The following is a 1,153,433-nucleotide window of genomic DNA, read 5'->3' on the forward strand; positions in this document are numbered from 1 at the left end:
AAATAAGACAATAGGCCTAATGAAATAAATAAATATATCTTAAGTTTGTCTTGAAAGATACAAAATAAATTTTCTAAAACACTACAATATCACTTACCAGCTTTGAAAAGTGAGTGCAATGATGTTCATTTCAAAAAAACTAAATTGAAGGGACTCTCTGAGTAAAGAAAAATTAAGCTAACTCATCGAAACGTTCCACCTAAAGGTATATTTTACCCTACATATATTTTAAGAACAGTTTAAAATAAAATAAAACCTTTGACTTTTAAATGAAAAAACACACATAATGTACATGCATTTTTATTTCTCATAGCTTTATTAATATCTATAATAATGCATAAGAAAGCATGCAATACAGAATCTGATATCGAACAATTAATACACATTTGCCACTGGACTACATACTGCCTTCCTACACCATACAATATCTAACCTTCTCACTTCCAAAGCATGGATAGAACTGCTTTGAGATACTCTTCACTTTCAGGTGCTGTATGATGTCACAGAGGAGGAATCTTCTCAAAATACAAACATAAATACATATTTCATAAAATTCCAAGTATTTTAAGCAGGGATAACATAAATTTCACATGTTTTATTTCAAAAAGTATCACATACAATCACTAAACAATTGCCTTCATGTTTTGTGTTTTTTTTTTTTTTCTTTTCATTTGTGCACACACATTTTTCTGAGTGGCCTTCTCATTACTACTTCTATTGATGTCAACTTGCACTGCTTTTAAAAATCATATTTACTGAAAGAATATGGATGGTTAATGTAAGAAAGTGATTATTAGTTAATATTTTAAGGCCTCTGCATAAAATTCCTCTGGAGTGGTAATTGGCGTGTTAATGTAAAAAAGTTCCCGTTCATATATAGTTCAGCTTCTCTTGCTCCCATGCTTTCCAGGGCAATTGTGCCAGTTAGAAATAGTCGAAATAGTGTCTGATGATTGTGAGACAAGGTTATCTAAATATAACTATAATTTTGATTTGGAAACAAATGTGAAAATATGAAACCAAATAGGAAAGAACAAGAGATGATAACCATAGTGGAAAATATATATCAGAAGATAATAAAAAATTTAAACAAAAAGATATTCATATTTATAGATGTGGATTAGGAGATATATGTTCATTCAGACAATATAAACAACAAAAAAATAATGTTGAAATATGCATGTGGGTAAAGCTTAATTTTCCCATGACTGAAAAGGATTTTTTTCTTGCTTGTGACAAGACTGCATTTTTAGGATTGCAGAATGTGTGATGTTTTGAGTTTATTTTTCTCCACTTCAATGAAAGTGTGTGGCAAATATTTAAGAAGGCAGAGGCTCTTCATAAACTGTCACCAATGCACAATAACACTAATCATTTTACAATGACCTTTTTCTAACCAAATTTACACTACCAAAAACAAAATGTTAAATAACTAAATAAGACTACACAAAATGTACTCTAAATTTATCACATCATTTGTACCATATGTAAGTTTGTTTCTAATACATTGACACATTATTAGCTAAAACTTGAAGATAAGTTCAAAGAAAAATGTGTATGCACTTAGCATATAAGATACATGGTGTTTGAGTACATACTTAACATTATAGCTAGTAAATTAACGATCACATTGATTGTACATGGCAAAAAAAAAAAGAACGTTTGATTAAACATATTATTACCATCCTTGTCATTCAACTGTAAGTTCTTATAAGTAAATCAACTCTTACTTTTTCAAGGGAAATATTTTTTTTTTAATAGTAAAATAAGCCTATTTGGAGTTCTGGGACTAAATTTGGTGCATTAAAAATATCTGTGAGCTTTGTCAATCTATAGCTCTGTCCATCCACCCAAAGACAGAGTTTGCAACGTGATGAGAAATATCTCATTGAATCTGAAACCTTGGCAGTAACAGGTTGCCAAGGCCAGACCTAGTGGAAGCTTAGGAAGAGAATGCACAGGGGAGAAAAACTGAGCTCACACCCCTTGCTTCTTTGGCTGCTTTGAGCCTGCTTCCATTTAAAGTCTTTCTGGTACAAACCCAGAAGAGGGTGCCCAGTCATTCAATATTCTGAACACAATCTAAGTCTGATGATATAATCAGAGATAGAAAGGGCAATAAAAGCATATTTGTTCATTCCTATATATCTAGGAAAGGTATCAACACTTCACAATTTTTATATGAGGATTTAAGAGCCACCCACATAACAAAATAGATCACACTATAAGGAAAAAACATCTGACTTTGGTTTTATTCTGATTTTCAATATAGCTAGTAACTATTCATACTACTGACATTATTTAATAGTCTCTTAATTTCTCCTTTTTAATCACTTTATTTATTTATTTGTGTGTGTAGATCTTAACTAAGAATGTAGAGAGGAAACTATAGGAACAACTAAAATAGAAGAGGAAACACTCACGTTAACTTTACAAGTTTTTGAGACAAAAACATTCTAAAATCTACTGGAAGCACTGATCTTGTCATTGTGGTTTTTTTCATATTCCCCAGGTCTAAAATCTTCATCAACCATAGCAACAATAATACCAACACATATATGTGGTCATATTTCAATAAATTTTCAAACATCATCAGTCCTTCAGGACTCACATGCTTCTAGAATACCAGAATGCTCCAAATCCCTTTGAATATTAACAAACACAAAGAGGGAAGAAAAATGAGTAATATTAATTAATTTGAAAATTCAGTAATTAAACTCTAGTAGTTAAAAGTTAAGAAGTTCTACACATCAAATCAGACAAGATTTAAAGAGTTTCATAATGGGAATAATATAGTCTCCAAACGCTATATAGCCTGCTGGGCACATTAAGAGAAGCTTTCTCAACATTCACTGGAAACCTTCAACAATAAAACTATACACTTATCACAGTTTATAATACAACATTTACACACAGTTTAATCATAAATTATATATCTTTAAATTACACATTACGAAGTCTATATCTAATTTAATCAAGAAGAAATATTCACTCTCCCCATCCTAACTAAAACATCAATTGTCTCTTGATTTAGTGTAAAACTGAAACAAGACATTTTCTCAGTTTTGCTATGGAGGAAAATTAAGCTGATGGTGTTTCTGTAAATTGATGAAATGTGCACATAGAAGATCATGACCAGTTAAGAGGACAAAAAATAACATAAAGAACATACAACAAAAGGACACTAATGTTCCCTAGGATTACTCATGTATTATTTGCTTAGAATGACATATTTTGTTTCATATATGAGATTTTGTTGTGGTTTTCTTTTGTGTGTGTGTGTGTGTGTGTGTGTGTGTGTGTTTGGGGCATTTCTTCTCCACCCCAAGAAGCAGTCATGAACCTCTTTTCTCCCTCTGCACATCTCCCTAAACTTCTATACTGTAACACATTTGATGTACATTTGTAATTATGTCTCTTGAAAAGTTCCTTCCTGACTTTCATCTTGTTATCAGTGTTTTGCTTCAGTAGGATGAGCTAGAATGATAACAATCCCTTAGTCTTAAAGGTTTAGTATGTGGTTTTATCTACAGTTATATTTATTTGGATTAAGTGTTCAGTACATCCACCTTCTTTGTGATTTTCTCGTCTGTTATATACAGATTTCAGAAGATAAGGCCCAATTGATACTGAAATATAGGCTTAAGATGACAGATACAACATGATTTCTGATGCACTTTACACTAAACTACAAAGATAAATTTAACAAAACAAAAAAACATAGAGGCCCTTTTTAGCAGTTAATTGCCTAATTTGGGCACAGTTATTGCACTTTAGTGTCTCGAACTCTACTAAAGAGTAGAGAAATAGGTTACTGACAGAAATCTATAGAGTTTTATAAGTTTTTTACTGAAAATGTGTATAAAAAGTATATCAACAATATATTCTTAAAATAAAACTAGAAAACACGAAAATAGAGACAAAAATATGAGATATTTACATTTCCTACTGTTCATTTTTGCAAAAAAATACTAGTAACAAAAAAGTGGAGACAACAACAAATATCAAGCAAAAAGGCAAAATGTTACACCTTCTAATGTTGTCTAAATAAAAGTTTAAATGGAATAAAGGTACTCTTGGAAAATCAGATATTTGCTAGTTTTCCATTGGCTATGTACTGACTCCAGAAAAACCAGAATGGAAAACAATCAGTAATATTGGAGATGTTTGTGAAAAGAAAAATATATAGTGCATCAGAAGTAATATATACTGTCTTAATATCTGTCATGATAAGACTTTCTGTACAAAGGAATGTAAATTTTTTCAATTTTTTTAAAATACATTTCTTATTTATTTGTGCCAGCTTTAATTTTTCATCAGTTTTCACTTTTCAGCATTCAGATTTTTTTATATATTCATAGTAATAATTTCATTTTTGGAGATATTGTACATACTATTATTTTTTAATTTTGGTTTATAATTGTTCCAATTTCCAATTGGTGATATATAGAAATATAATTAATCAAATTGTAAATTTATTTTAATTTTTGACTAAGGGTCTAGCTCTAGACTTGATTCTATTATAAACTTCTATTTACATAGCTATTTACAAATCTAACAATTCAAAGTACTCACTGAAATTGGATTTCAAACTTTGATTATAAACATCTTGTTGGAAAATGTGAAATAGCTGTTTTAGCTTTATAAGGGATGTTCTTCCATAATGGGAGAATCACACCTAGAGGGTATAGCCTGTTGGCCTGGAGTGAAGGTTGTCAAGGGAATGATTTTAATCGAATCATCACTAGGATGAAGTCTTTTAGACGTGGCATAAAAATTTGATCTTGTACTACCTTGTGCTCCTTGGTCAAGAGAAAGTAGTCCTTCAGGGCGAGCACCTTGCCCCCAACCCTGCTGCAGACCCATTGGTGGTTGTGCAAGGCTGCAATGAAAGGCAGCAGGCTGTGGCAGAGGAGGACTGCAGTGGATTGCAGCAGCCTGTGCCAGGGGAGGGCTGTAGTAAAGGGCTGAGGCCTGTGCTGGTAGAGGGCTGTGGCAAAGAGCCTGTGCTAGAGGTGGGCTGTGGTGGAGAGCAGAGGTCTGTGCTGGTGGAGGGCTGTGGCATAGTGCTACAGCCTGAGCCATTGGAGGGCTGTGGCAGAGAGCAACTGTCTGTGTCACCAGAGGGTTGCGTCGGCGAAGCGTTGTCTGTGTAGGGGGAGGGCTGTGGCATAGAGCAGAGGCCTGTGCCTGTGAAGGGTTGGAATGCATCAGAGAAGCTGGCATCCAGCAGGCATCAGAGTGGCCCAAGATGAGACATTCTTGAGTGCAGTTGTCAGAGGCCTCTTCCACAGTAGGTTGAATAGTTATTTCTGCAGCTGTTAAGGTAGGAAACAAATGATAAAATTTATGTTTCAAAGCATGTGTTTATTAGCTACTTAAATCATATTGCTACATGAATGCTTAATAATGTATATATAAATGCATCAGAGACTTCTAATATTTTCATAATTGGTACTCGATTTGTCACAAAGTAATTCCTAAGGTAATATAAATAATCTGGAGTGGGTGGATGGCATTTCATTCTTATAAGTAGGATATTTTGGCTTAGTCTCCCAAATGTAGATAGTTTAAATTGTGTTTATGACTGTGAATGGAAGCTGTGGTCATTGATCTATACACACAAATCCATTGAAATATGGTCCTGACTAACACAAAATGTTGACATGAGTGAAATGAATGGAAAAACCAGTACAGAAACATGTAATGAACTAACCAATTATAGCTAACAGTTTGGCTAAGAATATAATTAATTACTCTGAGAATAGAGCTAAGAATAAATTAGGTTAATTTGGAAATAGTTTATTGAATTCTAAGATATGGCTTTCAGTTTCAGGAATGAAATATAGCTATACTTATCTCAAAGTCAATCGATTTCTGTATTCTTTATTTTCGGAAATTGTGGCAAATCAGAGTTTAGTAACATAAAGGATTACAGATCTAAAATACTTAGCTCTAAACTAAAAAACTTTTTAAAACTCCTTTATAAGCTTTCTGTAAAATTTTAAAATGCCAATAGGTATCAAATGTCAATAAGTACACTACACAAAAACTAGCAAAGGAAAGACAGAGTAGCTATATCAATATAAAAACTGACTTTAGAGCAGAGTGCTATTAGACATAATGAAGAATATTGTATTATAATTTTTTAAAAGGTCATTTATCTAAGAGATACAATCCTAAAAGTCAAAAATAGAAATTCATATTCCTGTAAATCCTCAACAGGATATAGAGTCCAGGTACTGTCATTATCCTATCATACTTAAAGCCAAGGAATAAAATACATCAGAAATGATTGTCACAGATAAGACTAATTTTCTCCACTAGATAACCATTTACTTTTCTTCACTTACAAGACACTTAAAAAATGTCCCTTTGAGATTAACATTTTAAACATCTATATTTTTGCACAGTTATATTTTAGAAATATTTGGGAAGGTAAAATTTTATGCATTTGGAGTGATATTAAATCCTAAAAGCATGAAAGGAAATATGCAAACATACATATAATTATGTTTTACTTCCTTGCTATCAGAAAAACAACTGATTTGGCAGCTTTAAGTTTTACAATAAAGGAATACATAATAGTTTCAGCATTGAGTTATTTGCTTCTTTATGATGAGGAAATAGATATCATTTTCATTGAAATTTGTGATTTATAAAAATTCCTTTTTTAAGAGTTTTATTGAGATATAATTCATGTGCCATAAAATCCACTCATTTAAAGTGAATAATTCAATAATATTTAGTCACATAATTGTGCCACTGTCATCAAAATCAATTTTGAGACATCCTTATCACTACAAAAAGAAACCTGGTATCCATTAGCATTCACTGGCCACTTCTCCACATACTCCACAGCCCTAAGCAACCATATCAAACTCCATAGACCTAAGCTACCATTAATCTACCTTTCTCTTCTATAGATTTTCTAATTCTAGACATGTAATATCAATGGGATCCTTTCAATGAAGTATTTTGAGACTGGTTTGATTCATTTAGCATAATGTTTTGAAGGTTCCTCCATTTTGTAGCATGTGTCAGTACTTCAATTTTTTTTTTTTATTGCTCAAGATTATACTTCGTATGATTATGCCACATTTTATTTATCCATTCATCAATTGGTGGACATTTGAGTTGTTTTTGATGAGTAATGTTGTTATGAATATTGTTTAAAAGTTTTTGTGTCGACAGAGTTATTCATTTCTTTTGGGAATATACCTATGTATGGAGTTGCTGGATCATATAGGGTCAATTCTATATTTAATGTGAAGAACTGCCAAATTCTTTTCCCAAATTGACTGCACAGTTTTAAATTCCCACCAGAAATATATTAAGGTTCCAATTCCTCCACTCAATTTCTGCAAAAATTGTTTGGATTTTGCAGATTTTGATAGGATTGTATTGAATCTGAAAATCAGTTTGTGATTTTAACAATATTAAGACTTTAACAGTGTTAAATTTTCCTATCTTTGAATATTGAATGTCTTTCCACTTATTTATATCTTTAATTTATTTCAGTATGTATGTATGCGTTAGTCGCCCAAAACTCTAAATAAAAAGTGGAAATCTAAATTGAATGTTTCAAATACTTTTACTATCCATTTGACCATGTTAAACCAAACTCCTAACTGTCAATCCATTGTGCCCTGGGCTATGCTAAGTCACTTCAGTTGTATCTGACTCTTTGTGACCCTATGGACTGTATCCCACCAGGCTCTCTGTCCATGGGATTTCCCAGGCAAGAATACTGGAGTGATTTCCAGTATACTGGAAGATTTCTTCCTCCAGGGGAATCTTCCTGACCCAGGGATTGAACCTGAGTCTCCCACACTGCAGGCAGATTCTTTAATTTCTTTCAGTAGTTAATTCAAGTTTTTCAGAGTAAAAACTTCACATTTCCTTTGTTGAATTTGCTCCTAAGTATTTTATTCCACTGTAAATGGAAGTGTTTCCTTAATTTATTTTTTGGAATGTTTATTGCTTGAATATAGAAGTACACTTGATTTTTATATATTGCTCTTAAAGCCTGTAAACTCCCCAGCTTGATTATTAGTTTTAATAGGTTTTTAATGGATTTCTTAAGATTTTCTGTATACAAGATCTGCTCAATATTATGTGGCAGCCTGGATGGGTGACGAATTCAGGGAGAATCAATACATATATATGTATGGCTGAGTCAATCTGCTGTGCACCTGAAACTATCACAACATTGTTAATAAGCTACATTCCAATATTAAATTAAAAGCTTATTTAAAAAAAATAATAAAAGAGCAAGGAGCAAAGTATAAATCTTCTTTCAAAAATGAAGCGAGAATACAAATGGATGCCTCTGCCCATTTGTTCTGGCATCAATCTGAGCAGTGCAAATCAGGGAACATGAGTGGAAATGAATAAATAAATACTCCATCAAGATCAAGGTAGAAGAAATAGTAATAGCTCATAAAGGGGGAAACCAAAGACCACAGAGGTTGAGTGCATTGTCCAACATCACAAAGCCAAGAAATTTGAGTCAAGATTCACCTCTGGTTCAGTTTAATTGCAAAGTCTCTCAATTCCTGCTAGTTTCAAAAATTGCTAATGTTTCATTTCCCCTCCTATCTTTATTTTACATACAAGGGAAACCTGATATGCTTAAAAGGTGATCTTTCAGCAGAAACTCTGCAGGCCAGAAGGGAATGGCAGGATATATATATATATATATATATATATATATATATATATATATATAGTATTGAAAAGGAAAAATCTACAACCAAGATTACTGTACCCGGCAAAGATCTCATTCAGAATTGATGGAGAAATCAAAAGCTTTTCCGACAAGCAAAAGTTAAGAGAATTCAGTACCACCAAACCAGTTTTACAATGAATGTTGAAGGAACTTATATTGTCAAAGAATAAAAAAGAAGAAAAAAGATCCACAAAATCAGCCCCAAACAGTTAAGAAAATGGCAAAAGCAACTGTATCTATTTGTAATTACTTTAAATGCAAATGGATTAAATGCTCAACCAAAAGGCACAGACTGGCTTAATGGATACAAAAACAAGACCCATATACATGTTATCTAAAGATACCCAATTCAGCCCTAAGATATAGACTGAAAGGGCAAGGATGGAAAAATATATTCCATGAAAATGGAAAGCAAAGACAGCTTGAGTAGCAATCCTCATATCAGACAAAATAGACCCTAAAATAAATAATATTACAAGAGATAAAGAAGGACACTAAATAATGATCAAGGGATCAATCCAAGAGGAAGACATAACAATTGTAAATACCTGGAAACCTATATGCAGGTCAGGAAACAACAGTTAGAACTGGACATGGAAAAACAGACTGGTTCCAAATAAGAAAAGCAGTATGTCAAGGCTGTATATTGTCACCCTGCTTATTTAACTTATATGCAGAGTACATCATGAGAAGCCCTTGGCTGGAAGAAGCACAAGCTGGAATCAAGATTGCCGGGAGAAATATCAATAACCTCAGATATGCAGATGACACCACCCTTATGGCAGAAAGAGAAAAGGAACTAAAAAGCCTCTTGATGAAAGTGAAAGAGGAGAGTGAAACAGTTGGCTTAAAGCTCAGCATTCAAAAAACTAAGATCATGGCATCTGGTCCAATCACTTCATGGCAAATAGATGGGGAAACCGTGGAAACAGTGTCAGACTTTAGTTTTTGGGCTCCAAAATCACTGCAGATGGTGACTGCAGCCATGAAATTAAAAAAAGTCTTACTCCTTGGAAGGAAAGTTATGACTAACCTAAATAGCGTATTCAAAAGCAGAGACATTACTTGGCCAACAAAGGTCTGTCTAGTCAAGGCTATGGTTTTTCCAGTAGTCATGTATGGATGTGAGAGTTGGACTGTTGAAGAAAGCTGAGCACTGAGGAATTGATGCTTTTGAACTGTGGTGTTGGAGAAGACTCTTGAGAGTCCCTTGGACTGCAAGGAGTTCCAACCAGTCCATTCTGAAGGAGATCGGTCCTGGGTGTTCTTTGGAAGGAATGATGCTAAAGCTGAAATTCCAGTACTTTGGCCACCTCATGTGAAGAGTTGACTCATTGGAAAAGACTCTGATGCTGGGAGGGATTGAGGGCAGGAGGAATAGGGGACGACAGAGGATAAGATGGTTGGATGGCATCACCAACTCAATGGACATGGGTTTGGGTGAACTCTGGGAGTTGGTGATCGACAGGGAGGCCTTACTTGCTGCAATTCATGGGGTCACAAAGAGTCGGACATGACTGAGTGACTGAACTGATGCACTGGACATAATGGCAAACCACTGCAGTACTCTTGCCTAGAAAATCCCATGGAGAGAGGATCCAGGTGCAGGCTACTGTCCATGGGGTCGCAAAGAGTCAGACATGATTGAGCGACTTTACTTTCTTTCACTTATGCACCGGACATAGGAGCTCTTCAATACATAAGACAAACACTAACAGACATAAAAAGAGAAATTGACAGTAACACAATAATAGTAGGAGATTTTAACACCCAACTCAGACCAATTCACAGATCATCAAAACAGAAAATTAATAAGGAACACCAGTCTTAAATGATACATTAGATGAGATAGATCTCATTGATATCTTCAGGACACTCCGTCCAAATGCAGAGGAATACACCTTCTCAGTACACATAGAGCATTCTCCAGGATAAACCACATCTTGGGTCACAAATCAAACTTCAGTGAATGTAAGAAAATTATAATTATATCAATCATCTTCTCTGACCCCAACCCTATGGGACTAGATATCAATTACAAGAAAACAAAATGTAAGAAACACAAACACATGTAGATTAAACAACACATTTCTAAATAACCAACAGGTTGCTGAAGAAATCAAAAGGGATATCAAAAAATTTCTAGAAACAAATGACAATTAAAACACAACAACTCAAAACCTATGGGTTTTGCTTTCCTATTTGATTTCCATTTTAGTTCACTGATTTCTAAAATGTCGATATTCACTCTTGTTATCTCTTGTTTGACCACTTCCAATTTACCTTGATTCACGGACCTAATATTCTAAGTCCTATGCAATATTGTTCTTTACAGTATCAGACTTTACTTCCATCACCAGTCACATTCACAACTAGGTGTTGTTTTCCCTTTGGCTCAGCCTCTTCATTTCTTCTGGAGCTCTTTCTCCATTTTTCTCCTTAGAATACCATATTGGGCACCTACTGACCTGGGGAGTTCATTGTTCAATGTCATATATTTTTGCTTTGTCATACTATTCATGGGGTTTTGAGGGCAAAAATATTAAAATGATTTGTCATTCCCTTCTCCAGTGGATCACATTTTGTCAGAACTCTCCACCAAGTTCTGTCTGTTTTGCGTAGCTCTACACAGCATGAACCATAGTTTCACTGAGTTAGACAAGGCTGTGATTCATGTGATCAGTTTGATTTATTTTCTGTAATTGTGGCTTTCATTCTGTCTGCCCTCTGATGAATAAGGATGAAGACTGTGGAAGATTCCTAATGGGAGCAACTGACTGTAGGGTATTCTGGGTTTTGCTCTGGCCAGGGCCATGCTCACTAAATCTTTAATCCAATTTTCTGTTGATGAGTGGTGTTGTGTTCCCTCCCTGTACTTTGACCTGAGGCCAAACTATGGTAGGGGTAATGGCAGTAAAGGTGACCTCCTTCAAATGGGTTTAGGCCAGCATGTCAGAACTCTCAGGACTGTAATTTTCAGTGCCCCTGACCCCATGGCAGGGCTCTGTCGACCCATGGCTCTGCCAGAGACTCCTGGACACTCACAGGCAAATCTGGCTCAGTCTCTTGTGAGGCCACTGCTCCTTTCTCCTGGGTCCTGGTGCACACAAGGTTTTGTTTGTGCTCTCCAAGTGTCTGTTTCCCCAGTCCTGTGGAAGTTCTGTAATCATCTAATGGAGTAAATGGATTATCATTCATAAATTGCATACATATATTTTTATCACATACATTTTAAGAAATGTCATGTTTTCCTTGTATTTTCAACCATTTTGTAAGAAATATATGATTAATCTGTTGCATCAGTTTATTTATCCACATCATTAATTAAACTTTAATTTGCTGTGAAAAAAAGTGTTGTTTCAATAAAGAATGTCTTTGTGATTATGTTTTTATAGCACATACAGTTGTCTTTGAAATCTTGTAATGAGTAATTCAAGTACAGGTTGCCTTTAATACAAACATTAAAATTATAGTTCATTAGGTTAACTTTGACTAATTGCTTGTCCATCAAATATCTGTACAAACATTCTAATGCTCCTCATTAAAAAACTTCAGATAGTGTATTGAATCTATAATATGCCTAATACAATGGGAGCACCAATCACTGTTCCTAAAAAAAAAAAAAAAAGAAAAAAAATTGAAACAATTGTTTTTTTAATGCCAGCATGCCACAACTCCCAGGACTGTGGTATTCAGTGCCCTGAATGTCACATGTCGCATGTGTTCTTCATGTGACATTTACTGTACAGTTATAATGTCTACATTAATAAAAGCAAGCAATTAGGTTTATCTCTTGACCAATTAAAATGTACTTGCATTATTAGTGTAAGGTTATATAAAGGATTACTTGTTCAATAACTTATCTCTAGTGTATATGCAAATCAATATAAGCACCAGTAGAAAAGCAAGTACCACGTATTTTGTGCTTCAAAAAAGAAAAGCAATTTTTTCCTCTTGCTCAAAGGCAATCATTATTTTGATACTAGGAACATAATAAGTTTGACTAATTAAAATACAAAATACTGGGAGAGGTCCTAAGATGGTGGAGAAATAGGACAGGGATACCACTTTCTCCCCCACAAATTCATCGAAAGAACATTTGAAAGCTGAGAAAATTCCACAAAACAATTTCTGAATGCTGGCAGAGGACATCAGGCACCCAGCAAGGCAGTCCCTTGTCTTCGAAAGGAGGTAGGACAAAATATAAAAGATAAAAAGAGAGACAAAAGAGGTAGGGACGGAGATCCTTCCTGGGAAGGGAGTCTTAAAAGAGGAGAAATTTCTAAACACCAGAAAACTCTCTCACTGGCGGGTCTGTGGGGAATCTTGGAATCTTAGAGGGCAACATAACTGGGAGGAAAAATAAATAAATAAATAAATACAATCCACAGATTACATGCCTAATGGCAACTCCCAGCACTTGCAGCTGTGACCAGAAAGCAGGGGCTGAACAGGGAGGCCAGGGCTGCATTGCTTTAGGGTAAGGACCAGGCCCAAATACTGTGAGGGCAATCTGAGGGAACTAACTTGAGATAGCAACCCAAACTGTGGAATAGCCAAAGAAAGAGAGAGAGACAAAAAAAAAAGAGAGAGAGAGAGAACTATCCCATTAACAGCCCTAACCTGAGGCACTGCCAGGCCCGTTCACAGAACAAAGGACTGAGCGAATACCAGAGGAGAACTAGCAGGCTGTGGACTGGCCCATCCCCCTCTGGAGACAAGCAGACAGGGCAGGGTGGGGGTGGGGGGGGCAGCCAGAGCCAGAAACTGGCAATTGCCGCCCCAGAGAGGTGTCCTCTACCAAACTACAAGCAGGCTCCATTGCTAACCAAGAGCTCTTGGGATTCTGGGTGGTTGACATCCGCCAGGAGGGTCGCAGCCAGAGATCAGCTCCCCAGAAGAGACACATGGCACACCTGAGAAGGCGCGCTCATTGTACACCCAGAAAATCAATGACTGGGATGGGGAAGGCAGTAAGGTACACTGCCCACCTGGAGGTGACTACACTCGTAAAGCATCTGGTCACGTGAGCTGCTCAGACCTGGGAAGGGCACAGTACTCAGGCCAAATGGAGTCTTCACCTTAGTGGAATACTCGAGAACCTGAACCTGAGCGGCTTAGACCTGGAAAGTGCATGCAACCCAGGGCCCGCCTCAGAGAGTTCCTGGCAGAGCAACCTTGAGCCTGAGAAGTAGAGACCATGAAAGCACACACGCTGTTAGCGGGGGCAAACCCAGTGCGGCTGAAACACTGCGAGTATGCCTCACACGTACCAGTGATATTTGTTTGCACTGTTCCTCCTTCTCCACATCATGACCAAACAAGTGAGCCTAAATAAGTAAACACCTTTGCCCCCTTGTGTCAGGGCAGAAATTAAACACTGAAGAGACCAGCAAACAGAAGAAGCTAAAATAAACAGAGGGAACCACTTTGGAAGTGACAGGTGCAACAGATTAAAACCCTGTAGTTAGCATCAACTACATTAGAAGGGGCCTATAAATCTTGAGAAGTATAAGTCAGATTAAGGAACTATCTGAAACTTGACTGACCCCACACTGCCCTCAACAGCTTCAGAGAAATTCCTAGATATATTTTTATTATTATCATTTTTAATTTTTTATTTTTAAATCCTCTATCACTCCTTTAATTTTAATTTTTATAATCTACTGCTAAGCTAAGTCACTTCAGTCATGTCCAACACTGTGTGACCCCATAGACGGCAGCCCAACAGGCTCCCCTGTCCCTGGGATTCTTGAAGCAAGAACACCAGAGTGGGTTGCCATTTCCTTCTCCAATGCATGAAAGTGAAAAGTCAAAGTGAAGTCACTCAGTCGTGTCCGACTCTTAGCGACCCCATGGACTGCAGTCCACCAGGCTCCTCCATCCATGGGATTTTCCAGGCAAGAGTACTGGAGTGGGGTGCCATTGCCTTCTCCATTTATAATCTACTATCACCTTGCCAAAAAAAAGACCCTACTCTTAAAGCAAACCATATATGTATATTTTATAATTTTTGTGACTTTTTTTAACATTGTATTTTTGAGAGTCTAGCCTCTACTCTAGATTTTTAATCTTTGCTTTTTGGTATTTGTTATCAATTTTGTACCTTTAAGAAACCAATCTTTAGTACCCATTTTTACTTGGGGGTGTGAATACTGGCTTGATTGCTCTCTCCCTCTTTTGACACTCCATTTTCTCCACTGGGTCGCCTCTATCTCCCTCCTCCCTCTTCTCTTCTCCATGTAACCCTGTGAACCTCTCCAGGTGTCCTTCACTGTGGATAAATTTTTCCTCATTAACCTAGATATTTTATCTTTGGTGCTGTATAGATGGAGAAGGCTTGAGGCTACTGTAAGAATAACATTGAAATCCAGAGGCAGGAGGCTTAAGTTCAAAACCTGAAAACACCAGAGAACTCCTGACTCCAGGTTACATTAATCTATAAGAGCTCATCCAAAAACCTCCATACCACAATGAAACCAAGCACCCTCCAAAGGCCAAAAGTTCCAGAGCAAGAAATACCATGCTAATTCTCCAGCAGTATAGGAACATAGTCCTGAACTTCAATATAGAGGTTTCCCAAAGTCAGACCAAACCCATTGACACGTCAAAACTCACTACTGGACACCTCATTGCATTCGAGAGAGAGGAAATCCAGCTCCACACACCAGAACACCGACACAAGCTTCCCTAACCAGGAAACCTTGACAAGGCACACGTCCAACCCAATCCACAGTGGGGAGCCTCCACAATAAAGAGGAACCACAAACTTCCAGGATACAGAAAGGTCACACCAAACACAGCAATCTAAACAAGATGAAAAGGCAGAGAAATATGCAACAGGTAAAGGAACAAGATAAATGCCCACCAAACCAAAAAAAAAAAAAAGATGAAGAGATAGGGAATCTATCTGAACAATAATTCTGAAAAATGATAGTGAAAATGATCCAAAATCTTGAAAACAAAATGAAGTTACAGATAAATAGCCTGGAGACAAGGATATAGAAGATGCAAGAAATGTTTAACAAGGACCTAGAAGAAATAAAAAAACAATCAATATATAATGAATAATGCAATAAATGAGATAAAAATCACTCTAGAGGGAACCAACCATAGAATAACGGAGGCAGAAGATAGGATAAGTGAGGTAGAAGATAGAATAGTAGAAATAAATGAAGCAGAGAGTAAGAAAGAAAAAAGAATCAAAAGAAATGAGGACAAGCAGAGACCTCTGGGACAATGTTAAGCGACTCAACATTCGAATCATAGGAGTCCCAGAAGAAGACAAAAAGAAAGACCATGAGAAAATACTTGAGGAGATAATAGTTGAAAACTTCCCTAAAATGGGGAAGGAAACAGTCACCCAAGTCCAAGAAAAATAGAGAGTTCCAAACAGGATAAACCCAAGGGGAAACACCACAAGACACATATTAATCATATTAACAAAGATCAAACACAAAGAACAGATATTAAAAGCAGCAAGGTAACAACAAAAAATAACACTCAAGGAGATTCCCATAATGATAACAGCTGATCTTTCAATAGAAACTCTTCAGGCCAGAAGGGAATGGCAACACATACTTAAAGTGATGAAAGAAAATAACCTGCAGCCCAGATTATTGTACCCAGCAAGGATCTCATTCAATTATGAAGGAGAAATCAAAAGCTTTACAGACAAGCAAAAGTTGAGAGAATTCAGCACCACAAAACCAGCTCTCCAACAAATACTAAAGTATCTTTTCTAGACAGGAAACACAGAAAGGATGTATAAAGTTGAACCGAAAACAATAAAGTAAATGGCAACGGGATCATACTTATCAATAATTACCTTAAATGTAAATGGGTTGAATGCCCCAACCAAAAGACAAATATTGGCTGAATGGATACAAAAACAGGAGCCCTATATATGTTCTCGACAAGAGACGCACCTTGAAACAACGGACACATACGGACTGAAAGTGAAGGGCTGGAAAAAGATATTCCACTCAAATAGAGACCAAAAGAAAGCAGGAGTAGCAATACTCATGTCAGATAAAATAGACTTTAAAACAAAGGCTGTGAAAAGAGACAAAGAAGGACACTACATCATGATCAAAGGATTAATCCAAGAAGAAGATATAATAATTATAAATATATATGCACCCAACATAGGAGCACCACAATATGTAAAACAAATGCTAACTATGAAAGGGGAAATTAACAATAACACAATAACATTGGGAGATTTTAATACACCACTCAAACCTATGGACAGATCAACTAAACAGAAAATTAACAAGGAAACACAAACTTTAAATGATACAAAAGACCAGTTAGACCTAATTGATATCTATAGGACATTTCACCCTGAAACAATGAATTTCACTTTTTTCTCAAGTGCACACGGAACCTTCTCCAGAATAGATCTCATCCTGGGCCATAAATCTAGCCTTGGTAAATTCAAAAAAACTGAAGTCATCTCAAGCATCTTTTCTAACCACAATGCAATAAGATTAGATGTCAATTACAGGAGAAAAACTATTAAAAATTCCAACTTATAGAGGCTGAACAACACACTGGTGAACAACCAACAAATCACAGAAGAAATCAAAAAAGAAATCAATATTATGCATAGAAATGAGTGAAAAGGAAAACACAATAACCCAAACATATGGGGCACTGTAAAACCTAATGGGAAGGTTCATAGCAATACAGGCTTACCTCAAGAAACAAGAAAAAAGTCAAATAAATAACCTAACTCTGACCCAGAGGGATGGTATGGGGAGGGAGGTGGAAGGGGGCTTAAGGATGGGGAACACGTGTACACCTGTGGTGGATTCATGTTGGTGTATGGCAAAACCAATACAAATATTGCAAAGTAATTAGCCTCCAATTAAAATAAATACATTTATATTTGAAAAAATGACCCAATTCTACACCTAAAGCAACCAGAAAAGGAAGAAATTAAGAACCCCAGGGTGAGAAGAAGGAAGGAAATGTTAAAAATTGGGGCATAATTAAATGCAAAAGAAACAAAAGAGACCATAGCAAAAATAGCAAAGCTAAAAGCTGGTTCTTTGAGAAGATAAATAAAATTGACAAACCATTAGCTAGACTCATCAATAAACAAAGAGAAAAAATCAAATCAACAAATTAGAAATGAAAATGGAGAAATCACAACAGACAACAGAGAAATATAAAGCATCATAAGAAACTACTATCAGCAAATATATGCCAATAAAACAGACAACTTGGAAGAAATGGACAAATTCTTAGAAAAGTACAACTTTCCAAAACTGAACAAGGAAGAAATACAAAACCTTAACAGACCCATCACAAGCACGGAAACTGAAACTGTAATCAGAAATCTTCCAAGAAACAATAGCCCAGGACCGCTCGGCTTCACAGCTGAATTCTACCAAAAATTTAGAGAAGAGGTAACACGTATCCTACTCAAACTCTTCCAGAACATTGCAGAGGAAGGTAAACTTCCAAACTAATTCTATAAGGCCACCATTTCTCTAATACCACAACCAGACAAAGACAACACAAAAAGAAAACTACAGGCCAATATCACTGATGAACATAGATGCAAAGATCCTTAACAAAATTCTAGGAAAAAGAATCCAACAACATATTAAAAAGATCATACATCATGACCAAGTGGGCTTTATCCCAGGGATTGCAAGGATTCTTCAATATCTGCAAATCATTCAATGTAATACACAACATTAACAAATTGAAAGAAAAAAAAACATATGATTATCTCAATAGATGCAGAGAAAGCCTTTGAAAAAATTCAACATCCATTTATGACAAAAACCCTCCAGAAAGTAAGAATAGAGGGAACATACCTCAACATAATAAAAGTTATATATGACAAACCCACAGCAAACATCATCCTCAATAGTGAAAAACTGAAATCATTTCCCCTAAAGTCAGGAGCAAAGCAAGGGTGCCCACTCTCACCACTACTATTCAACATAGTTTTGGTCATAGCAATCAGAGCATAAAAAGAAATAAAAAGGAATCCAGACCAGAAAAGAATAAGTAAAATTCTCACTGTTTGCAGATGACATGATCCTCTACATAGAAAACCTTAAAGACTCCACCAGAAAATTACTAGAGGTAATCAATGAATATAGTAAAGTTGCAGGATATAAAATCAACATGCAGAAATCCCTTGCATTCCTATACACTAACTTGAGAAAACAAAAAGAGAAATTAAGGAAACAATTTCATTCACCATTGCAACAAAAAGAATAAAATACTTAGGAATAAATCTACCTAAAGAAACAAAAGATCTATATATAGAATACTATAAAACACTGATGAAAGAAATCAAAGTTGATACAAATAGGTGGGGAAATATACCATGTTCGTGGATTGGAAGAATCAATATAGTAAAAATGAGTATACTACCCAAAGCAATCTATAGATTCAATTCAATCCCTATCAAGTTAGCAATGGTATTTTCCACAGAACTCGAACAAATAATTTCACAGTTTGTACGGAAATACCAAAAAAAAAAAAAAAAAAAAAAAAAACAACACTCAAATAGCCAAAAGAAGCTTGAAAAAGAAGAATGGAACTGGAGGAATCAACCTACCTGACTTTGGGCTATACTATGGTCATCAAGACAGTATGGTACTGGCACGAAGACAGAAACATAGATCAGTGGAACAAAATAGAAAGCCCAGAGATAAATCCACACACATATGGACATCTTATCTTTGACAAAGGAGGCAAGAATATACGATGGATAAAAGACAATCTCTTTAACAAGTGGTGTTGGGGAAACTGGTCAACCACTTGTAAAAGAATGAAAGTAGAAGACTTTCTAACAACATACACAAAAATAAATTCAAAATAGACTGGTGATTCGTTTCATATATGATATTATACATGTTTCAATGTCATTCTCCAAAATCATCCCACCCTCTCCCTCTCCCACAGAGTCCGAAAGACCGTTCTATACATCTGTGTCTCTTTTGCTGTCACACATACAGGATTATCATTACCATCTTTCTAAATTCCGTATATATGTGTTAGTATACTGTATTAGTGTTTTTCTTTCTGGCTTGCTTCACTCTGTATAATAGGCTCCAGTTTCATCCACCTCATTAGAACTGATTCACATGTATTCTTTTTAATGCCTGAGTAATACTCCATTGTGTATATGTACCACAGCTTTCTTATCCATTCCTCTGCTGATGGACATATAGGTTGTATACCTGTGGTGGATTCATGTTGATGTATGGCAAAACCAATACAATATTAATTAACCTCCAATTAAAATAAATAAATGTATATATAAAAAAAGTTTGGTGGAAAAAAATGAATACAAAATGGATTAAAGATCTAAACCTAAGCCAATAAACTATAAAACTCCTACAGGAAAACATAGAGAAAACACTCTCTGACAAAAATCACAGCAGGATCCTCTATGACCTACCTCCCAGAGTAATGGAAATACTTGTGGTGGATTCATGTTGATGTATGGCAAAACCAATACAATATTGTAAAGTAATTCACCTCCAATTAAAGTAAATAAATTTATATTAAAAAGCAAAAATAAACAAATGGGACCTAATTAAACGTAAAAGCTTTTGCAAAAGGAAGGAAACTATAAGCAAGGTGAAAAGACAGCCTTCAGAATGAGAGGAAATAATAGAAAATGAAGCAACCGACAAATAATTAATCTCAAAAATATACAAGCAACTCCTGCAGCTCAATTCCAGAAAAATAAAAGACCCAATCAAAAAATGGGCCAAAGAACTAAATAGACATTTCTCCAAAGAAGACATACAGATGGCTAACAAAGACATGAAAAGATGCTCAATATCACTCATTATTAGAGAAAAGCAACTCAAAACCACAATGAGGTACCATTTCACGCTAGTCAGAATTGCTGCTATCCAAATGTCTACAAGCGATAAATGCTGGAGAGGGTGTGGAGAAAAGGGAACCTTCTTACACTGTTGGAGGGAATGCAAACTAGTATAGCCACTATGGAGAAAATTGTGGAGATTCCTTAAAAAAACTGGAGATAGAACTGCCATATGACCCAGCAATCCCAGTGCTGGGCATACTCACCAAAGAAACCAGAATTGAAAGAGACACGTGTACCCCAATGTTCATTGCAGCACTGTTTCTAACAGCAGGTCATAGAAGCAACCTAGATGTCCATCGGCAGACGAATGTATAAGAAAACTGTGGTACATATACACAATGGAATATTACTCAGCCATTAAAAAGAATACATTTGAATCAGTTCTAATGACGTGGATGAAACTGGAGCCTAATATATAGAGTGAATTAAGCCAGAAAGAAAAATATCAATACAGTATACTAACACATACATATGTAATTTAGAAAGATAATAACCATAGCTTTATATGTGAGACAGCAAATGAGATACCGATATATAGAACAGTGTTTTGAACTCTGTGGAAGAGGTCGAGGGTGGGATGATTTGGGAGAATGGCATGGAAACATGTATATTATCACATGTGAAATGGATCACCAGTCCAGGTTTCATGCATGAGACAGGGTGCTCAGGTCTCATGCACTGGGATGACCCAGAGGGATGGGATGGCAAGGTAGGTGGGAGGGGGTTTCAGGATGGGGAACACATGTAAACCCGTGGCCAATTCATGTCAACGTATGGCAAACCACTACAATATTTTAAAGTATTTATCCTCCAGTTAAAACGAATAAATTTATTAAAATTAAATTAATTAAAAAAATAAAATAAAATACAAAATACTGGATAAATGTTCACATGCATAATGTTTGTCTGAGGTAAATCAGAATTCATTGAAAATTGTATTCAAATAACATGCAATACTTAATCCCAAATGGTTAATCCATAACTACCTATAATTTGGATAATAGTTCACAAATGTTGTAACAGGAGTAAGAATATTGCCACTAGAAGAAGTTTTCATGGTTTCTGCCACATTTGAATCAATTTATTCAAAGTTACTTTAGCATAAATGTTTTCACATTTGTTTCCTTATATACTTTGACATTTCCAAATCCTTGCCTAGAATAACCTATAAGTGATCCTAGGAGTGGGAATATCTGGTGCCAAAGTGTCCTTGCTCTTATTAGTGCCATATCATAGAGCATCATTACAGGAAGAAATCCTTTCTCTTCTTCAGGTCACAAACAGTTAGCAATGATAGAGTCATAGCTCACACTCTCCCCATTTTGTATGTTATATATACTCTCAGTAAAAAACTCAATTTTATAGAAACAATTATTTAAATGGAATGTCTAAAGTAATTCACATCTCTGAGTTTTCTTTCTAGATATAAGTTTTAAGAATGTTACATAATATTATATATGGCTGAGTTAGTATTTTTTTGCTTTTTAATAAGCATGAAAGGATACTTTTTCGCATTTTTGAATATTTTGTTTGTACTTCCTATTCTTTATGTCAAAGACACCAGTACTGTAATTGTGTTGAAAAGCATCTTTAAATAGCATATTTTAAAAGTCATCAGTTACATTAAAAATATAAATTGTTCTTTACTCACTGTCATTAACTCTTCACTTGGTCTTAGCCAAAGGCTGAAAAGCAAGAATATTAACTCTTGCTTTTTGCAAAATACAGTTCTTGAATAAGTATCTAATAGTGAATTTATGCAAAAATATTTCCCCAAATAATCCAAAAATATCACGAATGATTTTGTATTAATAGTGACTAGTCAGTTTTTGAAATGTGCATTAACATGTTTAACTCCAATAGCCTTTGCTTAACTAATACACTGGACAACATTTATTATTAATGATTCAATATATTTAAAAAACTCATTATTTGAAGAACCTAACACACTTGCAAGGGTATCCTAGAATTTATAACAGTGGAAGTTTATAGTGTTTAATTATTAATTTTCAAATGGATTGAGCAATTTCTATTTCTCATAAGATATATTCAAAAAATGGGTTAAAACTGAAGTGTGAAGATTTTGCCAAATGAGTTCTTACACAAGGCAGCTGTGTCCCAGTTTCCCACTCTAAATGAACACAGGCTTCCTGCTTTATAGAACAGCATATTTATCACCAAATCCACTTCATTAGTACAAACAGGTCAAGGTTTTGGGATGAAAGGCATTGGCTACATTCATTGGTCATTAATTATTCTGTATGATCTTAATAATGTCTTTGGCATAGACCAAAAGACACTTTTTCCATCTTCCAAAAGGAGAATCTAAAAGTCTGATAGATTCTTCATTAAACTAAAGAAGTTAAAAGTCACATGAAGACAATGACCTTGCTCTGCTTTGGACTTCAGTAGATACTAAGTTCAGGCTATAAATCAAACTTTTAAGGAATAATAAAAATAGTCTCTCCTAACCCCCCAGAAGTTTTTTTCCCTTACTAATTTCAAAAGGCAAATACAAATAATGCTTTTTGAAGTATACTTTGCATCATAATACTGCTAGCGTGATAATGCTTTTCACCAAAATTCTATTGCTTCTTCAAGTATGTATGCACTATTTCAAAAATATGATAAAACATAAAAGTTAAAGTAGTTAAAAATTGGCATTTATGTGCATTCTGTCTTAGTTTCACAGAGGTTTGAGTGTTTAAAATATTTTACAATCACATGATGCAGAATATGTCAGAGTTTTTAAAGGAAAGACATTAAAATTAATTTCATTAAAGTGTATCAGTTAATATTAACAAATAAGTTTTAATTCTTTCAAAGTATTGCTGATATACATGAAACAAAATATATTCAGTGATATGATCCATAGGATTATTTTGGGATACTGTGATAATTCCAAGGATTTTTTCTTTTATTAGGTTTGAATTGTTCTTTTCATCAAATACTACTTATATTTTCATCAGATACTACTTTTAAAGAAGAAAGAAAGACTCTTCTTAATGAGCATTGTTAACTGAACCAATGTAATGTCACCATTATTTTCCTGAGATCCCACTAACCTGATAACATAAAAAAAAACTGTTACACTTGTTGATTAATCAGAAATGCTGTAGCAATTGGAGGTCATTTCTCATTGTTTGTTGGTTGTTGGTATTGCAAGCTGTCAGCATGTATGTGCAGTGTTTTGAAATCTGAGAAATATCTGTGCAATTATAGACAGTTTCACTGTGTGAAAATTTTGCTTTAGTCATTTTAATCTAAATGCAGTCCTAGGTTGTTGATATTAAGAATTTGCTTAATTTAAAATTACTCTTTGTTAAATTTGATAACTGTTTCAATTTACACTTTGATATATAAGAATAAAACTCTGTATACCCCTCGTGGATTCATGTTGATGTATGGCAAAACCAATACAATATTGTAAAGTAATTAGCCTCCAATTAAAATAAATAAATTTATATTAAAATAAATAAAAATAATAAAACTATAAAAAAGAATAAAACTCTTACAAGTCTAAATTTAGATCTAATGTATGATTATGGAACTATGAATTTATCAAAGGACTTGTGTAGAGAAACAATTTATTAGTATAAAAATGTATTGTTGTTGTTCAGTTGTCTTTGGACTTCCCTGTTGGCTCAGACGGTAAAGAGTCTGTCTATGATGCAGGAGACCCAGTTTCGATCTCTGGGTTAGGAAGATCCCTTGGAGAAGGAAATGGCAATCCACTCCAGTACTATTGCCAGGAAACTCCCATGGACAGAGGATCCTGGAAGGCTACAGTCCATGATGTCGCAAAGAGTTGGACACGACTGAGTGACTTCACGTTCACGTTCAAGTTGTTCAATTGCTCAGTCATGTCCGACTCTTTGTGATCCCATGGACAGCAGCAAGCCAGGCTTCCCTGTTCTTCGCTATCTCCTGGAGTTTGCTCAAACTCATGTGCATTGAGTCTGTGATGCCATCCAACCATCTCATTCTCTGTCACTCCTTTCTCCTTCTGCCTTCAATCTTTCCCAGCATCAGGGTCTTTTCCAGTGAGTCAGCTTTTTGCATCAGATGGCCAAATATTGGAGCTTCAACTTCAGCATCAGTCTTTCCAATAAATAGTCCAGGGGTGATTTCCTTTAGGATTAACTGGCTTGATCTCCTTGCTGGACAAGGGACTCTCATGAGTCTTCAACACCACAGTTCGAAAATGTTAATTCTTCAGCATTTAGCCTTCTTTAGGGTCCAACTTTCATGACCATACGTGACTAGTGGAAAAACCATATACATACACACACACACACACACACACACACACACACACACATATATGTATATATAAAGCATAGCTATATTTGTAGCTGTAAAGTAGCCAACTCTAGTATTTTTGCAGTAAGCCTTCCAACCCTACCCATCTCCAGATGCTTGCTTACTCATCTCATCACAAACTATTATCTTGGTGATGGTAAATTCACTCAATTTGTTCCCAACAAGTCTCAGTGGATATTAGAGAAGTGTCAGGTGAAAATAGGATCACTTGTCTTATGATATTTGCTTCTACTGTGTCCTTTTGGTACTCTGACTAATTCACTTCCATGAATAGATTGAAGGTACCAATTTGTAACAGATTATTTTCAACAATATTAGTGGAACTTAAAAGCACACAAAACCCTAAATAAAAAGTGAAAATATGAATGGAATGTTTCAAATACTTTTACTATGCATTTGGACCACATTAAACCAAACTCTGAACTGTCAACCCATTGTGTGTTCTGCCGTGCTAAGCCACTTCAGTTTCAGTTGTGTCCGACTCTTTGCGATCCTATGGATTGCCGCCCACCAGACTTCTCTGTCCATGGGATTATCCAAGCAATAATACTGGAGTGGGTTGCTGTGTCCTCTTCTAGGGGATCTTCCTGACCCAGGGATTGAACCCACACTTCTTGTGTCTCCTGTATTGGCAGCTGGGTTCTTCAGTACTAGTGCCACTTGGGAAGCACCATCAATCCATTAGGCATGTCATAAATCTCACATTTATTCACTGGGAAGACTAAATGATGAACTATTAAGGACAGTATTTTTTTGTTGTTGTTGTTAAAATAAATGTATTGATTACAACTTGATATTCTCCTAAAGCATGACACTGAAAATCTTCTTGGTACAATTGGGAAGCTACTGAAAGAGCAAGGAAAGCAAATTTATAACAATATTTCATCCTTTTTTATGAGAGTTCAGCTTTGAAACTAATCAAATGATTGGTATAAGAACTTTATTGCGTGCAAATTTCTATCAGAGATTAAGAGATACATTAAAAGAAATGATTTGACAGGAGATATCTGTATAATGAACATTCAATTCAGTTTTTGAATAGCACTAAGGAAAATGTCTGTAAAATATGCATTTGTCTTCACATTGATAAAGCTTAGACAATAAGAAGAACCATCACTGGAGCACATTTAATCACATCTATGAACTTGTTATCTGAATTTTGAAAGGCTGGAATTTTTCCCTCTATTTCTTGAAACACATCTATCAGTCAATTAAATAATATGAGTTAGTAGATAGTTCTCAAAAGCAATTTAAATGTCAAATAAGTGTAAGCATTTAGAATGAAGGAAAATATTATCCAAATGAATGTATTTAACCTGATAAGAGCACTTTTTTTCTCTCAGACAACACAGATGAACTGTACTCTGACAGTGATTTTAACTTCCTTGTGCTAAAAATATATTTCAATATCCTGTTATTTTTCCTCACTCCTCAACCAATGCAGATGATAGCAATTCTCTTATAACTGATTTTGAAAGAGAGATATTTGGTTAATCTTGTCTGCAATATATCCCTTGCAGATATGTATTCTTATTACCCTGTTATAAATTCAATTTCCCCAGTATACTTCATTCATCTGCATATAGGAAGAATTTGGGCCATCATTTAACTCATAAATTTAGGTCAAGTTGCCTTTTCAACATGATAAAATGATCAACAATATGACTACATCACATGTTCCCAAGAGAAGACTACTGTAATATCCATAGAGTATTTTGTTAGTATGTGAAGATAATATATTTCCTAGGAAGGATATTTATTTGTTCAAAGTTAAATGCTATTAGTGAGTTACAGAAGAACTCAGGGAATGTTAATTTAACTAATGAATTTGAACTCCACTAATTATAATGCATGTTATTTTGAAATTGCACTGAGTTAATCTGTGCCTAACTCACACTATCACTTTAGGGAAAAGTTTGCTAAGCTAATTCTATGGTGTCAGTATTATTAAGGGAGAATGTATCAGTTCAGTACAGTTAAGTTCAGTTGCTCAGTTATGTCCGACTCTTTGCGACCCCATGAATCCCAGCATGCCAGGCCTCCCTGTCCATCACCAAATCCCTGAGTTTACCCAAACTCATGTCCATCGAGTCAGTGATGACATCCAGACATCTCATCCTCTGTCATCCCCTTCTCCTCCTGCCCCAAATCCCTCTCAGCATCAGGGTCTTTTCCAATGAGTCAACTCTTTGCATGGGGTGGCCAAAGTATTGGAGTTTCAGCGTCAACATCAGTCCTTCCAATGAACACTCAGGACTGATCTCTTTTAGGATGGACTGGTTGGATCTCCTTGCAGCCCAGGGGACTCTAAAGAGGCTTATCCAACAACACAGTTCAAAAGCATCAATTCTTCAGCACTCAGCTTTCTTCACAGTCCAACTCTCACGTCCATACAAGACCACTGAAAAAACAATAGCCTTGACTAGATGGACCTTTGTTGGCAAAGTAATGTCTCTGACCAGATGCCATGTTCTTCGTTTTCTGAATGTTGAGCTTTAAGCCAACTTTTCCACTCTCCTCTTTCACTTTCATCAAGAGGCTTTTTAATTCCTCTTCACTTTCTTCCATAAGGGTGGTGTCGTCTGCATATCTGAGGTTACTGATATACTTCCTGGTAATCTTAATTCCAGCTTGTGCTTCTTCCAGCCCAGTGTTTCTCATGATGTACTCTGCATATAAGTTAAATAAGCAGGTGACAATATACAGCCTTGATGTACTCCTTTTCCTATTTGGAACCAGTCTGTTGTTCCATGTCCACTTCTAACCTGCATATAGATTTGTCAAGAGGCAGGACAGGTGGTCTGGTATTCCCATCTCTTGAAGAATTTTCCACAGTTTATTGTGATCTACACAGTCAAAGGCTTTGGCATAGTCAATAAAGCAGAAATAGATGTTTTTCAGGAACTCTCTTGCTTTTTCCATGATCCAGCGGATGCTGGAAATTTGATCTCTGGTTCCACTGCATTTTCTAAAGCCAGCTTGAACAACCATGAAGTTCACGGTTCACGTATTGCTGAAGCCTGGTTTGCAGAATTTTGAGCATTACTTTACTATCGTGTGAGATGAGTGCAATTGTGTGGTAGTTTGAGCATTATTTGGCATTGCCTTTCTTTGGGATTGCTGTGAAAACTGACCTTTTCCTACCCTGTGGCCACTGCTGAGTTTTCCAAATTTGCTGGCATATTGAGTGCAGCACTTCTGCAGCATCATCTTTCAGGATTTGAAATAGCTCAACTGGAATTCCATCACGTCCACTAGTTTTGTTCGTAGTGATGTTTCCTAAGGTCCACTTCACTTCACATTCCAAGATGTCTGGCTCTAGGTGAGTGATCACACTTTTGTGATTATCTGGGTCATGAAGATCTTTTTTGTACAGTTCTTCTGTGTATTCTTGCCGCCTATTCTTAATATCTTCTGCTTCTGTTAGGTCCATACCATTTCTGTCCTTTATCGAGCCCATCTTTGCTAAAATGTTCCCTTGGTGTCTCTAATTTTCTTGAATCGATCTCTAGTATTTCCCATTCTCTTGTTTTCCTCTTTTTCTTTGCATTGATTGCTGAGGAAGGCTTTCTTATCTCTCCTTGCTATTCTTTGGAACTCTGCTTCAAATGATTATATTTTTCCTTTTCTCCTCTGCTTTTCACTTCTCTTCTTTTCACAGCTATTTGTAAGGCCTCCTCAGGCAGCCACTTTGCTTTTTTGCATTTCTTTTCCATGGAGTTGATCTTGAGTCCTGTCTCCTGTACAATGTCACCAACCTCCATCCATAGTTCTTCACGTACTCTGTCTATCAGATCTAGTCCCTTAAATCTATTTCTCACTTTCCCTGTATAATCATAAAGGACTTGATTTAGGTCATATATTAAAGGTTAAAAACACTATATTTAAAAGAATATCTTTTTCTTGCTTTTTTTGTAAATTGTATTTTAATTGGAGGCTAACTACTTTGCAATATTGTAGTGATTTTTGCTATACATTCACATGAATTAGCCATGGATGTACATGTGTCCCTGATCCTGAACCCCCTCCTACCTCTCTCCCCATTCTATCCCTCAGGATTGTCCCAGTGCACCAGCCTTGAGCACCCTGTCTCATGCATCAAACGTGGACTGAATATTTTTAAATTATTTTTTTAATGAAGGATAATTGCTTTACAGAATTATGTTGTTTTCTGTCAAACCTCAACATGAATCAGCCATAAGTATACATATATCCCTTTCCTTCTGAATCACTCTCCCATATCTCTCCCAATCCCACCCCCTAGGTTGATACAGTGCCTCTGTTTGAATTTCCTGACCCATACAGCAAATTCCCATTGGCTATCTATTTTACAAATGGTAATATAAGTTTTCATGTTACTCTTTCCATATATCTCACCCTCTCCTCTCTTATCCACATGTCATAAGTCTATTTTCTATGTCTGTTTCTTCATTGTTGCCTTGTAAATAAATTCTTCAGTACCATTTTTCTAGATTCCATATATATGTGATAAAAGATATTTATCTTTCTCTTTCTGACTTACTTCACTCTGTATAATAGGTTGTAGGTTGACTCTAATGTAACTGACTCAAGAACTGACTCAAATGTGTTCCTGTTATATGGCTGCCTAGAGGAGCCATCCCACGCTGAAGGTCAGGAAGGGCGGCGGGAGGACATACCACTCATCCAAGGTAAGGAGCAGCGTCTGTGCTTTGTTGGAGCAGCCATGAAGAGATACCCCATTCCCAAGGTAAGAGAAAAACAAGTAAAATGGTAGGTGTTGCAAGAGGGCATCAGACGGCAGACACACTGAAACCATACTCACAGAAATCTAGTCAATCTAATCACTCTAGGACCACAGCCTTGTCTAACTCAATGAAACTAAGCCATGCCCGCAGGGCAACCCGAGATGGGAGGGTCATGGAGGAGAGGTCTGACAGAATGTGGTCCATTGAAGAAGGGAATGGCAAACTACTTCAGTATTCTTGCCTTGAGAACCCCATGAACAGTATGAAAAGGCAAAATAATAGGATACTGAAAGAGGAACTGCCCAGGTCAGTAGGTGCCCGATATGCTACTGGAGGTCAGTGGAGAAATAACTCCAGAAAGAATGAAGGGATGGAGCCAAAGCAAAAACAATACCCAGTTGTGGATGTGATTGGTGATAGAAGCAAGGTCCAATGCTGTAAGAGGAATATTGCATAGGAACCTGGAATGTCAGCTCTACGAATCAAGGCAAATTGGAAGTGGCCAAACAGGATATGGCAAGAGTGAACATCGACATTCTAGGAATCAGCGAACTAAAATGGACTGGAATGGGTGAATTTAACCCAGATGACCATTATATCTACTACTGCGGGCAGGAATCCCTCAGAAGAAATTTAGTAGCCATAATGGTTAACAGAAGAATCTGAAATGCAGTACTTGGATGCAGTCTCAAAAACGACAGAATGATCTCTGTTCTTTTCCAAGGTAAACCATTTCTATCACAGTAATCCAAGTCCATGCTCCAACCAGTAATGCTGAAGAAGCTGAAGTTGAATGGTTCTATGAAGACCTACAAGACCTTTTAGAAGTAACTCCCCAAAAAGATGTCCTTTCCATTATAGGGGACTGGAATGCAAAAGTAGGAAGTCAAGAAACACCTGGAGTAACAGGCAAATTTGTCCTTGGAGTACAGAATGAAGCATGGCAAAGGCTAATAATGTTTTGCCAAGAGAACGCACTGGTAACAGCAAACACTCTCTTCTAACAACACAAGAGAAGACTCTACACATGGACATCACCAAATGGTCAACACTGAAATCAGATTGATTATATTCTCTGCAGCCAAAGATGGAGAAGCTCTATAGAGTCAGCAAAAACAAGACCAGGAGCTGACTGTGGCTCAGACCATGACCTCCTTATTACCAAATTCAGACTTAAATTGAAGAAAGCAGGGAAAACCGCTAGCCCATTCAGGTATGACCTAAACCAAATCGCTTATGATTATACAGTGGAATTGAGAAATAAATTGAAGGGCCTAGATCTGATAAATAGAGTGCCTGATGAACTATGGAATGAGGTCGTGACATTGTACAGGAGACAGGGATCAAGACCATCCCTATGGAAAAGAAATGCTAAAAAGCAAAATGGCTATCTGGGAAAGCCTTACAAATAGCTGTGAAAAGAAGATAAGCAAGAAGCCAAGGAGAAAAGGAAAGATATAAGCATCTGAATGCAAAGATCCAAAGAATAGCAAGAAGAGATAAGAAAGCCTTCCTTGGTGATCAATGCAAAGAAATAGAGGAAAAGAAGAGAATGGGAAAGACTAGAGATCTCTCCAAGAAAATTAGAGATATCAAGGGTATATTTCATGCAAAGATGGGCTCGATAAAGGACAAAAATCATATGGACCTGACAGAAGCAGAAGATATTAGAAGAGGTGGCAAGAATACACAGAACTGTACAAAAAAGGTTTTCATGACCCAGATAATCACGATGGTGTGATGACTCACCTACAGCCAGACATCCTGGAATGTGAAGTCAACTGGGCCTTAGAAAGCATCACTACGAACAAAGGTAGTGGAGCTGATGAAATTCCAGTTGAGCTATTTCAAATCCTGAGAGATGATGCTGTGAAAGTGCTGCACTCAATCTGCCAGCAAATTTGGAAAACTCAGCAGTGGCCACAGGACTGGAAAAGGTCAGTTTTCATTGCAATCCCAAAGAAAGGCAATGCCAAAGAATGCTCAAACTACCACACAATTGCACTCATCTCACACACTAGTAAAGTAATGCTCAAAATTCTCCAAGCTAGGCTTCAGCAATACGTGAACCATGAACTTCCTGATATTCAAGCTGGTTTTAGAAAAGGCAGTGGAACCAGAGATCAAATTGTCAACATTCGCTGGATCATGGAAAAAGCAAGAGAGTTCCTGAAAAACATCTATTTCTTCTTTATTGACTATGCCAAAGCCTTTGCCTGTGTGGATCACAATAAACTGTGGAAAATTCTGAAAGAGATAGAAATACCAGACCACCTGACCTGCCTCTTAAGAAATCTGTATGCAGGTCAGGAAGCAACAGTGAGAACTGGACATGGAACAACAGACTGGTTCCAAATAGGAAAAAGAGTACGTCAAGGCTGTATATTGTCACCCTGCTTATTTAACTTATATGCAGAGTACATCATGAGAAACGCTGGACTGGAAGAAACACAAGCTGGAATCAAGATTGCCAGGAGAAATATCAATAACCTCAGATATGCAGATGACACCACCCTTATGGCAGAAAGTGAGGAGGAACTAAAAAGCCTCTTGATGAAAGTGAAAGAGGAGAGTGAAAAAGTTCGCTTAAAGCTCAACATTCAGAAAATGAAGATCATGGCATCCGGTCCCATCAGTTCATGGGAAATAGATGGGGAAACAGTGGAAACAGTGTCAGACTTTATTTTTTGAGGCTCCAAAATCACTGCAGATGGTGACTGCAGCCATAAAATTAAAAGAGGCTTATTCCTTGGAAGAAAAGTTATGACCAACTTAGATAGCATATTCAAAAGCAGAGACACTCTATTGTTGACTAAGATCCGTCTAGTCAAGGCTATGGTTTTTCCTGTGGTCATGTATGGATGTGAGAATTGGACTGTGAAGAAGGCTGAGCACTGAAGAATTTATGCTTTTGAACTGTGGTGTTGGAGAAGACTCTTGAGAGTTCCTGGGACTGCAAGATCCAACAAGTCCTTTCAGAACTCCAATACTTTGGCCACCTCATGCGAAGATTTAACTCATTGGAAAAGACTTTGATGCTGGGAGGTATTGGGGGCAGGAGGAGAAGGGGACGACCGAGGATGAGATGGCTGGATGGCATCACTGACTCGACGGATGCGAGTCTGAGTGAAGTCCAGGAGTTGGTGATGGACAGGGAGGCCTGGTGTGCTGCGTTTCATGTGGTCGCAAAGGGCTGGACACGACTGAGCGAATGAACTGAACTGAACTGAATATTTCACTGTGTACCAATACCACAATTTCTTTATCCATTCATCTCTCAATGGACATCTAGGTTTCTTCCATGTTCTAGCTATTGTAAATAGTGCTGTGTGAGCAATGGGATACATGTGTCTTTTTCAAGTTTAGTTTCCTCAATTTATATGCCTAGGAGTGGAATTGCTGCATCATATAATGGCTTTATTGCTAGTTTTTTAAGGAATCCCCATACCATCTTCCCTGGTGGCTATATCAATTTGCATTCCCATCAACAGTGCAAGACCATTTCCTTCATCCACGCCTTCTCAACATTTATTGTTTGTAGACTTTTTGATGATGGCCATTCTGACTGGTGTGAGGTGATATCTCATTGCAGTTTTGATTTGCATAATTATTTGATTTCCTATGATCTGACCCTATAGCAAGAGAGCAAAAGAGACACAGATGTAAAAAACAGAGTTTTGGACTCAGTGGGGAAAGGTGAAAGTTCAACGATTGAGAGACTAGCATTAAAACATCTATATTACCATATGTAAAGTAAATGACCAGTTCAAGTTCAATACATGAAACAGGGGACTCAAAGCCATTGCTCTGGGACAACCCAGAGGGATGTGGTTTGGAGGGAGGTGGGAGGAGTTTTCAGGATGAGGGGAACACATGTACAGCTGTGGCTGATTCATGTCAATATATGGAAAAAAAAACCCACAATATTTTAAGGTAATTAGCCTCTAATTAAAATAAATTAATTTTTAAAAAAGGACTTTTGTGCTTAATTTATGAAGAACATTGTCTGTAGCTCTTGTATTCTTTTCTTTTTTCTTTCACAATATCTTTTTTTGTTTTGTTTTGTTTTAGGCATGAGAATAATGCTGGTCCCTATATGAGTTGTAACATATTCCTTATTTTTATATTTTTTAATAGGTTTATATAGAATTGTTTTTAATTCTTCCTTAAATGTTTTTAAAAATTTGCCTTTGACTCCCCCTGGGCATGTTTTCTTCATGGGAAAATTTTCAACAGCAACCAATAAAATTAAATTTCTTTAATAGGTAGAGAACTGTTCAGATTATGTATTTTCTTCTTGAGAGAGTTTTGATAATCTGTGTCTTTCAAGGAATTTGTATATGTCTTTTAAGTTGTCCAGTTTGTTGGGAAAAAAATGTATTTTATTATTCTCTTATTGTATAGTGTCTGTATATCATTTTTTTTAAGTTTTCAAAGGACAAGTTTTGACTTGTTAATTTTACTAATTTTTTTTTTCTATTTTATCAGATTTATTTTGTATTTATTTTCTAGCTTCTTAAGTTGTTATCTTGGGACATTAATTTTAGACTTTCCTTCTTTTCTAATATAAGCATTTAAACCTATAAGTTTTTCTCTAAGAACTCCTTTAGTTATTTGCATCTCATTAATTTTGATATACTGTATTTTCATTGCAATTCAGTTTTGAATAGTTTATTCAGCTTTTTTATTTATTTATGTATTTATCATAGAAGTATGTTGTTTAAATTCCAAATACTGTGAATTTTCCTAAGTATCTCATTGTTATTTATAGTTCAATTCCATTTAAGTTCAATAAATCCTGTGTACTTTCAGTCCTTTTAAATTTAATAAGATTTGTTTGTTTTATGGTACAGCAAACGATCTACCTTGGTGAATTTACTTGGAAAATAAATAATTTCCTGCAGTTTTAGAATGTAGTTATCTGTATGTAAGTATCAATGTGGCTGATTGTGTTGTTTTGATCCTCTATTTCTTACTGATGTTTACAGTAAGAGTCTATCTGCAATGCAAGAGGCCCCAATATGATCCCTGGATTGTGAAAATCCCTTGGAGAAGAGAATGGCTACCCACTCCAGTATTCTTGCCTGAAGAATTTCATGAATAAAGAAGCCTGGCAGTCTACAGTCCATGAGGTGTCAAAGAGTCAGACATGACTGAGTGGCTAACACACTTGTTCTGTAGTTGCAAAGAAGATGATATTAAAAAAACCCTACTATTTATGGGATTGCCTATTTGTCATTTTAATGCCATCATTTTTGCTTCTCATGTTTTGAAGAGACTAAATGCATAGACACTTAAAATTAATATATATATATAATATATATATAATTAGTATATATATAATATATATATAATTAATATATATAATTAATATATATAAATTATATATATATATTCTTCTTAATGAATAAGCACATTTGCAATTATGGAATAGTCTTTATTTTTGCTAACACTTTTTGTTTTGAAATCTGTTTTTCTAACATTAACATAGTCACTTGGGCTCCTTATGTTTACTATTCAATTGATACATCTTGCCCCATCCACTTATACTGAAATTATCTATATATTTTTTTATTTAAAATGCATCTATACTAGACAGCATAAAGTTTGATTTTGCTTTCTACTTTTACTTAGAGTGTTTACTTTGTTAATATTGAATGTAGCTATTGATTAGTTTAATTTGATTTCCCATTTTATTGTTAGTTTTCTGTTTGTCCTCTATTTTTTAAAAAACATGTTGTTTATCTGCCTCTTTTTGGATTATCTGAATTTTTTAGATTTCTGTTTTAATTTATTTATTGGATTTCTAGCTATATTTCTTTGCATTTTAGTGATTTCTCTAGGAATTAGAATATATTTTCTTAAATTTTCATAATCTACTTAAAATTAATGTTGTATTGTTAAAAAAAAAACATATTCTGACACTTGTTAAAACTCAAAGGAAGATTTTATTTAATACTCCTGACAGGTGTGAAGACGATTTCAATAGAGGAGAGAGGTGAAAGTCACTCAGCTGTGTCCAACTCTTTGCAACCTCATGGACTATATATTCTGTGGAATTTTCCAGGCGAGAATACTGGAGTGGGTAGCCTTTCTCTTCTCCACGGGATCTCAAGGAGCACAGTGAGGGGAAGATGGTTAGGCAGATGGAAAATTACTAAGGAGACATCAAGCATAAGGGGATTCTTGATAAATGAACTCACCAGAACTCTTGCTAAAGGCAGGCCAAAATAATCAAATATTGAGGGTATGGGATTCTTTCTAAACTAATTTGTAGGATTTGACAGTCCAGAGACAGTGTTTAAGAATAAGATATAGTCAAAAAAAAGGGCTCAGAGAAGCCTATCTAAAATTTGGTGAAGGAGAGAGTCTTTGTCAATACAACTGCACATAAAATGTAATAATTTACTGTGTTTACTATGACATATTATTTGGAGAATAAATACCAAGATAAAGAGTATTAAGCAAGAACTTTTTCACACAACAATGTTTGTCACCTACCCACTTGGTCAATCTTTTAAAGACTTCTGGAAGACACTTAAAGCATATTATTTCTTTATTAAAAGAAGCAAAATTAATATTGGGGAAGAAGAAAAGTATTTGATAAAAACTGTTCTGGTAAAAATGGATAAGGAAACTCTAAAAGATATTAATTATATTTTACTTTAGATCAATTATTTAAAATGTCTGTGTTTTCTCTTTATCACTTTTCTAGACAGTCAACCCTAAGGAAATCAATCCTGAATATTCATTGGAAAGACCATGTTCCTGAGTGTGTAAGAGCACCTAGGAGTATTTTGACTGTGATTATTCTAATTCTGACCTAGTTGGAATTTCTATTTGCTATCTTTTAAAACTTATACTTCCACCCTTGCCACCACCACAATATAGTAACAGTCTTTAGGGTTTTCTTTTCATTGATAACTATTTTTAAAATGAAAGAAATATAATTTATTGAAAATAAGGTGGTGTGCAATAGTGGATGGACATCGTTTGCAGTCTTCATTTTCTTCTTTTACTTTAGGTTACTGTTGACTATAGAAGAGTATACTATCATAAGTTTATTACTAAAGGATGTGTTACTATTCAAAAAATGATGTCTATTATTATGTTTATGTAGAGTTGAATGAAATTAATAATAATATTGTACTTCGAGCTTAAATACAGTTTAAATTTTTACCATATTCACTCAATAACCCAACTTCCTCAACAAATTCCTAGAAATATATTTTCAGTACAGAATTAAGAAATAAGCATCCTCTGGGTGATTAATGAAGATATCTCTGATAAAGAATCAAATAGCCCCCAGTTTTTAATCTTGACTCATCATTTTAACATACTATACCTCTGTGACTACTAAGTATCATGCACTGACATACTCCAGTATTCTTGCCTGAAGAATCCCATGGACTGAAGAACCTGAAGGACTATATTGCATGGGATCACAAAGAGTCAGACATGACTGAGTGGCTAAGCGTGCATGTATGCAATGACATAAACTAATCTTCCTGGATGAAAATTTTGTAGACTGCCTGAGGAATCATACAGTAAATTTTGGCCAACTTCAGCCATTATATATGTAAGAAAAGTCTCTTTTTATGTATTGCAGAATGTCTAAAACATTTTTACCTTATGAATTTATTATTACTGTATATTTTGTTATATTTCAATGTATATTATTCACAAGTGCATGTAGTATTTTATACTCATAAGACTGAAGTTTTTATGCCCTTTATAACTGGCAAATTATTTGAGTGTTATATAGTGACTGCCTTATGAAAAGTTATTTTTATTCTTCAAAGTCTGAACATAAGGATGCAACCAACTAAAAATATACCCCAATCTACTTTGCTAATACAAAGCATTTCAGCTATTTTTCAGAAATGCTAGATGATATCCATCCCTCAGAAACACACCTTTACACCATTAGATTTGATGGGAGTACAGTGAAATCTGGATTATACTATTTATTTTACACTTGAAAGAATTATCTTTATCACACAGGATTAAAATGACTAATTCAAGACACTTTTTCCTCAAATTGACGTAAAAATTGTAGTGCTCATATTATTTCTATTCGTCAGTTTGACTAGGCACTTCCCTGTGTTTGAAACACTAGATTGTTACTTCAAAGGATGTTTCACTTTATGTTTATACTTTCTGGTACAATTATCTAATAATCAAAACATGTCATTGCTTTTTACCCTTTTTATTGTATGTTATTACCATATATTTTAAAACATTTGTATCTACTTACAGTTTGGCCACCTCATGCGAAAAGTTGACTCATTGGAAAAGACCCTCATGCTGGGAGGGATTGGGGGCAGGAGGAGAAGAGGATGACAGAAGATGAGATGGCTGGATGGAATCAACAACTCAATGCAAATGAGTTTGGGTGAACCCCGAGAGTTGGTGATGGACAGGGAGGCCTGGCATGCTGCAATTCATGGGGTCGCAAAGAATCAGACACGACTGAGCGACTGAACTGAACTGAACTGACTGACACCTATTTATACCTACATTCTTGTGTAAATATATGCAATCTCCTATCACTTTGATGATTTTCACTTAATTTATATGAGAATGATCTAAATTTTCTGTGAGAAACAAAGTGAACTTGTTTTTAAATGAAATGAAACAATTATTATATTTGATAAAATATGAAGCTACCATCTAAAATGTATATAAGACAAACTTTTAAAAGCCCATGACAGTAAGATATTAACTACAAAATATAAATTAATTGTGGGCACATATATGCATTATGCAAATGTACACATATAACATATTTTCCATCATTATTTTCAATGGTATGAATGTTAGGCACTGGTGTTTTAAATGCTAATATGTTTGCTTGATATTAGTTTTGTTTATTCCAAAGGCTAACAAACACATCTGATAGTATAGAATTCATTTGCAATGCAGGAGACCTGGGTTCGATCCCTGAACTGGGAAAATCCCCTGGAGAAGGAAATGACAACCCACTCCAGTATTCTTGCTGGGATAATCTCATAAAGGAGTGTGGTGGGCTACAGTCCATGGGGTCTCAAAGAGTTGGACATGACTGAACAGCTTCACTTTCACTTTTCAGTTGTGTTTGTAGCATTTGGAACATGACTAATGGAATCTAATAAAATTTTCTAAATTATATGATATACAAAATGTACTCAGCTAAGGGACATAAAATAGATTTCAATTATATTTTACTAACTCTATTATATTATAAATAGTTGGCAAGACTGCTGGAAATGAACATAGTAGTTGAGTAATGAAAACCGCATGCATTGTATTGTTCCTAGAGGTGTAATATTATTGTTAGAACAATTTAGATTTTGAAAAAATATATATTTTTTGCCTAAGTAAATAACATTAATCATCACAGACCTATACTAAAGTTTATAATATGTAATCATTAAGGTATAAAGCATATTTTCAAAAAACAGCACTATAATATTATATTGACTATGTCAATTGATATGATAAAATAGTCTAGTTTTCAAAGTAAGTTTCATTTTACAACTTATGAAATCACATAATATCATGAAATGTCTAATTAAAAAATCTCAATATTTCAATTATATAATGGTTGCTTTGTGAAATCAACAGATGATTAAAGCCTTGGGAAAAATATATATTTGAGCTGAAATTGCAGCACTTCAAGAAAAATTAAAAAAAAATCAACATAGTTCATACTTATTGACTTGTTTAGATGCAAATTTACTTTCAATAGTTTTGATAAAAATAAATATAGGTATATCCTATATTTAAACTTGTGTTTAAACACATGGCACAGTAGATCAAAAATCTTCCTGCACTTCATATGACAAAAATTTAACATGTGGTTTGTCTTTCTTACAAATATGGATCCTTGGTCATCAGCAGGGCCAAACAAGCGAGTGTGACTATCTCAGTATAAATCCATGACTGTCTTCAGCAAGACTCTCAAGTCTTCTCCCCTGCTAACTTTGATTTAGTACAGTAATACTCATTTGCTGTTGTTGTTTAATAACTAAATCCTATCTAAATCTTTGCAACCCCATGGACTGCAGCATTCCAGGCTTCCCTGTCCTTCACTGTCTCCTGGAGTTTGCTCAAACTCATGTTCATTGAGTCAGTGATGCTATCCAACTATTTCATCCTCTGTAGCCCCCGTCTCTTCCTGCTCTGAATCTTTCCCAGTATCAGGGTCATTTCCAATGCTCTTCGCATCAGGTGGCCAAAGTATTGTAGCTTCAGATTCAGCATCAGTCCTTCTAATGAATATTTAGGGTTGATTTCCTTTAGAATGAACAGGTTTTATCTCCTTGCAGTCCAGGGAATTTTCAAGAGTGTTCTACAGCACCACAATTTGAAAGCATCTATTCTTTGGTGCTCAGCCATCGTCTCAGACGGTAGAGAGTGTGCATGCAGTGTGGGAGACTGGGGTTCAATCCCTGGGTCAGGAAGATCCCCTGGAGAAGGAAATGGCTACCCACTCCAGTATCCTTGCCTGGAAAATCCCATTAATTGAGGAGCCTGGCAGGCTACAGTCCACGGGTTCGCAAAGACTCAGACATGACTGAGCAACTTCACTCTCACTTTTCACTTTCATAGCCGTCTTTAGAGTCCAAATCTCACATCCATATATGACCACTGGAAAAATTGTAGCTTTGGCTATACATAACTTTGTTCACAAATTGATTTCTCTGTGTTTTAATATGATGCCTAGGTTTGTCATAGCTTTTCTTCCAAGGAGCAAGTGTCTTTTAATTTAAAGGCTGCAGTCACTGTCCACAGTAACTTTGGAGCCCAAGAAAATAAAATCTATCACTGGTTCCACTTTTCCCCCTTCTATTTGCTATGAAGTGATGGGATCAGATACCATGATCTTAGCTTTTTGAATGTTGAGTTTTAAGCTAACTTTCTCACTCTTTGCTTTCATCTTCATCAATAGGCTTTTTGTTTCTTCTTCACTTTCTGCCATTAAGGTCTTCCTTACTTACTCAGAGGGTAAAGAATCTGCCTTCAGTGCAGGAGACTCAGATTCACTCCCTGGATTGGGAAGATCCCTTGGAGAAGTGAATAGCAACCTACTCCAGTATTCTTGCCTGGAGAATCCCATGGACAGAGGAGCTTGGACTGCTAAGTCTATGGGTTTGCAAAGAGTTGGACGTGACTGAGCAACTAATACTACTATTACTTCTGCATTGAAGTGTATCATCACCATATCTGAGGTTGTTGATATTTCTCCTGGTAATCTTTATTTCAACTTGCAATTCATCCAGCCTGTCATTTCACATGAGGTACTCTGAACACAATTAATAAACATGGTGAAGGTATACAGCCTTCCTATACTCCTTTCCCAATTTTGAACCAGTCCATTGTTCCATGTCTGCTTTAACTGTTGCTTCTTTACCTGCATACAGGTTTCTCAGGAGAGAAGTAAGATAGTCTGGTATTTCCATCTCTCTAAGAATTTTCCACAGTTTGTTGTGATCCACACAGTCAAAAATGCTTAGTCAATGAAGCAGAAATAGATGCTTTCCTGGAATTATCTTGCTATCTCTATGATCCAACGAATGTTGGTCATTTGATCTCTGCTCTCTCTTTCTAAATACAGCTTGTACATCTGGAAGTTCTCAGTTCAAGGACTGCTGAAGCCTCATAAATGAATACTAATTTATTAGTTAATATTAGATGACCAGAACAACTGAATGTACTTTGTTGCACCAGGAAATGAAAAGCAACAGGTTTACCAAGTTTTTTTCTATATGGTCTAGCCTCCATCAATGGCAAAAATATTAGTAACAAATAAATATTAATTGCCTATATATATTTGCTAGGATAATAGAATATATTCCTTAAAAAAGAAAGAAATTTTTGTATAATAGCAAATGAAACAACTGAAAAAGTATTAATTTCCAAAATATATAACAGCTCATACAACTCAGTACCAGAAAAACAAACAACCCAATCAAAAAGTGGGGAAAAGATCTAAACAGACATTTCTCCAAAGAAGGCATACAGATGGCTAACAAACACATGAAAAGATGATCAACATCATTCATTATTAGAGAAATGCAAATCAAAGCTATATCACCTCACTCCAATCAGAATGGCCATCATCAAAAGTCTGCAAACAATAAATGCTGGAGAGGGTGTAGACAAAAAGGAATTTTCTTGCATCATTGGTGGGAATGTAAATTAATATAGCCACCATGGAAGACAGTATGGAGATTCCTTAAAAAACTAAGAATAAAACCATCATATGATGGAGCAATCCTACTCCTCCACATATACTCTGAGGAAACCAAAATTGAAAAACATACATGTATCCCATTGCTCATTGCAGCACTATTTACGATAGCCAGAACATGGAAGCAACCAAATGTCCATCAACAGATGAATGGATAAAGAAGTGGTTGTACATATACACAATGGAGTATTACTCAGCCAAAAAAAGGAACACATTTGAGTCAGTTCTAATGAGGTGGGTGAACCTAGAACCTATTATACGAGTGAAGTCGGAAAGACAAAGATAAATATCATATTCTAATGCATATATATAGAGTATAGCAAAATGGTACTGAAGATTTTATTTACAGGGTGGCAATGGAAAAACAGACATAGAGAATAAAATTATGGACATGGGAAGAGAGGAGAGGGTGAGATATATGTCAAGAGTAACATGGAAATATGCATTACCATATGTAAAATACATAGCCAATGGGAATTTGCTGTATGGCTCAGGAAACTCAAACAGGGCTCTATATCAACCTAGAGGAGTGGGCTGGGAACGGAGATGGGAGGGAGGTTCAAAAGGGAGGGGATATATGTATACCTATGGCTGATTCATGTTGAGGTTTGACAGAAAACAACAAAATTCTGTAAAGCAATTATCCTGCAATTAAAAAATGAATAAATTATTTTTTTAATGAAAGGAATTTTTCTGAGACTAGGGAGAAGAAGTGGTCCAATTCAACAAGTTAAAACCAAAGAAGTGTAAAGACCTGGGATTTAAATTTAATATTAAGAAGGTAGTTCTTCTCTTGCCTCATAAAGTATATAGTTCAAAATGTTAGAATATGTATAAGAAATATGTCATGTTTACTCTTTAAAATGTTTACCTTCTATGCATGTGTGCATTTGTGTTAGTTGCTCAGAAGTGTCCAACTCTTTTGAGATCTCCATGGACTGTAACCCACCAGGGTGCTCCATCAATGGGATTCTCCAGGCAAGAATACTGGAATGTGTTGCCATTTCATTCTCCAGGGAATCTTCCCTGGCCCAGGGATTGAACCTGTGTCTTCCACATTGCGGGCAGAATTTTTGTCAACTGAGCCACGAGGGAAGCCCCACGTACTATCCATATGCAAAGGTTATTTAGGCTATCTTTTTAACATGTGATTGAAAGCAAATAAATTATAATTGATGTTTTTTTGTGGTTACAGTGTATTTACATGAAACTCATGGATGTATTAAAGCATCATATCAAGAATAAGACTGCCAGATAAAATACAAGATATCCAGATAAATTTGAATTTCAGATAAGCAACATTTTTTTTTTTTAGTATGCTGCTAAGTCGCTTCAGTCATGTCCAACTCAGTGCGACCCCATAGAAGGCAGCCCACCAGGCTCCCCTGTCCCTGGGATTCTCCAGGCAAGAACACCAGAGAGGGTTGCCATTTCCTTCTCCAATGCATGAAAGCGAAAAGTGAAAGTGAAGTCACTCAGTCGTGCCCGACCCTCAATGACCCCATGGACTGCAGCCTACCAGGCTCCTCCGTCCATGGGATTTTCCAGGCAAGAATACTGGAGTGGGGTGCCACTGCCTTCTCCGACTTTTTTTTTTAGTGTAAGTACATCTAAATATTTCATGAGGCATACTTATATTAACAAATTACCTATAGTTTATATGACATTGAAATTTACTCAGCAATTAGTACTTTTATTTGTCAAATTTGGCAACACTAGTCAAGAAGCACTCTTAAAATACTTTGGATTCAAAACAAGAATATGGTCTTGGAATATTCTCTGTTAACTATTATATTTGTATTAACTACAATAAGCCTACAGCGTCTTTCTTGTAATGTCCCTGTGGGATTTAATATTTTGATCATTACTGATATTGCTCAATCTGTCTTCTTGTTCAGTTGCTCATTTGTGTCCAACTCTTTGCAACACCATGGGCTGCAGCACGCCAGACATCCCTATCCTTCACCATCTCCAGGAGAATGCTCAAACTCATGTGCATTGAGTCAGTGATTCCATCTAATCATCTCGTCCTTTGTTGTCCCCTTCTTCTCCTGCCTTCAATATTCCCCAGCATCAGGATCTTTTCCAATTACTTGGCTGTTTGCATCAGGTGGCCAAAGTATGAGAGCAAAGGGAAGTGATAAACTGAATGACTCTCTATATTCTGATATACTCAAGAATTATATATTGAAGACTGATATACTCAAGATTGATATATTGAAGACTGATATACTCAAGATTGATATATTGAAGACTGATATACTCAAGATTTAACCTCAAGACTGGTTGAATTTTGTATGATTTTATCTCCAAGAAATAGGATTAATTTCTTTTTTTTTCAATGATTTATATTGCATTACTATTTGGTTTGTATCTTAGTTATACAATCTCTTATCAAAAAGTGAGAATTAAATCAACAAGGTAAAATGCATTTTTTTAAAAAGGAAGTTCAAGAATTTAGATAATGAATACACATTATTTTCCAGAGTAAGAATACAACCTGTGATGTACTTCTGAAACACTGCATTATAACACGAATCCTAAAAATAATAATAATAACAATAATTCTACCTTTTAAATGTTAATTTTGAATAGAATATTGCTCATTGCATGTTGAGCTCACTATACCACAAGGGCTAACAGTAATTATAAAAACAATGGGTTGGGACTAATCAGAATAAAGTTCTAGGTATGTCTCTGTCACTAACTAGCTCTGTGATTATTGGCAGTTCACTTAACTTTTCTTTGCTGTGGTTTCCTATTCCACAATTTGACTATACAATCTCTAAGGTATGTTTAATTTTTTACCAAAAAGAAAAAGAAAAAGCAATCATTTTTTTTAAGGGGATTGAGATTGGAAGGAAAGGGAATTGACCTGGAATTTGTTGAATGACCCATAGTTTTAATAAAATAAAGTAATACAGAAAGAGAGTTATTATTCAGTTTCACCCCTTCTATAGGGTCTGCTAAAAATTGATATGATTATCCCTGAGCTCTGGAAGGGTATTCAATCAACATGCAATGAACCACTATGCAATTGAAAATGAACTGAAGATTTTATTCATTTTTGTTAAGAAGCCAAGATATTGTCATCAAGATCCTTTAAGTAAATTCCATTACATAGATCCCACCATATCAGACATACCCATTTGATTTATAAATTTTGTCAATTCCTAGGAAATAATAACAACAAATGTACTAAGAGAATAAGGTAAAGATATGTATGATTCTAATATAAAGAAAATTAGGCAGGCTTTCCATTATTATAAATAAGTGCTTAAGAAGATAATAGAAAAAGTCACAAGAATACAAATTAGTCCTCTTTTATGTAGATTATCTTTGGCAAAATTGAGTTTTCCATGTCAAAGGAAAAAGTACAATTTAATAAAGGTTCGTGCAAAGTAAGGCAGTTTTTAATGTTGTTAAGTATGATTTGTGCATCTCATTTAAGACTTTGAATGCCTCTTCCTGGTATAATTATAGTATTTAGAATCCTTTCCCATACAGTAAATACAGTGCAATCCATATCAGCTTTGTAGGATAGTTGCTGCTGCTAAGTCGCTTCAGTCATGTCTGACTCTGTACAACCCCATGGACTGCAGCCACTCAGGTTCCTCCGTCCATGGGATTTTCCAGGCAAGAGTACTGGAGTGGGTTGCCATGTAGTAACTTCTAAATTATTTGCATCATAATATGAAGAGTCCAGGTAAATAGGTTTCTATTTTATTGGGAAAGAAAACAGCACTTGTAAGTGCTAAAAGCATTCATGTCATGCTCAAGTAAATTTTCAATGCTATTAACTGTCCTGTTACGTTGAAAATGAAAATTATTTTTTCTTAAATTCAGTACTGAAAGTTTAAGTGAAATTAGTGAGTGGTGGTGATCTGAGTACTTCACTTCCAAGTTATTTTGAAGAGGAATAGTTACATTTTCTTTCAACAATGTAGAAGCTTTTCACTATGAATATTTATATGCAATTTATCAAGACCAATAAATGTGAAATGCCTTCATCATGATGTATTAACTCAGTCTGATGATACCTAAGTGCTGAGATAATTAAGATAGGTACATAGGTTTTTATGGGGTAGGGATATGGAAATCCTTAACCAAACTTCAAATTACTCTTTTCAGATATACTTATATTCTCCTCAACTCATGAATAAAATATATAGAAGACAAGAAATTGTTAATTCATTTAATAATTAATCAATTTAATACAGTAAACCTTCCAGTTAATTTTCAATTATTGAAATTCCCTACAAGTCTTTAAATATCATCATCTGGTAAACTAATTGAGTTAACTGTTCTTTCTTCCCTATCAAGTGCATAGGCATGAAGCAATCAGATTTACTAATCACTGAACTAATAGTTGTTTAAATTATTTCAGTGAATGTTTATACATTTACAGAAGTTTATACTTCTGACAGGGAGTCTTTTACTATTAGATGCCTGTATAGGCAGATTTCTATATTTTAAGGTTACTATAAAATTATCCAGTATTTAGTTTGATAGTTATATTCTTACCCCTTGGAAGTTTGGTGGAGCCAGCTAACATGAATATCTGCTTCAAAAGTGGAAAAATACTGTAGAAAATGTGTTCAAGCCTATGGTGATGATTTTCATATAAGAGCAAAAGTCTATTTTTTTTTGATATTTTAGATAAGTTAAATATTACAGAATGCTTAAAATATAAGAAAGGTAGACAACAGGTTTTGATCAGTTCATTTTATTTAGCTTGCTGCATTATTCTATTTACAAATAATCAAACATTATATCTATCTATATTTCAAGTTGCTTAAATTTTGATATATGCATGTGAAAAATAATTTTATAAGAATTCAATGAGATATGCTTGCATGTCAATAAATGAATGCATAACATGAAGATGTCATAACTAATTTAGTTAAGCTATCTATGCCAGTCTAATTAGTATTACAGGCTATGTATTTTTTCTATTTGTTATCTTTATTTAAAATTTATTTATTTTTAAATTTAAGGTTAATTGCTTTACAGATTTTGGCTGTTTTCTCTCAAACCTCAACATGAATCAGCCACAGGTATACATATATCCCCTTCCTTTTGAACCTCCCTTCCATCTCCCTCTCCATCCCACTGCTCCAAGTTGATACAGAGCTCCTGTTTGGGTTTCCTGAGACATAGAGCAAATTCCCCTTGGCTATCTATTTTACATATGGTAATATAAGTTTCTATATTATTCTCTCCATACATCTCACCCTCTCCCTATGTCCATAAGTCTGTTCTCTATGTCTGTTTCTCCTTTGCTGCCCTGTAAATAAATTTTTCAGTACCATTTTTTCCTAGATTCTGTATATATGGATTAGAATACGCTATTTATCTTTCTCTTTCTGACTTACTTCACTCAGTATAACAGGCTCTAGGTTCATCTACCTCATTAGAACTGACTCAATTCTGTTCCTTTTTATGAGTAATATTTCATTGTGAGTAATATTTCATTGTACATATGTACCACTACTTCTCTATCCATTAATTTATCAATGGACATCTAGGTTGCCTCCGTGTTCTAGCTATTGTAAATAGTGCTTCAGTGAACAATGGGATACACGTGCATTTTTCAATTTTGGTTTCCTCAGGGCATATATCTAGGAGTGAGATTGCTGCATCATGTGGTGGTTTTATTCCTAGTATTTTTAAGGAATCTCCATGCCATCTTCCATAGTGGCTGTATCAATTTACATTCAGACCAACAGTGCAAGAGCATTCACTTTTCTCCACACCCTCTCCAGCATTTATTGTTTGTAGACATTTTGATGATGGCCATTCTGACTGGTGTGGGGTGATATCTCATTGTAATTTTGATTTGCATTTCTCTGTTAATGAGTGATGTTGAGCATCTTTTCATGTGTTTGTTAGCCACCTGTATGTCTTCTTTGGAGAAATGGCTGTTTAGGTCTTTTCTCCACTTTTTGATTGGGTTGTTTGTTTTTCTGGTATTGAGTTGTATGAGCTGCTTGTATATTTTGGAAATTAATCCTTTGTCAGTTATTTCATTTACTATTATTTTCTCCCATTCTGAGGGTTGTCTTTTCACCTTGCTTATAGTTTCCTTTGCTGTGCAAAAACTTTTAAGTTTAGTCAGGTCCCACTTGTTTGCTTTTGTTTTTATTTCCATTACTGTAGGAGGTGGGTAATAGAAGATCTTGCTTTGATTTGTGTCATCGAGTGTTCTGTCCATGTTTACCTCTAAGAGTTTTATAGCATCTGGTCTTACATTTAGGCCCTTAATCCATTTTTAGTTTATCTTTGTGTATGTTGTTAGGAAGTGTTCTAATTTCATTCTCTTACATGTAACTGTCAAGTTTTCCCAGCACCATTTATTGAAGAGGCTGTCTTTACCCCATTATATATTATTCTCCCCTTTGTCAAAAATAAGGTGCCCATAGGTGTTGGGTTTATTTCTGGGCTTTCTAGCTTATTCCGTTTGTCTGTATTTATGTTTTGTGCCAGTGCCATACTGTCTTGATGACTGTCAGTTCAGTTCAGTTCAGTTCAGTCGCTCAGTCGTGTCCGACTCTTTGCGACACCATGAATCACAGCACGCCAGGCCTCCCTGTCCATCACAAACTCCTGGAGTTCTGAAGTCAGGACATTCCTCCAGCTCCATTCTTCCTTCTCAAGACTGCTTTCATTATTTGGGATCTTTTGTGTCTCCATATGAGTTGTGAAATTTTTGTTCTAGTTCTATGAAAAATACCATTGGTAATTTGATAGGGATCACACTGAATCTGAAGATTGCATTTGGTAGTATAGTCATTTTTAAAATACTAATTCTTCCTACATAGGAACATGGAATATCTATCCATCAGTTTATGTCATCTTTGATTTCTTTCTTCAATGTCATAATTTTCTGTGCACAGTATTTTGTCTCCTTAGGTAAGTTTATTCTTAGATATATTATTATTTTTATTGAAATGGTGAATGGGATTGATTTCTTAATTTCTCTTTCTGATTTTTCATTGTTAGTATATATGAATGCAAGTGATTTTTCCATATTGATTTTGTATCCTGCAACTTTGCTAAATTCACTGATTAGCTCTAGTGATTTTCTGATACTATTTTTAGGGTTTTCTATATAGAGTATCATATCATCTGCAAACAGTGAAAGCTTTGCTTCTTATTTTCCAATCTGGATTCCTTTCCTTATTTTTCTTCTCTGATTTCTGTAGCTAGGACTTCCAGAACTATGTTGAATAGTAGTGGTGAAAGTGGACTCCCTTGTCTTGTTCCTGATCTTAGGTGGAGTGCTTTTAGTTTTTTTATCATTGAGAATAATGTTTGCTGTAGGCTTATCATATATAACCCTTACTATGTGTAGTAGGCTCCTTCTATGCCTATTTTTAAGACTTTTTGTCATAAATGGGTGCTGAATATCCCCAAAGGCTTTTAAGGTTTTTATCTTTCAATTTGTTAATATGGTGCATCACATTGGTTGAATTACATATATTGAAGAATCCTTGCATCCTTTGGATAAACCCAAAGTCATCATGGTGTTTGAGCTTTTACTGTGTTGCTGAATTCTGTTTGCTAAAATTTTGTTTAGGATTTTTGCATCCATGCTCATCAGTGATATTGGCCTGTAGATTTCTTTTTGTGGTCTTGTCTTTGTCTGATTTTGGTATCAGGTTGATGGCAGCCTTGTACAATAAGTTTGGAAGTGTTCCTTCCTCTGCAGTTTTTCAAAGACTTTTAGAAGGATAGCAGTAGCTCTTCTCTAAATGTTTGACAGAATTCTCCTGTGAAGCCATCTGGTCCTGAGCTTTTGTTTTTTGGGAGATTGTTGATCACAGCTTCAATTTCAGTGCTTGCAATTGGGTTGTTTATAATTTCTATTTCTTCCTGGTTCAGTCTTAGAAGATTGCACTTCTCTAAGAATCTGGCCATTTCTTCCAGGTTAACCATTTTGTTGACATATAGTTGCTCATAATAGTCTCTTATAATCCTTTGTATATCTGCATTGTCTGTTGTAACTTCTCTTTTTTAATTTCTAATTTTGTTGATTTCATTCTTCTCTCTTTTTTTCTTGAATGAGTCTGGCTAAAGTTTTGTCAATTTTGTTTATCTTCTCAAATAACCAGCTTTTAGTTTTATTAATCTTTACTATTATTTCTTTCATTTCTTTTTCATTTATTTTTTTCTCTGAGCTTTATTATTTCTTTGCTTCTACTAATTTTGGGTTTTTTTGTTCTTCTTTTTCCAGTTGTTTTAGGTGTAAAATTGGGTTGCCTATTCAATGGTTTCCTTGATTCTTGAAGTAGGATTGTATTGGTGTACACTTCCCTCTTAGAACTGTTTTTGTTGTGTCCCTGGAATGCGTGAATTTAACTCAGGTGACCATTATACCTACTACTGTGGGAAGGAATCCCTCAGAAGTAATGGAGTAGCCAACATGGTCAAAAAAAAAAAAAAAAAAAAGAGTCTGAAATGCAGTACTTGGATGCAATCTCAAAAACAACAGAATGATCTCTGTTCGTTTCCAAGGCAAACCATTCACTATCACAGTAATCCAGGTCTATGCCTCAACCAGTAACGCTGAAGAAGAAGAAGTTGAACGGATCTATGAAGACCTACAAGACCTTTAAGAACTAACACCCCAAAAAAGGTGACCTTTTCATTATAGGGGACTGGAATGCAAAAGTAGGAAGTAAAGAAACACCTGGAGTAACAGGCAAATTTGGCCTTGGAATGTGGAATGAAGCAGGGCAAAGACTAATAGAGTTTTGCCAAGAAAATGCACTGGTCATAATAAATACCCTCTTCCAGCAACAAAAGAGAAGACTACACATGGACATCACCACTTGGTCAACACCAAAATCAGACTGATTATATTCTTTGCAGCCAAAGATGGAGAAGCTCTATACAGTCAACAAAAAAAAAGACCAGGGGCTGACTGTGGCTCAGACCATGAACTCCTTATTAGCAAATTCAGACTTAAATTGAAGAAAGTAGGATAAACTGCTAGACCATTCAGGTATGACCTAAATCAAATCGCTTATGATTATACAGTGAAAGTGAGAAACAGTTTTAAGGGCCTAGATCTGATAGAGTGCCTGATGAACTATGGAATGAGGTTCATAACATTGTACAGAAAACAGGGATCATGATCGTCCCCATGGAAAAGAAATGCAAAAAAGCAAAATGGCTGTCGGGGGAGGCCTTACAAATAGCTGTGAAAAGAAGAGAGGCAAAAAGCAAAGGAGAAAAGGAAAGATATAAGCATCTGAATGCAGAGTTCCAAAGAATAGCAAGAAGAGATAAGAAAGCCTACTTCAGAGATCAATGCAAAGAAATAGAGGAAAACAACAGAATGGGAAAGACTAGAGATCTCTTCAAGAAAATTAGAGATACCAAGGGAACATTTCATGCAAAAATGGGCTCGATAAAGGACAGAAATGGTATGGACCTAACAGAAGCAGCAGATATTAAAAGAGGTGGCAAGAATACACAGAACTGTACAAAAAAGGTTTTCATGACCCAGATAATCACGATGGTGTGATGATTCACCTACAGCCAGACATCCTGTAATGTGAAGTCAACTGGGCCTTAGAAAGCATCACTACGAACAAAGGTAGTGGAGCTGATGAAATTCCAGTTGAGCTATTTCAAATACTGAGAGATGATGCTGTGAAAGTGCTGCACTCAATATGCCAGCAAATTTGGAAAACTCAGCGGTGGCCACAGGACTGGAAAAGGTCAGTTTTCATTCCAATCCCCAAAAAAGGCAATGCCAAAGAATGCTCAAACTACTGCACAATTGCACTCGTCTCACATGCCAGTAAAGTAATGCTCAAAATTCTCAAAGTCAGGCTTCAGCAATATGTGAACCATGAACTTCCTGATGTTCAAGCTGGCTTAAGAAAAGGCAGAGAAACCAGAGATCAAATTGCCAACAACCACTGAATTATCAAAAAAAAAAAAAAAAAAGAGTTCCAGAAAAACATCTATTTCTGCTTTATTGACTATGTCAAAGCCTTTGACTGCGTGGATCACAATAAACTGTTGAAAATTCTGAAAGAGATGGGAATACCAGACCACCTGACCTTCCTCTTGAGATATCTGTATGCAAGTCAGGAAGCAACAGTTAGAACTGGACATGGAACAACAGACTGATTGCAAATAGGAAAAGGAGTATGTCAAGGCTGTATATTGTCCCCCTGCTTATTTAACTTGTATGCAGAGTAGATCTTGAAAAACGCTGGACTGGAAGAAACACAAGCTGGAATCAAGATTGCCATGAGAAATATCAATAACCTTAGATATGCAGATGACACCCCATAAGGCAGAAAGTGAAGAGGAACTAAAAAGCCTCTTGATGAAAGTGAAAGAGTAGAGTGAAAAAGTTGTCTTAAAGCTCAACATTCAGAAAACGAAGATCATGGCATCCAGTCCCATCACTTCATGGGAAATAGATGGGGAAACAGTGGAAACAGTGTCAGACTTTATTTTTTTTGGCTCCAAAATCACTGCAGATGGTGATTTCAGCCATGAAATTAAAAGACGCTTACTCCTTGGAAGAAAAGTTATGAGCAACCTAGAAGGTATATCCAAAAGCAGAGACAATCCTTTGCCGACTAAGGTCTGTCTAGTCAAGGCTATGGTGTTTCAGTAGTCATGTATGGTTGTGAGAGTTGGGCTGTGAAGAAGGCTTAGTTCAGAGGAATTGATGCTTTTGAACTATGGTGTTGGAGAAGACTCTTGAGAGTCCCTTGGGATGCAAGGAGATCCAACCAGTCCATTCTGAAGGAGATCAACCCTGGGATTTCTTTGGAAGGAATGATGCTAAAGCTGAATCTCCAGTACTTTGGGCACCTCATGTGAAGTGTTGACTCATTGGAAAAGACTCTGATGCTGGGAGGGATTGGGAGAAAGAGGAGAAGGGGACAACAGAGGATGAGATGGCTGGTTGGCATCACTGACTCCATGGACGTGAGTCTGAGTGAACTCCAGGAGTTGGTAATGGACAGGGCAGGCCTGGCGTGCTGGGATTCATGGGGTTGCAAACAGTTGGACACGATTGAGAGACTGAACTGAACTGATAGATTTTGAGCTGTTGTGTTTTCATTGTCATTTGTTTCTAGAATTTTTTTTTTCATTTCCCTTTTGATTTCTCCAGTAACCTGTTGTTTATTTAGAAAAGTATTGCTTAGTCTCCATGTGTTTGTGTTTCTTGCATTTTTTTTCCTTGTAATTGATATTTGGATTCATAGTGTTGTTGTTGGAAAGATACTTGATATGATTCCAATTTTCTTAAATTTACTAAGGTTTGATTTGTGGCCCAACTTGTGGTCCATCCTAGAGGATGCCTAATGTGCACTTGAGAATAAGGTGTATTCTTCTGCATTTGGAAAGAATGTCCTGAAGTCATCAATGAGATTCATCTCGTCTAATGTATCATTTAAGCCTTGTTTCTTTATTAACTTTCTGTTTTGATGTTCTTTCCATTGGGGTGAACGGAGTGTTAAAATCTCCTACTATATGTGTGTTACTGTTTGTCTTATGTATTGAGGTGCTCCTATGTTGGGTGCATAGGTATTTGCAATTGTTATGTCTTCCTCTTGGATTAATCCCTGATCATTATTTAGTGTCATTCCTTATCTCTTGTAATATTCTTTATTTTAGGGTCTGTTTTCTCTGTTGTGAAGATTACTACTCCAGCATTATTTTGCTTTCTATTTGCATGGAATATATTTTTCCATCCTCTCACGTTCAAAATATATGTGTCTTTAGGTCTGAGTGGGTTTCTTGTAGAGAGCATATATATGGATCTTACATTTATATCCATTCAACCAGCATGTGTCTTTTGGTTGGAGCATTTAATCCATTTACATTTAAAGTAATTATTGATATATACATTCCTATTACCATTTTCTTCATTGTTTTGGGTTTGATTTTGTGTTTCTTTTTGTTTTTCTTTTGTATTTCTTGGCTATAAAAGTCCCTTTAACATTTGCTTTAAAGCTGATATGGTGGTACTGAATTCTCTAAACTTTTGCTCATCTGAAAAGCTTTTGATTTCTCCATCAATTTTGAATGAGATCCTTGCCAGGTAGAGTAATCTTGTTTGTAGATTTTTCCCTTTCAGTACTTTAAATGTATCCTGCCATTCCCTTCTGGCCTGTAGAGTTTCTGCTGAAAGCTCAGCTGTTAAATGTATGGGGTTTCCCTTGTGTGTTACTGGTTCCTTTTCCCTTGCTGCTTTTTAATATTGTTTCTTTGTGTTCATTCTTTTTTAGTTTGATTAGTGTGTGTGTTGGCATGTTTCTCCTTGGGTTTATCCTGTATGGGACTCTTTGTGCCTCTTGGACTTGATCGACTATTTCCTTTTCCATGTTGGGGGAATTTTCAACTATAACCTCTTCCAAAATTTTCTCATACACTTTCTTTTTCTCTTCTTCTTCAGGGATCCCTGTAATTCGAATGTTGGTGCATTTGATATTTCCCCAGAAGTCCCTGTGACTATCTTCAGTTCTTTTCATTCTTTTTACTTTATTCTGCTCTTCAAAGTTTATTTCCACCATTTTGTCTTCCAGCTCGCTAATTCGTTCTTCTGCTTCAGATATTCTGCAATTGATCCCTTCTAGAGTATTTTAAATTTCAGTAATTGTGTTGTCTCTGTTTATTCTTTAATTCTTCTAGATTTTTGTTAATTGATTCTTGCATTTTCTCCATTCTCTTTTCAAGGTTTTTGATCATCTTTACTGTCATTATTCTGAATTCTTTTTTCAGGTAGTTTGCCTATTTCCTCTTCATTTATTTGGATTTCTCTGTTTCTGGTTTGTTCCTCCATTTATGCAGTATTCCTCTGCCTTTCATTATTATTTTTAAACTTATTGTGTTTGACGTCTCTTTTTCCCAGTTGTCAAGGTTGAATTCCTTATTCCTCTTGGTTTCTGCCCTCCTAAGGTTGGTCCAGTGGTTTGTCTAAACTTCCTATAAGGTGAGATTTGTGCTGAGTTTTGTTTGTTTGTTTTGCTTTGCGTTGCTTTCCTCTGATGGGCAAGGCTGAGTGAGGTGGTAATCCTATCTGCTGATGATTGGTTTTGTATTTGTGTTTTGTTTGTTGTTTGGACGAGGCATCCTGCACAGAGTGCTACTGGTGATTGGGTGATGCTGGGTCTTGTATTCAAGTGGTTTTGTTTGTGTGAGTTCTCACTATTTTATTCTCCCTAGGGCAAGTTCTCTGGTATTCTAGGGTCTTGGAGTCAGTGCTCCCACTCCAAAGTCTCAGGGCTTGATCTCATATCTGAAAATGACCCAAACCTGGCAGGGATATCAAATTTATTGAAGAACAAACCTGAGATTCAAAATGTGCTGCAAAGGATTGGAATATTGGGCTCTTCTAGTGTCTTCATGGCCCAAGCAGAAGGGAGCCCATGCCGAGGGTTCTGCCCTGCAGTGATGGTCATCAGGTGCTGGGGATGGGATGAGGAGCAGGAACTGGGAGAGGAATGAGAACAAGAGGGGATGGGAGTCACTGCAGCTAACGGTGGCAGCCATAGAAGGAGGGGGGAGAGGAGGAGGTGGATGATGAGGAGGAGGAGGTGGAAGCTTCTGTGGCAGCTGCTTAGGATGCTCTGACGAGGGACAGGTCTGGGCACACGGGGGGTGGACTCATGTTCACCCCATGGCCTGGGGACATGCAAAGAAGGAATGGAAAGGCAAAAGTGGGTGGCAGAGGATGAGATGGTTAGATAGCTTTATAGACTCAATGGACATGAATTTGAGCAAACTCTGAGAGATAGTGGAGGACAGAGGAACCTGGCATGCTGCAGTCCAGAGGATTGCAAATTTGGGCAGGACTTAGAGACTGAACAACCACAAACCAGCCAGCAATATATTTAAAAGACATAGGTAATCTATCCTGTGTTTCATTTGTTAATGTTTCTCACTTTTATTATATCAGTAACATATTTTAAACAATTCTAATGTTTTAGCTTGTATGTTCCATTCAGAATTCATAATAAAATGGTGCAGGTCATGATGAAATCTTATTTCAAGAATTTTTGTTTTTAAACTAGCTTTTAACTAGTTTCAGATATGTTTTAATATATCACTCATAAAAGACCCAGTTCTTCTTGAGACTGACCTACAATTTCTTATTCCTAATATATATTTTGTAGCCCTGGTGAAAATTGATTTCCAAGTCTCACTTCACGATATCTTATTGTAATTCCAGTAATTTAAAAACATCATTGGAATCTAAAACTACACAGCATTTTGAGTAACATCAAAAATCAATATTAATGGGGAATAAGAACTCAAAAAGAAAGTTGAAGACATTTTTAACTGGTTTTAAAAAAACCTAAGTATTAATGTTAAATAGATATTAAATGCTCAATTACATTAAAATGTTTACTTTAAAAATGTATGACAACGAAGCATTTTTATATAGTTGAAATGTGGCACATTATGGAAGGAGTAAATAATGTATCAGCAAGCATTAGTTTCACCACATTTCTCTGGGTAACAATGAATATTTTAAAGTGTAGAAAAATATTAATTCAGGTTATTCTTTAGAGTTTGTACTTCTAAATTTGAATTTAATTAATGCAAGTATTGGAGTTTCAGTTTCAGCATTAGTGCTTCCAATGAACACCCAGGACTGATCTCCTTTAGAATGGACTGGTTCGATCTCCTTGCAGTCCAAGGGACTCTCAAGAGTCTTCTCCAACAACACAGTTCAAAAGCATCAATTCTTCAGTGCTCAGCTTTCTTCACAATCCAATGCTCACATCCATACATGACCACTGGAAAAACCATAGCCTTGACCAGAGGGACCTTTGTTGGCAAAGTAATGTCTCTGCTTTTCAATATGCTATCTAGGTTGGTCATAACTTTCCTTCCAAGCAGTAAGTGTCTTTTCATTTCATGACTGCAATCACCATCTGCAGTGATTTTGGAGCCAAAAAAAATGAAGTCTGTCACTGTTTCCACTGTTTCCCCATCTATTTGCCATGAAGTGATGGAACCAGATGACATGATCTTAGTTTTCTGAATGTTGAGCTTTAAGCCAACTTTTTCACTCTCCTCTTTCACTTTCATCAAGAGTCTCTTTAGTTCCTCTCCACTTTCTGCCATAAGGGTGGTGTTATCTACATATCTGAGGTTATTGATATTTCTCCCAGCAGTCTAGATTCCAGCTTGTGCTTCTTCCAGCCCAGCGTTTCTCATGATGTACTCTGCATATAAGTTAAATAAGCACAGTGACAATATACAGCCTTGACATACTCCTTTTCCTATTTGCAACCAGTCTGTTGTTCCATGTCCAGTTCTAACTGCTGCTTCCTGACCTGCATATAAGTTTTTCAAAAGGCAGGTCAGGTGGTCTGGTATTCTTATCTCTTTCAGAATTTTCCACAGTTTATTGTGATCCACACAGTCAAAGGCTTTGGTATAGTCAATAAAGCAGAAATAGATGTGTTTCTGGAACTCTGTTGCTTTTTCCAGTGGATGTTGGCAATTTGATCTCTGGTTCCTGTGCCTTTTCTAAAACCAGCTTGAACATCTGGATGTTCATAGTTCTTGTATTGCTAAATCACATTATTATATAGTATTTTAATTATTTTAATACTGCAAATAATTTTTCATAGATTTTATCACATCACAATAAATATAATTTCCAGACATTTAGTTGACATTTCTTTTTTTCATTCAAAACTTCTGAATTATTTGCAAATATCCAAATGTCGCACATATTTCCAAGTATCTGCTGATCACTTTGAATTAATGACAGATAAAATCAATTACACTCTGAGTGGAAAATTTGTCAAAGAGGATACAATTTTCATTTCAGTTGTTACCTTAAAAATTAAGTTATACATTAACATGAATCCAATACAATATTGTTAAGTAATTAGCCTTCAATTAAAATAAATTTAAATTAAAAAATTGTTATAATGTGTTCACATAGCCTATATTTCTAAAAAATTAATTATATGACTCATAATTTCTGGAAAATCTAATACTGTAAATAAGCTTAAAAACCTAGTAAGGATAATTATATTTGACTGCTATTTTACATGGCAATTAACTAAAAAGTATATGTGACTAACTAATCAAGAACTATTAGTCAAGTTGAAATACCATTAACTTCTGAAGCTATCTGTAATTCTTTAATCACTAAAACAAATATTAAAAATAAAACACAGGTCTGTAGGATGGCAAACATGTTTTGATAGGAAGGTAATACTTATCAATTCAGTTCAGTCATCCCTCAATTCAGTTCTCATCTTTTTTACATACTCTTTAAAATAGCACTTTTCTCATGAATGTCAGTATGGTTTCTGATATATAGAAAGTGATTTATCTTATCTTCTGAGTCCAATAAAGCATGTCAAGTCACTTACAAGTTGAATACAATGGTAGATAGCATGAATCCATTTTCTTATTTCCATGCAGTATTTCAGGGTTTCTCTTGTGTCTCAGGTGGTAAAGAATCCACCTGAAATGTGGGAGACCTAGGTTCGATCCCTGAGTTGGGAAGATCTCCTGGAGATGGAAATGGTAACCCACGACTGAGCAACTTTCACTTTCATTTTCTTTCAATGCATTACTTCAAGTACTTAAGCCTTAATCTAATTTACCCTTAACTAGCCCCTTCTCCATGAACTCTATATTTCCAGATTGTTTGACAAATGCAACACATTATTTCAAATTATTGTGTTATTCATAGTATTATCTGGGCTTCCCATGTGGCTCTAGTGGTTAAAAAAAAAAAAAAAAAACAGAACACCTCCTGATGCAGGAGACACAAGAGATGTAGGTTTGATCCCTGGGTCAGGAAGATCCCCTGGTGAAGGAAATGGTAACCCACTCCAGTATTCTTGCCTGGAGAATCTCATGGACAGTGAAGTCTGGTGGGCTACCATTCATAGAGTCACAAGAAGCTGGATAAGACTGAAGCAACTTAGCACACACACACTCAATAGTGTATTGACTCTTCTAAGAGCATGTGCACTTTTAAAAGATTCACTCATTCATCTCTTCATTCAGCAAGTTGATTTATTTTCTACAAAATGTCTGAGGAACAGAACACAGACCTCTTAGGAAAATAGGCAGGTAAGAAAAGATAGAATGAGGATGTGATAGAAACATGCACTGAGTCACCTGGGAAATACATACGTATTTAAGCAAAGGGACTTTTAGGAGCCTCTAAGATGATAGATTATGAATTAAGACTTCTTATCAATAATTATTTTAAACATGACAGAGATAAAACTTTGATAAAATTAACTAAAAGCTATGGCAATGCAGCAATGCAAATATTATGCCACAAAATGAGTAGACGTTTTATAAGGGAAATTATGACTATGGAAATACAGTAGTGCTACTTACCAAAGTATTAAGTTTTCTCTTAAGACTTCATACTTCTCCAAACCTCAAATATTTCCAAAGTAAATTTTAAAATATTCTATTGAGCTTTTTAATCTGTATAATTCATATGTTTCTGGTTTTATCAAACTCACAATACTATAACATACAAGAAAACATTTGGCATTTTTTTTCTGCTAAAATTTCAAGTCAATTGGGCAATTGGTTGTGTTAAAAATAATTTTATCATTATAAACCTAATGTTTTCATCTGCATGCCTAGATGCCATCAAGATAGATCCTATGTAAATATCTAAAACAGATGCTAAAAGTCACATCTTAGACTTTCTACTTGAATTAAAGAATCTCTTCCATCCCAAACAAAACCTCAGACTTATAAACTTGGCCAATCCTTTCTACTGTTTGAGCCACAATTTTCTTTCTTTCTTTTTTTTTTTTTTTTTGTAGGGGACTTCCTGGCGGTCCAGTTGTTGAGATTCTGCACTTCCACTACATGGGGCATGGGTTTGATCCTTGATTGGGAAATTAAGATCCCACATGCCGTGCAGCATGGCCAAAAAACAACAAAAAATTTTTAAATGTAAATGTAGAACTAATCTTTAAATTCCTTTGTGATACCAATGCTATTTAACATGGTTCTCAAAAAGTTTTGAGGCTCCAATCTTGTGTCTGATTTCCCTGGTTGCTTAGAGGTAAAGAATCTGCCTTTAATGCAGAAGTGAATTCCATCACTGGGTTGGGAAGATGCCCTGGAGTAAGAAGTGACAGCCCACTCCAGTATTCTTGCCTGGGAAATCCCATGGACAGAGGACACTGGCAGGCTACAGTCCATGGGGTTGCAAAGAGTCGGATATGACTGGACAACTAAACAGCTACAAATCTTGTGTCAGATACTGTGCTAAGCACTGCAGAAATGAAGATGAATGTCACAGGAATTCTGCCATTAAGGCTCTGATATTTTAATGGAGAACTCAAGTATATAAACAAATAATTACATTCAAAGGTGCTAGTTCAAGCATTGAAGTGATTTTGAGGGCTAAGGAAACAAAGGAAGGTCTAACACAGATTGGATGGTTTGGTACAAAGTGGGATGGATATTGGCAGTAAGTGGGAAGAGCTGGCCTGCTGCACAGGCATGAAAGTAAAGCTCCTTTTGTCAGAACATTCATAGTTCACAGTTGAAGGAGAAAAGAGCACATAAGAAAAGACATGAAGAGATGACCAATACAATGATGGTGACAGATTATAAGAATTATACATGATTCTTATAATCTGTCACCATCAAAAAAAAAAAAGAATTATACATGAAGGTATTTCAGTCATTTTTTATAAGCATTAAGGAATTACTGAAAAATTAAAAGCAGAGAAGTGATATTAAATTGAAAAATTAAAAGCAGAGAAGTGCTTTAGGATAAAGAAAGCTGATTTATCTGAAACTGAAGATTATTAAAGAGGTGATAGATGGACATACGTGTTTGAACTCTGTAACTGATACAGTCCCTTCTGATTCTAAATCTTCATAGTTTTTTAACTAGGCTAAATTCAGATACTAGAGAGCCTTAAATTTGAGTCTTGACTGATTCGTTGAAGTACTGATTTACAATATAATCAGTATGTATTTTATATAATCAATATAATATTTACAATATGATATTAGCTTCAGGTGTACAATATATTGATTCAATATTTTTATACATTAAAAAATGATCACCATGGTACATCTACTTACCCTGTCTCCATGCAAAGTTATTACAATATTTAGACTCTATTTTCTCTGCTGTCCAGTATATCCCTGTAAAATTGTATCTATTTTATAAATGGAAGTTTGTAAGTCTTACTTTCCCTTACCAATTTCACTCATCCTCCCCATGACCCTCCTCTCTGGTAACCACCAGTTTGTTCTCTGTATCTGTAAGTCATTTTTTTTTTTTAATGTTTATTTGTTTTCTGTGTCTTTTAGATTTCACATATAAGTGAAATCATATGATGTCTGTCTTTTCGGCTTAAAGTTGATTTTTTTTTTTAATGTAGACAATACAATGACTTTAGCTGATTCTAATTTAGGGACAATAGCATAAATAAAATCTTACAGCATGAAAAATATTGTTTTTATTTTTCTTAATAAAAACATTGAGGACTAGAATGCAAAGTGTTCTTGAATTTTAACAATTAAAATATAATATTTAAAAGAAATATTATGCTTTGAGGAAGTCTCATATCATCAGAATGGTCCGTTCACTTTACTTTGTTGATGGGGGCACTTTGATGGAATAAAGTGAGAAGAATCAGGATAGCTGATCAGGGTCTTCCCAGGTGGTGCAGTGGTAAAGAATTCACCTGCCAATGCAGGAGATGAAGGAAACGTGGGTTCAATCAATGGGTTGGGAAGATCCACAGGAGTAGGAAATAACAACCACTTCAGTATTCTTACCTGGAAAATTATATGTACAGAAGATCTGGAGGGCTACAGTCCATGGGGTCGCAAAGTCAGTGGGGACTGAGCATGCATGCAAGATACATTCTACTTCTAAAATAGATTATTCTATGATTGCAGGGCTTTCCTTGGTTGTCTAACAGTGGAGACCCAATACTCATCACACAGGGATAAAATTGATTCTGGAGGAAGAAGGAAACATTTTTAGTAATGATAGATTGAAATATTGGATTTATCAAGCTCATACACTTTAATCTCTATCGCTACTATTACAACTCATCCATAGTCTCAGTTCTGAGAAGGTTGCTTTGGGAGTTTATCCAGAATTCCAAAAACGTATACATTTGTCAACTTATGTCTCTTTTTTTGTAACTATGTAAAACAGAAAAAAAAATTCTAGATATTCGAAAAATGTTTATTACAGGAAAAACGTTGATCTTTTATTTAATAGTACATTTAATTTGTTTAAAAATTATATGATGCCCTATTAGTAGTGTCCTTGGGTCTCTTTTCATTGATATTTCAGTATGACGATTTTGCTGTATTTATTCAAAAGCATAAAAGTTCTTTATGGCATAAATGGCATAAATGTTTTCATTATAAGAAGAATGTCAAGGAAAGATCAAATAAATCATTAAAGTTGGGTTCACAATAGATAAACCACAAAAAATGGGTGCTACTCAGTGTGAGAAATAAACTTTTTCTAAAGCAGTATTTTATATAGGAACTTAAGGAATCTGAATTCAGATATCACAAGTTTGAAAATGTTCATCAATTTACATATCTTCTCATTTTATCTATCATTCTAAAACAGTTGCATACATTTAGAAATTGAGTTGAAGGGTCAAAATAAGCACTGGAGAGAAAGACAATTTCAGATTAAAAAATATTTTATTACTTTGACACCAAATCACAATACTGCCTTGCTGCTGCTCCTGCTGCTGCTAAGTCGCTTCAGTCGTGTCCGACTCTGTGCCACCCCATAGACTGCAGCCCACCAGGCTCCCCCGTCCCTGGGATTCTCCAGGCAAGAACATTGGAGTGGGTGCCATTTCCTTCTTCAATGCGTGAAAGTAAAACGTGAAAGTGAAGTCGCTCAGTCGTCTCTGACTCTTCATGACCCCACGGACTGCAGCCTACCAGGCTCCTCTGTCCATGGGATTTTCCAGGCAAGAGTACTGGAGTGGGGTGCCATTGCCTTCTCCCAATACTGCCTTACTAAGCAGCAAATAAACTAACATGAAAATCTACTTCATGTTCAAAATGATGTAAGTAATGTATAAGAAAGTCTTTATAAACTACAAAAGACTGCTCTAAAATAAGGTAATGTGACATGCTAACTTAAATTTTAAATTAGAAAAGCAAAGTCAAATTATAAATGTGTAATTTCTGAATTGAACATTAGTGTGAGATTTGGCAGTTACAACTTAGTATTCCTCATAATGTACTGCAGGCAAGATTTAGATCTCTATATCACTGTATTTTGTGAGACTGTATGAGTTTTTAAATGTTTTATTGTATATTCTTCTGCTGCTGATGATGCTGCTAAGTCACTTCAGTAGTGTCCGACTCTGTGTGACCCCATAGATGGCAGCCCATCAGGCTCTGCTGTCCCTGGGATTCTCCAGGCTAAAACACTAGAGTGGGTTGCAATTTCCTCCTCCAAAGCATGAAAGCGAAAAGTGAAAGTGAAGTTGCTGAGTCCTGTCCAACTCTTCATGACCCCGTGGACTGCAGCTTACCAGGCTCCTCTGTCCATGGGATTTTCCAGGCAAGAGTACCTGAGTGGGTTGCCATTGCCTACTCCAGTATATAGTTCTGTTGTGGTTTTATTGTATCTAATGCCTGTTTAAAATGTTAAGTGACAAAAAAAGGCATCCTACTTAATGGGAGAGGACATTTACAAATGATGTATCTGATAAGGGGTTAATATTAAAAATAAACAAATAACCGATACGATTCAACATAAAAAAAATCAATTAAAAATTAGTTGATAGTTTAAATACAGTTGAAAACTTCCCTGGTGGCTCAAACGGTAAAGCAGCTGCCTACAGTGTAGGAGACCCAGGTTCGATCCCTGGGTCGGGAAGATCCCCTGTAGAAGGAAATGGCAACCCACTCCAGTATTCTTGCCTGGAAAATCCCATGGATGGAGGATCTTGTTAGGCTACAGTCCACGGGGTCTCAAAGAGTCAGACATGACTGAGTGACTTCGCTTTAAGTACAGTTGGGCTTCCCTGATAGCTCAATTGGTAAAGAATCTGCTTGCAATGCAGGAGGCCCTGGTTCAATCCACTGGAGAAGAGATAGGCTACCCCCACTCCAGCATTCTTGATCTTCCCTTGTGGCTCAGCTGGTAAAGAATTTGCTTGCAATGTGGGAGACCTGGGTTCGACCTGTGGGTTGGGAAGATTCCCTGGAGAAGGGAAAGGCTAACCACTCCAGTATTCTGGCCTAGGGAATTCCATGGACTGTATATAGGCCACAGGGTTGCAAAGAGTCAGACATGACGGAGAGACTTCACTTTCACTTTTAATCCTTTCTTGTTTTTTTCCAAAGAAAACATACAAATGGCCAGCAGACAAATGAAAGGATCTCAATATCACTAATCAGGGAAATGCAAATTAAAACCACAATGAAGTACCAAGCCACACCTATCAAAACAGTTATCATAGAAAAGACAACAAACAACACATGTTGGTCAGGATGTGGAGAAAAGGGAAGCCTCCTGTGTTGTTGGTGGGAGTGTAAATTGATGCAACCACTCAGGAAAAGAGTATGGAGGTTCTTCAAAAAAATAATAATAGAACTACCATATGAAGAACAATTTTGTCTCTGAGTGTTTGGCCAAAGAAAATGAAAACATTAATTCAGAAAGATATAGCACACCAATGTTGACTGTAGCATTTATCATGATAGCCAAGATATGAGATCAAACTAAGTATCCATCCTTAGATGAATGGATAAAGAAGATGTGATTTTATTATGTATGTGTATATAAATAAATATAAATATAAATATAAATATATATATGGCCTTCCCTGGTGGCTCAGATGGTAAAGCGTCTGTCTACAATGCGAGAGACCCAGGTTCAATCCCTGGGTTGGGAAGATCCCCTGGAGAAGGAAATGGCAATCCACTCCAGTACTATTGCCTGGAAAATCCCATGGACAGAGGAGCCTGGTAGGCTACCGTCCATGGGGTCGCAAAGAGTCGGACATGACTGAGCGACTTCACTCATATATATATATATATATATATATAATGGAATATTGCTCAGTCATAGTAAACGAAGTCTTGCTGACAGAGACAACATAGATATATATCTAGAGGGTCTCATGCTAAGTGAAGTAAGTCAGACAATGAAAGACAAATACTATATGATCTTACCGATAGGAATCTAAAAAGCAAAACAAAGAGAAGCAGAACAGACTAATAGATACAGACAATAAATGTGTGGTTAAAAGAAGTTAGGAGTCTAGGCTATTGAAATAAGTGAAGGGGATTAAGAGCTGCAAACCTAAATTACAAAATTCATAAGTCACGGGAATATACAGAATGTGGAATATGGTCAGTAAAACTGTAGTAACTTTGTTTGGGGACAGATGGCTACTATATTTATGGTGTTGATCATTTCATATTTTATGCAAATTCAAATCACTCTGTAGTACACTTGAAACTAATATAAAGTTGAAGATCAACTATATTTCAGTCAATCACATATTGAGTGGTACATCTTAAACCTGATTTTAATAAATGACAATTACCCACTCCACACATTAGACATTTGAGATTTTCTGATCTTTTGGTTTATATTTTGATTTCATTTAATATTAATTTAATGACCATAGTAATGCTTGCAATATTCTCTAGTAACAGCTGAAACAGATCCCTGAAAAAATTTACTTTTTTCTGTGATGTTATGAACAAGCATTTCAAATAGACTATGGTTTTTGGACTTAGCTCTGTCATCCTTTAAAAGGAATACTTCTGATAGCATTCTGAAAAATAAGGGAAAGATGACTGAAAACAAAATTTGACATTGCAGTGTTAATTTTAGTTCACATTCCAGAAGACACTAGCTTTAAGATAAATTGATTTAGGGATGTTCATCATATTGTCACAGATTTGACAAGATCAGCAAGTGTCATTGTTAATGCTGATGATAAGATGTCAGAAGCTAGATAAAAGAATAAAAAATAAATGACAGTACATGAAGGAACTGAGCTCTTTTCTTTAAAGTTATTTTATAGATAGTGATGCACATTATTTCATTTAGCATAATACTCTCTAGGTTAATTGTGTTGGCAGAAGGAAACCAGATTGTTCTTTTCTGAAAAAGGGCATTTGGTTTTAATCACCATTTACATATATCGAACCTACTGGCACTAGATACAAATTAAGAGTTTTAATGTAATCTCTGTACTACCAACATGACATTTTAAAGAATGCTAAAAATCTTGCAAACAATTCACCGTATATAGTAGTGGTGAAATATAATATTTTTTGCAGAATGTAGTGTAATTTATTTTCTCATTTACAGATGGAACTGATAAAACTATGTAGCAATGAGAGAATCACTTTAATACCAAGAAAAAAACTCATTTAGAATTAAAATGATCAGCTATTGTTTTTTCTAAAGGTAACTGTGTATCTTCTAAAAGCCTTGATAGGGAAAAAAGTAACACTGATATGTAAATTCTCATAATAATATATAGATAAATAACCAGAAACATCTAAATGATAAGGTGGGAAGGGGGGAAGAAATGAAGGAAAGTAGGGAGGGAGAGAGAGAGAAACAGAGAGAGGTTTGTATTCACATTTCTTGAAATTACAAATTAATCTTTGTTTAGAGACCCTGAATGAGCAGTAGAATCTGTATTTAAATAGTGTTTTGTTTTGTTTTTTTTACAAACAATGAATATTGCCTTAACATTTAAAAAAAAATATCTGTTACTATTTCACCATATTTTACTTTATAACCAATACATTTTATGACTTTTTTCACACTGTTTGTCACATTCTAAGTAGTTAATCAAATAATTGACTGTTAAGTATAGAGACATCTACCATTAAATTTTAATGTGCTAGCCAAATCACCATGATGCTATTCTAATTCACAGACAGAAAGAGTTAACACGTCTTGATGGGAATTTATGTTGAATTTCTGGTAGCAATAGTGCTACCAGAAACTAGTTTTTTTTTCCCCCCTAGGTTCTCCTAAAGGTACAATAAATATGTCCATCCTGAGGAGGAAAATTGTTTTCCCCCTTCAGTAGTGAGCAACATTAGTGCTCCAAGGAGGACAATAAGAGACTGTGCTTTAAAAAAAAAGAAAAAAGAAAAAAGACACTGTGCTGAGGCGCATTGTGAGGAGACAGGAAAGAGAGCAGCAGATCTACTTTTGCAATTCAGACAACATGTCCTTGTAATATAGCAATTAAATGTTTATTTGATAAATGGGGTTTATGTACTCCTGAAGCTGTAGATTGGATATTAAGGAAAATTAAGCTAAAGGTCACTTGTAGATATTCTTTATTTTTTAATAGAAAAGCAATATAACGTGTAAATGGAGGGCAGTGATAAGATAATTGTGGGACTTGAAATACTGCAAAGAAATATAAAATTCATTCAGATATCTGCACATTTTATACAGTTCATTAACTTGGCTTTTTTGTACACTTAACTATAGGTTTTTACTGTATAATAACTTAATTTAGACTAACATAATATCTGTAATTTGGCAAAGAGGAAAATGAGGAATTGACATTACCTTACTTTTTTCCTTGAATGATATACTCTAACAATTGTTTCCTAATTGTCTGCTATCTACTGTAAAAATAAGAGTTGATAAGAAGGAAAATAAAACTAGTAGTGATTCATGTAGAATTTTTATTTAAAAAAAAGCTTTCATGCATATGTGGAGATCAGAATTTTCTAAGATTTCTCTTTCACATATATTGAGGGAAGAAAATACTTGGGCTTTAAAGCAATGCAGTCTTCTCTACTACTATATTGTTTCTCATTTTAGAGTTGTTCCAGTCAGATTCTGGTAGCCAGATATTAATTTGTTCAATAATTTTTATTTCAGGTTTTTCTTTGTTCCACAACCAAATAAATGTGTGATGTTAGGTATTTCACATCCTCACTAGGACTCAGTTTTCTCATCTATAGAATAAACTATGTGAACTCTTTGGTCCTCAAAGATCTTTCAGACAAAAAATTATTTTCCTTCTGTCATTTTTAAAAAAAAAGGTAAGAAAGCTTTCCAATTGTTTAAGGCTCAGCCCACCACAGCCTCCCAGGTGGCTCAGTGGTAAAGAATCTGCCTGTTACACAGAAGATGCAGGAGATCCTGGTTCAATCTCCAGGAAGATCGCCTGGAGGAGGGCATGGCAACCCATTCCAGTATTCTTGCCTGGAGAATCCCATGGACAGAGGAGCCTGGTGGACTATAGTCCATGGGGTCAGATCAACAGGACTGAGCATGTATGCACACACACAACATACACATAATACCTTGACTAGATATTCAGCAGTTTGCTACTGGGTACATGCTTTTAATTTTTTTTAATTAAATAGTTTATTTATGGGGTTCCCAGGTGGCGATAGTGGTAAAGAATCCACTTGCCAGTGCAGGAGATGTAAGAGAAACAAGTTCAACTCCTGGGTCAGGAAGATTCCCTGGAAGAGGGTATGGCAACTCACTCCAGTATTCTTGCCTGGAGAATTCCATGAACGGAGGAACCTGGAGGGCTACAGTTCATAGGAACACAAAGAGTCAGACATGACTGAAGAGACTTAGCACACACACACACACACATTTATTTATGGCTGTGCTAGCTCTTCGTTGCTGTGCACAGGCTTTCTCTAGTTGCAACAATTGGGGGCTATTCTTTAATTGCAGTGTGTGGTGGCTTCTCTTGTTGCAGAGCATGGGCTCTAAGTCCCTGAGCTTCACTAGTTGTGGCTCCTGGCCTTCAGTAGTTGCGGCTCAAGGGGTCAGTTTTTGTGGCATGGGTTTAATTGCTTTGTTGCATATTGAATCTTCCAAGACTAGGGATAGAACCCATGTCCCCTACATTTACAGGCTGATTCTTAACCACTGGACCATCAGAGAAGTCTGGGCACATAATTTTAAAATAAAAGAGCATATCATTGTAAACAGTGCCTGAGGGTTACTGATAATACCTCTTCTACTTCCCATCGCATAATTTTGGAGAAAGAGATTATAGAGAAAATATTCTTGACTTAAAATGTCTGAGATGAGATGTCATCATACCTCTAAACTCATACTACTGATTAAAGTCAATGATTCTAAAAATTGCAATTTTACAAATCTCTTTATCTGATAGAGTAATTATCTCCTACTTGGTATGGTATTATTCATCTTTGGAACTAATTTTAAAAAGTCCCTAAATTATACATTGCTCTGGCAAAAGAAATTGAATATATGCTAAAACAGATCATCACATGCTCCCATGGTGGCTACAATCCTCACATGCTTATCATTATGACTTTTCTCTGCACTCTATTCCGGGAAGTATATTAAAAGTTATTATGGCCTTTTTAGTCCAGCATGCTTTTGGACAATAAGATCTCTCCAATAATGTTATTAAAAATATTATATTATGCACTATTGTTTCTGTCTACTTCTAGGAGTCATGCAATATGGGTGCAAGTATTAGGAAGAGATAGGTGCTAGTATACTTTGCCTGGATCTTGAGAAATATAAGTATGGAAAATAAATTGCAGGAGTCTGGGTTATTGGTAATACACACCATCTAAATTGATTTAAAAATTTTCATTTTACAAATTTTCCTTACTTTAAAAAAGCCCTTCCATTGTTGGTTTACACCAATACATTTTCTTCATTAAAGGAATTTCTAGAACTTGATGTTCACGAGAGTTTTGATTAAATCAGGCCTTTAAATATGATTAGTCTAAGAAACTCTAATTATTTTAGATAATGTGTCCAACTTTCTGAACTAAAATAAAATGACATGATGGCATTAAATGTTAAGATGTTGCCAATGGTAACTGTTCATATAAGATAAGGAACAAAGAAAGTAAGACAAAATAAAATAAAAGCAAAAAAAAAAAAAAAGAAAGAAAAGAAAATAGTCTTGTGCTGAACTCTCAGTGTACTTCCATGGCTAACAATAGCTTCAACAGCTCTTCTAGTTCCACTATTTCAAGAAAACAAATCAAGGACAAAGTATTTTGCTGTACTCTTTGTTCAGTTCAGTTCAGTAACGTCGCTCAGTCGTGTCTGACTCTTTGCGACCCCATGAATTGCAGCACGCCAGGCCTCCCTGTCCATCACCAACTCCCGGAGTTCACTCAGACTCACATACATGGAGTCGGTGATGCCATCCAGCCATCTAATCCTCTGTCGTCCCCTTCTCCTCCTGCCCCCAATCCCTCCCAGCATCAGGGTCTTTTCCAATGAGTCAACTCTTCGCATGAGGTAGCCAAAGTACTGGAGTTTCAGCTTTAGCATCAGTCCTTCCAAAGAAATCCCAGGGTTGATCTCCTTTAGAATGGACTGGTTGGATTTCCTTGCAGTCCAAGGGTCTCTAAAGATTCTTCTTCAACACCACAGTTCAAAAGCATCAATTCTTCAGCGTTCAGCTTTCTTCACAGTCCAACTCTCACATCCATACATGAGTACTGGAAAAACCATAGCCTTGACTAGATGGACCTTTGTTGGCAAAGTAATGTCTCTGCTTTTGAGTATGCTATCTAGATTGGTCATAACTTTCCTTGTACTCTTTATTAAGCATAGGCAATAATCTTCTATTTTTCAAGGGCTGTGTTCTTCATAAAGTTTATTTTGGAGGAGAAGATAGTTCCAGTGGTAGCTTATGCAACCAAGAAAAAAGCTAAAATTCTAAAGTGATACATTCTTTTAAGGCATTTTGCTATCCTACTTAAATGATATATGTGAAAATGTGAAATACACAGTGCATGCATATGTTTTCAGTTGCTCAGTAATGTCTGACACTTTGCAACCTATGGACTGCAGCCTACTAGGCTCCTCTGTCCAGGGGATTTCCCAGGTAAAAATACTGAAATGAGTTGCCACTTTCTTCTCCAGGGATTCTTCCCAAGCCAGGGATCAAATCTGCATCTCCTGCATTGGCAGGTGGATTCTTTACCATTGAGCCCAATCATGCCCAATAAGAAAAATTCTATAATGAAATTGTACCCACCTAACACTGAAGTGTTTACTCCCATTATTCATGAAGTCCACAGTGAGGAAGGACTGTAACAACCACCCTATGCTGACCCCTCAAACCCACCAGTTTTATCCAAGAGGGAAATGAAATTGATAGACACTGATATTTTTAATTTTTTCCCTTATATTCTTTTCTTCTTTCTTTATTTCATTCTATTGTCTATTCACAATTGAATCTATGTTACTTACATTTTTTTTTTAATCTTAGATATCCATGTTGCTTTTACCTTTCACATATTTGGAAAATAAGATTGGCTTTTGATGACTTTCTTAGATGACTTAAATACAGCAAAATCATCTGCTTAAGAGTATGCATATGGGCAAAACTTTTTTTTTTTAATTTCCAAATAATGACCCTGATACTGATCTCATGAATTCATATGACAGCTCATAGCCTATTTGGAAAGTTTTAAAAAGAATTCATTACTTTATCATTAGTAGGGATTATTGAGAAATTAAGGATTAAAAAAGCAGTCTATTACCATCTATATTCTTCGTATGTTTATACCCCTGGAATAGTTAGGCCAAAAATGATTTAAGTAACAATTTAATGCTGTGCTGATAACTATAAATCATCTTTACAGTATAAAAGTCATTTTTTTAGTAATATTTACTTTAACTAGAATTTTGAGAATTTGCATGTCTATAGAAAATCATGGTATGTTTAAAAATAAAGTTATTAAGGGACAATTTAAAAAAAAATCTATAATTAATATTATATGATCAAGAATTTCAGTGTTCTGATACTCAGACATTTAGAGTACTTTAAAGAGAAACGTGACACTGGGGAAATAAACAAGATGGCGCCAGTCAGGCTCTCTTGCCCCATGCTCTCATGACCTCTCACCCCATGTTCTGTAAACAATGACTTTCCACAGTTACGTAACAGCTGAAATCATTTATAGCACTGCACATACACTTCTCAAAGTACTTGCTTTAACATGGGCTAATTTTCTTACATAGGCTCCACCTGGAAAAGCCCTGAAGGTTGTGTGTGTGTACAGGAGCTACCACCATGAAAGCCCTGGCTGCTGCTGCATTCAGAGAAGGCAATGGCACCCCGCTCCAGTGCTCTTGCCTGGAAACTCCCATGGATGGAGGATCCTGGAAGGCTGCAGTCCATGGGTGCCAGGACCAGCACGAGGAGTCCTGCCCGTGGCAAATGTCATGAGGTTAAGGGGCCTGACAGGCAAAGGCAAGTTGGGCCTTAAGGGAGCCTTGGTGGATCTGCTCGTGCATCTGCCCCAAAACCAGAGTCTGCCTACCTTACTGCATTATGCTTTCACCTACTCTTCTGACATTAACAGGGGCTATCCCTGACCACCTTTCTCTGGAAAATTAACTTAGAGCTCCAGATAATAGTCTCCTGCATATAAAAGAAATGTCTCAGGTCAAACCTCTCTGCTGGCAGACTAGCTTGTGTGACCGGATTATCCACACTCTTGCTACTATGTACATGATTGTTTACAAACTCTCAACCATAAACAGCACAGAGAGTTTGGAGTATTTTGAAAGTCTTAGTTAGCATAGGGTTTTTCTAAAGATAAAAATCATGTTGGTGAAGACTTTCATTGCTGAGTTCATGATTGCTGCCAGGCCTTCATATCCTTAGGCACCTGGGAGTATGTTAATCGATGTAATTGGAATATAGAAAAAGAAATATAGTAGTTTTGATGTTAGCAATACCAGACTTTTGAGTTAATGAATTTTCTCTTTTATTATAGATCCCTGTACTCCTCTTTCTTTGTTATAAATCATCGTGTCCTTGCTATGTAAAAATGTAACTTTATCACTATCTTAAGACTAAACAGATCTTAAGGGGGAACAAGTTTTCTGATCGATTAACCTTTATCTATAGAAAGAAATGTGGGGCCATAAAATGTTAATGGGTCTCCAGACCAGAAGATATTGTAAAACAAACGTAAGACCCTCGTAAGAACAAATATATGCTGAGAACACATGTATCTCTATGTGCAACTAAAAGTATAAAAGTGAACCTGGAAAATAAAGAAACAGACCAGTTCCTGGAAAGACTGGTTTCCCCCATGTGGTCTTTTCTCATTCTCTTCTTTTCTGGCTGAATTTCCATCTGGAACGCAGAGGCTTGCCAAGCCTACTAATTTTGCCTGGGCTTCTAAGATCTGAACAGGGGGATACTTTGTGTCCCCACTCCTTCGGGAGACTGGGAAGACGCCTGTGGCCTACGTAGATAGCGCAAACTCCTTGTCTCGGAGTTTTATTGGTTCTTCACATAAACCAAGTTATTCAGCCTCTTTTCTCCACTAATTTTCCTACTACACTATTCTTTCCTAATCTCTCTTTATATCTCTAATTGAATAGTTCTTTCATAAGACGCCGACTCTGTCCCCGCATCGAATTCCCTGGATCCACCGGGGCTGGACCCTGGCACATGGGGTCGCTGAGGGTCAGACACGACTGAGCGACTTCACTTTCACTTTTCACTTTCATGCATTGGAGAAGGAAATGGCAACCGACTCCAGTGTTCTTGCCTGGAGAATCTCAGGGACTACAGAGCCTGGTGGGCTACCGTCTATGGGGTCACACATAATCGGACACGACTGAAGTGACTTAGCAGCTGCTGCATTGGGGCCACGTTGGAGCAACACCGTGGTTATGTTATACGAGATTATGCTGTGGCTATGTTGTTACTACATTATGGTTATCTTATGGCTGATTCTACAGCCTCTGCATGAGCCAGAAGAGAGGCTGTATTATGGCAGTTGTGCCAGGCAGGAGAGAAGAAAGGTGTCTGCAGTTTCTATGGCTCCTTGTGTCTTCTTTCAGCCTCTTAGCTCAAGTTTTGCCTACCCTGGGTTCAGCAAACAGTGTGGAGAGTGTGAACAGGATCAGTGATGCAGAGATCCTTTCAAATGTTTGAAGAATCAGATACTGTCACTAGTTTCTCATATTCTAAGTGAAAAAATGGAATTGAGTAGTTTTATGATCCAGACTTGAAGAATACTTTCTTGAAAGATGAAATAATATGCTGAGGAATTTTTAATCTCATGATGAATAATCCTGTTCAGGATCATTAATAACAGAATTGCTTGAAACACTTCATTTTCTTCTGTACCATGGAGTATCTAGAAAGATGGCTCTCTAGAGAGTAAAATGATATTTTCATTACTACATTTTTAAAGAAGATAATGTATTATATTTATTAGAACTGCATTGAATTTTGTAGATTTCTGCAACTTGAGAGGCTTTAAGTTTTTCATAGAGAGTGCTAGTCATCAGAAAATAAATGATAATATTTTTTAATGATGAAAGGATTACATTTGTTGATGTTATTTTGCATACTTTCACAGAAAATATTTTATTCTTCATCTAAAAGGAGTATGTTATGTATCTCACATAAAAAATGGCTTCAAATTATTTTTAAGAAATATATGTTGAGTCACAAAATTTGGGCTCCTATTATGTACTTTAAGAAAAAAAATTAAAATGTTATTTTATTATAAATTTATTAAATTAATGGAAACTTTAAAAGGTGCTAATAGTCCTTTTTTTTTTTTTTTTTGCATTTCTTTTCCTTTTCCATGGGGATGGTCGTGATCCCTGTCTCCTATACAATGTCACGAACCTCATTCCATAGTTCATCAGGCACTCTATCAGACCTAGGCCCTCAAATCTTTTTCTCACTTCCACTGTATAGTTATAAGGGACTTGATTTAGGACATATCTAAATGGTCTAGCGGTTTTCCCTACTTTCTTCAATATAAGTCTGAATTTGGTAATAAGGACTTCATGATCTGAGCCACAGTCACCTCCTTCTTTTTGTTGACTGTATAGAGCTTCTCCATCTTTGGCTGCAAAGAATATAATCAATCTGATTTTGGTGTTGACCATCTGGTGATGTCCATGTGTAGAGTCTTCTCTCGTGTTGTTGGAAGAGGGTGTTTGCTATGACCAGTGCATTTTCTTTGCAAAACTCTATTAGTCTTTGCCCTGCTTCATTCTGCATTACAATGCCAAATTTGCCTGTTAGTCCAGGTGTTTCTTGACTTCCTACTTTTGCATTCCAGTCCCCTATAATAAAAAGGACATCTTTTTTGAGTGTTACATCTAAAAGGTCTTGTAGGTCTTCATAGAACCGTTCAACTTCAGCTTCTTCAACATTACTGCTTGGGGCAAAGATTTGGATTACTGTGATATTGAATGATTTGCCTTGAAAATGAAAAGAGATCATTCTGTCATTTTTGAGATTGCATTGAAGTACTGCATTTCGAACTCTTTTGTTGACCATGATGGCTATTCCATTTCTTCTGAGGGATTCCAGCTACAGTAGTATATATAATGGTTATCTGAGTTAAATTCACCCATTCAGTCCATTTTAGTTCACTGATTCCTAGAATGTTGACGTTCCCTCTTGCCATCTCCTGTTTGACCACTTCCAATTTGGCTTGATTCATAGACCTGACATTCCAGGTTCCTATGAAATATTGCTCTTTACAGCATCGGACCTTGCTTCTATCACCAATCACATGCACAGCTGGGTCTTGTTTTTGCTTTGGCTCCATCCCTTCATTCTTTCTGGAGTTATTTTTCCACTGATCTCCAGTAGCATATTGGGTAGCTACTGACCTGGGGAGTTCCTCTTTCAGTATCCAATCATTTTGCCTTTTCATACTGTTCATGGGGTTCTCAAGGCAAGAATACTGAAGTGGTTTGCCATTCCCTTCTCCCATGGACCACATTCTGTCAGACTTCTCCACCATGACCTACCCGTCTTGGGTTGCCCCACGGGCATGACTTCGTTTCATTGAGTTAGAAAAGGCTGTGGCCTTGTGTGATTAGATTGACTAGTTTTCTGTGAGTATGGTTTCAGTGTGCCTGCCCTCTGATACCTTCTTGCAACACCTACCATCTTACTTGGGTGGCTATCTGGGGAGGCCTTACAAATAGCTGTGAAAAGAAGAGAGGCGAAAAGCAAAGGAGAAAAGGAAAGATATAAGCATCTGAATGCAGAGTTCCAAAGAATAGTAAGAAGAAATAAGAAAGCCTTCTTCAGCCATCAATGCAAAGAAATGGAGGAAAACAACAGAATGGGAAAGACTAGAGATCTCTTCAAGAAAATTAGAGATACCAAGGGAATATTTCATGCAAAGATGGGCTCGATAAAGGACAGAAATGGTATGGACTTAACAGAAGCAGAAGATATTAAGAAGAGGTGGCAAGAATACACAGAAGAATTGTACAAAAAAGATCTTCATGACCCAGATAATCATGATGGTGTGATCACTCATCTAGAGCCAGACATAATGGAATGTGAAGTCAAGTGGGCCTTAGAAAACATCACTATGAACAAAGCTAGTGGAAGTGATGGAATTCCAGTTGAACTATTTCAAATCCTGAAAGATGATGCTCTGAAAGTGCTGCACTCAATATGCCAGCAAATTTGGAAAACTCAGCGGTGGTCACAGGACTGGAAAAGGTCAGTTTTCATTCCAATTCCAAAGAAAGGCAATGCCAAAGAATGCTCAAACGACCACACAATTGCACTCATCTCACAGGCTAGTAAAGTAAAGCTCAAAATTATCCAGGCCAGGGTTCAGCAATACGTGAACTGTGAACTTCCTGATGTTCAAGCTGGCTTTAGAAAAGGCAGAGGAACCAGAGATCAAATTGCCAACATCTGCTGGATCATGGAAAAAGCAAGAGAGTCCCTGAAAAACATCTATTTCTGCTTTATTGACTATGCCAAAGCCTTTGACTGTGTGGATCACAATAAACTGTGGAAAATTCTGAAAGAGATGGGAATACCAGACCACCTAACCTGCTCTTGAGAAATCTGTATGCAGGTCAGGAAGCAGCAGTTAGAACTGGACATGGAACAACAGACTGGTTCTAAATAGGAAAAGGAGTACGTCAAGGCTGCATATTGTCACCCTGCTTATTTAACTTATATGCAGAGTACATCATGAGAAACGCTGGGCTGGAAGAAACACAAGCTGGAATCAAGATTGCTGGGAGAAATATCAATAACCTCAGATATGCAGGTGACACCACCCTTATGGCAGAAAGTTAAGAAGAAGTAAAAAGCCTCTTGATGAAAGTGAAAGAGGAGATTGAAAAAGTTGGCTTAAAGCTCAACATTCAGAAAATGAAGATCATGTCATCTGGTCCCATCACTTCATGTGAAATAGATGGGGAAACGGTGGAAACTGTGTCAGACTTTATTATTTTGGGCTCCAAAATCACTGAAGATGGTGACTGCAGCCATGAAATTAAAAGATGCTCTCTGCTTGGAAGAAAAGTTATGACCAACCTAGATAGCACGTTCAAAAGCAGAGACTTTACTTTGCCAACTAAAGTCCGTCTAGTCAAGGCTATGGTTTTGCCTGTGGTCATGTATGGATGTGAGAGTTGGACTGTGAAGAAGGCTGAGTGCCAAAGAATTGATGCTTTTGAACTGTGGTGTTGGACAAGACTCTTGAGAGTCCCTTGGACTGCAAGGAGATCCAACCAGTCCATTCTGAAGGAGATCAGCCCTTGTATTTCTTTGGAAGGGATGATGCTAAAGCTGAAACTCCAGTACTTTGTCCACCTCATTCGAAGGGTTGACTCTTTGGAAAAGACTCTGATGCTGGGAGGGATTGGGGGCAGGAGGAGAAGGGGATGACTGAGGATGAGATGGCTGGATGGCATCACTGACTCGATGGACGTGAGTCTGAGTGAACTCCGGGATTTGGTGATGGACAGGGAGGCCAGGCGTGCTGCGATTCATGAGGTCGCAAAGAGTTGGACAGGACTGAGAGACTGAACTGTACTGAATAGTCATTTAATTAAGCAATAAAAGGAAGAATATACACATATCTCATTTTGTTGTATTTTATTTCATTTTTCACAAATTGCTGGTTTGTGTCAATCCTGCAGAGAGGAAGAACAAGTTTATGGGCACCGTTTTTTCAACAGTATTTGATCACTTCATGCCTTTGTGTCACAGTTTGGTAATTATCCTAATAATTCAAACTTTCTCATTATTCTTATATTTGTTATGGTGATTTGTAATTAGTAATCTTTGATGTTACTGTTGTAATTGTTTTTGGGTACCATTAATCATGCTCATATAATATAACAGTTTTAATAAATTTTGGATAAATGTTACTTTTGTTTGCACTGCTCCAGTGGTCAGCTGTTCACTCACCTCCTCCTTTCTGAGCTTCCCTGTTTCCTGAGACAAAACTATATTGAAATTAGGCAATAATAAACCTACAAAAGTCTCCTAGTGTTCAAGTGAAAAGAACAGTTACAGGTTTCTCTGTAGAAATCAAAAGCTAGAAATGATTAAGCTTATGCATGTGAAAGTTTAGATAAGCCAAAAGCTAGTCCTCTTGTACAGAAAGTTTGCCAGTGCAAAGGAAATGCAAAAGAAAAAAGTTTTTTTAAGAAAAGTTAAATTACTACTCTTATGAAGACACTAATGAAAAGAAAGCTAAACAGCCGAATTGCTGATATTGAGAAAGTTTTAGTTGTCTGGATAGATCAAATTAGTTACAACATCCACTTAAGCCAGAGACAAATCTAACTCTTGCACATTCTATGGAGGCTGAGTGAGGTGAGAAAACTGAAGGAAAAATTTGAAGCTATCAAAGGTTGGTTCATGGGGTTTAAGGCAAGAAACCATCTACAGAACATGAAAGTGTAAGGTGAAATACCAAATCCTGATATGGAAGCTTTAGCAAGTTATCCAGAAGATCTAGCTAGTTAATTAAGGTAGATACACTAAACAATAGATTTTCAATGTAGACAAAACAGCCTTCTACTGAAAGAAGACACTATTTAAGACTTTCATAGCTGGAGAGGAGCAGCCAGTGTTTGGCTTCAAAGTTTCAAAGGACAGGCTCTCTTCTTAGAGGTTAATCCAGCTGGTGACTAAGTTGAAGACCGTATTCATTTACCATTCTGAAAAACTTAGGAACTTTAATATTATGCTAAATCTATTCTTCCTGTGTTCTATAAATTGAACAACAAAGCCTGGATGACAGCACATTTGTTTACAACATAGTTAGCTGATATTTGTGTTTTTTTTTTTTTTTTTTTTTTTGCCAAGCCACATGTCATGTGGGATCTTAGTTCCCCTACCAGTGATAAACCCGTGCCCCCTGCAGTGGAAGCATGGTCTTAACCACTGACCGCCAGGGAAGTTTCTTTTTTAAGCCCATTGTTGAAATCTACTGCTCAGAAGAAGAAGAAGAAAAAAAAAAAAGATTTCTTTCAAAATAATACTGCTAATTGACAATGCACATAGTCACCAAAGACTTCTGATAGAGATGAACAATGAGATTAATATTCTTTTTGATGCCTGCTAACACAATATTCATTTTGCAGCCCATGGGTAAAGTAATAATTTCAACTTCCAAGTAATTATTTAATAAATACATTTCGTAAGGCTATAGCTTCCATAAATAGTGATCCCTCTGATGGATCTGGGCAAAGTAGGTTGAAACTTTTCTGGGATGGATTTGCCATTTTAGATGCCATAAAAGAACATTCATACCTCATGGGAAGAGGTCAAAATAATCAACATTCACAGGAGTTTGGAAGAAGGATTTTGAGCACTAAATAAATGTAGCTGATAAAGAGGAGACAGATTCTGAGAGGACTGATTCCAATTTTGAAATAAGTTATATTGTGTTCACTCAGTCATGTCTGATTCTTTGCAAATGCATGAATTGTAGCCTGCCAGTCTCTTCTGTCCACAAGATTTTCCAGGCAAGAATATTCGAGTGGGTTGCCGTTTCCTTCTCCAAGTTCTACTGTAGGTAAAATGTTATCAAACAACATTGCATATTTTATTTTCAATAGATTTATATGGTTCATAAAATAATTTAGAAGTAAAAATTAAAGATCTAAATTAGATTAGATCATGTAATCACATTTGCCATTCAATTAGAAACTGAAGCAAAGATGGGAGTAAGATCCTGTATAGTATAAGTGGTAATATCCAACATAGCATCCATAAGGATATATATTTGAAAACATGACTTTATATAAAGTAATCTTAGGTTAACAAAAATATCTTTTCATCTTTCCTATTATATAACTGTTTTGCACAGAACTGACAAAAGCTTGTGCTTCCTCAAGGCTTTCTTGGTGGCTTAGATTGTAAAGAACCTTCCTGCAATGTGGAAGACCTGAGTTTGATCCCTGGGTCAGAAAGATTCTCTTAAGAAGTGAATGGCTACCCACTCCAATATTCTCACCTGGAGAATTCTGTGGGCAGAGAAGCCTGGCGGGCTACAGTCCACAGGTTCACAAAGAGTCAGACATGACTAAATGACTAACACTTTCACACACTTTGACTTCTCAGAGGTATCATATTGGCTGGGTGGATAAGAAACATTTTTGAGGTTCATGCTTTAAACTTGATATTCAATTATTATAAAGTGTTTTGTTTTATAGAGTTTGATATGCTGTTTCTCTAGTGAGTTTGTGTTCCCCATAATCTTTTTCATGTTAACATTTCAATCTTCCTGAAAAATCTTCATCTCTATGAACCTCACTGGTATTGAAATTAAGGTAGATGTCCCACATTTTTAAAAATATAGAAAAATAGAATATGGTGGCTTAGTAGTTTCAACAAAGGACTTGTGTACCCCCATCTATTTCATCTCAATAAGAATGCTTATTTTTTAAATACATGAACAAATAAAAATATTCACATAACATTATTTAATAAAGATTCCTAATATGAATTGGTGTTAATATTAACAAATCACACTTCTCCCACAATCTATCTGGTATGTATGTTGAAACCATGGCAACTATTATAATATAAATCGTTATCTTTGCAAAATAGCAAAGTCACGGGATTATTCACTAAAATTTCCAAATTTGTAATTATTTGACTTTGCTATACTGTATAGTAAGCAAAAGATTAATGTTTTTATCTGTGCTATAGTCTGTTGACTAAAGGTGCACAGTAGTAATTAATAAATTTCTTATAAAGAAATATCTAGTTGTACTAGCTAAAATTTAATTCTTGAAATATTACTGCCTTAGAAAATACCCTCTAAGAAGCTTGTACAATTTTTATTCTTATATTATGGAAAGTATTGCACTACATGTCTTAAGGAGTTTCTAAAAAGTTCAGGAAAGCTTAAGTATACAGAATGAGTATCTTTGTTTAAAAATGGTTGTGTGTGTGTGTGAATGCTCAATCGCATCCGATTGTGTAACTGTATGGACAGTAGCCTGCCAGGCTTTTCTGTCCAAGGAGTATTCCAGCCAAGAATAGTGGAGTGGGATGTTATTTCTACTCCAAGGGATCTTCCCAACCCAGGGAACTTGTGTCTCTTGCTTCTCCTGGATTCTTACCATTGTGCTACCAAAAGTTCTAAAGCCAGAGTCTGACAATTTAATATAATTTCAAAAGTCTTATACATGTAAGTGTAATTTTTCCTTTTCCCTATTATAGGCTATAAAAGTATTCACAGTAGATAATAAGCCTTAGGTTACATAGACTACAGACATGTCAAATTTATGTAATGTATTTAGCAAATATGGTCACCTGCTTCATGTCTTAAAAAATCACCTTTTCAAGATTTCTACCTAGACTGCTCCTGCTAAGTTGCTTCAGTTGTGTCCGACTCTGTGTGACCCCAGAGATGGCAGCCCACCAGGCTCCCCAGTCCCTGGGATTCTCCAGGCAAGAACACTGGAGTGGGTTGCCATTTCCTTCTCCAATGTGTAAAAGTGAAAAGTGAAAGTGAAAGTGAAGTCGTGTCCGACTCTTAGCGACCCCATGGACTTCAGCCCACCAGGCTCCTCCGTCCATGGAATTTTCCAGTCAAGAGTACTGGAGTGGGTTGCCATTGCCTTCTCCGTCTACCTAGACAGGACTATTTAAAATATGATCTGGCCAGCTCCTAAAAATCAACTTGCAAACCTCCTACCTCTGCACTAAATTTTTCCATAGTGCTTGTCACCTTCTAACATATTACAAAATTATCCTCAGGTTGATTGTTATTTTTTCTCTTTCGCCACTAAAATATAAATTCAGAGAAGGCAGGACTTTTTTTTTTCTCTGTTTTATCCTCTGATATAAGAGAGCTACCTAGAACAGGACCTGCTATAGAGGATCCAATAAATATTTATTAAACAAAATTGTTTTATACATATAAAATTGTCATAACATCACAACCATTAGGGCTACATTTTAGTTATATATTTTATATATAATATAATATATTATATATATAAGTTTATATATAATTATATATAAATATATGTATATTTAGTTATATATTTAGTTTAGAATATATTATATTCATCTTTTAAAATTTTTCTCTCTCAAAGATATATCAGTATTATCTCTTGACTCTTGTATCCTCAAGGGTTTCAAACAAACTTCTTATTCTGTTCTAGTCTGCTTTTAATGTTTTAATTTTTAAAAAAGGAAACATTTCCTTACTAAATGCACTCAGTTCAGTTCAGTTCATTCGCTCAGTCATGTCTGACTCTTTGCAACCACATGAATCGCAGCAGCCAGTCCTCCCTGTTTATCACCAACTTACAGAGTTCACCTAAACTCATGTGCATCAAGTCGGTGATGCCATCCAGCCATCTCATCCTCTGTCGTCCCCTTCTCCTCCTGCCCCCCAATCCCTCCCAGAATCAGGGTCTTTTACAATGACAGCTGTTTGCATGAGGTGGCCAAAGTATTGGAAGTTCAGCCTCAGCATCCGTCCTTCAAGTGAACACCCAGGACTGATCTCCTTTAGGATGGACTGGTTGGATCTCCTTGCAGTCCAAGGGACTCTCAAGAGTCTTCTCCAATACCACAGTTCAAAAGCATTACTCCTCAACTAATCCTGAGTTCTTTTTAATATATCCTTAAATCTCACTGCATCATAATGTGAACATCTTTTCAGTTTCTGTGCTGCATCTTACTTTAATCTATATCTTTCTTTCATCCATACTATTTCCTAATTTATTCACCTCAATTTGAATAAACACATATTGTCTCTACTATTTACTCTTTATATGCTTAAATGCAGCATAGATTTACTTGATGATAATGATAGTACAGTATTTGTTAGCATACTGTATTTAGCAAAGAGTTTTTTTCTTTAAAAAAATGAAGGCAAGTTAGAGCTACTTCTTTTTTTTTTTTTTTAGAAAGATGGTAATGATAACCCTGTATGCAAGACAGCAAAAGAGACACAGATATGTAGAACAGTCTTCTGGACTCCGTGGAAGAGAGAGAGGGTGGGATGATTTGGGAGAATGGCATTGAAACATGTATAATATCATATAAGAAACGAATCGCCAGTCTAGGTTCCATGCAGGATACAGGATGCTTGGGGCTAGAGCTATTTCTTAACTTTGAATATTAAAGGTAACATTAAGTCTACTTCTTAAGGAGAACACAAGTGCAACTGAATTTAGGTTAATTTAAACTCTGTCTGAAAAGAGTTTCTTATTGATGTCCTCACTTCTCTTTTATCGACTACTTTGGAAGAATGAACATTATATTTACCAATAGCTATTCTTCCTGGACAGTAATAATGGAAACTTGAAAGATAAAAGGACAGACCAAATACTCTCAGAATACTGTAGCATCTACCACAATTAAAATACATTTCTAAACCCTTTCCAGCATTTATTGCTTGCAGATTTTTGGATCGCAGCCATTCTGACTGGTGTGAAGTGGTACCTCATTGTGGTTTTGATTTGCATTTCTCTAATAATGAGTGATGTTGAGCATCTTTTCGTGTGTTTGTTAGCCATCCGTATGTCTTCTTTGGAGAAATGTCTATTTAGTTCTTTGGCCCATTTTTTGATTGGGTCGTTTATTTTTCTGGAATTGAGCTGCATAAGTTGCTTGTGTATTTTTTGAGATTAGTTGTTTGTCAGTTGCTTCATTTGCTATTATTTTCTCCCATTCAGAAGGCTGTCTTTTCACCTTGCTTATATTTTCCTTTGTTGTGCAGAAGCTTTTAATTTTAATTATATCCCATTTGTTTATTTTTGCTTTTATTTCCAGAATTCTGGGAGGTGGATCATAGACTGAGGAAACCAGAATTGAAAGAGACACATGTACCCCAATGTTCATCGCAGCACTGTTTATAATAGCCAGGACATGGAAACAACCTAGATGTCCATCAGCAGATGAATGGATAAGAAAGCTGTGGTACATATACACAATGGAGTATTACTCAGCCATTAAAAAGAATTCATTTGAATCAGTTCTGATGAGATGGATGAAACTGGAGCCGATTATACAGAGTGAAGTAAGCCAGAAAGAAAAACACCAATACAGTATACTAACACATATATATGGAATTTAGGAAGATGGCAATGACGACCCTGTATGCAAGACAGCAAAAAGACACAGATGTGTATAATGGACTTTTGGACTCAGAGGGAGAGGGAGAGGGTGGGATGATTTGGGAGAATGGCATTCTAACATGTATACTATCATGTAAGAATTGAATCGCCAGTCTATGTCTGACGTAGGATACAGCATGCTTGGGGCTGGTCCATGGGGATGACCCAGAGAGATGTTATGGGGAGGGAGGTGGGAGGGGGGGTTCATGTTTGGGAACGCATGTAAGAATTAAAGATTTTAAAATTATAAAAAAATAAAAAATAAAAATAAAAAAAATTTAAAAAAGAAAAAGAATACATTTCTATTAATACGTCTTTCTTTTGAGAAATTCCATATATTAGACCTTATTTTCCCCAGTGCCTGCTTTGTCCTTGTACTAGGTTAGCATGATTATTGAGGTGCCTCTCTGGCATCATTACTAATACATTACTGCAGCATGACAGAAAAATCTCATTTATCCTTAAGATACTGATGAAAAATAGGTATTATATTATTCACATTAATGAAATTAATGAACTCAAAGATCTTTTCATTTTCAGTCCTTCAGGAGCAATAGTAGGCCATGATCGTTCATGATTTTCTCTCTGAGAAAGATAACTGACTTTATATTTTGACAATATAAGACTCTTACTAAACTCAGGAAAGCTCACAGCTAAGAAAGATTATATAAACGAGTCAATGGCTTAATATTAATACTTTTCAAGTCAAGTTCTAAGATACACAAAATATTGTCAAAATAAGATTTTTTTTTCAGTTTTAGTATAAATATTTACCTGCTTATTTAAGATATTCATAAAAAATTCAATTTTTTCATAAAACTGAACAAATTTTCAGAGCATGGTATATAATATGTTAATAGCAAATAAGCTGGCTCAAACAAATAATGTGTAGGAACACATTTATGAATCAAACAAGTAAATTTACTAAGGGTATGCACACAGATGGTAAAGAATCTGCCTGCACTGCAGGAGACCTGAGTTCGATCCGTGGGTTGGGAAGATCCCCTGGAGAAGGAAATGGCAACCCACTCCACTATCCTTGCCTGGAAAATCTCATGGAGAGAGGAGCCTGGTGGGCTGCAGTCCATGGGGTCGCAAAGAGTCAGGCACGACTGACTGACTAACATTTACTTACTTACTTACTTATGCACACAGAGTTCAGATATTCAGAAAACAACATATTTTTGTCAATGATTTATATTACAGAAAATTATATTCATTTACAGGGGAAATAACTTTGACATCTTCAGTTTAAAAATGAGAACACTGACATCCTGCTAAAGATGTAGCTTTGGCATTTTTGATAACACCTATGGATGTCTTACCCTTTGCTTTTGGTATACCAAAGATAGAGTTTTATTTACAGAGTTAATTTTAAGATACTATATTTAGTTCTAAATACTTTAAAGAAACCTCAGAGGATTTGAACTAAGATTCCGTATGTGTCTCCACATTTTAAAATTGGCACTTTATTCCTACTAAACTGATCTATCTCTCTATCTACAGGTATAGATTTTTTTTTTTGGCTTAAGGAAATCTTTCCATTTTTACTGTTTTTCTCACATGTGGGAATGCCTCAGATGTGTTTCTTCCAATATAAGAGAGTTTGGGAGATAATACATTAATTTGAGAATTTAAAAAAAAATACATTCTGCATCTACATTTGTTACCAATATATTTTAATATCAATTGAAATTGGCACCATCTATACTACTTTCCTGGAGAAGGCAATGGCACCCCACTCCAGTACTCTTGCCTGGAAAATCCCATGGACAGAGGAAGCTGGTAGGCTGCAGTCCATGGGGTAGCTCAGTCAAGCGACTTTGACTTTTCACTTTCATGCACTGGAGAAGGAAATGGCAACCCACTCCAGTATTCTTGCCTAGAGAATCCCAGGGATGGGGGAGCCTGGTGGGCTGCCGTCTATGGGGTCGCACAGAGTCAGACACGACTGAAGTGACTTAGCAGCAGCAGCAGCATACTACTTTCCTGGAGAAGGAAATGGCAACCCACTCCAGCATTTTTGCATGGAGAATTACATAGACAGAGGAGCCTGGCCGGCTACTGTCCTTGGGGTTGCAAAGAATCGGACATGACTGAGCACTCATACTACTTTCCATCCATGAACGGATAATTTTAAAAGCATTACTTGGAATCTTGTGACCATCATGGTGACTATGTGACTAATACAATTGTTTCTATGGTAATCAATTGTCAAGCAAGACCAAGAAAGAAAGAAAAGAAGGAAGAAAAAATGAGCTAAAAATTGTTGATTCAGATAGTCATCACCTAAATGATGAATCACATAACATATTCTATCTTTGGATTATTTGAGGCTGAGGCATTCCTTGTACACCTTTTAAAGTTTCGTAATCTTATTCTTTAAGCTGGGAACCACTGTGAAACATTATTATAACTTATGTGCTAAAGACCACATGCATGTGTGCTTAGTCACTAAGTTGTGTCAGACTCTTTGGGACCCCATAGACTGAAGCCTGCCAGGCTCTGCTGTCCATGGGATTTTCCAGGCAAGGATACTGGAGTGGATTGCCATTTCCTTATCCAGGTCATCTTCCTGACCCAGGGATCGAACCCTGGGTTTCCTGTATCTTCTGCATTGGCAGGTGGATTCTTTAACAATGAGCCACCTAGAAAGAGACCACAAGGACTTTGGAAAGGACATGCATGACAAAGTATTGGGAAAGCAGCATTATCAGCACCCATGTCTGGGATTTCTCCTGCTTGACAGCTATGGATTGCACTTGTTACTGGGGAAAGGCTTTATGTTCTTTTTAGTTTGTATCTTGAGGTTCTTTGATGTTCTTTGTATACCTCAACAGCAATAATGAAATTGAATTCGTTCCCCTAGCCTACTCAAGAAAGTTTGTATTTCTACACATTTTACATAAAAGGTAAAGTCAAGCTAATTTTTCAAAATAGTCAATATTCAAATGATTTTGAATCTTATTGGGACAACTTCTACTCCACTTCCATCCCCCACAGTTCAGCTCAGTTCAATCTCTCCATCATGTCTGACTCTTTGTGACCCCATGAACTACAGCAATCCAAGCCTCTCTGTCCACCATCAACTCCTGGTGCTTGCTCAATCTCTTGTACATTGAGTCAGCGATGCCATCCAACCATCTCATGCCCTATCATCCCCTTCCCCACCTGCCTTCAATCTTTCCAAGCATCAGAGTCTTTAGCCAGGAGTCAGTTCTTCATATCAGGTGGCCAAAATATTGGAACTTCAGCTTTAGCATTAGTCCTTTCAATGAATATTTAGGACTGATTTCTTTTAGAATGGAATAGTTTGATCTCCTTGCAGTCCAAAGGACTCTCAAGAGTCTTTGCCAACACCACAGTTCAAAAGCAGTAATTATTTGGAACTCAGCTTTCTTTATGGTCCAACTCTCACATCCATACATGACTACTGGAAAAACCATAGCCTGGGTAGATTGACCTTTGTTGGCAAAGTAATGTCTCTGCTCTTTAATATGCTATCTAGGTTGGTCATAACTTCTCTTCCAAGGAACAACCGTCTTTTAATTTCATGTCTGCAGTCAATATTTGCAGTGATTTTGGAGCCCAAGAAAATAAAATCTGTCACTGTTTCCCCATCTATTTGTCATGAAATGCTGATACCTGATGCCATGATCTTTGTTTTTTAATGTTGACTTTCAAGCCAGCTTTTTCACTCTTCTCTTTCACTTTCATCAAGAGGCTCTTCAGTTCCTCTTCCCTTTCTGCCATAAGGGAGGTGTCATTTGCACATGTGAGATTATTGATATTTCTCCTGGTAATCTTGATTTCATCTTATGCTTCCTCCAGCCCAACATTTCGCATGATGTACTCTGCATATAAGTTAAATAAGTAGGGTGATGATATACAGCCTTGACGTACTCCTTTCCCAATTTGGAAACAGTCTGTTGGTCTATGTCCAGTTCTAACTGTTCCTTCTTCACCCACATACAGATTTCTCAGGAGGCAGGTCACGTGATCTGGTATTCCCATCTCTTTAAGAATTTTCCAGTTTGTTGGGATCTACACAGTCAAAGGCTTTGACGTAGTTAATAAAGCAGAAGTAGATGTTTTTTCTGGAATTCTCTTGCTTTTTCAATGATCCAGCAGATGTTGGCAATTTGTTCTCTGGTTCCTCTACTTCTGCTGCTAAGTTACTTCAGTCGTGTCCGACTCTGTGTGACCCATAGACGGCAGCCCACCAGACTCCCTCGTCCCTGGGATTCTCCAGGCAAGAACACTGAAGTGGGTTGCCATTTCCTTCTCCAGTGCATGAAAGTGAAAAGTGAAAGGGAAGTCGCTCAGTCGTGTCTGACTCTTCGCGACCCCATGGACTGCAGCCTACCAGCTTCCTCTGTCCATGGGATTTTCCAGGCAAGAGTACTGGAGTGGGGTGCCGTTGCCTTCTCCACTTTTTCTAAATCCAACTTGGAGGTCTGTACATTCTTGGTTCACGTTCTGTTGAAGCCTCACTTGGATAATTTGGAGAAGTACCTAGCATGTGAGATTATACGGTTCTTTGAACATTCTTCGGCATTGTCTTTCTTTGGGATTGGAATGAAAACTGACCTTTTCCTTTGCTGTGGCCACTTCTGAGTTTTCCAAATTTGCTGGCATATTGAAAGCAGCATTTTAACAGCATCATCTTTCTAGGACTTGAAATAGTTCAGCTAGAATTTCATCACCTCCACTAGCTTTCTTCATAGTGATGTTTCCTGAGGCCCACCTAACTTTGGGCTCCAGGATGTCTGGCTGTAGTTGAGTGATCACATCATCACAGTTATCTGGGTCATGAAGATGTTTTTTGTATAATTCTTCAGTGTATTCTTGCTAGCTCTTCTTAGATGAAGACTAATTAGGAAATCTAATATGTACCTTGAATTTGGGGTTCAAAGAATAATAAGGAAAACAAAAATTTTGAACTTTTCTAAAAATGTTTTTTCCTCTTTGAGGACTGCCTGCATTGAAAGCTAATTTTCAGGTTCAAAGGTTTCTTTTCCATTTTTTAAAAATTTTATTTTAGAGGCAAACATACTGTCAGAGTATTTCAAATCACTTGAAATACAATATGTCTATTACAAATATTTTATTTACAAAACCCTGTTTCACACACACACAAAAATCAGTCCTTGCTAAAATAAAGTATATTATAGACAATTCTTTTGACTGTTTCTTCCCAATAAATCTTATATACTTTTCAATTATTATTTCTACCAAATCTAAAAGAGAGTTATCAAAAATAATGGGAAACTTTATTGGTTTGAGTTATAAGTTTTAAGTTCCAGTTTTCATTTTTTATTCACAAACAAATCACAGAACCTGTATTTATTTAGTTTTACTTTTTGAAAACATCTCTCTTTATTAGAATTTCATAGAACATACTTTATAAAATGCCAGTCTCTACTGGTAGGACTTTGAGTCAGCTAATTCTATTTTATTTTTCTTCAGCCACTTAAAGAAACCCAGAGAATGAATGTGTGATCTGCTTTGGCTTCTCATATATAATCATTCATGATTTTACATTCATTAATTCTCTTCATATTCATTACCATCTCAATGCTACTCTGGACAAGAGCTTAAACTGAGAATTGCTCTTGTAGTTGCTCTTTCTCATTAGAGTACAAGGGCTCTACTACATTAATGAGATCCATGAAAACAAATAAACAACAGATAAGTAAAAATCTGGAAAGTTCTAAGAGTGGTAATGACACTAAATAATATTACATATAGATTCAGTGGACTGTGATTAACATTTATCTGAAAGGCATCAGAGCCTTTTTCTGCTGTTAGAACAACATTTGCAGCAAGGAATAAATCTAAATTAACACTAGAAACCCTGACTAAAGCATTTAGTATGAATATCCCATCCAAAAACAAGCAATGGTGTTTTACTAGTTACATCAACACAAATTGCAATACTAATTACCGCCTATTCTGTAAACATCAATCCAAATGTATTCTTTACTCTTGATTTGCTTTAAAAATCATTCGTCTTATAAGCACATAAAAAGGGGAAATTTCCAAAGTGTTAAGTATAATGCTTCAGGAAAAAAGGTGGTGTTTTAAGGAGCTCCACCCTTTAATCAAGTCAGCAATATAAATCTAACATAAGATTGTTTATTTTTAAGGTGTATGGATCTGATTTTTATATTATTCAGTGATTCCCTCTATGACCTTTATCAATCCTGTACATAATTTCCTGTCTCACTGCTAATGCTCTTATTTCCTCACTTCAATTACATATAACTTTGTAGGTAGTGGGTAAAAGGATAAAGACCACTGACTTTTCTTCCTTTGACTTTCAAAACTTTTGTACAAATATTACTTCTTCTTTTCTCAGAGATATTAACAATAATTCAAATTCTTATTAAAACATAAGTGATATAGACTTTTCAGAGATACATGAAAAGAGATAGACTTGGAATTTCACTAAGAATTCCTGTCACAAACATTGTTGCTTTTCAGTCACTCAGTCATGTCCAATTCTTTGTGCTCCCATGGACTGCAGCATGCCAGGCTTCCCTGTGCTTCACCATTTCTAGGAGCTTACTGAAACTCATGTCCATAGAGTAGGTGATGCCATCCAACCATCTCATCCTTGTTGGCCCCTTCGCTTCCTGCCATCAGTCTTTCCTAACATAAGGGTCTTTTCCAATGAGTCAACTCTTTGCATCAGGTGGCCAAAGTATTGGAGTTTCAGCTTCAGCATCTGTCCTTATGAATATTCAGGACTGATTTTCTTTAGAACTGACTGGTTTGATCTCCTTGCAGTCCAAGGGACTCTCAAGAGTCTTCGCCAACACCACAGTTCAAAAGCATCAATTCTTTGGTGTTAGCTTTCTTTATAGTCTAACTCTCATATCCATACATGACTACTAGAAAAACCATAGCTTTGACTAGACAGACCTGTTGGAAAAGCAATGTCTCTGCTTTTTAATATGCTCTCTAGGTTTTTCATAGCTTTGCTTCCAAGGAGTAAGTGTCTTTTAATTTCATGGCTGCAGTCACTATCTGCAGTGATTTTGAAGCCCCTCCCCCCCCAAAAAAAAAAGTTTGGCACTGTTTCCATTGTTTCCCCATCTGTTTGCCATGACGTGACAGGGCCAGGTGCCATGATCTTCATTTTTTGAATGTTGAGTTTTAAGCCAACTTTTTCACTCTTCTCTTTCACTTTCATCAAGATGTTCTTTAGTTCCTCGTCATTTTCTGCATATCTGAGGTTGTTATTTCTCCCACCAATCTTGATTCCAGCTTGTTCTTCATTTTGCATGGTGTATTCAGCATATAAGTTACATAAGCAGGGTGACAATATACAGCTTTGATGTATTCCTTTCCCAATTTGGAAACAGTTCCTTGTTCCATGTCCAGTTCTAGCTGTCACAACCTAGAACACATTAAATACATGTGCATTGTGCCTGTACGTGCATATCTGTCTCTCTGTGTGTGTAATTTTACTTGTCTTATGAGGAAATTTCTCTTTAATTTTCTTAGCTACATTACATGACTTCTTGTTCTTGGAAAAATGGTTTTATCACTAGTTTCACAGTTACTAATCTCATTCCTCTTTTGATTAGCATTTAGAACTATGAGAACATTTAGAGGTTGTTCTCATGCTCTCCTTTCATTTTCATCTACTCATGTGGGAATGTGGAATGGTTTTCACACTCAATGAACTATCAGTAAATCTGTCAGATTATGGTCCATTTCACTCACTCATACATTCTTATATTCATTCATAATAAATCATTATTAGTTTTAAAATATGCTTAGCATTAATTGACGGAAAGAAGGGAAGCTAGTTTTATAACTGAGGTATAATTTAGACATTTGGGTTAAAAATTTACTAACATCTTGAAGGAATGAAAGAATGCCCTATCAAAGAAATATCAATTGTATTAGATAACTTACCTTGGACAGGATTTTTGAATAGATGAATACATTTAGGGTATTTATCTTTTAAAAAGTGTTTTCTTTTTAAAGGTAGATGCCAGGGTCCAGCCCCGGTGGATCCAGGGTGATTCGCAGGTGGGGACGAAATCAACGTCCTAGGAAAAATCTTAATTACAGATATATAGAGAGATTAGAAATGGATAGTGTAGTAGGAAAATTAGTGGAGAAAAAGAGGCTGAATAATTTGGTTTACGTGGAATAGCATCCATGCTCCAGATGGGAATTCAGCCAGAAAAACGGGGAGCAAGAAAGAAACGACTTGGGGGAATCAGTCTTTCCAGAAACTGATCCTATTTCTTTATTTTTCAGGTTTGTTTATATACCTTTTGTTATACATAGGGATGAATACAGAGTCACCCGGGGGTCAGCAGACCTGACCCTTGTCACAATCAGGTGCTTCACATAAAATTATACAAAGGTCTTATGGGTTTTGCATCATCTTATGGCCATGAGGCCTGCTGACATTTTATGGCCCTTTCTGATACCGGTCAGTTAGCCAGAAAACTTATTTTTCCAGGGGTGATTTTTTCTTAAATCAGGTGCCACCTTCCAAATAAAGTTGCATTCCTATGGGGTGAGGGTGTAGTGAGTTATGACTAGGAAAGGAATTTACTTAGCCTAAGGTTTAACATGATTAATCTTAAAGGTTACTACTTATTTTTCCTATATGCTAGTTATATTCATTATAAGGGCAGGGAATATGAAGATTTAGCAACAAATATTGGCTCAACAAATGAAAACCCTTCACCAGTATTCCCCTTAAGATCTATTTAGTCTTAAGATAGTGATAAAGTTACATTTTTATATAGCAAGGACACAGTGATTTATAACAAAGTACAGTGATCTATAACAAAAGAGAAAATTCATTAACTCAAAAAGTCTAGTATTGCTAACATCAAAAACTATTATATTTCCTTTTCTATATTTCAAATACATTGATTAATATATTTCCAGGTGCCTAAGGATATGGAGGCCTGGTGGCAATCACTGACTCAACAATGAGAAACCAATATAATTTCTAATCAACCCACTATACTATACTAATAATTTTCTAACTTCTCAAAAGAGTCTGTATTTAGAAAGTTTTAAAGGATCTCATGCCTCTCAAGATTGGGAGGCTGTAAACAATCACATGTGGCTGGACGAAACTGATCAGGGAAGCTAGAGGACCTCCAGAGGAATTTCTAAGTTGAAACACTCTTGTCACACCCAGGAATTTTTATTAACTGGAGCTGCAAGTTAACTCCTTCTCTGAGAGAAATGGTTATGGGAGAGAGACCCCCGTAAAGTCAGAGGTGGACATGAAAGCATAAAACAGACTCTGGTTTTGGGGTTGGATGCTCGGGAACAGGAGGTTTTCTGAGGCTTGATCATGCCTTTGCATATGCCAAGCCTCCTTCCTAATTACCTTTGCCATGGGCAGAGTTCCTCACGCTGGCCCCCGGCAGGTAGGGTCTGATTTATTTACTTATTTATTTAACAAATTAGCTTTAGGGATCATTTCTTAACCTGTATTAAATAACCTTATTCTATTTGTCAAAATAGCTAGCATTTTGAAATAGGTTACAAGCTTTCTAAAAATATTGGAATCATGTGTTGTTTAGTCGCTAAGTCGTGTCTGACTCTTTTTCATTCCCATGAACTATAACTGCCTAGGCTCCTCTGTCCATGAGATTCTCCAGGCAAAAATACTGAGGTGGTTTGCCATGTCCTTCTCCAGGGGATCTTACTGATCTAGGGATGGAACTCGCCTCTCTTGCATTGTCAGGCGGATTCTTAACACTGTTAAATGAAGACACTGATTTCATTTTTATATATTACATTAATTAAAAAATATCTTTATTTATTCATGTAATCTGTTGGACATTTCTATAATTTATGATACAAATACTTTAATCTTGTATTCTGGCTAATACATGTTATTCAGTCATGCCTGACTCTTTGTGACCCCGACCCCCCCCCCCCCGGACTGTAACCCAGCAGGCTCCTCTGTCCATGGAATTCCCCAGGCAAAAATACTGGAGTGGGTTGCCATTCTCTCCTCTAGGATATCTTCCTGACCCAGAAGGTCAACTCTGGTCTCCTGCATTACAGGCAGATTCTTTACTGTCTCAGCCACCAGGGAAACCCTCTGTCTAATAAGGCAGTATATACACTTCTGTTCAAGCTTCATACTCATCAAAGACATTATATCAAATATTACAGTGCTTATTTAGTTAAATATATGAAGATTTCAGTAATAATACTGTAAATATTTAAAAATTTTCATGTCAAGTTAGCCATAACTGAAAATCAAAAAAGTACATTTCTTACAGCAGAATAGAATACATTCCTCTTACTTTGAATATAAACATACATGTGCATTAGCTATCTCTATGATTAAAATCTACTCAATATTTATTTTTACCATGTGACATTAGTATTTTCCAGTAAAAATATCTTTCTCTTTCCAACCAATTCTATAGCATAAAAGCTTTAAATTTTAAGAAATGCAGTGTTTAGTTTAAAATGCGATACTATGTTTCTATGAAATTAAGTGAAGTAGACCTAAACAACTTGCCCTATGTAAACATGAGCTATTTAATAGCTAAGCAAGTAGAGTTCATAAAAACTCAATTCATTTAGAGTTTCAGCTTCATGGAAAAATCATGAATTTCTTCTTTTCCTCACTTGCCTCCCACCACCTTCAGGACTCCAAAAGCTGCTAATATCATAGACATGGAGCCATATATCAAATGTTGCAGGTGGTAAAAAAAAAAAGAAAGGAAAGAAAGGTTAAATTCAGTCTACAAGGACATAAACAGCCTGTGATGAATAAAGAATGACTTTTATTGCAAGGAAAGGTACTCTCTTTAAAGTTCAGATGCTGACATTATATTCAGACACCTGAGAAATATTTAGCTACAGGAAACGGAATCTGCAGCAGAAGTACCAAGGTCCATTTCTTATTTTTGTATCTTAATTAATTCTTAGGTCATTTCCTACCACTCTGTTTTTTATCTTCTTGTTTAAAAAAATAAAACAAAAACTTGGAAAAGAACTTAGGTCTAATGAATGAATTCTATTCACTAGCTAAAACTGCATTATCATTGTAATATTTTTATTTTAAATGGTTATCAATTGAAATTTAACATATTGACTTCAAGATAGGCTATGGTTAGGATTTTTTAGGATTTTTTTAAGGTTAGGTTGGTAGATACTATGTCACTTTTCAATAAGCAATTGTGTATCTGATAAGCCTATGCCTGGTAAAATGATTCCATATTAAAAAAAATTTTTTTATAATTTTATGCAGAACCACTTTTGTCAATAGCTTTATTATTTTTATATTTTTCTTGACTCTATGACTGTGCTAAAGGACAAAGCAAGTAGTGTCTTACCAAGTTGAAGAAAATACAACTCAGGAGGAAACGTTAGTAGATGTCACAAAGAGAATTCGAAGTGGATAAAAAGGATATGAAAATATTAATCATAACACCACATGGAAACTAAGTTTAAGCTTGAGTTTATGGGTTGAAAATGTAGTAGTTAATGAAGATTCTACACAGTTTCCATTTAAGGACTCTTTTCTGGTAGTATTACTTACTAGTTGAGTAAGCAAAAACTTTTCAAAGCTGTTTCTCATTGTCAGATTTACTTTTTTGGGTAGGTTGCAAGTCAGTTATCAAAAGTCATGGAGTTCCTTATAGCAGAAAAAACAAGGTCTTGGTCAAAGATATGAGCACAAACAGTGTACTAGACTTAGGTATTGCCAGTACACATTCTAAAGATGACATTCTGTTAAGTATCTATCCTGCTATTAAGTTAACTTTTGTTCAATTATGAGATCTCAAGGTAATGGCAAGGCACAAAATGACGGTAGATTGAAACAAGTGTCTGTTACAGGAGCTAAATGCCAGGATAAATGTAATCTATATATATAGTTGTAGAAAGGAAAGGGTCAAATGGACCCTGAAAATTACTGCTCCAATGAAAATTAAACACAGATCATTTTGTAGAGGTATAGAAGTATGAAATAACTGATAGGTGGGAATGGCTATCCATATTGTCAGAAATCAGAGGATACAGCAGATGCATATCATTGCCTTAGTTTTGCTATAGTATGCATTCACAAGAGCTCCTTCTGGGGCATGAATAGACAGAGAATTCAGATTTTGGATAAGAGACATAGAGCAAAAGTTGGACATCTGAGAGGTTTACGCCATTTAGGTAGTTAATCAATCTGAGTCTTCCTCTATTGACTCTACCTGATTTATGGCATGATTTGTTTGCTTCATATTATAAACTTTTTTTTTTTTTGCTACTACAGAGCAATTTAAAGAGAGAAGAAGGGAGAGATACCTACCAAGAGGATCAGTGCTTAAACTCAATAGAGATAAAGGTAGTATCTGGGTAGCAAGATGCCTTGGTATTAATATTTTCACTCTGTATAATACATAATAAATGAAAATAGAATTTTGATCCAACATATGCTTGCTTTTGGGCTTCCCTGGTGGCTCAGATGGTAAAGAATCTACCTGCAATGCAGGACACCCAGGTTTGATCCCTGTGTCGGGAAGATACACTGAAGAAGAGAATGGCTACCACTCTAGTATTCTCGCCTGGAGAATCTCATGGACAGAGGATCTGGTGGGCTACAGTCCATGCATCCACAAGAGTCAGACATGACTTAGCAACTAAGCCACCTCCAACAACTGTTTACTACATGTGTTTTAGCCTCACTGTTGGAGTATACTGAAAAATATTTAAGTATCTGACCACCTGACCTGCCTCTTGAGAAATCTATATACAGGTCAGGAAGCAACAGTTAGAACTGGACATGAAACAAATATGGGGTTTATATATATATAAGATCTAATTTATTAAAAACACAAAGTGTTTTTAATACTTCATTTGTGTGTTTAGTACTTCAGTGTGTTTCAGTCCAGTCCAAAAACACATTTGACGTGTCAAATTAAGCACTCTTTTTATACAGTGTGTGCATACTAAGTCACTTCAGTCGTGTCAGACTCTGAGATCCTGTTGACTGTAGCCCACCAGGATCCTCCATCCATGGGATTCTCCAGGCAAGAATACTGGCGTGGGTTACTGCATCCGCTTCCAGGGAATCTTCCTGACCCAGAGATCGAACCCTTGTCTCTTATGTCTGCTGCATTGGCAGGCGAGTTCTTTACCACTAGCACCACCTGGGAAGCCTGGGTAATCCTACTGTATTGAAGCTGAAGTGCCAATACTTTGGCTACCTGATGTGAAGAGACATCTTATTGGAAAAAATCCTTGATGCTGGGAAAGATTGAGGACAGGAGGAGAAGATAGAGGGTGAGATGGTTAGATGGCATCACAGACACAATGGACATGAGGTTGAGCCAACTCCAGGAGATAGTGGACAGGGAAGCCTGGGATTCTGCAATCCATGGGGCTGCAAAGAGTTAGACATGACTCAGAGGCTGAACAACAACAACATTCTTAATGTTGTTATATATTTGAGACTGGTATTCTGGAATACTATACTGAATTCCCCTTGAAAGTTAGTTTACATTATTAATTTTCTTATCTTAAAGTTGCTTCCCACCCCACATGGAACATAAAGTAATTCATGTTTGAATTATCATAAAGGCTAAAGAAAGTTTATACCATTACTAGCTTTACAAAAAGGATGGTATTCTGATGCTATGAATAACTGTCAGCAGTTTTCTCAGGAGCCTGAGCCCCAAAGAGATCTCTGATGATGCTCCAATTCACTTTTGAGATCTGGCACACACATTTGTTTACACATATACACACACACTCAATAATATTCTAACTTTATATAAGGGCAGTGGAATAAAAGTAGGGAGGAGAAAAGTTATGTGATAGACAGTAGGAGGGTTTGAATCATTCAAATAGCTGTATCGTTTCTCCAGTTTGACCTCAGTAGGAAATATAGTTAATAGATCTTTTTAACACATTGTTTAGTTAATTCACATATTGGATGAATCCAGGCTTAGTCTCTCACAATCTTTCTACAAAAGGCCGTTCTCTTATTTATCAAGAGTCATTGTCAGAAAACAAGCATTCAAGCTTAATCTGATCCTTATCTGTACTTGCTTCCCTGCTGGCTCAGAGGTTAAAGTGTCTGCCTCCAATGCAAGAGACCTGGGTTCGATCCCTGGGTTGGGAAGATCCCCTGGAGAAGGAAATGGCAACCCACTCCAGTATTCTTGCCTGGACAATCCCATGGACAGAGGAGCCTGGTGGGCTGCAGTCCACAGGGTCGCAAAGAGTCGGACACGACTGAGTGACTTCACTTCACTATTTGTATTTAGATTGAAGAACCCATCCATTTTTTTCTCAATTTCTCCTGAAGATGGCAGATGACAAAGGTTAGAAAATTACTATTTTCTGAAATGAACCTTCATATTTAGACTGTCGTGTTTATGGTCCAAGTTGCTGTTGGGGTTTTATACATATATATAGTTGTGTATTTTCTTTCGTAATACAGAAGGAAAATAAGAGTGGAAAATATAAGTGCTTTTAGGATAGATGTGTTGTACCCAGTCACTCAGTCGTGCCTGAATTTTGTGGTCCTATAGACTGTAGCCTGCCAGGCTCCTCTGTCCATGGAATTTTCCAGGCAAGAATACCGGATGGGTTGCCATTTCATTCTCCAAGGAATCTGATCTTCCCAACCCAGGGATTGAATCCACATCTTTTTCATCTCCTGTACTGGCAGACAGATTCTATGCCACTAGCACCACCTGGGAAGCCCTTAGGATAAATGTGCTGGGTGCTAAGACATTTCAGTTGTGTCAGACTTACTGTGACCCTATGGACCGCCAGGTTCCTCTGTCCAAGGGATTCTTCAGGCAAGAATACTGGAGTGGGCTGCTATGCCCTCCTCCATGGAATCTTCCCAACCCAGGGACTGAACCCTCATCTCTTAAGTCTCCTGCGTTAGCAAGAAGGTTCTTTATCACTAATGCCACCATACTGATCCCTATTAAAATAATAGTTTCCTTAGAGGAAGTAAATTTTGACAGAGTGCAGAGGGTAATCCTTTCACACATAGATGAGAAGTGATAACTAAGTAGTTCTAACTGTCCCATGCAAGGAGAAAGAGGGTGTCAAGGAGACAGAAACTGCTGTGTTGTGTAGGATAATATTCTTGTGATGACAAATAAAAAAGAATAAAATTGGGCAAAGACTGGAGGTAAATCCTCAGTTAATGTCTCTTAAAGGACCAATCAAGCAAATTTTAGAATGAGATCAAAAGGATACAGACAGGGAGAAAAACAAACAAAACCCAGTGAGTTTCCCTGGTGGCTCAGACAGTAAAGAATCTGCCTGCAATACAGGAGACCAGTGTTCAATCCCTGTGTCAGAAAGATACCCTGGAGAAGGGACTGCCGACCCACTCCATTATTTTTTGCCCTGAAAATTCGATAGACAGAAGAGCCCAGTGGGCTACAGTCCAAAGAGTTGGACATGACTGATGGACTAATACTTCCACATTTTCACTTTAATAAGAAAGGTAGAAGAATATCTGTTTTCTCCCTCTTTATTATCTCTTCAATAGGGATTTGTTTTACTTAATTTTAAGTGCATAATGAAATATCTCAATAAACGTTAGTAAATAAGAAAGTTGAAAAAGGTCAGTGCAAATACATACTTTGTATAAGGAAACATGGTAAAACTTGAAATTCTAAACTATTTGTAATAAATCTATATATAAACCATAGATTAATTACACAATTCAGTAATATCTTTCCTGTATCAGGAATTTTTTTAACCAACCTCAGCATTGTGTACCAAGACTTTTTGTTTTTGTTGTTGTTGTTAAGTTATGTGAACTATAAGAAATATGTAAACTTGCTTTTCTCCCTTAGAAGGTAAAATTTTCTCCTGCCATTCCACCCCTGTCGCTGAAATAAATAAATAATAAACCTCGTAAATCAAGCTCTAATCAAGCTGAAAAAAAATCCCAATTTTATTTATGTCCCCAGGGGATTCCAAGACATCTCACAGAATCATTCATTTTCTAAACTTGTGATATAAACATTTTTATTTAGTATTATTCCTGATATTTAGTACTATACCCGCAGCAGTGCCGGCAGCTGCAACCGGCGCACTAAGCATGGCCAAGAAGTGCTACCCCACGTCCGAGGTCAGGGGCAGAAGCCGGGAGGACCCTATGCTCTAAGGGCGGCAGCCAAGAGGAGTTACCCCACGTCCAAGGTCAGGGGCAGCCCCCGAGTGTGCCAGGCTGCCATGGCGCAGGAACAGCCAAGAGGAGCTACCCAAGTCCGAGGAGCAGAGGCCAGGGGGAGTCACCCAGCACCTGAGGCCAGGGGCGGTAGCCAGGAGGAGAAACCCCACATCCAAGAAGCAGTGGCTGCGTGGGCACAAGAGGGCATAGAGGAGATATGCCATGTTGAAGGTCAGGAAGGGTGGTGGTAAGGAGATACCCTTAGTCCAAAGTAGAGAGCAGTGGCTGCACTTTGCTGGAGCAGTCATGAAGAGATACCCCATGGTCAAGATAAGAGAAACCCAAGTAAGATGGTAGGTGTTGCAAGAGGGCATCAGAGGGCAGACACACAGAAACCATATTCACAGAAAACTAGTCAATCTAATCACACAAGGACCAAAGCCTTGTCTAACTCAATGAAATTAAACCATGCCCAAAGCACAACCCAAGATGGGTGGGTCATGGTGGAGAGGTCTGATAGAATGTGGTCCACTGGAGAAGGGAATGGCAAACCACTTCAGTATTCCTGCCTTGAGAACCCCATGAACAGTATGAAAAGGCAAAATGATAGGATGCTGAAAGAGGAACTCCCCAGGTCAGTAGGTGCCCAAAACACTACTAGAAATCAGTGGAGAAATAACTCCAGAAAGAATAAAGGGATAGAGCCAAAGCAAAACCAGTATCCAGCTGTGGAGGTGACTGGTGATAGAAGCAAGGTCCAATGCTGTAACAAGCAATATTTCATAGGAACCTGGAATGTCAGGTCCATGAATCAAGGCAAATTGGAAGTGGTCAAACAAGAGATGGCAAGGGTGAACGTTGATATTCCAGTAATCAGCAAACTAAAATGGACTGGAATGGGTGAGTTTAACTCAGATGACCATTATATCTACTACTGTGGGCAGGAATCCCTCAAAATAAATGGAGTATCAATCATGGGCAACAAAGAGACCAAAATGCAGTACTTGGATGCAATCTCAAAAACGACAGAATGATCTCTGTTCATTTCCAAGGCAAACCATTCAACATCACAGTAATACAAGTCTATGTCCCAACTAGTAATGCTGAAGAAGCTAAAGTTGAATGGTTCTATGAAGACAGACATGAAATTAAAAGATGCTTACTCCTTGCAAGAAAAGTTATGACCAACCTAGATAGCATATTCAAAAGCAGAGACATTACTTTGCAGACTAAAGTCCATCTAGTCAAGGCTACGGTTTTTCATGTGGCCATGTATGGATGTGAGAGTTGGACTGTGAAGAAGGCTGAGCACTGAAGAACTGATGTTTTTGAACTGTGGTGTTGGAGAAGACTCTTGAGAGTCCCTTGGACTGCAAGGAGATCCAACCAATTTATTCTGAAGGAGATCAGCCCTGGGATTTCTTTGGAAGGAATGATGCCAAAGCTGAGACTCCAGTACTTTGGCCACTTTATGCGAAGAGTTGACTCATTGGAAAAGACTCTGATGCTGGGAGGGATTGGGGGCAGGAGGAGAAGGGGACGACAGAGGATGAGATGGCTGGGTGGCATCGCTGACTTGAAGGATGTGAGTCTGAGTGAACACCGGGAGTTGGTGATGGACAGGGAGGCCTGGCGTGCTGCGATTCATGGGGTCGCAGAGAGTCGGACACTACTGAGCGACTGAACTGAACTGAATGAACACCTACAAGAACTTTTAGAACTAACACCCAGAAAAGATGTCCTTTTCATTATAGGGGACTGCAATGCAAAAGTGGGAATTCAAGAAACACCCGGAGTAACAGCCAGATTTGGCCTTGGAATGCAGAATGAAGCAGTCCAAAGACTAATAGAGTTTTGCCAAGAAAATGCACTGGTCATAGCAAACACCCTCTTCCAACAACACAAGAGAAGACTCTGCACATGGACATCACCAGATGGTCAACACCGAAATCAGATTGATTATACTCTTTGCAGCCAAAGATGGAAAACCTCTATACAGTCAACAAAAACAAGACCAGGAGCTGACTGTGACTCAGATCATGAACTCCTTATTACCAAATTCAAACTTAAATTGAAGAAAGTAGGGAAAACCGCTAGACCATTCAGGTATGACCTAAATCAAATCCCTTTTGATTATACAGTGAAAGTGAGAAATAGATTTAAGGGCCTAGATCTGATAGATAGAGTGCCTGATGAACTATGGAATGAGGTTCGTGACATTGTACAGGAGACAGGGATCAAGACCATCCCCATGGAAATGAAATGCAAAAAAGCAAAATGGCTGTCTGGGGAGGCATTACATATAGATGTGAAAAGAAGAGAGGTGAAAAACAAAGGAGAAAGGAAAGATATAAGCATCTGAATGCAGAGTTCCAAAGAATAGCAAGAAGAGATAAGAAAGCCTTCCTCAACAATCAATGCAAAGAGATAGAGGAAAAGAACAGAATGGGAAAGACTAGAGATTTCTTCAAGAAAATTAGAGACATCAAGGGAACATTCCATGCAAAGATGGGCTCGATAAAGGACAGAAATGATATGGACCTAACAGAAGCAGAAAATATTAAAAAGAGGTGGCAAGAAAACACAGAAGAACTGTAAAAAAAGATCTTCATGAACCGGATAATCATGATGGTGTGATCACTCATCTAGAGCCAGACATCCTGGAATGTGAAGTCAAGTGGGCCTTAGAAAGCATCACTACGAACAAAGGTAGTGGAGGTGATGGAATTCCGGTTGAGCTGTTTCAAATCCTGAAAGATGATGCTGTGAAAGTGCTGCACTCAACATGCCAGCAAATTTGGAAAACTCAGCAGTGGCCACAGGACTAGAAAAGGTCAGTTTTCATTCCAATCCCAAAGAAAGGCAATGCCAAAGAATGCTCAAACTACCACACAATTGCACTCATCTCACACGCTAGTAAAGTAATGCTCAAAATTCTCCAAGCCAGGCTTCAGCAATATGTGAACTGTGAACTTCCTGATGTTCAAGCTGGTTTTAGAAAAGGCAGAGGAACCAGAGATCAAATTGCCAACATCCGCTGGATCATGGAAAAAGCAAGAGAGTCCCTGAAAAACATCTATTTCTGCTTTATTGACTATGCCAAAGCCTTTGACTGTGTGGATCACAATAAACTGTGGAAAATTCTGAAAGAGATGGGAGTACCAGACTACCTGACCTGCCTCTTGAGAAATCTGTATGCAGGTCAGGAAGCAACAGTTAGAACTGGACATGGAACAACAGACTGTTTCCGAATAGGAAAAGGAGTACGTCAAGGCTGTATATTGTCACCCTGCTTATTTAACTTTTATGCATCATGAGAAACACTGGGCTGGAAGAAGCACAAGCTGGAATCAAGATTGGCGGGAGAAATATCAATAACCTCAGATATGCAGATGACACCACGCTTATGACAGAAAGTGAAGAGGAACTAAAAAGCCTCTAAGTGAAAGTGAAAATGAGAGTGAAAAAGTTGGCTTAAAGCTCAACATTCAGAAAACGAAGATCATGGCATCTGGTCCCATCACTTCATGGGAAATAGATAGGGAAACAGTGGAAATAGTGTCAGACTTTATTTTGGGGGGCTCCTAAATCACTGCAGATGGTGATTGAAGCCACGAAATAAAAAGACGCTTACTCCTTGGAAGGAAAGTTATGACCAACCTCGACAGCATATTGAAAAACAGAGACATGACTTTGCCAACAAAGGTCCATCTAGTCAAGGCTATGGTTTTTCCAGTAGTCGTGTATGGAAAAGAGAGTTGGACTGTGAAGAAGGCTGAGCGCCGACGAATTGATTTTGAACTGTGGTGTTGGAGATGACTCTTGAGAGTCCCTTGAACTGCAAGCAGATCCAACCAGTCCATTCTAAAGGAAATTAGTCCTGGATGTTCTTTGGATGGAATGATGCTAAAGCTGAAATTCCAGTACTTTGGCCACCTCATGTGAAGTGTTGACTCATTGGAAAGACAGATCTGAACTGAGAGACCTATGGGTCTCTCCTCTTTAGTAAACAAGTTATATACACATTTATTGAATGAAGATCCCTATAGCATAACAAGAAAAAAAAAAATCTTTTTCTTCTGGTCTGGTGCTTTCCCAGACATATTTTCAAATGAAAAGAATTCTCCAGTAGAAAAAATCAGGCATATCACTCTTTGCTCTTTTAAGGAGATGCATATTATTTTTCTTTTTAAGTAAATGTGCAATATTTCCCTTGGCCAATGGCTTATTATTGTTATTTTACAGAAATTTGTGATGCCTTTCAATATGGTGAGCAACTTCCTCAGATAACGTGACTTCAATTTGACTACCTACCCTTTCTTTAAATTCACATTAGGGCACTGGATATTGAACTCCCAAGTTATTAATTTATGGTGGTACTAAACATCTTCATTATGAATTAGTGAGAAATACAGGTTAAGCTAGTAAATAAATGAAAGATATGTTCATCGCATGTTTTCCTGAAAACAGTTGCCATAATGCCTAAATTCTCCATTAATTGATAAGATTGATTTGATAATGTCATTTGATGATTTACTTTTTTCATATGAGATAAAATTATGACTGTATCAAAAATTGAAATCATTTTTGAAGGATAAGAGTCATAAGTATCAATTTTGTTTGTCATATTGAAAGTGTTAAACTAAATGTTCTTTAATCATTATTACAAAAACTGATTTGATAGCACTAAATCTTATCTGACCTTATTCAGGCTCATTAATTACAAAGTGCTGGGGGAAATGTTCTAGCACTCCAAAATCACTGAGGATGGTGACTTCAGCCACAAAATGAAAAGACTCTTGCTCCTTGGAAGAAAAGTTTTAACAAACCTAGACAGTGTATTAAAAAGCAGACACATCATTTTGAAGACAAAGCTCCCTATAGTCAAAGCCATGGTTCTTCCAATAGTCATGTATGGGTGTGAGAGTTGGACCGTGGAGAAGGCTGAGTGTTGAAAATTTGATGCTTTCAAACTGTGGTGCTGGAGAAGACTCTTGAGAGTCCCTTGGACAGTAAGGAGGTCAAATCACTCAACCCTAAAGGAAATCAACCCTGAATATTCATTGGAAGGACTGATGCTGAAGCTGAAGCTCCAATATTTTGACACCTGATAGGAAGAGCCGACTCATTAGAAAAGACCCTGATGTTGGGAAAGATTGAGGGCAGAAGGAGAAGGGGATGACAAAGGATACAATGGTTGGGTGGTACATTGGCTCAATGGACATGAGTTTGATCAAACTCTGGGAGATAGTGAAGGACAAGGAAGCCTGGCGTGCTGCAGTCCATGAGGTCATGAAGAGTCATACATGACTTAGTGACTGAACAACAATAAGGAGTTATGTAAAATGGTGCAGCTGCTTAGAAAACAGTTGGGCTGTTCCTTGAAATGCTAACCAAAGAGTTACCATAGACCCAGCAATTCCACTCATAGGCATATACCCAATATAAATGAAAACATATATCTAGAAAAATGCATACATGAATGTTTATAACAGCTTGCTCGTAATAGCCAAAAAGTGGAAACAACACAGGTACCTGCAACTGATCAGTGGATAAACACAAGATGGTATTTCCATACAATGGAATATTATTCAGCCATAAAATAAGTGGAGTATTGATACATGCTATAACATGGATAATCTTTAAAAACTCTATGCTAAGTGAAACAAGCCAGACCACATATTGTATGATTCCATTCATATTTTTAAAAAAAGGACAATAGAAACAGAAAGTAGATCATAAAATTCAACAGTCTGATTGCAGAACCATGGTCTTAACCACTTTATAATGCTGCCTTCCACTTTGTTAAATTTTCAAGCTCACATTTCAAAATATTCCAAAATCATTTGATTTAATAAATGCACTTAAAAAGTCCCTCTTTCCATTGTGCTTTAGCACTCTGTGCACCCACTGTGAGATGATGGCTCAGTTTTATGGCCTGTAGTTACAAAGAAACTCACTGTGGCTTTAATTAAACATTCGCCTTTCTTTCATGTATCATCTTTTAAACATTCCTCTCCTAATTTCATCTTAGTTAAATAACTTAGTTCTCAGGAGAAACTCATCTTAATTCCATATTTCAAAAAACTAGTCTCCCCAAGACATTTTAGTTGGTTCTCTAAAAATGTTTTAACATGAAGCACAGCATTTTGATGAATTAAATATAGTTACATATAACCCCAAAATAGTTCCTAGTATTGTCATGATAACTACCATCTACTTATCTTGGAAGTATTGTAGTCATCAAAGGCTTTTGCACTTTCCAGTGATGTGTCTCTCTTTCTTTCATGAGAAGTCACTGATTCAACTCAGTGAAGCACAATGAAAGGCAATATTCTTTGCTTTCCAAAGCACTGGTAAATGGACAAGTATCTGCGTGAATGTGTTGATGATTCGGCGAAATAGAGAATTATGTTAGGATGGCTTCATCTAGCAGATGGTATGTGAAATCAGCTTCATAGATGATGAAAATTCTAAAGGTTCTGATTTGTAATCCATTGCTTTAACACCAAGTAATTTATACTCAGGGAAGAGGTTCTCCACACACAAAAAAAAATTTTATAATAATCCATATTTCAAGGGATACCCTTAAAGAGAAGCACAGACAAGCAATAGATATTACTAATGCAATGCCATAAATAAAGGCCTTATTGGATTTCTGCTAAATTTTCCATTAAGAAGCTGGACCAGTCATGGTCTTAGGCACCCCCTCATCTTTCAGGAGTGTGGAGGTTCCTTGAAAGTTTTTGACTCTACTATGTACACACTCAAAAATAAAGAATGAAATGTGGAGTTTCAGGGAATTTGTTTTATGCTGCTTCAAATTATTTCTTAGAAAATACAGGGAAATCTTATCCTGCCTCTGTTGTCTGTTACTAAGATGCTTCAAGGCAGAAATGCACTGAATTAAGATCAACTTTCAGACTCATTTCCTTCAGTTAACTTGTCTGTGCTTCGTTTTGTCCATCCATGGACTAATAATGCTACCAGCCAGCAATATCAACGACAGATAACATAAATTTGGAAAACACTATTCCAGGCACTGTGCTTAGTTGTTTGTTTAAAAACACATCTTTGCATCAAGGTAAGTATAATCACATCCATTTCACAGTTGAAATCTATTAGATTAATAACAATGAATACAATATTCAAACCAGAACTCACTCTTCCAAAGCTGCACTTCCCTTTCCAACTTTGCATTTCCTATTTTAATGCTGCCTATTTGCCCCCCACCCCATCCCAGCTCCAGTGGTAGAGTGGTAAAGAATCCACCTGCCAATACATGAGACACAAGGACACAGGCTTGATGCTTGGGTCAGGAAGATGCCCTGGAGAAAGAAATGGCAACCCGTTCCAGTATTCTTGCCTGGGAAACCCCATGGACAGACGAGCCTGGTGGGCTACAGTCCATAGGGTCTCAAAATCAAACACAACTGAGTGACTGAGCACACACACTCATTTGACCCCTTAACTTACAAAGAATGGGATTTTGAACTTTAAGAGTCTCCGTTGTCCCTTTTGATAATAGTAACTGCCAGCAACACGTTCTAATGATGCTCTACAAATGTCTCTGCCTGGGGTCAGTATAGTTACTGGGATTCCTCGAATCACACAATTGCCATAGGAATGCCTTTCAGGCCTGGATCACAGATGGTATCAACTTTCAGATATGTTCATCTCTCTTGAAGAGGGTACAGGAATGTGTACTGGACACATGTAAAGACACAGCATCCAGTTAGAAATTAGAATCGCTACAGGCCTGCCTTTTCTAGTGCTAAACTGCATCTGGGAAAACTGGCCTGCAGCACCTCCCAGCACATTCCGTGTTGCTGTCTGCAGTCTGAACATTCAGCAACTTTAAAAGGTATTGCTAAACGTGCACTTCTTAGAGATAAATACTTAAGATAACTGAAAGCCTAAGAATGGATTTCCATAATTTAAGAATATCTTTCATGCACAGGAATTGGAAAGCAGAGTGAATCTGATCTGTTTTGGGAAGCTGTACTTTAAAATCGAGAGATGAATTAGGACAATATGCACTGAATTTCTTAACAATATTATAAAAGCCATAAGAAGCAGAATTCTATTAAGAAATCTTGCACCTCTCAGAGCTGCCCAAGAGATAGTCTCTTAATCCAGGGAGGCATTGTTAAAAATACTTAGTCCGATTTACTGCAATCCCTAAATCACTACAAGGTGATAAGTTAGATTGCTGTCACAGCATAGTTATCTTTTCAAACCTCTTCAGGACAATTTAGTACCTTGAAAATTGGCTGCTGCTGCTGCTGCTAAATCACTTCAGCCATGTCCGACTCTGTGCGACCCCAGAGATGGCAGCCCACCAGGCTCCCCTGTCCCTGGGATTCTCCAGGTAAGAACACTGGAGTGGGTTGCCATTTCCTTCTCCAATGCATAAAAGTGAAAAGTGAAAGTGAAGTCGCTCAGTCATGTCGACTCTTAGCGACCCCATGGACTGCAGCCTACTAGGCTCCTCCATCCATGGGATTTTCCAGGCAAGAGTAATGGAGTGGGGTGCCATTGCAAATTGGCAGTAATGCACTAAATTCCCTCAGCTTGCATCTTCATGGTTAAGCAAAGTAGAGATTTGAGGCGATTATTCTATCAGGATAATTCAGAAAAAAATTCCTTTCCCCAAATTTATACTGAGAATTTAATATACTATTTAAAAGGTTCAGAAATTGTCATTTGCAAGATTGATATCTTTTTATTTAATTCTTTTAACCATGTTGATACACCTCAAGTATTTATCTTATAGCCAAGTTTTTATTCAGGAACAGGGGAAAGCATGCTTGATTCGCTATCACTCAAATAAAGAAATAGTCAACTGAGAACATCTCTGTAGACAAGATGTTATAGCCTGGTGGTGGTTGTTATTAATTAAATATTTTAATGTTGTCCTCAATACACTGTAAATTCCAATTGCATCAACATTTAGCTTGTTTTGAAGCAAGAAATTATTTAACCAACCCTCAAGTTCTATACTGTGTTTACTTTCACACAAGCACAACAATGACAACATTGCAAATTGAAAAGTCTGAAAAGAAAACATACTGTTTCATTATTAAGTATCTTCTAATTTTTAAAGTGAGATTCTGGCTAAATCTCTGTTCACTCTTACATCGTGGGATATTTCATAGTGAGTCTCAAATAAAGGGGGAGCATTGTAAGTCTCGAATGAGAAAGTGACTAAAGAAAATTTACAGGTTTATCTCAAAGGTCAATAATTTTTTTTTCCTACCAGTGTTCCCATATATTTCACAGAAAAGCTTTTATAAATTTGATATTTTTCTAGCCAAACAATTATTTACCCAGGAGTGAGGATGGAAACTAACAGCTATTAAGCATCACCTGTATTCTAGGATCTAGAATAGAAACCGGATTATCTAACTTCCAACCCAGCCCCATGTTTTTTTTTCCCCATATGCCATTGTTTCCTTTTAAATGCAGAAGATATAAACAGGAAAAAATATTACTGAAGTAATATTGTTTTTATAATGAATGACTAGGAAACTGTCATAGATAGTAGGTAAACTGCTCTCAAATAATTCTTATCTAAAAGAAAAGGAGAAGGAAATGGCAACCCACGCCAGTACTCTTGCCTGGAAAATCCCATGGACAGAGGAGCATGGTGGGCTACAGTCCACCGGGTCACAAAGAGTCGGACAGGACTGAGCTACTTCACTTTAAAGAAAAGGAGAATCTGAACCAGAAACTATTTTGCAGAATTATAATAAGAATATGTCTCAAAAAAGGAAAAGTAGCCATCCATATGTCTTCTTTGGAGAAATGTCTATTTAGTTCTTTGGCCCATTTTTTGATTGGGTCGTTTATTTTTCTGGAGTTGAGCTGCATAAGTTGCTTGTATATTTTTGAGATTAGTTGTTTGTCAGTTGCTTCATTTGCTATTATTTTCTCCCATTCAGAAGGCTGTCTTTTCACCTTGCTTATATTTTCCTTTGTTGTGCAGAAGCTTTTAATTTTAATTAGATCCCATTTGTTTATTTTTGCTTTTATTTCCAGAATTCTGGGAGGTGGATCATAGAGGATCCTGCTGTGATTTATGTCTGAGAGTGTTTTGCCTATATTCTCCTCTAGGAGTTTTATAGTTTCTGATCTTACATTTAGATCTTTAATCCATTTTGAGTTTATTTTTGTGTACGGTGTTAGAAAGTGATCTAGTTTCATTCTTTTACAAGTGGTTGACCAGTTTTCCCAGCACCACTTGTTAAAGAGATTGTCTTTACTCCATTGTATATTCTTGCCTCCTTTGTCAAAGATAAGGTGTCCATATGTGTGTGGATTTATCTCTGGGCTTTCTATTTTGTTCCATTGATCTATATGTCTGTCTTTGTGCCAGTACCATACTGTCTTGATGACTGTGGCTTTGTAGTAGAGCCTGAAGTCAGGCAAGTTGATTCCTCCCGTTCCATTCTTCTTTCTCAAGATTGCTTTGGCTATTAGAGGTTTTTTGTATTTCCATACAAATCTTGAAATTATTTGTTCTAGTTCTGTGAAAAATGTGGCTGGTAGCATTGAATTTGTAAAAAAGAAGACATACGGATGGCTAACAAACACATGAAAAGATGCTCAACATCACTCATTATTAGAGAAATGCAAATCAAAACCACAATGAGGTACCACTTCACACCAGTCAGAATGGCTGCGATCCAAAAATCTGCAAGCAGTAAATGTTGGAGAGGGTGTGGAGAAAAGGGAACCCTCCTACACTGTTGGTGGGAATGCAAACTAGTACAGCCACTATGGAGAACAGTGTGGAGATTCCTTAAAAAATTGCAAATAGAACTACCTTATGACCCAGCAATCCCACTGCTGGGCATACACACCGAGGAAACCAGAACTGAAAGAGACACATGTACCCCAATGTTCATCGCAGCACTGTTTATAATAGCCAGGACATGGAAACAACCTAGATGTCCATCAGCAGATGAATGGATAAGAAAGCTGTGGTACATATACACAATGGAGTATTACTCAGCCGTTAAAAAGAATTCATTTGAATCAGTTCTGATGAGATGGATGAAACTGGAGCCAATTATACAGAGTGAAGTAAGCCAGAAAGAAAAACACCAATACAGTATACTAACACATATATATGGAATTTAGGAAGATGGCAATGACAACCCTGTATGCAAGACAGGAAAAAAGACACAGATGTGTATAATGGACTTTTGGACTCAGAGGGAGAGGGAGAGGGTGGGATGATTTGGGAGAATGGGAATTCTAACATGTATACTATCATGTAAGAATTGAATCGCCAGTCCATGTCTGACGTAGGGTGCAGCATGCTTGGGGCTGGTGCATGGGGATGACCCAGAGAGATGTTGTGGGGAGGGAGGTGGGAGGAGAGGTCATGTTTGGGAACGCATGTAAGAATTAAAGATTTTAAAATTAAAAAAAAAAAAAAACAAAAAGGAAAAGTAAATGTTTCTTGCCACTATTAATAGCATTTTCTTTTTATTTGACATTTTGGTTCTTAAGAATCACAATATTCGGATTCCCAAGTTATAATTTACTTGAAGAAGCTCTATATCTAGTGTTAGACTGCCAATCACAGTAGGTCTTACATGTGGGCAAATGTGATATACTCATTCTCCCCACCCCTACCCAACCCTCAATATGCACAGCACAATTTATTTCCCATCATTTCAGCTAAGAAGCAAATCTGACAGTGTATTACAGCCCTCCTGCACCAGATAATGGTCCAATTGATGGCATGTGACAGAGGAGCTTAGCTTCAAGAGCTACTGCCACTTTCTATAACTGCTTTTACTTTCGCTTTCCTCAGCTTCACTTTAGTAAAAGATTTCCTTGCTGCTCTTTTAATTTTGATATGTCTTATTTTCCTGGGAAATTGCTCTGAAAGTAGTAAAAATACGTGGCTGTGAAGCTTTTTTTCCAATATGTACATCAACTTTTGCCCAACATAATCATGGAAAGCAGAGCAGTGTCTAACACCAGACGCATTTTTTTCTAATCATTTAGAATAAATGGGCACTGTCTCTTTTTGACAATACTTTTTTTGGTTTTATGATCTATTGAGTCAGAAGAAAAACACTTTAAAAGTTCATTGTTTTGATTTTTTTATTTAAATTCATTTATTTCAGTTGGAGTTTGATCTTAATGTTGAATAAAATCAGGTGTTGTTCAGTCAATTTAAAAATATGTTATGTTTCAATTTATTTGTATATACAAAAACAATTTTTTTAAGGAACCTGTTAAAGTTCCAGCTAAATCGCTAAATTTCTGTCCCAAATGCCATTTTTAATTTTGCTATCATTTTAGTATTTTATTCTTATGTTGATTTATGATAATGAGCTTTATTCTAGTCTTAGCTTTACATCTGTTTGCAAAATATACATAAAATGTTATGCATTCTGAGAAGACTGTATGCATTGGAGGTCCAGTGATGCAATGTTAATATTCTTGTTTCTTTTGAAATGTCTCTTCCCCCTTTTGTATCTTTTGAATTGCCAGGCTTTGGAGATCATGATAACTCATAGCAGTGCTTTCCTCCAGTAAAGGCTGTTGTTGCAGCCCTGCCTCTTCTCTACTACTCCAACACCAGTAAAACATCAGTTTGCACATGAAAGTTTTTCTTTTAGGTGAAAATCAAATATTTAATATCCATATGGAAACCTAGATGATTCAGAAGTTAGCATCACACATTTTGATTTCAAATGAATAAAATGTCAATTTCTAAAGAAATTTGTCCCAGTTAAAAAATCTGTATTTCTTATTGCAAGAAACTGAACTAGAGTCAGCTGTCACCAATCTGGCCCAACAGAGGACAGTAGCAAGGAGAATCCATAAGGCATTTATATTTCATTTTGGAATGCATTTTTGACAAGGCATGTTTTGCAACTGAGTGTTTTCTGATTAGGAGCAGTCTATTCAAAGTGATTCAAAGACGTTATAAAACTCCAACTCTGAAACAACTGAAAAGCTGCTCTGATTTGCACATTCAGAACTGTCCTCCATCCCACATCATATTCATAGTCTCGATTTTCTGCTGAAATCCTCCTTATATCTCTCGGGTTTCAACACTGTTACAAGTTTCTGTCACTACTTCTGACAGTTTGTAGGATCTCTTTAGCTCAGCCCTGATGGAAAACAAAGGCTTTTAGCTATTTTTCCTGAAGGGAAAATGAAGAGAAATATATTTACCCTCTCTATTCTATTTTTTACCTTTACAGAGGAGGATGGAAATTGACATTGTAAAAAGGAAACCAAAAGGAAGAACAAATCACATGCTTTTTATAGATTAAGGTATTTTTTAAATTAAAGACTATTAATTAGAGAGATCTGCAAAAGGATTCTGATTCCTAGAATCAAAATCACTTGAATGATAAATTTGGGGGATAAGTATATAAAAAAGCGGAATGCAGCCACTTTAAGAATTTTACAACTTAGTTAGATTTTAAGTCTAATTTTCCTTCTAAATACCAGTTACAAGAAAAGTGTCTTAAGTCACAGAAATTTTCATAAATAAATAACCTCCATAAAAATTAAATAGCTGCATTAGAAATGTGTGACAAAGCAAATACAGTGAGTAGCTGGATTCACAACTGAAGAAAATTATACACGTTAAAGTGACCAGAACTACCATTATAAAAGCTAGAGGAAGATTGGAATTACTTCTTCTCTGAAGGTATTTCTAATATGCACTATTCAAAATGATAGCAGTAACTATCCACTGGTTTTCAAACACTATAGAGGGAGAGATCAGTTCAGTTCAGTTCAGTTCAGTCACTCAGTCGTGTCTGACTCTTTGTGACCCCACAAATCACAGCACGCCAGACCTCCCTGTTCATCACCATCTCCGAGAGTTCACTCAGACTCGGTCCATTGAGGCCGTGATGCCATCAGCCATCTCATCCTCTGTCGCCCCCTTCTCTTCCTGCTCCCAAACCCTCCCAGCATCAGAGTCTTTTCCAATGAGTCAACTCTTCATATGAGGTGGCCAAAGTACTGGAGTTTCAGCTTTAGCATCATTTCTTCCAAAGAAATCCCAGGGCTGATCTCCTTCAGGATGGACTGGTTGGATCTCCTTGCAGTCCAAGGGACTCTCAAGAGTCTTCTCCAACACCACAGTTCAAAAACATCAATTCTTCAGTGCTCATCCTTCTTCACAGTCCAATTCTCACATCCATACATGACCATAGGAAAAACCATAACTTGACTAGACGGACCTTAGTCGGCAAAGTAATGTCTCTGCTTTTGAATATACTATCTAGGTTGGTCATAACCTTTCTTCCAAGGGGTAAGCGTCTTTTAATTTCATGGCTGCAATCACCATCTGCAGTGGTTTTGGAGCCCCCCCAAAATAAAATCTGACACTGTTTCCCCATCTATTTCCCATGGAGTGATGGGACCAGATGCTATGATCTTCATTTTCTGAATGTTGAGCTTTAAGCCAACATTTTCGCTCTCCTCATTCACTTTCATCAAGAGGCATTTTAGTTCCTCTTCACTTTCTGCCATAAGGGTGGTGTCATCTGCATATCTGAGGTTATTGATATTTCTCCCGGCAATCTTAATTCCAGCTTGTGATTCTTCCAGTCCAGCGTTTCTCATGATGTACTCTGCATATAAGTTAAATAAGCAGGGTGACAATATACAGCCTTGACGTCCTCCTTTTCCTATTTGGAACCAGTCTGTTGTTCCATGTCCAGTTCTAATTGTTGCTTCCTGACCTGCATACAGATTTCTCAAGAGGAAGGTCAGGTGGTCTGGTATTTCTATCTCTTTCAGAATTTTCCACAGTTTATTGTGATCCACACAGTCAAAGGCTTTGTCATAGTCAATAAGGCAGAAAGAGATGTTTTTCTGGAACTCTCTTGCTTTTTCCATGATCCAGCGGATGTTGGCAATTTGATCTCTGGTTCCTCTGCCTTTTCTAAAACCAGCTTGAACATCAGGGAGTTCACGGTTCACATATTGCTGAAGCCTGGCTTGGAGAGTTTTGAGCATTACTTTACTAGCATGTGAGATGAGTGCAATTGTGCAGCAGCTTGAGCATTGTTTGGCATTGCCTTTCTTTGGGATTGGAATGAAAACTGACCTCTTCCAGTCCTGTGGCCACTGCTGAGTTTTCCAAATTTCCTGGCATATTGAGTGAAGCACTTTCACAGCATCATCTTTCAAGATTTGAAACAGCTCAAGTGGAATTCCATCACCTCCACTAGCTTTGTTCGTAGTGATGCTTTCTAAGGCCCATTTGACTTCACATTCCAAGATGTCTGGCTCTAGATTAGTGATCACAAAATCATGATTATCTGTGTCGTGAAGATCTTTTTTGTACAGTTCTTCCATGTATTCTTGCCACCTCTTCTTAATATCTTCTGCTTCTTTCAGGTCCATACGATTTCTGTCCTTTATCGAGCCCATCCTTGCATGAAATATTCCCTTGGTATCTCTAAATTTCTTGAAAAGATCTCTATCTTTCCCATTCTGTTGTTTTCCTCTATCTCTTTGCGTTGATCGCTGAAGAAGGCTTTCTTATCTCTTCTTGCTATTCTTTGGAACTCTGCATTCAGGTGCTTATATCTTTCCTTTTCTCCTTTGCTTTTTGCCTCTCTTCTTTTCACAGCTGTTTGTAAGGCCTCCCCAGACAGCCATATTGCTTTTTTGCATTTCTTTTCCATGGGGATGGTCTTGATCCCTGTCTCCTGTACAATGTCACGAACCTCCGTCCATAGTTCATCAGGCACTCTATCTATCAGATCTAAGCCCTTAAATCTATTTCTCACTTCCACTGTATAATCATAAGGGATTTGATTTAGGTCATACCTGAATGGTCTAGCGGTTTTCCCTACTTTCTTCAATTTAAGTCTGAATTTGCTAATAAGGAGTTCATGGTCTGAGCCACAGTCAGCTCCTGGTCTTGTTTTTGTTGACTGTATAGAGCTTCTCTATCTTTGGCTGCATAGAATATAATCAGTCTGATTTTAGTGTTTACCATCTGGTGATGTCCATATGTAGAGTCTTCTCTTGTGTTGTTGGAAGAGGGTGTTTGCTATAACCAGTGTATTTTCTTGGCAAAACTCTATTAGTCTTTGGACTGCTTCATTCCACATTCCAAGGCCAAATTTGCCTGTTACTCCAGGTGTTTCTTGACTTCCTACTTTTTCATTCCAGTCCCCTATAATGAAAATGATATCTTTTTTGTATATCTATCCCACGTTGAAGGTCAGGAATGGCGGCGGTAATGAGATACCCCTTGTCCAAGGTAAGAAGCAGCAGCTGTGCTTTGCTGGAGCAGCCATGAAGAGATACCCCATGCCCAAGGTAAGAAAAACCCAAGTAAGATGGTAGGTGTGGCAAGAGGGCATCAGAGGGCAGACACATGGAAACCATACTCACAGAAATCTAGTCAATCTAATCACACTAGGACCACAGCCTTGTCTAACTCAATGAAACCAAGCCATGCCTGCGGGGAAATGAAAGATGGGCGGGTCATGGTGGAGAGGTCTGACAGAGTGTGGTCCACTGGAGAAGGGAATGGCAAGCCACTTCACTATTCTTGCCTTGAGAACCCCATGAACAGTATGAAAAGACAAAATGATAGGATACCAAAAGAGGAACTCCCCAGGTCATTAGGTGCCCAATATGCTACTGGAGATCAGTGGAGAAATAACTCCAGAAAGAATGAAGGGATGGAGCCAAAGCAGAAACAATACCCAGCTGTGGATGTGACTGGTGATAGAAGCAAGATCAGATGCTGTAAAGAGCAACATTGCATAGGAACCTGAAATGTTAGGTTAATGAATCAAGGCAAATTGGATTGGTCAAACAAGAGGTGGCAAGGGTGAACGTCGACATTCTAGGAATCAGCGATATAAAATGGACTGGAATGGGTGCATTTAACCCAGATGACCATCATATCTACTACTGTGGGCAGGAATCCCTGAGAAGAAATGGACTAGCCATCATGGTCAAAAAAAAATGAGTCCGAAATGCAGTACTTGGATGCAATCTCAAAAACGAGAGAATGATCTCTGTTTTTCTCCAAGGCAAACCATTCAACATCACAGTTATCCAAGTCTATGCCCCAACCAGTAATGCTGAAGAAGCTGAAGTTGAACGGTTTTATGAAGACCTACAAGACCTTTTAGAATTAACACCGAAAAAAAAAAGAGGGAGAGATACGTGAATTTACTTATTTTAATTAATTAATTTATTTTAATTGAAGACTAATTATTTTACAATATTGTGGTGGTTTTTGCCATACACTGACATGAATCAGCCACGGGTGCATATGTGTCCCCTGATACTGAACTCCCCTCCCACCTCCCTCCTCTTCCATTCCTCTGAGTTATCCCAGTGCAGTTGCTTTGAGTGCCCTGTTTCATCCATTTAGCTTGGACAGGTCATCTATTTCACGTATGGCAGTATACATGTTTCAATACTATTCTCTAAAATCATCCCATCCCATTTTGTCCCACAGAGTCCAAAAGTTTGTTCTTTATATCTGTGTCTCTTTTCCTATTTTGCACATAGGGTCATCGTTACCAACTTTCTAAATTCCATATGTATGTGTTAATATACTGTATTGGTGATTTTCTTTCTGTCTTACTTCACTCTGTATAATAGGCTCCACTTTTGTCTACCTCTTTAGAACTGACATAAATCTGTTCTTTTAATAGCTGAGTAATAGTCCATTGTGTATATGTAACTCAACTTTCTTACCCACTCGTATGCCAACGGACATCTGATTGTCTTCCATGTCCTAGCTATTATACACAGTGCTGTGATGAATATTGGGGTACCCGTGTCTCTTTCAATTCTGGTTTCCTCAGTATGTATGCCCAACAGTGGCATTGCTGGTTCATATGATAGCTCTATTTTCAGGTTTTTAAGGAATCTCCACACTGTTCTCCATAGTGGCTGTGCTGGTTTGCATTCCCACCAACAGTGTAAGAGGGTTCCCTTTTCTCCACACCCTCTCCAGCATTTATTGTTTGTAGGTTTTTTTTTTTTTTTGATAGCCATTCTGACCCCCATAAGATGGTATGGCATTGTGGTTTTTATTTGCATTTCTCTGATAATGAGTGATGTTGAGCATCTTTTCATGTGTTTGTTAGGCATCTGTATGTCTTCTTTGGAGAAATATTTCTTTATTTCTCCTTCCTCCCCCTCCTCTTCTCTACCTTCATTTATTTTATTCTTTTTCTAATCCAGAGCTTAGATCTGGGCAAAAATTACAACCAAAATTGTATAAATATATAATCAGGTATTTCATTACTTTATTATATTTATTTGTATACTCTAAAGAGTAATTTGCAGGTCAGGAAGCAACAGTTAGAACTGGACATGGAACAACAGACTGGTTTCAAATACGAAAAGGAGTGCATCAAGGCTGTATATTGTCACCTTGCTTATTTAACTTATATGCAGAGTACATCATGAGAAACGCTGGGCTGGAAGAAGCACAAGCTGGAATCAAGTTTGCTGGGAGAAATATCAATAACCTTAGATATGCAGATGACACCACCTTTATGGCAGAAAGTGAAGAGGAACTAAAAAGCCTCTTGATGAAAGTGAAAGAGGAGAGTGAAAATGTTGGCTTAAAGCTCAACATTCAGAAAACAAAGATCATGGCATCTGGTCCCATCACTTCATGGGAAATAGATGGGGAAACAGTGGAAACACTGTCAGACCTTGTATGGGCTCCAAAATCACTGCAGATGGTGATTGCATACATGAAATTAAAAGACACTTACTCTTTGGAAGAAAAGTTATGACCAACCTAGATAGCATAAAAAATAGAGCCATTACCTTGCCGACTAAGGTCCATCTAGTCAAGGCTATGGTTTTTCCTGTGGTCATGTATGGATCTGAAATTTGGACTGTGAAGGTTGAGTGATGAAGAATTGATGCTTTTGAACTGTGGTGTTGGAGAAGACTCCTGAGAGTCCCTTAGACTGCAAAGAGATCCAATCAGTCTATTCTAAAGGAGATCAGTCCTGGATGTTCTTTGGAAGGAATGATGTTAAAGCTGAAACTCCAGTACTTTGGCCACCTCATGCCAAGAGTTGACTCATTGGAAAAGACTCTGATGCTGGGAGGGATTGGGGGCAGGAGGACTAGGGGACGATAGAGGATGAGATGGCTGGATGGCATCACTGACTCGATGGACGCGAGTCTGAGTGAACTCTGGGAGTTGGTGATGGACAGGGAGGCCTGGCGTGCTGTGATTCATGAGGTCACAAAGAGTCGGACACGACTGAACGACTGGACTGAACTGAAAGAGCAACAAAGAGCAATAAATCTAAATTACTTGGTAATGACACTGAATAAATTTTTCCTCTATGTAAAGAACCATGAATACTGAGACAGACCTCTGTGAGAGATTCACAGAACCTCTAAATTCTGAATTTAAAAATAATTTTTCATTGTATTGGAGTGATTTAAACTTATTGAATAGAGATAAGATATAGAAAAAGCTAGAAGGACACAGTATATATAGGGAGAATGTAGGGGACAGTAAAACAATCTAAGTGTTTGTGGACTTCTTTTCAGGAATATTAAAGAAGAATTACCCAGAAAAAAATGCTGTCTTTTCCACTCCTCAAGTTACCTCTAGAATATAGCCAAGATATTTTCAATTTTGCTGTAATATCTCATTTATTGCTGATGTACAATATACATGAAAGGATTACTGAGTTTTACAAAGACGCTGCTTCTGTTCAAGTTAAAATCTTTGTCTTTTGCTGGGATTCACAATCACCACTTCATGTTTATATTTTTAATTTCATATTTGAAACTTGTATTTTATGTATATATGTAATATTTACTTTTATCCATTTTATGACTAAAATGCTATATATTGCATAAGTATACAATACACTTAAATTTTGCAACAGTCTCATATCACTATATTGTTGATTGTTTTAGTACATTATAAGGCTAACTGTGTAACTAACAGGGTTGAAGTTTCATTCTTGTGTCATGGTATTTATTTTTAACAAACCGGGCAGCAGAATATTTGAGGAAGAAAACTCTATTGCAATAATGTAGCAGATTTGTTTTAAACTATCATGTCTGTGTCTTTAGTGATAATCCACCACATTCTGTTAGTGAACCACAGGTGTCTCTAAAGAGTGGGTAATTTGTCATACCGTATGTGATGCCATGCTGTCCCAATAGGATAAAATATTTGCTATAGAAACTTTGCATCTTAGCATTATGCTTTTGTTACTTTTGTAGGTGGGCTAATTTTACTCAGCATAGAACAAACTAAGCTATCTATCTTAAAGAGCATACATTCATAAAAATAACTTTAAAAGAGAGGAGAAGAAAACTCTCACGGCATGTCTAATTGTGGACATCTGAGATAATGGTCTAATTTATGGATGTACCATAATCCATAAAAATGCTTGGTATACTCTGTATTTTAAACCAACAAGAAATGTGTCTTTATACACTGACAACATAATGAATTAAAAATTGAAAAAAAAAGACATTTTAATAACAAAACAAATTAGTCAGACTTTTGTCATCAAGTATATATTGCTCTTAAGTGATAAATATCTGCATGGAACATCTATGTGCATAACAATATTTACAAAACATGTCAAATAAAATTTTGACAACTTGAAATATTAATATATTTTGCAAAAAAAGACATTTGTCTAGCTCTAAGGATATATATTTATTCCTATCTATATATAGCTGTCTAATTCCAATATAAACAAGATCTTTCTCTATTATGATAAATAATGATCTGAAACTAGGCAATATCAAAAGTTTTAATGATTGATCAAATATTAATTAAATATTTACCATTTTTATAATTATTAAATATACATGAACATTTCAATTCAAAGTTTGTACTTTGACAGATTCATCTTTTGAGTGTTCAATCTGAGTGTCTAAATCCTAATGAATATCTGACACTAATGTATATTTAAAAAAAATGGTAGCTTAGATTTACCTGACAGGCGGGTCATGGTGGAGAGGTCTCACAGAATGTGGTCCACTGAAGAAGGGAATGGCAAACCACTTCAGTATTCTTGCCTTGAGAACCCCATGAACTGTATGAAAACCCAAATGATAGGATACTGAAGGAGGAACTCCCCAGGTCAGTAGGTGCCCAATATGCTACTGGAGATCAGTAGAGAAATAACTCCAGAAAGAATGAAGGGATCAAGCCAAAGCAAAAACAATACCCACCTGTGGATGTGACTGGTGATAGAAGCAAGGTCCACTGCTGTAAAGAGCAATATTGCATAGGAACCTGGAATGTCAGGTCCATGAATCAAGGTAAATTGGAAGTGGTCAAACAGGAGATGGCAAGGGTGAACATCGACATTTAGGAATCAGCGAACTAAAATGGACTGGAATGGGTGAATTTAACTAAGATGACCATTATATCTATTACTGTGGCAAGCATCCCTTAGAAGAAATGGAGTAGCCATGATGGTCAACAAAAGAGTCCGAAATGCAATACTTGATTGCAATTTCAAAAACAACCAAATGATCTCTGTGCGTTTCGTAGGCAAACCGTTCAATATCACAGTAATCTAATTATATGCCCCAACCAGTAACACTGAAGAAGCTGATGTGGAACGGTTCTATAAAGACCTACAAGAACTTTTAGAACTAACACCCAAAAAAGATACCCTTTTCATTATAGGGACTGGAATGCAAAAGTGGGAAATGAAGAAACACCTGGAGTAACAGGCAAATGTGGCCTTGGAATATGGAATGAAGCAGGACAAAGAATAGAGTTTTGCCAAGAAAATGCACTGGTCATAGCAAACACCCTCTTCCAACAACACAAGAGAAGACTCTACACATGGACATCACCAGATGGTCAACACCGAAATCAGATTGATGATATTCTTTGCAGCCAAAGGTGGAAAAGCTTTATACAGTCAAAACAAAACAAAACAAACAAAAAAAAAAACGAAACAAAACAAAACCAGGAGCTGACTGGGGCTCAGATCATGGACTCCTTATGACCAAATTCAGACATAAATTGAAGAAAGTAGGGAAAACTGCTAGACAATCGAGGTATGACCTAAATCAAATCCCTTATGATTATACAGTGGAGGTGAGAAATAGATTTAAGGGCCTAGATCTGATAGATAGAGTGCCTGATGAACTATGGAATGAGGTTCATGACATTGTACAGGAAACAGTGATCAAGACCATCCCCATGGAAACGAAATGCAAAAAAGCAAAATGGCTGTCTGGGGAGGCCTTACAAATAGATGTGAAAAGAAGAGAGGCAAAAAGGAAAGGAGAAAAGGAAAGATATAAGCATCTGAATGCAGAGTTCCAAAGAATAGCAAGAAGAGATAAGAAAGCCTTCTTCAGTGATCAATGCAAAGAAAGAGAGGAAAAAAACAGAATGGGAAAGATAGAGATCTCTTCAAGAAAATTAGAGATACCAAGGGAACATTTCATGCAAGAATGGGCTCGATAAAGGACAGAAATGGTATGGATCTGAAAGAAGCAGAAGATATTAAGAAGAGGTGCCAAGAACACATGGAAGAACTGTACAAAAAAGATCTTCATGACATAGATAACCAGGATGGTGTGATCATTAATCTAGAGCCAGACATCCTGGAATGTGAAGTCAAGTGGGCCTTAGAAAGCAATTCTATGAACAAAGCTAGTGGAGGTGATGGAATTCCAGTTGAGCTATTTCAGTACCTGAAAGATGATGCTGTGAAAGTGCTATACTCAATATGCCAGCAAATTTGGGAAACTCAGCAGTGGCCACAGGACTGGAAAAGGTCAGTTTTCATTCCAATCCCAAAGAAAGGCAATGCCAAAGAATGCTCAAACTACTGCACAATTGCACTCATCTCACATGCTAGTAAAGTAATGCTCAAAATTCTCCAAGCCAGGCTTCAGCAATATGTGAACTGTGAACTTCCTGATGTTCAAGCTGGTTTTAGAAAAGGCAGAGGAACCAGAGATCAAATTGCCAACATCCGCTGGATCATGGAAAAAGCAAGAGATTTCCAGAAAACATCTGTTTCTGCTGTATTGACTATGCCAAAGCCTTTGCCTGTGTGGATCACAATGCACTGTGGAAAATTCTGAAAGAGATGGGAATACCAGACCACCTGACCTGCCTCTTGAGAAATCTGTATGCAAGTCAGGAAGCAGCAGTTAGAACTGGACATGGAACAACAGACTTGTTCCACATAGGAAAAGGAGTGTGTCAAGGCTGTATATTGTCACTCTCCTTATTTAACTTCTATGCAGAGTACATCATGAGAAACGCTGGACTGGAAGAATCACAAGCTGGAATCAAGATTGCTGGGAGAAATATCAATGACCTCAGATATGCAGATGACACCGCTCTTATGGCAGAAAGTGAAGAGGAGCTAAAAAGCCTCTTGATGAAAGTGAAAGTGGAGAGTGAAAATTTGGCCTAAAGCTCAACATTCAGAAAACGAAGATCATGGCATCTGGTCCCATCACTTCATGGCAAATAGATGGGGAAACAATGGAAACAGTGTCAGACTTTATTTTTTTGGGCTCCAAAATCACTGCGGATGGTGACTGCAGCCATGAAATTAAAAGATGCTTACTCCTTGGTAGAAAATTTATAAGCAACCTAGATAGTCTATTCAAAAGCAGACTTAACTTTGCCTACTAAGGTCCATCTAGTCAAGGCTATGGTTTTTCCTGTGGTCATATATGGATGTGAGAGTTGGAAGTGAGGAAATCTGAACACCAACAAATTGATGCATTTGAACTGTGGTGTTGGAGAAGACTCTTGAGAGTCCCTTGGACTGCAAGAAGATCCAACCAGTGCATTCTGAAGGAGATCAACCCTGCGATTTCTTTGGAAGGAATGATGCTAAAGCTGAAACTCCAGTACTTTGGCTACCTCATGGGAAGAGTTGACTCATTGGAAAAGACTCTGATGCTGGGAGGGATTGGGGGCAGGAGGAGAAGGGGACAACAGAGAATGAGATGGCTTGCTTGCATCACTGACTCGATGGATTTAGTCTGAGTGAACTCCAGGAGGTGGTGATGGACAGGGAAGACTGGCATGCTGGGATTCATGGGGTCGCAAAGAGTTGGACACGACTGAGCAACTGATCTGAATGGAACTGAACTATGCTCTGTACTTGAAAATTAATATCAATTCAGGAAGCACGTTTTGATTGCCTACTACTCATGTAAAGCATTGGTCTATTTGTGAAGAATACAACGTTAAATGCAGAATGATCCCTTTCTTTTGAAGCTTCCAGTCTAGTTAAGGATATGCAACAGTTTTAAAAAATGATATTTCAGTTGAGTGTGATAAATATTGTAATAGTAACAAAGACTCTCCTTAACCCAACTTTAGCCAGTTTCCTATAAACCCTTTTCTTAATCTGTCCTAATCCTTTGTGCTTTGTCCTCAGGTTTGCATAAGTAAACTTTAGCAAGAATTTTCCAACCTCTAACCTGATCACCCTAGTCCTTCTTCAGCAAGGAAGACAAACAATTCCTTCAAAATTATAAAAACAGGCAAATACAGTGAATAGCAACTTATTAAAGCAGAAACTCACAAGCAGAAACACTTTGCCAACAAAGGTCCATCTAGTCAAAGGTTTTTCCAGTAGTCATGTATGGATGTGAGAGTTGGACCATAAAGAAAGCTGAGCGCTGGAGAATTGATGCTTTGAACTGTGGTGTTGGAGAAGACTCTTGACAGTCTCCCTTGAACTTCAATGATATCCAACCAGTTAATCCTAAAGGAAATCCATTCTGAATATTCATTGGAAGGACTGATGCTGAAGCTGAAACTCCAATACTTTGGCCACCTCATGCAAAGATTTGACTCATTGGAAAAGACCTTGATGCTGGGTAAGTTTGAAGATGGGAGGAGAAGGGGACGACAGAGAATGAGATGGTTGGATAGTATCACTGACTTCATGGACACGAGTTTGAGTAAGCTCCAGGAGTTGGTGATGGACAGGGAAGCCTGGCATGCTGCCGTACATGGGTTTGCAGAGTCAGACATGACTGAGTGACTGAACTGACTGACTGACTGACTGAAAGACTCTAATGAAGAAATTAGAAACAGCTTTCAAGAACAATGTAAGGAAAAAGATAGAAGGAATGAAAAAGAAACGCTACAAATCAAAAACACTGAAACAGCAATAAAGAATGCTTTGAATGGGCTTGATAGTTGACTAGACATAGCTTAGGAAATAATATATGAGTTTATTTTATCTGCTGTGAAAGGAGTCCATAGAAGGTATAATGAGGTCACAGAGGAGAGAGTGTTTAATTTTATTGTGGGAGGGTCATGGAAAACATTGTAAAAATAATTGACTCTTGAGTTGTGGGTGGAAAAATAAGAAGTGTTTTGAAGCGGACATTCCAACAAGGTTTATAAACCAATAAGAAAGCCAGATGAATTGTTTAGTTAACTTTTAAATTATTTGGATTGTGTAAAGCATTGGGATTTAGGGTTAAATGGAGAAATGAGCATGGAAAAATAGATAAAATTCATATCCTAGAAGAAGTGTTAGACTAAGCAATTTGTGCTAGTTGATTAAACAGAATAGTAACCAGAAAAAAAGAGCTGCATTAATATTTAAAATTTTTACTCTTTTTGATCCCATGGACTGTAGCCCATCACGCTCCTCTCTCTGTGCAATTTTCCAGGCAAGAATACTGGAGTGGGTAGTCATTCCTTTCTCCAAGGGATATTCCCAGGGATCAAACCCAGATCTCCTGCATTGTAGGCAGATTCTTTGCCATCTGAGCCACCAGGGAAGGCCAAATATTACAGGAACCTCACTATTAAAATACAGTGTGATATAATAAGAAAAATACTAAGATAGAGTATGACAGATCAGAGTTTAAATATCAACCCTTCTATTTAATAACTATGTGACCACAGGTGAGTTATTTAACATCTTTGAATCTCAGTTTACACACGAACAACTTAAATTGCTTAAATCTTGTGAACATAACACCAGTGCAATGGTATTTTTGTATTTGGCAGAGTCATCAACTGTAGAATAACACCTTGTAGTTTATATATACAATTGTAAAATGAGAGCCCAGCAAGACAAATGATTATGTTCATTTTAATGACAATACAGGTGAACCATGCCCAAGTCTGATGCATTGACTGGTGCTTCAGGTTAGAAAAAAAAGGTCCCACCATTATTCAGGGCCTGAGTATTATTCCAGAAAGAAGGTATACCTGTAGACTATTGTGTTTTCTTCAATATATTATGTAAATTCAGTCTTATCAATGACAATGGACAGATTATGTGGTGCTGGCCTATAAAATTCACTAGAGAAAACAAGGCGAGTTAAAAAAACAATGTCAACCTCTCTTTACAGAAATGAAGTGAAAGGTGAACTGTTTATACATACGGCATGACAGTCACACTAACATATACTTCACTTTTCATGGGATAAAATGACAGTGACACTTAATACTCCTAACAGAGGATAGATGTTCTGATCTGTGAAACTGCTTGGCAGTTCATGTTGGCACTGATATCCTATTGAAAGGCCAGTACAAAATAACATCTCTTGAATCACAAATGACATGAAAAGGATTTAGAAGGACTATATTTACATGATCTTCAGGTTATTTTATGATAACAGGTTCTGGACAATTTGTAACTTTTTACTATTTCTTGTCCAATACTTTGACCCTCGTTTTCTTTAAGGAAATTTTTGGGTTGTGTGAGTTTACGGTGCGGTTTTCCAACTCCCTTTAGACTATATTAATGGGTAAAATAGCAAAAGGAATATTTTTATAGGATTGTGTTTCTTTTAAGCATGTTTCTCATTTTTTTTCCATTATATTTCTTACCTTTGTGAAAGGAAAGAAAATAATCTTTTTGTAAAATGTTATCAAACAGTGCTATAAAAATCTAGGGACAAACTTTATGTAGGTTTTATTGCTTTAGTTCACTAGGTGCTATGCAGAATCAAAGTACTGAATAGAAGTTTCTCATCTTTTTTTGTTGTAAAAATGGATTTTGTAAGGGACATGAACATACTACTGCCTTACTGACTTCTAATGAGACCAAAATAGACAGAAGTGTGAACTGCCCTATTTATTACCTTGGAATTTTAATGTTAACATTTATTTATGTATGACAGTTTTGAAGTTCTTGCTGAAATAAGATTTTAGAGGTTTTCGTTTTTAAAGTAACCTTGCAATCAAAAATAGAATATCTCACTTAATTGTATTGTACTGTATTTTACTCACATCACAATACATTTTATATAAATGCTTAGAAATGTATGTTTGTGTCACATGATTCTGATTTTTAAAGTAGAGAATATTATAAATCAATTATTAGCTAATATTTAGAGGAATCACCCTATTTAATATCAAATGTTGGTCTATCATGTGTTTTCTAAAGATGTTTGAAAATTCTAGAACTTTTACTCAGCTCTCAATTATCACTTGGTAATGTGGTATATAAGTTAAAAAAATACTAGTAACCTTTTGAGGAAGTAAAAGAAGAGAATATTATAAGAAACAGAAACAGAAAGATTAATAATTATTTTCTGATCCTCTCTGGAAGATTAATTTCCATAATACTTGCCTCAAAAATTCAACTTATCATCAAGTATCTGTACTTTCAGAGTTTTTACATGTACAGTTTAACAAATGACATACACATTGATAAACACATCTTCTATGACACATACCCAAAAGCATATTACTGTCAGTGCCTTAACTGATGACATTCAATAGCCTCATATTCCAGATTAATCTCAGTAAGGTTAGGGACCTAACAGAAGAACACACAGGCATATTCTAGTGCCTGTGATTTAATATTTAAATGATTTGCCTAACTTACTAAGCCATGCTGGCTTTGTGGAAAACAACTCCTGGAAATGTATTAGTAGTTGTAAAGGGCCTCAAGGCTGATGTATGCAGATGATTTTCAGAGGGCATAGCTATATTATAAGAAAGTTAAAACATAGCCCTGTGGTTTGTCACTGTGTAAAAATAGCCTAAAAATCCCCAAACCTGAAGAGTTAGAAGAAGTCTGACTAATCTCACAACTAAGTCATTAAAAAATACAGCCTACTATGTTCATAGCACTTTCAACTTTGTTAATGAGTCTTCTATCTCCCATCTGAGTCTCACGACAAGCCAAGCAGTAAAGGCAAGGGTTACCGATTCTTCCCATCTGACACTAGAACAGCTGAACTATATACAATGGGCATGGTTTTTCTCAAAATAAATGGCAGAAAATGAGTTAGGACTAGAATGCAGATCTCTAGGCTTCCAGCTCTAGGCACATTGAAGTTTCTAAAAGCTGATGTTTTTATTAAGGTTAAAAGAATAAATCAGCTTAAATTATATAACATATTTCCAATCATCAAAATGTATCTGTTTACGTTTGGCCAAACTTCAAAATGGGTGTTAAACAAAAACGAAGCTCACAGTAGCACTGAAGGACTGATTAATTAATCTGGTCTTATGTGTTTTCTGTGGGAAGGATGTAAAAGAAAGTGTGACATATCCATAATACTGTTAGCTTGTATACTTTACATTCATGATTTGAACAAAATGTTTTTTATGGGCAGATTTAGATCTGAAATACCCTTTTCCTCCAATTGTGTACAGATTTGGGGGAAATTTTTGCTACCTGAATTTCTAATCAAAGACACAACTCTAATCTAAGAGTTTGGATTCAGCTCACCAATGCACAGAAAAAGCAGCTTATCTAAAGCAAATATATTTCACTCTGAAAAATCATGAGAGAGAGAGAGAAAAGTACTAAAATAATTAACTGAAGTGAAGAAATATCTGTAGACTTATTTGTATATTCGGTACCTGTCTATTCTGTAGTGCAGATAATATCACAATAAAATGTTGTTATGATTGCAAAAGCAAATTCAAACTAAATGAATTGAAGCAGCTTATTTGTGTAAACCACAATTTAGAAACACTATTTTCTAATAATATAGATTACCTTAAAGTCTAAGTGGGCTAGTATTTTATTGTAGAAGTAAGTATAGGTAGTATCTAATCCATTAAGTTGTAACCAGAAGCTCAGAAACAATTACCGGAAAAGTTAATAAATGCAAACAAATTTAAAAGTTAACATGTCACAGCTAATTTTAATTTTTACAACAGCAAAAATAAAGTAGGTTTGAGGATAAAACCTAAGCTTAAAAAGAACATGGCTTGTCACCATTAAAGACTAAAATTTTTCCAATTAGTGCATATTTTGCTATACTAAATTCAAAGCTGAGGAGTTTCCTGCCATTTGGATATAGATATTGCCAACACATGCCACACGAATCATACTATTAATAGAGATTGAATATAAGACTTTGATAACTAAGTCTCTTGTGTTCAACCACTTGGAGTGTACAACTCAGTCCTGGAAATGCAACACTTGGAAGAATGCCCTTTTTTTAAAAATTTCATTTGTTGTTTATATTAAACTAGAGGAATTTTGGAATTTTTGAAGTGTAATTTATTATATATTTTGCATTCTTCCCCCCCTTCCTTCCTGTTTCCCTATTAAAATGTTTTAATGAAATCTGAGTTAGGATTTTGGCAGTAACTTTATGTTATAATTTAAAATAAATTTGAGTAAAAAATATATACTCAGTCATACATTGCTCAACTGTCTCTTGTTTTTCAAACACCTGTTTCACTACCTACTAAAATCGATCACAGGAAGGGTGGTCCTAAGATGGTGGAGGAATAGGATGCAGAGACCACTTTCTCCCCCACAAATTCCTCAAAAGAACATTTGAACGCAGAATGAATTCCACAAAACAACTTCTGAACACTGGCAGAGGACATCAGACACCCAGAAAAGCATCCCATTGTCTTCGAAAGGAGGTAGGAGAAAATATAAAAGATAAAAAGAGAGACAAAAGAGTTAGGGACAGAGATCCATCCCGGGAAGGCAGTATTAAACGAGGAGAAGTTTCCAGACACCAGGAAACTCTCTCACAGGCGGGTCTGTGGGGAGTTTTAGAATCTTGGAGGGCAACATAACCAGTAGGATAAATACATAAATATATAAAACCCACAGATTATGTGTCTAATAGCAACTCCCAGCAGAGAAGTACCCCAGATGATTGCATCCACCACAAGCAAGTGGGGGCTCAACAGGGAGGAGTGGGCTGCATTGCTTAGGATAAGGACCAGACCTGAATGCCCTGAGGGCAATCTGAAGGAGGTAACTGAGATAGCAACCTAAACTGTGGGATAGCCAAAGAGAGGAGGGTGGGAATAAATGAGAGAGAGAGAACTATCGTTCAAAAAGCCCTAACCTAAGGCACTGCCAGCATGCTCACAAAACAAAGGACTAAGCGAATACCAGAGGAGAGCTAGCAGGCTGTGGACCGGCCCATCCCCAGCTGGAGGCAGGGAGCAGGTGGGCACCAGCAAGAGCCGGAAAGGGGCAAACTCAGCCCCAGAGATGGCATCTGCTACCAAACTGCAAACAGGCTTCCAGTCTCTAACCAAGACTTCCTGGGATTCTAGACGGTTGACATCCGCCAAGAGAGTCACAGCCAGAGATCAGCCCCCCAGAAGAGACACACGGCACACTGGAGACACAGTGGGTGCACAGCGGGCACACCTGCTGCAGCCCAGAAATCCAGGTGGCTGGGGCCAGGGAGGCGATAAGACACGCTCGCCGCCTGGGGAGAGTGTGCTCGCCAGCACCTGGCCCCCTAAGCTGCTCAGACTGGGGAAGAGCGCTAAACGCGGGCCCAACCATGGCTGTACCTTTGTGGGGTACCTGAGAACCTGAACCTGAGTGGCTTAGACCTGGGAAGTGCACACAACTCAGGGCCCACTCCCTGAAAAGCAACCTGGAGCCTGAGCAGTGTAGACTGGGAAAGCACACACATTGTGAGTTGGGGCAAAACCAGTATGGCCAAGACACTGCAAGTGATATTTGTTTACAGTGTTCCTCCCTCCCCACAGCATGACTGAACAAGTGAGTGTAAACAAGAGAATACCTTCGTCCCATTGTGTCAGGGTAGAAATTAGACACTGAAGAGACCTGCAAACAGAAGAGTCCAAATAAACAGAGGGAACCACTTTGGAAGTGATAAGTGCAAATGATTAAAATCCCTATAGTTAACACTGACAACATTGGAAGGGGCCTATAGGCCTTGAGAAGTATAAGCTGGAACAAGGAACTATCTGAAACTGAACTGACCCCTCACTGCCTGCAACAACTCCAGAGAAATTCCTAGATATATTTTAACTATTATCATTTTTTAATGTTTTTTTCTTTTTTTTTAATCCTCTATTATTCCTTTAGTATTCATTTTTATAACCAACTACTGTCTTGGGAAAAAAAAAAACTATTTTTAAAGAAAACTTCGTATATATTTCTTATACTTTCTGTGATTTTTTAAATATTTTTTGAGAGTGTAACCTCTATTCTAGGTTTTTAATCTTTTCTTTATGATATTTGTTATTAATTTTGTACATTTAAGAATCCAATCTTCAGTACCCATTTTTAAAAAACAGTGGGATTACTGGCTTGGTTATTGTCTCCCCCTTTTGACTCTCCTTTTTCTCCCCCAGGTCTCCTCAATCTCCTCCCTCTCCTTTCTCTTCTTTACCCAACTCTGTGAATACCTCTGTGTGTTCTGGGCTGTGGAGAAAACTTAGGGAACAGAGTACTGCCTAGATCTATCTTTATCTTTTTGGCTCCCACTTTTCTCCTCCTGCTCACCTCTATCTCCTTCCTCCCTATTCTCTTCTCTTCTCTATGTAACTCCCTGAACTTCTCTGAGGGTTCCAGACTCTGGAGAGCACAAAGGGAATTGTGTATTGGCTAGATTGTTCTCTCTTCTTTTGAATCCCCCTCTTCTGCTCCTGGTCACCTCTATCATCCTCCTCCCTGTTCTCTTCTCCATGTAACTCTGTGAACCTCTCTAGGTGTCCCTCACTGTGGAGAATCTTTTCACCATTAACCTAGAAGTTTTATTATTGGTGCTGTATGGATGGATAAGTCTTGAGGTTACTGAAATCCAGAGGCAGGAGGCTTAAGCCCAAAACCTGAGAACACCAAAGAACTCCTGACACCAGGGAACATTAATTGAGAGCTCATCCAAAAGCTTCCCTACCTACATTGAAACCAAGCACCACCCAAGAGCCAACAAGATCCAGAGTAAGACATACCAAGCAAAGTATCCAGCAACACAGGAACATAGCCCTGAGCTTCAATATATAGGCTGCCCAAAGTCACATCAAACCCATAGACATCTCAAAACTCACTACTGGACACTTCATTGCACTCCAGAGGGAAGATATCCAGCTCCACCCACCAGAACATCAACACAAGCTTCCCTAACCAGGAAACCTTGAAAAGCCATTCGTCCAACCCCACTCACAGGGAGGAACTACCACAATTAAGAGTAACCACAAACTGCCAGAATACAGAAAGGCCACCCGAAACACAGCAACCTAAACAAGATGAAAAGACAGAGAAATACTCAGTAGGTAAAGGAACATGATAAAAGCCCACCAAACCAAACCAAGATAAGGAGACAAGGAGTCTACCTGAAAAAAAATTCAGAATGATAGTAAAAATGATCCAAAACCTTGAAAACAAAATGGAGTTACAGATAGTCTGGAGCCAAGGATTGAGAAGTGCAAGAAATGTTTAACAAGGACCTAGAAGAAATACAAAACAGTCAATCAATAATGAATAATGCAATAAATGAGATCAAAAACACTGTGGAGAGAACCAATAGTAGAATAACAGAGGGTGAAGATAGGATAAGTAAGGTAGAAGATAGAATGGTAGAAATAAATGAAGCAGAGAGGACAAAAGAAAAAAGAATTAAAAGAAATGAGGACAACTTCAGGGAACTCTGGGACAATGTGAAATGCCACAACATTCGAATCATAGGGGTCACAGAAGAAGAAGACAGAAAGGCCATGAGAAAATACTTGAGATAATACTTTAAAATTTCCCTAAAATGAGGAAGGAAATATAGTCACCCAAGTCCAAGAAACCCAGAGAACCCCAAACAGCATAAATCCAAGGTGAAACACCCCGAGACACATATAAATCTAATTAACAAAGATCAAACACAAAGAACAAATATTAAAACCAAAAAAGGAAAAACAAAATATAGCAGACAATTGGATACCCATAAGGATAACAGCTGATCTTTCAATAGAAATTCTTCAGGCCAGAAGGGAATGGCAGGACATCCTTAAAGTGAAGAAAGAGAAAAACCTACAACCCAGATTAATGTACCCAGCAAGGATCTCATTCAAATATGAAGGAGAAATCAAAAGCTTTACAGAGAAACAAAAGCTGGGAAAATTCAGCACCACCAAACCAGCTCTTCAACAAATGCTAAAGGATCTTCTCTAGACAGGAAACACAGAAAGGGTGTATAAACTCAAACCCCAAACAGCAAAGTAAATGGCAACAGGACCATACTTATCAATAATTACCTTAAATGTAAATAGATTGAATACCCCAACCAAAAGACAAAGAGTGGCTGAATGGATACAAAAATAAGACATCTGTATACGTTGTCTACAAGAGACACACCTTGAAACAAGGACACAAACAGACTGAAAGTGAAAGGCTGGAAAAAGATATTTCACGCAAATGAAGACCAAAAAAAAAAAAAAAAGGCAGGAGTAACAATACTCATATCAGACAAAATAGACTTTAAATTAAAGGCTGTGAAAAGAGACAAAGAAGGTCAACACATAAAGATCACCACATAATGATCAAATGATGAATCCAAGAAGAAGATATAACAATTATAAATATATATTCACCCAACACAGGAGCAACACAATATGTAAGGCAAATGCTAACAAGTATGAAAGTGGAAATTAACAATAACATGATAACAGTGGGAGACCTTAATATCCCACTCACACCTATAAATAGATCAACTAAACAGAAAATTAACAAGGAAGCGCAAACTTTAAATGACACAATGGACCAGTTAGACCTAATTGATATCTATAGGACATTTCACCCCAAAACAATGAATATCACCTTTTTCTCAAGTGCACATGGAACCTTCTCCAGGATACATCACATCCTGGGGCATAAATCTATCCTTGGTAAATTAAAAAAATTGAAATAATTTCAATCATCTTTTTTCTGAAAACAATGCAGTAAGATTAGATGTCAATTACAAGAAAAAAAAAACTATTAAAAATTCCAACGTATAGAGGCTAAACAACACACTGATGAATAACCAGCAAACCACAGAAGAAATTTAAAAAGAAATAAAAAATGAATGAAAATGAAAATGCAACAACCCAAAACCTATGGGAAAGTGTAAAAGCAGTGCTAAGGGGAAGGTTCATAGCAATACAGGCTTACCTCAAGAAACAAGGAAAAAGTCAAATAAAAAACCTAACTCTACACCTATAAAAAAATTAGAAAAGGAAGAAATGAAGAACCACAGGGTTAGCAGAAGGAAATAAATCTTAAAAATTAGGGCAGAATTAAATGCAAATGAAACAAAAGAGACCTTAGCAAAAATCAACAAAGCTAAAAGCTGGTTCTTTGAGAAGATAAATAAAATCGACAAACCATTAGCCAGACCCATCAAGAAACAAGGGGAGAAGAATCAAATCAACAAAGTTAGAAATGAAAATGGAGAAATCACAACAGACAACACAGAAATTCAAAGGATCATATGAGACTACTATCAGCAAATATAAGCCAAAAAATGGACAACTTGGAAGAAATGGACAAATTCTTTAAAAAGTATAACTTTCCAAAACTGAACTGGGAAGAAACAGAAAATAGTAACAGACCCATCACAAGCACAGAAACTGAAACTGTAATCAGAAATCTTCCTGCAAACAAAAGCCCAGGACCAGGCGGCTTCACAGCTGAATTCTAACAAAAATTTAGAGAAGAGCTAACACCTATCCTACACTAACTTTTCCAGAGAATTGCAGAGAAAGGTAAACTTCCAAACTAATTCTATGAAGCCACCATCACCATAATACCAAAACCAGATAAAGATACCACAAATAAAGAAAAAATGCAGGCCAATATCACTGATGAACATAGATGAAAATATCTTTAACAAAGTTCTAGCAAACAGAATCCAACAAAATATTTAAAAGATCATGCATCATGACCAAGTGGACTTTATCCCAGGAATGCAAGGATTCTTTAATATCCACAAATCAAACAATGTAATACACCACATTAAAAAATCAAAAGATAAAACCATACGATTACCTCAATAGACACAGAGAAAGCCTCTGACAAAATTCAACATCCATTTATGATTAAAACCCTCCAGAAAGCAGGCATAGAAGGAACATATGTCAACATAATAAAAGCTATAAATGAGAAAACCATAGCAAACATTATCTTCAATGGTGAAAAATTGAAAGCATTTCCCCTAAAGTCAGGAACAAGACAAGGATGCCCAATCTTACTACTACTATTCAACATAGTTTTGGAAGTTTTAGCCACAACAATCAAAGCAGAAAAAGAAATAAAAGGAATCCAGACTGGAAAAGAAGTAAAACTTTCACTGTTTGCAGATGACATGATTCTCTTCATAGAAAACCCTAAAGACTCCACCAGAAATTTACTAGAGCTAATCAATGAATATATTAAAGTTGCAGGATATGGAATTAGCACACAGAAATCCCTTGCCTTCCTATATATTAACAATGAGAAAACAGAACGAGAAATTAAAGAAAAAATTCCACTCACCATTGCAACAAAAATAAAACAAAATATTTAGGAGTAAATCTACCTAAAGAAACAAAAGACCTATATATTGAAAACTATAAAACACTGATGAAAGAAATCAAAGATGACACAAATAGATGGAAAAATATACCATGTTCATGGATGAGAAGAATCAGTATAGTGAAAATGAGTATACTACCCAAAGCAATCTATAGATTCAATGCAATCCCTATCTAGCTACCAACTTTATTTTTCACAGAACCAGAGCAAATAATGTCACAGTTTTTATGGAAATACAAAAAAATCTCGAATAGCCAAAGCAATCTTGAGAAAGAAGAATGGAACTGGAGGAATAAACCTGCCTTACTTCAGGCTATACTACAAAGCTATAGTCATCAAGACAGTATGGTACTGGCACAAAGACAGAAACATAGATCAATAGAACAAAATAGAAAGCACAGAGATAAATCTACACACCTAGGGACACCTTATCTTCGACAAAGGAGGCAAGAATATACAATGGAGAAAAGACAATCTCTTTAACAAGTGGTCCTGGGAAATATGGTCAACCACTTGTAAAAGAATGAAACTAGAACACTTTCTAATACCATACACAAACATAAACTCAAAATGGATTACAGATCCAAATGTAAGGCCAGAAACTATAAAACTTCTAGAGGAAAACATAGGCAAAACAGTCTGTGACATAAATCACAGCAGGATCCTCTATGACCCACCTCCCAGAGTAATGGAAATAAAAGCAAAAATAAACAAATGGGACCTAATTAAACTTGAAAGCTTTTGCACAACGAAGGAAACTATAAACAAGGTGAAAAGACAGCCTTTAGAATGGGAGAAAATAATAGCAGAGGAAGCAAGTGACAAATAATTAATCTCAAAAACATACAACCAGCTCATGCAGCTCAATTCCAGAAAAATGAGCGACCCAACCAAAAAATGGGCCAGAGAACTAAACAGGCATTTCTCCAAAGAAGACATACAGATGGCTAACAAATGCATGAAAAGAAGCTCAACATCACTCAATATCAGAGAAATGAAAATCAAAACCAGAATGAGGTACCATCTCACGCCAGTCAGAATGGCTGCTATCAAAATGTCTACAAAAAAATAACTGCGGGAGAGGGTTATGGAGAAAAAGGAATCCTCTTACACTGTTGGTGGGAATGTAAACTAGTACAGCCACTATGGAGAACAGTGTGAAGATTCCTTAAAACACTGGAAATAGCACTGCCTTATGACCCAGCAATCCCACTGCTGGGCATACACACCAAGGAAACCAGAATTGAAAGAGACACATGTACCCAATGTTCATCACAGCACTGTTTATAATAGCCAGGACATGGAATAAACCTCTATGTCCTTTGGCAGACAAATAGATAAGAAAGCTGTGGTACATATCCACAATGGAATATTACTCAGCTACTAAAAAGAATGCATTTGAATCAGGTTTAATGAGGTGGATCAAACTGGAACCTATTATGCAGAGTGAAATAAGTCAGAAAGAAAAATACCATTACAGTATATTAACTCATATAAATGGAATTTAGAAAGATGGTAATGATGACCCTATATGAGTAACAGCAAAAGAGACACAGATGTAAAGAACAGACTGTTGGACTCTGTGGGAGAAGGCAAGGATGGGATGATTTGAGAGAATAGCATTGAAACATGTATATTGCCATATGTGAAATAGATCACCAGTCCAGGTTCAATGCATGAGACAGGGTGCTCAGGGTTGGTGCACTAGGATGACCCTGAGGGATGGGATGGGGAGAATTGGGAGGGAGGTTCAGGATGGGGAACACATGTACACCCATGGCTGATTCATGTGAATGTATGTTAAAAAAACACACAATATTGTAAAGTAATTAGCCTCCAATTAAAATATTTTTTTAATTAAAAAAAAGAAAACTTATATATTAGTCATGTCACTGAAGTTTTCCTAAGCAAAGGTCTTTATTCACAATCATATGAAGTTTTGAAGCTTCACAATATAATACTTCAATTTAAAACTTATCATAGGATTATATGACAGTTGGAAAACTGCATTACAGTATCTCTAAGAGGTAATACTAAAATCCTTTTGACAGTATGATAATATTACTACTGCTTAAAAGCACATGCTAAAAATGTTGTTCTCAATGTGTGCACATAGTTATGTGAGCAATGACAAATATTCAGAAATATTTTATAAGTTTATTTGCTCTATCAATATATCTGCAGAAGGAAATTAGTTCCCATGAAAAATTAAATGGGTAAGGCAGAGAAAATAAATGAATTATGAGAATGATGGTTTGGAGCATATTAGTTAAAATTAGTATATTTTCTTCTAAAGTATAATTTGAATGTAGGGATATACAGATATTTAAACTAACTTGGGATACATGAAATTCATTTTAGTTTTTAATAGTTTTGTGTTCTATGCCTATGAGTTTAGCTTCTATGAATCTGTATATGTATACTACAAGAAGTAATAGCATTAACTGAACATTTATGACGTGACAGGTGTTTTGCAGATGTTAGTTTCAACATGGTATTGTCCCACATTTTCTGATGAAAATATCAAAGATATTAGAGATTCAGACTATAAAGATTAAAGAGGTAAAATTCATAAATTTCCTGCTATCATTTAATACATCTATGAAGTGAAAGTGAAAGAGTTAGTCGCTAGATCATGTCTGACTCTTTGTGATCCCGTGGACTGCGTAGCCTGTCAGCCTCCTCCGTCCATAGACTACTACAGGCAAGAATACTGGAGTGGGTAGCCATTTCCTTCTCCAGGGGATCTTCCTGACCCACATATTGAAGCTGGGTCTCCCGCATTGCGGGCAGATTCTTTATGGTCTGAGTCACCAGGGAAGCCCATCATTTTCACAAAATTCTTGAAGACTCGAGAAACTTATAAATACCAATTAATAAATTCTCAAAGCTTGCTATGTTAAATGTAGTGCCTTCTGTATCAATTTAATCTTTGAATCTTCCTCACCTCTACAACCTAGCTAACAGGTAAAATAGCTAATTTATATTTTCTTATACTCTGAGCATTTGGGGGAATTAATGTCACGGACCACAGCCTTGTTTAACTCAATGAAACTAAGCCAGGCCATGTGGGGCCACCCAAGACGGGCAGGTCATGGTGGAGAGGTCTGACAGAATGTGGTCCACTGGAGAAAGGAATGGCAAACCACTTCAGTATTCTTGCCTTGAGAACCCCATGAACAGTATGAAAAGGCAAAATGATAGGATACTGAAAGAGGAACGATGGACAGGGAGGCCTGGTGTGCTGCGATTCATGGGGTTGCAAAGAGTTGGACATGACTGAGCAACTGAACTGAACTGAACTGAATGTCACTTTACTTAATAACAATTAGAACACATCGTTCTTCTTGCCATTAAACTGGGGACAATGCATTTTGATAGTAAACACTTGCTCTCATGCTTTGCTCTGCATTCTGAAACAGCGCTTTTCAACCTAGTAATCTAGTACAAGGAAAAAGTCCCAGAAGGCAAGCTTTGACCTTATGTTCTACTATATAAAGAAATAGCACTCAGCTTCTTTATCCAAACCAGTTTTGATAAAGCTGCCCAGATTCTCTTTGGATGACTCTTTGCCAGGATGATATCCATCAAAGTAATTCTGTACTTGCTAATTCAATATGTAGCCTGAAAATGCTTTCAGCTCTACATTTAGCGGGAAAAATAAGGCTTTATCCATATTTTCAATTTTTGCTCTGTTGAGAGAAAAAAAAATGAGATTCTAGAACCCCAACAAGACTTTCTTCTCTCATAAGCGTTTCTTCTAAGTTTAACATTACTATTTCATCAATGTTTCTATTATTATGCAAGTTTACATCTTATGTGAATATATTAACTTTATGATCACAACTAATTGAATCTTTATTATTAAAAATAATCAACAACTTGCAGGACTTCAAAAAGCTTTATAATGTATTACCTTTATAGAAAAAGACTACATTATAATATACTAATTGTGTCATTTGGTTACATCATGGACACTTTTCTTATTATTAAACATGAAATTGTTATCCATTATAAATGTGCTTCTTATGGTATGTGAAAAAATAGATGCATGTTTAACATAACAAGTGAAGACTTTGGGATATGTTCCTATATCATTATCATTAATCACAAAGTGCTCTAAATACAGTATTTATTATTTTTACTATTGTAATAATTATACAAAAAATGTAAAAAAATTATTTGATAAATCTGTCTTAATTTTACAAATAAATATCTATTAACCATTTTTAAGTTGAAAATTCATACTTTACTTTGGTGTAAATCAGGCAGTTTTAATAAAATTCAAATGTACTCATCTAACATAAGTCTTAAATTACACACCTTGATTATACAAAATCACCTCCATTTTATATGGAAATCTCTTTTTAAAGTACTAATTTATGAAAACTTATGGAATTTCTGCCACATATTATTTTTATTTGTATCAATATAACACACTCAAAGTTTCAATCTTTATTAATCTTAGAAATTTGGTTGTCCAAAATTGTGCAATAGCATTGTTACTAAATTACTCTTTGAACTTGACTGTGACTACCAAGATATGAGAAAAGCCAACTCCAGTTGGCTTAACTGGAGTTACTGACCTTATCACCTTATCTCCAGTTACTGATGGTTCAGTTCAGTTCAGTAGCTCAGTCGTGTCTGACTCTTTGCGACCCCATGAATTGAAGCACGCCAGGCCTCCCTGTCCATCACCATCTCCTGGAGTTCACTCAGACTCACGTCCATCGAGTCAGTGATGCCATCCAGCCATCTCATCCTCAGTCGTCCCCTTCTCCTCCTGCCCCCAATCCCTCCCAGCATCAGAGTCTTTTCCAATGAGTCAACTCTTCTCATGAGGTGGCCAAAGTATTGGAGCTTCAGCTTTAGCATCATTCCGTCCAAAGAAATCCCAGGGTTGATCTCCTTCACAATGGACTGGTTGGATCTCCTTGCAGTCCAAGGGACTCTCAAGAGTCTTCTCCAAAACCACAGTTCAAAAGCATCAATTCTTCGGCACTCAGCCTTTTTCACAGTCCAACTCTCACATCCATACATGACCACAGGAAAAACCATAGCCTTGACTAGACGGAGCTTAGTCGGCAAAGTAATGTCTTTGCTTTTGAATATGCTATCTAGGTTGGTCATAACTTTTCTTCCAAGGAGTAAGCATCTTTTAATTTCATGGTTGCAGTCACCATCTGCAGTGATTTTGGAGCCCACAAGAATAAAGTCTGACACTGTTTTCCACTGTTTCCCCATCTATTTCCCATGAAGTGATGGGACCAGATGCCATGATCTTCGTTTTCTGAATGTTGAAATTGAATCCAACTTTTTCACTCTTCTCTTTCACTTTCATCAAGAGGTTTTTTAGTTCCTCTTCACTTTCTACCATAAGGGTGGTGTCATCTGCATATCTGAGGTTATTGATATTGCTCCCGGCAATCTTGTTTCCAGCTTGTGCTTCTTCCAGCCCAGCATTTCTCATGATGTACTCTGCATATAAGTTAAATAAGTAGGGGGACAAAATACAGCCTTGACGTACTCCTTTTCCTATTTGGAACCAGTCTGTTGTTCCATGTCCAGTTCTAACTGTTGCTTCCTGACCTGCATACAGGTTTCTCAAAAGGCAGGTTAGGTCGTCTGGTTTTCCCATCTCTTTTAGAATTTTTCACAGTTTATTGTGATCCACACAGTCAAAGGCTTTGGCATAGTCAATAAAGCAGAAATATATATTTTTAGGGAACTCTCTTGCTTTTTCCATGATCCAGCAGATGTTGCAAATTTGATCTCTGGTTCCTCTGCCTTTTCGAAAACCAGCTTGAACATTGGGAAGTTCACAGTTCACGTATTGCTGAAGCCTGGCTTGGAGAATTTTGAGCATTACTTTCCTAGCATGTGAGATGAGTGCAATTTATACTGATGGTATAAAATAGTAATATAACATCATGTATTTTTCAAAAAATTTCAAGATAATGCCAAGATTTTTTTTTTCCTCCAGAGTTCCAAATATGTTTCTAAAGAGAAGTCATGTTTAAGAAAACCTGGACTATATGATAATCTTTTACTTTTGTCTGGATTGTTTCACTTTTTCTATTTCATATTCTATGCTTTCATTTCATTTAATTTATATTTTCCAATTTCTCCATCTCTTTTTTTTTGATGTTCTTTCTCAAGCCTCTATCAAGCATAGTAGAAAGTCTTTTGCATACATATACATAAATAATATATATATAGTATATATTTTAGAAAACTTATGAATTTTTGCCTAAGAAATTTATGATATTTTGATTCCACTAGTTTTAGTATGAATAGAATGCCAGATTTCTAAATTTATTTTATTAATATAAATTTACTTATTATAATTGGAGGTTAATTACTTTACAATATTTTATTGGTTTTGCCATACATCAACCTGAATCTGCCACAGATATACACATGTTCCCCATCCTGAACCCCCCTCCCACCTCCCTCCTCGTATCATCACTCTGGGTCGTCTCAGTGCACCATCCCCAAGCATCCAGTATCATGCTTCGAACCTGGACTGGCAATTTATTTCATATATGATATTATACATGTTTCAATGCCATTCTCCTGAATCATTCCACCCTCTCCTTCTCCCACAGAGTCCAAAAGACTGTTCTATACATCTGTATCTCTTTTGCTGTCTCACATACAGGGTTATCATTAGATTTCTAATTTAAAAAAATTGATATGCAACAAGCAACAAAAGTTTATTATATAGTACAGGGAATGATAGTCAATACCTTAGAGTAACCTATAATGGAAAACAATTTCAAAACTATGTGTGTATACATATAACTGAATCAACTTGCTGTGCACCTGAAACATTGTAAGTCAGCTATACTTCAATAAAATATATATTAAAAAAATATCATGTAGACAGAGCCTACATATGAATGAAGATAAAGTTCCCCAACATAGGCCATTTCCAAAGACCCAGTATTTCTCATCTTAAGTAAATTGATTATCACCATGCAGAGCATAGGGGAAAAAAAAAACCAGAAATTAATATCAAGATACTCTTTGGTACCTGGGTACAATAGAAACTCGTCTAAAACATGGTTAATACTTTTAAATCAACCATCCTTAAATGTTTACATTTTAAAGGTGCTTTGTGGCTTCACAGTACTTTTTACAACTAGAAAAACCAGTTCATCATTCATCACTTGAATGGTAGTTCAAGTGCTTTCTTAATTTTGTACATAGCTATGATCTCTGAACCCCACTCCAGTACACTTGCCTGGAAAATCCCATGGATGGAGGAGCCTAGTATGCTTCAGTCCATGGGGTCGCTAAGATTCAGACACGACTGAACTTCACTTTCACTTTTCACTTTCATGCATTGGAGAAGGAAATGGCAACCCACTCCAGTGTTCTTGCCTGGAGAATCCCACCAAAGGAGCCTGGTGGGCTACAGTCCAAATAGTTGCAAAGAATCAGACACAACTGAAGCAATTTAGCATGCACACATGATCTCTGAAATCTATTTTAGTGTTCTTTCTACTGAAGCATGCTTCTTCCCTAAGTTAAGCAGTAGTGCTAAGAGAGGTACAGTTACATATTGCACAGCTGTGTCACTACTTTAGTAGCTCACATTCTCTGGCAGAACTGATATGAAATCAGGAAAAACCTCACTCTGGAATTGACTTTGATTTCTAGGCAATAAGTCAAATGCAAAATATTGCTTAGTGTTTAATTAAGTATCTATAAAGAAGCTATTTCTCTTATAGAGTGGATTGTAAAAGAATAAAATAAAAGATAAGCTTGTTCCTTTTGAGGTTAGAGATTTAAACTTAACTGGTGCTTATATGCACATAAGGCCAAGAGTGTTAAGGGAGGAGTCTGAATTTCCAATCAATTAAATGTTTCCTTATAATCATATCTACTGACTTTTTATAAGCAAAAACAAATGCAGACAAAGCAATCAAGGACAATTTCATGAAAATAGCTAAATGTCAGTTTTCCTTACAGATCATACATATAAATGAAATGATTTCTAAATAGATTGTGACATATACCTGACTATAACTGAAAAGAGACATTATTAAGGACTGGTCATGTACATACTCAGCAGACTTTTAGCAATAGATTTTTTCCCCATAAGCAAAGATAAACTATAGATTGTTAGGCTCATTCATCCACTCTAAATGGCATTCTAAGACTTCATTTTACTCTGAAAAAGTAAAATAACAGTTAAATGATGAACAAAACCTACTTTTCTTCTAAACACTATATGAAATTAACATTATATAGAATGAAAATCTCTTAAGCTAAAAGCTCTGTTTCTCCATGTAAGTCAAATTTCAAAATAAATATTGAGTTTCAAAGGAGAGTGTTTAAAATTTTTGTTACTGAGGGAAAACAGAATGAAATGAATAAATGTATGTGTACAAATATGTATCAAATCATAGTTTGATAAAATAGTGGGGAAGAATCTAAATATTTTGTGATAAATTCTTGTGTGAAATATGCTGTTATAAAATGTGAATAGCATTTAACATAAACAATTCTTAATTTTTATCTTCTAAATCATCTATCTATAGGTGAGATTGTCATGTAATCACTAATATATCCATTTCTAAAACCATTAAATGCAAATTTTAATGTTAGGAATAACTTCTGAAGACCAAAAAAAAAAAAAAAAACTTCTAACTATAACAGTTTTCTAACCATATGTCTTCACACCTTCCCTTCTCTCTACCAATTGCAGTTCCTGAAAGATACTTGTTTCAGATAATCTCATTATGTGGCCAAAGAACTGTAGTGCTACTTTAAGCTCAAAACATAGTCCAAGTGTGCAGTCATCTAAACTACCCTTCCAACTCTGACTCAGAATTTCCATAGATATGTGGCATATGAGTTTAAAAGAAACTATAAAATAGAAACAGTAGAAATAGCTCAGTCTGTTGTTCCTTAAGCTATAGACAATCATAAAATACCAATATGAAAGATATTTGGAACATTGAAAGTTAATTACTATCTATTCAAAAGTACTTCTTATCCTGCATGATATGAAATGGAAATCAGAATGTCTTAATTTAAAAACAATGAAAATTATGTGAATTATTTTAAAACCATGCATCCATTTTGCTTTATTTTAGAAAACGGCATTACACATTTTTACATTATTTACATTCTATCATTTCTTGTGTCTTTTGGAGAGGGTATAGTAGAATGGGGAGGGGATTCATAATAATGTTAACTGGGTTTAAACTGTGAGACTGCTACTTAAAGTCTGGAGGTATAGAGAAGTTAAGCGACTTGTCCAAATGATAAACAGTAAGATTTGTAACATTTTTACTATTAAAATATGATTGATACAGTGAAAATTAATAGATAATATTACCAACTTCTCTGTTAAATACTCTGTTTCTATTACTTTCAGTTCAGTTCAGTTCAGTTCAGTCTCTCAGTCGTGTCTGACTCTTTGTGACCGCATGAATCACAGCACGCCAGGCCTCCCTGTCCTTCACCAACTCGTGGAGTTCACTCAGACTCACATCCATCGAGTCAGTGATGCCATCCAGCCATCTCATCCTCAGTCGTCCCCTTCTCCTCCTGTCCCCAATCCCTCTCAGCACTTTCTGCCATAAGGGTGGTGTCATTTGCGTATCTGAGGTTATTGATATTTCTCCCAGCAATCTTGATTCCAGCTTGTGTTTCTTCCAGTCCTGCGTTTCTCATGATGTACTCTGCATAGAAGTTAAATAAGCAGGGGGACAATATACAGCCTTGACGTACTCCTTTTCCTATTTGGAACCAGTGTGTTGTTCCATGTCCAGTTCCAACTGTTGTTTCCTGACCTGCATACAGATTTCTCAAGAGACAGGTCAGGCAGTCTGGTATTCCCATCTCTTTTAGAATTTTCCACAGTTTATTGTGATCCATGTCAAAGGCTTTGGCATAGTCAATAAAGCAGAAATAGATGTTTTTCTGGAACTCTCTTGCTTTTTCCATGATCCAGCGGATGTTGGCAATTTGATCTCTGGTTCCTCTGCCTTTTCTAAAACCAACTTGAACATCAGGAAGTTCACAGTTCACGCATTTACTTTTTTAAAATATTATATTCATTCATTAAGAACATGCAATTATGCAAACCATAGAGCAAAGTCCCTGAAGACAGAAGCAGTTTATACATGTTAGTTATTGTAGTTCTGCACGGAAACTGGGAATATGTTACAGAGTTCTGGTTAAAAATGAAGCACAGAGCAAAAGGAAATGACTACAATTCCTGATTTTGAACATGGTTAGGCTGTGGGTTGTATTTCATTTCTCTCAGTGTCACTACAGATTACCAGATGAATATCTTACTGAAAATCACTGCGTCCTCTCCTTCATAATAGCACAGAGAACCAGATAGCATAATTGTTCAGTCTTGATCGCTTTTAGAGGAAGGCCTCCTCTTATTCATGTCTATATTTTTACATCTTTTTCCAACTCACTTGTCCTTCAAGTCCAGTATTGTAAGCTTCCAAACTGTACCAATGACCAATAACAAAAGTTGTAATAGAATTCAGGAAATATTAGAGGGATTTAATCTATTAATCTATTTTAAAGTATAGCAGTACTGTAATACAATTCAATGAGGGAAAGAAAAGCATTTTTAAAAAATTATTTTCTGTATCTACATGGAAAGGATGCAAATGGACCCCTACCTGGAGCTATGTATTGATGCAAAATTAACTCTAAGTACCTTATAGGCTTAACTATAAAATCTAAATATATGTATCTCTTAGAAGAAAACATTGCAGCAAATTACAATCTTGGGTTTGGCAATGGTGTCTTAGTTATGCCACCAAAATTACAAGCAACAACAACAAAATTACAAACAACAAGATTTCATCAAATTAAAAAACTTGGTCTTTCATAAAAGCTCTATTAAAAGTATGAAAAAGTAGGCTAAATAGTGAGACAAAATATTTTCACATCACATATTTGATAGGGAAATGTATTTGAACACATAGATCAACTCTTACAGCTCAACAATAAGAAACAAACACCCAATTAAAAATAGGCAAAGTATTTGAATAGACATTTATACAGAGAAAATATACAAGTGGTCAATGAGCACAAAAAAGACACTTAACATTAGCCATTAGGAAAATTCAAATCAAAATCAAGAGATATCATGCTATACCCATTAAGATGGCTATAATAAAAAAGACAGATAATAGGATGGGCTGGAGAAGATGTGGAGCAACTAGAAACTTCATGCAGTGCTGATGAGAATGTAAAATAATGCTTTAGAAAACAATTTGTAATTCCTCTAAAAGACAAGCATAGACTTATCATATAACCCAGTAATCCCAACTATAGGTGTGTACCAAAGAAAATTAGAAACATGTCCTCACAGATATGTATACACAATTGGTGATAGCAGCATTATTCATAATAGTCAAAAAGTGGGGACAAAACACAAATATCCATCAAGTGATAACTGGCTAAACACTATGTAGAATATCCAAACTATGAGATATTATTCACCAACAAAAACACTACTGAACTGTACATTTTAAAATGCTTAAGATGGTATACTTTATGTCATGTGTTTTTATAGTACAATTAAACAAACAAACAGGAATTGAAGTACTAATACACATGCTACCAAAGAGATGAAACTTGAAAAGAATTATGCTGTATGAAAGAAGACAGACCTCAAAAAACTTATCATTTATGTTAAGTGTCCAGCAAAGGCAAATCAATAGGGACAGAAGGTAGATTAATGGTTGCTCTCTGGTGGCTCAGATGGTAAAGAACTTGCCTGCAATGCAGAAGACTTGGTTCAATCCCTGGGTTGGGAAGATCCTCTGGAGAAGGGAATGGCTACCCACTCCAGTATTCTTGTCGGGAAAATTCCACGGACAGAGGAGCCTAGTGGGCTACACTTCATGGAGTCTGGTGTCACAAAGAGTTCAGCAGTACTGAGCAACTAAACAAGCAACTAGTAATTAGGGTTTCTTTCTGGAGTGACAGTCTAATCTAAGGTTACATTGTGATGACGATTGCACAAATCTGATTAGATTTAAAACACATTGAATTGCATATTTTAAATTGGCAAATTTTATGGTATGTAAATCATATCCTGGTTTCCCAGGTGGCTCAGTGTTAAAGACTCTGACTGCAACACAGGAGACACAGGAGATGAGGGTTCGATTCCTGGGTTGGGAAGATCCTCTGGAGGAGGAAATGGCAACCCACACTAGTATTCTTGCCTGGGGAATCCTATGGACAGAGGAGGCTAGTGGGCCACAGTCCATGGGGTCACAAAGAGTTTGACATGACTGAGTGACAGAGCACATAGCACCTAAAGGAACTTAATGTCTAAGACATGGGGTCACAAAGAGTCATACACAGCTTAGCAACTAAACAATGACAACAAATTATATCCCAGTGGAGCTGCTAATATCTGTCATCTCTCTATCTTCTGTCAGACTTCAGTACTTACTTCTGAGGAATGGAGCATGGAAAGGAAAAAAAAAAGAACAAATTTACAGTGAAGAAGCCTGGCATATAATCACCTTAAACAAGTGTTCAGAGAAACAATTACCAGTGATTCCACAAGGATATTATATACTCCCAATATAAAGTGATGTGAAAGACGTTTCATTCCTCTGCTATTCTCCCTCAAATCCATAACCCCACTCTAATCATGAAACATACATCAGATAAATCCAAACTAAAGGACATTCTAGAAGATCAATACTCTTCAATAGTGTCAAGTTAAAGAGAAATTATCACAGATCAGGTAAAAAAAAATAAAACATGAGGAATAAATGCATTATGGCATCCTTGATTGGATCACAGACTCAAGATAGAACATTATTTGAAGCACTGGTTTAATCTGAATAAAGACTATAGTTGTATTTTAACAATGCTGATTTCTTCAGTTCAGTTCAGTTTAGTTGCTCAGTTGTGTCTGACTCTTTGTGACTCCATGAATCGCAGCACGCCAGGCCTCCCTGTCCATCACCAACTCCCAGAGTTCACTCAGACTCATGTCCATTGAGTCAGTGATGCCATCCAGTCATCTCATCCTCTGTCATCCCCCTCTCCTCCTGCCCCCAATCCCTCCCAGCATCAGAGTCTTTTCCAATGAGTCAACTCTTCGCATGAGGTGGCCGAAGTACTGGAGTTTCAGCTTTAGCATCATTCCTTCCAAAGAAATCCCAGGGTTGATCTCCTTCAGAATGGAATGGTTGGATCTCCTTGCAGTCCAAGGGACCCTCAAGAGTCTTCTCCAAAACCACAGTTCAAAAGCATCAATTCTTCCGCACTCAGCTTTCCTCACAGTCCAACTCTCACATCCATACATGACTACTGGAAAAACCATAGCCTTGACTAGACGGACCTTAGTTGGCAATGTAAATATACCACGATTATTTAAGATATTAACAACAGGGTAATCTGTGTTACAGACCTCCCAGGTGGTACTAATGGTAAAGATCTTCTCTGCCAATGCAGGAGACATAAGAGACACAAGTTCAATACCTGGGTTGGGAAGATCCCCTGTAGGAAATGGCAATCCACTCCAGTAACCTTTCTGGGATACTCCCATGGACAGAGGAGCCTGGAGGGCCACAGTCCATGGGGTTCCAAAGAACTGCACACGAGTGAAGCGACTACATGCACAATGCACCTGTGCAACAGCTCCAAGGGAACTCTCTGCATTATCTTTATATATATTCTTTAAATAAATTATTCCAAATTAATAAAATCCTCCTCCAGGGAATTTTCCTGACCCAGGGATTGAGCCTGCATCTCATATCTCCTACACTGGCAGGCCAACTATTAAACTTCCAATTTATGAACAATTTAATTAAACAAAACCAAATATAAAATGGTTATTTAGTGGCAAACATAAATAGCAGAATATGAGTTTTGATACTAAAATGTATCTACAACAAAAGCATTTCCTTATATTCTTCTCTTTCTGCAATAAAACATATTCATGCTAAATTAGTGATATCATTAATGTACAAAATCTAAACAAAAAGACATTATCACTTGTGTTAGATTTAGAGGTAATGAATTTTAGCTATATGATGAATAAAACATTGTACAATATACAACACTGAAATAAATAATTATGTAAATTAAATGGAAGATTATATAATTGAAAGATCATAGGACTTATTCAGCATGTGTTATTAACATCTCTGAGTTTTGAGTCTTCATAGATCTACATATTATGGTCTTGATGAAAAACTCTTCTATTTATGTACTCTCATTCCTTCTTAAATGAAAAACAGTTTATATTCATCTGATCATTAAAAAGCAATATATGCATCACATGCGAAAAGAATGAGACAAATATATCTGGAGAAAACCATAATTTGAAAAGACACACACCCAGAAGTTCACTGCAATTTAAAATAGCCAAGAAAAGGAAGCAACCTCAATGTCCATTAACCAAGGATCAGATAAAGAAGATGCAGCACATACATACAATGGAATATTACTTAGCCATAAAAAGAAAAAATGCCATTTGCAGTAACATGGATGGACCTAGAGATTTTCATACTGAGTGAAGTAAGACAAGGACATATATCAAATGACATTGTTTACATGTGGAACCTAAAAAAACTGCTACAAATTAACTTATTAAAAAATAAAGTATTAGATATAGGAAAAAAATCACAATTATCAGCAGGGAGAAGATGGGAGAGATACATTGGGAGACTGGGATTTACATATTGGCTCAGAGGTTAAAACGTCTGCCTGCAATGCAGGAGACCTGGGTTCGATTCCTGGGTCGGGAAGATGCCCTGGAGAAGGAAATGGCAACCCACTCCAGTATTCTTGCCTGGAGAATCCCATGGATGGAAGAGCATGGTGGGCTACAGTCCATGGGGTTGCAAAGAGTCGGACACGATTGAGCGACTTCACTTCACTACTATATATAAAATAGATAACTGATAAGGACCTACTGTATAGCCCAGGAAACTCTACTCAATAATCTATAATGACTTATATGGGAAAACAATCTGAAAAAGAGTGGATATATGTATATATATAACTGATTCATTTTGCTGTACACTTGAAACTAACATTGCAAATTATACTCTGATAAAATTTTTTATGATAAAGTTTAAAACTAGAGATAAGTGCCTTTGTAAATACATTGCAAATCTCTTACTACAATCCATAAATGGTTAATAATAAAATATTAGAAATCATTCAACAGCATATGTAATTTTCTCTTGTTGTTCAGTTGCCCAGTAATGTCCGAGTCATTACCACCCCATGGACTGCAACATGACAGGCCTCCCTGTCCCTCACCATCTCCCAGAGTTTGTTCAAGTTCATGTTCATTGCATTGGTGATGCTATCCAGCCATCTGATCCTCTGACACCCTCGTTTCCTTCGACCCTCAATCCTTCCCAGCATCAGGAACTTTTCCAATGAGGCATCTGTTCACATTAGATGAGCAAAATACTGGAACTTCAGCTTCATCATTAGTCCTTCCAGTGGATATTCAGGGTTCATCCCCCTCAAAATTGACTAGTTTGATCTCCTTGCTGGTCAAGGGACTTTCAGGAGTCTTCTCCAGCACCACAGTTTGAAGGCATCAAATCTTCGGCACTCCGTCTTCTTTAAAGTCCTGCTCTCACTACTGTACATGACCACTGGGAAGACCATGGCCTGACTCTACAGACCTTTGTCAGTAGAGTAATGTCTCTGGCTGTCAACACACTGTCTAAGTTTATCATTGTTTTCCTGCAAAGAAGCAATTGTCATCCCATTTCATGGCTTCAGTCACCATCCACAGTGATTTTAGAGCCAAAAAAGAGGAAATTTGTCACTACTTCCAACTTTTCCCCTTCTACTTGCCATGAACAAATGGGGCCAGATGCCATGATCTTAATTTTCTTTTCTTTTCCTTTTTTAATATAGTCTTAAGTCAGTTCTTTCACTCTCCTCTTTCACCATCATCAAGAGGCTCTTTCGTTCCACTTTGCTTTCTGCCATTAGTGTGGTATTGACAGGGTAACAGACAGGAAGGCTAGGGATCTCCAAATGAAGGAAATGGGCTGCAAGGGTCAGACTTTTTTTTTTTTTTAATCTTTCTAAGAGGCAGGAGGAAACAAACTAAACGTGTCAGACTTTTTTTCCCTTCTCTATATAAAAGTAAAAGGAAGTTTCTTTGAAAATTCTGTGTGGCAATGACCACCTAAACTTAACTTTTCTAGAACCATGAGCTAACCAATGCATTTTTCTTATGAAAATGTTTTTCTTAAGCTATGTTAGTGAACTGCATATTTACCTTAGGCTCTGTCATTATTCAAGTGGCTTCCTTCTAAGACTCAGAACTAATAATGGCTGAACAAACCATTATGTTTTACATATGGAAATGTTCTCTTAAACTATGTTAATGAGACTACGTATTTGCTTGAAAATTTACCTTTCTTCAAGATTCATGTGAATTGTTATATGGCCTGGGATGACTCACCTTGTACCAATGTTATCTCAAAATGCTTGTTGTGGGTGAAAGGCCTGGTGCTCACTGTCTGAGTTTTCAGACATTTCCTTTTTCTAATTAGCTGACTGCTAATAGGTATATTAGAGGCAGTGGCACCCCGCTCCAGTACTCTTGCCTGGAAAATCCCATGGACGGAGGAGCTTGGTGGGCTGCAGTCCATGGGGTCGCTGAGAGCTGGACACGATTGAGCGACTTCACTTTCACTTTTCACTTTCATGCATTGGAGAAGGAAATGGCAACCCACTCCAGTGTTCTTGCCTGGAGAATCCCAGGGACGGGGGAGCCTGGTGGGCTGCCATCTATGGGGTCGAAGAGAGTCGGACACGACTGAAGCAACTTAGCAGCAATAGGTATAGAACTTCTTTTTAAAAACTAGCAAGGTGGCACTCTTTCTGTCCCTTTCTGATGTCTATGTCAAAAGCTTTCTCTAACTCTTTTATATTTTAACAAAACTTTATTACACAAATGCTCTGAGCAAATCAATCCTTGTCACTGACCCCGGATCGAATTCCTCTCCTCCGGAGGCCAAGAATCCGGTGTCTTTCACTGCTCATAGTGATAACCTTTCAGTATCATCCACATACCTCAGGTTGTTGAAGTTTCTCCCACCTATCTTGATTCCAACTTGTAACTCATCCAGCCCAGCATTTCTCATGATGTGATCAGCATGTAGGTTAGACAAACAGGGTGACAGTAGACAGCCCTGTTGTTCGCCTTTCTCAAACTTGAACCAATCAGTTGTTTCATACAGGATTCTAACTGCTGCTTCTTGACCCAGATACAGGTTTCTCAGGAGATAGGTAAGAAGATCAGGTATTCCTATCACTCTAATACCTTTCCACAGTTTGTCATGATTCAAACAGTCAAAGACTTTAGCATAGTCCATGAAAGAGAGGTAGATGTTTTGCTGAAATTCCCTTGCTTTTTTCAGTTCATTCATTCACTCAGTCATGTCTTTGTGACCCCATGGACTGCAGCACCCAATGTTTCCCTGTTCATCACTAACTCCTAGAGCTTGCTCAAACTCATGTCCATCGAGTCGGTGATACCATCCAACCATCTCATTCTCTGCCATCCCCTTCTCCTCCTGCCTTCAATCTTTCCCAGCAGCAGTATCTTCTCCAATGAATCAGTTTTTTGCACAAGTTGGCCAAATTATTGGAGTTTCAGCTTCAACATCAGTCCTTCCAATGAATATTCAGGACTGATTTCCTTTTGGATTGACTGCTTGGATCTCTTTGAAGTCCAAGGGACTCTCAAGAGTCTTCTCCAACATCACAGTTCAAAAGCATTGATTCTTTGGTGCTCAGCTTTCTTTATAGTCCAACTCTCACATCCATACATGACTACTGGAGAAACCATAGCTTTGACTAGAAATACTTTTGTTGGCAAAGTAATGTCTCTACTTTTTAATATGCTGTCTAGGTTTTCTTCCAAGGAACAAGTGTTGTTGTTGTTGTTGTTGTTGTTGTTGTTGTTTAATTTCTTGGCTGCAATCACCATCTGCAGTGATTTTGGAGCCCCCAAAAATAAAGTTGCTCACTGTTTCCATTGTTTCCCCAAATATTTGCCATGAAATGATGGGACCATATGCCATGATCTTAGTTTTCTGAATGTTGAGCTTTAAGCCAACTTTTCCACTCCCCTCTTTCACTTTCATCAAGAGGCTCTTTAGTTCTTCTTCACTTTCTGCCATAAGGGTGGTGTCATCTGCATAGCTGGGGTTATTAATATTTCTCTTGAAAATCTTGATACCAGCCTGTGCATCATCCAGCCCAGTGTTTCTCATGATGTACTCTGCATATAAGTTAAATAAGCAGGGTGACAATATGCAGCCTTGACATACTCCTTTCCAGATTTGGAACCAGTCTGTTGTTCCATGTCCAGTTCTAACTGTTACTTCTTGACCTGCATACAGATTTCTCATGAGGCAGGTCGGGTGGTCTGGTATTTCCATCTCTTGAAGAATTTCCCATAGTTTGTTGTGATCCACACATCCAAAGGCCTTGGCATAGTCAATAAAGTAAAAGTAGATGTATTTTTGAAATTCTTGTGCTTTTTCAATGATCCAACAGATGTTGGCAATTTGATCTCTGTTTCCTCTGCATTTTGTAAATCCTGGTTGAACATCTGGAACTTCACAGTTCATATACTATTTAAGCTTGGCTTAGAGAATTTTGAACATCTCTTTACTAGTGTATGAGATGAGTGCAATTGTGTGGTAGTTTGAATGTTCTTTCTTATTGCCTTTCTTTGGGATTGGAATGAAAAGTGACCACTTCCAGTACTGTGGCCACTGATTTTTACAAAGTTGTTGGAATATTGAATGTAGCACTTTCACAGCATCATCTTCTAGGATTTGAAATAGCTCAACTGGAATTCTATGACCTCCACTAGCTTTTTTAATAGTGATGCTTCCTAAGACCCATTTGACGTTGCATTGCAGGATGTCTGGCTCTGGTGAGTGATCACACTGTTGTGGTTATCTGGGTCATTAAGATACTTTTATTCAATAATTCTTCTGTGTATTCTTGCCACCTTGTCTTAATATATTCTGCTTCTGTTAGGTCCATACCATTTCTATCCCTTACTGTGCCCATCTTTGCATGTAATTTTGCCTTAGTATCTCTAATTTTCCTGAAGAGATCTTTATTTTTTAAAATATAAATTTATTTATTTTAATTGGAGGTTAATTACTTTACAATATTGTATTGGTTTTGCCATACATCAACATGAATCTGTTTCCCACCTATTGTTTTCCTCTGTTCCTTTGCACTGATAACTGGGGAAGATTTTCTTAAGCCTCCTTGCTATTCTTTGGAATTCTGCATTCAGATGCATTTATCTTTCCTTTCTCCTTTGCTTTTAGCTTCTCTTTTTTTCTCAGCTATTTGTAAGGCCTCCTCGGACCATTTTGCCTTGTTGCATGTCTTTTACTTGGGGATGATCTTGATCACTACCTCCTGTAGAATGTCACGGACCTCCATGCATAGTTCTTCAGGCACTTTGTCTATCAGATCTAATATCTTGAGTTTATTTGTTTCTTCCACTGTATAATTTAAGGTATTTAATTTAGGACATACCTAATGGTCTAGTGGTTTTCCCTACTTTCTTCAATCTAAGTCTGAATTTGGGAATAAGTATTCTATGATCTGAGTCATAGTCAGTTCCCAGTCTTGTTTTTGCTGACTGTATACAGCTTCTCCATCTTTGCCTGCAAAGAATACAATCAATCTCATTTTGGTATATACCATCTTGTGATGTCCATGTGTAGAGTCTTCTCTTGTACTATTGGAAAAGGGTGTTTGCTATGACCAGTGTATTCTCTTGATAAAACTATTAGCTTTTCACCTGCTTTATTTTATACGCCAAGGCCAAATTTTCCTGTCACTCCAGGTATCACTTGACTTCCTACTTTTACATTCCAGTCCCCTATAATAAAAAGAATATATTTTGGGGGTGTTAGTTTGAGAATGTCTTGTAGGTCTTCATAAACCTTTCAACTTCAGCTTCCTCGGAATTACTAGTCGTGGCATAGACTTGGATTACTGTAATATTGATTGGTTTGCTTTGGAAATGAACAGAGATCATTCTATCAGAAAACAGAAAACTAATCAAATTGATCACTTGGACCACAGCCTTGTCCAACTCAGTGAAACGACAAGCCATGCCATGTGGCACCTCCCGAGACGGATGGGTCATGGTGGAGAGTTCTGACAAAATGTGGTGTACTGGAGAAGGGAATGGAAAGCCACTTCAGTATTCTTGTCTTAAGAGTATGAAAAGGCAAAATGATAGGACACTGAAAGATGAACTCCCTAGGTCGGTATGTGCCCAATATGCTACTGGAGATCAGAGGAGAAATAATTCCAGAAAGAATGAAGAGATGGAGCCAAGGCAAAAACAACACCCAGTTGTGAATGTGACTGCTGATGGAAGTAAAGTCTGATGCTATAAAGAACAATATTGCATAGGAACCTGGAATGTTAGGTGCATGAATCAAGGCAAATTGGAAGTGGTCAAACAGGAGATGGCAAGAGTGAACATCAACATTCTAGGAATCAGTGAACTAAGATGGACTGGAATGGGTGAATTTAACTCAGATGACCACTATATCTACTGTCTTTCTCCAGCAAATATTCGAAATTTTATCTCTAGTTTATTTTCCTTTTCTAAGCCCAGCTTGGAAATCTGTAAGTTCTTGGTTTGGATAATGGTGAACCCTAGCATGCAAAATTTAAGCATGACCTTACTAGCATGAGAAAGAAAGTGAAGCGGCTCAATCGTGTCCAATTCTTTGTGATCCCATGGACTGTAGCCTACCAGGCTCCGCCGTCCATGGGATTTTCCAGGCAAGAATACTGGAGTGGGTTGCCATTTCTTTCTCCAGGAGATCTTCCCAATCCAGGGATTGAACCCAGGTCTTCCACATTGTAGGCAGACACTTTACCGTCTGAAACACCAAGGAAGTCCACTAGCATGAGAGATGAGTGTAATTGTCCTATGTTTAATGCATTCTTTGGTATTACCCCTCTTGGGAATTGGGGTGAAGACTGACCTTTTCCAGTTCTGTGGCCACTACTGGGTCTTCTAGCTTTGCTGAGATAATGAATGCACAATCTTGCTGGCATCATCCTTTATGGATCTGAATAGTTCTGCTGGAATTTCATTGCATCCCTAGCTTTATTACCAGCAGTGCTTCTTAAGGCCTACTTGACTTTACACTCTAGAATGTCTGGCTCTGGGTGACTAGCCACATCATCATAGTAATCCCGTTCATTCAGATCTTTTTTCACACAGTTCTTCCACGTATTCTTTCCATCTTTTGTTGATCTCTTCAGTATCTACTAGGTATTTACCATTTTTATCTTTTATTGTGCCCATTTTTGGGTGGAATGCTCCCTTGATGTTTCCAGTATTCGTGAAGAGATCTCTAGTCTTTCCTCTTTTGTTGTTTTCTTCTATTATTAAGCAGTGTTCATTGAAGGCCTTCTTGTCTCTCCCAGCTATTCTTTGCAACTCTGTGTTTATTTTACTTTATTTTCCCTATCCTGAACCCCCCCTTCCATCTCCCTCCCCACTCCATCTCTCCAGGTTATCCCAGTGCACCAGCCCTGAGCACCCTGTCTCATGCATCGAACCTGGGCTGACGATCTGTTCACATATGATAATATACATGTTTCCATGCTACTCTGTTAGATCATCCCACCCTCACCTTCTCCCACAGAGTCCAAAAGACTGTTCTATACATCTGTGTCTCTTTTGCTGTCTCATATATAGGGTTATCATTACCATCTTTCTAAATTCCATATATATGTGCTAGTATACTGTATTGGTGTTTTCCTTCCTGGCTTACTTCACTCTGTGTAATTAATTGGATGTATCTTTCCCTCTTTCCTTTGCTTTTCAATTCTATTCATTCTTCCAGTATTTGTAAAGCTTCCCCAGATAATCACTTTGCCTGCTTGCTTTTCTTTTTCACTGGAATTGTTCTCTATTACAGACCTCCGTAGTTCTTCAGGCACACTGTTAACTAGATCTAGTCCCTTGAATCTATCCATTACTTCTACTGTGAATTCATATGGGATTTGATTTAACTCATACCTGACTGGTCTAGTGTTATTCCTGGTTTTCTTTAGTTTAAGCCTGAAAGAGTTTGCTTAAAACTCAGTAGTCAGAAAACTAAGATCATGGAATTTGGTCTCATCATTTTATGGAAAATAGATGGGGAAACAATGGAAACAGTGACAGGCTTTATTTCAGGGGGCTCTAAAATCGCAGCAGATGGTGACTGCTGCCATGAAATTAAAAGACACTTGCTCCTTGAAAGATAAGTTATGAGCAACCTAGACAACCTATTAAAAAAAAAAAAAAACAGAGACATTACTTGGCCAACAAATGCCCATCTAGTCAAAGCTTTGGTTTTTCCAGTAGTCATGTACAGATGTGAAAGTTGTACTATAAAGAAAGCTAAGTGCTGAAGAGTTAATGCTTTTCAACTGTGGTGTTGGAGAAGACTCTTGAGAGTCCCTTGGACAGCAAGGAGATTCAACCAGTAAATCCTAAAGGAAATCAGTCCTGAATACTCATTGAAAGGACTGATGCTGAAGCTGAAACTCCAATACTTTGATCACCTGATGTGAAGAGCTGACTCATTGGAAAAGACCTTGATGCTGGGAATGATTGAAGGTAGGAGAAGGGGATAACAGAGGATGAGATGGTTGAATGGCATCACCGACTCAATGAACATGAGTTTTAGTAAGCTCCAGGAGTTGGTGTTGGACAGAGAAGCCTGGTGTAATGCAGTCCATGGGGTCACAAAGTGTCCGACATGACTGAGTGACTGAACTGAACTGAACTTGCTATGAGAAGCTGATTATCTCAGCTACAGTCATCTCCAGGTCTTGTTTTTGCTGTTGACTGATTCTCCATCTTTGGTTACAAAAGAAATGTTAATAATTTGATTTCGATATTGACCATTTGGTGATGTCCACGTGTAAAGTCATCTCTTGTGTTGTTGCAAAAGTGTATTCACTGTGACTAGTGTATTCTCTTCGAAGAAAACAGTCAGTATGAATTCAGTATTTTTCTCTAAGCTTAGTGACATTCTTCACTGCAGGAACTGTACCTTTGAGGAATAATTTTAACTACAAAGGATTGAGAAAATTCCATTTTCTCAGCAACCCTTCACTACTTCTGACACTCAAGTGAAGTTCAAGTGAACTTTGCTCAGTCGTGTCTGAGTCTTTGTAACTCCATGCACTGTATATACAGTCCATGAATTTATCCAGGCTGGAATACTGGAGTGGGTAGACTTTCTTTTCTCCAGGGGATCTTCCCAAACCAAGGATCGAGCCCAGGTCTCCCGAATTGCAGGCGGATTATTTACCACTTGAGTGACAAGGGAAGCCCTCTGACAATAGTCTGTGTAAAAGGCAATAAATATTTAGTTGCAAGAAATGTTAAACAAGCCATGTGGTGCAGTTTAACAATTCTGTCTTCTTAAAATTATGTGAATTCATGTGTCTGTGTTAATTTGTAAATTCACTTCTGTTATTTTTTTTTTAAAATAGAACCTGGATTATTTTTATTATACATAAAATCTATAAGAGGCAGATAATTTAGTTTGAGTTTAGCTGTGTACCATCTGACTTTAGGGAATTTAAAAAATATCCTCAGTATTATTGAAGGGTAAAAAAGGACAATTAATTTACATGTATCACATCTTTCCTTGAAACACCTCATACAGTAAAAGGTATCAAGGGATGAGATAAGAGAGGAAATGCTGCTTAATATTTACTGTCAGGTTATTCATTCAGGCACAATATAGAATTACCATGGATGTTAAAATGCAAATATTGCTGCTTGTTTCTTAAAAAGATATTTCTATTTATAACTAACAATCAAGTTGAGACTATTTATAAGGAGTTTACACACAAAAGTTAAGACTAAGAAAAGCAAGTAAAGGAAGTGAGAGAGTCATTTCCTAGGCAGGTTGATAAGAAGTCTGCTGCTGCTAAGTCTCTTCAATCGTGTCCGACTCTGTGCAACCCCATAGATGGCAGCCCACCAGGCTCTGCTGTCCCTGGGATTCTCCAGGCAAGAACACTGGAGTGGGTTGCCATTTCCTTCTCCAATGCATGAAAGTGAAAACTGAAAGTGAAGTCACTGAGTCGTGTCCAACTCTCAGCGACCCCATGGACTGCAGCCCACTAGGCTCCTCCATCCATGGGATTTTCCAGGCAAGAGTACTGGAGTGGGGTGCCATTGTGGTCCCTAAGGAGAGAGGGGTCTGGAATTCTCAAGGAGGAAGAAAGGACAAACATTTTTTCCCTCTACATTCCTTAGGATTATATAACAATAATGTATCCTTCCTGAGGACCGTCTCTGGATTAAACCTTCTGGCTAATTCTGTTATCTTAAAATGTAAATTATGGGAGTAGATCTGGTGAGGTCTTTACAACCTCCAGACAGTCTTTGGATTCATTGTAGAGTATATAACTCCATTGCTAACACTAGCAAGTGGGTACTCTTTCTACTCCCTTCTGATGTCTGTGTCAGAAGCTTTCTCTATCTCCTTTATACTTTAATAAAACTTTATTACACAAAAGCTCTGAGCAATCAAGCCTCATCTCTGGCCCCAGATTGAATTCTTCTCCTCCAGAAGCCAAGAATCCCAGCATCTTTGCATGGTTCAGCAACAACCTTTCTTCTTGGGGGCTCGTCCAAGATTCTTCAGGACAAGGTAAGGATGCTTGGAGCTCTAGTTCTTTGTTCTCCTAGCGAATACATTTTCTGCTGTACTTTACTAACTCTATGCTGTGCTTGCATGAATGAATGAAATGGCCTGCATGAAGCTGGTGAGGAGCCCTGCTCTGCGGTTCTTCGGTGACCTCATACAGCTTATGGCAGAAACCTGTCAGGGGTTTATACCGACATGCCAAAGCCAAGAGACACCCGTCTCCTTTGGGAACTGACCACAAATGGGCAAAGCATATATATTAACTGAACTTTCCTTTCTTGGTCAAACTTTTTGGTCTCTTTAACCATTTCATAACTCCTTGGAAATTAGAAGTACTAACCTAATCTATTGCAACATAGACTTTCAAGGGACTTGTGACCTATGCTGTTATTGTGTACTATGACTTAGGTCCCAAACTTGGATTGGTAATCAAGAAGCACCTAGCCTCGCTAGGAATCAAAAGTTCGGAAGCTAGATGGAGCTCTAGCTACAAGAGCATCTGTGAGGTTAAAGGTTACTCGGATTGGAACTGCAATTTGTTTTTTTTTTTTCCTTTGGTAGCACTGGCTCTTAGGGGACCAGAGTAGACTTTTATGCTGCTGTGGTGACGCTTGGAAGGAACATCTCAGTTTTATGTTCATATCGGTCTTATTGTGGTCAGGAATAGACTCAGGGTCATGCTGTGGCACTCAGGTGATGAACATTGCCCCAAGCGGTCTTAGCTTGGGAGGCATTCCAGAAGGTTACTCTGATTGCACCTCGGGTGGCATCAGAGGTAATGGTGAAGAGCTGGACGTCAGTTAGGGATGCCATCAGGTCTACCCCTGGTGCATCCCCACCCCGTCTTCCTGATACAACTGGGAGGGACGAGTACAGCGCCTGCATTGGTAAGGGACAGATTAAGTCCAACCAGGAAAGAAAAGCTTTCGTGTAAACTCTGTCTACACCCTCGTCTAAAGCAGGGAGGGACGCCACTGGTAGAAAGAGGGTACTGGTCACTTTTTTTCTCTCTTACAGATGGGAGCTAACAATGCCAGCCTCACTCCTTTGAACTGTATCCTGAAAAACTGGAATAGATTTGATCCCCAGGGCTCAAAGAAGACACACCTGGTCTTCCTATGTGATACTGCATGGCCATGGTATCCATTGGAGGATGGTGAATGGTGGCCGGTTGGAGGGTCTCTTAAGTATAATACTGTTTTATAATTAGACCGGTTCTGTAGAAAACAGGGGAAATGTGTAGAAGTAGCATATGTGTTGCCCTTTTTCTCTCTGTGAAATATGCCAGACTTGTGTCCTAAAGGTATATATTTGGGTGTGATTCCTTCAGCTCCCTCCAGTCCTCCTACATTGCTAAATGAGATGGAGGACAGGGGACAAAAAAAACAAAGAAAAGCAGGTTTCTCCAATCTATCCCTGGGATCATATGTGCAGAGCAGCCAGAGAGACTGAGGAACAGCCAAACAAGCTGTTGCCTCTTCATGAAGCACCCACCAGAAGAAATAATCAGTCTAAGAGAGTTAACAAGCCTTTTTCTTATCTAGAAATACAAAGAATCAAGGAGGATCTGGGAGACAATTTAGAGAACCCAGAAAAATATATTAGAGCTTATAAAGGTGTTATGCTGCTTTATGACCTTACTTGGAAGTATGTGATGTATATCTTGGGACAAATGCTGACTCCCAACTTAAAAACTCAAAAATTTCGGGAAAAGTGGTTGCTTATGGAGATGAATGGTTTGGTAATGAATCGGTAGGGAAGAGAGAGGCCAAGATAACCACCTTCCCCACTGGGAATCAGTTCAGTTCAGTTCATTTCAGTTTAGTGGCTCAGTGGTGTCCGACTCTTTGCGACCCCATGAATTGCAGCATGACAAGCCACCCTGTCCATCAACAACTCCTGGAGTTCACTCAAACTCATGTCCATAGAGTCGGTGATGCCATCCAGCTGTCTCATCCTCGGTCATCCCCTTCTCCCCCTGACCCCATCCCTCCCAGCATCAGAGTCTTTTCCAATGAGTCAACACTTCGCATGAGGTGGCCAAAGTACTGGAGCTTCAGCTTTAGCATCATTCCTTCCAAAGAAATCCCAGGGTTGATCTCCTTTAGGATGGACTGGTTGGATCTCCTTGCAGTCCAAGGGACTCTCAAGAGTCTTCTCCAACACCACAGTTCAAAAGCATCAATTCTTCTGTGCTCAGCTTTCTTCACAGTCCAAATCTCACACCCATACATGACCACTGGAAAAACCATAGCCTTGACTAGACAGACCTTTGTTGACAACTAACATCTTTGCTTTTCAGTATGCTATCTAGGTTGGTCATAACTTTCCTTCCAAGGAGTAAGCATCTTTTAATTTCATGTCTGCAATCACCACTGGGAATCAGGCAGTTCCAGTTACAGAACCAGACTGGGACTACAGCACAGCTAAAGAAAGATGGGATCAGAGTCATTTTGTCAGATGTGTTCTTGAAAGACTCAAGCAGGCACATGCTAAGCCACTCAGTTCATTTCAGTTCAGTTCAGTCATTCAGTCGTGTCCGACTCTTTGCCACCCCATGAATTGCAGCATGCCAGGCCTCCCTGTCCATCACCATCTCCTGGATTTCACTCAGACTCATATCCATCGAGTCCGTGATGCCATCCAGTCATCTCTTTCTCGGTCGTCCTCTTCTCCTCCTGCCCCCAATCCCTCCCAGCATCAGAGTCTTTTCCAATGAGTCAACTCTTCTCATGAGGTGGCCAAAGTACTGGAGTTTCAGCTTTAGCATCATTCCTTCCAAAGAAATCCCAGGGTTGATCTCCTTTAGAATGGACTGGTCGGATCTCCTTGCAATCCAAGGGAATCTCAAGAGTCTTCTCCAACACCACAGTTCAAAAGCATCAATTCTTCGGCACTCAACCTTCTTCACAGTCCGACTCTCACATCCATACATGACCACAGCAAAAACCATAGCCTTGACTAGGCGGACCTTAGTCGGCAAAGTAATGTCTCTGCTTTTGAATATACTATCTAGGTTGGTCATAAGTTTTCTTCCAAGAAGTAAGCATCTTTTAATTTCATGGCTGCAGTCACCATCTGCAGTGATTTTGGAGCCCCCAAAAATAAAGTCTGACACTGTTTCCACTGTTTCCCCATCTATTTCCCATGAAGTGATGGGACCAGTTGCCATGATCTTCGTTTTCTGAATGTTGAGCTTTAAGCCAACTTTTTCACTCTCCTCTTTCACTTTCATCAAGAGGCTTTTTAGTTCCTCTTCACTTTCTGCCATAAGGGTGGTGTCATCTGCATATCTGAGGTTATTGATATTTCTCCCGGCAATCTTGATTCCAGCTTTTGTTTCTTCCAGTCGAGCATTTCTCATGATGTACTCTGCATATAAGTTAAATAAGCACGGTGACAATATACAGCCTTGACGTACTCCTTTTCAATAAGTGTAATCATACATAAAACTGATTCAAGAACTGGTGCCAGTTAACACTGTGGAGTAAGAAATTCTCAGAATCCTCTTTTCCATGAAAGCAATGAAAACACTGGTCAAAATATCAGAATCAATTTTTTTCAGAACTCTTGAAGCTAACCAAAGTTTAAGCAATCCAGTGAAGGTTTATTCAAGGAAAAACACATGCTCACATATACACAACTGAATCCCTAAGAGAACAGCAAGGTTTGTGTTGTTTTAACCTACACTAGACTCATTCTCAACCCTTTCACTTGAAAAATAGCAGCCCAGATTCAGAATGGAATTGAGGTTGTTTGAAAAGCTTCATTCCCAAAGTGTTGCCTTTGTATTACCTAGTTTTAGTCTGATATAGAGCTCACCCGGTGCTAAAAGTCTTCTCCCAGAGAGCTGTTGTTGAAAACAATTACAGGCAAGTGTTTTCACATTTCAGCTTCCTGAGGTGATGAATAACAGTTGGAGTAAACAATAAACTTACCAAAACCTTAAAAGAAAAGGTGGGGGATGAAATTTCAACAGGGCCTTGACAAGCCACAATATATTCTTAGGTAATTACAAACACACACAAGTGGGCTTGATTACATTTTCAGAAAAAATCTGAAAAAGCCTTCAACTTTTGCCTCTGACTGATATTGAGACTTGGAAAGAGTAGCAGTAAAGATTAAGGGCAGAGACATGAAGTATTTGGCTGAGTATTGAAGGCATGAATGCCAAGAGAGTTCGATGGGTAAGGAATTCTTTCCAACAAATGCTGCTGGAACAATTTGATTTCCACATACAAAACAAACAAACAAAAAAACAAAACGTGAATTTGGATTCTTACTTCACACTATGTACAAACATTAACTCAAAATTAATCAAAAGCCTAAATGTAAGAGCTAAAACTGTATTTTTTTTTTAGAAGAGAACATGGGTGCAAATCTTGAAGACCTCGTGTAACACATTTATTTCTTAATGCAATAACCTAAAGCATCAACAATCAAATAAAAAATAGATGAATGAGACTGTCACAATAACTTTTATACTTCAAAGAACACTATCAAGAAATTAAAAAGACAACTTACAGGATGAAAGGAATTATTTGCAGATATATGGGCTTCCCTGGTGCCTCAGATGGTAAAAAATCTGTCCACAAAGCAGGAGACCCTGGTTTGATCCCTGGGTTGGGAAGATCCCTTGGAGAAGGGAATGGCTACCCACTCAAGTACTCTTGCCTGGAGAATTCCATGGACAGAGGAGCTACAGTCCATGGGGTTGCAAAGAGACGGGCATGACTGAGCAACTAACACATATATGTAAATAACATCCAGAACATAAAAGAACTGTTACAATTCAGTAATTTTTTTAAAAAAATCCAAAAGAAAAATGAAAAGTATTCAAATGAACTTTTCTCCAAAGAAGACATACAAATGGCTAATAAACCCTTGTAAAGTTTCTTAGCATCATTAATCATTAGTGAAATGTAAATCAATGCCAAAAGTGAACTGTGTTTACTATTACAAAGACAGATATTGACAAGTGGTGGTAAGGATCTGGAGAAATTGAAACCCGCATAAGTGCTGATGAGATGTTAAATGCTATATTCACTTTGGAAAACATTTGACAGTTCCTTAAAATATCGAACAAAATATTACCACATGCCCTCCCCCCGCAGTTCTATTCTTTTAAATATACACTGAAACAACCTGAAAACATGACCCCACAAAAAGTTCTATACAAATATTCATAGCCACATTATTCAAATAAACAAAAGACTATTTGGGTTATACCTCTGCCTCTGAATATTTTGAGAAAATGTTGGAAAATTTTGCATAGTTTTATTTCTAACAACTCCACTTGAAATTTATTTTTATATTATCCTAAACCTTTATATTCTTCTAATATATTATCTTTATATTATCCTAAAGCAAGGTCATAGTATATCAAGTCTTCATACAAAAATACCAAGAACGCTAATATTAAAATCTTAATTTCATCTATTTATGAATAAACTACTCTACCTCTTCCGTCTATCTAGGGCTTCCCAGATGCCCAGATGGCACTAGTGGTAAAGAACCTGTTTGCCAATGCAGGAGACATAAGAGATCCCTGGTTCCTGAAGATCCTCTGGAGAAGGAAATGGCAACCCATTCCAGTATTTTTGCCTGGAGAATCCCATGAACAGAGGAGCCTGGCGGGCTATGGTCCACAGGGTCACAAAGAATCAGACACGACTGAAGCAACTTAAGATGCACTTCCTCTAACTTCCATCTATAACTATAACTACACTACTACTTTTCTCCCAGGTCATCCTGTTCCTATTGGAGATACATTAGAGGATGAAAGAAGGGAATTAGTGTAGTGCCTGGCATGTACCAAGTACTCAGCAAAGATTGCTGAATAAAAGGAAGCAAAGGAAAAGAGCTGTCAAGAGGCCTGTGAAAGGCAGTGTTGGAAGAAAAAAGCAGGCCTGCTTTGAAGAAACTCTTTACCCTCAAGGTACATTAGCAAGAATGGAACAGTAAGGCTACTATTGTTTTAAAATAACCCTTTGTTTGAAAGTGACATACTTCATCTGTTGCTGCTTTGAAATGTGAACAGTGAGTAATGTTTTACATCTGCTCATTAAAATTTGATGATGATTATTATTATCATCTAAATCAATATTTTAAGAAATAGAATCAATTCAGTTCAGTTCAGTTCAGTCACAGTCACGTCTGACCCTTTTTGACCCTACAGACTGCAGCATGCCAGGCTTCCCTGTCCATCACCAACTCCCAGAGCTTGCTCAAACTCACCTCCATAGAGTCGGTGATGCCATCCAACATCTCACCCTCTGTCATCCCCTTCTCCTCCTGCCTTCAGTCTTTCCCAGCATCAGAGTCTATCCTAAAGAGTCAGTTCTTTGCATCAGGTGGTCAAAATATTGGGGCTTCAGCTTCAACATCAGTCCTTCCAATGAATATTCAGTACTGATTTCCTTTAGGATTGACTAGTTGGATCTCCTTGCAGTCCAAAGGACTCTCAAGAGTCTTCTCCAACACCACAGTTCAAAGCATCAATTCTTTGGCCCTCAGCTTTCTCTATGGTCTCTCTAACTCTCATATCCATACGTGACTACTGGAATAGAATAGCTATTACTTTAATGCCATATATTCTGCAATCATCCTTTCTTTCAAGAACTACGTCTAAATTAATGCCAACAAAATAACTTTAGAATTGAAGCTTTAGATAAAGCTAACAAGAAGTAACTATAATTTCCATAGTGCACCATGAGAAACAATATTAGCATTTCAACTTAAGTAAATATTTCTATCAGAAATGTTTGGAACTAGTTTTGCCACAAATTATACAAAAGGCCTATTGCTTTGATTAGTTAATATTCACATACTTTCTTCTGAAATGTATGGCTCCAGGTTTACAGTTATATCTTTGACCTATTTTAGTTTTCTTGGATCTGTATTTTAGTGTGATGATTTTTGTCCAAATATTTTGCTAAATTTTCCAGCATGATTTGATAATTCACACCTTTATCTATGGTTTTATTTTAAAGTCAAATATTAAATTCAGGTATACATTATGGTCAGTTTATTCATTTATTTTTGTTATTTTACCACACTGATATATCAGTTTTTATACATCTACCTTCTTGTTTTTGTTAAAGATTTATATATTCTGACATTTGCTGATAAAAATCATTCCTCTAACTTTTTAATTTTTGCATTATTCTTTGTATTTTAAATACATTAGAAAAATCTTAAGGCTAGAGTCGATATATTGGAGAAAATTTAATATAAGTTTTCTAAATTTCCCTATTTCTTTCCTTTTATATTTTAGGATATTATTATATTTGGAGAACAGCAACAAATATAGACCGCAAAGGAAATACAATTATTGTTAATCTGGTGTAAATTCAAACTGTGTAAAGCCTTTAAGACTCAATTTCCCCAAAACATAAACTGTTAAAATTTTATAAACCTCACTCAAATTCTAAATAATAGGTAAATATTGCAATCCATATATTTACCAATAAGCAAATATATAATTAGATACAACTATAGTTAAGAATATAAAACATATATTGATTTACTTGAATGTTGTCTTACTAAAAGAGCATTGAATTTCATAATTTTATAAGGTGTTTTTTTTTTAAATTTTGGTTTGGTGATATTTTGGACCAATGATAAGTGATTATCAAGTAAAGAAATTAATGCTTTAAATTGTCTGACAAAAAGCACTATTTAGAATCATTTTTATATCTGGTGAGTCTAAGAAATACACTCTATGAGCATGAGCACTATGAAAACCACATGCAGGCATCTATTATATAAATATTTTAGATTTAAGAGATTACAGGTAGAATGCCAGAGAATTGATGTTTTCAAACAGTGGTCCTGGAGAATACTCCTGAACGTCCCTTGGTCAGCAAGGAGATCAAACCAGTCAATCGTAAGGGAGGTGAACCCTGAATATTTACTGGAAGGACTAATGCTGAAGCTGAAGCTCCAATATTTTGGTCATCTGATGAAAACAGATGACTCATTGTAAAAGTCCCTGATGCTGGGAAAGATTGAGGGCACAAGGAGAAGAGGGCATCAGAAGATGAGATGGCCGGATGGCATCACTGATGCAATGAACATGAACTTGGACAAACTCTGGGAGATGGTGAGGGACAGGGTGGCCTATCATGCCACAGTCCATGGGGTTGCAAAGAGTTGGACATGAATGGGTGACTGAAAAAAAGCAACAAAATTTCTTATTTAATATTCTTAGAAATGAACATTAACACATTAAATAATATTACTAATCTTTTAAAATTGAAGTACCACATTTTATATGAACTGGAAGACAGAAACTTTCAGGCTTCTGGCTCCAGTTTTGGTAGTGATAAATACTGATCATTATAAAACCCTATGCAATACATGTTTTAAAGTCATCCTGCCTTTGGGGACTTCCCTGGCAATCCAGTCGTTAAGACTCAATGCTTCCCATGCAGGGGGCTCAGCTTCCATCCTTGGTCTGGGAACTAAGATACCGCAGCAGCACATAAAGTGGGAAGAAAAAAAAAAAGAGAGAGAGAGAGAGATGAAGCTGCTTTGGCTCTGAGCCGGGGGTGCTACTGTTCCAGAGACTGAGCTTCCTCCCCCTGGCACTGCTGCCCATGCAGCCCTTGGTTATCCTCCGCTAGTGCTGCACTGCCAAGCCACATCCAGTAGGGGAAAAAAAAAAAAAAAAACAGCATTTTGCTTTCAGCAACCTTCTAATTCCCATGCATGTGCCAAGAAATGACAGAGCTAAACAGAAGCCATCTGGCAAGGAGCCTGAGAGATGAAGACTGCAGGCTGTAAGCCCCTGGCAGGACAGGAAGGAAGCTGGCTGGAAGGGCTGCATGAAGCTGCAAGCCTGCAAGATTAACAAGGGCCAATCAGTGTTCTCTACCGAGGACTTCTCTTGTAAACTACTCAAGAATTTCAAGGAGAGCAAATTGCAATGAACTATGGTTCTTAAGAGCCTCAAACATATGGCACAAAGTCTACAACTGGAAGTACTGACTTTGGTCTATGCAGTCCTTCACTGTTTCCCATTCAACATTGTTTTCATCCCCATGGCATAAAAAATCAACAAGAGTTCCTTTCCCAAATGTTACCATTTTTTTTTTTTAACTTTGGCCAGACACAGGGAAAATGTTCTCAGATGAGCAAGCATAAATTCAAGGGTTTCAAGACTGTCTTTGTTTGTTTTTGTTCTAGGTATAACATAAAACCAATGTATAACAAAGCCCATTTTTTTCTTTGCAGACCAATCCCGAATCCTTAGCCTCTGAAAGAGATCTAAAACTATTTTGATATGGTATCCATTAGCCACACACATCTACTGAGCACATAAAATGTGGCTGGTTAGAATTGAGATGTGCTGTACATGTAAAATGCATGTCAGATTTCAAGACTTACTGTGAAAAGAAATGTAAAGTATCTCATTGAAAATGTTTTATTGATTACTTGTTGGAATAATGATAGTTTGCATATATTAGGTTAGATAAAATGTATCGTTAAAATAAATTTTCAGGAGGTGATCCTAAGATGGAGGAATAGGACAGGGAGACCAATTTCTCTCCCACAAATTCCTCAAAATAACATTTGAATGCTGGCAGAGGACACCAGGAACCCAGAAAAGCAGTCCATTGTCTTTGCAGTTATGACAAAATGTAGAAGATAAAAAAAAGAGACAAAAGAGTTAGGGAAGGAGATCCATCCCGGGGAGGGAGTCATGAAAGAGGAGAAGTTTCCAAACACCAGGAAAGCCTCTCACCAGCGTGTCTGTGAGGAGGTTTCAATTCTCAGAGGGCAACATAACTGGGAGGAAAAATTAATAAATAAATAAATAAAACCCACAGATTACATGCCTAACGGCAATTCCCAGCGGAAAAGTAGCCCAGACGCTCGCATCTGCCACCAGTAAAAGGGGAATGAACAGGGAGGCGCGGGCTGCATTGCTTAGGATAAGGACCAGGCCTGAATGCCCAGAGGGCAATCTGAGGGAGCTAACCTGAGAGAGCAACACAAACTGTGGGATAGCCAGAGAGAGAGAAAAAAAAAGAGAGAGAGAGAGAAAGAGAGAGAGAGAACTTTTTCACAAAAAACCCTAACCTAAGGCACTACTGGACCTGCTCACAGAACAAAGAACTGAACAAATGCCAGAGGAGAGCTAGCCGGCTGCAGAAGGCCCATCCCACACTGGAGGCAGGGAGGCAGGCAGGCAGCAGCCAGAACTGGAAAGGGGCAAACTCAGGCCCAGAGATGGCATTTTCCACCAAATTGTGAGCAGGCTCCCAGTTGACACCCAAGCCTTCTTGGGATCCTGGACAGATGACATCCACCGGGAACATTGTAGCCAGAAATCAGCTCCTCAGAAGAGACACATAGCACACCTGAAACGGTACACCTGCGAAACCAAGCGGCTGGGACGAGGGAGGGGATAAGACGGACCATACATAAGCCGAGTGTGCGCACCAAGCACCTGGTCACCTGAGCTGCTCAGACCTGGGAAGGGCAAAAAACACCACCCTAACCAAGTCTGCACCTTTGTGGAGTACCCAAGAACCTGAACCTGAGTGGCTTAGACCTGGGAAGTTCATGGAACCCAGGGGCATTTTAGACAGTTTCCGTGCAGAGCAACCTGGAGCCTGAGCAGTACAGACTGGGAAAGCATACACAACGTGACCGGGGGCAAACTCAGTGTGCCCCAGGCTCTGTGAGCACTCCCCATACACGCTAGTGATATTTGTTTGCAATGTCCCTCCCTCCCCACAGCACAACTGAAAAAGTGAGCCTAAACAAGTGACCACCTTTGCCCCTTGTGTCAGGGTGGAAATTAGACACTGAAGAGACTTGCAATCAGAAGAAGCCAAAATAAACAGAGGGAACCACGTTGGAAGTGACAGGTGCACAGATTAAAATCGTGTAGTTAACACAGATTACATTGCAAGGAGTCTATAGATCTTGAGAAGTATAAGCTGGAACAAGGCACTATCTGAAAATGAACTGACCCCACATTGCCTGCAACAGCACCAGTGAAATTCCTAGATATATATTTTACTGCTGCTGCTGCTGCTGCTGCTAAGATGCTTCATTCCTGTCCGACTCTGTGCGACCTCATATGGCAGCCCACCAAGCTCCCCTGTCCCTGGTATTCTCCAGGCAAGAACACTGGAGTGGGTTGCCATTTCCTTCTTCAATGCATGAAAGTGAAAAGTGAGAGTGAAGTCCCTCAGTCGTGTCCAACTCTTCAGGACCCCATGAACTGCAGCCTACCAGGCTCTCCCATCCATGGGATTTTCCAGGCAAGAGTACTGGAGTGGGCTGTAATTGCCATTTTTTAATTTTTTTTAAAAAAATTTAAGTCCTCTATTACTCCTTTAAATTTCATTTTTATAATAAAAGATTACCCCTCAAAAAAGACCGTATTTTTAAAGAAAATTTCATATATATATATATTTATAATTTTGTGACTTTTTTTGTCTTTTATATATTGTATTTTTGGGAGTCTAGCCTCTAATCTAGATTTTTAATCATTGCTTTTTGGTATTTGTTAACAATTTTGCACCTTTAAGAATCCAATCTTCAGTACCCATTTTTACTTATGAGTGTGATTACTGGCTTGATTACTCTCTCCAACTTTTGACTCTCCTCTTTCTCCCACAGGTCACCTCTATCTCCTCCTGCTCCCTTATCATCTCTCCCCAATTCTGTAAATCTCTATGTGTATTCTGAGCTGTGCAGAACACTTAGGGAACTGATTACAGCCTAGATTTGTCTGTCTACTTTTGATACCCCCTTTAGCTATCCCACTTTGAAGGTCAGGAAGGGAGGTGGTGAGGAGATACCCTTTGTTCAAGGTATGGAGGAGGGGCTGTGCTTCAAGGGAGCAGCCATGAAGAGATACCCCACGCCCAAGGTAAGAGAAACCCAAGTAAGATGGTAGGTGTTTCAAGAGAGCATCAGAGGGCAGATGCACTGAAAGAATACTCACAGAAAACTAGTCAATCTAATCACACGAGGACCACAGCCTTGTCTAACTCAATGAAACTAAGCCATGCCCGCAGGGCAACCCAAGAAGGGTGGTTCATGGTGGAAAGGTCTGACAGAATGTGGTCCACTGGAGAAGGGGATGGCAAAACAATTCAGTATTCTTGTCTTGAGAACCCCATGAACAGTATGAAAAGGCAAAATGATAGGATACTGAAAGAGGAAATCCCCAGGTCATTAGGTTTCCAATATGCTACTGGAGGTCAGTGGAGAAATAACTCCAGAAAGAATGAAGGGATGGAGCCAAAGCAAAAACAATACCCACTTGTGGATGTGACTGGTGATAGAAGCAAGGTCCGATGCTATAAAGACCAATATTGCATAGGAAGCTAGAATGTTAGGTCCATGAATAAAGGCAAATTGGAAGTGGTCAAACAGAACATGGCAAGAGTGAACATCAATATTCTAGGAATCAGTGAACTAAAATGGACTGGAATGGGTGAATTTAATTCAGATGACCATTATATCTACTGCTGCGGGCAGGAATCCCTCAGAAGAAATGGACTAGCCATCATGGTCAACAAAAGAGTCTGAAATGCAGTACTTGGATGCAATCTCAAAAACGACAGAATGATCTCTGTTCATCTCCATGGCAAACTATTCAATATCATGGTAATCCCATGATACCTATGCCCCAACCAGTAACACTGAAGAAGCTGAAGTTGAACGGTTCTATGAAGACCTACAAAGCATTTTAGAACTAACACCCCAAAAAGATGTCCTTTTCATTATAGGGGACTGGAATGCAAAAGTAGGAAGTCAAGAAACACCTGGAGTAACAGCCAAATTTGGCCTTAGTATACAGAATGAAGCAGGGAAAAGACTAATAGGGTTTTGCCAAGAAAATGCACTGGTCATAATAAACACCCTCTTCCAACAACACAAAAGAAGACTCTACACATGGACATCACCAGATGGTAAACACCAAAATAAGATTGATGGTATTTTTTGCAGCCAAAGATGGAGAAGCTCTATACAGTCGACAAAAACAAGACCAGGAGCTGACTATGGCTCAGATCATGAACAACTTATTGCCAAATTCACACTCAAATTGAATAAAGTAGGGAAAACTGCTAGACCATTCAGGTATGACCTAAATCAAATCCCTTATGATTATACAGTGGAAGTGAGAAATAGATTTAAGGGCCTAGATCTGATAGATAGAGTGCCTGATGAACTATGAAATGAGGTTCATGACACTGTACAGGAGACAGGGATCAAGATCATCCCCATGGAAAAGAAATGCAAAAATGAAAAAAAAAAAAAATGTTTGTCCGGGGAGGCCTTACAAGTAGCTCTGAAAAGAAGAGAGGTGAAAAACAAAGGAGAAAAGGAAAGATATAAGCACCTGAATGCAGAGTTCCAAAGAATAGCAAGAAGAGATAAGAAAGCCTTCTTCAGTGATCAATGCAAAGAAATAGAGGAAAAGAACAGAATGGGAAAGACTAGAGATCTCTTCAAGAAAATTAGAGATACCAAGGAAACATTTCATGCGAAGATGGGTTCGATAAAGTACAGAAATGGTATGGACCAAACAGAAGCAGAAGATATTAAGAAGAGTTGCCAAGAATACACAGAAGAACTGTACAAAAAAGATCTTCACAACCAAGATAATCACGATGGTGTGATCACTCATCTAGAGCCAGACATCCTGGAATGTGAAGTCAAGTGAACCTTAGAAAGCATCACTACGAACAAAGCTAGCGGAGGTGATGGAATTCAAGTTGAACTATTTCCAATCCTGAAAGATGATGCTCTGAAAGTGCTGCACTCAATATGCCAGCAAATTTGGAAAACTCAGCAGTGGCCACAGGACAGGAAGAGGTCAGTTTTCATTCCAATCCCAAAGAAAGACAATGCCAAAGAATGCTGAAACTACTGCACAATTGCACTCATCTCACATGCTAGTAAAGGAATGCTCAAAATTCTCCAAGCCAGGCTTCAGCAATACATGAACCGTGAACTTCCAGATGTTCAAGCTGGTTTTAGAAAAGGCAAAGGAACCAGAGATCAAATTGCCAACATCCACTGGATCATGGAAGAAGCAAGAGCGTTCCAGAAAAACATCTACTTCTGCTTTATTGACTATGCCAAAGCATTTGACTGTGTGGATCACAGTAAACTGTGGGAAATTCTGAAAGAAATGGGAGTACCAGACCACCTGACCTGCCTCTTGAGAAATCTGTATGCAGGTCAGGAAGCTACAGTTAAAACTGGACATAGAACAATTGACTGGTTCCACATAGGAAAAGGAGTACATCAAGGCTGTATATTGTCACCCTGTTTATTTAACTTCTATGCAGAGTACATCATTATAAACCCTGGACTGGAAGAAGCACAAGCTGGAATCAAGATTGCCAGAAGAAATATCAGTAACCTCAGATATGCAGATGACACCACCCTTATGGCAGAAAGTGAAGAGGAGCTAAAAAGCCTCTTGATGAAAGTGAATATGGAGAGTAAAAAGTTGGCTTAAAGCTCAACATTCAGAAACAAAGATTATGGCATCCAGTCCTATCACTTCATGGGAAATAGATGGGGAAACAGTGGAAACAGTGTCAGACTATTTTTTTGGGCTCCAGAATCACTGCAGATTGTGAATGCAACCATGAAATTAAAAGATGCTTACTCCTTGGAAGAAAAGTTATGACCAACCTAGATAGCATATTCAAAAGCAGAGACATTACTTTGCCAACTAAGGTTCATCTACTCAAGGCTATGGTTTTTCCTGTGGTCATGTATGGATGTGAGAGTTTGACTGTGAAGGAGGCTGATTGCCGAAGAATTGATGCTTTTAAACTGGTGTTGGAGAAGACTCTTGAGAGTCCCCTGGACTGAAAGGAGATCCAACCAGTCCATTCTGAAGGAGATCAGCCTTGGGATTTCTTTGGAAGGAATGACACTAAAGCTGAAACTCCAATACTTTGGCCACCTCAAGCGAAGAGTTGACTCATTGGAAAAGACTCTGATGCTGGGAGGGATTGGAGGCAGAAGGAGAAGGGGACGACAGAGGATGAGATGGCTGGATGGCATCACTGACTCAATGGACGTGAGTCTGAGTGAACTCTGGGAGTTGGTGATGGACAGGGAGGCCTGCCGTGCTGCGATTCATGGGATCGCAAAGAGTTGAACACGAGTGACTGACTGAACTGAACTGAACTGAACTGAACTTTATCCTTTGGTTCACCTCTATCTCCTTCCTCACTCTTCCCTTCTCTATGTAACTCCATGAATCTCTCTGATGGTTCCAGTCTTTGGAGAGCACATAGGGAATTGATTAATGTCTAGATTGCTCTCTCCCCCTTTGGATTCTCCCTCTTCTCCTCCTGGTCACCTCTATCTTCCTCCTCCCTCTTTTCCATGTAACTCTGTGAACATCTCTGGATGTCCCTCACTGTGGATAATCTTTTCACCATTAAACAAGATGTTTTGTCATCAGTGCTGTATGGATGGAGAAGTCTTGAGGCTAATGAAAGAATAAGACTGAAACACAGTGGCAGGAGGCTTAAGCCCAAAACCTGAGAACACCAGAGAACTCCTGACTCCAGAGAACTTTAATCGATGAAAGCTCATCCAAATGCCTCCATACTTACACTGAAACCAAGCACCACCCGAGAGCCAACAAGTTCCAGAGCAAGACATACCATGCAAATTCTCCAGTAACACAGGGATATAGCCTGAAGCATCAATATACAGGCTGCCCAAAGTCACACCAAACCCATATATATCTCAAAACTCACTCCTGGACACTTCATTGCACTCCAGTGAGAAGAAATCCAACTCCAAACACTAGAAAACCAATGCAAGCTTCCCTAACCAAGAAACCTGGAAAAGCCACTCATCCAACTCCACTCAAAGGGAGAAACCTCCACAATAAACAGGAACCACAAACTGACAGCATACAGGAAGACCATACAAACAAAGTAATCTAAACAAGAGGAAAAGGCAGAGAAATATTCAGCAGGTAAAGGAACATGTTCAATGCCCAACAAACCAAACAAAAGAGAAAGAGATAGGGGGTCTACCTGAAAAAGAATTCAGAATAATGATAGTAAAAATGATCCAAAATCTTGAACATAAAATGGAGTTACAGATAAATAGCCTGGAGCCAAGGACTGAGAAGAGGCAAGAAATGTCTAACAAGGACATAGAAGAAATAAAAAAGAGTCAATCAATAATGAATAATGCAATAAAGGAAATAAAAAACACTCTGGAGGGAACCAACAGTAGAATAATGGAGGCAGAAGATAAGTGAGGTAGAAGAAAAAATGGCAGAAATAAGTGAAGCAGAGAGGAAAAAATAATTTTAAAAAACGAGGACAACTTCAGGGACCTCTGGGACAATGTGAAATGCTGCAACATTCGAATCATAGGAATCGCAGAAGAAGAAGACAAAAAGAAAAGCAATGAAAAAATACTTGAGGAGATAATAGTTGAAAACTTCCCTAAAATGTGGAAGGAAATAGTCACCCAAGTCCAAGAAACCCAGAGAGTCCCAAACAGGATGAATCCAAGGCAAAATAACCCATGAAACATAGTAATCAAATTAACAAAGATTGAACACAAAGAACAAATATTAAAAGCAGCAAGAGAAAAACAACTAATAACACACAAGAGGATTCCCTTAAGGATAACAGCTGATCTTTCAATAGAAACTCTTCAGGCCAGAAGGGAATGGCAGGACATATTGAAAGTGATGAAAGAGAAAAACCTACAACCCAGATTACTGTACCCAGCAAGGAGCTCATTCAGATATGAAAGAGAAATCAAAAGCTTTACAGACAAGCAAAAGCTGAGAGAATTCAGCACCACCAAACAAGCTCTTCAACACATGCTAAAGGATCTTCTCTAGACAGGAAACGCAGAAAGAGTGTATAAACTCGAACCCCAAACAATAAAGTAAATGGCAATGGGATCATATTTATCAATAATTACCTTAAATGTAAATTGGTTGAATGCCTCAACCAAAAGACAAAGAGTGGCTGAATGGATACAAAAACATGGCCTCTGTATATACTGTCTAAAAGAGACCAACCTCAAAGCAAAGGACATATACAGATTGAAAGTGAAGGGCTGGAAAATTATATTTCAAGCAAATGGAGACCAAAAGAAAGCAGGAGTGGCAATATAAATAGCATATAAAATTGACTTTAAAATAAAGGCTGTGAAAAGAGACAAAGAAGGACACTACATAGTGATCTAAGGATCAATCCAATAAGAAGATAATACAATTATAAATATAAATACACCCAACATAGGACCACCACAATATTAAAGGCATATGCTAACAAGTATGAAAGTGAAAATTAACAATGACACAATAATAGTGGGAGACTTTAATAACAGACTCCCACCTATGTATAGATTAACTAACAGAGAATTAAGAATGAAACACAAACTTTATATGATACAATGGACCACTTAGACCTAGTTGAGGTCTATATACATTTCACCACAAAACAATGAATTTCATCTTTTTCTCAAGTGCACATGGAACATTCCCCAGGATAGATCACATTCTGGGCTATAAATCTAGCCTTGGTAAATTCAAAAAAATTTGAAATCATCCCAAGCATCTTTTCTGAAAACAATGCAGTAAGATTAGATGTCAATCACAGGAAAAAAAAAAAAATTCCAACATATGGAGGCTAAACAACACACTTCTGAATAACCAACAAATCACAGAATAAATCAAAAAATAAATCAAAATATGCATAGAAATGAATGAAAATTAAAACACAGCAACCCGAAACCTGTTGGACATTATAAAAGCAGTGTGAAGGGGAAGGTTGACAGCATACAAGCCTACCACAAGAAGCAAGAAAAAAGTCAAATAAATAACCTAACTCTAGAGCTAAAGCAATTAGAAAAGGAAGAAATGAAGAACCCCAGGATTACTAGAAGGAAAGAAATCTTAAAAATTAGGGCAAAAATAAATGCAAAAGAAATAAAAGAGACTGTAGCAAAAATCAACAAAACTAAAAGCTGGTTCTTTGAGAAGATAAATAAAATTGACAAACCATTAGCCAGACTCATCAAGAAAGAAAGGGAGAAGAATCAAATCCACAAAATTAGAAATGAAAATGGAGAAATCACAACAGACAACACAGAAATAAAAAGGATCATAAGAGACTACTATTAGCAACTGTATGTCAATAAAATGGACAACTTGGAAGTAATGGGCAAATTCTTAGAAAAGTACAACATTCCAAAACTGAACAAGAAAGAAATAGAAAATTGTAACAGACCCATCACAAGCACGGAAATCGAAACTGTAATCAGAAATCTTCCAGCAAATGAAAGTCCAGGACCAGATGTCTTCATAGCTGAATTCTATCAAAAATTTAGAGAAGAGCTAACACCTATCTTACTCAAACTCTTGCAGAAAATTGCAGAGGAAGGTAAACTTCCAATCACATTCTATGAGGCCACCACCACCCTAATATCAAATCCAAACAAAGATGACACAAATAAAGAAATGTACGGGCCAATATCCGGAGAAGGCAATGGCACCGCACTCCAGTACTCTTGCCTGGAAAATCCTATGGACGGAGGAGCCTGGAAGGCTGCAGTCCATGGGTTCGCTGAGGGTCAGACACGACTGAGCGGCTTCACTTTCACTTTTCACTTTCATGCATTGGAGAAGGAAATAGCAACCCATTCCAGTGTTCTTGCCTGGAGAATCCCAGGGACAGGGGAGCCTTCTGGGCTGCAGTCTATGGGGTCGCACAGACTCGGACACGACTGAAGTGACTTAGCAGCACGGGCCAATATCACTAATGAACGTAGGTGCAAAAATCCTTAACAAAATTCTAGCAAACACAATAAAACAACATATCAAAAAGGTCATTCATCATGACCAAGTGAGCATTATCCCAGGGATGCAAGGATTCTTTAATATCCACAAATCAGTTAAATAAACCACTTTAACAAACTGAAAGATAAAAACCATATGATTATCTTAGAAAATATAGAGAAAATTTTTGACAAAATTCAACATCAATTTATTATTTAAAAAAAAAACCTTCCAGAAAGCAGGAATAGAGGGAACATACCTTGATGTAATAAAAGCCATACAAGAAAAAGCCACAGCAAACATTATCCTCAATGGTGAAAAATTGAAAGCATTTCCCCTATAGTCAGGAACAATACAAGTGTGCCCACTTTCACCATTACTATTCAACATAGTTTTGGAAGTTTTAGCCACAGCAATCAGAGCAGAAAAAGAAATTAAAGGAATCCAGGTTGGAAAAGAAGAAGTAAAACTCTCACTGTTTGCAGATGACATAGAAAACACTGAAGACTCCACCAAAAAATTACTAGAACTAATAAATGAATACAGTAAATTTGCAGGATATAAAATTAACCTACAGAAATCCCTTGCATTCCTATACACTAACAGTGAGAAAACAGAAAGAGAAATTAAGGAAACAATTCCATTCACCATTGCAACAAAAGGAATAAAATACTTTGGAATATATCTACCTGCTGGGAGCCAGCATGAGGAATCCCACCCATGGCAAAGGTCATGAGGAAGGAAGCTTGACAAAATGCAAAGGCATAATCTGGCTTCAGGGGTTCTCCCTGAATTTTCCTGAGCATCTACCCCCCAAACCAGAGTCTGTCTGCTTTATTGTACTGTGCTTTCCACTCTTCTGACATAACAGGGGGCCATCCCTGATCACCTTCCTCTAAAAGGAATTAACTTAGGGCTCCAGTTAACAGTCTCCTGCATAGGAAAGGAGTGTTTCGGCTCAAATCCCTCTGATGGCCCTCTAACTTGCCTTATCTGGACTTCTACAACTACGCATGTGATCGTTTACAGCCCCCCAACTGTGAGAGGGATGGGAAGCCTAAAGTATAAAGCCTTTCAAAGAGTTAAAAGTTATTAGAGTAGCGCGGTTGTAAGATGTCACTTTGAGCCAATGCTTGTTGCTGAGTTCCCATATCTCTTATCCACTGTGCACCTGGGAGCACATTCGTTAACATAGTTAGAATGTAAGAAAAAACAAGTGTAGCCTTGAAACTGACCACATCAGACTTTTGAGCTAATTGGTTATTTCTTTGTTGTAACTTACTGCACCTTTGCTTCCTGAAAATGTAACTTTGTTTGATACTTTCTGACACTGACATAGATTAGAAATATAAAGAAAAAAACAGTTCAAGGGAAAATAAGTTTTCTGGTTGGGCAGCCTTTATCAAAAGAGGGCCTTAAAATGTTTCACAGGCCTCCAAGGCCAGAAGATAATGTACACAACATCATTTGTGGGAAAGGTATAAAAGTCCTTTTAAAAAATAAAGTTATTGGGGCCTCACTCACCAAAGCAGCTTGGTCTCTCCATGTCTTCTTTATTTTCTGGCTGAATTCCCATCTGGGACGTGGAGGCTCACCATGTATACTTACTTTCCCTGGCTTCTAAGACCCACGCGAAAGGGAGCCCAAGGCAGGGCACCCTCAACTACTCAAACGGGTGCTGGTGGCCTAACGTAGATGGTGCAAACCTCGTGGTTCAAGGTTTTATTAGTTCTCCACGTAAACCAAGTTATTCAGCCTCTTTTCTCCACTAATTTACCTACTACACTATTCTTTCCTAATCTAATCTTATATTTCTAGTTAAATAAATCTCTCTTCACTGACTCCATCCACCCTTCGAATTCCCTGGATCCACTGGGGCTGGACCCTGGCATCTACCTAAAGAAACAAAAGATCTATATATGGAAAACCATAAAACACTGATGAGAAATCAAAGAGGACAGCAATAGATGGAGAAATATACCATGGTCATGGATCAGAAGAGCTAATATAGTGGAAATGAGTATACTACCAAAAGCAATCTATAGATTCAATGCAATCCCTATCAATCTACCAATGGTATTTTTCAGAGTACTAGAAAAAATAATTTCAAACTTTGTATGAAAATACAAAAAAACTCAAATAGCCAAGGCAATCTTGGAAAGAAAAATGGAACTGAGGGAATCAACCTGCCTGACTTCAGGCTATACTACAAAGCCACCGTCATCAAGACACTTTGGTACTGGCACAAAGACAGAAATATAGATGAATGGAACAAAATAGAAAGCCCAGAGATAAATCCACGCACCTATGGACACCTTATCTTCGACAAAGGAGGCAAGAATATACAATGGAGAAAAGACAATCTCTTTAACAAGTGGTGCTGGGAAAACTGGTCAACCACTTGTAAAAGAATGAAACTAGAACACTTTGTAACACCATACACAAAAATATAATCAGAATGTATTACAGATCTAAACATAAGACAGAAACTATAAAACTCTTAGATGAAAATATAGGCAAAACACTCTCTGACCTAAATCACAGCAGGATCCTCTATGACTCAACTCGCATAATATTGGAAATAAAAGCAAAAATGAACAACTGAGACCTAATTAAACTTGAAAGCTTTTGCACAATGAATGGAACTATAAGCAAGGTGAAAAGACAGCCTTCAGAATGGGATAAAATAATAGCAAATGAAGCAACTGAGAAAGAATTAACCTCAAAAATATACAAGCAACTCCTGAAGCTCAATTCCAGGAAAATAAACAACCCAATCAAAAAATGGGACAAAGAACTAAGCAGAAATTTCTCCAAAAGAGACATACAGATGGCTAGCAAACACATGAAAAAATGCTCAACATCACTCATTATCAGAGAAATGGAACCAAAATGAGATACCATCTCACTGTGGTCAGAATGGCTGTTATCCAAAAATCTACGAACAATAAATGCTGAAGATGGTGTGGAGAAAAGGAAACACTCTTACACTGTTGGTGGGAATGCAAATTACTTTAGCCACTATGGAGAACAGTGTGGAGATTCCTTAAAAAACTGGAAATAAAACTGCCATAAGACCCAGCAGGCCCACTGCTGCACATACACACCAAGGAAACCAGAAATGAAAGAGACAAGTGTACCCCAATGTTCATCGCAGCACTGTTTATAATAGCAAGGACATGGAAGCAACCTAGATGTCCATCAGCAGACGAAGGGATAAGAAAGCCATGGTACATATCCACAACGGAATATTACTCAGCCATTAAAAGGAATACATTTGAATCAGTTCTAATGAGGTGGATGACCTTGGAACCAATTATTAAAAGTGAAGTAAGCCAGAAAGAAAAACCTCAATACAGTATCAGTTCAGTTCAGTCACTCAGTCGTGTCTGACTCTTTGCGACCCCATGAATCGCAGCACGCCAGGCTCTCTGTCCATCACCAACTCCCGGAGTTCACTCAGACTTGCGTCCATCAAGTCAGTGATGCCACCCAGCCATCTCATCCTCTGTCATCCCCTTCTCCTCCTGCTATCATTCACTCCCAGCATCAGAGTCTTTTTCAATGAGTCAATGCTCCACATGAGGTGGCAAAAGTATTGGAGTTTCAGCTTTGGCATCATTCCTACCAAAGAAATCCCAAGGCTGATCTCCTTCAATTGACTGGTTGGATCTCCTTGCAGTCCAAGAAACTCTCAAGAGTCTTCTCCAACAACACAGTTCAAAAGCATCAATTCTTTGGCTCTCAGCCTCCTTCACAGTTCAACTCTCACATCCATACATGACCACAGGAAAAACCATAGCCTTGACTAGATAGACCTTAGTCGGCAAAGTAATGTCTCTGCTTTTGAATATACTATCTAGGTTGCTCATAAATTTTCTTCCAAGGAGTAAGCATCTTCTAATTTCATGGCTGGAAAAATCATATGCAGTGATTTTGGAGCCCAAAAAAATAAAGTCTGACACTGTTTCCACTGTTTCCCCATCTATTTCCCATGAAGTGATGGGACCAGATGCCATGATCTTCATTTTCTGAATGTTGAGCTTTAGGCCAACTTTTTCACTCTCCACATTCACTTTCATCAAGAGGCTTTTTAGCTCCTCTTCACTTTCTGCCATAAGGGTGGTGTCATCTGCATATCTGAGGTTATTGATATTTCTCCTGGCAATCTTAATCCCAGCTTGTGTTTCTTCCAGTCCAGATTTTCTCATAATGTACTTTGCATATAAGTTAAATAATCAGGGTGACAATATACAGCCTTGACGTACTCCTTTTCCTATGTGGAACCAGTCTGTTGTTCCATGTCCAGTTCTAACTGCTGCTTCCTGACCTGCATACAGATTTCTCAAGAGGCAGGTCAGGTGGTCTGGTATTCCTGTCTCTTTCAGAGTTTTCCACAGTTTAGTGTGATCCACATAGTCAAAGGTTTTGGCATAGTCAATAAAGCAGAAATAGTTGTTTTTCTGGAACTCTGTTGCGTTTTCCATGATCCAGCAGATGTTGGCAATTTGATCTCTGGTTCCTCTGCCTTTTCGAAAACCAACTTAAACATCAGGAAGTTCATGGTTCATATATTGCTGAAGCCTGGCTTGGAGAATTTTGAGCATTACTTTACTAGCATGTGAGATGAGTGCAATTGTGCGGCAGCTTGAGCATTCTTTGGCATTGCCTTTCTTTGGAATTGAAATGAAAACTGACCTCTTTCAGTCCTGTGGCCACTGCTGAGTTTTCCAAATTTGCTGGCATATTGAGTGCAGCACTTTCACAGCATCATCTTTCAGGATTTGAAACAGCTCAACTGGAATTCCATCACCTCCACTAGCTTTGTTCATAGTGATGCTTTTCAAGGCCCACTTGACTTCACATTCCAGGATGTCTGGCTCTAGATTAGTGATCACATCATCATGATTATCTGGGTCATGAAGATCTTTTTTGTACAGTTCTTCTGTGTTTTCTTTCCACCTTTTCTTAATATCTTCTGCTTCTGTTAGCTCCATACCATTTCTGTCCTTATCGAGCCCATCTTTGCATGAAATGTTCCCTCAGTATCTGTAATTTTCTTGAAGAGATCTCTAGTCTTTCCCATTCTGTTCTTTTCCTCTATATCTTTGCATTGATCGCTGAAGAAGGCTTTCTTATTTCTTCTTGCTATTCTCTGGAACTCTGCATTCAGATGCTTATATATTTCCTTTTCTCCTTTGCTTTTTGCCTCTCTTCTTTTCACAGCTATTTGTAAGGCCTCCCCAGACAGCCATTTCACTTTTTTGCATTTCTTTTCCATGGGGATGGTCTTGATCCCTGTCTCCTGTGCAATGTCTTGAACCTCATTCCATAGTTCATCTATCTATCAGATCTAGGCCCTTAAGTCTATTTCTCACTTCCACTGTACAGTCATAAGGGATTTGATTTAGGTCATACCTTAATGGTCTAACGGTTTTCCCTACTTTCTTCAATTTGAGTCTGAATTTGGTAATAAGGAGTTCATGATCTGAGCCACAGGCAGCTCCTAGTCTTGTTTTTGTTGATTGTATAGAGCTTCTCCATCTTTGGCTGCAAAGAATATAATCAATCTGATTTCAGTATTGACCATCTGGTTTTGTCCATGTGTAGAGTCTTCTCGTGTTGTTGGAAGAAGGTGTTTGCTATGGCCAGTGCATTTTCTTGGCAAAACTCTATTAGTCTTTGCCCTGCTTCATTCAGCATTCCAAGGCCAAATTTGTCTGTTACTCCAGGTGTTTCTTGACTTCCTATTTTGCATTCCAGTCCCCTATAATGAAAAGGACATCTTTTGGGGGGTGTTAGTTCTAAAAGGTCTTGTAGGTCTTCATAGAACCGTTCAACTTCAGCTTCTTCAGCATTACTGTTTGGGGCATAGACTTGTATAACTGTGATATTGAATGGTTTGCCTTGGAGACGAACAGAGATCATTCTGTCGTTTTTGAGATTACATCCAAGTACTGCATTTTGGACTCTTTTGTTGACCATGATGGCTACTCCATTTCTTCTGAGGGATTCCTGCCCGCAGCAGTAGATATAATGGTCCTCTGAGTTAAATTCACCCATTTCAGTCCATTTTAGTTTGCTGATTCCTAGAATGTCGACCTTCCCTCTTGCCATCTCCTGTTTGACCACTTCCAATTTGCCTTGATTCATGGACCTGACATTCCAGGTTACTATGCAATATTGCTCTTTATAGCATCGGACTTTGCTGGGTCTTGTTTTAGCTTTGACTTCATCCCTTCATTCTTTCTGGAGTTATTTCTCCACTGATCTCCAGTAGCATATTGGGCACCTACTGACTTGGAGAGTTCCTCTCTCAGTATCCTATCATTTTGCCTTTTCATACTGTTCATGGGTTCTCAAGGCAAGAATACTGAAGTGGTTTGCCATTCCCTTCTCCAGTGGACCACATTCTGTCAGACCTCTCCACTCTGACCCGCCCATCTTTGGGTTGCCCTGCGGGCATGGCTTAGTTTCATTGAGTTAGACAAGGCTAACGCATATATATGGAATTTGGAAAGATGTAAATGATAACCCTATATGAGAGACAGCAAAAGAAACACAGATGTATAGAACAGTCTTTTCGACTCTGTGCAAGAAGGCCAGGGTGGGATTATCTGAGACAATAGCATTGAAACATGTACATTTTGATATGTGAAACAGATCGGCAGTCCAGGTTCGATGCATGAGACAGGGTGCTCAGTGTTGGTGCACTGGAATGACACATGGATTGGATGCTTCAGAAGGTAGGATGGGGGTTCAGAATGGGGAACACATGTAAAATCATAGATGATTCAAGTCAATGTATGGCAAAAACCACTACAATATTGTAAAGTAATTAGTCTCCAACTAAAATAAATATTTTTTAAAAGGATTTGCCTAATGAGAAATTTGGCTTTTCAACAATCTATTGTTGTGTATTCAATAAAAATATTCTACCTTATAATATACCCAGTTTTGATATAGCATCTGAAAATGAAAGTAATATAATATTTCATTATTTTACTGTTTCAGTTCACTTCGGTTCAGTTCAGTCTATCAGTTGTGTCGACTCTTTGCGACCCCATGAATTGCAGCACGCCAGGCCTCCCTGTCCATCACCAACTCCCGGAGTTCACTCAGACTCACGTCCATCGATTCAGTGATGCAATCCAGCCGTCTCATCCTCTGTTGTCCCCTTCTCCTCCTGCCCCCAATCCCTCCCAGCATCAGAGGTAATTCCAATGAGTCAACTCTTTGCATGAGGTGGCCAAAGTACTGGAGTTTCAGCTTTAGCATCATTCCTACCAAAGTAATCCCAGGGTTGATCACCTTCAGAATGGACTGGTTGGATCTCCTTGCAGTCCAAGGGACTCTCAAGAGTCTTCTCCAACACCACAGTCCAAAAGCATCAATTCTTCGGTGCTCAACCTTCTTCACAGTCCGACTCTCACATCCATACATGACCACTGGAAAAACCATAGCCTTGACTAGGCGGACCTTTTTTGGCAATGTATTGTCTCTGCTCTTCAACATGCTATCTAGGTTGGTCATAACTTTTCTTCCAAGGAGTAAGCATCTTTTAATTTCATGGCTGCAGTCACCATCTGCAGTGATTCTGGAACCCAAAAAGAGAAAGTCTGACACTGTTTCCACTGTTTCCCCATCTATTTCCCATGGAGTAATGGGACCAGATGCCATGATCTTCATTTTCTGAATGTTGAGCTTTAAGCCAACTTTTTCACTCTCCTCTTTCACTTTCATCAAGAGGCTCTTTAGTTCTTCTTCACTTTCTGCCATAAGGGTGGTGTCATCTGCATATCTGAGGTTATTGATATTTCTCCTGGCAATCTTGATTTCAGCTTGTGTTTCTTCCAGTCCAGCATTTCTCATGATGTACTTTGCATATAAGTTAAATAAGCAGGGTGACAATATACAGCCTTGACATACTCCTTTTCCTATGTGGGACCAGTCAATTGTTCTATGTCCAGTTCTAACTGTTGCTTCCTGACCTGCATACAGATTTCTCAAGAGGCAGGTCAGGTGGTCTGGTATTCCCATCTCTTTCAGAATTTTCCACAGTTTATTGTGATCCACACAGTCAAATGCTTTGGCATAGTCAATAAAGTAGAAATAGATGTTTTTTCTGGAACTCTCTTGCTTTTTCCACGATCCAGCAGATGTTGGCAATTTGACCTCTGGTTCCTCTACCTTTTCTAAAACCAGCTTGAACATCAGGAAGTTCATGGTTCACATATTGCTGAAGCCTGGCTTGGAGAATTTTGAGCATTACTTTACTAGTGTGTGAGATGAGTGCAATTGTATGGTAGTTTGAGCATTCTTTGGCATTGCCTTTCTTTGGGATTGGAATGAAAACTGACCTCTTCCAGTCCTATGGCCACTGCTGAGTTTTCCAAATTTGCTGGCATATTGTGCGTGGCACTTTTACAGCATCATCTTTCAGGATTTGAAATAGCTCAACTCTAATTCCACCACCTCCACTAGCTTTGTTCATAGTGATGCTTCCTACGGCCCACTTGACTTCACATTCTAGGATGTCTGGCTCTAGATGAGTGATCACAGCATCGTGATTATCTTGGTCATGAAGCTCTTTTTTGTCCAGTTTTTCTGTGTATCTTGCCACCTCTTCTTAATATCTTCTGCTTCTGTTAAGCCCATACCATGTCTGTCCTTTATCAAGCCCATCTTTGCATGAAATATTCCCTCAGTATCTGTAATTTTCTTGAAGAGATTTCTAGTCTTTCCCATTCTATTGTTTTCCTCTATTTCTTTGCACTGATTGCTGAGGAATGCTTTCTTATCTCTCCTTGCCATTCTTTAGAACTCTGCTTTCAAATGGGTATATCTTTCCTTTTCTCCTTGCTTTTTGCTTCCCTTTTCTCACAGCTATTTGTAAGGCCTCCCCAAACAGCCATTTTGCTTTTTTCCATTCTTTTTCTTTGGGATGGTCTTGTTTCCTGTCTCCTGTACAATGTCACGAACCTCCGTCCATAATTCATCAGGCACTCTATCAGATCTAGTCCTTTAAATCTATTTCTCACTTCCACTATATAGTCATAAGGGATTTGATTTTGGTCATACCTGAATGGTCTAGTGGTTTTCTCCACTTTTTTTCATTTTCAGTCTGAATTTAGCAATAAGGAGCTCATGATCTCAGCTACAGTCGGGTCCCAGCTTGTTTTTGTTGACTGTTTAGAGCCTCTCCTTCTTTGGCTGCAAGGAATCAATCTGATTTTGGTGTTGACCATCTGGTGATGTCCATGTGTAGAGTATTTTCTTGTGTTTTTGGAAGAGGGTGTTTACTATCACCAGTGCAATCTCTTGGCAGAACTCTGTTAGCCTTTGCCCTGCTTCATTCTATACTCCAAGGCCAAATTTGCCTGACAAATCTAGAAATCCCATTACAAAACAGAAACATTACTTTGCCGACAAAGGTCCATATAGTCAAAACTATGGTTTTGCCATTAGTCGTGTACAGAGTAAAGAGTTGGAACATAAAGAAGACTGAGCATCGAAGAACGGACGCTTTAGAACTGTGGTCTTTGAGAAGACTCTTGAGAATCCCTTGGAATACTAGGAGATCTATCAATTCTAAAGAAAATTAACCCTGAATATTCAGTGGAAGATCTGATGCTGAAGCTGGAACTCTAATATTTTGGCTACCTGATGTGAAGAGCCAACTCATTGGAAAAGACCCTGATGCTGGGAAAGATGGAAGTCAAAAGGAGAAGGGGTTGGCAGAAAATGAGATGGTTAGATGGGATCACCAACTCAATGGACATGAATTTGATAAATTCCAGGGGATAGTGGAGTACAGAGGAGCCTGATGTGCTGCAGTCCATTGGATTGCAATGAGTCAGACATGCCTTAACTAAACAACTGCAATAACAACAATGGTGGAATTGGCTTGTTATACATGATCTAGAGAAGGCAATTTTAGATGGTATAATATGCAAGTGTTTCTTTAATCTTAAATTTTTTTCAAGAATATTGCTCTATGACATTCTAGAATCTACTATTAGTAGTCTAAAACAAAACTAATGAAACTGCATGTTGATTTATCCTTTCATCTGAGAATTTAGGGAGATACCAAATTAACATGAGGTGCTTAATATTATGACCTGTGGCATAAATTTTTCATTTGGAAACTTACATGCGCATTTTCATTAACTCCTGGCCGTGAAAAAAAAATACCTTATGAAAAGACATCAATGTTCTTAATAATTGACAGATGAAAAACTCCATAACTATCATGCATAAGGATGAATTATATTTTATGTTCACAGACTCTTATTAACTAAGTAGTTGGATAAATATAAGTGAGGTGATTCATTTGGCCAAGAGACAATTCATTTTCTTAGTCTCTCTTATAAGTGTCCACCTCAAACTGGGTTTCCCACATGCACTCCCATCCCTAAATAGTTTCTCCTGAATCAAATCCAACATTCTAAGTCTAAAGTAATGAACTCCTAAATTACAGCTGACCCTTGGGTGCTAACAATAAATATGGAAACCCAGATCAGGAACAGATCCCTGAGAGTTATCTGAGGGTCAGAAGGTTAAAAGTAATGTAATAAAACACCAAAAAATATGCCAACAATCAGCTCGGATAACTGAACAAATGACTACAGGGAGACAAATCAGTTGACACACTATTGATCAAACCCTAGTCCTCAGTGAAAACAGAAAATATAATTGATATAGCTGAAACTCTCACTCTTACTTTAAGACATGTCCCTAAAGACAGAAAGTACATGTGTCTGCTAATTCAATTAAAGGTATTAATTTATATATTTATTAATGTTGCCTTTTCTCAGAAGTAGGTACAAAAGAATTTGCTCTCAATGGATTAACTAGTATATATTTGCAGTTTCTTCTTTGGGGACAAGTAAAGAACACCAGGGGCTTCCCTGGTGGCTCAGAGGTTAAAGCGTCTGCCTCCAATGCAGGAGACCCGGGTTTAATCCCTGGGTCGGGAAGATTCCTTGGAGAAGGAAATGATAACCCACTCCAGTATTCTTGCCTGGAGAATCCCAAAGATGGAGAAGCCTAGTAGGCTACAGTCCAAACACCAGGAAGAAGGCAATGGCAACCCACTCCAGTACTCTTGCCTGGAAAATCCCATGGACAGAGGAGCCTGGTAGGCTGCAGTCAATAGGGTCACTAGGAGTCGGACACGATTTCACTTTCACTTTCACTTTTCACTTTCATGAATCGGAGAAGGAAATGGCAACCCACTCCAGTGTTCTTGCCTGGAGAATCCCAGGGACGGGGGAGCCTAGTGGGCTGCTGTCTCTGGGGTCGCACAGAGTCGGACATGACTGAAGCGACTTAGCAACAGCAACAGCAGCAAAGAACACCAGATATCAATGTAATTCTCTTACTACTAATAATCTGCATATATATATATATACATATATATATATATAAATATATAATTTACTATGAGGTAAAAAGCTTATATATTCTTGTATTTAAGAAAAAAAAATCTCAGTGTTATCCCTGGTAATCAGTCAGCCTTCAATAGAAAAGTTAACTGAATGAAATAATCTTAGTTTTAGAAATTTATAATTAGAGTCACAAAGGGCTATATTCTCATATGCTATTATAACATTTAATTACATATGCCAATAAATTTCATTATGTGAGTGAAATAATAGCAAGTTTACTCAAATGAGCTGATGACGGAAAGTGGACATAAAAAATATGGTATGAAAATTATCATAAAACATAAGTGCAAAAGGCACTATAGTTTTTCAGTGCAGATTGTTGGCAGAGCCAATTTGCATTAAGAATATACCAAATAAATATCAGTCAATTAGAGCACAATTTAAAATATGAGTTTAATTGTAATGATAATTACTCATTAGGGTATTGATGAAGATTCAATCATATAAGTAACAGTAGTGTTTTATACAGGTAGGGTGCTTTTTAAAAATATCAAATGAATTTCCATATTATTTAACCTTTCTTTGTTCCAGTTTCTACCTCTGAAAAAAATTGATAAAATGATAGAACTTACACATTGAAGTGGTGTATTAAGACAGAAATTTTTGTAGATTATATTAGGGACAATGTACAGAAGTGTACACACTCAAATACTGTTTTATAAATTTATTATTATTATGTTTTTTGCTGTCATGTTTCAGCAGCATGACTTTTCATAAGGCTTAAGGATAATTATGATTACTACATTTTTTTTTAATGAGGGAAAGAGGAAAATGAAGACTCTGAGTTTAAATTACTTGGCCAAGTGTATGCATCGAGTCAGGTACAGAACTATCATTAGAACTCAAGATGTACTGTCTCACATTCAAATGCTCTTTCTGCTATGCCTCTGTATGGTTATGGTCAAAACACCTTGACTTTACATCAGAACCACAAATGCATTTCCACTATTATATAGATGTAGATTATTATATAGACTATTATATAGATGTAGATGCTAAATGTATATATCATAGGATATCTAGAAACTAACGAGACAGGATGAGAAAAAAATGAAAAGTACATGCAATGCATCCACTTTCACTTGAATAACACATGTAAACGCTGAATACTCAAGACTTCCATGGGGAATAAAATATCTAGAATGAAATTATTCAAGCTAGATGATAGTCAAAAATGTATCATGGATATTAAAACTAATTACATATGGTTGGACAAAATGTTCATTTGAGTTTTTCTGTAATATCATACGGAAAAGCCTAAATGAACTTTTTGGCAATCCAATATAAGTTCATGAGAACTATGCCAAAGTAACATTGAAAAAAACAACATTTAAAATACCAAAAAAATAATAACACATGCTGTTAATATTGATGATATTTGTTAAAATTAACAAATAAGGGGGAAGCTCTTTACATTATAATTTGAATTTTTATAATGAATTTTAGAAAAATTTATTCTCTGAGTACTATTTCCACTTGGTCAAAATATCAATGGACTATAAATTATAATTTAAAATAAAAGTGCATGAAGTGAAATGAATTATCATCTTAAACAGTAAAATGAAACAATGTAATATACCCATCCTGAATTGTGAAGTACATAAAGAAATGAGTGCATATACACAGACAAAGCAAATATATTTGGAACATACAAAATATCTGTCAGCATTTAAAAATTTTATCAATATTGTATTGTAAAGTAATTAACCCCCAATTAAAATAAGTAAATTTATATTTTTTAAAAAATTATCAGCATAATAAAATTATATATATTTTAACTGATTGCTTAAACTCCATATTTAAAGATATTTGTTTTCTGTTGACCATAGCTTAAAGTTGCATAAATTTGTGTTTAATTTGGCAAAGAAAATGCATATTATTTACAAGCTCACAAAGACTCTTATCTTGGATTATTTTGTTAGGCATGTATATGGCATATACGGTTTACAGATCTTTTTAAGTGAAAATACAGAAAAGTGGAATTATATTGTTAATATATCCTCAGACAACATCCTGAATATGCTTACATTGTTAGAGGAGAAAAATTAATAATTAAATTCATAGTTAATTTGAAAGTAACTACTTTAAGTCAAATAAATGTCTATAGGGTCACATTAATATCTAAAGGTTAATTATACACAACTTGGAAAAAGTATTCAGTGATATAAGACATACAACTGATTGAATACCTTTCCTAGATATCGTTTCACTTAAAAATACTAAAACTATGTTTGAAACAAACAGTTGAAATTGCAATGTTTTATGAAAAATGAAAAGGCAAAAGTTCTTAAAACAAATTTGTTTTAAAATGAAACATGCACCATGGTTATGATTTGTCTTGATTTTTACTGTACCTTTCTTTAGTCCAGGAATGAAAGCTAAAAAGAGAGTTTAGCAAAGTTATATACAAATAAATATATTATTTTATTCCCAATACATTATATTAACTAAACATAAACTTGTAATATATTGCAATATATTTTCAGCTTCATTTTGCAGAGAATGTGATGACTGAAATATATAAGGGGGAATACTGATAAATCATAAAGTATCTGTCTCCTGTAGTATGTTCTAAAATCTGACCAAGTATGTTTCTAAAATCTGACCAAGCCTATGCTATATGCTGGCTTCTTAGGAATTAATGACTGATTCTTCCCCTAGAGGCAATGTATTGTTGAACTTAACATTTTGCAAGAACTCAGTAGATTTTCTAGCTTCTTTGCCTATGATAACAAAGTATAGCCCTTTATTTAAATTTCTTTTTTTTCTCATGGAAACTCCTACAGGAAAAGTATTGACTTTTTAAGGAAAACATTGACTTCACAGGTTGCTTTTCCTCCAAATCTGATGTGGAAAATATGGCGGAAAAAAAAAAAAATCAACAGGCACTACCATTAGATGACCCGACAGAAGTATTTTTCTTGGTTAAGACACATTTTCTATAATATAGCTATTTTCTCTACTAAAATTTCATTTATTTCTCACAACTAGAAATGCGGAATTCAAGATCATTTTATCAACACTTGTTATACAGATAAATTCTAATTGCATTTTTAAGTGACTTCCTTCAAAACACTGTGAGATCATGCTTGATCAAGAATAGCATAGTCTATTTTTAAACAAACTAATTATATATTTATAAATTCTTTGATATGTGTTGATCTGAACAAATAAATCTGATTTATTCTTTGTAAAATTTTATAGCTAATAGCAAAAATGATTTTCTAATGCATTCAATAACATGAATCTAAAACAAAAAATTTAAACATTTTGAACTTGTTTAAAATTAAATTTTGAATAAAATTTGAATATTATAAAATAAAAGACATATGAAATAGAGAGAAGGAATATGTCAGAGACAGAAAAGTAGAAGTGAAAATAATGTTTCTATGTAATAATAGGGATTAGAGAGAATTGTACAACATTTTAAGTGTCATTGACGTATATATGGCACATTTATTTTTCATCAAACGTTATTTTATTTGTAAGCAATGTAATTTAATGGTAATACAAGGTGAAACAGAAAAGAAAAAAATATGGCAGTGCTTTCACAAGGTAGGATTGATCTTCAAAATAATATCCCTCAACACTGCACCATTCAAATAATAGTTCTAGTTCAATCATAAGTCTGTCTCTCTCCCTCTCTCTCTCTCACACACAAAATATTTTCATTTATTATCTGAATTAATAATCAATTCCTGTAATATATTTTTTAATCCCTTTAATATTTAAATGTAAGGTTTTAAATGTACTGGAGAGATAAAGAAAGGCTGCCTTAAGTAGAGAAGTAATAAAGTGCTTGTTTTCATTTTTAAGACTGCAATTTAAATGTGGTCCAGAACTTAGCTATTAAAATCCGTTCCAATTTGGTAACTGAAAAGATCAGAAAAAAGTTAATGTGACGGGTCTAGACTTAGAATTTCTAAGGATAAGGAAGTACAAATAAAAGAAGCAAAACAAGTGACATGACAACAAAGATAAAGAAAACAAACACATTTTTAAAACCTATTCCAGGAGACATTTAGCTCCCAAGCTGTGTGGATCACAATAAACTGTGGAAAATTCTGAAAGAGATGGGAATACCAAACCACCTAACCTGCCTCTTGAGAAATCTGTATGCAGGTCAGGAAGCAACAGTTAGAACTAGACATGGAATGACAGACTGGTTCCAAATAGGAAAAGGAGTATGTCAAGGTGGTATATTGTCACCCTGCTTTTTTAACTTCTATGCAGAGTACATCATGAGAAACGCTGGACTGGAAGAAACAAAAGCTGGAATCAAGACTGCTGGGAGAAATATCAATAACCTCAGATATGCAGATGACACCACCCTTATGGCAGAAGATGAAGAGGAGCTAAAAAGCCTCTTGATGAAAGTGAAAGAGGAGAGTGAAAAAGTTGGCTTAAAGCTCAACATTCAGAAAACAAAGATCAGGTCATCTGGTCCCATCACTTCATGGGAAATAGATGGGGAAACAGTGGAAACAGTGTCAGACTTTATTTTTGGGGGCTCCAAAATCACTGCAGATGGTGACTGCAGCCATGAAATTAAAAGATGCTTACTCCTTGGAAGAAAAGTTATGACCAACCTAGATAGTATATTCAAAACCAGAGACATTACTTTGCCAACTAAGGTCCGTCTAGTCAAGGCCATGGTTTTTCCTGTGGTCATGTATGGATGTGAGATTTGGACTGTGAAGAAGGCTGAGTGCCGAAGAATTGATGCTTTTGAACTGTGGTGTTGGAGAAGACTCTTGAGAGTCCCTTGGACTGCAATATCCAACCAGTCCATTCTGAAGGAGATCAACCCTGGGATTTCTTTGGAAGGAATGATGCTAAAGCTGAAACTCCAGTACTTTGGCCACCTCATGCGATGAGTTGACTCATTGGAAAAGACTCTGATGCTGGGAGGGATTGGGGGCAGGAGGAGAAGGGGACGACAGAGGATGAGATGGCTGGATGGCATCACCTACTCGACGGACGTGAGTCTGAGTCAACTCCGGGAGTTGGTGATGGACAGGGAGCCCTGGCGTCCTGCGATTCATGGAGTCCAAAGAGTCGGACACGACTGAGCAACTTAACTGAACTGAACTGAACTGAAAAGTGAAAATTGATTTATAAACCAGGAAAATCAAATATAGATCAACTTTCCTTTAAATTCAGGACAATAAGCAGATTCTGAATAAAATTTTCAGGACCAACTCTGAAGAGAGACTTTAATTCATCCCACAAAACATAGTCATAAAAGGAAACATTTTCTCCCTCTAAAGCAATATAAGTACTCAGATGCTAACACAGAAATTAATAGATACATACATTATACTTCTGAAGATTCTTACACAGAATAAAGTCCATCTCCAAATGTATCTTTAAAATGCAATTGCTTCTAAATGTTTAAAGGTTTATCATTGATATTTCTGAAGTATTCACATTGAGATTTTTGAAAAATCTAAATATAAACATCAGTTCAGTTCAGTCGCTCAGTCGTGTCCAACTCTTTGCGACCCCATGAATCGCAGCACGCCAGGCCTCCCTGTCCATCACCAACTCCTGGAGTTCATTCAGACTCATGTCCATCAAGTCCGTGATGTCATCCAGCCATCTAATTTGAGACACTACACTCAATGTGAATCACTATGACTGAAACAAATATTTTTGTTAATCCAACCAAAGTTGTATTATGAATGATTCTATCATTTGTATGTCACTTAAATTTTACTAATAAATAAAATGAATGTATCTAACAAGGTAAATTTGCTTTCATCAAGAAAATTATTTTCAGATTATAAAATATTCTGCAATGTATTTAATAATAAGTGAATCAATATATTAATAAATGTATTAATTAGTCTGAATACATTTTAGGTATCATTATTTTTACTTACACAAATGCAATAATCACATAAAAATTTAAGGTTCTATATGTGCTTACTTTGAAATATAATTAAGTTTTAAATATATTTTTTAAATTATTACTAGAAGAAATATCATAATTAGTAAAGTAACATAAATAATTAATAAAAATATCAATTACTAGGATTCTTGTACTACAAGGTTTAAATTAAGGAAACATGCAATTTATAGTAAAAGTTGTAGCTCTTACCTGTCACATAAAAATTACAAAAATGTATCATGAAAACAATACTAAAACATGTTCTTTACACAATCATATTTTATTAGTTCCTCCAAAATATAAACATAAATGCTTAAATACCCAATATGCACTAGACACGTCTAGCTAAATTTGAAAAAATTATTGATAAATAAATACTGCTTGAATAGCTTAAATGTCAACAGAGCTCACCACAAAATTGATGGTGTTGGTTTAATATTTGTTGATCAAGTATCAAGCACCAATCTATAACTTTTATTTACTTCAACAAAGGAGTAGTACTTACAGTTGTTTTATCATGTATAATTTTTTTAAGTGACAAAATAAAGCTACTTTATTGAAATCTTAAAAGTTCATCATTTTGGATGTAAATAAGGTTTGAAAACTTGTTTAAAGACATTCATTTGGAGGTAATCAGATATCTTTGCCACTATAGTCAACTGAAGTATACTGTTTTCAATAAGTATCAAATATTGATACATCACTATTTCTCAGTACATCACAGTGTTTCTGAAAGAGATGGGAATACCACACCACCTGACCTGCCCCTTGAGAAACCCATATGCAGGTCAGGAAGCAACAGTTAGAACTGGACATGGAACAACACACTGGTTCAAAATAGGAAAAGGAGTATGTCAAGGCTGTATATTGTCACCCTGTTTATTTAACTTCTATGCAGAGTACATCATGAGAAACGCTGGACTGGAAGAAGCACAAGCTGGAATCAAGATTGCCGGGAGAAATATCAATAACCTCAAATATGCAGATGACACCACCCTTAAGGCAGAACGTGAAGAAGAACTAAAGAGCCTCTTGATGAAAGTGAAAGAGGAGAGTGAAAAAGTTGGCTTAAAGCTCAACATTCAGAAAACAAAGATCATGACATCTGGTCCCATCAGTTCATGGGAAATAGATGGGGAAACAGTGGAAATAGTGTCAGACTTTATTTTGGGGGCTCCAAAATCACTGCAGATGGTGATTGCAGCCATGAAATTAAAAGACGCTTACTCCTTGGAAGGAAAATTATGACCAACCTAGATAACATATTGAAACGTGTATACCTGTGGCCAATTATTGGTATGGCAAAACCAATACAATATTGTAAAGTAATTAACCTCCAATTAAAATAAATAAATTTATATTAAAAAATAAAGCAGAGATATTACTTTGCCAACAAAGTTCTGTCTAGTCAAATCTATGTTTTTTACAGTAGTCATGTATGGATGTGAGAGTTGGACTGTGAAGAAAGCTGAGCACCAAAGAATTGATGCTTTTGAACTGTGGTGTTGGAGAAGACTCTTGAGAGTCACATGGACTGCAAGGAGATCCAACCAGTCCATCCTAAAAGAGAACAGTACTGGGTGTTCATTGGAAAGACTGATGATGAGGCTGAAACGCCAACACTTTGGCCACCTCACACGAATAGTTGACTCATTGAAAAAGAGCCTGATGCTGGGAGCAATTGGGGGCAGGAGGAGAAAGGGACGACAGAGGATGAGATTGCTGGATGGCATCGCCGACTTGATGAACAGGAGTTTGGGTGAACTCTTGGAGTTGATGATGGATATGAAGGCCTAGTGTGCTGTGATTCATGGGGTCACAAACAGTCGGACAAAACTGAGTGCCTGAATTGAACTGAACATAGAGAAAAATCTGATATATCAAGATTCAACTCACCTAAAACCTAATATATAATATATATTCTAATGACAAAGAATGCTCAAACTACCGCACAATTGCACTCATCTCACATGCTAGTAAAGTAATGCTCAAAATTCTCCAAGCCAGGCTTCAGCAATATATGAACCATGAACTCCCTGATGTTCAAGCTGGTTTTAGAAAAGGCAAAGGAACCAGAGATCAAATTGCCAACATCCGCTGGATCATGGAAAAAGCAAGAGAGTTCAGAAAAACATCTATTTCTGCTTTATTGACTATGCCAAAGCCTTTGACTGTGTGGATCACAATAAACTGTGGAAAACTCTGAAAGAGAAGGGAATACCAGACCACCTGACCTGCCTCTTGAGAAATCTGTATGCAGGTCAGGAAGCAACAATTAGAACTGGACATGGAACAACAGACTGGTTCCAAATAGGAAAAGGAGTGCATCAAGGCTGTATATTGTCACCCTGCTTATTTAACTTCTATGCAGAGTACATCATGAGAAACGCTGGGCTGCAAGAAGCACAAGCTGGAATCAAGATTGCTGGGAGAAATATCAATAACCTCAGTTATGTAGATGACACCACCCTTATGGCAGAAAGTGAAAAGGAGCTAAAAAGCCTCTTGATGAAAGCGAAAGAGGAGAGCGAAAAAGTTGGCTTAAAGCTCAACATTCAGAAAACGAAGATCATGTCATCTGGTCCCATCACTTCATGGGAAATAGATGGGGAAACAGTGGAAACAGTGTCAGATTTTATTTTTGTGTGCTCCAAAATCACTGAAGATGGTGACTGCAGCCATGAAATTAAAAGACGCTTACTCCTTGGACGAAAAGTTATGACCAACCTAGATAGTATATTCAAAAGCAGAGACATTACTTTGCCGACTAAGGTCCGTCTAGTCAAGGCTATGGTTTTTCCTATGGTCATGTATGGATGTGAGAGTTGGACTGTGAAGAAGGCTGAGCACCAGAGAATCGATGCTTTTGAACTGTGGTGTTGGAGAAGACTCTTGAGCGTCCCTTGGACTGCAAGGAGATCCAACCAGTCAATTCTGAAGGAGATCAACCCTGGGATTTCTTTGGAAGGAACGATGCCAAAGCTGAAACTCCAGTCCTTTGGCCACCTCATGGGAAGAGTTTACTCATTTGAAAAGACTCTAATGCTGGGAGGGATTGGGGGCAGGAGGAGAAGGGGACGACAGAGGATGAGATGGCTGAATGGCATCACAGACTCGATGGACGTGAGTCTGAGTGAACTCTGGGAGATGGTGATGGACAGGGAGGCCTGGCGTGCTTCAATTCATGGGGTCGTAAAGAGTCGGACACGACTGAGCGACTGATCTGAACTGAACTGAAGTTATTATGGACTAACTTTTGAGAACAGGTTCCTCATATATTTTCTTATGCCAAGCCACACGTTCATGGAATATAGTAGAATCAGTATATATAATGTACTTAAATGTACTTAAAGATTTTAATACCACATTAATGGGCCAATATCTAGTTTTATTTGAATAGTGTTAATTTTAAAGCATTCTACAAGATGTGCCAAAAAGTTCCAATTCTTCTTGATGTATAATTCAAATCACCTCAGTGCATCTCCTCTTGATTGCCAAACTAATACTAAGCTACAGCATTATTGTACTTTTGTAGATTGCATAAAGTCTGAACCACAAAATAGAAGCTCAAGTCACATTTTCTGTTCATATCATGTGAAACATTAAGGCTACAGATACAAAAGCTTCAGGGTAATTAGTATAATATGTATCTTACTTACAACAAAAGCACTGTTTCCAATATGCATTTCTCATCTCTGTATATTAAAATTTCTACCCATGTATCTTTTGGGCAAAGAAAAAAATTCATTGTAAATTAAAAAAAAAAAATTGTACAAACTACTCCCAACCTCAAAAACATAAACAGACAAAACTCTCAAGAAAACTGAAACATGAAGAACTCTGAACTTTTCAAGAGATAAAAAGTGGAGATATAAATGATTTCATAGTTTATTGAAAGGTCCTATCAAGCCCCTAGTTACATTACTTTGAGAAATGTATGAAGCAGTTTTGAAAATAGTGCAAATGTAAATGATCTTGAGAAATTCCAAAAACAAAAGCCTGGGGGCTGGATACATTATTTTTTCATCTGGCAAAGAAAATACAAAAAAAATAAATATCTTTGAAATATGTCTCTAAGCTCTCCAAAATGTTTGAGACAATTGCAGCTCTCAAACATTTCACGCCTTTTAACACTCAATCCAGAGAAGGCCATGGCACCCCATTCCAGTATGCTTGTCTGGAAAATCCCATGGACGAAGGAGCCTGATAGGCTGTGGTCAATGGGGTCGCTAAGAGTCAGACATGACTGAGTGACTTCACTTTCACTTTTCACTTTCATGCATTGGAGAAGGAAATGGCAACCCACTCCAGTGTTCTTGCCTGGAGAATCCCAGGGACGAAGGAGCCTGGTGGGCTGCTGTCTCTGGGTTTGCACAGAGTCGGGCACGACTGAAGTGACTTAGCAGCAGCAGCAGCAGCAACACTCAATCTGTTCTTGAGTGAAAGAATTCTAAATTAAGACCATTTTAAAATAAGACTTGATGGTGTATATGGGTTTGGGGTCCATAGAGAAATTAATTTTTAAAGCATGCCCCTTTGCTTGATTTAATGCATACAAAATATATGCATCCAAGTTATAATAGTATAAAATTTGTACACTACTAGAGGATTTAATTTTTTAATCTTTTTTTTGTAAAATTTAATATGATTTGCTTTTAATCAGTTTATCCAATTTTAGAAGCTTTATGTGGCCTGTCAACAACCTGTATGAGTTGCACACAGAAAAATAAGAGATAAACCTTAATTACATCTAGAGACATGTACTATAATATAATAAAATGTTTCTTTATAAAGAAGTTACTTTTTTGATTAAAAAGCTTTTGAAACTTTTCTTTCATATTTTCACCAACCTATTTGTTGGTGAAAGTAATTAAAAGTAATTAAAAATTTGCTGTAGTAGGAAGAAAATAGTAGGTAATTAAAATCTCTATATAGCATAAGTGGACAAGATATCAGGATTACTAAAACACTTGAAGTTAATATTTCATTAGTGGAAATCAATTTTGTGAATTCTACAGAGTACTTTGTCATGGCATATATACATATATGCATTGCTAAAAATATTAGGCTCTGCATATCATTTAAGGTACAGGTTAAAGACAAGAATATTTCATGGAGAAATTTTTAAACTATATGAACATTTATATTTATATTATAAATATATTATGGATATTTCTTATTACCTATGCATATATATATATTTAATATATGAAATAAAAAACCAGAAAAGGGCATAGTTAATAAAGTAACTATTTCAAAAATATCTGCTTTAATTCTATTTTGGGCAGAAGTTGGTACAATTTTCATACACAGAAGCATGTTTTTTAAAAATCCATAAGAAATATGAACTAATTTCTATAAAACTCTACCTTTCATTATTAATAAATATTGTATAGTTGTCTAAAGCAATGTTCTATTAATGTCACTTTAAAATTCTCTGCAAAATGAGAAAGATGGTGAATATTATTAATTGATGGTATTATTTTTCCCAGTGCATCAATTTAAAGAGATGTATCTAGATGTACTACTTAGAAAATGTGAAATAAACTGGTTACTTTATAATGTATCTCAGTATTTACATATCACATATTTTGCGACTCCCACGGACTGTAGCCCACCAGACTCTTCTGTCCATGGGATTCTTTAGACAGGAATACTGGAGTGGTTTGTCATTACCTTCTCCAGATCACATATTTAAGGCAAAAATGAAAGAAAAATAAGGTATTCAAAGTGCCATCCGACTTGATGATTCTCTTTATGAATATGTTTTCATCTTCTCATATGCTATGTCAGCACTTAGGAAGTTATGATTTCTTGTAACCACTGTGAATTAATATCAGTTTAATCATAGTATCAAGTTGATATTTTTTAAATAATTGGAAACTTTTTGTTTATTTTCTATTTCTTTCTCTCTAATATATATTTTACTGAGACTTCTCTGATGATAGTACAGAACACAAGCTTTGGCAGAAACTTTCATTCTTGGAACTAACTGGCTATTCACATGTTGAATATTAATGTTTGCAGAAAGGAGTTAACCTTGAAACAATCGTCATTTCTAAAAAACAATGCTTGGGGCTGGTGCACTGGGATGACCCAGAGAGATGGTATGGGGAGGGTGGTGGGAAGGGGGTTCAGGATTGGGAACTCATGTACACCCATGGCGTATTCATGTTGATGTATGGCAAATCCAATACAGTGTTGTAAAGTAAATTAAAAAAAAAAAAAAAAAAAAAGAAGAAGAGGTCTGGATGTCAGAATCTACTGTGGTCTATTTGAAGAAAAAAGCCTTAACAAATGCTGTATATATTAACTATATTGCTTGGGGGTAGAATCTATGTCTTTGATTAACTGTGTTGGTCATGTTATTAAAGGACAGAAAAAAATGAATAAATAATCTCAGGGTAGTTTTATTTTTTAACTATTTGTGACATTATATTGAAAAAAAATGGAAAGTAAATGTATTATGTTGTGCTCAGTCATTCAGTTGTGTCCAACTGTTTGTGACCCCATGGACTGTAGCCCTCCAAGTTCCTCTGTCCAAGGGATTATTCTAGCAGGAATACTAGAGTGAGTTGCCATTTCCTTCATCAGAGGATCTTCCTGACTCAGGGATTAAACTTGTATCTCCTGCATTGGCAGGAGAAATCTTTATCACTGAGACACCTGGGAAGCCGTAAATGTATTGGAAGTCTTATATTTCCATTAGGACAGTTAAAAAAAGGAAATAAAATCCAAATTCATGTTTGTTTAATATTAAAAGAAACATTTAATGCCAGGAGCCAGTGTGAGGAATCCCGCCCGTGACAAGGTCATGAGGAAGGAAGCGGACATACGCAAGGCATGCTCAGACTTCAGGGACCCCTCTGGAAATTCCTAAGCGTGTACCCCAACAAAAATCTGCCGGTTTTTGTGCTCTGCTTTTCCACTCTTCTGACATTCTCTGGAAAAAGTCAAGGCTTTAGTCTTCTGCATTTGAAAGAGTGTTTCAATCCAAAAAACCCTCTGATGGCTTTCTAGCCTGCCTGCAGGACTCGTACAGCTGCAAGTGTGATTGTTTGAGGCCTCCTGACCGCAGGAGGCACAGGAAGCTTAAAACATCCTAGGAACGTAGGGGCTTCTGAGGAGTCAAAATCTTTAGAATAGGACTGATTAAAGGTTTCATTTGTTGAGTCAATGCTTGCTGCCAAATTTTCATATCCTTTATTTTTAGATATAGTTGGTATATAGAAATGCAAGTAGTAGACCTGGTATTAGCAACATTAGATCTTTAAGTACCTTCTTTGTTATATCCCACTGCACCTTTGTTCTATAGAGATGTAACTTTAATGCTTTAAGGAGATGTAGATTAAAGAAAAACACTTCAGGGGAAACAAAATTAACATTCATTAAGGAAGAGAGCCAAAAAGTGTTAACAAGCCTCTTGGCCAGAAGATAATGTAAATCACCTGAGACCTTTTGTATACAAAATGATGTATAGAAAGAGTCTGAGCTGCGAACGCTACATAATTTTGTGTTACCCATTGATCTCTGTGTTTTATCAAAAGTATAAAAGGCCTTCTGAACAATAAAGGATGGGGCCAGTTTCTCGGACCAGTTTCTCGAACTAGTCTCTAGGCCTGGTTTCTTGGGACTCTGGCTCCCCCCATGTCTTTCTCTCTCTTCTTCTCTCCCTTTCCCTCTCTCTGCTCTTTACTTTAACTTCAGGCTGAATCTCCACCTGGGGCGCGGAGGCTCGCCAGGTCTACTTACTTGCCCTGGCTGTTAAGACCCGCGCGAAAGGGAGCTTAAGGCGAGGCACCCTTAGATATTCAAGCGGGCACCGGTGGCCCAACGTAGATGGTGCAAATTCCTTGTCTGGAATTTTATTGGCCTTCCACGTAAACCAAGCTATTCAGCCCTCTTCCTCCACTTAATCTTCCTACTACACTACAGTTTCTTAATCTAATCTTATATCAATCAATAAACAAGTCTTTCCACGCCAACGCCATCCACCCTTCGAATTCCCTGGATCCACCGGGGCTGGACCCCGGCAATTTAAAAAATCTAAATCCTTTTAAAATTTAGTGTTTAATGGCAATATCCACACATAATTAATATCCATAAGTTTATTTAGTTTTATATTTCAAATGTCAAAGGATAAAACTGACATGGAAATCTGGCTATAGATTTTAGGAGTAAGCAAGATATTTTCCATGTGATGAAACCCTGGGTAACTATTGTGGAGAACCGATCTTTTTAGATGATACAAATATTTTATGGCAACAAAGAACAAAAAGTAAAAGTGCCACAAACATGAAAAGGAAATAATAAGTAGAAGTAATTTCAAACTGAATTTAATCAAAGTTTACATGCACAGGAAGAGGAGTATGAAGGATTTATGTTACCAGTCTGACAGATTAATTGACTGCATAAGACATGCTAAAATATTTTTTGAATAAACCAAATGTTATCTGCTTTAGAAATCATCTGCACTTCATGATTAGAAGGCACAGATTCAAAGTAATGACTTTTTCAATACTCAAATATGAATATTATGTTTTGGTATTTTCAAAATAAAAGCATGTCACCTAAGATTAAAATATTGCCTAAGATCTACTTTTTACATAATAAGAAAGGAAACATAAATCTTTCATATAGATATACATTTGATTCTGTATTTGCATGAGATACTAAGAATTAATCTCTCCCTTTACTTAGTTAAGTTTCTTCAGACATAAAATGATAATGTTTCTGCTAGTTAGAGTAGGGAACCAATATACAAATTGTGTCAAATACGTAAATTAGCATTACTAAGAAGCTGACTGAAATTTGGTCTAAAAGAAACTAAAGCATGACTAACCAAGCCATTTACTTAAAATGTATGCCAATCCTATAATCCTTTAATGCTCATTACACTCAGATGAACCATTATGACACAGACTGTGTAAGAAGGGACATTCTACAATATTCTTTCTAGCCCCTGATCCCTAAGTAGCAGTATTTTCCTGTTCTGTTTCTATGCTTGTACTGGATCATGCAGAGAAGTAACCGGAGTTCACTCATTTTGCACAGTTAAAACTCACTGAAAAAAGTCTAAAAGTGATTCTACAGTATTTTCTTAAATAAAATAAAATTTGTATTTATATTTCATTAAATTACATTCAGGTTTTACAAATACTTTTGTCGGTAAAAATTAAAGGGAAATTTTGTAATTAAATTAAATATCCAAAGCACAATGTATGTGTCTAATAACAGAACAATCTGATCTTTTCCCTGTAATTTGAAGCATTATGCCTGAATTTCAAATGTGAAGAGAAAGATAAACATACTCATATTTTAAATAATAAATACTACTTGATCTAAATAAGGTCTAAGAGTAGAGTGCTTTTCCTACTAAAAGTTGTTTTGTTTTGGTTTTTTACAATACATATTTTTCCTTCAGGTTAACTAAATGAAATAAGAATTTGATATGTGGTTTTGAACCAAATATGCATGCATTTCTATTTTTTTTAACTTTATTTCCTATAAATAAAGCTAATGCATCATTCAGAGACCCAGGTTTGATCTTTTGGTGGGGAATATCCCCAGAGAAGGGAATGGCAACCCACTCCAATATTCTTGCTTGGAGAATTCCATGGACAGAGGAACCTGGCAGGGCTACGGTCCATGGGGTCACACAGAGTTGGACACACTGAGCAACTCTCACACACACACCCACACATTGTTTCAAAATTACACCATATATGGTTATCAATAAACTCCAAAAACCCATTATAAAACTCTTTTATTTTGAAAATTGGCGCTTTCAAAAATGAACACAGGACATCCCCAGCTATCATTTCACTCTTTAGTTCAAATAATTTGAGATACATTAGAAAGAAGATATAATTCAAAATTAACTATATAATCTAAATCAATAACTTTAGGAGTAATAAACATATAATAGAATGCAGCCCTAACACTAATAAATAAACAAGTGAAGTGAAGTCACTCAGTCGCATCCGACTCTTTGTGACCCCACGGACTGTAGCCCACCTGGCTCTTCCATGGAATTTTCTAGCCAAGAGTACTGGAGTGGGTTGCCATTTCCTTCTCCAGGGGATCTTCCCAACCCAGGGATTGAACCCGCGTCTCCTGCATTGCAGACAAACGCTTTATCATCTGAGCCACCAGGGAATCCCAAATAAATAAACATGGTGACATTAAACTTAAAATATTAATAATAAATATATGTAAATTCTTGATCAAAAAAGTCTCAAAGAACAAATATTTTACATAAGTGAAATGATTTTCACGCCATGCCTAATCAAAATCCAAACATATGCTGGGGTGAAAAATATACATTTATGAACATGTAGTAATTTATTAGTAAATTGTCTCACAATACTTTTGGTCAAAATTTTTTGTTTGTTTGTTTAAGGCTAACATGCAATGGTATATTTAGGAGAGGCTTACACAAAGAGTAACCTAAAATAGTGTCTGGCACGGTTAAATATTTGACAAATATTTGTCGAGTGAATGAAAACTTGTTGAAACATTTGAATGTCAGTATGCCACAATCACCCTGTGATGCTAAATCTAGCTAAGTGAAAATTAACAAAACAAAATCTAAGGATGAAAGATAAAAGTCTGTAATATATGCTTGTATCTAACCCATTTCTCACATTTTTATGAAAAATTTTCTAAATGGCTTTTTTATCAGACTTCTGTATAACGTATTCCTGTTGCAATGAACATCCTTCTGCATCACTGCTTTGGTTTAAAAAATCATGGGCACTTCTCCAATTAAAGCTTCTGGAACCTTACATCCCCTATGATTTTTAATCTTTAAGATTAAAGAAGAAAGAACACTTTTTTTTCTGACTCTGTTTAGGCTGAATTCTCAAATCTAAAATACCAAATAAAACATTTCTGATATTCATTAGACCAAAAAAATTTATCATTTATTATGTTTCAGGTCTTACTATGTGTTGAGAAAACTTTAGTTAAAAAAAAAAAAAGAAAGAAAAGAAAGAAATGTTCCCAGATCACCTGGCACTTATATTCTATTGAAAAATATGTATGTAATGGAAGGCATGCTAATGTACAGGCCTCTATTTGGCACTGTTGAGCATTTTATCCTTCTAGCATTGATTTGCTGTCTAAATGGCCTAACCACAGTGAGTTGCTTTAAAATGACCAAGCTAGGTGTCACTTTACTAAAGGTGATTGATGCAAATTATCTCTACAGATTATAGAAAATCAGCTCAGTGGAACTATTATTGGTACTTTAAATTTTAGAATATGATAAAACACCTAACTCGTTGTCTCCATACATATATCTATATCTATATAGCAAATAGGTTGTAATCATTTAAAATACTGATATTACAAAGGTCAAAAAATTAGAGTCCATGTAAATTTCACCTGAATTACTATACCTGAAATCACTTTACAAATCTTAAATTTTAGACTGTTAATATTTTAAATACTATTTCAAATAAGAAATGCTTTCTTTGGTTTTCAAAGGACATCTAAACTCTAGATTGTATCAGAAATAACTTATGAGACAATAGGGAAATGTCTAAAAGACGCTATATGTAGTACCACAAAATAGAAAAAGAATTTCATTGTGTTAACTAAAAAGTTGGGATGATTCCATTTTATGATTTTTGAATTTGATGGCATTTTCAAAGTATCTAAATTTGACAACTGAGTAGAAAGATCATGGACTTAGTTTTCAAATATCTATAACAACACTCTATATAACCTCTATTGACAAAGTATTTTGTAAGGTCAATACATACGTATACTTTAAAAAACTGAGACAAGAGTTCACCATCTTATATTTTCTTAAAGTAATGTTTATTAGGACCAAATTCAGAATAGACTTCATAACTATATTTTCTATCACTTCTGTTTACTGCATCTTTGTGGCATGCAGGAGTACAAATCAAACGTTTATTACAAAGCAAGAAAATTAAGTCATTTCTCTAGTTTCCATTAACTTAGCAATCAAGGAAGTCACTTGGTCTTTATCATTAATGTATAATGTCCATTTTAATATTTAATACTGCATAAGATGTATCATTACCGGTCACATTTTTAAGATAGATCTAAAAGAGGAACTTTGTACCTCAAATACAGTTATAAATATTGACATCTCTATAAATATTCAACAATTATAATTCTATATGGGTCATTCCCTAAGTATGTCAAGGAACTTCTAAAAGCAGGACAGAGATAATAACAAAAACAAGGATACAGAAGTAAAAGAAGGAAGACATATAAATGCCCCAAGTAATATATCATAATATTATCTGTATTTTGCTTTGCTTTTAGGTCATCTCAGTTTTGAACCATAGTGTTCAAATAGCATTTCTATACATTCTGTCAGGATGAATTCATCTTTGTTCCCACAGGAAGTTTCTACTGTGCATGTTAAAGAACTCACAAAATGATTGGTTAAATCTACCCAAGCTTACAAAACTGCTAATTTCTGGACTCAGACAATCTGATCCTGATATTTATGGTCTTTGTTTTGTAAAATGTTTTGTTTAGCTAAATGTGTCTATACATGAATCAGACTGTAGTCCCCTAGGCTTCTCTGTCCATGAAATTTCTCAGGCAAGAATATTGGAGTGAGTTGCCATTTCCTTTTCCAGGGGATCTTCCTGATTCAGGGATCTAACTCACATCTCTTGCACTGGCAGAGATATTCTTTACCACTGAGCCACCAGGGAAGTCCATACATATAATACACAGATAATATTAACATATAATATAATTCACATATCCATGTGTGATAAAAATAATTGTACCTGTTCAGCTTTCATATCATTTCTGTGAACGCTCTCAGATTCATAAAAATGTTGCAATATAATTAGCAGATGAAACTTTAATACCCATTTAAATAAATGCTGATTGCCTCCCTGTTTCCTTTATTTTGAGAATTTTAAAATAATTGAATTTAGCCCAAGAATTTGACATGATTAAAAGGAAAATTTTGCTTTTCATCTGTCTTGTAAAGTATTTTGTGATCCTCAAAGAAATAATGTTAAATAAATGACCATAAACAAATCGGAAAGGCTACCCACTCCAGTATTCTGGCCTAAAGAATTCTATTGACTGTATAATCTGTGGGATCGCAAAGAGTCTTACACAACTGAGTGACTCTCACTTTCACTTCACTTTCAAACAAATTACAATGCCAGAAATTTTTGGCTCTTAATCAAATTAATTACTATTAATCAATCTTCTTTGCTTTTCTTATCATGAAGGCTTTTCTGTTATATTTAGCTTAACAACGTTTTGAGAATGTGCCTCCTTAGTAAATATATTTTCTTACCTCATGACAAAACTGATGGAAACAAGATAAAAACTTTAGCTTCATTCTTGTGTGTGTGTATGTATGTGTGTGTGTTAGTTGCTTAGTTGTGTCTATTTGTGATCTCATGGACTGTAGTTCACCAGGATCATCTGTCCATGGAATTCTCCAAGCAAGAATAATGGAGGAGGTAACCATGCTCTTCTCCAGGGGATTTTCCAGACCCAGGCATCTAACCTGGATCTATTGTATTGCAGGCAGAATATTTTTTACAGCCGGTGCCACGAGGGAAGCATCTCCTTCACTCTTCAGTCTGTTTAGTTGCCCAGTCATGTCCAACTATTTGCAACCCCATGGACTGCACCATCCAGTCCCTGTCTTTACCAATTCCCTGTCTTTTACTAACTCCCGGGTCTTGCTCAAACTCATGTCCATTGAGTTTGTGATGCCACCCCAAATCTCATTCTCTGTAGTACACTTCTCCTCCTGCTTTCCATCTTTCCCAGCATCAGGGTCTCTTCTAATAAGTCAGTTCTTCACATTATGTGGCCAAATTATTGGAGGTTCAGCTTCCCCATCAGTCTTTCAAATGACTATTCAGGACTGATTTCCTTTAGGATTGGCTGGTTTGACCTACTTGCAGTCCAAAGGAGTGTCAAGAGTCTTTTTCAACACCACAGTTCAAAGGCATCAATTCTTTGGCACTCAGCTTTTTTATGGTCAAACTCTCACATGCATACTTGGCTACTCGAAAAAACTATAGCTTTGACTATATGGACATTCGTTGGGAAATTTAATGTCTCTGCTTTTTAATATGCTGTCTAGGTTGGCCTTAACTTTTCTTCCAAGGAGTAAGGGTCTTTTAGTTTCATGACCAGAGTCACCATCTGCAATAATTTTGCAGCCCAAGAAAATAAAGTGTGTCAATGTTTCCATTGTTTCCCCATCTATTTGCCATGAAGTGATGGGAACAGATGCCATGATCTTAGTTTTCCAAATGTTGAGTTTTAAGCCAGCTTTTACACTCTCCTCTTTCACTTTCATCAAGAGGCTTTTTAGTTCTTTGCTTTCTGCCATAAGGGTGGTGTCATCTGTATATCTGAGGTTACTGATATTTCTCCCAGCAATCTTGATTCCAGCTTGTGCTTCATCCAGCCTGGAATTTCACATGATGCATACTGCATATAAGTTAAATAAGCAGGGTGACAATATACAGCTTTGAAGTACTCCTTATCCAATTTGGAACCAGTCCCTTATTCCATGTTCTAACTATTGCTTCTTGACCTGCATACAGATTCCTCAGGAGGCAGGTAAAGTGCCTGGGTAACTTGAAGAATTTTCCACAGTTTGTTGTGATCCAAACAGTCAAAGGCTTTGGCATAGTCAATAAAGAAGTAGTTAATGTTTTTCTGGAATTTTTTTGCCTTTTCTATGATGCAACAGATGTTGGAAATTTAATCTCTGCTTCCTCTACATTCTCTAAAACCAGCTTGAATATCTGGAAGTTCTTGGTTCATGTACTATTGAAGCCTATCTTGGAGAATTTTGAGCATCACATTGTTAGCATGTGAGATGAGTGCAATTGCGCAGTTGTTTGAACATTTTTGGTGTTGCCTTTCTTTGGGATTGGAATGAAAACTGACCTTTTTCAGTCCCGTGGCCACTGTTGAGTTTTCCAAATTTGTTGGCATGTTGAAAGCAGCACTATAATAGCATCATTTTTTAAGACTTGGAATAGCTCAACTGGAATTCCATGATCTCCACTAGCTTTCTTCATAGTGATGCTACCTGAGGCCCACTTGACTTCACACTCCAGGATGCCTGTCTCTAGGTGAGTAATCACACCATCATGGTTATTTGAGTCATTATGATCTTTTTTGCATAGTTCCTCTGTGTATTCTTGCCACCTCTTCTTAACATCTTCTGCTTCTGTTAGGTCTATATCGTTTCTGTTTTTTATTGTGTTCTTCTATGAAAGAAAGTTATGACCAACCTAGACAGCATATTAAAAAGCAGAAACATTACTTTGTCAACAAAGGTCTGTCTAGTCAAGGCTATAGTTATTCCAGTGGTCATATATGGATGTGAGAGTTGGATTATAAAGAAAGCTCAGCACCGAAGAATTGATGCTTTTGAACTGTGGTGTTGGAGAAGACTCTTGAGAGTCCCTTGGACTGCAAGGAGATCCAACCAGTTCATCCTGGAGGAGATCAGTCCTGGGTGTTCATTGGAGGGACTGATGTTGAAGCTGAAATTCCAATACTTTGGCCACCTGATGCAGAGAGCTGACTCACTTGAAAAGACCCTGATGTTGGGAAAGATTGAGGGCAGGAGGATAAGGGGATGGCAGAAGATGAGATGGTTGGATGGCATCACTGACACAATGGACATGGGTTTGGGTGGACTCTGGGAGTTGGCGCTGGACAGGGAGGCCTGGCGTGCTGCAGCTCATGGGCTTGCAAACAGTCAGATACAACTGAGCGACTGAACTGAACTGAACTGATGTATGAAATGTTCCCTTAGTATCTTTAATTTTCTTGAAGTGATCACTAGTCTTTCCTGTTCTGCTGTTTTCCTCTATTTCTTAGCATTGATTATTGAGGAATTCTTTCTTATCTCTTCTCGCTATTTGTAACACTGTATTCATATGGGTGTATCTTTCCTTTTCTCCTTTGCCTTTCATTTCTCTTCTTTTCTCAGCTATTTTTAAGGCCTTCTCAGACAACACTTTTGCCTTTTTGCATTTCTTTTTATTGGGGATGGTTTTAATCATCATCTCCTGTACAATGTCAGGAAGCTCTGTCCATAGTTCTTCAGGCACTCTGTCTGTGAGATCTAATCCCTTGAATCTATTTGCCACTTCCATTGCATAATCAGTCTTAAGGAGATTTGATTTAGGTCATACCTGAATGGTCTAGTAGGTTTCCCTCCTTTCTTCAGTCTAAGTCTGAATTTGGCAATAAGGAGTTCATGATCTGAATTACAGTCAAGTCCCAGTCTTAATTTTTCAGACCGTTTAGAGCTTCTCCATCTTTGGTTGCAAAGAATATAATCAGTCTGATTTCAGTATTGACCATCTGGTGATGTCCATGTGTAGAATTATCACTTGTATTGTTGGAAGAGGGTGTTTTCTATAACCAATGTGTTCTCTTGGCACAACTCTGTTAGCCTTTACCCTGTTTCATTTTGTTCTCCAAGGTCAAACTTACCTGTTATTCCAGGTATCTCTTGACTTCCTACTTTTCTATTCCAGCCCCTTATGATGTAAAGAACCTCTTTATCTGGTGTTAGAAGGTCTTGTAGGTCTTGATAGAACCATTCAACCCAAACTTCTTCAGCATTAGTGGTTGGGGCATAGACCTGGATTACTATGATATTGAATGTTTCGCCTTGGAAATGAACAGAAATCATTCTGTAGTTTTTGAGACTGCACCCAAGTACTATATTTCAGACTCTTATGTTGACTATGAGGGCTAATCCATTCCTTCTAAGGAATTCTTCAGTTCAGTTCAGTTGCTCAGTCATGTCCAACTCGTTGAGACCCCATGAATTGCAGCACACCAGGCCTCCCTGTCCATCACCAACTCCCAGAATTCACTCAAATGCATGTCCATCGAGGTAGTGATGCCATCCAGCCATCTCATCCTCTGTCATCCCTTTCTCCTCCTGCCTCCAATCCCTCCCAGCATCAGGGTCTTTTCCAATGAGTCAACTCTTCACATGAGGTGGCCAAAGTATTGGAGTTTCAGCTTCAACATCAGTCCTTCCAATGAACACCCAGGACTGGTCTACTTTAGGATGGACTGGTTGGATCTCCTTGCAGTCCAAGGGACTCTCAAGAGTCTTCTCCAAAACCACAGTTCAAAACCATCAATTCTTTGGCACTCAGCTTTCTTCACAGTCCAACTCTCACATCCATACATGACCACTGGAAAAACCATAGCCTTGACTAGATGGAGCTTTTTTGGCAAAGTAATATCTCTGCTTTCCAATATACTATCTAGGTTGGTCATAACTTTGTTTCCAAGAAGTAAGTGTCTTTTAATTTCATGGCTGCAATCATCACCTGCAGTGATTTTGGAGCCAAAAAAATAAATAAATAAAATAAAGTCTGACACTGTTTCCACTATTTCCCCATCTATCTGCCATGAAGTGATGGGACCAGATGCCATGATCTTTGTTTTCTGAATGCTGAGTTTTAAGACAACTTTTTCACTCTCCTCTTTCACTTTCATCAACAGGCTCTTTAGCTCCTCTTCACTTTCTGCCATAAGGGTGCTGTCATCTGCATATCTGACATTATTGATATTTCTCCCACCAAATTTGATTCCATCTTGTATTTCTTCCAGTCTAGTGTTTCTCATGATGTACTCTGGATAGAAGTTAAATAAGCAGGGTGACAATATACAGCCTTGACATACTCCTTTTCCTATTTGGAAAACCAATCTGTTGTTCCATGTCCAGTTCCAACTGTTGCTTCCTGACCTGCATATAGGTTTCACAAGAGGCAGGTCAGGTGGTCTGGTATTTCCATCTCTTTCAGAATTTTCCACAGTTTATTGTGATCCACACAGTCAGAGGCTTTGTCATAGTCAATAAAGCAGAAATACATGTTTTTCTGGAACTCTCTTGGAACCCAAATGGTAAATGATTGGAAGGCATTTTTTAAGGTTTTCTGTTTAAATCCTACTTCTCCAATTAACCTACACATTTAATCCACTGGATAATATAGCAAAAATACCATTTTCAGGCTCTATTCCAGGAGTAAATGATAACATTGGCCTGGAGTGGTACCTGGTGTCAATATAATTTTTTGCCTTTTTTTAACTTTGGTAACATATGTGTGTGTGTGTCTGTGTGTGTGTGTGTGTGTCTGTGTGTGTGTGTAAAATAGGAAAATTTACTGAAAAAGAATCTCCATTAGTAACATCCCACAGGTGATCCATCTGCACATGCAAATTTTAACTACTCTAAAAATCATTCATATGTACTTTTTTTCATTTAAAGCCTTGTATCTATGATTAAAGTTTGGTGCAGCTGTTAGATAGCAGTCAAGTAGTTATGGTGGATATACACAAACTGCAAACAAACTTCTTTAGACATTAAAATGATGAAATGTATTGTAATGACTTTTCATCAAAATTTCAGTTTAGATATGTAAATATGGGGTTAAATTTGATTGATATTTGCCATAATAAGATGTCCTACTTTGATATAGCATGTATGCTAACATTAATAAATTAAAAACTTTTTTGACAGATCTCTGCTTAACCAGTTCACTGGTCAAACAAAGTTCATTTTTTTGTTTCTGTTGAATAAAACATATTGACTTTTGACCTCTGTAAGCTGTATCTACCTAATTAGGATGTTGCTACTTCCATTTACTTTTTTGCTGCCAAAATGAGTTTTATGCTTAGGAAAAGTTAGATATGTGTTCACAGACATGCTAATATCACTACACTTGCTTTTAAATTTATTTAATTTAATTAAAATCTTATGCTAACTAATACAATGTGAATATAAAGTAATTGCTTCAAAGAAGATCAAATTGAACTTTTCAGAATTATAAAGATCAACTGTCACTAAAATTCATCAGAGAATTATGTCTAAGTAACATAAGAGCAGAAGATTCAGAAAATGTACTATAAAATTTCATATTCATAAAGCTTTTCAAAACTGCTAAATACACATTGTATTTCATAGGATTCAAAACTGGAAGTTTCAGACTATGTATTATGGGTGTAGTTTGTGTAATAAAGATGATGCATGACTCTAACCAGTGTATGACTAACCAGAAAACATATATCTAAATAAAAGTCAAAAGCCCTACATCAAATAATGGAAGATAAATGTGCACTTCTTTGTTTCAACTATTTATGCATCACATATATTTAAGGTAGGGCTTCCCAGGTGGCACCATTGGTAAAGAATCTGTCGACCAATGCAGGAGAGGCAAGAGACATGGGTTCGATTCTTGGGTCAGAAAAATCCCCTGGAGGAGGAAATGGCAACTCACTCCCTTATTCTTGCCTGGAGAATCCCATGGACAGACGAGCTTGAGGGCTACAGTTCATAGAATTGCAAAGAGTCATACACAACTGAAGCCACTTAAGCATGTACACACACACACACACACACACACACACACACATTCTTATTAAAAAAACTTTTAAACAAAATTTGTTAATCTTATCAATAAAATTTAGCTCTAATTTCAGGTCTTTGTGGTTTAGTTCTCAGTGTGTACATGAATGTACATGTATGTGGAGAAAATTTTCCCAATGATCTGAGATGGACACCAATAAATTTATCTTCACCACTTCTGAAACTCAATAAGAAGTTATTTATTTCTGTATTTACCTTTTAATCAATTTAATTATTTTAATTGGAAGGTAATTTCTTTATAATATTGTGATGGTTTTTGCCATATATTGACATGAATTACACACGGGAGCACATACGTCTACCCATCCTAAACTGCCTTCCATCTCCCTCCCCAACCTCTCCCTCTAGGTTGTCCCAGAGCACAGGCTTTGAGTCCCCTGCTTCATGCATCAAATTTGCACTGGTCATTTATTTTACATATGGTAATATACATGTTTCAATGCTATTCTCTCAAATCACCCCACCCTCCCCTTCTCCCACAGAGTCCAAAAGTTGGTTCTTTCCATTTGTGTTTCTTTTGCTGCCTTGCATATAGGATCGTCATTACCATCATTCTAAATTCCATATATATGTGTTAATATACTGTATTGACGTTTCTCTTTCATGACTTATGTCACACTGCATGATAGTTTCCAGTTTCGTCCACCTCATTACAACTGACTCAAATGTGTTCTTTTTTTTTTATAGCTGAGTAATATAGACCAGTCTCTAACACCATACGCAAAAAAAAACTCAAAATGGGTTAAAGATTTAAATGTAAGACCACATAAATTATTTATCCAATGTAAAATGAAATAGTATTTTTATTAAATTACACAACTATACATTTCCAATTAAAGAAACAACTACAATGCACTTTTGTTTGTTGCACATATGTGAGAAGAAGGTTTTTCTTGCAGTCATTGTATTTCTTCAACAAATATCTAAGTTTGTAAGTATTATTTCATTCCTATTTAATAGATAAGAAAACTGACATTCAGATAAGATGGTAAGGAACAGATCTGAGATTCAAACAAAGAAAGTTTCTGATTCTTAAGATCTTTTAGGGCTTAATCACTGCATGTCAATATTCTTCCAGAATGTTCCCTGAAAGAATGGGCAGAACAAAAGGCAAGCTCTCATGCAAGATTCAGTTTTGAGACTGGTTTTTAGCCTAAGTGCATATGTGTAACTTTGGGCAAATAACCTTTCTTTCAGCCTGAACTCCAGATCTGTGGAGTGCAGTGATTTGTATATTATTTTAAATATTACATTTATAATTGAAAGATTTTTTATATTCTCATATCAGGGACAAATTGTTGAATTAGTTGGTTGATCAGAGACCCATTTTCTCCTTATTTTCTTGGCTGTTATCTCATCTTATTCTTCTAACTTACATGAGAATAACCCTCTAATAATGGTATGAAATCAAACAAAAACTTCAGTTGAACAGTTAATTGAAATTTGTGGTAGAAATGATTGAAGTTATTATATTAGAAGTTAATAATAAGTGTTTATGATTTTCAAATCTGCTCTGTCCTGGTTCTGTTTAGTTGACTATGCTTCTTGACTGTTTATACTCTCTGTACCTGAAATGTGTAAGTATGATACCTGGGCTACTTGCTAAGATTTTTCTTTAAAAGTAAAATTCTACAGCTTACTTATAGAGTAATGATTGCAGTTCATCATGAATGAGCAAAACATTCAGAGTATGGCTATGCTGATCTTTCTGTTCTAAACCAATTTAGTTACCAGATGAAATGTCAAACATTTATTTGTTAAACTTGGGAAATACAAGTAATGCATGTTTCATTTGAAGAGCAATTTAGAAACGTCCTATATGCTATATCAGGAGAAGGAACTGGCAGCCCACTCCAGTATTCTTGCCTGGAAAACTCCATGGGCAGAGAAGCCTGGAAGGCTGGAGTCCATGGGTTCACAAAGAGTAGGATATGACTGAGTGACTGGCACACATATTCTATATCAAGGTGCCTATTTGGAGAATGTCAAAGGCAGATTTACTTATGTGACTCACTTCAAAATGATATGAGAATCAGTTGCTATATTTTTTTATGTGCTCATATAGGCCTTGAATTTTTTAAATTAATTTCTTTATTTTAATTGGAGGTTAATTACTTTACAATATTGTAGTGGTTTTTGCCAACATCAGCATGAATCAGCCATGGACACACATGTGTTCCCAATCCAGAACACCCCTCCCACCTCCCTCCACATCCCATCCCCCAGGGTCATATCAGTGCACCGGGTGTGAGCACCCTGTCTCATGCATCAAACCTGGACCGGCGATCTGCTTCACATATGATAATAGATATATATCAATGCTACCCTCTCAAATCATCCCACCCTCGCCTTCTCCCACAGAGTCCAAAAGACTATTCTTTATATCTGTGTCTCTTTCTCTGTCTAGAATATAGGGTCACCGTTACCACCTTTCTAAATTCCATATATATGCGTTAGTATATTATACTGCTGCTTTTATTTCTAACTTACTTAACTCTGTATAATAGGCTCTGCTTTCATCCACCTCATTAGAACTGATTCAAATGCATTCTTTTTAATAGATGATTAATATTCCATTGTGCATATGTACCACAGCTTTCTTATCCATTTGTCTGCCAATGGATATCTAGGTTACTTCTACATCCTAGCTATTGTGAACAGTGCTACAATGATCATTGGGGTACACGTGTCTCTTTCACTTCTGGTTTCCTCGGTGTGTATGCCCAGAAGTGGGATTGCTGGGTCATATGGCAGTTCTATTTCTGTTTTTTTAAAGGAATCTCCACACTGTTCTCCATAGTAGCTGTATTAGTTTGAGTTGCCATCAACACTGTAGGAGGGTTCCTTTTTCTCCGTACCCTTTCCAGCATTTATTGTTTGTAGACTTTCAGATAGCAACCATTCTGACTGGCATGAGATGATACCTCTTGTGGTTTTGATTGGCATTTCTCTGATAATGAGTGATGTTGAGCATTTTTTCATATGTTTCTTAGCCATCTGTATGTCTTCTTGGGGAAATGTCTGTTTAGGTCTTTGGCCCATTTTTTGATTTGGTCGCTTATTTTTCTGGAATTGAGCTGCAGTAGTTGCTTGTATATTTTTGAGATTAATCCTTTGTCAGTTGCTTCATTTGCTACTATTTTCTCCCATTCTGAAGGCTATCTTTTCAACTTGCTTATAGTTTCCTTCGTTGTGCAAAAGCTTTCAAGTTTAATTAGGTCCCATTTGTTTATTTTTGCTTTTATTTCCACTAATCTGGGAGGTGGGTCATAGAGGATCCTGCTGTGATTTATGTTGGAAACTGTTTTGCCTATGTTTTCCTCTCTGAGTTTTATAGTTTCTGCTCTTATGTTTAGATCTTTAATCCATTTTGAGTTTATGTTTGTGTATGGTTTTAGAAAGTGTTCTAGTTTCATTCTTTTACAAGTGGTTGACCAGTTTTCCCAGCACCACTTGTTAAAGAGCTTGTCCCTTCACCATTGTATATTCTTGCCTCCTTTGTCAAAGATAAGGTGTCCACAGATGTGTGGATTAATCTCTGGGTTTTCTATTTTGTTCCATTGATCTATATTTATGTCTTTGTACCAGTACCATACTGTCTTGATGAATGTGGCTTTGTAGTATATTTTGGAATCAGACAGATTGATTCCGCCAGTTCCATTCTTCTTTCTTAAGAATGCTTTTGGCTATTAGAGGTTTTTTGTATTTTCATAAAAATTGTGAAATTATTTGTTCTAGTTCTTTGAAAAATACCATTGGTAGCTTGATAGAGATTGCATTTAAGTTATAGATTTCTTTGGGTAGTATAATCATTTTCATATATTCTATTCATGTCATCTTTGATATCTTTCATCAGTTTTTTATAGTTTTCTATATATAGGTCTTTTGTTTCATTAGGTAGATCTATTTCTAATTATTTTACTCTTTTCATTGCAATGATGAGTGGAATTGTTTCCTTAATTTCTCCTTCTCTATTCTTATTGTTAGTGTATAGGAATGCAAGGGATTTCTTGTGTTAATTTTATATCCTGCAACTTTACTACATTCATTGATTAGCTCTAGTAAATTTCTGGTGGAGTCTTTAGGGTTTTCTATGTAGAGAATCATGTCATCTGCAAACAGTGAGAGTTTTACTTCTTTTTTCCAATCTGGATTCTTTTATTTCTTTTTCTTCTCTCATTGCTGTGGCTAAAACTTTCAAAACTATGTTGAATAGTAGCGGTGAAAGTGGGCACCCTTGTCTTGCTCCTGACTTTAGGGGAAATGCTTTCAATTTTTCACCATTGAGAATAATGTTTGGTATGGGTTTATCATATATGGCTTTTATTATGTTGACATATGTTCCTTCTATTCCTGCTTTCTGGAGAGTTTTTATCATAAATGGATGTTGATTTTTTTCAAAAGCATTCTCTGCATCTGTTGAGATTATCATATGGTTTTTATCTTTCAATTTGTTAATGTGGTGTACCACATTGATTGATCTGCGGATATTGAAGAATCCTTGTATCCCTGGAATTAAGCCCACTTGGTCATGATGTATGATCTTTTAATATATTCTTGGATTCTGTTTGCTAGAATTTTGTTAAGGATTTTTGCATCTATGTTCACCAGTGATATTTGCCTGTAGTTTTCTTTTTTGTGGCATCATTGCCTGGTTTGGGTACTAGGGTGATGGTGGCCTCATAAATTAGTTTGGAAGTTCACCTTCCTCTTCAATTTTCTGGAAGAATTTGAGTAGGATAGCTATAAGCTCTTCTCTGAATTTTTGGTACAATTCAGCTGTGAAGCAATCTGGTCCTGGACTTTTGTTTGCTGGAATATCTGATTACAATTTCAGTTTTCGTGCTTGTGATGGGTCTTAAGATGTTCTATTTCTTCCTGGTTCAGTTTTGGAAAGTTATGCTTTTGTAAGAATTTGTCCATTTCTTCCAAGTTGTCCATTTTATTGGAGTATAGTTGCTGATAGTAGTCTCTTATGATCCTTTGTATTTCTGTGTTTTCTGTCCTGATATCCCCATTATTATTTGTAATTTTGTTGATTTGATTCTTCTTCCTTTTTTCTTGATGAGTCTGGCTAATGGATTGTCTATTTTATTTATCTTCTTAAAAAACCAGCTTTTACAATAGCCAGAACATGGAAACAACCTAGATATCCATCAGCAGATGAATGGATAAGAAAGCTGTGGTACATATACACAATGGAGTATTACTCAGCCATTAAAAAGAATACATTTGAATCAGTTCTAATGAGATGGATGAAACTGGAGCCGATTATACAGAGTGAAGTAAGCCAGAAAGAAAAACACCAATACAGTATACTAACACATATATATAGAATTTAGAAAGATGGTAATGATAACCCTGTATGTGAGACAGCAAAAGAGATGCAGATGTGTAGAGTGGACTTTTGGACTCTGAGGGAGAGGAAGAGGGTGGGATGATTAGGGAGAATGGCATTGAAACATGTATACTATCATGTAAGAAATGAATCGCCAGTCTATCTTTGATGCAGGATACAGAATGCTTGGGGCTGGTGCATGGGGATGATCCAGAGAGATGATATGGGGTGGGAGGTGGGAGGGGGGTTCATGTTTGGGAACGCATGTACACCCGTGGTGGATTCATGTCAATGTGTGGCAAAACCAATACAGTATTGTAAAGTAAAATAAAGTAAAAATAAAATTTTTTTAAAAAAAGAGAGGATAAACATAAGTAAGAAAAAAACCAAAAAAAAACAGCTTTTAGCTTTGTTGACTTTTCCTATGGCTTCTTTTGTGTTTTTTTTGCATTTATTTCTGCCTTAATTTTTATGATTTCTTTCTTTCTACCCTGGTGTTCCTCATTTGTTCCTTTACTAGTTGCTTTAGGTGTAGAGTTATGTTATCTGATTTTTCTCTTGTTTCTTTAAGTAAGATTGTATTGTTATGAACTTTCTCCTTAGCACTGCATTTACTGAGTCCCATAGGTTTGGATTGTTGTGTTTTCATTTTCACTAGTTTCTATGTATATTTTGATTTCTTTTTTTATTTCATGTGTGATTTCTTGGTTATTCAGAGAGTGTTGTTTACCCTCCATATGTTTGTATTTTTAATAGTTTTGTCCTGTAGTTGGCATCTAATCTTATTGCATTGTGATCAGAAAAGATACTTGGAATGATTTCAATGTTTTTTTTTTTTTTTTTTTAATTTACCAAGGCTAGGCTGTCAAACTGCTGCACTCAATACATCAGCAAATTTGGAAAACTCAGCAGTGGCCACAGGACTGGGAAAGGTCAGTTTTCATTCCAATCCCAAAGAAAGGCAATGCCAAAGAATGCTCAAACTACTGCACAATTGCACTCATCTCACATGCTAGTAAAGTAATGCTCAAATTCTCCAAACCAGGCTTCAACAGTATGAACCATGATCTTCCAGATGCTGAAGCTTGTTTTAGAAAAGACAGAGATCAAATTGCCAACATCCACTGGATGACCAAAAAAGCAAGAGAGTTCCAGAAAAACATCTATTTCTGCTTTATTGACTCTGCCAAAGCCTTTGACTGTGGGATCACAATAAACTGTGGAAAATTCTGAAGTAGATGGGGATACCAGGCCACCTGACCTGCATCTTGAGAAACCTGTATGCAGGTCAGGAAGAAACAGTTAGAATTTGACATGAAACAACCAGACTGGTTCCAAATAGGACTAGGAGTACTTCAAGGCTGTATATTGTCACTCTGCTTGTTTAACTTATATTCAGAGTACATTATGAGAAATGCTGGGCTGGAGGAAGTACAAGCTGGAACCAAGATTCTTGGGAGAAATATCAATAACCTCAGATATGCAGATGACACCACCCTTATGGCAGAAAGTGAAGAAGAACTAAACAGCCTCTTGATGACAGTGAAATAGGAGAGTAAAAAAGTTGGCTTATAGCTCAACATTCAGAAAACTAAGATCATGAATACTGTCTCATTACTTCATAGCAAATAGATGGAGAAAGAGTGGAAACCGTGGCTGACTTTACTTTTCTGGGCTCCAAAATCGCTGCAGATGGTGATTGAAGCCATGAAATTAAAAGACACTTACTCCTTGGAAGGAAAGTTTTGACCAACCTAGACAGCATATTCAAAAGCAGAGACATTACTTTGTCAACAAAGGTCCATCTAGTGAAGCCTATGGTTTTTCCTGTGGTCATGTATGGATGTGAGAGGTGGACTGTGAAGAAGGCTGAGTGCTGAAGAATTGATGCTTTTGAACTGTGGTTTTGGAGAAGACTCTTGAGAGTCCCTTGGACTGCAAGGAGATCCAACCAGTTCATCCTAAAAGAGATCAGTCCTGGGTGTTCATTGGAAAGACTGATGTTGAAGCTGAAACACCAAAACTTTGGCCACCTGATTTGAAGAGCTGACTCATTTGAGAAGACCCTGATGCTGGGAAACATTGAGGGCTGGAGGAGAAGGGGACGACAGTGGACGAAATGGTTGGATGGCATCACTGACTCAATGCACATGGGTTTGGGTAGACCCAGCAGTTGGTGATGAATAGGGAGGCCTGGCATGCTGTGGTTCATGGGGTCGGAAAGAGTCCACATTTCTAGGCAACTGAACTGAACTGAACTAAACTGAACTGAACTGAACTGAAGGTGAGATTTATGGCTCAGGTTGTGAACTATCCTGGAGAAAGTTCTTTGTACACTTGAGAAAAAGGTGAAATTCATTGTTTTGGGGTGAAATGTCCTATAGAGATCTATTAGGTCTAACTGGTCCATTGTATCATTTAAAGTTTGTGCTTCCTTGCTATTTTTCTGCCTAGTTTATCTAGCCATAGATGTGAGTTGGGATATTAAAGTCTCCCAATATTATTATGTTATTGTTAATTTCCCCTTTCATACTTCTTAGCATTTTCCTTATATATTGTGGTGCTCCTATGTTGGGTGCATATGTATTTATAATTGTTACATCTTCTTGGATTGACCCTTTGATCATTATGTAATGTTCTGATTGTCTCTTTTCACAGCCTTTATTTCAATGTCTATTACCTAATATGAGTATTGTCATTCTAGGTTTCTTTTGGTCTCCATTTACATGGAATATCTTTTTTCTGCCCTCACTTTCAGTCTGCATGTGCCCCTTGTTTTGAGGTGGGTCTCTTGTAGACAGCATATTTGCTACTGCTGCTAAGTCACATCAGTTGTGTCCTACTCTGTGTGACCCCATAGACAGCAGCCCACCAGGCTCCTCCATCCCTGGGATTCTCCAGGCAAGAATACTGGAGTGGGTTGCCATTTCCTTCTCCAGTGCATGAAAGCAGAAAGTGAAAGGGAAGTTGCTCAGTCGTTTCCGACTCCTAGCGACCCCATGGACTGCAGCCTACCAGGCTCCTCCATCCATGGGATTTTCCAGGAAAGAGTACTGGAGTGGGGTGCCTTTGTCTTCTCTGAGACAGCATATTTAGGGGTCTTTTTTTTGTATCTAGTCAGCCAGTCTTTGTCTTTTGGTTGGGGCATTCAACCCATTTATATTTAAGGTAATTCTTGGTAAGTATGATCCTGTTGCTATTTACTTTGTTCTTTTTGGTTCATGTTTATACACCTTTTCTGTGATTGCTGTCTAGAAAAAAAAAATCCCTTAGCGTTTGTTGGAGAGCTGGTTTGGTGGTGCTGAATTCTCTCAGCTTTTGCTTGTCTGTTTAGTTTTTGATTTCTCCTTCATATTTGAATGAGATCCTTGCTGGGTACATTAATCAGGTTGTAGGTTTTTCTCTTTCATTCTTTAAGTATGTCCTGCCATTCCCTTCTGGCCTGAAGAGTTTCTATTGAAAGATCAGCTGTTATCCTTAAGGGATTCCTCTTGTGTGTTATTTGTTGCTTTCCCCTTGCTGGTTTAATATTTATTCTTTGAGTTTGATCTTTGTTAATTTGATTAATATGTGACTTGAGGTGTTTCACCTTGGGTTTATCCTGTTTGGCACTCTCTGGGTTTCTTGGATATTTCTGCCTCATTTTAGGGAAGTTTTCAACTATTATCTCCTCAAGCATTTTCTCATGGCCTTTCTTTTTGTCTTCTTCTTCTGTGACTCCTATGATTTGAATATTGTGGCATTTGACATTGTCCCAGAGGTCTCTGAGGTTGTCCTCATTTCTTTTAACTATTTTTTTTGTTTGTTTGTTTGTTTGTTTTTTCTTTTTTCCTCTCTGCTTCATTTATTTCCATCATTCTATCTTCCACCTCACTTACTGTATCTTCTGCCTCATTTATTCTACTATTGGTTCCCTCCAGAATGCTTCTGATGTCAGTTATTGCATTATTCAATGTTGATTGATTCCTTTTCATGTCTTCTAGGTCCTTGTTAAACATTTCTTGCATCTTCTCAATCCTTGGCTCCAGACTATTTATCTGTAACTTCACTTTGTTTCCAAGATTTTGGATCATTTTTAGTATCATTATTCTCAATTCTATTTCAGGTAGACTCCGTATCTCCTCCTCTTTTGTTTGGTTTGCTGGGCATTTATCATGTTCCTTTATCTCCTGAGTATTTGTCAATCTTTTCCTCTTGTTTAGGTTGCTGTGTTTGGGGTGGCATTTCTGTAGTTGGAAGTTTGTGGTTCCTCTTTATTGTGGAGGTTCCTCTCTGTGGGTGGCGTTGGACAAGTGACTTGTCGAGGTTTCCTGTTTAGGGAAGTTTGGATTGGTCTTCTGGTGGGTGGAGCTGGATCTCTTCTCTCTGGAGTTCAGTGAAGTGTCCAGTAATGAGTTTTAGGTGTCTATGGGTTTGGTGTGACTTTGGCCAGTGTGTGTATTAATGCTCAAGGTTATGTTCCTATGTTGCTGGAGAATTAGTGTGGTATAGAACTTGTTGGCTATTGAGTGGAGCTTGGTTTCAGTGTAAGTATGGAGACTTTTGGATAAGCTGTTGCTGATTAATCGTCCCTGGAGTCACGAGTTTTCTGCTGTTCTCAAGTTTTGGATTTAAGCCTCCTGCCTCTGGTTTTCAGTCTTATACTTATAGTAGCCTCAAGACTTCTCCATCCATACTGCACCAATGGTAAAACATCTAGCTTAATGGTGAAAAGACTCTCCACAGTGAGAGACACCCAGAGAGGTTTGCAGAGTTACATGGAGAAGAGAAGTGGGAGGAGAGAGATAGAGGTTACCAGGAGGATAAGAGGGGGAATAAAAAGGGGAGAGAGCAATCTAGCCAGTAATCAATTCCCTATGTGCTCTCTACAGCCTGGAACACACAGAGAGGTTCACAAAGTTACATAAAGAGGAGAAGAGGAAGGAAGGAGATAGAGATGACCAGGAGGAGAAGAGGGAGAGTCAAAAAGAGAGAGAGAGATCTAGGCAGTAATCACTTCCCTAAGTGTTCACCACAGCCTGGTATACACAGAGATTCACAGAGTTGGGTAGAGAAGAGAAGAGGGCAGGAGGAGACAGAGGTGACCTGGGGGAGAAAAAAGAGTGTCAAAATAGGGAGAGGGCAATCAAACCAGTAATCACACTCTTATGTAAAAATGGGTACTGAAGATTGGATTCTTAAAGGTACAAAATTGATAACAAATACCAAAAAGCAAAGATTAGAAATCTAGACTAGAGGTTAGACTCTCAAAAATACAATATGAAAAAAAAATCACAAAAATTATTTTTAAAATATATGAAATTTGCTTTAATAATAGGGTCTTTTTTTTCCCCAAGGTAATAGTAGGTTCTAAAATTGATAATTAAAGAAGTACTAAAGGACTTAAAATATTTTTTTTAATTTAAAGATTGATAATAGTAAAATATATCTAGGAATTTCTCTGGATCTGTTGAGGGCAGTGTGGAGTCAGTTCAGTTTCAGATAGTTCCTTGTTCCAACTTGTACTTCTTCATCAGTCCTATAGGCCCCTTCCAATGTATTTGGTGCTAACTACAGGGTTTTGTACCTGTCACTTCCTGGCTTGGAGAATTTTGAGCATTACTTTACTAGTATGTGAGATGACTGCAAATGTGCGGCAGTTTGAGAATTCTTTTGATTTCCTTTCTTTGGAATTGGAGTGAAAACAGACCATTTCAAGACTTGCGGCCACTGCTGAGTTTTCCAAATTTGCTGGCATATTGAGTGCAGCACTTTCACAGCATCATCTTTCAGGATTTGAAACAGCTCAACTGGAATTCCGTCACCTCCACTAGCTTTGTTCGTAGTGATGCTTTCTAAGGCCCACTTGACTTCACATTCCAAGATGTCTGGCTCTAGATGAGTGATCACACCATCATGATTATCTGTGTCATAATGATCTTTTTTGTACAGTTCTTCTGTGTATTCTTGCCACCTCTTCTTAATATCTTCTGCTTCTGTTAGGTCCATACCATTTCTGTCCTTTATCGAGCCCATCATTGCATGACATGTTCCCTTGGTATCTCTAATTTTCTTGAAGAGATCTCTAGTCTTTCCCATTCTGTTCTTTTCCTCTACTTCTTTGCATTGATCACTGAAGAAGGCTTTCTTATCTCTTGCTATTCTTTGGAACTCTGCATTCAGATGCTTATATCTTTCCTTTTCTCCTTTGCTTTTTGCCTCTCTTCTTTTCACAGCTATTTGTAAGGACTCCCCAGACAGCCATTTTGCTTTTTTACATTTCTTTTCCATGGGGATGGTCTTCATCCCTGTCTCCTCTACAATGTCATGAACCTCATTGGATAGTTCAACAGGCACTCTATCTATCAGATCTAGGCCATTAAATCTATTTCTCACTTCCACTGTATAATCATAAGGGATTTCATTTAGGTCATACCTGAATGGTCTAGCGGTTTTCCCTACTTTCTTCAATTTGAGTCTGAATTTGGTAATAAGGAGTTAATGATTTGAGCCACAATCAGCTCCTGGTCTTGTTTTTGCTGATTGTATAGAGCTTCTCCATTTTTGTCTACAAAGAATATAATCAATCTGATTTCGGTCTTGACCATCTGGTGATGTCCATGTGTAGAGTTTTCTCTTGTGTTGTTGGAAGAGAGTGTTTGCTATGACCAGTGCATTTTCTTTGCAAAACTCTATTAGTCTTTGCCCTGCTTCACTCTGCATTTCAAGGCCATCTCACATGCTAGTAATGTTCAAAATTCTCCAAGCTGGGCTTCAGCAATACGTGAACCATGAACTTCCTGATGTTCAAGCTGGTTTTAGAAAATGCAGAGGAACAAGAGATCAAATTGCCAAAATCCACTGGATCATGGAAAAAGCAAGAGAGTTCCCCAAAAACACCTATTTCTGCTTTATTGACCATGCCAAAGCCTTTGACTGTGTGGATCACAATAAACTGTGGAAAACTCTGAAAGAGATGGGAATACCAGACCACTTAACCTGCCTCTTGAGAAATCTGTATGCAGGTCAGGAAGCAACAGTTAGAACTGGACACGGAACAAAGGACTGGTTTCAAATAGGAAAAGGAGTACGTCAAGGCTGTATATTGTCACCCTGCTTATTTAACTTATATGCAGAGTACATCATGAGAAACACTGGACTGGAAGAAACACAAGCTGGAATTAAGATTGTCGTGAGAAATATCAATAACCTCAGATATGCAGATGACACCACCCTTACGGCAGAGAGTGAAGAGAAGCTAAAAAGCCTCTTGATGAAAGTGAAAGAGGAGAGTGAAAAAGTTGGCTTAAAGGTCAACATTCAGAAAACAAAGATCATGGCATCTGGTCCCATCACTTCATGGGAAGTAAATGAGGAAACAGTAGAAAGAGTGTCAGACTTTATTTTTGGGGGTTCCAAAATCACTGCAGATGGTGATTGCAACCATGAAATTAAAAGACGCTTACTCCTTGGAGGAAAAGTTATGACCAAACTAGATAGTATATTCAAAAGGAGAGACATTACTTTGCCGACTAAGGTCCGTCTAGTCAAGGTTATGGTTTTTCCTGTGGTCATGTATGAATGTGAGAGTTGGACTGTGAGGCAGGCTGAGCACTGAAGAATTGATGCTTTTGAACTGTGGTGTTGGAGAAGACTCTTGAGAGCACCTTGGATTGCGAGGGGATCCAAGCAGTCCATTCTGAAGGAGATCAACCCTGGGATTTCTTTGGAAGGAATGATGTTAAAGCTGAAGCTCCACTACTTTGGCCATCTCATGAGAAGAGTTGACTCATTGGAAAAGACCCTGATGCTGGGATGGATTGGGGGCAGGAGGAGAAGCGGACGACCGAGGATGAGATGGCTGGATGGCATCATGGACTCGATGGACGTGGGTCTGAGTAAACTCTGGGGGATGGTGATGGACAGGGAGGCCTGGTGTGCTGCCATTCATGGGGTTGCAGAGAGTCGGACACGACTGAGTGACTGAACTGAACTGACCTGTCACTTCCAAATCAGTTCCTTCTGTTTATTTTTCCTTCTTCTGTGTGCAAGTCTCTTCAGTGTCTAATGTCAACCCTGCCTGACACAAGGGTCGGAGGTGGTCACTTATTTAGGTTCATTTGTGCTGTGGAGAGGGTGGGGCACTACAAAAAATAGCACTGGTGTGTGTGGGGAGTGCTCACAGTGTCTGGGCCACATGGGTTTTCCCCTGCTCATGGCGTGTGTGTTTTCCCAGTCTACACTACTCAGGCTCCAGGTTGCTCTGCAGGAGAACTCTCTAAATTGGGCCCAGGGTTGAATGCATTTCCCAGATCTAAGCCTCTCAGGTTCAGGTTCTCGGGTACTCCACAAAGACACAGACTCAGTTGGGATTGCTTTTATTGCCCTTCCCAGGTCCTAGCAGCTCAGGTTACCAGGTGCTTGGCGAACACACTGTCCTCAGATTGAGTGGTGCATCTTATCACCTCCCCCATCCCAGCTGCTAGGTTTCCTTGTTGCGCAGCAGGAATGCTGTCTCAGGTGTGTGGTGTGTCTCCTCTGGGGAGCTGATCTCTGGCTGTGACCCTCCTGGTGGATGTTAGGATGCCTGGAAGACTTGGTTAGCAACTGGGGGTCTGCTCACAGTTTGGTGGAGGGTGCTGCCTTTGGGGACAAGATTGCCCCTTTCCCTCGAGCTCTGGCTATTGCCCCCCTGCCTTTGCCTCCAGTGGGTTGTGGGCCAGTCCACAGCCAGCTAGTTCTCCTCTGGTATTGGCTCAGTAGTTTGTTTTGTGAACGGGACCAGCAGTGCATTAGGTTAGAGTTTTTCACGGGAAAGCTCTCTCTCTCTCTCTCTCTCTCTCTCTTTTTTTTTAATTCTCACTGGCTATCCCACAGTTTGTGCTGCTCTCTCATGTTATTATTGTCCTCAGGGCATTCAGGCCCGGTACTTACCCTAAGCAATGCAGCCCACGCCTCCTTGTTCAGCCCCCAGTTGCTGGTGGTAGACGCAGGCATTTGGGCTACTTCCCTGCTGGGAGCTGCAGTTAGTGGATTTCAATTATTTATTTATTTTTCCTTACAGTTATGTTACCCTCTGAGATTCTAAAACTTGCCACAGATCCGCTGGTGCGAGGGTTTCCTGCTGTTTGGAAACTTCTCTTCTTTCACGACTCTCTCCCCGGGATGGGTCTCTATCCCTAACTCTGTTGTCTCTCTTTTAATCTTTTATATTTTGTTCTACCTCCTTTTGAAGACAGTGGGCTGCCTTTCTGGGTGCCTGGTGTCCTCTACCAGCATTCAGAATTTGTTTTGTGGAATTTTTTCAGTGTTCAAATGATCTTTCGATGAATTTGTGGGAGAGAAAGTGGTCTCCCCGTCCTATTCCTCTGCCATCTTAGGACTGCCCCCCCCCCCATTGCTATATGTTTTATAATGTAATGTTTTTGCCAGCTAATGAACAATAAAATTCAGGCTATAAGAAATTACTGAAAATGAATTAACTATGTCATTACTTATATAAACTGTGCACAGAATTTTCCTTTCAAAATTCTTAAATTTGGAATGGTCAAACCCTGCTCCCTACCCCACACACTTTTTCCCCTATGGGTTCATTCTCTTCAGTTCTCATTTTAAAAGATAGTGGAAATTACATATGATCAATTCAGGACAATTTTATGTAATATTCTATTTTGCAGTGCTCTCTTTTGGGTTTCTTTAATTTGGAAAAAAAATACATTATTTATACATTACATAGGAAAACAGAGGCTAAAAGTGATCTAGAATCAAATACGAGGTCACATTCAAGAAGTAAAAAATATTCTTGTTTTTTTCTTTTGTTAATTCTGTTTCATGACCCATAGAAAATGACTTTCTAAGATTAAAAATTTAGGTGCTGTTAGATGCTGAAGCTGAAACTCCAGTACTTTGGCCACCTCATGCGAAGAGTTGACTCATTGGAAATGTCTCTGATGATGGGAGGGATTGGGGGCAGGAGGAGAAAGGGACGACAGAGGATGAGATGGCTGGATGGCTTCACTGACTCTATGGACGTGAGTCTGAGTGAACTCTGGGAGTTGGTGATGGACAAGGAGGCCTTGTGTGCTGTGATTCATGGGGTCGCAAAGAGTCGGACACTACTGAGCAACTGAACTGAACTGAACTGAACTGATGGGACAGAATGCCATGATCTGAACTGAAATAAGTATACAGAATTTAAAATCTGATCAGGCTTAGCTAAATGTTGAGCCATGACAAAAACAAATAGTATGAGGTTAAATTAAGAAACCTCATTGAAGTTGAAGACATTTCATAGCATGTTTTAATCCTTTGGGATTATCAAGGAATCAAAAAGTAGGGACAAAATGATAATTTTCCTAATCCAGTCTGCTACCTCATTCCAACTAATTTTAGTTATCTGTGCTACTGTTAATTCTTCTCAAGAGAGATGACTCCACAATTTCTCAGAGACTATATACAATGGCTATCTTACTCTGAAGAAACAATTCCTCAGGGCTAGCACAATCTCTAAATTTAATCCAAAATCCTTTTCAATACTTAATGAAAAAAAAAAAGAAAAAAAGAACTCTCAATCTTCAAATACTCTTCTTTCATTACTTAAAATACATGAAAACAACTTTAAAATTACTTTTCAACCTTTCCTGCTCCCAAATTTTTTTTTTTTTTTTTTTTGCTCTACTCTGAATACTTTTGTTGTTTTCAAACAAGCCTCATAGTTCTTGATGCCCAAAACCTAACAGTCTCTCAGTGGTAAAGGAATGATATAAAAGTTATTTTGTTTCAGGTAGACTGTTACTTATAAGATTTATATTTTTCTAAGTTGACCCAAATATGTGATCCTACTTTGCTGAAAATTTAACTTTAAGCATCATTAAAATCTGTGCTGTAATTTGATGATATTTAAATTATTTTACCTAAAAAAATTGTTCATTTTATCACATAATAAATAAAAATAGATAAATAACTCATGACTAGTGAATCAGAAAATTACCTTAGCTTCTATACCTCATGCTGTGCACAAAAATCTAAACAAATAAAAATTACCCTTAATCCTATTAACTTAATTTTTTTTCTGCAGTTATCTAAGTTTTCCTGAATAGTCTTTAGATTAAGGTTAACCTAAATGATAAACGCTTTGAGTAACTATATCCAAGATATCTGAATACGGCACCTTCCATCTTCAAATTCTCTAACATGCTAGTTAATGAATTTACCACTATAACATTGATTTCTTTAGGATGTATGTTATCCACTGTACAAAGTGACTTTCAAACAATTCTTTCTTTGATACATCTTAAAACTAAATCTCAATCTTATTTGGTATGAACTGTTGATATCTATGTTGCCATTAATTTGTATCTGTAGAATTTTTAAGTAATCTGTGGTATTTAAAAATATGTAATCTCACAAATTATAAAACCATTGGAAGCATCGCTTATAAAAAATAGTTAGCATTTAACATTACTTAATAGTTTTAAAATTGAGATTGTACTTGAGAATCTAAAGGAAAAATTACCACATTGTAATAAAAGTGGACAAAATTAAATTTAAGAAGTAGCCTTCACAGCTTTAAAATAAGTATAATTATCAGTTAGAAATAATTTTAAAAGTACTATTTTATATTTTTACCCCATACTTTTAAATACTAAAATTTACAATACTTTTCTGCTTGTTGATATAAGAAGTCTTTAGTCTTCCAAAGGTTGTGAGTATAGTGATCTCTTTGAAATCATTTTGTTTTAAGTATTTCTAATGCATTAACTAAAGGCAAAGGAGAAAAGGGAAGGTATACCCATTTGAATACAGAGTTCCAAAGAATAGCAAGGAGAGATAAGAAAGCCTTCCTCCATGATCAATGCAAAGAAATAGAGGAAAACAATAGAATGGGAAAGACTAGAGATCTCTTCAAGAAAATTAGAGATACCAAGGGAACATTTCATGCAAAAATGGGCACAGTAAAGGTTAGAAATGATATGGACCTAACAGAAGCAGAAGATATTAAGAAGAGGTGGCAAGAGTACACAGAACTATATATAAAAGATCTTAATGAACCAAATAACCACTATGGTGTGATCAGTCACATATAGCCAGACAACCTGGAGTGCAAAGTCAAATGGGCCTTAGGAAGCATCATCAAGAACAAAGCTAGCAGAAACAATGGAATTCCAGCTGAGCTATTTTAAATCCTAAAAGACGATGCTGTGAAAGTGCTGCACTCAATATGCCAGAAAATTTGGAAAACTCAGCAGTGGCCACAGGACTGGAAAACATCAGTTTCATTGCAATCCTAAAGAAAGACAATGAAAAAGATCTTCAAACTACTGCACTATCGCACTCATATTAACCATTAGCAAACTAATGGGCAAAATTCTCCAAGCCAGGTTTCAACAGTACACGAACTGTGAACATCCATATGTTTAAGCTGGATTTAGAAAAACCAGAGGAACCAGATAACAAATTTCCAAAATCCATTAGATCATCAAAAAAGCAAGAGAGTTTCAGAAAAAAAGAAATCTACTTCTGATTTATTGACTATGCAAAAGTCCTTGGCTGTGTGGATCACAAAAAAAAAAAAAAAAAAGTGGAAAGTCTTCAAGAAATGGGAATACCAGACCACCTTACCTGTCTCCTGAGAAATCGGTATGCATGTCAAGAAGCAACACTTAGAACGGAATATGGAACAACAGACTAGTTTCAAATCAGGAACGGAGTATATCAAGGCTGTATATTGTCACCCTACTAATTTAACCTATATGTAGTGTACCGCATGTGAAATGAGAGGCTAGATGAAGCAAAAGCTGGAATCAAGACTGCCAGGAAAAAGTACCATAGATATGCAGATGACACCACCTCTATGGCAGAAAGAGAAGAAGAACTAAAGAGCCTCTAGATGAAAGTGATGGGAGAGACTCTCCCATCAAGAAGCTTCCATAAGCCTCTTATCCTTATTGGTCAGAGGCCAGACAGAATGAAAACCACAATCACAGAAAACTAATCAAACTGACCATGTGGAACAGTGCCCTGTCTAACTCAATGAAACTATGAGCCAAGTCGTGTAGGGTCATCCAGGATGGATAGGTCATGCTGGAGAGTTCTGAGAAAATGTGGTCCACTAGAGAAGGGAATGGCAAACCACTTCAGTATTCTTGTCTTGAGAATCTCATGAACAGTATGAAAAGGCAAAAATATATGACTCTGAGAGATGAAATGAGAGAGATCGGTAGGTGCCCAATATGCTACTGGAGAAGAGTGGGGAAATAACTCCAGAAAGAATGAAAAGACAGAGGCAAAGCAAAAGCAATGCCCAGTTGTGGATGTAACTGTTGATGGAAGCAAGGTCCAATACTTTAAAGAGCAATATTGTAAAGGAATCTGGAATATTAGGTCCATGAATCAAGGTAAATTGAAAGTGGTCAAACAAGAGAAAGCAAGAGTAAGCACTGAATTTTAGGAATCAGTGAACTAAAATGGACTGGAATGGGTGATTTTAACTCAGATGACTATTATATATACTATTGTGGGCAAGAAGCCCTGAGAAGAAATGGAGTTGTCCTCATAGTCAATGAAAGAGTCTGAAATGCTGTTGTGTACAGTCTCAAAAATGACAGAATGATCTCTGTTCATTTCCAAGGCAAACCATTCAATATCACAGTAATCCAAGTCTATGCCCCAACCAGTAATGCTGAAGAAGCTGAAGTTAAATGGTTCTATGAAGACCTAGAAGACCTTCTAGAAGGAACATCCCAAAAGATGTCCTTTTCATCATAGGGGTTCAATTTAGTTCAGTCGCTCAATCATGTTCAACTCTTCGCAACCCCATGAACAGGCCTGCACATCACACCTCTGTGTCCACCACCAACTCCTGGAGATTACACTTCCATGTCCATTGAGTTGGTGATGCCATCCAACCATCTCATTCTCTGTCATCCCCTTCTCCTCCAGCCCTCAATCTTTCCCAGAATCAGAGTCTTTTTAAATGAGTCAGCACTTCGCATCAAGTGGCCAAAGAATTGGAGTTTCAGCTTCAACATCAGTCCTTCCAATGAACACCCAGGACCGATCTTCTTTAGGATAGACTGGTTGGATATCCTTGCAGTTCAAGGGACTCTCAAGAGACTTCTCCAACACCACAGTTCAAAAGGATCAATTCTTTGGTGCTCAGCTTTCTTTATAGTCCAACTCTCACATCCATACATGACTACTGGAAAAACCATACCCTTGACTAGATGGACCTTTGTTGGAAAGATAATGCCTCTGCTTTTTAATATGCTGTTTAGGTTGCTCATAACTTTCCTTCCAAGGAGTAAGCATCTTTTAATTTCATGGCTGCAGTCAATCTGCAGTGATTTTGGAGCCCCCAAAATAAAGTCTGCCCGTGTTTCCCCATCTATTTGCCATAAAGTGATGGGACCAGATTTCATGATCTTAGTTTTCTGAATATTGAGCTTTAAGCTAACTTTTTCACTCTCCTCTTTCACTTTCATCAAGAGCCTCTGTAGTTCTTATTCACTTTCTGCCATAAGGGTGGTGTCATCTGCATATCTGATTTACTGATATTTCTCCCAGCAATCTTGATTCCAGCCTGTGCCTCATCCAGCCCAGCATTTCTCATGATGTACTCTGCATATAAGTTAAATAAGCAGGGTGACAATATACAGCTTTGATGTACTCTTTTCCTGGATTGGAATCAGTCTGTTGTTCCATGTCCAGTTCTAACTGTTGCTTCCTGACCTGCATACAGACTTCTCAAGAGGCAGGTCAGGTGGTCAGGTATCCCCAATTCTTTCAGATTTTTCCAGGCTTTTTTTTTTTTTTGTGATCCACACAGTGAAAGGCTTTGGCATAGTCAATAAGGCAGGAATAGATATTTGTTTTCTGGAATTCTCGTGATTTTTCTATGATCCAGCAGATGTTGGCAATTTGATCTTTGTTTCCTCCACCTTCTCTAAAACCAGCTTGAACATCTGGGAGTTCACAGTTCATGTATTGCTGAACTCTGGCTTGGAGAATTTTGAGCATTTCTTTACTAGCATGTGAGATGAGTGCAATTGTGCAGTAGTTTGAGCATTCTTTGGCATGGCCTTTCTTTCGGATTGGAATGAAAACTGACATTTTCCAGTCCTGTGGCCACTGCTGAGTTTTCCAAATTTGCTGGCATATTTAATGCAGCACTTTCACAGTATCATCTTTCAGGATTTGAAATAGCTCAACTGGACTTCCATCACCTCTATTAACTGGATTCCATCACCCCCACTAGTCATAGAGGACTGAAATGCAAAAATAGGAAATCAAGAGATACCTGGAGTAAAAGGCAAATTTGGCCTTGGAGTACAAAATGAAGCAGGGCAAAGGCTAACAGATTTTGGCAAGAGGACACACTGGTCATAGAAACACCCTTTTCTTACAACACAAGAGAAGACTCTACACATGGGCATCACCAGGTGGCCAATACTGAAATCAGATTGATTATATTCTTTGAAGCCAAATACGGAGAAGCTCTATACAGTCAGCAAAAACAAGACTGGGAGGGGACGGCGGCTCAGATCATGAACTGCTTATTGCCAAATTAAGACTTAAATTGAAGAAAGGAGAGAAATCACTAGACCATCCAGGTATATCTTAAATCAAATCACTTATGATTCTATAGTGGAAGTTACAAATAGATTCAATGGATTAGATCTGATAGAGTGCCTGAAGAACTATGGATGGAGGTTCATGACATCATAAATGAGGAAGTGATCAAGGTCACCCCCCAGTAAAAGAAATGCAAAAAGGCAAAATAGTTGTCTGAGGAGCTCTGTAAATAGCTGAGCAAAGAAGAGAAGCTAAAGACAAAGGAGAAAAGGAAAGTTATACCCATTTGAATGCAGAGTTCAAATGAATAGCAAGGAGAGATAAAAAGAAACCTTCCTCAGTGTCAATGCAAAGAAATAGAGGAAAACAATAAAATGGGAAAAACTGGAGATCTCTTCAAGAAAATCAGAGATACCAAGGGAATATTTCATGCAAAGATGGGCACAGTGAAAGGTGAAAGGTGAAGTCGCTCAGTCGTGTCCTACTCTTTGCGAACCCGTGGACTGTAGCCTACCAGGCAGGACAGAAATTGTATGGACCTAACAGAAATAGAAGATATTAAAATAAAATGGCAAGAATACACAGAAGAACAATATCAAAAAAAAAAAAAAAAGATATCAATGACCCAGATAACCATGATGATGCGATCACTGAACTAGAGCCAGGCATCTTGGAGTCCAAAGTCAGGTGGGCCTTAGGAAGCATCACTATGAACAAAGCTAATGGAGATCATGGAATCCAGCTGAACTATTTCAACTCTTAAATTATGATGCTGTGAAAGTGCTGCACTCAATATGCCAGTAAATTTGGAAAACTCAGCAGTGGCCACATGACTGCAAAAGTTCAGTTTTCATTCCAATACCAAAGAAAGGCAATGTCAAAGAATGTTCAAACTACCACATAACTGCACTCATCTCTCGTGCTAGCAAAGTAATGCTAAATATTCTCCAAGCCAGACTTCAACAGTACATGCACCAAGAACTTCGATGTGTTCAAGCTGGATATAGAAAAGACAGAGGAACCAGAAATCAAATTGCCAACATCTTTTGGATCATCAAAAAAGCAAGAGTTCCAGAAAAACATCTACTTCTGCTTTATTGACTACGTTTAAACCTTTGACTTTATGGATTACAACAAACTGGAAAATTCTTCACGAGATGGAAATACCAGACCACCTTACCTTCCTCCTGAGAAATCTGTATGCAGGTCAAGAAACAACAGTTAGAACTGAACTTGGAACAACAGAAAGGTTCCAAATCGGCAAAGGGGTACCTCAAGGCTGTATATTGTTATCCTGCTAATTTAACTTATATGCAGAGTACATCATGTGAAATGCTGGACTGGACGAGGCACAAGCTGGAATCAAAATTTATGGGAGAAATATCAATAACCTCAGATATGCAGATGACACCACCCTTATGGCAGAAAGTAAAGAAGAAATGAAGAGCCTCTTATTGAAAGTGAAAGAGAAGAGTGAAAATGTTGGCTTACAACTCCACATTCAGAAAACTAAGAGCATGACATCTGGACCTATCACTTCATGGCAAATAGATGTGGAAATAATCAGAGATTCTAATTTTGGGGGTTCCAGAATCACTGCAGATGGTGAATGCAACCATGAAATTAAAAGATGCTTGCTCCTTTTAAGAAAAGCTATTACCAGCTTATCATATTAAAAAGCAGAGACGTTACTTTGCCAACAAATGTCTGTCTAGGCAAAGCTATGGTTTTTCCAGTAGTCGTGTATAGAAATAAGAGTTGGACTATAAGGAAAGCTGAGTCCTGAAGAATTGATGCTCTTGAACTGTGGTGTTGGAGAAGTCTCTTGAGAGTCCCTTGGACTGCAAGGAGATCCAACTAGTCAATTCTAAAGAAATCAGTCCTGAATATTCATTGGAAGGACTGATACTGAAGCTGAAACTCCAATATTTTGGCCACCTGATGTGAAGAACTGACTTACTGAAAAAGACTGTGATGCTGGGAAAAGCTGAAGGCAGGAGAAGGGGCTCAAAGGGTGAGAAGGTTTTATAGCATCACCGACTCAATGCACATGAGTTTGAGAAAGCTCTGGGAGTTGGTGATGGACACAGAAACCTGGCATGCCACAGTCCATGGGATCACAAAGAGACAGACACGACTGAGCGACAGAACTGAACTGAACTGAATGCATAAGTATATGCAAAGAAGGAGTAAGAAAGGGTAGAAGGAAAGGGAAGAGAAATATGAAATTTTTATGCTGATATATTTTTACACACCTAAACTTACACTTTCAAGAAGTTTACAAAATGTCTGTTTAAAATGTTTCCAGCAACAATTAAGTGGCACGTGTCTTTAAATGTAGATAGAAGACTCTTTTAGCAAGCTTTTCATCCTTAAACACATCCTCTTGTGAATATTAATATATCCTTCTAAATGATAATGTTTTTAGCACTAGGTGATTTGATCAACAGTCAATCAAAAAGGACTCTGAGGGTGAGGGAGAGGGTGGGATGATTTGGGAGAATGGCATTGAAACATGTATAATATCATATATGAAACCAGTTGCCAGCCCAGGTTCTATGGATGATACTGGATGCTTGGGGCTGGTGCACTGGGACAACCCAGAGGGATGGTACAAGGAGGCAGGAGGGAGGGGTGTACAGGATGGGGAACACGTGTATACCTGTGGCAGATACATGTTGATGTATGGCAAAACCAGTACAATATTGTAAAGTAATTAACCTCCAATTAAAATAAATAAATTTATTTTTTAAAAAGCTGCATTTTAAAAATATCATGTGGAGGAAGATCCTGTGGCTCTGATTCAGTTGTAGTCTGTCTATATTCTTCCAGATTAAGTCACATATTGTCCTTTTAAGCTCTGTTCTCATTTCAATATGCTATAGAGTGTCACAATCCAACGTGATTGCTAGGAGAACACAAGAGCTAAATTATTTTTATTATTGCAGCCCACTCAGTGCTATTACTAACTTCAGAGATGTGATCCTAGAGACACTCTTCTTTCCTTTTTCATTTTTATGACAGTCTATAACCTCAGATTAATTGTGTAAATGCCATTAATCCACAATGACACCTAATTAGTCCAAATCGAATCTGAGTTATATATTTATGCACATTCTGATATTCATTGAAAGACCAGGTTTCTCCTGTGTGTTTTGTTAACAAAAAATACAAAATTAAGAAGTTCCACATATTTCTACTTTCCACATCATGGCATATATGCTGAAGTACATCAGATTTCCCTCAATGAACGTTTGATCCATAAATTACTTTTTTAAATTAAATATGATAAAATTTTGCATTGAGTAAACTCAACAGCACACAGGTAGCTTATTATTATTATATGTGTCATGTTTCCTAAAGGATGTACACATACAATTTTTAACACAATGTAAAGAATCCTTCAGGTTATGAATTGACTAGTGGAAAGGATACTATGTGGAATAAGTTGTTTGAATAATGAGAAATAATATATGATGTCTAAATTTCCTTATAGGACTAAATTATTATAGATTTTAAAATATCACTGTTTGCTTATGTCTATCTTACTACCTATCAGATTATGTTCAAACCATGCATTTTAGGTGGAACTCAACTTTCTGTTCAATCTTATCTCCCATTAATCATCAATGTTTCCCTTATTGTTTCCAGTACTCCTAATCATATTCCCATTCAACCCGCTCAATTCAGTTCAGTCACTCAGTCATGTCTGACTCTTTGTGACCCCATGGACTGCTGCAGGCCAGGCTTCCCTGTCCATCATCGACTCTCGGAGCTTACTCAAACTCATGTCCATCAATCAGTGATGCCATCCAACAATTTCATCCTCTATCGTCCCCTTATCCTCTGGCCTTCAATCTTTCCAGCAGCAGAGTCTTTTCAAATGAGTCAGTTCTTCACATTAGGTGGCCAAATATTGGAATTTCAGCTTCAGCTTCAGTCCTTACAATGAATATTCAGGACTGAGTTCCTTTAGGATGGACTGGTTGGATCTCCTCACAGTCCAAAAGACCCTCAAGAGTCTTCTCTAACACCACAGTTCAAAAGTATCAATTCTTCAGTGCTCGGCTTTCTTTATAGTCCAACTCTCACATCTATACATGACTACTGGAAACACCATGACTTTTTTTTCCTTTTTTTATGTATTTATTTTAATTGGAGGCTAATTACTTTATATTGTTGTGGTGGTATTTGCCATACATTCACATGAATCAGCCATGAGTGTACATGTGTTCCCCATCCTGAACCCTCCTCCCACCTCCCTCCCCATCCCATCTCTCAGGGTCATCCCAGTGCACCAGCCCTGAGCACCCTGCCTCATGCATCAATCCTAGACTGGCAATCTATTTCACATATGATAATATACATCTTTCAATGCTATTCTCTCAAATCATCCCACCCTCACCTTCTCCCACAGAGTCCAACAATCTGTTCTTTACATCTGTGTCTCTCTTGCTGTCTTGCATATAAGGTCATCATTATCATCTTTCTAAATTGCATATATATGCATTAATATACTGTATTGGTGTTTTCTTTCTGACTTACTTCATTCTGTATAATAGGCTCCAGTTTCATCCACCTCATTAGAACTGATTCAAATGTATTCTTTTTAATGGCTGAGTAATACTCCATTGTGTATATGTACCACTGCTTTCTTATCCATTCATCTGCTGATGGACATCTACGTTGCTTCAATGTCCTGACTATTATGAACAGTGCTGCAATGAACATTGGGGTACTCATGTCTGTTTCAATTCTAGTTTCCTCAGTGTGTATGCCCAGCAGTGGGATTGCTGGGTCATAAGGCAGTTTTATTTCCAGTTTTTTAAGGAATCTCCACACTCTTCTCCATAGTGGCTTTATTAGTTTGCATTCCTACCAACAGAGTAAGAGGGTTCCCTTTTCTCCACACCCTCTCCAGCATTTATTGTTTGTAGACTTTTTGATTGCAGCCATTCTGATTGGTATGAAATGGTACCTCATCGTGGTTTTGATTTGCATTTCTCTGATAATGACAGATATTGAGCATCTTTTCATGTGTTTGTTACCCATCTGTATGTCTTCTGTGGAGAAATGTCTGTTTAGGTCTTTGGCCCATTTTCTGATTGTGTCATTTATTTTTCTGAAATTGAGCTGCATGAGCTGCTTGTATGTTTTTAAGATTAATTATTTGTCAGTTGCTTCCTTTGTTACTATTTTCTGCCATTCTGAAGGCTGTCTTTTCACCTTGCTTATACTTTCCTTCATTGTGCAAAAGCTTTTAAGTTTCATTAGGTCCCATTTGTTTACTTTTGCTTTTATTTCCACTACTCTGGGAGGTGGTTCATAGAGGATACTGCTTTGGTTTATGTCAGAGTGTTTTGCCTATATTTTCCTTAGGAGTTTTTTTTTTTTTTTTTAATTTTCTGGTCTTACATTTAGATCTTTAATCCATTTGGAGTTTATATTTGTGTATGGTATTAGAAAGTGTTATAGTTTCATTCTTTTACAAGTAGTTGACCAGTATTACCAGCACCACGTGTTATAGAGCTTGTCTTTTCTCCATTGTATATTTGTGCCTCCTTTGTCAAAGATAAGGTGTCCATAGGTGTATGGGCTTTCTATTTTGTTCTATTGATCTATGTTTCTGTCTTTGTGCCAGTACCATACCGTTTTGATGACTGTAGCCTTGTAGTATAGCTTGAATACATTTGATTAGATGGACTTTGTTGACAAAGTAATGTCTCTGCTTTTTAATATGATGTCAAGATTGCTCATAAGTTTTCTTCCAAGGAGCAAGCATCTTTTAATATCATGCCTGCAGTCACCATCTGCAGCGATTTTGGAGCCCCCCAAAATAAAGTCTGTCACTGTTTCCATTGTTTCCCCATCTATTTGGCATTAAGTGATGGGACCAGATGCCATGATCTTAGTTTTCTGAATGTTGAGTTTTAAGATTTTTTGGCCCTCCTCTTTCACTTTCAATAAGAGGCTCTTTATTTCTTCTTCACGTTCTGCCATAAGGGTGGTGTCATCTGCATATCTGAGGTTATTGATATTTCTCCTGGCAATCTTGATTCCAGCTTGTGCTTCATCCAGCCTGGCATTTCACATGATGTACTCTGCATATAAGTTAAATAAGCAGAGTGACAATATACAGTCTTGATATACTCCTTTCCTGATTAGGAACCAGTCTGTTGTTCCATGTCCAGTTCTAACTGTTCCTTCTTGACCTTCATACAAATTTCTCAGGAGACGGTTCAGGTAGTCAGGTATTCCCATCTCTTCACGAATTTTCCACAGTTTGTTGTGATCCACACAGTCAAAGGCTTTGATGAAGTCAGTCAAGCAGAAGTAGATATTTTTCTGGAAATCTCTTGCTTTTTCAATGATCCAATGTATGTTGACAATTTGATCTTTAGTTCCTCTGCCTTTTCTAAATCCAATTTGAACATCTGGAAGTTCAAAATTCAGGTACTATTGAAGCCTGGCTTGGAGAATATTGATCATTACTTTGCTAGTGCGTGAGATGAATGCAGTTGTGCAGTAGTTTGAACATTCTTTGTCATTGCCTTTCTTTGAGATTAGAATGAAAACTGGCCTTTTCCAGTCCTGTGGCCATTGCTGAGTTTTCCAAATTTGCTAGCATATTGAGTGCATCACTTCAATAGCATCATCTTTTAGGATTTGAAATAGCTCAACTGGAATTCTATCATCTTCACTAGCTTTGTTCTTAGTGATGCTTACTAAGGCCCACTTCACTTTGCATTCCAGGATGTCTGGCTCTAGGTAGGTGATCACACCATCGTGGTTATTTGGGTCATGAAGATATTTTTTGTATAGTTATTGTGTGTATTCTTGCCACCTCTTCTTAATATCTTCTGTTTCTGTTAAGTTTGCTCCATTTCTGTCCGTTATTGTGCCCATCTTTGTATTAAATATTCCCTTGGTATCAACCTATTACCTATAATTTTATTTACCTTTCCATCCATCTTTCTGCAAGCTGTATTTTAAAAGGCTCATGCCAGCATCATTTTCAACCTTTGAGTTCTTTCAGACTAATTCTAGCTTTCTTATAGGAATATTGCATGTGTACCAAATTATCTGTATTATATACTACCTAAAAAAAATTGTGCACCTGTTGCCGGATTTCTGTTTCCATTTAAAACTGTGGACCATTCCATGTGAGAAATCTCTTCTGCTTCTTTAAAAGCCTCAAAGGCAATAATAGCACATTGTCAGAGCAAATGATATAATTAGCAAAGCCAGTGAAGTTAATTAATGACCAGATGTTAAGTTTAAAGAGGAAATGGATGGCACACATGGTCAATCAGCAAAATATTTATATCCATATTTATATCTCTGCTTTTTAAAGTCAGTTATGTATTTAAGTAAGGTGATTTATCCTTCTTTATCAGTATTTGACTTTCCAAACTTATATTTACCTTTCAAATTTATTGATTTTCTGGATAGATATTCACCCAAGAGATTCACTACAAAATTTTACCAACACTTGTATAAAAAATATGGAATTTTACCAAAATGATTATATGATTATTCATGCTTTAATTCATATTTGTTAAGTGGTGCATTTCTGGGCCAATCAAATGTTAATAAAATTTTTCAGAACATTTTTAATTTATATTACAATATGTAAAATAAATCTAATTAATTACTAGGGTAATGCAATTTAATTGAAGAGTTAGAAGTAGTATTTCCTTTATAGTGTTTCTTTAAAGGAAAAACATTTTTCTAATTATTTAGGATTCTAACCTTATATAATTTTCAGAAGAGTGAAAATAGATGGATTCCTAAACATAACCTAATTAATTTCTATAAAGGTGATACAGAGTGAGATAATTAACTCATAAGCAACGTGCAACTTCCCAAGTGACCAGCCTGAATCTATGTTGTAAGTTGGTGATTTTCAGGCTGGAACAGATACAGGCAGAAAGAATTTATTCTCACACAACTCCAAGATAATGTGATTAAGACTGCTGAGGCTTGAATTAATAAATACAGCACACATGATAGATAATAATAGCTTGATAATAATGCTTCCTGCTTATTATCCCTCACCTCCTAAAATATATGTTTTTAAGTTCTGTGGGTTTACAAATACTTTGGTTATTTGTAACTTGGTTTTTCCCCTTACCTTTTAAAGATGTCAGTAAGCTTGCCAAAAATGGAGAATGAGTTCTCTTGTAAGTCTTTCATTTGATGAAATTCTGCCAAATCCTAAATGTTTCCCTTTTATCATAGTGCTAATTCAATGATGGTATTGCCATCTAGGGGCAAAAATGTCCCTTTAAAATACAATTATCTAAAGGTTAGATGTCTTTGGTGGAAAGTACCTGTGTACAAACAAATTTTAGAAATGCACTATTTCTATCACACAAAACATCAACAAAGCATTTTCTTCACAAGTGTGGAGACTTAGAAGTATAAGTATGAATGAAAAAATGGGGAAAAGTCAGTTTTCAGTTACTCAGGTGGAGTATTAAAAATCCTATACTTTTCATTTTATTTCAAAAAAAAAACCCTTGTATTCTTATATAAGATGATACCAGATATTTTGCATCTTTATCTTTGAAAAATAAAAGAGCATCTTCTGCAGGTTAATCTATATTCTGTAAAATTAGTAGAAGTCTAAGGACAATGGAATTCACTTTATTTTATTTTTTTTATTTTTTTTAAATTGAAGGCTAATTACTTTACAATATTGTATTGGTTTTGCCACACATCAACATGAATCCACCACGGGTGTACACGTGCTCGCAATCCTGAACTCCCCCCCATCTCCCTCCCCATACCATCCCTCTGGGTCATCCCAGTGCACCAGCCCCAAGCATCCTGTATCCTGCATCAAACCTAGACTGGCGATTCGTTTCTTATATGATATTCTACATGTTTCAATGCCATTCGCCCAAGTCGTCCCACCCTCTCCCTCTCCCACAGAGTCCAAAAGACTGTTCTATACATCTGTGTCTCTTTTGCTGTCTTGCATACAGGGTTATCATTACCATCTTTCTAAATTCCATATATATGCATTAGTATACTGTATTGATGTTTTTCTTTCTGGCTTACTTCACTCTGAATAATCGGCTCCAGTTTCATCCACCTCATTAGAACTGATTCAAATGTATTTTTTTTTAATGTATTCTTTTTAATGGCTGAATAATACTCCATTGTTTATATGTACCACAGCTTTCTTATCCATTCGTCTGCTGATGGACAACTAGGTTGCTTCCATGTCCTGGCTATTATAAACTGTGCTGTGATGAACATTAGGGTACACGTGTCTCTTTCAATTCTGCTTTCCTTGGTGTGTATGCCCAGCAGGGGGAATTCACTATAGCTTTTAATTCCTAAGCATTAATTTATCATTGAAGAAATTTCAAAGTTGAGGTTTTGAGAATACAAAGATATATTATCTTAATAGTCAGTACTATAAAACACATCCTATCATGCATTACAGATGGATGCAAGCAGAGTTGTAAACCTGACATTTTATTTTATGTACTATGTATAGTGCTGCCTTTTACTAATGACAATTAACAACATATGACAAACTACAATTACAATAGGTTGTACTTTCAGACTGTTTCTAACAAATATTTTTAAACCAGTCTTCCACAACAAAAATAACACAATTTCTTTCCTCTGATTTTTAGATATATTTTCTAACTTAATTAATGAATATGGATTTAAGATTGATGGCAATGGAGGTTGCAAATTGTTTTTAGAGCAGATGTGTTGGAAATTCAACCACATAGCTAAGACAAAACAGCCACTGAGAGGACCACACTCCAAGAAATTAAGCTAGTCTAAGAGCAGGTTACCTCTTCCTTGGACAAATAATAAAAATAAATAAAATAAAAGTTACTTGGTCTTGCCTGACTCTTTGTAATCACATAGGCTGTAGCCTTCCAGGCTCCTCTTTCCATGGAGATTATCTAGGCAAGAATACTGTCATGGGTAGCCGTTCCCTTCTCCAGGGCATCTTGCCAACCTAGGGATCAAACTCAGGTCTCTTGCATTTCAGGCAGATTCTTTACTCTGATCCACCAGGAAAGCCCCTCCTTAGACATAATTAGTTAAAAAAGGTTGAAATTATTATCACAAAAAATGAACACTCTAAAGTAAAATGGACAAACTCCTTAATTGATACTGGAAATAAAAAGTCTAGTCAAACAACTGTACCAAACTACTAACTAAACATGCAATCGATTGCCATGGGAAATTAATTCTTAGCAGCTATTTTTCACATTTAATATTTTTGTTCTGAATCCTATTTAGCCTTATTTCAAACCTAAAATAAAAAATGTAACACAGAAGTTCAAAATGGAAAAGTATGCATTTTAAGATGAAATGTCACAAATTGTGAACTTCCACAAGAAGCCCTAATATGTGGTAAGATGTCACGTAGAGAATATTTTCACAATGGATAAAATTCTAAATATGGTCACAGTACACTGAGCTCAAGTCTATTAATTTTAACCCTGGAAAGAAATCAATGATAACTATTCTCTGAAGACATTAAGGCAGATGATAAGTCTCATATTCTCAGTTCAGTTCAGTTCATTTCAGTCGCTCAGTCGTATCTGACTCTTTGTGACCCCATGAATCGCAGCACACCAGACCTTCCTGTCCATCACCATCTCCAGGAGTTCACTCAAAATCACATCCATCGAGTGGGTAATGCCATCCAGCCATCTCATCCTCTGTCATCCCCTTTTACTCCTGTCCTCAAGCCCTCCCAACATCAGAGTCTTTTCTAATGAATCAACTCTTCGCATGAGGTGGCCAAAGGACTTGGAGTTTCAGCTTTATCATCATTCCTTCCAAAGAACACCCAGGGCTGATCTCCTTCAGAATGGATTGGTTGGATCTCCATGCAGTTCAAGGGCCTCTCAAGAGTCTTCTCCAACACCACAGTTCAAAAGCATCAATTATTCGATGCTCAGCTTTCTTCACAGTCCAACTCTCGAATCCATACATGACCACAGGAAAAACCATAGCCTTGACTAGACGGACCATTGTTGGCAAAGTAATGTCTCTGCTTTTGAATATGCTGTCTAGGTTGGTCAAAACTTTTCTTCCAAGGAGTAAACGTCTTTTAATTTCATGGCTGCAGTCACCATATGCAGTGATTTTGGAGCCCCAAAAGAGAAAGTCTGACACTGTTTCCATTGGTTTCCCGTCTATTTCCCATGAAGAGATGGGACGAGGTGCCATGATCTTCGTTTTCTGAATGTTGAGCTTTAAGCCAACTTTTTCACTCTCCTCTTTCACTTTCATCAAGAGGCTTTTTAGCTCCTCTTCACTTTCTGCCATAAGGGTAGTGTCATCTGCATATCTGAGGTTATTGCTATTTCTCCCATCAATCTTGATTCCAGCTTGTGCTTCATCCAGCCCAGCGTTTCAAATGATGTAACTTCTCATATAAGTTAAATAAGCAGGGTGACAATATACAGCCCTGACGTACTCCTTTTCCTATTTGGAACCAGTCTGTTGTTCCATGTCCCGTTCTAACTGTTGCTTCCTGACCTGCATACAGATTTCTCAAGAGGCAGGTCAGGTGGTCTGGTATTCCAATCGCTTTCAGAATTTTCCAGTTTATTGTGATCCACACAGTCAAAGGCTTTGGCATAGTCAGTAAAGCAGGAATAGATGTTTTTATGGAACTCTCTTGATGATCCAGTGGATGTTGCCAATTTGACCTCTGGTTCCTCTGCCTTTTCTAAAACCAGCTTGAACTTGTGGAAGTTCACGGTTCACATATCGCTGAAGCCTGGCTTGGAGAATTTTGAGCATTACTTTACTAGCATGTGAGATGAGTGCAATTGTGTGGTAGTTTGAGCATTATTTGGCATTGCCTTTCTTTGGGATTGGAATGAAAACTGACCTTATCCAGTCCTGTGGCCACTGCTGAATTTTCCAAGTTTGCTGGCATATTGAGTGCACTTTCACAGCATCATCTTTCAGGATTTGAAATAGCTCACTTGGAATTCCATCACCTCCACTCGCTTTGTTCATAGTCATGCTCTCTTAGACCCAGTTGACTTCACATTCCAGGATGTCTTACTCTAGGTGAGTAATCACACCATCGTGATTGTCTTGGTCATGAAGCTTTTTTTTAATACAGTTCTTCTGTGTATTCTTGCCACCTCTTCTTAATATCTTCTGCTTCTCTTAGTTCCATAACATTTCTTACCTTTATTGAGCCCATCTTTGCATGAAATGTTCCCTCGGTATCTCTAATTTTCTTGAAGAGATAGCTAGTCTTTTCCATTCTGCTGTTTTCCTCTATTTCTTTGCATCAATTGCTGAGGAAGAATGTCTTATCTCTTCTTGGTATTCTTTAGAACTCTGTATTCAGATGCTCATATCTTTCCTTTTCTCCTTTGCTTTTCACTTTTCTTCTTTTTGCAGCTATTTGTAAGGACTCCCCAGGCAGCCATTTTGCTTTTTTTGTGTTTATATTCCATGGGGATGGTCTTGTTCCCTTTCTCCTGTACAATGTCATGAAACTCAGTCCATAGTTCATCAGGCACTCTTTCTAACAGATATATACCCTTAAATCTATTTCTCACTTTCACTGTATAATCATAAGGGATTTGATTAGGTCATACCTGACTGGTCTAGTGGTTTTCTCCACTTTCTTCCATTAAGTCTGAATTTGGCAATAAGGAGCTCATGATCTGAGCCACAGTCAGCTCCCAGTCTTATTTTTGCTGACTGTAAAGAGATTCTCCATCTTTGGCTGCAAAGAATATAATCAATCTAATTTTGGTGTTGACCATCTGGTGAACCATAATTCGTGCCTCTGTACAGATAAAAATTGTTAAAACTGAAAGATCCTTTCTCTTGCTTAACAATGTATTGGAAGTTTTTATTTATTTTATTTTTAATATAAATTTATTTATTTTAATTGTATTCGATTTGCCATATATCAACATGAATCCGCCACAGGTATACACGTTTTAAAGAAAACTTTATTATGGAAGAAGAAAAGCCATCACTTACTTTTCTTCTACATTGACACACTTGAGAGTCATATTATGTGTCAGTGAAGCTCACCAGGCAGTCACTCTCACAAGGCTGTGTCCTTCTAGGAGCCTTATCTAGTGGCTCAGTTGTAAAGAATCCACCTGCAATGCAGGAGCCACAGGAGAGGTGGGTTTGATCCCTGGGTTAGGAAGATCCCCTGAAGGAGGGAATAGCAATCCATGTCAGTATTCATGCTTGGAGAATCCCATGGACAGAGGAGCCTGGCTGGCTATAGTCCATAGGGTTGCAAAAAGTGGAACACGACTAACGTGACTGGCACACACACCTCTAGGATGTTCAGAGAATCTGGGTAGTGAGGAAGTGTAATTTGAAAAAGCCCATCGGTTATCATGATCTATGTCCCCTAGAGGTGCATTATCACTCACTCATGCTTTCTGAGGTCTTCCCTAGAGCTCAAACAGTGAAGAATCTGCCCAGAATGCAAGAGACCTGGGTTCGATCCCTGTGCGGGGAAGATCCTCTGGAAAAGGAAATGGCAACCCACTCCAGTATTCTTTCCTGGAGAATCCATGGACAGAGGAGCCTGGCATTCCTACAGTTCATGGGATTGCAAAGAGTCAGACACAACTTTGTGACTAGCATTACATGCTCTTTGAAAATCATTGATCTCTCTTCCCCCACGAGGTACAGAATACTACAAACAAGGGCTTGTATATAAAAGCATCTAAAACTCAATCTATCTCAGTTTTTCCTTAACTAAGTGTGGATTATTCTTTTAAATTTTCACTAACTCCCTGACATTGGCTTTCCATGGCCTATTTAACTTCTGAAGGTGTGCATGGCAGATAATATTAACAGACAACAGAGTTATCTATGACTTTCATCATCAGGCTGCTAGCTGCCACCTGTGCTTTCTGGGCAGGATGATTCTGTAAGAGCATCTCTATGCCTTCCTGGGATTGAGAAACTTCTTGAGCTGTTTCTTTTTTATATTCCAGTTATCACTTTCAGGATTTATTTTGCTTCTTATGTCCCTGGGAGTTTATTTTCAGATACTATTATATTTTCCATTGGTCAAGGTAATTGTTGTCACATAGGTGAAAAGGGAAAGCCACTTAGCATTCTGTGCTATCTTCTGAATAAATGCAAAAGCCTAGTTCAAGTCATTGGCTACTAAGAAGAAAATTATCTGCTATTTTCTGTAGAAGCTAAGCTTTTTTATTTTAAAATTCAGCACCAAAAAGCTCAGCGTTATGACATCTAGAATGCATTCATCTGGACACAGGCACTGTCTGGTGCAGGATATAATCAATTCAGTACCTTTGATAGATTTGTGACTGGGCTTTATGCAGTGTTATCCCCTCTTGCCTTATTAAAAACCAGATTATATGAGCCCATCTGCTCCAGATTCACCCTGCCGTATGTGTTATGAAAGCTCTCCCGCCTCAAAAGAGAGGGTGAAACTATAAATACCCAGGTGCCTTGACAGCTGTGGCACAAGCTGGATTTATTTAGTTCATGTTAATTATGCCATCAAAGAAGCTAAAAGGCTAAATTTTCAGATGGCACAACAGTACCAGCATGATCACTGAACAGATAAATAAGTAAATATATGAGAGCTGGCAACACTAAAAAAAAAAAAAAAAAAGACAAGGCATTTTTATAAATATAGATGAATAAAGGCCATGATGTGTGAAGCATTCAATCGCCTGTTCTATTTGGGTAGGTGGGAGAGGCTGTATCATGATATGTTATAGAGGGCTTTACTTAAAATATCAAAAGTAGAAAAGAAAATCAAGAGGGACACCAGAAAAGGGAACCTATGACAACCAATACATTTGCTTACACATGCTCCTGCCTTCCTCCATTATCTCTAGATAATAAAGCCAAGAAGGGAAAACGTCAGTCTCACCTGGGTGGGCTGGATGAAAAAAACAAACAGCGAGGCAAACAGAAGTGAAAGCACAGGAATATGTACAAAGCAATCCACCACCACTTTATTCAGCCCATTATGAACACAGATGCACAATTCAGTTCATGCTAATAAGGGCCATCATTTCCCAGAGAAAAATCATTGCCTTTTCCTTTATGGTGCACACACATGTTCTGCAAGAGTTTTATTACAACATGGAAGGAAGCACTGCAAGATATGTTGCTGTACCATTTGTATACTTGTATAAGAAATTACAAAGACATCAGTAATTGCTCATCTGAAACTCATAAATAAAATTCTCCAGATCACTCTCAAACCCATTCAATAGAACAAACACTCTAATAACAAGTTCAATTTGATTATAATTATTAAAAGAATTGGATTTCGTAGGATGGTATATAGAAGCATGCCAAACTCTTAAAGCAAAGATAATACTTCTTTAGATTATGTATTTTTTTATGCCTCCACTTATTTATGATGTCACTAATTGAATTTTAAGTAGACCAACTCCATAATAGTTCACAGGTTCTACTATGTCTCTTTTTTGAAACAGTGACTATGAATGAGTTCATGAGTTTTGAGAAAGGCACTTCCTATTTGAGGAGAGCTGTTTATGATAATTATATTGATAATAATAAAAAATAACACATGAGTACTTATACTGCATCATGCATTACTTTAAAAACTAGCAATGACATTATAAACTAAACATAATTATCCTTATTTTCTAGATTAACAAATTGAGGATCTGAGATAGTAAATCATTTGCAAATTTCAAAAGAAATAACTATGAAAAGTGAAATTCAATACTATGAGTATCTGCACACTTAAACCAGTAAATTTTAGGTATATTTGTCAATAGTCCCGAGAAAAGAGAAACCTTGAAACATGATTGATTTGAAGTTCATGAAACAAATCTCTAGGGTTACTGTTAGCTCTTTCTATCCCAGGATAGATGGGCTAGTTTTTTTCTCAGAAAGAGTAGAGATTATTATTATTTTTTAACTACAAAGAATTAAGAACATTCGAGTTCTTTATGTCTTCCAAATATCTTTAGGTGTGTGTCTGTATGTGTAAGGAAAGAATTATAGGGGAAAATACTAGGATAACTCTTCTCTTTTAACCTTTTCCCATTTCATTAACATGTAAGTCTTCCTTTCTTAAAGGAGAAGAAGAAGCAAAAAGTTAAAAGGGAGTAGGGAGAAAAGAAAAAGAAAAAGTCAGGTAGTGAAGAGAAAGAAATGAAGAAAAGACATTTTCTTAATATGTTTAATTTTCTTCTCTAATATGATTCTGAAAAATAAAGTGGCAAGAGTACTGAAAATCATCAGATAGCAAACTTTTTTAAAATTAGTTCTATTACTTTGGGTGAGTCATTATATACACTGTATTTAAATTTCTACATTTATAAATACATAAACTTGGACCATATCATCTAAAGGGTCCCTTCCAAATAAAACTACATTATTCTGTCGAATATTTTCACCTTAACTTATAAGATAAAATACTATTTTAAAAGACTATACTAAAGATAAGCAATAAACTGTTTTCATTATTTCAACATTTTCAACTTCATAAATATAGACATATGATGGTTAATAATTTCCTAAAATAACATAACTTATGTAACAATATGGAAGCATTGATATTATGCATAAAATTGAGCCTTTATATTATTCCTTCTAATAGTTTTCTGTGTACTTTCACAATATAGTTTGCTGTAAATTTTTCATTATTTTGAAGTATATGTCAGTCCTAAATATGTAATCTCAAAATAATGTGGGCCAAACTGTTAATACAATATTCACAAAGCTGATGAGAATACACTTCTTACTCATTTTACTTCTTTGCTCTCTTTCTCTAACTTGCATCACCCTTTGAAGACAGGACACTAATGTTCCAAATTGCTTACAGCAATGCCTGAAGTCTAGAACTGTTGAAATGCCCTTTTAGCTCTATAAATATTATTTATGCTCTATTTACTAGGAGTATAATTTTTTGGTTAGTTCCATTATACTTTGTGGTCAATAGATATCTATTGATTATTTAATAACTTAATGATAACAACATAAAAATATATATGACAGCTGAAAAAAGCAGCATATTAATAAAACCATAATCTTTTGTCAAAATACACTCTAGATTTCTCTTCTTTGAAAATGTTTTCCTTTAACCCATGCAATTTATCTGCTTTTCTTTTAACAAACTCTTCAAAATAATTGTCTACATCAGTTATGTTTAATTTCTCTCCTCTCATCTGTCTTGAACCCACTTGATCCAGACTTTCACTTTCAATACTACTCTGAAAATTTTCTTAGCAAAGTATGAGTAACTTTCATGGTACTAAAATCAAATAGTTAATTCTCAGATCTAATTTTACTTGACAGATCTCATTTTCTTGATTTATGTTTGATATTGTTCCCATGGCTTCCAGTCTCCCACTGACTCAATTTTTCTCTTATATCATGCTGCTCTTTCTCAGTCTACTTTGTTGACTTCTTCTCAGCTTTTCCACCTCTAAAGGTTGGAATGTCCGTGGAACAAGTTCTCAGAACTTTTCTCTCCTCCATCTACACTTACTCCCTAGGTGATGTTATCTATCTTCATGGCTTTAAATTCTATCTATATACTCTAAAAACTCCAAGCCAAGGCAAATTACCTAAAATCCAGCCTGGTGTATCTAAGAACCTACTTAATATCTTAATCTAAATGTGAAAGAAGCCAATATGCCTCTCCCTCCCTTGGAAATTTCTTTTAACACCAAACTTACTTCTTCCACATTCTTTACCATTTCAATTGAAAAAACATAAACTTAGGTTTGTATTTCCTTAGATCAAAAAATTGGACTGCCATTGATTCTTCCATTATTTTTAAAATTTCATATCTCACATTTTAGGAAATTTTGTTGGCTTTATCTTTAAATTACACCTACAATCTGATCACTATCCTCCACATATACTGCTACTATCCTTGTATAAATATTAATTCACCTGAATTATTGTAATGTTTTATAACTAATCTGTTTTTTTTTTTTTGCTCTAATACCATTCAGTCTGATCTCCAAAGAGTAATCAGTGATCATCCTAAATCAAACATGAGATCATGCCGCTTATTTGCTCAATATCCTCCTTTAGGAACTATCCTAGCCTATATTCATGCTGATAAAGACAGTTTGTCCTAGGAGCCACTGCTGAAACCAGCTTGCAATTCTGTCAACACTTAAAGAAGCAATCAACTCACACCACCTTCTCTCTGATGCCTGTACCTGTTGGTCAGCATCACCGTCTCAAAGGTCAAAGTCTCAAGTCAAAAACCTCCTTCTGTGCTCATAGAAATAAGCACCAACTGAAATTCACCAATAACATAAGAGATCACTGATCACAGATCATCATTAAAAATATCATAATAATGAAAATGTTTAAAATATTACAAAACAAAAAATGTGACATAGAGATACAAAGTGAGCAAATGATATTGAAAAAAATAATGCCAGTGGACTTGCTTGAGGCAGGGTTGCCACAAACAATCAATTTATGTTTTAAAAAAAATCAGTATCTGAAACAAAATAAAGTAAAGCACAATAAAAAGAAGTACCTCTGCAAACTACAACCTAAGCCTCAACTAACTCTTGAGGCATACTGTACTGGATTAACCAAAGTATCTTAACAAAGCCATTCAAAATTGTGATTCCTTTCTTTCTTTCTTTCTTTCTTTTTTAACAAACTAATATTCAATATCTTTCTGCTAAATAAACAAATGAAAAATCAACATTATTCAGACAATTGAAATAAGACCCAAAGTCTCTACCACATAAAACTGACAGTAAAAAGACTTCAGAAAGTATGGCCAATTCTAAAGATTTAGGGGATAAGAGGGGAGATCCCAATACTGAGATGAGGTAGGCACTAGAATTATCAAAGATTTAAAGCAGTTAATGCAACTATATACTAGTTTCATGACATAAATGAAAAGGTAGAGTTTCTATTTCTTTCATAGAACTAGAAACTAAATATATATATATATATATATATATATATATATATATCCAAATGAAAATTATAGGACAGAAATGAAATATCTAAAATAAAAAACAAACAATTCATTTAATGTGATCAATGATAGAATTGAGATGACAGAAGAGTCAATAGACTTGAAGATAAATCAATGGAAATCATCCATTCTGAAAAACAGAGAGACAAATAATTATAAAAAGGATAAATAAAATCTCAGGCAACAATGGGACAGTCTCAAAGGTTCTAAAATATATGCTATTGGAGTCTAAAAAGAAGATGATAAAAAGATAAATGCAGAAAAAATATTTTAAAAAGTGAGGGCCAAAAACTTCCACATTTGATGAAGGACATAAAACTATAAATTCAAGGAGCTCTGCAGAACTTTAATCAAAATAAATTGAAAGACAACAATACCCAGGCACATCATAATCAAAATACTAAAACAACAGACTACAATAAACACTTTTGAAAGCAACGAGAGTAAAACAATGCATTACAATCAGGGGAAAAATTATTCAAATTACCATTGATTTTTGACTGAAAGTCAAGGAAACCAGAAGATAATAGGGCAGCATCTTAAAGGGATGAAAAAAAAAAATAACCCACTAATTCAAAATTTTAAGTAACACGGAAAATCTTTTTCAGGATAAAGGATAAGCAAAGATATTATCAGAAAAAAGAAAATCCAGAGAAGCCGTTGCTGGTAGACCTGCTCTTTAAAAATGCTAAAATAAGACTTTCAGCTAAAAGAAAATGATATAAACTAGAATTTATTAAATCTATTAGAAGGATAGTTGTGTTTTTTTTTTTTAGTTTTTTAAAATATTTGTTTATTTTTATTTGTAATTGAAGGCTAATTACTTTACAATATTGTAGTGGTTTTGCCATACATGCACATGAATCAGCCGTGGGTGTACATGTGTTTCTCATCCTGACCCTACCTCCCACCCCCCTCCCTATCCCATCTCTCAGGGTCATCCCAGTGCACCAGATTTTTAAATATTATGTTTCATTATAATTAAAGTCTTGTCTGAAGGCCAGTAGAGAGTATTTTCAGGAATGAAGGAAGAGCAAGAAAAATAGTGAATATACAGGTAAATAAAACATTCTATTTTCTCTTATGCATGTTTACTGAAATCAACTTATATGGATTTAACCCATGTGACAACTGTAATGAAAAGTTTAATGGCAGAGAATAAAAGGAACCTGTATGGTTGTAAAGCTACATTTTTAATGAAGTGGTAAAATATAACTGAGTATACTGTGAAAGTTTAGGTATGTATAATATAAAGCCTAGAGCAAACACTAAGAAATAATACAAAAGATATGGGCAGAAGTTAATAGGCAATTAAACCAGAATATGAGAAAAATACTCAAAGAATCCAACGAAGGCAAAAAGGGGGAAAGAGGCACACAAAAGGGAAAGAAAAACTGAAACTAATATACCATCAATATACTGGCAGGATAAAATACAACTCTATCAATGCATCAAATGATGTATCGATAAATACATCAAAATAAATAGCTGTGACAGATTTATTAAGAAATTGTCAGGTTGGATAAAAAAAAAAAGACTCACCTATATTCTGTCAACAAGAAACCTACTTTTACCATAAGGATATAGGTAAGTTAAAAGTTGAAGGACAAGAAAATGATATGCCATGCAAACAACAATCAAGAGGAAATTGGAACAACCACATTAATATCAGAAAAGGCAGACTTTAGAACTAGGAATACAACCATGGAAGAAGAGAGAAATTATATAATGTAAAAGGATCAGTTCACCAAGCAGACTGAACAAGCTCACAAGTATATGCTTCATGTTACAGAACTTGGAAGTACATGAAACGGAAAGAAATAGAACTGCAGAGATAAATTAAAAAGAAAAAGAAAAAAAAACACTTCTAAACAATACGTGGGTCAAAAAGGAAGTTTCAAGGGAAATTAGAAAAATATCTGTTGAATGAAAATAAAACTACAACATGCTTCAATTTGTAAGATGCAGCTAAAGCAATGGTTACAGAAGATTACATTGAAGTGAAGTGAAGTGAAGCCGCTCAGTTGTGTCCGACTCTTTGCGACCCCATGAAGTGAAGCCCACTGGGCTCCTCTGTCCTTGGGATTCTCCAGGCAAGAATATTGGAGTGGGTTGCCATTTCCTTCTCCAGGGGAACTTCCCGACCCAGGGATCGAACCCAGGTCTCCCGCATTGCAGGCAGACGCTTTAACCTCTGAGCCACCAGGGAAGTTGATTACATTAAATACCTCAATTTAGAAACTAAGGTCTCAGAGATGACAAGATGGTGGAGTGATAGGTGGATATGGAGTACTTCTCTCTCCACAGATGCATCAGGAATACATCTTCAGATGAAGAGGATCTCACAGAGCACTAGCTGAGAGCTGGCAAGAGTCCTTGACCAGTGGAAAGGAATTTATGGATACATGCAAAACTTGGTAGGATGAAGGATGGAAAAGAAAAAAAGGAGGAGAGTGAGTGGGACTGGACCTGTACCTAGGGTATGGAGGAACTGAAGCAACTTTCCACATCAGAGCAATAGTATGGGGCAGAGGAGAGGCATTTGAGGCTGTTGGAGAATAAAGCAGCTGATCTATGATGGTCTGAATGAAATGAGAACCACACAGACATTTCATACTTTGGCCCTATGTGCTTAATACAGAAACGTGAGTCCTCTGGTATGCATGGTAGCCAGAGACTGGAGAATAGGGATTGGAGAGAAATCTTAGGGCAAGGACTGCTGTTGACTGAGGGAGAAGCTCACAGCAGGGAATGTCCTTGGAGAAAGCCAGGCAGCCATGGAGGCAGTGATACTGCTGAGTCATGCACAAGGGGTGGAACCATTACTGTAGCCTCTCTCTCTCCCCACACACTGAGGCTGGGCAGCTGACCAATAGGGAAAAACTTCAGAGATGGTGGCCCTCTGCATGCCTGACAGGCTGAGCAATAGAGAAGGACCCCAGTCAGGGGGCCCTTTGAGTGCCTGTTGTGCCAAGCTGCAAAGAAGGAACAGACAGGGAAGCTTTTTGAATGTCAGCTACAAGAGGATAGAAAAAGACTCTAATAGCATCTTATCTCTTGTGCCCATGGCCAAAGGTTTCCCTGTACACCTGGTGCCAGCAGGTTCCCCACAATCCAAGCAGCCATGCCCCCTCAATCCCTGGTCCTCACTGAGGCAGACCTGCCAGAGGCTATTAGTAACTATGTTTTAACTATATTTTAGTATAAGTATATTTTCTGTGCCTGTGGCTGCTGGGTCCCCTGCGTACGTGATGCTGCAAGGGTCCCCATAATCCAAGCAGCTGTGCCACCTCCATATCTGGCCGTCACTGGGGCAGACCCAAGTCCTCCAAGGCAGCCTCAGGAGCAAACTTTTGTGGATAACCCAGATGCAGAGAGGAAATAAAACCACAATAGAGCTCCAGGGGCAAAGTGGCTAAGGGAGAGAATCAGAATCTTTCCATGAGCTGTACAAGATGCAGATTAAATCCTCAAGATGCACTAGGTTGACTCTGTGTCTAGGGGATATATAAAAGGACAATGAGTGTTTACACAAAAGAAAAAGCCCTAGCTCTGGCAACAGTGGATGTTGCAGGCAAGTACATGCCAGAATAGAGCCAGATTACAGTCTGAGCTGTCCCTGCAGCAGGTTCAGAGAATAGTCCAATATCGGAGGGCCTCCTAGGGAGGCAGAAGTGGAACTACTACTCTATATACCTTTTTTTCTCCTGTTGTTTCTTTTTTTTTTTTTTCTATATCATTTTCCCCTTTTTTTCTGTTTTTTTTTTTTTTCCTTTTTTTTCCATATTGCTCTCATGTCCTCAGTATGGGCATCATCAGAAAATCTACAAACAATAAATGAGTGTGTGGAGAAAAGGGAATCATCTTGCACTGTTGGTGGGAATGCAAATTGATAGAGTCACTATGGAGAACAGTATGGAGGTTTCTTTAAAAACAAGAAATAAAATTATCATATGCCCCAACAATTCCACTACTGGGTATATACACTAAAAATATTATAATTTAAAAAGACACATACACCCTAATATTCATCACAGCACTATTTATAATGGATAGAATATAGATGCAAACTAGATGTTCATCAATAGATGAATGGATAAAGAAGTTGTAGTACATGTACACAGTGGAATATTACTCAGCCATTAAAAGGAACACATTTGACTCAGTTCTAATAAGGTGGATGAATCTAGAGCCTATCATAGAAAGTGAAGTGAGACAGAAAGAGAAAGCCAAATAGTGTATAGCAATGCATATATGTGGAATCTAGAAAGATGATACTGATGAACAAATCTGCAGGGCAGAAATGGACATGCAGACATAGAGAACAGACTTGTATACCTAGGAAGGGAAGGAGAGGGAGGGACAAAGTGGGACAGTAGCACTGAAATATATATATTCAGTTAGTTCAGTCACTCAGATGTGTCCAATATTTTGTGACCCCATGAATTGCAACACATCAGGCCTCCCTGTCCCACACCAAATCCCACAGTTCACTCAAACTCATGTCCACCGAATTGGTAATGCAATCCAGCCATTTCATCCTCTGTCGTCCCCTTCTCCTCCTGCCCCCAATCACTGCCAGCAGAAGAGTCCTTTCCAATGAGTCAATGCTTCGCATGAAATGGCCAAAGTACTGGAGTTTCAGCTTCAGCACATTCCTTCCAAAGAAATCCCAGGGTTGATCTCCTTCAGAATGGACTGGTTGGATCTCCTTGTAGTCCAAGGGACTCTCAAGAGTCTTCTCCAACACCACAGTTCAAAAGCATCAATTCTTCGGTGCTCAGCTTTCTTCACAGTCCAACTTTCCATACATATATGACCACGGGAAAAACCATAGCCTTGACTAGACGGAACATTGTTGGCAAAGTACTGTCTCTGCTTTTCAACATTCTATCTAGGTTGGTTATAAATTTTCTTCCAAGGAGTAAGCATCTTTTAATTTCATGACTGCAGTCACCATCTGCAGTGATTTTGGAGCCCCAAAAAATAAAGTTTGACACCGTTTCCACTCTTTCCCCATCTATTTGCAATGGAGTGATGGGACCAGATACCATGATCCTAGTTTTCTGAATGTAGAGCTTCCAGCCAACTTTTTCACTCTCATCTCGCATGCTAGTAAACTAATGCTCAAAATTCTCCAAGTCAGACTTCAGCGATACGTGAACCATGAACTTCCTGATGTTCAAGCTGGTTTTCGAAAAGGCAGAGGAACCAGAGATCAAAATGCCAACATCTGCTGGATCATGGAAAAAACAAGAGAGTTCCAGAAAAGACATCTATTGCTGCTTGAATGATTATGCCAAAGCCTTTGACCGTGTGGATAACAATAAACTGTGGAAAATTCTGAAAGACATGGGAATACCAGACCACTTGACCTGCCTCTTGAGAAACCTGTATGCAGGCCAGGAAGCAACAGTTAGAACTGGACATGGAACAACAGACTGGTTCCAAATAGGAAAAGGAGTACATCAAGGCTGTATATTGTCACCCTGATTATTTATTATTGTCACTATTATTTCTCATAGTATATCATGAGAAACGCTAGGCTGGAAGAAACACAAGCTGGAAACAAGATTGCTGAGAGAAATATCAATAACCTCAGATATGCAGATGACACCACCCTTAGGGAAGAACGTGACGAGGAACTACAAAGCCTCTTGATGAAAGTGAAAGAAGAGAGTGAAAAAGTTGGCTTAAAGCTCAACATTCAGAAAACGAAGATCGTGGCTTCTGCTCAAATCACTCCATGGGAAATAGATGGGGAAACAGTAGAAACAGTGTCAGACTTTATTTTGGGGGGCTCCAAAATCACTGCAGATGATGATTGCAGCCATGAAACTAAAAGACACCTACTCCTTGGGAGAAAAGTTATGATCAACCTAGATAGCATATTCAAAACCAGAGACATTACTTTGCAGACTAAGGTCCGATTAGTCAAGGCTATGGTTTTTTCTCTAGTCATGTATGGATGTGAGAGTTGGACTGTGAAGAAGGCTGAGTGCTGAAGAATTGATGCTTTTGAACTGTGGTGTTGGAGAAGACTCTTGAGAGTCCCTTGGAATGCAAGGAGATCCAACCAGTCCATTCTGAAGGAGGTCAACCCTAGGATTTCTTTGGAAGGAATGATGCTAAAGCTGAAGCTCCAGTACTTTGGCCCCCTCATGCGAAGAGTTGACTCACTGGAAAAGACTCTGATGCTGGGAGGGATTGGGGGCAGAAGGAGAAGGGGACGACCGAAGATGAGATGGCTGGATGGCATCGTTGACTCGATGGACGCAAGTATGGATGAACTCCAGGGGTTGGTGATGAACAGAGAGGCCTGGCGTGCTTCGATTCATGGGGTCGCAAAGAGTCGGACACGACTGAGCGGCTGAACTGAACTGAAATTTCACTTTTATCAAGAGGCTGTTTAGTTGCTCTTCACTTTCTGCCACAAGGGTGGTCCATATGTAAAATTAGATAGCCAGTGGAAATTTACTATATGTTGCAAGGAGCTCAAATCCAGTTATCTGTGATAACCTTAGGCATGGGATGGGATGGGAAGTTTGGGGGGGGGGGTGCATATGTATACTTATGGCTGATTCATGTAGATATATGGCAAAAACCAAGACAATAGTGTAAAGCAGTTCAGATCAGTTCAGTCGCTCAGTCGTGTCCGACTCTGCGACCCTATGAATGGCAGCACGCCAGGCCTCCCAGTCCATCACCAACTCCCGGAGTTCACTCAGACTCACGTCCATCGATGCAATGATGCTATCCAGCCATCTCATCCTCTGTCGTCCCCTTCTTCTCCTGCCCCCAATCTCTCCCAGCAGCAGTCTTTTCCAATGAGTCAGCTCTTCGCATGAGGTGGCCAAAGTACTGGAGCTTCAGCTTTAGCATCATTCCTTCCAAAAAAATCCCAGGGCTGATCTCCTTCAGAATGGGCTGGTTGGAACTCCTTGCAGTCCAAGGGACTCTCAAGAGTCTTCTCCAACACTGCAGTTCAAAAGCATCAATTCTTCAGCACTCAGCCTTCTTCACAGTCCAACTCTCACATCCATACATGACCACAGGAAAAACCATAGCCTTGACTAATCGGACCTTAGTCGGCAAAGTAATGTCTCGGCTTTTGAATATACTATCTAGGTTGGTCATAACTTTTCTTCCAAGGAGTAAGCGTCTTTTAATTTCATGGCTGCAATCACCATCTGCAGTGATTTTGGAGCCCTAAAAAATAAAGTCTGACACTCTTTCCACTGTTTCTCCATCTATTTCCCATGAAGGTATGGGACCGAATGCCATGATCTTCATTTTCTGAATGTTGAGCTTTAAGCCAGCTTTTTCACTCTCCACTTTCGCCTTCATCAAGAGGCTTTTTAGTTCCTCTTCACTTTTTGCCATAAAGGTAGTGTCATCTGCATATCTGAGGTTATTGATATTTCTCCCGGCAATCTTGATTTCAGCTTGAGTTTCTTCCAGTCCAGCGATTCTCATGATATATGTAAGTTAAATAGGCAGGGTGACAATATACAACCTTGACATACTCCTTTTCCTATTTGGAACCACTCTGTTGTTCCAGTTCTAACGTTGCTTCCTGACCTGCATACAGATTTATCAAGAGGCAGGTCAAGTGGTCTGGTATTCCCATCTCTTTCAGAATTTTCAACAATTTATTGTGATCCACACAGTCAAAGGCTTTGGCATAGTCAGTAAAGCAGAAATAGATGTTTTTCTGAAACTCTTTTGCTTTTTCCATGATCCAGCAGATGTTGGCAATTTGGTCTCAGGCTCCTCTGCCTTTTCTAAAACCAGCTTGAACATCAGGGAGTTCACTGTTCATGTATTGCTGAAGCCTGGCTTGGAGAATTTTGAGCATTCCTTTACTAGCATGTGAGATGAGTGCAATTGTGTGGTAGTTTGAGCATTTTTTGGCATTGCCTTTCTTTGGAATTGGAATGAAAACTGACTTTTTCCAGTTCTGTGGCCACTGCTGAGTTTTCCACATTTGTTGGCATATTGAGTGCAGCACTTTCACAGCATCATCTTTCAGGATTTGAAACAGCTCAACTGGAATTCCATCACCTCCACTAGCTTTGTTCATAGTGATGCTTTCTAAGGCCCACTTGACTTCACTTTCCAGGATGTCTGGCTCTAGATTAGTGATCACATCATCATGATTATCTGGGTCGTGAAGATCTTTTTTGTACAGTTCTTTTGTGTATCTTTCCACCTCTTCTTAATATCTTCTGCTTCTGTTAGATCCATACAATTTCTGTCCTTTATCAAGCCCATCTTTGCATGAAGTGTTCCCCTGGTAATTTTCTTGAAGAGATCTCTAGTCTTTCCCATTCTGTTCTTTTCCTCTATTTTTTTGCATTGATCACTGAAGAAGGCTTTCTTATCTTTTCTTGCTATTCTTTGGAACTCTGCATTCAGAATCTTTTATCTTTCCTTTTCTCCTTTGCTTTTCACCTCTCTTCTTTTCACAGCTATTTGTAAGGCCTCCCCAGACAGCCATTTTGCTTTTTGCATTTATTTTCTATGGGGATGATCTTGATCCCTGTCTGCTGTGCAATGTCATGATCCTCATTGCATAGTTCATCAGGCACTCTGTCTATCAGATCTATGCCCTTAAATCTATTCCTCACTTCCACTGTATAATCATAAGGGACTTGATTTAGATCATACCTGAATGGTCTAGCAGTTTTCCCTACTTTCTGCAATTTGAGTCTGAATTTGGTAATAAGTAGTTCATGATCTGAGCCACAGTCAGCTCCTGGTCTTGTTTTTGTTGACTGTATAGAGCTTCTCTGTCTTTGGCTGCAAAGAATATAACAAATCTGATTTTGGTGTTGACCATCTGGTGATGTCCATGTGTAGAGTCTTGTCTTGTGTTGTTGGAAGAGGGTGTTTGCTATGACCAGTGCATTTTCTTGGAAAAACTCTGTCTTTGCCCTGCTTCATTCTGCATTTGAAGGCCAAATTTGCCTGTTAGTCAAGGTATTTCTTGACTTCCTACTTTTGCATTCCAGTCCCCTATAATGAAAAAGACATTTTTTTTCGGTGTTAATTCTAAAAGGTCTTGTAGGTCTTCATAGAACCGTTCAACTTCAGCTTCTTTTGCATTTCTGGTTGGGGCATAGACTTGGATGACTCTGATATTGAATGGTTTGCCTTGGAGACGAACAGAGATCATTCTGTCATTTTTGAGATTGCATCCAAGTACTGCATTTTGGACTCTTTTGTTGACCATGATGCCTAGTCCATTTCTTCTGAGGGATTCCTGCCCACAGTAGTAGATGTAATGATCATCTGAGTTAAATTCACCCATTCCAGTCCATTTTAGTTCGTTGATTCCTAGAATGTCGACGTTCACCCTTGCCATCTCTTGTTTGACCACTTCCAATTTGCCTTGATTCATAGACCTGACACTCCAGGTTCCTATGCAATATTGCTCATTACAGCATCGGGTCATGCTTCTATCACCAGTCACATCCACTACTGGGTATTGTTTTTGCTTTGGCTCCATTCCTTCATTCTTTCTGGAGTTATTTCTCCACTGACCTCCAGTAGCATATTGGGCACCTAATGACCTGGGTAGTTCCTCTTTTGATATTCTATCATTTTGCCTTTTCATACTGTTCATGGGGTTCTCAAGGCAAGAATAGTGAAGTGGCTTGCCATTCCCTTCTCCAGTGGACCACATTCTGTCAGACCTCTCCACCATGACCTGCCCATCTTGGGTTGGCTTGGTTTCATTGAGTGTAAAGCAATAATGCTCCAATTAAAATCACATTTAAAAGAACAGTTCTCAGTTCCATGTTCTAATTTTCCACCTTAAGAAATGAGATCAAGTCACACCTGAAACAAACAAAAAGAAAGAAATAACAAAGAAAAGAGATCAAAAAGTTGAGAACAAAAATAACAGAAAAGAACAAATAAACCAAAAGCTGATTATTTGCAATGTCCAAAGCTAGTGGGGAGGGCGGAAGCAATACACAGGATATAGTAAATATTACATTATCTTGCAGGGATATTTCTGCTTCTGGTGAAGTAAAGCTATGGAGAAGATGATCAAAGTTTGAGCTATATTCTGTTTTCACCTGGACAGTTTGATTTCAGTCCATTCTGTTTCTGTAGAAATTATGAAAATCATTATATGCTTATGTAAGTCAAGTGATAGATGAGGCATCATCATGGAAACTATTGGTTTTCAAAACTTTATGTTCTAGCACTATATAGAAGATAATTAGAAACAAAATTTGAAAACTATAAGATCTCATTTCATAAAATTTTTAAAAAAATATGTTAAACCATATTTGGTTAGGAAAATAAGTATTAGTATTGATTTCCTAATATGAAGATGGAGTTCTCAGAGGCCTAATATGAGCTCGTTGAAAAATTCAGATTGTGTTACGGATGGAACTACACAGTCTACAAGTCTATATATGCTACAGTCAGATGATATTTTTGATCTTCACTTTTTTCTAAATAATAGGGTAATATGTATATAATATTCACAAATGAATTATAGATCTGAAACTGTCAAAAATATCTGGAAAGTCATTGTAAATAATTATAATTTAAGACTGAATAAAGAGATGATAGCTGTGAAAGCCTTCATCATACATGGTTTGGTGACTTAAATGATGATTAAACTGTCTTGCTGCAACCATAATAGAATTATTTCACCAAAAGTCTCAAAAATTAATGGGATAAAAGAATAATGTTATATATATTTCATCAGGGAAAAATTTTTATTTATTTAGAATATTTTGTTTGTTTTGTTCTTCTCACCATTGCACTCTCTTTTCAGTATAAATTTTCATCTAAAAATTGAATTAACTCTGGATAAGTCTGTAAATATTTACACTGCAATAATAGAACCCCTATTAAATTTATCAGGCTTTGTAGAAAGTTGGATGTTTGTAATGATTAGAATCTGGCTTGTTGCTCTAGGAACCACATCTATGAAAAGATATTTGTCTGCCAATTTTCCCCCTGGGTAACGAATTATTAAATGAATTATGACAGTAAGTGAATGTAGAGAAACAATAGTGGGAATGCAAGTGGAAATCTATGAAACCCTCACTAAACAGATCATGAAATATTGTCTTCTGGTGCAATTTTCTCACTATTCGAAATATGTCACATTGTACTAAATAAATTAAATTTACATAGCTATCATTTCTGTTGAAGTCCCTTATGCTATGCTGACAGCACAAGGTAATTTGATGCCATTCTAGGTGGATAATATGAATAATTTATGATCAATCTCATGGGGACTAATCTTGTCTTATTCAAGGTTAAGAATTCCTTTCTCCCTTTCTTCCAGGTTTATTGGCTTGATTATCTAAAGAACCTTTTGATCTTACTGACTACTACAAAAATAGCAACATCTATCGTTATTTCAGAAATTGCTATTAAAAATATCAACAAAAGCCAGATCTTGTAAACATTCTATCACTTGAATACAAGCTGTATACTAGAAGAATTATTTCCTTTTCTGACAACACAGGATTGTATTATGTTCTGAAAATGTGAATACAAGTCATATACTAGAAGAATTATTTCCTTTTCTGACAATACTGGTTTGTATTATGTTCTGAAAATGCAAACAAGAAGTGAGGATAAAGTATTTTAGAATGCCTTAAATGTGCAAGAATGCTTGACAAATTCTTAAACGTTGCCTTACTTTACTAATTTTTTTATTTCTAAATGAATAATTCATCATTATCAAAGGATAGGAGACAACTAAAGTTTGTTATTAAAGCCCCAAGATATGGATTACCTAACATTTATGTATCACAGCAAACCTCTAAAATAAAACATTGATGTAAAAAATCAGTATATTATATGTACCTTCACCTCTAGGGGAAAAAAATCATATAATACATTTGTAATGCATATACACTTTTGTGATTTTCTGGCCATTTTAACTTTATGAGTATCTTTCTTTATGGATAATCAAGAGTTTGTTCTATTTTGATACATTTGTCTTAGCAGGCAACACAATTTATTAATAATTATTCCACACTTCTAAACTAGTTGAAAGTGCTAGCACTATCAAATGTGTTAAATCAGAATAACTAAAAAGAGAAAAAAAAATGAAAAACTGGTAGGTAGGGAGGAGATCTGGCTTTGGATGATAGAATAATGTTGGAAGTGGTGGGAAGTTGTTCAGGTATATGCAAATATACCTCAGCAGAAGGATAGTTGAATTTTATTCAACATTATATTCAAAACATGAAAATTAATATTTAACTAGGTCAAAAGTTTATTATATTAAAAATGAGTAAACAGAACACATTTCAAGTAGTAAACCAGTCTGTCAAAAGTGGGTTGTTCAAACCTTAGTTTTCTGGTATGAGAAAAAAGAACAAGCCTTTCATAAGAGGGGAAAGAAACCGAAACAAATAACAGAAGAAAAGAAGAAAGGAAAAGCATGTGACCAAGGATGTAAGTCAAAGTGATTTGGTGGTTTTTCAATACTAATTACGAAGAAGGCAATGGCACCCCACTCCAGTACTCTTGCCTGGAAAATCCCATGGACAGAGGAGCCTGGTAGGCTGCAGTCCATGGGGTCGCTAAGAGTCAGGCATGACAGAGCAACTTCACTTTCACTTTTCACTTTCATGCACTGGAGAAGGAAATGGCAACCCACTCAAGTGTTCTTGCCTGGAGAATCCCAGAGATGGCAGAGCCTGGTGGGCTGACGTCTATGGGGTCACACAGTCGGACACAACTGAAGTGACTGAGCAGCAGCAGCAGCAGCAATAATAATTAAACACATTAGACAATGAGTTAAACCACTACAATATTCATAGCCTATAGTAGTTTCATAGTCTCCTTAACCAGTCATTATTGTCTTTAAATTTAGTATGAGCAAGGAGCAGAAAAAAAGTTTAACAAAAATTACATGTATAGATTAGAATTCCCTAAACAATGAAATATATTTTTCAAATTCATATTGACTATTCCCTATGTATCTTTCCTGAATGAAAGTTAGATGAACATTCTATTTCAATATGGTAAGGCAATTAATACAAGGTCTGTTTGAAAGCTAGTATAGAAAATCCATAATTCAATACTGACACATTTGGGAGCCAAGTCAACTGTGACCAATTTTTTGCTCTAATGCTGACTACATTTCTAAAAATCTAAAAGAATAATGTCAATTTGGCACCTATGTGCCTGGTATGACATTAGCAAGATAATAAAAAAAAAAACACATAAAATTATTCAGTTCAGTTCAGTTCAGCCGCTCAGTCATGTCCGACTCTTTGCGACCCCATGAATGGCAGCGTGCCAGGCCTCCCTGTCCATCACCATCTCCCGGAGTTCACTCAGACTCACATTCATCCAGTCAGTGATGCCATCCAGCCATCTCATCCTCGGTCATCCCCTTCTCCTCCGGCCCCCAATCCCTCCCAACATCAGAGTCTTTTCCAAAGAGTCAACTCTTTGCATGAGGTGGCCAAAGTACTGGAGCTTCAGCTTTAGCATCATTCCTTCCAAAGAAATCCCAGGGTTGATCTCTTTCACAATGGACTGGTTGGATCTCCTTGCAGTCCAAGGGACTCTCAAGAGTCTTCTCCAAAACCACAGTTCAAAAGCATCAATTCTTTGGCGCTCAGACTTCTTTACAGTCCAACTCTCACATCCATACATGACCACAGGGAAAACCATAGCCTCGACTAGACGGACCTTAGTCGGCAAAGTAATGTCTCTGCTTTTGAATATACTATCTAGGTTGGTGAAAACTTTTCTTCCAAGGAGTAAGCGTCTTTTAATTTCACGGCTGCAGTCACCATCTGCAGTGATTTTGGAGCCTAAAAAAAAAAGTCTGACACTGTTTCTACTGTTTCCCCATTAATTTCCCATGAAGTTATGGGACCAGATGCCATATTTGTTTTCTGAATGTTGAGCTTTAAGCCAACTTTTTCACTCTCCACTTTCACTTTCATCAAGAGGCTTTTTATATCCTCTACATTTTCTGCCATAAGGGTGGTGTCATCTGCATATCTGAGGTTATTGATATTTCTCCTGGCAATCTTGATTCCAGCTTGTGTTTCTTCCAGTCTAGCGTTTCTCATGATGTACTCTGCATATAAGTTAAATAATCAGGGTGACAATATACAGCCTTGACATACTCCTTTTCCTATGTGGAAACAGTCTGTTGTTCCATGTCCAGTTCTAACTGTTGCTTCCTGACCTGCATACAGATTTCTCAAGAGGCAGGTCAGGTGGTCTGGTATTCCCATCGCTTTCAGAATTTTCCACAGTTTATTGTGATCCACACAGTCAAATACTTTGGCATAGTCAATAAAGCAGAAAGAGATGTTTTTCTGGAACTCTCTTGCTTTTTCCATGATCCAGCGGATATTGGCAATTTGATCTCTGGTTTTTCTGCCATTTCTAAAACCAGCTTGAACGTCAAGGAGTTCACGGTTCATGTATTGCTGAAGCCTGGCTTGGAGAATTTTGAGCATTACTTTACTAGCATGTGAGATGAGTGCAATTGTGTGGTAGTTTGAGTATTCTTTGGCATTGCCTTTCTTTGGGATTGGAATGAAAACTGACCTTTTCCAGTCCTGTGGCCAGTGCAGAGTTTTCCAAATTTGCTGGCACATTGAGTGCAGCACTTTCACAGCATCATCTTTCAGGATTTGAAACAGCTCAACTGGAATTCCATCACCTCCACTAGCTTTGTTCGTAGTGATGCTTTCTAAGGCCCAATTGACTTCACATTCCAAGATATCTGGCTCTAGATTAGTGATCACACCATAATGATTATCTGAGTCATGAAGATCTTTTTTGTATAGTTCTTCCATGTAGTCTTGCCACCTCTTCTTAATATCTTCTGCTTCTGTTAGGTCCATACCATTTCCATCCTTTATCGAGCCCATCTTTGCGTGAAATTATTAATACTTCAGAAATACGAAATGCAAAAACTAATATTTATTTACTTTTTACAATTCAACTAACCATACTTTTTAAATTGTACTAGGAGTTTGTTTATTGATACCTTTTTTCAACAAATTATTAATTTGTCTACAGATGGCATTTATCTCATGCATAATGGGCAATACACCATTACTCAGAAAAAGGCTATAACAGATAAAAACAAAATACCTCTGACTAACAGCCACCCATCTCTGTCATTTCTAAAATCAATGAGATGCATTTATGTGAAGTGAAGCAATAGTCCAGTATACTAAAGCTATAATTGTGAGATGATGTTAAATCTACACACACACACACACACACACACACACACACACAAAGGCACTAAATGGGTTTGGAGCCTGAAAACACAATAAATTATGTACAACATATATTTATATTTAACAAATATTCAGTTACCAGAATAAATAGAGGCACCAGGCTTAATGTTCTCAAAGACAAATATGCACTTAAAAAAAAAAGCGGAATCAACTTTCTACTTTCTATTCGCAATTAAGCCCAAATCTTTTTACACATATGCCTTCTTTTTCTTTTTAATTGAATATACAGGAGTTTTATACATTAAATATTGATAAGTTTACTTGAGAAAACACAAACACAACAACAGCCTACCTGTGGTTTTTAATTGGTTAGAAAACATAAGATATATTTTCAATTCAAGTCACTTAGAAGCTTCATTATACATGCACCCAATACAGCATAGTAAGAAATAAAAACTAAGACAATGTTTACTTCCCTATGAGCACATATTGAAGCAATTATTCCAATCACACAGAGTGAAAAATAACTATCGATACTTAGCCTTCCCTAATAATATAGAACTTTGGAAATCTACTAGTAAGTAAATGGTAGAATATCAATAATTAATTGTGGAATTTAGAATTTATGCCATTTCACCTACTAGTTAAAACACATATTCAGCATAAATTTTGTCCTATATTTCACATTTGCAAGATTTCTATTCAGTGAAGTGTTTAAATAAGCCAAACATACCTCTCATTGTATTCATAACACATTCTTTCTCTTTTCCAAAATTCCAGAAAATTCAGCTTTAAAGTCACTAAAATAGTTTCTATTGGAAATGTTTTCAAATTGTTTCCACTATATTTTCTTGATTATTTTAGTGCAAATAAATGTTGATTTATATTTTAGAATATCTCAAAAAATGTCACTTTTTTTAGTCAATAAAATACAATTCTTTCTTTTCATAAAATATATTTAATATTCAGATAAGAAAACTGATGCACTCGTATTTTTCATTCATGGACTAGTAGTCATATATATATATATATATTCATATATATATGCATATATATATAGTATATATATATATATACTATACAGTCATATATATATATAAAGTCATATATATATATAGTCATATATATATATATATATAGTCATATATATATATATATAAAGAAGTAGAAATTCAGTTCTGTTAGTCAATGACATGTCTTTGTTGTTGTTTGGTATCTCACTCATGTCTAACTCATTAAACCCCTTTGATTGCAGCATGCCAGGCTTCCCTGTCCCTCACCGTCTCCCAGATTTTGCTCAAACTCATGTCCATTGAGTTGGTGATGCCATCAAACCGTCTTGTCCTCTATCATCCCCTTCTCCTGTGTTCAATCTTTCCAAGCATCCAGGTCTTTTCCAGTGAGTCAGATCTTTCCAACAAGTGGCCAGAGTAAAGGAGCTTCAACTTCAGCATCAGTCCTTCCAATGAAGATTCAGGATTGATTTCCTTTATGATTGAGTGATTTGACTTCCTTGCAGTCCAAGGGACTCACAAGAGTCTTCGACAACACCACAGTTCAAAAGCATTAATTCTTTGGCATTCAGCCTTCTTTGTGGTCTGATTCTCACATTCATACATGACTTCAGGAAAAAAACCATAACGTTGACTATACGGACCTTTGTTGGCAAAGTAATGTCTATGCTCTTTAACTTGCTGTCTAGGTTTGTCATAGCATGACTGCAGTCACCATTCACAGTGATTTTGGAACCCAAGAAAACAAAGTCTGTAAGTGTTTGCACTTTTTCCCCATCAATTTGCCATGAAGTGATGGGACTGGATGCCATAATCTTAGTTTTTGAATGTTAAGTTTTAAGCCAGCTTTTTCACTCTCCTCTTTCACTTTCATCAAGAGGCTCTTTAGTTACTCTTTGCTTTCTGCCATAAGGGTGCTGTCATCTGCATATCTGAGATTGTTGATATTTCTCCCAGCAATCTTGACTCCAGGTTGTGCTTCATCCACCCAGCATTTTGCCTGATGTACTCCGCATGTAAATTAAATAAACAGTGTGACAATATACAGCCTTGATGTTCTCCTTTCCCAATTTTGAACCAGTAGGTTTTTCCATGGCCGGTTCTAACTGTTGCTTCTGGACCTGCATACAGATTTCTCTGAAGAGAAACAGGTAAGATAGTCTAGTATTCCCAACTGAGTAGTCAGTGAAGCAGAAGTAGATGCTTTTTCTAGAATTTTCATGTTTTTGCTATGATTCAATGGGTGATGGCAATTTGATCTCTGGTTCCTCTGATATTTCTAAATCCAGCCTGCACCTCTGAAAGTTCCTTGTTCACGTATTGTTGAAGATTAGCTTGGAGGAGTTCGAGCATTACTTGACAAGCATGTGAGATAAGTGCAATTGTGCAGTAGTTGGAACATTCTTTGGCATCGCCTTTCCTTGTGATTGGAATGAAAATTGACTATTTCCAGTCCTGTGCCACTGATGAGCTTTCAAAATTCGTTAACATATTGAGTGCAGCACATTCACAGAATCATCTTTTAGCATTTGAAATAGCTTAACTGGAATTTTATCACCTCCACTAGCTTTGTTTGTAGTGATGCTTCCTAAGGCCCACTTGATTTCACACTCCAGGTTATCTGTCTTTAGGTGAGTGATCACACCATCATGGTTATGAAGGTCTAAAATATTTTTTCAACACTGTAAAACACTGATGTGTGCACTCTTACCACGTCTTCTGAATATTTTCTGCATCTGTTCATTCTTTACCACTTTTGTCCTTTATTGTGCCCATCAATTCATGAAATGTCTCCTTGATTTTTTTGAAGAGATCTCTCAGTCAGTTGTGTCCCTCTTTGCGACCCCATGAATCGCAGCACGCCAGGCCTCCCTGTCTATCACCAACTCCCGGAGTTCACTCAGACTCAAGTCCATCGAGTCCTTGATGCCATCCAGCCATCTCATCCTCGGTCGTCCCCTTCTCCTCCTGCCCCCAATCCCTCCCAGCATCAAAGTATTTTCAAAAGAGTCAACTCTTCGCATGAGGTGGCCAAAGTACTGGAGTTTCAGCTTTAGCATCATTCCTTCCAAAGAAATCCCAGGGTTGATCTCCTTCAGAATGGACTGGTTGGATCTCCTTTCAGTCCAAGGGACCCTCAAGAGTCTTCTCGAACACCACAGTTCGAACGCATCAGTCTTCTTCACAGTCCAACTCTCACATCCATACATGACCACAGAAAAAAAAACATAGCCTTCACTAGACAGACCTTAGTCAGCACAGTAATGTTTCTGCTTTTGAATAAACTATCTAGGTTGGTCATAACTTTTCTTCCAAGGAGTAAGCGTCTTTTAATTTCATGGCTGCAATCACCATCTGTAGTGATTTTGGAGCCCCCCAAAATAAAGTCTGACACTCTTTCTACTGTTTCACCATCTATTTCCCATGGAGTGACGGGACCGGATGCCATGATCTTTGTTTTGTGAATGTTGAGCTTTAAGCCAACTTTTTCACTCTCCTCTTTCACTTTCATCAAGAGGCTTTTTAGCTCCTCTTTATTTTCTGCCACAAGGGTGGTGTCATCTGCATATCTGAGGTTATTGATATTTCTCCTGGCAATCTTGATTCCAGCTTGTGTTTCTTCCAGTCTAGCGTTTCTCATGATGTACTCTGCATGTAAGTTAAATAAGCAGGGTGACAATATACAGTCTTGACATACTCCTCTTCCTATTTGGAAACAGTCTGTTGTTCCATGTCCAGTTCTAACTGTTGCTTCCTGACCTGAATATAGGTTTCTCAAGAAGCAGGTCAGGTCGTCTGGTATTCCCATCTCTTTCAGAATTTTCCACAGTTTATTATGATCCACACAGTCAAAGGCTTTGGCATAGTCAATAAAACAGAAAGAGATGTGTTTCTGGAACTCTCTTGCTTTTTCCATGATCCAGCTGATGTTGGCAATTTGATCTCTGGTTCCTCTGCCTTTTGTAAAACCAGCTTGAACGTCAAGGAGTTCACGGTTCATGTATGGCTGAAGCCTGGCTTGGAGAATTTTGAGCATTATTTTACTAGCATGTGAGATGAGTGCAATTGTGTGGTAGTTTGAGCATTTTTTGGCATTGCCTTTCTTTGGAATTGGAATGAAAACTGACCTTTTCCAGTCCTGTGGCCACTGCTGAGTTTTCCAAATTTGCTGGCATATTGAGTGCAGCACTTTCACAGCATCATCTTTCAGGATTTGAAACAGCTCAACTGGAATTCCATCACCTCCACTAGCTTTGTTCGTAGTGATGCTTTCTAAGGCCCACTTGACTTCACATTCCAAGATGTCTGGCTCTAGATTAGTGATCACATCATCATGATTATCTGGGTCGTGAAGATCGTTTTTGTACAGTTCTTCTGTGTATTCTTGGCACCTCTTCTTAATATCTTCTGCTTCTGGTAGGTCCAGACAATTTCTGTTCTTTATCGAGCCCATTTTGCATGAAATTTTCCCTTGGTATCTCTAATTTTCTTGAAGAGATCTCTAGTCTTTCCCATTCTGTTATTTTCCTCTATTTCTTTGCATTGATCGCTGAAGAAGGCTTTCTTATCTCTTCTTGCTATTCTTTGGAACTCTGCATTCAGATGCTTATATCTTTCCTTTTCTCCTTTGCTTTTCACCTCTTTTCTTTTTACAGGTATTTGTAAGGCCTCTCCAGACAGCCATTTTGCTTTTTTGCATTTATTTTCCATGGGGATGGTCTTCATCCCTGTCTCCTGTGCAATGTCACGAACCTCATTCCATTGTTCATCAGGCACTCTATCTATCAGATCTAGACCCTTAAATCTATTTCTCACTTCCACTGTATAATCATAAGGGATTTGACTGAGGTCATACCTGAATGGTCTAGTGGTTTTTTCCTAATTTCTTCAATTTAAGTCTGAATTTGGCAATAAGGAGTTAATGATCTAAGCCACAGTCAGCTCCTGGTCTTGTTTTTGTTGTCTGTATAGAGCTTCTCCGTCTTTGGCTGCAAAGAATGTAATCAATCTGATTTTGGTGTTGGCCATCTGGTGATGTCCATGTGTAGAGTCTTCTCTTGTGTTGTTGGAAGAGGGTGTTTGCTATGACCAGTGCATTTTGTTTTTTCTTTTTTTTTTTTTTTTTGACCAGTGCATTTTCTTGGCAAAACTCTATTAGTCTTTGCCCTGCTTCATTCTGCATTCCAAGGCCAAATTTGTCTGTTACTCCAGGTGTTTCTTGACTTCCTACTTTTGCATTCCAGTCCCCTTTAATGAAAAGGACAAGTTTTTTGGGTGTTAGTTCTAAAACATCTTGTAGGTCTTCATAAAACCATTCAACTTCAGTTTCTTCAGTGTTACTGGTTGGGGCATAGACTTGGATAACTATGATATTGAATGGTTTGCCTTGGAGATGAATAGAGATCATTCTGTCATTTTTGAGATTGCATCCAAGTACTGCAGTTCGGACTTTTTTGTTGACCATGATGGCTAGTCCATTTCTTCTGAGGGATTTCTGCCTGCAGTCATAGATGTAAATATCATCTGAGTTAAATTCACCCATTCCAGTCCATTTTAGTTTGCTGATTCCTAAAGTTTCGACGTTCACCCTTGCCATCTCTTGTGAGATCTCTAGTCTTTCCTATTTTACTGTTTTCCTCTATTTCCTTACATTGCTCTCTTAGGAAGTTTTTCTTATCTCTCTTTGCTATTCTTTGTAACTCTGCATTCAGATGGTTATATCTTTCCTTTTTTTTCTTTGCCTTTTGTTTCTCTTCTTTACTTATCTCTTTGTAAGTTCTCCTCAGACAATCATTTTGCCTTGTTGCATTTCTTTTTCTTGGGGATGGTTTTGATCACTGTCTCCTGTAAATTATGAAGCTCCATCCATAGTTCACCAGGCACTCTATCTATCTGATCGAATCCCTTGAATCTATTTCTCACTTCCACTGTATAATCATAAGGGATTTGATTTAGGTCATACCTGAATGGTCTAGTGGTTTTCCCTACTTTCTTCAATTTAAGTCTGAATTTGGCAATAAGGGGTTCTTGATCTGAGCCACAGTCAGTTGTGGATTTTTTTAAATTTTATTGACTGTATAGAGCTTTTCCATCTTTGGCTGCAAATAATATAATCAATTTTATTTCAGTATTGAGCATCTGGTTATGTCCATATGTAGAGTCATTTCTCTTGTTGGAAGAGGGTGTTTGCTATGACCAGTGTGTTCTCTTGGCAAAACTCTATTGACATACAAGTATATTAATGTAATGAAGTGAAGTCCATGTTCTCTTGGAAATTATTTAAAAAGGCAAAATGATAGACATATATATGTTCCCTCATATGTGGTAAATCATATCTTCTAGAAAGTTAAGTGGTCCTCCTGAAAGCAGTGTAGAGCACTCTCCTCTAATGAAGATGCAATGTGAATGGGTAGTTATTAGTGAGTTTCAGAACTTTCACTCAATGCCATCTGCTTCAGAGAACAATACAAAAGTAAAAATAGTATAGCAAAGTCCTGAAGAGTACTAGATTTCATTTCAAAGCCCCATGCTTTGAATAAAACCTTTCTTCTTTAATCTAGCATTATTGATCAGAATTAAGAATTGATGCTAAAATAAATGACAATAAATTATACACTGTACTCAAAGATAAATGCTGAGAAATATAATATAATTGCTTTCTGGAAATCAGTTTTTCAATTTAGATGCCAATGGATTTGGCTGAAAATAAAAATTCCAGTATGATCTCTTATGTCATTCTTTGGAATAGTATTTCATGCTAGGACTTGGGACATGAGGAGACACTGGTGAAGCCATGTGACCCTTGTTGGTTAATAGTGGTTGATTGTCTTAGAAAGTGTAAACTTTTCAAATAATAAAATAATAATAATGATTCTGCACAATAGTTGGTGATATCTTCTTGCTCAATTCATAATCAATGTTTATGTGAAGATATCATGAGTCTATAAACAAGCGTTTGTGTCAGGTCCACTTAATAGTTAATGACAAAGATATGAAATCAAATGTATTACTGGTCCCTTTGTATTATAATGGTATAAACTGGCAACCTGTTTAACTTAGTTTTTAAATTTGAGATATTAAATTTTATCCCATATGTTTGATTCTGAGAATAAAGTCTTGGTGCCTTGAACTCAGTAAACACATGATAAAAAGCATTGACATTAGTAATTAGTAGCAATATTTAAACAGTTTGTCATATTTCTAAATTTTCCACTGTTATTACCTCTTGATCCATTCTATAATGGTATAGTAGGAGAATATGAATTGAGAGACTATAAATAACAAAGCCCACCAGACTTATTTTGTAGTAAAACTTTCCTGGAAAAGTATGTGCATCAGTGTTTGGTTTTTTCAAAGAGATAGCAATAGAATTTCTTTTGTTCTTGAGAAATGATAGATATATATAGATCCAAAGTTTGCCAAGTTCTTCTTAATAGATTCTGGGTTGTTTATGCTGTAGAAAATAATCAAAGATTATTTATTCTAACTTTTATGAATTTCTTTCTGAAACAATAATAAACTAACATGGGGACCTGAATAAGGAAAAATAAAATTTTATTCCAACACTAACAAAGAACCAATCCAGGGGTAAAAAGAATGATCAAATCGAATATATGATTACTTACAACTGGCAGTTTATATTGAACACCTCTTAACTAGGTCATGTATAAATAAGAAGGACAAATGAAAATGACATTGTTTGGTTAAACTCTTATAGGCATGAAGACTATTTTTTAAAACATTGAAATTTAGATATAGATCTTTGGTCAATAACCCTAAATCTGTTTTAAGCTTTTCACATAATATCTATTCCAAACAAAAAAAAACAATGATTTATTAAATGAGAAAAAGTAACTATATTGAATACATAGTGATAGCTTAATTAAAAATTCATTTTAAAATATTGGTCTTTGGAATTTTTATAGGAGAGAAACTATTGTCCAAACTATGCTTTAAATTGTTGTTGTTTGCAGGGCAAACTGACCGACCAAAATCTGGAGAGATACACAAAAATCAGTCATGGGTGACCCCTGCATATCTAGAACAGAAGCCTCTAGAGTCATAAACAGGTATCAATGCTTAAATTGTAACTAGAGTTCCAGTATTGCATTACTTTTCAGAAATACAAAAGTTATCCAGAAGAAAATGGAAATAAGTAGGACAATGAATATGATAGCATTTAATGTGATTGAATGTAAAATTTGAAAAATGTATTTTCATTGAACTAATTATAATGCTATAAGACAATTTCCAGTTTCAACTTTGATATGGAAAGAGCTTGGGCTCCCAAGGTAGTGGCTTGTGGTAAAAACTTGCCTACCAATGCAGGAGGTGTAAAAGATGTAGGTTCAATCCCTGGGTTGGGAAGATGCCCTGGTGGCGGGCATGGCAACCCACTCTAGCATTCTTGCCTGGAGAATCCCATGGGCAGAGAAGCCTGGTGAGCTACAGACCACAGGATTGCAAAGAGTTGGACATGACTGAAGCAACTTAGCATACATGCACACTTTGTTACAAGAAAAAATCTGAACAAGCTGAAAATCACATGCTTTCCTTGGACCTATCAGAGAACTAAACTTGCAGGGCAAACTGACGGACCAAAATCTGGAGAGATAGACAAAAATTAGTCACAGGTGACCCCTGCATATCTAGAACAGAAGCCTCTAGAGTCATAAACAGGTATCAATGCTTAAATTGTAACTCTGATGAAATACAGGAGGCTATGGACTATGCTGAGGGAAAAAAAAAAAAACAAACTCTTAAAGACCCTCATTTCTGGAAAGGATCCTACAATTTTATGAGCTTTACCACCATGAAGACTACCAGGTTCTCATGGTAAAGATCTAGGAAGATCTGGCTCTGGCTGGGGATAAAAGGAGTTACTTAACATTGTGAAATACATCAGATTCTTCTCCAGAACAAAGGCTTATTCTCAAAAGGAAAAGACTACCAAAGTCTTATTTTTGATGGAGGAAAAACATTTCTTCCACTCTAATCCCCTATACAACCTTTCTGTTTTACTCAGGAGGTTGATGGAGAAGCTATACCACTTGAGAAACATTTGTGAAGTCACAGCCCTGAGATGCACACTCTCTAAGAGACTAAAATATAAACATAAGATTATGAAATGCTTCTACTCCCCCTTATCTTACCACCGCAACCAATAGTATTGGAAGTGTTCCAGTAAAATAGTATTGGATTATAGCCAAAGGAATTGCAAGATAGACTTTCTGAGGAGGAGTACTTCTGCAAGCCCAGTGTCAAGAGGGTAGATAAAAACAAGGACAAAAATGAAATTAAAAACCTCTGAAGCCTACAGATGCAATGATATTAAACACAGTACAAAACTAGGCAGATTAATATAAATCCTTATGAAAGAGGCCTGTCGACATCACTTCCTATTACCCAATATAATATGTCCAACTTTAAGCAAAAAGTAAAAAGGCAAGCAAAAACAATCTGTAGAGAAAAGAAAATCACCAGAACTAGACTCAGATATGATACAGATATTAAAAGTATCAGGGAATTTAAAGCAACTATGGATAATATTTTAAAGAATCTTATAGGGGAAAAGTAGACAATATGCAAAAACAAATGGGTATATAAAACACGGAGATGCAAATTCAAAGAAAAATCAAAAGGGACTGACAGAAATCAAAAGCACTGTAACAGAAAAGAAGTATGTCTTTGATGGATTGATGAGTAACCTGATGTGGCTGAGGAAACTACTGGCAAAGATTTATCAGTGGAAACATCCATAACTTCAAAACACAAAGGAAAAATACAGATTCTTGGAGCCTCTTTAGTGTCACAAAGAAATTTGTGGCTCAAAATAACAATGATAAATGTGTTGTAAAAAGGATGCAAAAGCCACCCTGAATGAGCTCCCAATACCCAAAGTTGGAATAATTTGAGCAACAAAATAAAAGTTGTATTTATTTATAACCCAAAGTATAAAATAAATATCCATGGGTTCATACTGCTGTTAGTAAAGGATTCAATATAAATAGAGGTGAATGAAAGAAATCTCTCATATAGAATTGCAAATAATTTATATAAACACTCTTGCCCTCAAGGAAGTAAAGTGTTAACTCCCGAAGCCTGAAGTGTGGGCTGTGCAGAGCATGGAAAGGGAGGAAAAAAAGGAGAAACTATGGTGGATAAACCTAAGGAACACTACCTCAGTCAAGTGATCAACATTAGCGTCCTCAGTGATGTGTCATGTATAATGTATAATCTTGATAATGATGTGATGACAATGGTACTTCACCTGTGTTTATCTGATTAACCCTCTCTGAAATATCATGCTTGATTTTCCTTTCCTGTTAACTCTTAACTGTCTTGAAAAATAAGTGCAACCACATAATTTTGCCAATTTGTTCAACCGGAAGGTAAATATGTGTCTAATGTGTCTTCATAGCTTCGAATTACTCAAACATTTTCTGGCAAAAAAATTCTTGCAATGTGTTGGATTTTAAAATCTTTCTGCCTTATATTTTTGTTAGTTTTTAAAACTTAGTAATACAAAACAGCCAGGAATAAAGAAAACACTGAGGCTATTTGAACTGTAGTCTGCTGATTTTATCACTTTCACAGATAATAATGAAATGTAAATGATTTTCTTGAATTGTCTTTTTCTTCCTGATACCACATAGAACTGCATTGCTTTTTAGAGTGTTTGCAGATACCTCTTTGTTACTCTCAAGGCATAGATTTCTTAATAGAAGACTAGCATCCTTACTCCTGGCTGGAGAATCCCGTGGTGGAGGAGCCTGGTAGGCTACAGTCCATGGGGTTACAAAGAGTCGGGCACGACTGAGCGACTTCACTTATCCTTTAATGTTATCAAATACTAGCTGACCCTTCTGAAGTCCCTCAAGAAAGTAGCCCTTACCACTTATTCAGATTCCTTATCTTATTTCCATTGTCCCTTGTAACTTTTTGGCATTGCTGAGCCAAATATGACTTCTAAAATCTTAATATGCCCTACCATTTTTACAATAATGTATTTTATGCTAGGGCTTCTGGATATACAGGCTATATTAAGTATTTTAAGCCAAACTGGTAAAAGTTAATGATAATCACAAGATATATTTTCCTTTATATCTTGAAGGAAGCAACTATCTCTCTTCAAAACTATCTTTTTGTCACCCTCTTTCTTATTCTCCTTTCCATTCAGGTGTAGCATTAAAATTCTCTTGGTACTGCAGGGGCAATTCTGCATGAAGGATACTACTCAAGTACGAATTTCACCTTGAAAATAAAAGAACATATGTTGCTGTGCAACCAATTATCAATATTGACAGTACATTGCCAAGCAAGTCACTCACCATATGTACCAAGAAAATGACTCACTCTATCTCTAGCTAAACACCTGGAGGGAGGCCTACCAGCAAGCAATGGGAAGAGAAGAGAAAATCATGCTTGGCAATTCCTACGTGTGATTTTCCTTCCTTAATTACATTCTTTCTTACCAATTTTCCCAATCACAAAGATGTAGGGTGAGGGCAACCATGAAATGCATAAAGGATGGTTTCTTTAAAAATAAATTATACTGAGGTCACTGGAAGGAGGGAAGTCTTTATTCCCACATGGATACATCCTTCTGAATTCCTCGCAAAGTAATTAAACCTACTATTACAATCACATTTCTAGTTTAAATTCTTCTTCCACCAGTCCAATGTGTAAATGTTTGTTTATTTTAAAATGTTAAAAAGATAGGCCTTTAAAGTGCTGGGGAAAGATAAACATTTCAAACTTCAAGGCATAAGTCTTGAATAAGCAATTTCATGGCATTTACTTTCAGTAAATACAAATGTTGAGTCCACTAGCTGAAATAGAATAAGCACAACCAACTGAGGTAGAGTAAACTAACGAAGAGTAATGTGAATCAAAAATACTTAAGGACCAAATCTTCACTTGAGTTTAGCCATTGTTGCTTTTTAACCCAATTTTTAACAAAGCACAATTTCAATATAACACTATTTTGTGATCACAGAGTTTGAATTTTTTTTTTTTCTATTTCAGAGCTAGGGGAGAAAAATACTGCCTAGCTCTATCATTTCAGCCAAATAGAATTCTCTCTCATTACCATCTACTTGCTATTTGCTATATCTACATCATACTTTCACTAATATACGTAATTTGGATGACATTCATCAATGTAGAATTTATTCATAGAATGAATTAGTCATAGCAACATGAGAGTACTATATAATTTGTATACCTCTTGAACTCAAAACAATAAAGAGCAGGGCAAGTTTACCATTTTGATATGTTCTTTAAAAGAATGTCAAATCAAGCTCTAGCTTTTAAGTATTATGTGGTATGCTTGTGTCTATATGATAGCTGCTATTTCAAATTGTCCTCTACTGAACTATGACAGCATTGGGAGTATTACTGGATGACACACTATTTAATTCTAAAATCGAATTTGGCATTGTAAATAGCATCTCAAATTGGTCCTGCATGGTTAAAATAAGTATAATCACTTATAATCAAAGAAAGTCATGCTAGCAAAATAAATTCTACCAACGTACTTTAAAACATTTCAAATTAGCAAATGATATTTTCCTTCCTAGCCCTCGGGAAGTATATAACATACAATATGTCAGTGTAATGTTGACATTTCCCAACTTAAATTGTATCACTTTAAGTATAATTAGCCAGGTAACTTTAAAAAAAAATATTTTAACTTAAATTGTATCAAATTATAATTAGCCAGGTAACTTAATAATAATATTTTAGTGCTAAACACGCTTTTATATAGATAGAATCTACATAAACTTATGTAATGCACAATCCTGTTAAAAATAGTGACAAAAAGGCATTTCTCATAATCACATGTATTCTAGTAAACTACAGCAAACACTAACATTTTGGGTGTTTCTAAGGCAATGGCAACCCACTCCAGTGTTCTTGCCTGGAGAATCCCAGGGATGGGGGAGCCTGGTGGGCTGCCATCTATGGGGTCACACAGAGTCAGACACGACTGAAGCGACTTAGTAGTAGTAGTAGCATCTGCCTTCTGTATGAGTTGAACAGTGCATATTAATTTCTATGCATACAGCGTTTGTAACTGAGAAATTCGAGAATTTACTTTCAAAAAACTGCAGTAATTGATGAAAGTCCAATATGTTGCAAAGCAATAATGATAAATGGAAATTTTTATAGCTGAAATTAATATTCTGGTGAACACACGCTCAAACATGCTAAGATGTTCTGTCTCACCCATAAGTATAGAAAATTATATACACACATCAACCAGACACATTTTTCATATATCATTTTGGCAAAATTATAACAATATTCAGTGTCTGTAAGAGTGTAGGTGATAAGGAAAGAATAAGTTATACAGGTAGTTGTAGAAGTCCCAGTAAGGGAGTATAGATAGAGAGGGAAAGATAAGGAATGATACCTCAAGAAAACTACCTGAATGTCATGGAACAAAGCAGGTTTGCTTAATTACAAAGCTACAAGTAAAAGCATGAGATATGTCCCAGGCCACTGAGTAGAAGAAAAAAATGTTACCACCCTTTTGCTGATTTGAATAAGTGCTATGACAGTCCTGGTTTGGCCTCATAGAGTCAGACACTCTCTAGCCTGATACAAAGAAAGAGCTAGTGATGTAAGCCTGATGTTTAGTAGAAGAATGAGAAAGAAGGTGGTCTTTTCCCCCTCCCCCACTTTCCTGTGATTATAAAATTGTAGCACACTTAATCCTTGGGGCAGAGCCCCCTCACTTGCTTGCGACTCTTACAAGTGTCCTATGTTAATAAAGCTACTACTTCTTTACCTCTTTGCCTCTCACTGAATTCCTCCCGTGCTAAGATGCAAAGAACCTGATCCTCAGTAAGTCCAGACACCAGGTGAATGATTCTAATTAAAAGACTGTAGGTTCAAGTCCCAATCAGAGTTTAGGTAGGGTTCAAGTTTTGGCACGTGGATTCAAGTCCCAATCTGAGTTATATGGTTAACAGGTGAAAAGTGAACTCAAGCACATTTAGTTTGTAAATGTTTCCCACCGCTTATGTCATTTGATCCTGAAAACAATCCAGTAGGATAGGTGTTAATATTATCCACATTAACATTAGCCATTATCCCCTCTTTCCATACAAAAGAGATAACTTGATGGAGAATAACCAAGTAACTTCCTCAAAGTCACAAGCAAATACCATCCAATAACGTGCACCTTTATTCTTCATAATAAGTGTTCGGGAAATAACAGAACATAGCATGCATGGAGAGTTCCTCTAACAAGCAAGTAATTTGTGTCCTTTTCAGTTCAGTTCAGTCACTCAGTCATGTCCAACTTTTTGCAACCCCATGGACTGCAGCACACCAGGCTTCCTTGTCCATCACCAACTCTTAGAGCTTCCTCAGACTCATGTCCAACAAGTCAGTGATGCCATCCAACCATCTAATCCTATGTCATCCCCATCTCCTCCTGCCTTCAATATTGCCCAGAATCAGGGTCTTTTCTAATAAGTCAGGTCTTCAAATGAGGTGGCCAAAGTATTGGATTTCAACTATAGCATCATTCCTTCCAATGAATATTCAGGACTGATTTCCATTAAGATTGGGTGGTTTGATCTCCTTGCAATCCAAGGGATTCTCAAGAGTTTTCTGCAAGATCACAGTTCAAAAACATCATCTCTTCAGCACTCAGCTTTCTTTATAGCCCAACCCTCACATCCATACATGACTACTGGAAAAGCCATAGTTTTGACTAGATGAACCTTTGTCGGCAAAGTAATGTCTCTGCTTTTTAATATGCCATCTAGGTTGGTCATAGTTTTCCTTCCAAGGAGCAAATGTCTTTTAACTACATGGCTACAGCCACCATCTGCAGTTATTTTGAGGGCAAAGAAATAAAATTTGTAACTGTTTTCAATGTTTCCACATCTATTTGCCGTGAAGTGATGGGACCAGATGCCATGATCTTCATTTTTTTAATGTTGAGTTTCAAGCCAGCTTTTGCACTCTCCTCTTTCCCTTTCATCAAGAGGTTTTTTTTAGTTTTTCTTTGTGTTCTGTCATAAGGGTGGTGTCATCTGTGTATCTGAGGTTATTGATATTTCTCCTAGCAATATTGATTACAGCTTATGCTTCATCCAACCTGCCATTTTCCATGATGTACTCGGCATATAACTTAAAAAAAGCAGGGTAACAATATACAGACTTGATGTAATCCTTTTCCTAGTTGCAACCAGTCTGTTCCAGTTCTAACTGTTGCTTCCTAACCTGCATACAGATTTCTCAAGAGGCAGGTCAGGTGGTCTGGTATTCCCATCTCTTTCAGAATTTTCCACAATTTGTTGTGATTTGCACAGCCAAAGGCTTTGGTGTAATCCATAAAGCAGAAGTAGTTGTTTTTCTGGTATTCTCTTGATTTTTCAATCATCCAGCACATGTTGGCATTTTGATCTCTGGCTCCTCTGCCTTTTCTAAATCCAGCTTGAACATCTGGAAGTTCACAGTTCACGTACTGTTGAAGTCTGGCTTGGAGAATTTTGAGCATTACTTTGCTAGCATGTGAGATGAGAGCAATTGTGCAGTAGTTTGAACATTCTTTGCCATTATCTTTCTTTGGGATTGGGATGAAAACTGACCTTTTCCAGTTCTGTGACCACTACTGAGTTTTCCAAATTTGCTGGCATATTGAGTGCAGCACTTTCACAACATCATCTTTTAGGACAGAAATAGCTCAACTGGAATTCCATCACTTCCATTAGCTTTGTTGGTAGTGATGCTTCCTAAGGCCCACATGACTTCGCATTTCCTGATTCTTCCATTTTGTGCTTGCTTAGACAAAATGGCAGAGGCCAGATCTGGCTACATTATATGTAATTAAGTCCATTCTCCAATATCTACCTACCTCTCCCATACACTGGATGGAGTGGTGGAATAGAGTGATTAATCTTAAAGATCCACCTATGGCCTAGCCACTAACCATTCTACTTAAACTCTGGTAAATGTTCCAAAGAAATGTAAGCAGGAAGATCAGAAGCTGTAATCCATTTGTATCTCTGCCATTTATTTTTTCCCTTTTCTGTTTAGAAAAGATTAACATTATGCCTATACCAAGCGTGGGCAGCTGCGAAACTGCACATTAAGCATGGGCAGCTGTGACCCGGCACACTAAGCGCATCCTGGAGGAGTTACCCCACGTTCAAGGTCAGGGGCAGCAGCCGAGAGTGCCAGGCTGCAACGGCACAGAAATGGCCGAGAGGAGCTACCCAGATCTGAGGTCAGGGGCAGCAGCCAGAAGGAGCTACCCCAGGTCTGAGGTCGGGGTGGCGGCCGAGAGGAGCTACCCCGGGTCCGAGGCGAGGGGAGGCAGCCGGAAGAAGCCACCTTGCGCCTGAGGCCAAGAACAGAGGCCCTGAGGAGAAACCCTGCGCCCAAGGCCAGGGGCGGTAGCCGGAAGGAGCAACCCGAGGAGCTGTGGGTGCGCAGGCACAAGAGGGCATAGAGAAGCCATCCCAAATTGAAGGTCAGGAGGGGCAGGGGTAAGGAGATACCCCTTATCCAAGGTAAGGAGCAGCAGCTGTGCTTTGCTGGAGCAGCCATGAAGAGATACCCCACACCCAAGGTAAGAGAAACCCAAGTAAGATGGTAGGGGTTGCAAGAGGGCATCAGAGGGCAGACGCATTGGAACCATACCCACAGAAAACTAGTCAATCTAATCATACTAGAACCACAGCCTTGTCTAACTCAATGAAACTAAGCCATGCCATGTGGGGCCACCCAAGACGGGCAGGTCATGGTGGAGAGGTCTGACAGAATGTGGTCCACTGGAGAAGGGAAAGAAACAGAGGAAAAGACTAGAGATCTCTTCAAGAAAATTAGAGATACCAAGGGAATATTTCATGCAAAGATGGGTGCGATAAAGGACAGAAATGGCATGGGCCTAACAGAGGCAGAAGATATTAAGAAGAGGTGGCAAGAATACATGGAAGAACTGTACAAAAAAGATCTTCATGACCCAGATAATTATGATGATGTGATCACTAATCTAGAGCCAGACATTTTGCAAAGTGAAGTGAAGTGGGCCTTAGAAAGCATCACTATGAACAAAGCTAGTGGAGGTGATGGAATTCCAGTTGAGCTGTTTCAAATCCTGAAAGATGATGCTGTGAAAGTGCTGCACTCAATATGCCAGCAAGTTTGGAAAACTCAGCAGTGGCCACAGGACTGGAAAAGGTCAGTTTTCATTCCAATTCCAAAGAAAGGCAATGCCAAAGAATACTCAAACTATCGCACAATTGCACTCATCTCACATGCTAGTAAAGTAAAGCTCAAAACTCTCCAAGCTAGGCTTCAGCAATACGTGAACCGTGAACTTCCTGATGTTCAAGCTGGTTTTAGAAAAGGCAGAGGAACCAGAGATCAAATTGCCAACATCTGCTGGATCATGGACAAAGCAAGAGAGTTCCAGAAAAACATGTCTTTCTGCTTGATTGACTATGCCAAAGCCTTTGACTGTGTGTATCACAATAAACTGTGGAAAATTCTGAAAGAGACGGGAATACCAGACCACCTGACCTGCCTCCTGAGAAATCTGTATGCAGGTCAGGAAGCAACAGTTAGAACTGGACATGGAACAAAAGACTGGTAACAAATAGGAAAAGGAGTATGTCAAAGCTGTATATTGTCACCCTGCTTATTTAATTCATATGCAGAGTACATCATGAGAAATGCTGGACTGGAAGAAACACAAGCTGGAATCAAGATTGCTAGGAGAAATATCAATAACCTCAGATATGCAGATGACACCACCTTTATGGCAGAAAGTGTAGAGGAACTAAAAAGCCTCTTGATGAAAGTGAAAGAGAAGAGCGAAAAAGTTGGCTTAAAGCTCAACATTCAGAAAACGAAGATCACGGCATCTGGTCCCATCACTCCATGGGAAATAGACAGGGAAACAGTAGAAACAGTGTCAGACTTTATTTTTGGGAGCTCCAAAATCACTGCAAATGGTGACTGCAGCCATGAGATTAAAAGATGCTTTCTCCTTGGACGAAAATTTATGACCAATCTAGACAGTATATTCAAAAGCAGAGACATTACTTTGCTGACTAAGGTCCGTCTAGTCAAGGCTACGGTTTTTCCTGTGGTCATGTATGGATGTGAGAGTTGGACTGTGAAGAAGGCTGAGCACTGAAGAATTGATGCTTTTGAACTGTGGTGTTGGAGAAGACTCTTGAGAGTCCCTTGGACTGCAAGGAGATCCAACCAGGCCATTCTGAAGGAGATCAACCCTGGGACTTCTTTGGAAGGAATGATGCTAAAGCTGAAACTCCTGTACTTTGGCCACCTCGTGAAAAGAGTTGACTCATTGTTAAAGACTCTGATGCTGGGAGGGATTGGGGACAGGAGGAGAAGGGTACCACAGAGGATGAGATGGTTGGATGGTATTCTGGACTCGATGGACTTGAGTCTAGTGAACTCCGGAGATGGTGATGGACAGGGAGGCCTGGCTTGCTGCGATTCATGGGGTTGCTAAGCGTCGGACACGACTGAGCAACTGAATTGAACTGATAGTTATAAGATTAAAATGGTATTGTATTTTTACTATAGATTAGGTTTAGTAAGCCTAAATTTCATACATATATATGTTTATATTAGCTATATATATATTATATATGTATATATTAATTAGCTAGGAGAATGTATACAATTGACATTTTCATTCTACGTTTCCACGTGATCTAGCTAAAGAGAAATTTTCTATATAGGTAATTTGAACATAAATGAGGGTAGTTTGAAAATCAATTCATTCACTCATTTACTTCTGAGGATAGATAGTAAAATATGTGTTTTAAAATCTGGTTCAATTTTCTTTCATAGCTTTGATTCCTCTGAGGTTAAAAACATAGGTTTGATAGGATTTTGATATAAGTAATAGTAAATTAGATCAGTTAGAAAGTGTACAATATCATATGGCATTTGTAATTTTTTTTATCAAAAAGAATATGCTTTTAATATTAAACTGTGAAACTTTAGTGAAGCTTTCTTAGTTAAATTCTGCCAGTCTTTCTACTGTGAAGAATTAATTACTATCATCATGTTAAAGCTAAGCTTGTGATTGAAATCAAATGAATTATTCAGAACTATTTACCATTTTTTAGAATTATGGCTCCTACCAGGAAAATTAAATCCTACAAAAGAAACGTGAAAATGTGTGTCCCTTTGTTTTTTGTTTTGAAGATTTTTATCTAAGAGATAAAGCTTTGCTTATCATCAAGTCTTCTATTTTCCTGATTGCAATCTCATTTCACTTGCCCTTGATAAAACATGTGTTCAGTGACCTCCAGCTTGTTAAATATTCAGCAGAAAGTTTATGGGCTTTCCCATAACCTTGATTAAAAGCCTCGGATTCATGTTGATGTGTGGCAGAACCAATATAATATTGTAAAGTAATTAACCTCCAGTTAAAATAAATAAATTTAAACTTTAAAAAAGTCTTTTGGTAAAATAAATGCTGAAACAAGAACTTTATTTGAAAAACAACTTGAGTGCTCCATAGTGATTTTACTTTCCCTAATAGTACTTATAATCAGCAGTCACTGGAATACGATGAGGCCAGAGTTAAAATATGGAACAGAAACCTTTCTCTCCTTATGGGTTACTATAGTAGAAGACTAAATGAGGTATTTACAACTTGATTTAGCAGCCAGAAGACATTTATTTTTTAACTCATGTGAAGAATGCATGAAGTGACTTACAAATTTACATTCTACAAAATAAATAGCAAGCATATATCCCACCCATATCTCTGAATGCACATATAACAGGTACTCAGGTAGGTACTCAAATACACACAACTCATGATGCTTTAAACTAAAATAAATAGTAGGTCTGTAGATTTTAAATTTGAAGATCTAGATGTAGATTAATAATTCAGACTAATTTGAGTTTGTATGAAACCCAGGGAAATTTCTAAGGTATGAGGAATCATCATTATCTCAAGAGAGTAATCCTCTGCCTAAATATCTAAATCATCTTTATCTTAAATTGGATAAAAATGGACTTGTAATAATTTATTAGTGATTTATGGTTTATCATTTCTTCAATGTATTACTTTGCTTTTGAATCTATTATCAGTAACTCAAAGGCATTGCAGTAAGATGTCCTGGATTTAAATGCACTATTCACCTTTAATTATAATCTGTAAAAATCTAGTACATTTAGTTTTCAACCTGCTATTTTGTTTTGCTATTATATGTATAAAATAAAATCATTCACTATCATTATGTCACTGCCTTCAATAAATGCTAAAATTGGAAAAAAGAATCTAGAAACTCAGAAGGAAAATAGATTTTATACAATGTTCAAAAAATAGAAATCAATACCATAGTTTTTTGGGTTTTTTTTTTTTTTTTTGGTTATACCATGGGGCATGCAGGCTCTTAGTTACTAGACCGAGTATCAAACCCATGTGCCCTACAGTGGAGGTACGGGGTCTTAACCACTGGTTCACCAGGGAAGTTCCTTGATCTTCTTAAGGAGTATTTTAGCCATGATTTGTCTTTCCTTTATTTATCCTTCCTTTTAAAAATAATCTTTCTACCCAAGGTATCTATTGCTTACATTATTAATGAGTCATTTTTGTCAGGTAGGTTTTAATGCAAAATCTGCTGATTGTTTTTTATTGAGTTATTAAATAAACAGAAGAGAAATGAAATTTACAGACAATGACATTTAAGGCATTATTAATATTTTTTGAAAGTCATATGAAGCATCACTTAGTGATCATCCCTACGAGTAATGATGACATTGGAAGTAAGCCATAATCTCAGAGAAAAAGTGACTTTCTTGTTTAATATTGAGTTATCAAGTGGCACTAGTGGTAAAGAACCACCTGGAACACAGGCGATACAAGAGACTTGGGTTCGATCCCTGGGTCAGAAAGATCCTCTGGAGGAGAGTATGGCAACCCACTCCAGTATTCTTGCCTTGAGAATCCTATGGACAGAGGTGCCTCTCAGGCTACAGTCCATGGGGTTGCTAAGAGTTGAACCCAACTGAAGTGACTGAGCACTCACAATGATAGTCCAGCTATCATTCTTCAATGCAAATTTTAAAATGGACAATATAATATCAAACTAAAATTCCTTCACAGATTTAAAGAACCTACCATTGTTTCTATAGAAAATTTCAGAGTGCCTTGTGTTTTAAACATGACAAATAGCTTAACTTGGATTAAAGTTCCAAGATTTCTAAGTACATAATTTACACATAATCCATAAAACCATAGTGACAACAATGTATTAGTCTTAAGATGATAATTATTTTCAGAAATTGTGTTTAAAACTTTATTAAGAATTCACCATATCTTCATCATTTTAATGGTCTGAGAACAAAACACAAGTACTTTGGAACATATTACATGTGTTACTTTTCTTAAAAATTGCATTTTGATGATTTTTAAGATATTTTAAAGTGATTTGGCTTCAGGGTTATATCAGATATATAAAACAAGTCTTTAATATAATATTTCCATGGGCTCTTAAGGACTTTATGACTTGATCTAAAAATAACACAAAATATACAACATAATTGAATATATATGTGTATATGTGTGTATATGGCTTCCCTGATAGCTCAGTTGGTAAAGAATCTGCCTGCAATGAGGGAGACCTGGGTTTGATCCCTGGGTTGGGAAGATCTCCTGGAGAAGAAAAAGGCTACCCATTCCAGTATTCTGGCCTGGAGAACTCCATGGTATGTATAGCCCATGGGGTTGTAAAGAGTCAGACAAAACTGAGCAACTTTCACCTTCACTCTCATATATGTATGTATGTGTGTGTGTGTGTGTGTGTGTGTGTTTGTAAAATTACCTAATTGTTCCCAGTGAGAGACCATGTTCACATAAGGGTATTCTTTACTTTCTCTTACTTGTACTATATCCTCCAACAGAAATGTAATCATTAAACATTATTACTAGGCCTGTGCCTAATGAAGCAAGTCTTTTCATAGTATATTAAAAAAGAAAGCAGTATGTAATTAACTTTGTCTTTAACTACATACATCCTCCCTTCCCACTCAAATGAAATAATAATCTATATTCACCAACCCACAGGTGGGAGGTAAAGCTTATCATTAATCTATAAAAAGCATAAGCCCTCAGAAGGTTTACCTACTTTTCCATACAAATGAGTATTTCTCTTAAAAGTCATTTCTCTATTTGCTTAAGGATGTAGATTCAAAAGAGAGGAGAAAGAATATAAATGAGGCATCATCATTTGATCTACAGTAATTTGTCAAAACTGCAAATCATTGCTTCAAGAACTCTCATACATGCGTAACACTGTCTTTATTAGATAATTACTTATTATAAATCAGCACAGACTGAAGTCTGATAGGGCATTCAGCATTCCAGATACATAGCAGTTTCTTTACTTATATCAAGATAAAATACTTTAAAAGAAATTTCATTATTTAATTAAAAGCATATTTTGTGTTCACCTATGACTTTTTTTAAGAAATAGCTTTTTACCATGTGTTTATTTGCAATAAATCACCTTAAATTATTCCAATAAAATGGTTTGGTCTTATATATAATAATATAGGCAATGTACAGAGCGTTTAAGAAATATAATTTATGTGAGACAGCAAAAGAGGCACAGATGTATAGAACAGGCTTTTGGACTCTGTGGGACAAGGAGAGGGTGGGATGACTTGGGAGAATGGCACTGAAACATGTATAATATCATATATGAAACGAATCACCAGTCCAGGTCTGATGCATGATGCTGGATGTTTGGGGCTGGTGCACTGGGACGACTCAGAGGGATGGTATGGGGAGGGAGGAGGGAGAGGGCTTCAGGATGGAGAACACGTGTATACCTGTGGCGGATTTATGAGAGTTGGACTGTGAAGAAGGCTGAGCGCCAAAGAATTGATGCTTTTGAACTGTGGTGTTGGAGAAGACTGTTGAGAGTCCCTTGGACTGCAAGGAGATCCAACCAGTCCATTCTGAAGGAGATCAGCCCTGGCATTTCTTTGGAAGGAATGATGCTAGTACTCCAGTACTTTGGCCACCTCATGTGAAGAGTTGACTCATTGGAAAAGACTGATGCAGGGAGGGATTGGGGGCAGGAGGAGAAGGGGACGACCGAGAATGAGATGGCTGGATGGCATCACTGACTTGATGGCCGTGAGTCTGAGTGAACTCCGGGAGTTGGTGATGGATAGGGAAGCCTGGCGTGCTGCGATTCATGGGGTCGCAAAGAGTCGGACATGACTGAGCGACTGAACTGAACTGACTGATGGCAAAACCAATACAATATTGTAAAGTAATTAACGTCCAATTAAAATAAATAAATTTATATTAAAAATATAATTTACAATGAAATGTTTTTGTAATGGAGCAAAAATGTGGGGTTGCAATCCCATGAACTGCAGCATGCCAAGCTTCCCTCTTCTTCACTATCTCGCAGAGTTTGCTCAAACTTGTATCCATTGAGTCAGTGATGTCATCCAACCATCTCATCCTATGTGGTGATTTTGGAGATTAAGAAAGTGACATCTGACACTGTTTCTACATTTTCCCCGTCTATTTGCCCTGAAGTGATGGAGCTGGATACCATGATTTTAGTTTTTTAAATGCTGAGTTTTAAGCCAGGTTTTTCACTCTCCTCTTTCACCTTCATCAAGAGGCTCTTTAGTTCCTCTTCACTTTCTGCCATTAAAGTGGTATCATCTGAATATCTGAGGTTGTTGATATGTCTCCTGTCAATCTTGATTCCCAGTTTGTGCTGCATCCAGTCTGGCATTTCTCTTGTTGAACTCTGCATATAAGTAAAATAAATAGAGTGACAGTATACAGCCTTTATATACTCCTTTCTCAATTTTGAACCAGTCCGTTGTTCTAACTGTTGCTTCTTTGCCTGCATACAGGTTTCTCAGGAGGCAGATAATGTGGCCGGGTATTCCCATTTCTTTAAGAATTTTCAGTTGAAGGCTTTAGCATATTCAATGAAGCAGAAGTAGATTTTTTGGGGGGAATTGTTGGCAATTTGATCTCTGGTTCCTCTGCCTTATTAAAATCAGCTTGTACATCTGGAAGTTCTTGGTTCACTTACTGCTAAAGTCTAGTTTGAAGGATTTTGAGCTTAATTTTGCTGGTATGTGAAGTGAGTGCAATTGGGGCATTGCTTTTCTTTGGGATTGGAATGAAAACTGACTTTTCCAGCCCTATGGAGACTGCTGAGCTTTCCAAATTTGCTGACATAGTGAGTGCAGCACTTTAACAGCATCATCTTTTAGGAATTGAAATAGCTTAGCTGGAATTCCATCACCTCCACTAGCTTAGTTCATAGTAATGCTTTCTATGGCTCACTTGACTTCACAGTCCAGGATATCTTGCTCTAGGTGAGTGATCACACCATCATGGTTTTCTGGGTCTTTCAGAGCTTTTTTGTTCAGTCTTCTGTGTATTCTTGCCACCTTTTCTCAATCTCTTCTGCTTGTTTTAGGTCCTTGCCATTTTTGCCCAATATTGTGCCTATCTTTGGATGAACTGTTCCTTTGGTACCTCTAATTTTCTTAAAGAGAACTTTACTAGTCACAATGTGGTTCCCAGATTAGCATGATCACCATCACCTGAGGGCTTGTTAGAAATGCAAAAGCTCAGTTTCCCACACCAGACTACTGTGTCTACATTTTGGCAAGATTTCCATGTGGTTTGTGTACTCATGAACCTTGGAAAGTACTGTACAAGAAAATGCATTATCACAGGAAATAATCCTGTAAAATGTTTAACTGTATATGTATATATACTCAGATACATGTACACACACTCTTTTAATGCAACAATACTGTGAGACAGCTGTTATCATTGCCATTTTAATGATGAGGGAAAATGAGGCATGGGGATCTTAAATGTCTTGCGGATGTTATATCACTATTGAGTGCAGGACTGAGAGTCTAACTAAGCAGTCTGGCCCCCTCCCATTAGAATGGTTCTCTTCCTAATTTATTATTTAATCTTACATATTAGAACAGCAACTACGCTCACTTATAGACATGAGACTAAAACAGAAATGGGAGAAGATAAAACATATCTGCACTTTATCTTAATGTATTTTTTAATCTTCTGATAGTTAAAATTCTTCAACTTTGGGGAAAAAAACTAAACCTACTTGGGAGTGGGCAAACAAAGAAAATCAATGTCTTTTAAAATCAAGGTCTCTTAAGGTCTTAGCTTGAATATGCTCCAATATTTCTTTCTTTTTGCAAAAATAGTATTGCTGAAATGGCTCAGAAAACTCAATTTAAAATGTATAATTAATTTCACCTAAGCATTGGTCTTTCACACTCTGTTCTAAAAGCAATCTGCTCTTTTTCCTATATTGAGTGACATATTTACTTCATACTATTAGATATTACAGAATCTTTCTAGATGAAAGTTTTATTTATTTAATTATTTTGTGTGTGTGTGTCTGTGTGTGCTTTACTTAGCCACAGTTTATATCCTTTGAAACCCTGAGGGGATATTTTAAAGATTTACATAAGTATTGAATTGGGTTCACTGTGTTTAAGATATTTCCTCAGATGAAAAGACAGCCTTCTGAATGGAAGAAAATAATAGCAAATGAAGCAACTGACAAACAACTAATCTCAAAAATATACAAGCAACTCCTGCAGCTCAATTCCAGAAAAATAAACGACCCAATCAAAAAATGGGCCAAAGAACTAAATAGACATTTCTCCAAAGAAGACATACGGATGGCTAACAAACACATGAAAAGATGCTCAACATCACTCATTATCAGGGAAATGCAAATCAAGACCACAATGAGGTACCATTTCACGCCAGTCAGAATGGCTGCGATCCAAAAGTCTGCAAGCAATATATGCTGGAGAGGGTGTGGAGAAATGGGAACCCTCTTACACTTTTGGTGGGAATGCAAACTAGTACAGCCACTATGGAGAACAGTGTGGAGATTCCTTAAAAAATTGCAAATAGAACTGCCTTATGACCCAGCAATCGCACTGCTGGGCATACACACCAAGGAAACCAGAATTGAAAGAGACACATGTACCCCAATGTTCATTTCAGTACTGTTTATAATAGCCAGAACATGGAGACAACCTAGATGTCCATCAGCAGATGAATGGATAAGAAAGCTGTGGTACATATACACAATGGAGTATTACTCAGCCATTAAAAAGAATACATTTGAATCAGTTCTAATGAGGTGGATGAAAATGGAGCCAACAGCAAAAAGAGATTTTCTTTACTCCATTGTATATTCTTGCTTCCTTTGTCGAAGATAAGGGGCCCATAGGTGTGTGGATTTATCTCTGGGCTTTCTATTTTTTTCCATTGATTTATATTTCTGTCTTTGTGCCAGTACCATACTGTTTTGATGACTGTGGCTTTGTAGTAGAGCCTGAAGTCAGAGTGAAGTAAGCCAGAAAGAAAAACACCAATACAGTATACTAACACATATATATGGAATTTAGAAAGACGGTAATGATAACCCTGTATGCGAGACAGCAAAAGAGATACAGATGTATAGAACGGACTTTTGGACTCTGAGTGAGACGGAGAGGGTGGGATGATTTGGAAAAAAGGCATTGAAACATGTATACTATCATGTAAGAAACGAATCGCCAGTCTAAGTTTGATACAGGATACAGAATGCTTGGGGCTGGTGCATGGGGATGAACCAGAGAGATGATATGGGGTGGGAGGTGGGAGGGGGGTTCAGGATTGGGAACTCATGTACACCTGTGGTGGATTCATGTCAATGTATGGCAAAACCAGTACAGTATTGTAAAGTAAAATAAAGTAAAAATTAAAATTAAATAAAAAGAAGTATTTATGTATTATGATGATACACATTTTGCCGAGATAAGTAGGGTGTAGTTAAATAGAGCTATCAATTAGGAAAGAATTGTTTAATTCAGTTCTGGATTAATTTATATACATAGATCTACAAGAAAGTCAATCTAATCGGATCTGACCCCAATCTTAGGAAATTAGACCATTAAAACAAAAATGATAGTGTGCCTATGAGCCTTATACTACATCACTAACGAGCCAATATGCTACTGGAGATCAGTGGAGAAATAACCCCAGAAAGAATGAAGGGATGGAGCCAAAGCAAAAACAATACCCAGCTGTGGATGTGACTGGTGATAGAAGCAAGATCCGATGCTGTAAAGGGCAATATTGCATAGGAACCTGGAATGTCAGGTCCAAGAATCATGGCAAATTGGAAATGGTCAAACAAGAGATGGCAAGAGTGAACATCGACATTCTCAGAATCAGCGAACTAAAATGGACTGGAATGGGTGAATTTAACTCAGATGACCATTATATCTACTACTGTGGGCAGGAATCCCTCAGAAGATATGGACTAGCCATGATGGTCAAAAAAAGAGTCTGAAATGCAGTACTTGGATGCAATCTCAAAAACGACAGAATGATCTCTGTTCGTCTCCAAGGCAAACTATTCAATATCATGGTAATCCAAGTCTATGCCCCAACCAGTAACACTGAAGAAACTGAAGATGAACGGTTCTATGAAGACCTACAAGACCTTTTAGAACTAACAGCCAAAAACAGATGTCATTTTCATTAAAGGGAACTGGAATGCAAAAGTAGGAAGTTAAGTAACACCTGGAGTAACAAGCAAATTTGGCCTTCGAATGCAGAATGAAGCAGGGCAAAGACTAATAGAGTTTTGCCAAGAAAATGCACTGGTCATAGCAAACACCCTCTTCCAACAACACAGGAAAAGACTCTACACGTGGACATCACCAGATGGTCAACACCAAAATCAGATTGATTATATTCTTTGCAGTCAAAGATGGAGAAGCTCTCTACAGTCAACAAAAACAAGAACAGGAGCTGACTGTGGCTCAGATCATGAACTCCTTATTACCAAATTCAGACTTAAATTGAAGAAAGTGGGGAAACCACTAGACCATTCAGGTATGACCTAAATCAAATCCCTTATGATTATACAGTGGAAGTGAGAAATAGATTTAAGGGCCTAGATCTGATAGACAGAGTGCCTGATGAACTATGGAATGAGGTTCATTACATTGTACAGGAGACAGGGATCACGACCATCTCCATGGGAAAGAAATGCAAAAAAGCAAACTGGCTGTCTGAGGAGGCCTTACAAATAGCTGTGAAAAGAAAAGAGGTGAAAAGCAAAGGAGAATAGGAAATATATAAGCATCTGAATGCAGAGTTCCAGAGAATTGCAAGAAGAGATAAGAAAGCCTTCTTCAGCACACAATGTAAAGAAATAGAGGAAAAGAACACAATGGGAAAGACTAGAGGATCTCTTCAAGAAAGTTAGAGATACCAAGGGAACATTTCATGCAAAGATGGGCTCCATAAAGGACAGAAATGGTATGGACCTAACAGAATAAGAAGATATTAAGAAGAGGTGGCAAGAATACACAGAAGAACTATACAAAAAAGATCTTCATGATGATGTGATCACTCATCTAGAGCCAGACATCCTGGAATGTGAAGTCAAGTGGGCCTTAGAAAGCATCACTACGAGCAAAGCTTGTGGAAGTGATGGAATTACAGTTGAGTTGTTTCAAATCCTGAAAGATGATGCTGTAGTGCTGCACTCAATATGCCAGGAAATTCGGTAAACTCAGCGGTGGCCACAGGACTGGAGAAGGTCAGTTTTCATTCCACTCCCAAAGAAAGGCAATGCCAAAGAATTCTCAACTACCGCACAATTGCACTCATCTCACATGCTAGTAAAGAAATGCTCAACATTCTCCAAGCCAGGCTTGAGCAATACATGAACCGTGAACTTCCTGATGTTCAAGCTGGTTTTCGAAAAAGCAGAGGAAACAGAGATCAAATTGCCAACATCCACTGGATCATGGAAAAAGCAAGAGAGTTCCAGAAACACATCTGTTTCTGCTTTATTGACTATGCCAAAGCCTTTGACTGTGTGGATCACAATAAACTGTGGAAAATTCTGAAAGAGATAGGAATACCAGACCACCTGACCTGCCTCTTGAGAAATCTGTATGTAGGTCAGGAAGCAACAGTTAGAGCTAGACATGGAACAACAGACTGGTTCCAAATAGGAAAAAGAGTATGTCAAGGCTGTATATTGTCACCCTGCTTATTTAACTTCTATGCAGAGTACATCATGAGAAACGCTGGACTGGAAGAAGCACAAGCTGGATTCAAGATTGCCGGGAGAAATATCAATAACCTCAGATATGCAGATGACACCACCCTTATGGCAGAAAGTGAAGAGGAACTAAAAAGCCTCTTGATGAAAGTGAAAGTGGAGAGTGAAAAAGCTGGCTTAAAGCTCAACATTCAGAAAACGAAGATCATGGCATCCATTCCCAACACTTCATGGGAAATAGATGGGGAAACAGTGGAAACAGTGTCAGACTTTATTTTTTCGGTCCCCAAAATCAGTGCAGATGGAGACTGCAGCCATGAGATTAAAAGACGCTTACTCCTTGGAAGAAAAGTGATGACCAACCTAGATAGCATATTGAAAAGTAGAGACACTACTTTGCTAAGGTTCATCTAGTCGAGACTATGGTTTTTCCTGTGGTCATGTATGGATGTGAGAGTTGGACTGTGAAGAAGGCTGAGCGCCGAAGAATTGATGCTTTTGAACTGTGGTGTTGGAGAAGACTCTTGAGAGTCCCTTGGACTGCAAGGAGATCCAACCAGTCCATTCTGAAGGAGATCAGCCCTGGGTGTACTTTGAAAGGAATGATGCTAAAGCTGAAACTCCAATACTTTGGCCACCTCATGCGAAGAGTTGACTCATTGGAAAAGACTCTGATGCTTGGAGAGATTGGGGGCAGGAGGAGAAGGGGACGACTGAGGATGAGATGGCTGGATGGCATCACGGACTCGATGGACGTGAGTCTGAGTTAACTCCGGGAGTTGGTGATGGACAGGGAGGCCTGGCGTGCTGGGATTCATGGGGTTGCAAGGAGTCAGACAGGACTGAGCGACTGAACTGACCTGAACTGAACGAGCCAAAGAATATAAGTAGAATCTTCCAAAAAAAACAAGTTAAATATTAGTTGTTTGTTTGTTTGTTTGTACATACTTAGATAACTGCGGAGAAGGCAATGGCATCCCACTCCAGTATTCTTGCTTGGAAAGTCACATGGACGGAGAAGCCTGGTGGGCTGCAGTCCGTAGGGTCGCTAAGAGTCTGGCACGACTGAGCGACTTCATTTTCACTTTTCACTTTCATGCGTTGGAGAAGGAAATGGCAACCCACTCCATTGTTCTTTCGTGTAGAATCCCAGGGACAGGGGAGCCTAGTTGTCTGACCTCTCTGAGGTCGCACAGAGTCGGACATGACTAAAGCGACTTAGCAGCAGCAGTCACTGAGCCATGAAAACACTGCTACTTGTGAGACTAAAGTGTATTTTTCTCAAAAAAAATTTTTTTTTAATTTCAACATGACTTTCTCAATCCTGAGATTTAACTTCTATGTCATCAACCTAGCATAAACAAAAACAAAAACATTTCCTAGGTAAGACAAACTCCTTCACACAATTAAAATGTTTGAGCAAAGTGCAGTTCTTTTTAGTTCCTAAAAGTTATTCTGCTTTATCTCTAGTTCAAGTCATCACCCATAAAAGACTTGTGATTTCTCCAAACATTTTTACTACATGGCACACTACTAACTCAACGGACTTGATTCTATCAAAATCATTTCCCTGTGAATTATAACTTCAGCATTCTGCTAGAAAATTGAAGTTCGATAGAATATCAGGAATTTCAGAATAGAGAAAGATTTGTTTCCAGCAGAAAGGAAGAATATGTTCATATATTCATCCTGTATTTCAATCCCTTGAGGTTCCTTTTATGTACTTTTCACTGTGTTCAGAGGAAATTAACCTTCAAAAAATTCATTTTAATACAAATTTTCCCTATAAGTAGTACACACACATACACACATGCACACAATCAAAAATGTATGTATATTAGATATTCATAGTAAAGATTAGATAGCTTTTATTATACAATAGTCATTAACATTCAGCATATTTACAATTTCCCCTTTGAAACTTTCACTGGTTAGCATAATAGTACTTTTGGAAATTATCTGTCTATATTGCTCAGTTGCCTTTAAGTTGTATAAAATGCTAAATGGGAACCTTTTAAAATTTTTAATACAGGGCCTTATCACATATATTAAAAAATTCCATATGGATATATTAAAACATTCCCCTTGATGAATGGTAAATATTTAGATTTTATACTTGTCTATTCTCAAAAAATTGCTTCATTTAAATTACAATGTAGCTGCTTACCAACATAAGTGATTCTTCTAGTTTAGAATTTGATAAACCTTAAATCTTGGTTTAGAACATTAAGCTATTGATCAAAAGGTTTAAATCTCAGTTCTCTCGTTTGCATAATGAGGGAGATGGACTAAATGGTCTTAAGGTCCCTTAGAGCTCTGAAATTCAAAGACTATATAAATGGCAACATCTGAACATGTACATTTTGAAGTTTTAATAGATACAATATTATGACCCTAGAAGAGGCATTAAAGATCAGTATAATCCTCTGATTTTATAGCTAAAGAAAAAAAGACACAATAAGTTTAAAAAGCCTGTCCAAGGCCACATTGCTAGTTAATTGCAGTGCCTGAGTTAAAACCCTATAGTATGCAAAATGAGGGCATAAATGAGATTATCTGCTGTGGTCTGTTGTAAAAATATTTTATTAGTAGTAATTACAAAATTAAGTATTATAATAGAACTATTAGTCAGCACCCAAATTTTTAAAAAGTATGATTTATATAGAATACCTCAAAGTAATATTTCAAATCATCTCTTTTCTCATTGCGTCTGAGAGCTCTACCCATAATAGGAGAAGAAGTTTCTAAGAAAAAAAGAAACTTACAAAGGCTAATTTCATATATATTACTTAGAAGAACTTTTGAATGTGACCTATAAATTTTTCCAATGTAAGAAAGATAAAAATAAGCTGTCAGATGATCATGTGCTTTATTTTTATTTTAGTGGAACTGAGACAAAAATTACTATGATTATTGATTAAAATAGGGAAAAAACTGATTCAGCAAACACTGTCACTTCTATTCTATCCTCTATTTGGAATCTTCAGTATTCAATAAAGATGCAAATTAACAAATTGCAGAAATCATGATAAGACAGATTGTCTATAATTATTCATTATTTACTGATTTCCTTGATATACTCGCTAGTTGTTGAGTGTTCTATTGATGCAATCAGTTATGATAGTTGCAATTTACTGTACAATTTAAAAGTGTCATGGGGCAAAATATACTGCTATAATGCTTCTCATTTATTAAAATGTATAAATTATTTTAAGACAAGATATTGGATCGTGCCTAAATTTAAATAGTTCGGGTCCCCTAAGAGTTTCATCCTGCATGACTGATTGTACTATTTTTCAAAAAACTACAAAAAATTCCAAAATAGCATACATTCTTCTCTTACAGGCTAAGAAAAGTGAGAAGCGAGAGATAAAGTAAGTAGAAGAAAGACAGAAGAAGGTCATGAAACGTACTGCCTCATGGCTCATAAATAGTAGAAATATAAATGTCAAATTAACTTTATTATATAGTATAGGTAGGCTAATAAAAATTTAGCAGAGGAAGGCTTATTGTGAAGAGAAGACCACCTATTCTCTGTCACTAAAGGCGGTTTTTCAAGCTTACCGACATTCCAGACCTTACAGCATTGGCTTTCAAATGGCAACTTGTGCCAAGCTCCTAGTGCTTGCCATTTTCAAACAGAAAAGACATGATAAGCGATTGCTTTACTTAGAATGGCCTGCTATTGATTGATAAACCTCCATCTAATCCATATTAGGTTTAAGATACTAATGATATACTCATCTTAGAGGCTGTTAGGCAAATGGAATCCTGTAAATGTCTTCAAGTTTCCAACTTTAGGATTTGCTTTTCATTTTGATCCATGACTTGTGATTTTTTTTTTTGGATTATCTCTAGTAGAAATCCTTCATTGCCATTATAAAGCCTAGATACTTCGATTGGTTTGTAAGGTGGTTGCATTTCCTGCATAGGAAAGTTGGGTATGATAGGATGGTATAGTAAGATTTGTTTCACCCACTTTCTTATTATGATATATATTTCAACATTCCTAAGTTTGAAATAAAAAAAAAATAATTGGCTTTTCAAAAGCATGCCAGTTTAAGTGATAAAAATTAATACTAATTACAGAACATCTGCCACTAGATCATTGTTTATATCTGCCTCAACTCATTTAGTGTATAAACTGCTAGCAAGTAAACCTTATTCTTTCCCGAGCAATGGCAGATAGCTGAACTCTTGGGTGGAACCATTCTTTCTAATCTATTTCTATACACTGTTATTTATATAACACACACGGACTAAAATAAGCTGGAAGTTACAAACAGTATTTATGACTGCAATGACTTTCCTGTAAGAAGGCATAAAAGTGACTTTGATATTATCATTAGCCTAAAAAATTTTATTCTATATGAAGAATTTTTTTCAATAGATAGATAAAGCTAAAGCTGTTGTCGATTGGCAACACAATGAAAATTATCAGGCATTTGTCTTTCTTATACTTTCGGAATCCAGGAGCATTGATTTTAGTCCCTTTCTTCAAGTGGGACAAAACTAACAGAATTGATACTTGATAATGTACTCCTTAGAAACACTGATTGATTTACCTTTCAAAATCTGTAACTTCAGATTTGTTGAGCTAATTCGAATTATTTATTTATTATACTTTTCCCTCCCTGGACAGACACTACTATACAGGCTAAGAATGAACAGAGTTTTAGGAAACTCTTCATATACATAGCCAGCTGAGATAGAAATCGCCTAGGTGGATAATTAACCTTTAAAAAGAGCATAACTTTGCTTTCTTAGTTTGAATGCATTTCCTATTTGTTCACATTACAATATTAACAAAAGTATTTCATTCACTTTTATTCTTGTTATGACATGGAAATTAATGCGTGACTTTGTTCAAAAATGCATTTGAAAATATTGGAGGACTTATGAAGTCAAAGTTCCTGGGTATTTGGAAACAAGAAAAAGTACCTAATTAAAATTTATATGAGTAATATTTGCTAAATTGTAGATTTAGATGATTTTTTCTGACATCTTCTGGAAAAGTAATGGCTACTGTCCCCTTAAATATATAAACCAGTTATTGTTCTTCTTTCTATTAATAACAAATTGAATTTTTCAGATGAGTAATTAACACAGTGCTAGTATATCAAATTTGCCTGAAAGAATATATGGATACTTTTATTTTGCCTTTAGCTGTCTGGCTCCTAATGTTCTTAATTGTGAAGGGCTGAGTTTTAATGATTCATTATTAAGTGAGCTTTTTAAAGTTACCATATTTTTTTTACCAATTTCTACATTTAGAATTAGCTATTCAACTAATCAAACATTCAATTAATAATTACTGTGGTGTTATTCATGTCAACAGTCGCTGCAGAACAAGGCAAAATTTTGCATTCCTCTGAGTAGTATTCTATTCAATCAAATTCTTCTTTATCAATTAATTATATCACTTGTAGAGGATCAATCAAAATGTGTTCCAGGGAATGATTAATTACTTCAGTTTTTTGTGAACGAACTATTACCATGTTAAGAGTGCTAAGTAAACCTGATCTAGTGAAAGAAAAATGAAAGTCAGAGAGATGTGTCAACCTGAGATAAATATACTCTAGTAGGGAGATTTATCATTTTTTTTAATTAATGAAAAAAAATTCCTCTTTATTTTAATATAGAATTTCTTTAGCCCTAAATGTTATTGGAATTATATATATATTTTTTCTTTTGCATAACAGAAAGGAGAAAGGAGAGCATTACAAAGCACTTTCTTTTAACTGATGAAATTTTGCACATATTTTGGTACTTTAAATCCAGATTTTTGACAATAGACCAAAATTTTCAGGTAGAGAGACTTCATGTGTGAAATGACCACCTAAAATAAGAGGCTTCAAAAAATGCAGATGACATAACTTTTGCAATTGAAAATCATAAAAATGTGGAAATCTTTTTTCCCCTTTATTTAGGAGGATTTTTTTTTTTCTGAAAATAAACTGTTACAACTGGTAAACTGAAGACTGACGAATATCTTTAGTAAGATTTTTTTCACTATTTCTTCCAAAGAAACATGGATGTTTTCTATGATCAGTTAAACTATAACATACTAGCAGACCATTAGAAATTTGGAAGTATTAATTGTTAATCTTTTCATTCTAGCTCACCCATAGTGAGAGAGTAGCAAAGCATCCTCTATTTAAGGGGAAAACACACACACACACACACACACACACACACACACACACATGTTGGCTACATGTGTATGAACTAATCAGAAATCTCTAAAGTTTAACGTGGTAGACCTTCACTAATATTTCCATGTGTCTCAGAACTCAGTCTGAATTATAATATCAAAACAATATTTTACAAAAGAATGTCATAAAGTATTTTTAAGTCTTCTCTTCATAAATTATATTTTACCTGATGCTGCTGCTGCTGCTGCTGCTAAATCGCCTCAGTCCTGTCCAACTCTGCGACCCCATAGACAGCAGCCCACCAGGCTCCCCCATCCCTGGGATTCTCTAGGCAAGAATACTGGAGTGGGTTGCCATTTCCTTCTCCAATGCATGAAAGTGAAAAGGCAAAGTGAAGTCGCTCAGTCATGTCCAACTCTTAGCGACCCCATGGACTGCAGCCTACCAGGATCCTGTCCATGGTATTTTCCAGGCAAGAGTACTGGAGTGGGGTGCCATTGCCTTCTCCTACTTGATGCTACTTGCAAATAAATATATATTCAATATATGAACATAAAGTGACAATGAAAGTGTTACTTGCTCAGTCGTGTCTGACTCTTCGTGACCACATGGACTGTAGCACAACAGGCTCCTCTGTCCATAGAATTTTCCAGCCAAGAATACTAGAGTGGTTAGTCATTTACTTCTCCAGGAGATCTTCCTGACCAAGGGATCAAACCCAGGTCTCCTGCATTGCAGGCAGATTCTCTACCATCTGAGCCACCAAGGAAACCATATGAAATAGTGAAGTGAAAGTCACTCAGTCATGTCCGACATTTTGCAACTCCATCGACTATAGAGTCTATGGAATTCTCCAGGCCAGAATACTGGATTGGGTAGCCTTTCCCTTCTTCAGAGGATCTTCCCAACCCAGGGATTGAAGCCAGGTCTCCCACATTGCAGGAAGATTTTTTTACCAGCTGAGCCACAAGGGAAGCCCTATGAACATAGGGCCATATGTAATCTAGTGTGTTTAGAATAGTCCCAAGAAGATCATACTGTCCTCAAGTCTCTTAATGCTATATCTTGACATATACAATTCTCAGCAATATAGTCATATTCTGTTGTCTATTATGGCCATGGTCTTGTAAGCCTCCATAAGATTCTTTGAAAATGAAAAGATATAATCTGTTACAGCATTCACAGTAACCCAGAAGCAACGAATAATACTTTATATAGGCTGGATTTTTCTTTGCTTATATTTTTACTAATTCGTTAACTTCAAAGAGCAGGTTCTATTTGAAATGATACACATAATTTGATGGGGTTATGATGGGAGAACAGCTCTGTGACATTGGCTGTCAGCCAAAGAAGAAAAACTTCATAGAGTGGCATTAAGCAATCCTCATACCAAAAGCTAAAGTCAGGAAATAGCAATTGTGAAATTTAAAAACTAAAAAACCTTCAAGTGGAATGAGACAGACTATTTTTATTAAACTTGTCTCCTGAAAAAGAAAGGATTGGACTGAGTCTTCTTGTTTTTTCTTTATCTTAAAAAGGGAAGTTAAGGGGGCAGTCTTAAGATGGCTGGCAAATAGGATGGGGAGACCACTTTCTCCACCACAAATTCACCAAAAGATCATTTGAATGCTGAGCAACTTCCACAAAACAACTTCTGAAAGCTGGCGGAGGATACTAGGCACCCAGAAAGGCAGCCCATGGTCTTTGAAAGGAGGTAGGACAAAATATAAAAGACGAAAAGAGAAACAAAGGAGTTAGGGATGGAGACCCATCCCGGGCAGGGAGTCATGAACGAGGAGAAGCTTCCAAACACCAGGAAACCCTCTCACCGGCGGGTCTGTGGGGGAGTTTCGGAATCTCAGAGGGCAACATAACCAGGAGGGAAAAATAACACACACACACACACACACACACACACACACACACACACACACAGAATTCGTACCTAAGGGCAACTCCCAACAGAGAAGTAGCTCAGACACTATTATTCACTATTTCAGAGCTATAGAGCTTCTTTTTGAAAGTACCTTATCATCTGTATTAGCCTAAAGAGACAATTTCGCTATGACAAATTTTATCATCAGGTATTTTTTTTTCCTTAAATCAAAACAAAACATACATGTATATGCTAAAAATCTCACTAGTATGTTGGTGGCTCAGAGGTTAAAGCGTCTGCCTCCAGTGCGGGAGACCTGGGTTCGATCCCTGGGTCGGGAAAATCCCCTGGAGAAGGAAATGGCAGTCCACTCCAGTATTCTTGCCTGGAGAATCCTGTGGACGGAGAAGCCTAGTAGGTTACAGTCCACAGGGTCACAAAGAGTCGGACACGACTGAGCCACTTCACCACCACCACCAGGCCATATTAAGATAATAGAGTTCATTTAAAGTGAAATATGCTTCTGCACTTATATTACGGTCTTTTATTTTCCAAAATGGACAACATTCTCTTAGAACATGATTTAGAGGGAAGTTTCTGTTTCATTGGTAGACTAGGTAGCTAATATGACTCATAGTAAAAATAGATTTTAAACATTAAACCATAAATATTTTCACACTTATACAAAAATTAGTGTTCATTTTTAATTATCTATACCCATTACATAGTTTATTAAAATAATAAGGAGCAAAAATATATTTGTAGTATCATTATTATTGCCTATAGCCATTGCAATTTTAAAATAAATCATAATAAAGTACTTCACTGACTTGAAATTTTTCATTGCTTCATCCTGTAGAGTAATTGTGAACAAAATATTTCATAGTCAAAATTATTATAGTGTCAATATGATCAAAGAAGAGAAATGTTTAATCCCTGGTAGAAACAAGATTTAAAAATAAAGCTCTCAAGTATGTCAGTTCATAAATTTTTACTAACACTTACACTCTTTTTTTTTTTTTAAGTATGGTTGATTTACAGTATCATATATCAGTTTCAGGTATATACTTGTACTCTACTAATAAAATCAATCCCTGCAAAGAAGTCTTCATTGAAATGTTTTTAAACAACTGCCTATTAATATGTATAATTGAGATAAATAAAGCTGTGCTTAATTTTAAATGTCTTATAAAAAATTCTAACCCGTACCAATGTGGTATGCTCCCTTAACTTCAATAATATAACATCTTAGTCTTATTCAGCTTGAAAATATTTTTCAGAGTTAAGTCCAAACTGTGGATGCTTCCTCTGAGTTTACTCTTTAATGATTGCTATACAGTTTTCTAAGAAAAGTGTTTAGTGATGTGTGTAATATGCAAAAGAATCAGTTCTATTTTATAAAAATGATGCTTATTTCATCTATATACTTTTGTTACAAGGTAGTGGTAGGTCTACAGTTAAAACAATAGTCTATGAAGTAGTAAAGAACAGCATTTGCTTAATGCAGATTTGTTACTTATGACTATATTCTTACTAGAAATTGACTCCGAGTTCATTATAGCAGAAGATACAGTCACAGCCATGTATTTCTTCCAGAAGTCATTATGTCATGTTACACATAAGTAAATGAAAGGTAGATTGGCATTGTATATTACAGAAGAATTTTTCATCCTTAGACTGAATGGTGATAAATTATTTTAAGCATAAATTTGAATATAGAGATAGATGTTTAGTACTTTCTGAATTTTGTGTCTAAAAAGTCTCTAAAATATTCATATTAAAAACATCTTTTATAGCCAGTGTCTTCTTTTGTTGGAACTTCCTTGGTGGCCCATACAGTAAAGAGTATGCCTGCAATGCAGGAGACCAGGATTTAATCCGTGGGTCTGGAAGATCCCCTTGAGAAGGAAATGGCAACCGACTCAAGTATTCTTTCCTGGAAAATTCCATGGATGGAGGAGCCTGGTGGGCTACAGTCTACTTTTGTAGTGCAAAAAAGTGTGTTATGCTGTCACTGGTTCTTAGTATGTATGTTTAGTCTTAGATTATATCCTTATGTTTAACCAATAATTTCATTTTTTTTTTTTTAGTTTAGAAAATACAGATTGAAACACAATGATGGGGAGACCATTTTGTTCTCAAAACTAGAGGTTTACTTAAATTATATATCCATACAATCCATAATGTTCAAAATTATAGGAGACAGGAAGAATAAAAGAAAAGCAGGCCCCAGCAAAGGCAGCAAAAGAGATTTATAATTATGGATAAACGATGCTGTAAGGCATGAGATGCTTGGAACAAGTCCAGAGGGAACAGTTCATAGTCTTGAAAACAAATTATGATCCTGGGGTCAGAAAACCGACACCAGACTGTTTCTCAACTGGAGTCTCAGAGTCACATGTTTTACGTATCTGGTGGAAATTCTATAGATAAAGAATATTAGTCTGAGTTACTGATTTGTTATTGATTACTGTTTCTTAGTTGCTCAGTGGTTAATGATCACTTTGTTCTTTGGTCCTGAAGACCACATGAGTTATAGCTTAACCCCCGCATATTCTTTTCTTCACGGCTGAACGTATAATAAAGCTGGCTTGGATTCAGTTTTGGCACCTTCACCTTGGCGCGGTGTTGGTCCACTGATCTTCTCTTTTCACTGAATTCTTGTGTCTTGTTTCTCATTCTTTCGCCATATCATGCTTTTGGAAACCCTGCTTGTTGAGCAGGTCTCGAAAAAAAATATCTTTCAAAATTTCTATTTAATATTTATTTATCTTATATGTTACTTGGTCTCGTTTTTCTTCTTTCTCCATCACATATATGGTATAACTTTTTGGACCTATACAGCTGTATGTATATAAAACATACTGAGGCAAATTATAATTCTTCAAATACAAGAATCTCCTGAGATATGTATAATCTTATAAAATTTTGTATTTCCCAAAATTATGAAAACATAGGGATTTTCAAGATACATGTTCAAGATAATTTAATGAACTTCATGATCTTTTTTAAGAGTTCAACATTTCTGAACTGTGCAAAATGTAGCTTTCAATGCCTTCAATCTGAAGACCAAATCTGAACATCTTTCTAAACAGTAACATGGCGTAAGGCATGTGGTTTCAATACATTATTGAAAACCTCACACCAGTTTTTCTACCTTGGAGTCAGGATCACTCATTTCTCAAAAGAATTAATTGTCTATGATTATTATCATTATTAAAAATTAAATTTAGAAAATACTTTATGTGAATTATAAAATTATTTCTGTACACAAATAAAAACAAACTGGTTGGTTTTATATATATATATATATATATATATATATATATATACAGATATATGCATAAGTAAATAGAAAATTTTATCTATGCCTAGACAATATGACTATTAGATTTCATAGCAAATTTCAAAGTAGGTATGATCACATATTTCAAAAATTATAGACGGCTGCATATATTCTTTCCACCAAAGTTTGTATTGCTAGCTTTTAAAAATGTGTTACTAACACATTTAAATTGGCCAATGTTATTATGGTTACAGTTGTTTTACTTGCAAGCACAATAAGCCTTTTAACTTCAGGACTCGGGAGGTATCAACTTACTGGATTCAGGGTCAGAGTTGCCATCCCCTTCAGTGCGGTTGTTGTTTGCAGCATGGTCAAAGTACTCCTCCTGAGGATAGCCAAGGGGCAGGGCATGGGATGTGCTGGGAAGGCTGCCTGCATCATGGTCTCCCAGTCCACCGTCACTGCTGCTTTCTTGAGAGCCTTCTGGTAGGTGAAATGTGACACGCCGCTGGGACTGAAAAGAAGACAGAAAATTACAGGGCTTCAGCTATGATCTGAATAATTCCTTAATGCATTCAATTTAGAAAATGTATTATTTTAGCTGTCTAGTGAAGTCACATTAACATTATCTTGAGTTGTGAACAATTTCAGGCTTTTGTAAACAGTTCGCTCTGTGTTCAAACCTTTTTCACCTGGCAGCAGAATTGCTTTTATTCTATTTTTAAACAGGCACATCCAATTACAGGATGAAAGTCAACTTGTTCTAAAGTTAGAGGCTGTCACCCATGTAGACACTCAAGCACATTGGAAATTTTGATCATCATTTGAACATGGATTTATCTAATTATAATTTGACAAGATTTTATTTTTTGAACAATAAGCCTGAATAAATATAACAAAATTTTATTGCTATTTCTGTAAGATTCTGTCTGGCTGAAACAGTAAATAATAATACAAATTTATTCAATCATGTAGACTTACAAATTAAAATTACAAACCATCTTTTCGAAGAGTCTTAGGGGAAATATTTTGATTTGGAATTTATTTAAATTGATTCTACACTCTAAAAATAAAAATAATTACATGGTATGGATAACAGGTGATAATTATAGAAGCAAACTCCAGGTGTCATCTCTGATGGTAAATATAGCAGAACATTAAAAACATACACATGCCAACATATAAAGATGAAGCATTTGGTTCATGACATCCAGTAGTGTGATAACTTCACCAGAGGTAGCATTGATTTTGTTTGCAGCATTGCTATATGTAGTAGTTACACTCCAAAGATACCCCTGACAATAAACCTCACCTTTTAGCAGTCAAATCCTTATGGAGTCCTCTACCACAATGCATATGGATAAGTCCTGTGTAACCAAACTTTGTAGCTTCTGCCTTGCTCTCTCAGAATACTCATTCAGGAAAATCAGCTGAATTGAAAGAAGTCTGACTAATGGGAGACTGCCATACCATGAGGAAGTTCAAGCTGCCCATGTGGAAAGAAAGGTAGCAAATACAATACCCAGAGAGACAAAGCTGCTCCAGCCACTCAAGTTCAGGTGCCAAATATATATATGAAGAATCCATTCTGGACTTTTAGTTTATGGCTTCATTTGATCCATCCAACCCAGCCATCTCCAGATATTTGAGCCACATATTTGAGATACCAGTCATTGTGAAGCAGAGATAGCAATCTCTGCTGTGTACCACCTAAATTCCTGACCTAAAAAATGTCAGGTGCAACTGGTTTTTGTTTTATACTCCAAAGATCATGGACAATTTGTTATGTAAAAATAGATTAACCAAAACATTTAATTACTAGTAGCATGAAAGATGCAATTTAGAGATAATTATTTAAGAAATTTATGCATCTCAAAGGGTACATGCAATCAGGTACTAGGAATTCCCATAAAATAATGCATATACTTTCACAAGTTCAGGCTTGATGGTCAACCATTTCTTCAGATGCTGATATTGCCATAGACTATAGGCTTATGCCCTCTCAAAAGTCATATGTTAAAAACTAATTCCCAGCATAATGGCATCTGGAAGTGGGATCTTTGCAAAGTGATTAGGTTACGAGGATGAAGCCCTCATTAATGGGATTAGTGTACTTATAACACCAGCCCTAGATACCTCCCTCTCCCCTTCTTCCATGTGATAATACAGTGAGGTAATTTTGTCAGTCCAGCAAAGCTGCATTTGACTATTCTCTAAGAAGCCATAAGCTCATTTAGTTATAGATTAAACTTCATTTAATTCCAAAAATTATTTATAGCTGTTAACATATTTCAGTTACTTCAAGTAAAATATATGTATTTATGCTCATAAACATTTTTTAAAGGCAAGACCTGGAAAAACAGGATTTTAAAAAGCTTCCAAATTTATATTGTAGACATTTATCTACAATTAGTTATTGTATATAATTGAATGTCAAAAAATAATACTTCAGTTCAGTTCAGTTGATCAGTCATGTCTGACTCTTTGCAAGCCCATGAATCGCAGCACGCCAGGCCTCCCTGTCCATCATTAACTCCCGGAGTTCACTGAGATTCACATCCATCGAGTCAGTGATGCCATCCAGCCATCTCATCTTCTGTCGTCCCCTTCTCCTCCTGCCCCCAATCTCTCCCAGCATCAAAGTCTTTTCCAATGAGTCAACTCTTTGCATGAGGTGGCCAAAGTACTGGAGTTTCAGCTTTAGCATCATTCCTTCCAAAGAAATCCCAGGGTTGATCTCCTTCAGAATGGACTGGTTGGATCTCGTTACAGTCCAAGGGACTCTCAAGAGTCTTTTCCAACACCATGGTTCAAAAGCATCAATTCTTCGGCCTTCAGCCTTCTTCGCAGTCTAACTCTCACATCCATACATGACCACAGGAAAAACCATAGCCTTGACTAGACAGACCTTAGTCGGCAAAGTAATGTCTCTGCTTTTGAATATACTATCTAGGTTGGTCATAACTTTTCTTCCAAGGAGTAAGCGTCTTTTAATTTCATGGCCGCAGTCACCATCTGCAGTGATTCTGGAGCCCAAAAAAATAAAGTCTGACACTGTTTCCACTGTTTCTCCATCTATTTCCCATGAAGTGATGGGCCCAGATGCCATGATCTTCATTTTCTGAATGTTGAGCTTTAAGCCAACTTTTTCACTCTCCTCTTTCACTTTCATCAAGAGGCTTTTTAGCTCTTCTTCACTTTCTGCCATAAGGGTGGTGTCATCTGCATATCTGTGGTTATTGATATTTCTCCTGGCAATCTTGATTCCAGCTTGTGCTTCCTCTAGCCCATCATTTCTCATGATGTACTCTGCATATAAGTTAAATAAGCCGGGTGATGATATAGAGCCTTGAAATATTTCTTTTCCTATTTGGAACCAATCTGTTGTTCCATGTCCAGTTCTAACTGTTGCTTCCTGGCCTGCATACAGATTTCTCAAGAGACAGGTCAGGTGGTCTGGTATTCTCATCTCTCTCAGAATTTTCCACAGTTTGTTGTGACCCACACAGTCAAAGGCTTTGGCATAGTCAATAATAATTAAGACATAAATTAAAAAGTCACTGTATATAAAATAAACCAGTTTAGCATGAGACGAATTTACAGCTAGCAGTGCTAGTGACAAAGAGCCCACCTCCCAATGCAGGAGATGAAAGAGACGTGGGTTCGATCTCTGGGTCAGGAACATCCCCTGGAAAAAGGTATGGCAACCCATTCCAGTGTTCTTGCCTGGAGAATCCAATGGACTGAGGAGCTTGGTGGTGATTATAGTCCATAGGGTCTCAAAGAGTCAGACACAACTGAATCAGTTAACATGAATACATCACCATAATTCATAACTGCTAAGAGATATTTCAATTTTCTATTAAGACTGAGCCATATATTTCAAGTATGTCTTATATTTCAAGTTTTTCAAAGCATTAGACCCATATAATAGAGTCTATAAGGAAAATAATTACTGCTGACAAAAGTAAATGAATCAATGGAGTATTACTCAGCCATTAAAAAGAATACATTTGAATCAGTTCTAATGAGGTAGATGAAACTGGAGCCGATTATACAGAGTGAAGTAAGCCAGAAAGAAAAACACCAATACAGTATACTAATGCATATATATGGAATTTAGAAATATGGTAACAATAACTCTGTATGCGAGACAGCAAAAGAGACACAGATGTATAAAACAGTTTTTTGGACTCTGTGGGAGAGGGAGAGGGTTGGATGATTTGAGAGAATGACTGTGAAACATGTATAATATCATATAAGAAACGAATCACCAGTCTAGGTTCGATGCAGGGTGCAGGATGCTTGGGGCTGGTGCACTGGGATGACCCAGAGGGATGGTGTGGGGTGAGGGGAGGTGGGAGGGGGTTTCAGGATTGGGAACATGCATACACCCGTGGCAGATTCATGTTGATGTGTGGCAAAACCAATACAGTATTATAAAGTAAAATAATAATAATAATAAATTTAAAAACAAAACAAACAAAAAAAGTAAATGAATCTAGAGTTTTAACACATGCTAGTTAAGCATGGAGTCATATTGTTTAGTCACTAAGTCGTGTTCAACTCTTGTGAAACCAGTACTGTAGCCCACCAGATTTCTCTGTCCATGGAATTTACCAAGCAAGAATAGGTTGCCATTTCCTTCTCCAGGAGATCTTCCTGACCCAGGGAATGAACTCAAGTCTCCTTCATTGGTAGGTGGATTATTTGCCACTGAACCACCAGGGAAGCCCATGGAGTCATATACCCTAACATAATTAAAAATGTGTCAGCTACAAATTGGCACTTCCCTGTCAACTACAAATTGGCCCTTGCCAAGAGCATTTGTCAGAAAATGAACAACCACCACAAGGGCATTTGCCATCTGCCTCTGTGGAGATTGAACCTGTGCTGCTTCAGCTGTGGACCTTCAATGTCCCGTGGGTGTAGAGTGAGACGCTCTGTGCTCCAGGGTATCTGGTGGGACAGGTCTTTAGGTAGTTAGATATTTTCAGGAATTGATTTTATGATTGGAATTCTTGTTGTTGTTGAGTCGTTCAGTCATGGCTGACTCTTTACAACCCCATGGACTGTAGCACACCAGGGTTCCCTGTCCTTCAACATGTCCTGAAGCTTTCTCAAACTCATATCCATTGAGTTGGCGATGCCATCCAACCATCTCTTCCTCTGTCATCCCTGTCTCCTCTGCCTTCAATCTTTGCCAGTATCAGGGTCTTTTCTAATGAGTTAGCTCTTCTCATCAGATGGCCAAAGTATTGGAGCTTTATCTCAGCATCAGTCCTTTCAATGAATATTCACGACTGATTTCCTTTAGAATTGGCTGATTTGATCTCTTTGCAGTCCAAGGGACTCTCAAGAGTCTCCTCCAACACCACAGTGCAAAAACATCAATTCTTCACTGCTCAGCCTTCTTAACGGTCCAACTCTCACATCCATACATGACTACTGGAGAAACCATAGTTTTGATTAGAGGGACCTTTGTCCATAATATAATATGTCTGCTTTTTATTATGCTGTCTAGGTTTGTCATAGCTTTCCTTTCAAGGAGCAAGTATCTTCTAACTTCATGGCTGCAGTCACCATCTGCAGTGATTTTGGAGCCCAAGAAGATAAAGCCTGTCACTGTTTCTATTGTTTCCACATCTATTTGCCATAAAGTAATGGGACCAAATGCCACGATCTTCATTTGTTGAATGTTGAGGTTTAAGCCAGCTTTTTCATTCTCCTCTTTCACCTTCATCAAGAGGATCTTTAGTTCCTCTTCACTTTCTACCATAAAGATGGTGCCATCTGCATATCTGAGGTTATTGATATTTCTCCCAGCAATCTTGATTCCAGCTTGTGCTTTGTCAAGCCCACCAGTTCTTATGATATACTCGGCATACAAGTTAAATAAGCAGAGTCACAAGATACAACCTTGACGTAGCTTTGAACCAGTAGGTTGTTCCATGTCCGGTTCTAAGTGTTGCTTCTTGACCTGCATACAGGTTTCACAGTAGGCAGGTAAGGTGGTCTGATTTCCCCATCACTGTAAGAATTTTCCACAGTTTGTTGTGATCCACATTTCGAGGTCAAGAAGCAACATATGCAGATCAAGAAGCAACAGTTAGAACTGAACATGGAATAACAGATTGATTCCAAATCGGGAAAGGACTACATCAATGCTGCATATTGTCACCCTGCTTGTTTAACTTATATGCAGAGGACATCATGTGAAATGCCAGGCTGGATGAAGCACTATCTGGAATCAAGATTGCTGGGAGAAATATCAACAACCTCAGATATGCAGATGATACCACTCTTATGGCAGAAAGTGAAGAGGAACTAAAGAGCCTCTTGATGAATGTGAAGGAGGAGAATGAAAAAGCTGGCTTTAATCTCAACATTCAACAAATAAAATTCATGGCATCTGGTCCCATCACTTCATGGCAAATAGATACGGAAACAATGGAAACAGTGACAGACTATTTTGGGGGGCTCCAAAATCACTGCAGATGGTGACTGCAGCCATGAAATAAAAAGATGCTCACTCCTTGGAAGAAAAGCTATGACAAACCTAGACAGCATATTAAAAAGCAGAGACATTACTTTGCCAACAAAGGTCCATCTAGTCAAAGCTATGGTTTTTCCAGTAGTCATGTATGGATGTGAGGGTTAGACTATAAAAAAAACTGAGCACTGAAGAATTGATGCTTTTTGCACTGTGGTGTTGGAGAAGACTCTTGAGAGTTCCTTGGCCTGCAAGGAGATCCAATCAGTCAATCCTAAAGGAAATCAGTCCTGATATTAATTGGAAGGTCTGATGCTGAAGCTGAAACTCCAATATTTTGGCAACTTGATGTGAATAACTGACTCACTAAAAAAAACCCTGATGCTGGGAAAGATTGAAGGCAGGAGGAGAAGGGGATGACAGAGGATAAGATTATTGGATGGCATCACTGACTCAATGGACATGAGGTTGAGTATGCTCCAGGAGTTGGTGATGGACAGGGAAGCCTGGGGTGCTGCAGTCCATGGGGTCTCAAAGAGTCAGACATGACTGAATGACAGAACTCCAACTCCAACATAGTAAAAAGATTTAGAGTAGTCAATGAAGCAGAAGTAGTTTTTGTGTTTTTTCCCCCCAATCCTTGTATCTCTTCAGATCTAAAAATATCAGTAAATCCCTTCATGATGACATCAGCTCCTGGTGACTGCAGAAAAGCTTTTGTAAAGTAAGTGCTTGATTTCACTGAACCTCCCCTTCACCAAAATATTATATATTGACCTTCTCCCACTACCCCTTTGGAGCAGTCTCTCAGAGCTGTGAGGTGCTGTCTCCTGGGCTTCAGTACTCATTTGACCCAAATAAAACTTAATTCATAGTTCTCAGATTATGCGTCATCTTTTAGTCAAAATTGCCAGTGAATAGAAGATAAATTTCTATCAAATGATAAAAGTAGAGTCTATATATTACCTCCTGATGTAAGAGAAATATAATTTTGTTTTCTCTTATCTACACACACACACACACACACACACACACAAACAATTTAAGTCAAAAAGATACCTCATCCTATGACACCTATAACTAGTAACAACTAAAATCCCTCACAAAGGAATGCTCTAGAGTGAATCTGTAATTACCCGTGTCACATATTGATCTCTAATGCTCTTTATGCTCATAAATTGAATCCCTCTAAGGCTACAGTCCATAGGGTAGCAACGAGTCAGACACAACTGAACATCTGAGGACTGGAAAGGTAAATATAGGGGACTAAATGGGTTGGTATGGACTCCCTTTAGTGGATGCAACTGTTTTTTGCCCCTTCTTGAATGCTTATAAAATGCAAACAGTAGCATCCTGAAATGCAGTTTTATATGTGACATTATTACACATACACCTTTGATATTTCAAAGAATTATGTAAATAAACTCCCTTGTCTATATTAATTTTAACAAATATTGGAATGCCTCAAGTGGAGACCAAGGTATGTTGTTTTGGTCATTAATGGTGCCATGTTATTTTAAAAATAGTATGAAGTTCAAAAGCATATTAAGGATTTGATTTTTTTCTCTCAGTTCACAAAGTTTACAGTCTAAAACATTTTTTTTTACTTATTTCTATAATCTGTAGAAAGCATTCAAATAGCTTCGATTAAATGTGTTAGTCTATTTCTTTATTTAGTGAATTCACAAGAGGCTTTTTATTGGCACATGTGTGATTAAGTTGTCCATCTTTGTATTAAATTTTCATGAAATATTTCCTTAAATGAAATTGTTAGAATTTAACTTTTAAGGAATTGTTTTCAAAAAGCTTCTGAAAATTTAGCTTTTAATGGGAAAAGAACAGTTACCTACTTTTTTTTCTAGGGTTACTTTAATGATTTCTACTTAAGCTTGCATTTTGCAATTTGTGACACTTCTAGATAGAACTGAACATAAAATAATTATATAAATTTAGGACTTCCTTGTAGCTCAAATGGTAAAGAATCTACCTCTGATGCAGCAGGCCAAGGTTCGATCCCTGGGTCAGGAAGATCCTCTGGGAAGGGAATGGCAATCCACTCCAATATTCTTGCTTGGAGAATTCCATGGACAGAGAAGCCTGGTGGGCTACAGTTCATGGGGTCGCAAAGAGTCGGACATGACTGAGTGACTAACACACACGAACAGCAATTTATGAACCCTTTATAGTAAATTGTGGGAACTGGATTTAGCTCATTTGCCCTTTACTTTTTAATGGATGTATCCTTAATCTCTGACGGCACTTTTCTACTTAGATTTGTAATATAGATGTGTTTAAAATACAGAAGCATTTTTTCTTATTCAATGTATTTAGAAATATTAACTATTTCATGAAAATCATCCCTTAGGTCTGTCAAAGAAAAGAATAAATAATTCCCCTTTTTCAAGTGTTGACAATGATTGCTATGCAATATAAAAGAGCTATTACATTAATGACCATGTCATAATTTGTCTCTCTGCCACCCTTCTAGGAAGCTGTGGCATTCAAATTAAAACAATCTATTGACTGCAATCATGAATTTATGGGATGGAAATAAATCTTGCATTATTCATGAATAAATGTCTGTAATGAAAGGCTAATTATTTTTCTGCCAGTAAGAGAAAAATCCAGAGTGACTCTCCATCTAATTTATAATCTACATGCCTTGATTTTAGCTCTAATCGATCAAAATTCCAGAATGTATGAAATAATACTGGTGTCACCTAGGTGAATCATTTACAGGCAAACTATCAAATTCCCAACATTCTTGTGCCCATTATACTTCACGAAGGCATAATTCCATATCAAACATCAGGTGAACATTGTTACAACTCTATAACATGATGTAAATGGCATTTTAGGAAAGTTAATCTGGCAGCAGAGAGACTGCATACAGATAGGCCACCTTGTGACTCTATCATGTTCTAGAGGGCTCATTAGAATTACCTGTCAAAGTTTTCAAACTAATCATGCAACCTTTCATTCCCCCTGACTCCAATTGTAATATACCATGACCCACTCTACCTTAGATTTACTGCCATCACCAGAACTCTGATTAGAAAGGGTAATCATAGATAAGGTTATTATTTTTTAAGGATTACCATATGTAGGGGTGCTTTTGATTCACTTATAAAACATTCCTGATATCAAACTATTTAACATATTTTAAGCTTGTGAGTTCCCATATTCTATAATATTCAACAGCTTAATTCTGGATATCAGAGGTTGTCTGCATTTTCCCATGGGTCCTGTCTCTTTGCAAAAGAATTTATAATTATTCAATACATTATAAATTTAAATGTGAAAATGTTTTAGTTAGAAATTCAACTTGGAATTTTCATTAACATTACATGGTCAGCACACATATCCCACTTGTAGCTCATAATTCTCAGTGTGAAAACCCCCAGAAGACGTTATTTATAGTAGACCCTTACAATTTGACCCTATAATTGTAGTCATAAACCTCCTACTTTTCCAACTCAAGTTGTCTTGCAGGATAGATCAGTTCATCTGATTGTATTTACACTGTTCCATTTCATAAAATTTGAAATATCTGTCTCACTTCTCATTTTCTTTTTCATATTGTTTTCCTGAAATTATTACAAGACTTTTTTTTTAATACCATAACTTATTACTAGCATATAAAGAAAGTTCATGATCTTCTCCAGAATCAGATCTTCTCTTAGCTCCATTTTGTCATGAATTTTTTATGACATTTTCTTTTTTTTAATTTATTTTACTTATTTAATTTTTTGGCGAATTGGTCAGACATTTATCTGATGGTTAGAAGAAATCATGAGGGCATCTGTCCTTGAGTCATGATTCATTTCAGCTCAATCAAAATGGAAATAATCCATTTGTAGATAGGCACCATGAAAAACTGTTAAATTGGCAATTGGCAGAGTTTTGCGAGTTTAAATTTACAAATGTTTCATAAACTACAATTGTGTGACTAACAATGAAAATATCAGTGGAACACAACTGAAACCTAACATGCTTTGAAACTGTCATGTGTATAAAAATTAAGACCAGATATTAAAGTTGAAATCTGATCACTGCAATGGTGTGCAATATCTCTAATTTATTTTTGGTGCTAACCTCATGTAGATTTAGCAACGTACACTTAAATATATAAATCATTATAGGACATTCATTATCCAAAACCTGGTTTCTGGTAACCTCAAACTATTCAAAAACCAGTCATGCCAGGAAATAAGAAAGAAAACAAAAAGCATGTGCTAAAACATTTATCACTAAGTTACTGCTCAGAATCATATTTACTTTACTCTGTTTTCATATTTAACTTTAACATCTTTGATTATTTGATTCCTCAGCTCAGAATGTAATAGAATTCTTGGTAGTTGCCAGAAATAAAAATATTGACAAAAGGAGAAATTCCCAACAATTACTATATCTGTCTTCTGTACATATACAGAATAAGTGTGATTCATGTACATGACAAACCTTCCAGTGTTCTAAATATAGCTAAGCATCATGTACTAACATTCCTATTCCAAGCTAAATTCTCCAACTTAGTTTGATATCTATGCTGCTGCTAAGTCACTTCAGTCGTGTCCGACTCTGTGCGACCCCATAGATGGCAGCCCACCAGGCTCCCCCGTCCCTGGGATTCTCCAGGCAAGAACACTGGGGTGGGTTGCCATTTCCTTCTCCAATGCATGAAAGTGAAAAGGCAAAGTGAAGTCGCTCAGTCGTGTCCGACTCTTAGCAATCCCATGGACTGCAGCCTACCAGGCTCCTCCGTCCATGGTATTTTCCAGGCAAGAGTACTGGAGTGGGGTGCCATTTCCTTCTCCATTGATATCTGTAGAGAAGCAGAATTTATCTCCTTGGCAAACTGATTATTTTCAGCTGATCATTTTCTAAGAAACAGCAGACATGGGAAAAACTCTGAAAACCAAGTAGCAGTTACCCTTTTATAGGAAATATTTACATTTGTATGGAAAACATCCATTTGTAAGGGTATCTCCCTCCTGCACCTGGAAAAGAAAGAGAACTAAAATCTTTAGAAACTCTTACTAATGCAGGGTTCAAAGACTGAATGAAATGGGAACACAAGACCACCTTACTTCCCTCCAAGAAACCTGTATGCAGGTCAAGAAGCAAGAGCTGGAGAATCAGACACAGAACAACGGACTGGTTCAAAATTGGAAAAGGGAAAAAAATTGGGAAGGGAGTATATCAGGTTGTATATTGTCACCTTGCTTATTTAACTTACATGCAGAGAGTATCATTCGAAATGCCAGGCTGGATGAAGCACAAGCTGGAATCAAGATTGCCAGGAGAAATATCAATAACCTCAGATAAGCAGATGATACAACTTTAATGGCAGAAAGCAAAGAGGAACTAAAAGAGCCTCTTGATGAGAGTAAAAGAGAAGAGTGAAAAAGCTGGCTTACACCTCAGCATTAAAAATCAAAGGTCATGGCATTTGGTTTCATCACTTCATGAAAAATAGATGAGGAAAAAGTAGAAACAGTGACAGATTTAATTTTCTTGGGCTCCAAAATCAATGTGGATGGTGACTTAGCCGTGAAATTAAAAGACACTCACTCATTGGAAGAAAAACTCTGACAAATCTAGACAGCATATTAAAAAGCAGAGACATCACTTTACTGACAAAGGTCCATATAGGCAAAGCTATATTTAGAAATTTTCTTTTCTAAATCTCTTTTTACAAATTTTGTGATGCCATGATTTTATGAAGAAATCACATCTAACTTTTTTCCCAATGGCTTAATACTAACAGCAACAAAACCTATTATAATTACAAGATGGTCATTGATAATTTATTTTGATAGCCCTTTGGAAAATAGTGCTGCTGCTGCTGCTGCTGCTGCTGCTAAGTCACTTCAGTCGTGTCCGACTCTGTGCGACCCCATAGATGGCAGCTCACAAGGCTCCCCTGTCCCTGGGATTCTCCAGGCAAGAATGCTAGAGTGGGTTGCCATTTACTTCTCCAACATGAAAGTGAAAAGTGAAAGTGAAGTCTCTCAGTCGTGTACAACTCTTAGAGACTCCGTGAACTGCAGCCTACCAGTTTCCTCCATCCATGGGATTTTCCAGGCAAAAGTACTGGAGTAGTTTGCCATTAAATATGGATAAATAAGATCTGAATCACTGTGTATACATAGTGATATGAAGTATCATTGTAAACATCCCATTTAATTAAATTCCAAAAGCATTCGTTAAATGTCAACAATGTACTAGATGCTGTGCTAAGTACAAGGGACAGAAACATGAATAAAACATAGTTTTTAATCATCAAAGCTTTGTAGAAGTCCACACTTCATGGTGAAGTTGCTCAGACACAGTTATTATACATGAAAAAAACTCATGTCCAGATGATAAATCATTGAACTTTCTCTTATGCTCAAATAAACCTGAAAAATGCTAATTTTCCCAGAAAATTATTCTTCAAAAAGTTAAATGAATTATCAAATAGGAAAGATAATGTAACATGAATTTTGCACACCTAATAGACTTTTCTTAAAGTGGAAGAAAAAAGAATTTCTCACTTATACTCTAAAATATTAGTTAGTTCAGTTCAGTTCAGTTTAGTCTCTCAGTCGTGTCCCACTCTTCGCGACCCCATGAATCGCAACACGCCAGACCTCCCTGTCCATCACCAAATCCCAGAGTTCACTCAGACTCACGTCCATCGAGTCAGTGATGCCATCCAGCCATCTCAGCCTCTGTCACCCCCTTCTCCTCCTGCCCCCAATCCCTCCCAGCATCAGAGGCATTTCCAATGAGTGAACTCAAGGTGGCCAAAGTACTGGAGTTTCAGCTTTAGCATCATTTCTTCCAAAGAAATTCCAGGGCTGATCTCCTTCAGAATGGACTGGTTGGATCTCCTTGCAGTCCAAGGGACTCTCAAGAGTCTTCTCCAACACCACAGTTCAAAAGCATCAATTCTTCAGTGCTCAGCCTTCTTCACAGTCCAACACTCAGATCCATACATGACCACAGGAAAAACCATAGCCTTGACTAGACGGACCTTAGTCAGCAAAGTAATGTCTCTGCTTTGGAATATGCTAGGTTGAATATCTAGGTTGGTCATAACTTTTCTTCCAAGGAATAAGCGTCTTTTAATTTCATGGCTGCAGTCACCATGTGCAGTGATTTTGGAGCCCCTAAAAATAAAGTCTGAAACTGTTTCCCCTGTTTCCCCATCTATTTCCCATGAAGTGATGGGACCGGATGCCGTGATCTTCATTTTCTGAATGTTGAGCTTTAGGCCAACTTTTTCACTCTCCTCTTTCACTTTCATCAAGAGGCCTTTTAGTTCCTCTTCACTTTCTGCCATAAGGGTGATGTCATCTGCATATCTGAGGTTATTGATATTTCTCCCGGCTATCTTGATTCCAGCTTGTGCTTCTTCCAGCCCAGTGTTTCTCATGATGTACTCTGCATGTAAGTTAAATAAGCAGGGTGACAATATACAGCCTTGACGTACTCCTTTTCCTATATAGAACCAGTCTGTTGTTCCATGTCCAGTTCTAACTGTTGCTTCCTGACCTGCATATAGGTTTCTCAAGAAGCAGGTCAGGTGGTCTTTGATTTCATCTCTTTCAGAAGTTTCCACAGTTTATTATGATCCACACAGTCAAAGGCTTTGGCATAGTCAATAAAGCAGAAATAGATGTTTTTATGGAGCTTTCTTGCTTTTTCCATGATCCAGCTGATGTTGGCAGTTTGATCTCCGGTTCCTCTGTCTTTCCTAAAACCAGCTTGAACATCAGGGAGTTCACGGGTCATGTATTGCTGAAGCCTGGCTTGGAGAATTTTGAGCATTACTTTCCCAACCTGTGAGATAAGTGCAATTGTCTGGTAGTTTGAGCATTCTTTTGCATTGCCTTTCTTTGGGATTGGAATGAAAACTGACCTTTTCCAGTCCTATGGCCACTGCTGAGTTTTCCACATTTGCTGGCATATTGAGTGCAGCACTTTCACAGCATCCTCTTTCAGGATTTGAAATAGCTCAACTGGAACTCCATCACCTCCATTAACTTTGTTCATAGTGATGCTTTCTAAGGCCCACTTGACTTCACATTCCAGGATGTCTGGCTCTAGGTGAGTGATCACACCATCGTGATTATCTTGGTCATGAAGATCTTTTTTGTACAGTTCTTCAATGTATTCTTGCCACCTCTTCTTAATATCTTCTGCTTCTGTTAGGTCCATACCATTTCTTTCCTTTATTGAGCCAATCTTTGCATGAAATGTGGTATTAGTATTAGTTAATGTCTTTCTAATTGTTAAAATGTTAGAATTAAATATCTAGACATAGTGAATGCTCTCTGGGAGAAAAGGGATAAACAATCTTTGGACAAAAGAGAAAGATTAAGATAAATATCCTGTGCTATGGAAATCTGATGCAGTAAATCTCAGGGTTTGTTTGGAGTAGGGAAAATGGATAATATGACTTAGAAATAAATTGATTGGTAATAATATTCAGAAATCTAGAATTTGGTACATGTATTTTTTAATATAAATTTATTTATTTTAATTGGAGGTTAATTACTTTACAATATTGTATTGGTTAACAATTGAATTTATTTTATTTTTAAAATTTATCCAATAAAAAGAGTGAAGAAAATGTACAGTCTGTTGAGGAAGAAATTGTTAGGCAGTCAGTGTAGGACTCTGAGACCTCAGTATTGTTTTCAATAAAGATCTAGCCCCATCAACCTAAAACTATACCCTTTATCCCAAATTCCTGGAATGTGTCCTTTGTCTGATAAACTATCAGTGTTCAAATCCAGGAAAGGGCAGCAATTAGCTTCTTTTTCATATGCCTGAGGGAAATACAATTGGTGAACATTAATCTTTAGCCCAAACATTTGGTCTATTTAAAAATGACCAGGGTATGTGAAAAATTGTGGGGACTTAATGCGAGGATCAAGAGAAGCCATAAAATATTGTTAAACACTGTAACCTTTAGACTGGTTAAAAATAATTAAGGACAGGATCCAACCAAAAATTTACAGATCAATACTAGTAAGGATATAAACTGCTGTAAGTCCCACCATTTGGGGAACTCTCTACCCCCTCTCGGAGAAGGCAATGGCACCCCACTGCACTACTCTTGCTTGGAAAATCCCATGGACTGAGGAGCCTGGTAGGCTGCAGTCCATGGCGTCTCTAAGAGTTGGACACGACTGAGCAACTTCACTTTCACTTTTCACTTTCATGCATTGGAGAAGCAAATGGCAACCCACTCCAGTGTTATTGCTTGGAGAATCCCAGGGGTGGGGGAACCTGGTGGGCTGCCATCTCTGGGGTCGCACAGAGTCAGACATGACTGAAGCAACTTAGCAGCAGCAGCAGCAGCAGCTACCCTCTCTCAGCGTCTATGCTGAGAGCTTTGTATTTTTCTTTCCTCTAAATTAAATCCCATTTGCTTACTACCATAAGTATTTGCATGTTCGTGAAATCCATTCTTCGGATCTCCAAACAAGAACTCATATTCTCATTTCCTGTGATACATTTCCAAATAAAAATATGCAAATATAAAATTGAGGCTTTGAAAATCCAATCGATGCAATAAATTTTCACATATTGAGGTATGGGGAACATATTCTGGCTTATTCATAACTTGAATTTTATGCTAACTAAAACTGCCTTCTTGTGGCCTATTGTGAGTACATGACACATCTGCTTTAATCTTTAAAGAAAAGAATGCATTTAAAAATCATTATATGAATAAATTCAAACTGAGTCCCCCTCGCTATAGTAGAATGAAGTTTGTGTGATTTAAATCAATATTTCTCTATACTTGGTCTAGGAATAGTGGTGGTAGTAGTGCTGGTGGTGAGTGACAAGATCATATAAATATTCCGAATCAATCTAAAGTGTCATGGTCTAGAAATGTGCCTTTTTACTTGAACCCTTCATGACTCTTTTGTTCACTAAATTTTGAGTGTCACTGGCTATGGATAAATTATTAAAAGATATTATTTTCAGCCAGTTGAAAAAAATATAAAGGAGAAAATGTCCCACATTTATATGTGATTACAGTTTTTAAATTTATATCATAACTAAATATTCATTAACTAGATGAATCAAAACAGTTATTGAATACTTAAACTTTATTTTGGTCACGTTGAAAATGTATAATATAAATATAAATAAGAAACATAAGTCCATACAAGAAACATAAGTCCATACAAGCTAGAAGAATCAGAAGTCCATATAGTTGTATCTAGTTCCCCCAATAATCTAGTCTCTTAAGATTAATTCAAATATCTCCTAGTGTATCTCACTTCTAAAGTAGTTGTGCCCTCTGAAACTTATGACTTCATGACATAGACACAAGATGCGCATTAGGGTAAAATGAAGAACAAATCTAGATGTAATGTGCTTCTATTATATTAACAATAAGTGTAAATCATGATACCAGTAAGGTTCTACACCATTTCAAGAGTAGTTTCTTTTTTTAAAATATATATTTATTTTAATTGGAGGCTAATTACTTTATAATATTGTATTGGTTTTGCCATACATCAACATGAATCCTCCACCGGTGTACACGTCTTCCCCATCCTGAACCCCCCTCCCACTTCCCTCCCCATACCATCCCTCTGGGTCATCCCAGTGCACCAGGCCCTAGCATCCTTCTTCAAAACCCTTTCTATACTTATAAACTGTATATTGATTATTTATATTGAAAGTTTAACAGGATAGATAAATATTACCTTGGTAAAGCTGCTAGCAGGTAGAATTTATTTTTATAAATAAATGCAAGCAGCAACTGCTTCACCAAAAGGAAAAAAGTTTTATTTCAATGCACATACACACATACATATGCACACATCATTAGGATTTGTATGTTTTATATAGATTTTTTTAGATTATCTTGCATCATAATAGAAACTAATGAAAATCCATTATCAAGTAACTGTTTGATTAATACTATGAAACATGGTTTCTTTTAAAAGATTATCATGTTGAGAATTAAATTGAGATTCATGTTAATGTATGGCAGAAATCAGCAAAATGTTGTGAAGCAAGTATCTTGATACAATTTTTTTTTAAATTCCCTTAACTATCCTAAACATATGTTCATAACATTCCTAAGATTTCAGAACACCAAAACAAAATCCAATAAACATTTGGGGTCCATACTTTTTCTTAAAGATTCTTAATTATCCATGGCCTTAACTATTAGTAATAATTGAATTTTACTCAGCCATTTAAAAAAATACATTTGAATCAGTTCTAATGAGGTGGATGAAACTGGAGCCTATTATACAGAGTGAAGTAAGCCAGAAAGAAAAACACCAATACAGTATACTAACACATATATATGGAATTTAGAAAGGTGATAATGATAACCCTGTATGTGAGAGAGCAAAAGAGACACAGATGTATAGAACAGTCTTTTGATCTCTGTAGGAGAGGGAGCGGGTGGGATGATTTGGGAGAATGACATTGAAACATGTAGAATATCATACAAGAAACGAATCGCCAGTTCAGGTTCGATGCAGCATACCGGATGCTTGGGGCTGGTGCATTGGGATCACCCAGAGGGATGGTACAGGGAGGGAGGTGTGAGTGGGTTTCAGGATGGGGAACACGTGTACACCCGTGGTGGATTCATGTTGACCCCTCGTCCAAGGTAAGGAGCAGCGGATGTGCCTTGCTGGAGCAGCTGTGAAGAGATACCCCATGCCCAAGGTAAGAGAAACCCAAGTAAGATGATAGGTGTTGCAAGAGGGCATCAGAGGGCAGACACACTGAAAGCATACTCACAGAAAACTAGTCAATCTAATCACACTAGGACCACAGCCTTGTCTAACTCAATGAAACCAAGCCATGCCTGCAGGGCAACCAAAGACGAGTGGGTCATGGTGGAGAGGTCTGACAGAATGTGGTCCACTGGAGAAGGGAATGGCAAACCACTTCAGTATTCTTGCCTTGAGAACCCCATGAACTGTATGAAAAGGCAAAATGATAGGATACTGAAAGAGGAACTCCCCAGGTCAGTAGGTGCCCAATATGCTACTGGAGATAAGTGGAGAAATAACCCCAGAAAGAATGAAGGGATGGAGCCAAAGCAAAAACAATACCCAGCTGTGGATGTGACTGGTGATAGAAGCAAGATCCAATGCTGTAAAAAGCAATATTGCATAAGAACCTGGAATGTCAGGTCCATGAATCAAGGCAAATTGGAAGTGGTCAAACAAGAGATGGCAAGGGTGAACGTCGATATTCTAGGAATCAGGGAACTAACATGGACTGGAATGGGTGAATTTAACTCAGATAACCATTATATCTACTACTGCAGGGAGGAATCCCTCAGAAGAAATGGAGTGGCCATCATGGTCAACAAAAGAGTCCGAACTGCAGTACTTGGATGCAATCTCAAAAACGAAAGAATGATCTCTGTTCATCTCCAAGGCAAACCATTCAATATCACAGTTATCCAACTCTATGCCCCAACCAGTAACGCTGAAGAAACTGAAGTTGAATGGTTCTATGAAGACCTACAAGACCTTTTAGAACTAACACCCAAAAAAGATGTCCTTTTCATTGTATGGGACTGGAATGCAAAAGTAGGAAGTCAAGAAACACCTGGAGTAACAGACAAATTTGGCCTTGTAATGTGGAATGAAGTAGGGCAAAGACTAATAGAGTTTTTCCAAGAAAATGCACTGGTCATAGCAAACACCCTCTTCCAACAATACAAGAGAAGACTCTACACATGGACATCACCAGATGGTCAACACTGAAATCATACTGATTATATTATTTGCAGCCAAAGATGGAGAAGCTCTATACAGTCAACAAAAACAAGACCAGGAGCTGACTGTGGCTCAGATCATGAACTACTTATTATGAAATTCAGACTCAAATTGAAGAAAGTAGGGAAAACCACTACACCATTCAGGTATGACCTCAATCAAATCCCTTATGATTATACAGTGGAAGTGAGAAATAGATTTAAGGGCCTAGATAAGGTTCGTGACATTGTACAGGAGAAAGGGATCAAGAACATCTCCATGGAAAAGAAATGAAAAAAAGCAAAATGGCTGTCTGGGGAGGTGTTACAAATAGCTGTGAAAAGAAGAGAGGTGAAAAGCAAAGGAGGAAACGAAAGATATAAGTATCTGAAAGCAGAGTTCCAAAGAATAGCAAGGAGAGATAAGAAAGCCTACTTCAGCTATCAATGCAAAGAAATAGAGGAAAACAACAGAATGGAAAGACTAGCGATCTCTTCAAGAAAATTAGAGATACCAAGGGAAAATTTCATGCAAAAATGGGCTCGATAAAGGACATAAATGGTCTGACCTAACAGAAGCAGAAGATATTAAGAAGAGGTGGCAAGAATACACAGAGGAAGTGTACAAAAAGTATCTTCATGACCCAGATAATCATGATGATGTGATCACTAATCTAGAGCCAGACATCTTGGAATGTGAAGTCAAGTGGGCCTTAGAAAGCATCACTACGAACAAAGCTAGTGGAGGTGATGGAATTCCAGTTGAGCTGTTTCAAATCCTGAAAGATGATGCTGTGAAAGTGCTGCACTCAATATGCCAGCAAATTTGGAAAACTCTGCACTGGCCACAGGACTGGAAAAGGTCAGTTTTCCTTCCAATCCCAAAGAAGGGCAATGCCAAAGAATGCTCAAACTACCACACAACTGCACTCATCTCACATGCTAGTAAAGTAATGCTCAAAATTCTCCAAGCCAGGCTTCAGCAATACGTGAACTGTGAACTCCCAGATGGTCAAGCTGGTTTTAGAAAAGGCAGAGGAACCAGAGATCAAATTGCCAATATCCGCTGGATCATGGAAAAAGCAAGAGAGTTCCAGAAAAACATCTACTTCTGCTTTATAGACTATGCCAAAGCCTTTGACTGTGTGGATCACAATAAACTGTGGAAAATTCTGAAAGAAATGGGAATACCAGACCACCTGTCCTGCCTGTTGAGTAATCTGTATGCAGGTCAGGAAGCAACAGTTAGAACTGGACATGGAACAATAGACTGGTAACAAATAGGAAAAGGAGTACGTCAAGGCTGTATATTGCCACCCTGCTTATTTAACTTATATGCAGAGTACATCATGAGAAACACTGGACTGGAAGGAACACAAGCTGGAATCAAGATTGCCGGGAGAAATATCAATAACCTCAGATAAGCAGATGACACCATCCTTATGGCAGAAAATGAAGAGGAACTAAAAAGCCTCTTGATGAAAGTGAAAGAGGACAGTGAAAAAGTTGGCCTAAAGCTCAACATTCAGAAAATGAAGATCACGGCATCCGGTCCCATCACTTCATGGGAAATAGATGGAGAAACAGTAGAAAAATGTCAGACTTTATTTCTTAGGGCTCCAAAATCACTGCAGATGGTGACTGCAGCCATGAAATTCAAAGACGCTTACTCCTTGGAAGAAAAGTTATGATCAACCTAGATAGTATATTCCAAAGCAGAGACATTACTTTGCTGACCAAGGTCCGTCTAGTCAAGGCTATGGTTTTTCCTTTGGTCATGTATGGATGGGAGAGTTGGACTGTGAAGAAAGCTGAGCGCCGAAGAATTGATGCTTTTGAACTGTGGTGTTGGAGAAGACTCTTGAGAGTCCCTTGGACTGCAAGGAGATCCAACCAGTCCATTCTGCAGGAAATCAACCCTGGCATTTCTTTGGAAGGAATGATGCTAAAGCTGAAGCTCCAGTACTTTGACCCCCTCATGCGAAGAGTTGACTCATTGGAAAAGACTCTGATTTTGGGAGGGATTGAGGGCAGGAGGAGAAGGGGACGACCGAGGATGAGATGGCTGGATGGCATCACTGACTCGATGGACGTGAGTCTGAGTGAACTCCGGGAGATGGTGACAGACAGGGAGGCCTGGCGTGCTGTGATTAATGGGGTCGCAAAGCGTCGGACACGACTGAACACCTGAACTGAACTGAATGGCAAAACCAATACAATATTGTAAAGTATAATAATAATAAATGATAAATGGTTAAAAATAATTGAATTATGGTTAAAAAATAATTGAATTTTACCTAGCAAATACATATTTGAAAAAAGTTTCCTGCAAATGTGATAGTAAAACAAATTATAAAATGGTCATATAATCAACCTAATTCATATTTTCTCTTTAACCACAATATATCAGCTAAAATAATTTAACATGCTATTTTTAATAATACCATCTGCTTGTTCTAAATTACCACTGCTCTCTCATTCTCATACGATACTGACTGAAAATAGGAAATCATCTGATATTAGAGAATTTTTTCTTTTTAAATTTGTGATTCGAGAGAAAAAGAGAGGGAATCTGGACCATAATGAGATATGTACTACAGTAATATGAAAGAGCTGAGTGAGAAAATATGTACAGAATATTTTAAATATAAATTGAAGTAAGTTTACAACTATCATATTTTAACTTAAAATTGCTTCCATGATTTAAGTAAATGGAATAGAAATCTCCTGAGTTTCACTGCATTTACAAGCCATTTCTTATGCAGTATCATAAGAAAAATCAGGCTGTTCTCAGTTCTATCCATGATTAAAACCAAAATTTTCCTTACATGTTTTGTCATTCTCCAGCTTTATTCAAACTGAGTCACTTTTATGCACAGCATTAATTAATACATAGTAATTCAATTATAATTTAATAATATTTTTAATTATAAAAAATTTGAAATTAAAATTACATTTAAATTTTCAAAAAATTTTAATAAAAGTTTTGTAAAACCACCTTATCAATATTAAGTATTAAAATTAGTTAATTCCAATATATTGTCATTAATGCACATATATAGCATTTTAAGGAAATACAGCTTCAATGATTACAATAAAGAATAATCTGGAAACACACTGGGATTTAAGTTTAAATGGAAAACAATGTATTAGGAAAGATTTGCATGCATTACATTATCAGAATTATGTTCTAAAATTAATGGAATACACATTTATTAATATCTAATAATAATATTTCATCATCACATCCATAATAATTGCTAGTATATTTACATGTTCCTCTCCTCCAACTAGACTTTAAACTTCTTGATGGTAAGAATAGTTTATAATGTATAGATATCAGTGCAGGATGATTAGTGACTTTTAGAAATAAACGGATACCACTGCCTTCACATTGGAAAGGAAAACAGTCTAAGAAACACTACATTTTTATTACATGCTTTTTATGACTACAATGCTTTGCCTGCATTTATATCAACTAACACTGATTATGTTGATAACATTCTATCATTCAGGGAGAGTATGTTTACTCCGCATGATGCTGGTAATTTTTGTGATGGACATGTGTGCTATCCATCACCAGGTGTTGAATTTCACCAATTTCACAGTACCACTCTGGCCCTCTTAGTCTCGTGAATGTGTCAATTCAGTGGCAGTTTTAATGCCATATAATTTCACTTTACAAAAAGATATTTCAGAATAAATGATAGCCCAAACTGAATAGTACTCTGCACAGAGTTTAAGTGTAACTGCAGAAACTAACACAACATTGTAAAGCAACTATTGAGTTAGTGTTAGTTACTCAGTCGTGTCTGACTCTTTGTGACCCCATGGACTGTAGACCACTAATCTTCTCTGTCCATGGGATTTTCCAGGCAAGAGTACTGGAGTGGGTTGTCATTCTCTTCTTCATGAGATCTTCCTGATCCAGGGATTGAACCTAGATCTCCCACATTGCAGGCAGATTCTTTACTGTCTGAGCCATCAGGGAAGATGATGACAACTATAGCCATATATATATATATATACATATATATAAAACACACATAGTTGACCTGTTGTTCCCCAACTGTTTTACTTTATTTGAATTCTACCAGAAACAATGTTACCTAATCTAGCAATTGAAAAGTAAATAATAATTGGTCTGGGTAAATGTTGTTAATACAATAATCAATTGATACACTGTCTTAACTGGAAGTATCTTTCACTTTTTTATCTAACAACTGAAACACAATCCATTAAGAACATTGGAGCAATTCATGAAGAAGAAAACATCCAAGTAAAACTAAAAACCAAAGGAAATCATGTAATATCTGAGTTAATAAATTATAGCAGTTTTGAGTTATTTTGTTTCTTCTACAAATAAGAAGTAATTACAGCTAAGTCCACTTTTATCACTTGCTTAGTTTACTAATAGTTACTAAATCAACTATGAAGGGGAGAGTCTATTGGTGAATTAAATTTTTTCCCCATTTTATCGAGAAGAAATTGACACATATCACTATGTAAATTTAAGCTTGCAGTGTGATGGTTTGGTATTTATATATTGTGAAATGATTACCACAAGAACTTCAGCTAACATCCATCTTCTCTTATAGATACAATAAAAAGAAATTATAGAGGAAATGAAAACAAAATTCTCCTTGTGATCGAAACTTTCAGGATCTACTCTCTTAACTTTCCTATATATAATATAGCAGTATTAACTATGGTCATATTGTACAAATACATCCCTAATACTTATTTATCTTATAATTAGAAGTTAGTACCCTTTGACCCCTTTCTTCCAATCCCCCCTCGCCTTAAATCCTGACACTTGTAACCACAAATCTTATCTCCTTTTTGTGGGATTTTAAAATGATTTCTATTAGATTCTACATATAAGTGAGATCATACAATATTTGTCTTTGAATTATTTCACTGTGCATAATGTCTTCAAGGGTCATCCATGTTGTCACAAATGGTAAGACTTCCTCATTTTTTTAATGGCTGAACAATATTCTATTGTGTACTACAACTTCTTTATCCATTCATCCATGGATGGGCAAGTAGGCTCTTTCCAGGTCTTGGCTATATAATGCTGCTGTGAACATGGAGGCGTAAATATCTTTTCCAGATATTATTTTCTCTTCCTTTGGATATATTCCCAGAATTGGAATTGCGGGATCATATGATAATTCTTGGGTTTCCCTCATAGCTCAGTTGGTAAAGAATCCACTTGCAATGCAGGAGACCCCAGTTCGATTCCTGGGTCAGGAAGATCCACTGGAGAAGGGATAGGCTACCCACTCCAGTGTTTTTGGGCTTTCCTTGTGGTTCAGCTGGTAAAGAATCTGCCTGCAATGCAGGAGGCCTAGGTTTGATCCCTGGATTGGGAAGATCCCCTGGAGAATGGAAAGGCTACCCACTCTAGTATTCTGGCCTGGAGAATACCATGGGCTGTATAGTGCATGGGGTTGCAAAGAGTCAGACATGACTGAGAGACTTTCACTTTCATGGTAGTTCTACTTTTATTTTTTTGAGGATGCTCTATACAGTTTTCCATATTCTCTGTACTAATTTAAAAACCTCACCAACAGTGCACAAAGGTTCCCTTTTCTTCCTCCTCAACATTTTTCATCTCATGTGTTTTTGATGATAACCATTGTAACGAGTATGAGGTGATATCTCATTGTGGTTTTGATTTTCATTTCCCTAGTGGCTAGTGGTTGGAGAAGGCAATGGCAACCCACTCCAGTAGTTGAAGTGCTTTCTTAATTTTGCACATAGCTATGATCTCTGAACCCCACTCCAGTACTCTTGCCTGGAAAAATCCCATGGATGGAGGAGCCTAGTAGACTTCAGTCCGTGGGGTCGCTAACAGTCAGACACGACTGAGCGACTTCACTTTCACTTTTCACTTTCATGCATTGGAGAAGGAAACGGCAACCCACTCCAGTGTTATTGCCTGGAGAATCCCAGGGTCGGGGGAGCCTGGTGGGCTGCCGTCCATACATAGGGTCGGACACGACTGAAGAGACTTAGCAGCAGCAGCAATAGTGTCTAGTGGTATTGAGCATTTTTTATGACTTTTTTTTTTCATTGAACATTTTTCATGTGATCTTTTGTATATTTTCTTTGGGGAAATGCCTATTCAGATCCTTTGCTCATTTTTTAATTACATTATTTGTTTCTTTGCTAATGAGTTATATGAGTTCTTTATATATTGTGAATGTTAGCTTTTTATTAGAGATATTGTTTGCAAATGTTTTTTTTTCCTTTCCATAGATTGTCTTTATCAATTTGTTTATGGTTTCTTTTGCCATGCAGAAACTTTTTAGTTTGACATAACCTCATTTATTTTTGCATTTGTTGCTTATGTTTTAGGTGTCATATAAAAAAAATCATTACCAAGATTCATGATAAAGAGCTTTATTCTTCTAACAGTTTAATAGTTTCAGGTCTTACATTTAAGCCTCTAATCCATTTCTAGTTAATTTTTGTGAGTGGCCTATGATATGATATGGATCCAATTTCAGTCTTTTGCATGTCAATTGTCAATTATCCCAGCACCATTCATCAAAAGGACTATCTTTTATCCTCTGAGTATTTTTAGCTCCCTTAACAAATACTACTGGTATATGTTTGAGTTTATTTCTGAATTGTAAATGGTCTATTTCTCTGTTTTCATGCCAGTATCATAGTGTTTTGATAAATACAACTTTACAGTATACCTTAAAATCAGAAATTACTGCTTTGTTCTTAAGATTTCTTTGGCTATTTTGAGTCTTTTGTGGTTCAATATAGATTTTAGAGATGTCATTTCTACTTCTCTAAAAACGGGGGGTGGGGGCAGAGGATGAAATGGTTAGATAGCATCACTGAATCAATGGATGTGAATTTGAGCAAACTCCAGGAGATAGTGGAAGACAGAGGAGCTGGGTATGCTGCAGTTCATGGGGTTGCAGAATTTGACAAGACTTTGTGAGTGAACAACAACAGAATGCCATTAGAATCTAGGAATTGCATTGAATCTACAGATGGCTTTTGGTAGTACTGACATTTTAACAACATTAATTCTTCCCATCTATGAACAAAGGATACCTTTCTGTTATTTGTGTATTTTCCCAGTTATTTCATCAATGTCTTCTAGTTTTCAGAGTAGAGAACTTTCACCACCTAAGTTAAATTTATGCCTGAGTATTTTGTTATTTTGGTGTTTTTGTAAATGCAATGGATTTATTTCTCTTTCAGAAAATTCGTCATTCATGTATCAAAAAGCTACTGACTTCTGTACATTAAATTTCTATCTTACAATTTTACTGAATTAATTGATTAGATCTATTTTTTTTAACTAAATCTTTCAGTTCAGTTCAGTTACCCAGTCGTGTCCTACTCTTTGTGACCCCATGAATTGCAGCATGCCAGGCCTCCCTGTCCATCACCAAATCCAAGAGATTACTCAGACTCACATCCATCGAGTCCGTGATGCCATCCAGCCATCTCATCCTTTGTCATCCCCTCCTCCTCCTGCTCCCAATCCCTCCCAGCATCAGAGTCTTTTCCAATGAATCAACTCTTTGCATGAGGTGGCCAAAGTACAGGAGTTTCAGCCTCAGCATCATTCCTTCCAAAGAAATCCCAGGGCTGATCTCCTTCGGAAGGGACCGGTTGGATCTTCTTGCAGTCCAAGGGACTCTCAAGAGTCTTCTCCAACACCACAGTGCAAAAGCATCAATTCTTCGGCACTCAGCTTTCTTCACAGTCCAACTCTCACATCCATACATGACCACAGGAAAAACCATAGCCTTGACTAGATGGACTTTAGTCGGCAAAGTAATGTCTCTGCTTTTGAATATACTATCTAGGTTGGTCATAACTTTTCTTCCAAGGAGTAAGCATCTTTTAATTTCATGGCTGCAATCACCATCTGCAGTTTGCAAATACAAAATCATGTCATCTGCAAAAGAGATGACTTTACCTGTTCCTTTGCAATTCAGATATCTTTTATTTCTTGTTCTTGCCTGATTGGTCTAGCTAGGACTTCTAGTACTTTGTTGAATGGGGGTAGAGAATGTGTACGCTTGTCTTGCTCTTGATCCTAGATGAATAGCTTTCAACCTTCCACTATTAAGTATGATGTTAGTGGTCAGTTTGTCACATTTAGCCATTATTATGTTGAGATATGCTTCTTCTATGATTTATTTGGTGAGTTTTCTTATTCATGAATAGATTTGAATTATGCCATATGCTTTTTATACATATGTTGAGATATCATATGATTCTTTTATTCTAGCAATGTGATATATAATCTTGATTGATTTACATATGTTGAATCATCTTTGAATCCCAGAGATACATCACACATGATCATAGTGAATTCTCAATTTAATACTCTGAAGAATTGCTTTGTTAGTATTTTATTGAGACTTCTGCATCTATATTGCTCAGGGATATTAGTCTATAGTTTTCTTTTCTAATAGTGTCCTTTTCTGGCTTTGATATTAGGATAATGCTTGCCTCTAAAATGATTTTGAGAGTGTTCCCTCCTCTTCAATTTTTAGAAGAGTTTGAGGGGGATCGGTGTTAACTTTTTTAAGTGTTTGATAAAATTCACCAATGAAGTAATCTGCCCCTGAGTTTTTCTTCACTGGTATATTTGATTATTTATTCATTCTCTTTACCATTTTAGATTTTCTATTTCTTCCTAATTCAGCCTTTGTAAACTGTTTCTAAGAAATTTTACTTTCCTTTGAGGTTGTACAGTTTGTTGGCATAGAGTTGATTATTGTAATCTCTTATAATCATTTTTTATTCTGTAGTTTCAGTTATAATGTCTCCTTTTTCATTTATAATTCTTTTCTGTTCACTGTGTCCCATAATTCCCATAGGCTTCACTCGTTTTCATTCTTTTTGCTTTTGGCCCCTCTGTCAGGTAATTTCTAATGTCCTGTCTCCAGGTTGTTGATTCTTTCTTCTGCATGGTCAAGCCTACCTTTGAAACTCTATTGAATTCTTCATTTTAGTTATTGTATTTTTTAGTATTAGAATTTCATTTTTGTATGTATTCTATTTCCTTGTTGAACTCTCTCATTTTCTTCATGCATTGTTTTCGTAAGTTTATTTGGTTGTCTGCCTGTATTTTCTTGTAGCTCACTAAACATCCTTTAGAGGTTTATTCTGAATTCTTTGCCTGATAGTTCATTTTCATTTCCATTGGGTCAGTTATTGGAGGTTTATTAGTTTCCTTTGGTGGTATTCTATTTTTTGTTATTCTTGATTCCTTATATGAGTATCTGTACATTTGAGTAATTGTGTTCTTTCAGGCTTACAGTTTTGCTTTGGTAGAGACAATTCTTCACCAGTCAGCTCAATTTGGGCTTCTGGGCATGTCTGGACTGGTTATATCTAGGGCAGGTATTCTGCAAACTATCAGCTTTACCTGTACATGTCAACTGTTACAACTTCTAGGAATTATCCTCAGTCCTTCTGATCAAATGAGGCTATAAGACAACCTGTAGAGTGGGTGGACCTATGCCTCAGCTCCCTTGCTTGAGTTGGAGGGTATGGGGCCACTCTAGGCTACTTTTGATTTCTCAGTAGTCTCTCCAGTTAAGAAAACTCACAACTACTCCCAGCCTTGCCTGTGAATATCATTGAAATTCTCCACACCTGATACTGACCTTGCTCTGGGGGCAATCAGTTCTGCTTGCCTGAACTGCAACTGCATGCCACTGAACCACACTGCTTCCAGGAGTTATTGCCAGTCTTTCTTCTCAGATCTGGCTGAAAAACACTCTCCACAGTGAGTGTATCTCCGATTCAGTTCCTTGCCTGAGTGTGGACAAACTGGGCTCTAGGGCCAGCAAAACTCCTCATTTGATGATGTGAATCAGGCAGATCTTCACAGCCTTCTGAGTTCCCTGGTCAGGATGCACTCTTTCTTATTTCTGTATTTGAGCAAAGCCTCTGGTTGGAATTACTACCTAGTAATGCAGGTATGAACTCCATCTGCCAAGATCCTTGTACTGGTTATTGCTACCACCCCACCCTCACCCCTGATTCTAGCCCACCACCATAGATTCCCAGTGATTGGGGCCTTCAGATTCCCCTGCAAACCCATGATGTAAGATAAGAGTAGGGGTTTGTGAAAAGTGCTGAAAGGGCTTGGTTGGTCACTGTTTCCCCCCCACCCTCACTGGAGGAAAAAAAGGTTCAAGGGAGACTTCTCTGCATGGTGCTCTACTGGCCTGTGTGAGGGACAATGTGATCAACATATAGCTGCTTCTCTTATTCTTCCAATGCAGTCTGTTGTACAGGAAGGTGTTTAAGCCCCACCCTTGTGTTCTAGGATCCTCTCAGCAATGCCCTCTTCTTGAAAAGTTATTAATTAATATTCTTGTAAGAGGAATTAAAGTAAAAAACAACTTATGTCACCATCTTTGTGACATTCTCTTACTGAATTCACTTACTGTATTATAGTTTATTTCATTTTAAAATACATTTTTCAAAACAATGCAAAATCAAAACTTGGATTATTGTCTTTTATGAATTAAATAAGCAATAATTGCTTATCCTGAAAAATAGGCCATGCCTCTTCCAAGAATCTTTTAGTTTTCTACATACTATCAGTATATTTTTGTCATAGCCTTCTGAACGGAAATTCTGATATTGATAATCATTAATTCCTCATTGTCCTACATGGGTTCTGGTCTTACTTTCTTAATCATTAAGCCTACATTGATTGCATTTGAGCTTAAGAGAGAGGATTTATATACACAGCTAGTTATCAGTTTATAGGAAGCATACTAAGTCATGTGCTTTGTAAATAAGATACATAGTATTATTTCTTGCATTATAAAGATAATCAAATCTCATCAATGTCTCATACTGTAATTGTAATAAGTTCATGTATAGGGCCTTTGTTTGTATTATGACCCAAATCCAATTGATTGTCTTCCTTATGTACCCAAAAGTACCTCTAGCTTTACACTTAAGAGCCAGAAACAGAAGGAAAATATTTGAGCATGCTTGTAAAGCATGCAAGTTAAAAAGGAAAAACAAAAGCTTGATGCTTTTTAAAATTCACTAAGGAATTTTTCCTTCATTAGTTTATAATAAAATATATTGGTAATATTGCAAATATATTTACCTTATCCATAAACATGGGTACAGTCCATGGATCACAAAGAATTGGACATGACTGAAGCAACTTAGCATGCATGCAAGTGGTGTTACTGTTACCATTTCCTCTTCTCTAGGTATTTCAAAGCACATAAAAAGCTTCTGACATGCTACACATTTTAAAATTATCTTTCTTGTCTATCTCCATAGGGACAGAAGCTTTTATCCATCTTATTCACTGTAATATGCTTGGTGCCTCGAACAACATCCAAAACTTAATAGGTAGAAGTCAAGAAATACTTGTTGAATTAAAAATAAGTTAACAAAATTAAGGGCCAATATTTGTAAAAGACCATAATACTTAGCCTTAAGTGGCATGTTGAGAAATGTAATGTTTTATGTACTATATCTCCCAGTTTGTACCTTAAATATTGAATGTCAAAAGTAGCATCCTCTTTTCTTATTTAAGTCAGTTCTGTAATGAACATACAAGTTGAGGTGTCAAACAAAGCAACTGGAAATTATGTTTTGTACCTCAAGAGAAGTCACTTACACTTTAAGAGGTCAGTCCAATTCAGAAAGTATATAAGAGGAAAGAGCATTTTAAAAACATCTAATATATATTGGGTACTATATTTGACAGAGTATTTTTTACTAAGAGTTTTGAAAATGGGATAGAATGGGAGACAAGAGAATCAAGGACAAAAAAAGGAATAGCCAGAGAAATAAACAAACAAAAAAAAAAATCGAAGAATGAGATGTAGGCTAATGATTTCAGATGTCAATTAGATAATAAGATGATTGACTAGGATGTTTCAGGTTCACATTTCCCCAATGAGATATCAAGACACACACACACATATACACACACACAACACACTTAGGAAAGTAGCTTTGTTGGAGCTTGGGCAACATGCAGGATACAGGATGCTTGGGGCTGGTGCACTGGGATGACCCAGAGGGATGGTACAGGGAGGGAGGTGGGAGGGGGGTTCAGGATGGGGAACACGTGTATACCTGTGGCAGACTCATGTTGATGTATGGCAAAACCAATACAATATTGTAAAGTAATTAGCCTCCAATTAAAATAAATAAATTTATATTTAAAAAAAGAACAGGCATCTAACAACTAAAAGCCCAACCAAGAAAAGTCCACACTCAAAACAGTGAGAAATTTCATGACATTTTCCCTTATTTTTGCCCTATTCACTCCCCCAGTGGTATGCAGTATAGAGGGAGCAGCCCAACTCCCAGTTGTTCCCTCAGAATGAAGAGAAAGTGTCAAAACTGTTCCTAACATTCTGGCTTTGGGGAAGGGATTACTACCCAGATAATTCGATTTAATCTCTCTTGACTCAGAGTGCTGATGAGAATGATATAATAGTTTGGATGTCAAATTAGAGGCCACTAAAAGCAGTAGTGCTAGCCATGTTCTTCAAAAAGACCAAAGAATTGGCAAAAAAATTTAGCTAGATTTACTAAGGAAAAAAGAATACTCAAGTAACTAAAATAAATGAAAAAAAAAAAGATATTAAAACCAATTTTACAGAAATAAGGATTATACTATGAACAAATGTATGCTAACTATATATATATATATGAACGTGCTCAGTCATCCCCAACTCTTTGCTACCCCATAGACTATAGCTTACCAGGTTCCTCTATCCATAGGATTTTCCAGGCAAGAATACTGGAGATAGTTGTTATTTCCTACTCCAGGGGATCTTCCTGACCCAGAAATCAAACCCATGTCTCTTGCATCTCCTGCATTAGCAGGCATCTTTACCACTGCACCACCTGTGAAGCCCACAATTTAGATAACCTAGATGAAATGTACAAATTTTCAGAAACAGTCAACCTATTGAGGCCAATCTTGAAGAAATAGAAAACAAGCACAGATTGAATCAGTAGTCAAAAATCTCCTAACAAAGAAAAGCCCAGGACCAAATGGCTCCACTAGTGAGTTTAAAAGAAAAAAAAAAATTAAAAGAATTATACCAAAAAAAGAAATATACTAATTTTTCCAAATCTCTTCTAAAAATTTGAAAAGGAGGTAATTCTTGCCAACTCTTTCTCTGAGGTAACTATCATCCTGATGACAAAGCCTGACAGAAGACATCACAAGAAAAGAAAATCACAAAACAATATCCCTGGTAAACATTAATAAAGAAATCCTAAAATAATAGTAGCAAACAATTCAGTAGCACTTTAAGTGGATTACACACCAAGAATGAGCAGAAATTATCCCTGAAATGCAAGGATGGTTTAACATACAAAAAATCAATCAATGCAATATACCACATTAGAAAAATGAAGGGAAAACAAATATAAGTTGTTTCAGAGAAAGCTTTTTGACAAAATTCAGCACCCATGCATGATAAAATTGCTCAACAAACTAAAAACTGAATGCAATAATTTCAACATTATATAGACCTGTATATGAAAATCCAACAGCTGACATCATACTCAACGGTGTATATCTAGAACCTTTACCTTTAAGATCAGAAACAAGACAAGGAAACCTGTTTCTACCACTTCTATTCATATATTACTGAATAGACCAATTAAGTAAAACAGAAGTAAAAGGCATCCAAATTGGGAAAGATTATCTCGGTAAGTCTACATGAATTTATGTTAAGAAAAACCATAAGGGTTCTACATATACACAAAATGTTAAAACTAATAAATTCAACACTCAAAAATGAGTTAATTCTATACAGTAATGATGAACAATCTAAAAGAGAAATTAAGAAAATAATTCTATTCCCAAGAGCATCAAAAATATAAATTATTTTGTATAAACTTAATCAAGGAAGTGAAAGACTTGTGCACTGAAAACTACATAATTTTACTGAATGAAATTGCACAAAGAAATTAAAAGACATCATGTATTCATGGATTGGCAGACATTATTATTTACGTGTCAAAAATACTTATTCTATAGATTCGATGAAATGCCTAACAAAATCCTGTTTTTCCCAAAAGAAATTCATCCTAACATTCATATAGAATCTCAAGAAACTCCTAATTGTCAAAACAATTTTGAAAAAGAACAAGGAAGTCTCATGCTTCTTGATTTCAAAACATATTCCAAAGCTTCAGAAATAAAAACTGTGTTACTGGCAGAAAGATAGACATGAAGACCAAAGGAATAAAGTTATAAAATAAATAAATCCATAAATAAACCTTCAAGTGTATGTCCAAATGATTTTTAAGAAGGGTGCCAAGACCATTAAATGAGGAATGAATGGTCTTTTCAACAAATGTCGATTGTAAAATATTGTTATCCATATGCAAAATAATGGTATCCTATACAAAAATTAACTCAGAAAGGATCAACTATGTAAACATAAGGAGCAAAACTATTAAATACTTAGAGGGAAACATGAAGGAAAAACTTCACGGCTTTGGATTTGGCAAACAATTTATTGGATATGGCAGCAAAAGTACAGTCTACAAAAGGATAAATAAATAAACTAGGTTACATCAAAATGTAAAACTTCTGTGCATCAAAAGATAAAATCAATGAGAAAACAACTCATGAACTGTTTAAGGAGGTGAATTTCATGTTATTTGTGTTTTACCACTATTTTAAAAATGTTACAACAGAGCAGAGAGTCATATAAAATGGGATAATATAAAAAGGTAACAACAACAACAAAAAGACAAATAAACCAGAGATTTTCAAGAAGTTATGAACTGAGAAAAATCAGTGATATTGGTAATCACTGGTTCCCTTAAAGAAAATAAAATGATGAAATTGTGAAAATAATTACATTCAAGAAGTCAAAAAGTTGATGTCTTCTGGTAGCAGTTATGGAATGAATACATAAGATCTTAATGAATACAAAAAAGAACCTAATGACCCAGATAACCACAAAAGTGTGATCAGTTACCAAGATCCAGATCCTAGATTGTGAAGTCAAGTGGGCCTTAGGAAGCATCACTATGAACAAAGCTAGTGGAGATCAGGGAATCAGAGGGCAGACACACTGAAAGCATACTCACAGAAAACTAGCCGATCTAATGACACTAGGACCACAGCCTTGTCTGACTCAGTGAAACCAAGCCATGCCCGCGGGGCCACCCAAGACGGGCGGGTCATGGTGGAGAGGTCTGACAGAATGTGGTCCACTGGAGAAGGGGATGGCAAAACACTTCAGTATTCCTGCATTGAGAACCCCATTAACAGTATGAAAAGGCAAAATGATAGGATACTGAAAGAGGAACTTCCCAGGTCAGTAGGTTCCCAACATGCTACTGGAGATCAGTGGAGAAATAACTTCAGAAAGAATGAAGGGATGGAGCCAAAGCAAAAACAATACCCAGTTGTGAATGTGACTGGTGATAGAAGCAAGGTCCAATGCTGTAAAGAGAAATATTGCATAGGAACCTGGAATGTCAGGTCCGTGAATTAAGGTAAATTGGCAGTCATCAAACAGGAGATGGCAAGAGTGAACGTCGACATTCTAGGAATCAGCGAATTAAAACGGACTGAAATGGGTGAATTTAACTCAGATGACCATTACCTCTACTACTGCGGGCAAGAATCCCTTAGAAGAAATGGAGTAGCCATCATGGTAAACAAAAGAGTCCGAAATGCAGTACTTGGATGGAATGTCAAAAAGGACAGAAAGATCTCTGTTCGTTTCCAAGGCAAACCATTCAATATCACAGTTATCCAAGTCTATGACCCAACCAGTAATGTTGAAGAAGCTGAAGTTGAATGGTTCTATGAAGACCTACAAGACCTTTTAGAACTAACACCCAAAAAAGATGTCCTTTTCATTATAGGGGACTGGAATGCAAAAGTAGGAAATCAAGAAACACCTGGAGTAACAGGCAAATTTGGGCTTGGAATGCAGAATGAAGCAGGGCAAAGAATAATAGAGTTTTGCCAAGAAAATGCACTGGTCATAGCAAACACCTTCTTCCAACAGCACAAGAGAAGACTCTACACATGGACATCACCAGATGGTCAACACCGAAAACATATTGATTATATTATTTGCAGCCAAAGATGGAGAAGCTCTATACAGTCAACAAAAACAAGACCAGGAGCTGATTAACTCCTTATTGCCAAATTCAGACTTAATTGAAGAAAGTAGGGAAAACCACTAGAACATTAAGGTATGACCTAAATCAAATCCCTTATGATTAAACAGTGGATATCAGAAATAGATTTAAGGGCCTAGATCTGATAGATAGAGTGACTGATGAACTGTGGAATGAGGTTTGTGACATTGTACTGCAGACAGGGATCAAGACCAACCACAAGAAAAAGAAATGCAAAAAAGCAAAATGGCTGTCTGGGGAGGCCTTACAAATAGCTGTGAAAAGAGGAGAGGTGAAAAGCAAAGGAGAAAAGGAAAGATATAAGCATCTGAATGCAGAGTTCCAAAGAATAGCAAGAAGAGATAAGAAAGCCTTCTTCAGCAATCAATGCAAAGAAATAGAGAAAAAGAACAGAATGGGAAAGACTAGAGATCTCTTCAAGAAATTTAGAGATACCAAGGGAATATTTCATGCAAAGATGGGCTTGATAAAGGACAGAAATGGAATGGACCTAACAGAAGCAGAAGATATTAAGAAGAGGTGGCAAAAATACACAGAAGAACTATACAAAATAGAGCTTCACAACCAAGATAACCACGATGGTGTGATCACTCACCTAGAGCCAGACATCCTGGAATGTGAAGTTAAGCGGGCCTTAGAAAGCCTCACTACGAACAAAGCTAGTAGAAGTGATGGAATTCCAGTTGAGCAATTTCAAATTCTGAAAGATGATGCTGTGAAAGTGCTGCACTCAATATGCCAGCAAGTTTGGAAAACTCAGCAGTGGCCACAGGACTGGAAAAGGTCAGTTTTCATTCCAATCCCAAAGAAAGGCAATGCAAAAGAATGCTCAACTACGACACAATTGCACTCATCTCACATGCTAGTAAAATAACGCTCAAAATTCTCCAAGCCAGACTTGACCAATACGTGAACTGTGAACTCCCAGATGTTCAAGCTGGTTTTAGAAAAGGCAGAGGAACCAGAGATCAAATTGCCAACATCCATTGTATCATGGAAAAAGCAAGAGTTCCAGAAACACATCTATTTCTGCTTTATTGACTATGCCAAAGCCTTTGACTGTGTGGATCACAATCAACTGTGGAAAACTCTGAAAGAGATGGGAATACCAGACCACCTGACCTGCCTTTTGAGAAACCTATATGCAGGTCAGGAAACAACAGTTAGAACTGGACATGGAACAACAGTCTGCTTCCAAATAGAAAAAGGAGTATGTCAAGGCTGTATATTTTCACCCTGGTTATTTAACTTATATGCAGAGTACATCATGAGAAACGCTGGGCTGAAAAGAAGCACAAGCTGAAATCAAGATTGCCAGGAGAAATGTCAATAACCTCAGATATGCTGATGACACCACCCTTAAGGCAGAAAGTGAAAAACTAAAAAAGCCTCTTGATGAAAGTGAAAGTGGACAGCAAAAAAGTTGGCTTCAAGCTCAACATTCAGAAAACTAATATCATGGCATCTGGTCCCATCACTTCATGGCAAATAGATGGAGATACAGTGGAAACAGTGTCAGACTTTATTTTGGGGGGCTCCAAAATCACTGCAGATGGTGAATGCAGCCATGAGATTAAAAGACGCTTACTCCTTGGAAGAAAAGTTATGACCAACTTACATAGCATATTGAAAAGCAGAGACATTACTTTGCCAACAAAGGTCCACCTAGTCAAGGCTATGGTTTTTCCTGTGGTCATGTATGGATGTGAGAGCTGGACTGTGAAGAAAGCTGAGCGCTGAAGAATTGATGCTTTTGAACTGTGGTGTTGGAGAAGACTCTTGAGAGTCCCTTGGACTGCAAGGAGATCCAACCAGTCCATTCTGAGGGAGATCAGCCCTGGGATTTCTTTGGAAGGAATGATGCTAAAGCTGAAACTCTTGTCTTTCGGCCACCTCATGTGAAAAGTTGACTCATTGGAAAAGATTCTGATGCTAGGAGGAATTGGGGGCAGGAGGAGAAGGGGACGACAGAGGATGAGATGGCTGGATGGCATCCCTGACTCAATGGTCATGAGTTTGATTGAACTCTTGGAGTTGGTGATGGACAGGGGGGCCTGACGTGCTGCAATTCATGGAGTCACAAGAAGTCGGACATGACTGATTGACTGAACTGAACTAAACTGAACTGAGTGGAGATGAGAGAAATCCAGCTAAGTTATTTCAAATTGTAAAAGTTGATGCTCTGAAAGTGCTATAATCAATATACCAAAAATTTGGAAATCTCAACAGTGGCCAGAGGACTGGAAAAATTCAGTTTTATTTCCAATCCCAAAGAAAGGCAATGCCAAAAAATGTTCAAACTGCTGCACAATTGCACTCATCTCACATGCTAGCAAAGTAATGCTCAAAATTTTCCAAGCCAGGCTTAAACAATACCTGAACTGTCAACTTCCAGATGTTCAAGCAGGTATTAGGAAAGGTACAGGAACCAGAGATCAAATTGCCAACATCCGTTGCATCATTGAATAAACAAGAGAGTTCCAGAAAAAACATCTACTTCTGCTTCACTGACTATGCCAAAGCCTTTGACTGTGTGGATCACAACAAACTGTGGAAAATTCTTAAAAACATGGGAATAGCCGACCGCCCTACCTGCCTCCTGCAAAACCTGTATGCAGGTCAAGAAGCAATGGTTAGAACCAAAAGTGGAACAGCGGACTGATTCCCAAATTGGGAAAGGAATATATCAAGACTGTATATTGTGACTGCTTATTTAAATTCTATGCAGATTATATCAATTGAAATAACAGGCTGCATGAAGCAAAAGCTGAAATTAAGATTGCAGGGAGAAATATAAATAACCTCAGATAGACAGATGACACCGCTGTTATGGCAGAAACTAAAGAGGAACTAAAGAGTCTCTTGATGAAAGTGAAAGTGGAAAGTGAAAATGCTGGCTTAATGCTCAGCATTCAAAAAGCAAAGATCATGGCATCCACTCCCACCACTTTATGGCAAATAGATGGGGAAACAAGGGAAACAGTGACAGATTTGTTTTCGTGAGCTCCAAAATCACTGCAGATGGTGACTGCAGCCATCAAATTAAGATGCTTACTCCTTGGAAGAAAAGCTATGTCCAATCTAGACAGCATGTTACAAAGCAGAGATATTACTTTCCCAACAAAGGTCCCTCTAGTCAAAGCTATGTTTTTTCCAGTAGTCATATATGGATGTGAGAGTTAGTTGATAAAGAAGGCTGAATGACAATGAATTGATGTTTTTGAAATGTGGTGTGGAGAAGACTCTTGAGAGTCCCTTGGACTGTAAGGATATCAAACCAGTAAATCCTAAACAAAATCGGTCCTGAATATTCATTGGAAGAATTGATGCTGAAGCTGAAGCTCCAACACTTTTGGCCACCTGATGTGAAGAACTGACTCATTAGAAAAGAACTTTATGCTTGGAAAGATTGAAGGCAGGAGAAGAGGAGGACAGAGGTTGAGACGGTTGGATGGCATGTTCGACTCAATGAACATGAGTTTGAGCAAGCTCTGGGAGTTGCTAATGGACAGGGAAGTCTGGCATACTACAATCCATGGAGTCACAAAGAGTTGGACACTACTGAGTAACTAAACTGAACTGAACAGATGGAATGAATGATCTTTTCAATAATATAGACAACAAAAGTAGAGTCTGAAGTAAAAGTAGGGCTTAAGATGTTTAAATTTATTTGTTTTTTAAACTAATAAGGTCCTGATGGTGCATAAAGATATACGAAGATCAAATAGAATAATAATAAAGATTCAAACTGCAGAAATTGAAAGCTAATATAATATATCTTTTCTTCAAAGATAAAAACAAGAAAAGACAGTTAAAGGAAAAATTCAATGATATTCTGAAATGTAGAGGAGAAAACCTAAGTTAAATTATCTTAATCTCCTAAACAAGATAGCAACTGAGATAATATGTGGCAAACTGTTAAGTTGCATTGGATGGGGCTAAGGGTTTGAAAAGACTAAAAAAAAATTGAATTAGCTTCTGAGGATAATGTGAAAAGAAACAATTCAGTTCAGTTCAGTTCAGTCGCTCAGTCATGTCCGACTCTTTGCAACCCCATGAACAGCAGCACGCTAGACCTCCCTGTCCATCACCAACTCCCGAAGTTCACTCAACTCACGTCCATCGAGTCAGTGATGCCATCCAGAGATCTCAGTCTCTGCTGTCCCCTTCTCCTCCTGCCCCCAATCCCTCCTAGCATCAGAGTCTTTTCCAATGAGTCAACTCTTCGCATGAGGTGGCCAAAGTACTGCTAGTTTCAGCTTTAGCATCATTCCTTCCAAATAAATCCCAGGACTGATCTTGTCCAGGATGGACTGGTTGGATCTCCTTGCAGTCCAAGGGACTCTCAAGAGTCTTCTCCAACACCACAGTTCAAAAGCATCAATTCTTTGGTGCTCAGCTTTCTTTATAGTCCAACTCTCACATCCATACATGACTACTGGAAAAACCATAGCCTTGACTAAGTGGACCTTTGTTGGCAAAGTAATGTCTCTGCTTTTGAATATGCTATCTAGGTTGCCCATAACTTTCCTTCCAAGGAGTAAGCGTCTTATAAATTCATGGCTGTAAACACCATCAGCAGTGAATTTGAGCCCCCCAAAATAAAGTCTGACAGTGTTTCCAGAAATCTATTTAGATGTTTTAAGCTAATGTAGTAGCCTTTAGACTTTTAATTGCAGTTTATTCACATGGTCCTTTTTCTTTCCTGGTGATCAGCAACTTAAAATAATGAGTTCTCAAATTTGGCTTTATATTAGTGGTGATTATAAATAATCAATCCCTTCTGAACAAACCAAAAGGTAGAGATAATCCATTCACACAAAATGTATGTTCATCCTCCTCCATTCCCAAGGTAATCATATGAATATATACTTTTTCTAACAAAGGGCAGTTAGTATCAAAGTACACAAAAGAGATGAGATGAAAAATAGCCGTTCCTACTTCAGGCATGAGGCACCACCACTGAACAGTATGCGACAATCAATTTCCAGGGAAAATGTACACTTCAGCTACTGCCTTCAGATGACAGCTTTTCACAGAAATCAGATTATAAGGCTGAAGAACTACAGGCTAGTGAGAATAGATGAAACCATGAATGCACTTGCTTTACTAAGACTCTACCTGTGAGACTAACAGTGAGTCCCTTACGAGCAGAATTTGTAATAAATGAACAGAAGAAATTATAGATCTCAGATTCTAGATGTTAAAAGAAAAATAAGAGGAACTAATGGAGGGTAGTGGCTTCCCTGGTGGCTCAGTCAGTAAAGAGTCAGGTAAAATGATATTCTGTTAGCCCAAGATCACACTTTCATCTCTATCTATGAGCATGATAGATAGAGTTTTTTCTCATGTCTGTGGGTCCTCAGACTGTGTTGCTTGTAACTTTAGAGCTAGGAGAAATACTGAGATTCTTTAAGTCACAGTATAAACTATGGGTGATTAGGGAGAGATGAATATCCAAATAATCAAATTCCTATGTTAGAACAAAGTTCAGGGAAGCAAACAACCAAAAGTGTATTACAGAATATATGTATATATGTGTGTGTACATATTATACACAATTATAAGTATTACTACAATACTTATAAAAACACTTTCATAAAAGCCTGAAAAATACAGATCTAGTGCCATAAAGAATCTGGCAATGGTACAAAATATAGATCCTACTTTAAATTAACTCATACTTTCAGCATCATTGTGTTTTCCATAACATGACTGTTATATCTCTCATCATTTTTGGGGTGGTACATAATCAACAGTTAAAATTTTTTGTTGAATACATGAATGAATCTGTATGTTAAGGCTCTAGAATCTTTCTAGATTTCACAATTTCAATTATTGCCTCTCTCCAATGACTTTCAAATTTTTGCCTTCAGCATAGATAGATGCTACTTTTGAGATTTAAAACAACATTGTTTTCCAACTACATACAGGAGGTGTCCAACTGATTGCTTCTAGTCATTTCAAAATAAACATATCCAAAAATATAATCTATATTTCCTTTGTCCCAGTCTTCTCTTTGTACTTCATGTTTTCTATTACTTGTGGTTTCTTAACCTTGGCCCCTTAATGTTGCTGCTGCTAAGTCACTTCAGTCGTGTCGGATTCTGTGCGACCCGATAGACAGCAGCCCACCAGGCTCTGCCATCCCTGGGATTCTCCAAGCAAGAACACTGGAGTGGGTTCTCATTTCCTTCTCCAGTGCGTGAAAGTGAAAAGTGAAAGTGAAGTCGATCAGTCGTGTCCGACTCTTAGAGACGCCACGGACTGCAGCCTACCAGGCTCTTCTATCCATGGGATTTTCCAGGCAAGAGTACTGGAGTGGGGTGCCATTGCCTTCTCCGTGGCCCCTTAATAACACATCACAAATTCTTGTCCTTACTGCATTCTCTGTGCTGCTGTGGTTAGTTGCTCAGTTGTGTCTGGCTCTCTGAGATCCCATGAACTGTGGCCCACCAGACTCCTCTGTCCGTGAGATTCTTCAGGCAGGAATTCTGGAGTGGGTTGCCATGCCCTCCTCCAGGGGATCTTCCCAATGCAGGGCTCAAACTCAGGTCTCCTGCACTGTAGGTGGATTCTTTACCATCTGAACCACCAGCGAAATCCTACTACACTCTCTTTATGCCCCACATATCTCTCTTCACTTAACCCCTAAACCTCTTGCCTTGTTCCTACAGTTACTGCCTGTGACTAAAATTCTAATCTGCAAGTATAAATAAAATAAAAATAACATACATTCTTGAAAAGTAACTTTCAGGAAGTGAAAGTTGAAGAAAGTGAAGAAAACCACTAGACCATTCAGGTATGACCTAAATCAAATGCATTATAAATATACAGTGGAAATGAGAAATAGATTTAAGGGACTAGATCTGATACACAGAGTGCCTGATGAACTATAAACGGAGGTTCCTGACATTGTACAGGAGACAGGAATCAAGAAAAAGAAATGCAAAAAAGCAAAACGGCTGTCTGAGGAGGCCTGACAAATAGCTGTGAAAAGAAGGGAAGTGAAAAGCAAAGGGGAAAAGGAAAGATATACCCATTTAAATGCAGAGTTCCAAAGAATAGCAAGGAGAGATAAGAAAGACTTCCTCAGTTATCAATGCAAAGAAATAGAGGAAAACAATAGAATAGGGAAGACTAGAGTTCTCTTCAACAAAATTAGAGATATCAAGGGAATATTTCATGCAAAGGTGGGCTCAATAAAGGACAAAAATGGTAGGGACTTAACAGAAGCAGAAGATATTAAGAAGAGGTGGCAAGAATACACGGAAGAACTATACAAAAAAGATCTTCATAACCCAGATAATGACGATGGTGTGATCACTCACCTAGAGCCAGACATCATGGAATGTGAAGTCAGGTGGCCCTTAGGAAGCATCACTACTAACAAAGCTAGTGGAGGTGATGGAATTCCAGTTGAGCTGTTTCAAATCCTGAAAGATAATGTTGTGAAAGTGCTGCACTCAATATGCCAGCAAATGTGGAAAACTCAGCAGTGGCCACAGGACTGGAAAAGGTCAGTTTTCATTCTAATCCCAAAGAAAGGCAATGCCAAAGAATGCTCAAATTACCACACAATTGCACTCATCTCACATGCTAGTAAAATAATGCTCAAAATTCTCCAAGTCAGGCTTCAGCAACACATGAATTAGGAACACCCAGATGTTTAAGCTAGTTTTAGAAAAGTCAGAGGAACCAGAGATCAAATTGCCAACATCTGCTGGATCATGTAAAAAGCAGGAGAATTCCAGAAAAACATGTATTTCTGCTTTATTGACTATGCCAAAGCCTTTGACTGTGTGGATCACAATCAACTGTGGAAAATTCTGAAAGAGGTGGGAATAACAGACCTGCCTTTTGAGAAACCTATATGCAGGTCAGGAAGCAACAGTTAGAACTGGACATGGAACAACAGACTGGTTCCAGATAGGAAAAGGAGTACATCAAGGCTGTATATTGTCACCCTGCTTATTTAAAGTATATGCAGAGTACATCATGAGAAACGCTGGACTGGAAGAAACACAAGCTGGAATCAAGATTGCCGGGAGAAATATCAATAACCTCAGATATGCAGATGACACCACCTTTATGGCAGAAAGTGAAGAACTAAAGAGCCTCTTGATGAAAGTGAAAGAGTAGAGTGAAAAAGTTGGCTTAAAGCTCAAAATTCAGAAAACTAAGATCATGTCATCCCATCCCATCACTTCATGTCAAATAGATGGGGAAACAGTGAACACAGTGGCTGACTTTATTTTTCTGGGCTCCAAAATCACTGCAGATGGTGACTGCAGCCAAGAATTTAAAAGACGCTTACCCCTTGGAAGGGAAGTTATGATCAACCTCGATAGCATATTCAAAAGCAGAGACATTACTTTTTCAATAAAGTCCTTCTAGTCAAGACTATGGTTTTTCCTGTGGTCATGTATGGATGTGAGAGTTGGACTATAAAGAAAGCTGAGCACTGAAGAACTGATGCTTTTGAACTGTGGTGTTGGAGAAGACTCTTGAGAGTCCCTTGGACTGCAAGGAGTCTATTCTAAAGGAGTTCAGTCCTGGGTATTCATTGGAAGGATTGATGTTGAAGCTGAAATTCCAATACTTTGGCCACCTGGTGCGAAGTGCTGATTCATTGGAAAAGACCCTGATGCTTGGCAAGATTGAGGGCACGTGTGAAGGGGATGACAGAGGATGAGATGGTTTGATGGCATCACCGACTCAATGGACATGGGTTTGGGTGGACTCCGGGAGTTGGTGATGGACAGGGAGGCCTGGCGTGCTGTGGTTCCTGGGGTTGCATAGAGTCAGACACGACTGAGCGACTGAACTGAACTGAATTGAACTTTCAGCATCCTCAAGACTCAAGTTTAAAAACCAGCAGAAGACTGAAAAACTACAGATCAAAGAAAAGCATATATATCATTAAGGAGATTAACATAGATAGTACATAGTAACATAAACACTGGATTAATTTTTTTTTTTCAGGTTGGGTACCTGAGGTAAATTACATCCTCATTTATAAGAGGACATGTTAGGACATGAACATTCTTTCTTTTTAGATTCCTCTAGATCATAAGTTTTGGTAATCATGTTGGAATGTATTTTTAGAATGAAGCAGAGGAAACACCAGGACTTCTAATTAATGGCCTACATTTTCTGTTTTCAGAGAAATCTAACCAATAACGCTTTCGGTGATTGATTCAAGAAAACGTTGACTACTCTCTGTTGAGGTCCTTTAGTGGACCGGAGGTCGACCGGAGTCAACCGATAAGAAATTAATGAGAGAGAAAGAGGCTTGGTTTATGCAGAAAACCAATAAAGCCCCTGCACAGGGCTTGCTCTGTTCACGGAGGCCTCAGGCACCCTCTCGATGGGGTGAAGGCACAGAGTGCCTTCTCAAGAGGGTCTTAGAAGGCCGGGCAGGAAAGTTAACACAGAGGATCTCTGTGCTCAAAAGAAATAGCGAGAGAGAGAGAGAGAGAGAGAGAGAGAGAGAGAGAGAGAGAGAGAGAGAGAGAGAGAGAGAAAGCAAGACACGTGTACCAAAGCTCTGATGGAGCAAAGTGTTTTAATCAACATGGTGTGGGCATATATACTGTAGTTATTCTCAGCAAAGACAAAGATTAAAATTCCAGACTTACAAAATATAGGTGATCCATATTAAAGAGAAAGAGTTATAAATAATCACTTTTACCATATGGTTCATAAAAAGGAAGAGGGTACTTATCACCATATAGAAAAACTAATGAAGGAAATGCCTGGATTGCTCAGCCCCCGGGGAGAGGCTTGCCTCTCCTCTTAATTCCTGAATATTCAGGAATTAATAATGAATAGAGAATTCCTGACAGATCCAAAACAGCACACAGGAAGCCTCCTGTTAAATGCTTCCTGACAATTCCACCTATTTTATTATATTTGTAAAAAAAAAAAAATGTCCTGATCAAATGAGTTTGGTTAGTATTAACCAACCTTATAGAAAGGTGATGGTAAAAAACAAATATAATTATCAAGACAATCACCAAAGTTGCAGTTTCAGACCTGATACTGTGGGTAATACTTTGAAACCATCCTCATGGGTCTAGCCCGGATAATTTGTTCAGCTAAAGTTTCCAAATTAGGGGAAGAGGGCAGATTTTTAGAACAAGTTTTAAACATTTCCTTTTGCAGTAAATTTACATCCAGAGAGGCATTATCATGTATATTTTGTAAATGAAATGTGTTTTGTTCACAGTTGTAGGCACTATGATTGAATTGTACAGGAGTAACACAAAATTGAGTAGCTTAAAGAAACGGAGGAGTTAAGACAAGTATGTAGTTTGCAATTAATACAAGTAACAGAATGTAAAGTCTTATTAAATTCTAAATTTCCTATGGCTATAACAAAAGGAAGTGGGACACAGGCCTGTATAAAATATGACTGATTATAGCAAAAGAAATAGTTACTATGACCACAACAAGTCTCTGTGAAATGTCCGGTCCAAGTTCCAAATTTTTTGTTCGCAGCAAGTTTCCAAATGTCCCATTGTTCAGGCCCAATTTGTTTATGGAGGACAATTTGAGGAGGAGGGAGGGGTGCCATTCCACTGTCAAGCCAGCCAAGAAGTCCTTTGTCATGGTAATGTTCCATCAGAGTGTCAGTGACCTTCCATATCACTGGAAGATGTTGTTAATATCATCTGAGCAGTCAGATAACCACATACCATGGGGTCCCCAATCAACAATTACATGATTAGCCACAAACATTAATTTTCTTGATTTGGTTTGACATTTGTCCCACCAAACAGGAGTATATGTAATGTTTTTATAAGTAAACCCTTTGCATAATGTTCTTTGTACTTTCCCTAATTCTTTCCCTAACTCTTTCCCTAAAGTCTCAGAAGTATAAACGTGGTTCACAGACAAAGAAAGGACAGTAAACAGTCCGAAAATCCTTTTTTGGAGGCAGGGTGAAAGCCCAAGTTTGTTGGCTGAAGTTTATTCTATGCACAAGGGAAGGACTTCACAGCTTAAAGAAATGTTAGGTTTTCTTCCTCCCCAGGGTGTGATGGCTCCTTCACGTTCTAGCGAGCGGGCATATGTATAGAGTCATTAGTTGAAACGATTGGTCCTCTCTATGTCCATTGGACCACCTGTAATAGAGGGGGGTTGGGTATTAGTCGAGCTTGAGCGGAAGAAGGTACAGGCCAAAAGACTGAGCATTGCCAGGAGAATGTATTCAGGACTCCGAGGCAATCCTTGTTGAGAGACCAAATTTTCAGCTCAATTAGTAAGAGTTTAAATTTGTCCCCAAGTGGGGAGATCATAGGGATGAGGCCGCCGAGGGCGGTGCTTTCTGGAGATCTTTAGAGCGGACATAGCCCATATTGGAATTTCTTCTTCCTGGGGGTCTTGTTGTTTTATCTCCATTTTGAATGCTGGGGACCCCCTTGGGTTGAATCTTCTGAAGAGGTTAAAAAAAATTAAAACAAATAAAACTGTATTAACAATAGTTATAGGTTTAGAAAATATCTTATGTTGGAATCTAGTAAAGTCTGCTTTAGATAAGGAAGATAGTAGTGTACCCGTGTATACTCACTTTTTAATTTTTTTTTTTTTTACAATTCTATTATTTGTAACTTTAGTGTGTGATGTGCTTGTTTGACTATGTCTTGTGCCTGTGGATTATGAGGAATACCTGTAATATGTTTAATAGAAAAAGATTGTAAAAATTGTTTAAAGTGTCTAGAAATATAGGTAGGGTATAACATGTTGTGTAGCTTCACCGCAAAGAGGTGTGGCCCAGATAAAAGAGGAATTTGTGTCTATACAGACGTGTAGGAAAGAAAATGGAGAAAGTTCAGGGCAATGAGTTACATCCATTTGCCATAGTTCATTAGGTTGCAAACCAGAGGATTAATACCTTGTGTGATGGGTCAGAGACGTAGGGGTCTACAAGTAGAGCAATTACTAATAATTTCTTTAGCCTGGCGGTATGGGATTTTCCATAGCTGGTGTAGGGAGCCAGCATTGTTTTGCAACAGAGCACGCTGTTCCTCTGGAGTAGAAAGGGAAACCAGTTTATCAGCTTCTTCATTATCATAAGACATGAGGCCCAGAAGACAAGAATGTGTTTGAATATGTGTAATATTAATGGAAGAATTGCAGTTTTTAACAACAGATTGTAGTTCGAAAAATAGTTGTTGAATAATAGGTTGATTGGAGTTTATGATGGAGGATTTTATATTTTTTAACACAAAAACAGAATATATAGAGTCAGAGATATATTAATGGGGTAAGGATGTAGGCAAACAACTTAAATAAGAACATATAATTCATTTTGTTGAGCAGAATGAAATTTAGTATAAAATACTTTATATTCCTTAAGAAACCAGAATGAAGCTTTGGCGTTTTTAGTCCCATCTATATAAAAAACCGGAGAAGGCAATGGTACCCCACTCCAGTACTCTTGCCTGGAAAATCCCATGGATGGAAGAGCCTGGTAGGCTGCAGTCCATGGCGTCTCTAAGAGTCGGACACAACTGAGCGACTTCACTTTCACTTTTCACTTTCATGCATTGGAGAAGGAAATGAGAACCCACTCCAGTGTTCTTGCTTGGAGAATCCCAGGGATGGCAGAGCCTGGTGGGCTGCCGTCTATGGGGTCACACAGAGTCGGACACGACTGAAGCGACTTAGCATGTAAAAAACCTCAGCCTGTGGTATAGGCTGTGAGCTGATAATGTGAGAAATACCAAATTCAGTATTTTTGAAGAAATTCCACAGCTTACCGGAAGGATAATGAAATGAAACTTCTCCAAAATATCCAGATATACCAATATTGAGGAATAGTGGTAGGTGATGGGATTCCTGGTTGTAATGTACCCATAGGTTTCATAGATGTATTAACTTTTCTAAGGTCTGTTAGGGGATGCCATTTGTTAGATTTCTTTGTTATAACAAAAATAGCAGAGTTCCAAGGACAACAAGATTTTTCAATATGCTTTAATTTTAGTTGTGTATCTATAAGTTTCTTAGCCGCCTGTAATTTCTCTTTTGTGAGGGGTCACTGCTCTGTCCAAATAGGCTCGTCACTCTTCCAGGTTATTTTAATAATTGTATTGTTTGTTAAATGAGCAGTGGCCTCTAGGAAAAATGTGAAATGTATATCTGAGTTTGCAATATCTTATATCTTTTTATTAAAAGCATGTATCTTATTTTTCCTTAGCAACTATGAAGTGTCTTGTACATTAGCATTTTATAGATTGGTTAATATATTTATTATATCATATTATAATATATTCATTATATATAAATACATATATTTATATTTTATATAAAATATATATTATATATTATATATTAATAGTTTAATATATAATTAATAGTTTCTGTAAGAAAAACTTTTTGCAAGAGGAAGTTAATGTTTAGTAATTAATGTTTTAAAATCTTATTTTATTTGGAAATGACCTAGTTATTTAATAAACTTTTATTGTTTCGTTTAGTGCAACTCTAGAAATTTAAGTTATCCGAACCCTAAGAGATTATTTTAGATTATAAAAATAGATTATAATAATAGATTATTCTATTAAAAATATAACTATTTTTAATAGAGTTCATCTAAAAGTTTTTTATCTCTTTATATATAAGTGTATATATATAAATGCATATATATAAATGAGATATATTTATATCTCACATATATATTTTATATATAAAATATATATAATATATATATAATACATATATTTATCTCATATATGTATAAAGAGTAACCTTTTTGTTGACAAATTTAGTTTACCTTAAACCTAGGCATAATAAAAGTATTATATAATGTTGATGACTTAAGGCATGTCTTAATCAGATTAGCAAACAGTTATATTTATATTTAAATAAACATTATATTTAATATAGAATTTTTTTTTAGTTCACGTGAGTTTGAATTTAAATAGAGCTCATTAACTTCATATTATCTAAAAACAAAGCTGGTATATTGAAGGCAGGACTGCCAGATGTTGAGGGTTTGAGGGAAAAGATGGAATTTGCCTCTGGTTTTTGTTGAAGGGGACCTGGGGGTCCCCTGCTTGGAGTTTCCTGGAATAGGTTTTCTTTCAATGTCAAATTCTGACTTACAATCTTTGGCCCAATGCATTCCTCTACAGTAGCGAGGGCAGATTTTTGGAGGTTTTCTATTTTATTTTTTTAATTTATTTTTAATTTTATTTTTTTAGCTTTCGTAGGGTAGTCCCTTTTTAAATGGTTTTTATTTCCACATGTAAATAATCCTTCATTTCCCTTTCTTAAGGCAGCAACCATTGTTTCGGCTAGCATTTGCATCTTTTGAGTTTTTAATCTTAAATTGCAACCGTTCAAATAATCAACAATAGTCCCGGTCTCATGAATTGGAGCTATGGCTTTTTGACATTCCTGATTTGAATTTTCATAAGCAAATGATTTCTCTAGTTGCCTTTTGGCTTTTTCTCCAATTACAGTACGGGAAATAGCAGTTTCTAATCTAGCTAAAAAATCAGCATACGTTTCTTTAGGTCCCTGAACTTTAAATAAGTGATGAAGTAAAGTAGAAAAGTGATGGGGCTTTCCAGCCATTTTACCCATGCCTTAGTACTTACAAGCCTCAATAGGCCCTGAGGTCACTCTGTCTGAATTTGCCTACGTGTACCAAGCTCCTGTTCTGGTCGCTACTTGTTGAGGTCCTTTAATGGACTGGAACCTGGTGGTCTGGAGCTGACCGATAAGAAAGCAAAGGAGAGAGAAAGAGGCTGATATTCCTTGGTTTAGGCAGAAAGCCAATAAAGCCCCTGCACGGGGCTTGCTTTGTTCATGGAGGCCTCAGGCACCCTCTCAATGGGGTGAAGGCACAGAGCGCCTTCTTGAGAGGGTCCTAGAAGCCCGAGCAGGAAAATGAACACAGAAGACCTCAGTGCTCCAAAGAAATAGCCTGAGAGAGAGAGAGAGAAAGAAAGCAAGACATGGGGACCAAAGCTCTGATGGAGCAAAGGTATTTTAATCAACATGGTGTGGGCATATATACTGTAGTTATTCTCAGCAAAGATAAAGATTAAAATTCCAGACTTACAAAACATAGGTGATCCATATTAAAGAGAGAGAGAGATGTAAATAATCACTTTTATCATATGGTTCGTAAAAAGGAAGAGGGTACTTATCACCATATAGAAAAACTAACTAACGAAGGAAATGCCTGGATTGCTCAGCCCCAGGGAGAGGCTTGCCTCTACTCTTATTATTAATTCCTGAATATTCAGGAATTAAAAAGGAACAGAGAATTCCTGACAGATCCAAAACAGCACACAGGAAGCCTCCTGTTAAATGCTTCCTGACAACTCTCCAGTGAGAATCTAAATGAGTTTTTCCAATTTGGCCACATGCTGAGTCACCTGTATTAGATATTCAGTACCACCTGACTTGCCTCTTGAGAAACCTATATGCAGGTCAGGAAGCAACAGTTACAGCTAGATATGGAACAACAGACTGGTAACAAATAGGAAAAGGAGTACATCAAGGCTGTATATTGTCACCCTGCTTATTTAACTTCTATGTGGAGTACATCATGAGAAACACTGGGCTGGAAGAAGCACAAGCTAGAATCAAGATTGCTGGGAGAAATATCAGTAACCTCAGATATGCAGATAACACCACCCTTATGGCAGAAAGTGAAGAGGAACTAAAAAGCCTCTTGATGAAAGTGAAAGAGGAGAGTGAAAAAGTTGGCTTAAAGCTCAACATTCAGAAAACGAAGATCATGGAATCTGGTCCCATCACTTCACGGGAAATATATGAGGAAACAGTGGAAACAGTGTCAGACTTTATTTTTTGGGGCTCCAAAATCACTGCAGATGGTGACTGCAGCCATGAAATTAAAAGACGCTTACTCCTTGGAAGAAAAGTTATGACCAACCTAGATAGCATATTCAAAAGCAGAGACATTACATTACCAGCAAAGGTCCATCTAGTCAAGGCCATGGTTTTTCCTGTGGTCATGTATGGATATGAGAGTTGGACTGTGAAGAAAGCTGAGCGCCGAAGAATTGATGCTTTTAAACTGTGGTGTTGGAGAAGACTGTTGAGAGTCCCTTGGACTGCAAGGAAATCCAACCAGGCCATTCTGAAGGATATCAGCCCTGGGATTTCTCTGGAAAGAATGATGCTAAAGCTGAAACTTCAGTACTTTGGCCACCTAATGCCAAGAGTTGACTCATTGGAGAAGACTCTGATGCTGGGAGGGATTGGAGGCAGGAGGAGAAGGGGACAACAGAGGATGAGATGGCTAGATGGCATCACTGACTCGATGGACGTGAGTCTGAGTGAACTCCGGGAGTTGGTAATGGACAGGGAGGCCTGGTGTGCTGCGATTCATGGGGTCACAAAGAGTCGGACACGACTGAGCGACTGAAATGAACTGAACTTACTGCATTTGCACTATTCCATAGAAGCCACATTCCCTGCAAAAAGAAGCATTTCCTGCTATCTTTAACAATAATTATTGCCATTATGGTCTCTGAATCATCCATAGTGGGCATCTTTATGTAGACCAACTTTGGATAATAGTAATCACTATGTAAGTGACATTCACTTTAACTGGATAACTAGGGAAACTGAATAGCCAAGACCATACACTAAAGATTACAGAAATTCCCCAGTAAGATATCTTGTGGCATATTTGTTAACAGTTTTGCTTTATTTACTCTATTAGGCTTGAAAGATACATCATTTAAGTCATTTTATTTTCTTGCTCAGTGATTATAGAAATAATACCGAAATGGTAATACAACAAAAAAATGTCATTATCTCCTGTATATCAGGCACTACCCAGATCAAACTTGCTCTCTACTTTCACTTAAGCTGTTATATTCTTGCTGTATTTGTTGTTTCTTGTACCAAGAGGAGAGTACATTGATTTTAAATTTTATTATGACAATGTAATTCTACTTTAAACTATGTTGTAACTATAGGGGATATATTTTGAAAAGTGAATCACTTAATAATTGTAAGCTTAGGATAAATAGTTAACTTAATGGAATTTATATGACATATAGCCAAGCATATTAGTGCTAAATTTGGTATTTTTGCTTCCTTAAATAATCCAGTATTAGGTTTTTTAGAGACATGAAACATTTTAGTGTTGTTAATGGATCCTTTTTATAAAGCAATATAAATTGTAGTTTCTCTGCTGGCATGGCAAAGCCCATCTATGAATACAGTAAATATATTCCTAGTGCATCAAAGAAGAAGAGAAAATGTTACAACTTTTAGTTTGCTCTCCAAATTATCTCCTAGGGTTCCCCCCAAGGAATAAAAGTTGAAGCATTTATCAGGAGCACTGACATAGAAGGAGCTCCTGGTTGACTAATCAGAAAATAGGAACTATTCTTTCATTCTATATATGAATTGCTCAGCTGCCCAGCTGAAATACGAGGTACAGAAATAGCAACATTTGGGTATCTACAGGGATTATATGGATATCTGTGATATTATATATTTGCACAGTCCCAAGATCACGTAGCACATTTCTTTGATGGCAGTGATCAGTTACCAATGGTCAAAAAATATTGCAATACGAATCTATATTATCTTCCTGTATCCTTCTAAATGGATCCTTAGACTGTTAATGCTTGGTCAGGACCAAACTAGATATATATGAGCCAGATATAGAACACAAAACATCTCTATTAGATCATATGGTATTTGCAAAAATTCCAAGGACTCTCAGAATTTTGCAAAGACAGTTTAAACTACAGTAAATACATGAAGAAACCATTCACGATGTCATGTTTCAATAATATATCATGGTTATAAAACTCAAAACTGCATCTTTTATTTGTTACCTTCAGATAGTAAAGTATTTTTTCATTATATTATTTCTTTTGATTTTGCATTATTTTAACATAGGATATTCTTCTTCAACAAATATTTTATTTTTCCTGCAAAATAACCAACCTAGATTTTATTGGATTCCAAGGGAGATAAAGATTACAAGAATAGCAGTTCCTTTTAGAAAGTGAAATCAATAAAAATTACTAATTAATTAGAACTTTAATTACAGACTAGCATAAATAAGGAAAATTTATTTCAATGATGCTGTTATGGTTCAGAACATCATGCTCTTTCCCTTCCAGATTGATCTTCAGTGCTAGATTATAAGCCACAAAACATCACTTTTATTATTTTACTGACTGACTCCACATTTATCAAGGTTTTAAAACTCTACCACACTGAACTTTTTTTTTTCTAGAGTGCCTATTTTTTTTTTCTGATGCTTTTCCTTGGTGCCTTTATTATTAATTCAACCAATTTCAAGCATTTTATTTTCTCTTTGACTATGTATGTCAATGTCGATGTCACTATTGCCATGCCCTATTAGACCACTGAGTGAACATAAAGATTTTAGGAATCAGTGAACTAAAATGGACTGGAATGGGTGACTTTAACTCAGACGACCATTATATTTACAACTGTGGGCAAGAATACCTTAGAAGAAATGGAGTAGCCAACATAATCAATAAAAGAGTCCAAATTGCAGTACTTGGATGCAATTTCTAAAATGACAGAAAGATCTCTGTTCGTTTCCAAGGCAAACCATTCAATATCACAGCAATACAAGTCTATGCCCCAAACAGTAATGCTGAAGAAGCTGAAGTTGAATGGTTCTATGAAGACCTACAAGACCTTCTAGAACTAACACCTAAAAAAGATATCCTTCATCTTCAGGCTTCAACAGTACATGAACCGTGAACTTCCAGATGGATTTAGAAAAGTCAGAGGAACCAGAGATCAAATTGCCAACATCTGCTGGATCATCGAAAAAGCAAGAGAGTTCCAGAAAAAAACATCTACTTCTGCTTTATTGACTATACCAAAGCCTTTGACTGTGTGGACCACAATAAACTGTGGAAAATTCTGAAAGAGATGGGAATATCAGACAACCTAACCTGCCTCTTGAGAAATCTGTATGCAGGTCAGGAAGCAACAGTTAGAACTGGAACAATAGACTGGTTCCAACTAGGTAAAGGATTACATAAAATCTGTATATTGTCACCCTGCTATTTTAAGTTATATGCCGAGTACATCATGAGAAATGCCAAGCTGTATGAAGCACAAGCTGGAATCAAGATTGCCGGGATAAATATCAATAACCACAGATATGCAGACAACACCATCCTTACGGCAGAAAGTGAAAAAGAATCAAAGAGCCTCTTGATGAAAGTGAAAGACGAGAGTGAAAAAGTTGGTTTAAAATCAACATTCAGTAAACAAAGATCGTGGTATCTTGTCCAAGCACTTCATGGCAAATAGATGGGGGAACAAGGGAAACAGTGAGAGACTTTTTTTTTTTTTTGGCTTCAACATCATTGCAGATGGTGACTAAGTAAGGAAAGTGAAGTCGCTCAGTCCTGTCTGACTCTTTGCGACCCCATGGACTGTAGCCTACCAGGCTCTTCTGTCCATTGTATTTTCCAGGCAAGAATACTGGAGTGGGTTGTCATTTCCTTCTCCTGGCAATCTTCCCAACCCAAGGATTGAACCCGGGTCTCCCACATTGTAGGCAGATACTTAACCGTCTGAGCCACCCCATGAAATTAAAAGATGCTTGCTCTTTGGAAGGAAAGCTATGACCAACCTAGACAGCATATTAAAAAGCAGAGACATTGCTTTGCCAACAACGGTCCATTTAGTCAAAGCTATGGTTTTTGCAGTAGTCATGTATGGATGTGAGAGTTGGAATATAAAGAAAGCTGAACACCAAAGAATTGATGCTTTTGAATTGTGGTGTTAGAGGAGACTCTTGAGAGTCCCTTGGCCTACAAGGAGATCGAACCAGTCTATCCTAAGGGAAATTAGCCCTGAATATTCATTGGAAGGTCTGATGCTGAAGCTGAAACTCTAATACTTTGGCCACTTGATATGAAGAACTGACTCACTAGAAAAGACCCTGTTGCTGGGAAAGATTGGAAGAGGGAGAAGAAGGGGATGACAGAGTATGATATGGTTGGATGGCATCACTGACTCGATGGACATGAGTTTGAGTAAGCTCCGGGAGTTGGTGATGGACAGGGAAGCCTGGGGTGCTCTAGTCCATGGGATCGCAAAGGGTCAGACACGACTGTGTGACTGAACTGAACTGATATATGTCAATACTAACTCTTACCTTAGTGAGGAAAATAAACTCTTACAAAATAAAGGATCCAACATCTTTTATTTCTAATAAAATATGCAAGACATAGTCAATAAAAAGGAGAGTTTAATGGAGTAGAAAGAGCCCTAGGTAGTAAATTGAGAGGACAACATTTCAGTCCCAATTCTAGTTCATGTAAATCTGGGCAAATCAAAATACACCTGCCATCAGTTTTCTCTTCTGCCAAATGAGGGTTAGATCAGTCTCTAATTTTTAAAATCTCTTTCCCCTCTTAAATTTTATGGCTTTTGTAGAAATTGGTTAATTCTAGGCATGAGTTCTAATTAATTTAAAATGTAACGTCAACAGATGAGTATGAGAATAGCATATCACATCTTCAAAATTAGTATTTTTATTGTATAAAGTATAAAATCCTTATGATAATAATGAAAATTACTCTGTCCAATTTAAGGCAACTGGAAATAATTGATGGAGTGGTCATCTTTCCTCTCCTCAGTTTCCTACTGTCTGAAAATAGAGATTTCTATACAAACACTTCACAGCTCTTCTACATAATCTATGTAATGCTTTATAGGCAACGTTCAGGTGTGGAATGATGATCTTAAGGAAACAAAATATTAGCAAAACAACAGTTGATGTGTCAGTAATTCAGGGTGAATGAACCTCTCTTGACCCCAACACCATGAAAGTTCCACTTTAGTCAGATGGGCCCATTTTAAGGGAGAAACCACAAAATCACAGTGGATAACTTTGAAGGCAGTTGAAGAAAAATACATTTCATCTCAGATAACTGAATCAAATGATACTTGCAGGGACTGAGCATGCAATGTTTTATCACATGTTAGAAATTTTGACATAAGCCCAGTGTGCACTATACAAATGCAGAAGTAATATCATTAGTATTACAGTACAAATAACATTGACAATTCTTAAGATGAAATTGTGTATAGCATAGTTGCAGGTCTTGGAAAATTACTCGAATTCTAATCATGCCTGAAGAAATGGAAGAAACACATACTATTAAATGCTCATTACACAGTTAGGTAAAACAAAATAAGTTTCAATAAAATTAAATATCATTATTTTGCATGAAGTTAAATTAGATCACCATTAAGTTGACCTAAAAATGGCCAGTTGACCTAAGAATGACCAGTCTGAGTCATTCTTGGACAGCTTATCCTGAAGGCAAGGAAACTTGAAATTATTTACTTGTAAACCAATACAAAAGAGCTTCATGGGGGTAGAACTCAATTGAAAGGATGGTTCAAAGAAAGTGAGTCTTGTAAAATAGGGGTAATTTTAGTTCTTGAAACAGATGTACCTGATTAGGGATTGTCTTACGAGACAATCTGAAGAAAAATGGAACTGTGATCACAGTAAGTAAACATCTTACCACACAAAGTTACGCAGGAGTTTAAAATCAACTCACAAGTTCTTTCTTCCCCTTTGAATTGCAAAGTAGTCTATATAAGTTCAAAAGCTGCCAGCAGTGAAATGAAAAACCTAGAGAAACATGGCAATTTTCATTGTCTATCAGTGGACAACTATTTCCAGGAAAAAGAAGAGAATAATGCATGATATGGGTAAGACAGATATATTTTGAAGTATAGGAGTATGAAAATAAATGTAATACAGAATAACTGGTCACAGATTTACAATTTTTACACACATACTGATAAACTATCGCACTTTGTTTGTATTCAAGTTATAAATTTAGATCGATTGGAATTTTATCTGTGGTTCAGTTCAGTTCAGTCACTCAGTTGTGTCCGACTCTTTGTGACCCCATGAACTGCAGCACGCCAGGCCTCCCTGTCCATCACCAACTCCAGGAGTTCACTCAGACTCGCGTCCATCAAGTCAGTGATGCCATCCAGCCATCTCATCCTCTGTCGTCCCCTTCTCCTCTTGCCCCCAATCCCTCCCAGCATCAGAGTCTTTTCAAATGAGTAAACTCTTTGCATGAGGTGGCCAAAGTTTCTGAGGTTAGAAAAGAGCTAATGTTTTTAGCCATTAAGAACATCATTACATAGACACAAATGATATTTATTAGGAAAGGTAGAACATGGTTCTAGAGCCAGACATCCTGGAATGTGAAGTCAAGTGGGCCTTGGAAAGCATCACTATGAACAAAGCTAGTGGAGGTGATGGAATTCCAGTTGAGCTGTTTCAAATCCTGAAAGATGATGCTGTGAAAGTACTGCACTCAATATGCCAACAAATTTGGAAACTCAGCAGTGGCCACAGAACTGAAAAAGGTCAGTTTTCATTCCAATCCCAAAGAAAAGCAATGTCAAAGAATGCTCAAACTACCACACAATTGCACTTATCTCACATGCTAGTAAAGTAATGCTCAAAATTCTCCAAGCCAGGCTTCAGCAACACATGAACCATGAACTTCTAGATTTTCAAGCTGGTTTTAGAAAAGGCAGAGGAAATGGAGATCAAATTGCCAACATCTGCTGTATCATGGAAAAAGCAAGAAAGTTCCATAAAAACATCTATTTCTGCTTTATTGATTATGCCAAAGCCTTTGACAGTACGGATCATAATAAACTGTGGAAAATTCTGAAAGAGATGGGAATACCAGACCACCTGACCTGCCTCTTGAGAAATTTGTATGCAGATCAGGAAGCAACAGTTAGAACTGGACATGGAACAACAGACTGGTTCCAAATAGGAAAGGAAGTACGTAAAGGGTGTATATTGTCACCCTGCTTATTTAACTTCTATGCAGAGTACATCATGAGAAACGCTGGACTGGAAGAAACACAAGCTGGAATCAAGATTGCTGGGAGAAATATCAACAACCTCAGATATGGAGATGACACCACCCTTATGGCAGAAAGTGAAGAGGAACTAAAAAGCCTCTTGATGAAAGTGAAAGAGGAGAGTGCAAAAGTTGGCTTAAAGCTCAACATTCAGAAAACGAAGATCATGGCATCCGGTCCCATCACTTCATGGGAAATAGATGGGGAAACAGTGGAAAAGTGTCAGACTTTATTTTGGGGGGCTCCAAAATCACTGCAGATGGTGACTGCAGCCATGAAATTCAAAGATGCTTACTCCTTGGAAGAAAAGTTATGACCAACCTAGATAGTATATTGAAAAGCAGAGACATTACTATGCCGACTAAGGTCCATCTAGTCAAGGCTGTGGTTTTTCCTGTGGTCATGTATGGATGTGAGAGTTGGACTGTGAAGAAGGCTGAGCACCGAAGAATTGATGCTTTTCAGCTGTGGTGTTGGAGAAGACTCTTGAGAGTCCCCTGGACTGCAAGGAGATCCAACCAGTCCATTCTGAAGGAGATCAGCCCTGGAATTTCTTCAGAAGGAATGATTTTAAAGCTGAAACTCCAGTACTTTGACCCCCTCATGCGAAGAGTTGACTTATTGGAAAAGACTCTGATGCTGGGAGGGATTGGGGGCAGGAGGAGAAGGGGACGACAGAGGATGAGATGGCTGGATGGCATCACTGACTCGATGGATGTGAGTCTGAGTGAACTCTGGGAGTTGGTGATGGACAGGGAGGCCTGGAGTGCTGAGATTCATGGGGTTGCAAAGAGTCGGACACCTCTGAGCGACTGAACCAAGAACATGGTTCCAATTATTATACAATCTATTTTTGAATCAATTTTCAAATTTCTTTATATAATTAACTTAATTGTCAGCTAAAATCCATAAAGATTACCTCATCTTCAGTCAACAACTATTTATTCATCTACTATCTGCTAGAAACTGTTGTATGAAGTCAAGATACATCAATTAAAGCAAAACAAGAATCCTTGGTCTCACAGAACTAATATTCTAATGTGGGCACCCAAATAAAGAATATTTAGCAATTATATGGGCTTCCTTGGAGAAGATCTGGGTTCGATCCCTGGGTCGGGAAGATGCCCTGGAGAAAGGAATGGTTACCCATTTCAGTATTCTTCCTTGGAGAATTTCATAGACAGAGGAGCCTGGCAGACTGCAGTCCATGGGGTTGCAAAAAGTCAGACACAACTGAGAAAATTTCATTTTTTTTTTCACTTTAGATCATTATACAGCCTAAACAATCACAATTTTTGTTTGTATATTTACATTTTAAAAGCTGAAAAAATCTAATAGATATATAGAAGGGAATCTTCCCAACCCAGGGATCAAACCCAAGTCTCCTGCATTGCAGGCGAATTCTTTACCAGCTGAGCCACAAGGGAAGCTCATATTTATGTGTATGCAATGCCTTTAATCATTTAAATATATGTGTTAATGTACATTTCACAAAGATCTAAGCAGAAAGTTACCATGTTTAAGATTGTAGGGAACAAGGTATAAAGAAGGTTGAGAAGTGCTTGCAAACGAGACTCTCAACCAGGGCTGAACATTCTTGCAAACGAGATGTTCTGCCCAGTGTATGGAACTAGGTTTAAGGAAGGTTGAGAAGTGCTTGCAAACGAGACTCTCAACCTGAGCTGAACATTCTTGCAAACGAGATGTTCAGCTAAGAATCCTGTTTGTTCCCATGGGAAAAGAACATTTCTTGCACACAAGGATGTTTCTCTGATTCCTCCAAAGGAACAGACCCTGGGACAAAACGGATTCTAAGTTGATAAGGAAGTTCCCCAAAACAAAGTCTTAGCTGCAGTAAATAAGTCAAGGTAAAGGTTATCTCGCCCTGCGCTTGCGCACTGTATAGTCGCTGAATTATGGTGTTTGGCAGCTTGCCCTGTAGGTTGTTGTGCAAGGGATATAAAATAAAGCAGCTGTAAGAAGCAAGTGTTAAAAATATAAAGATTTAAACCACTCTGCAGTGTTGGTGTTTCTTTCCGTCGCCAGCATAAGATCTTAGGAGCTCTACCAGCTACAGGCACATGCACTAAGCTGCAATTATACACTAATCACCATATACTTAAGATGCTTAGAGTTCTTATTAGAATGAATGCTTCTCTTTAGGAGAGCATCTATGCATTAAATTTTGACTATTATCAAGAAGCCAGTGGTACTGACTATGATCAGTTTCCCATACTTTATTTGTCCCATATCGACAGTTGGATTTGACTTCCATGAATTAAAATATCTCATAGGTGAATGGTCTTAATCCCTGAACTCTGATTTTTGAAGCCTACTGGGGCTTCCCTGGTGGCTCAGAGGTGAAAGCCTTTGCCTGGAATGTGGGAGACCCAGGTTCAATCCCTGGGTCAGGAAGATCTCCTGGAGAAGGAAACGGCAACCCACTCCAGTACTCTTGCCTGGAGAATCTTATGGAAGGAGGAGCCTGGTATGCCACAGTCCATAGGGTCACAAAGAGTCAGACACGACTGAGGGATTTCACTTTTACTTTCTTTCAGAGAGAATTGAAGATAATGGTGACCTCCCTCAGAAGATCCCATGCATGTACTGCTACACTCTGCCCACAATCCTGAAGCAGGCCACCACTGACCCACGCCTCCACCAGAGATTCCTGGACACCCACAGGCAAGTCTGGGACAGTCTCCTGTGGTGTCACTGTTCCTTTCTCCTGGGTCCTGGTGCACAAGGTTCTGTTGTGCCCTCAAAGAGACTATTTCCCAGGTCCTGTGTAATTTCTGGCAGCTCTATGGTGGAGTTAATGGTGACCTCCTCCAAGAGGGCTTATGCCATACCCAAGTCTGCTGCACCCAGAGCGCTTGTCCCTGCACCAGACCACGGCCAACCCATACCTCCACAGGAGACACTCAAACACAGGTCTCTCTCAGTCTCTGTGGGGTCCCTGGGTTCTGGTGTGCACAAGGTTTGTTTGAGCCCTTTGAGCATCTCTGGCAGGAATGAGGTTTGATTCTAAATGTGAATTTGCCACTTCTACCATCTTGCTGGCGCTTCCCTTTGCTGTTGGATGTGAGATCTCTCCTCACAGCCACTCCAGCACCTACCGTCTTACTGGGGTTTCTCTGACCTTGGACGTGGGGTATTTCCTCTCAGCCACTCAACACTGCAGTGCAGTGCTGCAGCCCCATGCAGCCACCGCTCGCTGCTCACCCATTAGAACAAGATGCAGTTTTCCCCTCACTCAGTCTATCCCATCAGGAAGCTTCTTATCATTAACCATCAAAGGGCAGAATGAAAACCACAATGATAGAAATTAACAAATCTAATCAGATGGAGCACAGCATTGTCTAACTCAATGAAAATATGAGCCATGCTGTGTAGGGCCATCCAAGACAGATGGGGCATGGTGGAGAGTTCTGACAAAATGTGGTCCACTAGAGAAGGGAATGGCAAACCACTTCAGTATTCTTGCCTTTAGAACCCCATGAACAGTATGAAAAGGCAAAAGATAAGACACTGAAAGATGAACTCTCCAGGTCAGTAGATGCCCAATATGCTACTGGATATGAGTGGAGAACAAACTCCAGAAAGAATGAACAGACAGAGCCAAAGCAAAAACAACACCGAGTTGTGGATTTGGCTGGTAATAGAAGCAAGATCCAATGCTGTAAAGAGAAATATTGCATAGGAAACTGGAATGTTAGGTCTATGGATCAAGGCAAATTGAAAGTGGTCAAACAGAAGATGGCAAGAGTGACTGTCAGCATTTTAGGAATCAGTGAACTAAAATGGACTGGAATGGGTGAATTTAACTCAGATGACAATTATATCTACTACTGTGGGCAAGAATCCCTTAGAAGAAATGGAATAGCCATCATACGCAACAAAAGAGTTCAAAATGCAGTACCTGGAAGCAATCTCAAAAATGACAGAATGATCTCTGCTCATTTCCAAGTCAAACCATTCAATATCACAGTAATCCAAGTCTATGTCTCAACCAGTAATGCTGAAGAAGCTGAAATTGAATGGTTCTAGGAAGACCTACAAGACCTTCTAGAACTAACACCCAAAAAAGATGTCTTTTTCGTTATAGGGGACTGGAATGCAAAAGTAGGAAATCAAGAAACACCTGGAGTAACAGGCCAATTTGGGCTTGGAATGCAGAATGAAGAAGGGCAAAGACTAATAGAGTTTTTTCAAGAGAACACACTGATCATAGCAAACACCCTCTTCCAAACACAAGAGAAGACTGCACATGGACATCACCAGATGGTCAACACTGAAATCAGATTGATTATATTCTTTGCAGCCAAAGATGGAGAAGCTCGCTCGCTCTCTCTCTCTCTCTCTCTCTCATATATATATATATATATATATATATATATATATATATATATATACACACACACACATCATCAGCAAAAAACAAGACTGGGAGCTGACTGTGGCCCAAATCATGAACTCGTTATTGCCGAATTCAAACTTAAATGAAGAAAGTAGGGAAAACCACTAGATCATTCAGGTATGACCTAAATAAAATCCCCTATGATTATACAGTGGAAGTGACATATAGATTCAAGGGACTAGACCTGATAGTCAAAGTGCCTGATGAACTATGGACAGAGGTTTGTGACACTGTACAGGAGACAGAGATCGAGACCATCCCCAAGAAAAAGAAATGCAAAAAAAAAAAAAAACAAAACAGAATGACTGTCTGAGGAGACCTTACAAATAGCTGTGAAAAGAAGAGAAGTGAAAAAAAAAAAGGAGAAAAGGAAAGATATTTGCATGAAGAGTTCCAAAGTATAGCAAGGAGAGATAAGACAACCTTCCTCAGTGATCCCTGCTAAGAAATAGAGGAAAACAATAGAATGGAAATGACTAGAGATCTCAAGAAAATTAGAGATATCAAGGGAACATTTAATGCAAAGGTGGGCTCAATAAAAGACAAAAATGGTATAGACCTAACAGAAGCAGAAGATATTAAGAAGAGGTGGCAAGAATACACAGAAGAACTGTACAAAAAAGATCTTCATGACCGAGATAATCATGATGGTGTGCTCATCTAGAGCCAGACATCCTGGAATGAGAAGTCCAGTGGCCCTTAGGAAGAATCACTATAAACAAAGCTAATGAAGGTGATGGAATTCCAGTTGAGCTATTTCAAATCCTAAAACATGATGCTGTGAAAGTGCTGCACTCAATATGCCAGCAAATTTGGAAAACTCAGCAGTGGCCACAGGACTCGAAATGATCAGTTTTCATTCCAATCCTAAAGAAGGCAATGTCAAAGTATGCTCAAACTATTGCACAATTGCACTCATCTCACACGCTAGTAAAGTAATGTTCAAGATTCTCCAAGCCAGGCTTCAACAATACATGAACTGTGAAATTCCAAATGTTCCAGCTGGGTTTAGAAAAGGCAGAGGAACCAGAGATCAAATTGCCAACATCCACTGGATCTTTGAAAATACAAGAGAATTCCAGGAAAACATATATATCTGCTTTATTGACTAGCCAAACTTTTGACTGTGTGGATCACAATAAACTGTGGAAAATTCTGAAAAAGAGATGGGTGTACCAGACCACCTGACCTGCCTCTTGAGAAATCTGTATACAGGTCAGGATGCATCAGTTAGAAGTGGACATAGAACAACAGACTGGTTCAAATCAGGAAAGGAGTATGTCAAGGCTGTATACTGTCACCCTGCTTATTTAACTTATATGCAGAGTACATCATGAGAAACGCTGGACTGGATGAAGCACAAGCTGGATTCAAGGTTGCCTGGGGAAATATTAATAACCTCAGATATGCAGATGATACCACTCTTGTGGCAGAAAATGAAGAAGAACTAAAGAGCCTCATGATGAAAGTGAAAGAGGAGAGTGAAAAAGTTGGCTTAAAGCTCAACATTCAGAAAACTAAGATCATGGTTTCCTGTCTCATAACTTCATAGCAAATAGATGGGGAAACAATGGAATCGGTGGTAAACTTTATTTTGGGGGGCGCCAAAATCAGGGTAGATGGCGATTGCAGTCATGAAATTAAAAGATGCTTACTCCTTGGAAGGAAAGTTATGACCAACCTAGACAGCATATTAAAAATCAGAGACATTACTTTGTTAGCAAAGATCCACCTAGTCAAGGCTATTGTTTTTCTAGTGGTCATATATGGATGTGAGAGTGGACTATAAAGAAAGCTGATCACGAAAGAATTGATGCTTTTAAACTGTGGTGTTGGAAAAGACTCTTGAGAGTCCCTTGGACTGCAAGGAGATACAACCAGTCCATCCTAAATCAGATCAGTCCTGGATATTCATTGGAAGGACTGATGTTGAAGCTGAAACTCCAATACTTTGGCCTCCTGATACTAAGGGCTGAGCCATTTGAAAAGACCCTGATTCTGGGCAAGATTGAGTGCAGGAGGAGAAAGGGACAGCAGAGGATGAGATGGTTGGATGGCATCACCGACTCAATGGACATGAGTTTGAGTGAACTGTGGGAGTTGGTGATTGACAGGGTGGCCTGCTATCCTGTGGTTCATGGGGTCACAAAGAGTCAGGAACGACTAGTGACTGAACTGAACTGAGAGTTAGGAGCTTTACTTTGCATACAGATACACTGGGAAGAGGCTTGCCAGTTGGCTCGTTGTTAAAGAATCTGACTACCAATGCAGGAGATACAGGAGACATGGGTTCCATCCCAGGGTCGGGAAGATCCCCTGGAAAATTAAATGGCAACCCACTCCAATATTCTTGCCTGGAGAATTCCATGGACATAGGGGCCTGACAGGCTATGGTCTGTAGGGTCACACAGAGTTGGATATGACTGAGCACACACACAAAGAGAGAAAAATAATTACAAAATCCAATTGTACCCAAAAGCCTCTCAGATTTTAGACTATGATTTCAAGTGCCCTTTATTTTTTCCAGACTGTTTTATTCTTTGCTTTTTAACTGCCAGATTTTTTGTTGCATTAATTCAGTTCAGTTCAATCATTCAGTCGTGTCTGACTGTTTGCGACCCCATGAATCACAGCACACCAGGACTCCCTGTCCATCACCAACTCCCGGAGTTCACTCAGACTCACGTCCATTGAGTCAGTGATGCCATCCAGCCATCTCATCCTCTGTCATCCCCTTCTCCTCCTGCCCCCAATCCCTCCCAGCATCAGAGTCATTTACAATGAGTCAACTCTTCGCATGAGGTGTCCAGGGTACTGGAGTTTCAGCTTTAGCATCATTCCTTCCAAAGAAATCCCAGGGTTGATCTCCTTCAGAATGGACTGGTTGGATCTCCTTGCAGTCCAAGGGACTCTCAAGAGTCTTCTCCAACACCACAGTTCAAAAGCATCAATTCTTCAGTCAGCTTTCTTCACAGTCCAATTCTCACATTCATACATGACTACTGGAAAAACCATAGCCTTGATTAGACGGACCTTAGTCGGCAAAGTAATGTCTCTGTTTTTGAATATGCTATCTAGGTTGGTCATAAGTTTTCTTCCAAGGAGTAAGCGTCTTTTAATTTCACGGCTGCAGTCACCATTCAGTTCAGTTCAGGTCAGTCGCTCAGTGATGTCTGACTCTTTGCGACCCCATGAATCGCAGCATGCCAGGCCTCCCTGTCCATCACCAACTCCTGGAGTTCACTCAGACTCACATCCATCGAGCCAGTGATGCCATTCAGCCATCTCATCCTCTGTCATCCCCTTCTCCTCCTGCCCCCAATCCCTCCCAGCATCAGTCTTTTCCAATGAGTCAACTCTTTGCATGAGGTGGCCAAAGTGCTGAGTTTCATTAGAAGCCTGTAAAAGCATCTGAAGGTAAAAAAAAAACAAAAATCTCTTTGTTGACTATTAATGTCATGTTTAACATCAAACATTTCATTGCATGACACTATGTGATTGCACAATAACATCTAATTTTCTACAATTTATTAAATTACTTATGGATTACTTGTCTATTAATAAGTTGTTTATATGTTGTTGATTAATCTGACATTTATCATTAGCAATAACATGGTTTAAGGGTGAGCTTGGCCATGCATATTTAAATATGAACACATTGCAAATAACTAATAAAGTCTGTTTTATAAAGCAAGGTACAGCTGTAATTCAATATATACTTAAGAATGTAAAAGTGAATTTTAAGTCTATCTAAAAATAGAAATGATTATTTTAGTACAAAAGACATAAGTGTATACTTCAAATGAATAATGTGAAGCTGATTTAATCAAACCTAGTTCTTTTAACCTACACTGACATAAAATTAATCATCTCTGTTCAACTTCAAGGCAAACCATTCTTTATCACAGTAATCCAAGTCTATGTCCCCACCACTAATGCCAAAGAAGCTGAAGTTGACAGGTTCTATGAAGACCTATAAGACCTCCTCAAGCTAACTTCAATCAAGATGATCTTCACATCATAGAGGACTGGAGTGAAAAAGTAGGAAATCAAGAGATACCTGGAGTAACAAGCAAGTTTGACCTTGGAGTGCAAAATGAAGCAGGGCAAAAGCTAATAGAGTTTTGCCAAGAGAATGCACTTGTCATAGCAGACACCCTCTTCCAATGACACAAATAATGAATGACTACACATGGACATCACCATGGACATACATGGACATGACTCTACCTATGGGCATACACATGCACATGACTATTCAGATGTTCAATACTGAAATCAGACTGATATTCTTTTCCGCTGAAGATAGAGAAGCTCTATACGGTCAGCTAAAACAAAACTGAGAACTGACTGTGGCTCAGATCATGAACTCCTTATTGCCAAATTCAGATTGAAATTGAAGAAAGTAGGAAAAACCACTAGGCCATTCGTGTATGACCTAAGTCAAATCCCTTACAATTATACAGTGGAAGTGACAAATAGATTTGAGGGACTAGATCTGATAGACAGAGTTCCGGATGAACTATGGTTCATGACATTGTACAGAAGACAGTGATCAAGACCATCCCCAAGAAAAAGAAATGCACAAAGGCAAAATGGTTGTCTGAGGAGACTTTACAAATAGGAAGAAAAGAAGAGAAGCCAAAGGCAAGGGAAAAATGAAAAGATAACCCAACTGAATGCAGAGTTCCAAAGAGCAGCAAGGAGAGATAACAAAGCCTTTCTAGTGAACAGTGCAAAGAAATAGAAGAAAACAATATAATGGGAAAGACTGGGGATCTCTTAAAGAAAATAGAGATACCAAGGGAACATTTCATGCAAAGATGGACACATTAAAGGACAGAAACAGTATGGACCTAACAGAAGCAGAAGATATGAAGAAGATGTAGCAAGAATACACAGAAGAACTGTACAGAAAAGCCCCTAATGACCTTGATAATCATGATGGTGTGATCACTCATTTAGAGCCAGATATCCTGGAAAGTAATTTCTAGTGGGCCTTAGGAAGCATCACCACGAACAAAACTAATGAGGTGATGGAATTCCAGTTGAGCTATTTCAAATCTTGAAAGATAATGCTGTGAAAGTGTTGAACTCAATATGCCAGCTATTTTGGAAAACTCAGCAGTGGCCATGGGATTGGAAAAGATCAGTTTTCATTCCAATCCCAAAAAGAAGGCCAATGCCAAAGAATGCTCAAACTATCACACAACTGCACTCATTTCACATGCTAGCAAAGTAATGCTCAAAATTCTCCAAGTGAGGCTTCAACAGTATTTGAACAGTGAACTTCCAGATGTTCAAGCTGGATTTAGAAAAAGTAGAGGAACCAAACTGTCAACATCAGCAAGATCATCAAAAAGGGAAGAGAGTTCCAGGAAAACATCTACTTCTGCTTTATTGACTATGCCAAAGCCTTTGACTGTGGATTACAACAAACTGGAAAATTCTTCAAGAATGGGAATACCTGACGACCCTACCTGTTTCCTTATAAACCTCTATGCAGGTCAAGAAGCAACAGTGAGAGAGTCATTCCTAGGCAGGTTGATAAGAAGTCTAGGGGTCCCCAAGGAGAGAAGGGTCTGGAATTCTCAAGGAGGAAGAAAGGACAAACTTTTTTTTTTCCTTCTCTACATTCCTTAGGATTATATAACAACAATGTATTCTGCCTGAGGACAGTCTCTGGATTAAACCTTCTGGTTAATTCTGTTATCTTAAAATGTAAATTATGGGAGTAGGTTTGGTGAGGTCTTTACAACCTCCAGACAGTCTTTGGATTCATTGGAGAGTATATAACTTCATTGCTAATACTAACAAGCGGGCACTCTTTCTGCCCGCTTCTGATGCCTATGTCAGAAGCTTTCTCTATCTCCTTTATACTTTAATAAAACTTTGTTACACAAAAGCTCTGAGCGATCAAGCCTCATCTCTGGCCCCTGATTGAATTCTTCTCCTCTGGGGGCCAAGAATCCCGGCGTCATGATTCAACAACAACATTTCAACAGTTAGAACTAGACATGAAACAATTGACTTTTTTTTCAAATTGGATGAGAAGTATGTGAAGGCTGTACATTGTTACCCTGCTTATTTAAATTCTATGCAGAGTACATTATGAGAAATGCCAGGCTGGATGAAGTACAAGGTGGAATCAAGATTGCCGGGAGAAATACCAATAATCTCAGTTATGCAGATGACACCACCCTCATGACAGAAAGTGAAGAGGAACTAAAGAGCCTCTTGATGAATGTGAAAGAGAAGAGTGAACCTGGCTTAAATCTCAATGTTCAAATAACTAAGATCATAGCATCTGGTCCCATCACTTCATGGCAAATAGATGGGGAAACAATGGACACAGTGACAGACTTTATCTTCTTGTGTTCCAGAATCACTGTATATGGTGACTGCAGCCATGGAATTAAAAGACACTTGGTCCTTGGAAGAAAAGCCATAACAATCCTAGACAGCATATTAAAAAGCAGAGACATTACTTTCCTGACAAAAGTCAGTCTAGTCAAAGCTATGGATTTTCCAGTAGTCATGTATGGATGTGAGAGCTGGATCGTAAAGAAAGCTGAGAGCCAAAGAATTGATGTTTTTGAACTGTGGTGTTGGTGAAGACTCTTGAGAGTCCCTTCAACTGTGAGGAGATCATACCAGTCTATCCTAATGGAAATCAATCCTGAATATCCATTGGAAAGTCTGATACTGAAACTGAAGGTCCAATACTTTGGCTGCCTGATGCGAAGGGCTGACTCATTAGAAAAGACCCTTATGCTTGGAAAGATCGAAGGTGAGAGGAAAAGGGGACAGCAAAGGACGAGATGTTTGGATGGCATTACTGACTCAATGGACGTGAGTTTGAGCAAACTCTGGGAGATAGTGAAAGACAGGGATGCCCTTGGGATCACAGAGTCAGATAGACTTGAGTGACTGAATAACAACAACATAAAGTACAAAGTCAATTAGAAAAAAAAATTATATCTTAGTGGGTGCTACACAAAACATTTTCTGTGGGAAAAATATACTCTAGGTCACATTCTTTAAGTTTTGAATCCATGTATAAAGATACCTGTTAAATCTGTGGTATAAAAGTGAATTAAATCATTATCTAGTGATGGTTATAACTACATGTCTATGGCTGCCATCATAAGTATGGACTAAGATAAGCCCCTTGACTAGAATGAATTATTGAACATCAAGAAAACAAACCTAACAGAATTTGGATGGAATATGTAAATGTTCTGCAGAAGATCAGCATATACAAGCATTTATATTTTAAATATAATAGTCAATTATAGATGCCTATATTTTCACTTGAACATACAATTCTATGCATCACAAGTAAATTTTTAAATACCAATTCTTACTTTCTCAGAAGATAGTCTGATAAACCTATTGTTTTTTTTTTTTTTTTAACCTGTACAGATTTTATTGATGTTATGAGAGAAGGAGATTTGGAAGGTGGAAATAACTTCTCTCACACAGAGGATCCATCTAGTGACTGAGTATTCCATTATTGCAAAGTTTAAATAATTATAAGCCTTGGGATGTAAAATGAGATAAAGATACCTTGCTCCAACAAATAATCCATGAACCCCATTTGAGTTGTTCACTGACATTAAACAGACATTTCTATTTTACTGGACAATATGACTGACTGATAAGAATTCTATGACATTTCCTTTTCATCTTTCTTTCCTGCACAACTGCCGGGGGGCCAGCATGAGGAACTCTGCCCATGGCAAAGGTCATGAGGAAGAAGTCTTGGCATACGCAAAGGCGTGATCAAGCCTCAGGAAACCCCCTGTTCCCGAGCATCTAACCCCAAAACCAGAGTCTGTTTTATGCTCTCACCTACACCTCTGACTTTACGGGGGGCTCTCCCCCATAACCGTTTCTCTCGGAGAAGGAGTTAACTTGCAGCTCCAAGGCAATAAAAATTCCTGGGCATGACAAGAGTGTTTCAGCTTACGGACTCCTCTGAAGGTTATCTAGCCTGCCTGTATAGGTTCGTCCGGCCACATGTGATTGTTTACAGCCTCCCAACCTGAGAGGCACAAGATGTTTTAGACTTACTAAAGACAAATTCTTTTGGGGAGTTAGAAATTATTAGTATAGTGGATTGGTTAGGAATTATATTGGTGAAGGGTTTTTCATTTGTTGTGTCAATAATTGCTGCTAATTCCCTGCTCTGGGTGGGACAAGGATGTCTCAGGTCGAACCTCTCTGCTGACAGACTAGCTTGTTTGACAGGATTATCCACACTCCTGCCACATGATTGTTTACTACCTCTTAACCATAAACAGCACAGAGAGTTTTGGAGTATTTTGAAAGTTTTAATTAGCATAGGGTTTTTTCTTCTTGTTGAGTCAATGATTGCCACCAGGCCTCCATATCCTTAGGCACCTGGGAATATATTAATCAATGTATTTGGAATATATAAAAGGAAATATAGTAGTTTTTGATGTTAGCAATACTAGACTTTTTGAGTTAATGGATTTTCTCTTTTGTAACAGATCACTGTACTTTGTTATAGATCACTGTGTCCTTGCTATGTGAAAATGTAACTTTATCATATCTTAAGACTAAATAGATCTTAAGGGGAGCATTGGTGAAAGGATTTTCATTTGTTGGGCTGATGCTTGCTGCTAAATCTCCATGTTCCCTGCCCTTATAACAAATATAACTAACATATAGAAGAAATAAGCATTAACCTTTAAGCATATAGGAGAAATAAGTATTAACCTTTAAGATTAATCATGTTAACCTTGGGTTAAATAAATTCCTTTCTTGATTGTAACTCACTACACCCTCACCCTATAGGAATGCAACTTTATTTGGAGGTTGTGCCTGGTTTAAGCAAAAACACCCCTGGAAAAAATAAGTTTTTTGGTTATCAGAAAGAAAGGATCATAAAATCCCTAAGACCTTTTTATGTAAAGCACCTGATTTTCATAAAGGTCAGGACTGCTGACCCCCATGTGACTCTGTATTCATCCCTATATGTAACAAAAGGTGTATAAGCAAACCCAAAAATAAAGAAATCGGATCAGTTTCTGGAAAGACTGATTCCCCCATGTTGCTTCTTTCTTGCTCCCGTTTCTCTGGCTGAATTCCCATCTGGATTCAGCCTCCTTTTCTCCACCACACTACCTCCTACTACACTATCTCCTACTACACTATCCGTTTCTAATCTCTCTCTATATCTGTAATTAAATATGTATTTTTCCAAAGACGCCGACGCCATCCCTACCTTTGAATTCCCTGGATCCACCGGGGCTGGACCCCGGCACACAACAAAAATGTTCTATATAAAAATGTCATGGAAGGTATAAGAACTTGATCTTGAATCTGTCACATGAGTTGATAGACTCATTGCCAATATAATATTGACAGTTTTTACTGTACATCTAAGAATTGTGTTAATATTTGTTGCTTCAGTTAAATAAGGAAAAAAACTCTAACATAGTTAGAAATACAAAACAACATTTTTTTAAAGATGGAGTTTTATGCATTTGCTCCTTAATATTTTAGGATTCTTTTGAAATAGTATTCACACGTTAGAAACTATTCATTTTATCAGAAAAGTTACGGATACTAACCCGTGATACTATTCTAATATATGTTCAGGAGTGACTAATCAGTTCTCAATACCACATCCACTGTGTTCATTTATTTTGGAAGATAATGAGTGAGTTTATTTTGATGAGTTGTACAGTAATTCCAGGGCAAAAATGCAGATGTCAGGAACAACTTGTTGAATTTGTACAATGTAAGAAAGATAATAAATAATTTTTTAACACTATGACCTTAATTTATGAAGTATTTTGAGATTTCTTTTACAATTATTATACTTCTTGAAATTAATATTTTAAAGGTCATAAATGAAAAGCTTTCTGAATTAAAAATAATTATTTTAAGCATTTGTTAAAAGATTTTTTACACTTCTAATATTCTGATATTAAGTATTTGTGAATGTTTGCATTGTATACTTGAGGGTAGTGGGAAAAAGGGTATAAAGTTTCATATCCTAAATGAGTTTTCTCCCTGGTTTTCTCCTTGTAATTCTTCCTTTTTTTTTTTTTTTTTTTTTCGTTTCAAGCTAATAGAATATATTATGTGAAAGTACTGCACAACCAGTTTACCTGCATCCAACTCAAAGTGACTTTTGATGATTTGTCTGTTTATAAGTCACAGCCGCCCACGCTTAGTGAGCCAGTTGCAGACACCTGCACTTACGGCTGTGCGGGCGCAGGAGGGCCTAGAGGAGCTATCCTACGTTGAAGGTCAGGAAGGGTGGCAGTGAGGACATAGCCTTTATCCAAGGTAAGGAGCAGGGGCTGTGCTTTGCTGGAGCAGCCGTGAAGAGATACCCCACACCCAAGGTAAAAGAAACCCAAGTAAGATGGTAGGTGTTGCAAGAGGGCATCAGAGGGCAGACACACTGAAACCAAACTCACAGAAAACTAGTCAATCTAATCATACTAAGACCACAGCCTTGTCTAAGCTGTGCCCACGGGGCAACCCAACACGGGCAGGTCATGGTGGAGAGGTCTGACAGAATGTGGTCCACTGCAGAAGGGAATGGCAAACCACTTCAGTATTCTTGCCTTGAGAACCCCATGAACAGTATGAAAAGGCAAAATGATAGGATACCAAAGGAGGAACTCCCCAGGTCATTAGGCGCCCAATACGCTGCTGGAGATCAGTGGAGAAATAACTCCAGAAAGAATGAAGGGATGAAGCCAAAGCAAAAACAATACCCAGTTGTGGATGGGACTGGTGATAGAAGCAAGGTACAATGCTGTAAAGAGCAATATTGCATAAGAACCTGGAATGTTGGGTCCATGAATGAAGGCACATTGGAAGTGGTCAAACAAGAGATGGCAAGAGTGAACGTCGACTTTCTAGGAATCAGTGAACTAAAATGGACTGGAATGGGTGAATTTAACTCAGATGACCATTATATCTATTACTGTAGGCAGGAATCCCTCAGAAGAAATGGAGTAGCCATCATGGTCAACAAAAGACTCCGAAATGCAGTACTTGGATGCAATCTCAAAAACGACAGAATGATCTCTGTTCGTCTCCAAGACAAACCATTCATTTTCACAGTTATCCAAGTCCATGCCCAAGCCAGTAATGCTGAAGAAGCTGAAGTTGAATGGTTCTATGAAGACCTACAAGACCTTTTAGAACTAACACCCAAAAAAGATGTCCTCTTCATTATAGGGGACTGGAATGCAAAAGCAGGAAGTCAAGAAATATCTGGACTAACAGGCAAATTTGGCCTTGGAATATGGAATGAAGCAGGGCAAAGACTAATAGAGTTTTGCCAAGAAAATGCACTGGTCACAGCAAATACCCTCTTCCAACAACACAAGAGAAGACTCTACACATGGACATCACCAGATGGTCAACACCGAAATCAGATTGATGATATTCTTTGCAGCCAAAGATGGAGAAGCTCTATACAGTCAACAAAAACAAGACCAGGAGCTGACTGGGGCTCAGATCATGAATTCCTTATTATCAAATTCAGACTCAAATTGAAGAAAGGAAAACCACTACACCATTCAGGTATGACCTCAATCAAATCCCTTATGATTATACAGTGGAAGTGACAAATAGATTTAAGGGCCCAAATCTGATAGATAGAGTGCCTGATGAACTATGAAATGAGGTTCGTGACATTGTTCAGGAGACAGGGATCAAGATCATCCCCATGGAAAAGAAATGCAAAAAAGCAAAATGGCTGTCTAGGGAGGCCTTACAAATAGCTGTGAAAAGAAGAAAGGTGAAAAGCAAAGGAGAAAAGGACAGATATAAGCATCTGAATGCAGAGTTCCAAAGAATAGCAAGAAGAGATAAGAAAACCTTCTTCAGTGATCAATGCAAAGAAATAGAGGAAAAGAACAGAATGGGAAAAACTAGAGATCTCTTCAAGAAAATTAGAAATACCAAGGGAACATTTCATGCAAAGATGGGCTCGTTAAAGGACAGAAATGGTATAGACCTAACAGAAGCAGAAGATATTAAGAGGTGGCAAAAATACACAGAAGAACTGTATAAAAAAGAGCTTCCTGACCAAGATAATCACGATAGTATGATCACTCACCTAGAGCCAGATCTCATGGAATGTGAAGTCAAGTGGGCCTTAGAAAGCATCACTACAAACAAAGCTAGTTGAGGTGATGGAATTCCAGTCGAGCTGTTTCAAATCCTGAAAGATGATGCTGTAGTGCTGCACTCAATATGCCAGCAAATTTGGAAAACTCAGCAGTGGCCACAGGACTGGAAAAGGTCAGTTTTCATTCCAATCCCAAAGAAAGACAATGCCAAAGAATGCTCAAACTACCACACAATTGCACTCATCTCACATGCTAGTAAGGTAATGTTCAAAATTCTCCAAGCCAGGCTTCAGCAATACATGAACCATGAACTTCCTGATGTTCAAGCTGGTTTTCGAAAAGGCAGAGGAACCAGAGATCAAATTGCCAACATCCACTGGATCTTTGAAAATACAAGAGAATTCCAGGAAAACATGTATTTCTGGTTTATTGACTATGCCAAAACCTTTGACTGTGTAGATCACAATAAACTGTGGAAAATTCTGAAAGAGATGGGAATACCAGACCACCTGACCTGCCTCTTGAGAAATCTGTATGCAAGTCAGGAAGCAACAGTTAGAGCTGGACATGGAACGACAGACTGGTTCCAAATAGGAAAAGGAGTACATCAAGGCTGCTTATTTAACTTATATGCAGAGTACATCATGAGAAACGCTGGCCTGGAAGAAGCAGAAGCTGGAATCAAGGTTGCCGGGAGAAATATCAATAACCTCAGATATGCAGATGACACCACCCTTATGGCAGAAAGTGAAGAACTAAAAAGCCTCTTGATGAAAGTGAAAGTGAAGAGTGGAAAAGTTGGCTTAAAGCTCAACATTCAGAAAACGAAGATCATGTCATCTTGTCCCATCACTTCATGGAAAATAGATAAGGAAACAGTGTAAACAGTGTAAGATTTTTTTTTTTTGGGGGGGGGGCTCCAAAATCACTCCAGATGGTGATTGCAGCCATGAAATTAAAAGGCACTTACTCTTTGGAAGAAAACTTATGAGCAACCTAGATAGCATATTCAAAAGTAGAGACATTACTTGGCCAACAAAGATCCGTCTAGTCAAGGCTATGGTTTTTCCTGTGGTCATGTATGGATGTGAGAGTTGGACTGTGAAGAAGGCTGAGTGCCAAAGAATTAATGCTTTTGAAGTGTGGTGTTGGAGAAGACTCTTGAGAGTCCCTTGGACTGCAAGGAGATCCAACCAGTCCATTCTGAAGGAGATCAGCCCTGGGATTTCTTTGGAAGGAATGATGTTAAAGCTGAAGCTCCAGTACTTTGGCCACCTCATGCAAAGAGTTGACTCATTGGAAAAGACTCTGATGCTGGGAGGGATTGGGGGCAGAAGGAGAAGGGGACGACTGAGGATGAGATGGCTGGATGTCATCACTGACTTGATGGACGCGAATCTGAGTGAACTACGAGGGTTGGTGATGGACAGGGAGGCCTGGTGTGCTGCGATTCATGGGGTCACAAAGAGTCAGACACGACTGAGTGACTGAACTGCACTGAACTGAAGGAATAGTAGTCGTTGTTGAATTCAGTCATGTTAGGAAAAAGCAGTAACTAAATGCAACAGAAAAATCAAGCACCAAACTGAACAGATCTGTTTATTTCTATTTTTTTTCTCTCTTCCCAATACATCTATGCTATTTGCTTTTTTGTATCCTCTATTATTTGGTTAATAAGATTTAAAAATTGACTGTTGTCTTTCAAAGAGCTCAAAAATTGAACCAAGTGGAAAAGTGGAATGACTAAACTTACAGCGAAATATGGAAAAGTCAAAGGAAAGAAATTGGAGAAGGAAATATAACAACAACAAAAAGGGAAAGATAAGGGGCAAGCATTTCTACCTTTCAATTGTATAAAATTAAGAACAATTTGTGGGAGGTATTTGTCTTACCCCTGGTTCTTGAAGAGATAGTAGACAGCTTTCTGTTATGTTCCTGGATTATCTTCCCAGACTTACACACATTGTTTTATTTTTAATTTCTATTTAACATTATTAATTCCAATTTATTTTTTGTTATTACTTCTACCATTTGCCCCTTTTCTCATTCCTTGTTCAAAATTCAGCTTATTGTATAAATTAAATGTTGACAGAGAATAAAAGTGTAGCTTGCAATAAAAATGTTCTTGACAAATCTGTTTTATTTCCTTATCAAATGTCATTCATTTTATTTGCCTTGGTGATATATTTATAAAATCCATGGACGTTATTATGATCAATAGTATTTCTAAAATAAAATTATAGAGTACAATTATGGAAAAATATAAGAATAAGATTTTCTTTTTATAAGTATTTAACATGTCATATAAATTTCTTTTAATATTTAAGATGACAGCAGCTTATTTTAAGGGAGACTTGAGACTAAGAATGAACATACAAATTATGTTTCTCTCTCTACTTTGACTTGCTACATGACTTTGATAAAATAAGTTAATAGCCATAATGTTAATCAGTTTTCTCTTTATTCTTGCTGCCTCATCATTAATAATACATTTAATTTCCCTCTAAGACATGAAGAAGAGACCAGATGGACACAATCCCCAGATATCATCATTCATTAGCTTCATGTTCTGTATATCAGAAATTATTAATTTCTTGATTCTCTACTATGTACAGAAAATTGTGATAAAACTTCAGGAGCTAATGAACTTGTTGATCAGGAGCAAAACAGACAAAAAGCCCCAAATAGTCATGTCATCCATCAGCAAGGACTTTGCAATCTGATGTAGAGGTGCATGCATGTGTGCTCATTCACTTTAATTGTGTCCAGCTCTTTATGGCCCTATGGACTATATTCCACCAGGCTCCACTGGCCATGGGATACTCCAGGCAAAAATACTGGAGTGGGTTGCCGTGCTCTCATTCAGGGGAATCTCCCTGATCCAGCATATTCTTTAACCACTGAGCCACCTGGGATGCTAGATGTAGACATAGACTACACAAAGCTCCTGGATAACCATGATGGTGTGGATATGAACCTAGAGCCAGACATCCTGGATTCTGAAGTCCACTGGGCCTTAGGAAGCATAACTACCAACTAAGCTAGTGGAGGTGATGGAATTCCAGCTGAGCTATTTCAAATCCTAAAAAATGATGCTGTTAAAGTGCTGTACTCAATATGCCAGCAAATTTGGAAAACTCAGCTGTGGCCACAGGACTGGAAAAAGTCAGTTTTCATCCCAATCCCAAAGAAAGGTAATGCCAAAAAATGTTCAAACTACCATGCAATTGTGCTCATTTCCCATGCTAGCAAGGTAATGCTCAAGATCCTTCAAGCTTGTCTTCAACAGCATGTGAACCAAGAACTTCAGATGTACAAGCTGGGTTTAGAAAAAGCAGAGGATCTAGAGGTCAAATTGCCAACATTCACTGGATCATAGAGAGAGCAAGGTAATTCTAGAAAAGCATCTACTGCTGTTTCATTAACTGAGCTAAAGCCTTTGACAGTGTGGGTCACAACAAACTGAAAAATTCTTAAAGAAATGGAAGTACCAGACCATCTTACCTATCTCCTGAGGAACCTGTATGCAGACCAAGAAGCAACACTTAGAACTGGATATGGAACAACGGACTGGTTCCTAATTGGGAAAGAAGTATGACAAGGCTGTATATTGTCACCTTGCTTATTTAACTTATATACAGAATACATCATGAGAAATGCCACACTGGATGAGCTACAAGCTGGAATCAAGATTGCCAGGAGAAATATCAACAACCTCAGATGTGCAGATGATACCACTCTAATGGCAGAAAGTGAAGAGAAACTAAAGAGCCTCTTAATGAGGGTGAAAGAGGAGAGTGAAAAAGTTGGCTTAAAACTCAACATTCAAAAACCTACATCATGGCATCTGGTCCAATCACTTCATGCCAAACGTGTGAAAAAGGTGGAAACAGTGACAGATTTTCTTTTTTTGATTTCTAAAATCACTGTGGATGGTGACTGCAGCCATGAAATTGAAAAATGCTTGCTCCTTGGAAGAAAAGTTATGACAAGCCTAGACAGCATATTAAAAATCAGAGACATCATTTTGCTCAAAGGTCTTTTTAGTCAAAGCTACGGTCTTTCCAGTAATCATGTACAGTGTGAGAGTAGGACCATAAAGAAGACTGAGGCTGGAAGAATTGGTGCTTTAGAACTGTGTTGCTGGAGAATACGCTTGAGAGTCCCTTGGCCAGCAAGATAAAACCAGTCAATTCTAAAGGAAATCAGTCCTGAATATTCATTGTAAGGACTGATACTGAAGCTGAAACTCCAGTGTTTTGGCCACCTGATATGAAGAGCTAACTCACTGGAAAAGGCCCTAATGATAGGAATGATTGAAGGCAGGAGGAAAAGGGGGTGACAGAGGATGAGATGCTTGAATGGCATTACCAACTCAATGAATATGAGATTGAGCAAACTACAGGAGATAGTGAAGCCAGGCAAGCTGCAGTTCATGGAGTCACAAAGAGTTGGACACTGCTTAGAGAGTGAACAACAAAATTTTCTCATGTAGCTAAATTCTTAAACATTCAATTGTATTCTAATTTTCCAGACTCAACATGAATCAATTTAGTTTACATATAATGTATGCTGCTGCTGCTGCTAAGTCTCTTCAGTTGTGTCTGACTCTGTGCGACCCCATAGACGGCAGCCCACCAGGCTCCACCGTCCTTGGGATTCTCCAGGCAAGAACACTGGAATGGGTTACCATTTCCTTCTCCAATGGATGAAAGTCAGAAGTGAAAGGGAAGTTGCTCAGTCGTGTCTGACTCTTTGCGACCCCATGGACTGCAGCACACCAGGCTCCTCCGTCCATGGGACTTTTCCAGGCAAGAGTACTGGAGTGGGGTGCCATTGCCTTCTCTGACACATAATGTATAATTGAATGTCAAAAAATAATATTGAATGTCATTGAGTTAGGTACAAAATTTGGTACCATTATTTTCCCAATTTTCTTGATTAAAACCATTAAAAAAAATCATGTTAAAAAAATATCACAAACTGTATTTTTAAAGCTATGGAGAAGATCCTTCAGATAATTCAAAACTAGTTTGATTACACTAAAAATATTGTCTAATGTGATATTTTTTCTCTAAAGATGAAGTCTTTTTGCATGAGAAATTATAAACCTGGAGATAGAGCCTTAGATAAAATATTTTGTGTATGTTTCCTTATTCAATATGAGTGACTCTGAAATAAAATTTAAGGTTTACAGTTTAAGGTCATTACAGTTTTAAGATTTACTGTTTCCTTTCCCCACCCTTCAGTGTAATCTGACCTATCTTATAAAAGTGTGAGGTGAAAACACATTCTGAAAATGCATCTCAATATCTAAGTGCTTTTGGTTGATTTCTAAAATCATAGAAACATATAGGTTTATATCATTAATACTCAACTGATTTCTGCTAAATTCTATGCTATCTTTTATGCAAGAAGACAGATAGAATTTCCAAAATGAATCCAGTCTTAAATGTTGGTCTTCAAATGGCTTTGATGCATAGCATCTTGAAAATTGATTTTGTCTGAACTCTGTCTACTACACATTTACAATGTCATTTGAGTTACTTGAGTTGCAAAAAAAGATATTTAGCACCAAGCCAACTTAAACAAATAACGATTCTGATTATACAAAATACTCAATTTCATTAGAAATATTCTTAATTAGCTGGTTGTTTGCTTGGAAAATGTTTCAGATTAGCTACTAAAGAGTATGAAATAGACATAATCCAATAATCAGAAAAGTTAAACAGAAGAATATAATTATCTTCAAATATTCTTATTGTCATTTTGAGCTTCTAAACAAAGAAAATAAATTTAAATCTGAGCTTTGATCAACCACTAGTAATTATGAATGGAGAAAAAACAAACCAAATACTTCAAAATCAGTCTTAATACCTGAACTTTAAGATATCAGCCAACATGGCCCAGCCAGTTATTGTAGAGGAATCAGTAGCAATACTGATTAACAATTTGATCTAATTGACTATGGGTTGTTTATAGGCCGTTAACATGCTTGTTGTTTTTCTATATTTCTAAACCACCTGAAGACCACTATAATGGAGTCTAAACCTAACAAATACGGCAGGAAAACAGTATAATATGTTGGAATGCTTCCAATATTTGGTAAAGAATTAATTTTATATATGTGTAATCTTATAAATTTGATTATAGGAGAGAAAATTGACTACAGGTTTTCTATTTAAATGTACTTATAGTTGTTTTACAATATATATACTTTTTTATGTTTCCATTTTCAAATTCAGTTAGTTCACTTCTGTCACTCAGTCACGTCCAACTCTGCAATCCCATGAACCGCAGCATGCCAGGCCTCCCTGTCCAGCACCGACTCACGGCGTCCACCCAAACCCATGACCATCGAGTCAGTGATGCCACCAAACCATCTCATCCTCTGCCGTCCCCTTCTCCTCCTGCCCCCAATCTTGCCCAGCATCAGGGTCTTTTCAAATGAGTCAGCTCTTCGCATCAGGTGGCCAAAGTACTGGAGTTTCAGCTGCAACATCAGTACTTCCAACGAACACCCAGGACTGATCTCCTTTAGGATGGACTGGTTGGATCTCCTTGCAGTCCAAGGGACTCTCAAGAGTCTCCTCCAACACCACAGTTCAAAAGCATCAATTCTTCGGCCCTGAGCTTTATTTAAGGTCCACCTCTCACATCCATATATGACTATTGGTAAAATCATAGCGTTGACTAGATGGAGCTTTGTTGGCAAAGTAAAGTCTCTGATTTTTAATATGCTGTCTAGGTTGGTCATAACTTTCCTTCCAAGGAATAAGTGTCTTTCAATTTCATGGATGCAATCACCATCTGCAATGATTTTGGAGCCCAGAGAAATAAAGTCAGCCACTGTGTTCACTGTTTCTCCATCTATTTGCCATGAAATGATGGGACTGGATGCCATGATCTTAGTTTATTGAATGTTGAGCTTTAAGCCAACTTTTTTACTCTCCTCTTTCACTTTCATCAAGAGGCTCTTTAGTTCTTCACTTTCTGCCATAAGGGTGGTGTCATCTGCATATCTGAGGTTATTGATATTTCACCCAGCAATCTTGATTCCAGCTTGTGCTTCCTCCAGCCCATGGTTTCTCATGATGTACTCTGCATAAATGCTACATAAGCTGGGTGACAATATACAGCCTTGACGTACTCCTTTTCTTATTTGGAACCAGTCTGTTGTTCCATGTCCAGTTCTAACTGTTGCTTCCTGACCTGCATACAGGTTTCTCAAGAGGTAGGTCAGGTGGTATGGTATGCCCATCTCTTTCAGAATTTTCCACAGTTTATTGTGATCCACACAATTAAAGGCTTTGGCATAGTCAATAAGCCAGAAATAGATGTTTTTTTTCTGGAGCTCTCTTGCTTTATTGATGATCCAGCAGATGTTGGCAATTTGATCTCTGGTTCCTCTGCCTTTTCGAAAATCAGCTTGAACATCTGGAACTTAACGGTACACGTATTGCTGGCGCCTTGCCTGGAGAATTTTGAGCATTAATTTACTAGCATGTGAGATGAGTGCAATTGTGGGGTAGTTTGAACATTCTTTGACATTGCCTTTCTTTGGGGTTGCAATGAAAAATAACATTTTCCAGTCCTGTAGCCACTGCTGAGTTTTCCAAATTTGCTGGCATATTGAGTGCAGCACTTTCACAGCATCATCTTTCAGGACTTGAAATAGCTCACCTGGAATTCAATCACCTCCACTAGCTTTGTCTGTAGTGATGCTTCCTAATGCCCATTTGACTTCACATTCCACGAGAGGTGAGTGATCACACCATCGTGATTATCTGAGTCATGAAGATCTTTTTTGTATGGTTATTCTGTGTATTCTTGCCACCTCTTCTTAATATCTTCTACTTCTGTTGGGTCCCTAACATTTCTGTTCTTTATGGAGCCCGTCTTTTCATGAAATGTTCCCTTGGTATCTCTAATTTTCTCGAAGACATCTCTAGTCTTTGCCATTCTATTGTTTTCCTCTATCTCTTTGTATTGGTCACTGAGGAAGGCTCTCTCATCTCTCCTTGTTATTCTCTGGAACTCTGCATTCAAATGGGTATGTCTTTCCTTTTCTCCTTTGCTTTTCGTTTCCCTTCTTTACACAGCTATTTGTCAGGCTTCCTCAGACAGCCATTTTGCTTTTTTGCATTTCTTTTTCTTGGGTATGGTCTTGATTCCTGTCTCCTGTACAATGTCAGGAACCTCCGTCCATAGTTCATCAGGCACTCTGTCTATCAGATTTAGTCCATTAAATCTATTTCTCACATCCACTGTATAGTCACAAAGGATTTGATTTAGGTCACACATGAATTGTCTAGTGGTTTTCTCCTCTTCTTTAATTTCATTCTGAATTTGGAAATTAGGAGTTCATGATCCGAGCCACAGTCAGCTCCCAGTCTTGTTTTTGCTGACTGTATAGAGTTTCTCCACCTTTTGCTGCAAAGAATATAATCAATCTGATTTTGGTGTTGACCATCTGGTGATGTCCATGTGTAGAGTCTTCTCTTGTGTTGTTGAAAGAGGGTGTTTGCTATGACCAGTGCTTTCCCTTGGCAGAACTCTGTTAGTCTTTGCCCTACTTCATTCTGTACTCCAAGGCCAAATTTGCCTGTTACTCCAGGTGTTTCTTGACTTCTTACTTTTGCATTCCAGTCCCCTGTAAAGAAAAGGACATTTTTTTGGGGGGTGTTAATTCTAAAAGGTCTTTTAGGTCTTCATAGACCTTCAGCTTCAGCTTCTTCAGTGTTACTGGTTGGAGCATAGACTTGGATTACCATAATGTTGAATGGTTTGCCTTGGAAACGAACAGAGATCATTCTGTCGTTTTTGAGATTGCATCCAAGTATTACATCTTTGTAATATGTGTAAGTGATTTTTTTAAGGTGTAAAAGATTTCACATTGTATTACATCTTTAAATTTCCAGGTCTCTTGAATGATTATGAACTTGACTCTAGCTGGAAATTTGCCTTATTCAACTCTATATCTCCAGGGCCAAGAACAATTAATGGATTGAGGACATTCATTGGTTGAATGAAAGACCTATGGATGTTAGCCTTTTTTCCCAGAGATGTTACCGAGGATAATGTGTTTTCTTTTTCTGAAAAACTAATGATTGAAACCATAAGGAGTCTGTTAACTTTCCAAAGAGAATGAGAATTCATAGTATTATCTACCATAAGCAAGGCACCAGGACAGAGTCTTCATAGAGAACTTATGGAATTCAACAATATGCCAGAAGTAGTGTAAGGCATCTTGGAGAGCAAGGTGAGAGCTTCCCAGTTAACAAATGTAAATTTCCTGCCTTAAAAGATAAAGCACAGAAAATACATCACCCTACTCACAGATGAAACTTCAGTGTTCCAACTGTTTCCATTTGTCAGCCTTATGAAAAAGATCATAAATGATTCTACTATGAACTGCCAAACATTCATAGTTTAAATAGAATCAAACTAATTATTTGTGCATTGTCTGAAGAATACCTTCATACTGCCATTTAATTTTGGAGAAACCCTCTGTCACATAGAGTGAGATGTCAAGTATTTTTAGTCTATCATCCCCTTCTTACATAAATATAAAGCCAAGAGAACATTGTGAGGAGCTGAATCCAAAAGGCTGTTTTACGAATTGCTTGGTAAAGTTGAGTTAATGAGATCTCAGCCTCTCATAACTCTTTTCTTAAAACAACTTTGTTGAACAGATTGACCCAAAATCTTACTAGAAGGGACTCAGCTGCAATGAAATAAATATGCTAATGAAGTTGTCCATGCATTGTATGTCTCATAATCATGATGTTTGTAAATTTTGAGAAGTTTGAGTGAATTTGAAGTAAAGTAATTTTGTAGCATACAGTTTTCCCTACAGCACACATGGTGAATGTCAAAGAATTGCTTAACCAAAAAGGAAAAAAAGAAAAGAATCCTTATGAAAATATACTGGAAATATACTGTTGACCTAAAAGAAAAATTTTTTGTATGTTGTCAGAAACTAGCTTTTGACACTTTCAAGTTCAAGATAATGTAGACAATCAACAATTAATTAAACATTATGAATACACTTGCCATATGTCTAAAATAAGCATTTCTACATATTTATTTTCAGAATTATGGAGTACCTATGGTTGTTTGTAGAAAATGCTAATGACTTCAGGATTGCAACTGAGTCTTTCGTCTCAAAATGTAATCTGATTTTGACCTTGAAGTCATCTTTGTTTTGAAATAAATTTGTGTGTACAAGTTCTTCACAGATTTACCTGGAAAAAAAGACTTTCCTGCATGATAGAAATAATCAAAGAATAAATTCAATGACTTTTAATGATAATCATCATTATATAATTGTAACATATTTAGATGACAGTTTCCTTGTAAGTATAATGTAATGACCATAAACAAATCACTAAAGTTATATCTGTAATTGTTACCTTGTAGTTTGTGTCATTTATAAGCATTAAAACACAGCCCACTGGTTAATTTCCAAATCATAACACAGCTTTGCTAAATGACTAATACTGGCCTAATGAAAATGAAGATTCTAGTCTTATTTTTATGTCACCCACTGCACAAAGTTAGGTCAATAAAAACAAAATGTAATGCTATTAAATAGTAAGAGAGATCAGATAATAACTCTCAAATAATAATAACTATCGTGTTTTACAAACACACTCCTTCACTCAGTGTCTATCTATCTATCTGTCTATATATATATATGTATATATATATATATGCACACACATTTATATAATACTGGATGGAAATAAGCAATCTCATTATAGTGATGTTTCAGGCTAACCAGCAAAATACATTTAAAGAAACTTTTCTGTACAACATTCCTTGTAGATGCTTTCTGTTACTCATTTTAAGTGTGATTTTCACACAGTTTGGAAAACTCAAGAGTGTTAGCCTGCTCCATTAACAGATGGAGTGTTATTGATCTGATACTTGCAGATTAGAGTGGAGCTCATCTTCTCTCTTAAAATTTGTTACCATTTGGACATATCATTCTAGTCCAGCAATGTTTGAAAAACATGCCCATGCATGCAAAGCCCGTTTGAGATGAATGCATTTTGATTTCCTACAAATGCCTTGATTTTCACTTATTTTCAGGAATCAGAGCCTGGAGCACATTACTTTTAGATTTCTGATTATAGATGCAAGTATTATTTAAACATAAGAAGCTACTTACAAGTAAACCAAATAGAAAAGCAATCTCTCTTGTTGGATCAAGATTTACTTGAGATCTAAAGCTATGGACTTTTGTGATCATCTGGAATTGAAAGTAGTTATTTTTATGCCTTGGGATTTTGAAAAAAAATGATTTTTCATAAAATCAAAGTAGCTACATCCATCCAATATTGGGAAAATAATTTATCTTTAAATTTAAAAAAGGAGGGAGATATAGCATATCAGGAACAGACAGTGAATATTGTTTTATCCTTAATGGAACTGATTGACCCTAAGCCCCCTAACTCTGAGAGACAGAACAAAATAGTCTGAAAACAAATGCTATATTCAGAGCCTAGAGTATAAACAGACGTTTTCTGATATAGTTGAATTGCAAAAGCATTAAAATAGATTCCAGGTCCATTTTTCAACACTGATGATAAAATACAGGTTATTTTAAAAGTAAAAGATTGTAAGATTTTTTGGTCACTAAAGATGCTAATAAATATATCTTGCTTAATTGAACTTTCTAGAACTATCAAAGGTAATTTTAATGTCAATTTAATATCAAAAGATTAAATGGAACAGAAAGTGTTTAGACCAAATAGGGAAAATTGCCAAGCTAAACTAGACAAGTGATCTATCCTATTAAACCTCTATTCAGTACACGAGACTTGTTCAATGCCCACCTTACCTCAGGAAAGGTCTCAAAGTGAGTTCTTTATCTTTATTCACATGGCTACATATGCACTTCAAGTGACTTTCTGAATAGTGACAAATATTTCCAAATCAATCTTCCAGAAATTGAATGCTTGATAAAATATTAGCTCTTCAGTGCAAATGGTTTTCTCAAACAAGTAAGAATGATTTAATCACTTCATAACTCATATACAGACATTGATCATCTACTGTATAACATAAGCCACAAAAAGGGGGCAAAAAGTAGTTTCAATCAAAATTTTAGGATTTAAATATCTTAGAATTCAGACCATTCATATATATTATTTTATCCTCACAAAATGCTATTGATCAGGTACTATAATCATCGTCCTCATTTTGCACTTACGGATTTATAACACAGAGGTTTAAAATAACAAGTTTTTATCACTAATTCATGGTGAAGCCAGGCTTGAAAACTTTAGCAACTTCAAACAAAATCAAGGGCACTAAACTAATAATCTATGCTGCCTCCTGTGTACATGTTGCATAGAATTTCTACATTTCACTGTTTCTTTCTTACTCTAGGACTTAGTGTTCAATATCATAGCATTTTTTATTGGCTAAGACTCCCTTGAACACATAGTCATAAACTTAAGTTGTTAAGTTTCACTTGGTCTAACCCAGTATTTACCTTTACCATGCAGCAGAATAAACTATAGCTTATTAAAACATCCAATTTGGGGGTCCGCCTCTGGAGTTTTTGATTCAGTCAGTCTGATGTGGGGCTTGAGAATGTGCATCTAGAATCAGTTCCCAAATGCTGCTGTTGGTCCAGGAACTACAGTTTGAGAATCATTGGTCTACTAACTCAATCCATTGGTTATTAATAAGCACAATATTTTGTGAAAGCACATGATAAAGGTAAATCATGACATTTAGATCCAGAGCTTCTCAGGACATATTTGTAAATCAAAGCCAATAATTTTCATTACTGATTTCCATTTCTTCACTGAGGGACAAGTTCTACTGGGAAAAATTGGTAATACTTCAAGAAACACATAGGAACTCAAAGTACCACAGATCTTATATCTTATGCTCTTATTATAACATTTGTAATCTTTACATACTAGAAACCTACAAACACATACACATGCACACACACACAAACACACACACCAAAGATATAGGAAAATAAGACAAAGCCCAACCTGAATGTTCTTATTAAGAGTGAAGTTGCCCTGTGATACTAGTAAATAAATGCCTGTGTCAAAAGAAAAGAAATACTCATTAAAAAACTATTTGCTCTCTCTCTTAATTTCTCTTGTTTTTATGTCTCACTGTGTTGAATATTAGATGCTTCCCAGGTGGCACTAGTGGTAAAGAGCCCACCTGCCAGAGCAGGGGATGCAGGAGATATGGGTTTGATCCCTGGATCAGGAATATCCCCTCGAAGAGGGCATGGCAACCCACTCCAGTATTCTTGCCTGGAGAATCCCATGGACAGAGGAGCCTGATGGGCTAACATCCAAAGAGTCAGTCACGAAGAGTCAGATACAACTGAAGCAACTTAGTACACACGCACACATGTTCCAAGAAATTTAGGTGACCCCAACTCGTAAATGTTTAGCAGATAGTTAGCAAATAGTAGTGATTTTATTTTTTAAAAACGGCCTATAATTGTAAGCTAACACTCCAATAATTTGGCCACCTGATGCAAAGAGCTGACTCATTGGGAAAGACACTAGTGCTGGGAAAGATTGAAGAAAAAAGAGAAGGGAGATGCAGAGGATGAGATGGTTAGATAGCATCAACAACTCAATAGATATGAATTTTGGCAAACTCTGGGAGATAGTGAAGGACAGAGGAGCCTGATGTGCTGCAGCCCATGGGGTCACAAAGAGTCAGACACAGCTTAGCAAATGAACAATAACAACAAAAACTGTAAACTTCAAATTGGAAATAACAAAACCCTAGCTATGGTACATGTCATAATTAATAGTTAGCTGATAATGCTGCTAATCTGGATGCCAATTATTCATGGAATGCTGAAATTAACAAGGAGGCATACAAAAGAAATGAAAAATAAAGGTTCCTCAATCGCAATTGATTTAAGTTGGGCTTCTCTGGTGTCTCAGCTGGTAAAGAATCCACCTGTAAAGCTGGAAACCTGTATTCCATCCCTGGGTTGGGAAGATCCCCTGGAGAAGGGAATGGCTACCCGCTCTAATATTCTGGCCTGGAGAATTCCATGGACTGTATAGTCCATGGTCACAAAGAGTGGATACGATTGAGTGACTTTCACTTTCACTTTAAAGATGTAAATTGTAAACAAGCAGATTAACTTAGAAAAGCTGAGTTTAACAAGCTTGAGAGGATGTGTATTAAAGTGTGTGAATGAGTGACAAGAGATTAAAGAAGTGGTTTTGAAATCAGGTTTTAAAGAAAGGCATAACCTGGTCAAGAAGGAAAAGGATCATTTAAATGAAATATGTGGTAACCCAACTTTATATATAAAATTTCCCCAGGTGTGTGTGTGTATGTGTATGTATATATATATATATATGTAAATTTCCCAGGATGTGTGCAGACTCGTGCTAATTGACTGTACTAGCTATGAACTACATAAGTAGTACATAGAAAGAGAGAGAGAGTTTCATATCTCAGGCAAATGACTAAGGGTAGAAAGACTGGCTCATATAATGGAAATATGTTTAACTCTTTAATAAACTCAAACTGTTTTCCAACACATTTCTTCAATTTACATTCCCATCAACAATATATGATAGTTCCAGATGCTTCGCTTCATAAGAATTTTTAGTTTCAAATATTCAAATGTTGTTTTATTTTGCATTTCACTTATGAAAAGGGATGTGAATATTTTAAGGAAATATTTGTCACCAATATATAATATTTACTGAAGTGTCTGTTCACATTGTTTTGATCATTTTTAATTTGATTGTTCTCTCACTACTGAGTTGTGAGGATTTCTAAAAGCATATGTCTGGATACAAGTCCTTTATCAAATATGAGATTTACAAATATATCTTCTTTTGTGGATTCTTTTCATTCCTTTCCTTATCATTCTCTTAAGAATGTCTCCACAAATAACATAATGCAAATAAAAATTTAACGTTCTTGGTGCATACATACACAGAAGAATATCTCTTAAAAAGTTGATATTTTTAATTTTGATGTGGTACAGTTAATCTTTTTTTGTATTCTATATTAGGAATTATGCTAAATTATTGTGTAACTCAAGGTCAGAAAGATCTCACATATTTTCTTCTTGAAGGCTTTTTTACATTTAAGTTGATTCATTTTGAGTTAATTTTTGTTTACTAATATATGGTGTGATATATGAACTGAAATCCATCTTTTCACACTTGGATAACCAAATATTGTAGCACCTTGTATTGACAAGAACATAATTCCTCTACTTAATTTTTTAATGCCTTTTGGAATAAATCAGTTGTTCATATATGTGTAAATCTATTAGCGGACTCTCCATTCCATTACTTTGATCTATTTGTCTTTGACCCCCAAACCACACTGCATTGATTACTTACTGTAGCATTAACAAGTCAGACAATGTAAGTCTTTCAACATTGTTCTTCTAAGTTTCTTACACGGTTCTAGTTTTTTAATATTCCCACACGAATCTTAGCCTATAGAATTTTGATTGAGACATGGGAGAAACTATAAATCATTTGGAAGAAAAGCTCTGACAAAACTGTACAGTGTATTAAGAAACAGAAACGTTACTTTGCTGACAAATGTCCATATGGTTAAAGCTATGGTTTTTCTGGTAGTAGTGTATGGATGTGAGAGTTGGGGCATGAAGGCTGAACACCAAAGAATTGATGCTTTTGAACAGTGATGTTGGAGAAAATTCTTGAGAGTCCCTTGGCCTGCAAGGAGATCAAACCAGACCATCCTAAAGAAAATCAATCCTGAATAATTACTGGAAGAACTGATGCTGAAACTGAAGCTCCAGTACTTTGGCCACCTGATGCAAAGAGTTGACTCATTAGAAAAGACCCTGATGCTGGGAAAGATTGAAGGCAGGAGGAGAAGGGGATGACAGAGGATGTGGTGGTTGCATGCCACCACTGATTCAATGGATATGAGTTTGAGCATACTCCGGGAGATTGTGAAGGACAGGAAAGCCTGGCATGCTACAGTCCATGAGGCTGCAAAAAGCTGGACACAAATGAGCGACTGAACATCAATAAATCGTTTGGGGAAAATTAACATCTTAAGGAAAGTCCGCAGGGTCATAAAGAGTTGGACACGACTGAGAGACCGAACTGAACATCTGAACAATATTGAGATTTTCCATTCATAATTGATATTTTGCTTATTCTCTGTTAGTATGTAGAAATGCAATTAACATTTGTATATTGATCTTGTATCCTACAGCCTTGATGAAGTTAGTTGTTAATTCTAGTAGTTTTTGTGTAACATTTTTTGACATCTTTGAAGAAAGTTTTACTTCATTTCCAATATTATTTCTTTTTCTTATCTTAAGCATTGCAAGTTAAATAGAAGTGGTGACAGCGGATGTTCTTGCCCTGTTCTTGATCCTATATAGATATTATTTAGCATTTCATCATTCTGTATGTGGAGAAGGCAATGGCAACCCACTCCAGTACTCTTGCCTGGCAAATCCCATGGATGGAGGAGCCTGGCAGGCTGCAGTCCATGGGGTCGCTAAGAGTTGGACACGACTGAACGACTTCACTTTCACTCTTCACTTTCATGCATTGGAGAAGGAAATGACAACCCACTCCAGTGTTCTTGCCTGGAGAATACTGGGATGGGGGAGCCTGGCGGGCTGCCATCTATGGTGTCTCACAGAGTTGGACATGACTGAAGCGATTTAGCAGCAGCATTCTGTATGATGTTAACCATATGTTTTCATAAATATCTATTATCAAGCTGAAACACTTCTCTTCTAGTCCTAGTCTATTGAAAACGTTTTTATACTAGATCAATGCTGGATTTTGTTGTATTATTTTTTATATTGATTGAGATGCTCATTTTGTTTTCCTTTCTCAATCTGTTAGTAATGTGAATTATACTACTTGATTCTGAGTGTTTAAGCCAATCTTGCATACCAGGGATAAGTCCCCCTTGTTCATGACATAGTATCTTTTACTATATTGTTGTATTTAATTCATTAAACTTTTGTTAAGAATTTCTGCATCTGTGTTCATGAAGCAACATATGATCATCAAGGCTTCCCTGGGGGCTCAGATAGTGAAGAATCTGCCTGCAATGCAGGAAACCCTTTTTCAATCCCTGAGTCTGGAAGATCTCATGGAGAAGGGAAGTGCAATCCACTCTAGCGTTCTTACCTGGAGAATTATATGACTAGAGAAGCCTGGCAGGCTACAGCTCATGGGGTCACAAAGAGTCAGACATGACTGAGAAACTAATACGGATGAAAGATATTGGTGTGCAGGTTTTCTTCTTGTCTAATATTTGTTTCTGGTATTGGGATAAGAGTAATTTCAGCCTCAAAGAATGATTTGGTATATGCTTTCTCCTCTTCAATTATCTCAGTATTTGTACAGAATTGATATTTTATAGTTTTAAAATATTGGTAAAATTCCCTAGTGAAGCCATCCAACCTTGGAAAATCCTTTCTCCAAAGAATATTTTCAACTACAAATTCAACTTATTTAATTGACACAGAGCTATTCAGGTTTTCTGTTTCTTCCTGAGTGGGGTTTTGTATTTTTCCAAATATTTGCTATATTTCATCAAAGTTGCAAAATGTAGAGGTATAAATGTTCATATTTCCCCTTTATACTTGAAGTATCTAGAGAATCTGTAGTGATGTCATCTTTCAGAATCTGGATATTAGGAAGCTTTGCCTTCTGTGTTGTTTTTTGTTTGTTTGTTTGTTTTTATGATTTGTCTGGCTAAAGTTTTATTTATTTCATTTAACTTCCTTAAAGAAAATTTTTTTGCTCTTATTGATGTTTCCATTATGTTTCTTTTTAGAAATTTTTATTTTATATTGGAGTATAGTTGATTTATAATATTGAATTAAAGATTCAAGTATATAGCAAAGTGTTTTACCTATACATACATATATATCTATTCTTTTTTCAGATTATTTTCCCTTTTAGGTTATTATAGAATATTGAGTAGTATTCCCTTTGCTATGAAGTACTTCCTTGTTATATATAGTAGTATGTATATGTTAATCCCAAACTCCTAGTTTATCCCTCCATTACTTTTTTCCCCTTTGGTAACCATAAATACTTTTTCTAAGTGTGACTGACTTGGTGTTTTTGCTGTGGCTTCCTTCCGCTGCTACTACCAAGGTGAGGAGAAGGCCTATTTTTCTGTTTTTATTTCATTGATTTGCTAATTTTCAGCATCTCGTTTCTTCTTCTCAATTCGTTTTTATTCTTGCTTTTCATTTGCTAATTTCTTAATGTGGAGGCTTAGATAGTTAAGACCACCTTTCTTTTCTGATATATAATTATACACTATATATTTTCCATTTAACACTACTCTAGGAATCAAGCCACCTTGGCTTCCTTTCACTTAAAATTCCAGAAAAGTCAGCTTCAAGAGTCCACTGTGCTCTCCTGTGTTTCCTCTCCCTGTGTTTCAGCATAAAATGTTATCCGGGCAGTAAGCTAAAGCAATAGCAGAAATCGCCTTATTTGTTTTCAATCTCTTAGTATCACTATCTTAGTAATTTATGTATAATATCTTGAGAATCATTGTTACATGGTGCCTGGTGGAGGATAAACCCTCTTTCTGTCACTCAATATTGGCCAGAGGCAGAAGCTGGAAAATATTTTATTGCTTGTTTTTATTTAAATAAAATTATTGCCTTAAGTATCTGTGTATAAGTGCTAAATCGATTAAGTTGTGTCTGACTTTTTGTGACTCTATGGACTGTAGCCTGCCAAATTCCTCTGTCCATAGGATTCTCCAGACAAGAATACTGAAGTGGGCTGCCATGCCCTTCTCCAGGTGATCTGCCTGATCTAGGGATTAAACCCATGTCTCATGTCTCCTGCATTGGCAGGAGGGTTCTTTACCACCAGCACCACCTGGGAAGCCCCTAAGCATCTGTGTTTCTAAAAAATAAAAATAAAAAACTAAAAATAAAGTTAAAATAGGGCACTTTTAGTAATATATTACATGATTCAGAATCATTTGAGTTCTGTCTCAGAAATTTTACATTTCTGAGGAAGAAATGTTTACAGGCTTGATCTCATTTACACCTTAAAAAAAAGTTTTATTTTAATTAGAGGCTAATTACTTTACAACATTTTAGTGGGTTTTGCCATAAATTCACATGAATCAGCCATGGGTGTACCTGTGTCACCCATCCTGAAGCCCCCTCCCACCTCCCTCCTCATCCCATCCATCAAGGTTGTCCCAGTGCACTGCCCCTGAGTGCCCTGTCTCAAGCATCAAACCTGGACTGGCAATCTATTTCACATATGGTAATATACATGTTTCAATGCTAGTCTTTCAAATCACCCCACCCTCACCTCCTCCCACAGAGTCCAAAAGTCTGTTCTTTACATCTGTGTCTCTTCTGCTGTCTCATATGTAGGGTCATCGTTAACATCTTTCTATATTTCATATATATGCATTAATATACTGTATTGGTGTTTTTCTTTCTGGCTTACTTCATTCTGTATAATAGGCTCCAGTTTCATCCACCTCATTAGAACTGATTCAAACGCATTTTTTTAATAGCTGAGCAATATTCTATTGTGTATATGTACCACAGCTTTCTTATCCATTCATCTGCTGATGGACATCTAGGTTGCTTCCTATTGTAAACAGTGCTGTGATGAACATTGGGGTACACATGTCTCTTTTAATTACCAATATCTTAGTTGCTCAAAAGAAGTCTTTCTGTGGCAGAAATGTTCCTCAAGGAGGATTAAAATATACTTTGATGATGTATCCTAACTGAATAGAAACTTCAGCATGTGTACTAATGTCAGGTGCATACTATATTGGCAATTTGAGATGTTTTCAATAATTAATTTCTGTCAAAGCATGATCAAAAACTGTTAGGACTCAAAGTAAAATGATGAAATTAATTATTTCTTTTCAGAATGGCATTGATTAATTCTCACACAATGGATGTTATTTTCTCAAGTAACAAAAAGTACATGGGAGCCTTGCAGGTAGTCTAAAGGAAACCTTTTATGTGTTCTTTCTAATAAACCCCAATAAAGCTTCAGAATACAGCTTGATATACAGTTACCTGGACTGGAAGAAACACAAGCTGGAATCAAGATTGCCGGGAGAAATATCAATAACCTCAGATATGCAGATGACACCACCCTTATGGCAGAAAGTGAAGGGGAACTAAAAAGCCTCTTGATGAAAATAAAAGAGGAGAGCGAAAAAATTGGCTTAAAGCTTCAACATTCAGAAAACAAAGATCATGGCATCTGGTCCCATCACTCCATGGGAAATAGATGGAGAAACAGTGGAAACAATGTCAGACTTTATTTTATTGGGCTTCAAAATCACTGCAGATGGTGATTGCAGCCATGAAATTAAAAGACGCTTACTCCTTGGAAGAAAAGTGATGACCAACCTAGGTAGCATATTCAAAAGCAGAGAGATTACTTTGCCGACTAAGGTCTGTCTAGTCAAGGCTATGGTTTTTCCAGTAGTCATGTATGGATGTGAGATTTGGACTGTGAAGAAGGCTGAGCACCAAAGAATTGATGCTTTTGAACTGTGGTGTTGGAGAAGACTCTTTAGAGTCCCTTAGACTGCAAGGAGATGCAACCAGTCCATACTGAAGGAGATCAGCCCTGGGATTTCTTTGGAAGGAATGATGCTAAAGCTGAAACTCCAGTCCTTTGGCCACCTCATGCGAAGAGTTGACTCACTGGGAAAGACTTTGATGCTGGGAGGGATTGGGGGCAGGAGAAGGAGGGGACGACCGAGGATGAGATGGCTGGATGGCATCACGGACTCGATGGACGTGAGTCTGAGTGAACTCTGGGAGTTGGTGATGGACTGGGAGGCCTGGCATGCTGCGATTCATGGGGTCCAAAGAGTCGGACACGACTAAGTGACTGAACTGAACTGAACTGAACTGAGACTGCCCAAGTGTAGGTGACAAATGAGAAATTTTGAGGGCAATTTCGCACTGCAAAACCTCACAATGGATTGACATAAGGTTATTTATTACAGTTGCTTTTGAAATGATATAATTCAAACATTCAAAATGTTCAAGGGTTTCCAAGTTCATTATTTGACCCTCTAATGTAGGATTTTCAGGTCCAATGCTAATCTCTATTTCTACACTATAATGATTTCCTTCAGATATGGCCTTTGAATGTATGTAGTTATGGGCTGAAGATATATGGGATATGTATGCTCTAGTCTTTCAGACCATTAAAACAAATATCTAAGACGACTGACGAAAAACTTCAGATTAAAATATTTTATAATTCTTTACTGTATTGCATTTTCAAATTGTAAGGTGAAGGTTTGGTATTTATAATTTCCTTTTTTTTTTTCAAGGAGAATGTGACTTTTCAAATACCAATATAGGTTAAAATACCTTCGTTAAATATGCAAAAGGTAAGTAAGAGTTTAAAAGTTTTGGGGTAGTCTTCCTTAGGGAAACATATAAAAAGAAAATAAAAATTCCTAAGTAGCATTCAATCAATTCTCCTATCATTTTCTTTTCCATTATATATTGATAAACATTGTTCAAAAATAAATGTCATATTGTAGAATAAATATAATGAAGTCCACAAAATGTCCATATTACTCATTTTGGCAAATTATTATTTCCAAAGATATCTACAAAACTATCTCCTACCCTATAATTTCCTCTAGAACCTTGCCACTCCACCATCAAATAGTGGAGTCTGTATTTCCTCTTCTTGAATCAGAGTGGACCTTCGTGACTACCTCCACTTACAGCGTGGAGCATAAATGATGCTATTTAACTCCAATGGTAGGACATAAAATGTAGTGTACTTTCACCTGTATCGCTGTTGGATCCATCAATCCCCCTGTAAGCAATCTGATTTCCCTGAGGCTGCCATACTGCAAGGGAGTCTGAACTACTACATGAGGAGAAACCTGGGATCTATCTGAAGAAAGAGCTGCCCACCAGTCTCCAACTCTCTCAGTCATCTGTTCCAGATCCATCCAACTTCCGACTGCAGCTGTATGAGAGACCCCAAACCAGAACCACCCATTCCATCCCCTCCTGAATTCCTAACCTATAGATACTGTGAGACACAAAAACATATTTGATGTTGTTTTGAGCCACTGAATTTAGCAATGATTAGCTATGTAGAAATTGATAATAAAAAATCTCATTCCTTTGATTTATTTTAAAACGTTTTTTTTGCTATCAATTATTAACATTGTGATGTTATTCTTTTCTGAACATCAGTATAAAGGGAAGTAATGGGGGAAGGCTAGCTTCGATATGAATGTGGAGCTCAAGAAAATTCCGGAGAAATTTATGAAAGTAATATACGATGACTTTGGACATCCAGGGTACAACATGAGGACAAGTAATAGATTAAGGGATGTATTGGAGGCAGAGATAAGCTTTGTCTCCTGAATTAAGGTGTTATTAAAGTATATGTCAGGGTTCTACTGAATGGCATTTGCCACAACTGTAAGGCTACCAGGGCACAGTTATGACCTGCTTTCTCTATAGCACGGGAAGAAACTGGAATAATATAATATATTTATGATTTTCCTCTCATTTAAGTGAAAAATACAATTTAAAATCAATTTTGTTCTTTAAATGGGAATTACTAATTTTATCAGTTAATTATTTTCTTGATGTTAGAATTATGTATGCAGAGACTATCTTAATGTAATTTTAGTTGCATTCATAGTTACTGCTTTTTTGAAATTGGGAAATTTTACATAATTTGGTGAGAAAAGTAAAAGTTGTTGGCTAGTATCACCTCTTTTCTTTTTTCATGTATTTGATTTAAGATCACAGAATATGTGGTCTGACCTGGTGAGTCATTTATTTCTCAAATTCTAAGCCATACAATGTTGCCAAGTTTGAGAGTAAACAATAACATCCCTAAAGATTTCTGTTGCTCAATTTCTATCCTTCCCAACCAGATATAACATTGTCCCAAGGAATTGTAGTGTGTTAATAACAGCACTCAAGGTGATAGTGATAAATAATAATATCATATACTACACTGTTATCATTTTTATACTAGGAGCTTAACTCAGCTATAAATTGTATATAAACATTACTCAGGGTAGTCTATCTTCCTGTTTCCTCTTTCTAGTGAAAGAAATATAGCAGAATGCCCCTGAGTTATTTCAATACTTCTACAGAGTGCTGTGAAATTTTCAAGTTATAAATGAAGGTTATCTGACCTATGAAGTCAGATTGTTTACTCCATTGACACTGAAGAAAGGGATTGAAAAGTTGATTTATAAGTACTAGAGATACCACTTGGAGAAGGCAATGGAACCCCACTCCAGTACTCTTGCCTGGAAAATCCCATGGGCAGAGGAGCCTGGTAGTCTGCAGTCCATGGGGTCGCTAAGAGTTGGATATGACTGAGCAACTTCACTTTCACTTTTCACTTTCATGCATTGGAGAAGGAAATGGCAACCCACTCCAGTGTCCTTGCCTGGAGAATCTCAAGGACAGGGGAGCCTGGTTGGGCTGCCATCCATGGGGTCGCACAAAGTCAGACGTGACTAAAGTGACTTAGCAGCATCAGGGATACCACAATATTAACTCTATATCTTCAAGCAACAGGTTGTCAGTTCAGTTCAGTCGCTCAGTCATGTCCACTTTTTGTGACCCCATGAATCGCAGCACGCCAGGCCTCCCTGTCCAATTCCCAGAGTTCACTCAGACTCACGTCCATAGAGTTCGTGATGCCATCCAGCCATCTCATCCTGGGTCATCCCCTTCTCCTCTTGCCCCCAATCTCTCCCAGCATCAGAGTCTTTTCCAATAAGTCAACTCTTCCCATGAGGTGGCCAAAGTACTGGAACTTCAGCTTTAGCATCATTCCTTCCAAAGAAATCCCAGGGCTGATCTCCATCAGAATGGACTGGTTGGATCTCCTTGCAGTCCAAGGGACTCTCAAGAGTCTTCTCCAACACCACAGTTCAAAAGCATCAATTCTTTGGTGCTCAGCCTTCTTCACAGTCCAACTCTCACATCCATACATGACCACAGGAAAAACCATAGCCTTGACTAGACAGACCTTAGTCGGCAAAGTAATGTCTCTGCTTTTTAATATGCTACTTAGGTTGGTCATCACTTTTCTTCCAAGGAGTAAGCATCTTTGAATCTCATGGCTGCAGTCACCATCTGCAGTGATTTTGGAGCCCCAAGAAATAAAGTCTGACACTGTTTCTACTGTTTCCCCATCTATTTCCCAGGAGTGATGGGACTGGATGCCATGATCTTCGTTTTCTGAATGTTGAGCTTTAAGCCAACTTTTTCAATTTCTTCTTTCACTTTCATAAAGAGGCTTTTTAGCTCCTCTTCACTTTCTGCCATAAGAGTTGTGTCATCTGCATATCTGAGGTTATTGATATTTCTCCTGGCAATCTTGGTTCCACCTTTTGTTTCTTCCAGTCCAGTGTTTCTCATGATGTACTCTGCTTATAAGTTAAATAAGCAGGGGGACAATATACAGCCTTGACGTACTCCTTTTCCTATTTGGAACCAGTCGGTTGTTCCATGTCCAGTTCTAACTATTGCTTCCTGACCTGCATATAGGTTTCTCAAGAGGCAGGTTAGGTGGTCTGGTATTCCCATCTCTCTCAGAATTTTCCACATTTTATTGTAATCCACACAGTCAAAGGCTTTGGCATAGTCAATCAAGCAGAAATAGATTTTTTTTTGGAACTCTCTTGCTTTTTCCATGATCCAGCAGATGTTGGCCAATTTGATCTTGGGTTCCTCTGCCTTTTCTAAAACCAGCTTGAACATCAGGGAGTTCACGGTTCACGTATTGCTGAAGCCTGGCTTGGAGAATTTTGAGCATTACTTTACAAGCATGTGAGATGAGTGCAATTGTGTGGTAGTTTGAGCATTCTTTGGCATTGCCTTTCTTTGGTATTGGAATGAAAACTGACCTTTTCCAGTCTTGTGGCCCCTGCTGAGTTTTCCACATTTGTTGGCATATTGAGTGCAGCACTTTCACAGCATCATCTTTCAGGATTTGAAACAGCTCAACTGGAATCCCATCACCTCCACTAGCTTTGTTTATAGTGGTGCTTTCTAAGGCCCACTTGACTTCACATTCCCAGAAGTCTGGCTCTAGATTACTGATCACATCATCATGATTATCTGGGTCGTGAAGATCTTTTTTGTACAGTTCTTCTGTGTATTTTTCCACCTCTTCTTAATATCTTCTGCTTCTGTTAGTTCCATACCATTTCTGTCCTTTATCAAGCCCATCTTTGCATGAAATGTTCCCTTGGTATCTCTAATTTTCTTGAAGAGATCTCTAGTTTTTCCCATTCTGTTGTTTTCCTCTATTTCTTTGCATTGGTCGCTGAAGAAGGCTTTCTTATCTCTTCTTGCTATTCTCTGGAACTCTGCATTCAGATGCTTATATCTTTCCTTTTCTCCTTTGCTTTTTGCCTCTCTTCTTTTCACAGCTATTTATAAGGTCTCCCCAGACAGCCATTTTGCTTTTTTGCATTTCTTTTCTTTGGGGATGGTCTTGATCCTTGTCTCCTGTACAATGTCATCAACCTCATTCCACAGTTCATCAGGCACTCTATCTATCAGATCTAGGCCCTTAAATCTCTTTCTCACTTCCACTGTATAATCATAAGGGATTTGATTTAGGTCATACCTGAATGGTCTAGCAGTTTTCCCTACTTTCTTCAATTTGAGTCTGAATTCGGTAATAAGGAGTTCATGATCTGAGCCACAGTCAGCTCCTGGTCTTGTTTTTGTTGACTGTAGAGAGCTTCTCCAGGTTGTCAGGTTTACCCAAACACCCTGTTCACTAGGGTGGCCTCATGAGTGACCTGAGGGGTTTGGCTGACAGGACAGAGCAGGTGTGAGTGACTTTAACACATCTTGTTAAAAACCTAACTACTAGAAATGTCACAGTCCTGTACATAAAAAAAAAAAAAGTATATGAGCATTTCTTTTACTTTTGTACCTTTTATAAGCCATTTATTGTAACTTTTATAAAGGTATAAGTTTGTACCTTTTCCCTCTCTATACTCAGTTCAGTTCAGTTCAGTCGCTCAGTCGTGTCCAACTCTTTGCGACCCCATGAATCACAGCATGCCAGGACTCCCTGTCTATCACCATCTCCCGGAATTCAGTCAGACTCACATCCATCGAGTCGGTGATGCCATCCAGCCATCTCCTCCTCTGTCATCCCTTTTTCCTCCTGCCCCCAATCCCTCCCATCATCAGAGTCTTTTCCAATGAGTCAACTCTTCGCATGAGGTGGCCAAAGTACTGGAGTTTCAGCTTTAGCATCATTCCTTCCAACGAACACCCAAGGCTGATCTCCTTTAGAATGGACTGGTTGGATCTCCTTGCAGTCCCACCCTAAACCACCAGCTTAAGCAGAAACACAGTAATCACTGTTATCAAGATAATTTTAAGTCAGACAGAGAAAAGCACATGTCATATGACGTTATATGTGAAATCTAAAACAATGATACAAATGAATTTATTTACAAAACAGATTCACAGTCATAGAAACCAAACTTATGACTATCAAGGGGGATGGGTGATGGAACTATGTTAGGAGTTTGGGATTAATATATATACACTACTGTATAGCACAGGGAACTATACTCATTATCTTGTAATAGTCTATAAAGAAAAAAAAACTAAAAAAGTATATAGATATAAAACTTAATCATTTTACTATACACTTAAAACTAACACAACACTGTAAACTTACTATATTTCAATTAAAAAAGGATATTTTTCATAAAGTAATAAAAAATGTATGAACTAGAGTAGATCATGATCTAAAACTACTCTCTGGAATATTGATTGAATCTTATTTTAATGTAGCTAATTTTCCTGAAATGGCCTTAAGTATGTTATTAAGGGATTTCCCAAGTGATGCTAGTGGTAAAAACCTGCCCACCAATGCAGAAGATGTAAGAGATGCAGGTTCGGTCCTGGGTCAGGAAGATTCCCTGGAGGAGGGAATGGCAGCCCACTCCAGGATTCTTGCCTGAAGAATCCCATGGACAGAGGAGCCTGGTGGGCTACCATCCATAGGGTCATACAGAGTCAGACACAACTGAAGCAACTTAGCCCGCATGCATGTTATTAAACTCTGTAAAAATTGAAAAAGGTATAAAATGATCTCATTTAAATTCACATATTTTAAAGAAATGGATTTGGCACTTTTATTTTTTTTTTATTTTTATTTTTTTCGGTTTTATTCTTTTTTTTTTTTTTAATTTTTAGTTTTTTATTTTTTAAATTTTAAAATCTTTAATTCTTACATGCATTCCCAAACATGAACCCCCCTCCCACCTCCCTCCCCAGAACATCTTTCTGGGTCATCCCCATGCACCAGCCCCAAGCATGCTGCATCCTGCGTCAGACATAGACTGGCGATTCAATTCACATGATAGTATACATGTTAGAATGTCATTCTCCCAAATCATCCCACCCTCTCCCTCTCCCTCTGAGTCCAAAAGTCCATTATACACATCTGTGTCTCTTTCCCTGTCTTGCATACAGGGTCATCATTGCCATCTTCCTAAATTCCATATATATGTGTTAGTATACTGTATTGGTGTTTTTCTTTCTGGCTTACTTCACTCTGTATAATCGGCTCCAGTTTCATCCATCTCATCAGAACTGATTCAAATGAATTCTTTTTAACGGCTGAGTAATACTCCATTGTGTATATGTACCACTGCTTTCTTATCCATTCATCTGCTGATGGACATCTAGGTTGTTTCCATGTCCTGGCTATTATAAACAGTGCTGCGATGAACATTGGGGTACATGTGTCTCTTTCAATTCTGGTTTCCTCGGTGTGTATGCCCAGAAGTGGGATTGCTGGGTCATAAGGTAGTTCTATTTGCAATTTTTTAAGGAATCTCCACACTGTTCTCCATAGTGGCTGTACTAGTTTGCATTTGGCACTTTTAGAAGCGAGATGAATCTAATCAGAGAATGTTAGGGTGTGATAATGAACCTCCCTTCCCCAGAGGCACACATCTGTGTTTCTGAGAATATCACCATGTGAAAGTTGAGAAGAATGGGCTATTCTAAGATAAGCACAGAACATTCTCCCATGCAGGGCTTACCAAGCCACTAGTAAAGATACATGTATGAAAGCCAGGTTTCAAGAATGAATCTGTGAATGTATTGCTTCTTTATTCATCTAATGGTGAGAGGTAAATGAGAAACCCTACAGTTACTTCTTTTTCTGTTCCTGCAACAATTCGAATACCAGCCTATCTAAATAGTGTAACAGCAAGTGGAAAAAAATCATAGCCCAATAGCTTTTTAAATTAGTTTCTATGATGTATCATAGTTTTAATTGAAACTATGAGAAACGCCTTATTTCCCTTTTAAAACAAAAGCTTTAATATAGTCTGTTCACATAAGCATGTGAAGTCGCTCAGTCGTGTCAGACTCTTTGCAACCCCATGGACTGTAGCCTACCAGGCTCCTCCCTCCATGGGATTCTCCAAGCAAGAGTACTGGAGTGGGTTGCCATTTCCTTCTCCAGGGGATCTTCCCAACCCAGGCATTGAACCCGAGTCTCCTGCATTCCAGGCAGACGTTTTAACCTCTGAGCCACCAGGGAAGCATAGTGATAGCATTAAATATAGAAATAGGCTATTTCCCCTATGAAGCCTTTATGAAGTATTTGTTTATTGTAATGCACTTGCTTGTTAATTGTTTAGTTTTTGTTTAAGCTAGCAAATAACCTAGAAAGGATAGTGTCATTACTCAGCCACTAAACGAAGTAGATGTAAAGGTCAATTTCAAGTTAACAATCTTTCCCAGTGGTTCCAGTGAAAGAACAGTATGGAACCGAGAGAGGAAACAAACTATGCAACATATCTGAAGGACACAACATCACTAAAAGATAGCTGAAATAAAATGATGTTAATAGGCATGCTCTCCATTTCAGTTTTACTATAGTTCTTTGATTTCAAGCTGTTTTCCCCATCTCTGTCATTTTTTTGTCCTTAAAATGACAATATTTCCCTTGCAATAGGTTTTGTTAGTGTTGTTACTATATTGTTATTAATAGCAATGTGGTAGCTATTGAAACAGTATTGTTAAGAAATGACTCCTGTAAATAAAAATTTTTTGGTCAAGAACTATTTTTAGAATTACCTATTTATATGACTGTCATACAGTTGGACCTCTGACCTGTGAGTTCTTCATTCATTAATTCAACCAACCATGAATAGATAATATTTGAAAAAGAAATTCCAGAAAGTTCCAAAAAGCAAACTTAAATTTGTCTTAGGTAGCAAGTATTTACATAGCATTTACATTGTATTTACAACTATTTACATGGCATTTGCATTGTATTTATAACTATTTGCATTGTATTAGGTATTATAAGTAATCTAGAGATGATTTAAAGTATACAGAGGATGTGTGTAGGTTATATGCAGATACTAAGCCATTTTATACAAGGCACTTGAGCATTTTTGGAACTTGATATATGTAAGGGTCCAGGAACCAAACCCCCATGGATACAGAGAGACTACTATATATATTCATATTTGTACTTAGATGAGTAGAAACATGATAAGATTAAAACAAGACAAAGACTTCATACAGCTCTAAGTTTATACTCCTGTCTTCAAGATTAAGCTCACTTTTTTCATTTATTTTTTGTATTGTACTTAACCCCACTCAGCCTCAGTTTTTCCATCTGTAAAATATTGATTAAAAATATCTTTCTTCTTCAGTTACTTTGAGTGATATATTGAGCAGAAAGTACATAGTAAATATGGACTAAATGTTTATTTTTGTTGTCATTCTTGTTAGTGTTCTTTCTCATGCGTATTTGATTCAGCCACCCATGCATTTGGAGAATATTGCATATAATTTTGGAAAATGTCAGTAGTAATTACCTAGGGCCAAGTGGATTATATCTAAGGTAATACTGAATATTTAGTACTTGTTTTCAGTTTGGTTCAGTTCAGTCACTCAATCATGTCCAACTCTTGCGACTCCATGGACTGCAGTATGCCAGGCTTCCCTGTCCATCACCAATTCCTCAGGCTCATGTCCATAAAATCAGAGCTGCCATCCCACCATCTTATCCTCTGTCGGACCCTTCTCTTCCTGCTTTCAATCTTTCTAGGCATCAGAGTCTTTCCCAATGAGTCAGTTCTTCACATTAGGTGACCACATTAGAGTTTCAGCTTTAACATCAGTCCCTCCAATGAATATTCAGTACTGATTTCCTTTAGGATTGACTTGTTTGATCTCTTTGCAATCCAAAGGACTTCAAGAGACTTCTCCAACACCACAGTTCAAAAGCATCAACTCGTCCTTGCTCAGCTTTCTTTATAGTCCAACTCTCACATTCATACATGACTACTGGAAAAACCATAGCTTTGACTAGATGGACCTTTGTCAGAAAAGTAATGTCTCTGATTTTAAATATGCTATCTAGGTTGGTCATAGCTTTTCTTCCAAGGAGCAAACATCTTTTAATTTCATGGCTGCAGTAACCATCTACAGTGATTTTGGGGCCCCCCAAAATAAAGTCTGTCACTGTTTCCAGTGTTTCCCCATCAATTTGCCAAGAAGTGTTGGGACTGGATGCTATGATCTTAGTTTTTTCAATGTTGAGTTTTAAGCCAGCTTTTTCACTCTCCTCTTTCACTTTCTTCAAGAGACTCTAGCTCTTCTTCTCTTTCTGCCATAAGAGTGGTGTCATCTGCATATCTGAAGTTATTGATATATGTCCTGGCAATCTTGAATCCAGCTTGTGCTTCATCCACCTGGGCATTTCACATGATGTACTCTGCATATAAGTTACATAAGCAGGGTGACAATATACAGCCTTGACGTACTCCTTTCCTTATTAGGAACCATTCTGTTGTTCCATGTCCAGTTCTAACTGTAGCTTCTTGACCTGCATACAGATTTCTCAAGAGGTAGGTCAGGTGGTCTGGTATTCCCATCTCTTTCAGAAGTTTCCCACAGTTTGTTGTGATCCACACAGTCAAAGGCTTTGGTATAGTCAATAAAGCAGAAATAGATGTTTTCCTGGAACTCTCTTGCTTTTTCTATGATCCTGCTGATGTTGACAATTTGATGTTTGGTTCCTCTGCCTTTTCTAAATCCAGCTTGAACATCTGGAAGTTCACTGTTCGCATACTGTTGAAGCCTGGCTTCGAGAATTTTGAGCATTACTTTACTACTGTGTGAGATGAGTGCAATTGTGTGGTAGTTTAAACATTCTTTGGGATTGGAATGAATCCCAATTCACTTCTTTTCACCTTCTGATAAATACTTGTATATGCACATAATTATTTAAGATCAAATTTCTATAATATATAATTGAGTAAATCATCCATATGAGAATATCAATAAAAAGTTATAAACAATTATAATTTAAAAAACTATATATCAACAAAGTATATGTTACTGCTACAAAAGTTTAAAAATAGAAAACATTGTGTATGCCATGTGTGCAATTATGTGGAAGCTACATGTGAATATAGTAAAAAGCTGGAACATAAATAATCATTGATATTTGAGTAATGGAGATAACAAGATTGAAATTAATTTCTCTTTTCATCCTAATATCTTCATATATTGCTAGAATTAACTATGTACAATTAATTATAATAATGAGTTTAAAACCTATAACACCCTTTACTTGCTAGTGATATGAGCAAGCCTAGTGATTTATTCATCATACATTCTTTGTATTGTTGATTTGGTTGAACAAAATGTGTGTGTGTGTGAGAGAGAGAGAGATCTTTGTCTTTGTTAGATTTGCCCACTTTCTCTTTCCATTGTAAGTTCTATAATAGGAGAAGTGGACAAGCAGAGCAACTTTCCGAAGGAGTATATATATATATATATATATATATATATATATAGTATATATACTCAAAGGAGTATGAAAGATAACTTTTGTCTACCATGGTGATTGTTCTTCATATTTTATTTTCCTCACTAGCTAATTGCCATACACACATGTAGCATTTGTGTTACCATTCATAAAATTGAGCAACATGAGAAAGTAAAATGAAACATGTTTGCTTGCTTAGATACATACAGAATGTCATATCACATAGTTTTTTGTACCAACCAAAACCCATTAACTGTGGTAACAATTCTGGGTACCGCATGTTGGCTTTAACTAAATTGCTGAACATACATGAATATTGATTTGAATTACACCATGATGCTCACTTAGCAAAGTAAGAAAAAAAAAAAGGTGCAATATTTTAAGGAAGCACAGGGAAGGTTAGCAATAAATGGCAGCATTTCAAAATGTATTCTGTATTCACTAGACACAAATCAGAAAGTCTTGTTCTACTAATCAGTATTATTTTGCATTTATAAATTTTAATTTATCATTGATAATAACTAATCTATACAGCATGCATGATATGACAGGCCTGTGTTATGGGCTTTACATGTAAAACCTCATTTCGTTTTCTTGATAACCCTATCTGAGGTACATAAACATGGTTATCTGCCCTTAACACAGAAAATAACTGAGCTAAATAAATCTTAGCTCTGTGACCATGATCTCATTCTTAATACATAGAAAACCTGGATCTTAAAACCTAATCCAACTTATTTAATTCTATATTTCATAACCTATCAAATTTTTAAAGCCTCACAAAGTCCTCATGCACTATATATAATCTTGAACAATCAAAATTTAAGCTGACAGTTTTGCAGGATGATTTTAGGATATATATTGTAGACAGGCATATATGATAAATAACCAACTGACAGAGAAACATGGACTTACTCAAGATAAGTGGACACTCTCAAGATAACCAGGAGCCCCATGTAAAAGCTCTATAATATCAAGCATGGAGATAATAAGGGAAAATTCAAGTGGTTATCAAAGTTATCTAAACATTTCCACAAAGCACTTTTATGGTTAATAAAATCTTTTAGTTTAGCTTACATACAGCTCAGTGCAAAGAGCAATGAGACTGCTTTCAAAATGTGTGTTAAATGAGGCATTTTTAGAGAGAATTTGCATTCTTCTAACAAAGTGTTCTTTCTTAGACAGTGCCTACTTTATTCTGCAAGGAAAAATTGTTTTAAAAAATAATGATAGTTTCATTGATTAGGACTTTTCATGGTATAGAGTCTGTGATGTCTTTATTTTATTTTATTTTTTTTAGGTTTGTGAAGTCTTTAAATGGCAATGAATTTCTTGGTCTTCAAGGATGTTAACAATTTGTTTAACCTCTCGCTGATCATTAAAGCTGATGAAAACATTTGACTATTACGGAATTTTTGCCTTTACCTTAGATGGTATTCTTTCCAATATTTTCTAAAGGAGTCTATTTTCCTCTAATTAGAAAAATAATGAAAGGCTTACTGAAATTTTAGGTTATCATATATTAAATCAAACGTCTTAATGCCTAGGCACTTTAAAATAATAAAGATACTGACCTATACCCATAAAGAGGATGTTAAACATTAATCTCACACAAGTGCAAGAGTAAAATCTATCCCCCAGGAAAAGAAAAAAGATTTATGCAAATAAACCTCATCTACTTAATCTTTGCATTTCAAAAGACAACTTTTGCTTCTACTGACTATTCTTATTTTCATCTTTGCATTTGCATGTGGTTTTTGATTGCTGGATTATCACAGGCAGGAAATTTCTGGTTGACAACTGTCACAAAGCATGGCAGAATCTAGTTTAGCTACAATATATAGAATTCCCAGTAATGTGGCAAATTCCAAGTCAAGGGACAGAAACATCAGTTTTGAAATGCAGATAGGTGATAAAAACATGAGGAAGACATTTTCATCTAGATGGTATATTCAGATAGAACAATTTTATTCAAAATGGGCATTGTGCTGCAAAATTGATTGGCCTAAATTTTTCTTAAGGCCAAATAAATACGGCATTAAAAGGTGATTTCACATTATGGGTTTTAGCATGAAATAAGCTAGAAAATGTCAAAAATAAGTTAATGGTAATCACATTTTCAGAGAAATTGTACTTCCATCGCTACTATTACCACTGTCACTATTTCTACTGAAACTACTACTACTAAGAATAGCATTTAATTAGAAGTATTGTGTGTTGAGACTTTTTTATATCTATTGATATATTTAATGCCAGCAGTAGTCAGAGGAGGTACTTACCATTACCAGTGGGGTAAATTGAGTTTCAAAGAAGCTATGCAACTTGTTAATTTCAAATAGCTAGTAAATAGGGCATCCAGGATCTAACCTCATGTATTTCTAATTCTAAATGTGTAAGCCTTTCTCCAATACTCTCATACACTTAAGTATGAGAAGAAAAAAAGATCTGGTTGAACTGCTTAGGTTTGCTATGGATTATAAATCTTGTTTCAAAATAGTCTACAGATGTTTACTTACTGTTTTTTTTTTTTGTTTTTTTTTTTTTTTTTACCCAGACAATATTACAACTGGGGGAAATAATTAAGATATTTTACAAAACACTGAAAAATATTCTCTATAGTTACTTACTGGGATCCAGCTCTGGTGGATCCACGGAATTCAAAGCGGGGACGATATGGGTGAGGAAAAATTTATTTATTTATTAATGTAAGATTAGTTTAGGAAGAAATACTGTAGTAGGAAAATTTAGTGGAGAAAAGAGGCTGAATAACTTGGTTTATGTGGAAAGCCAATAAAGTTCCAGACAAGGAGCTTGCATCATCTACGTTAGGCCACCAACGTCCTCTTGAATAACGGGGGGTGCCCCACCTTGGGCTCCCTCTCGCATGGATCTTAAAAGCTGGGGCAAGTAAGTAGACATGGTGAGCTTCCACGCCCCAGATGGGAATTCAGCCAGAAATAAGAGTAAGAAAAGAAGACACAGGGGAAACCAGTCAAGTGACTGGCCCCGCCTCTACTGTCTAGAAAGGCCTTTTATACCTTTCAGATTGTACATAGAGATCAATGGGTAATATAAAGTTATGCAGTGTCAGCAACCCTGACTCTTATCAAAACCAGGCTTTCTCTCTGCATACCTAATTGTATACACAAGTCTTAGATGATTTACATCATCTTCTAGCCAGAGGGCCAATTAACATTTTACAGCCTTTTTTCTGATAAGGGTTTGTCAACCAGAAGACTTATTTGTGTTGGTCTTCCCAAAGTCTGGTGCCACTCCCAGAAAGCACTAAATAAAGTTACATTCTTACATAGCAAATATGCAACAATTTATAACAAGTAAAAGAGTGATTTATAACAAAAAAAAGTAATTAACTCAAAAGTCTAGTGTTGCTAACAACAAAAATACTATATTCATTTTTCTATATCCCAATTACATTGATTAATATCCTTCAGGTGTTAAAAGATAAAAAAAGAAAAAAGATAAAGAATATGAAGGCCTGACAACAGTCATTGAGTCAACAGTGAAAACCCATCACCAATATGATTTTTAGCTCTTAGAAAAGGCTCTGTATCTTAAGATGCTTTAAGCTTTATGCCTCTTGTGGTTGGGGAGCTGTAAACAATCCACAAATTGTAAAAGTCTGTAATTGTCAGGCAAGTTAGAGAGCCATCAGAGGGGTTTGAACTGATGCAGGAGACTGAAGCCCTGAATTAACTTTTTCCAGAGAAAAGTGGTGGTGTGCAGGCAGACTCTGGTTTTTTGGTGGTAGATGTTCAGGAAAACTCAAGGGGAACCCCTGAAGCTAGATCACATCTTTGCGTTTTGTCTGGCTTCCTTCCTCATGACCATTGCCATGGGTGGGATTCCTCATGCTGGCTCCCAGCAGTTACTGTCAGTTTATAACCATACTTGGTATATTGTGAACTGAAGAGCAGTATTAGAGAGAGAGACAAAGAGAGAGATGGAATTTTTAAAAAAGAACTATCCTTTTAACAAACAGAATTTTTCATATTTGTACAACCTAAAGTTTGGGACTCTTCAGACAAACTGGTAGAATGGTGAAGAAATCTGAGCCAAAAATGTAGAGATATACTTTATAGGCTAAAAAAGGATAAACAAGGGACATCTACATATCAAAATATTTTTGTCTATCAGTATGTCTTCGATTAAGTGTTACTCCTAGAGCAACCTGTTCAGGGATAATTCCAAAACAAGTGATAACAGTATGTTCTTTCCAATTAACACTTCTTCACTCTTGTTCCTATTATATTTCCACTCTCTAATTCTAATATTTGGAATCTAAGTTTTACTGATGACTTTCTCCTTTTCCATCCTTGACTGCAATTGTTTCTTATAGTATGTATTTGCCTGTCTTTCAGACATAAACATTTTATTGTGTCTGTGGTACTGAAGAAACAAAATTGAACTTTTCAATGTAGAAGGACACAATGCCTATCAGAAACTGGTTCTTCAAGTAAATACAGGGACTTCATGAGATTAAAATTTCAGAAAAGCAGTTACTTGGTTTAGCAGACCTGGAAAGAGAGTTTCAAAAATCTACCAACTTTAAATTCTTTAAAACTTAAAATACAAAGTAATTTAATTTTTCTCACAGTTCTTTCTGATATTGGTCTCTGAACAGTTTTGACTATATAGTAAACTACTTGTAAAGAGTCTCAAATGAAAGAAACTAGTAATATTATGTCAATAACAAAAAAATCAAACAAATCTGACATCACTGTTTTCATAATTTCACAATGGTATCTTTCACAATGGCACTAAAAATCCCCAATAATGTCTAATTAAATCTTTAAACTGAATGAATTATTAGGTGCATAATCACAGACAATGTTGTTTTATGAAAAGAAGTTTCACATTTTAAGAAAAGAAAAACATTACATCATATTTTAAATTGCCTTGAATATAAAGAAGAAGCTAATTTGGGAACTCCTTTCGAAAAATAAATTTTTACTAACTGATTAACCAATCAAATCCAGCATTTACTGCTCCATTTAGAGAAATCTGTACATTTCTCTGCATCTTAAGCAATTTTCTGTTGGGATTATGGAAGCCAGTTTCTTTTCAATGTGTCAGCAGAGATAAAGGATGATAGATAATAACCATGTGTTTGGTTTCTATGATGTCCCTTTAAAAAAAAATCAGAGGACATTGATGGAAGTGAGGTAAGTCTTTAAAAATAAAGCCTAAGTCCACAAGTTCAAATTCAATTTCTACAAAGGAAGCTAGGTAGTATAATTATTCAAGAGTAATTCAAATGATCATTCCTTAACTAAGAGTTTTTACATTCATGTATGTATGTGTGTATCACAATAAACTGTGGAAAATTCTGAAAGAGATGGGAATACCAGACCACCTGACCTGCCTCTTGAGAAACCTATATGCAGGTCAGGAAGCAACAGTTAGAACTGGACATGGAACAACAGACTGGTTCCAAATAGGAAAAGGAGTATGTCAAGGCTGTATATTGTCACCCTGCTTATTTAACTTATATGCAGAGTACATCATGAGAAACGCTGGGCTGGAAGAAGCACAAGCTGGAATCAAGATTGCAGGGAGAAATATCAATAACCTCAGATATGTAGATGACACCACCCTTATGGCAGAATGTGAAGAGGAACTAAAAAGCCTCTTGAGCATCAGTTGAGGTCAGTTGCCTCTTGAAAGTGAAAGTGGAGAGTGAAAAGTTGGCTTAAAGCTCAACATACAGAAAACGAAGATCATGGCATCTGGTCCCATCACTTCATGGGAAATAGATGGGGAAACAGTGGAAACACTGTCAGACTTTATTTTTGGGGGGCTCCAAAATCACTGCAGATGGTGACTGCAGCCATGAAATTAAAAGATGCTTACTCCTTGGAAGAAAAGTTATGACCAACCTAGAGAGCATATTCAAAAGCAGAGACATTACTTTGCCAACAAAGGTCCGTCTAGTCAAGGCTATGGTTTTTCCAATGGTCAGGTATGGATGTGAGAGTTAGACTGTGAAGAAAGCAGAGCGCCAAAGAATTGATGCTTTTGAACTGTGGTGTTGGAGAAGTCTCTTGAGAGTCCCTTGGACTGCAAGGAGATCCAACCAGTCCATTCTGAATGAGATCAGCCCTGGGATTTCTTTGGAGGGAATGATACTGAAGCTGAAATTCCAGTCCTTTGGCCACCTCATGCGAAGAGTTGACTCATTGGAAAAGACTGTGATGCTGGGAGGGATTGAGGGCAGTAGGAGAAGGGGACGACAGAGGATGAGATTGCTGGATGGCATCACTGACTCGATGTACATGAGTTTGGGTGAACTCCGGGAGTTGGTGATGGACAGGGAGGCCTGGCATGCTGTGATTCATGGGGTTGCAAAGAGTCGGACGCGACTGTGACTGAACTGAACTGAACTGATGTATGTATATGATATATGTGTGTGTGTAGAGAGAGAGAGAGAATGTGTGTCAGAGAGATAGAAATTTTCCCTCTCAACTGTTCCTACTCTCTAAATACATATCTACCAAATGAGCAAATCAAACCAAACACATTAATGCTTATTTGGCAAAAAAAAAAAAAAAAAAAAAGCTCTTAAGGAGCTTTTAGCACAACTATTCATCACCACCACTTTTTCACCCTCTATCAATTGATAGTATAATCCACTAGAGTAAAATCAAAGGGTATTATATACTTTTACCCTTATTATACTTTCTTCTGTCTATAATATCTGTATTTTTATGTACCCTGATTTCATCCCAGTGGTGTCTCAAAGAAAGAATATTACTCTGTTTCACATTTCCCTCATAATCCCTCATGTACATGAGTATATGACCTCAACTGATGCTAAAACAAAATTCTATTTAATTCCAGAGTGAGCTGTGTATCATTTTTTTGTGTCTTCCTATTACTTCTGCCTATAATGCTGTCTTTTCTGCTTCTCTTCCTAGAAAAAGCTTAATCATTCTCCAAATTCAATTCAAATACATATCCTTCTATAATTTTCTTATATAGTCATTCTCACAGTATTCTTTGCCTAGCATTTGGTAATGCTTTTGGAGAAAATGTTAAATATATTGTTTTACAATTTATGGTTTCTTTTTTTTATTTTATTTTACTTTATTTTACTTTACAATACTGTATTGGTTTATCTTCCTCTGATACGATCATGGGTTTGTGTAAAGCAAGCACTATGTCTATAATCTTCAGATTTTAGCACAGTTCTAGGCACAAAATTTCCCTAGAAAATTTGATGATTAAATCATATGGGGTTCGGTACTTCCTCTGATATTAATAGGGCACCAATAATTTGTTCTGTTAATGAAGGCAACATTTACATTGCATTCATTTGCCAAGTCCATCCAGGTTAAAAAATAAATAAAAATAAAGTACAGTTTTGTTTTAGTCGTTACACTTTCATTGATTACCTAACTTGTTTTCTCAACTTTCCACTTGATTTTGGTTAAGAAAGTATAGCAACAATAAGTGAAAAGTAGTGTCCCTAAGTTAAAGGATTCTATTAATTCTAACAGGAATATTATGGTTCAAGGTCACTTCTCTGCAGCCAGTTCTGCATAACTGAAATTATTCAGATGATTCCAGTCGATAATTAAATAAGCAATCTAGCTAGCAAACAAAACATAAAATGCAGTTGTTAAGTAAAAGGAGTTTGAAATATCTAAATTGCTCCTTGTTGATTAATATTTATCAAACAGATGCCAATATTTCTGTACACTTTATGCTACATAGGTCTGACATGAGTAAGTTGTACTTGTTACAGAATATTTTAGTATGGCATAGAGTGTACAGTTAATATCTCTGTGCATCCATGTGCATCTATAAAAGATGTGTAGCAATTCAACTTGCTTCGAGCTCTCTGGGAGGTATACATATTGCTTGCACTCATCCTGTGGCATGTACTTCCCAGGAGTGTGGACAGAGATTCGCAAAATTCACACTGATACTTGAAAGAAAAAGAAACTAAATGGGAACACAAGTCATGGTATATTATAAAGTATCCAAATTTAAATGTATTGAAATCTGCACCTATGGAGATTTTCATAGAAATACTGATTTATCCTGGTCTCCAAACACTGCCATTTTCATTCTTCATAGACTGAAAAAAATGGTCTACTATCCCTTAGTTTTTAATCTGATGCCCTATTTATATGATTGAGAATCTAAATGTTTTAGGTATCATAAAAAGCACTCCAGTGTTCTTTGTTGGCTTATTTAATAATATTATGCAAAGAACTGTTTGAGGCTAGTATTAGTATCATTTAAATAAAATACAAGCATAATATGTTCAAGAAAACATTACATAGCTGATATTCTAATGTAAGGACAATTATAAATGAATCATATCTTTCCTTAGTACAATGGCAGTGTGTAATGATGGAAAGATTATAGCTTTTGCCCAGATAGATGTAGGTTTGTCTTCTCAGAACATCAGTCACCAAATATATGATCTTGCCTGAGTCCCTCAGCCTCTCTAAGATTCTGTTTTCCATCTGCAAAGAGAGCTAAAAGCACCTACCTTTGTGTAAAGTGTTTTATAATGTTCCTGTCACATCAGTTCAGTTAAGTCACTCAGTCATGTCCAGTTGTTTGTGACAAAATGGACTGCAGCATGCCAGGCCTCCCTGTTCATCACCAACTCATGGAGTTAAATCAAACTCATGTCCATTGAGTTGGTGATGCCATCCAACCATCTCATCCTCTGTCATCCCCCTCTCCTCCCACCTTCAATCTTTCCCATCATTGGGGTCTTTTCAAATGAGTCACCCCTTTGCATCAGGTGCCACAGTATTGGAGTTTCAGCTTCAACATCAGTGCTTCCATGAATACTCAAGATTGATCTCTTTTAGGATAAACTGGTTGGACCTCCTTGCAGTACAAGGTACCTCAAGTCTTTTCCAACACCACAGTACAAAAGCATCAATTCTTTGGTACTCAGCCTTCTTTATAGTCCAACTCTCACATCCATACATGACTACGGGAAAAAAAAAAACAACAAACAAACAAAAAACAAAAAACAGAGCTTGACTAGATGGACCTTTGTTGGCAAAGTAATGTCTCTGATTTTTAATATGCTGGCCAGTTTGGTCATAACTTTTCTTGCAAGGAGTAAGTGTCTTTTAATTTCAATGGGTGCAGTCACCATCTGCACTGATTTTGGAGCGCCTAAAATAAAGTCAGCCACTGTTTCCACTGTTTCCCCATCTATTTGCCATGAAGTGATGGGACCAAATGCCATGATTTTAGTTTTCTGAATGAGGAGTTTTAAGACAACTTTTTCACTCTCCTCTTTCACTTTCATCAAGAGACTCTTTATTTCTTCTTCACCTTCTGCCATAAGGGTGGTGTCATCTCCATATCTGAAGCTATTGATATTTCTCCAGGCAATCTAGATTGCAAATTGTGCTTCATCTATTCTGGCGCTTCTCATGTTTTATTCTGCGTAAACTTAAATAAGCAAGGTGATGATATACAACCTTGACGTACTCCTATTCCTATTTGGAACAAGTCTGTTGTTCCATATTCAGTTCTAACTGTTGCTTCCTGACCTGCATACAGATTTCTCAAAGGGCAGGTCAGGTGGTCTGGTATTCCCATCTCTTTCAGAATTTTCCACAGTTTATTGTGGTCCACAAAGTCAAAGGTTTGGGCATAGTCAATAGAGCAGAAATAGATGGGTTTTTTTTCTGGAGCTCTCTTGTTTTTTTGATGATCCAGTGGATGTCAGCAATTTGATCTCTGGTTCCTCTGCCTTTTCTAAAACCAGCTTGAACATCTGGAAGTTCATGGTTCACATATTGCTGAAGCCTGGCTTGGAGAATTTTGAGCTTTACTTTACTAGTGTGTGAGATGAGTGCATTTCTGGGGTAGTTTGACCATTCTTTGGCATTGCCTTTCTTTGGGATTGGAATGAAAACTTACCTTTTCCAGTCTTGTGGCCACTGCTGAGTTTTCCAAATTCGCTGGCATATTGAGTGCAGCACTTTCACAGCATCATCTTTCAGGATTTGAAATAGCTCAACTGGAATTCCATCACCTCCACTAGCTTTGTTCGTAGTGATGCTTCCTAATGCCTACTTGACTTCACATTCAAGGATGTCTGTCTCTAGGTGAGTGATCACACCATCGTGATTATCTGAGTCGTGAAGATCTTTTTTGTACAGTTCTTCTGTGTATTCTTGCCACTTCTTCTTAATATCTTCTGCTTCTATTAGGTCCAGACCATTTCTGTCCTTTATCGAGCCCATCTTTGCATGAAATGTTCCCTTGGCATCCCTAGTTTTCTTGAAGAAATCTCTAGTCTTTCCCATTCTATTGTTTTCCTCTACTTCTTTGCATTGGTCACTGAGGAAGGCTTTCTTATCTCTCCTTGCTACTCTTTGGAACTCTGCATTCAAATGGGTATATCTTTCATTTTCTCCTTTACTTTTTGCTGTTTTCATTCCACAACTATTTGTAAGGCCTCCTCAGGCAGCCATTTTGCTCTTTTACATTTATTTTCTTGGGGATGGTCTTGATTCCTGTCTCCTGTACAATGTCATGAACCTCCATCCATAGTTCATCAGGCACTCTGTCTATCAGATCTAGTCCCTTGAATCTATTTGTCACTTCCACCGGATAATCGTAAGGGATTTGATTTACATCATACCCTCATGGTCTAGTGGTTTTCCCTACTTTCTTCAGTTTAAGTCTGAATTTGGCAATAAGGAGTTCATGGTCTGAGACAAAGTCATCTCCTGCTCTTGTTTTTGCTGACTCTATATAGTTTCTCTATCTTTTGCTGCAAGTATAATCAATATGATTTTGGTGTTGACCATCTGGTAATGTCCATGTGCAGAGTCTTCTCTTGTTTTGTTGGAAGAGGGTGTTTGCTATCACCAGTGCGTTCACTTGGCAAAACTCTATTAGCCTTTGACCAGCTTCATCTGTACTCCAAAGCCACATTTGCCTGTTACTTCAGGTGTTTCTTGACTTCTTACTTTTGCATTCCAGTCCCCTATAATTTGAACATCGTCTTTGGGTGTTAGTTCTAGAAGGTCTTGTAGGTCTTCATAGAACCATTTAACTTCAGCTTCTTCAGCATTACTGGTATTCAGCATTGGGGCATAGACTTGGATTACCATGATATTGAATGGTTTGCCTTGGGGACGAAGAGAGTTCATTCTGTCATTTTTGAGATTGCATCCAAATACTGCAATTCAGACTCTTTTGTTGACTACAGCTACTCCATTTCTTCTAAGGGATTCTTGCCCACAGTAGTAGATATAATGGTCATCTGAGGTATATCCACCCATTCTGGTCCCTTTTAGTTAATAGTATGTAGTAAATAAATGTTAGTTCCCATCCTTCTTATCAAAGGAACCAAAAACAAAAGAAACAAACAAACCAAAAAAAACCCTCATTCTGTGCAATTATAGACCACAAAAGGGCTGTCTTTGTCTCTCCTTTGCTACTGGTCACTGAATTGCCTTCCCCTGAGTACTAATGAATAACTGTCATTGGGAAAACATGCACAATGATCAATAGTACAACAACCCAGCCATTAAGAAGAAACCACCATGTAGGGAAGAGTAACAGGAGGAAAATCAAGTAATCATCAGACTGACAGCTTTAGATATTTGATTAAAGAAGTCCAAGTCACAGAAACTCACTGGAGGAAACCTCTATTACTGAACAAGTACTAGAAATTTCCGACCTTAGAGGTATCCTTGTTAATTCCTCTCATTTAGGATACATATTATATTTATATATACATATAATTTGTGTTAGTAGGAAAATGATATAAAATGAAAGAGCAAGTTCAAACAGTGGAAAATGTGGAGATTCCTTAAAAAACTGGAAATAGAACTGCCTTATGACCCAGCAATCGCACTGCTGAGCATACTCACTGAGGAAACCAGAATTGAAAGAGACACGTGTATTCCAATGTTCATCGCAGCACTGTTTATAATAGCCAGGTAATGGAAGCAACCTAGACGTCCATCAGCAGATGAATGGATAAGAAAGCTGTGGTACATATACACAATGGAGTATTACTCAGCTATTAATTGAAAAGAATACATTTGAATCAGTTCTAATGAGGTGGATGAAACTGGAGCCTATTATACAAGCCAGAAAGAAAAACACCAATAGAGTATACTGATGCATATATATGGAATTTAGAAAGATGGTAAAGATAACCCTGTATGCAAGACAGCAAAAGAGATACAGATGTATAGAACAGTCTTTTGGACACTGTGGGAGAGGGAGAGGGTGGGATGATTTGGGAGAATGGCTTTGAAACATGTATAATATATAAAAAATGAATCGCCAGTCCAGGTTTGATGCAGGATACAGGATGCTTGGGGCTGGTGCACTGGAATGACCCAGAGGATGGTACAGGGACGGAGGTGGGAGGGGGGTTCAGAATGGGGAACACGTGTATACCCGTGGCAGATTTATGTTGATGTACAGCAAAACCAATACCATATTGTTAAGTTAAAAAAAAAAGAAAGAAAGAAAGAAAAAGAAAAATCATCCTAAGAATTCAAAGATGAGGTTGAAGACATACTCTATGTTACTTGATGCCTGCTGTCAGGCAGTCTTAGTCACTTCTCTGAGCATAATGAGAATAAAATTTTTAATCAAAATTGCAAACTTCAATCAACTGTTCAATATTCAGAGCTAGTTTATAGAAGGCAGTGGCTACAAACGTCATATACTGAAGGAAGGCAGGGGAAAAAGCCAACTTGTTAAATAATACCATTTCCATTTCATACCCAGTGTCCCATGGCAATAACTAACTATAGTTATTATGACTAGTGATAGTTATTCCTTCTCTTCAGCCAGTGTGTTTAGTGTCTTCTTGAAGGAAATGCATTTTCACCTGAAGGGGGAAAAATTAAGCCAAAATACAAGGCATGAGATTATAAGAAAGAAAGCATAAATGGTAGAATTCCATGAAATGCAGGGCATATGAGTGAGATAAAGTCCATAATAAAAAGAGGAGCTAGAGCAGAACTAAGACAAACTGGGTCTATTTCCAACTTTGTATCTTCCTGAGAGGAAATGCCATTGAGCTGCCAAGCAATAAATTTTGGTTCTAATCTTACCTATGATATAAACCAGTTGTTACCTCCTCTTTCTAAATTTTAAGTTCCTCATGTGTGAAATGATATTGATGCAGCAGGTGATCTCTAAATTATCCACTAGCTTTAAGGTTTCAGACAAGACACCTCAAAAAACCTCTCTACCACATAATTGGGCTAAATAGGTTTCACAGGAGATGAACACTCCTAAAAGTGAATAGGATTTGTCACAGTTTATAATCTGCTTTTGTAACTATAGCTCTGTCTCTGCTAATGTTCAACACAGCAGGGAGATGAATTACATCAGATGTGCAATTGTCCACAATGACATATCATCCTTTTCTACAACAAGTGCTCCATGAAATACTCAAACAAAAGGTTTTTTTTTCTCCTTTTCCTTTGTGAAGAAAGAAAAATAGAAAGCTATTTTTAATTTGTCATTCTGATATTACTTACACTTTCCCCTTTGAGCTTTAAAACTTAATTACACTGGTAAACACGGTAGAGTAAAGGGATGTAGAAAGAAGGATTGACTTTGAAGAAAAGTGCTAAATTTTTGACTATGTAGTTAGTCCTCCACTGAAGACTGAGAAGATTACATATTTTTTCCTAAATTTAACCAACAAGTATAGTATATGGAATGTACTCAATATCTTATAATGGAATAGAACATAAAATACACACACATACACACACACGTGCACACACAAACACACACATATATATATGCAAAAAACTGTATGGTCTGTCACATCCAACTCTTTGCAACCCCAGGGACTGTAGCCCGCCAGGCTTCTCTATCCACGATATTTTTCAGGGAAGAATACTGGAGTGGAGTGCCATTTCCCCCTCCAGAGGATCTTCCTGATCCAGGATCAAATCCGCATCTCCTGTGTCTCCTGCAATGCAAGTAGGTTCTATACCCACTAGCCATCAGAGGTGTTGTATAAAACTGAGTGTGTATATGTGTGTCTGTGTGCATGTGTATATATATATAATTATTGAAACATAATTGATTTTTTAAACTGTGTTAGCTTCAGATGTACAACAAAGTGATTCAGTTATATATATGTATATATACATATATATGCATGTATACATATATATGTATGCGTGTATATGTATGTATACATATATACACACATGTATACATATATGATTCAGTTATATATATACATATATATGCATGTATACATGTGTATGTATGTGTACATATATGTATATACATATATGTATGTATACATATATATACACATGTATACATATATATATGATTCAGTGTTATATATATATATAACTGAATCACTTTGTTGTACATCTGAAGCTAACACAGTATAAAAAATCAATTATATTTCAATAAAAATTTTCTTAGAAAACATAAATTTTAATATTAGGTGCTATTTTTTAAAGTGCCTTTTTCTCTTGGGTAAATAATGTTAATCAAAGTATGTGGGAATTTTGTACTTTCCCTTTAAGAAATACATATAGACAGTCAATGAGAAATAATCCATTTCAAAATATTTATGACAGGGCTTGAAAGTTTATTGAAATGTGATTTGATCTCCTGTAGTTTTGGCTGCAACAAGCAGGCGACTCTTGATTACTTCTGCATGCCAATTAGAATTACAGCAATCATATTCTTATGTCTAAATTGCTGAAAATTGGTCATCTGTCTCCAGAAGCAGTCAGGGAAATGTACTGTATGTCTACCAACATATAATCAAAGTTTTAGTTTAGAACTAAGAGTGACAACAGAGATAAAAATGGGATCAAATTCAATTTGTAGAAAGATAGGGGAGTGTGTCTATCAAATTATTGACAAATTGAGAAATAATCAATTAGCAGAAATTTGTGTAACAAAGACACACATTTTCTGAGATTTTTAAGGATCCATTTGTGAGGAAACAATTTGCTGTGACACTATAAGTACAATTTAAGGATATTCTTCCCTGATTGTTAATGTGTAAAGAATCTCCTTACCAATGCAGGAGATGAGAGTTCAATCCTTGGGTCAGGAAGCTCCCCTGGAGAAGGAAATGGCAACTCACCCCAGTGTTCTTGCTTGGAAAACTCCATGGACAGAGGAGCCTGGCAGTCTACAGTTCATGGAGTCCAGAGTCACACATGACTTAGCATCTCAACAACAACAACAACAGACTAAATAGAGAGGTATTGCAAAACTTACTTGCTGTCATCTCTCTGGCTTGGCTTCAATTCCTAAAGTATCAGTCGCACATTTAATATTGATATCCCTAAATAGTATCATAAAGATTGCCAAGAGGTCAATATGCTGTGTGTTGCCAAATATTAAGATAAGAAGACTCCATTTTTCTTAACATTTTATTTTAATTATCAGTTGTTCAGAGTAGAGAACTAGGACTGAGGATGGAGTACAGACAGGACAATGCTGATAAGAAGATGAGATCACAAAGAGACATGCCGTGGGTCCTGCCTGGCATAAGAAGGGATGATTCAAATCCACGTGGCATGGAATGCATGAAAGCATGAGGCAGATTGAAGGGAGGATACAGTAGAGACAAAAAGCCTACTGTGTTGAATTTTTCCCACATTGGGCCATAACCCACTAAGGGTACCAACAAAGCGTTACTGTAAGTTTATTTTATGCACATTTCTAACTCATTATTGTGTGCAGTATAACAGTTTATTGGCTTTCCTGGTGGCTCAGTGAAAAAGAATCTGCCTGCCAGTGCAGAAGACACAGGTAGGATCTCTGAGTCAGGAAGATCTCCAGGAGAAGGAAGTGGCAACCCACTTCAGTATTCTTGCCTGGGAAATCCCATGAACAGAGGAGCCTTGCAGGCTACAGTCCATGGGGTTGCAAAACAGTTGGACAGGACTTAGTGACTGAACAACAACAAATGACAGTTTATGGCACTTAAGCAGCAAGTATAAAATTTCAGGTAGACTTTCAGCAACTCATTCTAAAGTTCTAAACTTCTTCTAAGATTTTCCTTTAACTCTTTGAAAAGTTACTACTGATTCTTGGATAGGAAGTGGTTCCCATAGTTTTTCTACTATTTCCAGAATACAATTCCTTTTCTGTTCTCTTCCTTATTTTTTGTGTCTGTTAAGTCTTAGTCACTCAGTCATGTCAGACTCTTTGTAATCCCATGGACTGTAGCCCACTAGGCTCCTCTGTCGATGGAATTCTCCAGGCAAAAATACTGGAGTGAGAAGCCACTCTCTTCTCCAGGGAATTTTCCAGACACAGGGATCAAACCTGGGTCTCCTGCATTGCAAGCAGATTCTTTACCACTGTCTAAGTCCCAATAGATAATCATTACTTTTCTTCACAACCAATCCAGTATCTATTAATACAAAAGAAATTTAGGAAAAAATAAATTAGTAATGTGAATATTTATTTTCTTTTCCTGAGGCAAGAAGAGAGAAAAGAAGGGCAAATAAAGAAAGTATTGATACCTTTGAAGGGAAACCAGAAAAAGAAAGAAAAGGAACACAATTCAGGGAAAGAAGAAAATGAAAGAGAGGATAGGGTGTCAAACTGTTGTAGGCCCATTCCCACCCTGCATTTTATCTCACAATATTAAAAAAAAAATTTCCAGTTTATTCTTGCTGATCACAATCCAAATCCAAACTTACAGTAGCTCTAGCAAAGAAACTGTGTTTAAAAGAGATTTGCAGCAGGCAGAATTATAGGCAAATAGTATTTACTATGAATTTTTATACAGAAGTGCTGGCGAATGTCTCTTCCTTTGTTCCCTTTTTCAGTTCTAAAGGAGGAACCAGCAGCAAAACTTCATTATGGTAACTTAGGAGTCAGATAAAGGGCAGAGGTAGAAACTATCCTTCTTTCCTTACAATTCTTTGAATCCAAAGAAGACGTTCAGTCGTGTCTGACTCTTTGAGACCCCATAGACTGTAGCCTACCAGGCTACTCTGTCCGTGAGATTTTCCAGGCAATAGTACTGGAGTGGATTGTCATTTCCTTCTCCAAGGGATCTTCCCAACCCAGGGCTCGAATCTGGGTCTCCTGCATTTTAGACAGACGATTTACTGTCTGAGCCACCACAGAAGTCCAAAGAAGACATTACATTTACTTAACTGAAAAGATAACTTCTTTGTGAAAAAAAAAAAAAATCTCTTCTTTCTCTTTCCATTTTCATCTATCCATTCAACCCCATTCCTGCTACCCCTCTTTTCTAATTCCTTCCCTAGATTTCAAGTAGGGAAAGTGAGGAAAAAAAAAAAAAAACTTTCCACCTTAGGGCTTTATATGACTCTAAAATGCTACTATCATTTCCCATGGTAAAGTGTTGCTATGTTCTTTTCCCTCAGAACTAAAAAAAATAGGTCTTGGGTAGAGACATTTGCCAACACTTCTAGAGGAAATTTATAATAAACACTGCTTGCCTATAATTCTCTCTATGACAAGTCTCTATTAACCAGAATTTATCCATTTTACTAGTAGAGGGATGATGGGCATTCATGATTCCTCTCAATTGGTGAAATTCACATGAACCTTCTGAATTATTAGGAAATAGTGTCAACTACTCTATATCGTATTGTAATGCTTTTAAAAATGATCATCAAATGATGAGATATACAACTATTAAATTCAACCAAGCAGAACTCCTTTCTTCCTGACTCTGATTTCAAAACTGTAACTTTACTGTACAATATCCTCACTCCCTAATGTAAGGAGTCAGTCTAAAACAGCAGGGGCAAAAAGCAGACAACCACAACCATATCTTTCAAGAGCTGAGGGATCGCTCAATTGAATGCATGACTTCAGGTCTTTCTATTTTTCAAACTCTGCCCTATTCACAGAAATAAATGGTGCAGTGTAACTGTACTTTCAAAGAGTTGAATATGGATACAGGAAAGGAGACTAAATTCATCTGAGTTCCACACTGCTTTTTACTTAGAAAGCTATCTTTTGTTGCTTCAAATAAAGTGTTGTTAATGTCCTGCAAAGTCTCATATATACTATCTTCAGCAATTTACATTTTCATAATGCCACATGGTATACTAAGTTATGATTTAGAAGCATTTGCAAAATCGTAAATCATGTCTCTGATGCTTAGATCCAAGATAGGATATTTCCACCTCTGAGCATTTAGGTACAAAAAGTACTATTTGATTTATTTCCAAAGATGAAAAAAATGAAGCATATGTTTTTAATAATAGTCTATGGAATTTTTTCTAAAGGTGGAAACTCACAACAAAATTAAAAACTAATTATCTTTCTTATATTTTAAGGAACAGAAAGTAATTAGATAGTTCATTTGATAATTTAAGATCCCATAACCATTTTTATCTTATATTGGTTGGATACATAGGCTTTAAAAGGTTGAAATTGGGTTAGAGCAAATATGTGTTCTATTTTACTGAAAAATAAAAGTTACAAATGTGGTGTATCCATCTGCGAGTTCTCTCTATATTAAAAGATGGTGAATCTTCTGTGATTTCATAAAAAGGAGAATTCCATTTCTTTTCTGAAATTATTTTTAATTATTTAAACTACCAGACATGCATCTTGGACAAAGGATATATATCTTCACCCTAAACACACATACACAGAATTATTAATGACTTTATAAGCAAAAGTGTTTGGAAAGACAATGTTATATCAGTATCTTTAAACAAATGAAAATTTCTTTCTCAGTTCATCTTTCATCCACTAATTACATCCTTCATGTAAATTACTTTGGGATTCTAAAAACATAAATCATATAAATAATAAATACATGGCGGCACATGGTTATTACTACTATGTTAATGTAACTGCTATATAATAACTTTGCATACTGAAATAATGTGACTGATAAAATGAGTTCAGTAGGGGTCTTCCCTGGTGGTTAAGACTTTGCCTTCCAATGCAGGGGATGCATGTCAGGTCCTGGTTGGGAAGCATTCCCACATGTCTTGTGGCCAAAAACCCCAAACATAAAACAGAAGCAGTATTCTAACAGGTGCAATAAAGACTATAAAAAAAATGAGTTCAATGACTTCGATCAGATTTATTTCTTTGGAAAATATTTTCACACTCATGCCGCTAGTTAGACATCACAAAATATTAAACTTATTTCAGACAAACATGTCAATATAGGAGGACAATTTCCTTAAAACACTTTTCTGCATTTACAAAGAACAGTTTGAATCTCTCTACACGTCAAATCTTTCTATATGTTTTCTATATAAGCATTGAAAGTATCTTTAATATTACTAAAGTAATCAGATGTGGGATCTGAATTAAGGTTAAAACACATGTTTGCAAAGCCAGATGTTAGAAGCCAACTATTCTTCACTGGTTATTTCATTGCATAGGTTTGACAATGCATTTTAACCACCCAGTGAATTTGTAGAAGTGGTATACTAACTATAACATCTTTCCAATCATTGTGGAAGAAATAACCACTGCTTTGTAATGCTTGTAAAAATTAGTATATTTTATATCTAATCATCTCCAATATACATATTGCAAATTGAAGGTAAATAAAATATGAAAGTGCAATTAACACTCACAAATTGGATTTATTAATGATTTTAGTAGATATCAAACAAATGAGTACATTTACAGTGATCATAATCAAATAATTGTTAAAGAAAAATAATCAAACTTCAGCTATACTTAATGACAATTTTAAATGTTATCTCTCATTGCTCTTACTACTCTTGTATCAAAGAAGTGTTTTAGACTAATGTCTTTCAGATTCATGACTATGACTCAATTCATTTAAAAATATGTTAGAACAAACTATGACTTAAGAAAGATTAAAAATTGATAAACTTCCCTAGGAAATCTTTATTAGATAAGATGATAGTTCAAAGAAATTTTCATATAAATTATTATATTATATATTGATTAGTTAAAAGAAAAAATATATTGGCTTCTGTGTATTAAATTATGATCTTTCACTAGATTGCTGCTCCAATTTCTGAGTCTACACATTGTAAAACATAACTGCATTTTTCAGCTGAATCTATCTGACCTCTTCATAACAATTTGTTATTTATGTTTATGTGAACATCTTCACAAATTTACTTTTCTTCTCACTCAAGTACTCATCTCTTAATTTGCTAAAATCTATTAAAATAGTGTTTACCATTTCCATTTTAAGTACATTTGTTTATATTCATCAGGACATAAGTACTTATTTACAAGTGAAAGCTGAAACAAATTAAACAGTACTTTAAAACATTAAAATACAATCGTTTAACTTCCAAATGATTCAGTAGTTATGTTTCAGCTCTTGTTATACTAAGCTGGAAAAACAGAGTCTGATTTCCAACAACATTAATAAGCATTTTTAAACAAATTTAATTGTGTCACATACTGCATTCATTGAGAAGACAACAAATATATGATTCAATTTGTGATTTTATGTATATAGACTGAAATTCAGATTAAAAACTTCACTCTAATCATTAAAAATATAGTGAAAGTGAAAGTCGCTCAGTCGCCATATCTGACTCCTTATTTTCCAGGACAGAATACTGGAGTGAGTAGCCTTTTCCTTCTTCAGGGGATCTTCCCAACCCAGGGATCAAAACCAGGTCTCCCTCATTGCAGGTGGATTCTTTACCAGCTGAGCCACAAGGGAAAAATATAGATGTAATAGTAACAATTTACATTTGAATACAAGTTTTAATTACAGTAATTAAAAGCCAGCGGCTGATGGCACGGGAGGAGCTGGGTCCTTTGCCATGTTGAAGGAAAAACAACCAAAAAAAAAAAAAAACAGATAATACATTTTGAAGGAACTTCAATAAATAGATTTGAGTTACAACTATAAAAATTGAACCAAGCTAAGATTAAGTGGTAACTCTGTTTTTTTCAGCACTAAATTTCCTAAAACAAAAAAATACATGCAGTCTAAATTAAAAGAAATATTATCACTATTTTAGTTGATGATTTACAGTTCTTAAATAAATAGAAATTATAGAGGAATCAAATGCAGAGGGATTACCTTTCAATATGTATCCATTAATTTCTCTTTTACATTATAGAAGCATTGTTCAACTAATAGCTTATAAAACTAAGAAAATATGCTTGCATTCATGATAATTCTCTATGAAACATTTTGAAATACATGAAGTCTGGAATTCTTTTCTCAGATAACATGAAACCTGGTACATGCTTTTGAAAAAATAACATTAAGATTAAAAAGAATCAACTCAAAAAACAAGCCAAAGATTTATTTAACATATTATTTATGATTCAATTTTCCACCCTGATGATAAAAGGTAGAGGAACCAGAGATCAAATTGCCAACATCCACTGGATCATAGAAAAAGCAAGTAAATTCCAGAAAAAAAAATCTATTTCTGCTTTATTGACTATGCCAAAGCCTTTGACTGTGTGGTTCACAATAAACTGTGGAAAATTCTGAGAGAGATAGGAATACTAGACCACCTGACCTGCTTCTTGAGAAACCTGTATGCAGATCAGGAAGCAACAGTTAGAACTGGACATGGAACAACAAACTGGTTCCAAAGAGGAAAAGGTGTACATCAAGGCTGTATATTGCCACCCTGCTTATTTAACTTATACGCAGAGTACATCATGAGAAACGCTGATATATGCAGAGTACATCATGAGAAACACTGGGCTGGATGAGGCACAGGCTGGAATCAAGATTGCTGGGAGAAATATCAGTAAATCAGATATGCAGATGACACCACCCTTACGGCAGAAAGTGAATAAGAACTACAGCGGCTCTTGATGAAAGTGAAAGACAAGAGTGAAAAAGTTGGCTTAAAACTCAACATTCAGAAAACTAAGGTCATGGCATCCTGTCCCATCACTTCACAGCAAATAGATGGAGAAACAATGGAATCAGTGGCAGACTTTATTTTGGGGGGTCCCAAAATCACTGCAGATGGTGATTGCAGCCACGAAATTAAAAGACGATTACTCCTTGGAAGGAAAGTTATGACCAATCTAGACAACCAATACAATATTGTAAAGTAATTAACCTCCAATTAAAATGAATTTATATTTAAAAAATTAAAAAGCAGAGATATTACTTTGTCAAAAGAGGTCTGTCTAGTCAAGTCTATGATTTTTCCAGTGGTCATGTATGTATGTGAGAGTTGGACTATGAAGAAGGCTGAGGGCCAAAGAATTGATGCTTTTGAACTGTGGTGTTGGAGAAGACTCTTGAGAGTCCCTTGGACTGCAAGGAGATCCAACCAGTCCATCTGAAAGGAGATCAGTCCTGGGTGTTCATCGGAGGGACTGCTACTGAAACTGCAACTCCAATACTTTGGCCACCTCATGCAAAGAGTTGACTGATTGGAAAAAACCCTGATGCTGGGAGGGAATGGGGGCAGGAGGAGAAGGGGACAACAGAGCATGAGATGACTGGATGGCATCACCGACTCAATGGACATGAGTTTTGGTAAACTCCGAAGTTGGTGATGGACAGGGAGTCCTGGCGTGCTGTGGTTCATGGGGTCACAAAGAGTCGGACATGACTGAGCGACTGAACTGAACTGAACTGAACTGATGATAAAATTTAACCAGTCTTAATGTCATAGTTTGTGTAAAGAAATGATAGCCTTCCTTGATTAATGGTAAAATAAGTAAATACTTAAGGCTAGATTTTATCTATACAGCTTTAGAGAAATAACTAACCCCAAATTTCTAGTATCTCACTAGCAGTGCCTAAACACATCCTTTCAGAATGTAGTATAAAAGCCCACTGACTACTATCCTAGACCTCTCATGACAGAGCTAAAATTCCTGTGTGTGTGTGTGTGATAAATAGCCATTTGTTTTTGACTTTAGAATCTCTTTGTAAAGGGAAAGTGCAATTCTAGGAGTGTGTGCTCAATCATTCAGTCATGTCCTAATCTTTGCCACCATGTGGACTGTAGCCTGTCAGGCTCCTCTGTCCATGGGATTTTCCAGACAAGAGTACTAGAGTGAGTTGCCATTTCCTGCTCCTGGAGATCTTCCTGACCCAGGGATTGAACCTGTGTATTTTGTGTCTCTTGCTTTGGAGGCAGAGTCTTTACCACTGAGCCAACTGAGAAACCTGATTCTAAGAGTAATAATGCCTTAAATCCAACAGCACTGATTCAATTTAGTAGAAATAGCTAGCTATCTGTTTGTTGTGTAGATAATAAAACCTGAAGAAAAAAAGATATTGGTAAGAACATGTTGATATAGGAAAATTAAAGGAAGAGGGTGGGTGGGGAGAACAATTCTACAATCTAGGATATTTTCTAAATAGTGTTAGGTCATTTGGGACATACAACACAAGTATCCTTGCTTCTGGTTGATTGAATGGAGACACTAGAGAGACAGAGAATCCAGATGGTAAAAACTGAAAGGGCTATATGTTGGGACAGGTAGAACAGAATCAGTATTTTAACATTCTATTTCTTTTTACTGATAGTCAATTACAAAAACAAGCTACTAGTTCGGTATCCATTGTTTTAAAGTCATGTAAATATAGTGCATTTAATCATGCTAACATTACCAATAATAATAATGATACTGGCTAAATATTGCACAGTGCTTCCATATGCCAGGCATTTGTTAAGATTAATTTTAGATACATGAAGTTATTTAATATACACTTATTTAATCCTTACAACAACTCACAGAAGTAAGGATAATTATTATCTTCATTTTACTACCTTAAAAAAAGACCTTATTCAGTCACTTAAAATGAGTTCATATTTGTAGATCTTTTAAAGGGATTTTATAAGATCTTTTGAAGAGATATTATATCTGTCGATTATAACTCACTTTTTGCTATATTTTCCAATTTTCAGTCTTTGCTGTTCTTTCTTTTAAAATTCTTTAACTACCACTACAAAGTAAACTAAATTCTCTAATAGAGAATCTCAAGAATTGGAAAAAGGCGAGAGGAGAAGGGGACGACAGAGGATGAGATAGTTAAAAGGCATCACCGACTCGATGGGTATGAGTTAGGGTAAACTCTGGGAGTTGACCATGGACAGGGAGGCCTGGAGTGCTGCAGTCTACGGAGTCGCAAAGACTTAGGTGCTACTGTGCGACTGAACTGAACTGAACTGAAGATCATTTAGGAGAACAGACCTTTGTGTAAGCGTCAATTTGAAAGTTAAGAAGCGCATTTAATTTAGAATAAGATAAACGGCTTCTTTTAAGGAGTTTATCCTCATGATATCCACTTGTTTTTCCTTTATTATTTATACTTTTGGCATTAAAGCAAATGCTTTTGGGTTAAAGCATTAAGAGGAACAATGCTTACTATTCCGCTCTATTTTTCAAAATGTCAAGTGGTGTTTTGGCTAACCATCAGTATCCCTCAATTCAGGGCTAATTCTGAATCTGCTGTGAATGCTGGAATATTTTGTGGATCAACAATAAAGAATTTTTTCTAGGCTCATTAATGAAAGCAAACCAGAAATCACCTACGTGTAACAAAGCAGTGTTGAAAACATTTTTTTTTCCTAATAAATATTCCATATATGTGAATAAGAAAATAGACAATTATGGTCAATATATTTCCTTGTTTTCAATTTTAGTTCTCTGACAAATCTCAAACTCAAAGCTTAAAGATACATTATTACATATATACATTGACCTATTACTTTTCTTAAAATATGCTGCAGTCTGTCAGAAAATCCATGCTCTATAATAACATGTGACCATTACCATAGATTTAGCTAACATATCTGCATTATGTTGAGTTCTGATACCCTAATAATGATAATAAAACAACTAGGCACTGAATAATGTCATCTTTTATCAAAGTACAAAATATCTGTGCTTGTGTTTCCTTGCAATGTCAGTATAGGTTGCTTGTATGTAAACTGCAGTTATTTGGAGTGAGACAGCAGAGGGAAAAGAGCAAATAAAAGTGATTTTTGTGTGTATGGGCCTCCAGATACCACAGTTCACTAGCTACACAAATTGTTTTCAGGGGTTTTGACATATCTCTCAAGTCCTTCAGATTAAATCTGAACTGCAGTCCCAGATGTGAAAAGATAATATTTTGCACACTAGACCCCAGAGTTTCAGCTTGTTTTTACACAAATTTCTGCAAAAAGCCATTGAAACTTGACACCAGATTATCCCCCCCAAAATCTCTATATTGCATTAGAATATATCCTGCTCAAACATAAAAATAAACTATATTTATTTTTTACACAATAGAAGTATCCTTGTGCACAATTTCATCTTCCTTAAAACCGTCTAAAACAAGTGGCCCTATCTCTCAGAAAATTGTTCTTATCCTGTGTTTGCTGGCAGCTCATTAAGTGTACCTATCAAGAAAAGAGTCGGTAATATCACTTTCTCCCATGCTTAGAATCAATCCTAAATCATGGACATTTGTGGTGGGTGAAGATATTTTTATTTGATGTCTTTTATTCTGGGGAAGTGTAAGAGAATAAACTACAGTAAGTATCAGCATAAAGTTTTAATTTTTGTGTTAAACTATAATTGTTTCAAGAGCACATAGTAATTTGCAATGTGTAACAGCTTGATTCAGTCTTACACATGTTCTGTTACATACATGTAGTTTTGGTATTTTTCTTTCTAAAAATACAATTAAGAAGCACAACCTTAGAGTTAGCAGGAATAAATATGAACCATTCTAATGTTTATCACTAATCTGACTTTCACCCAAATATAGTAAAAGATAAAATAATATTTTATATTGGCCACTAAAATTACATATTGACTTAATAAAATTGATTGACTTAAATAAAATTACTTATATAAGATGAAGATGTACAACTATTGAGAGGCGAATCAATAGAATAAATATGCTTAGAAACACTGGCTATATTACTTGGTAGATATAGCATTTTGTATAGGTGTATGCCAAATAATTCATCAGATCATGGAAAGTGCCAAATTCTTTGCTTTAGAAATGAAGTTGACTTGTGGAAATAGAAGTGGAATCATGTGGGTAGAATATTAGGCTTTAGAAACCTAAACATAGCTGTAAAAAGCAAAAGCAAAATGAATAAAATCATATTAAATTGTTGTTTCATCAATGTTAGTTATGACATGAAAACTAGACTAAAAGAAAATATTCAATTCTGACCGGGAAAAGGTATTAATATGAAGTTCAGTGCATTTTGCTTTACTTAATCTAATTAAAATAATTAATCTGAAGTTTATTTCATACATGCTGCAGCAGTGTACACTCATGATTAGGGGATGAAAACAATAATAATACATGTTTTGTGAAGCATACTCAACCGTGTCCAACTCTGCAAACCAATCGATTGTAGTCCATCAGGCTCCTCTGTACATGGGATTTTCCAAGCAAGAATACAGTAATGGATAGTCATTTTCTCCTCCAGGGGATCATCCCAAACCAGGGATCTAACCCACATCTCCTGGATCTCCTGCATTGGCAGGTGGATTCTTTACCACTGAGCCATCTAGAAAGCCCAATAATAAAGGTAGATAATTTCAATAAAAATTATAATGAAATTCTTGGCTACACAGTTTTTCTTGTCATTAGCAAGTCCAGGGATTCCCAAGTGGTTTTAGTGGTAAAGAACCCACCTGCCAATGCTAGGGAGTGACGTAGGTTTGATCCTTGGGTTGGGAAGATCCCCTAGAGAAGGGCATGGCAACCCACTCCAGTATTCTTGCCTGGAGAATCTCATGCACAGAGAACAGGGACAAGAAAACTAACAATCTCCTGATCAGATGATAAGAATCCGCCAGCAATGCAGGCAAGCTAGGTTTGATTCCTGGGTTGGGAATATCCCCTGGAGGAGGGCATGGTGACCCACTTCAGTATTCTTGCCTTCAGAATCTCCATGGACAGAGGAGTCTGGCGGGCCCCAGTCCATGGAGTCACAAAGAGTCAGATACTACTGAGTGACTAAGCACAGCACACATACCTCCAAATACAGCATCACTTGGTTAATCTATTCAGTTTTAAATATCTGCTTTTAGATAGTGATAACTATTGATGGAAAAAGCAAGAGAGTTCCAGAAAAACATCTATTTCTGCTTTATTGACTATGCCAAAGCCTTTGACTGTGTGGATCACAATAAACTGTGGACAATTCTGAAAGAGATGGGAATACCAGACCACCTGACCTGCCTCTTGAGAAATCTGTATGCAGGTCAGGAAGCAACAGTTAGAACTGGACATGGAACAACAGACTGGTTTCAAATAGGAAAAGGAGTACGTCAAGGCTGTATATTGTCACCCTGCTTATTTAACTTATATGCAGAGTACATCATGAGAAACGCTGGACTGGTAGAAACACAAGCTGGAATCAAGATTGCCAGGAGAAATATCAATAATCTCAGATATTCAGGTGACACTACCCTTATGGCAGAAAGTGAAGAGGAACTAAAAAGCCTCTTGATGAAAGCGAAACAGGAGAGTCAGGAGAGTCTTAAAGCTCAACATTCAGAAAACGAAGATCATGGCATCCGGTCCCATCACTTCATGGGAAATAGATGGGGAAACAGTGGAAACAGTGTCAGACTTTATTTTTGGGGGCTCCAAAATTACTGCAGATGGTGATTGCAGCCATGAAACTGAAAGACACTTACTGCTTGGAAGAAAAGTTATGACCAACCTAGATAACATATTCAAAAGCAGAGACATTACTGTGCCGACTAAGGTCCACCTGGTCAAGGCTATGGTTTTTCCACTGATCATGTATGGATGTGAGAGTTGGACTGTGAAGAAGGCTGAGAGCCGAAGAATTGATGCTTTTGAACTGTGGTGTTGGAGAAGACTCTCGAGAGTCCCTAGGACTGCAAGGAGATCCAACCAGTCCATTCTAAAGGAGATCAGCCCTGGGATTTCTTTGGAAGGAATGATGCTGAAGCTGAAACTCCAGTACTTTGGCCACCTTATGAGAAGAGTTGTCTCATTGGAAAAGACTGTGATGCTGGGAGGGATTGGGGGCAGGAGGAGAAAGGGACGACCAAGGATGAGATGGCTGGATGACATCACTGACTCGATGGACGTGAAACTGAGTGAACTTCGGGAGATGGTGATGGACAGGGAGGCCTGGCGTGCTGTAATTCATGGGGTCGCAAAAAGTCGGACATGACTGAGAGACTGAACTGAACTGAAGTATTGCCATAAGTGTTGCTAAAACAATTAATCTCAATTGGAATTGTCATGTAGTCCAGCTGGGAGTGTTGTTGTTCAGTCCCTAAGTCATGTTGGAGTCTTTGAGGATATATGGTTAGCCAAAAAGTTCCTTTGGCTTTTAAGTACATATAAAGGACACATTTTTCATTTTCACCAAGAACTTTATTGAACAATGTACCCACAATTTTGTTCCACTGCATTCTGCCATTTTTTTCAGGCAACTTCAAAATTTCATCTTCCCAAAACTTTTTTGGGGAGAGGCAAAGAACTGTTCCAGGGGCCTTTTATAACCTTCTAGGGAATTGGCTTTTTTTTTTCCATTAAGAGAATTTTGTAAAGACTGAAATAAATGGACATCCAAAAGTGCAATGTCTGGTGAATATCTCAGATGAATCAAAACTTCCCAGCCAAACTGTAACAGTTTTTGCCTGGTCATAAAAAAAAACATGTGGTCTTGTGTTATCCTAATGGAAGATTATGCATTTTCTGCTAATTTCAGATGCTTTTGTTGAGTGTTACTTTCAGTTGGTCTAACTGAGAGAAGTGCTTGTTGCAATCAATTGGTTTTCTTGAAGGAGCTTATAAAAGAGGACTCTCTTTCAATTCCACCACATACCCATCACCTTCTTTGGATGAAGGTCAGCTTTTGGTGTGGTTAGCTGTGGTTCCTTTAGCTTGTTCCATGGTTTCTTCCTTGCCATTTTATTAGACAGTATCCACTTTTTATCACCCTTCACAATTGTCTTAAAAGTGGAATGTTTTCATGAAGTTTAAGTAAAGAATCATATGTGAAAATATGGTCAAGGTTTTTTTCACTTATGTAGAACCCAACATCAAAATAATGGAAATAACCAACCTGGTGCAGATGATTTTCAGCACTTGATTTGGATATTTTGAGTATGCTGGCTATTCCCTGCATAGTATAACATTAATTGTACTCAGTATCTCATTTTAACCACTATCAACTTCAACTGGTCTACCTGACTGTGGAGTGTTGTCCAGGAAGAAGTCTTTAGCAAGAAACTTGGCAATCACTTTTGACAGTTGTTTGATTACCTTCTCCATACACTGCACAAAACTTTGTATTTCAGCTGCAAATATATCTGAATGTAAATGTCCCAGTCTAACAACTAGCTCAGTTCCTGCCATATAGTTGGACTTCCATAAATTTTTGTTAACTGAATGAATGAATTTGAGTCCCCATAGCACACATGATAATGTGTATTTTAGATATAGCAGTCTCATTCGTATCTGCTACTGGCTTGGTCTAAGAAGAATATGAGGCTATGATACAGGGTCTAGATGAGTTGAAAATATGGGATAATTATTAGGTCAATAACTATAATTCAAATGTTCTTAATTTTGACTCTTGCTGTTTGAAGGAAAAGTCACGTTACAAGGGACTCAGAAAACCCAATCAACAGAGATTATAATTCTATGCCTCATAACTGTGGGCTTTCAGAGTAACTGATGTTCATTTTTCCTATAAATTGTGTATCACTCAATTCAGTTCAGTTCGGTTCAGTCGCTCAGTCGTGTCCAACTCTTTGCGACCCCATGAATCACAGCACACCATGCCTCCCTGTCCATCACCAACTCCCGGAGTTCACTCAGACTCACGTCCATCGAGTCGATGATGCCATCCAGCCATCTCATCCTCTGTCATCCCCTTCTCCTCCTGCCCCCAATCCCTCCCAGCATCAGAGTCTTTTCCAATAAGTCAACTCTTCACATGAGGTGGCCAAAATACTGGAGTTTCAGCTTCAGCATCATTCCCTCCAAAGAAATCCCAGGGCTGATCTCCTTCAGAATGGACTGGTTGGATCTCCTTTCAGTCCAAGGGACTCTCAAGAGCCTTCTCCAACACCACAGCTCAAAAGCATCAATTCTTTGGTGCTCAGCTTTCTTCACAGTCTAGTCCTGTGGCCACTGCTGAGTTTTCCAAAAATCCTGGCATATTGAGTGCAGAACTTTCACAGCATCATCTTCCAGGTTTTGAAACAACTCAACTGGAATTCCATCACCTCCACTAGCTTTGTTTGTAGTGATGCTTTCTAAGGCCCACTTGACTTCACATTCCAGGATGTCTGGCTCTAGATGAGTGATCACACCATCATGATTATCTGAGTCATGAAGATCACTCAATTACATTGATACATATTTTGTTGACTCTTTACAAATTGCCTCTTTATTTTTATTAATCATCTTTCCAGATGGTTTTACAACTTTTACTGTCAACTGCTTAAGTATGACTATTTTTTAACCACCAATTTTTTCCCCACAATGTGGATATACAAACACATGTAAAGTTGGATAGATTGAAATAGATACTTGACCATATGTAAGCAATCCTTGCTTCAGAAATATATGTAAAAGATCCAAATGCTTCACTTTATGTAAATAATCCTTGATTCAGAAATGGAAAGCAGGTTCAGATGAGCAGTGGTATGGTCAATAGAAAAATCCAGTGAGACACTGAGAAGCAAGATTTGATGGTGCATCATCTTCTAGTTAGTTTAGACCAATGAACTCAGTACACAAATGGCCTTTATCCATCACCACCACTGACACTTAAAATTCATCTAGTTAAAAAACAGATGCTCATATTTACAATGCTATAGAGGGAACCCATTCTGAACCTAAACATACATTTTGTCAATTCTTTGATTCATTTGCTGAAAACAATTTTTATACTTCCCATCTGGTGGCTCAGATGGTAAAGTATCTGCCTACAATGTGGAAGATCCGTGTTCAATCCCTGGGTCAGGAAGATCTCCTGGAGAAGGAAATGACAACTCACTCCACTATTCTTATCTGGAAAATCCCATGCATGAAGGAGCCTGGTATGCTACTGTCCATGGGATCGCAAAGAGTTGGACACGACTGAGTGACTTCACTTTCTTATATATTTATTTTTTGCAATAATATTAAAAAAGATCTCAAGCTTTCCCACATTTGATACTATACCCAATAAATAAAGAGCTACTTTCCACTATAATGTCAATATTTTTAAAAATCTATTAGGTTAAATAGCTTTATCTCTCAAAGGATTGTTTTTGTTCATAGTATATATATTCCTTAAAAAACTAAAACATAGAGCTATCATATGACTCTGCAATCCCACTCCTGGGAATACATCCAGAGAACATGCCCCAAAAGATACCGGCACTCCAATGTTCACTGCAGCAATGTTTATAGTAGCCAAGATATGGAGACAACACAAATGTCCATCAACAGAAGATACTTCTAATTAAGAAGGAAAAAGTAAAAATGACTTGTATTTACATGATATTAAATGTGTGGAAGAAAAGTGAACTGATCAATTATTGAACAAAGTTTTTCCACATAGCCTGGATATTGAAATGTTTGTAAAGTTAACATCACAATTACTGGATAATTTTTCCAGAAAAAAAAATATTTTGATATGATATAAGCATAGCCTTAAGGAAAAAGAATGAAAAGATAAGAGAATGCATTAAGAAAAGTTGAAGCCTAATGAAAATCATCAGAGGCAAAAAGAGAAAATTAAAATGACTGAATAACTGAAAAATTACTTCAGTTAATTCAGTTTAAGATAAGGTTAAATAGGAAATTATCAAATAACTAACAGTTGCTGAATTTTCTGATTTCCAAACTGGGCTATTCACAATATGTGTTGCTCACATAAACAGTAAAAATGGTCAAACTACCTATGAATATAGATATGGCCATAGACCAAAAACTGAGATGTATTGTGTATTTAAAATTGTATTGAAATGTATTTACTATAATATGTAAACTGATATTACTTTCAATGATTGCAAATGTATCTTTTTCAGTCATTGTTAAATTGTCTTTCAAAAATGTTAAAATTGCATTCAACTCATGTCTTAGTTTAGGTATTTCTAGCCAACAAACTTGCAAACCTAGGCCATTATTAGTCTTTTTTTTTTAATTTATTTTTTTTTTAGTTTTTTATTTTTTAAATTTTAAAATCTTTAATTCTTACATGCGTTCCCAAACATGAACCCCCCTCCCACCTCCCTCCCCATAACATCTCTCTGGGTCATCCCCATGCACCAGCCCCAAGCATGCTGTATCCTGCGTCAGACATAGACTGGCGATTCAATTCTTACATGATAGTATACATGTTAGAATGCCATTCTCCCAAATCATCCCACCCTCTCCCTCTCCCTCTGAGTCCAAAAGTCCGTTATACACATCTGTGTCTTTTTTCCTGTCTTGCATACAGGGTCATCATTGCCATCTTCCTAAATTCCATATATATGTGTTAGTATACTGTATTGGTGTTTTTCTTTCTGGCTTACTTCACTCTGTATAATCGGCTCCAGTTTCATCCTTCTCATCAGAACTGATTCAAATGAATTCTTTTTAATGGCTGAGTAATACTCCATTGTGTATATGTCCCACAGCTTTCTTATCCATTCATCTGCTGATGGACATCTAGGTTGTTTCCATGTCCTGGCTATTATAAACAGTGCTGCGATGAACATTGGGGTACATGTGTCTCTTTCCATTCTGGTTTCCTTGGTGTGTATGCCCAGAAGTGGGATTGCTGGGTCATAAGGTAGTTCTATTTGCAATTTTTTAAGGAATCTCCACACTGTTCTCCATAGTGGCTGTACTAGTTTGCATTCCCACCAACAGTGTAGGAGGGTTCCCTTTTCTCCACACCCTCTCCAGCATTTATTGCTTGCAGATTTTTGGATCGCAGACATTCTGACTGGTGTGAAGTGGCCGTATAGATCAATGGAACAAAATAGAAAGCCCAGAGATAAATCCACACACATATGGACACCTTATCTTTGACAAAGGAGGCAAGAATATACAATGGAGTAAAGACAATCTCTTTAACAAGTGGTGCTGGGAAAACTGGTCAACCACTTGTAAAAGAATGAAACTAGATCACTTTCTAACACCGCACACAAAAATAAACTCAAAATGGATTAAAGATCTAAATGTAAGATCAGAAACTATAAAACTCCTAGAGGAGAACATAGGCAAAACACTCTCAGACATAAATCACAGCAGGATCCTCTATGATCCACCTCCCAGAATTCTGGAAATAAAAGCAAAAATAAACAAATGGGATCTAATTAAAATTAAAAGCTTCTGCACAACAAAGGAAAATATAAGCAAGGTGAAAAGACAGCCTTCTGAATGGGAGAAAATAATAGCAAATGAAGCAACTGACAAACAACTAATCTCAAAAATATACAAGCAACTTCTGCAGCTCAATTCCAGAAAAATAAACGACCCAATCAAAAAATGGGCCAAAGAACTAAATAGACATTTCTCCAAAGAAGACATACGAATGGCTAACAAACACATGAAAAGATGCTCAACATCACTCATTATAAGAGAAATGCAAATCAAAACCACAATGAGGTACCATTTCACACCAGTCAGAATGTCTGCGATCCATTATTAGTCTTAAAACTAGTATGAATATATATCTGTAGCTAACATCTAAAGTGACATTTGACCATAGTAAGTCATCTAAATGTGGGAATTTGGTATATGCTTTTAGAAATTTTTTTTAATTTAATTACTCTAAATCACTTTGGTGTTTTTTATCTCCACATTATTTGAAATGAAATAACTTATAAAAGACAATATATTCCAAAAGGTAAAAAAACTAAAAATCTAATATATTGAACTTAAAAAGGAAATTTTTAAAATTAATTTATTTTGATTGAAGACTAATTACTTTACAATATTGTGGTGGTTTTTGCATGTATATCAACATGAAACAGCTACCAGTGTACATATGTTCCCCCATACTGGACCCCCTTCCCACCTCCATCCCACTCCATCCCTCTGGGTTGTTTTAGAGTGCCAGCTTTGAGTGCCCTGCTTCATGTATCGAACTTGCACTGATCATAAGAAGAAAAGCGAAAAGCAAAGGAGCAAATGAAAAATATAAGCATCTGAATGCAGAGTTCCAAAGAATAGCAAGATGAGATAAGAAAGACTTCTTCAGCCATCAGTGCAAAGAAATAGAGGAAAAGAACAGAATGGGAAAGACTAGAAATCTCTTCAAGCAAATTAGAGATCCCAAGGGAACATTTCATGCAAAGATGGGCTCGATAAAGGACAGAAATGGTATGGACCTAACAGAAGCAGGAAATATTAAGAAGAGGTGGCAAGAATACACAGAAGAAGTGTACAAAAAAGATCTTCACGACCAAGATAATTATGATGATGTGATCACTCACCTAGAGCCTGACATCCTGGAATGTGAAGTCAAGTGGGCCTTAGAAAGCATCACTACGAATGAAGCTAGTGGAAGTGATGGCATTCCAGTTGAGCTAATTCAAATCCTGAAAGATGATGCTGTGAAAGTGCTGCACTCAATATGCCAGCAACTTTGGAAAACTCAGCAGTGGCCACAGGAATGGAAAAGGTCAGTTTTCATTCCAATCCCAAAGAAAGGCAATGCCAAAGAATGCTCAAACTACCACACAATTGCACTCAACTCACACGCTAATAAAGTAATGCTCAAAATTCTCCAAGGCAGGCTTCAGAAATACATGAACCATGAACTTCCAGATGTTCAAGCTGGTTTTAGAAATGGCAGAGGAACCAGAGATCAAATTGCCAACATCTGCTGGATCATTGTAAAAGCAAGAGAGTTCCAGAAAAACATCTATTTCAGCTTTATTGACTATGCCAAAGCCTTTGACTGTGTGGATCACAACAAACTGTGGAAAATTCTGAAAGAAATGGGAATAGCAGAACACCTGACCTGCCTCTTGAGAAATCTGTATGCAGGTCAGGAAGCAACAGTTAGAACTGGACATGGAACAACAGACTGGTTCCAAATAGGAAAAGGAGTACGTCAAGGCTGTATATTGTCCCCCTGCTTATTTAACTTCTATGCAGAGTACATCATGAGAAACGCTGGGCTGGAAGAAGCACAAGCTGGAATCAAGATTGCCGGGAGAAATATCAATAACCTCAGATATGCAGATGACACCACCATTATGACAGAAAGTGAAGAGGAACTAAAGAGCCTCTTAAAGTGAAAAAGGAGAGTGCAAAAGTTGGCTTAAAGCTCAACATTCAGAAAACGAAGATCATGGCATCCGGTCCCATCACTTCATGGGAAATAGATGGGGAAACAGTGGAAACAGTGTCAGACTTTATTTTGGGGGGGCTCTAAAATCTCTGCAGATGATGATTGCAGCCATGAAATTAAAAGACACTCACTCTTTGGAAGGAAAGTTATGACCAACCTTCATAGCATATTCAAAAGCAGAGACATTACTTTGCTAACAAAGGTCCATCTAGTCAAGGCTATGTTTTTTCCAGTAGTCATGTATGGATGTGAGAATTGGACTGTGAAGAAAGCTGAGGGCCGAAGAATTGATGCATTTGAACTGTGGTGTTGGAGAAGACTCTTGAGAGTCACTTGGACTGCAAGGAGATCCAACCAGTCCATTCTGAAGGAGATCAACCCTGGGATTTCTTTGGAAGGAATGATGCTAAAGCTGAAGCTCCAGTACTTTGGCCACCTCATGCGAAAAGTTGACTCATTGGAAAAGACTCTGATGCTGGGAGGGATTGGGGGCAGGAGCAGAAGGGGAAGACAGAGGATGAGATGGCTGGCTGGCATCAGTAACTCAATGGACGTGAGTTTGAGTGAACTCCAGGAGTTGGTGATGGACAGGGAGGCCTGGCGAGCTGCAGTTTATGGCATCACAAAGAGTCAGACACGACTGAGAGACTGAACTGAACTGAATATACATATTTCAATGCTATTCTCTCATATCGTCCCACCTTCACCTTCTCCCACATAGTCTATTCTTTACATCTGTCTCTTTTGCTACCTTGTATAAGAGGCCATCATTACCATCTTTTTAAATTCCATATGCTGCTGCTAAGTTGCTTCAGTCGTGTCTGACTCTGTGAGACCCCTTAGACGGCAGCCCACCACGCTCTTCCATCCCTGGGATTCTCCAGGCAAGAACACTGGAGTGGGTTGCCATTTCCTTCTCCAATGCATGAAAGCGAAAAGTGAAAGTGAAGTTGTTCAGTTGTGTCCGACTCTTAGTGACCCCATGGACTGCAGCCCACCAGACTCCTCCATCTATGGGATTTTTCAGGCAAGAATACTGGAGAGGGTTGCCATTGCCTTTTCCAAAATTACATATATATGTGTGTGTGTGTGTGTGTCTGTTAATATACTTAAATAGGAAATTTTGTGTGTTATAGTAAGCTGAATTTTCTACTTAAGGAAAAAAGACTTTTTAGGAAGAGAACTGCATTTGCTTTAATAGATTAAAACATAACAAGGCAAATCTATAAAACATTAAGATGGTGTATTCCCAGTGGATGAATAATTCCTGACTAATAAATTATTATATCTCATATGAGTTTCCTTCCCTTTGAGTAGAGGAAATATAGATTAATTTTTGTCCTGAAAGGTATTCAATGAGCAAAGTTGTAATAGTTTTTCCATGGCCAGTGTCTGAATTGTGATTTTGATGTAAGAAAACATTGAAAGTACTCTTGAGCCCTTTCTCAATATAGTTAAGATCTCCACTTGAAAAGTCGCAACGTCTGTGTTGAGTTACACACCACCAAAGGAAAGAGTTAAAGTTGAAGCTGAATAACATTCAGATCTCAATAATAATATTCTTTCTTTCCAAATTTCTAATCTCCTAAGCCACAACTCCTCAAATTTCAGTGAAAGCTTAGTTTAAAAGCATATAATTTCTTTCTTTTATGATTTTGACTGTGCTGGGTCTTCCTTGTGGTGCTCAGGCTTTCTCTCATTGCAGTACACAGGGACTTCTCTCTGATTGCAGCACTAGGGCTTCTCTAGTTGTAGAGCAGGAGCTCTAGAGCACATGGGCTCGGTAGTTGTGACCCGCTGGCTTCTCAAATAGTGATGTGTGGGCCCAGGGCATGTGGGATCTTAATTCCTTGATAAGGGATCAAAGCTACATCCCCTGCCTTGCAAGGCAGATTCTTAACAACTAGACCACCAGGGAAGTCTTGAGCATTTATTTTGTTAACGAATGTTACCATATATCTTAAACACAACATGGTGAAGTAATTCCAAGCAGTGACGGCAACAGAATGGAATGAGAAAGGAATGATGTTATTCCTATGACATTATAGATTCCATCTATTGAGAATATTCTTATCTCTACTGAAAGCATATGGCAAAATAAACTTAACCAAAAGCACATAGAATATAAAAGAAAATGGCATTGCTTGTTTTCTCTTGATAGTGCTGATGATAAAGATTTGCACTAAATATTAAATATGGTTAATGCTTGGTATAAAGTGTTCCAGTGAGGATGAATTTCTGTTTTATATTAAAATATCAATAGGGATGCTGAAATAGCAATAATATTCTGTGCTATAAAAAGTATTAATAATAGAGTGTTGTAACACCTCAAAGCACAGTGAATATATCTCTCAGAAATATTATTATGTGCCATGCAAACAAGTTTTATATATTGAATAGTATGTGCCAGGCAGATAATGACACTTATTTTAAAAGGTTCTATATCTAACAAATTTCTTTAATCCTACAAAACACTGCCAAGAATACATCAAGGATTTGTGGGGTGCCATTCATATTTAAACAGATGTCTTGATAACAGCCACTTGAATAATGAGTACAGAGAGAGAGATCAAGGATTCACAGTTCACACTCTTGAGTAAAAGCAATATAATCTTGGGATTTTTTGCACATTTTGTAAATAGGTCAAAGAGTACTCTATATATCGTCAGTTTCCAGAGTTTATTTCATGAGCATGCAGTGTTTCCTTGCCATTCAGTTCTTATGCACTTCTCTCACTACCATTGTCTTTAATTCATCCTCAGGATTCATTTGAACTCCACCTTTAGCTGGCTAACTCCTACTCTGATCATTTTCCAGCAGTCTTTCCTGTTTGACAAAACTTCTACTTATCCAGTGGTGCTACGATATAATCACAGGAAAAATGGAAACGTTATTCAACTATTTTATGTTTATAGATTTCTAATGAGTACATTTAAGTCACTCAGTCATGTCTGACTCTCTGTGACCCCATGGACTGTAGCCTACAGGGCTCCTCTGTCCATTGATTTTCCCGGCAAGGGTACTGGAATGAAAGAGTCAGACACGACTGAGTGACTTCACTTTCACTTTTCATTTTCATGCATTGGAGAAGGATATGTCAACCCACTCCAGTGTTCTTGCCTGAATCCCAGGGACAGGGGAGCCTGGTGGGCTGTGGTCTCTGGGATCGCACAGGGTCGGACATAACTGAAGCGACTTAGCAGCAGCAGCAGCATATCATTAACAATCACACGTGCATATATTTACTAGGCTTGATTAACCTCATTGACAAACATGTTATTGGTCGTTGCTTGCCCTTTCTGTGATTACTGGTCCTACTTTGGCATGCAACCTATATTTTACATCAATAAAATTAGGGCACTATTTTCATAACATTCATGAAAGGACCAATCAGCCCAATTTTTTCCTCAAACTTAAGATTTTATATGGAGGCTTTGCCACAGAAACAAATAAAATTTGATAAATCTAAATTAAAGACAGTAAGAATTGAATAAAGTAGTTCTCAAAGTTGTCTTATATTTGAAAAATCTAGGGAGCTTAAGAGACTACCCATGCTTGGGTCCCACTCTAGAGATACTGATGTGCTTGCTTGGGATGCAAACCGGGCATTGCCAGGTTTCAAATTGTTCCTAGTTGAGTCTAACATACAGTCAGAGTTGAGAAGCACTACAAAAACTACCTCCCCACTTGAGAATCACTGTGCAGTGAGCCATGTTAGCTGACAATCATAATAAGATTGGGAGAAGCAACTGGACTAATTGAGCATTTGCTGCCTACTTGCTTCACAAAACCCAACAAAAGCTAAAAGCTTTACCCACTAAGAACTTTTGTTTACTAAGTTTACTACTTTGGTTTCTGCTATGAAGTGTGATTTTTTTTTTTTCCTGTGACAGGTGGCTTCTTTCCTCAGTTACTTAACAGGATTTCCTGTTTTGCAATAGTCACTGAAGTTTTTATGGCTAATCCAAAGCATAATGTTTTCAATCAATTTAACACCCAGACAACTTTACATAAGCATTACAAAGATAGTATCTTCTCATCAATAAAAATGATACATAACCTGTTCTGAGTTACACAGAAAATAATTCTCAACAATCACCTTTATTACAGAATATGAAACGGATCCCAGAGACAGTTCGTTTAATGCTAGAGATTTACAGCATTGCATTCACAACTGCTTACTATGAAAAGCAACAACAACAACAACAACTAAAGGTCAGTATTTGAGATTTGCTCCGCTACACATCTTGTTTTAATGAAAATAAGGAGCAAAATCTGTCATGTTAGAAATGAGATGCACTGTTTGAAGCATTATGCACTTCAAGGAGAAAACTCAATTCATTTGACAATCAGTGTTTAAAGTATATTTGGATAACAGTAGCTCTCACTCATAAATATTAAAACAAGCTGTTAAAGGGTATCTGATAAATACTGTAGGCCAGGAGGAGTTAAATATAATAGGAAAGGGTATGCTAGTTGAACAGAATAAAAACGCAATGGTTTATGTGACTGATATAAGCTAAAAAGAGACCAAAATGTAGGTACTCAAAAACATAAACAAGAAGATATTGTATGTTAAAGAAAGGTTATGGAATATACGGAAGCTCTTACCTCTCAATGAGTAAACCTGATAGAAAACTTAAGTACACATGAGTGGAATTTATCTTTATTCAAAAATAATAATATATATTTATAATAATAGATTATTATAATAGTTAAATAAGATTGTTAAATAAGCTAGTTAAATAAGATTGAATTTTTAGTTTACATATATATTTTCCTTACTACACAAGGGGGTCCTTGAGGTCAAAGAAACTATCTGAACCCTTAGATATTTTCATCACAAAGCACAGTCTGACACACAGAAGCCATTCTGTATATGCTTGTTAAATAAATGACAAATTTTCCTTAAATATTTATAAGGTTTCAAGTAGCATGATAGCCATAGACTAAGAAAGTTATAAGACATCTTGAATTATTAATTCTTTATACCTCAACATTATATTGTAAAATTTATCACTTTAGTGTCTCTAAAGCATAATCCTAGAAGCATCTTTTAGGGTATAAAGAAATAATTCAAGTAAATGAGGTAGACTAGTTTCACAGGAATCCTCAATAGATGGGCTAGGAAATTAACTAACATGTTCATAGTTTTTTGGTAAGATAACATCTGATGATTAATTCTCAGAGGCTTCCCTTTGAGTTCCCTATGAGTTAAGTGGGATATTTGCCCACCTTAAAAATTAAATGCATGATGAGGGGCAAATATGTGAAAAATAAAAGAATACAAGGAAGTATGTCAAAGATAATGTATCTAACCTAATGACCACAAGATACAAGACTCTAAAATTTTTGTTTTTATTTATAAATGTCTCGATATCTGATTTAGCAACACTTGCTAACTATTTCTGTTGAAGAAATGTATGTTCAGAAGAAAACTCCTGAATCTTCCAATATAAAGATTGCTCGTTGCTTGGCGAAAGAGATGACTGGCACTATTACTCCACTTATACTGCACTCTAATGGGACTTCCCTATAGCTCAGATGGTAAAGAACCTGCCTTCAGTTCAGGAGGCCCAGATTTGATCCCTGGGTCAGAAAGATCCCATGAAGAAGGAAATGACAACCTACTCCAGTATTCTTGCCTGAAGAATCCCATGGACAGAGGAGCCTGGTGGGCTAGAGTCTATGGGGTCCCAAAGAGTTGGACATAACTAAGAGACTAACACACTCACACTGCACTCTTAAACCCAGATATTTTGTCATAGAAGAAGATAAAATATTTGAATCGGTACTGTCATACATTGCCAGACTTCATCTATCTTCATGGGTCCAGTCTACTTATAACATTTGTCATTAGTGTCTGCTTGTTCTAGTCCTCAAATCATGCTGCTTAAGGGACATAACACATACAAGAAATATTTAAAATATGATAATAAAGGAGTTTTTGATGATTCAAAGACTCAATGAAAATTCTACATATCTTGTTACTATAAAGTTCACAGAATTATGGATATTAGAAAACTATGAAAAGTTAGCATCACTGCAAAAGAGCATGGTATAACACATGTGAACGTGACTCATATGCGCAGTATAAACTGAATAAAAGTCTGTCCTCTACTGGTGGCAAAAAAGCAATAGATCATGGAGTAACTAAGCCTCAGCTCAGTCATGGAGAAAAATATACGATTGAATGAAATAAACATGATTTATCTAGTATTTCAAAAGAAAGTGGTCAGCAGATATCTCTATAGCAATGATATTGGCACAGTTTATTAGCAAACATTATCCAATAAATTGCCTAAGAAAGCTTCCTCTCCTAACTACTCTCAGAAATCAAAATATATGAAATAAGAAAGAGATATGCCTAAAGTACAAGCAATATTGTAAATCAACTATACTTCAATTAAAACAATAAAAACAATAGGAAAGTAAACTTAAAAAAAAAAAACACCAACACTTTAAATGGATGAATTGTATCTCCAATAAACCTATAAACCAAAAGAAGATGAAAGCAAAATAAATCTTTTTATAAACTAAAACAAGGGGAATTTTCCATTTCAAAAGTGTCATTAATTTAGCAGTGAGAACATCCATGTCACTGTTTCTGATATGAAAATCTAAATTTAGAATAGAATTGTAATAGTTCAATTGTTTGGTTGAGATCAGAGGCATAAATCCCAATCTGAACAGTATAGTTTAGGGTATCAGTTTCAAAGTACCAGTGGTTGAGTTATTCATAGACAGTACCAAACAAGGCATCTAAATTATGTACTGACTCAGATGGAACTGACTGAACAGAAGCAAGGACTTTCAACAGTCACTAGAGAAAAAGGAATGGAAAACTGCCCAATCTAACCCTAACCCTAACCCAATACAGGATAGGCTGAATTTGCAACTACATCTAACAGTATTGTAAAGATAAAGGCATGGAAATAGTGCATTTAATACACATAAGAGTACTATTCAAATACACCTTGAAATTGCTTTCTCCTTTTCTACTTCTTTGAATAAAATATTTTTCAAAACCTTTTAAAACTCTGACTTATTTTACTTAAGTCTATTAAGTAAAGTCTATTAAGTCTATTGTTTCCCATACATTCAGAATAGGGCTTACAGTTGAAATGCATATGTATGATTTTATTTCAGACTGCCCTCAGTACTATGCCACACACAGAGTGAAAACATCTGTTTCTCAGAGATATAATGGGTGAATTTTGATTTTGCAAGGTGAGACAATGGATAGGCAAAATACTTAGAACATTTTCAAAAGAGGCTTAGCGTTTTTCAATAAGGGACAAGGAAGAGGACACAGTACAGGCACCCCCTATCCCATTCACTTTTTTTGGCATAAGAGGAAAGAAAAATAACATTTTTAAAGAAATAGCCCAAAATGGACAGTTCAGTCAACTGGGACCTTACAGAAAAATACTTGAAAAAAAAATTCAAAGCATCAGAGTTTTAAAAAGAAGACTCTTCTCAACATTGATTTTCCTAGGATACTTCCATACACAGCAAAGAACAGGTTACAACTGCCTGAATTAGGGCTAAGGAGTAGCTCACTGTTTGTGATATCAATTTCCTTGTATTTTACATGTAGTCAGAGGACCTTAAAAAGATTTATAAATCCCTATATAATCAAGCATTTGCTACTACATTAGTTGAATATTCCACATTTTATTTTGGAAAAGTAGAAGTCAGTTTCCTTTGGATTAAGTCAGTTCAGTTAAGCTCATCAAAATTTAGAAATTTAAAATAAGACAAATACAGTAAATATTTATAAAAAGTAAACAAGATAGGATAGTGTGCTCACAGGTTCAGGGCAGGCCATCCCAAGATATACTGCTTCAGCATATTAATTATTTTGAATGAAAGTAACAAGAAACAGCAAGTACAAGGAAACTCTGACCTTCCTTTGTCCCTCTAACAATAGGAAATGAATCTCCAATGTGAAAGATATTTTTCTTGTTCCAGGAGAAAGATAGAGATTCTCATGACCAGATTCAGAGAAGTCGGGGATGAGAGGTTGCACAGAAAAACGTTGTTACCTTACTTCTTTACTAAGCTTACTACCCCAAACCCAAATCCCTGCGTATTGTTAATCCTTCACAAATGTATTGTTTCTTTATCTGAAAGGTATAAAAGTTGCCTGCTTTGGTTACTTCTTTGAGCATTATGAGCCCCCATACATATGAAATTAAATTTGGTTTTCTCCTGTTAATCTGTCTTATATCAATTTAATTATTAGACTAGCCAAAGAATCTAACATGGAAAAGTTTTCATTTTCTACACTAGGAATTGAAAGGATGCAGAAGAAATATGTACTTTATTAACATGAACTCACAATCCAGCTGTAAACACTATGTTTATGTGTAGAAATGGATGGACAGATCACAGATGGCTTTATGGAAGAAAGGTTTCCAGAAATAATGAGAGAGGGACAGTTTTTAAAATGTCAAATGTAACAGAAATTCTGGAGATATTAAGCAGAAAATCTTGGGCAAATGATGAAAGGGTTATATTTCAACTGAAAGGAAAGATTATAGCAAGAAATGTGTGGTGGGAAAATGCAGTTAAAAGAGATGATTCCTTCAATTTAGTAGTGAATTGTAGCAATGGCTAAAGAGTATTCAGTCTACCTGGAAGGGTAGCTATTTCATATTTATTTTCCTTGGCAAATGACATTTATGTATATTTAAAGGAAAAATGGAAGTGGAGTGTAGAAAGAGACTAAAGAGCTAGATACTTCAGCAATTAAAAGGGAACAAATGAGATACTAGAAAGAAAATCAGAGATATATTGGTGTTACAAAGATGGTTTCCATCTTAGGACGTAGGACCTAAAGTAATTCAGGGTTGGAGGTTGTAAAAGAAATTTGAAGATAGTTGAAAAGGTTTGGGACAGTCATTCAAGCCCCAGGACATAAAGTTAATGAAAAGGAGCATAGAAAGACTAAATTTTCATTCACTACCCATTGAGTTAAATAATCAGTTCCAAAGCAAAATAAGAAGCTCTTAAGACACTACCAAAGGACTCAGAGTATACCTGCAGTACAATGCCCCTGGAAGAGCCTATCTATGGAACATATGTAGGAAAAAGGTAAATAGGTTTGCTTGTAGGTGGTGATGCTAAATTAGAGCACTTAGTGTGATTTAACTTTCTCATAGCATTATTAACATTCAATTGAATGCTTTATTTAAATAAAAACTGTTTAGTATAGAAGAAATAGCATTCACAATTGCTGCAGATTTAGCTTCATGTATTTGCTAGTTTATCATGCTGCAAAAAGTATTATAAAAATAATCTTTCATTAAAGCCAAGGCCTGTGGATATATCTCTTCATAAACATACCCTTAGAATTAGTTTCATTTAGAGATAACCTTTAAAAAATATCTCAATATGCTGTGTTGTATTCAAATTCTTAAATTATACAGTTAGAATAATTTATGATGAAGAAACTTCCCAATATTCCTGGATTATTGAATAGGATAAGGGAAGAAGTGCCTTGGAGACACCAGTAAAATGGTTAATATATATATATTCCTTTACATTCTCATTACCTCCCTCTTCTTCATGTAGCCTTGGAGCAAATGGCTACACAAGTGCCAGAGGTCTGGAAGAGGAGAGGTCAATGACAGACAATGGCTTTTATTTGCTTTTTGACTATAGTTACTCTTTCTGATACATGCCAGCCTAGTCTGAAAGAAGCCATTTTGTAAATTCACCTCAGGCAAATATAAATAAATAAGAAGTGTACTTATTTGAGGATCTCATTCAGTTCTATTTCTGTCATTTTCAGTTTCCCACTTTTATGAACATACTCTTAAACAAGCATGGCCATTTGGGCAAACCCTAAGGGCAATCTGGATTTAGTTTTAGCTAAAGGGGGAGGGATCTTGAAAAAAAAGTCTAAGTGGAAATTTTTAGGTTAGTTCTAAGGGAACCAGTTTGTGTTTGAGCAAGAAACATTACTTTGTTTTAATAATAACCAGGTTCAAGCAATTGTACTTCTCTCAAGTTGAAAATAAACATTACTAAGGGACTCTATTGGAGAAGACTCTTGAGAGTCCCTTGGACTGCAAGGAGATCCAACCAGTCCATTCTGAAGGAGATCAGCCCTGGGTGTTCTTTGGAAGCAATGATGCTGAAGCTGAAACTCCAATAATTTGACTACCTCACGCAAACAGTTGACTTATTGGAAAAGATTCTAATGCTGGGAGGGATTGGGGGCAGGAGGAGAAGGGGACGACAGAGGATGAGATGGCTGGATGGCATCACTGACTCAATGGACGTGAGTTTGAGTGAACTCCGGTAGTTGGTGATGGACAGGGAGGCCTGGTGTGCTGCAATTCATGGGGTCGCAAAGAGTCGGACACGACTGAGCGGCTGAACTGAACTGAACTGAAGGGACTCACAAGAGTCTTCTCTAAAACCACAGTTCAAAAGCATCAATTCTTCGGTGCTCAGCTGTCTTCACAGTCCAACTCTCACATCCATACATGACCACTGGAAAAACCATAGCCTTGGCTAGATCGACATTTGATGGCAAAGTAATGTCTCTGCTTTTCAATATGCTGTCTAGGTTGGTCATAATTTTCCTTCCAAGGAGAAAGTGTCTTTTAATTTCATGGCTGCAATCACCATTTGCAGTGATTTTGGAGCCCCCAAAAATAAAGTTTGACACTGTTTCTACTGTTTCCCTATCTATTTCCCATAAAGTGATGGGACCAAATGCCATGATCTTCGTTTTCTGAATGTTGAGCTTTAAGCCAACTTTTGCACTCTCCTTTTTCACTTTAAGAGGCTTTTTAGTTCCTCTTTACTTTCTGTCATAAGGATGGTGTCATCTGCATATCTGAAGTTATTGATTTTTCTCCCAGCAGTCTTGATTTAAGCTTGTGCTTCCTCCAGCCCAGCATTTCTCATGATGTACTCTGCATATAAGTTAAATAAGCAGGGTAACAATATACAGCCTTGACATACTCCTTTTCCTATTTGGAGCCAGTCTGTTGTTCCATGTTCAGTTCTAACTGTTGCTTCCTGACCTGCTTATAAGTTTCTCAAGAGGCAGGTCAGGTGGTCTGGTATTCCTATCTCTTTCAGAATTTTCCACAGTTTGTTGTGACCCACACAGTCAAAGGCTTTGGCATAGTCAATAAAGCAGAAATAGATGTTTTTCTGGAATTCTCTTGCTTTTACGATGATCCAGCGGATCTTGGTAATTTGATCTCTGGTTCCTCTGCCTTTTCTAAAACCAGCTTGAACATCTGGAAGTTCATGGTTAATGTATTGCTGAAGCCTGGCTTGGAGAATTTTGAGCATTACTTTACTAGTGTGTGAGAGGAGTGCAATGGTGCGGTAGTGTGAGCATTCTTTGGCATTGCCTTTCTTTGGGATTGGAATGAAAACTGACCTTTTCCATTCCTGTGGCCACTGCTGAGTTTTCCAAATTTGTTGGCATATTGAGTGAAGCACTTTCACGGCATCATCTTTCAGGATTTGAAATAGCTCAACTGGAATTCCATCACCTCCAGTACCTTTGTTCATAGTGATGTTTTTTAAGGCCCACTTGACATCACATTCCAGGATGTCTGACTCTAGGTGAGTGATCACACCATTGTGATTATCTTGTTCGTGTAGATCTTTTTTTTGTGCAGTTCTTCTGTGTATTCTTTCCACCTCTTCTTGAGATCCAGCCAGTCCATTCTAAAGGAGATCAGTCCTGAGTGTTCATTGGAAGGACTGATGCTAAAGCTGAAACTCCAATATTTTGGCAACCTCATGCGAAGAGTTGACTCATTGGAAAAGACTCTAATGCTGGGAGGGATTGGGGGCAGGAGGAGAAGGGGATGACAGAGGATGAGATGGCTGGATGGCATCACCAACTCGATCGACGTGAGTCTGAGTGAACTCTGGGAATTGGTGATAGACAGGGAGACATGGCGTGCTGCGATTCATGGGGTCACAAAGAGTCGGACACGACTGAGCAATTGAACTGAACTGAACTGAACAGTAATTTATTCAATCACACGTGGTTATGTGTTGAAATGTGGTTTCCCCTTAATTAATTCTTAGCCCTCCCACACTAAAGAATGATGGCACTATGGACTATGGCATTTGTTTTGTTTTTCTCTTTGAATGTCACTAGCTTCTCTATGAAATGTAATCTTTTAAAAGGGAGGTAGAAAAACTTGTCTATCTCTGTACTTTAAACCTCTGATTTGGAATCTAAAACTAGTCTGTTTGGTGAGGCGTCTGAAGTCATTTAAATGTAAATAGCTGGGGCAGTCATTGAGCAACTCTAGGTCCTTTGATGTTTGAGTTTCTAGATCCTTTGATGTGTTAGACTCTAAGACAAAGCATTCATTTAGATACTTCTTTCTTGGCTAATATGGGGCCCCCGTTTTTTATTTTAAACAACTGCAGGAACCTTATATTTTTCACTTTGAATTAAACTGATAATAAAAGTCATGTTTTATCATCTAAATTTAAAAGTCTACATAGGTGAAGTTCAAGAGTTCAAGAGAAAACATTTTTTTTTAATGGAAACATTTGCAATAAATCCAAAGTTAATGAACATTCTGACACCATATATTTAAGGTTTATAGCTTCCTGAATTTAATATCCAACATCAAATGTATATATAAATGCAATGAACCAAAAACAAAGGGCATCACAGAACAGACCTAATCTCCATAGTATATGTTAACCATATTACATCAATCTAGGCATGGAGTGAAAGGGTTTGATAAGAAGTCTGTAGCATCATCAGAGTTGTCAGAGGTAAAATTTTCAAAAAATGTTATTCTTCCAGAAGCATCTTAAAACATGAAGCATATTCAGGGTAATTACTAAAACACACACATACATAAAAAACAATTTTGATATGAAAGAAGTATTTGTTTTACGATTTCAGTTTTTTGGTTTTTTTTTCTTTTTTTAGAAGGTATTCTGGATAAATTGTCTGGATTCAAACCATATCTCTTCTACTTGTGAGCTCTATACTCTGGCAAGTCACTTAGGCTCTCTGTACCATGATTTCTTCATCTGTAAAAGAGTTTATAGGATTCATGTTAGGACTAAATTTGTAGTAGGTATAGAGACACAGATGTGGAAATAGAAGTATAGATATATGCATATATGCATTTATATGTATGCACACATACACACACACAATGTTTTGAACAGAGTAAGCACAATATTAGTGAGTTAATTTTATTGTGTTTATTTTGGTATAGAATGGTGCTGGGAAAAATGACCAACTGCTCACAGCTGTCCCTTTTTTATCCTCTGCTTTTGAGGCAGGAGAGAAGTAGGCAGGGCACAACCATGAAAAGAATGACACAGTTGTTGAGAAAGACAGGATGTCACAAAAACTGGATAGAACCTTCCAGGTCCAAGATGGCGGAAGATTTCACTTCCAGGGGACCTCGAGCCTCATTGTATGTTCATTGTAATGCATTAGCATATGCTAAATGACATACCCACTGGCACCATGATAGCTTGGAGACCAACAGTGAAAGACTCAAAAGTTGGTGGTATCCCAATTCTTGGAAGTCTCTGCCCCTTCCCAGAAATAGTTGGAATAATCCACTTGTTAGCCTATGAAATTACCTAGCCCACAAAAACTAGCAAACTGTATCCCCCAGGGCCCTCTCACATTATGAGATGGAACAAATTTTGAGAATGTTGGAACACCTAAAATCTGTAGAGCTTCTTTCTTTCACTTTATAAAGCTAGTAACATTTCATTACCCTTGCTTCCTTCCTTTTAATTGTAGAACTCTTCTATGACCTTTTGACATCTGGGAGGAGTTAATTCTAAAAAAGTCATCATTCCAAGGTCACAGTGATAAGATAGTTCAGAAAGGCATTTAGAAATTCAGAAAGTGAAAATTTTATAATGCTGATATTTTAGTTTATCTCTCAAACACTAATGAAAATACATTTTGACATTCTACTCAGGCACCATTTTCTGGTAATTCTCACACTTGATAAACCCATCCAGGGCTAACAGAGTACCTCGAGCATAGTCTAGACCATCCTTTGGTAAGTTATTTTTCAAAGACAAAATCTAGTCTTCCAAACTATAGGAGGATATTAAAAAAAAAATAAATAAACTTACAAAAAAAATCACATTTAACCTAGCATATGGTTACAGCAATGTTTTGGTTCATAATATAAATAGCATTTAAGGCTTACTGATTTTAATTTCCAAAATGTCTTCCATCAGAAGCTTAAGGGAAACCTATTTCTTTCAATCTCAAAACATGGTGAAGAAACCAAGGCATAAATTTTAGGAAATAAATGTCAGTGAATTATTTTTATTTTTAGTGGTGGTGCAGTCTAATCAATGAGGTAATTAAAATTTAACAATATGTGTGGCCTAGTTTATTTTTTTAATAGTAAAAAAACTTCAAATTTTTCTAGAAAGCTAGACTGTTCATATATACATGAGCAGAACTTAAAATTTTCACATTGAAGGAGGCAAAAATATACATGTAAAGTCTCTTCAAAAAAAAATGTTGGGAAAACTAGACAGCTACATGTAAAGGAATCAAACTGGACTACTTTCTCACACCATATAGAAAAATAAACTCAAAATGGATTAAAGACTTTAATGTAAGACCTGAAACCATAAAACTCCTAGAAGAGAACATTGGCAGCATGCTGTTAACAATATTTGGCGGGGGGGGGGGGGGGGGGGGGGGGGTGTCTGTTTCTCAAGGAAGGGAAACAAAAGCAAAAATTAAGCGAATGGGACTACATTAAACTCAAAAGTTTTTTCATAGCAAAGGAAATCATCAATAAAATGAGAAGGCAACCTGTTGAAGGGGAGAACATATCTGCAATGATATAACTGGTAAATGATTAATATCTAAAATGCACAAAGAACACTTATAACTCAACACAAGAAGACAACTTGATTAAAATGGGCAGAAGAACAGAAGAGACATTTTTTCAAAGACATACAAATGGTCAACAGACGCCTGAGAAGATGCTTAACATCACTAACCATCAGGGAACTTCAAATCACACCTGTCAGAATGGCTATCATTAACAGAAAACAAATAACAAATGTTGCTGAGGATTTATGGAAAAGGGGACCCTTTTGTGTACTGTTGGTGGGAATGTAATTGGTATAGATAACTGTGGAAAACATTATGAAGTTTGCTCAAAAAATTAAAAATAGAACTGTCGTATGATACAGCACTGCTGCTGCTGAGTCGTTTCAGTCATGTCCAACTCTGTGTGACCACACAGCACAAAAACACTAAATCAGAAGGATATATATATACACTCCAACTCTCATTGCAGCATTATTCACAATAACCAAGATATGGAAGACACTTTAGTGTCCATCAGTAGATGAATGGGTAAAGAAAATGTGGTATGTATGTATATATGTAATAGAACATTATTCAATCATTAAAAATCATGCCATTTTTGACAACATGGATGAATCTAGAAAGCATTTTGCTAAGTTAAATAAATCAGACAAGACAACAACTGCAGGATCTTATATGCAGAATCTAAAAACCAAAGCAAAACAAAAACAGACTCATAGCTATGGAGAACAAAAAAGTGGTTGGCAGAGGAGAGGGAAGTGAATGAAAAAGGTAAAGAGGATCAAGAGATAGAAACCTCCACTTTTAAAACAGGTAAGTCATGTGGATGTAATATACAGCATAAAGGATATAGTTAATAATATTGTGATAACTTATATGGTTGTATATGGTTCCTGGAGTTATCATGGTTGTGATCATTTCATAATGTATCAAAATGTCAAATCACGATGTAATATATCTGAAACTAACATAATATTGTACATCAACTACATTTCAATTAGAAAAAAATTCACATTGAAATATGACATTTTATTTTTATTGTTTTTTTTTTTTGAAATATGACATTTTAAAGCCCAATTTCTCAGAGAACATCAACCTACTGATTAACCATGTTTATAGTATTTTTCTCAGTGACCTTATCCAACATCATCATGCTTCATATTTACTAACTTTTGCTGTCACTGTTAATTGTGAACTTGCACCAACATGGTCCCTTCTATTGCTAAAATTTATCATAAAATAACTATAACCAGAACATTCACAAAGTGATGCTGTCATCAGTATGTTGTTTTGGCACATTGGGAGAAGAAAATGTTGGTGAAAAATAAAATAAAATAAGCCTTGAAAATTGCTTCCAGGACTGTGTAAGTAATACAACATGTAGAGACAGCTCAGCTTGAAGCTCCTTAAAGGCAGAACTACAACATATGTCATCTTAAATACTTACAGTTTTAACTGCACTTAATAGCTACTGTAGCTTCAGAAATTTAAGAAAAGATAGTGCAACGAATTTTAAAGTCAATTTTCTTCGAAATTGGCATCTTACCTTTATTGTCCTTTTCCCCTCGGATTTCCGCTGATTTAGGATAAAATGTAGGCAAAGGAAGCAAAGTAAAACAAAACAAAAACAAAAAATCAGTTTCAATTTGTTATTGTAAGTACATTTAAAAAATGCCAATATTTTCAGTGCAATAATACACAATTTTGGTTTTCTAGTGAAACTATTTTTATTTGTTGCATTCTTCAGTGGTTTCAGGAAAAGTATATAACAACATTGTAAATATCATGCAACAATATGTTGAACAATATAAAACCTTCGATTGGCATCACAAATTGTTATATGCTTAGCTCACATAAGCATTAGCCAAGAAAAGACATCTTTCCTGTAAGATATTCTCTTATTATATCATTTATTTTCCATTCATTTTAAAATGGATGAGTTTTTATCTTGAGCATGAACACATTTCTTAAAAAAAAAAAATCTAAGTTGGTTGGAGATTCATGATTTAGAAGTAAACATAAATATCTATACAGTTTTGGATACTATCCCTAAATACCTAAATGTTGATTTTTGTGGGTCTTAGGAACACCTTAATTCAATTCTATTCAACTAAATCCTTTTTGCAGCCATCCTGGTAAAATCATTCTTTTCGCTTTTATATAAGACTTCAACCTCAGGAAATGGGCAGTAAACTGATTTTGAAGACTCTGTAAGCATTTAGGCCATTTATCCCTTGAATTCATTCTCCTTTGTATGGGATGAATACATCACATGATAAAGTATCATGTATCTAACATTTCTAGCTAATTATGTTCCCCAAAGTCCTTTCTCCTAATATTTTATTACATTTTCCTATAATAGTTACAGTTGTGTGAATGTTTCTTTGAGCATCACAGAAAATTGGGGATGAGATAGGGTTGAATTTGAAATAAGGGTATGTACAAAAAGTGATACAATAAGTATAGTAAGAGAATGAATGGTGTTGTACAGTGCTTTGATATGATTTCATATTTACTTGTTCATGACAAATATGTAGTTTTTTTGATCTAAGAACAAAGTTTTTAAAAGTAATATTGTTTTGATAAGAGAGTTGAACTTGTTATGTCAAAGTGTCATCATCAACATTTTGCAGCTGTTGATAAGTACGCAGTAGTAGTTCAGATACTAAGGGGCACTGCTGGGGTTTTATCAATTAAGAACAAATGAAGATGCAACTATGGCAAAGAGATATTAAGAGTACAAATATCCAGAGTCTATGAGAACCATCTGAGAGTGTTCAGTCCAGACAAGGTGACTCTTGCTGATCTAAATAGCTCTCTGACTTTGGAGTATTAACTCCTGCCTAGGAAAGTGGATCTCTGCTTAGCAGTGGTGAAAATCATGCAGTGGCCTGGAAGAAGGAGATTATCATGCTGGCCGGCATTAATGCCTTCATTTTCTAGTGATATGCTCTAGTAACAAGGGACTTTCATCTTTGCACTAACAACTGAACATCAGTTCTCAGTTGGCTAAGCTCTCTCTCCCAAAACCATCTCACAGAAATGTTAAGGAACTGTTGAAGGAAACCCACTGCTTTGGCCAGATGCAATGATAACCTCTTGCCTGAGTTGTCTTGAAACAGGAGGTCCTGATAAAGAATGTGATGCTGCCACTGAAAACTAACTGGGAGAATTTGGGAGGGGTCAAAGAAAGGGACAGAAGATGATATGTCCTGCAAATCTCCCAGAAACCGTCACACTGGAATCCATCTTGGCTGAAAGATGCAAACATCACCAAGGAGGACCCTGAGTCAGATCAAATATGAGCCAAAAAAGATGATTAGTCAGCAACAACCCAGAAGCTAAGCACATTATCATAAAATCTGAGACCGCACACCATGTGGCAGAGCAGTCCTTCTGGTTTCTCTTACTCTCCTGCCCTCCACCCAAGAGCCCATTTACAATAAAGTCTTTCGCTTTGTCAGTACATGTATCTCCTTGGACATTTTATTTCCAAATGTTAGACAGGAGTCCACTCTCAGGCCCTGGAAAGGGCCCCCCTTCCTGCAACAGAAAGGTACACCTCAGATAAATTTGGACCTTATTCCTTTCATCGTGCCCTTCGTCTGGAAAAATAGTATAATTAACCTATCATTGGTTTGAAGTATGTTATTTCTTTATTGACTTATTAAGGGACATTATCTGTATGCTATTGGCTTGTGAAATTATAATTCCCAGAGTAGACATGTGTTAAATAAAATATTAGCAAATATAATCTCATTCTCTGAGCATAATTTGCCTTGAAACAAAACGAAGGCTCTATATTTTGTTATTCAATGACTTATTCTCAGACCAAAAAGGGTATATCTATATCTATCTATCTATATATTTTTTCTGTCATTTTAATATAACTTAAGTTTACAAAATTGATATTTGAGGCAGATATCCTGATATGGCCACAATTCTATTATATAAGGAAAGCAAAGTGTGCTCTTTTTTTTTTTCCTCTTTGGATAGTTATTTTTAGCCTTAAATATTCATATTGTTCTTATGTGTTGATCAAATTCAGCCATCAGTGGCTCTGTGTTAGAATTTCATTTGTCTTTGAAGGCATAGCCTGAGCATAATGCTTTGAATAATCTCTTTGAAGAAAAAGTCCTTGGATTTTAATGTATTTAAACAATTGGTATTTACATCTCACTTTATATGAGTGATAATTCTTAAATAACAGGTTAAAAATGTCAACTTTCCTACAGAAATAATACGAGGTACAAAAAACACTCAAAACTTTATCCATATCTAAAAATATGACATTCATGTCAATGTATGGCAAAACCACTACAATATTGTAAAGTAATTAGCCTCCAATTAAGATAAATAGATTTTAAAAAATAAAAATACCATTCTTTCTTTTATAGAACAACAATAGATCTTTCTATATTTGCTCCATTAGAATTTACTTTCAAGAACACAGTAGATTTTAGTTAGTTGTTTTACCGCTTATTACTGAGCAACTCAAAATCCTTAGCAAGACAAGTGAAAATATGAAAACATTAGTTATATCTATCTTGGTAAATTAGTGAATTATTGAAAAATTAATAATAATATTTAAGGCTAGTCAAATATTGAGGAGAACACTTCTTTATCACTGCAGTGAAAAAAAGACAACTCCAGAGTATGTGTTTATTTAATTAAATTATACATTTTAATGAAAAGAAATAGCCTATGCTGTGCTACTTTTGCCCTTGTTTGAGAATTTCTATTGAGAAAAGCTCAAAATAGATCAAGTGGGAAATATTAAAACGATAGTTTTTGCATTTTTCTTACCACATAGACATAACACAATCTGTCACTATAAGTGGGCCATTCTCATGACAACTAGACAAGCATTAGAAATAAAAGAAAACACAGAAATATATTGGCATACATGTGAGTAGATTCACAAATTGATACCAGATTTGATGATAGAAACATTTTTAAAAAATCAATTCTGGAAGGGAAAACACATGCTGAATAGCAACTTCTATTTTGATGAGGACATGGATTTTTAATCATTTTATGTTTTTTAAAATAACCCCAAGAGATGAGTATTGAATCAACAAAATCACTGTCCAAGCTAAATTAAATATAGTGAAGGAGGGAGAAAAGTTCACCAGTCTGAACTTTATAAGCTCAGAAATTTTATAATATGCACTAATCAAGTAGTTTTCACAGACTCTTATCAACCTCTAGGTGTGAATAAATTCTCTTACTACCAATAAATAAGCATTTCTCCTATTTTATCTAATTTTCAAGATTGATAGAGCTGATTGACCCATTAAAAAGAGGAGCAAGATATAGAGCAGAAGAGAAGCAAGTTTGTTAATATCAATGGAATGATCCAACTAGGAGATCAACCTCAAATTTTAGTTAGCTTTCTTCTGTATCACATAGAATTAGTGTAGTAGAATATGGTGGCAAATAAGCCATCACAGTGAAGAGTTATTCAAGTATACACTGAGGCTGTAACTGTATTGGTACAATCGAAAGAAATAAGATCAAATGATTTTGGTATTCCTCAATATCTCTGTGCTTTTGTATTTTAGCTTTATCTGTTTTCAGCCTGTGCACTCAAAAGAAACACAGCAAGAACAAAGTATGAGGTCAATACAAGAAATGATCTCTAACCCAAAAGAATATGGCCTCCCTGCAGGTTCTCTGAGAAATTCTAATTCCTTCTTTTACCCATCTCCAGGTTTATCACTCCTCTTCCTTTGCTTATATGTGTACAGTACAGTTTTTACCTTCATTCTGCCTTCATGTATTGCTGCTGCTTGCAGAGCATATGTCCTCTTGAGTATAACTGTTAAGAATTTCTGATCACTAAGGCTAATGGTAGATGAAGTGTTAGTCACTCAGTCTTGTCTGACTCTTTGCAACCCCATGGACTGTAGCCTACCAGGCTCTTCTGTCCATGGGATTCTCCAGGCAAAAATACTGGAGTGGACAGCCACTCCCTTCTCCAAGGGATCTTCCTGACCCAGGGATCAAACTTGGGTGTCCCGCATTGCAGGCAGATACTTTACCATCTGAACCACCAGAGAAGCCCCAGTGATAGAGTAAAAGGCAGAGGAACTAAAGTCAGAAGCCCAGGACACCACATCTCTGAACACAGGTAACAGAAAGAGGAAGAAATATGTTAGAGAACAAAGACACCAGAGCTTATCCTTAATTACTACCCTGCCTGCTGATTAAGAAAGAAATAGAACAATATGTGTACAGAGACAATGCATTTAATGAGAAGATAGATTTTAAAAGTTTATTACAATGATCACTCAATAAATCATCAACCATCATTATTTTTTTTTAAACTGAATTATAGTCGGTTTACAATGTTGTGTTAGTTTCTGGTGCACAGCAAAGTGATTCAGTCATGCATTCATATATATCTATTCTTCTCTTACTCTACCCTTATAGGTGATTACAAAATATTGAGTATAGTTCCCTGTGTTATACAGTAGGTTATCTATTTTACATATAGTATTCTGTATATGATAATCCCAAATTCTTAATTTGCCTCTCCCCTTTTTCCCCTTTGGTACCTGTACATTTGCTTTATATGTCTATGTATCTATTTCTATTTTGTATATAAATTCATGGGCTTCCCTGGTGGTTCAGTTGGTAAGGAATCTTCCTGCAATGCAGAAGACCTAGGTTCGATCCATAGGTCAGGAAGAGCCCCTGGAGAAGGAAATAGCAACTCATTCCAACATTATTCCCTGGGAACTCTCATGGACAGAGGAGCCTGGCGGGCTATAGTCCATGGGGTTGCAAGAGTCAGACATGACTTAGGGACTAAACCACCACCACCATATAAGTTCATTTGTATCATTTATTTTTTTTTAGATTCTATATATAAGAAATATTGTATGATATTTGTCTTTCTCTCCCTGGCTTACATCACTTGGTATGATAATATCTATGTCCATCCAACTGTGACTCAGTTTTTGTCAGATGGATCAGGTGCAATAGCAAATTGAGATGTTCACTGTGGTCAAAAATAACAAAAAACACTTCTGATGACATGAGCAGGGCTGTGATTGTAACTTTTCTGAATTGCATAGTCAAAATGAAAGCATTTATGACTGTATACACAGAGTAGATATAGAATAAATATTTGTCTAACAAATGGCCAAAACTGGATGAGAAGTTAAAAAAAAAAATCTTTATGGTGCATGTGCATTTATAATATAACAAATTAGAAGCCTAAGGAATCAGGTGTAATATTAATACTATACCAAGTAAGCTTACCCCTCCCCCTAATATACACTTTAAAAATATCAGAATGTGGAGTATAATTTTTACTTGGTTTAAATATCCATGTAACTACCAGGCCTAGTTTAATTTTTTTTAGTAGGCTGGTACATGTGACATTGTATTTCAGAAATTTATTCAATTATCAACTTAGAGTGTTGTTGGGTTCAGGGGAAAGATAATGGTGAATCTAATAAAAATAATAAACTTAAATGTACTCAACATGTTTACTATTTTCTTTCCAAAATATAAATCACCATTTCAAAAGAACACATTTATGAGAATGTATCTAGGTATTTTTATTGCCTTATTCTCTTTTTTTTAAAAATTTGAGAATTGATATAAAAGTTGTATACATAGTGTCACCTCATCAGTAAAGAGATTATGAAATTTGAAATCAGAGGATGATTGGGTTTCAGTCCTAAGTTCACAAGTAGCTATATGAACTTATCCAAGCAAAACTTTAGAAGGCGGTATCTTCCTCCTACACTAAGACCAGGGCATTAGCTACATTTAATGATGATCACGATGGGCTTCTCTGGTGGCTCAGATGATAAATCTGCTTGCAGTGTGGGAGATCCAGGTTAAATCCCTGTGTCAGGATGATCCCCTGGAAAAGGAAATAGCAACCCACTCCAGTATTTTTGCTTGGAAAATTCCATGGACAGAGGAGCTTGGAGGGCTATAGTCCAAGGAGCCTCAAAGAGTTGGACACAACTCAGAGGCTACACTCAATGATGATGGTGATAATGATTGTGACAATGACAGGAATAATATTACTATAACTTTCACCGCCACTGGTATCATCACCTTTCATTTATTGAGTGTGAAGCATTTCAGCAAATACTTTACAATATCATCTCACTGAATTGATATAGTGACCCTTTGATGTGAGAAAATTATCAATCCTATTTTACAAAGAAGAATATGTGAATCAAAGAGGTGAAGAAACTTATTTAGTCACTCTACTTGTAAGGTAGAGAAGTTTTCAACTCAGCTCTTCTGGACTCTAAAGTTCTGGAATGTAAGCTCCATGGCAGCACACATTTTGTCATTTTGAGTTTTGAAATTCTGCTATGTTCTTAACGCCTAAATGAGTGCCTGGTACTAAGACGACCTGCAATAAATATCTATAGATTGAATTAAATAACAAGATAGTCCTCCATTTTTTAATTGCATAGATAATTAGACTTGTGGCATAATTGACTATGACTCTAATTGGAAAGTACAAATTTTAGAGCTTCAGTGATTGGATTCAACTGTTGCCTCGATCACTTACTACCTATGTGACCCCAGGCATGCTTCTTCTTGTCATTTTGGCTTAGTTTAATCATCTATAGAATGCAGAAATATGAGTTCCTACTTTTTACAGCATTTGTTACAAGGGTTAAAGTAAACTAGGAGCATTGAACAGTAGTTGGCAGTTTTAATAGTATATATATATATGTTAATTATTGCTGGTGACTCATATTAACACATTTATTGCTATATAACTTATATAATGTAGAATTCATCCATTTAAAGGATAAATTCAGTGTTCTTTTGTATATTCACAGGTACCTGCAACCATTATTATAGTCAATTTTGGAGTGTTTTGTCACCTCAAAAAGAAACCCCACACCCTGTAATTGTCACCCCCAACCTTTCATTCCTCCTAAGTTTTAAGCAACCACTAATCTCCTTTCTTTTTATATTTCTCTGTTCTGGACTAATGAATACAATCATTAAATATGCAGCCTTTTGTGGCTGGTTCCTCTCACTTATCATAATGATTTCAAGATGTAGCTATGTTGCATCATGTTTGAATAAGTCATTCCTTTTTATGTCCAAGTTTTATTTCACTGTATAGATATACCACATTTTGTTTAAACACTCATCAATTAATGGGGATTTGGGTTATCTACACCCTTTGGGTATTATGAATACTATTACTTGTAAACACATACAGAGGTTTTTGCTTGGACATGTGTTTTCATTTCCCTTGGTTATACTTGTACACCTGGGAGTGAAATGGCTGAAAACTCTATGCTAAATCATTTGAGGAAATGCTAGAAAGTTTTCCAAAACAGTTACACTGTTTTACACTCCTGTCAGTAGTCTACAAGTGTTCCAATTTCTCCACACCTTTCCCAACAATATAATTTTATTTTTAACTTATTAACTTTAGAATTAAAGACCATCTAAATATTAGGATTAAGTATTAGAAAATTTATGATTAAATATCTGTCTAAATATTTTTAAACTATATGCTATAGTTCAAAATTATTTTAATTAGGTCTGTAAAGCTATGGTACATGAACTATTCTACTATTAATATATGAACTTAAGGTACTATTCCTTGTTACTAAGATATCAGTGAACAGATTGCCAAACTCATCCATTCAAAGGGTTGAAAAATTACCTATGTCTTGATATAGGTCTTCCTTTGTGGCTCAGACAGTAAAGAATCTACCTGCAATTCAGGAGATCTGGGTTTGATCCTTGGATCAAGAAGAATCCCTGGAGAGGGGAATGACTACCCCCTCCATTAGTCCGGATATGAATTTACACATAATTTGAAATACTTTAAGGAAATTCTCTCTTAATGAAACTTTTTTAAATGGTTGCCAAATTATTATTTATTCAAATCTACCTACTATATAGTGTGCTCACATGCTCAGTCATGTCTGACTCTTTGCAACCCCATGGACTGTAGCCTGCCGGGTTCCTCTGTCCATGGGATTTTCCAGGTAAGAATACTGGAGTGGGTTGCCATTTCCTCCTCCAGGGGATATTCCTGACCCACGGATCAAACACGCATCTCCTATTTCTCCTGCATTCCAAGGATTCTTTGCCCCTTGAGCCATCAGGGAAACCCATGGAATAAAGACATTGCATTTGCTGAATATGGGGGGAAAGGGATTGAGAGTACTTCATTAAATCCAGTTGAAATGATTTTTTATGGGTCCTGAATCTTGGAACATGCAGAGATTATATGCAGTACCAGAATGAGAGCCAAACAAAAGGGGGGAAAAAAACAGTGCTTTATTCAGAATTGATACTAGAATTGATCTAACAAAGCTGAACAAGAGTAAAATATTCTCAAAATGACCTAGAAGCAGAATATTATGGATGATACCAAATCCACAGTTTCTTATTGAAGATAGAGTTGGGCTAGAATACTATTGCACTTGATCTCACATAATCATTCTGACTTATTTAAAACCTTACTCTTGCCCTGAAACATACTTATACTGTGACAGTAACAAAAGCAATGTGACAAACACATCTGCTTTCTGAAAATATTGCATGTCAGTTGAAACAATGTCTCAGTTTTGTTTGAATTTTGCATAAAAATACCTCTGTTTGCTGCTAAAAAATGTATGCAATTGTCTTTATCATCATTTTAAATTACAGATCATCTTAACATGTCCTTCTCATGAAATGTAAAACTCTGACAATGCTGCATTGTGTCTATTAAACTTGTAGATGTTACAATATAAGCATCAAAGTAATAAAGTGATTATGAGAATAAACATCAGAATACAAATGATCTTTCTTTTTTTCTAGAAGGAAAACATTTTTTAAAGTGCAGTAGCTACCAGACTGCTTACCTCTGTGAAGGCCTTTTATATGTATATATATAATAGATGAAGGTGTAACTAGATCTACGATAAAATAAAAATTTAAAAGCAACCTATGTGTCTGCCTTTATATCAAACTCTAAGATAAACAAAGACTACATGAAAGTAGTGTTATTAGTTCATTAGCATTGTTTCAAGTGAAAGTTAAATGTTAGTTTATATAAATACTAGTTAAACATGTGACTTTCTGATTGTGACTTGAAACTAAGATACTTAATTTATCCTTTGGCTTTATTTTTAAACTAATATTATCTAGCTTAGAGAAGAGTAAGTTATTACAACTGTCTGATATCAACTGTCATTTCTGGCTTATTTTCTAGATGGGAAAAATATTCCTTTTTAAGATTATCATTCAGTTTTCTTGAGCTTTTAGTTGATAACTGATATATTCTCCCCTATTTCAAACTCCTCTAGCAGTTCTATGCTGAATCTCTACTTTTGTGCATTTTCTGTGGAATTTCAGCTTTACTTCAAATCATTAAAAAAAAACAAAACAGAAACTCGAATCCCTTCATTTTTCCCCCAGCTGAATGAATTTCTTTTAGGTTTGCAACATTCATTAAGCTTGTCTTAATAATGTCAATTCAAATAAAGCATAATAGCTTTAGTGGATAAAATAATGTACTCCAACAACTCATCTCCACTCCAAACTCAAAATTTGATCTTATTTGTAAAAAAAAAAAAAAATTGAGATGTTAGTTAGATAAGGATCTTCAGTTGAAGCCATCCTGGATTTAGAGATGCCCTAAATCCAATAACTGGTGTCCTTTTAAGAAGAAACTTGAAAGCATTAGTTGCTCAGTCATGTCTGACTCTTTGGGACCCGTGGACTGTAGCACATCAGGCTTCTTTGTCCATGGACTTCTCCAGGCAAGAATACTGGAGAGGGTTGCCATTCCCTTCTCCAGAGGATCTTCCCAGTGCAAGGATGGAATCCGGGTCTCCTGCATCGCAGAGAGATTCTTTACCAACTGAGAGGACACACATCAAAAGAAAGAAGGTAACCAAATAATGGCAGGACAAGATTGGAGGGATGCAGCTACAAGCTAAGGAATGAAGAAATTGTCAAGTGCCCCCAGAAGCTGGAAAGAACAAGGAAGCATTTTTTGGGGGGCTCTCAGAGGCACTGAGGATACCTTGATTTCAGAATTTGAATCTGAAGAATTGTGAGAGTATATATTTCTGCTGTTTTACCCTTTTTTTTTTTTTTTTGTAATTTGTTCTGGTACAAGCAAATAATGAAGGGACTATGCTCCTATTCCAACAAAAAGAATACACGAGGATATAAAATAGATTGTTTTATTTTCTGATTATCAAACAAAAATGCATTGAAAGATTATTGAACACCAATCACTGTATTTTATATAATATGTAAATTTATGGAGGACTGGCATAATCATAAGCAAGCATATCATACAATAGAAACAGAATATCCAGTTTTGAATAAATAGATACCAGGTTCCAGTTCAGATCATTTAGTCATCTGTGAAACATTTAGCGGAAGCCTCTTTGGTACTATGTACACATATTCTAAATTATAGCAAAATGAATGGAATAAGGCCCTTGCCCAAAAGGATCTCAGAGTTTAATAGGGAAGCCAGAGGTAGTAATCAATAAATGCAATATTACATATTAAGTGTTACAATGGGCAGATGAATAAAATACTATCATACCATAAGAGAGCAAATAGCTGTTTAATGCTGAGCAAGTCCTTTGAGATCTCTGAATATGTTTATTGATCTGTAAAATGGAGATAACAGTAACAATTCATAGCCTTCCTACCTCTGGAGATTATTTTGAAGATGAAATAAAATAAAATCCTCCTCCTCTGATCCCTCCTTCCTTCTATATTTTTCTTTCCCAACTGTTTTGAAAACCTAACATTGTAAGAGACCTATGAATCAGACTCTCTCTTAGGTATTTAATATGCATTATTTGAATTACCCTTAAAATAGTTCATCATGGTAAATGAAATTGTGTTAATATTACATATTCGGAAATCAAGGTGTGGGGATTTATACTCTGTGCAGAAATTGCATAAATCAGGAAGGAAATATTCTTTTCATCTAAGCCTGTTGTAAGTCTTAGGGATAAATACATAAAAAATAAATATTATGCTACCAGAAGTTAATGTTCTATGTGCCTCGATACCTAATAATAAATTAGATGATGAACAATTCCAACTAGTTAAATATTGTATATTCCCTATAGTACTTTATTAGCTCAGAAAGAACATTCTTATGTGTTTCTATAAAGTAGTCATATGCATTGATTTTAATGGTAGGCAATTATATTAGTATTTGCCTACTGGATTTCTCTAAGCTAATTTTCCCTTAAAATTTACAATTACATTTATATTAACTGTAAGAATATTCAGTGCTTTTACATATACAAGCAACACGGCCAGCTGTACAATGTGGAGCCTCCAGTACTAGTTTATTTTATATAATGTAGGCAAACTACTATTTTGTTGTTGTTCAGTCACTAAGTTATGACAACTCTTTGCCATCTCATGGATTGTAGCACGCCAGGCTTCCGTGTTCTTCACTATCTCCCAGACTTCGCTCAAATTCATGTCCACTGAGTCAGTGATACTATTTAACCATCTCATCCTCTGATGTCCTCTTGTCTTTTTACCTTCAATTTCTCCCAGCATCAGGGTCTCAGTCGCTTAGTTGTGTCTGATTCTTTATGGCTCCATGGACTGTCGCCTGCCAGGTTCCCCTGTCCATGTGATTCTCCAGGAAAGAATACTGGAGTGAGTTGCCATACTCTACTCCAGGGTATCTTCCAGACCCAGGAATCAAACCCACATCTCTTGCATCTCCTGCATTAACAGGCAGATTCTTTACCACTAGCACCACTTGGGAAGACAAGACTACTATTAATAAATAGTCTAATTGGGGATTTTCCAATTTAAGCATTTTAATTCTTTGTTCAGTTTCCATCTGGTTAATTCAGATGCATCATATATGTGAAGAGAGCATCTTATTCGTGGAGAAAAGACCAAGGATTCACAATCTAGTTCCCCTTCAGGGTAAGGACTATTCAGTGTGGCAATGCTGGGAAAATACAACATAGAATGAATTCTTGCTTCTTCAATCTCCTATAGCTTCTTTATCCATTCATTCACCAGGGTAGTTATTAAGATACAGTGATCGGCAAGATAGAAGCAATTATGTTTTTGCTTACAGAGATTATAGTATATAGATAATTACAATACTTATGATCTCAAAATAGTTTGGCAGCTTTTTACTCAATAACAGAAGTATCCTTTATAATTTTATTTCCCAGAGAATAATTTCTAATCATTTAGTTACAGCTTTGTTAGTGTTAGTAGCTCAGTCTTGTCCAAATCTTTGTAACAACAGAGTTATAAAGTGAACATTAATTAATAGTACAACTAAATATTTACTGTAGCTAAACTCCAATATCTATGATGCTGCCAGATTTCTATAATATGGAAATAAAAGAACTCCTCCTGATTGAATTATAAAAGACTTGCATCGAAACTGCATAACATGGGGTCTGAGGTTTATTTAAAAAGGTATTTCATTACCCTAGAGGTTTATCTGCCTCAGGTGTCTTCCCAGTATTTAGCTCTTCATCAGGTTGTTAGCATCTTCCATCTGTTGTGGGTTTTAGTTCTACTGAAGTATCTAAAATATTTTAAGCTTGTACATTTTTTACTGCTTTGTGAATCTACCATATAGATTCTCATATTTTTTTTTCACAATTTATCACATTGACACATTTACCACATTGGCATTGTTATTTTCAGCGTCCAGCTCAACATGAAACAGTGGATGGTTTCATTTATCTCTCTGGGTGCATTTATTCTCAGCAGAGCTCTGTATAGAGGACATTTTTATTTTTATGATTGGTTATTTATCCTTATTTTTAGAAGAATGAGAGAGTTGTAATTCTTGGGAGCTTTAACAATAGAATTTTATCAGTCAACAAATATTTATTGAGCATCTACTATGTGACAGGCATGGTACTTAGGATCGTGGGCTCTGGAAGTAAATTGCCTAGCTTAAAACTCAACTCTACCACTTATTAACTGTGTGACCTTGGGCCAGCTGCTTCACTCCTCTATTTCCCGCTTGAGCTTGTCTATCTGTAAAACACCAAGAATAAAAATAGCAGCTCTATAATAGGGTGTTTGTGAGGGCTAATTGAGTTAATACAGTCGAGCATTTAACACTATCATACAGTGAGCTCTCAACAAACACTGTCTGTTGTTACTGTTACTATCAATATCATAGTCATTATTTTAACTATGCACTGGGAAACCTTGAGTACACTACAATAGACAAGGGAGAATCTTACAATCCACTGACCAAATCAGCTACTAAAATATACTTAGAGATTATCAGTGAATTAAATGCTGATATATAAGAAAGTGCCTTGAGTGGTAGTAAAAGACTGTGAGAAGGAAAAATTTTGCTTTGAGCTCCCAAGTGAATCACTATCTCATAAAAATGAATTATAGAAAACTGTATAATACTGATCTAGTTTGCCTGGAGCATATAATATAAAGTCCCAGTTTGAAAAAAAAAAAATCAAACATTTTATTCAGCTAGTGACTATGGTCCAAAAGTAAAAAGCTAAGTTTATTAAGGGCTTTAAACATTTATAAATCTCCAGAGTCACAAGATTTAATACATGGCCCTTAATGTTAAATCAAGTAGTGAAACAGAGGTTTCTATCTTGGGCTCATGGGATCAGAATCTTGGCCCAGATGATGAGCTCTTTATCATATTCATTCTAACTGTGGCTCATCTTGAAATGATTAGATCTATTGTTAGGAAGAGACCTTGTCAGCACTAAGGATGCAGTGATTAATAGAAAATTCAGTATAATTCCTTTGGATATATGTCTAAGATCTCAATTGAGACCTGGACCACATTATTAAGTGATTAAAGAAATTGTAATTGCCACCCTTTATTCATATTCAACAACTAAGTAGGAATTAATCATTGCAAGAAAAGAATAGCAGAAAGTAAAATATATTATAACTAATATTTTAAAGATAGATAGCAAAATATTAAAATGGGCTACAGAAACAATGCTTGATATCATAAGCCAGAAAAAACAAATCATCAGAAATGCTCTAACAAAATCTGGTTTAATTTCAGTGAAGGTCAATTTTACCCTTGGGGCCACCATTTTCTTTTTTCTTTCACTATTATGGCAAACTTAGCTTTGTTTTGTTTGTCTTTACTCCAAAAAAAGGTAGACAGTGACTTTCAGTCAGCCCTGTCTGATAATCTCCAGAAGTTTTATCTTAATAGCATGCTGTTTGAAGGTGAGTTAAAAGTCTGACATGTTTGTTCAGCACAAAGACATGTTTCCAAGTTGTAGCATATCAATATTAAAAGATCAGGACTGTCTCAGTGTTCCCCTAAATAAGGTCCTGGATAAAATAAGCAGAATTTAATATAGGTACATTTCCTCAGAATGAAGATATATCAAAACAAGTGTCAAGTGAAAGAAGAAAGTTCTGTTAGCTGAAAAAGTACAGTGGTACGATTAGAATTGTAGAGAATTCTGTCAAATGTTTGAGGAAGAGTTGATTCCAAGTATTTTCCAAGAAAAGTAAGAGGAGACATGAGGCGTGGGTCGACAGTGGTTCAGGGGCACTGGCAGCAGCAGTACTGGCACAAACCCTCTTGGAGGAGAGTTTATTACACTGACCATAGAGCTTATAACCTATGATAGAAATACTATGGCACTGGGTGGCCTCAGGCCCACCTACAAGGAGGGAGCATAGCATCAGCAGAAAATTGGATTAAAGATTTACTGGCCATGCCTTGCCCAATAGGGCAAGACCCAGTTTTCCCCACAGCCAGTACCTCCCATTGATTTAGGTCATACCTGAATGGTCTAGTGGTTTTCCCCACTTTCTTCAATTTAAGTCCGAATTTGGCAATAACGAGTTCATGATCTGAGCCACAGTCAGCTCCCTGTTTTGTTTTGCTGACTGTATAGAGCTTCTCCATCTTTGGCTGCTAAGAATATAACCAATCTCATTTCGGTGTCGACCATCTGGTTATGTCCATGTGTAGAGTCTTCTCTTGTGTTGTTGGAAGAGGGTATTTGCTATCACCAGTGCATTCTCTTGGCATAACTCTATTAGCCTTTGCCCTGCTTCATTCTGTATTCCAAGGCTAAATTTGCCTGTTACTCAAGGTGTTTGTTGACTTCCTACTTTTGCATTCCAGTCCTCTGTAATGAAAAAGACATCTTTTGGGGGTGTTAGCTCTAGAAGGTCTTGTAGGTCTTCCTACAACCATTCAACTTCAGCTTCTTCAGCATTCCTGGGCAGGGCATAGACTTGGATTACTGTGATACTGAATGGTTTGCCTTGGAAACGAACAGAGATCATTCTGTCGATTTTGAGATTGCATCTAAGTACTGCATTTTACACTCTTTTGTTGACTATGATGGCTACTCCAATTCTTCTAAAGGATTCCTGCCCGCAGTAGTGGATATAATGGTCATCTGAGTTAAATTCACCCATTCCAGTCCATCTTACTTCACAGGTTCCTAGAATGTCGATGTTCATTCTTGCCATCTCCTGTTTGACCACTTCCAACTTGCCTTGATTCATGGACATAACATTCCAGGCTCTTATGCAATATTGCTCTTTACAGAACTGCACCTTGCTTTTATCACCAGTCCTGTCCACAAACGAGTGTTATTTCTGCTTTGGCTCCTTCTCTTCATTCTTTCTGCAGTTATTTCTCCAGTGATCTCTAGTAGCATATTGGGCACCTACTGACCTGGGGAGTTTATCTTTCAGTGTCCTAACTTTCTGCTTTTTCATACTTTCATGGGGTTCTCAAGGTAAAAAGACTGAAGTGGTTTGCCATTCCCTTCTCCAGTGGACCGCATTCTGTCTCTAGACCATTCAGGTATGACCTAGATAAAATCCCTTATGATTTTACAGTGGAAGTGAGAAATAGATTTAAGGGATTGATATGATAGATAGAGTGCCTGACGAATTATGGACGGAGGTTTGTGACATTGTACAGGAGACAGGGATCAAGACTATCCTCAAGAAAAAGAAATACAAAAAAGCAAAATGGCTGTCTAAGGAGACCTTACAAATAGCTGTGAAGTGAAGAGAGCAAAAAGCAAAAGTGAAAAGAAAAGGTATACCCATTTGAATGCAGAGTTCCAAAGAATAGCAAGGAGATATAAGAAAGCCTTCCTCAGAGATCAATGCAATAAAATAGAGGGAAACAACAGAATGGGAAAGACTAGAGATCTCTTCAAGAAAATTAGAGACACCAGGGGAACATTTCATGCAAAGATGGGCTCAATAAAGGACAGAAATTGGATGGACCTAACAGAAGTAGAAGATATTAAGAATAGGTGGCAAAAATACACAGAAGAACAGTATGAAAAAGATCTTCATGACTGAGACAACCATAATGGTGTGCTCACCTAGAGCCAGACATCTTGGAATGAGAAGTCAGGTGAGCCTTAGGAAGAATCACTATGAACAAAGCTAGTGGAGTTGATGGAATTCCAGTTGAGCTATTTCAAATCCTAAAAGGTGATGCTTTCAAAGTGCTGCACTCAATATGTCAGCAAATTTGGAAAACTCAGCAGTGGCCATGGGACTGGAAAAGGTCAGTTTTCATTCCAATTGCAAAGAAAGGCAATGCCAAAGAATGCTCAAACTACCACACAATTGGATTCATCTCACACGCTAACAAAGATGCTCAAACATCTCCAAGCGAGGCTTCAGCAATATGTGAACCATGATCTACCAGATATTCAAGCTGGTTTTAGAAAAGGCAGAGGAACAAGACATCAAATTGCCACATCCGCTGAATCATCAAAAAAGCAAGTAAATACCAGAAAAACATCTATTAATGCTTTATTGACTATGCCAAAGCCTTTGACTGTGTACATCACAATAAACTGTGGAAAATTCTGAAAGAGATGAGAATACTAGACCACCTGACCTGCCTCCTTAGAAACCTATATGCAGGTCAGGAAACAACAGTTAGAACTGTACATGGAACTACACACTGGTTCCAAACAGGAAAAGGAGTACGTCAAGGCTGTATATTGTCACCCTGCTTATTTAACTTATATGAATGGTACATCATGAAAAATGCTGGGCTGGAGGAAGCACAAGCTGGAATCAAGATTTCTGGGAAAAATATCAATGACCTCAGATATGCAGATGACACCACCCTTATGGCAGAAAGTGAAGAGGAACTAAAAAGTGAAGAAGAACTAAAGAGCCTCTTGATGAAAGAGGAGAGTGAACAAGTTGGCTTAAAGCTCAACATTCAGAAAACTAAGATCATGGCATCCAATTCCATCACTTCATAGGAAATAGATGGGGAAACAAAAGAAACAGTGGCTGACTTTATTTTTCTGGGCTCCAAAGTCACTGTAGATGGTGATTGCAGCCATGAAATTAAAAGACACTTACTCCTTGGAAGGAAAGTTATGATCAACCTAGACAGCATATTAAAAAGCAAAGACATTACTGTGTCAACAAAGGCCCGTCTAGTCAAGGCTATAATTTTTCCAGTAGTCATGTAAGGATGTGAGGGTTGGACTATAAAGAAAGCTGAGTGCCAAAGAATTGATGCTTTTGAACTGTAGTATTGCAGATGACTGTTGAGAGTCCCTTGGACTTCAAGGAGATCTAACCAGTCCATCCTAAATGAGATCAGTCCTGGGTGTTCATTGGAAGGACTTGCTGAAGCTGAAACTCCAATACTTTGGCCACCTGATGCAAAGAGCTGACTCATTTGAAAAGACTCTGATGCTGGGAAAGATTGAGGGCAGGTAGAGATGGGGACTACAGAGGATGAGAAGGTTGGATGACATCACCAACTCAATGGACATGGGTTTGGGTGGACTCTTTGAGTTAGTGATGGACAGGGAGGCCTGGCATGCTGCAGTTCATGGGGTTCCAATGATTCGGACACAACTGAGCAACTGAACTGATACTGTTCCCTCCCATTAGGAAGCTTACACATGCCTCTTAGCCTCATCCATCAGAGGGCAGACAGAATAAAAACCACAATCACAGAAAACTAACCAAAATGATCACATGGATCACAGCCTTGTCTAATTCAATGAAATTCTGAGCCATGCCATGTAGGGCCCCCGAAGACACAAAAGTCATGGTGGAGAGTTCTGACAAAATATGGTGATTGGAGAAGGGAATGGCAAAACAAATCGGCATTCTTGCCTTGAGGACCCTATGAACAGTATGAAAAGACAGAAAGATATGACACTGAACCATAAACCTCCTAAGTTGGTAGGTATCCAATGTGCTACTGGATAAGATCAGAGAAATAGCTCCAGAAGGAGAAAAGAGACTGAGCCAAAGCAAAAACGATGCCCAGTTGTGGATGTTTCTGGTGGTGAATGTAAAGTCCAATGCTATAAGGAACAATCCTGTATAGAAAATGGGTGAATGAATCAAGTTAAATTGGAAGTGGTCAAACAAGAGTTGGTAAGAGTGAACATTATAACCCTGACTGACTGAACACTAACCAAAAGCAGTGTTAATAAAACAAAACCATAATACTAACCAATATTTTTCACGTGTGTTGGCAAATCAAATTCAACAATCTATAAAAATAATCACACATCATGATAAAGAGTATCCCAGGTATGCAGGACTTGTTCAACTTTGGAAAAATAATGTCATCCACTATCAAAACAAGCCAAGGAAGAAAATTATATGGACCTATCAACTGACACAGAAAACACATGTTGAAATCAAGTTAGACCATGTGGGTTACTGGGCACAGAAACTTTCTGTGTATCCTGTTTCTTATTTATGGGGAATAAGCTTCAGCCTCTATGACCTTCAGGGCTTCCCTAGTGGTTCAAATGGTAAAAAAAAAAAAATCTGTCTGCAATGCAGGAGACTTGGGTTCAATCCCTGGGTTGGGAAGATCCCCTGGAGGAGGGAATGGCAGCCCACTCTAGTATTCTTGCCTAGAGAATTCCATGTACAGAGGAGCCTGGCAGGCTACAGTCCATGGGGTCACAAAGAGTCAGACACAACTGAGTGACTAACACTTTCACTTTCTATGACCTTCCCTGAATTTCAAGGGGCAGTTCAAACAGTTGCTAATCAGGGAAGGGAAAACTTGCAGAGGCAAGGGAGGAGCAGTCAAGAAACAATACTGCAGCCTTGGGGCAGGGTTCTGGTTCTGCCTCAAGATCTTTGAGCTTCAGTGGAACTAAAACCCACAACAGATGGAAGATGCTAACTACTTGATGAAGTGTTCTTCATTCCAGAGAGAAGGTCACAGTTTGATAACCTTGAGAACCACAGAAGCTCATCAGGAGACCACCTGAGGCTAGATTCAAAGAATGCAGACCCTGCACATAACCCTAATCCTTATCAGCAACCCCACAATTGGACTATTGCTATAAAACTCCTCACTAAACACCCCTGAATTGGGACACACAGTTTTCAGGGCACAAGCCCACTGTGTTCCCCTTTGCCTCCTGACAAAGCAATAAAGCTATATTTTTTTTCCTAGAACACCCAAAACTCTGTCTCTGAGATTCAACTCAGCATCAGCACACAGAGGCCAAGTTTCAGCATTAAACTGGCTATTTTCAAAAAGACAACAAATAACGAGTATTGCAAGGATGTGGAGAAAAAGGAATCTTCATGCACTGTTGGTGGGAGTGTAAATTGGTGCAGCCACTATGGAAAAAATATATAGAGATTCCTCAAAAAATATTAAACATTAAACTACCAAAAGCACAATTCCTAAAAGTAAAATTAATCATGTTTCATCAAAATTTAAAATGTTTATGTGAGACCCTGTGAAGAGGAAGAAAATACAAGCTGTGGTTTGGGGAAATATATTTGCAATTCATATATCTGACAAAGGGATCGTATCTACAGTATAATAAAGAACTCTTAAATGCAACTTATAAAAACAAAACAAAACAAAAAAAACCTCGGTAATCTCTTTAGAACATGAACTAAAGATATGAACAACCGTTTCCTTAAAAAGGATATACAGATAGCAAATGAAAAGATTGTCAGCATCATTAATATCTTAGTCTTTTTGGGGTGCAATAAATAGGTAACATAAACTAGGAAACTTAGACACAAAAAAATATCTCTTTCCCACAGCTCTGGAGGCTGATAAGTCTAAGATTTGGTTGATTCGATGTTTGGTGAGGGACTAATTTCTGGTCCGTAGAAGGTCTTTTTGCTGTGTTCTCACATGGTGAAAGGGCAAGGGAGCTTTCTCAGACTTCTTTTATAAGGACATTAATTCCCCTCATGCCCTGGTCTCATGACCTAATCATCTTCCAAAAGCCTCACCTCCTAATACTATCACCTTGAGGGGTAGAATTTCAGCATATGTATGGGGGGTGGGACACAAATATTCAAACCATGGCAATTAGCCATCAGGGGAATGCAAATTTAAACCATAATGAAATAGTGTTACACATCTATCAAAATGGCTAAAGTTAAAAAAGAAAAGTAACAACGCCAAATATCAGAGATATTTCAAAGAAAATGGATCACTAATTCACTGTTTATGGGAATAAAAATTGTACATACACTGTGGAAATCAATTTGATGATTTCTTATGAAATTAAACATGTGACCCAACAATTACACTTTTGGACATTTATGTCAGAAAAATTAAAACTTACATCCACACCAAAACTTGAACACTAATGTTCATTGCACCTTGTTTTGTAATAGTCAAAAATTAGAAACAAGTCAGATGCCCATCCACAAGTGAATGGTTAGGCAAATTATGGTGTCATGGTATTAATACCATGAAATGCTGCTGCTGCTGTTGCTTCAGTCGTGTCTGACACTGCGCGGCCCCATAGACAGCAGCCTTCCAGGCTCCCCTGTCCCTGGGATTCTCCAGGCACAAACGCTGGAGTGGGGTGCCATTTCCTTCTCCAATGCATGAAAGTGAAAAGTGAAAGGGAAGCCACTCAGTCATGTCCGACTCTTAGCAACCCCATGGACTGCAGCCCACCAGGCTCCTCCCTCCATGGGATTTTCCAGGCAAGAGCACTGCAGTGGGGTGCCTTCTCCACCACGCATTGCTACTCAGCTATATAAAGGAACAATTGAAACATACAATAACTTGGGTGAACTTCCTAGGAATTATGCTGAGTGAATTATCCCTAAGGTTATAAACTGTATGATTTGATTTATTACATTCTTAAAAATCTCAAAATTATAAAATTTGAGAATAGATTAGTAGTTGCCAGAGAGTACACATGGGAAGGAATGGTGTGAAGGAGATGAGTATGCTAATAAAAAGGCAACAAGAGGAACATTTTGGAGATGGAACTGTTTGATTGATTGACTATGGTGGTGGGTACATAAATATACACATGTGATAAGGCTGGAAAGAGTTCATCATGGGAAGTATTGGATTTGGACACAACTGTAGCACATCTTTCATGTGCGCTGTAAGTGACAAGATACAGTAGGAAGAATACATTGTGTTTCATGTCACTGCACACCATTTCTTTGTTGATGCTTTCATTCAATTCTTTCTAATTTTATTTTAGCATTTGTTAAAGAAAAAAATAAGATGATACATATCTCCATTCTTTTTGTTTAGAGTTATTCTCATTTGTGTCTTCCTCAGAAACATCACAGTCAATGGGTTTTTTTTTTATTACTTTTTGCAAGGTGAACCTATTTTATAATAACTATTTATAAAATATGATGGAATTTATTTGGACCACTATTCTCACTTATATTTAAATGCATACTATTAAAATCAGTGCAACTTTATCATTACTATTTCAATATCAGCTCCTTGTATCATCACATGAATATATACTAAGCAACATTTTTCTTGGGCAGAGTAACCTGCATTAAAAATGTATACACAAACTATCCTCTTGTTCATAATTTCAAAATTTTTGCTGAGATTAATAAAAACTGAAAACTCCTAGAGCAGTATTAAACTGTGATTGTCTGACATGGAGACACTTTTTTAGCCTGTTTCTAGTCTAGTCAAATGGCAAGCTTCAAGTGATTGAGAAAAGTTAACTGTTTAAAAAAATACTAATTATATAGCAACTTTTGCAAAGACATGTACAATTTTTCATTAGCAGAGTCACATATTTGACCAACAGTATAATCGGGAAAATTGACCAAATGATTATGTAAAGTGCAAAATAAAATAAAATAAAATTTTAAAATGTAGTCTTTAAAATTTAAAAGGTAAAGGTGAATTTTATTGTATATTTAATTATACTTCAATGAAAGTGTAAAAATGCTAAGGACATTCTAGGTGATCAGTTCTGCTTGACAGAATTTGAAGCTGATCTTCACCTTTCTCTAAGTCCCCGTACTTTAATCGTAGGTAGAACCTATGAGATGTCACACTTATGATTATATTATATGACAAAAGGGGAATTGTCCTGGGTGCGTCTCTTAATCACATGAGCCCTTTAAAAGCAGAGATTTCTCCAACTCGTCAAAGAAACAGAAGTCAAAGAGATGCAGAACAGTTTTTCTGGAAGAAAAAATATAATTCCTGTTGTGAACTGCCTATGTTGAATGTCACATATCAAGGAACTGGGAGTGAATTCTTGAGTTAAACTCAGCCAACAGCTAGCAGATAAATGAGGGCTACAGTCCTACAACCGCAGATGAATTTTAACAACTAGTATGCTGGTAAGAGGACTTTGAGCCCCAGATGAAAATCACAAGCCTGGTCCTTGTTTTAATTTCAGGCCAGTGAGTCCCTGAGCAGAGAATCCACTCACTGTGACTGGACTTCCAACCCACAGAAACTATCAGGTTAAAAAAAAAAATGGTGTGTTAGCTAGCAAGAGAAAGCAAGTTGATGCTTATATAAGTATTCACTGGAACATTATTTCAACTTTGTTATATATTTAAACATTCTTTTAATTAAATGTTGAGATAAGAAGAAAAAGGCTGAACAATATCAGGGAACTAGCTTCACAATAAACTTTGGTCTCATTAGAAAAAAAAAGGGTGCTGCTTACTAATTTCAAGCATAATTCACCTGAGCCTGTGCCAGAGGGTGCAGATAAGAAATACTACAGTGCATGATGAAGGAGAACAAAAAGTGTTCTAAGTTGCATTACAATGTTCAATCAGACAGTTGGGTCAGTTAATGTATGAGCTAAAGGTTGGCATATCAATCTCCTTAGCTGTTTGGAAAGAGAATATGTCTATTGTCCATGATATGGAGCTGCATGATTCAGTGAAGATCATTTAAAATGTCTCATAGACAAATATATATATATATATATATATATATATATATATAATTTCAATTGCAGTTCCTCTGTATTAGTACTTTTAAGTTAATTTTCATGATTAGGTATATTAAAGTTTATTGAAAGTAAAATTTACCATGCATATTATATTGCAAAACATAATGCTTCCCATTTGAAATCAGTTTATTTCTCTGCAGATGGATTTTAAACTTGGCATCTGCATAGCACTAACTATCTATGCTACTGCTAAATCTATGCCTGGTGGACTCCAAAACCACAAGCTATATGTGAAGTAACTAAACAAGAAAAAGAAATGGCCAAATATCAGTCCAGTGCTTCACAGAATGCTTTTCGATAGCAGATTTCAGAGTAAATGCAAAATACTGATTTCATATCCTTGCTTCTTGAATCAATATTTAAGGAGTAACCCATTCATTTCATAAACTCTGATTCCAAAACCCAATATATGGGACGTGGAACACAAATGAATGAGGAATGAATGGTGGCTGGAAATAAAGACAGATGATATCTGGGGAAATGAAGTGAAATGACTATAAGCAAATTAAATAAAGCACGCATTTCAAAGACTTTCAGAGAGTTAACAAGTATATAACAATGGATAGAAAGGAATTATAAAACGCAAACCAACTAATTAATTTTTCTAAAATAAATAAATGAATGTTTTGTCGTAAGCATCTATGAACCACCAGTCATAGACTGAACATATAAGTTTCTATTAGAGCTTCTGAAAATTGTGGGTATGTAAGTATATGCAATATTTATAATTTTTAAAGTACAGTTTATTGACCGCTTACTATTTACAAAGCACTGCACTTTACATGTATTTTATTTGCACTATTAATGTAATGGTAAGAGTTAGATATAACTTTTCACAGTCTAGCTTACTTAATCATATAGATGGAAAACACTGAGAACAATTATAAACAATAACAAAAGCTAGAATTTATGAGTACTTATTGAGAGTCAGATATTATTATGAGCCCTTGTGTTATTATTATCTGTATTCTCATTTAATCTGTGCAATAACTCAAAGAGACGGTTATTTTGTTTTTAAACTTCCACTATATAGATGAAGAAAGTGTAGCTCCAAGTTGTTATATAACTCACCCCAAATTAGTCAATGTATATCTGCTTGAATTTTATCATCATGCATATGCTAGTCTGCCTAGTGAATATATTGTCCACAAGTAACTATATTATATAATATGATCATTGACAGATATCTATATAAAATACTCACAGTACACACATTAAAAGTATTTCAGAGCAAGATAAAAAGTCAACATTTTTCAAAATAATGAGGTATTGTTTTAAAATGTTTGTTTTCAAAAATTTCTAAAAATTGTGAGAACATCCTAATATGCTCAAAACATACAATTTGGGCTGAGGTTTGTTTTATTCCAAAGATGTGCAAGTTTATCTTGTAAATAAGGCACTTATTTAAGTCTATGAGCTTTCTATGGATAAAATACTGGAATACACTTACTTTCATCATGACAGACAGGAACATGAAAACATGTAGATAGACTACTCAACCACAGACTAATTTAATGCCCTCAATAGGTAAACTCATTACTGTTCTGAAGCTGCAAACAATTAGCCTTCTGTAATTCTGTACTAAGTTGCTGATTTGTTTTAACCATGCCTCAGTATAAATGATTTCATAGATGATGGACTTGTTTCACCACCTGTAATTAAGTATGGGCCCAGAAACCAAAGGAAACAACAATAAATATGGAACTGAAAACTGAAAAAAGTCTTTGCTTTAGAACATAGGGCAAGATTAAGGAGGTACTCATTATAACTACTTACTGGGTAGAGAAAAAGGAATTTATATATTCTTTTGAATTTGTATCCTGGTACTGACAGATGGATGACAACAATCACAGAAATAAATTTCATTTTAAATAGTAATAACTCTTTTATTGAGGACTTACATTGTGTCAGGCATTATTCTTTAATTGTACATGCATTATCTTATTAAACTCTCCAAATACACTTTTGCATTAAGAATTGTCACTATCCCACTTTACAGATGAATTAACTGAATCATACAGAATTTAACTGATTGTATGTGTGTGTGTGTTAGTCACTCAGTCATGTCCAGCTCTTTGCTACCCGATGGACTGTAGCCTGTTAGGCTCCTCTGTCCATGGGACTCTCCAGGCAAAATACTGGAGTGCGTTGTCATGCCCTTCTTCAGGGGATCTTCCAGACCCAGGCTTCAAACCCAGGTCAACAGCATTGCAGGCAGATTCTTTACCATCTGAGCCACAAGGAAAAAACATATTTAACTGATTAAATGAAGTAAAAAAAAAAAAAAAAAACTTGCTCATAATGACAAAGCTAAATTGAGCAGAGAGAGGATCCCAACACAAAACTATCTGATTCCAAAATTTGCTCTACTGACAGCATTAAAGTAATTGATAAAGTTATTGATTTTTATGGATTTCATTTTCCCAAATCTAAATTTAATTACAAATTTCAGGTAAATGGTAAAGAGTATTTCACTATTCAATTTTATAGGTGCATTTTTTTAAAAACCAAGTGCCTCTTCCTACAGAAGACCATGTTTTCCTCTGTAAATGAAAAATGAAAATGAAAATGAATTCCACTTTTGAAATAAGTATAAAGCATAAATAAATCAAGATAATACAAAATATAGGAGGAAACATTAAAAAACAAAAGATGTATTTAATCTGGAAAAAAAGAAAAATGAGGAATGAACTATTACAATTTTTTAAAACAATGAATTCCTTACAGAATACCTCATTATTACATAGATGTAAGATAAAATGGGTGATTTAAACATAAATAGCACTCGTGTTTAAATTAAAATTTCATTAAATATCTACTAAAACATATGATTGCCTATAAAAGAGTTCTAACCTTGAAATTTGCAATGCTCATTTTGAGTGAATTTATTCCCAGTGTCAAATTAGAACAGTATGCTCTTTGTGAAAGTCACCATGTCACAACTGATAGAAGTGAAAAGGAACAATGGAATACTAGTTGATCTCTATATATAAAATTCAGATTTTAGGAATGACTTAAAAATGAAATTAGTCTCTTTTCACACAGATTACAACCTAACAGGTATATCCTGGGGGATGTCTTTTTATTTTTCTTCTTTGACAACTTTTAAGGATTTGAATGCTCAGTTTCTAAGTTGGATCTAAAATTGTCATTTATTTAGCAAATGATTTTGCCATCCCAAATTATCTTTATTAGAGAAGAAAAAACAAATCAATAGATCTCTTTATTGATAATGTCAGTGAGTATCAAGCTCCCTAAAACAGTATTTCACTTGGATATTGTGGACAGTACCTAATAAGGCCACTTAATAGAAATTTATTTTCTCTTTGTGAGCCTATTAAAAAGTACCAACATATTAACCAGATAAAAGATTTTACCTTAGCTATGATATTTCTGTAATAAAGTAAACACTCTTTTCTAGACTTTGTTGTGCATAGTAAAAAAGGCCAGTGTAGCTAGCATCACCCTATCAGGTTTCTCTTTTTACTGGCTTGATTCTTATGAACAATTTTGGGAAATTATTTTAGCTTTAAAAAAATTATATCTTCTTTATCTTGTATACATTTTTCCAATCAATAACCCTTTGTTTGATTATTCTAGTGGGGTATTACAGCAGTCAGGTGAAATTTTAGAAACTCAGAAATGTCAGTGGGTCATGAGAGGAACTGGTTAGGAAAGTAACACAAGAACTAGGGCTACTATTACAAATTTTAAAATTTAAAAAAAATTGTTAAAAATATATATAAAATAATTGATTTCATTTTTTGTTGCCCATTCATCGTCTAAAATGCAAATTAATATAGATCACTTCCAAAATTATGTTTCATTAAAAAAAGACCCCACTTTCCCATCTCTAAGTTTTAAATCCCATTCATCAACAATACTACTTAGTCAAGACTACAGTAGGGGATCTGGAATTATTTCTCAGATCTCAGTTGACTGGGCCTTAACTTGATTAATCACCACAATATATGAGTTCTTTGATCTTCACATGTTTAAAATAGTTAATATACTTAAATCTACTTAACATGTACTTAACAGAGCAAAAGTCTTAGATTTATTTGTTAACATTGTGAGAAATAGAATATACTTAATAGAAAGTTTTAGCTTCTTAGCATCTAAAAGGTAAAGAACTCTTTATTATGGAAATATCAGGATAAGGGAAAACAATAGAGGTTGGTTATGCCATCTAAGCTGATAGTATCTATTTTTCTTAGGAATACATCAATTGAAACTTGAGTTGACAAGTTTTTCAAGAAGAAAAATCAAAATCCTGCACATAGATATACATAAGGGACAACAGCAAGTTCTGGGGTGCATTGCAAGCTATTGTTTGATCAACAATCTCTCAAAAACTTTGAGAGATTACACTAGCTACAAAAGCAAAATTAGAACTGCACTTGCAGTTCAAGCAAGTGCAAAGATGAATTCCTCTCAACATGATCCCACTATATGGGTTTCCAAACTGGCTCTTTAATAAGTTGACCACTTTTTCCTTTTTCTTTCCCTTATAGGAGAAGGAATATAAAGGCAGCTTTGGATGGTGGAGGGCTGCTCTGCTGGCTTTATCAAAGCTCTAGAGATGTAAACCAACACTGTCAGTTTCTAGTCATGATAATGAAATAACAAAGTCCATTTGCAGAAAACTTTGAGAGATTACACTAGCTACAAAAGCAAAATTAGAACTCTTGTATTATAAGGGAGAAAATACTTTCAAGTTGATTTTATTTATATTCTGTTTCATGTTATCATTTACACTGTACCACCCTTATCAGAAAACATATCTATTAGGGTAAGAAGCCTTATTTGTCAAAATTTTTACATAATTGGTCAAGAACTAACAATGTCACTGTGACAATATTACAATGTTACTGAAATCATAACCCGAACCTGACAGCTGGAATTCAGTACAACCCAAACATACAAAGCCTCCGGGAGTCTCAGGGTTATTTTTGAAAATCCAAGAATACAAACAAGAATCATCTACGTAAGCAAACTACTGCATTCCTAGACTGTAAGATAACTATGAAAAAAAAAGAATACATTTTGTGCTTGTATTTATTTTTATTTCTTATTGTATCAATGAGTATTTTCAATTAAAAAAATCATGCTTCTGAGGTTTTGTTTCCTACTATGTTAAAATATAGTTTGAAGGTATATAATTTATAAAGAATATATATATTATCCTTTGCAATACCTAGCTGAAGGAATTCTTTTTATTACCTTTTAATGCACCAATTCTTAAGAAAGACATGTTTAACCAATGATACAAATTCGTCTTTCTGAGAACTTGAGTAAAATATGTTGGCTCCTCCAGGGTCCACTTACTAAAGTGACAGCTTTCCCCAGATGTAAATGCTCACAATAGGAAAAAGAAAAAGTGCTTTTGAAGCTATAATAAGAATGATAATCCTGACATTATTCATTGTTTCATTTAGAACAAACAATGTGATATTCTACGTGTTCTGTGAACTTTGTCATAAAATGGTACAATTCATACTCATCATGTATATGGCACAAGTCCCTTGGGAAAGAAGGCTTAAAAATGAACAACTATGATGAGTTTGCTGAATGCCAATATGAAGATGCTTGCTAAAACTACCTTATACATTAGATTTGATATTGTCTGGTTTTGAGTACTTTGTTTGAACTATCTGCATTGAGTACATGCTGTCTTGCCTTAATAATGATAACTCTGCAGAGAATATTGTCCCCTGAATCTCCTCTGGTATGGTTAAGCAAGGCCTTTCTTTCTCCAAGGCCTTTCTTTCTCCATTTTGACAGCTGCTGTGGCAGATCAGCTTGTCAAATCTATGTAGTTATCACTTTCTCTGCATGCTCTGACTAGCCAGTCTTCTCTTTGTAGGTAACTTTCAACTCAGTACAACTATTGACACACCATTCATTTGTCTGTTTGTTCAGTTGCTCAGTTGTGTCCAACTCTTTGCAACCCCATGAACTGCAGCATGCCAGGCTTCCCTGTCCTTCACTATCTCCAGGAGTTTTCTCAAACTCATGTCCATGGAGTTGGTCATGCCATCCAACCATCTCATCCTCTGTCGTCCCCTTCTCCTCCTGCCTTCAACCTTTCCCAGCATCAGGGTCTTTTCTGGGTCGGTTCTTCAGGTGGCCAAAGTATTGCAGCTTCAGCTTCAGCATCAGTCCTTACAATGAATATTGAGGGTTGATTTCCTTTAGTATTGACTGGTTTGATCTCCTTGCAGTCCAAGGGGCTCTCAGGAGTCTTCTCCAGCACTACAGTTCAAAAGCACCAATTCTTCTGCCTTCAGCCTTGTTTATGGTCCAATTCTCACATCCACACATGACTACTGGAAAAACCATAGCTTTGACTAGACGGACCTTTCTTGGCAAAGTAATGTCTCTGCTTTTTAATATGCTCTCTGGGATTTTCATGGCTTTTCTTCCATGGAGCAAGTGGTTTTAATTTCATGTCTTCAGTCTCAGTCCACAGTGGTTTTGGAGCCCAAGAAATATAGACTGTGCTATTTAATGCTGTAGAGTTTATGCCAATCAAAAGCAAATGATGCATTTAAAAAGAACATATTTTTCCTAGAAAAGAAGTAAGTATATCTCCCATGTTAGACACTAATTATAACAATATTATTGAATTATCTGATTGTCTTGGCTCCTTGACCTCCTAGAACATGAGGTCTAAAAATATTGTATTATTCTATGAAAGTCAAGCTGTTAAACCAAGTGAGTACTGACATAGGAAATTGAAACCACTATGTTTTCATATAGTCATAAACTTGGAATTTCCTTTCATTTGGGAGCATGCCTTTCAATGAGTACTGCAAAAAGCATGAGGTATGTTGTAAAGAATGTAAAAAGGTATAATTGAAACAGCACTGCTCTTGCATCAATGACTCAGAGTAGTCTTTACTAGTTAAGACTCAAACACACTTGAAATATCTGTGGATAGTAGAACTACTCTATAGAGTCAAAAGTACTCATAGTTTTAATGTATATTCTTCATTACATTGGTTTCAATTAAAAATATATATATGTATATATCCAAAAATTCAGAAGTGAAAATAATTTCTCTTTGAGCTAAAGCACATACATAGATGACTAGTTCCAACAATGATTTGAATTAGCCTTATACCATAAAGCATAGGACAAAATAGAGAAACCATTAGCAAAAATGGAAAAATTATAATGTCAGGACCTGAGAAATACATACTACCATAGCTCATAGGTGTTTTAATTTTATAGTTCAGTCAATGAAATTTGCTCTGACCTTGCATGACAAAGAAAGCACAAAAAAATCATAAGTTACTATCAAGGCCTATGGCATGCAGTTCTAGGAACATATGAGTTGCATATCAAATTATGTAAAATGTTGTATAATAATTTCTATCTTATTAAACAAATGAGAAAATACTATGTGCTAATAGGTACTAAGTATGACAATAAAAAAAGGAAATAAACATAATCAAAGAGGTCATAGGTTATTACGATAGTATACTACCAAATATAAGGAAGCAATCCACAGTGTGAGCTGTTTCTTAAGAAAGTACATTAGTGTGAGGCTCTAGAAGGCATTAAGTGGGGCTTAGGGTGCAAAGAATTGGAAGAAGCAATGGATAAAAATAGGCAAGGAGTTCGGATGAAGTCAAATTTTACTGCTGACCTATATTTAGGCCATGCCTGAATGTCAGCATGAACAAGCTTTCTCTTTGTTGCGAGTCTCTAAATTACATTGTCAACCTTGCTTGTGTGCAACCTTGCTTGTCAACCTTGCTTGCAACTCTTTGTAACCCCATAAACTGTAGCTTGCCAGGCTCCTCTGTCCATGGTATTCTCCAGGCAAGAATACTAGAGTGGGTTGCCATGCCCTCCTCAAGGGGATCTTCCTGACCCAGGGCTCAAATCCATGTCTCTTACATTTCGTGCATTGACAGGTGGGTTCTCTACTGCTAGTACCACCTGAGAAACTCCTTGTCAACCTTGGACTCATTGTATATAACTCCATGTCCTGGAAAAAAAATAAAATGTGAATAAATGCACTTACACATGGACACGTGTAATTCCCCTGTGGGCAACAAAATCATATTAATTGGCAAGTAGAGTTGTATGCACTAGCCTTTTGAGAGTTACAAGTAAAACAGATATTCCAATTCCTAAATTTCAGAAGGAATTCGAATATTTTATATGCACAGGGCATTTGGGGTATCTTTTAAAATTTTGGAGATGTAGCAAATGGCACCCCACTCCAGTATTTTTGCCTGGAAAATCCCATGGACAGAGGAGCCTGGTAGGCTGCAGTCCATGGGGTCGCTATGAGTCAGACACGACTGAGAGACTTCCCTTTCACTTTTCACTTTCATGCACTGGAGAAGGAAATGGCAACCCACTCCAGTGTTCTTGCCTGGAGAATCCCGTGGACGGGGGAGCCTGGTGGGCTGCTGTCTATGGGGTCGGACAGAGTCGTATACGACTAAAGCGACTTAGCAGCAGCAGCAGCAGCAAAGTTGCAGAGCGCACCATCTAGTGGTTCAGTGCAGTGCATGACAGTATCTTCTAGTGTTAGACTGCACAGAGTTCTTGTTGTGCAGTTTTGTTTCACAGTTGTGTTTTCCCTTCTGTTTGCCTTTATTGCCATTCGCCATAGTGCTCCATTCTTTTGAAGAGAAATGAACACAATTAGTATAGCGTTTATACTATCCCCTTCCATAAATCTGTTCTGTCATTGTTCATCTTAAACTATAGAAACTTCATCAGGGACACCTGATTCATGCAATAATAATAGCTGTGATATATATCATGGTCAAAGAATGGGTGAATCCCAAATACAATCATCCATCTTCCCTCACAAAACTAATGTTACGTTTGGGGCAGTATATGGACCTTTGCCTTCCTCATAGTTTCTCAAATCAACTGTCAAGCCTACATTGAAATTTTGTCTTCATAGTCACATTTGACTTGAAATACTTCTTTGTTTACTCAGCCCAAAGATGTACTCAAGAGTTTCATGATGGCCCCATGAGGCTTTGCAGACTAATACAGGGTTATGAATTGGGACTTCCCATGACCAATTACATCCTGGGAGAGAAGTGTATCTTACTAGCCCATGTTCATAGAACTTAAAATTGACATATGTCTACTTATTCCTTATTTTGCATGCATTTTCACATGCCAGATGATGCTTTTCACAAATTTTAAGATTCTCATTCAACTCCTGTTAATGACTAAAGAACAGAAAACTGCATATTTAGCTGTAGAAGTATATAACTATATCTCTACACAGCTATAAAGAGCAAATATAAACATATTAAAGGCCTTGCAGGCCTCATACAAACAATAAGGCTCCTAGCACTTGGTTACCTTAATCCAGAATAGAATTTCCCCAGTTCACCAACTTAAACTCTGACTGATGTTTTTATTGCTATTATTAGAACTGTTTGAAATAATGGGGGAAAAAGAGAAAGAGATTTTCAGGGATATTCATTCTTCAAGATAATTTGGACTTTTTTTCTTAGACCTTCAGCTATAGAATATGAAACATTACACAGAAGAACTATAAATTATTTTAAATAAATAAAAAGTTTCCTCTATAGCATACTTTTTCAGTTAGTAAACAATTAAATAGCTTATATCTAATTCTCTTCGAAAGAAATGGCAACCCACTCCAGTATCTTTGCTTGGAAAAATCTCATGGACAAAGGAGCCTGGTGGGCTGCAGTCCATGGGGTTGCAAAGAGTCGGGCACGACTGAGCGACTAATACTTATTTACTTACCTCAAAATGGGTATATTTGGGAAAACAAAAAGAAAAAAATAAAATGCTCTTCTCTAAGACAGAGTTAATGAAGAAAATTAGAATGCTCTTTCTATTTTTACTTTGGCCGAAGTTACCTGCTATACATAGACAGATTCTCTATTAGAAATGAAGCATTTATTGAAAAATGTCTAAAGCTGCCATCTGTTCTCCATATTCTCAGATTTCAGTGAAGAGCTGCAGTGATTTCACTGCTGATTCCCTGTTGCTACACTCTGTACTTTCAGACTCTATTCTATACTTGTGGCAGATTGAAAATAAGAAATCCCTGAAACAGTGACAAATGTACTTCATCGCCTTTCTGCACAGCCATTTTCTCTTGTGGTAAGACTAGCAACAGAGGATCAGATTGGAATGTCTGCAGTGTAGGATTTCTCCGGAATATTTGCTGAAAGTGGCAGAATATTTGTCAACAGTTCTGCAAGTTGTATAGCAACTTCCTCCTGTTGTCTCTTTGTCACTGAAAAGTGAAGGAACAAGTTCCCTGGACATCGACTCTATTGGTCACTCTAGCAACATTCATATTCACCAAGCCAAGATAACTTTGGGTAGAGAAATGCCCCTGCCTTCCAACATGAGAGATATATACATTTATATGCATAGACAGAAATGCTTTAGAATAAAATTGGGATATAAAAAAAAAATAAGACAATGGGAGAGCAATGTAAGGACCAAGGCATGCTCTGAGTATGCCTGTTCAAATTATCTTAAGATTATGTTTTACCTTATCTGGTGTCCAAATTGCAAAAAAATAAAAAAGCTAATTCTTTTTGTACATGGATATTGTTCTCATACAATTTTCCTTATACTTAAAATAGTTCTCAAATATTTTTATCATAAGTATACTTTCAGAATATGGATAAGATTTTTGCTTTACAAAGATGGGATATTTTCACTTTCAGATTATCCAAATTTTCTGTGATTGCCCTCCAATGGCTTTAATTACCTAATGTGATCAATAGGACATTAGTTAAAGAAAAGTCATCAACAGTTCTGAGTTCTTCTACTTGAAAACAATGTTAATACTCTTTTATAGCTATTGTGAACCATGCCTAACTAGGCATTTTTCTTTAGAAATCATTTTTTAGGATGGCCAGAAACTATTTTTCAATAAAGTAAGACTATAAAACAAAAATCATATAACTTCACTCACTGACTATTCCAGAGCCTAGGCTGCATAGCAACTGAGGTCATTCTCTAATAAATAAATATGTTAAATTACAACTTCTTTATTTTATTTCAATTTACCCAAATAAACATTAAAATCTGATTTTTGACTTGTCAGTGACCTGAATGGTTAATGAGTTATTATAAAATTGGAAATGCTAAGATATAATTATACCCAGAAAAAATTTATGTTGATGCTGTCACTTTTCTGATATTAGCTAACTATTTATTTCAGGTGCTGTCATGAAAGTTAAAAGTCTAGACTTTTTCTCCACTCTGGGCTGTTAGTGCATCTTGACAGTATTAATGGCTCCTTAATGGAATTACACACTAAGCTGAAAGTACAGCTCTTTAAGCGTTAGCATTTATATTTCAGAATCACTTAGCAGGGAAGAAAACAAGTTTAAATTCTTCTGTGCCAAGCAATCCTACCACTCAGTTATCTTCGGGAATTGTCTGGGAAGAAAAATGAGATCTTCGCAAAATGAGGAGGGCCCTAATGGTTGCTGCATGTTGTCCTTATGATCTGATTGCTACTCTTACCACCACAGATGCCATTTTTGTTTCTCCTACTACAACTTTACTCATGCTGTTGACAATTTTCTTACTTTAGATCTCACTAGAATATTTTCCTTTTCTTTTTTCCTATCCAAATATATTCATCTCCGAAGTCCCAGCTCTAATCTCACCTTTTCTAAGAAGCTTTACTGCATACTATAGCAACTATCAGTGACATCAGTCTGTAGCTCCTACACTACTTTGCCTCTGCAATGCAAAATTTTAGCACTTAATTAAAGCAGATTTGTGGCTTTTAATGTGATTTTTCTCCCTGTAACCTAGCAGGACCCTATGGGAACTTCCCAGGACAGACATCTTCCCCCATATCCTCATCTATAGCTTGTCTCTGAAGTATTCAGATAATAGTATCTCATGTATATTTCTGGAGTTTCCCAGATGCTAAAAACCACCACCAAAGGGAAGAAATTAACTACTTGATGGTCATGAACGTTTAGTTCCCAGACTTTTTGGTGCCTAAGGATCAATTGCCATGACTGAATCAGAATTGTTCATGAGGTGATCACATACGCTGGGATGCCTCTCCCTCACATGGCCTTTAAAACTGCTTTGCTGAAATTCTTCGGGGAGTTCTGATTGTTGGAGAACAAGCCACTCATTCTTGCATGGCCCTACAGTAAACTTTCTTTGCTCTGAAACTCTAGCTTTTTGGTTTCTTTGACCTCATTGTGCATTCAGGCACACAAACTTTTGCTTGGTAACACTAGGGCTTCCCAGGTGGCGTGGTGGTAAAGAATCTGCCCGCCAATGCAGGAGACACAAAACATGCAGGTTCAACCCCTGGATAGGGAAGATCCCCTGGGGGAGGAAATGACAACCTGCTCCAGCATTCTTGCCTGGAAAATTCCATGGACAGGGAAGCCTGCTGGGCTACAGTGCATGAGGTCATAAAGAGTTGAACACAACTGACAAAGAGAGAGAGATCCCCATTCAAGGCATAGGTTTCTTGTAAGAAAGAATTAATTTTTGAACATCTGTATATCCCTTAGCCTATACAATGCACATCTGAAAATCTGATTAATTGCTTTGAGTGAGATGTTTATAAGAATTGATAAGGTCTCACATAGTGAAAGAGTTAATCATCATTTTTCAGTGAGGGGAAAAAGGTCCATTACTTGTCCTTGGAGGTAAATAGAGCAAGCAGCCAGATAATATCCCTTTTTAATGTTGAATAAAAAGATTTAAGGAACAATAACAGCTGCAGTTTTAAGAGCTTTGGCTGTGTCCTATCACTGGCCCAATTGTTTGACATGTATTGTTGAATTTAATCCTTCCAACAGCCCTCTGCAGCAAGTATGGTATTACTATCTCCATTTTGCTGATGAGAAAACTGAGACTTAGAGAAATTAACTAGTTTGTCCATTGTTGTATAGTTAATAAAGACAGAATTAAGATTCAAACTTCAGTTTCCCGATTTACAAAGCTCAAAGTTCTTAAGCATGAAGCATGTTCTGTTGCCTCCCCCAAATGAAATTGAATTCAATGGCTACTGCTGCTGCTGCTAAGGCGCTTCAGTAGTGGCTGACTCTGTGCAACCCCATAGACAGCAGCCCACCAGGCTCCTCTGTGCCTGGGATTCTCCAGGCAAGAATACTGGAGTGAGTTGCCATTTCCTTCTCTGTGAATTCAATGGAGAGGGAGTAAATGCAGAATTCCTGCTTTCAAATTTGAATGTAAATAGAATCATAGGGGCAGACCTTAGAGATACCCTGAAGTCTCCCTGCCTGGATCCATTTTCTTTTGGCAGTTCAAAAGCAGTTTCTGAATTTCCCATTTGAGTGTGACTTAAACAATTACCTTCTCATTTTGACACATTTATTAAAGGAGGAAAGAGAAACTGAGGGAAGTCCTCTCTGCTAAATCCTTGTTTCTTATTTAATCTTCAAAGTTACTTGATCTGACTTATAAATTAACTGATTGTATGTACCAAAGCTGCTGAACTGAAGCCCCAGAGAAAAAAACAGGTTCTCAGATTTCTTAGACATTGTGTAAGACGTCAGATGTTTGAATAGCAGTGCCAGTTATGGGTGTTTCCAAACATGGTCTAGACATAAAAGGAATTTGAACTCATGTAGAATTTTTAAGATTCTGTGTCTGCTTCTATCACTTTTATATCATTGCCTTAAGTTCTATGCCTCAAGCAGAAAAGTGTAAGTTTATTCTTTTTATCCATTAAATAGCTTAATCGTAATTAAAAAATAATAATAAAGGTAAGAGAGATCCACTAAAATAAAAGTCTATTCTTAGTCCCTCCTTTTGGGGCAAAATAAATTATTCTTTCAATTAGTGTTCTGTTCTGAATACATCATTTATTTAATTACTGAGCCCATTTGGTACTATATGGTAGCCTCTCCTTTAAAAAGCAGTTCAACCTAAAGATTTTTAGATCAAGTACAAGTTATATAAATTCTCTTTACACAAGTTTGTACAAATTGTAGTATCTCTACAGTAAATTTCCTTAAATTCAGTATCTATTCACTCAACAAACTACTTTGACCTCTTCTGTAGCATGAATCACAGGAATTTACCAATATGTGAAAGAAGTATCAAAGGTGACAAAACACGTTTGTCGCCTATAACATGCCCCTATATTATTATAAGACTAGTACCAATAGTTCTTATACTATTTAATTATATGCTGTTAATATTTAAATTATTTGATGAAACAGTACTTCAAATAACTAACGAGCATTTCATCTTCTTGTTTACTATGTGAACCCCAAAATTTAAGCATCCATTTTCTCTCTCTTGCCAGCATTTTAAGCATTTTCTAAGTGTCTGTTAGAGAACATGAAAAACATTGAGTGAGGAAACAAACAGAACAAGGTCCATCTTGAAAGCAGGGCTCCATCTTGAAAGCAGGACTCCATCTTGGGCCGGACTGTGGACTTTGAGCTATATGACCAGTATCTATGGAAACGACATACCAACTGGAAAACCAAAGGCCTCAGATGGATGGAAGAGCCTCAGGGCTCATACCTAGACTCTCCATCGCCTAAAAGAATACCTTAATTATCTGTATAACTGGATAGAATCATAAATTCTATTATACTTATTGGGGTGTGATCACAGGCCTATTGATAATTGACCACTGTTAACTACCTAGGCTTAAGGCATAAGAATCATGGGTTAACTTTGAATGTATCTTTCTTTTCCTTTGTCCAGAGTAGTTTCAGAGAATTTGGGAAGGTGGATTTGAACACACACACCTGGGGTACATAAGGTTTTTACAAAAACTGTTCGGGGTCCTTGGCTAAGAGGAAACTCTGCCTTGGGCCCACTGGTGTAATAAACTGCCCTCCACTATCTGCATTTTCCTTCTGAATGAGTTTGTTTCTCAGAACGTGTGGCTACAACATTTGGTGCACTGGCCCAGAAACTCCTCACTTTGAGGAGATAAGTCCCATTTGGGACTATTCCGAGGCCTTGCAACTTGAATCTTCTAGTGGGGGAAGGCACCTCGCCCTTCTGGAAGGATTCTGCTTCTCAATGCCCAGACTTTTCACGTTAGCAGGTAGTGGACAGCAGGAGGGGAACGGAGCACTCAGGTGAGGAGGAACCCACTCTGCAGGATGGAAGAGGGGGCCTGATCACCCCCCTGGGAGGGACTAGAAGGGGCGTAGACCCAGAGGAGCCTGGAATAGGCAGGTGGCAGTGATTGCATAGTACACAGGTTGACAAGTGTGTTAGGGCTTAGGAAGGAAATTTGTGAAGGTCATTTAGAAGGTAGTGTCCATGCCATCTTGGGGGAAATTATTACCAAGCAATCGTCAGGGAATTGTTAGGAGAAGAAACTTGGTCTTTGTGTGCTTATATTCTGCCCTTCCCAAGGAGGTAGCCAATCTGCTGTGAAATTCTTGAGGCTCTCAGAATCGTCAGGCTAGAAGGAGGAGGATACATAAGTGAGTACGAAATGGCTTTTCCAGGGATGGCTTGGGATGTGGGATATTTAATCCATCTGTGTTTTCATCCACACCCGATCAAGCCAGAGCGGACTTTAAAAGTTAAGGGAGAAACAGTCTTGGACCACGTGGTGTTCTGGTTAGGCCGTGCTGACCGGCCGGTGAAGACACGCCGATCCCCCTCTCCCTCTGGGATCTGGCGAGTAAGGCTCTTCTCACCCCAATTAGGAAAGAGGCGGAATGGCAATTTAAGTTTCATTGAGTGGAAATATCAGAAGTACGTACGGAGAACTTCGTAGACAGAACGAAAAGCAAAAGTAGAAGAAGGTTCGAGAAGGTAAGCAAGATGGGGGGAAGTGAATCTAAGGCAACTGTATTGGAGTGCAGGATTAAAATTTTAAAGAAGGGATTTGGAGGAGACTATGGGGTGAAGATGACGCCTAACCACTTCCACATACTCTGTGAGGTCGAATGGTCCCCTATGGGAGTAGGATAGCCACCAAAGAACACCATGCACTTAAAAATATGCAAGCAGTCTATACAGTAGTCACAGGAAAGCCAGGACACCCAGATCAATATCCATTTATTGACTCATGGCTAGGGTTACCTCAAGACCCTCCTACTTGGACAAGGTTCTGTATCCAGAATGAAAAGAGAAAAATATTAATGGCACAAAAATTGACTGATGATAAAAATGGAAATTCTACAGGATTTGGATGGGGATGGCCTGACCCCTCCACCACACTGGAGAATGACACGCCTGCCTCCCAGTGTTCCATCAGGACCAGAGCCCGCCTTAATGCCTGATCCAGGGCCAGGCGAAGTTCATGCAGCAGCCACTAATCTTCTACCAACTCTCCCAGAGATCATAGAGCCATTTCAGCAGGCTCCATCCCAGCAATGGAGACCTCTGATCAATGCCCCCAGAATTCCACCTCAGCCGGATCTCCTAGATTGTATCCACCTCTCCCAGTGAGTACTGATGGGATTAGGGAAGAAAACACAGGAATTAGACAGATGCTACCCTCCGCCAAGCAACAGGGGGAATGAACCCCACTACAGATGCCCCTCAGAGAACTACAACATCCTCTGATTCAGGATGCATGTGGGCACTACCATAAGCCCCCTGTAGCTTATTATTACCAGCCATTTTCCTCTATGGATATATTAAACTAGCAGAGACACACTCCACCATACTCGGGGGAGCCACAAGCCATGATTAGGCTAACGGAGGCTATTTTTCAAACCCACCGCCCTCATAGAGTGACATAATCCAACTACTGGTCTGCCTTTTCAGCACTGAGGAAAGACATAGGATCCTAACTGAGGCCAGAAAATGGTTAAGAGAAATGGCACCTGAGGGTACTGCAAACCCTCAGCAATGGGCAGAACTAGCCACCCTGGATGAAAGGCCCAACTGGGACTGTAACACAGAGGAAGGGAGGGGCCACCTGGAGAGATATCAGGTAGCTACTTTACAAGGCCCCAAGAGGGGGGCCCGAAAACCTATGAGTATGGCAAAAGCCTCTGAAGTGATTCAAATGGAGAGTGAATTGCCCTCTGAGTTCTATGATACCTGTGGCAGATTCATGTTGATGTATGGCAAAACCAATACAATATTGTAAAGTAATTAACCTCCAATTAAAATAAATAAAGTTATATTAAAAAAAAAAAGACTGTGTGAGGCCTGTAGACTTTGTACACCAATAGATCCAGAGGCTGCTGGGTCTCAGATGGTGGTAAGTGCAACCTTATGTCTCAATCCTACCCTGAAAATGTCAGATGGGGGACACCACGTGATTCATGAATTTTTATACATCCCTGAATGCCCAATACCTTTGTTGAGAAAAGACTCACTGTCTAAATTGGGGGCACAAGTGACCTTTCCCCCCCATGAAAGGTGCACTCTTTGAGTGGGCTCAACCACCCATTTACTCTTCCTCTCAGTAACCCCTCAAGTTGAATGGAGGTTGCACGATTTCCTAGAATGGCTAAACATTCGAGAGAGAGAAAGTTTACTCAACAATTCCCTGAGGTCTGGATGGAAGACAACCCCCTCCCCCAGGCTTGCAAAACAAGTCCCACTGGTAATAGAACTCAAACTCAATACAATTATGTCAGCACCCGCCTTGATCCTGCCAGTCCTTGTTAAGCTGTTTACTCTTTACATGAGTGAAAAGGACAAGGTGGCTATGGGAATGTTGTCCCAGACTATGGGGACATGGGACAGACCTGTGGCTTATCTCCCGAAACGACTGGACAATGTTGCCACTGGGTGGCTAGGGATGCTTATGGGCAGTTGCTGCAGTTGCCTTAATGGTCTAGGAGGCAACCAAGCTGACTTTGGGCAAAGATTTGATCATAAAAGTCCTTCATGAGGTCAATTCTCTTCTGCGAGGGGATCCCCATAAATGGCTGTCATCATCCCAGATTACTCAATATCAGGGACTGTTATGTGAGAACCCCCATGTTACTATTGAGCCTTGTCAGGCTCTGAGTCCAGCCACTCTCCTTCCTGTGGGAAAAGGTGGGCCCTCACATGATTGCAAGGAAATATGCCAGCAGACTTGACTTGAGAGACCAGCCAATCCTGGACCCAGATTTGGTCCTGTACACCAATGGCACCAGCCTGGTGAAATAAGGACAACGACTTGGGATATGCAGTAGTCACAGAAGAAACCATCGTTGAGGCTAGCTCTCTGCCATCACACTGGTCCACTCAATGGGCCAAACTATATGCTCTAATCCAGGCCCTCCAGCTGTCAAAAGGTAAGAAGACAAACATTTACACAGACTTCAGGTATGCTTTTGCCACACTGCATGTACACAGGGCCCTGTATAAGGAGAGAGGCCTTTTGACAGCTAGTGAAAAAGATATTAAAAATAAGGAAGAAATTAAGACCCTAATAGATGGTGCCTGGGAACCAGAAAAGGTTGCAGTCATAAACTGCTGAGGACATCAAAAACTGGATACCCACCGGGCTCGGGAAAACAAACTGGCATATAAGACTGCTACACAAACAGCCAAGGGTTTGGGGGTGACAAGTGAAGACTCTATTAAAGCTCTCATATTGGTGGAGCTACCTGAGCTAAAACTGGACTCTCCAAAATGCAATGAAGCCCAAAACTAACTAGCCAAAGTATAAGGGGCCATCCAGACTGAAAAGGGATAGTGGGAATTGCCAAGTCGCAAATTATTCATACCGGAGGGTCTGGCACCCACTCTGGTAAGACAAACACACCAAGCGACCCACCTAGGCCATGATAAACTGGAAGAGATAATTCAAAAATATTTCTTGGTCCCTCCCCCTCCCACCTTCCCTATGCAGGACAGAATCTCAGAACTGCACTGCCTGCTCACCAGTCAAGGCTGCCTCTCAGCACAGAGAGAAACCTCCGGGGATTCCGCTAAAAGATACGTTGGCCTTTGACCACCCAGAAGTGGACTTCACTTAAATGAAGCCTCACTGACACTACCGTTATCTGCTGGTCATTGTATGTATGTTCTCGGGATGGGTAGGAGCTTTTCCTACCCGGACTGAAAGAGCATCAGAAGTAGTCTGGTGCCTGCTTAGGGAGATAGTTCCTAGATTTGGATTTCCTGCCAGCATTGGATCGGACAATGGCCCAGCTTTCAAAGCTAATTTAGTACAAAAAGTAAGCAAAACTTTAAAAGTGAAATGGAAATTACATACAGCATATAGGCCCCAGAGTTCTGGAATGGTGGAAGGAACCAACCGGATACTTAAAGAGACACACTCCAAGTGGATCATAGAGACTGTGCTCCTGGGTGGACTTGTTTCCAACGACTCTTCTCAGACTCAGGATGACCCCATGGCCCCATGGCTATTCTCTGTATGAAATTGTGCATGGGAGGCCCCCCTCCCATAATAAAACAGATGTCAACAAATTTGCCTCACGTAAGGGAAGATGAGAGTTCACAGCAGAAGGAACAACTGGGTAAGGTAATAAATCAGGTAACTACCACATGCCAAGGTCAGGGCGGCGACCGTGAGGAGCTACCCCACACCTGATGTCAGGGGAGGCGGCTGAGAGGAGCAACCCCATGTCGGCTGTGTGGGCAAAGGAGGGCCGAGAGGAGCTACTCCATGTTCAAGGTCAGGAGGGGCAGCTGTGAGGAGATACCCTTCATCCAAGGTTAGAGAAAGCCAAGTAAGATGGTAGGTGTTGCGAGAGGGCATCAAACGGCAGACACACTGAACAAAGGTCCATCTAATCAAGGCTATGGTTTTTCCAGTGGTCATGTATGGATGTGAGAGTTAGACTGTGAAGAAAGCTGAGGACCAAAGAATTGATGCTTTTGAACTGTGATGTTGGAGGAGATTCTTGAGAGTCCCTTGGACTGCAAGGAGATCTAACCAGTCCATCCTAAAGGAGATCAGCCCTGGGATTTCTTTGGAAGGAATGATTCTCAAGCTGAAACTCCAGTACTTTGGCCACCTCATGAGAAGAGTTGACTCATTGGAAAAGACTCTGATGCTGGGAGGGATTGGAGGCAGGAGGAGAAGTGGATGACCGAGGATGAGATGGCTGGATGGCATCACTGACTCGATGGACATGAATCTGAGTGAACTCCGGGAGTTGGTGATGGACAGGGAGGCCTGGCATGCTGCAATTCATGGGGTCGCAAAGAGTCTGACATGACTGAACGAATGAACTGAACTGAACTGAACTGATTCCAGTCCATTTTAGTTGACTGATTCCTAGAATGTCGATGTTCACTCTTGCCATCTCCTCTTTGACCACTTCCAATTTGCCTTGATTCATGGACCTGACATTCCAGTTTCCTATACAATATTGCTCTTTATCGCATCAGGCCTTGCTTTCACATCAGAGGCATTGGACACTTTGGAAGCTTCCACATCGGACCAGTCCCATCCACAACTGGGTATTGTTTTGCTTTGGCTCCTTCCTTTCATTCTTTCTGGAGTTATTTCTCCACTGATCTCCAGTAGCATATTGGGCACCTACTGACCCGGAGAGTTCCTCTTTCAGTATCCTATCATTTTGCCTTTTCATACTGTTCAGGGGTTCTCAAGGCAAGGATACTGAAGTGGTTTGCCATTCCCTACTCCAGTGGACCACATTCTGTCAGACCTCTCCACCATGACCCTCCCATCTTGGGTGGCCCCACCAGGCATGGCTTAGTTTCATTGAGTTAGACAAGGCTATGGTCCATATGATAAGACTAGCTAGTTTTCTGTGATTATGATACCATCTTACTTGGGTTTCTCTTACCTTGGGTGTGGGGTATCTCTTCACAGCTGCTCCAGCAAAGCGCAGCCACTGCTCCTTACCTTGGATGAGGGGTATCTCCTCACTGCTGCCCTTCCTGACCTTCAACGTGGGATGGCTCCTCTAGGCCCTCCTGAGCCCACACAGCCACCGCTCCTTGGACATGAGGTTGCTCCTCCCGGTCGCTGTCCCTGGCCTCAGGCAGGGGGTTGCTCCTCCCGGCCACTGCCCCTGGCCTCAGGCGCTGCCCCTGGCCTTGGACTCGGGGTGGCTCCTCTCGGCCACCGCTCCTGACCTCAGATGCCAGGTAGCTCCTCTCGGCCATCGCCCCTGACCTCGGACATGGGGTAGCTCCTCCCAGCCTCCGTCCCTGGCCTCAGACTTGGGGTAACTCCTCTTGGACGTTCCTGCACCATCGCAGCCTGGCACTCTAGGCCGCTGCTCCTGATCTCGGATGTGGGGTAGCTCCTCTCGGCCACGCTTAGTGCACCGGCCACAGCTGCCTGCGCTTAGTTCACTGGCCGTAGCCGCCTGGAAATACAAAAAACTCGAATAGCCAAAGCAATTTTGAGAAAGAAGAATGGAACTGGAGGAATCAACCTGCCTGACTTTAGGCTCTACTACAAAGCCACAGTCATCAAGACAGTATGGTACTGGCACAAAGACAGAAATATAGATCAATGGAACAAAATAGAAAGCCCAGAGATAAATTCATGCACCTATGGACACCTTATCTTTGACAAAGGAGGCAAGAATATACAATGGGTTAAAGACAATCTCTTTAACAAGTGGTGCTGGGAAAACTGGTCAACCACTTGTAAAACAATGAGTCTAGAACACTTCCTAATACCATATACAAAAATAAACTCAAAATGGATTAAGATATAAATGTAAGACCAGAAACTATAAAACTCCAAGAGGAGAAAATAGGCAAAACACTCTCTGACATACATCACAGCAGGATCCTCTATGACCCACCTCCGAGAATATTGGAAATAAAAGCAAAAATAAACAAATGGGGCCTAATTAAACTCTAAAGCTTCTGCAAAACAAAGGAAACTATAAGCAAGGTGAAAAGACAGCCTTCAGATATCCCCATCTGAATGCAGAGTGCCAAAGAATAGGAAGGAGAGATAAGAAAGCCTTCTTCAGTGATCAGTGCAAAGAAATAGCGGAAAACAACAAAATGGGAAAGATTAGAGGTCTCTTCAAGAAAATTAGAGATACCAAGGGAACATTTCATGCAAAGCTGGGCTCGTTAAAGGACAGAAATGGTATGGACTTAACAGAAGCAGAAGATATTAAGAAGACGTGGCAAGAATACACAGAATTGTACAAAAAAGACCCTCATGATCCAGATAATCACGATGGTGTGATCACTCATCTAGAGCCAGACATCTGGAAATGTGAAGTCAAGTGGGCCTTAGAAAGCATCACTACGAACAAAGCTAGTGGAGGTGATGAAATTCCAGTTGAGATATTTCAAATCCTGAAAGCTGATGCTGTGAAAGTGCTGCACTCAATATGCCAGAAAATTTGGAAAACTCAGCAGTGGCCACAGGACTGGAAAAGGTCAGTTTTCATTCCAGTTTCAAAGAAAGGCAATGCCAAAAAATATTCAAACTACTGCACAATTGTACTCATCTCACATGCTAGTAAATAATGCTTAAAATTCTGCAATCCAGGCTTCAGCAATTACATGAATCGTGAACTTCCAGATGTTCAAGCTGGTTTTAGAAAAGGCAGAGGAACCAGAGATCAAATTGCCAACATCCTCTGGATCATGGAAAAAGCAAGAGAGTTCCAGAAACACATCTATTTCTGCTTTATTGACTATGCCAAAGCCTTTGACTGTGTGGCCCACAATAAACTGTGGAAAATTCTGAAAGAGATGGGAATACCAGAGCATCTGACCTGCCTCTTGAAAAACCTATCTGCAGGTCAGGAAGCAACAGTTCGAACTGGACATGGAACAACAGACTTGTTCCAAATAGGAAAAGGAGTACCTCAAGGCTGTATATTGTCACCCTCCTTATTCAAATATTTAGCACTTTTTTATTGTTATTTTATAATTAGTGGTTAGCATACCATTTTGTTGCTAAGCTATAGACTACTGGAAGACAAGGGTTGCATTTTTTTGTTGTTGTTATCATTATTATATTACAAGTATTTGCCTCAGGAGTTCTCACAAACTAAACACTCAATAAATGCTGTTTTTGATTTATTATTGTGTTAAGTGACAATTAAATAAGAAAGAAATAGTCCAAACAGCTTACTTTGGAAAATTTATACCAAACAGAGAGAGTGGGACATATTGCACATATTATTTATTTACCTTAATTTAGAGCAAAATGCATTTTTTACAAGTGTAAATTATATTGCCTCAGAAGAGGTAATTATCAAAGGTGTTTTTTATTAGAATATTTTAAAAAATTGCATTTGATATGTTGTAAAACTCCTTTTCAAACTAACAACAAAGCTTTTAATTGTTGTTGTAATGGAAAAAATATCAACAGAAGCTCAATAAGTTTCCATGCTACATATTAACAACAATGCCTGACACTGAGAGGTGAGGCAAGGGAGAAGAGGAAAGGCAATTATATTGGTGGAGAACACCCACAGAATTCCCAAAGCACACCTGATTAGCCAAGACAAACATTTTAGGCAGAGCTAAGGTAAATGACACCTAAGGCATGTGTTCCATGATTAAGTGCCACTCTTAAGGAGTTGCTGGAGTTTTTCGTTTAATTATTTTCTTGTTGAAGTGCATGCATTAAATGCCTTCAATTATCCAAAAAGTCTGCAATAATTTTGTATCATCCTTTCCGTATAAACATTCTTTACTACCATCTCTTTAGGGCATCAGGGAGGAGACATGCTATGCTGGTTAAGTGACCTCAGTGTTGCCTTCAAGTATCAGAAGTCTTAGTAAGCACCACTGCTTCAAAAGAGTCAGCACAGATGTGTGACTGATTATTCATCTTGCTTGAACTCTCAACATACTTTGATTAGATACTTTTTCAGGTTTCCTTTGGTCAATGGGGAAGGAAGGCTGGAGGCTGGGATGCAGAGGTGTTGCCATTCTTATTCCTTGCATCAGAACACTTGAGACACTCCCTTACAACAGTTAATTTTCTCTAAGCACGAAGCACACCTTAAATTTACACGCAGTCACATGTCATTTGAGTTCAGTCGCTCAGTCCTGCCCAACTCTTTGCGACCCCATGGACTGTAGCCCACCAGGCTCCTCTTTCCATGGGATTCTCCAGGCAAGAATACTGGAGTGGGTTGCCATGTCCTCCTTCAGGGTATCTTCCTGACCCACAGATGGAACCCACGTCTCTTGCATCTCCTGCAGGCAGATTCTTTACGGCTAGTGTCACCTGGGAAGACCACATGTCAGTTACATGTATCTCAATAAATCTGAAAAACAATGGTCCAAGAGTCCCACAGTTATCTTTCATGGTCCAAATACATGTGCATTAAAGAGGCAAGGCAGATCACTAAATCCACTATTTGTGTACCTTCAGTATTTATGCCCAGGAAGCAGGTTCCCACTTCTGTAAATCCACAGAGTACAAGAGTAGCTCACATATAAACAGATACTTTAGAAAGAATTCACCCTCAAAATGATTTTATGGAGTATATTAAGAGATCACTCGATAGCACTGAGCAAATTACTTATAGTTGATTTTTCAAATGTAGATTTAATTAGGATGTCAATTATTGAAGCCGCCAAGCATCAGAGTTCATTTGATCATGTTTCAGATTTAGCCTCACTACCAGGAACACTGATGGAATTCTCAAGAGCAGCAGTGATGATGAATAGAAAGTGAAAGACAGATTTGCTTCTTGGGTCTGTTGTTCTATTATGTCTTGCCATTTGACCTCTTGCCAAAGAAGGGCAGAGTTTAATGAATTAGTTATTTTAGAGGCTAGGTAAACATGTGAGAGTTGAACTGTGAAGAAAGCTGAGCACTGAAGAATTGATGCTTTTGAACTGTGGTGTTGGAGAAGAGTCTTGACAGTCCCTTGGACTGCAAGGAGATCCAACCAGTCCATTCTAAAGGAGGTCAGCCCTGGGTGTTCTTTGGAAGGAACGATGCTAAAGCTGAAACTCCAGTACTTTGACCACCTCATGCAAAGAGTTGACTCATTGGAAAAGACTCTGATGCTGGGAGGGATTGGGGGCAGGAGGAAAAGGGGATGCCAGAGGAGATGAGATGGCTGGATGGCATCACCGACTCAATGGACGTGAGTCTGAGTGAACTCTGGGAGTTGGTGATGGACAAGGTGGCCTGGTGTGCTGCAGTTCATGGTGTCATGAAGAGTCAGACATGAATGAGTGACTGAACTGAACTGAACTGAACTGAACTGAACTGAATCTTCCTCTTTGGAGACTTTAAAAGAAAAATGGAAACCATGTTGTGAGACGAAATAAGTTGAAAGACAGAGTAACATGGACTTCCTGAGAATAAATGGATTAAGAAATAAACAATTTTGCATTAAACCAGAAAACACTGATCTGTGGCCTGGAGTTCAAACAGTCAAACTGTGTACACACACACAAAGTCACACACATGCTCATATATAAAATCAACTTTTATTGAATATTTATAATATGTCAGACATTGTACTAAGTAATTTACATAGGTTATGCATATAATCTACACCAATTTCTGATAAAAGAAATGTATTAGTATTGTCATGATAAACAGTGAAAATAAAACTCAGAGCTATTAAACAGTTTGGCAAATATTACATAACTAGTCTGTGGCAATGCTGATATTCAAACCCAGACTTTTCTGACTCCAACATGCAAACTCTAATCCAATATGATATATGACCTCATCTCCTGCATTGGCAGGTGGTTGTTTACCACTAGTGCCACTTAGGAAGCCTCTTCAAGAAAAGTGTAGGTGAATACCAGTCCTTAAGTGGGGGAGAATATTTTGCCTCTCATTGGAGAACCCTTATGGAATTCAAGATACAGTACTAGATATGGAGTCATGAGTTGAAATCCATCCTTGCTCTCAAAGAGCTAACATTAAAGAGGGAGAATAAATGTGGGCACAAATATTTGAAATGTAAGCCTGTGTGTCATAAAAACCTTGATAGGTACATACACAGTGCTCTGGGAGCTCAGAAAATGGAGAGGTTATAGTCAACTGGATGGACTGAAAAGCATTTCACATGGTACATTAAAAGATGAATACTATGCCAGTGGTTCAGCACAGGAGGAGATAAGGGAGAAACATTGTTTGGAAGTGGAGAAATAGATACAAACAAATAAGTAGGGGGGGATAAGAAAACTGAAGGAAGAATAAAGAGTCTAGTTTGATTGGAACATATGGTAGGCATTGACCAATGAGCCAGAAAGAAAAGTGTAGAAAGACCAGAAAGAAAGTGTGGGTCAAAACATGGAAATATGGTTTCAATGTTATTCTCTCAAATCATCCCACCCTCATCTTCTCCCACAGAGTCCAAAAGTTTGTTCTTTATATCTGTGTCTCTTTTGCTGTCTTGTATATAGGGTCCTCATAACCATCTTTCTAAATTCCATATATATGCATTAATATACTGTATTGGTGTTTTTCTTTCTGACTTACTTCACTCTAAAGGGGAGAGGAGTGGGAGTTTTACAACAGTATTCCAGGTGTGCTTTTGCAGCTTTATCGGAAAGAACATATAGACGAAATATATTTGGAAACTCACTTTAATAAATTCTAAGGTTAATCAAATCTGACCAAAGATCTTTGGTAGAAACCTGGTGAGATTTTCAATATGAGCATAAAGCCTTCTGTTGCCATACTCATTTTTCAATAACTTTAGTTAACAAAAAAAGAGCTCTATATCACAGAGAAGGGCTGACAACTGCAGAGGGATCAAGATGCTCTACAATGTTTGCTAATAGGAATTAGCAGCTGGAAACAGGAGAAGGGGAGAAGGACTAGCTACTGTAAAGTCAAAGAAAACAGAAAAGAAAAGAAAAAAGGAAAATCTTTACTGTCAGGGGCATGTAAACTGCTAAATTGCTCTTGTATTGCTTCTCTGACATTTGGGCACTAACATAAAATGGAACGATTTGACATTGTTGCATGTGAAACAGAATATATTCTAAACAAATAAGGCTTGGAATGACAGATTTACTATTTAGATTATCTGTCAAATTCATGAGGTGAAGTACTTTCACATCACATTAAGGAATGTGATGTTCTATATATTTCACAGATTATAAACATTATATGTTCTATGTATGTATGTGTGTATGTGTATGTGTAAGCATGTGCATTAGTCACTTCATTCATGTTCAACTCTTTGTGACCCTATGGACTGTAGCCTGCCAGGCTCCTCTGTCTATTGGATTCACCAGGCAAGAATACTGGGATGGGTTCCCATGCCCTTCTCCAGAGGATCTTCCCCATCCAGGGATCGAACCTGCAGCTCTCAAATCTCCTGCATTAGCAGGTGAGCTTTTTACCACTAGCACCATCTGGAAAGCTCACATATATACCCAGGGATTGAACCTGGGTCTCCCGCACTGCAGGCAGATTCTTTACCATCTGAGCCACCAAGGAAGTGTGTGTGTGTGTGTGTGTGTGTGTGTGTGTGTGTGTGTAGCATAAGTGTGGCATAAACTGTTTCCAGTTTTTTTTTTTTCCACATTTATGGTAGAAATCAACAATTGGTCTAATGACTAGGTAATAAAATAGACCTAGAGATGAGATTTTGAAAAGTTTTTTTTTTAATTTTTTATTTTGTATTGGTGTATAGCCAATTGACAATGTTGTGATCATTTCAGACAAACAACGTATCCTTTATTTTTACTAATTTTCAACTTAGCTCTAGATTATATCAGCAGGTGGATCAAAATAACTTAGGGACCATATGCACTTGTTACTATGAACCTGTGCAAACTCAGCAGTGCTTCTTCTAATAGGATTTCTTTAATTTGCTTATGATAGTTTTAGGTTAGCTAAAAGGAAATCTTTTAAGCTTATAATCTCATGCTAATCTGAGAAAATAATATATAAACTTGAATTAACTGGAATTTTTCCTTCAGTATATCAGCTATGAAAATAAAGAAGAATGAAAGTATGATGTCTCTGGCAATAATCTAGTTTTCCGTTATAAATACTTCTGTAGGTTGTTAGCCCACTGAACTGTAGGAGGTGAAAACCAACTCTACATTGGCCCTGAAATTATCTGTGTCGTATGTGGGAGTATTTTAAGATGCTCAGTCATCTTACTACCTAAGGGCAGAGTGTTACATACTAGGGCAGGCCATGGGAACCTGAGTGTCCATGTTTGCTATTGCCAGTTTCACTCAGTCAACTCATATATCTGGAATTATCACTAACTTCCTGCTTTACTTTCCAATTTGTAGATGGCATTGTAGAAAAATGAAAAGGAATTGAATAGCTGGCTATTGAACATCTATTGTGTGCCTGCTTTAGAATCTACTGTGTTAACACTTATAGCAATTCTATAAGAATGATATAAACATCCTCATATTACCGGTGTGAAAACAAATTTAGATGCTTTATCACCGACCCCAAACTTCACATGTAGTAATGGAAGAGCCATTGGCTGGAGTCTTACAGTAAAGAGAACCCAATAATATGGTTGCCTAACCATGAATTACCAGCATTGCTTAAATATTTTTTCTACAGAATCCTTCCCACTAGTTCAGGACATCTGGCTTCTGAAAGTTAGTCCAAGTTTATCATATTCTCCCTTGGGCATTCTAACTTGCTCGCTGACAGTTCACTTTTAAGGATCATACCTTCACCCTGAATGGTGTCCCCAACTCTACCCCACCTAATTTGATGTTTATTCCTTTCTCGTACAGTCAACATTTAATTCCCAACATACTTTATTCATGACCTCACATGATAGAGTGCACCAAGTGATGAGCTTTTAACACTGTGATCTCAGTGTCATCAAAAAGTTTCATCTGTGATTATAAATACAATTTATTTTGTTTGAGAGGTAGACATTGCTAGGGGACTCATGTGCAAGCTAAGTCATAATCCAGATTCTGTGTAAAGAAATTATTAATATGATAAAAGTATATTCATCCTTGATTTCTTTCTTATATTTTGAAAATTTAGACTTTTTAATTCATAAAAATTACTATTACACCAAATGGTATTTTTGGTCCATATTCATATTCTACTTTAACACTTAATAGCCAGTGGATATTAACATCATAGTTATCAATTTTTCAAAACTGGTTGTCAATATTTTGTAGTCTAAGAGTTCCAGAAGAATGGTTCCCATCTGTTGCAGTGTGTATTTATCTGCAATGGGTGTTTACAAGCCTTTTATCTGTGGACATGGCACAAATCTGCTATGCTGCTGAGATTCACTAATATGCCATGGGAATCAGCGGGATGTTAGGTCACATGTGGGATGCATCTTTCACTGAAGAGACATTCTCTATGAATGTAATAATGGGAGGCAGTGTATGGTTGGGGGAAAATCATGAACTTTAGAATCAGAACATTAGAGTCTGAATCCCTCTAACACTCAACCTGTGTAGCCTTACACACATTATTCAATCTCTCTGAGCCCCAGTTTCCTCATTAAGAAAAGCAGATATTATAGCTATACCTCAACAAAGCTGCTGTAGGGACTGGAGAAAAAGAAAAAAATTGCTGTGGAGCACCTAGCATGATGACTCTAGTAGTCACTTAAAAATAAAATCATTAATGATTAAAAGTAAAGTACTCACACCACTAAAGATCAAAGACAAAGGCTAAACTCCTAGGACTCTGGTCATAGAACAAAGCTGAATATTTTCCATATGTCTGAAAATAAAGCCTTATATATACTGTCACATCAAGGCATGTTGATTTCTTTTTTCTTTATTTTTTACCAAGCTTTTTATCATGTCAAGACTTAAATCAGAAGTTGGCTTGGCATTTTAAGGCTTTCCACAAAATAACCCTTGAGGATGAAAATAAACCTCAAAAGTTCCCAGATTAAGCTTTGGGAAAATTTTGATCTCAGATACTTGTATGATCATAATTAGCTTACATTCCAATAGGACATATACTTTACAACATAAAGGAATCATAACCAAAACAACAAAGAACATCCTGAATTTCGAGCCAAAAGATAAGTGCTTTGGGCTTTGAGGAAAACATGAATTATGAAGTGTGTGGTTCAAAAAAATTGTTTTAATTAGTGTACATCTTAAAAGCATCAAAAACATCATCTGATATGAAACCAAGGTTGGCAATTAAAGGAAATTAGTGGTATGTACACTTTGGAAATCGTTCTGTGGTTTCACGATCCCAGTGAATTTTTTTCAAGATACTTTTGCTGCTAATGAAGAAACATAAGTGGCCCCACTGAGTAGACACATATTGAAATCAATACAAAATGCTGCCTGAGTGTATTCTAACACTTCAGAATTCAATTATACACAGTCTAAGAAAGAAGTTTTCTTGAATTATTTATTTATTTATTTTCCTTGCAAGGGAAGCAAAGACATCAGTATTGACCTGAGCACCTAAACTTTCCTTTGGTGTAATTTTATTTCAAAACAAAACAAAACAAAAAAAAAATCAGTATCATAAGCCATTCAAAATATGAAGGAATTGTAAGAGTTTATTTTGCTTTATGAAAACTGATTCATCAAAGCCTTGTGGACTTCCTAACCATGCTGTGGTAAAATATGAGATCAGTGTAGCAATTCCTTCATCAAATGGATTTACTTTTAACATATCGACTTAGTGATCCTGTTAGCCACTATTTCAAGATTGCAAGGTAATGCTTTAAAACCTTGGGAATTCTCACATTCTATCATTGTTAATCAGCCTTTCGTATCGTGCAGAAAGAATTTCATTAAAGATTATCATTGTAGATTTAATATTTCTAAAAACTGTCTTTTTCTGATTATTTTTAAAACCTCATATTCTTTATAATCCACGTCTTATTGTTCTTTTATTTTCATTCTAGCATCATAAAGGGGTCATCCTACTTTATCATATGCAAATACATGCAGGTGTTCTAGCTGAATAGAAAACTATGCTAGTTTAACACTAGAAAGAGACTCCTTTTAAAATATCTCTGGCCCTAGCGACTGCCTTCCATTATCACTGTTCATTCCTGGTGAGAAATTATTAAGCAGATGTTACAAAGATGAGCTTTAGAGCCAGACCCAGGATATCTGCAATCTGTCTTTGGTACTTTCCAGCATCTCTTAGTGCTGCAACTTCCTCATCTACAAAATAGAGTTAATGATAATAGGCTTCAGTTCAGTTCAGTCGCTCAGTCGTGTCCGACTCTTTGCGACCCCATGAATTGCAGCACGCCAGGCCTCCCTGTCCATCACCATCTCCCAGAGCTCACTCAGACTCACATCCATTGAGTCTGTGATGCCATCCAGCCATCTCATCCTCGGTCGTCTGCTGGAAGCCAGTGTGAGGAATCCTGCCCGTGACAAGGTCATGAGGAAGGAAGCTGACATACGCAAAGCGTGCTCAGACTTCAGGGGCCCCTCTGGAAATTCCTAAGCATGTACCCCAACAAAAAATCTGCTGGCTTTTGTGCTCTGCTTTTCCACTTTTCTGATATTCTCTGGAAAAAAAGTCAATTCAGGGCTTTAGCCTTCTGCATTTGAAAGGGATGTTTCAGTTAAACCCCCTCTGATAGCTCTCTAGCTTGCCTAACAGGTTCCCCAGACTTCTTACAGCCTGTGAATTGCTTACAGCCCCCCAACCTTGAGAAGCACAAAGCTTGAAAGCATCTTAAAGATACAGAGCCTTTTCTAAAGAGTTAAAAATCATATTGGTGACAGGTTTTCACTGTTGACTCAAGGATTGCTGCCAGACCTCCATATTCTTTATCTTTTAGGCACCTGGAAGGATGTTACTCAATGTAAGCAGGATGTAGAAAAAGATACATAGTACTTTTGATGTTAGCAACACTAGACTTTTGAGTTAATTGCTTCTCTTTTGCTTTAAATCACTGTACCCCCTCTACTTGTTATAAGTTGCTGTATCTTTGCTGTGTAAGAATGCAACTTTATTTAGTGCTTTCTGAGAGTGGCACTAGACCTTGGGAAGATCAACACAAAAAAGTCTTCTGGTTGACAAACCCTTATCAGAAAAAAGGCTGTAAAATGTTAATTGGCCCTTTTGGCTGGAAGATGCTGTAAATTACCTAAGACTTGTGTATACAATTAGGTATGCGAGAGAAAAGCCTGGTTTTGATAAGAGTCTGGACTGCTAATGCTGCATAACTTTGTGGTTACCCATTGATCTCCATGTTTTATCAAAAGTATAAAAGGCCTTCTGAACAATAGAGGATGGAGCTAGCTGCTGGACTGGTTTCCCCCGTGTCTCTCTCTCTTTCCTCTCCTCTTCACTCTAATTTCAGGCTGAATTCCCATCTGGGGCATAGAGGCTCACCAAGTCTACTTACTTGCTGTGGCTGTTAAGACCCGCGTGAAAGGGAGCCTAAGGTGAGGCACCCTTAGATATTCAAGCGAGCGCCAGAGGCCCAACGTAGATGGTGCAAATTCCTTGTCTGGAATTTTATTGGTCTTCCACGTAATCCAAGTTATTCAGCACTCTTCCTCCACTTAATTTTCCTACTACACTATTTTTTCTTAATGGATAATGCATCAATCAGTAAATAAGTTTTTCTCACGCCAACGCCATCCACCCTTCGAATTCCCTGGATCCACTGGGGCTGGACCCTGGCAGTCATCCCCTTCTCCTCCTGCCCCCAATCCCTCCCAGCATCAGAGTCTTACTGGAGCTTCCGCTTTAGCATCATTCCTTCCAAAGAAATCCCAGGGTTGATCTCCTTCAGAATGGACTGGTTGGATCTCCTTGCAGTCCAAGGGACTCTCAAGAGTCTTCTCCAACACCACAGTTCAAAAGCATCAATTCTTCGGTGCTCAGCCTTCTTCACAGTCCAACTCTCACATCCATACATGACCACAGGAAAAACCATAGCCTTGACTAGACGGACCTTAGTCAGCAAAGTAATGTCTCTGCTTTTGAATATACTATCTAGGTTGGTCATAACTTGTCTTCCAAGGAGTAAGCGTCTTTTAATTTCATGGCTGCAATCACCATCTGCAGTGATTTTGAAGCCCAAAAAAATAAAGTCTGACACTGTTTCTACTGTTTCCCCATCTATTTCCCATGAAGTGATGGGACCAGATGCCATGATCTTCGTTTTCTGAATGTTGAGCTTTAAGGCAACTTTTTGCCTCTCCTCTTTCACTTTCATCAAGAGGCTTCTTAGCTCCTCTTCAATTTCTGCCATAAGGGTGGTGTCATTTGCATATCTGAGGTTATTGATATTTCTCCCAACAATCTTGATTCCAGCTTGTGTTTCTTCCAGTCCAGCGTTTCTCATGATGTACTCTGCATAGAAGTTAATTAAGCAGGGTGACAATATACAGCCTTGACGTACTCCTTTTCCTATTTGGAACCAGTCTGTTGTTCCATGTCCAGTTCTAACTGTTGCTTCCTGGCCTGCATACAGAATTCTCAAGAGGCAGGTTAGGTGGTCTGGTATTCCCATCTCTTTCAGAATTTTCCACAGTTTATTGTGATCCCACAGTCAAAGACTTTGGCATAGTCAAGAAAGCAGAAATAGATGTTTTTCTGGAACTCTCTTGCTTTTTCCATGATCCAGCAGATGTTGGCAATTTGATCTCTGGTTCCTTTGCCTTTTCTACAACCAGCTTGAACATCAGGGAGTTCACAGTTCACGTATTGCTGAAGTCTGGCATGGAGAATTTTGAGCATTACTTTACTAGCATGTGAGGTAATTGCAATTGTGCTGTAGTTTGAGCATTCTTTGCATTGCCTTTCTTTGGGATTGGAATGAAAACTGACCTTTTCCAGTCCTGTGGCCACTGCTGAGTTTTCCAAATTTGTTGGCATATTGAGTGCAGCACTTTCACAGCATCATCTTTCAGGATTTGAAACAGCTCAACTCGAATTCCATCACCTCCACTAGCTTTCTTCATAGTGATGCTTTCTAAGGCCCACTTGACTTCACATTCCAAGATGTCTGGTTCTAGATGAGTGATCACATCATCATTATTATCTGGGTCATGAAGATCTTTTTTGTACAGTTCTTCCGTGTATTCTTGCCACCTCTTCTTAATATCTTCTGTTTCTGTTAGGTCCATACCATTTCTGTCCTTTATCGAGCCATTCTTTGCATGAAATGTTTCCTTGTTATCTCTAATTTTCTTGAAGAGATCTCTAGTCTTTCCCATTCTGTTGCTTTTCTCTATTTCTTTGCATTGATAGCTGAAGAAAGCTTTCTTATCTCTTCTTGCTATTCTTTGGAACTCTGCATTCAGATGCTTATATCTTTCCTTTTCTCCTTTGCTTTTTGCCTCTCTTCTTTTCACAGCTATTTGTAAGGCCTCCCCAGCCAGCCATTTTGATCTTTTGCATTTATTTTCTATGGGGATGATCTTGATCCCTAACACCAAAAAAAGATATCCTTTTCATTATAGGGACTGGAATGCAAAAGTAGGAAGTCAAGAAACACCTGGAGTAACAGCCAAATTTGGACTTGGAATGAGGAATGAAGCAGGGCAAAGATTAATAGAGTTTTGCCAAGAAAATGTGCTGGTCATAGCAAACACCCTCTTCCAACAACACAAGAGAAGACTTTGGACATCACCAGATGGTCAACACTGAAATCAGATTGATTATATTCTTTGCAGCCAAAGATGAAGAAGCTCTATACAGTCAACAAAAACAAGACTGGGAGCTGACTGTGGCTCAGATCATGAACTCCTTATTGCCAAATTCAGACTTAAATTGAAGAAAGTAGGGAAAACCGCTAGACCATTCAGGTATGACCTAAATCAAATCCCTTATGATTATACAGTGGAAGTGAGAAATAGATTTAAGGGTCAAGATCTGATAGATAATAGGCTTAGTAATAGCTATAAGTCTGTAATGAGAATTAAATGAGTCAATGTTGTAACTGCTTAAAATGCTACCTGCTATGTAGTAACTTTTATATAGATTTTGTGAAATAAAATAAATATATTCCATTGCTACATATGACTTTCTTCATTTTTCCAAAGGAAAAATGGGTACATAAGATGTTATGGAAAAACTCGAATGAACTTTTTGGCCATCCCAACACTTTTTCCTATTCCCCTGTACCACTTTACAGAGTTTGCACTATTTTATTTACTTTCTGTGTCAGAGGTCAGTTGTGTTCTTTGTGGGAGACTTGAGTCACTAGCTGTGGGTGTGAAGGTTTGGGGAGTTAATGGCAAGTAACTGCAAGGAGATCCAACTAGTCAGGAAATCAGTCCTGAATATTCATTGGAAGGACTGATGCTGAAGCTGAAACTCCAGTACCTTGGCCACATGATGTGAAGAACTGACTCATTGGAAAAGACCCTGATGCTGGGAAAGTTTGAAAGCAGGAAGAAAAGGGGACAACAGAGGATGAGATGGTTGGATGGTATCACTGACTGGATGAATATGAGTTTGAGCAAAGTCTGGGAGTTGGTGATGGACAGGGAAGCCTGGCATGCTGCAGTCCATGGGGTCACAAAGAGTCAGACATGACTGAGTGACTGAACTGAACTGAACTGAACTGAATGGGTCCATTCCTCATTCACATATTCTATAGCAGTTACTTAATACTACTGATTTATTAATGAATATAAGTCATGATCACAATACATCTGGATTTAATGAAGTACAGTAGCAACCAAGTTAATGTCTATATCCATAATCAGACTATCCTTAGAATTTTTTCACAAGCAAGGCCATTGTTATTGAAAGTCATAGAAAACCATAAAAAGATTCCTCTCACATATACTAGTTTTATTTTGTTTTAAGTTTTTGACAGAATATTAGTCAGTTTTAGACTTGCTTGCATGCTGAGCATTGTAATTACTAAGAATCAGGGGGCAGAAAAGGTGGTTAAGCTGGGAGAATTTATTATCCAAGGGGAAAAGATCAAGTTATTATAAAATGCTGCATTACCAAAAAATAAGAATTCCACATGAACTGACATATGCAAACAGCTTGTGCAAAACTGGAAAATGACCATTTCGGAGTAGCTCTCTATTTCTCCCAGTACTACACAGATGCTAAGATGTTAGCTGCAGTGAATATTTATGACCCCATAGTTGTCCCCTACACACTAAAAAGCTACTGTAAATGATTTGCTTTATTTTTCAATATTTTTAAAAAATAATGTTAATTTTTAAAACTCCAACTTGGAACTTCAAGACTTGCACCCCAGTTGTATTAATAATTTTCTAAAGATTGTAATAAAAATCTAAAAATTTACTTATAAGGCTTTTTCTTATAAGGAAATGGACACTTACATTTTGATTTTCGTTATCAAAGAATAAGCTGAACTACTTCATGTTTCACAAGTTACTTTAATTAGTCGAACTTTACAGATAAGAACAATTCTGCTTAATGGGACACCATTGCAGCATTTGCCCATTTAAAAGAAATAAACCCTCCAAGTCACTATCTGTATCATGAGTCTTAATTAATTGTCATCTGAATGGCAGAAGGAAGCATTATCAAAGAGTTTACAGATTTCAGTGGAGGAATAAACATAATTCAATTTTAAGGTTATGTTCTATTTCAGTAGTTTCTGTTTTCAGATTGTTGCTTTTAAAATCCCACAAATGAGTAGTGAATATCTTACTAAATATAAGGAGTTATAAAACTTATTTATAAAACACATGTTTTCTTTAAACTTTTCAGAGGCAAGCACAGTGTTTACCAAAAACAAGGTTGGAAAGTCCCTATCTGTATCATATTCATAATAATAGTATGCAATGCAATCCACCACTCTTTGACACATCTTAAATTTCAATTGAAATCTCAGGCAGTAAGGACACTCAAAGCTGTCAGATACCTACAAGATTTACCTAATAAAAGAGTCTCTAGTAAAACGTAATGTATAAGAAACAATTGTGTGTCTAACAAGATTTAAACAGAAGAATCAGTAATCAGCAAGAAATTAGTACAGTTAATTATGTTGCACTCAATTTAGTAGAATACAATCAGGAGTAACTGGCTGAAAAATGTATTGCTGATAGAGCAATGTCTTATTCATAGAGGAAGAGTCTTACTTAACAATGTCTAATTTCACTTGACATCTATTTACCGTATCCCACTTCATGTTAGACTAGTATTTCAAATCTTTGGACCTTAAAGTACAGATTTTAAAATTGTGTACTTTTCCTCAAAACTGCTATTCGGAAGACTACATAGGTTCTTAATTAAGTATATAGATGTGGATTATATCACCATGTATTCTACATTCTCATCAGTTTTCTTGAGACTGAATCAGAAGTACAAGAGTAGAAAGTCAGTTTGAAATTTGGCAGAACTTCATGAATTTGGATTCAAGTAATTTTGGACAGTTCCTGGGTTGCAATGAACTTTATTTAATTAATCATTTCTACCCACAGTGCATGCATTAATTTTGCAACTCTTCCTAAAGAGGATAAATTAACTCTGTAAAATATTTTAGGATATTATTATTATAGAACACATAACTTCCATGAGTTTCAGAAGCACTCATCAAATAATAAACAATGTGATCCTCTCCTCACTCCTTTTGGGTTGTTTTTCTAATACTCTAGATATACTTTTATGTATCTACCTTTAAAAAATTTATTTCCTTAGTAACATGTAAAAGACATTTGAAAATATCTGGGTAGAGGATAATTTATGGTTATTAATTTGGCACCCAAGGGGTCAGATGCAGGACCTCTCTGTTATTAGCAACATTAGGTAAACCAGCTACATAATAACAAATTGCAAATAAACGTTTAGATTGATCTCATTTCATTTTTAAAATCCCTTAAGGCCTCTATGAAGAAAACAAACGTGCTTGGCTTTGTCAGTCTCATTCTGAGCTGTCCTGATGGAGATGAGTAAAAGTGGATTCTTTAAAAATAACTTATAGCTTAATTTCTTTTTAAATTCACACTGGTTTGTTCCAAGGAGGTCATATTAAAATTTGCCAAATTAACATAAAATCAAATTGTCCTATACCTTAAATTTCCCAGGTTTCTCAGTGGTAAAGAATTCACCTGCCAACACAGAAGATGAAGGAGACCCAGATTCAATCCCTGGGTCTGGAAGATTCCCCTACAGGAGAAAATGGCAACCCACTCCAGTATTCTTGCCTGGAGAATCCCATGAACAGAGAAGACTGGCAAGTTACAGCTCATAGGGTCACAGAGTCTAACACAACTGAACATGCACGCATATATACCTTGAAGTTAAGTCATACTACAAAACAGTAGTTCTCAATTTCTGTTATTGTTGTTCTTCCACTACTTTGTGACTAGACTTAAACATCAGTGAAACAATCATTTAGAAGATACTTTTTGGGTGATGCTTGCATCTTATCTAACAAATTAACTACCTCCACTATTATTATCCAACCACACTAGGAAGAAATAGGTATTTACAGTCATATTTTCACACAAGTCGAGGGCAAAGTCACCTAAAGAAATTTCAAAGAACATATATTGAGAAATATAACAAGATTTTTTCTTATACATTCATAAAAATCAGTTAAAGGGAAACATTGTGTTTCCTTTCAAACCTGTGGTTGGGGATGAGTCCAGATCTCCACAGTAGTTGTTTCTTTCATAGGTGTGTGAGGTCGTACAACTTCCTTCATTGGCTTTAAAGACGGAAAAAAACAGAAGTATTTGTTAAATGATTCGTTAAAAGTGAAAAACATAGTACATTGCACACGAGCATCAAACACAGGTAAGTAAAAGAGTGCCTGAGTAAATATCTCTTTCCAGATATTGCAGTTATTGAGGATTTACAATGTAACAGGCACAGTTCTAGGTAAAGGAATAAGCAAGAGAAAAAAGAATTATTTTTCTCATAAAGCTTATATATCAGTGTTACATTTAAGAGTTCCACTAAACATATGAATAGGATTGTGAAGGGTGATTTTTAAATATTTAAAGGGATGAAGTTTAAGCTGCAGATACTTTCAATCCAATGCTTTTACAACTCAATGGCTTCAATAACTTGTGTTTGCAAATTTACAGTGTCTGAAATTAAAATCTATCCTGGGAGTGCCACCACATCACAAATTTGCTATTTATCATAGGAAGATATTTAATAGTTGTCGTAAATGCCAAGAAATTTATGAATTGGTACACAGATACTAGCATACCAACCCAGAATAATTATCACTATCTTGAAAAGACATTTTATATGCATTTTATATTTCTCAAGACAGAGCATATTCTCTGTTTTAATAATGATGAATATATTTAGAAAAGGCAGAGGAACCGGAGATCAAATTGCCAACATCTGCTGGATCATTGAAAAAGTGAGATGGTTGCAGAAAAACATCTACTTTTGCTTAATTGACTACGACAAAGCCTTTGACCGTATGGATGACAACAAACTGTGGAAAATTCTTAGAGAGGTGGGAATACCAAACCACCTGCCCTACTGCCTGATAAATCTGTATGCCAGTCAAGAAGCAACAGTTAGAACTGGACATGGATCAACACACTCGTCCCAAATAGGGAAAGGAGTATGTCAAGGTTTAATATTGTCAGCCTGTTTATTTGACTTATATGCAGAGTATATCATGAGAAATGCCTGGCAGGACAAGTCAGAATCAAGATTGCCAGGAGAAATATCAAAAAACCTCAGATATGCAGATGACACCACACTTATAGCAGAAAGCAAAGAACTAAAGAGCCTCTTGATGAAAGTGAAAGAGGAGAGTGAGAAATCTGGCTTATAACTCAACATTCAGAAAGCTAAGATCATTGCATCTGTTCCCATCACTTCATGGCAAATAGATGGGGAAACAATGGAAACAGTGAGAGTTTATTTTTGTAGGCTCCAAAATCACTGCAGATGGTGACTGCAGCCATGAAATGAAAAGACACTTGCTCCTAGGAAGAAAAGCTGCGACCAACCTAGGCAGCATATTAAAAAGCAGAGGTATTAATTTGCCAGCAAAAGTCCATCTAGTCAAAGTTATGGTTTTAACATGTATGGATGTAAGAGTTGGACTGTAAGCAATCCCACTGCTGGGCATATACACCAAGGAAACCAGAATTGAAGGAGACACGTGTACCTCAATGTTCATCACAGCACTGTTTATAATAGCCAGGACATGGAAGCAACCTAGATGTCCATCAGCAGATGAATGGATAAGAAAGCAATGGTACATATACACAATGGCGTATTACTCAGCCATTAAAAAGAATACATTTGAATCAGTTCTAATGAGGTGGATGAAACTGGAGCCTATTATACAGAGTGAAGTAAGCCAGAAAGCAAAACACCAATACAGTATACTAACACATATATATGGAATTTAGAAAGATGATAACAATAACCCTGTGTGTGAGACAGCAAAAGAGAAACAGATGTATAGAACAGTCTTTTGGACTCTGTGGGAGAGGGCAGGGGTGGGATGATTTGGGAGAATGGCATTGAAACATGTATAATATCATATATGAAATGAATTGTCAGTCCAGGTTGATGCATGATACTGTATGTTTGGGTCTGGTGCACTGGGATGATCCAGAGGGATGGTACGGGGAGAGAGGAGCAAGGGTGGTTCAGGATGGGGAACACGTGTATACCTGTGGCAGATTTTTGTTGATATATGGCAAAACCAATACAATATTGTAATTCACCTCCAAATAAAATAAATAAATTTATATTTAAAAAAAAGAAAACTGAACATGATGCTTTTGAACTATGGTGTTGGAGAAGACTCTTGACAGTCTCTTGGACTGCAAGGAGATCCAACCAGTCTATGGTAAAGGAAATCAGTCCTGAAAATTCATTGGAAGGACTATTGCTGAAGCTGAAACTCCAATACTTTGGCCACCTGATGTGAAGAGCTGACTCATTTGAAAATAACCTGATGCTGGGAAGTATTGAAGCTGGAGGAGAAGGGGAAGACAGAGGATAAGATGGTTGAATGTGCATTACCGATGTGGTGGAAATGAGTTTGAGTAGGCTCTGGAAGTTGGTGGTGGATAGGGAAGCCTGGCCTGCTGCAGTCCACGGGATCACAAAGATTCAGACACAATTGAGTGACAACTGAGTGACTGAACTGACTGACTGCCAGGAGCCAGCATGAGGAATCCCACCCGTGACAAGGTCATGTGGCAGAGGCCTTGATGGGCAAGGCGAATCAGGCCTCAGGTTTTCCCCCTGGTATTTCCTGAGCATGTACCCCCCAAAAATAAGAATCTGCCTGCCTTATTTTATTTTTCTACTTTTCTGACACTCTCTGGAAAAAGTTAATTCAGGGCTTCAGTCTCCTGCAAAAGAATGTCTCGGCTTAAAACCCCCTCTGATAACTCTCTGACCCCTGGACCTCTTACAGCTTGTGAATTGCTTGCAGCCCCCCAACCGTGAGAGGCACAAAGCTTAAAAACATCTTAAAGATACAGAGCCTTTTCTAAAGAGCCAAAAATCATATTGGTGACGGATTTCACTGTTGACTCAATGATTGCTGCCAGATCTCCATATTCTTTATCTTTTAGGCACCTGGGAGGATGTTAATCAATGTAAACGGGATATGGTAAAAGATATATAATAGTTCTGATGTTAGCAACACTAGACTTTTGAGTTAATTACTTTCCTTTGTTGTAAATCACTGTACTCCTTTTACTTGTTATAAATTGCTGTATCTTTGCTATGTAAGAATGTAACTTTATTTAGTGCTTTCTGAAAGTGGTACCAGACTTTGAGAAGAACAACACAAATGAGTCTTCTGGTCAACAAACCCTTATCAGAAAAAAAGGTGTAAAATGTTAATTGGCCCTTATGGCCGGAAGATGATGTAAATTACCTAAGACTTGTATATACAATTAGGTATGCAGAGGGAAAAGCCTGGTTTTGATAAGAGTCTGGGCTGCTAACGCTGCATAATTTTGTATTACCCATTGATCTCTATGTGCAATCTAAAAGGTATAAAAGGCCTTTCTAGACAATAGAGGCCGGGCTAGTCACTGGAAGGACTGGTTTCCCCCATGTCTTCTCTTTACTCTATTTTCTGGCTGAATTCCCATCTGGGGCATGGAGGCTCGCCATGTCTACTTACTTGTCCCAGCTTCTAAGATCCATGAGATGGGGAGCCCAAGGTGGGGCACCCCCCCACCCCCGCTATTCAAGAGGATGCCGGTGGCCTAACATAGATGGTGCAAACTCCTTGTCTGGAACTTTATTGGCTTTCCACATAAACCAAGTTATTCAGCATCTTTTTCTCCACTTAATTTTCCTACTACACTATTTCTTCCTAATCTAATCTTATATTTCTAATTAATTAAATAAATAAGTTTTCCTTGCCTATCCATCTCCCCTTCGAATCACCGTGGATCCACCGGGGCTGGACCCCAGCAACTGACTATATTTTCTATATGTGTGAACTTAGTATGTGGGATAAAGGGTTTGGAAAGTCCCGTTTTTAAGGTTTGGTTGAACAAAAATTATTATGCTTTCATTTAAATGCAAATTGTGTTTATTCTGCAATGACACTATAGCTGTGACAAAAAGAATTCAATACGCACTGAGATTACCAGGCTAAGCACTCATCACAACATTCCAATTCACAGAAAAGCAACAGAAGAACTAGGAAATTAAAATGAAACATATCATCTTAGAATTTCATCACAAAAATAAATAAAAATGAGTGACAAAAGTCAGTTTCAGAAAGTTTCATTTATTAGCCAATCAGAGAGAACCACTTACTGATGTGAATTATTAAATCAGGCTTGCTTAGATAACCAAAGAAACGGGTCTAGATAACATAAACTTAAGACTATTAGCATTTCACCACATTGAGAGTAACATCAATGGTGATTTTTTTTTTTTTAAGGCAAATGATATTGGGTAATTTTCTTTGTCTTCTTCATGAGTTAACAGATGCTTTCAACAACTTTTAATTATTGATACTTACTTGAGGAAGCAATAACAAGTCTGAAGTGACTGAAGAATGAATTGTGCTGAACAGACTAGAGAAGAATATTTTCAAAGAATTTGACAAAACCTAATCTGGAATCTGCTAAGGTGTCTTACAATTAATGGTGGATAACATAAATGTGACACAGAAAATAAGTTTAACTGGACAAATATACAAGACTTGGGAAAATGTAAGGTGTTCAAAGCCTATGTTTGTTGTACATCAGCAGGTATTTTATGCAAAATATTTGAGTGTATCATGTGTTATTGAACTAGGAGTGTCAATAGTGAACTTTATTCACTACTGATAATGGAACCATATTCATTCTGTGAACTTTCATCTAAACAGCAAGCTGAATATTCTGACTTGCCCTACTGTATGAGTAGCTAGAATATAAATTGTCTTGTAAGTGGCAAAGGTTTATTTTTGAGCTCAAAGCCAAGACTGGAATTTTGCTGAATTCGAAGTTCCCTTGACTGTTATTATTGAATACTAATTCACTCTGGCTGTTAGTTTTTACTGCAAACTTGATAATGTCTCAATAAATCAGTCTAAAATTATAAGGTTAATGAGTGCTTATATGCAAAACTTACATTACAGTAAAGTCATTTTCACTCCAGTCCTCTAGAAGTTCAAATAAGCAAAATCTCCATCTGTGCACATACACAAATTTGCAATGTGTTGCAGTAAATATGGAATTAAGGAGCCTTTACCTAACTGTCAATTATAAATGTTTAATCTTTGGGACTTCCCTTGTGGTCTAATGGTTGGGAATCCACCTTCCAGTGCAGGGGACTCAGGTTCAATCCCTGGTCGGTAAACTAGGATCACACATGCCATGGAGCAACTAAGCCTGTGCACTGCAACTACTGCACTTGTGCACCACAACTAGAGACCTCATGTGCCACAACATAAGATCCTTTGTGGTGTAACGAAGACCTAACACAGACAAACAAAAAAATATTTTTTTAAAAAAAGAAATGATTAATCTTCAATATAATCACACTAAATGGCTGCTGCTGCTGCTGCTGCTAAGTCGCTTCAATTGAGTCAGACTAAATGGCAGATATGAAGGAAAAATCTAATAGAATTTTTCACATGTCTTCTAAGGATAGATATGTTGAGTTAAAACTCTATGCTTCTGGACTGATATCAGTATTTGGCAGCACCTATCTGTGTGAAAAGACATTTTCCAAGATCAGATACAGAAGTCCATTAATTAGTAGTTCTCTGCTACATGAAACTTTGTACTCATTATTATTACACTTGACGATGTAAATATCATCAGTTGAAATTTTATGGAAATTTGGTTTCTCTTTTGTTATATATAAAACTTTCTGAAACTTGTGGGGCCTTGTGGGGCTCCTGGACACAAAAGACTTTCTATTTCCCCTGTTTCTTATTTGTAGGACATAGGCTTCACCCAGGCTCCATGACCATCCCTAGTTCCAAAGGGCATGTTCAAACAGTTGCTAATCAGGGAAAGGAATGGATAGGAGAAAAAGGAGGAGAAACAATAATGCAACCTTGGGGCAGGGTCCTGGTTCCTCCTCAAGGGATATATATAACAATATTTTTGAGTTCTTCTACTGGAACTAAGATCCCAGCCAAATGGAAGATGTTAACTATTTGATGAAACACTCTTCATTCCAGAGAAAAAGTCAGAGTATGATAACCTTGAGAACCACAGAATCCCCTCATAAGAACACACGATGCCACGTGAGCTGTTTATTGAAGGAATGCAGACCCTGCGTGCACCCTGATCCTTTTCAGCATCCTTGCTCCTTGAACCACTACTAAAAAACTCATCACAAGCTCCCTTGGAATGGGACACACAGTTTGGAGGTCATTAGCCCACTGTGGCCTCCTTTGCCTTCAATGGCTTCCTTTGCCTGGCAAAGAAGTAAAGCTATTCTTCTCTATTTCACCCTTTACAGAAAAACTTTGCTGACCTCTGATCTAGAGGAAAAGAAAAGAAACACTAGTAACTATAATTGATGGACAAGTCTATGAAATAAATTTAGCACCTAGAAGCAGAGGGTGAAGAGGAGAGTTTTTCTGGCAATTTAGTCTAAGTTAGGGAAATCCAAGATGTGTTTTATATGATGGAAGATGTAACTGAATGATGGGACAAATATATGAGAAAGTGAATTAAGCACATACTCCTGATGGGCTTGTAAAGTCAACTGGTGATTTTATAGGGGCTTCCCTGGTGGCCCAGATGGTAAAGAATCTGCCTGCAATGCAGGAGACCTAAGGTTTAATCCCTGGGTTGGTCAGATCCCCTGGTGAAGGGAATGGCTACTCAGTCTAGTGTTCTTGCCGGGAGAATTCCATGGACAGAGGAGCCTGGTGGGTTACAGTCCATGGGGTTGCAAAGAATCAGACACAATCAAGTGACTTTCACTTCCATGTTTTCATTATACACTAAAAAAGGCAGAAATACTCAAATGTATTTGAGCAAAGTGTTCTGTGCCATAGGAGTTTCTAGGCAGATTTGTGTTCAGGTCTCAGATTAAGCTGTATTATTAAACCAAGTCTACTAGTGTTACATTTCCCATGCACATTTTAACCATTTGTTTTTAACATTTTCTGTCAATTGTAAGCAGTTTTATGTCTGTCTGTGGAGCTATCTGTTAAATGTATCATGCCACATTGTAGACGAGCAAAATGCCACCCTAACATATATATTTTTGACATGAGGATTAATTTAGGCTGATTATTTTTAAGAAACAGAGGGCTCAGAAAGTTTTTCCTTTTCCTTCCCCCTTAAATTCCTAAAAGAACTTAGATAAAGGGCCTATTCCCAGAACAGAGCTATCACTACAGATATTTGCAAAGAATATAAGCATGATGAGATGGGGGAAACTAAGTAGGGCCTCTGTGTCCCACCCTCTCTGAAGGGTCCAGGAAACATTTATTTACCAAAGATTTGCTTTTCCATCTCCATGTGAATTGCCTTCCGCAGCTTCGGAGTCTCAAATCACTACCCCCAAGGTCCTTCTCTGTGTAGAGCTGAAGATGGTATTTAAGGTGAGACTGTCAGCCATTTTGGTGAGTTATTGTTTCCCTCAGTTCAGTTCAGTTCAGTCGCTCAGTCATGCCCGACTCTTTGCGACCCCATGAATCGCAGCACGCCAGGCCTCCCTGTCCATCACCAACTCCCGGAGTTCACTCAGACTCACGTCCATCGAGTCGGTGATGCCATCCAGCCATCTCATCCTCTGTTGTCCCCTTCTCCTCCTGCCCCCAATCCCTCCCAGCATCAGAGTTTTTTCCAGTGAGTCAACTCTTCGCATGAGGTGGCCAAAGTATTGGAGTTTCAGCTTTAGCATCATTCCTTCCAAAGAACACCCAGGGCTGATCTCCTTCAGAATGGACTGGTTGGATCTCCTTGCAGTCCAAGGGACTCTCAGGATTCTTCTAGGTCTCTCCTATGTATGCATGTTATTCAATTTTTGTTTAATTTTTGCCTGTTAATTTGTCTCATGTCAATTTAATTCTTAGACCAGCCAGAAGAACTTAGAAAGATAGAGTAAAATTTTTTCCTCTCTGTTCTGTGCTTAGTCGCTCAGTCATTTCCGACTCTTTGCAACTCCATGGACTGTAGCCCACCAGGCTCCTCTGTCCATGGGGATTCTTCTGGCAAGAATACTAGAGTGAGTTGTCATGCCCTCCTCCAGGGCATCTTCCCAACCCAGGGATTGAACCCAGGTCTCCAGTGTTGTAGGCAGATTCTTTACCATTTGACCCAACAGGGAAGTCCATTTCCTCTCTGACAACATTCAAATGTTCACTGAACTATATAAGAATGATATTTTAGGTGGTCAAATACTTAAAGCTATGTGAATGTATCCTTTCCACTTAAATCTGGCAATTAAACATCTCTATTGTAAACTATGCTTCAATATTCAAACATTAAGAAAAATCTATTGAAATTTGTTTTGTACAAAAACAACAAATTAAAATTAAAATAATACTCCCCCCCTAAAAATGTTCTTCCATTACCCCTTCCCCTTCTACCAAGCCCCACAGTTTTAATGCTAGTAACTAGGAAATAGTCCAATAAAGTAGCTCTAACACATAGAACTGCTGAGCATTAACTACAATGAAAGTAAGAGAAATGGCAGCTCTAGGAATATTAGTGATGAAAAATATGTATTTTACTTTTTAAAAAAATGAAATATGGTTCATCATTGACATCTGAAAATTAATATGCTGATCTACATTTCTGTCCCCTTACATGTACCACATACTGAACCAAACTGCATTTTCCCTTTTATGGAATCAGATGTCAAGTAAAGAGTAAGTGCTTTATAATAATCACTATCTTTAAAGATTTAAGCCTCATTTTAATCCAGTTCATATTAAGACAGTGCTCAATAGTAAAAAGTGAGAAGTATGCCTTACCATTGAGCTTAAAGAGTTTTGAGAAGTGTCAGTGGCATTATTCCTAAAAGTAAAAAAATAATACTTTCAAGAGAACGATGGGTAGATATTGGATCTCCTTATCATTCTTGAGTCAGATATTACTAGTTCATAGTTTAGACATTGGAAAGGAATCCAATGTTATTTTAAAATATATTAAATCCTTAAACACTAATATTTCACCCGTGATGTTCTGTTGATCTAATAAAATAGTCATATGTGAAATTAAAAAAAAAAAAGTTCATTTATCTTATTCCACCTTTCAGAATCCAGAAATTTTATAGCTTAAAAATATGTCTATAGTCTGGTTGAATGATTTTACCTACAAATGTGGGAAGAGTCCAGCTAATAAAAAGTATTGATTCAGTGTAAATGACCAAAACTCTATTAAATCTCCCCCAATTTGGGGGGGTGGGGGTGGGCAGGTCTGAGGCAAGAAGTAAGGAAATTTCAGCCAAATTTCTATTCACAGAAATGTGAATTATAGCTCAAAATACATACAATGATATAGTTTCTGTGATTGTCAGGAACGTATTTTCAGCTGCCACAGGATTTAGTCTTTCAAAAAGTAATGGGAGACTGTTACAGGTGACCTACAAGAGTAAAATTCACTTCCCCAACTGAAGGGGACAACAGAGGTTGAGATGGTTGGATGGCATCACTGACTCGATGGACATCAGTTTAAGCAAGCCCTGGGAGTTGGTGATGGCCAGGGAGGCCTGGTGTGCTGCAGTCCATGGGGTCACAAAGAGTCAGACACAACTAAGAGACTGAACTGAACTCAACTTAACCTAAGTGCCTTGCCAATAAAAGGCTTATGAAGCAACACGATTTGATTGAACCCTCTAAATACAGCAAGACCTTCTAACTCTTCTCAAATATTTTCCTGACAGTGTCACACAGAAGCTGAGCTTCAGGGGCTTAACACATTGACTGCATACCTTCCCCTGACTAATCCCCAAATTACTGGGCCAGGCAAACTCAGACTGATTTTGTCATCATTTTAAGGTGAAATGTGGAATACATCCCTTATTCTCCCTGTTGAAAAATTTTATTGCCACTTAAATCTAATTGTTAGGGGAAGCACACTGATTGAAACCGCCCACCCTGGCCAGGCACCATAGTAACTATTTGCATGAGTTGTTTTATGACAGGAGATCCTGATAAGGAATACGGAACTAATAAGCCACCACCAACAGGAAGAGTTCAGGAAAGGTCAAAAGGAGACATTGTGTGTCCGTCCACTTCCCAGAATCCCTCTTGCTAGCATCCATCTTGGCTGAGTGATGCGTGCACCACCAGGAAAGACTCTGAATTAGAATGATTGCCCAAAGACCACCCAGAAACTAATCCCATCACCATAAAACCCGAGACTGTGAGCCATGTGACAGAGCAGTTCTCCTGGGTTCCCTTACCCTGCTGCTCTCCACCCGGGTGCCCTTTCCCAATAAAATCTCTCGCTTTGTCAGCACATGTGTCTCCTCAGACAATTCATTTCTGAGGGTTAGATAAGAGCCCAGTTCCGGGCCCTGGAAGGGGTCCCCCTTCTTGCAACATAAGATAAGAAAATCATAGTTAAAATAAGATCATGATATCTCTGACTAGAGTCTCAACATTATATCATTGTTTCAAAATCTAACAAAAAGAGAATCCAGAGAAGCTTCAATGATTCAGCAATTACATTTCTTTCTCAAATATAGCTGGTTTCCCATTAGAAATGCAAGTATGTTTCCATTTTCTTGGTAATCATATGCACTCCAGGAATCTCAAATTTTGCAGAAATGTGACATTCTAAATTGTCAAAACCATCCGTTTATTTAACTACCAAAGACTACAAGTGAATTTAACTCATAGATTATTGCTATTTTATTGCCGTATATTTGACATATTGACAGATTAGGGGAAAAAAGTCTCCTCAAACTAGCATATGAGACAATTTTAAGAGAGTCTTATGTAATATCTACCACAAAGATATATACCTAAAGAAATGTAAGTATGCAGGTGATGTTTCTAGAGATAATAGTTGAGCTATTGCAAATCTTAAAAGCTGATGCTATGAAAGTGCTGCACTTAATATTTCAGCAAGTTTGGAGTGCTCAACAGTGGCCACAGGACTGGAAAAAGTCAGTTTTCATTCCAGTCCCAAAGAAAGGTGATGCCAGAGAACACCAGGTTAATATAAACTAATTTCTTTTAAAGAATATATAGTTTTTCTATGATAACTGCTATCATCAAAGCTTAAAGGATGAAGACTTAGGGAAAACACTGTAGAATTATTCATTAGGCATATCCAGTGTTTTCCAGACTGGTCTGAGTCCCTCAGATGTATTTTGGCATTTCAAGAATATTCTGATCCTCCTTCTGGTTTTAGTTAGGCCTAAGAAAAATGTGACAAAAGGAAAGGAGTAGGCTTTGAGGAATATATTCACTGATCCATGAGGATTCCAATGGTTCTGCCAAAAGCAACAACTATTTTGAAATTTTCCTTCAAGGGTAACAAATCACCAGGTGGAAAAATCAACAAGCTTGGAGCACTTAATTAGATCTTTTTTCTTAATCATCAATAAGTCAAGTGCATCCTGTGTGTTTAGGGAAGGGGGGGAAGTGTTATAGAAGGGGGATGAATTAACACTTAGAAAGCTCAAAGGTTTAACAAAACCTGACATGAGATTTGCCAGATGGTTTTGGTACTGGATTGTAAAACTTGAAACTAATCTTCATTTAATAGTTGTAATGGTTGTATATCTTTTATAAAGCCTCTTGCCCTTCTGCTATGGTGATTCTGCAAAATTATAGATCAGGCTTTAAAGAACAGGTTCTATGAACAGAGTTTCCTTAAATCTCAGCTAAACTGAGCAAGAAGATTACATGTTATTATGAGGTAGCACAGCAGGATTTTTCCCCCAGCAAACATAATGATGTGAAAATGGGTAAAGCTATCACTCTATGCAAAGAGGTCATCCATTGAAGAACAATGATTTTCACACAGATTATATGCACATGTTGAAACATTCACATTGCAAAATCTTTTTCTTAATGTTTCTTTGAAGAACTCTGATCCAGAGAAGCAATCAGATCTAGATAACAAGACCCAGTGACCTTATTACTAGGAGGTGGCTGCCCCAGGGCACTTGGAAGAGATTGTGTCTGTCACAGACATTTACTGGAAAAAAATAAAGTATAATATTTATTTACCAGGTAAGTTATATTTAGTCCCAGCTTACTAAATTTATTTGAAGGAGAAGACATTTTTTCTCAGTTTTACATAATTTAAGTTTACTGCACATTAAGAATACATATTCTTATTAGGACACAAAAGACCAAAAAGGTAATACACAGAACTATAATCCTGCATGTATTTTCATATTTCAGTATTCCTACTAAAAGCTGATTAAGGTATGTGCCATAATAATGAACTTCAAATATGCAGTAGAAGAGTTATGCCATCATCAGGTTATTTAACACCAGATTGTTTAAACTTTCTTCTTTTAAATATCAACAGTTACAGAAAATGAAAATGAGTACTAAATGAAATATATAATGTATTCCATAATGTATACCAGTACATTATGTTTAACACCTTTAAAATATAATTGGTGGAGAGCCGGCACACTAGGCGCGACTGAGAGGAGCTAGCCCAGGTCCGAGGTCAGGGGCAGCGGCTTAGATTGCCAGGCTGCAACGGCGCAGGAACGGCCGAGAGGAGCTACCCCGCGTCCGAGGTCAGTGGTGGCTGGGAGGAGCTACCCTGTGTCTGAGGTCAGGGGCAGCCGGGAGGAGACACCCCGTGTCTGACGTCAGGGGCTGTGGCCAAGAGGAGCTACCCCGCGTCTGAGGTCGGGGCAGCCGGGAGAAGCCACCGTAAGTCCGAGGTCAGGGCGGCGGCCAGCAGGAGCTAACCTGTGTCTGAGGTCAGGGACGGCCAGGAGGAGACACCCCAAGTCCGAGGTCAGGGGCGGCGGCCGGGAGGAGCTATCCTGCATCCGAGGTCAGGGGTGGCTGGGAGAAGCCACCTTGCACCCGAGGCCAAGGGCAGTGACCCTGAGGAGCCACCCCGAGCCGGAGGCCAGGGCCAGTGGCCAGGAGGAGCATCCTGAGGAGCAGTGGCTGCGCAGGCGCAGAAGGGCCTAGAGGAGCTATCCCACGTTGAAAGTCAGGAACGACGGCAGTAAGGAGATACCCCTCTTCCAAGGTAAGGAGCAGCAGCTGTGCTTTGCTGGAGCAGCAGTGAAGAGATACCCCACACCAAGGTAAGAGAAACCCAAGTAAGATGGTAGGTGTTTCAAGAGGGCATCAGAGCGCAGACACATTGAAAGCATACTCACAGAAAACTAGTCAATCTAATCACACTAGGACCACAGCCTTGTCTAACTCGATGAAACCAAGCCATGCCTATGGGACAACCCAAGATGGGCGGGTCATGGTAGAGAGGTCTGACAGAATGTGGTCCACTGGAGAAGGGAATGGCAAACGACTTCAGTATTCTTGCCTTGAGAACCCCATGAACAGTATGAAAAGGCAAAATGATACAATACTGAAAGAGGAACTCCCCAGGTCATTAGGTGCCCAATATGCTATTGAAGATCAGTGGAGAAATAACTCCAGAAAGAATGAAGGGATGGAGCCAAAGCAAAAACAATACCCAGCTGTGGATGTGACTGGTGATAGAAGCAAGACCCGATGCTGGAAAGAGCAATATTGCATAGGAACCTGGAATGTCAGGTCCATGAATCAAGGCAAATTGGAAGTGATCAAATAAGAGATGGCAAGAGTGAACGTCGACATTCTAGGAATCAGCGAACTAAAATGGACTGGAATGGATGCATTTAACTCAGATGACCATTATATCTACTACTGCGGGCAGGAATCCCTCAGAAGAAATGGAGTAGCCATCATGGTCAACAAAAGAGTCCGAAATGCAGTACATGGATGCAATCTCAAAAACGACAGAATGATCTCTGTTCTTCTCCAAGGCAAACCATTCAATATCATAGTTATCCAAGTTTATGCCCCAACCAGTAATGCTGAAGAAGCTGAAGTTGAACGGTTTTATGAAGACCTACAAGACCTTTTAGAACTAACACTCAAAAAAATGTTCTTTTCATTATAGGGGACAGGAATGCAAAAGTAGGAAGTCAAGAAACACCTGGAGTAACAGGCAAATTTGGCCTTGGAATATGGAATGAAGCAGGGCAAAGATTAATAGACTTTTGCCAAGAAAATGCACTGGTCATAGCAAACATTCTCTTCCAACAAAAGAGGAGACTCTACACATGGACATCACCAGATGGTCAACACTGAAATCAGATTGATTATATTCTTTGCAGCTAAAGATGGAGAAGCTCTATAGAGTCAACAAAAAGAAGACCAGGAGCTGACTGTGGCTCAGATCATGAACTCCTTATTGACAAATTCAGACTTAAATTGAAGAAAGTAGGGAAAACTGCTAGACCATTCTGGTATGACCTAAATCAAATCCCTTATGATTATACAGTGAAAGTGAGAAATAGATTTAAGGGCCTAGATCTGATAGATAGAATGCCTGATGAACTATGGAATGAGGTTCGTGACATTGTACAGGAGACAGGGATCAAGGCCATCCCCATGGAAAAGAAATAAAAAAAGCAAAATGGCTGTCTGGGGATGCCTTACAAATAGCTGTGAAAAGAAAAGAGGTGAAAAGCAAAGGAGAAAAGGAAAGATATAAGCATCTGAATGCAGAGTTCCAAAGAATAGCAAGAAGAGATAAGAAAGCCTTCTTCAGCGATCAATGCAAAGAAATAGCAGAAAACAACAGAATAGGAAAGACTAGAGATCTCTTCAAGAAAATTAGAGATACCAAGGGAACATTTCATGCAAAGATGGGCTCGATAAAAGATAGAAATGGTATGGACCTAACAGAAGCAGAATATATTAAGAAGAGGTGGCAAGAATACATAGAAGAACTGTACAAAAAAGATCTTCACGGCCCAGATAATTATGATGATGTGATCACTGATCTAGAGCCAGACATCTTGGAATGTGAAGTCAAGTGGGCCTTAGAAAGCATCACTACAAACAAAGCTAGTGGAGGTGATGGAATTCCAGTTGACCTGTTTCAAATCCTGAAAGATGATGCTGTGAAAGTGCTGCACTCAATATGCCAGCAAATTTGGAAAACTCAGCAGTGGCCACAGGACTGGAAAAGGTCAGTTTTCATTCCAATTCCAAAGACAGGCAATGCAAAAGAATGCTCAAACTACCACACAATTGCACTCATCTCACATGCTATTAAAGCAATGCTCAAAATTCTCCAAGCCAGGCTTTAGCAATACGTGAACTGTGAACTCCCTGATGTTCAAGCTGGTTTTAGAAAAGGCAGAGGAACAAAAAGATCAAATTGCCAACATCCACTGGATCGTGGAAAAAGCAAGAGAGTTCCAGAAAAACATCTATTTCTGCTTTATTGACTATGCCAAAGCCTTTGACTGTGTGGATCACAACAAACTGGACAATTCTGAAAGAGATGGGAATACCACACCACCTGACCTGCCTCTTGAGGAATCTGTATGCAGGTCAGGAAGCAACAGTTAGAACTGGACATGGAAAAACAGACTGGTTCCAAATAGGAAAAGGAGTATGTCAAGGCTGTATATTGTCCCCCTGCTTATTTAACTTCTATGCAGAGTACATCATGAGAAACGCTGGACTAGAAGAAACACAAGCTGGAATCAAGATTGTTGGGAGAAATATCAGTAACCTCAGATATGCAGATGACACCACCCTTATGGCAGAAAATGAAGAGGAGCTAAAAAGCCTCTTAATGAAACTGAAAGGTGAGTGAAAAAATTGGCTTAAAGCTCAACATTCAGAAAACGAAGATCATGGCATCCGGTCCCATCACTTCATGGGAAATAGATGGGGAAACAGTGGAAACAGTGTCAGACTGTATTTTGGGGGGCTCCATAATCACTGCAGATATTGAGTGCAGCCATGAAATTAAAAGACGCTTACTCCTTTGACAGAAAGTTATGACCAACTTAGATAGTATATTCAAAAGCAGAGACATTACTTTGCCGACTAAGGTCCAGCTAGTCAAGGCTATGGTTTTTCCTGTGGTCATGTATGGATGTGAGAGTTGGACTGTGAAGAAGGCTGAGCACCGAAGAATTGATGCTTTTAAACTGTGGTGTTGGAGAAGACTCTTGAGAGTCCCTTGGACTGCAAGGAGATCCAACCAGTCCATTCTGAAGGAGATCAACTCTGGGATTTCTTTGGAAGGAATGATGCTAAAGCTGAAGCTCCAGTACTTTGGCCACCTCATGCGAAGAGTTGACTCATTGGAAAAGACTCTGATGCTGGGAGGGATTGAGGGCAGGAGGAGAATGGGACGACCGAGGATGAGATGGCTGGATGGCATCGCGGACTCGATGGACATGAGTCTGAGTGAACTCTGTGAGATGGTGATGAACAGGGAGGCCTGGCCTGCTGCGATTCTTGGGGTCGCAAAGAGGCAGACACGAGTGAGCAACTGAACTGAACTGAGGTTAATTCTTGCTTTCAACTCTCTGATAATGACTGGATATTACTCCTCAAAGTAGACATGGATATTTCAAACAAATCATTGCTAACTTTTTTGCAAGAACTAGACCCAAATAAGACACAAGTATGTACATGCATGGGTTTCCCAGGTGGCTCAGTGGTACAAGAATCAGCCTGCCAATGCAGAGGACACAGGAGATTCAGATTCGATCCTTGGGTGGGTAAGACCCCTTGAGAAGGAAATGGAAACCCACTCCAGTATTCTGGCTGAGGAATTCCGTGGACAAAGGAGCTTGGCTACACTCCATAGTGTGTCAAAGAGTTGTACATGATTGAGCAAATGTACATGCACAAGCATACACATGCACACACACAATTATAAAATTCATTTAGTAATCATTTTCAAAGTAATTATTGTCATTGCAGTTACCTTAAATTCCAGGAATACACCATGTAAGAAGAATCTGGGTTAATCTCTTAAATGATTTCAAATTCTTTAAAAGTGGCTATGAAAGCATTAAAAATATTCTAAGCTTACAATTCAGAAATAACAATTATACATTTTCAAAGATTTTATAAATTGTTAGGGAAAAGATGGGATTGGTAGTAAACCTTTGCTCTAAAATACTTCTTCTAATAGGAATTGAAAGAGCTCTAATGAGTGAGATTAACTGATTATTTTGCAGCTTAATTTAGGGTAATTTTTATATAAACATTAATTTTTATAATTTTTCTAAGACATGTAGGAGCAGAAATAATTCATGTATTTATCGCACATTTTAAAACATGTGTCTTTCACTTGGAAACATTTCCTTGCATAAATCTCTTTAATGGAGAAATATATGATAATTTAATACATGCTATAACAATGTTTCAGTTGAAATATAAATATTATTCTGCAATTGGAAAGAAAAATACAGCAAGTTTGGCCAAATGTATGCTAAAAATACTAAATTTGATTGCAATTTATCAAAAACTGTAGTATTCCTATTATTCACAGAAATAAACACAGTATGCTGCTGCTGCTAAGTTATATCAGGCGTGTCTGACTCTGTGCGACCCCATAGACGGCAGCCCACCAGGCTCCTCCGTCCTTGGGATTCTCCAGGCAAGAACACTGGAGTGGGTTGCCATTTCCTTCTCCAATGCATGAAAGTGAAAAGTGAAAGTGAAGTCTCTCAGTCATGTCCAACTCTTAGCAATCCCATGGACTGCAGCCTACCAAGCTCCTCCTTCCATGGGAGTTTCCAGGCAAGAGTACTGGAGTGGGGTGCCAGTGCCTTCTCTGAAACACAGTATGCTGCTAAATCACTTCAGTCGTGTCCGACTCTGTGCAACCCCATAGATGGCAGCCCACCAGGATCCCCTGCCCCTGGGATTCTCCAGGCAAGAACACTGGAGTGGGTTGCCATTTCCTTCTCCAATGCATGAAAGTGAAGAGTGAAAGTGAAGATGCTCAGTCGTGTCCAACTCCAAGCAACCCCATGGACTGCAGCCCACGAGGCTCCTTAGTCCATGGGATTTTCCAGGCAAGAGTCCTGGAGTGGGGTGCCACTGCCTTCGAAACACAGTATAGATGAAGCTAAACTCCTAAAGATTTAACTCTTTCCTACAATGAAAAACATGACACAAGAAAAATTGTTTAAGTTATTGGCATCTTTTTTGTTTCCAATAAAGGAACTAGATCAGTATATAAACTAGATGCTATCATGACAAGGATATGATGTATGTTAGTAATACTAATATCCACATCCCCTGGCAATATCTGGTAAAGATAAATTAACCTTTCTTAAGAACACACACATAAAACAATGTTTTTATCACTACCACCAGTCTGTAATCTTGCTTGCATTAAGTTTTCCCAATGATTATGTCAAATGCAAAATCTCTCTTTCAGTTACATATTAAAATCTGAATTGGTAATTCCTGAATGTTAAACATGTTTGCCCTTAACTATAAGTGAATTATAATTGTATCATCTGTATCTATTCTAACTGGCCATCATTCAGACATAAAAATGATGACACCAGTTATTTAAATAGAGAATGAAATTATGGACTTCTAATTTTTTCTTCTAATGTTTCCCGCATGAACACAAAATCTATGGGAAAAGGGTTGTCGGACAGCTGGTGGTCACAGCAATTATGAATTAGCTTTCTTCTCCAAAAATCAAATTGCAAGTCAAAAATTACAAATTATATGCTTTTTTGTCTCCTAATATCAGGACATTAGATTCAAGTGTGGGACAGAGAGAGCAACTTGTCCTATTTCATTATGGAAATCATGATTTCCCTCAGGATTTCTATCATAAGGCAAAAAAAGAGACTTCTTCCCAACCATGAAAATTTAGTGAAGGTATATTAAGAATTTAGAAAATCTGCTTTCATTTCCAAATAAAGAAACAAAATCTTACTAGATTTCTTGTCCAAAAGAAAACTATCTCATGAGATTGCTGTCATGAAAGTCTGAGTTTTTCAAAGGTGCTACTTATATTGAATTTTTTGGCAACATGTGTGCATGCTTAGTCTCTCGGTCATGTTCAGCTCTTTGCAACCCCATGGCACAATCAAATAGGGATCCTCATTGCCACTATGAGAACTTGGCTTTGTAACTATAAACTCAATATTAAAGAATTAAAGCAATCCATGTAGACCCTATTTAAGCTACTAATTAAAATTAGTTTCCAAGATCAGAAAACTTACTAATTAGCTACTTTAAAAGCATTCATCAGTATTGCTTGCTAAACATACATATCTCCAATTCCTAGGTTGATATTAATAAATCAGTAATGAAATAAGGTGATTTCTACAGTTAAAAAAATATGCTAGACTAAGGTATTGTTAAATCTAATTTCCTTTTGTAAGAACCTGCAGAATATTATATTAATATGATTATACTAAAGTCCTTCATAAAATAATGACATTTCTAATTCCTCAAGAGATCTTTCTGGAAATCTCAAGTGATATGCTAAGCAAATGTTTTGACCTGAATTTGTCTACAACCTACATCAATCAGCTAAAAACCGGAAACAAAGAGTAAACAAAGGAATGGAGAATAATACAAAAAAAATAAGAATGGAAAAATAATAAATATAATTAGTGAAGAAAGAAAGAAGTTAGCTGTCTTGAATATGACAGGAAATGCTGTAGGTGAAATAGAGACATAACCTATATAATTGGGCCCCTATCCTAAGCGATTACTGAATTTAGATGGATAGTAAGGCAAAGGGGAAATATCCCAATGTCAACAACAAAAGCTAAATAGAGTCCATATTAGCTTAATTAGAGCAAATTTACCTTGACCACAACAAAAGGAATAACAAACAAATGTGAAAATGGAATGTAAAAATTGGAATTAATTTACAAAGAGTAGAAAGTTAGCACTGGTTTTTTTTATATTAGAACTTTAGGGAAAATTTGCATATTATAAAATTATAATAAAAGTAATAAAAGCATTAGCAAAGTAACAACATCACAATTATGTCTCTTTATAAGAAATTTTCTAAACCTATGTTAGATTAAAATCTCAAGTTTATTTCACAGTAGATTTTATAGAAAGTGGTCTTTAAGGACTAGCTAAAAAGAGGGGAAAAGTAAAAATAAATAATCTATATTTCTGAGAAAGCAAACATTTCATATATCAAGAAATGTATGATCATGTATTATTATTATTATTTTCCCATCGAATGTATTGAGGAAACATCTATTTACTAGACTCACTGGAATCTTAAGAGAAATGAGCACTCATTATGTACATACATGGGAACAATATTTAGACTGATAAGAAAGACAGGACTGTTGAAATACTTTTGAAGTCAAGGGAAAATGCAATAGTTTGGCAGTGTTTAGTGGGTAAAGTGATTGCAGAAATACACTAAATTAATAGCAAAGATCTTGAACTATTATTTTTTAAGATGCCTACTTTAACTCTAGCCTAACCTGATTAAATAATATACCAAATAGGGGTTTTCAAAGAAGATATAAACTTAATGATTCTTCTAGCTCAAGACCTACGTGGTGCATGCTTAGCTGCTCAGTTGTGTCTGACTGTGACATGGACTGTAGCTCACCAGGCTCCTCAGTTTATGGGGATTCTCCAGGCAAGAATACTGGAATGGGTTGCCATGCCCTCCTCCAGGGGATCTTCCCCACCCAGAGATTGAACTCATGTCTCCTGCATTGTAAAGGGAGACTTTACCATCTGAGCCACCAAGGGAAGCATATTATGTTTTAAATTTCAAGTATCTAATCAATTTGGCTATGTGCAACAAAATATTTTGTAAAAAAATAGTTTGAGTCGATAGGTAAAAATAACAGAGTTTCAGAACACAGGGTTTAGAATCACACAGACCTGAATCAAATGACTTTTGTGCATGTTAACATATTCTAAAGACTTGTACAAGTTAGTTAATTTATTTGAATCTCTATTTCCTCATCTTTAAAAATGATTGGAATAAGGATTAAACAGGTATATGTGCACAGCAATTAGAATAGTATCTGGCATATATCATTAGTATTCAATAGATGCTGCCATCTATTTCATGTTAGTCCAAAGCAAATGTAATCACCTTGATCCATAATCAATGTTTGGGCATAAGAGGGTCTACTTTAGTTTCCTATAGACTCTAAGAAGGAAGAAAATGATAGTCCAATACCGCAGTTCAGTCATAACATATCACCTCTTTGAGAATGACTCTGGAACAATTTACATCTCATTCCACATAATATCACTTACAAGACATCCTATGAAACAGCCTTAGACTACATTACTAATTATATTTCTCTCTGCCTTCCTCATACTGGCCCATCCACACTGTCTCCCTTGTTTCCCTTTTACTATATAACTATGTTCTGGCTCCTTGTTCTTGTGCATTTGGAAATGTCTTCCTCTAGATTTCCATATGGCTCAAACCCTGGAGAAGGAAATGGCAACCCACGCCAGTATTCTTGCCTGGAAAATCCCATGAATGGAGGCTCCTGGCAGGCTATAGTCCAGCGGACTGCAAAGAGTCAGACACAACTGAGTGGTTTCATTTCACTTCACTTACTGCTTTCAGATCTTTGATGACATAGGAAAGAAAGCTATGTCAAACCTAGACAGCATTTTAAAAAGTAGAGACATCATTTTGCTGACAAAGGTCTGCAAAGTTAAAGCTATTGAGCTTCCCTGGTTGCTCAGATGGTAAAGAGTCTGCCTGTAGTGCAAAAAACCCAAGTTTCATCCCTGGGTCAGGAAGATCTCCTGAAGAAGGAAATGGCAACCTGCTCAAGTATTCTTGCCTGGAGGATCCCATGGGCAGGAGAGCCTGGAGTGCAACAGTCCATGGGGTCACAAACAGTCGGGCACGACTGGGAGACTAACACTTCACTTCACTTCATGGTTTTATTAGTAGTCATGTATGGATGTGAGAGTTGGGGCATAAAGAAGGCTGAGCACTGAAGAACTGATGCTTTCGAACAGCGGTGCTGGAGAAGACTCTTGGGAGTCCTTTGGAAAACAAGGAGATCAAACGAGTCAATCCTAAAGGAAATCAACTCTGAATATTCATTGGAAGGACTGATGCTGAAGCTGAAACTGCAATATTTTGGCCACCTGACAGAAAGAGCCAATGGACCGGAAAAGACCCTGATGCTGGGAAAGATTGAGGACAGGAGGAGAGGGGGGTGACACAGGATGAGATGGTTGGATGGCATCACTGACTCAATGGACATGAGTTTGAGCCAACGCTGGGAGATAATGAAGGACAGGGAAGTCTGGCCTGCTGCAGTTTCAGTTCCATTCAGTTCAGTCGCTCAGTTGTGTCCGACTCTTCGCGACCCCATGAATCGCAGCACCCCAGGTCTCCCTGTCCATCACCAACTCCCGGAGTTCACTCAAAATCTCGTCCATCGAGTCGGTGATGCCATCCAGCCATCTCATCCTCTGTCATCCCCTTTTCCTCTTGCCCCCAATCCCTCCCAGCATCAGAGGCATTTCTAATGAGTCAACTTTTTGCATGAGGTGGCCAAAGGACTGGAGTTTCAGCTTTAGCATCATTCCTTCCAAAGAAATCCCAAGGTTGATCTCCTTTAGAATGAACTGGTTGGATCTCCTTGCAGTCCAAGGGACCCTCAAGAGTCTTCTCCAACACCACAGTTCAAAAGCATCAATTCTTCAGTGCTCAGCCTTCTTCACAGTCCAACTCTTGCATCCATACATGACCACTGGAAAAACCATAGACTTGACTAGACGGACCTTTGTTGGCAAAGTAATGTCTCTGCTTTTGAATATGCTGTCTAGGTTGGTCATAACTTTCCTTCAAAGGGGTAAGTGTCTTTTAATTTCATGGCTGCAATCACCATCTGCAGTGATTTTGGAGCCCAAAACGATAAAGTCTGACACTGTTTCCACTGTTTCCCCATCTATTTTCCATGAAGTGATGGGACCAGATGCCATGATCTTCACTTTCTGAATGTTAAGCTTTAAGCCAACTTTTTTACTCTTCTCTTTCACTTTCATCAAGAGGCTTTTTAGTTCATCTTCACTTTCTGCCAGAAGGGTGGTGTCATCTGCATATCTGAGGTTATTGATATTTCTCCTGGCAATCTTGATTCCAGCTTGTGCTTCTTCTAGCCCAGCATTTCTCATGATGTACTCTGCATGTAAGTTAAATAAGCAGGGTGACAATATACAGCCTTGACGTCCTCCTTTTCCTATTCGGAACCAGTCTGTTGTTCCATGTCCAGTTGTAACTGTTGCTTCCTGATCTGCATACAGATTTCTCAAGAGGCAGGTTAGGTGGTCTGGTATTCCCATCTCTTTCAGAATTTTCCACAGTTTATTGTGATCCACACAGTCACAGTTTAAGTGCTGCAGTTTATGGGGACACAAAGAGTCGGACATGACCTAGTGACTGAACAATAACACATATTTAAATTTGCAGTTTGTCAGTATGTTCTCACAATCTCTAACTTCCTTCTCTATTTTATTCAATAGTACTTAATATGTTGACTGTCTTCATTTTCTAAAGCTGCTATAACAAATTACCACAATCCTGACTGCTTGAAACAACAGAACATAATTTCACAGTTTGGGAGGTCATAAGTCCAAAATTTTGGTACTAGCATATTTGACCCCCTCTGGAGGCTCTGAGGGGAAATTTGTACCATGTCTTCTCTCTCCTGGCCTCTGGTGGCTACTGGTAACCTTTGGCATTCCTTACCTTGGGGCTGTATAACTCCTATCTGTGCCTCCTTCATATGGCCTTTTTTCTGTGTCTCTGTGTCTTCCCCTCTTCTTTTAAAGGACCTGTCAGTGAATCTAACTCACTCCCCACCCACAATACATGAGATTCTTAATTATATCTGCAAACTCTTTTTCCAAATAAGGTCATATTTATAGGTACTGGGGATTGGGACTTGGACATGTCTTTTGGAAGGATACATATTAATCCACTAGATTAATTTAGTATAAATGTGTTTATCTATATTTATTTATTCATCTATTTTTTCATTCTCAGTGTCCCCCTACTAGAATGTTGTCCATGACAAAGGTTAAATTTTTTTTTGTTGTTTACATTTGTGCCTTGACCAATTTCTGGCACACACAGGAGCTTAATAAGTATGTGTTCAATAAATGAAAAAGAAGATGTGTATGAGACACAGAGGTTATCAAGGTAATTGAAGCCAAAAATAGGAAAAAAAAAAAAAAAAACAGGAAAAGAGAATTTGAAAATAAGGTCAGACTGTGTGAAGAAATACAGAAAAGAGTAAAGCCTTTGAAGCCAAAAGTATAGACATGTGAAAGAAAAGAAAGGGAAAAAAATCATAGTCACTTCATTTCCTGGAGTAGTAAGTACTTTGAATAATTTATTTGTTAGAAATGAGCAAGCTGATGTTAAGGCTATGGGTTAAGGAGAAATAGGATCATTTCCTTTAATTATTCAATCAACATTAACTGAGAAGCCACTATATGCCAAACAGAGTTGTAGGGTGTAATCAAAGAACATAGCTGTCTGAGATTGTGTCATCACTACTATACAATGTTTGATGTGTTCCCATTCAGTGTCATTGCCTCAAAGATTTAGAGACATCCGAAAAACTAACCTTTCTCCTCTATTTTCATTAAGATATTAAGTATTTTACAGATACTCCCAACACAGTCAAGAATAAGAGCTGAATATAAGTGTGTTAGCTTGATTACACTAAAATGCCTATGATTACACTAAAAAGCATGCCAGATATAAAAACATCATATAAAATGTTAAATGAAATTATCAAATGATATACTAAGAAGAAAGCAAAATAATATGCTTAGCAATATATGCTTTAAAATATGCTTGTATAAAAAATAACGTTGCATCTCTAAGAAATATTTTCTAGACCAAGAGGATGATCAACAGAGATTTGCTACAGTGCCAATATGCAAACTTTTAAAGAAAATTTCTGCAATGTGAATGCACACTATGTAACAGGCTGACAAAATTTTAACCGTTGATAGTTTAGTATCTGTATAATGCTTGAGCAATAATGACTGCAAATCTATTGTTAAATTTAAATTTTAAATGTCCTTGCTTCCCATTACCATTCCTATAGAAACTTAAGATAGATCATATATTTATTCAGTGCTAAAATAATTCAATATATATAAACTACTTTTAAGACTGAGTTAGAATCTCAGTCATATTGCTATATTAAAATCACTTATATTTGGATTTCTGCTAACCAAACTTGACCATGTGAAATTATATTCCAGGTATGTATAGTCGTGGTGAAAATCACACAGATATGTGATTATACTGAAAACATATTTTACCACAATGAAAGGTTTTCCATTATTCAAGTTCTTCCCTTGTAAATGTCATAAAATCAATACCTTTGGCATCATGTTTGAGATCACTTTTGTATATAAACTTGTTAAATGTGGGTGTTGAAAAAGTAGAGACAAAGATGTTCATTTAATTTCCCTACTTAAGACCTTTGAGATTCTCCAGAATAGATTTCAGTCTCATTTCATCCATCATCTCTCATGGCCAAATATGAAAATATGAATAAAAAAGAAAATATTAATGAAATAATAATAAAAATTAATAGGCAATGTCTTCCTCCCATGCAATATTCTCTAGCTATTTGCAATGATGCCAGTTTTTTCTAATCATAACAAAAAAGGTTTGAGTAGCTGCCCTAGGGTTCCCTTTTTTATCAACCCCATTTAGACTTGTTTTCCCTCACTCAGCAAGTCCCCAACATAAATTTCCTTTCTCTATTTTTCCATCAGATCGATTTTAAAGTTTTGTTTTCTCAGAACCATCTGTAGTCAATCACAGGCTAGTTTCATAAATATATCCTAAAGTATTCATCTCTTATTATGCTAATTCTTATTAGGCTGAATTCGTAGAGACCTAAAGTCTTAATCCAACTGAATAACTATAACGATGAGCTATGTAGAGGCTGGAAATGCCAATGAGGGAAGAACCTAGAGAGAAAAAGAGAAGCAGGAAATTAGGGAGATAGGACCCCCCAGTTTTATCTCATCATTTTCCCAATCACTCCATTCATGATATCTAGTCACAGCTTTCTCATCCTCTGCCACATAGATTATAGGAATTCCTAACTCTCCTCATGGATATATATGAATATAAAACCCACCCATGGAATGAGGTGACAATTATTTCAATCAGTTGTTCAGTATCCTGGACTTTTTAAGAACTTTATGTAATCAGTTTTCATATATAAGTTTCACTCTCCTTGTATACTTCATCTAAGTCATCACCTTTTGCTTCTTATTTTCACTGACTGTAAAAGTCCATATAGGGGATTTTCAAAACTTTGATAACACAGAGAAGAATAAATACCCTCATGTTTATATCCAAGATTAGCCATGGGGATCCACGGGGTGTGGGTTTGATCCCTGGTTAGGAAACAAAGATCCTGCATGCAGTGCAGTAAAAAAAAAAAAAAAAAAAAAGATAAACCATAGTTTAGAGCAAACAAAAATCACTTGAGCCTTCATCCCTCACTGGAAACAAATTATTCATGTTATTTAATAAAGATATGATAACATTTTAAATCACATATTCAGAAGTGTCTGCAATTTTTTTCTTTACTGAAATAAAAACCTAAACTTGCAGATTACTTCACAGGATCTATTCTTTCAACAGTACTTGCAGAATTATAAACAGCATAAAAATTCTACTTTTATAACTAATTTCTTAAAATATTAAGATATGTATTTTATCTTAGGAAAGATTTCATTATTTGCTTAGATGTTGACAGTGTTTCCCATCACCACCTCAAATTAATTCCATTAAAAGTTCAACATTTTATAGTAGGTAGAATAATGACTCTGTCCTAACCTGTCCATATCCTAAACACTGAATTTGTAAAATGTTAACTTGCAGATTGGATTAAATTTAGGTACCTGCAGTTGGAGAGATTATCCTGGATTATCTAGGTGGATGCAATATAATCACAAGTGTTCTTAGGAAGGAAAAAAAGAAGGAGAGTCAGAGAAGAAGATGTGAAGAGAGAAGTAGAAGGCAAATTGATGCAGCCTCAGGCCAAGGAATGCAAGCAGTCTTTAGAAGCTGGAAAAGACAAGAAAACAGATTCACTCCAAGAGCCTCTGGAAGGAATATAGGCCTGTTGACACCTTGATTTCAGATGGTAATGATAACCCTGTATTCGAGACAGCAAAAGAGACACAGATGTATAGAACAGTATTTTGGACTCTGTGGGAGAGGGAGAGGATGGGATGATTTGGGAGAATGGCGAAACATGTATAATATCATGTAAGAAACGAATCACCAGTCTACGTTCAATGCAGGATACAGGATGCTTGGGCCTGGTGCACTGGGATGACCCAGAGAGATGGTGTGGGGAGGGAGGTGGGAGAGGGGTTCAGGATTGGGAACTCATGTACACCCGTGGCAGATTCATGTTGATGTGTGGCAAAACCAATACAGTATTGTAAAGTAAAATAAAGTAAAAAAAAAAAAAAAAAAAAAAAAATTTGGTATTTTTGATGTCCAGAAGTGTAAAATAATAATATTTTTTGTCTTAAGGCACTAGTTTTGTGGTATATGTTATAGTAACAATAGGAAGCCAATACACCTACCACATGGTGAGTTTAAACTATAGATATTCTGAAATATGTAAATATATAGGTTAGATACAAAACATTTTAAATGGCAACGACAGCCTTGAAAATCCTGACTAGTGCTGATTTGTTGGGATGTAAGGAAATTCAGTGGGTTTGGCAGCACAGTATCTACATTTCCACTAAAGCTCATAATAAAAAAAATCTCATGAATACAGGTCACCATGAACTGTGCAGGACACTTAAGGATCCTTCACATGAACATTCATTAACTCATTTATTCAGTATATATTTAATAAGCACCTAATAAGTACTATACACTGCTCCACATATGGACAGTTGTCAATAAGACCATCAAAATCTCTGCCTCATGGAGCTTATATTCTGTAGCGAGTGTGAAAGAAATAAAATCAACAAAATGCATAGTCTGTATGCTTTTAGCAAGGAGATTAAAAAAAAAAAAAGCATTCCTAAGTGAACAATGCAAAGAAAAAGAGGTAAACAATAGAATGGGAAAGACTACAGATCTCTTCAAGAAAATTAGAGATACGAAGGGAACATTTTATGCAAAGATGGGCACAATAAAGGACAGAAAAGGTATGGATCTAAGAGAAGCAGAAGATACTAAGAAGAGGTGGCAAGAATACACAGAAGAACTATACAAAAAAATACCCCAATTACACAGATAACCATGATGGTGTGATCACTCACCTAGAGCCAGACATTCTAGAGTGCGAAGTCAAGTGGGCCTTAGGAATCATCACTATAAACAAACCTAGTGGAGGTGATAGAATTAAATGTTAAAAGATGATGTTGTTAAAGTGCTGCACTCAATATGCCAGTAAATTTGGAAAACTCAGCAGTGGCCATAGGGCTGGAAAAGGTCAGTTTTCATTCCAATCCCAAGGAAGGGCAATGCCAAAGGACGTTCAAACTACCACCAATTGCACTCATCTCACATACTTGCAAAGTAATGCTCAAAATTCTCCAAATTAGGCTTCAAGAGTAAGTGAACTGAGAATGTTCATATGTTCAAGTTGGATTTAGAAAAGCCAGAGGAACCAGAGATCAAATTGCCAACATCTGTTGGATTATTGAGAAAGTAAGAGAGTTCCATAAAAACATCTACTTCTGCCTTATTAACTATGCCAAAGCCTTTGACCGTGTTCAGTTCAATTCAGTCGCTCAGTCGTGTCTGACTGTTTGCGACCCCATGAATCGCAGCACACCAGGCCTCCCTGTCCATCACCAACTCCCGGATCACAGCAAACTGTGGAAAATTCTTCAAGAGATGGGAATACCAAACCACCTGACTTGCTGCTGGAGAAATCTATATGCAGGTCAAGAAGCAACATTTAGAACTGGACATGCAACAGAGGACTGGTTCCAAATAAGGAAAGTAGTACATCAAGGCTGCATGTTGTCACTCTGCTTATTTAACTTTATGCAGAATACATCATGTGAAATGCCCAGGTGGATGAAGCACAAGCTGAAATCAAGATTACCAGGAGAAATATCAGTAACCTCAGATATGCAGATGAAACCACTCTTGTGTCAGAAAGTGAAGAGGAACTAAAGAGCCTCTTGACGAAAGTAAAAGAGGAGAGTGGAAAAGCTCGTTTAAAATTCATCATTCAAAAGACTAAGATCATGGCATCCAGTCCCATCACTTCATAGCAAACAGAGAAACAATAGAAACAGTGATAGACCTTATTTTCTTGGGCTGCAAAATCACTGCAGATGGGGACTACAGCCATGAAATTAAAAGACATTTGCTCCTCGGAAGAAAAGCTATCACCAACCTAGACAGCCTATTAAAGACAGAGACATTACACTGCCGACAAAGGTCCGACAAAAGTCAAATCTATGGCTTTTCCAGTAGTCATATATGGATGTGAGAGTTGAACCACAAAGAAAGTTGAGAGCCGCAAAATTGATGCTGCTTAACTGTGGTGTTGGAGAAGATTCTGAGAGTCCCTGGGACTGCAAGGAGATCCAACCAGTCCATCCTAAAAGAAAGCAGTCCTGAATATTCATTGGAAAGACTGATGCTGAAGCCGAAACTCCAATACTTTGGCCACCTGATGCAAAACCTGACTCTTTAGACAAGACCCTGATGCTGGGCAAGATTGAAGGCGGGAGGAGAAGGGGGCGACAGAGGATGAGATGGCTGGATGACATCAGCAACTCAATGGACATGAGTTTGAGGAAACTCCAGCAGTTGCTGCAGTCCATTGGTTCACAAAAAGTTGGGCACAACTGAGATGACTGAACTGAACTGAACAGCACTGAATGCTGTGGGACAAAATTTAATGCAAATCAGAGGGACAGAAATTTCTAGAGAGTATGGTTGCTATTCTACATAGACAGATTAAGGAAAGTCTCATTGAAGATCTGATTTTGAGTAGAGACCTAAAGGAGCTTTTGTTGTTGTTGTTGTTGTTGTTGTTTAAGCAAGCTATAGGGATATCTGGGTAAAGGGAATCCTAAGCAAATGAAGCAGCAAGAATAATATTCCTAACACAAAAGAATAATATGCTAGATGTGTCTAATGAACAGTAAGGGAGCCAGTGTATATAGAGTATAATGATTAAGGAGGACAGAAATATATGAGATTAGAGAAGAGACACAAGGCCTATAAAATCATGTAGTCTTTCAGACCATTGAGTACACTGACATTCATTCTGAGTGAGTGATAAGGAAATGGAACATTTTGAACACAGGAGAGACATAATCTGACTTGAGTTCTTAAAGGATTTCTCTAGATGCATGTAAATAGATTGGAAGGCAACAGGAAATGTAGGGACACCTGTTAGAAAACCATTTTGATAATCCAAGAGGGACATGATGATGGTTTGAACAAAGGGGTTATCAAAGAGGTAGTCAAAACCAGTTGGTTTCTATATACCTTAAAGACAGAGCCCGCTGCTGCTGCTGCTAAGTCGCTTCAGTCGTGTCTGACTCTGTGCGACCCCAGAGACGGCAGCCCACCATGCTCCCCCATCCCTGGGATTCTCCAGGCAAGAACACTGGAGTGGTTGCCATTTCCTTCTCCAATGTCTGAAAGTGAAAAGTGAAAGTGAAGTCGCTCAGTCTTGTCCGACTCTTAGTGATCCCATGGGCCACAGCCCACCAGGCTCCTCCATCCATGGGATTTTCCAGGCAAGAGTACTGGAGTGGGGCGCCATTGCCTTTTCCGGACAGAGCCCTCAGGAGTTGTTAAATGATTGGATATGTGATGCTACAGAAACAGAGGAGTAAAGATGGATCCCAAAGTTTCTACAGGACCAACTGAGACGGCAAAATCTCAGGAAGAGCAGATTTGGAGGGAGGAAATCAGGCATTGAATCTTGGGTGTATTGTTAGAAAAGCCTGAAACACATTCAGGTACAAACTTTGGAGTTTAGGGGAGACGGACAACTGGGGGATATACATTTGGAAATCATCAGTATGCAGATGTTATCTAAGCCATGAGGCAGTATAAGCCCACTAAGAGAGGGAGAATTGATAAGAGAAGTTCAAGCCTGTTCCACTGCAATGGAGAGAGGCTGAGAAGATGACGATTCAGCAACAGACACCTGAGAATGAATGGCTTTGGGGTTAGAACAATAACGGACAGTAAGGTCCAGGAAGCCAATGGAAGAAAGTCATTCATGTAGGAGTGAGTGACCAATCTAACCAAATGCAATAAACAGATCAAGTAAGATGGGAATTTTGAACTGTTCACTATATATAGCCACAGAGAGATAAGTATTGATCTTGCTATAGCTACTTCAGCCGAGTAGCAGGGGAAACTCCTGATTGGAAGTGGTATAAGATGTCTTTCAGGCTATCCAAACATTTTTTCAGATTTTTACAACCGTATTATTTCTAACTGCTTTCCGAATAAGTTAAAAAAAAAGATAACATGATACAAGCATGGAATTCACTTTTAATACTGCCTATTCAATTACGTCTCTAATTTTTTCCAACTGCCTCATTTTTAGGAGAGGAAGAAAACATGACCAATGATTATGATAAGAAATCACTAAATAACAAAATAGGTAGCAAGATCTTTCCAGGAATTTAACTAGTCAAAGTCATCTATCATTAAAAAGCAAGGAAATACCTATAACCATTTTCTATGATAAGAATTTTGTTTTCATCCTAAGGCAACATCGGAAATTAGTAGTTACAAAGAACATGAATAAAAAGCAGATTTTGGAAAATGAGATTCGATTTTGACTCTTTCAAGAACAACACAATTCCCTGAAATTAAATATCATTAGATGTTGTCTTATAAAATAGACACCATATATTTTACTGAAATAAATTATTACTGTATTTCCATTTTCTACTGAAATATAAATAAATATTTCTCTTCATGATTCTATGGCTGAGAGTCTCTAGATTCCTTATTTTCTGATCTAGACTTAAAATTATTCATCTGCAGTGTTATTCAGTGTTTATTTTAAAACTTCAGAGAAGCTTCATTTTTAGCCATATAACTTCCAGTTTTTATAGTTTTTGGAGAATCCTTTTAATAAATGTTTTAATGTTTAATATGGCACTTCATATTGAGTGAGTAAAAAGAAAAAAAAAATAGCAGGTAAAACTACAGTATACAATTGAGGTTAAGATGTTTCAGAAAAAAGAAATGCAGGTGCAGGTTTAAATGACAGGAAAGTGATCATTTTAATGTTCATAATAAGGAGAGTTGCCAACATGATAATGAATAGAGTCATCAATTTACAACCATTGGTGACATTTCCTGTTGTCATTCACCAAACTAATTGCCTCCTTTGTCAGATGAATTTCTTACAATGGAAATGTTGCAAGAAATTCCATTTGGGCAAAAGAAGTTCTGATATATAAAAATTTCTGCTTAGGCAATTTTTTTTATATATATAAGTAGTGTTCAGATGATTAAGGTGGCATTTATCAGCAAGAGCTCCATGTGAATTGTTATACAAAATATAGAATTGTGAAGTTTGTGGAAACCCATACTTTAAATAAAGAGTTTATAAAATTAGAAATTATTTTCTTTTATTAAAAAGCAGCCATATCTACTGAAAATAATTATGGATCAGAAGTAACATCAAATTAAAAGTAGAACATCATTTTGTAAAAATAAGATTGATATAAAAATTACATTAACTATATACAGTACAGTGTGTGCATTGTCTGAACACTTGATCTCAGAAGTACTAATATATACCAATGATAGCTTTTTTTCCCTTTAAAGTATTGAAAATATATTTCATTATTATATAATGAAATAAAACAATGCAGTGGTTAGCTTCAGAGCTTTAATAAGAGAAACAGATAGTATATAAAGAAATACTTGGAAATTCAATTTATATTTAAATATTAATATTACTGTATACTATATTTAGCTATACATTGTTTTTACACATATTTTCATAAGTTTACAGAACAGAAGTAATGTCATTCACACATACTATCCCCACAGTAACTAAAAGAATCAGGTAAACGTCCTTGAGCTAGTGTTGGGCATTCAAGTCTTTTTGCAATGCAAATGATATAACTTTATTAGTTTGTCTTTTTTGGCCAAATTCCCTCTGCAAATTCTGTGTGTCTAGTGATAGTCACATAATCCTTTTAGGAATTTCATGAAAATTATTTCCTGCTATTTAAGATGCATTTATAACAGGAAGTACTAGAAATGCAAAAGTGCAAACAATGATTCTTCATTAGCTGGAAAGCCATCCTTAAGCATTTAAATATAACACCAGACACATTACCAAAGAAATTACAAGGCACCTAACTACTCAAATCTGAGCATGGACCAGTTCTAAATTGCTTTAAAATCAATAATATACATCACTGGTCATAGTTATGGAACATCAGCAGCAATGAAGAGTTGTCTATAATTATGGTACCTCCATGGCACTTTACAACAAAGCCAATAGCCCCTTGGACTAAATCTCTTTCACTTGTGCTGCCTAATTCTGTTTAAGTGGGGCATTTCATATGTAATAGAGCAAGAAAAAAAGATAGTTGTCATAACAAATACCCTGTATAGACATCAAAATCCCATAGGCAAGATGACTTGGGAATACATTAAGGGTAGTACAGAGGCTGCTTTATTTGAGGAAGTCCATGTTCATTGTTAACAATATCAACCAAATACAAAATAAGATTGCGATCTCAACTCATTTTCATCTTTCAAAATATGCATAAAGATTGGTGCTTATCAGAGCATATTTAAATTACAGAGATTTTACACTGGGTCTGCAATGCAACTCTTTTTGTGTTCTTATATATTTGGAACTCTTTGTTACATCTAGTCATGACATTTTAAAATTATTTTTTCAAATCAATGACTCAATCTTAAAATGCTATAATGAGGATAGTTTCTCATACATCATACTATAAATCGAGTTCTTGCATCAAGAATGCTGTGTTTTTTAACTCAAGAATTCGGTGTGTCTGGATGTGTTAATATTTATTTGAAGCAACTGACTTTGTTGTTAGTCTTATTCACATTTTCATTGCTTTTTTATGTATGTTCATAGTTCGCTTCAAAGCTTCCACTCAAATATATTCATAAATACGTCTTTCACTCCTGGCATATCTCAGACTATTTCTAATGAGACAATACACAGCAAAATTCAACTATTTATAATTAGTAAGAAAAATAAAGAAAAATAATTATGGTACACTCCTCTCTAAAAAATGTTTTACTTTGTCCTCTTTATATGGGCTAAATGTTACTTTTCTAACATTCTGACTCAATAATAAGTCCTAGTTAGTAAACCAAAATAAAACAAAACTAGAAAAAAAAAAGCAATGTAATGTGATGGATATATGTATATGTATGACTGAATCACTTCACTGTACACCTGAAACAGCACTACTTTGTGCAAATCAATTATGTGTTAAGTCACTTCAGTCATGTCCACCTCTTTGTGACCATACAGACTGTCGCCCACCAGGCTGGTCTGTCCATGGGACTCTCCAGGCAAGAGTACTGCTTGTGTTGCAGTTTCCTCCTCCTGGGTATCTTGCTGCCCCAGGGATCAAACCGCAGTCGCTTAGGTCTCCAGCACTGGCAGGCAGATTCTTTACCATTAGCAACACCGGGAAAGCCAGGTGGAACTAGCGGTATACTCTAATATAAAATAAAACTTAAAGTTAAAAAGCCCAGCAATCATACTTTTTATTTCAGTAACTGGAAGGTGGTGCTATAAATATTATTTCTAAGTTTCTGCAAGGTGCAGGATACTTGAAAACTAGATAATAATACTAATTAAAAACTATTTTCCTCATAAAATTATTGATTTAAAATTGGAAAACAGGACTTATTACCTAATTTAAGAGGACTGTAAAGATAGTAGCCTCTCTCCTGTTCCCTCTCTTTCCTCTCCTTAATCCATCGTATCCTTCCCTGTTTTTCTAGTCTCCCGGTCCTGGACGCAGGAATCTGGTCAAAGGGCCCTCAGCCTGAGCTGAGGATTGGAGACTGATCACCTCCTCTTGGCAGAGAACTCGAATTCTGTTTCTGGTCTGGTCGGATTTCTGGTAGGGCTGAGTTCCAGTCCTCCCTTCTCTGGAGGCCCAGGGAAAAGTCCCATAACGCCTGGGCATCTGTAGGTGGCAGGAGATGGCTGTAAGGCCACCCCTTTTGCCCCTCTCCCTCTCCCGCCTCCTCCCCCTTCTTCTTTCAACATGGGTTCCTTTCCTCCCTTGAAATCTGTGATGTTAGTACTTGGATTTGAAGTTCTGTGTCTCTATAGGAGGTTTTCTGAGAGACTGTATTCTTGTTTTTAAGGGCTTCCCTGGTGGTGCAGAGGTTAAAGCGTCTGCCTGCAATGTGAGAGAACTGGGTTCGATCCCCGGGGCGGGAAGATCTCCTGGTGAATGAAATGGCAACCCATTCCAGTATTCTTGCCTGGAGAATCCCATGGATGGAGGAGCTTGGTGGGCTACAGTCCACGGGTCCCAAAGAGTCAGACACGACTGAGCAACTTCACTTTCATTAAAGATAGTGGAGGTGATGGAATTCCAGTTGAGCTATTTCAAATCCTGAAAGATGATGCTGTGAAAGTGCTGCACTCAATATGCAAGGAAATTTGGAAAACTCAGCAGTGGCCACAGGACTGGAAAAGGTCAGTTTTTATTCCAATCTCAAAGAAAGGCAATGCCAAAGAATGCTCAAACTACTGCACAATTGCACTCATCTCACACACTAGTAAAGTAATGCTCAAAATTCTCCAAGTCAGGCTTCAGCAGTATGTGAACCGTGAACTTCCAGATGTTTAAGCTGGTTTTAGAAAAGGCAGAGGAACCAGAGATCAAATTGCCAACATCCGCTGGATCATAGAAAAAGCAAGAAAGTTCCAGAAAAAAACATGTGTTTCTGCTTTATTGACTATGCCAAAGCCTTTGACTGTGGATCACAATAAACTGTGGAAAATTCTGAGAGAGATGGGAATACCAGACCACCTGACCTGCCTCTGGAGAAATCTGTATGGAGGTCAGGAAGCAACAAGTAGAACTGGACATGGAACAACAGACTGGTTCCAAATAGGAAAAGGAGTACGTTAAGGCTGTATATTGTCACCCTGCTTATTTAACTTCTATGCAGAGTACATCATGAGAAACGCTGGACTGGAAGAAGCACAAGCTGGAATCAAGATTGCCGGGAGAAATATCAAGAACCTCAGATATGCAGATGACACCACCCTCATGGCAGAAAGTGAAGAGGAGCTAAAAAGGCTCTTGATGAAAGTGAAAGAGGAGAGTGAAAAACTTAGCTTAAAGCTCAACATTCAGAAAACTAAGATCATGGCATCTGGTCCCAACATTTCAAGGCCAATAGATAGGGAAACAGTGGAAACAGTGTCAGACTTTATTTTTGGGGGCTCCAAAATCACTGCAGATGGTGAGTGCAGCCATGAAATTAAAAGACACTTTCCCCTTGGAAGGAAAGTTATGACCACCCTAGATAGCATATTGAAAAGCAGAGACATTACTTTGCCAACAAAGGTCCATCTAGTCAAGGCTATGGTTTTTCCAGTAGTCATGTATGGAAGTGCAAGTTGGACTGTGAAGAAGGCTGAGTGGCGAAGAATTGATGCTTTTGAACTGTGGTATTGGAGAAGACTCTTGAGGGTCCCTTGGACTGCAAGGAGATCCAACCAGTCTATCCTAAAGGAGATCAGTCCTGGGTGTTCATTGGAAGGAGTGATGCTGAAGCTGAAACTCCAGTACTTTGGCCACCTCATGCGAAGAGTTGACTCATTGGAAAAGACTCTGATGCTGGGAGGGATTGGGGGCAGGAGGAGAAGGGAGGATGAGATGGCTGGATGGCATCACCGACTTGATGGACATGAGTTTGAGTGAACTCTTGGAGTTGGTGCTGGACATGGAGGCCTGGTGTGCTGCGATTCATGGGGTCGGAAAGAGTCGGACACGACTGAGCGACTGAACTGAATGGATGCGTTAGTTAAATAAAGCACCTGTCTTATTTAACTTAGGTGAAGGTGAAGTTGCTCAGTTGTGTCCGACTCTTTGAGACCCCATGGACTGTAACCTACTAGGCTTCTCCGTCCATGAGATTCTCCAGACAAGAATACTGGAGTGGATTGCCATTTCCTTCTCCAGGGGATATTCCCAACCCAGGGATCAAACCCGGGTCTCCCGCATTGGAGGCAGACGCTTTAACCTCTGAGCCACCAGGAGACCCTTTTTGAGACAAAGGAGCTTTTCAAGCATACACAAGTGAAATGTGCTCAGTCGTGTCTGACAGACTCAGGGACTATACAATCCATGGAATTCTCTAGGCCAGAGTACTGGAGTGGGTAGCCTATCGATTCTCCAGGGGATCTTCCCAACCCAGGGATCAAACCCAGGTCTCCCACATTGCAGGTGGATTCTTTACAGCTGAGCCACAAGGGAAGCCCAAGAATACTGGAGTGGGTAGCCTATCCCTTCTCCAGCAGATCTTGTCAACCCAGGAATCGAACTGGGTCTCCTGCATTGCAGGTGGATTCTTTACGAGCTGAGCTATCAGGGAAGCACCTACTCCACCCAAAGTATTTTCAAAATCTGTTGTGCATGTCTTGTAAAACCCATTCAAAAAGAAGTTAAATTCAAGTACCATTGCTATCTTTTGATTTCTTATGCAATAGGAAGTCAGGACATTAATTTCATGAGTATGAACTTATTCTTTGTGTATGATTTTGAAGCAGTAAAGTTCACCTATGTACAAAGAAATAGAGTGACGTTTCAAGCCAAAGTTTTTGACTTAAGCAACTGAAAAGACAGTATTGACATTTGCTGATTACAAGATAACTGAAAGACCAGGTTTTATTTTAAAATGCTAACTTGGATTCACTTTAGAAATATTTTTCCTTGATTTAGCCTAGAGTTACAGCTTGAAATGGTAGACCTTTGTCTATCATGCATGGTGCTTCACTGAAATATTTTGTTATGAGAAATTAATATATAAAGAGAACAGATGATTGATCATTAAACCAGTAAACTCTTAAAAGTGAAAGGCAATGTAAATATATTATACTGCAGCACCAGACATAAACTCCACCATCCCAGAAAAAGAAGCAAAAGTAGATTAAGACAAAGACTAACTACTTGGAATTTAATTTGTCATGTACTAAATCGAATCCTTCTTCATGACATAGAAGAGATTTTGTATAGGAACTCCTTAAATATCTTTTCTTGAAGTATCTCCTGTAGTATCTTAAATCATTTAAACTATTGTAATACCATTATATAACAGAGTTAATCAATAATGCAATGAAACTTGAGAAAACTGGTGGTCAGATTTCCTACTTCCCAATCAATAGATAAGCAGATGAATTTCCATCTACAAATACATGGCCAGTCACAGCAGATTTCATTCATTAAATCTGAATAACAAATTTATGGTATAGATCTTACGTGTTTCTTTTTAACCTAAATATGCTGACGCTTTATTTGTAGTGATGCTGCTCATTTATGTCTTACTTTTTAAAAAAATTCCACAGCCATTAATTTTTGGTATTTTCCTCATTGTATAACTACCTTTCTTGTTTGTTTTCATGGAGCTTTTATCCTCTTTTGTTATTGGTTTCATCAACAACAATAAATAAATCTGTAATAAATCAGGTTTATTTACAGACAAGAGCATTTTGTTCTTATTACTTCTGTTATGTCTATTGATTCTTGTAAAATTAGCATTGATATTAAAAGCATATGGTCCTTATAAAAATCTTAGATTTATTTAGTGATAGAATTCTTTATAGTCCCTGCCATATTCACCACCCTGATACCTATGCATCTTTTGTAAGCCTCTCACTTATAGTGAATGGGAAAAATCCTTTAACTAATAAAAAGCAATACAAATTTTAAATATATAAACTGCCTACAAAAGACGTGTCTGGAACCCCTAATTGTTCTTAAATTTGCTCTTACATTATCCAAATTGCCAACCTGATCAAAATAAGCCACAACAAATCACTGAAAAAAAAAAAAAAAAAAGATTGTTTTCAAACTGCATACAAAGTCTAATGAGGCTCTGTTTCATAGGATTATGTTCTTTGTATAGGCACCATATAAGATGGCATCAGTCTAAGATAGGAATGACATTTTATTCCAATTGGATTTGCTTCATAAAAATGAAAGAGAAAATTCCATATAAGGGAACTGTACAGATGCATCTTATTGTGTGTCAAATATCAGACTTTGTGATCTAGATTTTAATGTATCCCCCAAGTACACCTTCTGGCAGAAAATTGTATTCTCAAAAGATTTTCACTGTATCTCATTAGTAATAGTAATATGACTATTATCAAAAGGGATGAGGTGAATCTTTACATGTTTTTAGACTTTTGTTCATGAAGTTTGAAGAAAGCTTTGCTGTTCTGAGGTGGACTTCATAAAATTATCCATCAGTGTTTTGTGGCTGTGTATATAGATAAACATATAAAAACATTCATCTATTTTAAATAAGCAAAGACTCTTGAAATAAAAGTTTAAAGTACAATTCTAAAGCACATTTTCTTTATGACTTCCTTTCCACCATTCTAAACATTTTAGTGTTCCAAGTACTCATAAAGTATTCGTGAAGTGTAACCGAAACTAAACAAGCGAATTTCAGTCTTCCAGTATGTAAGCTTTTGGGAGTGTCCTATGTTGAATTACAACTGAAAAGGACATAAAATTAAAGTATTTTTACTAGATTATTTGACTAATGTTAAAAACAAACCAAAAAACAAGTGATATCTTAATCAGTTTCTGCTGTAATGTGATTTTGTATTGGATAGAACTATTCAAATATAAAAATGTGTTCACTGATGTTTGTAAAAGCAGTTCGACACTGCAGTGAAGTACTCTTAATCATCAGCACAAATTCTTTCCAGTTTTAAGCACATTCTGTTTCATTGACAGGTCTAAACAATTAACACATCTGTTAGCATGATATGATGCCCATCCAAAAGTTGTAATGTCAAAGTGAAAAGGTATAGGTGCAAAACCAACATAGGTGAGGTGTTAAACCACATCTACCTCTGTCTTCATCACCTTACGCTTTTCTTACTAATTGTAATACATTTGTGGTATCTTACCTTATATGTTTATGCTATTTGTCTCCTGAAATTTTAGATCTAGAATGTTTAAACCACATAGCCATATGTAAACTGTCTCAAGTTTTCAGATATAGAGTTCTACAGAAATGAATTGGATTGATATAATATCTATTAATATTCATATATAAATGAACTCTATAAGATTGTCTCATAAAAGTGAAAAACCTTTTCCTCTAGTCATGTCTACAATTATGGTGAAATAAACTAAATGTTATAATAATAAATAATAACTCTTCAGTTCATTTCAATCACTCAGTCGTGTCCAACTCCTTGTAACCCCATGAAGCGCAGCACACCAGGCCTCCCTGTCCCTCACCAATTCCCAGAGTCCACCCAAACCCATGTCCATTGAGTTGGTGATGCCATCCAGCCATCTCATCCTCTGTTGTCCCCTTCTCCTCCTGCCCTCAATCTTTCCCAGCAGATACTAAAATGAAGCTTTGTTCAGATTTTATCTCTAAAACAGAAGCAAAAGATTACAAATCAATAACTTGTTTCACAACCAAATTACACACAAAAATAAATATAATATACCATGTTAACAAAATAAAGACTATTATTTCAGTAAATGCAGAAAAAGCATTTAAAAAATTCAAGATCCAATCACATTAATATTTGCATATATGTCAAATTATGCAAATTGAATTCCTGAAATTATTCTTGTAGATGACCTTATAAAGGAAAATGTGTTTTAAGTGGCTGAAGAACATGTTTTTGAAATAAAATAATTTCCTAATGTATATTTTATGTAAATCTAGATGTGCTTGCAATGTGTGCTAAGTAAGTGGTTGTATTGTAGTCTATCATAAATGTTATTCCTGTACCCTAAGAAGAATTTCAGTAAGTGAGGCATATAGCTAAATAGAAGGAAAAAAGAAGAAAATTTTTAGATTTATGTTAGGGTAACATATACCATTTTTGAAACAAATTTTGTAAGTAATTTTTGAACACAAACAATAACATACCATAGTCTATTCTGTACTAATGAAAAACTATGGTCTATTCTAAAGAGAATTAAATAGGTAAAGCTCCCAAACAAGTTGCTGTCTTCTGAAGCTAAAGAGAAAACAAGAACATAAAATCTTGTTTATTTAATACGTAAAGGAGTAAAACTAGGGTAAAGGTATAGTTTAAAATGTCAAATTCAAATTACATAATATTGTACATTTTATTACAATTTGGGTACTTAGGTGATTTTGTTGAACAGCTGTTAGATTTAAGATTGTATAAGTTTAAGGTTAATTGAATTTCTTAGATTTATATTTCTAAAATTGCTTCTACATAAGTAACCTTTTTGAGATGAATATTTTGTCCTGTCCGTAAGGATTGCCACCACCTCCAAGCTATTATCTGCTTCCATTTTTGCTTGCTTATTTTCATTAGCTCTTCCCTTCTCCTTGGACCTTGCCTGTGACTATTACGTTTCTAATTAACAAAGTACAAAAGAAGCTTCCCATACTCAAGATTGTCCTACTAACCTTCCCTTCATTAGAAGTTTTTCCACCTTAGAAAAGTAACTTTGCTTCTACCTTTTGACTAACGTTATTCAATAGAAATCTAATGCAAATCTCAAATGAAAGGCATGTATTCAATTTTAAAATTTCCATTAGCCACACTATAAAAAGTAAAAAGGGGTGAAATTAACTTTAACAATAGAGTTTATTGAACCAATACACAAAAATGATTTTAAAGTACCATCAATATGAAAATTATGCATGAGATGGTTTGTTTTTCACACTAAATCCTTACTATCTGGTATATATAATACTCAGCACATCTCAATTCAGACCATTATCATTTCAAATGCTCAATAATTATATGTGGCTAGAAGTTTCAGTACTGCCAAGATTTCAAAGATTTTAGAAAGTTTTCCTGGCCTAAAGACGGAGAGGGTAACAGGCAGGAAGGCCTGGGGTCTCCAAATGAAGGAAACAGCCTGCGAGTGTCAGACTTTTTCCTCTCTCTTAAGCAGCAGGAGGAAACAAAGTAGCGATATTTTTTCCTTCTCTATACAAATTTAAAAGGAGGTTTTTCTCTTAAAATGCTGTGTTGCCATGACACCTGGTTTCACCTGAAGTTAACCAATGCCTTTTTCTTATGGAAATGTTTATCTTAAGCTATGCTAATGTACTATGCATTTACCCCAAACTCTGTCTTCAAGTCAGTTCCGCCTTTTGGCTCAGAACCTACTTGATAAACCAGTATGTTATACTCCGATATCGTTCCTCTAATCTATGTAAAGGACACTATTTGTATGGTGCTCTGCCCTTCTTCAAGATTCAAGCTAATCCTTTTATGGCCCAAGAGGAACCATTTGGAGCCAAGATTATCCCAAACTACATCCTATGGATGAGGGGCCTGGTGCCATTCTAAGTTTTGAGACATTTCTTTCTTTCATTAACAGACTGCTGGTGACTATATAACATCCAGCTGCAGACTAGCAGGGGGGTACTCTTTCTGCCCCCCCTTCTGATGCCTATGTCAGAAGCTTTCTCTATCTCCTTTATGCTTTAATAAAACTTTGGAACCCAAAAGCTCTGATCGATCAAGCCTCGTCTCTGGCCCCGGATTGAATTCTTCTCCTCTGGGGACCAAGAATCCTGGCGTCGTAATTCAACAACAACCTTTCATCTTGGGGGCTCGTCCGGGATCCTTCAGGACAAGGTAAGGATGCTTGGAGCTGTAGTTCTTTGTTCTCTTAGTGAACACATTTTCTGCTGTGCTTTACTAACTCTACGGTGTGCTTGTGTGAATGAATGACATGCCCTGAGTGAGGCAAGTGAGGAGCCCTGCTCTGCGGTTCCACGGTGATCTCATACGGCTTATGGCAGAAACCTGTCGGGGGTTATACCGACCTGCCAAGGCCAAGAGGCACCCAGTGTCTCCTTTGGGAACCGACCAGAAATGGGCAAAGCGTGTGGACCGAACTCTCCTTTCTCGGTCAAACTTTTCGGTCTCTTTGACCTTTTCATAACTCCTTGGGAATTAGAAGTACTAACCTAATCTATCGGATCATAGACTTTCCAGGGACTTGTGATCTACACTGTTACTGTGTACTGTGGGCAAACTTGGATTGGTAGTCAAGAAAGCGCCTAGCCTCGCTAGGAATCACAAGCTCAGAAGCTAGATGGAGCTCTGGCCCCAAGAACATCTCCGAGGTTGAAGGTTACTCAGATTGCGACTGCAATGGGTTTTTCTCCTTTGGTAACGCTGGCTCTTAGTGGACCAGAGGAGGCTCTCATACTGGTGTGGTGATGCTTGCAAAGAACATCCCAGCTTGATGTTCATATCGGTCTTATTGTGCTCAGGACTCAGGGTCGTGCACAGGCACTCGGGTGATGAATGTTTCCCCCAGCGGCCTTAGCTTGGGAGGCATTCCGGAAGGTGACTCTGATTGCACCCCGGGTGGCATCAGAGGCAAACAAGGTTAAAGGTGAAGAGCTGGACATCAGGTAGAGATGCTAGCAGGTCTCCCCCTGGTACATCCCCACCCCGTCTCGGTGGTAGAACCGAGAGGGTCAAGACAGCACTGCGTCGGTAAGGGACAGACTAAGTCCGACCAGGAAGGAAAAGCTTTTGGTGTAAAGTCTGTCTACACCCCCATCTAGAGCAGGGAGGGACGCCTCTGGTAGAAAAATGGCACTGGTCGCTCTTTTCTCTCTTACAGATGGGAGCTAACAATGCCAGCCTCACTCCTTTGAACTGTATCCTGAAAAACACTGGGATAGATTCGATCCCCAGGCCTTAAAGAAGACACACCTGGTCTTCCTATGCGATACTGCGTGGCCACGGTATCCATTGGAGGATGGCGAACGGTGGCCAGTTGGAGGGTCTCTTAAGTATAATACTGTTTTACCATTAGACCGGTTCTGTAAGGAACAAAGGAAAAGTGATCTTAAAAGATAGATTTATCACTCACTTGGCTCCAGATATCCTCCATAAGCTACAAAAATGGGCGAATGGACCAAATCAGTCTTTAGATACTCTGTTACAACTGGCTTAGATGGTCTATTACAGTAGGGAATATGAGGAAAAGAAAGAAAGGCAAAGAAAGACAAAGGAAAAGGCGGAAGCCTTCGCCATGGCTATGGACCCAGGTGAAAAGAGAAGGGCTTGCTATTACTGCGGAAAGGAGGGGCACCTCAAGCGGGATTGCCCTCAGGCATCTAAGCCGGCCCAGCTCCAAGTCCGGTCTGCAAAGGACCACACTGGAAGAGAGACTGCCCTCAGAGGCGTAGGTCTCCGGGGTCGGACTCTCAAGACAATCAGGACTGAAGGTGCCCGGGGGTCCCCACACAAGCTCCCGTCCTAATTACACCTGAGGAACCCTGGGTATTAATAATTGTGGGGGGCGAATCCGTCGATTTCCTTCTAGATACTGGGGCAACTTACTCTGTGCTTACTGAAGCCCCTGGCCCACTTTCTTCCCGATCCGCTTCCGTAACGGGACTGTCTGGACGAGCCAAAAGGTATTATTTCAGTTATTCTTTATCTTGCACCTGGGATTCTGTGCTATTTTCACACAAGTTTCTGATCATGCCAGAATCTCCCTCACCCCTTTTGGGGAGGGATATACTGAGCAAGGTCCATGCCTCTGTTTTCATGAATATGGAGCCCTTTCTTTCTCTACCTTTAATAGAACAAAATGTAAATTCTAGAGTCTGGGCTGATGGAAAATCTGTGGGTTGAGCGCAAAACGCTATTCCTGTAGTTGTCAAGCTCAAAGACCCACACTTATTTCCACATAAGAAGCAGTATCCTCTGAAACCTGAGGTTAAGAAAGGGTTAAAACCCATCATTGAAAATTTAAAGGAACGGGGACTATTAATTCCCTGTAACAGTCCTTGCAACACTCCTATTTTGGGTATAAAGAAATCAAGTGGTAAATGGAGACTAGTTCAAGATTTACGTATAATAAATGAGGCTGTAGTCCTTTACACCCTGTGGTGCCTAATCCTTATACTCTATTGTCTGAAATTCCTGAACGAGCCAAATATTTCTCAGTAATTGATTTAAAAGATGTCTTCTATTTAGTGCCTTTGGCAGAGAAAAGTCAATTTCTATTTGCCTTTGAAGACCCTACGCAGCCAGCTTCTCAGTTAACCTGGACAGTTTTGCCCCAGGGATTTCATGACAGTCCTCACTTATTTCGACAAAGTTTGTCACGGGATCTACAAAACTTTAACAGCTCTGAAGCAGTGGTGTTATAATATGTAGATGATATTTTGCTCTGTGCTGAGACAGAGGAAGCTTGTTCGCGAGCCTCAGAAGATTTCTTAAACTTTCTGGCAGGCTGTGGTTACAAGGCATCAAGAGAAAAGGCTCAGCTTTGTCAACAATCAGTTAGTTATCTGGGCCTAATCATATCAGAAGGGACTAGCCTATACTAAATCATCCCCTACCTATGACTTTAAGACAATTGAGAGGATTTTGGGGAATCACAGGTTACTGTCACATTTGGATTCCGGGTTATGGGGAACTTGCCCTGCCTTTATATAAACTTATAGCTGAAACTCAGCAGGCCCAAACTGACAAACTGGTTTGGTCACCAGAAACTCAAAAGGCTTTTAAGGTTCTTCAGACTGCTCTCCTGCAAGCTCCTGCTCTGAGCTTGCCCACAGGGTCAGAACTTAAATTGGCAACTGAAAGGAAAGGTGTGGCCTTGGGAGTTTTGACACAACCCCGAGGGCCTCACCAGCAACCTATTTCTTATCTAAGCAGAGAATTAGATGTAATTTCACCTGGGTGGCCCCACTGCCTAAGAGTAATTGGGGCAGCAGCTTTATTAGCACCTGAAGCTTTAAAAATAATTATTGGATGAAAGCTTACTGTACTGACTTCTCATGATGTGAGTGGAACCTTAAATTCTAAGGTTAATATTTGGATGACAGACAGTAGGCTTCTTAAATATCAGTCATTGTTGTTAAAAGGACCAGTAACTAAGCTTAAAGTTCGTGGAAATTTAAATCCAGCCGCTTTCCTTCCTGAGAAGGAAAATAAAACACCTGATCACGATTGTTCTCAATTCCTAACTTTAAACTATGCAGCTCGGGAAGATCTAATGGATACCCCATTAGACAATCCTGACCTGAAAATATTTACAGATGGCAGTTCTTTTGTTCAAGATGGAAAGCGTAAAGCAGGTTATGCCGTGGTGACTACTGAACAGGTTTTGGAAGCAAAATCTCTCCCCCAGGGAACCGGTGCTCAGTTAGCAGAGCTTGTGGCTCTGACCCGAGCTCTAGAGTTAAGCAAAGGGCAGCAGGTAAATATCTACACAGATTCTAAATATGCTTATTTGACTTTACATGCTCATGCTGCAATATGAAAAGAAAGTTTAAAACAGCAACAGGTGAACCTATTAAGCATTTCAGAGAGATCGATGCTATATATTGTCCTAAAGAAGTAGCTGTTATGCATTGCAAAGGGCACAGCAGGGATGGGAGTAAAGTAGCCGAAGGTAATCAGTTGGCTGACTCTCAAGCCAGAAAAGCGGCACTTTATGGAAACCCCTTCACTGCAGACGCCTTTGATCTGGACAGGTTCTGTGGAACAGGAAAAACCAAAATATACTGAGGAAGAATTAGAAAGGTATGAAAAAAGAGGAGCACAGATTACTGATAAAGGATGGTTACAGTCTGAGGATGGACGATTAATAATTCCTGAAAATGCTCAATGGAAAATTCTTAAGGGTTTACATCAGAGTTTTCATTTGGGTCCAGAGTACTTACCAAATGGCTTCTCGTTTGTTTGAAGGTAAAAATGTAATGAAAACTTTAAAGAATATAATCAAAAGGTGTGAAGTTTGTCAGAAAAATAACCCAAAGACTGAAAAACTAGCAAAATCTGGATTACAAAGAAGTGGGAAGTATCTTGGAGAGGACTGGGAATTGATTTTACTCATATGCCAAAAGCTAATGGATATTCTTGCTTATAAGTTTGGGTAGATACTTTTACTGGATGGATTAAAGCTTTTGCCTGTCGCAGTGAACAGGCTAAGGAGGTTATAAAGATTTTAATCCATGAAATTATCCCCAGGTTTGGGCTGCCACGGAGCCTTCAGAGTGACAATGGCTCTGCCTTTAAAGTTGCTGTAACTCAGGGGGTATCTAAAGCTCTAGGAATAGAATATCACTTACACTGTTCCTGGAGACCCCAATCCTCAGGAAAGGTTGAAAAAGCTAATGATACTATCAAAAGACATCTGCGCAAATTAACTCAAGAGACGCAGGACAATTGGATTAAAGTCCTACCCATAGCTTTAATGAGGGCTTGAACTGCCCCCAGAAAGGAGGGACTGTCCCCCTTTGAATGTATTTATGGAAGGACTTTCTTACGCACAGACATTGTTATAGACCCTGAAGCCTTGGAATTAACTAGTTATGTAACTCAGCTCTCAGCTTTTCAACAGGCTTTAACAGAACTCCGGGAGACGACTCCTGACCCCGCCTCTGAATCAAGCAAGCCTCTATTTGAGCCAGGAACTGAGGTCCTCATAAAAACTTTGGGATCTGGGGGCCCATCCCTAGAGCCCCTTTGGGAAGGCCCTTACCAGGTTATTCTTTCTTCTCCCACAGCTGTCAAAGTGCCAGGAATTGATTCGTGGGTACATCACACTCGAGTAAAGAGGTGGCACCCTGATCAAAACTAAGTGACATCTTTTTATGTCTTTATGTTCTATGCTCTGACTTTGTACTTTTCAGATGGGCCTGATAACCTATGTGAGCTTACTTCTGCTGACTCCAAATATCCTGAGTCTGCCGTTTGATCCTCCAGACAATGCCTTCCTGTCCTGGGCTCACTCCTACGCTGCATTCCACAATCGGTCTAACTGCTGGGTCTGTGGAACACTCCCCTCTTCATCAGTGGAAGGCTTCCCGTGGTGGGCATCTCCACTTCAAGGAAAAGACTTTCGCCAAGTGTGTAAATACCTTCGACAACAATTACATGCGATACCTCTTCTTCATCTGATGACATCTACCAATCCTAAAATAGACTGGTGCAGCACTTTGTACTTTAACTATATGGACATAATGTGACTTTTAATTTTGATTATACATTGTCTCGGTTCAATGACTATTTTGCTACACATAAGGCAATTAGGTCTAGATCTAATGGTTTTTTACCTGACGTTTATCAAATATGGGATGAGGTTATGTGGCTAACTCCTGAAAGAGGACGTTTAATATCTACTGCCCCTATATGCTGGGAACAAACAGAGCCATCCCCAAAAGTTAGCCAACGACTTAATTACAATGATTGGGAACAATTGGGATTTTTGCCTCAGGAAAGATGCAATGTAATCATTCCCATGTTTTCCGACCCCAGTTCAGGTTCTCTTTGTCTGGCCAGGCACTGATCGGGACTGGATATCTCAGTCACGCTGCCTTGCTCCAAATGGGACTTATTGGAGATGTGGCTCTTACCTATGGGCATGGCTTCCCCCTGGTTGGATAGGGAGATGCACCCTGGGTCTAGCCTTTACTCTCAGCTTTACATTTTCAGAGCTCCCAGAAAAGCCTGCTAATTTACCCCACCTTAAAACTCGGTGGGCAAGGTCTGTATTTCACTGGGATGATTATTTGGCTGCAGTCTTTGTTCCCTCTTTGGGAACTACAGATGTTATGCTACGACTGGATGCTTTGACTAATTTCACTCAACAGGCATTACAAGATTCTCACAAGGCTATTTCAGCTCTTAATGCTAAATAAACACAAATTAAAAAGGTGGTTTTACAAAACAGATTGGCTTTAGATATTCTGACAGCTGCGCAAGGGTGAACGTGTGCTATTATTCATACCCGATGCTGTCCATATATACCTGATAGGAGCATGAAGGTTACTCATTTTACTAAACACATGAACAGGATGATTGGGGCCATGGCTACTCCTGAAGCCTCAATTGCCTCACTTTGGGAGACATTAAGTAGTTCCCCATGGTGGACAACTATCTTAATTACAATAATTCTGATTGTTTTGTTTTTATTGTTTGCTCTCTGCATCTGTAAGTGTATAACTGGATTTGTTTCTAGCCTCATGAAAGCTTTCAAGTTACAAATGGTTGCTCAAACTCCTGCTACTGTTGCAGCTGCCTCCAGCTACTATTTGGGGCCCCTGGATCAGATATCCTCAATATAAGGATTAGGAGAATATGTTGCCTCCCCAATTTAGGGACAACGCCCCTTCTCAGCTCCGAAGCAGTTACGGAACGAAAACGATGCCCATTTTCCCTAGGCAACATAATTCTCCTGAAAGAAAAGGGGGCAATGAGAGGGTAACAGGCAGGAAGGCCAGGGGTCTCCAAATGAAGGAAATAGCCTGCAAGTGTCAGACTTTTTTCTCTCTCTTAAGCAGCAGGAGGAAACAAAGTAGCGATATTTTTTCCTTCTCTATACAAATTTAAAAGGAGGTTTTTCTCTTAAAATGCTGTGTTGCCATGACACCTGGTTTCACCTGAAGTTAACCAATGCCTTTTTCTTATGGAAATGTTTATCTTAAGCTATGCTAATGTACTATGCATTTACCCCAAACTCTTGTCTTCAAGTCGGTTCCGCCTTTTGGCTCAGTATGTTATACTCCGATAATCTATACTTCCTCTAATCTATGTAAAGGACACTATTTGTATGGTGCTCTGCTCTTCTTCAAGATTCAAGCTAATCCTTTTATGGCCCAAGATGAACCATTTGGAGCCAAGATTATCCCAAAATACATCTTATGGGTGAGGGGCCTGGTGCCATTCTAAGTTTTGAGACATTCCTTTCTTTCATTAACAGACTGCTGGTGTCTATATAACATCCAGCTGCAGACTAGCAGGGGGTACTCTTTCTGCCCCCTTCTGATGCCTATGTCAGAAGCTTTCTCTATCTCCTTTATACTTTAGTAAAACTTTGGAACCCAAAAGCTCTGATCGATCAAGCCTCGTCTCTGGCCCCGGATTGAATTCTTTTCCGGGGGCCAAGAATCCTGGCGTCGTAATTCAACAACAACCTTTCAAGACCCTGAAATATATTAGAGCACTAACTATGTACAAGTCTAGACAGAGTCTATAGTTTAATAGAAAATATTACAGAACTATATTATTCTACCACTAATTTATAAATACTTGTACTTGCTTGTATTTATCTCAAATCTATGCTACACTGAATACAATAAAAATTTTAAAATTCAGTTATTTGTCCTGACAATAAGAATAGAAAATAAGTTACTGTCTTTTATCACAGCTCTGATACTTCTTCAGTGTTTTGCTCCAAAGTTGTTGACTTGTCTGGCAATTTTGGTAATTTCCCTCTTGATACATAGGTGTGTAGTAAATTAAGAAATTCAATTAACCTTAAGTAAATGATTTATCATTAAAAGAAGTCAAAGTGTCATCAAGTTCTCTGTTGGATTTTAGAAAAACCTGTGAACATCTTGCCAATAGGTTAAACAAGCAAGCAAGATTTACAAGGAATGTTCTTCCTTTTTCCCCCTACCCCTTCATTATTTGTCATTGTACAACCAAGCTTTGTTGGCCCAAAGCCCAATCAATACCCACAGTCTTCTTTTCTAATACACATTAAAGTAGAATCTAAAAAGAAGTCCCCCAGAAATTAAATTTGAAAAGGTTTCCAGAATATCTGAAGATATAATTTAATCCAGAAAATGTTGCAATTAGGGACTATGATCAAATAAGAGGATTAAATTTACCAGGTTTTATTGTCATTTAAAAAGATAATTCTTTTAGACCTAAAGTAGTTAATTAGTCCCATTCACACTTTTATTTCTGCTGATGATTTTTAAAAAATGTATCATCTCAAACTCCAATTTCTTTCTCCTCAAAATAATAATAGGCCCTCAAATAATAGTTATCTCTTTCCCATTTAAGAGAAATCAATATATACCCCTATATCATATACCCTTACAACTATTAGCTACATTCTATGAGTATATATTACTAAAGCTATAGTTTAACCTCCAAACTATCCACACTGCAAATTCTATGTGGCATTTATGCTATATTAACAGGTCTTCTACAATTTTAAGAGTGTATTTAGACTAATAATTACCAGAATAATTCTCCAATGTGGGCTTGCTCATAGATACCTCAAAAGTCCACCCCAAAATGCTTAATGAAGAGAAAGAAAAAAAACAAAAGAAATAAGCATTTTGAGATAATAAAGACCTTAATTAATGGTGAAAAAGCCAGCATTGTCTATTGTTCCTTTCTGTGATGCATTTGGATTTTTAGCTACAACACAAACTGCTCATATATAAGGGCTCTACATTGTCCCTGCCATCTCCAAAAAGCAAGCAGTTGTACACAGCAACATTTTCCAGTTTAATAGACTCCCAGAGTGAAAGAAAATATTGTTGTACCTTACTGGAATGTCTTTGGGGATTCTCAGTTGTCAAAATTAAATTTCAAAATAATAGTTCAGTTTTTATTGGCTTATTCTTCATCATAGGAAGGAAGAAAAGAAGAGTATACTAAAACAGCCACTAAATGTGATGTTTATGAAGAAACCTAGGTCTTAGGATTTTGATGATGAAAAAATTTATATTCAGAAGTTGTCTGTTATGTGCAAAGCACATTTGCAAGGCACTAGACCAGAGGCAATGAAATATTTTAATGCCTTTGCATTCTCCAAATAGATACATTATACATTTTTTTAAAAAGCAAAAACATTGGAACAGTTTGACATTTTTATTTGAAAAAGTTACTAAGCATGTGGAACTGAACCTTGGAAAAGAAGAAGTAAAACTCTCACTGTTTGCAGATGACATGATCCTCTACATAGAAAACTCTTAAGACGCCACCAGAAAATTACTAGAGCTAATAAATGAATATAGTAAAGTTGCAGGATATAAAATCAACACAGTGCATTCTTATACACTAATAATGAGAAAATAGAAAGAGAAATTAAAGAAGCAATTCCATTCACCATTGCAACAAAAAGAATAAAATACTTTGGAAAATATCTACCTAAAGAAACTAAAGTCCTATATATAGAAAACTATAAAACACTGGTGAAAGAAATCAAAGAGGACACAAATAGATGGAGAAATATACCATGTTCATGGATTGGAAGAATCAATAAAATGAAAATGTGTATACTACCCAAAGCAATCTATAGATTCAAAGCAATCCCTATCAAGCCACCAACGATATTTTTCACAGAGCAAGAACAAATAATTTCACAATTTGTATGGAAATACAAAAAACCTCAAATAGCCAAAGCAATCTTGAGAAAGAAGAATGAAACTGGAGGAATCAGCCTGCCTGACTTCAAGCTCTACTACAAAGCCACAGTCATCAGGACAGTATGGTACTGGCACAAAGACAGAAATATAGATCAATGGAACAAAATGGAAAGCCCAGAGATAAATCCACACACCTATGGACACCTTATTTTTGACAAAGGAGGCAAGAATATACAATGGATTAAAGATAATCTCTTTAACAAGTGGTGCTGGGAAAACTGGTCAACCACTTGTAAATGAATGAAACTAGAACACTTTCTAATACCATACACAAAAATAAACTCAAAATGGATTAAGATCTAAATGTAAGACCAGTAACTATAGAACTCCTAGAGGAGAACATAGGCAAAACACTCTCCGACATACATCACAGCAGGATTCTCTATGACCCACCTCCTAGAATATTGGAAATGAAAGCAAAAATAAACAAATTGGACCTAATTAAAATTAAAAGCTTCTGCACAACAAAGGAAACTATAAGCAAGGTGAAAAGACAACCTTCGGAATGGGAGAAAATAATAGCAAATGAAGCAACTGACAAACAACTAATTTCAAAAATATACAAGCAACTCCTGAAACTCAATTCCAGAAAAATAAATGACCCAATCAAAAAATGGGCCAAAGAACTAAACAGACATTTCTCCAAAGAAGACATACAGATGGCTAACAAACACACGAAAAGATGCTCAACATTTACTCATTATCAGAGAAATGCAAATCAAGACCACAGTGAGGTAGCATTTCACCCCAGTCAGAATGGCTGTGATCCAAAAGTCTACAAGCAATATATGCTGGAGAGGGTGTGGAGATAAGGGAACCCTCTTACACTGTTGGTGGGAATGCAAACTAGTACAGCCACTATGGAAAACAGTGTGGAGATTCCTTAAGAACTGGAAATAGAACTGCCTTATGACCCAGCAATCCCACTGCTGGGCATACACACCGAGGAAACCAGAATTGAAAGAGACACATGTACCCCAATGTTCATCACAGCACTGTTTACAATAGCCAGGACATGGAAGCAACCTAGGTGTCCATCAGCAGATGAATGGATAAGAAAGCAGTGGTACATATACACAATGGAGTATTACTCAGCCATTAAAAAGAATACATTTGAATCAGTTCTAATGAGGTGGATGAAACTGGAGCTGATTATACAGAGTGAAGTAAGCCAGAAAGAAAAACACCAATACAGTATACTAACACATATATAAGGAATTTAGAAAGATGGTAACGATAACCCTGTATGCGAGACAGCATAAGAGACACAGACGTATAGAACAGTCTTTTGGACTCTGGGAGAGGGAGAGAATGGGATGGTTTGGAAGAATGGCATTGAAACATGTAAAATATCATATATGAAACGAATCGCCAGTCCACGTTCAATGCATGATATTGGATGCTTGGGGCTGGCGCACTGAGATGACCCAGAGGGATGGTACGGGGAGGGAGGAAGGAGGGGGAACACGTGTATTCATGTAGTGGATTCATGTTGATGTATGGCAAAACCAATATAATATTGTAAAGTAATTAACCTCCAATTAAAATAAATAAATTTATATTTAAAAAATAAATCAAAGAGAAATTATTCCAAAAATGAGAGATTATAAAACTGCTAAAAAAAAAAATTATTAAGTCATCATGGAATGTATTCAAAAATCCAGTGGGGTAGGGGAATTCTGGAGCTTCACAAAATTAAATCTGACTTTCAAGTCTCTATTTCCAAGGAAATTAGTAAAGTTTTATAATTACAGTTTAGTGTATAAGACTGTTTCAGTCATCTATTTATTTACAAATTTCAAGTACCTGCCTGTGTCAGGCAGTGATAGAAGCTTGGTTCTGTGTTTTGGTTTTGTTTTAACTGAAAATATTGAATAGGAGTTCCAATCTGCTACCTCTAATTAAAATGCAGACTTAGAAAAAATCTAGCCACAATTATATATCTTTAAAATAAATAACGGGCGGGCATTTTCTACATGTGCCATTTATAGAGCAAAAATACCTTATTTGATACAAAAGTCTTTTGCTAATATAGTTTTAAGTCTCTGGGAAATGTAGAGTTTACTTGCAAAGTCAGATGATTTCCATGAAGTCTAAATTCTGTTCTACAGTTTCCTGCAAAATAGTTTCCTGTTTCTACAGTTTCATCACAAAAATCAAGATAAATTTTAAAAAATAAAACAAATAACAGCTGTAGATATTTGAATTGATAAATATTCATCAAATGACTATAGCAACACTTCTCCAAAAGTTCCAATTCTTTTTCATCTGTTCAAGGGTTGTCTTCACACTTTCCTGATTCCCTTTGTTTATATTTAATGAATATAAAATTGGAGCCATTGCATATGTATTTGAATTAAATACAAGCAGTCATTTACTTTGCACAATCATCTCACTGTCAACAGGTTATGTTTATGTGAAAGCCAAGCTTATTGCCCAAACTGACACTATGGTGATTATGCAATGATTTTAAATAGATAAAGCAATGAAAATAGCCAAATAAGTGTGCGGTAGGATGGTAGCACTGTTTGGCAGTTCCTCAGAGATGTTATATATAATCAGTGGCATGATGTCACTTAGATTTTCTATATGCAGCAAGCAATACTGTAGCTCCAGTTCAAAGTTTAGAAGTTTAAATCAACTGGCCAAAATCAAGGTAGAAAATTATCAATACATATTTTTAACACATCAGTGGTATCATGTCATTCCTCTCCACTGATTTCACGAAAAATAAAGAAAAATTCAGAAGTAAAGACTGAAGTTCCATGAAAGCCTAGTAATACTGACATTAGGATGGCTGGTTATCCAGGATTATACAATAAGAGGAGAACAAATCTGAAAGTGTTTGGGTGATACTGTCTGAAATTGTCAAAGTACAAAACTGCCAAATAACCAAGAGAAAACAGCCAAAGATAACTAAATTGGTAATGGTATTTTAAAATATAATATTTATTTACATGTAGAACTAATAGAAAAACAGCATTTCTTGAGCTTTGTAAAGTGCATATTCCATCCTCCCCGCCCCCCCTTCAATTAACTGGACTTATTTCAATATGACTTACTCTCTATTACTCTCTCCGTGACTGGCTGAAAGTGAAAGTGAAAGTCGCTCAGTCGAGTCTGACTCTTGGCCACCCCACGGACTATACAGTCCATGGCATTCTCCAGGCCAGAATACCAGAGTGGGTAACCTTTCCCTTCTCCAGGGGATCTTCCTAGTCAGGGATCAACCCCAAGTCTCCTGCATTCCAGGTGGATTCTTCACCAGCTGAGCCACAAGGGAAGCCCAAGAATACTAGAGTGGGTAGCCTATCCCTTCTCCAGGGGATCTTCCTGACCCAGGAATTGAACCAGTCTCCTGCATTGAAGGCAGATTCTTTACCAACTGAGCTATCAGGGAAACCCTACGACTGGCTGAAATAATCATGACTTTCAGAACTTTAGTGTCCTTGACCATGAGAAACACTAATGCATGAGTTCTGTGTTGTCACAGCAAAATGATGCTCAGGTTATGTTCTGGGGGGGGGGGGGGGGGGAAAAGTTTCCTAAGTAGATTCAAATTTTATTGTCTTGTGAGAGAGAATGATAATTCTAGGAAATTTGTTTCTATCTCCTCTTATAGAAAGAAAGGGGCTTCCCTGGGGGTTCAGACGATAAAAGAATCTGCCTACAATGCAAGAGACGCAGGTTCAATTCCTGGGTCGGGAAGATCCCCTGGAGAAGGGAATGGCTACCTACTCCAGTATTCTTAGTTTCTTGGATGGTAAAAAGCAGAACAGAAACCTATGAGTTATGTGTTATCACATCAAAATGATGTTCAGGTTATGTTCTGGAAAATAAAAAATAAATGTTTTTGAAATAGATTTAAAATATTTTGTCTTCTGAAAGACAATGAAGATCCTAGGGAATTGGTTTCCATCTCCTACTATAGAAAAGAAAAAATTGACAATGGAAATGACCTCTCTGGAGTTTGCTCATGAATCTACAGGTATCACTGTTAAAACACTTACACCAGAGTAGAAATTTACTAACATAATAAGAATATTCAGGGCATTAACTCATTTGCATTTTCAGTATATATTTAGCATCTTGAGATCAGTGTGCAATCCACACACACAGCAATCCTCTTTCTTGATTTTAAAATTTCTACAATACCAATGAAAACAATTTCTCCTTTGACCAGAATAATATCTTTTAAAAATTCTTATAATATTGAAAGGCATTTTTTGGATGAGGTTTTTAAAAAGATAAGTGACCTGGGCGGTCCTAAGATGTCAGAAGAATAGGACAGGGAGACCACTTTCTCCCCCACAAATTCATTGAGAGAAAGTTTGAACGCTGAGCAAATTCCACAAAACAACTTCTGAATGCTAGGAGAGGACATCAGGCTTCCAGAAGGCAGCCTATTGTCTTCAAAAAGAGGTAGGACAAAATAGAAAAGGTAAAAAGAGAGACAAAAGAGGTAGGGATGGAGATCCGTCCCGGGAAGGGAGTCTTAAAAAAGAGAAGTTTCCAAACACCAGGAAACACTCTCACCAACAGGTCTGAGGTGAGCCTTGGAAACTCAGAGGGCAACATAACTGGGAGGAAAAATAAATAATTAAAACCCACAGATATGTGCCCAACGGTTACTCCCAGCGGAGAAGCAGCATAGAAGCTCGCCCCGCCAGTAGCAAGCAGGGATGGACAGGAAGGCGTGGGCTGCATTGTTTAGGGTAAGGACCAGGTCTGAATGCCCTGAGGGCAATCTGAGGGAACTAACTTGAGATAGCAACCCAGACTGTGCAGTAGCTATCCTGCGAAAACCCTAACCTAAGACACCCCCAGGCCCGCTCACAGAACAAAGGACTGAACAGAGCTAGGTGACTGCGGACCAGCCCATCTCCCAAAGGAGACAGGCAGGCGAGGGCAGCCAGAGCCGGAAGGGGGCAATCACAGCCCCAGGGAGGCATCCTCTACAAAACTGTAAGCAGGCTTTGTTGCTAACCAAGACTTCTAGGGATTCTGGACGATTGACATCTGCCAGGAGGGTTGCAGCCAGAGATCAGCTCCCCAGAAGAGACACACGGCACACTTAAGAAGGCATGACCATTATACACCCAGAAAACCTAGCTGCTGGGATGGGAGAGGCGATAAGACGCAGCCTCAAACTGGGGGCAAATGTGCTCGCCAAGCACTTGGTAACCTGAGCTGCTCGAACCTGGGAAGGGCACAAAACGCAGGCCCAACCAAGTCTGTGCCTTTGTGGAGTACACAAGAACCTGAACCTGAGTGGCTTAGACTTGGGAAGTGTACACAACCCAAGGCCTGCCTCAGACAGTTCCCCTGCAGAACAACCTAGAGCCTGAGCAGTATAGACTGGGAAAGCACACGTGCCGTGAGCAGGGGCAAACCCAGCGTTGATGAAACTCTGCGAGCACTCCCCACACACGTCAGTGATATTTGTTTGCAGTGTTCCTCCCCAAAGCACGACTGAACAAATGAGCCTTAAAAAAGTGACCACCACCGCCCCCTTGTGTCAGGGCGAGAATTTGACACTGAAGAGACCAGCAAACAGAAGAAGCTTTTAGCTTTTAGAAGAAGCTAAAATAAACAGAGGGAACCGCTTTGGAAGTGACATGTGCAATAGATTAAAACCCTGTGGTTAGCACTGACTACATAGGAAGGGGCCCATAGATCTTGAGAAGTATAAGCCAGATCAAGGAACTATCTGAAAATGAACTGACCCCACACTGTCCACAACACCAGAGAAAGTTCTAGATATATTTTTACTATTATCTTTTTTTTAAGTCCTCTACTACTCCTTTAATTTTCATTTTTATAACCTACTATTACCTTGCAAAAAAAAAAAACCCTATTTTTAAAGCAAACTTCATATAAATAGATTTTATAATTTTTGTGACTTTGTTTTGTTTTTTTTTAATATTGTATTTTTGAGAATCCAACCTCTACTCTAGATTTTTAATCTTTGCTTTTTGGTATTTGTTATCAATTTTGTACCTTTAAGAACCCAATCATCAGTACCCATTTTTACTTGGGAGTGAGATTACTGGCTTGACTGCTGTCTCCCCCTTTTAACTCTCTTTCTCCACCAGGTCTCGTCTCCTCCCTCCCCCTTCTCTTCTCTACCCAACACTGTGAATCTCTTTGTGTGTTCCAGGCTGTGGAGAACACTTAGGGAACTGATTACTGGCTGGATCTGTCTCTCTCCTTTTGATTCTCCCTTTTATCCTCCTGGCCACCTATGTCTCCTTCCTCCCTGTTCTCTGTGTAACTCTGTGAACATCTCTGAGGGATCCAGACTGTCAAGAACACATAGGGAAGTGATTACTGGCTGGCTTGCTCTCTCCCCTTTTGATTCCCACTCTTCTTCTCCTGGTCACCTCTATCTCCCGCCTACCTCTTCTCTTCTCCATGTAACTCTGTGTACCTCTCTGGGTGTCCCTCACTGTGGAGAAACCTTTCATCATTGACCTTGATTTTTTATCATTGGTGTTGTAAAGATGAAGAAGCTTGAGGCTACTGTAAGAGTAAGACTAAAAACCAGAGGCAGGAGGTTTAAGTCCAAATTCTGAGAACACCAGAAAACTCCTGACTCCAGGAAACATTAATCAACATGTGTTCATTAAAAGCCTCCATACCTATACTGAAACCATGCACCACCCAAGGGCCAACAAGTTCCAGACCAAGACATACCACGCAAATTCTCCAGCAACATAGGAACATAGACCTGAACGTCAATATACTGGCTGCCCAAAGTCACGCCAAACCCACTAACATCTCAAAACTCACTACTGGAGACCTCATTGCACTCCAAAGAGAATAAATCCAGTTCCAGCCGCCAGAACTCCAAAACAACCTTCCCTAATGAGAAAACCTTAACAAGCCACCCGTCCAAACCCACCCACAGCGAGGAACCTCCATAATAAAGAGGAACCATAAACTGCCAGAATATGGAAAGGCCACCCCAAACACAGCAATATAAACAAGATGAAAAGGCAGAGAGATACTCAGCAGGTAAAGGAAAAGGATAAATTCCCACCAAACCAAACAAAAGAGGAAGAGATAGGAAATCTACCTGATAAAGAATTCCAAATAATGATAGTGAAATTGATCCAAAATCTTGAAAACAAAATGGAGTTATAGATAAATAGCCTGGAGACAAGAATTGAGAAGATGCAAGAAATATTTAACAAGGACCTAGAAGAAATAAAAAAGAGTCAATATATAATGAATAATGCAATAAATGAGATTTTAAAAAAAACAACCCCTCCGGAGGGAACCAACAGTAGAATAATGGAGGCAGAAGGTAGGGTAAGTGGATAGAAGATAGAATGGTAGAAATAAATGAAGCAGAGAGGAAAAAAGAAAAAAAAAGAGTTAAAAGAAATGGGGACAACCTGAGAGACTTCTGGAACAATGTGAAACACCCCAACATTCGAATCATAGGAGTCCCAGAAGAAAAAGACAAAAAGAAAGACCATGAGAAAATACTTGAGGAGCTAATAGTTGAAAACTTCCCTAAAATGGGGAAGGAAATAGTCACCCAAGTTCAAGAAATGCAGAGAGTCCCAAACAGGATAAACCCAAGGTGAAACACCCCAAGACTCATATTAATCAAATTAACAAAGATCAAACACACACACACACAAAAACAAATATTAAAAGCAGGAAGAGAAAAGCAACAAATAACACACAAGGGGATTCCCATAAGGATAACAGCTGATATTTCAATAGAAACTCTTCAGGCCAGAAGGGAATGGCAGGACATACTTAAAATGATGAAAAAGAAAAAACTACAGCCCAGATTACTGTACCCACCAAGAATCTCATTCAAATATGAAGGAGAAATCAAAAGCTTTACAGACAAGCAAAAGCTGAGAGAATTCACATCACCAAACCAGCTCTCCAACAAATGCTAAAGGATCTTCTTTAGACAGGAAACACAGAAAGGATGTATAAACTCAAACCCAAAACAGCAAAGTAAATGGCAACAGGATCAAACTTATCAATAATTACCTTAAATGTAACTGGGTTGAATGTCCCAACCAAAGGACAAAGTCTGGCTGAATGGATACAAAAACAGGATCCCTATATATGTTGTCTGCAAGAGACCCACCTCAAAACAAGGGACATATACAGACTGAAAGTGAAGGGCTGGAAAAAGATATTCCACGCAATTAGAGACCAAAAGAAAGCAGGAGTAGCAATACTCTTATCAGATAAAGTAGACTTTAAAGCAAAGGCTGTGGAAAGAGACAAAGAAGGCTACTATATAATGATCAAAGGATCAATCCAAGAAGAAGATATAACAATTATAAATATATATGCACCCACCATAAGAGCTTCCCTGGTGGCTCAGAGGTTAAAGCGCCTCACTGCAATGCAGGAGACATGGGTTCAATCCCTGGGTCGGGAAGATCCCCTGGAGAAGGAAATGGCAACCCACTCCAGTACTCTTGCCTGGAGAATCTCATGGACAGAGGAGCTTGTTGGGCTACAGTCCACAGGGTCACAAAGAGTCGGACACGACTGAGCAACTTCACTTTCACTTTCAACATAAGAGCACCACAATATGTAAGACAAATGCTAAAAAGTATGAAAGGGGAAATTAACAATAACACAATATATAGTGGGAGATTTTAATACCCCACTCACACCTATGGATAGATCAACTAAATAGAAAATTAACAAGGAAACACAAACTTTAGATGATACAATAGACTAGTTAGACCTAATTGATATCTATAGGACATTTCATCCCAAAACAATCAATTTCAACTTTTTCTCAAGTGCACATGGAACCTTCTCCAGGATAGATCACATCCTGGGCCATAAATCTAGCCTTGGTAAATTCAAAAAGCTTGAAATCATTCCAAGCATCTTTTCTGACCACAATGCAATAAGAATAGATCACAATTACAGGAGAAAAACTTTAAAATTTCAACATATGGAGGCTGCACAACACGCTGCTGAATAACCAACACATCACTGAAGAAATCAAAAAAGAAATCAAAATATGCATAGAAACGAATGAAAATGAAAACACAACCCAAAACTTATGGGACACTGTAAAAGCAGTGCTAAGGGGAACATTTGTAGCAATACAGACATACCTCAAGAAACAAGAAAAAAGTTAGATAAATAACCTAACTCTACACCTAAAGTAACTAGAAAAGGAAGAAATGAGGAACCCCAGGGTTAGCAGAAGGAAAGAAATCTTAAAAATCAAGGCAGAAATAAATGCAAAAGAAACAAAAGAGACCATAGCAAAAATCAACAAAGCCAAAAGCTGGTTATTTGCAAGGATAAATAAAATTGACAAACCATTAGCCAGACTCATCAAGAAACAAAGGGAGAAGGATCAAATGAACAAAATTAGAAATGAAAATGGAGAGATCACAACAGACAGCGCAGAAATACAAAGGGTCATAAGTAACTGCTATAAGCAACCATATGTCAACAAATGGACAACTTGGAAGAAATGGACCGATTCTTAGAAAAGTATAACTTTCCAAAACTGAACCAGGAAGAAATAGAAGATCTTAACAGACCTATCACAAGCATAGAAATCGAAACTGTAATCAGAAATCTTCCAACAAACAAAAACCTAGTACCAGACGGCTTCACAGCTGAATTCTACCAAAAATTTAGAGAAGAGCTAACAGCTATCCTACTCAAACTCTTCTAGAAAATTGTAGAGGAAAGTAAATTGCCAAACTCATTCTATGAGGCCACCACCCTAATATCAAAAATAATACGAGAATGAAGTATGCCAGAAAGAAAAATACCAATACAGTGTACTAACGCCTATATGTGGAATTTAGAAAGATGGTAACGATAACCCTATATGTAAGGCAGCAAAAGAGACACAGATGTACATAACAGTCTTTTGGTGTCTGTGGGAGAAGGTGAAGGTGCAATGATCTTAAAGAATAGGATTGAAACATGTATATTATCATATGTGAAACAGATTGCCAGTCCAGGTTCGATGCATGAGAGGTGTTCAGGGCTGGTGCACTGGGATGACCCAGAGGGATGGGATGGGGAGGGGTGTGGGAGGGGCTTTCAGGATGGGGAGCACATGTAAACCCATGGTTAATTCATATCAATGTATGGCAAATACATTAGAATATTGTAAAGTAATTAGCCTCTAATTAAAATAAACAAATTTATATTTATAAAAATAAATAAAAAGATAAGTGACTTCGCACATGTGAATAAAACAGAGACAACATATATCAATATAATTCTGAAACATCCTACAAAATACTAATGATCTTAATCTAAACTATAAAATTAATATAAAATGTATATTTAATAATTTATAAAAATATGTCATATTTTCTCAAACTTTTAAAATATGTCAAATGAAGGAAGAAAAAAATGGAAATTAGGAAAAGTAGAGTGGAGAGAGTAAGTTGCACAGAATTTCAAATTCATATATGTGTATGTGTATGAAAAAGTTTAGGGAAACTTTTGAAATAAAGATTGGAAGCATCCTATACAAGGCTGTCAAGATTTAAAAATTAAAGGACAGTAAGTAAGGATGTCACATGATCTAGTAAATTCACTGCAAAAAAAATACAAGTTATTTGGCAAATGGATTAAGTATTTTAAATGTGTTGTACGTGGGCATGCCTTGCGTATCTGTGTGTGGGTGTGAAATTCACAGAACTTTTGCCCAGGTTCTTCAGTTAAATGCTAAAACTATGAAATACTTTAGTTGTCAGATTGTGCTCTAGTTATTTCAGTCATTATAATAGACTCATTTACTCCCTATCTCTGTCTGCACTTGACCTACAAAGAACTGAGCCACTTGATTTTCAGAAGCACTTTTATACATGGCCATAGTAAGACAGTGATGTTTTAGAGTTATCTGATGAGTTTGAGACAATCTCTACAAAGTATTCAGCTACATTTATACATTTAGTTATTATCATAACATTTTATAAACCATGTACATTTACCTTGTCTGATAAGATGTACCCAAACAAGTCCGCATATAGAACAATATTAGGCAATGATGCAGAACTTTATGTAGTGAATAGTCACATCTTAAAACTTACCCATAGTATTAGGACACGTGGAATATTCAAATTATAGGTGGCTAGAAACATATTCTTAAATATATAGCTATTTTTCAATATCAACTTTGTTGATTTTGTTTGAATACCTGTCTCTATTCTAACTTGGTTTCCCAGAATACTACTTAATGAATGCATTGTATCAATAAAATATTACAGTCAAAGTTATTTTTTATTTTATTTTATTTATTTATTTTTTGATATTATACATGTTTCAATGCCATTCTCCCAAATCATCCCACTCTCTCCCTCTCCCACAGAGTCTAAAAGACTGTTCTATATATCTGTGTCTCTTTTGTTGTCTCACATACAGGGTTATCATTACCATCTTTCTAAATTCCGTATATATGTGTTAGTATACTGTATTGGTGTTTTTCTTTCTGGCTTATTACACACTGTATAATCGGCTCCAGTTTCATCCACTTCATTAGAATTGCTTCAAATATATTCTTTTTAATGGCTGAGTAATACTCCATTGTGTGTAGGTACCACAACTTTCTTATAATTTCCCCTTTCATACTTGTTAGCATTTGTCTTACAGATGGCGGTGCTCCTATGTTGGGTGCATATATATTTATAATTGTTATATCTTCTTCTTGGACTGATCCTTTGATCATTATGTAGTGTCCTTCTTTGTCTCTTTTCACAGCCTTTGTTTTAAAGTCTATTTTATTTGTTTTTTTTTTTTTAGTTTTTTATTTTTTAAATTTTAAAATCTTTAATTCTTACATGCGTTCCCAAACATGAACCCCCCTCCCACCTCCTTCCCCACAACATCTCTCTGGGTCATCCCCATGCACCAGCCCCAAGCATGCTGTATCCTGCATCAGACATAGACTGGCGATTCAATTCTTACATGATAGTATACATGTTAGAATGCCATTCTCCCAAATCATCCCACCCTCTCCCTCTCCCTCTGAGTCCAAAAGTCCATTATACACATCTGTGTCTTTTTTCCTGTCTTGCATACAGGGTCGTCATTGCCATCTTCCTAAATTCCATATATATGTGTTAGTATATTGTATTGGTGTTTTTCTTTCTGGCTTACTTCACTCTGTATAATTGGCTCCAGTTTCATCCATCTCATCAGAACTGATTCAAATGAATTCTTTTTAATGGCTGAGTAATACTCCATTGTGTATATGTACCACAGCTTTCTTATCCATTCATCTGCTGATGGACATCTAGGTTGTTTCCATGTCCTGGCTATTATAAACAGTGCTGCGATGAACATTGAGGTACATGTGTCTCTTTCAATTCTGGTTTCCTCGGTGTGTATGCCCAGCAGTGGAATTGCTGGGTCATAAGGTAGTTCTATTTGTAATTTTTTGAGCAAAAATGGCAAAGTTATTTTTTAAAATGCTAATAGGTTTAACTAAAGCACATGGATTCATTTAAACTATAAAATGGTAATGCAATTGATGTGAGGAAGAAAATGGTATTTGAAAGCCAACATTGGACTTAAACGATCTTTTTGTTGCATCAACTATCTTACAAACAATATGAAATTTAAAATGTGAAGGGAAAAATTTCATTGTTAATATAGGCTATATCCTTATTTTTTAAAATCAAAACTGTCTTTGCCTGGCTTAAATTAAGATGTGATCATCTCTTAACAGCATTCCCTTGTTTTGCTTTTATGTTTTCAATAAACTAAGTAATTTGTCACGTCCCACTTTATACCTACTGATCCAGCAATCCATCAAGATATGGTCCCATATTAACATGGCTTGCTAATTTGCAATGCTAACACTCTGGTAAATGGCATAAACAATGAAAAATTGAATCTCAAGTTAAAAAATCTATGCAGTATTCAATACCATTGTTTACCAGTAATATGCCCTGCCATTCATATCAAATTTCAATTAATTTAATTCACTCATGTGAGAAAAATGCTAAGGAAACAAGTTAAATCAAGTTAAGGTATTTTTCTACTCTCCACCTGTTTCCCTTCCTTTAATAATAACTATAAGCATTCTATAGATGCATGGCATCTTATCCAGAAACAAATGAAACAGAATGATGATGTTTGATTTCTGCCCCCTCGAAAAAGGAAGACAGAGTGATAATGAATAAAACCTATATTACAAACATGAGCTGTTCTTATTAGAGAAGGAAATGGCAACCCACTCCAACACTCTTGCCTGGGAAATACCATGGAGCCAGGTGGGTTACAGTCCTTAGGGTTGCAAAGAGTCAGACACAATTAGCAACTGAGCACAGAAGCATGGGCGATTCTTACAGTTCTGTTTACATACTCACCTATCTTTTCTCTGTAACTATAGAAGAAAAATACACATTTAATAGCATACCTTCATTTTGAAACGCTGCCGCCATGAGCCATGAACGACGCCTGCATTCTTGGAATTGGGAGGAGAGGAATTTGATCCGGGGCCAGTGATGGGGCTTGATTGCTCAGAGCTTGTGTGTAATAAACTTTTATTAAAGTATCAAAGAGATAGAGAAAGCTTCTGACATAGACATCAGAAGGAAACAGAAACAGTGCCCCGTTGCTAGTGTTTAGAAAAAAGTTATAGGCCTATTCTGTTCAGCTCAGTCGCTCAGTCATGTCCAACTCTTAGTGAACAATGGACTGCAGCATGCCAGGCCTCCCTGTCCATCACCAACTCCCGGAGTTTATTCAAAATCATGTCCATTGAGTCGGTGATGCCATCCAATCATCTCATCCTCTGTTGTCCCCTTCTCCTGGCGCCTTCAGTCTTTCCCAGTATTGGGGTCTTTTTCAAATGAGTCAGTTCTTCTCATCAGGTGGCCAAAGTATTGGAGTTTCACCTTCAACATCAGTCCATCCATGAATATTCAGGACTAATTTCCTTTAAGATGAACTGGTTGGATCTCCTTGCAGTCCAAGGGACTCTCAAGAGTCTTCTCCGATACTACAGTTCAAAAGCATCAATTCTTTGGTGTTCAGCTTTCTTTATAGTCCAACTCTCACATATATACATGACTACTGGAAAAACCAAAGCTTTGAATAGGTGGACCTTTGTTGGCAAAATAATGACTCTGCTTTTTAATATGCTATCTAGGTTGGTCATAGCTTCCCTTAAAATGAGTAAGCGTTTTTTGATTTCGTAACTGCAATCACCATCTGCAGTGATTTTAGAGCCCACAAAAATAAAGCCCCTCACTGTTTCCACTGTTTCCCCATCTATTTGCCATGAAGTGATGGGACTAGATGCCATGGTCTTCGTTTTCTGAATGTTCAGCTTTAAGCGAACTTTTTCACTCTCCTCTTTCACTTTTATCAAGAGGCTCTTTAGCTCTTCTTCACTTTATGTCATAAGGGTGGTGTCATCTGCATATCTGAGGTCATTGATATTTCTATCCCAGCAATCTTGATTCCAGCTTGTGCTTCATCCAGCCTCACATTTCACATGATATAATCTGCATGTAAGTTAAATAAGCAGGGTGACAATATGCATCATTGATGTATTCCGTTTCCTATTTGAAACCAGCTCCATGTCCAGTTCTAACTGTTGCTTCCTGATCTGCATACAGATTTCAAAAGACATAAATCAAGTGGTCTGGTATTCCCATCTCCTTCAGAATTTTCCACAGTTTACTGTGATCCACACAGTCAAAGGCTTTGGCATATTCAATAAAGCAGAAGTAGATTTTTTTGGAACTCTCTTGCTTTTTCAATGATCCAACAGATATTGGCAATTTGATCTCTGTTTCATCTGACTTTTCTAAATCTATCATGAATATCTGGAAGTTCACAGTTGGCCTGGAGCATTTTGAGTGTTATTTTACTAGCATGTGAGATGAGTGCATTTGTGCAGTTGCTTGAGCATTCTTTGACATTGCCCTTCTTTGGGATTGGAATGAAAACTGACCTCTTCCAGTCCTGCAGCCACTGCTGAGTTTTCCAAATTTGCTGGCATATTGAGTGCAGCACTTTCACAGCATCATCTATTAGGATTTGAAATAGCTCAACTGGAATTCCATCACCTCTACTAGCTTTGTTTGTAATGTTACTTCCTATGGCCCACTTGACTTCACATTCCAGGATGTCTGGCTCTAGGTGAGTGATCACACCGTCATGATTATCTGGGTCATTAAGAACTTTTTTGTACAGTTCTGTGTATTCTTGCCACCTCTTCTTAATATCTTCTGCTTCTGTTAGGTCCATACCACTTCTGTCCTTTATTCTGCCCATCTTTGCATGAAATGTTCCCTTGGTATCTCTAATTTTCTTGAAAAGATCTCTAGTCTTTCCCATTCTGTTGTTTTCCTCTATTTCCTTGCACTGATCACTGAGGAAGGCTTTCTTATCTCTCCTTGCTATTCTTTGGAACTCTGCATTCAAATGGGTATACTTTTCCTTTCTTCCTTTACCTTTTGCGTCTCTTCTATTCACTGTTAATTGTTAAGTCCTCCTCAGACAACCATTTTGCCTTTTTGCATTTCTTTTTCTTGGGGATGCTCTTGATCACTGCCTCAGGTACAATGTCACAAACCTCTGTCCATAGTTTTCAGGTACTCTGTCTATCAGATCTAATCCCTTGAATCTATTTGTCAATTCCACTGTATAATCGTAAGGTATTTGATTTAGATCATACCTGAAAGGTCTAGTGGTTTTTCCTAGTTTCTTCAATTTAACTCTATATTTAGCAATAAAGAGTGTGCGATATGAGCCACAGTCAGCTCCCAGTCTTGTTTTTGCTGATTATATAGAGCTTTTCCATCTTTGGCTGCAGAGAATATAATCAATCTGACTTCAGTATTGACCATCTTGTGATGTCCATGTGTAGAGTCTTCTCTTGTGCTATTGGAAGAGGATATTTGCTATGACCAGTGTGCTCTCTTGTTAAAACTCTATTAGCCTTTGCCCTGCTTCATTCCATACTCCAAGGCCAAATTTGCCTGTAACTCCAGGTGTTTCTTGACTTCCTACTTTTGCATTCCAGTCCCCTATACTGAAGAGGACATCTTTTATGGGTGTTAGTTCTAAAAGGTCTTGTACATCTTCAAGAACCATTCAACTTCAGCTACTTCAGCATTACTGGTTGGGGCATAGACTTCATTACTATTGAATGGTTTGTCTTGTAAAGGAATAGAGATCATTCAGTCATTTTTGAGATTGCATCTAAGTACTGCATTTCAGACTTTTTTTTAAATTAATATTAATAGTGCGCTGCTATTTAGAGAAAGGAAATATCTCAAAACTCAGAGAGTGACACCAGGCCCCTTACCCACAGCAGGCATTTTGAGATATCATTGGCACAAGCTGAGTAATCCAGGGCCATAAAACAGTTGACATGAATCTTGAAGAAAGGCAAATTTCCAAGTAAATGCATAGTTCATTAACATAGCTTAAAAAAAACATTTCCATAAGAAAAATGCATTGGTTATCTCAAGGTTTGAGAAAAGTTAAGTTTAGGTGGAGTCAGGTATTGTCATGCCAACACAGAATTTTAGAAGAAATCTCCTTTTAATTTTGTATAGAGAAGGGGAAAAATAAAAAAAAAATTCTGACACTTTTGGTTTATTTCCTCCTGCCAATTAAGAGAGAGAGGGAAAAAAAAAAAAAAAACCTGATACTTGCAGCCTATTTCCTCTGCTTGGGGACCCCTAAAGTACCAATTGGGGACCCCGTGTTATAGGACCCCTGCCTGTTACCCTCTCGATTTCATGTAAAATTTCTCGTGTACCTCTTTGATTGAATGCTAAGAGAGGAGATGAAACACAAGCTACGTATATATTAAAACTAATACTAAGCAAACATTTTTGGACAACCAGATGTTACAACACAGAGCTGATTGTGTTTATAAACTTTGTTCATGGGGGTTGAGGGGAGTATATATTCACAGGAAAACTAATTTTGGGGAAAAAAGGCCATTTGTTTTGCAAATTTAGTGTTAAGCTTTCTTTTATTTCTCAAGATGTTTGATTTTTCTTGACTGGGTGTTTCTTACACAAGAAAAAAGTTGTAAAAGGACCTTCACTTCAAGATTAGAAAAAAGTGTGGTAAAATCAGTCATTATTTTTGTTTTTATGTACTGTTTTATTTCATTTGCTGTTCTTGGGTGAACTATACAAGAGCTCAGAAAAACATATATTTTTTAGTGGGTTCCTCCTCAATAAAATCCATAACTAGTAAAGTCTCTTAGATATAACTTCAATTAAAAGTTGAAGACATGCTCAGTCGTGTCTGACTCTTTGTAACCCCATGAAATGTAGCATGCCCAGCTTCCCTGTCTATCACCAACTCTCAGAACTTGCTCAGATTTCTGTAAATTGAGGTGGTGATGCCATCCAACCTACCCATCCTCTGTTGTTCCCTTGTCCTCCTGCCTTCAATGGTTCCCAGCATCAGGGTCTTTTCCAATGAGTCAGCTCTTCACATCACGTAGCCAAAGTATTGGAGCTTCAGCTTCAGCGTCAGCATCAGTCCTTCCAATGAATATTCAGAACTGATCTCCTTTAGGATGGACTGGTTGGATTTTCTTGCAGTCCAAGGGACTCATAAGTCTTCTCCAGCACCATGGTTTGAAAGCATCGATTCTTTGACCTTCAGCCGTCTTTATGGTTCAACACTCACATCTGTACATGACTACTAGAAAAGCCATAGTTTTGACTATACGGACTTTTGTTGGCAAAGTGACATCTCTGCTTTTTAATATGCTGTCTATGTTGGTCATAAGTTTTCTTCCAAGGAGCAAGCGTCTTTTCATTTCATGGCTGCTGTCACCATCTGCAGTGATTTGGGAAACCAAGAAAATAAAATCTGTTACTGAAAAGTGAAAACAATTTTTCCCCTTCTATTTCCCATGAAATGATGGGACTGAATGCCAGGATCTTCGTTTTTTGAATGTTGAATTTTAAGCCAACTTTTTCACTTTTGTCTTTCATCTTCATCAAGCTGCTCCTCTTCACTTTCTGCCATTATAGTGGTATCATCTGCATATTTGAGGTTGTTGATATTTCTCCCAGAAATTTTTATTCTAGCTTGTAGTCTTCCAGCCTGGCATTTCACATGATGTACTCTGCATAAATATTAAATAAGCAGGGTGACAGTATACAGCCTTGACATACTTCTTTCCCAATTTTGAACCAGTTCATTGTTCCATGTATGATTCTAACTGTTGCTTCTGCATAGAGGTTTCTTAAGAGACAGGTAAGGTGGTCTGGCATTCCCATCTTTAAGAATTTTCCAGTTTGTTATGATTCACACAGTCAAAGGCTTTGACATAGTCAATGAAGTAGAAATATTTTTAGAATTCTCTTGCTTTTCTTATGATCCAGTGGATGCTGACAATTTGAACTCTGGTTCCTGTATTTTCTAAATCCAGCTTGTAAATCTGAAAGTTCTCAGATCACATACTGCTGAAGTCAAACTTGAAGCATTTTGAATAAAATCTTGCTAGCACCTGTTGAACATTCTTTGACATTGCCTTTCTTTGGGACTGGAATGAAAACTGACCTTTTCCAGTCTTGTGGTCACTGTTGAGTTTTCCAAATTTGTTGGCTTATTGAGTGCAACAATTTAACAGCATCATGTTTTAGAATTTGAAATAGCTCAACTGGAATTCCATCACCTCCCTTAGCTTTGTTTGTAGTGTCAGTCGAGTGTATACTCCTCGGTTCTGTCTCGTCACAACAAAGATTTGAAGTGATGGTAGCAATGCTTCCTAAGGCCCACTTGACTTCACACTATAGGATGTCTGGCTATAAGTGAGTGACAACACCATTGTGGCTTTTTGGGTCATTAAGACCTTTTCTGTATAATTCTTCTGTGTATTCTAGCCACCTTTTCTTAATCTTTTCTGCTTCTGTTAAGTTCTTGTCATTTCTGTCCTTTATTGTGCCTATCTCTGCATGAAATGTTCCTTGGTGTCACTTAAAGGTGAGCAAACTCTAACCATATGATATAGTGGTGGTAGTTTAGTTGCTAAGTCATATCTGACTCTTGCAACCCCATAGTGTATAGCCCACCAGGCTTCTCTGTCTATGAGATTTCCCAGGCAAAAATACTGGAGTAAGTTGCCATTTCCTTCTCCAGGGGATCTTCCCAACCCAGGGATGGAACCTGCATCTCCTGGCAGATTCTTTTACTGTTGAGCCACCAGGGAAGTTCAACATTATCTGTAGATAATCTTAATGTCAGGAGTTTTAAAAAGGGAAGAAAATGAGCTTAATTTTCATGAAAAATCATGATGTTAATTCACATCTACATTACCAATCAAAGAGGCAAAGTGTAAATACATTTTCTCTGTGTAAATACTTTTTCAAGGACATGTGCCCTGCTACTGCTATTAACAATTAGCCAAAACATTTGCATCCAAATTGAACGTTCTCCTTTTTTCAATCAAATTCAAATGTGTTGTGCATGTGTGAAAATCCTACAAAGAATGTTGGTGAAAAAATAAAGTTGATGGTAGTCCTCACCTTAAGATTTCTTGTTGCACACGATCAAAATTTGAATCTTGGTTGATTATTTTTGTATGTGAGTGATATTTAATACATTATGCAATGATTGGAGAAACTAATTAAATAGATTAACATTAAACTAAATATTTGGATCTGAGTAAAATACAACAAATTATCAGCCATTGCATATTGCAATTACATTGTATTCCTTTAATTTCATGGTTCTGATACAATAGAGACTTCTTTAAGTCAAGTCTAGTATAAAAACTAACAATTACAAATTGACAATCTAGGCTACTTCAAAATTCAGAGAGTATACTACATACCACATTTGATGCTGTATTTCCAATGCACATATTAAACGGTATTTCCGCCAAGTGCCTATGCTGCAACAATTTTATGAAGTTGAAAATAAATTCTGAGGCTAGAGTAAAACTGAAGGGGAGCATGCCAGTTTTTATTATAGGACATGTCATTAAAATAGTTTCACAAAATATTATGCTAAGTGAAATAAGCTAGAGACAGAAGACCATGTATTGTCTGATTACATTTATATGCAGCACTCAGAACAAGTAAATCTATAGAGACAGAAAGCAAATTAGTGGTGGTCCAAAGCTGGGTGGCAGAGGGAGGGATGATTGCTAATAGGTGATTCTAAAGTTAATTGTGACGATGTTTGCACAACTGTGCAAATATAATAAAACATTGAATTGTACACCAAATCTGAAAATTGTATACCATGTGATTTATATCTCAACAAATATGTTACCAAAAAAAGGACTTCATATACCTAAGCACTTAGATAAACATCTTATGAGATGTCTGTATACTTCATTGCCTGCTGGAACTAAGGGCAATATAATTTACAACCATTAAAGAAAATGAAGATCATGGCATCCTGTCCCATCACTTCATGGGAAATAGATGGGGAAACAGTGGAAACGGTGTCAGACTTTATTTTTGGGGGCTCCAAAATCACTGCAGATGGTGACTGCAGCCATGAAATTAAAAGACGCTTACTCCTTGGAAGAAAAGTTATGACCAACCTAGATAGTATATTCAAAAGCAGAGACATTACTTTGCCGACTAAGGTCCATCTAGTCAAGGCTATGGTTTTCCCTGTGGTCATGTATGGATGTGAGAGTTGGACTGTGAAGAAGGCTGAGCGCCAAAGAATTGATGCTTTTGAACGGTGGTGTTGGAGAAGACTCTTCAGAGTCCCTTGGACTTCAAGGAGATCCAACCAGTCCATTCTGAAGGAGATCAGCCCTGGGATTTCTTTGGAAGGAATGATGCTAAAGCTGAAACTCCAGTACTTTGGCCACCTCATGAGAAGCGTTGACTCATTGGAAAAAAACTCTGATGCTGGGAGGGATTGGGGACAGGAGGAGAAGGGGACGACCGAGGATGAGATGGCCGGAATGCGTTACGGACTCGATGGACGCGAGTCTGAGTGAACTCCGGGAGATGGTGATGGACAGGGAGGCCTGGCATGCTGCGATTCATGGGGTTGCAAAGAGTCGGACACGACTGAGCGACTGAAACGAACTGAACTGAACTGAACTGAACTGAAAGTCACTTGAAGTTGAATCTTTGCTACTGTAAACATTTTTTCAGCTTGAATTGCAAGCTTGCCAAGGTGACATTTTTAAAGGACAAATGAAAAGGTTTCCTTCATTCTACAGTTTAACAAAAATCAGTTTTTTCAATATACTTCATATTCATACATACATAAAAATATTGGCACACATATGTGTGTATACATAGCTGTCTGTGTACATATTTGCATATGGTATAAGAAGAATGTCTGGGAAATCCCGTGGACAGAGAAGCCTGTCGAGCTACCATACATGGGGTCGCAAAAGTGTCAGACATGATCTAGTGACAGAACAATGACAAGTATGTAAAATGACCAGCTGAGGGAAAGTTAGACCTATTACAAGATTTGTTTTCTTATTAGGAAGATAAACATGTTTAGGAAGAAAGAAAATAAAAACTACTCACCCTAGGCCTCCCACCAAGTTAGTAATACAGCAGATAACAAAGGGATCCTGATTTTATTTATTTTATTTTATTTTTTATTTTTTTAGGGATCTTGATTTTAAAAGGAGATAAGCTGATATCATTCCTCACTCAAAAACCACTGAAGGCTTTCTCATCTCATTCTTACTAAAACTCAAGGTCTTTAAAAATAGCCTGCAAGGCTCTACAATAGGGGTTTCAGTATGCAAACAGTTTTGTGAAGGGAAAGGTAGAAAATATTTCAGACTCTGACTCTACAGGGTGCTAAGCTGGTTTTAGAAAAGGTAAAGGAATCAGAGATCAAATTGCCACATCCCCTGGATCATCGAAAAAGCAAGAGAGTTCCAGAAAAACATCTATTTCTGCTTTATTGACTATGCCAGAGCCTTTGACTGTGTGGATCACAATAAACTGTGGAAAATTCTGAAAGAGTTGGGGATACCAGACCACCTGACCTACCACTTGAGGAACCTATATGCAGGTCAGGAAGCAACAGTTAGAACTGGACATAGAACAACAGACTGGTTCCAGATAGGAAAAGGGGTACGTCAAGGCTGTATATTGTCACCCTGCTTATTTAACTTACATGCAGAGTACATTATGAGAAACGCTAGGCTGGAAGAAGCACAATCTGGAATCAAGATTGCAAGGAGAAATATCAACATCCTCAGATATGCAGATGACACCACCCTTATGGCAGAAAGTGAAGAGGAACTAAAAAGCCTCTTGATGAAAGTGAAAGAGGAGAGTGAAAAAGTTGACTTAAAGCTCCACATTCAGAAAACTAAGATCATGGCATCTGGTCCCATCACTTCATGGGAAATAGATGGGGAAACAGTGTCAGACTTTATTTTTTTAGGCTCCAAAATCACTACAGATGGTGCTTGCAGCCATGAAATTAAAAGATGCTTACTCCTTGGAAGGAAAGTTATGACCAACCTAGACAGCATATTCAAAAGCAGAGACATTACTTTGCCAACAAAGATCCCTCTAGTCAAGGCTATGATTTTTCCAGTGACCATGTATGGATGTGAGAGTTGGACTGTGAAGAAAGCTGAGCACTGAAGAATTGATGCTTTTGAACTGTGGTGTTGGAGAAGACTCTTGAGAGTCCCTTGGACTGCAAGGAGATCCAACCAGTCCATCCTAAAGGAGAGCATCCCTGGGTGTTCGTTGGAAGGACTGATGCTTAAACTGAATGAAACTCAATACTTTGCCCACCTCATGCAAAGAGTTGACTCATTGGAAAAGACCCTGATGCTGACAGGGAATGAGGGCAGGAGGAGAAGGGGATGACAGAGGATGAGATGACTGGATGGCCTCACCGACTCGAAGGACATGAGTTTGAGTGAACTCCGGGAGTTGGTGTGGGACATGACTGAGCCTTTGAACTGAACTGAACTGAGCTGAAGGTGCATTTTGCAACTGCTCATTTCTGCTGTTGTGGGAAGAAAGCAGCCATAGGCTGCACATAAAATAATGAACATGACTGTTTCTCAATAAAACTTTATTTATGAAATTGAAATTTGAATTTCATACAATTTTTGCCTGGGAAGTAATATTATTTTTCTCAGATACTTTTTACCATTTAAAAACATAAAAATCATTCTAAACTCTTAGGCTGTCCAAAACCAGGCATAGTTTGCTGACTCTTGCTGTCTCTCCTGCCCTGTCTCCACTTCCTCTTCTCCTAGCTAGTTCTGCTCCAGAGAAGCTGATCTTCTTTCATCTACCTCATGCCTTTGTGATTTTGTTCCTTCTGCAAGGAACCAGCTTACCCCAGATCGTCACATGGTTTAGTCCCTCATCTCTTTCAAATCTTCGCTCAGTTGTGACATACAATATCCACAAGAAGTTTGACTCTTATTTCTTTGCTTTGCTAATCAGTAGTTCTTAAAAGCTGATGTGGGACTAATTAGCACTCTAGTGTCTTAATTTGAACACATAAGAAGACTTCTTTGCCATGTGCTTGTAATTTGTAAATGAAAACCAATTACTGACTGAATAATAACAATGAGCAACCTATCACCCCCTCCCAAGTATTTTTGTTTAGAGCTAGTGACATTTTTGCTTATGTCATCTTCAAATTACAGTATGTGTGTTCTTGGCTCTATTATTTCTTTCTCATTACCAAAAACTGAAAGCTCAGATTTTCTTCACCAAAAATATAATTTTCATTCCAATTACTGTACTCAGAAGGCAAATTCTCCAATTGATTTCATGTATTCCACCACACCGACACACACACACAAACGTGCGCACATGCTCATACACATATACACATCGTAATCACAGAACTACAATCTGAGTTACTTGCAAAGAAAATTCAGGCTTTTCACACAGGACCTTTTACTGAACAAAAGCATCATGGCCCATTTAGTAAAAAGCACTGGGCTTCTCTGGTGGCTCAGAGGGTAAAGCATCTGCCTGCAATGTGGGAGACCCGGGTTCGATCCCTGGGTCAGGAAGATCCCCAGAGAAAGCAATGGCACCCCACTCCAGTACTCTTGCCTGGAGAATCCCATGGATGGAGGAGCCTGTTAGGCTACAGTCCACGGGGTCTCAAAGAGTTGGACACGACTGAGAAACTTCACTTTCAATTTCACTGTTATTATACTTGAAGAAATTATTCATTCTTGGATAGGATATTCATTGAATGGAAATATCACACTTAATTTAAGCTATCATTGTGACAAATTGGATGTGATGAGACAATGATTGATTCTAATCTCCCTTTTAGTTAAGCTACATTGACGTGAGGGACAGACACAGGATAATAATAAACTCTGGACTCAGAGAAGACCCATAATAAAATTGCATTATAAAATACATTAAATATGCTGTCTTGTTAGTTCATAGTAAAATGAAGAACAAAAATCCAAATAGACAACCATCTTTTGAAAGTATGGAAACACTCTCACATATCTTAGTTTTATTTTCAAATGTTTGTTACTTTGTAACATCTCTTTGTAACATCTAAAACAAAGATATGTTTCTGAGAAAACATTTTTTTTTTTGAGGGCTGTTTTTCTGAAACATACTGTCATAGCAATCAGCTTTATTATGAGGGATGTATAATCTGTTCCAGAATGTGTATTCTGATCCCCTCTGAAAGAGTCTGTCCATCTATCTGTATAGGTCATATACACTGTCCTTATATTCTAATGTATATGATTTTTGATAAAACTGTATTTATCAAAATAAACAGCCAAAAATATTACATCTTCCTATAATACAAGGTATCCATGAAACTTTCAAAATACATTTTCAAAAGTATTTGAACTTTATTAAGATTAATGTGAACAAAACTTTTGGACGTGATAGTTGCAAAATACAATCATTCACAAACTGTAGAGAAAGTTGTAACTAGTCAATGTAATAGTATTAGACAACCTTGTAAGCTAATTACTATGATTTTAAAAGTAAAAACATCTACTCAGTATGATTATATTCTCTTTATATATAAATTAGTGTACAGTGTCATTAATTGGGGGATAATTTTACATGGAAATGAAAAAAAGCAAAGTGCTTTCCTTTTAAGAAATCCTCAAAAAAAACATAAATCAGGAACATTGAATTTGTATTGTTTTGTTTCTAAATATGAACTTGATGACATTTTTAAGTGTTAAGAAATGTCAGATTTTTAAATTATTAATTGAAAAACATGAATTCTTAATTCAAATGAAGTTTACTTTTCCTATTAATACTTTAGATTAGATCAAACTGTGAGTAAAGTTGCACATGAAAAAAAAATTAAAATTATTTCATGTCGCAGTAGGTTATTTTCTCATCAGACTGAAGAGGAAGTTTCTAACTTTTGCTGTGTCTCATGTAAGTAAATCCCCTTAATCTTTATTTATCTATTTATTTGTCTAGATTTAACATTCAAATCCATAAAAATTTTAGTCTGACCTTAAGACTTTGAAAGGTAAAACGAACACTGTACATATTCTAAACCCAATAAATATTAATCACAACTTAACACAATAGAATAAAACTATCCACTTTCCAAATGATGTGATATAAGACATCAGAAAATTATCTTGTCCAGACAATAACTCAGTAAGATCAAGCCAAGTGATTCATACATGTATTGTTTTCAGTATAACATTCTGCAAATTGGTAATATATTTTGCACTCATAACTGAAATTTTCTCCAAGGATATTCATAAAAGCATAGAAAATATTTGAACTTGATATGCAAATACTATATTTTTATTTTTTTAGCTTTAAAAATCTAAGAATGACCTCAATTTCTTCAGCTCAGAAATTACTCCTAGGTTGACATATGCACAAATATAATGGAGGTGATAGAATCCCAGGTGAGCTATTTCATATCTTAAAAGATGATGCTGTTAAAGTGCTGCACTCAATATGACAGCAAATTTGGAAAACTCAGCAGTGGCCACAGGACTGGAAAAGGTCAGTTTTCATTTCAATCCCAAAGAAGAGCAATGCCAAAGAATATTCAAACTACCTCACAATTGCACTTATTTCACACGCTAGTAAAGTAATGCTCAAAAGTTTCCAAGCCAGTATTCAAAGATACATGAACTGTGAACTTCCAGATGTTCAAGCTGGTTTTAGAAAAGGCAGACGAACCAGAGATCAAATTGCCAACATCTGCTGGATCATAGAAAAAGCAAGAGAGTTCCAGAAAAACATCTATTTCTGCTTTATTGACTATGCCAATGCCTTTGACTATGTGGACCACAACAAACTCTGGAAAATTCTGAAAGAGATGGGAATACCAGACCACCTGAGCTGCCTCTTGAGAAATCTGTATTCAGGTCAAGAAGCAACAGTTAGAGCTGGACATGGAAAAACAGACTGGTTCCAGATAGGAAAAGGAGTACGCCAAGGCTGTATATTGTCACCCTGCTTATTTAACTTATATGCAGAGTATATCATGAGAAACACTGGGCTGAATGAAGCACAAGCTGGAATCAAGATTGCCAGGAGAAATATCAATAACCTCAGATATGCAGCACCCTTCTGGCAGAAAATGAAGAAGAGCTAAAGAGCTTCTTGATGAAAGTAAAGGAGGAGAGTGAAAAACTTAGCTTAAAGCTCAAGATTCAGAAAACTAAGATCATGACATCCTGTCCTATCACTTCTTGTTAAGTAGATGGGGAAATAATGGAAACAGTGAGAGGCTTTATTTTTGTGGGCTCCAAAATCACTGCAGATGGTGACTTCAGCCATGAAATGAAAAGACAGTTACTTTTTGGAAGGAAAGTTATGGCCAACCTAGACAGCATATTAGAAAGCAGAGACATTACTTTGCCAACAAAGATCCATCTAGTCACAGCTCTGGTTTTTCCAGTAGTCATGTATGGATGTGAGAATTGGACTATAAAGAAAGCTGAGCATCAAAGAAGTGATGCTTTTGAACTGTGGTGTTGGAGAAGACTCTTGACATTCCCTTGGACTGCAAGGAGATCCAACCAATCCATTCTGAAGATCAGTCCTGAGTATTCATTGGAAGGACTGATGTTGAAGCTGAAACTCCAATAACTTGGCCACCTGATGTGAATAACTCACTCATTTGAAAATACCCTAATGCTGGGCAAGATTGAAGGTGGGAGGAGAAGGGGATGACAGAGGATGAGGTGGTTGGATGACATCATCTACTCAATGGACATGAGTTTGGGTAAACTCCGGGTGTTGCCGGTAGACAGGGAGGCCTGGCAAGCTCCAGTCCATGGGGTTACAAAGAGTTGGACACGACTGAGCGACTGAACTGAACTGATATATGCAACATAAGATATTTTTGTAGCAATTATTTATTTCCCCAAACCTTCATGGAAACAATACGATCACTCGTTTTTTTTTCAGCAAATCTTTAGCAATACCTATCACATACCAGGTATTCTGTTTATTCCTAGAGATTTATGAGTAAACTAAGTAGATATTGTTACAGTCTTCATGAACTTTTTTAAAAGCAAGAATGTCTATTCACATTAGGGTAGAAGAAAGCATTGTAACTTTCAGTCCAAATAAATAGATGCATGTGTTTCTTCTATATGTTTCCTCAGATAATTATATTCTACAAGCTGTAGAAGGGCATCTGTGCACTAAATGAGTTAACATTATTTTTTCTAGGTCATTCTAGCTACTGAACTACAAAGAGAGTATTGAATATATCAAAAAGTAATGATGTAATATAGGTTTCATCAAAATAAAAATACATATTCTGATCACAATCAGAAATATGAATCATAATTAATGTGAAACATATATAAAAGCTAAGTGAAAGAAAATTTCAATGTCTATTTTTTCTATGATAATAATAAAACTGAGTTAATAATAAAAGTTTCTTAAAGGAGATAGACTAATGTCATTTAGTCTACTGATATAGTAGGAAGACACTAAAATGTGGTTCAGCCTAGATGATTATCCAAAGGAGTCTTTTAAGATATAGGAACACAGGAATAAATATGTGAAATTGTTTGCAACAATGATACAGAGAAGAACTTTGCCAATATGTGCAACACTAATAGATTACCAATCTTCAAAAATTTTTATTGATTTTCCTAGTATTCTATAAATGTGTATATTACATATGATATATATCCTGCTGCTGTTGCTGGTGGTTCTGCTAAGTTGCTTCAGGTGTGTCCAACTCTGTGCGACCACATAGACGGCGACCCACTAGGCTCTTCTGTCCCTGGGATTCTCCAGGCAAGAATACTGGAGTAGGTTGCCATTTCCTTCTCCAATGCATGAAAGTGAAAAGTGAAAGGGAAGTCGTTCAGTCGTGCCCGACTATTAGCGACCCCATCGACTGGAGACTACCAAGCTCCTCCATCCATGGGATATTCCAGGCAAGATATTGTATTTGTTTTGCCATATGTCTTCCTTTTTTATATTAATCTCTATATAATAATTGGATAAAAATAAGAAAAATTCATTATTTTTATTAACTTATTTTCTGGATATATAGGGCAATATTAATTCCAACAATGAAAACTAGAATAGCTATTAATGTAATGTTTGGACTTTTAGGTGTGTTTGTTTGAACATTATGTTCTCTTGTTACTGATGATATCATCTGTAAAGATTTTTTTTTAATAGCAATCATTGTCTTAGAAAATGAATTTTGATGAATAATCTGTCCTCTCTTCAATTATTCAGTTAATTTGTGAAAAATATTTTCTGATGACTCAGGAATCATCTTAAAGAACTAATACTGAGAAATTTCAGATAAAAATATTTTTTTAAATTTATCTAGGTCTTCCTTCCCTGTCCAAGGCACATATAATTCCCAGAACACTATTTCTTCACCCAAGTATGTTGCCAACTGACTGAAATCCCAGGAGAATGAGTCCAGAGATGTCAGATCAATGATTTCTTTTCTCTTTCTGTAAATACTGCTGAGCTCAGACTCCCACCAGAATGTTTTACATTCATATAGCATTTACTATTTTCTCAAGTTGCTTCCACATGCATTGCAGTTAACTGCAATACCTTACTTGGAAACCCATTGGTTCTGGAGTCTGAAGAGTAGTATTTTGAGAAGCTACTTACAAATCTTCACATACAGCATAGAGAATGAGCCTAATTTGAATCAAAATATTCTCTACTGAGACCATGTAACTCTCTTGGCCATTTATTCTTTTCTAATAACCAGCTCCCCTCTTCTACTTTAATCTGATTCAATAATCACAATAGCAGTAACATAAAACTAATAGCTCTGCATGGACAATATTTTACACTTGGATTGAGGCATACAATTTTTTAATATAAATTTATTTATATTAATTGGAGGCTAATTTCTTTACAATATTGTATTGGTTTTGCCATACATCAACATGAATCCACCATGGGTGTACACGTGTTCCCCATCCTGAACCACCCTCCCACCTCACTCCCCATACCATCCTTCTGGGTCATCCCAGTATATATGGAATTTAGAAGGATTGAGGTATACAGTTAAATGTGAAAAAAAAAAAAAAGTGAAGAGTAAGCATGTGGCTGCTCCTGATGCAATATTTAAATACTTTTAAAGGACTTAAGACTAATATTTCAATTATCAAAATAAAATTTTAGCATAATTATAATCAAATACAATAAAGATAATTAGTCTAATTTAACAGTGGAGGAAAGAAATGAATCCAGCAATAGGTATCAACTTTTATATTGAAGGAAAATGAGAACACTAATAAATTTTGCAAAACATTTTCATAAAATATTATAGATATTTATTAATATTTATAACAATTTAATAATAAATAGATTTAGTGGTTTGGCAATGAATACATCAAATAAAATATATGCACTTCCCAGAAAGAGTAATTAATTAAGCTTACATAATTTATCATATTATACTGAAAAAGCTTTCATTCATCATGTGGAATCAGCTTTCAGACAGTTATGAGCATTCTGTATCAGATATGCCCATAAGAAAGTTTAAAACGAAAAAGAAAAGACTTATCTAGGATTAGAACTGAATCAAATGTTGTACGTAATCAAAATCTTGCTACTTGACAACAAAATTCAACTTTCCTGATTGAAATATTGACATCATTAGCAGTGAAACTTTTTGTATACATAGTTCAAAAAAACCGAAAGGAGCATATTCCTCCTAAAACATATTTTTTAGAATATTAAAAATATGTGTGCGTTCTCTAACATTTTAAACTTCTCTCCTTTAAAATCTAACATAAAAGATATACACATACACACACACAGATCTTCATTCTGGTGAAACTGTTCCAAATCAAAAAAAGGAATATTTAAATTTTCAGCATTTAATTAAAAATTTGTGATTACCATGATATATTCAATGAAATGTAAGTGTTCTGCTTAAACAATAGCAGAATAAAAATGCAGATGTGCTTAGAAAACAGCTTGTCCTCTTTTGTTTTTCAGTTATGATATCAACATATTTTTAAAATCATTTTATGGAGGTATGACTGACATATATATTATTCATTTTTAATTACTAAGAATTAGTTTGGTGCCTTCTTGAACTGATTCATAAAGGTCAGATTACAACTTACATTAAAAAATATGGAACATTTATACAAACATTTAGAGTCCATTGTTTATTGAAGATCTTAGACTATTTCAAACATTACAGTCCTGTTTACAAGTGGCCTGATACCAAATATTTCTTGCCCTGTTTAGACCCAGAATGTCATATCCAATTGGCCAGAATCATTACCAAACTTCATAGAGCTTTATAAGCAGAGCTATTTAACCCATTTATTTTACTTGACTGGCTCCTGATTATAACTTACATATAACTTACTTATAAGCTTACATTTGGAAAAAATGAGCAAATGTCCTATAACTATTATTTCACTATAACATCTTTTGGGAAGATCAAACACTTATCATTAGGTCAGTAATAGTTTTGTTCATTAAAAAGATTTAATTTAAGATATTTGCAATAACCACTGTTGCCTACTGCTTTGTGCTATGTCTATAAAGCAATGAGATGGAATTTAATGAGGCATGAAAATCAATGCCATTACTTGTAGTTACACTTATGTAGCAGTGCTAAACAGAACTTTCCTTTGTGTTTGAATACAGAACAGTATGCTTGTGGTAATGTCACTTTTGAGATTTTTATATGAATATAAAACACATACAACCAACATAAATAACTTTCTTAGATGCATATACCATTGTAATTTTACTAACTCTACTGTTTTGACTGAAAGAACATGATGTTGCTTATGTAGAAGATATAATTATGAGCATTAGCCTGTTAACATATCTTCATATATGATTGGGACAATTTGTAGTGGATCATGAAGCTAAATGTTATCTGACTCTATTGTTTTTTTCAAAAAATTTAATACTAAATTATATTTTTATTCATGCACTCTGAAGAGTACGTGATTAAACAGTATGTACATAAAATTCGAATATGTACATCCATTCATGAAATAAATATTTACTGAGTTCACATTATGTGCCAGATACCTGTTAGGCACTGGAGATGCAGTTATGAGTAAGACAAACACATTTCCTAATGCACACTGAGTACATAATCTAGCAGGTAAGACAAACAACAAACAGAAAAACAAGTGGATGAATGAATTGAAGGTTACAAACCTAAGGCCCAGGGCCAGATATGGGCCACAGACATGTTTCATTTGGTCTATACATTGTTCCAAAAATATTGTTTTACCACATTAAAAAATATGGAACATTTAGACAAACATTTAGAGTCCATTGTTTATTGAAGATCTTAGACTATTTCAAACATTACAGTCCTGTTTACAAGTGGCCTGATACCAAATATTTCTTGCCCAATTTAGACCCAGAATGTCATATCCAATTGGCCAGAATCGTTGCCAAACTTCATAGAGCTTTATAAGCAGAGCTATTTAACCCATTTATTTTACTTGACTGGCTCCTGTGGCACTGGAGTTTATAATCGTTGAAGTACATCTTAATTACAATTGTGACACAGACAGTAAAAGAAAAAAAAAAAAGAAGGATGTATTAAGGTGAGGTCTACTTAATAGAATAGTAGGGCTCTGGACAATTATTTTGAGGGTGTTGTAACCTGAATTTTGAGAAGAATGGAAGGTGCAGCAGTATCCTAGGTAGAAAACATAGCAAGGGCAGACACTGAAGCAGGACAAAGTTTTCCTTATTTCATAAAAATAAAGAAAGGAAGTCAGTGTGCCTGGAATACATATTGAGCAAAGAGGAAAAGGGAATGAAATGACAAGAGTCAGTCAAATCATGTAGGTTGGTGTGTGTGTGTGTGTGTGTGTGTCTTCAGTTGCTCAGTCATGTCTCACTTTTTGCAACCCCATGGACTATAGCCCACCAAACTCTTCTCTCCATGGAGTTTCCCAGGTAAGAATACTGAAGTGGGTAGCCATCCCCTTCTCCAGAGTCTTCCCAACCCAGGGATCAAACCCACATCTCCTGCATTGCAGGTGGATTCCTTACCAGCTGAGCTACCGGGGAAATCCATGCAGAGTGTTGTCGATCATAGTAAAGATCTGTTGCTTATTCTAAATTCACTGGAAAATCATGCTAATCTGAATTATATTTTTCACCATCACTCTAGCTATTTTGAAAAGAAAGGAGTTGTGAAGAGATGTGAGAATTTTAGTTGGGGATATTTTAGGAAACTAATACAATAGTGTGTACCAGATGGACAAAGGCCTGGCAGAAGCAGTGCAGATAATTAGAAGTTGATGAAAGACAGAATTATGAGGCAGAATTAATAAGTTTTAGTGATGGACTGAATGGAGGCTGAGTAGTGGAAATAGAGATAAACTTAGCTGATATTTGTACTCTTTATTGAGAAAGGTGTAATGAAGGAGGAGCTAAGTTTGTACAGCAGAGAGGCAGTTAAGATTTAAAGTACCTGTGACTTATACCAGTGTGGATATAAAGTAGGCAGTTAGATACATATCTTGAGAGATGAGAACCATCAGCATATAGATAGTATTTAATGCCTTAGAAAATAACACTAAGACAGATCACAGAGGAAAAGTAGATGGTGCCCCAGCACCAAGAAAGATCTGAGGAACAACAGTATTTACAGTTGAGTAGATGCTGTGACTATGGTTCTTGCTCACCAAGAGATTACAGTCTACACACACACACACACACACACACACACACACACACAGATAGATATAAAATCATTGGGTTATGATAGACTGGGGAACAGTAACAGTATAGTGTGGTAGGTAAGAGAGAAGGGAAAAAATATTCGTCTAGGTGGGGGAAATCAAAGAAAAATACTTGGTAGAGAAAGTCGATGTCGTATTAGAGAAAAAAGTCATGCAGGTCAACATGTAGAGGTGACGGCGACAAAAGGAAAGGATATGAGGTCAGGATAAATTTTCCCACAAAATAAGGATGCAGCACAAATGAGCTCACGTTGCAGGAACCATAGGTCACCTAACTGGTGAAAGCATAGGGTGAATGAAGGGTGATACTTTGAGGTTACAGTTTTCTTAAATATAAACTTTAAGTACTCAAAGAGTATTGCTTGGCCTTCATTCTCACTATACCACCACTTAGTGTGATATTTGTTGATTCCTTTTATCTCTTTTATTTGTAGAGTAATTTCTAGCCAGGTTTATAAATATAGTACCCATGGTAAATATAAAAGAAACAGCAAAGATTATGAACTAGCGATTTCTTATCATAGAAATCACTTTGAAACTAGTTACGTGTAGACCAAGCAAACAAGTAGTTCAAAATTCAGTACTTTCAAAAATTGTTTCTGAAATAGTCCCATTATGCTAATTTCAGATGTAGAAATAATAATGTGGTTGAAATTCTAATTGAATTTGGTTTTTCATGAGGTAGCTGCTTCTTTATATTCATTTGTCCTTTGCAGATTGATGTCATAGATTGCTTTTCTACCTCCATTTCAAATTATTCATTTGTCTATTCACTTGGCATCGTTTTTTAATTTTTTTAAATTGCTTTATTTTATGGGGGAGAGTTAATGGATTACAAAAGTATACTCCACTGTAGAATTACCTTTTATATTTAAAAGTTAAAAGTATATCTATACTAATTATTTGGATAAAAAAATTGTTTCCTACTAATCATATAACCTCCACCCAAACCCAAAACTTACTGTTTAACTTTCTTTAATTTCTAAATATTTAAAGATTGAATATTTAAATATTTAATTTTAAAATATATTTAAATATTAAATTTCTAATTATTTAAATATGAGTGAAAAAATAAAACCACTTAAAAAAGAAAAAAAAAAGATGCTATCTATCATTGTTTGAATAAAGGAATTATATTTTGTCCCAACTATAAATTGTTCCTAAAGCACTCTAAGAGGTAAGAGAAGCATTGCTGGGAGCCAGCGTGAGGAACTCCACCCGTGGCAATGATCATGAGGAAGGCGGTGTGGCATACACAAAGGCTGGATTGAGCATCTACCCCCAAAACCAGAGTCTGCCTACTTTACTGCTTTATGCTCTCACCTATACCTCTGACTTTACGGGGGGCTATCCCCCACCACCTCTCTCGGAGAAGGAGTTAACCTACAGCTCCAGTTAATAAAAATTCCTGTGCGTGACAAGAGTGTTTCAACTTACAAACTCCTCTGAAGGTTATCTAGCCTACCTGAACAGGTTCGTCCAGACACATGTGATTGTTCACAGCCTCCTAACCGTGAGAGGCATGAGATGTTTCAAACTTTCCAAAGACAGATTCTTTTGGGAAGTTAGAAATTATTAGTATAGTGGGTTAACTAGGAATTATATTGGTGGAGGGTTTTTCATTTATTGGGCCAATGTTTGCTGCTAAATCCCCTGCCCTTATACACGTTAATGAATATATAACTAGCATATAGTAGAAATAAGTATTAACCTTTAAGATTAATCATATTAAACCTTAGGCTAAGTAAATTCCTTTCTTAATTGTAACCCACTACACCTTCACCCTATAGGAATGCAACTTTATCTGGTACCTTCGGAGGGTGGCGCCTGGTTTAAGAAAAATCACTCCTGGAAAATAAGTTTTCTGGTTGACTGACCATTATCAGAAAGAAAGGATTATAAAATGTTAGCAGGCCCCCTGGCCAGAAGATGATGTAAAACCCCGAAGACCTTTTGTACACATTTATATGAAGCATCTGATTTTGATAAAGGTCAGGACTGCTGACCCTCACGTGACTTTAAAATTTCCATTGGTCTCTATGTGTAACAAAAGATATATAAGCAAACCTGAAAATAAAGAAACTGGACCAGTTCCTGGAAAGACTGGTTTCCCCCATGTGGTCTTTTCTCATTCTCTTCTTTTCTGGCTGAATTCTCATCTGGAGCATGGAGGCTCACCATGTCTACTTACTTGCCCTGGCTTCCAAGACCCACGCGAGAGGGAGCCCAAGGCGGGGCACCCTCTGCTATTCAAGTGGGCACCAGTGGCCTACGTAGATGGTGCAAATTCCTTGTCTTGAAGTTTTATTGGTCTTCCATGTAAACCAAGTTATTTGGCATCTTTTTCTCCACTAAATTTTCCTACTACACTATTTTTTCCTAATCTCTCTTTTCTAATTAAATAGTTCTTTCTTAGGACGCTGACTCCATCCCTGCTTTGAATTACCCTGGATCCACTGGGGCTGGACCCCGGCAAAGCATTGTGTAACAGATGACACACAGATTAGGAGAGACATGTATTGAAAGTACAGACACCCTAGTGACTTGACATAATGTTTATAAAGACCTAAATTATTTAGTTGAGTGTCAGAGTTATTTTTTTAAAAAAATTAGAAGTATTGTCTGAAAGTAACTATCATGTAACACATAGAAGCTAATTATTATAAAATATTATCTAAGGTTGCTTATTGGGCAATGTTCATAGTATCAATACAGTGAATATGATCAGAGAATTTCATAAATGACTGAAGTGAAAAAATACATGCATGTGTACTAGATCTCTGAAATACATTTTTTTTTTTTTACATAAAGGCCACATGATTAAAAGGTGTCACAATCCAGTGTATATACTACAAATGTTGAATGTCTATGGAGAATCCTATTTTATTTATTTTGCTCAGCTAAAACACTTATGTTTGAGAGAAGAAAGTTAAGTTCAAATAAATTTTATTTTCATCTATCATAGTCATGTTATAATTGTCACTTAATGAAAGACAAGTCATTTTCTGCAACAAGACTTTAGCTTCCAAATTCATATGGCCTATTTTCATTTATGGGTCTTAAAGGCATTACTCTTACAATGCAATATCACTAAACATATAATGCTTAAGTTAAAGAGTATAAAATATGAATTTGGCAATTAGCATCTAAAATCACTTCATCAGAAATGAAATCCTATTTATTGTTAATCTCCATTTTAACTATACTTATTTTTTCACTTACCTGAACATCTAAGGAAAACTTAGAAAATGGTGCCATTCTGCATGTGATTATTTTTACCTGAAAAAATATATTGTGGATCCCATAGGGATAACTTTGCATTATTAGAAAAATATCATAGCATACTTTTCTGCCCCTTTTCATCTTACTCCATTCTGATGGTGTGTTTTGAAGCAGTTTTATGATATATCATATTGATGTCCTTGACAATCAAGACCACATAATTATTTCTTCCCTCCAAAAGTACAAGAAGACAAAAAGATCTTTATTGTATAAAAACCTCTAGTTCACTTTTGCAAAAAAATTAAAAATGTGTCTTCCCTCATAGATAAATGAAGAAATATATAAAATATTAAAATGCATAAATATACTTTAGGTATTGACATACATTTAAGAGCACACAGAATTTGTTAAGCAAGGTGCTACCCATTCAGGCTAGCTTGAATGCATGTATTCTGCAAAGAATTTTATTTGGAAAGAATAGAAATAATGGAAATAATAATGAAAAATAATGGGATCTACTATTAATGAGTTAACTTCAGTTTAGGAGATTATTGAATTTCTTTGGGCCTTCCACAATTCCTCCATTTTTTCTAATTTTCTATTTATTCTAATGAAGTGCTTTTGGTTTATGTGGAATATCTATACCAAATAGTATATTCCAAAAAGTTATGCCACATAAGATTTTGCTGCTGGTAAGGTCTGATTCTATCACATCACTTTGATTTTTTAAAAATTATTTATCAGCTTTTCTCAATACTGCTTACAACCAAACTAAAAACTGTGCATACAAAATTTAATAAATTTTGAAATGTGATGAAACTGAAAGAATATGCTTCTAGAACTATTGATTTTTAAAGATATATTTTTAATTCATACTGTAAAGCACATGTGGAGGAAGGCTGTGAGACTGAAGGCTCATCAGGCAAGATTTCCCAGAAATGGAGATAGCAGCTAAGAAGTTGATATCATTGTTTTCTGGTTTTGAGGTCTTTTAAGCATGCTTAGAAATGAATGAATACATGTGTGTATTCCACCCTCTCCCTTTCTTGTGGGTGGGATTGGAGTTTTTAAATCATAGGCTTCTAGTAAAGCAGAAAACCGTATTTAAATTTCAACATTTACAGTCTTGTTTAGGAAATGGCAACCCACTCCAGTGTTCTTGCCTGGAGAATCCCAGGGATGGGGCAGCCTGGTGGGCTGCCGTCAATGGCGTAGCACAGAGTTGGACACAACTGAAGCGACTTAGCAGCAGCATACTGGGCACCTACCAACCTGGAGCTTTCATCTTTCAGTGTCCTATCTTTTTGCCTTTTCATACTGTTCATGGAGAGGGAATTGGCAACCCACTCCAGTACTCTTGCCTGGAGAATTCCATGGATGGGGGAGCTTGCTGGGCTGTGGTCTATGGGGTTGCAGGGAGTTGGACATGACTGAGTGATTTCACTTTCACTTTAGTTACATGTTAGCTAGATGTTTGTTTGTTTTTTTTTTCCTGACATCTTGGCTTCTCCCCTTTAAATGAAAGATTTTTATGAAACGTTAGGATAATGTACATTATTATGACAGGAAAACCCCAATTGCCTTGTTTATAAAAGGTATGTGTTTTTTTTTTTCATAAAGCTGTTGGTGGTAGATCTGTGTTGTAGGTTGGAAATCTACAGTAAAAATAATCTGTGACTCGAGAAATAAGTTAGGTGCCAAGTACCTGCATGTAAATGGGACATTTATGGCTGTTAAGAGACTACTGTTCTAAAACAGCAGCATTGCATGACCATAAATCCATTAGACATTTATATAGCCCAACTCTAATCTCAATGTTCCCTGCATGTGGAGCAGCAAGATCTATAAATGTTATTACACTTTGCTCATTAATATGCAAAGTGAACCTGTATACTCATAAACTGCATATTGCCTTGACTTGTTAATGAGCATTTCATGGGCTGTGTAGCTGCTGAACTACATTTTGATAGAAACACTGAGTTGTTTCTTCAGGCCTTATGTTTCAGCATGCTTGTTCTCACTTTGATGTATAAATTAGAGCACTACATTGAAGGGACCCAGGGGTTATTGCTACTGCTAAGTCACTTCAGTCTTGTCCAGCTCTGAAACCCTATAGCCTGTAGCCCACCAGGCTCCTCTGTCCATGGGATTCTCCAGGCAAGAATACTGGAGTGAGTTGCCATTTCCTTCTCTGATAAATGGTACTGGAATTCAATGAATAGAGAGGTCACTTCCAGCTATTATAATTTAGAAGACTTCATGGGAGAAGTTTAACTTCAATAAAACATTGGAAGGGCAGATGACATTTGGATAGAAGTGTAGAGATTGGAGAGTAGTAAAGTAGAGCTTTCAAGAAGGAGTTTTGCAAATAGATTCAAAAGCAGAGGGCAAAATAACCCCACAAGGCATGTTTAGACAATGTCTACGAAATAAGCTTGGATGAGACAAAGTGTTTGCATAGAGGAAGAAGTAGAAAAAGTAATGAGAATGTGGAGAACCTTGAATAACTTTGATCTTCATCCATTAGGCAAAGGGTTTTCAAAAATTGAAAAATTTAAACTTTGTAAAAGGTCTTCCCACATTTTTAAAAAGAAACTTTGCAGAATCGAAGTCACAATATAGAAAATAGATGAAAGTGCCACTATTGTGGTTGATGTAGAAGTAGTCCCTGCTCCCCTGTACCTACCCCACATACACTCACTGACCTCCCTGAAACATTTAGTATGTGCAAATATTTTTTAAATGTCCATTTAAGCTAAAAAGTGCCATTATAGGTTCTTGTGTAGAAAAAAATAAATATTTTTATTGACCAATAAAATAAATGTCTCAGATGAAAGCAATCTACCTCCAGTGTTAATCCCTCACACTAAAAATGCAAAATATAAATTAATGTCTTTTTTGAAATTAAAAAACTGCAGTGAAACAACTTGAGTAATTCTTCAAGAAATCTCCAAATGATCAGCTTCAAAAATTAATAAAACTCAAATGTCTTGACCCAATACTCCTCCCTAAAAAGGAGAAAAATGGCTGAACAAATTAATAGCAAAAATTTTCTTAACTCATGGTTAAAAGTTTAATAATAGTGAATTAATTGCCTAAATGAAGTATCCTGGTAGGATAAAAAAGAGAAGCAAATAATTTTTAGAGTAATATAAGGAAACAACATGATGATATAACAATGACATATGAAAACATCATAATGAATCTCTTTAAGTAGAAAATGAACATGCTTATTCAAATTATCCACACAAATGACAATAAGTAGCAATTATATCATCAAAATCATTAATGTTTTAATTCAGTTGTATTTTTCATTGGGAGAAAAAGCAAAATACTAAATATTTCTTAAACTTTGAGGAAATTACTTATTTAAAAAATTTAAAACAATATGATATGATAATTACTATAAAGTAATATTTCTCACCACAGTCTCATCTTACTCCCAGATACTACCCATTTGTCAAGCCTCCTGCAATACTACAAACCCACCATGATATATATTATCTGGCTTCTGGACAAATAAAACACAGATTTCCTGTCCTGATCATTTGCAGTTTTTGTCTTATATATATTACTATCTCTCCTACTAAATTATAAGTTTCATAAGATCAAAGATTATAACATATCATTTTTTGGTTTTGCATTTTTTACAATGATTAGTTGATTGACAGTCAGTGCAGTTTAGGGAAATGAGCATTTGGTTGAGGGCTGCAAGATAAATGTTGGCCCCAGATCTGTCACTAAGTATGTGACTTGGAAAATTATTTTATCTTTCAGGATTTCAATTTTATCTTTTATAAAATGATGGCATTGAACTACATATTCCAGGTCTCTTTCAACTTAGTGACTGTGTGATTAAAGAAAACAATGAATATCTGATGATTGTTTTATTTCTTATGCATTTCCTCCTGAAATGCTATCTTATAGCTAAATAACTATATAGAATATTGATTATTATTTGAGGAAATTTACTTCCATCAAATGACATTATATTTTGGTTTGAGACTATTAGATAAAGTCTTTTTTAATATAAATTTATTTATTTTAACTGGAAGCTAATTACTTTACAATATTGTATTAGTTTTCCCATACATTGATATGAATCCACCATGGGTGTACATGTGTTCCCCATCCTGAACCCCCTCCCACTTCCCTCCCCATACCATCCCTCTGGGTCATCCCAGTGCACCAACTCCAAGCATCCTGTATCATGCATCATACCTGGACTGGTGATTTGTTTCACATATGATAATATACATGTTTCAAAGCCATTCTCCCAAATCATCCCACCCTTGCCTTTTCCCACAGAGTCCAAAAGACTGTTCTATACATCTGTGTCTCTTTTGCTGTCTCACATACAGGGTTATCATTATCATCTTTCTGAGACTATTAAATAAAGTCTTTTTGAACTGGTTTGTAGTAGAGAGACAACCATATTTTCATGAAAAACTTTCTTACTGATAGCTAGAAGCATTAAGGTAAGATATGAAATTTTTAGGTAGATGCTTTTTAATTTTTTTTTTTTACTCTGAGTGTTCAACTGTTTTGGGAAAAGACATACTAACTTCCTAAGTAGTTAAAAAAAGGAGAAAAAAAATATTTAATCTTAAGTGATTCAAATCCAGCTCAGAATGTTTGAGGCTAATACAGAGTTAACTTTTCATAGCCTCCAAATCTTTAGAGAGACTGTTAACATTAAAATACCACTGATGCAGATTAAACTAAATCAGACACATAGTAATCTTTCTTTTGCCAAGAAGTCTAAGGATAGAGACATTCTTTTCAGGTGAGAATATTTTTTTTTTTTGTGGAGTCACCAAACTTCCAGAAAACCCCAAATGCCCACTGGATTTATAGAATAACCTGCCTTAAGAAAGGTTATCTGTGGGCCTTGGTTTCACTAAGAAAACAAAGCAGAAACTGACAGAGATACTAACAGCTGTCAAATATATGATGTCTTCTGAAATTCAAAATTTTTTATTTGCTATTTTAGATGTGTAATTTATAATGGCATTTGTATTGTGAATTCTTAATCTTGAATTTTATCTTTCTCCTTCTTTGAAAAATCCAAGATTTCTTTTTCCACTTGAATTACTTAAACCACATGGACAACTCTCTTCATTTTTAATAAGCTGGAATTTCTAATTAGTTTTACCTATAGGCATAAGTTTAAAAATAAAACCCTTTTAAACATATAATTGATTTATATTTAGGGACTAAACAAAGTGAATAAGGAGAGTGAAAAAGTTGGCTTAAAGCTCAACATTCAGAAAACAAAGATCATGGCATCCGGTCCCATCACTTCATGACAAATAGATGGGGAAACAGTGGAAACAGTGTCAGACTTTATTTATTTGGGCTCCAAAATCACTGCAGATGGTAACTGCAGCCATGAAATTAAAAGACGGTTACTCTTTGTAGGAAAGTTACGATCAACCTAGATAGCATATTGAAAAGCAGAGACATTACTTTGCCAACAAAGGTCCATCTAGTCAAGGCTATGGTTTTTCCAGTAGTCATGTATGGATGTGAGAGTTGGACTATAAAGAAAGCTGAGTGCTGAAGGATTGATGCTTTTGAACTGTGGTGTTGGAGAAGACTCTTGAGAGTCCCTTGGACTGCAAGGAGATCCAACCAGTCCATTGTGAAGGAGATCAACCCTGGGATTCCTTTGGAAGGAATGATGCTAAAGCTGAAGCTCCAATACTTTGGCCACCTCATGCGAAGAGTTGACACATTGGAAAGAACTCTGATGCTGGGAGGGATTGGGGGCAGGAAGAGAAGGAGACGACAAAGGACGAGATGGCTGGATGGCATCACTGACTCAATGGACATGAGTTTGGGTGAACTCTGGGAGTTGGTGATGGACAGGGAGGCCTGGAGTGCTGCAATTCATGGAATCGCAAAGATTCGGATACGACTGAGTGACTGAACTGAACTGAACTGAAGCATTTTGTTTAAAAATGGCCATTTGAATTACAAAGTAACTTTTTTTCTTGTTTTGAATTTTTATTAGAAGTGTAATTTTTTACCATGTCACAGAACAGATGTATGACTTCAATTTCACAACTTATAGAGTTGGTTTTACATACTTTTAACAGTCAATTCATATTTCTGACATTATCATTTCTTTTTCCATTGAGAAGTTGTATGTAGTTGGGTTATGTACTCTTTCCAAGATAAGTCACTGTAATCTTACCCTTTGGCAGGACAATTTTTTCTTGTTTCATTTTTTAAAATTTATATATTTAAATTTTAATTGGAGGTTAATTACTTTATTAACCTTTATTACTTTATTAACCAGTATTGTATTGGTGTTGCCATACATCAACATGAATCCACCAGAGGTATACACAAGTTCCCCATCCTGAAACCCCCTCTCACCTCCTTCCCCGTACCATCACTCTGGGAAGTCCCAGTGCATCAGCTCCAATCATCCAGTATCATGCATCGAACCTGGACTGATGATTTATTTCATATATGATATTATACGTGTTTCAATGCCATTCTCCCAAATCATCCCACCATCTCCCTCACCCACAGAGTCCAAAAGACTGTTCTATACTTCTGTGTCTCTTTTGCTGTCTCACATACAGGGTTATCATTGCCATCTTTCTAAATTTCATATATATGTGTTAGTATACTATATTGCTGTTTTTCTTTCTGGCTTACTTCACTCTGTATAATCGGCTCCAGTTTCATCCACCTCATTGAACTGATTCAAATGTATTCTTTTTAATGGCTGAGTAATACTCCATTGTGTATATGTACCACTGCTTTCTTATCCATTCATCTGCTGATGGACATCTAGGTTGCTTCCATGTCCTGGCTATTATAAACAGTGCTGTGATGAACATTGGGGTACATGTGTCTCTTTCAGTTCTGGTTTCCTCGGTGTGTATGCCCAGCAGTGGGATTGCTGGGTCATAAGGTAGTTCTATTTGCAATTTTTTAAGGAATCTCCACACTGTTCTCCATAGTGGCTGTACTAGTTTGCATTCCCATCAACAGTGTAGGAGGGTTCCCTTTTCTCCACATCCTCTCCAGCATTTATTGCTTGTAGACTTTTGGATCGCAGCCATTCTGACTGGCGTGAAATGGTACCTCATTGTGGTTTTGATTTGCATTTCCCTGATAATGAGTGATGTTGAGCATCTTCTCATGGGTTTGTTAGCCATCTGTATGTCTTCTTTGGAGAAATGTCTGTTTAGTTCTTTGGCCCATTTTTTGATTGGGTCGTTTATTTTTCTGGAATTGAGCTGCAGAAGCTGCTTGTATATTTTTGAGATTAGTTGTTTGTCAGTTGCTTCATTTGCTATTGTTTTCTCCCATTCTGAAGTCTGTCTTTTCACCTTGCTTATAGTTTCCTTTCTTGTGCAGAAGCTTTTAATATTAATTAAGTCCCATTTGTTTATTTTTGCTTTTATTTCCAGTATTCTGGGAGGTGGGTCATAGATGATCCTGCTGTGATTTATGTCAGAGAGTGTTTTGCCTATGTTCTCCTCTAGGAACTTTATAGTTTCTGGTCTTATATTTAGATCTTTAATCATTTTGAGTTTATTTTTGTGTATGGTGTTAGAAAGTGTTCTAGTTTCATTCATTTACAAGTGGTTGACCAGTTTTCCCAGAACCACTTGTTAAAGAGATTGTTTTTTCTCCATTGTATATTTTTGTCTCCTTTGACAAAGATAAGGTGTACATAGGTGCGTGGATTTGTCTCTGGGCTTTCCATTTTGTTCCATTGATCTATATTTCTGTCTTTGTGCCAGTACCATACTGTCTTGATGACTGTATTTGTAGTAGAGCCTGAAGTCAGGCAAGTTGATTCCTCCAGTTCCATTCTTCTTTCTCAAGATTGCTTTGGCTATTTGAGTTTTTTTGTATTTCCATGCAAATTGTGAAACTATTTGTTCTAGCTCTGTGAAAAATACCGTTGGTAGCTTGATAGGGATTGGATTGAATCTATAGATTGTTTTGGGTAGTATACTCATTTTCACTATATTGATTCTTCCAATTCATGAACATGGTATATTTCTCCAACTATGTGTGTCCTCTTTGATTTCTTTCACCAGTATTTTATAGTTTTCTATATATAGGTCTTTTGTTTCTTTAGGTAGAAATATTTCTAAGCATTTTATTATTTTCATTGCAATGGTGAATGGAACTGTTTCCTTAATTTCTCTTTCTATTTTCTCATTATTAGTGTATAGGAATGCAAGGGATTTCTGTGTGTTGATTTTATATCCTGCAACTTTACTATATTCATTGATTAGCTCTAGTAATTTTCTGGTGGACTCTTTAGGGTTTTCTATGTAGAGGATCATGTCATCTGCAAACAGTGAGAGTTTTACTTCTTCTTTTCCAATTTGGATTCCTTTTATTTCTTTTTCTGCTCTGATTGCTGTGGCCAAAACTTCCAGAACTATGTTGAATAGTAGTGGTGAAAGTGGGCACCCTTGTCTTGTTCCTGACTTTAGGGGAAATGCTTTCAATTTTTTGCCATTGAGGATAATGTTTGCTGTGGTTTTGTCATATATAGCTTTTATTGTGTTGAAGTACGTTCCTTCTATTCCTGCTTTCTGGAGAGCTTTTTGTCATAAATGGATGTTGAATTTTGTCAAAGGCTTTCTCTGCATCTATTGAGATAATCATATAGCTTTTATTTTTCAATTTGTTAATATGGTGTATTACATTGATTGATTTGTGGATATTGAAGAATCCTTGCATCCCTGGGATAAAGCCCACTTGGTCAAACTGTATGATCTTTTTAATGTGTTGTTGGATTCTGATTGCTAGAATTTTGTTAAGGATTTTTGCATCTGTGTTCATCAGTGATATTGGCCTGTAGTTTTATTTTTTGTGGCATCTTTGTTAGGTTTTGGTATTAGGGTGATGGTGGCCTCATAGAATGAGTTTGGAAATTTACCTTCCTCTGCAATTTTCTGGAAGTGTTTGAGTAGGATAGGTGTTAGCTCTTCTCCAAGATTTGGTAGAATTCAGCTGTGAAGCCATCTGGATCTGGGCTTTTGTTTGCTGGAAGATTTCTGATTACAGTTTCAATTTCTGTGCTTGTGATGGGTCTGCTAAGATTTTCTATTTCTTCCTGGTTCAGTTTTGGAAAGTTGTAATTTTCTAAGAATTTGTCATTTCTTCCATATTGTCTGTTTTATTGGCATATAATTTCTGATAGTAGTCTCTTATGACCCTTTGTATTTCTGTGTTGTCTGTTGTGATCTCTCCATTTTCATTTCTAATTTTATTGATTTCATCCTTCTCCCTTTGTTTCTTGATGAGTGTGGCTAACGCTTTGTCAATTTTATTTATCCTTGCAAATAACCAGCTTTTGGCTTTGTTGATTTTTGCTATGGTCTCTTTTGTTTCTTTTGCATGTATTTCTGCCTTAATTTTTAAGATTTCTTTCCTTCTACTAACTCTGGGGTTCTTCATTTCTTCCTTTTCTAGTTGCTTTAGGTGTAGAGTTAGGTTATTAATTTGACATTTTTCTTGTTTCTTGAGGTATACCTGTATTGCTATGAACTTTCCCGTTAGCACTGCTTTTACAGTGTCTTACAGGTTTTGGGTTGTTGTGTTTTCATTTTCATTCGTTTTTATGCATATTTTGATTTCTTTTTTGATTTCTTCTGTGATTTGTTGATTATTCAGCAGCGTGTTGTTCAGCTTCCATGTGTTGGAATTTTTAATAGTTTTTCTCCTGTAATTGAGATCTAATCTTACTGCATTGTGGTCAGAAAAGATGCTTGGAATGATTTCAAGTTTTCTGTAGTTACCAAGGCTAGATTTATAATCCAGGATGTGATCTATCCTGGAGAAGGTTCCACGTGCGATTGAGAAAAAAGGTGAAATTCATTGTTTTGGGGTGAAATGTCCTATAGATATCAATTAGGTTTAACTGGTCTATTTTATCATTTAAAGTTTATGTTTCCTTCTTAATTTTCTGTTAAGTTGATCTATCCATAGGTGTGAGTTGGGTATTAAAATCTCCCACTACTATTGTGTTATTGTTAATTTCCCCTTTCATACTTGTTAGCATTCGTCTTACATATTGCAGTGCTCCTATGTTGGGTGCATATATATTTAAATTGTTATATCTTCTTCTTGAATTGATCCTTTGTTCATTATGTAGTGTCCCTCTTTGTCTCTTTTCACAGCCTTTGTTTTAAAGTCTATTTTATTTGATATGAGTATTGCTACTCCTGCTTTCTTTTGGTCTCTAATTGTGTGGAATATCTTTTTCCAGCCCTTCACTTTCAGTCATATGTGTCTCCTTTTTTGAGGTGGGTCTCTTGCAGACAACATATATAGGGGTCTTGTTTCTGTATCCATTCAGCCAGTCTTTGTCTTTTGGTTGGGGTATTCAACCCATTTACATTTAAGGTAATTATTGATAAGTATGATCCCATTGACATTTACTTTATTGTTTTGGGTTCAAGTTTATATATCCTTTTTGTGTTTCCTGTCTAGAGAAGATCCTTTAGCATTTGTTGGAGAGCTGGTTTGGTGGTGCTGAATTCTCTCAGCTTTTGCTTGTCTGTAAAGCTTTTGAATTCACCTTCATATTTGAATGAGATCCTTGCTGGGTACAGTAATCTGGGCTGTAGGTTATTTTCTTTCATCACTTTAAGTATGTGTTGCCATTCCCTCCTGGCCTGCCTGAAGAGTTTCTATTGAAATATCAGCTGTTATCCTTATGGGAATCCCTTTGTGTGTTATTTGTTGTTTTTCCCTTGCTGCTTTTAATATTTGTTCTTTGTGTTTGATCTTTGTTACTTTGATTAATATGTGTCTTGGGGTATTTTGCCTTGGGTTTATCCTGTTTGGGACTCTCTGGGTTTCCTGGACTTGGGTGATGATTTCCTTCCCCATTTTAGGGAAGTTTTCAACTATTATCTCCTCAAGTATTTTCTCATGGTCTTTCTTTTTGTCTTCTTCTTCTGGGACTCCTATGATTTGAATGTTGGGGCATTTAACCCTGTCCTGGAGGTCTCTGAGATTGTCCTCATTTCCTTTAATTCGTTTTTTTTTTCCTCTCTGATTCATTTATTTCTACCATTCTATCTTCTACTTAACTAATCCTATCTTCTGCCTCTGTTATTCAACCCTTTGTTGCCTCCAGAGTGTTTTTGATCTTATTCATTGCATTATTCATTACATACTGACTCTTTTTTATTTCTTCTAGGTCCTTGTTAAACCTTTCTTGCATCTTCTCAATCCTTGTCTCCAGGTTATTTATCTGTGATTCCATTTTGATTTCAAGATTTTGGATCATTTTCACTATCATTATTTGGAATTCTTTCTCAGGTAGATTCCCTATCTCTTCCTCTTTTGTTTGGTTTGGTGGGCATTAATCTTGTTCTTTTACCTGCTGGGTATTTTTCTGTCTCTTCATCTTGTTTATATTGCTGAGTTTGGGGTGGCCTTTCTGTATTCTGGCAGTTTGTGGATTTCTCTTTATTGTGGAATTTCCTCGCTGTGGCTGGGGTTGTACAGGTGGCTTGTCAAGGTTTCTTGGTTAGGGAAGCTTGTGTTGGTGTTCTGGTAGGTGGAGCTGTATTTCTTCTCTCTTGAATGCACTGAAGTGTCCAGTAATGAGTTATGAGATGTCAATGGTTTTGGAGTAACTTTGGGAAGCTTGTATATTGGAGCTCAGGGCTGTGTTCCTGTGTTGCTGGAGAATTTGCGTGGTATGTCTTGCTCTGGGACTTGTTGGCCCTTGGGTGGTGCTTGGTTTCAGTGTAGATATAGAGGAGTTTGATTAGCTCCTGTCAATTAATGTTCCCTAGAGTCAGGAGTTCTCTGGTGTTCTCAGGGTTTGGACTTAAGCCTCCTGCTTCTGGTTTTCAGTCTTATTTTCACAGTAGTCTCCAGACTTCTCCTTCTATATAGCACTGTTGATAAAACATCTAGATTAAAGATGAAAAGTTTCTCCACAGTGAGGGACGCCCAGAGAGGTTCATAGGGTTACATGGAGAAGAGAAAAGGGAGGGAGTTAGAGGTGACCCAAATGAGATGAGGTGGAATCAATAAAGGAGTGATTAATGGCTAGCTTGCTCTCTCCTTTACTGAAGTAACTTTTGGAAAAGAGAAACTGCTAAGAAGAATTGCAGCTCAATTGGCCAATAGCTGAATTATATAATGTCTTCTTCAAAAAATGGGCCATCAAAGAAAAACCGAAAGTTGCTCAGCTGTGTCTGACTCTTTGCAAACCTATGGACTACACAGTCCATGAAGTTCTCCAGGCCAGAAAACTGGAGTGGGTAGCTGTTCCCTTCTCAAGGGGATCTTCCCAACCCAGGGATTGAACCTAGGTCTCCCACATTGCAGGTGGATTTTTCACCAGCTGAGCCACAAGGGAAGCCCAAGAATACTGGAGTGGGAAGCCTATCCATTCTCCAGAGGATCTTCCTGATCCAGGAATTGAACTGAGGTCTCCTGAATTGCAGGTGGTTTCTTTACCAACTGAGCTATCAGGGAAGCCGAACGAAGAAAAATTTAATCCTATTTTATACTTTGTAATGGTAATAAAATATTTTATATAACATTATTCAATGCTTAGAAATACACATTTTAGACAATATTTGATTATTCTAACCATAGTCACCTTTGCATTTTAATTCTATGTCCTTACTCCTTACAGCTTATTCAAAACCTAAAGAAATGACATTTTTTATAGCAAGGTTAACATTTAGTAGTTCAAAGGATAGAGGTTATGTTTACAAATGCATTACTGAAATTCTATTTTAAAAGTATTTCCTCTCATAGTTTCAAAAGAAAAATGACAAAGAGTTTTGTTATAAATGTCAGAATGGAAAAAAGAACACTCTACATTTTATTCATACCACAGTGGTGAAACTTTATATTGATAGATTGCCAGACACTTCAGTTGTGTCCAACTCTGTGCGACCCCATAGATGGCAGCCCACCAAGCTCCCCCATCCCTGGGATTCTCCAAGCAAGAACACTGGAGTGGGTTTCCATTTCCTTCTCCAATGCATGAAAGTGAAAAGTGAAAGGGAAGTCGCCCAGCTGTGTCACCCCATGGACTGCAGCATACCAGGCTCCCCCATCCATGGGATTTTCCAGGCAAGAATTGATAGATTGAGGGAAAGTTTTTTTAATCATATTGAAATGTGGAAAGTAAGACTCAATGCAGCAGAAAACTAACCACAGGATAATAGTGTTTTGCATTTTTCTAAGCCTCTGCTGAATATTTGCTTCAGTTCCTTTCTTAATATTAAAAATTGATGCATGCTGATTGAAAATACAGTGTCTTCCCAAGGCAGTCAGACTTGAAAATGCTAAATTCCATTTCTTATCATATTGTTAAATTCTTCTGAGTGAATTCCAAGTCTGCCTTGATTGAATACACTCTCCAGTCTACTGTCATTGCAGTACTTTAATTTTAAAAAAAGGAAAAACTAGAGAACTAAGTTGTAATATATGTCCTTTCATACTTCTGCAGACATTTTGAGAAAATCTATGCTTTGTATCTGGTGTCTTTTCAGAGACACATATTGGACTGTATGATGCTGACAAGGTTAAGCGACAGCCAAGACTTTATTATTAAATAATTTTTACTCATTTGACTTGTCAAAGAACTCTGCTTCCGAGTAATCACAATTATATTTTCTCTTTATCAGTTCATATTATTCACACACAAAAACACTTTGCAAACTAACAAATAATCTTGATAAATTAATCCAATTGGTGATTTTCTATGTATATTGTAAAGGTTACTATCTCAAAGAAGTTAAACTTTTAAAATCTGGTGATACAATATTCTATCTAAATATTACACTTCAGCTATTCCATATCTTAATTAAGCTTTGCCTTCATAGCTCTTCTTTGGGCTGCCATTCCTCACCCTTCTCCTAAAATGTTATACTAAAACTACCTGGCTTCCAATTTTTTGTGGAAAGCAGTTTGTTATGACCAACAACAAAAAATAGTTAAAATTTTAGTTTACCATATGAAACCACACACTTTTAAAAAATATTTTTAAATTTTGCAATACCATTCTAGAAACTGGGGTGAGCTTGAGTCATTATACAGCAGGAGCTGAGAAAGAAATAAAAGAAAGTGACCAGTTAAGCTCAGCAGATACAAGGATAGCCAGGCTAGCATGTGAGCTAGGTAGTTGAGATCAAGTAATGCTACTACCTGAAAAATTCTTGTGCTAGTTTTCTGCTTCACGTTTTTACTTCTGACTTAGTCTCTACCTACATCCAACAGCAGTTCAGTTCAAATAGCCACCTTTTCTTACAGTATTGTGAATTACTTGGTCTCAGTAATTTACTGTCCTTCTGTTAAAACAAAGATAAAATTATTTATTCTCTATCTAAAGGTGTTAGACTTAACAAGTTAGCAGTGATTAAAAGTGCTTAATATTGCTATTATGTATACACATATATGAAATGAAGTGAATACAGACATCTATAAAAAATGCAGCAGCTATGACATTACTGCCTCAGAGACATGTTATATTTCCAAGCTGCTCATGGAGATTTAGGCACTGGATCCCATTAACTGGGTGTCACACAGCTAAATCCTAGTGAACAACTTGGAAAGTGTAAATGATGTTAACTATAGAATTAATTCATTATTTGAATCTATTTAAAGAGACAAATCACTAAACAATAATAAGGCTTTTTTTATTTTCTCCAATTTGAAAAGTTTTATGATAATATATTAATCAGCAAGTATTTGAAGAATTCCCAGGCCTTTACCACGGTAGCATAAACTTAGCATGAGAAATAATTGTTCATTAAATATTAATGCAAATAAAGTATTTGGATTAGCACATATTTGATAAAAATTATACTGTGTGCTACTACCAATTTTGCTCAATTATCCTTATAGTTTTTACATTCACAGAAATTATTTTTCTAAGACTGCAAGGACATTTACAGTGCATGCATGCATGGTAAGTCACTTCAGTCATGTTCAACTCTTTGCAACCCTATGGACTGTAACCTGCCAAGCTTCTATATCCATGGGACTCTCCAGGCTAGAATACTGGAGTGGGTTGCTATGCCCTCCTCCAGGGGATCTTCCCCACCCAGGGATTAAACTTACATCTCTTAAAAAAAAATAAACTTACATCTCTTATGTCTCCTGCATTGGCAGGCAGGTTCTTTATCACTAGAGCCACCTGGGACTCCCATTTACAGTAGGAACATATAAATACAACTGGAATTGTGTAGTGGTAATAAGAAAAAAAAACTTTAAAATACTTCAGTATAAAACTTTAAAATGGAACAAGGGAAAATACATGGCTGTAATCTTGTAAGAAGGCTCAAAACCATAAAGCTGATTATTCTCCTTATATTATTCCCCAAAACAATAATAACACTTTTCTAGAACTAGATAAGTTGATTTTTAAACTTCACTTGACCCAATGACCTCACTTCTGGAAATATGTATGAATGATGTCTGTGCAGTGTTATTTATTACATCACTCTTTACCATTTTAAGATTGTAGTTAAATCCTTGTATCCATCTATTAGGAACTGTATATAACAAATAGGATAGATACTATGAAACTGCTTATATCTACATAAAAAAACTTTGAAACACACATAAGAAAACATAGTGATTGCTTAGAGAGACAAGGATAAGCAGAATAAATGGGGACTGTTAATGGAAGTAAGGTTTCTAGGTGTGTACCTTGTTTCATGGTTTTGATTTTTTGAACCATTCAAATACACTATTTATTTAAACACCAAGAAACTAAATTATAAGACATTAAACGCCTGAAAAAAGGGAAAGTTGCAGAATATATAATCTACTAAATGATGTAAATGGTAGTCCTGACAATATGGTAGAAATGTTTCAAAAACATATTTGATTTAAACATAATTTGAATTAATCTCTCGAGTTCAGTCTTCCATTCTGTTGTTTTCCTCTATTTCTTTGCATTGGTTGCTGAAGAAGGCTTTCTTATCTCTTCTTGCTATTCTTTGAAACTCTGCATTCAGATGCTTATATCTTTCCTTTTCTCCTTTGCTTTTCACCTCTCTTCTTTTCACAGCTATTTGTAAGGCCTCCCCAGACAGCCATTTTGCTTTTTTGCATTTCTTTTCCATGGGGATGGTCTTGATCCCTGTCTCCTGTACAATATCACAAATCTCATTCCATAGTTCATCAGGCACTCTATCTATCAGATCTAGACCCTTAAATCTATTTCTGACTTCCACTGTATAATCATAAGGGATTTGATTTAGGTCATACCTGAATGGTCTAGCGGTTTTCCCTACTTTCTTCAATTTAAGTCTGAATTTGGTAATAAGGAGTTCATGATCTGAGCCACAGTCAGCTCCTGGTCTTGTTTTTGTTGACTGTATAGAGCTTCTCCATCTTTGGCTGCAAAGAATATAATCAATCTGATTTCAATGTTGACCATCTGGTGATGTCCATGTGTAGAGTCTTCTCTTGTGTTGTTGGAAGAGGGTGTTTGCTATGACCAGTGCATTTTCTTGGCAAAACTCTATTAGTCTTTGCCCTGTTCCATTCTGCATTCCAAGGCCAAATCTGCCTGTTACTCCAGGTGTTTCTTGACTTCCTACTTTTGCATTCCAGTCCCCTATAATGAAAAGACATCTTTTTTGGCTGTTAGTTCTAAAATATCTTGTAGGTCTTCATAAAACCATTCAACTTCAGTTTCTTCAGCGTTACTGGTTGAGACAAAGACTTGGGTAACTTGGATAAAGAAATAGAGGAAAACAACAGAATGGGAAAGACCAGAGATCTCTTCAAGAAAATTAGAGATACCAAGGGAACATTTCATGCAAAGATGGGCTCAATAAAGGACAGAAATGGTCTGGACCTAACAGAAGCAGAGGATATTAAGAAGAGGTGCCAAGAATACATGGAAGAACTGTACAAAAAAGATCTTCACGACCCAGATAATCCTGATGATGTGATCACTAATCTAGAGCCAGACATCTTGGAGTGCGAAGTCAAGTGGGCCTTAGAAAGCATCACTACGGACAAAGCTAGTGGAGGTGATGGAATTCCAGTTGAGCTATTTCAAATCCTGAAAGATGATGCTGTGAAAGTGCTGCACTTAATATGCCAGTAAATTTGGAAAACTCAGCAGTGGCCACAGGACTGGAAACAGTCAGTTTTCATTCCAATCCCAAACAAAGGCAATGCCAAAGAATGCTGAAACTACCTCACAATTGCACTCATCTCACACACTAGTAAAGTAATGCTCAAAATTCTCCAATCCAGGCTTCAGTAATATGTGAATCATGAACTCCCTGATGTTCAAGCTGGTTTTAGAAAAGGCAGAGGAACCAGAGATCAAATTGCCAACATCCGCTGGATCATGGTTCCAAATAGGAAAAGGAGTACATCAAGGCTGTATATTGTCACCCTGCTGATTTAACTTATATGCAGAGTACATAATGAGAAACGCTGGTCTGGAAGAAACATAAGCTGGAATCAAGATTGCCGGGAGAAATATCAATAACCTCAGATATGCAGATAACACCACCCTTATGGCAGAAAGTGAAGAGGAGCTAAAAAGCCTCTTGATGAAAGTGAAAGAGGAGAGTGAAAAAGTTGGCTTAAAGCTCAACATTCAGAAAACGAAGATCGGTCTGCGTGCCTGAGTGGGAGGTGGCAGGCCTCAGCCTCTGGCCTTCTCGTCTGACTGTTCCAGCTCGACCTCTCCAGCCATGAACCGGTTTAGTACCCAGTTAATGGGAGCCACCGCAACCCCGCTGCCTGCGCTGCCGAAAGCCCGCAGCAATGAAAACCTGGACAAAATTGATATGTCTTTGGATGATATCATCAAATTGAATCGAAAGGAAGGAAAGAAGCAGAATTTCCCGAGATTAAATAGAAGACTTCAGCAAAGTGGTGCCAGGCAATTCAGGATGAGAGTAAGATGGGGTATTCAACAAAATTCTGGTTTTGGTAAGAATAGTCTGAGCCGTAGAGGAAGAGTGATGCCTGGGAAGAGACGTCCTTATGGAGTTATCACTGGCCTTGCAGCTAGGAAAGCAACTGGAATTCGAAAAGGAATTAGTCCTATGAATCGACCGCCTCTAAGTGACGAGAATATAGAACGATATTTTCCAGCATTAAAAAGGAAGGCAAACCTTCTGAGACAAAATGAAGTGTAGAGAAAACCAGTTGCAGCTCTCAAGACACCTAACCAGTTAAATAGAAAAAATAACATTCCAAATAATTTTACCAGGAGTGGAAATAAATTAAGTCATCAGAAAGACACTCGTCAGGCAACTTTTCTTTTAGGAAGAGGCCTGAAGGTTCAGGCCCAGTTGAACTCAGAACAACTGCTAGACAATGTAGTAGCAAAGAGAACTTGTCAATGGCGAACTTCCACCACAAATGGAGGAATTTTGACTGTATCCATTGATAATCCAGGAGCGGTGCAGTGCCCAGTAACTCAGAAACCACGATTAACTCGTACTGCTGTGCCCTCATTCTTGACAAAACGGGATCAATCTGATGTAAAGAAAGTTCCTAAAGGTGTCCCCCTACAATTTAACATAAACAGTGTTGGAAAACAGACTGGGATGACTTTGAATGAGCGATTTGGGATCCTGAAGGAACAAAGAGCCACTCTCACTTTCCGCAAAGGAGGAAGCTGCTTTGTAACCATGGGATAGATCCCATGTCAAAGGAACTTTTCAGTGATGACTCTTAAAAATTTAATTGCTTGAAGAGCTCATCACAGAAATTCAAGAAACTTTATTTCAAAATATTCACAAGGCTAAATAACTCTTATTTTTATTTTTGAAGGTTTTTTTAAACATGTATAAATACTGCCCTGAAAGAATAACAGGGAATATACCTATATGTTCTTATAGATTTCATGGTTAGCCCAGACAGAACAATTCTCTATTTGACTTTTTTGATTCCTCATGCAGCAGAAAGAATGTGGAAAGATAGAAATTGATTATTTTATGATAGTGGTATTTAGGATCCCATCACCTTTGCCCATTTTTTACACCTTTCCATTGTAAATCTTGATCTTCAAGATTTGAAATAGGTCCCTTTGTTGCTGTCACTTATACTTTAATAGTGCTGGTGTAATAAGTGCAGTTGACTTTTCTTCATTAGGGATATAAAAAATTATTAGAATTTCAGTTTGGGAGTTTAAGATTTATGGGGATATCTGGAACTTCGTTCATTTTTCAAATAACATTAGGTTAATCCTCCAGAGTTGTAAATCTTTAATGCTGAACTTTCTTAAAATAAGAAATGTGACTCCGGGCATTAGCTTCTGTTTAAAATGTTGGTGTTTAAAGGCTGTAAATGGGTGTTTACAGAGTTATCTGATAGAGCCTAATTGGAGGAAAGTGCAGAGTAAAAATCTGGTAATTTGTGTGGAGAGAAAGTAGCAGGTGGAAGATGGTAACTGAGATGAAGACTTTAAAACCTAGGTCATAGGTATACTGTTTGGATTTAGTATAGTTTTGAGTCTAGTGTACACAAAGTATTCTTCAGATGATATTTAAAATAATTATAATTAAAATGGATTGAGTTCTATAGATATTTTGACAGGAAAATTAGCCATAAAGTCCTGGACTTCTTATTTGGAAAAGTTAAATTTTAAGTTTACTAAGTTGAACAGTATACATACAGCTCTTAAAAAAATGTATAAGTCACAAGATAAAAAGTACAAAATTATGATAGAGTTAACATTATTATGACCTTGTTCTGTACCTTTGCTTCTGATTTCTTGTGTAAAGTTCAGGCATTTGTGGTGAGAAAAGGATTGCCCCTCCTCATACTCTGGAGGGTTAGGAGGAGTTAATTTGTTGTGACAAGCTAGTGCTGAAAGTTCTCAGATGGTTGTAAATTTTAAGTTATGATATAATACCAAAATGCAGCAAAATATTAAAACTACAGGTTACGAGTTTGGTCATTTTGAAGCTTGACTTTTTGATTTGCTGTAATGTTAAAACCTCTAAGTAGGTGTTAGGTTTCCCTTCAGTGTGTTATTTGTGTTGATTTTCCCTGTTAAAACACAAAACATTGTTGTGGCTCCTGCCTGCGTTGCAGGGTATACTAGACTTCATTGTTGTTTCTCATGGTCCTTTGGTTACTTGGTTATGCTAGCCACGGAAAGCTATCAATAACAGTTTCATGCTTATACCAAAGAATTAAATCTGATCCTTAATATCTGGTATTTTGCTTGTAAGTCTACGGATAAGGGATTATTGGAAGCCAGTCATACAATTTGAAAGTAAACTCCAGTCTCTCTGTAGGCCCAGGACTCATTGCAAAACATTTTTGCAAGTATGACTACTTAGATTTGATTCATGAACAATACATTTTAGACTGGTTTAGAATTATTGATAACTTATTTTAAAATAAAGGAAAAGCAACTGAGCACGAGTTTGCTGTCTTTAGAGCAGTTTGTGAAAATATGGTATAAAGATGTTTTCATTTTCTTGTTCTTTTAAATATTATTGTACAGAGCTATTATTAACGCCTTCTTTTTAAATCTTAAAAAATCCTTCCAAATATTGATATTAAGTGCATCAAACAAAATGTCTTTGGTATATTAAACTTTTGCTCTTCATGGAAAAAAAAAAAAAAAGAAAGAAAGAAAACGAAGATCATGGCATCCGGTTCCATCACTTCATGGGAAATAGATGGGGAAACAGTTGAGACAGTGTTAGACTTTATTTTTGGGGGCTCCAAAATCACTGCAGATGGTGACTGCACCCATGAAATTAAAAGACGCTTACTCCTTGGAAGAAAGTTATGACCAACCTAGATAGTATATTCAAAAGCAGAGACATTACTTTGCCAACTAAGTTCCGTCTAGTCAAGGCTAATGGTTTTTCCACTGGTCACATATGGATGTGAGCGTTGGACTGTGAAAAGGCTGAACACCAAAGAATTGATGCGTTTGAACTGTGGTGTTGAAGAAGACACCTGAGGGTCTCTTGGACTGCAAGGAGATCCAACCAGTCCATTCTGAAGGAGATCAACCCTGGGATTTCTTTGGAAGGAATGATGCTAAAGCTGAAACTCCAGTCCTTTGGCCACCTCATGCGAAGAGTTGACTCATTGGAAAAGACTCTGATGCTGGGAGAGATTGAGGGCAGGAGGAGAAGGGGACTACCCAGGATGAGATGGCTGGATAGCATCACGGACTCGATGGACGTGAGTCTGAGTGAACTCCGGGAGACGGTGATGGACAGGGAGACCTGGCGTGCTGCGATTCATGGGGTCGCAAAGAGTCAGACACGACTGAGCGACTGCACTGAACTGAACTGTTGAGTTTGGTCATCATTCATTTTTGCTCCATATATCTTGATTCTGGTTTTCAGAGAAATTACAGAGAAGACCTCTTTTTTTCACCTGAACAGCATACCATACCATAGTGCATATTGCAGTTGGTTTTGATGACTATCAAAGATAGTACAAAATGATGGAAATTTTTTTTAGCATGTAAATATAAGCAGATCTTTACTGAGTGACAGTAAGAGACAGAGCAATAGACTAAATGATTGAGTTTTGTATAAAAATGTCACTCTGGCTCCTGTTCGCAAGGTGCTAACAGTCTCAATTTACTCAAAACACATATTGCCTTTCTTCTATGGGAAAAAAAAAAAAGCAACAACTGCCTTTTTTTTTTTTCCTATGGTTATTGCAGGCTGAAAGTGTAACAATTCAGAAGGGAGAGAATAAAGAATTTAGCAACCACAGCTTTACTTAGATTAAGGTTACTCAATTTGTGGGAATTGTATTCAAAAGATTAAAATGATTAATCTAGCTCAGTATATGGCCTGCAGTTGAAGACACCTGGCTCACAGCTTGCTATAAGTTTGATACATGAGGTTCTTCGGCATTTACTGCCACAAAGTTTGAAGGGAACAGACTGAAAAGAAGACACAGCAATAACCTTTAGGCAATAATTTCTCTCACATTTTCTGCCAAGCTGGAAAGATATGTCATTCATATTTCTTAATTGGATTCATTTCCAAACAAATACAGACTTTCTGTGAAAGTTTCTAAACAGCTGTACACATGGAATTAATAACAATACAAAGTACTTATTGAACCAAGTTGTGAATGAACAACTCAAACAGAAATGAGAAAGAAATCCAAGAACAAAAAAGTGATTAAAGTATGAGAGCAGTTTTTAGATATGTTTCTCTAAAATAGATATGAATTACAAGGTAGTAGTTTCCTTGATGTGGCCAGTATGGCTTGGTGTTAAGCTTTTAGGAGCACGCAGATCCTTATGTATTTGCAATGATTAAATACAAGAGGGCATTGGAGCTTCATTGGACAAACACAGCCTGCTCAGTTGAATTTGGCATTCCTAAGAACATTTTCAGAATTGTGCTTGTGCTTTTAACATGGATAAGGTTCTAGCTAGTGCCCCAAAGGAAGAAAAATATGATGAGCAAATTCAAACATGATGTTTCAGCTTTGCTTTTTGGTTTAAATGGCCAACTACATGTTTATTTAAATAAGGGGTTTTAATATTTACTAAAAGCAAAATCAAAATAAAGATGCATGATATCACAATCATTTATCTTATTAGTTCTATGTGTCATACCTTAGAAACACACTTACTAAGAACTTAATTATATTTAGAATTAAGTTTAAATCCACCTAAATTTGTTCCTGTGCTCAATTTCGGATCACATAACTTCATAGCACAAAACGTAATTTTTCACTAGTTTCATTAGTATCACTCAGAAAATGCTAGTTCAACAAGGAAAAATAAATAAATCCTTAGGATCAATGAGACAGCATAAGTTTTATTAATTTTTTCTTAAACATCTGTGTTTTAGGACTGATATAATTGACTATAAATAAAACGTATTTAACTATGAATATATAATATAAAATATATGTTTAAATATGGATTCATATGCAAATATCATACACATATATATAAAGAAAGAAAGAGAGCACAAGCAAAATAAAGATTCATGTCTAGAAATTCTGTGTAGTTCTACTTAACACTCTTTTAGCTAATAGAATCTTAATCTATAACTTGTATATTAACAGTGTCAATTCTGCTAAATAATAAATTTTTCTCACGAATATACACTATCATTATAGAAGTAAAAGGCTTAGGAAGAAGTAAAAAGAAAATTTGTTAGTGTTGGGGGAACTGTTTAGTGAAATGTAGTTCTTTACTTTTTCCCTGAGGACTTTTTAAATTTTGCTTTCTAATCTGAGAGGAGAAAATAAATAAAATTAAAGGCAGATTGAAATAACATTATCAATATTTTACACCTTCTTATTAATTAAAATATTATTACAAGATGAACATCTCTGTCTAATAGTGATTGGCTTGTGTTTGGCAGATCTATTAAGTTTAATTCCCATGTTAATTCCAACTTAACTCAAATTTTCATCTAAACTACACACACACACACACACACACTGCCCTGGGCCCTCTCAACTATATGTAAGCGTAGTTGCTCATTCAATCTTCTCAGATAGCCTCTGTGAGATCAAGGAGATGTAATATCTTCAAAGTGCCTTGTTATCTTAGCTCAAAATAGTGAAAGCTTTCATATATATATATATATATATATAAAATTCAGAATGGATCTCTACTTCTTCCATATGTGAATCAGGTAACGTTCCCCTGGTTATATTAAACTTGGATAAAGATTGATCTAGCAAGTGACTTCTATTGTTGAACATATGAAAAATTTAAATTCACCTTGTATATATAAGGAAAATTCCTTGTTCTTGATGCCCACTGTGATTAAGCAGTGACTTGTTGGTGACTATTTCTGTTATTTGTAAATTTATGTTTTAATTGTTGCATTGCTTTCAAGAATTTGCCAACAATGTAAAACATGTTAGCTTTTTTTTTTCCCCAACAAAAATATGCTTAATGGTTGTGTAAAATCATTCAATGATCCTCTTTGTCCAGGAAATTGAATAGTCAAAAGCAAATCTGAGTCAACACTGTGGCCATTTGAAGAAAATTTCCAAGATTTTCTAGGGAACAGGGAGATTTCCCAATGTAGAAATATCTGGCTTGTCAATATCCAAAAGCAATTTCACTATGTGTACAAATTTAATTACTAGGAATCACAAAGTGACTACTGTTGAAGTGCAGGGCACAAGTTTTAAATGGCACAACTTTTAATATTATGGATCTTTTAATTTTCAAACTTCAATATGAGGAACTGACAAGTAATAACTCGATTAGAATTTCTCATGGTTTTAAACTCTGAATTGGACTTAATTTGACTTCCCTGGTGGCTCAGACAGTAAAGCGTCTGCCTACAATGCGAGAGACCCGGGTTCAATCCCTGGGTTGGGAAGATCCCCTGGAGAAGGAAATGGCAATCCACTCCAGGACTATTGCCTGGAAATCCCATGGACAGAGGAGCCTGGTAGGCTAGAGTCCATGGGGTCGCAAAGAGACGGACACGACTGAGCGACTTCACTTCACGTCACTTCATAGAGACCACTACATGAAAAAGAAGTTACTTCTAGATGAGAAATACTGCAAACACTGCCACACTATTTCCAGAATGAAATCTTTTATTTTTATCAAATACAAAGTAAAAGCATAACTTTAGGGGGGATATATACTTCTAGACAACAACCTAAAATATTCTGAAATAAATAAATTGTTATTGGAGAATAAAAGCATATCATGTATTAAGAATTGAATTCTGAAAACATAGTACAACACTTCATAAAAGTAACCAGAGAACAAAACGTCAATCAAAGAAGCAAAGATATAAAATACAGAGAAAGCCTGACAAGTAGTGGATATTGGGGGAGCAAATCCATTAGCTTTTAACAAAACACTAATGGCAACCTAGGTATTTCTGTGGCAAAAATGCCATGGGGGTATGAGGATTGAAAAGATATCAGTTGAATGACTTTCAAGTACAGAAATTTAGGATTTGACCTTGCATTTCTTTAGAATGAGATCTCCCACAGAATTCTGTTGTTAATCTATGTTCACTAGGTGAGACAAAATGTTACCATATACATTGTAATGAAAATGTTTTCTTCTTGAAAAAAGTACTTTTAATGTATTTGTGTTGATAATAATGTATATGTGTTTTTGTGTGTATGCCATTGCAAGCAATCAAAACAAAGGAATTTTTAATTTTTAATCTCTTGATTTTAGCAATTATTGTGATACTCTCTCCAGGCATATCTTTTAAAGCAGTAATTGCTTTTTTTTTTTTTTTTCTTTCTAAACTGAGGAGTACTCATGAAGGCACAGCACATTGTCTTGATGAATTCTGTTGGCAAAATCAAACTGGTCTGAATTAGTGCAATGCTGAATTACTAGCGGCTAAGAAAATTGGAAAGTATGATCATCCAGTTTGCAGACAGCTGAGTAATGGAGATGATAGAGCAGTTGGAAGTTAGGAGTCTCAAATTGTCTCTGGGTATAAAATGAGAAAGAAATAAGACTTATCTCTGAAGCAGGAGATAGATGGGCGCCAGATTAGACACTTACAGCCAACCTCCTCTTTACACCTCCTGATAGAAATAACAGCTCAGTTCAGTTCAGTTCAGTTCAGTCACTCAGTCGGGTCCGACTCTTTGTGACCCCATGAATCGCAGCACACCAGGCCTCCCTGTTCATCATCAACTCCCGGAGTTCACTCAGACTCACGTCCATCGAGTCAGTGATGCTATCCAGCCATCTCATCCTGGGTCGTCCCCTTCTCCTCCTGCCCCCAATCCCTCCCAGCATCACAGTCTTTTCCAATGAGTCAACTCTTCACATGAGGTGGCCAAAGTACTGGAGTTTCAGCTTTAGCATCATTCCTTCCAAAGAAATCCCAGGGTTAATCTCCTTCAGAATGGAGTGGTTGGATCTCCTTGCAGTCCAAGGGACTCTCAAGAGTCTTCTCCAACACCACAGTTCAAAAGCATCAATTCTTTGGCACTCAGCCTTTTCACAGTCCAACTCTCACATCCATACATGACCACAGGAAAAAGCATAGCCTTGACTAGACAGACATTAGTCAGCAAAGTAATGTCTCTGCTTTTGAACATGCTATCTAGGTTGGTCATAACTTTTCTTCCAAGGAGTAAGCGTCTTTTAATTTCATGGATGCAGTCACCATCTGCAGTGATTTTGGAGCCAAAAAAAAATAAAGTCTGACACTGTTTCTACTGTTTCCCCATCTATTTCCCATGAAGTGATGGGACCAGATGCCATGATCTTTGTTTTCTGAATGTTGACCTTTAAGCCAACTTTTTCACTCTCCTCTTTCACTTTCATCAAGAGGCTTTTTAGTTCCTCTTCACTTTCTGCCATAAGGGTGGTGTCGTCTGCATATCTGAGGTTATTGATATTTCTCCCTGCAATCTTGATTCCAGTTTGTGTTTCTTCCAGTCCATCATTTCTCATGATATGCTCTGCGTATAAGTTAAATAAGCAGGGTGACAATATACAGCCTTGACGTACTCCTTTTCCTATTTGGAGCCAGTCTGTTGTTCCATGTCCAGTTCTAACTGTTGCTTCCTGACCTGCATACAGATTTTTCAAGAGGCAGGTTAGGTGGTCTGGTATTCCCATCTCTTTCAGAATCTTCCACAGTTGATTGTGATCCACACAGTCAAAGGCTTTGGCATAGTCAATAAAGCATAAATAGATGTTTTTCTGGAACTCTCTTGCTTTTTCCATGATCCAGCAGATGTTGGCAATTTGATCTCTGGTTCCTCTGCCTTTTCTAAAACCAGCTTGAACATAAGGAAGTTCACGGTTCACGTATTACTGAAGCCTGGATTGGAGAATTTTGAGCATTACTTTACTAGTGTGTGAGATGAGTGCAATTGTGCGGTAGTTTGAGCATTCTTTGGCATTGCCTTTCTTTGGGATTGGAATGAAAACTGACCTTTTTCAGTCCTGTGACCACTGCTGAGTTTTCCAAATTTACTGGCATATTGAGTGCAGCACTCTCACAGCTTCATCTCTCAGGATTTGAAATAGCTCAACCGGAATTCCATCACCTCCACTAGCTTTGTTTGTAGTGATGCTTTCTAAGGCCCACTTGACTTCACATTCCAAGATGTCTGGCTCTAGATGAGTGATCACACCATTGTGATTATCCGGGTTGTGAAGATCTTTTTTGTACAGTTCTTCTGTGTATTCTTACCATCTCTTCTTAATATCTTCTGCTTCTGTTAGGTCCAGACCATTTCTGTCCTTTATTGAGTCCATCTTTGCATGAAACATTCCCTTGGTATCTCTAATTTTCTTGAAGAGATCTCTAGTCTTTCCCGTTCTGTTCTTTTCCTCTATTTCTTTACATTGTGTGCTGAAGAAGGCTTTCTTATCTCTTCTTGCTATTCTTTGGAACTCTACTTTCAGATGCTTATATATTTCCTTTTCTCCTTGGCTTTTTGCTTCTCTTCTTTTCACAGCTATTTGTAAGGGCCTCCCCAGACAGCCATTTTGCTTTTTTGCATTTCTTTTCCATGGGTAAAGAAATAACAAGAACAAGCTAAATAGTTAGCTTTTGCCTCTGGTGGACACTTTAAGATAACAGCAATGGCCAAGAGAGGAGCTGAGCCCTGGGCAAATAAAGGATAAAGAGGCCACATATTTCTCATTCTCAAGGTCAAGGAGACCTTCCCAACTACACATGTGCAAAAAGGTCAAAAAGGGAGGGGGCTCCATTGTATAGAAAGTGATGTCGACCTACCCATAAGCCTGTTCACTAGACTCTATCTGGCTAAAAATTGCCCTTACACACTGGGGAGGACCCTGAATAAAGCCAAATACAGACTCAGAGAAGGGAAAACAAAATGATTGGCCAGAGGAAACCAGAGGAAATTGTGCAATATAAATGCTTCAGACTACCATGAGGGTGTGGCTCTGTGTGGTTGGGTCTGCTTGTGTCTATTCACATGTACTCTTTTTCTTTTTAATAAACACTTTACTTGTTTCACTATTTTCTGTCTCTTTGTAAAAATTCATTTCTACAAAGCTGATGGGCCAGGGCCTTGTCACTATCCACTGCTGTGGCTTGACTTCAGTCTCTGACCAGGGAACCAAAATCTTGTTTCAACCTCCTGCAGGCCGAGACCATCTGAAATCACTTCCACAGTCTGAAAGTCTATTGCTTTAGAAGGAAAAGAGAAACAAGGGAGCTACTATTCAAATGTACCTTGATACCCTCAAAGTTACATATAAGCAATTAAATTGAGTTACACATGCATATCATAGGGCCTCAGAGGATTTTTTAAACAAGGGATGATGGTTCAAATTGAAATTTTTATTTTAAATACCTACTTCCAATAGATTCAATAATGATTGCTAAATTTATCCCTGTTTATGTATTTATTACAAATATTTTTCAAACAAAAGGTTTGACAAAATGTTTTTGTCCTTTTTTTTCAGTTATTTAAACCAGTATATGTGGGATGTTAACCAAAACACTACGATGAATATTTTGAAGAGCAAAATATAAATAAGTGGAAAAGAATAAAGCTTCATGAATAAAAATTTCAAACGTAATTTATGTTTAATAAAAACAAGGATATTTAGGACAAAAATATGGCATGAGTGTAAGCAAATGTGTATTAAATGACTTACCAATAATAGCCTAACTAAATGAGGAATGTGAACATTTTAATGTTTTGGACCAAAATGAGTTTTAAAATTTTTAGAGTTAATCACTTTCATATCACCATATATTTGTCCTACAAATGCTGATGGACTTCCCAGGTAGCTGAAATGGTAAAGAATCTGCCTGCAATGCAGGAGACCTGGGTTCGCTCCCTGGGTATGGAAGGTTCCCTGGAGAAGGGCATGGCAACCCACTCCAGTGTTCTTGCCTGTAGAATTCCATGGACAGAGGAGCCTGGTGGTCTACAGTCCATGGGGTTCACAAAGAGTCAGATACGACTGAGCAACTAACACACACACACACACACACACACACACACACACACACACAAATGCTGATACACTGGAAAATTGAGTTGCTTTCTCTGATAAATCAGAGGATATCCTATGCCTCCTTTTGGCATCACTAGACACAGCATGCTTGGTAGCAATCTGCAACTAATTTTCCAAGGCTACTGCTTATCATACAGAAGTATCCCTAAAGAGTTTACAGTTGAAGGGCTGGGTACACATTAATGAGCTTCTAGAAGGGACAGTGGTTAGGCACAAAATCATATGAAACGCCTGTGCCTATTTACTTTGCACAGTGGTGGGGAGATGTCTTTGTCCCAAGCATACGTGCAGTTTCACTGAGGAAATTCTTACTACCACTGTGGGACCCATTTGTCTCAGTCTTAAATGATCTATTCAAACATGGCCCAGTTTGTATTGGTAATAACTTTCTTCTTTAGTTCAAACAGTATATAGCATAGCATAATTAAAATGTTTTCTTTTTGCTAAAATAGTTACCTGGTCTAAAATGGGCAAATTATGCTGAAAAAGAAAAACAGTGAAATGATACCTAGTCATTAAAGCACAATTTCAAATAGATTCTTCTTCTCACTCTTCAAAATGTGAAGATGAATACCTAGGCACTTGGCACACAAGAGTCGCATTTCTCCATATCTATAGAGATCACTACTATCTCCATTTGTACTCCTTAGAAAAAGACTGCGGAGAAGGCAATGGCACCCCACTCCAGTACTCTTGTCTGGAAAATCCCATTAATGGAGGAGCCTGATGGGCTACAGTCCATGGAGTCGCTAAGAGTTGGACACTACTGAGCGACTTCACTTTCACTTTTCACTTTCATGCATTGGAGAAGGAAATGGCAACCCACTCCAGCGTTCTTGCCTGGAGAATCCCAGGGATGGGGAAACTGGTGGGCTGTCGTCTATGGGGTCACACAGAGTTGGACATGACTGAAGTGACTTAGCAGTAGCAGCAGCAGCAGAGAAAGACCGATGTTTTCAGTGCATTACCTTGTCAGGTCCTGAAGGATATAAACTACATTTCCTTGCCTGCTGTCATATTGGGCAATTACATAACCACATCAACCTACCTAGATTCGGGAATAATCATGTATAGAGCTGAAAAATGCAAAGATAGACATATCTGACAACAGAGAAGACAAGAAGTCTGAGAACAAATCTATACCGGCAACCTAATCTGGGAGTTTAAATGAAACATGCCAACAGTTGTAGGGATGTACTTCACATGCTTCTGCTATCATTGTTGGATTCATAACTCTGCTGCCTTCTAAACTGAATTCCTGTTTTAAGAACTAGAAATCCCTGAACCACTTAATCGACTGTAGAAAATAAAAAGCAAAAGCCTCACTAAAGCATTACAACTTGCATTAATATGATAGCAACTCAATTTATTCAAGTGCTGATTAAAGCTAAACAATCAGAGAGATTCATGAATTATGTACTTCAAAAAAACCTAGAGCTTTTTAGTGAAATGTCACAAGGTTAACCAACTGGTAGACATGGATTCCCTTGGGCACAATTTCACATGCAGTGCTTACTACTCCAGTCGATGGAAGAACAATAGCAAAATAGAGCTTTGTTTGAAATACATAATGAACTGCTCTCATAAACCTCAAACTTCAAAAATCATTATACATGAGAGTTTGATACTGTAGACAATTACCGGATCTCCATTTGTCTGGGAGTATCATCTCTTGTTGCTTTGTCTGTTCCTTAACCATGTCTCAGTAATTATTGATAGCACAATTGTCACAGATTGCCCTGTTAATACACAGGCATTAGCAATTAAAACAACTTGTTATGTACTTCCTATTTCAGCGGTCTCTAGTCTATCTCAAGTCTGTCTCCATTTCTCAGTAATGCTTGCTTTTGAAAAACATGAAGGCCTAGACTCCACTTTCTTATGTGTGAGTCACTCATGTAACTATTTCCTCACTTTTTGCTTTTATTTGTATTCACATCAGTAAAGCTTTACTCTACCATTTAAAAATCAGGACAATTACCTTTGAAGCTAAAGTTAGAATATCAGTATCAGAACTGGCATTTTCTAGGTGTTTGTAAAGGCTACCAATTAATATGGTTGGAAATTTAAGTAATTTAATTTAATTTTAGCTCTTAAGATTATTTGGAACCCATTCTTGCAAGAAGTTCCTTTCATGCCGCTCTTATTATTGGAAAATTTACCATTATTCAAAATTCTGAAAAATTGCATTGTCATGTCATGCTCTCAATAAAATGGTGGCAATGTATCTAAATCGTATCTGAAAGTGTTCATTTCTCTGTATAGCTCTTCATACACTCAATGGTAAATCTTGACATTTCTAATGTCTGCCACTCTTAGCAATGCCATGTGAAGTGAAGTGAAGTTGCTCAGTTGTGTCCGACTCTTTGTGACCCCATGGACTGCAGCCCACCAGGCTCCTCTGTCCATGGGATTTTCCAGGCAAGAGTACTGGAGTGGGTTGCCATTTCCTTCTCCAGAGGATCTTCCCGACACAGGGATCAAACCCAGGTTTCCCACATTGTAGCCAGATGCTTTTACCATCTGAGCCACCAGGAAGTATAGCAATGCCATTCAATGAGTCTATTCTTTCCAAATGTTGTTCAAAATAGAGACTGTATAAAAAACGAGTGAAGTAGCTATGTGACTTCACCAACATTATAATGGAGATGCTGATCTTGAAGAAAACTGGGAGTAAATTGCAAAAGATTTATTGCAATAACAATAAGATGCTGAATCAGTCTCTGAGCAGTCTGTCAGTTCATTTAATCAAACTGCAAATCACCTGCTGTCACATGTTTATGCTATATCCCCTTCTAAACAAGCAGGAAAAGGTTTAAAAAGACAAATTATTTATGATAGGTATGGCCCCACTAACCCCACAGGAATGTAGAATATAGGCTTTTATTTTATTTTAGATGTTCCTAATAAGCTAGGTTCAAGAGACCATGAAACATTAAGAAACGAAATGACTAATACCATATAGATATACATAATCACATGATATGCAAAAATAATTTAGCATCTACCCATATTAGACTATTCAGAAATCAAATGAGCATATAGAATTTAAGTTGATAATTATTTAGGAAGAGTAAATGTTCTTCAGTTTAGTGAATGTATACCATAATTCTATCTGCATTAAAGCACGTTATTACCTCCTATACTATATGCATAGTTATATCAAAGCTTGTATGTGCCTTGCAAATACTTTATATTCAAGGTATAGAATTGGAAAACCAGTATGTTTATGCTTCTTATGAACATTGCTTATAACATTTGTACGTATCTGAAAGGGTTGCTGCACACTGCCTAGTAACAAGAAATTGTCTTCAGATGCTCAGATGAGATGTCTCCTCATTCCAAAGGTTATTTCATTATCCACTTTTCTCTTTAGTAGAACAATCTGTCATAAGTTTATTTTGTTTTAGTAATTTCTTCTTTTCTGGTATCTGAGCATAACAATGTGAAAATATTTGGGGGACACTAATATGTTGATATTTCTCCTGGCAAACTTGATTCCAGCTTGTGCTTCTTCAGGCCAGTGTTTCTCATGATATGCAGAGTACATCATGAGAAATGCTGGGCTGGAAGAAGTACAAGCTGGAATTAGGAATGCCGGGAGAAATATCAATAACCTCAGATATGCAGATGACACCACCCTTATGGCGGACATGACTGAGTGACTGGACTGAACTGAACTTAACTGAATATATGAAAACCTTTAAGATGGTGATATTTTGTGGGACTACCTTTGGTGAATATGCCAAAAATAAATAAACCTAAAGATGTAATGGGAAGAAATCCCAATTCTGATAGAACTGGGGAAATAAAGTAATATAAAAAGTTATTGGAGCTTTTCCCGCTCAACTTGCAGAAAGAAACACACTTTGCACTAGGGAAATCCAGTTAGTTACTATCTCTGTTCTCTGGCATTTTGATTTGAATCTATATGATATTTCCCAGATGTACACTGGCTCCTGCAATCACATACTAGCTAATAAATCGAAAGTGTCTTTAAGCTTTAGAGCATAATTTTGGGGAACTGTAATAAGCAAAAGTAATTTCTCTTCTTATAGCCCATTTCTTACTTATTTAAAATGAGAATTGTCAGATATTTGTTGGACTAACCAAATGAGCAGATGTGCAGATGAGTTAACAATTTCCCAGGATTCGATCAAAGTATTAAAAGATAATAATAATTCCTTAGAAGGAGGAATATTTAATACTTAATCTAAAATAATGACATAATTGTTATCATAGTTTTTTAAAAAGTAATAACAAAAAAGGAAAAAACAAAACTGTTGCAACTATTAAGGCAATTGAAAATATTCAAAGGAAAAGATGTGTTCCTTAGAATTATATGGTCTACTGGTTCTATAACCATGAAAATTTCTTAAATCCATTTAATCTCTTACTCTTAAAGCAGTTTTTATAATGATATATATGTAAAAAATATATATTATACATATATTTATAAGCATATCTCAATTTAGTCTTGCTATATTTCAAATGCTTAACAGTCACACATGACTACTAGCTACCATACTGACCACTACAGATGGAAAAGATCCTCTGCAACAGTATTTTACTTTGATAGCTATAAGTGAATTAAGCCTCTGAAGTTTTATCTCTGTGATATTTTTGTTTTGATTTCTTGCATTTGTGCTATTTGGAAAAAAAAAGAAAGATGTTCTGACCATAACTTAGGATTCCTTCTTTAGTTTTCAATGTCTCAATATGCCAGACGGTTGAAATTCTCTGGATTTTTTTTTTTTTTTTGGTTTTTTGCTTTTGCTTCTACAATATGCGGGTGGGGGTTGTAAAAGATTTAACAAAGCTGAGCAGATACTGTTCAGTAATGGTAGAATTCCAGGGTAAAAGAACACAGGGAGCCATGGCATGTGGGTGGCTTTTTTTTTTTTTTTTTTGCAACCAAGTTAAGAAGAGAATTTAAACAATAAATTTCTATCACAAGGGGAGTCAGATTGGAGGTGATGGGGGAGACAGTTTTAACTTGAAGTTTCACAACCTAATGAAAGGTTAATTGTAATTCCAAACAAGTTATTTAGTTCCGTTCAGTTGCTCAGTCGTGTCTGACTCTCGGCAACCCCATGGATTGTAGCACGCCAGGCCTCCCTGGGCATTGCGCACTCCTGGAGTTTACTCAAACTCATTTCCATTGAGTTGATGATGCCATCCAATCATCTCATCCTCTGTTGTCCCCTTCTCCTGCCTTCAATCTTTCCCAGCATCGGGGTCTTTTCCAATGAGTAAGTTCTTCGCATCAGGTGGCCAAAGTATTGGAGTTTCAGCTTCAGCATCAGTCCTTCCAATGAATATTCAGGACTGATTTCCTTTAGGATTGACTGGTTGGATCTTGTAGTCCGAGGAACTCTTGAGAGTCTTCTCCAACACCACAGTTCAAAAGCATCAGTTCTTCGATGCTCAGCTTTCTTTTTAGTCTACCTCTCACATCCATACATGACTACTAGAAAAACCATAGCCTTCACTAGATGGGCCTTTGTTGGCAAAATAATGTCTCTGCTTTTAATATGCTGTCTAGGTTGGTAAATAATATTTAACTTATATCAACTTAAAACTTATGGATAAATGAGTAATTGATTCAGATGGTGTTAACGAAAGTAAGCTAACTTCATTTGTAATCAGAACTACAGCTTCAAGTAATCATGTAACTATATCCACCAATGTGCCATTATGTATTGGCTCTTTTAAAAACAATCTTATCTAAAGAACCCCTTGACGAAAGTGAAAGAGGAGCGTGAAAAGACTGGTTTAAAACTCAACATTCAGAAAACTAAGATCATTTCATTCAGTCTCATCACTTCATAGCAGATAGATGGTAAAACAATGAAAATATTGAGAGACTTTATTTTGGGGGCTCAAAATAACTGCAGATGATGACTGCAGCCATGAAATTAAAAGACGCTTACTCCTTGGAAGAAAAGCTATGACCAACCTAGACAGCATACTAAAAAGCAGAGACATTACTTTGCTGACAAAGGTCCGACTAGTCAAAGCTATGGTTTTACCAGTAGTCACGCATGGATTTGAGAGTTGGACCATAAAGAAAGCTAAACGTCAAAGGATTGATGCTTTTGAACTGTAGTGTTGGAAAGACTCTTTAAAAAAAAATTACTTATTTTAATTGGAGGCTAATTACTTCACAATATTGTATTGGTTTTGCCATACACTGACATGAATCTGCCATGGGTGTACATGTGTTCCCCATCCTCAACCCCCTTCCAACCTCCCTCCCCATCCCATCCTTTGGGGTCATCCCAGTGCACCAGCCCTGAGCATCCTGTATCATGCATCAAACCTGGACTGGAGATTCATTTCACATATGATAATATACATGTTTCAATGCCGTTCTCCCAGATCATCCCACCCTCGCCCTCTCCCAGAGTCCAAAAGACTGTTCTATACATCTGTGTCTCTTTTGCTGCCTCGCATATAGGGTTATTGTTACCATCTTTCTAACTGAGGGTCCCTTGGACTGCAGTGAGATGCAGCCAGTCACTCCTAAAGGAAATCGGTCCTGAACACTCATTGGAAAGACTGATGTTGTAGCTGAAGCTCCGATAGTTTGTCCACCTGATGCGAAGAACTGACTCATTGGAAAAGACCCTGATGCTAGGAAAGACTGAAGGCAGGAGGAGAGGCGATGACAGAGAATGACATGATTGAATGGCATCATCAACTCAATGGACATGAGTTTGAGTAAACTCCGGGGGTTGGTGATAGACAGGGAGACCCGGCGTGCTGCAGTCCATGGGGTCACAAAGAGTCGGACACAACTGAGTGACTGAATTGAATTGAATAAGTTATGATGAGTTTCAACTCTGGTAGTCCAATCAAGTGCCTGTAATTCTCAAGAGGTGCAATTACTGCATGCTAGCTACATACACCTCTGAATTTTCTTATTAGTATAATCAAATCTTTTTTAAATTTTATACATATAAATTATTAGTCAAAATTTTTTTATCTCTTGTTAATATTAGGCTATTGCAGAGAAGCAAGATGTTCAGAAGTTAATTCAGTCATATTAACTGAACTCTTCTAAGTTCTTGAAAACACTAGACCACTTTGATTTACAACGGGAGACCACAAAAAATATTCCAGTAAATAATATAAAGTAAGCTACTCATATGGTTTTACCAAATGCTTCTTTCCTCTGTAAAATGCCTTTTGTAAAGTAGTAGTTATTACATATTCACATCTTCAAATCAAGTAAAATAAATTTAATTTGGGGTTCAGAAGTAGACCTTATTTGTTTAAAAGTGAAAGTCTCTTAGCAGTGTCTGACTCTTTGTGACCCCATGGAGCCCATGGAACTCTCTAGGCCAGAATACTGGAGTGGATAATCTTTCCCTTCTCTAGGGGATCTTCTCAACCAAGGGATCAAACCCAGGTCTCTTGAATTGCAGGTGTGATCTTTACCAGCTGAGCCACAAGGGAAGCCCAGTAATATTGGAGTGGGTAGCCAATCCCTTCTCCAGGGGATCTTCCTGACCCAGGAATGGTACCAGGTTCTCCTGCATTGCAGATGGATTCTTTACCAACTGAGCAACCAGGGAAGCCCACACACAACCCAAAATAATGGTTAGATAAACTTTTAGAGTTCTTTGACATTTGTTAATGTGGATATAAGAAATAGTGCTATGCAAGGGGAATGTATGCTTAAAATTTGTACATTTCCTAGTTTACAGTTTACACGACTATGTATTTAAAAATTCATCTTGTATTTAAAATAGACAGTTTTATATTTTTTTCCTGGAGTCTAAAACTATGCAGAGTAAGTGTGATTTAGTTTAATTTTCAAAGTTAAATATTCCTTGTGGTTGGAATTTTGTAAGTCTGTTTCAGTTTATTTCTTGGGTTTATTCTATACTTTTCTTAAATGGGCACAAAGCTTAAATTAGGTGCAGTTTCAAGGCTGAAATACACTTTTCTTAACCAGTAGGTTAAGCCAAGATCTCATTACAGTAAGGTTTTCATGAGACACAGAGTCAGCACTTAGCACAATTTAAAAATAAATAATAGTAAATTAAGAATTGCATACTTCACAAAAAATTCTGGTTGCTCCTACCAGTTCTGACACAGTTCCATCTGACTATATATTTCCTAGATAAATGCATCATACATAACAAGATACCCATTTCAAATATTACAGTATTAGTATTAACTGTGATCATTCATATTGTTAATATTATCCAGGCCTGCAACCATAACAGTGATCCTGTCATTTAAGCACTGTTGTGATCCTGAAATATTTTAAATCTATATTCCACTAAAATTATTTTGTAATAAGAAGTGTTGTCATATAATAGCATCTAAAGATCCAATATTTTGAATTGCTAAACAATGTCAAGTATTTTTCCTCATTAATCTTGAAATTATTAATTTGTAATTTCTATTAACATTAATAGAAAGGAAAGTATGATCTTTACCAACACAGAAGAAATAAATGTGTCCAATTTTACTTTTCAAATATAGCCAACTGAGTTTTATCATTTTCTTGAGAATGTGGAATGCTTGACATGAGCCAATATCGACAAAATCAAAGGATCTTAGAATTTTAGGGCAAGATATACCCTGGATAAAAATCTAATCAATCACCTCACTTGAAAGATGAAGAAATGAAGCTTATAGACTTAAGAAGTTCATTTTCCAGGGTCACACTAGGTAGAAGCTGTGTTAATACTAGGTGACAAGTGTTCTAATGCTGAAATTGAAACACAATACTGGTTGTTTAGATTATTCTGAAATTAGCATTAGTCTAATCTGTTTCAATTAGAAACAACACTTCCAACAACACAAGAGGAGACTCTACACATGGACATAATCAGATGGTCGACATCAAAATCAGGTTGATTATATTCTTTGCAGCCAAAGGTGGAGAAGCTCTATATAGTCAACAAAAACAAGACCAGGAGCTGACTGTGGCTCAGATCATGAACTCCTTATTGCCAAACTGAGACTTAAATTGAAGAAAAGTAGGGAAAATCATTAGACCATTTAGGTATGACCTAAATCAAATCCCTTATGATTATACAGTTCAGTTCAGTTAAGTTCAGTGGCTCAGTCATGTCCAACTCTTTGCGACCCCATGAATCGCAGCACGCTAGGCCTCCCTGTCCATCACCAACTCCCGGAGTTCACTCAGACTCACGTCCGTCGAGTCCATGATGCCATCCAGCCATCTCATCCTCTGTCGTCCCCTTCTCCTCCTGCCCCCATCCCTCCCTGCATCAGACTCTTTTCCAATGAGTCAACTCTTCATATGAGGTGGCCAAAGTACTGGAGTTTCAGCTTTAGCATCATTCCTTCCAAAGAAATCCCAGGGCTGATCTCCTTCAGAGTGGACTGGTTGGATCTCCTTGCAGTCCAAGGGACTCTCAAGAGTCTTCTCCAACACCACAGTTCAAAAGCATTAATTCTTCGGCACTCAGCTTTCTTTATAGTCCAACTCTCACATCCATACATGACCACAGGAAAAACCATGGCCTTGACTAGACGGATCTTAGTTGGCAAAGTAATGTTTCTGCTTTTAAGTATACTATCTAGGTTGGTCATAACTTTTCTTCCAAGGAGTAAGCATCTTTTAATTTCATGGTTGCAATCACCATCTGCAGTGATTTTGGAGCCCAAAAAAATAAAGTCTGACACTGTTTCCACTGTTTCCTCATCTATTTCCCATGAAGTGATGGGACCGGATGCCATGATCTTCGTTTTCTGAATGTTGAGCTTTAAGCCAACTTTTTTACTCCTCTTTCACTTTCCTCAAGAGGCTTTTTAGCTCCTCTTCACTTTCTGCCATAAGGGTGGTGTCATCGGCATATCTGAGGTTCTTGATATTTCTCCCGGCAATCTTGATTCCAGCTTGTGTTTCTTCCAGTGCAGCATTTCTCATGATGTACTCTGCATAGAAGTTAAATAATCAGGGTGACAATATACAGCCTAGACGTACTTCTTTCCCAATTTGGAACCAGTCTGTTGTTCCATGTCCAGTTCTAACTGTTGCTTCTTGAAGTGCATTCAGATTTCTGAGGAGGCAGGTAAGGTTGCCTGGTATTAATTTTCCACAGTTTATTGTAATCCACACAGTCAAAGGCTTTGGTATAGTCAATAAAGCAGAACCATATTTTTGTTTGGAACTCTCTTGCTTTTTTGATGATCCAGTGGCTGTTGGCAATCTGATCTCTGGTTCCTCTGCTTTTTCTAAATCCAACTTGAACATCTGGAATTTCATGGTTCACATACTGTTGAAGCCTGGCTTGGAGAATTTTGAGCATTACTTTGCTAGTGTGTTAGATGAATGCAATTGTGCAGTATTGTGAACATTCTTTGGCATTGCCTTTCTTTGAGATTGGAATGAAAACTGACCGTTTCAAGTCCAGTGGCCACTGCTGAGCTTTCCAAATTTGCTGGCATATTGAGTGCAGCACTTTCACAGCATCGTATATTAGGATTGAAATAGCTCAAGTGGAATTCCATCACCTTCACTAGCTTTGTTCGTAGTAATGCTTCCTAAGGTCCACATGATTTGGCATTTCAGGATGTCTGGCTCTAGGTGAGTAATCACACCACGGTGGTTATCTGGGTCATGAAGATCTTTTTTGTACAGTTCTTCTGTGTATTCTTGCCACCTCTTCTTAATATCTTCTGCTTCTCTTAGGTCCATGCCATTTCTGTCCTTCATTGTGTCCATCTTTGCATGAAATGTTCCCTTGGTATCCCTAGTTTTCTTAAGGAGATTTCTAGTCTTTCCCATTCAATTGTTTTCCTCTATTTCTTTGCAAAGATCACTGAGGAAAGCTTTTTTTTATCTCTCCTTGCTATTCTTTGGAAATCTGCATTCAAATGGGTATATCTTTTTTTTCTTCTTTACCTTTAGATTCTCTTCTCAGCTGTTTGTAAGGCCTCCTCAGACAATAATTTTGCCTTTTTGCATTTCTTTTTTTTAGGGATGGTTTTGATCACTGCCTCCTGTACAATGTTAGGAACCTCTGTCCATAGTTCTTCAGGCACTCTGTCTATCAGATCTAATCCCTTAAATCTATTTGTCACTTCCACTGTATAATCGTATTGGATTTGATTTAGGTCATATCTGAATGGTCTACTGGTTTTCCCTACTTTCTTCAATTTAAATCTGAATTTTACCTTCATGGTTCATATCAAATACCTTACTAAACATAGTAGCTGTACTTGTTTAATTTTAGTAATAAATATAGTGACAACTATAAGGACTTGTTTTTCCCAAATATCTTCCCGTTGCAGGGAAATACATAATGAAAATTAACAGCAAGTTTCTTTTTTCATTTACATACAGCATTAGTGCTCTAAAAGATGAATGCAAACTCTTATATCCAATATACTTCATTCTTTTATGTATTTGATGAGATCTAATCCTTCACATATCAAACTTTACATATTCATAGTTTGTTTTAAATACATTACCATATCTATTGCATCTTCTTTAAATTCTGCAATAATTGTGCTATTGATATCTGCATATTTGTGAAGGTAATAGTTTTTTTCTGTTTGTTTGTTTAAGACAGTGAAGAAAAAGTTGGAAAGCCTAGAAAAGCTGCTAGTTGTCAAAATACATTTTTCTTCCACTTCTCAACCTGAGATTAATAGTACATTCCATCATTTGTTAATGTCTCTATAATTATTGACAAACAATAAAATTTTGTACACTTTCTGAAGCATTTCATATTTAATCTTTAATAATTGGTATTTTTATAAGCTATTAGTCATGTGCTAGCTTTCATATGCAGTGAAATTTCTGTAATTCAAGTCATCTACCCACTTGCTTTAAGGAACATTAATTGACATTTCTTTACTTCTTGAAAAAGCAATATCCCTAAGGACCTCATCTTTTTAGTATGACTTATAAAGTTTTCAATTTAATCTCACTGTCCTATAATTTCACATATTCCAAATTTTTCACATACTCCATATTATCCTTGTGACAACAGTAAAGCTTATCACACCATTAACTTTATTTATATGACGTTCAGACAAATAATGGTTTTTTTGTTTGTTTTTTAAATTAATTTATTTCAATTGGAGGCTAATTACTTTACAATATTGTAGTAGTTTTTGCCATATATTGACATGAATCAGCCATGGGTGTACATGTGTTCCCCATCCTGAACCCCTCTCTCCTCTCCCTCCCCATCCCATCTCTCAGGGTCATCCCAGTGCACGGTGAGCCCTGAGCACCCTGTCTCATGCATCACACCTGGACTGGCAATCTATTTCACATATGATAATATACAGGGTTCAATGCTATTCTCTCAAATCATCCCACCCTCGCCTTCTCCCACAGAGACAAATGATTTTAGATGTTAATGTGTACTTCTGCAATTTACATAGTTATGACAAAGAAATATAGAAGCCTCCTGGGTATTGCTAGATTAATCTATTGAAGAATAATCATTCCTCAAAGGTTAGGTGTGCATACATGCAAAAATATGCCTTACTTGGAAGTATGCTTACCTACAAACTGAATGAAGTCTTTATTAAGTGTTTGAAACCTACCCAATCTTATTTCCTCTCTATATCCCAACTCTTCAAGTGTGTGAGAGGAGAATAATATCAGGGTGTCAGACAGACCTGAGTTTCAGCCCTGGCTATGTCACATAATAGATCCGTGACCCTGAGAAAACTGTTAAAATAGTCTTGGTCTTGTTTCTCCATCAAGGAAACAGATAGTAAATAGCACCCACCCCAGAGAATTGTAACAAAGATACAATTAAATAAATAATGTAAGGAGCTCAGCCTTTCAGATAGTTTGGCTTTTTCTAAATCAAGCCATTCCTTATGGTATTGTTTTTCATCTATTGTTCCATTATTTGAATGGCTGCTGCAAATTAAATAGACATCACATCATAGTCATCTCTTAAGTCAAAGTCTGCACCTTACCTCTTCTATGACGCCAATATCCAATTCTCTGTGGGTGTGTGTGTTTGGTTAAGCTAAAGCTGAATCTTACTATGTTATTCTCTAATTTTCAGTTTCTTACATATTACTGCTTAATTGTGTATTAGATCATACTAATGATGATATGTCTGTGTGCATTTTATCTTCCCAGTTAGACTGTAAGTTATTAGTGAAATTGGAGTGAGTCATAGATCTCTTTTGTGGCCACAATGATTAGCTACATAGTAAGTACTTAATTGATCAATACTAGATGAATTATGTATTTGGTTCCAGTTCCCCATCTCTATCTCACTGCTCATATATCATTGTCATATGAATCCTTCACAATAGAAACTTAATTTTGAGAGGAAAACATGCGCAAGTGTACATGAGACTCAGGCGTTTCATTTTGCTGACGTATGTTTGGTCAGAGTCGATCCCCCACCCCTCTCTCTATATATATTTCCCAATCAGGTATTCAAGCAGGTTTGCATCCAGGTTTGGGGGACCCTGAAAATTACGTGAGAGACACTTTCTAGTGTTTTAGTAATATTACTTAAATTATATTATATTTGTAACTTTGCAAAAATGTATGAGCCATATCACACATTGATAGTAGAGCAACCTCCTCTGTGACTTGAAATGAGAGGTGTGTTTTTATTGGTGTCAGGGTAAATCATTATCTGTATCCAATAATTACTCCTGGTAAAGTTCCCAACTTGTGCTATCATCTTCAAACCTCTCTACTCCATGACAACAAATAATATTGAAAGGGAAATTGTTTTCAGCTAAAAGGTTGTTCTCATTTGACTCTTTTAATGCCAGTTAATTTTATCATTTTGACAAAAATGACATCAACAAAAGCCAAAAAAAAACCCTTATTATTTAAAGACATTTGTATTTGTTTTGTTAGATAGTTAGAATAGGAAAAAGAAGTCCAGAATGGTGGTGGCTAAAAGACAAAGAAGGGAAAAGCCCGTGAAAATAGAACAAAGGAAGGTCCAGAGACTGGAGTGAGAACCTGAGGGGAGGCAAAGAGCCCTCCTGGCTAGCCCAATTTATATAGGGCAGGCTCAGGGGGGAGGAGAAAAAAAGATATATATATAAAAAAAAGGAGACAAAATTGAGCTGGAGGCTTCTCTTCTCTTCACATTTTTTGAGTTGGCATGCCCTCATGCCTCGAGGATGTATTTTCCCTTGCTTGTCAAATAAAATTGAGCTATAACACGGAGCTGTAACAATGGCCCATCCATCCCTTCAAAGTTTTGATGTGGTGAGACAGAACTGAGGAAATTATAAACTTCCCTGACAATTTCCTATTACTATTGTAAATAATTTACTACAGACTTAACTGGAGAAGGCAACGGCAACCCACTCCAGTACTCTTACTTAGAAAATCCCATGGATGAAGGAGCCTGGTAGGCTGCAGTCCGTGGGGTCACTAAGAGTCGGGCACGACTGAGCGACTTCACTTTCACTTTTCACTTTCACGTATTGGAGAGGGAAATGGCAACCCACTCCAGTGTTCTTGCCTGGAGAATCCCAGGGACAGGGGAGCCTTGTGGGCTGCTGTCTATGGGGTCGCACAGAGTCGGACACAACCGAAGCAGCTTAGCAGCAGCAGCAGTAATTTCATAGTCAGCAGGGTTAGGCTGAGTCTTTATCACACTGCCATCTTTTGCTCTCCTTCTTCTGCCTCCTCTTGTACTTTTAATGATCCTTGTGATTACATTGGGTGCACCAAGATAATCCAAAATAACCTTCCCCCCACCTTTTTCTTTTTTCTTTTTTGGCCTCAGTGCACGGCATGCAGGATCTTAATTCTCTGACTAAAGATTGTTTCCTTACCCACTGCAATGCAAGCACAGAGTCTTAACACTGGACCACCAGGAAAGTTTCTAAACTTCCTATTTAAAGTCAGCTCAACAGTAAGTTTAACTACATCTGCAACCATAAACCTCTTTTCCCATGTATCCTGACATATTCACATTTACCAGAGATTAATGGGGACATCCTTGGGAGGCCATTATTCTGCCTACCACAAGGTTCTTTGGGAAATCACTGAGCTATAATTAGAGCTCACTCATGTAAACCGATCATTAAATAAATAATATGAATTACAGTTTCTGGGTCAGTGATTCATTCCTTCATTCAGCAATTACAATTGTTTCTATTTGCAATAGTTCTATAAAGTTGCTGTGAACACTGAAATAGGCAATATGAAGTGAAATTGCTCGGTCATGTCCAACTCTTTGTTACCCCGTGGAGTATAGCTCACCAGGCTGTTCTGTCCACGGGATTTTCCAGGCAAGAATACTGGAATGGGTTGCCATTTCCTTCTCCAGGGGATCTTCCCAACCCAGGGACCGAACCTAGGTCTCTTGCATTGCAGGCAGATGCTTTAACCTCTGAGCCATCAGGGAAGCCAAAATAGGGAATACTGAATCATGCCTAGGGAAGATTCTGTGTGAGTGTGTATGTGTGTGTGTGTGTGTGTGTGTGTGTGTGTATTCTTAGGCTTGAAATTTGAGAGCTGGACAATAAAGAAGGCAGAGAGCTGAAGAACTGATGCTTTTAAACTGTGGTATTGGAGAAGACTCTTGAGAGTCCTTTGGAAAACGAGGAGATCAAACCAGTCAATCTTAAAGGAAATCAACCCCAACTACTCCTTGGAAGGACTGATGCTGAAGCTGAAGCTCCAGTACTTTGACCACCTGATTCGAACAGATGACTCACTGGAAAAGTCCCCGATGCTGGGAAAGATTGAAGGCAGAAGGAGAAGAGGGTGTCAGAGAATGGGATTGCCGGATGGCATCATCAGTTCACTGGACATGAACTTGGGCAAACTTGGGAGATGGTGAGGGACAGAGAAGCCTGGTGTGCTGCAGTTCATGGGATTGCAAAGATTTGGACATGACTTGTGACTGAACAACAACAGGCCTGAAATTCCCTGTAGATTCTATTTATTTGACAAAAGAGAAAAGGACTTTCATACACATTAAATGATTTGCTTCAGGACAACCATTAACAGATACCACAGTTGAGATTAAATTCCATTCAACTGGCCCCAGTCAGTGCTTGTGTTACACTGCAGTGCCCCTCCACCACCCCCATCTTCTGGTCATTTCTTAGAGCTGAGACAAGGCAGAAAGGCATCTGGTGAATCTCAGCTGAGTGCACACACTAGCAACTCAAACATTTCCACTCTCTGCAGGTCCACAAATGATTGTGAAAATGCCACAATTGTTGCTGTGAGGAGTACAAATTAATTTTAATGAAGTATATTTGCAAATGTGGACTGCAAATAATGAAGATCAGCTCTATTTTCTAAGCACTTACCGTGCAGCAAGCATTGTTCTATGTTCTAGAGAGAGAGAGAAACAGGTTTGATCTTACAACACAGAGGATAAGTTAAAGAATAGGAAAATAGGTAGATAGAGACATCCATGGAATTTCTATGTGGGTGGCACTAGTGGTAAAGAACCCACCTACCAATGAAGGAGATGCCTGAGACTTGGGTTCGATCCCTGGGTCAGAAAGATCCCCTGGAGGAGGGCATGGCAATCCACTCCAGTATTCGTGCCTGGGAAATTCATTGGACAGAGGAGCCTAGCGGGCTACACTCCATAGAGTCACAAAGAACCAGACACAGCTGAGGCAAGATCATGGAAGAGCTGGACGGATATCTCCAGAAATGTAAATATGCAAGAATACACTGAATGACAATGCCAATGAAGCAGCCATGTAATCTCACTTTCTCTAACCCTGAATAATTTAATTTTCTTTTGCTATTCCCAGAAAGTAGGCTTGGGGGAAAAAAATGAGTGAGGCTTAACACAACTCTGAAGAATTAGCATAGTCAGCTGCTCAGCTGAGCAAAAGATTTAATGTAAAGTACCATTAATCGGGAGAGTGGTACCATGATATACAGACAGTGTTGCCGTTCCTTTTTATAACTGTCCTCTTTCTGCCAAAAATTCTAAGAATCACTCATTAGCAGCCTTTACACAACTTGAAGCTGATACTCCTTGCAAATATTACAAGCAAATCTCAAGAAAACTTACTTAATTAACAACACTTGTAAACACATATCTAATGCTGAATTTTAAAAAGTAAAGCAAATAGTGCCTAAAATGAGTATACTATCTGTACAAGTGAAGAAGGAAAAGAGAAAGAATGGCTTTAACTTTCTATACTATTGGGATTCAGCTAAAACATTTTATAAATACTTTGCAATGTGAGCAAATCTTTGCAATGCTTAAACTAAAATACTGTAGGGATGCCAAATTTTCCAGCATCTCCATTTTAAAAGACAAGTTCAATTTTCACTGAGACAAATTTATTCATAACTATTATTATTACAAAAATTAAAATAAAAATGAAGGCTTAGCAATATATGTATTTCTGCTCAAGGAGTAGGTGAGAATATTAACTTTTTGAAAGCATGTAGGAAATAGTGAAAATAGTTTTAATAATCTGTTGAGTCCACAGGGAAATACTACTCTACTTTATTTCCAGGAACAAGCCCAGTGCTAATAAGAACACTAATAATAATAGCTATAAGGCAGTCATTTTCCTTACTGAGGCACTCAAAATATGACAGTTTAAATAGGCAAAACACTCTCAGACATAAATCACAGCAGGATCCTCTATGATCCACCTCCCAGAATTCTGGAAATAAAAGCAAAAATAAACAAATGGGATCTAATTAAAATTAAAAGCTTCTGCACAACAAAGGAAAATATAAGCAAGGTGAAAAGACAGCCTTCTGAATGGGAGAAAATAATAGCAAATGAAGCAACTGACAAACAACTAATCTCAAAAATATACAAGCAACTTATGCAGCTCAACTCCAGAAAAATAAACGACCCAATAAAAAAATGGGCCAAAGAACTAAATAGACATTTCTCCAAAGAAGACATACGGATGGCTAACAAACACATGAAAAGATGCTCAACATCACTCATGATTAGAGAAATGCAAATCAAAACCACAATGAGGTACCACTTCACACCAGTCAGAATGGCTGCGATCCAAAAATCTGCAAGCAATAAATGCTGGAGAGGGTGCGGAGAAAAGGGAACCCTCCTACACTGTTGGTGGGAATGCAAACTAGTACAGCCACTATGGAGAACAGTGTGGAGATTCCTTAAAAAATTGCAAATAGAACTACCTTATGACCCAGCAATCCCACTGCTGGGCATACACACCGAGGAAACCAGAATTGAAAGAGACACATGTACCCCAATGTTCATCGCAGCACTGTTTATAATAGCCAGGACATGGAAACAACCTAGATGTCCATCAGCAGATGAATGGATAAGAAATCAGTGGTAAATATACACAATGGAGTATTACTCAGCCGTTAAAAAGAATTCATTTGAATCAGTTCTGATGAGATGGATGAAACTGGAGCCAATTATACAGAGTGAAGTAAGCCAGAAAGAAAAACACCAATACAGTATACTAACACATATATATGGAATTTAGGAAGATGGCAATGACGACCCTGTATGCAAGACAGGAAAAAAGACACAGATGTGTATAATGGACTTTTGGACTCAGAGGGAGAGGGAGAGGGTGGGATGATTTGGGAGAATGGGAATTCTAACATGTATACTATCATGTAAGAATTGAATCGCCAGTCCATGTCTGACGTAGGATGCAGCATGCTTGGGGCTGGTGCATGGGGATGACCCAGAGAGATGTTGTGGGGAGGGAGGTGGGAGGGGGGGTCATGTTTGGGAACGAATAAAAAAAAAATATGATTATAAATAAGAATTTAACCTTTTTATTACTATAATGAAAAATTGTGAAAATGTTTGATTAAGGTTATGGAGGTCCAAAGTCTTAACGGAAATAAAGCTATTCCTGATTTAGCCTAATTGGAAATATCTAGCTCCAAGCTTTAGTTTAAATTCCTTAAAAAAATGAACAGTTATACCTTTCTGTGTTTCTTATTTTTTTGGAGTTTATGAACTATATTGGAGAAGGCAATGGCACTCCACTCCAGTACTCTTGCCTGGAAACTCCTATGGACGGAGGAGCCTGATAGGCTGCAGTCCATGGGGTCGCGAAGAGTCGGACACGACTGAGCGACTTCCCTTTCACTTTCCACTTTCCTGCATTGGAGAAGGAAATGGCAGCCCACTCCGGTGTTCTTGCCTGGAGAAGCCCAGGGGGATTCTCCATGGGATCGTCCACATGGGGTTGACATGACTGAAGCAAGTTGGCAGAAGCAGCAGCACGAACTATGCGCTAAGGCGGGATTTATGTGGCCAGTTTGTTTACACGTGTTTCTTTACCCTTCTTTCCTTCTGCCCTTCCTTCCTCATTGCTCTCGTCTTTTTGCTTTTGAAGCGTTTATTATGTGGTCAATAAGGAAGAGAACTGCTGTGGAAACAACGAGAAATACTTTCTTTCAAATGACATTCTCAGTATTACATCGTTCTATATTGGCGAAGGTGCTGCTGCTGCTAAGTCGCTTCAGTCATGTCCCCAGAGATGCGGCCGCATAGACGGCAGCCCACCAGGCTCCCCCGTCCCTGGGATTCTCCAGGCAAGAACACTGCAGTGGGCTGCCATTTCCTTCTCCAATGCAGGAAAGTGAAAAGTGAAAGGGAAGTCGCTCAGTCGTGTCCGACACTTAGCGACCCCATGGACTGCAGCCCACCAGGCTCCTCCGGCCATTGCCTTCTCCGATTGGTGAAGCTAGAAGGAAATAAATCCCATGAAGTTCACTCTCCTGATTTGACAGTTAAAGAAGTCGAAGACCATGAAGTGGAAACAATTTCGCAAATATCACGTGGCGATTCAGTAGTAGAATTAAAGCTAGAATGAGTATCTCCTTATTTCTACTCAGGTGTTCCTTCAATCGCCTAACTGCATTATGCGGTCTTCTATTCACGCAACAAGGATGCACTGACTGCTTACTAAGGTCCAAGAATCACATGAAAGCTATGGGGAAAATGCATGGATTTTCTACAAAATTTACTATGATCATGGGGCTGACTCATCTCAGTACTCAAAGTTTTGAGATTAAGGTTTTAAATGATAGTAATTACTATTTAATTTTACACATATGAAACAACTGCTAATGACTTAAGACATGTATAAACTCACCAAAGAAAGATGCATAATAGGGTAATTATTTTCTGACCATAATACCAGCTATATGTTGTTGGTGTTCAGTCACTAAATCATGTCTGACTCTTTGGGACCCCATGGACGGCAGCACATCAGGCACCAGCTATATGTGAGTAGCTTTTGTCATAACATGTACCATCAACAAAATGATGAGAGCAGTTAATGGCTGTGGAGAGTCCTGAAAAGCTGTCTGGGATAGCTATGAGGAACTCTATGAGGGCTAGTTAATAATTTTGTCTTGCTCACCTTTATTTCCTTGTTCAATTCTCAGCCCATGGTAGTTCCTAAAGATTTTTGTCGTTTGAATGATGTGTAAGAAAAGGTTTACTAGCAAGATAAATGAAAGACAATGAGCCTGTTTCATTGAACATTACTGCTTTAGAAGATAGAGGGAGTTTATGAAATTATTTGTAATATTCCAAGTGAAAAGAGCTTTCTTTACCAAGTAAGTCTATTCCTCCCAAAAGATATTCAGCCCATACCTGTAAAACACTAGATCTAACTTTGCATCTAGGAGATCATTGGAATGCACAGAGAAAGGTTTTTTCTGTATTTTTTATGCCAGAAAATAAAAAACTGAGGATCTAGAAATTTTGAGTAAACCCAGATGGGCAGATGTCAGTTTCATCATATTTATGAAATGGCAACCCACTCCAGTACTTGTGCTTGGAAAATCCCATGGACCAAGGGGCCTGGTAGGTTACAGTCCATGGAGTCACAAACACTCAGACATGAGTGAGTGACTTCACTTTCACTATGTATTCAGATAAGAATATTGTGTTAGCTGGCAGGAAACAAAATCACCAAATGCCAATAAAAATAGATGATTCATATTGGGTTTTACTGAAATAATGTCATTTGCAGATTTTACATGTTTGATAAGGGAAACTTCAGTCCCACAAATGCTATGGGGCTCCTGTTATATTTCCCTTTTGGTATAATTCTGATTTTATGATGCTGATCCTTTTCCAACACTTTTAATATGTCTGTTCCACATTGTGAGCATCAAAGTATGATCTCAGTAAAATCCAAAAGAGGAGCCACTTAATTGATCACAGACCTTACTGGAAAAATTCCTGAACAAATTATAACTGGGTCCTTTGCTTCCTTTTCTGGGTGATAAACATTGGCTTTTCACTGCATTGCACTAGGAATGATTTCTAAGTTTGGCTCATCTTCATTTGATGATGACAATCATGAACAGTTGCTGCAGTCTTTCACTGGTTTTCTCTTGGAGACAGGCTAAATGTTAGAAAAAGGATTCAAGTAAAATGATGCATGACCGTTTTAGATACCATAAACCTGCTGCCATTGGAACAATATTTGAGCTAGAGGTTAACATATTTCCTTCCACAGACTTCCTTTCTCTTCATCTTTTACTAGTAAGTTTCTCTAATACCTCCCTTGTTCATTCAGAGAGATAGTTGTAATTATAAGGATGGTGCCACAAGTCTTCCAGCTGTATTGATTTCACTGAAGTCTTACTATTACTTCATTTCCATGATAAAGAATGGAACACCAAAAAGAGGGCACTCATACTTTCCAACAGCTTCTAATGTACTGTCCACTATGTCTTTGTACACAGTGCTTAATACAGTGGAAAGAGTCATGGTCTACAGCGGATATACCTGAAACATGGACTTCTTCTTACTAAATGTTTGGCTTGGGAAAATTGATAATACTGAAGTTCCATTTACCCATCTGTAGAATGAGAAGGTTGATAGTTACTCATGAATTTTTGTGAGGATTAAATCAGATTTTTAAAATTTCATTGAAATTTGTTCAATTCTTTCAAGTTTGTTTCATGGTTCTGTTTGAATTTGTTTCGAAGAACCAGAATGACCTTGGAATAGATACTTTATTTAAGTTGGAGAAACTTAAAATATGCTTGAAGAAAGTAAGGTTTACTCAAAGGGAAAAAAAAGAAATCTCTAAAACAATATATAGTCTGAGTCACTTTCTGAAAGTTGCTTTTCTTCAAGACATTTTTTTTTTCACACTATAGCATTGAGGTGCCATAGAGGGGAGTATTATTTGTTTATTCAAATAGAAATTCCATACAAAATATTTGCTCAGGATCTTGATTCTCAGAGATGAGTCCAATAACCATCTGTTGTCAGGGATGCTGAGGTACCTTTTTACAATGCAGTTTTTTGTGTATGACCTCTGACCACCAAATCTATGTGTTATCAAGATTCTCAGGTGATTTTTCTGAACTCTAAAACTTTGAGACTACATATTCTAAGAAAATAAAATGGCTAGTTATTATATCATTTCAGTTTAGGCCTCTATGATGAGAGTTAGGTAAAAAAAAAAAAAAGGCATTTCAAGGATCTTTGAATCTGGAGTCCAGCATTGGATGAGGGAGAAAATAATCCCACCTTGTAGTTACTATAAGAATGAAAGTACACTTGAATCAGTTCTGATGAGGTGGATGAACCTGGAGCCGATTATTCAGAGTGAAGTGAGCCAGAAAGAAAAACACCAATACAGTATACTACTGCATATATATGGAATTTAGAAAGATGGTAACAATAACCCTGTATACAAGACAGCAAAAGAGACACAGATGTATAGAACAGACTTTTGGACTCTGTGGGAGAGGGAGAGAGTGGGATGATTTGGGAGAATGGCATTGAAACATGTATAATATCATATATGAAACAAATCGCCAGTCCAGGTTCGATGCATGATACTGGATGCTTGGGGCTGGTGCACTGAGATGACCCAGAGAGATGGCAAGGGGAAGGAGGAGGGAGGGGGGTTCAGGATGAGGAACACATGTACGCTCATGATGGATTCATGTCAATGTAAGGCAAAATTAATACAATATTATAAAATAATTAACCTCCAATTAAAATAAATAAATCTATATTTTTAAAAAAGAATGAAAGTATTCCCATGCATATATCATACAATTTGGCTTTACCACATTTTTGGTATTGCTTTTTAACTTATAAGATCTATGTCCTTTGAGTACATAGATGATACAGAGACAGAATTGGGAAAGCCTGTTCACATGAACTAATTCAGTGGCTGTGATGTCACATTACACAATAGCTTTTAACTTCAGAGTAAACTCCGGGAGTCATGTATGAATATGAGAGTAGGACCATAAAGAAGGCTGTTCAGTTCAGTTCAGTTCAGTCACTCAGTCGTGTCCGACTCTTTGCGACCCCATGAATTTCAGCACGCCAGGCCTCCCTGTCAATCACCAACTCCCAGAGTTCACTCAAACTCATGTCCATTGAGTCGGTGATACCATCCAGCCATCTCATCCTTTGTTGTTCCCTTCTCCTCCAGCCCCCAATAAGGCTGAGCGCCAAAGAACTGATGCTTTTGAACTGTGGTGTTGGAGAAGACTCTTGAGAGTCCCTTGGACTGAAAGGAGACCAAACCAGTCCATCCTAAAAGAAATCAATCTTGAATATTCATTAGAAGGACTGATGTTGAAGCTGAAGCTTCAATACTTTGGCCACCTGATGCAAATGGCTGACTCTTTAGAAAAGACCCTGATGTTGGGAAAGATTGAAGGCAGGAGGAGAAGGGGGTGATAGAGGACGAGATGATTGGATAGTATCCCTGACTAAATGGACATCAGTTTGAGCAAGCTCTGGGAGATGGCAAAGGACAAGGAAGCCTGACATGCCACAGTCCATGGGGTTGTAAAGAGTCAGACATGATTGCACAACAACAAACAGAGTAAATAGGATTAAGAACATTGCAATACTATTATGAAAGAAAACTAAAAAGGGGGAAATGAAAGTAATTTTTCTAAACACAGAAAATAAAACAATGATTTTAGTCGGAATTAACACCCTTCAAATAAATATATGAATTATTACTTGTGAAATGAATTATTGGGTAGAAAAAAATCTCAGAAGAGCATTATATGGAAGCACTATTGACTATTTAGCAATGGAATAGATGCTCTATTGCATTGTTTCCATCCCTGGTTTATGTCTCTATAACATCAGTTGCAAAAAAAGAGATGTTTTCCAATAAGCTAAATTGAGTGGACAATAGGTAAATAAGTAGAACAATTTCTACACAAAGACCTACAGGTAGTGGAAAATGAGGATTAAAACACACCAAGAAAGATCATTCTATTATAAGATACACTAATATATTTAAAAGTTTTTTTTTTAACAAATCATTATGTACAGTAGGAAACATGGATGTTTGTTTTACTTCTTCAGTTTTAGACATATATAAGTTCAGTTAAATTTCCTAAAAATAGCAAAACTTTCCTAGCACAAGCTTTACTTTATATCTGAAACTGAGCTATGTCTCTTAATTTGGCCTCATTATAACTTTATTTTATTGAAATACAGAATAACTCATCATTTCTGTATTTTTCCAATGTCTCAGTTTGGTTTTAAAATATCTTACATTACAGAAGTTTCACAATCAATTGCTAACAAGAGAAAAATTTTGATACAAAATAGCACTATGGCAGAAAGAAATCAAAGAGATAGACGTTTCTTCTTGTGGATCCAGCAACCACCTGAATCAAAATTATGCTTTTATCATGTTCCCCAGAGAATTCTTCTTCAGATTTTTACAGATCATGCTTCGAGAAACATATCTAATGGAAATAAAGCTGCTTTCAATGAGCAAATCAGAATGACATCATAATAAATAAACGAACCTAGTGAGCATCAAGTTGTATTCTATTACATGTATAATGCTTGGAAATAGCACCATAACATACACGTTTATAACTTTTGCTTCAGCTGGATTGATCTATGTTACTCTCACCTTCTACAGTTCCAAAGTACACTCTTCCAGTACTTTAGTCATCCAGCTGTTTTCCTACACAAAGCAAACAACTCCCACCATTCTTGAAACATCTTGATTAACACTCCCATCACCAGTGAGTCTAAGTACCTCATCTGGGCTCATACTGTATCTAAAAGAAATGACCTTCCAGAAAATAACCAACAGATAGTTACTGATCTCACAATCTGTCTTGCATTTGTTTACACAGACAAGTCTATTCCCCTCCATCACCTCAGGGTTCCTCTATGACTGCTCTGCAGACACTTGGAAAATAAAAAGTGGCTAAGGTAGATGAAACATGGTAATAAAAGCCTATCTTATTATTACTCTTTTGTCAGTTGGCTTTCTGTGTTCCACTCAATATTAGATAGGAAATGATCAATGTCTGCCTCATTTTCAGCATTGGTTTAAAGTAAAAAAGAATCAGGGTACACATTTTTCTTTAAGAAGTACATTGCCACTTTTCCTGGTCACAATGGGCAGTGTATCTGATCCTGTTTTATCACTCCTGTATGGCTTAAATTTTATTTCTGAAAAATTTCTGATAATTTGTTTTATATGAATGGCTATATTTTGAAGAGTCAATGCATATTTGAGCCCTGAAAATTTATAATAACTGGACTTTGCAAGTTTGATAAACTATTATTCATAGGCATGTCTGACATATTATAAGACAATTCTTCACAACACTCTAACATCTCTGGATTGAATTTTCGTAGATACTATAAACTTATTTTTTAAACTATATGCATAAGAAATTGATTTTAGAGGAAGTATGGAGATTTAAATATCTATCATCTTAATGTGCCTTTAGGGGCTTCATGACTGAACAGATAAATGGTGGTTAAAGTAACCAAAACTTTTGTAATGCTAAGAAAAGAAAACAAGTTTTATTCACAGCAGTGGCAGGTTTGTAGTAGCAACTGTATCAATTATCATCAGAAAAACAGCTCCTCTTCCATGGGGTAATGACTGATATAGATAATCACAGGGATAATGTTAAATGATATTGAGTCTAGCTTCCCCTGATGTCTCAGTGGTAAGGAATCACCTGCAATGAGGGAGGTGCAGGAGATATAGGTTTGGTCCATGGGCTGGGAAGATTCTCTGGAGGAGGGCATGGCAACCAACTCCAGTATTCTTGCTTGGAGGATCTCATTGACAGAGGAGCTTGATGGGCTACAGTCCATAGAGTACAAAGAGTTGGAAATGACTGAGGTGACTTAAAGTGAAGAGGAACTAAAAAGCCTATAGATGATAGTGAAAGAGGAGAGTAAAAAAGCTGGCTTAAAACTCAACATTCAAAAAACTAAGATCGTGGCACCTGGTCCCATCACTTCATGGTAAATAGATGGGAACAATGGAAACAGTGAAACAGACTTGATTTTGGGGGGCTCCAAGTCACCGCAGATGGTGACTGCAGCCACGAAATTAAAAGATGCTTGCTCCTTGGAAGAAAAGCTATGACCAACCTTGACAGCATATTAAAAAACAAAGACATTCTTGCCAACAAAGGTCCATCTAGTCAAAGCTATGGTTTCTCCAGTAGTCATGTATGGATGTGAGAGTTGGACCATAAAGAAGGCTTAGTGCCAAAGAATTGATGTTTTTGAACCGTGGTGTTGGAGAAGACTCTTGAGAGTCCCTTTGACAGCAAGATCAAACCAGTCAATTCTAAAGGAAATCAGTCCTGAATATTCATTGGAAGGAGTGATGCTGAACGTGAAGCTCTAATACTTTGGCCACCTGATGTGAAGAGTTTATTGATTGGAAAAGATCCTGATGCTGGGAAAGATTGAAGGCACGAGGAGAAGGAGACCACAGAGGATGAGATGGTTGGATGTCATCAGTTTGAGTGGGCTCTGGGAGTTGGTGATGGACAGGAAAGCCTGGCTTGCTGCAATCCATGAGGTCAAACAGTTGGACACAACTGAGTGACTGAACTGACTGACTTTTTGTTCAAAAATAAAATTTTAAATTTACTGTCAATAGATGCTTCTTAAATTGGTCTTTTTCTAACAGACATAGTAATAAAATGGTCCTGCAATGAGTATACTAATATGTGTTAAGTGGTAGTGTAAATCAAAGTTAAATAAAGAACCTAGCTCAAATTTTATTCAGGCATGTTTATTCATTGCCAATATATCCCAGTAGGTCTATTTCCTCATTATAGAGATTCTCCTCTAGGAAAAGTTAAAGTTATGAGACTACTTTAAAACTTCCATTTTACCTTTTCTGTAATAGGAAATGCAAGGCTTTTGGAATACCAGTTAAGAGCTCTTGATATCCACATAATGGGTATTTTCTATCTTTACAATGCAAATTCTCTTATACTTTTACATTTTGAATTTCTCTTGAGCAACTCCTTTCCTTTAAACATTTTGTTTTGCTTTTCATTTCAAAGGCAAATAAATCACATTGAGCTTACTTTTTAATCCCAAGTTCTTTTCCCTTGAACTGGAGGAGTAACAATGACCACATTAAACTAAGGTAGAAATTTCTTACTGATGAGGCTTTGAATGATGAAGTAAAAATTTTCATATGAAATATTTCACTGGAGTCCCACAAAATCCCGTGAGTTGGGCATATGCCATCCCCATAGGCCATTTTAACAGATGAATTGACTTTAAAAAGTTTGCACAGTCAGGATATGACAAGAACACTGATCTTGTCCATTCCTTATAAAGTGCACTGTTTTACTTCTGGGTCCAAAATAAATATAAATAGATAAAGTTAAGCCAAATTTACAACTTGTAAATAGTTTAGGAACTAATGAGGCATTTATATAAGCTCTTGACACACTTCAAATTATCCTCATAGTAATGTTAAGTGTTGAAAGGTTAGACATTTTTAATTAAGGAGCAAGTGTCTAGGTTCTACGAAGTATGAGTTCCATGACCTTGGCCAAGTTTCATACTATTTCTGAGCCTTCATTTTCTCATTTCGAACATGGGAATAGCAGCATCAACCTCAACTATTCTGAAAATCTAAATGACAATTACTTAGTAAGCACAGATGAAAATGCTTAGCATGAAACTTCAAAGGTATCAAACTCTCATTTCAATGTTAGCTGGGCCTTCTGCCACCTATCTGAAAAATTATTGTCACAAAATGCGAGTTATTCAATCCTCTTAGGGTTTTGTCATTTTCAGAACATCCCTGATAATGCCATATTATGAAATTTTTAATAATTATAGAAGAATAGGTCACTAATTATGAATCACCATTAAGAAAAATACAAAATGCTATGAATCTGATATGAAGCCAATTTTATAGCTATTTTTATAAATAATAGGTTGACTCCTGGGGTTTATTATCATACCATTGCCTGTTGAGTTAACATAGTTCGTGGCCCTATGCCTCCTCATGCACTTAAAGCATGTATTCAATATGCCAATAAAACATAAATTGTCGTCTGTTAACCTAATAAATTACACTCAGAAGTTTTGAGAAACACCTGAAATGTATTAAAGCTGTTTCTAATAACTTTCAAAATTCAAATTACAACTCAAACATGATTGGTATTGTAATTAACATTAGCACACATGAAATAAAAAATTATGTGAATAAAAATAGATTTACCACTCGATTAACATATATTAATAAAATGAATATTCACAGATCTTTCTTTTCACAGTAGAAAAATATTTCTGCTTCTAACTTCAGCAGGAAAAATAAAATATATATTTTTTATTTTTTGACTTTAATTCAAAAACTTCATAGTAAATAAGAAAAAAGTCTTACTTCATAAAGCTTTGACAGAGAGTACACTAGAGAGCCTAAACAGAGAGGAGAAAGCTAGAATTCCTTGGGAAATAATACTTTTAAAGAATCAAAATTATAGATATAATGGAGTTCAAATACATCACAGGTAGATACAATCTGCAAATTTATTTTTTAACATAGTGTTCGTTATGGTTTAGAAAGAAAAAACTAAACTCAGTAAATTATAGAAAAATCTACACCTATTAGGTTGACTGAAATTTTGAGGAATGTGTTTGGGAGTTTAATTTCTACTCTATTTCAGTAGCCTTAGTATAATCCTAGAACTGAATTGAGAGAGAGAATGAGAGAGAGTGAATGAATGATTCATAACTGGGCTATACATATAATACTCTTTTCTGCCCACTTCTTTTTCCCCTCAAAATTTAATATCTTCACCATGATTTTTATTTTTCTGTGATTTATAGTATATTAAAGAAGGAAAATTAATCAATGAAGAGTTGAAAATCAGCACAAATTTATATATTTTTTATAAGACAAATCATTTTCACGACTAGTATTCCTCATTCTAACAAAATTCACATATAATTAAATAAACAGTCCCTTGTAAGAATATTTCCCAATTTTCAAAAATATTGTGACTACCAGTTATTATTATTATATGGAATCTAAATTTGAAATCATGAGTCAATTCATACTATCTAAACAAGCAGGTTTACCAAGGCAGGAGAAATGAGAGATGGGATATTCATTCTAAATGCTTTGTGCTACTTAGGGATTTAAAAATGATGTGAGGGACAAATTGGGAAGAATGAAAATAGGATTTTACTACTTTGTTACTCCTCAGTGTGTCAATGTTGGTTTTCACTGGAGCCAGAGGGAGAGACTAATGTAGAGTGCTTTATATGATAGTTTAATTGAAAGTGTTCAGAATACAGTTTATATTTTTTAAAGTGTTTGTATGAGTATCTTAACAGATTTATTGAGATATAATAAAAAGGCCATAAAGTTCACACTTTTATGTGTACAATTTATGTGTTTTTTTTTTTAATTTCAGCACTATCAAACATGGTCTTTTGGTTATCCTTTTGAAGGCTCAGTTATTAACCCAGACTCTAACTTCTCATCATGTTTTAATATCCTTTAGCTTTAAAAACTACCACCCTAACATCTACATGATGCTTTGGGGATTGATGAGACCAACAACACAACAACAACAAAAAACATTGTACACTCTTAAGAATGAAATCCCATACATCCTCACAGCTTCCATCAGTTCAGTTCAGTTCAGTCACTCAGTCGTGTCCGACACTTTGCGACCCCATGAATCGCAGCACGCCAGGCCTCCCTGTCTATCGCCAACTCCCAGAGTTCACTCAGACTCACGTTCATCAAGTCAGTGATGCCATCCAGCCATCTCATCCTCTGTCGTCCCCTTCTCCTCCTGCCCCCAATCCCTCCCAGCATCAGAGTCTTTTCCAATGAATCAACTCTTCGCATGAGCTGGCCAAAGGACTGGAGTTTCAGCTTTAGCATCATTCCGTCCAAAGTACACCCAGGGCTGATCTCCTTCAGAATGGACTGGTTGGATCTCCTTGCAGTCCAAGGGACTCTCAAGAGTCTTCTCCAACACCACAGTTCAAAAGCATCAATTCTTTGGCTCTCAGCCTTCTTCACAGTCCAACTCTCACATCCATACATGACTACTGGAAAAAACCACACCTTGACTAGATGGAACTTAGCAAAGTAATGTCTCTGCTTTTGAATATGCTGTCTAGGTTGATCATAACTTTTCTTCCAAGGAGTAAGCCTCTTTTAATTTCATGGCTGCAGTCACCATCTGTGGTGATTTTGGAGCCCCCCAAAATAAAGACTGACACTGTTTCCACTGTTTCCCCATCTATTTCCCATGAAGTGATGGGACTGGATGCCATGGTCTTCGTTTTCTGAATGTTGAGCTTTAAGCCAACTTTTTGCTTCTCCTCTTTCACTTTCATCAAGAGGCTTTTTAGTTCCTCTTCACTTTCTGCCATAAGGGTGGTGTCATCTGCATATCTGAGGTAATTGATATTTCTCCCAGCAATCTTGATTCTAGCTTGTGTTTCTTCCAGTCCAGTGTTTCTCATGATGTATTCTGCATATAAGTTAAATAAGCAAGGTGACAATATACAGCCTTGACATACTCCTTTTCCTATTTGGAACCAGTCTGTTGTTCCACGTCCAGTTCTAACTGTTGCTTCCTGACCTGCATACAGATTTCTCAAGAGGCAGGTCAGGTGGTCTGGTATTTCCATCTCTGTCAGAATTTTCCACAGTCTATTGTGATCCACACAGTCAAAAGCTTTGGCATAGTCAATAAAGCAGAAATAGATGGGTTTTTTTTTTTTTTCTGGAACTCTCTTGCTTTTTCCATGATCCAGTGGATGTTGGCAATTTGATCTTTGGTTCCTCTGCCTTTTCTAAAACCAGCTTGAACATCAGGAAGTTCAATAGATTTAAGCATCTAGATCTGATAGATAGAGTGCCTGATGAACTATGGAATGTGGTTCATGACATTGTACAGAAGACAGGGATCAAGACCATCCCCATGGAAAAGAAATGCAAAAAAGCAAAATGGCTGTCTGGGGAGGCCTTACAAAGAGCTGTGAAAAGAAGAGAGGTGAAAAACAAAGGAGAAAAGGTAAGATATAAGCATGTGAATGCAGAGTTCCAAAGAAGAGCAAGAAGAGATAAGAAAGCCTTCTTCAGTGATCAATGCCAAGAAATAGAGGAAAAGGACAGAACGGGAAAGACTAGAGTCTCTTCAAGAAAATTAGAGATACCAAGGGAACATTTCATGCAAAGATGGGCTTGATAAAGCACAGAAATGGTATGGATGTAACAGAAGCAGGAGATATTAAGAAGAGGTGGCAAGAATACACAGAAGCACTGTACAAAAAAGATCTTCACAACCCGGATAATCACGATGGTGTGATCACTCATCTAGAGCCAAACATCCTGGAATGTGAAGTCAAGTGGGCCTTAGAAAGCATCACTATGAACAAAGCTAGTGGAGCTGATGAAATTCCAGTTGAGCTGTTTCAAATCCTGAAAGATGATGCTGTGGAAGTGCTGCACTCAATATGCCAACAAATTTGGAAAACTCAGCAGTGGCCACAGGACTGGAAGAGGTCAGTTTTCATTCCAATCCCAAAGAAAGGCAATGCCAAAGAATGTTCAAACTACCACACAATTGCACTCATCTGACAGCTTCCATATTGTTAGAAAAAAGAATGCATATTTACATATTTTCATTGTATTGTTACTGACAATAGAAAAAAAGAATATCAACTACATGTATTCATGTGTCTCAACAATTGATATTTTGTTCCTAACCATATATCATAAACAATTGATTAACATATAGTGCATTTTCATCAGCTTGGAATTTAGAACATATTATGTTGGAAATCCTTTCTGGGTCATTTATCGTACTATAATCATAAAAAATCATAACCAGAGAATGTGCTAACTATTGGACAATTGCACTCATCTTCCATGCTAAGTAAAAGTGAAAGTGAAGTTGTTCAGTTGTGTCCAACTCTTTGGACCCGTGAACTGTACAGTCCATGGAACTCTCCAGACCAGAATATTGGAGTGGGTAGCCATTCCCTTCTTCAGGGGATCTTTCCAACCCAGGGATCAAACTCATATCTCTCACATTGCAGGCAGATTCTTTACCAAGTGATCCACTAGGGAAGCTCAAGGATACTGAAGTGGGTTGCCTATTCCTTCTCCAGGAGATCGTCCCACCCAGGAATCATATCAGGGTCTCCTGCACTGCAGGTGGCTTCTTTACCAGCTGAGTCACAAGGGAAGCCCTCCGTCTGACCTACTGTGACCCGATGCTAGTAAGGTCATGCTTAAAATCTTGCATGCTAGGCTTCAACATTATGCGAAAAAAGAGCTTCCAAATCTCCAAGCTGGATTTAGAAAAGGAAGAGGAACTAGAGATCAAATTGACAACATTCACTGGATTATAGAGAAAGCAAGGGAATTTCAGAAAAAATATCTGCCTCTGATTTATTAACTACACTAAAGTCTTTGTGTGGATCATGACAAACTGTGGAAAGCTCTTAGAGAGATGAGAACACCGGTCCATCTTACCTGTCTCCTGAGAAACCTGTATGCGGGTCAAGAAGCAACAGTTAGATGTATGGCAAAACCAATACAATATTGTAAAGTAATTAATCTCCAATTAAAATAAATTTATATTTTAAAAAAAGAACCCAGTATGGAACAACCGATTGGTTCAAAGTCGAGAAAGGAGTACCTCAGGGTTGTCTGCTGTCACCCTATTTGTTTAATCTCTACACTGAACACATCATGAGAAATGCCAGGCTGGGTGAGTTACAGGCTGGAATCAAGATAGGCAGGAGAAACAACAACCACAGATTTGCAGATGATATCACTCTAATGGCAGAAAATGAAGAGGAACTAACGAACCTCTTGATTATGGTGAAGGAGGAGAGTGAAAGAGCTGACTTAGGATTAAATATTTTTAAAAAAGAAAGAAAGAAAAACTAGATCAAGGCTTCCAACCCCAATACTGCATGGCAAATAGAGGGGGGAAAGGTGTAAGTAGTGACAGATTTCCTTTTCTTGGGCTCCAAAATCACTATGGAAGGTGACTGCAGCCACGAAATCAGAAGATGATAATTTCTTGGCAAGACAGTGATGGCAAACCTAGACAGTGTGTTTAAAAGTAATTCTATATTTCGCATTTGGTTGTATGTCCTTGCATCCAACCATTTATCCCTCAACCCATCTATCCTTCAGCATATGATTTGGTTCTATTGAATTGTGGAATACTAATTTCCATGCTATAGAAATTAGTATGAATAAATTTTTGAACATTTGTTGTGTAAAAAAGAAAAAGAATATCATCTAATGATGTTGATACAAACAGAGGAAAGGGGGTCATCATGTTATGAAGTTCTTTAAAAAATATTTCTTGCATTGGATTAGAATGTAAACCAGCAAATGTGGTACAATATGGTGTTACATTGGGTTCCAGTGCAATTTAAGCCACAAATTACAAAGAAATTTTAAGTAATTTCCAGTATGCAATGGAACGTTTATTTTCATTCAAAATATTTATTATTTGTTTATCATACTTAGTAGGTATGCTCCCAGGTACCGTATATATAAAGACAGTTATGTAAAAGCCTTACACTTGCAGGATTTATAACCTACTTTCCTGGTATTTAGGTTAAATACTCTTTTATGGAAAGCAAAGTACTATTATTAAAAACTCCATTTAAAAACATGAGGAAACTGATGCTCAGAACTGTCCATTGACTTGTCCCAGGTCACACAACTAGAAAGCCTCAAGGAGCAAGAATTCAGACTCAAACAGTCTAGCTCCAGAGTCCATACTTTTACAAAACTGGGCTCTGTACATAAAGTGTTTTCTATAGTGAATACTTAATAAGTAAAGAAAGCATTAGAACATGACTCCAGTAGACTATGGAATTTTATGCCTGGAAATCATTCAACCATGTTTCATATTTATGTCAATAAAATGATAAGCAGTATAAAAAAAGACAAAACTTCCATTCACATCAGTATCTTGCTGTATGCTATGAAAAAATATATTTTTGAAGTATGAATTCCAGCTTTCCTACAAAGTAAAAATAATTGCATTTCTCATAGCAATAACACTTAATGGTGTCCATGCATGTGTGTTTAGTTGTTCAGTCGTGTCTGACGCTTTGTGACTCCATGGACTGTAGCCTGTCAGGCTCCTTTGTCCATGGAATTTTCCAGGCAAGAATACTAGAGTAAATTGCCATTTCCTACTCAAGTAACTGAAAAAGAACAAATGAATGAACTTGTCTTTCAGGTCATTGAAACTTTGGCATGTAAGTATCAATAAGAGCTCTAATTTGATGCCAAATATTTGTTAATTTTGAAATTTAAGTCACACCAATAATCATTAAGGTTAAACTTAATATAATGAACAAAATGTTTTTCAGTGTGCTGAAATCATTAATTTTATTTAATAAATTATGGAAAATACTATAATAAATATGAAAGGGAACAATCATTTTAACAAATATAAAATGTTGGTGATATATTTATTTTTAATAAAAAATGCATTTTTCTCTACAGATGTCAGTCTTTTCCATATATAAATGCAACTCATATCTTTCAAAGGCTCAGTTCACTATTGCTATAAGAAGAATTTGAATTTTCTGAATCCCCTTAAATTCCCTAGGAGATCCCTTAAAACTGCATTCAACATGAAAATATAACAGCTAATGCTATAAAATGAATTTATTTTCTAATGGATATTTTCAGATGGTATTTTAACAAAAAAGTGTGATCTTTAACCAAAAAGTCAGAAACAAAAAGTGGCAGCCAAAAGTTGCCACATTTAGCTTCTCTGGGTAAGAAAGTATGCAAAAAGTAAGTACATTCCTTTTTAGTACTTACTAAAACAAAGCATTGAATTTTCTGGTAATAAATATATGACACATAAATGTTCACTTCACTTCAGTCACTCAGTCGTGTCCGACTCTTTGCAACCCCATGGACTGCAGCACGCCAGGCCTCCCTGTCCATCACCAACTCCTGGAGTTTACCCAAACTCATGTCCATCGCATCGGTGATGCCACCCAATCATCTCATCCTCTGTCATCCCCTTCTCCTCCTGCCTTCAATCTTGCCTAGCATCAGGGTCTTTTCCAGTGACTCAGTTCTTTGCATCAAGGGCCCAAAGGTTGGAGTTTCGGCTTCAACATTAGTCCTTCCAATGAATATTCAGGACTGATTTTCTTTAGGATGGACTGGTTGGATCTCCTTGCAGTCCAAGGGACTCTGAAAAGTCTTCTCCAACACCACAGTTCAAAAGCATCAATTCTTTGTCACTCAGCTTTCTTTATAGTCCAACTCTCACATCCATACATGACTACTGGAAAACACATAGCCTTGACTAGATGGACCTTTGTTGACAAAGTAATGTCTCTGCATTTTAAGAAGCTGTCTAGGTTGGTCATAGCTTTTCTTCCAAGGAGCAAGCATCTTTTAATTTCATGGCAGCAGTCATCATCTGCAGTGATTTTGAAGCCTCCGAAAAATAGTCTCTCACTGTTACACTGTCTCCCGTCTATTTGCCATGAAGTAATGGGACTGGATGCCATGATCTAAGTTTTCTGAATTTTGAGTTTTAAGTCAATTTTTCACTTTTTAAACCTCTTTCATTTTCATCAAGAGGTTGTTTAGTTTCTCTTTGCTTCTGCCATAAGGGTGATGTCATCTGCATATCTGAGGTTATTGATATTTCTCCTGGCAAATCTTGATTCCAGTTTGTGCTTCATCCAGCCCCACATTTCGCATGATGTAATATGCATTTAAGTTAAATAGGCAGAGTGACATTATACAGCCTTGACGTATTCCTTTTCCAGTTTAAAACCAGTCTGTTATTCCATGTCCAGTTCTAACTGTTGCTTCCTGACCTGCATACAGATTTCTCAAGAGGCAGGTCAGGTGGTCTGGTATTCCCATCTCTGTCAGAATTTTCCACAGTCTATTGTGATCCATACAGTCAAAGCCTTTGGCATAGTCAATAAAGCAGAAGTAGATGTTTTTCTGGAATTCTCTTGCTCTTTCAATGATCTAGCAAATGTTGGCAATTTGATCTCTGGCTCCTCTGCCTTTTTAAAAAAAAATATTTATTTATTTTGAGTATATTTCATTTTATTTTATTTTACTTTATAATATTGTATTGGTTTTGCCACACATCAACATGAATCCACCACGGGTATACACATGTTCCCAATCCCAAATCCCCCTCTCACCTCCCCCCGACACCATCCCTCCAGGTCATCCCAGTGCACCAGCCCCAAACATCCTGCACCCTGCATCGAACCTAGATTGGCAATTCGTTTCTTATATGATATTATACATGTTTCAATGCCATTCTCCCAAATCATCCCACCCTCTCCCTCTCCCACAGAGTCCAAAAGACTGTTCTATACATCTGTGCCTCTTTTGCTGTTTCGCATACAGGGTTATCATTACCATCTTTCTAAATTCCATATATATGCATTAGTATACTGTATTGGTGTTTTTCTTAAATTCAGCCTGAACATCTGGAAATTCACAGTTCATTTGCTGTTGAAGCCTGGATTGGAGAATTTTGAGCATTACTTTGCTAGTGTGTGAGATGAATGCAATTGTGCCATAGTCTGAGCATTCTTTGGCATTGCCTTTCTTTGTTATTGGAATGGAAACTGACCTTTTCCAGTCCTGTGGCCACTGCTGAGCTTTCCAGATTAAATGCTAAGTACTTTGAATTCACCCATTAAAACTGGATAGCTTGGTCACCAAGAGAGAGTTTTTGTTTGTTTGTTTCATTTGTTTTGAGTTGTATCATATAAACTGGAAGTTCTGCAGTCTCAAAACTTTAAAAGAAATGAGTTTTTGAGAGAAAGAACACTTTTAACTGACCAAAGTGAGAAAGTAGCTGTAGAGGAGGAGATAAAATGTATTTTCTTGAAAACAAAAGTTTCACATCACTTTGTAAGCAATAATTAATAGTATTTTGGAAGGATATATTTTCAGATGGTCATACGACATCTCTAAACCTCAGTAAATTAGACTATCCATCATTTCTCCTGAAATATGAAAGTCCTGAACTTGAAGACATTCACAAGTTGGTATATAATTAACTAAGATTCAACATCTGATATTGAGATTAATATTACTTTAATCTGAAAAAAGTAGTCAGCAAACATTCTTTTCCCTCCTGTACACCCAACTGCAGTGAATCCATTCATCTTTCATTTAAGGTGCATCCACAAAAGGAGGACTGTGTAGCCCAAAGTGGCTCCTGTGCATATATCTGCTTTGATTTGACAATTCATTGAGCTGGATAACGTCTGCTTTTTTCAAGGCTGTTAAAACCTTCTTTTCTAGCTGCTTGAAAATGCATTGTGTGAATGTTTCTAAATTTAACTTCCAAAAACCTGTCTCTGTATTCTTACCACCATGGGTTTCAAATTTCTCTCTTGAAGACGGATACGGGAAACTATTTACTACGACTTCTTAGAAACAACAACAACAAAAGAGAAAATATTATTCACCTTTCTATATGTTACCTGGGAATGCAAGCCATAAATACACCCTGTTTATGTTACAGTATGCCACATATCAGCTTTTAATATATAGTATGATCACACATGGGGATTTCCCAGGTGGTGCTAGTGGTAAAGATCCTGCCTGCCAATGCAGGGGATATAAGAGACTTGGATTTCATCCCTGGGTAGAGAAGATTCCCTGTAGGAAGGCATGGCTACTCACTCCAGTATTCTTGCCTAGAAAATCCCATGGACAGAGGAAACCAATGAGCTACAGTCCACAGGGTCACAAAGAGTCAGAAATGACTGAAGTAACTTAGCACACATGCATTGATCACACCACACCCCAGAACAAGTGAAAATACAACTAGGCAAAGGGACAATGCTAAAGTACATAAGAAACAGAATCATCTTGAATGTATTGATGATCAAAGAAGCTGGAAACTAGATTGATCCAGAGGCCCAGTAGTGACTCAATCTATGTGTATAGAACAAGACTAAAGACAAAAAGAGAATGGCTGAAGTGGAATCCCAGCGTTTCCCAGGAAAACCTGAAACACAAATATATGATTTTAATGACCCTAAGGAATGCAGTGGTATGGCTCGAGCTGACTAGTACCTGCTTGTGAGAGTAACAAGATATCTTTATAATGATATATTATATTTTAATGTTTTTTTGAAATGTTATCTTCTTTGCTTGATATATCATCTGTTATAATATGCAGTATAAGGCTATATAAAATATGCTAAAGTGATTTCAGTAATGATAATACTACAATTTATATTTGGAAATGTAAGATTGTTATTGGTTCTTTCAAAATTTAATTTAAGTTTTTCTTTATTGGTTATTGCTAAATATGATGCCTAGGGATCTCTTCTGTAATTCAGTGAAAGATGAAATGGCCATGAGAGGGCTGAGAACATGTGACCATATAGATGTGGTTATATGCCATACACATTATTTGATGCAAATAAAGGAGTCCCCAAATGACTCATTTTCCTGTCTAATGCTTTGACTCTTAGCACCATTGTACTTAACATTAATCAGAAAACATTGTAGTGGTAACTGCACTAAATCACAGGACATTTCTTGAAATAACAAGAATTCACTCATTTGGTCCTGACCATAGGTTGATAAGAAACACACCAAATTCTTATGTATTTTCCTCACAGCTACTGGCTATGAGCAGGTAGATAACCTACACGCAGAGAATAACAACCACCACAACAAATACAATAAACATCTGTGTAATCAAATGTATAAGGTGGGAGAAAGCAAACTCAAAGTCAGATGCTAAAATTGTACAGATTTTTAACTGCCACATATTTACACTTTAAAAGTCTATGTTTACTTAGCATTATAATAAAGCCATGGAAACTGTCTTCCTCCTCTTACTCACATTATTAGTTATGTATTTAGAAATTCAGGAATCCCTTTCTAAACTTTTTTTAAACTATATATATCCATTAAATATACAGATATATGATCTCATTTTATCTAGAAAGGGAGGAGTTGGCAACATTATAAAGCATTTGCAACTAAATTTCTTTTTGGAAAATAAATCAAAACAAAAACAAATCCTCTATACAACAATATACACATATTCATCTCAATTTCGCCTTCAGCTCCTGTCAGTGAAAACGTTAATAGACAACATAGTCATCAGAATTACTTTGTCACAGTTCTGCAGAGATTTTGTTGATTCTTTTCAAGTCTATTTCACTAGTTGGAAAAAATAAGTATTTTGAAAAATTAAATCCTGATTTATAAGTGGGGGACTTGAATAAATTACATCCTTCCCATATTCAATGAACTTTAAAAGAATTTCGCTACAACCCATTGCCCGATGACTAGGCTCTATCCTTAGGAATTTCAACAACATACTTATATTAAATTGACAAATTGAATAAATACTTTACCTACTATTTCAGCCTTGTAAGATTTTAAATAAGTGAAATTTTTCTCATTAACTCTATCAATCATCTATAAATACAAGATTATACATACCTAATACATTGATGTTGCTATTTTAGACCTCCAGAAAGTTATATCTATTATGGTATGGTTGTCAGTAAAGCTCAACCACTTAAAGGCAAATTAAATTTTTATATTGGATTTGTATATGACTGAACTTTTGTGAGGATTATATGTCATTTTGACTGATAAATTGACAACTTGCTATTTCTGTGAAGTTTTTTTTTTCATAGTGAACATTTGCTTATAAATTATAGCAGCCAAGGGATTTTAATTCTGTGTGTATTAATTTTCTTTTTCTAGCACTAGGTTTTAGATTTATCACTGTGGGCCAATTGCCCATGAAAGCTTGAGAAGGAAAGATAATTTAGTGCTCTGATGAAGGACTCAGAGAATATCAGTACATCTATTTTGGAAAAATGTTAATTCCTAAACACAATGTTTGAAATAGCTTCAAAATTATGGGCCTTATGGGAGAGCATGCCTAACAGTCTCCTAAAGATATTTTAGGCCCTCTGCTGTGCATACATTCAATGATTTACACTCCAGTCCTCTACATTTTATAAACCATTGCACAATTGCACTGACAAGGAAACAAATAGAGCAATAACCACTAATTGCACTAATTGCAATGAAACTTTACTAAAAAAAAGTCAATAGAAGTAAAATGTGTTAAAGAAATTGTATATTTAAGCTCTTTTGTTCTTAGTGTGCTAACATACCAGAGACAATAATTAATTTCTAAAAAAATAATATACTCTATTACTTTTTAACTACACATGTATCAACATTAATATACGAGGATCATCCCTTTCAAGAAGAAAGCTAGGGCATTTTTATTAAATAACAGAATGAAAGTATCTATCATCTGAAAAATGCATAGTTATATGTAAGTCACCTACAATGGTACAATAAACTGAAAATCACTGAAAAGTGTTATTTAAAAAATTAGCAACGGTACTGCTTCCTGAATTACAGGGTTTTTGTTTTTTTTCTCTCAGAATTATTTGCATTTAGAAATAGCTACTCACTAGCAAAATGTAGTTCACTGATAGAAAATCATTGTATAGTATATATGTTACTATAAAAACTCATGTTAGATGTTCATTAGAAGAAAAAACGGATGTATTTTCATCTGAGTCATGTATTTTACATAAAGAACTCTTGAGAAAGATACATTAATACAGATTAATTTTCCACTAACATCTATATATATATGTTTTTTAAAAATAAGCATAGATCATATTTATTCAAGACAAAAATTCTGATCATTCAGTAAAGAACATGACAGCACCCCACTCCACAGTATATACTAATTTAGTAAGTGAATATTTTAAGATATTATAGGCTTTTTATAGACACTATTTCCTAATATTGAACATTAAACTTTAATGAATGCATGGGAATACATAGGAAATATTCAAACTCATGTTCTTATCACATATATATTTTTGGCCAATTTTAATATAAATTTATTTATTTTAATTGGAGGTTAATTACTTTACCATATTGGGAGAATGGTATCACATATTTGTTTTTGAATTTTTATTTTTACTTTATTTTACTTTAAAATACTGTATTGGTTTTGCCATACATTGACATGAATCCACCACGGGTGTACATGAGTTCTCAATCCTGAACCCCCCCTCCCACTTCCCACCCCCTATCATCTCTCTGGATCATCCCCATGCACCAGACGCAAGCATCCTGTAACCTGCATCAAACATAGCCTGGCGATTTGTTTCTTACATGATAGTATACATGTTTCAATGCCATTCTCCCAAATCATCCCACTCTCCCTCTCCCTCAAAGTCAAAAAGTCTGCTCTACACATCTGTGTCTCTTTTGCTGTCTCGCATATAGGGTCATCATTATCAGCTTTCTAAATTCCATATATATGTGTTAGTATACTGTATTGGTGTTTTTCTTTCTGGCTTACTTCACTCTGTATAATCGGCTCCAGTTTCATCCATCTCATTAGAACTGATTCAAATGTAGTCTTTTTAATGGCTGAGTAATACTCCATTGTGTATATGTACCACTGCTTTCTTATCCATTCATCTGCTGATGGACATCTAGGTTGCTTCCATGTCCTGGCTATTATAAACAGTGCTGTGATGAACATTGGGGTACACATGTCTCTTTCAATTCTGGTTTCCTCGGTGTGTATGCCCTTCAGTGGGATTGCTGGGTCATAAGGCAGTTCTATTTGCAATTTTTTAAGGAATCTCCACATTGTTCTCCATAGTGGCTGTACTAGTTTGCATTCCCACCAACAATGTAAGAGGGTCCCCTTTTCTCCACACCCTCTCCAGCATGTATTGCTTGCAGACTTTTGGATTGCAGACTTTTGGATCGCAGCCATTCTGACTGGTGTGAAGTGGTACCACATTGTGGTCTTGATTTGCATTTTTCTAATAATGAGTGATGTTGAACATCTTTTCCTGTGTTTGTTAGCCATCCGCATGTCTTCTTTGGAGAAATGTCTATTTAGTTCTTTGGCCCATTTTTTGATTGGGTCGTTTATTTTTCTGGAATTGAGCTGCAGGAGTTGCTTGTATATTTTTGAGATTAGTTGCTTGTCAGTTGCTTCATTTGCTATTATTTTCTCCCATTCAGAAGGCTGAATTTACTATATTATTATTATATTATAATCTCAAAATCATGAACCATAATGCCAAAGTTTTGAAACTACTGAAAAAAGAATTGTTTTACTCCATTGTGTAGGTGGGAGGGGGGGTTCAGGATTGGGAACACATGTACTCCTGTGGAGGATTCATGTTGATGTATGGCAAAACCAATACAGCATTGTAAAGTAAAATAAAAACAAACAAACAAAAAAGAATTGTTTTTATCATTTTCAAAATGCATTAATCTTTAGTGCAATCTTTGCTCCACCAGAAAATGTAAAAATGTAAAACATCTCAGTTACTATTAAGAAATACAAAAGCTTAAAATTTACTTATTGTAGCTTTTTATGTTTTTTTGACATAATTTTTCAATATTAATCAATACCTCATTATAAAATGAGCAAACAAAGATTTCTTTTTGTGTAATAAGTGATAAAATAAGGTTTTACCATGAAAAATTATGAATTAAATATTTGATAACATTTTTGAAATTCAAAAGTTTTCTCTTGATTTTCAGAAACACTTAAAGCTACCTGAAGGTAATAACAGTTTCAAAATGTACTCCTTCTTCCTGATTTCTTTGCAAAGAAGATTCCTGAAATAGCATATGTTACAATAAGTCTAAAAAATAACTCACCTAATATCAGATTGAATTGGTAAACTAAACAAACTAGATATGGTAATCCCAGAAATATGATGGATCTGGGAACATTATGACAAAAGAATCTAAATGATATGGCAGTCCCACAATCTCATATCCATTATAAATGCCTCATCTCCTCCAATTTCTGATGATGTCGCATATTTTAGATTTTAACTACATAGAGGGAGAAATTTCATCCTCACTTGACTGACCAAAATGAGGTGGATATGAGTAGTAATACAGTGAACTGAGATGAAAAGGCAGTTAAAAAGGAATGTGGGTAGGATTTGTGCATTAAAGTATTACTGATTATGTTCACTTAATTACCTGTGGGAGGGATGATAAAAGGCACATTGGACTTTGAATATAATCTTTAAGCACTTCATAATCAGTAAACTTGCTTTGCTAGTGCTCTCCTAAGGAGCAAAGTCACTTAAGTCTCCTTTAATCAGTAGTCATCCCTATCCTTTCTTGTAGAAGATGTGCATTTTACCAACAAACTAAGCCAGATTTTCCAGATACATGAGCTACTCCTGGGGAGTGTAATAATCATTTCTGGAAACTACATTAATTCTTTCAGGCACCGAAGCAGTAATTTTCAGTGGTATCCTCTGGCCCACCAAAAAGGAAAGAAAATGTCAAAATCAACAGTGTATGTAGGTTGCTCAAAATGGCTCATTGAGTCTCCATTCCAATCTGGCATAATTTGTAGTTTAAGCAAAAAATCTCAAAAGGAGAGAACAGACATGTTGTTGCTCTGCCTGCGTTTGGGGCCTCCTTTGTACAATTGTTTATACCTAATGAATCTTAAGGAAACTATTCAGAAGACCACAAAGCAGAAAGTAATTCGTGACTATTTCAGCTTCATGGGGTTCAAAACAAGGAAATATGCAAAAGAACTCATACACAATAATTCATAGAGAAGAGAATAGAGCCTAATTTGAGTGAGGAAAAGGGAGAAGGAGATGAAGTTAAATTGAAATGACTCATATTGGTAATTTGAAGGAAGATTGTATAGGGCTAGTCTAGACTATTGTAAAGACCTTAGGTTTTGGTTTAAATGAGGAGAGTTATTAGAGATATGAACAGAAGGATTAGCTGCTTTCTTTCTGACAGTCTTGCTATGGAGGTTCTTTTGAGAATAGAGTGTGGAAAGCAAGTGGGAAAATACAGAGATGATTACGAAACTGTTGAAATAATTCAGGTGAGAGATAGTAGTGGCTCAGGTTAGCCTACGAATAGTGAAAGTGATGAGAAATTGGTTGCTTAATAAATTCTAGGTCTGACCTAAAGTCACAAGTAGGAAGCTTTAAAATAAATCAGATTGTTAAGCTGGCCCTAATTTTTGCTATCACTGTCTTAAAGAATATGAAATATGTAATGGAACTCACAGAGAAGCTTTGAGGAAGTTTCAGCCAATGTTCAGAGACTTACTTAACTGTGATCTTTAACTAAATTTTAACATTTACTTTGTTTATCTTAATTAGTTAATAAGATTTTGATGGTACTTTCTGTGGAGGAAGCTTTACACTAGACACTTAGATAATTAAATAATAATATTTAGAAAACTGTACTCAGACTGGAAAGGGAAGGCTAGTTGATAGCAAAGCTGCCAGAAGAACTATTTTTTTTACACATATTTATTTATTTATTTAATTTATTTATTTTAATTGGAGCTTAATTACTTTACAATATTGTATTGGTTTTGCCATACATCAACTATTAAGGAGTTTAATGAGAAAGAGACAGCTCAGTCAGGATTTATCTATGACAAACTAAGAAAGAAAATGAAATTAAATGGTAAAGGCCTATAATTTTTAGCAAAAAACATTAACATTAAAATGCATAACTCAGATGGTAAGAAAATTATATAGCACATTTTCTTGCAATTCAGTCAGTGTCATTGAAATGGACACATACACATATAACAATAACTGAAGTTTCATATCCTAGCTGAAACATTGAATGTTAACTCACTTCTCTCTGGAATATTATAGTTTGGTTTATATAAGTGAGTGTGAGATACTTAACTATATTTTTGCAGCTATACTACAGGATTACATGGATTTTCTAATGCCTCTTTCATGCATGGACTAATCATTAAGCATAATTGATAAATCTAATATTCATGGATGAATGAAAAGAAAAGTAATATGGTTTCACTTTCATGCTTCTTTTGCTATAACATATACAAGATATAATAAACCTAATTTATGACTCACACTTCTGTCTTTCTTGGTGATAATACACACAGTCCATAGGGCTATTTGGGGCTTCCCTGGTGGCTCAGAGGTTAAAGCGTCTGCCTTCAAGGTGGGAGACCTGGGTTCGATCCCTGGGTCGGGAAGATCCCCTGGAGAAGGGAATGGCAACCCACTCCAGTATTCTTGCCTGGAGACTCCCATGGACGGAGGAGTCTGGTAGGCTACAGTCCATGGGGGTCTCAAAGAGTTGGACATGACTGAGCGACTTCACCCTCAGCTATTTAACTTGTTCTGCATATTTCCTATCCTTCAACTAAGAAGCAATCAATGAAAATTTATTTGGCTCCCCGTGCTCTATATTACTTGGCTTCTATACAGCTAGTAGATGGAAATTTAGCTACTGTGAGGGCATTTAGATACCAATTAGGAGTTTTGTTATACAGATCAACAAGACTCTTGGCTCTTGTATTCCAGTGAAATAAGAAAGCTAAATTTTATTAGATCATACCAATAATCACCATGTTGTTATGACAATGATAGAATCATTGGGACACATACATGCATAAATATAATATCCAAATAATCCACATTATGTATAAGCACACATTTATGTGTGTGCTGTGGTTATGCATGAATACACATGAATACACTCACACACACAGATTTTAGCACAAGATAGAAGTTAGAACATATTCCTCAAAAAAGATTAGACATGGTCACAAAAATGGCAGTAAATAATGCTGATGATTGTAAGAAATAAATATTAATCACAATCACATTTCCATGAAATAAGAGGCAAAGTGCCGGGAGCCAGCGTGAGGAATCCCGCCCATGGCAAAGGTCATGAGGAAGGAGGCCTGACATACGCAAAGGCGGGATCAGGGCTCAGGGCTCCCCCTGGACATTCTTGAGCATCTACCCCCAAAACCAGAGTCTGCCTACCTTACTGCATTATGCTTTCACCTACACTGCTTACATTACGGGGGGCTACCCTCCACCACCTCTCTCTAAAAAGGAGCTAACTAAGAGCTCCAGTTAATAAATATCCTGGATGTGACAAGAGTGTTTCAGTCCACAAGCTCCTCTGATGGTTGTCTAGACTGCCTGACAGATTTATCTGGCCACATGTGATTGTTCACAGCCTCCCAACCATGAGAGGCATGTGTGTGTGTGTCAGTCGCTCAGTTGTGCCTGACTCTTTGCGACCCCACGGACTGCAATCCACCAGGTTCCTCTGTCCATGAGATTTCCCAGGCAAGGATACTGGAGTGGGTTGCCATTTCCTTCTCCAGGGGATCTTCCCAACCCAGGGATCGAACCCAGGTCTCCTGCACTGCAGGCAAATTCTTTACCAACATTAACTTTCTAAATACAGATTCTTTTGAGAAGTTAGAAAATTATTAGTATAGTATTAGTGAGTTAGTTATAAATTATACTGGTGGAGGATTTCATTGTTGAGCCAATACTTGCTGCTAAGCCTCCATATCCCTTGCCCCTTATACACACTAATTGATATAACTAGCATATAGGAGAAATAAGTATTAACCCTGATATTAATCACATTAGACCTTAGGCTAAGTAAATTCTTTTCTTGATTATAGCCCACTGCACCTTTGCCCTATAGGAATGCAACTTTATCTGGTGCCTTCGGAGGTTGGTGCCTAACTTAAGAAAAATCACCTTTGGAGAAAATAAGTTTTCTGGTTGACTAATCATCATCAGAAAGGGTCATAAAATGTTAGCAGGCCTCTTGGCCAGAAGACAATGTAAATCACCTGAGAACTTTGTATAACAGAAGGAATGCAGAAAGAAAGCATGGTTTCAATAAGGGTCAGGAATGCTGACCCCGTGTGACTTTGTATTTTCCATTTATCTCTATGTATGACTTAAAGTATAAAAGTGGCCCTGGAAAATAAAGAAATGGACCAGTTACCGGAAAGACTGGTTTCCCCGTGTGGTTGTTTCTCGCTGTCCTTTTCTGGCTGAATTCCCATCTGGAGCATGGAGGCTCGCTGGGCCTACTAATTTTGCCTGGGCTTCTAAGATCTGAACGGGGAGGCGCTTTGTGTCTCCACTCCTCCGGGAGACCGGGAAACACCCGTGGCCTACATAGGTGGTGCAAACCCCTTGTCTCGGGGTTTTATTGGTTTTCTACATAAACCAAGTTATTCAGCCTCTTTTCTCCACTAATTTTCCTACTACACTATTCTTTTCTAATCTCTCTCCATATCTTTAATTAAACAATTTTCCTCTAGACACCAACACCGTCCCCACTTTAACTTACCCTGGATCCACTGGGGCTGGACCTTGGCAGCAGAGGTTAACCAAACAGGCTTAAGTGCAAGCAGACACAATTCTCCCCTTTGAGTCTAGAAGAATTTCTTTGCAGCTTCAGAGCAGTTACTTGCCGCCCAGTACCTGCAGTCCAGTCAAGCAATAAGGGCCCCCAGGTAATAATAACCAAACTCATCTTGAAGCACATACAGCTTCTGCCCTCATATGAAGGAAGAAGAAGAAATCAGAAAATAAGGTAGAATCACAAGCTGTCTTTTCGTCCTTCTACCCACACCTTACCCTATTTGGTATAAGAACCACAGTACTCAGAAACACACAGTCATAGTGGTTTAATGCCTAAAATTGGGAAAGTATTTTTCCTTCAAGTACCAAGCGAAACGCATGAAGTTACTACATTGTTTCATTCATCAGTTCAGTTCAGTCACTCAGTCGTGTCCGAATCTGCGACCCCATGAATCACAGCATGCCAGGCCTCCCTGTCCATCACCAACTCCTGGAGTTCACTAAAACTCATGTCCATCGAATCAGTGATACCACCTAGCCATCTCATTCTCTGTCATCCCCTTCTCCTGCCCCGAACCTTCCCAGCATCAGGGTCTTTCCCAGTGAGTCAACTCTTCCCATGAGATGGCCGAAGTATTGGAGTTTCAGCTTTAGCATCAGTCCTTCCAAAGAACACCCAAGACTGAGCTCCTTTAGAATGGACTGGTTGGATCTCCTTGCAGTCCAAGGCACTCTCAAGAGTCTTCTCCAACACCACAGTTCAAAAGCTTCAATTCCTTGGTGCTCAGCTTTCTTCAGAGTCCAACTCTCACATTCATACATGACCACTGGAAAAACCATAGCCTTAACTAGACAGTCCTTTGTTGGCAAAGTAATGTCTCTGCTTTTCAATATGCTGTCTAGGTTGGTCATAATTTCCTTCCAAGCAGTAAGCGTTTTTTAAATTCATGGCTGCAGTCACCATCTGCGGTGATTTCAGAGCCCCCCAAAATAAAGTCTGACACTGTTTCTACTGTTTCCCCATCTATTTCCCATGAAGTGATAGGACCAGATGCCATGATCTTCGTTTTCTGAATGTTGAGCTTTAAGCCAACTTTTTCCCTCCCCTCTTTCACTTTCAAGAGATTTTTTAGTTCCTCTTCACTTTCTGCATAAGGGTGGTGTCATCTGCATATCTGAGGTTATTGATATTTCTCCCGGCAATCTTGATTCCAGCATGTGATTCTTCCAGCCCAGCATTTCTCATGATGTACTCTGCATATAAGTTAAATAAGCAGGGTGACAATATACAGCCTTGACGTACTCCTTTTCCTATTTGGAACCAGTCTGTTGTTCCATGTCAAGTTCTAACTGTTGCTTCCTGACCTGCATACAGGTTTCTCAAGAGTCAGGTCGGGTGGTCTGGAATTCCCATCCATCTCTTTCAGAATCTTCCACAGTGTATTGTGATCCACACAGTCAAAGGCTTTGGCATAGTCAATAAAGCAGAAATAGATGTTTTTCTGGAACTCTCGCTTTTTCAATGATCCACTGGACGTTGGCAATTTTATCTCTGATTCCTCTGCCTTTTCTAAAACCAGCTTGAACATCTGGAAGTTCACGGTTCACGTATTGCTGAAGCCTGGATTGGAGAATTTTGAGCGTTACTTTCCTGCTAGGTCAGATGAGTGCAATTTTGCAGTAGTTTGAGCATTCTTTGGCATTGCCTTTCTTTGGGATTGGAATGAAAACTGACCTTTTCCAGTCCTGTGGCCACTGCTGAGTTTTCCAAATTTACTGGCATATTAAGTGCAGCACTCTCACAGCTTCATCTCTCAGGATTTGAAATAGCTCAACTGGAATTCCATCACCGCCACTGGCTTTGTTCATAGCAATGCTTTCTAAGGCCCACTTGACTTCACATTCCAGGATGTCTGGCTCTAGGTGAGTGATCACACCACCGTGATTATCTGGGTCATGAAGATCTTTTCTGTATAGTTCTTCTGTGTATTCTTGCCACTTCTTTTTAATATCTTTTGCTTCTGTTAGGTCCATATCATTTCTGTGCTTTATCGAGCCCATCTTTGCATGAAATGTTCCTTTTGTATCTCTAATTTTCTTGAAGAGATCTCTAGTCTTTCCCGTTCTGTTCTTTTCCTGTATTTCTTTGCATTGATCACTGAGGAAGGCTTTCTTATCTCTCCTTGCTATTCTTTGGAACTCTGCATTCAGATGCTTGTATCTTCCTTTTCTCCTTTGCTTTTTGCTTCTCTTCTTTTCACAGCTCTTTGTAAGGCCTCCCCAGACAGCCATTTTGCTTTTTTGCATTTCTTTTCCATGACGATGGTCTTGATCCCTGTCTCCTGTACAGTGTCATGAACCTCAGTCTATAGTTCATCAGGCACTCTGTCTATCAGATCTAGTCCCTTATATCTATTTCTCACTCCCACTGCATAATCATAAGGGATTTGTTTTAGGTCATACCTGAATGGTCTAGTGGTTTTCCCTACTTTCTTCAGTTTATTCTGAATTTGGCAATAAGGAGTTCATGATCTGAGCCACAGTCAGCTCCTGGTCTTGTTTTTGCTGACTCTATAGTGCTTCTCCAATTTTGGCTGCAAATATAATTAATCTGATTTTGCTGTTGACCATCTGGTGATGTCCACGTGTAGAGTATTCTCTTGTGTTGTTCGAAAAGAGTGTTTACTATATATCACTTGTTAAATCCATACAATTTTATCTCAAGCCTGGATAATAAGTGTTCCTTAAGTCTAGGGGAAAATATATTGCTTGTTACACTCACTTTATCTTTTTATTTCAGTGGATGACTTTAAAACTTGCTAAGTATTCAGCAATTTTTTTTTTCTGTAAAGGAATAGACGATAAAAAATTTATGCTTTGTAGACCATATTTTTGTTACAACTACTCTAGTCTGGCATAGTATTGTGAAAGCAGCATGGACGACATATAAACAAATATGACTATGTTCCAATAATACTTTACTTATAGACACTGAAATTTGAATTTCATATAACTTCAACAAATGACAAAGCATCTTCCTTCTTTTGAATTTTTTTCAACATTTTTAAAATGTAGAAACAATTCTTAACTCACAGGGAAACTGGATATAGCTCAGCAATCATAGTTTGCCAATGTTATATTTACAATCTGAGGTCCTCTCTTGCACATGTAAGATTGTGACTAAAAGCAGAGTGGAACTGGAAGACAGGCAATGAGGTGTATGCATACTTCTGAACAAACAATACTGTTAGATACTAAATGAGACATGGCTTTATGTTAATACAACTGGTGGTTAACAAACTTACCAGAACATTTGTAGTTGAATAAATGCCATTTCCAAGTGATTATCCTGAGAAGTTGTAGTCATAACTCACCAGGAGGCTTCCATTGCTCACACCATTTTTGGAATGTTTAATTTGAGATTGTATTTCAAAGTAACTGCTATGAACCAATAGCATTTCAGACTGTACATTCTGGTATATTTGTTTAAACACTATTAGAATTACCTTTATATAATTTCTTTCTTGATGATGAAAGTGAAAGTGAAAAATTGTCAGTCTCTCAGTCGTGTCCAGCTCTTCGCTACTCCATGGGCTGTAGCCCGCTAGACTACTCCATGTAATTCTCCAGGCAAGAATACTGGAGTGGGTAGTCATTCCCTTCTGCAGGGTATCTTCCAGACCCAGGAACTGAACTCAGGTCTCTGCACTGAAGGCAGCTTCCCTGGTGGCTCAGATGGTAAAGCATCTGCCTGCAATGTGAGAGACCTGGGTTCGATCCCTGCATCAGGAAGATCCCCTGGAGAAGGAAATGGCAACCCATGCCAGTACTCTTGCCTGGAAAATTTCATGGATGGATGAGCCTCGTAGGCTACAATCCTTGGGATCACAAAGAGTCAGGCATGAGTAAGCAATTTCACTGGTTCACCTACCATCTGTGCCAGATACATAACATTGTATTTCCATTTATAATTCCATCAAATGTAAACATTTATTTTTTCATTCTTTTAGCTAAATTCTGAATTATCATTAAAACTAAAAAAGATGCACACAATTTTATTGACATTTATTCAATATATACATAAAACAAACTTTAATATAATTTAAGGTTGAAACTCAACTGATAATGCATAAAGACTTCAGATAATCCTTCTCCAGTCATTTCTGTGGTAAATCCCTTTAAATATTCCTCATCAGCTCTGGCAGCAAACATTAATAGTAAAAATGAGACAAACAAATGCCAAGCACCTACTAAAGCCTCTAGGTAGTTGCCTCAGTTTAACCATTTGGCTAATTTTATGGTTGTTTATATCCATACATTTTATAGCCTGGTAAAGTAAATGTCTCCTATTTTGTATAAAATGCAAATATCTATTTCTATTAAGATGATGCAATGTAACATTTCCATTAAATCTAGGGGATTTTTCCCAATGAGACTATGGACCCATACCAGGCTTAGCATTTTAAGCCCACAAGCGATTTTAAGCAGGAATTTTATAAAGTAAGGCATACATTAATTTAATTACTCATCATAAGATTGATTGTACCTAGCTCTATTCAAATACTGGTATACATTTATACTTTCAAGAAGACCACACTTGCAAAAGTTGTTTTTAAAACCTTCCTTCAAATTATTTAAACACTTTTGGTACAAATTCAATTTTCTGTATTTCATTTTCAAGAAAAAAACAACTTCTTATTGAAGCCAAGAGAATATGGTTCCTAAAGTAGTATAGATGTGCAGAACAATTTTACATATGGGTTGACTTCTCTTTGCCCATTTAAGGAAGTATCATATATTCACAGCTGGAATTTATTTAGTAAGAGGTCTTCTAGGGTAAAACCAGCTGCCATTTTATTGTCTCCCAAGACAAGCCACTCAGCAGCACATCAAAACATTACAACTTTAAACACAAATAACATATGGTCTTCATGAACACACAGCTGTTCAATGCATTCACTACCGATTCATTATTTTCATGCAAAGCAAAGAATCAAGTTGTGTCTGAATTTTTTAGATTAAAAAAGATATATACTAGATGTACCTATTAGCTTGTAATAGCCATGAACATCAAAGTTACCTTTTTTAAGCTATCATAAAAATCAAGGATTAAATTTTAGATATTAGAAGATTCACTAAGGTGACTTTAAAATATATCAGAAATAGTGCTTATGGAAAAGATTTGACCAAGAGTTGAAAGGTCTAGATTCTAAAACTGACTCTACTGCTAACAAGATTTGGACTTTGGGTAAGTCACTGTTGTTCCTTGGGTTTTAGAGGCTTCATCTGTAAGAGGTATTGTTTTCTCTGTTTTTATCAATCAAATTTTCTCTATCACTTATGTAACAAAATTTTCTCTTTCTTTGTATCTATCATCTATCTATCTTTCTAATTTCCTGTGCTGTGCTTAGTCCTTCAGTTATGTCTGACTCTTTGTGACCCCATGCCCTCCAGGCTCCTCTGTCCATGGAGTCTCCGGGCAAGAATACTGGAGTGGGTTGTCATGCCCTCCTCCAGGGGATCTTCCTAATCCAGGGATCCAACCCAGGTCTCCCATACTTCAGGCGAATTCTTTACCATCTGAGACACAAGGGAAGCTCAGCTTATGCATTGTACAGTCACTCCAAGGGATATGAAAATAGGGAACGGCATCATCTAAATCTTTTCTCAGAAAAATTATTTTGAAGTGTAAAATTTACAGTTTCCTCAGTTTGTCAAATCCTTCAAAGCCATAAACTTTATTTTCTACATATTTTCTTTATATTTTCTATATTGGTCTCTTAAGTAAGAAGGTTGGTCACACAAAGTAAATTAGAATTTTTTTTTCAGAAATATTTGCCTTTTCCAGAAGAACTCCAATTTATACTGTTAATTAAATGATATACTATGATACAAGGCCCTGGATGAAAAAGTAACTGTTACTTTTTCGCTAGCTTTTGACTTTTCAGTATTCATCTAAAAAAGAAGTAAGACCTGTATATACCAATCTTGTAGGATTTTTAAAAAATATTTGAACACATGGAACCAAACTTTTTCATACCCGTGTGTGTGTGTGGGGGGGGGGGAAATGGGAGGATTATTAACTAATGAGGTAATGAAATAATTCTTTGGGATAGTAAAGCAGTACTGATATACCAATCATTGTAATGAATTGATAACATATGTAGGGGTGAACCAGAAGGGAAGCCCGCCTTATACATTAAACAGTCATTCTAGGGGATATGAAAACAGGGAATAGTATCACCTAAATCTTTTGTCAGAAAAATTCTTTTGAAGTGTAAAATTTACACTTTCCTCAGTTTGTAATTTGGAAAACTCAGCAGTGGCCAAGGGACTGGAAAAAGTCACTTTTTATTCCAATCCCAAAGAAAGGAAATGCCAAAGAATGCTCAAACTACTGGACAATTGCATTCATCTCAACACTAGCAAAGTAATGCTCAAAATTCTCCAAGCCATCAGCAATACATGAACCAAAAACTTGCAGATGTTCAAGCTGGATTTAGAAAAGGCAGAGGAACCAGAGATCAAATTGCCAACATCCGCTGGATCATGGAAAAAACAAGAAAGTTCCAGAAAAACATCTATTTCTGCTGTATTGACTAGGCCAAAGCATTTGACTGTGTGGATCACAATAAACTGTGGAAAATTCTGAAAGAGATGGGAATACCAGACCACCTGACCTGCCTCTTGAGAAATCTATATGCAGGTCAGGAAGCAACAGTTAGAACTTGACATGGAACAACAGACTGGTTCCAAATAGGAAAAGGAGCACGTTAAGGCTGTATATTGTCACCCTGCTTATTTAACTTCTATGCAGAGTACATCATGAGAAACTCTGGGCAGGAAGAAGCACAAGCTGGAATCAAGATTGCTGGGAGAAATATCAATAACCTCAGATACGCAGATGACACTACCCTTATGGCAGAAAGCAAGAAGAGCTAAAGAGCCTTTAGATGAAAGTGAAAGAGGAGAGTGAAAAAGTTGGCTTAAAGCTCAACATTCAGAAAACTAAGATCATGGCATCTGGTCCCATTACTTCATGGGAAATAGATGGAGAAACAGTGGAAACAGTGTCGGACTTTATTTTTGGGAGTTCCAAAATCACTGCAGATGATGACTGTAGCTATGAAATTAAAAGACGCTTGCTCCTTGGAAGAAAAGTTATGACCAACCTAGACAGCATGTTAAAAAGCAGAGACATTACTTTCTCAACAAAGGTCTGTCTAGTCAAGGCTATGGTTTTTCCTGTGGTCATGTATGGATGTGAGAGTTGGACTTTGAAGAAAGCTGAGTGCCGAAGAATTGATGCTTTTGAACTGTGGTGATGGAGAAGACTCTTGAGTGTCCCTTGGACTGCAAGGGGATCCAATCAGTCAATCCTAAAGGAAATCAGTCTTGAATATTCATTGGAAAGACTGATGTTCAAGCTAAAACTCCAATACTTTGGCCACCTGACGCATAGAGCTGACTCATTTGAAAAGACCCTGACACTGGGAAAGATTGAAGGCAGGAGAAGAAGGGGATGACAGAAGATGAGATCTTTGGAAGGCATCACTAACTCAACGGGCATGAGTTTGAGTAAACTCAGAGAGTTGGTGATGGACAGGGAGGCCTGGTATGCTGCAGTCCATGGGGTCACAAAGAACCAGACATGACTGAGTGACTGAACTGAATTGAACTGAACTGTAGGAATGAGAGAATGTCATGTTATTGGATATGTCTGTAAGCACACAATAAGAAAAATGAGAAATAGGAGATATAATCACTTTAGAAATTTTAATAATCACCAAAGATGGCATATTTGGGGGATAATCTCTGTAAATTGGTTCCAGTGTTAAAAATCTGAAGGCCAATTCATATTTGAATATGCAACTTATATTTTTTCTATTTTAAGTGAAAGTTGATAATTTGGGAAAGTACTTTTACTCCACACAGTATCTTGTATGTATTTGCTTATTATGATGAAGGAAATCATTATTTTTTCATTAGTTTAAAAACACACATTCCTATTCGAGTATTTTTTTGTGAGAAATTCCAAGGTAATGTTACATTTAAAATATTGAAATATTTGTAATTATGTTACAATTCTATTTTATTTCATAAAAGATCAATGGAAAAAATTTTAATAATTTAGTGTAATATAATCCCATCACAAAGTACAGTTTGTTCCATTTTAAGTATATATTGAAAAAAAGTAATCTGAATACTATTGAATGGTATTAACATTTTTGGTAAAATTATAGCTTTCAGTAATTATTTACCTGTAAAAATGCTCCATAATATTACTTTCAAGAGAAAATAACTTGTTAAATAAGAAATTTCTTAATCTAAAATATATGATTAGTGGGGAGAGAGGTGGGAGGGGGGTTCATGTTTGGGAACGCATGTACACCCATGGTGGATTCATGTCAATGTATGGCAAAACCAATACAGTATTGTACAGTAAAATAAAGTTAAAATAAAAATTAAAAAAAATCCAGACGCTAAAAAAAAAATATATATATATAATTAATCATAAAAATAATATAATCTAACTTTTGGGATAAACGTTTAAGTTTGTAGTAACTATATCAAAAAATTTACATGAAAACAGAAGCAGAATAATTAGAACATATTGAGGCAAAGATAAATCAATGATAAAAAGTCTTCCATTTTATTTTTAATGTGATAATGACATTGCCTCAGTGTATGTAAAAAGACATATACTTTTAATTATTTCACAACTTCCTTAACAGTGGTTTTATTCTAAGCCATTTTGTTGCTTTTTATTGATAGTATATTTGAGCTTTAGGAGAGAATACCTTGCTAAAAAATTAAAGTCCAAAGTCATAAAATTATGATCTTAATTATTTTAGAACTGGATCATAAAATATCCTGCATAATTTCTCCAAACAGCAATTGTATTTTAATATTTCCACTATTCTTACCTGGAAGCTGGGAGAATAGCACTAAAATGCGTCTCTTTTTTTTTCTACTCTTTTTGCAGGGAAATCCAATCACAACCATGTCCAATCTTAATCATGGGAATAAACTTAGAATTTTTAATATAGTTAGTAACAAGGAGATAGAGAATTTACTCCTTATCTACAAACACAGTTGTGTTTAGTGTATTCATATTTGGCTAAAATTAATATTTGTGTGAAATCAATTATTGATGGAAATACTCTATTTGAGAGTGTTTGTTCTCTTTATCAGTGCCTGAGCATCAGAGGTATACCCATAAAATCAACTAGTCAGAATTTTGCTCACATTCACCTGTTATCTAAAGATGATAAGTTGGTGTTGATTTATCTTTAAATATACTTTACTTTTGATCTGTACAACAATCTGTGCCATTCATGTTATAATGAATACTTAATCTGCTGAGAAATGTACAGAAAGGAAACCTAATGTGAATTAAAAAACAAGATACCTAATTAAATATAACTTTAAATATGAAAGAAATTGAATATGTAAAATATAATTTTACTTCATTGTTTGTGATAATACCTTAGTTACCTGGAACCCATTTCTCACAGATTTTTTTCAAGCTGCCGGTGGACTGAGTTCTAGATAACTAAAATATTCACATTAATTAAGGAGTGTAGCTTCAGAGTAGCCTGTATATAATGTTGCCCTCATCATACATAATGATTACTTTTTTACCTGGGAAGAGTAGAATTTGTTCGCCTGCCAATTGTCTCATGTTTTTCAGTCATAATTTTAAGCTTTGTTCTCTAGAAAAGAGAACTAGGGTCAATACTAGAGTTGTTGTTGTTGTTTTTATTTTTTTTTCTTTTAGATTTGTATTTCAATGCTGTCATGTTCAATCTGCTTACTATGAGTAGTGGGAGCAAGCCAGCTACTCCTATAGCCTTAATCCAAGACTATACAACTTTGGTAAGTTTGAAAAAAGAAAAAAAAAAAAAGAAAGAAAGAAAGAATAAGAAAGAAAGATATTCCCTGCTATATTATTTTAAATCAACACCAGTAATTAAATCAGTTATCATAAATGGGTCACTCTTCTACCCATCTGATTCCATGAATACCTCCTAATCTCTCCATCCTCAAGCATGACTAGTGCTAACTTTCTATTCTTCAAGTAAAAAATTTGAAGCTGTCATTTTTTCCCTGAAGATCCATTATCTCTGCTCTTCTAAGCTATGTGAATTTTGAAGGAAATATTTTACTTTTTTCCTCTAATTTCTTGTTATGTATCATTTTTAGTAACAAAGTTGAGTATTTCTACATAGACTATTTCTAAGCATATTTCTCTGACTGAAGTTTTATGAGAAACATAGTTGTCTTCCCCCCGCCCCCCAAAAAGATAATTAAGAGTGCAAGCAAATATCAATATACAGACTTAGTGTTTTGGTGGTTGATCCCAGTATTCTATTTGGGGGATAACCTATCTTAAATAAGTGTACTGCATCAAATGATGAAAATTATTAAATAAAAAACTAATATATCAAAATACCATAGTCACCAACATGCCAGTTAGGTGAAGTGTTATTGTATTATTCTTTTATGAAAATGTGCTATTAATCAGGCAATAGATTTACTGATACCTAGTAAATGTTCAGTACTGTATTAGACAGGACGATAGAACAGAAAAAACTGAACTTATAAATCCTAACCTTCAAGAAGCTTATAATTTGGTTGGAGAGAAAATAATCATGTCAAAGGATGTGTGTGTGTGTTTGGTTAAAAGAGGTTGTTCTTGTTATTTAGTTGCTAAGTCATGTTTGACTCTTTGTGACCCCGTGGACTGTAGCCCATCAGGCTCGTCTGTCCATGGGATTTCTAGAGCAAGAATACTGGAGTGGGTTGCCATTTCCATCTCCAGAGGATTTTCCCAACTCAGGGATCAAATTTGGGTCTCCTGCATTGCATTCAAATTCTTTACCACTGAGACACCAGGGAATCCCCAGTCAAAGGATACACAAATAAAAATACACAGATATGCACAAGCACTCACACACACACACTCAAAATGTTTTGATACATACTGTAAATAAAGGATTAGTCTGAATGGACCAAAACTACAGAGTATATAGTATAATTATGTGAGATTAATATAAGCAAATTCTACAATAGCAATACAGAAACAATAATAGAGATGATAAAATACTCACAAAATCATTTAAATCATACATTATTCTTCAATTAAAGAAAGATTGGAATGCAATATGTCAATGACCTTTGCTCCTGATGAGCTTCCATTCTAAAGCAGGACAGTATTCGCAGTAAGTCTACAATATTCACATTATGTATTTTCATTTTCTGGGAATACACATGACATAAAATTACCATTATACAGTGCACAATTCAGTGGCATTCAATACATTCGCAATGTTGTGCAGCCATCACCACTATCTAGCTTCAGAACTTTTTCCTCAACCTGAATAGAAATCCCATATCTATTAAACAGTCACTCCCCATTCCTTCATCTCCCAAGCCACTGGCAGCCACTAATCTGCTTCTCTTCTCCATGGATTTGGCTATACTGAATGTTTCATTAAATGTTTTATAGATCCTTGTCATTGGTTTCATTCACTTAGCACAATGTTTTCATGGTTCATCCATTTTGTAGCATGTAAAATTACTTCATTTCTTTTTTATGACTGAATAAAATTCCATTGTATAGATAAATCACATTTTGCCTATCCATTCATCAGTTGAATGTGTGTTTTTAACTTTTGGCTACTGTTAGTAGAAAATGTGAACAATGTATTGGATGTATATGATAAACAAGATCATACACACCAACACATATACATACATATATATGTATGTATCAGGCAAGAATACTCGAGTGGCTAGCCATTTTCTTCTCCAGGGGATCTTCCCAAACCAGGAATTGAAACCCAGTGTCCTGCATTGCAGGCATATTCTTTACTGACTGAGCTATGAGGGAAGACTACGTAAACATAAGTATTCTATTTTTTCTGCTTATATTGTTAATCTTTTATTTAGGCAACCCTGATGAAAAGGTAATGAGAAAGCTATGAAATGTTCTGGGAACAGCAACAGTGGCATGGGTTTAAATGGACAGTCTGAAGGCATATTAATTCAGTCTATCTGCTCACAATATAAACATTAAATTTAGATAAGACATCATCTCCTACATCAAGATATACCTACGGTATAAATATAGATCTTTATGCAAAAGCTTTTTCTCCTACATTTTCCCCTTGTAGACATTATTTTTTTAATTATAGCATTTCAAAAGCTTATCTGTTTGTAATTTTAATTTACTTCATATAAACTTGCAACATACTCTGGGGATTTCGACAGCCTTAGTTCTTATTTTTCTCTGTTTTATAAGGGTTAATATGCTTTTCCAGTAGTAAAAGAATAATTTTAAACTTCTTATATCCTAAATCAATTATAGACATTGAATACTATACTTACCTTCTGTTAGCCTCACTAATGTAGAAGGCAGTGGCACCCCACTCCAGTACTCTTGCTTGGAAAATCCCATGGATGGAGGAGCCTGGTGGACTACAGTCCATGGGGACTCGCCAAGAGTCGGGCACGACTGAGTGACTTCCCTTTCACTTTTCACTTTTATGCATTGGAGAAGGGAAATGGCAACCCATTCCAGTGTTCTTGCCCGGAGAATCCCAGGGCCGAGGGAGCCTGGTGGGCTGCCGTCTATGGGGTCGCACAGAGTCGGACACGACTGAAGTGACTTAGCAGCAGCAGCAGCCTCACTCATAAAAACTAAAGCACTGTACAATAATTGGCCAAATGTTGCAGAAACCAGTACACACTGAATAGGTACAGTAACAGAAAATTGTATTCTTGACATTAATAATAAATATAAGTATAAATGAAGTCAGATTAATTACCAGAAAGGAACGTTACTCCTACAACCAAGGAGAAGAGAAGATGACCCCAACAGGCCTATTTCTTTATAGTTCCCTGAAAGCAGCCTTGTTAAAACAGTTTTGTCAGCCATCCTGCAGATTTTCAGGTCCTGAGGAAAATTAGTTTTTTTCTAGTTCTGTCAGCTGTACATTTGTTACTTCACAGGAACACAACTTTAATACACTGGCACACCCCAACTCCACTCCTTTTTATTAAAGAAGGGGAGAGAAAAGCCAAGATTTTAATCTGAATTTTAACAGGATCCATCGCATAAAGTTTTTTTAAAATATGTATATTATTCATTTAACCTGCAGCTTTCCATCTGTAACAGGATAATTCAGAACAGCAGTAGTCATAGCAACTTTTCTTTAATCTTTGAAATAAATCACAGTCCTTATAGGTGAGGAAAAGTTAACAGAAGATATCCTGTTCCAATTTCTGTTTGGCTGCTAAAAGCTTTAGGTAGTATTTGTTCAAAATTACTTTTCATACAATATAAGCCATTCTACTGTTAACATATCACATTGTGAAACTAATTAACAAGAACAGTCTTGGCAAACTTGATAATTCGAAAAGACTCTAAACTTCAACAAAGTTCACCTGGGTGTACTCAGTATGTTCATCTTCGCAAGTAGATCTAAGCTGCTTTGCAAAATGTTTAGTTATTCCTGCAAATGAACATTCGTACAACTTTTATGTGGCCGATGTCATCTTTGATTTAATGGTATCTATTGCCTCTCTTGCTGCGATTCATGGGGTCGCAAAGAGTCGGACACGACTGAGCGACTAAACTGAACTGATTGCCTCTTGTTAACAAGGGCTCTGGCACTATTTTTCACTTTTACATTTCCAGGGCCAAGCCCAATATCTAGCATATGATGTATTCATTACATGTTTGATGTATGCATAAATTAATTGATGAGAAACATAAGTTATTGCTCCCAAGTTCTACCCACACTAGGTTGCGATTTACAGTAGTAGATAAGTAGTCTCTATTAAATTAAAAGCATGGGACTTCATGCTGACCTGGCCTGAGACAAGCCATTGCTCCACCATTTATTAGCTGTATGGTTTAAATCACTCAACCTCAATTACTTCATCTAAAATATGACGTGATAATAATACTTGCCCCATAAAGTTATTATGAAGCCAAAGCAAGAAAATATTTCTCCCCCAGTGAGCCTAGAGTAAGTATAATAGAGGATGAGTATGGGAAGATGGTGGTAGTTTTTGAAACTTCCAGAATCTGCATAGAAAAACAGACAGAGCACCTAGTTTGCAAAACCAAAAAATGGGAAAATATTTACAAGTGCATTAGGTGACAAAATATTCACATGATTCTCAAAATAAAAGTGAATGAGGAAAAATCACCAAAAATTATAAGGTCAGCATGTTATTACGGAAAAAGCAGAAGTGAAGGATGGCTGATGGACCTGAGAACAAAGTAATCCTGAAATAGTAAAGAAGCATTCACTGGTAAGGACAGTGAACAAAGTTGAGAGAGCAGCTGAAGTTGATAAGGGTTTAGCCCACTCCAAACATGAGTGAGTGTGAGAGGCCATCATTTGTAGCATAAGGGACTATAGCAGTGACCCCTGACTCACTTTTGAAAAATGACCAATCAAGGATCCCTTTCAGGACAAGACCCTACACTGAGACAAAACCTCTGGGTGTGGAATCAAAATTGAGCAGGATAGGGACAATAATGATGAAGGCAAGAGAAGATCCAGATAAAGTAGGGGAGAGAAAGAATATCATATTATCTCAGAAAGGAAGCCTTTTTTTTTTTTTTAATTTACAATACTGTATTGGTTTTGCCATACATCAACAAGAATCCACGACGGGTGTACATAAGTTCCCACTCCTGAACCCCCCTCCCACCTCCCTCCCCATACCATCCTTCTGGGTTATCTCAGTGCATCAGCCCCAAGCATCCTGTATCCTGCGTCAAACCTAGATGGGCGATTCATTTCTTATATAATATTATACATGTTTCAATGCCATTCTCCCAAATTATCCTGCCCTCTCCCTCTCCCACAGAGTCAAAAACTCTGTTCTGTACATCTGCATCTCTTTTGCTATCTTGCATACAGGGTTATCGTTACTATCTTTCTAAATTCCATATATATGTGTTAGTACACTGTATTTGTGTTTTTCTTTCTGGCTTACTTCACTCTGTATAATCGGCTCCAGTTTCATCCACCTCATTAGAACGGATTCAAATGTATTGTTTTTGATGGCTGAGTAATACTCCATTGTGTATATGTACCACTGATTTCTTATCCATTCATCTGCTGATGGACATCTAGGTTGCTTCCATATCCTGGCTATTATAAACAGTGCTGTGATGAACATTGGGGTACACGTGTCTCTTTCAGTTCTAGTTTCCTCGGTGTGTATGCCCAGCAGTGGGATTGCTGGGTCATATGGCAGTTCTATTTGCAATTTTTTAAGGAATCTCCACACTGTTCTCCATAATGGCTGTACTAGTTTGCATTCCCACCAACAGTGTAAGAGGGTTCCCTTTTCTCCACACCCTCTCCAGCATGTATTGCTTGTAGACTTTTGGATCACAACCATTCTGACTGGCGTGAAATGGTACCTCATTGTGGTTTTGATTTGCATTTCCCTGATAATGAGTGATGTTGAGCATCTTTTCATGTGTTTGTTAGCCATCTGTATGTCTTCTTTGGAGAAATGTCTATTTAGCTCTTTGGCCCATTTTTTGATTGGGTCATTTATTTTTCTGGAATTGAGCTGCAGGAGTTGCTTGTATATTTTTGAGATTAGTTGTTTGTCAGTTGCTTCATTTGCTATTATTCTCTCCCATTCTCAAGGCTGTCTTTTCACCTTGCTTATAGTTTCCTTTTTTGTGCAGAAGCTTTTAATTTCAATTAGGTCCTATTTATTTGTTTTTGCTTTGATTTCCAATATTCTGGAAGGTGGGTCATAGAGGATCATGCTGTGATTTCTGTCGGAGAGTGTTTTGCCTATGTTCTCCTCTAGGAGTTTTATAGTTTCTGGTCTTACATTTAGATCTTTAATCCATTTTGAGTTTATTTTTGTGTATGGCGTTAGAAAGTGTTCTAGTTTCATTCTTTTACAAGTGGTTAACCAGTTTTCCCAGCACCATTTGTTAAAGAGACTGTCTTTAATCCATTGTATATTCTTGCCTCCTTTGTTGAAGATAAGGGAAAGCATTTCCCCTAAAGTCAGGAACAAGACAAGGGTGCCTACTTTCACCACTACTATTCAACATAGTTTTGGAAGTTTTGGCCACAGCAATCAGAGCAGAAAAAGAAATAAAAGGAATCCAAATTGGAAAAGAAGAAGTAAAACTCTCACTGTTTGCAGATGACATGATCCTCTACATAGAAAACCCTAAAGACTCCACCAGAAAATTACTAGAGCTAATCAATGAATATAGTAAAGTTGCAGAATATAAAATCAACACACAGAAATCCCTTGCATTCCTATACACTAATAATGAGAAAGTGGAAGCCATCATTTTTAACACAATGATGAGAAAATGAGCTCTCTGAAGTAGGTAGCACCCATGAACTACCCTGTATACTGCTTCATCTAAAAGTTCAAAAAAAAATAAGTTTACATAAGAACAGTAAAATATTATTGAGGTAAACTTATACAAAGTTATTATAAGACAAAAGAAAATAAAGGAGAATAGTATTCTTACAGTTCATAAAAATGTACTAAAACTATATAACTTACCATTTTAAAATGAACTAAAAGACATTAAGAAAATTACACAAGGCATGAAAGAACAATATAAAACAGACTTATAAGTAGTTAAAAAACATAAGGAAACAGAATTCAGGAAAAAATAGAAACAAATGAATCTCAAAATGTTCCTTTTAAATGTTAAAAAATAAATTGAAGTAAGTTAGAGAAAGAAAATATGATATTGTTTATATGTGAAATCTAAAAAACAATCTAAATGAACCTATCTACAAAACAGAAATAGAGTCACAGATGTAGAAAACAAACTTATGGTTACTAAGGGATAAGCGGTAAGGGTGGGGAGACAGATAAACTGGGAGATTGGAAATGAAATATACACACTGCTGCTGCTGCTGCTAAGTCACTTCAGTCGTGTCCGATTCTGTGCGACCCCATAGACGGCAACCCTCCAGGCTCCCTTGTCCCTGGGATTCACCAAGCAAGAACAGTGAAATGGGTTGCCATTTCCTTCTCCAGTGCATGAAGGTGAAAAGTGGAAGTGAAGTCGCTCAGTCGTGTCTGACTCTTTGCGACCCCATGGACTGCAGCCTACCAGGCTCCTCCATCCATGGGATTTTCCAGGCAAGAATACTGGAGTGGGGTGCCATTGCCTTCTCTGATATACACACTACTATATATAAAAATAGATAACTGATAAGGACCTATTGTATAGCACAAGGAACATTACTCAATAGTCTGTAATGAGCTATATGAGAAAAGAATCTGAAAAAGTGTATATATATATATATATATATATATATATATATATACAGATAAGTGATTCACTTTGTTGCACACTTGAAGCTAACACAACATTGTAAATCGACTATACTCTAATAAAATTTTATTTAGAAAGAGATAAAGGTTAAATTGAAGAAATCTTTAGACACAATAAACAAATTTAAAGAAATGATAATGGTTTAATAGAAAGTGTCTGTTATTGAAAATAGGTAAAGAAGATTCAGTACACAAACAATAGGACTCATTGAGGAAGAAAGTCCAACCAAAGGAACAGAACAAATACAAACTGAACAAAAAAATTGAAACTACATATAGAAAGAAAATACCATGACACTATGGGCCTGAAAATATCAACCTAGAATGACCTACACCATTATATTTTCTTTAAAAAGTACCAGAATTAACAAAAGAAAAAGAGAAAAAACCCAGAACACCTAAGAGAGTGAATTAAAACATACTTTTTTAAAACATATCATCATAAGACTTTTCAGTAGGAATTATGCCAGAAGGAAACGGAGTATATGGTAATTTCATATCTAGTAAAACTGACTTACAGTTATAAAAATCATAAACTATGTTTATCAATATGAAAGAACTCAGGAATGCTGTTTCCACGAGTAATCCAAGATTCCATTAGAGAATAAGCTTTAGACTGGAGAGGCTTAAAAATAGACACCAGTATTCAATACTAAGCATTAAACATATAGCTATTGTAGAAAGAAGACTAAATTAAGACTAAAACAAAGAGAATGTAGCAAGTATATTTCTGTGCTATATAAACATAGATATACTAAAACTATTTTTAAAATAGTGCACAGTGAGGGACCATAGACAAAAATATTTTAACTATTTTAATGATTATATTAGTCATGTTAGTATATGTATTATTATTCTGAAATAATTGAAGGTGCACGCAATATGGGATGAAGCAAATGATAATTAGAGACAATTGATTTTTTTCATAACTTATGTCCTTGAGAAATAGGATAATAGATCTGAAAGAAGGCATGGATAGAATACGGAAGATATTATATTAAAACAACAACAACAACAAAACCATATTGTAGTCTTGAATTTGAAGTATCAGTGTAAATCTGTGAAGTGTTTTCTGTTATATATATCAGTTCAGTTCAGTCGCTCAGTCGTGTCCGACTCTTAGCGACCCCATGAATCGCAGCACGCCAGGCCTCCCTGACCATCACCAGCTCCCGGAGTTCACTCAGACTCACATCCATCGAGTCTGTGATGCCATCCAGCCATCTCATCCTCGGTCGTCCCCTTTTCCTCCTGCCCCCATCCCTCCCTGCATCAGAGTCTTTTCCAATGAGTCAACTCTTTGCATGAGGTTGCCAAAGTACTGGAGCTTCAGCTTTAGCATCATTCCCTCCAAAGAAATCCCAGGGTTGATCTCCTTCAGAATGGACTGGTTGGATCTCCTTGCAGTCCAAGGGACTCTCAAGAGTCTTCTCCAACACCACGGTTCAAAAGCATCAATTCTTTGGCACTCAGCCTTCTTCACAGTCCACTCTCACATCCATACATGACCACAGGAAAAACCATAGGCTTGACTAGACGGACCTTAGACGGCAAAGCAATGTCTCTCCTTTTGAATATACTATCTAGGTTGGTCATAACTTTTCTTCCAAAGAGTAAGCATCTTTTAATTTCATGGTTGCAGTCACCATCTGCAGTGATTTTGGAGCCCCCCAAAAATAAAGTCTGACACTGTTTCCACTGTTTCCTCATCTATTTCCCATGAAGTGATGGGACCGGATGCCATGATCTTCGTTTTCTGAATGTTGAGCTTTAAGCCAACTTTTTTGCTCTCCTCTTTCACTTTCACATATATTATACACATACACATATTCATATCTCTGTCCAAGCAAAGACCTATAAGAATGACCCAAATAGTATCAATGAAGATCCCTAGTGCCTAGAACTATGGTTTCAAAATACTACCCTCTAAAAGAAAAGAGGCCCTCTTGGAATACTGGCATATTTAAGATCTAAAGCAGGAAACATACAACTCTCTCAGCTGTGTCCAACTCTTTGCGGTCCCATGGACTGTATAGTCCAGGCCATATTACTGGAGTGGGTAACCTTTCCCTTATCTAGGGCATCTTCCAAACCCAGGGATCGAACCCAGGTCTCCCGCATTGCAGGAGAATTCTTTACCAGCTGACCCACAAGGGAAGTCCAGGAATACTGGAGTGGGTAGCCTATCCCTTCTCCAGCAGATCTTTCCAACCCAAGAATCAATCCAGAGTGATCTCAGAGTGGTCTCCTGAATAACAGGCAGATTCTTTACCAACTGAACTATCAGGGAAGCCCAAATAAAGGAGAAGTAGCTCAGTCAGTAAAAGAATCTGCCTGCAGTGCAGGAGACCCGGGTTCGATCCCTGGGGTGGGAAGATTCCCTGATGAAGGGCATGGCAAGCCACTCCAGTAACCTTGCCTGGAAAATCTCATGGACAGAGGAGCCTGGCGGGCTGCAGTCCATGGGGTTGCAAAGAGTCGGGCACGACTGAGCAGCTAACACTAACACTAACACTAAAGTAAATTAAAGTGGAAGTCGCTCAGTCGTGTCTGACTCTTTGCAACCCCATGGACTGTAGCCCATCAGGCTCCTCTGTCTATGGAATTCTCCAGGCAAGAATACCGGAGTGGCTTGCCATGCCCTTCTCCAAGGGATCGTTAGACCCATGGATTGAACCCTGGGTCTCTCGCATTGCAAGAAGATTCCTTTCCATCTGAGCCACTGGGGAATCCCATTCCACGAGTAAATGAGTAGCATTTCTTTTATAAAAGTGTTGCAGGAAATGAATTGAAAGAAATATAGAATAGTAATATCATCATTTAGCAACCACAGTGTATTCATGGATTTGGGGACTGAAAATTTCTTACATCACAGCAAATATATAATCAAAAGATGAAAATATCAGTAGACATGTTTTTCTGTTCTTTTTGCTAACTACAGCCCCAATTACTGAACATGATATATAAAACTAACATAAGGAGTGTCTGAAAGATGGAGAGAGGTCAGTCCAGGAACCTCAGAACCCAAAGAAAGACATGGTGGTGAAGCCCTGGGTTTTCTTTTTGCCTTGTGTATCCAGACTTTATACTGGATATGTCAGTAACCTGGAAACACCAACAGACATAGACCAGAAGTATCTCATCAAATGCCTGCTCTCAGTAACAAAAGTTTCTGGAAAGGGACAGCTGAGCAAAAAAGAAATTGTTAAACAGCAGCCTCTTGACTCAGTCCTACACCACAGAAAAGTATGTGTCTGCAGCCCTAGTTTTCCACCTTTGGCAGACTGTTCTTAAACTCTTATGCCTCTCACCATTCTTCTTTGCTATTGCTATTATTCTTCCAGAGTGATCTCAGGGAAGACAATGTGGGGGCAGTAATGAGTCACTCCCACCCATCCCAGCCAGGGAGGGATCAGCAGATTAGAGGAGACGGCAAAACTCCCACGCATCCTAGCAGTAATAAGGAATCACCCTTAGCAGCTCACTGCTCAAGGCAGAGTGGAAAACATAGACTTATTCCCTCCACACCAGGCAGTAAAAAAATGCCCCTCTCCCTCCCCATGGGGTAGATGGTGTCAGAGAAGACCTAGTGAAAAGCCTGGTCTCTTAGCACTGCACAACACTAAGGAGGCTGGCTTCCCTCAGTGTTAGTGAAAGCCGCTTAGGGAGTATTAGTAAGGCAACTCTGCCTCTCTCAACCAGGGTGGTATTAGGAGAGGCCTCTTAGGGAAAAGGGACTTCTAACCCCACCTTATAACAAACCCCAGCCCCCACAGTGTATCAGTGAAATTAGTGGGGAGCTAAGACTTCCATACAACACCTTCTAGAACTAACACCCAAAAAAAGATGTCCTTTTCATTATAGGGGACTGGAATGCAAAAGTAGGAAGTCAAGAAATACCTGGAACAAGAGGCAAATTTGGCTTTGGACTACAGAATGAAGCAGGGCAAAGGCTAATAGACTTTTGCCAAAAGAACACACTGGTCATAGCAAACAGTCTCTTGCAACAATGCAAGAGAAGACTCTACACATTGGACATCACCAGATGGTCAATACTGAAATCAGATTGACTATATTCTTTGCAGCCAAAGATGGAGAAGTTCTATATAGTCAGCAAAAATTAGGCCAGGGGCTGACTGTGACACAGAACCCAAACTCCTTATTGCCAAATTCAGACTTAAATTGAAGAAAGAAGGGAAAGTCACTAGACCATTCAGGTATGACCTAAATCAAATCCCTTATGATTATACAGTGGAAGTGACAAATAGATTCAAGGGATTAGATCTGATAGATAGAGTGCCTGAAGAACTATGGATGGAAGTTCATAACATTGTACAGGAGACAGGGATCAAGACTATTCCCAAGGAAAAGAAATGCGAAAAGGCAAAATGGTTGTCTGAGGAGGCTTTACAAATAGCTGTGAATAGAAGAGAAGTGAAAAGCAAAGGAGAAAAAGAAAGGTATACCCATGTGAATGCAGAGTTTCAAAGGATAGCAAGGAGAGATAAGAAAGCCTTCCTTTCTTATCAGTGCAAAGAAATAGAGTAAAACAATGGAATGAGAAAGACTAGCTATCTCTTCAAGAAAATTAGAGATACCAAGAAAACATGTAATGCAAAGATGGGCACAATAAAGGACAGAAATGGCATGGATCTAGCAGAAGCAGAAGATATTAAGACTAGGTGGCAAGTGAACACAGAAGAACTGTACAAGAAATATCTTCACAACCCAGATAATCACAATGGTGTGATCACCAGCCTAGAGCCAGACATCCTGGAATGCAAAATCAAGTGGGCCTTAGGAAGCATCATTATGAACAAAGCTAGTGGAGGTGATGGAATTCCAGATGAGCTATTTCAAATCCTAAAAGATGATGCTGTGAAAGTGCTGCACTTCATATGCCAGCAAACTTGGAAAACTCAGCAGTGGCCACAGGGCTGGAAAAGGCCAGTTTTCATTCTTATCCCAAAGGAAGGCAATACCAAAGAAGGCTCAAACTACAGCATAATTGCACTCATCTCACACACTAGGAAAGTAATGCTCAAAATTCTCCAAGCCAGGCTTCAACAGTATGTGAACTGTGAACTTCCAGATGTTCAAGCTGGATTTAGAAAAGGCAGAGGATTCAGAGATCAAATTGACAACATCCTTTGGATCATAGTAAAAGCAACAAAGTTCCAGAAATATATATTTTTTTGCTTTATTGGTTACTCCAAAGCCTTTGACTCTGTGGATCACAACAAAATGTGGAAAATTCTTAAAGAGATGGGAAGAGCAGACCGCCTTACCTGTCTCCTGAGAAATATGTATGCAGGTCAAGAAGCAATGGTTAGAACTGGGCATGGAACAATAGACTGGTTCCAAATCTGGAAAGGAGTACGACAAGGCTGTATATAGTCACCCTTCTTATTTAACTTATATGCAGAATACATCATTGAAATGGCAGGCTGGATGAAGCACAAGCTGGAATCAAGACTGCAGGGAGAAATATCAATAATCTCAGATATGCAGATTACACCACCTTTATGGCAGAAAGCAAAGAAGAGCTAAAGAGCCTCTTGATGAAAGTGAAAGAGGAGAGTAAAAATGCTGGCTTAAAGCTCAACATTCAAAACATGAAGATCATGGCATATGGCCCATCATTTCACGGCAGATAAACAGGGGAAAAAATGGAAAAATTGAGAGATTTTATTTTCTTGGACTCCAAAATCTCTGCAGATGGTGACTGCAGCCATGAAATTAAAAGATACTTGCTTCTTGGAAGAAAAGCTATGACCAAACTAGATAGCATACTAAAAAGCAGAAACATTACATTGCTGACAGGGATCCTTCTAGTCAAAGCTATGGTTTTTCTGGTAGTTGTGTATGGATGTAAGAGTTGGACCGTAAAGAAAGCTGAGCGCTGAAGATTGATGCTTTTGAATTGTGGTGTTGGAGAAAACTCTTGAGAGTCCCTTGACCTGCAAGGAGATTCAACCAGTCCATCCTAAAGGAAATAAGTCCTGAGGATTCATTGGAAGGACTGATGCTGAAGCTGAAACTCCAATATGTTGGCAACCTGATAGGAAGAACTGACTCATTGGAAAAGACCCTGATGCTGGAAAGATTGAAGACGGGAGAAGAAGGGGATGACAGAGGATGAGATGGTTGGATGGCATCACTGACTTGATGGACATGAGTTTGAGTAAGCTCTGGGAGTTGGTGATGAACAGGCAAGCCTGGCGTATTGCAGTCCATGGGGTCGCAAAGAGTCAGACACGACTGAGCCCTTAACTGACTTACTGACTGAATCCATCAAGTTTACCTCTTCTTACTCATTCTTGAATATGTTGTTGTATTATACTTTAAAAATTAAAACCTACTCAAAGTATTATTTATTACTTTTAATTGTGTGACATTTTAATATTTCGTTCTACTACTTCAAATCTAATGTATCAATGTTTCTATACCCCAAGATGCTGACAGATTTTTTTCCTAATGAATTCCTCTTATGCCTTCAGTACTTATTAAAGTGGTTTAAAAGACTATGGCAATGTGCTTAATTTTTAAAAAAGAATAAGTGAAAAAGTTATACAGACCGTTTTACTGAAATTAATATATTTCACATTTTTATTCTCTAATATTTGACATAGAGATATTAGGAGGTATGTGAACAATCAATATCAGATTAATTCTTTCAGTAAATGAAAACAGAGCTGCAAGTACAAAATGATCATGATTTTAAATTTTAGATTTGTTATAAGTACCTTCTATTTTTCATATTAAAAGTAATTGCAAAATCTCCAAGCAGTTCATTTAATCAAATGCTGCCTAATCTCTGATCACTTGAACGCATAATCAGCTTCACACTTTTGCCCACTTGAGAATTGTTGATTTTTCCTATTAAAACAAATGCAGATTCAGGTGATACGTATTATAATTATCACAGCTAATGTTATTACTGCATGCAAATTGATTACTATAATTAGGATATGGTTATCTGTATGAGAGAGAGAGAAGTAAAATTTTTATAAGGATTTTGGAGAAAAGAAAGATTAAGACAATATAACCCTCAGCAACCAAATAAAGGGAAAAATAAGTTAGTGGTATATGTCACTATTACTTATGCTTGTTTTAATATGTATTAGCTAACTGTTTTTAGACAGCAAGGTTTTGAATGACTTCAGTATAAGAGGGGAAGACTGTATGTAGGGAAAAGAGAGGAAGAGGAAATAAAGGAAGCCAAGAGATAAATGGGGAAATAAATGGAAAGTAAAGAAGAAAAATAAGTCAAAAGGAAGGAAATTAAAGGGAGGAAAAGGAAGGTGAGAGAAAAGGGAAGAGAAAATAAATACAAGTTTCCATACAAAATATTATCTGTTGTGATAATCACACTATCTATTGCAACATTGCTATTAAAAAGAAATGTGCTAATAAGTGGAATTCTATTCCAAGATTTCTTTCTCTGTGTTTTAAACTTTTAACTTGTAAAAACAATAGCTTTGATATATTCACAGCTCATAAATTAAATTACAACAAAATCATCACACCATGAGAGACACAAAGATGAATAATACTTGGTTTCACTCCAAAGGAATTTACTTTTCCATTGTGAGAGTTTTATTATAGACCACAGTGTGTTTCAAAATGTTTCAATTCTTAACCCTCAGTGAAATGCAAGCTACTTAATTCTTAAATGGTTTATTGTATAATGAACTTCACACAGAAGAAAAGCAAAATGAATTGTTGACTAAGTACTATATTTTATTTCAGTATGTAATGTCTGGTTCTGAATAAAGAATGATTTACTAGATTAAGACAAAAATTGACTTTCATCACAAATTCTATGCATTTTTGAAATGCAAATAAAAGCCACTTTATGGTAATATTTGGGCTTCCCTGGTAGCTCAGTGGTAAAGAATCTGCCTGCCAATGCTAGTGATCCAGGTTGGGAAGATACCCTGGAGTAAGAAATGGCAACCCACTCCAGTATTCTTGCCCGGGAAATCCCATGAACAGAGGAGCCTGGTAGGCTACAGTTCATGGAATCACAAAAGAGTTGGACACAACTTAGCAACTAAACCACAACAACGTAATAAGGGAGAATGATGGTACCCAAAGGTGCTCATGCCCCATTCACAGAACCTAGGACTATGTTACCTCACATGGCAAAAGAACTTTGTAGATGTGATTAAATTCCTTGAAATGGAAGATTATTCTAGATAATGAAAATGGGTCTTATCTAATTACATAAGTTCTTGGAAGATGGAAACATCTGTATTTTCTTGGATACAGTCAAAGGGAGCTATCAGAAGAGTGGGAGAGAAGGACTCCCCTGGTAGTCCAGTTGTTAAGACTTCATCTTTCAATGCAGGTTCAGTCCCTGGTCAGAGAGTTAAGATCCCATATACCTTGCAGCCAAAAATAAGCACCAAAACATAAAACAGAAGCTATATTGTAACAAATTCAATAGACTTTAAAAATGGTTCACATCAGAAAAAAGAAAAAAAGATTGAGAAAGATGCAAAGTTGTGGCTTTGCAAATGGAGAAGGGACCATGAGCCAAATGAGCCAAGATATGTGAGCCAACTGTAAAAGCCAGTAAAACAAGGAAACAAATTTACCCATAGAACTTCCAGAAAGGAAAGTGGCCTCACTGCCATCCTTTTAGCCCACTGAGATCTGTGTTGGGCTTCCATCTTCAAGAATGTAAGATAATATATGTCAGTTGTTTTAATCCACTAAATTTGTGATAGTTTATTATGGCAGCAGTAGAAACTTAAAACACATACACATATTATTCAGTTCCTGCATACTGACATTGACATAGGATTAATGACATGTGTCCAACTTTTTGCGGCCCATGAACTGTAGGCCTACCAGGCTACCCCGTCCATGGCATTTTCCAGGCAAAGGTGCTGGAGTGGGTTGCCATTTCCTTCTCCAGGGGATCTTCCCAATCCAGGGACCAAACCCAGGTCCACCCGCATTGTGGGCAGATGCTTTACTGTCTGAGCCATTAGGGAAACCTAGATAACATATTTCAGTTGTTTAAATCCACTAAATTTGTGATAATTTATTATGGCAGCAGTAGAAACTTAAAACACATACACATATTATTCAGTTCCTGCATACTGACATTGACATAGGATTAATGACATACACAGAGAATGTGTTATAAAATGGTTGATACATACATAATTTAACTTAGAAAATTTATGATTCAATAATTTAAATCCATAATAACAATTTTCCTGAGAAATTTGAGTTCTTTAGGGTTTTGTGGGTATAACTTAAAATGGTACCTCCAAAAAGATAGCAGTTGGAGCTGCCAGCATTTTTAAATGATCTTGTCTATTTCTTCCTTACCTTATTTCATAAAATCCACTTTCAAGAAAAAGCTGAAGTTTACTGTGCTGAAATAACTTATTTGAGCTAACCACTGAAAGAGATAGATTCCTGAGGAATGGAGCCAGATAAGTAAGTGGGAGAAGAGGCATCTGTTGCCCTCACCATGGTGGGATATATCCCTGTGGGAGGCTGAAAAATATCTGTGCTTCATGAAACCATTTCATGAAAGAATTATGCTTCTCCACCAGACATTTCAAGCTCTTAAAATGATACATTTAAAAAAGACTGTTTTTCATACCAGCATTTAACTTAGCATTTGGCTTATTTTTATTCTGGATTAATTTAAATGTTCCTATAAAATAGATTTCAAGTTAGACATGGCTTTTTTCTAGTTTTATGAAGACTACCCTTTCCTTCTGAAATGGTAGCTCTGTGAACTTAGAAAACAAGAAAGACAAGATTAGTGTATTTAAAAGTTAAGCCCAAATGTAAGGAAAACAAATAAAAAATCTTCATGAAATCCCCAAGTTCATGATTGAACATGGCAATTAGCTTCCAATTAAAATAAATAAATTGATATTAAAAATAATAAAAAAAGAAAGCATACACTACAAGGAAAATAGAGATTTTGAGTATTTTTCCCTGTATATCATAAATTAAACTTTTGAGTATGTAAACCTACTATGCTTCCATTTCTGATGTTATGGCAGAATGAGTTCAGTTAGTTGCTCAGTCATGTCTGACTCCTTAAGATCCCATGGACTGCAGCATGTCAGGCTTCTCTGTCCATCACCAACTCCCAGAGCTTGCTCAAACTCATGTCCATTGAATCGGTGATGCCATACAACCATCTCATCCTCTGTCATCCCCTTCTCTTTCTGCCTTCAATCTTTCCCAGCATCAGGGTCTTTTCCAATGAGTCAGTTTGTCACATCAGGTGGCCAAAGTTATTGGAGCTTCAGATTTAGCATCAGTCCTTCCAATGAATATTCAAGACTGATTTCCTTTAGGATGGACTGGTTGGATCTCCTTGCAGGTCAAGGAACTCTCAAGAGTCTTCTCCAATACCACAGTTCAAAAGCATCAGTTCTTTGATGCTCAGCTTTCTCTATTGCCCAACTCTCACATTCATACACGACTACTGGAAACACCATAGATTTGACTAGATGGACAAAGTAACATCTCTGCTATTGTTACTTCCAAGGAATAAGCATCTTTTAGTTTCATGGCTGCAGTCACCATTCACAGTGATTTGGGGGCCCAAAAAATAGTCTGTCACTTTGTCCATTGTCTCCACATCTATTTACTGTAAAGTGATGGGATGGGAGGCCATGACCTTAGTTAGTTTCTTGAATGTTGTGTTTTAAGCCAACTTTTTCACTCTCCTCTTTCACTTTCAAGAGGCTCTTTAGTTCCTCTTCGCTTTCTGCATAAGGGTGGTGTCATCTGCATATCTGAGGTTATTGATATTTCTCCCTGCAAACTTGATTCCAGCCTTTGCTTCATTCAGTCTGGCATTTCACATGATGTACTCCACATATATAAGTTAAATAAGCAAGGTGATAATATATAGCCTTGATGTACTCCTTTTCCAATTTGGAACTGTCTGTTGTTCCATGTCCAGGTCTAAATGTTGCTTCTTGACCTACATACAGATTTCTCCAGAGGCAGGTAAGATGGTCTGCTATTCCCATCTTTTGAAGAATTTCCCACATTTTCTTGTGATCCATAGTCAATGAAGCAGAAGTAGATATTTTTCTGGAATTCTCTTGCTTTTGCTATGGTCCAACAGATGTTGGCAATTTGATCTCTGGTTCCACTACATTTTCTAAATCCAGTTTGAACATCTGGAATTTCTCAGTTCTCTAATAGATCATCTGAAAATTCTCCTGTTAACAGAACTCACAGAATTATAACACTGAGAACACAAGAAAAAAGGAAAGCGATCCTCCAGGAGGGAAATAATAATAATAAAATAAAAAGAAGACTAGGACTTTCCTGGTGATCATGTTGGAGGAGGAGGGATTTCCGCTGGCTGGGTCAGCCAATGCACATGCAAGAACAGGCACACAGGCCCAGGCTAGCAGTTCCAGGGGCAAGGGAAACAAAAGGGTTTGCAATTCCATTGCAACACCTTGCCTTAGTTTCATATGAGGTGAGACCTCTAAAGTGAAGTGAGTGAAAGTCACTCAGTTTTGTCCGACTCTTTGTGACCCCATGGACTATACAGTCCATGGAATTCTCCAGGCCACAATACTGGAGTGGGTAGCCTTTCCCTTCTCCAGAGGATCTTCCCAACCCAGGGATCAAACCCAGGTCTCCCACATTGCAGGCAGATTTTTTACCAGCTGAGCTACAAGAGATCCCTTAATAAACCCAGGATCTTTAAGACCTATACATTGGGAATTTCCTAGTGGTCCAATGGTTAGCAATCTGTGCTTCCAATACAGGGGGCATGGGTTTGATCCTTGGTTGGGAAACTAGGATCCTGCCTGCCTGCATGATATGGCAAAAAAAAAAAAAAAAAAAAAAAAAAAGTTAATTAAAGAACTATCCACAGGTTGTTTTTTTTTTTTTTTTCTTTAGTTACTCATCACAAGAGTGAGATTCTAAGAATCCAAAATTTTCCTGGTTTGACCTCTGGGTGGGAAAAGGTCTCTTTTTAGAATTTATAAATACAGAACTGTATTTTAAGAAGTTGTGATCTAAATTTATATTACTCAAATAGTGTATGGATGCCCAAAGTGAAAAGTTAAACAGTGGTCCCAAATACATAATACTCCTGGGTTGCCTGGCAGTAGTAAACTCTAAACTTGTCCGGAAGGATGCATATTCAATCCAGGCAAAATATAATTTATGCAGACAAATCATCTATCTTTAAAGATTATTTCCAAGTTCAAAATTTACCATAGAGAAGAGTCAATAGCTACACAAATAGCCTTATTGTTGCCCCAAGGAATTTTGAGAATCATTAGATAGATGAAAATAATTATCTTTAATTAAATAAATAAAATAATTTTTAAAACAAAGAATAAAGCTTTATCACAAAACACACATATTTCAAAAGAAATTAAACTAGCAAAAAGAATAAATATATAGTTACTAAAATTAAAATCTAGCAGAATATTTATTCAAAAAGGGAAAATCTCCAGAGTAATATGATTTTAAAGAGTAAAAATCAATTTAGAACATTTTTAATAAGGTAATGTAGTAAAGTTAGGACAATCATGCTACATGGAGTTCACCTTCTTTTAGATTTTATTCTGATTTTAAAATAATATAACAATCCCAAGATTAAAGGGCATCACTGATGTATAGGAAGTCTAGATGTATAATTGTAGTTCCAGAAAAAAAGAGAAAGAAAAGCAATTTTCCATATATAGAGTAATAAATTTGGATGATTTTCAGTATTCACTCAAATTAAGGACTTCAAATGAAACTCTAAATGTAAGTAGAGCACGGTAAGAGCTGAATATTTTCCATAAATATATATTATGAGCAATTTTTATGATACTCTTTTGTTTGCAGTTTATAACATATAGCATGTATCTTCCACAAGCAAATGCATTTTTCATCTTATTAAACTGGGTTCATTGATGCTATAAATGGTTAAGTGGTAGATCATGAATACCTATAATTTTTAACTTGTATTTTTTTCTAATTAATTCCTCTTTCATACAACAACAACAGGCAGTGGAGGGCTCATCAGGTAGCCACTCATGCTTTTCATCGGATCTTGCATTATTGTAGACTGTCAGACCACTTAGCAAACCACAACTACAAATCCCTATGAGTCATGTTTCTGTTGGATTAAAAAAAAAAAAAGTTTTATCTGGGGTAGTGATCAGTTTGAAGGAACTCAGTTCATTTTTTTTTTCCTTATTCATCATTCAATGATTGAATGGTGAGGGAGGTATTACTAAAAAAAAAATAAAACAAGCAAACAAAAATACTGTCAGTTATAGTACTGTACAGTCCACTATTAAACATTTTTTTTAAATTGTAAGATGTTTGCTGTACTATGAGCATCTTGGAGACATGGAGCAAATCTTCCCTACTATTTATATCCAGAGCCTAGCAGAAAATTTCAAAAATAGTAGCCACTCCATGATAATTACTGAATTAATAAAATAATTTCAGCTCTCCTTCCTTTCTGATATAAAATAATTGGTAATGCACCTTCATCATTTTTACACATACCCTTAATTAAAACAACACAAAATGCTCTATAAAATCTCTCATTCTTTGTAATTATCACTTGTTAAAATTGCTTTTTGTCCTTTTATACACTTTGGAAAGACTGATGCTGAAACTGAACTCCAGTATTTTGGTCATCTGCTGCAAACAGACAACTCATTGGAAAAGTGCCTGATGCTGGGAAAGATTGAGGGCAGAAGGAAAAGAGGGCATCAGAGGATGAGATGACTGGATGGTATCACTGATGCAATGGACATAAACTTGGACAAACTTTGGGGGATGGTGAGGGAGGCCTGAAGAGCTGCAGTCCATGACGTCACGAAGAGTTGGACAGAATGCTGGACACTGAACAATAATAGCAACAAAAATTGCTTTTCTAAGCTGTCCATCAAAAGATATCATTAAAGAGCTAGAGGAAACTTTGAATGCTATTGAGAAATCATTCAAAAGGGATGTGGCTGGTCAAGGGTCAGCTTGACTCTGCTTTGGAAGAAATGCGGTATGTCATTGGTGGAGATGTATGTGGAGTGCAGTTCAGAGAAGAAGGAATGGCTTAATCCAGGATCCCAGAGCTATTATTAAAAGATTAATACTTCTAGTTCAGGTTAGAGTCGTCAGCTTCTTAAACATTTAATTTTCTACTCCACGTCTTGCTTTCATTCACTTCAATTTTGTCCTAGAGTAAACAACCACAGCTGTCTTTAATTATTAGAAATTAGAGACCAAGCATATTCTTGCTAATTTTAAACCAGGGTAAGATATTAATATATCATTCTGTAAACTCCTCCGTGCCTCCTCAGTTTCTGATGTACCCCTCTAACCATTGATTATTGAGAACTTCAAATCTTATTTGATGAATCAGAACTTGGAAAATTGTATTCACCTGAAATCATTGCTTTCAAAAAATGTTTGCTTTCAGGTAGGACATTTGACAATAGCTGCCATATGACTCTTTTGTTATTCAGTAATTGCCATTTGGTTATACTTCCATTGGTTATGAAGATAAGGCATTTCCAAAAATTTGTATTTCAATTTGTAGGAACAAGTATGATGACTATAGTTCCATGCAATTTATAATCGCTTTATAGAGAAATAAAAGCATCTTTCCTAAAATTTCACACACTCTGGGGAAAAAAATGTCAAATAAAGGGGAACAGCATGGAATAGTGTAAAGATTCCCAATGCAGGAGTAAAGAGACTTGGATTTTAGTCCAAGCCCTGTTATTAGCTACTTGTATGTCTTTGAGCAAGTCATTTAGATTCCCTGAGTTTCTGTTTCCTTATCTATAAAACTATATGCTCTATTTTCATGGTAAAAATAATCTAATACAAATGTTGATAGGAAGAAAAACAGAAATGCATTAAAGAAGACAATATAAAAAGTAATAGCCTGTCATTATTCTTTCTTGTCTTGCACTGAAACTTTAGCAAAAGTATTAAGGTCCCTTTAATAGTTTTAAGCAATACAAATTATACATTAATCTCAATCCTAGAAGATTAATTTTTCTCTATTCATATTCTATATGTCGCTGGATAGCAGACTTGATGTTTTAGAATTTGTGTAATCTCACTGTCAAGAATAAATCTAATGATTTTACTGTGGTTATTTATTCAAAATTAATACCCTATTCATGTTTGTTACAGATATATAAACAAGATATCATTCGTACACTATGTTTTCAACCTAAATTTTATCTGAATGCTGTTCAAACAGTTTCAACATGCATTCAGATATATAGAAAATTCAATATCTTTGATTTGTTGTTAAATTTTTTCTTTTCTTTTCTTTTTACTTTATTTTACTTTACAATACTGTATTGGTTTTGCCATACATTGACATGAATCCACCATGGGTGTACATGAAATCCCAAACATGAACCCCCCCTCCCACCTCCCTCCCCACAACATCCCTCTGGGTCATCCCCGTGCACCAGCCCCAAGCATGCTGTATCCTGCATCGGACATGGACTGGTGATTTGATTCTTACATGATAGTATACATGTTTCAATGCCATTCTCCCAAATCATCCCACCCTCTCCCTCTCCCTCTGAGTCCAAAAGTCTGCTATACACATATGTGTCTTTTTTGCTGTCTTGCATACAGGGTCATCATTGCCATCTTCCTAAATTCCATATATATGTGTTAGTAAGCTGTATTGGTGTTTTTCTTTCTGGCTTACTTCACTCTGTATAATCGGCTCCAGTTTCATCCATCTCATTAGAACTGATTCAAATGTATTCTTTCTAACGGCTGAGTAATACTCCATTGTGTATATGTACCACTGATTTCTTATCCATTCATCTGCTGATGGACATCTAGGTTGCTTCCATGTCCTGGCTATTATAAACAGTGCTGCGATGAACATTGGGGTACATGTGTCTCTTTCAATTCTGGTTTCCTCTGTGAGTATGCCCAGCAGTGGGATTGCTGGGTCATATGGCAGTTCTATTTGCAATTTTTTAAGGAATCTCCACACTGTTCTCCATAGTGGCTGTACTAGTTTGCATTCCCACCAACAGTGTAAGAGGGTTCCCTTTTCTCCACACCCTCTCCAGCATTTATTGCTTACAGATTTTTGGATCGCAGACATTCTGTCTGGTGTGAAGTGGTACCTCATTGTGGTTTTGATTTGCATTTCTCTAATAATGAGTGATGTTGAGCATCTTTTCATGTGTTTGTTAGCAATCTGTATGTCTTCTTTGGAGAAATGTCTAATTAGTTCTTTGGCCCACTTTTTGATTGGGTCATTTATTTTTCTGGAATTGAGCTGCAGGAGTTGCTTGTATACGTTTGAGATTAGGTCTTTGTCAGTTGCTTCATTTGCTATTATTTTCTCCCATGCAGAAGGCTGTCTTTTCACCTTGCTTATAGTTTCCTTTGTTGTGCAGAAGCTTTTAATTTTAATTAGATCCCATTTGTTTATTTTTTCTTTTATTTCCAGAATTCTGGGAGGTGGGTCATAGAGGATCCTGCTATGATTTATGTCTGAGAGTGTTTTGCCTATGTTTTCCTCTAGGAGTTTTATAGTTTCTGGTCTTACATTTAGATCTTTAATCCATTTTGAGTTTACTTTTGTGTGTGGTGTTAGAAAGTGATCTAGTTTCATTCTTTTACAAGTGGTTGACCAGTTTTCCCAGCACCACTGGTTAAAGAGATTGTCTTTACTCCATTGTGTATTCTTGCCTCCTTTGTCAAAGATAAGGTGTCCATAGGTGTGTGGATTTATCTCTGGGCTTTCTATTTTGTTCCATTGATCTATATTTCTGTCTTTGTGCCAGTACCATACTGCCTTGATGACTGTGGCTTTGTAGTAGAGCCTGAAGTCAGTCAGGTTGATTCCTCCAGTTCCATTCTTCTTTCTCAAGATTGCTTTGGCTATTCGAGGTGTTTTGTATTTCCATACAAATCTTGAAATTATATGTTCTAGTTCTGTGAAAAATATCGCTGGTAGCTTGATAGGGATTGTATTGAATTTGTAAATTGCTTTGGGTAGTATACTCATTTTCACTATATTGATTCTTCTGATCCATGAACATGGTATATTTCTCCATCTATTAGCGTCCTCTTTGATTTCTTTTATCAGTGTTTTATAGTTTTCTATATATAGGTCTTTAGTTTCTTTAGGTAGATATATTCCTAAGTATTTATTTTTTTTCATTGCAATGGTGAATGGAATTGTTTCCTTACTTTCTTTTTCTACTTTCTCATTATTAGTGTATAGGAATGCAAGGGATTTCTGTGTGTTGATTTTATATCCTGCAACTTTACTATATTGATTGATTAGCTCTAGTAATTTTCTGGTGGAGTCTTTAGGGTTTTCTATGTAGAGGATCATGTCATTTGCAAACTGAGAGTTTTACTTCTTCTTTTCCAATTTGGATTCCTTTTATTTCTTTTTCTGCTCTGATTGCTGTGGCCAAAACTTCCAAAACTATGTTGAATAGTAGCAGTGAAAGTGGGCACCCTTGTCTTGTTCCTGACTTTAGGGGAAATGCTTTCAATTTTTCACCATTGAGGATAATGTTTGCTGTGGGTTTGTCATATATAGCTTTTATTATGTTGCGGAATGTTCCTTCTATTCCTGCTTTCTGGAGAGTTTTTATCATAAATGGATGTTGAATTTTGTCAAAGGCCTTCTCTGCATCTATTGAGATAATCATATGGCTTTTATTTTTCAATTTGTTCCAAAACTGAACCAGGAAGAAATAGAAAATCTTAACAGACCCATCACAAGCATGGAAATTGAAACTGTAATCAGAAATCTTCCAGCAAACAAAAGCCCAGGTCCAGACAGCTTCACAGCTGAATTCTACCAAAAATTTGGAGAAGAGCTAACACCTATCCTACTCAAACTTTTCCAGAAAATTGAAGAGGAAGGTAAACTTCCAAACTCATTCTATGAGGCCACCATCACCCTAGCACCAAAACCTGACAAAGATACTACAAAAAAAAAGAAAACTACAGGCCAATATCACTGATGAACATAGATGCAAAAATCCTCAATAAAATTCTAGCAATCAGAATCCAACAACACATTAAAAAGATCATACACCATGACCAAGTGGGCTTTATCCCAGGGATGTAAGGATTCTTCAATATCCACAAATCAATCAATGTAATTCACCACATTAACAAATTGTTGTTAAATTTTAAACTGACAAAACTCCCCCTTTAAGACATATTGTGTAATAAATGCAGACATGAAATACTAAACTACACATATCTTAAGCTTCAAATCATCAGAGATATCACTAGAATTTTACTATGCCCTAAGATATTGGATGGAGAAGGCAATGGCACCCCACTTCAGTACTCTTGCCTGGAAAATCCCATGGATGGAGCAGCCTGGAAGGCTGCAGTCCATCGGGTTGCTGAGGGTTGGACACGACTGAGCGACTTCACTTCCACTTTTCACTTTTATGCATTGGAGAAGGAAATGGCAACCCACTCCAGTGTTCTTGCCTGGAGAATCCCAGGGACGGGGGAGCCTGCTGGGCTGCCGTCTATGGGGTCGCACAGAGTCGGACATGACTGAAGCGATTTAGCAGCAGCAGCAAGATATTGGAAGAAGTCCTAGAAATTGAGAAAAAATGATGGCAGCTGCTGTCACTGATGCTGGAGCTAAACCAAACTGCAATTTCCACATGTAATCAATCACAGTGCCCTGGGCCTTGCCTTTATCACCATCTCCCAAACCAGAGGCCATGGGTATAAGATGAATAAGCATGATGTCATGAGGAAGTCTGAACAGTGATGAGAGGGAAATATTGAGAATCAGGCAAAGAAGCAGTGGGATAGCAGCTGTCTGCAGAGCATAAGTAGGGGTAAAACGGGAGATCACTATTTCACCTATTCAAGAATCAAGCCTTATGTACTTATTATGTACCAGACACTACTGGGTGCTAGTGATACAAACATGAATTAGACCCAACCTTGCTTATCAGAGAGTTCCTTGTATAGGAAGTGATGCATAGACACATAAATATTAAATCACATTTAGTGGTGATAGGTGCTACAAAAAAAGCTATGTGCAAAATGCAATTGGTAGTCCAAAACAAGAATCAACTGCCCAGAAGACTCAGGAAACTGTCTGCATGGGACTAGGGGATCATCCGACGATTTGGTGTTTAGGAGGAAAATAGGAATTTTCCAGTTGAAGGAGATAATCAAAAGGAGTATAGGCAGAAAAAAGCACAGGTGAAAGAAAGGGACATGAAAAAGTACTCAGGCTAAAGGGACTAGGTTTAGCATGCTCAGTGGGAGGTCTTGCTGTCTGTTGTGGAGACAGGAGGTTAAGAAACATTAGAAGTGAAGAGGATAGAATAGCAGACTGGAACTAGATGATGAAACATCTCATCCACCATGTTAGAGAGTCTTGATCTTACCCTACATTCAACAGGGAAGTCAACAGGATTTATAAATAAGTGCTTTTTAGAATGGTATATCTGAGGAAAGTGTAGAGGGGTAATTTGATAGGGAGGACTACAGGAATGAAGGGTGAAATATTAATTGAGAGACTGGATTACAATAGTATAAACAAAGATTATAAATCCAAATGCTTTCAAGTGATAGTCTCTCAGTCGTGTCTGACTCTTTGCAACCCATGGACTGCAGTTTGCCAGGCTCCTCTGTCCATGGGATTTTCCAGGCAAGAATACTGGAGTGAGAAGTTGTTCCCTTCTCCAGGGGATCTTCTTGACCTAGGTGTCGAACCTGTGTCTCCTGCATTATAGGCAGATTCTTTACTGTCTGAGCCACCAGGGAAGCCCAAATGCTTTCAAAGGCCTGGCAAATAATGCAAATGTAAAGCTGTTTCCTGCCCCTGCCCCTAACCTCAGACATTAAATTAAAATAATTAAATAAATAAATATTTAGGCCAAATATCACTTAGGATAAAATTTGTTTTAGGGATGCCAGTTTTTTTTTTTTTTTTTTAACCTAGGAAAAAGGAGGATAACATTTTTAATTATGTAATGAAGAAATTAGGAATACAAAAGAGACGGTGAATTCCAGATCTATTTGAGTGGTACATAGAACTGTTCCAGCTATTTCTGAATCCCTAGGAAATTAGTTATTGTTCAGTCAATAAGTCATGTCCAACTCTTTACCACCCCCTGAACTGCAGCAGGCCAAGCTTCCTTATCCTTCACTCATGCCCATTGAATTGGCAATGCCATCCAACCATCTCATTTTCTGTCACCCCACTTCTCCTCTTGCCCTCAATCTTTCCCCACATTAAGTTCTTTTCTAACGAGTCAGCTCTTCGCATCGGGTAGCCAATATACACTGAAAATTCCATGTGTGCTGACCGACTCCATCCAATAACAGCCAAGGAGAAAGTAAGAGAGAAAACCCTGCTCCTCATGCACTGCCAGTGGGAAAGAACTCTGCAGATACTTAATTGCTAAATCATTTCAGTCGTGTCCGACTCTGTGACGTTATGGACTGTAGCCTGCCAGGTTCCTCTATTCTTGGGGACTCTCCAGGCAAAAATACTGGAGTGGGTTGCCATTTCTTCCTCCAGGGTATCTTCCCAACCCATGGATTGAACCGGAGTCTCTTATGTCTCCTGCATTGGCTGGTTCTTTACCATTAGTGCCACCTGGGAAGCTCAGATACTAAATATATAAGTCAATGCCATTAAAAAAAAATATTGAAATTGTAACTTGGCCTTAGCAATACAGAAAATTGCCTAGCCTTAGTCAGAAGCTGTTTTATTTTTTATGTTATGTATTTGTTTTAAGGTGGACAGTAACTAGATTAAACAACTGGGCAAAAACAAATGAACAAAAACTATGCTGAAGTAGTGAAAAACCCAAAATGACTATGCCATTAAAAGTTATTTTCAGTTGCAATTCTGCTATAACTTTATACAAATAATCCTTTTACTCCTTCAGTCTATATCTAAATATATATCTAAATATTATCTACAACCATGGTATGGCAGGAAAGATTGCAGACAGAGTCCATCTAGACTTGAAGTGAGAGAAACATAATTGAGGAAGTACAGAAACTTAATTCTAAGGGTTGAACAATTTCTGGACAAAAGGGCAATTCTAATGGATAATAAGAAGAATAGATTGAATACAGGTGGTTATCTCAAAATCAATATAGAATGTTAAAATGATTTCCCCCACTTAAACTAACCTGATCATAAATTATTACTGAGGTAATATGGATAAATATTATTTTAAAAACTACTATATGTGATTGTAAAAAGCAGCATATGCAATTCTGATACATTTAAGCATATAATTTAAATGCATTTCCTGCTTTCAAAAATGACTGCAATTTATGTTTCATTTACATAAATGTAGTAAGTCTCATATATGTCAGGTGGTTAATGAATAGGTTAAGTGAACAGTGGTTAGTTAGCATAATAGAATGGCAAACTTTATGTCAGAAGATTGATACGATATGCTTAAAAAATTTAAGAGCTCAATAAGAATTTAGGGCCTTGATCATATCACAGCTGGTTGCTGTGCAACCTTAAATAAGACACTTAATCTCTGTGTTCAAATTATTTTGTGAAGAAGGATAATGGAAGGCCAAATTGCAAAGCAAGAGTTCCTTTTAACAAGCAGTGTAACATTCAGTGCCATTGTAAAATGAGAGAATGTCTAACTTTGAAATAAATTTGGATGAAAAATTTAATTACCCCAAACTAAAAATCAAGATATTTTATCTGTAAGAATGGAATAACCATGCCTTCAAAATTACATCAATTAATTTCACTGCATGAAAGCAAAAGTACACTTAATATCTAGGGGTTACAAATTCAAAGCTTCCATGAGCCAAGCAAAAGTTGTAAAATACAAAATACAAAATAATATGAGATGATGGGTTCTATGAGCAATGGGAGAAAGCATATCTTACAATAACTCTCACATTCAGTTTGTTTCTTTTTTCCCTAAACATTGCCTGTAAAAGCCCATCTTTTGCCAGATTCAGACAGTGTGCCATAAGATTATGACCTCCAAACCTTACCATCTATTATTAGGCCCTAAAGTGTCTCTTTTCACTTGGGAAGTCATACTGCTTCTTACAAGTCAGTAAACTATCTTATCAATGGCCAGTTTTTTCTTCACTTTATCTGATGCCATCAACACCATTTAACCTATTGGATCACCTCCTTCTCTTAGAGAACTTCATTCATCTGGCTGCCCAGACACCATATGCTCATGCTTGCTTCTGAGCCAGTCCTCAGTCCCCTAGTTATTCTCCTAGATCTATAAATGTTGGATGGCTCTCAGGTTTATTCCCCTGTTTCTACACATTCACTCCTTTTGTGAATTCCAGTCTCTCATCTTTAAATAACAGCAATATGCTGTCAATCACTAAATGTATATTTGCAGCCCAAAGTTTTCTCCCAAACTCCAGATTCCTATGACCCAGAGGGATGTTGTGGGGAGGGAGGTGGGAGGGGGTTTCATGTTTGGGATCGCATGTACACCCGTGGTGGATTCATGTCAATGTATGGCAAAACCAATACAGTATTGTAAAGTAAAATAAAGCAAAAAAAAATTAAAAAAAAAAAACATTTCGATATGGATGTCTGACATTTCAAATTTAAGATGTCTCAAACTGAAATCCTGTTCTCTTCCAAAAATGTGCCTCATTTACATTCTTTCCAGTCTCAGTTTATAGCAACTCTATTATTTCAGTTACTCAAGCCAAAAACATTGGTGTTATTTTGACATCTCTGTTTTTCTCACACCTTACATCTTAGTCTGTTGGGGCGTCATCCTAATTTTACTTTCAAATAAATATAGAATCTGGCTACTTTTCAGCACCTTTGCTGTTTACATCCCGTTTCAAAGCACTGTTCTCTCTCTCCTGGGAATCACCAAAGTTTCTACTTGCTCCATTAAGGTATAGACACTATTCTCAGCACAGCCGCCAAAGTGATCCTTTCAAAATTAAAGTAAAATTATTTCACTCTTTTGGATAACAGCCTGCCAGAGCTCTCTGTTCTACTCTCACAGCAATTACCCTCACAGTGGCTTCTTCAGTTCAGTTCAGTTCAGTTGCTCAGTCGTGTCTGACTCTTTGCGAACCCATGAATTACAGCACGCCAGGCCTCCCTGTCCATCACCAACTCCTGGAGTTCACTCAGACTCACGTCCATCGAGTCAGTGATGCCATCCAGCCATCTCATCCTCTGTCGTCCCCTTCTTCTCCTGCCCCCAATCCCTCCCAGCATCAGAGTCTTTTTCAATGAGTCAACTCTTCGCATGAGGTGGCCAAAGTACTGGAGTTTCAGCTTTAGCATCATTCCTTCCAAAGAAATCCCAGGGTTGATCTCCTTCAGAATGGACTGGCTGGATCTTCACTTCATCAGGGAATTTAAATTCAGTTTTTAGAGTCTGGGTGTTATTTTTATGATTATCAATAAAAGGAACTAAAATAAATAATGTGTTAAGTGCCTACAATGAATTAGTCACTGTGCTAAGATATTTACATATATTATCCCATTTTATTCTTATGACAACCACGTCAAAATGGCATGATGTGGCCTGTTTTCCAATAACAAAGTCATCTAACTTGTAAGTTACATAGTCAAGCTTTGCACCTATGGTTACTTAACACAAAATCTATGACACTCAAAAATAAGTTGTATGACATATATTCTTTAAGATAATTAATACACAACTGTGAAATAAACCCTGGAAATGTAAGGATAACTGTCCATGAGATTGATGTACAATTAACCAAAGTCATCCATTTACAACTTAACATTTCTGTTAATGGTTTGCTCATATTATAGGAAAAAATTCACATTTGCAAAAAGCCTTCTACCACTGTAAAATTGAGAATAGAGAGTTGATACAAGTGGGAAATACCCCCAAATATAGAAGCTTCACAAAATATCTGGTAATTTTATTTGTTTATTTATTTTAAACACAGATGTATAGAACAGGCTTTTGGACTCTGTAGGAGAGGGAGAGGGTGGGATGATTTGGGAGAGTGGCATTGAAACATGTAGAATATCATGAAGTGAAGTGAAGTGAAGTCACTCAATCGTGTCCGACTCTTTGCAACCCCATGGACTGTAGCCTACCAGGCTTCTCCCTCCATGGGATTCTCCAGGCAAGAGTACTAGAGTGGGTTGCCATTTCCTTCTCCAGGGGATCTTCCCGACCCAGGGATGGAACCCAGGTCTCCCACATTGCTGGCAGACGCTTTAACCTCTGCGCCACCAGGGAAGCTCGTATAATATCATCTATGAAACAAATCACCAGTCCAGGTTCGATGCATGACACTGGATGCTTGGGGCTGCTGCACTGGGACGACCCAGAGGGAAGGTACGGGGAGGGAGGAGGGAGGGCGGTTCAGGATGGGGAACACGTATATACCTGTGGCGGATTCATGTTGATGTATGGCAAAACCAATACAATATTGTAAAGTAACTAACCTCCAATTAATAGAAATAAATTTTTATTTTAAAAAAATTTAAAAAATTTTTTTAAAGTATAGCTTACATGTAGCTAACGTTGTTTAGGGTGATATTTTAAAAGTATGTAAAAAATTATACTAGAGACAGTAAAACGGATTTTCTTCCAAGTTCACTTAAGCTTTCAATGCTTTGAATTGAACAGATCGGCTACTTGAAGAAATATCAAGGGCTTGTCTGAGAGCTTCTGTTCACTGTCAGAATTCTGCCAACTGGTTTCCAGAACAGGCCAAAAAATGTGTCACTTAGAAGGCTAATGCATTGTCTATAAGACAAATTGTTCACTAAGGATGAAGTAACTGTTTTCAAGAAGAAAGAGCTGTGTTATCATTAGAAGTAAAGCTCTCATGATCATACGGTCACTTATATCAGAAATTCAGCCACCTTAACTGCAATGTACAATTTTTCTTCCTGACTGGATTCATTGTCTATGTAACTGACAAAACTCCCTGGTTTAGAGCCTATTCACATGATGGAAATTAAGTAGTATGTTTGTACAGCTATAAATTACTCTAAAGCCTTCCTTAAAAGCAGAAGTCAATGTCCTTTCCAACCTTGCTAAAACACCAAAACACGCTAAATAAGCTTAATTGAATTGTTTTCTTTTACCAAAGTATGCAAAAGTGAAGTGAAGTGAAGTCACTCAGTCATGTCTGACTCTCTGAGACCCCATGGACTGTAGCCTACCAGGTTCCTCCGTCCCTGGGATTCTCCAGGCAGGAATACTGGAGTGGGTTGCCACTCCTTTTTATAATAATTGTGACCTCAGGCTCTCATAAATGAATTTGCTGCTCCCTTTTAAGAAAAAGATCAAGAAAAATTTCCCAAGTGCAAAATCAAAAAGAAGAGAAAGCTTTCTTTGCTTACTTGAACTATACATCTTGTCTTACTGTTACTTTAATGTTTTCTTAAGTAGTGAAAATTAGTACAGAACAGATAGCTATGCTTTTCTTCCTTACCCATTCTTCTAAAGAAACATATTTATGAAAATTTCTGTGATTTTTAAATTATGATAACTAAGTACCTTTTGCATGCTATGTGTGGATCACAATAAAATGTGGAAAATTCTGAAAGAGATGGGAACACCAGACCACCTGACCTGCCTCTTGAGAAATCTGTATGCAGGTCAGGAAGCAACAGTTAGAACTGGACATGGAACAACAGACTGGTTCCAAATAGGAAAAGGAGTGCGTCAAGGCTGTATATTGTCACCCTGCTTATTTAACTTGTATGCAGAGTACATCATGAGAAACGCTGGACTGGAAGAAACACAAGCTGGAATCAAGATTGCCGGGAGAAATATCAATAACTTCAGATATGCAGATGACACCACCCTTATGGAAGAAGGTAAAGAGGAACTAAAAAGCCTCTTGATGAAAGTGAAAGTGGAGAATGAAAAAGTTGGCTTAAAGCTCAACATTCAGAAACTGAAGAGCATGGCATCTGGTCCCATCACTTCATGGGAAATAGATGGGGAAACAGTGGAAACAGTGTCAGACTTTATTTTTGGGGGCTCCAAAAGCACTGCAGATGGTGACTGCAGCCATGAAATTAAAAGATGCTTACTCCATGGAAGAAAAGTTATGACCAACCTAGATAGTATATTCAAAAGCAGAGACATTACTCTGCCGATTAAGGTCCATCTAGTCAAGGCTATGGTTTTTCCCATAGTCAAGTATAGATGTGAGAGTTGGACTGTGAAGAAAGCTGAGCGGTGAAGAATTGATGCTTTTGAGCTGTGGTGTTGGAGAAGACTCTTGAGAGTCCCTTGGACTGCAAGGAGATCCAACCAATCCATTCTGAAGGAGATCAACCCTGGGATTTCTTTGGAAGGAATGATGCTAAAGCTGAAACTCCAGTCCTTTGGCCACCTCATGTGAAGAGTTGACTCATTGGAAAAGACTCTGATGCTGGGAGGGATTGGGGGCAGGAGGAGAAGGGGACGACAGAGGATGAGATGGCTGGATGGCATCACGGACCTGATGGACGTGAGTCTGAGTGAACTCCAGGAGTTGGTGATGGACAGGGAGGCCTGGCGTGCTGCGATTCATGGGGTCACAAAGAGTCGGACATGACTGAGCGACTGAACTGAACTGAACTGAATACTACAGTTTACAATGTGTTGCACCTTCACTATCATTTGGACTTCACAGTCCATTCAAAATTTGCAAATAACTAACAGTGACAGACAACTGTCTTGGGCTCCAAAACCACTGTGGATGGTCACTGCAGCCATGAAATTAAAGGAGGTTTGCTCCTTCAGTTCAGTTCAGTTCAGTTGCTCTGTCGTGTCCGACTCTTTGCGACCCCATTAATCGCAGCTTGCCAGGCCTCCCTGTCCATCACCAACTCCCAGAGTTCACTCAGACTCACGTCCACCGAGTCAGTGATGCCATCCAGCCATCTCATCCTCGGTCGTCCCCTTTTCCTTTTGCCCCAAATCCCTCCCAGCATCAGAGTCTTTTCCAATGACTCAACTCTTCACATGAGGCAGCCAAAGAACTGGAGGTTCAGCTTTAGCATCATTCCTTCCAATGAAATCCCAGGGTTGATCTCCTTCAGAATGGACTGGTTGGATCTCCTTGCAATCCAAGGGACTCTCAAGAGTCTTTTCCAACACCACAGTTCAAAAGCATCAATTCTTCAGTGCTCAGCCTTTTTCACAGTCCAACCCTCACATCAATACATGACCACGGGAAAAACCATAGCCTTGACTAGATGGACCTTAGTCGGCAGAGTAATGTCTCTACTTTTGAATATGCTATCTAGGTTGGTCATAACTTTTCTTCCAAGGAGTAAGCATCTTTTAGTTTCATGGCTGCAATCACCATTTGCAGTGATTTTCGAGCCCAGAAAAATAAAGTCTGACACTGTTTCCACTCTTTCCCCATCTGCTTCCCATGAAGTGATGGGACCGGATGCCATGATCTTCAGTTTCTGAATGTTGAGCTTTAAGCCAACTTTTTCACTCTCCTTTCACGTTCATTAGGAGGCTTTTTAGTTTCTCTTCACTTTCTGCCATAAGGGTGGTGTCATCTGCATATCTGAGGTTATTGATATTTCTCTCAGCAATCTTGATTACATCTTGTGTTTCTTCCAGTCCAGCGTTTCTCATGATGTACTCTGCATATAAGTTAAATAAGCAGGGTGACAATATACAGCCTTGACGTACTCCTTTTCCTATTTGGAAACAGTGTTTTGTTCCATGTCCATTTCTCACTGTTGATTCTTGACCTGCATACAGATTTCTCAAGAGGCAGGTCAGGTGGTCTGGTATTCCCATCTCTTTCAGAATAAGGTTTACTCCTTAGAAAAAAGCAATGACAAACCTAGGCAGCATATTTAAAAACAGAGACATTACTTTGCCAACAAAGGTCCATACAGTCAAAGTTATGGTTTTTCCATTAGTTATATTAATGAGAGAGTTGGACAATAGAAAAGGCTGAGTGCCGAAGAACTGATGCCTTCAAACTGTGGTGCTGGAGAAGACTCTTGAGAGTCTCTTGGACTGAAAGAAGATCAAACCAGTCAATCCTAAAGGAAATCAAACCTGAATATTCATTGGAAGGACTGATGCTGAAGCTGAAGCTCCAATATTTTGGCCACCTCATGCAAATAGTTGACTCTTTGGAAAAGACCCTGATGCTGGGAAAGATTGAATGCAGACGAAGGGGATGACAGAGGATTAGCTGGTTAGATGGCATTACCGGCTCAATGAAGTTGAGTTTGAGAAAATCCCAGGAGATGGTGAAGGACAGAGAAGCCTGGTGTGGTGCAGTCCATGGGGTCACAAAGAGTCAGACACAATGGAGTGACTGAATAAAAACAGTCACTGAAATTTTATGAGGCTAAACCTTGTATAATGTATACTTGCTGTATCATAGCATTTTACTATAGCCCAATTTTGAGATGCAGAAATTGAGTCACATAAAATCAAGGAAATCACATGTGAACACACAACTCATAAAACAAAGTAGAATTCATGCTGTCATAGGTCTATGCCACTATTAAAAATTATTCTAAATTGCATTTATAAATTAGACACTCTCTCCCATTTTGTTGACCTATAATCCAAACGATTGTGGTGTGTTTTTTTTTATTTGTTTTGTTTTGTTTTTTAAGCATCATGTTAAAAAAAAACTGTAAGAATCAGAACTGCCTTTATTGAGTGTCTGCTAGGTATTCACTATGAAATTTGCCTTATTGCTAATTTTGACTAGAACCATGCAAGATAGGTATTGTACTTATTTTATGAATGAGAAAACTGAGGCTCAATGAATTTAATTAAAATATCCCAGGTCACATAACAAGAACTGGAAGAATCAGGATTCCAAGTCATTGACTTTCCATTGACCATACGGCCAAAAGGATGACAGTCCTTTGACCATCCTTACTACTTGGTTGCTCAGTGAGTTCTAAGCAATGGGTCTTTAACTTCCTAAGAGGACAGTATGTTTTAAAACAATCACAACTATTGTCTATATATTAAAAAAAAAAACTTTATTTTCTGTCTAACAAAACATTATTTTCTAAGACATTGCATGCAAAATGAACAAAGTCTTATTTGGATACTAATTTTATAGTGTAAATTGGTCAGGGAAAGCTGCTTCAACATGTGGATATATTTGTAAATGTTGCCTTTGGGCTTGCAAAGTATTCTTCTCTGGAGTCAACAAAATGCAAATATAATTAAGCTACCCTTTCTGAGGTGACCACTTTTTAACCAACTATATTTTTTTAATATCAGCTGCATTCCTTTGGGTAATAATGGGATAGTTGGAATTATGCAATTATACTGTATAGTATTTTAATTAAAAGATGTATCACTGAATACTTAAACATTCTGTGTCTGCTAGAACCTACAATAATTATGCAAATGTGAGAGAGCAGGGGAAGAAAATACACATCTTTTCTGTTTATATTTCAATTAAATTGTGAAAATTAATTGCTGAAACTGAAAATTTCACATTTTCTAACAGATACAAAAAGTTCAGAAATGCTGTTTTTTAGTTCTAAGCTACATCAAATTCTACCAATATTAATTAAAATTTAGCAAATTAATATTTTATATGTATATGTTATAAATGAACCCACAAAGTACAACTGAACTAGGTGATTCATTTTTAGATTTATAACAATATAGGGTCAGAAATCATAGTGTTTTATTGTAATATTTCAATGTGGCATGGTGAACTAGATTCTTCTAAATTGATAAGTTCTTCTGGAGTTGAAAATAACACTTTTAAAACAATTTTTTCAGGTCATCAGTTTATTTCATAATAACATGGAGTGGTAAATTGTTAAGCATGGCTGAAGCACATTATGTTAAAGTCCTATCAGCCTCAGAACTATTAAGCTAAGACTGAATAAGAGGAGATGTACAAGAGAAGTAAAAATATACTTTTGCTGTCAAAAGGGCTCTGGTCTAGAATCAGGAACATGAGTTTGGGAGATTTGTGCTGAACACAAACTAGCTGTGAAATCTTATGTACCATTCTTTACTCGCTCAGGACTCGGTTGCTTTAACTGTTAAATGGAAAGGAAAGGGAATGGGGAAAGGAAAGGAAAGAGAAAAGTAGATGCATTTGTAGTATGAGAAGGGGAATACTATTGTACATACAAATCTAAGGTATTTCTATTTTTATTTTACTGTTCATACTGAAGATAGATTGACTATTAATAGTTAATGGCATGGCCCTATTGGGAAAATATTAACATGGCTCAGAAAGGACTATAAAGAAAAGTGAACTCCCTATCCAAAATCCATTCTTCAGAAATCATCACTGCTAGCAATTTATTCTCTTATCAGATTTAAAAAATCTCTGTGGGAGAGGGAGAGGTTGGGATGATTTGGGAGAAAGGCATTGAAACATGTATACTATCATGTAAGAAATGAATTGCCAGTCTATGTTCAATATAGGATACAGGATGCTTGGGGCTGGTGCATGGGGATGACCCAGAGAAATGATATGGGGAGGGAGGTGGGAGGGGGTTCAGGATTGGGAACTCATGTACACCCGTGGCTGATTCATGTCAATGTATGGCAAAACCAATACAGTATTGTAAAGCAAAATAAAGTAAAAATAAAAATTAAAAAAAATAAATGCTAAAGCTTTCTATTTGAGTGAAAAGTTGTTTTTAAATCAGTTTATATTTGAAGACTTCCTTCTCCAACCCACTACACAGCTCTGATTTATTTTGTAGTACAGATGTGTGTGTGTATGTGTGTATGTAATGAGGGTGGAAGCAAATAGGCTGTAGTCAGAAGACCTTATTCAAGTCCCAGCATTGTATCTTATAGCTGGGTTGCTGGGTAAAAAGTGAAAACTCTAAGTATACATTTCTTATCAATAAAATCAGAATAGTAATATTCCCTCTCAGAGCTATTAATGAAATAAGAATATGAACATGCTTTTTAAAAAAGCAAAATATTAAGTTGTCATTATGAGTATAGTTTTTAGAAAGCACAAATATTGATCTGTCTAGTAGGAACAATGGGATAAAGCACTCCCAAATTCAAGATGCCTACTCATATCATATTGTTAGGGTGTTCTGCCCTTGTTCTACTTTGTCAGCTCTCTGGGAATGTTGAAAGCTGACTATGAAATAAAGAAACATTTCTGGTTATCTCCTTTTCACACAGCAGTCTCACCTACAGAGATTGCTCACAACCTTCCAATAAGTATATACAGGTAACTGAAAAAAACAAAGGAAGAGCAAGGAAAGAAAGTGACATAAAATCAGTTCCCTCCAACATCTCTCCCATAAATTTAATTTCCTTTCACTGAACAAACTGTCAAAAGCAATAGGAAAAAATATAGGATAAAATCTTCAGGTAAAAAACACATTTTCTCTATATTCTAGGAAATAGTGTTCCAAATAAGTCAATTTACCTTTGAAAGCATCAAATATTCATGTGTTCAGCTCACAGAATTTTGCCTTCTGAAAAAGCTTAGAGAACCAAAAGTACCATTCTGTAAACTTCCAGTCCTTTATAGGTCAATGTGTTTGACTTCAGAGCATGTAACTAACAGTCGCTTAAAGAACTGTCTTAATTGAAGCTGGACTTATATTAAGAGATAGCTATAAGGAAACAGAAAATGGAAAACCAGTTCTTTCTAAACTGAAATAAAGAAATCAGGTTCCATGATGTGTGGAACTGACTTTGTGTTCTTTGTCAAGTCCCTTAATTGTTTGGTCCCTTTCTTACTCAACTATAAATTAAGTTTAACTCACAAGTGTCTCTAGAAGGCACTGAACTTAATGCCTGCTGTCAATAAAGTCAAAGTTGAGAATTGCACATTTGACATACATGGACTCTAATTCTTCTTTTAGCCATGAATGCAGGGGAAAGAAGAGTATCAAACACTGGGGCTGCAAGGGCCCATCACCATGCTTCACATATAAGAATGATAAATTGTGTTTGTGTGAATAACCTCTATTTCTACTCTTCTGTGCCCTCAAACGTAACTTAAGAATAGAATACAATAAAGAACAACCTTCCTAGCCACTATAATTTTACTTATCATTCCATATTCTTCTCTCCCACTCACTCTTTCATTTTATGTTATTTTCTACTCATTATAATTCATTAAATTAGAGGAATATAACTTCGTATCCCTGTTCATTCCTTCTCTTTGTGATAACTTTAAATGCATCCTCTGTTTTTCCTTTAAAAAGCAGAATGCACTTTCCACCACTGAAAACAAAAGTGAACAGTCTATTTTCCATTTTCATGCATCTTTAAAATGCTGACAAGTTCAAATTCAGTATCTTTCATCGTTATGTAAAAAACATCTGCAAGAAAGATAGAAACTCAGTGACCCACAAATTATAGCTAGATTTGGCACCATTTAAATTAAATGTAAGCAGTTTCCTTCAGCTCAGGCCTTATCTCTTTCTCCTGTTTTTCAAGAGCTATCTACTGTTGCTGAAGACCTAAGGGTCTAAGCTTGTACTCTCCTCATTACAGGCCATCTCACATTGCATGTTGCTAGGCCACAGAGGCACAGATATGAGATGGCACATGACCTAGCACAATCTGTTGGTTCTCTAAACAAAATATATGTTAAGTTCTGCTGATAGAGGAAAGTCCCGAAGAGAAAACCACTCTTTAGCAAGACCATTTTCAAATAGAAAAAAGGATGTAGAAACATTATTTAAGTTCAACAGGTATAAAACTTTATAGTATAACCATTAAAATTCTCTTTTAAGTGGCCTTCATGTAGCCACAGTAGCTAAGTTTTCAAACAAAAATGCTATTGTTTATTAATATAACATGGTTTAATCATATTAACCTTGGCTTTTATTTCTTTCTAGCTAAAAATCTGGATATAGCCTGCAATATAAAGTTTTAAGCAAGATTCAATGACTTTATAGTCAAGCAACTAATAAAAAGCATATAGTGTGAAAATTTTGCATTTTTAACAAAAATTAAGTTCAAATTCTCTGAATCACTTCAGGGAGAAAAAAATAAGCCTCATAAATTTGTTACTACTGCAATAGATGCTATCAATAAGATACTAATAAAAATATTATCTGTCTAGTGGGAACAGTGCCAATTTGTCTTGAGGGTCATCTTATTAGCATTTTGTCCAACATTATTAATTAATAACATCAATTCATATCTCAAAATTGAGACTTATACTGATGTTCCTAATATCACGAACTTTTCTGTAATGCTGCTATTCATATGTATAATAAACATTAATCTTATATTCTTATAGATGTCAACATGATCATGTTATCAAACTACATAGTAAAACTTTATAAGAATCTGACTTCCAGACCTGACTCCCAAATAATAGTGATAGAGCAAATATATTTTCTCTGGTTCTCAGCCTAATTATAGACTATTAAGTAATATACTAAGATACGTTGATACTTTGGTCCTAGGGTTTATAGAAAAAGTAAAACCTATTGGTAAGATACTAACATGCATGTACGAACAAGATACAAATTTGAAGGAGACAAAGCATTTTGTATTTGTGGCTAGACCCCTAATGAAAAATGAATAGTGGGTGCTGAATTTCTGATTTTTCCCTCCTGTGCCAACTTTCTCTGAAATTAAAATGGCAGAGCTATAACTAACACAGACACCCTAGTCATTATTTAGTGAACCAGATGTGTCAATTCATTTCACTTTTGTTACATTAGCCAATCTGATATCTCTTCAAGGTCCTTCTGCATCACTTTGTCTAGATTGTGATTAGACTCTCTACTGGTTGATATGTCCCAAAGCAAATGTTGTTTTTTTTTTTTTCCTTGCAATATAGTTACACAAACAAAATATCAAAAGAGCTGTTGCATCCTAGCTTTATTTGTCTATCTATCTGTCTATTTATTGGCAGTTTTACCATTTTTCAAAGTTGAAAAGTGGTAACTTCTCAGCAAAAATGAGAAATCATTAAACTGATCAAAGAAAAATGATAAATAGAAAACTATTACTAGGTGCTGAACTTAAGTAGTCAAGAAAATGTCGTAAAATGTTTTTGTTCAATCTATTTCAAACTTTATGTGCCAAAACAGAACTTGTGTTAATATGTTTACATTAAAACAGAGGTTACTGATTAATAACTCATCCACTGTCAAATCAAGTCTCATTCGCAACATATTTACCTAATTCATCTGTTATGTGTATTCTTAAATGTAATTGTCATTCTAAAGTAATTTCAGTAAGTAGAATCTTTCGTATTGGATAGATCTTCTAGAAAGTTTGCTCTAAAATGAATTTCCGTGAAATCTATTTTCCAATAGATAGGCATGGCAGAGAGGTAAGGAATGTTGTTGGGATACTTAAGGGAGTTTTGTTTTTGGCATCCAGCTCTGATAACTAACAACACTTTTTAGAGGTATTTTAGAAAGAACAAGGCATTAAGAGTTACAACACTCATGATAATGACATAATAGCTGCCATACCAACGAGCAGGCCTAGGATTTGCTGCTAGCACTTCTACTGCAACTTTAGCAGGCAAGGGCCCCTCAAAGAGCAATGGGAAGCGTTCCTTCCCACCGGTGCTGAGGGATAATCCTTCATCTATAATAATGAAAACGTCAGAAATTTCCAAACCCTTAGCTGAGAATCAACAGAAAATGCAATTTTCTCCATGGCTTTATTAATTTGATGAGAGGAAAAGTCATGCATGTTGATTTGCTGTTTATCATGTGATTGTTGGATTGGGACAATTGTGAAAAACAAATATGAAGACGTCAGAAGTCACAGTAATATTTCCGAAAATTTTGTGTTGTTAAAAATTCATGTCAGTGTATTGCAAAAACCACTACAATATTGTAAAGTAATTAGCCTCAAATTAAAATAAATTAATTTACAAAATACACAGAATGTCAAAATTTAATAGTCTTCAATGATTCTAATTTGTGTCCTAAAAATATCTGCCCTGTTCTTAATATTGATAATGATGCAAATAATTTATAAATCTCTTATGTTTAAATATTAGGGTTATGACTTTAGAAATCACATAGTAAAATAGAAAGGCTATTCTTCAAGTCTGCAGAAAAATGAAGTCCACACAAATGCTGTACTATGAGTACATCTACTGTCGTGCTGTTTAAATTGTTTCAAATAATATACTCACATAGTGTTCCATAGCAAACAGCAGTTGCAGTTGTACTGACTTTCAAATGGCTTTCACTCCAGTGACAGAGGCTGTTTTATAGTCCAGGTACACTCACATTTAATACAGTGCCCCAAGAGTAAAATAACAAACCATGGTTGACTATTTATCATTTCTACTTGAAAAATGAAGATCCATTATTTACTGATACTTAGGATGTAGTCATAAATGCCTTCAGCTGAAAAACTATAAAAATGTCTAGATCTCTTATTTAACAAATAATAAGGCTTCTCATAGTAATTGTAACTTCCTTATATCTCTCTAAACATGGGAGTGATTTCACAAGACTCCTTTAATGTACAATATCCCATTTTTCAAGATGTGAAAACGAATTCTGATTTTTTGAAAGCAAACTTCAACCTAGGTAGAATGTGTCTTATGCTAGGCACGATTCTAAATATTATGAATAAAGAAGGAGCAAAGCTGACAATAATCACATGGAGCTTACGCACTAATGGAGAGAGCAAAATACTCTACCCATAACTGTGTATTTTAAAATATTTTAGGTTTTGAAGTATAGTTTGAAAGGTAGAAATATATTTTGGCCTTGTAATATGTTCTATGAAAACTTAATATGCTAGGATAAATTGCTAAGTCATGCAATTCTGTCTGATGTGTCATTTTCAACTCTCAACTCCTATGAGGCTGTTCTCTTTTGTGGCTAACTTACAATCAACTGCCCTTCCTGTCAAATATGCCCTTACTTTTCCTCATCATTTACTTACTAGTACTGGCTTTTTGTTCTTCTTTTTCTCATTGCCTACAAAATTCCTGCCCAGCTTTTTAAGCAACCATGATGTATAAAGTTTAAATTCTACCTCATTTGTAATATCCTTCCAATCATTTCAGTCTTTATTTCCTCCTTCTCTGAACTTTTATAGTTCCAATTAATTAATTATTGTCCTTTTCTGATTAATTTTGCAAAGACTAAACTGTTACAATATATCTGGAATGGATTTTAAAGATCTTCAAATCTAATCTCATTTTATAGCAGAGAAAACTGGGTCTTAGGAGCTGAGTAATTTACTCAGTCATCCAGGTTGCAAATGCAGAAGTAGGTTTGAAGCCTTAGCACTTGATTCCCAGTGAAGATTTTTCCACTCCACCAAACCTGTTTATACACAACTATTTTGCTTTTTTTTTTTTTTTTTGGTCACTAATCTGTATTTTATAACAATACAATCCAATCAAATTCCAAACTCTTTAGCCTACGATAATATCTCTCAGGTTAGTTCATTTATTTAGAACAGAAGTACTTTCTATTGTATATATTTCTTCTTACATAGGCCTCTCTGAAAAATCCTTGGAAATTTTTATCTGATTAACTAAAAATGGACCATTTAAGTCATTTCCTGTGCTTGTTTGGTTCCTATTGTTTCAACTCATTTTTGTAAGAATGTTCCTTGAGGTAATCAATTCCCAAAGATCATACATACCTTTTTACTGCCCCTTCCATGCAACTTAACCTTCAAGTGAGAGACCCACCACATTATTGCCAACTCCATGTTGCCCATGTAGTGGGCAAAACTTCAACTATCATTTAAATACAGCTTTTTCCTTATGCTTGCTTTGCTTGCTGATTTATTGTGTCTTTATTTTACTAGTATTTCTTTTTAAAGGAGATAATATTGGGTTTGGGTGGGTTCCCTAGTGGCTTAGATGGTAAAATATCTGCCTGCAGTGCAGGAGAGACCTGGGTTCAATCCCTGGGTCAGGAAGATCCCCTGAAGAAGGGAATATCAACCCACTCCAGTATTCTTGCCTGGAGAGTTCCATGAACAGAGGAGCCTGGCAGGCTACTGTCCATGGAGTCGCAAAGAGTCAAACATGACGGAGTGACTAACACAACACAATATTGGGTTTAAGCTTCCCTTCATAGGAAAATTAAAGATTTCATTTAAAAATAACTTTATTCTAATAGCAATTAAAAGCTCTCAGTTAAAGCACAGCACTGGAAGCTTGAAATCCAAGAAGAGTAAGACTGTTTACATGTGAATAAAATATATGAATAGTGGAAGCATCTTAGGTTTGTTTCTAGGAAATTCTAAAAAGAAGATTGCCATATTGCAAAATTCAAAACATTTCAGGGGCTTCAGGCACCTAGATTAGAAAGGTGAAATGGATTGAGTGGAACAACTCAACAGAATGCCTTGAAGGCACTTCTGTCTTAGTAGTTGGGTCTGATCTTAGAACTAGAAAGAGAATTTGCCCTCTGATTTTCAGAAATTTGAGTAATTGCTACCTGCTACCAGCAGGTTGTTCAAGTTACTGAATGTGTATATCTAGAGAGATTATAATTTAAGGTGGCCATATCCCACATACCAATCAGAGAACTGGAAACGACTAGATTCACTAATTTTGGTACAGTTTCCATGCTGAGGCCTAAGGTAAAATCACTCTATATGTTACCAGAAGAGTGGTAGAAAAAAAAAAAAATTGCTAACACAGAATCCTGCTCTATAGCACTTTTGAGAAAAATCTTTGTAGGCATTTTTCCTCCCTAAAATTTCTTTTTCACCCTTTATACAGTTCATGAGGTTCTCATGGCAAGTATACTGGGATGTTTCACCATTCCTTCCTCTAGTGGGTCATGTTTTGTCAGAACTTTCTGCTGTGACCTGTCCATCTTGGGTGGCCCTTAACAGCATGGCTCATAGCTTCATTGAGTTACACATGCCCCTTCTCCACAAGGCAGTGATCCACCAAGTTAGGAGAGAAAAATATCAACAACCTCAAATATGCGGATGATACCACTCTAATGGAAGAAAGAGGCACTAAAGAGCCTCGTGAAGAGGGTGACGGAAGAGAGTGAAAGAGCCAGCATAAGACTAAATATTAAAAAACAAAAACAAACCAAACCTAATATCATGGCATCTGGTCCCACTACTATATGGCAAATAGAAGGGGAAAAGGTGAAAATAGTGACAGATTTCCTCGTGTTGGGCTCCAAAATCACTTCAGACAGTGACCGCAGCCATGAAATCAGATGATTGCTTCTTGGCAGGAAAGCAATGACAAACCTAGACAGTGTGTTGAAAAGCAGAGACATTACTCTGCCAACAAAAGGTCCATATAGTCAAAGCTATGGTCCTCCCAGTGGTCATGTATGGTTATGAGAGCTGGACCATAAAGAAGGTGAGCATCGAAGGATTGATGCCTTCAAATTGTGGCGCTGGAAAAGACTCCTGAAAGCCCCTTGGCTAGCAAGGAAATCAAACCAGTCAATCTTAAGGGAGATCAGTTCTGAATATTCACTGAAAGGACTGATGCTGAAGCTCCAGTATTTTGGTCATCTGACGTGAACAAACGACTCATTGGAAAAGTCCCTGATGCTGGTAGAATTGAGAACAGGAGAAGAGGGCGTCAGAGGATGAGATGGCTGAACGGTATCACCAATGCAATGACATGAACTTGGGCAAACTCCGGGAGATGGTGAGGGACAGGAAGGTCTGTAGGGTTGCAGTCCATAGGGTCACAAATAGTAGGACATGACCGGCTGACTGAACAACAACAACAAAGATTTCTTTAAAGCCTCTAACTGCAAAATTATATTTAAATCTTTAACAAACTTATAGCTTAAATCTGTATCTCAAAAATTAGATCAATATCTAGTATCACATGAAAGAGTTTCAAACATAAATTTCCCTCCAGCTACTGTGTCAAAAAATAATAAATTTTTTTGTAGAAAGTATTTATGTAAAATATATCATGCAAGTGCACATATGTTCCCTAAGTGTGAAGAGACAGAAATGGATGACTCCTGTCCTCCCTATTCTTAAATTGCTTCTTACCTGTGAAATGGAGCAGGACTGTATGGCGTCATTCCAGGTACAAATCCCCGGTTTCCTGTTTGTAGGTTTATTCAGCCTCCTTGAAGTTCTTTGAATTCCAAAGGACAAATTCAAACAGTTGCTAATCAGGGAAGGAAACAACTACAGAAACTAACGAGGAGCAGTCAAGAGACACTAGTTGCAGCCTTGGGACAGGGTCCTTGTTCCTCCTCAGTTCAGATCACTTCAAGAATTCAGTCATGTCCGACTTTTTGAGATCCCATGTATTGCAGCATGGCAGGCTTCCCTGTCCATCACTGACTCCTGGTGCTTGCTCAAACTCATGTCCATTGAGTCACTGATGCCAGGTAACCATCTCATCTCTGTCATCCCCTTCTCCTCCTGTATTTCCCAGCATCAGAATCTTTTCAAATGAGTCAGTTCTTTGCATCAGGTGGCCAAAGTATTGGAATTTCAGCTTCAACATCAGTCCTTCCAATGAATATTCAGGACTGATTTCCTTTAGGATGGACTTGTTGGATCTCTTTGCTGTCCAAAGGACTCTCAAGAGTCTTCTCCAACATCGCAGTTCAAAAGCATCCATTCTTCTGCACTCAGCCTTCTTTATGGTCCAACTCTCACATCCATACATGACTACTGGAAAAATCATAGCCTTGGCTAGGCAGACCTTTGTCGACAAAGTAATGTCTGCTTTTTAATATGCTGTTGGTCATAGCTTTTCCTCAAAGCAAGAAGTGTCTTTTCATTTCATCACCATCTGCAGTGATTTTGGAGCCCAGGAAAATAAAGTCTGTCACTGTTTCCATTGTTTCCCCATCTATTTGCCGTGAAGTGATGGAGTGGTACATAACAAAACACCTTTGAGTTCTTCTGCTGGAACTAAGGCCCACAGCCAGATGGAGAATGGTACCTTTAGGCTAAACACAACATTCCTGCAGCACTGCCCTGTCACTTTACCAAACACCAATCAGAAAAAGCCACACATCCTGCAACCCTGACTCCAAGTTTGGCTGTAAAATCCTCTTTGCAGAAACCATTGGGGAGTTCTGGGTTTTGAACACAAGTCACACATTCTCTTTGCTCAGCCCAGAAATAAACATTTATCTGATCCAAACTCTAATGTTTTGGTTTGTTTGGCCTCACTGTTCATGGGGTACACAAACTTGTATTTGGTAACACCTACAGTCTCTTTGGGTTTCCTTGGTGGCTCAGATGGTAAAGAATCTGCTTGTAATGCAAGAGACCTGGGTTCAATCCCTGGGTCAGAAAGATCTCCTGGAGAAGGGAATGGCAACCCATTCCAGTATTCTTGCCTGGAGAATCCCATGGACAGAGGAGCCTGCCAGGCTCAAGTCCATGGGGACCTGAGAGTTGGACATGACTGAGCTATCACAATTTCTGTTATCTTATTAATATCAAGGCTTTCACCTGGGTGAAGTTAAAACAACTGTTTCTGGAACCCCAATATCAAGGTGTTTCAGTCTGCTATACCCTGCTCCCAAAACACACACATTCCCCTAGTTTGCAAGCACAAGTGTACACTTTTAATGTCAAAATTTTTGTCACAGGTCTCAGAAGGAAAGTAAAATTCTTCCTGGGGAATAATTTGATAGCATGGTTTTTATGGCAAATGCACCCCTTGTTGACCACTACCCAAAATCAGCTCTGTGTATATAGGCACTTGGAATTAATTTTCATCATCTATAGATACAGTTGCATTAGGCATTTCAGAATTAAATTACATGCTCCCCAGCCCAAAAACTGATGTGTGCATTCAGGTAGAAAACATATGCAGAGTAAATAAAATGAAGATTGTATTAAGGTCCAACTTCAATGATTTTAACTCAGCCTGCTTTATAAAACACCTAGAAGTATTGAACTATCTCTATAAATATGGATGAACTTTGAATAACTATAATGGGTAGAAAAAAAGGAAAAAGTGGGAATTAGAGGTTCAGAGAATGAAATCTAGAATTAATGAAATGCAAATTATTGCTATATGTTTAAAATGTACATTGCTTCAAACTGTGCTTTGCATAGAAATGAAAAGCTTTTCCTAATTGAATATTTTAAATACACACAAAAAAAATAGAATAAGGAGATAGATTTGAATCCAAATACAAACTCCAGACATCGAGCGTGGAAGACAGAAACACAGTTCCCTTATAATTTTTATGTTCATTCACAGTGTTGCTGTTGTTCAGTTGCCCAGTCATGTCCAACTGTATGCAACCACATGGAGCGCAGCTTCCCTGTCCCTCATCATCTCCCAAGTTCATGTCCATTATATCAAAGAGGCCATCCAGCCATCTCATCCTCTGATGCCCTCTTCTGCCTTCTATCCTTCCCAGCATCAGGGACTTTTCCAATCAGTCAGCTGTTTGCATCAGATGACCAAAATACTAGAGCTTCAGCTGCAGCATCAGTTCTTCCAATGAATATTCAGGGTTGATTTCCCTTAAGATTGACTGGTTTGTCTCCTTGCTGCCCAAGGGACTCTCAGGAGTCATCTCCAGCACCAAAGTTCAAAGGCATCAATTCTTTGGTATTCTGCCTTCTTCATGGTCCAGCTTTCATAACCCTATGTGACCACTGGGAAGACAATAGCCTTGACTAGGAGGACCTTTGTTGGCAAAGTGATGTCTCTGCTTTTCTACACACTGTCTAAATTTGTCATAGCTTTCCTGCCAAGAAGCAATCATCTGGTTTCTTGGCTGCAGTCATCATCTGCAGTGATTTTAAAGCCCAAGAAAAGAAAATCTGTCACTGCTTCTACTGTTTCCCCTTCCATTTGTCATGAAGCAATGGGGCCAGATGCTATGATGATTCCTGGGTCAGGAAGATCCCCCGGAGAAGGGTTAGGCTACCCGCTCCAGTATTCTTGGGCTTCCCTGCTGACTCAGATGGTAAGGAATCCACCTGCAATGTAGACCTGGTTTCGACCTCTGGGTAGGGAAGATCCCCTGGAGGAGGGCATGGCAACCTACTCCAGTATTCTTGCCTGGTAAATCCCATGGACAAAGGGGCCTGGCAGGTTACAGGCCATATGGTGGCACAGAGCTGGACATGACTGAAGCGACTTAGCACAGCACAAACAGCCATGATCTTAGTTCTTTTTTAATATTTAGTTTCAGCTGTTTTTTTCACTACTCTCCTTCACCCTAATAAAGAAGTTCTTTAGTTCCTTTTCACTTTCTGCAGTGAGAGTGGTATCATCTACATATCTGAGGTTGTTGATGTTTCTCCTGCCTATCTTTCTTCCAGCGTGTACCTCATTCAACCCAGCGTTTCTCATGATGTGCTTAGCATATAATTTAAATTAAGAGGGTGACAGCAGACAATCCTCTTGTACTCATTTCTCAAGTTTGAACCAATCTCTTGTTCCATACAGTGTTCTAACTTTTAATGTAGAAAGCTTCTTCAACATTTATACATTAATTGTATAATGTTTAAAGTATAAATTATAATATCCCCACAATAAGAGTATGAAGAAAAAATAAAATTTAATGTCTAGTTGAAGCAAAATAATGTGGATGGGCACTTCAAAAACGCTTCCTCTATATTTGATTCTGGGACTGTAACATAATCTATGTGTTCTTTGTTTTTTATCAAATGGAGATAAAAATAACGCCTATAGCTGAAGGTGTATTGCAGGGATTGTGAATACTGCAATCAATATAAAATACTCAAACACACTAGTGAACTAAATAAAATAGCTCAGAGTATGCAAGAAGGAGATTATTTTTTTCATATGTGTGTATATGTGTGCATACATGTGCATGCAAATTATTCCTCATCCACTGTATTTTGTGTGTGCCTCATTTAAAATTATTATATAGGTACAGCATCTACATACTAAAAATTGTTTTGCTACTACTGGAATAATTGATCATACAAAAAATGTATAACCACCTAAGTTATGAGGGAAGCTATTTTGAACACACTGCATTTTCAGAACACCAAAAGACATACTTTCTTACTCATAAAATTTTCAGATTTATTATAAAGCACTTGTGTTCTGATTTTAAAAGATGTTTAAAATAATAGAGATTACATTTTTCAAGGTTAGTACAAGGACATTGTGCATCTAGCTCATCATGAACAACAAAACTGGTCTTTTGTTATTTTAGGGATTTAAGAGGCCTTTGAAAATTAGGAATTTCATTTAGGGTATGTTTCACTTTACTTGTAAAGGCCAGAGTTATTTATATTTCCTTCTAACCACCATAAAATCTTAGTGTTTCAGTTTTGACTGCTAGCATATGACAACAAAACAAATTTATGTGTCACTCTAGTATTGGAAGATTTACTTGCATATTTTAGGAGTGGGGTTTAAAGATTTACTTCTGAATGATTATAAACTAGAAATAATATTAGTGACTTCATACAGAGTTTTTCACTTTATCACCTGAATGTAATTTCACTTTAATATAAACTTGACATTAGCTTTCCACAGGAACACTGTGTTTTTAAAAACCTGATAATTTCCAATATATATGAAAACACTGACATCATCTTGACATTATAAAAGATATACATAAGTTCTATGAAGACAGAGAAAAATAAGTGAAGCAGCTGCATTTATTATAAAGACTTACAGAGAATAGAGATTTTAAGTATGACTTTATAGTACTGTGTGCTAGGTGGTGGTTTTGACCAAATTATTCATGTGATTACTTAATAGATTGATGCATTTGATATGTGTTTTAAAGATTATTTATTTTAATAGTTTTAAATGTCCTTTTAATAGTTCTACAAAAGGATTATTTTCTGTCAACTAATGATATTAAAAACATTACACTAAATAATAAACACCTTAGTTTTATATTACATGGGTTGCTTCAATGTGTAAGTCCATTTCAAAAGCAAACCCATACATAATTCTTTCACTATTACTGAGGGATTTTGAGGGATCAACTACAATAAACTATTTCAATTTGCATTCTGTTAGAACATTTTCCTTCCAAGCTATTTTCCACAGATAGAGTTAGTGTATAAATATTCAAGAAAAATGAGGATTTGTTAAAGGATTTGGTGTTATAAAATGCACTGCACAATTCATTTAAAAAATCATTTCATATATTTTAATATTTAAAAATTAGTATTGTATAGACTTTGAGGGTGAGTATTCCTATTGCCTGATCTGAAATATAAAAATGTTAACAATTTTTGAGATGCTGTAGACCACTACTTTTCACCACAACAGTTTCAATATAGCTATGGTTCTCCTATTAGTATTTCATACTAAACTATTTCTGTGAGTACTTCATACCAATTTTACTCATTTCAACATTAGTTTCAATTTCCTCTTTTGTGTGTGGAATAGTTAACCCTAATTTTATCATGATGTGATCAAGGAAGTCCCACTGTTGTTCAGTCACTCAGTTGTGTTCAACTCTGAAACCCAGTTGACTGCAGCATGCCAGGCTTCCCTGTCCTTCACTGTCTCCGGGAGTTTGCTCAAACTCATGTGTACTGAATCAGTGATGCCATCCAACCATCTCATCCTCTGTCGTTCCCTTCTCTCCCCGCTTTCAATCTTCCCCAATTGCGTATCGAAAGTGGAAAAAGACCTTGTTGTAGGTCTGTTTCTAGCATTAAAAAATAACAGCAAAAACAAAAATCTAGGAAGACATTTCATTTTGGACCAAGCAGTTCTAAAAGGAGAAAAACAGTTAATCAAGCTAAGGTGAAATCACAGATGGTTCTCACCATATATGTCAACTATTTTAAAGATTATATCAAAAGCTGGAAATAAACCTTTAAGCTGTTACGGTTGCTTACATTCTAGTCCAAAATAGAGAACATCATGGTTAACATAGTTTATGTGCTCTCTTTTAAGTTTGTCAAATTTTTTTTCTATTTCCAAATGTCAAATGTGATGTACTGATCGATTAAAAATTACTTTGTTACCTTCTTAGTACTCTACCTGCAAAAATAATTTTAAGCAACTGTTTCTGATTTATGTATGCATCGGATACAATTTTGACCCCAAAGGATAGAAATCTAAACTTGTTTTAACAATAGTTTCAAGTCATGAAACAAATGGAGGAAGGGAAATATGATAAAGAAAAATACGTTAAAAGCATCTAATAAAAATTGCTTCCTTAGTATGTTTTATGTTTCTTGGTATTAAAATTGTTAATGTATTGATTTTGGAAATATCCACATTTTCTGAACTCAAATATAAGCATTTTTAACAATTCCTGAGGTACTAGAGACCATTACGTTTTGCATTAGTTTCAATGTAGCTATGCTTTTGAAACTATTGGAATTTCCATCTAAACTGTTTTTGTAAGTACTTCTTCAGTCAGTTCAGTCACTCAGTTGTGTCCAACTCTTTGTGACCCCATGAATCACAGCACACCAGGCCTCCCTGTTCATCACCATCTCCCGGAGTTCACTCAAACTCATGTCCATTAGTTGGCGATGCCATCCAGCCATCTCATCCTCAGTCATTCCCTTCTCTTCCTGCCCCCAGTCCCTCCCAGCATCAGGGTCTTTTCCAATGAGTCAACTCTTCTCATCAGGTGGCCAAAATATTGGAGTTTCAGCTTCAGCATCAGTCCTTCCAATGAACACCCAAGACTGATCTCATTTAAGATGGACTGGTTGGATCTCCTTGCAGTCTAAGGGACTCTCAAGAGTCTTCTCCAACACCACAGTTCAAAAGTGTCAATCCTTCGGCACTCAGCTTTCTTCACAGTCCAACTCTCACATCCATACATGACCACTGAAAAAACCATAGCCTTGACTAGACGGACCTTTGTTGGCAAAGTAATATCTCTGTTTTTCAATATGCTATCTAGGGTGGTCATAACTTTCCTTCCAAGGAGTAAGCGTCTTTTAATTTCATGGCTGCACTCACCATCTGCAGTAGTTTTGGAGCCCAAAATATAAAGTCTGACACTGTTTCCACTGTTTCCCCATCTATCTGCCATGAAGTGATGGGACCAGATGCCATGATCTTAGTTTTCTGAATGTTGAGCTTTAAGCCAAGTTTTTCACTCTCCTCTTACCAATAAATAAATAACATGACTTTTTAAAAGTTAAGTTTTTGCTTGTCTAACTTAAATATTTAATAGTATGATTTTGGTAAGTTGATTTAAATCGAATTTCTAAAATATGTTCAGTTCAGTCACTCAGTCATGTCCGACTCTTTGTGACCCCATGAATTGCAGCAGGCCAGGCCTCGCTGTCCATCACCAACTCCTGGAGTTCACTCAAGCTCACATCCATCGAGTTGGTGATGCCATCCAGCCATCTCATAAAATATGTAACTGCAACAAATTTATTGAGATATAATTGTTATATAATAAATCATATACAAAGTGAACAATTTGGTCAGATTTGAAATATGTATATGCAGAGCATACCATGAGAAATGCTGGATTGGATGAAGCACAAGCTCGAATCAAGATTGCAGGGAGAAATATCAATAACCTCAGATGTATGCAGATGACACCACCCTTATGGCAGAAAGCAAAGAAGAACCAAAGAGCCTCTTGATGAAAGTGAAAGAGGAGAGTGAAAAAGTTGGCTTAAAACTCAGCATTCAAAAAACTAAGGTCATGGCATCTGGTCCCATCACTTCATGGCAAATAGATAGGGAAACAGTGGAAACAGTGACAAACTTTATTTTGGGGGGCTCCAAAATCACTGCAGATGGTGACTGCAGCCATGAAATTAAGACACTTTCTCCTTGGAAGAAAAGTTATGACCAACCTAGACAGCATATTAAAAATCAGACACATTACTTTGCCAACAAAGGTTTGTCTAGTCAAAGCTATGGTTTTTCCAGCAGTCATATATGGATATGAGAGTTGGACTATAAAGAAAGCTGAGCGCCGAAGAATTGATGCTTTTGAACTGTGGGGTTGGAGAGGACTATTGAGAGTCCCTTGGACAGCAAAGAGATCCAAGCTGTCCATCTTTAATGAAATCATTCATGAATACTCATCGGAAGGACTGATGCTGAAACTGAAACTCCAATCCTTTGGTCACCTGATGGGAAGAACTGACTCATTTGAAAAAGCCCTGATGCTGGGAAAGATTGAAGGCGGGAGGAGAAGTGGACAACAGAGGATGAGATGGTTTGATGGCATCACTGTCTCAATGGACATGAGCCTGAGTAAACTCCGGGTGTTGGTGATGGACAGGGTGGCCTGGCATGCTGCACTCGCAAAGAGTTGGACACGACTGAGCAACTGAACTGAAGTGAACTGATATTCTTGAAACTGAGAGCACAAAATAATGAAAAATTTTATCAACCCAAATATCCCTGCTACTTCCCACTCTGCAGGTAATCACTGTTTTATGCTTTTTTATCATTATATATTAGTTTGCATTTTCTACAATTTTATGTAAATTGAATCAAACAGTATGTGCTATTTTTAAATCTAGACTCTTTCACTCAGCATAATTGAGACTCATCCATATTGTACATGTACCATTAATTCATTTTTTTTAATGCTAAGTAGTATTCTGTTGTATTGATATATCAATGTGTGTTTATCCATTCACTTATTGATAGATATTTTTGAGTTGTTTACCATTTTTGATTCGAAACAATAAAGTAGCTAGAAACATTGCTATACAAATATTTATAGAAACCTAAAGTTTCGTTTATTTGGGGTAATCATGAGTGGAATGCCTAGAACACATGACAGGTGTGCACTTATTATTTTAATAAACTTCCAAACTGTTTACCTAAGTGGTTGCACCATTTACAATTAGACTAGCAGTTAGATTTCCAGTTCCTCCACACCCTCATCAAACCTTGGTCAATAATTGGTCACTATGGTCTATTTTTCACATTTTAGCAGTTTTAACTGGTGTGTAACTGACTATCCTGGTGGCTCAGACGGTAAAAGCATCTGCCTACAATGGAGGAGGACCCAGGTTCGATCCCTGGGTCAGGAAGATACCCTGGAGAAGAAAATGGCAACCCACTCCAGTACTCTTGCCTGGAAAATCTCATGGACGGAAGAGCCTGGTAGGCTACAGATCATGGGGTTACAAAAAGTCAGACACAACTGAGCAACTTCATTTTCACTTTAATGACTAATTATAGAGAAGGCAATGGCACCCCACTCCAGTACTCTTCCCTGGAAAATCCATGGACTGAGGAGCCTGGCAAGCTGCAGTCCATGGGATCACTAAGAGTAGGACACGACTGAGCCACTTAACTTTCACATTTTTACTTTCATGTATTGGAGAAGGAAATGGCAATCCACTCCGGTATTCTTGCTGGAGAATCCCAGGGACAGGGAAGCCTGGTGGGCTGCCGTCTATGGGGTCACACAGAGTTGGACACGACTGAAAGGACTTAACAGCAGCAGCAATAACTAATGATACTAAGCATCTTCTCATGTCTTTCTTTGCCATCTGCATACCATTTTTGGTGCATTGTTTGTTCAAATTTTTTGCCTATATTTTAATTGCATCCTTATTTTTGAGTTTTGAACGTTCTATACATTCTGAATCTACAACCTTTATCAGTATATATGATTTGTAAATTTATTTATTAATCATTGGCTTGCATTTTCATCCTCATAAGTGTCCCTTGAAGAAATTTAAAATTTTGAAGTTAAATTGATCAATTTGTTCTTTTACAGATCATGATTTTTGATGTCATATTTAATAACACTACATGATGCAAATTCATAAATATATTCTTTTTTCCCCTAAAATTTTCATAGTATTAAATCTATGACCTATTTTGGGTTAATTTCTGTATATATTAAATTTATGAATTGACATTCATATTTTGCACCTTGACATCTAATTTTTTCAGCATAATTTAGTGAAAATACTATGCTTACTCCTTTACATTACCTTTATACTTTTATCAAAATTCAGTGGTTCATAAACAGGTAGATTTGTTTATGTAATCTGCCAGGAGCCAGTGTGAGGAATCCCGCCCGTGACAAGGTCATGAGGAAGGAAGCTGACATATGCAAGGTGTGCTCAGACTTCAGGGGCCCCTCTGGAAATTCCTAAGCATGCACCCCAACAAAAATCTGCCTGTTTTTGTGCTCTGCTTTTCTACTCTTCTGACATTTTCTGGAAAAAGTCAATTCAGGGCTTTAGTCTTCTGCATTTGAAAGAGTGTTTCAATCCAAAAACCCCTCTGATGGCTTTCTAGCCTGCCTGCAGGACTCGGTACAGCTGCGCATGTGATTGTTTGAGGCCTCCTGACCGCAGGAGGCACAAAAAGCTTAAAACGTCCTAGAAATGTAGGGGCTTCCGAGGAGTCAAAGTTGTTAGAATAGGACTGATTAAAAGTTTCATTTGTTGAGTCAATACTTGCTGCCAAATTTTCATATCCTTTATTTGTAGATATAGTTGGTATACAGAAAAACAAGTAGTAGACCTTGTATTAGCAACATTAGATCTTTGAGTTAAGTACCTTCTTTGTTATAACCCACTGCACCTTTGTTCTATAGAGATGTAACTTTAGCGCTTTAAGGAGATGTAGATTAAAGAAAAACACTTCAGGGGAAACAAAATTAACATTCATTAAGGAAGAGAGCCAAAAAGTGTTAACAAGCCTCTTGGCCAGAAGATAATGTAAATCACCTGAGACCTTTTGTATACAAAATGATATACGGAAAGAATCTGGGTTGCGAACGCTACATAATTTTGTGTTACCCATTGATCTCCATATTTTATCAAAAGTATAAAAGGCCTTCTGAACAATAAAGGACGGGGCCAGCTTCTCAGACCAGTTTTTCGAAAGTCTCTCGGCCTGGTTTCTTGGGACTCTGGCTCCCCCCGTGTCTTTCTCTCTTCTCTCCCTTTCCCTCTCTCTGCTCTTTACTTTAATTTCAGGCTGAATCTCCACCTGGGGCGAGGAGGCTCGCCAGGTCTACTTACTTGCCCTGGCTGTTAAGACCCGCGCGAAAGGGAGCCTAAGGCGAGGCACCCTTAGATATTCAAGCGGGCGCCGGTGGCCCAACGTAGATGGTGCAAATTCCTTGTCTGGAATTTTATTGGTCTTCCGCGTAAACCAAGCTATTCAGCCCTCTTCCTCCACTTAATCTTCCTACTACGCTATAGTTTCTTAATCTAATCTTATATCAATCAATAAACAAGTCTTTCCACACCAACGCCATCCACCCTTCGAATTCCCTGGATCCACCGGGGCTGGACCTCGGCAGTAATCTCTTTTCTATAGCACTGATCTATGTGCCTACTCTTCTATCAATACTACCTGTTCTGATGAGGTGGATGAAACTGGAGCCTATTATACAGAGTGAAGTAAGCCAGAGAGAAAAACAAAAATACAGTATACTAACACATACATATGGAATTTAGAAAGATGGTAACGATAACCCTGTATGCGAGACCGCAAAAGAGACACAGATGTATAGAACAGGTTTTGGACTCTGTGGGAGAGGGAGAGGGTGGGATGATTTGGAAGAATGGCATTGAAACGTATAATATCATATATGAAATGAATCGCCAGTCCAGGTTCGATGCATGATACAGGATGCTTGGGGCTGGTGCACTGGGATGACCGAGATGGATGGTATGGGGAGGGAGGAGGGAGAGGGGTTCAGGATGGGGAACACGTGTATACCTGTGGTGGATTCATGTTGATGTATGGCAAAACCAATACAATATTGCAAAGTAATTAACCTCCAATTGAAATAAATAAATTTATATTAAAAAATACTACCTGCATTTCTTAACTATAACTTTACAAGTCTTGAAATTTGGATTGTTAGTTGTCAAATTTTGTTCTTCTTTTTCAATGTTGTTTGGGATGTTGTAGTTCTTGTTCATTTTCACAACAGTTTTAGAGTCAGCTCAATTTCAAAAAAAATCTGCAATTTTGAAAGAGGTTGTGTTAATCTATAGATAAACTTGTAAGATAATTAATATCTTAATAGCAATGGTTTTTACCCATGAACAAAGTATATTTCTATTTATTATATCTTCTTTGACTTCTGTTGGTAATATCTTGCATGTTTCTGTCAATTTTATCCCTACTTAGTATTTTTATTCTATAGTATTGTTTTATTTTTATTAATTTTTATTGAAGTATAATTGATTTATGATTCTATATTAGTTTCTGCTCTGCAGCAGAGTGATAAGATATGCATATTTCATTTTCCATTATAGGTTATTACAGGATATTGAATATAGTTCCCTATACTCTACGGTAAGAACTTATTGTTTATCTATTTTATATATAGTAGTTTTTGTATCTGTTAATCCCAAATTCCTAATTTATCCCTCCATCAGTATAAAGAAAAACAATCAGTTTTGTAAATTAATCTTGTTTTTTGCAAAAGTACTAAATTCATTTGCCAAATAGTTCTTAGGTAGATTTAACTAGATTTTCTACATAGGCAACATGTTGTCCACAGGCAACAGGATTCATTTCCAATCTGAATAACTTTTATTACTTTCTGTTGCCTAAATGCACTGGCTAGAACCACTAGAATCATGTTTGAATTACTACTGAGATATTTTTGTCTTTTTAAAAAAAATTTTTAATATAAATTTATTTATTTTAATTGGAGATTAATTACTTTACAATATTATATTGGTTTTGCCATACATCAACATGAATCTGCCACAGGTATACACATGTTCCCCATCCTGAACCCCCCTCCCTCCTCCCTCCCCGTAACATCCCTCTGGGTGGTCTCAGTGCACCAGCCCCAAGCATCCAGTATCATGCATTGAGCCTGGACTGGAGATACGTTTCATATATGATATTATACATGTTTCAATGCCTTTCTCCCTTTTTTAAAAATATATTTTCAGGATTAAAGCAGAGAAGGCAATGGCACCCAACTCCAGTACTATTGCCTGGAAAATCCCATGGATGGAGGAGCCTGGTAGGCTGTGGTCCATAGGTTCGCTAATAGTTGGACACACTTTCACTTTTCATTTTCATGCATTGGAGAAGGAAATGGCAAGCCACTCCAGTGTTCTTGCCTAGAGAATCCCAGGGACAGGGGAACCTGATGGGCTCCCGTCTATGGGGTCGCACAGAGTCGGACACGACTGAAGTGACTTAGCAACAGCAGCAGCAGCAGCAGGATTAAAGCATTAAGATTTTTACCATTATTGTGATGTTAGCTTTAAGTTTTTCATAGATGCTCTGTATCAGGTTGTAAAAGTTCGTTTCTATTCCTATCTTGCTTAGAATTTTTATGAGGATCAGATGATAAATTTTGTTAAATACCTTTTCAACAACGGTTATGATGACCATATTTTATTTTCCTCCTTAAGTTTTTAAAATGGTAAAATGCACTGATTAATTTTTAAGAGTTAAATCTATCTTCTATTCTGGGATAAATCCCACTTGATGATGATGTATGTTACATTGAGTTTGATATCATTTATATAATTTTGTTTATAATTGTGTGCCTATATTCATTAAGGTGTATGGCCTTTAGTTTTCTTTTGTTGCTTATATTTAATTTGATATAGGATGGTCTTGGCCTGATACAATGAAGTGGGAAATACTCTCTCTTCAGTTTTCTGGAATATTTTTTTGTGTGATTAGCATTATGTCTTTCTAAAACACTTGGTAGAAATCACAAGTGAAGAAATTTCATGTTGTTTCCTGTGTGTGAAGGCTTGAAACCATAATTATTTATCTTTAATAGATAGAAGACTTTTCCGTTTACCTTTCAGTAAATATTAAAAATTAACTTTTGGTTTGATTGGTTCTTTGTTTGTTATTTTCTAATTTCATTGGTTCTGACTTTGGTATTTATTATATTTTTTTCTCTGATTACTTTGAGTTTAATTCTTTTTTTTTGTTGTTGTTGTTATTGTTGTTCCAGTTTCTCATAGTGGAGATAGAAGTCTCTGATTTTACACTTTGCTTCTTTACTAATAAAGACATTATAAATGTTCTCCTATTTCCTGGTTTAGCAGCATCCCACAAATCTGATAAATTGATGTTTTCAGTTTTATTCAGTTCAAAACATTTTCTTATTGGAAACATGATTTATTTATGTATGTTATTTAGTTTTCTCAATTATTTGGATATATTTTCTAGATGTCTTTCAATTATCAATGTATACTCTTGTGGTCACTGAACCTATTTTGTATGCCCTGAATTCTTTAAAATTATTGGAAAAAAAGAAAAGTATTATAGTGCAGAGTCTTAGTAAATTCTCTGGCAGTGCTTGAATAGAATGTATTCTGTTGAGTGGAATGCTGAATAAATGTCTTTTTTAATATAAATTTATTTATTTTAATTGGAGGTTAATTACCTTACAATATTGTATTGGTTTTGCCATACGTCAACATGAATCCGCCACAGGTATGTGTGACAGATTCATGTTGATGTATGAATAAATGTCTTACGGTCAAGTTGTTTGATAGTGATGTTCATATATACTGCATCCTTTTTGATTCTCGTTATAATTGTTATATCAAATAATGAGAGAGGACTATTGAAATCTCTTATTAGAATGTTGATTTGTCTTTTTTGGCAGTTCTATGCTTCATGTAATTTGTAGTTATATTATTGGATTCATAAACATATAGAATTACTATGTCTTTTGAATGAACTGACGTCTTTATTGTTATGAGATACCTTTCTTTGAGATAGTGAAGTACAGAGAAGCCTGGTGTGCTGTAGTCCATGGAGTTGCAAAGAATCAGACATGACTTAGCAATTGAACAACAACAACAAATACCTGTTAGTATTCTTTATTCTTATATCTGTTCTTCTAGTATAAATATGAAAATGAAACTCACTCAGTCATGTCTGACTCTTTGTGACCTCCTGGGCTATACAGTCCATGAGATTCTCCAGGCCAGAATTCTGGAGTGGGTAGCCATTTCCTTCTCCAAGGGATTTTCCTGACTCAGGGATTGAACCCAGATCTCCTGCATTTCAGGCAGATTCTTTACCAACTGAACCACCAGGGAAGATCTGGTGGTGTAAATATAGCCATTCTATATTTTTGGCTATTTTTTGCATAGTATATAATTTTCTATCATTTTAATTATTTGTATATTTATATTTAAAATGTATTTTTTCTTAACAGCATTATAGTAGTCGTGTTTTTTTTAATCAAATCTGACAGTTTCTTCATTTTAATTGTTTAGACCTATTCAGTTTAATTTGATTATTGATATATTTATATCTGTTAACAATTTTGCTCTTTGTTTTCTGTTTGTTCTTTGTTCAAGTTTTCCTTTCACTGCCTTCTTTTAAATTGAACCTTTATGATTCAGTTTTGGGCTTCCCAGACGGTGCTAGTGGTAAAGAACCCTCCTGTCAATGCAGGAGATGTAAGAGATGCAGGCTTGATCCCTGGGTCTGGAAGATCCCTGGAGGAAGGGGGTTTGCTTTAGAATTAGAATTGCTTTAGAATTATTCTGTATGTCTTTTAATTTTTCACAAATTTCTTCAATTGGTATTATACTAATTCTTATGCAATATAAAATATTTACTATTGTATACTTCCATTTTTCCTCTCTCATTAGCCATTGTTGAAATATACTTTACTTTTTACTCGTATGTGTTATAAACTCCACATTATATTCTTTTATTTTGTGTAGTCAAGTTACCTCAAAAGAGAGTTAAATAATATGGAAATATCTTATCTAATTAACCTGTTGTTATTTCTAGTTCTCTACATTCCTTCATATATACCCACATTTTTATCTTAGGTTTTATCTTTCTTTGCTTGAAGAACTTCCTTTTACATTTCTTGTAATGTTTGTCTGCTGGTAATAAATTCTTTCAGCTTTTGTGTGTCAAGGATATCTTTATTTTTGCCTTCAGTTTTAAAAGATATCTTCAATGGCTATATGTATATTTTTTTCTTTTAGCACTTTAACAATCCTCCTTTTTTCATATTTTATTTTCAATAGTTTGTATCGTGATTTCTTCATATTAACCGATCTTTTATTCTTCCATGTCTAATCAGATATTTATCCCATTCTGTGCATTTTTCCATCACAAAGATTGTAGCTTTTATCTCTAGAAGTTTGATTTGAGGCTCTTTAATATCTTTTATGGGGCTTTCCTGGTGGCTCAGACAGTAAAGAACCTGCCTGCAATGCGGGAAACCCAGGTTCAATCCCTGGGTTGGGAAGATGCTCTAGAGAAGGGAATGGCATTCCAGTATTCTTACCTGGAGAATCTCTTGGACAGAGGAGCCTGGTGGGCTACAGTCCATCTGGCTGCAAAGAGTTGGGCACTAATATCTTTCATATCTAAACTTCAATGTTGAACATTCAGAATATGATTCTAATACATTTTAAAATGTCATTTTATGCTAATTCTCACATCTGTTTCAGTTCTGGGTCAATTTCTATTAATCCATTATTCACCTCATTATAATTTGTTTTCCTGCTTTTGTGTATACCTGGTCATCTTTATTTGGACGCCATCATTTTACATTCACTTTTTTGGCTGTTGGATATTCCCATTTTATCTGAGATTCATTTAACTTATTTAGAAATTGTGTGATCCTTTCAAGTCTCCCTTTTGTTATTTGTTAGACAAATTCAAAGTAATACTCCATCTAGGGCTATAGTCCCCACTGCTAAGCAAGATCTTCCTGACTATTTTACTCAATACCCCAGAAGTGTGAATTATTTCAGTCTTACTAGTGGGAACAAGTACTATTCCCAGCTTTATGTAAGCAACTGACAGCATTTTCTAATACTACCAGATGGCTTTTCACTGGCCTCGGATGGTTTCCTCGCACATACACTGATGCCTAAGCTGAAGAATACATGAAGGAGATCCTCTGCTCGTCCCCGGGCTTTCTTTCTGTGTAGCTCTCTACTCTTCAACACTGTGTCCTGGAAACTCTAGCTATCTTGGTCTCTTTGGATTCCCACCTTTGTCTCCTCAACTCAGGGAGTTTTCAGGCTCCATCTATATTGTCTCTCACTGTGTTTTGCCCTGGAAACTCCCTCAAGATTGTACACTGTGGTAATCTTAGAGTTTACCTCATTCCATTCCTGTCTCTAAGGGATCACTATCCTTCATTGTCTCAAATTCACAGTTTTGTTTTATACATTATTTCTCTCCTTCTTTGCATTGTTTCAGATGGTATGGTAAAGTTGATCTCATTTACTCCATTTTGAGCTGAGGCAGAGTTTTTACGTAGTTTTAAAAGCCACAAGTGTGCTTCTGAGGATGTACTTTATGGAAACAGGTTTCAATTCAGAAATTTCAGGTTGGTTTGACTTCTCCAACCTTTGACTATTAAACAGAACTTGTCATAATTTTGATTCAAGGCAATATTTATTTATGCATAGTATTATTCTTTTGAAAATTTGACCTGAAGACATATACATAATCAAAGCTAATGCATTTTTTGAAGGGATTGACACAGTTTCATTATGTCATGTCCTATTGTTAGTTTTATAAATATGGGAAGAATTGCATAACATTTAACGGCCAATTTAAAATTAATGGTGGCTTTATTGGCCTAACTAGACAAATAGACATATATAATGAATTTAATTCAATTACATGAGATATAAAGGTCTTATTTGCATGTGGAAATTGAGCTTAATTTTTTAAATTGATGAAGAAAAGAAAAATGGCATAAATTATATCATACATTAAAATTGCACTATGGATGAAAGAAAATTATGTACAGGCACTGAAGGCAAAGAGTAACATTGTAATGCTTTAAACTAATGAGAATAACTAATAAATGTAATCACTATTCTACACATAGTAAAAGCTATGTATATCAGAGTCAAAATTTTAAATCAGAAAATTATTGAAAGTAACACAGGACTATCAAATATATTTCCTCATATTATTTTTTAGATTCATGAAAATGTGGATAAAATAAAATGGAAAAACTGATAGCAGTAATTTCACAAGCAGACAATATAAAAATCTCCTAAATGTTACTGCATTCATTTGAACTAAATGATATCTCACTTCCTTCATGAGGCATAAATTTTGGACTTTTAATATTTTTTCCTATGTATGATGCACTGAAACATTATTCTGACTTAAATCACCAGGCATGTTCGTTTTACAAATTGCAGAAAATAATTGGACAGACAGTAGTTAAGAGGAAGGCAAAGAATTTCATATATTAAATAAGAAAAAACTTTTAATTGCACTATGCTTCCGAAAATATAACAGCACACTATTTGTGCATATTATTGTTTAAAAGGAAAAATAGTCATGTAAACTGAGTTATAGACATACAGAAGATGCCCATTCATTTGTTTTCCTTCTTATTCTGTATATGGATAAGTGAGTAAAAAAAGTCAGTGAGTTTAAACCCATCCTCTTTTATAAAATTAATATATAGTTTTAGGAATATGGATCATATTAAGTGGAATTTATATAATCAGTTATATAGCATTTCAATCTAGTCTCTTAAAAGCTATTATTTAACAAAAAATATTCTTTGGCAAGTTGTGATTTTGAATTAAAGTATTTAGGTCATTATCTAAATAATTAAAATAACATAACACATTTGCATACATGCATGCTAAGTCGCTTTAGTTATATCTAACTCTGTGCAACCCTATGGACTGTAACCTGCCAGACTCCTCTGTCTGTGGGACTCTCCAGGCAAGAATTCAGGATTGGGAACACATGTACACCTGTGGCGGATTCATGTTGATGTACGGCACAACCAATACAATATTGTAAAGTAAAAAAATAAATAAATAATAAAAGAAAAAAAGAGAAAAAAAAAGAATACTGGAGTGGGCTGTCATGCCCTCCTATAGGGGATCTTCCTGTCTCATGCATCCAACACGCATTTCTTATATCTCCTGCATTGGCACAGGTGCTCTTTACCACCCAGGGCCACCTGGAAAGCCCATAACTATTGAAATAATAGTTAATACTAACAGTGAGAAAGTAATAAGCATCCTCATTGAATATCTAAAAAAGAGATAAAATATTAAGTCCATTCAATTATCATTTTCTTAACAATACTTTGATACAGACAAGCAATGAACTTTACTCATTCAAGGCTTAATGCTATGATAATACAAAAACTTCACTTAAATCTGAACTTAAATCATAAATCAATCATAAATCTTCCTTTTCAAGATTCTCAAAGACCAAAACAAAGCAAATAACATAAAATCTTGCCTCCAAGTTAACAGCAAATGGCAAAAATCATAAGCAAGGAATCATTTCCAATATTATTAAAATTATACTCTCTACAGGGCAGGCTATATATTTCAAAGGGAATTTTAATTTCAAAATGATAAACAAGTCAGTAATTAAAATACGGTTGTAATTTGTAGGAGTTTGAGATAAGAGATCAAATATGTTCCTATATGAGTATGAACCAAGTAAATGTGAAGAAAGTTCGCATTATTCAGGAAAATCTAATTTTCATCTTGGAAAGACTACCAAATACTATTTATCTTCAATTTTCCCCAATTTTTTTAAACCCTGTTGATTTCAGAGTACTGAGGAGAAATATTACTCCAGTAGATCCCAATCAACTGAAACAACTCACCCACTCCTGGATCTTATATAACTTCATTGAAAAACATAAAGCTCCTGGATAGAACAAAGAAATTCATGCTTATCCCCAAAAGGAACACTAATACACAAAAAAGTGACAGAGTTTGGTAGATATTTTCAGTACTAGGTCACTCTGTGTGTGTGCGTGTGTGTGTGTGTTAGTCGCTCAGTTGTGTCCAACTCTTTGTGATCCCATGGACTGTAGCCCACCAGGCTCCTCTGTCAGTGGGATTCTCCAAGCAAGAATGCTGGAGCGAGCTGCCATTCACTTCTCCAGGGGATCTTTCCAACCCAAAGATCGAACCCAGGTCTCCCACAACGCAGGAAAATTCTTTACCTGCTGAGCCAAAAGGAAAGACACTAGGTCACTCTGAAGGTCTCTATCATTAAAATACTGAAACACTGATAATATAAAATAGAATATAAATTTAGGAGTGAAGGATGCTTACAGAAAATATCTTTAGAATAAGTGACAACAGAGTGGGGAAATTTCAGTGTAAAGAATAGAAAATAGCTATTTGTGAAAACTGAAATATTTTCTTTTATCTGTTACTTATTTCATGGTACTCCTTTCACCATCCTTTTAGGAACTTTCCTTCATATCAGTTCAGTTCAGTTCAGTCGCTCTGTTGTGTTCGACTCTTTGAGACCCCATGAATCGCAGCACCCCAGGCCTCCCTGTCCATCCCCAACTCCCAGAGTCCACACAAACTCATGTCCATCGAGTCGGTGATGCCATCCAGCCATCTCATCCTCTGTCGTCTCCTTCTCCTCCTGCCCCCAATCCCTCTCAGCATCAGGATCTTTTCAAATGAGACAAGTCTTCTCATGAGATGGCCAAAGTATTGGAGTTTTAACACTCAGGACAGGTCTCCTTTAGGATGAACTGGTTGGATCTCCTTGTAGTCTAAGGGACTCCTAAGAGTCTTCTCCAACACCACAGTTCAAAAGCATCAATTCTTCGGTGTTCAGCTTTCTTCATAGTCCAACTCTCACATCCATACATGATCACTGGAAAAACCATTGCCTTGAATAGACAAACCTTTGTTAGCAAAATAATGTCTCTGCTTTTGAATATGCTATCTAGGGTGGTCATAACTTTTCTTCCAAGGAGTAAGTGTTGTTTAATTTCATGGCTGAAATCACCATCTACAGTGATTTTGGGGCCCAAAACATTAAAGTCTGAAACTGTTTCCACTCTTTCCCCATCTATCTGCCATGAAGTGATGGGACCAGATGCCATGATCTTAGTTTTCTGAATGTTGAGCTTTAAGCCAACATTTTCACTCTCCTCTTTCACTTTCACCAAGAGGCTTTCTAGTTCCTCTTCGCTTTCTGCCTTAAGGGTGGTGTCATCTGCATATCTGAGGTTCTTGATATTTCTCCCGGCAATCTTAATCCCAGCTTGTGCTTCTTCCAGCTCAGTGTTTCTCATGATGTACTCTGCATATAAGTTAAATAAGCAACAAGACAATATACAGCCTTGACATACTCCTTTTCCTATTTGGAACCAGTCTGTTGTTCCATGTCAAGTTCTAATTGTTGCTTTCTTTTTTTAATATAAATTTATTTATTTTAATTGGAGGTGAGTTACTTTATAGTATTGTATTGGTTTTGCCATACACCAACATGAATTGGCCACAGGTGTACATGTGTTCCCCATCCTGAACCCCCCTCCCATGTCCTCCCCCATACAATCCTGTTGCTTCCTGACCTGCATATAGGTTTCTCAAGAGGCAGGTCAGGTGGTCTTTGATTTCATCTCTTTCAGAAATTTCCACAGTTTATTGTGATCCACACAGTCAAAGGCTTTGGCATAGTCAATAAAGCAGAAATAGATATTTTTCTGGAACTCTCTTGCTTTTTCCATGATCCAGCTGATGTTGGCAGTTTGATCTCCAGTTCCTCTGTCTTTCCTAAAACCAGCTTGAACATCTGGAAGTTCACAGTTCACATATGGCTGAAGCCTGACTTGGAGAATTTTGAGCATTACTTTCCCGACATGTGAGATGAGTGCAATTGTGCGGTAGTTTGAGCATTCTTTGGCAATGCCTTTCTTTGGGATTGGAATGAAAACTGACCTTTTCTTGTCCTGTGGCCACTGCTGAGTTTTCCAAACTAGCTGGCATATTGAGTGCAGCACTTTCACAGTATCATCTTTCAGGATTTGAAACAGCTCAACTGGAATTCCATCACTCCCACTAGCTTTGTTCGTTGTGATGCTTTCTGAGGCCCACTTGACTTCACATTCCAGGATGTCTGGCGCTAGATGAGTGATCACACCATCGTGATTATCTGGGTTGTGAAGATCTTTTTTGTACAGTTCTTCTGTGTTCACTTGCCACCTCTTCTTAATATCTTCTGCTTCTGTTAGGTCCAGACCATTTCTGTCCTTTATTGAGCCCATCTTTGCATGAAATGTCCCTTGGTATCTCTAATTTTCTTGAAGAGATCTCTAGTATTTCCCATTCCATTGTTTTCCTCTCTCTCTCTTTTTTTTTTTTTGTATTGATTTCCGAGGAAGGCTTTCTTATCTCTCGTTGCTATTCTTTGGAACTCTGCATCCAAATGGGAATATCTTTCCTTTTCTCCTTTGCTTTTCACTTCTCTTCTTTTTGCATCTATTTGAAGGCCTCCTTAGACGGCCATTTTTCTTTTTTACATTTCTTTTCCATGGGGATGGTCTTGATCCCTGTCTCCTGTACAATGTCACGAGCCTCCATCCATAGTTCATCAGGTTCTCTGTCTATCAGATCTAGTGGGCGAGAAGAGCAACCCCACGTCTAAGGATTGGCAGCTGGCCAGACACAGGAGGGCTGAGAGGAGCTACTCCACATTCAATGTCAGGAAGGGTGACCTCATCCAAGGTAAAAAGCAGCAGAGATATGCCACGTTGAAGGTCAGGAAGGGCGGCAGTGAGGAGATACCCTTAGTCCAAGGTAAGGAGCAGTGGCTGCACTTTACTTGAGCAGCCGTGAAGAGATACCCCACGTCCAAGGTAAGAGAAATCCAAATGAGACAGTAGGTGTTGCCAGAGGGCATCAGAGGGCAGACACACTGAAACCATAATCACATAAAACTAGCCCATTTGATCACACGGACCACAGCCTTGTCTAACTCAATGAAACTAAGCCATGCCATGTGGGGCCACCCAAGACAGACAGGTCATGGTGGAGAGGTCTGACAGAAGACCACTGGAGAAGGGAATGGCAAACCACTTCAGTATTCTTGCCTTGAGAACCCCATGAACAGTATGAAAGAGCAAAATGATAGGATACTGAAAGAGGAACTCCCCATGTCGGTAAGTGCCCAATATGCTACAGGAGATCAATAGAGAAAAAACTCCAGAAAGAATGAAGGGAAGGAGCCAAAGCAAAATCAATACCCAAGCAAAGTCCAATGCTGTAAAGAGCAATATTGCATAGGAACCTGGAATGTTAAGTCCATGAATCAAGGCAAATTGGAAGTGGTCAAACAGGAGATGGGAATTGTGAACGTCAGCATTCTAGGAATCAGCAAACTAAAATGGACTGGAATGGGTGAATTTAACTCAGATGACCATTATATCTACTACTGTGGGCAGGAATTCCTTAGAAGAAATGGAGTAGCCATTATGGTCAACAAAAGAGTCCGAAATGCAGTACTTGGATGCAATCTCAAAAACGACAGAATGATCTTTGTTCATTTCCAAGGCAAACCATTCAATATCACAGTAATCCAAGCCTATGTCCCAACCAGTAACACTGAAGAAGCTGAAGTTTAATGGTTCTATGAAGACGTACAGGACCTTCTAGAACTAACACCCCCCCCCCCAAAAGATGTCCTTTTCACTATAGGAGACTTTAATGCAAAAGTAGGAACACCTGGAGAAAACACCTGGAGTAACAGGCAAAGTTGGCCTTGGAGTACAGAATGATGCAGGGCAAAGGCTAATAGACTTTTGCCAAGAGAATATACTGGTTATAGCAAACACCCTCTTCCAACAACACAAGAGAATACTCTACACATGAACATCACCAGATGGTCAGTACTGAAATCAGATTGATTATATTCTTTGCAGCCAAAGATGGAGAAGCTCTATACAGTCAGCAAAAACAAGACTGGGAGCTGACTGTGGCTCAGATCATGAACTCCTTATTGCCAAATTCAGACTTAAAATGAAGAAAGTAGGGAAAACCACTAGACCATTCAGGTATGACCTAAATCAAATCGTTCACCTAATAACCCTTAAAACTTTTAGTAGTAGATCTTCTCTAGTAACATGATATCTATAGCTATGATAAATTGAAAATACTTTCCAATATCTTTCTCATAAGCATAGTCTATGTTTTTATACAATGGCTCTTTTAAAATTTCCTTGACTTGATAAATAATTGCAATAACACAACTTGCTGAGATATTTTCTACCTGAATTAGCGAATATTGAAATATATTTGTTTCTGTTTCAAATTTCTTATCTTCATTAAGCTGTGTTTGTTGATTTCCTTGCTTTTTTTTTTACTTTCTGAGTTGCATCTTATAAAATTAACTGTTCTCCCAACAGCCCAATAACTCTCTGTTCATTTTCCAACTTTAAGATAATTTGTTTTAGACACAGTGTTATTTCAATTTAATTATACTAACAGATAGACAGTGAGATTCCAATATATCTTCATTTGTTTCTCTAAGACTCTCAGGTGGGAAAAAGCAAAACTCAAATTTCCTTTAATTCATTAAAGGACAACCAGAACAAAAGTCCTCTATTGAAAAAAAATAAAAATAAAGATGACCTCAGTGGGCTTGTGACATATCAGGCATATGAACACCCACAATTTGATGGACAGAACAAAGTTACCAGGACTTTGTGTAAAAGATTAATTGAATTAGTGTACCCCAAAGTGAGATTTTAAGATCATATATTGACTTAACATAAACTGTTTTTAAAAAGTTCTGAAGAACTGGATAGGATCTCCCCCAGCCTATTTTAGCATATCCCAGAGAGATACATAGACCATGTCCTAGAATTAATGTGTATGAACCTTATATCCGTCAGAAATAATCTAGCTAATAGAGGAGTATTGTTCCAAGAATTTCCAATTTGAACAAGAAACAAAGGGTGACCTCTAAATCTCAGGGAACATAAAGCCACACTCTCAGAAAGAGTAGATTATCTTTTTGAAATGTTAAAACTAGAGGCATAATAGCAGTTGACAGACATCTTTAATTATGGGTCTTAGTCTAACTCAAGCCTGGAGGAACTAAGTATTCCCCTGGTGTCAGTAAAATTTGAATGCCATTAATCAATGATTCTTATCACTTGGACTGTGCAGCTCTACAGTAACATTCCAATGGTCAAGGACAACTAACAAAGGGAAGAGCAAAGAGTAAGATGAAGAAAAAGCCCATCTTAAAAGAAATAAAAATTAAATAGCTAAGGTGAAATATTTAGCTATCTCAAGAAAAGAATAGTGTGCCTGCGATTTTAGGCCTGTTGTCCTAATTAACAGACTGAGAATATTTTCTTTCGGTGGAGACATGTCCTTAACCCCAACTTTGCTATCACTCTTTCTCAAAAGCACCCTTATCAAAAGGGCCATTAAAAATGTTTCTACTCAAAAAGCTGATTTTTTCATGTGATTTGTGTTTATTGCTCACATATTATGGTTGCTACTACTTTCTCACTAGAAATTTTTTAAGGGGAGAATTTAACACTGATTTCAAGCAATTTGCTTAAGCTTGTCTGACACCTAAAACATTCACTTATTCACACCGACTATCCCATTCAGCAATTCTTATTCACTGACAAATTTAGAAATAAGTGCTTACTACCTAAGCAGTTCATAAATATTCATTGATTTTATCAACAAACTAGGAGACTAGAATATATTTTAATAAAAAATGCATCTAAACATATCAAAATTACCAGCTCACGTTAATGTTGTCTTTCCTATATAGGCTGGATTCTTTTTTCCTAGATATATTTGCTTTAAAATAATCAAGGGTGGAATTATCTTCAAATATTTGCATAGAGAACTGTGCTTAATTGTGTTTGAAGGTTGAAATAATGTATTGTATGTATTTGAACTGACTCTATTGTAATAAAAATCCACTAACTGAAATAATATCATACATATGAAAAAGTGAAAGTGTGAAAATGTTAGTCATCCGGTTGTGTCCGACTCTTTGTGATCCCATGGACTGTAGGTCACCAGGCTCCTCTGTCCATGGAATTCTCCAGGCAAGAATTCTGGAGTGGCAAGAAGAAGGAATGTTCAGGCAAGAAGAGTCCCTTCTCCAGGGAATCTCTCCAACCTAGGTATCAAATCCCAGTTTTCCTGTATTGCAGGCAGATTCTTTATCATCTGAGTCACCTGGGAAGCCTTATTATACAATTAAATAATATTTTTAATGATAATTTTTTTCACAACATCTACAGAAAATGCATCGTTTCAATAATGATCACTAAAGGAGGATTTTCCACCAAAACATAAAGGAATCAAGGTTCAAAACAGGTGTGTAATTCCAGGAGCCCTATACTTCTGTAAGAGTTGTGGAGAGAAAGTATTTTTGAGTGAATAATTTTTTTTTTACTTTTCTTTTTTTTTTAATTTAAATTTATTTATTTTAAAATTTGACTTCTTTCTAGGATTCAATTGCATTCATCAAAGATGGAAAAATATTATTTTAGATATCATTTACTGAACTCAACCCTTGACAAAAGCCTGGTTAATGCATGTCTAAAATGCTTTATTTCTTTTGCAGTTAGGAATTATTAAATAAGTCATAAAATTCTAAAAACACAGTTAGGAGTAGCCTTAGAATTAATGCAGTACACACTATTATGAACTTCTTCAACAGAATCCTTTGTAAGTGGCCATCTATCCTTTGCTGTTTAAATTCTGGTATTGAGAATCTCACCACCTCATTAGATAGCTCATTCCATTTTATTAGAAAACCATGCCTTCTAATGAAATAAAGTCTGCCTGTGTAAACTCCACTCATAGGTTAATACTAATTACTCCTATATATTAGTAGGCTGTTTCAACATAATTAATTTTGCCTTTCATAAGTTTTTCTGGCAGCTCAACATGCACATAATTTTACTACATCTTATTATATAAAAGTTAATTGGAACAAACTGAAAAAGTTTCCAAAAGATTTTCTTTCCTGCAAATTTATGCTGACAGTTAATTTAAATTTAATGATCACACACACACGTGCACACACACACAAACACACACACCTTTGTGGGAAAGGGAAAGAGAAGTGAAAATATTTCCTATAATGAACCCGAAAGACTAAGTTCACCAAAGTTCTCTTTCCAGAACACTGTTTCTGAATATTTCTTCTAGAATTTCTTCAACTTTCAAATATTAAATATTTAGAGACCTAAGTCTACTTAAGACTAACCATAGAATGGCCACACAGAAGTTGTCCACGTGCATATAAATTTTATGCTTAGATTTTGTGTCTGAACACCATAACCACAGTGATATTTACACTATAATGACTGACACTGGGGAGACATTAGGCCAGTTTCAGAGCTTACCCACCATGCCCTGTAGTGCCAGCATCAAGGGCCAAGTCATGGCATCAAACCAAGTTCCAAGTCAAAATGAATACTTCTCACTGTGTTGGGAATTTTGTAAAAAACTAAGCTCTAAATGGGCTGGAGGTTGTGACAAGGACATCAGCTCTGTTGTATCTGGTATTTAAAGGCTACTGACTCCACTTTTCCCTTTCAAGTTGTACCCCAAAGTTTCCTTCTCTTCTGATCAAGAAATAAAAAATGTCTCTCTGAATGCTACTGCTAAGTCACTTCAGTCGTGTCCGACTCTGTGCGACCCCACAGATGGCAGCCCACCAGGCTCCCCCATCCCTGGGATTTTCCAGGCAAGAACACTGGAGTGGGTTGCCATTTCCTTCTCCAACGCATGAAAGTGAAAAGTGGAAGTGAAGTCGCTCAGTCGTGTCCGACCCTCAGCGACCCCATGGACTGCAGCCTTCCAGGCTCCTCCGTCCATGGGATTTTCCAGGCAAGAGTACTGGAGTGGGGTGCCATTGCCTTCTCCGGTCTCTCTGAATAGTCTCTGTCTGAATAGTCTCCTCTTTTTCCCAAATATTTTCCCTTTGTGCATTGTTTAATCTGTTATTGTTATAGAATTACATGACTGTATTTTCCCACAGTTCCTTAGGAGAAATTCTTTTCTTTTATTCTCTTACTAATCTCTCTCTCTCTCTCACACACACACACACACACACACACACATAAACACACACACACAAACACACAGTCACCACTACTATCAGATAAGCTTTGAAATTTGGACATTTTTTATATTTAAATGAGTTTATACCCATCTCTAACAAGTTTTTCCTATCACTTTAATGCACTAAATATCCTATATTTCAGAGCTATCTATAGACTTTGGACTTATATCACATCTTTAAGAGTGTTTTGCCTTAAAAACTCCTCTTATTGGGTCTATTTTCTTCTATTTTCTTTCTAATTCCTGGATTTATTCTGAGATATTATTTATATCCATTAATAATAATCAGTTTTCCTACTATTTCATGAATTGCAACTTGCCTTCTGTCATTTCTAACATCTTCTGTTTAAATAGATCATCCACTCTTTTCCTCAATGGAAATTATTTGTAACTTGCCAAGTGTCTGAAGAACATCTAATCACCAACATATCATGAATTTGCATAACACTAATGGAAGAACAGCAGTGGTAAAACTAACAAACTTTCTGGGAATCAAAATTTACAGAGTCAACTAAATCTTTATCATGTATCTTTCAATATAGACTCCTGGAATCTGTTTAAATGACTGAAATTAGTAAATGTACTAATTTCTATTTCACTTCCTTTTCATTTTCTCTACTATAAAGTTTAATTTCATTAATTGTTCTAGATTTCTAGTTTTAAGAACAAGTCTGAACGCTTTACAAGTGTACAGGTAAAAATGTTATGTGCTTTGGGGACCAATTAAACCAAGATAATCAATAAAGATCCCCTTCGTGGATCACAGTTTTGTTGTATCAAAGGGCCTTGCAGTTATGAAGGTATGAGCCATGCTGAGCAGGGCCACCCAAGATGATGGGTCATATTGAAGAGTTCTGACAAAATGTGGCCCACTGGAGGAGGAAATGGAAGTCCACTCCTGGATTTTTGCCTGGAGAACCTCATGGACACAATCAAAAGGCAAAAATATGACACAGGAAATAAGACTCCCAGATTGGAAGGTGTTCAATATGCTACTATGAAACAGTGGTGGGATGATTTGGGAGAATGGCATTGAAACATGTATACTATCATGTAAGAATCAAATCACCAGTCTATGTCCGATGCAGGATACAGCATGCGTGGGGCTGGTGCACCGGGATGACCCAGAGGGATGTTGTGGGGAGGGAGGTGGGAGGGGGGTTCATGTTTGGGAACTCATGTACACTCACGGTGGATTCATGTCAATGTATGGCAAAACCCATACAGTATTGTAAAGTAAAATAAAGTAAAAATAAAAATTAAAAAAAAAGTGGAGGGAAAATACTAATTGATGCAAAAAAAAAAAATGAAGTGGCTGGGTTAAAGCAGAACGACAGTCAGTTGTGGATGTATCTGGTGATGAAAGTAAAGCCCAATGCTGTAAAGAATAATATTGCATAGGAACTTGGGATGTTAATCCATGAACCAGGGTAAATTGAAAGTGGTCAAACAGGAGATGGCAAGAGTGAACAGCAACATTTTAGGAATCAGTGAACTAAAATGGATGGGAATGGATGAATTTAAATCAAATGACCATTATATCTACTACTGTGGACAAGAATCCCTTAGAAAAAAATGGAGTAGCCCTCATAGTCAAAAATGAGTATAAAATACAGTACTTGGTTGCAACCTCAAAAATGACAGAATGATCTTATTTCATTTCCAGGCAAACCATTCAACGTAAAAGTAACCCAAGTCTATGCCCCAACCACTGATGCTGAAGAAAGTGAAGCTGACCAGGTCTATGAAATCTTACAAGACCTTCTAGAACTAACACACACACACACACACACACACACACACATATATATATATATATATATATATATATATATATATGCTTTTCATCATAAAGGATTGGGATGCAAAAATAGGAAATTAAGAGATACCAGGAATAACAGGCAAGTTTGTCCTTGGAGTACAAAACAAAGCAGGGCAAAATCTAACAGATTTTTGTCAAAAAACCACACTGGTCATAGCAAACACTCTTTTCCAAATATTCAAGAGATGACTTTAACCATGGACATCACCAGATGGTCAATATCGAATTCAGATTGATTATGTTCTTTGTGGCTGAAATGGAGAAACTCTATAGAGTTAGCATAAACAAGACCTGGAGCTGATTGTGGCTCAGATCATGAGCTCCTTATTGAAAAATTCAGGCTTAAATTGAAAAAAGTAGAGGAAATAACTAGGCCATTCAGGTACGACCTAAATTAAATCTCTTTCGATTATACAGTGGAGGTGACAAATAGATCCAAGGGATTAGATATGATTGACAGAGTGCCTTAAGAGATATGGACAGAGGCTCATAACACTGTACAGGAGACAGTGACCAAAACCATCACAAAGAAAAAGAAATGCAAGAAGGCAAAATGGTTGTCTGAGGAGGCTTTACAAATAGCTGAGGAAAGAAGAGAAGCAAAAGGCAAGATAGAAAAGGAAACATATACCCAACTGAGTGCAGAGTTCCAGGGAAGAGCAAGGAGAGATAAGAAGAACTTCTTAAAAGAATCATGCAAAGAAATACAGGAAAACAATAAAATGGGAAAGACTAGAGATTTCTTCAAGAACATAGGAGGTATCAAGTGAACATTTTATGCAAGAATGAACATGATAAAGGATAGAAACGCTAAGGCCCTAAAAGAAGTATAAGAGATTAAGAAGAGGTGACAAGAATACACAGCAGAACTATGAAAAAAAAAAAAAAGATCTAAATGACCCAGTTAACCATGATGGTGTGATCACTCACCTAGAGCTGAACATCCTGGAGTGTGAGGTCAAATGAGCCTTTAGAAGCATTACTACAAACAAAGCTAGTGGTGGTAACAAAAGTGCAGTTGAGTGATTTAAAATCCTAAAACATGATGCTGTTAAAGTGCTGCACTCAATATGCCAGCAAATTTGGAAAACCTAGCAGTGGCCACAGGACTGGAAAAGTTTGGTTTTTATTCCAACCTCAAAGAAGGGTGATGCCAAAGAATGTTCAAACTACCACACAATTGTACACATTTCATATGCTATCAAGGTAATGTTCAAAATCCTTTAAGCTAGGCATCAGCACTACATTAACTGCTGAAAACTCCAGGTGTACAACCTGGATTTAGAAAAGGCAGAGGAACAAGAGATCAAACTGACAACATTCATTGAATCATGGAGAAAGCAAGGGAGTTACAGAAAAACATCTACTTTTGCTTCATTGACTAGGCTAAAGACTTTGACTTTGTGAATCACAACAAATTGTGGAAAATTCTTCAAGAGATAGGATTACCAGACCACCTTACCTGTCTCCTGAGAAACCTGTGTGCAGGTCAAGAAGCAACAGGTAAAAACGAACGTGGAAAAACTGACTGGTTCAAAACTGGGAAAAGAATAAGAAAAGATTGTATATTGCCACCCTGTTTATTTAACTTATATGCAAGCATCATGTGAAATGCCAGGCTGGATGAATCACAAGCTGGGATCAAGACAGTTAAGTTAAATATAAACAACCTCAAATATGCAAATAATACCACTCTAATAGCAGAAAATGAAGGGGAACTAAAGAGACTCTTCATGAGGGTGAAAGAGAGTGAAAAAGCTCGCTTGAAGCTGAACATTAAAAAAAAAACAAAACAAAACACTAAGATCTAAGATCATGGCATCCTGTCCCATCACTTCATGGCGAATAGATTGGGAAAAAGAGGAAATAGTGCCAGCTTTTATTTTCTTAGGCTCCAAAATCACTGCAGATAGTAACTGCAGCCATGAAATCCAAAGATGTTTGCTCCTTGGAAGGAAAGCTATGACAAACCTAGACAGTATATTAAAAAGTAAACACTTCACTTTGCAGACAAAGATCCATATAGTTAAAGCTATGGTTTTTCCAGTGGTCATTTACCGATGTGAGAGTTGGACCTTAAATAAGGCTGAACACTGAAGTATGATGCTTTTGAATTGTGGAGCTGGAAAAGACTCTTGAGAGTCACCTGGGCGGTGAGGAGATCAAATGAGTCAATTCTAAGGGAAAGCAACCCCGAATATTCATTGGAAGGACTGATGCTGAAGCTGAAACATTGGAAAAGATCCTAATGCTTAGAAAGATTGAAGGCAGGAGGAAAAGGGGCAACAGAGGATGAGATAGTTGGATGACATCACTGATTCAAACATGAATCTGAGCAAAGTCTGGGAGATGGTAACAGGGAAGCCTGGTGTGCTGCAGTCCATGGGGTTGCAAAGAGTTGGCCAGGACTTAACGACTGAACAGCAACAACAATCAATAAAGAGAGTTAAAACTGAATTTCTCTAGTCAGACTTCTTGGGCTTGAATGCCAGCTCCATTACTTCCTAGGCTGGTGATCTTGAGCAATTTACCTGGTGTTTTTGGGCTTCATTTTTTTTTTTAATCCTGAAAGATAGGATTTACAGAAATGTATTTCATAGGGCTCTTATGTTACACACATTCAAGTGCTTAGATTAGTACTTTGTATATAGTAAGAACTTAATAAACCTTCTTATTACTCTTTTTACACCCTCTAAGTGCTTGACCATCAGATGGATTAAAGTGTAATACAGTAACTAAAATAAAATATAAACCAAATAATTCACACCAACAATCATTCTCAAAATGATTATAATGATTTTATGAAATACATGAAAAATAGGTAATTTCAGTTTTCAGAAAAAAATGACTAAACAGAATTAATTGTCAGAATTTGAATTTATTAATTCATCTTTACTAATTCAAAATTACTAAACAGTGTAGAAAATATAACATTCATTACCGTTTAAACTAGGCACCACTTAATCAGATTAAAATATTTATGTATATATACTATACTTAAATATTTGATTCATTTGCTCCTATTTAACTTTTGTTCACAAGCTTATACAATTCATTCATTCCCTTAATCTACCATGGCATTTGGTCAATTCCATAACATTCTAGAGCAGTGAATTCTGTAGGTTGAAATATAATATTTAATGCCAATTTCAAGGATATTGTATCAGATCACAATACTTGAAAAGTCAACAGCATTTTGTATCACTTTTGGAGCACGTATCATTCATTATGAACTCTTACACATGTTATTTACATTCTCAACTAGGATATGCCAGTCATTCAATTCCTGCTATAAAGACATTTCCACACACATCAAACAACTAATTGTTAAACTGCTATTTGAGAGTTTTAGAGTGTCTTAAAGTGTACTGTCTAGGCAAAGTCCTGTTAAATTTAAACTTCAGCGAGACAGCAAAAGAGACACAGATGTATAGAACAGTCTTTTGGACTCTGGGAGAGGGAGAAGGTGGGATGATTTGGGAGAATGGCATTGAAACATGTACAATATCATATAAGAAACAAATCGCCAGTCCAGGTTCGATGCAGGATACAGGATGCCGGGGGCTGATACACTGGGATGACCCAGAGGGATGACATGGAGAGGGGGGAGGGAGGGGAGTTCAGGATTGGGAACATGTGTGCACCTGTGACGGATTCATGTTGATGTATGGCAAAACCAATACAATATTGTACAGTAATTAGCCTCCAAGTAAAATAAATAAATTTAAATTAAAAAAATAAACTTCAGTAAGTGTAACAAAATCCTTATTTTCTTCCTCTCGGCCTAATAGTTGCATTCGACTTAGTCTACAGTTTTTTTTTTTTTTTCTTGATTTACAGTAACTATATACTCCATCAAGTCTGATGAAATTAATCATAGTCCTTTTAGCATCTTCTCTATTCAAAGCAATCACTTCTTATATAATATATATGAATAAATGATGCTCCTTTGCATAATATAAGGCTATGTTTTTACTATAGGTGCCTGCAAAGAATTCAAACCACAAGAGTCAAGTTTCATTACGTTTTTCATTTTGTAAAACACCAGGGTAAATAGTGCAGTCTTTTATGTGCATAATGAGAGAAGTGTTACTCAGTGCAACAGTCAAGAACATATTCACAGCCTACTGTCAGTAGTGAGTACAGATAACGGGAATCACTAAAATAAATCTTGAAACTTAATTTCCAGTCTAGGTGTCTATTTATCTCAACTTTTTTTCATTTTTAACTGAAAAATAAGTGCAGAGAAATATACGTACTTTTATCTGGCAATTTATTTTGACTATAAATTAGACTAAGTTTAACTTTTGATGGCGGACAGATTATTAATACTCTCCTAGTAAATATGGGCCCTTAATACAATACTTCCCCCTTCAAAATCTTGTGAATTATGAAGCCTACTCAAGTCTAAGCCAATGCCTAATTAAGTAGTAGATCAGAACCTGAAAACAGATTCTGTAGGCGTTACACTGCCTCTCTCTGTATTCTCAGTATTTTTATTTTCCTCCATCTTCCCCATCAGCAATGAGGGAAATTCTCAGAAAGGTTATGACAGATATCAAAGATATGCTACATGAGCTTCAGTTCAGTTCAGTTCAGTAGCTCAGTCGTGTTCTACTCTTTGCGACCCCATGAACCACAGCACGCCAGGCCTCCCTGCCAATCACCAACTCCTGGAGTTTACCCAAACTCATGTCCACTGAGTCAGTGATGCCACCTAACCATCTCATCCTCTGTTGTCCCCTTCTCCTCCTGCCCTCAGTCTTTCCCAGTATCAGGGTCTTTTCAAATGAGTGAGCTCTCCACATCAGGTGGCCAAAGTACTGGAGTTTCAGCTTCCACATCAGTCCTTCCAAAGAAATTCCAGGGCTGATCACCTTCAGAATGGACTGGTTGGATCTCCTTGCAGTCCAAGGGACTCTCAAGAGTCTTCTCCAACACCACAGTTCAAAAGCATCAATTCTTCTGCGCTCAGCCTTCTTCACAGTCCAACTCTCACATCCATACATGACTACTGGAAAAACCATAGCCTTGACTAGATAGACCTTTGTTGACAAAGTAATGTCTCTGCTTTTTTAATATGCTGTCTAGATTGATCATAGCTTCTCTTCCAAGGAGCAAGTGTTTTTAATTTCATGGCTGCAGTCACCATCTGCAGTGATTTTTGAGCCCAATAAAATAAAGTCAGCCACTGTTTCCACTGTTTCCTCATCTATTTGCCATGAAGTGATGGGAGCGGATGCCATGATCTTAGTTTTCTGAATGTTGAGCTGTAAGCCAACTGTTTCACTCTCCTCTTTCACTTTCATCAAGAGGCTCTTTAGTTCTTCACTTTCTGCCATAATGGTGGTGTCATCTGCATATCTGAGGTTATTTGTATTCTCCCGGCAATCTTGATTCCAGCTTGTGCTTCTTCCAGCCCAACGTTTCTCATGATGTACTCTTCACATAAGCCAGTGCAGGAACAGTGGCTGTGTGGCGCAAGAGCAACAAAGAGGATCTACCCCATGTCCAAGGTCAGGAGCGGCGGCCGAGAGTAGATACCCTGTGTCCAAGATCAGGAGCCGTGGCCATGAGGAGATAACCCACGTCCAAGGTAAGGAGCAGTGGCTGTGCTTTGCTGGAGCAGCCGTGAAGAGATACCCCATGTCCTAGGTAAGAGAAACCCAAGTAAGGAGGTAGGCGCTGAGAAAGGACATCAGAGGGCCGACAGACTGAAACCACAATCACAGACAACTAGCCAATCTGATCACATGGACCACAGCCTTGTCTAACTCAATAAAACTAAGCCATGCCATGTGGAGCCACCCAAGACAGAAAGGTCATGGTGGAGAGGTCTGACAGAATGGGGTCCACTGGAGAAGGGAATGGCAAACCACTTCAGTATTCTTGCCTCCAGAACCCCATGAACAGTATGCATGAGCTTAGACAAATCTTTTCACTTATGTGTTTCCTGGGATTCCTCATCAATAAAGTGGAAGAATAAGACAAGGAAGCTCTTCTACTTTCATGAGGTTAAATTCACTGCCATTTACCTTGTTTACAATATCAATCATATCACAGTATTTTTTTTTAGGATTTTTTTTTAATCTGCTTTGAAAGGCAAGATGCTTGATGGTTGAGAACACGACCTCTAGATCCAAGAAGCCTGGATCCTTTGATTACCACTTACTAGTTCAACCAATTATCTAAACTCTCTGTTCCTCAGTTTGCTTATCTATGAAATGGGGAGGATAATGGAATCTATACCATACAATTATTGTGAAAATTAAATGAATTAGCATATTAAAGCATTTAGAAAAGTCCTTGACACTTAGATAGATGGTGAATTAGTTATGTGAGCTACCTGCTAATGACAACAACCTGGAATCAAATTGACATCACTATTTTTCTGAGAGATTTCCAAAGACTGTCTTGCATTGAAGAACATTCAGATATTCTGAACAAATATGTGGCATGCTTATGTGTAATAATTTTCTGTCAATTTCCTGTCACTGCTGTAACAAATCACCATAGACCAGTGGTTTAACAAAATCTGTATTATAGACTAGTTTAACAAAATCTATATTATAGTTCTGGGGGTCAGAAATCCAAAATGGGTCTTGCTGGGCTCTAAAGGCAAGGTGTCAGTTGGGCACTGTTCCTTTTTGGAGGCTCTTGGGAAGGATCCCTTTCTAGTTTCCTGGGCCACTCATATCCCCCTTTTCTCCATTTTCAAAGCCTGTAGAGGTCAGAATGCCCAACTTCCCATCACCATGATCTCCTGATCTGTCCTTCTCTTCCACACTTAATTCCACTTTTGATTACATGAAATTCACCTGGATGATTCAGGCTACTATGCCTATCTTAATATCATCTGTTTAGCAACCTTTATTCCATCTGCAAATTTAATTAGCCTTTGTTACCTAAAGTTTCACATTCACTGATTCCAAAGATTACAACATGAATGTCTTTGGGAGGACATTATTCATCATAGCACAGCATTTATTTTTTACATTGAAGCCCACAAAATATGAGTTAGTTTTTTCATTTTTATTAATTCAAGAACATGTTTCTTTTGACTTAGAATTTCCAGGAAGTGTTCCTTCTTAGAGTCTATGTGAAATTGCAGATCTTCTGAATCTGGTTTAAGAATTAGTAAGACATAACCATTGCTTGCTTTTCCTAAATGTTATATGTAACAAGTGTTTTTAAGCTCTGAAAGATATTTGCAATAAAGATCTAAGGTTCTATCATCCAGAATATCTTAAGACTTTCTACTATAGTCTCAAAGTTAAAAGCATGGATTCTAGAGATAACTGACTATGTTTACATCTGAGATTTATCACTTACTAATTGGTTTATCTTCACCTAACTATGCTATGCCTCAGTTTCCTAATCTGTAAAACAGAATTCAAAATATTTCATAAATAATATATGTTAGTAGAACAGAGTCTGACACTCAGTTAAGTGGTATATACATGTTTACTATTATTACCAAGTTATAGTGAATGTTGAAGTTATTTAAAATAAATTAGTAAAATAATAGTAATAGATCTTGACTGATTTTACAAGTACTAATTTAAGATCATGGCATCCGCTTCCATCACTTCATGCAAATAGATGGGGAAACAGTGGAAACAGTGGCTGACTTTATTTTATTGGGCTCAAAAATCACTACAGATGGTGACTGCAGCCATGAAATTAAAAGACACTTGCTCCCTGGAAGAAAAGCTATGATCAACCTAGACAGTATATTAAAAAGCAGAGACATTACTTTGTCAACAAAAGTCCATCTAGTCAAGGCTATGGTTTTTCCAGTGGTCATGTGTGGATGTGAGAGTTGGACTATGAAGAAAGCTGAGTGCCGAAGAACTGATGCTTTTGAACTGTGGTGTTGGAGAAGACTCTTGAGAGTCCCTTGGACTGCAAGGAGATCCAACCAGTCCATCCTAAAGGTGATCAGTCATGGGTGTTCATTGAAAGGACTGATGCTGAAGCGGAAACTCCAACACTTTGGCCACCTGACATGAAGAGCTGACTCGCTTGAAAAGACCCTGACACTGGGAAAGACTGAGGGCAGGAGGAGAAGGGGACAACAGAGGATGAGATGGTTGAATGGCATCACTAACTCAATGGACATGAGTGGGTGGACTCCGGGAGTTGGTGATTGGCAGGGAGACCTGGTGTGCTGCAGTTCATGGGGTTGCAAAGAGTTGAACACAACTGAGCGACTGAACTGAACTAAATTATATTATAGAACACAAGCTCATTTAAAAATGTAAATTTTATATGTCCATGTGTAATGGAGAACATGGACTAAAATAAAGGCCACTTCTATATGATAGAAAACATTGACTCATAAAATGGTTGAGATATTATCTGCTACCATATTCAAATGAAAGAGGATCAAATATTTCTAAGGAGAGAGATGTTCTTTTTTTTTTTTTTTTTTGAGAGACCTTCTGACAGCAAGTTTGTAAATGAAAAATTTATCCACAGACCAATCATCACTGAAGGGGCTCTGTGGCAAATTTTATTAGTAACTTTCTGGGTGGTATTTTGAGTCTGTCTGGAAATCGACATAGTTAAAGGCATTTGTAGATCCAAAATTTTTCAAGTGTGTGCTATTGGCAAACACCCATATTATTAAATTACAAATTAGGGTAACTGGCTACTTAAGTCTCAGTTGAGATTTACCTAAAATTGAAGGTCTGCTAATGAACAGGTGAAAGAGAATTTACATGATCCCATGATTCCTGACATAATTTTTCAAATTATGTGCATTGTAACAATAAAATTATAGTTAATGGGAGAAAAAAAACCCTAAAAGATAAATACATTTTTCTCATTACTCTATTATGTTCATTCAAAAATGTAAATAATAAATATAGACTAAAATATCTCAATTGTCAAGAAAGAATCAGAAAGCAAATTTTAATAAGCATAAATGCCTACATATTTTTCATGTTGCCTGTTATTTCTGTTAATCTTACTCTTAGCAATTCAGTAGGCAATTTGGGATCATTTTACATATTGACTTTCCTTTTAAATTTAAAGACTTATACTGACTGAGCAAAATTCTTTTTAAAATTTCATTGCCTTTTCTTTGCAATTGTTTACTGAATACAAAATATACATTTGAATTATTTAGCATAGAAGGGACTTACTGAGGGCTCTAGAGAAAATGCTTCTGGCACAATATAGTGCAACCCTATTTTATCCACCATTGCACAGAACATCTATAAATGGCCCCAGTGCTTGCCCAGTGCTATAAGGGCTCATTACCATTATCCCTGAGCTGTGGTTTCTTCAAATGCTCTGCTAATCGTTCTGTGCTCTAACATGCTCTGGAGGAAAATCTAAATGTTCCCATAAAGTCAAAGAGGAGTCCTGCTAATGAAATTAAGTGAAGGGAATAAAATGTGTTTTTGTCAATGTAGACCCCTTAAGCTATACTTTGGAAGGTAATGCACATGGATTATTCAGTAGAAAAGCTTTTAATTAGTGCTACTTTACACTTACTCCATAAAGGGCAAAAAGAATCAAAACAAGCCATCAGGCTTGTTGAATGTGTAACTAAGCAAATTTTCAACAAGCTGAGTTCACATTAGTTATCTGCTTGAAAAGTACCTAATTCAAAACAAGTCACAAAGAGTGTCTAATCAAATTATTTCAGAGGAAACATAATTGGTTCCTTTAATATTAATAATAATAAAAGTTATTTTTAACCAAATTTAATTCTAGTTATTTCTATTGTTAATTTCTTTCTCTTCCTGAGTAGATTCTCTTTTTCTCATTACCTCACTCTTTAGTTCTGGTGGTGGAGTGTAAAGTGCATTGAAAACACTGATTTCTAAAAGATTTGGTAACGACATAGTGACAGAGAAAAAAATATGCAAATACTCAGCCTCTGCCTCAATTTTGATTTCTAACCAACCCAAACTGTTAATGCAATTGCTTTAATGGACAATTGTCTACAGCTTGTAAATCTGAATCAACCCATATCACTCTTAGAGTGCAGTGCCCCAAAAATTATTGATTCAAATATTGTCTCTAAAAACAAAGATAATCCTTTTTTGAGACTTCAAATTTAATTTAAAGACTGTATGTAAGTGACACTAGGTCAGTGCTGCCATCAGCTGAATGCCAACTGACCTTGACAGCTCTGACATTTTAAACAGGCAGTTGGTAGTGACTGACTCACCAGAGAACAGCTCATTACTTATAGTGCTATCTCTTACTGAACTGAGTTGATTCTGACCTAAGTAGTTTTCATCTGCACCTGAGCAGTGTAGAATTACAGACCCTTATTGAATTGAAAAGTAATCTGTTCCTTTGTATTCTCTAATTTCAGGCTTTCATTTTTTTTCAGTCTCCCTGAAGGATTTATATCCTCTCCTAAGGGTGATATTCTATCAACAGTGTCCCAGGGGAAGTATCACTGGTTTGTGCACGTCTCTTAAGTTTGTATTGTCCTGAGTTTTATTCTGTGAATTAGACATTATCTTAATATTTAGGAAGAGAGAATCAGAATACCAGTCCTTTTTGGATGAAGTCATTTATCATGTTCAGTTCAGTTCAGTTGCTCAGTCGTGTCCGACTCTTTGCAACCCCATGAACTGCAGCACGCCAGGCCTCCCTGTCCATCATCAACTCCCGAAGTCCACCCAAACTCATGTCCATTGAGTTGGTGATGCCACCCAACCATCTCATCCTCTGTTGTCCCCTTCTCCTCCTGCCCTCAGTCTTTCCCAGCATTAGGGTCTTTTCAAGTGAGGCAGCTCTTTCGGTTAGTTGGCCAAAGCATTGGAGTTTCAGCTTCAAAATCAGTCCTTCCAATGAATACCCAAGGCTGATCTCCTTTAGGATGGACTGGTTGGATCTCCTTGCAGTCCAAGGGACCCTCAAGAGTCTTCTCCAACACCACAGTTCAAAAGCATCAGTTCTTCGGCACTCAGCTTTCTTCATAGTCCAACTCTCACATCCATACATGACCACTGGAAAAACCATAGCCTTGCCTAGACGGACCTTTGTTGGCAAAGTACTGTCTCTGCTTTTTAATGTGCTGTCTAGGTTGGTTATAAGTTTCCTTCCAAGTAGTAAACATCTTTAAATTTCATGGCTGCAGTCACCATCTGCAGTGATTTTGGAGCCCAATAAAATAAAGTCAGCCACTGTTTCCACTGTTTCCCCATCTATTTGCCACAAAATGATGGGGTGGCTGCTGGGGGCCAGCGTGAGGAATTCCGCCCATGGCAAAGGTCATGAGGAACGAGGCTTGGCATACGCAAAGGCGTGATCAAGCCTCAGGAAACCCCCTGTTCCCGAGCATCTAACCCCAAAACCAGAGTCTGTTTTACGCTCTCACCTACACCTCTGACTTTACGCGGGGCTCTCCCCCATAACCGTTTCTCTCTGAGAAGGAGTAAACGTGCAGCTCCAAGGCAATAAAAATTCTTGGGCGTGACAAGTGTTTCAGCTTACGGACTCCTCTGAAGGTTATACAAACCTGTATAGGTTTGTCCGGCCACATGTGATTGCTTACAGCCTCCCAACCTGAGAGGCACGAGATGTTTTAGACTTACTAAAGGCAAATTATTTTGGGGAGTTAAAATTATTAGTATAGTGTGTTGGTTAGGAATTATTTGGTGAAGGGTTCTTCATTTGTTGTGTCAATAATTGTTGCTAATTCCCTGCGCTGGGTGGGACAAGGATGTCTCAGGTCAAACCTCTCTGCTGACAGACTAGCTTGTGTGACAGGATTATCCTTACTGCCGCCACTAGGCACATGATTGTTTACTACCTCTCAACCATAAACAGCACAGAGAGTTTTGGAGTATTTTGAGAGTCTTAATTAGCATAGGACTTTTTCTTCTTGTTGAGTCAATGATCGCCGCCAGGCCTCTATATCCTTAGGCACCTGGGAATATATTAATCAATGTATTTGGAATATAGCAAAGGAAATATGGTAGTTTTTGATGTTAGCAATACTAGACTTTTTGAGTTAATGGATTTTCTCTTTTGTAATAGATCACTGTACTTATATATCACTGTGTCCTTGCTGTGTAAGAATGTAACTTTATCATATCTTAAGACTAAATAGATCTTAAGGGGAGCATTGGTGAAAGGATTTTCATTTGTTGGGCTGATGTTTGCTGCTAAATCTCCATGTTCCCTACCCTTATAATGAATATAACTAGCATATAGGAAGAAATAAGTATTAACCTTTAAGCATATAGGAGAAATAAGTATTAACCTTTAAGACTAATCATGTTAGCCTTGGGTTGAATAAATTCCTTTCTTGATTGTAACTCACTACACCCTCACCCTATAAGAATGTAACTTTATTTGGAGGGTGGTGCCTGGTTTAAGAAAAAACACCCTTGGAAGAAATAAGTTTTTTTTGGTTATCAGAAAGAAAGGATCATAAAATGTAAGCAGGTCTCACTCATGGCCAGAAGATGATGTAATATCCCTAAGACCTTTTTTTTTATACATTTATGTGAAGCACCTGATTTTGACAAAGGTCAGGACTGCTGACCCCCACGTGACTCTGTATTCATCCCTATGTGTAACAAAAGGTATATAAGCAAACCCAAAAATAAAGAAATCGGATCAGTTTCCGGAAAGACTGATTCCCCCATGTCGCTTCTTTCTTGCTCCCGTTTTTCTGGCTGAATTCCCATCTGGAGCATGGATGCTATTCCACGTAATCCAAGTTATTCAGCCTCTTTTTCTCCACTGATCTTCCAACTACACTATCCATTTCTAAGCTCTCTATATCTGTGATTAAATATGTATTTTTCCAAAGACGCTGACTCCGTCCCCACCTTCGAATCACCCTGGATCCACCGGGGCTGGACCCCGGCAGGTGGCCATGGTAAATTAAAAAAAAAAAAATCCCATACCTAAATCCATAAAACTCAGGTTGATTTTCCATGCAGTTTAATAAAGCAAAAATTCCATGAAGTAATTGAGCACTTTCCTTGATTAAAAGTGGAAAATCCGCCACTAGTACAAAATGTGAAAAACATTTTTGCAGTAAATATCTCCATAGCAATATTCCCTGAACACATTTCAGACCTGGTAGAATGCCTCTTGATCAACTAAAGCTTGATTCACATCAAGCTCACAATTACCTACCATTATTAGATATCTTTTTCCTCTTATTTGCCAATGTTTAGATATCAAGTAAAGTTATATTCCTCTGATTAACATATATTTCTGTACTGGAAAAATTATGCTTAAAACAAGTATTTGAAATGAAATTTCAATAATAATATGACTCATTCCATTTGTGCTTTGTTGTTTTTGTTTGGTTGCCAAGTCGTGTCTGACTCTTCATGGGATTCTCCATGGAATTCTTACCCAGAAAATGTGAAATACCTTTATATGTGGTCTCAAGAAAAAAAAAAAAGATATATATATATATATATATATATATATATATATATATATATAGCCAAGAAAGGGTTTAAGAGACTGAAAGCACAAAATTCACAGTGATATTAGTGGTAGAGTCACAACTAACTTCAATGCCATATTTGTGTACAACCCACCAATGTAAGGGTAACTATGGTGTCCTATCATTATAAGAATAGTAATTACAACACTTAATTCTCCTACCCCATCCCTCAGGCACATGCACACACAAACATACACACAGCATTGCAAGGAGACTTAAGATTGACTATTTACTAAGCAATAATTTTCTTGGAAGGCTTTCCTGGTGGCACAGTCAGCAGAGAAAATTCGCCTGCAGTGCAGGAGCCTGGGTTGGATCCCAGGCTCAGGAAGATCCCCTGGAGAAGGAAATGGCAACCCACTCCAATATTCTTGCCTAGGAAATCCCATGGGCAGAAGAGCCTGGTAGGCTATAGTCCATGATGTTGCAAGAATTGGACATTACTTAGCAACTAAACCACCACCAGCACCAATTTCCTTGATGGAAAGACTAAAAAGCTGACTTAAATGAGGTAATAATATAACACAATAAAAGAAATCAAGTAGGGACTTCCTTGGTGATTTAGTGGTTAAAACTCTGTACTTCCAACTGGGGAGGGGCACGAGTTTGATACTTGGTCAGGAAACTAAGATTCCACATGCTAAGTGGCATGGCCAAAAGATTAAATGTAATAATAATAAAAAAGAGGAGAAATTATTTTAAAAAGAAATCAGGTTATAAGGTAAGTGACAAGTAAATATTAAGAAAGAAATCTGAGCAGAGATTAAATGTTGATTAACTACAGCTATGAATGAATCAACAAATTTAGATACAAATGTGTTTAAGAATTAATTAATCAAATATCTCAAGTCACATTCTGTCTCTCTTCAAAGTACTTAATTCCATATATTAAAGGTAATACTCATTTTATTGGAAGGCCAATTCTGTAGGGCAAGGTTCTATGCTCAATAGTAGTTCCTAGATACTCCTTTTCCCTACAAGATAAGTTCAGGAATAAACACTGTATTTTAATCTTTATGTTCCTTCATTTGCTAATATATCAAAGCATAATGAATGAAAAAATTAACAATAAAAGTAGGATATCATGGCAAACAATTTTAATTCAATACCCTACTAACAAAAAGGAACTTATAGTTAGGACTTTATTTTACTAGAATTTTCTGGATGAGAACCTGAGTTCTCCATGTGATTTACATTAAGAAACTAGCAAAAGTTTGTATGTTTGCTAACAGAAATATATTAACTTTAAGATTTTTAGAAAATATATTGGATATCATACATAGAATATTCTCTTACTAATTATACACTACTTTTCAAGATTAATATGATTCTAATTTAATGTCTTATAAAATTACAGTGTAATGTATGTATTAAAATATACATACTACATAAGATTCTCATAAGTTTAAGTTAAATAATTTAGTCCCTTCATTGTGCAGTGTATCAAAATTTTATGAATACAGAGTGCTATTACAAATGTGTTGCTTGCAATTATTTTATCATAAAGTTTAAAGATACCCTATGAATTTCTTAATATTTCTTCAGTTCAATCTATTATTGCAATCCTATAATCAAATTCTAAAACCTGTAACTTCTTTAGGATAAAACTCTGATAAATGATTTAATTATCTTTAGATAAACATAGTCTACAGATTGCATCTGTTACAGTTTGATAGTATTTATAAAAGGTGATTTGAGAAATAAATTGTGAATTTTAAGTTAGAGCCAAATCACAGATCTTAAACTCAAGACCGGGAAGTTTTAACACTCTTTATTAAGTGAGAAGTTTGAAGTAGAGGTTGACATTAGCAGAAAGTGACTATAGGAAGTGTTAGTCATTCAGTAGTGCCCGACTCTTTACGACCCCATGGACTGCAGCCCACCAGGCTCCTCTGTCTATGGTATTTTCCAGGCAAGGATACTGGGGTGGGTTGCCACTTCCTTCTCCAGGGGATCTTCCTGACTCAAGGGTCGAACCCTGGTGTTCTGTACTGCAGGCAGATTCTTTACTGACTGAGCTAAGACGGAAGGCTCTGACTATAGGAAAATGATTCTCATACCAATTAGTTCAATGGGCTGCAGAGGACACAGCTTGAAACCAGAAAATCATTTACAAAATAATCTTAATATTTAAGATGAAAGATAGTAAAACTGTATGCTTTACATCAATACAAAAAAAATTACCAAAAAATAAGAAAATAAGATCTTAAATTTAGATGGTCACATTGTTAACAGAAACATATGAACTATTTCAGACTTGAAATGAAGAGAACTTGGAATCAGATAGATATGAAGGTGATAAAGAAAGATGTTTATCATCATAACTTTGTTATTTTTGTATTACTTCAAAGTCTCAGAAACCTATTATTTGTGATTAATGTCCTATAAATGATGTAAAATTAAACACATGAAAAACTCATCAAAAGTTATGCATAAATAGACATCCCAAACAAACTATATATTTATACAACTGAATATATCTTAGCTGTATGACTGCTATGCTTTTGGACTCCTACATGTAAATAATTCAGATAATTTTAAAGGCTTGAATTAAAAACTATAGATGGCTTCTTATATTTAATTCAATGATGTTATAATTCAATGCTAATGTCAGAAATTTATGTTGCCATTTATTTTACTCAAAAGCAACTTCAATAATAATTGAAAGATAAAACAAGTTGAAGCAAACCAAAGTTAAAGGAATCTTATTACCTGATTATGTATATTTGATGATTTTATAGGAATCCATCATGTCAACAATCAGTGGTGAAGAAATTCTCTTTAGAGAACAAAGAAGATGGATGACTGCAGTTTGAGTTCAGATAATCATTTGCATAAGTTTATTTGCTTATACTATGTTTGGAGAGAAATATTTGAATATATTTGATACTTTAACCAGTAGAAAATAAATCTCCTTAAAGGTCTATACACACACACACACACACACACACACACACACACAAAATGTTGTATTAGTTTTAGAAAAGTCTCAGGAAGAAAAACATACGAAAGGAAAGAGGGTAGATTCACTTAAAAAAAAAAAAAAGAAATCAGTGATTATTCTCTTTCTTTTATGAGTTTGGTAAAGTTTGTGTTAGAAACAGAGGCCAAACTAAAAGTCTTGTGTTCCTTACACACTTCAGGATCTTTGGATTTTATTTTTTTTGTTGTTTTTGAATCCATTTTACTTGTATCTGTATTTTTAATGATAGTCTCTAAAAGGAAGAAAGAGTGAACACTCTATATGTTTAACTATTTCTAATGAGGTGGATGAAACTGGAGCCTATTATACAGAGTGAAGTAAGTCAGAAAGAAAAACACCAGTACAGTATATTAATGTATATATATATATGAAATTTAGAAAGATGGTAATGGTGTCCCTATACGCGACACAGCAAAAGAGACACAGATATGAAGAACAGACTTTTGGACTCAGTGGGAGAAGGTGAAGATGGGGTGATTTGAGGAAATAACATTGAAACATATTTATTACCATATGTGAAAAGGATCACCAGTCAAAGTTCAATGCATGAAACAGGGCACTCAAAGCCAGTACACTGGGACAACCCTGAAGGATGGGATGGGGAGGGAGGTGGGAGGGGTGTTCAGGATGGTGGACACATATACACCCATGGTCGATTCAATGTATAGCAAAAACCACTATAATATCGTAAAGCAATGAGCCTCCATTTAAAATAAATTAATTATTTTTTTAATAACTGCTGCTTTGTTTACACAATTCCAAAAAGAGGACAATGATCTTAAAATATATACATATGAACTGAAGAGCCTCTTGATGAAAGTGAAAGAAGCAAGTGAAAAAGCTGGCTTAATACTCAGCATTCAAAAAACAACAGTCATAGCATCCAGTCCCGTCATTACATGGCAAATAGATGGGCTTCCCCATAGCTCAGTTGGTAAAGAATCTTCCTGCAACACAGGAGACCTGGGTTAGACCCCTGGGTCAGGAAGATCCCCTGGAGAAGGAAATGGCAACACACTCCAGTATTCTTGCCCAGAGAATCTCATGGACAGAGGAACCTTGCAGGTTGCTGTCCCTGGGGTCGCAAGAGTTGGACATGACTAAGCAACTAAAACCAAAAACCAGATGGTAAACAATGGAAACAGTGATTACTTTACATTCTTGGGCTCCAAAATCACTGCAGATAGTGATTACAGCCATAAAATTAAGAGAATCTTACTGCTTGGAAGAAAAAATATGACCAACCTAGACAGCGTATTAAAAAAAAAAAAAAAGATGTTACTTTGCCAACAAAGGTACGTATAGTCAAAGCTATGGTTTTTCCAGTAGTCATGTATGGATGTGAGAGTTGGACCATAAAGAAAGTTGAATGCCGAAGAATTGATGCTTTTGAATTGTGGTGTTGGAGAAGACTCTTGAGAGTTACTTGGACTTCAAGGAGATCAAACCAGTCAATTCTAAAATGAATCAATCCTGAATATTCACTGGAAGGACTGATGCTGAAGCTGAAGCTCCAATACTTTGGCCACCTGAGGTGAAGAACTGACTAATTGGAAAATACCCTGATGCTGGGAAAGATTGAAGGCAGGAGGAGAAAGGAACGACAGAGGATGAGATGGTTGGATGGCATCACTGACTCAATGGACACTAGTTTGGGCAAACTCCAGGAGTTGGTGATAGACAGGGAGGCCTGGTGCACTGCCATCCATGGGGTCGCAAAGAGTCAGAATCCACTGAGCAACTGAACTGAACTGAATACATATTATGGACTCCCTAGTGGCTCAGATGGTAAAGAATCCACATGCAGTTCAGGAGACCCAGGTTCAAGCCCTGGATCGGAAAGATCCCTTGGAGAAGAGAATGGTTACCCACTCCAGTATTCTTGCCTGGAGAATTCCATGGACAGAGGAACATGACATGCTGCAGTTCATGGGGTCGCAAAGAGCTGAACATGTTTGAGTTACTAAAACACATACATGTATATCACACACACATATTAGAATGCCAAAATTCTAATATCTAATTATTTAACCTTAAATGAGTTTATTTTTACTTAATATTTCATTAAAGTATTAATTTGCATTATTTGATTATAATTCTAGCATATATCAATTGAATTTACAGAGTTTTCATAGAATGTCTTCTATCAGTCTTTTGATTCAAAATTTTGAAATTCTAACCTATGGCATGGTTTTAGAGCTATATTCATAACAGTTGTGACCGCCAATCATTCTTGCTCTTTCTTTATGCACTCAAAATCAGCTAGACAGATTTTCAAAATAATTAGCCTCCTTAGATGAATATTAAAAGCTATCAAAATCTTTAAAGTTGCTATATATAAAAGGAGAAAGCCACAAAGCTAATTGATTTTACAACTTATGATCGCTTATTGGACTGTCAACTCTTCTAGTGGGGACCACAATGCATATATGTCTATGCATTACAACATTGTACCTGGTACAAAACAGACCCTCAGCACATACCTTTATTGTTTTTGACTCATTACAATCCAAATAATTTTCAATCCAACAAAATATATATCATCAGACAGAAAATTTACTCTACTGTTTCTGTGGAGGTAGATTTATCTTTAGGAATTTACCAAGCAATAGAGATATGGAAATTGTAAAGTGCCATAAATATCTTGTGGTTATTTTGAGAAGATTGACTTTAAACATTGAAAATTTCTAAATGATTTATTTGGAAGACTTAAAAGTCTGGCTACATGCTAAGTGAAATAATTCAAAAAATATATTGCATCATCCAAATCATTCTTCACATGAAGTAATTAGTCATGCGTGAGATGGCTCACAGAACTGGAACACATACCCAAAAAGTCATGATTCACAAGTCACTCTATGTTAAGTATAACCCCTTCTTTAAAATTACTGCTTTAGAACATTTAATTTCATTACTTAATTCATTATTTAATTTCATCACCTTAATTTATTTTTTCTTGGTAGGTTAACAAGTTTTATAAATATAGAGGCTAAAATGATAAAAGTCTAAAGTATGTAAAATCAATTTCTGATAGTACTGTAATTTCCTTCTACTTATTCCATCATATTTAAATGTAACAAATTAAAAGATGTGAAGATTTATCAAAAACATTACAGTTAAGTGTTTCAATGGAAAAACGCATTAAATAGATTTTCTAACAGTAATGTCTTATAGCATTCCAGTTTCATAAATTGATATAAATATTACAAAGTTTGTGATAAAATCTGTTCATCTAAAACAGCTTAACGTAATTTATACTAAATAATGTAACCAGAAAAAGTCATAATTCCATGTTACCAAGTATTTAAGAAAGTAGGGAAAACCACTAGACCAACCATTCAGGTATAACCTAAGTCAAATCCCTTATGATTATACAGTGGAAGTGACAAATAGATTCAAGGTATTAGATCTGATAGAGAGTGCATGAAGAACTATGGATGGAGGTTCATGACATTGTACAGGAGGCAGGGATCAAGACCATTCCCATGGAAAAGAAATGCAAAAAGGCAATATGGTTGTCTGAGGAGGCCTTACAAATAGCTGCGAACAGAAGAGAAGCTAAAGGCAAAGGAGAAAAGGAAAGATATATCCACCGAATGCAGAGTTCTAAAGAATGGCAAGGAGAGATAAGAAAGCATTCTTCAGTGATCACTGCAAAGAAATAGAGGAAAACAACAGAATGGGAATGACTAGAGATCTCTTCAAGAAAATTAGAGATACCAAGGGAACTTTTCATGCAAAGATGGACACAATAAAGGACAGAAATGGGATGGACCTAACAGAAGCAGAAGATATTAAGAAGAGATGGCAACAACACACAGAAGAAATATAAAAAAGAAAAATCTTCACAACCCATATAATCATGATGGTGTGATCACCAACCTAGAGCCAGACATGCTGGAATGTGAAGTCAAGTGGGCCTTAGGAAGCATCACTGTGAACAAAGCTAGTGGAAGTGATGGAATTCCAGTTGAGCTATTTCAAATCCTAAAAGATGATGCTGTGAAAGTGCTGCACTCAATACACCAGCAAATTTGGAAAGCTCAGCAGTGCCACAGGACTGGAAAAGTTCAGTTTTCATTCTGAACCCTAAAAAAGGCAATGCCAAAGAATGCTCAAACTACCGCACACTTGCACTCATCTCACACGCTAGCACTCATCTCACACGCTAGCAAAGTGGTGATCAAAATTCTCGAAGCCAGGCTTCAACAGTACGTGAACCTTGAACTTCCAGATGTTCAAGCTGGATTTAGAAAAGGCAGAGTTACCAGAGATCAAATTACCAACATCCGTTGGATCATTGAAAAAGCAAGACAGTTCCGAAAATAACATCTATTTCTGTTTTATTGACTATACCAAAGCCTTTGACTGTGTGGACCACAACAAACTCTGGAAAATTCTTAAAGAGATGGGAATACCAGACCACCTGACCTGCCTCTTGAGAAATCTGTATGCAGATCAGGAAGCAACATGAAACATGGACATGGAACAACAGACTGGTTCCAAATAGGGAAAGGAGTATGTCAAGGCTCTATATTGTCACTATGTTTATTTAACATGGATACAGAATATATCATAAGAAACGCTGGGCTGGAAGAAGCACAAGCTGGAATCAAGATTGCCAAGAGAATGTCAATAACCTCAGATATGCAGATGACACCAACCTTATGGCAGAAAATGGAGAGTTAAAGAGCCTCTTGATGAAAGTGAAAGTGGAGAGTGAAAAAGCTGGCTTAAAACTAAACTTTCAGAAAATGAAGATCACGGCATCCAGTCCCATCACTTCATGGCAAATAGATGGAGAAACAGTGGAAATAGGGACAGACTTTATTTTCGGCCCTCAAAAATCACTGCAGATGGTGACTGCAGCCATGAAATTAAAAGACGCTTACTCCTTGAAAAAAAAGTTATGACCATCCTAGACAGCATATAAAAAAGCAGAGACATTACTTTGTCAACAAAGGTCCATCTAGTTAAGGCTGTGGTTTTTCCAGTAGTCATGTATGGATGTGAGAGTTGGACTATAAGGAAAGCTGAGTGCCAAAGTATTGATGCTTTTGAACTGTGATGTTGGAGAAGACTCTTGAGAGTCCCTTGGCCTGCAAGGAGATCCAACCTGTCCATCCTAAAGGAAATCAATCCTGAATGTTCATTGGAAGGACTGACGTTGAAGCTGAAATTCCAGTACTTTGGCCACCTGAGGCAAAGAACTGACTCATTGGAAAAGACCATGACGCTGGGAAAGATATAAGGTAGGAGGAGAAGGGGACAACAGAGGATGAAATAGTTGTATGGCATCACCGACTCGATGGACGTGAGTTTGAGGAAACTCTGTCAGTTGACAATGGACAGGGAGGCCTGGCATGCTTCAGTCCATGGGGTGGCGAAGAGTCAGACACGAATGAACGATTGAACTGAACTGATCTGAAGTATCCCCAGTATCTCCAAAAATATTGAAATATACATGGTACAATGCTCTGCCTAGGTAATTCTACAAAACATATGCAAATCATATTTATGTTCCCATAATATCAATGAAATCTAGATGCTTGGCATTATCAGGAAGTTTAGTATTCTACTGATAAAGCACTATTTTATTTAACTTATTAGATAATATATATTGAGGCTTTAGAAACATACAAGAAAAAATCAGCAGACCCCATAGTGTAGCTGACAGCATGCTTAATGCAAATACGATGCTTCCTCTTTTCTTTCTTGAATATTTATTTTAGAGACTACATTTGTGAATAGTTAGACTTATTACCTTTTCAGTAAGATTGAAATTTCTGTTTATTAATAATGGAGGACAATACATACTGTTCCTACCTCTTCCAGACTTATCTGTTGAAGTCAGTCTCACATTAATTTAGCCAGAGAATATGCAATGGTATATTTTGCTTATTCTTTCTTCACCTGAGGTAGAAGTAAAATGAAAAACTCCTGCAAAATTGATAATATGTATAACAAATTATCCAGAGTCCACTTTACCTTCCAGAGACTGGTTTGGTTAGAATAAGTGTATTTTGTGTGTGTGTGTGGGTAAATATTTTTAAAAATGTATTGTAAAAGATGTTAAAAGTAATGTCCTTTGGAATTTAAAATACAGTGAAAATTAAAATTCATGATAACAATAGTGCAAAAGGTCAGAGAAGAGTTAATGGAGGGTATATGTTCTATATTATTTAAAAAATATTAAAAGTAATAATATGTATTACATTTCAAAAGTCAATCATATATTTTATAATTTCTAAGAAATCCATTAAAAGAACAATAAAGAATGTATAATTAACATAAGTGTATTTAGAACTAAGTAGATCATTTTCATTCAACACCTTTGTGATAGGCAGAATACTAAAATTCCTCTCTCAAGGTGTACATCAGACTCTCTGGGACTTGGAATATGATGAGATGTCTATGATTGTGTTAAAATAATGTCAAGAGGAATTTTGCAGATGCAATTAAGGTTACTAATCAACTGGCTTAAAGTTCATAAAAAAGAAGATTAGTAGGCCTGATCTAATTATATAACCCCTTTAAAAATAGGCCATTTTCTCTAGCTTGTAGCAGAAGATGTCAGAGAAATTCGAAATGCTAGAGGGATTCAATACATGGGAGCTATTTCCTTTGTGGAGATGAAGTGGACCAAGGATTAAGGACCTAAGAGTGGCCTCTAGAAACTAAGAGTGGTCCCTGGCAGATAGCAAGAAAATGGGACCTCAGTCCAGGAACTAAAATTATCCACCACCTGAAAGAGCTTAGAAACAAATTCTTCCCCTGGGCTCCAGATAAAAACCTTGGCTTTGTGAGACCCTAGGCAAAGAACCCAGTCAAACTTGCCTGAACTTCTGACCTAAACAATTGTAAGATAATAAATGAGTAGTTTTAAGTTTCTCAGTGAGCAAAGACTAACGCAACATTCATTTTTTATAGATAAGAAAACTGAGTCCCAGAGCAGTCTACAAATGTAAAATGATGTCCTTGATTTTCATTCTTCTTATCCAACTTACACTTGCTTTGTGTTCTTACATTGGCAACTGTCTGTGAATCCCACAAAACACAATATATAATTATTTTTAAATATCCAAATATTCATAAAATTCAAAAAGCTGATAAGGAAATAATAAATGAATTACTGAGTTATCAAATGTATTAATGTGGGAATTATTATTATATACCTCCATACTCTAATTATAACAATTTTCCTTTTTGCCTTGACAGTAGTAAACTGATTAAACTCCTTATTTTACTATGTCCAGAATTTTTGGGTGTCCATAATAGCTTTTCTACATATATATTCAATTAATTATTTCAAAAAGCAACCTCTAGAGATAAGCTTAATTACTCTGATTTTGCTAGTTTCATAATTTCATAATGAATGAACATGCAAAAGTCCCTATGTGTTTGCAAATTTCAGAAATAAATATAAAATCAACTACTTTTGTATAGACATAAATGGGCTTTAAAAATACATCATATCAAATTAATGGAGTTTCAGTAATCCTATTAAGGGAGAGAAACTGTTGATGTGACTTTGAAATCTGTCACTTGCTTGAGTTAGCATGTATTTGTTCTAAATAGCTTGTCAGCCATAAGAAAAACATCAGATTATGGTTATATTAGAGTTCTATAGAAAAATAAAAGGGACAAATTAAAGTAAGCCTTCAAAATGTGTCCAAATAGCAGTTTGACATTGTGTGTATGTGTATGTGTGTGTTTTTGTACATGTATCTTTATGTATGCTTCTTGGCATTATTGCTGGTTAAATAAAGTTAAATGAAGTAATATGAATCGAGAAGGTAGGTTAGCATCTTGGGAAAAAAAAAATCAGTGAACTAAGTAGCAGTCAGGAGATTTGACTAGTCTGTCATAAATCCTGTTTCCCAGTCTCTGTTCCCTGTAAAGCCCCTTCCACTTCATGGATACAATTTATGAAGAAGTGAAGTCGCTCAGTCGTGTCCGACTCTTTGCGACCCCATGGACTGTAGCCTATAAGGTTCCTCCATTCATGGGATTTTCCAGGCAAGAGTGCTGGAGTGGATTGCCATTTCCTTCTCCAGGGGATCTTCCTGACCCAGGAATCGAACCCAGGTCTCCCGCATTGTGGGCAGACGCTTTACCGTCTGAGCTACCAGGGAAGATGCATAGGCTTAATTAAGCTACCATGGGTCATATTTAAGGTTTTTTTTCAGTTATATGTCCTATTTCTCCTCCAGAAATATAACTCTTATGATGATCACAGCATTATAATGCTGAAGATTACAAGAATGCACCTAGAATTTTTAATCAGTGTAACTTCAGTCTGACCTATCTTCCCTTTGATTCTATACTCCTTCAACACAAATTGTTTTACTTCACTCATATTATTCAGGCTGTCAGTTAATTATTAAGATTCACTTTTATGGACCATGACTTAGAGTGGCTTGATTTTTCTGGAGATAAATCATTACTTTTGAGAAAATGTTTTCTTACTATTATGTACCTCTATATTTTGGTACCTGGAAAACATGAAACATATTGATATGCTTTGTTCCAAGTGTGCTGATGATATTAACTGAGGACAGTGATATAATATTTATTTTGTTGAGTCAAGAATGAATATTTGTTTCTGATAAGATTAAAATTAATTTTTAAGTTAAGCAACAAGATAATTTTCTACGTTAGCTTCAACATTCCAGGGTCAGAATTACAGTGAGACAATGAGGTTTCCCTATCAGAGCACTTGAAGGGCCTTGAAAGTGAATGCCTTTTAATTTTGTGGACTAAGTGTCTCCTTCATTTCAACTTGGTCCCTGCCATGTAATATACATTAACTGATGTTTACATTATTTAATTTTACATCTCTTCTTCTGTCCAGATGTTATATTTAGTCAAAATTGAAGGTATATAAAATTGCTATTTTCCTTTTTTTTTAATTTTTATTTTTACTTTCTTTTACTTTACGAAACTGTATTGGCTTTGGCATACATTGACATGAATCTTCCACGGGTGTACATGAGCTCCCAAACATGAATCCCCCTCCCACCTCCCACCCCACATCATCCCTCCGGATCATCCCTGTGCACCAGCCCCAAGCATCCTGCATCTTGCATTGAACATAGACTGGCAATTCGTTTCTTACATGATAGTATACATGTTTCAATGCCATTCTCCCAAATCATCCCACTCTCTCCCTCTCCCACAGAGTCCAAAAGTCCGCTATACACATCTGTGTCTCTTTTGCTGTCTTGCATACAGGGTTATCATTACCATCTTTCTAAATTGTATTGGTGTTTTTCTTTATGGCTTACTTCACTCTGTTTAATCGGCTCCAGTTTCATCCATCTCATTAGAACTGATTCAAATGTATTCTTTTTAATAGCTGAGTAATACTCCATTGTGTATATGTACCACAGCTTTCTTATCCATTCATCTGCTGATGGACATCTAGGTTGTTTCCATGTCCCGGCTATTATAAATAGTGCTGTGATGAACATTGGGGTACATGTGTCTCTTTCTATTCTGGTTTCCTCGGTGTGTATGCCCAGCAGTGGGATTGCTGGGTCATAAGGCAGTTCTATTTAGTTCTTAAATTCTAAGAATTTAAGAATTTAAGGCAGTTTTTAAATTTTAAAGAAATCTCCACACCGTTCTCCACAGTGGCTGTACTAGTTTGCATTCCCAAGAACAGTGTAAGAGGGTTCCCTTTTCTCCACACCCTCTCCAGCATGTATTGCTTGCAGACTTTTGGATCGCAGCCATTCTGACTAGTGTGAAGTGGTACCTCATTGTGGTCTTGATTTGCATTTCTCTGATAATGAGTGACGTTGAGCATCTTTTCATGTGTTTGTTAGCCATCCGTATGTCTTCAATATCTGCAGATCAATCAATGTAATTCACCACATTAACAAATTGAAAAGTAAAATTCATAAGATTATCTCAATAGATGCAGAGAAGGCCTTTGACAAAATTCAACATCCATTTATGATAAAAAAAAAAAAACTCTCCAGAAAGCAGGAATAGAAGGAACATACCTCAATATAATAAAAGCTATATATGACAAACCCACAGCAAACATTATCCTCAATGGTGAAAAATTGAAAGCATTTCCCCTAAAGTCAGGAACAAGACAAGGGTGCCCACTTTCACTGCTACTATTCAACATAGTTCTGGAAGTTTTGGCCACAGCTATCAGAGCAGAAAAAGAAATAAAAGGAATCCAAATTGGAAAAGAAGAAGTTAAAACTCTCACTGTTTGCAGATGACATGATCCTCTACATAGAAAACCCTAAAGACTCCACCAGAAAATTACTAGAGCTAATCAATCAATATAGTAAAGTTGCAGGATATAAAATCAACACACAGAAATCCCTTGCATGCCTATACACTAATAAGGAGAAAGTAGAAAAAGAAATTAAGGAAACAATTCCATTCACCATTGCAACGAAAAGAATTAAATACTTAGGAATATATCTACCTAAAGAAACTAAAGACCTATATATAGAAAACTATAAAACACTGGTGAAAGAAATCAAAGAGGACACTAATAGATCGAGAAATATACCATGTTCATGGATCAGAAGAATCAATATAGTGAATATGAGTATAATACCCAAAGCAATCTACAGATTCAATGCAATCCCTATCAAGCTACCAGCACTATTTTTCACAGAGCTAGAACAAATAATTTCAAGATTTGTATAGAAATACAAAAAACCTTGAATAGCCAAAACAATCTTGAGAAAGAAGAATGGAACTGGAGGAATCATCTTGCCTGACTTCAGGCTCTACTACAAAGCCACAGTCATCAAGACAGTATGGTATCGGCACAAAGACAGAAATATAGATCAATGGAACAAAATAGAAAGCCCAGAGATAAATCCACACACCTATGGACACCTTATCTTTGACAAAGGAGGCAAGAATATACAATGGATTAAAGACAATCTCTCTAACAAGTGGTGCTGGAAAACTGGTCAATCACTTATAAAAGAATGAAACTAGATCACTTTCTAACACCACACACAAAAATAAACTCAAAATGGATTAAAGATCTAAACATAAGACCAGAAACTATAAAACTCCTAGAGAAGAACATAGGCAAAACACTCTCCGACATAAATCACAGCAGGATCCTCTATGATACACCTCCCAGAATACTGGAAATAAAAGAAAAAATAAACAAATGGGACCTAATTAAAATTAAAAGCTTCTGCACAACAAAGGAAAATATAAGCAAGGTGAAAAGACAGCCTTCTGCATGGGAGAAAATAATAGCAAATGAAGCAACTGACAAACAACTAATCTCAAAAATATACAAGCAACTTATGCAGCTCAATTCCAGAAAAATAAACGACCCAATCAAAAAATGGGCCAAAGAACTAAATAGACATTTCTCCATAGAAGACATACGGATGGCTAATAAACACATGAAAAGATGCTATTTTCAATACTTGAGAATTAAGAACAAAAATGTGATATGTTTTACAAGTGGTGTTTAAAGGTACTAAAAAGGATGCTCACCAAATACTTTATTTCAAATGGTGGGACATCTATTTTTAATATAAATTACAGGGTAACAGATTTATCCTTGGACATGAGAAGTAGACTTTGCTTAGTATAGTTATTAAAATAGTCATGCATATGTCAGTCAGTCAGTTTGGTTGCTCAGTAGGGTCCAACTCTTTGCAACCCCCTTAACTGCAGCACACCAGGCTCCCCTGTCCATCACCAACTCCCAGAGCTTGCTCAAACTCATGTCCATTGAGTCGGTGATGCCATCCCACCATCTCACACTCTGTCACCCCCTTCTCCTCCTACCTTCAATCTTTCCCAGAATCAGGGTGTTTTCCAATGAGTCAGTTCTCCACATCAGGTAGCTAAAGTATTGAAGTTTCAGCTTCAGCATCAGTCCTTCCAAAGAACACCCAGGACTGATCTCCTTTAGAATGGACTGGTTTGATATCCTTGTAGTTCAAGGGACTCTCAAGACTTCTCCATCACCACAGTTAAAAAGCATCAATTCTTCAGTCCTCAGCTTTCTTTACGGTCCAACTTTCACATCCATACATGACTACTGGAAAAACCATAGCTTTGACTAGACGGATCTTTGTCAGCAAAGTAATATCTCTGATTTTTAATATGCTATCTATTTTGATCATAGTTTTTCTTCCAAGGAGCAAGCATCTTTTAATTTCATGGCTGCAGTCACCATCTGCAGTGATTTTGGAGCCCAAGAAGATAAATCTGTTACAGTTTCTATTGTTTCCCCATCTATTTGCCATGAAGTGATGGGAACAGATACCATGATCTTAGTTTTTTGAATATTGAGTTTTAAGCCAGCATTTTCACTCTCTTCTTTGCATATGTAGTAACAATATAGAAAGAGCTAATACTTACCAAATTAGATTAGCTGTATAGTTGTTTTCCAATTGATAAGTTGTTTCTGACTCTTTGGGACCCCATGGACTGCAGCACGCCAAGCTCCTTTGTCCTCCACTATCTCTTGGAATTTGCTTAAATTCATATCCACTGAGTTGGTGATGCTATTGAACCATCTCATCCTCAGTCACCCTCTTCTCCTTTTGCCTTCAATCTTTCCTAGCATCAGGGTCTTTTCCAATGAGTCAGTTCTTCACATCAGGTGGCCAAAGCATTGGAGCTTCAGTTTCAGCATCAGTCTTTCCAATGAGTGAGTATTCAGGATTGATTTCCTTTAGGATTGACTGGTTTGATCTCTGTGCAGTTCAAGGGGCTCTCAAGAGCTTTTCCAACACCACACTTTGAAAGCATCATTCTTAGGTGCTTAGCTTTCTTTATGGTCCAACTCCCACATCCTTACGTGACTACTATAAAAATCATAGCTTTGAATATACAGACCTTTGTTGGTAAAATGATATCTCTGCTTTTTAATTCACTGTCTAAGTTTGTAATAGCTTTTCTTCCAAGGAGCAAGTGTTTTTAAATTTTATGGCAGCAGTCAGCATCCACAATGATTTTCGAGCCCAGAAAAATAAAACCTGCCACTGCTTTCATTTTTCCCCCATCTATTTTCCATGAGGTGATGGGACTGAATGTCATGATCTTTGCTTTTTTCTTTGATTTTTAAAAATTTATTTTTAATTGGAAGATAACTGTTTTACAATATTGTTTTCAGTTCTGCCATAGAGCAATGTGAATCAGCCATAAGCATACATGTCCCCTCCTTTTTGAACCTTCCCCCTCAACCCTCCACCCCATTCCACCCTTCTAGGTTGTCACAGATTGCCACATTTAGCTCCTTGTGTTATATAACTTCTTATTAGCTATCTCATTTACATATGGTAATGTATATGTTTCAGTGCTACTCTCTCAGTACATCCCACTCTCTCCTTTCCCTGATATGTCCAAAGTCTGTTCCCTATGTCTGTATCTCTATTCCTGCCTTGCAAATAGGTTCATTAGTACTATTTTTCTAGATTCCATATACATGCATTGATATATGACACTTGTTTTTCTTTCTGACTAACTTCAGTCTGTTTAGCGGGCTCTAGGTTCATCCACCTCACTAGAACTGCCTCAAATTTGTTCCTTTTTATGGCTGAGGAGTATTGCCTTGTATATATGTACCACAACTTCTTTATCTATTAATCTGCTGATGTATATCTAGGTTGCTTCCATGGTCATCTATCGTAAATAAGTTTCAATGTTGAATTTCAAGACAGCTTTTTCACTCTCTTTCACTTTCATGAAGAGGCTCTTTACTTCCTCTTCACTTTCACTACCTTTTGCATTTTCTGATTTTACTTCCAAATAAATATCTTTAGAGGTTATAAAAGCTGTGTTCGAAATTCAGATAATAAACATTAAATTATAAGTGATAGTTGTATGAGATTCATATTGAACTATTTTGATAGGGTTTATGAATTTTATCTCATGATATATTGTATATCTTAACTGAACCAAATAATTATGATTTAGGGAATAAGGTGAGAGTGACATTTTGAATAAAGGTCAGACACTTTCATAGAAAACAAAATATGCATTTGACATTGCTGAACTTTGCGAACTAGACAATGATACTGGTAAATGTGATCTGATATAAGAATACTTCCAATCTTTTCTTCTTGGATGTTTTTGCATTCTTGCAGATCATCATGTATGTCTTCTGTGAGGATTGCAAATGTCAGTATTATGATATATCTTATTTAAGAAAGTCAAATGTTGTTTATCTAAAAGTTATTGAGAATGGTCTTTTTTGTTTGTTTTGATGAGTGTTTGTATGAACACTTAAGAACTTGCTTAAATCTGTGGCTGAATGTTTCTACAAAAGTCACCTAGAGCTCTCTTATAGTAACATTTCATTGTTTATGCAAATCACCAAGTTGCTAAAACAAGGTGTTTCAGCTAGGCGTATGAAAAGAATATATATCATAGTTGAATATTAGTATCAACCTTTTCCAACTTCTAATTTCATCTCTTCCTACCTTAGGTAGTACTTACTGGAAACTAATAAGACTCAACATGGGAAACATTAGCATTGTTATTTTCATTGCTTCACATAAAGTGAAACCTTATCACGGTGATATCCATAGACAAGCCAGAGATAGAAAGGCGAATTTGCTCATTAGCAGTCTTTTCAGATTAGTTTTAACATTTTGTTTCACTGACAGATGCTATAAATATATATATTTCAGAGATCAAAGCTTAATGAAACTGGCTTCAATGGCTACGCACTATTGGGCAGTGACTCTCTCCAAGCCCAAAACAGGAAGTGTTATAAAGCAGATATTACTGAAGAGTGAAATTACCTTAAAACTGGAAATCTAATCATATAATGTGCCTTTTCAGACAAATTAAAAAATGGATGTGACATACCAGTTTCCAGGATCTCTCCTGAACTGGTTTTCTACTATTTATTAGGCAATGCCAATTTAGATCTGAATCTAGTGAGGCATCAAAAAGATTACTAAATTTGATTTTTTTTCTAGCTTGAATTAACTCCTTTGAAGTTAGCAAGCCATAATAAGTGCCTGCACTTTCTTTAATAATATCAATGAGCTTTTTTAAACCAGCAAAACACTGCAAGACTTTCAAGGGAATATATATGTTTAATGCATTTTCTTTTGGGTGCATTGTGTTTCTTATGACTGAATGTTTAGAAGGTGGGGTGTACTAACAACATATGAGCTATCCTATGTAACAGAAGCAGAGGATCAGAAAGATCAATATTTTTACAAAGTAGTTGTGAATAACAACATCAAAATAGTTGCTCAGAAAAGTTTTAATTTTTTCTTAAAATTTATTATTTTAAACGTACTCTTTCTAAAAATGTATTTCAGCTAATTGAGAGCAGCAAATTTCCATCAGCTTTAACTTCGATAAAAATCTTGAAGTAACTCATTTGGAATAGTTTGTTTTGAATAAGCTGTGTAAAACTGCCTCTTCTCAAATAAATGATTTTATAACATAATATTTTCAACTTCATTTTGAATGTTTTATACACTTATAGAATTACAGAGTTACATATGATTGTTTGAACCATTAGCAAAGAAATAACTAAAGTGATAAAGTTGTCATTTACATTGGTGATATATCAACTTTGATTTTTAAAAATAAAACTGAAAAACATTTGTACTAGTTGAGACCATACCAGATTGCAAATCTGATTGAATAAATGTATATCAATGTGTGTGTGGGCTGAGAGTGGTGTGCACTTGTATGTGTATCTGGGTACTAATGATTGCTCTTTGGAGAAGTAATAGAAATAGAGAACTTCAGAAGTCACTGAACAAATAAAAAATAAGAACACAATTCATCTTCATTTCAGTTCAGTCGCTCAGTCGGGTCCAACACTTTGTGACCCCATGAATCGCAGCACGCCAGGCCTCCCTGTCCATCACCAACTCCCAGAGTCCACACAAATTCATGTCCATCGAGTTGGTGATGCCATCCAACCATTTCATCCTTTGTCGTCCCCTTCTCCTGTCCCAAGTCACTTTCAGCATCTGGATCTTTTCCAATGAGTCAATTCTTCACATGAGGTGGCCAAAGTACTGGAGTTTCAGCTTCAGCATCAGTCCTTCCAATGAACACCCGGGACTGATCTCCTTTAGGATGGAGTTGTTGGATCTCCTTGCAGTCCAAGGGAATCTGAAGAGTCTTCTCCAACACCACAGTTCAAAAGCATCAATTCTTTGGCACTCAGCTTTCTTCACAGTCCAACTCTCACATCCATACATGACCACTGGAAAAACCATAGCCTTGACTCGATGGACCTTTGTTGGCAAAGTAATGTCTCTGCTTTTGAATATGCTATCTAGGGTGGTCATAACTTTCCTTCCAAGGAGTAAACATCTTTTAACTTCATGGCTACAGTCACCATCTGCGGTGATTTTGGTGCCCCGAAAAATAAAGTCTGACATTATTTCCATTGTTTCCCCATCTATTTCCCATGAACTGGTGGGACCAGATGCCATGATCTTCGTTTTCTGAATGCTGAGCTGTAAGCCAACTTTTTCACTCTCTTCTTTCTCTATCATCAAGAGGCTTTTTAGTTCCTCTTCACTTTCTACCAAAAGGGTGGTGTCATCTGCATATCTGAAGTTATTGATATTTCTCCCGGCAATCTTAATTCCAGCTTGTGTTTCTTCCAGTCCAGCATTTCTCATGATGTACTCTGTATATAAGTTAAATAAGCAAGGTGACATTATACAGGCTTGACTTACTCCTTTTCCTATTTGGAACCAGTCTGTTGTTCCATGTCCAGTTCTAACGGTTGCTTCCTGACCTGCATATAGATTTCTCAAGAGTCAGGTCAGGTGGTCTGGTATTCCCATCTCTTTCAGAATTTTCCACAGTTTATTGTGATCCACACAGTCAAAGGCTTTGGCATAGTCAACAAAGCAGAAATAGATGTTTTTCTGGAACTCTCTTGCTTTTTTGATGATCCAGCAGATGCTGGCAATTTGATGTCTGATTCCTCTGCCTTTCCTAAACCCAGCATGATCATCTGTAAGTTCATGGTTCACCTATTGCTGAAGCCTGGCTTGGAGAATTTTGAGCATTACTTTCCTAGCATGTGAGATGAGTGCAATTGTGCAGTAGTTTGAGCATTCTTTTGCATTGCCTTTCTTTGGAATTGGAATGAAAACTGACCTTTTCCAGTCCTGTGGCCACCACTGAGCTTTCCAAATTTGCTGGCATATTGAGTGCAGCACTTTCACAGTATCATCTTCTAGGATTTGAAATAGCTCAACTGGAATTCCATCACTTCCACTAACTTTGTTCGTGGTGATGCTTCGTAAGGCCCACTTGACTTCACATTCCAGGATGTCTGGCTCTAGGTGAGTGATAACACCATCATGATTATCTGGGTTGTGAAGATCTTTTTTTGTACAGATTTTCTGTGTATTCTTGCCACCTCTTCTTAATATCTTCTGCTTCTGTTAGCTCCCTACCATTTCTGTTCTTTATTGAGCCTATCTTTGCATGAAATTCACCTTACCTGTATCTAGAGATCAGTTATTTACAAAACCACCAAAGTCAGTTTAATATGTGCTAATATTTAAAAATCTTACTAGTGAAAATAATTTCATAGTACACATGATTTTTATATTTACTTTCCATATGATTTTAATTAATTTTAAAGATAGAATTACACACTGTACATTGTCTGCATGTGATTAGAATAGCTCCCTAAAATTTATTTTTTAGTAATTATACAGTGTGTTCAATTAGCATCATAATGGTGAAATGTATTTTTAGACAAATTATTCTTGAGTTTCCTCAAGGAGGCTTATCTTTCTTAGAAAAAAGAACAATAAAAGAGCAATGACAATATTTGTTCCAAAAGTATTAATAATTTTGTGTTTTATTTTTAAATACTGATTTCATAAACATTTTATTTGTCACTTCCTATTGCTGGGAGAAATAACAATAACCTCAGATATGCAGATGACACCACCCTTATGGCAGAAAGCGAAGAGGAACTAAAAAGCCTCTTGATGAAAGTGAAAGAGGAGAGTGAAAAACTTGGATTAAAGCTCCACATTCAAAAAATGAAGATCATGGCATCTGGTCCCATCACTTCATAGGAAATAGATGTGGAAACAGTGTCAGACTTTATTTTGAGGGGGCTCCAAAATCACTGCAGATGGTGACTGCAGCCATGACATTAAAAGATGCTTACTCCTTGGAAGGAAAGACATGAGCAGCCTCGATAGCACATTAAAAAACAGAGACATTACTTTGACAACAAAGGTCCGTCTAGTCAAGGCTATGGTTTTTCCAGTGGTCATGTGTGGATGTGAAATTTGGACCGTGAAGAAGGGTGAGCGCTGAACAATTGATGGTTTTGAACTGTGATGTAGAAGACTCTTGAGAGTCCCTTGGACTGCAAGGAGATCCAACCAGTCCATTCTGAAGGAGATCAGTCCTGGGTATTCTTTGGAAGGACTAATGCTGAAGCTGAAACTCCAATACTTTGGCCACCTCATGAGAAAAGTGGATTCATTGGAAAAGACCTTGATGCTGGGAGGGATTGGGGTCAGGAGGAGAAGGGGACGACAGAGGATGCGGTGGCTGAATGGCATCACTGACTCGATGGACATGAGTTTGTGTGGACTCTGGGAGTTGGTGATGGACAGGGAGGCCTGGCATGCTGCAATTCATGGGGTCACAAAGAGTTGGACACGACTGAGCGACTGAACTGAACGGATCCATCTAACCTGTGTCATGATTCTTCATTGATTTAATGATCTCTATTACTACTTTAAATAGACAAACACACAATCAAAAGCATTTCAAAAGCCTATGTGATTAAAACTGCTCTGGTTACCATGGGTAGAAATCTAATAAAGACATTGTACCTGCCACTGAAAAGATCAGTCTAGTGACTAAGCTTATTAATGAGCAAAGTGTCAAACACATGGATGAGGATTCATTTAATGGAGGTATGTTTGTATTCAATGTTCATCATCTCTGTTTGCACATCCAAATCACCTGGGAAGCTAATAAAAAAACAAAGATTGCTGGGCTTCAATTCAGATCTACTCTATCAGAATCTCACAGGAGAGATTCTGACCTCTAAATGCAATTTCAACACATAGCCAGTGTTGTGAATCACTGGTATAGACAATGATCAAATGAAAGATCATCTTTATCAAAATGGTTAATATAATGTGTCAGTCAGTGATGATTCAGCTTGTTTGTCTCATTCTGATAATAGGGGAGAATGAAGTTTGTTTTACTCTTAAGTAAAAACAAATTGAGAAAATTCTAAAGAATATTCAATATATTGTTGCTTATTAGGTATTTTAACCCTCTATGGCCAACACAGAAAACAAAGTCTTCAATATCCTGAATTTTACTAAAATAAGAATTAAAACTTATTTCTACTTATCTGTACATTATAGTGATGCAAATGTCAGCTTCTAGACCTATTTGGAAGCTAAAAATGTCTTCTTTATTACGATATTAAATATATAGCATTGTACTTTTTTCTAGGGTGGAATATGCTAATTTTTATTTTAAATATGACCCAACAATTAAAAGATATTATGTGTACTCTGAAAAACCACATCCTGAATTGTACTTTTTCTAAGTGAATGCTCTGAAGTGCAAGTTTTGAGTATAAGAGTAACAAGTGGTTGGTTTTATATATAAAAGATTAAGAATTGATGGGTTGACATTATCTTGGATAGGAAAAACTAATACTGTTGAAATGGCCACAGTACTCAAAGCAATCCACAGGTTTAATGTGGCCCCAATCAAACTATCCATTACATTTTCCACAAAATTAGAATAAGTAATACTAAAATTTGTACTGAACCACTAGAGACCTAGAATTTCCAAAGCAATCCTAAGGGAAAAGAATAAATCTGGAGGCATAACAATCCCAGACTTCAGATAATACTACAAAGCCACAGTAATCTAAGCAGTATTGTGTTACAAAAACAAATATATAGATAAATGAAACAGAATAGAGTCCAGAATTAAAACCTGTAAAACTATGGTCAATTAATATTTGATAATAAAAGGCAAAATGTACAATGGAGAAAATACAGTCTCCTCAGCAGGTGGTAATGGGAAAGCTGACAGCCTCATGTAAATCAATGAAGCTAGAACATTTCCTCACACCATATACAAAAATAAACTTAAAAGGGTTTAAAAATCTAAATAAACTTCCAAAAGAACATAGGCAAAACATTTTCTGACATAAATTGTGGCAATGTTTACTTAGATCAGTCTCCCAAAACAAAGAAATAAAAGCAAAAATAAACAAATGAGACTAATAAAATTTCAGAGGTTTTGCACAGCAAAGGAAACCATCAATAAAACAAAAACACAATACTGAATGAGGGAAAGTATTTGCAAATAATCTGATTGATAAGGGGTTAATTTCCAAAATACACAAACAACTTATATAACTCAATATAAAAAAAGCAATCAGAAAAATAGAAAATCTAAATATATATTTTTCTAAAGCAGACATAAAGATAGACTCCTCTGTCCATGGAACTCTCTAGGCAAGAATACTGGAGTGGTTACCCATTCCCTTCTCTAGGTGATCTTCCTGACGCAGGGATGGAACCTGGGTCTCTTGCATTGGCAAGAAGATTCTCTACCTTGTGAATCACCAAAGAAGCCCAGATAACAAAGAAACACATGAAATGATGCTCAACATTGCTAATTATTAGAGAAGTGCACATCAAAACCATGATGAGGTATCACTTCACACCAATGAGACAGTCATCATCAAAAGCGAACATCCTCTTCCAGTAACACAAGAGACGACTCTACACATGGACATCACCAGATGGTCAATACCAACATCAGATTGATTATATTCTTTGCAGCCGAAGATAGAGAAGCTCTGCACTGTCAGCAAAAACAAGACCGAGAGTTGACTGTCTCAGATAATGAACTCCTTATTGCAAAATGACTTAAGTTCAACTTCATTGACTATGCCAAAGTCTTTGACTGTGTGGATCACAACAAACTGTGGAACATTCTTAAAGAGATGGGAATATCAGACCACCTTACCTTCCTCCTGAGAAATCTGTATGCAGGTCAAGAAGCAACAGCTAGAACCAGACATGGAAAAATGGACTGGCTTCAAATTGGAAAAGAAGTACGTCAAAGCTGTATATTGTCACCCTATTTATTTAACTTACATGCAGAGCACATTAGGTGAAATGCTGGGCTGGATGAAGCACAAGCTAGAATCAAGATTGCCAGGAGAAATGTCAATAACCACAGATATGCAGATGACACCACCCTTATGGAAGAAAGCAAAGAGGAACTGAAGAGCCTCTTGATGAAAGTGAAAGAAGAGAGTAAAAGCTGGCTTGAAACTCAACATTCAGGAAACTAAGATCATGGCATCTGGTCCCATCACTTCATGGCAAATAGATGGGGAAACAATGGAAACAGTGACAGACTTTATTTTCTTAGGCTCCAAAAGCACTGCACATGGTAATTGCAGCCATTATATTAAAAGACCCTTTCTCTTTTGAAGAAAAGTTATGACCAACATAGACAACAGAGACTATTAAAAAGCAAAGGCTTTACTTTGCTAACAAATGTCCATCTAGTCAAAGCTATGGTTTTTCCAGTAGTCGTGTATGGATGTGAGAGTTGCACCATAAAGAAAGCTGAGTGCCAAAGAATTGATACTTTAGAACTGTGGTGTTGGAGAAGACTCTTGAGAGTCTCCTGAATGGAAAGGAGATCCAACCAGTCCATTCTAAAGGAAATCAGTCCTGGATGTTCTCTGGAAGGGCTGATGCTGAAGCTGAAACTCCAATACTTTCGCCAGCTGATGTGGAGAACTGACTCATTGGAAAAGACCCTGATACTGGGAAAGATTGAAGGCAGGAGGAGAAGGGGGTGACAGAGGATGAGATAGTTGGATGGCATCACTGACTCAATGGACATGAGTTTGAGCAAGTTCTGGGAGTTGGTTATGGACAGGGAAGCCTGGTGTGCTGTAGTCCATAAGGTCACAAAGAGTCAGACGTGACTGAGTGACTGAACTGAAACTGTCAATAATAAAAGCTGGAGAAGTTGTGGAGAAAAGAGAATCCTTGTACATTCTTGGTAAAAATGTAAATTTGTGCAGTCTTTATGGAAAACTGTGTGGAGTTTTATAGTTTCTGGTCTTATGTTTAGATCTTTAATCCATTTTGAGTTTATTTATGTGTGTGGTGTTAGAAAGTGATCTAGTTTCATTCTTTTACAAGTGGTTGACCAGTTTTCCCAGCACCACTTGTTAGAGAGATTGTCTTTAATCCATTGTATATTCTTGCCTCCTTTGTCAAAGATAAGGTGTCCATATGTGTGTGGATTTTCTCTGGGCTTTCTATTCTGTTCCATTGATCTATATTTCTGTCTTTGTGCCAGTACCATACTGTCTTGATGACTGTGGCTTTGTAGTAGAGCCTGAAGTCAGGCAGGTTGATTCCTCCAGTTCCATTCTTCTTTCTCAAGATTGCTTTGGCTATTCAAGGTGTTTTGTATTTCCATACAAATCTTGAAATTATTTGTTCTAGCTCTGTGAAAAATACCGCTGGTGTCTTGATAGGGATTGCAATGAATCTGTAGATTGCTTTGGGTATTATACTCATATTCACTATATTGATTCTTCTGATCCATGAACATGGTATATTTCTCGATCTATTAGTGTCCTCTTTGATTTCTTTCACCAGTGTTTTATAGTTTTCTATATATAGGTCTTTAGTTTCTTTAGGTAGATATATTCCTAAGTATTTAATTCTTTTCGTTGCAATGGTGAATGGAATTGTTTCCTTAATTTCTTTTTTCTACTTTCTCCTTATTAGTGTATAGGCATGCAAGGGATTTCTGTGTGTTGATTTTATATCCTGCAACTTTACTATATTGATTGATTAGCTCTAGTAATTTTCTGGTGGAGTCTTTAGGGTTTTCTATGTAGAGGATCATGTCATCTGCAAACAGTGAGAGTTTTAACTTCTTCTTTTCCAATTTGGATTCCTTTTATTTCTTTTTCTGCTCTGATAGCTGTGGCCAAAACTTCCAGAACTATGTTGAATAGTAGCAGTGAAAGTGGGCACCCTTGTCTTGTTCCTGACTTTAGGGGAAATGTTTTCAATTTTTCACCATTGAGGATAATGTTTGCTGTGGGTTTGTCATATATAGCTTTTATTATATTGAGGTATGTTCCTTCTATTCCTGCTTTCTGGAGAGTTTTTTTTTTATCATAAATGGATGTTGAATTTTGTCAAAGGCCTTCTCTGAATCTATTGAGATAATCTTATGGCATTTATTTTTCAATTTGTTAATGTGGTGAATTACATTGATTGATTTGTGAATATTGAAGAATCCTTACATCCCTGGGATAAAGCCCACTTGATCATGGTGTATGATCTTTTTAATGTGTTGTTGAATTCTGATTGCTAAAACTTTGTTGAGGATTTTTGCATCTATGTTCATCAGTGATATTCGCCTGTAGTTTTCTTTTTGTGTGGCATCTTTGTCAGGTTTTGGTATTAGGGTGATGGTGGCCTCATAGAATGAGTTTGGAAATTTACCTTCCTCTGCAATTTTCTGGAAGAGTTTGAATTGGATAGGTGTTAGCTCTTCTCGAAATTTTTGGTAAAATTCAACTGTGAAGCCGTCTGGATCTGGGCTTTTGTTTGCTGGAAGATTTCTGATTACAGTTTCAACTTCCGTGCTTGTGATGGGTCTGTTAAGATTTTCTATTTCTTCCTGGTTCAGTTTTGGAAGGTTGTAATTTTCTAAGAATTTGTCCATTTCTTCCACGTTGTCCATTTTATTGGCATATAATTGCTGATAGTAGTCTCTTATGACCCTTTGTATTTCTGTGTTGTCTGTTGTGATCTCTCCATTTTCATTTCTAATTTTATTGATTTGATTTTTCTATCTTGAGAACATAGGCAAAACACTCTCCGACATACATCACAGCAGGATCCTCTATGATCCACCTCCAAGAATACTGGAAATAAAAGCAATAATAAACAAATGGGATCTAATTAAAATTAAAAGCTTCTGCACAACAAAGGAAGCTATAAGCAAGGTGAAAAGACAGCCTTCTGAATGGGAGAAAATAATAGCAAATGAAGCAAGTGACAAACAACTAATCTCAAAAATATACAAGCAACTCCTGCAGCTCAATTTCAGAAAAATAAATGACCCAATCAAAACATGGGCCAAAAACCTAAATAGACATTTCTCCAAAGAAGACATATGGATGGCTAACAAACACATGGAAAGATGCTCAACATCACTCATTCTCAGAGAAATGCAAATCAAGACCACAATGAGATTCCATTTCACACCAGTCAGAATGGCTGTGATCCAAAATTCTGCAAGCAATAAATGCTGGAGAGGGTGTGGAGAAAAGGGAACCCTCTTACACTGTTGATGGGAATGCAACCTAGTACAGCCACTATGGAGAACAGTGGAGATTCCTTAAAAACTGGAAATAGAACTGCCTTATGACCCAGCAATCCCACTGCTGGGCATACACACAAAGGAAACCAGAATAGAAAGAGACACATGTACCCCAATGTTCATCACAGCACTGTTTATAATAGCCAGGACATGGAAACAACCTAGATGTCCATCAGCAGATGAATGGATAAGAAAGCTGTGGTACATATACACAATGGAGTATTACTCAGCCATTAAAAAGAATACATTTGAATCACTTCTAATGAGATGGATGAAACTGGAGGCAATTATATAGAGTGAAGTAAGCCAGAAAAAAAAAAAACAACACCAATACAGTATACTAACACATATATATGGAATTTAGAAAGATAGTAATGATGACCCTGTATGCGAGACAGCAAAAGAGACAAAGATGTATAGAACGGACTTTTGGACTCTGAGGGAGAGGTTGAGGGGGATGATGATTTGGGAGAATGGCATTGAAACATGTATACTATCATATAAGAAATGAATCACCAGTCTATGTTCGATGCAGGATGCAGGATGCTTGGGGCTGGTGCACGGGGATGATCTGGAGGGATGATGTGGGGTGGGAGGGGGGAGGGGGATTCATGTTTGGGAGCTCATGTACACCCATGGAAGATTCATGTCAATGTATGGCAAAACCAATACAGTATTGTAAAGCAAAATACAGTAAAAATAAAATTAAAAATAAATAAATAAAATGGCATTGGACAAAGAAATGATAAAACTTAAAAAAAAAAACGGTGTGGAAGTTCCAAAATAAATTTATATTAAAAAACTTAAAAAATAGAGTTATCATATGGTTCTGCAATCTCACCCTTGGACATATACCTAGAGAAAACTCTAATTCAAAAAGGCACATGCATCCCAATGTTCATAGCACCACTCTTTATAATAGCCAACACTGGAAGTGACTTAAATGTCCATCAACAAATAAATGAATAAAGATGTGTGATATATATACAATGGAATATTACTCAGCCATAAAAAAATAATGACATTTGCCACAACATAGATGAACCTAGAGAAAGATGAACCTAGAGAAAGTCAGACAGAGAAAGACAACTATTATATAAGACAGATAATATACTAAATATTATATCATGTTTTCAGCCATTAAATGAAAAATATGTACAATGGGTATGAAGGGGGAAAGATAACAAAAAAGAAAATGGAAATACCACTCACTCTCTAAAAATTGACTTTTTATTAATTACGTAATGTTTTGCAATTGGAAGGAAAAATATAATTTAAAAGAGAAAAATTCCGTTAAATGAAACTTTGCAACATTTCTCTTTAAGAATTACTTTCTGTACAAATATCAGCTATTATGTATGAAACAAAAAAGTATCTAATAATGTATCTATTAGAGTAATTGATAATTGATAGGATGAAATATAAAGATGTTTTAAAATTTAGTCACCTTAAATTTTTTTTTCATATTTATGCTTACAATAAATTTTTAAAACTGTAATTTCAGACTTTTGGCAAGCATTACCAAATTTACTTCTAAAAGCTGCTGCTTACATACTACCACAGTGTCTCTTGGCATGTCTCAGTAGATTATGACTATATACTAAAAGCATTGAATTTCAAGTATCGATTATTTCCCCAACATAATTATTTTGAATAAAATATCTGGAACAATTTTAAACAAGTAATGGTTTAGTCACTAAGTCGTGTCCGACTCTTGCGACCCCATGGACTGTAGCCCACCAGGCTCCTCTGTACATGGGATTTTCCAGGCAAGAATACTGGAGTGGATTGCCATTTCCTTCTCCAGGGGGTCTTCCCACACCAGGAATCAAATCCAGGTCTCCTGCATTGCAAGCAGATTCTTTACCGACTGAGCTATGAGGGAAGCCATATTATTACTCATTGCTTATTACAAACTTATTACTGATCTTAATGGAATCTTCTCTGGTATTTCTCTGTGAATTGTAATGTTGACTGTTGGATAAGTGCACAGGGCGATTTATGTTCAATGAGGTTCATTATAAGCTTGTTTACAATAGCATATAATTTAAGCATCTAACAATATATTAGATAATTTATGTATTATGGAATATCTATATAATACAATAGTATATGGTGATGGTGAAGTCGCTCAGTCGTGTCCAACTCTTAGAGACCCCGTGGCCTGTAGCCCACCAGGCTCCTCCATCCATGGGATTCTCCAGGCAAGAATACTGGAGTGGGTTGCCATTTCCTTCTCCAGGGAATCTTCCCGACCCAGGGATTGAATCCAGGTCTCCCGCATTGAAGGCAGACGCTTTAACCTCTGAGCCACCCATCAAAAATTTTATCTTAGAAGAATATTTAAAAAAATAATAAAATACCCCTATTTAGTAAAAAAAAAATCATTGGAGTATATACACAGAAACAACTGGAAAATTCACACTAAAATAGCATATTGTTTTTGAGCTGGTGGGTTTGCAGGTAACTTTTCTTAATTTATCCATCTTATTTTTCAAACTTTCTACAATTATTACATGCTATTTTATAGTCCAAAAATTGTCAATTACTGACAAGTACAAGTTATTTTGGGAAAACTTAATGTCCAAACTTGATGGTAGTTGAAGAACTCTTTGCTTATTAATCAGTTAATCATTGTTGGATTATTTCCACTAAACTATATAATAAAGAAATATAAATACATAGTTGTACTAACTGGAATATATTCCCATCATGTAAAACTATGCTAAATATATTCATATGGGCCATATTCATTTCAAAATATTTAATCCCTGAACTCATCTTTTCACCCTCCCCCCCATGAAAGAAATTAGAGCATCCCCAGCTTTACCTAGAAAATATAACACATTTTTTTTCTCCATCTCCTCAACTTCCAATTCTTTACAGAACTTGCACTTCTAATTACCTTAGTTCAAAGTCTAAATACTAATCTCCAACTGAGTGCCTTAAATTTGGGAATTATGTTAGAAATGTTATTCACCGATCTCCCCATTTAATTTGTCAAGCCTGATTTTCAATTCTTACCTCTATCACACTAGTCCTAGACTTTATCACTTATTTTATCTCAACACAACATTCTCCTAGCTAATTTCCCTACTTTAAACTTGGCTTCTGTCTTCTGATATGATCTTTAATTAGCTATCTCAGAAATAGTTTCCACCATAATATTTTCCCACTCGTTGTATACGTTGCGTACATTGTATATGTATTATATCTTAGAAATGTGCATATGCTGGAAATGCAGGAATTATTATCTCAAACAACTAAAAGTCTAGTGGATTGCAAAAGATTTTATGTGACTGTGGTAAGAAAGAGGGCCTCCTGGCTAGCTCAGCTTGTAAAGAATCTGCTTGCAATGCTGGAGACCCCAGTTTGATTCCTGAGTCAGCCAGAAAGTTCCCTTGGAGAAGGGATAGACTACCTACTCCAGTATTCTTGGGCTTTCCTGGTGTCTCAGACGGTAATCTGCCTGCAATGTGGGAGATCTGGGTTCGATCCCTGGGTTGGGAAGATCCCCTGGAGGAAGGCATGACAACCCACTCCAGTATTCTTGCCTGGAGAATTCCCATGGACAGAGGAGCCTTGCACAATGCAGTCCATGGGGTCACAAAGTGTCGGGCGCGACTGAGCAACTAAGCACAGCACACACACACACACACACACACACACGCACACACACACACACACAGAGGTAAGAAAGAAGTTGGTTAGGGAAGGCTTCATAAAGATGCCTGATCTGAGTCATAAGGAATTCATGGAAGTTAATCACTGGAAAAAGAGCAGGCCTCCACTAGGAAAAACAGAAATGAATTTGCAGAGACTAAGAGCAGCATGTTGTATAATAGAAAACGGAAAGCAATTTGACTTTCTTGAAGCATATATTATGACCCGGGGAAGGATGGGTGAAACCTAAGGCTGAAAAGTAAGCAGAGAGCTTTGTATGCTATGCTAGAAAGCTAGAGTACTTATCATGAATATTATGAGAAGCCAGTTAAGGATTTCAAACACAGAAGTGGAATGATAAAATATACAATTGAAATAGAGCATCCAGTTCTTTTTTTTTTTTTTTTTGCCTCACTAAGTAGCTTTCAGAATCTTACTTCCCTGACCAGGGATCAAACCTGGGCGCTTGGCAGTGAAAGCATCGACTTAACCACTGGACTGCCAGGGAATTCACATCTCTTCAGAATAGTTATCATGATCTCAAGGCTTGTTTCAAAATTTGCAAATATCAAGTGTCAATCAAAACTGAAGATGAAACACTAATGAGTGTTGAATTCTCATGCTTTAGGTGTACTTCCTTTTTAGATTTTTAAATTTCCTTCTATTTTTAGTGTATTGTTTTATTTAAATTTCCTACATGCTAACTTTGTGTGAATAAAGAAAAAGTACAATATATACATAAGTGAAAAATAAAAAATGATAACTGTACCATTTTTAAATGTAAATGAGATGTTCTTAGTTCTTGGCACATGCCTGGCCTGTAATCAACTTTCAAAATACATTGTTAGCTATTATTTTCATTATTTTCATAATATTTCAAAGGTAAGATTAGAAAAAGTTGTTGAATTATTGCAATGGGGAGGGATCAGGAGAGAAGGAAGCATAGGATATTACCTAAGTTTTCTACTTCAGTGATTTGTGTGAATGTTGACTCTCTTAGTTGATAGTGATAATGAGCCAGATTTGGGAAAAGGAATTCAGAGGGAATTGATCCCATTTGGGAAATGCTGAGTTTGAGGATCCATGGACCATTGATGGGAAGATGTCCATAGCAAAGTTTAACACATCTGCCAAAATTGCAGGGAGAGGGCAGAGCTATACATGGGGAATTAGAACTTGTCAGGATATAGGATGAATATGAAAAACAGGGGGAGTATAAAGTGATGAGAACGATAGATGCAGGATACAATTCTAAGAAAAATGAACACTGGTGCCATGGACAAATGATGAAGTGCTGACACACATGCAGAAAACAAAATTGTCAGAAGGCAGAAGAAAAATCAGAAAACAACATCATCATGGAAGCCAAGAAAGCAGAACTATAAAAGGAGGGAATGAATGAGACAAAGTGTCAAATGAAGGAGAAATGTACTCAAATGAAAAGATGTCCTTTAAGTTTAGCAAACAGGAGGCCAGTGCTAAGAAGATGAGAGATGTGAATAGTGAGCAGATGTTGAAAAAGACTACATCACAATGTTTTGAGGAGTAAGTGGGAATTAAGGAAATATAGACAGTAAACATAATTTTCCTATTTGAGGATATACAAGAAACAGTGTTTCAAAAATCAACATCAAAATTCTTTTAGTCAGGTATCATTGCCTTCTCAAAGTTATCCAAAATGTAGCCCTAACACAGCTTCTTAAATGTATCTCAAAGATAGCTGAAAACTGTTCTAAAAATACATGTGCTTTAGCTCATTTAATTGCTACCAACATTGACTTCTTCATCTTCTCCATTTTTCCCAAATCCTACCTTAAAAACTAAATCATGGTTCATTCTCTCCTCCATGAGCTTCTATCATTCTACCCCAGCTCACAGTGACTTCCCTTTTCAAACTCAAAATGAAAATGATTCCTGTACTGCCCTGTATTTTAGAAATTTATTTTCAAGGTTGTACAATGTATGTGCTATACTTAGTCTCTCAGTCGTGTCCAACTCTTTGTGACCCCATGGACTGTAGCCCAACATGCTCCTCTGTTCTTGGGATTTTTCAGGCAAGAATACTGGAGTGGGTTGCCATTTCCTCCTCCAGGGGATCTTCTTGATCCAGGAATCAAACCTGCATCTCCTGTTTCTCCTGCATTGCGGGCAGATTCTTTACCTTCTGTGCCATCAAGGAAGCCCATACAATGTATAGGTCTAGATAATGCGTTTTCAATTTTGAAACCAAACTTTGAATTACTCAGTTGTTAAATGAAGAAGTTAACACAGTCATGTATAAAGGCACAGTATGGTTAGAATTCTATCATTTTAAATAACATACATGTTTTAAATATATAAGCTTATGCTTAGAAAAAATGAGAAATTCATTTATCAAAATGCTAAAAAGGGTTAATTTTGAATAGGAGGAATGTAAAGTGATTCCTATTTCCATCACTGTATCTTTCCTTATTTTCTATCAGAAAATTTTAAAATCAGAAAAATTAACTATAGTAGAAAGAAAATAATTATGCTACTGAGATGAAAATCTATAAATCCTCTATTTAAAATTTTATGCATGTGTAATTTGCTTTGCTAAACCAATATAAACAACTTAGCATTCCAGGTATGATGGAAATAGAAAACTTTAATTAAAAATTATTTAACAGATCTTAGGCAATATATGATATGTTAAAGTTTCAAACAATTTTTATGCAATTTGATTTCCATACTGTATGGAATCTAATTATGTTGAATCTAGGCTCCATTAAAATTTTTGTCCTAATGTTTTATTTCTAGATACCTATTTCTAGATACCTATTTTAATTAGAAATATCATTTGTAAGATAGCCATTCATGTATACATAGATAATAGAGTAAAACGGCCATTAAAACCACATATGAAGTCAGATTCTTATCATTATATTATAAACTGTTCTCTCTTAAGTCATTTATTCACAGTTGAGAAAATAGTCTTATTCATATCTCCATATGCCTAAGGAAAATGAATGTGAAAAAGATAATTAAATACATGTTTAAGGCCATGCATAACAACTTGAGTTTTCTGAGTTTGCAAACTACTTCTGAACAAAGACATTTTGGGTTTTATGCTAAAGACTCAACAGTGGACAAGAAATGGGCTTTGGACAGGAAATGGACAGTGAACTTAAAACTGAGTTAGGCCAATCTTTATAAAATTTCAGACAGGCTAATTACCAGTTGCTAGCTTGAGTAAATAACTGAATTCTTTGAGACTCACAATTAGTTTGAATTAAATTGAGTCCCTCAATTTAGTTTGTAATGTGAGAATGGCACTAATAATATCTTGTTCACTGGGTAACTGAGTGGATTAGTTGAAACAATTGATGAAGGGTGTTAGCACTTATTAAATGCCTGTTATTTGCCAGTCACCTTTTATAGGTTATCTCATTTCATTGTCAAAACAACCCTATAAGTTTGAAATTATTGTTAGATATTTTTATGGATGACTCTCCTAAGACTCAGAAATATCGGCAAGTTTTATGGAAGACCCAACAGTTAAAGATCACAAAGTCAAGTTTAGAACCCAGACTGCCTGATTTGGAAGCCAATCACCTTCCTGCTGCTCCAGTGTGCCTATCACAGAGAAGGTAGACAGAAACAGTTTTCTCCTGCTTGTCTTTTTTTTTTTTTTTGAGATGACTCACTATAGCTCTATCATTTCTAAAATGTCTCTTACTTGCCACTGAAAGCAGTCTCAGCTTCCTTAATTTAATGGCATGAAAACCCCATGGTTTTAAGGAATTTGATTCCATGTGCTTACAAACTAGTCTAAGAAATACTTGACATAATTGAGTTAAAGAATTAGGAGTATATTTCAGAAACACAAGAGTCTCCCCATATAATCACAAGCTGGTCATATTTGTAACTTGCATGAAATATTAATAAGATATTTGTAATCAAGAACACATCAATTTCAGTATCCTGTGAGGGAAGCAATGTGATTGTAGAACAATTTTAAAGGCATTTTAGTTATAGTATATTGGTAATAACTATCATTTATGTAGATCTATCATTTTTCAAATGCTTTTTGTAAACTCATCTCATCTGAGGTTCTGCCCATCCTCTTCATTTTGCACATGAAGAGACTGAGTCTCAGAGAGGATAAGCTCCCTTTCAAGATCACAACAGATTTGTAGGAAAGCTTAAACTTCAACCATGGTCTAATTCTTACAACAGTTTTATTTTTGTTAGTGTCAATTTTTTCATTATATTAATACTATTCAATACTACTTTATACTGTTGTTATTCAGGGCACAAAGTTATCACAAAATAAATAGATTGTATATTTAGTGGTAAGAATCCTTAACTGGAGACTAACACTCCATCGGGAGACTAACACTCATCACTTGATTCTTTTAAAATTGAACTGTATGACCTTGGGTAAACCACTTTCACAATCTGAATCTTATCTTCTTCTAACATTTTATGATTCTGACACTACGTTAGGCTTGTCAATAGTTTACACTATCCTTAGAATGCAAACTTATTTCCACCAGCTACGTTTAAAAATTCATTCACCTACAACTGAAAGGATTTTAAAGTTAACATTATTGCCTCAAGCAATACTCATTACTTCTCCTCAAGCTCCTGTAAAGAATACACAGGATAAGGTTCAAGAAGTAGGGCTGTTTTGTAGCTTGGCTTTAGTTAGGCAGTTAGTAAAAAATTATGTTTGCCTGCCATGCTAAGTCGTTTCAGTAGTGTCCAACTCTGTGTGACAGCATGGACTGTAGCCCACCAGGCTCCTCTGTCCATGGTATTCTCCAGGAAAAAATACTGGAGTGGGTTGCCATTTCTTCCTCCAGGAGATCTTCCCAACCCAGGCATCAAACCCACGTCTCTTACATCTCCTGCATTGGCAGGCGAGTTCTTTACCACTTGCGCCACCTGGGAAGCTATCATTGCCTAGATTCTTGATTAGAAAGAGTGATGTTAAGCAAGGTGAAAAGACAGCCTTCTGAATGGGAGAAAATAATAGCAAATGAAGCAACTGACAAACAACTAATCTCAAAAATATACAAGCAACTTATGCAGCTCAATTCCAGAAAAATAAACGACCCAATCAAAAAATGGGCCAAAGAACTAAATAGACATTTCTCCAAAGAAGACATACAAATGGCTAACAAACACATGAAAAGATGCTCAACATCACTCATTATTAGAGAAATGCAAATCAAAACCACAATGAGGTACCACTTCACACCAGTCAGAATGTCTGCGATCCAAAAATCTGCAAGCAATAAATGCTGGAGAGGGTGTGGAGAAAAGGGAACCCTCCTACACTGTTGGTGGGAATGCAAACTAGTGCAGCCACTATGGAGAACAGTGTGGAGATTCCTTAAAAAATTGCAAATAGAACTACCTTATGACCCAGCAATCCCACTGCTGGGCATACACACCGAGGAAACCAGAATGGAAAGAGACACATGTACCCCAATGTTCATCACAGCACTGTTTATAATAGCCAGGACATGGAAACAACCTAGATGTCCATCAGCAGATGAATGGATAAGCAAGCTGTGGTACATATACACAATGGAGTATTACTCAGCCGTTAAAAAGAATTCATTTGAATCAGTTCTGATGAGATGGATGAAACTGGAGCCGATTATACAGAGTGAAGTAAGCCAGAAAGAAAAACAGCAATACAGTATACTAACACATATATATGGAATTTAGGAAGATGGCAATGACGACCCTGTATGCAAGACAGGAAAAGAGACACAGATGTGTATAACGGACTTTTGGACTCAGAGGGAGAGGGAGAGGGTGGGATGATTTGGGAGAATGGCATTCTAACATGTATACTATCATGTAGGAATTGAATTGCAGGTCTGTGTCTGACGCGGGATGCAGCATGCTTGGGGCTGGTGCATGGGGATGGCCCAGAGGGATGTTATGGGGAGGGAGGTGGGAGGGGGGTTCATGTTTGGGAACGCATGTAAGAATTAAAGATTTTAAAATTTAAAAAATAAAAAACAAACAAAAAAAATGAAACAGTGATGTTTAGGGGAAAGAGTATTTAAATTGGTTAAATTGGGTTTGGGCAAACATTTTGGAAGCCTGCAAGAATCCAGTTTGTCAGTTTGTTTGTTTTTAATCTATAAAATCAGTACAATATCAATAATTTCTAGCTTGTTGTATTGTTCAGATTAGATTAATTGATCAGTGTGGAACAGGACTTATTATCTACTTTATGCCAAACACTGTACAATGAACATTTTTATACACAATCTCTTTGAATCCTCTCTTAAAATCGTGTTAGTTGGACATCTTGATATCACAAATGAAGATCCTGAGGTTCAAAAAGATTACAAGTATACAGCTAGTATCTAAAAATCCAGATTTGAAAAAATAAAAATAAAAATCCAGAGTTGGAAATCAAGTCTGACTCTAAAGTCTAATCATGCCACACTACATTCTCCTTTTCAGTGTGCCTAGCACTACTCCTGGTGCCTAGTAGGCACTCCCAAATTTTTTATTCTTGAACTATCATTTTATATTTTCCTTCTTTCTTTTCCTATCCTTATTTTCAGAACCTAATGTATCATGGGAATCTGATATATCCATTCCCTAAGTGGTCTTAAGGAGTTAATGACGTAAGTGTTGAACCTTTCCCACTTGAAAAAATTATATAATATTGTTTGTTATATATTGAACATCAAACTCTGGGAGATGGTGAAGGACAGGGAAGCATGGCATTCTGCAGTCCATGGGGTCTCTAAGAGTCAGACATGATTTAGCAACTGTACAACAACAAAAATTAATATTCCCTGATGGCTCAGATGACAAAGAATGCACCTGCAATGCAGGAGACGTGAGTTTGATCCCTGGATTAGGAAGATACCCTAGAAAACGGCATGGCAACCCACTCCAGTATTCTTTTCTGGAAAATTCAATGGACAGAGGAGCCTGGCAGGCTACAGTTCATAGCGTTGCAAAGAGTCAGACACGATTAAGTGACTAATCAGCAGCACCAGCAGTGTAGCTATATATAAATTGGTTAAACTAGGAAGTATAATCAAGAAACAAAATATTTTTCAAATTCTCCATGTAATACAAAGTTTATTAACTGTACATGACTAAAGTAAAAATTCATATTGTACTTGAATTCATATTTTTAATACTTTTTATAGCTATTTGGTGGTCCATATTTGATATATATTTCTGTTTATCTCTAATATATCTCATCAGGTTAATTAGAAATTCATAACTACACTGAATGCATTATGTTCATTTTTATTATAAATTGATATAGAAATTAACTTATATTTGGTAACATACATTTATACCCTTCTCTTTCAAACTCATCTTGAAGCTTACCAAACTGCAGGACATTAGAATCATACTGTTTTAAAAACTACAAAGGCAAAATAGAAAAGGAACTATCTGCAGAAAGTTTAATTTGATTAAATACTTTTTGAGTAGCCACTGTTTTCAAAGTTTATTTGGTGTTCATATACTGAGAGTGGAAGTAGATGAAAGAGAGGCTTCTTTGTCTATGCTATTTGCATTTTTCCAACTGACTGGTTCACAAAGGATTATGCACCATAGTTTTCAGAATGAACATGGTACCTGCAAACCTAATGAAATCTAGCAACAAGAATCATCTAAAAGATCATCTATTTAAGCTTAATACATGAGCATGAGTCCAGAAAAGGGCAAAGAGAATTGGGAAAATCTACATTGGTTTACTGGGTGTTGACTGGGACAGCAGAGGAGAAATTTGAAAAGGTGATAAAAGTGAAGGAACTCTGAGCTTCAGATCAAGAGCTGTGGGGGCCATGGATATGCCAGATGTGATGAAGTAGAGAGCAAGGAAAACTTGAGAGTTAATCAGATCTAACCACAGATCCTATCTTGGCCACTTACTCTGAGATAATGAACTATCATATGTAACGTGTCTAGCTCCTTGGAAAGAAAGTTATGACCAACCTAGACAGCATATTAAAAAGCAGAGACATTACTTTGCCAACGAAGGTCCATCTAGTCAAGGCTATGGTTTTTCCAGTGGTCATGTATGGATGTGAGAGTTGGACTATAAAGAAAGCTGAGCGCTGAAGAATTGATGCTTTTGAGCTGTGGTGTTGGAGAAGACTCTTGAGAATCCCTTGGACTGCAAGGAGATCCAACCAGCCCATCCTAAAGGAGACCAGTCCTGAGTGTTCATTGGAGGGACTGATGTTGAAGCTGAAACTCCAACACTTTGGCCACCTGATATGAAGAGCTGATTCACTTGTAAAGACCCTGATCCTGGGAAGGATTGAGGGCAGGAGGAGAAGGGGAAGACAGAGGATGAGACAGTTGGATGGCATCACCGAGTTGATGGACATGGGTTTGGGTGAACTCCAGGAGTTTGTGATGGACAGGGAGGCCTGGCATGCTGCAGTTCATGGGGTTGCAAAGAGTTGGAAATGACTGAGCAACTGAACTGAACTGAACTGAACTGAACAGAGCACATTGCCTGACATAAAATAGGTGCTCAGTAAGTTCTCTCTCTGGCCCTTGGTTCCACCATCTTTCAAATAATAGAGGCAGACTTTAGGAAACTTTAGGAATGATCATTTGTAAAAGGATATTGTAGAATTGTATTGTAGCATATCACATTATGTCTAAGATTCATTCTTTCTGAAATAGAAGCATATTTCAGATGTAACAATACAGCTCATTAAGGTTATAGGAAATACTACAGATCTGGGAATTACATTGGTTGCTGCTGTTGCTGCCAAGTCACTTCAGTTGTGTCCGACTCTGTGTGATCCCATAGACGGCAGCCCACCAGGCTCCGCCATCCCTGGGATTCTCCAGGCAAGAACACTGGAGTGGGCTGCCATTTCCTTCTCCAATGCGTGAAAATGAAAAGTGAAAATGAAGTTGCTCAGTCGTGCCCAACTCTTAGCTGTTAGCATAATATAAAAAGAAGAGCAAGAAAGCATTTTCAATAATTCAAGTAAAATATTTATCCAAGTTCAAAACAAAAATTTTATCATTAGAAGAAAATCTTTGTCTTCTTAGTTTTCCTTTTTAAATTAAGATTTAAATTTAAGTTATGTTAACTCTATAGCATTAGTGCTATATAGATCTATATCTCTCTGGAAATTGAACCTATATGGAGATCTTTCTGGACTATTAGATTCCTTTCGGCAAAAGGAAACTTTGGAAGAGAAAATGACTATTTGATGTTTTTGCCAAAGAAGAGAGAAAGAGTAAAAGCTTGGGGGGTGAATAGATGAAACTGTAGAAATGATCATTTGTAGAAGGGCCAATTTTAGGCATATCAGAGAGAGGCAAATTAATGAATATATAAGTTGATGACATTGAAGAAATCTTAGCATGAAAGCCATCATTTTTTTTCTTTTTTTTGGTATCTATGGTCTACTTTGTTTAAATTGGGAAAGCATTTGGAAATGTAAAAAGAAAATAAAAACTAAGAGGCCAAATGGTGCCGGGAGCCAATACGGGAGATCCCACCCATGACAAGGTCATGTGGAGAAACCTGGCAGGCAAGGCGAGTCAGGTCTCAAGGGGTCCTCTGCCTGAGCATCTACCCCGAAACCAAAATCTGTCTGTTTACTGTCTGCTATACTACACTCTTCTGACACTAACAGGGGGCTATCCCCGACCACCTTTCTCTGGAAAAAGTTAACTTAGAGCTCCAGTTAACAGTCTCCTGCATATAAAAGGAGTGTCTCAGCTCAAACCCTTCTGATGGCTCCCTAACTTGCCTGTCAGGTTTCCCCGGACTTTTACAACTACACATGTGATTGTTTACAGCCTTCCAACCATGAGAGGCACGAGAAGCTTAAAATATCTTAAAGATATAGAGCCTGTTAAAGAGCTAAGAATTATATTGGTGAAGGGTTGCATTGTTGAGTCAATGATTGCCACCAGGCCTCCGTATCCTCAGGCACCTGGGGGGATATTAATCAATGTAATTGGGATGCAGAAATAGGAATATAGTAGTTTTGATGTTAGCAATACTAGACTTTTGAGTTAATGAATTTTCTCTTTGTTATAAATCACTGTACTCCTCTTTCTTTGTTATAAATCATTGTATCCTTGCTATGTAAGAATGTAAGTTTATTTAGTGCTTTCTGAGAGTGGCACCAGACTTTGGAAAGAACAACCTTTTTAGGGCAAATAAGTTTTCTGGTTGATGGACCCTTATCAGAAAAGGGCCATAAAATGCTAATAGGCCTCCTGGCCAGAAGATGATGTAAATCACTTAAGACCTGTGTCTACAGATAGGTATGCAGAGAGAAAGCATAGTCTTGATAAGGGTCAGGGCTGCTGACCCTGCATGACTTTGTATTTTCCATTATTCTCTATGTACAGCTTAAGGTATGTAAGCTCCCTGGAAAAAAATAAAGTTTTGGGCCTCGTCTCATCATTGCTTGGCTCCCCATGTCAATTCTCTTTTTCTTTCTTTCTCTTTCTTACTCTCTTGTTCAGGCTGATCCCATGGAGTGCAGGAGCTCACTGTGTTCACTTCTCTGCACGAGCTTCCAAGACCTACACGAGAGGGAGCTCAAGGCAGGCCACCCTCCGCTATTCAAGCGGATGCCTGTGGCCTACGTGAACGGTGTAAGTCCCTTGTTTTGGGACTTTATTGGCTTTCTCCATAAACCAAGGAATATCACCCTCTTTCTCTCTTCTATTTTCTTAACTGTTTTGTTATCTCTCTATATATCTCTAAGTCTATAAATCTATATCTATATAGCTCTCTCACCTCGCCATCCATGCTTCAGATACCCTGGATCCAACCAGGGCTGGTTCCCGGTAAAATGGCACTAACCCATAATTTAAAAATGCTCAATTATCTATATAACCCAATACTTACTTCATATTGACAAGAACCAAATATCAAAATTTCAGATCTTACCAATAAAACAAATGGATAAAAAGAAAGTTTAAAAATCCATAAAAGTACTTTATTCGGGAATGTGTATGATGAAGAAATTTCTCATGATTAAATTAACCAGTTAGATTTAATTAGAGAAGTAGCTGTATCTGTGGAGAAGGCAATGGCATCCCACTCCAGTACTCTTGCCTGGAAAATCCCATGGATGGAGGAGCCTGATAGGCTGCAGTCCATGGGGTCACTAACAGTTGGACAAGACTGAAGAACTTCACTTTCACTTTTCACTTTAATGCATTGGAGAAGGAAATGGCAACCCACTCCAGTGTTTTTGCTTGGAGAATCCCAGGGACTGGGGAGCCTGGTGGGCTGCCGTCTATGGGGTCGCACAGAGTTGGACACGACTGAAGTGACTTAGCAGCAGCTGTATCTATACCTCAATCAATACTGAAAATATCAGTTAACACAAAGCTTTCTGATATAACAGTTATTTTGCTGAAAAAAAAAAATCAGAAGTACTTTTAAAATTTATTACCACACATAAGAGTACTGGTTTTGTGGTCCACTTGGTAACATGTCATTTGCATACATATCTTCTATTATTGGACTACTTTCCTTAAGGCTAAATACAGGCATTACCTATCCATGTAGTAAGGCGTTATGAAAAATGTGTACTCAATAACTATCTAATGGCTGAATGAATGAGAATGATCATTCATCCTCATTCTTGAAAGCCATGGTTTTAAGTTTTAACCCTCTGGCTACTAGTGCCTCTTTTTCTTTTCTTGTTAGGCTTTTAGTTTTTCAGCACTAGCACCCTCTCCTTGTGTCTCAATATCTGTTTAACAAGACTCAGGTACCTCATTGCTTTAGCTATGAAAACTATACTTCTTTCAGTGTGAAAAATGTAATTTTAAAATTGTAACTTGTGTGGGTAAATGAACTTTACTCTGTATACAGTGCATATTTACCTTACAACAATAAATGCAGTGATCACTGCTCAGGGAATAAGAGAGTTCAGGTGATTTGATTGAAGTACATCACAGAGTGGTTTTACTAAGTGTTATGAAGAGTATTATAAGGATAGGATGGTCAAAGACTTATTTTCCAGTGTAGAAAGGACCAACTAGTCCAGAATTTGTCTAAGTAACTGAGGCTTTTTCTCTTATTGGATTGACAGAGATAGATAAGAGGCAAGACACATGTTCTTATCTGAATATGGAGCCAGAAAATGGAGAGGATTGACCTATGGCATACTTCCAATGTATGTTAAAAAGACAAGTCTCTGTCAGCAAGTCAAACATCCCCCATGCTCATACATGATTGTCAACTTGGGGTTTCTTTTTTTTTGGATTTCTTTTCTTTTTTCTTTTCTTTTCTTTCTTTCTTTTTTTTTTTTTTTTTCTAAAATTGGAGGCTAATTACTTTACAATATTGTATTGGTTTTGCCATACATCAACATGATTCCACCATGGGTGTACACGTGTTTCCCATTCTGAACTCCCCTTCCACCTTCCTCCCCATACCATCCCTCTGGGTCATCCCAGGGCGCCAGCACAGAGCATCCTATATCATGCATTGAACATGGACTGGTGATTCATTTCACATATGATATTATACACATTTCAATGTCATTCTCTCAAATCATCCCACCCTCACCCTCTCCCTCTGAGTCCAAAAGACTGTTTATAAATCTGTCTCTCTTTTGCTGTCTCGCATACAGGGTCATCATTACTATCTTTCTAAATTCCATATATATGTGTTAGTATACTGTACTGGTGTTTTTCTTTCTAGCTTACTTCATTCTGTATAATAGGCTCCAGTTTCATCCACCTCAATAGAACTGATTCAAAGGTATTTTTGTTAATAGCTGAGTAATACTCCATTGTGTATATGTACCACTGCTTTCTTATCCATTCATCTGCTGATGGACATCTGGGTTGCTTCCATGTCCTGGCTATTATAAACAGTGCTGCAATGAACACTGGGGTACACATGTCTCTTTCAATTCTCATTTCCTCAGTGTGTATGCCCAGCAGTGGGATTGCTGGGTCATACGGCAGATCTATTTCCAGTTTTTTAAGGAATCTCCACACTGTTCTCCATTGTGGCTGTACTAGTTTTCATCCCCACCAACAGTGCAAGAGGGTTCCCTTTTCTCCACACCTTCTCCATCATTTATTGCTTGTAGACTTTTGGATTGCAGCCATTCTGACTGGCATGAAATGGTACCTCATTGTGGTTTTGATTTCCGTTTCTCTGATAATGATTGATGTTGAGCAACTTTTCATGTGTTTATTAGCCATCTGTATGTCTTCTTTGGAGAAATGTCTATTTAGTTCTTTGGCCCATTTTTTGATTGGGTCATTTATTTTTCTGGAATTCAGCTGCAGGAGTTGCTTGTATATGTTTGAGATTAATTTTTTTGTCAATTGCTTCATTTGCTATTATTTTCTCCCATTCAGAAGGCTGCCTTTTCACCTTGCTTATAGTTTCCTTTGTTGTGCAGAAGCTTTTAATTTTAATTAGGTACCATTTGTTTATTTTTTGCTTTTATTTCCAATATTCTGGGAGGCGGGTCATAGAGGATCCTGCTGTGATTTATGTCTGAGAGTGTTTTGCCTATGTTCTCCTCTAGGAGTTTTAGAGTTTCTGGTCTTACATTTAGATCTTTAATACATTTTGAGTTTATTTTCGTGTGTGGTGTTAGAAAGTGTTCTAGTTTCATTCTCTTACAAGTGGTTAACCAGTTTCCCCAGCACCACTTGTTAAAAAGATTGTCTTTTCTCCATTGTATATTCTTGCCTCTTTTGTCAAAGATAAGGTGTCCATAGGTGTGTGGATTTATCTCTAGGCTTTCCATTTTGTTCCATTGATCTATATTTCTGTCTTTGTGCCAGTACCATACTGTCTTGATGACTGTGGCTTTATAGTAGAGCCTGAAGTCAGGCAGGTTGATTCCTCCTCTTCCATTCTTCTTTCTTAAGATTGCTTTGGCTATTTGAGGTTTTTTGTATTTCCATACAAATTGTGAAATTATTTGTTCTAGCTCTGTGAAAAATATCGTTGGTAGCTTGATAGGAATTGCATTGAATCCATAGATTGCTTTGGGTAGTATATTCATTTTCACTATATTGATTCTTCCAATCCATGAACACAGTATATTTCTCCATCTATTATTGTCCTCTTTGATTTCTTTCACCAGTGTTTTATAGTCATATATATATATATATATATATATATATATATATATATATATATATATGTCTTCTGTTTCTTTAGGTAGATATATTCCTAAGTATTTAATTCTTTTCATTGCAATGGTGAATGGAATTGTTTCCTTAATTTCTTTTTCTATTTTCTCATTATTAGTGTAGAAGAATGCAAGGGATTTCTGTGTATTCATTTTATATCCTGCATATTCACTGTATTCATTGGTTAGCTCTAGTAATTTTCTGGTGGAGTCTTTAGGGTTTTCTATGTAGAGGATCATGTTATCTGCAAACAATGAGAGTTTTACTTCTTCTTCTCCAATTTGGATTACTTTTATTTCTTTTCTGCTCTGATAGGTGCGGCCAAACTTCCAAAACTATGTTGAATAGTAGTGGTGAAAGTGGGCACCTTTGTGTTGTTCCTGACTTTATGGGAAATGCTTTCAATTTTTCACCATTGAGAATAATGTTTGCTATAGGTTTGTCATATATAGCTTTCAATATGTTTAGGTATGTTCCTTCTATCCCTGCTTTCTGAAGAGTTTTTATCATAAATGGATGTTGAATTTTGTCAAAGGCTTTCTCTGCATCTATTCAGATAATCATATGGCTTTTATTTTTCAATTTGCTAATGTGGTGTATTACATTGATTGATTTGCAAATATTGAAGAATCCTTGCATCCCTGGGATAAAGCCCACCTGGTCATGATGTATGATCTTTTTAATGTGTTGTTGGATTTTGATTGCCTGAATTTTGTTAAGGATATTTGCATCTATGTTCATCAGTGATATTGGCCTGTAGTTTATTTTTTTGTGGCATCTTTGTCAGGTTTTGTTATTAGGGTGATTGTGGCCTCATAAAATGAGTTTGGAAGTTTACCTTCCTCTGCAATTTTCTGGAAGAGTTTGAGTAGGATAGATCTTCAGTTCAGTTCAGTTCAGTCGCTCAGTCGTGTCCGACTCTTTGCAACCCCATGAATAGCAGCACACCAGGCCTCCTTGTCCATCACCAACACCTGGAGTTCACTCAGACTCATGTCCATTGAGGATAGGTGTTAGCTCTTCTCTAAATTTTTGGTAGAATTCAGCTGTGAAGCCGTCTGGTCCTTGCTTTTGTTTGCTGGACGATTTCTGATTACAGTTTCAATTTCCATGCTTGTGATGGGTCTGTTAAGATTTTCTGTTTCTTCCTAGTTCAGTTTTGAAAAGTTGTACTTTTCTAAGAATTTGTCCATTTCATCAAAATTGTCCATTTTATTGGAATATAATTGCTGATAGTAGTCTCTTATGATCCTTTGTATTTCGGGTTGTCTGTTGTGATCTCTCCATTTTCATTTGTTATTTTATTGATTCGATTTTTCCCTTTGTTTCTTGATGAGTCTGGCTAATGGTTTGCCAATTTTATTTATCCTCTCAAAGAACGAGCTTTTGGCTTTTCAATTTGGGGTTTCTAACATATTTTATAAGCCAGACCAATCTGAAGAAGAAAGAGAATTTTGACAACTCTATTAACAAGGCTAGGTTTTAATATGAGAGGGGATATGGAATTTCTCCATGAAAAGCAAAATGCACCATGAAATTTACAATTTCACACAAAGACACTGCCCAATGGCAGTTGTGGTAGGATTATAGTTAAGGCAGATTTGGCATATAGCTTAGAGGGATTGGGGGCAGGAGGAAAAGGGGACGACAGAGGATGAGATGGCTGGATGGCATCACCATCTTGATGGACGTGAGTTTGAGTGAACTCTGGGAGTTGGTGATGGACTGGGAGGCCTGGCGTGCTGCAATTCATGGAGTTGCAAAGAGTCAGACATGACTGAGTGACTGAACTTAACTGAACTGATGGTAATTTTTGAGTTAGATTGATTTTAGATATCATTGTTCCCCCAAAATAAATCAGAGTATCAAATACATTTTGACTTTAGCAGATGAAAAAAGAGTAAGTGAGGGTGTATTTTATGAATGATAATGATTATCTTCCCAGGGCCATGTCATATTGAGAAGCTCCTTTTGGTAAAATACCTAAAAACAGTATGTGGTCTCTGGTATATGGACCACATTAAGATCAACTTCAAAAATATGATCTTAAAAACCATACAAATACGAAGAAGTTTGTTCACTAGAAATGTGGCAATGTATTACTCTTGCAAGCTTTTCCTGTTATTGAACCCTTAGCCTTATTTTTATATCCAATCTTCCACTTTATTACCCTATCCTATTATTGGCTCTACATTCCCAAGGTGCATGTTCTGAAGAAAATAGCCACTGACATTAAGATTGTTAGTGATTGTTTTTTATTTTATCTTGGATAGCTGGAAAACGCTCAATAATTATAAATGAGCTGCTGCTGCTGCTACTGCTGCAACTGCTGCTAAGTCATGTCAGTCGTGTCCAACTCTGTGCGACCCCATAGATGGAAGCCCACCAGGCTTGCCCATCCCCGGGATTCTCCAGGAAAGAACACTGTAACAAACCATTATTTCTCTACTCATGGTGATGTTCATTTCCTTTACACAAAAAGGTAAAATAATTAATGATTTTTTGTTAACAATCACCAACTAGTATGGAAATGTTTTATAGTAATTTTGGCATTCCAGCATCCTGATATAAGGCTGTTTAGCAATGATATGAAAGAAAACTATCCAAAACAAAACCGCAGTCTCCAAGGATGCTTCCTGCATGCAACTTAGAAAGATTTTTTTTTTCTGTCATAATAAGAACCAAAGAAAAAACATACCTATTCAAGAACTATCTGATTTATTTTCATCTATTTCTAGGAAGTAGGTGGTATATTTGCTTTCAGTGTGTGTGTCAAGAAGTGCATTCCTTAAAGACGTGTATGTGTTTGTGCGTGTGCATGCTTGTGTAATATACTCTCAATTTTGGGAAGGGATATACAGTTTCTGAGTTTTCAGGGTAGCTCTATCGCATTATAATTTCGATGTTAGCTACATTTGATATCCCACAGCTTTCTCCATCTGTCCTCTTTTCTCAATTTGATAACTTTGACTTTTAGTATTGAGGAGAAAGTGATAAAATGAGTTCTATCTGTGATGACCATTTCATCTCAATACTTTGGTGACAGTTTTTATGAATATACAAGCACATTTTAAATAGAGTTCTCAATATCTGCTACAATTCACTATGGAAAACGTTTTTCTATTGAGGACAAGAATACATTTTTTTAAAAATTGTATTTATAAGAAATGTCACACTGAGATTCTCCTTTTGCTAAAATACCTAAAAGCAGAATGTGGTTCTCTGGTATATGGACACCACTAAGATCAATGGCTTAAAATTTCCCATTTATAATTTTAAGTGCAACTCATGGATGGAAAATGTAACAAGAATCAAAGTAACTGAGCTAAATACTCTAAATCTTTCTAAGTTTAATGAATAAAAAATCATTTTTTTCGGAAATAGTTTCCAGAAGCTACTATTTGAAAGGTTATATGATTTAGTCATTTATTGAGATGTTGCATTTTACAAGGATTATGCTAGTTTAATGTTAAGAAACAGGAAAGGTATTGAAGAAAAGGGTACCATCCAGGCTTCTTTCATTTTTAATAAAATCACAGGTAACATTCTTTCATTTTATCATATTCTCTCTGCTACTAAAAGTATGTTTTCTAACATTATCTCCACAATTACACTTCTACTTCACTGACAATGGATTAATTACTTTTGTTGTTCTCACAGAAGTGTCTTAGCCAAAGGAAGTGCTCAATGTAACTCTGGTAAGTCGTGCAGTTTTATGGAAGTACCAAAGTGCAACATACAGTCAAGGAACAAGAAGTAGTAGGTATGACAAAAATGTGGGCTGCATGGAGTAGTAGGAGATAAGTATATCTGATTAAACATGTAAAATGTTTTAAAAATAGAGTAATTAATGTTTTATCTGATATACAACATCTGCTTTATTGACTATGCCAAAGCCTTTGACTGTGTGGACTACAACAAACTCTGGAAAATTCTTAAGGAGGTAGGAATACTTGACCACCTGACCTGCCTCGAGATATCTGTATGCAGGCCAGGAAGCAACAGTTAAAACTGGACATGAAACAACAGACTGGTTCTAAATAGGAAAAAGAGTATGTCAAGGCTGTATATTGTCACCCTATTTATTTAACTTATATGCAGAATACATCATGAGAAATGCTGGGCTGGATGAAGCCCAAGCTGGAATTAAGATTGCTGGGAGAAATATCAATAACCTCAGATATGCAGATGACACCACCTTTATGGCAGAAAGTGAAGAAGACCTAAAGAGCCTTTTGATGAAAGTGAAAGAGGAGAGTGAAAAAGTTGGCTTAAAACTCAACATTCAGAAAACTAAGATCATGGCATTTGGTGCCATCACTTCATACCCAATAGATTGGGAAACAGTGGAAAAGGGGCAGACCTTATGTTTTTGGGCTCCAAAATCACTGCAGATGGTGACTTCAGCCATGAAATTAAAAGACGCTTGCTTCTTGGAAGACAAATTATGACCAACCTAGACAGCATATTAAAAAACAGAGACATTACTTTGCCAACAAAGGTCCATCTAGTCAAGGGTGGGGTTTCTCCAGTAGTCATGTATGGATGTAGAGTTGGACTATAAAGAAAACTGAGTGTCAAAGAACGGATGCTTTTGAAATGTGGTGTTGGAAACGACCCTTGGGAGTCGCTTGGACTGCAAGGAGATCCAACCAGTCCATCCTAAAGGAAATCAGTCCTGAATATTCACTGGAAGAACTGATGCTGAAGGTGAAGCTCCAATATTTTGGCCACCTGATGCGAAGAACTGACTCATTAGAAAAGACCCTGATGCTGGGAAAGATTGAAGGCAGGAGAAGAAGGGGAGGACAGAGGATGAGATTGTTGGATGGCATCACTGACTCAATGGACATTAGTTTGAGTAAACTGCGGGTGTTGACAATGGACAGGGAGGCCTGGTGTGTTATAGTCTTTGGGGTCACAAAGGTTTGGACACGACTGAACGACTGAACTAAACTGAAAGGGGACTTTTTTCACTTCACTTGATCAAATCCGTGTTTCAGGAAATTGTTTTGGGTACAGGGTAAAAAGTAACTTGGAACAATGAAACTAGGAAGCAGGCCAAACTATTAGCAGTGGAACCAGCAACTCCTGATGAAAACCTGAATAAGTAAGTGGAAAGGTTTTAAAAATGTCCAAGGTATTTTAGAGGCAAGATCAACAGTATTTGGTTGCTATTGTGTGTGAATCTGAAAAGTGTTGATGGTTTTAAGATTCTTCCTGAAATGGGTTAAGTAAATATGCTTGCTCACTTCCAATTTCAAGGAATTTAGAATGAACAACTAATACATGTAAGATACTCTACTAGTGATACACACAGACACACACACACCCTTCTAATTATTACAATAAAACCTTTTAATTTTTTTTTTCTTTTTAAAAGTCCTGTATATTCAGGGATTTTCAGCACCAGAAAAACTGAAAGTTTTTTTTTTTTAATTTTTTTACTTTTTAAACATACTTTCCATTAAACTTGCTGGGTAAGAGACTTTTTACACTAATAAAAAATAAGAGATAACCTTGATTGTTCCACATATCTACCCCTTAAAACCCCATCCTTCACCCTAACCACTATCATTCTCTACATTTCTTTGCTCATAGTAGAAGCTTGAGAAATATCTAATTAATCTTATTTGAACTCATTTTAAACTCCATTATGTATAGCATGTTCTAAGAAAAACAGTAGTTAGTAAGTGGTACCATATTAACAATGTTCACAGAATTTGAGTACAATAAAATGCACAAAACTAAAACTTCACTTGAATATGAGTCACTTCAATCTACTTCATTGCTTTGGATCAGTTATCTCACAATATTAGTGACCAGGGATGCCAATATATAAAGTTCTAGTTAACACAACACAGTTATATGATCAAACTGCAAGATATTAATGTGCTAAAAATTATTTTAGGATCCCTGATGATGTTAATGAAATTGGTAGACCCTGCTGACAACAAGCACTTCAAAAAATATCAAAAGATATGTTTTTGCAATGCAGAAACAACTTTATTCATAGGTATGTCACTTATACAGATTTATACATACTTTATGCACTGAAAAATACATCAAATACAACCAGTGTTAGTAATTACATGTATTCCAGTTTAAAGATGCTTTATAATAGTCATTCCAACATATTTACACAAAAACCTGTTTATTCCTTTTTGAAAACTACAGCTACAAATAACAAAGCAAAAACACAATTGTAAGAATGACAGTTTATGATGGCTCTTGTATTTTTAATCTTCACAATTTTAATGTTACTTTAAACAGCTTGTCTATAATGATAGTTCTTAATACTGCTGCTGCTGCTAAGTCACTTCAGTCATGTCTGACTCTGTGTGACCGCATAGCTGGCAGCCCACCAGGCTCCCCTGTCCCTGGGATTCTCCAGGCAAGAACACTGGAGTGGGTTGCCATTTCCTTCTCCAATGCATGAAAGTGAAAAGCGAAAGTGAAAGTGAAGTCGCCACCCCATGGACTGCAGCCCACTAGGATCCTCTGTTCATGGGATTTTCCAGGCAAGAGTACTGGAGCGGGGTGCTATCGCCTTCTCCAGTTCTTAATACTAACTCCATTCAAAAGCAAAAATGATAATTGTATACATTACCCAGCTTAAAAACTGAACCTATTCTCACAAATATTTCCAAAATTTATGTCAATTAATAGTCTGCACTGAGCTGTTTATAAAGTATATGTGTGTATACACATTCATAAATAATTATGTATGCATTTATATGATTATGGCAAATCCATATCTTAGCCTTTGATGGAAATATAAACCCATAAAGTGGAAGATTTATGAAACTGAAAATCTGACATTGTATAGAGCACTAAGAGTTATTTATGTCTTATTTTTTTGTCTCAGAGATATTAAAAGTAAATAAGGTATTAATTCAAATAAATGTCATTATTTTAATTAATTGTTTGGTATATATTTTAGTTATGCCAACCGAATAAAAGTTGACCATTACTGAAGGCAAATTTATCTTAGCTTTTTTTGTGTGCAAAAGATGTAGTATCTGCACAGGTACTTAGGAAAAAATTTAATTTTTCATGTATAATTTAATGTTACTGGATCTGTGACCCTTCAGAAAACAAGGAAACTTTATGAACAGATACACCACAGTTACATTAGAGGCAAAGCAATTTAGAAGTTAAAAACACACACACACACACACACACATAAGCATGTATTTAAAATGCACTGGATATGACAGGAGTTTTGTTAAATAAAAGGTGCTGTGTAGGATGATATAAGGGATAAAGGATAATTAAAGTTTGGAAGTGAGACATGAATTTAAAAGAAGAGAGAATAACATTGTCAATATAGATGCATGATCTTTGAACAAGTTGTCTTTATGCTTATATTACTTTTTTTCTGCTAAAAATTTGACAAACACATAAACGCAAACATGTGTGTACTTATTATACATACTGTAATCCATTTTATTCCCACTGTATTAGAATTACATAAACGTCAAATTAAAATGAACTTTCCTCTAAACTTACAATTAGGTCTCTCAATTTTAAGAGTTCGATATGACTGTCTTTCAAGTTCCAAACCTAAAAAGACTTCATTTTATGTACCTCATCATTTCTACAATTTCCATGCGTTTTGAAATAAATGTGTGTATAGTCTTGCAACCAACTAAAATTTATGTATGTAAAACAGAATTGTAGCACCATGTAGAATTTTGTTGTTAAATGTTGTCAATTGCTCTAGATTTGGATAATGATAACTTCATATAGCATGTTAATTTTTGTCCTGTTTAAAATGAAAAAAAGTAATATTATTTTGTAGCACTAGATAAAGTCTGGATCTTTATAGAGTCAAACAGTTTTATCAGATAGACAAAACATACCCGTGTTCAATGAAAAACTGCATTTTGGTTCCAGATATTTTGGCAACACATAGATAAAGCTATGATACCTATATGGAAGAGAAATCAGCACCTTCTCTTGAATAACTATATTTATGTGAAAAAAAAGGTAATTATTCAATCTGCACATCATAAATAATGCATATAATTATCTACAAGGAAGGCACCCAATACATAGTTCTGAATGAGTGATCAAATAAAATTAATAAGAAGATAAATTAAAAAAAACAATAAGATATAATCTCTCATTTAAAACTTCATAAATCAGTTTTCCAGAATCCATGCAATTTCATTTTTGTGTGTTTTTTTCTCAGCTTGAATATGAGACTAGGTCTGTGTTTACATATCAAATGAGCTGATCAAATTTGTTCTTGTGTGTGTGTGTGAAGTTGTGTTAAATTACTTTCAGGCTGTGATACTGAACAACTATTTGAGCTGTATATTTGTACTACTAGAAACATTTTTGTTAAAGGTGATAGCATTTATGAGCAATTCTGTTTAGTTTTAAAGTATTATTGTAATAGAGATTTGCATTGGTTTTGAAACTGAGGTTAGAACTGACATGTAATAAGACAAGTAAATACATTTTAATGCTTATTGGATTTCTGAAAAAGTTTTTCACCAGTATTGTATATTCATTTACTTCTAATAACAACCAAATAGAGTAAAAGTGGTATTATTCAAATATTCTCTAAGTATCTAATGAAACCATTATTTTGCTATCTAATGTGTTTTATCAAGTATTTAAAAAAATGAAAATGCTTTGAAAGTGTATTTCAAACAGAACAACATTTTATGAAATAAATCAATGAATAATTAATATAAGGCTTCAGGACAAGGGAGAAAAGTGCAAATATTTCTAGAATATCCAGTGAAATACTTCATTTTCATTATTATGTCAATTTGACTATTTGAAACCAAATAGAATGTGACTTTTTTTTACTTCACATAAACACTTACTCCTAATTTGATAGTATAGTGTATGTGTAGGTAATTAAATATAATTAATCACTTATAAAGGGACAGTTAATTTTAATTGAGAATATCTATAATATGAAAAAGGCAAGAGTTTGTTATGAGACTTTTTGGAAATAATTAAATAACTTGGTTGTTCATTCTAAGGGAACTTACGGCAGGTAATTAGATGGTATTCCATTTATCGAATAAGCTTTTTCATCGACTTGATATTCTCACTGAGGGGAGATTAGTCTCACAGTGGAGATGTACAGCATGCCTCTTAATTATATCTTCAACTAGTCAGACTCTGCTATTTAATAAATATGTCTAATCATAATAAAAATATGCATAATAGAGTCAATTACCACTATGTATAAAAAATCCTGCATGTATAGTTTATCATAAAAAAAGGAGAGAATATTTCTTTAATTTTAAAGTGCACCACTTTTAAAGGTTAAACAGAATTACCAAGTGAATTATAAAGAAAAATTTACTGGAATAGCTTGAAATAAAAACAAATAGTTTAAAAATTCTTCATGCAAAATCTATCTAAGATTTACTAAATTTTTCTACATCAAATGTGTATTACATGTCCAATAAAAATAAAGGCATATTACTATGCTACAATTTTAAAAGTCTGCTCCTAATTCAAATACCACATAAGGCCACAGGTGTTATAATATGAACATCCATGATGCATGAAAAAAACACATTGCACAGTAGTTCTTTTGAAAAATAATTATATACAACACATACAGCTTCATAATATCATAAGCTCTTTGAGTATGCTAGAAATCTAAATATTTAAAGTAGACAAAACTAAGGAAAATCTAAGAAAAATGTCTGTCACACAAAAGCACCTACAGGAAGCATTTACAGAGTATTGCCCAAGTTCATATAAGATTACTTAAGATCTGCTTGTCTTATAGCACTTCGGTTGAGATGAGGTTTCATATCACACCTAGCTAGAAGCACAATTACAAAATCTAATTAATTGTGACTAATGCAGGTGGCAAAATGGTAAAATGAGGCAGTATTATTTTGTGTTAAAATTAGATTAGCAAATATTTTACAAAATAATGATTGATTGAATCTAAATTCAACTTAAAAAATTATCCTAAACTGTACATTTTCTCATTGACAATGTCAACAGGATGTTCAGCAGAGAAAACAAAGTATACATAAAAGATTAACTAATGGATAGAATGAAAATTGTTTGATAAGATTTTCAATTTAAGTCATCGAAAATAAAAGTAACTTAAGAAATGTAATGGCAAAACTATTCTACTTGTAAAAATAAACTTTTATATTTAATGCAAAATAAGGAAATACATTTAGCAATTTTATTTTTTGGTTTATGTACTGTGGATTTTAATCAAAAGAAAGTAATAGTCCTTTGAGTGCTTCCAGGGGTGAAATCATACAGCATATTCTAGTTGATCAATTAGATAGTCCCTAAAAGTTTATTTGATGACTAGTCTTAAGATTTGCTTTCCTTCTGTTTTCTCTATTCACTGGCTAGAGTATGAACCAAAGCGACCATCAAGGACACTTCATTGAGAATATTCTAGGAGTCCATTAATGGCAACACAAGAGAAGGGAAAATATCTGAGATCTTGTAATAACACCACTGATTAAATTAAAAGTATCAGCAAAGCAACTGACAAAGAAGGAATCAACTAGAAAAATACATATTTTTGTTCTCTCTGGCTCTTGTGAAAAATGAGATTCAATGCTGTCCATACTGTGCTCAAAGGGTAATATTATTTCTTCAAGCATAATCAAAGGACAGATCAAGGGTAGTTAATAATCAAAAGCAGGATCCATTTTCATCAATGGCCGAATTTTAAATACTGTTAAATCTTGATCATCATTAGTTTATATGGGTAAATATTTAGCCTTAAAGAGCAGGAAAGAAATCAGTTCAGAAGTTCCTTTCTCACAGAAATAGTATTCTGTGAGATGGGATCACTAGCAGCTTTAAAAATAGTTTCTCTTTTCATCTTTTACAAAGATGATACCCAAACAAATATTGAGGAATTTTTTAAGGGATTCTGAATAACTGTTTCAAGACTTTTTCATCTTCATATATACAAAGGAGTAATTAGGAGTTTTCCTTATTACAGTCATAAAGGAAAGGGTCACAGAAGTAGAAGAAAAATGAAGTGTTCTCTAGTTCACAGAATGTGTCATGAAGCAAATATTTAAAATGCTCTCATGCCGGAAGCCAGCGTGAGGAACTCCACCCGTCGCAAAGGTCATGAGGAAGGAGGCTTGGCATTACGCAAAGGCAGGATCAAGCCTCAGGAGACCCCCTGTTCCCAAGCATCTACCCCCAAAACCAGAGTCTGCCTACTTTACTGTTTTATGCTCTCACTTACACCTCTGACTTTATGGGGGGCTGTCCCCCACCACCTCTCTCAGTGAAGGAGTTAACTTGCAGCTCCAGTCAATAAAAATTCCTGGGCGTGACAAGAGTGTTTCAACTTACAAACTCCTCTGAAGGTTCTCTAGCCTGCCTGAGGGGGTTCATCCAGCCACATGTGATTATTTACAGCCTCCCAACTGTGAGAGGCATGAGATGCTTTAAACTTTCTAAATACAGATTCTTTTGAGAAGTTAGAAAATTATTAGTATAGTATAGTGGGTTGATTAGGAATTATATTAGTGAAGGGTTTTTCATTTGTTAAGCCAATATTTGCCACTAAATCTCCATATTCCCTGCCCTTATAATGAATATAACTAGCATATAGGATAAATAAGTATTAACCTTTGATATTAATCATGTTAAACCTTAGGCTAAGTAAATTCCTTTTCTTGATTATAACCCCCTGCACCCTCACCCTATAGGAATGAAACTTTATCTGGTACCTTCAGAGGGTGGCGCATAGTTAAAGAAAAAACCACCCCTGGAAAAAATAAGTTTTCTGGTTGACTGACCATTATCAGAAGGGCCATAAAATATCAGCAGGCCTCATGGCCAGAAGATGATGTAAAACCCCTAAGACCTTTGTATACTTTTATATGAAGCACCTGATTTTGACAAGGGTCAGGTCTGATGACCCCACATGACTCTGTATTCTATCTCTATGTGTAACAAAAAGTATATAAGCAAACATGAAAATAAAGAAACGGATCAGTTTCTGGAAAGACTGATTCCCCCGTGTCTTTCTTTCTTTCCCCTTTTGGCTGAATTCCCATCTGGAGCGTGGATGCTCGCCAAGCCTGCTAATTTTGCCCTGGCTTCTAAGACCCACGCGAGAGGGAGCCCAAGGCGGGACACCCTCCGCTATTCAAGTGGCCTAAGTAGGTGGTGCAAACCTCTTGTCTCGAGGTTTTATTGGTACTCCATGTAAACCAAGTTATTAAGCCTCTTTTTCTCCACTAATTTTCCTACTACACTATTCTTTTCTAATCTCTCTTTATATTTCTAATTAAATAGATTTTTCCTAGGACACCGACTCCATCTCCCCTTCGAATTCCCTGGATCCACCGGGGCTGGACCCCAGCACTCTCATATAATAATTATTTGTACAAATGGTCATGAAGCCCCAGTAGTTGATCATGGGACATATGAAATATTAATTCATTTTCTTGGCCTTTATCACTTTACTCACAATTAAACTGAGGCTATGGATTTTGGAAACTCCTGCTCTTAGTACACCATCTTGGTAACTGCAAGGCATTGACTCTAAGGGTATAATGAGTTGGTTCAATTTTGACATTCCTTGAAATGATTTGAATTAAACTGAAATATTTAATTTAAGAAGTGGGAGAGGAATTATAAGGTTATTCTACATGAATAACTTTCACAAAGGTAAAATTTAATTTTAGGTATTTTTCTACAATAGTTGTTTATAAGTATTGCAATACAATATTGTAATTTCTGTGACATTTCTCATTACCAGTAAAAGCTACAATCACAATCTTTATCATTAACTAAGTTATATTTAAAACACCAGATAGCAAGTATGTTCAAGGAATTTGATATTAATGGAGGTACCAGAGGTTCTGTACTGAGTAAATGGAAATGCTAAATTTTAACAGAAATCTTCAAAAAATACTGCCTATATGTTAGATATACAAGAATTACACTAATTTTAAATGCTAAATAAAGCATAAACCACTAGTAAATGCCTGTACACCAATGAACACTTCAAATAATACACTAATTTAATGTACATACATAATAGACCAAATCCTATTCTCACTTTGCAAGGTAAGATGATACACAAAGAAGCATCTGAATGAGAAGCCAGGAAACATTTCTTATGTAATAATTTTAAGGGTTCTTTATACTCCCTTTTTGTCACACAAAATCGTATATTTCTTTAACTTTTATTAGTACTGTTAGTAAGTCATAAGCAGCTTAAAAATACAATATAAAATTGAGACACATCATTCCTTCCTCAATATATATGTACACCCAGTTTGAGGCATTCAGTAATTTGTATAGGAAATTGATTGATCAACATATTGTAGAGAATAAGTTAAAGGACAAATTACTCAAAGCAATGGAATGTATTCAGAAAATTAATGCCAGAGAAATAATGTAGATCTATTTAGCTGTGACTATAGTGTTGTATATTTTCCTTTGTAGTTTCAAAATTAAGATAAAATCTTTCAAAATATCCTATGTAAATCCTTGTCTCTACTCTCATATGACTGTAATTATGTTTCATTACATAAGAAATACCAACATGTTTTTTCCAAAATGTCAGGGAGTATAAAGAACTGACATTCTTGAGAGGTAAAAATAGAAAAAAAAAAACACCTTATTTTTCAGTATTTATAGAAAAAAGAAACATAATTACAGCAAAAATAAATTTTTAATGATTAAAGTAGTGAAACAACATGATTATAGTCAACATAAAAACCTATTAAAATTTGTTTATATTAATCTAACTTTTAAGCAGAGTGATGGATATTTATACTTATTTTCTCAACAACACTGTATTAGTGAATATTTTTCAAAAAATCAACTGGAGTGTTTGTGGTTGTTGCTGTTTGGAGTATTAAAGAAAATCTCTTTCCCTGGATACCTTTCAGAGGGTAGCTTGGATAATTCAGCTTCACTTCCAAACTCCTGGAGATGATGTTTAAAATCTTCAGCAAATGAACAAGGCAAGTAATTCCATGTTTCATGATTGATATATTAATCATCAGTTTGTAAATCAAGACACATTATAGTACATCACAATTGTTGACATTCAGAGCAAGCAAATGGAGAAACAGCATGATAAAACTTGTTTTTAAATCACACTACACTATTTCTTCCACAAATTTAAAATTGTGATTGCAAATTATAGCCAAAGTAACATGAGGTTCAGTGGGACATAATTTTTAATGTGGTTTTTGTTTTGCTTGCCTTTATAGTGGGAAATCCAGACTACAAGATTAATGATCTTAGCCAAATTTTGAAATCACAAATCATTGAGTTTTTTGGGAGGGGAATGGAATTATGTTGTTCCTAGAAAGTTATATCTCACTGTAGATTTCAATAGTTGATGTCCTGGAATCAATCTAGGACAAGAAAATAACATGTTATCAAAATCAGGTGGCTGGGTTCTAGGAGTCTTAATTGCCAAGCATGCTATGTGGCTAAAATTCATATTGCTAAAATACAGATACACAAGATCAAGGTTATGGAATTTAACAGTGGTGAATACCAATCCTATTCCAAGCTAATTCAGACTCCTCTTACATTTCAAATCCATTTATAATACCTACATTCATGTAACCATGAATTGTTTCTTTTTGAAATGAAGTATCTTAAATACATGGCTAAGACAGTGACTTGTACACAGAAGGCTTGTACACATTTCAAGATAATAAATTCATTTTTTCCCTATTTTCCAAATATATTTTCTTCACAATATTTTAATGGGAGAACTGTGTTAAGCAAGGCTTCATTTTGGCATTGTATCTCTTTTATACAAATATCAAAATTGATTCTAAAATGATTATTTTTATTGTTTTCCCAGAGTCACACCAAGCAAACACTATCTGCTTACTCTGAAAGATGGAAATAAAAAGCAAACTGTAAGATCATCTTTCAGACTTCTTGTTTTTAATTTATACTACAATATATACAGAAATGCCATCCAGAATACTTGTAAAAATTTATCAAAGAGGAGTATCTTTGCTGGGTTTATACCATTAAACCTGGGTTTATACCATTAAACCCAGGTATAAATCATTTCATGCAATAGATACACTTCTATCTAATGAATATTCTATATTTTTCAAAACACAAATGTCAGGAAAAAAAAACTATGGAAAATATTTGATTCTCTTTTTAAAACATGAATTTTTTTCTATAAATCCACTTATATCTTACTGCCTCCTAGAACCAGTTAATTTCTTCACTCTCATATTTCTATTCAGATGAACAGTGAACTAAATGTAAATATCACCCTAAAACCTCCTTTAAAAAGTGTATTTCTCACTTTGTTTAAAGACAATTGAATTTAATTCTGCCTTCTGATAACACTAATATTTTATTCCACTGTCAGAATTTCCTTAAGGAACAATGAATTTTTATTTTATTGGCTGACAGTTTTCCCCATTTTGTATGATGATTTTTTGAAAAGAAGACACCTACTATATTTGAATTTTATAAATACATGAGTTCTTCTTCAGTGCTCAGTGAATTCAGCATTCTGCAACATCAGTGAATATAAGATAACTCTTCTTGGCATTAATCAGAAAATGAAGTGTATATAGAAAGGGTGAAGAACATTGCAAATGTTGCAAAAAATACAAGAATTCAAATTATTTTTAGTATCACATTAGTCTGCCTAAGTTCACCAATTCATACCAGAAGATATTTAGTAATTAATCTGAAACATCTGTCAACCTATGACATAAAGTATATAACTTACCTATTTCTTAAGATCTGAAAAAGTATAGTTTCGTCTGAGAACACATTGATTCTAAGATAGTCCTTTTAGCTAATAAAAAACAAATGATAATTAATATTTTATTCTCATTAACATCTACTTTCCTTATTTTGCCTGTCCTGTGAAATTATTATCCCATGTTTAGGAAAATATTTATTTGCTAAATAAAATAAAATGTCTGAATAAAAGTTATCAATTGTATTGACTTTCTCAGGATTAGAAAATAGTTTAAAAGAAGCAGAAGATATTTGGAAAACACTTTCAATTTTTTGCTTCATCTATGGTTTGCTTACTGTGTGTTCTTGTCTTCATGTAAAATAAGTCTAGCTCTTAAACATCTCCACGCTTTTGAAAACAGTTGAAACCAGAATTTTCTCTCTTAACAAACTTCACAAGCCAATGTATTAAAAATGATGCTCTATGAAAGTAATTCACAAACCCTACTCATTGTAGGTTTTTAAGTGAATCACAAATTTACCCCTGGGAAAAGTGCTATTAGGCTACACAACACACATAAAGTGCTAGTCATAAAAAATAGTTTTTTTGTTGAGAAATGTTTCCAAAAACAGAATGATAGCAATGAGAATTAGGAAATGAGATCACAGTTTTTAATATTTAAATATAAATAAAAACTCACCATGATGAGATGTTAGGCATCTGTTATGTTTGCCACCCATTTAAGATCCACCTTGGTAGAAAACAGGGGGCTCATGTGGACTGTAGAAATAACCACTACCCTGTAAACTCATTCAAATCATATAAAATACTCCACAGAGAGTAGGGTTCTATTTTACCATTTACAATATCATAATTATGAAATTATTGTAACAGAAATGAACACACAACAAAATTAGTTTCTTAAGTTTGCTCAGTGATTGAGAAAGGCTAACATTGTATTATTTAACTATGCATTGATCCTTGAGTGCCCTCGATTCTTAAGACATTTCCTAATCATAAATTATTTTCATTGCTATTCGAAATCCTGATAGACTTCTTTAATATCTCTAACTTTGGTGAAAAGAAACTTATTCTGACTTTCATATTACTACATTTTATTAAGCCTAACTGTGTTTTTAGAAGCTTTTATCAATTGAAATTGGGATGAAGACCTTCTTAAGAGTAACACAAACAAAGTCAACATATGGCAAGATTTTGAGAGAAAAAAAATGTAGATAAATTCTATCATATAACTTTATTAAGGAAAAATCATATTTAATTTATTTAATTTAGTCGTGGATTTCTAGAAACATTTTTATTGTTTCTCCATGAAATATAGATAAGACTGTATAAGCTCTTGTTTTCATAATTCATTGGGTTTTAAATTATTGTATGCAGATGCTTTGTATCTCAATATGCTCATATTTTCCTTCAGGCCTATTAGAGAAAGCAATCATATTTCATTTTCCAAAAGTCATTATCTCTTAAGAATGTCTCTTGAAGGGCTCAATACCTTGTATGAATATGCAAATACTCAAATGAATATGTAGAGTAGAGATCTCACATATATTTCATTCTCTTGACTGAACATGAGAGTAGCATGACTTCATTTTCCTAATTTCATTCTTGCTACATTGTGTAAATACAGATGTATAAACCAAAATAATGGTGAGTTCCTAATCTGAACATTATACTTCCTTTTCATTGTGGGGGCTTGGGAGCATGGTGAGTGGGGGAGTATATCTTGATGCTATTCAACTATCTTGGGTAGACAGATTTTACCAACTGAAGCTGGAAGTCTCAGTACCATTAAGACCTGCTTATCAGATTCCAAAAGGTATTACTGTGATATATGCAGCCTGGGCAGTTCTGGTCCTCATGCTCACAACTGTACTGAGGACAGTGTCATGACCTCTGACATGACATGACCTCCAAAAATTTTGGAGTTTTTCCAGTATATTGGAGAAGGAAATGGCAACCCACTCCAGTACTCTTGCCAGGAAAATCCCATGAACTGAGAAACCTGGTAGGCTACAGTCCATGGGGTCGCAAAGAGCCGGACACGACTGAGTGACTTCACTTCACTTCACTTCTTCTCTAGCAGGAAGTGTCATAGTGCCATCTACAGACAACACCGCCCCTATTATAATCATCATTCCTCAGCCAATGTTCCTAGAATTAGGAGTCATTTTGTTCTGATTTTCCATCAAACTTAAATGAATCCATATACCTATTCAGATAATTCTGCAAAATATGATCGTTTTGATCCCCCATTGAGTCAGTAGATTCTGTAAATAATTTTGAAAAATAAAGTTAGAAAGGTTAGTTAGAGACTTGGATTACCTACCAGTCTGGTGTGTACAGACACAGGGGTCTTGAAAGTTGTCACTGGATAGCTGCACTCAGAAACACTGTAGGGATCAGAACTGCTGGAAGAACACTTGGAGATGGAATCACAACCCACAAAGGTGTTATCGAGAGGCAGTTCCTGGATGATGTGGTGCTTTGAATTTAGGGGAGTTTCCGGCTGGATCTGGAAAGCAGGCTGTGGAGAGGCAGATTTGTAGTGCTGGGCCAAATCAGGGCTGTCAGGCTTGAAAGTAGTAGGTGTAGTACCCCAGTTGCACTTGCCCATGGCTTGCTCTTCCAATTCAATGGGAAGGTCTAGTGTGACGGTGTTTCTATCATTGTCAGCATTGTCTGCCTTAGCTTCTTCAATAGCGACAAAGTTAAGCAGTAAGTTCTTAGGGGTATGCTTCTTCTTTTTCTTCATTATCATCATCTGCCTGTTTTCAGGGTTTGGAGTAACCCATTCAGAATTCTGCTTGTTTTTCTGAGCAGCCTTAAGGTGTGGTGATTGGCGGCATCTTACTACAGCAGTGATGAAAATAACAAGAATGACAGTTATGGTGCCAGCAACAATGGCAACCACGATCTTGACATAGTCACTTGATGGTGAGGATGTATCAGTTGTCTCAACATTTTGGGTCACTGGTGTTTCAATGTTTTTGCGCACCAATTCATAAATTAATGTAGCATTCGTCATCGACTCATTCACAAATAGATTAACATTTATGACACTGAAGAGAGAATCAGGTTGCCCTAAATCCTTGGCTTTGACTATCAGTTTGTGTAAACCAAGATCTGCAAGGACACATTTCTCCTTCAGTGTAATGTTGCCTGTTGTTTGGTCAATCATAAACAGACCTTTTGTGTTTCCTCCTACAATGTTGTAACGAAGCTCTGCATTCATTCCAGTGTCGTTGTCAATAGCAACTACTGTGAAGACCACTGTGCCTGGACTAGCAGATGGTGGAACCAATTCAAAGGAGTAGTTGGAAGGAGGGACAACAAAAACTGGTTTATTGTCATTGACATCAACCACGTTTATAGTGACTTTGGCAGTTGAAGAATGTGATACCCTACCACCATCCTGAGCCTTTACATTGAAAGTATAAGATTCTTGTTTTTCTCTATCAAATGAAATATTTGGTTGGATGACACCAGTCTGTGGATCAATTGTGAAGTCATCATTCGCATCTAAAATGGAGAGAGTTACTGCAGAATTTTCTCCATAATCAGGATCAGTTACAGTGATTAGTCCTACTGTGCCATGTCTTGGAAGGTTTTCTGGGACATAGAAGTTGTACTCATTGTGAGTGAAAATTGGACTGTTGTCATTCTGATCAAGAACGGTCACTAAGACTGTGGCATTGGTTATTAAAGATGGCATCCCATTATCTTTTGCCAGAACTGTGAATGAATATTTTTCCTGTTTTTCTCTATCCAATTTCTTCACTGCAGTCAGAATGCCTGTACGATGATCCAGGTTGAATTCAGATGGAGCATCAATGCCTAGCAGGTAATGTATCTCAGCATTACGCCCAGTGTCTGCATCTGTTGCACTTATTTTTGTCAACTGGGTACCAGGAGAGTTATTCTCAGGAACAGAAAGACTTATGAAAGGCTGAGTGAAAACTGGAGCATTGTCATTTTCATCTTTTAATTTGATGAGGAGCATGGATGATTGATTCAAAGGAGGTTTGCCAGCATCTGCGGCCAGTAATTTAATGGCATATTCTCTTGTGGACTCATAGTCAAGATATGCAGCAGTCTCTAGGAGGAACTGATTACTGAACACTGGCCTTAATCTGAAAGGGACTTCATGATCTGTAAAGCATGTCACCCTACCATTATGGTCAGCATCCTTATCTGTCACAGTTATGAGAGCAATTTTGGTGTTGAGAGGAGCATTTTCTGAAAGAAGCACAGTGCCATTGATTGGATTGATGATGTATCTTATGTCAATCAATGGAACATTATCATTGACATCAGTAACATTTACTAGCACCATTGCTCTTGCTGGCATCAGTCCACCATCACTTGCCAAAACCAGTAACTTGTGGTTTGGAGATTCCTCCCTATCCAGTGGTTCTTTTACTGTGATAAGTCCAGTGGTAGAGTTGAGGTGAAATAGCCTCTTGGCCATGCTGGAGACAAGATTGCTGAAATAGAAATGAATCCTGGCATTTTCACCTATATCAGCATCTGTGGCATGGAGCTGTGTTACTGAAGAACCTACAGGAGCATTTTCTGGTATACTGACTTCAATCTCATCCTCCTTAAAAACTGGATGGTTGTCATTTGTATCAGCAACACTGACTTGCAAAATAGCAGTACTGGATCTTTGAGGGAAGCCACCATCTTCAACCTTTACTTTCATTACATATGTATCTTTCTCTTCCCTATCTAACTCCTTTTGAACTATTAGTTGTGGCATCTTTTCTCCTTCTGGCGTTTCAATGATATCAAGCCCAAAAATATTTTGACCCTGAAAAACAAAGAATGAAACATTTTAGCTTATGTTATTATTTAATGAGACTGGTTTTCAGTTTCTTGAAGCCACATGACATGGGATCAACTCAGAAATAAATGCTAGAGACTTGGGTTCTAAGTCCCAGATTTGTCTATAATAGTGTCAGCACAAACAAGGTGATTAACACCTCCAAATATTTGTGAAATTTGAATTGTTCTAGAAGATGTTCTCAGGTTATAGCATTTTACAGTGATAAGTGTAGCTAATTTTTGTGAATTATTAAAGATTTCAAAAAGAAGAATAATGTATAATTTAAAAAGAATTATCACCATTTCACATGGAAAATGAAATTATAAGTGAATTAACCATGGGTTACCTCAAATGAATTAAAATGTCTTGTAGATTTCAGATGTTTAGGGCACTTTTCACTAACAAAAGAAACAATTAAGTATAAAATAACCAACATAAAAGTGGATATATCACATCTAACAAATACAGCTAAAACCTTTGGCAAAGGGAGAAAATATGCAAACTCTGATAAGAATAAAACTTTGTGTAAAGAACACAAACTTTCCCTTTTTTTCCCCTATAGAAAAAGGTTCTAAAATGAATTTTTGGGAATTCCCTGGTGATCCAGTTGTTATGACATGGCACTTTTACTGCCAGGGCCCAGGTTCAATCCATGGTCAGGGAACTAAGATTCTGCAAATATGGGGTGGCCAAAAAAAAAAAAAAAGCATCTTAGAGATTAACAGCACAATGTTATTTAAGTTCTTATTATATTATTATTATTTTTTTAATTATCAGGCACAATAGACTGAACCTAACGTGCCAAAATGTCAAATTGGAAACTATAGCTTGGAATAGTACTTATGTTTTATTCATGACAAAAAAGTCTGATTTTAGAAATGTTTAAAATCAGTCTCCGCTGATTCTGACTTCCCTCGAAACCCTCAAGGAGGTGATTCAAGTAATATAAAATTGCAAAATACTTAAAGTGTTTGGGCTCTCTTAACTGCTATTGTTTATTAGCACACAGAGGGTCTCATACTTTTAAAGTTTTTTGTTCCTGTTCAGTTGCTAAGTCCTGTCCAACTCTTTGCAACCCCATGGACTGCAGCATGCCAGGCTTCCCTGTCCTTCACTATCTCTTTAAGTTTGTTCAGATTCATGTCCATTGAGTTGGTGATGCTATCTAACTATATCATCTTCTGCTGTCCCCTCTCCTTTTGCTTCTCCTTCAGTCTTTAAAATGGCAACCCACTACAGTATTCTTGCCCAGAAAATTCCATGGACAGAAGAGCCTGGCAGGCTACAGTCCATGGGGTCACAAAGAGTCGGACACCACTGAGTGACTAACACTTTTCTTTTTTCTTTTAAGCCTTTAAAATAGTAAAATATCTTAATTTTTTAAAAGTCCAATTTATGTTACTTTTTTTAATCCCTTCTTCGAACTACAATAAGATGAGCTCTACACAGATAAATCTTGCTAGCTGATTGAAGAATAGTGTTCACTGGCTCTCAGAGGTAGTTCTAGCCAGTGTTTACCTGCAGCATTTTGACAGAAATGAGTAAGATAAAAAGCTACTGTTAGCAGTGAAGAAAAGATCAGAAGATCTTAAGATTCTTAGTATATGAGTGATTTATAAACGCTTTCATATACACACATACAACCACACATCACAATTTTAAATCTCCAATATATTTTTTAACATAAAAGTTGCGGACATGTGAAGATCAGTTATTGAAATCTCATTTACGTGCTCTGTCCTGAAAGAACAGGATAGCATCTGAGATCTTTTTCTCATAGTTTTGTCATACTAGTGTCTAAAATGAGATTCTAAATGTTATAAACCAACGAATGATATCAAGCTTTTAGGGATCACTAGACTTTATGCTGACATTATACGGTGATACTATCTTTTTTAACTTAACAAAATATTATAATTGTTTTACATAAAATCTAGCACAATACTCAAGTACAACCACATTTTTCCTCATGAATTGCTTGAAGATAATTTTGCATTTTTTGGATTTTTTTGTGTGTGTTTAGATTCACTTATACTCTTGTTCAAATTGAGACCATAATACATCTTGATGGAAGAATTAAATGTTTATTACGAAATTAAAGTTGGCATTTCAGAAATGTTAATTAAAATCACCAGTTTGTTTCCATATAATATTAAAAATTTTTCATGAGCTAATCAATGTGTAATAACCTTGTTTTTAATTCATAAACTAAATGAGCAGTTTATTAATATTTTATTCATGTAAACCAATAAACAATTTGCTTTTTCTTTGCCAAGGGAAATATCTTTCATGTCATATCTACACAAGTGAGAAAATTAACAAATCTATTTTAAGAACAAATAATTTTGCAACAATGATAATAAGTATAGATACAATATTTACTATTACAGTTTGATCTAAGTAAACTTAGTTATTAATGATAATTTTATTTTTATAATGATATTTCAAAAGACTTTTAGGAAGATTCATATCTGGAATATCTCATTTATGGGTAGAAAAAATAGTCTCTGAGTTGCAATTCACAAAAATCCATGGCAGTTAATAAAATTCTGTTAATTTTTGGCATGCTAATGGCAAGTGGCTAGTACAGACACAGCATTCATCTAGGCACTGGGGATAAGGTGGTGAGTAAACATATTTTACTAATGCAATGGAAATTAAACTTTAACTAAGATGAGAGAAAATCAATAACAATCCAAGTATCTACTGATATTGATACTAGTAGATTTAGGCTAATTGAAATAACTACATTTTTATTGAGCTATAAAGGTAGATTGTAAAGTATTATTAGAGGTTATATAAGGGAGAAGTAGGATATATAACATAGCATAAAAAATAATATCTTAAATTCTTGAATTTCAAGACTCAATTATCCAATCTATGACTGTTATACACCTGAGGAAAAGAATAGTTTTAATTTTTCTAAAAAAATGTTATGGGGATAATTTTTAAAATTTTATAGAATTTGTTACAATATTACTTGTTTTATTTTTTGTTTTTTGGCCACATGGCATGTGGGATTCCAGCTACGTGACCAGCGACAAAGCTCACAGCCCCCCTTCACTAGAAGGCAAAGTCTTGACCACTGGATCACCAGGGAAGAATTAAAATTAATTTTTTTATTTTATTCACTTATGTTTATGTATTTTATGTTAGTATATTTAAAGTTTGATCTTACGTGTTTGAATTTTGAATTGATCCTTGCTTTCCCAATCAAATGATGGCAGGTTTAGGTTGGTTGAAAAATCTAAGTACAGCATGTTCATTGTCTTTTATTTTATGTGAAGTGACAGTAATGTTAAAAGATAGATTTTTTTCAAATTTTCAAGATGACAATGAAATGTACAAAGTAGATAATGGATACTGTCTATATTACTCTTCTGTCTTCTATGACTGCTCTGTTCAATATAATAGCAATTAGTCACAAGTATTTACATTTAAATACCTGTAAATGAAGAAGTGGATGACAGGAGGAGAAGGGGACAACAGAGAATGAGATGCTTGGATGGTATCACTGACTCAATGGACATGAGTTTGAGCAAGTTCCAAGAGTTGGTGAAGGATAGGGAAGCCTGGCATGCTGCAGTCCATGGGGTCACAAAGACTCGGTAACTGAACAACTGAACTGACTGATTTACATTTAAATTATAATTGATTAAAATTATATTTCAAATTCAGTACCTCAGTCTCACTAGACACGTTTAAGTTCTCATAGCTATACGTGAGTACTGGCTACTACATTTTACAGCTCAGATATAGAACTTGTCCATCATTGCACAAAGTTCTATTGTCCATCGAGTTCTCATGTCCATCAAGTCAGTGATGCCATCCAACCATCTTATCCTCTGTCGTCCCCTTCTCCTCCTGCCTTCAATCTTTCCTAGCATCAGGGTCTTTTCCAATAAGTCAGTTCTTCACCTCAGGTGGCCAAATTATTGGAGCTTCAGCTTCAGCATCAGTCCTTCCAATGAATATTCAGGACTGATTTCCTTTAGGATGGACTTGTTTGATCTCCTTGCAGTCCAAGGGACTCTCAAGAGTCTTCTCCAACACCACAGTTTAAAAGCATCAATTCTTCAGTGCTCAGCTTTTCTTATGGTCCAACTCTCATATCTATACATGACTACTGGAGGAACCATAGCTTTGAGCAGACAAACCTTTGTCGCTAAAGTAATGTTTCTGCTTTTTAATATGCTGTCTAGTTCTATCCCACGTCAGTTAGTGCAACTGACATTCAAACCCACATGAACAATGTATAACAACTGAAGCTCTTTGCCATATGTTAGACTACGACATGAGAACAATGGGAAAGATGAAAGGAGAAATAAAGATATATGGCTCCTTAATTCATCACCTTGATAATTTTAGCACACACACACCCTGTATACAAAAAGAAAATTTTGGGATAATTGTATAGATAGTATCCTGAATTCCAAACTTACTTAGAATCATTTCCCTCTTGTTTATAAGGACAAACAACTTCAGAGAATTCTTTGCTCTCTCTCTCAAATGGTTGTCCTTTGGTGAGAGCACACTCACTTCTGTGTCTTTCTTGGAAATTTACTTAAGCCTCTATTACATTAATGAAGGAGAGTGTAGGATACAATGGCATCAAGCTTCACTATATCTAAGGACATAGCACCTGATATATACAAACACAATAAATAAACACTTGTTAGATGAGGAAATGCATACATTAAAATGATAATTCCTATTTTTCTTTAAAAGAGAGAAGTCAGAGTTTGGTTGTTCTTGTTTCTAATTCTCAGTCTATGCCAAAATTGGAATATACTGTAATTGTTGACTTAGGGTTTCTTTTTTTGTGGTTGTTGTTGTTGTTGTTTTCTTTTACTTTAGTTAAATTGTCCAGAAAACAATTTCAGAATTATTTCATAAAGAAAATTTCAATTTATGTTATGGATGTAATAATATGCAGGGTTAATCTCTGGTAAAAGTTTATAACCTAGCTGTAAACCTTTATTTTTGGAAGAAATAATAACAAGTACTTAATGTGGGTGGTCTGTGTACATATAAAATACAAAACCCTACATCTGTCAAATACACACATATACAAAGAAAAAAGGAGAAAACAAAAACTCAGAGAAGAAAACAACATATTATTTGAACTGAATGTAATACATTATAAGTTGATTTTGGATCCTAATGTCTTCAACTTGTTTCATCTCATAAACACAAAATTGCTAATTCCAGATCAGGATAGGAAAAAATTATGGGCTTACTAATAACCTTGTGTTTCAAAAGACTTAATTTACTTTGTGAGTCACATTTCTTCCTCAATTCAAAAATAAGCTTTGAATTTGCAAATCCAGGATAAAAATTGTTGAAATAAGCAAGATGTTATTAAGCTCATCTGAAACGTTAATTCTTTGTAGGGAGTTGTAAAATCAAGGAAGAGAAAGTTAGTGTTGGATATAAAGTTCCCAAGAGAAGTATTTTTGCTTAAAAAAAATGAATACAGAATTAAAAGCTATTTTTTTTTTGCTTATTGTTCTTGGAAATAATTAACTGAACCATTGTACTAAGTTTAACATTTTTGACATACACATGTGCAAGACACCACTTCATTGCCTATTGAAAGGTAATAAATAACACAGCACTTCCAGAGCTATAAATCTAGTACAGTTGCCCAGAAAATGCATACAGTGCCAGTAAGTACTAAAAATAGTTTCAAAGAGATTGAATTCTAAAACTGATTACATAAAAGCTGTTTACTCTGAGGAATGCTGGGGTAAAGACTAAAAGTTTATTTCTGAGCTTTACCACTGTTTGATTTATCAAGCATCAACCTGATTTTTTTTTCCCCCTTTACGTTACTGATTCATCTTTAGGCCAGAGAAATGCAATGGTTTATCCATTTGCATAGTTTCAAATGGATAAAACCAGAGATATGGCTATTTAAGAAAACAGTAAGGAAATAAATGCAATGTTCTCAATACAAATATAATGGGTACTAAAATAAATGAAACTAAGCCATGCCATGTGAGGCCACCCAAGACGGGAGGGTCATGGTGGAGATATCTGACCGAATGTGGCCCACTGGAGAAGGGAATGACAAACAGCTTTGGTTTTCTCGCCTTGAGAACCCCATGAACAGTATGAAAAGGCAAAATGATAGGATACTGAAAGGTGAACTCCCCGGGTCGCTAGGTGCCCAAATATGCTACTGGAGATCAGTGGAGAAAAAACTCCAGAAAGAATGAAGGGATGGAGCCAAAGCAAAAACAATACCCAGTTGTGGATGTGACTGGTGACAGAAGCAAGGTCCAATGCTGTAAAGAGAAATATTGCATAGGAACCTGGAATGTCAGGAAGTGGTCAAATAGCAGATGGCAAGAGTGAACATCAACATTCTAGGAACCAACTAAAAAGGACTGGAATGGGTGAATTTAAACAAGATGAATATTGTATCTACTATGGTTGGCAGGAATCGCTTAGAAGAAATGGAGTAGCCATCATGGTCAACAAAAGTGTATGAAATGCAGATCAGTTAACTTCAGCTCAGTTGCTCAATCGTGTCCGACTCTTTGCGACCCCATGTATCGCAGCACACCAGGCCTCCCTGTCCATCACCAACTCCTGGAGTTCACTCAGACTCACGTCCATTGAGTCAGTGATGCCATCCAGCCATCTCATCCTCTGTCATCCCCTTCTCCTCCTGCCCCCAATCCCTCCCAGCATCAGAGTCTTTTCCAATGAGTCAACACTTCACATGAGGTGGCCAAAGAACTGGAGTTTCAGCTTTAGCATCATTCCTTCCAAAGAAATCCTGGGGCTGATTTCCTTCAGAATGGACTGCTTAGATCTCCTTGCAGTCCAAGGGACTCTCAAGAGTCTTCTCCAACACCACAGTTCAAAAGCATCAATTCTTCAGCGCTCAGCCTTCTTCACAGTCCAACTCTCACATCCATACATGACTACTGCAAAAACCATAGCCTTGACTAGATGGACCTTAGTCGGCAAAGTAATGTCTCTGCTTTTGAATATGCTATCTAAGTTGGTCATAACTTTTCTTCCAAGGAGTAAATGTCTTTTAATTTCATGGCTGAAATCACCATCTGCAGTGATTTTGGAGCCCCGCACCCCCCCAAAAGTCTGACGCTGTTTCCACTGTTTCTCCATCTATTTCCCATTAAGTGATGGGACCAGATGCCATGATCTTCGTTTTCTGAATGTTGAGCTTTAGGCCAACTTTTTCACTCTCCACTTTCACTTTCATCAAGAGGCTTTTTAGTTCTTCTTCACACTCTGCCATAAGAGTGGTGTCATCTACATATCTGAGGTTCTTGATATTTCTCCTGGCAGTCTTGAGGTTAGCTTGTGCTTCTTCCAGTCCAGCGTTTCTCATGATGTACTCTGCATGTAAGTTAAATAATCAGGGTGACAATATACAGCCTTGACGTACTCCTTTTCCTATTTGGAACCAGTCTGTTGTTTCATGTCCAGTTCTAACTGTTGCTTCCTGACCTCCATACAGATTTCTTAAGAGTCAGGTGAGGTGGTCTGGTATTCCCATCTCTTTCAGAATTTTCCACAGTTTATTGTGATCCACACAGTCAAAGGCTTTGGGATAGTCAATAAAGCAGAAATAGGTGTTTTTCTGGAACTCTCTTGCCTTTTCCATAATGAAGCAGATGTTGGCAATTTGATCTCTGGTTCCTCTGCCTTTTCTAAAACCAGCTTGAACATCAGGAAGTTCACGGTTCACGTATTGCTGATGCCTGGATTGGAGAATTTTCAGCATTACTTTCCTAGCATGTGAGATGAGTGCAATTGTGCAGTAGCTTGAGCATTGTTTTGCATTGCCTTTCTTTGGAATTGGAATGAAAACTGACCTTTTCCTGTCCTGTGGCCACTGCTGAGTTTTCCAAATTTGCTGGCATATTGAGTGTAGCACTTTCACAGCATCATCTTTCAGGATTTGAAAGAGCTCAACTGGAATTCCATCACCTCCACTAGCTTTGTTCATAGTGATGCTTTCTAAGGCCCACTTGACTTCACATTCCAGGATGTCTGGCTCTAGGTGAGTGATCACACCATCATGATTATCTGGGTTGTGAAGATCATTTTTGTACAGTTCTGTGTATTCTTACCACCTCTTCTTAATATCTTCTACTTGGATGCAATCTCAAAAACGACAGAATGATCTCTGTTCGTTTCCAAGGCAAACCATTCAATAATACGGTAATCCAAGCCTATGCCCCAACCAGTAACACTAAAGAAGCTGAAGTTGAATGGTTCTATGAAGACTTACAAGCCCTTTTAGAACTAACACCGCCAAAAGATGTCCTTTTCATTATAGGGGACTGGAATGCAAAAGTAGGAAGTCAAGAAAAACCTGGAGTAACAGGTAAATTTGGCCTTGGAGTATGGAATGAAGCATGGCAAAGGCAAATAGAGTTTTGCCAAGAGAACGCACTAGTCATAGCAAACACTGTCTTCCAACAAGACAAGGAAAGAATCTACACATGGACATTACCAGATGGTCAACACCGAAATCAGACTGATTATATTCTTTGTAGCCAAAGATGGAGAAGCTCTATAAAGTCACCTAAACAAGACTGGGAACTGACTGTGGCTCAGATCATGAACTCCTTATTGCCAAACTCAAACTTAAATTGAAGAAAGTGGAGAAAACCAATAGACCATTCAGGTATGACCTAAATCAAATCCCTTACGATTATACAGTGGAAGTGAGATATAGATTTAAGGGACTAGATCTGATAGATAGAGTGCCTGATGAACTATGGACAGTGGTTTGTGACATTGTACAGGAGACAGGGATCAAGACCATCCCCATGGAAAAGAAATGCAAAAAACCAAATAGCTGTCTGAGGAGGCCTTACAAATAGCTGTAAAAAGAAGAGAAGTGAAAAGCAAAGGAGAAAAGGAAAGATATCCCCGTCTGAATGCAGAATTCCAAAGAATAGCAGGAGAGATAAGAAAGCCTTCCTCAGTGATCAATGCAAAGAAATAGCGGAAAACAACAGAATGGGAAAGACTAGAGATCTCTTCAAGAAAATTAGAGATATCAAGGGAATATTTCATGCAAAGATGTGATCAATAAAGGACAGAAGTCGCAGGGACCTAACAGAAGCAGAAGTCGCAGGGACCTAACAGAAGCAGAAGATGTTAAGAAGAGGTGGCAAGAATACACAGAAGAACTGTACAAAAAAGATCCTCATGATCCAGATAGTCAAGATGGTGTGATCACTCGCCTAGAGCCAGACATCCTGGAATGTGAAGTCAAGTGAGCCTTAGAAAGCATCACTAAGAACAAAGCTAGTGGAGGTGACAGAATTCCATTTGAGCTGTTTCAAATCCTGAAAGATGATGCTGTGAAAGTGCTGCACTCAATATGCCAGCAAATTTGGAAAACTCAGCAGTGGCCATAGGGCTGGAAAAGGTCAGTTTTCATTCCAATCCCAAAGAAAGGCAATGACAAAGAATGCTCAAACTACCACACAATTGCACTCATCTCACATGCTAGTAAAGTAATGCTGAAAATTCTCCAATCCAGGCTTCAGCAATACATGAACCATGAACTTCCAGATGTTGAGGGTGGTTTTAGAAAAGGAAGAGGAACCAGAGATCTAATTGCCAACATCCGCTGGATCATGGAAAAAGCAAGAGAGTTCTAGAAAAACACCTATTTCTGCTTTATTGACTATGCCAAAGCCTTTGACTGTGTGGATCACAATAAACTGTGGAAAATTCTGAAAGAGATGGGAATACCAGACCACCTGACCTGCCCCTTGAGAAACCTGTATGCAGGTCAGGAAGCAACCATTAGAACTGGACATGGAACAACAGACTGGTTCCAAATATGAAAATGAGTACATCAAGGCTGTATATTGTCACCCTGCTTATTTAATGTATATGCAGAGTACATCATGAGAAACGCTGGACTAGAAGAAGCACAAGCTGGAAACAAGATTGCTGGGAGAAATATCAATAACCTCAGATATGCAGATGACACCACCCTTATGGCAGAAAGTGAAGAGGAACTGAAAAACCTCTTGATGAAAGTGAAAGAGGAGAGTGAAAAGGTGGCTTAAAGCTCAACATTCAGAAAACGAAGATCATGGCATCTGGTACCATCACTTCATGGGAAATAGATGAGGAAACAGAGGAAACAGTGGAAACAGTGTCAGACTTTATTTTGGGAGGCTCCAAAATCACTGCAGATGGTGACTGCAGCCATGAAATTAAAAGACGCTTACTCCTTGGAAGGAAAGTTATGACCAACCTAGATAGCATATTCAAAAGCAGAGACATTACTTTGCCAACAAAGGTCCATCTAGTCAAGGCTTCCCCCCTCCCCCAGTGGTCATGTATGGATGTGAGAGTTGGACTGTGAAGAAAGCTGAGCGCCGAAGAATTGATGCTTTTGAACTGTGGTGTTGGAGAAGACTCTTGAGGGTCCCTTGGACTGCAAGGAAATCCAACCAGTCCATCCTAAAGGAGGTCAGTCCTGGGTGTTCCTTGGAAGGACTGATGCTGAAGCTGAAACTCCAATACTTTGGCCACCTCATGGGAAGGGTTTACTCATCAGAAAAGACTCTCATGCTGGGAGGGATTGGGGGCAGGAGGAGAAGGGGACAACAGAGGATGAGATAGCTGGATGTCATCATTGACTTTATGGACATTGGTTTGGGTGGACTCTGGGAATTGGTGATGGACAGGGAGGCCTGGTGTGCTGTGATACACGGGGGCGCAAAGTGTTGGACACGTTGAGCGACTGAACTGAACTGAACTGAATAGAACAATGACATTCATAGCGTATGGTTCTTTGGGGTTAATGTAAGTCCCAAGAAAAGTAGTACCTTCCATTGACTTATTTTTCCCTCCATTTCATCAGATTTTAACACTAAGAATAGTTTATTTTTTTTATTTCTGATGAAAGAGTAGGTACTCTTGAAGGTCACTGAAAATGACAGTTTCTTGATAGTACCTCTGTCTTTTTATTTTAACTGTAGTATAATTGCTTTACATTGTGGTGTTAAGTTTCTGCTGTAGTGAGTCAGCCATATTCCATCCCTCATTGGCCTCCTTCCTACCCCCCTATTTTACTCACCTAGGTCATCACAGCACCGAGCTGGGCTTCCTATGCTCTATAGCAGGTTCCCAGTAACTATTTCACACAAGGTGGTGTATATATGTCAATCTTAAGCTTCCAATTCATCTCACCCTCCCCTTTCCCCTTTGTTCACGTGTCCATTCTCTATGTCTGCTTCTCTGTTCTTGCCTTGGAAATATGTTCATCTGTACCTTTTTTTTTTTTCTAGATTCCACATATATACATTAATATATGATATTTGTTTTATCTTTTTTAAAAAAAGTTATTTGTTTTTTATTACAGTGGGTTTTAATTGCTCTGCATGGGCTTTCTAGTTGTGGAGAACAGGGACTACTCTCTTGTTTGAAGCATGGCACAGGCTCAGTAATTCTGGTCTATAGGCTTAGTAGCTTCATAGCATGTGGGATCTTCCCAGACTAGGGATCAAACCAGTGTCCCCTAAATTGGCAGGCAGATTCTTATTCACTATACCACCAAGTAAGTCCTATTTTTCTCTTTCTGACTTACTTCTCTCAATGTCTGTCTTAAAGTGTATTTTTCCCTTACTTCAGGATTTGTGTGTGTGTGTGTGTGTGTGTGTGTGTGTGTGTGTGACATAAGACACATCTATATCCTTGCTTTATTGTGGTCGTGTGTCACACAATGTTCTGTGTCCTCCAACTAAAAGAACAGTCAAACTATGTGATTATATTACTTGAAATAAGCATTTGGATTGAATTGTTTTAAAGTGTTCACTTAAATTCATAATGTTACAGACTGGCACAAAGGAGATTTAATTGAAGATACCAGGGTGATTATATCCATAAGAACAGATGGGAATTGGAAGAAATCCATTCATCAGGTTTCCAGTTTTTTCAGTAACTAAGTTTTGAAAAACCAGATTTTGACTTTTAGAAAAAAAGGGAAAATCTTAAACAAATGACTAAATATGAGACATATATAAATGAAACAGAGAACAAAGTCTGATTCACTCTAACAACATCCTAGGAGGAAACCAACATTTTTTATGAGTATGCATAATAATTCAACATTATCTTTGTTACTTGTTCCATTGCCGCTAGCTCACTCTCTTTCTTTCTCTGCAGTTTCTAACACTTGCAAAATCTAAGCATGCCTCATAACATAAAAATCTCTTTAATACTAGCAAATATTTAGAATACAAATTGGACTTGATTCCAGACATTTTAATGTTTTACGTTTTATTTGAAAATATTGTCTTTAAGGACTATATTTTCAAGCATGTGATTTTAATCACTAACTGTTTTTAATTGAAAACACGTGCCAAACCAATGCAATGTCACTCCTAATTGTTGATAATCAGCTGTTTTTAGCAACTGCTTCCCTTGTACTCAAGTTAGATGAGCTGGTTTCATAAGAAAACAAGAATACAGTATATTGAATCCTTCAATCTCAGTACTAGAAGAAACTTCAGATATCATCTAGCCTTCCTTCTTCTTTTACACAAAGGACAATGAGATTCAGTGAGGTTGGGTGATTTGCTCATGATCACACAGCTAGTTTATTGTAGAGGCAGATTTGAGCACCAAGTGTCTTGACTTTGAGTTCAACAGTTTTAACTATGGTTGCCTCTTAAAAGGGATGCCTTACTGATATTGGCAATAATTCTTGTACTATGGAGAGTTCTCGAGTATGAGATAATCAGCAGGTAATCATTACTAAAAAGAATAAAACCAAAAAAAACTGTTACTTGATCCCCACTGAGCCACTGACAGAAAGATTTCTATATGATATTTCTCTAATAGATACTTTGCAAACCTAGCTGATTGCTTATTAATATCAGAATGATAAAATTCAAGATGCTTCTGGCCGACAGTCAGAGAAAACTTTAGGTAAAGACAGTTAGTATGTAAGATAAGGTAAATCCGGGGGTCGAGGGGAAAATATTGTTAGAAAATCTAAGGTCTTATGAAGACATTTTATATTTTAAGTCTCAGAGCTTCTAGAGTGATTATAACTCTGATTGATTCCATATACTCTGAATTGTGGAAAGTTCTCAACCAATTTCTATTGGATGTAATCCTCAAAGCTCAGAAATCTCCTTTATTCCAAAAAAGGATTTCAGTTTCTATATCAGATGGGTAGGTCATTTCTTCTCTGTATCAGGGTGTTGGAATATTGATTAACTGGATATCATGTTAAATATGGTGGCAAATTTTCTTGAGAGAAGTTAAATAAATGACAAAGTTATCCATGGATTACATTCTCTTGAAAATGAGTAATCATTGCAAGAATAGGCCAAATCTTTTGCTCTTTCAGGAATGGAGTTTCAAATGGTCAGTGACTAATAATAGATGGCTCATTCTAATCGAGGCAATGCTGAATAATTGGAATGACAAAGTGAAGAGGAACTAAAAAGCCTCTTGATGAAAGTCAAAGAGGAGAGTGAAAAGTTGGCTTAAAGCTCAACATTCAGAAAACAAAGATCATGGCATCTGGTCCCATCACTTCATGGGAAATAGATGGGGAAACAGTGTCAGACTTTATTTTTTGGGGCTCCAAAATCACTGCAGATGGTGATTGCAGCCATGAAATTAAAGGACGCTTACTCCTTGGAAGGAAAGTTATGACCAACCTAGATAGCATATTCAAAAGCAGAGACATTACTTTGCCGACTAAGGCCCGTCTAGTCAAGGCTATGGTTTTGCCTGTGTTCATGTATGGATGTGAGAGTTGGACTGTGAAGAAGTCTGAGCACTGAAGAATCGATGCTTTTGAACTGTGGTGTTGGAGAAGACTCTTGAGAGTCCCTTGGACTGCAAGGAGATCCAACCAGTCCATTCTGAAGGAGATCAACCTTGGGATTTCTTTGGAAGGAATGATGCTAAAGCTGAAGCTCCAGTCCTTTGGCCACCTCAAACGAAGAGTTGACTCATTGGAAAAGACTCTGATGCTGGGAGGGATTGGGGGCAGGAGGAGAAGGGGATGACAGAGGATGAGATGGCTGGATGGCATCACTGACTCGATGGACGTGAATCTGAGTGAACTCTAGGAGTTGGTGATGGACAGGGAGGCCTTGTGTGCTGCAATTCATGGGGTCACAAAGAGTCAGACATGACTGTGCAACTGAACTGAACTGAACAGAAAAAAAAAAAAAAACTTTAAAAAATTCCAACATATAGATGCTGAACAAAACGCTTCTGAATAACAAACAAGTCACAGAAAAAATCAAAAAACAAATCAAAATATGCATAGAAACGAATGAAAATGAAAACGCAACAACCCAAAACTTATGGGATTCAGTAAAAGTCATGCTATGGGGAATGTTCATAGCAATACAAGCTTACCTGAAGAAAGAAGAAAAAAGAAAATAAATAACCTAACTCTACACCTAAAGCAATTAGAAAAGGAAGAAATGAAGAACTACAGGGTTAGTAGAAGGAAAGCAATCATAAAAATTAGGACAGAAAAAAATTGAAAAGAAACAAAAAAGACCATAGCAAAAACCAACAAAGCTAAAAGCTGGTTCTTTGAGAAGATAAATAAAACTGACAAACCATTAGCCAGACTCATCAACAAACAAAGGGAGAAGAATCAAATCAACAAAATTAGAAACGAAAATGGAAAAATCATAACAGACAACATAGAAATACAAAGGATCATAAGAGACTACTAACAGCAATTATATGCCAATAAAATAGGCAACATGGAAGAAATAAACAAATTCTTAGAAAGTATAACTTTCTAAAACTTAACCAGGAAGAAACAGAAAATCTTAACAGACCCATCAAAAGCACAGAAATCAAAACTGTAATCAGAAATCTTCCATCAAACATAAGCCTGGGACCAGATTGCTTCACAGCTGAATTCCACCAAAAATTGAGAGAAGAGCTGACACCTATCCTACACAAAACCTTCCAGAAAATTGCAGACGAAGTAAACATCCAAATTCATTCTATGAGGCCACCATCAACCTAATACCAAAATTGGACAAAGATGCCACAAAAAAGGAAACTACAGGCCAATATCACTGATGAACATAGATGAAAAAATCCTTAACAAAATCCTAGCAAACATATTAAAAAGATCATACATTATGACCAAGTGGGATTTATCCCAGGGATGCAAGGATTCTTCAATATCTGCAAATCAATCAATGTAATTCACCACTTTAAAAAGTTGAAAGACAAAAACCATATAATTATCTCAACAGATGCAGAGAAAGCCTTTGGCACAATTCAACATCCATTTATGATAAAAAAAAAAAAACCTCCAGAAAGCAGGAATAGAAGGAACATACATCAACATAATAAAAGCTATACATGACAAACCCACAGCAAGCATTATCCTCAATGGTGAAAAATTGAAAGCATTTCCCCTAAAGTCAGGAACAAGACAAGGGTGCCCACTCTCACCACTACTATTCAACATAGTTTTGGAAGTTTTAGCCATAGCAATCAGAGAAGAAAAAGAAATAAAAGAAATCCAGATTGAAAAAGAAGTAAAACTCTCACTGTTTGCAGATGACATGGTCGTCTACACAGAGAACCCTAAAGATTCCACCCAAAAATTACTAGAGCTAACCAATGAATATAGTAAAGTTGAAGGATATAAAATCAACATGCAGAAATCCCTTGTATGCTTATACACTAACAATGAGAATATAGAAAGAGAAATTAAGGAAACTGTTCCATTCACCATCACAAAGAACAGAATAAACTAGTTACAAATAAATCAACCAAAAGAAACAAAAGACCTATATATAGAAAACTGTAAAACACTGATGAAAGTAAACGCAGATGACACAAACAGGTGGAGAAATATACCATGTTCATGGATTGGAAGGATCAATATAGTGAAAATGAGTATACTACCCAAAGCAATCTACAGATTCAGTGCAATCCCTATCAATCTACCAATGGTATTTTTCAGAGAACTAGAGCAAATGATTTCACAATTTGTATGGAAATATGGCAACCACTACAATATTGTAAAGTAATTAGCCTCCAATTAAAATAAATAAATTAAAAAAAAATTATCCTGCTCCAAATGTCAATACTGCCAAGATCAAGAAACCCTGGGCCAATACACTGAGAATTACAGTACTAAAAGAAAAAGACTAAATTGTATCCAAAGTTTTACTATGAAATCAGTATAACAACAATTATATTAAATTCTTATAGGAGACAGCAAACAAATAAACAAAAGAGCCTCAGAAATATACATGGAAAAGAATTAATCACATTTGTGTTAGAATCATTTGTACAAATATCACTTTTCTATGGCAGTAAGCTGACTATAAACATATTTTCGTATAGACTATCTTGTGGTTGCTGCTGCTGCTGCTGTTAAGTTGCTTCAGTCATGTCTGACTCTGTGCGATCCCATAGATGGCAGCCCACCAGGCTCCACTGCCCCTGGGATTCTCCAGGCAAGAACACTGGAGTGGGTTGCCATTTCCTTCTCCAATGCACGAAAGTGAAATGTGAAAGTGAAGTCCCTTGGTCGTGTCTAACTCTTAGCAACCCCATGGACTGCAGCCTATCAGGCTCCTCCATCCATGGGATTTTCCTGGCAAGAGTACTGGAATACAGTGCCATTGCCTTCTCCATATCTTGTGGTTAATTATACTTTTAAAATCTCTGCAATTATCAATAAGTAATACCTAATTTTGTGTGTGTGTGTGTGTGTGTGTGTGTGTGTGTGTGTGTGTGTATGTTCAATCACTCAGATGTGTCCAACTCTGTGACCCCATGGACTGTAGCCCATCAGGCTGCTCTGACCATGGGATTTCCCAGGAAAGAATACTGGAGCGGATTGCCATTTCCTCCTCCATGGGATCTTCCTAACCCAGGGATTGAAGCTGGATCTCTGGTGTCCCCTACACTGGCAAGTGGATTCTTTACCAACTGCGCCACCTGGGAAGCCCATCTAATTTTCAGTTCAGTTCAGTTCAGTTCAGTCACTCAGTCGTGTCCGACTCTTTGCGATCCCACGAATGGCAGCACCCCAGGCCTCCCTGTCCATCACCAACTCCTGGAGTTCACTCAGACTCACGCCTATGGAGTCAGTGATGCCATCCAGCCATCTCATCCTCTGTCGTCCCCTTCTCCTCCTGCCCCCAATCCCTGCCAGCATCAGTCTTTTCCAATGAGTCAACACTTGACATGAGGTGGCCAAAGTACTGGAATTTTAGGCATTACTAACACTAAAATTTTAAAATCAAGTTTTGATTCAAGATCCAAGACACATTCTTATTCAATAAGAGCTAATGTTATAGATGACAAAGAAAAACTGAACATATAGCAAACATGATGTAAACATTAAAGATATTCTATTCATTTGATATGAATACATGTACAACTTTTCATTTTATGTTTATGTTACTTTAAACCTAGTTTAATTTTATTATTTTAAAAATAAAATTTGTGAATATATTTGATCTGTGACAATATCATATAAAAATGCAGTGGTTTAAATATCTACGGTTTTATACATATTTTCATAATACTACAATTCTTAGTTTTATGCATTGCTTAATGATTTATTGATGTACAGTCAGTAAACATGTTTATGACAAAACGTAAGAAATTTTCCACAGCTCACTACATATCTTAATTAATTTGCATTACATTGAGGAAAAAAAAAAAAAACAAGAGTATAACAGCAAAATTATCACTTACTTTCAATCTACCAGAAAGCTGCTCTAGTCAGATTCCTTACTTATTACAATGCTTTTGCCTTATCCCACTGAAAGAGCTGTCATAAGTGTCAAAAGATATGACAATTCTTGACAGTTAAGGTTTATCAAATAAAGGTTTCAAAGTACAAAGTTAGTAGAAAGGAATTTTTAGTTTCACTCTTTGGAACTGGGACATTTGAGGGGCTTTACACACTTTTTTATTCATTAAAAGAATGATGCTGAAGCTACAATATTTTGACCACCTGTTGTGAAGACCTGACTCATTAGAAAAGACCCTGATGCTGGGAAAGGTTGAAGTCAGGAGGAGAAGAGGACAACAGAGGATGAGATGGTTGGATGGAATCACTGACTCAATGGACATGAGTTTGAGCAAACTCTGGGAGATGTTGAAGGACAGGGAAGCCTGACATGTTGCAGTCCATGGGGTCATGACTCAGCAACTGAACAATGAACAACAACATCCTTTTTAATATTCACATTAAATAAAATATGACAATTAAGGTCATAAATAAGCAAAGGTATTCTCAGTCCTTCTGAAGCTACAAGTTTTCATTTAAAAGAGTAGATTAACGGGGATAAAAAAGATATTATTTTTAACTGTAACAGGAAAATGCTGTGCATTTGGAAAGTCACTTCTCATTAAGATTTTTAGAATAAAATGTTATCAAAATCAAGTTCTAAAATATAATGTCTATTAACACATTCTGTAGCATTAATAATTTACTTTAATTAAAGGATGATAATTGGGCAATGTGGTAAAAATAAAATTATTTTATTAACTAAGAATTAATGTAAAGATCTTATATGTCAAAGCCAGTATAATATTATATTTCCCCTCTGGAAATCAAAGCAGAACTTAAAAGTGTAGGTATCCACAGCGTCTGTATGTTTTCACAACCTCAGTAAGGTGATAGAAAAAAAAATGGCTCAAGGAAACATACAAAAAAATCTTCCAAAGTTATGTAGATACACCACAGTAAATTGTTAAAAGAGGAATCTTTTTATCAAAGACGTCCAGTATTTTGAGGTTTATGATACCTACAAAGTCCAATCTAAAATTCCCTTTAAAAATCCTCCCAATTCTAAATAAGCACAATTGACTTTGATCTACCCTCTGAGAAGAGGGAAGATGCTGCTCCCTATAAAACACTCTCTATGTAATGAGAAACCAAAGACAAGGGTGCTACAACAATGAACTGAACTGAAGAGAGTAGTTTATTAATAACAGGAAAAAAAATGTCTAATGGAAATGTGAGTTAATCCAATCCCTTGAATAATTCTGGAATTTAAAAATGTTTTCTGGAAATCTTTTTTTAATTGAGATAAAGCAGATTTACAATATTGCTATTACAACATTGTTAGTTTCAGCTGTATAGCCTGAGAGACTTGATATACATTTGTTGAAGTGGAAAATTTCTAGGAAGTATTTTTAAAATATTTTGAACATAAAATGTGATGGGAAAAGACAAAATTCACCTAAAATTGATTGTTAACTACAGAATAACAAAGTATTGACTAGAGTTTAGAATGAATAGCTTATATAGAGTTATGATCAATTACATTCATGCACATACTAGCAAGCACAAGAAGCCAGAAAAAACAATGCTCAAAATATGTTTTATTATCTAACTCTAATTTAATGTAATCACAATTTCTCAGGAATTTGACAACACTGGGATATATATTTTTGAAGTATAGTAAAGTCCTATCAGTGACTGTTAAACATTTATTAAATAGTAGTTTTAACTTCTGAAAAAAGACAGTCTTCTCTGATCAAAATCATTTTGTGATCTGGTAAACTGCCCGGAGATAGAAGAGGAACACTTAATCAATGTAAAGTTAAAAAATTAAATAATAAGCAACTTGCATTTTAAAACACCATTGCTCTAAAACTGAATGTATACTATTACACAATTGAATTATTAAAGTAACTGAACTCTATACCACATCTTGTATTTCAAATGATTTTTATTATTGAAAGAATTATTTAGAATTGCTATTAACACTATGAACTAGGTACCTGAATCTAATCAATTATTTTTATTGAGGGCTATGCTAAAATATTCAAGATATCTCTAAGAATTAAAAGCAAGTTTCAAAATAAACATACTTGAAATGTGTTTACTAATTCATTGAATCACTTTGCTTTTCATGAAAAAGTTATATAAAAGAACAGTAATACTGATATGCACAATTGACTTTTAAAACAGAATACTGAATCATATCTGGTTCAATGAGTCAGTGCATATAGAACATTTAGGGGGTGAAATTTAAATTTATCTTGAGAAAAATGATTAGCTCAACTAGAATAAGATTATAATTGACTTGTATTATATATATATACATATATGCATATATATCTTCTGAGGGTGTCTTAAGTGCCCATATTTATCTATTTTAAAAATATACATATTTAAAAATTTTCCAAAACCCTTGGTGAAATCCAGGCAAATTATGAAAAAAATCCATGCAAATTATGAAGCATATGATATAAAAATAATTTATTACTGGTGACATGATGGTTTCTAATGTTGGTGAGTGGAGAAACAACAGAGTACAGTTTGATACTGCAGCCATAGTATCATTTATTCTCAAATCAGTATAATGAAGGAAAATATAAACTGTTCCTTTTTTAATATAAATTTATTTATTTTAATTGGAGGCTAATTAAAATATTTATGAAGAATATGTTCATGCAGACAAAATCACTATTATTCTCTTATGAAAACCACTCTATGCTGTAATCTACAATCTAACGTTTCAAAAAGATTTGTAAGAGACTCTAACTTAAGAACTGTTTAGGCTATATTCAAAAGACCTCTAGATAAAAAGATACTCAGGGAAAACTGTGTAAGAAAGGAGGAATGGGGTAAGATTTAGCGTCCTAAATCCTTAAACGTTTAGAACCTTGGACAGAGGCTGAAAGTGAAAGTAGCTCAGTGGTGTCCCACTCTTTGCGACCCCATGGACTGTAGCCTGCCAGGCTCCTCTGTCCATGGAATTCTCCAGGGCAGAATACTGGAGTGGTTAGCCGTTCCCTTCTCCAGGGATCTTCCCAACCCCAGGATGGAACCCAGGTCTCCCACATTACAGGCAGATTCTTTACTGTCTGAGCCACCAGGGAAGCCCAGAGGCTAATCCTTTTTAATTTTTGTGAGTCAAAGTTTGGAAGCAAAAGATAGATAGCCCTATATATTTAAATAAAGATTAAGAAAATCATACGTCCAAAATAAAAGAATATTTAATGAGATTACATCTGTTTTCCATCTTACTCTCTTGCCTATTTAGTTTTAGTGAATACTACATGAGATGAACAATGCTAGCTCAGAAAATGATTCGCCCTATATAAATGAGATGCTTGTGGCTCAGCTGGTAAGAATCCACCTGCAATGCGGGAGACCTGGGTTGGTGTTGAGGTCCTTTAATGGGCTGGAACCTGGTGGTCCGGAGTCGACCAATATGAAAGTAAAAGAGAGAGAAAGAGGCTGATATTCCTTGGTTTACGCAGAAAGCCAATAAAGCACCTGCATGGGGCTTGCTCTTTTCACGAAGGCCTCAGGTGCCCTCTCAATGGGGTGAAGGTGCAAGGCACCTTCTCGAGAGGGTCTTAGAAGCCCAGACAGGAAAGTGAACTCAGAGAGCCTCTGCACTCCAGGGGATCAGCCTGAAAAAGAGAGGGAGAAAGAGAGAGAGAGAGAGAGAGAGAGAGAGAGAGAGAGAGAGAGAGAGAGAGAGAGAGAGAGAGAGAGAGAGAGAAAAGACATGGGGACCAGAGCTCTGATGGAGCAAAGGTGTTTTAATCAACATGGTGTGGGCATATATACTGTCTTACAAGGAAAGATAAAGATTAAAATTCCAGACTTACAAAACATAGGCCATCCATATTAAAGAGAGAGAGAGTTGTAAACAATCGCTTTTACCATATGGTTCCAAGAAGGAAGAGGGTACTTATCACTATAGAAAAACTAAAGAAGGAAATGCCTGGATTCTTCAGCCCCGGGAGAGGCTTGCCTCTTCTCTTAATTCCTGGTTAATAAGGAGCAGAGAATTCCTGACAGATCCAAAACAGCACACAGGAAGCCTCCTGTTAAATGTTTCCTGACAGGTTGGAAACCCTGGTATGGGAAGATCCCCTGCAGAAGGGAAAGGCTACCTGCTGGGCTGGAAGAAGCACAAGCTGGAATCAAGATTGCCAGGAGAAATATCAATAACCTCAGATATGCAGATGACACCACCCTTATGGCAGAAAGTGAAGAGGAACTAAAATGCCTCTTTTTTTAAATTTTATTTTACTTTATTTTACTTTACAATACTGTATTGGCTTTGCTATACATCAACATGAATTCACCATAGGTGTACACGTGTTCCCAATCCTGAACCCCCCTCCCTCCTCCCTCCCCATACCATCTCTCTGGGTCATCCCAGTGCACCAGCCCCAAGCAACCGGTATCCTGCATCAAACCTAGACTGGCGATTCATTTCTTAAAAGAAATTATACATGTTTCAATGCCATTCTCCCAAATCATCCCACTTTCTCCCTCTCCCACAGAGTCCAAAAGACTGTTCTATACATCTGTGTCTCTTTTGCTATCTTGCATACAGGGTTATTGTTACCATCTTTCTAAATTCCATATATATGTGTTAGTATTCTGTATTGGTGTTTTTTCTTTCTGGCTGACTTCACTCTGTATAATCGGCTTCAGTTTCATCCACCTCATTAGAACTGATTCAAATGTATTCTTTTTAATGGCTGAGTAATACTCCATTGTGTATATGTACCACTGCTTTCTTATCCATTCATCTGCTGATGGACATCTAGGTTGCTTCCATGTCCTGGCTATTATAAACAGTGCGGTGATGAACATTGGGGTACACGTATCTCTTTCAATTCGGGTTTCCTCTGTGTGTATGCCCAGCAGTGGGATTGCTGGGTCATAAGGCAGTTCTATTTCCAGTTTTTTAAGGAATCCAAACTGTTCTCCATAGTGGCTGTACTAGATTGCATTCCCACCAACAGTGTAAGAGGGTTCCTTTTTCTCCACATCCTCTCCAGCATTTATTGCTTGTAGACTTTTGGATCACAGCCATTCTGACTGGTGTGAAATGGAATCTCATTGTGGTTTTGATTTGCAATTCTCTGATAATGAATGATGTTGAGCATCTTTCCATGTGTTTGTTAGCCATCCATATGTCTTCTTTGGAGAAATGTCTATTTAGTTCTTTGGCCCATTTTTTGACTGGGTCGTTTATTTTTCTGGAATATAGCTGCAAGAGTTGCTTGTATATTTTTGAGATTAATTCTTTGTCAGTTGCTTCATTTGCTATTATTTTCTCCCATTCTGTTTGAGCATTCTTTTGCATTGCCTTTCTTTGGAATTGGGATGAAAACTGACCTTTTCCAGTCCTGTGGCCACTGCTGAGTTTTCCAAATTTGCTGGCATATTGAGTGCAGCACTTTCACAGCATCATCTTTCAGGATTTGAAACAGCTCAACTGGAATTCCATCACCTCCACTAGCTTTGTTCGTAGTGATGCTTTCTAAGGCCCACTTGACTTCACTTTCCAAGATGTCTGGCTCTAGATTAGTGATCACACCATCATGATTATCTGGGTAGTGAAGATCTTTTTTGTACAGTTCTTCTGTGTATTCTTGCCACTTCTTCTTAATATCTTCTGCTTCTGTTAGGTCCATACCATTTCTGTCCTTTATCGAGCCCATCCTTGCATGAAATGTTCCCTTGGTGCCTCTAATTTTCTTGAAGAGATTTCTAGTCTTTCCTATTCGGTTGTTTCCCTCTATTTCTTTGCATTGATCACTGAAGAAGGCTTTCTTACCTCTTCTTGCTATTCTTTGGAACTCTGCACTCAGACGCTTATATCTTTTCTTTTCTCCTTTGCTTTCCACCTCTCTTCTTTTCACAGCTATTTGTAAGGCCTCCCCAGACAGCCATTTTGCTTTTTTGCATTTCTTTTCCATGGGGATGGTCTTGATCCCTGTCTCCTGTACAATGTCACGAACCTCATTCCATAGTTCATCAGTCACTCTATCTATCAGATCTAGGCCCTTAAACCTATTTCTCACTTCCACTGTTTGGCCACCTTATGAGAAGAGTTAACTCACTGGAAAAGACTCTGATGCTGGGAGGGATTGGGGGCAGGAGGAGAAGGGGACGACCGAGGATGAGATGGCTGGATGGCATCACGGACTCGATGGATGTGAGTCTGAGTGAACTCCAGGAGATGGTAATGAACAGGGAGGCCTGGCGTGCTGCGATTCATGGGGTCGCATAGAGTCAGACACGACTGAACGACTGAACTGAAGTGAACTGAACTCTCCCATTCTGACAGCAATCAGAGCAGAAAAAGAAATAAAAGGAATCCAAATCGGAAAAGAAGAAGTAAAACTCTCACTGTTTGCAGATGACATGATCCTCTACATAGAAAACCCAAAAGACTCCACCAGAAAATTACTAGAGCTAATCAATGAATATAGTAAAGTTGCAGGATATAAAATCAACACACAGAAATCCCTTGCATGCCTATACACTAATAATGAGATAGTAGAAAAACAAATTAAGGAAACAATTCCATTCACCATTGCAACGAAAAGAATTAAATACTTAGGAATATATCTACCTAAAGAAACTAAAGACTTATATATAGAAAACTATAAAACACTGGTGAAAGAAATCAAAGAGGACAATAATAGATGGAGAAATATACCATGTTCATGGACCAGAAGAATCAATATAGTGAAAATGAGTATACTACCCAAAGCAATCTATGGATTCAATGCAATCCCTATCAAGCTACCAATGGTATTTTTCAAAGAGCTAGAACAAATAATTTCACAATTTGTATGGAAATACAAAAAAAAAAAAAAAACTCAAATAGCCAAAGCAATCTTGAGAAAGAAGAATGGAACTGGAGGAATCAACCTGCCTGACTTCAGGCTCTACTACAAAGCCACAGTCATCAAGACAGTATGGTACTGGCACAAAGACAGAAATATAGATTAATGGAACAAAATAGAAAGCCCAGAGATAAATCCACACACCAATGGACACCTTATCTTTGACAAAGGAGGCAAGAATATACAATGGATTAAAGACAATCTCTTTAACAAGTGGTGCTGGGAAAACTGGTCAACCACTTGTAAAAGAATGAAACTAGATCACTTTCTAACACCGTACACAAAAATAAACTCAAAAAGGATTAACAATCTAAATGTAAGACCAGAAACTATAAAACTCCTAGAGGAGAACATAGGCAAAACGCTCTCTGACATAAATCACAGCAGCATCCTCTATGACTCACCTCCTAGAATACTGGAAATAAATGCAAAAATAAACAAATGGGATCTAATTAAAATTAAAAGCTTCTGCACAACAAAGGAAACTATAAGCAAGGTGAAAAAACAGTCTTTGGAATGGGAGAAAATAAGAAGCCTCTTGATGAAAGTGAAAAAGGAGAGTGAAAAAGTTGGCTTAAAGCTCAACATTCAGAAACCTAATATCACGGCATCTGGTCCCATCATTTCATGGCAAATAGATGGGGAAACAGTAGAAACAGTGCCTGACTTTATTTTTCTGGGCTCCAAAATCACTTCAGATGGTGATTGTAGCCATGAAATTAAAAGATGCTTACTCCTTGGAAGGAACATTATGACCAAACTAGACAGCATATGAAAAAGCAGAGACATTACTTTGCCAACAAAGGTCCATCTAGTCAAGGTTATGGTTTTCCAGTGGTCATGTATGGATGTGAGAGTTGGACTATAAAGAAAGCTGAGTGTCAAAGAATTGATGCTTTTGAACTGTGGTGTTAGAGAAGACTCTTGAGAGTCCCTTGGCCTGCAAGGAGATCCAACAAGTTCATCTTAAAGATCAGTCCTGGTTGTTCATTGAAAGGACTGATGTTGAAGCTGAAACTCCAACACTTTGGCCACCTGATGCAAAGAGCTGACTCATTTGAAAATACCCTGATGCTGGGGAAGATTGAAGGCAGGAGAAGGGGACGACAGAGGATGAGATGGCTGGATGGCATCACTGACTCAGAGGACATTCGTTTGGGTGGACTCCGGGAGTTGGTGATGGACAGGGAGGCCTGGCGTGCTGCGGTTCATGGGGTCACCAAGAGTTGGACAGGACTGAGAGACTGAACTGAACTAAACCAACTCCAGTATTCTGGCCTGGAGAATTCCATGAAGTGTATAGTCCGTGAGGTCACAAAGAATTGGACACGACTGAGAGACTTTTCTTCACTTCACTTCAGCATGTCTACTGCCTAAGCAATAATCAAAATAAGCAGTTATCTTTTAAAGTAACTACTGATAACTTCAAATAGGACAGCAAATTCAGTTATTTGTGAAATAGAGATTGCTAAACATGTGGGAAAGCACAGAGTTATGCAGTCCATTATTTGTGGGGGAAAGAACAATGAAAAATCTTTCAATATCGCACTTAAACACAAAATACAAAAGCTGTTGTCAGTGAAAATAATTGTCAATAACTCATTGTGGAAATGTACTGCAAATATGTGTGAATCAAGTATCACTAACTCACTGGAGCAATCAAGTTTAGAAAGCTTAACAGTTGTAGCAGATGAAACAACTGTCAGTAAACTGTAGCAAAGCATGAAGATAATTTGAAATAACTCCTGAGGTTATGTAAGACAATAGTTTGCATTTACTTACAGCTGAATCTGACTAATACACCATGCTTTAAAATGAGGAAAAATGCAAAAATAATTCCTTTCCAAATCCCACAGTTGTCTGATAATATCAGGTAGCTATTTGGTAAAATGCTGTTTTTTACATTAATCAATACCCAAATAAGGTCAGCCACTAATTTGTAGGGTATGCATTAAACAGACAATTACCTCAGATAGGAGTCAATTTTTTTTTTTTTGCTTCAAACCTTTAACAGTCTAGATTATAGAAGGCCAGACATAGTTAAATGAGATTACTATGTACAAAATATCAAATAAAACTAGTGGAGAAAAATTTTAAATTACGTTAAACTACTTAGTTTTGCCATGCTGCTGCTGCAGTTGGTGCTAAGTCGCTTCAGTCGTGTCCGACTCTGTGACACCCCATAGATGGCAGCCCACCAGGCTCCACTGCCCCTGGTATTCTCCAGGCAAGAACACTGGAGTGGGTTGCCATTTCCTTCTCCAATGCATGAAAGTGAAAAGCGAAAGTAAAGTCACTCAGTCGTGTCCGACTCTTTGCGACCCCATGGACTTCAGCTTACCAGGCTCCTCGGTCTATGGGATTTTCCAGGCAAGAGTACTGGAGTGGGTTGCCATTACCTTCTCCGAGATTTGCCATAGTATGACTATATTTGTGTAGACAAATATTGCTCAGTAAGTCACGTCTATTACAATAAATAACCAACAAATCAGATTTCTGAGTTAAAGAGATTAAAATCTCATTTTATTAATCTAGCTATTCTGCATGTAAACTGGTTTTCTATGTAAGACTTCTAGCTTTATAAAAATCTGTTCATTTTACCACTTATGTATTTGATCTAAAGCATCATTTGAAAGAAACAAGTAAAACTCTAGGCAGCTAAATATGCCTGAAAGCTCAAGGCAAGTTTTCTGGAGAAAACATACTTCAGAGAATGTCTAGAATCCTAAAAGCTACAGATGGATAAACTACTTCAGAAGCCAGCCAACAATGTTTCAACTAAGTGCCATATATTGCCATACATATATATAAACACACACACACACACACACACACACACACACACACCATCCCCAATGAGTAAATTTTCATTTTTCCAGTCTTATGAGTACTTTCAGTTAAAGGTGCATTCCCACACCATTACAGTGGCTTTCAAAGGTAAAAAGGATGGGATGGCCATCACGACTTCATTGACTTAGAGGTTCTAGACTGGTTTTGGAATCTAGGATAATAAGGTATTTGAAGGGGTGATATGGTTTTGAAGAAAATGGTATGGCTATCTATAGGTAATCATTTAGAATTATTTTCCTTACAGAAAAATTAAAATATTTTAATGTCTCCTGCAATTCATAAAATCTATTCAATATTTAAGTTCTCAGAGAAAAAGCAGTGAGACACCACTAAATGAAGTCAGAAATATAAAAATCAAAATGAGAATTTTATAATTTTTGTGAATTCAACCAACCTAAGTAGCCTTCGTTTCATATTTATTTATTGAATATCTAAGTTAGTTTAACAATCATTAGTTTGTAACTAAGCATAAATATACTTTCCAGCTTTTGGATAGCTATATGTACTCTCATACTCACCCAGATAATCATTCAGTGACTTCAATAAAGCACTATGTTCAACTAAAAGTAATCTATAAAGTTCCACACTTCTTAATTTATTTATAATCCATTAAACTGTTTTTTATTTATGCATTCTTACATTGTTTAGAACATCACTTTGTTCTTCTGTTAACTATTTACTTCATTATTTTATTTACTGACAGCAAAGGTCTTCTTGTCCTTAACTTCAGTTCAGTTCATTCATTCAGTCGTGTCTGACTGTTTGCGACCCCATGAATCGCAGCATGCCAGGCCTCCCTGTCCATCACCAACTCCCAGAGTTCACTCAGACTCACGTCCATTGACTCAGTGATGCCATCCAGCCATCTCATTCTCGGTCGTCCCCTTCTCCTCCTGCCCCCAATCCCTCCCAGCATCAGAGTCTTTTCCAGCCAGTCAACTTTTCACATAAGGTGGCCAAAGTACTGGAGTTTCAGCTTTAGCATCGTTCCTTCCAAAGAAATCCCAGGACTGATCTCCTTCAGAATGGACTGGTTGGATCTCCTTGCAGTCCAAGGGATTCTCAAGAGTCTTCTCCAACATCACAGTTCAAAAGCATCAATTCTTCGGTGCTCAACATCTTCAGAGTCCAACTCTCACATCCATACATGACCACAGGAAAAACCATAGCCTTGCCTAGACGGACCTTAGTCGGCAAAGTAATGTCTTTGCTTTTGAATATGCTATCTAAGTTGGTCATAACTTTTCTTCCAAGGAGTAAGCGTCTTTTAATTTCATGGCTGTAATCACCATCTGCAGTGATTTTGAAGCCCCGCAAAATAAAGTCTGACACTGTTTCCACTGTTTCCCCATCTATTTCCCACGAAGTGATGGGACCGGCTGCCATGATCTTCGTTTTCTGAATGTTGAGCTTTAAGCCAACTTTTTCACTCTCCACTTTCACTTTCATCAAGAGGCTCTTTAGTTCCTCTTCACTTTCTGCCATAAGGGTGGTGTCATCTACATATCTGAGGTTATTGATATTTCTCCCGGCAATCTTGATTCTAGCTTGTGTTTCTTCCAGCCCAGCATTTCTCATGATGTACTCTGCATATATGTTAAATAAGCAGGGTGACAATATACAGCCTTGATGTACTCATTTTCATATTTGGAACCAGTCTGTTGTTCCATGTCCAGTTCTAATGGTTGCTTCCTGACCTGCATACAGGTTTCTCAAGGGGCAGGTCAGGTGGTCTGGTATTCCCATCTCTTTCAGAATTTTCCACAGTTTATTGTGATCCACACAGTCAAAGGCTTTGGCATAGTCAATAAAGCAGAAATAGGTGTTTTTCTAGAACTCTCTTGCTTTTTCCATGATCCAGCGGATGTTGGCAATTAGATCTCTGGTTCCTCTTCCTTTTCTAAAACCACCCTCAACATCTGGAAGTTCACGGTTCACGTATTGCTGAAGCCTGGCTTGGAGAATTTTCAGCATTACTTTCCTAGCATGTGAGATGAGTGCAATTGTGAGGTAGTTTGAGCATTCTTTGGCATTGCCTTTCTTTGGAATTGGAATGAAAACTGACCTTTTCCAGTCCTGTAGCCACTGCTGAGTTTTCCAAATTTGCTGGCATATTGAGTGCAACACTTTCACAGCATCATCTTTTAGGTCTTGAAAGAGCTCAACTGGAATTCCATCATCTCCACTAGCTTTGTTCATAGTGATGCTTTCTAAGGCCCATTTGACTTCACATTCCAGGATGTCTGGCTCTAGATGAGTGATCACACCGTCGTGATTATCTGGGTTGTGAAGGTCTTTTTTGAACAGTTCTTCTGTGTATTCTTGCCACCTCTTAATATCTTCTGCATCTATTAGGTCCATACCATCTCAGTCCTTTGTCGAGCCTACCTTTGCATGAAATGTTCCTTTGGTATCTCTAATTTTCTTGAAGAGATCTCTAGTCTTTCCCATTCTGTTCTTTTCCTCTATTCCTTTGCATTGATCGCTGAAGAAGGCTTTCTTATCTCTTCTTGCTATTGTTTGGAACTCTGCATTCAGATGCTTATATCTTTCCTTTTCTCCTATGTCCTGCGGGCATAGCTTAGTTTCATTGAGTTAGACAAGACTGCGGTCCTAGTGTGATTAGATTGACTAGTGTTCTGTGAGTATAGTTTCAGTGTGTCTGCCCTCTGATGTCTTCTTGAAACACCTACCATCTTACTTGGGTTTTCTTACTTTGGGAGTGGGGTATCTCTTCACGGCTGCTCCAGCAAAGTGTAGCCACTGCTCCTTTTCTTGGATGAAGGGTATCTCCTCACCACCACCCTTCCTGACCTTCAATGTGGGATAGCTCCTCTAGGCCCTCCTGCGCCCGCGAGCCACCACTCCTTGGACATGCATTTAAAGTGGCTAAGTCCTTAACTTAGCCACTTTAAATGCATGCTTCTAAGCAAACTCTTGTCCTCAGTGAATATAATGCCCCCCTCATAAACCAGGAAAACATACCAATACCCATGAAAGGCTAGTTTTAGCAAATCTTATTTGAAAACTGACATTTAAAACATTTAATTTAGAATGGCTAAAAATTAAAAATTTAAATTTTCCATCTCTCTCCTACAGAATCCACTGCAAAAGACAATTTTGACTGACTTACAAGAAAAGAAATAGGAAAATAGGAAAAGTTTTCAGTGTGGAAAAAGACAAGATAGAAAATCTTATATTTTAAAATGGCATATGAATGAGAGGTAAATAAAGCAATTCCAGATGGTAGAAGCTATATATGAGAAAGTATTCACATTAGCAGCATCATAGTCATATGGAGGGCCAGGAGGAGGGATAGACAAATGAAGGGAAGGAAACATTTGATTAAAGAGGTAAGCTAAAGAAGGTAAATTGTTATTTTAAAATGAACTAAGTCCAGAAATATATGTGGTGCCAGTGGCATTGATTAAGAAAGAGAATAATGTCACAGTTTCCTCTGTATACATACATAATATATGTATGAAAAGATTAGGCTGTAAAATAAGCTTTTTAAATAGTATAAAGCATAATTTTAGAAAAATTGGGAAGACTATAATTAATCTTAAACTACAGAACAAAACTGATGACTGTTTATAATACAATTTTCTTCAAGGCACTCAGCAACTTTTATGTATTTTTCTTATTTCATTAATTTTTATAATATCCCTACCTGAAAGATAAGTATAATTTTAATTTTATCCATTATAAAGAGGAATTGGAGGAATTGAAGGTCAGGAAGGGTCAACAAGTTTGAGAATTAAGATAATAGAAAGACTCATGTAATTACCACCACTAGAATAGGAACTAACATTTTCATCAAAAAGATTTTATTTCCAATCTCAAAATTGTTTTGAAGATAAGTGTTGAGAGAAAGTATGACTGCAATAATTGCAAACCTAGTAAAAAATAAAATATCAGAAATTTATGAGAGTGCTAGGTGAAAATCTACTACAAGTAGATTGGGAAATTTTAGCTTGTCTGAAACTGTGAAGACTTAAAGATAGTTCCATTCTTAATGTCAGAATGACCAATTCAAGATAAAATGTTCTTTTAATATAGTGAATGTTTTTTTCCTTACTATCACTAGTGTGAAATATACTCCCCATAATGCCTGTTACAAGCTCCTTGGGAACAGTGACTATTTTTCAAACATATTTTTATCCCTAAAAACTTTGTATACTGGGCACTCATTAAGTATATGTTAAATTTAGATGACTAGAATTGGACTAAGATATTAGGTGGTAGTCAATTATTGTTATAACTAAAATATTTAGTAGAACATCTTTAAAAGTACTTTTTTCAAAAAGTCTTTTATTTGTATCTCCTATTATATAACTTTGTAGTACTTTTCTTAGTGTACCTTAAAGTTTACAGATGTCTACATGCAGCGATTAAAATATTATGCCACTGAACATTCTTTGGGGCTTCCCAGTGGTAAATTACCACTTTGGGGCACTAGTGGTAAATTACCTATTTGCCAGTGCAGGAGACATAAGAGAATCTGGTTCACTTCTGGGTAGGAAAGATCCCATGGAGAGCATGAAACCCACTACAATATTCTTGCCTGGAGAAGCCCATGGGCAGAGGAACCTGGCGGCCTGTGGTCCATAGGGTCGCACAGAGCTGGACACGAATGAAGAGGCTTAGCATGCATGAACACTTTCTGTACTATCTGAGCCACCAGGGAAGCCCTAAACATTCTTTAACTGTGCTTAAAAAAAAAAAAAGCAACAGTATATTTCTTATGACTGGTCATCTAAAACTACATCTTATATTTCACAGCAACTGAAAAATATATGCAAGCAAAAAACCAATGTAAACATAATATTTCCAAAATAGTTATTTAAGCTCTGTGTTTTAAAGTTAAATGGAAACTAACACTTTCTTTTCTCTGGTACATTCTACCTGCATTCAGAAACTAAAAGATACTTCAGCAAAGATATACTAAAATTTAATTTGTAGTCAAAGTGATTTATTGGAATCTATTGAATTATTCACACTTTTTATTGATTTATGAAGATAACTGAAAACTGACAAATACAAAAGGAAAATATTAATTTTATCAGCATTTTATTTTGAAATGAGAACTATTTTCATATGCATTTTATATGTTTTGCTAAAGAATCACTTCTTCAAAACTGGTCCAAATTCACATAAAGCTTGGTAAAGGCATAAAGTGTGGTAAAAACATAAACCTATATAAATTAATTTCTTGATCAAATTAGGTCAAAATCAGAAATTTCCCACAAAATGACCTCATTGCCTTTATCATCACTTTTGAACAAGAAGTTTTTACCTCAGGTGCAAACACTTTACCAATACACATTTTTTTGGTGTAAGTGAATGTAAGATCATATTTCAGTTCTCTGAGTGTTGTTACACAGTCAGTATAAAGTGGTATAAAGACAAAAAATAATAATTTATGCTCAACTAACTACACACACTGTGGAAAATTCTGAAAGAGATGGGAATACCAGGCTACCTGACCTTTCTCTTGAGAAACCTATATGCAGTTCAGGAAGCAACAGTTAGAACTGGACATGGAACAACAGACTGGTTCCAAATAGGAAAAGGAGTAGGTCAAGGATGTATATTGTCACTCTGCTTATTTAACTTCTATCCTGAGTACATCATGAGAACCGCTGAGCTGGAAGAAGCACAAGCCAGAATCAAGGTTGCTGGGAGAAATATCAATAACCTTAGATATGCAGGTGACACCACCCTTATGGCAGAAAGTGAAGAAGAATTAAAAAGCCTGTTGATGAAAGTGAAAGAGGAGAGTGAAAAAGTTGGCTTAAAGCTCAACATTTAGAAAAATAGGATCATGGCATCTGGTCCCATCACTTCATGGGAAATAGATGGGGAAACAGTGGAAACAGTGACAGACTTTATTTTGTGGGGCTCCAAAGTCACTGCAGATGGTTATTGCAGCCATGAAATTAAAAGATGCTTACTCCTTGGAAGGAAACTTATGACCAACCTAGATAGCATATTCAAAAGCAGAGACATTACTTTGCCAACAAAGGTCCATCTAGTCAAGGCTATGGTTTTTCCTGTGGTCATGTATGGATGTGAATGTTGGACTGTGAAGAAAGCTGAGCACCGAAGAATTGATGCTTTTGAACTGTGGTGTTGAAGAAGACTCTTGAGAGTCCCTTGGACTGCAAGGAGATCCAACCAGCCCATTCTAAAGGAGATCAGTCCTGGGTGTTCTTTGGAGGGAATGACGCTAAAGCTGAAACTCCAGTACTTTGGCTACCTCATGCAAAGAGTTGACTCATTGGAAAAGTCTCTGATGCTGGAGGGATTGCGGGCAGGAGGAGAAGGGGACGACCGAGGATGAGGTGGCTGGATGGCGTCACCAACTCAAAGGACATGAGTCTGAGTGAACTCCAGGAGTTGGTGATGTACAGGGAGGCCTGGTGTGCTGCGATTCATGGGGTCAAAAAGAATCAGACATGACTGAATGACTGAACTGACTGAACTACACACATTGGAACGTTTATTATTTAGGTTACTATTATCAATCAGAATTATGGGAGCCAAACCTCATGTTTTCATTAGAGTTCTATACCAAATAATTTTGACTTGTAATTAAATACATATTTATTTAAGTTGCAAGTCATTAATTTTGGCAGGCACAAAATTAAACATCAAATTGATTTTTATTTAGATATAGTGAACAATGGAATAACAGATAAATAAACCTGTGCCATATATTAATTGATGTAAAACTTAGCAGTATTTCTTAGAGCTTATTGCTATTATTAGGTCAAATAGTAGAACGTGAGTAATTTAATCAAAGTTGGGAACATATTTGCTCTTCAGAATCTCAATTTATAAATTCTACAATTGAGCTATCTTAAATGTCCTGTATATATGGGCTTCATTTGGAACTATTGATAGCACATGCATTTAATGAAAGGCTGTAATGAACTGTACTAACCAGGACTCTGATAATAGCAATGAAGTCAAAAGTTACTTAATCCTATTAGTGTCACACTCTTATTTTAATAAGATCTGACAGCATTAATAAAGATCCATTTATGAAGGGAATGAGTTTTATGTTGTCATTTTTCCCCACTTGAAGTGCACTTTAATAATAACCTCCAGCTTTCGGGGACCTAATGGTCATTAGCATTTGATTGTCATCTCTTTTACTTTTTAACACAGATCAAAACTGTTAATCTGCACATCACAGAATTCAGAGAACATAAAATCAAGTTATTTTAAAGTGGAAAGGGTGAATTTCCAAATAAAACTTTATAGTAAAATAATGAAGAAATCACTATAGTCAAACCTTTATGAACATATTTATTTATTTATTTATTTTAATGAACATCTTTAGAGGCAACTGTGTTCTAAAGCAGTTAAACACATTGTCATACCATATTATGCGTGCAATGGCATTACTGAATCTGTACTCACTCTTCCTGATACTACATACTATGTTAAGCTATATATATATATATATATATGATAAAGAAATGTTAATTCCTTCAGAATAATAAAGTTTGCTTGCTCTTTGCCTCCACAGCATATTATTCGATGTCTCATTCTTGGCAAGTGTATTCAAGATTACTAAATCTAATGGTAGACACAATTTTCACAATGTGGATTTTCTAATCTCAGACTTCAAAGCAAATCCAAGTCTAACCTTAGTTTCATAAATCCAAGTTCTTGATCAAGAGGGAAGATGTTGGTTCTCATCTAGTTTTAAAAGTAAAAGTCAAATGTATCTTATTTTAAACAAAATAGAAACAAGGACCCAAACCTTGATTATTTGAAGACTCTGTCCAAGATTAACTTTTTCTGGAGGTGGATGGAAAATATGAGGATGCTTTATGAGATGGGCAAAGTTGTGTTAGGGCTTTGAATGTGGTCACCAATCTGAGAAAAACTTGATCTTCACGCTCCATCAGCACAGTCAACCTTTGAAACACTGTCATGCTTGCCTCAAGGGAACTAATCAGCATGCTGTCACTGGGTTAGTATAGAAATATTACTATTGATATATGTGGGGGAAGATGAAAATCTGAAGCAGAAAATGAAGACATATGCAAGATCATTACATAAACTAATTTCCCCTGAGTTCCAACCATAGGAAGTAGATCCCTGTGCTTTATATCCATATCCTGAGTCAGATTGGGTGCTTGAAGTATATTTCTGTTTGTGAATATACCATCTCCCTGATGCCAAAACTTAGAATTTGAAAAGATATTTATAAGTAACAGGCCATCAGAATAATAAAGTGGAAGTTAGAAACATAGTGTAATTTCCTACTCCCGGACAACAACTCTATCAAATACTACGAGGAATCAGTGGGATATACGTAATTGATGACACATAGATGCAGATAATTATATAGATAGTATACAATATGTATATGTAGGTATAATTTACATGTAGTATATACTATATACCATGCATAATATATATAGTTTAAAATATATTATTTAATAACATTTTAAAATGGTATATTTATCATGTATTAAAATGGCATACATGCCCATAAACATATATGTATATATAATAGATATATAGTAATAGATCTTTAGCATGCTGCTGCTACTGCTAAGTCACTTCAGTTGTGTCTGACTCTGTGCAACCCCATAGATGGCAGCCCACTAGGCTCCTCTGTCCCTGGGATTCTCCAGGCAAGAATATTGGAGTGGGTTGCCATTTCCTTCTCCAATGCATGAAAGTGAAAAGTGAAAGTGAAGTCGCTCAGTCGTGCCTGACTCTTAGCGACCCCATGGACTGCAGCCTACCAGGCTTCTCCATCCATGAGATTTTCCAGGCAAGAGTACTAGAGTGGGTTGCCATTGCATGGCTAGTCCAAATTAAAGATAATTAAATCAGAATATCATGGGAAATTCTCATTATAGCATGAGTTTACTTGAAACAGGGGAAAGAGAAGATTTCATTTCTGGATGCTTTTTTGAGTGACAATTTTCACATCAAAAACTTTTATACATGAATCTTTTTTTCTTTAGAGTAATCTAATCTCTCAAAAAAGCTGAAATTTAACCTTGCTATGGTAGTATCAGCTTTATTTTATCATAACTTTCTTTGTACTAAGCAGAATCACTTGTTAATTGTTACTCATTCATTCCTCACTTCTTTTTTTGCCTTCTTCTTTTGTTTCTTTTCCCTCCTGTTAAACTTTCTGTGATCCCCACTCTCAAGGTTATTTGTCTGTCTGTGTTTCTGTCAGTCAGACCTAAGATTCTGAAGACCTTAGTCTGGTTTCCAACTTACTAATTGTATCAGTATAAACAAAATAAATTACTACTCTGAAATGAAATTTTCATATATTTAAAATGTGAAATAATAACATTTTTTTGTTTATTTGAAAGCACACATCATATCATAAAAATATATAAATGAAGTTAAACTACATGTATGGTTTTGAAGATCAATATCATAAGTTTTGTCTAGACTACTTTTTATTACACACAATTTGACATTTATCAAATGACTGCATTTTCAGTTAATTATCTTGTTAACTAACGTACATTTGTTAATAACAAGACCTTTCATGTGTAAATTGACCTAATTTTCTCCTATATGTTCCACTTCTCTCCCTTTGTTATCTGAACATTTAAGTACAAATCTTTTTAATTTAATTTTATTATCTATTTTTTACTTTACAATATTGTAGTGGTTTTGCATACATCCTTAAGATAAATTGTGATTTTGCTAGTCCTATCTATTCAGCAAATATAAAACAAGTTAATATTAATTCAATTTTCAACCTATTCTGCAAAACAAGGTATCTTTTAAAATAAATTATTATGGTTGGCTTACTTTCAAATTATAACACTTTAATAAAGTTTACGGGTGAATTGTAACACGTTTATTTTCTTTCTTTGTATTTAACCTCCCTATCCCCCCAGTATACATGCCACTTTCATGACAGGACCTTTTTGTAAGCCAGAGTGCACTCAGTTAACACATGTCATGGCCTTCTGCAAGCCCAGGGGTATGTTTTGTGTTCCATTCTCATTATTTTTAACAAGCTGTCAGGACAGTATTTGCCCATGGGGCCATACAAATGCCCCAGTGCTTTAAGTACATCATATAGTTCACTTTTGGCTTAGCACACATTCTAAAACAGAATGAAATTTTAGAGCATATCTATTTCTAAGACTCATCTCAGTGCCTCTAATGAGCCTGTCTTTATGTCACTTGCTGACAGTCTTTCAAAGAAATTCAAGTGAAAAAAGACTTCAACAAACCTAAATCATCCCAGTGGGTTTATTTGTTTTATTAGAATTTGTTAAGCAGCTTTCATGACAACAGAAGTTTCTTGGAAGTTCATTAAGATACCCTGAGGGAAACATGACAAAATTATTCTTTGAGTAAAGCACTACATTTCAAAATTTTGTCAGGACGGTTGGGAGAGATCCTATTGCTAATTCTTGATTTAAATTTGGTAAAGCCTCATTTTGATTTCAATAAACTATTTTCTCTTTGTTTTAGCTGTGCTCTCCAATAAGGTAGCCAGTTACCAAAGGTGGCTATTAAAATTAAGATTAAGTAAAATTAAAAATCACAGTTCCTGTGAATGTTCAGTTCACATTTCAATTACTCAATAGCCACTTGTGGCCAGCAGCTACCATATTTGATACCACAGATTACAGAACTTCCCTCATTGCTGCAGAAAGTTTTACTGGACATTGTAACTTTAGAGATTCTATTTAAAGTGATAAGCCTCACATTGCTATAAACAGTTAACTGTTTCAATGCATCTCCAAAAATCTTTTATGCAGGTATATCTACCCTCTGCTTAGTGGTTACTCTTCCTAATTCTACTCCTGTGACATTTGTAGCACCATCCTCATATTATGATTGGAGAAACTAAAGGTCAGAAAGATTAGCTGGAGGTGGCTTTTCTGGTTGATGGCAAGTGCAGAATTGTGATCTATATCTTTCTGACTCCTGCATATTTTTCCATTTCATCAGATAAGGGGATATCACTGCAGGGACCTTACCTAAAAATGCTCATTTGTAACATCCATTCTTTTTCAGTTTTTACTTCTTATAATTCACACACAAATTTGCATTTCACTTGAAATTACTCAAAAGATCTCTAGAGTTAGATTTCTGAATGTATTTATAAATAAATATATCTCCACAACATATCAGCATCAGCAAAAATCTTCAGATGATATACATAAAAATATCTTATTTATATGTTCTTTTAATAATTTTAACATTGGTCATCATGATAATCATAATCTGGTAGTGAATAGTCAGAAAATGCTTATAAAACTTTGAAAATCACTTGACCATGTCTATATAATATCTGCATATTTGTTCTTTTACACATTTGCCAAAATCATTCAAGTGATTATGTATGTATTACTTGGGTATGTATTATTTCACATACCCAAATCAGAGTTTTCTGCTACTCTATATACCATATAGGTAACTAAAAGGAATCACCCATTCACTTGATAAATGCATTCCCTCTTCACGATTTTAAAGAATATCAAATATTTCATCTATTCTTCCCTCTGCATTTCCCATTACAAGGCCCAAATGAAACCAAAAAAGGTTCTTTAGAGTAAGGAATTTTTTAGCTAAAAAAAAAAACTTTATAGCAAAGGAATCTTCTGTGTTTTCAAAGATTCAGAACAAAATGAAAACATTTAACATTAACAACATGTGTCTAAAATTTAATATCATTTTGTGATTCAAGAGATGCTTAAAGATCTTTCCTTGACTTGAAATCAGCATGAAATATATTTGTTATTACTATATAAGTGTAGAAATGCTGGTAATAAAAAAGTTCTATTCACCCCTAAAGTAGATTTATTTTCAAATGACAAGATAAAGCTTTCTGTCTAAAATAATCACTTAGAAAAACTGATAGGTTTTGTGGATTCTTTCTTAATGCTTAGATTTGCTCGTTTAGGCCAAGTTTGAGGCACAGTAATGACTAAACAGATCAAAAGTAAGATGTTGGGTAAGTTATTAATTTGTAAGCAGCAATGCTGAGCTCCTTGTCTGACTCCTATAATAGACAAACAATTGCTTGAAAATGAATATACTTAAAATGATTCTTAAACCCCATGCCATTGCAAAACTGCATTGATAAATTTTCTCTGCTATGCTTTAAACTTTGAATAATTGTGGAGATGAATTATTCAAAGTATGAAGTACACTAAGATTACCTTTTTTTCCCTTTAAAAGCAGGAAACAGGATGCTTGGGGCTGGTGCACTGGGATGACCCAGAGGGATGGTACGGGGAAGGAGGTGGGAGGGGGGTTCAGGATGGGGAACATGTGTACTGTACACCCGTGGTGGATTCATGTTGAAGTATGGCAAAACCAATACAATATTGTAAAGTAAAAATAATAATAATAATAATAAATAAATGATAAATGGTTTAAAAAATTGAGCTATCTTTAACAAAGTATTTTTAAAACGCACCTTAATTAGTTGGTAGCTTTGAACTCCGTTTATTCCTGTGTCTGGATCAATGGCCGCTGGGAGAGCATATCGAGAGTTTATAGCCGAGTTCTCTGGAATTGATATATTGATAACCGTTGCAGGGAATAATGGTGCATTATCATTTATGTCTTCTATCAGAAAACGTATTTTCACCAATCTAAATATTTCATCCGGCAGAACGGCAACCTCCACTTCATAAAAGCAGCGGGTGTCCACTATGATGCCAGCACACAATTTCTCACGATCAATGCGAGCTCCAGTAGTGAAGATCTCACCTGTGCCCTCTTCAATTCGAATCAGTGGCACATCTCCAGTCTTGTATACCAATTTGAACTGCATAGGAGTTGTTAAAGACTTGTCTGGAATTAGTGACAAGTTGAGGTCTTTCAGCAAGTCGCCTATGAGGACGTTTTCTGGCATTTCTTCCCGAATGGTGTAGTTCTTCTCCTGGGCGCCAGACTGAAACACGACACATGCTAACAGAACCGCAAATATATACGTCCCGGACAACAAGTCCATACCAGGCAGGGTTGCGCTAGGGTGTTTTTTGTATCCCCCACGGAGAACTGTCAAAGGGAAAAGAAAAGAAACAGGAAGAGGAAGAAGAAATTAAAGCCAAGTACTAAATGTAGTTAACTAAATGCTCAGTTTTAAATTAAAATCATTAAATGAAATAACAAGGTCCTACTGTATACCACAGGGAACTATATTCAATATCCTGTAATAAACCATAATGGAAAAGAATATGAAAGAGAATATGTATATGTATTGAATCACTTTGCTGCACAGCAGAAATTAATAAAACAACTTTGTAAATCAACTATAGTTCAATAAAATTACAAGTATTCAAATCACTAACTGAAAATAATAGCACAGTAGACTCCGTTAAATAAACTGACAGATTTGTTTTTACTCTAATATTATGCATTTTTACATTAAAATGAAAGATAAACTAAGCAAGATACCTTGAGTATATGAGACCCAGAGTATTTATAAACGTGTTCACCATTGAGAAAATATATAAAAGATAATGTTATAACAAGATAGTTAAAAGTAATGCAGTATGGCAAAAACCACTACCATATTGTAAAGTAATTAACCTCCAATTAAATTAATTTATATTAAAAATAATTTAAATAAATTTTAAAAAATTAAAAATAGAATAAAAGTAATGCAGTGTTGTAAAACAATTGTCCTTCAAATAAAAATAAACCATTTTAGGCTCCAGTTTCATCCACCTCATTAGAACTGATTCAAATGTATTCTTTTTAATGACTGCATAATTGATGGTATAGGGAGGGAAGAGGGAGCAGGGTTCAGGATGGGGAACATGTGTATACCTGTGGTGGATTCATGTTGATGTATGGCAAAACCCATACAATATTGTAAAGTAATTAACATCCAATTAAAATAAATAAATTTATATAAAAAATAAATAAAATCAGATAAAGCTGAATTCAAAGCAAAACAAACAAACATTTTTTAAAAAAAAGATAGTCAAAAGTAATAAAAATAAAACATTTCATTCAATAGTTAAGGAAAAATAAAGGGATATTTGTCACTAACAACAAAAATATCCTCATTTACTCTTTGTTACAATGTGGCTTTCAAATGCAGTTCTTACACGTGAAATCAATGTTTTATGCAATATTCCACGTGTTCAGCTCTGGGCATCAAAATGTAAATATAGATCTAGATTAGGAAGTTTGGATTAAAGAAGAAATGTTTTTTCAGAGAGAGAGGGTTTAATATGGCAAATGTGTAAACATGGGAAGAACAATTGTGTGAGAAAGGGATTAAAGTTGTCTTTGAATGAGAGGAACAAGATCTGGTATAAAATTACAAGGAGGCAACTTTCAGATCAACATGAAGAGCTGTCTATTAATTCCAGAAAAAGAATGATTTTCAGGAAAGATTGAATTCCATATAGTTGGAGATACTGAGACAAAAGCTATATCACCAGTTTAAATTTGCATATTTATGATTTGTTAGCATCTGAACATTCAGTGAGAGAAGTGGAATACAAGACATACCAACTCACAGAATTTGTTTATAGTTTGCATGAAGTCGTCCATGTAAAAATGGGTTTTCACATCTACAAACTGACATAATTGTTGTTGTTTTTCAGTCACTAAGTTGTGTCTGACTCTGCAACATAAAAATTACCCAACTAAAATAAACAGCCTGACTAGGGTTTAGAAATAAGAAGGGCATTTTAAAAGATTTTGTCAAGTTAAAAGAGAGTCCAAAAACAATATCTCTCTGGCTGTTTTGCCTCTCCTTGTTTATTAATTTCATTTCCTAAAACTTGCCATTTTATTTCAGTTTAGTTCTGAAAATGTTCAAACAGGAATTTTTATTTCTTTGTAATTTGCAAATTTCTCTTCAATTTCCTGTATTAATTCTCAATTCCTATTCTCAATTTTATTGGATACAGTCTCAATTGGGTATATTAAATATGTTTTAATATCTAGTATCATGATACATCATAATATGCTTCTGGATATTATTTGTATGTATCAATGATATGTTCTATAAACACAAAAAGAAATTTGTATTACATTGCTCTAAACCCTGTAGGACATTATATTTTTATAATTAAGTATGGATTAATATAGGTATTAATTCATTCCAAAGTTTTGAAGAATCAGATGACAGATGGTCATTTAAAAAATCTGTTAAAAATTAAAAAAAATAAAAAATAGTTAGAGAAAACTATTAATGCACAAAGGTATCTAATTAAGGAATTCTCAGTTTTCATTGGTAGTTGATAACCAATTTAAAATTTACAAAACCTTTTAATTATTGTTCTAAAAACATCATGAAATGATATAAATAACTTGCTATGGATATTATCATCTGATTATGCCAGACAATGTATTACATTAAATGATTTTAGAAAATATGCATATTGACAGGCCTGAGGACAAAAGTGGGGAAAAGAAACCTTCCCATTTGCAATCAGTAACAGACTAAATGCATTTGTTGCAATCATTGAGATAGTTTGGGTCATGAACAGAACCAAGTAATGAGGTAAATAGATCTGAAGCATCTCATTTTATAAATTTTTATCACAGAATTTAAAAATTATATATCATGGGTCCAACCACTTTCCTATGTTAAAGAGCTAGTGTCATTTTTTTAAAATTAAGTATCATAGTGAGTAATGCTAACACTGAAGACATTTTCCATCCTAGTAAACAACGCAAAAAGACTATTGCCTGTGGTATTTTTTGAATAATTTGCTCAATGATGAGCACTGGGATTACATAATATGGAAACCTTTTCAACTCATTCTCTTGTGAATTATTGGCTTTACACTCCTCTATGAATGTGAGAGAATAGAAACACCCCATTTTTGCTTACTATGAGTCAATATGCATACATATACATGTGTCCTACTGTGAAGCTAGAACATCTAAAAAAATTGAGTGTCTGTGTGTGATTTTATAAATACCATGCAAACATAAGCAAAAATACAAATAGAGCAGTTACAATAAGAATTAAAACTACCACTCTATTCTTATCTTACCCTTAGGTATTACAACTGGCAGGAGAATACTATAGATCTTTTTTTTTTTAAGCATTGCATGCATGTTGCAATCTCTACACAAGAAAGAGGATTAAAAAAGTGACCTAATTCTAAGCAGTCCTGTTATTGCAATCCATTCGAAATATGTTCTATTCTATTTTTAATAATAGCATCAAATAAAACATTTTAAAATGTGTTTCATCACTTGAAATTCTCTCAGAGGTTTTGAAAAACAGAGAAATACATTGGAAAAAAAAGATACTTCAATTTCTAAAATTTAGCCGAAAATATATATTGAAAACCTAGAAGGAATAGTTACTATCCAGTTAGTAATTACTTTCATGAAGGTGTAGTCACATGTTCAACAGATATTTTTAAGGAGTTTGTATATATCAGGCACTGTTGTAGGCACTGAGAATAAATCAGTGAGCAAAACAAGCAGAATCCTCTGCCCTTACAGAAGATACTTGATAATACAAATATTCTAGACCATTTTTGAGTGTATAACAAAGTTTACTCTGCCTCTATCAGGATGTAAACGTGCATGATATAAATATGCATGAAAATTACCTCAATCTCCAGAATTTGATTCAAACCCTTGCATTTACCACTTGAAAATGTATTGTTATGTTTGAGACGACCCAGAGGGATGGTACAGGGAGGGAGGCAGGAGGGGGGTTCAGGATGGGGAACACGTGTATACCTGTGGCAGATTCATGTTGATGTATGGCAAAACCAATACAATATTGTAAAGTAATTAACCTCCAATTAAAATAAATAAATTTATATGTAAATTTTTTGAAGTTTCTTTTAAAATGCTGAGTTTAATTTTTTTAATGACCAGTACAGAAATGTAGCTAATAAATATGGATAGAGCATTGTTTAACTTTATGGAAGCATGATGAATTTAACTCAGATATTCAGGGTAAAGATTGCTATGCACATACCTTTGTTGGTGTTGTTGTTTAGTTGCTAGTGTTGGATTCATTGGGGGTCCATAGACTGTAGCCCACCAGGCTCCTCTGTCCATGGGATTTTCCAGTTAAGGATACTGGAGTGGGTTGCTATTTCCATCTCCCGGGGATCTTCCTGACCCAAGGATTGAACCTGAGCCTCCTGCACTGGCAGGAGGATTCTTTACTGCTGAGCCACTAGGGGAGCCTACACATAACCTTTAGTTGGCTCTAATTTTCCCTCTTCCATGAACAACTATAAGATAACATTAAAGTTCTTTACCATGCTCCCACATCCACATCCTGCTATTATAGTCTACTGTTAGTTTGGAAACTGATAAGGGGGGTACAATGAAAGCAGTTACAGAGAATTAAAATTTTCTACAAGTTTCAGTAGTGCCAACATTATTTAAGTACTGTTTCTACGGGCAATATATAGTGATTAGGTAGGCAACAGTCGAAGTTGGACAGAATCATGACAATCAGAGAAAGCAAAAGTAAAAACAAATAAGCAACTCTGAAATTTTAAAATATGGAAAGCAAAAATGAAAGTTTATTTTATAGTCTCTGAGCATTTGGAGTAAAAAAAAAAAAGTAAATAGATAGGGGAACTAAGTATTTACTATATGCAGTTCTAGAGACTTCAAGCCATAAAAGTAGTATTCAAATAGTTTGTCAGAAGAATTCCACTGCATGATTTCCCTGACATGCTTATTACATTTTCCTTCAACGTGGTGCTGGAGCTTTCCTGGTAGCTCAGACAGTAAAGAATCTGCCTGCAATGCAGGAGACCAGGGTTCGATCCCTGGGTCTGGAAGATTCCCTGGAAAGGGAAATGGCTAACCACTCCAGTATTCTTGACTCGAGAATTCCAAGGACAGAGTATCCTGGCGGGCTATTGTCCATGGGGTCACAAAGAGTCAGAAACGACTGAGCGACTAACACACACACATACACACACACATTTGAAGTAATTCTATATGAATGAGTGTCTTACATGCTACAACAACAAATTGTTAAAAAAATAGTACAAATTTAAGTATTATATGAAAATAAGAAATATGTATGTTGCACATTATCCTAACTCCACTTGGCTCTCATCACTGTAATTACTATAATGTCTCATGACATTAAAAATAGAAAATTGAACAACCATAATATATTATATAGTTGCTTCCACATTCTTGTTCTCATACACAAAGCTTCTTTCACAGACTGGGAAAACAATAATGTAGTTCTTCAGGTTGACAGGAAGCCATGTAGGACATTTCAAGAGAAGTAACCACATCTGGAGAAAGACAAATGGGAGCAACTGATACACTCAAATACTTTCAAAGGGATTGACTACAAGTAGAGTGGGGTAAGTGCACTGGGTGTCCTATTTTACGTGACTATTTCCTATGTACTCTGAAACTTGAAATGTCAAAATGAAAGATTTAGTAAGGTAATTTAATTCTATAAAACTGATATTTTTATTAAATTTTACTCCACAAAGGACTCATTTATGGTACATTTGTATGGGTCTAATGTCCAAGAAGGATTCCATCAATGTTTCTTTCTTCTAAAAAAAAGTTTATGTTTTATCAGGGATGTGCTTGGCAGTACAGTGGTTAAGATTACATGCTTCCACTGCAGGGCACATGGGTTTGACCCATGGTGAGGAAACTAAGATCCCCGCATACATGTGGTGCTGCTAAAACTTTTTTTAAATAAATAAATATACAACATGTTTATGTTCTTTTCATTCTATGGGGTCACAAAGAGTCAGAAATAACTGAAAGATTAACACTAATATTCCACAACAGTTAGTGCAGTGTTCTCTAACAGGGCTTCAAATCTGTTAATAATCGGTGCTCAAAAATCACTTATAAGACAATTTGTGAAGGTTGCTCTTTTATATTAATTTTTCTGGATTTTTAAACATGATTTAGGGAGCATTTGAAAAATGACGTTGCAGATTAATCAAGCAAGAGACCTATTTCATTTGGCAAAAATATAATTGTTGCTCATCATCATATATCCTTTTGTCACCTTGTTCAGTTCAGTTCAGTTCAGTCTCTCAGTCATGTCCGACTCTTTGTGACCCAATGGACTGCAGCACGCCAGGCATCCCTGTCCCATCAGTAAAGCCTGAAGCTTGCTCAAACTCATGTCCATCGAGTCACTGATGCCACCCAACCATCTCATTTTCTGTTGTCCCCTTCTCCTCCTGCCTTTAGTCTTTCCTGGAATCAGGGTCTTTTCCAATGAGACAGTCCTTTGCATCAGGTGGCCAAATACTGGAGTTTCAGCTTCAGTATCAATCCTTCCAATGAATATTCAGGACTGATTTCCTTTAGGATTGACTGGTTGGATCGCCTTGCAGTCCAAGGCACTCACAAGAGTCTTCACCAACACCACAGTTCAAAAGCATCAATTCTTCTGTGCTCAGCTTTTTTTATAGTCCAACTCTCACATCCATACATGACTACTGGAAAAACCATAGCTTTGACTAGACGGACCTTTGTTGGTAAAGTAATGTCTCTGCTTTTTAATATGCTGTCTAGGTTGGTCATAGCTTTTCTTCCAAGGAGCAAGCGTCTTTTAATTTCATGTCTGCAGTCACCATCTGCAGTGATTTTGGAGCCCCAAAACATAAACTCTCTCACTGTTTCCACTGTTTCCCCATCTATTAGCCACAGTGTGATGGGACCAGATGCCATAATCTTAGTTTTCTGAATGTTGAGTTTTAAGTCAACATTTTTACTATCCTCTTTCACTTTCATCAAGAGGCTTTTTAGTTCTTCTTCACTTTCTGCCATAAGGGTGGTGTCATCTGCATATCTGAGGTTATTGACATTTCTCACAGCAATCTTGATTCCAGCTAGTGCTTCATCCAGCTTGGCGTTTCACATTATGTGCTCTGCATATAAGTTAAATAAGCAGAGTAACAATATACAGCCTTGCATACTCCTTTCCCTATTTGGAATGTACCTGTTTTTTTCATGTCTAGATCTAACTGTTGCTTCTTGACCTGCATACAAACTTCTCAGGAGGCAGGTCAAGTGGTCTGGTGATACACAACAGTCAAAAGCTTTGGTGTAGTCAATAAAGCAGAAGTAGATGTTTTTCCAGAATTCTCTTGCTTTTTCAGTGATCCAAAAGGATGTTGGAAATGTAATCTCTGGTTCCTCTGCCTTTTCTAAAACCAGCTTGAACATCTGGGAGTTCTTTGTTCACATACTGTTGAAGTCTGGCTTGGAGAATTTTGAGCATTACTTTGCCAGTGTGCGAGATGAGTGCAATTGTGTGGTAGTTTGAGCATTCTTTGGCATTACCTTTCTTTGGGATTGGAATGAAAACAGATCTTTTCCAGTCCTGTAGCCACTGCTGAGTTTTCCAAATTTACTGGCATATTGAGTGCAGCACTTTCACAGCATCATCTTTTAGGTCTTGAAATAGCTCAACTGGAATTCCATCACCTCCACTAGCTTTGTTCATAATGATGCTTCCTAAGGCCTATTTGACTTCACATTCCAAGATGTCTGGCTCTAGGTGAGGGATCACACCATCGTGGTTATCTGGGTCATGAAGATCTTTTTTGTACAGTTCTTCTGTGTATTCTTGCCACCTCTTCTTAATATCTTCTGCTTCTGTTAGGTCCATTCCATTTTTGTCCTTTATTGAGCCCATCTTTGCATGAAAAGTTCCCTTGGTATCTCTAATTTTTTTGAAGAGATCTCTAGTCTTTCCCATTCTATTGTTTTCTGCTCTTTCTTTGCATTGAGCACTGAGAAAGGCTTTCTTATCTCTGTGCTATTCTTTAGAACTCTGCATTCAAGTGGGTATATCTTTCTTTTTCTCCTTTGCCTTTTGCTTCTCTTCTTTTCTCAGCTATTTGTAATGCCTCATTAGACAAACATTTTGCCTTTTGCATTTCTTTTCCTTTGGGATGGTCTTGATCCCTGTCTCCTGTACAATGTCATTAACCTCTGTCCATAGTTCTTCAGGCACTCTGTCTAACAGATCTAATCTCTTGAATCTATTTGTCACTTCCACTGTATAATCATAAGGGATTTGATTTATCACCTTGAAGTGAATTTAACCATGATTACTTCAGTACCTAGAAATTACTTTAATATGTTTGGTCTGTAAGTAATGTGTTATCATAACAAATAATTCCTAGATTCACTGAGGATAAAAGGATAATCTCCATTTGGTATAGTATTTTAATTTCTCTAAGTAGTTTCAAATCAGTTATTTCTTTTAATCTTTATACCAACCATATTATTTTTATGAATATGATTTATTTCTGTATTAAATATTTATATTGAATAGGTGGCAATTTCACACTCTAGAGATCCTCTAAATGGTCATGTTTAAAGAAGGTAAATAAATGGGATAAATTTCTGACTTCACTGAGAATTTATTGAAGAATCTATTTTGATTTTTAGATATATAAGGCTAAGTGAATGCTTTTATTAATTCCTATCATCAGAAACTAATAATAAATCAGTATAGGTCTAATCAGAAAAAAAAAGTGATGATTTGGTATATTTTCTATTTGTGTTAGCTTCTAATTTATCAAAATCATGATGCAATAACTTCAACAGTTAAAACCAGATGAGATATACCACCAGAATCTTAGAAATGGTTTTGGAAACAAGATTCCAGTTGATAGTCTGAAAAATGAATCAAGGTAAGATATCAGTTATAGGAAAATGAATGGTAACTATCAACCTATTGTTCCAAGGAACAAAAAGATGACTTTCATCCTTAATAGCTGCATTCATTCACCCAGATAGGAAAAGAAGCTTTTCCTGGTAAGATGATTTTGGGGTGACATAAATCCTCAATCAGTGGCTACACTTCATAGACCACTAAGCAAAAATGACACAGCAACTTTTTTTTTTTTTTAATTTTAAAATCTTTAATTCTTACATGCATTCCCAAACATGAACCCCCCTCCCACCTCCCTCCCCATAACATCTTTCTGGGTCATCCCCATGCACCAGCCCCAAGCATGCTGCATCCTGCGTCAGACATAGACTGGCAATTCAATTCACATGATAGTATACATGTTAGAATGTCATTCTCCCAAATCATCCCACCCTCTCCCTCTCCCTCTGAGTCCAAAAGTCCGTTATACACATCTGTGTCTCTTTCCCTGTCTTGCATACAGGGTCGTCATTGCCATCTTCCTAAATTCCATATATATGTGTTAGTATACTGTATTGGTGTTTTTCTTTCTGGCTTACTTCACTCTGTATAATCACCGAGGAAACCAGAATTGAAAGAGACACATGTACCCCAATGTTCATCGCAGCACTGTTTATTATAGCCAGGACATGGAAACAACCTAGATGTCCATCAGCAGATGAATGGATAAGAAAGCTGTGGTACATATACACAATGGAGTATTACTCAGCCGTTAAAAAGAATTCATTTGAATCAGTTCTGATGAGATGGATGAAACTGGACACAGCAACTTTTAAAAAGTCAGTCTTGCTATTTGGTTAATCAACTACTTAATAACAAGTACCTCAGTCTAAAAGTTCAGCCAAATTCCCTTCTCTTTTTAATTCTTATTCCCTTATACATATTTTAATATTCATACTGAGATTTTCATTTTGTTTCACTTTAAAACTCAAACAAATTGGATGACAAGTTTAAAATGACAACATCAATGAATCAATGGGTAGAAAAATATTTGAACCCCTAAATGAGACATACACAAGGCACACTTTAATGCATTTAATTTGGGGCAGAACAATAATCATACAGAATTCTGGCTTTAAAAATAGAATTAGCATTTATGAATTAAACACTACTTCCTGCCAGTTCTTAATTTGTACAAGAAACTTATATTGTAGGGTCAACCCCATTTTCATAAAAGAATTGTTTCTATAACCATTTTTTTTTTAGTTTAGCTCTTTCCCTGCTTATGAAGAACATAATTAACTTTGCTTATTTATGAAGGTCTGCAAAAAAAGAAAAACTTAATCTTCTGGAAAATACATTTCACATTGATTTTGGAAAAGTGTGCCAAAGAATGTACATAAAGACATAATTCTTCCTGTTAGGTATCACCTGAGGTTCAAATTATTTGTATTACTTTGTGTGTTAGTCGCTCAATCATGCCCAACTCTGTGACCCCATGGACTGCAGTCCACCAGGTTCCTCTGTCCATGAGATTTCCCAGGTAAGGATACTGGAGTGGGTTGCCATTTCCTTCTCCAGGGGATCTTCCCAACCCAGGAATCGAACCCGGGTCTCCTGCACTGCAAGCAAATTCTTTACCGACTGAGCTACAAGGGAAGACCTATATTTTACGCCCCCCAAAAACAACAACAACAACAAAAAGTTTGGTTTTTAGAATTACAACTTACATTAGGATGATTTCAACTGAAATAGGGTATGAAATAGGTGAAAAATGGTCATTCTATTATTTTAGATAGCTCACAATTTCTGAACAGATGATAATGTATAACAGTGTTCTCACATTTACTTAATAAGAAATATTCTAAGAAATATTTGAAATATTGAAAATTATTTATCCTTTGCAAAGGTATTCAATACCTTAATGGAGATGATGGAATGAGCTATCATGATGAGAAATATTTGCGACTTGTAAAACAGACACTCACTCTAGGAAATTGTGATCACATGCTGCATTAATTCTTCTTATAAACTGACAACCCTGGAAAATGAAGGCCAGTAATATTCAAGACAAAATTGCTTTGTATCAGGATTTGATCTCATAGATGGCACAAGAATAAAACTTTAGAGAAGAAAAGATGATTAGACTCTCAAAAGTCAAAGAAGTACATTTTCCACTGTATAGTCATATTTAGACCATCAGTTCAGTTCAGTTCAGTCGCTCAGTCGTGTCCGACTCTTTGTGACCCCATGAATCGCAGCACGCCAGGCCTCCCTATCCATCACCAACACCCGGAGTTCACTCAGGCTCGCGTCCATCGAGTCAGTGATGCCATACAGCCATCTCATTTTCTGTCATCCCCTTCTCCTCTTGCCCCCAATCCCTCCCAGCATCAGAGTCTTTTCCAATGACTCAACTCTTCCCATGAGGTGGCCAAAGTACTGGAGTTTCAGCTTTAGCATCATTCCTTCCAAAGAAATCCCAGGGTTGATTTCCTTCAGAATGGACTGGTTGGATCTCCTTGCAGTCCAAGGGATTCTCAAGAGTCTTCTCCAACACCACAGTTCAAAAGCATCAATTCTTCAGTGCTCAGCCTTCTTCACAGTCCAACTCTCACATCCATACATGACTACTGGAAAAACCATAGCCTTGACTAGATGGACCTTAGTCAGCAAAGTAATGTCTCTGTTTTTGAATATGCTATCTAGGTTGGTCATAACTTTTCTTCCTAAGCACCTGGAAATATGCAATTTAGTATAGTCACCCTGGCCATATGTACCTATAAAAATCAAATTAAAAATTCAATTGTTCAGTTTTACTAGGCACATTTTAAGTGTCTAGGGCAAATAAGCAAATGTGGCTACTATTGGACACTGCTGGTTATAGAACATTTCTACCATGACAAAAAGTTCTATTGGACAGTGCTAATTTAGAGCAAGAGGAAAATAGTCTTGAGCTATGCATGCATCCAGGAAAGTGGCAATCATGCTGGGGTATCCAATTCATAGGCATAGGACAAAAAAATGATAAACTGAGATGATGCAGTATAATTTATTATTGAATTATTTAGTAACGAATGCTGTTTTATGACATTAAATCTTGAAACTAGTAGATAGTGAATATTTTTAAGAGATTGGTAACTTGTTAATTCAAACAGAAACAGTAAAATTTCCTCTCAGTTTAAATTAAAAATCAAAATGCTTGAGATCCTCTGAGAGAAAAAAATGTGCAGTTTTACAGTTATAAATAAAAATTATCTGAAAATTATTTTCATAAAATATTATATGATCCCCCTAACACCTATGAGAAATACTATATAAATAAATGTACTGTATCTGATACACTAAAATTATGAAGAGGTAGTATACCAATGCAACTACCCATTTTGATAGTTTTTAGGATATTGTTTAGAGTCAATAGTAGTGTGAGGTACTGACTATTTTCTCCTGATTTACCACCATCATAGTCCTTATAGAGATATGAAGAATATAATGCATGATAAAAATAATTAATTCTTCAAAACCTCCAGACAGGAAACTGAAGGGTATAGTGCAAATATCCCACATAGACCTCTATTTAAGTTTGTCTTGCTTTAAAATACCAGAAATTCATGCATACTATAAATAGTATAATATAGAACCAGGCTTCCCTGGTGGCTCAGCTGGTAAAGAATCTGCCTGCAATGTGGGAGGCCTGGATTCGATCTCTGGGTTAGTAAGATCCCTTGGAGAAGGGAAAGGCTACTCACTCCAGTTTTCTGGCCTGGAAAATTTCATGGACTATAGAGTCCATGGGGTCGCAAAGGTCTGACACGACTGAGTTACTTTCACTTCACTTAACTTCAGTAGAGAATTATGCAATGCAAGCTTGTATTGACTATTATGTTTTCTTATATTTCTATTTTTGTGCCGATTTAATCCTTGACCTCCAAGTTCTCCACAGTGCTGGATACAGTCTTAACAGATGTTGCTGATTTTTAATTTTTATGTACATATATACATTAAAATAAAGAAACATAATTTAATAAATAAAAGACAAAATTTGTAAACATGAAGAAAGTGATTTGGTTTAAAACCTGAGAGAAGTTGATTTAAACCACTAGTGAGAAATAAAATGGACTGGAATGGGTGAATTTAAATCAGATGACCATTATATCTACCTACTATTGTAAGCAAGAATCCCTTAGACGAAATGGAGTAGCCATCATATTAAAAAAAAAAAAAAAAAGAGTCTGAAATGCAGTACTTGGATGCAATCTCAAAAACGACAGAATGATCTCCATTCATCTCCAAGGCAAACCATTCAATATCATGGTAACTCAAACTATTCCCTGACCAGTAATGCTGAAGAAGCTGAAGTTGAATGGTTCTATGAAGATGTACAAGACCTTCTAGAACTAATACCCAAGAAAGATGTCCTTTTCATTATAGGGGACTGGAATGCAAAAGTAGGAAGTCAAGAAACACCTGGAGGAACAGGCAAATTTGGCCTTGGAATACAGAATGAAGCAGGGCAAAGGCTAATAGAGTTTTGCTAAGAGAACGCACTGGTCATAGCAAATACCCTCTTCCAACAAAACAAGAGAATACTCTACACATGGGCATCATCAGAAGGTCAACACCAAAATAGGATTGATTATATTCTTTGTGGCCAAACATGGAGAAGCTCTATAGCGTCAGCAAAATCAAGACAGGGAGCCGACTGTCTCAGATCATGAAGTCCTTATTTCCAAATTTAGACTTAAACTGAAGAAAGCAGGGAAAACCACTAGACCATTCAGGTATGACCCAAATCAAATCCTTTACGATCATACAGTGGAAGTGAGAAATAGATTTAAGGGACTAGATCTGATAGACAGAGTGCCTGATGAACTATGGACAGAGGTTTGTGACATTGTACAGGAGACAGGTATCAAGATTATCCCCAAGGAAAAGAAATGCAAAAAGCAAAATGGCTGTCTGAGGATGCCTTACAAATAGCTGTGAAAAGAAGGGAAGTGAACAACAAAGGAGAAAAGGAAAAATATACTTCTTTGAATGCAGAGTTCCAAAGAATAGCAAGGAAAGATAAGAAAGCCTTCCTCAGTGATCAACACAAAGAAATAGAGGAAAACAACTGAATAGGAAAGACTAGATATCTCTTCAGGAAAATTAGAGATATCATGAGAATATTTCATGCAAAGACAGGCTCAATGAAGGACAGAAATGGGATAGACCTAACAGGGGCAGAAAATATTAAGAAGAGGTAGCAAGAATACACAGTATAACTATACAAAAAATATCTTCACCACCAAGATAATCATGATGGTGTGATCACCCACCTAGAGCCAGACATCCTGGAATGTGAGGTCAAGTGGGCCTTAGGTAGCATCACTATGAACAAAGCTAGTGGAGGTGATGGAATTCCAACTGAGCTACTTCATTCTAAAAGATGATGCTGTGAAGGTGCTGCACTCACTATGCCAGTAAATTTGGAAAACTCAGCAGGGGCCACAGGACTGGAAAATATCAGTTTCCATTGCAATCCCAAAGAAAAGGAAAGGAAAGTCAATCATGTCCAACTCTTTGCGACCCCACAGACTGCAGCCTACCAGGCTCCTTCATCCATGGGATTTTCCAGGAAAGAGTACTGGAGTGGGTTGCAATTTCCTTCTACAATCCCAAAGAAAAGCAATGCCAAGGAATGCTTAACTACAAAAAAATTGCACTCATCTCACACGCTAGTAAAGTAATGCTCAAAATTCTCCAAGCCAGGCTTCAATGATATGTGAAAGGTAAGACTCCAGTTTTCAAGCTGGATTTAGAAAAGGCAGAAGAACCAGAGATCAAATTGCCAACATCTATTGGATCATGAAAAAAACAAAGGAGTTCCAGAAAAAAAAAAAATCTATTTCTTCTTTATTGACTCTGCCAAAGCCTTTAACTGTGTGGATCATCACAAACTGGAAAATTCTGAAAGAGATGGGAATACAAAACCATCTAACATTCCTCTTGAGAAATCTGTATGCAGGCCAGGAAGCTACAGTTAGAACTGGACATGTAACAACAAACTGGTTCCAAATAGGGAAAAGAGTACATCAAGGCTGTATATTGTCACTCTGCTTATTTAACTTACATGCAGAGTACATCATGAGAAATGCTAGGCTGGAAGAAGCACAAGCTGGAATCCAGATTGCCAGGAGAAATATCAATAACCTCAGATATACAGATGACACCACCCTCAAGGCAGAAAGTGAAGAAGAGCCTGATGATGAAAGTGAAAGAGGAGAGTGAAAAAGTTGGCTTAAAGTTCAACATTCAGAAAACTAAGGTCATAATATCTGATCCCATCACTTCATGGCAAATAGATGGAGAAACAGTGGAAAGAATGGCAGACTTTATTTTTGGGGGCTCCAAAATCACTGCAGATGATGACTGCAGCTTTGAAATTAAAAGATGCTTACTCCTTGGAAGGAAAGTTATGACCAATCCAGACAGTATATTAAAAAGCAGAAACATTACTTTCTGACAAAGGTCTGTCTAGTCAAAGCTATGATTTTTTCCAGTAATCATGTATGGATGTGAGAGTGCACCATAAAGAAAGCTGAGCACCAAAAATTTTATGTTTTTGAACTGTGGTGTTGGAGAAGACTCTTGAGTGTCCCTTTGACTGCAAAGAGATCCAACCAGTCCATCCTAAAGGAAATCAGTCCTGAATATTCATTGGAAGAACTGATGCTGAAGCTGAAGCTCCAATACTTTGGCCACCTGATGCAAAGAACTGACTCATTTGAAAAGACCCTGATGCTGGGAAAGACTGAAGTCGGGAAGAGAAAGGGATGACAGCGGATGCGATGGTTGGATGGTATCACCAACCCAATGGACACTAGTTTGGGTAAACTCTGGGAGCTGTTGATGGGCAGAGAGGCCTGGAGTGCTGCAGTCCATAGGGTCACAAAGAGTTGGACAGGGCTTAGAGACTCAACTGAGAAAAGCCTTTCCTGAAATGAAAATGGAATCATTCAGTTTCTCTGTACAATATTTAGTCTTGCTTCTAGTCTCTTTTTTCTCTAAAATTCTTATTTCTTTGGAGTCAGATGTCCCCAAATTTATTGTCTTTCAATTCTATTTGGAAAAAAATGATGGTACGGGGAGGAGAAGGGAGGGGGGCTCAGGATGGGGAACACGTGTATACCTGAGGTGGATTCAGGCTGATGTGTGGCAAAACCAATACAGTATTGTAAAGTAATTAACCTCCAATTAAATAAATTTATTTTAAAAAATAAAGGAAAAAATGGACAAATAGATTTCATGTGTAGAGGAAGTTCAATCATGCTAATTTTAGAATTTATTATATATAAAATGGTAAACTAACATGGGCATTTTTGTGCATAAAGTATTGGATTTTACATTTTCTATATCCACTATATAATACTGCTTTGTTTTCATTTACTTATAATTATTTCCTTCCCAGCTGTCAATAAGCTAACATGTCATTATTAAAATATGCCATTTTTAAAAAGGCAAGATTTTACCCAACATTACTTTCAAAGTAGCAATTGAATTCACAGACTAAAACAACCTAGAAGAAAACAGGATTTGTATTTCTGTGTTATGGGCCATATTCATGAGGAAATGTAAAATAAGTTTTTCTTAGGCATTATTAAGTGTATGCAAAAATAATTCATTGATAGCTAATTCTACCATGTTTACAAAAAGAATAGAAGTATTGTTAAAATATACTTTTGGTGTGATCTTCTTGCTTTAAGAATAAATGAAAAGTTTTCTATAACCAGAATGAACCAAAAGACTCCATAAAGCTCCATTCTTGCTACTGTCTTAGTGACCAATATTAGCAATTTCAAACAAATCATTCAGGGATTCACACTGTAGCAAGACCATTCGTGTAGAGCTATTGTTAAGTATGTTTGATATGGAAATTGAGACAAGCATTTGTTTCCCGACTTAAAAATCAAAATCAAAATATTATATCCAAATATAAACTGCCTTGATACAATGAAATTAAGAAAAAATAGAAACAAACACTTATTTAAGAGTTTTCACCGTGAGCTATGGAGATGGATTGCATGTTTTTGAATCCATACCACTTATTAGCTGTGCAACTTTGTGCAAGTTTTTAAAAATTCTGTCTCATTAAATATATATAATAATAATAATAATAATAACAGCATCTAACCCATAGTCTTATTGTGAAGACTAAATGAATTACCATATGTAAACCATTTACTTCCTGGGATCCACATGTGTTTGCAATCATTAATGTTGTCACTATTTAACTAAAGAAAACAAACAAATGCATTGTTTTTCCTATACTCACTGAAAGCAAAAAAATCTAATCCCATGGGAGTAAAAAACTGGACTTGAATTCTAGTATTAACTGACTTTAAGGGCTTCCCTGGTGGCTCAGTGGTAAACATTCCACCAGCCAATGCAACTGATACGGGTTTGTTCCCTTATCTGGGAAGATCCCACATGTTGTGGAGCAACTAAGCCTGTGTGCCACAACTACTGGGCCTGTGTTGTAGAACCTGGGAGCCACAACTACTGAAGCCCACCTGCTGCAACTACTGAAGCCCACTTGCCCTAGAGCCCTGGCTCTGCAGCACTGAGAAGCCCGTGCATTGCAACTAGTGTAGCCCCTGCTCAGCTCACTGCAACTAGAGAAAAGCTCTTGCAGCAACAAAGACCCAGTAAAGGCAAAAATAAATAAATAAATATATATTTTAATTTACCTTTAAGTATTTATGACTTTGGATGAGTCATTTAATTTTTCTGTCCCTCTCTTTCTTCATTATGGTGAGGAGAATTGGAGACCTCTAACATCATTTCTTGTTCTAACATTTTAGCTTGAAATAAGCTTTCATCATAAATCCACACTCATTTGCATAATGGATCTCAATTATGCGTAGTGCTACAGCTTAAAAAATTTTACATCACAATTCTATATGTAAATCCAAAATATCTTATTGTTATCAACTGCATATTTTATATAATTTTAATTGATTTAAAATTATGTTTACACAGGTTAAAGACTACATGCTTTGTTTGCAGGAGGTAGTGATTTTATGAATTCTAGCATGGCAACAAACACTTCTTCATATAATTTAGAAATAAAAACTTTGTTGTAAAAGAGTATTTTAATGATTATTTTCTGTTTTCAAAGTTTTATATTAATAAAATTTCCCCTCAAAAAGGATATATTCCAATGATGTTTATCTTTAGATACTATGGTCAGTTTTCAAATGTATAAATTGAACAGATTTTCCCCTTGATGAAATAGAAAATATACTAACTCATGGATAATTTTAACTGGTATTTGCATTTTTAGCAACAAATGTAAGTTAGAGAAAGTGGGAGTTTATTTTCATTGGATAATTATAATATATTTTGAACCCCTGTAATACATTTTGACTATGTGGATCACAATAAACTGTAGAAAATTTTGAAAGAGATGAAAATACCAGACCACCTGACCTGCCTCTTGAGAAACCTGTATTCAGGTCAGGAAGCAACAGTTAGAACTAGACATGGAACAATAGATTGGTTCCAAATAGGAAAAGGAGTATGTCAAGGCTGGATATTGTCACCCTGCTTATTTAACTTATATGTAGAGTACATCATGAGAAACACTGGGCTGGAAGAAGCACAAGCTGGAATCAAGATTGCCAGGAGAAATATCAATAACCTCAGATATGCAGATGACACCACCCTTATGGCAGAAAGTGAAGAGGAACTAAAAAGACTCTTGATGAAAGTGAAAGACGAGAGTGAAAAAGTTGGCTTAAAGCTCAACATTCAGAAAACGAAGATCATGGCATCCGGTCCCTTAATTTCATGGCAAATAGATGGGGAAACGGTGGAAACAGTGTCAGACTTTATCTTGGGGGGCTCCAAAATCACTGCAGATGGTGACTGCAGCCATGAAATTAAAAGACACTTACTCCTTGGAAGAAAATTTATGACCAACCTAGATAGGATATTCAAAAGCAGAGGCATTACTTTGCCAGCAAAAGTCCATCTAGTCAAGGCTATGGTTTTTCCAGTGGTCATGTATGGATGTGAGAGTTGGACTGTGAAGAAAGCTGAGAACCGAAGAATTGATGCTTTTGAACTGTGGTGTTGGAGAAGACTCTTGTGAGTCCCTTGGACTGCAAGGAGATCCAACCAGCCCATTCTAAAGGAGATCAGCCCTGGGTGTTCTTTGGAAGGACTGATGCCAAAGCTGAAACTCCAGTCCTTTGGCCACCTCATGTGAAGAGTCGACTCATTGGAAAAGACTCTGATGCTGAGAGGGATTGGGGGCAGGAGGAAAAGGGGAGGACAGAGGGTGAGATGGCTGGATGGCATCACCGACTTGATGGACGTGAGCCTGAGTGAACTCCGGGAGTGGGTGATGGACAGGGAGGCCTGGCGTGCTGTGATTCATGGGGTTGCAAAGTGTCGGACATGACTGAGCAACTGAACTGAACTGAACTGAACACATATAAAACTCATCTTGAAATATCTGAATGAAAATCCACTTTCACACAGTCCTCATAGTGCTCTGCAATCAGATGTGCAGTGGAGGATAAAAAGAGGGAGAGGAAGAAAGATCTCTACCTCAAGTACAATGTAATTAATTGAAAGTTAAAACAGGTGCACCAAAATGATCAGACTTTGATAACCCTCTACTACACTAGGTAGGAGGTTCCACAGCAGGACCTGCAAGGTCCCTTTAGTTTTAGGGATGCAATGACTCTGTTATACCCTGAAGGATAAAGTGTTGTTAGCAGCAAATCATTCTGGACTCTGAAATGCAGGCACGAAATATTCTAGGAATTCACAATGAGGGAAAGACTCTGCTACCCTTATTTGCCTGCTAGAGGAAGGTCAAATAAAAATGTTGTATCCACTAAATGGGCTTTCTCCCTTGGAATTATATAACACTTCTCTAAACCTAATACATAGATTTGGGAATCTGCAGTAGGATTATGAAACAATAGAAACCATCGGAAAGCCATATAGACTCACAGTACTATATATATGTGCACTAGGTGTGATCCTAGTCCTTCAATTAACAGCATTTCTTCCCCAAAGCTGAGGTAAAAGGTCATTCTTTGAATACTAGTCACGTATTATGTCATTAAGAATTAATAGTCACCTAAATGTTAATTTAGTTCCTTCAGTTATTAAACTGATCTAATGCTTCTTGGTATCAATTCACACCGTCTTATAGGGGGATTTCTAATTCTGTAAGGAGGATAACAAAATGTTGTCTCACCCAAGCTTGTCACTTTCTTCACAAGACTACAAAGTTGAGAGCAGCTGAGGCCGGACCTCTCTGGCATGTGGATGGAATCTTCTTAACTCACAAAACAATTTTCCAAAGGTCAAACACTTGGATTTGGATTTCAAGATACCAAAAACCTAAATTCAAAAATTAGACCACACAATGGCAGAGGTCCATCATTATACATCACGATCTTCCAATTTGCTGTAATGGCTACAAATTAATAAAAAGTAAATGACCTTAGCACAATTTTAGATTTTGGAAAAGGGGAGACAAAGCACATAAATTTGTGATTTCAATATGATCTTATGGATCTTTCTTGGATTAAAAAACAAAAAGTTCACAGCAATTTTGGAGGTAGGGTATGCTAGAAGGGTAATTAGGCTTTAGACTAGAAGAAATTTCAAAAATTTTGAAAAGCCAACCCACACTGTTACATTCTTAATTCCAAGTAAGTCAGATCTTTTAAAGGATTTAATGCAAATTTGTGTAGAAATCATGGAAATTTGCTACCTATTTCTATTATATTTTTAGTTTTATATTGGTGTTGCAAAAACATAGATTAACTGAAAATGTGACTAGAATCTTACTGGTATAAATGTTCTTCGGGGAATAACAGTTTACATTGCAAATGGCTGGAATTTATACTTTTTAATATGGGAAATGGGAATGCTATGCCTTATTATTGCATGATTATGACTTTTCTAGAATTCCAGACACATGTATTTCTCACATCCATTTCTCTATCAAAACTTTTTAGAGCAGTGCTATGCAGAACTTCCTGTGATGATACAAAGTCTATATCTGAATGCTCCAATATGGTAGTTAAAAGTTGCTATCAAACCCATGAAATGTGGCTAGTGCAACTAAGAAAATCTGTTATTAATTTTACATAATTTTAATTAACTTTGATTTAAATAGTTACACGTGCTAGTAACTACCTATTGAATATCACAGTACAGAGATACTTTGTATTCTGTATTTAATTTAAGGTATGCATGATTTGGAACAATGAACATGATTTGATCATTTGGACATGGAATAATGGACTGGTTCCAAATTGGGAAAGGAGTACGTAAAGGCTATATATTGTCACCTTGCTTATTTAACTTATATGCAAAGTCCATCATGCGAAATGCTGGGCTGGAAGAAGCACAAGCTGGAATCAAAATTGCAGGGAGAAATATCAATAACTTCAGATATGCAAATGAAACCACTCTTATGGCAGAAAGCCAAGAGAAACTAAAGAGTCTCTTGATGAAAGTGAAGGAGAAGAGTGAAACAGCTGGCTTAAAACTCAACATTCAAAAAACAAAGATCATGGCGTCCAGTCTCACCATTTCAGGCAAATAATGGAAAATAATGGAAACTGTGACAGACTTTATATTCTAGGGTTGCAAAATCACTGCATATGGTGCATGCAACTATGAAATTAAGACACTTGCTCCTTGGAAGAAGTTATGACCAACCTAGACAGCATATTAAAAAGCAGAGACATTACTTTGCCAACAGAGATCCATCTAGTCAAAGCTATGGTTCTTCCAGTAGTCATGTATGTATGTGAGAGTTGGACTATCAAGAAAGCTGAGTGCCAAATAATTTATGCTTTTAACTGTGGTATTAGAAAAGACTCTTGAGAGTCCCTTGGACTACAAAGAAATCAAACCAGTCCATCCTAAAAGAAATCAATCCTGAATATTCATTGGAAAGAATGGTGCTGAAGCTGAATCTCCAATACTTTGGCCGCATGATGCAAAGAACTCACTCGTTGGAAAAGACCCCAGTGCTTGGAAAGATTGAAGGCAGGAAGAGAATGGGGACGACAGAGGATGAGATGGTTGGTGGCATCACTGACTCGATAGACATGAGGTTGAGCAAGCTCGGGGAAGCTTGGAGTGCTGCAGTCCATGGGGTCGCAAACAGTCAGACATGACTGAGCGACTGAACTGAACTGAAACTGAATGCATGATTTGGCGTTTCTGGTGGCTCAGGTGGTAAATAATCCACTTGCAATGCGGAAGACCTGGGCTTGATCCCTTGATTGGGAAGATCCCCTGGAGGAGGGCATGGCAACCAACTCCAGTATTCTTGCCTGGAGAATTCCCATGGACAGAGAAGCCTGGCAGGCTACTGTCCATGAGATCACAGAGTCAGACATGACTGAGCGACTAAGCACAACACAGCATTCATGATTTACTTACGGAAAATTTACTTACGGAAAATATGTGTTATTGGGATACTCATGTTTTTCCATCCATGCATCCATTCATCAACCATCTAGTTGATCTTTAATTCTGAAGCACCCTCAGTATGTAAAACAACATGTTAAGTTTACATAATAAAGGAGATTTATGTTAGGTTAAGTTTAGGTGGTGCAGTGGTAAATAATCCACTTGCCAATGCAGAAGATGCAAGAGACATAAGTTTGATGCCTGGGTCAGGAATATCCCCTGGAGTAGGAGACGGGAAACCACTTCAGTATTGCTGCCTGGAAAATTCTGTAGACAGAGGAGCCTGCCGGGTTATAATCCATTGGGGTTGCAAAGAGTCAGACATGACTGAGCATGTATGCACACATATGGTGGCGGAGATAAGCCAAGACCTGTACAGGATAAGTAATACTGTACATTGAATAAGCTAACTGACAAAGGAAAGAGTAAAATGATGCTGGAATACCAAAGAACACTTTTGAATAATGGAATTAGGAAGAGGTTCATGGAGTTCATTACATGTTTTAGATAAGTATGCAAGGCATATGAAGGACTGTAGGGAAAGAAGATTGCAAGATAGGAAAGTCTGAAGGCTGGCCTGAAATGTGGGGATTAGAAAGAGGGGATAGTCAAAGTCTTTTTTAAATGACTGAAAAAGTTAGTGCCAAGAACAGATAAGGTAAAGTCAGGAGAATGAACATGTTTGTAGGAAAATGTTGAGGCTAAATAAGAGAACGCATTTTAATCTAAGATTTTATTTATTTATTTAATTATAAATAGTTATTTCTTACAAAAGTTCATTTTAAATGAGTTAAAATTTTAGCCAAAATAAATTTATATATTAACTTTAATTGTACTATTGATACATATGATCAACACAGAGACCACTAGTAAAGTGAAGTCATCAATCATCTACCTTAACTTCCATCTTGACCTCTAAAGACTAAAGATTAGGATAGCTACAATAAGGAAAGCTAAACACAAACGTGAATTTTCCTTTAATTTCCTTTAATTTCTGTATAGAATTCCTATGGGGCCATGCCGGATAACCTACGATGTATTAAATGATTTTTCATTCCCTAGGAGAGTGTCTTGAATTCCTCAGCAATTACATAATAATCTAAAAGCAAATATCAAAACACTTTGGGAAAGTAGACATCCTTACAATGTGATATAGGTAGCTAATCAAATACCACAAATATAAAAACAAACTGATGGATTTAATGACGCCCAGATCTATCACATGTTCCTTTTGAATATACATATATAAATGTATTAAATTTGAATAAAAGTTCACATCTATTTGCAGAGATCATTGATATATTTGCTTTGCTTCTATGAAGTAATGCCCATTGTTTCAAACAAAAAATAATTTGTTCTTCCTTTGCAAGTAGAAAATTAAATATTTCCACAGTTTGAATAAATATGATTTTATTTAAACACTCAGATACTGAATTTCAATACATAATTAATTAGAGTATACTTTGAAGTGTGGGAGATAATCAGGGTTTTATCTTTGCCTTTAATAAAGACTAGACAAATAATGTTATCTTCACAGCTAAATTTTCATCTCTGGATTTATAGAACTAACAGATATGGGTGTTTTCTTCTGAGGAAATTATGATTTCAAGGAATTTGATTAACATGAGTGCTCATTTCTTCCCTTAATAAAAAATTTGAAAATTGAGAATTTGTAGATCTTAATATTCTATTTAATATTAAACAATATTATTATTTTACTATTAATATTTATTATTAATTTATTTTTATTCTTATTATTGTTATAAGTAATAATCAGTTCAGTTCAGTTCAGTCGCTCAGTCATGTCCGACTCTTTGCGACCCCATGAATCGCAGCACTCCAAGCCTCCCTGTCCATCACCAACTCCCGGAGTTCACTCAGACTCACGTCCATCGAGTCAGTGATGCCATCCAGCCATCTCATCCTCCGTCATTCCCTTCTCCTCCTGTCCACAATCCCTCCCAGCATCAGAGTCTTTTCCAATGACTCAACTCTTCCCATGAGGTGGCCAAAGTACTGGAGTTTCAGCTTTAGCATCATTCCTTCCAAAGAAATCCCAGGGCTGATCTCCTTCAGAATGGACTGGTTGGATCTCCTTGCAGTCCAAGGGACTCTCAAGAGTCTTCTCCAACACCACAGTTCGAAAGCATCAATTCTTCAGCGCTCAGCCTTCTTCATAGTCCAACTCTCACATCCATACATGACCACAGGAAAAACCATAGCCTTGACTAGATGGACCTTAGTCGGCAAAGGAATGTCTCTGCTTTTGAATATGCTATCTAGGTATTTATATAATATTAAATTTAATATTTTATTAACTGTTCAGGTACATTTTATGACTTAGGGCCCATGCCTATGTAGGCAATTTTCTTCCTACTAGAATGATCATGAGGATCAAGTGGTTGTGAATATACAGTTTGCTGACACATGGATTCTTAACTCCCGAAATTTCTGCCCTCTAATAAAATGTATCTCTATTAGCTTGTCCATCCAATGGTATGTTGCTGGGTGAATTAAAATACTACTTTTCTAATCTCTCTCTCTCTCACAGACACACTCAGTCACACACTTTCTCACACACACATACCATTTTTATTTTTCATTAAGAGCATAAATGGCAAATATTTATCTCTTAAATTGCTTTTTCTTGGTAAAGCAACATGTCAATGTGCCTAATTCACTTCAAACAAAATATTAAAAAAAGAACTGCCTATGAGAATAAGTTTAAGTAGTAATTGACTTGGTTGTACATTTAGGATATGTATATTTTATGCACAGATAGAGTTCCTCTGAAATTCAAGATGAATTTGAAGCCAAAATATAGCTAATTACATTTGACCACCTCTCAGAGAATAGCTTCCTTCTTGATAACTTGTTATAATAAAACTGAAATGACCAATAATTAATTCATGCTTTGAGTTCTTCCACTTTAATCCTGCTAGCTGATGACTTACTAGTAAATTTGTATAATTGCAAACTGAAGCAAAAATTACTTAAATCTTAAGCACACTTATTGTAGGAAAATCTAGTATTGGGTGAGATACCAAATTCAGGCACATCATTAAGACGAACTACATGCCAAATGTTGAGCCTAGTAATACTCACGGTAATGTGCACTGTACAGAATAGCAAAGGATGATGCAAATTTCCAGATGTAGAACATATAGAGATTACAGAATGTTTGCAGGTTGATAGAAAGCAGCATGCTACTTTCAGGGGCTTCCCAGGTGATGCTGGTGGTAAAGAACCTGCCTACCAATGCAAGAGACATGGGTTCGACCCCTGGGTCAGGAAGATACCCTGGAGGAGGATACAGCATCCAACTCTAATATTCTTGCCTGGAGAATCTCATGGACAGAGGAGCCTGGTGGGCTATAGTCCATGGAGTCACAAAGAGTCGAACACGACTGAAGTGACTGAGCAAGCATGTGTGCTACTTTTATTAAGTTATACTTTCTCTTGGTTGGCCAACATATTTTAACCAGTTCAGATAATGAAACTCCATGATTTTTTTTCCATGAGGCTCTGAGAATGTAATAAAGAAGTCTTGGAATAAAACAAATAATAAATCTTTAAAAGAACTGTCATTGATAAGTATTTTTAGGTGTAAAAAAATTATTCTAATGTTTTTAAGGTTAAGAGATCATCAAGCAAACAACACATGGCTAAAGAAGGTTGAAAGATCTGACCTAAGATTTTGCTATTAATAATATACAAGAAAATCAGATAAAGATGACTGGGGAGAGAGTAAACTAACTTATCAGCTAAAGGAAACAATAGTCTCCACTAGACAAGCACCTTCACTGCTTGATTTGACCTTATGAATTTATTTATCAATTCCAGTCACTATCTGCCTTAAGTATTGATTCTCCCTGGTCACCTTTACATCAATAAGGTTTACTAAGAAGTTTTTGTTAAAATTTAAACTATTTGAACTTTTTAAAAATTTATGTTTTTATTTATTTTAATTGGAAGCTAATTACTTTACAATATTGTAGTGGTTTTGCCATGCATTGACATGAATTTGAGTTAGGAGTACTTGACTCACTGCCTCTTCCTGATCATTAGATGCATAGGTCTATAAGAGACCACATCCTTAGTGTTTTTGATAGTAGAAAACACTCATCTTTATTCACATTTCACAGAAACTATGAATAAAACAATGTTTACTCTCTCTTCTTCTGCACATGTTCAGATATGGCTGCATGAATCCAGCAAGGAATATAGGAACTAGCCGCTGCCAATATCAAGAAATGTTATGAATATTTTATTGTTGTATTTTTCCTGCACTCAGTAAGTGTGGTCAAGTACTAAATTCCACATTGCCTATTATCTTTCCACCACCTTAAGTCCAAGCCTAAACTCAAATTTTAACTTGCTTATGCAAATTTAATTTACATAGAAATATTTAGTTCCTCGGTGAGATTAAAATTCCCATTATATCGGTGCCTTATTAGTTGGAAAGTAACAGGAAAAGACATTCTCTCATGGTGAGGTGACTGAAATTTACACCCCTTGTGACATCAGCTTGATAACAGTTTCTTTTGAGGTTTCAGATTTCTGCAGGCTACAATTTTTTAAACAGGTGTACTGTGGAGATTATTACAAATCTGCACACAGAGAATTTAAGATATCTAAGAGAATTGTCACAATCATGAAAAATGAGAAACATCCAATGCCCATGGTTTCCTTTTAAATCAAAGCAACTTTTTTCCAGTGGAACTCAAACCCTTTAAGTGGTTGTGCTGTAGTAAATACAAGACATTCCTTCACTTCCATTCTTTCTATTCTAGCAAGTTTGTTGTTGTTGATGTTGTTGCATACATCAAGACAGGAAAAAGACATATATATTTTGTCTCAATTTTGAAAAATTAGTAAACTTTTAGAATATTTAGAAGATATTTAGAATATCTCCTTATAAAGAAATCAAAACATTCAGCTATGTGATTACAAAGGCAATTAATATAAATCGAGTTTAAATAGTAATCTTTCTTCTCTCCTTTACTTATATAGTCCTGCTGACATCCCCGTATTATAGTCCTTTCAATTATTCATATAAAATGCACTAAATTATTCAAGAAAATTGTCCTAGTCACTTCACTCATCCAATGTCACTTTCATATTACTCAACATTGTTTTCACTTTTTTTGAGAGGGGTAAGCATTCTGTCTATTTTGCCTACATCTTTTTGTCCTGATCACTTATTTTAGTGTGAAAATGCTCTAAATATAATACATGTAACCAATGGAAATTATTGTGGTAAATATAATGGTTCTATTCCAATATTAGAGCCTTAGAATATTTGAAATTCCTTTTTGAGATGTTACTACAAATACAGATTTGAAAATACATAATGTACTTGTATGTATATATGTATGTGTATATATTTAACATGTATATATGAAATACATGGTATTTAAATCAAAAGAAGCAAGTGTCCAGTATAAAGAATGCCAGAAGACTGTATGAAACTAAATTTGGGAGAGAATGATAATTTGGGGGCTCAAAAATTCACCTTCTATTTGAGGAAAAGGGGGACTAAAATAACTGAATATTAAATATGTTGTTGCAAGCATTTTTAAATAGATCAAGTGAGTAGGAATAGAATCAACAGAAAAAGTTAAATCAGATTATTACTTTTTATATTCACAAAAAAAGTCTTTCTGAGGATAAAGTTTGGTATAGTCATCTTTACATCACAAAGGGAATCTGTAACTTCTAGAAGTAATGACAGTAAGTGATTCTATCAGTATTTTTGTCATATTCACTTTCATAAATGAAAATTGAGTGTTTTTTGCCATTTTATATAGGTTATATTTACTAGTTTTCAACACTCTCTTGACTTTATCATGTTAAAAAATGAAAGTAAATTATTATTCTTGGATCATTCTCTAGAATTGAGTTGTTTCTCAGGAAAATTAAGAGTTTATGAGTAGAACCAAGAAATGCCTTTAACCAAATGTCTTTTATCATGACATTTTTATAGTATGTCTATTATTATCATTTTATATGAATCTTTTAAAAGTTTACATACTCAGCTTATTTGAATATCTGGTAGTTCAAAACTAAAATATTTACACATATTTAATGGAAAAAAATTACACTTGAAACTATACCCTTTTGATCAAAATAATTAGTTTAGAAATAAAATGTCATTTCAGGAATAAAGTAAGGAAATTCACTACCACATATATGTAGACTGAGTAGTCATTTGAGAAGGATAAAGTAATACATTTATTTTAAAATAGAATTTTACCAGATAAATCAATAAATATATTATTAAAAATTTGAAGACAATAAATTAAATTTTTCTAATTAATTAATGGTATTTTAGAGAGTCACATTTGTTCTTTACCCCTGTTTCATTAAAAATGATCAGAACCACTTTAACTATAATACTGCTGTTTCACATTATGTGGCATTCTTATCGATAAAATATATTTAGAATCACCACAAAAATCCAAATTAGAATGGCAATTTTAATGATATAAAAACTATTAAAACAATTTCAATGATTTTTTAAAATTGGGATTAATCTTAGAGTATGAAAAGACTTGCTTTTCTAAAAAGGGAGATCATATCACATTAACATTGCATAAACTGTCAAAAACTAATCTTTATTCCTACTGACTTCCATTGCCAGCACTGGTACCAATCCAAGAAGTTTAAAATTTCCACTATTAAGCAAAGAGCAGGCTTTATTGTAATCACACTATCAATATGTGATTGTTTTAATTCTAGGAAATTGGATAGACCTCCACTCAGGCTATTGAACTCCTTCCAAGATTATTTAAGTGCTGGTAAATTCTTGCAAGCCAAAATCTTATTAAAATGAAATATAAAGGAAATAAACGTCCAGTTACTACAAATTATAATGGGGACAAATATCTCAATAGATTCAGAGTTAGATTCATCTTACAAGCTTAAATTCTGTAATTCAGTTCAATTGCTCAGTGGTGTCCAACTCTGCCACCCCATGTACTGCAGCAGGCAAGGCTTCCCTGTCCATCACCAACTCTTGGAGTTTACTCAAACTCATGTCCATCAGGTCACTGATGCCATCCAACCATCTTATCCTCTGTCATCCCCTTCTCCTCCCACCTTCAATCTTTCCCTGCATCAGGGTCTTTTCCAGTGAGTCAGTTCTTCCCATCAGGTGGCCAAAGTATTGGAGTTTCAGCTTCAGCATCAGTCCTTCCAATGAATATTCAAGACTGATTTCCTTTAGGATGGACTGGAAGGACTTTGATCTCCTTGCAGGCCAAGGGACGCTCAAGAGTCTTCTCCGACGCCACAGTTCAAAAGCATCATTTCTCCAGCAATCAGCTTTCTTTATAGTCCAACTCTCACATTCATACATGACTACTGAAAAACAATAGCTTTGACAAGATGGATCTTTGTTGGCGACGTAATGTCTCTGCTTTTTAATATGCTGTCTAGTTTGGTCACAGCTATTCTTTCACAGAGCAAGCGTCATTTAATTTCATGGCTGCAATCAACATCTGCAGTGCTTTTGGAGCCAAAAAAAAAAAAAGAAGTATCTCACTGTTTCCATTGTTTCCCATCTATTTGCCATGAAGTGATGGGATGGGATGTCATGATCTTAGTTTTCTGAATGTTGAGCTTTAAGCCAACTTTTTCACTCTCCTCTTTCACCTTCATCAAGAGGCTCTTTAGTTCTTCTTCACTTTCTGGCATAAGGGTGGTGTCATCTGCCTATCTGAGGTTATTGATATTTCTCCCAGCAATCTTGAAGCTTGTGCTTCATCCTGCCTTGTATTTCACATGATGTATTCTGCATATAAGTTTCATAAGCAAGGTGACAATATACAGCATTGATATACTCCTTTCTCAACTTGGAACCAGTTCATTGTTCCATGTCCAGTTCTAACTGTTGCTTCTTGACCTGCATACAGACTTCTCTGGAGGCAGGTAAGGTGGTCCAGTATTCCCATCTCTTGGAGAATGTTCTACAGTTTGTTGTGATCCACAATCAAAGGCTTTGGTGTAGTCAATAAAGCAGAAGTAAGTAGAAGTTTTTCTGGAACTCTCTTGCTTTTTCTATGATCCAACGAATGCTGGCAATTTGATCTTTAGTTCCTCTGCCTTTTTTAAATCCAGCTTGAACATCTGGAATTTTCCAATTCACATACCGTTGAAGGTTCAATTGGAGAATTTTGAGCATTTCTTTGCTATCGTGTGAGATGAATGCAATTGTGCAGAAGTTTGAACATTCTTTGGGGTTGAATGAAAACTGACCTTTTTCAGTCCTGTGGTCACTGCTGAGTTTTCCAAATTTGCTGGCATATTGAATGCAGCACTTTAACAGAGTTATCTTTTAGGATTTGAAACAGCTTAACTGGAATTCCATCACTTCCACTAGTTTTGTTCATAGTGATGCTCCCTAAGGCCCACTTGACTTCACATTACAGGATATCTGGCTCCAGGTGAGTGATCACACCATCTTGATTATCTGGGTCGTGAAGATCTTTTTTTGTATAGTTCTGTGTATTTTTGCCACCTCATAATATCTTCTGCTTCTGTTAGTTCCAAACCGTTTCTGTCCTTTATTGAGCCCATCTTTGCATGAAATATTCCTTTGATATCTCTACTTTTCTTGAAGAGATCTCTAGTCTTTCCCATTCTATAGTTTTCCTCTATTTGCATTTCCTCTGTTTCCTCTATTTGCATTTTCCTCCTTTGCACTGATCACTGAGGAAGGCTTTCTTATCTCTCCTTGATCTTCTTTGGAACTCTGCATTCAGATGAGTATATCTTTCCTTTTCTCCTTTGCCTTTCACTTCTCTTCTTTTCACAGCTATTTGTAAGGCCTCCTCAGACAACCATTTTGCCTTTTTGCATTTCTTTTTCTTGGTAATGTTCTTGATCACTGACTCTTGTGCAATGTCCTGAACCTCCATCCATAGTTGTTCAGAAACTTTGTCTATCAAATCTAATCCCATGAATTTATTTGTCACTCCAAATATCATAATATTTAGGCCACTCCAAATGAAAACAAAATGTGACTTTCACTACTGAAAGGAAAGTTTACTTCATTCTGGAAAATCATGCTTGACTATTTCCTTTCCTTTGAAAATAATTAAGGATAAATGTACCATTTCTATGCAAATGCTTTTCAATCAGTTTATGTTGAAAATTTTTCTGTTATTCAGATTCAAAATGTAGCCCATCTTAGCTTTTGTTAACAATTTTAAAATGAAGTAACATAGTACCTCTGTCTCCTGAGAAACCTGTGTGTGGGTCAAGAAGCAACAGTTAGAATCTTACATGTAACAATAGACTGGTTCCAAATTGGAAAAGGAGAGTACATCAAGGCTGTATATCGTCATCCTGCTTATTTACCTCATATGCAGAGTACATCATGTGAAATGCCTGGCTAGATGAATCACAAACTATAACCACGATTGCTGGGAAAATATCAACAACCTCAGATAGAAAGACAATACCATTCTAATGGCAGAAAATGAAGAGGAACTAAAGAGCCTCTTAATGAGGGTGAAAAAGGAGAGTGAAAAAGCTGACTTAAAACTCAACATTCAAAAAGCAAAGATCATGGCATCTGGTTCCATCACTTCATGGCAAGTAAAAGGGGAAAAAGTTGAAACACTGACAGATTTTACTTTCTTGAGCTCTGAAATCACTACAGACAGTGATTGCAGCCATGAAATTATTAATAAAAGATGCTCGCTCCCTGGAAAGAAAGCTATAACAAACATAGAAAACTTATTAAAATGAAAGACATCACTTTTCCAATAAAGGTCCGTATAGTCTGAGCTATGATTTTTCCAATAGTCATGTGAGGATGTGAATGTTGGACAATAACAAAAGCTGAGTGCAGAAGAACTGATGCTTTCAAACTGTAGTGTGGAGAAAACTCTTGAGAGTCTCTTGGATTGCAAAGAGATCAAACCACTCAGTGCTAAAGGAAACTAATCCTGAATATTCATTGGCAGGCGAGAATTCTACCACTGAACCACCCATGCCTGAATATTCATTGGAAGGACTCATGCTGAATCTAAAGCTCCCATACTTTGGCCACCTGATGACTCATGGATAAGACCCTGATGCTGGGAAGATTGATGGCAGGAGGACAAGAGGCAACAGAGGATGAGATGGTTAGAGAGCATCATCGACTCAAAAGACATGAATTTGAGCAAACTCGGGGAGACTGTGAAGGACAAGGGTGTGTTGCAGTCCACAGAGTTGCAAAGAGTTGGACATGACTTCACAGCTGACCCACAACAAGTCCTCATTGAAACTCAAGAGTGTTTTTTATATTGACAAAGGAAGATACAAATGATTCTCTTTAAAACTCTGCATTATTGGCTTTAAATTCTTCTGAGCTGAATAAATAACAGCCCTACTTATTAAATCAGCTTATTTAAAACCCAGATGGGATAATGAAGTTAAAAAAAAAATCATGTCTATATTAAGAAAAAAAGAATGAAAAACTTGATATATTTAAACTAAGTATTCTTAAAAGTTAAATGTAAGCTATCAATGCCTTAAATTGTTGATGATAGACAAAATATTATGATAGGATTAGTTTGGCTTTGGTTTTGCTATTTTCTCAAGTGTAGTGGATAGTAGCAGAAAGTGTCTCAGTTGTTACAGGAAAGCTATGGTTGCCTCAAATCTTAGATAAGAAACAAATAGGTACATAAACATGTTACACATAGTCATTTTAATTACAACAAAATTATCTATCTCATATCACCTTTGTTCAAAATGCTAGCCAAAAAAATATGCCTACATGTTTCTTTTTATTAGACAACATATAGCTATATAAATCAAAGCCTTATTCTCCTGGGCATATATTCCATTATTGCACATCTTCAGATTACTGAGGTGCTTCCCATGTGACTCAGTGGTAAAAGAATCCACCTGCAATGCAGGAGATGTGAGTTTGATCCCTAGATGGGGAAGATTCCATGGAGAAGGAAATGGCAACCCACTCCAGTATTTAAGCCTGGGAAATCCAATGGAGAGAGAAGCCTGGCAGACTACAGTCGAGAGGGTTGTAAAACACCACTACAGACAACTGAGAGCAAGCAAGGAGCCAAATTCACAGCAGGGAGCAAATATTTGCCTTAAGGAGCTCAAGAACACATTCCTAATTGTTAATTTTGGTTTCATTTTTAGAAATAGGGATAATTTTTAAACAGGATAATAGAGGGTCCTAAGATGGCAGAAGAACAGGATGGGGAGACCACTTTCTCTCCCACAAATTCATCAAAAGAACATTTAAACTGAGTAAATTCCACAAAACTACTTCTGAATGCCAGCAGAGGACATCAGGCACCCAGAAAAGTAGCCCATTGTCTTTGAAAGGAGGTAGGAAAAAATATAAAAGACAAAAAGAAAGACAAAAGAGATAGGGATGGAGCTCTGGACTGGGAAGGGAGTCTTAAAAAGAGAGAAGTTTCCAAACACCAGGAAACACTCTCACTGCCGAGTCTGTGGCAAGCCTTGGAATCACAGAGGGCAACATAACTGAGAGGAAAAAAAAAAATTAAACCCCACAGATTAGGAGCCCAATGGTAACTCCCCCAGTGGAGAAGCAGCGCAGACACCTGCACCCGCCACTAGCAAGTGGGGCCTGGGCAGGGAGGCGCAGGCTGCATTGCTTAGAGTAAGGATCTGGCCTGAATGCCCCGAGGGCAATCTGAGGGAACTAACTTGGGCTAGCAAACCAGACTGTGGGATAGCTGTCAAGCGAAAAGCCCTAACCTAAGACACCAACAGGCCCAACTCACAGAACAAAGGACTGAACAGAGCTAGCCGAATGCACAGCATCTCACTCCTGTGACAGGCAGCCAGAGCCAGAAGGGGGTAATTGCAGCCGCAGAGAAGCATTATCTACCAAACTGCAAGCAGGCTTCTTTGCTAAGGCTTCTTGGGGTTCTGGACGGTCAACATCCGCCTGAGAAGGTGTGCTGGTTGTACATCCAGAAAATCAAGTGGCAGGGACGGGGGAGGTGATAAGTCACAGCGACTGTGCTTGCCAAACACCTGGTCTCCTGAGCTGCTCAGACCTGGGAAGGGCACAAAACGCAGGCCCAACCAAGTCTGAGCCTCTGAGGACTTCAACTCCTCTGCGCCAGAGTACCTGAACCTGAGTGGCTTAGACCTGGGAGGTGCATGCAGCCCAGGGCCGGCCTCGGATGGTTCCCGGTGGAGCAACCTAGAGCCTGACCTGTGTGGGCAGGGAGGGCACACACACCGTGAGTGGGAACAGGCCCAGTGTGGCTGAGACACTGCGAGCACATGCCAGTGTTATTTGTTTGCAGCATCCCTCCCTCCACATAGTGCGACTGAACAAGTGAGCCTAAAAAAGTGTCCACCATCGCCCCCTTGTGTCAGGGCGAAAATCAGACATTGAAGAGACCAGCAAACAGAAGAAGCTAAAACAGAGGGAATCGCCTTGGAAGTGACAGGTGCAATAGATTAAAACCCTGTAGTTAGTACCTAGGACTAACATACATAGGACTAACATAATAACAACTGCATAGGAAGGGGCCTATAGATCTTGAGAAATATAAGCCAGACCAAGGAACTATCTGGAAATGAACTGACCCCACACTGCCCACAACACCACCAGAGAAAGTCCTAGATATATTTTTACTATTTTTACTATCATTTTTTATTTTTTGTAAATTTTAAGTCCTCTATTACTTCTTTAATTGTCATTTTTATAACCTACTATGACATTGCCAAAAAAAAGAGACCTAGTTTTTAAAGCAAACTTCATACATATATATTTTTTATAATTTGTGTGACTTTGTTTTTTTTTTTTTTCTTTCATACTGTATTTTTGAAAATCCAACCTCTAGTCTAGATTTTTAATCTTTGCTTTTTGGTATATGTTATCAATTTTGTCAGAGAAGGCAATAGCACCCCACTCCAGTACTCTTGCCTGGAAAATCCCATGGACGGAGGAGCCTAGTAGGCTGCAGTTGATGAGGTCGCTAAGAGTAGGATACGACTGAGCGAATTCCCTTTCACTTTTCACTTTCATGCATTGGAGAAGGAAATGGCACCCCACTCCAGTGTTCTTGCCTGGAGAATGCCAGGGACAGGAGAGCCTGGTGGGCTGCTGTCTATGGGGTTGCAGAGAGTTGGACATGACTGAAGCGACTTAGCAGCAGCAGCAGCAGCAAGAACCCAATCTTCATTACCCATTTTTACTTGGGAGCTGCCTTGGTCCAGCCCCAGTGGATCCAGGGAATTCGAAGTGGGGATGGAGTCAACATCTGGGAAAAATTTATTATTTAGAAATATAAAGAGAGATTAGGAAAGAATGGTGTAGTAGGAAAATTAGTGGAGAAAAGAGGCTGAATAACTTGGTTTTCGTGGAGAACTAATAAATTTCCAAGATAAGGAACCTGCACCATCTACGTTAGGCCACCGGCACCCACTTGAATAGCAGAGGGTGCCCCACCTTAGGCTCCCTATCGCATGGATCTTAGAAGCCAGGGCAAATAAGTAGACTCGGAGAGCCTCCATGCCCAAGATGGGAATTCAGCCTGAAAAGGAGAGGGAGGGAAAGGGAGAAAGAGAGAAAGAGAGAGATTAGACACGGGGTGAGCCAGATTTCTAAGAAACCAGTTCGAGAAGCTGGTCTGAGAAACTGGTCCATCCTTTATTGTTCAAAAAATCTTTTTATACTCTTTGGTTGTACATAGAGATCAATGAATAATACAAAATTATGCAGTGTCAACAGCCCTGACTCTTATTGAGACCAGGCTTTCTCTCTGCATACCTAGTCGTATACATAAGTCTTATGTGATTTACATAATCTTCTGGCCAGAAGGCCAATTAACATTTTACAGCCCTTTTCTGATAAGGGTAATAGTGAGTGTTGTTCTTCCCAAAGTCTGGTGCCACTCTCAGAAAGCACTAAATAAAGTTACATTCTTACATAGCAAGGACACAACAACTTATAACAAGAAAGTGGAGTACAGTGATTTATAACAAAGAGAAAATTCATTAACTCAAAAGTCTAGTATTGCTAACATCAAAACTACTATATTCCTATTTCTGCATCCCATTTACATTGATTAATATCCTCCCAGGTGCCTAAAAGATAAAGCATATGGAGGCCTGGTGGCAAACAACTCAACAATGGAACCCTTCACCAAACTAATTCTTAGCTCTAAAAGGCTCTATATCTTTAAGGTGTTTTAAGCTTTGTGCCTTTCACAGTTGGGGGCTGTAAACAATCCACAAGTTGTAAAGTCCGGGCAGATCGGTCAGGTAAGTTAGAAAGCCATTAAAGGGGTTTAAACTGAGACATTCTTTTTATATGCAGGAGACTGTTAACTGGAGCTCTGAATTAACTCTTTCAGGGATAGCTCCCTGTTATGTCAGAAGAGTATAGTATAGCAGACAGTAAACAGATTTTGGTTTTGGGGTAGATGCTCAGAGGACCCCTTGAGACCTGATTCACCTTGCCCATCAGGCCTCTCCACATGACCTTGTCATGGGTGGGATCTCCCGTGCTGGCTCCTGGCAGGGAGCACGATTACTGGCTTGATTGCTCTCTCCCCCTTTGGACTCTCCTTTTTGTCCACCAGATCACCTCTATCTACTCCCTCCCCCTGCTCTTCTCTACCCAAATCTGTGAATCTCTTTGTGTGTTTCAGACAGTGGAGAACACTTAGGGAACTGATTACAGGCTGGATCTGTCTCGTTTTGATCCCCCCCCTTTATCTTCCTGGCCAACTCTGTCTCTTTCTTCCCTCTTCTCTGTATAACTCCGTGAACATCTCTGAGCGGTCCAGACTGTGGAGCACACATAAGGAAGTGATTACTGGCTAACTTGCCCTCTCCTCTTTTGATTCCACCTCATCTCATTCGGGTCACCTCTAACCCCCTCATCCCTCTTTTCTTCTCCATGTAACTCTGCGAACCTCTCTGGGTGTCCCTCACTGTGGAGAAACTTTTCATCTTTAACCTAGATGTTTTATCAATGATGCTATATAGATGGAGAAGTCTTGAGGCTATTGTAAAAAGAAGACAGAAAACCAGAAGCAGGAGGCTTAAGTCCAAATCCTGAGAACACCAGAGAACTCCTGACTCCAGGGAACATCAATCAACTGGTGCTCATCTAACGCCTCCGTACCTACACCAAAACCAAGCACCACCTGAGGCCCAACAAGTTCCAGAGCAAGACAGGCCACACAAATTCTCCAGCAACACAGGAACACAGCCCTGAGCTTCAATATACAGGCTACCCAATGTAACTCCAAACTCATTGACATCTCATAAGTCATTACTGGACACTTCATTGCACTCCAGAGAGAAGAAATCCAGTTCCACCCACCAGAACACAGACACAAGCTTCCCTAACCAGGAACCTTGACAAGCCACCAGTACAACCCCACCCACAGCTAGGAAACTCTAAAATAAAGAGAATACCACAAACTGCCAGAATACAGAAAGGCCACCCCAAACGCAGCGATATAAAGGATGAAGAGACAGAGAAATACCCAGCAGGTAAAGGAACAGGATAAATGTCCACCAAACCAAAGAGGAAGAGATAGGGAATCTACTTGATAAAGAATTCCAAATAATGATAGTGAAAATGATCCAAAATCTTGAAATCAAAATGGAATCACAGATAAACAGCCTGGGGACAAGAATTGAGAAGATGCAAGAAATGTTTAACAAGGATCTAAAAGAAAAAAAAAAGAGTCAGTATATAATGAATAATGCAATAAATGAAATCAAAAACACTCTGGAGGGAACAAACAGTAGAATAATGCAGGCAGAAGATAGGATTAGTGAAGTAGAAGATAGAATGGTAGAAATAAATGAATCAGAGAGGAAAAAAAATGAATTAAAAGAAATTAGGGAAATCTCAGAGACCTCCAGGACAATGTTAAATGCCCCAACATTCGAATCATAGGAGTCCCAGAAGAAGAAGACAAGAAGAAAGACCATGAGAAAATACTTGAGGAGATAATAGTTGAAAACTTCCTTAAATTGGGGAAGGAAATAATAACCCAAGTCCAAGAAACCCAGAGAGCCCAAACAGGATAAACCCAAGGTGAAACACTTCAAGACACATATTAGTCAAATTAACAAAGATCAAACACAAAAATCAAATATTAAAAGCAGCAAGGGAAAAACAACAAATAACACACAAGGGGATTCCCATAAGGATAACAACTGATCTTTCAAAAGAAACTCTTCAGGCCAGAAGGGAATGGCAGGACATACTTAAAATGATGAAAGAAAATAACCTACAGCCCAGATTACTATACCCAGAAAGGATCTCATTCAAATATGAAGGAGAATTCAATAGCTTTACAGACAAGCACACGCTGAGAGAATTCAGCACCACCAAACCAGCTCTCCCAAAAATGCTAAAGGATCTTCTCTAGACAGGAAACATAAAAAGAGTGTATAAACTTGAACCCAAAACAATAAAATAAAAGGCAAGAAGATTATACTTATTAATAATTACCTTAAAAGTAAATGGGTTGAATGTCCCAACCAAAAGATAAAGTCTGGCTGAATGGATAAAAAAACAAGACCCCTATATATGTTGTCTATAAGAGACCCACCTCAAAACATGGGACACATACAGACTGAAAGTGAAGGGCTGGAAAAAGATATTCCATGCAAATAGAGACCAAAAAAAAAAAAAAAGAGTAGCAATGCTCATATCAGATAGATTTTAAAACAAAAGCTGTGAAAAGAGACAAAGAAGGACACTACATAATGATCAAAGGATCAATCCAAGAAGAAGATATAACAATTATAAATATATATGCACCCAACATAGGAGCACCACAATATGTAAGACAAATGCTAACAAGTATGAAAGGGGAAATTCACAATAATAGTGGGAGATTTTAATACTCCACTCACACCTATGGATAGAACAACTAAACAGAAAATTAAAAAGGAAACACAGACTTTAAATGATACAATAGACCAGTTAAACCTAATTGATATCTATAGGACAATTTACACCCAAACCATGAATTCTACCTTTTTCTCAAGTGCACACAGAACCTTCTCCCAGATAGATCACATCCTGGGCTATAAATCTAGCCTTGGTAAATTTAAAAACATGGAAATCATTCCAAACATCTTTTCTGACCACAATGCAGTAAGATTAGATCTCAATTATAGGAGAAAAACTATTAAAAATTCCAAAACATGGAAGCTGAACAACACACTGCTGAATAATCAACAAATCACAGGAGAAATCAAAAAAGATATCAAAATATGCATAGAAAGGAATGAAAATGAAAACACAACAACCCCAAACCTATGGGACACTGTAAAAGCAGTGCTAAGGGGAAGGTTCATAGCAATTCACGCATACCTCAAGAAACAAGAAAAAATCAAATAAATAACCTAACTCTACACTTAAAGCAGCTAGAAAAGAAAGAAATGAAGAACCCCAGGGTTAGTAGAAGGAAAGAAATCTTAAATATTAGGGCAGAAATAAATGCAAAAGAAACAAAAGAGACCATAGCAAAAATCAACAAAGCCAAAAGCTGGTTCTTTGAAAGGATAAATAAAATTGACAAACAATTAGCCAGACTCATCAAGAAATAAAGGGAGAAAAATCAAATCCATAAAATTAGAAATGAAAATGTAGAGATCACAACAAACAACAGAGAAATGCAAAGGATCATAAGAGACTACTATCAGCAATTATATGTCAATAAAATGGACAACTTGGAAGAAATGGACAAATTCTTAGAAAAGTATAACTATCCAAAACTGAACCAGGGAGAAATAGAAAATTTTAACAGACTCATCACAAGCATGGTAATTGAAACTGTAATCAGAAATCTTCCAGCAAACAAAAGCCCAGGTCCAGGCAGCTTCACAGCTGAATTCTACCAAAAATTTAGAGAAGAGCTAACACCTATCTTACTCAACCTCTTCCAGAAAATTGCAGAGGAAGGTAAACTTTCAAACTCATTTTATGAGGCTACCATCACTCTAATACCAAAACTTGACAAAGATGCCACCAAAAAAGAAAACTACAGGCCAATATATCTGATGAACATAGATGCAAAAATCCTTAACAAAATTCTGGCAGTCAGAATCCAACAACACACTAAAAAGATCATACACCATGACCAAGTGGGCTTTATCCCAGGGATGCAAGGATTCTTCAATATCTACAAATCAATCAACGTAGTTCACCACATTAACAAATTGAAAAATAAAAGCCATATGATTATCTCAATAGATGCAGAGAAAGCCTTTGAAAAAAATTCAACATCCATTTATGATAAAAACTCTCCAGAAAGCAGGAATAGAAGGAACATACCTCAACATAATAAAAGCTATATATGACAAACCCGCAGCAAACATTATCCTCAGTGGTGAAAAATTGAAAACATTTCCCCTAAAGTCAGGAACAAGACAAGGGTACCCACTTTCACCACTACTATTCAACATAGTTTTGGAAGTTTTGGCCACAGCAATCAGAGGAGAAAAAGAAATAAAAGGAATCCAAATTGGAAAAGAAGAAATATAACTCTCAGTGTTTGCAGATGACATGATCCTCTACATAGAAAACCCTAAAGACTCCACCAGAAAATTACTAGAACTAATCAATGAATATGGTAAAGTTGCAGGATATAAATTCAACACACAGAAATTCCTTGCATTCCTATACACTAATAATGAGATAATAGAGAAATAAAGGAAACAATTCCATTCACCATTGCAACGAAAAGAATAAAATACTTAGAACTATATCTACCTAAAGAAACAAAAGACCTATATATAGAAAACTATAAAACACTGGTGAAAGAAATCAAAGAGGACACTAATAGATTGAGAAATATACCATGTTTATGGATCGGAAGAATCAATATAGTGAAAACGAGTATACTACCCAAAGCAAACTATAGATTCAATGCAATCCCTATAAAGCTACCAATGGTATTTTTCAAAGAGCTAGAACAAATAATTTCACAATTTGTATGGAAATACAAAAAACCTTGAATAGCCAAAGCAATCTTCAGAAAGAAGAATGGAACAGGAGGAATCAACCTGCCTGACTTCAGGCTCTACTACAAAGCCACAGTCATCAAGACAGTATGGTACTGGCACAAAGACAGAAATATAGATCAATGGAACAAAATAGAAAGCCCAGAGATAAATCCACACACCTATGGACACCTTATCTTTGACAAAGGAGGCAAGAATATACAATGGAGAAAAGACAATCTCTTTAACAAGTGATGCTGGGAAAACTGGTCAATCACTTGCAAAAGAATGAAAGTAGAACACTTTCTAACACCATACACAAAAATAAACTCAAAAGGGATTAAAGATCTCAAGGTAAGACCAGAAACTCTAAAACTCCTAGAGGAGAACATAGGCAAAACATTCTCTGACATAAGTCACAGTAGGATTCTCTATGACCCACCTCCCAGAATATTGGAAATAAAGGCAAAAATAAACAAATTGGACCTAATTAAAATTAAAAGCTTCTGCACAACAAAGGAAACTATAAGCAAGGTGAAAAGACGGCCTTCAGAATGGGGGAAAATAATAGCAAATGAGGCAACTGACCAAGAACTAATCTCAAAAATATACAAGCAACTCCTGCAGCTCAATTCCAATAAAATGAACCACCCAATCAAAAAATGGGCCAAAGAACTAAATAGACATTTCTCCAAAGAAGACATACAGATGGCTAACAAACACATGAAAAGATGCTCAACATTAGGCATTTTCAGAGAAATGCAAATCAAAACCACAGTGAGGTACCATTTCACGCCAGTCAGAATGGCTGCTATCCAAAATCTACAAGCAATAAATGGTGGAGAAGGTGTGGAGAAAAGGGAACCCTCTTACACTGTTGGTGGGAATGCAAACTAGTATACCCACTATGGAGAACAGTGTGGGATTCCTTAAAAAACTGGAAATAGAACTTCCTTATGACCCAGCAATCCCACTGCTGGGCATACACACCAAGGAAACCAGAATTGAAAGAGACATGTGTACCCCAGTGTTCTTGCAGCACTGTTTATAATAACCAGGACATGGGAGCAACCTAGATGTCCATCAGCAGATGAATGAATAAGAAAGCTGTGGTACATATGCATAATGGAGTATTACTCAGCCATTAAAAAGAATGCATTTGAATCAGTTCTAATGAGGTAGATGAAACTGGTGCCTATTATACAGAGTGAAGTAAGCCAGAAAGAAAAACACCAATACAGTATCCTAATGCATATATATGGAATTTAAAAAGACGGTAACGATAACCCTGTATGCAAGACAGCGAAAGAGACACAGATGTATAGAACAGTCTTTTGGATTCTGAGGGAGAGGTTGGGATGATTTGGAAGTGTGGCATTGAAATATGTATAATATCTTATATGAAATGAATCGCCAGTCCAGGTTTGATGCATGATACAGGATGCTTGGGGCTGGTGCACTGGGATGACCCAGAGGGATGGTATGTGGAGGGAGGTGAAAGGGGGGGTTCAGGATGGGGAACCCGTGGACACCCGTGGCGGATTCATGTTGATGTATGGCAAAACCAATACAATATTGTAAATTAATTAGCCTCCAGTTAAAAGAAATAAATATTTTCAAAATTAAAGAAAATTAGTGACTGAATAAAATAGGATAATAGAAAAAATTAAACATTAATTTTTGGCATAGATGTGCATATTGTGGAACTGAAATAGGAAACAGAGTGACTTGTAGTAAAACATTTAATGTTTCAATAACTTAATAAAGTAAGCGGGTGAAAATTCAATATGAAAAGGAAACATATAGTAGAAGGAAAAGATAAAGGGTTGGAAAGTGAAAGAGCATGAATGTGTTGGGCAAAACCTCTAATGAGGTATGAGGTCAGTCTCCCTACTGTGTGAACTTGGCAGCTTTCTCTGACAGAATGTGGTTGTGCTTGTTATTAAGGGGTCAAAGTTCTGCTAGTGTATTAGAATTGGTTATATAGATGAAAACTTAAAAGATCTAGTTTGTTTTTCAATGATTAGTATATATAATAATCTCAAACATTTTATGAACTTGTGTCTAATAATTATATTGCCACTTGCCTAAGTAAACCCAGAGGAATGGTACGGGAAGGGAGGAGGGAAGAGAGTTCAGGATGGGGAACATGTGTATACCTGTGGTGGATTCATGTTGATGTATGGGAAAACCAATACAATATTGTATAGTAACTAACCTCAAATTGAAATAAATACATTTATATTAAAAAAGAATATGTGGGCATATTTATCCATAAAAGTCTTTCCATAATACTAATGTCTAATATATGAATAATATACACATATCAAAATTCTACAAATGCACTTGCAATAATATTAGGGAAAATATACAATTTAGTTATATACCATCTCATCCAAATTTATAAGGTTATGCATAACACCTAATTTTAAAAACTTATTTATGAACGTATCAGTGTTCAGTGTTTATGGTCATTTATGAATACAAATGTATATCATTTAAAATATTTAAACCCTCATATCTTTCAGCTTTATTATTCTCAGTAATACAATTGTTTTCACATCTCATGATTATTTGCAGTCTCTCAAAAAATATTCAATGAGCATTATTTTTAGTTCACAATCAGGAAACTATTTGGGCAGTTATACTTGGGCTTCCCTGGTGGCTCAGAGGTTAAAGCGTCTGCCTGCAATGTGGGAGACCTGGGCTCGATCCCTGGGTTGGGAAGATCCCCTGGAGAAGGAAATGGCAACCCACTCCAGTATTCTGCCTGGAGAATCCCATGAATGGAGAAGCCTGGTGGGGTACAGTCCATGGGGTCACAAAGAGTCAGACACGACTGAGAAACTTCACTTCACTTTACTTCATAATAAATCAACTGAATGGGCAGAAATCTAACTTCTCTTATTAATCTTTAAGAACATTATTAAGTTCATTTACATCACTTATCACACTATGTCAAAAAATGTGTTTGACTCATCATAACAAGTAGTCTATTAAAGTCTATTCCACATTCACTCTTGTGAGTTTAGCAAAATCCCTCAATAGAAACAGAGTCACTTAAAAGAACTACATATGTTTATGATTGATTATTTAACTGCAAGGTGACAGGAATTTCAGTTGCATATATTTCTTTTGAAAATCCATCAGAAATACAATCATTTTTGTCTAGAAGAAGACGATTTTAGTTCAAATCTCTAACTTTGTGTAATATTTTTCTAAAATTTCTATTTTAAATTACCAAGGATCCAAAATATTTTTTTTCAAATAAAATAATACAGGAAAATATTACAAAATATGGAATAAATCAGAAATAAGCTAATCAAAGTCTGGAGAAGAGCAGGGTTTGAATGAGTACTAAATTGGTGATATAAAGAAACTATAATAAGTTGGACCCAAATGTTTATTTTTTAAAAGATTTTTAATACATATGTAGCTGTGATTTTTGTATAATTTCAGACATTCAATATATTAGAGGAAGAAATAATCCATGCCTGGATGAAACATCTACCAAACAAGAACTGAATTTTTAAAGCACCACTGCTATCTGGTGGTATTAACAATATAGCCCAATATCAGGAAGACAACCAAAGTTTTACAAAATAGTTTCTTTTCTGTGAACACTAGAATTTTCAAGTAACAAAGAGGTATTGAGTATTATAAGGGAAATACAATTGCTAAGAATTATTAAACATAAATGTATACCTGTCAATATCTCATTTGAAGGCCACCATGTATCACAGATTTTAAAAGTGTGTGCCTATATGTTTGTATACTTTTATTTTAGAAACGTGATTTTATTTTTCAAAGGTTCACAGATAACTATAATTTTAAAATGTGTAATATTTTCCTACTACAATGAGAGTCTACATGGGCAAAATTACACCAGACTAAGCTTATCGATGCTGTGAAAGTGCTGCACTCAATATGTCAGCAAATTTAGAAAACTCAGCAGTGGCCACAGGACTGGAAAAGGTCAGTTTTCATTCCAGTCCCAAAGAAAGGCAATGCTAAAGAATGCTCAAACTACCGCACAATTGCACTCATCTCACATGCTAGGAAAGTAATGCTCAAAATTCTCCAAGCCAGGATTCAACAATAAATGAACCATGAACGTCCAGATGTTCAAGCTGGTTTTAGAAAAGGCGGAGGAACCAGAGATCAAATTGCCAACATCTGCTGGATCGTGAAAAAAGCAAGAGAGTTCCAGAAAAACATCTATTTCTGCTTTACTGACTATGCCAAAGGCTTTGACTGTGTGGATCACAATAAACTGTGGAAAATTCTGAAAGAGATGGGCATACCAGACCACCTGACCTGCCTCTTGAGAAACCTGTATGCAGGTCAGGAAGCAACAGTTAGAACTGGACATGGAACAACAGACTGGTTCCAAATAGGAAAAGGAGTACGTCAAGACTATATTGTCACCTTGCTTATTTAACTTATATGCAGAGGACATCATGAGAAATGCTGGGCTGGAAGACGCACAAGCTGGAATCAAAATTCCGAGGAGAAATATCAATAACCTCAAATATGCAGATGACACAACCCTTATGGCAGAAAGTGAAGAAGAACTAAAGAGCCTCTTGATAAAGGTGAAAGAGGAGAGTGAAGAAATTGGCTTAAAGCTCAACATTCAGAAAAATAAGATCATGGCATCTGGTCCCATCACTTCATGGCAAATAGATGGGGAAACAGTGCAAACAGTGGTTGACTTTTTTTTTGGGGGGGGGGGCTCCAAAATCACTGCAGATGGCGATTGAAGCCATGAAATTAAAAGATGCTTACTCCTTGGAAGGAAAGTTATGACCAATCTAGAGAGCATATGAAAATGCAGCGACACTACTTTGCCAACAAATGTCCATCTAGTCACAGTTATGGTTTTTCCAGTAGTCATGTATGGACGTGAGAGTTGGACTATAAAGAAAGCTGAGTGCCGAAGAACGGATGCTTTTGAACTGTGGCATCACAGAAGATTCTTGAGAGTCCCTTGGACTGCAAGGAGATCCAACCAGTCCATCCTAAAGGAGATCAGTGGGTGTTCATTGGAAGGACTGATGGTGAAGCTGAAACTCCAATACTTTGGCCACCTGATACGAAGAGCTGACTCATTTGAAAAGACCCTGATGTTGGGAAAGTTTGAGGGCAGGAGGAGAAGGGAACGACAGAGGATGAGATGATTAGATGGCATCACCACCTTAATGGACATGAGTTTCTGTAAACTCCAGGAGTTGGTGATGAACAGGGAGGCCTGGCATGCTGCAGTTCATGGGGTTGCAAGGAGTCGGACATGACCGAGCGACCGAACTGAACTGAAGCTTCTTGTTTGTACTTATCAAGTAGAGAAATCTGAGGTCATCTGTGTTCTATATTTGCACTGCATTTGCGTCATTATTGCATGACAATAATGGTAATTATTTTTTAAAAAATCTAAGACAAGATATTTTAACTTTTGACTGATCTTCATTCAATAACCTTGACTCACAGTTTTCCATTCTGGCTGATAAGCCTTAAGGATATGATTAAAATTTAAGGAATTGCTGTACTGTGTTTGTCTGAAGTAGAAACACAAACTGAGTTATTTGGACAATAGTCTAATGTCTACATAAAAATAAAACAGTAAATTTGAAAAAAAATCAGTTACAATAATTGATTGATTCAACTAAATGTGATACTATGAAGATTAATTGTAAGTTCAATTTTCCCTTTGTGGTTCAAGAGAATGTTAGTGATTTAGTCGTTTAATGTTGAGACATTTCATTCTTCTAGTATTTATTCTAGCATTATGTATAAAGTTTTCAGAACAGAGACTAAAATTGAAGGCTCTTATTTTAACTTGGACAGTTCAAACAAATTCATTTAAAATAAAAATTACTACATGTCTCTAGATCAAACCTGTCAAATTTCAAATACAAACAAAACAAAATACAACAATCTTTGATGACAAAGATCATAAGCCATCTATAATTGTAATTTTCTTAAACTGATTATATAATCTACAACAAAAATGTAATTATCAAGGGATAAATCTTGGTTTTAAATTAGATCAGTAAAGTGTGTGTCCACATTTGTCAGGCTGCAACTGAATTGTTAATGACAGGAGATTTATAGATGGAATATTTCTCCTACAAGGGGCTTCCCTGGTAGCTCAGAGGTTAAAGCATCTGCCTGCAATGTGGGAGATCTGGGTTCGATCCCTGGGTGGGGAAGAGCCCCTGTGGAAGGAAATGGCAACCACTCCAGTATTCTTGCCTGGAGAATCCCATGGATGGAGGAGCCTGGTGGGCTACAGTCCACGGGGTCGCGAAGAGTCGGACATGACTGAGCGACTTCACTTTCACTTTCAAGGAAAAAAAATATAATTCGTTTAACTGATGTAGTTTATTATTTCCTCAAGGCATGCTATTCTACAGCCTTAATACAGTTAATAAAGTGAGAAATTGATACTTGAAACATGTCTAAAAGAAATAAAAATATCCATGTACACAGTCATTATTAATACAGTTAAATGGTATTTCAAAAATGTAGACAATACTCAATACTGATCAATATTCTGAAATAACATAAATGGGAAAATAATTTGAAAAAGAATAGATATATGTACATGTATGATAGAATTACTTGGCTATACACCTGAAACAAACACATTGTTAGTACAGTATAAAATAAAGTGTTTAAGAAAATATGGACAAAAATGTACTTCTATTTATCATAGTAGTTAAAAGTCTGATAAAGTAAAAATAAAAATAAAAAAATATATAACAGCAATAGAAAATGACACCAACATGAAATAGTGCTAATAATAAAGACTGAGTTATCATCACCAAATAAATAAATAAATAAATAAATAAAAGTCTGGGCTGCAAAGTAAAAAACACCTGAAGTTGATTCCTGACATAGTTGTTTACTGTCTGTTTAACTCTGTGCTCAGTTGCTCAATCATTTCTGACTGTGCGGCCCCACAGACTGTAGCCCACCAGGCTCTTCTGTCTATGGGATTTTCCAAGAATAGTGGAGTGGATTGCCATTTGGGGAAAGTCTCAATTTTCATATTTACCACTGGGATAGAATACACATATATAATAATCATTATCAAATGTGAAAACTATATATATAGTACAAAAATATAGAGATTAGCAAGTGTACAAATATAATAATAGATGTGCACTTGTAATCATCACTTTCTATTAAATGACCATGGATTTTTCAGTTATTGTAAACTTTTTAGTTTTGAGAATCAGCTTTCAAGTAAGCCTTTTCTAGATGAAGAGCTAAGAAAATTTGATCAATAACTATGGAAAATAAAATGCTGTTGTTTGTTCCAAGTGAAAACTCTTCAAACTTTGAAAGAAAAAAGATATAAACTTAGTTATATAAAATAAAATTTGATTCAAACAAGTATAACTAGAGCAAAATATGAGTAAGGTTTTTGTTTTTTAGACTATTTCGTAACATTTAACCAAAAGTCATTAATTTATGTTTTGAAAAACATCGTGACCTTTGAAGGTGTGTTTGCTAAGCAAAAGTTTACAACTCTATTCCATTAATCTATTAAAAGCTTAATATGTTAGACATTCTTAGCAGGAGAGCATACACCTTTAAAATAAACAGTGGAATATTTAATTTCCTGTAAATAAGCAAAACATAAATTTAATAAATTGGATCACTCACAATGTTTATGGAACATTAAAATTTTAATATATTTTTGGTCCAAGGTAACAGGGACATGCTGTTAAAGTCAAGGTGACTACAAAACAGTTTTTGTAGTATTTCTTCAAAAAGAATTTTTAGATTCAAGACCGATCTATATTGTGATACAAAAGAGTATTATAGTAAAATTTCAGTCAACTTAATTTGCAGTATAAAAACTTCATGTAGAAGATATATCTAATATTCAAGTTGGTAAATTATACAAAATATGTAACATTGTCTTATAAAACATAAGATTTTTTCATAAAATTTGTCAATAAATTAACATATTTTATTTGTTCAAAAAAAGTCACCTTTTTTGCTATTTAATACACTCTTGTCTGATATTCACTATTCAAATCTAAAACCAAAATTAGTGGCAACACTTTGGAACATTTTAGGCCTTTCATCATTATACATCTAACTTTTCATTATTAATATAAACCCTTTTCCTATGATAAAAGATATAATATTGTATGATACAATGAAAAGCATATCTGCCAGAGAGACCTAAATTCTATTCCAGGCTGTCACTGACTAGCTTTTGTGACATTCTGCAAGTCACTTCAAATGAAATGGGACCTTCTGGAAAAAAGCAAATCTTAAGTAAGTGCAATTCATCACACTTAAACAGTATCTGTGTTTTATTAAGTTACTTATGAAAAGGTGAAGATTATGCACAAAATCCAAAAATTCTAAAAGATGACCTTCCTATGCAAAAAAAAAAAAAAAAAAAAGAAAGAAAAAAACTAGAGATTCAAGGATATTCCATAATGTCTATGAGCTTACATTTCACAAAAATGTCCCTATTTCTCTAGTTGGAGGCATTAATAATGAGAACAGAAGGAAATTCCTAACAGCAAACAGGTTAAGAATATTTTCATCAAAACATTGCTGGTTATGAGTTCCCTCAGCATACCATTAATTCCCTCAAGCTTGAGTATCTGTCTCATCACCTTTGCATTATTGTCTGCAGAGAAATGTTAATCTTAACCCAGAGTCTATATCTAGGAAATATCTCCCTTCTCTTTCTTCCTTTATTAAAAAATTTTGATCATTGCATAATCTCCAGGATAAGTTACTTATAACCAGTGACCCAATCTATTTAGCATAGTAAGAAGCTCACTGAATTTGAAGTTAACTCCTAATTTGGTGTGGCTATAGGCAAGCTATTTAGCTAATTCTGGATGTTGATTCTTTATTTGAAAAGAAAAAAGAAAGACAAGGATGATAAAAATGTCTGTGCCACTTAACTCACAGGGTTGTTTGGAGTGTTAGATGGTTAATGTGAAGTCTTTTGTCAGGAGAAATTCATCAACAAATATCAATTTTATGTAGAGGAACTGTATTTTTAAGGAAACTTTACAATGAGGGTAGTGTTTTGTCTTTTATATCCAGTAGCACTTTGGCAGAATATGTGTCATCATTTACACTTTTAAGCCTACGAATTATCTCATGAGATTCATTAAAGAAACTAAACAGGGTTTGCTTCTCTGACAACAAAAGATATTTTTGTAATACCTTCTAATAATCTAGTTCTTCCAAGGGAAAACAAAATGTGATTTCCCAGTGGGTAAAACTATTCACCCCATGTGATTAACTACTATTACAAAAATTTATCTTAAAGAAATGCTTGAATGTAATTCAAATAAAATGAGAAACCTGAAACCTCTCAAAGTTCCAGGTTGCAAGCATTGCCAGGACTTAGAGCAATACACCTTAGTTTATGACATAACATTCTATCTCTAAGAGAGTCCACTGCAGTAATAGATTTTCCATTTTTCCTTCCAAATACTCTCCCTCCAGATCTATTCTCACAAATAGTGTTATCTTTACAGAGAAAGAAAACTCTTAGGAACTTGGCTGTTGTGTATTTTAAATTGGAAACAAATCCTCATTTCTTTTTGTAAAAAGCCTTATTGGATTTATCCATCCCAAGTACTCTTTTCTTGTTCAATATGATCACATTCTTATTTCCCAGCTTACAATGACAATTGTGTCATTGCATGCTTATGTTATATGTTTGAAATGACTAAAACCAGTGATATGCTAATTGTGCCAAATAAAATTCAATGAGTGCACACTACAACTTTCTAACACAAATTCAAGACTTCTAAAAGATTAAACATAATAAACAATTGTTCCTTTGATTTATAACCTTAATCATATTTGAACCCTCAGTTATATTACATACACTGGCTGATGGAATGAATATTTTTCCAGGGATCATGAGAATAAGGATCTAGTGCAGTCTTTGACATTCAATAAGTATGTGAACTTAAGAGGGAAAAAATCTTGTCTAAGTGGCTTTCCTCATATGTCAAAATGGTTAGTACCTATTTCACAGGACTGTTGTGAGATTCAGATGAGATAAAATTTGTAAAATCCTAAAGTGCAAAAAACAATTTAAATGATAATTTAATCAGTCACATATTTAGAAATCTGGTGTTAATGCCTGTCACATTTACCAAGAGTTGCCATTTCAGGCAATTTCTTTAGATTTACTGCAAAGACTCATGATGCATCTACTTTTGGTTTTGCAAAATTTTTTTGGTAAATTATTAGTTTTTTCCATAAATGCACTTGTTTCAATTTCTGGAAAAGCTTGTGCTTAGGTGATTTAGTTGCTATTATTAGTGTATGATATAAATAATATAGAAAATATAATAACTTTCTCAAAGAAAATATTAAACATTATATTATCAGAAAGTCCTCCATTTATTTGAAAGATGATATTTCCTTGAGTTGTCAGTGTCTATCATGGAATCTAATCTTAACTTGAAATTCTAAGTTTTTTCCAGTAAATATAGTCAACTCATTTCCTTAGTAATGCTATTACTAACTTTTGCAATTCTGTATTATTAGCAATTACAAGCACTTCAACATTTAATGTATATTATATGACATTATCTACTGGCTGATTGTGTTTAATCTTCACTGACACCTATTTTAAATCTTTACTAAAATTATATGACTTATGATTAAAATTTTGTCCAGTGAAACAATATTTTCCTCTAACTTAAAAAATCTCATTTAATTAAGATGTATCCATATTCCCTCTGAAACAGGAAAAAGGAAAACTGGTCTAAAGTTATACAGCTGGATTTGATTACTCTAATCACAAAATTTTGTTTAATATTTTTAGCGTTCCTCATAATTGTCAGATTAGTCCAAGAAATTATCTTATATTTTTATTCTGGTTGTTGTGATCCTGAAGTAGTTTGGTGTTTTACATGAGTCAATTTTATATAATTTTTTAGTTTTAGGGCCACTGTAAATTTCTTAAGTCCTGACCAGCATATTTTCATACAAGTACAGTAATATCACTACTTTCTATAGTTTCCATCTCTAACCTTTGAAAATTGAATTTGAAGAAGTCTGTTATTTTTCTCTTTTTGGGGTCCTGTTTTTTCTTTTCTAATTTAAATTTATTTATTTTAATTGGAGGTTAATTACTTTACAATGTTGCATTGGTTTTGCCACACATCAACATGAATCCGCCACTGGTGTACACATTTCTTTTCCTCTTTATGTACTTCAGAGTTTCTTCCTTTAAAAAAAAAAGATATATTTTGCTTGCTATACATGCTTCCTCAGGCACATGGAAACAGTCTGTGCTTAACATTAATAAATAAGAGTAATGAAATCCAAGGCAATTTTGGCAGACATCCAAGTTCATTTAGCACTTACAAAAAGCATTTTAGTCCAGTTGGCCCTTTAGTTCACTGAGATCATGAAGTTGCGCCAAAAAAGCTTTGCTGTTGCTATTAAAGTATCAGAGCTTAGCAAAGACTAATATAGTTTCATTGGGAAGGCGGTAGCTACTGAATCCCAATGCCACAATTAAGACATGAAGTGACAATTTTTTCATTTGTTTCCCTCACCCTGCCAGAACCACAATTACGCCTAACAAACACAGTCTAAACACTCACAATTTATCTCAATAGCTGTTTTCAACATTGTTTAATTTGACACTGGTTCCATACCAAGATGTACTGCACACAAAGAAATGGAACTACGAAAATTTCTTAAATGGATTATGAATGAAAAGTTCTCTTGGATTAAATGGCTATTCTGCTGCAATCTATGATAAAAATCTAGGTATGAAGAAAGCAGCTCCATGGGCTCTGAGCAGAATTTTAGGGGATAGCAAATATAAAATAACCTTTACCAAGTATCTTTTGTTGCTGTTGTTGTTGTTACCTTGAAAAATGTCAGACACAAAAAGAAACTAAAAATAATGGGTTTGACTTAGGTAAATGAAAATTTAATTAATCATTGTACCCTGGATGCAAGCATAAGTGCTAAGTCGCTTCAGTCATGCCTAACTTTACAATCCCATAGACTGTAGCCCACCAGGCTCCTCTGTCCATGGAATTCTTCAGGCAAGAGTACTGGAGCAGGTTGTCATGCCCTCCTTCAGGGGATCTTCCCAACCCAGAAACTGAACTCACCTCTCTAGCATGCAGGTTCTTTATCACTAGCATTACCTCAGAAGCCTCATTCTGATATCTGAATAATTAACTGTTATGTTCATTTTAAATATGTCATAAACAAATATCTTCAATGATCTATATCATATTAAATTCAGAATTTTTGGATCTTTTTGAAAAAATTTTTATAATATTAGCAAGCTATTGACACTGTGTGGTCAATGGTTTTCTTTTTGAAAAAAAAAAAAGGAAAAGTATAACTGTATGTATGTAGTCCTTATAAATAGATTTGACAATATAATGAGCAGGCAACTCTTATTCTGAACTATAGTTTCAACTGATCTAGCTACATCAAAGATTAAGATCAATTTTAATATCCAGGTATAATAAGCATATATCATTTTTAATTTTTATATATTCCATCCTTTGCAAAATAGCTAAATAGAATCTTTTAAATAAACCTGTAAACTTTTGCTTACTTAAATTTGTACATGCTTGTTTACCAGACTAAAATTAACCCTTCTTTTTCACTGTGGATTGAGAGGTGACAGCATCCTACATTCCTAGGGAACTTGTTAGAAACGCAGAATTTCAGGCCCCAGCTACAATCTACAGAATCAGAAGGTGCATTTTAACAAGGTTCCCAGATGAAAGGGATGTGCATTAAAATTTAAAAAGCACAGGAATAGAACTTAACTTCTTAGAAACTAGAGTTTAAAATAAATCATCAGCAGTGATGGTGACTGATTAGAAGCTCTATTTCTTGCTCAAGTGTTTAGCTTCTATTATAGCTGCACTGTTTTATATATATATATATATATATATGTGTGTGTGTGTGTGTGTGTATGTATATGTGTGTGTGTATATATATGTGTGTATATATATGTGTATATATATATATATATATATATATATATATATATATATATATTAGCATTGGCCTTATATTCCCATGGGCTTCCCAGGTGGCTCAGCTGGTAAAGAATCTGCCCTCAATGTGGGAGACCTGGGTTCGATCCCTGTCTTGGGAAGATCCCCTGGAGAAGGGAACAGCTATCCACTCTGGTATTCTGGCCTGGATAATTCGATAGACTGTATAGTCCATGGGGTCACAAAGAATCAGACACGACTGAGTGACTTTCACCTTATATTCCCTTAACTGTTTACTCTTGTATGCAATTTGAAGGTATTTAGAAGCAATGTAATATTTAATGTATTCCAACTCCTTTCCTCAAATAATCCTTCTTTGCACTCATTAACTTTATAAAATGGAAAGCATATATTGTAGCTGTTTTATCTCGTGAATGTTAAAACTGAGTTCATGGGCTTAGAAAAGTTGCAGGACAAGGGATGATATAAGAAATGTGGAGCCTGACTGAAGACTATAACGTCGGTCTTAAACTGAGCGATTTTTTCCTGGTGTAAGCAGAAAGAACAATGGAAATTCTGCCTGATGACCATAAAGCAAGCTCTCTATAAAAGTTTTATCCTATTTGTGTGTTTTTGCATGTGTTTATTACCCATTCTTAAGTCTCTGTTTTTTAAAAAAATTCATGCATTCCCACATTTCTTTTTTTAATATAAATTTATTTATTTTAATAGGAGGTTAATTACTTTATAATATTGTATTGATTTTGCCATACATCGACATGAATCTGCCACAGGTATGCACGTGTACCCATATTTCTTTTGAAGAGTTTTGATCCTAGTAAAACTAGCAAGCAAGTATCAAATAACAGTTAAGGTATTTTAAATACACAATATGAGGAGTAAGAGAGAAGCCAGGCTAGGCATTTTCAGTAAGGTTGCATATTTCACACTAAACTGAAAACCAGGTTCTATCACCTAACACTCTGAGAGTGTTCTCTATTTGATTTCCTTTCCCCCCTTTCCTCCCCTCTGCCACAAAGTAAAATAAAGCAAGGTAAGGTTACTCAGGGGAGAAAAGTACGCTTTGTTTAGCACATTCTGCCTGACCCATGCTTACTCCTGCCTGACCCATACTCCAGCCTGACCTTTGCCTGACTCATATTCCTGAAACCTTGTACAAACCCCTATGTCCTTGTCTTTTGAAGTAAAATGCTGTCTCAAGAGTCAATAACTGTGAAATGGGAAGATATAGAAACAAAGAATATCTGTTGGGCTAAGAAACTGATAACAATTTAGACTGTAATTCTGCCACATAACAGAATCACCAAACTCCCAGTTCCCTGAAAGATACAGATAAAGGCTTGACACACATTTCTAAGTTGTTTTTATAGGAAGCAGACCCCCTACCACCACCGCCCAGATGAAAACTGCTATCACAAGCACATAGACCCCAAACTGGCTGAAACCAGAAAGCTGATGACGCTTGAAACCTCACCGTAATGCCAATCGGTCCAAGAACTGTCCACCAGCTGATCATGCCCTGCTCCTTGGACACTGGAAAACTCCTCCCTACTCCCTCCAGGGTGAGTCACACGGTCTTCAGGGCATTAGCCCACTGTGCCCTCCTTTGCCTGGCAAAGCAATAAAAGCTACTCTTTTGTTCAGTTCAGTTCAGTTGTTCAGTCATGTCCGACTCTTTGTGACCCCATGAATCGCAGCATGCCAGGCCTCCCTGTCCATCACCAACTCCCGGAGTTCACTCAGAGTCACATCCATCGAGTCAGTGATGCCATCCAGCCATCTCATCCTGTGTCGTCCGCTTCTCCTCCTGCCCCCAGTCCCTCCCAGCATCAGAGTCTTTTCCAATGAGTCAACTCTTCACATGAGGTGGCCAAAGGACTGGAGCTTCAGCTTTAGCATCATTCCTTCCAAAGAAATCCCAGGGCTGATCTCCTTCAGAATGGACTGGTTGGATCTCCTTGCAGTCCAAGGGACTCTCAAGAGTCTTCTCCAACACCACAGTTCAAAAGCATCAATTCTTTGGCGCTCAGCCTTCTTCACAGTCCAACTCTCACATCCATACATGACCACAGGAAAAACCATAGCCTTGACTAGACGGACCTTTGTTGGCAAAGTAATGTCTCTGCTTTTGAATATGCTATCTAGGTTGCTCATAACTTTTCTTCCCAGGAGTAAGAGTCTTTTAATTTCATGGCTGCAGTCACCATCTGCAGTGATTTTGGAGCCCAAAAAAGTAAAGTCTGACACTGTTTCTACTGTTTCCCCATCTACTCTTTCGTACTTCACTTAAAACTCTGTCTCCTTGTTTCTATTTGGCACTGGTGAACAGAGGCCAAGTTTCTACAAAACTCCCTTACACACAATCTTGACATGAGCTGCAAGATCATGCAACAGACCAAAGTTCAGAAAATTCACTTACGAATTTTCCCAAATTATATTTAAACATTCAGGAAAATGTACATTTAACTCCTTAGGTAAATATGCATTTATAAAAACAAAAACATTCTTTGGGGTATGTATATGTCTTGCTATCTTAAGTAAATGGGCTTTTCAAGTAATTTTAAAAGAGTTAAAATATTTATACACTTTAATGCGTAGATATTTTAGTCTATTCACTTTGCCTTCATGTCAAGACTACATTTTGCATGTTTTATAACATAATATGCACAAAAGAAGTGTTTTTAATAATCTAAGTTCAAAAATAAAGTGTAGAAAATATACCATTTTCTATGTCTAAGTCAGATTGGGAAATTTTCCAGCTTAATAAAGCCAAAGAAATAAACAAACAAATCCTGGATATTTTTAACTTTCTGATAAGGTACAAAACTATTATGGCATTTGAGCAAAGGAGGGAACAGGCAAGGTTGCAGAGTAAACTAAAGAATGTTATCCCCTAATACCTCATATGAGCTCCTGTTACACTCATGTTACATTTCTGAGCCTTAGTTTTCTTGTCTGTGAAATTAAGGAGTTGGATTAAATGGTCTTTCTGGCCCGTCCGAGTTTCAGAGTTTATGAAACCTGGGCCATTCTTGGCATACTGTAACGTACCACTTGACACTCAGTATTTGTTAAATTTAATATGACTATATGTTACATTTTTGTTGGTGGTGCTTACTGTGCCCAATCAAAATATAAGCTTCTCAAAGAAGATACTGCCTTAAACTTCTTTAAGAATTCCCTTTCTTAACCCAGTCCAACCATTGCATTTAAAATTTGCAGTGCTGAACAAGCAATAGATTTTTAGATATTGAGGGCTAATGAATCCAGGTACTGAAACTGGAAATACCTGTAGAGCCACATGATAAGGACGGAATACATGGTAGAGCTTTCTGTAAAACATCATATACATTTTTTCCTTCATTGGAAAGGGCCTTGAAATAATGTAAAATTTCTCCAAGTTACTTTTGGGAAAACTGTATTCCAGGGAGATGAAGTTATTTGCCTAAGATCACTCTCTGGATACCAACAAAATATCAATCTTAAAGTATATTGTGTTCACACAATTTAAACAAGACTTTTGCTCTCATTTCCTATACCAAAAATCGCAGGATGAAGGAGTTCATAATCCTGAAGGCAACAGAAAATGGTTTGCACATCAGGAGCTTAATGTCCTTCAGTTAAAATGATATAAACCTACACACAATTTATTCCTAAAGATATTTTGCTTCAAAGATGGCATATCAGAACAGACTCAGTATATACAAATCACTGCCAGTCTGTAAAACAAATCACATATAAAGTATAAATGTGTTTCAAGAAAAATGAATTAGGCAATAAGACTAAATATTTTCCACATTCAGTTCAGTTCAGTCACTCAGTCGTGTCCGACTCTTTGCAACCCCATGAATTGCAGCACGCCAGGCCTCCCTGTCCATCACCAACTCCCAGAGTTCACTCAGAGTCACGTCCATCGAGTCAGTGCTGCCATCCAGCCATCTCATCCTGTGTCGTCCGCTTCTCCTCCTGCCCACAATCCCTCCCAGAATCAGAGTCTTTTCCAATGAGTCAACTCTTCGCATGAGGTGGCCAAAGGACTGGAGTTTCAGCTTTAGCATCATTCCTTCCAAAGAAATCCCAGGGCTGATCTCCTTCAGAGTGGACTGGTTGGATCTCCTTGCAGTCCAAGGGACTCTCAAGAGCCTTCTCCAACACCACAGTTCAAAATTAGGTAAGCTTAAACTTTACGCAGTGTCATTTTGATGGGTCATATTTTGAATTATTCTTATAAATAAAATAGAGAAAGTATATGAGAATATATGAACATGTACTGTTAAATTTCAATAGTCTTAACATCTTATATAGTTTTTACAGGGTTAGTGCACAAAGACTTAAAAGAGGAGGAGAATATGACACAAGTAGACAGTTAATCGACAGGCTTATTTAGATATATTCAAATATACTTTGAAATTTTTATTTTTTAATCCAAGAAGCATTCTTTTATTTTAACATTCAGAACTTTGAGGAAATATATTCAAAATAAATGAGTGGCAAGGCAGGGTATTGGCAAAAGCCCTCGCTTGGAAACCAGAAGCCCTATATAAACTTCCCCTCTTGCTACCTGGAAAGCCTTAGATAGGATTTCATTCGTTTGACCTTCAGTTTCCCCGTTGAAAAAATAGGTACAACCATGTTTTTTCTACTTAAAAGATTTTTATGAGACTAAAATGATATACTTTTAAAATTATATAAAATACTATATAAATTAAATTAAGGGAATGAATTGAAACAAAAAGGTACCTGAAATTTTAATGTTTTGTTTACATTTCATATGATGACAATAAATGAATTATAAAAATCAGTAATATCTCCATTTGCATTCTAATCAATTGAAAATTTTAAAAGAAATGAATTTTCATTTAGTTTAATTCAAATCCATCAGGAAATTAGTTTTATTATCGTGCTAGAAGATAGGTTAGATTAATAAAGTAACTTTTAGAGAAGAGAGAAAAATCCTCTCCCAGATTTTATTCTCTTCTTTCCTCTTTCCTCTTTCCTCTTTTTGGAGGAAGAAAATTTGGGAGTAGTTTTTCCAAATGTACGTATTCAAGATGAGCAGATTAGGTGGACAAAAACATTCTTTCAGATCTGGGATGAAAATGACAACTATAGCTATCCTCACTTTAAATTTCAAAATTTATTATACTGATTTGACACTTAACACATTAAAGACAATTAAAAGGACAGTTTAAATCCTTGATCAGTTGAGGGTGTTTAAACTGCAAAAGATAATAGAAGCATTTAGGATTTTTGCCAAGTCACTCTTCTAATTCAAAAACCATAATTGAAAAAAGACTCTTTATTCAATTTGTTTTCACTGTTTGCTAATGAGAATGCAGTCTTTCTACAGATATAACCAAATCTCAAGACACTTTTCACCCTAAAATAGCTTTCTTCATGTGATAAATCTGTGCTTTACAATTAATGTTGTATAGAGCATAAATCTTGAGGGACCTTGGCAGACAAGTCATTTGATATTTTTTCTTAACAAAAGATGACTATATTCCAAAATGGACTTCTATTGAAAAATAACACCTTTTCAAACAGCATTAGATGAACATATACAATGCAAGCCAGTCTAGAATATCAAGGCATCTTCATTCTAGATACTGAATGATCAATAAAATCTTCCAATACTAGAACTCTGTTCAGACAATGACATATAATTTGAAATGTTATAAAGTCAATCTAATTAAATGTACTTATAAATTTTATTTTTCCCAAAGGTAAAATTTACATATGCCATTGATGGAAGAATGTGTCATCTATTTCCATGGCATACTCTTTCTTAACTCCCCAATTCCCAATGATGCTGAGCCAACCTCAGTACATGGAGAGGTATGGACAATTTGAGAATTGCCCATTTCCCTCATACACAAAAATATCTTTTTACCAACACTTAAAAAGCAAGGGTTCCTTTGCCTCTGAAGAGGCAAACCTGTTGTTGAGAAAAACCTGTCTGAGGAGGATGGCCTCTCAAAATACTTAAATCTGAGACACTATGACAATTCCACAAAGCAAAAAGGAGGAGGAATAAAACAGAAAGAAACTTTCACTGAAAATATAAATAGAATGACCCATGGGAAGAGGACACACCAGAAAGAATTGGATGCAGAGAAACAGTTTCAGAGTGTGTGATGAGAAATTCAGAAAAGTTGTAATTACTCCCCAAAGTACAATGTTTAAATCCCTTGTTGTAACCAAAGGAAAACAGACATTTGCAGGCATTATATATATAATGGTTGATAGTTTATTGTGTGGATCACAATAAACTGTGGAAAATTCTGAAAGAGATGGGAATACCAGACCACCTGACCTGCCTCCTGAGAAATCTGTATGCAGGTCAGGAAGCAACAGTTAGAACTGGACATGAAACAACAGACTGGTTCCAAAAAGGAAAAGGAGTACGTCAAGGCTGTATATCGTCACCCTGCTTATTTAACTTCTATGCAGAGTACATCATGAGAAACACTGGGCTGGAAGAAGCACAAGCTAGAATCAAGATTGCCAGGAGAAATATCAATAACCTCAGATATGCAGGTGACACCACCCTTATGGCAGAAACTAAAGAAGAACTAAAGTGATTAAAGTGAAAGAAGAGAGTGAAAAAGTTGGCCTAAAGCTCAACATTCAACAAAACTAAGATCATGGCATCCAGTCCCAACACTTCATGGGAAATAGATGGGGAAACAGTGGAAACCATGGCTGATTTTATTTTTCTGGGCTCCAAAATCACTGTAGATGGTGATTGAAGCCATGAAATTAAAAGACGCTTACTCCTTGGAAGACAAGTTATGACCAACCTAGATAGCATATTAAAAAGCAGAGACATTACTTTGTCAACAAAGGTCTGTCTAGTCAAGGCTATGGTTTTTCCAGTAGTCACGTATGGATGTGAGAGTTGGACTGTGAAGAAAGCTGAGCGCTGAAGAATTGATGCTTTTGAACTGTGGTGTTGGAGAAGACTCTTGAGAGTCCCTTAGACTGCAAGAAGATCCAACCAGCCCATCCTAAAGGATATCAGTCCTGGGTGTTCATTGGAAGGACTGATGTTGAAGCTGAAACTCCAATACTTTGGCTCCCTGATGCGGAGAGCTCATTCATTTGAAAAGACCCTGATGCTGGGAAAGATTGAGGGCAGAAGGAGAAGGGGACAACACAGGATGACATGGTTGGATGGTATCACCGACACAATGGACATGGGTTTGGGTGGACTCGGAGAGTTGGTGATGGACAGGGAGGCCTGTGGTACTGTGGTTCATGGGGTCTCAAAGAGTCGGACACTACTAAGCGACTGAACTGAATTGAACTGAATGGTTGACAGAGAAACAGCTGAAGCTGGTAAGGGTGGGAGAAATGATACAGGACACGGAGATGATGCAAGGAGGTGTGTGGAAAATGGAGTGCAGTGGGCTTTATAAATGTGCTTGCAAGTTGCTGAAGGAGTTTACTCTGATGGTAGAAGATGGGAAATTTGGAAGGCTTGGTGGGGAAGGTGAGATGACACTAAAGATAAAACTACAGAGATGATTAGGCTAAAGAGAAATTCTCTTTCAGCAAATAGCATTCATTTATGTCTTAGTTCTACTGATTTACCTTGTGTGGTGCGTGCATTTAGGCCCTCTTCAAAATTTGTCCTCTTTCCTGGATATGACAGTATCTTCTTAACTTATTTACCTTCACTCTCTATTCCAATATCTTAGTTTACTCAAATACACATTTAAAGACATTGAAAAACAAGAAAAATATTTCTATTGTGTGCCATCTTTTGCCCATTTTCATCCTGTTTTGTTGTTGTTAATATACCTACTTTAAAAATCTTTAAAGTGGCCTTTGCCTACAAAATACACACACAACTGCTAACTCCACAGTGGGACATCAACCCCACCACCACCACCACCACCTTACTTAGTCTGTATCAGGCTCTTTCAAGTCCACTTTTTGACTAATCACTGCTTAGGAATGCCTATTTTTCAAAGCCAAAGAGACATCTTCTTTATGAGTCTTTTCTCAACCTCTTAGCAAAAATTAATTCCTCCCTCGATTATGTTCAATTAGAGCATTAATCACATTGTATTATAAATTTGTCAGTCTCCTGGCTCACAGAGACCCCAGGTACCTTTCCACATGCAAGAGCATGTATTTGTATTCTTGGAGCATACCACATTGTCAGGCACAGTAGGTTTGCAGATTCTTTGGTGAATAAGTAAACATATTACTGCTGCTACGTCACTTCAGTCGTGTCCGACTCTGTGCGACCCCAGAGACAGCAGTCCCCCCAGGCTCCCCTGTCCCTGGGATTCTCCAGGCAAGAACACTGGAGTGGGTTGCCATTTCCTTCTCCAATGCGTGAAAGTGAAAAGTGAAAGGGAAGTCACTTATTACACCTCTTTTAAAATACATGAAACAAGATTATTGAAGAAAATTAGATTGCAAAATTTCATCCCCTGAATAATTCCCCTTCCCACTAAAAGAAAATGCGGCAGCTATACATATTTTGTCAATTTAGTTTAAAGCCAGTGGCTTCTATAAAGTCTCCTTGTCTGGGAGCCTCCCCTCCCTTACCCCAAGAACCTTATAAATCCTGGCTAAAGGCTGTTATGGACTGCTTGCACAAAGAAAAGGAGAATTTTCTGCTTTCTAAATCCCTTACCAGACTTCTCCCTGCCACCAGCAGTCTGGAAGCTCTCTATCAGGAATTTGTATCTTGCAAAGAACGTGAAGCGCTGAATACCAAGAGAAGAAACAGCGTGTGCACTGCAATCCCTTCTGCCAGGACTCCCAGCCGCCAAAACCCAGCCCTGTTTGGACATCCATCAGAACTGCATTCAGGTGATTTTTTTTTAAGGGGGGCTACTTTCAACCCTAAGCAAATTATTGAACCCTAGAAAATGAATGCACTTTTATGCTTGGTCTGAGTTTTCTTTCCATTCCTGTATTTCAAACGCATAGGAACTTATTTCCTGCTTTGCTGATATATAAAACCCTAGACATAAAAAACGGAAGAATTCTGTGCTTCTGCTCCCTTTTCCCCAAAATCCCCTACCTACCTCCAAACCAAAATGCAGTCAGTAGGTGAGCTTTTTATTGCAATCCCCTCTGAGGGGAATTTCCTTGGAAAGGAAGCTCAGTTCTGAGGCCCAGATGTCTCCACACACCCTGTCTCCGCCCCTCCTTCTTGCCCTGTACAGCTTTCTCCAAGGGCGCGCTGCGGTCCTTCTCCCAGAGCTAAAGAAAGAATTGTCCGCAATCAGGGAAAACGGATTAGCCTCCAATTCCGGGAAGCAGGGGTTTGCTCCGTAAAAGAACAAACTCAGTAAGGAAGGCGCAGCGGGCTTCCGTCTTGTAAAACCCCATTCCTGAACGTTCCCAATTTGGCGCTCCGGCCTCTGGAAGTGACTGCGCAGCCTTATAATAAAGAGGACGGTGGCCTCTCCCCTGCGGCAGCAGCCGTCAGAGCCTTTCCGCAACTTCCAATCTCCAGTCCCTTCTTTCACTGAAAGGGGACCCTCCACACAGTGCAAGCCCGCCTCCGATCGCCCTCCTTCCCCATCGCACCGTTTCACTGGGAATAAGACCCTCTTCGCCTTCTAGGGGGCTTGCTCTGTTGAAGGCAAAGAGCCACAAGATTTTAAGGATGCCAGTCTTCATATCACCCCGGGAGGACAGATGACAGTGGAAATTTAATACGGGTAACTGTTATTATTTCATCTTTAAAACTTGCCCTCCAGAACGAAGCTAAATAAGTGGATTCACGGTGAATAGTGAAAGTGCAAGCTGAAAAGGAGCGGGGTCGTTGGGTGGGGGTCGTGGGGAACAGGGAAACGGAGGGGAGGAGTGCAGAAAGACCCTACATCTGTATCAGATTCCGGGGTCCAAAACCTGCCCTGGCCCGGGCTGCAGCACCCCCTGCCCCCGCCCCCGGCGCCGCGGCGCGCCTCTGGGGAGCGAGGGAGCGGGAAGGAGGGGCGGAGAGCGAGAGCGCCGCCAGGAGGCGAGCGAAGCGAGGGCGGCTGCGCACGGGGCGCGCGGGGCCGGGCGCTCCCCAGCCTCCCCGCGGCCCGCCGAGCCGCTCGGGGGCTGACGTCACCGCCAGAAGGGGGGGGCTGCCCGAGCCGGGGCGACTGGAGCACGAGGTGCTCGGGCCTCGCTGGCGCAGGCGCTCCCTCGCCGCCGGGCCGGCGCAGGCGGCGGCGGCCGGATTCAGCCCGGGTGAGCTGAGCGCGGCAACTCTTAATTTGGCGGAGGGCATCTTTAGACCTTAGCGCGTCCATCTCTGGGTTCATTCGTCAGAACCGCCCGCACGCCGTCCGCGCTTTCCTCTGATGAACCAGACAAAGGCAAGAAAGGGGGAAACAGGTACAAATACGATTACTTCGACTTGCTTTCAAATGCCCCCCACCCCCAGCGAAAGGTCAGCTCTGAGGCTGAGCTTTCCTGCCATGATTGTTTGAAACAAGATTGAGAGTGGAATTCTAAGTTCACCAAGTTCAGAAGGTGCCGCCAGTATCTTTTTTTTTTTTTTTTTTTTTAAGTCACACCTGTTTTAACCTTTTATGGGACGGGAGGGAGTCGCTTTAGTGTAAAGCGACGCCACCTTGTCCGGTGTTTTGCTCACTGTTCAGTATCCTCAGGTTGTTTCCTTGCTGCAATGTTAAGAGCACCAAAGCCGCTCCCCCAACACCATCGCCCCCTCCCATTATTTCCTGTCCGCCTCACGGTCTATCCCGACGTTTAAAGACTTTCTTCCACACACTCTCCTTCGCACAGAAACGGTTCCTATGTGAGGTTTCAACCCAACCTGAAGATGTTTCCACGCAAAGACTCGCTTTTGTTTGGTTCTCCCAGTTTAATTTTGTTTCTTCTTTTGTCCTCGCCTCTCTTCTCTCCAGTCTTTCGCTTTGTGCATTTGTGCCGCAGTGGCGCAAGTTTCGATTCCCAGCCCCCAGCCAACATTTCTGGAAAGGTACCCCGCTGGGAGAGTCCGCGGCAAGCCCTCGGGCGCGCCGGCACACGCGCTCCACACGCGCGCTCCTGCGCCCCGCAACCCAGAGGCGGCCAGAGCAGTGAAGCGCGGAAGAGGCCATTTGCAGTTGAGCTCCATAAATCTTTCCTTAGGGAAGGAAAGGAAGTGGCTGACGCTATACACTCTTCAAAAGGGCCACCTCCCCCCTTTATTTTTTGCAAGGGGCGGATGTCAATTTGAGGCTAAGAGCGCACTTTCAAATCGTGTTTCCAATCGAGGGCAGACTGCCTCTCCGCTCTTCTAAGTCTCTGAAGAAAAGACTCATTTGCGGCTATGCCTTTTTAAAAAGTCACCTTTCCTGATGACTCTCTTAAGAGGCATTCATTTTCGCGAAACGGGACTGTTTAATGGCCACGCGCTTTAAAAATTAATTCCTTTGTGGACACATAAACTGTTTATCGGTCCTATCTTAGTCAACGTCATTCATTTATGGGATAGCTAAGCGGGTTTTGGCTAAGGGCTGAAAAGTCATTTATTTTGGAGAAAGAGCAGTCCGTTTATGTTTGGCTAAGCTCCTAGAAAAAGCCTTTTTTTTAAAAAAAAAAATGAGAATATGATGCCGGCTTTCGGTTACGAGACTGTAAGACGTTCCTTTAAAAAAAAAAAAAAAAGCTAGGCAGAATTTTCCACACCTACCATCTCCATATCCAGCAGGTGCTGAGTGAGCACGGCCCCTGAAGTAGGGCGGGAAGGAAGCGCGGGGAGGCGAGCTGCAGCGAAATTACGCGGGAGACCCTGAGCGCCCCGTGGCGCGCTGCGACCTCCTCTCTGCGCCCACGGTCGGGTCCCCAAGGACTAGGGCCGACCTGGCAAGGATCCGGACCTGGAGCCCCAGAGGCGGGAGCGCAGCGCTGCCAGACCGCGGGCGAGGTCCGGAGCGGGCCCCGGGCTTTGCCGCTCGGTTCAGACCGCCCCTCCTGGCTAACCCGAGAATCCGGAGTGTGATCTTTTCTCAGTCCCTGCCCCAATCTTAACAGTTTGTCTCAGCTTGGGTGAAGCTGTATCCGTTAAAGCGAAAGACCTTTTTGCTCGGCCAATGTCGGGCAAATTCACGCGCGGACACTTTTCTGACAGAAGTGTTTTCTTAAAGTAACCAAGGCAAGCCGACTGGCGGCTATGCCAAAAAGAGATTCTAGCTGCGCTCACCTCCGGGTTTGCTCTCATCTCCAGGGAAGAGATGGGGGAAGGGAGAAGGGAGGACGCGGGAAGAGTTTCCGAAACCACGCTGTGGCCTATTCAAGAGCCTGGGAGCAGGCTGCTGGAAGCCTCCGCGCACGAAGTGCGGGACTCAGCCTTCACACGCCACGCTCTGTTCCGGCCCCGGGACCGGATCCTTACCTTGTTGTCAACGCCACTAGAGAAGAAATGAGGTGGTAGGTAAACCAAAAAAACCCTTCTGCTCGCTCCACGGAGACTGCGATTGCTGTAGCGGGGCTCTGCCGCCACAGCTCGCAGTCCGCGGAGCAGCCGGAGTCTCAGAGGCTTCCTTTTAGGCTGCTTGGCCCGCCCGGGCTGCCTGGGGTCGCCTGGGCTGTCTGTGGCGCCGCTGCCGCGGCCACGCTATGCACTCTTTCCGCTGGCTTTCTGCTTTGCCGCGCGGGTCGCTGCGTGCAGCCCAAGCTCACGGCTCCTCCCGTTCGCCGACTGCAAGGAGCCGGGGCCGCGCCAGCCCTTTTCAATGGCGAGGGGGAGGGACTCGATAGAGGGGGAGAAGGGGGAAGGAAGGGGGGCGAGCGAGTGGAAGGCGGGCGGGGGCAGAGAAGTGAACCAGTGCCCTGGCCGCCTGCTGGGAGGGGATGGCGCAGCACCAACTGCTGGGTACCCCCCTCCGGGTCCCACTCCTTACACCCCACATCCCCCCGCTTCGGGGGAGGCCCCTCCCAGCTGACGGGGAACCTGGAAAGAAGGGCGGGGGCGAGATGGAGGTAGGCTTAGGAAGTTACTGTTCACCGCCCCGAGCAGGCGGCAGAAAGCGTTCTGGCTGCGCCCTCGCGTTCGGGACCCGCTGCTGGAGAAAACGCGCCGCTTTCCGGCTTCCCGCTTTGCTGAGCGAAACCGAGGGCACGTTCCGCTCCGCTCGGTCCTCCGCTCGCTGCTCTCTTTGGCTTCCCTTTAAGTTGAACTCATTCTCAGTATCTTACAGAAGTTTTATTTTTCTTGTTATGTGTGCTTTTCTCGCGATCCCGCTGACCGCCCTCAGTCCCACTAGAGAACGACCATCTAGCAGCACCATTTTCTCATACAAAGGATACTTAAGGCAGACTAGTGGAAGTAGGGGCAAAGCTGCAGTTGGAGCCGAGAGACTGTCTCTGCATATATTGCACTCTGCTGTGAACCGGGTCTAGTCCCTCGATTGCCTTCAGACGGGTCGTCTGGGGGTGGCGGATAGAGGAGTGACGGGGAAAATCTAGCTTTTGGCTACCCTAGAGAGCAAGGACGAGTGAGCCTAAGCAGGGATGGACTTTGGATTGCTTTAGTGGGGTCCAGTCGCTTCTCTGCTGGGGACCAGGCAGCATCGCGGGCTTGGACAGCGCTTTTCCGTGGTGTAGGAAAGGATGCAGGAGAGGGAGGAACCCAGCCGCAAGACTGATGCTTGCCAGCGCGCTCCGGCTGCCTAGTCGGTGACGCCCGGGCGGGCATCGCGGTGCCAGGTCTTCCAAGACTACTAGAGAGATCAGGGGCAGTCTGGCTGCTTTGTGACTCGGGAGGGTTGTGGGTATCTAGAAGCAGGACTACTTCCCCCGTCCCTGTTATGGAATTACAAGCAAATAGCAACACCAATCAAAACCTTCCCAGCTGGTCTACTCTGATTCTTACTCCAAGGAGCAAGTCCTTAAATTTACCCAGTGGCTGGAGAATGAACCAGGTGAATGCTTTAAATTTTTTCCCAGAAAAAAATGTAGTATTTTAGGTTTAGGTTTTAGCATCCATTTTCCATGCTTAACCAATAGAAAAACTTATCTTTCTAGTGCTCTGCTTTGTTTTGGGAAAGAGGAAGCTCTCTTTCCTGAAATAAAAGAAGGAAAAGTAGATAATATTTTCCGGCGCCAAGAGCGCAGTATTCATTTTTATTTTTGTCTACTCAATCGTAGGGGGAATACATCTGCATAGGGATAGAACATCAAGAAGGGAAAATTTGTGCCAATTATCATGAGTTGATTTTATCTAATAGCTTATTCGTGGAAAGTTATTGTTATTGAAGGGCAAATCTTTCTGACTTATTTCCTCAGTATATCCCTCATTTCATAACTGCCTTCTTTCCAATTCCTGATATTTTAAAAGGATAAAACCCTAGTTCAGACAATCCTCACATCACCTTTTATTCTTGTTTTTCTTTTCTTTCTTTCCTTTTAAAAACATTCACAGCCACTACCAGAAGGAATAATAGCAACGCAGTTCAGTGCAGTCTGCATGGGAAGAGGACACAGGGAGTGTTCACTGTTACATTTTGCTCCTCTGTAGCTCTGCTTCCGTTGGTCACGGCATCCAGCACATGCACTGTCCTCTTCTTGGAGCTAGGAGATGTCTTGGAGTTGAAATCAGAAGTTGTCAAATGGTTATAGTTTACAGCTCTGACTCTTGGGGTTTGCACTGCTGCATGAGACTCAGCCATAGGTGATGGCAGGAAGTCAATGAAGATAAAATCAGTGATTGATCCGGGAAAGTGTGGCAAAGCCAAGCTGGGGAGGCACTCTCAGAGCATTAATAGTCATTCATAACATCCACATTAGACATCAGTTAATGGATGTGTTAGGAGAGAACAGTCCAGTGACTATTATGAAGTATTTAAAGTTATCAAGGCAGACTCATGAGGTTAATATTAATTATCTACATTTTACAGTTTCTAGAACTGAAGATCACAGGCAGGTGATTTACACAAGATCATGGCGCTGAAGAGTAGCAGACTCTGGATTTTCATTTAGAGTACAACTCTAAACTTTAGCTACATGCTTGCTTTACAATGAATCTGGATTCTTCTATATATAAAGCACAACATTTAGTCTTAAGTGTCTCATGCAGTAGAAAATGATCTCTGTAGATTAGAGACATTACTTCCAGACCTAGTTCAACTAAGTAACCCAGAAAATCATCTGAGAAATTCAGTTTTGATGATAAAAGTGGCAGAAATCCACATTTGAAAATAATGAGAAAATGTTCCCATTTTCTCTTCTTCTGTCTGATGGTGGCACCAATGAGCAATGGAATAACCAAAAGCCAGGCCACCCAGCAAAAGCTCTTTACTTGGTGCTCTAACTCTAAAAGGACTGATCAGGACTCGACTCTGCTTGCACACAGAGAGAAGTCCTTGACTGAATGCCTTTTATGCACTATTTGAATTATTATACATTGTCCTACGAATCCTCAAAACCACTCTATGAGATAGGTATTATTAACTGTTTTTTTTTTTTTTTTAAACAAATGAGGAAACAGAGACTCACAGAGACTAGGTAAAATGCCCAAGGTTATAGAGCTATAAAGTATAGAGTTGGGAAATTCAAACCCATGTCATTTCCAGTTCACTATGCTGACCCTCAGCATACGGTCTTCAGATTGTGTGATTACACATTTTCAGAATTTGCCTTACATCAAAAATTTTATAATTAACAAAAGGAAACTTTAGGAATTGTTTTTTGTAGGAGATGCCATGAGTGAACTGCTGTATTTATTGCATTTGTTTATTCAGTGTTCCAATTTTGAATTTTAACCAGGGTTCTACTAAGATTAGAAAAAGGAAGTTATGGTAATGTCTACCCATAAACATGGAAATATGTGCAATCTCTGAAGATTAAACTATAAAATCATCATATAATTATAGAATGGCTCATACAAGAAAATTAAAATACTTCAATGAGTTAGGATGTTTCTCAGGCCAGTGAGAATTGATTAAAACTGAGAAATAATGTGGTAATCTGAAGAAGGTTGATCAGCTGTGCAGACCTAAAAAAAGAAGCCTCAAAGAGATGAGTATTGGTAACTCTTATCCATGTACATTTTCATCTCACTGGCAAAAACCATCCTTGATATGAGATTGATAAAGCTAATCACATACTCTTCAATTTCAGTTGCCTTTGCATTGAAACACCTCTTATCAAGCAGTCTACTATCTGATTGTGATTTGCTTTCCCATGTACACTGTCTAGAGAGAGAATGCATAGGTCTTGAAGATGGATGAAACTCTGTGCCAGTTATTTTACATCAAATTCCATTCATCTTTATGTCATCCACAACAACTTGTACCTATATTACACGTGAATGCTATAATCAATAAATCATCACTGTTATTGAGAAAGTAGGTGTTTGTATGGACAGAAAACTGTAAAAATGGATAAATTACATTCTCTGTGATATTTTTCATAGTTAATGTTAACCATCAACAGCAGTTAAAATTGGTAAGAGGCAGTAAAGCTTAATGATTAGAAAAGAACTTTAGTTTTAAACCAGATTTGAAATTCTGGCTCTGACATTTTCTAGTTGTGTAGCTTTGGGCAAATTAATCTCTAGATCTGTAGGTATAAGACAGAAACTAGCCACATATGCTCTGAGCATTTGAAACTTGACTAACCCAAATTGAGATGCAGTGTAAGTATAAAATACATATCCTATTTTGAAGAGTTAGCACATGTACATACACACATGTATATGAAATATGTAAGTAATATTTTTTACATAAATTGCATGATGAAATGGTTATATTTTGACTAACAGATTAAATAAGAAAGAAAGTGAAGTCACTCAGTCGTGTCCGACTCTTTGTGACCCCGTGGACTGTAGCCTACCAGGCTCCTCTGTCCATGGGATTCTCCAGGCAAGAATACTGGAGTGGGTTGCCATTTCCTTCTCCAGGGGATCTTCCCGACCCAGGGATTGAACCCGGGTTTCCCACATAGGAGGCAGATGCTTTAACCTCTGAGCCACCAGGGAAGCCCCAACAGATTAAATAAAATATTATGAAACTAATTTAACCTGCTTATTTTCAATATTTTAATGGGCTGCTAGAAAATTTTAAATTATATATGTGGTTTAAATTATATTTTTGTTGTAGAGACTATCCTAAGAAGCTTTAGTTTCTTTTTTTAAAATTTAAATTTATTTTAATTGGAGGCTAATTACTTTACAATATTGTATTGGTTTTGCCATACATCAACATGAATCCGCCATGGGTATACACGTGTTCCCCATCCTGAACCCCCCTCCCACCTTCCTCCCCGTACCATCCCTCTGGTTCTCCCAGTGCACCAGCCCCAAGCATCCTGTATCCTGTATTGAACCTGGACTGGCGATTCGTTTCTTATAGGAAATTATACAAGTTTCAATGCCATTCTCCCAAATCATCCCATCCTCTCCCTCTCCCACAGAGTCCAAAAGACTGTTCTATACATCTGTGTCTCTTTTGTTCTCTCACATACAGGGTTATCATTCATCTAAAAATGGGGATGATAATCTTATGTAGCTCAAATTGTTGTAATGATATTTAAATAAAATAATGTACCTCAAATGCTTAGCACAGTGCTTGACTTTTAGTTTAAAATTTGTCACTCTGCAAGAGTTAGGAAATAAATTAGGAAATAAATTAGGAAATAAAGATAAGTAAAATTACAAAACAAAATCTGTAATTCTGAATGAGTTAGGGACTGCTCAAAAAGAAGGCTTTAGTTACGAATCATGTTGATGTATGGCAAAACCAATGCACTATTGTAAAGTAAAAAAATAATAATTTTTAAAAATAAATAAAAATTTTTAAAAAACTAATTGGTTTTCTTTATCTCAAGTGAAATCATTCTAATTATCTCTAGAAACAAAGGCAAACATACATGTCTGGTTGTGGGGGACTACTATATTTGTGACATACAAAAATAGTAATGTGCATGCAAGTGTTTTGAACAGTTCAAGGTACCTTCTCAATTCCAAACATTTTTACTACCATAATTTGTGAGGCAATTTACATTTAATTGGTAGATATTTCTAGTGTTGGGGCATTCAGGTTTTAATAGCCACGCATTCTGGGAAACAAACTCACTCAGAAGGACAATGCAGATAGTGGAGTGCAATTTATTATACTGGTGGGCCTAAGGCAGAGTCTCTTCTTAGCCAAGGACCCCAACCAGCATTTGTGAAAATATTTTATACCCTATGTGTACGTGTCCGAACCCATCACCCCAATTTCCTTGAGACTTATATAAAACAAAGGAAGGGTAAGTACAATCACAATAATCCCATCATTCACCTGTTATGTGTTCAAACAGTTAACAATCAATAAGAATTTATGACCTGTCTGGAGGCAGGAGTGATTAGAGTATGTTTTCTCTTAGCCGATGAGTAACCTGGATGTGATCTTCAAGATTCCCCTGTCCAGAGGGGGTCTCATCCTACTATTGTAGTTTCCATAGGCACTAAGCACAGAGTTCACAGTCCATTGGAGAGGTGGCCGAGCATGATCAGCATGAATAGGCCTAAGATGGAGTCCAGCTCTGTTTCCTCCTTCAAGGTGACATAAATAAAGCTGAAAGGCAAATACTTTTCTGCAGATACAGAAATGGGAGAAAGCATAGTAGTTCACTGTACCTCAGTTCAGTTCAGTTCCGTCACTCAGTCGTGTCCGACTCTTTGCCACCCCATGAATCGCAGCACGCCAGGCCTCCCTGTCCATCACCCACTCCCGGAGTTCACTCAGACTCACGTCCATCAAGTCAGTGATGCCATCCAGCCATCTCATCCTCTGTCGTCCCCTTTTCCTCCTGCCCACAATCCCTCCCAGCATCAGAGTCTTTTCCAATGAGTCAACTCTTCATATGAGGTGGCCAAAGTACTGGAGTTTCAGCTTTAGCATCATTCCTTCTAAAGAACACCCAGGACTGATCTCTTTTAGAAAGGACTGATTGGATCTCCTTGCAATCCAAGGGAGTCTCAAGAGTCTTCTCCAACACCACAGTTCAAAAGCATCAATTCTTCAGCGCTCAGCTTTCTTCACACTCCAACTCTCACATCCATACATGACTACTGGAAAGACCATAGCCTTGGCTAGACGGACCTTAGTCGGCAAAGTAATGTCTCTGTTTTTGAATATGCTATCTAGGTTGCTCATAACTTTCCTTCCAAGGAGTAAGCGTCTTTTAATTTCATGGCTGTAATCACCATCTGTAGTGATTTTGAAGCCCCCCAAAATAAAGTCTGACACTGTTTCCACTGTTTCCCCATCTATTTCCCATGAAGTGATGGGACCGGATGCCATGACCTTAGTTTTCTGAATGTTGAGCTTTAAGCCAACTTTTTCACTCTCCACTTTCACTTTCATCAAGAGGCTTTTTAGTTTCTCTTCACTTTCTGCCAAAAGGGTAGCGTCACCTGCATATCTGATGTTCTTGACATTCCTCCCAGCAATCTTGATTCCAGCTTGCGCTTCTTCCGGCCCAGCGTTTCTCATGATGTACTCTGCATATAAGTTAAATAAGCAGGGTGACAATATACAGCCTTGACGTACTGCTTTTCCTATTTGGAACCAGTCTGTTGTTAGCTGATGACAAAAGTGCATAGCTCAACTGGAGACACTAGAGGGTGCTATTAGTGAGGGTTTAGAAGGATGAATAAAGTCTTTCAACACCCTTCCCCCTCGCCACTGCTATAGACTATAAACATTAGAAAAGGACATAACCTGTGAAAAGAAACTAACACTTCTCTATTCACTCCTGGACATGACTTGCAAGTTTTTTTTTGTTTGTTTGTTTTAGTCTTGAGACTCCCTTACAACATTCCCCAAATAATAAAATATCAAAAGTTTCCTATAGTACTTGGGCAAATAATAGACAAAAATTTGAAATGGTTCCCTGCTCTGGGAAAAACACTACCAAAGCCCAAGGAAGGGAGTAGGAGAAATAGAAATACACAAGAAAGGGCTTCCAATGAAGAAAAGACTCCATCAACATCTATAATTAAGTTGGGGTGAGAAAATTGTTTGATAGTCATGCCATATATTTTCTCGCTCTCTCTAGGCTTGAACAACTACGCACTTGCAGAGGACAAAACTGGCTGACTTTCTTTCATCAGAGCCTGGAAATGACAGCCTTATGTGTATAACTGAACTTTGCTGAAGCACTGAACACGGATTAATGCAATTAAATGAATACAGGTACGTGGGGTTGTCCTCAAGGTTACAGTTTCCTACTAAAGAATGCACCTAACTGTACTCTCATTTTTTTTTCTTTTTTACAGTTAAGTAGTTGCAAACTGTACCAGATGAGGCTTTTCATCTATGTGTTATTTGCCTGTATTGTGATGTAAGCACATGAGCAGGGAAAAGTATTGTGTATTTCAAACAGTAGAAGGATCAGAATACTATTAATGGTTTCTATCCTTCTTATTTCCTTAGGACAAGCTTTAGCTTGCGTTATCCAGATATTGCCTGGTGAGGTGAAAGATTCAAAGAGATTTTGGTTGATGAGGAAAGCAAAATTCCTTTTTGTTGTTTCTTTTAACAATGAGATTGAATTTTTTCCACCCTGCCAAAACTCCAATTCGGTCATATCTTCAGGAAGTAGGCATCAGGGACTGCTGTAAATTTAGGAAATACACACACTATGAAAATAATCACATAATGTTTCCAAAGCAATATATTGGGATTGATAAAAATATACATTTTTGAAGAATCTTGAATTAATCCCATACCACTAAACCTTTTTTATTTTTAAGCCTCTTTATTTCTATTATAAGATATGACTATGAGGTAAGTAGATTTAACTTTCATATGGTTTGTAAAATCAGTTACATTTTCTAATGTATGATAATAAATATACTGTGCATTTCATTGAAACATGTAGGAAAACTGCTTTAAGTTTTCTTTTTGTTTTTAATTTACAACCAACCATGGCTGTGGTTTAGTCAAAGAAGTGTTTAATAGATGACTACTTTGAACCATTTTTCATTGACTGGGGTGCTTTAGAAATCCCATAAGTGATTAGACTGCATTTAGATAATCAACATAGGGTCTCTGTTTTAAGACTGAACAGCTTTATCTCATCATTACTGAAATTTAGCTGAAAGTCAATTTATTTGGAGAAAATTTAAAAAAAAAAGAATTATTCTTAGTTGTTAAAATACAGCTGGTCTCAACTAATTCATTTTAGATTTCCTGCCACACAAGGTGAAGAATGGTGAATCATTTTACTTTTGGAAACAAAAAACAATCAAAAGCAATGAGTTGAATCTTTGAATTAATTTTTCTTTCTTGACTAACTTAACCATATATTCAGTCTGGCACACTATTGAATCAATGATGGTTATCTTTTTTGTCAAGCTAGATAGGGAAGGAAAAGTGTTTGGAAGATAGAAGGGCTCTCCTTTTAAGGAAAAAAAAAGAGTATATAAAACTGGCAATTAAAATGAAATATTGTTGTTGGGTTCCTTCCACTGTGAATATTGTTATTATTAGGCTCCATTTTCCCTACATTTGTTGTTGGAGCTCAAAGTACTAAAGGAGCTTCACCTTCAGACTGAACCTAATCCTGTCATACCGAAAAATCCTTCAAAAATTTCCACCTTGTCAGATGGTTTTCAGATTTGATGTCTTTTCAGACCCACTGTTCAGTGTTCTTATGGTGAATCTAACAAATCTGAATTTTACTCCAAGTCCAATACTGGTGATTTAGTTTGTGCAGTTAGCCATCCGCTTCAGATATGTGAGCAGCACTTTAGTACCCACTGCTAGGACAAGAGTGCCGGCTCTGATAATCAGTTCAAGCATTGGCATATTGTTTACTTTCCACCTGTCTGTTTCCCTGGTGCCCTAGTCTCAGTATCAGTGAAATATTACCTGCTTGGCTAAGGCTCATGATCCCAACAAGACATCTTTATTAGAAATGTCCTATAAATACCAAAATAACTTGCGATTCTAGCCTCACATTTTATGTTTTACATTCTTGGACCATTTATTCTATAGAAGATGCTTAAGTGGGTAAGGTATGTTTGTTAAGCTTTTCACACTTCATCACATTAAGTAATGATATTCAACGATGGTGATGGTTATTATTCTTGAAGAGTTCAACTGAATTACTTAACACCCACACTTTCACGCCCATCAACTATAAATTATTCTCCAAAAACAAGCATAAAGATGTAACAATCATAGAAAAATTACAAGTAAAATATTGGAAAGTGTAAAAGTAACTTTGTCATAAACTTGTTAAATAACAGAGGTTTCTAACTGTCCTATGAATGAATAAAATTTCCCCCGTTTTACAAGGATCTCTTTGGGTAGGGAGCCTGAATCGATTTCTGAAAATGTAGTAGTATTTTACAAGATAAGATGTGTGGTAACTTTGAAACATACATCAATTAGTGACACAGACAATGAAATGTATATCTCCAAATGTAGTGAAGGACCTCGAGAATTATATATTTATACTGAAAGTATCAAACTCTTATTTGTCAGCTATTGTTCTAAACCCACGTCTCACGGAGAATTAAATAACTACTATAGCTTATACTAAATTAACTTTGTTTTTAACTCTGTCACTCTAGACTTTTCTTCTTCTAAGGTCTTTTTGAGTTAACAATGAATAAAAATAACATAAAGTTTTCTCTGAGATATAGTGCTTGATTCTTATACTTTACAGAACACCTACAGCATGATTGCAGTCTTAACTGGCAAAATGTCTGATAAACAATATCTTTATTGTTACATTAGATTTGCTCTACCAAGAAGCTATCAATTATAATCCAATAAATTCTTAAAGAAACTTACTTAGCTTAGAGTTCTATTCGACTAATATGAAAAGACATTTTACAACTAGAAGATAGTCTTTTGTCTCCAAAGTGTGTGTGTCTCTTGGAAGAAGAATAGGAAGAGAAGAAGGGGTATGAAGAATAGGCAACTTCAGGGTCCTTGAGGGAAGCAAGGCAGTACAGGTCCCTTTTCCTTTTAAAATTATTTTGTAAAGTTTCTCCTTCAAGTTCATTATCATTACTTTAAAAACTTATTTTATGCAACTTCTGTTTCAAATGTTTACATCTTTTAAGTATTCTGGCAGGGTAAAATGCTCACATGGAGACCGGTGTGGGGCCGACTGGAAGTGACAACAGAAAGACAATTAAAGTCACCATTCTCTTCACAGTGACTTTTCATAAGGCAGACTCTGGAAAGAAACAAAAGGAATTATCAGTTAGAAATACTGGACAGATACAGGTAGATGTTCAAACCCCATCTCCAACCTCTTAACCTCTTTACTTTGAGCTGCCAGGCCTGAGTTCCAGCAATGTAGTTTACAGTAGAAATACAAATCAGCATGGAAAGGGCGGTGATGGTGTGTGTGCTGTCTGAGGCCCTTTGTTGTTGTTTAGTTGCTAAGTCATGTCCTACTCTTCTGCAATCTGATGAACTTTAGCCCACCAGGCTCCTATATCCAGGGGATTTCCCAGGCAAGAATACTACAGTGGGTTGCCATTTCCTTCTCCAGGGGATTTTCCCCACCCAGGGATAGAACTCACATCTCCGCATTAGCAGGTGGATTCTTTACCGCTGAGCCACCGGGGAAGCCCCTGAGGCCCTTTAAAGGACAGCAAAGGAACAAGTCTGGAGTTGGGAGAGTTGGGGACATGCCCAGAGGGGAAACAGGTTTATTTAGAGAAGGACTTCTTATGTCTTTAATATGCAAATATGTGGCAAGGGCTTGTGAAGAGTTTATTCAGCTATGGGAACCCTTTTGAAATAGTACAAAAAGTGTTGCTAGTTAGTTTTAGAAACACCTCTCTGAACTCTTCGAACCAGTCTACCCCATGGTGATAAGGTTAATCTTTCTCCATATAGCTGTGTCATGCTATTAATATTAACATTCATGTCATCCTTGATATCCTGCTGCTCAAAGCAGACCAGACCCCATTTCAAAATTGGGGATAGGAGGAGCAATTTGTGGATATGGAAATGGAAAGGAATAAATTGAAAAAATCTGTTCATTGTAGTACAATAATGAGAGGTTCTATTGTAACTTTTGCCATAATATATTACATTTTTTTGTCTGGAAGTTGTCTAGAGCACAATTTTAATTTAAACTGCTCTCCTAAAAATTCGTTGGCTATATTTTTTGCAGCATGGCATAATGGGAACAGAGTCTAGAAAACTTGGATTCAATTTATGATTCTAGCTGCAGAACATTTGATAAGTTACTTTAACTCTCTAAATCCAATTTCAATAACTGTGTACTGAGAAATATAATTACCTTGAGAATTGTTGTGAGGAATAAATGAGATGATGAACATAAACACAGCTAACGGAGTACCTGACATAGATAGCTTAATATAGTTGAATGCTCCCATAGATTTAGACTTCGTTACACACCTAAAGCAGTCACTGAGGCAAAAGAAAATGGGGGGAAGGGATTGATGTATTATTCATCAAGTCATTTGCTAGTTCATTTATTCATTCATACACAAATATTTAATGAAGAAATATATATTCAAGGCACATTTTAAGGTAAATTAATTCCTTAAATAGTCTTTCCATCTTATGTGTATTTGATAGATTTGGATGTTGAGTAATACAGTGCTGAGTACAGCTGAGTTAATTGAGGGAGGCAAGGAGAAAGGATTGGTAACCTCAGCTTATTTGCAGAAAATAAATACCACCTCCGACCATATAACTTACATCTTCTCTGGGGAGCCATTTGCCCTCAAGTATACTACAAAATTAAAATTAATACTTTGTATTAATGTGTGTGTACATATAGATAGATAAATAGATATAGATAGACAGATATTTTGAAATAGTTGTCACTAGTTTAGACTATTTGGACAGCCACATAGTGATAGAACGATTGATGTAAACAGAGACAGATTTATTAAGAAGCGAATGAAATTTTAGCTTAAAACCCCCAATGCACATGGACCTCTTCAGAGGCCTGGTATTAGCAAATCAAATGTCTTAGGAGGGAGAGATAATCAAATGATACGTCGCCAAAAATGTTGGGGAAAAAACTATTGTAGAAATATATCAAGCAGTTTATTTATATATGTATGCAATTGCAATTTTTGTGATGGCAGCTTTGATAAATTTTTCACTTGTTGTCATTCTTTCTTTTTATTTGGCTGTACTGTGAAGCTTGCAAGATCTTAGTTCCCTGACCAGAGATTGAACCCACATCTTTGGCAGTGAAAGCATGGGGTCCTAACCATTGGACTGCCAAGAAATTCCTGTTATGATTCTTTTTTGTCTGTAAATTAATATTTTGTTAATACCAAATTTTGTGTTGGTAACTTTATATCCTTTTGTTAAAGAGAGCCCCTGTGTTTAAGCTCCATATTCCAGAATACCAAGGTTCATCCCCTACTTTCAGTGTCAAAATACTTCCCTTTTGTTCTTCCCAGAGGAAATAAAAATGCCATCGAAAGTAGAATTTAAGGTATAGGCTTGTGTTTTTACTGAGTGGATTGATTTAAGCCTACAAAATGACTTCAATTTTTTATTTTGAAAAGATTTTGATCATTTCTTTTACCTTCTGCAATTTGATTCTTAGCCATATCAGCAACTAAAGGGAAAATAAGAACAAAATCTCCAAAACAATTGAGGAGATCTCAGTGGTTTAATTAAAGGACAAAAAACATGCAATCTGTACAATATGGAACTCTGAAAACTAGGAAGGACACTTCTCCTCTTAGAAATTATGAAATTTGTTCAAGTTTTGGACTTTTGGTCATAGGATATTTTTTTTCTCAGATAATCATCTGTCATGTTTAAAGAATATATGAAATTACTGAGAAATCAAATTAAATGGAATTTTGTATTGAACATAAAATAGAAAACTATCAAGTCAGTCTTTCTTTTGAGTTTTATGATGAAAATTCTCTCTCTTGGATTAGATTTTTTCCACTTTGAACTGCTAAGTATATTGTATCCCACACAAAGGAGCATTAGTCAAACTTCAAAACTTTTCTTCAGAACAGTTGTCATTTTTGTTATTTTTAAATGATAAGAGATTGGAAGCAGTGCAATGATTTTATCCACTCCAATAGAGATTATGTGCCATTATTTAAAATCTGCTCTGAGAAGAAAAATGGAATCATAATTCATAGACTAAATTAAAATGAATTCTTATATGAAGATAGAGGAATTAGATTTTGGTAGATAATAATAATGCAAGAAAGTCTTATTTTTATGTTTGTTGTAATACTATACATAGTATTTTTCAGGTAAAAAATGGTTGATACTAATATAAGAAAAAGAGCAGTGTGAAATTTGTTAAAAGGAAGCATTTGTTAAAAGTATGATTAAATCTTGAGTATTTCCTCTTGGGAAAGTTCCTTTAAGTAAAGTATGTGTTTAGTGGAATGGCTTAAGATCTGTTAATTAATAATAATGATCAGTGTGTTGCCCACATATGTGTACGATCCTGCTTGCTCTTTTTAAAATAAAGAATAGCATCAGTGACAGGTTTTCTTTAAGATTTAAAAAAAAAATAGACATTCGTTAGAGGGTTGGTTAATGGCAAAGGGCCTAGTGTGGGTGGAAACAAAATATTTTTTTCTGTACAAAATTAACTGGCCTATATGTGACTCAAATCCATGGTGTTGGACTCATCAGCACAATGTTCTAACTAATTAAACTAATGAATCTCAAAATAATGACAAATCCTCAGTTTGAAAGAATAAGGTTCTTCCTTAACTTGGCTTGTTAAAACAGATACAGACTATTAAGCAAGGATGCCAAAAATGTGCTAACACTTCCTGAAATCACAGTGACAATAGGGAGAAAAAATTGTCTTTTTTCCTCCTGGTACATGTTCATAGTGGCAGAGAATGTCATAAGTTACCATTCAGTAATCTACTGGCCAAGTGTTGATAAATACTAATAAATATGAAAGATGATAGGGGGAACTCAAAAATAGAGATAGAGATCAGAAATGGTGGTCATTGTTAAATATTATGTTTGTATGTTAATAAACAAAATTGGAAGCATATAAAATCTAATATGTTTTCTATTCGAGACATTTGGTGCTGAGTCGGAGGTCAGGTACCACCAAATCTAGTATTGTGGGATCAACATGTCTAAATTGGGCAATTGAATCTTTTGCTCATTGATCATTTCAGTGATTTTTAAGTGCAAGAGAACTGAGGACTGATCCATCAGTTTGCTTATTAAGTCACCTCATGCGAAGAGTTGACTCATTGGAAAGACTTTGATGCTGGGAGGGATTGGGGGCAGGAGGAGAAGAGGATGACAGAGGATGAGATGGCTGGATGGCATCACTGACTCCATGGACGTGAATCTGAGTGAACTCCGGGAGCTGGTGATAGACAGGGAGGCCTGCCGTGCTGCGATTCATGGGATAGCAAAGAGTCGGACATGACTGAGTGACTGAACTGAACTGAAATGAGAGATTCATTCAGACACCCTCTTCCAACGACACAAGAGAAGACTGTACACATGGACATCACCAGATGGTCAACACTGAAATCAGATTGATTATATTCTTTTCAGTCAAAGATGGAAAAGCTCTATGCGGTCAACAAAAACAAGACCAAGAGCTGACTGTGGCTCAGATCATGAACTCCTTATTGCCAAATTCAGACTTAAATTGAAAAGTAGGGAAAACCACTAGACCATTCAGGTATGACCTAAATCAAATCCCTTATGATTATACAGAGGAAGTGAGAAATAGATTTAAGGGCCTAGATCTGATAGAGTGCCTGATGAACTATGGAATGACGTTCGTGACATTGTAACATATAGCTTTGAAAAGAAGAGAGGCGAAAAACAAAGGAGAAAAGGAAAGATATAAGCATCTGAATGCAGAGTTCCAAAGAATAGCAAGAAGAGATAAGAAAGCCTTCTTCAGAGATCAGTGAAAAGAAATAGAGGAAAAGAACACAATGGGAAAGACTAGAGATCTCGTCAAGAAAAATACAGACACCAAGGGAACATTTCATGCAAAGATGGGCTCGATAAAGGACAGAAATGGTATGGACCTAACAGAAGTAGAAGATATTAAGAAGAGGTGGCAAGCATACACAGAAGAACTGTACAAAAATGATCTTCATGACCCAGATAATCACGATGGTGTCATCACTCATCTGGAGCCAGACATACTGGAATGTGAAGTCAAATGGGCCTTGGAAAGCATCACTACGAACAAAGCTAGTGGAGGTGATGGCATTCCAGTTGACCTATTTCAAATCCTGAAAGATGATGCTGTGAAAGTGCTGCACTCAATATGCCAGCTAATTTGGAAAACTCAGCAGTGGCCACAGGACTGGAAAAGGTCAGTTTTCATTCCAATCCCAAAGAAAGGCAATCCCAAAGAATGCTCAAACTACCACACAATTGCACTCATCTCACATGCTAGGAAAGTAATGCTCAAAATTCTCCAAGCCAGGCTTCAGCAATACATGAACCGTGAATCCTTGATGTTCAAGCTGGCTCTAGAAAAGGCAGAAGAACCAGAGATCAAATTGCCAACATTTGCTGGATCATCAAAAAAGCAGGAGAGTTCCAAAAAAAAACACGTATTTCTGCTTTATTGACTATGCCAAAGGCTTTGACTGTGTGGATCACAATAAACTGGAAAATTCTGAAAGAGATGAGAATACCAGACCACCTGACCTGCCTCTTGAGAAATCTGTATGCAGGTCAGGAAGCAACAGTTAGAACTGGACATGGAACAACAGACTGGTTTCAAAAAGGAAAAAGAGTACGTCAAGGCTGTATATTGTCACCCTGCTTATTTAACTTCTGTGCAGAGTATATTATGAGAAACTCTGGACTGGAAGAACCAAAAGCTGGAATCAAGATCGCTGGGAGAAATCTCGATAACCTCAGATATGCAGATGACACCACCTTTATGGCAGAAATTGAAGAACTAAAAAGCCTCTTGATGTAAGTGAAAGAGGAGAGTGAAAAAGTTCGCTTAAAGCTCAACATTCAGAAAATGAAGATCATGGCATCTGGTCCCATCACTTCATGGGAAATAGATGGGGAAACAGTGGAAACAGTTTCAGACTTTATTTTGGGGGGCTCCAAAATCACTGCAGATGGTGATTGCAGCCATGAAATTAAAAGACACTTACTCCTTGGAAGAAAAGTTAAGACCAAACTAGATAGCATATTGAAAAGCAGAGACATTACTTTGCTGACTAAGGTCCATCTAGTCAAGGCTATGGTTTTTCCAGTAGTCATGTATGGATGTGAGAGTTGGACTGTGAATAAGGCTGAGCACCGAAGAATTGATGCTTTTGAACTGTGGTGTTGGAGAAGACTCTTGAGAGTCCCTTGGATTGCAAGGAGATCCAACCAGTCCATTCTAAAGGAGATCAGCCCTGGGTGTTCTTTGGAAGGAATGATGCTAAAGCTGAAACTCCAGTACTTTGGCCACCTCATGGGAAGAGTTGACTCATTGGAAAAGACTCTGATGCTGGGAGGGATTGGGGGCAGGAGGAGAAGGGGATGACACAGGATGAGATGGCTGGATGGCATCACTGACTCGATGGACGTGAGTCTGAGTGAACTCCGAGAGTTGGTTATGGACAGGGAGGCCTGGCGTGCTGCGATTCATGGGGTCGCAAAGAGTCGGACAGGATTGAGTGACTGAACTAATTAATTCAATGGTACTTTTACTTAGAATGATGTCTTCTAAAGTAGGCTCCTTAGATTTGTAATTATTATTAGCTTTAAAAGCTCTGGGATGTGCTGCAACAAAGAAATAGGTACAACAGTTTGTAGCCCAGAATTTTCACAAATTAATCACCTGTGGAATCTGTCTTTCTCTTTTCTTTTTATTATTGTTCTGTTAAACTCATTTTGAGAAATGTTGACTTATAAGCTAATTATATTCTTACTGAGAAAATATATAAATGAATAGATGAAAACTACTTGTATATTGAAGAAATAGTACAAGGAAGAAGTCAGACTCAATTATGTTAGGAATTGCTTCCTTTATTTAAAAATAAAATATTTTTTATGTTTTTAAATATAAAAATGTAAAATTTTAACAAAAATTTATAAAATTTTAATGTATAATATTATGCAATATAATACTTTAAATGATTAAAATCAAATTAATAGATTTAAATAGCAATTCTTTAAAATATATGCATCTGAGCTAGAGTGTCTTCATTATGAGTCAAATCATGCATGAGTACAAAAGAAGCAATAGCAGATACATGGTCAAAGTGCAATTCCTGCTAAACTGCCCTCTGCCTAATTAAAATATTCCTTATAAAATCCATTACAGGTAGTTTTCTTTCACTTCTTGCCTCAAACCTCTGTTGTTGTCTTGTATTATTTTGTTGCTAAGTAGCACCTACCAGACCTTCTAGAACTAACACCCCCAAAAGATGTCCTTTTCATTATAGGGGACTAGAATGCAAAAGTAGGAAGTCAAGAAACACCTGAAGTAACAGGCAAATTTGGCCTTGGAATGCGGAATGAGGGAGGGCAAAGGCTAATAGAGTTTTGCCAAGAAAATGCACTGGTCATAGCAAACACCCTCTTCCAACAACACAAGAGAAGACTCTACACATGGACATCAACATTTTGGTTGACACCAAAATCAGATTGATTATATTCTTTGCAGCCAAAGATGGAGAAGCTTTATACAGTCAGCAAAAACAAGACCAAGAGCTAACTGTGGCTCAGATCATGAACTCCTTATTGGCAAATTCAGACTGAAATTGAAGAAAATGGGAAAAACCACTAGATCATTCAGGTATGACCTAAATAAAATCCCTTAGACTATACAGTGGAAGTGAGAAATAGATTTAAGGGACTAGATCTGATAGAGAGAGTCCCTGATGAACTATGGACGGAGGTTCATGACACTGTACAGGAGACAGGTATCAAGACCATCCCCAAGGGAAAAAAGTGCAAAAAAAAGCAAAGTGGCTGTCTGGGGAGGCCTTACAAATAGCTGTGAAAAGAAGAGAAGCAAAAAGCAAAGGAGAAAAGGAAAGATATAAGCATCTGAATGCAGAGTTCCAAAGAATAGCAAGGAGAGATAAGAAAGCTTTCTCAGTGATCAATGTAAAAGAAATAGAGGAAAACAATAGAAGGAGAAAGACTAGATATCTCTTCAAGAAAATTAGAGATACCAAGGGAATATTTCATGCAAAGATGGGCTCAATAAAGGAGAGAAATGGTAGGGACCTAACAGAAGGAGAAGATATTAAAAAGAATTGGCAAGAATACACAGAAGAACTGTACAAAAAAAATCTTCACAACCCGGATAATCACAATCATATGATCACTGATCTATAGCCAGACATCCTGGAATGTGAAGTCAAATGGGCCTTAGGAATCATCACTATGAACAAAGCTAGTGGAGGTGATGGAATTCCAGTTAAGCTATTTCAAATCCTGAAAGATGATGCTTTAAAAGTGCTGCACTCAATATGCCAGCAAATTTGGAAAACCCAGCAGTGGCCACAGGACTGGGAAAGGTCAATTTTCATTCCAATCCCAAAGAGAGACAGTGCCAAAGAATGCTCAAACTACCTCACATTTGCACTCATTTCACACTATTGTAAAGTAATGCTCAAAATTCTCCAAGCCAGGCTTCAGCAATACGTGAACAGTGAACTTCCAGATGTTCAAGCTGATTTTAGAAAAAGCAGAGGAAACGGAGATCAAATTGCCAACATCCGCTGGATCATGGAAAAAGCAAGAGAGTTCCAGAAAAACACCTATTTCTGCTTTATTGACTATGCCAAAGGCTTTGACTGTGTGGATCACAATAAACTGTGGAAAATTCTGAAAGAGATGGGAATACCAGACCACCTGACCTGCCTCTTGAGAAATCTGTATGCAGGTCAGGAAGCAACAGTTAGAACTGGACATGGAACAACAGACTGGTTTCAAATAGGAAAAAGAGTACCTCAAGGTTATATATTGTCACCCTGCTTATTTAACTTATGTGCAGAGTACATCATGAGAAATACTGTCCTGGAAGAAGCACAAGCTGGAATCAAGATTGCTTGGAGAAATATCAATAACCTCAGATATGCAGATGACACCACCCTTATGGCAGAAAGTGAAGAACTAAAAAGCCTCCTGATGAAAGTGAAAGAGGAGAGTGAAAAAGTTGGCTTAAAGCTCAACATTCAGAAAATGAAGATCATGGCATCCGGTCCCATCACTTCATGGGAAATAGATGGGGAAACAGTGTCAGACTTTATTTTGGGTGCCTCCAAAATCAGTGCAGATGGTGATTTCAGCCATGAAAATAAAAGACGCTTACTCCTTGGAAGGAAAGTTATGAGCAACCTAGACAGCATATTGAAAAGCAGAGACATTACTTTGTCAACAAAGGTCCGTGTAGTCCAGACTATTGTTTTTCCAGTGGTCATGTATGAATGTGAAATTTGGACTATAAAGAAAGCTGAATGCTGAAGAATTGATGCTTTTGAACTGTGGTGTTGAAGAAGACTGTAAAAAGTCCCTTGGATTTCAAGGAGATCCAACCCGTCCATCCTAAAGGAAATCAGTCCTGAATATTCATTGGAAGGACTGATGCTGAAGCTGAAACTCCAATACTTTGACCACCTGATGGGAAGAGGTGACTCATTTGATAAGACCCTGGTACTGGGAAAGTTTGAAGGCAAGGGGAGAAGGGGATGACAGAGCATGAAATGGTTTGATATCATCTCCGACTCAACGAACATGGGTTTGAGTGGACCCCAGAAGTAGGTGATGGACAGGGCTCTGGCCTGCTGCAGTTCATGGGGTTGCAAAGAGTCAGACACGACTGAGCGACTGGACTGAACTGAGCACCTCTGAGAAGACTGATTGAAAAATAATTAATTTGAAAAATGATTTCAGATGATAGTCACAGTGTAAGCAAATCTCATTTTATTTTATCATAATTTACTTCTCTTTGTTTTGTCAAGAGATTTTTTTTTTTTGCAGACATGAAGGGGAACTCTCATGTCTTTCAGTGTATATAATTCAGCAGATTGCTCATATACCAATTTTATAGATTATTGACATTCTAAGAGATTATGGTGTCAAGTATCAATTTTGTCTGTTGACAGCCAAACCAATAGACATTAAAGCCACATATTTAAATCACTGTTTGTTTCTGTTAGGATTAAAAACAATGTTCAACATAGGATATATTGAAAGTAACACACTTATTTTTTAGTATTTTATTAAATGCTCCACAGGAAATAATATACTTAAAAGATATATGACATTGCAGGTGCATTCTGTTTACCAAAGTAGTTTTTGAAAAATAATGAAGGAATTTATAGTATCAACTTCATTTCTATTTGTATTCCTGTTTAAATCTATCAGATATATGCTCTTCTAAAATTAACCTGACTCAGATATACCTATGGGCTTTCAATTAATTTTAAAATTACGTTTCTAATTGAATAACAAAATACTCCCTCATATCTGTAAATTGTTGTTGCTTATACGGTAAATTTTATCATAAGTTTAAGACAAATGCAAGTTTTCTTTCAAGTGGAATTCTGAATTAATGTAGTTTATGTGCTTGTGCACAGGAGATGCATATCCATTAATTACATATCTTATTGGAATAGTGGCACTGCCTATTTTTAGCACAGTTAAGACCATTTTAAAATTTTCTTCATTTATTATATGTTTAGCTGTCCTGGGTCATTGTTGCTCTGCAGGCTTTTCTCTAGTTGTGACAAATGGAGACTACTCTCTAGTTAGTGTGCACAGGCTTCTCATTGCGGTAGCTTCTCTTGTGAAGAACAGGCTCTAGGGCTCCCAGGCAGCACATGGGCTCTGTACTTGCGGTTCCTGAGCTCTAGAGCACAGGCTTAGGCTCAATAGTTGCAGGGCCCGGGCTTAGTTGCTCTGTGGCATGTGGGATCATCTTGGACCAGGGACTCAACCCCTGTCTCCTGCATTGTCCAGTGATCCTTTACCACTGAGCCACCAGGGAAGTCCATAACCAACTATTTTTTATATCCTTTTTAGAAGAGCATCTAACTTCCCTGGTGGCTCAGTCAGTTTTGAATCAGCCTGCAATGCAGGAGACCTGGGTTTGACCCCTGGGTTGAGAAGATTCTCTGTAGAAGGAAATGGCAACCCACTCCAGTATAATTGCCTGGGAAATCCCATGGACAGAGGAGGCTAGCAGAGGTCACAAGAGTCAGACATGACTTAGGGACTAAACCACCATAATCCCAGTCATATAATTCCATGGTCACAAACTTAGTTTTTGTCATCTGGAAGGAAATAAATATTGTGTTTTGAAATGTATCAGTATAATGGGGTCTGGGTCTTTCATAGGTCTAATAATCTCTTTGGAGTATTGACTTTTCTTGGCTTTTATTATAGAATCCATTGGTACTGCTATACAAATTTCACAATCACTTTTGGAGCTGGTAATAACTAATACTTTGTATGATGAGAACACAAGAAGTTGTTTTTCAGTGATGTTTTAAATGAAAAATTTATCTGTTTTAAAATCTAACTAATAAAGTAGAAAAATTAAATATATTTTACAATAGCAAACTTCATTTCATAACTGGGAAGACATTGTGGTCTTTTAAAGTATGAAAATCAGGACAAATAACACAAATGAAAAAAAGTTGCTATGACAGTGTTGGATTTTCTTCCTATTCTGTTCTTAGACAATAAAATATTCTATATAACAAAACAGTGAATGGGTATTTTTTTAATGTGTCTTTTTAATTGTCATGATTTTAAACAGACATTTGAAACTAGAAGGCATACTAATGATCAGCTTCATATATTTTCACACTATTCCTCAGAGTCCTAGGGCTTCAAGGAGATGGATTAGAAGCTAAAGAATGAGGTGCAGTGAGAAGCAGCAACGTTGTTGGGAAAGGTCCTGGATTATCCTTAACCTTTTTTTCTGCTGTGTATGAGTGGCTTCACTTAATATTTTGTATGAAGCCAGAGTTTTGCTGCTAAAAACTGAAAATTAACTTTAAAAACATCACTGATCTAGGCCATCAACCTCATTTTACAGTTGAGAAAACTGAGGTCCAGTGGATTTAAATAAGTTATTTATGATCATACCTGTTTGCTGAGTGGCAGAATAAATTGTTCATCAAAGTAACTTGCCAGGATATATTTATTATTCCTTATATTTACGTATGATTTTGAACTTTTCAAAGCAGCCTCACATCTGGTATTTGATTTGATCCTTGAAAAATAACACTATTAAGTAGTTATGGAAAGCCTTAGTTCAATTTTAAAGATGAGGAAATGAGGTTCAAAGAAATAAAACTACCAGAGTTATACCACATTATTTGTAGAGAGAGGATGAAAACTAAGTTCTTTGGACACACAGAAGTTTGCCCTATATCACAGTTTGTTCTAATAATAGCTTGCCTAGAAAGTGGCAATTTATACAAATGTGGCATATGTCCTTACAAAATGCTTATCAGAAGTTCATGATGCTGTTACTGTAGACTCTCAGTGCAAACAAAGGGTTTTTTTTGGTCCTTTATTTTTGTATATGTGTCTATGTTATTTACTTATTTGTTTACAATTGGAGGATAATTGATTTCCAATGTTATGTTGGTTTCTGACATAAATCAACATGAATCAGCCATAGGTATACATATGTCCCTTCCCCCTTGAACCTTCCTCCCTCCTCCCATACCATCCCACCCCTCTAGGTTGTCACGAAGAATCGGATTGAGCTCCCTCATCATACAACAAATTCCCACTAGCTACTATTTTACATATGGTAATATATATGTTTCAGTTTTACTCTTTCCATTTGTCCCTCTCTCTTCTCCACAAGTCTGTTCTGTATGTCTGTGTCTCTGTTGCTGCCCTACATATAGGTTTATCAGTACCGTTTTTCTAAATTCCATATACATGTGTTAATATATGATATTGGTTTTCCTTTGACTTACGTCACTCTGTATAACAGGCTCTAAGTTCATCCACCTCACTAGAACTAACTCAAATGCATTCCTTTGAATGACTGAGTAATATTCCATTGTATATATGTACCACAACTTCTTTATCCATTAATCTGTCAATGGACATCTGGGTTTCTTCCATGCCCTGGCTATTATAAATAGTGCTGCAATGAACATTGAGGGTACATATGTCTTTTAGAATTATGGTTTTTTTCAGGGTATATGCCCAGTAGTGGGATTGCTGGGTCATATGGTAGTTTTATTCCTAGGTTTTTTAGGAAATCTACAACCGTTCTCCATAGTGGCTGTATCAATTTACATTCTAACCAACCGTCCAACATGGTTGTCTTTTCTCCATATCCTCTCTAGCATTTATTGTTTGTTGCTTTTTGCTGATGACCATTTTGACTGATGTGACATAATACTTCATTGTAGTTTTGATTTGCATTTCTCTAATAATAAGTGATATTGAGCATCTTTTCATGCGTTTATTAGCTATCTGTATGTCTTTGGAGAAATGTCTATTCAGGTCTCCTGCCCATTTTTTGACTGAGTTGTATGTTTTTCTAATATTGAGCTGCTTGAGTTGCTTATATATTTTAGACATTAATCCTTTTTCAACTACTTCATTTGCAATTATTTTCTTCTGTTCTGAGGGTTGTCTTTTCATCTTGTTTATGGTTTCCTTTATTATGCAAAAGCTTTTAAGTTTAATTAGATCACATTTGTTTATTTTGTTTTTATTTCACCACTCTGGGAGATACATCATAGAAGATCTTGGTATGATTTATGTCAGAGTGTTCTGCCTATATTTTCCTCTTAAGAGTTTTATAGTTTCTGGTCTCACATTTAGGTCTTTAATCCATTTTTTAATTTATTCATGTGTATGAAGTGTTCTAATTTCCCATTTATCATTGCAACAAGAAGAATAAAATACCTATGAATAAACTTACCTAAGTAGACAAAATAACTGTATACAGAAAACTGTAAGATACTGATAGAAGAAATTAAAGATGACATAAACAGATGGAGAGATATATCATCTTCCTGGATTGGAAGAATTAGTATTGTAAAAATGACTATTCTACCCAGAGCAATCTACAGATTCAATGCAATCCTTATCAAATTACCAATGGCATTTTTCGTAGAACTAGAGCAAAAAATTCACAATTCATATAGAAACACAGAAGACCCCCAAATATCCAAAGCAATCTTGAGAAAGAAAAGTGGAGCTGGAGGAATCAGCCTTCATGACTTCCAACTGTACTACAAAGCTACAGTCATCAAGACAGTATAGTACTGGCACAAAATCAGAAATATAGATCTATGGAACAAGATAGAAAGCCCAGAGATAAGCCTATGCATCTATGGGCACCTTATCTTTGACAAAAGAGGCATGAATATACAATGGACAAAAGATAGTCCCTTCAATAAGTGGTCCTGGGAAAACTGGACAGCTATGTATTTTAAAAAATGGAATTAGAACACTGAGATCTTAAAAATATCTCTGCCCACTTTCTCATCTTATTGATGAAGAAACTGAAACTCAGGCTACATAAAAGGGCTTGAATTAAAATTCACATATCTTAAATTCAGGTCAGCGTTATTTTTCCAGATAAGCTGCTTTGCACCTTAATTTTTACATGTATAGCTAACTAGTGAAAATACACATTCTTGCCAGAGTTCCAACAACCTTGGTTTTAATTATCTATCCCTTCTGTTTTACAAAGCCAGAAGACCTCATTGCAGTAGATTTACAAACCCTATAAAATGGATGTGATAAGCCCTTTTATGATTTGCAGTGACCTTAAGATTGCATGTGTGCTCAGTCGCTTTAGCTGTATCTGACTATTTGTGACCCTCTGGGCTGTAGCTCACCAGACTCCTCTGTCCATGGGATTCGCCAGGCAAGAAAATTGGAGTGGGTTGCTACGCCCTCCTAGAGGGGATCGTCTCACCCCAGGGATGGAACCTGTATCTCTTGCATATCCTTCACTGGGAGTCAGACTCTTTACTGCTAGGGCCACCCAGGAAGCCCCACCCTAAGGAATAAAGGCATGTTAACGTGCAAGGAGGGGTTATTGTTGTTCAGTCGCTCAGTTGTTTCTGACTCTTTGTGACCCCATGGACTGCAGCACGCCAGGCTTCCCAGATATCCTTCACTATCTCCTGGAGCTTGTTCAAACTCTTGTCCATTGAGCTGTCATCCAGTTATCTTGTCTTCTGTTGTCCCCTTCTCTTCCTTCTTTCAATCTTTCCCAGCATCAGGATTTTTTCCAATGAATCGGCTCTTTGCATCAAGTGGCCAAACTATTGGAGTTTCAGCTTCAGCATCAGTCCTTGCAGTGAGTATTCAGGGTTGATTCTTTAGGATTGACTGGTTTGATCTCCTTGCAGTCCAAGGAACTTCAAGAATCTTCCCCAACACCACAGTTTGAAAGAATCAATCCTTAGTCACTCAGCCTTCTTTATTTGCATAGAAATAGTAGTTTTCTTTGTCAATTACTGTGTGAGATTACTAGTGAATAAGTTAATACCCATTTTTCTATCCAGTAGAAAAATTCATTCTCCATGTTTTTTAAATGAGGTGTCAATGCACTAGAAGTTTAACTCTTTTGAAATGTAAAGTTCCTAGACAATTCAGACTCAAGAACTGTGCTTATTTAAACGATTGTTTTCTTTCTAAATCTCTACTAGATATAGTAAAAGTATTTTTTTCAAATGGTTACTTTTCTGGGTGCACTTTGTTTCTATTATGTCACCTCAGATGTCTTCTTAATGGTAGAGCTTCTTTCACAGATAAACTTGCAAAAAGAAGTTTGATTTAGTGTATCTCAGGTAATAACCTTACCAGCAATTATATACACCTCAATTAACCAATGTCTATATTGGAATTATGCAACTACATTCTTGCCAGTAAAAAATAAGCAGGAAAAATATAAGCTACTCTCATGGATTTATGGCTTCTTGTTTAGCTGAAATTAAAATAAGAAATTATTAAAGAAGACCCATTTGGATGATGTAGTTCATTGAGGAAAAATATGCTTCTGATGGTAGCAATAAATTAAGCATTGCAATGTATTCCAGATCAACAATTACATGCAAATTTTTATCAAAATAGACTAAAGTTTTCAAGTATAGTATAAATAAGATAAGAGTTTAGAAGAAAGTGAAAAGAAGACAGTTTATGAAGATACAATCTCTTCAATAAATATAGTTGGGTAGTGTAGGAAATGTTCTAAAAAACAAAGACGCCACAGGGCAAGGGTGGTAAACTTTGACCCCTAGAAACTATAGCTCAGGACTGCTGTGTATGTTCCTGCAGTTTTTCGCAGCACACCAGATTCACAACTGAAAGCTTAAATCAGATTTAAGCATTCTACATTTTTTCTTTTCTTTTGGAGGAAACACTACTATGGCAGCCAAATTTTAAGGATCCCTCCACTCCTGAACTCCAGTTAAGATTTTCATGCCCTGGTTTTTCAATCAAACACTTATCTGAATTCTATCAAGAAGGGATTTAGCAGATGCAATTAAAGTCCCAAGTCAGTAGAATGTAAAATACAGATATTATCTAGGTGACCCTAACTCTTTTAAAAACAGTTTTCTCCTGCTGGACACAGAAAGGAAAGTGACAAATCCAAAGAAAACGAGGGATTCAACATGTCTTTCTGATGTTGAATATGGAGGAGATTATGTGAAAGAAATGTGAATAGCCATTAGAAGCTGAGAGCAGCCCCCAGGCAACAACCAACAAGGGAGCAGGAACCTCAGTCCTACTACCTAAGGAACTGGATTCTGCCAGTCACCTGAATGACCTTGGAAGCAAATTCTCCCCCAAAATCTACACCAAACGAGCACAGATCTGCTAACACATTGGGCTCAGCCTTGTGACACCTGAGCAGAGAACCCAGTCAAGTCTGCCTAGATTTCTGACCTATAAAACTACAAGATAAAAGTGAGTGTTGTTCTCTACTACAGAGCTACAGTGATCAAGATAGTAAGGTGCTGGCACAAAGACAGAAATATAGATCAATGGAACAAAATAAAAAGCCCAGAGATAAATCCACGCATCTATGGACACCTTATCTATGGCAAAGGAGGCAAAAATATACAATGGAGAAAAGACAATCTCTTTAACAAGTGGTGCTGGGCAAACTGATTAACCAGGTGCCAAAGAATAAAACTAGAACACTTTTTAACACCATACACAAAAATAAACTCTAAATAGATTAAAGATCTAAATGTAAGACCAGAAACTATAAAGCTCCTAGAGGAAAACATAGGCAGAACAATCTTTGACATAAATCACAGCAAGCTCTTCTGAAACCCACCTCCCAGAGTAATGGAAATAAAAACAAATATAAACAAATGGGACCTAATTAAATTTAAAAGCTTCTGGACAACAAAGGAAACTATAAACAAGGGAGCCTATTATACAGAGTAAAGTATGTCAGAAAGAGAAATATCAATACAGCATATTAATGCATCAGTTCAGTTCAGTTCAGTTCAGTCACTCAGTTGTGTCTGACTCTTTGCAACCCCATGAATTGCAGCACGCCAGGCCTCCCTGTCTATCACCATCTCCTGGAGTTCACACAGGCTCACGTCCATCGAATCTGTGATGCCATCCAGCCATCTCATCCTTGGTCATCCCCGTCTCCTCCTGCCCCCAATCCTTCCGAGTATCAGAGTCTTTTCCAATGAGTCAACTCTTCGCATGAGGTGGCCAAAGTACTGGAGTTTCAGCTTTAGCATCATTCCTTCCAAAGAAATCCCAGGGCTGATCTCCTTCAGAATGGACTGGTTGGATCTCCTTGCAGTCCAAGGGACTCTCAAGAGTCTTCTCCAACACCACAGTTCAAAAGCATCAATTCTTCGGCGCTCAGCCTTCTTCACAGTCCAACTCTCACATCCATACATGACCATAGGAAAAACCATAGCCTTGACTAGACAGACCTTAGTCGGCAAAGTAATGTCTCTACTTTTGAATATGCTATCTAGGTTGGTCATAAATTTTCTCCCAAGGAGTAAGCGTCTTTTAATTTCATGGCTGCAGTCACCATCTGCAGTGATTTTGGAGCCCCCAAAAATAAAGTCTGACACTGTTTCCACTGTTTCCTCATCTATTTCCCATGAAGTGATGGGATCGGATGCCATGATCTTCATTTTCTGAATGTTGAGCTTTAAGCCAACTTGTTCACTCTCCTCTTTCACTTTCATCAAGAGGCTTTTTAGCGCCTCTTCACTTTCTGCCATAAGGGTGGTGTCATCTGCATATCTGAGGTGATTGATATTTCTCCCGGCAATCTTGATTCCAGCTTGTGTTTCTTCCAGTCCAGCGTTTCTCATGATGTACTCTGCATAGAAGTTAAATAAACAGGGTGACAGTATACAGTCTTGACGTACTCCTTTTCCTATTTGGAACCAGTCTGTTGTTCCATGTCCAGTTCTAACTGTTGCATCCTGACCTGCATATAGGTTTCTCAAGAGGCAGGTCAGGTGGTCTGGTATTCCCATCTCTTTCAGAATCTTCCACAGTTTATTGTGATCCACACAGTCAAAGACTTTAGCATAGTCAATAAAGCAGAAATAGATGTTTTTTTCTGGAACTCTCTTGCTTTTTCCATGATCCAGAAGATGTTGGCAATTTGATCTCTGGTTTCTCTGCCGTTTCTAAAACCAGCTTGAACATGAGGGAGTTCACGGTTCACGTATTGCTGAAGCCTGGCTTGGAGAATTTTGAGCATTACTTTACTAGCGTGTGAGATGAGTACAATTGTGCAGTAGTTTGAGCATTCTTTAGCATTGCCTTTCTTTGGAATTGGAATGAAAACTTACCTTTTCCAGTCTTGTTGCCAGTGAATTTAGAAAGATGGTAACGATGATCCTATATGCAAGGCAGCAAAAGAGACACAGATGTAAAGAACAGACTTTTGGACTCTGTGGGAGAAAGGAAAAGGTGGGATGATTTGAAAGACTAGTACTGAAACATGTATATTACCATATGTAAAACAGATGACCAGGGCAAATTTGATGCATGAAGCAGGGCACTCAAAGTCAGTGCTCTGAGACAATCCAGACGTATGGGGTTGGGGAGGGAGGTGGAAGGGATGTTCAGGATGGGGGGACACATGTGCACCCATGAATGATTCATATTGATGCATGGGAAAAAAAACATTGCAATGCTGTAAAGTAATTATCCTCCAATTAAAATTAATTAATTAATTTGAAAAAATGAGTTGTGTGTTTTTTGTTTTTGTTTTTGTTTTTGCCCAAATTCTTCAGAAAAGCAGAAGAAAGTCTTATAGGTAACCTATCACATATTTTTCTTTTTGATTCTCATTCCAAGTACCATTGCTTTCAGGGGCAACTGTGACAACTATTTGTGCAACTACTGACCTGAAAAACTTAATCAAATGTAGAAGAATGTCTGTTCTCATGCTTGTTTTCCCTTTCAATTTCACTTCCTTTTGCACCTTTAATCTCTTCCACAGGACATCATTAAGACCGACTTTGTGGCAAAACCATTAATGAGGCTAATTTGTCCATAAACAAATTATTAGGTAAGACTTTTAATTGTGTATGTCATTAAGTGCTTCTTAGAACCAGCATCCTATTTGTTGGAAAGAGGTGATAATTCTTTAGGGCTCTGGTTGGTCAGTGCAGTGTGCCTATAGTGACCAGAGGTTATAAGATTTGATATCTAAATTGTAAACTAGAAATCCAAGCCTTGTAACTAAATAATCTCTTTGAAATAAGGAGGGCAGAACTCCTGTGATTCATGATACTGATGCTTCAAGAAAAAGATAAAGAAAATATGTAGAAATGTGGCTGAGAGGATACCTTTGAAATATTTTCAATTATAAAAATATGCAACTTTGTCACTCTTCTACGGAGCTAAACTATAAAATAACGAATACTTTGTATTTTATCTTCTTTTTCTGAATTCAAAGGCAAGATTTTCCTGTTTTCCCAAAATGACACAATAGTTCAACATGTAATAATAAAATTGGTTAATAATTTTAGCTCTATTAATTAAAAAAAAATTTAGTTAACAGCATCATTTTTGGATGCAAAACTAAAAATCAAACCAAACCAAATTAAAAAAATAGTAGTGTTACATGAAATCTTATAAACAGATTTCATTTATCTTTTTAGTATTCTTTATTATATTTATATTTTGTCAGATTTAGAGATTTCAAATTTCCTGAAAAAATGCCACTACAATATCAACTCCTGAATATGAACTCCTGTAACTAGAAACATGTTTCACTTATAAACAGTTTATTTGCTTGTTGTTTTAGAGTAGAATATAGTATAGATCTAACAGTAACCTACAGACTTTAATAACTTAATGCACTTCAAAAAATTTATAGTTTTGTCACCTAAGGCTATAATCTCTAATGAAATGGATGGAAACAAAATTTTCATATGTGCTACAACTAGATGAAGATAAATTTTATTGTAAACAAAGTGTTATTACACCAAAGGCAGTAGTAGTCTGGTCATCTAGTGATCACTAGTGATTATATCTAAGTTATAGTACATCCCAAAATAGGAGTGAGGTTACATAATATATTGCAGTCAAGCTGGATGGACTCAGGCAGGGTCTAAAATAACACATTTACATATTTGGATATGTAAAGTGTTTGCCCTGAAACTTTTACCACTCATGAATTTCTATTTAAATATCATTTCTTATCTGTGGGATTCAGTGACTGACTTGTTCTCTGAATCAGTCTCATTTACCTACTTCCTGTGTGTCTCCATTTCATTTCATCTAAACTACAGTTTAGAACTGGAAAATGTGCAACATTAGGAGAAGATATTTATCTCTTTAGTAAGTGCCCTCTAGAGAAATGTAATATGGATTATCTTTGGTTTGGCTTGTAAATATTGATTCTTTTTTTTTTCTTTTTTTTTTTCTTTTTTTTTTTTTAAATTTTAAAATCTTTAATTCTTACATGCATTCCCAAACATGAACCCCCCTCCCACCTCCCTCCCCAAAACATCTCTCTGGGTCATCCCCATGCACCAGCCCCAAGCATGCTGCATCCTGCGTCAGACATAGACTGGCGATTCAATTCACATGATAGTATACATGTTAGAATGTCATTCTCCCAAATCATCCCACCCTCTCCCTCTCCCTCTGAGTCCAAAAGTCCGTTATACACATCTGTGTCTCTTTCCCTGTCCTGCATACAGGGTCGTCATTGCCATCCTCCTAAATTCCATATATATGGATCCATAAATATTGATTCTTAATGTAGCATGGTGAATAAAATGATAATAATTCCTTTGTTTCTATGAACAGAAAATGAAAATTTCTGAAGTCTTATTCTTTAATGTTTAGATATACCACTGTGGGGCAGTCATAACAGCTAAAATAGTAAGCTACTTTCAGTTCAGTTCAGTTCAGTTCAGTCTCTCAGTCGTGTCCCACTCTTTGCGACCCCATGAATCGCAGCACTGCAGGCCTCCCTGTCCATCACCAACTCCCGGAGTTCACTCAGGCTCGCGTCCATCGAGTCAGTGATGCCATCCAGCCATCTCATCCTCATTCATCCCTTTCTTCTCCTGCCCCCAATCCCTCCCAGCATCAGAGTCTTTTCCAATGAGTCAACTCTTCGCATGAGGTGGCCAAAGTACTGGAGTTTCAGCTTTAGCATCATTCCTTCCAAAGAAATCCCAGGGCTGATCTCCTTCAGAATGGACTGGTTGGATCTCCTTGCAGTCCAAGGGACTCTCAAGAGTCTTCTCCAACACCACAGTTCAAAAGCATCAATTCTTCGGTGCTCAGCCTTCTTCACAGTCCAACTCTCACATCCATATATGACCACAGGAAAAACCATAGCCTTGACTAGCTGGACCTTAGTCGGCAAAGTAATGTCTCTGCTATTGAATATGCTATCTAGGTTGGTCATAACTTTTCTTCCAAGGAGTAAGCATCTTTTAATTTCATGGCTGCAGTCACCATCTGCAGTGATTTTGGAGCCCCCCAAAATAAAGTTTGACACTGTTTCCACTGTTTCTCGATCTATTTCCCATGGAGTGATGGGACCAGATGCCATGATCTTCGTTTTCTGAATGTTGAACTTTAAGCCAACTTTTTCGCTCTCCCCTTTTACTTTCATCAAGTGGCTTTTTAGTTCCTCTTCAATTTCTGCCATAAGAGTGGTGTCGTCTACATATCTGAGGTTATTGATATTTCTCCTGGCAATCTTGGTTCCAGCTTGTGTTTCTTCCAGTCCAGCGTTTCTCATGATGCACTCTGCATAGAAATTAAATAAGCAGGGTGACAATATACAGCCTTGATGTACTCCTTTTCCTTTTTGGAACCAGTCTGTTGTTCCATGTCCAGTTCTCACTGTTGCTTCCTGGCCTGCATACAGATTTCTCAAGAAGCAGGTTAGGTGGTCTGATATTCCCATCTCTTTCAGAATTTTCCACAGTTTATTGTGATCCACACAGTTAAAGGCTTTGACATAGTCAATAAAGCAGAAATAGATGTTTTTCTGGAACTCTCTTGCTTTTTCCATGATCCAGCGGATGTTGGCAATTTGATCTCTGATTCCTCTGCCTTTTCTAAAACCAGCTTGAGCATCAGGAAGTTCACAGTTATGTATTGCTGAAGCCTGGCTTGGAGAATTTTGAGCATTACTTTACTAGCATGTGAGATGAGTGCAATTGTGTGGTACTTTGAGCATTCTTTGGCATTGCCTTTCTTTGGGATTGGAATGAAAACTGACCTTTTCCAGCTACTAGTGACTTTCATGTGACTTTCATGTGCTTGAATTCAAAGAAAATCTACATATAGTCATTTTTCTGAAACCTTAAAAATTATGTAGCTTTTTTTGCTAATGGATTTTAAGGGACGGTTTATTACCCCTTATTTTTTGCTTATTCTTACCATTTCTTCTTTCTAAATTTAATCTTAAGTTACATCCAAATTGAAGTACCAAAGTTATTATTTGTCATTATTTTTTTAAATTGAAATACTGATTCACAAAATGTAAGATATTAAATGTAAACCAATCTGCATTTCCAAGTGCTGCATTTACTTTCTTTTGCATCATTTAAGAAATAAGCTGAGATGTTAATAAAGATGTTATAATCATTCTCATGAAATTTATTATAAATGTGGGCTAAAGAGAATTTGTGACCTTCTATATTATCACAGTATTTATATTAGAGAATTATTCCCAAGTGTAGAGCTGACAGGAATTTATGATGCATTTTTATTTTGAATGCTTTTTTTCCCCAGTATAATGACAATGTCAACCCCAGTGATAAGCAGGTAACTCCACAGCAAATTGAGAATAAAACTGGAAAATACAGGAGCAGGGAATTGTAAGGGAAGTTTGATAGCTAGTATAGAGACTAGCCATGGGACCTTAGGGAGAGAGATTCTTTTCTTTCGATGACAACTAGCAAGAGTAACATAAGCTCTGATCCTTGAGTTACTGGAGTATTCATTAGACAAAATATACAGTCATTTATCAAAACTATATTAGAAGATTCTCAGTTTTCAGAATAAAGCAAAATTCAGTTCTCAGGGCATAAAGTCAACATTGGATTCCTCCTATCTAATGATGAGATTGATTTAATAAATATGGCATGGCTAAGCCAGCAGAGAGTGGGCAAATAGCTGAATCTGAGGAAGAAAAAGGACCTGTAAGGAAGAGACTAACTTTTAAGATCAAAGTGTCTAGACAATGGTTTCTTAACCTTGACACTATAGACATTTTGGTCTGGATAATTCCTCATGGTGGGGGCTCTCTTGGGCAGAGTATGGTGTTTGGCATTATCCCTAACATCTACTCCACTAGATACCAGTAGCACTCCCCTCCCCGAATTCTGACAATCAAAAATATCTCCAGAAGTTGCAAAATGTCCCCAGAGAGGCAAAACTGCCCCAGGTTGAGAATTATTTGTCTAGAGTATAGGAAGGCCTCAGTCTGCTGTAGAGAAAAGTCTAACTATATCATCAAAGTATTTGAAGTGGAGAACATGAGGCTATTTCTGGCCACCAATAAAAGAAAGTCCACTGCAAATGGATTTTAAAATTATCTAGTATCTGCCCTTGAATATTAGCAAAAATATTACTGACCACAATGATTAATTATGTCTTGCCACAATATGTAAGATATTATCTTTTATAAGGTCAAATATAGAGGTACAGTTGCCAATTAATTTGAGATTTAGATGGTGAATCAACTTCAGTCTTGATAATATAAAAGAAAATAAGTTAATATTAATTGTGCATTTTTAAGGCAAGTTATTGTTGGAGAAAAAAGTGTAATATTTTACAGTTGTACACAAGAAGCTTATAATTGTATCAGGACAGTTAAGATATGCCATAAATTTTAAATACCAATATGAGGTTTACAAGGTAAAACAATTGATTAGTTACAAAAGTAGTGGCAATAGAAGTTATAAATTCTCAGGAGTTGCAGTTGTAAAAGTAGAGGACAGATTTTGGAACCAAATGGCAAAGATTTTATTGAAGAATGTTGAGTATAAAAAAGATTTTATGAAACTACACTTCAGGAGATTAGTTTGATAAAGATTAGTATAATGAAATAGGAGTAGGGTGGGAGAAGGTGCAAAAAACTCTTGTTAGAATGGTAGAATAGTAATCCAGTGATGAGAAAAAAAGAATCTGAGCTAGTATAGTAACAATGGGCATTAAAAGGAGGTAACTCTTGAAAGATTTGATAGGACTTGGATCAGGGAGGATATAAAGTGTAGACGTTGACTGATAATTTTAGTTCAGATATCTAGTTACTGATGATGACATTAGTAGAAATGGAAAACTCGGGATAGAGAGTTGGATTTCAGGGAAAGCCTGACATCTATATTCAATTAGTTTTGAGGAAAAACAAGGCATTTATAAGATTGTGTTCTGTAAAAAAAAAAAAAAAAAGTATCTGTTAGTTTGGAGCTTGGAAAAATCTCCAGAAGAGCTGGAGATATAGATTTGGAAATCATTCATATGCTTTCTATGTGCCAGGTACTGTCCAAAGTGCTATATATGTATTAACAAATTAAAACTTCTTAATAACATTAATTAATTAAAGCCTCTTAATAACCCTATTCTGGAGTAGGAAATGGCAACCCACTCCAGTATTCTTGCATGGAAAATTCCCTGGACGGAGGAGCCTGTTGGGCTACAATCCATGGGGTTGAAGAGTTGGACATGACTAAGCACACACACATGTTGAACATGTAGATCATTTGTTTTTGAATAACTATTGGTTAGTAAGTTGTTGTTGTTGTTCAGTCACCCAGCCTAGTTGTGTCTGACTCTATTTTGCATGTGAGGAAACTGAGGCCCATAGATATTAAGTTATTTGTTCAGGTTCACGTAGCAAAATGAGATCCGTGAGGGGAAACATGAAAATAAGGGAAAGCAGAACTGGGGAAAAGTGTTCAAAAAGTATAGCATTTTAAGGTTCCAAATTCGACATGTTTTCAAGCAATCAACAAAGATGCTTGCCTTTACTTAGCAATTTTTATCCCTGAGAGCTCTTGCATATCTATTATCTGAAATAAACAGAAGCCAAACTGGAAACAGTGTCAGACTTTATTTTTGGGGGGCTCCCAAATCACTGCAGATGGTGACTGCAGCCATGAAATTAAAAGATGCTTACTCCTTGGAAGGAAAGTTATGAACAACCTAATTAGCATATTCAAAAGCAGAGACATTATATTGCCAACAAAGGTCCATCTAGTCAAGGCTATGGTTTTTCCAGTGGTCATGTATGGATGTGAGAGTTGGACTGTGAAGAAGGCTGAGTGCCGAAGAATTGATGCATTTGAACTGCGGTGTTGGAGAAGACTCTTGAGAGTCCCTTGGACTGCAAGGAGATCCAACCGGTCCATTCTAGAAGAGATCAGTCCTGGGTGTTCTTTGGAAGGACTAATGCTGAAGCTGAAACTCCAATGCTTTTCCCACCTCATGTAAAGAGTTGACTCATTGGAAAAGACTCTGATGCTGGGAGGGATTGTGGGCAGGAGGAGAAGGTTATGACAGAGGATGAGATGGCTGGATGGCATCACTGACTTGATGGATGTGAGTTTGAGTGAACTGTGGGAGTTGGTGATGGACAGGGAGCCCTGGCGTGCTGCAATTCATGGTGTTGCAAAGAGTGGGACAAGACTAAGTGACTGAACTGAACTGAAACTGTGAACCCACAATGTTTCTTTTATGGTAAAATAGCTACATTACCAGCATTTAGAAAAGATAGATTCTTTGCTTATTTTCCAGTAATTGAATAAATATATACTGTACTTATTTTCTGAAGAAGGCAATGGCACCCCACTCCAGTACTCTGCCTGGAAAACCCCATGGATGGAGGAGCCTGATAGGCTGCAGTCCATGGGGTCGCGAAGAGTCGGACATGACTGAGCGACTTCCCTTTCACTTTTCACTTTCATGCATTGGAGAAGGAAATGGCAACCCACTCCAGTGTTCTTGCCTGGAGAATCCCAGGGACGGGGGAGCCTGGCGGGCTGCCATCTATGGGGTCGCACAGAGTCAAACACGACTGAAGCGACTTAGCAGCAGCAGCAGCAGTGCTTATTTGCCCCTGGTTTTAGAGTTGACAAATAAATAGAAGAAGAGAAGAAGCAGGAAACTAAAAATGGCTTCTTAGTGTGGATGGGAATAAAGGTTTCTAAAGGTTGTCATGGAATAAACCAGATACTTCCATTGCCAAAAATTTCCACTGGAGGAGAGTGAAAAAGTTGGCTTAAAGCTCAACATTCAGAGAATGAAGATCATGGCATCTGGTCCCATCACTTCATGGGAAATAGACGGGGAAACAGTGGAAACAGTGTCAGACTTTATTTTGGGGGGCTGCAAAATCACTGCAGATGGTGAATGCAGCCATGAAATTAAAAGACGCTTACTCCTTGGAAGAAAAGTTATGACCAACCTAGATAGCATATTGAAAAGCAGAGACATTACTTTGCCGGCTAAGGTCCGTCTAGTCAAGGCTATGGTTTTTGCAGTAGTCATGTATGGATGTGAGAGTTGGACTGTGAAGAAAGCTGAGTGCTGAAGAATTGATGCATTTGAACTGTGGTGTTGGAGAAGATTCTTGAGAGTCCCTTGGACTGCAAGGAGATCCAACCAGTCCATTCTGAAGGAGATCAGCCCTGGGATTTCTTTGGAAGGAATGATGCTAAAGCTGAAGCTTCAGTGCTTTGGCCACCTCATGTGAAGAGTTGACTCATTGCAAAAGACTCTGATGCTGGGAGGGATTGTGGGCAGGAGGAGAAGGGGACAACAGAGGATGAGATGGCTGGATGGCATCACTGACTCGATGGACAGATGAGATGGCTGGATGGCATCAGTGACTCAATGGATGGCCGTGAGTCTGAGTGAACTCTGGGAGTTGGTGATGGACAGGGAGGCCTGGCGTGCTGAGATTCATGGGGTCGCAAAGAGTCAGACACGACTGAGCAACTGAACTGAACTGAACTGATGGCAGTGTGCACTAAAATAGTAATTCACTAATTTGAAAATAAAGGCCCTGAAGGAGTGATGCAGAGTTCAGAGATAATTTGCTTTATGCAGATAGTTTATTCACTGTGAAAAAAGTATGTGTGAATCACTCTTCTTCCAGAAAAAGAAGAAAAGAAACAAAAAACAAAAAAACCACGAAGTAACTTCCTGGCATGTTTGTTTGAGACCACTTCCATTAGATAACATGTGTATGGTAAGTGATTATATCTTGGAGAAAGGTTATCAGGTACTCCTCAAGCTGCAATGTCCACACATATCCTTTGGGTTGGAGATATTGCTAAAAATGCAGATTTTGGTTCTGAGGTTCTGGGGTGAAGCCTGAAATTCTGCAGTTCTAACAGTTTACCAGAGATGCACTGCTGTTCATCCATAGATCACATTTGGATTAATAAAGACTTAAATTCACTGGTCTTCACTATATTCATCCATTTGAGTATGCATTGTATAAATCTATAGTCTCTTTCAGCCATAACTTTTTGTTCTTCTGCTTGGTCTTGAGTTAATAACTTTATGGTTTTGTCTTGTTTTCTTTGGGGGTAAGTTGGTTTGGAGTAAGAAAGTACCATTTTCAAAACTTATTGATTTTTTTTCTTTCTTTTCCTGTTTAAGTACTATGATGACATAAAGACTTTTTTTCTGTCTCTAGCTAGACAGGTAAAAACATAGAATAAAGTGCTTTTTGGATAAAACATCTAGCTTTTTGCTCTAAGAAAGTTAGCAAAAGAACAAGTTTGGAGAGTTGCCTTTCTAAGGCTACTTGGTATCAATCTGAATAATAATTTCCCACATGATTTGGACAAGATGAAAGTAGAATTTGGAAGCTGGTAGCTTTCCAAACTTGATTATCAGAAGAGGGTAGGTCAAATTCTTCACAGTAGGTTCACAAGTCTGTCAAATTATATGCTCATATTCAAATCTAGCTCCAGACATGTCAAACCAAATATTCATGGGTTTTTCAGTACCCACCACTGGAAACTCTATGTGATTGTCCTCCATCACTGGTATGGATAACAGGAAATTAACTGCACACACTCAATGTACACTCAGTTTATTTTACTCAAAGCCTTTTACTTGTCACTTCTGATTTGCTATTTTGGAGCACGTTGTCACGCCTCAGTTGATTCACCTAAAGAAAAAAAAATTCCTTTTGACTTTTTAAAAAATATAAATTTATTTATTTTAATTGGAGGTTAATTACTTTACAATATTGTATTGGTTTTGCCATACATCAACATGAATCCGCCACAGGTATACAGAATACTGAAGACGTGCGGTTTTTTGCCTTAACTTGCTTAAGATGCTGCTGCTGCTACTAAGCTGCTTCAGTCGTGTCCGACTCTGTCCAACCCCATAGGCGGCAGCCCACCAGGCTCCGCCGTCCCTGGGATTCTCCAGGCAAGAACACTGGAGTGGGTTGCCATTTCCTTCTCCAATGCATGAAAGTGAAAAGTGAAAGTGAAGTCGCTCAGTCGTGTCCGACTCTTCGCGACCCCATGGACTGCAGCCCACCAGGCTCCTCCATCCATGGGATTTTCCAGGCAAGAGCACTGGAGTGGGTGCCAGTGCCTTCTCTGGCTTAAGATGCCAGGCATTGCTAAATGCGCTTTGCTATTCATTGTGATGTTTAGTGAGGAAGCAGGTAATCCACGGATAGCTGTGATCTCTATTGCCTAGCAATGCTAAACGAAAGCCTTTCTCATTCACTGTAGCTTTATAGTCACTGTAAACCAAAGCCATTGTTTAGATGTGTATTCACAGCTCCTGTCAGTATCACCAGGTGTCACATGTGTGTTGATAAAGGAAATTTCTGGTTAATCTTTCTTTCCATTCTCCATATCTGAACGCTGAAGCGAGGTTCTGGAACACAAGAGGTATACTCCATATATGACATTCCCAGAGGGATGGTACAGGGAGGGAGGAGGGAGGGGGTTCAGGACGGGGAACACGTGTACACCCGTGGCAGACTCATGTTGCTGTATGGCAAAACCAATACAATATTGTAAAGTAATTAGCCTCCAATTAAAATAAGTCAATTTATATTAAAAATAAAAATAAAGTTGTTTGGTGTAATCTTAATATATATATATAATTATTATAATTCATAATTGTTCCTGTTACCTCCCCCAAAAGGCTAAATTTTATTTGGTTTTAGAACAGTTTTGCTTATTAATTTATCATTTGCTTTCTTTCAAAAAATTTTGACAGTTGTAACTCTGTAGGAACTATCACATATAGCTAAAAAGCACACATAGAGATATATTTACACACAAATAATTTCTGTGTGTATGTGTGTGAGAGAGAGAGAGAAATGTGGAAGGAGATACAATCACAAATATTTAGGTATGACAGTAAAGAATTAGAGAAACTATATATTTTACATAGCTTTATTAAAGAATGCGAAAAGAAAGAAGGTGGCAATAGCACAGGGAAGAGAGCATTGCAGAGAAGAGTGAAGGGCAAGGACAGTAATTAAAGGCCTTTCCCAAAGGGCCAAGAGCGCATTGTCAGTCATGCCTAGTTTCTGGGATTCCTTGCCCAGTTTTTCTCCCTGTGGAAATCATACATTGACAGGGAAGAGATTTCATGAAATAAATCTCGCTTCTGTTAGCTGGCTTATCCATTGTAAAAAGTGTGCATTGTATTACTCTTCAGTAGTTTAGAACTACTGTGATAACATCCTTTCAAATATGGCTGTAGAAATCTTGGAGTAAAAAGCATGGTTTTTCTGCTTATGTTAAAATATCGGTGCCTTCTTCCTGCTGTGGCCAAATGACTGCAGGCTGTTTCATCAGCAGCTTTATCACACTCACATTTTCATATTATGAAGTCTGAATTACCTGACAGGAACTCATTTATTCCAGTGATTTTTTTTGTTGTTACTGTTGAACTTTTTCATCTGTGCTCTCCCTGATTGCACCAGCTTACCGAACTGAACCGCTGGAATATGTTAGAGAGGAGACTGCTCAGAGGATCAGAATTGTTCCTTTTGAAAATTTTCCAGGAATGACTGGAAGGTTGTAAGACCCCTTCCAGTACAAAATGACTACACTTCCACATCTATAATTGTACTCTCTTTTATTTGAATTTATTTTCATTTATCAAGAAGAGTGCTTTCTGGAAGTGCTTATTAAATTGATAAATTTTTTCTGTGAATGACTTTGGTGACTACTGAGATGATGGAAAGTAAAAATAGTGTAGTAAAAAGTTATATTAATTAATTAAAATTTTTTTCAGAATGTATTTTTGGAACTGCTTAGGTTTGTTAACCCAAAACTCCTCTTTGTGTTTCCTGCCCTCAGCCCATGCAAGGAGGTAAATTCCCTAATAGCATTATCAGGAAATATTTTTATAAAGCTATGTCCTTGCTGGTTAAAAGACCTTTAGCTAAGAAGAGAGAGGTGTTTTATATTTCAGGGAAATACTATAAGTCAGTGTTAATGGAATTTTTTTTTGTTAAAAATAAAACACGTAACTGTGATATCTTTTTTTAGCTTTGTATTTTTCCATGGTAATATTTTAGTGCATTTGCTTAGGTCTTCCTAGAGCTAAAAATAAAAGCTTAGTAAATTTGATGCTTCCTGACTTTATGGCATGACTGGCTTTTCTGTGCTTACCAACATACATTAAAATCATATTTCCTTGTAAGAAGCTCCAAAAACAGATACTTTTGTTCCTTTATTTAATTTTCTCTATTGTGTCTTCACTCAGCAAGTAGGTAAGCTGGTCTTGTTTAGTAATTTTGTTGAAATATGATATTTACTAACATTTATACAATGCTTAGAGAAGGAAAGAACAAATTTTTTAGGATGACCTCTTGGAGAGGTTTATTCTGACCTCATCAGCTCTACATCCAAGGTCTAAGAAAATGGCTTACCAGATATGTGGCTTGTAACTGTTTGGATAGCTCTTTCTGGCAGCTGATGCCTTATGAGTCCTAGCTCACACTCTATATAGACCACAATTTTTGGTGCCAGATAGCCTTCACGTGTCCCTATAACTGGTGCCAGTGATTCCTTCTGTCTGGGCTTTTAGTGTAATACCTCATTACTGACTGGCAGTTGAGTCATAGCATATTAGCATTCGAAAGTCTCCTCTTAATAACTGCCATACATTATTCAATTAGCACTGCTTCATAATTAATACTCTGTGAAAACTGTATCTGCTGATAACAATATGGTAATTTCCTGCTCATGCATGACATAATTACAGTTCAGTTCAGTTCAGTCACTCAGTCGTGTACGACTCTTTGCGACCCCATGAACTGCAGCACGCCAGGCCTCCCTGTCCATCACCATCTCCCAGGGTTCACTCAAACTCACGTCCATCGAGTTGGTAATACCATCCAGCCATCTCATCCTCTGTCTTCACTTTCTCCTCCTGCCCACAATCCCTCACAGCATCCGAGTCTTTTCCAATGAGTCAACTCTTTTTTGAGGTGGCCAAAGTACTACAGTTTCAGCTTTAGCATCATTCCTTCCACACAAAACCCAGGACTGATTTCTTTTAGAATGGACTGGTTGGATCTCCTTGCAGTCCAAGGGACTCGCAAGAGTCTTCTCCAACACCACAGTTCAAAAGCATTAATTCTTCGGCACTCAGCCTTCACAGTCAAACTCTCACATCCATACATAACCACAGGAAAAACCATAGCCTTGACTAGATGGACCTTTATTGGCAAAGTAATGTCTCTGCTTTTGAATATACTATCTAGGTTGGTTATGAGTTTCCTTTCAAGGAGTAAGTGTCTTTTAGTTTTATGGCTGCAATCACCATCTGCAGTGATATTGGAGCCCCCCAAAATAAAGTCTGACACTGTTTCCACTGTTTCCCCATCTATTTCCTATGAAATGATGGGACCATATGCCATGATCTTAGTTTTCTGAATGTTGAGCTTAAAGCCAACTTTTTCACTCTCCTCTTTCACGTTCATCAGGAGGCTTTTTAGTTCCTCTTCACTTTCTGCCATAAGGGGGGTGTCATCTGCATATCTGAAGTTATTGATATTTCTCCCGGCAATCTTGATTCCAGCTTGTGGTTCTTCCAGCTCAGTGTTTCTCATGATGTACTCTGCATATAAGTTAAATAAGCAGGGTGACAATATACAGCCTTGACGTACTCCTTTTCCTATTTGGAACGAGTCTGTTGTTCCATGTCCAGTTCTAACTGTTGTTTCCTGACCTGCATATAGGTTTCTCAAGAGGCACGTCAGGTGTTCTGGTGTTCCTATCTCTTTTAGAAGTTTCCACAGTTTTTTTGATCCACACAGTCAAAGGCTTTGGTGTAGTCAATAAAGCAGAAATAGGTGTTTTTCTGGAACTCTGTTGCTTTTTTCATTATCCAGCAGGTGTTGGCAATTTGATCTCTGTTTCCTCTGCCTTTTCTAAAACCAGCTTGAACATCTGGAAGTTCACAGTTCACGTATTGCTGAAGCCTGGCTTGGAGAATTTTGAGCATTACTTTCCTAGCATGTGAGATGAGTGCAATTGTGTGGTAGTTTGAGCATTCTTTGGGATTGCCTTTCCTTGGGATTGGAATGAAAACTGACCTTTTCCAGTACTATGGCCACTGCTGAGTTTTCCAAATTAGCTGGCATATTGAGTGTAGCAATTTCACAGCATCATGTTTCAGGATTTGAAATAGCTCAACTGGAATTCCGTCACCTCCACTAGCTTTGTTCGTAGTGATGCTTTCTAAGGCCCACTTGACTTCACATTCCAGGATGTCTGGCTCTAGGTGAGTGATCACACCATCGTGATTATCTTGGTCATGAAGATCTTTTTGTACAGTTCTGTGTATTCTTGCCACCTCTTCTTAATATCTTCTGCTTCTGTTAAGTCCATACCATTTCTGTCCTTTATCCAGCCCATCTTTGCATGAAATATTCCCTTGGTATCTCTAATTTTCTTGAAGAGATCTCTAGTCTTTCCCATTCTGTTGTTTTCCTCTATTTCTTTTCACTGATCACTGAAGAAGGCTTTCTTTACTCTTGTTGCTATTCTTTGGAACTCTCCATTCAGACGGTTATATCTTTCCTTTTCTCCTTTGCTTTTCGCTTCTCTTCTTTTCACAGCTATTTGTAAGGCCTCTCCAGGCAGCCATTTTGCTTTTTTGCACTTCTTTTCCATAGGGATGGTCTTGGTCCCTGTCTCCTGTACAGTGTCACGAACCTCATTCCATAGTTCATCAGGCACTCTGTCTATCAGATCTAGTCCCTTAAGTCTATTTCTCACTTGCATTGTATAATCATAAGGGATTTGATTTAGGTCATACATGAATGGTCTAGTGGTTTCCCCTACTTTATTCAATTTAAGTCTGAATTTGGCAATAAGGAGTTCATGATGAATTTCTATCTAATGTTATGATATTTAGAAGCAGGTAAAATCCTGTAGATGGAGCAGCCTGTTAGGCTGCAGTCCATGGGGTCGCTAAGAGTCGGATATGACTGAGCAACTTCACTTTCACTTTTCACTTTCATGCATTGGAGAAGGAAATGGCAACTCACTCCAGTGTTCTTCCTGGAGAATCCCAGGGACAGGGAAGCCTGGTGGGCTGCCATCTATGGGGTCACACAGATACGGACACGACTGAAGTGACTTAGCAGTAGCAGCAGCAGCATCACCTTACTACTCTAAACTGTGATTAAGGGTAAGGAATGCTCATGTTTTAATCTTGTATATCTAACCAACAGGGAAAAATGAGTCACCATTTATTAGTTTTATCAAGCTGATTGGAGAGTCATTATAAAGCAAGTATGCCCCCTTTGTGAGTGGTTAGTAGCTTTACAGAATCAGGTGTTCAGAATTATAAAGAGCTCATATGCACCCTTGTCTACCGTGCTAGTTTCACAGGTGCAAAAGCTGAAGTCCAGGTAAGTTATAGTTGCTAGTTAGTGTCAGGTTAGGAATGAAAGCCAGCACTTTTGACCTTCAATTAAGAATTTTCTGACATGAAGCTAAGTTTTCATCATCACATCTGACAGAGCTATACTGGGTTATCATGCATGGTGTACTTGCAATATAAAAACACATTGAAACATTTATCCTGGTGATTAAAAGGCTGCTTTGGACGTTGTTACCTCATATCTTGTGGTAGACTTAAATTGGGCACAGTTTTATATACCATCATATTTATAATGTAAAATAAAACTAGTAAATAATATTGCTAATGCTATTATTTTATTTTAATATAAATTTATTTTAATTGGAGGCTAATTACTTTACAATATTGTAGTGGTTTTGCCATACATATTATTGGGCCCCAGAGCAAAAAGAGGTCACCTTACTCACTCAAGTGCTTTGAAAACAATTGCTTCCAAAATATGAATTGATAACATTGTTTTCTATTATTCAAAGAATAGTTCCTTGGGGGAAAGAGATCTTCTTTCATGCCCTTCACCAGAATTTTAGCAATGCAGGGGGTACTAGTGCTAATTATGCCTATATCATTTAACTGTTGGATGACTGTTTTGAGATTAAATGGATCTCTATATTTAAATGGGCTTCCCTGGTGGCTCAGAGGGTAAAAGCATCTGCCTGCAATGCGGGAGACCTGGGTTAGATCCCTGGGTCAGGAAGATCCCTTGGAGAAGGAAATGGCAACCCACTCCAGTACTCTTGCCTGGAAAAGCCCATGGATGGGGAAGTCTGATAGGCAACAGTCCATGGGGTCGCAAAGAGTCAGACACCACTGAGCAACTTCACTTTCACTTTTTCACTTTCTATATGTATATGAGTTAGAACAGTGATCGTGTGTCATGAATTCTTGTTGTTGTTCATTCCCTAAGTTGTGCCAGCTCTTTGCAACCCTATGGACTGTTGCCTGCCAGGCTCCTCTCTCCATGGAATTTTCCGGCCAAGAATACTGTAGTGGGTTGCCATTTCCTTCTCCAGGGGATCTTCCTGACCCAGGGACCAAACTGGCATCTTTTGCATCTCCTCAATCGGCAGGCAGATTCTTTACCACTGTGCCACTTGGGAAGCCCCGATCTATAAAACAGGAAGATCAATAATACATACCATAGGTTATTTGTAAGGATATGAGTTAATATATGTAAAACACTTAGAACAGTACCTGGCACATAGAAAACACTTTGTAAGTATTAGACATTACCATTTTATGTTAATATTTTAATATAATTTATGTAATACTGTATTAATTCATCCAAAATATCATTTGCAGCTCTGCTATGTTTGACTCATTATGAGGATACAGGTTATTGTGGGAAGTATGCAAATAAATAAGCATTCTGCAGCGTCATCAATGATATGCTGCGGGGAATGCAGTGTGTTGAGGGAGCACATTAAAAGTGACCTGCCCTGTTTGTGTATCTATATGCTGGGAAACTCAGCAGTGGCCACAGGACTGGAAAAGGTCAGTTTCATTCCAATCCCAAAGAAAGGCAATGCCAAAGAATGCTCAAACTACCACACAATTGCACTCATTTCACATGCTAGTAAAGGAATGCTCAAAATTCTCCAAGCCAGACTTCAGCAATATGTGAACCGTAAACTTCCTGATGTTCAAGCTGGTTTTAGAAATGGCAGAGGAACCAGAGATCAAATTGCCAACATCCTCTGGATCATGGAAAAAGCAAGAGAGTTCCAGAAAAACATCTATTTCTGCTTTAGTGACTATGTCAAAGCCTTCGACTATGTGGATAACAATAAACTGGAAAATTCTGAGAGAGATGGGAATACCAGACCACCTGACCTGCCTCTTGAGAAATCTGTATGCAGGTCAGGAAGCAGCAGTTAAATCTGGACATGGAACAACAGACTGGTTCCAAATAGGAAAAGTAGTGCGTCAAGGCTGTCACCCTGCTTATTTAACTTATATGCAGAGTGCATTACGAGAAATGCTGGACTGGAAGAAACACAAGCTGGAATGAAGATTGCTGGGAGAAATATCAATAACCTCAGATATGCAGATGACACCACGCTTATGGCAGAAACTGAAGAAGAACTAAAAAGTCTCTTGATGAATGTGAAAGAGGAGAATGAAAAAGTTGGCTTAAAGCTCAACTCAGAAAACAAAGATCATGGCATCCGGTCCCATCACTTCATGGGAAATAGATGAGGAAACAGTGGAAACAGTGTCAGACTTTATTTTTGGGGGCTCCAAAATCACTGTAGATGGTGACTGCAGCCATGAAATTAAAAGACGCTTACTCCTTGGAAGAAAAGTTATGACCAATCTAGATAGCATATTCAAATGCAGAGATATTACTTTGCTGACTATAAGGTCCGTCTAGTCAAGGCTATGGTTTTTCCTGTGGTCATGTATGGATGTGAGAGTTGGACTGTGAAGAAGGCTGAGCACCGAAGAATTGATGCTTTTGAACTGTGGTGTTGGAGAAGACTCTTGAGAGTCCCTTGGACTGCAAGGTGATTCAACCAGTCCATTCTGAAGGAGATCAACCCTGGGATTTCTTTGGAAGGAATGATGCTAAAGGTGAAACTCCAGTCCTTTGGCCACCTCATGTGAAGAGTTGAGTCATTGGAAAAGACTCTGATGCTGGGAGGGATTGGGGGCAGGAGGAGAAAGTGATGACAGGGGATGAGATGCCTTGATGGCATCATGGACTTGATGGACGTGAGTCTGAGTGAACTCCAGGAGTTCGTGATGGACAGGGAGGCCTGGCGTGCTGCGATTCATGAGGTCACAAAGAGTTGAACACAACTGAGCAACTGAACTGAACTGAACTGATGGTGGGAAGGGGACTGAAAGATGGGAGTGGTAAGCATGGTGAATGAGAGATAATGGCTCAAAGAAGACTTCCTGGCTGAAAGTAAACGCATGAATAAGAGGATGAGATGAAAGGGATGGAAGAAAGAGAAAATTCAAAAGAAATTTAGAGAAAGCCCAGTAAAATGGAAAAGAATGAAATAATTCCAGAATGGCTGAGACAGAGTATAAGGTAGAAATTGAAGAGGACTGAGGCTGTAGAGTTAGATAGGGATGGGATCAGATGACAGCAATAAACCAAAAGCCATGATAATATGTTGAGAGGAGAGACTGGAGAGTCAGTTAACTGTTTTAAGAAGAGGAATGAAATGATAAAATTTGTGTCTTGAAAATTTGACGTTGACTGCAGCATGGAAAATAGAATTAACTTGGATAAGGCTGGAGATCAGGGGACCACTTAGAATCAGCTCTAGTAGTGAAGGTGAGAGATGATGACAGCTTATATAAGGGAAGAAGAAATAAGATTGAATGGAAATAGGTTTAAGACATATTTAATAGGTTGAATCAATGGAATAAGACAATAGATTGGATGAAGGGATTAGGAAGTGTTAGATATGTGACTCCCAAGTTACTGGCTTGAGCAACTAGCCAGGTGGTGATACCATCCACTGACATAAGGAAGGCACAAAAGGGATCACATTTGGAGGGAATGGAGGACATCATTTCAGGCATAGACTTACTTTGAAATATGTAAGTGGAGATGTAAGGTTAGCAGTTGGACATGTGGGTCTGGAGCTTAAAGGCGAGATTAGGGCTGGAGATTTGGGAGTCATCTGTGCAGAGATAGTGACACCATGGAGAAAAATGAGATGACCCTAACAAAATGTGTAAACCTACAAGGAAAAATGGTTTATATTATAATAGAACAAAATATGCTAAATCTTCTTTTGTCCCATTAACCCCTTCAGCAGTCAGGTGAAGCCTAAAGGACCCCTTTTCAACATTATGTTTTCTCACTATAGAAGTGCATATGTGAGTGTATATAATATATATGCATATATTTAGCATATATGATTTAGCATATAGTAATATAGTTACAGAAAAAATGTATTGAAATAAAGTTATCAAAATATTTTAAGACATATTATAAAGAACTATATGTGTTTTTTATTAACACATCAAAGTGCAAGAGCTACTGGACCTAATAATCACCTTAATGTCAAAGTAATGACATAAAATGATACATTTGGATATTTTTTTGTAATTTATATTAATGTATTTTAATTAGAGGCTAATTACTTTAAAATATTGTATTGGTTTTGCCATACATCAACATGAATCCACACGGGGGTACACGTGTTCCCCATCCTGAAACCCCCTCCCACCCTGTACCATCCCTGTGGGTCATCCCAGTGCACCAGCCCAAGAATCCTGTATCCTGCATCAGAACTGAACTATTGTGATTCATTTCTTATATGATATTATACATGTTTCAATGCCATTCTCCCAAATCATCCCACCCTCTCCCTCTCCCAGAGTCCAAAAGTCTGTTCTATACATCTGTGACTCTTTTGCTGTCTCACATACAGGGTTATCATTAGCATCATTCTAAATTCCATATATATGCGTTAGTATACTGTATTGGTGTTTTTCTTTCTGGCTTACTTCCCTCTGTATAATAGGCTCCAGTTTCATCCACCTCATTGGAACTGATTCAAATGTATTCTTTTTAATGGCTGAGTAATACTCCATTGTGTATATGTACCACAGCTTTCTTATCCATTCATCTGTTGATGGACATCTAGGTTGCTTCCATGTCCTGGCTATTATACACAGTGCTGCAAGAACACTGGGGTACACGTGTCTCTTTCACTTGTGTTTTCCTCGGTGTGTATGCCCAGCAGTGGGATTGCTGGGTCATAAGGCAGTTCTATTTCTGGTTTTTAAGGAATCTCCACACTGTTCTCCATAGTGGCTGTACTAGTTTGCATTCCTACCAACAGTGTAAGAAGGTTCCCTTTTCTCCATACCCTCTCCAGAATTTATTGCTTGTAGACTTTTGGATCATAGCCATTCTGACTGGCGTGAAATGGTACCTCATCATGGTTTTGATTTGCATTTCTCTGATAATGAGTGACGTTGAGCATCTTTTCATGGGTTTGTTAGCCATCTGTATGTCTTCTTTGGAGTTAATGTCTGTTTAGTTCTTTGGCCCATTTTTTGACTGGGTCATTTATTTTTCTGGAATTGAGCTGCAGGCGTTGCTTGTATATTTTTGAGATTAGTTGTTTGTCGGTTGCTTCATTTGCTATTATTTTCTCCCATTCTGAAGGCTGTATTTACACCTTGCTTATAGTTTCCTTTGTTGTGCAGAAGCTTTTAATATTAATTAGGTCCAATTTATTTTTGCTTTTATTTCCAATATTCTTGGTGGGGGGTCATAGAGGATCCTGCTGTGATTTATGTTGAGAGTGTTCTGGGTAGGTTCTCCTCTAGGAGTTTTATAGTTTCTGGTCTTAAATTTAGATCTTTAATCGCTTTTAAGTTTATTTTTGTGTATGGAGTTAGAAAGTGATCTAGTTTCATTCTTTTAGAAGTGATTGACCAGTTTTCCCAGCACCACTGGTTAAAGAGATTGTCTTTTCTCCATTGTATATTCTTGCCTCATTTCTCAAAGATAAGGTGTTCATAGGTGTGTGGATTTATCTCTGGGCTTTCTATTTTGTTTCATTGATCTATATTTCTGTCTTTGTGCCAGTACCATACTGTCTTGATGAGTTTGGCTTTGTAGTAAAGCCTGAATTCAGGCAGGTTGATTCCTCCAGTTCCATTCTTCTTTAAGATTGCCTTGGCTATTCGAGGTTTTTTGATTCCATAAAAATTGTGAAATTATTTGTTCTAGCTCTGTGAAAACTACCGTTGGTAGCTTGATAGAGATTGCATTGAATCTATAGATTGCTTTGGGTAGTATACTCATCTTCATTATATTGATTCTTCTTATCCATGAACATGGTATATTTCTCGATCTATTAGTGTCCTCTTTGATTTCTCTCACCAGTGTTTTATAGTTTTCTATATATAGATCTTTAGTTTCTTTAGGTAGATATATTCCTAAGTATTTTATTCTTTTTGTTGCAATGGTGAATGGAATTGTTTCCTTTGTTTCTCTTTCTATTTTCTCATTGTTAGTGTACAGGAATACAAGGGATTTCTGTGTGTTGATTTTATATCCTGCAACTTTACTATATTAATTGATTAGCTCTAGTAATTTTCTGGTGGAGTCTTTAGGGTTTTCTATGTAGAGGATCATGTCTTCTGCAAACAGTGAGAGTTTTACTTCTTCTTTTCCAATTTGGATTCCTTTTATTTCTTTTTTTGCTCTGATTACTGTGTCCAGAACTTCCAAAACTATGTTAAATTGTAGTGGTGAAAGTGGGTACCCTTGTCTCGTTTCTGACTTTAGGGGAAATGCTTTCAATTTTTCACCATTGAGGACAATGTTTGCTGTGGGTTTGTCATATATAGCTTTTATTATGTTGAGGTATATTCCTTTTATTCCTGCTTTCTGGAGAGTTTTTTATCATAAATGGATGTTGAATTTTGTAAAAGGCTTTCTCTGCATCTATTGAAATAATATATGACTTTTATTTTTCAATTTGTTAATGTGGTGTATTACATTGATTGATTTGTGGATATTGAAGAATCCTTGCATCCCTGGGATAAAGCCCACTTGGTCATGGTGTTTGATCTTTTTAATATGTTTTTGGATTCTGATTGCTAGAATTTTGTTAAGGATTTTTGCATCTATGTTTATCAGTGATATTGGCCTACAGTTTTCTTTTTTGGTGGCATCTTTGTCAGGTTTTGGTATTAGGATGATGGTGGCCTCATAGAATGAGTTTGGAAGTTTACCTTCCTCTGCAATTTTCTGGAAGAGGTTGAGTAGGATAGGTGTTAGCTCTTCTCTAAATTTTTGGTAGAATTCAGCTGTGAAGCCGTCTGGACCTGGGCTTTTGTTTGCTGGAAGATTTCTGATTACAATTTCAATTTCTGTGCTTGTGATGGGTCTGTTAAGATTTCCTATATCTTCCTGGTTCAGTTTTGGAAAGTTGTTCTTTTCTAAGAATTCATCCATTTCTTCCAAGTTGTCCATTTTATTGCCATATAATTGCTGACAGTAGTCTCTTGCGATCCTTTGTATTTCTGTGATATCTGTTGTGATCTCTCCATTTTGATTTCTAATTTTATTGATTTGATTTTTCTCCCTTTGTTTCTTGATGAGTCTGGCTAATGGTTTGTCAATTTTATTTACCTTTTCAATGAACCAGCTTTTGGTCTTCTTGATTTTTTCTACGATCTTTTTTATTTCTTTTGCATTTATTTCTGCCCTAATTTTTAAGATTTATTCCCTTCTACTAACCCTGGGGTTCTTCATTTATTCCTTTTCTAGTTGCTTTAGGTGGGTAGTTAGGTTATTTATTTGTTTTTTTCTCGTTTTTTGAGGTATGCCTGTATTGCTATGAGCCTTCCCCTTAGCACTGCTTTCATAGTGTCCCACAGGTTTGGGGTGGTTGTGTTTTCATTTTCGTTCATTTCTATGCATATTTTAATTTCTTTTTTGATTTCTTCTGTGATTTGTTGGTTATTCAGCAGCGTGTTGTTCAGCCTGCATATGTTGGAATTTTTAATAGTTTTTCTCCTATAATTGAGATCTAATCTTACTGCATTGTGGTCAGAAAAGATGCTTGGAATGATTTCAGTTTTTTAAAATTTACCAAGGCTAGATTTATGGCCCAGGATGTGATCTATCCTTAAGAAGGTACTGTGTGTGCTTGAGAAAAAGGTGAAATGTATTGTTTTGTGGTGAAATGTCTATAGATATCAATTAGGTCTAACTGGTCTATTGTATCATTTAAAGTTTGTGTTTCCTTGTTAATTTTCTGTTTAGTTGATCTGTCCATAGGTGTGAGTGGGGTATTAAAGTCTCCCACTATTATTGTGTTATTGTTAATTTCCCCTTTCATACTTGTTAGCATTTGTCTTACATATTGCGGTGCCCCTATGTTGGGTGCATTTATGTTTATGATTGTTATATTTTCTTCTTGGATTGATCCTTGATCATTATATAGTGTGCTTATTTTTCTCTTTTCACAGCCTTTGTTTTAAAATCTTTATCTAATATGAGTATTGCTACTCCTGCTTTCTTTTGGTCTCTATTTGCGTGGAATATCTTTTTCCAGCCCTTCTCTTTCAGTCTGTATGTGTCCCCTGTTTTTGGTGGGTTTCTTGCAGACAACATATAGAGGGGTCTTGTTTTTGTATTCATTCAGGCAGTCTTTGTCTTTTGGTTGGGGCATTCAACCCATTTACTTTTAAGGTAATTATTGAAAAGTATGATCCCATTGCCATTTACTTTACTGTTTTGGTTTCGAGTTTATACACCTTTTTGTGTTTCCTGTCTAGAGAAGATCCTTTAGCATTTGTTGGAGAGCTGGTTTGGTGGTGCTGAATTCTCTCAGCTTTTGCTTGTCTGTAAAGCTTTTGACTTCTCTTTCATATTTGAATGAGATCCTTGCTGGGTACCGTAATCTGGTCTGTAGGTTATTTTCTTTCATCACTTTAAGTATGTCCTGCCATTCCCTTCTGGAATGAAGAGTTTCTACTGAAAGATCAGTTGTTATCCTTATGGGAATCCCCTTGTGTGTTATTTGTTGTTTTTCCCTTCCTGCTTTTAATATTTGTTCTTTGTGCTTGATATTTGTTAATTTGATTAATATGTGTCTTGCAGTGCTTTGCATTGGGTTTATCCTCTTTGAGACTCTCTGGGTTTCTTGGACTTGGGTGATTATTTCCTTCCCCATTTTAAGGAAGTTTTCAACTATTATCTCCTCAAGTATTTTCTCATGGTCTTTCTTCTTGTCTTCTTCTTCTGGGACTCCTATGATTCAAATGTTGGGGCATTTAACATTGTCCTGGTGGTCTCTGAGATTGTTCTCATTTCTTTTAATTCGTTTTTCTTTTTTCCTCTCTGATTCATTTATTTCTACCATTCTATCTTCTACTTCACTAATCCTATCTTCTGCCTGCATTATTCTACTGTTTGTTCCCTCCAGAGTGTTTTTGATCTTATTTATTGCATTATTCATTATATACTGATTCTTTTTTTTTTTTCTTTTAGATCCTTGTTAAACATTTCTTGCATCTTCTCAATTCTTGTCTCCAGGCTATTTATCTGTGATTCCACTTTGATTTCAAGATTTTGGATCATTTTCACTATCATTATTTGTAATTCTTTATCCAGTAGATTCCCTATCTCTTCTTCTTTTCTTTATTTTGGTGGGTACTTATCCTGTTCCTTTACCTGTTGGGTATTCCTTTGTCTCTTCATCTTGTTTATATTGCTGCGTTTGGGGTGGCCTTTCTGTATTCTGGCAGTTTGTGGAGTTCTGTTTATTATGGAGTTTCCTCACTGTGGGTGGGATTGTACAGGTGGCTTCTCAAGGTTTCTTGTTAGGGAAGCTTGTGTCAGTGTTCTGGTGGATGGAGCTGGATTTCTTCTCTCTGGAGTGCAATGAAGTGTCCAGTAATGAGTTATGAGATGTCAGTTGGTTTGGAGTGACTTTGGGTAGCCTGTATATTGAAGCTCAGGGCTGTGTTCCTGTGTTGCTGGAGAATTTGCGTGGTATGTCTTTCTTGCTCTGGAACTTGTTGGCCCTTCAGTGGTGCTTGCTTTCAATGTAGGTATGGAGGCATTTGATGAGTGCCTGTCGATTAGTGTTCCCTGGAGTCAGGAGTTCTCCAGTGTTCTAAGAATTTGGACTTAAGCCTCCTGCTTCTGGTTTTCAGTCTTATTTTTACAGTAGCCTCAAGACTTCTCCATCTATATAGCACCATTGATAAAACATCTAGGTTAAAGATGAAAAGTTTCTCCACAGTGAGGGACACCCAGAGAGGTTCACAGAGTTACATGGAGAAGAGAAGAGGGAGGAGGGAGTTAGAGGTGACCCGAATGAGATGAGGTGGAATCAAAAGAGGAGAGAGCAAGCTAGCCAGTAATCACTTCCTTATGTGTGCTCCACAGTCTGGACTGCTCAGAGATGTCCATGGAGTTATACAGAGAAGAGAAGAGGGAGGAAGGAGACAGAGATGGCCAGGAGGATAAAGGGGGTGGGAATCAAAAGGAGAGAGACGGATCCAGCCGATAATCAGTTCCCTAAGTGTTCTCCACTGTCTGGAACACACAAAGAGATTCACAGATTTGGGTAGAAAAGAGAAGGGGGAGGGAGGAGATAGAGGTGACCTGGTGGAGAAAAAGGAGAGTCCAAAGGGGGAGAGAGCAGTCAAGCCAGTAATCTCACTCCCAAGTAAAAATGGGTGCTGAAGATTGGGTTCTTAAATGTACAAAATTGATAACAAAAATTAATAACAAATTGTTAACAAGAAGCAAAGATTAAAAATCTACAGTAGAATTTGGATTTTCAAAAATTCAATATTAAAGAAAAGAAAAAAAGTCACACAAATTATAAAAATATATATATATTATATATGTGAAGTTTGCTTTAAAAAATAGGGTCTCTTTTTTTTGCAAAGTAATAGTAGGTTATGAAAATGAAAATTAAAGGAGTAAAAATGAGTTAAAAATTAAACAAAATTAAAAATGATAGTAAAATTAGTAAAAAATATATCTAGGACTTTCTCTGGTGTTGTTGTGGGCAGGGTGAGGTCAGTTAATTTCCAGATAGTTCCTTGGTCCACCTTATATTTCTCAAAATCTAAAAGCCCCTTCCTATGTAGTCAGTACTAACTACAGGGTTTTAATCTATTGCATCTGTCACTTCCAAGGTGGTTCCCTCTGTTTTAGCTTCTTCTATTTGCTGTTCTTCAGTGTCTTATTTTTGCCCTGACACAAGGGGGCGGTGGTGGACACTTTTTTAGGCTCACTTGTTCAGTCGCACTGTGTGGAGGGAGGGATGCTGCAAACAAATAACACTGGCATGTGCTCGCAGTGTCTCAGCCACACTGGACCTGTCCCCACTCACAGTGTGTGTGCCCTCCCTGCCCACACAGCTCAGGCTCTAGGTTGCTCTGCCAGGAACCATCCGAGGCCGGCCCTGGGCTGCATGCACCTCCCAGGTCTAAGCTGCTCAGGTTCAGGTACTCTGGCGCAGAGGAGTTGAAGTCCTCAGAGGCGCAGACTTGGTTGGACCTGTGTTTTGTGCTCTTCCCAGGTCCAAGCAGCTCAGGTGACCAGGTGTTTGGTGAGGGCAGTTGCTGGGACTTATCACCTCCCCCATCCCTGCTGCTTGGTTTTCTGGGTGTACAACCAGCACAACTTCTCAGGCAGATATTAACCATCCAGAATCCCAAGAAATCTTACTTAGCAAAGAAACAGTTTGGTAGATAATGTCTCTCTGGTGTTGCAATTGCCCCCTTCTGGCTCTGGCTGCCTGTCACCAGAGGGGGATGGTCTGTAGCTGGCTAGCTCTGTTCAGTCCTTTGTTCTGTGAGTGGGCCTGGCGGTGTCTTAGGTTAGGGCTTTTCGTGTGGTAGCTATCCCACAGTCTGGTTTGCTAGCCCAAGTTAGTTCCCTCAGATTGCCCTCAGGACATTCAATCCTGGTCCTTACTCTAAGCAATGGAGCCTGTGCCTCCCTGCCCAGTCACCGCTTGCTAGTGGCAGGTGCAGGCGTCTGTGCTGCGTCTCCACTGGGGGAGTTACCATTGGGCACGTAATCTGTGGGTTTTAATTATTTATTTATTTTTCCTCCCAGTTATGTTGCCCTCTGTGGTTCCAAGGCTCACCACAGACTCGGCAGTGAGAGTGTTTCCTGGTGTTTGGAAACTTCTCTCTTTTTAAGACTCCCTTCCTGGGATGGAGCTCCATCCCTACCTCTTTTGTCTCGTTTTTTTTTTTTTTTTGTCTTTTATAGTTTTTGCTACCTCCTTTCAAAGACAATGGGCTGCTTTTCTGGGTGCCTGATGTCCTCTGCTGGCATTCAGAAATTGTTTTGTGGAATTTACTCAGAGTTTAAATGTTCTTTTGATGAATTTGTGGTGGAGGAAGTGGTCTCCCCATCCTATTCCTCCGCCATCTTAGCACTGCCCCTCACTTTTGGATATTTTTAACAATTGTGATGTGATATAAAATTATTTGACTTTTGTGAATGACAAAGTTATAGGTATTATTTATAGTGTTCTAATTTTTTAAAGTAATACTAACTTTCATTTGGGGGAAGGAAATGGCAACCACCTCCAATGTTCTTGCCTGGAGAATCCCATGGACAGAGGAGCCTGGTGGACTGCAGTCCATGGGTCACAAAGAGTCAGACACAACTAAGTGACTAACATAACTTTCACTTAAACTCTTAAAGGTTAGTGAAAATAAAGATGTAAGACATCTGTACCAAATCACATGACTATTATTCTTGAGATCTTTGAAATCTGTGGAGTCCAGATTTACAGGCTATTAGAGCCCTGATAAACAGTGATACCCAGTGGGATGTGCAGTGTAGAAGGAGCTCAAAAAGGAGGCCAAACTCAAAGTGTGAGAGAAGTCAGAGAAAATCTTATAAAATGGAAAGCAAGGCAAGAGGGTATTTCCAGAAGTAATGATTCCTGGTGTTGAATGCCATGGAGACATCAAATAAAGTAAGAACTGAGAAGTGTTCTTCACATTTTGCAGGAAAGAGATCAATGATAGATTTGACAAGAGGTTTCAGTGATAGTAGTAAGTGTTCTGCTGGTGGTAGTGACAGAGATTAGCTAAATTTCAGTAGGTTAAGGAATGATTGGTAGGTGGTGAAGGGCAGATGCTAAACAACAATGTCTTTCTGGAAAGGTGATGATATAAAGAACCATACATAGATGTAAACATGGGCCCCAAAGTAAGATTTTTGGTTTTTTATTTTTAAGATAGCAGACAGTTGATCATATATGCTTATTAAAAAGAGTCTATGTTAAAAAGAGCATAAATACATTGAGTTGAATTTTGAGAATGGGCAGAAGAGGAAGTGTACTAGGAGAATTACTAAAAATGCTTTGAAATTTCCCAAGTAAAATGCTGTCTAGAACAATGAAAAATAACATCTCTTTAAAGCATGAGAAGTCTTTGACAGTATAGCCCTTCCTAGGTCAGGGATTTTAGCCTTTGATTACACCAAGACAGTCTGAATATGAAATGCCCTACCCGGGGATTCACCTTTCCGTAACCTCTTGATATGTAGTTTTCTTCAATTGACAGGGTTTTTTTCCCCATATTATTGAAGTTTTGTGTGCGCATGTTAGCTGAAAGTCCACATTAAAATATGCAAGGTGTGTGACTTCTCTGGTGGTCCTGTGGCTAAGACTGCATGGTCCCAAGGCAGGGGCCTGGGGTCTGATCCCACTAGATCCCACATGGAACAACTAAGACTCAGTGCAGCCAAGTAAAAAAAAAAAAAAAAAACAAGGAATGTATAAAACTTCCTTAATTGCTCTGCAAGTACCAATATTACTAAGATTATATTATTTAGCCATTTTTTATGGAAATCACATTTTTCCACAGGTAGCCTAACCCACCTCTCTGATGTACATTTAACAGTATGTTGAAAACACACTCTAATTTTTAAATAATATTGAGATATGTTGTACCCTTTCTACTGTTACTTTATAAATAACCTTCTAAATTTTTGCCCTTGAAATATACATTTAACAAAGCATTTGTGAGAAAATAGGCTTCCCAGGTGGCACTAGTAATAAAGAACCCACCTGCCAATGCAGAAGATATAAGAGATGGATTCGATCCCTGGGTTGGGAAGATCCCCTGGAGAAGGGAATGGCTACCCACTCAGGTATTCTTGACTGTAGAATCCCATGGACAGAGGAGCCTGGTGGGCTACAGTGCATATGGTCACAAACAGTCAGACACCACTGAAGTGCCTTAGCACACTAGCACATAAGTCCCATGATGCAAATCTAAGTTATATGGAGGTGGGTCACATTGTCCCTGATCAAGAATGTGGGCTCTGAAACCAGACTGTCTACCTTTGAATCTTGCCTCCACCACTGAGTTGCTGTGTGACCTTGGACAAGTTACTTAACCTCTTCATGACTCAGTTTTCACATCTATATATAGGGATAATAGTGGTACCTGTTTCCTAAAATTCAGTTCAGTTCAGTCACTCAGTAGTGTCTGACTCTTTGCAACCCCATGGACTGCAGCACGCCAGGCCTCCCTGTCCATCGACAACTCTGGGAGTTTACTTAAATTCATGTCCACTGAGTCGGTGATGCCATCCAGCCATCTCATCCCCTATCATCTCCTTCTCCTCTCACATTCAATCTTTCCCAGCATCAGGGTCTTTGCCATTGAGTCAGTTCTTCACATCAGGTGGCCGAAGTATTGGAGTTTCAGCTTCAGCATCAGTCCTTCCAATGAATATTCAGGACTGCTTTCCTTTGGTATGGACTGGTTGGATCTCCTTGCAGTCCAAGGGATTCTCAAGAGTCTTCTCCAACACCACAGTTCAAAAGCATCAATTCTTCGGCACTCAGCTTTCTTTATGGTCCAACTCTCACATCCATTCATGACCACTAGAAAAAACCATAGCCTTGACTAGATGGACCTTTGTTGGCAAAGTAATGTCTCTGATTTTTAATATGCTGTCTAGGTTGGTCATAGCCTTCCTTCCAAGGAGCAAGCATCTTTTAATTTCATGGCTGCAATCACCATCTGCAGTGATTTTGGAGCCCAAAAAAATAAAGTCAGCCACTGTTTCCACTGTTTCCCCATCTATATGACATGAAGTTATGGGGCCAGATGCCATGATCTTAGTTTTCTGAGTGTTGAGCTTTAAGCCAAATTTTTCACTCTCCTTTTTCACTTTCATCAAGAGGCTCTTTACTTCTTCTTCACTTTCTGCCATAAGGGTGATGTCATCTGCATATCTGAGTTCTTAGAGTTCTTAAATTTCCTAAAATTCCTTAGTTCCTAAAATTGCTATGAAGTTAAAATGAGTCAGGATAGATAGAAATTTAAGATGTCTGGCACATGGTGAACACAATGGTTCACATGCTAAACGCCATGCCTTATACCATGTTTGCTATAGGACAATAATGGAGAAGGAAATGGCAACCAACTTCCATATTCTTGTGTGGGAAATTCCATAAAACAGAGGAACCTCGGGGTTTACAGTCCAGGGGTTGCAAAGTGTTGGACATGACAAAGCACAGCACAGCTAGGGCAATGAATGATTTGCTGCTGCTGCTGCTGCTGCTGCTGCTGCTAAGTCGCCTCAGTCGTGTCCGACTCTGTGCGACCCCATCGACGGCAGCCCACCAGGCTCCCCCGTCCCTGGGATTCTCCAGGCAAGAACACTGGAGTGGGTTGCCATTTCCTTCTCCAATGCATGAAAGTGAAAAGTGAAAGTGAAGTCGCTCAGTCGTGTCCGAAGGCTAAAAATGCTTCATCATTTTATTGAACATAAATCTGCTGTATGTAAACGTGCTAACTGGATGTTGTGCCCTGAATGGTGGGCCTCAAAAAAATAAATGTTTCCCGATGTCCATAACCTGTGAATATTATTTTATATGGTAAGAGTGAATACTACCTTATATGGCAAATGATGTTTATGATTAAATTAAGGATTTTGATAAGAGATTGTCAGATTATTCCAGTTGGTCCTAAATCCAATGACTAGTGTGCTTTTTAGAGTGAGACAAAGGGACATTAGACAGATGAGGAAGAGGCAATATGACTATGGAGATAGAGCCAGGAGTAATGCAGTCATAAGAAAAAAAGCCTGGAGCTTCCAGAAGCTGAAAATGGCAAGGAATATATTAGAGCTTTCAGAGGAATTACAACCCTGATGACATCTTGGGTCAGACTTCTGGCTTCCATAACTGAGCAAAAATACATATCTGCTGGGGTTTTTTTAAATATAAATTTATTTATTTTAATTGGAGGCTAATTACTTTACAATATTGTATTGGTTTTGCCATACATCAACATGAATCTACCACAGGTATATACATGTTCCTATTCTGAACCCCCCTCCCTCCTCCCTCCCCATACCATCCCTCTGGATCATCTCAGTGCACCAGCCCCAAGTATCTGCTGTTTTAAACCACCAAGTTTGTGGTAAATTTGTTATGACCATCCTAGGAAATTAACATACTGGGACTAGTTGCTTCATTCACTTCTATTTCTTTGTCTAGATTTCCTTTTTAATCTGTTACTAAGTACTTTGTTTGATTTTTTTTTAAAATCCTCTTACTTGACTGTTTACAGCATTTTGGGACTGATAGAGGGAAGCAGCTCCAGTGTTAATTTTTCAACACACAAAGGGAAAAGTTTAGATCTCACTCATCAGTTTCATCATAATCAACATCATCATACTTTAGTTAACAAAGAGCTACCATTTGTTTAGAAGGTGCACACCATGCTAGTGTACACTTTATTCCTTGACATAATTGTTTTTCTTCTTTTTTTCTTCCTCACTTAGCTTTTTGGCGTATATTGGTTTAATTGCTCACCATTCCGTCTGTTTTCCCTCTGTGTTATTCCTCCACCCTTGAATCTGTTCTAAGGAGATAAACCACCATATTGTTTCAATCTATCTTAATGTTTTGCAGTTCACAATATTTTCACATAAATGCTAATTTGATCCATATATTAACTCTGAGGTAGCCATGTCAGAATTATCTTTTTGTAGATGAGGAAACTGAGTCTTAGAAAGGGGAAACAAGTGTGCTCTTCCAAGTTTTGTGGGCACATAAATCATCATGGGACCTTGTTAAAATACAGATTATGATCATGTACATTTGGAATGGGACCTGAAATTCTACATTTCTGTTAACTTTCCAGGTGATGCCCATGCTACTGTTTTGTGGAACACACTTTGAGATGCAAGGAAGATTTAGTTGATAGATTTAGAATAAAAACTAGAAACCAAAACTGTAAAATTATAAAGGCTATAGCTGTAAACTTTGTATGGTGGTTCATAGCCATATTTTGCAAGGCAAAAGAAGATTAGATATTTGGATGCCAAAAATTCAAGCATAAAGGTTTTTACAAGTGCTGCAAACTCTCTTTTGTAGTTTTTTCAGTAATTTGTGAAGTTCAGTTCAGTTGCTCAGTTGGGTGTGACTCTTTGTGACCCCATAAACTGTAGCATGCCAGGATCCTCTGTCCATATTTGTGAAAGATGCCTCATAAAAAATGAGACATTTATCACGTCTTTGTTTATACAGAGCATATTATTCATATAGGAAATCCTGATTATATATACATATATATTATGTATATGGAAATTCTGAATCATATATATTTATATATGAATAAAAGCAGGTGTGGCATTTAAACTCTCATGAACATATCAATAATATTATATATATTTTTTAACTTGGAAGGTTAGCTGTTCATTGAGCCCATTTGCCATTTATGAAGTATTGTGTTAGTATCACATTACTTTACATTGTGTTTTAATAATGACTTGGAGCAGTAGGGTGTATAATTATTTGAATGTGTCTTTCCAATGACTGTACAGTGTTGCACCTGAGAAAGTGTTTTCTTCTACCTGCCACTTTAAAGAGCAAATTTCTAGTCCTTGGGCAACAAATGCATACAATTTTGAATACATCTCATTCATATAATTAGGATTTAAAATGAAGTATATTGCCAAATAGTAATAGGACAGCAGACGCACAGGGACAGCTGTTTTCTCATTATTCTACATTTTATAAGGCATTATCTTGTCTTTGAAACCACTAGACCATTCAGGTATAATTTAAATTAAATCCCTTATGATTATTGTGGAAAATCACTTCCCTTATTGTGGAAGTGACAATAGATTCAAGGGATTAGATCTGATAGACAGAGTACCTGAAGAACTATGGACTTCATGATATTGTACAGGAGGCAGTGATCAAGACCATCCCCAAGAAAAAGAAATGTGAAAAGGCAAAATGGTTGTCTGAGGAGGCCTTACAAATAGCTGAGAAAAGGAAAGTCACAAAAGACAAAGGAGAAAAGGAAAGATAAAAGCATCTGAATGCAGAGTTCCAAAGAATAGCAAGGAGAGATAAGAAAGTCTTCCTCAGTGATCAATGTAAAGAAATAGAGGAAAACAATAGAATGGGAAAGACTAGAGATCTCTTCAGGAAAATTAGAGATGCCAAGGGAACATTTCATGCAAAGATGGGCTCAATAAAGGACAGAAATGGGATGGACCTAGCAGAAGCAGCAGAGAAGGCAATGGCACCCCACTCCAGTACTCTTGCCTGGAAAATCCCACGGGCGGAGGAGCCTGGAAGGCTGCAGTCCATGGGGTCGTGGAGAGTGACTTCACTTTCACTTTTCACTTTCATGCATTGGAGAAGGAAATGGCAACCCACTCCAGTGTTCTTGCCTGAAGAATCTCAGGGACAGGGGAGCCTGGTGGGCTGCCAGCTATGGGGTCACACAGGGTCGGACACAGCTGAAGTGACTTAGCAACAGCAGCAGAAGAAGCAGAAGATATTAAGAAGAGGTGGCAAGAATACACAGAAGAACTGTACAAAAAAGATCTTCACGACCCAGATAATCATGATGGTGTGATCACTCACTTAGAACCAGACATCCTGAAATGCAAAGTGAAGTGGGCTGTAGGAATCATCACTACAAACAAAGCTAGCGGAGGTGATGAAATTCCAAGTGAGCTATTTCAAATCCTGAAAGATGATGCTGTGAAAGTGCTGCGCTCATTATGCCAGCAAATTTGGAAAACTCAGCAGTGGCCACAGGACTGGAAAAGGTCAGTTTTCATTCCAATTCCAAAGAAAAGCAATGCAAAAGAATGCTCAAACTACCTCACAATTGCACTCTTCTCACATGGTAGTAAAGTAATGCTCAAAATTCTCCAAGCCAGGCTTCAACAGTATGTGAACCATGAACTTCCAGACATTCAAACTGGGTTAGAAAAGGCAGAGGAACCAGAGATCAAATTGCCAACATCCTTTGGATCATCAAAAAAGCAACAGAGTTCCAGAAAAACATCTGCTTTACTGACAATGCCAAAGCCTTTGACTGTGTGAATCACAACAAACTGTGGAAAATTCTTGAAGAGATGGGAATACCAGACCACCTGACCTGTCTCCTGAGAAATCTGCATGCAAATCAAGAAGCAACAGTTAGGACTGGACATGGAGCAATAGATTGGTTCAAAGTCGGGAGAGGAGTACGTCAAGGCTGTATATTGTCACCCTGCTTATTTATCTTATATGCAGAGTACATCATGAAAAATGCTGGTCTGGATGAAGCAAAAGTTCAAATCAGGATTGCCAGCAGAAATATCAATAACCTCAGATATGCAAATGACACCACCCTTATGGCAGAAAGCAAATAACTAAAAAGCCTCTTGATGAAAGTGAAAGAGGAGAGTGAGAACATTGACTTAAAACTCAACATTCAGAAAACTAAGATCATGGCATCTGGTCCCATCACTTCATGGGAAATAGATGGGGAAATACTAGAAACAGTGTCAGACTTTATTTTCTTGGTCTCCAAAATCACTGCAGATGGTGATTGCAGCCATGAAATCAAAAGATGCCTGCTCCTTGGAAGAAAAGTTATGACCAACCTAGATAGCATGTTGAAAAGCAGAGTCATTACTTTGCCAACAAGTGTCCATCTAGTCAAAGCTATGGTTGTTCCAATCATCATGTATGGATGTGAAAGTTGGACTACAAAGCGAGCACCCAAGAATTGATGCTTTTGAGCAGTGGTGATGGAGAAGACTCTTGAGAGACCCTTGGACTGCAAGGAGATCCAACCTGTCCATCCTAAAGGAAAGCAGTCCTGAATATTCATTGGAAGGACTGATGCTAAAGCTGAAACTCCAATACTTTGGCCACTTGATGCAAAGAACTGACTCACTGGAAAATACCCTGATGCTGGGAAAGATTGAATGTGGGAGGAGAAGGAGATGACAGAGGATGAGATGGTTGGATGGCATCACCGACTCAATGGACATGAGTTTGTGTAAGCTCCGGGAGTTGGTGATGGACGGGAAGGCCTGGTGTGCTGCAGTCCATGGAGTTCCAAAGAGTCAGACATGACAGTGACTGAATCGTCTGATCTTGTCTTTATCCTCTCTCTCTGCCTCTCTTCCTTGCCACCTGTCCATCTGTCTCTCTATCTCTCTATGTCTGTCTCACTAAGACAACAGAGAAGTAAAAGAACCAATGGATCAGTGTTTCCTCTAGCCAAGACTGTCATGCTTCCAGACTCAAGAAAAGGAGTAACAGTAAATTACTTTATTTTCCCTGTAATTCAGTTATTAATGTGTAATGGGAAAGTATCTAGAGTGTTGAACTTAAAGGGGGGACAATACCCTGCAGCGAAAAGGCAAGTACTTCTGAGCAGTAATAATACACTCGCTTGAGAAATGGTGGGCATTATTTTTTATATTTAGAAAAAGATGTTCCTTCAAAACCTACATGACTAGGACTTCACTCAGCAATGATTCAAGGTTGCGTTCTTGAGTCTTTGTACAAGGGTATTTCCTTGTTCAACTGATAGTCAGTAGGGACACAGTTGTTCTAAAATTCTTGTAAGTTTAGAAGTTGCTTGAATATCAACAAGAACATATATTTAACCTGGTATTTTCATTCCTACTCCTTATTTTTGAAAAAGAAAAAACAGTCTGCATTTCCCATTACTGCACATGTTTACTATTTTCTTTTTTTTCCTTCAGGAAGGGAAAGGCTTACATAGTGAGAAATTTCATTGATAAATATTAGTGGCATTCACAGGGCAAATACAAGATATGAGGAAAAGCCTTTTTCCTGTTCTATATATTATAAAAAGAAGTGTACACTCTCCTTTTTGTACTTAAAAATTCATAATAAAAATATTCAGTCTCCTGAACTAATTTGTTCCTACCTAACTGCTGCTTTGTTCACCTACCTCCAGAGTTTTATGAAAGATGGAAAATAACAATCTTTACTATTTTTGATATAGATTTGTCTTCCCTCCTGGAAAGATCTCAGTCAGATGGAAAGGGGAGATAGGCTTCTAAAATGTCCCAGATTCAAACATGAACAGTATGATCCATCTGGTAGCAGGAAAAAAAAAGAAGAGAATTATTCTGAAATAGATGTTGCTGCACCAACTTTGACATGCAAATACTTATTTCTTTCTAAATATACACCTTTGAGAGTAAAGTGTTAACAATTCATCATGTTATTTACTTATCTTACAATGCATATATTTGTAAATTATTAATTTGTCCCTATTCTTAGACACTAATTCATTAATTTGCATCACTAATAAACTTTGTATAATATTTTAATAGATACTATTTGACAGGGTAAACTTATTATAGGAATAGAAGAGTTTTAAAAGGACAAATTTTCCGTTAGCATTAAGCAGAAATCAATTTCTTGCTGTTATGAGTTTCAAATTATACTTAAAACTGTGCATTCACACAGCAGAATAGTAACATAATTTTGATCTTAGTTAATTGGGGAGCAGAAATGATGGAGATTAGTCCTGATCTCTGCCACTGGCTTCCTTTGTGACCATGACCACACGTTTCCTGTCTTCTTTTTATAGTTGGGATAATAATAAGCCTAATCTTTCTTGGAAAGATTTTATATAAAAGTACAGGGTACTTCTTCCTTTTAACACTCACTGAGTGTTTCTGAAGGGAATAATGGGCTCCAAGTCATCGAATTTTCAATGGATGAACTGCAGGTGCCTTCAAACCTCAGGTACATCAGTTCAACACTCCTATTGACCACAAAGCATTTATCTTCAATATAAAAACTTTCATTGATAGAAGAGGAGAAGAGAAAACTCAGGTAAGAGAAAATTGATGGATTATTCTGAAGGATAATGGTTCTAAGGTAGTCACAAAAGACAATTAGACTGTACTTATTGAAAGCCAGAAACAATGTCTTATTCAACTTTATATTCACGAGATCTAACATAGTAATTGGCAGTAAATTTTTAATAAATTTTTGTTACACTGAATTCAGAACAAAAATTAAACTTTTTGAATTAGTTGGAGAGATCTTTTGCTTTGAGGAAAATGTTTCAGGAGACCATTTTCATACTGAGTTTGCTGGGGGTTGTCATAGCAGATGTTAACTATTGCACTTGGAAATTAAGTCTTTTTGTAAAACAAAGCAATATGTTGCTAAATTTGTCTAATCCAATTTCCTTCCTTTGTTGAATACATAGCATTGATTACTGTCAGTTCCTTCATCCTTTGAGTAATATTAAACAAACTGTACTAGTTTACCAACTGTGACTATATAGCAAAGAGATAACAGGCATTTACTCAAATATTCAAAGTAAATAATATTTTTGAAATTATCAGTAGTTTGAAACTCTTATTAATTAACATATAATTTTGAGGTCTGATGCCACTCCACAAATTACAGTCAGGTCGTCAGGTGGAGCACAGTTTAAAAAGCTACTGATGTGGGGGTTTCACCCATATTTGAGAAGAGCAATGAAAGCAATAGGGACTAGTTGAGATGTCTCTCCAGCTCCTGGAGAGCAAGTATAGATTAGCCAGTTGTGAAAAACATTGCTACTCCTATGAAAGGGAAAAGAATGGAAGACACAAAAGTTGGGATGTCACTACAGTTACTATATTTGTGTATGTGACATTTCCTTGAAGTCATAGCAGAGGTAATATTCCAGAGGAGAAGAAATTGTCTCTTTTTGTGTGATGCCACAAAGCCTACATTAGTGTGGACCCTGAGTTCTGTGGTTGACCAACATATCTAGGTGCAGTTAATTGCAAACAGGTGGAAAATCTAAGGTGGAGCACTTTCATTGTGAGGAAAAAGGCTTTTCCTGGAAATGTTAATCACTGCCTCTTTTAGGAACTATTTCAAAATTTCCCTGAAACTTCCTTGCTTTATTAGGAAATGATGGGTTATGTTGTGGTAAAACAAACAAACAAATCTTGATCTCAGTAGCTTAAAAGACAAAGTTTATTCGTTACTCAGACCTGTTCTCTTATGGATTCAGGCAACTCCATGAAGCATTTTGTCCTTTGTGTATTGACTTGGCATTCCCGGTTGCTTATGTCAACCGTATGTCAAGATATACAGTACAATTACTGTAACAGGGAAGGAACAGGGTAGAAAGTAAGCATCAACATATTTTATTTGCCAAAGCATGTCATATAGCCATATTTATGGCTCTTTTTGGATGGACATTCCTTCCATTGTTTCACGATTTTTCCTAGATTGTTAATGGTCTGTGCCATCATGTTAACAACAGGTTAACAGTACACTATCACAGCCTAACATGACAAATTACAAAAATAAACTGTACTACATACAATGTCCATTCTTGATAACATCTACCTCTAAGCTCAATATGGCCATATACCTTGTTTTGGAAGGGCTTATTGCATGTATTTTCTACAGTTTTGTGCATTTTAATCTTGTTTCAAGAATTCCAACTCCCCTCACAACTTTTCCATCAAGCTATCCTTACATTTTGCTTTCAAGATAAAAATCTTACATTTATTAGTATGATTTTTCATTTAGTAGTGTAATGTACATTTATGTAATCACTGCTATTATTAGGATTAAAAAAATTGTTTTCCACAACTTACATAGAGCTTGAGTGGACTGCTCAAATATATTTTTCCCCACAGCACCATTTCTTTTCATTGAGTGCTTTCGCAGAGTGTGAAGTTCACTTGTAGTACACGCATTGCTTATAGCAGAAATGCTTGTTTTGCAGCCATTGCTGTTCCAGTACTGGCGAAGTAGATATAAACAGAATGAGGCTGTAAATGGGCTTTGCTCTAGCAACCAGTCCATCTCAGGTTTGAGGTGCACATAGGTAACTATATAAATCAAAGAGACCCTGGGGACTTTGATTAGCACTAGAGTAGTCCTGCTGCTGCTGCTAAGTTTCTTCCGTTGTGTCCGACTCTGTGCGACCCCATAGATGGCAGCCCACTAGGCTCCTCTGTCCCTGGGATTCTCTAGGCAAGAATACTGGGGTGGGTTGCCATTTCCTTCTCCAATGCATTAAAGTGAAAAGTGAAAGTGAAGTCGCTCAGTCGTGCCCAACTCTTAGCGACCCCATGGACTATACGGCCTACCAGGCTCCTCTATCCGTGGGATTTTCCATGCAAGAGTACTGGAGTGGGGTGCCAGTGCTTTCTCTGAGAGTAGTCCAGACTTTGTTTAATAACAATTTAAAAATGTTTTGGGCACCCATTCCATTGTTTTACTATGTTACTCTATACGTCGAGGATCTACCTGTTGCAAAATGTCAGGCAGTTAATACTTCCACTGTAATATAACACCCTTTTGTCTCAAGTCCAGAGTGCTTATAAATTGATGTTTTCACCTTTTATTAGGCTGTCCAATAGAGAATGCCCCCATTTTTACATGGAGAAGTACTCCAGTGAGAAATGATCACTTAAAATTAATGCAGATTCTTTGTGTCATCTTTATCTCTGGTCTGATTATTATGCACGCAACTTCACTTTTTAGAGAAGTTGCCTTTCATTAAAAAACGGTTTATTTAAATGTGAGGATATAATACCAGTCAGATGCCAATATTATAAAAACAGTTAAATTCAAGTAATTTTCACAAAGATCTCAAAAATTTTAACTGATTACTTGAAAAAAAATAACTTTATCTTAAAAAAATAAGAATAAAAGTGATTAACAATTAGTGATCATTTTGTTTGTAATCTTTGTAAGAAATATTATTGAAAACAGTCACCTTTATTCTCTTTCCCTTATTAAAAGCATGTGAATGCATTGGTACAGTCACTGGAATTTCTGTGAGAGTTGTTACTGTCTGTACAAGAGGCTCTTGCAAACTCCATCACATCTAGGATGGGACTAGGTTCAAGGTGCTCATGACAGATTTTTTGGTAGTGAAAATTAAAAGATGATTAAACAGGAAGTATTTTCTATTGAAATTGCTTTTGATTTTATATAAAGGCTTAAAATATAATATTCCACCACTCCATCTCTAATTTTTGGTAAGGAAATGATAAGCACTTTAAGCTAGGGTACATTTAAAATCATTGCATTGAGGCAAATTCTTATAACTTGTATGTCTCTATGTCAGGTATACTGCAGCTGTACAATGTGAAACCTTCCCAGAAAGATTTATTCTACTTTTGCTTTGTCAGGATTCTGTAGCCCTGGCAAAGGAAGAGATATCAAAAAGGGCTAGAAAATGATTCATTGTCAAACATAATCCTTGACTACTAAGCTAGGAAAGCTGCCACAATTTTATGAGAGGAACATAAAATAAGAGGTGAACAAGCTTTGGAGTTCTCAAAGGTCCTTTCATCAGTTACCACCTTCATCCTGGAGAAAGGAGCTCTTATTTCTCCAAAGCAGGTGTATCCAATATTTTTCTATGCCAGATGTATAAAAGGCATTTCATTGTTAAAATAAATATTAGAGCATTTGTGGAAAATTCTTTGCAAAATACTTTGACTTTATTTTTTTTTAAATTTTTTAAATAATTTGACTTTAAAGAAAAGTTTGAGAAAATAGTGTACATGAAGAGCTGTATATTTATAGTTCTTGCTCTAGAGACTAACTCAGTTCCTATTAGACATTACCAATTAGTATGTTAGATGGAAGATGCTATCAAAAATAACAACAACATTTGGATATTTAATAGATTCTGTAGAAATATGCATTTTAATATCTAATATGTTGCATTGCAAATGCAACTGTTTTCTTTTGGTACTGGTCATATGCATGCTCAGTCACTTCATTCATGTAGTATTCTTTGCGACCCCATGGACTACAGCCTGCCAGGCTCCTCTATCCATGGGATTCTCCAGGCAAGAATTCTGGAATGGGTTCCTGTGCCCTCCTGCAAGGAATCTTCCTGACCCAGGAATTGAACCCCCATCTCCTGTGTCTCCTGCATTTCAGGCGGACTCTTTACCCACTGAGCCCCCTGGGAAGGCCATTCATCATAAATCAGTCAAATTGCTGTTAGAAAAAAAGGTTCAAGCATAAGAGGCAGGAATTCTGAACTTTATCTGCAAATTGGGAATAACATTTATTCCCATACATTTTTGCTGAGAAATTGATTAAAATAATATATATTAATGTGCTTTGTGATTGTAAACTGTTTTGTAGATATTAATCCTAATTCCAATGTCAATTACAATAAGCATTATTATTATTTTAAATTCCAGTAAGTGTTCTTTATTCCAATGTGAGAGAATATCTTTTATTTCTCTACCAATTGCATGGATTTCCTGGTGAAATATGGTATCTATGCCATTTGATCACTGAAAGAGAAAAAAAAAAGTCAACAGAATATCCATTTTGTGTAAAGGAAAGGGAATAAAATTGGAGCTAGTCCCAGCCATCCCAGGCATTTTCAAGAGATGGCTTCATTTTTACCTATAACTAGCATTCTATTTATGTTGTTATATGTTTTTTGAACAAATATAAGGAAAGATCAAGGGGTAAAATTGTTCTTTGTCTGGCTTTACTTTTGTCCTTCTATTTGGCTTTCTGGATCATTCCTCAAGGTATGAACAATAAAACTAGCACTGGCCAATTTTTCAATTAATGTATCTTTCAAGTATATAACATTATCTTAATTAACCAAGATTTGAATTTATATGTTGAATTATTTCAGGGACTAAAGGATAAAATAATTATAACTCCTAAAACATATGTGTATTTGAACATTTTAACTACTGTTTTATAAATTTAACAATTTGTATTTCTTTGGTATAAATTGTGCTATTATGGGTTCAATCAGTGTTTGAAAGAACCTAGTCTTTGTAATAATATCTGTGTATGAGTGTATATTTATATGTTTATCACCAAAAACAAACAAAAAAAATTGACATGTACTCAGTTAAATATCTGAACATGTATTATCATATATACTACATGATTTTAAGCTAAACATAGATTTTAAAATGATTATCATTTTATTTGTGGAATTAAGGTTTCAGTTATTTTTTATGATTCCACCAAAGTTAGAGCCTCTGGAACATGTTATTAAACCTTATGATTCTATTGATTTCTGTATTAATACCAGACCACCTAACCTGCCTCTTGAGAAATCTATATGCAGCTCAGGAAGCAACAGTTAGAACTGGACATGGAACAACAGACTGGTTCCAAATAGGAAAAGGAGTACGTCAAGGCTGTATATTGTCACCCTGCTTATTTAACTTATATGCAGAGTACATGAGAAACGCTGGACTGGAAGAAACACAAGCTGGAATGAAGATTGCCGGGAGAAATATCAGATATTTCTGATATTTCTGATATTATATCTGAGAAAAACCTCAGATATGTAGATGACACCACCTGTATAGCAGAAAGTGAAGAGGAGCTAAAAAGGCTCTTGATGAAAGTGAAAGAGGAGAGTGAAAATGTTGGCTTAAAGCTCAACATTCAGAAAACGAAGATCATGGCATCTGGTCCCATCACTTCATGGAAAATAGATGGGGAAACAGTAGAAAGAGTATCAGACTTTATTTTTTGGGACTCCAAGATCACTGCAAATGGTGACTGCAGCCATGAAATTAAAAGATGCTTACTCCTTGGAAGAAAAGTTATGACCAACCTAGATAGTATATTCAAAAGTAGAGACATTACTTTGCTGACTAAGGTCCGCCTAGTCAAGGCTAATGGTTTTTCCTGTGGTCATGTATGCATGTGAGAGTTGGACTGTGAAGAAGGCTGAGCGCTGAAGAATTGATGCTTTTGAACTGTGGTGTTGGAGAAGACTCTTGAGAGTCCCTTGGACTGCAAGGAGATCCAACCAGTCCATTCTGAAGGAGATCAGCCCTGGGATTTCCTTGGAAGGAATGACGCTAAAGCTGAAACTCCAGTCCTTTGGCCACCTCAAAAAAGAGTTGACTCATTGGAAAAGACTCTGATGTTGGGAGGGATTGAGGGCAGGAGAAGAAGGGAACAACAGAGGATGAGATGGCTGGATGGCATCACTGACTCAATGGACGCGAGTCTGAGTGAACTCCGGGAGTTGGTGATGGACAAGGAGGCCTGGCGTGCTGCGATTCATGGGGTCGCAAAGAGTCGGACACGACTGAGCGACTGAACTGAACTAACATTTTCCTGGAGGTCTCTCAGGTTGTCCTAATTGCTTCTATTTCTTTTTTCCTCTCTGTTTCATTTGTTTCTACCATTCTATCTTCTACCTCACTTATCCTATCTTCTGTCTCTGTTATTCTACTGTTGGTTCCCTCCAGAGTGTTTTTTATCTCATTTATTGCATTATTCATTTTATATTGACTCTTTTTTATTTCCTATAGGTCCTTTTTAAACCTTTCTTGCATCTTTTCAATCCTTGTCTCCACGCTACTTATCTGTAACTCCAATTTGTTTTCAAGGTTTTAGATCATTTTAACTATCAATATTCGGAATTCTTTTTTCAGGTAGATTCTGTATCTCTTCCTCTTTTGTTTGCTTTGGTGGGCATTTATCCTATTCCTTTTCCTGCTGGGTATTTCTCTGCCTTTTCATCTTGTTAATATTACCGTGTTTGGAGTGGCTTTTCTGTACTCTAGCAGTGTGGTTCCTCTTTATTGTAGAAGTTCCTCACTGTGGGTGGGGTTATATGGGTGGCTTGTCATGGTTTCCTGATTAGGAAAGCTTGTGTCAGTGTTCTGGATGGTGGAGCTGGATTTTTTCTCTCTGGGGTGCAATGAAGTGTCCAGTAATGAGTTTTGAGATGTCTGTGTGTTTGGTGTGACTTTGGGCAGCCTGTATATTGAAGCTCAGGGCTATGTTCCTGTGTTGCTCGAGAATTTGAATAGTGTGTCTTGCTCTGGAACTTTTTGGCCCTTGGGTGGTGCTTGGTTTCAGTGTAGGTATGGAGGCACTTGATGAACTCCTGTTGATTAATGTTCCCTGGATTCAGGATTTCTCAGGTGTTCTCAGGATATGGACTTAAGACTCCTGCCTCAGGTTTTCAGTCTTATTCTTCAGTAGCTTCAAGACTTCTCCATTTATACAACACTGAAGACAAAACATCTAGGTTAATGATGAAGTTTCACAGTGAGGGACACCTGGAGAGGTACACAGAGCTGCATGGAGAAGAGTAAAGGGAGGAGGGAAATATAGGTGATCAGGAGGAGAAGAGGGTGAATCAAAAGAGGAGAAGGCAAGCTAGCCAGTAATCCCTTCCCTATATACTCTCACAGTCTGGATCCCTCAGAGATGTTCACAGAGTTACATAGAGAAGAGAAGAGGGAGGAAGGAGACAGAGGTGGCCAGGAGAATAAAAGGGGGAATCAAACAGAGGGAGACAGATCCAGCCAGTAATCAGTTCCCTAAGTATTCTCCACAGCCCAGAACACACAAAGAGATACAGAGTTGGATAGAGAAGAAAAAAGGGAGGTGGGAGATAGAAGCGGCCTGGTGGAGAGAAAGGATAGTCAAAAGTGGGAGAGAGCAATCAGGCCAGTCATCTCACTCCCAAGTAAAAATGGGTACTGAAGATTGGGTTCTTAAAGGTACAAAGTTGATAACAAAAACAGAAAAGCAAAAGTTAAATATCTAGAGTAGAGGTTAGATTCTCAAAAATACAACATTAAAAAAAGTCAAAAAATTAGAAAATATATATATATGAAATTTGCTTTAAAAATAGGATCTTACTTTTTTTTTGCAAGATATTAGTAGGTTCAGTTCAGTTCACTTCAGTCACTCAGTCGTGTCCGATTCTTTGCGACCCCATGAATCGCAGCACGCCAGGCCTCCCTGTCCATCACCAACTCCCGGAGTTCACACAGGCTCACATCCATCGAGTCAGTGATGCCATCCAGCCATCTCATCCTCGGTCATCCCCTTCTCCTGCCCCCAATCCCTCCCAGCATCAGAGTCTTTTCCAATGAGTCAACTCTGCACATTAGGTGGCCAAAGTACTGGAGTTTCAGCTTTAGCATCTTTCCTTCTAAAGAAATCCCAGGGCTGATCTCCTTTGAACAGACTGGTTGGATCTCCTTGCAGTCCAAGGGACTCTCAAGAGTCTTCTCCAACACCACAGTTCAAAAGCATCAATTCTTCAGCACTCAGCCTTCTTCACAGTCCAACTCTCACATCCATACAGGACCACTGGAAAAAACATAGCCTTGACTAGACGGACCTTAGTTGGCAAAGTAATGTCTCTACTTTTGAATACTATCTAGGTTGGTCATAACTTTTCTTCCAAGGAGTAAGCATCTTTTAATTTCATGGCTGCATTCACCATCTGCAGTGATTTTGGAGCCCAAAAAAGTAAAGTCTGACACTGTTTCCACTGTTTCCCCATCTATTTCCCATGAAGTGATGGGACCAGATGCCATGATCTTCGTTTTCTGAATGTTGAACTTTAAGCCAACGTTTTCACTCTCCTCTTTCACTTTCATCAAGAGGCTTTTTAGCTCCTCTTCACTCTCTGCCATAAAGGTGGTGTCATCTGCATATCTGAGGTTATTTACATTTCTCCCGGCAATCTTGATTCCAGCTTTTGCTTCTTCCATTCCAGCGTTTCTCATGATGACTCTGCATATAAGTAGAATAAGCAGGGTGACAATATACAGCCTTGACATATTCCTTTCCCTATTTGAAACAAGTCAGTTGTTCCATGTCCAGTTCTAACTGTTGCTTCCTGGCCTGCATACAGATTCCTCAAGAGGCAGGTCAGGTGGTCTGGTATTCCCATCTCTTTCAGAATTTTCCAGTTTATTGTGATCCACACAGTCAAAGGCTTTGGCATAGTCAATAAAGCAGAAATAGATGCTTTTCTGGAACTCTCTTGCTTTTTCCATGATCCAGAGGATGTTGGCAATTTGATTTCTGGTTCCTCTGCCTTTTCTAAAACCAGCTTGAACATCAGGAAGTTCACGGTTCACGTATTGCTGAAGCCTGGCTTGGAGAATTTTGAGCATTACTTTACTAGCATGTGAAATGAGTGCAATTGTGTGGTAGTTTGAACATTCTTTGGCTTTGCCCTTCTTTGGGATTGGAAAGAAAACTGACCTTTACAGTACTATGGCCACTGCTGAATTTTCCAAATTTGTTGACATATTGAGTGCAGTTCAACTGGAATTCCATCACCTCCACTAGCTTTGTTTGTAGTGATGCTTTCTAAGGCCCACTTGACTTCACATTCCAGGATGTCTGACTCTAGAGTGATCACACCATCGTGATTATCGGGATCATGAAGATCTTTTTTGTACAGTTTTTCTGTGTATTCTTGCCATCTCTTCTTAATATCTTCTGCCTCTGTTAGGTCCATACCATTTCTGTCCTTTATCGAGCCCATCTTTGCATGAAATGTTCCCTTTATCTCTGATTTTCTTGAAGAGATCTCTAGTCTTCCCCATTCTGTTCTTTTCCTCTATTTCTTTGCATTGATTGCTGAAGAAGGCTTTCTTATCTCTTCTTGCTATTCTTTGGAACTCTGCATTCAGATGCCTGTATCTTTCCTTTTCTCCTTTGCTTTTCGCCTCTTTTCTTTTCACAGCTATTTGTAAGGCCTCCCCAGACAGCCATTTTGCTTTTTTGCATTTCTTTTCCATGGGGATGGTCTTGATCCCTGTCTCCTGTACAGTGTCACAAACCTCATTCCATAGTTCATCAGGCACTCTTTCATATCTAGGCCCTTAAATCTATTTCTCACTTCCACTATCATAAGCAATTTGATTAAGGTCATACCTGAATGGTCTAGTGGTTTTCCCTACTTTCTTCAATTTGAGTCTGAATTTGGCAATAAGGAGTTCATGATCTGAGCCACAGTTAGCTCCTGGTCTTGTTTTTGTTGACTGTATAGAGTTTCTCCATCTTTGGCTGCAGAGAATATAAACAGTCTGATTTCGGTGTTGACCATCTGGTGATGTCCATGTGTAGAGTTTTCTCTCGTGTTGTTGGAAGAGGGTGTTTGCTATGACCAGTGCATTTTCTTGACAAAATTCTATTAGTCTTTGCCCTGCTTCATTACGCATTCCAAGGCCAAATTTTCCTGTTACTCCAGGTGTTTCTTGAATTCCTACTTTTGCATTCCATTCTCCTGTAATGAAAAGGACATCTTTTTGGAGTGTTAGTTCTAAAAGGTCTTATAGGTCTTCATAGAACCGTTCAACTTCAGCTTCTTCAACATTACTGGTTGGGGCGTAGACTTGGATTACTGTGATATTGAATGGTTTGCCTTGGAAATGAAGAAAGATCATTCTGCGTTTTTGAGATTGCATCCAAGTACTGCATTTCGGACTCTTTTGTTGACCATGATGTCTACTCCATTTCTTCTGAGGGATTCCTGCCCACAGTAGTAGATATAATGGTCATCTGAGTTAAATTCACCCATTCCAGTCCATTTTAGTTCGCTGATTCCTAGAATGTCAACGTTCACTCTTGCCATCTCCTGTTTGACCACTTCCAATTTGTCTTGATTCATGGACCTGACATTCCAGGTTCCTATGCAATATTTCTCTTTACAGCATTGGACCTTGCTTCTATCACCAGTCACATCCACAACTGGGTATTGTTTTTGCTTTGGCTCCATCCCTTCATTCTTTTTTTTTTTTTTAATTTTTTATTTTTTTTTAGTTTTTTATTTTTTAAATTTTAAAATCTTTATTCTTACATGCGTTCCCAAACATGAACCCCCCTCCCACCTCCCTCCCCACAACATCTCTCTGGGTCATCCCCATGCACCAGCCCCAAGCATGCTGCACCCTGCGTCAGACATAGACTGGCGATTCAATTCTTACATGATAGTATACATGTTAGAATGCCATTCTCCCAAATCATCCCACCCTCTCCCTCTCCCTCTGAGTCCAAAAGTCCGTTATACACATCTGTGTCTCTTTCCCTGTCTTGCATACAGGGTCGTCATTGCCATCTTCCTAAATTCCATATATATGTGTTAGTATACTGTATTGGTGTTTTTCTTTCTGGCTTAATTCACTCTGTATAATTGGCTCCAGTTTCATCCATCTCATCAGAACTGATTCAAATGAATTCTTTTTAACGGCTGAGTAATACTCCATTGTGTATATGTACCACAGCTTTCTTATCCATTCATCTGCTGATGGACATCCAGGTTGTTTCCATGTCCTGGCTATTATAAACAGTGCTGCGATGAACATTGGGGTACATGTGTCTCTTTCAATTCTGGTTTCCTTGGTGTGTATGCCCAGCAGTGGGATTGCTGGGTCATAAGGTAGTACTATTTGCAATTTTTTAAGGAATCTCCACCCTGTTCTCCATAGTGGCTGTACTAGTTTGCATTCCCACCAACAGTGTAGGAGGGTTCCCTTTTCTCCACACCCTCTCCAGCATTTATTGCTTTCAGATTTTTGGATCGCAGCCATTCTGACTGGTGTGAAGTGGTACCTCATTGTGGTTTTGATTTGCATTTCTCTAATAATGAGTGATGTTTAGCATCTTTTTATGTGTTTGTTAGCCATCCGTATGTCTTCTTTGGAGAAATGTGTATTTAGTTCTTTGGCCCATTTTTTGATTGGGTCATTTATTTTTCTGGAATTGAGCTGCATAAGTTGCTTGTATATTTTTGAGATTAGTTGTTTGTCAGTTGCTTCATTTGCTATTATTTTCTCCCATTGAGAAGGCTGTCTTTTCACCTTGCTTATATTTTCCTTTGTTGTGCAGAAGCTTTTAATTTTAATTAGATCCCATTTGTTTATTTTTGCTTTTATTTCCAGAATTCTGGGAGGTGGATCATAGAGGATCCTGCTGTGATTTATGTCTGAGAGTGTTTTGCCTATGTTCTCCTCTAGGTGTTTTATAGTTTCTGGTCTTACATTTAGATCTTTAATCCATGTTGAGTTTATTTTTGTGTGCGGTGTTAGAAAGTGATCTAGTTTCATTCTTTTACAAATGGTTGACCAGTTTCCCAGCACCACTTGTTAAAGAGAGTGTCTTTACTCCATTGTATATTCTTGCCTCCTTTGTCAAAGATAAGGTGTCCATATGTGTGTGGATTTATCTCTGGGCTTTCTGTTTTGTTCCATTGATCCATATGTCTGTCTTTGTGCCAGTACCATACTGTCTTGATGACTGTGGCTTTGTAGTAGAGCCTGAAGTCAGGCAAGTTGATTCCTCCAGTTCCATTCTTCTTTCTCAAGATTGCTTTGGCTATTCGAGGTATTTTGTATTTCCATACAAATCTTGAAATTATTTGTTCTAGTTCTGTGAAAAATGTGGCTGGTAGCTTGATAGGGATTGCATTGAATCTGTAGATTGCTTTGGGTAGTATACTCATTTTCACTATATTGATTCTTCCGATCCATGAACATGGTATATTTCTCCATCTATTAGTGTCCTCTTTGATTTCTTTCATCAGTGTTTTATAGTTTTCTATATATAGGTCTTTAGTTTCTTTAGGTAGATATATTCCTAAGTATTTTATTCTTTTCGTTGCAATGGTGAATGGAATTGTTTCCTTAATTTCTTTTTCTACTTTCTCATTATTCGTGTATAGGAATGCAAGGGATTTCTGTGTATTGATTTTATATCCTGCAACTTTACTATATTCATTGATGAGCTCTAGTAATTTTCTGGTGGAGTCTTTAGGGTTTTCCATGTAGAGGATCATGTCATCTGCAAACAGCGAGAGTTTTACTTCTTCTTTTCCAATTTGGATTCCTTTTATTTCTTTTTCTGCTCTGATTGCTGTGGCCAAAACTTCCAGAACTATGTTGAATAGTAGTGGTGAAAGTGGACACCCTTGTCTTGTTCCTGACTTTAGGGGAAATGCTTTCAATTTTTCACCATTGAGGATAATGTTTGCTGTGGGTTTGTCATATATAGCTTTTATTATGTTGAGGTATGTTCCTTCTATTCCTGCTTTCTGGAGAGTTTTTATCATAAATGGATGTTGAATTTTGTCAAAGGCCTTCTCTGCATCTATTGAGATAATCATATGGTTTTTATTTTTCGATTTGTTAATGTGGTGAATTACATTGATTGATTTGCGGATATTGAAGAATCCTTGCATCCCTTCATTCTTTCTGGAGTTATTTCTCCACTGATCTCCAGTAGCATATTGGGCACCTACTGACCTGGGGAGTACCTCTTTCAGTATCCTATCATTTTGCCTTTTCATACTGTTCATGGGGTTCTCAAGGCAAGAATACTGAAGTGGTTTGCCATTCCCTTCTCCAGTGGACCACATTCTGTCAGACCTCTCCACCATGACCTGCCCGTCTTGGATTGCCCCGCAGGCATGGTTTGGTTTCATTGAGTTAGACAAGGCTGTGGTCCTAGTGTGATTAGAATGACTAGTTTTCTGTGAGTATGGTTTCAATGTGTCTGCCCTCTGATGCCCTCTTGCAACACCTACCATCTTACTTGGGTTTCTCTTACCTTGGCATGGGGTATCTCTTAACGGCTGCTCCAGCAAAGCACAGCTGCTGCTCCTTAACTTGGATGAGGGGTATTTCCTCCCACCGCCCATCCTGATCTTCAACGTGGGATGGCTCCTCTAGACCCTCCTGCGCCAACACAGCCACCACTCCTTGGGCATGGGGTTGCTCCTCCCAGCGGCCGCCCCTGGCCTCTGATGCGGGGTGGCTCCTCCCTGCCCTTGACCCTGACCTCGGACGCAGTTTGGCTCCTCCCAGCCGCCATCCCTGGCCTCAGACGCGAGGTAGCTCTCGGCCAAGCTTAGTGCGCCGATCGCCGCTGCCGCCGCCTGCGCTTAGTGCATAGTTTATAAAAATGGAAATTAAAGGAGGAATAGGGGACTTAAAAATATATTTTTTTTAATTTCAAGAAATGGTAATAGTAAAAATATATCTAAGACTTTCTCTGGAGCTTTCATATTCAGATAATTCCTTGGTCCAGCTTGTAGATCTTAAGGTCTATAGGCCCCTTCCAGTGTAGTCAGTGCTAACTACAGGGTGTTAATCTATTGCACCTGTCACCTCCAAAGTGGTTCCCTCTGTTTATTTTAGCTTCTTATGTTTGCTCGTCTCTTCAGTGTCTAATTTCCGCCCTGACACAAGGGGGGCAGTGATGGTCACCTTTTTAGGCTCACTTGTTCAGTTGTGTTGTTGGGAGCGAGGAACACTGCAAACAAATGTCACTGGCATGTGCTCACTGTGGTTCAACCACACTGGATTTGCCCCCGCTCACAGCATGTGTGCTTTCCCAGTCTATACTGCTCAGGCTCTAGGTTGCTCTGCTGGGAACTGTCTGATGTTGGCCCTGGGTTGTATGTACTCCCCAGGTCTAAGCCGCTCAGGTTCAGGTTCTTGGGTAATCTGCAAAAGTGCAGACTTGGTTGGGCCTGCGTTTTGTGCCCTTCCCAGGTCCCAGCAGCTCAGGTGATCAGGTGCTTGGCAAGCACAGTCGCCCCCAGTTGAAGGCCGTGACTTATCACCTTCCCCGTCCCAGCCGCTTGGTTTTCTGGGTGTACAATGGGGGCGCGCCTTCTCAGGTGTGCCATGTGCCTCTTCTGGGGAGCTGATCCCTGGCTGTGACCCTCCCGGCAGATGTTGACCATCCCGAATCTGAAGAAGTCTTGGTTAGCAATGAAGTCTGCTTGCTGTTTGGTATAGAATGACTCTCTGGTGCCGCAATTGCACCCTTCAGGCTCTGGCTTCCCTCCCCTGCCTATCTCTGGTGGGGGATGGGCCGGTCCACAGTCGGCTGCCTCTGCTCAGTCCTTTGTTCTGTGAGCAGGCCTGGCGGTGTCTTATGTTAGGGCTTTTCACAAGATAGCTATCCCACAGTCTGGGTTGCTATCTCAAGCTAGTTCCCTTAGATTTCCCTCAGGGCATTCAGGCCCAGTCCTTACCCAAAACAATGCAGCCCATGCCTCCCTGTCCAGCCCAGGCTTCCTAGTGGGGGATGCAAGTGTCTAGGCTGCTGCTCCAATGGAAGCTGCTGTTAGGCATGTAATCTGTGGGGTTTAATTATTTATTTATTTTTCCTCCCAAGTATTTTGCCCTCTGAGATTCCAAGGCCACAGACCCACCAGAGAGAGTATTTCCTGGTGTTTGGAAACTTCTCTCTTTTTTAAGACTCCCTTTCTGGGACAGAGATCCATCCCTACCTCTTTTGTCTCTCTTTTTATCTTTAATATTTTTTCCTACCTCCTTTCAAATATAATGGGCTGCCTTTCTAGGTGCCTGATGTCCTCTGCCAGCATTTAGAAGTTGTTTTGTAGAATTTGCTCAACGTTCAAATGTTCTTTTGATGAATTTGTTGGGGAGAAAGTGGTCTCCCTGTCCTATTCCTCTGCCATCTTAAGACCACCCTTCTGAGTGGTCCTTTAAAAAAATGCTAATTTATATTTAACTGAGTGTTTGGTGATGATGGAGTAAAAGGCAGGAGAGTGATGAACATAACTGCCTTGATAAAGGATCCTAGAATTGTATGAGCTTGTGCAAAAATCTTGATAATGCGTAGTGGCTAAGGGCAACTTCATGCAACCAAATAAGATGAAATTAAGTCAATAACCTTAAAAAAGGCTATTTTTTTTTCCTCAAAACATATCAGAGAGGAATATGAATAATGTACATACAAACTGGGGTTCTGTCAATGATAACAAGGACTATGTGTTGGTTCATATCAAATCTGAGAATATTGGACAACCAAACGTATAACGTTCTTGTGGTTTTCTTAGTATGCAGCATTCTTTATGGTAGTTAGGTCCCTTCACTGGTTTTTTGCAAGTCTGAAGTTGTGTTTCTTGTGTCATTGCTGGCATCTCCACCCTCAGAACTGCTTTTATTTTCTTATTCTTTGCAGTCCTTGTCATCTTCGTCTCCTGGAGATTTCCGGGACTGTTTAGAGGATTTCTTTGATGTGTATGACTTTTTCTGCTTTGAGCCTGCTTTTTCACTCTTTCTTTTGCCTTTTCCATCTTCCTCTACTCTGTTGCCTTCTTCCTCACTGCTTGTGTCAGTAGTATTCCCGCCTTCTCCCTCGGCTTCTGGAGAGCTTTGTTGCTGAATTGCCTGGTATCCAGTAAACTTTACTCCTGGGTTATTTTCTATTTTGCACAATCCTTCATTAAATCCTTTACATTTGTTTGATTTTTCCAAACTTGTCTTTGTATTCCTTGTAAGGGAAGAGGTGTTTGGTGTAGGTGCCAAAAAAGAAGATAGGGTACTTACTGGCTGGAGGCTTCACAGCTCCCTCTGGGAGTTCATCGATCTTAGTGGGTTAGTGAGAGTAACCCTTCATCTTGGTGAAGACCGGGTCGCCTGCCTTGTACTTGCAGGGCTGTGGACCTGCCATCCTTGCCGCTCCCCTTCCTGGTCGTTCTTGGGTGCCAGGAAGATGCCAGGAGGCTGCCCCTACAGCGGGCCACCAACCAAGCAGGTGGGCGGACAAACAGCCACTCAGAGGGGAAGGGTCAAGGGGGCGGCTGAGGAGAGAAGGTGGGTAGGGGGGCTCAGCAGTCCCAGCAAATCACCGCCCGTGCCGAGGTCCTCACCACTGCTGCCCATAAATTTTAACATTTCAGAAAAAATGCCAATTTCTGGTAGTAATTCCCTCATAGATGTTTTGAACATTTTGGTGATGTTGTCCTGAGGTGTAGTAGCCTTAACTGTCCTTATCTTAACTGGATTTCTGGTTCTGCAAACCTTTTCAGATTGCCATGAGAAATATCAATAACCTCAGATATGCAGATGACACCACCTTTATGGCAGAAAGTGAAAAGGAACTAAAAAGCCTCTTGATGAAAGTGAAAGAGGAGAGTGAAAAAGTTGGCTTAAAGCTCAACATTCAAAACATGAAGATCATGGCATCTGGTCCCATCACTTCATGGGAAATAGATGGGGAAACAGTGGAAACAGTGTCAGACTTTATCTTTTTGGGCTCCAAAATCACTGCAGGTGGTGACTGCAGCCATGAAATTAAAAGACGCTTACTCCTTGGGAGAAAAGTTGTGATCAACCTAGATAGCATATTCAAAAGCAGAGACATTACTTTGCTGACTAAGGTCTGTCTAGTCAAGGCTATGGTCTTTCCAGTAGTCATGTATGGATGTGAGAGTTGGAGTGTGAAGAAAGCTAAGCGTTGAAGAATTGATGCTTTTGAACTGTGGTGTTGGAGAAGATTCTTGAGAGTCCCTTGGACTGCAAGGAGATCCAACTAGTCCATTCTGAAGGAGATCAACCCTGGGATTTCTTTAAAAGGAATGGTGCTAAAGCTGAAACTTCAGTACTTTGGCCACCTCATGCAGAGTTGACTCATTGGAAAAGACTTTGATGCTGGGAGGGATTAGGGGCAGGAGGAGAAGGGGACGACCCAGGATGAGATGGCTGGATGGCATTACTGACTCGATGGACGTGAGTCTGAGTGAACTCCGGGAGTTGGTGATGGACAGGGAGGCCTGGCTTGCTGCGATTCATGGGGTCGCCAAGAGTCGGACACGACTGAGTGACTGGACTGAACTGAACTGAACTGAAGCCTTTTCAGTACAATTTTCATTCAGTAGTGGCATTTTCTCAAAATTAGCATGTGGAAGGTAGTGTATAATTAGTAGAGAGTATGTGCTTTGCCTCCTAACTGCACTTTGAGAACATTTTCTGTACTTCTAGCATCAGTCTGCCTCATCCCACCAGGAACGAACAGCCCATTTTATTCTCTCTTGGTTTGAACCATATGGCCCATCGTTATAAATGAATGGCTATGTATGTGGCATGATATGAAAACTTTCGACATGCCCCTTGATTTCTTAATATCTCTCCTATGCTTCCTGCCAGTATTCTTTACAAGGTCTTATATTATCATTCCTATTGTAATTTTGAACAGACATTTTAATTTTTATTAGCTGCAGTGTTTTTGAATGTACAGCAAAAGTAATGTGTTATTCTTAGATTCAAGGGAGATTATTTGTATGAAATGCTTAGTAACAACAACAATGTGGCAACTACAGCAAATGTGAGGATAATTTCATTTTATTTTTGTTGAAGACATTATAGTTACTCACTAGTATTTCTAATTATTCTCCCTTTCAAGGTGTAATTGAAAGTTGGACTTCCCTTCCCCTTTGAAAATACGTGTGGCCATTAGAATTGCCTTGAGCAGGCAATAAAATGTGAGCAGAAGTGATGAGCATTATTTCCAAGCAGCAGTCTTAAAAATGTTTGTCTTGTCCTCCCTCATAACTCTCCATGTCAGTTAAAGTAAATGACAACCTTCCAGACAGTGGAGATTTGGTCAGACTGTTTCTGAGTGAAGACCTGTGGAGCAAAACAGTGGACATATAGGGAATGTAATATGAGGCAGAAACAAACTACTGTTTTTAAGCCAGTAAGATTTTGGTGTTGTCTTTTTACCATACCATATATTATTGTATCCTGATTGGTTTAATCTTATTAAGTCTTTCATTATGTTGAGTATTTTTTAATTGTGATAAAATACACATGAACACAGGATACTTTTCCATTTCTTTATATGTTCTTCCATTTCTTTCAGCAGTATTTTGTTGTTTTCAATGTACAATTCTTTCATCTACATGGGTAAGTTTACCCCTCAGTATTGTATTCTTTTTGCCATATGTTATTTGTTATTGTAGTAAAATATACGTGGCATAATGTTTTCCATTGTAATCATTTTTAAGTGTACAGTTCAGTGACATTAATTATATTCACATTATTGTGCGACCATCACCACTATTTATCTTCAGAACATTTTTCTCACCACAAACTGAAATTAACTCTGTGCCAATTAAATAATAATTATCTATTTCCCTCACCCTCACGCCCTTGTTACTACTATTCTACATTTTGTCTATATGAATTTAACTACTCTGGGAAATTCATAGTATAGAAATCATACAATATTTGTGTTTTTTAATGGTTTATTTCACTTTGTATAATGTCTTCAAGATTGATTCATGTTGTAACCTGTCAAAATTTTCTATTAATTTTTAAAGTTGAACAATAATTCACTGTAGGTATATAACAACATATTTGCATATCCGTTCAACTGTTGAGGGACATCAGAGTTGTTTCTACCTTTTGGCTATTGTGAATAATGATGCTATATTATATAAACATGAGAATTCCTCTTTCACTTCTTTGGCCTATATATCCAGAAATGGAATTGTTGGATCATATAATTCTATGTTTAGTATTTTTTAAGAATTGTTGTACCATTTTCCATAGTACCTGTTCCGTTTTACATGTCCCCCAGCAATGCAAAAGGAATCCAATTTCTCCATATCCTTGCCAACACTTATCATCTTCCTGCCTTCCTTTCTTTTTTTCTGATAGATCTCGGGAGCTATGCTGAGCTGGGAGACAGAGAAAGGGAGAGAGAGAGAGGGCTGAACTGTTACATGTCACAGTAGCCCATTAAAACAACAAACCAGTAGCCCATTAAAACAACAAACCAAGAATAGAAAAACAAAGTGATTACTTACTGTGGTAGTAGAAGACTTTAAAACTAGGAAAAGTGCCACTTTCCTCTGTTCCCCCATGGAACAGTTCACAAGTGGATGATCAGGTGTATCAGCGCAGATATAGGCTACTTCTCAGTGTTGCTGCTGCTAAGTTGCTTCAGTCGTGTCTGACTCTGTGCAACCCCATAGACGGCAGCCCACCAGGCTCCCCCGTCCCTGGGATTCTCCAGGCAAGAACACTAGAGTGGGTTGCCATTTCCTTCTCCAATGCATGAAAGTGAAAATTGAAAATGAAGTCCCTCAGTCATGTCCGACTCTTAGAAACTCCATGGACTGCAGCCTAACAGGCTCCTCCGCCCATGGGATTTTCCAGGCAAGAGTACTGGAGTGGGGTGCCATTGCCTTCTCCTCTCAGTGTTGAGAGAGCTCCAAATAAAAGGCCTCAATATTTTTATGGACTCAGGGGTTGCAGGTAGGTCAGAAAGAGGGCTCAGAGTGGACTAGTACTGAGTCAGAGTAGATAAAAGTGACTTTGGAATTTCCTCCCTCTTCTTCCATAAGGAGGTCTTAGCAGAGGTGCTTGAAGAGGACCTCGGAGGAAATCTTCAGGTGAAGACACATAGGAATCAAGGCATCAAGACTAGGAATGTAAATATGTGAAGGGCAGGACTAGCTAGTAGAGCCTGAGACCTTGACTGTAACTCTCTTCAGAGATTGTGATGCACTGATTTTACACTAAGTCTGATGTGGGGAGGAAAGCTTCCCTACCCTCATTCCCCAGGAACACTGTCAGGTAAAGCTTTTACAGTTGCCTATGGTCAGGCCTGAAAAATCACACATTGATTTTTAACCAGGGGTTGTATAAGCATTTTAATATGTATGAAGTGGTATATCACTGTGGTTTGTATTTGCATTTCCCTGATGACTATTAATGTTGAGCCTCTTGCTTTTATGCGCTTATTGGCCATTTAGATATCTTCTTTGGAGAAGTGTCTATTCAAGTCCTTTGCCTATTTTTTAAGCAGGTGATTTTGGGAGTGTTTTTTTTTTTTTTTTGTCATCTAATTGTAGGAGCTCTTTATAAATTCTGGATATTAATTTTATCATATATTCCAACATCATTTGTTGAAGAAACTATTCTTTCCCCATTGCATGGCCTCAACACCCTTTGTCAAAATCATTTGACCATTTATGTGAGGGTTCATTTCTGAGTTTCCATACTATTCCATCTGTCTTATTCCACCATGGTTTTGTAGTAAGTTTCAAAATCAGGAAGTGTGAAACCTTCATTTTTATATTCTTTTCCAAGCTCATTTCAACTATTTTGGGTCCTTTGAGATTCCATATAAACTTTAGGATGGATTTTTATATATTTGAAAAAATATCATTGGTATTTTAATAGAGATTGCATTGAATCTATATATCACTTTGGGTACTATTAACATTTTATCGTCTTCAAATCTGTAAAAATGAGATTTCTTTCCATTTATTTGTGTGTTCTTTAATTTTTTTCAACCATGTTTTATAGTTTCCAGTGTACAAGTCTTTTTTCTCCTGTTTAAGTTCATTCCTAAGTATCTTAACTTTTGATGCTATTGTGAACGGAATTGCTTTTTAAATTTCCTCTTTGGATTATTCATTATTAGTCCATGTGAATACAACTGATTTTTTTGTGTTTTGATTTTGTATCATACAGTTTATTAATTTTCTTTATTATTTTTACAGTGTTTTTTTTTTTCTTGTGTGTGTGTATGTATGTGTGTGAAATCTTTAGGCTTTTCAACATTGTCATTATCTGGGTTTCATGTAAAGATAATACTGGCTTCGGTAGAAAGACTTAGGAAGTGTTTTTTCTTCTTTAATTTGTTGGAAGAGTTCGATAAAGATTGTTGTTCATTCTTTAAATGTTTGGTATATTTTACCTTTGAAACAATCTGATCCAAGGCTTTTGTTCTTTGCATGATTTTTAATTACTGAGTCAGTCTCCTTATTAATTTAGGTATATTCAAAATTTCTTTTTCTTTTTTTTTTTTTGCAATTCAGTCTTGATAGGTGGTATGTTTCTAAGAATTTGTCCATATATAAGTTATCTAATTGGTTGGTGGGACATTGTTCAAAGTGATATTTTAAGTATATTTTCCTTTCTATAAAATTGTGAATCAACTTTCTGATTTTAATAATTTATCATCTCTTTTTTTCTTAGGCAATTTAGCTAAAAATTTACTAATTTTGTTGAACTTTTCAATAATCCAACTTTTTGTTTCATAGATTTTCTATATTGTTTTGTCATCTCTTTTATATTTTATGTTTGTTGTTTCCTTTCTTATGTAAGCTTTGGCTGGTTTGTTTACAAAATCTTATTCTTTAAGATATAAACTTAGGATGTTGACATATGATTTTCCTTTTTAAAAAAAAATATATAAGCGTTAACAAATATAAATTCCCCTTGTAGCACTGCTTTTACTGTATCTCATAAGTTTTGATGGACTGTTTTGTTTTTTTTTTTTTCATTTATCTTATTTTCTGATTTTCTTTGTGACTTCTAACAATTCTTTCCTTAGACTTGGAGGATTTTGGACCATTATTTCTTCAGATGGTCTCTCTGTCACTTTCTTTTTTTTTCCATAAAGCATACATTTGTCTCCTGATTATACCCAATATACCCATTGGGCTCTGTTCACTTCATTTATTTTCTTTGCTCTATTCAGACTAAAATTTCAAATGTCCTGTATTCAAGTTTGCTGATTATTTCCTCTGTCTGTTCAAGTCTCTTGTTGAAACCCTCTAGTGAATCTTTCAGCTGAGTTTTCATATTTCTCATCTCCATAACTTGTTTGATTCCTTCTTAGAATTTCAATCTTTTGTTGATACCTTATTTTATTCATATGTAGCTTTTCTGATTTTCTTTATTTCTTTTCCCATGCTTTCCTTTAGGTCTCTGAGAATATTCAAAACAGTTGTTTCAAAGCTTTTGTTTAATAATTCTAATGCTTGTGTTTCTTCAGAGATTGTTTCTGCTACTTTTTTTTTCCCCCTAATGGGCATTGTGTTCCAGTTTCTTTTTATGCCTTGCGATTTTGTTGTTTTGATTAAAAATCAGGCTCTTCAAAAAGAGTCATTTCTCTTTGCCTTCACAGATTGGCTATTTGCTGAGGAAGTCCTTTAATAATTAGTTGGATATTGGTTGCAAGCCTTGGTATATTAGCCCAATATTAAAGTGCATTCAAGTATTTTTTGACCATACTTCTTCTTCAGGCTGTGTGTAGCTTTTTCATTTCCCCTGAATACATAGATTATTTTTAAATATCTTAAATTTCTGAAGAGGTTCACCTCAGCTTCTCCTCAAGGCCTTTGATAGTCTATTGTTCTGTTTTATTATCTTTTGGCTTTAGCATCTGCAAGTCTGCAGTTTCCCTACTGTTGTTGTTGTTGTTGTTTTTTAATGGACACTCCACACAGCATATGGGATCTTGGTTCACTGACCATGGGAAGCTGTGCTCTTTTCAGTGGAAGTGCAGAGTCTTAACCACTGGTCCACCAGGGAAGTAATTTCTCTACTGCTTTTATGAGCAGAGCCCATTGTTTTCTATTACTTTTCAGCCTGAGATATGAGTTTATGTTTCTTCTTTCCCCTGAGTTAAGCAAAACAGAGACAAGTCCTTCAGGCAGCCCTCAGACAAGCTAGATAATTGGAAATAAGGTCTGATCTACTCTGTCCAGTTTAAGATAGGGAATTGAGAACTGAGTTGGAGTCTTTGCCAAACTAACATCAGGTTGCATCAGGGAAGGGACAAATAAAGAAAAATAGAAGGACCATGAATTTGCTTATTGCTTTGATTGTTGCTTTTCTTGATTGGGCATTTGCTTGGGTGCTGATAAATTTTGTTACCCAAAGTTCCTACAGAGCTATTTTAACAAGTTTTTTTTTTAATGTTTTTTAATGTATCAATGGGTGAACAAGAGCTTGGAGCTTCATAGCCTGCTATTTTGCTAGAATAACTTTTTATTGAGTATTTTAAGAAATGTTTATTCTGCCATCAATACATTTACCATATATCTTTGATTTGTCATCTATAAATGATATTATTTATATTAAACAAGACTAAACCAAGTACAAAAGCTTATGGAAGACGTTTGGAAAGCTTTTTCCAATTTTGTCAATGATCCCTTCAATAATATACATTTAAGACCAGTTATCTACCGAGTCAGAAACCCGCCAATCCTATTATCTTGGTCACATTATTTTTCACTTGTCTCATTTTTTGATTCAGTTTTAAAGATTGTTCTGACCTAAGAAGAAAATTAAAGGCAAAGGCAAAAAGGAAAGATACACCCATCTGAATGCAGAGTTGCAAAGAATACAGGGAAAGATAAGAAAACCTCCCTCAATAATCAATGCAAAGAAAGAGGAAAACAATAGAATGAGAAAGACTAGAGATTTCTTCCAAAAAATTAGAGGTACCAAGGGAACATTTCATGCAAAGATGGGCACAAGAAAGCACAGAAATGGGGTGGAGCTAAGAGAAGCAGAAGATATTAAGAGGTGGCAAGAATACACAGAAGAACTACACAAAAGAGATCTTCATGACCCAGGTAACCATGATGATGTGATCACTCACTTAAAGCCAGACATTGTGGAATGCAAAGTGAAGTGGGCCTTAGGAAGCATCACTATGAGCAAAGCTAGTGGAAGTGATGGAATTCCAGTTGAGCTATTTCAAAACCTGAAAGACGATGCTGTGAAAGTGCTGTACTCAATATGCCAGCAAATTTGGAAAACTCAGCAGTGACCACAGGACTGGAAAATGTCAGTTTTCATTCCAATCTCAAAGAAAGGCAATGCAAAAGAATGCTCAAACTACCATACAATTGCACTTATCTCACACACTAGCAAAGTAATGATCAAAATTCTCCAAGCCAGACTTCAACAGTACGTGAACCATGAACATCCAGATGTTCAAGCTGGATTTAGAAAAGGCAGACGAACCAGAGATCAAAGTGCCAACATCCGCTGGATCATGAAAAAAGCAAAAGAGTTCCAGAAAAACATCTACTTCTGCTTTATTGAAGGCATCAAAGCCTTTGACTATGTGAATCACAACAAACTGTGGGAAATTCTGAAAGAGATGGGAATACCAGACCATCTGACGTACCTCCTGAGAAATCTGTATGCAGGTTATGAAGCAACAGGTAAAACTGGACATGGAACAACAGACTGGTTCCAAATTGGGAAAGGAGTATGTCAAAGCTGTATATTGTCACCCTCTGATTTAATGTATATACAGAGTACATCATGAGAAACACTGGGTTGGATGAAGCCCAAGCTGGAATAAAGATTGCCAGGAGAAATACGAACAACCTCAGATATGCAGATGATACCACCCTTATGGCAGAAAGTGAATAAGAACTAAAGAGCTTCTTTATGAAAGTGAAAGAGAATGAAAATGTTGGCTTAAAACTCAACATTAAAAAAAACTAACATCATTGCATCCAGTCCCATCACTTCATGGCAAATAGATGGGGAAACAATGGAAACACTGAGAGACTTTATTTTTTGATGCTACAAAATCACTGCAGATGGTGACTGCAGCCATGAAATTAAAAGATACTTGCTCCTTGGAAGAAAAGCTATGTTCAATCTAGACAGCATATTAAAAAGCAGAGACATTACTCTGCCAACAAAGGTTCATCTAGTTAAAGCTATGTTTTTTCCAGTAGTCATGTATGCATGTAACAGTCGGACCATAAAGAAAGCTGAGTGCCAAATAATTGATGTTTTTAAATGGTGGTGTTGGAGAAGACTATTGTGAGTCCTTTGGATTGCAAGGAGATGCTACCAGTCAATCCTAAAAGAAATCAGTATTCATTCGAAGGACTGATGCTGAAGCTGAAGCTCCAATCCTTTGGTTCACCTGATACAAAGAACTGACTTTTTGGAAAATACTCTGACACTTGAAAGATTGAAGACAGGAGGAGAAGGGGAAGACAGAAGATGAGCTGGTTGGATGGCATCACTGATTCCGTGGACATGAGCTTGAGCAAGCTGCAGGAGTTGGTGATGGACAATGAGGCCTGGCATGATGCAGTCCATGCAGTTGCAAAGAGTCAGACAGGACTGAGTGACTGAAGTGAACTAATTTTGTAACTCAATTAAAAATAGAGGTAATTTGGTTTTCTTGACTCTCAGAACCTTTTCTTGCCTCCTAGTGATAACCAGTTTCTTTGACATATTCTCTTAAACTATTTGATAATCTTTTTTATTTTAACATCAATTTCAACTCAAATACCTCCCCAAACCTGCTCTTCTTCAAGTTTTATCTCATGCGTGGCAACTCCATGTTTCCAGCTGTTCATTCCAATAATTACAATTGTTTTTCACTCTTCTATTTCTCGAACAGCTGCGTTCAGTCCATCATCATCTCCTTTCATAGCTGTTCCAAACACTAGGTCAAAAATGGTCAGAGTTTTGAAAGGTTTCAGTCATTTCTACTTTACCTCTGGGTTCTTCTAGGTGAAATCAAACAAAAAGACAGCATTCCTTACTATTTTCACAAAGTTCCTTAAAGGATGAATATTTCTTTGGTCTTTATAAGACTTACGATTTTTTCTTTTGCCCCCCTTTCTCTTTGGTCACATTATATAATAATATATTTGTTGAATATTTTGTTATCTGATGAATGAAAGTATTAATATATTTCCTACTTTAACAAATATTTGTTTATACATTTATAATAAAAGAGTTTTCAAAATTTTATTTCAAGTCATATATTTTACATCGTAGGCAGCTGCTGACAAAATGGATTTCTATCAGTCTGTAAGATTAGCTAACCTTCACTATTTCAAGATATTGCATCTGCTTTGTTTGTTCATATACTTGTTTCTAAGCATATTGACAAAATCACTAATGGGGTTTGTTTGAGCAAAGGCTATTAGTGTTCTGCTGGTGCAGAGATTTGAAATTAACTGGGCTCCTCTGATGAATCAGCAGGCAAAGAATCTTCCTGCAGCACAGGAGACACAGAGACGCAGGTTTGTTCTCCAGGTCAGAAGTCCCCTGGAGGACGAAATGGCAGCCCATTCCAGTTGTCTTGCCCATAAAATCCCATGGACAGAGAAGACACTTCAAAGTGTTGCAAAAAGTCAGACACCACTGAGCACAGCACAGCCATGGAATGTTATAGCCCTGAGATTGTTGTGACTCTGTAAGATGATAAACAAGAGTTGTGAAAACAAGCACATGTGAGAAATTCAAGTATTTCTTCCTGGAAGTGGAAATGTAGTCGATGGTTGCTACTTCCTTGCTAAGATGTGTTGTGACAATAGGATAAATGATCACATGGGTTATTGTAATAGTAAACTTAGAACAGTTACAGCAGAAGCTTTAGTTTTGACTTTTAGCAAACAATGATAGTAATTGACAATATTCAAATTATGATATGAAGCTCATAGTAATCATAGCATGGTATTGCATTAAATCAGACACTTAACACAAGATTGGGCATATTCAGAGTGGTATGGGTATAATTAAGCAATTTAATTAAGACTCTATAACCTAGGGAGAGGTCATATAGTATGGAGGTTAGACCTTAGGCTTTTGAAACAGTCTCTGTGTATGTGCTAAGTCGCTTCAGTCTTGTCAGACTCTTTGTGATCCTATAACTGTAGCCTGCCAGGCTTTTCCATTCATGGGATTCTCTAAGCAAGAATACTGGAGTGTATTGTCATGACCAGGGGATCTTCCTGACCCAAGGATCGAAACCATGTCTCTTATGTCTCCTGCATTAGCAAGTGGATTCTTTACAACTAGAACCATCTGGAAAGCCCTTGAAACAGTCTATCTGGGTTCAAATACTCAAAAAAGGCTAGCTACTAATGTGATTTTCATTTTATAGACAAGAGACGTAAATGCTTAGCAAACAAGTTAAATTAATTTTCAAAGTCTTATTGACAGTGGTAGACTCTGATCTTAGCCCTATGGCTTTTTAAATTGGAGCTCATACTTTTAAACTGGTATTTGACTTTTCAAATATATGACAAAATTCAATAGTTCCATGTCTTTATTGATGTTGTTTATTCTGCCTGGGATATTCTTCACCAGTTTGGATGGGAGAGTTGGACTGTGAAGAAGGCTGAGCGCCAAAGAATTGATGCTTTTGAACTGTGGTGTTGGAGAAGATTCTTGAGAGTCCCTTGGACTGCAAGGAGATCCAACCAGTCCATTCTGAAGGAGATCAGCCCTGGGATTTCTTTGGAAGGAATGATGCTAAAGCTGAAACTCCAGTACTTTGGCCACCTCATGTGAAGAGTTGACTCATTGGAAAAGACTCTGATGATGGGAGGGATTGGGGGCAAGAGGAGAAGGGGACGACCGAGGATGAGATGGCTGGATGGCATCACGGACTCGATGGACGTGTCTGAGTGAACTCCAGGAGATGGTGATGGACAGGGAGGCCTGGCGTGCTGCGATTCATGGGGTTGCAAAAAGTCAGACACGACTGAGCGACTGAACTGAAGTGAACTGAAGAAGGATGCACACACCTGTGATATTTCATCTCATTTACAGGGTCACTTTTGTCTCAGCTAGTCATAAATGGGAGGTGTGAAACAAAAGCCAACATAAATTGAGTATCTAAAGCATACACACCGAGAAAACCAGAATTGAAAGAGACACGTGTACCCCAATGTTCATTGCAGCACTGTTTATAATAGCCAGGACATGGAAACAACCTAGACTCCATCAGCAGATGAATGGATAAGAAAGCTGTGGTACATATACACAATGGAGTATTACTCAGCCATTAAAAAGAATACCTGATTCAAAGAGGTGGATGAAACTGGAGCCGATTATACAGAGTGAAGTAAGCCAGAAAGAAAAACACCAATACAGTATACTAACGCATACATATGGAATTTAGAAAGATGGTAATGATAACCCTGTATGCAAGACAGCAAAAGAGACACAGATGTATAGAACAGTCTTTTGGACTTTGTGGGAGAGGGAGAGGGGGGGATGATTTGGGAGAATGGCAGTGAAACATGTATAGTATCAAATAAGAAATGAATCGCCAGTCTAAGTTCAATGCAGGATACAGGATGCTTGGGACTGGTGCACTGGGATGACCCAGAGAGATGGTATGGGGAGGGAGGTGGGAGGGGCGTTCAGGATTGGGAACACGTGTACACTCGTGGTGGATTCATGTTGATGTATGGCAAAACCAATACAGTATTGTAAAGTTAAATTAAAAAATAAATAAAATAGAGATGGTACCAACATGTTCTTTATGGTCATTTGCTTCATCAGCAAGCCACTTCCTTATTCCCTCTAACTGTATTCACTTATAAAGCACAATTAAATATCATTGCATTTGTGGAATACCTTTGCAATATTTTATAGAAAACAACATTTATTCTGAAATAAGCCCTCTTCCACCTCCTCACTCCGAGTCTTTCTCCATATATATCTATTCTTTGCTTTTCCTCATCCCCTAGAGTATGTGACTGCTGATAGTTCTGGGAGTGGAAAAAAATTCATTTATTTTTAAGTTGTCTGTGCTTACTCACTGAGTTTTGTCCGACTCTTGTGACCCTATGGACCATAGCCTACCAAAGTCTTCTATTCATGGGATTTTCCTACTCCAGGGGATCTTCCGAACCCAGTCAAACCTGCATCTCTTGCATCTTCTAAATTGGCAGGCTGATTCTTTACCACTTATTTCTAAATTACAAAATCTTAATTTTACTTGGTAGCATATAGCAATGACACCCCACTCCAGTACTCTTGCCTGGAAAATCCCATGGACAGAGGAGCCTGGTGGGCTGCAGTCCATCGGGTCGCTAAGAGTCGGACACGACTGAGCGAGTTCACTTTCACTTTTCACTTTCATGCATTGGAGAAGGAAATGGCAACCCACTCCAGCGTTCTTGCCTGGAGAATCCCAGGGATGGCAGAGCCTAGCAGGCTGACGTCTATGGGGTTGCACAGAGTCAGACATGACTGAAGTGACTTAACAGTAACAGTAACAGCATGTAGCAAGTATATACCAACTTTATGCCTCTCCCACTTTTGAAATTATAAACCATTTCAAGTTTACAGGAGATGTTAACTCTAGAACTGTTTAACTGAACAGGTCTTGTAGAAGGAGTTTGTGATTAATAACCCTTTACATATCTGCCAATGGAAGTTAGCATCTGTGTCCTAGAATCATAGAAAATTAAAGATGGACGTGATCTGAAAGTACACTTAGCAACTCACTCCTTCTATATAAGGGTTAAGGACTTGTGTAGGTTCACATCTCTCATGAGTAGAAAAGTGGATGCTAGAGCTCACACCCTCTGATGACTATTCAGCATAGAATTACAGATTAGATATGCATTCAGATTGCTATGACATCCTCAAATGTGACAAACCTGAGCCTCAGATAATCTTTTCCCTCTCTATACAGAACTTATATTTCCTGATTATCATGTAGACTCTCAGTTTTTAACTTTCATAATGAAATTGTTTATCTAACAGATTAATGAATCTTTGATCCATCCATTCTGTCAACAAATACTTCTGAACTATATAGTTTCTAATTTGAGGTCCACTCAGTTGAAAGTCATGACCATTCTTATTAGCACTTTAATTAGCCTAATTCTATATTTCAGAGAGGCAAAACAAGGAACTGAGTTTAACTGATAATTGGGGTACAAGATGCCTTTTAGCCACATGGAACCCTAACTTTTTGCCCTTTTGTTCATTATTAATATTCTGTATGCTCTTGTTTTTACTAGGAGTAGGAGGATCATCACCACATTACCACAAACAGTAAATCTGTTTCTCTCCTGTCCATGATTACACCTTTCTCTTTTTAATGGACTAGGTAAAGATGTTGATGTTCACTCCTTGAGGGCCTCCCTAGTGGACCTTCTGTTCCCCTGCAGCAGTCCTGAACTAAACGTGCAGTGCAGTCCAAGAAAGAGAAACTGGTGATCACCAGCAAAGAATGGAAAGCATTTTTAACCCTTTATAGAGCCAGTTCAGGCAGGGCTTGTTTGCTTTGTTATTTATGGCAGTGCTGTCCCCTTTCAGGCCTTTGGAGATCCCAGAAAATGGACAGCTAGTTGAATAAAACCTGAGTCTCACAGGACTTTTTCACAAACAATGGCAATTCACTTCAGCCTACAGGCAAAGAGGTTGTAGTAAGACTTTTGCTCTTATTGCCTATATAAACTTTCCAACCAAATTAGTGGAAATTTTGAATTTTTTTCCTTTCTCTGTCCCTCTGTATCTCCATACATCCCCCAAATTTTTGAGATCAAATAGAAGCAAAAAGATTGATGGAAGATTCCTTTGTCCCTTACTCCTATCTAGAATTATTCTCTCCCTTCATAATGTGTATAGAAATTCATTTGAAAGAATTCTAACTAACTTCAGATACAAGCCTGAGATAATGACCAAGATTAAAACGACTGAACATCTCATTCATATCAATTCCAATTCATAATCCTGTTTTATTTAAGTGGTTATTTTTGTCCTTTGGAATTCCAATTAGCCAAGGATGCTAGTGCTGATAATAATACAGCCTGCCAAGGGAAATTATTTCTTCTGTTTCCACAACTCCCAGGGTTCACTTTAAAGAAGTTGTGTCTTGATGTAATTTCTCTTATCCACCGCCACACTTGACTTTTAGGCAGTATTTGGGGGATAAAAAAGGTCTGGGGGGAGGATTCTTTCAAGAAAATTCAGAGCAGTTTCAAGACCAGATTTGCCCATTAAAAATATTACTTGAAATAGATAGCTATTGCTTCCTTTTTCGGAGAAGGCAATGGCACCCCACTCTAGAAAATCCCATGGGCAGAGGAGCCTGGTGGGCTCCTGTCCATGGGGTCAGAAAGAGTTGGACATGACTGAGTGATTGAGCGCGCACGCATGTGTGCGTACACACACACACACACACACACACTGCTCTTTGTGAGCCTGCGTGCTACCTTGCTTCAGTGGTGCTCGACTCTCTGCAGACCCTATGGACACACACACACACACACACACACACACACAGCTCTTTGTGAGCCTGTGTGCTACCTTGCTTCAGTTGTGCTCAACTCTTTGCAGACCCTATGGACTGTAGCCCACCAGGCTCCTCTCTCCATGGGATTCTCCAGGAAGGAATACTGGAGAGGGTTGCCATGCCCTCCTCCGGGGATCTTTATGATGCACACACACACACACACACACACACACACACACACACACTGCTCTTTGTGAGCCTGCGTGCTACCTTGCTTCAGTGGTGCTCGACTCTTTGCAGACCCTATGGACACACACACACACACACACACACACACACAGCTCTTTGTGAGCCTGTGTGCTACCTTGCTTCAGTTGTGCTCAACTCTTTGCAGACCCTATGGACTGTAGCCCACCAGGCTCCTCTCTCCATGGGATTCTCCAGGAAGGAATACTGGAGAGGGTTGCCATGCCCTCCTCCGGGGATCTTTATGATGCACACACACACACACACACACACACTGCTCTTTGTGAGCCTGCGTGCTACCTTGCTTCAGTGGTGCTCAACTCTTTGCAGACCCTATGGACTGTAGCCCACCAGGCTCCTCTCTCCATGGGATTCTCCAGGAAAGAATACTGGAGAGGGTTGCCATGCCCTCCTCCGGGGATCTTTATGATGCACACACACACACACACACACACTCACACACACACACACACTGCTCTTTGTGAGCCTGCGTGCTACCTTGCTTCAGTGGTGCTCGACTCTTTGCAGACCCTATGGACTGTAGCCCACCAGGCTCCTCTCTCCATGGGATTCTCCAGGAAAGAACACTGGAGAGGGCTGTCATGCCCTCCACCCGGGGATCTTTATGACCCAGAGATGGAACCTGCCTCTCCTGCGACTCCTACATTGCAGGCGGATCCTTTACTGCTGAGCCGCCTGGGAAGACCACCCTTTCTTTATCGGTTGCTATACCCCATATAAAAACCTCTGGGTGATACCTAAATATAGATGGGAGAATAAAAATAGAAAGAATTTTGACCATAAAGATCCCTAAAGTCACCGAGAAACCACGAATAGAAATAACCATTTAGGAAAGTGACGAGTTTCAATACGTTAAGAAAAAAGTACATGATTTTCCATTGAACAAACGACACAACCAACACATACTGCAGCAGTTAATGAGGTTTTTAATGTTTTCTTTGGGGTAGAAATGTTTTAAAGATTAAATGCAGGGCCTAAGGGGAGAACCCTTAAGTCTGGTTTGCGATGGTCAGACAGTCCTGGGGCAGTTCATCTGCTGGTGCGGTATCTGGTGACCGCCTTGCTGGCCTCGGACACGGCGTACTTGCCGAGCTCCCCAGGCAACAGAAGACGCAGGGCAGTCTGGATGTCTTCGGTCATGATGGTGCAGCGCCTGCTGCAGTGGGCCAGGCGCCCGGCCTCTTCGGCAATCCGCTCGAACATATCTTTCACAAACGAGTCCAGGACGTTCACGGACTCACGGGAAAGACTCAGGCCTGTATGTACTTGCTTCAGCACCCTAGGGAAATAGGTAGCAAAGCTTGAGAAGTTGCCCTGATGGCAGCGGCGACGGCGGCGACGGCAACTGCAACGGCGGCCCTTAGCTGTCTTCCGCTTTGCCTTTTTTGGTTCCGCATCACACGGGTCTGGATTGGAGGGCCCTGCTTCCGCCATCTCCGTATCAGAGGGCTCAATTTCAGAGGTGCCCATTTCTTTGGTGATCACGTCTTCCTCAGAGTTGTCAGGGGTTGGTTCAGACATGGCAGCGCCACCACTCCCCCAGCTCAGCTGGAAGAAGAGTGAGGACGTTGAAGGCCGTTGGCCGAATTTATAGGCCCTGCTTTCCCTGACGTCACAGACACTGTCCATATCTGATTGGATGCAAGGCAGGGAGGCCTGTTACTATGGCAGCCCATGTCACGTGACACCAGACGTCGCACCCCCCCCATTTCCTGCTGCGCCCCTCCCCCACATTTAACCCCTAGTCAGCCAAACTCCCCTGGTGGCTCTGACTGTAAAGTGTCTGTCTACAATGTGGGAGACGTGGGTTCGATCCCTGGGTTGGGAAGATTCCATGGAGAAGGAAATAGCAACCCACTCAAGTATTCTTGCCTGGAAAATCCCATGGACGGAGGAGCCTGGTGTCCATGGGGTCACAAAGAGTCAGGCACCACGGAGCGACTGCACTTTCACTTTCAGCCAAACTCAGTGAAAGTCACCTAAGATGAAAAATGAAATAATCAGTTAGAGTTTCCTGAGAGAGTATGACAGACTTCCATAACTCCAGTTCTTTCAGGCATCAGACTGATTCAGGTGGATATTTTACTCCAACACAGAATCTTCTCCTGATTGACCTACAGTGGCATGAGAAGAATGTCCTGACTTCCTCAGCAGAGTGTTCCTGAAAATAATAGGATTTAAATGAACAGCTATTATCTCCAGAATTTATCAAAACCGATGATCAGTGAAGAGAATGACAAAATCTCATTCTCCAAATACAGAACACAAACAGAAATAGGAATCCTTTACACTTACACACTAAAAATATTTAACATTTTTCAAATTACAAATTGTTTTCTAAAACATTGTTTAGGTTCCCCAAATACCACACATACTGGAATTGATTAATTATTTATAGTGGTTATTTCTCAAAAAATGATCATTCTTATTGCTGAAAAGCCACCAGGGTGAGAGAAAATGAATACAAAAAGAGAGAAATAAAACACCTAGAAATAAACATACCTAAGGTGGTGAAAGACCTGTACTTAGAAAAAATAAGATCCCAATCAAAGAAAGTGAAGATACAAACAGAGGGAAAGGTTTACCTTGTTTGTGGATTGGAAGAATTGATATTGTTAAAATAAACGTGCTATCCTAGGCAATCCACATACTCAGTGCAATTGCTATGAAAATACCAGGGCATTTTCTACAGAACTAAAACAATTTTAAATTTTGTATGGAAAGATGAAAGACACTGAATCGCCAAAACCATCTTAAGGAAGAAGATCAGAACTGGAGGAATCAGGTTCCCTGACTTCGAACAATATCAGAAAACTACATTAATCCAGGCAGTATAGTATTGGCACAAAAACAGACATATGGAACAGAAGAGAGAGCCCAGAAATAAACCTATGTGCTTATGGTCAATTAATCTATAATAAAAAAGACAAGAATATAAAGTGGAGAGAAGACAGTCTCTTCAATAAGTGATGCTGTGATAATTGGATAGCTACATGCAATAAATGATTTATGTCAGACAGTGTTTTGCCTATGTTTTCCTCTAGGAGTTTTATAGTTTTTGGTCTTACATTTAGATCTTCAATCCATTTTGAATTTATTTTTGTGTATGGTGTTAAAAAGTGTTCTAGTTTCATTCTTTTGCAAGTGGTTGACCAGTTTTCCCAGCACCACTTGTTAAAGAGATTGTATTTTCTCCACTGTATATACTTGCATTCTTTGTCAAAGATAAGGTGTCCATAGGTGCATGGATTTATCTCTGGGCTTTCTATTTTGTTCCATTGATCTATGTTTCGGTCTTTGTGCCAGTACCATAATGTCTTGATGACTGTAGCTTTGTAGTATAGTCTGAATTTAGGCAGGTTGATTCATCCAGTTCCATTCTTCTTTCTCAAGATTGCTTTCACTATTCGAGTTTTTTTGTAATTCCATACAAATTGTGAAATTATTTGTTTTAGTTCTCTGAAAAATACCGTTGGTAGCTTGATAAGGATATCATTGAATCTATAGATTGCTTTGCATAGTATACTCATTTTCACTATATCCATTCTTCTGATCCATGAACATGGTATATTTCTCCATCTATTTGTGTTTTCTTTTTTTTTTCTTTCGTTTTTTGAATGTCGAATCTTTTTTAAATTTATTTTAATTGGAGGTTAATTACTTTACAATTTGTACTGGTTTTGCCATACATCAACATGAATCTGCCACAGGTATACACGTGTTCCCCATCCTGAACCACCCTCCCTCCTCCCTTCCCGTATCATCCCTCTGGGTCGTCTCAGTGCACCAGGCCCAAGCATCCAGTATCATGCATTGAACCTGGATTTGCACCCCAATATTCATCGCAGCACTATTTATAATAGCCAGGACATGGAGACAACCTAGATGTCCATCAGCAGATGAATGGATAAAAAAGCTGTGGTACATATATGCAATGAAATATCACTCAGCCATTAAAAACAATACATTTGAATCAGTTCTAATGAGGCGGATGAAACTGGAGCCTATCCTACAGAGTGAAGTAAACCAGAAAGAAAAACACTAATACAGTATACTAACACATATACATGGGATTTAGAAAGATGGTAACAATAACCCTGTATGTGAGACAGCAAAAGAGACACAGATGTATAGAACAGTCTTCTGGACTCTGTGGCATAGTGTAAGGGAGGGATGATTTGGGAGAATGGCATTGAAACATGAATTTGTGTAATCTTTGATTTCTTTCATCAGTGTTTTATAGTTGTCTACAGGAGTAAAAGGCAAATTTGGCCTTAGAATGTGGAAAGAAGCAGAGCAAAGACTAATAGAGTTTTGTCAAGAAAATGCACTGGTCATAGCAAACACCCTCTTCCAACAACACAAGAGAAGACTCTACACATGGACATCAACAGATGGTCAACACTGAAATCAGATTGATTATATTCTTTGCAGTCAAAGATGGAGAAGCTCTATACAGTCAACAAAAACAAGACCAGGAGCTAACTGTGGCTCAGATCATGAACTCCTTATTGCCAAATTCAGACTCAAATTGAAGAAAGTAGGGAAAACCACTAGACCATTCAGGTATGACTTAATCAAATTGCTTATGATTATACAGTGGAAGTGAGAAATAGATTAAAGGGCCTAGATATGAGAGTGCCCGATGAACTATGGAATGAGGTTCATGACATTGTACAGGAGACAGGGATCAAGACCATCCCCATGGAAAAGAAATGCAAAAAAGCAAAATGGCTGTCTGGGGAGGCCTTACAAATAGCTGTGAAAAGAAGAGAGGTGAAAAACAAAGGAGATAGGAAAGATATAAGCATCTGAATGCAGAGTTCCAAAGAATAGCAAGAAGAGATAAGAAAGCCTTCTTCAGCGATCAATGCAAAGAAATAGAGGAAAAGAACAGAATGGGAAAGATTAGAGATCTCTTCAAGAAAATCAGAGATAAAGGGAACATTTCATGCAAAGATGGGCTTGATAAAGGACAGAAATGGTATGGACCTAACAGAAGTAGAAGATATTAAGAAGAGGTGGCAAGAATACACAGAAGAACTGTACAAAAATGATCTTCATGACCCAGATAATCATGATGGTGTGATCATTCATCTAGAGCCAGATATCCTGGAATATGAAGTCAAGTGGGCCTTAGAAAGCATCACTACGAACAAAGCTAGTGGAGGTGATGGAATTCCAGTTGAGCTATTTCAAATCCTGAAAGATGATCCTGTGAAAGTGCTGCACTCAATATGCCAGCTAATTTGGAAAACTCAGCAGTGGCCACAGGACTGGAAAAGGTCAGTTTTCATTCCAATCCCAAAGAAAGGCAATGCCAAAAATGCTCAAACTACCGCACAATTGCACTCATCTCACATGCTAGTAAAGTAATGCTCAAATTCCTCCAAGCCAGGCTTTAGCAATATGTGAACCGTGAACTCCCCGATATTCAAGCTGGTTTTAGAAAAAGCAGAGGAACCAGAGATCAAATTGCCAACATCTGCTGGATCATGGAAAAAGCAAGAGAGTTCCAGAAAAAACATCTATTTCTGCTTTATTGACTATGACAAAGTCTTTGACTGTGTGGATCACAGTAAACTGTGGAAAATTCTGAAAGAGATGGGAATACCAGACCACCTGACCTGCCTCTTGAGAAACGTATATGCAGGTCAGGAAGCAACAGTTAGAAATAGACATGGAACAACAGACTGGTTCCAAATAATAAAAGGAGTGCGTCAAGGCTGTATAGTGTCACCCTGCTTATTTAACTTATATGCAGAGTACATCATGAGAAACGTTGGACTGGAAGAAACACAAGCTGGAATCAAGATTGCTGGAAGAAATATCAATAAGCTCAGATATGCAGATGACACCACCCTTATGGCAGATGGTGAAGAGGAGCTAAAAAGCCTCTTGATGAAAGTGAAAGAGGAGAGCAAAAAGATTGGCTTAAAGCTCAACATTCAGAAAACTAAGATCATGGCATATGGTCCCATCACTTCATGGGAAATAGATGGGGAAACAGTGGAAACATTGACAGACTTTATTTTAGGGGGCTCCAAAATCACTGCAGATGGTGACTGTAGCCATGAAATTAAAAGATGCTTGCTCCTTGGAAGAAAAGTTATGACCAACCTAGCTAGCATATTCAAAAGCAGAGACATTACTTTGCCAACTAAGGTCCGTCTAGTCAAGGCTATGGTTTTTCCTGTGGTCATGTATGGATGTGAGAGTTGATCTGTGAAGAAAGCTGACCACCGAAGAATTGATGCTTTTGAACTGTGGTGTTGGAGAAGACTCTTGAGAGTTCCTTGGACTACAAGGACATCCAACCAGTCCATTCTCAAGGAGATCAGCCCTGGGATTTCTTTGGAGGGAATGATCCTGAAGCTGAAATTCCAGTTCTTTGGCCAGCTCATGTGAAGAGTTAACTCTTTGTAAAAGACTCTGATGCTGGGAGGGATTGGAGGCAGGAAGAGAAGGGGAAAACCGAGGATTAGATGGCTGGATGGCATCAGTGACTCGATGGAGGTGAGTCTGAGTGAACTCCAGGAGTTGGTGATGGACAGGGAGGCCTGGCGTGCTGCGATTCATGGGGTCGCAAAGAGTCGGACACGACTGAGCGACTGAACTGAACTGAACTGATGTTCCTTCCATGCTGGCCTTCTGGAGAGTTTTTATCATAAATGGATGTTGAATTTTGTCAAAGGCTTTGTCTGCGTCTATTTAAATAATCATATGTTTTTCATCTTTCAATTTGTTAATATGGTGTATCACACTGATTTGTGGATATTGAAGAATCCTTGCATGGCTGGGATAAAGCCCACTTGGTCATGATGTATGATCTTTTTAATACATTGTTGGATTCTGTTTGCTAGAATTTTGTTAAGGATTTTTGCATCTGTGTTCATCAGTGGTATTGGTCTGTAGTTTTCTTGTGTGTGTGTGTGTGTGGTGTCTTTGTCAGGTTTTGGTATTAGGGTGATGGTGGCCTCATAGAATGAGTTTGGAAGTTTACCTTCCTCTGCAATTTTCTGGAAGAGTTGAAGTAGGAACGGTGTTAGCTGTTCTCTTATTTTTTTGTAGATTTCACTGTGAAGCCATTTGGTCCTGAGTTTTGTTTGTTGGAAAATTTCTGATTACGGCTTCGATTTCCATGCTTATGATGGGTCTTTAAGATTTTCTATTTCTTCCTCATTCAGTTTTGGAAAGTTATACTCTCCTGAGAATTTGTCCATTTCTTTCAAGTGGTCCATTTTATTGGCATATGGTTCCAGATAGTAGCCTCTTATGATCCTTTGTATATCTGTTTTGTCTGTTGTGATTTCTCCATTTTCATTTCTAATTCTATTGATTTGATTCTTCTCCCTATTTTTCTTCATGAGTCTGCCTAATGGTTTGTTTATTTTATTTATTTTCTCAAAGAACCAGCTTTTAGTTTTGTTGATTTTTTTCTATGGTCTCCTTTGTTTCTCTTTCATTTATTTCTGCCCTATTTTTTATGACTTCTTTCTTTCTACTAACCCTGGGGTTCTTCATTTCTTCTTTTTCTGGGTACTTTAGGTGTAGAGTTATGTTTTTGTTTGATTTATCTCTTGTTTCTTGAGGTAAGGTTGTATTGCTATGAACCATCCTGTTAGCACTGCTTTTACTGAATCCCATAGGTTTGGGGTTGTTGTGTTTTCATTTGCTTGTATGCATATTTTGATTGGTTTTTTAAATTTCTTCTGTGATTTCTTGGTTATTCAGAAGCGTATTGTTTAGCCTTCATATGTTTGTATTTTTAATAGTTTTTTTTTTCCCTGTAGTTGACATCTAAATTTACTGCATTGTGATCAGAAAAGATGCTTGGAATGATTTCAATTGTTTTGAATTTACCAAGGCTAGATATATGGCCCAGGATGTGATCTATCCTGGAGGATGTTCTGTGTGCACTTGAGATAAAGGTGAAATTCATTGTTTTGGGGTGAGAGGTCCTATAGATATCAATTAGGTCTAACTGGTCCATTGCATCATTTAAAGTTTGTGTTTCCTTGTTAATTTTGTTTAGTTGATCTATCCATAGGTGTGAATGGGGTATTAAAGTGTTCCACTACTATTGTGTGACTGTAAATTTCCCCTTTCATACTTTTTAGCATTTGCCTTACATATTACAGTCCTCCTATGTTGGGTGAATATATAATTGTTATATCTTCTTCTTGGAGTGATCCTTTGATCATTATGTAGTGTCCTTTGTTGTCTCTTTTCAAAGCCTTTATTTCAAAGTCTATTTTATCTGATATGAGTATTGCTACTCCTGCTTTCTTTTGGTCTCCATTTGCGTGAAATATCTTTTTCCAGCCCTTCACTTCCAGTCTCTATGTGTCCCTTGTTTTGAGGTGGGTCTCGTGTAGAAAACATATATAAGGGTCTTGTTTAAGTATCCATGCAGCCTGTCTTTGTCTTTTGGTTGGGGCATTCAGCCCTGAATACCTAATAATTTATATTTAGGGTAATTATTTATCAGTATGATCCCATTGTCATTTACTTTGTTGTTTTGGGTTCGAGTTAATAAACCTTTTCTTTGTTTCCTGTCTAGAGAAAATCCTTTAGCATTTGTTGAAGAGCTGGTTTGGTGGTGCTTTATTCTCTCAGCTTTTGCTTGTCTGCAAAGCTTTTGATTTCTCCTTCATATTTGAATGAGATCCTTGCTGGGTACAGTAATCTGGGTTGTAGGTTTTTCTCTTTCATCACTTTAAGTATGTCCTACCATTCCCACCTGGCTTGAAGAATTTCTATTGAGAGATCAGCTGTTATCCTTATGGGAATCCCCTTGTGTGTTATTTTTTGCTTTTCCCTTGCTCCTTTTAATATTTGTTTTTTTGTGTTTGATCTTTGTTAATTCAATTAATATGTGTCTTGGGGTGTTTCGCCTTGGGGTTATCCTGTTTGTGATTGTCTGGGTTTCTTGGACCTGAATGGCTATTTCTTTCCCCATTTTAGGGAAGTTTTCAGCTGTTATCTCCTCAAGTACTTTTTCATGGCCTTTCTTTTTGTCTTCTTCTTCTAGGACTTCTATGATTATAATGTTGGGGCATTTAACATTGTCCCAGAAGCCTCTGAGGTTGTCCTCATTTCTTTTATTTCTTTTTTCTCTCTGCCTCATTTCTTTCCACCATTCTCTCTTTCACCTCACTTATCCTATCTTCTGCCTCAGTTATTCTACTGTTGGTTCCCTACATATTGCTTTTGATCTCAGCTATTGCATTATTCATTATTGATTGATGCTTTTTTTATGTCTTCTAGATCCTTGTTAAACATTTCTTCCATCTTCTCAATCCTTGTCTCTAGTCTATTTGTCTGTAACTCCATTTTGTTTTCAAGATTTTGGATCAACTTTACTATCAGTATTCTGAATTCTTTTTCAGGTAGACTCCCTATCTCCTCCTCTTTTGTTTGATTTGGTGGGATTTATTGTGATCCTTTACCTGCTGAATATTTCTCTGCCTGTTCATTTTGTTTAGATTGCTGTTTGGCGTGGCCTTTCTGTATGGTGGAAGTTTGTGGTTCCTCTTTATTTTGGAGGTTGCTCCCATGGGTGGGGTTTGACTACTGGCTTGTCAAATTTTCCTGGTTAGGGATGTTTGTGTCAGTGTTCTGGTGGGTGAAGCTGGATCTCCTCTCTCTGGAGCTCAATGAAATGTCCAGTAGTGAATTTTAAGATGTCTGTGGGTTTGGTGTGACTTTGGGCAGCTTGGATTTTAATGCTCAGGGATGTGTTCCTGCTTTGCTGGATGTGTGTTTTGCTCTAGAACTTGTTGGCTCTTGGGTGGAGCTTGGTTTCAGTGTAGGTATGGAATCTTTTGGTTGTGCTCTTGTCAATTCATGTTCCCTGGATTCAGGAATTTTCTGGTGTTCTCAAGTTTTGGATTTAAGCCTCCTGTCTCTGGCTTTTGATCTTATTCTTACAGTAGCCTCAAGTCTTATCCATCCATACAGCACTGATGATAAAATACCTAGGTTAATTGTGAAAAGATTCTCCGTAGTGAGGGACACCCAGAGAGTTTCACAGAGTGATATGGAGAAGATAAGAGGGAGGAGGAAGAAAGAGTTGACCAGGAGGATAAGAGGGGGAGTCAAAAGGGGAGAGGCCAATCTAGTCAGTAATCAGATCCCTAAGTGTTCTCCATGGCCCGGAGCACCCAGAGAGATTCACAGAGTTAAGTAGAGAAGAGAAAGGGGAGAGAGGAGATAGAGGTGACTTGGGGGAGAAAAGGGAGAGTTAATAGGAGAGAGAGCAATCAAGGCAGTAATCACACCCCTAAGCAAAAATGGGTACTGAAGATTAGATTCTTAAAGGTATGAAATTGATAACACATACCAAAAAGGAGAGATTAAAAATCAAGGGTAGAGGTTAGACTCTGAAAAATACAATATTAAAAATGCAAAACAAAATCAATCACAAAATTGTAAAAAATATATATGAAACTTGCTTTAAAAACAGGGTCTTTTTTTGCAAGATTATAGTAGGTTATAATGGAGAAGGAAATGGCAACCCACTCCAGTATTCTTGCCTGGAGAATCCCAGGGATGGAGGAGCCTGGTTGGCTGCTGTCTATGTGGTCCCACAGAGTCGGACATGACTGAAGTGACTTTACAGCCACAGCAGTAGGTTTTAAAATGAAAAGTAAAGAGTAATCAAGAATTTTTAAATAACAAACAAAAAAAAAGATTTAAAAATGATAATAGTAAAAATATATCTAGGAATTTCTCTGGAGCTGTTGAGGGCAGTGTGGGGTCAGTTCAGTCAGACAGTTTCTTGTTGCAGCTTATACTTCTTCTCAAGATCTATAGGCCCCTTCCAATGATTAGTCAATGCTAACTACAGGGCTTTAATCTGTTTTGCCTGTCACTTCTAAAGCGGTTCCCTCTTCTTTTTATTTTTTTCCCAAGGGTGGGGAGGGCTTCCTCTGTTTTCAGTCTCTTCAGTGTCTAATTTCTTCCCTGACACAAGGGGGCAACGGTGGTCACTTATTTAGGCTAACTTGTTCATTTGTGCTGTGCGGAGGGAGGAACACTGCAAACAAATATCATTGGTGTGTGTCTGGAGTGTTCGCAGTATGGACCACACTGGTTTTCCCCCTGCTCATGGTGTGTGTGCTTTCCTGGTCTATGATGCTCAGGCTCCTGGTTGCTCTGCAGGGGAACTGTCCAAAGCAGGCCCTGGGTTTCGTGTACTTCCCAGGTCCATGCTGCTCAGGTTCACGTTCTTGGGTACTCCACAAAGGCACAAACTCGGTTGGACCTGCGTTTTGTGCCCTTTCCAGGTCTGAGCAGCTCAGGTAACAAGGTGCTTGGTGAGCACACTGTCCCAGGTGGGCGGTGTGTCTTATTACCTCACTGGCCCCAGCTAATAAATTTTCCGGGTGCGCAGTGAAAGCACCTTCTCAGGCGTACCGTGTGTCTCCTCTGGGGAACTGATCTCTGGCTGTGACCCTTCTGGCAGATGTCAACTATCCAGGATCCCAAGAAAACTTGGTTAGCAACTAGGAACTTGCTCACATTTTGGTGGAGGATGCCATCTCTGGGGCCGAGATTGCCCCTTGCCTTCAGGCTCTGGCTGCCACTCACCTGCCCTTCTCCCTCCAGCAGAGTGCAGGAGGGGCTGGTCCACAGCCTGCTAGCTCTCCTCTGGTATTTGCTCAGTCCTTTGTTTTGTGAGCAGGCCAGGCTATACCTCAGGTTAGAGCTTTAGCAGGAAAGTCCTCTCTCTCTCTCTTTCTTTCTCTTTTCTCTCTGGCTATCTCTCCCACAGTTTGGGTTGCTATCTCACGTTAACACTCTGAGATTGTCCTCAGGGCATTCAGGCCTAGTCCTTACCGAAGCATGCAACCCACACCTCCATATTCAGCCCCCTGCTCGCTGGTGGCAGACGTGAGCGTCTGGGATAATTCTCCACTGGGATTTGCTGTTAGGAACATATGCTGTGTGTGTGTCTGTGTGTGTGTTTGTGTGTGTTTGTGTGTGTGTTTTCCTCCCAGTTATGTTGCCTTCCAAGATTCCAAAACTCCCCACAGACCCACCAGTGAGAGTGTTTCCTGGTGTTTGGAAACTTCTTCACCTTCACGACTTCCTCCCTGATATGCGTCTCCATCCCTAACCCTTTTGTCTCTCTTTTAGTCTTTTATATTTTGTCCTCAGTTCAGTTCAGTTCAGTTCAGTTCAGTTGCTCAGTCGTGTCTGACTCTTTGAGACCCCATGAATCGCAGCATGCCAGGCTTCCCTGTCCATCACCAACTCCCGGAGTTCACTCAAACTCACGTCCATTGAGTCAGTGATGCCATCCAGCCATCTCACCCTCTGTCATCCCCTTCTCCTCCTGCCCCCAATCGCTCCCATTATCAGAGTCTTTTCCAATGAGTCAACTCTTTGCATGAGGTGGCCAAAGTACTGGAGTTTCAGCTTTAGCATCTTTCCTTTCAAAGAACACCCAAGGCTGATCTCCTTTAGAATGGACTGGTTGGATATCCTTGCAGTCCAAGGGACTCTCAAGAGTCTTCCCCAACACCATATTTCAAAAGCATAAATTCTTTGGCACTCAACTCTCACATCCATACATGACTACTGGAAAAACCATAGCCTTGACTAGAAGGATCTTTGTTGGCAAAATAATGTTTCTGCTTTTGAATATGCTATCTAGGTTGGTCATAACTTTTCCTAAAAGGAGTAAGCATCTTTTAATTTCATGGCTGCAGTCACCATCTGCAGTGATTTTGGAGCCCCAAAAAATAAAGTCTGACACTGTTTCCACTGTTTCCCCATCTATTTCCCATGAAGTGATGGGACTGGATGCCATGATCTTCGTTTTCTGAATGTTGAGCTTTAAGCCAACATTTTCACTCTCCTCTTTTACTCTTATCAAGAGGCTTTTTAGCTCCTCTTCACTTTCTGCCATAAGGGTGATGTCATCTGCGTATCTGAGGTTATTGATATTTCTCCTGGCAATCTTTATTCTAGCTTGTGCTGTTTCCAGTCCAGCATTTCTCATGATGTACTCTGCATATAAGTTAAATAAGCAGGGTGACAATATACAGCCTTGATGTACTCCTTTTCCTTTTTGGAACCAGTCTGTTATTCCATGTCCATTTCTAACTGTTGCTTCCTGACCTGCATATAGGTTTCTCAAGAGGCAGGCCAGGTGGTCTGGTATTCCCATCTCTTTCAGAATTTTCCACAGTTTATTGTGATCCACACAGTCAAAGACTTTGGCATAGTCAGTAAAGCAGAAGTAGATGTTTTTCTGGAACTCTCTTGCTTTTTCGATGATCCAGCAGATGTTGACAATTTGATCTCTGGTTCCTCTGCCTTTTCTAAAGCCAGCTTGAACATCTGGAAATTCATGGTTCATGTATTGCTGAAGCCTGGCTTGGAGAATTTTTAGCATTAGTTTCCTAGCGTGTGAGATGAATGCAATTGTGCAGTAGTTTGAGCATTCTTTGGCATTGCCATTCTTTGGGATTGGAATGAAGACTGACCTTTCCCAGTCCTGTGGCCACGGCTGAGTTTTTCATATTTGCTGGCACATATTTTGTCCTGAAAGTGAAGTGAAAATGAAGTTGGTCAGTTGTGCCTGACACTTTGTGACCCCATGAACAGTAGCCTGCACCAAGCTCCTCCGTCCATGGGTTTTTCCAGGCAAGAGTACTGGAGTGGGTTGCCATTTCCTTCTCCAGGGAATCTTCCCGACCCAGGTATCGAACCCAGGTCTCCCACATTGTAGGCAGACCCTTTACCGTCTGAACCACCAGGGAAGTCCTGCTGCTAAGTCACTTTAGTTGTGTCCGACTCTGTATGACCCCATAGACGACAGCCCACCAGGCTCCCCCATCCCTGGGATTCTCCAGGCAGGAATACTGGAGTGGATTGCCATTTCCTTCTCCAATGCATGAAAGTGAAAAGTGAAAATGAAGTCACTCAGTCGTGTCAGACTCTTAGCGACCCCATGGACTGCAACTTACCAGGCTCCTCGGTCCATGGATTTTTCCAGGCAGGAGTACTGGAGTGGGGTGCCATTGCCTTCTCCAAGGGAAGTCCTACCTCCTTTCAAAGAGAATGAACTGCCATTCTGGGTGCCTAGTATCCTCTGTCAGTGTTCAGAAATTGTTTTGTGGAAGTTGCTCAGCATTCAAATGATCTTTTGATGAATTTGTGGGGGAGAAAGTGTTCTCCCTGTCCTATTCCTCTGCCAACTTAGGACCTCCCATTAATATCGTCTTTATGTATTTAGGTGCTTCTATGGTGGGTGTATATATATATTTACAATTGTTATGGCTTCTCCTTGGATTGATTCTTTGATCATTATGTAATACCCTTCTTTGTCTCTTATATCAGTCTTTATATTAAAGTCTGTTTTGTCAGATGTAATTATTACTAGCCCAGCTATCTTTTAATTTCTATTTTCATGAAGTACCCTTTCCCATCCCTTCACTTATATTTTGTGTATATCTGTCAGTCTGAATTGAGTCTCTTGTATGCAGCATATACATGGGCCTTGTTTTTCACATCCCATCAGCCAGTTTATGTCTTTTGATTGGAGCATCTAGTTCATTTAGAGTAATTGTTGATATATACATTTACATTGCCACTTTATTAATTTGGGGGAGGTTGCTTCTGTAGTTTTTTTGGTTCCTCTTTTCTTTTTTTGGTCTCTTGTGATTTGATGACTATTTTTTGTCTTATGTTTGATTCCCTTCTCATTTTTCTGTGTGTATCTATTATAAGTTTTTGGTTTGTGGTTGCCATGAGGTTTATATACATTAATAGTAATATCTCTATACATACATATGATTGTTTTAAGTTGCTGATCTCTTAATTTCAAGTGCATTTTAACAATACTGCATATGTACACTCCTCCCCTCACATTTACTCATTTTGGCATCCTATTTTACATCTAAGTGTTTGGTGAATAACTTAACTGCTTATTTTGGATATAGATGATTTTTCCACTTTTCTGTTTTAAACTTCTGTCAGCTTTGTATGTGCTTGATTTTCTATCTTTACTGTATCTTTACCTCTGCTGCATGAGGTTTCTCCTTTCCTAATTTTTATGTATCTAGTTATGGCCTTTTTTTTTTTTTTTTAGCTTAGGTAAGGTCCTTTCATATTTCTTGTCAAGGTGGTTTGTTGATATTGAGCTGTTTTTACTTTTGCTTATCTATAATACTTTTGATCTCTCCATTAATTCTGAATAAGAGCCATGAGAAGTAGATTACTATTAGTTTTAAGTTATTATTTTTCATCACTTTAATTGTATTATGCCATTCTCATCTGGTTTGCAGAGTCTCTGCTGAAAAGTTAGCTGATAGCTTTATGGGACTTCCCTTCTTTGTAACTTGTTCCATTTCCCTTGATGCTTTTAATATTCTCTTTATATATTTAATATTTGCCATTTTACTTATAGTGTGTTTTGGTGTATTATCCTTGGTTTGATCCTGTTTGGGACTCTCTGTGCTTCCTGGACTTGAATATCTGTTTCCACTTCCAAGTTAGGGAAATTTTCAGGCATTAACATTACATCTTCACATATGTTCTCTGCCCCTTTCTCCCTCTTCTTCTAGGGCCCCTATAATGTGAGAGTTAGCATGTTTGATGTTTTCTCTGAGATCTCTTACGTTGTCCTTATTTCTTTTCATTCTTTTTCCTTTCTTTCTGTTCAACTTCAGTGATTTTCACTACTCTGTCTTCTAGCTTGCTGATTTTTTCCTCCTTATTATTTAGCCTAATGTTGATTTCCTCTAGTGTATTTTTCATTTCAGTTATTGTATTCTTCAATTTTGGTTGTTCTTTATATTTTCCAACTCTTTGTTAAAAACTTCTACCTGGGTAAATATATGGAGAAAACCATAATTCAAAAAGATGCTTGCCCCTCAATGTTCATTACAGCACATTTACAATAGTTAGCACATGGGAAAAAACCTAAATATCCAACAACAGAGGAATAGATAAAGACGTTGTGGTACATATATGCAATGGGACATTACTCAGCATAAAAAAGGAACAAAATTATGCCATTTCCATCAATATGGATGGACTTATAGGTTGTCATACTAATTGAAAAACAAATTTTATATGATATCACTTTTATATGGAATCTAAAAAATGTTCAAATGAACATATCTACAAAGCAGAAGTAAAGTCATGTTTGTAGAAGACACACTTATGGTTACTAATGGGAAAAGGGGGGAGGGATAAATTGAGACTGACATATACATATTGCTGTATATAAAATAGATGACTAATAAAGACCTACTGTATATAATAGGGAACTCTACTCAATACTCTGTAATGACCTATATGAGAAAAGAGTCTAAAAAATACTGTATATGCATATATATATATTTATAATATATATACATATAAACTTAAGCATGAATATATATTTAAAATAAATAAATAAATATATATATATATAAACTGATTCACTTTGCTGTACAGCTGAAAGTAATATAACATTACGAATCAATTATACTCCAATAAATTAAAAAAAAATAGTTTTACTTCTTGCTCTATGTATTCCCCTGAGTTCTTTCATCAACTTTATGATCACTATTGTGAACTCCTTCTCAGGTAGATCGCCTATCTTCTTCTGGGGTTTTATCTTATTTCTTTGTTTGGAACATGTTCCTCTGTCAACTCATTTTGCCTAACTTGCTATGTGGGCCATGTGCTGTGGTACACTGACTACTGTGTGTAGTTTGGTAGGGTTGTTTGGCTCTCAGTCCAGTTCATTGTCAGGTCCTGCCTTAAGAGGCTACTGGTTGGTTGGGTCACATCATGAGGCATCTGGCTGCAGAACCCACGAGGGTTCAGTTCTGTTCAGTTCAGTCGCTCAGTCGTGTCTGACTCTTTGCAATCCCATGAACTGCAACAGGCCAGGAATCCTAGTCCATCACCAACTCCTGGAGTCCACCAAAACCCATATACATTGAGTCGGTGATGCCATCCAACCATCTCATCCTCTGCCATCCCCTTCTCCTCCTGCCCTCAATCTTCCCAAGCATCAGGGTCCTTTCCAGTGATTCAGCTCCTAGAATAAGGTGGCAAAGTATTGGAGTTTCAGCTTCAACACCAGTCTTTCCAATGAACATCAAGGACTTCTCCAACATCACAATTCAAAAACATCAATTCTTCTGGGCTCAGCCTTCTTTATAGTCCAACTCTCACATCCATTCATGACCACTGGAAAAAACCATAGCCTTGACTAGATGGACCTTTGTTGGCAACGTAATGTCTCTGCTTTTTAATAGGCTATCTAGGTTGGTCATAACTTTCCTTCCAAGGAGTAAGCATCTTTTAATTTCATGGCTACAGTCATCATCTGCAGTGATTTTGGAGCCCAGAAAAATAAAGTCAGCCATTGTTTCCACTGTTTCCTCATCTATTTCCCACGAAGTGATCGGACTGGATGCCATGATTATTTTTCTGAATGTTGAGCTTTAGGCCAACTTTTTCACTCTCCTTGTTCATTTTCATCAAGAAGCTTTTTAGTTCCTCTTCACTTTCTGCCATAAGGGTGGTGTCATCTGCATATCTGAGGTTATTGATATTTCTCCCGGCAATCTTGATTCCAGCTTGTGCTTCCTCCAGCCCACCATTTCTCATGTACTCTGCATAGAAGTTAAATAAGCAGGGTGACAATATGCAGCCTTGACGTACTCCTTTTCCTATTTAGAACCAGTCTGTTCCACGTCCAGTTCTAACTGTTACTTCCTGACCTGAATACAGATTTCTCAAGAGGCAGGTCAGGTGGTCTGTTATTCCCATCTCTTTCAGAATTTTCTGCAGTTTATTTTGATCCACACAGTCAAAAGCTTTGGCATAGTATATACAGCAGAAGTAGATGTTTTTCTGGAACTCTCTCGCTTTTTTGATGATCCAGCAGATGTTGGCAATTTGATCTCTGGTTCCTCTGCCTTTTCTAATACCAGCTTGAACACTTGGAAGTTCACAGTTTGCATATTGCTGAGGCCTGTCTTGGAGAATTTTAAGCATCATGTTACTGGCGTGTGAGATGAGTTCAATGATGTGGTAGTTTGAGCATTCTTTGGCATTGCCTTTCTTTGGGATTGCAATGAAACCTGACATTTTCCAGTCCTGTGGTCACTGCTGAGTTTTCCAAATTTGCTGGCATATTGAATGCAGCACTTTCATAGCATCATCTGTCAGGATTTGAAATAGCTCAACTGGAATTCCATCACCTCCACTAGCTTTGTTCATAGTGATGCTTCCTAATGCCCACTTGACTTCACATTCTAGGATGTCTGGCTCTAGGTGAATGATCACACCATCGTGATTATCTTGGTCGTGAATATCTTTTTTGTACAGTTCTTCTGTGTATTCTTGCCACCTCTTCTTAATATCTTCTTCTTCTGTTAGGTCCATACCATTTCTGTCCTTTATTGAGCCCATCTTTGCATGAAATGTTCCCTCGGTATCTCTAATTTTCTTGAAGAGATCTCTAGTCTTTCCCATTCTACTGTTTTCCTCTATTTCTTTGCATTGATCACTGAGGAAGGCTTTCTTATTTCTCCTTGCTATTCTTGGAACTCTGCATTCAAGTGGGTATATCTTTCCTTTTCTCCTTTGCTTTTCACTTCTGTTCTTTTCACAGCTATTTGTAAGGCTTCCTCAGAGAGCCATTTTGCTTTTTTGCATTTAATGTTCTTCTGGATGGTCTGGATTCCTGTATCTTGTACAACGTCATGAACCTCAAGTCCATATTTCATCAGGCACTCTGTCTATCAGATCTCCTCCCTTAAACCTATTTCTCACTTCCACTGTATAGTCATAAGGGATTTGATTTATGTCATACCTGAATGGTCTAGTGTTTTTCCCTACTTTCTTCAATTTCAGTCTGAATTTGGCAATAAGGAGTTCATGATCTGAGTCACAGTCATCTCCTGGTCTTGTTTTTGCTGACTGTATAGAGTTTCTCCATCTTTGGCTGCAAAGAATATAATCAATCTGATTTCATTGTCGACCATCTGGTGATGTCCATGTGTAGAGTGTACTTTTGTGCTTTTGGAAGATGGTGTTTGCTATTACCAGTGTCTTCTCTTGGCAGAACTCTATTAGCCTTTGCCCTGCTTCGTTCTGTATTCCAAGGCCAAATTTGCCTGTTACTCCAGGTGTTTCTTGACTTCCTACTTTTGCATTCCAGTCCCCTATAATGAAAATTGCATCTTTTTTGGTTGTTAGTTTGGGAAGGTCTTGTAGATCTTCATAGAACTGTTCAACTTCAGCTTCTTCAGTGTTACTGGTCAGGGCATAGACTTGGATTATCGTGACATTCATTGGTTTGCCTTGGAAATGTACAGAAATCATTCTTTCTTTTTTAAGATTGCATCCAAGTACTGCATTTTGGATTCTGTTAACTATGATGGCTACTCCATTTCTTCTAAGGGATTCCTGCCAACAGTAGTAGATATAAATGTGTAATGGTCATCTGAGTTAAATTCACCCATTCAAGTCCATCTTAGTTTGCTGATTCTTAGAATGTCGATGTTCATTCTTGTCATTTCCTGCTTGACCACTTCCAATTTGCCTTGATTCATGGACCAAACATTCCACATTCCTATGCAATATTGCTCTTGACAGCATCGAACCTTGCTTCTATCACCAGTTCCATCCACAACTGGGTGGTTTTTTTTTTTTTTTTTTGCTTTGGCTCCATCCTTTCCTTCTTTCTGAAGTTATTTCTCCACTGATCTCCAGTAGCATATTGGGCACCTACCGACCTCTGGAGTTCATCTTTCTGTGTCTTATCTTTTTGCCTTTTCATACTGTTCACGGGTTTCTCAAGGCAAGAATACTGAAGTGGTTTGCCATTCCCTTCTCCGTGGACCACATTCTGTCACTACCTCTGTACTGAGGTCGTTCTGGCTCACTGGTAGGCACTGTAAATGTTTAGGAGATTATGGGCCTGGTGCTCACCTCCTAGTGTATGAAGCCAAATCCTGGAACTAATGCTGGCCCTTTGGTAGGCAGACCGAGGCCCTGGGGTCTGGCTACAGGGCCCAGGGATTCCCAGAGTTACTGTCAGACCACTGGTACTTTGGGTTCATTCCTGACACAGCTGGCTTTAGGGTCTGCGTTGTCCCAAAGCTTGTGTTGGTCTGCTGGTGGGTGGATTCAGGGACCTGCTGGTTTGAGTGGGTTGATCCTCAGACTGCAAGGGTACTATTGTCCAGGCACTGGTTTTTGCCTGATGCCAGTAGATCTGGGACCCCATATCTCTGGTTGCAGGAACATGGGGATTCTTGGCTCTAGTGACTGTGCATTGACATGCGGAGTCTGATCCTGGGCCCTCTGATGGATAGGGCCATGTCCAGGAGCAACTGTGGGCTCAGAAAGATCGTAAAGCAGGCTTTCTATTGGTTGTTGGGGCTGTGTCCCAGCCCAGCTATTTTCTTGGCTTGAGGTGTCGTGGCACTTGTGCTTACAAGTTGTTGTGCTGATGTGGGGCTGGGTTTTGGGGCTAATAAGGTAGAGGAAATATTCCAAAATAGTGCTCACCAGCACCAGTATCTACGTGGTAGATAAATCTCCCCAAAATGGCTGCTGTCAATATCTATGATCCCAGGTGAAGTTCAGTTGTCTCCTGTGTCTCTGGGAAACTCTCCAAGTTCAGCAGATATGTCTGATCCAGGCTCCTTTCAAATTAACTTCTGCTCAGGATCCCAGAGCCTGTGAACTTTTGTGTGCTCCCTTTAAAAGTAGAATCTTTATTTCCCACAGTCTTCTGAGTCTCCCAAATATAAGCCCTGGCGATCTTCAAAGCCTAACTTCTTAAGGGTTCATCTGCCTGGTTCAGGACCACTGGGCTGAGGGGCATGATGTTGGGCTCAGACCTTTACTCCTTGGGGAAAATGTCTGCAGTTATAATCATTCTTTCATTTGTGGACCACCCACCTGTGGGTATGCAACTTGACTATATCACATCTGTGCCTGCTCCTGTCTCTTTGTGGTTCCTTCTCTATATCTTTTGGTGTAGAAGATCTTCTTTGGTAGGTTCCAGTCTTTTCATTGATGGTTGTTATTTTTCATCGAAGGTTGTAAATTTTGTGTGCCCATGAGCAGAGGAATTCAGGGTCTTTATAGTCTGCTATTTTGGCTATCTCCCCCCATTTTTAAATCAGATGGTTTGTTTTGTCAATACTGAGTAGTATAAAGTCTCTATCTTAAAAGTCTTTTAGAAAATAAAAAACAGAATCTTAGTAGTACACTGTAAGGGTTTTGATAGTGAGTGGGCTTCCCTGGTGGCTCAGACTGTATAGAATCTGTCTGTAATGCAGGAGACCTGGGTCAGGAAGATACCCTGGAGAAAGGAATGGCAACCCACTCCAGTATTCTTGTCTAGAGAATCTCATGGATAGAGGAGCCTAGTGGGGTTCATGGGGTTGCAAAGAGAGTAACTAAGCACACACACACAACCATACACAGTGAGACCTGGGAAAAGTAGTTGGCAAAGTCACTGAAGAAAATGAGCTGGCTAGATAGAAACAGGAACTTGATAGGAATTGGTAACTTAATTGACTTAACAGTTTGCCTGTCCACCTCTGTCCTGCCAGCACTAATTGGCTAAGCTTGTTTATTGAAACTTAAGATTATAGCATCATTTAATTAGCAGAATACATTCCTTTTTTAATTGAAATTAAAGGAATAGGGTTGTGGTAGTTAGCTGCTTTAGTACAAGATTATCAGTTTTGGCACACTGGATTTTATTTTTTTAATCAGAGACTAGATTAATAAAAGTATCACCTCAGGAAAATGTCTTAAAATATTTGTATTTATGACTTACTTCATCCTTAAGTGGATCCCTTTCTTGTTCTTCTTTCTTTTAGGTCTTTCCACTCAGATCAGAACCCCCATTCTTGTCAAAACATGCCTTCCTGAAATTTCTTTTCATCTGCTGTTATATTTTAGTTATTTATCTCACACATAAGCGTAGAGTAGTGCCTGGATCTTTCTTTCCTTTTTAAAAACTTTTTCAGTGCAATACTGATGTTCACTTAATATGTATACACATTACTCCTGTGCTTGAAATCCTTCAGTGTCTTCCCATTCTCAGTAAGGTTAAAAGCCAAAGTCCTATACAACTCTAAACAATGAGAATATTATGCATGTTGATAAGGAAAAACAAAAGTGAAAAATAATACCATGTTACATCTTCATTCATTTCAGGAATTTGTTTTTACTCTACTGATGTTTCCTGAAAAATAAGTTTATTTTTTTAATTGTTTAATAATAGCTGTCATAGTGCAGCCCAATTTTAGTACTATCTCATTAATTAAATCTTGAAGAAAATATTTTTGGCATCAGCAAAGGTAAACTTCCCAGAAAATTCACCTTAATTTGGTGTTAATCATGGAGTTTACATGAATACATTTACATTTCAAAATAACTAAGAACTGGCAGAAATCTTTCTTTTTTCTTCACCTTCTAAAATGGGGAAAATTTTAACCTTTTTAGGAGTAAGAATAAGGTTCTTTATGCCTTATGACATCACTTAGCCACACTGCTGCTGATAAAGTTTGAAGGAAATTGAATTCCATTCTATACAGTATTCTATATACATTCTATTCAGTGTTCTATACTGAATACTATCAAAATCTGTGGCCATACTGTTGTAGCCACGCGTTCTGGGAATCAAACTCACTCAGAAGGACAATGCAGATAGTGGAGTGCAGTTTATTACACCGGCAGCCCCAAGGCAGAATCTCCTCTTAGCCAAGGACCCTGACCAGCATTTGTGAAAACCTTTTATACCCCATGTGTATGTGTCTGAACCCACCACTCCAAATTCCTTGAGACTTACATAAACTAAGGAAAATACAATCCCAATAACTCCATGATTCACATGCTATGTGCTCATGTGCTCAAACAGTCAAACAATTAGACAATAAGCAATAAACCTGAGGTTACACTCCGATAGATATAGAAAAATTTATGGCCTGTCTGGAGGAAGTGGTGATCAGTGTATGTTTTCTCTTAGGCAATGAGTAACCTAGATATGATCTTCAAGGTTCCCCGGTCTGGAGGGGGTCTGATCTTTCTGTTGTTGTTTTCATAGGCACTAAATACAAAGTTCAGAGTCCATTGGAAAGGTGGCTGAGCATGATCAGCATGAACAGGCCTAAGATGGAGTCCAGGCCCTATGAATTCCTTCTTCAATACAAAAATGAGAATCATAGTAAAATGAGACTTTTGCTCATCATTATAAAACTTAAATTCATAATTTTAACAGTGTACTATTATGCATTTGTATTTAATTTGTTTACAACAACAGAAAATACAATTACAGAAAAACAGTGGGAGGAAAACATAGTGACAATCCCAACCGGGATGTGAAAAGAGATTTCGATTTTATTGAAAAGACAGAGAGACACAACTGAGGCTGGGAAACAAACGAAATATGCTTCAACTTGTAAGTTTTGTGAGCTTTTGCTTTTATCATTTGGGGCATGTGAAATCATGTTACCCTTCTGTCTTAGTCTGCTTGGGCTGCTGAAACAAAATTCCACAGACTGAGTAGCTTATAAACAACAGATTTTTTTTTTTTTAACAATTCTAGAGGCTAGAAGTTTGAGATCATAGTCATTACACATACAGCATTTAGACCTTGAAGCTTGTTCACAGTTAAATACATGCAATATCCTCACAAAAAGTGCTGCATAAGCCACTTCCTTCTCTTGTTTCTAACTGAAACTTCTTTTTTACCCTAAAACCAACCTCATGCATATCTTCAAGCAGATGATTTGCATTTTCTGTTGGAGAGCAAACTGGAATGCTTTCAAAAGGAAAGATAACCTCATAAGTGAAAGTATATTTGAAACTCAGAACATAAATAGCATTTCAATGCTCTTTGATAGGGTACAGTATTACAGGAAGCAAAACATGAAAGTATAGCAGCGCTTTCTTTCCTGGCATATAATACAGCTCTAACAATATGCTCTCTTATAAGTTTGAAAATTGAGGATTATTCATCTTCTAAACGGAACTTCCAGGAAAGTGTCTGTATATTGGGGGAAAGTATCTGTATATTGGGTGGTAAGTAGACAAGATGGGGGATGTCCTTAAAATTAACAGAAGCCCATGAGATCTGATACAGGATCAATGCCTTTTATTCTTATGACTTTCAGTGTAAAATTTATATGAAATATTTATTTAGCATTATATCATCAGCTGAAAAGTACTGGTGACTACAGTAAATAATTAATTTACAACCCATTTGAACAAAAAGGTAGCTTGTTAATCACTAGGCTGTTAAAGAATCCCTTAGCATGAAACAGTAGATATCATTGCTAACATGGGAAATGTTAGTGTGTTTTTTTTTTTAATTAAAAAGATGGTAACGATAACCCTGTATGCGAGACAGCAAAAGAGACACAGATGTATAGAACAGTCTTTTGGACTGTGGGAGAGGGAGAGAGTGGGATGATTTGGGAGAATGGCATTGAAACATGTATAATATCATATATAAAAACGAATTGCCAGTCCAGGTTCAATGCATGATACTGGATGCTTGGAGCTGGTGCACTGGGACAACCCAGAGGGATGGTACGGGGAGGGAGGAGGAAAGGGGGTTCAGGATGGGGAACACGTGTATACCTGATTTATGTTGATGTATGGCAAAACCAATACAATATTGTAAAGTAATTAACCTCCAATTAAAATAAATAAGTTTATATTAAAAAAATCTCTTCTACTATCACCCAGATTTTTATAGAAAAAGCTTTCTAATCCACCCTTGAAAATCTATTCACCCTACATCAATCACATGTGCTTAAAAAAAAAATAAAAAGGTTCCAAAATGATTGTGAGAAAGGAGTAACTATTGTCTATACAATGTGAATGAGTGCATTTAAAGTGCTATTAAAAGAAATAAATGACCTAATTCAGGTTAAAATGTTTTTCGTGATAAAACTTTATTATGCAACACATCATTAAAATATGCCCTATTTTCCCAACAGACAGCTAACACTCTAGTTAATAAGTAAAATTACATGAACTGGGCTGCAGTGTTGTGCTTCACAATTGCTGCACATACTTGCTGCATATTGTGGAGGCTGAAATAAGTCTGTTTGTACATTGGATTGCTTGACAACATGTAATAGTGGGATGTTTTCTGAAAAAATCTTTCTAGTACAAGACATCACTAAATTAATCATTCACTGTTTTTGGTCATAGACTTTAATAGATCGACCAGTAGGATGTACAAATTAATTCCCTTAAGACAAAATGTAAAAGGAAGATTTCAAATTTAAAATTGTATAGAGAATTACCTTTGTAGTGTAATCTCTTGTTTATAATACATAGTTCTTTTCTGACTTTCTAAATCTACTATACTATCTAACAAAATCATATTCTTCTCCAGATTATACTGGATACAGTTTGACAGAGCCGAAATATGTAATCAGAGTACCTGGGCTGGAGTAACTGCAGGGAGGGGATTTTGAAAGCAGTGTAAATGATTATACTGTAAAAATATATTTGTATATGCACCACTTCAGAAAGATTAATGATTACTCATTTACTTGGCCAACAAACGTTTACTGATATGTATGCTGTGCTTAGTCATTCAGTCGTGTCTGACTCTTTGCAACCCCTTGGACTAGTAGCTCTCCAGGTTCTTCTGTCCTTGGGGATTCTCCAGGCAAGGACACTGGAGTGGGTTGCCATGCCCTCTTCCAGGGTATCTTCCCACCCAGGGATTGAACCCAGGTCTCCTGCATTGCAGGTAGATTCTTTACCATCTGAGCCACCAGGGAAGCCCACTGATATCCAAAATACAGATATGCTTTTAAGAAGCTGACTATCTGGTTGGGGAGCAGCATGCAACAAAAATAACTTATAGTCATAATATACTGGTCTAAGTGCAATTATAGAGATATATTTTTAGGTTTTGTGGTACCATAAGAGGACTGCTAACCTCTGCTTATTTAGGTCAGATAAATTTTTATTGTGGTGGAACCATTTGATTTGGATCATGAAGGAGTAGCATCTAGCTACTTATGTGGAAGTTACAATGAATTTATAGTCTCCAAGTTTAGATTGGTACACAACACTTTTCAGTAATTCTGCCACCAAAAAGATACAGAGTCCCTTCTACTGCTCTCCATTGTCTATTTCAGACTTATATATTTTTCCCTCAAATCTAACATTCTACCTTTTCCTAACACTCCATCTATATCCTTCAGAAGACAGCCTCTCACTGCAGTGAGGAAATTGAAGCCACAAGACAAAAATTCCTACAACATTCTTCCTTTCTGCCGCCTATGTTTCTTCATATTTATGCATTCTTTTCTCCCTTACTCATAATTCAAATGGAAGAGGGGTTCTTTTTTCCCCACATGGCTAATTTCCCCCTTTTGCTTCTCTATGGAACTTATTCCACCAGATAACTTCTTTATATCCTTTGTCGATAACATAAATCACTCTATCAAGCTGTTTCATTATAGCAAATAGTCATCACAAAAGCAATGTATATTTACTGCTTCTATTTACTTTCTGCCCATTTTCCCCACATACAGCCATCTGAATTCCCCCCAAACCCTACCATTGCTTTGAAACAGGTCTTCTTAGTTTACCAAAGTGTTCACTATTTTCAAAGGTATCAGTCACTTTGCATTTCTTATTTCATATCTCTTTGATGTTTGAGACTGTTTGGCCACTATTTCTTTCTTGAGATGTTCCTTCTTCTGCTTCTATGATACACTTTTCTACTGGTTTTTCTCTATTATTCTGGCATTTTTATCTTACTCTCTTTTCAAGGATTTCTACATGGACATCCCTAAAATACTGATGATGTTCAGAGACCCAGCCTCACCTCCTTCACTTTTCAATTCTTGGCTTCTTCCTGGATAACCGCAGATATGCCCATGTCTACACTTTTATGCCTATAACCCCAAAGTTTCTACCTGAACTCACTACAAAATTCCAAATCAAATTCATTCAACTTCCAACTGCACTTTTCCATCAGAATATTCCAGTGACATCTCAATAAACAAACCTCCTTTCTCCAATTTTTTCTTCCTGTATCCTGTCTTTCTTGTCTGTCTAAGCGCTATTTGGTGCCCACTAAAGTCTAGGCTTAAAAAAAACAAAACTTCTGTGTTCTTATTACATGCATCCATGCCCCTAAAAGTAAGAAACAGTGCAAGATAGAATATGAATTACCAGAAATAAAAGTGACTTCTTTTAAAAATATACTAGAACATATTGGCTAATTGTAATAATTGTAAAATTCAAGATGGACAACATATAATTATAATTAATATAATGTCTTGTGGCTTTCAAAATATCCTGGTTTAATGAGAGTCTGTAAGTGACAGCATATTGGCTAACCACATGTTCACTTCAGAAAGCTAAAGAAAACACCTTGAAATTATAGTGACAACTTAGTATTTCATTTGGGATAATCTAAGAGCATGTTACAGTTTACATTTAAAATAGATTTCGAAGAATACCACTAATTATTATAAACTAATAAGTAAGTATAGTTAATAATTATTTTCTTAGACTTCTTCCCAAGTATTTTCTCAAAGCAAGGGGAGTTTGTTGAGAGTAGTACCATTTTAAGCCAAACGCATGTTTTGGCTTAGGTCATAATTGAAATGAAAGTGGAATTTACTCCTAGAAGAAGAGCATTATCCTCTCAGTTTGTTTGATTGTGAAGATCTGATCAGGTTAGTTAGTACAGAGAACCTAGTTTTGTGTGTTCTGATCTCATTTTCTAAAACAGTCTTCAGCTTCTTAATTCCTGTGTTTTATTAATACAATATGTTTCTTTAGTTTCCTCATAACTTGCCATCAAATTTTTGGGGTAGGGAAATAAAAAAGAAAAATAGTAAATTTAACATGACTTATTCAATATAAGATAACTGGCTTACTTGTTGGTTTTATATTAATTTATACTGAATTAATTTTCTCATAGAAATGTTTGAATTTTCTATTTATGTCCGTTTCCAATCCAGAAGAAGCAGAGCATATAAAATAATTCTCTGATTGAAAAGTCTTAACTCATGTCATTAAGTGGAAGCAAAGGATAAGGTATGAAATGGAGTCAGCAATAACTTTTGCCTATTAGAAACTAATAAAGTACCAGTTTTCATATTAGCTATAGCCATTACTGATGTTCACCTTCAAGCCAACCAATGTGTACAGTAGCTTATGCTCTTTTATACCATATAGTACATTTTAAGTTGTTTATCAAAATAGCATGCAGCTTTTTTTTTTTGTTTATACTAGCAGATTTTCAAGATATTAACAAATGATGTGCTTAAGCCTGAATCTATTATTTTTAATGCACTTTTGGGTATCTAATGATCTTTTCGTTTCTTTCATTTATATTATCAAACATTTATTGAGTAAATACTCTGCCAATTGCTATTTTCTGAGAGATATAAAATTGAAAAAAGAAAAAGGCAAGCTCTCTAAACATAAAGTTATTATAGTCAAGTGGAAGAGAGAGATATACCAACAACAATAAAAATTTTTAGCAGTAAAATGACAGTGGATATTCCAAAGTTAGGAGTAGTTAATTTCTACCCCAAGTTTAGGTCAGGAGAAGCATCATGAAGGGAGTTTTTGAAAAATTTTAAGCTGGAAAATGACATTATCAAATGGATATTATATATAGATTAACTTGATGGACAAATGAGGATCATTGGATAGATGCAAAAATGAGTCTGAGAAAAACCAGTTGCAATTATCTAGACAATAAAAATACAAAAGCCTGACTTAAAGTGCTGAGGATGAAGAGAAGACATAAACAATGTTAAGGATGTTAAATCAGTTGGGTATGTGGAGGTTGAGGCAGGTTTTTGAAATGATTCCTAAGAAATGACTTGACGTAGTAAGACATTAGTCAGGACATGAGATACAGGAAAACACAAGTATAAGGAAGGATGTTATGATAATATAATTAATTTTGGTCATTTTAACTTTGAGAAATATGTAGGACATCCAGGTGAAAATGTCCAATTGAAGTTGGTTTTATTCATCTTAATCTCAGAACCAAGATCTGGGAGGAGGGAGGATTAAGACTTTTTGAGTTGTTAGCATATTGATGGGAATTGAAGCACTGATAGTGATTGAAATTATTCAGGGATAGTAAGATAAAAGGATTGAAGCCAAAACTATAAAGAATGATTGCACTAAAAAAAAGAAAATGACAAACAGTCAAGGAGAGAAGCTATTCCCCAAATGGTAATGTGTTATCAAGGAAGCCTAATGCAAGAGACAGTTTAAAACAAAACAACAGAAAAAGAGTAGTCAGCTGTGTCAAATGTCTTATTCTGCCTGACTGCTCCTCAATAGGAGTGAAAAGGAATACTTGCATTATTTTCTTCATAGCATCTCAGTTAGCAAAAAGTGATATTTGAACCAAATATATAATTAATTCTTGCTATATCTCTATTTATGGGAAGTTTTAATGGAGATGTGTGTGTGCTCAGTCATGTTCGACGCTTTGAGACCCCATGGACTGTAACCCACCAGGCCCCTCTGTCCATGCAATTTTCCAGGCAAGAATACTGGACTGGGTTGTCATTTCCTTCTCCAGGGGAATCTTCTCTGACCCAGAGATCTAACTGGCCTCTCCTGCCTCTGACTCCTGCATTGGAAAGCGGATTCTTTAGGACTAAAGGATTCCCACCTGGGAAGCCCATTTTAATAGAAAGAGACTAAGCAAAAAGAAAACAAGAATGGCTGGCTGGATTTATGTAAACGTTCCTGTCGACCTAAGGACCAGACTGGAATGAGTTGTGAAGTTAAATTTTCCTGTTAACTAACTTACTACCATGAGTTTCTGGGCTCAAAAGTGAATATGATATGACTTTTATCCTCAAGGGACTTTTGGTTTAACCTAGAAAACAGATTTTTAACTCTGGTACAATACAATGAGAGATAATTACAAGTATTACTTCCTCTGAGAATTTACTCTTTAGTTCTGTAGTTCTTCCCGATTTTAGTGTTTACATCACAACATTTCCAACTTCTTTGAAGTCTTAAAAATTCCAAAAATACAAAGCACATCGTAGTCATATGCATGTTTAAATAACTTTTGGAATGTGCCATGCATGAGTTTCCTAACTTCAAAATAACTTAAAACACTTCAAAATAGCATCTATGTACGTACAGACAGCAAATAGCTTGCCTAAATTTCTCCCTACTGAAGAAAAAAGAGAGAGAGAATGAAATTAATCATTCCAAATTTAATAATTGCATTGCTCTACACATATACTCTCTCCTCTGGAATCGGAGCTTAGCTCACCAAAACATTTGATAGCAACAAAATATGTACATGATGTACTTTTAAGCAAAAAAAAGTAAAACAGGCAATGCATTATACTTTTAATGTAGCACAATAGAATACTTTTAACTTACATTACAAGAATAAGAATAACAACAATTTTAAAACTAAATTGTTTTTAGACATATGATCTATGTAGTATTTACTCTAGCAAAGTAATGTGTCTGGTGAGCTAATCACCCAGTCTCACCAATTCATACTCAGCTGAATTTAAAGAATATTCCCCAAAGTATAATTTTCTCATTATTTCTCTCATTTCAAGAGTCCGAATTTTTCCTTATCTGGGGAGCCATAAACTAAAAGATTGATATTAAAATAAAAACAGTTTCGTGTAGTGGAGAATATGGCCTATGTGTGGCTATGAAAACCTGGAAGATTTAGAGTAATATTTAAACTTCAAGTCAAATGCCTTGATTAAAACATATTTTGTGAATTGGAATAGATTTTGACTGAGGACATTTTGGTTTGTTGTTTTTGTAGCATTAGGACCCAAGCATTAGGGCCTTGCAAATTACCTTAGTGAAACATTCTCTTCCTATGGTTATATTTCCTTTTCTCCTTCTTACATCTCTGGCAGCCATCTATTCCAGCTAGCTATTAACTTAATAATTTATCTGGAAAAATATTTTTAATCTAATTTTAGAGGGTTTTAGCCTATAATTTATTTTCCTTTGGATGTGATTCAGAACATAGTGTTTCAGGGAAAAGGATACGTTTAGCTATTTAGTTATGTGCTGTGCTGTGCTTAGCTTCTCAGTTTTGTCAGACTCTTTGAGATGCTATGGACTGTAACCCACAGGCTCCCTTGTCCATGGGGATTCTCCAGGCAAGAATGCTGGAGTGGGTTGTCATTCCCTTCTCCAGAGGATTTTCCAACTAGGGGGATCTCCAGTCTCCCACATTGCATGTGGACTCTTTACCATCTGATCCACCAGGGAAACCCTTTAGTTATTACACTAGGGATTAAAAGGTGACAGTGTTTCTGCTTTGGTCAACATATCTCCTTGGAAATGTGGTAAATCCAAATTCTAATGAGAATTAATGCCCATCCACTGGGGCTTTTGCTTGAAATTTCTATATTTATAAATCAAATAATTTCTGAATTTATAAATCAAATCTAAAAAGGAAGCTGAGCATTAAGATATCCCAATATACAAAAAGAGGACTTCCCAAGTGGTAAAGAATCTACCTGCCAGTGCAGGAGACGAGGGAGATGTGACTTCAATCCTTTGGTCAAGAATATCCCCTGGAGAAAAAAATGACAACCCACTCCAGTATTCTTGCCTGGAAAATTCCATGTACAGAGGAGCCTGGTGGGCTACAGTCCATGGGGTTACAAAGAGTCAGACAACAACTGAGCGATTAAGCATGCATGCAATATAAAATGTTTTTGTGGTTAGTTGTGGTTGAATTCAGTCATTGTTAAATATGATTGTAAACCCTTAAATAGATGATTATTTCATGTTCAAGTCACTGTCTAATAACATGAAAGATTTAAGCTGCGACTCAAGCCCAGAGGGATGCAAAGAAAAGAACAATAAGAAAAACTATTACACTCTGCAGTCCTCTCTCATGTCAACCCTTAGAGAAGACAGAGTCCTCAGAGCCTTCTAGAAGCTGTTCTTTCAGACACTCTATAGGAGAGTTGGAAAGTGAGATTTAAATCAAATTAACATTTGTATTTAAGGTTTTGAGTTTTCCATGCTTCCTACTCCAAGGATCTATCATGTTTTTGACTCAATTTGCCATTTTATTCAAAAGCCAAAGCAACTGTATTCTTCACGCCAATTAGGACAAGTCTAAACCAGTGTGCTCAGTTGCTCTGTTATGTCTGCCTCTGTGCGGCCCCATGGACTGTAGCCACCAGGCTCCTCTGTCCATGGGGATCCTCCAGGCAAGAGTACTGGAGTGCTTAACCTATCTCTTCTCCAGGGGAAGCTACTGATACATGTATTTGTTTACTTAAACATTCTTTACCATTGTTTAAACTGGAAAGTTGGAATAGAAATAGCACAAGAGCAAGGAATGTTGGCTAGACAATTCATTAGCAAGTAATTAATTATAATTATAAAATGGAAATAATTATAAACCTATTAATCATCTCCTAAATTAACATATGTATATGTATGCATGTGTGTGTGTATGTGAATGTGTATGTGTGAAAATGAAACACTTAGATGATAAGTTAGGAATATCTATCCAATCTTTATTATTAAACAGATGGCTTACACTGTCTAGACAGTATTTATTGAATAATCATGCATAATCACAAAAGTGGTTCAATAACAATGAAATGAAAATGTCAAAATATTTGCAAAATAATTACTAACATTGATTAAATAAAACTGATTTTAAAGTAATTGTGTTGTGTTTCACAGCTGCTTTAGACTCAATTTTCACTTCAATACATTTCCCCTAACTCTCTATATATTCCACCAGCTGTTCTCTACAGTGAAGTATTGTGCTTTGCGGCTTCCTTCATTCTGGCCCCTCTAAATCAGGTTCTCTCTTTCTACTAAGTTTGCACTCTTCTGAGTGTCCCTTTTCTTCCTTACCCATTTAATTAGTACTTCTTTATTTCTGAAATTGAGTAAAATTTCCTCGAGGAAACTTTCCCTGGGCTTCCTGACTAGGTTAAATTCATACTATATGCTCCCATAGCACTATTTTGCTCTCCTTCATATCAGTTTTCACAATTATAATTTCGTATTTATTGGTGTGATAATCTTATTCATGTCATTTCTCTTAACAAGATGGTCAGCATGTAAGACACTGTATCTGTTTTTGCTCCCCATTGCGTAGTCCTCCTTCTCCTGTCACAATGCTTGATATCAAGGGGATATTCAATAAGTGCTGAAGGAAGAAAAGAAGGAAGGAAGGAAGGAAAATATGAGTAGAGAGAGGGAGGGAAAGGCCAAAATACAGCTTGTTCAGCTGAAGTACAATGAAGAAACCTTTTTTTTTCTTGATAATAGAGACAAATAGTTGTGACATCACTTTTCCTTTTTCATTGGCTATATCCAGAAGGAACTCCTGAACTTAGGAGAAAAAAAGGAAAATTTTACCTTTTCATCTCCTTAGATTTTAATAATTTTAGCGACTGAATGGGAATTCAGCTGTGGTTCATATATGTGTGTGTGTGTATATATATATATATATATATATACATATTTTTTTTAATAAAAGATAGTGAAAGTCATAGTGGAAATCATGTTCACTATTTCACTATTTCTGAGAAATATATTTAATATATTGGATGCAAAGGTCATGACAATATTTCTCTTACTCTTTTAAAGAAAGCATTCTGGAATGATGCTGACTGTAAACACACAGATAAATGAGAGAACCGATACATTCTCAAATGCTCAGCAGTGCTTCTTCTTTATGTGGCGATTAGTGGTTGGCTCCCCTAAAAATCTTAAGTCAGATGGAGACTGAAAATTTTTGTTTGAATATGTTTTAATGTTGTTCAAGCACCCTTTAGGTTAAAATTTGTTTATTCAGTTCTCACCTTGACACTGTTACTTTGTTATTTCTTTCCCAATTGAAATTATAAATCTTGTTTTAAGAACCATTTAAACCTTTTGCATTTATATGTTGTTTTCAATGTAACTGAAAATCTTTTTACCTTTATCAATCATAACAACTGTTCTTCCTTTAAAAATTACAGTAAAATGTCAATTAATTGTAGAGATGAAAGTAGAGAGTGAGTGATAATATAGAATACAAAGGGCTCTTACATATTTTATTGATGATCAGATTAAATAGAACTTGAGAAAGAGGTTCCAAGATGCATGGCTCACTTTACCAAACATCCTTTTCCTATGGTCACCTTCTATTTTAAATGTAATTTAATGCAGAAATGGTTACAAAGTGCAGGGAAACATAGGCTCCCTAAGCAAAACCAAACAATATTGACTAAGTGTTTTGTCACTGGAAGCAGACATTCAGACTCCCCAATGTTTTAATTTTTGATTTAATTTTTGATAATGCACAGAGTTGCATCTCTGTATCTCAGACAGGAAAGAGAAAAAAAAATGACAAGCTAAACCATTAAAGCATTTGTATCTACTTACCAGGGCTTTTTATTTATTTATTTTTAAGTACATTTTCTATTTTTAATATCCCAAATCCTAAGGCCTCCCAGAATGATAAAAGAGATGTGACTGGGTTATTATCTGTCAAAGATAAAATACAGTGACTCATACAATATGAAATCAAAGAGAATTGTAAAGACTAAAATGATATCACTATCCCCACATTCTCATAATCAAGTTCTCATTTACCTTGGGTATATAAATATGCAGTTAGATGCTCTATCTTTCCCTATTTCCCGCACTCTGATCAATGTCTCTGTGACCTATATTGCTATATAGAACACACCTACTTCATGAGCATGTATTTGAATCATAAAACAAAGCAAATAGAAAAATATGTTTCTCCTTCTAAAAGCATCTAGTTGATCATAAAAAGTCAAACCTACTGAAAGTTTTCCAATTGCTTGATTTCCAAAATTAAGGCCAAGGTCCAACTCCTCCACACTTTTAGCAGTTTATGAAGTTGTATTTTTTCTGTATCGATTTAAATTGCTTGATTTTATAACTCAAGTTCTTAGATCAGAAAATTGTATGCTTTGATATATTTATTCCAAATAATAGCAAGGGGTTTTTAATAGAAACATTTTCATGATCAATTAAAATTATTCTGTTACCTTTGGGTTAGAATTAAAGAGCAGTGAGAAACAGGTAAGAGCTAGAAAAGGCAGTAATAACCACTTTTTAAAATTATTACACACAAACACTACACATAATGGGCTTCCCTGGTAGCTCAGCTGGAAAAGAATCTGCCTGCAATGCAGGAGACCTGGATTCGATTCCAGGATTCGGAAGATCTCCTGGAGCAGGGAATGGTTACCCACATCAATATTCTGCCCTGGAGAATTCCATGAACTGTATAGTTCATGGGGTCGCAAAGAGTCAGACACGACTGAGCGACTTGCATTTTCACACACAAAAAAGTTTGTCATAATATTTTTTGCCCACCTTGATAAAATGGATAGCAAATTTATTTATTCAGTGCCTATGTGCCATGAACTGTGCACTCAGTATCCATTGTAGATAGGTATTATTATTCATATTTTACATATAGATCAAGCATCTACATAATTAGACCTCAAGTCCCTCAAATAAAATTGGCTAAGGTTAAATTTTATTCAGTTAGACATCAAGGCTTGCTCAAATTGTTTCTGCACTTCACTGGCACTGGCAGAGTAGGGTATAACCAATTCTTCATATACTAGTGAATTTCAGCTTACTTCTTTAGCACAAATCAGGTGAATCTGTTACTTTGTAGCAGAGGATTCTGCTTTATCAATCTACTAAGACGGTCAGATAAAGCTGCATATTTGTATACTTGGTGGAAACATTCAAGGGATGACTTGATTCTTAATTAGCAGGTAAAGGATTCTCACATGGAAGGTGTTTTCTCCCACCATAGCAGAGAATATATATTTATTCCTAGTAGAGTGGTTAAAAAAAAATGTGGAAGTCTATGTATGTGTGTATAGAGGAAATTTTGTTACTCTCAGAGTTAGATGCCAAGGAAGGAGATATAATCTATTTAGCACAACATTAACAATCTCTCTTACAATGTTACAGAGAAGATTCTGCAGGCAACACACTGAGAGAGCTTGGAATTTTGACCTATCTTGACTGTAGATTTTGATAACTCTCCCTCTTAGCAAGTTTTGCTTTAGTAAGTAACTCCTTACAAATGGTTAGTGATTTTCGAGTTCATGGACTGTATAACTCATGGGGTATAGTTTTCTTCTGGGTATAGTTTTTAGTTAATATGCTGGAAATGAATTAATAAATGATTTCACTGTGCTTTCGAAGATTATTACCATACTGAGTTGTGTGAAAAAAAAAAAAAAGTGGTATTTTCTCATTGTTATTCTGGCTGTACTGTCCTAGGTCGCCTAGATATCTGTTATGAAAATCATGGATAGGTGTTGCTTGATTCTGCAAGGGGTGAAAAATTAGGAGGCAAGGAGTTGTCTGCTGCTGCTGCTGCTGCTGCTAAGTCGCTTCAATCGTGTCTGACTCTGTGCGACCCCATAGACGGCAGCCCACCAGGCTTCCCTGTCCCTGGGATTCTCCAGGCAGGAACACTGGAGTGGGTTTCAATTTCCTTCTCCAATAAGGAGTTGTCTAGTGACCTAGATAACTTCTTGCAGTGCATTTTGATGCTTTGATTCCACAAATTTTTGGTAATGGTGATGAGGATAATTTCTATGCTTTTTAGCTCCCCAAACCATTGCAGAACACATTCTGAAATTTCCCAGATGATGGAAGTTAAAGTTTGATTAATTTGAGAGTTGTGTTATAGTGCCTAGAGGGCATGCAGCAGTTAGTAAAATAATAAATCTCAAGTGAAAGTATACTGTCTTCCTCAAAAGAGTGCCTAGGGTTAATAGTTCTGTTCTTGCTCCATGAATATCTGTAGTGCTGGGTGTCTTTTTTTATCTTCTTGGTGTTTGGTTAGTATCGTAGAGTGAAATGTGAAGATTATTGAACAAGAAATTGAGTCATGAACTGATTTGACTATTCCATCTATACATTTGACATTTGGCCAAAATAAGGAAAATAAGTGATCTGGACTCTGTGTTAGACAATTCTTCACAGGAGAAAGAATATCAGAAATGATTCCGTTTTTATCTATTATAAAGTCTTAGCATTAGATTGGGAAAATTTCTGTGAAGAAGAAGATAATAAATTTAATTTAACAAATACCTGAGTGCCTAATCTGTGCCAAAAAGAGGCTTGGGAGAATGCAAATATGAATTAGGGGGGAACTTTATTTTTGAGAAGATCACAGTACAGCCAGAATGACAATGACAAAATATCACATTTTTTCCCACACAACTCAGTGTGGTAATAATCTTGGAAAGCACAGTGAAATCATTTATGAATTCATTTCCAGTACATTAACTAAAAACTATACCCAGAAAAAAAGATTCAATATTCCTTTAAAGGCTCAGGTAAATTTCATTTTTTTCACAGAGTTTTCTCTATTTCCTTCAAAGTCCACACTCCATTTTTTTTAAACTGTGGTGTTTGGTACTGCCTAAAATACCTACATAAATTTGGTGTCATTCTGTAATGATTTACAATCTTTATGAGTAAAATTTCCTATATTAGAATGTAAGCTATATGAGTAGAATTTTTTTTTTTGGTCTAGTATACTGTTGTATATGGATGAAGTACTATGGATGGAAGTTCCTAACACTGTATAGGATGCACTGATCAAAACCATCCCCAAGAAAAGGAAATGAAAAAAGACAAAATGGTTGTCTGAGGAGGCCTTACAAATAGCTGAGTAAAGAAAAGTGAAAGGCAAAGGAGATAGAAAGAACTATCCATCTGAATGCAGAGTTCCAAAGAATGGCAATAAGAGAGTCTTCCTAAGTGATCAGTGCAAAGAAATAGAGGAAAACAATACAATGGGAAAGACTAGAGATCTCTTCAAGGAAATTAGCTGTACCAAGGGAACATTTCATGCAAAGATGGGCACAGTAAAGGACAAAAATGGGATGGACCTAACAGAAGCAGAAAACATTAATAAGAGGTGGCAAGAATACACAGAAGAACTGTACAAAAAAGACCTTCACGACCCAGATAATCACGATGATGTGATCACTCACTTAGAGCCAGACATCCTGGAGTCTGAAGTCAAGTGGACCTTAGGAAGCATCACTATGATCAAAGCTAGTGGAGGTGATATAATTCCAGATGAGCTCTTTCAAATCTTAAAAGATGATGCTGTGAAAGTGCTGTACTCCATATACCAGCAAATGTGGAAAACTCAGCAGTGGCCACAGGACTGGAAAGGTCAGTTTTCATTCTAATCCCAAAGAAAGGCAATGGCAAAGAATGTTCAGACTACCACACATTTGCACTAATCTCACATGCCAGTAAAGTAATGCTCAAAATTCTCCAAGCTAGGCTTCAACAGTATGTGAACCAAGAACTTTCAGATTTTTAAGCTGGATTTATTAAAGGCAGAGGAACCAGAGATCAAATTGCCAACATCCGTTGGATCATAGAAAAAGAAAGAGAATTCCATCAAAATGTCTACTTCTGCTTCATTGACTATGCCAAAGCCTTTGACTGTGTGGATTACAACAAACTTTGGAAAATTCTTAAAGAGATGGGACTATCAGACCACCTGACCTGTCTCCTGAAAAATCTGTGTGCATGTCAAGTAGAAACAGAAACAGACATGGAACAAGGGACTGGTTCCAAATTGGAAAGGAGTATCTCAAGGCTATATATTGACACTCTGCTTATTTAATGTATATGTAGAGTATATCATGCTAAATGCTAGGCTGGATGAAACACAAGCTGGAATCAAGATTGCTGGGAGAAATATCAATAACCTCAGATGTGCAGATGACACCACCCTTATGGCAGAAAGTGAAGAGGAACTAAAGATGGAAGTGAAAGAAGAGAATGAAAAAGCTGGCTGAAAACTCAACATTCAAAAAACTAACATCATGGCATCATGATGGTCCCATCACTTCATGGCAAATAGGGAAAAAATGGAAACAGTGAGAGACTTTATTTTCTTGGACTCCAAAATCACTGCAGATGGTGACTGTAGACATGAAATTAAAAGACACTTGCTCCTTTGAAGAATAATTATGATCAACTTAGCATATGAAAAAGCAGAGACATTACTTTGCCATCAAATGTCCATCTAGTCAAAGCTATGGTTTTTCCAGTAGTCATGTATGGATGTGAGAATTGGGCCATAAAAAAAAAAAAAAAGCTGAGTGCTGAAGAACTGATGCTTTTGAAATGTGGTGTTGGAGAAGACTCTTGAAAGTTGCTTGGATAGCAAGGAGATTAAACCAGTCAATCCTAAAGGAATTCAATCCTGAATATCCATTGGAAGAACTGATGCTGAAGCTCCAATACTTTGTCCACCTGATGCAAAGAACTGACTCATTAGAAAAGACCTTGATGCTGGGCAAGATTGAAGGCAGGAGGAGAAGGGGACAATAGAGGATGAGATGGTTGGATGTCATCGACCACTCAATGGACATGAGTTTGAGGAAGCTCAGGGGGTTGGTGATGGGCAGAGAAGCCTGGTATGTCTCCATGGGGTTGCAAAGAGTAGGACACAACTGAGATACTGGACTGACTGTTGTATCTGCTGCTGCTGCTGCTGCTAAGTCTCTTCAGTCGTGTCCGACTCTGTGCGACCTCATAGATGGCAGCCCACCAGGCTTCCCCATCCTTGGGATTCTCCAGGCAAGAACACTGGAGTGTCTCTTTTGCTGTCTCACATACAGGGTATCGTTACCATCATTCAAAATTACATGTATATGCGTTATTATGCTGTATTGGTGCTTTTCTTTCTGGTTTACATCACTCTGTATAATAGGCTCCAGTTTCATCCACCTCATTAGAACTGATTCAAATGTATTCTTTTTAATGGCTGTGGGAGAGGGAGAGGGTGGGATGATTTGGGAGAATGGCATTGAAACATGTATAATATATATGAAATGAATCGCCAGCCCAGGTTCGATGCATGATACTTGATGCTTGGGGCTGGTGCACTGAGAGGACCCAGCGGGATGGTACAGGGAGGGAGGAGGGAGGGGGGTTCAGGATGGAGAACACGTGTATACCTGTGGTAGATACATGTTGATGTATGGCAAAACCAATACAATATTGTAAAGTAATTAACCTCCAATTAAAATAAATAAATTTATATTAAAAAATAAAAAAATAATTAAAAAAAATGAACACTGGAGTGGGTTGCCATTTCCTTCTCCAATGTATGAAAGTGAAAAATGAAAGTGAAGTCGCTCAGTCGTGTCTGACTCAGCGACCGCCTGAACTGCAGCCTACCAGGCTCATCCGTCCATGGAATTTTCCAGGCAAGGGTACTGCAGTGGGGTGCCATTGCCTTCTCTGAGGTACTTCTTACAATTGCCTAATTTTATTTTTCTTTGTGGCTCAAAGCAGTAGGATGCAAGGAAATGCCTACTCCTTCCCTAAGGTGAGTCTAATGTAAAAAACAGTGAATTGTCCTTCAAATTATTTCCCACTAAAATGTGACAAGATTTTGATTTTGAGATAATTGAAGATTCACAAACAGCTGTAACAAATATTATAGACTGATGCTGCATACTCATTGTTGTTATTATTGTTTAGTTGCTAAGTCATGTCCAACTCTTTTGTGACCCCATGGGCTGTAGCCTGCCAGGCTCCTCTGTCCATGGAATTTCCCAGGCAAGAATACTGGAGTGGGCAGCCATTTCCTTCTCCAGGTAATCTTCACAACCCAGGGATCGAACCCATGTCTCTTGCATTAGCAGATGGGTTCTTTACCACTGAGCCACCAAGGAAGACCTGCATATGTATTACTGCATTTTAAACTAAGCACAATGTTATACAACATATCTTTAAAACTTTTTCATCTTGCATGACTGAAACTTTATATACATTGAACAGCTACTTCCCATTTTCCCTTTTCTCCAGCCCCTGGCAACCCCTAGCTCCTGGCAACACTACCCCTAACCCCTTAGCCACTAGCCCCATGCCCCTGGCAACACTCTGCTTCCATGAGTCTGACTATTTTAGATTCCTCATGTAAGTGATATCATGTAGTATTTGTCTTTCTGTATCTGGCTTATTTCACCTAAGATAATATCCTCCAGGTTCATCCATGTTATTGCAAATGACAGGATTCCCTTCTATTGTAAGCCTGAACATTCCCTTGTTTATGTGTGTGTATACACACACATCATCATCATCTTCTATATTCACTCATTTCATTGATGGATATTTAGGTTGCATGGTGGATGATGTATGGATAATGCTAGTGTGGATAATGTTGCCATGAACATGAGAATGTAGTTGCCTCTTCAAGATCCTGGTTGCATTTCATTTAAATAAATACCCAGAAGTGGGATTATTGGTTCATATGTCAGTTCTATTTTCAAGCTTTTCAGGACTTTCTATGTCACTTTCCATAGTGGCTGCACTAGTTTACATTTTCATCAACATTGTACAAGGGTTGTCTTTTTTCAACATTCTCCAACAGCTGATATATTTTGTTTTGTGAATAATAGCCAATATAAATAAGAGGTGTGAGATGATATCTCACTGTGGTTTTGATTTGCATTTCCCTGATGATTATATATCTGTTGACCATTTGAATGTTTTTTTTAGAGAATTTTCTATTCACACCCTTTTCCCATTTATTAATGTTGTTATTTGATTTTTATCATTGAGTTCTAAGAGTTTCATATATTTTGGATATTGACCCTGCATCAGAAATATGGTTTGCAAATATTTTCTTCCATTGTACAAATTGCCTTTCATTTTGTTAACTGTTTCTTTTCCTGTGCATAAACTTTTTTGTCTGATGTAATCCTACTTACCTGTGTCAGCTTGCATTGCCTGTACTTTCAGCATCATATTCAAGAAATCACTGCTAAGGCCAATATAAAGAAGGTTTTCCTTTCTGCTTTCTTCTGGGAATTTTATGATTTCAAGTCTTGCATTTTAGTTTTGATCCACTTTGACTTCATTTTTGTGTTTAAAATAAGCATTGTTTCATTTTTTTACACACAGATACCCAGTTTTGCCAAACGTCAAAATATCTAATTAAACCTATTACATATTGGCTTATCATCCTATAGAAGGAGAATAGAAGTCACATATCCTTTAATTCCCATGTGTAAATATTCTTATCTTTTATACTGCCCCAGTCAAAGAAACATTCATTCTTAATATTTTATCAATTATGTTCTTTTTTCCATTTAAAGATTAAAAGTCAATGTCTACATACAGATGGCTAACAAACACATGAAAAGATGCTCAACATCACTCATTATTAGAGAAATGCAAATCAAAACCACAATGAGGTACAACTTCACACCAGTCAGAATGGCTGCGATCCAAAAATCTGCAAGCAATAAATGCTGGAGAGGGTGTGGAGAAAAGGGAACCCTCCTACACTGTTGGTGGGAATGCAAACTAGTACAGCCACTATGGAGAACAGTGTGGAGATTCCTTAAAAAATTGCAAATAGTACTACCTTATGACCCAGCAATCCCACTGCTGGGCATACACACCGAGGAAACCAGAATGGAAAGAGACACATGTACCCCAATGTTCATCGCAGCACTGTTTATAATAGCCAGGACATGGAAACAACCTGGATGTCCATCAGCAGATGAATGGATAAGAAAGCTGTGGTACATATACACAATGGAGTATTACTCAGCAGTTAAAAAGAATTCATTTGAATCAGTTCTGATGAGATGGATGAAACTGGAGCCGATTATACAGAGTGAAGTAAGCCAGAAAGAAAAACACCAATACAGTATTCTAACACATATATATGGAATTTAGGAAGATGGCAATGACGACCCTGTATGCAAGACAGGAAAAAAGACACAGATGTGTATAACGGACTTTTGGACTCAGAGGGAGAGGGAGAGGGTGGGATGATTTGGGAGAATGACATTCTAACATGTATACTATCATGTGAATTGAATCGCCAGTCTATGTCTGACGCAGGATGCAGCATGCTTGGGGCTGGTGCATGGGGATGACCCAGAAAGATGTTATGGGGAGGGAGGTGGGAGGGGGGTTCATGTTTGGGAATGCATGTAAGAATTAAAGATTTTAAAATTTAAAAAATAAAAAACTAAAAAAAAAAGTCAATATTTTTCTGTTTACCACAAAAAATAAGAATGGGAGGTTCTAAGCTTAAATCTTTATAATTGAAATTTTATATGTCTGTTCCTCTTGTCTCAGCATCTTATAGTATTTCAAATAAGGTAGCCCATTTCAACAAGAAATTAGTGGAAAACAATAGATTATTTTATACTCTGATTTATTAGATTATTTGTTCCTTTCCAATTGGGATGTCCTTTATTTATCTTTCCTTCTTTATGAACTGGCTAGAAAACCCAGTGCTGTATTGAATAAGAGTGGTGATAACAGATATCTTTGACTTGTTTCTGAACCTAGAGGGAAAGCAGACAAGTTTTGTCCCATTTAGAATGATGTTAAATGTAGGTTTCCTGGTAAATGCTTTCCCTCCATTCCTAATTTGTTGAGAAATTTTATAATGAATGAGTTTTGTCAAAAGCTTTGTCTGCTTCAATTGATACAATCATATGATTTATCTTTTTTAGCCTATTGAAATGGTGGATTACAGTGATTGATTTTCAAATAATGAAGAAATTTTACATATTTGGAATGAATCCTCTTTCTAGTGGTGTATTATTTTAATATTGCTATGTATGATTTGCTGATTTTTTAATATGGTTGGTGGGACTGAGAAACTAAAGTTTTGATTTTAAAGTGAAAGTCGCTCAGTCATGTCCGACTCTGTGACTCCATTGATTATACAGTCCATGAAATTTTCCAGGCCAGAATACTGGAGTGGGTAGCCTTTCCCTTTTCCAGGGATCTTCCTAACCTAGGTCCCCCACATTGCAGGCTGATTCTTTACCAGCAGAGCCACAAGGGAAGCCCAAGAATACTGGAGTGGGTAGCCTTTCCTTTCCAGTGGATCTTCCCCACCCAGGAATCAAACCAGGGTTTCCTGCATTGCAAGCAGATTCTTTACCAACTGAGCTATTGGGGAAGTCCAGTTGGTTGGGAATAAATTTTTGATTAAAAAAATCAAAAGTTTAAATTTTGATTTAGATTAATTTTAATAATTTAAACTCTGATGGCTCAGTGGTAAAAAATCGGCCTGCCAATGCAGGAGATGCTGTTTCAATCTCTGGTTCAGGAAGATCTCCTGAAAAAGGAAATGGCAACCCACTCTAGTATTCTTGCCTGGAAAACCCCATGGGCAGAGGAACCTGGTGGGCTACAGTTCATGGGGTTTCAAAAGAGTCAGTCATGACTTAGTGACTTATCTGGTAAACAACAACAAAACAATCACGTATACCTAGTGGCTACCATATTTGACAGTGCAGGTAGCCCCTTCAACTGATGTTTTGTTAAATTTTCTTTTTATTAACTCAAAAATTATTGAGGTATAATTGACATAGAATGTTTTACTTTCAGGTGTATAACATAATGATTTGATCTCTGTGTGTATTATGAAATGGTCACAGGGTCTAGTGCATTGTTGTCTTCCAATAAGTTGTATTACTGTGGGTCCACTGATCTGCCAGGGAAATGCCAAGGTCCATGGTATGGAGTGGTGAAATTTGTCTCCTTACACCTGCGTGGTGTTCAGGTTAGGCCTGACTGAAGTGGTAGCCCTGACCATGGCTTCTGTTTCCCTAGGTCTTGCTGGCAAGTATCATGCTGCTTCCTACCTTTGATGTGCCCTGTATAGGTTTCCAATAAAAAAGAACGTGAACAAATTGTAGATAAAAAAGTAAATGAAAAATCACCTGTGATGCTCAGTGCCTTGCTGTGCATGATACTCAATGATCAATAAATATTTGTTGATTACTAAGATTTTGTAAGAAGTTTTAGTTGGATAAGTTATTATAGGCAGAGTTTGTTTTAGATATCTTAAAGAGATGTCTTCAGATTATAAAAATTCCAGCTATGATGAAATATAGAGGCATGTTAGCCAGTACAGGAAAGTGTAAAAAGTCAACTGGGTATGATGATACAAGTGTGAAAAAGTTTTAAAAAGAAAGCAACAAACATCCAATATAAACTTGCAGCATAGTCTAATTTACCACACAGACTAAAGGCCACTTTTTCTATTGATACCTAGGGAGTCAATAACAAGTACAAGTGCCTTTCCTACTCCCTGTTGGATTGCACCTACAACTGTTTCATTTGTTCTTGCCATTTCAGTGTCAGTTTATTGGACTGTTGAATGCACTGTATGATGGCAACAGCTGGACAACTGCTGGGCTATTGTGTCTAATTGTTGTAGCAGATGGTTCTGCAAAGACAATTAGTCTTGAAATGTGCAACATGCTGAGGATATGAATTCTATCCTATTTATGTTTATAGTTTTAAGCTGTAAGAATCATAAGGAGCAATACATATCAGTAGGTCAATACAAAGTTAAAATGACCACTGTTAACTATTTATTTTTAAATCACTTTAAAAAAATCTCTGATAATGAACTCATATCTTTAAATCCTGCCTTAATGAAACCAATGCTATATAATGATAGTTTTAGTATATTGCTAAGTTTGCCTTTTTTCCCTTCAAAACAGACTTAAGACAAGAATTTTATGGAGAAAATAAGTTATTTACCAAGTAATAAAAACTACTTCCCATTAATTAATAAAATGCATAAATTTCTTTAATGAACACCTATATTTGAAAAAAAAAAGCCTTTCTTTAGTGAAAAAATTCCTATAAAAAGAGATTTTTTTCAGGATAGAAATAAGTTCAGGAAATTCTTCTTTAAGTGAGATACTTATTGCCAATGAGAGGCTTATTCGCATGACCAATTTTGCTTGCTATGGTGAAACCTTGTCTGATGGTATTAAACATTAGTAAATCAAATAAACTCCATCGGGTATTATTCATTTCTAAATTATTATAAGTTCTTTCTCTACTATTATAGCTCAATCTGTGTCATTGTGTTTATTTTAATTTTCATGCCCCAAACCACCCACTAATGGAAAGCAATATTTGAATGGAAAGAACAATGGATTAGAAATTAGAAAATATAATTTTAGCAATATCTCTTGCTGACTAATCATACCACTTTAGTAAGGAATAATGCTACTGAATTTCAATTTTCTAATCAGTTAAAAATTATGTTCAATAATATCAGTCTTGTTCTCTTCAAGGTTGTTCTGATATTTCAAATGAAGTCATGTAAAAGAAAACATTTGGAAAATGTAAATAAAGTATAGGTATAAAGACAGAATTTTACCCTTACTGTATTTTAAACTACAGCTCCTTCTTTTTTTTTTTAGTTTTTTATTTTTTAATTTTTTTTTTCAGAGAGCTTATGTTTTATTTTTTGTTTTATTTTTTTATTTTTTGAAAATTTTTATTTTTTTTATTTATTTTTTTTTTAATTTTAAAATCTTTAATTCTTACATGCGTAAAAGTTATCGAAACTTGGGGCTGGTACATGGGGATGACCCAGAGAGATGTTGTGGGGAGGGAGGTGGGAGGGGGGGTCATGTTTGGGAACGCATGTAAGAATTAAAGATTTTAAAATTAAAAAAAAAAAATAAAAATAAAAAAAAAATAAAAGAGACACACAAAAAAGTTAAAAAAAAAAAAAGTTATCGAAACAGCTGAATATTCAAAGTTAACTCGTAGCCACCATAGTCACTGACAATTTAAACAATGAAGAAATAGCATTCTAAGATTTGTACAGGAATTTGGATTTATAAACTTAGCAGTCTTGCAGATTTATAGATCTTAAAATCATAGACTCTAACAAGAAGGGACTTTCAAAATCATGATATCCCTCTGCAGCATTCTCGACTTCTTATCTTCCACTGTGGGCTCAAGTACATAGAGTAAAAGAGAGTTTATTTCCTTAAGTAAATATTAGAAAAAGCTTCTTTATACTCGCCCCAAAACTATACATCTTTTTTCCCTTGGGGTTCTGGCTTTCTTGAAGACCACACAGGATAATTCTAACCACTTTTCTCCATGACAGCTTTTCAGATATTTAAAAGCAGCTTTCAAGGCTATCTACTTTTGTTTATTCCAAGTTAAACTTTTGATATTTCTTCAGATGCTTTCTATGTGCCCAGTTTAGGTCATAAGGAAGCTATTGCACTGATCAAGAGGAGAGACAGTGAGAACCTAACCTAGGGTACTTGCTCTGGGTATGAAGAGGAAGGATCAGTGCAAAAATATGTTAAGGAACTTGAAGCAATAGGACTTGAAAAACAATTTTGTGTGACAAAGAAGGATTCAAAGATAAAACTGAAGTTTCAAGCCTAAACCAATGGGAAGATATTAAGTAGGATGATATTGACACAGCATGAATTAAAGTATTAGAAAGAAGAGTTTTAGAGAGGAGGAGCTAAGCTGATCTTTAGAAGCATAGCTTTAGATGCTAAAAGATAAAGAAATGGATAATGCTAGGTTTTAAAACATAGATTTAGAACTCAAGAGAAAACAAAGTATTTGAAACTGGCAAAAATAAGTATGCAAAATAGATCACTTATAGCACAGTGGCAAACTAGAGAATACATGCTCAATTTGAATGCTTAACAAACAGTCTGTAATTCATATTTGGTATAGAGACTGCCAGTTTATATGTTATCTATAGAAAAGAGAGCTAAGAAAAAAAACTCCCAGAAAACATACATCATGCCTTCATAGAAGGAGGAAATGAGAGCAGAAACGCGTACTGTATCATGCATGAGACTGAGAGGGAATAGTCAGAGGAGGAGGAAGAGAACAGCTGGGAGAGTAAACAGAATGGCAACAGCCAGGAAGGCGTCAACATTGTAAATCAACTATGCTCCAGTAAATTAAAAAAAAATGCACACACTACTATATGTAAAATAGATAATGAACAAGGACCCACTGTATAGCGCAAAGGACCATATACTCTGTAATGATCTATATGGGAAAATAATCTGAAAAAGAATAGATGTACATAATGAACTCACTTTGCTGTACACATGAAACTAACACAACATTGTAAATCGACTATATTCCAATATAAAATAAAAAACAAGATAAATTTAAGTCAGATGACAAACAGTCCCAAGGTGAAGAATGAGAAGAGCTTCCTGGCCCTGTTTGATAATATTCAAATCAAGAAGAACTAGAAATACAATTAAACATCAAAAGAATATAAACTGAACATGTTCCATATAAGCTTTATTACCTATTGATATAGTAACAAATTTTTAATTAACAGATAAGTTAAATTTAACAGCCGTAATCATAATGACAAGAATTGTATTCAGTATATTTCTCAATAGTAAGGTATATTTAATGCTTACTTGCAAAAGCACTGGCTCTTAACCAAGAAAATAAAGAATAAAACAAAACTCCAGAATAATTTTATTGAAGTGTAAATCAACTGATTTACAATATTCTGTTAGTTTCAGGGTAACAGCAAGGTGATTCAGTTATACACACACACACACATATATACTGCATTTTATATATATATATATATATATATATATATATATATTTTAAGTTATTTTCCATTATAGGTTACTATAGGATATTGAATATAGTTCCTTGTATTAACATAGTAAATCATTGTTGCTTATCTATTTTATGTATAATAGTTTGTATCTGTTAAAACTAAACTCTAAATTTGTTCCCCCACATACACACCTTCACCTTTTGGTAATCATAAGTTTGTTTTCTATGTCTTTGAGTCTGTTTCTATTTTGTAAATAGATTAATTTGTTCATTTGTATTATTATTTTTTTCAGATTTCACTTTTAAATGATCTTATATAATATTTGTGTTTCTCTGTCTGATGCCACTCAATATGATATTCTCTAGGTCATTCTGTGTTGCTGAAAGTGGTAGTATTTATTCTTTTCATGCCTGAGTAATATTGCATTATGTGTGTGTGTGTGTGTGTGTTTGTGTGTGTGTGTGTGTATCTTCTTAAACTAATCATTTGTTGATGGACCCTTCAGTTGTTTCCATGTCTTAGCTATTGTAAATAGTGCTGCAGTGAACATTGGGGTGCATCTATCCTTTCGAGCCCTGGTCGTCTCTGGATATGCCCAGGACTGGTATTGCAGGGGTGTATGGTAACTCTGTTTTTAGTTTTTAAAGGAACTCCCATACTGTTTTCCATGGTGATTGAACCAGTTTACATTCCCACTGACAGTGTAGACAAAGCACTAGGATATTAACTCACTTTGTGTACATAATATTTTGTGTTGTAAAATATCTACTAAAATAAATTTCACCATTTTTTATCTTCATGTTTTTCCTTAAAATGAATCACCAAATAGTATATTACTAACAGTTTTTGACATTGATTGTCTTAGTTCGTGTGCAATGTACCCCTAATGAAAAAGTAATAAATGGCCAAAGAAGTATCGTTATCTTGTGGCACATTCATTTCTTAGGCAGTAAAGAGGGTCCAGTCAACATATTGCTTTTCTCTTGTGAGATTTTTTTTAGCAGCTTTATTGAGGTTTAATTGACACATGAACTGTGTATACATTTAACATGTGAAACGATGTTTTGGTATGTATACATTATGAAATGATCACCAACCATGATCAAGCTATTTAATATATCCATCACCTTCATGGTTTACAACTTTCTTCTGTGTTTATATATGCTTGGGGGATGGATAAACTGACTTAAACTCTACTTTCTCAGGAAATTTCAAGTATATGATAGAGCATTCTTAACCTGTAATCTCCAAGCTTTATATTAGAACATATTCACCTTGCATAACTGAAACTTCGCTGATGTTGGTCAAAGGATACAAAGTTTCACATAATTTTTGGTCAGATTTTCTGGTAACTTTGGTGCCTAGACCTGCTTCTGAAGCAATGGATTGATAATCTTTTATGCCAATGGAAAATAAAATTTAAAGCTTATAAATATGAATATCTTTTGTAATTTAAAGTAATTTTCTTTGTAGGTATTCTTTTTTCCAAATAGTTTTATATAATTTGATTAATATATCCCAAAATGTGTGAATATGGCATGAATTATTTACTCTGTTTCTAACAGATTGGAGTTTAAAACAACATATCTCTAGGGATCTCAGAAGGATGCTTTTGTTGTATATACTGTGCACAATAGTGTGCACCAGCGTCATTGTGTGATGTTCTTTCAGAGACCAAATTTTACGTTCTGTTTCAGAATATTTGGTCATGGAAAACCTCTGAAACGTGTTTTTATTATTATTTCAAGACAGACCTGTATTGGATATCAGATTTCTCTATGGATATAACCAAAAGCAGTGTGCAAATGCACACATTTCCATGAATCCATTTTTTCTCTATAAAAGAAATAAGTAGATGTGAAATAATTTCTCCTAGCTCTTAAAAAAAAACACCAATTTTCTCCAGAACTCATTTAGTAATTATACTCTATTATCTAGACAATTATAATGAAGAAGAATCTAGTTCTAGGCATAAAATCATGATATCATTATGTATGCAATCTCTTGAAAGGAACAGCTGAAACAATTTATCCTCTCAAATAATATTACTGAAAACTCTGTATAAAGTAAGGTATATTGAAGACCTAGAGTCTTATTCATTACACTAGAAGTGCCAGCGTCATGCTGACATTATGGAATGCTGCTAGTAAATACTGGAACACTTGCATACAACACCTGAGTCATTAGAAGTCTCTAAATTATTGTTCAAATAGGATGAGAGCAATGTACTATACATAACTAGGTTTTGTACTGCAGTGCAAAATAACCTTTGTATAAAAGGGCAATCACAAAAACCATTTTGTTGGTAAGACTTGATTGCAGAGAAGTAACGGAATACTTTGTGATTAAAAACTGCTCTGTATATTTCAAATTACATAGAGAGGAAAGAAAAGATGTGTTTTGGGCTTCATACCACCCAAAGAGGGCTTTTATAAACAAACTTCACGTACTTAAAAAATTATTAGTTTTTGCTAACAGACTTTCTTTGGCAGCCATTTTTAGCTACAAGCTACTTCATAAATATTCATCTGAATTAAAATGTTTCTTTTAATAATCAATTTTAAAATTTACATACCAAATGGATATTTAAAGCTCCCACATACTCAAATATTCTAAAATATAACTAATTTACCAAAACAACAATCTCTACCTCTACCACAAGTAATCTCCAAGTAATTTACATTTGTTTTTAGGTAGAATATTTACCTCAAATTATTTCTTTGATGATCTGTGATGGTGTTTGTTTCCCTAAAGTTATTTAAGAAAATATGAAGCTGTTTCATAGAAGACTTAGTGAGGTCCCAGTGATGACAGGTCGTCCTGAGAATTGATAAAAATTATTAGCCATTTTGAATCTATAGACTCGGGTGTAATATCTTTGCATCTGAATTATTTAAATACTACTTTGAAGACTATTTTGTGAGAAAGTCTTGGAATCTTATAATTTGAACCTGTGTCACTGAATTTTTAATTCAAACACAGAGCAAAAAAGAGAGAATGCTACTAGCTTTTAAATACCTACTTGCTGTCACATCTACTGTCAGCACTTCTGAGTATTCTCTAGGCTTTAAATTGCATGATCCTTAATTGGCATCTTAGTCGGTCAGTTAATAAAGTTTGTCTTAAATCTTAATTGTGGAAGAAGCTCCTAATTTACCTTGTGATATCAAGAACTTACTGGGTAGCATAAATGAACTATATTTGGCTCAGTTCATCTGCCTGAATTCCAAACTCAGCAAGAACAGTGAGTGTGTTAAGAAAAAATTGTTATGTCTTCACAATATAGGGTAATGGTTAAAGAGCAGAAACTCTGAAATCACATTGTTTACGTTCAAATTCTCAGCTCCACCACTTAATATATATGTGATATCTTGGACATATGTATAGTATTTGTGTGCCTTGTTTTTATCATCTATAAAATGGGATCAATCACAATGCACAATGCTCTACTTATAAGATTAGTATGAGGATTAATGAAAAGGTTTTATGTTAAATATTTGTTATAGTATATGACATATAATAATCCTTCAATATTTGAGCTTTTAGGTTTTAGTATTTATTACACTATTGAATAGAATATGTTCAAGCCTTGTAAATATATTGGATACATCACTGCATTCTTGCTGGTTTTGTCATTTCCTCTAGTAACTGATTTTAAGGTCTTTATGAAACAGCAACTTCTCCAGTGAAATAGAGACATGTGTATAGGGAAGTTAATTTATGGAGAAATTACTCTCAATAAAGATTTTGACTTTGCATCCTGGAACAATAGGGGGGTATTTTATTGTTCATTGTGTGGTCAGGTTGTGCCACAAGATAGAGTATAACATGAGTGCCACCAGGGAAGCCCATGCATACTGGAGTGGGTAGCCATCCCTTTCTCCAGGGGATCTTCCCAACCCAGAGATCGAACCCAGGTCTTCCTCACTGAAGGCAGATTCTTTACCAGCTGAGCCACCAGGGAAGCCCATGAATAATGAAGTGCATAGCCTATCCCTCTTCCAGGGGATCTCCCTGACCCAGGAATTGAACTGGGGTCTCCTGCATTGCAGGCGGATTCTTTATCAGCTGAGCTACCAGGAAAGCCCATCATGAGTGCAGCCAAGGTTAAAAGGTTATGTGAGGTCCCTGAGAACATGTGCCATGCACACCAGTCACAAGTGGTACAGTGTTTACTTAGAACAAGAGAAGAGAGTGTACAATATCCAGCCCCTTGCAATGCATTGACCTCTTACAGACAACAGAACCACTCACCAGCCAATATCAATGGTGTGCCTACACACACCCTACATTTTGATACAATAGAAAGACCCTTTGCCTTCCTCACTAGAAACAGATAGAGCAGTGGAGTTGGCCAAGTGCCCTGTGATGCATGTACTTAAACAGAACTAAGACATACATCAAGTCCTGAACAGTGAAAGGAATTCCCAAACAATGAGGTGCTACCAGCACTGACTCTTTATGTCTTGTAAGGAAATGTTTCAGCTCCAGGGCTGCTCTTATGTGCAAATGAAAAGGCTGACAAGATGAAATGGCTGTCTTTCCCAACAGAAAGCTTTTTTTAAAAAATAGGAAATATTGGACTATGTTTGTTGATTTAGATGAAAAAGCAATAATTGTTGATGCTGGAAAAAATGGGATGATTGTAGACGTAAAGTTTTGGGGCAAGAGAGGCAATATTCAGTAAACAAGTAGAGACCTTCATTTATGACAGAGAAAAAGCAGAATATATGGGTCTACAGAAAGATAGAATGTTCAAAACAGTACAGGAAGATGAAGAAAATCTCTTCAGTTAGTAGTATGTAGTGAACAATAAGCAATGAGATTAGCCAAGAATAAGAAGAGGGAAGAGGTGTTATGTATTTGAGGATTAATAAGATGATATATGGTAGAAGCGTGGCCGAGAGGAGCTACCCAACATCCGAGGTCAGGGGTGGCAGTCAATAGGAGCTACCCCTCATCAGAGGTCAGGGACAGCAGCAAGGAGGAGTTACCCCACGTGCAAAGAGTGGTGGCTGCGTGGGTGCAGGAGGGCCGAGAGGAGCTACTCCACGTTCAAAGTCAGGTGTGGCAGCTGTGAGGAGATACCCCTCAACCAAGGTCAGGAGCAGTGGCTGTGCTTTGCTGGAGCAGCCGTGAAGAGACACTCCATGTCCCAGGTAAGAAAAACCCAAGCAAGATGGTAGGTGTTGTGAGAGGCATCAGAAGGCAGACACACAAACCATAATCACAGAAAACTAGTCAATCTAATCACATGGACCACAGCCATGTCTAACTCAGTGAAACTAAGCCATGCCGTGTGAGGCCACCCAAGATGGGCAGGTCATAGCGGAGAGGTCTGACCGAATGTGGTCCACTGGAGAAGGGAATGGCAAACCACTTCAGTATTCTGGCCTTGAGAAACCCATGACTGTATGAAAAGGCAAAATGATAGGAAATTGAAAGAGGAACTCCCCAGGTCAGTAGGTGCCCAATATTGCTGCTGGAGATCAGTGGAGGAATAACTCCAGGAAGAGTAAGGGATGAAGCCAAAGCAAAAAAATACCCAGTTATGGATGTGACTGGTGATAGAAGCAAGGTCCGATGCTGTAAAGAGCAATATTGCATAGGAACCTGGAATGTCAGGTCCATGAATCAAGGCAAATTGGAAGTGGTCAAACAAGAGATGGCAAGAGTGAACATTAACATTCTAGGAATCAGAAAACTAAAATGGACTGGAATGGGTGAATTTAACTCAGATGACCATTATATCTACTACTGTGGGCAGGAATCCCTCAGAAGAAATGGAGTAGCCATCATGGTTAACAAAAGAGTCCAAAATGCAGTACTTGGATGCAGTCTCACAAACAACAGAATGATCTCTGTTCGTTTCCAAGGCAAACCATTCAATATCACCATAATCCAAATCTATGCCCCAACCAGTAATGCTGAAGAAGCTGAAGTTGAACGGTTCTATGAAGACCTACAAGACCTTTTAGAACTAACACCCCAAAAAGATGCTCTTTACCTTATAGGGGACTGGAATGCAAAAGTAAGAAGTCAAGAAACACCTGGGGTAACAGGAAAATTTGGCCTTGGAATGCAGAATGAAGCAGGGCAAAGTCTAATACAATTTTGCCAAGAGAACACACTGGTCATAGCAAACACCCTCGTCCAATAACACAAGAGAAGACTCTACATATGGACATCACCAGATGGTCAACACCAAAATCAGACTGAATATATCCTTCACAGCCAAAGATGGAGAAGCTCTTATACAGTCAGCAAAAACAAGACTGGGAGCTTACTATGGCTCAGATCATGAACTCCTTATTGCCAAATTCAGACTTAAGTTGAAGAAAGTAGGGAAAACCACTAGACCACTCAGGTATGACCTGAATCAAATTCCTTATGATTATACAGTGGAAGTGGGAAATAGGTTTAAGGGACTAGATCTGATAGATAGAGTGCCTGATGAACCATGGATGTAGGTTCATGACATTGTGCAGGAGACAGGGATCAAGACCATCCCCATAGAAAAGAAATGCAAAAAAGCAAAATAACTTTCTGGGGAGGCCTTACAAATAGCTGTGAAATGAAGAGAAGTGAAAAGCAATGGAGAAAAGGAAAGATACACCCATCTGAATGCAGAGTTCCAAAGAAGAGCAAGGAGAGATAAGAAAGCGTTCTTCAGTGATCAATGCAAAGAAACAGAGGAAAAGAACAGAATGGAAAAGACTAGAGGTCTCTTCAAGAAAATTAGAGGTACCAAGGGAACATTTCATGCAAAGATGGGCTCGACAAAGGACAGATGCTATGGACCTAACAGAAGCAGAAGATATTAAGAAGAGGTGGCAAGAATACACAGAAGAACTGCACAAAGAAGAGTTTCATGACCAAGATAATCATGATGGTGTGATCACTCACTTAGAGCCAGACATCCTGGAATGTGAAGTCAAGTGGGCCTTAGAAAGCATCACTATGAACAAAGCAAGTGGAGGTGATGGAATTCCAGTTGAGCTATTTCAAATCCTGAAACATGATGCTGTGAAAGTGCTGCACTCAATATGTCAGCAAATTTGGAAAACTCAGCAGTGGCCACAGGACTGGAAAAGTCAGTTTTCATTGCAATCCCAAAGAAAGGCAATGCCAAAGAATGCTCAAACTACTGCACAATTGCACTCACCTCACACGCTATTAAAGTAATGCTCAAAATTCTCCAAGGCAGGCTTCAGGAACACATGAACCGTGAACTTCCTAATGTTCAAGCTGGTTTTAGAAAAGGCAGAGGAACCAGAGATCAAATTGCCAACATCCGCTGGATCATCAAAAAAGCAAGAGAGTTCCAGAAAAACATCTACTTCTGCTTTATTGACTATGCCAAAGCCTTTGACTGTGTGGATCACAATAAACTGTGGAAAATTCTGAAAGAGATGGGACTACCAGACCCCCTGACCTGCCTCTTGAGAAACATATGTGCAGGTCAGGAAGCAACAGTTAGAACTGGAAATGGAACAACAGACTGGTTCCAAATAGGAAAAGGAGTGCGTCAAGGCTGTATACTGTCACTGTGCTTAGTTAACTTATATGCAGAGTACATCATGAGAAACGCTGGGTTGGAAGAAGCACAAGCTGGAATCAAGATTGCTCGAAGAAATATCAATAACCTCAGATATGCAGATGACAGCACCCTTATGGAAGAAAGTGAAGAGGAATTAAAAAGCCTCTTGATGAATGTGAAAGAGGAGAGTGGAAAAGTTGGCTTAAAGCTCAACATTCAGAAAACGAAGATCATGGCATCTGGTGCCATCACTTCATGGGAAATAGGTGGGGAAACAGTGGAAACGGTGTCAGACTTTATTTTTTAGGGCTCCAAAATCACTGTAGATGGTGATTTCAGCCATGAAATGAAAAGACACTTATTTCTTGGAAAGAAAGTTTTGACCAAACTAGATAGCATATTCAAAAGCAGAGACATTACATTGCCAACAAAGGTCCGACTAGTCAAGGCTATGGTTTTTCCAGGGGCGATATATGGATGTGAAAGTTGGACTGTGAAGAAAGCTGAGTGCTGAAGAATTGATGCATTAGAACTGTGGTGTTGGAGAAGACTCTTGAGAGTCCCTTGGACTGCAAGGAGATCCGTCCAGTCCATTCTAAAGGAGATCAGTCCTGGGTGTTCTTTGGAAGGACTGATGCTAAAGCTGAAACTCCAATACTTTGGCCACCTCATGTGAAGAGTTAACTCATGGAAAAGACTCTGATGCTGGGAGGGATTGAAGGCAGGAGGAGAATGGGACAACAGAGGATGAGATGGCTGAATGGCATCACCAACTCGATGTACATGAGTTTGGGTGTACTCTGGAAGTTGATGATGGGTATGGAGGCCTGAAGTGCTGCAGTTCATGGTGTAGCAAAGAGTAGGACATGACTGAGTGACTGAACTGAACTGAACTGAAGATGATATACACTTTCCTCAGAGAGGTAAGCAAGTTACTTGACAAGTGAATTGAGTATGATTTCCAGGCTGCACTAAGAAGCTGCTTGATGTTTGTGTTCATAAATTAATAAAAGTAATAGCATGATTGGATATTTTTATTTTTATATTCAGCTCCACATATTTGGTACAGAGAAGGAAAACAGTTGGATTTAGCTATATGTGTACATTGTAGATCATGGTAGGTCAAGGTAGTTCAAGATGTAGGTTTCAGTTCAGTTCAGTTCAGTCGCTCAGTCGTGTCTGACTCTTTGTGACCCCATGAATCGCAGAGAGAGTAATTATAATAATGGTCAGTGGAATGTAAGATGGAAGGTAAATTGGTTTTCTATTTGGATTTCAGGTACATGCCTTTCAAAAATTCAGACTAAAAATATTATTATTGTAGCTGTTACTCTGTCTATATAACTTTGGACAAGTTAATTAAATTCTCTGAACCTCAGTTTCTTCATCCAAAAAATGTGAGGGAAAAACAAATTTCTAGGTATTTCAAGCAGATAGGGATTTACACAGGGAACTAAATACTTACAAAATTTCAGAACAGTCTAGAAAAGTGAATGTTGGGGGATTTCCATAGCTTTTCTTTGTCAATGAGGAACTTTGGGTCAGAAATACGTTTTGTAGTTCAGAAGAGATCAGGAAACTCCAGCAAACCACGAGTGACAGAGCTTACCGACAACTATGGAACAACTGAGAGGAAAAGTCTCATGTTAATTTTCTTCCAAGGCTGGGAAAATATAAAAGGAAAATTGGAAGAAAATATACGGGAGACAAAAGATTGAAGAGAGAATAGAGGAAGTAAAGTTCATGAGCTATGGCAGATAATTTTAGGGCTTCCTGGGTAGCTCAAACAGGAAAGAATCTGCCCGCAATGTGGGAGACCTGGGTTCGATCCTGGGTTGGGAAGATCCCCTGGAGAAGGGCATGGCAACCCACTCCAATATTCTTGCCTGGAGAATTCCATGGACAGAGGAGCCTGGCAGGCCACAGTTCATGGAGTCACAGAGTCAGACACGACTGAGTGACTAACACATACAGCAGATATTTTGGGGAGCAGGAAACCAAGATGCAGTGAGACACACTGATAGATAGATGGGCTACCCTCTTCTTACATCTCAAATTCTGGGAATTAGTCTCTTTCTTGTTACTGACTTCTCTCTCCCTCTCACCGTTTATATCTAATCAGTTTCCAAAGCCTGTTCTTCCTTCTCAAAAGTAAATTCAACCAATATTTATAGAATATTTACTGATCATGCTTATATTCAGTCATTTTTTCATTTATACAGCAAATACTATTGAGCACTTAATATGGGCCAGACATAGAGCACAATGCTAATCTTTGCCCTCATGTGCAAATGAGCGTGCTAGTGGTGTGCTTGAGAACACTAGTTGTATATTATAACACCTTGGCAATTGACAAGGTAGGCATAATCAAGCCTTCAGTAAATGCTGCAGCATTTAATCTAGCATTTTCTAAGCATATTGGACCATAGAATCCTCTTTGTTTCATCAAAACATCTATTAACATCCCCTGGAATATCACACCACTGTCTTTAGTATAAAACTCCAATTAATTAATTTAGCAGACTAACCTGATTAGTCTAGTCCAAGCCATACTATTTTTCCTTTTTTTTGTAGCCACATACATTCATATATTCTTTTAATATCACCAAAAATATATGAAATCCAAACATACCCAAATATAATCCAGACATCCCTTGAAACGACTGATTTGTCTTACCCCAAATTTAATAATAATACCATAGTATGTTATATTAATAGCATAAAGTAGAGGGAGAAAAAGTTAGATGTGATGCTAACAGAAGTCAAAAAGTACATATCTATTAGCCCACTGAATAATGTCAAGTAAAACCTATTCTGAGCAAAATTCCTCTTAATCACTGGGATTAAGGAATCCATTTATAAACTACACTACAGAAAAAATAATGTCATTTTAAAGCTAGCATTCCTTGAAATATGGCAAACTATAAGAACCTTACTTGATTTACAAATACCAAAATATAGGTATTCCAGGTATAATTCCTGTATGTTAAAAAACCTTGAACAATTTCTCTTATTATTTGCATTAAATAAGTGCTTTCAGCACTGCTCAGTAACATCTTATATAAATAAATGAGGGACATCACATTCTCTCTGCAGTATTCTATTTTTGATAATTGTTTTAACCAAGACGATAAGTCCAGCTTACTTATCCCCATCCTGAAACCGCCTCCCACCTCCCTCCCCACCCATTCCCTCTGGGTTGGCCCAGGGCACTGGCTTTGGGTGTCCTGCTTCCTGCATCAAACTTGCGCTGGTCATCTGTTTTACACATGGTAATAGACATGTTTCAATGGTATTCTCTCAAATCATCCCACCTTTGCTTTCTTCCACTGAGTCCCAAAGTCTGTTCTTTACATCAGTGTCTCCTTTGCTGCCCTGCATGTAGCATTGTTGGCACTGTCTTTCTAAATTCCATATATATGCGTCAATATACAGTATTTGTCTTTCTTTTTATGACTTACTTCACTTTGTATAATAGGCTCCAGGTTCATCTACTTCATTAGAACTGACACAAATGCGTTCCTTTTTAAAGCTGAGCAGATATTCCACTGTGTATGTATACTACAACTTTCTTAGCCATTCATTTGCCTATGGACATCTAGGTTGCTTCCATGACCTGGCTATTATAAACAGTGCTGCAGTGAACATTGGGGTACATGTGTTTCTTTCAATTCTGGTTTCCTCAGTGTGTATGCCCAGCAGTGGGTTTGCTGGGTCATATGGCAGTTCTATTCCCAGTTTTTTTTTTAAGGAATCTCCACACTGTTCTCCATAGTGGCTGTACCGGTTTTCATTCCCACCAAGAGTGTAAGAGGGTTCCCTTTTCTTCACACCCTCATCAGCATTTATTGTTTGTAAATTTTTTGATGATGGCCATTCTGACCAGCTTGAGATGTTACCTCATTGTGTTTTTTATTTTCATTTCTCTAATAATGAGTGATATTGAGCATCTTTTCATATGCTTATTATCCCTTTGTATGTCTTCTTTGGAGAAATGTCTGTTTATGTTCTCTGCCCTCTTTTTGATTCGGTTGTTTGTATGATATTGAGCTGCATGAGCTGCTTGTATATTTTCAAGACTGATTCTTTGTCAGTTGCTTCGTTTGCTATTATTTTTTCCCATTCTGAGGGCATTATTTTCACCATGCTTATAGTTTCCTTCATTGTGCAAAAGCTTCTAAGTTTAATTAGATCTCATTTGTTTATTTTGTTTTTATTTGCATTACTCTGGGAGGTGGGTCATAAAGGACCTTGCTGTAATTTATGTTAGAGATTGTTCAGTTCAGTTCAGTCGCTCAGTCGTGTCCGACTCTTTGCGACCCCATGAATTGCAGCATGCCGGGCCTCCCTGTCCATCACCAACTCCTGCAGTTCACTCATACTCATGTCCATCGAGTCGGTTATGCCATCCAGCCATCTCATCCTCTGTCATCCCCTTTTCCTCCTGCCCACAATCCCTCTCAGCATCAGAGTCTTTTTCAATGAGTCAACTCTTTGCATGAGGTGGCCAAAGTACTGGAGTTTCAGCTTTAACACCATTCCTTCCAAAGAACACCCAGGGCTGATCTCCTTTAGAATGGAATGGTTGGATCTCCTTGCAGTCCAAGGGACTCTCGAGACTCTTCTCCAACAACACAGTTCAAAAGTACCGGGGTCCCGCCCCGGTTGGATCCAGGGTATCTGAAGAGTGGACAGCGAGGTGAGGGAGATATATAGATTTAGAGAGAGATAAGGAGAAAATTTTCAGTTAAGAGAATAGAGGAGAGAAAGAGGCTTATATTCCTTGGTTTACACAGAAAGTCAATAAAGTCTCGAGACAAGAGACTTGCACCGTTTACGTAGGCTGCAGGCGCCCTCCCAGTCTCCCAAGGGAGTGAAGACGTGGGGGGGCCTTCCTGTTCAGGTCTTAGAAGCCCAGGCGAATAAGTAAACATGGCAGACCTCTGTGCTCCAGATGGGAATTAGCCTGAAAAGGAGAGTAAGAAAGAAAAGACCACATGGGGAAACCAAGCTTTCGTGGAACTGGTCCTGGTCCATCTCTTTATTTTTCAGGGAAGCTTTTATACTTTAAGTTGTACATAGAAATAAATGTAAGAAGCAGAGTCATGCAGGGTCACCTGCTCTGACCCTTATCTAAAGACAGAGTGTTCTTTGCATACCTTTGTTCCTACAAGGGTCTTACGTTGTTTACAATATCTTCTGGTCTGAAGACCGATGAACATTTTATGGCCCCATCTTTCTTTCTATTGATAAAGGTTAGTCAATCAGAAAACTTGTTTTCCCTTAAGATCTGCTTAGTCTTAAGATAGTGATAACGTTACATTCTTACATAGCAAGGATGCAACGATTTATAATAAAGAAAGAGGAGTACAGTGATTTATAACAAAGAGAAAATTCATTAACTCAAAAGTCTAGTATTGTTAACATCAAAACTATTATACTTATTTTTCTACATTCCAATTACATTGATTAACATACTCCCAGGGGCCTAAGGGTATGGAGGCCTGGCAGCAATCATTAACTCAGCAATGAAACCCTTCACCAACATGATTTTTATCTTTAGAAAAACCCTATGCTAACTAAGACTTTCAAAATACTCCAAACTCTCTGTGCTGTTTATGGTTGAGAGGTTGTAAACAATTATGTGCGTGGTAGCAAGAGTGTGGATAAACCTGTTACACAAGCTAGACTGACAGCAGAGAGGTTTGAGCTGAGACACTCCTTTTATATGCAAGAGAATATTAAGTGGAGCTCTAAGTTAATTTTCCAGAGAAAGGTGATTGGGGATAGCCCCTGTTAATGTCAGAAGAGTGTAGTATAACAGACAGATTTTGGTTTTGGGGGTAGATGCTCGAGCAGATCTAGGGGACCCCTTGAGTCTTGATCTGCCTTGCCCATCAGGCCTCTTCCGCATGACCTTGTCATGGGTGGGGTCGGGGAGTCTCTTGAGTCCTGACCCACCTTTGCCCATCAGACCTCTTCCTCATGACCTTTGCCATGGGTGGGATCTCCTGTGCTGGCTCCCAGCACAAAAGCATCAATTCTTTGGTGCTCAACTTTCTTCACAGTCCAACTCTCGCATCCATACATGACCACAGGAAAAACCATAGCCTTGACTAGATGGACCTTTGTTGGCAAAGTAATGTCTCTGCTTTTGAATGTGCTATCTAGGTTGGTCATAACTTTCCTTCCAAGGAGTAAACGTCTTTTAATTTAATGGCTGCAGTCACCATCTGCCATGATTTTGGAGCCCGAGAAAATAAAGTCTGTCACTGTTCCCACTGTTTCCCCATCTATCTCCCATGAAGTGATGAGACCAGATGCCATGATCTTCGTTTTCTGAATGTTGAGATTTAAGCCAACTTTTTCACTCTCTTTCACTTTCATCAAGAGATTGTTCTGCCTGTTTTTCTCTAAGAGTTTTATAATGTCTGGTCCTCCATTTAGGTCTTTAATCCATATTGAGTTTATTTTTGTGTTTGGTGTTAGAAAGTGTTCTAATTTCATTCTTTTACACATAGTTGACCAATTTTCCTGTTTCCACTTCTTAAAGAGACTACCTTTTCTCCATTACATATTTTTGCTTCTTTGGTGAAAGATAAGTTGTCCTTTGGTGCATGGATTTATCTTGGGACTTCCTATTTTGTTCCATTGATCTATATTTCTGTCTTTGTGCCAGTACCATACTGTCTTGATGACTGTAACTTTGTAGTATAGTCTGAAATCAGGAAGGTTGATTCCTCCATTTCCATTCTTTTTTCTCAAGATTGGTTTGGCTATTCTGCTTTTTTGTTTTGTGTTTCCATACAAATTGTGAAATTATTTGCTCTAGTTCTGTGAAAAATACCATTGATAGCTTGGTAGGGATTGTGTTGAATCTATAGATTGCTTTGGGTAATATAATCATTTTCACTATATTGATTCTTCCAATCCAATAACATGGTATATTTCTCCATCTATTTTTTGTCATCTTTGATTTCTTTCATTAGTGTTTTATAGTTTTCAGTATAAGGCCCTCAGTTTGCTTAAGTAAATTTATTCCTAAATATTTTATTCTTTTTGTTGCAGTGGTGAATGTGATTGTTTCCTTAATTTCTCTTTCTGATTTTGCATTGTTAGTATATAGGAATGCAAGTAATTTCTGTGTATTAATTTTATATCCTCCAGCTTTACTAGTAGCTCTAGTAGTTTTGTGGTGGCATCTTTAGGGTTTTCTATGTAGAGGATCATGTCATTGGCAAACAGTGAGAGTTTTAATTCTTTTCCAGTCTGGATTCCTTTTTATTTCTTTTACTTCTCTAATTGCTGGGACTAGGACTTCCAAAACTATGTTGAATAGTATTGATGAGAGTGGGCACATTTGCCTTGCTCCTAATTTTAGAGGAAATGCTTTCAATTTTTCACCTTGAAGGATAATGTTTGTTCTAGGTGTGTTGTACATGGCTTTTATTAGGTTGAGACATGTTCCTTATATGCCTACTTTCTGGAGAGATTTTTTTTTAATCATAAATGGGTGCTAAATTTTGTCAAAAGGTTTCTCTGCATTTATTGTGATGATCATATGGTTCTTATCTTTCAATTTGTTAATATGGTGTATCACATTGATTGAGAATACTGAAGAATCATTTCATCCTTGGAATAAATCCCACTTAATCATGATGTATGATCTTTTTAATATGTTGTTGGATTCAGCTTGATAGAATTTTGTTGAGGATGCTTGTATCTATGTTCATCAGTGATATTGGCTGTAGTTTTCTTTCTTTCTTTTTTTTTTGTGGCATCTTTGTCTGGTTTTAGTAACAGTGTGATGGTGGCCTCATAGAATGAGTTTTGGAGTTTACCTTCTGCAATTTTCTGGAAGAATATTGAGTAGGATAGGTATTACCTCTTCTATAAATTTTTAGTAAAATTTACCTGTGTATCCATCTGGTGCTGGGCTTTTGTTTTTTGGAAAATTTTTTATTACAGTTTTGACTCCCATTCTTGTGATTGGTTTGTTCAAATTTTCTATTTCTTCCTGGTTCAGTTTTGGAAGGTTATTTTTTTCTAAGAATTTGCCTATTTCTTCAAAGTTTTCCATTTTATTGGCATATACTTGATCATAGTAGTCTCTTATATAACTCTGTTTCATGTTACCCTACACTATGTTGTGAAGTCAATATCCTAATCTTCTATATTTCAAAAATCTTTCCTATTGTTTCTGGCTTCTGCATCCTTATTCACACTACTTTCATTTAGACCCTAACCATCTCTCATCTAGAGTCTCAAAATACTTCTCAATCTAGTCTCTGTACTTAATCTGATTCTTGCAATTAGATTTCTATTCTGTCTTCAAAATGATTTTTCTATTAAGCAAACCTGATCTTATCACTCCCCAGTTCAAATTATTTAGTCTTTATCACTTATGAGATCAAGTCTAATTGTCTTTAGGTAGGCTATAAGACATCTATATTCAGGTCTCTTCCTGTATCTCCAATAATTTGTATTGTAGTCATTTTGAACAAAAGATTATTTTTCACTTACAATATACCTTATAATGCTTTTGTACCTGTGTGTTATGTTCCTTCAATTTGTAATGCCCTGTCTGTCCTTTCCACCTGTGAAATCCTTGGCATCTGTCAAGCTTCAAATGAGATATAATGACCTAACAACTCATTCCCTTACCATCTCCATGCAAGAATTGGGTGATTTGGGGACCCTCCAGCTGAATAGGACTAGAGGAACCATGTATTAATACTTCAGGAAATGCTCAGCAAATAAGACATGCACAATGTGGAAATCTCAGCTTCTTTTTGGGCTCTTACTATAAACACTAAGGGCATTATTCACATAGTTATCTAAAGGTAAAATTTAAGGGGAGGAGGGAACAGATAGTGTAGTATAATATTTCAAAATGCAATTTTGACACAGTTTTGAAGTCATGCCTAAAATTTCAGTCAGTTTGCTAAGCTCCCACACCAACAAGGATAGTCTTTAAGCCAAGGAATGTGAAAAATCGTTCAGTTTACCCAATCCACAGGGAACTTAGGAAGCCAAACTAGCTCCCCTCCCTTGCCATACATATGCTGCCTGTTCTTTGTCCCCTGTCCCTGGGTGCAACTCCCTGTATGTCAGTTTTATCTAGTTTGCAACTGTAAATAACAAAATGTTTTGCCTTTCATCTGTCCAAGATTAGTTTGTCCTATCCCACCATCAAAAGAATCTTTAAATCTTATAAAACAGCAATTTAATCTGTAGTCTAAAGTCTTAGAATAATCTTGTAGAGGAACTTCTAAACATAACTGAGTTACATGTTCACAGATTTAGCAAAGAAATGCTACTTCCTATAGTAAGTGATGATGAAGAGAACTCAGTATTTTAAGTGGAAAGCAATATTTTTAAGAGATCACCCAAAATTTTAAAATGATTTAAACATTTATTGCATTAATTATTTGATGAATCCAAGGGTACACTTAATCCCTACCTTTTATGTAATCTGTAATGAGATCTGAAAATCTATTAGCACAGCTATGAAATATTTAAGCTATGTCAATAGACTTAAATGGATCTAAATATTGCCAGTAAAGTTAATAAAAGCATCCTTATGAAAAAAATAAATGAACTTGGAAAGAGTAATTGGTAAGTCAATCAAAGTACATTAAACTTTGGCAACCTGGGGACTTCTTTGGTAGTCCAGTAAGTGTCCACTTTGCAATGCAGGGCACATGGGTTTGATTCCTGGTTGGGGAACTAGGATCCCACAGGCTCTGGATCAACTAGACTTGTCTGCCCAAGGAAGATCAATCTACTTTAGTATAGGGTTTCACTCTCTTTTGTTAATAAATGATAACTCAAGTACTGCACTAAAACGCACTGCCATTTAAACAGTGCTAGTTTCTCACCTGTTTAAAATCATTTTTGGTGATTGCAAATGCCAATCACTGGGCCCTTCTAGAGGTAGGATTCAGTAATTTCCATTTTTAAAAATTTATTTATTTTAATTGGAGGCTAATTATTGTACAATATTGTACTTTTTTTTTTTGCCATACATGGACATGAATCAGCCATGGGTGTACATGTGTTCCTCATCCTGAGCCCCCCTCCCACCTACCTCTCCACCCCATCCCTCTGGGTCATCCCAGTGCACCATCCCTGAGCACCCTGTCTCATGCATTGAACCTGGACTGGTGATCTGTTTCACGTATGATATTTCATGTATGTTTCAATGATATTCCCTCAAATCATCCCACCCTCACCTTCTTCCACAGAGTCCAAAACACTGTTCTATACATCTGTGTCTCTTTTGTTCTCTCCCATATAGGGTTATAGTTACCATCTTTCTAAATTCCATATATAGTGTTAATATACTGTATTGGTGTTTTTCTTTCTGGCTTACTTCACTCTCCAGTTTCATCCACCTCTTTAGTACTGATTCAAATACATTCTTTTTAGGGCTGAGTAATATTTCATTGAGTATATATACCACAGCTGTATTATTGATTCATCTGCTGATGGACATCTAGGTTGCTTCCATGTCCTGGCTATTATAAACAGTGTTGTAAGGAACATTGGGGTACACGTGTCTCTTTCAATTTTGGTTTCCTTGGTGTGTATGCCAGGAGTGGGATTGCTGGATCATATGGCAGCTCTATTTCCAGTTTCTTAAGGAATCTCCACACTATTCTCCATACTGGCTTTACTAGTTTGCATTCCCACCAACAGTGTAAGAGGGTTCCCTTTTCTCCACACCCTCCCCAGCATTTATTGTTTGTAGACTTTTGGATAACAGTCATTCTGATTGGCGTGAAATGGTGCCTCATCGTGGTTTTGATTTGCATTTCTCCATGGCAACCCACTCCAGTATTCTTGCCTGGAGAATCTCATGGACGGAGGAGCCTGGTAGGCTACAGTCCACGGGGTCACAAAGAGTCAGACACGACTGAACGACTTCACTTTCACTTTCAATAATGAGTGATGTTGAACATCTTTTCATGTGTTTGTTAGCCATCTGTATGTCTTCTTTGGAGAAATGTCTGTTTAGTTCTTTGGCCCACTTTTTGATTGGGTCATTTATTTTTTTGGAATTGAGCTGCAGGAGTTGCTTGAGATTAGTTCTTTGTCAGTTGCTTCATTTACTATTATTTTCTCCCATTCTGAAGACTTTCTTTTCACCTTGCTTGTAATTTCCTTCATTATGCAAAAGCTTTTAAGTTTAATTAGGTCCCAATTGTTAATTTTTGCTTTTATTTCCAATATTCTGGGAGGTGGGTCATAGAGGATCCTGCTGTTATTTATGTCAGAGAGTGTTTTGCCTATGAATTTTATAGTTTTTTGTCTTACTTTTGGATCTTTAATCCATTTTGACTTTATTTTTGTGTATGGTGTTAGAAAGTGTTCTAGTTTCATTCTTTTACAAGTGGTTGACCAGTTTTCCCAGCACCACTTGTTAAAGAGATTGTCTTTTCTCCATTGCATATTCTTGCCTCCTTTGTCAAAGATAAGGTGTCCATATGTGTGTGGATTTATCTCTGAGCTTTATATTTTGTTCCATTGATCTATGTTTCTGTTTTTGTGCCAGTACCATAATGTCTTCATGACTGTAGCTTTGTAGTAGAGCCTGAAGACAGGCAGGTTAATTCCTACAGTTCCATTCTTCTTTCTCAAGCTTGCTTTGGCTATTTCAGGTTTTATATATTTTCATACAAATTATGAAATTTTTTACTCTAGTTCTGTGAAAAATACCATTGGTAGCTTGATAGGGATTGTACTGAATCTATAGATTGCTTTGGGGATTATATTCATTTTCATTATATTGATTTTTCTGATCAATGAACGTGGTATATTTCTCCATCTATCTGTGTCCTCTTTGATTTCCTTCATCAGTGTTTTATACTTTTCTATATATAGGTCTTCTGTTACTTTAGGTAAATATATTCCTAATTATTTTATTCTTTCTTTGCAATGGTGAATGGAATGGTTTCCTTAATTTCTGTTTCTGTTTTCTCATTATTAGTGTATAGGAATGCAAGGGATTTCTCTGTGTTAATTTTATATCCTACAACTTTAATTTTTTTCTGCTGGAGTCTTTAGGGTTTTCTATGTAGAGCATCATGTCTTTTTCCAATTTGGAATCCTTTTATTTCTTTTTCTGTTCTGATTGCTATGGCCAAAACTTCCAAAACTATGTTGAATAGTAGTGGTGAGAGTGGGGACCCTTGCCTTGTTACTGACCTTAAGGGAAATGCTTTCAATTTTTCACCATTGAAGAATTTTATCAAAAGCTTTCTCTGCATCCATTGAGATAATCGTAGGTTTTTATTATTCAATTTGTTAAAGTGGTGTATCACATTGATTGATTTTCAAACACTGAAGAATCCTTGCATCCCTGGGATGAAGCCCAATTGGTCATGATGTATGATCTTTTTAATATGTTCTTGGATTCCGTTTGTTAGAATTTTGTTAAGGAACTTTGCTTCTACGTTCACCAGTGATATTGGCTTGTAGTGTGTGTGTGTGTGTGTGTGTGTGTGTGTGTGTGTGTGTGTGTGTGTTTGCAATCTCTATCTGGTTTTGGTATTAGGGTGATGTTGGCCTCATAGAATAAGTTTAGAAGTTTATCTTCCTCTGCAATTTTCTGGAATAGTTTGAGTAGGATAGGTGTAAGCTCGTCTCTAAATTTCTGGTAGAATTCAGCTGTGAAGCTGTCTGGTTCTGGGCTTTTGTTTGCTGGAAGATCTCTGATTCAGTTCAGTTCAGTCACTCAGCCATGTCCGACTCTTTCCAACCCCATGAATCGCAGCATGCCAGGCTTTCCTGTCCATCACCAACTCCCGGAGTTCACTCAGACTCATGTCCATTGAGTGAGTGATACCAACCAGCCATCTCATCCTCGGTCGTCCCCTTCTCCTCCTACCCCAATCCCTCGCAGCATCAGAGACTTTTCCAATGAGTCAACTCTTCACATGAGGTGGCCAAAGTACTGGAGTTTCAGCTTCAGCATCAGTCTTTCCAATGAATACCCAGGACTGATCTCTTTTGGAATGGACTGGTTGGATCTCCTTGCAGTCCAAGGGACTCTCAAGAGTCTTCTCCAACACCACAGTTCTAATGCATCAATTCTTCAGCACTCAGCTTTCTTCACAGTCCAACTCTCACATCCATACATGACTACTGGAAAAACCATAGCCTTGTATAGTCAGACTTTGATGGCAAAGTACTGTCCCTGCTTTTAAATATGCTATCTAGGTTGGTCAAAACTTTTCTTCCAAGGAGTAAGCATCTTTTAATTTCATGGCTGCAACACCATCTACAGTTTGGAGCCCCCAAAAATAAAGTCTGACACTGTTTCCACTGTTTCCCCATCTATTTCCCATGAAGTGATGGGACCAGATGCCATGATCTTTGTTTTCTGAATGTTGAGCTTTAAGGCAACTTTTTCACTCTTGTCTTTCACTTTCATCAAGAGGCTTTTTCGTTCCTCTTCACTTTCTGCCATAAGGGTGGTGTCATCCGCATATCTGAGATTATTGATATTTCTCCCAGCAATCTTGATTCCAGCTTGTGCTTCTTCCAGCCCAGCGTTTCTCATGATGTACTCTGCATATAAGTTAAATAAGCAGGGTGACAATATATAGCCTTGATGTACTCCTTTTCCTATTTGGCACCAGTCTGTTGTTCCATGTCCAGTTCTAACTGTTGCTTTCTGACCTACATATAGGTTTCTCAAGAGGCAGGTCAGGTGGTGTTGTATTCCCATCTCTTTCAGAATTTTCCACAGTTTATTGTGATGCACACAGTCAAAGGCTTTAGCATAGCCAATAAAGCAGAAATGAATGTTTTTCTGGAACTGTCTTGCTTTTAAATAATAAAATAAACTGTGGAAAATTCTGAAAGAGATGGGAATACCAGACCACCTGACCTGCCTCTTGAGAAATCTGTATGCAGGTCAGGAAGCAACAGTGAGAACTGGACATGGAACAACAGACTGGTTCCAAATAGGAAAAGGAGGACGTTAAGGCTGTATATTGTCACCCTGCTTATTTAACTTATATTTCTGAGTGCATCATGAGAAACGCTGGACTGGAAGAAACACAAGCTGGAATCAAGGTTGCCGGGAGAAATATCAATAACCTCAGATATGCAGATGACACCACCCTTATGGCAGAAAGTGAAGAGGAGCTAAAAAGCCTCTTGATGAGAGTAAAAGAGGAGAGAGAAAAAGTTGGCCTAAAGCTCAACATTCAGAAAATGAAGATCATGGCATCTGGTCCCATCACTTCACGGGAAATAGATGGGGAAACAGTGGAAACAGTGTCAGACTTTATCTTGGGGGGCTCCAAAATCACTGCAGATGGTGACTGCAGCCATGAAATTAAAAGACGCTTACTCCTTGGAAGAAAAGTGATGACCAACCTAGATAGCATATTCAAAAGCAGAGACATTACTTTGCTGATTAAGGTCCGTCTAGTCAAGGCTATGGTTTTTCTAGTAGTCGTGTATGGATGTGAGAGTTGGACTGTGAAGAAGGCTGAGCACCGAAGAATTGATGCTTTTGAACTGTGGTGTTGGAGAAGACTCTTGAGAGTCCCTTGGACTGCAAGGAGATCCAACCAGTCCATTCTGAAGGAGATCAACCTTGGGATTTCTTTGGAAGGAATGATGCTAAAGCTGAAGCTCCAGTACTTTGGCCACCTAATGTGCAGAGTTGACTCATTGGAAAAGACTCTGATGCTGGGAGGGATTGGGGGCAAGCAGAGAAGGGGACGAGAGAGGATGAGATGGCTGGATGGCATCACGGACTCGGACGTGAATCTGAGTGAACTCCGGGAGATGGTGATGAACAGGGTGGCCTGGCGTGCTGCGATTCATGGGCTTGCAAAAAGTCGGACACGACTGAGCGACTGAACTGAACTGAAGGGAAAATGTCATGCAAAGATGGGCACAATAAAGGATAGAAATGGGATGCGCCTAACAGAAGCAAAGATATTAGGAAGAGGTGGCAAGAATACACAGAAGAACTATACAAAAAAGTTCTTCATGACCCAGATAATCAGGATGGTGTGATCACTCACCTAAAGCCATACATCCTGGAACATGAAGTCAAATGGGCCTTAGGAATCATCACTATGAACAAAGTTAACCAGAGGTCAAATTGTCAAAATCTGTTGGATCATAGAGAAAGCAAGGTAATTCCAGAAATGTATCATTTCTGCCTCATTGACTATGAGAAAGCCTTTGACTATGTGGATCACAACAAACCCTGGAAAATTCTTCAGAGATGGGAATACCAGACCTCCTTACCTGCCTCCTGAGAATCCTGTATGTGATTCAAGAAGCCACAGTTAGAATCTTACATGGAACAACTGGTTCAAAATTGGGGAAGAAGTACGACAAGGCTATATATTGTTACCTTGTTTATTTAACTTACATGTAGAATGTGCTGTCCTGTGTTTAGTCACTTAGTCGAGTCCAACTCTTTGTGACCCCTTGGACTGCAGCCTGCCAGGCTCTTCTGTCCTTGGGGATTCTTCAGGCAAGAATACTGGAGTGGGTTGCCATGCCCTCCTCCAGGGATCTTCCCAACTCAGGGATCGAATCCAGGTCTCCCGCATTGCAGGTCAATTCTTTTTCAACTGAGCCACCAAGGAAGCCCAAGAATACTGGAGTGAGTAGCCTATCCCTTCTACAGGAGATCTTCCCAGCTCAGGAATCGAACCAGGGTCTCTTGCATTGCAGGCGGATTCTTTACCAGCTGAGCTACCAGGGAATCCCATATGCAGAATACATCATAGAAAATGCTGAGCTGGATGAATTACAAGCTGTAATCAAGATTGCCAGGATAAATACCAACAACTTCAGATATGCAGATAATACCACCCTTATGGAAGAAAGTGAAGAGAACTAAACAGCGTCATGATGGAGGTGAAAGAGGAGAGTGAAAAGGCTGGTTTAAAACTCAACATTCAAAGGACTAAGATCAACGCATTCTGGACCCACCACTTGATGGCAAATAGATGGGAAAATAATGGAAACAGTGAAAGATTTCTTGGGCTCCAAAATCCCTGTGTAGAGTGACTGCAGCCATGAAATTAAAAGATGCTTACTCCTTGGAAGTAAAGCTACAACAAACTTAGATATTGTATTAAAAAGCGAAGACATTACTTTGCAAACAAAGGTCCATATAGTCAAAACTATGGTTTGTAGCCATGTAAAGATATGAGAGTTGGATCATAAAGAAGACTGAGAGCAGAATAATCCATGCTTTTGAACAGTGGTGTTGGAGAATTCTTTTGAGAGTCCCTTGGACTATAAGATCAAACCAGTCAATCCTAAAGGAAATCAATCCTGAATATCCCTTGGAAGGACTGACGCTAAATCTGAAGCTCCAAAACTTCAGTCACATGATATGAACAGCCAACTCATTGGAAAAGACCCTGATGCTAGTATAGATAGAAGGCAGGAGGAGAAGAGGATGACATAGGATGAGACAATTGGATGGCATCACTGACTCAATTGACATGAATTTGAGCATGCTCCAGAAGATTTGGAAGGACAGGGAAGCCTGACGTTTTGCAGTCCATGGCATCTCAAAGAGTCAGACATGACTGAGGAACTTAACAAGAATAGTAACTGTAAATAGTTTTAATACTCTTTTCCTCTGTCCTTTGTATTACGGTAAATGATTAACACATCTTTCTATTGCATGTGTAGAGTTTTTCTAAGTATTAGTGTATATTTATCTTAACCAGTTTGTTATATACGCATGTATTTTTATGTCGCTAATTAACTTCTTGAAGTTAATTTATGTCTCTAATTAACAGCTTGAAGAACTTCTTTCAACATGTCCTCGAAAGCAAGTCTACTTAAGATGAATTTTTTCAAGCTTTTGTTTATTTAAGAAGATATTTCTCCTTTACATCTGAAGGATAAGTTCTATTGGATAGGGTATTTTTAGCTAACATTTTTGTTTGTTTGTTTGTTTTAATACTTTGAATGTCAATCTACTCTCTCCTCACCTGGAAAGTCTCTATTGAAAAATCCACTGTTAGCCTAATGGGAATTCCTTTGTAGACTACAATTTTTCCCAACTGTTTTAGACTCTTGTTTATTCTTGATTTTTTGACAGTTTCATTTCCATGTTTGGGATTAGGTTTTTTGCATTGAGATAATAGGGTTATCTGTTAGCTTTGTTAAATTGGATACCCAGTTCTTTTCTCAAATTTGGAAAGTTCTTTGCTATTATTTTGTTAACTAGATTTTCTGCTCCCTGTGCCCTCTATTCTACTTTGGGAATCCAGGTTATTTTACTATTTATTATTTGAAACAATACCATAGATCATGTCAAGTCTGTTTGCTCTTTTCATTTTGTTCTCTTCTAACAATGTCATTTCAAAATTCCTGTCCTCTAATTCGTTATTCTATCTTCCATATGCTCCCCTCTACTTCATATACTCTCTTCCATTTTTCATTTCAATCCAGAACGACTATTTGATTCATTTTCATAATTTCTCTTTCTAAAGATTTCATTTTAATCATATGTTTTTTGAGATTTTGTTAAATTTTCTTTTTGACTTTTTTTGCAGCTTGTTCAGTTTCTTCAAAACAACTACTTTGAATTTTTTGTCAGCTAGATCACAAAATGCAGTGCTTTTGTGCTCAGTTATTAGAAAATTATTATATCATTTTTGTGATGGTATGTTTCCTTGATTTTTCATATTCCTTGTAGTTTTGTGTTGTTTTCACATTTGAAATAGTAGACACCTCAACTCTTTGCCACTTGCCTACAGATGAGGTATTTTGTTCAAAGGTGAAAAGTGAAGACTGTTAGTCACTCTGTTGTGTCTGACTCTTTATGAACCCATGGACTGTAGCCTCTGTTCATGGAATTCTCCAGGCAAAAATACTGGAGTGGGTAGCCATTCCTTTCCCCAGAAAATTTTCCTGACAGAGGGATTGAACCTTGGCCTCCTGCATTGCAGGCAGATTCTTTACTGTTTGAGCCACCAAAGACAAAGGCATTAGTTTGGGTTTTTCTCTTTGTATGGCTCCACTCTTCTTGCTCCCTCCTGTGGCAGAATTATTAAGCTCATTCTCTCCTTACAACTCACCAGACTGGCTACCAGAAACCTCTTTTTGTTTCCCAGCAGGTAGCAGTATAGCTCAAGTTTGTGGATTTTCCTTTGCCTTCTAGACCTTGGTCTGTTTTCTGAAGACCCCTGTCTACTGGAACTCTATCACAACCACACGCGGGGTGTGTGTGTGTGTGTGTGTGTGTGTGTGTGTGTTTTCAGTTGTGCCTGATTGTTTGTGATCTAATGGAGCCCACCAGGCTCCTCTGCCCATGGAATTTTCCAGGAAAGAATACCAGAGTGGGTTGCCGTTTCCTATTACAAGAGATCTTCACAACTTGGAGGTCAAACATGCGTCCCTTGTGACTCCTGCATTGGCAGGTGGATTCTTTACCACCGAACCACCTAGGAAGCCCCACCACACCTGGAAACATGCACAAAGAGCTGGCAAGAAGATTAGGAGGAGGGACATGGAGCAAAAGACTCGTTCCCAATTGGGAAAACAGTATGTCAAGGCTGTATATTGTCATCCTGCTTATTTAACTTCTATGCAGAGTACATCATGAGAAACGCTGGGCTAGATGAAGCACAAGCTGGAATCAAGATTGCTGGAGAAATATCAATAACCTCAGATGCAGATAACACCACCCTCATGGCAGAAAGCAAAGAACTAAAGAGCCTCTTGATGAAAGTGAAAGAGGAGAGTGAAAAAGCTGGCTTAACAATCAACATTCAGAAAACTAAGATCATGGCATCTGGTCCCAACACTTCATGGCAAATAGGTAAGGAAACAGTGGAAACAGTGAGACTTTATTTTTTGGGAATCCAAAATCACTGCAGATGATGACTGCAGCCATGAAACTAAAAGATGCTTGCTCCTTGGAAGAAAAGCTATGACCAACTTAGACAGCATATTAAAAAGCAGAGACATTACTTTGCTAACAAAGGTCTGTCTAGTCAAATCTATGATTTTTCAGTAGTCATCTATGGATGTGAGAGTTGGAGTATAAAGAAAGCTGAGTGCCGAATAATTGATGTTTCCGAAGTATGGTGTTGGAGAAGGCTCTTGAGAATCCCTTGGACTGCAAGGAGATCTAACCTGTCAATCCTAAAGGAAATCAGTCCTGAATATTCTTTGGAAGGACTGATGCTGAGGGGGAAATTCCAATATTTTGGCCACCTGATGTGAAGATCTGACTCATTGGAAAAGACCCTGATGCTGGGAAAGATTGAAGGCAGGAGAAGAAGGGGATGACAGAGGATGAGATGATTGGATGGCATCACCGACTCAATGGACATGATTTTGAGCAAACTCCAGGTTTGGTGAAGGACAGCAAGTCCATGGGGTCACTAAGAGTCAGACTTGACTGAGCAACTGAACTCAACTGAACTGGACCTGCTAGAGAAATTCCCCAGGTATGATATTCTCAGAAACTTGTGGGTGGACTTCCAGTTGTACATAATCCCTTTAATGCCCTTTGAAAAAAATTCTGATTTGCTGCTTTCCCAATCTCCTTCCTCCCTCAACTCATGCAGGTCCTGCCAATGTAATCTGAGCACTGCTGAAGAGAAATAGTCTTCTAAAGCCATATTCCACGACACTGCCATAGCCAGGCAGGCACATACTGCTGTCCTTTTCACCCATGAGGGAAGGCATTGCTACCAGATTGATCAAATACATGCAGTGTTTCCTTAGGAAATGGGGTGGCACTGGGAAAATTTCTCTTACCATGATCTCTGCTGCTCCCAAACTCATTTATTTATTCATTATTTTTGCTTCAAAAGCATCTTGGCATCTTCCTTAAGGAAAGTATGTGCCCATGTCAGTACTCTCCAGGTTTTTCCCTGAATATATCAAGAGGGTTATGAGTAGGTTTTCTGGCTCCTCTGGTGATGTCTGTCTGCCTATTTCTGGATGCACAAGTGGGAGAGACTCCTCCAGATTTCCTTGACTTATGATGCTAGATTGCAAAACACCCACAAAGGTGTTTTAGTCTGTGGATGGATGCCTAAATCATTGTTTAGAAATATGGATAACGAGGAAGAATGTCTTATGCAACTATGATCGTCACATCACTCCTTTTTGTTTATTTCTTTTCCCTTGCAATTTTTTTTTTTACTTTGATGTACTCCCACTTGTTGATTTTTGCTTTTATTGCTTGCAGTAAATTTTTATAGTCAGATTTGTGTGTGTGTGTGTGGTTGTGCCATATAATGGTTTATAAAATAGGAAAGTAACATCTTGATTGTGTTTGGAGAACAGTATTAAATATAATATGTATATGACTTCCCTGTAGCTCAAACAGTAAAGAATCTGCCTGCAATGGAGGAGACCAGAGTTCAACCTCTGGGTTGGGAGGATCCTCTGGAAAAGGGTATGGCAATCCATTCCAATATTCTTGCCTTGTGAATCCAATGGGCAAAGGAGCCTGGAGGGGCTACAGTCCACGGGGTCGCAAAGTGTTGAACACAACTGAGCGACTAACACACACATATGTATTGCCAATATGTAATTACAATATTTATGAATGCTTTAAATTGACATCCTTAAATCTGATTTTAAAAGCGATTTTTAATAGTGTATATAGATGGGGAAACAGTGGAAACAGTGTCAGACTTTATTTTCTTGGGCTCCAAAATCACTGCAGATGGTGACTGCAGCCATGAAATTAAAAGACGCTTACTCCTTGGAAGAAAAGTTATGAGCAACCTAGATAGCATATTCAAAAGCAGAGACATTACTTTGCTGACTAAGGTCCGTCTAGTCAAGGCTATGGTTTTTCCTGTGGTCATGTATGGATGTGAGAGTTGGACTGTGAAGAAGGCTGAGTGCCAAGAATTGATGCTTTTGAACTGTGGTGTTGGAGAAGACTCTTGAGAGTCCCTTGGACTGCAAGGATATCCAACCAGTCCAGTCTCAAGGAGATCAGCCCTGGGTGTTCTTTGGGAGGAATGATGCTAAAGCTGAAGCTCCAGTACTTTGGCCACCTCATGAGAAGAGTTGACTCATTGGAAAAAAACTCTGAGCTAGGAGGGATTGGGGGCCAGGAGGAGAAGGGGACAACAGAGGATGAGATGGCTGGATGGCATCACTGACTCGATGGACGTGAGTTTGAGTGAACTCCGGGAGTTGGTGATGGACAGGGAGGGCTGGCGTGCTGCGATTCATGGGGTCGCAAAGAGTCAGACATGACTGAGCGACTGAACTGAAGTGAACTGAACTAAGCCAGCACATTTAATTTTTCTCCTTTTCTCTCTTCTTTATCTTTCATTTCTACTCTCCTCTTTATCTTTCTTTCCTACTCAGCCTTTCTCCTTTCTATCCTTTGTTATTTCTTTGTTCTTTTCCTATCTTGTATTTTGCCATACCAAATGTTTTCTATTACCCATATAAAACTATTTTCCAAAAAACAGAACCGACAGATGTTTCTTTTTCATGGAATAGCCACTAGTTAACTAGCCACAGATAATATGAGCTATAGAATATTGTTTTTATTTGTTTATTTTAATTGGAGGCTAATTACTTTACAATTTTGCCATACATTGACATGAATCAGCCATAACAATGATCATATCTGTGAAAACTATTTTCCTTAAAAATAAATGTGTATCATGCATCAAACCTGGACTGTTGATTTCTTTATGTTGATTTTATATCGACCCAGAGAGATGATACAGGGAGGGAGGAGGGAGGGTGTTTCAGGATGGGGAACATGTGCATACCTATGGCAGATTCATGTTGATGTATGGGAAAATCAATACAATATTGTAAAGTAATTAACCTCCAATTAAAATAAATAAATTTATATTAAAAAAGAAATAGACACACTAAAAAATAAAGTAAATAAATAAATGTGTAGTTAAAATGAATATGTTTTCAACATAATCTGCAAAAGTAACTTTTTTTTTCCTAAAAATATCTCAAACACTAAGTTTATAGTAAATCAATGCAAACAGGCACAAACATTACCAAGTAAAGTTATTTTACTATACTGATTAGTTATAAACAACATTAGCATTAATGGAAGCAAGTTAGACTTTTAGCAATAACTATAATAGGAAAATTACAGTAAAAATTCTTCTAAATTTCATTGGAAGTTTTGTTGGGGAACTTGGGAAAGGAGGAAATTAGAGGATCCAAAGTATCTTTGGTCATAATAGATGGCAAAGTTGGCTAAATAATAATATGCCCCATTTTTTTCTTACAGCATTTACACTTATTCATTATGTTGTTCTAGGTAAAGTCTAGAAGAAAAACTATTGAGAATACAGTACAAATTGAGATTGATTCAAGATATTTAGGAATCATTTTTGAAGAAGGAATTTTATATTTGTCACTGAACAAAAGATCAAATATTTGGGTAGTATTGAGGCCATGTCCTCCAAGTTTACTCCTGACATTTTTTGGGCTTCTGCTTCAAAAACATAATATTCACCTTCCCAAGAATATGCTGCTATCTGTTAATAAAATAGCATGGTAAAATATAATCAAATCATGTTTTTAATAGTTTGAAATTATAACATTCTGACACAGTGATTAAGCAAAATGAAAGATAAAAGATTGCTTATGCATTTAGTATATCCATGTATATTGAATTCATGCATGTAAGTTCATGTTTTTTTTAATCATACATAAATATTTTCTATACATTACACAGGAAGTTTGGTAAAGTTGCTGCTGCTGCTGCTAAGTCACTTCAGTCGTGTCCGACTCTGTGCAACTCCAGAGATGGCAGCCCACCAGGCTCCCCTGTCCCTGGGATTCTCCAGGCAAGAGTACTGGAGTGGGTTGCCATTTCCTTCTCCAATGCATGAAAGTGAAAAGTGAAAGTGAAGTTGCTCAGTCGTGTCTGACTCCTAGCGACACCATGGACTGCAGCCTACTAGGCTCCTCCGTCCATGGGATTTTCCAGGCAAGAGTACTGGAGTGGGTTGTTGGTAAAGTTACATCACAGTATAAATAAAACACTTACATTAGTGAGGTCTTTGTCCAGTTGATTAAGACATATATGGCACAAGTAGGAAACTAATATGTATATTCTAAGCACTTTAAGAGAGGGTTGTAACACATTTACAATCAGGAATAGCAAGTACTTTATTCATCTTACCATTTTAAACAGACTGATATTGAAGTTTGTGAAAATGCCATCTCTCTAACATCTATGAAAATCCATAACAGTAGCTCACGAGCTCTGTTCGGCAGAGTAATAACAGTTTTAATTACTTGCATTTTAAATGTCAAATGTCAAGTCTGAACAGTGAAACTGTCAAAAAATACGTATCATAAGCATTTCTTTCTTATCATTGTTATGATTATGCAAATATACCACAACAATTCTCTTTATAGAGCTAACACTATTTCTTCCTCCTGATTAATAACATTTTTTCAGAGTGAAAGATGCTGAAATAAACTCTATACTTAAATGCATTTTTTTTTTCTGGGATTGGTACAAAGACGAATTTCAGATGTGGTGGATTTGTTTATTGATTTGGCATTTCTTTTTCTAAGCATATAAATAAGTTGAAAAGTGTTCATTTTGTTGATCTTGGGAGAAGAAACAAGATTATGAAAATCATTCAGCCTACAAACAAATTTCCTGAAGTGACACCCATTATGTCATAGAATTGACATGTCTCATGGCTCAAATAATAATTATGTGAAAAGAAATCATATGAATATCTTGCTTCATTTAGGCTAGACCAAAGTTCTATTAGGCACAAGGAACTTGTGCTGAGGCCAGTTTCACTACCAATAGAACTACTTAAATTTGTATATTCTGAGCTAAAAAATGAAGATACTTCATTGTTTCAATATCATTAAAAGGCATAGAAATGGAAAGAGGTATGAAATAGTTGGAATTTCTGTTCCTTTTTTGTTACTAATTGTGAATTTTAGGGTTTCTTATTGCCACTAAAAGTTTTTAGAAATTAAGAGCAGATAATATATGTGGAATTCTCCAGGCAAATTATCATATTGATATGAATTACTTGTGTGAATAACAATGTAATACATTCTAAGAATATACATAGTTCTATCAGCTACTTTCTCAAGGAATAGTATATGGCCTTTGATCATGATTGCTACTAATGGGTTGGACTTGGCAACTTGTAAATGAACATTTGTAGATTGTTAATGTCCATAAAACTATGCCCAAGGACAGAATATTTAATTTTAAGCCTATCACTAGATCATTAGATTCTCAAACAAATAGCTTTTATTACACTTTTATTCTGAAAAGTGCTACTTATTCACTTCTCTATTTCCTAATTCATCTTCTTGTCCTGACTGCTTGGGAAGTTATGTTATAATACCACATATAACATTCTTTTTACTATAGCTTTGATTATAATTGTAATTCTGTAAGCTGAGATTTATGAACAGTTATCACTATACTCTTCAGGATGAAAAGATGAATTAACAAATGCATTTTTAAAAGTCATCAATAAAAGTTCTATAATTGTGAAGTTAAATTAAATATAATTAATGACATTATACAACTTTTTCTTATTATAAAAGAAAGCCCTTGAGCATCTATAGTTTTTTTAGCTGAGATATTGACTAGTTCTAAAAATGTCCCTGTTAGTTATAGAAAGTTTCCATTGTTAAAGTGTTGTAAGAATTTGCTGGAAACATTTTTGTATGTCAATGCCAGATTGACTGATTATTGTAAAAATGTCAATGGGATAGGAGTGGTCAATTCATTTAGACATTTATTCTGAGATATATGCTTTGATTTTCTGAAATTCTTAAGGCATTTTTTGTTTGGTTTTATTTTTTAACTTTACTATACTTAAAGAAATAAGTAAACACAAATATATATGCATATGATATAGCCAACAAATTCATTTTTCTGAAATTGACAATGTCGATTTCTGTCATAGATCAACATGAATCAGCCATAGGTGTACAGTCTTTGGTCTTTCTGTGCATTCCCATGAAGGAGAAGATAAATTAAAACAAACATGAATACCAGTGGAAAGTATGTGTTTCCTTCTCAGGAGAGTTTTTCTGCTCAGGTAACCTATCTCTCACACAAAACTTCACAAGAGATGCAATTTGATTTGTATCAAAAGACCTTCATTTACATGTTTAAAGTAACTCACCATACTGTTCAATCTGTTTGGTAAACCACTAGAACCATTACTAAGATTATTTACACTGTCTTATTAAGTGAAGCAAGGCTTCCTGGTAGCTCAGTGATAAAGAATCCACTTGCCAATGAAGGAGATATAGGTTTGATCCCTGGGTCAGGAAGATGTCCTGAAGAAAGAAATGTCAACCCACTCCAGTATTCTTGCCTGGAGAATCCCATGGACATAAGAGTCACACGTGACTTAGTGACTGTACAGCAACAACAAAATATGAAGTGAAACAACTTTCATTACATAAAATGTTATATTTCTGAGCTCAGAAAAAGAAAATATTTCATTGATTTAAATAAAATTAATTATTCAGGCAATTATTAAGCGAGTAATTCAGCAAGTTGTTAAGTAAAATAGTCCTCATAGTACAGTTAACTCCTCTGGCTTAAATAGATTTAAAGTATAATCAGGGAACCTATTTTTTACTACTTTAATCAACTTCTGTTGTATATGCTGCTACTAAGTCACTTCAGTCGTGTCTGACTCTGTGCGACCCCAGAGAGAGCAGCCCACCAGGCTCCCCCGTCCCTGCAATTCTCCAGGCAAGAACACTGGAGTGGGTTGCCATTTCCTTCTCCAATGCATGAAAATGAAAAGTGAAAGTGAAGTTGCGCAGTCTTGTCTGACTCTTAGCGACCCCATGGACTGAAGCCTACCAGGTTCCTCCATCCATAGGATTTGCCAGGCAAGAGTACTGGAATGGGGTGCCATTACCTTCTCCAATTGTATATGCTGGACAGTCTCAAAATTATCCAGTTACTCAGAAGTGTAAGCTATTAATGTATTTCCTTAAATCAGGCACAGGAGCTTATTCTTGTGAGAAAGTAAAAAAGGTAGAGGAGAAGCCCCCTTGCAAAATAATATAGTTTTGGATCTGACTATATGATATGGAATATAATTATTTCAACAGACTTTTTGCAATCTCTAACTTATCAGAACAAATACACACACATTCTCATGCACACAGGAATGACTTTATTTATGAAAACATCTCGTCTCCCCCCACCTTGGGACCACACTTGAAATTTTAAGTGAGTGAAAAAAGCAATTTGTGTTCAAAAACACTAGAGATGTATACATCTCAGAAAGAATGCTAATCAGTTTAGATTTCACTCTATAATTGGAATCATAAACTCTTTTTCTATCTTCATTGGAAATAAGAACAGTTTACATTTTTCCTTTGATTACCATTTATCATTTGGTCATCATGATCAATATTATGCTACTTTTCTTTTTTTTTTTAAATCTCCAGGATGAATAATTGCAAATTTTTAAACATGTTTTCCCTATTTTTCTAGTTATTTCTTTGTGTTTTGTGTTGTGTTTTTTTTTTTTTTTTGGAATATCCCAGTTTTTTTAATTTATTTATTTTAACTGGAGGTTAATTACTTTACAATATTGCATTGGTTTTGCCATACATCAACATGTATCTGCCGCAGGTATGCACATGTTCTCCATCCTGAACCCCGCTCCCTCCTCCCTCCCCGTACCATCCCTCTGGGTCGGCTCAGTGCACCAGCACCAAGTATCCAGTATCATGCATCAAACCTGGACTGGAGACTTGTTTCATATATGATATTATACATGTTTCAATGCCATTCTCCCAAATCATCCCACCCTTGCCCTCTCCCACAGAGTCCAAAAGACTGTTCTATACATCTGTGTCTCTTTTGCTGTCTCGCATACAGGGTCATCATTGCCATCTTTCTAAATTCCATATATATGCATTAGTATACTGTATTGGTGTTTTTCTTTCTGGCTTACTTCACTCTGTATAATCGGCTCCAGTTTCATCCATCTCATTAGAACTGATTCAAATGAATTCTTTTTAATGGCTGAGTAATACTCCATTGTGTATATGTACCACTGCTTTCTTATCCATTCATCTGCTGATGGACATCTAGGTTGCTTCCATGACCTGGCTATTATAAACAGTGCTGTGATGAACATTGGGGTACACGTGTCTCTTTCAATTCTGGTTTCCTCTGTGTGTATGCCCAGCAGTGGGATTGCTGGGTCATAAGGCAGTTCTATTTCCAGTTTTTTAAGGTATCTCCACACTGTTCTCCATAGTGGCTGTACTAGTTTGCATTCCCACCAACAGTGTAAGAGGGTTCCCTTATCTCCACACCCTCTCCAGCATTTATTGCTTATAGACTTTTGGATCACAGCCATTCTGACTGGCGTGAAATGGTACCTCGTGGTTTTGATTTGCATTTCTCTGATAATGAGTGATGTTGAGCATCTTTTCATGTGTTTGTTAGCCATCTGTATGTCTTCTTTGGAGAAATGTCTGTTTAGTTCTTTGGCCCATTTTTTGATTGGGTCGTTTATTTTTCTGGAATATTTCCTTGGATATGAAATTCTTATTGAACTGTTTCAAAATCTACTAACTCTTTACTTAAAGAATCTTAGCAAGTCATTGCTTATCTTTTCTCGATTTGCCAAAGGATTAAAACAAAAAAACCTGAAGTTTGGCTAATATGGCTTATTTCATTCAGCAGATGAGTACATAAACTACTATATGCTGAGAAATATTTCAGGGGCCAAAGATACAATAGTGTATAAGATAGACATATGCATGAAATTTACAGTTAACTGGGACTTACACACAATGTAGGTCTTAAAAATTCTTTATTAAAAAGTCAATGTTGACTATTATAATCCAGTTTGTCATCCATGTGATCTCTCAGTTGCCATCCTCTATCTTGAATCTATGATGAGATTTAACTGAAAGGAGGGAAGGGTGACACCACTGAGTTTATCACACAGAGTGATCATTGAAAATTGACTGGTGATAATAGAAAATTAGTGTCGTGTGAAGCATGAGCATCATATTCCTTTATGTTTGTCAGCCATTGTCAATTCTCTCCATTACTGAACTTAAATAATAGTCTGTGTGCCCTGAAACCATGGCCAACACAAACAGGGAGGAATTTTTTTTTTTTCCAAAGGGTGCAAAATTAACATTACAAACACTTTTTAATGCATGGTTTTAAAACTGCTGCCTGGAATGATTGCTGCAAGCTACTTGAAGACACCATCCTGAGAATCTCAGTGAAAGCTAGTATAAGGCAAAATGCATTTTCAAAAACGTTATTTTGCAAATATCTTTATGAAATAGAAGGACCAAAAATAATAAGCTTTAGTAGAGTTTTTTTCTGGATAAAAGAACGTCCAAATGCATTCAGATAGCAAACATTTAATTTTAAAACTTTATGTCTTTATTACTGAAAAATAAATTTTGAAAAGAAATGTGATTCAAACATAGTATTAAGAACCAGCTTCCTCATATTCTCTAATATAGACTGGTGGATGGGGGAATTTGAGATGGGGGGAATTTGAGATGAAACTGTGAAAGTGTATCTCTAAACCATTTCTTAAATCAATTAATTATGAAATCAATAATTTTCTTTTAAATTAAGCATAATATTTTATAGAACTTAAATAATTACTGTTAGATAAAACTAGATGGATTGAAAGATTCATGTAAAAAGTGTTTTTATAATATATTTATATGATTATAAAAATTATAAATATAAGATAAAATAATGTATTTCATTATGTGCTTATATCACAACAAAATAAGCATTCTAAACTAAAATACATTTACAATATTTATTTTTCTCTCTCTGACTTACTTCACTTTATGGACCCTAGGTCTATCCACATCTCTACAAATGACCCAATTTTGTTCCATTTAATGACTGAGTAATAAATATTTCATTGTATATATGTACCACATCTTCTTTACCCATTAACCTGTTGATGGCCACTGAGGTTGCTTCCAAGTCCTAGCTATTGTATATTAACATATGTATGTGGAATCTAGAAAAATGGTAGAGATGAACCTATTTTCAAGGCAGAAATGTAGACATAGATTTAAGGAATGGACAGGTGAACACGGGGGTAAGGGGGAAGAATTGGGAACTTGGGACTGACCTATGTGCACTGACATGTTTGTAACAGGTAGCTTATTAGAACCTGCTGTATACTGCATGGAGCTCAGCTGGTGCTCTGTCGTGACCTAGATGGATTGGACTGGGGGTGAGGTGGGAAGGAAGAGGGAGTAGATATATGTATACATATAGCTAATTCACTTCAATATACAGCAGAAACTAATACAACATTGTAAAGCAACTATACCCCCAATTTAAGAAATGCATTTAGTATTCCCAAATGTCCTATCAAGCATACGTGAAAGTCGTTCAATTGTGTCCAACTCTTTGCGACTCCATGAACTATATACAGTCCATGGAATTTTCTAGGCTAGAATACTGGAGTGGGTATCCTTTCCCTCCTCCAAGGGATCTTCACAACCCAGGGATTGAACCCAGGTCTTCCTCATTTCAGGTGAGTTCTTTACCTGCTGAGCTACAAGTGAAATCCACTATTGGGGAGGGAGAGGGACATAAATTGTTATAAAGTGGACAAAAACTATCACCACATTAGTTATGAATACTTTCAAGAAAAGAAAGCAAGGCAAGGGATAACTTTTGATAAGGTGTTTCTAGAGTAAATGACACAATCAAATGAGACAGTAAGTCTTGCAGGTACCAGGAAGACATTGCTAGTGTGCTCAAGGAGTTTCAACTCAGTTGTCTTGGTAAAGTG

The 1,153,433-nt window shown here is 37.2% G+C and overlaps 1 protein-coding gene and 2 pseudogenes across 3 annotated transcripts; 1 reads left to right on the plus strand and 2 right to left on the minus strand.

The window, feature by feature from the left end:
- Positions 1-4,399: 4,399 nt before the first annotated feature.
- Positions 4,400-969,629, minus strand: PCDH11X (protocadherin 11 X-linked). Of its 3 annotated transcripts, XM_070291133.1 has the most exons (7): positions 969,320-969,629; positions 902,306-902,892; positions 859,843-862,326; positions 532,429-532,509; positions 470,452-470,481; positions 312,395-312,593; positions 4,400-5,318 (listed from the first exon to the last, which is right to left on the minus strand). In XM_070291133.1, exons 2-7 carry the CDS (start codon positions 902,843-902,845, stop codon positions 4,642-4,644), a joined length of 4,011 nt encoding a protein of 1,336 aa, XP_070147234.1. In that variant the 5' UTR covers positions 902,846-902,892; positions 969,320-969,629; the 3' UTR covers positions 4,400-4,641. The 3 variants fall into 3 exon arrangements, with proteins under 3 accessions (XP_070147234.1, XP_070147235.1, XP_070147236.1); XM_070291134.1 differs by lacking the exons at positions 4,400-5,318; positions 312,395-312,593 and adding an exon at positions 466,652-467,104; XM_070291135.1 differs by lacking the exons at positions 4,400-5,318; positions 312,395-312,593; positions 470,452-470,481; positions 532,429-532,509 and adding an exon at positions 856,094-856,179.
- On the plus strand, positions 638,621-641,587 carry LOC138930063 (UAP56-interacting factor pseudogene; annotated as a pseudogene).
- Positions 969,630-1,051,520: 81,891 nt separating the features above from the next.
- Positions 1,051,521-1,052,269, minus strand: LOC138930064 (hepatoma-derived growth factor-related protein 3 pseudogene; annotated as a pseudogene).
- Positions 1,052,270-1,153,433: the final 101,164 nt, after the last annotated feature.

The sequence above is a fragment of the Ovis canadensis genome, chromosome X, assembly GCF_042477335.2.
Source record: "Ovis canadensis isolate MfBH-ARS-UI-01 breed Bighorn chromosome X, ARS-UI_OviCan_v2, whole genome shotgun sequence".
Lineage (NCBI taxonomy): Eukaryota > Metazoa > Chordata > Mammalia > Artiodactyla > Bovidae > Ovis > Ovis canadensis.

What these genes read in the sequence shown, in the direction of transcription:
- PCDH11X (XM_070291133.1), bottom strand. Translation starts at nt 902,845, where the DNA reads ATGGACTTGTTGTCCGGGACGTATATATTTGCGGTTCTGTTAGCATGT. An exon ending in AAAGCTACCAACTAATTAAG is followed by an intron (nt 862,327 to 902,305) that starts GTGCGTTTTAAA and finishes TTTGTTTTTCAG; the next exon opens with GGTCAAAATATTTTTGGGCT. An exon ending in GGACTCATCCCCAACCACAG is followed by an intron (nt 470,482 to 532,428) that starts GTTTGAAAGGAA and finishes ATCCTAAATCAG; the next exon opens with CGGAAATCCGAGGGGAAAAG.